General features: G+C 39.1%; 11 protein-coding genes, 4 long non-coding RNA genes, 3 other non-coding genes and 4 pseudogenes across 38 annotated transcripts; 11 read left to right on the top strand and 11 right to left on the bottom strand.

Moving 5' to 3' along the window:
- Window positions 1-76014: 76014 nt before the first annotated feature.
- LOC143657563 (large ribosomal subunit protein eL37-like) lies at window positions 76015-76758 on the top strand. The gene is given in 2 exon segments (XM_077130096.1): window positions 76015-76034; window positions 76458-76758. Coding segments are annotated over 2 exon segments (321 nt in total).
- Window positions 76759-87132: 10374 nt separating this feature from the next.
- On the bottom strand, window positions 87133-119496 carry LOC143674011 (UL16-binding protein 2-like). Of its 4 annotated transcripts, none has more exons than XM_077149237.1 (6): window positions 118877-119496; window positions 115366-115629; window positions 114809-115090; window positions 114004-114095; window positions 91558-91847; window positions 87133-89009 (listed from the first exon to the last, which is right to left on the bottom strand). In XM_077149237.1, the coding sequence occupies exons 1-6, from the start codon at window positions 119187-119189 to the stop codon at window positions 88982-88984; spliced, it is 1269 nt and encodes a 422-aa protein (XP_077005352.1). In that variant the 5' UTR covers window positions 119190-119496; the 3' UTR covers window positions 87133-88981. The 4 variants fall into 4 exon arrangements, with proteins under 4 accessions (XP_077005352.1, XP_077005351.1, XP_077005354.1 ...); XM_077149236.1 differs by having other exon boundaries at window positions 114004-114098; window positions 118877-119486; XM_077149239.1 differs by lacking the exon at window positions 91558-91847 and having other exon boundaries at window positions 114004-114098; window positions 118877-119103.
- Window positions 119497-159454: 39958 nt separating this feature from the next.
- Window positions 159455-201824, top strand: LRP11 (LDL receptor related protein 11). Of its 2 annotated transcripts, XM_077149229.1 has the most exons (6): window positions 159455-160001; window positions 165970-166127; window positions 173417-173558; window positions 184642-184854; window positions 194123-194218; window positions 200293-201824. In XM_077149229.1, exons 1-6 carry the CDS (start codon window positions 159470-159472, stop codon window positions 200445-200447), a joined length of 1296 nt encoding a protein of 431 aa, XP_077005344.1. In that variant the 5' UTR covers window positions 159455-159469; the 3' UTR covers window positions 200448-201824. The 2 variants fall into 2 exon arrangements, with proteins under 2 accessions (XP_077005344.1, XP_077005345.1); XM_077149230.1 differs by lacking the exon at window positions 184642-184854.
- On the top strand, window positions 171712-171782 carry TRNAG-CCC (transfer RNA glycine (anticodon CCC)). The gene has a single exon. It is a non-coding gene; the product is annotated as a tRNA-Gly (tRNA).
- An 8272-nt stretch (window positions 201825-210096) lies between the features above and the next one.
- PCMT1 (protein-L-isoaspartate (D-aspartate) O-methyltransferase) lies at window positions 210097-298231 on the bottom strand. 6 transcript variants are annotated; one of them, XM_077149231.1, is made up of 10 exons: window positions 298018-298231; window positions 266169-266273; window positions 265223-265254; window positions 242651-242755; window positions 223567-223687; window positions 220864-220949; window positions 215997-216166; window positions 214919-214991; window positions 211330-211411; window positions 210097-210904 (listed from the first exon to the last, which is right to left on the bottom strand). In XM_077149231.1, exons 1-9 carry the CDS (start codon window positions 298229-298231, stop codon window positions 211343-211345), a joined length of 975 nt encoding a protein of 324 aa, XP_077005346.1. In that variant the 3' UTR covers window positions 210097-210904; window positions 211330-211342. The 6 variants fall into 6 exon arrangements, 4 of the variants coding, with proteins under 4 accessions (XP_077005346.1, XP_077005348.1, XP_077005350.1 ...); XR_013170823.1 differs by lacking the exon at window positions 214919-214991; XM_077149233.1 differs by lacking the exon at window positions 211330-211411.
- Window positions 298232-300850: 2619 nt separating this feature from the next.
- On the top strand, window positions 300851-337538 carry NUP43 (nucleoporin 43). Its single transcript, XM_077149226.1, has 8 exons — window positions 300851-301020; window positions 301330-301452; window positions 302435-302512; window positions 307850-308030; window positions 309613-309748; window positions 312635-312786; window positions 314895-315017; window positions 326293-337538. Exons 1-8 carry the CDS (start codon window positions 300901-300903, stop codon window positions 326520-326522), a joined length of 1143 nt encoding a protein of 380 aa, XP_077005341.1. The 5' UTR covers window positions 300851-300900; the 3' UTR covers window positions 326523-337538.
- Window positions 329952-346401, bottom strand: LOC143674008 (uncharacterized). Its single transcript, XR_013170822.1, has 3 exons — window positions 345527-346401; window positions 336673-336804; window positions 329952-330492 (listed from the first exon to the last, which is right to left on the bottom strand). It is a non-coding gene; the product is annotated as an uncharacterized LOC143674008 (long non-coding RNA).
- On the top strand, window positions 345855-423129 carry LATS1 (large tumor suppressor kinase 1). 2 transcript variants are annotated; one of them, XM_077149222.1, is made up of 8 exons: window positions 345855-346085; window positions 362424-362918; window positions 366276-366423; window positions 372177-373690; window positions 377634-378216; window positions 380682-380864; window positions 381067-381173; window positions 422784-423129. In XM_077149222.1, the coding sequence occupies exons 2-8, from the start codon at window positions 362568-362570 to the stop codon at window positions 422790-422792; spliced, it is 2895 nt and encodes a 964-aa protein (XP_077005337.1). In that variant the 5' UTR covers window positions 345855-346085; window positions 362424-362567; the 3' UTR covers window positions 422793-423129. The 2 variants fall into 2 exon arrangements, with proteins under 2 accessions (XP_077005337.1, XP_077005336.1); XM_077149221.1 differs by lacking the exon at window positions 422784-423129 and adding an exon at window positions 413210-418754.
- On the top strand, window positions 381299-393665 carry LOC143674005 (leucine-rich repeat-containing protein 72 pseudogene; annotated as a pseudogene).
- A 12786-nt stretch (window positions 423130-435915) lies between the features above and the next one.
- Window positions 435916-441222, bottom strand: LOC143674007 (uncharacterized). The gene is made up of 3 exons (XR_013170821.1): window positions 440912-441222; window positions 436701-436802; window positions 435916-436150 (listed from the first exon to the last, which is right to left on the bottom strand). It is a non-coding gene; the product is annotated as an uncharacterized LOC143674007 (long non-coding RNA).
- On the top strand, window positions 441094-524290 carry KATNA1 (katanin catalytic subunit A1). Of its 3 annotated transcripts, none has more exons than XM_077149223.1 (11): window positions 441094-441408; window positions 475309-475483; window positions 476573-476730; window positions 502155-502335; window positions 511991-512112; window positions 515435-515540; window positions 516599-516757; window positions 521414-521540; window positions 522098-522232; window positions 522566-522692; window positions 524019-524290. In XM_077149223.1, exons 2-11 carry the CDS (start codon window positions 475322-475324, stop codon window positions 524215-524217), a joined length of 1476 nt encoding a protein of 491 aa, XP_077005338.1. In that variant the 5' UTR covers window positions 441094-441408; window positions 475309-475321; the 3' UTR covers window positions 524218-524290. The 3 variants fall into 3 exon arrangements, with proteins under 3 accessions (XP_077005338.1, XP_077005339.1, XP_077005340.1); XM_077149224.1 differs by lacking the exon at window positions 441094-441408 and adding an exon at window positions 441413-441456; XM_077149225.1 differs by lacking the exon at window positions 441094-441408 and adding an exon at window positions 441520-441544.
- LOC143675211 (U6 spliceosomal RNA) lies at window positions 442572-442678 on the bottom strand. The gene has a single exon (XR_013171454.1). It is a non-coding gene; the product is annotated as a U6 spliceosomal RNA (small nuclear RNA).
- On the bottom strand, window positions 464899-465297 carry LOC143674006 (mitochondrial import receptor subunit TOM20 homolog pseudogene; annotated as a pseudogene).
- A 1417-nt stretch (window positions 524291-525707) lies between the features above and the next one.
- On the bottom strand, window positions 525708-558964 carry GINM1 (glycosylated integral membrane protein 1). Its single transcript, XM_077149228.1, has 8 exons — window positions 558820-558964; window positions 555463-555522; window positions 555197-555293; window positions 540642-540793; window positions 539972-540128; window positions 539250-539383; window positions 535904-536067; window positions 525708-526413 (listed from the first exon to the last, which is right to left on the bottom strand). The coding sequence occupies exons 1-8, from the start codon at window positions 558940-558942 to the stop codon at window positions 526302-526304; spliced, it is 999 nt and encodes a 332-aa protein (XP_077005343.1). The 5' UTR covers window positions 558943-558964; the 3' UTR covers window positions 525708-526301.
- Window positions 558965-559827: 863 nt separating this feature from the next.
- LOC143657554 (protein BTG1 pseudogene) lies at window positions 559828-561373 on the top strand (annotated as a pseudogene).
- Window positions 561374-567821: 6448 nt separating this feature from the next.
- PPIL4 (peptidylprolyl isomerase like 4) lies at window positions 567822-636950 on the top strand. Its single transcript, XM_077149220.1, has 13 exons — window positions 567822-567945; window positions 586489-586556; window positions 586643-586707; window positions 586968-587085; window positions 587712-587854; window positions 588856-588952; window positions 589681-589797; window positions 601360-601484; window positions 602876-602942; window positions 617100-617211; window positions 620357-620453; window positions 625377-625524; window positions 634862-636950. Exons 1-13 carry the CDS (start codon window positions 567876-567878, stop codon window positions 635111-635113), a joined length of 1479 nt encoding a protein of 492 aa, XP_077005335.1. The 5' UTR covers window positions 567822-567875; the 3' UTR covers window positions 635114-636950.
- Window positions 576002-577327, bottom strand: LOC143654312 (BTB/POZ domain-containing protein 1 pseudogene; annotated as a pseudogene).
- Window positions 636951-683385: 46435 nt separating the features above from the next.
- Window positions 683386-719686, top strand: ZC3H12D (zinc finger CCCH-type containing 12D). The gene is made up of 5 exons (XM_077130080.1): window positions 683386-683706; window positions 705328-705467; window positions 714845-715079; window positions 717939-718045; window positions 719073-719686. Exons 1-5 carry the CDS (start codon window positions 683420-683422, stop codon window positions 719684-719686), a joined length of 1383 nt encoding a protein of 460 aa, XP_076986195.1. The 5' UTR covers window positions 683386-683419.
- Window positions 719687-815566: 95880 nt separating this feature from the next.
- Window positions 815567-909161, bottom strand: TAB2 (TGF-beta activated kinase 1 (MAP3K7) binding protein 2). 8 transcript variants are annotated; one of them, XM_077149212.1, is made up of 9 exons: window positions 903563-908723; window positions 892905-892984; window positions 885860-886008; window positions 857736-857926; window positions 845501-847001; window positions 822611-822771; window positions 822308-822401; window positions 821016-821096; window positions 815567-817525 (listed from the first exon to the last, which is right to left on the bottom strand). In XM_077149212.1, the coding sequence occupies exons 4-9, from the start codon at window positions 857835-857837 to the stop codon at window positions 817383-817385; spliced, it is 2082 nt and encodes a 693-aa protein (XP_077005327.1). In that variant the 5' UTR covers window positions 857838-857926; window positions 885860-886008; window positions 892905-892984; window positions 903563-908723; the 3' UTR covers window positions 815567-817382. The 8 variants fall into 8 exon arrangements, with proteins under 8 accessions (XP_077005327.1, XP_077005326.1, XP_077005328.1 ...); XM_077149211.1 differs by lacking the exon at window positions 903563-908723 and adding an exon at window positions 893674-896268; XM_077149213.1 differs by lacking the exons at window positions 892905-892984; window positions 903563-908723 and adding an exon at window positions 909081-909104.
- Window positions 909162-999033: 89872 nt separating this feature from the next.
- On the bottom strand, window positions 999034-999166 carry LOC143675381 (U11 spliceosomal RNA). Its single transcript, XR_013171606.1, has one exon. It is a non-coding gene; the product is annotated as a U11 spliceosomal RNA (small nuclear RNA).
- Window positions 999167-1015815: 16649 nt separating this feature from the next.
- LOC143673997 (uncharacterized) lies at window positions 1015816-1042894 on the bottom strand. Its single transcript, XR_013170820.1, has 3 exons — window positions 1042757-1042894; window positions 1019442-1019549; window positions 1015816-1017065 (listed from the first exon to the last, which is right to left on the bottom strand). It is a non-coding gene; the product is annotated as an uncharacterized LOC143673997 (long non-coding RNA).
- Window positions 1042895-1046681: 3787 nt separating this feature from the next.
- LOC143673996 (uncharacterized) lies at window positions 1046682-1057924 on the top strand. Of its 2 annotated transcripts, none has more exons than XR_013170819.1 (3): window positions 1046682-1046806; window positions 1054948-1055341; window positions 1057764-1057924. It is a non-coding gene; the product is annotated as an uncharacterized LOC143673996 (long non-coding RNA). The 2 variants fall into 2 exon arrangements; XR_013170818.1 differs by lacking the exon at window positions 1046682-1046806 and adding an exon at window positions 1049659-1049780.
- The last annotated feature ends 16798 nt before the right edge of the window (window positions 1057925-1074722 follow it).

The following is a 1074722-nucleotide window of genomic DNA, read 5'->3' as shown; positions in this document are numbered from 1 at the left end:
CAGACCCCCTGAGCCCATCTGTCTCTTTCTTTCTTTCTTTCTTTCTTTCTTTCTTTCTTTCTTTCTTTCTTTCTTTCTTTCTTTCTTCCTTCCTTCCTTCCTTCCTTCCTTCCTTCCTTCCCTTCTTTCTTTCTCATCATTCCTTAATATCCTTCAAGCTCCATTTCAGAGGAAGCAACATCTGGTGCCCAACATGGGGCTCGAAGAAGAAGACTCCAAGACGATATTAAGGAACCAAGGAAAAGCCTCATTAGAGGCATGTGTGTCCAGCCGATAGAACAGGACTTGAGTCATATTGGTAAGTAAGCATTTTCCTTGGAGCATTATGGTAATGGGTAATCACAATAGGTGGCTGGAAGAGTATGGAGTATGCATGTATGTATGTTTGTATGTTTGTGTGTTGAAAACATCATTAGGGTGCCATTACCAAAATAAGGTTCTAATAAAGTTTAAGAGTTATTGTATTTTGGGCAGGCCATGGTGGTTCAGCAGACAAGAATGCTTGCCTGCCATGCCAGAGCACCTGGGTTCGATTCCCAGTGTCTGCCCATGTAAAAAAAAAATAGTTATTGTATTTTAAAGAAAAAGACTTTGTGGATAAAGCAGAGAAGAGTCTAAAGCAGACTCCCCATAGTGAGATGGGAGATATTGAGGGAAAAGGAGTGAAGAAAGTTCTGAATTGAAAACATTTTTCCATAACAATACAGTGAGGCCACATGGGGCAATAACAGAAGGGAGTTTAGGAAAAATAAAGAAACTGTGTTCTTGTTGTTAGGAAGAAAATAGTAAAGGGAAATAGTTAATAGCATAAGGGTGACACAGCCAGGAAATAATACCCAGGGACAAGGTAACTCTAGTTGGGAAAAAGAGATTTAAAAACTTCTTCAAAAAAGAAGCTATTTCTAGGGTGGGCCGCGGTGGCTCAGCGGGCAAAGTGCTTGCCTGCTATGCCGGAGGACCTCGGTTCGATTCCCGGCCCCAGCCCATGTAACAAAAACGGAGAAACAGAATACAATAAAAAACAAGAAAATGTTTAAAAATGTTTCCCTTTCTTCCTTCCTTCCTTCCTTCTATCCTTCCTTCCTTCTCTCTGTCTTTCCTTTAAAAAAAAAAAAAAAAAAAAAAAAGAAGCTATTTCTAAAAAAAAAAAGATAGAAAAATTGAGAGAATATTTGGAGTAATTAAAGGAGAGAAAGGACAAACAAAATGAGGATATGGAGACTATGTTGGAAGATCCGAAGAAATCTTCAAAACAAATACAGAAGTGTGAACATGAGACAAGGGAAAAGGACAGCAAATAAATAACTTAAGATGGGATGCATAATCATAAAAATTTTGCATCAATATGAGCTACCTTTATATAAAAATTCGTATAAAATCTTGTGACAAGGAATGGGAATGGTAATCCCATCTCCTTTTGTTAACTTAGATTCTCAACAAACAGCAATTTGGAAACTGGCTGAGTTTAACTCCTATTCATATTTTAAAAAGAAATATATTTTAAAAACTTTAAAACTAAAAAATCTTGTTAAAAACTATATATTGATAGTTAATGCATATTTGAAACATTAACTAAAGTATTTTAAGTATTTAACATTATTCTAACAAATTTAATTTTGTTGGTAATTATATGTGGTAAAATATTTGCTTAAAATAATGACTTAAAAGATATATTTTTATTAATAGGAAAAACAGAATAGTTTATCTTAAGATAAAATGAATAACTGCTACAAAATGAGAAAAATATAGGACAAAGCCTAAACTAATTTAATAATTGTGAAGAGTTTGTAAAAATAGAAATTATGGTCAAAATCAAGAAAGATTTAATGAGTCTAAAATGACAACGTTTCCTTGGACTCTCAGCCTGTTCTAATGAAGATATAAAAAAATTTTTCTAGATATTTAGTATAAAAGGGTAAACAGTCTGTTTTATCAAAATAACTTATGTTAACTTTTATCATGTTGTTATCTGTATAAAAAATACTGATTTTCTCCTGGGTATCATTATACTGGCAAAAAACTCCTTTTTTTGCCCTAAACCAGGTGGCTTAATCTATTAATCTAAGTAATATTGCTATAAATGAATCTATTACTGGCTAAATAATATTAAAATCATATAAATATGCTTTGTCCAGTGTTTGTATAAACTACATATGTGTAAACTAAATTTATCCCAAAATAGCCATGGCTTATATTGGGAGCAAATCAAATTTGAAGGTTGAATGCGAGGAAAAAATATACTTGTGGAGTCTGTTTTGTTCACCTGATGTTGCCATTACATGCAACTGATGTTGCTATCACATGACCTTGGTAAGAAACAGTTAAAATGTGCACTCTAGCTGGGAGGACTGGCTATAAAGATATCTAGGTCCCAGGAAGCTCCTCTTGGTCCCTAGCCAGTTCCCAGAGGACCCAACTGGACCCAGTCATATAAGCAGATTGGAATTTGGCCAATATTGTGAGAAAATATCATAAAAACTGCATTCAATAAATTTAAAATTAGCAAAAACGCACAACCAATTATAAAGAATTCACATTCCTGCATTCCTTTTCAATCAATCCAATGAATTCATTTTACAAAATCTGGTCATTTACTATGGGTACACGTCACTATTGACACTCAGCTTTCATTTTTGCTACCTGCCACTTTAGGGATTCCTAATTATATGTTACAGAACTTGTTTGATATTTTACAAGGAGATTTTGATTTATTAAAAGCCTGTTGAGAGGAGGGACCAAGATGGCAGCTTAGCAAGGTGCACATTTTAGTTTGTCCTTCAGAACAACTACTAAATAACCAGAAACAGTACAGAACAGCTCCAGGAGCCACGGTAGTGATGGAACACACAGCATACCCCAGTCTGGACGAGATGGACTGGCTACAAGTCTCCCCAGAACCATGAGTTCCCCAAGCCACAGCGGCTGGCGATTGGCACCCGTCCCCTACAGGTGGCTTCCCAGAGGGAAAGGAAAGACACTCTAACAGTAGCAGGGACTGAGTCCAACCAAACACCAATTGTGGCATTAATTAACAAATTCTGACTACTAAAAATAGGCTCCCAATCAGGCAAACCTGGTCAAGGCGGAGGTTGCTTATTAGGCTAACTGAAAAAGAGGAAAGGGGATGAATGGAGGGTTTTGTGGTTGTCTCTATGGAGGCTTGAATGCCTCTGGATTCAGCAGTAGGACAACTCAGGCTGCAACTGCCCCAGGCATAGGCAGAAACGGACTGCTTTCAGGGCTGTCTCCTACCTATGCCTTCCCCAGACGAGGGGTGAAGCCCAACTCAGGTGGAATCCCTCTCTCAAGGAATTCAAAACCCAGGGTTCAGTAATTTTAAGCCATTAAAACCAGCCTACAAGCTCTCCTCTGTCTTCACCATGCCCCCAGCAGGGAGAGCCTTCCAAACTTAAAGGTGCCACAACATCTTTTGCTGGTGGGACCCGCAGGCAAACAAGTGCCACAAACTGGCCAGGATAAGAAAAACAGAGCCCAGAGACTTCACAGGAAAGTCTTTTAACCTGCTGGGTCTCACCCTCAGGGAAAACTGATGCAGGTGACTCCTTCCCCCTGATAGGAGCACAGTTTAGTCCGGGAAAACCTGGCTCGAGTCTATATTACCTATATAGACCCACCTGAGGGTGGGGAGGGAAAAGGCACCTTACAAGCAGGGCAAGAAACAAGAAAACAAGAACTGAAAAATTATCCTCTGTTAAACAAAACCTAAGCTAGAGGTCCAGAAAAAGCTAAACTGAAGGTCAAAGAACAGATAGACAACAAACTCATCTAGAAAGAAAACCCTAGGTGAGAGAAGTGAAAGCAATCTCCAGAATAAACTAATTAAGGTAATTAAATGTCTAGACACCAGCAAAAAATAACAAATCACACCAGGAAAATTGAAGATATGGCCCAGTCAAAGGAACAAACCAATAGTTCAAATGACATACAGGAGCTGAAACAATTAATTAAGAATATACGAACAGACATGGAAAACCTCATCAAAAACCAAATCAATGAATTGAGGTAGGATATGAAGAAGGCAAGGAACAAACAAAAAGAAGAAATCGAAAGTCTGAAAAAACAAATCACAGAACTTATGGGAATGAGAGGCACAGTAGAAGAGATGAAAAAAAATGGAAACCTACAATGGTAGATCTCAAGAGACAGAGGTTAAGATTAGTGAACTGGAGGATGGAACATCTGAAATCTGACAAGAAACAGAAACTATAGGGAAAAAAATGGAAAAATATCAGCAGGGACTCAGGGAATTGAATGATAATATGAAGCACACAAATATACATGTTGTGGGTGTCCCAGAAGGAGAAGAGAAGGGAAAAGGAGGAGAAAAACTAATGGAAGAAATTATCACTGAAAATTTCCCAACTCTTATGAAAGACCTAAAATTACAGATCCAAGAAGTGCAGCACACCCCAAAGAGAATAGATCCAAACAGACATTCTCCAAGACACTTACTAGTCAGAATGTCAGAGGTCAAACAGGAAGAGAGGATCTTGGAAGCAGCAAGAGAAAAGCAATCCATCACATACAAGGGAAACCCAATAAGACTATGTATAGATTTCTCAGCAGAAACCACGGAGGTGAGAAGACAGTGAGATGATATATTTAAATTACTGAAAGAGAAAAACTGCCAACCAAGAATTCTATAGCCAGAAAAATTGAGGGAGAAATTAAAACATTTTCAGACAAAAAAAAATCACTGATAGAATTTGTGACCAAGAGACCAGCTCTGCAAGAAATACTTAAGGGAGCACTAGAGACAGCTATGAAAAGACAGAAGAGAGAGGTGTGGATAAGAGTGTAGAAAGAAGGAAAATTAGATATGACATATAAAATACAAAAGGTAAGATGGTAGAAAAAAGTACTACCCATACAGTAATAACACTAAATGTTAATGGATTGAACTCCCCAATCAAAAGACATAGACTGGCAGAATGGATTTAAAAACAGGATCCTTCTATATGCTGTCTACAGGAAACTCATCTCAGACCCAAAGATAAACACAGGCTGAAAGGGAAAGGTTGGGAAAAGATATTCCATGCAAAAACAACCAGAAAACAGCAGGAGTAGCTATACTAATATTCAACAAATTAGACTTCAAATGTAAAACAGTTAAAAGAGACAAAGAAGGATACTATGTACTAATAAAAGGAACAATTCAACATGAAGACATAACAATCATAAATATTTATGCACCAAACCAGAATGCCCCAAAACACATGAGGCAAACACTGAAAAGGGAAATAGACACATCTCCCATAATAGTTGGAGACTTCAATTCCCCACTCTCATCAATGGACAGAACATCTAGACAGAGGATCAATAAAGAAACAGAGAAGTTGAATATTACAATAAATGAGCTAGACTTAACAGACATTTATAGAATATTACACCCCACAACAGCAGGATACACATTTTTCTCAAGTGCTCATGGATCATTCTCAAATATAGACCATATGCTGGGTCACAAAGCAAGTCTCAACAAATTTAAAAAGATTGAAATAATACACAACACTTTCTCAGATCATAAAGGAATGAAGTTGGAAATCAATAATAGGCAGAGTGCCAGAAAATTCACAAATATGTGGAGGCTCAACAACACACTCTTAAACAACCAGTGGGTCAAGGAAGAAATCACAAGAAAAATCAGTAAATATCTCAAAGCAAATGAAAATGAAAACACAATATATCAAGACTTATGGGATGCAGCAAAGGCAATGCTAAGAGGGAAATTTATTGCCCTAAAAGCCTTTATCAAAAAATAAGAAAGGGCAAAAGATTCAGGAATTGACTGTCCACTTAGAAGAACTGGAGAAAGAACAGCAAACTAACCCCAAAGCAAGCAAAAGGAAAGAAATAACAAAGATTAGAGCAGAAATAAATGAAATTGAGAACATGAAAACAATAGAGAAAATCAATAAGACCAGAAGTTGGTTCTATGAGAAAATAAACAAGATTGATGGGCCCTTAGCAAGATTGTCAAAAAGAAGAAGAAAGAGGATGCAAATAAATAAGATTAGAAATGGAAGAGGAGACATAACCACTGACCCACAGAAATAAAGGAGGTAATAACAGGATACTATGAACAACTTTATGCTAATTAATAAAACAATGTAGAGGAAATGGACAACTTCCTAGAAAGGCATGAACAACCAACTTTGACTCAAGAAGAAATAGATGACCTCAACAAATCAATCACAAGTAAAGAAATTGAATCAGTCATTCAAAAGCTTCCCAAAAAGAAAAGTCCAGGACCAGATGGCTTCATATGTGAATTCTACCAAACATTCCAGAAAGAATTAGTACCAACCCTGCTCAAACTCTTCAAAAAAATTGAAGTGGAGGGAAGGCTACCTAATTCATTCTATGAAGCCAACATCACCCTCATACCCAAACCAGGCAAAGATAATACAAAAAAAGAAAACTACAGACCAATTTCTCTAATGAATATAGATGCACAAATCCCCAATAAAATTCTAGCAAATCGAATCCAGCAACACATTAAAAGAATTATACATCATGACCAAGTAGGATTCATCCCAGGTATGCAAGGATGGTTCAACATAGGAAAATCAATTAATGTAATACACCATATCAACAAATCAAAGCAGAAAAACCACATGATCATCTCAATTGATGCAGAGAAGGCATTGAAAAAACTCAACATCCTTTCCTGTTGAAAACACTTCAAAGGATAGAAATACAAGAGAACTTCCTTAAAATGATAAAGGGAATACAGGAAAAACCCACGGCTAATATCATCCTCAATGGGGAAAAACTGAAAACTATCCCCCTAAGATCAGGAACAAGACAAGGATGTCCACTATCACCACTGTTATTCAACATCATGTTGGAAGTTCTAGGCAGAGCAATTAGACAATAAAAATAAATACAAGGCATCAAAATTGGAAAGGAAGAAGTAAAACTATCACTGTTTGCAGATGATATGATATATATGTCGAAAACCCCCAAAAATCCACAGCAAAACTACTAGAGATAATAAACGAGTACAGCAAAGTGGCAGGTTACAAGATCAACATTCAAAAATCTGTGGTGTTTCTATACACTAGTAATGAACAATCTGAAGGGGAACTCAAGAAATGAATTCCATTTACAACTGCAACTAAAAGAATAAAAAACTTAGGAATAAATTTAACTAAAGAGACAAAAGACCTATACAAAGAAAACTACAAGAAACTGTTAAAAGAAATCACAGAAAACCTAAATAGATGGAAGGGCATACCGTGTTCATGGATTGGAAGACTAAATATAGTTAAGATGTCAATTCTACCTAAATTGATTTACAGATTCAACGCAATACCAATAAAAATCCCAACAACTTACTTTTCAGAAATAGAAAAACCAATAACCAAATTTATCTGGAAGGGCAGGGTGCCCCAAATTGCTCAAAGTATCTTGAGGAAAAAAAAAATGAAGCTGGAGGTCTCACACTGCCTGACTTTAAGGCATATTATGAAGCCACAGTGGTCAAAACAGCATGGTACTGGCATAAAGATAGATATATTGACCAATGGAATCGAATAGAGTGCTCAGATATAGACCCTCTCATCTATGGACATTTGATCTTTGATAAGGCAGTCAAGCCAACTCACCTGGGACAGAATAGTCTCTTCAATAAATGGTGCCTAGAGAACTGGATATCCATATGCAAAAGAATGAAAGAGGACCCGTATCTCACACCCTATACAAAAGTTAAATCAAAATGGATCAAAGATCTAAACATTAGGTTTAAGACCACAAAACAATTATAGGAAAATGTAGGGAGATATCTTATAAATCTTATAATTGGAGGCGGTTTTATAGACCTTATACCTAAAGCAAGAGCACTGAAGAAAGAAAGAAAGAAATGGGAGCTCCTCAAAATTAAACACTTTTGTGCATCAAAGAACTTCATCAAGAAAGTAAAAAGACAGCCTACACAATGGAAGACAATATTTGGAAATGACATATCAGATAAAGGTCTAGTATCCAGAATTTATAAAGAGATTGTTCAACTCAACAACAAAAAGACAGCCAATCCAATTACAAAATGGGAAAAAGACTTGAACAGACACCTACCAGAAGAGGAAATACAAATGGCCAAAAGGCACATGAAGAGATGCTCAACGTCCCTGGCCATTAGAGAAATGCAAATCAAAACCACAATGAGATATCATCTCACACCCACCAGAATGGCCATTATCAACAAAACAGAAAATGACAAGTGCTGGAGAGGATGTGCAGAAAGAGGCACACTTATTCACTGTTGGTGGGAATGTCAAATGGTGCAACCACTGTGGAAGGCAGTTTGGTGGTTCCTCAAAAAGCTGAATATAGAATTGCCATATGATCCAGCAATACCATTGCTAGGTATCTACTCAGAGGACTTAAGGGCAAAGACACAGACACTTGCACACCAATGTTTATAGCAGCATTATTTACAATTGCAAAGAGATGGAAACAGCTAAAATGTCCATCAACAGACTAGTGGCTAAACAAACTGTGGTATATACATACGATGGAATATTATGCAGCTTTAAGACAGAATAAACTTATGAAGTATGTAACAACATGGATAGACCTCGAGAACATTATGCTGAGTGAGACTAGCCAAAAACTAAAGGACAAATACTGTATGGTCCCACTGATGTGAACCGACATTAGAGAATAAACTTGGAATATGTCATTGGTAACAGAGATCATCAGGAGATAGAAATAGGGTAAGATATTGGGTAATTGGAGCTGAAGGGATACAGACTATGCAACAGGACTGGATACAACAACTCAGAAATGGACAGCACAATACTACCTAACTGTAATATAATTATGTTAAAACACTGAATGAAGCTGCATGTGAGAATGATAGAGGGAGGAGGGCTGGGGACATAAATCAAATCAGAAAGAAAGATAGATGTTAAAGATTGAGATGGTATAATCTAAGAATGCGTAGAGTATATAACAATAGTGAAATGTACAATGTACAAATTTTAAAAAGGTTTTTGCATGAGGAAGAATAAAGAAATGTCATTATTGCAGGGTGCTGAAAATAGATGGTAATTAATATTTTAAAAGGTCACCTTATATGTGAGACTAAAGCAAAAAATGAATATTTGTTATAATATTTATATTTTGACTAGTGCATTTCCTAATATAACTTATGTAGATAGTTTGACTGAACATCCTAAGTACTTGGAATCTCAGGTAGCACGTGAGATTTTGTTGGATTGTCCAGAATGATGCCCCAATGAATCCCAGAGTGATTCGATCAGTGACTGGAAAAGTATTTGCAAGCCCCCTTCGGGGAATGGTGAGAGCAGTGAGAAATTCAACTTCCCCAAGTCGAATTCTTGATATTCTCACCAGCAGTGTGGGCAACCAAAGCTACAGACTGAGCCCCCAGTCTTGGGGTTTGTTCATTTGAAACTTAACCCCACAAAGGATAGGTCAAGTCTACTTAAAATTTAGGCCTAAGAGTCACCCCCAAGAGAGCCTCTTTTGTTGCTCAGATGTGGGCTCTCCCTCCAGCCAACATGACGAGCAGTCTCACCACCCTCCCCCGTCTACGTGGGACATGACTCCCAGGAGTGTGGACCTTCCTGGCAATGTGGGACAGAGATCCTGGAATGAGCTGAGACTCAGCATCAAGGGACTGAGAAAAACCCTAGAATGAGCTGAGAATTAATATCAAGGGATTGAGAGAACCTTCTCGACCAAAGGGGGAAGAGTGAAATGAGACTAAGTGTCAGTGGCTGAGAGATTCCAAACAGAGTCGAGAGGTTATCCTGGAGGTTATTCTTACGCATTAAGTAGATATCACCTTTTTGTTCAAGATGTAGCGGAGAGGCTGGAGGGAACTGCCTGAAAATGTAGAGCTGTGTTCCAGTAGCCACATTTCTTGATGATGATTGAACAATGATATAGCTTTCACAATGAGACTCTGTGAATGTGAAAACCTTGTGTCTGATGCTCCTTTTATCTACCATATCAACAAAAGAGTAGAACATATGGAATAAAAATAAATAATAGGGGGAACAAATGTTAAAATAAATTTAGTTTGAAATGCTAGTGGTAAATGAAAGCGAGGGGTAAGGGGTATGGTATGTATAACTTTTTTTTCTCTGTTATCATTTTATTTCTTTTGCTGTTGTCTTTTTATTTCTTTTTCTAAATCGATGCAGATGTTCTAAGAAATGATGAATATGCAACTATGTGAGGATATTAAGAATTACTGATTATATATGTAGAATGGAATGATATCTTATTGCTTTGTTTGTTTGTTAATTTTTTTATTAATAAAAAAAGCCTGTTGATTTTATTATTTTCTTTATCTTGCAATCTCCTACAGGCCTATTTTGGGAAGATGGTGTTTTAGAATGGATTTTTTTACATATCTGCAAAAATTCATTTCTTTGATAGCCAAAGGTCGCCAAAGATATTATCAATTAAGAGGTCACAATCCTAATTGCATAGTGTGTGATCTCACAAAGGAAGAGGTTCGAAGTCTACATATATTTTCAATACCTCTTGGCAAATAGCATTAAGTGATTTTAAAGGACAAATTGATAATCATTTGTCTACGTTAAAACTTTTACAATTTCTAAAAAGAACACAATGGATCTTGCCTAAAATAGTTCAGTCTACCCCGCTGGCAGGAGCCATTAACATCTTTACTGATGGTAGTAATGGGCAGGCTGCATATGTCACCCTAGCGGAAAACAAAAGTTGGAAATGCCTTATACCTCAGCCCAGTGCACTGAATTAGCAGCTGTAATTCAAGTATTGCAAAGTTTTCCACAATCTCTTAATATTGTTTCTGTTCTGAATGTGTTTGCCAAACAGTTACTCACATTGAGACAGCTTCTTTGTTTGAAAGAGATGAACTGTCCTGAATGTTTTTACATTTGCAAACATTAGTCAGAAATCGAATTAATCCTCTTTTTATCATGCATATAAGAGCTCATACTAATCTTCCTGGCCCTTTGTCATGACAAAATCAGCAAGCAGATACTCTTGTGGGGGTAATTCAAGATCCCGCAACACTTCACTAATTGACTCATATCAATAGCAAAAGACTGTGAAAGAAATTTCCATCTTTATCTAAACAGCGAGCTCAGGACATTGTTAGAACTTGTCCAACAAGTGGACCTTTAAATGCACTCCCATTTGCATCAGGGGTTAATCCTCAAGGTCAAAAAGCAAATGAATTATGGCAGATGGATGTTACTCATATTTCACATTTTGGTAAAATGCAGTATGTACATGTTATCATAGACACCTGCTCTCATTTTGTCTGGGCTACAGCACAATCTGGAGAACGTTTCTGCCATGTTCAATCACATTTACTTAATGCTTTTGCTGTTATGGGATGCCCTCAATCTATTAAAACGGTCAATGGTCCTGCTTATACACAAAAACAATTTCATAAATTTTGTACTACTTTTAATATTACTCATATCACAGGAATTCCACGTAATCCCTCTAGGCAAGGAATTATTGAACGAGCAAACTGGACGCTAAAGTCTACGCTAATAAAACAAAAAGGGGGAGATGATGACCAGGAGGATGATGGTATGAAAATAAGTACACCTAAAGATCAATTAGCAAAACTACTGTTTACTTTAAATTTTTTAAACATTTATGATAATTCATCACAGACTCCTGCAGAACAACATTTTAGTAATTTGGAAGAGAAAAATGATACAACCCAAACAGAACTGCAGCTGCAGCCAATCTATTGGAAAGATGTTAAAGATGATTTATGAAAACCAGGAATGGTGAAGGTGGAGGTAGGGGATTTGCTGTTGTCATTGCAGATGATGGAACCTCGGTTTGGATTCCCTCGAAGAGAATAAAACCAAGACATGTTGACCTGGATGAAAATAACTAAATGGGTAATGTATATTATAGGACATTAACTTTAATTGCTGAAGGACAGGGACATAATCATACTTATTGGGTTTATATTTCTAACCCACCTTTGCTGCAGGCCCTAACATGGCCAGATCCAACTTTACCAAAATATCTGATGACTAGTTTAGGAATCCCAGGTCCACTACATTCAAGACTTCCAAAACTACTTAAAGAGGAAAAATGGTATCAGATTTAACTTTTCCATTTTTAGAAAGACCCATATGCATAACTCTACTTAATCAAATGATATCTGCCTGTTAGATGGAAAAGTTGGAATAGATGGCAGTTATGTCATATGGATCGAGCCGTTATCATAATTAATGATTCCTATGGAAGTGTAAGAGATGCAGCCCCTGTGGGGTCTCCCATCTCTAACTTGAAGATAACTGAAATTATATGGACAGGCAAGCTAAATCAGAGTTTATTACATAGAGGATAATTTGTGCCAAAATTTGAGATGATAAATACATTATTCAGAGAAATTTATGGGAAATTTTCCTAGGACTGGGACCAATTTTTGTAGCAAATTCTAGTAACTATAACTTCTCTTTAAATAGCAGCCATAAACACTATATACATATAGGAAATCAAACTTTTAATTGTGAGAATTATTCTCTATTCACTTGTCTCCAAGCATTTATGTTGCAGGAAAATGAGACGATTGTAGCAGCAAGGAGAAGAAGAGGTATTTGGCTGCCGGTGCAGATGTCAAGATCCTGGTGATCCTCTCCAGAAACACAAGTCCTGATCCATTTGGCAAAAGAATATCTGAAAAGGACTAAGACTAATTGGACTCATTATTATAGCTGTCTTTGGAATCATTTGAATTATCACAGTGCTGTGGTCACTGGAACTGCATTGTTAGGTGTGGGGCTGTTTATACTTTTTCTCTTCCTCCTCAGCTGTGTTTAACAAGTATTCAGAGTCAGAAATCTTGACTGGTAACCAATGATGGGTTAAGACCCTTCCTTCAGAGCCTAAGGGCAACTTAAGTCAGGCACAGTCACTAAGCAAAGCCGCGCTAACCATGTGATTCTTGCAAAAACTCTTGGCTCCCTCCCAAATCAAAGTCAGAGAGCTTGACTGGTAGCCAATGATGGGTAAGACCCTTCCTTCAGAGCCTAAGGGCAACCTAAGACAGGCACAGTCACCTTGGCTTACAAAATAAAAAGGGGGAAATGTAGCAGACAGGATTAACATAAGACCTGCAGAACTACTTGGGAGTATATGGCATTAGGGTGGTCCTGGCAGTAAGCTGCTTTATGTTATCTGATTTATATAACACAGTCTAGGAGGAAAAGAATGTTTGTTTACCCCAAATGGTTATTTTAAGTACGAAGGAAGAACACTGAAAGATAAGAACTTTGTTCCCTCAAGATATGCATGCATGCCTATTGACATCCTATAGTATATAACCAGGATCTGGTTAAGAATAAAATTGTCTGAAGTCTGTCTGATGTAAACTCAGGCTTCAGACCCCCTGAGCCCATCTCTCTCTTTCTTTCTTTCTTTCTCTCTCTCTCTCTCTCTCTCTCTCTCTCTCTCTCTCTCTCTCTCTCTCTCTCTCTCTCTCTCTCTCTCTCTCTCTCTCTCTCTTTCTTTCTTTCTTTCTTTCTTTCCTCCTTCCTTTCTTTCTTTCTCATCATTCCTTAATATCCTTCAAGCTCCGTTTCATAGGAAGCAACACCCACCCTGAATGGGTGGGTCACTTTCCCATGGAAACAATTCAAACAAAAGGTTCCACCCTAAGCAACAGTTCTGTCCCTACAAGATTGGATTAGGAACAGAAGAACGTGGCTTTTCTGGGGTACATAACAGTTTCAAACCAGCACACAAACTTAATAGACTATAGTGTAAACATAACTTTTATATGCACTGAGAAACAAAAAAGTTCATGTGATTCACTTTATTATGGTCACTGCTTTAATGCAATAGTTTGGAACCAAACCTGCAATATCTCTGAGGTATGCCTATACTAAGAACATGTCTAAGTTGGACTACACAATTCAGTCTACCACTGAGACCACTGTGGGTTGCTCCACATACAAATAAAAATCTTAACTATCAAAAGTAGTCAGAAAGACCTTCATTTGAATCTGGCCTCTGTCACTTAGTAGCTAACTGACCTGGGCAAGATATTAAATGTTCTTAGCTTCAGTTCCCTTATATGCAAAATGGCTTTAAGAATATTACCTGTCCTTAGTACCTATTCATAATTTCTACGAGAATCAAATGGGACTTTACACACAGTCTCTATATGGTGGGGCAATTAGCACAGATCCAGGCAGAGACTAAGCCTTATATCAGGAATCAAGTTTCACTGGGACCCAAAGGGCACTAGATGTCACATTTCAAAGTAAGGGGTGAGATCACCATGAAAAGGAGGTATGGAAAGGGGTTATGGCAACTCTCAAATCCCTCTCATCCATCACAGGTATATGATGGAGAAGGTCTGTTGCTGAGGGTTGTTTCCCCCCATCCCAGCCTCCAAGGGGCAAGTTAAAGGTTTTTGGCCCTTATTTTAAAGCTATGAAGGGTTGGAGGGAGGCAGTTGCACTAAGATACGCTATGGGCTAGCCCCGCTCAAGAATGGAAACTTACAGAGCCTGGCTACTGTGCCGCAGCTGAGGACAAGTGTTGAGTGGGGATGGCCACACCGCCAGAGACTGTCCAGAAAGTAGGAGAGTTTCCATGGACCAAATGTGGAGCCCCAGGGAGAACCAGGAGTGCTTCCAGGGGCTTGATGGAGAGTCAGGACCCTCAACAGGAAGCAGCTGAAGGGGCACTTTAATGATGAGGAGCTGTGGGGTCGTAAATGACCCAGAGGGAACACAGAAGAGCTGCAAAGAGAAGGCCCAACTAGGACTGGGCTGGGGAGGGGGCACCCAACATCTCACAGAGGCATACAAGAGAAGTCAGCTTTCTACCTGCCAGGCCCAGAAAGGTGGTGCGTCTCTTTTTGGTTCATTCATTACTTCGTTCAACAAATGCTCATTTAGCACCTTTAAGGTGACAAAATTCCTGCTAGGAGCATGAGATACCTCCATGGAGGAATCCAAGACCTTGTCCCATGGGCTTCACATGCCAGTGGGAAGAAACGGACAGCAGATATCAAACATAGCAAGTGCATAAAAGACAGTGTGTGAGACAGTGGTGGGTTTAAGGAGAAAAGACAGTGGTGACCATGATGAGGGTGGGCTGCCCTCTAAATGTGAAAAGTTGACTTTCTGTTGCCCTAAACCCATCTCCCTGAATGATCTGAGGTCAGCTGATGCAGAAGGAGCCCAGAAACCCAGGGTGGAGATGGAGAGACGGAGCACCTCACTCCCACCCTCCATACCCCATGCCCACCCCACTACTCCTGTGGTCACCAGGTTCCTGCCGCTGCAGTTGAGCAGCTGGAAGGAAGAAGCGTCATAGAAGGTCCTGGAATTCAAATTGCACTGGTGTGGGCAACAGCAAGTGACTGGAATAGCTCTGGAACAGAGAGAGGACTAGGCCTTCAGAGCAATTTAAGGGACAACAGGACAATTCCAGCACTGCCCATCCCAGGACCCCTGCACATCCAGGATAATGCCTACCCACTCATTCAAAACAGCTATTTTCTAAATGCCATATTCATAGACGGCCTCAGAATCACTTCTCAGTATAAGTATACTGTACTGAGTACTAATTCCTGTGGCACACATTAAAAATACTGAACTTTACCTTAAAGCAAAAACTGTGGGAGCTTAAAATACACAGTGCCTCTTTTGTCTTTTTTCCTAGAACAGTTGTAGGTACACATAAAAATCATGAGTGCCTCTTTTTTTTTTTCATCTTAATGAATTATGAATGTAGACATCTAGAAAGAATTAGATCGACTCAGAAAGTACAAGCCATATTTGAGGAACGCCTACTAATTTGCTTTCTAATTACCATAAAGAATACATATGAACTAGAAAATTTAGCCAAAGACTCAAATAGAATACTTGTGCAGAAATATTCCATTTTTGCTTTTAAGTTCTCAAATGCATTTGCTCAAGTTAATGCTGATAGTTGTTTGCATTCATTTGAAAGGAAAGTAGCACCCTGGGACATCTCCCAAGGTGACCGAAGTATTGGCTTAGCCATGAAGGCATTGAAGAGTTGCAGTTTCAGGCCGGTATTGCGCTACACCAGGACCCAGTGGGCTCTCAAACAGTCTGCAAAAAATCCTTCTAGAAGAGAAGATTTTCACTTCATCTTTAGAGAGACAACAATACCATTCAGATCACTTAACAATACAAGTTGTTCTCAATTTCTCCTATGAGCTCTGTGGTAGCCAGGGTTGTCTAGAGAAACAGAACCAACAGGAGAGATGTGTAAATATGAGATTTATAAAGGTGTGGCATGCAACTGTGGGAATGGAAGAGTCCAAAATCCATAGGGCAGGCTGTGAAGCTGGCAGCTCCAATGAAGGATCTGGATGAACTTCACAGGTGAGGCTCGCTGGCTGAGGAAACAGTGAAAAAGTCTCTCTTCTTCCTCAAAAGCCTCCAACTAATTGGATTATCTCATTTGCAGGAGACAGCCCCTTAAGATGTAATCAGCCACGGCTGCAATCAACTGACTGATGATTTAGTACACCAACCTTTCAGTTTATCAACCAGGCAGGTAATGTCCTTGTGGCAACAGTCAGGCCAACTGGGCCTGACCGGACAACTGGGCACATCACCTGGCCAAGTTGACACCAGAATCTGACCATCACAAGCTCCATCATTCATTGGCAGGACTCTATAATTTCACTGATAAGCACAGTACTACAGTAAATTATGTACTCTTGGTTCAGAACACCGGTGCTACAGGGCATGCATCAATATTTTTTGCATGTTACCACATATACACCACCGAAAATACCATTTTAACCAGTTCTGAGTGCCCAGTGAAGTGGTATTATTACGTTCACAATGTTGTGCTACCACTACCATCATCCATTACCAAAACTTTGCCATCCCCCCAAACAGAAACTCAGCACCCATTAAGTAAAAACTTCCTATTCCCCCTTTCCCAGCCCCGGATAACCTCTAACCTATTTTCTATCTCAATGAATTTGCCTATCTAGATATTTCCTAGAAGTGGAATCACAAGATTCGTCTTTTTGTGCCTGGCTTCTTTCATTCAGCATGTTTTCAAGATTCATCCATACCATAACCACAAGCCAGCACTTCATGCCCTTTCATAGCTGAATAATATTCACCCATGATATTGCCAACATTTTAGAACATCCAATTTCAAATTTTCCCCTTGGCACAGTAGAGAGTCCTGCATTTGGTTAAGAAGTGCCAAGGTGGGCTATGGAACTTGCCAGAGAGGAGTGGGCTATATATGATGAAACTAGGGGGCTCATTGTTCAAAACTTATTAATAACTTCAAGAAGGTGACAGCAGAGCCTTAAACATAGCGGATCCTTCCTCCGTACCCCGCCTCAGCCCCAGCCTTAGGCCCTCCCAAGCACAGAGCCCATCCCGCACACCTCCTGCCTTCCAGACCTACTCTCCTCTTGACCTCTGAGAGACTTCCAGAGCCCTGCAGCCACTGAGCTGGCTCTTGGTGTTGACATGGGCTTCACTGCAAAAGAATTCAGGTGCTCGTTTGTCCCTTTCTTTTGGCTCCAGGCATGCCTTTATGAGGGCAAATCCCCATGGGACCTCCTCCCAGTGCCCAGGGGCCTGAGCTTCCTGCCCTGCCCTCCGAGTTCAGCACCCACCTGCTCCCCAGGCAGGGAGTAAATCTTACTAACCACAAGTACATTCCCTGTGACCACCCACAACAGTTCAGGCCCTGTGCTGCCAGGGCTTCAGAGAAGCCAGAAATACAGGTGCCCGTGTGAATGGTGACAAATACAAATCTTAAAAGACAAGTGGGCAAACAAACTGAGAGTTGCCCTAGGAGCCCTCTTCAGGGGCTCAACGCATCCCAGGTAGGGGTCTCTCCCGCAGCCCCCCAGTCTGTGCATCAGCGTCATCACCACTAATGGACAGCAGAGCTAACCCTCCACAGGGCTGCACCCCCCTCACCTCTCCACCCACCACTGGTCACAGCAAGGGGTATTTTCGCATGCATTCGGAGAGAGCCCCTCACAAGATGGGCGTTTGCTCCTTAACAAGTACCAACGGCCTTGGGCATGCCATGACCCCTAACTGGCCTCTTAGTGGAGAGGACCTCATTAAAGGGCAGGCCTGCAGGAGAAGGAAAGGGTGACACACTGAGCTGAGAGGAAGGAGGGCCTGGTGACCTGCAGCCACGTGACCAGTGATAAGCAGGGGTGAGAGGAACAGGGCTGGTGAGAGACTGGTGGCAGGGGAGGGGGTCTCAGAGGAGGGACCCCAAGCCCTTTCTCTACACAGCTCTGTCCATTTCTGTCCAAGTCTGGCCTTGGTATCCAGGACTCATCAGAGAATGGTCTTAATAATAGCTTCTGGGCCTGGGCAAATGATTGGCCCACCCAGAAACAGTGTTCCTTCCCCAGCACTCCCTCAGGAACTGTGTGCCAGGGACCATGGCTGGGATCCAGGGTCAGCCAGATGCTGTCCCTCCCTGTCTGTCCAAGGCTGAGAAGCCCGGAGCAGTGCCTGCCCCAGCTGCCCCACTGGCTGGTAGCCGGAGGAGCCCATGGGACTGGCCACCCACGAAGCCCTGAGAGGAGCAAACACTTGAAGAATTTGTTGACACTCCTCATTGTGGGTTTCTGTTTGATGAAGTGCACATTCCCAGTAAGTGCCTCAGCAGTTTCGGTAGCACTGTAGCTCTAGTTGGGGTGCCTGGTGAGGGGAGGGGTGGAGAACCACTTGGCAGATGCCTGTTCACTCCATGATGACAAAAAAGGCAGTAGATCAATACTCCTTCCCAGAACCTTCTTGTGTTACCTGGAGCCAGCCCCAGGACACAGGAAGAGAGGACGGGTGCTGGAGGGCCAGCAGGCCTGTGGCAGTGTGCTCTCTAACCCAGGCCTGGGGCCCAGAAGGTGAGAACAGAGAGGCCCTAGGCTGGGTCTCCCAGGATATGTCCACTCCCAGAAAGGTTTCTGTGATCCTCAGAGAAGATGAGCTTTCATAGAGGCTCAGATAAGTCACCCAGGATAGCACTGTCAACAGACACTTAGCCACATTTGATCTACTTATATGAAGTAAGTGTTTGTGGATTAAAACCCTAAGTGAAAAACCAGGCAGTGATGTGACTGTATTTATCTCTATAAATGGAATTATCAAGAACATCTTTCAAAAAAACTCTAGCTGTGCAATATGGAGCCAAGTGAACATTTGGCAACTGCAGTCCCTTGTTGATTTAATCATAGTAGGTGAAGTAGATTTTCATGCCTAAACTAACCAGTATCATTTCAAACACCAAATGCATCAACCATGCAGATTTTAACTTACATTTCTAATTTGTGACAATCCATGGCATTCTTTAAATTAGAGATGACTTGTGTTCTTAAACATTTTACAGGAAATGTGTAGACTCTTAGTATATTTGTTTTACTTTTTTTCTTAACTTTCTAAAGTAGTAAAATTAATCCTTGCAGCTTCTTACATAATGTTTCCCATCCTCTTTGCCTCCAAAGACTGCAGAATTTCCACTCATTGACTAAGGGGGCCTTAAATACACTATTTACAATAGTAAAGATTGACTTTAATAATTCCAAATAGTTGGCTGGTCAGTAAGAGCAAAGAGAAAGAGGAGGGTACAGGAAGGGCAGAGTCATAGGAGAGCCAAGTGAGGCAGTGGTTCAGACAGGTGTTAAAGATTGTCCTAGGTGACCAGAGGTCCCCTTGGAAACAGACAGGAGAGGACAAGACAGGAGAGTCTATGGCTTATCTCTAGTTGTGGCTGCCTCTAGGTGTCCTTGGTAGAGAGAAACTGCACCATGTCAGAACTTGAGGCCCTATCTTGCACAAGTTAGCATTGGTGATTTCACCTGCTTGTGCAGGTGCCAGTGTTGAGGAAGTCCCTTAGTGGGGTGCATTGTGTTTGGAGCTAGTTCATGCTGCTATAGTCCTGACTGACCCATTTCCCTGCAGGGTATTACTGCCTTCACTGTATTCAGCCCTCTCTTCCAGTTGCCTGGTTCTGGTGCTCGATGCCCTAAGGGAAGGCATGGCCTCATCATGACTTTCCACTTTCATCAGTTTCATAACAGGTTGCCTCTCCTTATAGGATTGATGGAGAAAATATTTCCCAGTTCTTCAAATCCCAGTGTCGCCACAGAGCCATCGGGCACGGGTAGTGGTGTAGAAGTATGGTGCTTTGGGTTGGCCTGCAGACCGATGGAAGCTAAACCTGATGGCAGTTGTTGTCCCCCTCTGAGGGGTGCTGGTGTCTTGGAGGGGAACCAGGGAAGGGAGCAGCAGGAGTCGTGGGGTAGGGCCAAAGAGGGAAGCTCATTTTGGGATTGTTCAAGGGGTTCAGGAACAATCAAAATAGGAAATCGAGATTTCTCTATGTTGAGCCTCTGGCTAAGTTATGATGTATTTACCTGTATTACCACTGACTTTTACTTCTACCCTATAAAGAGTCTTGCTGTATATCATGGTCAATATACAAAACTATAAAACTGAAAACACAAAACTATAGATTCACAAAACCAATAAAATCAACCTCCACATTTTATTATATATTAGTTATTTATCACTGCCCAGAAAATTATCCAAAAATTTAGTGGCTTAAAGTAGATATAAACATTTATCGTTTCATTCAGATTCTGTAGGTCAGAAATTTGGGGGCCACTTGACTGTGTCTCTCGTGGGATATAACCAAGATGTTGATTAGAGCTGTAAGTGATCTGTAGGCTCGAATGAGACTGGCAGATCTGATTTCAAGATGGCGCACTCACATAGCTAGCAAGTGAGGCCTCATTCTTCACCATGAGGAACTCGCCATATAGCTGCTTGAGTATCCTCACTGCATGGCGGCTGGCTTTCTCCAAATGCAACTGTTCCAAGAAGGCAAAGTGGAAGGTGCAATATCTTTCATGACCTAGGGAAGTCACAATCCCTCACCTCCACAATATCATGCTGGTTACACTAGACAGGACCTCCTAGTTTAGTGTGGGAGGAAGCAGTGCAACCACATGAATCCCAGAGTCAAGGACTACTGGAGGCTTTCCTGCGGAATGACTGGCACACCATGGAAATCCCACTTTTAATCAAGAATACAATGAGCACAATTACATTCTTGGGGAAAATGATCAACTGGAGTTCCCAGAAAATGCAATTTTGTTCAAGTTTCAAATTCTTCATCTTGCATTTGAATCAGAAATACTTGTAGCAGAAACAACTCCACTTTCCCTTCAGCTTTCTGGCCACCCCTGGCAGAAGAGGATTAAGGCTTCATGAAATGCTCAAGGGAAAGGCATGTAGGAAGAAGAGAGAGGCAGGGACACCATCCCTCTCCTTTCTTACAACTTGCCAGAACACATGCTTGAAAGTACCACCAGGATAAAAGGTTACCACTAATCAATAAATCAAAGCTGAGAAATAATTGAAATTCAGGGAATTTCAGTTCTGATAAAGACCAAAGGAGCAATTTACTAACATGACACAGATGAGAAGGCGTAGCATCAAACTCAGAGACATGAAAGCTGATAGAGGGATGAATAAAAAAAATTCTGATGTTAACAAAGTGACTTTCACACACTGTGACTGGAAACTCTAGGCCACAGTGGATGAAGTGAGTAGGGTAACATTATCTTCTGAGAAGTAGCAAAATATCAAAGAAACTTTTGTTTTAATTCATTGCAATCATCATTGACAGAGCAGTTTGTGTGCAAGGCTCTGTACTCACTGCTTGCAGAGGAGTTCTAAAGACAAAGAAAGCATGGTTCCAGTGCTCAGAAAGCTTATCCTTTGGAAAAAGAAAGAGACACATACACAAGAACGAAGTATAAGCAAGGGATTATAGGAGTGCTAAATGAAGAAGACTGGATAAAAGGTTTCATAGAAGAGGGGGCAATTGAGCAGGACATCCCAGGATATACAGGACATTGATACGTGGGGTCAAAAGGGAAACAGGGAACAGGAAAGAGAAAAATTCCAGTGAAAGAGCTTGAATGATGACCATTCAATGTTCAATGATGAACACTGGCTTAAACAGTGGAAATTTATCGTCTCATCATTTCGTAGGCTAGAAGCCTTGCTTCCTCCTGAGATTCCATCCTGAGATTGTGAGTGTTCTGGTGCTGCTTTACTGCAATTCTTAGGGCTCCCTGGCTTGCATGTCTCCTCATCACATGGTGATATCTTCTGCTTTCTCTTCTGGGTTCTCACTAACTTCCTGCTTCTCCTTGTGGCCTCTGACTCTGGCTTCTGCTTTTTTTTTTTTTTCTCTTTATAAAGCCACCAGTAATCTGGATTAAGATCCACCCTCATTCATTTGGGCCACACCTCAACTAAAAATAGCTTCTTGAGAGATCCTCTTTACAATGGTTCACACACACAGGAATGTGGGTTAAGATTACGAACATGGCTAAACTGTGATATGTAATTCAATCTACCACAGGTAGGCACTATTATCCGTCCCTTTTTAGATGAAGGATCAAGGTACAGCAGATTTAAGTAATGTGCGCAAGCTCACATGCCTGGTAAGTAGCAGAGTTGGGATTTGAACCTTGGCAATGTGGTTTCCGTTTCTCATGAATAAATTCATGGTTTTAACTGCGTTTCAAATTCTAGTCCCAGTGTAGTCTCAGCCTGATGTCCTTCCAAACCACACCCTCCACTCCTGACCACCTCTCACTAGTTACTAGTTTGGATTGATTCCATTCGCCAAACAAATCCTGCATCCCTGTTAGGGGTTGAATCATGTTCCTCACAAAAGGCACATTCAGGTCCCAGCCCCCATCTTGTGGGTCAAATTAGTAAACAGGACCTTTGAAGATATTATTACCCAAACTGAATGAGGGTGGGTCTTACTCCAATATGACTGAAGTCCTTATAAACACAGGAAATTGGACACAGAAAGAAGCTAGAAGTTGATGGAACACAGAGGAGAAAGAAGAGGCCACCATGTGCACTTCTATGTGACAGAAAAGCCAAAGAGCCCCAAAGATTGCCAGCCAGAAGATAGTGACCCTGAGAGGAAGGAGATCTTCTAGCCTCTAAACCATGGGCCAATAAATTCCTCTAGGTAAGCCAATTAGATATGAGGTGCTGAAGTGAGAAAAGTCCAAGTATATGGCTAAAGTTTAAATCCCTAATTAAGAGGATGGTAATTGCACTGGTCATAATAAATAAGTTAAGCTGAAGATACAAATAAAGCCCCAAATTCCAGGCTTAATACAATAATAATTTATTTTTCACAAATGGCATATAGCAAACACTGGTTGGAGAGAGGTTTTGCCCCACTCAGTCTCTCAGTGACTCAGGCTGATGAAAACTCCAGCATCTGGGAGCTACATCTCTGGAATGGTGGCCCATTCCCCAATCACAATAGGAAACGAGATCATTAGAGGGTTTCATACAAGCTCCTAAATGCCCAAAAGGATTCATATCACCTCTGCTCAGAGTCCATGGGCCAAACTGGTGCATGTTTCCACCTAATTCAGGTAGGCAAGGGGAATACATGGCTGTCCAGTGAGCAGCAAATGCCTCTACCACACAAAGAATGGGTTTGAACAGGGAAGCAATAAAGTGGTTTTGGATGTGTACAGTTTGACTTAACTGAAAGAAGCATCTAGTGTTTGCCTTAAGAATAAATTATAGAACTTAACCTACTGTATGAGACCAAAGGAAGAGAGCTTTATTTTGTCTAAAATGTAAATTCTCTGTAGCACACACTCTAACTCAACCTGTTTGGATAGTTCATTTACATAACCCAAATACATGGAGCCCAGAACAGGAATGAGGGCTTACAATTTTGTGTAGCTTAATACAATACCTAGATATAACCCAGAGTATGCTAGACAGATAATTTAAAAGTATTGGCAAAGTCCCTTGAGGGACTGGAAAAAAAATGTTACTTTTAACTTTCCCATCTAGGAAACCCCAAATACTCTTTCAAGCACTAGGCACTCCCAAGTTAATAGGCCAGGCCCTTAATCTTGAGGCTTGCTCTTATGAAACTTATTTCTGTAGCAGAGATGCTAAGCCTACCTATAATTATGTCTAAGAGTTACTTCCAGAAAATTTATATTATTGCTCAGATGTGGCCTCTCTCTCTAAGCCCAACTCTGCAAGTAAAATCATTACCCTCCCCACTACGTGGGGCATGATATCCAGGGCTGTGAGTTTCCCTGGCAACGTGGGACATGACTCCCGGGAATGAACCTGGCCCTGGCATGTGAGATCAACAATGCCTTCCGGACCAAAAGAGGGAAAAGAAATGTAACAAAGTAAGGTATAAGTGGCTAAGAGAATTCAAATAGAGTTGAGAGGCTATCATGGAGGCTGCTCTTATGCAAGCTTCAGCTAGATATTGCCAACTGCCACAGTTTGCCAAACCCTAGTCAACAGCATCCTGTTAACTCTAAAGAATTCCCAGGGATCTATCTGAGACCTACAAAGTTTCACACTCTAAGCTTGCTTTTCAGAAACCTAAAATCTTCAGATGGCTCCTAGGCCACATAGTCCTGAAACCCAGAAATGTCAGTCTCTCCAAGAACATCAACTAGTTCCAACCCCTATCCCATTTTGTTGACACCCCTCTGCAACATGAAAAAAGTTAGAATGGGTATAGCCCAAATATCCCTAAAGATTGGGAGAAGGATCAAAGGAGAAAGAGGAGTTATAACAGAAGTTAGAGAAGTAGGACTACTGAATCATTATATTGATATTTCTTTTAGACTCCAGTGTCATGGAGCAGCTAGAAGGAAAAACCTGAAATTGTGGAACTGTAACCCATACCAAACATTGAAATATTTTCTATAACTGCTTGTTAAAATGTGCTTTGAAATGTATTGCTTTTTTTTATATGTTATATTTCACAATAAAATTATTTTTTAAAAAACACATTTAATAGAGTATTATATATATAATAAGAATGAATTAGACTTCCGGTGAAGATGGCGGCTTATTAAGATGCGTGGGTCTTAGTTCCTCCTCCAGAACAGCTACTAGGGGAGTAGAAACGATACAGAACAGCTCCCGGAGCCACGACAGAGATCAAGAAGACAGCGTACCCCATTCTGGAATGGCTGACTGGCTGGGAGAACCCGCTCCGGTGAGATCGCCGAGGGACACGGGCCTCCCCGGGCCAGGGCGGCAGGCGGCCGGGGTCCCTTCCTCCCTCCTTCCCGGGCCGGCTGGGAGAATTGGGCAGGCGGTCCCCTCAAGCTGTGGCGGTTGGCGCCCCCCCCCCCCACGCGCGGCCCCCCGGACCAGCTGGGAGAATTGGATCAGAGATCCCCAGGCCGCGGAGAACGGTGACCAGGGTCCCTTCCAAACACGTGGCTTCCTGGTCCGGCTGGGAACGGTGCACTTCCCCGGGCCATGGCGGCTGGTGCCCTCCCGCCATGCTTGGCGCCCCGGGCCGGCTGGGAGATTCAGATGGGCGCTCTCCTGGGCTGCGGCGGCCGGCGACCCTCCCCACGTTCAGATCCCCGGGCCAGCTGGGAGATTTGGATTTGCACTCCTCCAAGCCGCTTCGGCTGACAAACCTCCCCCACGGCGAGAGTTTTCCAAAGTTAAAGGACCCACAGCACCTTTTACTGGTGGGACTCGCAGACAAACGAGTGCCATGAGCGCCACCTACTGGGCAGGATAAGAAAAACAGAACCCAGAGATTTCGCAGAAAAATCTTTCAACCTGTTGGGTCCAACACCCAGGGAAATCTAATTAAATGCCCAGACGCCAGCAGAAGATAATGGATCACGCTCAGAAAATCGAAGATATGGCCCAGTCAAAGGAACAAACCCATAGTTCAAATGAGATACAGGAGCTGAGACAACTAATGCCGAATATATGAACAGAAATGGAAAACCTCTTCAAAAACGAAATCGATAAATTGAGGGAGGACATGAAGAAGACATGGGCTGAACATAAAGAAGAAATAGAAAAAGAATGAATTATGTATGTTAGATGTCGCAAAATCTGACCCTAAATCAACTGAGTCCCTTTAACCTAAGGAACAGGGATAATAAATGTTATTTCTGTTCAGTTTTTGACAGAACCAACAAGTTAAATTTCCTAAGCATGAAGCAAAAATAAAAATTCCTCTTGCAGAAAGGAAAAAAAGTCTGAACTCTGGAATGTGCAAATGTTAACAAAGAATGAAACTCATTCACAGCTGTGAAATTGAGAATGGATTTACCCTGGCGACTCATTAAAGAAATTGAGGCTAGTGCTGATCCTAATGAAAACAAAATTCATCTCAGAGCCACACATTAAATACTGACAGAGGCAGCATATCCATCCTTATTTCTTTACAGATTTCATTAGCCCACGATCAGAATCTCCATCATTTTCCATGGCTCATGTTGTCAACATTTGGAATAACAGTGTAAAATGCAGTCATGCAAAGCGAGTAAAAAGCAGCCAGATGGTTGAATTTTTCTCTCTTCACCATCATGTTTGAGCATCATAGAGAAATAGCCAGTAACTGGGCTTTAAAGAAAAAGATGACTTATAAATTCTCACTGACATTCCAATCAGGGAAAATATTTTTACCCTATAATACTTTAAAAAAAAGAACAAACATATAGGATATATCATGAGCTATAGTTTAAAATTCAATACAAGGTCTTTGGTTTACCAAAGCTGCTGGAATGCAATATACCAGAAAAGAGTTGGCTTTTACAAGGGGGATTTATTAAATTACCAGCTGTAATTTTAAGGCCATGAAAATCTCCAAATTAAGGCACCAACAAGAGGATACCTTCTTGGAGGAAAGGCTGCTGGCATCCGGGGTTCCTCTGTCACAGGAGAAGACACATGGCGGACATCTATTGGTCCTCTCTAAAATGTTTCTGTGGGTAATTTCTTTCTCTCTTGCTTCTCTTGGCTCAATTTCTTTCTCCATCTTCAAATATCTCTTAGCTCTCTGTATCCTCTCATAAAGGACTCCAGTAAAAGATTAAGGCCCACCTTTATTTGGGTGGGTTACATCTCCATGGAAACAACCTAATCAAAAGTTCCTACTCAACAATAGGTCTGTGTCCACAAGAATGGATTAGGAAACTACCATATTCCACCATCTAGACCCTCAAAAGATATGTTCTTTGCATATACAAAATATATTAATTCTATCACAATAGTAAAAAGTCTTAAACCTTCTCAGTAACCATACAAATACAATACAAAGTCAAAAACAGTACAAAGTCTCATCAAAATCAGCCACAGGCATGGTTTCCTAAAGCAAAATGCTCCTCTGACTGTGAACCTGTGAAACTCAGAAGTTATCTGTTTCCACTATGCAAAGGAGGGACAATCATAGGATAAATGTTACTATTGCCATAGGGAGAAATTGGAAAGAAAATAGGGATCAAAGGCCCCACACAGTCCTGAAAATCTGCAGGGCAAACTCCACTAGATTTCAAAATCTGAGTAATTTATAGAATGATGTTTTATCCTCAGGGCTTAAGAGACTGGCAGCTCCACCCTCTCCAAGGGCTTATGCAGTGGCCCTGCTCTCTCCAAACATTGGGGTGAGGATTCAAACTTCTTCAAGCATTGGGGAGACAACCTGTTCTCAACCCCACCCTCTTCAAGCATCTGGGTGGCACCTGGACTCTCTGCCATCTCCAGGGGCACACTCTCAACCATTTCAAAAGAGTGGGGTAGTGGCTAGGCTCTACCAAATCCCCAGGGAATATGCTTCACCCTCTCTGAAGCCTGGGTCATCAAAACTCTTCCTGAATGATGGGGCAGCCAGGCTGCCCTCTGTGAACTCTAGGGCAAACTCACCATTTCTACATACATGGGTGAGTCTGCTCTGCTGGCCTGAAGTGTCTTGGCTTGGCTTCCATGGTTCTGCCTTTAAAATAATTTTTCCTTTGATCAGTCCCTTTTCTTTCCCTTTTAGTTCAGACTGTCAGTGGTTCCATTTATACAGATCCTGCAACAAATCTATCATGTTTCCATGCAGCATACAGGGACTCCAATCACCAGATAATTGGATTTTCCACAGATCCTTCCTGGATAACTCTATTTCCAATTATGTCTTATACTGAAATGGCTGGCTGTTCCCATGTTTGGCTAAATCCTCAGCATGGGCTAAAGTCTCTGGGGTCTCACTTTCTGGAAACTCAGAGTTTTCCAAACTATGTTTCTGGTTTCTTTGTACCCAAGTGTTCAGTTCTTAGCTTATCCTTTCCTCTCACATTTTACTGTTAGCTGCAAGTAGAAGCTGGGCTGCATTGTCTGTATTTAGTTTGGAGATTTCCTCAACTTTTCACTTTCAAATTCTACCTTCCATCCAACACCATGACTCAATTTTGCCAAATTCTCTGCCACTTTAAAACAAGGGCCGCCTTCCTTTCAGTTTGCAATAACACATTCATCATTTTTGTCTACGCCCTCATCAGAAGTATCTTTAGAGTTCACATTTCTACCAACAATCTCTTGAAAGCAACATAGGCCCATTTGATCAAGCTCCTCACAATTCTCCCAGACTCTTTTCTATATCCATTTATAAAGCTGTTTCAGCAATTTTTGTATTTGCAAATCACAGCACCCTACTTCTCTGGTACCAAAATCTGTTTCAGTTTGCTAAAGCTACAAGATTACAGTATACCAGAAATGGGTTGGCTTTTACAAAGGGGATTTATTAAGTTACAAGTTACAATTCTAAGACAATGAAAAGTCCAATTAAGGCACCAAAAAGAGGATACCTTCTCAAAGGAAAAGTTGATGGTATCTGGGGTTTCCTCTGTCACATGCAAAGGTGCAAGGCAATATTTGCTGGTCCTTCCCTCCAAAATGTCTCTGGGCATTTTCTTTCTCTCTTAGCTTTGTTTAGTTTGTTTTCTTTCTCCAACTCCAAATATCTCTGAACTCTAAGCTCTCTGTGTCCTCTCATAAAGGACTGCACTAAATGATTAAGATTTACCTCAAATTGGGTGGGTCACATCTCCATGGAAACAATCTAATCAAAAGGTCCCACCAAACAATAGTTCTGCTACCACAGAATCAGAAGACCATGGCTTTTCTGGGGTACATAACAGTTTCAAATCAGCACACAAGATCAGGATTCCAGCTTAAGTCTTTTACATGATGGGCTATCAAGGATGCTATAAAATCTCCTACTCTAACAGCCTCCCTGGGTCTCTAATTCATGGTCCATGTGTATAAGTTGTCTCATTTTGGAGGATACATTTTTCACATTTTATATCTCCCAATGCCTCTCACAAACTGGACTTAGCATATCCATGGTAAGTCCTTATTACTACAACATTAGTGGGTAGTTTGTGTGCTATAAAGTTAAAGAGCCACTCTAGGTCAGTAGTTTTCAAGTCCTAAACATTACTTTTCACTAATCACTCAATAAGATGTTCCTTCCCTCCCCTCAAGGAGTTTGACCAAAACCATCTTTTTAGCCTCTTTTACCAGCAAGTGAGATGGGAGATGGAGGCCAACCTGAGCTTGGAAGACCTTGAACAGCAGCTATCTCCTTGGCCTGCTCCTTCCTGTAGGGTTTGTGCATGTCATTTGTGCCCACACCTACCCCAAAGCCATTAGCAAATATGTACAAAGTCATAGCTGTGCCATGTCACAAGTACTTGCTTATGGGAGAGAGACCACAACCCTAAGTGTCTAAGAACCTACATCCTGGAAGGCTATAGGTGGACGAACCATGGTGGGGAGGAGAACAGGAATCATGTCACACTTGTAGGTGAACTTGGGGAGCAAGCAAGAGGTCATTTTGGTAATTGTTATAGAAAACTTGGGTCCCACTAAAACTATTTCTTTGTCTCATTGGCCAAGAATCATGGGAATATGAGACTTGTCATGCTGTCCCCTGGTCTTTGGGCCATCAAGGAAGTCTTTCTAGAGGATTGGGAGAGGACAAGATTGAGAGCAGAGAGACAAGTTAGGAGGCCACTGGTAGCTATAATCCAGGCAAGAGATGATGAGGGACTAAACTTAGCTACTGGAAGGGAACACAGGAAAGAAGGAATGGACTTGAAGATAATAAGGTGGTATAATTGACAGGATTTCATGATCAGTGGGATGTGGGAGGCAGTGAAGGAGAGATGAAAGGGAAAAGCCAGAAATGCTCCTTCCAAGTTCTCCAGTCATGTGCGTTTCCATTTGTAAAACTAAGGAGACAAGAGGACTTAATTTTTAGTGATGATTTCTATCCTGGACAGGTTACATAGGAAGTGCCTGTTGGAGCATTCTTCAGGATAGCTATCTTTTGAGCTATCCTAAAGGTAGTGAAGTAAGAGGATCCTCAGCTCAGGAGAGAGGGATTCCCAATTGTTCTAATTTGCTAGCTGCCAGAATGCAATATACCAGAAACAGGATGGCTTTTAAAGGGGGGAATTTAATCAGATGCTAGTTTACAGTTCCAAGGCTGAGAAAATGTCCCAATTTCTACGAAGTCTATAGAAATGTCCAATGAAAGGCATCCAGGGAAAGATACCTTGGTTCAAGAAGGCCGATGAAGTTCAGGGTTTCTCTCTCAAGTGAGAAGGCACATGGTGAACACAGTCACAGTTTTTCTCTCATCTGGAAAGGCACATGGTGAACACGGTCAGGGTTCCTCTCTCGTCTAGAAGGGCACATGGTGGGCACAGCATCGTCTGCTAGCTTCTTCCCCTGGCTTCCTGTTTCATGGAGATCCCCAGGAGACATTTCCCTTTTTCATCTCCAAAGGTCGCTGGCTGGTGTACTCTGCTTCTCATGACTATGTCATTCTCTCCTCTCTGTGAATCTCTTTCATTCTCCAAAATGTTTCCTCTTTTATAGGACTCCAGAAACTTATCAAGACCCACCCAAATGGGTGAAGACATGTTGTCACCTAATCCAGCTTAACAACCACTCTTGATTAAATCACAGTCTCCAGGGAGATGATCTGATTACAGTTTCAAACATACAGTATTGAATAGGGATGAAAACATAGCTTTTCTAGGGGACATACAACCTTTCAAACCAGCACACCAATCTATATTTGAGAATCTTGCAGATAGATGTTTAGACAGGGGATACAATCTCTCAGGGAGAATAGGTGCCTTGGGAAGCTCCATTATTGTGTGGCATTATTGCATGTCTAGTTCGTGGCATATATTTGTTCAGAGTATCCTCTTATGTTTTATTTCTTCAGGGTCCATGGCAATGACACCCTCCCCCCTCATTTCTGATTTTATTTATTTGTTTCCTCTCTATTTTTTTCTTTGTCAGCCTAGCTAAAGGTTCATCAATTTTATTGATTTTCTCAAAGAACAAGCTTTTGGTGCTATTGATTCTTTCTATAGTTTTTGTTGTTGTTCTCCAATTCATTTATTTCTGTTTTAATCTCTGTTATTTATCTTCTGTTTGCTATGGGGTTAGTTTGCTGTTTTTTCTCTAGTTCCTCCAAGAAAGCAGTTAAGTCCCTGATTTGCTATTTCTTTCTTTCTTTTTTTTTTGGCATGGGCAGGCTCTGGGAATCAAACCCGGGCCTCCAGCATGGCAGGCAAGAATTATTTCTTCTTTTTAAATATAGGAATTTAGAGCAATAAATTCCCTTCTCAGCACTGCCTTAGCTGCATCCCATAAGTTCTGATATGTTGTATTCTTATTTTCATTCACCTCCAGATATTTACTGACTTTTCTTGCTACTTTTTACCTTGACCCACTGATTGCTTAAGAGTGTGTTATTTAATTTCCATATATTTGTGAAAGTTCTTGTTCTTTGGTGGTTATTGATTCCCAGCTTCATTCCATTATGGTCCATTATTTGACTAATTTCAGTCTTTTTTAATGTATGAAGACCTGTTTTGTGCCCCAGCATATGATCTATCCTAAGAACATTCTATGAGTACTAGAGAAAAATGTATATCCTGGTGTTTTAGAATGTAATGATCTATATATCTGTTAGGTCTAATTTATTTATCAGATTGTTTAGATACTCCATTTAACCACATGTTTTAGGCACCCTGGTCAAAAGCCCACCCATCAGGCTCCAGCCCCTAGCCCTTTGGGAAAGAAGCAGGTAATGAAGTTACCCAGTGTGCTGGTTTGAAAGGATTTATGTACCTTAGAAAAGCCATGTTTTAATCCTAAGCAACCTTGTGGGAGCAACAGTTTCTTCTAACCCCTGTTCAGCACGATAGTTTGGAAACTTGATTAGGTTCTCTCCATGGAGATGTGACTCAATTGTGGGTATTAAACTTGATTAGATGGAGACATGTCTCCACCCATTCTACATGAATCTTGATTAGTTTATTGGAATCCTATAGAAGAACAAGCACTTTGGAAAAAACTGGAGAATGGTGACAGCCATGAGAAAGCTTCAGAACACTGCAGAATTACAAAGCAGAGAGTCTACCAGCCAGCAACTTTTGGAGTTGAAGAAGGAAAACTCATCCCAGGGAGCTTCATGAAACAAAAGGCCTGGAGAGAAAGCCAACAGATGCTGCCCTGTTTGCCATGTGCCCTTCCAGCTGAGAGAAATGCTGAACAACAATGGCCTTCTTGAACCAAGGTATCTTTCCCTGGATGCCTTAGATTGGACATTTCTATAGACTTATTTTAATTGGGACATTTTCTTGGCCTTAGAACTGTAAATTAGCAACTTATTAAGTTCCCCTTTTTAAAAGCCATTCAGTTCTGGTATATTGCATTCTGGCAGCTAGCAAACTAGAACAGATTTTGGTACCAGAGGAGGGGGGTGCTGTTGCAGTTTGCAAATAGCAAACATGTTAGAACAGCTTTTTAAATGGATAAGGGGAAGATTCTGGAAGAGATGTGAGGAGCTTGATAGAGAAGGCCTAGAATGCTTTGCAGAGACTGTTGGTAGAAATGCAGACTCTAAAGGTACCTCTGACCAGTCTCTATACAGAAATGAGGTGTGTGTTATCACAGACTGGAAGAAAAGTGATTCTTGTATTAAAATATCAGATAATCTGGCAAAGTTGACTACTGGCTTTGGCTGGAAGGCAGATTTTAAAAGCCATGAACTTGGATATTTAGCAGAAGAGATTTCCAAATTAAATGTGGAAACTGCAGCCTGGTTTCTCCTCACAGCTTATAGTGAAATGCAACAGGAAAGAGACAAGCTGAGATCTGAATTCTTGGATACAAAGAAACCAGAAACTGATGTTCTGGAAAATTCTGGGCTTCCAGGAGGGGAACACCCCAGAGAGGTGTCCCATGTGAGAATTTGGCCAGATGTGGAACCAGCCAGCCATTTCAGAGAAAGCCAGGATTGGACATGATGTTATCCAGGAAGGATTTGTGGAAACTCCTTATGTCTGATGGGCATGATCCAAGGCTACTGCATAGAAAACCAATGAGAATGTTTCGGGATCTGTATAAAGAGAACTAATGCCAGTCAGGACTGAGAGGGACAGGGAAGGGACACATTGGAGGAAAAAGAAAAATAACTTCAGAGGCAAAACCATGGAGGCTGGGGTCTGAAGTCAGGAAACCTTGGGCCAAGGAAGCAGACCCACCCAAGCATGTAGAGAGGGTGAGTTTGCCTCAAAGGCAGAGGATGGGCCTTCCACCTCATCACAGTGGAAGAGTCATGCCGCTCAGGCCTTGGAGAGGGTGGAGCACATTCCTTGGGGGTTGCAGAGAACGTGGCTGCCACCACATGGTGGGATTGAGTATGTACCCCGGAGATGGCAGAGAGCCCGGGTGCGGCCCCAATGCTTGGAAAGGGTGGAGCCGAGAAAAGGTGGTCTCCCCAATGTCCCCCAAGCTTGTGTTCAGAAGGAGGTGGGCTACTGCATAGGCCCCTGGAAAGTGTGGGACTGCTGCTTTCTAAAGCCCCAAAGATAAGTGACTCTCAGACTTTGAAATCTAATGGACTTTGATCTGCAGGTTTTCGAGACTCCTTGGGTCTGGTGAGCCCTGTGCTCCTTCCAATTCTTCCCTATAGAAATGGGTATATGTATCCTATGACTGTTTCTCCTTTGTATGTTGGCAGCAAATAACTTGTTCTGAGTTTTACAGGTCCAGAGCCAGCAGAAAAATTTTGCCTTAGAACAGATCTTGATGAGACTTTGTACTGATTCTAACCTTGTATTGTACTTGTATTGTTACTGAAAAGGTTTAAGGTTCTCTGATATTGTTATGGAATGAATGTATTTTATATATGGGAAAATATGTCTCTTTTAGGGTCCAGAGGGTGGAATGTGTTAGTTTGAAAGGATTTATGTACCCTAGTAAAGCCATGTTTTATTCCTAATCAGTCTTGTGGGAGCAATGGTTTCTTCTAAACCCTATTTAGCACTATAGGTTGGAAACTTGATTAGGTTATCTCCATGGAAATGTGACTCAATTGTGGGTATTAAATTTGATTAGATGGAGATGTATCTCCACCCATTCTACATGAGCCTTGATTAGTTCAGAATGCTGCAGAACCACAAAGAAGAGAGTCTACCAACCAGTGATCTTTGGAGACGAAGAAGAAAAATGCCTCCCGGGAGCTTCATGAAACAAGAGGCCTGGAGAGAAAGCCAGCAGATGCTGCCATGTTCACCATATGCCTTTCCATCTGAAGAGGAATGCTGAATACCATAGGCCTTCTTGAACCAAGGTATCTTTCCCTGGATGCCTTAGATTGGACATTTCTATTGACTTGTTCTAATTGGGACATTTTCTTGGCCTTAGAACTGCAAACTAGCAATTATATTCTCCTTTTTAATAGCCATTCCGTTTCTGGTATATTGCATTCCGGCAGCTAGCATAGTCACACCTGGGAACCAGAGAGACTGATCACCCAGGAGTCCAGGCTGCAATGTGACCTGTCTGATGAAGCACAGAAGACTCCTGGGAAGAAGGAGAACACATTCATTCAATAAGTATTTTTTGCATGTGTGCATCCACCATGCACTAGGCTCTGTGCTTGGGGATGCATTGCTAAGCAATACAGCCATCTCTCTGACTTCCTTGTATCCTGGACTTTACAGTCTAGTGAAGCCATAGGTGTAGCCCTCCATGGCCAGGAGCTCCAGGAAGACACAAACCTGGGGGTGACTATCCCAATTGCTGGTGCAGATGCTGCATTCACACCCTCTTTCTGTTGGCCAAACTTCAAGCAACCCAGCCTCCCACCCTCACCCCATGCAGAGAAGCCTCAGTCCACTAGGGACCCTGAATCCTCATCTCTGGGCACACCTGCAGCCCCAGGTGAGCCCCTCACCTGGGGTCCTCTCAGAGTACATTTTAAAGTTATCTTCATAATCATCCTGCAAAAGAAAAGGAATAGGCCTATTCAAAGATTTCTTTGTGGTAGGAATATTTGATGGAAAAAGAAGCTAGCTGCCAAGAGAAAAGAGATGTTCAGTTAAAGGTCACTTGATTCTTGACTGATGATACTCAGCTAACAGTCACCTATATGAGTAGGTGACCAGTTTCCATAAGTGAGACTTAACCCATTAAAGTTGATTAGAAAGTAGCTAAGCACTTGTCAGGAGTGCTAATTTCTTCCCAGAAATAGGTTGTGAATTCCGTCACCCCCAGGGTTCAGTCCCAGGCAAAGTTTGGGCTGATTTTCCCTTTACAGTTACAACCCAGAAAACATGTGCCAGATAACTGAAAGAGAAGTTAGTCAAATGCTTACCTATCCCTTTCCAAAGAGTTCTATATTTTCCCTTACATTCTACTTCATTTTTTTTTAATTGTCTTACTGTACCACCCACTGGTGGTTCTCGATGGACAGAATGTAAGACACTACTGCAGATGAGTCTGCATGCTGCCACAGGTGAGGGGAATGCCAGAGACTTTGCTTCCAAGGTTGTGATTTTCCTACAGAGAAATGCCATTTGAAACTCTCATTATCCTTTAAGTTTGGAGGTTTCCATTTAAATGTTTGCTGTTTCATATTCATTGTCAGGGTCAAACTGTTTCTAGAAAACACATGAAACTTTCTAATGGAAGCCAATATTGAAAAGATTAAAAAGCAGCTTTTTTATTAATAGCTGAAAACCAGAAACTGCCCAAATATCCATCCACTATTGTATGTATCTTACAACTGTGGTGTGTTCATACAAAGGAATACTCCCCACCATTTGAAAAGAGACCACACTTCTGATACACACAACTAAAATGACTCGTTACTCATTAGGAGAACAAAAGAAGCCCTACAGAAACAAGAATGTACTACAGGATTCTGTTTATGTGAAGTTAAAGAATAGGCAGAAACTACCCAGTGTGATGGAAGCCAGATGGTGGGTACCTCTGGGAAGGGGAGGGCTACTGGTTGGGAAGGGCTACGATAGTCTTGTGGATGCTGGAAACACTGATTTTTATCTGTGTGGTGGTTATATGGTTTTATATATACATAATGTAAACATTCGTACTAATATATGTTATATCTCAAAAAAAAAAAAGGAAATGGAAAGAATATGCTCCATAGGAATCCACTCCAAAGGCAACTTGATAACAATGAACTTAAAATAAATTCCTAAGTTTCTTTAGCAGCATCTCACACTATAATGCCACATACCTTTTTGATATGCCTTTGCATATGGCACCCTCACATAAATATTTCTAGACTGTAACCAGTTCTCACCTCTTTGAGTGTATAAAGAGTCAGGCATTATTATGATGATTTTTTTTTTAAATAAACAAGTTGAGGCTCAAAGAGATTAATTGACTTTTTCAAAGTTACACAACTGAGTCATGACGGAGCGAAGACTGGAACTCAGATTCCCTGAAGTCAAATCAATAATTCTTCCACAACAGCCTTCAGCTCTTCATGCAAGAGTGATTTCCAAGAATATCCTCAATGTTGCCTCCCTTTTATTTCTCCTAAACTCTTACACGTAGAGGATTTACCAGTAGAGGCAACCATCTGGTAACAAAAAGTAATGCTAATTATACACATTTCACTGGCCAGCTACACTTCCCACTCTCACACTTGCTTTACTCCTCTCAAGAAACTCGTGGTCAGTGATATGTATCCCTATTTCACACTTGAAGTACCTGAGACATACCTGTGAAACTGGCCCAAGTTCACACAGCAGAAAAGAGGGAAGATGGAATGATCCAAGCCCACGTCTGCTGTCAGCGTTTGAACAGTACCGCCTGCCCAGCTCCTCCGCCAAGTTGTAACAAAAAAAAACAACCTCCCTGCAATGCCTGCAGCCATGTCCTCACTCAAACCTGATTGTTGAGTTGTATCTTTGGTGTTTAGAGTCCAAGGAAAAATCCCTTCTGATGACCGTGAAGATACGTAGACAGGAGCAGAGAACTCAGGAGGCAAGACTGTCAGCATTTACATCAACTTACATCTCCTTACTTGTGTAAAGTCAGAGAAAAATTATCCCCTGTTCCCATAAGGCAGTAACAATTAAAGTATTAAATGTATGTCTCATTTCCGGAAAGAGTTCTATGTGTTAGGCCTTGAACCTACACTTTAGGACTGAGAGTTTCAAGATAGGCTGTCAGTTTACAGTTCAAGCCTCCTTTCCCTGCCTCCTGCAGTCCAGGCAGACCCAGGCTGAGGTCTCCTCACCTCTCTGAGATGTGGTGGTGAGAAGGAGAAAAGCCTTTGGCAGTCAGGAGCTGCCCTGGCACACGGCTGGGCCTTGATATTCTTCTGATGATCATGGAGCATTTCACAGAACATCGCCACCAGGAGAGGCCATCAGTGACCAGAGAGAGCAAGACAGAAACAGGACCACCCCATAATCATGTCTGTAATACAGTAAAAAATACATTGTTCAAGCCTCAAAAACCATTGACAGGAGTAGCTGCTGCTTCTGTACAAATCACTGCTCTAGTCTCCTCTGTTCTTTTCACTTTCTAGATAAGAATTATTAAGATAACAATCCTAGAGTTACCAGCACTTCCTGACAGCAGCCAGTCCAGAGCAGAGCTGCTGCAATTCTCCACAGGAGCTGCAAACATAAGCCCCAATCCTGTAATAATTCCCTTCTCGCCTTCTCATTGGGACACCTGACAGTTCCCCAGGGTGCATGTTCTCCCTTGCTGCAATGAGGACTAAATCCACCTTTCTCAACCATAGGTATGTTCCTCTGGTCTCTGGCTAAAGAGTATTGTCATTGCCTGCCTACCTTCTAGTTCCTGAGCTGCTGAGAAGTATAATAAATTTAGGAAACAAGATAGAACATATTCCCCTTGAGGTAGATCAGATTATGTACCCCAATAAGCACATATTCTAAACCTCCATCCACATTCCTGTGGAGGCGAATCCATTGTAAACAGACCTCCTGAAGAAGTTATTTTTAGGTCAGGTCTGCCCAACTGAATGAGGGATGGAGGCCTTATAAAGAGGACCTGGAAGTCACAGAAGCCAGAAAAGAGGGGACCCTGCCATGTGAAGGGAGGAGGATATATTGAACTGCCATTAAGGGTACACAAATATTCTATATCCAGATGACAAGATTGCTCACATTAAAAAACACACTTAGCAACCTAGATGATTTGGTTATGACTATCTGAGATTGTATTTTTCTACATATTTGCTCAAAAGTCCCCTTACTTAGTTTTCTAGAATTCTACTGAATGGAACGTCAATGTGGTTGGTTGAGGCCAAGATGCCAACCAAACCAGTGGTTACTTGTGTGTGTTTAGTGCATATGAGCTGCCAGTCAATTCCACTAAGCTTCTTGTGTAAACTCTCCTTAAAGGGGATAGTTGAGTTTTTAAAGACTAACATAATAAAGCACAAACTGGGGTTAGCAGGATGCAAAGTAAATTCCAACTGTGAAGCTCTTGATAGGGTCAGAAGAACTCACCATCCATCACCCTCCAGAGTCGCCAAACAACATTCTTGACTTTTACCTTCTTTCTCCCCTAAAGCCTCATCCATAGCCCTAGAAGCTGATTTCACTGCTAAGTACACAGATAGCCCTGCCTCACCTTCAGAAGGAGATGGGCTCCTGAAATTACCCCAGCACCAGCACTTTACCCACAGCACACTTACCACTTCTTCCAGCCATCTGCCCACAAGCCCAGGGCTCCCAATGACTCCCCATTGAATGTCCAGAAAGGAATTCAGGAACCCCCACATCTGGACTTCCTCCTATCACAATTTCCTCCTATTCCATGTCAAGCCTCCACTAGCCTGGACTTTCCTCCTTACTGAGCTCTGCACTTTCCCTCTCTGTCCTTTATCCCAAGCTGTTCTCCCCAACTAGGAAGCTTTCCCACCAAATCCCTCCTGCCATCCTTCAAGTCCTCCTTCAGGTCTTCCTTTTCCCCAATCCCTTCTTGTACTGTCTCCGCCAGAGGCTCTCACCTCCTCTCTGCCCCACAGCCCTGGCTCTGGGCCTCTACTTCTCACCTATTACTGTTCACCTGACACATTACAGAACTCAGCTTCCCCAGTAGGCCCTGGGCTCTTCTAAGGCAGCTCCATGTGTATTCACAGGCAACGCGGGGTGCCGGAGCACAGACAGGTGCTTAATAAATATTGAATGAATGAAGACTGTAAAGATGGTGCATATCACCCAACACCTGACATTGAAACCATGAATCCAAGTTCTCCCTTGTTTCCCCCTCCATAGCTCATTTTGCTTTTTTGCTGTTGTCTGCCTTCTAAATTGAAATCTCCTAAGTTTCAGAAAGTTCTGTCTTGAAGTCCAACCATTCCAAGAAATGTTTCCTCTTCTTCCCCAGTTTTTCCTTCAAATAAAATAACAGTCTGAATAGAACAGACCAAAACAAAATAAAGAATGAAAAACCCATGGCCCAGGAGGAGATAATTTTTCTAGGGGTGTATCAGATGTTGTGAACTTTAATAATAGTTTACAAATGTGTTAAAGATTCTCATCAACTCTAACAGGGTTTTTCTATTGCTCAATGTCAGGATCCTTCCTGAGACTCCAAATAAGTTCCCCAGCATTTATCTATTTCTCAGTTTTGGCCACTAGATTCAGCCCAAACCTCTTCCTGCCCCTTATGTGCTCCTTCCTTAATCTCCCTAGAGCCAGCTGCCCATCACCCCTTTTCCTCTTCAGCACCTTTTTGCTGCCCAAGTATACAGAGTCTTTTCTTCCCAAGCATTTTCCCAATAGGAAACAGAAACTAACTAACCAAACCCAGAGCAGTTGTAGAGATTCCTGACATTCAGTGGCCATGGCTCCTGATGTCTTGAACTTGGCCTTTCACTTCCACAGTCTTGGGTGTGGGGTTTACTTCTCCTTTACCCTCTCCCCTTCCATGAAAATCCACGACAGTCCTCTAAGACAGCCCCTCTTACTAAGATTTCTATCACGTAGGCAAATTTTTGTCTATGTCTACTTGAAGACAAATAATTAGAAATGAACTCAAGGGCAACAGGTGGGGCATGTGGAACCGCTCTTGGAAATAATTACTCAACAATTACATACCAGTTACAAGAACAGTAGTGACTTCTTTTCTAGAATTTCAACGGTCTGGAACAATTAGGCGTGTCTACATAAAGCCAGGAAAACCAAGGAACCTCTTCTCAAATTCCTCCCACTGTATAAGTAACCGATTTATGTGTGTGGTTCTCTTTGATTTATTTGAATATTCATTCCTTCTAACCCAAGGGAGTGTCTTCTTCAATAATAACTTGTCACAACATGCGTCAAAGCAGTTGGAACTATCCCAACAGAAACATCTTTAGGAAAGCAAGACTCACAAAGCAATCGATTCACTCCGGCAGAAGGAAGAAGTACTGGGGCTTCTAAGGAAGCCTCTTTGCCTAAAGCATCCAGCAAAATCAGGAAACCAAGCAGATTATGGTCCCTTCATCCTGAGGATGGGGGAAGAGACCTCATCACTTCAAAGTGGATTTTGCCAGATTGAAAGAAAAGAGAAACCCTCCATCAAGAAAGTCAGTCTTTTCCCTGCAAGCAAACATTTAGACTTGCTTTAAATAAATGAGCTCTTTTACTATTGAGGAACAACATTTTTTAAAAAGAGAGGTTTTTGTAGTTTTGCTGTGAGCAAACAGACTGAAATCGGACAGCCTTGGCTTGAATTCTGGCCTCAACATTTCTAAATACCTCATCCCAGTGAGGTAACCTCTGCAAATTTAATTACCCCAATTTGTACATGGGAACGAAAGAGTACCTACCTCACACATTGCAATGAGCTTAAATGAAAGGACTTTTTGGAAGGGCTCAGCACAGGGCCTGAGTAAAATTTGGCTTTCAGGGTTATTATGACTGTAATGATCATTGTGTTGTTATGCATATGGAGCTTCCAGAAGTTCCCTCCTTTGAGGGTTGGGCGAAAGACAGATTTATCCTGGGCCTAAATCGGGAAATAGCAGTGAACTAAGGAGAATCAAACTTACCTCAGATTCTCACCTGCACTCTCGCTGGAATTCCCTGAAGTAGGGCCCTCCCTTACCAGGGTAAGAAAGAAATTCAGCTTTGTCTTGCAAAAAACAAACAAACAAAAATAACTAAAAAAAGAAACTGACAGGTGGACATGAGTTGACTCCCAGGCTGCCAGACTGAGGGAGTCATGGACTCCTGAAATGCCCTTCTTTGGGGCCTTGTGAGAAATATTTCCACATTACACACCATTTTCAACAGTTTGTCTCTGAAGCCTGTGGGAAGATTGAAATGGAGAACAGAAATTGGTTGGCTTCCAAGGAAAATTACCATAAACTGGAAACCTGAATATAGTTATTCATCCTCTGGTCTCAGGATATGAATGGATCATTAATTAGAGCCAAAAAAACTAAAAATGGAAGGTGCTGTCTCAGGCCTATTGGCAAAAAGAAAGACTCTCCTAGCCAGTGGGTTCCTTGTAGGCAGAGGCCATGTCCAAGATATTACAACTGAGAAGTTAGGATTTAGGGGATTATTATGATTACTGAATCATTATATAGATAACCCTTTTCTTACTTTCTGCTATATTAGAGTAGACAGAGGGAAATACCTGAAAACTCTGAACTGTATGCCAGGTGCCTTGATCTCTGATAATGATTGTATAGCCTTTATCTTGTCCCTTGTGATTATAAAAAAATCTTGTGACTGACCCTCATTTGTACCCATTTTATCCAGCTTTTCAACTTTGGAGTCTTGTGATCACTAAAGACAGACTCTGATGTTTATTAAGGAAGGATCTTGGGTTAGCCCAGAACTAACCCATCTCAATTCCAACTATCTTGAGAAAAAAAGCTGGATCTAACCAAAATGGGCCCACCTCACATGCAGGGTAGCTTAAATTTAAATCAATAAGTGACCTGTCCCACTATACTAAAAATCACACCTAACATCATATTAAGGCCGCCATTTTCTTACATAAGTTTTGTAACTAAGCATGTAATCAACCTATGCATGCTCAATAATTAGATCACCTCTAATTACAACATCTGGAGCCATTGTACCCATTTTCCTAAAACCTGCCCTTCTTTTGATACTATAAAACTATCAGAATTACTGTGGATAGGCCATCTGATCTCCTGCTTCATGCTTAACAATAAACTCTTTCTCTCTTTGGAGCCCTGGTGTCATGGATTGGCTGTGATGCACATCAAGCAGAGAACCCACCCCTGTCACCTTTATCAACATCGATCACAGTGTCCAGTTCAGCTCCAGACATGTGCGGGTGAGCCACAGAAGGGGAACCAATGAAGGAATGAATGCAAGATTGGTGTCAAAGATTTGGGTTTCATCCCCGGCCCGACTATTTCCAAGCAATGCAGTCCTGGGAAAACCCTTCTCAAATCCCAGTTTTCTACCACTGGAAAACAGAGATTAAAAACAACCCACCCAGGGGATGGGGTGAAGGTAGAGAATGGGAAGTTAATGCTTAAAATGTACAGCGTTCCTATTTGGAATGATGGAAATGTTTTCGTAATGCATGGTTGTGATGGCAGCATAACATTGCGAACGCAATTAACAGCACTGAAATATATGTCTGAATGTGGTTAAAAAGGGGAAATGTTAGATTACATATATGGTAACAGACTAAAAATTCAAAAATCTATGAAACTACACTACACAGTGAACCCTAAGTTAAACCATGGACTTTAATTAATAATACAATTATAAAAATGTGCTGTCAACAATTGTAACAAACGTTCCAAGCCAATGCAAGGTGTTGGTGGTATGGTGGTATTTGGGAACCCTGTATTTTATGTATGATTGTTCTGTAAACCCACAATTTCTCTAATAAAGGGGGAAAAAATACATGGAACGGATGGTGTAAGGGTGGTGTAACCCTGAAAATGTGATGAATCCCACTGATTGATATCCTTGGCAGTGGTTGAGATGGGAAAGTTTATGTTGTATATATGTTTCCACAATAAAAAAGAGAAGGAAAAAAAAAAGAGCAACTAAAGAGACAAGGACAAAAAAAAAAGTATAATAAATAAGTTATCAGTGGCAGAGAGAGTTCAAATAGAGTCGAGAGGCTACTCTGGAGGCCACCATTATGCAAGCTTCATTTAGACATCGATACCTATCATAGCTTGCCAATCCCCAACCAAAACCATTCCAGTCAACCATAAAGAACACCTAGGGTAATATATAAGATTCTACAAAGGTTCTATGCACTAGAGTAACTTTCTAGAAAACTACAACATCCAGATGGGTCCCTGGACTAGATAAGTCCTGAAATCTGATGGGCCAGCCTCTCCAGAACACCAGATAGTTCCATCTCTCTACCCCATATTAGTGACAGCCCTTTCCAATGTGAAAAAGGTAGAATGGCCCAAATACCCCTAAAGAATGGGATGGAGAGATCAAAGGTAATGGTGGAGTTATACAGAGAAGGTAAGGTTTAACAAATGAATATGATTGCTGAATCACTGTATTGATATTTCTTTTAGTTTCCAGTATCTTGGAACAGCTAGGAATAAAAACCTAAAATAGTGAAATTGTAACCCATACCAAGCCCTGAAATCTGTCCTACAACTAATTGTTATGCTGTGCTTTGAAATTTGTTGCTTTTTGTATATGTTATTTTTCACAAAATAGAAAAAAAAGCCAATTGTGATGATAAAAAAATATTCCTTCTAGCCTCCAATGTTCTGGAGCAGCTAGAAGGAAAAGTCTGAGATGATGGTATCGTATGTGGCCCATGACAAACTGGAATCTGTTCTGTAACTATTTGTTGAAGAGTGCTTTTAAAACTATTGTTTTTTCTTTCTTTGCTTTGTACATATGTTATATTATACAATTAAAAAAGTTAAAAAAAAAAAAAAAAAGAGAGAGAGAGAGACAAGGACAACTAAATGCAATACATGATCCTGGATAAGAAAAGGCTCAAAAAGTCATTACTGGGACACAAGAAAAATTGAAATATAACTGTAAGCTTTCTGTCAATGTTAAATTTCTCAAACTTGTTAACTGTACTTAGGTGGTTACATAAGTGAATATCCTGCTCTTTGGAAATGTACGCGGAGGTATTATGTGTTCAAGGAGCATGATGCATACAACCTACTTTCAAATGTTCAGAAAACAGGCCAAGGATTTGCTAGGCACCTGTTTGCTCTGCCTCCAAAGAGGGTGCAGCGCTGTATGACTTCTTCAGCCACGGCCCTCCGGACCTCAGCATCCTCTTGGCCTCCAATCTGACCAGCCCCTTGCTGGCTAGTATCCCTTTTTCCCCCTCAAGGCATTGCCTCTGGCTATTCATTTCACAGGTACTAATTCAGGTTCACCAGGTGAAAATGTGTCCAGAAAGCATTTTCAAGGTTTTAGGAGGGAAGCCCGTTCACAACGAGAAACTCTCAACCATGGTCCTAAGGCAGCGACCCACGAGGACAGGCTGGCTACAGTATGGTTATCCAAACTCAGCACCCACACAAGGAACAGCATTGAGGGAGGCTGCTCTGGACCAGCGTTTGTGCTCCCTTCCCCTCCCCTCCTGCTCTCACAACCTTTGCCTATAACTGCTTCAGGCTGAAAATGGAAAACTCATTCTCTCCCTGCAGCCCTTCTGGGGCTCCAGTCCCTTCTGAATAGCTCTAGGAGCACAATCTCCTGTTTTAGGATGCAGCGCAATTAGAACTTCTCCCCACTCCACTCACTTGCAGAAAATATAATAACAGTGTTAGGTGGGATAAGAGGGGGCTAGAGCATATTTGTTAGATTTGACTGAAGTTAATATCTAATTATTTCTAAGTACAGAAACATTAACTGAGTGAACTCAATTGCCATGGACAGGAGCTATTAGAATGACCTTTCCATTGAGTTTCCCGATGTGTGTGTATGTGTGTGGCCAACTCACATTTGCAGTGTATCTCCTTCTAGTTAAACATTCAAACAACCAAGACCACATTTAAAAAGTTTAAAAAAAAAACCCACATTTCTTAAGATCATTAATTTAGATGAAATTTCTACCAAAAATTGTGTGAGAAAGAGAGAAGGAAAATCAGCAATCACTTGGGGCTTATTTGCCCAGCATGCTGACAAAGACCTTCATGTATGTTATCTTGGGTAATAGAATAGAGTAATACCCACTTAACTAATGTGAAGTACTGTCCCTTGGGGAAGCGGTGCCTCTGCCCCACACAACCTCAGGACCTGCCCTGTGGTTCCTGACCAGCAGGAAGGACCCAGCTGAGTTCAGTCTGGAAGCTGACTGGGGTACCACACTCCTGAGCATCAGGAGATCCCCCAGTAACTCAGGGAAACTATGTCACAGTTGGTCAGAGAATACCAAAGGCTCTTAGTTATAACAGCCTTGTTTTAACCTAAAATTCTTGGGTATTATGGCCGTGAGATGAACAGATATATTAACTCCTGATTCGCAGTTCCCTAATGAACCTGAAAACTGACAACATTTCAGGCTCATATAAAACCTTTATGAAGATCTGTTGGGCTTCCTCTTCATCTCACATGCTCCCTCTGCCCACCTCCAACCCAGTACCAGAAGGAGGGAAGAAGGTCTGTCAACAAGTAAATGCCCACCTCCAAGCATTCTTGTGAGAACCAAATGAGTCAATATGTTTAGACAGTAACTCCCACTTGCTCACTATATGGTAGCACCATGTAGGGGTTTTATGTATGTAAATCTGAATCCCTATGGAACAGGTGTTGTAATCCCCATTCTACAAATGACGAAATTGTCAAACATCACAAGAGTATATTAAATAGTAGATGTAGGATTGAAATCAGATCTGACTGCAAAAATCTGTGTTCTTAACCCTACATCACTTCTGTAGCCCATCCACTGCCTTTCACACTCAAAGCCATCCAACAAACACTCATTCAGTCTCCTCCTTTGGAAATGTCAACAATGTAGAGATTAACCAATTTCTTTCATGAAAACTTGTTCAGCAATTTTTGAAAATATATATACAATCAGTTGATTGCAGATCTCCGTGTAAATCTATTACCTGTTTAGGTTTAAATTGGACAGGATTTGGCAGGGACTCAGATTCTGATCACTTTTTTTGGGTGCAGAGGAATGAATAATGGGTGTACAGTAACTTTTTTTACATCATCATCTGCACATGTTTATATTATTACATTAAAACATAAAAATACAAAATTAAACTAGAAATTACTCTGGACTACCCTTAAATCCATGATAAAATATCTACAGACTTCAGACTCCTTAAGGGGGATTTAACTGAAATCTAACCAAAACAAAGTTTTAAAAAATGTACCTATAACCTCTATTATTATACTTTGTGCCCAAGCATTGAATTAGAAAGCTTATTCAATTTTCTTGGTAACTATCTGAGAGAAAATAAACTCTTCATTACTCAGCACAGGGAGATAAATAACCAGAGTAGAAAGAGCAATAAACTATGTCACAAGGACTTGGCCAGGTCCTCTGACCCAGGAGAAGATAATCCCTTCCTCTGGGTCTTGGTTTTCTCATCAGTAAGAGGAGGGATGAATCTGGTATTGGGTCTCACTTCTGACTTACAGTCCTGTGGATTGGATGCTCTGATGGGAACTCAGCACCAGGTAGGACATTCCTGATGTGGTGAGGCAGACTATGAGCCTGAGGGGCTGCAGGGGGGTGGGCTGTGTGAGGAGCTGAGTGGAGGGGAGGTGGGTGGCAGGGATGAGGGGGAGGGGGAGGGAGAGGGTTCTGGCTTTCTGTGAAGCGTGAGTGTCAATGTCACCATGTCCATCTGCAGGTCTACAGAACTCAGAGCTGAAGGGAGACTGGCTTTTGAATCCTGATTCTGCCTCTTACTGGTCGTATCAGTAGGGCTTTGGGTTGCAAACAACAGTAACCATCTTTAGTAGGAAAGGAGTTTGCTGATACAATTATTTGGCAATAAAGAGAAATGAAGATCTGATGCCCGCTACAACATGTTGAGTGAAATAAGCCAGGCTCAAAAGGACTGCTATTAAATGACTCAACTTACATAAAACATCTAAAATAAGCAAATTCATAGAGACAGAAAGTAGATAGGAGGTTTACTGGGATCTCGGGGGAGGGAGAATGGGGAGTTATCGCTCAGTGGATGCAAAGTTTCTGTTTGGGGTGATGAAAAGTCTTGGGAGTGGATGGTGGTGACAGTAATACATCACAGTGACTATAATAATGCCATGTGCACCTCAGTGTACCCCAAAACTATTCCTGCCAATCCTAAAGAACACCGAGGTCATGATATAACATTCTCCAACGGGTCCATGCTCAAGGGTAACTTTCCAGAAACCCACAACCTCCAGATGGGTTCCTGGACTAGATAAATCCTGAAACGAAGAGGGCCCAGCCTCTCCAGAACATCAGCTAGTTCAATCTCCTTTCCAACATGAAAAAGTTAGAATGGCCATAGCCCAAATACCCCTAAAGAGTGGGATAGAAAGATCAAAGGTGATGGTGGAGTTTATACAGACAAGGTAGGGTTTAACGAATGAGTATGACTGCTGAATCATTATATTGATATTTCTTTCAGTCTCCAGTATCTTAGAGCAGCTAGAAGTAAAAACCTAATATTGTGGAATTGTAAACCATATCAAACTCTGAAATATGTTCTACAACTAATTGTTCTGATGTGCTCCGAAATTTATTGCTTTTCTGTATATGTTTTCACAAAAAAAGAAAAAAGTCAACTGTGATGATAAATGAACAGCTATTTGATGACATTGTGAACCACTGATTGTACATTTTGGATGATTACATGGTATGGGAATATACAATATAGATTAATAAATAATAAAAATTAATTTTAAAAGATCATCTACACATATAAAACTTGACTAAAATGGGAAATTTTGTATTAGATATATTACCACAATTTTTTTAAAGAAAGGAAAAGTGAAAAGGCTATGGAAAGGTCCTCTGTCAGGATCCATGGCAGGTTAGAGATCCAGGTTTGCAAATGTCAGGCGCCTGGGGGGGAATGAGGCTCACCTGGGTCAGCCACAGGTCCACTGCTCAGGAATCCCTGGGTCTCACTTCCACCAGCTGCAGAGCATGGACTCTGTCTCTTCTGGCCCTTGGGCCACTCCTTCCAAGTCTGAGTCCCGGACGGAAGCATCTAGAACCTCCATGAGACTTAAGCCTCCTGCCTGGCTGCCAGGGAGCGCACCTGCCCTCATAGGCTCATCCCTTCCACTACAGAGCTTAAGGGAGTGCCAGGCTTGCCAACAAATGCCAACTCCCTTCTCACCCCCTCCCCCACTTCAGATTAAAGGAATTCCCTTAGTACCCCCAGATTCCTGCAAACCATGAAACCATTGACCAGCTCAGAGAACCACACATGGGACACTGTACCCCATTTCTGGGAGGGGTGTGTTGCCTTCCCATGGACACAGAATTTAAGATTTTCATGGAGTCTCTGGTGGTTCTAAACCTCCAGGGCACAATGTGATCCAGCTGGTTTAATCATGGGAAAGCAGTGTCTTTGAGTTTGGCAAGGCTCCCATAACAACATACCCTAGACTAGCTGGCTTAAACAACAACAATCTATTGTCTTACAGTTCAGGAGGCCAAAAGCCTGAAACCACGATGTTGCCAGAACACGGTTCCTCTTAAAGATGAGAATCTGTTCCATGCCTCTCTCCTGGCTTCTGATGGGTAGCTGGTGATCCATGGGGTGGCTTGACTTGTGATGGCATCACTCTGTCTCTGCCTCTGTCACATGGTCCAGCTCCAAAATTCTACCAATTAGAAAAATGCTTGTAGTAGTTAGGTTCAGGTGTCAACTTGGCCAGGTGATGATGCCTAGTTCTGTTGCTGTGGATTTTAATCATTAGTATGTGAAATTCACCTATGGCTGATTACCTCTGCAGTCAGCTAAGGGAAGTACCTTTCACAAGGAGTGAGGTTTAAATTAATTAGCTGGAGGATTAAAGGAGAGAGGTCAAAAGAGAGCTCAACGCAGCACAGTCCAAGCAACTCAGCATACCTCATCTCAGCACTCACAGCTCAGCCCAGACATTTGGAGACGCAGAAAGGAATTGCCCCATGGAAGGCTGTTGGAACCCAGAAGCCAGGAGAGAAGGCCAGCAGACATTGCCCTGTGCCTTCCATGTAACAGAGAACCTCAGATGAAAGCTAGCTGCTTTTCCACTGAAGAACCATAAATTTTTAACTAAATGGTAGAATTCTTGTCTGCCATGCAGGAGACGTGGGTTTGATTCCTGGTCCATGCACTTCCAAAAATAAACAGAGAATTAAATAAACTAAGAGAATTAAAACCCCTATGGGGCATGTCTCAACTGAAATAACCTAATCAACAGGTCCCACCCACAACAGGTCCTCACCCACAGGAATGGATTAGCTTTACAGTTCAGGAGGCCAGAAGCCTGAAACCAAGGTGTTGTCAGCACACGTTTCCTCTTAAAGATGAGAATCTGTTCCATGCCTCTCTCCTGGAAATAAACAAGCAAAAAAATACAAACAAACAATATTCAACAAATGGTACCGCAATAATGGATACTCACATGGAAAAATAATGAAATGTAACTCTGCCATACAGTACACACAAAAAAATTTTTTTGACAAAATAAATCTCCTTGTTAAAAGCCAATCTCTTTGGTGTATTGCATTCTGGCAGTTTTAGCATGGTAGAATAATGCTTTTCTCAGAAAGATTAACATTGAAAAATAAATTGTTTTTTTTCTAAAGTATAAACGATCCATAGTTTTAAAAGGGTAAGAGACACAAACCACCCCCTCCCCACCCCCACCTGCAAAGCCTGCGATTATAAAAGAAATGGTTATGACACAAAGTGTCATAAAAATTGAAATTTCAATAAGGTAAGACTCATTCACATATGGATAAGAATATGCAAAAATACTGATACTTTCTAGGCTCACAGGATGTTTTGTTGTTCTTGTTTTTTAACATCTTTAGGTCTTCAACTATTTGGAGTAAAATGGTAGTTCTAGGACCCTGATTCAAACCTTCACTGGAAATCTGCTCCTGTTGGCCCTGATTGACTCCTTGCTAAAGGAAGATGTCACAGCATCTAGTGGAAATATCGTTCCTGCAGGTGCAGACCCAAGCTCACCTTGAGCGCTTAGCTTCTAGTAGCCGAGGCAACACATCTAGGACAAGAAAGGCAGCCACCACCTCCCAACACAAAAATAAGATATGAAGGGGGAGTGTGATGGTTTAGAGGCTTTATGGACCCCAGAAGATCATGTTCTTAAAGCTAATCCATTCCTGTGGGTGAGGACCTGTTGTGGGTGGGACCTGTTGATTAGGTTATTTCAGTTGAGACACGCCCCACAAGGGTTTTAATTCTCTTAGTGGAGTCCTGTATGAGAGGATGAAATTCAGAGAAACAGAGAAAGACACAGACACAAGAAGCTGAAAGCAACGAAGCCAGGAAGAGAAGGCAGAGACCAGCAGATGCCACCATGTGCCTTGCCATGTGACAGAGGAGCCCAGGTACCATCTTGATGATGTCTTGATTTGGAAGTTTTCACAGCCTGAGAACAATAAGCTTGTAATCTAATAAATCTCCATTGTTAAAAGCCAGCCCACATCTGGTATATAATATTTCAGCAGCTTTAGAAAACTAAAACAATGACACTATGCTGGAAATCAAAGAATTTGTCAGTTGCATACAAGAAAGAAAATACAAGTGGTTAAAATGGGAAATTTTAGGTTGTATATATGCTACTACAATAAAAATTTAAAAAAAACAGAACTGAACAACACAAAAGGTGAACTCTAATGAGAACTATGGACTTTGGTTAATCATATAATTATGGTAATATTAGTTTTCAATTGTAGTAAATATAGCACCCTAGTGAAAAATGTAAATAGTAGAGAAAATTCTCTGTATCGGGGCAAGAGAATATATGGGTACTCTGTACTTTCTGCATAACTTTTCTATAAACCTACAACTTCTCTAAAATATCAAGTCTATCAAAAAAAAGTAAATATCAAGTCTATCAAAAAAAGAAAGAAATAAAATACAGACAGAGAAAATAAAGCAGCCACAATCGTTCCTGCATATGCATTGCCACTTGTATTAGGGTTCTCTAAAGAAACAGAACTGATAGGAGATATGTTTATATGTGTGTGTATATATTAAGAGATTTTTTTAATAGAAATTGGCTCACTCAACCATGGGAATTGGCAAGTCAAAATTCCATATGACAGGCTGCAAGCTGGAAACTCTGAAAATGAATTTGAATTCCCCTGTAAAAGCTGCAGGTTGGAAACCTCAATGAAGGTAATGCTGAATCCCCCCAGGAGAAGCAGTCTGGCTGAAGTAGACAGAAATTCTTCTTTCCAATGCCTGAAATCCTCAGTTCTGGCTTCAAGCCCTCCAACTTGCTGAGGAGACTCCCCTCATTGCTGAAGGCAATCTCATTTGTTGATTGTAGGCACAATCAGCTGTAGATGCAATCAGCTAACAAATGATATAAAATCCATCTATAAAATACCCTCAAAGCAACAATCAGGCCAGTGCTTGACCAAACAACGGGGGACACAACAGTCTAACCAAGTCAACACATGAAATTAACCATCGCACTGCTTGAGTGATTTAAAAAAAAAAATGTATGAAAGTATTACTCTTTCTAAAAAAAAACAGACTTTAAAGATAAATAATGATCTTATCTGATGATATACTATATAGCATTGAACACTAATTTTAGAAATAATCTTAGAGAAATGACACTATAAAACTTTGCTTTATTCATAGGATCATAGGCCTTGGGTGCTGGAAGAAGCTTTGCTCCACCCCTCCCCCTACTCCCCCATTTCATACCCAGATGAGTAAACTTGTCCTGGAGTGTGTGAATGATTTGTCTCAGGTCCTAAGAATGTTAGCCGAGCGAATCACAGAGCCACACACCTCTCCTGACACTGCTCCCCTTCCCCTGCTCCATCTGTGTGGCAAGAATTGACTCATTATCACTCAGCTTGCTACATGGGAGATGAAATACATAAATGGCAGCATGCTAGGACAAATGAAGCTTGCCTATTTGAAAAAAAACAAAGACAAGGAAGAAAACATTTGGCAGGAAGAATCAACTCAAGTGGTGACAGGTTTTCGTTTAATTTGTTTTGGAACAAGGAAGATGCATCAATTTTCCCTTTATCTCCCCCCAGTCAGATCAGCTGAGCATCTTGTCAGACATGCCCATTTGTTAAATGTTCTGGCCACCCCTAAGTTGTGTTTTAAACCATTTCAGGAATTAAGAGTTTCAAATTCGTTTTGAACCTGAAATCTTTATCATTATTGTAACTGCAACTTACAAACAGATTGCATGCAAAAGTTCATTTGCACATCATTTTAGAACCTGGGACTTGTTTCCTATCAGAAACAATTATACCGGTGGGAACTGGGTTCCTAGCTAGACTTTCTAGGAGTCTATTTAACCCATAATGTCCATAATGTAGCTCAACCAGGTCAGCCTGCTCACCAGCACATTGAGCACCGAGGACCCTGTAATTTAGCCCTTCTTCTTCCCTACTCTTCTACTAAACAAATAAACAAACAAAAAAGTCAGAAACCAAATCTAAAATATAACCTCTCCAAGCTAACCAAGAGACAATTCTGCAATGGTATGGGCTAGTGTTCTAATATGAAGGTGAGAAAAGTCTCCCCAATACACTTTGCCTCCTTAGACCAATTGGATATGGGTATTTTGCACATAAACTTAGGAAAAGTTTGTAGTACAGATCTGGTTGACAAAGAAGGCTCTGGAAAATTCTACTACTTTTCTCCTAATTTCAAAGTAAATGAACAATTTATATGTGCCTCAGTGAGATTAATACAGGCTCTTGACTCAGACCAAATATGAATCACACTGCGTGCTGTGTGATCTATGGAAGATATTTAATGCTTGCAAACTTTTTGGTCTGGGGTTCAAAGTTTCCCACAGTATGGCTTCCTAATCTACCTTCTCAACTTCACCTCCCATCACTTTCCTACCAACAAGTATTACCAGCTCTTTCTAAGGAGGTCCTACTTTCCAGGACCACTGCTTTATTCCTACAGAAACCGTGCCCCACACCACCCCCTGTTTCCAATCCCCATTTCAAGTCCACTTCCTCCATGCAGCATCACCTGATCCCCACATGTGGCTTCTCAAAGCATGTATGTTTTCATCACATTCTAGTTATTCATGTAATTTCTGTCATTTACTTGTTAAAAAGAAGCTCCCGGAAGACAGGGTCTATATGTCTTCAACTTCTTTCAGTGGTTCACTGCAATTCAAACAATGTTTTAATTAAAACAATTACAATCAATGTTTTTACATTTAAATGTGATCCAAAATGGGGCACAACCTCCAGTTGCACCCCTGGACCACAGGACCTAAGAGTCACCGAAAGTGGATCCATCAGGCGCAAGGCAGAGAGCTGTTTGCCTGAAAGTAACTCATCTGCTCTATGCTTAACAAGATAGTATGCCAACAATCTTCAGAATCGTGTGCACCAGCTGGGAGTTTACTTTAAGAACTAAACATCATTCCATCATTCTACCCATCACTGGGCAACTCTATCATCAACTTCTTATGAAAATCAACCAGGCTTGCTTTGAGAGCCCTTGGTAACCAAAAGAACTTTAAAAATCATGTTTACACACCTCCTTTTGTGGAGGGAGCCAATGCATTGTACAGATACTGGCTCAGTCTTTGGGATTCTCGTATATCAGAGCTGGAATGTCCACTCCCTGCTAGGATCATGTCAGCTATGGTTATAGCTATTTAGGAATTCTGGCCTTCTGGTTTTCTAACCCCACAGTGCTGAGATTAAGATGGAAGGCTCTAGTTAATGGAAACCTCTTGCTATCTGTGAGAAGGTTTTTGGGCCAGATTTTCATTATTTCTGAACTATAGGGTGGTTTTTTGTATTATAAAAGGTCATCTGCATAATGATCTTTACGTTTCCTTGAAATGAAGACAACTGCTTAACTTCAACTGACATGCAGCCAAAATCACTGGCCAGTTTCATAGCGATAGGGGAAAATACCAACAGAATATGAGCCCTTATCACGTAAACAGAGATTGGGAGATAATTGAAGAGCCGTGGGTAGAATTGACACTATATGAGGTCTTTTTCTCTATGAAGTTGCTTGTATTTCTAATTTTAAAAAAGTATGAGTTAAAAATGGTTCAATTGAATATATAATATAATTTCAACTCACTGAGACTTTATCCTGATCCAATATTTACTATAATCCAAAGGGGCATTTTCTTGAGCCCAAATTTTCCTCAGTGACTATGGTGGCTTGGAGCTGTATGTACCCCAGAAAAGCATGTTCTTAAAGCTAATCCATTCCTGTAGGTGTGAACCCATTGTAAGTAGGACCTTTTGATGAGGATCCTTCAGTTAAGGTGTGACGCACCTCATTTTAGGACAGGTCTTAATCCGATTCCTGGAGTCCTTTGTAAATGGAAGCAAGACAAAGAGAACACCACAGAAACAACTGGGTTTGCTGAAATCAACAAAACCCAGAAGAGAAAGGAGAGGATAGCAGATGCTGCCATGTGTCTTGCCATGTGCCAGAATTGTTGGCAGCCAATCTTCAGGAAGAAAACAACACCTTGATGATGCCTTGATTTGCATATTTTCCCAGACTCTGTTTAAGGCAAACCGTTTCATGGTCTGTGATTTAAGCAGCATAGGAGACTAAAACAGTGGCTAAAGTATCATAAAAGTTCAAATATCGACAGACCATAGTCGTGGAGATTTTCTGATTCTTCAAATACTAGAATCCTAGAAGCACTTCCTGCAGCAAAAGATACAGAGACCTTTTGCTTTTGTTATTTGCCAGTTTTGTATTTCTTTTATTGCTCTGACTCTTTCAGCTTCCTAATAACAATCCAGATGCAGGTAACAAAACTGCACACCATCGTCCTCCCAAGGCATGCACATCTGCACATCCAGGTGGCTGAAGTCTGAATTAAATACCATTTTCTACTCGGTTTTCAGGGAAGACCACTATCCCACTCCTTCCCACACACGGTCCTCTGATGCTTCCAATCACACTCTTCCTAGGCCTCCAATTGACACTGGCTGTGACAACCTCTCTTTGCTGGTCTGTACCCTTTAAGTGGAACTCCCTTAGTGTTAGTCACAATTTTAGCAATCAAGGTCAGTGGCCTTTGTGAGCTGTTTCAAAGAGCTTCACAGTAGCAGCGTTTTTAATTTTTGTTGTTGTTGTTGTTTTGGGTTTTTTTGTTTTAGTTTTTTGTCATGAGCAGGCTCCAGGAATCGAACCCGGGTCTCCGGCATGACAGGTGAGAATCCTGCCACTGAGCCACTGTTGTACCGCCCCACAGTAAAAGTTTTATAATCTGTTTTTCTTAAGTACAATATAGAAACAAATTAGAATTATACAACGTTGCAAAAAAAAATCATTGGTGTAGGAGACCAGATGTCTGGAAGTCAGATTTTCCCAGCTAGTGCTGTAAAATAGTGTAAAATGCCTTCCTTTCTGAGACATCAATGGACTTACAGATGTTTAGCTTGGGAACTCACCTTACAGAGCATTTAGAACCATTCTGTCACCTTAAAGAAAAATAAATCAACACCCAGAGAAATAAAGTAACTTGCTGTGGTGATTCAATGAGTTGGATTTAACACCTAGAACTTCTGCTACCTTTGAAAATTTGCTAAGCGCTTACCATGAGCCAATCAATGTGCTACATCGACTATGTGTGCTATCTTATTTGAACCTCACAATGATACTTCAAAGTAGACACTGTCATTGCATCTATTGTGCGGATGTAATTTTGCAGAGAGAGATGAGGAAATCTGTGTGCCCAAGGTCACACAAACTGCAGGCTTTGAACCAGGCAGTCTGTTTCCAGAAGCCATGCTTGAAACCACTACAGACCTCTCTGCCTTTATAGTAATTATATGCATAGATATAAAGATGTAGATACCTAGAGATGTAATTATGTATATATGATCTGTCAATAAGCATTGTTTTGCATATTTTAAAACTTTAAATAAATGGCATCATAAGGGTCTGTAACTAGTAGATAGGGGAAATGGGTACCTAGCATCCATCCATCCCATCTTCTTCCTAAAGCACCTTCCTGTACTGCATAGACTTTAAAGCAACCAGAGTTCTGGGTGCAATTTAGATTCTGTCAATCAAATGAGGCGGGATTAGAGCAGAGACCAGATTTCTGTTGCTCCTGCTGGCAAGCACAGTTGTGAAGACATTGGGCTTTTCTGCGGCAGCTTTGGCATAGGCTCCAGACACTGGTCCCTGATTTTGAGGTGTTGAGAAGCAGCTGGTACAGGTCATTACAGTAACAGTGTGATTCTGGAACCAACAGTAGCAACTCTGGCTTCTGATTGTGGTGACTTCCTGATAAGAATGTTTTCCCAACAGCTTCCTTATCTCAGTGGCTTCCTAATTGTATAAGTAGTAGAAAAGTAATGGAGTAAATGTCTTTTGTTTGTTTGTTTAATCGTAGAAGAAAGTCGCTATCTTGGTATCTTAAGCAGGCTTTAGGCAGTTTTGTAGGACCAAGCAAACAAATGATAAATTTCCTTGCATTTGGGCATGCTGAAGGATTGCACCTTAGATATAAAGGTGAACAGATGTTAAACCAGTCCTCAAAGGGACCCAGCTTCAAATCAAAGCCAAAATTATTCGAATTCTTGAAATGTGGTATGGGGGCTTGGAGCTGTATGTACCCCCATAAAACTATGTTCTTCAACTTAATCCATTCCTGTGCGTGTGAACCCATTGTAGGTAGGACATTTTGATGAGGTTACTTCGGTTAAGGTGGGGCCCACCTCACTCAGCATGGGTCTTCATCCCGTTACTGGAGTCCTTTATAAGGAGAATGATATTCATTCACAGAGAAGGAAAGCCATAAGAGGGAGCAGCCAGAAGCTGAAGATCAACAGAATCTGGAAGAGAAGAGGGAGGCCAGGAGAGGTTGCCATGTGCGCTGTCATGTGACAGAGAAGCCCAGGACCAAGGACCCCGGCCCCAGCCCCAGGATGCCATCTTCAGGAAGAAAAGATCATTGTGATGATGTCTTGATTCGGACCTTTCCTCAAAACCGTGAATCATTAAATTTCCATAAACCATCCCTTTGCAGGATATTTCCTTAAGCAGCCCAGGTAACTAAAACATGTGCTTAAAGTGATTCTGGATTTATAGCTACCAGGTAACTGTCAGAAGCAAGTGAAAGTCTTTCCGAAGGAAGGTAGCATTATCCTAGCCTTCAGATTCTATCAATAGCAATTTTTTAAATACAATGTCTAGCACACAGGAAAAGATAACCGATCACGTGAAGAGATAGGACTACCATAACAAGAATCAGGTATGTTTTTTTTTCATCTCTTCTTCCAATGTTCATTGCTTCTATTTAGAAACACGACCAAATTTTTTTTGGGGGGGGTGCATGGTCCTGGAATCAAACCTGGGTTTCCTGCATGGAAAGCAAGCATTCTACCACTGAACTATCCGTGCACCCACAACTGAATTTTGACTGTTGGTCTTGTACCCTGCTGAATTCATTTATTAGCTCTAGGAACTTTGTTGTGAATTTTCCAGAATTTTCTGTATATGGGATCATTTCATCTCCAAACAAGGAAAGGTTACTTCTTCTTTCCAATTTGGATGCCTTTTACTTCTTTTTCTTGCCTAATTGCTCTGGCAAGAACCTCTAGTACAATGCTGTATAACAGTGATGACAGTGGGCATCCTTGCCTTGTTCCTGATCTTAAATGGAAAGCTTTCAGTCTTTCACCATTAAGTTGGATGTTAGCTGTAGGTTTTCCATGTATGTCCTTTATCACACTGAGGCAGTTTTCTTCTGTTCCTAGTGTTCTAAGTGTTTTCATCAAGAAGGGGTATTGGATTTTTTTCCAACTGCCTTTTCTTGTTCAATTGAGATGATCAAGGGGTTTTTTTTTCCTTTCATTCTGTTAACATGGTATATTATGTTAGTTGATTTTCCTATGTTGAACCACCCCTGCATACAAGGATAAATCCCACTTGATCATGATATATAAAACTTTTAATGTTCCATTGGGTTCAATGTGCTAGTGTCTTGTTGAGGATTTTTGCACCAATATTCATAGGAGAAATTTGTTGGTAGATTTCTTTTCCATGGTAACTTTATCTGGCTTTGAATGAATTTTTTAGAAGAGTATGAATTGGAGCTAAATCTTCTTGGAATTTTGGTAAAATTCCCCTAAGAAACCATCTGATTCTGGACTTTTCTCTGTTGGGAGGTTTGTAATTACTGATTCAATCTCTTTACTACTGATTCCATCTCTTTACTACTGATTCCATCATCATTTCAACCCCAGGAAGTCTGCCTCTTAGCTACTACACACGCTGCCTCCTGATATTTTTTTTTAAGATTTTGTTTGTTTAGATCATCTATTTCTTCTTCTTTTTTTATTTATTCATTTATTAATTAAAAAATTAACAACAAACAAACAAAATAATTAACATATGATCTTTCCATTCTACATATATAATCAGTAATTCACAATATCATCAAATAGTTCCATATTCATCATTTCTTAGAACATTTGCATCAATTCAGAAAAAGAAATAAAAAGACAACAGAAAAAGAAATAAAACAAAAAAAATTATACATACCATACCCCTTACCCCTCCCTTTCATTGATAACTAGCATTTCAAACTAAATTTATTTTAAAATTTGTTCCCCCTATTATTTATTTTTATTCCATATGTTCTACTCGTCTGTTGACAAGGTAGATAAAAAGAGCATCAGACACAAGGTTTTCACAATCATGCAGTCACATTGTGAAAGCTATATCATTATTCAATCATCACCAAGAAACATAGCTACTGGAACACAGCTCTACATTTTCAGGCAGTCCCTCCAGCCTCTTCATTACATCTTGACTAACAAGGTGATATCTACTTAATTCGTAAGAATAACCTCCAGGATAACCTCTCAACTCTGTTTGGAATCTCTCAGCCATTGACACTTAGTCACATTTCACCTTCCGCCTTTTGGTAGAGAAGGTTTTCTCAATCCCTTGATGCTGAGTCTCAGTTCATTCTAAGGTTTTTCTTAATTCCTTGATGCTGAGTCTGAGCTCATTCTAGGATTTCTGTCCCACATTGCCAGGAAGTCCACACCCCTGGAAGTCATGTCCCATGTAGACAGGAGAGGGTGGTGAGTTTGCTTGTTGTGTTGGCTGGAGGGAGAGGCCACATCTGAGCATCAAAAGAGGCTCTCTTGGGGGTGACTCTTAGGCCTAAATTTTAAATAGGCTTGACCTATCCTTTGTGGGTTTGTTTCATATGAACAAACCCCAAGACTGGGGGCTCAGCGTATAGCTTTGGTTGTCCACACTGCTTGTGAGAATATCAAGAATTCAACTTGGGGAAGTTGAATTTCTCCCTGTTCTCACCATTCCCTGAAGAAGACTTTGCAAATACTTCTCCATTCACTGACTGAATCACTGTGGGATTCATCGGGGCATCAATCTGGACAAACCAATAAAATCTCATGTCCTACCCAAAGTTCCAAGTACTTATGGTGTTCAATCAAGCTATCTACATAAGTTATATTAGGAAATGCACTAGTCAAAATATAAATATTGTACCAAATAAGGATTTTTTGTTTTAGTCTCACACATAAGTTGAAATTTTAAAATATTAATTACCATCTATTTTCAGCACTCTGCAGTAATGACATTCCTTTGTTCTTTCTCAAGCAAAAACATTTTTAAAATTTGTACATTTAGTCACTATTATTATACATTCTAGGCATTCCTAGATTATAGCATCTCAATCTTTATCATCTATCTTTCTTTCTGATTTCATTTATGCCCCCAGCCCTCCTCCCTGTGTCATTCTCACATTCAGCTTCATTCAGTGTACTAACATAATTGTATTACAGTTCGGTAGTATTGTGTTGTCCATTTCTGACATTTTGTATCCAGTCCTGTTGCATAATCTGTATCCCTTCAGCTCCAATTACCCAATATTGTACCCTGTTTCTATCTCCTGCTGATCTCTGTTACCAACGACATATTCCAAGTTTATTCACTAATGTCAGTTCATACCAGTGAGACCATACAGTATTTGTCCTTTTGTTTCTGGCTAATCTCACTCAGCATAATGTTCTCAAGGTCCATCCATGTTGTTACATACTTCATAAGTTTATTCTGTCTTAAAGCTGCATAATATTCCATCATATGTATATACCACAGTTTGTTTAGCCACTCATCTGTTGATGGACATTTTGGCTGTTTCCATCTCCTTGCAATTGTAAATAATGCTGCTATAAACATTGGTGTGCAAATGTCCGTTTGTGTCTTTGCCCTTATGTCCTTTGAGTAGATACCTAGCAATGGTATTGCTGGGTCATATGGCAATTCTATATTCAGCTTTTTGAGGAACCATCAAACTGCCTTCCACAGCGGTTGCACCATTTGACATTCCCATCAACAGTGGATAAGTGTGCCTCTTTCTCCACATCCTCTCCAGCACTTGTCATTTTCTGTTTTTTTGATAATGGCCATTCTGGTGAGTGTGAGATGATATCTCATTGTGGTTTTGATTTGCACTACTCTAATAGCCAGGGAAGTTGAGCACCTCTTCATGTGCCTTTGGCCATTTGTATTTCCTCTTCTGAGAAGTGTCTGTTCAAGTCCTTTTCCCATTTTGTAATTGGATTGGCTGTCTTTTTGTTGTTGAGTTGAGCAATCTCTTTATAAATTCTGGATACTAGAACTTTATCTGATATATCCTTTCCAAATATTGTCTCCCATTGTGTAGGCTGTCTTTATACTTTCTTGATGAAGTTCTTTGACGTGCAAAAGTATTTAATTTTGAGGAGTTTCCATTTATTTCTTTCTTTCTTCAGTGCTCTTGCTTTTGGTGTAAGGTCTATAAAACCACCTCCAAGTATAAGACTTATAAGATATTTCCCTACATTTTCCTATAACTGTTTTATGGTCTTAGGTCTAATGTTTAGGTCTTTGATCGATTTTGAGTTAACTTTTGTATAGGGTGTGAGTTACGGGTCCTCTTTCATTCTTTTGCATATGGATATCCAGTTCTCTAGGCACCATTTATTGAAAAGAATGTTCTGCCCCAGGTGAGTTGGCTTGACTGCCCTATCAAAGATCAATTGTGCATAGATGCAAGGGTCTATATCTGAACACTCTATTCGATTCCATTGGTCAACATATCTGTCTTTATACCAGTACTATGCTATTTTGACCACTGTGGCTTCATAATACGCCTTAAAGTCAGGTAGTGTGAGACCTCCAGCTTCATTTTTTTTCCTCAGGATACTTTTAGCTATTTGGGGCACATTGCCCTTCCAGATAAATTTGGTCATTTGTTTTTCTATTTCTGAAGAGTAAGTTGTTGGGATTTTAATTGAGATTGCATTGAATCTGTAAATCAATTTAGGTTGAATTGACATCTTAACTATATTTAGTCTTCCAATCCATGAACACAATATGCCCTTCCATCTATTTAGGTCTTCTGTGATTTCTTTAAACAATTTCTTGTAGTTTTCTTTGTATAGGTCTTTTGTCTCTTTAGTTAAATTTATTCCTAAGTATTTTATTCTTTTGGTTGCAATTGTAAATGGAATTCATTTCTTGATTTCCCCCTCAGATTGTTCATTACGAGTGCATAGAAACACTACAGAATTTTGAGTGTTGATCTTGTAACCTGCCACTTTGCTGTACTCATTTATTAGCTCTAGTAGTTTTGCTGTGGATTTTTGGGAGTTTTCAACATATAATATCATATTATCTGCAAACAGTGATAGTTTTACTTCTTCCTTTCCAGTTTTGATGCCTTGTATTTCTTTTTCTTGTCTAATTGCTCTGGCTAGAACTTCCAACACAATGTTGAATAACAGTGGTGATAGTGAACATCCTTGTTTTGTTCCTGATCTTAGGGGGAAAGTTTTCAGTTTTTCCCCATTGAGGATGATATTAGTTGTGGGTTTTTCATGTATACCCTTTATCATTTTGAGGAAGTTCCCTTGTATTCCTATCCTTTGAAGTATTTTCAACAGGAAAGGATATTGAATTTTGTCAAATGCCTTTTCTGCATCAATCAAGATAATCATGTGGTTTTTCTGCTTTGATTTGTTGATACGGTGTATTACATTAATTGGTTTTCTTATGTTGAACCATCCTTGCATACCTGGGATGAATCCTACTTGGTCATGATGTATAATTCTTTTACTGTGTTGCTGGATTCGATTTGTGAGAATTTTGTTGAGGATTTTTGCATTTATATTCATTAGAGAGATTGGTCTGTAGTTTTCTTTTTTTTGTAATTTCTTTGTCTGGCTTTGGTATGAGGATGATGTTGGCTTTGTAGAATCAGTTAGGTAGCTTTCCCTCCTCTTCAATTTTTTTGAAAAGTTTGAGCAATTCCTTCTCGAATGTTTGGTAGAATTCACATGTGAAGCCATCTGATCCTGGACTTTTCTTTTGGGGGAGCTTCTTAATGACTGATTCAATTTCTTTACTTCTGATTGGTTTGTTGAGGTCGTCTATTTCTTCTCGAGTCAAAGTTGGTTGTGCATCCCTTTCTAGGAAGTTGTCCATTTCATCTACATTGTTGTATTTATTAGCATAAAGTTGTTCATAGTGTCCTGTTATTGCCTCCTTTATTTCTGTGGGGTCAGTGGTTATGTCTCCCCTTCCATTTCTGATCTTATTTATTTGCATCCTCTCTCTTCTTCTTTTTGTCAGTCTTGCTAAGGGTCCATCAATCTTATTGATTTTCTCATAGAACCAGCTTCTGGTTTTATTAATTTTCTCGATTGTTTTCATGTTCTCAATTTTATTTATTTATGCTCTAATCTTTGTTATTTCTTTCCTTTTGCTTGATTTGGGATTTGTTTGCTGTTCTTTCTCTAGTTCTTCCAAGTGAACTTAATTAATTCCTCAATTTTTGCCCTTTCTTCTTTTTTGATATAGGCATTTAGGGCAATAAATTTCCCTCTTAGCACTTCCTTTGCTGCATCCCATAAGTTTTGATATGTTGTGTTTTCATTTTCATTTGCCTCGAGATATTTACTGATTTCTCTTGTAATTTCTTCCTTGACCCACTGGTTGTTTAAGAGTGTGCTGTTGAGCCTCCACATATTTGTGAATTTTCTGGCACTCTGCCTATTATTGATTTCCAACTTCATTCCTTTATGATCTGAGAAAGTGTTTTGTATGATTTCAATCTTTTTAAATTTATTGAGACTGGCTTTGTGACCCAGCATATGGTCTAGCTTTGAGAATGATCCATGTGCACTTGAGAAAAATGTGTATCCTGCTGTTGTGGGGTGTAATGTTCTATAAATGTCTGTTAAGTCTAGCTCCTTTATTGTATTATTCAAATTCTCTGTTTCTTTATTGATCTTCTGTCTAGATGTTCTGTCCATTGATTAGAGTGGGGAATTGAAGTCTCCAACTATTATGCTAGATGTATCTATTTCTCTTTTCAGTGTTTTCGGTGTTTGCCACATGTATTTTGGAGCATTCTGCTTAGTGCATAAATATTTATGATTGCTATGTCTTCGTGCTGTATTGTTCCTTTTATTAATACATAGTATCCTTCTTTGTCTCTTTTAACTGTTTTACATTTGAAGTCTAATTTGTTGGATATTAGTATAGGTACTCCTGCTCTTTTCTGATTGTTATTTGCATGAAATACCTTTTCCCAACCTTTCCCTTTCAACCTGTGTTTATCTTTGGGTCTGAGATGAGTTTCCTGTAGACAGCATACAGATGGGTCCTGTTTTTTAATCTATTCTGTCAGTCTATGTCTTTTGATTGGGGAGTTTAATCCATTAACATTTAGTGTTATTACTGTATGGGTAGTACTTTCTTCTACCATTTTGCCTTTTGGATTTTATAAGTCATATCTACTTCTCCTTCTTTTTACCTTTACTCATAGTCTTTTCCTTTCTCTTCTCCTTCTGGGACACCCACAACACGTATATTTGTGCGCTTCATATTGTCATTCAGTTCCCTGATCCCCTGCTCAAGTTTTTCCATTCTTTTCCCTATAGTTTCTGTTTCTTTTTGGAATTCAGATGTTCCATCCTCCAGTTCACTAATTGTAGCTTCTGTCTCTTTAGATCTACCATTGTAGGTATCCATTGTTTTTTCCATTTTTTCTTCTTTGTCCTTCACTCCCATAAGTTCTGTGATTTGTTTTTTCAGATTTTCTATTTCTTCTTTTTGTTCAGCCCATGTCTTCTTCATGTCCTCCCTCAATTTATTGATTTGGTTTTTGAAGAGTTTTTCCATTTCTGTTCGTATATTCAGCATTAGTTGTCTCAGCTCCTGTATCTCATTTGAACTATTGGTTTGTTCCTTTGACTGGGCCATATCTTCAATTTTCCGAGCGTCATCCATTATTTTCTGCTGGTGTCTGGGCATTTGATCAGATTTCCCTGGGTGTGGGACCTGGCTGGTTGAAAGGTTTTTCTGTGAAATCTCTGGGCTCTGTTTTTCTTTTCCTGCCCAGTAGGTGGCGCTCGTGGCGCTCGTCTGTCTGCAGGGCCCACCAGTAAAAGATGCTGTGGCTCCTTTAACTTGCCAATCCGAATCTCGCAGTCGGCCCGGGAAACTGCGCGTGGAGGGTGTTCGCCGGCCGCCACGGCTTGGGGGAGTGCCGGTCCAAATTGCCCAGCTGGCCCGAGACGCCAAGCGTGGCGGGAGGGCCCCGCTATCCAACGTTCCCAGTCAGACCGGGAAGCCACGTGCGTGGAGGGGACCCCAGTCGCCAGCCGCCCCGGCCGGGAAAACATGCGCCCCTCGGGTATCTCACCGCAGCGGATTCTCCCTGCCCGTTCAGCCATTCCAGAATGGGTACGCTGTCTTTTTGGTCTCTGTCGTGGCTCTGGGAGCTGTTTTGTATTGTTTCTGTTTCTTTAGTTGCTTTTCTGGAGGAGGAACTAAGGCCCGCGCGTCTTACTAAGCCGCCATCTTCTCCGGAAGTCAGCATCCATTCTTGATCAAAACACTTAGAAAGATAGGAATAGAAGGATATCTGCAAAACATGATAAAGTGCATAGATGAAAAACCCATAGCTAATATCGAACTAATAGTGAAAGACTGAAAGTTTTCTCTCTAAGATATGGAAGTAGAAAAGGAAGCCCGCTGTCATCACTGGTATTCAACATTGTACTAGAAGATCTAGTAGAGCAGTTAGGCCAGAAAAAGAAATAAAATGCATGCAAATGAAAAGGAAGAAGTAACGTTTTCATTATTTGCAGTTGATCTGGTCAAACATATAGAAAGTCCCAAAAATCTATACCAAAGCTGCTAGAGCTAATAAACAAGTTCAGCAAAGTTGCAGGATAAAAGATCAATTTGCAGAAATCAATAATGTTTCTGTACACTTAATGAACAATCTGAGGAGGATACAGATAAAAATTCTAGTTACAATAGCAACTGAGAGAATGAAATATCTAGGGATAAATTTAACCTAGGTTGTAAAGGACTTGTACAAAGACAATTATTAAACACTGCTTAAATAAATCAAAGAACAGCTAAATGAATAGAAGACTATTCCATGTTCATGGATTGGAAGACTGAATTTTATGAAAATGTCAGTTCTACCCAAACTGATTTACAGATTCAACAAACTTCCAACAGCCTACTTTACAGAAATAGAATGGTCAAATACCAAATTTATTTCAAAGGGTAAGGGCCCTGGATAGTAAAAAACATCTTGAACATGAAAAGCGAAGTTGGAGAAGTTACACATCCTGATTTTAAGGCATAGTACAAAGTTACAGTGGTCAAAACATAATGGTACTGGCCTTAATAGATATGGTGACCACTGGAATCAAAATGAGAGTTCAGAAATAGACCATCACATCTAGGGACAACTGATATTTCTCAAGGCAGCTTCATCCACTCAACTGGGGCAAAATAGTCTCTTCAACAAATGGTGCTGGGAGTACTGATATCCATATCACACTTTTTACAAAAATGAACTCAAATTGGATCAAATTCCTATATATAAGGACCAGGACAATAAAACTCCTAGAAGAAAATGTGGGAAAACATCTTCAAGATCTTGTGGTAGCCATGGTTTCTTGGAAGCAGAAACAGATAATGGGACCTCCTCAAAATGGAAAAGTTTGTGCTTCAAAGGACTTTTCAAGAAAGTGAAAAGGCAGCCTACTCATGGAGAAAATATTTGGAAACCATATATCAGATATTAATTTTAATGCTAAAATATATGAAGAAGTCCAATAAAAATAAAAACAACCCCATTCAAAAATAGGCTAAAGACTTGAAAGACATTTCTTCAAAAAGGAAATACAAACGATCAAACAGCAGATGAAAAGATCCTCATCATCACTATTAGGTAAATGCAAATCAAAACCATAATGATATATCATTTCACAACTACTAGAATGGCCACTATTTAAAAAAATTAACAGAAAACTAAGAGTGCTGGAGAGTTTGTGGAGTGATAGGAACACTTGTTCACTGCTGGTGGTAAAGTCAAATGGTGCAGCCATTGTGGAAGACAGTTGAGTGGTTCCTCGGGAAGCTAAGTGTGTTAGTCAGGGTTCTCTAGAGAAAAAGAACCAAAAGGAGTAATCTGTAAATAAGAGATTTATAAAGTTGTCTCATGCAACTGCAGGAATGGAAGAGTACAAAATCCTTAGGGCAGGCTGTGAAGTTGGCGGCTCCAATGAACAGTGTAGACGAACTCCACAGGAGAGGCCCGTTGGCTGAAAAAGCAGAGAAAGAGTCCCTCTTCTTCTTTAAAAGCCTTCAACAGATTGTATTATCTTATTGTGGGAGACAAGCCTTAGTTGATTGAAGATGTAATCAGCCTCAGATGCAATTAACTGACTGATGATTTAATCAACCAGCGACAAAATATCCTTGCAGCAATGGCCAGGCCAATGCTTGCCTGACCAGACAATGGCATAATTATTTGGCCAAGTTGAAATCAGAACCTAACCATCACAGTCCACCCCTTGTCAAATTGGCAGGTATACACAACACCTTGAAACACACTTAATTTCCAAATAGAACACAATAACAGACATATGTTTTGCCTAACCATACTCAACTGCCCTGTGTACAACTGGAAGGCACTACATCTCTCCAAAATAAGGTGCAAGTCCTTAGGTAACAATCACTCTTAAACTTTGTATCCTATAACTTAATACTATAAGATGAATAGTACAACTTATGTCATATGATAAGAGGAAAACAACATATTTGCTTATGTAAAAATGCAAACATACTTAAAACAGAGAAGAAATATTCATCCACTCATAATCTTCATTTCCATAACTGTTACTTGGTCATAGTTAATATTTATCACTACCTTCTTCTACTACCCCTTCCATATTCCCTTTACCATCAGCAGGCACTTCAGTTGGTCATGGTTCTTTGCCACGTGGGGTGACCCAGACATTCATTCCTGAAGTTTCTGGGCCATTGGTAGTCCTGCCTGGATTGGGTTGTTGCAGTTTTCCATTGACTTTAATTACAGGGTGTGGTAGTACTAAGAGACACCCTAGGGGATTTCCTGTATTCCAGAAAACCTCTTCTTTACCTCCTCTTTTTAGTTGTAGTCCTGTTTCTCCTTGACAGTCAAGATCAATCAGCTCTGACAGAATAGTAATCCCCTTTCATGCCTGTTGATTCAGTGGCATGAGAAGCCCAAAGTGGTCAGGTGACGCCTTAATTTCCAGTTCAATGGAATCATTGTTGTGTCTGCTGGAAGGAGCCCTACTCCTTTTGGAACCAAGACCTATAGACCGGTAGAACTTAAGGTTTCAGGGACAGGAAGCAAAAATTTTCCTAGTGGATCACTAGGGTGATAGTGAGTGGTGCCATTCCCATTTCTATCCCTTGACTCCTGGAGCTGTGAATCCTGGTTATGGAAGAAACAGTACCATAAAGTGGACACTGATTCAGAGTATACATGGCCTCCTGGAGAACATTGCCTCAGCCCTGCAAGGTATGGCTACCTAGTTTGCACCATAACTGGGTCTTCAAAAGGTCATTCCACCATTGTATCAACCCAGCTGGTAGGGGTTAGAGAAAGGGGAGCTCATGCTTAATTTGTGTAGAATTTATATTTATGTTGATTGTAAATGCTTGGAAATGGAGAGTGATGAGGGTAGCTCATTATTGTGAGTGTAATTAACAGTACTGAATTACGTTGTTGAATGTAGTTGAAAGGGGAGGTTTTGAGTCATGAATGTTATTAGAGGGAAAGTTAAAAGATAAAACATGTGACTATGTAATATGAACCTTGCTGTGGATGGTGGACTATGGTTGACAGTACAAATACAAGACTATTCTTTCATGAATTATAACGATTACAAGGTGTTAATAATGGGTAGTATATGGGAAAAATACACCTAACGTAAGTTATAGACTATAGTTAACAGTAATATTTTAATTTTCTTTCTTCCATTTTAAAAAAGGTACCACACTCATGCAAAGTGTCGACAATAGGAATCTTGTATTTGTTACATGACTTTTCTGCATACCTACAGCCACTCAAATTTAAAAGTTACAATAATTTAAAAAATTATACTAACTGAAAGGAATCCCATGCTAAGTACTACATATTATATGATTCCATTATTTAAATGTAAATATAAATTATATAGAGAGAATTATATTAGTGATAGAATTATGTTAGTGGATACGTAGGACTAGGGAGGGATTGAAAGGTGACTGCTAAGGCATATGGGGATTTTCTTTTTGGAGTAATGAAAATGTTCCAAAATTGTGGTGATGAATGTACAACTCTGTGATTTTACTAAAAGCCACTGATTGTACACTTTGGATGGATTGCATGGTATTTGAATATACCTCAATAAAGCTGCTTAAAAAACAAAAGATTAAAAAAAACAAATTGGCCAGGTATAAAGTTTCTCTGTCAATGCTTAAAAGTTTCTAAAATGTATGCTCTCTATTTTTGCTCTTTCCTAGTGATGAAAAAGTTACACATTGAGGACCTTTGCTGTAAAGGAGCAATTTCTTTTGTTGTTGTTGTCGTAACATATAAACAGTATAAAATTTCACATTTTAACTACATTCAAGTATACAATTCAGTAATGTTGATTACATTCACAATATTGAGGTACCATCATCACCATCCATTACCAAAAATATTTCATCATCCCAAACAAATCTGTCCCCATTTCCTATTCCTCTCACTCCTGCTAGTCTCTAATCTACTTTCTATCTCTGTGAATTTGCTTATCCTACATATCACATTGGTGGAATCATGTAACATTTGTCCTTTTGTGTCTGGCTTACTTCATTCAATGTGATGTCTTTGAGTTTATCCATGTTGTAGCAGGTTTCAGAACTTCATTCCTTTCTAGAGCTGAAGAATGCTGAGGAACTTCCTCTTAAAACTCACCTGTAAAACCTCTGTGCCCCAGGAGATGCAGGGGAGGGAAATTGCATAACTGAAATGTGTCCAAATTAAGTTCCACATAGAATACAATGTTTAGTAATGGATGATTAATAAATAGGTTAATGTTAGTGTTCCATATATATTATTAAAAGTCAACCATAACCACAATAGTTGTTTAGAACTTTAACCAACTAATTATTTTTTCACTGATGTTGTTTAGAATTGTTGGTGCATGGTGATAGTTAAAAGCAAGCCAACTTTTAGTTAGGTTTACTAATTTTTTTGTGTGGTCATGTGACACAGGTGTATCCCATGAGATTTTTTTATTAATTCACATTATGTATTTCCATACCATGTAATCATCCAAAGTGTATAATCAAAGGTTCACAATATCATCATATAGCTGTACATTTATCATCACAATTGATTTTTTCTTTTTTGTGAAAAATAACATATATATGAAAATAAGCAATAAGTTTCAAAGCACATTGCAACAGTTAGTTATAGAACAGATTTCAGAATTTGGTATGGGTTACAATTCCACAATTTTAGGCTTTTACTTCTAGCTGCTCTAAGATACTGGAGACTAAAAGAAATATCAAAATAATGATTTCATCAACCATACTCATTAAATCCTGTCTTCTCTAGGTTTACTTGCAAGTGAACTACAGATAATGCACCTTGCTTGCAGCTGGAGGCATCGCTCCTTGGGGGCCCGCTGTCCCACAGATACCTGCATATTCCCCTCCCCTGAGTGGCCCAGCTATTTAAAATCGCAACCTCTACCCTCCCCTTGCCTGCATCTGCTTTTTTTTTGTTTTTTCCTGCATATGCTTTTAACTATTGCATAATATACTAGGTAATTCTATGTGATTTTATATCTATCTTCACCTACCAGAATATCACCTCCATTAGTTTTTTGTCTATTTTGTTCACCAGTGTAGTCCCAGTGCTTAGAATACCTAGTAGACATTTAATAAAAATGGTATTTGTTGAGTGCTCAAGAAAGAAGTGACTTTAGGAGTATGGAAATCTTTGTCTATTAATACTAGATGATGATAAGTCAGGACTCAGAAGGGCCAATGTTTTCTTTGCCATAGTAAAGACTATGTTGGCAAGAAATTGAATAAAACCCAAGTTAGGGAAGATTATGGATTCCAAAAACCTCTCATCAGCATAATCCTCTGTTGGCATTTCCCCCTTCCCTTTTTCACCTTCCTCACTTCATCCCTTGTATTTTTTAATACCACTTCTCAAAGTACCTGCACTCAAGACCTTGTCTCAGCATCTGCTTTTGGGGGAGCAGCCTGCCAAAGTCTTCCTCGATCTGAGTAATTTAAAATCTCTAGGTCTGGTGGTGTTGGTTATCATAGTGGAGCTGCAGAGTGGCATATAAACTCCAGTCCTGGACCAGTTCGCAGACTGAGCCCCTGGCATGCAGGGAAGCTTTCTACTTAACCAAGGACGCCAGGACACTTGCATGCAGCATAAATTTATTTAGCCTTCTCCACGGTACTTACCAGTGTGCCTGCCCTGGAGAAAGGGAACTACTCAGAATTTGAGGGCATTACTTAGATCCTGGCTATATGTGGAAGATATTCTCTGGGGACCTGTCATGGTCAGGTTCATGGGTCAACTTGGCCAAGTGGTGGTACCTGTTTGTCTGGTTGGGTAAGTGCTGGCCTGTCTGTTGCAATGAGGACATTTCATAGAATTAAATCATGATCACGTCAGCTGCATCCATTTGTAATCAGCCAAGGGGAGTGTCTTCTGCAATGAGTGATGCTTAATCTAATCACTGGAAGCCTTTGAAGGAGGATTCAGAAGAGACAGGCTCTCTTCTGCTTTGGCCAGCGAGCCTCTCCTGTGGAGTTCATCCAGACCCTCCATCAGAATTGTCGGCTTCACAGTCTGACCTGTGGATTTTGGACTTTGCGTTCCCACGGTTATATGAGACATTTTTATAAATTTTATATTTGAGAGTGTTTCCTGTTGATTTTGTTTCTCCAGAGAACCCTAACTAATGTTTCTCTAGAGAACCTTAACTAATACAGGACCCAAAACACGACTGCAGGCCAGCAGTCCACGTTGGGACTTACGGAGGGAAAAACAATGCTTTGGTCCACTTGTATCCCACCATGGGTCCAGTGAGTGCACAACAACCCTGTGGTTGTTTCTTGAGTTCCCACGTGCTCCCTGCATTCACCCCCTGGTCTGTAGAGAGCCAGCATGGGCCTTCAATGGCAAGGAACCCTATTCTGCCAACAGCCCCAGTGAAGTTGGAAGCAGATTCTTCCCAGAGCCTTCAGTAAGAGCCGGGCTTGTGAACACTTGATTTCAACCTTGAGAAACCATAGCAGAGAAATCAGTCAAGCCAGACCAGACCTCTGACCTATAGAACTGTGGGCTAACAAATATGTACTGGTTTAGGCAGCTAAGTTTGTGGTAATTTGTTCCAGCTGCAATAGAAAATTGATACAGAGACCCTCGTATTTAAGTGAGATTTTGACTGGATATAAAATCCTGGGCTCAAAGGTCTTTTCCTTTCAATACTTTAGAAATGATACTCCTTTATCCTTTGCGCTAGGGTTGCTGTCGAGAAGTCTGTGGTCAGTTTCCTTTATACTTGTATAGTTCCTTGGTGTTAATGTTGGGGAGGGAACGAGAAGGCAGTGCAGATTTGTCACCTCTGTCTGAGGATTTTGTACTATGCAAGTCTGGTAAAGGTATCTTATGATGCTGGAGCAGGAAATAAAAACCTTTGCATGCTTGTCATAGATGAACTTGTAGCTGTGACAAGCTCACTGTTTCATGTTTTGTTGTTGTTACTGTTCAGCTATTTCTATCCTTCCCTCCCCCTTTTATAAAATTCAAATTTATTGAGATAGAATATACATACAAGCCTCTCCTTTTTTAAGAATACAAATATTTTTGGTTCCTTACCTTTTGGAGTTTATTGGAAATGTGTTATTTATTTCCCAGAAATAAAGCAGATGAATGCTATTCCTTCAGCCATGAATCATTTTACCAACCTGAAAATTGTGTAAGAATCATATTTCTAAGCAGTGCCATCTTCATGTTTGCAAAGGGAAAATAATTAATTTTCCTGTGAACATGCCAATTGAAGTTTGCTATTGCTTGCCATCATGTTTATATTTCAAAACTTTCATAAAACTAGCTGTTCTAGTTTGCTAGCTGCCAGAATGCAATATACCAGAAATGGAATGGCTTTTAAAAAAGGGGAATTGAACAAGTTGCTAGTTTATAGTTCTAAGGCCGAGAAAATGTCCCAATTAAAACAAGTTTATAGAACTGTCCAATCTAAGGCATCCAGGAATAAGATACCTTGGTTCAAGAAGGCTGATGAAGTTCAGGTTTAATCTCTTCTGGAAATGCACATGGCAAACACAGTCAGGGTTTCTCTCTCATCTGAAAGACACCTGGTGAACACAGCATCATCTGCTAGCTTTCTCTCTTGGCTTCCTGTTTCATGAAACTCCCGGGGAGGCATGTTCCTTCTTCATCTCCAAAGGTCATTGGCTGGTGGACTCTCTGCTTCTCGTGGCTATGTCATTCTCTGCTCTCTCAGAAGCTCTTCTTTCTCCAAAATGTTTCCCCTTTTATAGGATTCCAGTAAACTAATCAAGACCTACTCAATCCAGTTTAACAACCACTATTGATTGAGTCACATCTCCAGTGAGATAATCTAATTAAAGTTTCAAACACACAGTACTGAATAAGGATGAGAAGAAATGGCTGCCTTTACAAAATGGGCTTAGTATTAAAACATAGATTTTCTAGGGTACATACATCCTTTCAAACCAGCACATTAACTCACATAATCCTGGACTTTATAATCATGATAGCTATTTTAATAAAATATTCAATCCCTTTTGGTCACTAGAAATACTTGTTAATTCTAGACTTTAAAAATAAATAGCCATGTTTTTAAACCACAGTACCTTTTAGAACTGAACTCAGCTAAGTTAATCAGACATTATTAGATATTTTCTTATGGCTCCAACAGAAGCTTAATGAATACTTTTAAACTTTTTCCTTTTTTTAGGATGCACCTAAACCATGTGAATTATATAGCCTTTGAGGAGAAATCACTAATTTGGAATTTAACATACAGAATGGTAACCTAGGAAAACATAAAAAATCAGGAGAATTGTACCTTTAAGACTACAAATGAACAATAAAAATACATATTACAAGAGTCACCTCGTGGGATGTCTAGACATTTACTTGCAATGTGAACATTTTTCTGCCTAGAAACTGCATAATTGACTGTTCAGCTCTAGCTGGCAGACACCGTGTGCCATAGCAACAGCAGACCGAGAAAATCAGGAAAATTTTCTGCTAGCAATAAAATGAACTTAGATCTTCTTTTGAAAAACATTTTGGTGAGGTCCCATCCTCTAACAATAAAACAAGCAAAGAAAACAATGGCAACAAATCATAGTTAAGCTTTTGATTCTTGCAACAGTGGGTGAAAATTGTAAATAGATTGAATTAATGTGTATCTAAAAAAAGGCGTATGAACATGAAATGAAAAGCTAATATGTATTTTTCATGAAAATGTTGTGCTTTATGAGTAGACATATGCTAAATATCTCATTTGACTTCTATTTAATTAATCAGATAATTTTTGTTTTCCCAATTTCGTCTGATTTTTTTTTGTATCAGAAGCCATTTTCCCTTATTTTTGTTCCCACTATACTGAACACTTAAAAATATTGCTTCTGTCAGTTGGTAGCATCCATATTAGTTACTATCAAGATATTGCTTATCTTTTTGTGGCAGTGAACCTTATCTTAAAGTAGCATGCTTGCTTGACTTCTGTTTGATTTGTGCTAGCTGAATATTCTTACCCAACATTCTTTGAATCCTCCCTTTCCTCTCTCTTTTTATATAAGGGGCCCTTCCTTGAAATTGTTCTGTCTTCATTCTGAGCCAAAAAGATCCTTCTTCCCACTGATGATATTTAGTCTCTAGCTTGTTCTCCCAGCATTCCATGGTTTAGTCAGTGTTTATCACAATGATACTCATTTCCACACCAAGACAGGCTTAGTCATTTGTTCTGGGGCCATTTCTGGGAAAGAACATGGATTGGCCCATATCATAAGCTACCAAGGGTGTGGCCTTGAAAAAAGAAGAGTAAGAAACAAGACTCTGAGACACACACACGTGTGTCTCAGCAGAGGTGCTGGGGGCACAGCGGTTACTCAGGAAACATAACTCAACTGGGTGTTCTCCTCTTGCTTACCATCATCTCCCTCTCCACTGCTGTGTGTCTGTGTGTCAAATTGTCTTTTCTTTATGTTTCCTGAAGATACTCTGTGTAGGCATTTCTCTCAGAACTTAAGATTTTTGTTTTAGTTTCCTAAAAGAATGGGTTGTATTAACAAACAGGAATTTATTGGCTCATGATTTCAGAAGCTAGAAGACTTGCTACCTCCCAGGGTGGGTATCGTCTGGCTGGCTGACAGTCTTTGGGGTTTCTTAGCTCTCCTGTCACCTGGTGATGTACATGATGGCCTTTTCTTCTTTCTCATCTGGGTTTCAATTTCCTTTGATTATAAGGACTTCAACCATATTGGATTAAGGCCCACCCTTATTCAATTTGGGCATATTTTAACTAATTACATCCTCAAATGTCTTATTTGCAAATAAGTTCACAGTCACAGGATCAGGACAAAAACCTGAATCTACCTTTATTGGGAGACAGGATTCAATTCCCAATAATTTTGGAAACAAGAAAGGAGTCTTTCTACTTTCTGTTTTGTCATGACTCTCCCCTGAGGTAAAGAACACATTTCTTGCAAAAATGTGGAGAAGGGAAGGTGGAAATATATAGAGAAAAATCTAATATCGATCTTTATGTTGCTACAAAGAGGTCCACTTAGCCGACATAGGCCAGGTTAGATTTTGTTCCCTTGAAGTTTAATATGAATAAGAACATATGAGAGTCATTCACTGCTGTAGAGACAGGATGAGTTTTCCATCTCTGAGAGATATGATATTTTAGATAGAGAGTGTTGACTCTTAGTCTCTGAAGAAGAGGGACATGTAACTCCACTTTCAAAAGCATAACTTAGTTTATATGAGAGAGAAATTTACATACATGAAAAGAGAATTGGGATGCAGAGTGGTAAACCACAACTTTCTGTGGTTTCCCAGAAGCTGATAGAAAGGTAGGGGAGGGGGTGGAGGTTCTTGGTCTCAGTAAGCAAACTGTTTAGATTTTACTCCTATTCAGAGAGAAGAAATAAGGCTATGTGAACTGTCAAAGTGAGGAATTGGGATTGAGATACTATATAAAGCTGGGCTATAGTATAAAGATGGATAAGAAAAAAATCAGGTCAGTGGCACATACAACATAGAAGCCAAAGAAGATGGCAGGCATGCTTCTCTGTCTTGGGGCTATGAAAACAAAACAGACAAAAAATTCTCCTCTAATAAAAACTGTAGGCAGTCTTCACTTGCTTTAGGTTTGAAATTTATCCTACCAGACTGGTCCAGGAATCTCCAATGCAAAAAATGAACATGGAAATGATTCTTGGCTAGTAGAGATCCCGTGAGTAGCTAGCAGCACGAAACATCGTATCATCGTACCATCCCAGACTGAACGTGTGCTGCAGAGTTATCCCACAGATAAAGCCCTGCCAAAGGTATGCTCAAGATTTAAAATTACAGAACGTATCAATAAATGAGATAAACCGATTCAGCATAGTAGTAGATTGGACTCAAGACCAATAAATACGCTGTTTGGATTTGGTGGCAGAAGCGAGGTGACGAAGGGGATGTCATTGTTTGGAAAGCATTGCTATGAGACACACACCTTGTACCGCCGCTGTGGCCCACAGGCCTACCACCTCCGGAAGTTGGTCTGCGGGAAGTACGGTTCCCCTGACAAGCGAAAGAGAAAGTACAGCTGGAGTGCCAAGGCTAAATGAAGAAATACTACCAGTACTGGCTGAATGAGGTGCCTAAAAATTGTACACTGCAGATTCAGGCATGGATTCCGTGAAGGAACAACTCCTAAACCCAAGAGGGCAGCTGTTGCAGCGTCCGGTTCATCTTAGGCATTGCACTGATTCATTGTGCAATAAATGTTCTGGTTTTTAAAAATAAAGAAAAAACAAATAAATAAAAAGAACAATATTAGAACTATCAGATAAAAGTGTAAAATGTGGATATTTAAATTATTGAAGGCATAAATGAAGAAATAAAAAATGCTATAAATAATGAGATGCTATCAAAAAGGACTAGCTAGATTTGAAACAGAAATCCATTTCAAACAGAACATCTAGAAATGAGAAATACAGTTCATGCAATATACTGGTGAACCAACAGATTAGACATAATGGGGCAGAGAATCAGCAAACCAGGTGATCAATCTGAATAAATCATTTAGAATTTGGCCCAATAGAGCTTGGAAGAGAGTGCTTCATTCTGAAACTATAAGAGAGTTTTAATTAAAAAAAAAATTGGTATTGTAAACAACAAACATACATTCTTGGCAAACAAACATCCTATACATGGTGTACAATCAATGGTACACAATATCATCACATAGTTGTGTGTTCATTACCATGATCGTTTTTTCAAACATTTGCATCACTCCAGAAAAAGAAAGAACTCATCCATGCCATACCCCTTACCACTCCTTCTCACTGACCACTAGTATTTCAATCTACTCAATTTATTTTAAGCATTGTTCCCTCTATTATTTGTTTATTTCTTATCCATATTTTTTACTCATCTGTCCATACCCTGGATAAAAGAAGCATCAGACACAAGGTTTTCACAATCACACAGTCCCATTGCAGAAGCTATATCGTTATACAATCATCTTCCAGAAACATGGCTACTGAAGTACAGCTCTACATATGAGAGAGTTTTAAAGACACTGAGTATATCATGAGAAGGTTCGACCTACATCTCATAAGACTTCCAAAAGCAGAGAAGAGTTTGAGGGAAAAGTAATTTTCAAAGAGCTAATGGCTAAGAATTTCCTGACTCGACAAAGATTAAATTCTCATTTTCAGGAAACCTAATAAATCTCAAGTAGGATAGGTTAAAACAAATCCACTCCTAGACACATAGTGGTAAAACTGCAGAAAAACTTAAAAGAAAAAAATCTTAAAAAGCAACTATTGAGGATTATGGGAAGATTATATATAGAGTGGGGATCTCCAGGAGTCAGCCTTCCATAAGAATATAAAACAGGCAGGAACTATTTGAAATAACTATCATGAAACTCTAGAGGACAGTAGAACACTGTACAGCATCCAGACAGGCGTGGGAGGGAGAGTTTGGTAAATCATAGTAAAGACCAGTGAATCGTTCTTTCAGCAAAGACCAGTAAATTGCTTTTTCTGTGTGGTCCCTCACTCTTGTGGTAGGCTACCATGGGGCCCAGGCCCTGGCAAGCTCTCTGTTGACAGAAAGAGTCATAAAAATTACAGCCGCCTACTGTTCACAGCTTTTTTTTTTCTTTTTAGGGTGCATGGACCCGGAATCAAATCGGGTCTCCCACCTGGAAGGCGAGCAGTCCACCACGGAACCACCCGTATGCCCCGTACATGGCTTTTGATTAGTGACTCCGGGTTTCTGGGGGGCCTGGCTGGGAGGGTGGCCATTGTTTAATCCTTTCCTGGACAAAAGTGACTGTGGAGGAGACTTTAAGACACTGTGTTTCTCAGGGCTGAGCTGGACAGATTCCATGGCTGCATTTGCTGGGCACGTCAAGAGACCTCAGCTTTGGGGAGCTGTGGAAAAGACTCCCAGGGTCTTTCTTGATCCTATCTCCCAGGCTGTTTGGAGCTGGTCTCTTTGAAAGGAGTGTATGACATTATAGAAGCAGACAGCCTGGGACAAAGGTGTGCCTGTTCTAAACATTGGGGATAGAGAAGTCCGTCTCCCGGGGGAACTCCAAGACCACTGATATGCACAAGCCCAGGGCAAGACACAGACCCAGCGAGACAGGGAGAGGATTGTGTATACGGCATTCACCTTGGCAGACCTTCCTGGTAGGAAGGCTGACGTTCGAGAAAATCTCTGTCTTATCACCATCTGGTTATAAAATCAAGTAACAGACATCTCAAGGAATAAACAGCAGAAGTAACGTTTTAAAATCTTAAAATGTACAGTGTGCAAAAAACAAAGAAACAGGGGGCGGTGCGACAGTGGCTCAGTGGCAGAGTTCTCACCTACCATGCCAGAGACCCGGGTTCAATTCCCGGTGCCTGCCCATGTAAAACAAAAATGAACAAACAAATATACCCCAAAGAAACAGGAAATGATGCCCCATTCAAAGGGAGAGGATAAAAATTCACAATAAACCAACAAAGAAGACCAGAATGTGACATACCAAACAAAGACTTTAAAAAAATGATCTTAAAACGTTCAAGGAGATAAGGGAAAATGCAGAGAAGGAACTAAAGGATATTAGGAAAATAATGCACGAGCAATATGAGAATCTTAGTATAGACATAGAAATTTTAAAAAGCAACCAAACAGAACTACTGGAGTTGAAGACCACAATAACTGAAATGAAAAATTTCCCAGGAGAGTTTCAAGAGAAGCTTGGAGCTAGCAGAAGAAAGAATAGAACTCGAAAACAAGACAATTGAAATGAGATAGGCTGAGGAGCAGGAAGAAAAAAGAATGACATAGAATGAAAATCATCTAAGATACCCCTGTGACATCATCAAGCATGCTAATATTCATAGTATAGGCATCCCAGAAGAGAGAAAGGTCTGCAGAATGAATATTCAAAGAAATAATGACAAAGGACACCCAAACTTAGCAAAAGACACGAACATGCACATCCAAGAAGCCCAGAGAACACCAAACAAGATAAACATGGAGAAAATACCCCTATCATACACTGATGACACCATTGAATGCAAAGGACAGAGATTTTTGAAAGCTGTGAGAGAAAAGCAACTGCTGTAGCAAGGGAGTGCCAGTTAGAGTGAGTGCCAATTTCTCATCAGAAACTATGGAGACAACAGCGTTCTTCTTCTTCTTTTTTTTTTTTTTCTATTTCTTTTTTGGAGTGATGCAAATATTCTAAAAATGATCATGATGACGAATACACAACTATATGATGATATCGTGAGCCATTGATTGTGTACTTTGGATGGACTCTTTAGGGCACATAAAGATACCACAATAAAAGTATTTTAAGAAATAAAAATTAAAATTAGGGAGCGATTAAGACACTCCCAGATAAACAAAAGCTGAGATAAGCACAAGCAATGCTTAAGGGAATTCTTCAGTCTGAAAGGAAAGGATACTGGTTGGTGGTTCCAAGCAGCGTAAAGAAATAAAGACCTGCAGTAAAGGTAACCATTAGAGTAATTATAAATGCCAGTATTACCGTATTGTATCCTATTGCAGAGCCCCAAAACATATGACGCGAATACTGATAGATTTGAAATGAGAAACTGACTTTTCTGCATTAACAGTAGGAGACTTTTGGGGGTGGAGGGCATCATGGTGGTGGCACTGGATCGGGTCCATTAAGCAGGTTCGGATTCAGTTCTGCCCCTCCGAGAAGGACACAGGGTCGATGACGACCTTTCTTCAGGAGGTGAGCAGCGAGAAGGTCGGCTCCACCAATCTCAACTGCTCGGTGATTGCTGCCTGATTATGCGGGGCGCCGAGCTCACCCCCCAGGAGATGCTCATTACCCTCATCCCAAATCCAGGTCAGGGGTGCGGCGGGGAGCAGGGACAAGCCCTGCGCTGGTCCGGGCGGGGAGATGACGCCACAGACGAGGCCAAGAGAAAGATTTTAATTTGGAACTAGGACATTTATCCAAGAAGAGTTTGACTTAATCATTCATATCACCATCTGGAGGACTACGCAGCACCGACCCAAAACGAAGTCCTACAACTGCAACCAGTGTTTCTCGGGCGAGACAAGACTGGAGAGGAGTTGGATGACCATGAATTTATTTCACTTTTTTTGCCATCCCTCACTGCTTAATCCTTCAAATTTGGCTTCTCCTACCACTCAAGGGAGGTACCTCCATTAGTCAAATTCAGTGTTGTTTTATCAGTCCACATTTTTCCATCTCAGTTGCCACTCTTACTTCACTCCCTATGGAAATTTTTTCCCTTTAGGTCCTTTTTCTTCTCCTAACATTTAAGTATACTGCCCTTATCCTTCCTTTTTTTTTTTTTGCATGGGTAGGCACTGGGAATTGAACCCGGGTCTCCAGCATAGCAGGCAAGAACTCTGCCTGCTGAGCCACCATGGCCCATCCCATCCTTCTTTTACTTTGCTCTATATTCTTCTTGGGCCCTCTCACCCTCTCTCATAATTGAGCTATCCTATCCCAGCTAACCCCACCATTTTTGTTTGGCTCTAATACCGACTTCTGTGTTATAGTTCACAGTTCAGTTTACCTGTTATCAATCTCCCCCAAATCTCATCAACACTCTGTCCAAAATAGAGCATATACACATGTATTTGTTTCTCTCCAAATTTACACTTCATCTAGGCTTGAAACCATAACATTATCTCTGCTTCCACTCTCTCCCTTTCTCTGCATATCCTAGTAAGTTCAAAATATTCTGTTTTAAATAAAGCTCCTGAAATATTTTCTCCATTCCATTCACTATCCTGTATCATTGTTGGACTCCCCCACCCAGTCTTTCCTAATAATTTTTGCTGCTGCTTAATTGTATCTTTCCAAAGTACAGCTGTTTAAGAAAACAGTGATGAAAATGATGTTTTCATACTGGGCTACCACCTATTAGTGTGGATCATGAAATCAATTTCAAGTATTAAAGCAACCTAAAAAAAATGTAAAACAGAATAAAAAGTGCATGGCATATGGTTTTGGAAGTATTCTCTTGGAATTTGGTTTTAAGCTTATAATGATGTATATGTATAAAATATACTATATATTTTATTTCTATTTATTATATAATATATATTTGTGTGTGTGTGTGTATGTATCTGCAAGTATGGGTTGCAATAATAAAATTATTTCTTACTGTGGGTTGAAGGAAAAAATGGACGAAAATCAGTGGTTTATAGAAGAAGTTCAGAAGGCTCAACTATATAATCAAGGCCTTCTGGACACTGGTGCTATGTATTGTGCCAAATACATTTCCCACTATTTTCCTACAACATTACCATATGACTTCCCTGCTTAAAAGCAGGCTATCTTCAAAGGACTCTTTGTTCCCTTCCCCCTTGAAAAAATATCAAGAGGCAATGTGTGTAGTAGCTAAGATGCAGACTCCCTGGGGCTGAAGTGCTAGCTCTATCCTTAAGGAACCACGTGACTTTGGACAAATAACTTAATCTCTCAGTGCCTGTTTCCTCATTCATAAAATGGGATTAATAGTGTCTCCCTCACAGAACTGTTGTAATGATTAAATGAGTTAATACCTGTAAAAAAAAAATTTCAGGAAACTTTAATAGAACACTTTCTATAATGGATCTAGTCAGAAGATCAGTAAGGAAGTATAAAACTTGAACAATACCCTAAACCAGCTAGACCTGACAGACATATCTAGAACCCTTCGCCCAACAACAGAATACATATTCTTCTTGAGTGTACATGGATTATTCTCCAGGATAGACCATATCTTAGGTCACAAATCAAGTCACAGAACTTATGGGAATGAAAAGCATAGTAGAAGAGATGAAAAAAACAATGGAAACCTACAATGGTAGATTTCGAGAGGCAGGACATAGGATTAGTGAACTGGAGGATGGAATATCTGAAATCTGACAAGAAACAGAAAGTATAGGGGAAAAAATGGAAAAATATGGGCAAGGACTCAGGGAATTGAATGACAATATGAAGCGCACAAATGTGGGTGTCTCAGAAGGAGAAGAGAAGAAAAAGGAGGAGGAAAACTAATGGAGGAAATTATCACTGAAAATTTCCCAACTCTTATGAAAGACCTAAAATTACAGATCCAAGAAATGCAGCGTACCCCAAAGAGAATAGATCCAAATAGACATACTCCAAGACACTTATTAATCGGAATGTCAGAGGTCAAAGAGAAAGAGAGAATCTTGAAAGCAGCAAGAGAAAAGCAATCCATCTCATACAAGGGAAGCCCAATAAGACTATGTGTAGATTTCTCAGCAGAAACCATGGAGGTGAGAAGACAGTGGGATGATATATTTAAATCACTAAAAGAGAAAAACTGCCAAACAAGAATTCTATATCCAGCAAAATTGTCCTTCAAAAATGAGGGAGAAATTAAAACATTTTCGGACAAAAATTCACTGAGAGAATTTGTGACCAAGAGACCAGCTCTGCAAGAAATACTAAAGGGAGCACTAGAGTCAGATACGAAAAGACAGAAGAGAGAGGTATGGAGTAAAGTGTAGAAAGAAGGAAAATCAGATATGATATATATAATACAAAAGCCAAAATGGTAGAGGAAAATATTATCCAAACAGTAATAACACTAAAAGTTAATGGACTGAATTTCCCAATCAAAAGACATAGAATGGCAGAATGGATTACGACCCAGCAATACCACTGCTAGGTATCTACTCAAAGGACTTAAGGGCAAAGACACAGACGGACATTTGCACACCAGTGTTTATAGCAGCATTATCTACAATTGCAAAGAGATGGAAACAGCCAAAATGTCCATCAACAGACGAGTGGCTAAACAAACTGTGGCGTATACCTATGATGGAATATTATGCAGCTTTAAGACAGACTAAACTTATGAAGCATGTAATAACATGGATGGACCTAGAGAATATTATGCTGAGTGAGTCTAGCCAAAAACTAAAGGACAAATACTGTATGGTCCCACTGATGTGAACCGACATTCGAGAATCAGCTTGGAATATATCATTGGTAACAGAGACCAGCAGGAGTTAGAAACAGGGTAAGATAATGGGCAATTGGAGCTGAAGGGATACAGACTGTGCAACAGGACTAGATACAAAAACTCAAAAATGGACAGCACAATAATACCTAAGTGTAATGTAACTAGGTTGGAACACTGAATGAAGCTGCACCTGAAATATCATTTTTTGTTTGTTTGTTTGTATCTTTTGTTTTTTTTCTTTTTCCTTTTATATATATATATATTTTTATTAGTATTATTATCTTAATTCTCTTCTCTATATTAACATTCTATATCTTTTTCTGCTGTTTTGCTAGTTCTTTTCCTAAATCGATGCAAATGTACTAAGAAATGATGATCATACATCTATGTGATGATACTAAGAATTACTGAGTGCATGTGTAGAATGGAATGATTTCTAAATGTTGTGTTAATTTCTTTTCTTTTTTTTGATTAATAAAAAAAATTAAAAAAAAAAGAATGGATGCTATAAGTTGTCAAATGCCTTCTCTGTGTCTATCGAGATAATACCAGTTTTTCTCCTTCAATTTGTTAATGTAGTGTATTACATTAATTAATTTTCTTGTGTTGCATACTTGGGATAAATACCCTCTTGATCATCGAATATAATTGTTTCAATGTGCTATTGGCTTTGATTTGCAAATATTTTGTTGAGGATGTTTGCAACTATATTCATTAGAGAAATTGATGTCATTTTCTTTTCTTGTAATATCTTTATCTGGCTTTGGAGTTAGGATGATGTGTGGCTCCATAGAATGAGTTAGGTAATGTTTCTTCCATTTCAGTTTTTGGAGGAATTTGAGCAGGATTGGTATTCTTCTTGGAATGATTGGTGGAATTTACCAGTGACTCATCTGGCCTTGGGTTTTTTTGGGTTGGGAGATTTTTGATGACTGTAACTCTCTTTACTTGTAATTGCTCTGTTGAGGTTTTCTATTTCTTCTAGAGTCAGTATAGATTGTTTCTAGAAATTTGTCCATTTCATTTAAATTTTCTAATTTGTTGACATACAGTTGCTTATTGTATCCTTTTATGAACCTTTTCATTTCTGTGGGGTATATTAGAAATGTCCTCCCTCTCATTTCTGATATTATTTATTTGCCTCTTCTCTCTTTTTTTCATTGTCAGTCTAGCTAGGTCAATTTTATTGAACCTATCAAAGAACGAACTTTCTATTTTGTTGATTCTATCGTTTTTAATTTTAATTCCATTTGTTTCTGCTCCAATCTTTGTTACATCTTTCTCCTGTTTGCTTTGGGATTAATTTGTTGTTCTTTTCTATTTCCTCCATGTCTGCAGTTAGGTCTTTGATTTTTCCCTCTTTTTTCTTCTATAATGTAGGCATTAATGGGCTATAAATTTCCCTCTCAGCAGGGCCTTTGCTGCATTCATAAGTTTTGGTATGTTGTGTTCTCATTTTCATTCATCTTGAGATATTTACCGAATTCTCTTGCAATTTCTTCTTTGACCTACTGACTGTTTAAAAGTGTATTGCTTACACATTACATATTTGTGAATTTTCCAGTTCTCTGCCTGTTATTGATTTCTAGCTCCATTTCATTATGGCCAGAAAAAGTGTTTGAATCTTTTAAAATGTGTTGAGTGCCAGTAGACAGCACACTTCAGGAACATTTTCCCACAGCCCTAAGAAGACCGTGTGTCTTTGAACTTCCACTGCCTTTGCCCCCGTTGGGGGTGGGGTTGAAACAAAAGCCAGGCAGTCCCTATCCAGTGTGGGCCAAAACCGCAGCTTGAAGCTGGAATCCAGTGATGAAAATTTGCCGACCTCATTCTTGGAGAAAATGGCCCACCTCATTCTTGGAGAAAAGGGTTTCCACATTTCTTTCCAACTGCAGCAGTCAGCCAGAAACCAAAACAAGGCAGCTAGCCTCGAGAGTGGGTGTTGAGTGCCAGCAGTCACTGCTGAGTGCTTAATTCACAGCACTTTACTGCAGCATCTCAGTCTCTTTGTCCTGTTCTTCTGGATGCTGTGCAGTGCTCCCCAGGCTTCCAGAACCCCAGATCAAACAATTTCTACCCATCCACAACTGTTTTTGGATGAGGATGGGTACTGTAGCTCCCTACTCCGCCATCTACATGAGAAGTCCTGAATTTTATTTTTGATTTGTAACTCTACTTTCCATTTCTTGGAATTTATGGAGGTCTGGGAAGCCAAAGTATCTCTGTGCTTTAAAGGCACATCAGTTTAAGCAGTTCTCAGGTACAGCACCTGGTATTTATTTCTTGCCTGGCCACTTGGATTGGGGTTGCCTGTGGGTTCTCTGTCCCATTGTTATTGATATCAATCAAAAGTGATGCGTTTTCTGTCTGATGCACTCAAGTGACCAATTCATGGGCATGGCCCAATACTCCCAGAGTCATGGGCATCTCCTCCATGGGCCCCACAGGTGCTCAATTAATTTTTTAAAATGTGCTTGTTAAAAAAATATGTTCCTTCTGGTCCATAATTGTTAGTGCTCACTTCTGGCACAGCTCTTGACTTCCATCACTGTGGTGCTACCTATTTTGCATTTAAATGGTAGGTTCAAAATAAAAATGATAGCACAGTGATTGTAATTGCTGGCACACAGAATCATCAGCATCTAAAAGGGCTGTTGCTGTAAGCCAGGGAGATAGGGAGTGGCTTGTGATGAGCAAACGACAACCTATCCAGCAAGGACAGTGGAAGGTGGAAGAATGCATGAGGAAGGGAGTGTTGTGTTTATGTGAAGGGGTAAATGAGCACACCTTAGTTGCCCAAGTGCTGTCTCTTTGCTGAGGCAAGGAGCAGGTGAGCTAAGAGAGTAGAACGGGAGAACGTCAACAGGAAGGAACAGAGGACAAGGGATCTGCTGCGAACAAAGTTGGTCTAGAGGAGACAGCCATGTCTTTGGGTAATGGAAAAGGCCAAGGTGATCATCAGAATGAAGCAGAGTAGCCCAGCAATATCAAATGATTTTTTCTCATTGTAACTGGTAAATCCCACCCAGGCCTGCTCCAGAAACCAAGGAGGAGTGGGAGAAATCAAAGAATGGTGGAAGTTTTCAGGAAGGGCTCTAGGGGAGATCCCAGGAATGAAAACAGACGAGAGAAATGCTTGGCATCTTGGAAGAAAGTGTAGGAGCTGATGGATGGGCTGACAGGTAACCAAGTCAGAGAGGGGTTTGGGAGGACTGGGAAGCCTATCTGAGATTAGATCAGCCCCCTGGCTCTGTGTGTGTATATGTGCATGTGCATTCATGTGCACATGTGTGCATGAACATGCACATGTGTGTATGCATGTCAAAGCAATGTGCACCTGCACAGCCATGAAGCAGAGAGGGTCTGGGAAGTTCCTGCCTTGGGAGTTTCTGCCTGGTGGCTCAGGAACTATCATAGGGATTTCCCACCATCCTTCTGCCCCTTCTCATGTCGCTCTCCAACATTCCATAGCCCAGACGCCCACCTGCCCTGGTCCCACCATGTGTGCCATGGCCTCTGTCCAAGCACAAGCCCCTACCCATCCTTCAAAGCTGGGCATGAGTGTCACATCCTTGGGGACTTCCTCACCCTCCCCAGGTTTAACAAATCATCCACAGAAAGAGTATCTCACTTTAATGACAGCACTTTGTTTATTGTATTAACTCCCACTCAATTCATGAAGTCTGAGAATTGTGGTATTTAGCAGCTATGTACCCACAGAAAAGCATGTTCTTAATCCTTGTGGGCATGAACCCTTGTAAACGGGACCTTTTGATGAAGTTACTTCAGATCAAGTATGGCCCAGAAGCACCTTAATCCTATTACTAAAGCCTTATAGAAAGGGTCATAGAAAGAAACAGCCACAGAGGAGCTGCCAGAAGCTGAAAGTCAAGGGAACCCAGGAGAGGAGAGGCTGCCATGTGCACTGCCATGTGGCAGAGGAGCCCAGGACCAAGGATCCATAGCTGTGAGTCCCAGAACACCATCTTCAGGAAGAAGGCATCACCTTGATGACAGCCTGATTTGAATTTCTCCTGGCCTCAAAACTGTGAGCCATTAAATTCCCAGTGTTTAAACCAACCCATTGCAGGTATTTGCTTTAGTGACAAGAAAACTAAGACAACTAAAGACTCTCTTTATCAATTTGTAAAATAAAGGATGGTGTTCTTGGTGTCTCCTCTTATTTAAGGTTCACTCTGCAGCACAGCTAATGCTGACCTAGAAGACCTGGATCTGTGGCTGCAAGTCTCTCCACTCAGGTCACAGTTGGATTGCTGTAGCCATCTACAGGGAAAACACTAAGTGCATCCTTGCCTGGTTAGTATCAGGGAAGCACCTATTGTGGGCAGACAGAGAAGGGGCTGAGGTCCCAGTGGGGAGTTCCTAATCTGGGGTGAGGACTGGAGAGAGACCCTGAGGCTGTCCCACCCACCCACTTGCTCTCTTCCATTAAATGAGAACAAAGACTCCGAAATCCATCATCTGGAGGCCCTGCTCCAAGGTAGTGACTTCCTGTGTCCTAAACCCAAGAAATGAGGGGTCTGGGCAGAATCACAGGGTCTGCCCTTTTCAGGACAAGGACAGGGGGTGGGAGCAGGTACAGAGAGGAGGTTCCTGGGCTGACCTAGCCTTGGGAAGTGTGGTAGTTAGATTCAGTTGTCAACTCGGCCAGGTGAAGGTGCCTAGTTCTGTTGCTGTGGGCATGAGCCAATGGTACGTGAACCTCATCTGTTGCTCATTACATCTGCAGTCAGCTAGGAGGTGTGCCTGCTGCAATGAATGACATTTGAGTTAATTGGCTGGTGCTTAAATGAGAGAGCTCAACGTAGCACAGCCCAAGCAGCTCAGCATGCCTCATCTCAGCACTCTCAGCTCAGCCCAAGCCTTTGGAGATGCAGAAAGAAATCACCCTGAGGAAAATTGTTGGAACGCAGAGGCCTGGAGAAAAGGCCAGCAGAGATCACCCTGAGTCTTCTCACGTAAGAAAGAACCTCAGTTAAAAGTTAGCTGCCTTTCCTCTGAAGAACTAATGAAATAAAAGCCAGTCCGTCTCTGGTGTGTTGCATTCTGGCAGCTAGCAAAGTAGAACAGGGAGCAACAGCCTGCTGGATCCAGCTGATGTGTTTGTAGGAAAGGGACGCACATGCTTAAGGCTGGGGGACATCCCCTGGGCTTTAACTGTGGAGGAGACCATCAGGAAGGGCCTGAGATCTGCAACCCAGGAGGCTGGTTAAGTTAGAAGTGATGGGCTGTGCAGTGAGGAGGCAGAGGCCTGGCTTTGGGAACTAGGGCAGCAGGCAAGGAGGAGGATGGGCATTGGAGGGAACCTGGGCCAGGCACATCCTGACTGTGTACAGGACTCTGGCGGGGAAGGACTCGGTCGCGAAGCAACGTTTCTGGTGTGGGTCCAGATCGAACTTCAGCAATAGGAGCAGATGTGCAGGAAACTCAGGGCGACCCGCTGCAAGCACATTTCTTAAGCTTTCTGAGTGTCATTTCCACATCTGAAACACAGAGGACACTGTTAAGTGGAATGAAAAGGGACAATGAGGAGAGCTTCCAAGAAGCCTGGTGCTTGCCCTGCTCACAGCTCAGCACATATCCTGAGTTAGCTATTCATTCCCATACCCATCCCACCCCAGGCCACAGAGAGTCCACTCTGCAGTCCCGGCTCTCTTCTCCTCACTTGTGTCCTGTCAGCTAGGTGAGGGGAGGGGCCTCTGCCAGGACCCACTCACCAAGGCTCAGGGATCTTCCTCAGACACAACAGATGATGGTTCACTCCTCACATGGGCCTGACCTGTGAATTTTCAGTTATTTATGTAATTTAAAAGGGGTTGGATGATGAATGAATGAAAGGAAGAGACTATTGTGAAGGTCAGTGGGCCAAAAGGGTAAAAAACAAATGTACAAGAGGGAACCTGAAGCAACAGGTGACAGCTATTGCAGGCCACTGGGTTGCAAATTACAGGTTTTTGATCCCCTCTCAAGATAAAACTTGGAATGTCTGCCTGGGCAGAGGGGGGTGGTACGCCCCGAACTCTCCTGAGAAGGTGAGAAAAGTGGTTGTGGCTCCCTGCAATCCAGGCTCCATCTGCCCAGAGTCGACCTGGCAGCTCCTTTGGATGGGAGAGGTAGCAAGAGGTGTCTTCAGGCCGTTTGATTTAACAAGGCGGAGAGGGGTGTCCCTGGGGACCCAAAGTCTTAAGGCTTTCAAGAAAAGAAGAATCAGGACTGAAAGGGGGTTTGCAGATGGGGAGAGGCGTGGAAGGTCTACCAGGCTGGGAAGAAGGTGCTGCCAGAGAGGACCAAGTATTCCAAAACCATGAACCACTTGAGGGCCTCGGGCAGGTCGGAGGGTTGCCCACAGTGAGGCTGTGGATCACCAGACAGTATCCAGGAGGGTGGCAGCACCTCCCAGAGCCCTGGCGTGCTCGGTCCCCAGCACTGTCTACAGCTCTGGCCATGGGTGGGGCGCTCTCCCGTCCCTTCCTGCTGCCCACCATAGGCCACATTATCTCCACGTGTCTGTCTCTCATCTCCTGAGCCAGAGGCAGGAAAGAGTACAGGAGACAACGGAAGGTAGGGGACTGGGGGGGCGGGGAGCGGGGTTGGGGAGGGTGGAATCTGTCCCAACAGGGGGTTGCCAATAAGAACAAGAAAAGATGCTCAACCTCATAAGCTCAAACAGAAATGCAAATCTGAACCACAGTAAGATTCAGCTAAAACGGCTATTATTTAAAGAAAAATGAACTAAGTGTCGGCAAGGATGCAGAGAAATAGGAACCCGCAGGCATTGCTGGTGAGAATATCAAATGGGTGCCAGCCACTATGGAAAACAGTTTAGAGGTTCCTGGAAAAAGTTGAAAGTCAAATTACATGTCCCAGCAATTCCCTCTAGGTGTATATACCCAAAAAGAACTCAAAGAAGGGACTAGAATGGACATTTTTCCACAAATGTTCATAGATGGATTTTTCACAATAACCACAAGGTGGAAGCAACCAAAATATGTGTGGTACAAATGTACAGTATATCCAAATTCAGAGGCCTCCAGCCAACCATGAAAATACTGTCCAAGCAGTATTATATCCAACAAGCCACTTGGTGATGATCCTTTCTGGACCATATTTTCTTGGAGCTACCTGATACAATTCTATCACTCAACCCTATAGATGTAATTCATACAGTGAGTCAAGAAGAGGAAATGATCCAGCATAGCCTTTCTTTTCCTTTTTTCTCTCCTTTGAGGTGTGAGTTCCGTTCTCATTTCAGGATTATCACATGGTGTGCTGGTTTGAAATGATGTATGGACCCTAGAAAAGCCATGTTTTAATCCTAATCCCATTTTGTAAAGGCAGCCATTTCTTCTAATCCATATTCAGTATTGTATGTTTGAAACTAATCATATCGTCTCTCTGGAGATGTGATTTAATCAAGACTGGTTGTTAAACTAGATTAGGTGATGACATGTCTCCACCCATTTGCATGGGTCTTGAGAAGTTTCTGGAGTCCTATAAAAGAAGAAACATTTTGGAGAATGAGAGATTCAGAGAGAACAGAGAATGCTGCAGCATCACGAAGCAGAGAGTCCATGAGCCAGCGACCTTTGGAGATGAAGAAGGAAAATGCCTCCCGGGGAGCTTCATGAAACCGGAAGCCAAGAGAGAAAGCTAGCAGATGATGCTGTGTTCACCATGTGCCCTTCCAGCTGAGAGAGAAGCCCTGACTGTGTTCACCATGTGCCTTCTCACTTGAGAGAGAAACCCTGAACTTCATCGGCCTTCTTGAACCAAGGTATCTTTCCCTGGATGGATGTCTTTGATTGGACATTTCTATAGACTTTCTTTAATTGGGACATTTTCTCAGCCTTAGAACTGTAAACTAGCAACTTATTAAATTCCCTTTTTAAAAGCCATTCTGTGTTCCGGAGAAGATGGCGGCTTAGTAAGACGCGCGGGTCTTAGTTCCTCCTCCAGAAAAGCAACTAAAGAAACAGAAACAATACAAAACAGCTCCCGGAGTCACGACAGAGACCAAAAAAGACAGCGTACCCCATTCTGGAACGGCTGAACGGGTAGGGAGAATCCACTGCTGTGAGATACCCGAGGGGTGCACGTTTTCCCGGCTGGGGCGGCTGGCGTCTGGGGTCCCCTCCACGCACGTGGCTCCCCGGTCTGACTGGGAACATTGGATAGCGGGGCCCTCCCGTCACGCTTGGCGTCTCGGGCCAGCTGGGCGGTTTGGACCGGCACTCCCCCAGGCCACGGCCGGCGACCCCCGCCTCCGCGCGCGGTTTCCTGGGCCGACTGCCCCGCAGACAAACGACCGCCACGAGCGCCACCTACTGGGCAGGAAAAGAAAAACAGAGCCCAGAGATTCCACAGAAAAACCTTTCAACCAGCTGGGTCCCACACCCAGGGAGATCTGATCAAATGCCCAGACACCAGCAGAAAATAATGGATGACGCTCGGAAAATTGAAGATATGGCCCAATCAAAGGAACAAACCAATAGTTCAAATGAGATACAGGAGCTGAGACAACTAATGCTGAATATACGAACAGAAATGGAAAAACTCTTCAAAAACCAAATCAATAAATTGAGGGAGGACATGAAGAAGATATGGGCTGAACAAAAAGAAGAAATAGAAAATCTGAAAAAACAAATCACAGAACTTGTGGGAGTGAAGGACAAAGAAGAAAAAATGGAAAAAACAATGGATACCTACAATGGTAGATCTAAAGAGACAGAAGCTACAATTAGTGAACTGGAGGATGGAACAACTGAATTCCAAAAAGAAACAGAAACTATAGGGAAAAGAATGGAAAAACTTGAGCAGGGAATCAGGGAACTGAATGACAATATGAAGCGCACAAATATACGTGTTGTGGGTGTCCCAGAAGGAGAAGAGAAGGGAAAAGGAGGAGAAAAACTAATGGAAGAAATTATCACTGAAAATTTCCCAACTCTTATGAAAGACCTAAATATACAGATCCAAGAAGTGCAGCGCACCCCAAAGAGAATAGACCCAAATAGGCGTTCTCCAAGACACTTACTAGTTAGAATGTCAGAGGTCAAAGAGAAAGAGAGGATCTTGAAAGCAGCAAGAGAAAAACAATCTGTCACATACAAGGGAAACCCAATAAGACTATGTGTAGATTTCTCAGCAGAAACCATGGAAGCTAGAAGACAGTGGGATGATATATTTAAATCACTAAAAGAGAAAAACTGCCAACCAAGACTCCTATATCCAGCAAAACTGTCCTTCAAAAATGAAGGAGAAATTAAAACATTTATAGACAAAAAGTCACTGAGAGAATTTGTGACCAAGAGACCAGCTCTGCAAGAAATACTAAAGGGAGCACTAGAGTCAGATACGAAAAGACAGAAGAGAGAGGTATGGAGTAAAGTGTAGAAAGAAGGAAAATCAGATATGATATATATAATACAAAAGCCAAAATGGTAGAGGAAAATATTATCCAAACAGTAATAACACTAAAAGTTAATGGACTGAATTTCCCAATCAAAAGACATAGAATGGCAGAATGGATTACGACCCAGCAATACCACTGCTAGGTATCTACTCAAAGGACTTAAGGGCAAAGACACAGACGGACATTTGCACACCAGTGTTTATAGCAGCATTATCTACAACTTCAAAGAGATGGAAACAGCCAAAATGCCCATCAACAGACGAGTGGCTAAACAAACTGTGGCGTATACCTACGATGGAATATTATGCAGCTTTAAGACAGACTAAACTTATGAAGCATGTAATAACATAGATGGACCTAGAGAACATTATGCTGAGTGAGTCTAGCCAAAAACTAAAGGACAAATACTGTATGGTCCCACTGATGTGAACCGACATTCGAGAATCAGCTTGGACTATATCATTGGTAACAGAGACCAGCAGGAGTTAGAAACAGGGTAAGATAATGGGTAATTGGAGCTGAAGGGATACAGACTGTGCAACAGGACTAGATACAAAAACTCAAAAATGGACAGCACAATAATACCTAAGTGTAATGTAACTATGTTGGAACACTGAATGAAGCTGCACCTGAAATATGGTTTTTTGTTTGTTTGTTTGTGTGTTTGTATCTTTTGTTTTTGTTTTTTTCTTTTTCCTTTTTATATATATATATTATTAGTATTATTATTTTAATTCTCTTCTCTATATTAACATTCTATATCTTTTTCTGCTGTTTTGCTAGTTCTTTTCCTAAATCGATGCAAATGTACTAAGAAATGATGATCATACATCTATGTGATGATACTAAGAATTACTGAGTGCATGTGTAGAATGGAATGATTTCTAAATGTTGTGTTAATTTCTTTTCTTTTTTTGATTAATAAAAAAATTAAAAAAAAAAAAAAAAAAGCCATTCTGTTTCTGGTATATTGCAGTCTGGCAGCTAGCAAACCATAACACATGGCTATTTCCTAAATGCAAAGTTATGCATTCATAAGTGCCACCGTTGTAAGGTGCTGTTTTCCTAGACCTTCCCTGAGCTGGTTTTACCTTTGTTGAATTTGTGTAAACAATTGTACATAAAATATATGTGTGCTTTTCAAAAATTCTTAAAAGGGACATTCTCTTAACACAACGTTTAGTCAAAAAAATGAGAACAGAAAGGGTTTGATCTCATTTTCATAAAAATGCCTGTATGCCCCCAAACACTAAAAGTAAATGCTCAATAATGGAATTACAGGTGATTTTCACTTTATTCTTTATACCACCTCTTAGTTCACAGACTCCATAATGAGCATTTTCCTTTGTCCACAGGAACAAATACTTCCTTTAATCATGGCCCATTAGTAGCCACCACCTCTTATTCTTCCCCACTGCAGCCCTGTCTCGTGTCCTGTGGATGTGACTTTCCATGGCCCAAAACAAAAATCCAAAGTGGGAGGAGGCAGAGCAGGGTAGGGACAGCTCACGTCATGATGGGAGAGTGTATTAGTTAGGGTTCTCTAGAGAAACAGAATCAACAGGGAACACGCGCAAATATAAAATTCATTGAAGTGTCTCATGTGACGGTGTGAATGCAGAGTCCAAATCTGCAGGGCAGGCTGGGAAGTCGATGAGACCGATGGAGGGTCTGGACGAACTCCACAGGAGAGGCTCGTCTGTCGAAGCAGGAAGAGACTGCCTCTTCTGAATCCTCTTTATAAGGCTTTCAGTGATCAGATTAAGCATTACTCTTTGCAGAAGACAATTCCATTTGGCTGATGACAAATGGAATCAGCTGTGGATGCGGCTGACATGCTCATGATTTAATTCTATGAAATGTCCTCATCACAACAGACAGGCCAGCACTTGCCCAACCAGACAAACAGGTATCATCACTTGGCCAAACTGACACATGAACCTGACCATGACAGAGAGCTAGATGAAATTGCCGGGCCAGTCATGCTAGGTTACTGTGGGTTGCTCAAGCAGCTAAAACTAAACAACACTCTTGTTTACTGAACCCCGAAACACAGGCTTCCTCAGGTGCTAAGTTCCTCTCCAGAGCCTCATAAATTAGTGGAAGAGGTCCTTGCCCCAAATTATTTTCACTCACTTATTCACAACAAATGCACTTTGAGCACCTACACTTGGCTGTCCTAGGGATACCGTGGTGAAAAAAACTGACAAAAATCCCTGCTCTAGAAGAGGAAAAAAGATGACAAACATAATAAATAGGAATATTACATAGAATGTCAGAAAGCGAGTCACGACTTGGGAGGTAAAACAAGGTAAAGGGACTCACGTGTGAAAGAGGAGGTACCATTTTGGGGTAAGTAAGGAAAAGGGAGGCTTCATTTGAGAAAAACTTGCTGGAGGTGATCCTTGCAGGTAGAAGCCATGACCAGTGGTGCTCAATCCAGGAGGCCAGCACGGAAGAAGCAGAAGAATGATGTGAACAGAGATCAGAGAGGAAAAGGTGCAGGACACAGCACATTATCTGTATATTAGCATTGGGTCTAGGGGGATGGATGCCAATGGAGAGTTTTGAGCAGAGACATGACATGCTCTGAATTCCAATTTTAAAGGGTCACTTTGGAAAGCAGGACTTCTGGAATGGCAGACATATATGCTGGTTTGATCTGTTGTGTACTTCAGAAAAGCTAAATTCTTTAATCCCCCTTCAATATTGCTGGGTGGGATATTTTTTATTGTTTCCATGGAGATGTCACCCACCCAAATGTGGGTGGCAACTTTTGATTCGATAGTTTCCATGGAGATGTGTCTCCACTTATTCAAGGTGGGATTGCTTACTGGACCCTTTCAAAGGGAACCATTTTGGAAAAAGTTCAGAGCCAACAGAGCTCACACCGCCAGAGACTTTTGGAGATGAAGAAGGAAATCACCCTCAGAAAGCCTTAGGAAATGAGAAAAGAAAACTAGCAAGCATCACCATGTGCTTTTCCAGGTGACAGAGATATCCCAGGCCCACTGGCCTTTCTTGAATCAAGGTATCTTTCCCTAGATGCCTTAGTTTGGACATTTTCACAGCCTTAGAACTGGAAACTTGTAATTTAATAAATTCCTCTTTTTAAAAACCATTCTGTTTCTGGTATATTGCATTCCAGCAGCTTTTACAACCTAAAACAACATAGAATCTTGAAAAATCTGCTCCTCCAGAAAAGGAATGACGATGTGGGCAAAAAACTATGATCAACTTTTTTTAGAAATCTGGAAATTAAGCAAACGTTTACAATAATTTGAAGAGCATTTATTCAGGAGAAAAGGGCGGAGCGCCAATAAGGACACTAAGCGTTGTGACATTTGAACTTGCTCCATTTCCATCCCTGACACCCAGCTCTAGGGCAACACTGAAACCAGGAGTATGGTAACTACGTAGCTGTGAAAACAATCTCTCACCTAGCCTAGATGGGACACTGTGTTTGGAGAACCTCAAATGCCCCCACTCCCATCAGAGAATTTTCATTGTTTGGTCAGTCTGGTAGCTTTCTGAGAAAGTCCCATCCATATGGTTTGTCTTTATTTGACATCACTCAGAGTTCACCCTCTGTAAGCAGCCTTGACATCCTCAGGACACTTGCTACAAAAAACTGGGGTATCTTTAACATCACAGCTACCTGCGTCAAGAATATCAGTTGGGTCAAACAAGAGGCTGACCAAGAAATCTAAAAGATTTGGGGGGAAATATGCCCATGGAAGTTGTTGAAAGCTCTGATATGTTTCTGGGAATCTATAGGATCACGAGCACGTGCGGGCCTGTGCCAGGTTCTGCGGAGGCCCTAATCCCCCACGTTGGCTGATCTTGAGGCCCTGCACAAGTGGGAAAGTGGAATGTAAGCCAGTTGTAAACTTTCTGGCAGAGCACTGAGGAAATGCCCTAACACATGCACAGAACATGGACCAAGGATGGAAGCGGGGCAGCTTATGGGTTCAAAGCACTTTAAATTACTTTCTCTATCCACTTACTAGCCAAGCAGAGGCTTCAGTGGCTGCACATGGCAGGGAATTCAGACTTAAAAGAATTGGTCAAGGAGAATCATCAAGAAGAAACAGCAACAACAACAACAAACCTAAAGTGAGGAAGATATGATTTCCAGAGTTGTCACATTACATCATATCATTTTAAATGCCCAGTTCTCAACTGAAAATATGAGATATGAAAAAAAAAGGGGGGGGGGAAAGTATGGCCCATACAAGAAAACAGGAATAGAAACTGTCCCTGGGGAAGCCTAGGTATTGAACTTACTAGACAAAGATATTGAGTCAGCTATTCTAAATATGCTTGAAAAGCTACAGGAAACCAGTATAAAAAGTTAAATGCCAGTATGAGAATGGTATTTCTTATCCAAGTGTCTCAACAGGACAGTCCTCATACCAGGCTAAGAGCTCCCCAGTAGCCACAACCATCTGCCCTGTTCCTTCTCCTCGCATCTGTCCAAAATACCTGCTGACCAATGAATGGGGTGGCATGGATGCACGTAAGGGCCCCAGACGGGGATGGCTGGAATGGAGACAGGGCAGCTGCCTCGGCCTAGGGCATGGTTTGGGCCACAGATGGTGGCATTGAAAAGGGAGCTCTCCAATATGTGATCTATCCCTCAGGTCCTGCTCACTATTTACCATATAACTGATCACCTTCTGTGAGTCAGCCACTGTGTTAGGCCCTTAATCTACATATGTATTATGGAGTCAGTCCTACAAACTTGCAGTTCTGTAGTGAGGGGAGAATGGAAAGCACACAAATGGCCCCTACAGGGAGTAGTACCCTAACTGTGAACTCAGGACTAAAGACACACAGTAAAGGATAATTTATTCTGCCTGGAGAAGGTGGGAAGGCTTGATGGGATGTGGTATAACCAGCTTTCAGAGAAGGATGGGCCCTTGGCCAGGGAGGAAAAGTGATTCCATAAAGAGGGATATGGGTGAAACAAAACGGGGCAGAGGAGTGAGCAGGTTGCAAAGGGGGTGTGCACCACAGGTGATTGGGAGAGAGTCTCCTACAGTGAGGGAGAAACGGCAGGATGTGAAAGGCGTGTGGGAAATCCACTGCAGACCCTGAGCTCCCAGAGAGAAAATCTATCTCCCTCTTACTGGGCTCTCTCAGCCTGACAGACCCTCCCCCAAGATGCCCTTTCTGAGGAAACACAAAGAAATCCCCTTCTATATACCCTCTGCCCTCTTCCCTCCCCTTCCATATACCCTCTGCCCTCTTCCCTCCCCTTCCCATGGACTGTCTCCACCCTCTGCCCTGGTCAGTGGTCCTCCAGACTGACTATAAGCCCAGAGGCTCCCAGGGTTGCCTCAGAGGGATGTAAGAGGAGAGGGGCTGGTGTGTCAGGGGGCCGGGTCTCTGCTCTTCAGCCCAGAGACATCCCACATCTCATTAAGAAGTTAGTGGAGATACTCCAATTTTACAGAAAACTGTCTAGACTCCAGGAATGGACTGACATCAAAGCTAGACCAAGCATAGAGTCAAGTGTCAGCAACACAATTCTAAAAAGAAACTATTTCAATTTCAGGATTTATAGAAGATCGGTATTTCATGAAATATATTGTTTCCTTAGTAATGTGGGATTGCCCCATATTTTTCCATGTTCAGCTCTTCCCAAGTCCTAACACGGCCATGACAGAGGTTTCCACTTCATATCTACGGGAGACTGATGACAACAACGGCTGATTTCTATGACTGTCTGGGCTCTTGCTGTCCTGGTCCCTTCTGACTCAGAGCTTCTGCAGCTCCTAATCTTCCCTGTGTTTTACCAGGCTTAGCAGTCCTCTTCTCTCAGCTCCATCCCCATCTACAAATAACTCATTAACACTTGCCTTTGAGTACCAGCCACACTGACTTCCTTAAAAAAAATTGAAAACAACCAGTACCAAATGTCTGTGTATGCAGCCTACTTTGATAAAAGTTTGGGGGTTACTTGTATGAACAATGGAAAATCAAATAGTAGCTGTACACTGAGACTTCTAGTCTACCTCTTCTTTTGAATGGAAGGAAACAGATCCATTAAAGCTTACGGCTGTAAGCTATAGCCCCTCTAGCCTGGATCCTGTAGCCTCCCATTGGTCTCCCTGGTTTATTCCCATTTCCTGAATGTCTACTGATGACACAGCAGCCAGAGAAATCCTTTAAAATTAAATTTTGAAAAATTAAAATAAACCAAACTCTTGATCTTGACGCTTGCCCCTATGAAATTATATCTGCAATAGCAAAGCTAAACCTATTTATAATCATAGCAACCCCCCAGGAACCTCTTTTGTTGCTCAGATGTGGTGAAGCTAAACCTACTTATAATTATAGCAACCCCTAAGAACCTCTTTTGTTGCTCAGATGTGGCCTCTCTCTCTCTCTAAGCCAAATCTGCAAATAAACTTACTACCCTCCTCTCTATGTGGGACATGGCTCCCAGGGATAAGCCTGGCCCTGGCATCTTGGAATTGAGAAAGCCTTCTTGACCAAAAAGGGGAAAAGAAATGAAACAAAATGAAGTTTCAATGGCTACGAGATGTTGACTAGAGTTGAGAGGTCATTCTGGAGGTTATTTTTCTGCATTATATAGATATTCCTTTTTAGTTTTTGGTGTATTAGACTAGCTAGAAGGAAATACCTGAACCTGTTGAACTATAATCAAGTAGCCTTGATTATTGATAATAATCATATAACTATATAGCGTTTATGGTATGACCATGTGATTGAGAAAACCTTCTGACTGATGCTCCCTTTATCCAGCGTGTGGGCAGATGTGTAAGAAAATAAAGACAAAATAAATATATATTTGTGGGGTATAGGATGTTTTGGGTTCTTTTTTATTTTTATTTTTTTGGAGTAATGAAAATGTTCTAAAATTGACTGTGGTGATGAATGCACAACTATATGATGATACTGTGAGCCACTGATTGTATACTCTGTATGATCATATGGTATGTAAATATATCTCAATAAATTACATTAAAAAAAATAAATTCCTCATCTCCTCCTCTGCTCAAACCCTCCAATAGCTCTCCTATGCTCTGAGAGTAAAACCCAAAGTCAGCCCCAAAGGTCTACAAAGACCTGCACTATCTGGCCAGCTGCCATCCCCTCCCCCGCCCCTACCGAATGCTCTTTCAGCTCCACCCCATTCATCTCTCCAATCCCTACCCTCACTGGTCTGCAGAGCACAACGGGGGGCTGTCCTGGCTCAGAGCCCAACACTTTTGTTTCCTAACCCTGGACTAGCATTCCCACGTGACTCTTACATTCTCCCCCTACCTTTTCTCAGTGTTACGCTACCTAATCTGTTTAAAATTATGACACCCCTGCCTATCTGGTATTCTCATACCCTGGACATGTTTTCCCATGGCACATACCACTTTTTTATTCTCTTATTTTTTTACAAACAAACATCTCCCTTTTCACAACTCTCCCAACCCCCGACCCCGAACTTTTATTGGCTTTCTATCTCTGCAAATTTGCTATTTCCAGTCATCTCTTAAAAGTGACATCATACAATTTTTGTCTTTATATGTTTTGCTGATTTCACTGAGTATGATGTTTTCCAGGTTCTTCCATGTTGCAACCTGTCTTGGAACTTCCTTCTTTCTTATGGCCAAATAATATTCCATTGTGTGTATACACATCACATTTTGCTCATCATTTTTTGATGGACCCCTGGGTTGTTTCCAACTTTCAGGTATGGAAACAATCTTGCTATAAATAATGATGTACAAGTATCTATTTGAGACCTTGTTTTCACTCTCTTTGGGTATATAACTACTCATATGCTATTTCTATATTTAACTTTTTGAGGACCTGTCATACTGTTTCCACAGTGGCTGTACCATTTAACATTTCCACCAACAAGGGCCCAGATTTCCAATTTCTCCAAGTCCTCTCCAACACCTGCTGGCCACCATATGAACCACTAGCTCCAGACACTTTACAGTCTCAACAAGAGACTGGACCACATTATTTTTGATGAGATAAGAATGTGGGAAATGTGGTTTCTCAGCAGCTGTGGAAAAAAAAGCAAATATTGCGTCAAAATGAATGTATGACAGGAAACGAGGGTGGCGGTATAGACTCTGATTCTAGATTTGAGAAGCTGTGCAGGGACCTAAGACCACACGCACCACATGAGTAAGCTCTGGTGGTTATTTAAGAACTCCATGCAAGGGAAAAATTGCAGACTTGCTGAGGGGTATAACAGAGTGAGCTGCGGGTGGGAAAGCTTGTTAGTCCTGAAAGGAGAACTGGAGCATGTCCTGAGTGCTGGGAATTCGATCACCCCTACATGTTCAATCTCACACAGCCTTAGTTTCCTTAAGGTGTGTTTGAAGCTGTATAAGGAAACTTTTCAGCCTCACAGAGCTTGAATCAGGGTTGTTCTGAGGAGCAAATTTCCGCTCTGGCAAAATGGCCCCTGAAGGTGTCAAGAGACCATGCAAAGAGAAGTTACCATAAATCATTAATATCAAAATTAAATAGAACATATCCATTATAAGCTATTAACCAATGCTAGCATATCGCTTCCATGTTTATCAGGCTCTTTCTCATCTTATCTCCCCAGGGTTTTGTGGGAGACAGAAGCCGTTCTGCCCACACCCAGGTCCCAGCGAGGGGCCTTACACCTGACCCAAGATGAGCCACCGGGCAGATCACTTCTCAGGTGTTTGGGGTCTGGTCACAGACATGGAGTCATCTGGGAGCATGGCTGGGAAACCAGGTAGACTCCAGCTGAGGTTGCCAGGTAGAGGCAGACAGGAAGGGTCACATGCATAGAGATGAAGGAGCAGAGAAGCTGATCAGTGAAGGAGGACAGGAGCTGACAGCAGAGAGTTACAGAGAAACCACCACGCAGCCTCAGAAGGAAGAGTAAAGAGAGGACTGCCCACCAGCTCTCCAGATGCACAGGATCCAGCTGGTCTTCCTCCAAAGGGCTTCCTCAAGTGTCCCCGTGGGCTTCACTATGGGGACTTCTCTTCCTTGCAACTGGATGATCCTTGCTCATCCTGGTGAAGATTCTTGCTAAAATGAAGCCCACTCTGAATGGCTTGAGTGAAAAAAGGCAACGTTATAAGAAGACAGGGATGTGTGCTGGATCCCGAGGGCAGGATGGGCAGCCCCCGGAGGCTGCACCTAAAAGTACAAGAGCCCTGCGGGGCAGTCAGGCAGCCACTGCAACCCTGCCTTTCCCTTCTTTCACCTCTTCTCCCCAGCCCTTGTGCTCCATGGTCCTCCGCAGAGACTGCCATTTTCTACCCTCCATGCATAGACCTTCCCACTGAGCCTGGGCTCACAGCATCTCAGTTCCAGCCACTCATGGTGAGATCAGCAGCTCAATTCCAATTCTGAATTTCCAGGCAAGATGCACTAACAAGGACAGTCTGGTCCTGCATCCACCCCAGTCCAAGTTTACTGAGGTCAGGGCTGCCAGGTACAAACAACAAACCAATCACAAGTAAAGAGATTCAATCAGTCATCATAAATCTTCCTACAAAAAAAAGCCCAGGGCCAGATGGTTTCACAGGGGAATTTTACCAAACATTCCAAAAAGAACTAATACCAATGCTGCTCAAACTCTTCCAAAACACTGAGGAAAAAGGAATACTACCAAACTCACTTTACGAAGCTAATGTCATTTTAATACCAAAACCGAGTAAAGATGCTATCACAAAGGAAAACCACAGGCCAATCTCCCTACTAAACATAGATGCAAAACTTCTCAACAACATACTAGCAAATCAAATCTAACAACACATTAAAAAAATTATACACCACAATCAAGTGGGGTTTATATCAGGAATGCGAGGATGGTTCAACACAAGAAAATAAATTAATGTAATACAGCACATTAACAAATCAAAACAGAAAACTCACATGATCATCTTGATTGATGCTGAAAAAGTGTTTGATAAAATTCAACATCCTTTTTGATAAAAACACTCCAAAAGATAGGAATCAAAGGTAACTTCCTCAATTATCATATCGATATGATAAAGGGCATATATGAAAAACCAATAGCCAGCATCGTACTCAATGGAGAGAGAATGAAAGGTTTCCCCCTAAGATCAGGAATGAGACCAGGATGCCTCTCTCACCACTATTATTCAACTGTGTAGTAGAAGTTCTAGCAAGAGCAATCAGGCAGGAAAAAGAAATAAAAGGCACTCAAATTGGAAAGGAAGAAGTAAAACTTTCATTATTTGCAGATGATATGATACTATACTTGGAAAATCCTGAGAAATCTACAATACCGTTACTTGACCCAATAAACACATTCAGTGAAGTGGTAGGATATAAAATTAATGTGCAAAATCAGTAACAATGACCTAACTGAGGAGTTAGTTAAAGAAAAAATTCCATTCAAAATAGCAACCAAAAGAATCAAGTACTTAGGAATGAACTTAACTAGGGACGTAAAGGACTTGGACACAGAAACTACATAACATTGCAAAAAGAAATCAAAGAAGACCTAAATAAGTGGAAAGACATTTCCTGCTTACGGATAGGAAAGTTAAACATAGTTAAGATGTCAATTCTACCCAAAGTGATCTACAGATTCAATACAGTACAAATCAAAATTCCAGCAACCTACTCTGAAACTTGGAAAAGCTAGTTATCAAACGCATCTGAAAGGGAAAGAGACTCCAAATAGCTGAAGTCATCCTAAAGAAGAACAAAGTGGGAAGATTAATAATTCCTGACTTTAAAACCTATTATAAAGCCACAGTGGTCCAAACAGCATGGTACTGGCACAAAAATAGAAGTATTGACCAATGGAATCAAATCAAGAGCACAGAAATAGACCACCAAATCTATGGTCCACTAATTTTTGACAAGGCCCCAAAATCCACTGAACTGGGACAAAACAGTCTTTTCAATAAATGGGCATGGAGAACTAGATATCAATAGCCAAAAGAATGAAAGAGGACCCTTACCTCACACCCTATACAAAAATTAACTCAAAGTGCATTAAACACCTAAATATAAGAACTAGTACCATGAAGCTTCTAGAAGAAATTGTAGGGAAAGATCTTCAAGACCTAGTAACAGGAGGTAGCTTCCTAAACTTTATACCCAAAGCACAAGCAACAAAAGAAAAAATAGATAAGTGGGAACTCCTCAAAATCAAATGTTTCTGTACCTCAAAAGACAAAGGTGAAGAGGCAGCCAACTCAATAGGAGAAAATATTTGGAAATTACACATCAGACAAAGATTTTATATTTTGTATACATAAAGAGAACATACATCTCTACAACAAAAGAACAAATGACCTAATTATGAAATGAGCTAAAGATATGAATAGGCATTTTTCTGAAAAGCAAATACAGATGGCTCAAAAGCACATGAAGAGATGTTCATTTTCATTAGTTATAAGGGAAATGCAGATCAAAACTACAATAAGATACCACCTCACACCAATAAGAATGGCTGCTATTAAACAAACTACAAACTACAAATATTGGAGAGGATGTGGAGAAATTGGAACACTTATGCACTGCTGGTGGGAATGTATAAAGGCACAGCCACTATGGAAAACAGTTTGGCAGTTCCTTAGGAAACTAAACATTGAGTTGCCCTGTGACCCAGCAACAGCACTACTTGGTTATATCCAGAAGAGCTGATAGCAGTTACACAAACAGATATGTGCACACCGATATCATAGTAGCATTATTCACAATCGCCAAAAGATGAAAACAATCCAAGTTCCCATCAACAGACATGTGGATTAAGAAAATGTGGTATATATGTATGATGGAATATTATGCAGCAGTAAGATGAAATGACATCCTGAAGCACATGACAAGATGGATGAGCCTTGAGGACATAATGCTGAGTGAAATAAGCCAGACAGAAAAGGATAGATACTGTACGACTCCATCCTTATGACCATGGTAAAGGTAAAATCAGAGGCTTAAGAATATGGAGATCTTAGAGATGCACAGAACTAGAGATGGGTGAACAATTAGCCAATGAGGTTGAACTCAAATGTAAGGGAACAGATAGAAGTGAAGACGGTTCTCTAGTGGGTCTATAAATAATATTACCATATTGAAGGTGAACATGATTGAAAAGCGTTGTATAGACCTATGTGTCCCACTGATTAACACTAGAAATATAAATAACTTCTGCAAGAACTACTTCAAAGTTACGATTCATGTACAAAGAGTGTTTAAGCCCAGGGGGGGAACTGTTACTGCATGCTATGGGCTATATTTAACAGCAAAACATCAGCACTACCACAGCAACAGCAGGTAAATAACCTCGTTATTTACCCCATTATTGACAAGAGTTAAGGGGAGGGTTAGACTTCCTATTTGATAAGTTTGTGTTTATTGGTTATCTTTCTCCTGGGAACAGTGAAATTCTCTAAAATTTAGAGTATTGATGGACTGTGGACTTTGGGCATTACACATGATACCTGATGAATGGAGGTGGCTAAAGGATGCACTGACTGAAAAGTAGATTGTGAATGATGGTGTATATATATATATATATACATATGATCAAATATTGTGCTGCTACAAAAAGGAACAAAGTTGCAAGGCATGCAATGATGTGAATGAATCTGTGGGACATTTGGAGAGGCAAAATAAGCCAGAAATGAAAGAATAATTATTGTATGGTCTCCTTTAGAAAATGCTTTTAAGAAAACAGGGGCCTAGATTGTAAGCTCTTATAGCAGACACATTTAGTCCAGAGTGGACATTATTATTTCTGGATTTTGAGAGGCTGTTTTATATATGTATAATCTGGCATAAACTGGAGATAAGAATGAAGCTGATCAGGTATGGATTAAGGTAATTTTGAACACAGAGGTAAGGAAGACATTGTCTATATTTTTGAACCACACCTACTCTTTGAGACCAAAGCAAGAAAAGTTTATTTTGTCTAGAACCTAAATTTTCTGTAGCACATAATCTAACCCCACCTGTCTGGATAGCTCATTTAAAGAACGGAAACACAGGGAGCCCAGAAATAAGAATGAGGACCTTTAATTCTGTATAGCTTAATGTAACGGCTGAATTATCCTAAAATATATTAAGCAAATAATCAAATAGTATTGGCAGGGTGGTACAATGGTGGCTCAATGGCAGAATTCTCGCCTGATATGCCAGAGACCTGAGATCAATTCCTGGAGCCTGCCCATGCCAAAAAAAAAAAAAAAAAATAGTACTGGCAAAGTCCCTTGAGGAATGGGGAAAAAAAATGGAACTATTAAACTTGACCACTGGGGAAACCCCTGATACTGTGTCAAACATTAGGGTCAGCCAAATCAATGGGCCAAGCTCTCGATCTTGAGGCTTACTCTTCTGAAGCTTATGTAGGTAATGGAGAAGCTTAGACTAACTATAGGCATGCTAAAGAGTTACTTCTGGGGGACCTCTTTTGTTGCTCAAATGTGACCTAAGTCTCTCTAAGCCCAACTCTGCAAGTGAAATCATTGCCCTCTCCCCTAAGTGGAACACAGCATCCAGGGTGAAAGTCTTGCTAGCGGCATGGGAGATGACTCCCAGAGATGAGTCCAACCCTGGCACCATGGGATCAACAATTCCATACTGACAAAAAGGGGGGAAAGAAGTGTAACTAATAGTTACTAACAGTCAGTGACTAAGAGAGCTCAAACAGAGTCAAGAGGCTACTCTGGAGGTGACTCTTATGTAAGCTTCAGTTAGACATTGCTACCTATCATAACTTGCCAAACCCCAACCAAAACCATTCCTGCCAATCCTAAAGAATACCCAAGACAAAATATAAGATTCTACAAAGGTTCCATGCACTAGGGAAACTTCCCAGAAACCTACAACCTCCAGATAAGTCCCTGGATCAGGTAAGTCCTGAAACATAGAGGGCCCAGCCTCTCCAGAACATCAGCTAGTTCCATCTCCCTACCTCATATTATTGACAGCCCCTTCCAACATGAAAAAGTTAGAATGGCCATACCCCAAATACCCCTAAAAAGTGGGATAGAAAGATCAAAGGTGATGGAGGAGTTATACAGAGAAGATCAGGCTTAATAAATGAGTATGATTGCTGAATCATTATACTGATATTTCATTTAGTCTCCAGTATCTTAAAGCAGCTAGAAGTAAAAACCTAAAATTGTGGAAATGAAACCTATACCAAACTCTGAAATCTGTTCTACAACTAATTGTGCCGTGCTTTGAAATTTATTGCTTTCTTGTATATATGCTATTTTTCACAAAATGAAAAAAAAAGTTGATTGTGATAATTAAAAAATATATATTTATTCCTTCTAGCCTCCCATATTCTGGAGGAGCTAGAAGGAAAAATTTGATAGGATCGTATGGTAGCCCATGACAAACTCTGAGATCTGTCCTACACTTACTTGTTGAAGAGTACTTTGAAAACTATTGCTTTTTTTCTTTCTTTGATTTGTATATACATTATACAAATCATATACAATAAGCAAAATTTTAAAAATGACTTCAGTAAGAGGATTAAGAGCCACCTTGAATGAGTTGGATCACATCTTAATTTAAGATCCTACTCACCAAAAGATCCCACTTAACAATGTGTCTATAAACACAAGAATGGATTAACTCTAAGAACATAATTTTACGGGTTACATACAGCTTCAAACCATCACACCAGGGTAACCACAGAGAACATATTTTAAAAATAAACAAATTCTTGCCTACTATGCCGGAGACCCAGGTTCGATTCCTGGTGCCTGTCCATGCAAAAATAAAAAAATAAACAGAAACACTGTTGGCGGGGAAGCTGAGAGGTACGGCCCCTTGGAGGGCAGTGTGGTGTTCCACAGGAGGCTAGGCGTGGGGTTGTCATATGATCCTGTAACCCTGTTTCTAGGTATATACCTCGAGGGACTGAGAGTGGGGACACGAATGGACATTTGCACACTGCTGTTTATGGTGGCAGTGTTCGAAATTTGCAATGGATGGAGGTGGCCTAAGGGTACAACAACTGAGGGGTGGAAGAGGGAACTATGGTGTATATATACAATGGACTACTGAGCCGACCACAAGAAGTAATGAAGTGGTGAGGCATGCAGCTATGTGTATGAACCTTAAGGACAGTGTTGAATGAACTGGTAGAAACAAAAAGACAAATATTATCATGCCTCACTCATATGGTCTAACTATAATATAAACACTTGGAGAACTGAAGTTGAGAGTTTGCATTATCAGGTTGGGGCTATTATAAAGGGTCCTACATTGTTAGCTTTTACAGCAGTCACATATATTTGGGAATTGTCACTTATTTTCAAATTCCAGATACTGAGCTGTATGTATATAACTGGGTCATTCCCTGAAACTTCGGGTATTTATGTGACACCTGAGACTCTGAGTTAGAGCTCTGAAGCTACAAAAGTCAGCATTACCCCATATAGCAATTGTTAAAAAGTTGAAAAAGTGATTAGACTTCGACTAGAGATAAAAATAAAGCTGATTTAGATAGTACTAACGTAAATCAGATTATAGGGTAAAGAATAATATGGTCCATATTTTAAAATTTCAACTTCTGTGTGAGACCAAAGGCAAAGATGTCAATTTGGTGCAAAATTTATATTGTGGGTAGCACATTATCTACTTTAATTGTGTAGTCACTTTATTTGAACACCATAATTACACAGAAGCTTGCATAGGGTATGAGATTTTGTTGGTTTGTGCAGGTTAGTTTGATGCCCTGATATATCCCAGAATAATTTGGGCAGAGAATAAAAATGTACTTGCAAAGTCCTCTTGGAGAACTGGGGAGAAAGGAGAAAATATTAAACTTCCCCATCTGGGGAACTCCTGAAATACTTGCAAACAGTGGCGCCAACCAATTCAATAGTCCAAGCCCTCAATCTTGGGCTTCAACCCTATGAAACTTATTCCTACAAAGGAGAAGTTAAGCCTACTTATAATTATGCCTGAGTCACCCCCAAAGAACCTCTTTTGTTACTCACATGTGACCTCTCTCATTCTTATGCATTTTATAGCTATCCTGCTTCAGTTTCTGGTGTATTGTAGTGGCTGGAGGGAAGTACCTGAAACTGTTGAAGTGTATTCCCATAGCCTTGATTCTTGAAGACAACTTTATAACTATATAGCTTTTACAATGTGACTGTATAATTATGAAAACCCTGTATCTGATGCTCCTTTTATCCAGGGTTTGGACAGATGAGTAAAACAATATGATAAAAATAAATAATAGGGGGAGATAAAGGGTAAAAAATTGGATAAATGGAAATACTACTGGTGAATGAGAGGGAGAGGTAAGTGAGGTTTTTCTTTTTTCTTTTTCTTTTTCTGGAGTGATGTAAATGTTCTAAAAATGATCATGGCGATGAATGCACAACTAAGTAATGACATTGTGAGCCACTGACTATATACTATGGATGGACTGTATGTGTGTGAAGATTTCTCAATAAAAATATTTTTTTAAAATACAGAAGCAGAAATGAGAAATGGATCAGTTAGATACAAAAGATCCACTGTATAGAAAAGGAGGGTTCAATAAAGGAAAAGGGAAACAAAAAAAAAAAAAAGAAAAAAAAACCCAAAGGGCAGGGCAGGCCACGGTGGCTCAGCAGGTAGAGTTCTCGCCTGTCATGCTGTATTCCTGGTGCCTGCCCATGTAAAAAAAATCAAAAGACAAAAATGGCTAACGTAAATATTGCCTTTACAGTAATATCACTGAATGAAAATGGATTAAACTCCCCCACCAAAAGGCACAAGTTGGCATAATAGGTTAAAAAACAAAAGCATCATTCAACTATATGTTGTTTACAAGAGACTCATCTTAGACCCAAAGACACAAATAGGGTAAAAGTAAAAGGACACAAAACAGATAGTTCATGAAAACAGTAACCAATTAAAGAATGAAAGAGGACCCCTATATCACTCCATACACAAAAATTAACTCAAAGTGGATCAAAGACTTAAGTATAAGAAGCAGGACGATAAAACTCCTAGAAGAAAATATGGGATAGTATCTTCAGGCTCTTGTGCTAGACAATGAGTTCTTAGGCCTTAACACCCAAAGCACAAGCAATGAAAGAAAAAACAGATAAATGGGACCTCCTCAAAATTAAAAACTTTTTTGCATCAAAGGACTTAGTTACAAAAGTGAAAATTACCTACTCAACTGGAAAAAATACTTGGAAACCACATATCTGATCAGGGTTTAACATCCAAAACATATAAAGAAATCCTACAGGACGGGCCACGGTGGCTCAGCAGCAAGAACGCTTGCCTGCCATGCCAGAGGACCTGGGTTTGATTCCCGGTGCCTGCCCATGTAAAAAATAAAAAAAAAGAAATCTTACAAGTCAACAACAAAAACACAAACAACCCAACTAAAATATGGGCAAAAACTTGAATAGACATTTCTCCAAAGAGGATATACAAAAGGCTAAAAAGCATATGAAAAGATGCTCAGCTTCACTAGCTATGAAGGAAATTCAAATCAAAACCACAATCAGATATTTCATACCCACTAGAATGGCTACTATTAATAAATGGAAAATTACTAGGGTTGGAGAGGAAATGGAGAAATAGGAACACTCTTTCATTGCTGGTGGCAACGTAATAGGAACACTCTTTCATTGCTCGTGAAATGAGTGAAAATGGTGTAGCAATTGTGAAAGACAGTTTGGCAGTTCTTCAGGAAGCTAAATATATAATTACTATATGACCTGGTAATCCCACTACTAGGTATATATCCAGAAGAATTGAAAGCAGGGACTTGAATAGGTATTTGTACACCAATACTCATAGTGGTATTATTCACAGTTTCCAAAAGATGGAAGCAACCCAAGTGTCCATCAACCAATGAATGGATAAGCAAACTGAGGTCTACACATTCAATGGAATACTATTCAGCCATTAAAAGGAATGAAGTCCTGACATATGCAATAACACAGATGAACCTGGAGGACGTTACCCTGAGTGAAATCAGTCAGACACAAAAGGACAAATGTATGATCTCACTGATAGGAACTAATTATAATAAGGAAACTCTTAAAGTTAGAATCTAGAATATAGGTGAGCAGGGGATAGACTGCAGGTACAGTATGGGGAACTGATGCTTAATTTGTACAAAATTTCTACTGAGGTTGATTATAAAGGTTTTGAAATCAATGGTGGTTATAGTAGCACATTATTGGGAGCGTAATTTACACACTGGATTATGTATATGAAGGTGGTTAAAGGGGGGAAGTTTTCAGTCATGTACTTTACTAGAATGAAAGTTAAAAGATAAAACATGGGACCCTATAACACAGAGAACCCTGCTGAGGACAATGGACTAGGGTTAATAGTATAATAATGTCCTTTCATGATTTATAGCATATGTATAACACTAATACAAGGTATTAATAATAGGGCGGTATATGGGGAAAAAATAAACCTAATGTAAACCATGGACTATATAGTTAATAGTACTATTTTAATCCTCTTTCATCAATTGTAACAAAGGTAGCACATTAGTGCAAATTGTCAACAATAGGGGGGTATATGGGAATGCTGTAGTTTTTACATGATTTTTCTGTAAACCTACAATTTCTTTAATGAAAAAATAATAATTTCTTAAAAAGAAGCTCAGAGACAGAGAAGGCCCAGATGGTCTGCAGTAGCGTCCAGCGTTCTCTGATAAAATGAGAATGATCCTTAGACAACTCAGTGGGTACTCTGTGTGTTACCCACAGTCTGCTGAGGTTTGGAGAGCCACTATCTGCTGAGGTTTGAAGAGCCACTATCTGAGCCATGTTGAGCTCTGATGCTTATATTTTAAATTCTGTTGGCCCCCACCTTACTTTCAGGTGTACCCTGAGCTGTCACTTGTCAGTATTCCCATCTGCAGTAGCTCCTCTTTCCCCTCCTAACTTATTGCTTTCAATCTGCAGAGAGTTTGAAAACTAGAGAATTAAGCTTGATCAATTTGTATGCAAATCAAGAATACCCAGACTCTGAGTGAGAGCCAGAGGGGGCCTCCTATTTCAAGACTGTGCCAGTGATAAATTTTTCATGTACTCTGTGACCCTGGAAACAGCATAGGTAATATATTGCCCATATACTGAATTACTGATCAAGAAGGCCTTAACTTCCCCTTAGCTTGAGTAAAACTTAGGTGGGCTTCACCCTGAGTGTAGGTCCCGACCACCCTTAAAGAATTCCTATAGAACATGCTCTACCCGGCCTCAACAATAAAATTAAGTAAACACAATTCCATGTGTGTGACCCATCCCATTGCTTGAACAAAAACTAATGTCCTTCAGTACTTTCCACTAGCTCACCCTTGTCCTTAAAAACCCTCCTGTCCTCTGCTTCAGTGGAGCTGAAGTCAGATATGGTTCTGGTCTCTCTCTCTTGACTATTGCATAAAACTTTGGATAAAATCACCCTTGCCTGTTTAAAAAAAAACCAACACTCAATGAGATACTACTTCTTATAGCCTCTAGGATGCTTATTGATAAGAAACATAAAATTACAAAGTGCGGGCAAGGATGCTGAGAAATAGGCACACCCCTCCCCCCGCCCCACATTGCTGGTGGGAATGTAAACTGGTGCAACTGCGATGGAAAACAGTTTTGCTCAAAAAATTAAACACAGCACTATGATCTGATCTGACAATCCCACTTCTAGATATATACTCAAAAGAAACAAAAGCAAGAACTTGGATATACACTTGTATACCAATGTTGATAGCACCATTAATCACAATAGTCAAAAGGTGGAAGCATCCTAAATGCTCACCACCAGATGAATGAATAAAATAATGTGGTATATCCATACAATGGAATATTATTCAGCAGTAAGGAATGAAGTACCGCCACATGCCGCCACATGGATGGACCTTGAAGACATCCAAGTGAGTGAAATATGTCAGATACAAAGGGACATATATTGTACAATTCCACTTCCATGAAAACAGCTAAAATGTACAAATGTTTAGAGGTAGAAAGTAAAGTACAGGCTGACATATAGAGGGGAACGAGGGGAATGGGGAGTTAATGCATAACAGTCTTAGGGTTTGGTCTGGGGTGATGGGAACGTCCTGGTAACGGATGGTGCTGAGGGTAGCACGGCATTGGAATGTAGTTTCGATCCCACCGAATGGTATGCTTGAGAGTGGGGGAGAGAGAAAGTTTATGTTGTTTCTATGGTTCCACAGTTTTTTTAAAAAAAGAGCAACTAAAAAGACAATGATAACTAAATACAATATACAGTCCTTGACTTGATCTAATAACAGAAAAGATCCCAAAGACATTATCATGGCATACGAAAAATTGGAATATAGACTGAAAGGTTTATATTCATGTTAAAGTTTTTGAACTTGAAAATGGTTCTTAAGATGGTTACATGATGAACATCTTTATTTTAAAAACTGTATGTGGGGCGGGCCACAGTGGCTCAGCAGGCAGAGTACTCACCTGCCATGCTGGAGACCTGGGTTCAATTTCCATGCCTGCCCATGTTTAAAAAAAAAAATATATATATATATACATATATATACACACATACACACACACACACACATATATATATAAGTATTATGTGTATGAGGAGCATGATATATATATATATATATAAAACCTACTCACAAATGTTTAGAAACCAGATGGATGGATGGATATATAGAGATAGAAACAAAGAAAGATATATACATACATAGAATGTATGTAGAAAACATGGCAAAATGTTAAAATTGGTGGCGCTGGCGATAGGGGGTATTGGCATTCTCTATATGGGTTTATATTATTTTTGCAACTGTCCTGTAAGTTTAAAATTATTTCAAAATAAAAAGTTTAAGAAGAAAAAGAGTTCATATGGGAGCAAGATAGGCCTTTAATACAATGAGTGGTGTACATATGAAAGGAAATTTGGACACAGCAGAGAGGGGGAGAATGCCATGTGACAACTAAGGCAGAAGACATGAAGGATCCCACAAGATGTTTTAGTTTGTTAATGCTGCCAGAAATGTAATATACCAGAAATGGGTTGGTTTTTATAAAGGGAATTAAGTTAATTAGGGAATTTATTAAGATCCCAAACACAGAACTTACAGAGATGATGAGAAATATGCAGACCAGTAGGGTGAGCCATGAAAGTAGCTGGACAGCTTGAGGCTGGGAGGACTTCACGTCCGGGGTTGTTGCTGCTAAAAGAGAAATAACTCTGTGAAAGCCTTACCGAGCCAGAAAATATGCCCCTTGGCACCAGCTGCCCCCCCCCACATTTCCTAAGCCCTTCTGCAATGGTGACTCCACCAGGTCCTGGGGACACAAAGATGACCAAGGGTGGAGCTCATATTTCTACTAAGGGACACACACAGATATCCAGTCACTCTCATGGTTACACATGGCTAGAACTTTTTAGAGGAAGACAGAAGTGGGGTGTTTAATTCTGCCTGGGAGGGTGTGAAGGCTTCACACGAGAAGTGACATTCCAGCTAGTAGAAGGACATCTGTACAGAGGAAAAGAGAAGGCCTGGGGACACAATGACACGTATCTATTTAGAAGCCTGTAACAGCTCAGGATGAGTGGACCAGTGGTCAGTGGGGCAGGGGACTGCCACCCTGAGGAGGTAAGTCCAAGGTTAATGAAGAAGGTAGGATGGGAAAACTCGTGTCCAGATGGGAAGTCCTCCAACAAAACCCTTCACCAGGGCGGGCCACGGTGGCTCAGCAGGCAATAATGCTTGTCTGCCATGCCAGAGGACCCGGGTTTGATTCCCGGTGCCTGCCCATGTTAAAAAAAAAACAAAAAAAAAAACCTTCACCAGCCCATACACATGCACACTCCCATCCTCACGGGCAGGTAGGAGATCTATAAAGAGAGCTTCCACATCCTCCCCGTCTGCTCAGTTACCTGTCAGCTCCAGCATTTTCTCCCAGTGCTTCAAGAATTCCTGTAGCCAGTAACTGCAATCTCCTCTGGAGAACTTCCTGAGATGGTTAGCCAGTGTCCTGTCACTCTCCCACGTCTCCTTGATGGCCCCAGCTTGAGGATGCACCACAGTCCAGTTGGTGTTGATTGAATCAAAGAGGAGGAACACCTGTCCATCGACGCTGAACTGCCAGGACGCCCCTTTGACTTGGTCTCCTTCTTGCTGACAGGACATCTGGGCCTGCAGGGTGGGAGGACTTGTCCCTGGCCACAAAGAGATCACCTTGTGCTCAGGACAACCTCTCATTCCCCAGGAGCTGCACCTTCCTGCACACTGGGAGGGTCTGAGCTGCGGTCTCCAGGACTTGCTCTCTCTTGCCCCTACGTTCCCCGTGCCTCTGAGTTAGAGCAGTGCTCAGTCCTTTTGCACTGTACCTGTAACTAAAGCCCCTTCCCACGTGTGTCCTGCTCCCTGCCCTCTCTGATCACCATCTAGAACAACCCCCCACCACCACCATATGCCTCCCTGCCACACTTACCCTTGGTCTTATTTTGCTCTAATCTGATGTCAGGAAGAGTGCTCCTGAGCTCTTGCTCCACATCCTCCAGGACTTGGGGAAATTCTGTCCAGATTTTAGTGGCATTTACCCTCTCCCCTAGGGGGCCCAAGGGTTCAGCCCTGTTGCTACCACACTTATAATAGAGGAAAGGCTTTTCATCCACCTGCCCTTGCACCTCACAGCGAGGCAGTCCAGGTCCGAACCTGGAAATCACAGTGAAGCTGCAGCTCATAGAGTGAGCACCTGTGGGAGAAAAGTGTAAGTGAGTACCTGTGATGGTCAGGTTCTGACATCAACTTGGCCAACTGGTGATGCCAAGTTGTCTGGTCAGGCGAGCACTGGCCTGACCACTGCTACAAGGATATTTCATAGCTGGTTGATAAACTGGAAGGCTGGTGTATTCAACCGTCACTCAGTTGACTGCCTCTGTGGCTGATCACAACTGCGATTAACTAAGGCACATCTCCCACAATAGGTTACCAAATGAGTTAAAGGTTTTTAAGGAAGAAGAGACTCTTTCACCATTTTTTCAGCCAGTGAGACTTTCCTGTGGAATTTGTCCAAACCCTTCATTGGAGCCACCAGCTTCACAGCCTGCCCTACGGATATTGAAGGGATCAGGTCAGAAAAGGTAGGAGTCCAGGAAGAAATGGTGAAGTCTGGGTCGGATGAAGGATTTAAGTAGTTCTGAGCAAGACCAGCAATAGCAGGTGGAAGGCCGGAGGGAGTGTGGCCCTGTGACCCCCCAGAAGGGATATTGGACTCTTTCATTTCCATGGTTGTATGAGATACCTTTTAACTCTCATATTTACAGATGTCTCCTATGGGTTCTGTTTCTCTACAGAACCCTAATACAAGACCCCCAGACACTTGTCCCCCAGTCTCTGTGACACCAAGACTCTGTGACATCAAGTCCCATGCCCTGGACTGCATCCTCAAGGGGATGAACCAAGGTAAGGCACAGGAGGACATAAAGTTGGATAATGGGGGGTTCAATGTTAAGAGAACACTCCCATGTCACAAGGTTTGACACACTGGCAAGGCCGCTGGAAAACAATGCTAATATACCCCTAGGACAGTTGAGAGAAGGTAGTGGCCCACAGTGCTTAGAATGGAAAACCAAGCGCTCCCAAGGCGAGTTGGAGAGGAGGGGATCAGAAGGCTCAGTATTGTGGGCATAGTACAAAAGTTAGACAAACATGAAGGGAACTGCATTCCATGGAAGGAGGTGGGGACTCCATTTATCAAAGTGTCAAGAATCCACAAGAAAGGATGGCCCCGGCATCTTTGAGAAGCTCAGTGGTGACATGCTCTGAAGGCCAGGGTTGAGGGCAGGAGACAGTGTTCCAGAACTGGGCCCTTTCAGGTAATCACAATGACAAAATTCTGGACTAGACTCCAGGGGCAGGTGTATGACTGTTAGAAGCAAGGAGGGTACAATGATGACAACAAGTGGAGAGGCTGGTCCCCAGTAGGGCTGACCCACAAAGAGCTATGCGAATGGTGTACAGAACTTGGTGATGTGAGAGGACGAATGGACATGCACCAGCCGTGATATCACCTGAGTCCAATGGTACAAACAGACAAGACAAAAAGCAGATTGAAAGCAGCCACCAATACCACAGCTGGGTCCTTTACCCAGTTTCCAGGACTGAGCTGCTTCTCAGACCCAGAACCCATTAGTCAAGGAGATGTCAAGCCCCATGAGGAGGAATCCACCTACACTCCAGCAAGGTACAACGATTCCCTCAGTCCTTCCTAAAGAGACATTGGCCATTTTTTCAGGTGACTATACACTGGGAAATGAGACTCCCCAGACATTCCATTGGATACAGAGTCAGTGTGCCACGGATACCATTCCTTCCAATCCTAAAGAACACCTACATCATTATATAAGATTTTATAAAGGTTCCATGCACTAGGGTAACTTAACAGAAACCTACAACCTCCAAATGGATCCCTGGACCAGATTAAGTCCTAAAATGCAGAGAGGACAGCCTCTCCAAAACATCAACCAGTTGCATCCCCCTATCCGATATTATCAACAGCCCCCTCCAACATGAAAAAGTTAGAATGGGCATAAACCAAATACCCCTAAAGAGTGGGAGAAAGATCAAAGGTGATGGTGGAGTTATACAGAGAAGGTAGGGTTTAACAAATGAGTATGACTGCTGAGTCATTATACTGATATTTCTTTTAGTCTCCAGTATCTTAAGAGCAGCTAGAAATAAAAACCTAAAATGGTGGGATTGTAACCCATCCCAAATTCTGAAAACTGTTCTACAACTAATTGTTGTGATGTGCTTAGACATTTATTGTTTATATATATATGTTATTTTTCATAAAAAAGAAAAAAATATCTTCTAACCTCCGGTGTTTTGGAGCAGCTAGAAGGCAACATCCATCTGAAATAGTGTAATCGCTAACTCATAACAAACTCTGAAATCTGTTCTGTAACTACTTGCTGAAGTGTACTTTGAAAATCATTGCTTTTTGTTTCTTTTCTTTGTATGTGTGTTTTACCTAACAATAAAAACACTTTTTTAAAAAGTTGATGATGGAGTTATACAGAGAAGGTAGGGGTTAACAAATGAGTATGACTGCTGAATCGTTATATTGACATATCTTTTAGTCTCCAGTATCTTAGAGCAGCTAGAAGTGAAAACCTAAAATTGTGGAACTGTAGCCCATACCAAATCCTGAAGTCTGTTCTACAAGTAATTGTTGCAATGTGATTTGAAATTTATCATTTTTTGGTATACATGTTATTTTCCACCAAAAAAAGGAAAAAAAATATTGTGATGATTAAAAAATGTACTTTGAAATTTATTGTATTTTAATATACGTTTTATTTTACAATAAAAAATGTTTAAAGAATTTTTTTTTAAAGTTGGGTCTGGGAGCAAAGGTTAGAGGGAGATGTGCATCCCTCCCAAGAATGGGGTGGGAGAGGCGGCGCCTTCGTTAGAGCTGGGAAAGCAAAGCCCGGAAGGCGTCCGGATTTCCTGGAGAGAGGTCAAGGCCTCGAACACTTGCAGGGAGTGCTGGTGGAGATTCTGACCTAAGTGTCCACTGCTCTATCGCTTCCTCCCGTCTCCCTCCCCAGCCCATTCTCAGATTTCACCGCCTCCGCGTCCTTTGCTCTTTTCAGTGGTTTCTCTTGACCCACATAAAAGAAGAGTACCTAAGGCCTGAAGGAAACTAGAGCAGAGAGTGGTGCGAGAAGTTTCTCCTTTCCTCCGGCCCGCCTCGCCGCCCCCACCTGGATCCCTCTCCCCGCCCTAGGTCTCCCTTACGGTAGGTCTCCCAGTTGGTCGCCTTAGGTCTCCGGCTCCTCTTTAGCTCTAGCTCCTGCAGCCTCAGCCCCTCCCCCGGCCGCAGGCCTCCGCGCCGCCTTAGGTCCACACCCACCCACCCCCACGACCCCCACTCACAGCTCTCCCTTACCCCGTTAAATCTCCCCCACCCGCCCCCAGGTCCCGGCACTCACCGCCCGATGCTTCCGGGTTCCAGCCGAGCAGAAGCATCAAGACGTAAAAGAAAAGTGCGATGCAGGCAGCCCGCGCCATGCCGCTGTTAAAAGTGCACTGGCAGCCAGCTGGGACCGGCCTGGAAAGAAAGGGCCCCTTCGTGCGGGCTCCGGTCTCCCTCTTATTGGCCTCCGTTCCCCCGCCCTGCGCCATCCCACATCCGTTTTCTTCTGTTACTCCCCAAACTACTAGGCAACTTCTTTCCTTTCTGCAAGCTTTTCTTTTCCCTTCTCTGCCCGCGTCATCCTGCCCCATAGTTTTTCCCACCTCCATACCCCTTGGACAATCAATCAGACTTTTCTAAAAGACTTGAGACTTGCGACTCCCTAGGACACCTCCATCTTAAATCAAACGGCCTGAAGTCAGCGTCTCGCTATCCTCTCCCATCCTTAGGCTTCACCACATCGACTTTCTCCGGATCAACCGTGGACGCTCAGAAAGTCAAAGTCACGCCTCATAAGAAAGTTTTGCAGCCCAGGCACACATTATTATTATTATTATTATTATTATTGTATATATAGCATATCTACAAAGCAAAGAAAGAAAAAAGCAGTAACTTTCAAAGCACTCTTCATCAAGTAGTTGTAGAACAAGGCAGACTTCTACGAGGTTTTATATTGGGAAAGGATGGAAATATACTGCCCCCAGTGGCCTCTAATAAGTGTCACCTGCTATTTAGAGTTTTCTCTTAGGCAAAAGAAACGCGGGAAGGGCCATCCAAAGAGATAGGGAACAGAGAACCAAAGAGAAGGAAATGCAAAGATTCACAGGGCCGGGGGAGGCAGCTACTCAGAGAGAGATGAGGACAGAGACCCAGAGAGATATGGAGTCAGAGACTTCAAGAAAGGGATAAACTGAAGCTCCCTGTACCCAGGGTACGGACAGATACAGGGTACGGACAGACGTTTCTTCTCTTTGATTCAATCAACACCAAGTGAACAGTGGTTCACCCTGGTGGCCTGGAGCCGGGCCACCAAGGAGACATGGGAAAGCTACAGGGGACTGGGAAACAATTGTGGGAAGGTCTCAAAAAGAGATTGCATAGCTTTCCCAATGTGACTGTGTGATTGTGAAAACCTTGTGTCTGGTGCTCCTTTTATCTACCTTGTCAACAGATGAGAGGAACACATGGAATAAAAATAAATAATAGCGGGAACAAATGTTAAAATAGATTTAGTTTGAAATGCTAGTGATCAATGAAAGGGATCCGTAAGTGGTATGGCCTGTAAAAATTTTTTTTTCTGTTTGTTATATTTTTCTGTTGTCTTTTTATTTCTTTCTCTGAATTGATGCTAATGTTCTGGGAAATGGTCATGATGATGAATATGCAACTATGTGATGATATTGTGAATTGCTGAGTGTATGTGTTGGGAGTGTTTGTTTCTTGTAATTTTTTTTAATTAATAAAAAATTGGAAAAAAAAAGAGATTGCAATCACAGCTGAGGGATTCTTGGAGCACTGGGAGAAAAAGCCGGAGCTCAGGTAACTGGGCTGGGAAGAGGGATATGTCAACGCTCTTAAAATGTGTGCATGTGTATATATATATATATATATGAGTGATAGGGTGATTCTCTGGTTTTCTTTCTCAGAGAATTTTCCTTCTTGGGAGTCAGCACCTGCCACAGAGATCATTCTCCCATCTTCCCTTTCCCATCTCACTTTCCCTGATTTCTGTTCCTTCCTGCACAGCTTCCTTCCCGGGATCACATAGGCCACACACACTTAAGTTCCTTCTGGTCTCTGGATCACTGCAGCACTGCTGCCAGATCTTTTGTTAATGCTGGAATATTCTTTCCTACCTGACCAAATACTAGACAGCCATCAAAATCTAGTTCAGCTACCACCTTCTCTGAAGCCTTCCCCACTCTTCCTGGATAGAATTAACCACCTCTTTGTGTGAGTTCTGAAATGCTGCCCACAGGCAGATATCATGTTGTTTTTATGACTGGTTGTTTCAGCTTTTAGTCTCCATCAGGACAGGTGTGAGCTCACTTCAGGATATTCCTTATTCACCTTTGTAACCTGGGACAGGCACAGTGGCTGCCATATAGCAGAAGCTCAGGGTGTGTCAGATTTGAGAGAGTGTAGAATTATCTGTAGCAACAACAGCTGAGGAAGGAGTCCCCTGCCCAGGTTTGGAGTCCATGTCAGGACCACCATCCATGGCCCAGCACATCTCCACATTCCCATGCCAGGTTCATGACATGGATGAGCTCAGCGATGGTCATGGGCTTAGTCTGAATCCGCCCCTGGGCATGGCTGAGAGGAGATCATTAACCTTGGATTGGGGAGGGCCTTGGCCTGGAGTGAGGATGGGGAGACGTGAGTCTGTGAAGTCTCCCCTGACCCTCTACCAAATCTCCTCACTGTAAAACAGATGCAGCCTTCAGGAAGGTGGGGAAATAGGATAGACTGAGTTCACCTCGACACGGTGGAAAAACTAGAGAAAGGACAAAAAAATGACCAGGACAGCGGTGCCAGGGTACGATTGACCAGAGAAGGACTTCTACATTATATACAGAGAAACTGGATGAGAGGACGGGGTGGGTTTACTCAGTCGTAACTGCATTTGAGGCAGGTCACGGGCACACAGGCCAGAGCAGCTGCTGAAGGAGCGATGAGCTCCCATACTCTTGCTTCTCTCTGCAGCTAGCTTGGGAGATATTCCCTCTCAGCTCCACAGCTGGGAGCTCCCATGGGGAATCAGAAAGACAGCAGACATGGTTTACCTATGCACAGAGTCCTTGCTGCTGGTGCTCAGTGCCTCCTACCCACCCCTGAGTCGGGCCCCTGTGGGCACCAGTTTGGGGGAAGACTGGAGGCACTCCCTTCAGGAGGAGAGGGGAATACAGTATAGAGCCAGTCTGATAATTGGCCACGAAAGAGGCGCTGTGGGTCCTGCTACTTCTATCCTTTCTCCTTGGAGGTCTGGAGCACTCATAGCATGCACAGGGACTAGGGGGTGAGCCACGCTGAACCGTGAGGCACTCCTGGGCCAGCTATGGGGCAGGAAGTTGAATCTCGGCCCCACAGCCCAAGGTCATTCTACATGGGAGCCTGGGAAAACAGATCCATCATGCGCACCAGTGGGTTCTCCACCGAGGTGCACACTGCCCTCCCCAGCCCTGGATTGGGGGCTTTCGGTGCACACGGAGACCTGTGGCCTTGACTGAATTCACACAGTCTCAATCCTGCCCAGCCAGATGATGCATTTGGGAAGAGGCATGCCTGAAGGAAATCAGCAGCCAAAGACTGCCATCTACTGAAAGGTGAGGTGCACCCTGGCAGACTGCCTTTCTCCTCAGCCTTTAATAGATCTTCAGTTAGAGTTGTACCTCCTGCATGAGGTCCTAACCTTGGTTTGGTGGGGAACTGCTGACAAATCAAATGCAAAAGGAGATCTTCAGCACCAACCTTAATAACTATAAAATCTTAGATGAATGAGGGAAATCAACTTTCCAAATAACCTTATCAAGATAATCAAATGCCACAAAATCCACAGATAATCACAAAGCCCATGAAGATGCAAGAATACATGGCCCAGCCAAATGAGCAAAATAAAATGCCAGAGGAGACACAGAATTTGGAACAACCAACCAAAGATGTTCATACAACTCTCCTAAATGACTTCTGTGGGTGGGCTAAAGACATAAAGGATATCGAAAAGACACTAGAGGGCAGGCCGTGGTGGCTCATTAGGCAGAGTTCTCGCCTATCATGCCAGAGGCCCGGGTTCATTTCCCGGTGCCTGCCCATGTAAAAAAAAAAAAAAAAAAAAAAACACTAGAGCCCAGGCTGGAAGACCCCACCCCCAGGCCAGCAACAAGGATGCTAAAGCTTTAAAGGGCATGGGCACGTCAAAACCAGAACCGTTAACTACGGTAATGAGAGGTCACCTTTAAGTGCCGACTATGTGTTCGGAACTTTATCCCTAGACTTACAACTACTTTTTACAAAAGAGCTGCTTTAAACTCTGCTTTACAGATGGGGTAAAGAGGGCCACATAGGGGTGCTAGATAGACTCAGGATTAGAATCCACAATTGTCTGGTTGCAAAACCCGTGTTTAAAGTCCAAAAGTTGTGAGAGAGAAGAAGAAGAGTCTGCAAATTAGAGAAAAATAAAATAGACTGTACTGATTCACTTGTTGGGGGGTGGGCAAGATGGCAGCTTAGTGAGGTGTGGCATTTAGTTCATCCTCCAGAGCAGCTAGTAAATAGCCTGAAACTGTACAGAGCAACTACTGGGGCTACATCAGTGACCAGACACACAGCATACACCAGTCAGGACAAGCTGGACTGGCTGAGACTCCAGAGGGAACAACGCCCAGAGCTCTCAGGAGTGTACGGACAGGAAGACTGGGAATAGAAAAGCTCTACCTCTGTGTCCCCCACACCACACCCTGCTCCTGCACTCCAAGATCTGCCTGAGCTGTACCACATACCCTCAGCCCCTGCACCACACCTCTATAACCCTCAACCTGCACCCCATGCTCAGAGGCACCAGCATAGCGCCCCAATCTGTGCCTATACCTGTGCCACGACATATCACCACACTGTTGCACCCCATCCCACACCCCACATCCTGCTCCACATCCTTCCCACAAATACAAAGCTTTAGACTACCGAAGGAAACCAACTTCCAAAGCAAACCAACCAAGATATTTACATGCTGCAAAGACAAAAGAAGATCACTACGCATATCACAATGCAGAGAGATATAGCCCAGCCTAATGACCAGATTAAAACTTTGAGGAGACACAGACTTTGGAACAACTAAAGATAGATATACTGATCAATGGAATAGAATAAAGTGTTCAGATATAGACCCTCGCATCTATGGACATTTGATCTTTGATAAGGCAGTCAAGCCAAATCACCTGGAACAGAACAGACTCTTCAACAAATGGTGCCTAGAGAACTGGATATCCACATGCAAAAGAATGAAAGAGGATCCATATCTCACATCCTATACAAAAAATTAACTCAAAATGGATCAAAGACCTAAACACTAGATCTAAGACCATAAAACTTTTACAAGAAAATGTAGGGAAATATCTTATAAACTTATAATAGGAGGCAGTTTCCTGGACCTTACACTCAAAGCATGAGCTTTGAAGAAAGAAATAGATAAATGGGAACTCCTCAAAATTAAACATTTTTGTGCATCAAAGAACTTTGTCAAGAAATTAAAAAGACAGTCTACACAATGGGAGACAATATTTGGAAACAATCTATCAGATAAAGGTCTAGTATCCAGAATACAGAAAAAGATTGTTCAACTCAACAACAAAAAGACAGACAACCCAATTACAAAATGGTAAAAAGACTTGAACAGACACTTCTCAGTAGAGGAAATACAAATGGCTAAAATGCACATGAAGAGATGCTCAACTTCCCTGGCTGTTAGGGAAATGCAGATCAAAACCACAATGAGATATCCTCTCATACCCATGAGAATGGCCATTATCAATAAAACAGACAACGACAAGTACTGGAGAGGATGTGGAGAAAGAGGTACATTTATCCATTGTTGGTGGGAATGTCAAATGATACAACCGCTATGGAAGGCAGTTTGGCGGTTCCTCAGGAAGCTAGTACAGAATTGCCATATGACCCGGCAATACCACTGCTAGGTATCTACTCAGAGGACATGAGGGCAAGGACACAAATGGATATTTGCATGCCAAAGTTTATTTACAATTGCCAAGAGATGGAAACAGCCCAAATGTCCATCACCAGAGGAGTGGCTAAACAAACTGTGGTATATACATGCAATGGAATATTATGCAGCTGTAAGACAGAATAAGGTATGAAGCACGTAACAACATGGATGGACCTTAAGGACATTATGCTGAATGAGATTAGCCAGAAACAAAAGGACAAATACTATTTGGTCTCACTGATATGAAATAACATTAGTGAATGAACTTGGAGAACTTCAGTAAAGAACAGAGACCATCAGGAGATAGAAATAGGGTAGATATTGGGTAATTAGTGCTGAAGAGATACAGACTGTATGCAGGACTGATTGTAAAAATTCAGAAATGGATAGTACAATACTACCTAACTGTAATACAATAATGTTAGTATATTGAATGAAGCTGAATGTGAGAATGATAGAGGGAGGAGGGCTGGGGGCACAAATGAAATCAGAAGGAAAGATAGATGATAAAGACTGGGATGGTATAATCTAGGAATTCCTAGAATGTATAATGATAGTGACTAAATGTACAAATTTTAAAATGTTTTTGCATGAGGAAGAACAAAGGAGTGCCAATACTGCAGGGTGTTGAAAATAGACAGCAATTCATATTTTAAAACTTTAACTTATGTGTGAGACTAAAGCAAAAAATGTTTATTTGGAACAAAATTTATATTTTGACTAGTGCATTTCCTAATATAACTTATGTGGACAGTTTACTTGAACACCATAAGTACATGGAACCTTGAGTAGGGCATGAGATTTTGTAAATTTGTCCAGAGCGATGCCCTGATAAATCCCATAGTGATTTGAACAGTGAATAAAAAAGTATTTGCAAGTACCCTTGGGGGAATGGTGAGAAAGGGGGAAAATTCAACTTTCCCATGTGGAGAATTCCTGATATTCTCATAAGCAGTGGAGACAACCAAATCAATAGGCCGAGCCCTCAATCTTGGGATTTGTTCATATAAAACTTATCCCTACAAAGGAATGGCTAGCCTACTTAAAATTGGGCCTAAGAGTCACCTTCAGAGAACTGCTTTGTTGCTCAGATGTGGCCACTCACTCTCAGCCAACACAACAAGCAAGCTCACTGCCCTTCACCTCTCTATGTGGGCCATGACTCCCAGGGGTGTAAAGCTTCCTGGCAAGGTGGGACAAAAACCCTAGAATGAGCTGGGACTCAGCATCAAGGGATTGAGAAAACCTTCTCGACCAAAAGGGGGAAGAGAGAAATGAGACAGAATAAAGTGTCAGTGGCTGAGAGATTCAAACGGAGTCGAGAGGTTATCCTGGAGGTTATTCTTATGCATTATACAGATATCACCTTTTTAGTTAAGGTACAATGGAGAGACTGGAGGGAAGTGCCTGAAAATGTAGAGCTGTGTTCCAGTAGCCATGTTTCTTGAAGATGATTGTATAATAATATAGCTTTCACAATGTGACTGTGTGATTGTGAAAACCTTGTGTCTGATGTTCCTTTTGTCTACCTTATGGACAGATAAGTAAAACATATGGATAAAAATAAATAAATAATAGGGGGAACAAATGTTAAAATAAATTTAATAGATTTAAATACTAGTGATCAATGAAAGGGAGGGGTAAGGGGTATGGTAGATATGAATTTTTTTCTTTTTTCTTTCTATTTATTTATCTGAATTGATGCAAATGTTCTAAGATAGGATCATGATGATGAATATACAACTATGTGATGATATTGTGAGTTATTGATCATATACCAAGAATGGAATGATCATATAGTAAGAATGTTCGTGTTTGTATGTTGTTATGTTTTTAAAAAATTAACAACAAAAAAAGAAGATTATTTGAGGAGATAATTGGGGAAAACTTCCCAACCCAAATAAAAGACATAAATATGCAAATCAAAGAAGCTTAATGAACTCCAAATAGAATAAATCTAAATAGACCCACTCCAAGACACAGACTGTCAAATGCTGAAGAGATGCTTCCTGAAAGCATCGATAGAAAGTGATTCACCATTTGTAAGGGAAGCCACATAAGACTAAATGCTGACTGGCACCTTGGAAGCAGGAAGACAGTGGTATGATATGCTTAAGATTCTAAAAGAGAAGAGCTGCCAGCCAAGAATTCTTTGTCCAGCAAAGTTGTCCTTCAAAAGTGAAGGGGTAGGACTGGTGGGGGAAAAAAAAAAGTGAAGGGGTGGGCCACAGTGGCTCAGCAGGCAGAGTTCTTGGCTGTCATGCCAGAGATCCGGGTTTGATTCCCAGTGCCTGCCCATGAAAAAAAGAAAAAAGAAAGAAAAGAAAAGGGAATTTTCACAGAAAAACAAATGCTGAGAGAATCTGCCAACAAGAGACCTGGCCTGCAAAAAATACTAAAGGGAGTTCTGTCAGTTGAAAAACAAAGACAGGAGAGAGAGGATGGGAGAAAGGCACAGAACTGAAGAGTATTACTAAGGGTAACTGAAATGAAAAAAAAAACAGAGAGGGGAAAAATTTATAGATCTGACAATAAATGAAGGATAAGATGGTTGAGTCAAGAATTACCTTTACCAGTAATAAGATTGAATGTTAATGGACTAAACTTCCCAATAAAAGGATATAGATTGGCAGAATGGATTAAAAATATGATCCATTTATATGCTGTTTATAAGAAAACTCATCTTAGACCCAGGGATACAAATATACTGAAAATGAAAGGATGGAAACATACATTTCATGCAAGTTGTAACCAAAAGAAAGCAGAAATAGCTATACTAATATCAGACAAAATTGACTTTAAATGCAAAAATGTCATAAGAGAAAAAGGAAGTACAATACATATTAATAAAAAGGACAGTTCACCAAGAAGAAAGAACAATTATAAATGCTTATGCACCCAGACAAGGAGTTCCAAAGTACATGAGACAAACAATGGCAAAACTGAAGGGAGCACCAGATGTTTCAATGATAATAGTGGGAGACTTCAATATACCATTCTCTTCTTTAGATAGAAAACCAGATGGATTATCAATATGGAAATAGAGAACATAAATAATGTGATAAATAAATTAGACCTAAAAGACATATATAGATGATTATGCCCTAAAACACCAGGATATACATTCTTCTCTAGTGCTCATGGAACATTCTCCAGGATAGGTCATATGCTGGGGAACAAAAAGGTCTTAATGAATTTAAAAAGATGGAAATTATTCAAAGCACCTTCTCTGACCACAACAGATTAAAGCTGAAATCAATACCCACCAAAGAACCAGAACTTTCATGAATATATGGAGATTAAATAACACACTTTTAATCAGTGGGTTAAAGAAGAAATTGCAAGAGAAATCAGTAAATATCTAGAAATGAATGAAAACGAGAATACAACATATCAAAACTTACTGGATGTGGGAAAGGCAGTGCTGAGAGGGAAATTTATTGCCCTAAATACCTATATTAAAAAAAGAAAAATGAGCAAAAATTGAGGATTTAACTGCTTACTTGGAGGAAATACAGAAAGAACAGCAAACTAACCACAAAGAAAATAGAAGAGAAATAACAAAAGTCAGAGAAGAAATAAATGAATTGTAGAACAAAGAAAAAAGAAAATCAATGAAACCAAAAGTTGGTTCTTTGAGAAAATCAATAAAATCAATTTTCTTTTGAAAAAAAGAGCGAGAGGATACAAACAAATAAAATCAGAAATTAAGGGGATCCTGAAGAAATTTTTAAAAATCATAAGCGGTTACCATGAATAACTATATATCAACAAACTAGACAACTTGGATGAAATGGACAATTTTCTAGAAACACATGAACAACCTACACTGATTCGAGAATGAACAGAAGACCTCAACAGACCAATCACAAAGAAAGATATTCAATCAGTCTTCAAAAACTTTCTTACAAAGAAAAGTCCAGAGCCAGAAGGCGTCACAGGAGAATTTTACCAAACATCCCAAAAAAGGACTAACACCATTCCTGCTCTTCAAAAAAATTGAGGAAAAGTAACACACTCATGTTATGAAGATAACATCACTCGAATATCAAAACTAGAAAAAGATGCTACAAGAAAGGAAACTAACTACATAGATGCAAAATGTCTCAACAAAATACTCACAAATAGAATCCAATAGCACGCTAAAAGAATTATACATCACGTGGGGTTTATTCCAGGCATGCAAGGGCGATTCAATACAAGGAAATCAGTCAATGTAATAAAACACATTAACAAATCAAAAGGGAAAAATCAGACGATTGTCTCAATTGATGGTGCCAACTTGGCCAAGTGATGATACTGAGGTGTCTGGTCAAGCAAGCACTGGCTTGACCGTTGCTGCAAAGATATTTTGTGGCTGGTTGAGAAGCTGGAAGGTTGGTGTGTTAAACCATAAGTCATTTGACTGCATCTGTGGCTGATTACATCTGTGATTAACTAAGACATGCCTCCTACACAAGATAATCCAATCAGTGGGAGGCTTTTAAGGGAGAAGAGAGACTCTTTCACTTTTTCTTCAGCCAGCGAGCCTCTCTTGTGGAGTTCGTCCACATCCTTCATCGAAGCCACCAGCTTCACAGCCTGCCTGTTCTAATTTGCAGAAGTGCTAGAATGCAATCCACCAGAAATGGAATGGCTTTTAAAAAGGGGAATTTATTAAGTTGCAAGTTTACAGTTCTAAGACTGTAAAAATGCCCAAATTAAGGCAAGGCTATGAAAATGTCGAATCTAAGGCAGCCAAGGAAAAATACCTTAGTTCAAGAAGGCCAATGACATTCAGGGTTTCTCTCACAGCTGGAAGGGCACATTGCAAAGTCTGCTAGCTTTCTCTTCTAGCTTCTTCTTTCATGAAGCTTCCCCATGGGCATTTTCCTTCATCTCCAAAAGTCTCTTCTGCGTGAGCTCTAAAGCTTTCTCCAAAATGGTTCCCTCTTAAAGAGCTCCAGAAACAACCCCACCTTGAATGGGTGGAGACATAACTCCATGGAAACCATCTAATCAAAGTAACCACCCACACTTCAGTGGATCACATCTCCATGGAAACAATAAAAAAGATTCCACGCAGCAATACTGAATGAGGATTAAAGGATTTGGCTCTTCTGGGGTACACAAAAGATTCAAACTGGCATGCTGCCCTACAGATTTTGGAGTCTTCCGTTCCCATGGTTGTGTGAGACACCTTTATAAATCTCATATTTCTATATCTCTCCTTTGGTTCTGTTTCCTCTGGAGAACCCTGACTAACACAGACGCTAAAAAAGCATTCAACAAATTCAGCATCCTTTCTGATAAAAAAAAAAACTTCAAAAGGTAGGAATAAAAGGAAATTTCCTCAATATGATAAAAGGCATATATGAAAAACTCAAAGCCAGCATCATACTCATACAGTGAGAGACTGAAATCACTCCCCATAAGACTGGAAATGAGACAAGGTGCCCACTGCCACAACTGTTATTCACCATTGTGCTAGATGCTCTAACTAGAGCAATCAGGCAAGAAAAAGTAATTAAAGGCATCCAAATAGGGAAGGAAGAAGTAAAACATTCACTATTTGCAGATGGCATGATCCTATACTTGGAAAATTCTGAGAAATCTACCATAAAGCTACTTGAGCCAATAAACAAATTCAGTAAAGTGGCAGGATATAAGATTAATGCACAAAATGCAGTAATGTTTCTATACACAAACAAGTAATAACTGAAGAGGCAATTAAGAAAAAAATTCATTCACAATAGCAACTAAAAGAGTCAAGTATCTAGGAATAAACTTAACTAGAAATGTAAAGGAACAGCACACAGAAAACTACAAAACATTGCTTAAAAAAATCAAAGATCTAAATAGGTGGAAAGATATTCTGTATTCATGGATTGTAAGGTTAAATGTTGTTGTCAGTTCTACTGAAATTGATCTACTGATTCAATGCAATATCAATAAAAATTCCAACAGCCTACTTTGAAGACTTGGCAAAACTAGTTATCATATTTATTTGGAAGGAAAAGAGGCCTTGAATTGCCAAAAAAAAACCTTTAAAAAAAAGAAGTAGGAAGACTTACACTTCCTCACTTTAAAGTTTATTATAAAGTCACAGTGGTCAAAACAGCATGATATTGGCACAAAGACAGACATTGGTCAGTGGAATCAAAGTAAGAGTTTAGAAATAGATCCCCAATCTATAGCCAATTGCTCTTTGATAAGCCCCCAAATCCACTGAACTGGGACAGAAAAGTCTTTTCAATAGAAGGGGCTGGGAGAATCAGACATTCATAGTCAAAGGAATGAAAGAGGACCCTACTTCACACTGTAAACAAAAATTAACTCAAAGTGGATCAAAGATCTAAATATAAGATCCAGTACTGTAAAACTCCTAGAAGGAAATATAGGGAAACATCTTCAAGACCTAGTACTATAGAAGGTAGCTTCTTAGACTTCACACACAAAGCACAAACAATGAAAGAAAAAATAGATAAGTGGGAATTCCTCAAAATCAAATGCATCTGTACCTCAAAAGACTTTGTCAAAAAGGCGAAGAGGCAGCCAACTCAGTGGAAGAAAATATTTGGAAATCACATATCGGACAAATGTTTGATATCTTATATACATAAATAAATCATACAACTGAACAGCAAAAGAACAAACAAACCAATTATGAAATGGGCTAAACATATGAATAGGCATTTTTCTGAAAAGCAAATACAGATGGCTCAAAAGCACATGAAGAGATGCTCATTTTCATTAGGTATAAGGGAAATGTAGATCAGTACTACAATGAGACACCACCTCACACCTATAAGAATGGCTACTATTAAACAAACAGGAAGCTACAAATGTTGGAGAGAATGTGGAGAAACTGAGACACTTATGCACTGCTGGTGCGAATGTATAATGTTACAGCTGCTATGGAAATCACTTTGGTTGTTCCTCAGAAAACTAAATATTGAGTTGGCTTATGACCCGGCAATAGCACTACTTGGTATATACCCAGAAGAGCTGAAAGCAGTGACACAAACAGATATCTGCTCACTGATGTTCATAGCAGCATTATTCACAACTGTCAAAAAGGTGGAAACAATCCAAACACCCATCAACAGATAAGCCCAATTCTGCAAGTGAAATCATACATACGATGGTATATTATGTAGCAGTGAGACAAAATGACGTCCTGAAGCACATGACAAGATGGATGAGCCTTGAGGACATAATGCTGAGTGAAATAAGCCAGACACAAAAGGATAGATACTGTATGATTCCACTTTTATGACCATGCTAAACATAAAATCCAAGGCTTATAATACAGACTATAGGGGACTTAGAGATACATAGAACTAGAGATGGGTGAACGGTTAGCCAGTGAGGTTGAACTCAAATGTTAAGGGAATACATAGAAGTGAAGGCCGTTCTGCAGTGTGTGTGTAATATTGCAGCCACCCACTGGTTACCAAGACAAATTGCAGGGAATAAGAGGATGAGGAAGGTTTATACCTGTAAAAGATAGGCTAAGCCTACTTAAAATTAGGCCAAAGAGTCACCCCCAAAGAACCTCTTTTGTTGCTTAGATGTGGCCTCTCTCTAAGCCCAACTCTACAGATAAACTCATTACCTTCCCCGCTACATGAGACATGACTCCCAGAGGTGTAAGTCTCCCTGGCAATGTGAGACATGATTCCCAGGAATAAGGTTGGCTGTGGCACTTTGGGATTGATAATGCCTTCTTGACAAAAGGGCGAAAAGAAATGTAACAAAATTAAGTTTCAGTGGCTAAGAGATTTCAAATAGAGTTGAGAGGCTATTCTGGAGGTTACTCTTATTAAGCTTCAGTTCGATATTGCTAATTGCCAGGGTATGCCAACCCCCAACCAACAGTATTCCTTTAAACCCTAAAGAATGACTAAGGCTCTATCTGAGACCCTATGAAAGTTTTACTCACTAAGTTTATTTTTCAGAAACCTAAAACCTCCAGATTGTTCCTATGCCAGATAAACCCTGAAACCCAGAGTTTCTAGTCTTTCCGAGCACAATAACCATTTGCATCCCCCTATCCCATAATGTCAACACCCTTTTTCAACATGAAGAAGTTAGAATGGTCATTGCCCGAATATCCTTAAAGACTGGGAGAAGGATCAAAGGAGAAGGAGGAGTTTTAACAAATAAGATGGGGGGCAGGCCACAGCGGCTCACTAGCAGAGTTCTCGCCTGCCATGCCAGAGACCTGGGTTCAATTCCTGGTGCCTGCCCATGTCAAAAAAAAAAAAAAAGAACAAATAAGATAGGATTTAACAAATGAATATGGCTACTGAATCATTATATTGATATTTCTTTTTAGTGTTCAGGGTATTAGAACAGCTAGAAGGAAATACCTAAAATTGTGGAACTCTAACACATACTTCAAAATTTGTTCTATAACTATTTGTTAAAATGTACTTTGAAATTTCCTGCCTTTTTGCATATATGTTATATTTCACAATAGGTAAATGTTTTTTAAAAAAGAAAAGAAGGAGTAGCAGAAGACAGAGCAACTACAATCCCCCACCTGGGTCACGGGAAGCTGAGAGACAGCTCCAAGTTAGACTGAGGCCCCCTGTCCCTGGCCGGTAGGAAAGGGTCACGGCCGGTCTGCTTTGGGGCTGGTCCCTGAAGGACTCCCCCAGACTCACATACCCATGGCAGCTTGTCTGACCTGGGTCACTCTCCCACAGGTACCCATATGGTGGATGGTGAGGGGCAGCAGGGAACACAGCGGGTGGGAAAGACCTGGGTCACTCTCCCACAGGTACCCATACGGTGGATGGTGAGGGGCAGCAGGGAACACAGCGGGTGGGAAACACATGGTCTTGGATGGGACGGCAGCAGCTTGGTGAGCTCATGACGGGAGAGAATATTCCATACCCAAGGCTGAGGGGCCCCGGGATTAATTCTGGGGAGAAAGTAGTTAAGAAGGCAATCTGGGCTCCTACCAAGCAGGCTGAGTCAGGGCTGAGACAGCAGGAGAGGGGACTGGTGAGCAGGAAAGGAAGGCTGAAGGCCAGATTCAGACACTGGGTTACAACGGTGAGGATGAGAAAGTGGGGATTGCATGGACACCTGGGTTTCTGGCTTACCCCTAGGGCTGAGATCCTGGCAACCAGCACCCTGCCAGGCCCCGCCAGCAAAGATCAGAGCTTGCTCAAGGGTGACCCTTGCCCAAAGCTGGAAGACACTTGCCTTCAAGTGTGGGCTTTCCCCTTGTGAGCCATTTGGCAGGTCCATCAAAGGAAAATTCAACAGGACCTCAATAAGGGAAGAGAATTGTGTTCCCACTGATAGGTTGTCTGCCTTAGCTCTGAACCCCCCAAAACTCTTTGGCAAGACCTGGGACTAACTATGCATGGAGTAGAGGAGAGTAGGAGGAGAAGGTAAGAAAGGGAACAAAAGGGGTAAATGTCTCCCTGAGGGAGGGATGGGGTGGGGTCTAAGATCTGGGGAGACTGGGGAGGGGGTAAGTCTGGAGGTGATCTGACGCAGGGTTGCGCTTGTCTTTTGTTTCCTTTCCTAAGGTGGAGGATCCTACTAGGAGATATCAGTGCAGCTTCACGTAGCTCATAGTCATTGATGACTGCCAGACTTGCCTCCAATCTTTTGTCTCCTCTGAATCAAGAGGAGTTGCAAACTCCCTTCTAGCACTGGATGGCTTCAACGGACAGGAATTACACTTTAATTTGCAAACTTGGTAAGATGCATCAGTTCTCAGCCTATTTTCCCCACCAGTGATTTAGGAAGAGAAATAGGCCCACTCTCCCTAAGTGGCTGTGAAGATGAAGTGAAATCACAGTAATAAAGTTACTAGAAGCACCTAGAAGATAATCAATAAATGCTAGTTCTCCTTATTGGCTTAAGGGAAGCGCCAGTTTATCCCTGACATTCTTCGTAAACCCCCCAGAAGATGCTCTCCTCCATTCAATCTGAGTCAGTTCTACTATAATATAGCATATGCATTCCCCAAAAATCCAAATGCTATGCAAAATGGTGCAATATAAAAACCAGAGCATTTGTGGGAAAATGTGGTTGGGGGCACAATATTCAAAAATTTTGTTAGTGACAAAGTAGCACCATTTTATAAATGTTAAATACTTAAGAAATGTATACATACTACACCTTGAAAAAAAGATCTGAAATTCCTTGTGGCAGCATGCACCTGTGATCCGCCTCCCTGCACGCCCCCCCCCACCCCCACATCTGTGGTCATTTGATTTTTCACAAAGGTGCCAGGTACATTAAATGGGGAAAGAATATCTCTTCAACAGATGGTGCTGGAAAAACTGGAAATCCACACATCTACCTCACACCATATTCAAATTAATTCATATTCAAAATTAATTAATTCTAAACATAAAAGCTAAAACCATGCAATTCCTAGAAGAGAACAGGTGGAAACGTTTCTGACTGTGACTTTGGCAATGATTTTGTAGCTATGACATCAAAACCAAGAGCAACAAGAGAAACACACAGATAAACTGGACTTCATCAGAATTAAAACCCTTTGTGGACATTATCAAGAAAGTGAAAAAAACCCTTTGCAAATAGCTGCAAATCATATATCTGATAAAGGTTTTTTTTAATGTTTTTTTTTTATCATGAAATACAACATATACACAAAAAAGCAATAAATTTCCAAGCACACTCCATCAAGCAGTCACAGAACAGATTCCAAAGCTCGGCACAGGTTACAGTTCCACGACATTTCATCCTTTCTTCTGGCTGCTCCAAGGCACTGGAGACCAACAGAAGCATCAAGATGATTCAGCCGTCACCCTCATCTGCCAAATCCTTTCGATAAAGGTTTAATATCCAGAATATATAAAGAACTCCTACAACTCAATAATAACAACAAAAACAATTTATAAATGAGCAAAGGACTTGAACAGATTTCTCCAAGGAGAATATATAATGGCCAAAAAAGCATGTGAAAAGATGCTCAACATCAGTTGTCAGGGGGCTGGGAGGGGAGGGGAGAATTAGGAGTTAATGGTTAATGGGTACAAAGTTTCTATTTGGGGCAATGAAGCAGTTTTGGTAATGGATGGTGGTGATGTACATGACATTGGAAATGTAATTAATGCAACTAAATTGCACACTTAAAAATGGCCCAGCAGCCCGTAAGGTCAGGGTGGTAGCAGTTGAGCATGGGTCATGGGTCACCACCAAGCCCAGCTGAGCACGCAGGGCCAGTGGTGCTCTCCCGGTCTGGCCCCTCTACAGCCAGCTCGTGAAGCTAGTTCCTGCTCTCCGCCCTGGCCATCGCCCTCAAGAACCCAGACATTGAGTACCTGCTGCAGCTCATGGGCGAGAAGGTCCTCAGCCATGATGCCCAGCGGGTCCACTTGCCCTGCCTTGGCCCCCGTACCTCCCGGGCCTCCCCATCGGCCAGCACGTCTACCTCTCCAGTCCATGGCCATGCGGTCATCAGGCCCTGTATGTCTGTCTTAAGCAATGATGGCAAGGCTTCCTGGACCTGGTCATCAAGGTTTACTTTGGACACTCATCCACGTTTCCTGCCAAAGGGGGATACCACAATTTTTTTCTTAACAACAACAAAAAAGAAGTCTCATGGCAGAACTGACTGCATAAATGGTCTGCATGCAATGGAAAGAGCTTCTTTTCTAACAAGCACTTTTAACACTGCATGCAATAAAAACTTTGAATGAATCCTTGTATGTTTTACTAGTTTTTTAAACTTTAAAACAGACACACTGAACACTTTTCTAAAATAAATGAGACTTGGAAATATTTTTCTTTTCATCAACCTCCACCCCATTCCCAACCAGGATTTGATTGGAAATTTTTATCATCCTAATAACTTTGTCAGATTAAAAAAAAAAAAGAGTATGGATTTCTATTTGCAGCTATGTTTACAGACTAGCCCTTCTATTGTAAGCCAAATAGCCAACTATATCTAGGTACTGGACACTAAGCTGTGTGAGAATGCTGTCCCTAAAAGAAGAAACACTCCCAAGGTGAGCCCTAAGAGTCTAGACTCTCTGCCTAGGGACAATTGCCCTTGATGCCGTAAGCTGAAGTCCAAATGGAACAGAAGATAAAAATCAGGATGTGGCAGCTAAAGAGGCTGCAATCTACACAGCAGGTCACTAGAAAGGAGCTTGCTGAGGGGTAGGGAGTGAATAGAAACCTGGAGAGCTTCCCTCTGAAAGGGAATTCTTGGCTGAATGCTACATTCACAGGGTAAGCTGTTCTGAAGCTTGCAGAGAGAGAAGTTGCTATGGGGTTGAGAATGAAACAGAAATTATAGCAGCCAAGCAGTACAGAGGGACATAGGATCCAGCCAGATTGGAGAGATACTGTTAAACCTTATTAAAACCCTGGACATGTGTTTTATTTTCCTTGTCTGCTCAAGCAAATACCATGCAATGGGTTGGTTTGACAATGGGAATTTATTAGCACATGGTTTTGAGGCTGTGCTGGTTTGAAAGCCGAAAAAAAGTCATGTTTTAATCCTCATCAGTCTTGTGAGAGCAACAGTTTCTTTTCATCTGTATTCAGTACTGTATGTTGGAAACTTGATTAGGTGATCTCTACAGAGATGTTTCTCACCCAATTGTGGGTATTGACTTTTGAATAGAGGGAGATGTGACTTCGCCCATTCTATATGGACCTTGATTCGTTTACTGGAATCCTTTAAAAGAGGAGCATTTTGGACAAAGCTTCAGAACACCGGTAGAGCAACAGAGCAGAGTCATGCGAATGAAAAGAGCAGCAGAGACACAAGAACTACAGAGTCCACCAGCCAGCGACCTTTGGAAATGAAGGAGAACTGGGGGAGCTTCATGAAGCAACAGGCCGGAAGAGGAAGCTAGAAGATGTCGCCATGTTCACCATGTGCCTTTCCAGTTGAGAGAGAAACTCTGAGCTTCATCGGCCTTTCTTGAGTGAAGATAACCTCTTATTGGTGCCTTTATTTAGACGTTTCTATAGACTTGCTTTAATTTGGACACTTCCACAGCCTTAGAACTCTAAACTTGTAACTTATTAAATTCCCCTTTTAAAAAGTCATTCTGTTATGCAACTAAGTGATGACACTGTGAATTACTGATTATGTATGTTGATGTTTTATTTTGTTTCTTTATTTTTTTAATTAATAAAATAAATTTTTTTTAAAAAAGTCATTCTGTTTCTGGTATATTGCATTCCGGCAGCTAGCAAACCAGAACAGAGGCTAAGTGGAAATCCAAGTCAAGGCACCATCACAGTGATGCTTTCTTTCTGAAGTCTGTGGCATTCTGAGCTTTCTACCAGTGATCCTTGGTCCTGGGCTTCTTTGTCACATAGCAACCCACAGGCGGCCTCTCCTAGACCCTCCCTTCTCTCCTGGGTTTCTTGCTTTCTATGGCTTTCTATCTGTCTGAATTTCATTCTACTTATAAAAGTCTTCAATCATAGGATTAAGACTGCACCTAATTGGTTGGGCCACACCTTGAGTGAAGTAACCTCATGAAAAGGTCCTACTTACAATGGGTTCATACCCACAGAAATGGACTAAGTTTAAGAGCATCTTTTCTTGGTTGTGTACAGCTCCAAACCAACAAAGCCTCCAAGATCACATCTTAGGAATATGGATCACAACCTGAAGTAATACCTACTTTAGAGTAGCCCTAACAAAACTTAAACCAGGCCCTGTCAATATCAGCAGTGGAGAGTTTGGAGGTTGAGGCTTGCCCATTTAGAAGGGCTCAGGAACCACACTGGACTCTCCACACATTCACCTAACAGCATAAAACCAAGCCCTCTAAAGTTCAAGGTGGTCAGCCAGTGATTGAACTACCAACTGAAACAAAAATCAACACAGTTCCAAGAAAGATAGCAGAATCCAGAGATTCCACAATATATCATCAAAAATATTCAGGATATCATAAAAAATTACTATACATGGAAGGTGATTTTTTTTTTAATGGCTGCAAATTCTTTGACACTCTAACCATCAAGAGGTGGGGTCTCTCCTCTCCTCTTCACTCTGGGTGGGCTACAACTGCTTCAACCAAGGGAGTATAGTGGGAGTAACCCTGTGTGACTTGTGAGATTGGGTCATAAAGGACAATGCAATTTCCACCTTGTTAGCTGGAAGATTCAGGCTTGGTCGTTTGGCCACACTGAAGTCAATGCTGGGAGGAAGCCAAACCACATAGGAAAAACACACATTGGCAGTAAAGTCAGCAGGCTTAGGCATCAGATCATCTCAAGTCAGGGACTAGACATGCTAGAAAAGGAATTTCCATGCAATTCTAGGCTCCAGCATTGAGCCAGCCTCAACCTTCAAGTCTTTGCAGCTGTGGATCACAGACCAAGAATCTCTATTTTGCCCTATCCACATTCCTGACCTACAGAATTAGCACAGTAAAATGGTTGTTTGGTTAAGCCACTACATCTTAGAGTAGTAGGAAAATATGAACCAAGGAAAAAAAAGTCAATAGAAATCAACTCTGAGATTTCAAAGGTATTGGATTTAGCAAAGCTTTTCTTTGTACACAATCATGTTATCTGCCAAGAGATAAAATTTTGCTTCTTTTCAGCCCCTCAAGGTCTAGCCTCTACCCTTTTCCTACCAGCTATTCAATCAGAAATACTTTCAGCTTCCAGTTCCAGGCAAATATGGCCAGTTGGGCACACAGCGCAACTCAGTAAAGGGTTGCTTTCGGGCAAAGGGCATGATCTTCAGAACTGACAAGAAGGGAGCAAGCCCTAGCTGAGGAGGAATGAGCATTCAAGAGTCCTAACTGTATTCAGTGAGTCTGGGTTTTCTGGTCCAAATGAGTGGAATTTCCAGTTAATCTGAAAATTAGAGGATTTGTCAACTTCTGGTGATCTTTTGAGGGATTACATTGTGATAAACAAATTAATGGCTCCTAAAGAGATCATCCACAAACCTGGGAATATGTTACCTTACAAGGCAAAGGGGACTTTGGAGATGTGATTAAGGGGACAACCTTGAAATGGAAAGATTGTCCTGGATTACCCAGGAAGGCCCAATCTAATCACCTGAGTCCTTAAAAGAGGAAAACCTTTCCCAGTCATAGTCAGAATGTGACGATGGAAGCAGGGTCAGAGAGGGCTACACTGCTGGCTTTAAGCATGGAAGAAGGAAGAGTTGAGCCAAGGTGTGCAGGCAGCCCTTAAGAGCTGGAAACGGCAAGGAAATAGGTTTTCCTTCTGAGCCTCCAGAAGAAGCACAGCCATGTGACAGCCCAGTGAATCCCATTTCTGACTTCTGACTCCAGAACTGTAAGATAATAAATCCATGCTGTTTCAAGCCACTAGATGTGTGATAATTTGTTGCCACGCAGCAACAATAGGATGCTAATTCCGACATTATCAAAGGTGTCCAGACAACAGCAATGGACAAAAATTACCCAAATTTCAAAAGGGAGAACAGGGTATATTTTGTAGTTTGTACCCATGTACGCAATACCAATTCGGGGCAAGATTCTAGAACCAGTTTTTAAGTCCTATTTGGAGAATTCTGACAGGAAAAAATAGTGTTCACCAGGACCCTTAACAGCTCACTAGATCTTCAACACAGTACTAATTATGTTTTGAAAAATCAATGTTCTAAGCTGGCAAGTATGAGAATACAATATACCACAATTTCAGCAAGACGTGCAACAATGGCTCATATGTTTGTAGAGAATATGGATGACACGGGATGAGTGATCTGACTGGATGTATCAGTAACCTAAAAGCCATTGACAAAGGGTGCAAATTAATGAGTCAAAATCAACTCTAGGGTAGGTCTTTAACAGGTGCCTCAAGACTCAAGATTCTTGGTCATCTCATAATCTATATTTTAAAACTGATGTCTTGGCTGAAAACATAGAAGGCAGGATTCTGAGTTTACGAATGATACAAAACCACGTGTGATAGAAAGCATGTTAATGACGGAATCAAGACCCAAAAGTTTCATGAAGCAATGGGTCAATTGGGTCATGAAGCAAAGGCTCTGTAAAGTTACAGAGTCTTTACCATGAGCCTGCCGTTGTGCCAAGTGCTTTAGAAACTCTATTTCCCTTAATTCCCACCACAACTGTAGGAGGTAAGGTACTGATATTATTTCCATATTACAGATGGGCCATCTGGGGGCTCTGAAGGCTCAGTGGCTTACCCACAGTCACACAGCCAATAGGTGCTAGACCCACTTGCTAGGGTCCAGGCTCCTAACACTTTGCCATATTTAGCCAGATATTGCCTGAGAGACATAATGACTGTTTAAAAATATTTAAAGGGTAGTCTCTTGGGGTAAGTTGTATATTGTACTGAGAGACTCCAGAATAATGAATGAGGACAATTACTTGGAAGTTACAGCACATTTGATAACTGAAGCCAAGGAAACTATTCTAGTAAATAGTAAGAATTAGAATCAGCTTAAATGTGTGAAGAACTGAGTTTCTTAACCAATGCAGGCTGTGTGAGTTTGTTATAAGTAAGTTCATCTTTGTGCAGAACTTAGAAGAGTTCTTAGTGGTCCTACACAGTACTTACTTATGTTGTTTTAGTTTGTTAGTGCTGCTGGAACGAATATACAAGAAATGGGATGGCTTTTATAAAGGTGATTAATTAAGTTACAATTTTACAGTGATAAGGCCTTATAAATGTCCAAACTGAGGCATCTAGGGAAAGATACTTTGACTCCTGAAAGACTGATGGTGCCTGGAACACCTCTATCAGCTGGGAAGGCATATGGCTGGCATCAGCTGGTCCTTTGGCTTCTGGTTTCAAACAGCTTTCCCAAGGATGTTTTCTTTCCACATCTCTAAATGTCTCTGTCTGTATCAACTATGAGCTTTTTCCAAAATGGTTTCCTCTTAAAGGACTCCAGTAAGCAGATTAAGCAAATTAAGACCCACCTTGAATGGGCAGAGACAACCTCATGATGGAAACCACCTCATCAAAAGGTGCCACCCACCATGGATGAGTCACATCTCCGTGGAAACAACTTAATCAAAAAGATCCACCCAAACAATAGGTCTTTCTCCATGAGATTGGATTAGGATAAAGAACATGACTTTTCTGCGGCCTCAAACCAGCACATACATGTTTATTAAATTTGAAAGAAGTTAATAGAGGTGTTAAAGCACATGCTGGACATTGCTTTAGTCAATGTAGAAGACAACCTCTCAAGATTTTCTCCAGCTCATGACCACCCCCTTTCCTGAGAACTGCCTCTCTACCATCCTCAAGGGTTATGGACAGCATGTGCCCACAGCCATATTTGTATGTCATGACTTCTGCACCCTGGCCTCAGTTAATGGGACCTGGCTGGACATAGAAGCAAGCTGAACTCATGAGACTTTCCCTCTTGAGTTGAGTTTTGCTGTTTCAGTTTCTGTGCATTGCTGGACTCAAGGTAAAATCAGGCTCTGTACAAGGATGGCAGAGAGCACTAGACTCCAAAAGAAGCACGAACCCATGTGCAATCTAAGACCCCCTGGGCCCAGAAGGGAGAAGTAGCAACTGGGAGCTCATCTGATGCCCAAATCCTTTCTGGCCCTGTCTTGGAGTCCAGCTGCCCTCTCTATCATCAACCTGGTTCCAGAACCCCCAAGGCCTGGCTCTGTCCTGCCCTGTCAGGGAGACATGTTGTACTGGTTTGAAAGGATGTATGTCCCCTAGAAAAGCCATGTTTTAATTTAAATCCCGTTTCATAAAGGCAGAATAATCCCTATTCAATACGGTATGTTTGAAACTGTAATTAGATCATCTCCCTGGAGATGTGATTTAATCAAGAGTGGTTGTTAAGCTGGATCAGGTGACAACATGACTCCACCCATTTGGGCAGATCTTGATAAGTTTCTGGAGTCCTGTAAAAGAAGAAACATTTTGGAGGATGAAAGAGATTCAGAGAGAGCAGAGCAGAATGACATAGCCATGAGAAGCACAGTTCATGAGCCAGCGACCTTTGGAGATGAAGAAGGAAAATGCCTCCCAGGGAGCTTCATGAAACAGGAAGCCAGGAGAAGAAGATAACAGATGATGCCGTGTTTGCCATGTGCCTTTCCAGATGTGGGAGGAACCCTGATTGTGTTCATGGTGTGCCTTTCCAGACAAGAGAGAAACTCTTGACTGTGTTTACCATGTGCCTGTCTCACTTGAGAAAGAAACCCTGAACTTCATCAGCCTTCTTGAACCAAGGTATCTTTCCCTGGATGCCTCTGATTGAACCTTTCTATAGACTTGTTGTAATTGGGACATTTTCTCAGCCTTAGAACTGTAAACTAGCAACTTACTAAATTTCGCTTTTTAAAACCCATTTCGTTTCTGGTATATTGCATTCTGGCAGCTAGCAAACTAGAACACATGTCATGTGCTTAAACACAGTGACCCTTTTCAACTCAAACCAATGTGATGCGCATTTCTGCCATTTGCAATTCACAGAGACTTGGCCAGGACAAGTGCACATCATTCAGCTGTGAGGATGAAAGCCCATAATGGAGGCCTACGTGGAAGGACCTGGGCACTCAAGGGAGTTGGTTGGGACTAAAGAGTTGTCAGGCAGTGCCCCACTTCACCCTCCTGCTCTCAGGGCTCATGGACACTGTGTCTAACTGTCTGTTCCTGGCAGCCCCTATGAGTGACTTCCCTACTCTACCAGCCCCCAAAGTGCAGCTTCAGACCCAGCTCTGCCTGCCTTCCTAGCCATGCTTCCACAAATGTTCCAGCTCTGTCTCCCAGACTGTGCTTTATACTCCAGGGAGAGAATAGTGTTCATCCCTGTACCCATCAATAATGGACAGGAGTTGGAGTCAGCTGGGAGCTAGGGCTGCCCCTTCCAGGGCTGTGGGCAGAGCTGACTACATGAAAGAGCTGTGGACAGGGGAAAATCTCTAGCATAATGACCACTTGGCTGGGGTATTGGGGAGTATAATCAATTTCTAACCTTGCAGACCCACGTTTTTATCCTGCAAAATTAAGAGATGCAGTTAGAAATAATAACTAGTATTTATTGCCAAATGCCCTTCTAAGCACTTAGATGCACTCATTTGACTTACTTAATGCCTGTAAAGTATTTAAAATGATCCCTAAGGTGCCATTTCTCTCCAACATTCAATGAGTTGACCTACAGCATGCAAATCTGGATTTGCGAGTTTGAAGCGAGATGGTGGTGTAGTAGGACCCAGCACCATGGGATTGAAAAAGCCATCTTGACCAAAAGGGGAAGAGAGAAAAGAGGCAAAATAAAGTGTCAGTGGCTAAGAGATTTCAAACAGAACCAAGAGGTTATCCTGGAGGTTATTCTTACACATTATACAGATATCCCCTTTTTAGTTTATGGTGTATTAGAGTGGCTAGAGGGAAGTACCTGAAACTGTAGAACTGTGTTCCAGTAGCCATGTTTCTTGAACATGACTGAATAATGATATAGCTTTTGCAATGTGACTATGTGATTGTGAAAATAAAGATAAATCTTTATCTACAGCATGGCCACATGAGTAAAAAATATGGATAAGAAATAAATAATAGGGAGAACAAAGGTTAAAATAAATTGAATAGGTTGAAATACTAGTGGTCAATGAAAGGGAGTGGTAAGGGGTATGACATGTATGAATTTTTTCTTTTTTCTTTCTTTTGCTGGAGAGATGCAAATGTCCACAAAAATGAACATGGTAATGAATACACAACTATGTGATGATGATATTGTGAGCCACTGATTGTAACAATGCCAAGAATATCTGTATGTCAAGAATGTTTGTGTGTTTGTTCATTGTTATAAAAAAAAATTAAAAAAAAAACATTATGGGATGCAGAAAAGGCAGTGCTGAGAGGGAAATTTATTCCCCTAAATGTCTATGTTAAAAAACAAGAAAGATCAAGAATCAAGGAATTCACTGTTCACTTGGAAGAACTAGAGAAAGAACAGTAAATTAATCCCAAAGTAAAGAGGAAGGAAGAAAAAAATGAAGATTAAAGCAGAAATAAATGAAATTGAGAACATGAGAACAATCGAGAAAATCAACAAAACCAGAAATTGGTTCTTTGATAAAATTGATGGGCCCTTAGCTAGGCTGACAAAAAAAAAGAGAGAAAGAGAGAAAGGATGCAAATAAATAAAACCAGAAATGGGAGAGGAGGCATAACCACTGACCCCACAGAAATAAAGGAGGCAGTGAGAGGATACCATGAGCAACTATATGCTAATAAACTAGAAAACATAGATGAAATGGACAGTTTCCTAGAAAGAAATGAACAACCAACACTGACTCGAGAAGAAACAGACGATCTCAACAAACCAATCACAAGTAAAGAGATTGAATCAGTCATCAAGAAGCTCCCAAAAAAGAAAAATTCAGGACCAGATAGGTGGCTTCACATGTGAATTTTACCAAGCATTCAAGAAAGAATTAGTACCAAACCTACTCAAATTCTTTAAAAAAACTGAAGAGGAGGAAAAGCTGCCTAACTCATTCTATGAAGCCAACATTATCCTAATACCAAAGCCAAAGATACTATAAGAAAGTAAAATTACAGACCAATCTCTTTAATGAATATGATGCAAAATTCCTCAACAAAATACTTGCAAATTGCACACTGAAAGCATTATATACCATCACCAAGTGGCATTTATTGCAGGTATGCGAGGCTGGTTCAACATAAGAAAATCAATTAATGTAATACACCATATTAATAAATCAAAATGGAAAAACTACAAGATCCTCTTGATTGATGCAGAAAAGGCATTTGACAACATTTAAAATCCTTTCTTGATGAAAACACTTCAAAGGATAGGAATGGAAGGGAACATCCTCAAAATGATGAAGGGAATACATGAAATACCCACAGCTAACATCATGTTCTATGGGGAAAGACTGAAAGCTTTCCCTCTAAGATCAGGAACAAGACAAGGGTGCCCACTGCCACCATTGTTATTCAACAGTGTGCTGAAAGTTCTAGTCAGAGCAATTAGACAAGAAAAAGAAATAAAAGGCACCCAAATTGGAAAGGAGGAAGTAAAACTCTCACTCTTTGCAGATGACATGGTATTATATGTCAAAAATCCCTAAAAGTCTACAGGAAAGCTACTAGAGCTAATAAATGAGTACAGCACTGTGGCAGGATAAAATATCAACACCCACAAATCAGTAATGTTTCTATACCCTAGTAATGAGCAATCTGAGAAGGAAATCAAGAAAAAAATTCTGTTTACAATAGTATCCAAAATAATAAAATATTTAGGAATAAATTTAACTAAGGACACAAAAGACCTATATACAGAAAACTTTGTGAGCTTTGAAAGGGTTTTGCCCAAACCTTATCCTTCATGACTTAAAATGGAAGTAGGTCTCCATCTTTCCAGACAACAGTTCTGATTCTTTCATCCTCATAGTTCTTCTGTCTATTGATAAGCATTTTTTGTTATTTTTTCTTTAAAAATTTTTTTTTTAATTATAGAAGTTGTAGGTTTGCATAAAAGTCATGTGAAAAATACAGCATTCCCTAGGGTGCATGGGTGGTTCAGTGGTAGAATGCTTGCCTTCCATGCGGGAGACCCGGGTTCAATTCCCAGACCATGACCCCTCCCCCAAAAATATGGCATTCCCATATACCTCCCATTGTTGACACTTTGCGTAGTGTAGTACCTTCGTTACAAAGAATATTAAAATTGTATATTACCTATAGTACAGAGTTTAATTTAGGTGTATTTTTCCCATGTACCACCCTTTTATTAACACCTTGCATAAGTGTACATTTGTTATAATTCATGAAAAAACATTTTTGTACTTATGCTATTAACTATAGTTCATCTTCTACAATAGGGTTCACTATGTTATAAAGGCCTATGTTTTATCTTTCTATTTTTATTCTAGTAATAAATATGACCTAAATTTTCCCTTTACCACATTCACATGTATAATTCAGTATATTCACAATATTGTGCTATAATCACCACCATCCATTTCCAAAATTTTACAGTCAACCTAAACAGAAATTCTGTATAAATTAAGCATTAACTTCTCATTCTCTATCCCAATCCAGACCCTGGTAACGTATATTCTAGATTCTAACTCTATGAGTTTGCTTATTTTAATTATTTCATATCAATTGAGGTCATAAAAATGTCAGTTATTTCACATCAAACCTCATTCTCTATCCCAATCCAGACCCTGGTAAGCTATATTCTAGATTCTAACTCTATGAGATTGCTTATTTTAATTATTTCATATCAATTGTCCTTTTGGTATGCCTTATTTCACTCAATGTGATGTTTTCAAGGTTCCACCATGCTATCACATGTACAGAACTTCATTCCTTTTTACAGCTACATAATATTTCACTGTATGTATATACCATATTTTATTTTTATTTAAGCATGCTGTTTAGTTCTATATCAATGTTTTCTGTTACCTCATTGAACTGATTTAGGAAATTTGATTGAAGGTCTTTGATTAGTTGTTCCAGTGTCTGCTTCTTCTGTTGTTTTAATTTGTTCCCTTGTATAGGCCATCTCTGCCTGTTTCTTTGTAGGACTTGTGATCTTTTGTTGATGTCCAGACAAAAATCACTAAGCTCACAAGCCAAAAGTGGGTCAAAAACAGTAACTCAAACCAAAAATTTACTCCTATCTGCTTTATTTTATTTTATTTATTTTTGCACTGGGAATCAAACTCATATCTGCCTTTATAGTTTCATTTTTTTTTTTTTAACATGGGCAGGCACCAGGAATCGAACCTGGGTCCTCTGGCATGGCAGACAAGCATTCTTGCCTGCTGAGCCACCATGGCCCACCCTATAGTTTCATTTTTTTAATTTTAAAAGTATCCTCTCTGACTTTGTAAAAGAAAGGTACAACAAGAAAAGTTGTCTAGGATTTTTGATCCTACTAGTTCCCCTTAGTTGGAACCAAACCTCGGAAAATGGGCAACCTGTCAATTTGTCTATTTTGATGTTGACTTTGTGGTTACAGATAACTTTGAGATGTTATAGAACCTGAGATCGGGGGCAACTTTTTAAGGGGTATAAGTGCTGATGTAGAAAAATACCTCTAGCATATTAGGAAGTTCTTTCCTTTTGAACTGCCTAGAGTTCTTTGAAAGAGGTGCGTGACCTCGGCAGGTGTAGTGCTGCCCTCTAGTGTATGTAAATGTGAGCGCCTTTTGGTCAGCGCCTCCTCAATGTCTGACTCAGGAAGGTTTATCAAAATCAATCATCCACCATTTTTTAGGAGTATGAGTGAGATGCTGAGGAAATGAAAGTTTCATGTGACAAAAGCCATCGTGACCGACGGTAACTCCCGTTCCCCTTTGATCTCTGAATACTAGGTTTCTAGTTGCTGTTCCAATCTCTCTCCAGTTCTACACACTTAAAACCAATGAAAAGGGTCAAGAGTCCTCCGTGGGGCTCTCTGAGGCTGATTCTTGCCCTCTCATTACACACAGACACGGAAGCAGACCCCTTGCCAGGAGACAATTTTGGAAAGTCGCCCGGTGACGAGCTGCCCCAGCAAGGAGAGCAAAGCAGCCAGAAGAAGGGTTTGCACGTGGGGTTGTTGGGGTCGCAGGGCTGTTGGCAGGCCCTTAGCCCCTGGAAGGAACCCGGGCGCATCTCCACACGCCCACTCCCTCAGTGGCCTCAGTGTCCTACCTAATTGTGACAATAGCCCCAAAGGGAGGGGCTTCCCCTGTTGCCTCTGTTGGGGGCGTTCAAACGCCTCGAGGACAGCGGCCATGCCCGTACCTGCGCGCTCGACCAGACCTCGCATCCACCTCGTGGGAATGTGAGGTCCCCGACAAGGGTGGGTGGGCCTGGAACCCCCTAGCTCCGTGGGTGTGTGCGAAGGGGCGGGTCCTGTCCCCGCATTGGCTATGAGCCGTCCTCAGGCCAGCGCTGGGCCAGAGAGCCCCTTTTTGCTGCTCCACACCCAACCAGCCACTGTTAAGGTTTTGATGCTTAGGCTTTCAAAACATGGATGTTTTATTCTTGACAAAACTGAGAGGAGAAGGAAGTAGAATTTAGAGATCAGTGATCTATCATCCGTTATCACAAATCGTGCACACTGAAATGAAACCTGGTTGGTTGGTTTGTTATTACCGCTTTGTTAAAGAATAACGGAATACAATAAATTGCACCTACTTACGTGTACAAGTTGATGAGCTCTTATGTATGTATTTCCCTGTGAAACCGTCACCACAATCGACATAATGAACCTATCTATCATCCCAAAGGTTTTTCTCCAACCCTTTGGTGATCCTTTCCTCCCTATTCAACCCAATATCCCAAAGTGTGACGTGGTTTCTCCACTCTAGCTGTTGAGAACATGAACTGTTCCCAGCCCTGTGCAAACTCAGAAATTGTCCTGCTGTCTGGTCCTTTCAGGTGGTCCTTTCCTTGGCCTTGGGTGGTTTTCTCACATGCATGCACTTGACCAGTACCGAGAGGACATCTTGAGGGGCCTCTCTGCAGCCCTCCAGAGCTCTCTCTCTCTCATTCTGGCACTCTGCCCTGTCTGATACTCCAGCTCCACTGAATTCTCAACTCTGTTTTTTTTTTTTTCAACTCAGGCAGACTGCCAGGCTCTCCTTGGGTGCTCTCTCCCACTGCAGTAAGCTGGGTAATCATAAGGTTCGTGTCTTCTGTTTCCCTTCCATCGGGTCCTGCGTTGTCTGTTGTCTGAAATCTGAAAACCATTTTTTTTTTCTGGATTTTTCTGAAAGGTAAATCCACTTGCTTTTATTCCATCGTGACTGAAGTGCAAGCCAGAGCCTATTTCTTAATTTTAAAAAATGTTTTACTATAAGGTAAAAAATGAACTTTTCCCTTCCCTATCCCCATCTCATGCCCCAGAAATAACCATCATTCAGGTAAACACAATATTTAGTCATGTCCACTTATCTCAAAAAGACCTTATTGCAAAGCTGTGGAGGAAACACAATATTTAGTCATGTCCACTTATCTCAAAAAGACCTTATTGTAAAGCTGTGGAGGGGGATCTCATTGGCCATGCAGGAAGGGTCTAGAAATGTAAGTCTGTCCCTGACAAATGCCATTGCTTGCTCCTCTTCCACAATATCTCCTCATGAAACATGAAAGCCAGCCTCCATTCCATTTTGCCTTCTCTTTCACTGTCCCAAAGTGAGGGGCTGTGTCCATCTTAAAATCATTGTGGGACTTCCAGAGAAGATGGCGGTTTAGTAAGATGTGCGGGTCTTAGTTACTCCTCCAGAACAGCTACTAGGGGAGTAGAAGTGATACAGAACAGCTCCTGGGGCCATGACAGAGATCAAGAAGACAGGATACCCCATTCTAGAACGGCTGACTGGCTGGGAGAACCCGCTCCAGTGAGATCGCCGAGGGGTGTGGGCTTACCCGGGCCGGGGCAGCAGGCGGCCAGAGTCCCTCCCTCCCTCCTTCCAGGGCCGGCTGGGAGAATTGGACAGGCGGTCCCCTCAAGCCGTGGCAGCTGGCGCCCCCCTCCACGCATGGCCCCCCAGACCAGCTGGGAGAATTGGATCAGAGATCTCCAGGCCACGGAGAACAGTGACCGGGGTCCCTTCCAAACACATGGCTTCCCGGTCCAGCTGGGAACGGTGCACTCCCCCGAGCTGCGGCGGCTGGCGCCCTCCCGCCACGCTTGGCGCCCCGGGCCAGCTAGGAGATTCGGATGGGTGCTCTCCCAGGCTGTGGCGGCCAGCGACCCTCTCCGTGTTTGGATCCCCAGGCCGGCTGGGAGATTAGGATTGGCACTCTTCCAAGCCGCTTCGGCTGGTGAACCTCCCCCACGGCGAGAGTTTTCCAAAGTTAAAGGACCCACAGCACCTTTTACTGGTGGGACTCGCAGACAAACAAGTGCCACGAGCGCCACCTACTGGGCAGGATAAGAAAAACAGAACCCAGAGATTTCATAGAAAAATCTTTCAACTTGTTGGGTCCAACACCCAGGGAAATCTGACTAAATGCCCAGACGCCAGCAGAAGATAATGGATCATGCTCAGAAAATTGAAAATATGGCCCAGTCAAAGGAACAAACCAATAGTTCAAATGAGATACAGGAGCTGAGACAACTAATGCTGAATATACGAACAGAAATGGAAAACCTCTTCAAAAATGAAATCGATAAATTGAGGGAGGACATGAAGAAGACATGGGCTGAACATAAAGAAGAAATAGAAAAACTGAAAAAACAAATCACAGAACTTATGGAAGTGAAGGACAAAGTAGAAAAGATGGAAAAAACAATGGATACCTACAATGATAGATTTAAAGAGACAGAAGATAGAAAAAGTGATTTGGAGGATGGAACATCTGAATTCCAAAAAGAAACAGAAACTATCTGGAAAAGAATGGAAAAATTTGAACAGGGTATCAGGGAACTCAAGGACAATATGAACCGCACAAATATACGTGTTGTGGGTGTCCCAGAAGGAGAAGAGAAGGGAAAAGGAGGAGAAAAGCTAATGGAAGAAATTTTCGCTGAAAATTTCCCAACTCTTATGAAAGACCTAAAATTACAGATCCAAGAAGTGCAGCGCACCCCAAAGAGATTAGACCCAAATAGGCGTTCTCCAAGACACTTACTAGTTAGAATGTCAGAGGTCAAAGAGAAAGAGAGGATCTTGAAAGCAGCAAGAGAAAAACAATCCATCACATACAAGGGAAACCCAATAAGACTATGTGTAGATTTCTCAGCAGAAACCATGGAAGCTAGAAGACAGTGGGATGATATATTTAAATTACTAAAAGAGAAAAACTGCCAACCAAGACTCCTATATCCAGCAAAATTGTCCTTCAAAAATGAGGGAGAAATTAAAACATTCTCAGACAAAAAGTCACTGAGGGAATTTGTGACCAAGAGACCAGCTCTGCAAGAAATTCTAAAGGGAGCACTAGAGTCAGATATGAAAAGACAGAAGAGAGAGGTATGGAGAAGAGTGCAGAAAGAAGGAAAATCAGATATGATGTACATAATACAAAAGGCAAAATATTAGAGGAAAATATTATCCAAACAGTAATAACACTAAATGTTAATGGACTGAATTCCCCAATCAAAAGACATAGACTGGCAGAACAGATTAAAAAACAGGATCCTTCTATATGCTGTCTACAGGAAACACATCTTAGACCCAAAGATAAACATAGGTTGAAAGTGAAAGGTTGGGAAAAGATATTTCATGCAAATAACAACCAGAAAAGAGCAGGAGAAGCTATACTAATATCCAACAAATTAGACTTCAAATGTAAAACAGTTAAAAGAGACAAAGAAAGACACTATCTACTAATAAAAGGAACAATTAAACAAGAAGACATAATAGTCATAAATATTTATGCACCGAACCGGAATGCCCCTAAATACGTGAGGAATACACTGCAAACACTGAAAAGGGAAATAGACACATATACCATAATAGTTGGAGACTTCAATTCACCACTCTCATCAACGGACAAAACATCTAGACAGAGGATCAATAAAGAAATAGAGAATCTGAATATTACTATAAATGAACTAGACTTAACAGACATTTATAGGGCATTACATCCCACAACAGCAGGATACACCTTTTTCTCAAGTGCTCATGGATCATTCTCAAAGATAGACCATATGCTGGGTCACAAAGCAAGTCTTAACAAATTCAAAAAGATTGAAATCATACACAACACTTTCTCGGATCATAAAGGAATGAAGTTGGAAATCAATAATAGGCGGTGTGCCAGAAAATTAACAAATACGTGGAGGCTCAACAACACACTCTTAAACAACGAGTGGGCCAAAGAAGAAATTGCAAGAGAAATTAGTAAATACCTCGAGGCGAATGAAAACGAAAACACAACATATCAAAACTTATGGGACGCAGCAAAGGCAGTGCTAAGAGGGAAATTTATTGCCCTAAATGCCTATATCAGAAAAGAAGAAAAGGCAAATATGCAGGAATTAACTGTTCACTTGGAAGAACTGGAGAAAGAACAGCAAACTAATCCCAAAGCAAGCAAAAGGAAAGAAATAACACAGATCAGAGCAGAAATAAATGAAATTGAAAACATGAAAACAATAGAGAAAATCAATAAGACCAGAAGTTGGTTCTATGAGAAAATCAACAAGATTGATGGGCCCTTAGCAAGATTGACAAAAAGAAGAAGAGAGAGGATGCAAATAAACAAGATCAGAAATGGAAGAGGAGACATAACTACTGACCTCACAGAAATAAAGGAGGTAATAACAGGATACTATGAACAACTTTACGCTAATAAATACAACAATTTAGATGAAATGGATGGGTTCCTGGAAAGACATGAACAACCAACTTTGACTCAAGAAGACATAGATGACCTCAACAAACCAATCACAAGTAAAGAAATTGAATTAGTCATTCAAAAGCTTCCTAAAAAGAAAAGTCCAGGACCAGACGGCTTCACATGTGAATTCTATCAAACATTCCAGAAAGAATTAGTACCAGCTCTCTTCAAACTCTTCAAAAAAATCGAAGTGGAGGGAAAACTACCTAATTCATTCTATGAAGCCAACATCACCCTCATACCAAAACCAGGCAAAGATATTACAAAAAAAGAAAACTACAGACCAATCTCTCCAATGAATATAGATGCAAAAATCCTCAATAAAATTCTAGCAAATCGTATCCAACAACACATTAAAAGAATTATACATCATGACCAAGTAGGATTCATCCCAGGTATGCAAGGATGGTTCAACATAAGAAAATCAATTAATGTAATACACCATATCAACAAATCAAAGCAGAAAAATCATATGATCATCTCAATTGATGCAGAGAAGGCATTTGACAAGATTCAACATCCTTTCCTGTTGAAAACACTTCAAAAGATAGGAATACAAGGGAACTTCCTTAAAATGATAGAGGGAATATATGAAAAACCCTCAGCTAATATCATCCTCAATGGGAAAAAATTGAAAACTTTCCCCCTAAGATCAGGAACAAGACAAGGATGTCCACTATCACCACTATTATTCAACATTGTGTTGTAGGTTCTAGTCAGAGCAATTAGACAAGAAAAAGAAATACAAGGCATCAAAATTGGAAAGGAAGAAGTAAAACTATCACTGTTTGCAGAGATATGATACTATACGTCGAAAACCCAGAAAAATCCACAACAAAACTACTAGAGCTAATAAATGAGTACAGCAAAGTAGCAGGTTACAAGATCAACATTCAAAAATCTGTAGCATTTCTATACACTAGTAATGAACAAGCTGAGGGGGAAATCAAGAAACGAATCCCATTTACAATTGCAACTAAAAGAATAAAATACCTAGGAATAAATTTAAGTAAAGAGACAAAAAACCTATATAAAGAAAACTACAAAAAACTGCTAAAAGAAATCACAGAAGACCTAAATAGATGGAAGGGCATACCGTGTTCATGGATTGGAAGACTAAATACAGTTAAGATGTCAATCCTACCTAAATTGATCTACAGATTCAATGCAATACCAATCAAAATCCCAACAACTTATTTTTCAGAAATAGAAAAAAACAATAAGCAAATTTATCTGGAAGGGCAGTGTGCCCCGAATTGCTAAAAACATCTTGAGGAAAAAAAACGAAGCTGGAGGTCTCGCGTTGCCGGACTTTAAGGCATATTATGAAGCCACAGTGGTCAAAACAGCACGGTATTGGCATAAAGATAGAAATATCGACCAATGGAATCGAATAGAGTGCTCAGATATAGACCCTCTCATCTATGGACATTTGATCTTTGATAAGGCAGTCAAACCAATTCACCTGGGACAGAACAGTCTCTTCAATAAATGGTGCCTAGAGAACTGGATATCCATATGCAAAAGAATGAAAGAAGACCCATCTCTCACACCCTATACAAAAGTTAACTCAAAATGGATCAAAGATCTAAACATTAGGTCTAAGACCATAAAACAGTTAGAGGAAAATGTAGGGAGATATCTTATGAAACTTACAACTGGAGGCGGTTTTATGGACCTTAAACCTAAAGCAAGAGCACTGAAGAAGGAAATAAATAAATGGGAGCTCCTCAAAATTAAACACTTTTGTGCATCAAAGAACTTCATCAAGAAAGTAGAAAGACAGCCTACACAATGGGAGACAACATTTGGAAATGACATATCAGATAAAGGTCTAGTATCCAGAATTTATAAAGAGATTGTCCAACTCAACAACAAAAAGACAGCCAACCCAATTACAAAATGGGAAAAAGACTTGAACAGACACCTATCAGAAGAGGAAATACAAATGGCCAAAAGGCACATGAAGAGATGCTCAATGTCCCTGGCCATTAGAGAAATGCAAATCAAAACCACAATGAGATATCATCTCACACCCACAAGAATGGCCATTATCAACAAAACAGAAAATGACAAGTGCTGGAGAGGATGCGGAGAAAGAGGCACACTTATCCACTGTTGGTGGGAATGTCAAATGGTGCAACCACTGCAGAAGGCAGTTTGGCGGTTCCTCAAAAAGCTGAATATAGAATTGCCATACGACCCAGCAATACCACTGCTGGGAATCTACTCAAAGGACTTAAGGGCAAAGACACAAACGGACATTTGCACACCAATGTTTATAGCAGCATTATTTGCAATTGCAAAGAGATGGAAACAGCCAAAATGTCCATCAACAGAAGAGTGGCTAAACAAACTGTGGTATATACATACGATGGAATATTATGCAGCTTTAAGACAGAATAAACTTATGAAGCATGTAATAACATGGATGGACCTAGAGAACATTATGCTGAGTGAGTCTAGCCAAAAACTAAAGGGCAAATACTGTATGGTCCCACTAACGTGAACCCACATTCGAGAATAAACTTGGAACATGTCATTGGTAACAGAGTCCAGCAGGAGTTAGAAACAGGGTAAAATAATGGGTATTTGGAGCTGAAGGGATACAGACTGTGCAACAGGACTAGATACAAAAACTCAAAAATGGACAGCACAATAACACCTAATTGTAAAGTAATCATGTTAAAACACTGAATGAAGCTGCATCTGAGCTACAGGTTTTTTTTTTTTGTCTGTCTGTTTGTCTTTTTTTTTCTTTTTTTTTTTACTATTATTATTATTTTTATTTTTTTCTCTATATTAACATTCTATATCTTTTTCTGTTGTTTTGCTAGTTCTTTTCCTAAATCGATGCAAATGTACTAAGAAATGATGATCATGCATCTATGTGATGATGTTAAGAATTACTGATTGCATATGTAGAATGGAATGATTTCTAAATGTTGTGTTAATTTCTTTTTTTCTTTAATTAATAAAAAAAATCACTGTGAAAACCACATGAAATCATAGATATGAAAGTGCTTGACAAACTTTGAAATAATATACTGTTGTTAGCTAATACTATATCAGATTATTCATGTTGCTTTTAAATATTAATAAATATTATAATAACTGGTCTGTAGATGTCTTATTGATACCTATAGGGACCATTTTTATCACAAGTGAAAGTTTCTCTTTGTAACAAATCCTGCTCAAGCTCTCTGAGGTTGATGGAAAACAGAATGTTCATGTCACTTCAAGCTCATTTTAAACTACAGTTGTGTGGAAAAACCTCCAGCCCAAAGTAGTTCACTCCATACATAGCCTTTAGGTTTAAGAGGTCAAATATACACCCTCAACAACTTTATAATTTCTCCCTTCCATGGAATGGCAAGAAACATGGGACTGAATTTTCTTTCTTCCTTTCTTTCTCTTATTTCTATTTTTACCTTCTAATCCCATCTCCAACTCTCTGTTCCGACCTATAAACAAATGGGTTCCTATATGTCCACTCTGGAAATAAAAAACAGCAGAACAGAAAATGCTATTTTCATAAATAATTATTTATTCTTCTCCTCCAAGGTGGTAATACAAACTCCTCTTTGTACCCAGCCTTGCAAAATAAAGACTGTGTTTTCCAGCATCTCTTGCAGCTAGGTCTACCATGTGACTAAGTTCTGGCCAAAGAGCTATAAATGAGAAGGTGATACAGTTCTTTGCTCCTTATCTACTCCTCTTTCCTGCTGGCTGGAGCCATGTGGCCACCTTGAACCACGGAGTAGAAGCCCCAAACTAGGACAAGGCAAGAGTAAAACAATGAAAGAAGCCTGAGACCCTAATGACATAAAGTGCAAAAACCAGCCCTGAGTGACCTTCTTCCAGATTTCACCTAGATGAGAAAGCAGTAATATTTTATCGAGTCTTCAAACTACTGTCATTTTTGGTTTTAAGCCCAATCGGATTCTAACTAATACAGATATTTACTTTCCTGCTGTGCATTTTGCACACTTGATTATATTCTGGTTAAGTTTTGGGGCTGTTCTTATTGTATGGTCCTTAGAAAATCAGGGAAAAACATAGTTGGATCTTCACCATGAAAAGAAGTATGGGCCACAGTTCTAAACAAATGGGGGAGGGAAGGGTTCTTCCTTTAGTCACCTGTGCCACTTTCCCGCTTGTGTTCTTTCTCTTCAGTAGATCAGGGTTCTCCTGGAATTTAACACTTGCATGGCTATACGGAAGTCTCTGATATTAACCATTTACAGCTTAGTGTGAACATGAATCAATTAGTTACCACTGCCAGGGATATTTGCATTTTAAAATTTATCCCCCCACTATAACATGACTTAGCCCCATCCATTTAATCAACATATGGAACATCTACTTCCTGCCAGGCACAGTGCTAAGAAATTGCTATTCAGGAGTGCAATAACAGAACCTATCCTTCAGGAACTTCTGAAAAGGACAAAGTTGTCTAACTCCCAGCTCTGCCTTGCCATCTTCCAAGTCTGCTGGTTATTTCATTTCTGTAAGCCACTTTCTCATCTATAGTGTGGGAATAATTATATTTTCTAGACCATGGAATTATGGAAAGCATGAAATGTTATATGTAAAGAGCTTATAAGAAGCAATCAATAAAGTTATATTAAACATAGTGTCAAATAATGTGATAAATTCTCTAAATATGTGAACGAACTATTAAGACAACACAAAAGACAGAACAACTAATTTGAAGTATGAGTCTAAGATATATTTGATTATAAAAAATGGAAAAATAATTCAAAGAACAATTCTAAATTAATTGACAGGATAATCCCCTTAAACAGTTAACGGAATTTAAAAAAATCCTTTTTTATTACATCTACTTCTGGCTATGATCTAGTAACAGGTGTTAGATTCTACACTCCTGCCTTAACCAACTAGAAAAGTAGGCAAAATTTGTGAAACCACTATTTTCAGACATTGGACTGGATTACACAGGCAGTACAGGGCTGTGATGGGAGAAGGGAAACAAGTAAGATGTGCCCTGTGATTACCTTGACTTTCTCCTGGATTATGGAGGAGGTGGGGGTCTCAAGCAGAGCACAAGGATCCTACCGAATTGAGAAGAGATTGGAACTCAGGGAACTCAAGGTGGCTGGAAGTGCTGGGTAGGGTTCTGGAGAAGAGAGAATCTACACAGAGAAAAATGCTCCAGAAATCTCTGTAGGGGTCCCTTTGAATTTTTGCTAAGTACTAAGATGCATGTAGGGACCTGTGATTGAACAGTTTTACTCTCAGAGCCTGGTAGGGCTGGAAGACATTGGAAAACCAAAGTGGAGAGCTCTTTTTGGTCACTTAGAGCATTCAGCAGAGACCAAGAAAGGCCATGTTTTAGTAGTGAGGCAAAACTAATTGTAGAGTAAGATGTACCCAAGAATCTTAAAACAAGGCATGAAAGGATCAAACCAAGTAACTTAACTGCCTACTGGCAGTTCAGTACTCTGTAAAGGAAAACCAAAAATTATAGGCACATAACAATATAAAATCCACAATTTCCACCATCCAGCCAAAAATTTCTGGACATGCTAAGAAGCAAGAAGATGTGACCCATTATCAGGAGAAAAATCAATCAGTAGAAATGGACTCGGAAATAAAAAAGATGCAGAAATACTCATAGGCAGCTAAAACCCTAAGATGTAGCCCCTACTGGGCTAGTCATTTTCCTATACCTTACCTCATTTAAAACTCACAATTCCCCTAGATCGAACATGACCTAAAAATTTGAAGTCCTGTCCTATACCCTAGAGATAACTTGGCATGTCCCCTAATTGGCCGTGTTCAGATTTCCGGTTGTTTGTGGAAATCTGAGTGGATGTGACTACCGATCGCTGTAGTTTTAAACAGACAAAACATCCTTCACTGCTGCCCTTTGGGCTGCCCATAGACAACATCTAGGAGCCTAACGTGGAAACCTTCAGGGATGTTAGAGGTGGGGAACAGTTGATGGTGTCTCAAAGTTTCCCGATTTTGCGTCTCTCCGAAGCAGTCCTCGAGGTCACAAGACTTAAGGAGAGAACCGCTTTCCCACTAGCCCATAGCAGCCGGGCCCCCTGTAATCTGGCGCCCAGAGCAGGTCTGGCTGGTTTTAAAAAGCCCAATGGACCCAAACATAAACGCTGCTCAAAGCGGAGTCATTCACCGGCCTCAAAGGCCTGCGGCCCACGGGGCCTCTCTCCCCGCCAGCGCTGGGCTTCTCTTGCCACCTGGAAGAGCCGCGGGGGCTCAGCGCGAGCAAACGGAGGGGGACAGAGGGAGGAGTCGAGGGACAAACGGAGGGCGGGCGGGCGGCGCCGCGCCGAGGGGAGGCGGGCCCTGGCAGAACTCGCTGCGCCCCCGCTCCGCCGCAGCAGCTCCACGCTCTCGGTGACGGGTCTCACCGGATCTTGTTCGCGCTGAAGCCGACTCGCAGCCGCCGCTGTCAGCGAAGAGACGCTGGGCGTTCGGGAGCGCCGGGAAGGACAGGAACTAGACCGGGCCCCGTAATGCCGCCGGGCCCCGGGGGCGCCGCGCTCTGAGCGCACGGTCGGGCACGTGCCAAAGGACCCCGCCCGCCGGCCCGCGCTCCTGCCGCTCGGCTCTCCGAGCTCCCCAGGCTTGCTCGGTGCCACCATGGCCTCCGCGGCCCGAGAGGACGCGCGCCTTGGGAGCAGGCTGCCTCCACGGCTGCGGGTGCTGCGCGGACTGCTGCTGCTGTGCCTGTGGCTACCGCGGGGCCGCGGGACCGGGCCGCCGTCGCTGCTGCGCGGAGAGCTGGGGCTGCGCGGCGCCGCGGAGGGCTGCCCGGGCGGGTCAGGCGGTGGCTACCGCGTCCTGCCCGGCGCCATCATTCGCCCCAAGGACTCCCTGGCGGCCGGGGCGCACTTCCTGCGAGCGCCGGCGGGCGTGCGGGACGGTCGCCAGTGCGCGGCGGCCTGCTGCTCCGAGCCGCGGTGCTCGGTGGCGGTGTTGGGGCTGCCCGAGTCCCCCGCCGCGGAGCTCGTCTGCTACCTCTTCGACTGCACGGCGCGCGGTCGCAGCGTCTGCACCTTCGCTCCGCACCGCAGCTACACTAGCTACAGCCTTAGCCGAACCTCGCCGGGAGCCCTGGAGCATCCCGACGCCTCCCCGGACCTCGATGCGGCCCAGGCCTCACGGCCGCCGGGTAAGCGCTCCGGGCCACCGCCCTGGACCGGCGTCCGTGCGCCGGGGGCGAGGAGGGACATCCGCGCACTCCCAGTTACCCGATCTACGGGCACCTAGAGGAGCGCTGATGTGCTCAGCCTCTGAGAATCCCCGGGAGATTGGCAGAAGCGCGCTCGCGGTACAGTTTCTGAACTGTTTGGAACTGGCTGGGGTAGGGGATGAGGGGAGAGTGACCCGAGATCATTCACGGAAATATCCTTTAAAGGAAGAGGAAAGGTAGGAGCAGATAAATAAAAGTTTATTCTAGCCTCAGGGGTGCTAAGGCACGATTCATATCAAGTGATTGCCAGAGCGAGATGCAATTGGGAACCGAACTGTGCGTGACACCCACCCGGTTCCCGGAGCATTGCCTCCTCGACTTGCAATGCCCCGTGCGGTTGCTTTCGTCAGACAAGTGGGAAGGGAGCGAGTCAGGGATTTCGGAAGCTGCGTCCACCTGTTTCCGGTGGACCAACTCCTTTCTTTATAGACTGCAAGAAAGAGACTTGAGTTGAGTTAAAAATAAAAAAAGTTTAGGGCACGTCCCTTTTAGAAAAAGAAGTGACAATGATGCTTTTAATTCGGTGGTTTTATTTTCTGCAGGTGCTCTGAGGAGAATCCAGGCACATGCACCAGGCACAAACATAGTGGCAGAGATGAAGGCCAGTGAGGGGATGAAATCTTGACTGGGTCCACTGTGGAGGGCTCCCTGCGCTGGCATCATTCTCTAGCACCCTTGGGTTTATAACATCGGGAGAGTGATAGCAGTAGCAAGATAAGAGAGCCTGGAGGTGGGGGAGGAGTGGGCTGGGCTTGGGTAACCTGTAGGTCCAGACAGAAGGGGCAGGAATTCTGTGTCCATCATACTCTCCCCCTCCCCCATCTCCATCCCAGAGGAGGTAGATGCCAGCACCCACCAGCTGATGAGTAGTCCCCAGGCTTTCTAAATGAGAGACCCCACCAGCATCCCTGAGCTCTCTCCCCTTGGCTGACATACACACCACCTCCTTCCTCTGCGCCCAGACACGGGCCAAAAACCTACAGCTGCCAAGATACAAAATCCCTTGTTCTCAGTGGCACCTCTGGGAGGAACTAACGTGGCTAAATGGACTCTCCTGTAAACCAGAGAAAGCAAAAGATAAATAAGCAAGTAAAGAGAATGCCCAGGAAGAATAAGGAAAAAAATTTAGTTTACTAGTAGAAGTTTTTTAGTTGTTTTCCTTTCTGACTTCCTTCTTTGACCTTCCATTCCCTATGGGCGGTTGTCTAGGAAATGGAGCTTTGTAGATGTTCAAGGTAAAAAGCAGGTGGTGCCCCTGTCTGGGGGCACTGCCAGTGCTCACACCTTCAGGTCTCAGACACATGGACGGATGCAGCTTGGCTCAGAGGCTCCCCTATCTGCTCTGTAGGAGAGCAGAAGTTATTCCCTGGTGACCTGTGGTTTCCTGTGCAAATGCTTGCCCTATTGAAGTTCTGTAGGCTTCTGAGTCTACTGCTTTCCGTCTTGAATTGTTTCTATTTTCTCGATCTCGCGAGCATGTGGAATTGGGGCCTAAAGGAGCATGAAGTGGTTCAGAAAAGCTCTTGCAGATAATTGGTTATGGAGTCCATCTGCAGTGAAGAAAAAGATTGTGAAGAAAGGGCGAGGGGCAGTTGAAATGGGATAGCATGATGTATGGCAGAGCCCATCGTCATGAGACCGGTTTGCTGGGACTTTTGGTGCGATCCACTCTTCTGAGGTCTTCACACGCATGAAGGCACCCTGTCCTCGCAGTAGGCCCCAGAAGTAGGTTCTTTGTATCGCATGGTGTGTTCCAAGGCCGAGCGTAAGGCAGTGGCCGCTGAGGACCGTGCAGCTGTGACTTACGGAGCTGCTCCGTTTCTCAGCTCCCCGGCCCTGTGCCTTCTCCAGTGGTGCCAGGTGATTCAGAGCCCGTGGGACCGTTGCGTTTGCCCCGGTGAGGCTGATGAGGTGTCTGAGGGGCATTGAGAGAAGGCAGCAATGAGCAGAGAATGCTGGAGAGAGGGGTATCTAGCATCTGAACAGGGCGCCAGGAGTCCTAAGCACTGGGTAGTGAGACCAGCTTCTCCTCCCAAAAGTCCCTGCTGATCCTCTCTCTGCCTTGACTTCCACCTCAGGGTGTCGTGCAGCTTAGAGGTGGACATGCGGTATGAACGATTAGGGCAGCACACATATGTACAACATCATTACAGGACCCCAGTCAAGCCCAGGTAGGGCGCTGGAGGTCACCGCATGATGAGAGATGGGGGTGGTGGTGGTGGAAGCTGGAGCAGTTAGATTAGGAGAGAGCTGCAAAATGCACTCCCCAGGGTGCACGGGTAGTTCAGTGGTAGAATGCTTGCCTTCCATGCAGGAGACCTGGGTTCGATTCCTGGACCATGCACCAAAAAAATAAAAAATGCAGTCTCTCAGCACTCGGGAACGAGCTCCTTGGTACTGTTTCTTTCTGGATAGTCAGTCTGAAAGCCAGTGTCTCTGGGAAAGCCTATGTCATTTGAGAAGTCAGAGGAGACTGAAGCATTAGGGAGAGTTCTGCAAACCCACCCATGCCCTGCTGCCCCCAACCTTTCTCTCCTCTCTTCCCGGCCAAGGGAGAAACTGACTCCCCCACGCAAGGCCAAGGTCTTCCCACCTTCCTAACCAATCTCTTTCCCCTAGGACCTTACATAATCACATTTTCGACCTCTCCCTTTTGTGTTACAGATAGATACCACAAAACAGTGCAAAGGGCAGGCGATGGTAGCACAGTGGCAGAGTTCTTGTCTGCCATGCGGGGGACAAGGGTTCATTTCCTGGTACCTACCCATGCAAAAAAAAAAAAAAAAAAAAAAAACAGTGGCAGGGCCCAAACACATTTCATTTTAAGTAATATTGAGATAACTGGTTAGCGGTGTTGGGGAACATCCACTTAGACCTGCAACTCGGATCATGCACAAATAAACTCCAGGTGGTTTAAATAATCCAAGGAAGCCATGGGTTATTCCTCAATGTAGGAAAATTTAGAGAAAATGTACTTGACTATTTAGTTTCAAAAGGGAGAATAACGTAATTATGCCTGCTTTTAAAAAGCAGTATATGACAAGAAACAAAAGGAATTACAAACAAGTCTGGGAAAATGTGAGATAAAGTACTTATATGATGTGATTATTATACTGGGAACAATTGATTTTTTTACTTAAGTTGGATTGTATGATGTGTGAATAAAGCTGTTTAAAAATGAAAAAAGTACTTATCTGAATAGAAATCTTACATGAACAGTAATGAAGACAAAAATAAATGAGCAAAGCCCATGAAAAAAATAATTCCTGGAAGAGTTGGTGAATATGAAAAAGTGTACGACCTTAGGAGGAAGCAGAGAAATGCAAAAATGCCAGCTTATGCTTATTAGAACATTGTTATTCGCCAAAAAATACATTTACTTGTATAGTGACATGTGTGGGAGATTTGGTGTACTCTTACTTGGTCATTGAGAGTGTAAATGGGTGCAGCCTTTTTGGGAATCAGTGAGGAAATATATAGCAGAGACCATTAAAATATTCATTCTCTCAGAATGTTTTTTAGGAAAATAATTCATGCTAAAGAAAAAAATGTGAGCAAGAATAGTGTATTTTATGGCAGTATTTATAATGGTGAAAACATTAGCAAAATAAATATCCAATAATAGTAGGGGTTAGTGAATTAAAATGGTAGTCGTGATAATCTGTGTAGTAACATGGGCAATGTTGCGGTGTATGAATGAATATCAAATGAATTTATTAATAAGTTAAATTCAGGATATAAAACTGTGTTTACTACAATTGAAATTCACTCATGGTGCCTCAAAGCACAGTGGGAAGAGCAGAGCCTTTAAGCTAGAAGAATCGAGGTGACCTCTGAGCTGGCATATTGGCCACTGGGTGATCTTAGCAAACTGATGGCCTCTATGAACGTCACTTTCTCAGTGTGATGCAGAGAATAATACCTACCTGGGAGACGAAAGTGAAGTCACATAATGCCTGTAAAACACTTAACATAGTACCTGGCACAAAGAAACCACTTGATAAATGGCAGCTATCATCATCATCAACATCTGGCCATAGACTAGAAGGGGTATGCCAAAAAATGATGAATATCACCTTGGAGTTTTGGATAGTTTTTTCCTAAAGTGTTGCAATTTAAGCATGCAGTGGATTTTGACCGTATATCTGAACCTCTTCCCTTGGGCGACCCCGCTCCAGTCCCTGACTTCAGGGTCCCCACGCAGCCCAGATGCAGGGCGCAGAACCTCTTCCTAGTCTTTAAGCCTTTTTCACCGGGGAGAAGCAGAAATGGAGACCTGGGTGCTGGATCTCTGATCTCTGCTCAGAGGTAGACAAAAGCATAAGTTTCTCCCTAGGCCTGGAGGGGGTTGTTTACTTGGCTTATTTTACATCAGAGTGATTAGTCCTCACTGTTTTAAATGCCTGCAAATGGGGCAAACACGTTCTCGGTAGGACACTACTACTCCTTGGCAATAGCATGTCTCCCTGTCAGGGAACTCATTCCTCGTACTGTGCTTGAAATAAAAGCTCCCTAGTCAGAAAAGTCAGAGCCGCTCATCTAAATTGCCTGTTGCTGTGGGTGGAAAGGATCACCAGGGGAAAAGATGGGGCTGGCTGGCTTGTGGAAGGGTTTATTTCAACAGGGAAATGCCCCAGTCAGGTGAGCATTATGGAAGAGGCACTCTAGATACAGTGTATCCAGTGTGACTGGTTAGTTCCCAGGTGAGCAGGTGTGTTCAAGTGCAGCTTCCTCCACAGCCTGCTGGGACTGCTTCGTTGGCCTTAGCCATTTGCTTTGGTGATAACCTGGGTGGTGGTGAAACCCTGCCGAGGACAGCACCAGGCTCACAGAGGAGAAGGAGGGGGGACGTTCAGGATGGACAAGTCTGGGTCAGCATTTGGACCAGAGCTTTGGCACCTGGAGAGGGAGAGGAAGCAGGTGCCATTGCGTAATCAGCACGTAGAATTTTCTTTCCAGTTGTATTACTGATTTAACATGTGTGCATTTGGGTATATTTAAGAAGAAGCTTAGATCAATGAAAATATTCACAACTATACTTTTAGACAGGCTTTCCGTATGCTGCTTGTTCAGCATCAGTCACCACTGAATCAGCTGTCAGTCAGCAAAGTATTAATATTTAAGGGAACATAATTAGCCTTACATTATTTAGTACCATTCTAGATCAAAGATAAAGGCTTACTTGTTTTGTTCCTATTGGTCATCTCCATAGAAACTCAATGTGCAAGCTATTATTATAAAAAGTAGTTATTAGAAGCCATGAACTGCTTGTATTTGCCTAGCTGAAAAATTGGATCCTGGAGAATTACTCTGCAGATTTTATTTTGTATGGATCTGAGAACTTGCCTTGACCTTCCAAAATCAATTTATTTCCCATTCTTTGAATATTTTATATCATGTCTATTCAAAAAATTTGAGGACAAAATAAAATCTATTTTAGAGGTGAATTTGGTATTTTTAAGGTTGATTTCAAGAATCCTTTTAAATATATATATAAATTCATTTAATAGAACTTTGAACTTAAAGTGTTTGTAAATTGAGTTCACCCTAAAGAATAAAAAACTCCAGATTTACAACATTGGAGGGCTGGTCCTCAGCTTGTACCCACAACATGGCCATAGCTGCTGCTGATGCCAGTGCTGCCCACTTCCTCTTCTCCATGTATTATAGCCAAATTCCATGTTCGTAATATATAACTATTTTATTGTTTATGACATGAAGACAGCACAGTGAAAGTCAGTAGGAAATAGCTTCCAGTTAATATGCAGTCTTTTAGCAGTTCTCTGCTAGACCTCATCCATTCTAGCAAAAGGCATATCTCTATGAAGAAATCTTCGTAAAAAATTAGGAATCACCTCTCTTAGGATTACTTTATTTTCTCTCTTAGAAAACGATGAGCCTCCACGTAGCCAGGCCGGGCAGGATGTGGCTTTGCACCTGCCCACAGATGGACTGGTCCTGGATGGCCGCACAAGCTCAGATGACCATGCCATCGTCCAGTATGAGTGGACACTGCTGCAGGGCGACCCCTCTGTGGACATGGAGGTAACATTGGGACTGCTGGGATGAAAACTTGGGCTCAGTGAGGGGCTCTCAGTGGCTGTCCTTCTACCGGGTTCCCAAAATGTCCTCTTGCTAGCAGAGGAAGTATAAGATGGAGAAATCATAAAAGCGACCATCCAAGTTAACAGTTTGTTTAAAAACAAGCTTATGGGCAGTGCAATGGTGGCTCAGTGGCAGAGTTCTTGCCTGCCATGCTGGATACCCAGGTTCGTTTCCTGGTGCCTGCCCATGTAAAAAAGAAAAAGAAAAAACTTACCCTCTGTCTTAGTTTCCTAGGGGGCTATAGCAAAGCACCACAAACCGGATGACTTAAAACAACAGAAGTTTGTTGTCTCGACAGTTCTGGAGGCTAGATGTCCGAGACCAAGGTGTCAGTAGGGCCATGCTGCCTCTGAAACCCAGAAGGAGTATGCCTCTTCTAGTTTCTGGTGTTTGCTGGCAATCCTTGGCCTTGCTTGGCTAGTAGATGCATCACTCCAATTTCTACCTCCATCTTCTCTCTGGGTCTCTGGGTCTCCTCTTCGCTTCTCATAAGGACACCAATCATAGTGGATTAAGTTGGCTGTGTGAACATAAGGAGTCTTGAGTCATGACATAAGTGGCTTTTTATTAACCCTGTTAGGGTCCTTTGCAACTAGAAGCATTTGTAGATTGTGCCTCATTTTAACTGGGGTAATTCCATCTATTTCCAAATAGTGTAACATTCTGAAGTACTGGGAGTTAGGATTTCAATATATCTTTTAGGGGGCACAGTTGAACCCAACACCCTTACTTTTTTTTTTCCATTAATTTTTTAATTATTTAAAAATATATAACAAACAAATGCAAACATTCTTAACTTATGATCGTTCCGTTCTATGTATAGAATCAGTAATTCACAGTATCATCACATTGTTGCATATTCATCATCATGATCATTTCTTAGAACATTTGCATCATTTCAGAAAAAGACAACAGAAAAAAATTCATACATACCGTACCCCTCACTTTCACTTAATTGCTAGCATTTCAGTCTAAACCAACACCCTTATTCTTGCTGCTATTTGTTGACTTCTCCAGAACACACACACACACAAAAAGAATTAAAAGCAAACAAAAACACTTAATGACTCAGATTATTCCTTCTCCCCATGCCCCACTTTTTTTTTTTTTTTTGCCCATCACCACCATGACTTTTCAGTAGCCCAAGCAGAGACCTGTACCTGTTAAGCAGTAACTCCCCATTTCCTTCTCCTGCTGACCCCTGGTCAATTCTAATCTAATTTCTGTCCCTATGAATATACCTATTCTAAATATTTCATATAACAGAAGTCATACAATATCTATCCTTTTTGTTGTCTGGCTTATTTCACTTAGTGTAATGTCTTCAGGATTCATCCACATTGTAGCATGTGTCAGAACGTCATTCCTTTTTATGGCTGGATAATATCCCACAATATGGGCATACCACATTTTGTTTATCCACTCATGCACGGATGGACACTTGGGTTTTAGCTATGTGAATAATGCTGCTATGGACGAGGGTGTACAAGTATCTGTTTGAGGACCTGTGTTCAATCCTTCTGGGTTTAGAGGCCTGGAAGAAAAACTCACATTGATATTTTAAAATTTTATTTCTTCTCTTAGTTAAAGACTTGGTAGAAAATTTGAAGTCTACAAAGCAGTATAAAGAAGAAAACAGGAGAAAGAACTCATTCTTCAGATGATCCAGAAAGCAAACATCTTACCTAGCAGTTAAGCTTGCTGGAGATAGTTGAGGCCTGGCCGGGGTTGCGACAGATGGGAACAATCCACTTCCAGTGGCTGTGTGTTCATAAGGACGCTTGACTCCTGAGACAAGCAGCTTTTCCTTGACCCTCTCAGGGCCCTTTGCAGCTGGGAGCATTTCCAGCTTGGGCAGAGAAGCTTCTTCCAAACCACCTTGTTAGAGGACATAGGTTAGAGGATGTGGTGGGGGAAGTACTGGTTTAGACGCTGTTGGAACTAAAGGAAAAAACAAACAACAATCAGCTAGTCCCACAAGACTGATTTAAGCAGGTTGATTTTACTCAACGATAATATAGAATTGGGCCAGACCTTGGTCAGCCTCTTACTTGCCCTCCCAACCACACCCAAACCTCTTCTTCCCTTCCAGGGGGTGACGCGCCTTCTGCCTGGTATTTTCTGGGACAAGAGCTGTCTATGTCACACCGTATCCTATGATGTTCATCAGCTCTAACAGGACACGCCTCCCTGTTACTTCTGAGCTTTGGTGCTGACTCTTCCCTTTGGTATAACTCAGAGCAGGTCTTTACATTCTGTATAACAGCCCCTTAGACCTGGAAGACGACAACCATTACCATTTGGTCTTCTCAGACTCCACACCCCCAATTCTTTCAGCTGTTCCTCATATGAATTGATTTTCAGACCTTCCACCATTCAGCCACTTCTGAATTTTCTCAGATAAGCTGTGCCCTTCTTAGCATCTAACACCCGTAAAATCAAACTCACAGTTAAGCTACAGTTCACACTAACACAGCCTGTTACCTCCTGTGGTCCAGCCATTCTAGGGGAAGTGTAGTTTACATGAACTATTTTAGAAGCTGCACCACACAATAGGTCTGAGTTTTTCTTACCAGAGTTACTTAAAACTGACTTTCTAAATGAACTGCTGTTGTAAGGGACCTTCCCAGTGCTGGGTTTGTGTAATTAATGTCTTGAACCAGAGTGCAGGATCCGAGATTTATCCCTCTTACCTCTCGGCTTTTTGATTTTCACCTACAACAGAAATAATTTGAAGCTTTGAGTGTCATCCACCATGTTTATTATCTTTCTATGCTTTTTATTTGAGAACTAGGGTTCTCAAATTTTTATTGGGAACTAGGGTTGGTCAGGAAAGATGTCTGGACAAACCATGTATCACACCACTAGGGACCTCCCTTGGGGTGGACATTGACTATTAATTGGCACTTATGGGTTGTATTTTTTCAAGTAGCTGCAAGTCTGCCTCTATTATCATCTAGCTTTTCATCTTTGCTACTAAAAGCTTTGTTCTGTAAACAGCAAATTGCGTATATGATTGCTGAATAAAAGTAATGCTGGTCATTCAGTATGAAATATACCGAAGAAAGAAGGGATAATAAAATCAATTTTGAATAGCCTTTTAGGACTGACTACTGTGCCCTCAAAAGCAAAATAGGGACCAGTTCCCCAGCCTCAGAAGAAGTAATACTGTGGTCCCATCTGCATACAAGCCAGGTGTATGACAGCCATGGTGGATAAACCACAAGTTATAAAGCCATCTTCTAAGTGACAAAACCTACAACAGGAGAGCCATCTGCTACCAAGTGGCAATTTACTTGTAATGGTATACATTCATGACTTCTCCCAGAAGTAAGCACTCATCCCAGTATGACTTCACTGTGATTGATGCCCACACAGTCCCAGGCAAGGTAGGCATATCTGTGATCCTCAGAACAGCCTCCCATGTAGGCTTATCCCCATATTATAGATTAAAATTGTCAAGAAAAAATGCAGAAGGCTTTGAAATTGGCAGAAGATTCCTGGGCACCAGCAATGGAAGGCTCCTGGTTGTCCTGGGATCCTTGGGAATTAGCTGATTTAGAGGGATTTGCATTTATAAATTGTAGAAAACTGATGGTCGTGCACATTATTCTTCCCCATAGAAATGCAAATATATCTTTTACTTACAGAGATGCAGTTGATTTCTGCCCATAGAAAGATTATTTCAAATGTGACATTTTTGTACCTGTAGCAATTAATCTACTAGCAAATTCATCTCAGTTTGAAGTTAGCAACATCGTTTTGGCATTCCTAATTGCTTATATTTGTCTGTTCTTCACATTCACCTTTGAACCACTTGTGACATCTTACTGTCGCCCTCTTAAATTAATGATTGAGGTAAACTCTTTGACACATGTTCATATTATATTTGTATGGGAATTGCAGTTTTACCATGTGGAAATGTTTCCTTTAACGGTAATCAACAATCTTCAAAGGTTCCCACCCTCTGATCCCTTTAATTTGGGCAGACTGATTCCTCACCCCAGTATTTCAGACAAGAAAATTGGGACTGGCAAACCAAGTCATTCATTTGTAAGGCTGGCGTCCTGCTGACACGTGTTCATGCACCCCTCCTTCGAGCTATACAATGACGCTCACTTGCATCGTTAAAACCCAGCTTTGTTTAGTTCCACCTTCCTGTAGGCCTGCACACCCCCACAACCTGCTGTTCGCCATCATCCAGGTCACCTGTTTCCTCCCTCCTCAGTGCTTTGCTACCTGAATATGTTCCAAGGGGACTCACTGCAGCCCCACACCTTTGTGTGTGTAACTCCTGGATCCTGGACCACATTCTTTCTCTCTGAAGATGTTGATCCAGATGACAGTTTACATGTAACCGTGGTCCTTGCTGATAAGGAAAAGGGGTTAGTCTCATGCTACTCACCACCACTCCAAGGGTGGCCTCCCAGTGGCCAAGTCCACAGGGGGAATTGGCCTTGTGCAGGCCAAGTTCTTTACTAGAGAACCGCTCACATTAAGAGCTGCTAAGAACCACTCAGGAAGCCAAGTAGGTGGGGAGTTATGAAGAACCTATACCGTGCCCAGCACCGGGCCAGGGACTCTGGGGAGTGGATGGATAGCCATAGTCCATTTCCACAAAGAATTTTACAGTTTATCTGGGAGGCAAAAATTACATGAACAACAGAAAGAAACATAAGCTGCCGCCCAAGTGAGTACCCAAGGTTCACTTTATATTCAATTCAAATGATTGTGACTGGTAGGTTCTGGGGTCAGTTTGGCCAAGTGATGATGCCCAGTGATCTGGTCAGGCAAATGATGTCCTGACTTGCTGCAAGGATATTTCATGACTGGTTGATAAAACAGAAGACTGGTGTATTAGAGCAAGTCAGTTGATTGCATCTGTGAATGGTAACATCTGCGTCAACTAAGGGATGTCTCCCGCATGAGGTACCCAATCAGCTGCAGGCTTTTAAGGAAGAAGAGAGGCTCTTTCACTACTTCTTCAGCCAGTTGAGCCTCTCCTGTGGAGTTGGTCCAGACCCTTCATTGGAGCCACCAGCTTCACAGCCTGCCCTGCGGATTTTGGACTCTTCCATTCCCACAATTGCATGAGACATCTTTATAAATCTCATATTTACAGATCTCTCCTGTTGATTCTGTTTCTCTAGAGAACCCTGACTAACACAGTACCCACAGGAATATTATTCAGCCATAAAAACAGAATGAAGTTCTGATACATGTGACAATATGGATCAGCCTAGAAGACCTCATGTTGAGTGAAATAACCCAGATAAAAAAGAGCATCTATGATATGAGTCCTCCTGTAGGAAATATCTAGAAGAGGCAAAATGAGAGAGATGGAAAGTAGATTAGCGGTTTCCAGGGATTGAGGGGAGGGAGAATGGAGTCATTGCTAAGTGGTGCAGAGTTTCTGTTTGGATGATAAAAGTTTTTGGTAGTGGATACCAGTAATGGTAGTACAACACTGTAAATGTACTTAATGCCACTGAATTGTACACTTAAAATAGCTAAAATCGAGGGTACAAGGGTAGTTCAGTGGTAGAATTCTCGCCTCCCATGTGGGAGACCTGGGTTCAATTCCTGGCCCCTGTACTTCCCCCCCAAAAAAATTTTTCAACAAATGGTGCTGGAATAACAGGATAGTCACATGGGAAAAGAATGAGATGTGACCCCCACCATACAGCATAAAAAAATGGTTAAAATTTTATGGTGTCTATGTATATATTTTTGTGTGTGTGTGGTAATATATATATACATACATATATATACACCACCACAAAAATAATTTTTTTAAAAAAATGTCTTTATGTAACAGACTTTATAATGGTCAGTATTCATTTGCAGAGAATACTCTCCAAACTATGCAGAGGACTTTTTAAAAACATAATTTTCTTGACAAATCTTCACACACAAACAGTCCATACATGGTGTACAATCAGTGGCTCACAATATCATCACATAGTTGTGTATTCATCGCCATGATCATTTTTAGAGCATTTGCATCCTCAGAGGGCTTTTTAAAAAACAGGATATTAATAGAATCATTGGGAGGGCTGAAGACACAGTCTTAAGCTGAGCTTCCAGGAATGTCTCCCCACATCACACCACCAAATCAGGCCTCAGAGGCTGCTGCTCTCACTGTGAGCAGGAAGCTGCCTGCAAGCCGGCTGAAGGGGACGAAGGTGAGGCTGGAACCAGGGGTCAGGGGTAGACAGTGAAGCTTTTGAGAGCAACTGGCAAAGGTGATGCAGGACTATGTACCTGCCCCCCCCAAAAAAAAATTGATGAAGGAGACTGGGAGACAGGCCAAGGAATCCGGGCATTTCAAGAAGACATGCGGGGCTGAGATTGTTAGATGCAGTAAGAGGGTTCTTTAAAAATTAAAAAGAGGAAAAAGACTAATATTTACTGAATTTGACAACCAGGTGACCTTTGCTAGATCAATGAGTGAGTTTTGCCAGTATCAGGGGGAATGGTGGGGAAAGAGGATGAAGAAATGGGATGAAGAGGAAAGAGGAAATGAGGAAATGGAAATAGCAAGTGTGGTGTAGACAAGGCTTTCAGCATGTTGAGGTGGAAAGGAAATTGAGCATGGCTAGAGAGGGCCTTGGGGTTTAGGGAGCCATTTATTTGTTGTTGTTGTGTTTATTTTTTAGGTCAGGAGTAACTTGAGCATAGCAGTAGCGAAGCCATGGGAAAGAGAAGTGAACTTAGGAGTCAGTGTTCTAGAAGGCATAGAAGCAAAGGGTTCGAGAACTAAGATGGGGTTGGCCTGGAACAGGAAGAGGGGCGGCTCACCCCCACGGCTGGAGGAAGGAGGTAGGGTGGGTACAGTTGCAGGCAAATGCCCAATGTGGGATGGCAGAGCCTTAAACATGGCCCTAAGATCCTCATTTTCTCCTTGAAATAGACAAGGTCACCTGCCAGAAGGGCGGGACCAGATGTTGGGGGTGGAGGGTGGAGAGGAAGCACAGGTTTGCAACAGCTTCTGATAAGGACAAATAAGAGGATGGCCAATCAAGGCTCTCCCGGGCCAGATGAAACTGGGCTCATGAATTTCCAGCGGGGCTAGCTGCCCAGGTGACACGAGGGCTTTAGACTTCAGCAGCCATGGACTTGGGTGCTGGCCCGTCGTGGGGCTGCCCCTGGGATAGTGCCCAGCTAGTTCAGGGTGACGTGGAACTCCACACACCTAACTAACGTGTGGCCTCCTCTTTGGGCGCCAGGTGCCTCAATCGGGAATGCTGAAGCTGTCCCACCTGCGGGAAGGCGTGTACACCTTTCAGCTGACAGTGACCGACACGGCAGGGCAAAGAAGCTCTGACAACGTCTCGGTGACCGTGCTCCCTGTGGCCGGCTCTCTGCCAGGTGAGCAAGTCCTTCCCACGCAGCCACCCTGACAGCAGAGGCCAGTGGTCTGTGGAAGGACAGTGTCTTTTTACCATTTCTTATCCCATCTGTGCCTGCCTTTTTTTTTTTTTCTTTTTAACTTTTTATTTTGAAATACTTTCAAACTTACAGGACAGTTACAAAAATAATATAACCCCCATCAAAAAAAATCCATAGAACTACACTATGCAAACACTGAAACACTGAACCCTAGGTTAAACCATAGACTTTAATTAGTAGTATAATTATTCTCATGTGCTATCATCAAATATTCCTCGCCAGTGCAAGGTATTGGTTAGGGTAGGGGGTGGGATATGGGAGTCCTGTAATTTGTGCATGATTGTTTCATAAACCCATAACTTCTCTAACACAAATTCCATAACAGAATTCCAACATACCCCTATACCCCCAGATACCCAGATCTACCAGTTTTGCAACATTTGCTGTATCATTGTACCTGTCTGTCTATTTACCAAACCGTTTTCTGCACACTTGAGTGTAGGCTGTATAATCATGCTCCTTGAGCACTTAATACTGCTATGTACCCTCCCCAAGAACAAGGGTATTCACTTACATAACTACTTTAAGTTCAGTTATGGAGTTCAAGAAATTTAACATTAATATAAAGCTTTATAGCTTGTATTCCAATTTTTTCATATGTCCCAATTATTTCCTTTTGAGCCTTTTCTCTTCATTTGCTAGATCCTGTCCAGGCTCAGGTATTACATTTAATTGTATTGTCTGTTTAATTACTTATTTACATTATAAGTAATGTGTGTGTGTGGAGGGATATATATGTGTGTGTGAAGGGATATATATATACATGTAAACTTTCCCTCTCATCCACTCCAAAACATACCATTCACTGGGATTAATTGCATTCACAATATTGCAATACCCTCACCACTTTCCATTACTACAACTCTCTCTCTTTCTGAACAGAAACCCTATATCCATTATTCAACAGAAACTCCCCATTCCTCCTCTCCCCCTTCCCCGGCAACCTGTATCCTCATTTCTGTCTCTGTAAGCCAGCATATTCTCCAGTATTTTCCTTGTAGTTATTGTGGGGCTTAAATTTAACATTCTGTAACAATCTCATTGTCTTACCGGCATTGATACCTACTTAACTTCAGTAGTATATGCAAACTATGTTCCTGTACTTCAACCTCCCACCCTTATGTGCTTCTTTTCACAAATTACATGTTTATATATTATGATTCCAAAATCACTGATTTATCATTGCATTTAATACTTTTACCCTTTAGATCCTGTAGAAAGTAAAGAGTGGAATTACAAACCAGAAATGTAGTTGTACTGCCATTTATGTTTACCCATGTCATTATCTTTATCACAGATCTTTATTTCTTCACGTGGCTTCATTCAATTATCTGTTGCCCTTTCCTTTGAACCTGCAGAACTACCTTTAGCATCTCTTGTAAGGTTGGTCTAGTGATGACACAGTTCCTCAGCTTCTGTTTATCTGGGAATGTCTTCATCTCTTCCTCCTTTTGAAAGACCGTTACTTTAAATATGTCGTATCATTGCCTTCTTGTCTCCATGGTTTCCTATGAGAAGTTGGCATTTAATCTTACTGAAGCTCCCTTGTAACATGTTGTTTTTCTCTGTGGCTTTTAGAATTCTCTCTTATCTTTGACATTCAACAGTTTCTTGATAATATGCCATGATGTGGGTCTATTTGGGTTCATCTGCTTGGATGCATATATTCATGCCTTTCATTAAATGTGGGAAGTTGTCAGCCATTGTTTCGAATTTTCTCTCGACCCCTTTTACTCTTCTTCTGAGACTCTCACACTGTGTATAGTGATACACTTGATGGTGTCCCACAGGTTCCTCGGGCTCCGATCACTTTTGTTTATTCTTTCTTCCTTCTGCTCTTCATAGTGGATGATTTCAATAGTCATATCTTCAAGTTCACTGATTCTTTCTTCTGCAATTTCCAAATCGCTGTTGAACCTCTTTAGGGAATTTTGTTTGTTTGTTTAATGCTGAAACATGTTGGCTTTATTTATCATCTTTTTCTGTATTGCAGCGAGGGGGGGAGAGGCTGCAGGCAAGCCAGGTCATTTCCGAGTGACTCCTACATTTTGCATTCTTGGTGTGATTCTAGGCTCAAGAGGAGGAGAGAAATCTGGCCTTTGGTGATTTAACCCCATAGTGGACTCCCTATTTGCATGGTTATGTGAGCAGAGAACTCATCCATTTTTAAGGGTGGTGTAGAGTAGCAGCCAATGAATTTAAACAGAGTACAATGTTTTGAGAACTCAAGTGCGCAATTAGAGACGTAGGATCCTGCTTGAACCCTGTTGCCTCTGTCCCTCTTTCTGTCTCTTCCCTCCTTTCCCTCACCCTACTCCTTCCTTCCCTGAAGGCATCTGTGCTCCCAGACTTCCAGGGCAGAGAGCAGAGGGGATTGGTGAGGAGACAAGCAGGTTGGCAGGGGCAAGGCGCCTAATTATGATGCTGGGCACTGTTCAGAATTAGGACTTTGGGCCCAACAGCTCCTGCAGCCACTGACCCAGCTCTGATGAAAATTTCATGTGGTTTTCTTTTCCCTTTAGAGCCTGTTGGGACATATTCAGCTGAGGAGAAAGGGGGTAGAGTTCACCTTAATCCTTCTCTGTCCCACATTTCTGCTTTTAAGTGGCTCCAAGCCTGAGCCTTGTAATTCTCTCAAAAATAGACATGCTGGCCCCAGTGCATTTGGTGGGTTTCCTTAGCGGTGTCCAGTGAAGCAGCACAGTGAGGAGGATTTGGCCTGTTGGCAAGGTGAATAGATGGCCCAGTGTCTGTTAATCTCACATTTCATCTTAGTTCAAGTAGCCTCTGATCTCATTAATTGTCTTTCTGAGAAGAACCAGGCATTTATCTTGGAGAGTCATCTAGATTTGCTGAGCTCATTGAGCCTAAATAGTAGGGTCTTTATGGAATTTTTAATTTCTGTTACTGTCGTTTTCAATTTTGCTTGGTTCCTTTTGATAATTTCCATCTCTCTATTGATATTCTTTGTCCATGTTTGCCTTTAGCATATCTAGGATCATTTACAAAAAGTCTTTGGTGTATTCCAGGAATTGATGGTTTCCAATGTTTTAATCTTCTCCTTTGCCTGGGCCATCACTTCCTGTTTCTTTGTGTATTTTGTAATCTTTTGTTGAAACCTAGAAATTTTGATAGTTTAGTGAGTTATTACTGGAAGTTAGACTCTGAGGCATCTGTTTCTTAAGACCGTATCCAGCTATTGTTATGACAGAGCTGAATTCCAGGAGCTACAGAAAAGAAAAGAAGGAAGAGGAGGGGTAGGAAAGGAGGAAGCCAAAAAGAAGGAGGAAGAGGAAGAAGAAGGAAAAGAAGAGCGCCTTCCTAGTCTTTGCTGATTGACCTGTGCAAATGCTCTCCCTCAGGACTTATCCATACATTGAGTTTGGAGAGTAGCCCAAACCCAAGTGTAGGAGCCTTCATGATCCTTTCTGTGCATATGTCTTTTTTTGAGCATGTGTGTTTGGCCCTGGAAATTTCCCCATTTGCATGGTTCCAGATGTCCCCTCTTCCCTAGGAAACAGTTTCCTCATGGTGCCAGGCACTGCACTGTATGTCCAACAGCCAGCAGTCCTTTGTCCCAAGCAGCATGACCTGACTGCTCTCCCACAGTGTTCCTAGGAGAGTTCTGGAAGCTGCCTTCTACATAGAAGGCAAGTTCTGGGATGGTGAGTCCCTCAGGCAACCACCAGACAGATAGGGCCAGACATATGTGCTCCCAGCATGTGTACAGGGGTTGCTCTGCTCTCTCCTGAACTGGGAACAGGGATCCGCACTGAGAGCAGACTGGCAAGAGATGAGGGAGGAACCAAAGAGGGTCTAGCCAGCGTGCCATGATATCCTGCAGATTTTAAGTAGTCTTTTACTTGATTTGGCACTCATCCTATTATTTCCATCCTGTGACTGTTTCCTGGAACTTTGAGAAAGATGTTTCTGCCAGGTCTTGGTGGTTGTTAAAGCTTCTGTGGGGTACAGAGCTCTGAAGTATCTCATTCCACCATCTTGAATAGGGCAGGACCTTCCCATTTTACTTTTGGTTGTTGTTGAATGAGAGAGCCTTTACTAAAATTATAACAACAAAACTAAGCTCTCGGAAAATACAAATATTGACGAACACTTGGAGAAGTTGGAACTCTTCTGCATTGTTAGTGGAAATGTAAAATAGTGCAGGCACCGTGGAAGACAGTTTGGCAGTGCCTCAGGAAGTCAAACATAGGGTTACCATATGACCCATCAATTCTACTTCTAGGTATATTCCCACGAGAATTGGAAACAGGGTCTCCATCCATGTTCATAGCAGCATTATTCATAATAACCAAAGGGTGGAAACAATCTAGTGTCCATCAATGGATGAATGGATCAACAGCAACAAAAAATATACACAATGAAACATTATTCAGCCCTAAAAGGAATGAAGTTGTAATACATGCTACAGCATAGATGAACCTTGAAGACATCATGTTGAGTGAAATAAGTGAGACACAAAAGGGCAACTATTGTATGTATCCACTTATATGAAATACCTAGAATAGGCAAATTCATAGAAACAGAAAGTAGATTACAGATTGGAACTGGGGGGATGCGGGTTATTGCTTAATGGGTGCAGGGTTTCTGCTTGGAATGATAGGTTTTAATAATGGAAGGTGGTGATGGTAGCACAACATTGTAGATGAATTAACTCCACTGAATTACACACTTAAAGATGGTCAAAATGGCAAATTTTATTGTTAGTACAATGAAAACACAACTAAGCTCTGTTACGTTTCTGGATGAGTGGCACTGCTAGGGCAGGACTGCTCCCAGAAGATGAGTGATAGACAGTGGGAGCTCCTTGGAATTTTAGAGGTTCCGTCTTTTCTTGATTCACTTTCATAAAAGACCATTGTTTGACTTTTCTGGGAGAGGTTTTGTTTGAAGGTGGGTGAGCTGTTTGATACAAACATTCAAACAGTCCAGGTCAGGGGCGCCTTCAAAACAAAGTAAGATAGGTGAAGTGCACATGTCAATTTAAAAGCACTATCTGAAAATTTTCATGGACACTTTACTCAGTTGCGTAGAGACATTAATAATATAGTTTTAAATCCATAGGGTGGCTCCCACACTCTGTGGTAGTATAAAATTTGTTTATTTGATTCATCTATGCTAATATGCACTTTTCTAAGATTAGCTTATCAAACAATACCCATTGTGAGGAACCTGGCAACTCTAAAGATAGCACAGTATTACAGAGGAAACTCCCCACCCCCACATACAGTTTACTCCTGGAGAATTGCTGAGACATGAGGGAGACAGCAGTGAACCTAGCAGATATGCTCTTGGTCCTCAAGTAGCTGACAGTCTGGAGAAGCTTTGTATCACCAGCCAAGGCTCTAACTTTGCAGCCAGCCTCTGGCCTTCTTGAATACTCAAATTTTAGGTGACAATTAAGCCAACCATTTGAAGAATAAGGATTAAGCAGACAGAATCTAACTGTGATAGATTTACTTGTACTATCGCTGATCACGTCTTCCACCAAAAGTGTACACCAATATGTATGTTAGAAATGAGGTTTTTCCAAGAGTTGGAGATTCGGGAATCTTTAAGACATGGAAACCTTGATAAGGGAGGATACAGCAGTCAAAACTTACTTGACTAGCCCAGGTGAAAGCTTCCAGCACGGAAGGAGGTTGCCTGTTCATGGACAGGCCACATGCCCCATCCTGCCCCCCTCTGGCCTCGTGTAGTCACCAGCAGGGAAAGGGGTGTCAATACCCAGCCCCTGGGTCCGTGCAGGGTTTGCTGATTGATGGATGCTGCAGGAGAGCCAGCCACGTGTCCCACATGCCCCCAGTGATCCAGGTGCCAGGCAGGAGGGCAAGCCTGCACCAGGAGCCTCAGAAGCTCCTGCTGGGACCACTCACCACTGCTGGCCGGAAGTAGCCATGTTCCTTCTCTGGGCACAAGGCCCACATGGGCATTGGGGGTTCAAAGGGCCTGCTCTGACTGAGCAGATGGCTCGCCAGCTGGTGTTGGCCCTGGTTTGTTCACTCAGATCCGATTTCCAGGCCCCAAAGGTAAACTACTATCATAAATTTCTGGCCCTTTTCCAAGGAGGTGATAAAATATATTTGATGGAGCAGAGAGTGAGGTGACTCACTTCGGGTTAATAAAAGGCCACTTGTGTACCTAGGTCTTCTCTCTGTTAACTCTTTACAAAAAATAAAAAGGAGTGGGCATGCCCAATTCTGTAAGGAAAAATATTACTCTCCCCCTGTGTGGAACAAGACACCCAGGGGTGAAAGTCTCCCCGAAAGCATGGGACGTGATTCCCAGGGATGAGCCTGGCCCTGACACCATGGGATCAACAATGCCTTCTGGACCAAAAAGAGGAAAAGAAGTGTAACAAAATAAGGTATCAGTGGCTAAGAGAGATGAAATAGAGTCAAGAGCTTACTTTTATGCAAGCTTCAGCTAGATATTGCTGATTGCCACGGTTTGCCAAACCCCAATCAGTATCATTCCTGTTAACTCTAAAGAACACCTAGAGCTTTAACTGAGACTCAACAAGTTTCATGTACTAAATTTACTTTCCCGAAACTTAAAACCTTCAGAGAGTCCCTAGAATAGATAAGGCCTGAAATCCAGAGAGGCCAGCCTCTGCAAGAATATCAGCTAATTCCATCCCCCATCCTATATTGTTGATACCCCTTTTCAACCTGAAAAAGTTAGAATGGGTATAGCCCAAAGACCCCTCTAGACTGGGAGTAGGATCAAAGGAGAAGGAGGAGTTATAATAGAGAAGATAGGATTTAACAGATGAGTATGACTGTTGAATCGTTTTATTGACATTTCTTTTGGCCCCTCATGTTTTGGAGCAGCTAGAAGGTAAAACCTGAAGTTGTGGAAGGGTAGCCCCCACCCAACTTTGATATTTAATATTTTAACAAGTACTTACTTGTTAAAATGCTGAAAATAATTACATTATTTTCTGAAATTTATTGCTCCTTTATTATTATTATTATTTACTTTTTGTATATAAGCTATATTTCATAATACAAAGCTTAAAATAAAAAAGGAGCAGGTGTAATATTAACCACCATCAGGAATCACTTCTGGTTGGATTAGAAGAACATGTGAAGAATGAAAGTTATTAGAACATGACATAGAGATGTCATTCTAGTTTCTAGCTGCTGGAATGCAATGTACCAGACACAGAACAGCTTTTTTTTTTTTTTTTTTTTAAAGGAAAGACAGAGAGAAGGAAGGAAGGATAGAAGGAAGGAAGGAAGGAAGAAAGGGAAACATTTTTAAACATTTTCTTGTTTTTTATTGTATTCTGTTTCTCCGTTTTTGTTACATGGGCTGGGGCCGGGAATCGAACCGAGGTCCTCCGGCATAGCAGGCAAGCACTTTGCCCGCTGAGCCACCGCGGCCCGCCCACACAGAACAGCTTTTAAAAGGGGAAATTTATTAAGTTGCAACTTAACAGTTCTCAGGCCGTGAAAATACCCAATTAAAGCAAGTCTATAAAAATGTCCAAATTAAGGTGCCAACAAGAAGTTACCTTCACTCAAGAAAGGCCGATGATGTTCAGGATTTCTCTCTCAACTGGAAAGTCACATGGCGATGACGCCTGCTAGCTTGCTCTTCAGGCTTCTTGTTTCATGAAGCTCCCCCGGGGGTACTTTCCCTCATCTCCAAAGGCCCCTGGCTGCATGGGCTCTCAAGGTTCTCATCGCTTTCTTATCATTCTAAAAAGGGACTCTCTCCAAAATATTTTCCCTTTTAAAGGATTCCAGTAAACGAATCAAAACCCACCTGGAATGGGAGGAGTCACAACTCCCTCTGTTCAAAAGTTGATACCCACAATGGGGTGTGTCACATCTCCATGGAGACAACCTAATGAAGTTTCCAACCCACAGTACTGACTAGGGCCTAAAAGAAACAGCTGCCTCCACAAGATGGATCAGGATTAAAACATGGCTTTTCTAGGGCACATAATCCTTTCAAATTGGCACAGATGTTGAAAACCATAGTTGAGGACAGACAGTTATTTTTCTCCTCTTCGATAAAAGTTGATCTCACAGTTTATGCCAAAGCTCTAATGGTAACCAGGGGGCGGACGCATTCAGGGATAAAATGACGAGCAGGAACCCATGCTGATGTGGTACTAGCTTGGTTCAATTTTGAATAGAGAGGCTGCATGTTTTTAAGGTTTGGGAAATGTAATCTATTCTGATAGCAATCCCACTCTCTACATGATCCAGGTCAGGGGGTCTCCTCATGGGAGACCCCAAGGGTGTGTAAGCATCTATTAGGGTGGGGAAGAAGACACAGAACTTATATAAATGTTCAGTCCTACCCTTTAAATTTTCAGTGTATTTTATAATGTGTACAATCTGTTAGTGCAGTAATGCACATGTACCATTTATAAATGAATATACGTATCCATATCGAGTATGCATGTTCAATGATATTTATGGGGATGCATGTCAAAATGTTTGGAAACAACTGATCCAGTAATAGATGGATCAGTTACAAATATGGATCGATCTCCAAAAACCCTAGAATATAAAGAAAACCTTGAGATACTTAGGATCTCCATGGCATGAGCTTAAGAAATGGGACCCACAATTGTTCCCACCTTTGCATTTGTGGAGTCCCATGCAGCTTCTTTCCACCATGTTCCGTGAACTAACGCCAACCTTCTTTCCTTCCATGGTTCTTAGTCATACCTTCAGGCTCTCCGCTTCCTCCTTCCCCAGCTGCTTCCACTGTCCTTTTCCTTAACCCTCTTCTCATCCAGGCTCTAGGTAGCTTCAGATTGCCTTGTACTCAGAGGCTTTCCCCACCCTCTTCTGTTAACTACTTTGCATTAGAATGTGTCCGGACATTTCATTCTCTGTGGGATATCCTATCATTTGCCACTCTACTGTGCTTCTGAGAGAAGTCCATTCTGTCCCTGGAAAATTGCAGGACTCCTTACAACCTAATTCTAGCCTGATATTTGTAGGTGCATGGTATGTTTTCCAAATACTTCTGTAGCTCAGTTTAATAAAAGTGGTCTAATCTGGGAGGAGAGAAATGCCATTCAGAAAAATTCTTGTAGCTCCTGTGAATTGCACTGCAGATTAAAAACTCCATACAGGCTCTGAAAGGGGAAAATTGCATAAGACAAGTTAATACCAGCCAGTAGCTAAAGATTGTTTTTGCTTTTCAGCACCCAGGGTAGTATAGCATTCATCACACAGGATTCATTCGGGAAGAGTGTCGTAGTTTGCCAGGGCTGCTATGACAGCACTGACTGGTTGGCATCAACAACAGGAATTTATTGTCTCACTTTTTTGAAGACTAGAAGTCCAAAATCTGATTGTTAGCAGAATCCCGGTTTCTCTGCAGCCATATCTCAATCTCTGCCTCTGTCACCATCTGCTTCCTCCTCTGTACCTGAATTTCCTCTGTATAGGGAGGTCACCAGTCATACTGGATTAAGGCCCACCCTCATCCAGCTTGGCCTCATCCTTAAAGATCCTATTCCCAAATTAGTCCAAATCTGAACTCAAAAGGTCCTTTTTACAATTGGGTTCACACCCACAGGACCGGGGGCTGGAAGCCGAGCATGTCTCTGTGGGAATGTGATTCAATCCTTAATAGAAAGTGAATCTCAGTAAAAATGATTAATTAGGAAACAAGAATGCAAGACGGAGCATATCTAAAACGGTGTCTTTATTAAAGCACACTCAGCGACGCGCCCTCCAGGATGCAGGACCGGCCTGGGTGGCTACTGAGGAGCAGTGAGGGCCAGAGAACGAGGACCCCAGTGAGGGGGCCAGTGAAGAGGGCAGAGGGAGGAACTCAGGGCCTGGATGGGGGGGGGACGTTACAGCTATTGCTTCTGGGGGCCCAGCTCTCTGGTGGTGGAGGCTTGGAGGACCACCATAAGGCGGAGTTGTGATTCCTGGAAACTAAAGCATGAGGGCCAAGGAAAGACCTCGGACCTCGCACTCTTCTGCTAGTGTACGTGTGGTCTCTGTTCCTTTTGAAACAGCATGAGTCTTGATTTGCCTGCACCCTGGGATTCAAGGCTTGTTTATAAACAGGGTGCTGGAAGGTCTGCCGGCACTGCCACCTCCTCTGTGAGGGCGCTGCTGGACTGACGTCGTGCCGGCGTGCGATGTGTTGAGTAGTGTCCTAGCGGATCTGTCAGAATCATGAGTGAGCAGCGCCGTGTTTTCAGGCAAGGGAGAGGAGCCAGGATATAGGAGGATATCTGTGTTCTTACGATGAGACAGGAACTCGATATTTTCTCTACTTTGGCTTGGTTTTAGGTATAAATTTATGTGGAAGAGCTGTACCTAAAAAAGAGAATTCTCTGTGAGTCTCTAGATCAAATCACAAATGTCAGCTTTTGGTTGTGGCTTGTGTTTTGTTTTGTCCGGTCTTCCGAAAGACTCTCCCATGTCCTAAAGATGCCAAATTGCATAGGAGTTTTTACTTTAATTGAAGTGAATTAACACTTTGTTTGGGTAATTTTTTCGAGAATGAATGACATAGTATGGGATAACATCAGCATAGTGAATTTAGTAAGCTTAAATATTAGCAGATTTTTTTTGCACGTTTTAGCTCAATAACATCTGAACCAACTGTAAAAAAAAATGTATATGTGGCTAAGTAAGATCTAAATCAGTCCTATAATGCCATATACATAAAAGTTTGTGAGAAAAAAGAAGGGTCACAAAAAGTTTAATGAAGTACTGGTTTGAAGAAGGACCTCCCCAAAAAAGCAAAACCTCAAAACCTTAGGTTTACATGTCATCTTTGTCAATTCCTTTACTTGTACCATTTGGAAAGTTAATTAGTAGAAGACAGGGCAGATTATCCTTGTGATAGCTAGAGAGAATATTTCTTTTGGGGGCTCTATCATTCCCAAATATCCTTGATTTTAAAGCAACTGCAGATTTAATGATTTTCATTTCAAGTTCAGAGAAGAAATCCAACAACTAACAATAACTCATCCACTCCTCAGTGGGCTGGGGCCGCAAGATGGAGACTTACGTACCCGCTGGTTCCACCCAGCCAGAGGGTGGAAGCCAGAGTGGAGAGACAGCGCAGGATTCCTTCTTGGAAAAAGCCCAGGAAGTCCCAGCCACAAATCAGCCATCATCACTGCCAGCGCCAGGGAAGAGGAGTCACTCCACGTCTCGGGGACCAGAGGGCCAAATCGGTCCAGTGATGCCAGGTACAAGGCGAGAGCCTCACTTTCTGTACTTAAACTTGGCTTGCCTGCCTATGCCAAAAAAAGTATTTAAACTTGGCTCAAATCAAGGTTATATTTGAAAAGTATTAAGGAAATATCTTAAGAGAATGAAGACTGTTAAAATGAATTTGTGAGGTGGGGTGGGGTGGGGGATGTGACATTTTCCCTGATTAACTTAAAGCAAGGAATGCCTGCTGAACACATTCATGCGTGTGCCATTATATACATACTCTAGGAAAACCATTACTGTTATTTGTAAATAAATTAGAGGTAGAAAGGTTTAGCACCTAGCTTAAGGAAACTAATGACCTAAGTGCTAAATTTTAGGTTATTTTGAGATGAAGCAGCATAACTCCTACATCTTATATAAATCCTTTTTACCTTGTCCATCTTGTAAGCAAGTCATTGTCAAGAAAATATTGTGTAATCATCAAATGATTACGTTAGTAATTTACTGTTATGCTTCCAATTTAACTTAATCTTTAATCTGTATTTTTGTTTTAAAATACATTCACAGTGCTCAAGGATTACAGGATTCCATCCTTTTAAATTTCTGTTTTACACATTTATATTTGCATGACTTTATGACACGTTAGTGGAAGTATAGATTATTACATTTCTGTATGCTTTTTTTATTGGAGAAGTAATGGTTTTATACAGAAAAAAAGTCATGCATAAAATACAGGATTCCTATGTAATAACCTATTATTAACACCTTGCATTGGTATGGTATATATGTTACAATTGATGAAAGCACATTTTTTATAATTGGATTAATAACTATAGTCCATGGTTTAACTTAGATTTCACTGTTCATATAGTGCAGTTTCATGGATTAAAAAAAAATGTCATGCTTTTACCATATATCCAACCTAACATTTCCTCTTTGGACCATATATATATATATATATATTCTGTGCTGTTAATTGTGTTCACAATGTTGTGCTACCATCACCACCATCCTTTACTGTGGTAGTTAGATTCAGTTGTCAACTTGGCCAGGTGAAGGCACCTAGTTCTGTGGCTGTAGGACTTGAGCCAGTGGTACATGAACCTCATCTGTTGCTGATTACATCTGCAGTCGGCTAGGAGGCATGCTGCTGCAATGAATGACATATAACTTAATTGGCTGGTGCTTAAATGAGAGAGCACAACGTAGCACAGCCTAAGCAGCTCGGCATTCCTTATCTCAGCACTCGCAGCTCAACCCAGTCCTTTGGAGATGCAGAAAGGAATCACCCTGGGGAAAGTTGTTGGAACCCAGGGGCCTGGAGAGAAGGCCAACAGAGACCATCCTGTGCCTTCCACGTTCTTTCTTAAGAACCTCAGTGGAAAGTTAGCTGCCTTTCCTCTGAAGAACTAATGAAATAAATCCCCTTTTATTAAAAGCCAATCCGTCTCTGGTGTGTGGCATTCCGGCAGCTAGCAAACCAGAACATTTACCAAAACATTTCCATCATTCCAAATAGGAGCTCTGTACATTTTACACCTCAACTCCCTATTCCCTATCCCCACCCCATCTCCTGATAACCTGTGGTCTAGATTCTAACTCTATGAGTTTGCTTATTCTAATTATTTCATATCAGTGAGTTCATGCAATGTTTTTCCTTTTGTGTCTGGCTTATTTCACTCAAAATGATGTCTTCCTTGTTCATCCATGTTGTTGCATGTATCAGACTTCATTCTTTTTAACAGCTGAATAATAATCCATGTTATGTATAGACCACCTTTTGTTTATCCACTCATCGGTTGATGAAATCTATATGCTTTTGCGAATGTCTTCTCGGTGAACTGCATACACTTTATTGAAATAATCTGATGCTATTTTAATACTTTCTTGATTATTTAAGACTTCAAAATATTTATCCATTCAACATATTAAGCATCTGCTATGTAGTTGACCCCGCCTCTAAAATATCTACAATTACTTAGAGTTAAAGGTAAATGTATCACTTGGACCCAGAGCCACAAGTACTACAAGTTTATTATTTTAATACCTTTCATTATGAAAATAGAAGATAGGGAAGACTCAAAATAATAAAAAGGTAAATGAAGATACCTTCTGTTGAAAACTACTTTTAGTGTTTTGTTTTTACTATTTTATTTATATTATATTTGATATTTCCTTGCAGTATTTTCTTTATCCTTCTAGACATGTATTTTTATTTTGTGGATTTTAAGTCCCTCTATACAGATGTGTCTGCAGAGTGTGTGAATTCTATGAAGGGCTTTTCTTTCTTCAGTACTGCTTAAGTATTCTTTATACGCCTGCTTTGGAGCCATTCCATGTTGGTACTGGGAAAATTAGCCACTACACCTGAACCTGGGGATTTACTGGAGTCCATTTTTTCCATGTAGAAGATGTGTATGGAGAAGACAGTGCCCCCCCTAAGAAACAGTCATGGGGACCGAGTGTCCTAGGCAGAACTGCTGAAGGAGTGCAGTGCTGCTGAGAGAGGCCAAGGGGGACAAAAGTGCCCACTGTACCTCTGTCGTAGAGAGGCCAACATGAGCACAAAGGAATTAGCTGTGGGGCGAATGGGCACCAGAGCCCAGGTCTCCTCCCACCCAGCCTTGATTAGGTTGGTCCTGGCTCTGCCTTTAGAACTTGAGTAAGTGACTCACTTCTTTGGATCACAACTTCCTCATCTGGATTCCAACCTGACTCGTGGCCTCTAGGTTCCATTCAGCCCTGGCAGTCCTGAAGTTTTGGGAATCCTAAATAACCTGTGCTCGTCCAGCTATTCGACACCTGACAGGAATTGCTGGTTGTCCCCTGGCCAGGGTGGACGCAGTTTCAGATGCCTTTTGCTGGCACGAAATGCAGCTGCCTGGAGTTGGCACTTAATTTGAAACATAATTACAGTCACTCTTACTGTCCTTTAGATAATAAGACTTTGGCTATGAAGATGGAGAGAATGGAGTTTCATGGAAAAAGAGAGATTAGAGGTTCAGTTAGTATTTATAATTTATAGTGTTTTTCCCTAATTATTGAAATAATACATACTTACTGCAGAAAATTTAGGAAATACAGAAAAAATATATGAAAAAAAAATTAAGATCATCTAAAAAAACTCACGCTTGACATTTTATTCTCTTTTCTCTGGTTATTTTTATTTATGCATATACCTGCATATATTCATTTTTAACAAAACCAGGATTTTTTTTTTTTTACAAAACTTTTCTTTTTCTTACCTGGGAGCATTTTCATGTGATGTTACGTATTCATCACAAATAGAATTTTTAAAAGTCCAGGGGTGAAGAAAGTTGGAAGGAGAAAAACAACTGTTCAAAAACTAGACCAGGGTCTGGTGGTGTGGCAGTTTCTGTTTAACCATCCCCTGTCTTTTCCCCCTCTGTTAGTCTCTAAAACCACCAGCCCAGAATCCCTTCTCTCCAATTCCATGTGTGTTAAAGATCCAGCATTACATATATGGATTTTTAAAATGCATCGCTGTCTGTGCCATACGTTCTGAATTTTACCAGGAGTCACAATTAATACGATAAATAAGGACACGTGAAATTTTCTGCTTCCTCCTTCCTGCAGACATGCGTGAGACTAAGATCAAGGTTAATTCTGATGATGTGGCACAGAAAGTAAGGAGATGCAATTCTTCGTCTATCATACTGGCAACGATGAAAAATTATAATTAGTATTTATTCGAGTACAGAGACACATGTCTCACTTCTGGTGGGCAGTCCTCGTGTATGTTCCTGAACCCATTGTTCCCCTGCTGGGAATCTAGTCTAAGTGTGCTGCTGAGGATCTCGTTAAGGATGTGCGCAAATGTTTGGCTACATGACTCACTGTCCACTCAGGGCACCCCAGCAAAGGGGAGCAGAATCACTGTTGAAGGTGGCTGTAGCCACAGAGCCTGCACCCTGGGGTCCGAGTCCTTCATTAACAGGCTGTCTGCTTGTATCTGACCTCACGGAGGAAAAAAATCTGGTTTCCAGCCCTGCATGATGCTAGAAAGTAGTGTAATAGCTACACTGATATTGAATCCTTTTTTTTGAAACTCAGAGATTTGTGTCCAGTCCAGCAGGTCTGCCTCTAAGGAACTGCGTTGTAGCATGGATTAAGAAGCAAGCATGGCTTTGGATGGCTTGCATTTCCATGGATCTCCCTGCTAAATGTACCAAAGCCTCGTTATTGAGTGGTTCTCTGGAGGTAACTAGAGTGAGCACTTGAGACCTCTGTGGTACAATGAGGGGAATTTCATTCAGAGAGACTGTTCTTACAAGGATTTTTTTTTCTAATGGCTTTTTTTTTTTTTTTTTACCCCATGTGCTTCATGTTTTTTATGAGTATCTAATCTTTTCATTATGTTGGACTTTCTGTTTTATCAGGAAACAGTTTTGGAAACTACAGAACATTTCTGGGAAGGCAGGTTGAAAGTGTTGAAGCCTGCTAAGTACCACAGTATATTGCTGGTTGTGCTCCAACATGTTGTCAAGAGTCAACCGAAATCTTGAATGCAAGATCCAGTTACAGAAGTTCGTTTCTCACAATGAGGATAGTCAAATATCCCACCCTCCAGGAGGAAAAAAAAAGGCATTTCCATGATATTATTTTGAGAGGAGTAGATCCTCTTTCACTGACCTAACTTTGGGAAATGTCATTTAACCAGTTATCAGCAGATTCCTTTAATACCCCATTATTCTGGAGCGTGTAAAAAAATGATCTTGGAAAAGGCACCTCCTACACTCTACAAGGGTTCAATCTGAAAGGGTTTACAATCAGCTCTGTAGATGACTTGTACAGTAAATTTGATTTTGTAACCCCTGATCCACGTGTCAGTGAGTCCCAAGGAGTCATTTGTTTTTGAACAGCTTGTGGTTGGCCAGCGGTAACTGAGAATAGGATGGTTCAGTGGGGAAGCTCTTGCCTCAGATCCATCCCATCTTCCGGGTTTAGCATCACCCATTACTGACAACACATTAACTTCGCTGAATTCTCTGAGGATAATAATATCTCCTTATAGTGCTGCTGAAAAGAATTGCATGAGTTATTATATTTAAAGTGCCTCTCAGGAAGCACTAGCACTATATGATTTTGCTAGACTATTCAAATCTCACGTTATTCACTAGGAAATTAGGATAAGAGAGCCATGTGTCATTTAAATAAAAAGTAGAAACAGTACAGTGGTCCCAGTGATGATTTCCTCTTCAGAATTAAGATGAGGCATGCGACCTTCCCACTTCCAAATTTATTATCAGAGAGAAAAGTATGAAGAGACTGCACAGAGGTTCCTTTGCAAGCTGAGCTGGCAGTCAGATGTGAGAGGGGGATGTTGTAGAACAGTGGTTTCTGGTAATTTAGTTGTTGATTTCCTTCTCGTTGAGGGGGCCACTAGCTTTGTGTGTGCAGCTGCTGGTGAACAGAGTGTTTTTCACACAAGTGATTTCTTTCTCTAAAACTCAAACCCTATGTTTGTTTGGGCTATTGATGGCACTTAGAAAAATCAGCTTTATTAACTCTAAAACTGTAATATTTTCCACATCTTTACTAAGTGAGAGCTCCAGAACACTCACAGAAGCTGAGAGTATGTGAAAAATAATCTGAACAAGGCTCACAGGGAATCTCCAAAATGTTGTTGAGGAGTCTTAGACTTTCAGAGTGGATAATGACACCATGAAATTTGTATGTTGAAAGCACTGTTTAAATATATATTCAGGACTGAATCCCTGGAAATAGGTTTAAAATACTTTCTGGTCCCCAAATTGCACTCTGGTCTTTCTAAAGCAGTAAAAGAGTAATAAAAAAGATGTGTGCTCCTCCTTATTTCTCTGTATTAAAAAGTGCTTTTCTCTGTGAATGGGTGTTCACAGTCCTTATAAAATAACTGCCTGGATTAGAAACATGCATGATAGAATCTCACAGATCTGCCTTGCTGGGATCAGGCATGAAAGGAAAAAATTGAGATGTCTGAAGAAACGCTTTGTGTCTGGGGTGCTGGCCGAGCTCTGCAGACATAAACATCTGGTAGGAGCACATGGAACATTCCCTGGGTACAGTCACCAAGCCTCCTTTGTTGGTCCCAGCAGCCTTGTGCCATGCAGGGACAATCACTTCTATGGATGAGGAGACTACAGCGTAGATAGAGAGGCCACGGAGAAGGAAGAAGCCAAAGCTCTTTGGGCCTTTTTGTAGGAGGAAGTGCTGTACAAACACTGGGATACTGAGCTTGGCTGTGTGGGGTCACTTGTGGTTTTCTGGGCCCTGTCACTTTGCCTTCATGGGCCCCCAACTCCATAAAAAAAATAGGGGGGATCTGGCTATGTTGGTATAAAGATAGATATTAACCAGGCTGGGTTCAGTATTATGGATTCATTATTCTTTTCATTGTTTTCATAAGAAGTTAAATGAAAATCTCTTTGTAGGCCCCTAAAAGTGTCATGACCCCTGGGCTCTAGGTCCACTGTGCCACAGGTCTGGGTCGGCCCTGGCAAGGTGGAAATGCAGCTGTGCTCTGAAGAATGAATAGTATGAGTTCGAATAATTGTTCAAGAAGGATTTTGGTGAACTGTATGAGCAGAGATAGGGAGTTTTGGATGGACGTGACTTGAGCAGGGCCCTCCAACTGCCCGAAGCAAATAGTGCTTGTTGGATTGGAGGGCATATGGAGAGCCTTGAAATCTTGACTGAGTCAGAAGGAGAACACCAGGAGTTAGAGACGTCACCACCCAAAGCCAGGTGAAGGATCACTACCCACGCATTGTACAGCTTTCATCCACTCATAGTAAAATGAGAAAAATAAGGACCCAGCAGTGAGTTTCTTATTAAGCTAAATTAATGCAAATTAATGACCTGTCCTATTTTATGTAACTAGTTCCTTCCTAATTTGGGAATTTAAAATGTCCGCCCTTTATAATGAAGGGCAAGTGATGGTCTTAGAAGATGATCCTTTCCCTTAATGCCTTTACTTGACAACATATAAAATCAACAACCCTACATTGGCCCCCAAAGTTAGTTCACTTTTTTTTTTTTTATTCTGCAAAATCCAAAGGTGTTGGGATCACAATTCTAGAAAATCTCTTGCTATGTGGACAAGAACCCATGTCTCAATGGCCCAGTGTACGCGAGCTCCTCATTTTGCTAAGTTTTCCCTGTTTCCATGTTTCCTCTGGGACCTAAGTCTGCCAGCTCCAGCTGACTATCATTGTCCTCCCTGGCTGAGTAGCCCCTATGCCGCCCCACCTAGCCACAGCAGGAGCTTTTCCAGTGTCTCTCTCTACTTTGGCTCCACTGTGGTTGCTCTCTTCTTGTACAATGTCCTGCTGGTTGCTCTTCCTTTCCCTCCCTTCATTGTCATGGATGGAAGTAGAGCTTCCACCCCTACAGTGAGGTGACCAACAGTGATAGCAATCAGTTTGAAAGGTAAAAATGATTCTCTAGCCTACAAGAGATTGTCTATGCCTTCCTTATCTCTCATTCTGCTTGAGCCTGGTGCTTATGAAGGAAACCCTAAGCTATTGGCTATACCTCAGTGAGTATGCATGGGTCCTTTAGAGTAACTTGATGGGGCACAGAACAGTGAGCCTGGTGGGGCCTTGGCCATGAAAAGCAACTGTGGGCTTCGTTGGATCAAACCACTGGATGAGTGTGGGCAGAAGCCTTGCACCAGGACTATCTGAGGGCTGGAAAGCATGGAGGAGGTGGGGAGGATGGAGAAGAGGGGCTGCCGCTAGGAGCTATTTCTGAGGATATGGAAGGAATTTGCATGCTATGGGACTGGCTGGTGCAGGGGTGAGTGAAAATTGCCTTAGTGAGATACAAGTATTTGTTGTCCCTCGGTTGAATGGCATCAGCACATGACTACAATGGATGGTTACCTAACTGCTGTCTGGCTCTACCAGCATGTAATACCTTAGTACTTTTCCATTATCCAGTTGACTTTATGATCCCTAGTAAATCCGCATATATTACTCAGTGAAAATTACAAAAAATTTATAAACTACCTTTAAAGAGTCTCATTTCAGTTGCAAGTGTTAGGACACTTCTGTTGATGCTATATGAGTAAAGAAGCTTGAAAATATTTTTAATTTATTACTATTAAGCATTAGATTATCCAAAACTCCCATTTTAAACCATCCCACAGCATAAGACTAACTCCACTGACTCATTAATAATTATACTGTGAATGTAATAAATGCAGTGCTATCAGTTGCTTGCTGGGAACCAACTGAATGGCACCATCGTGGCTCATCAGAACCTAAGGATACAAAGATTTGATGTTCTACATGTTACTAACCAAACACACTGGTTCAACAATGAGCAGCATATCATAATTTAAGTCAGAAGCACTGAATTCCACCAACAAGCAGCCAGACCTGCCCACTTATAAATCACCTCTGGCGTGAACCTCGGCAGGTGCTAAACTTCTCTGAGCCTAATCTAGGACAATGGAGCTAAGGGTGCTGGTCATGAAGGCCCTGGAGGGAAAGTGAAGACACAAGCATGCCTCAGTGCATCAGACATGTGTTCTCAGTTTTAATATTTTAAAGGAAAGCCTTTTGTTTTAGTTTCCTGGAATGCTGAAATAAGTAGCATAAAATGGGTCTGGGATTTGTTCAGTCTTGGTTTTGAGGCTGGGATAAATGTCCAAAGCAAGGCATCATCAAGGCGATGCTTTCTCCTTGAAGGCTTGCATTCTGGGACAGGCTGCCGGCCATCCTCCTCCTCTCCTGGGTTCCATTGAAGTATGGCTTCTGGCTGCTCCATTTGTGGCTTTCTCGATCTCATGTCTGAGTTCATCCTGTTCATAAACGACTCCAGTAGGAGGATTAAGACCCACCTTAACTGAAGGAGCCTCATGAAAAATGTCCTACTTACAACGGGTCCACATCCACAGGAATGTATTAAATTTAAGAACATGTTTTTCTGGGGTACATATAGCTCTAATCACCCACACCTTACTTGACCATTTGTGCTTCCCACGGCATGAGATCCAGAGACTGACCTTGACTGAGTTTTGCCAACCTTCTCCAGGGATGAGGGTGGCCGTCCTGGTACAGTGTGCTTGCTTGCTCTCTGCTCTATCCAGTGGTTTTGTACTAGCTGTATAATCTGCTTGATTAAATTGGTCACACTAGTTATCTAGTGTTTAGTATCAAACAGAAGACCTGTGTTTCCTAGGGAAACTCAGACTCTGAGTCCGACTTAAAAAACTAAATAAGGTTGTATTTTCATGTCTGTTTCCTGAAGTTTCTGATGTATCTTTGAGATGTATTTTATTTATTTTTGCAGATAGTCATTCCTCAGGGAAGAACAGAAAAGGGGAAAATTACATTTTTAAGTCAATGAGTGACCGAGGAGGAGTGGAGCACCCAGCCCCCGAAACAGGTAAAGGTAAACCTTGGATGTGCATCACTGAATATAGAACTCTGCAGAACTGCTTGTCCTCTGGTTGAGGCTATTGGAAGCCACAGGAGTTCATGGCGAGTGGTGATCTGTGGATCAGAAGAATTGTATGCTCGTCTCCAGTGTTGCTCTTCACTTTGCACCTCAGTTTCCTCTTTTATATGTTGGTTAGGCTAATCATTCTAGCCCCTTTCAGTGGTAATTTCTTTGGAAAGATCAATCAGTACTCAACAGTATAATGGTTAAGAACATGTGTGATAAGATCAGCTGATGTGGGCCCAGTGGTAAATGTGCTTGTCTCTTAGAGTTGTTTGGGAGAATAAATAGGACAATTGATATAAAGCATTTAGTACATTGCTTGGCTCATTGTAGGAGTTCAGTAAATAAATGGCTGTTATTACAGAATTATTAGTACCTTGTTCTCCCAGTACTCTCCTGGCAAAAACAGAAGATGATAGGAATGGGGAGAGGGTGTGAAAGTACAGGGAATATTTAATAAATGGAAGAAGAGTGCCATAATGCCATAATTTATTTTGCTTTTAGCTAGAGAGAAAACACTGTAAAGGTTTTATCCTATAGAAAGGTAGCTTTTAATCTTGAATTCCACTATCTGATTAGTAGGAGAAAATTCAGGAGAATACACGACTCTTAAGGTAAAGGTCTAACCATCAAGAAAACATTCTTTTTATTCTACAGTATTCTTTTGTAATATCTAGACAGTATTAAAATATAATTTTAAAACATAAATGACCGTATGTTTTCTAAAAACTATCCAAGTATCAAGTACCTGGGTGCCTCACAGTCCTCTGGCTTACTTTGACTAGCATACCTCCAAATATATGAATAAAAGTAGTTCTGTTCCCTCATAGACATGGAGAGGAAATCCAAAACTATCAGGAGTGGACTTGCTCGGCTTCATACCCCAAAATGTAAAGCCTTGTCTGTTTGCACTCTCCCTTTCTTCCTCTCCCCCACCCTGAAGGAAGAAGTACCCTTCTTTCTAAGTTCATTCTCTCCACCTGACCTGCCCTTGATCTAGCCTTTTATCTCCTGAGGTATGTTTCTCCATCATTTATTGACTCTCTAGTGATTTTTAAAAAAAATATTTTTATTGACAAAACAAACAACATACAAACACGAACAGTTTCTTAACATATGAACGTTCCACAGTTGGTGTATAATCAGTGGCTCACAATATGATCACATAGTTGTATATTCATCACCATGATTATTTCTTAGAACATTTGCATCACTTCAATAAAATAAAAAGAAAAAGCTCATACATACCATACCCCTTACCCTGCCCTCTCATTGACCACAAGTATTTTCCAATATATTCTAACCTTTGCTCACCCTATTGTTTTTCATAAACCCCTTATCACTCCCTTTCATTGATCACTAGTATTTCAGTTTACTCAATTTATTTTAACATTGGTTCCCCCTATTATTTGTTATCCATATCTTTTACTCATCTGTCCATACTGTAGATAAAGGGAGCATCAGATACAAGGTTTTCTTCACAATCAAACAGTCACAATGTGAAAGCTATATCATTATACAATCATCTTCAAGAAATGTGGCTACTAGAACACAGCTCTACAGTTTCAGGCACTTCCCTCTAGCCACTATAATACACCTTAAACTAAAAAGAGGGTATCTATATAATGTGTAAGAATAACCTCCAGGATAACCTCTTGACTCTGTTTGAAATCTCTCAGCCACTGACATTTTATTTTGTCTCATTTCTTTCTTCCCCTTTTCAGTCTAGAAGGTTTTCTCAATCCCTTGATGCTGAGTCCCAGCTCACTATGGATTTCTGTCCCATGTTGTCAGGGAGGTTTACACCTCTGGGAGTCATGTCCCACATAGAGGGGAAGAGCAGTGAGTTCATTTGCCATGTTGGCCTAGAGAAAGAGAGAGAGGCCACATCTGAGCCACAAAAGAAGTTCGCTGGAGTGACTGTTAGACCTAATTTTAAGAAGACAACCTATCCTTTGTAGGATTGTGCTGGTTTGAAATGATGTATGTACCCTAGAAAAGCCATGTTTTAATCTTAATCCCATTTTGTAAAGGCAGCCATTTCTTCTAATCCCTATTCAGTACTGTATGTTTGAAACTGTAATTAGATCATCTCCATGAAAATGTGATTTAATCAAGAGTGGTTGTTAAGCTGGATTAGGTGACGACATGTCTCTACCCATTTGGGTGGGTCTTGATTAGTTTCTGAAGTCCTATAAAAGAGGAAACATTTTGGAGAATGAGAGATTCAGAGAGAGCAGAGCAGAACAACATAGCCACGAGAAGCAAAATCTACCAGCCAGCAACCCTTGGAGATGAAGAGGGAAAATGCCTCCTGGGGAGCTTCATGAAACAGGAAATTAGGAGAAGAAGCTAGCAGATGACGCTGTGCTCACCATGTGCCCTTCCAGATGAGAGAAGAACCCTGACTGTGTTCACCATGTGCCTTTCCAGATGAGAGAGAAACTCTGTCTTCGCCATGTGCCTTCTCACTTGAGAGAGAAACCTGAGCTTCCTTGGCCTTCTTGAACCAAGGTATCTTTTCCTGGATGCCTTAGATTAGACATTTCTATAGACTTGTTTTAATTGGGACATTTTCTTGGCCTTGGAACCATAAACTCACAACTTATTGAATTCCCCTTTTAAAAAGTCATTCTGTTTCTGGTATATTGCATTCTGGCAGCTAGCAAACTAGAACAAGGATTAAGTTTAATATGAAGAAACCCCAAGATTGAGGGCTTGGCCTATTGATTTGGTTGTCCCCAGTGCTTGTGAGACTATCAGGAACTATCCAAATGGGGAAGTTGAATTTTCCCCCTTTTTCACCATTCCCCCAAGGGGACTTTGCAAATACTTCTTTATTCACTGTACACATCATTCTTCTCCAGTGATTTAAATCTGTTTCTCTATTGGTTCACCCCCCCAAAAGCTGCCAAGGCATTCATATCTCTATTAGTACATTAAAAAAAAAAGTTGGGGGGTGGCCGAATACACTAGCTCAAGCTTAGCCCTGCTCTGTGGGAAAGTTAGAGAAGGGACAGGAGAACGAGGTGGTGATTCGGTCACGCAGCTGACCTGGGAGACCTTCTGCACCATGTGTGGGAGCCCTGGTTGCAGAGGCCGAGGAACTGAGAGGTAGAGAGCTGGAGCCACAGAGCCCACAGGAGTGAATGGACGGGAGCCTAGGACTAGGAAGTAAGCCAGGTCGCATCCCTTGGGTGCACTACCTTCACCAGCACAGCCCCGTGCTGGAACAACTAATCAAAGATGTTCATACGGGGCGGGCCACGGTGGCTCAGCAGGTAAGAATGCTTGCCTGCCATGCCTGAGGACCCGGGTTCAATTCCCGGTGCCTGCCCATGTAAAAAAAAAACAAAAAACAAAAAGATGTTCATACAACTCTGCTTAATAAAATAAATGGATAGCAAATGACACAAGGAGATCAAGAAGACAGTAGAAGAGCACAAAGAGGAATTTGAAAGAATAAATAGAAAAATAGTGGCTATCACAGAGATTAAAGAGTCTTTAACCAAATGAAAAACATACTAGAGGCACACAACACCAGATTTGAAGAGATAGAAGAAAGAATAAGTGATATAAAGGACAGGATAATTGACTTCGAAGACTCAAAACAGCAAATAGCAAAAAAGATGGAAAAAATTGAATGGGAACTCAGGGAAATGATAGACAAAACAAAGCACACAAATATAGAAATCACTGGTGTCCTGGAAGGAGAAGAGAGGAGTAGAGGGGCTAGGAAGAGTAGTTGAGGATATAATGGGGGAAAACTTCCCAACCCTCATAAAGGACATAAATATGCAAATCAAAGAAGCCCAAAGAACTCCAAACAGAATAAATCGAAATAGACCTTCCCCAAGGCACATATTAATCAGTCTGTCAAATATTGAAGAGAAGCAGAAAATCCTAAAAGTGGCAAGGGAAAAACAATCTATGATATACAAGGGAAATCAAATAAGACTGAATTCAGACTACTCAACTAGCACCCAGAGGCAAGAAGGCAGTGGTATGATACATTCAAGATCCTGAAAAAGAAAGACTTCCAGCCAAGAATTCTGTACCCAGCCAAATTGTCCTTCAAAATTGAGGGAGAGATTAAAGTTTTCACAGACAGAGAAGTCCTGAAAGAACTTGTCAACAAGAGACCAGCCCTACAAGAAATACTAAAAGGAGTTGTACCAGCTGAAAAAAAGACAGGAGAGGGAGGTCTGGAGGAGAGCACAGAATTGAAGAGTACCACTAAAGATAATTTAAAGAATACAAAGAGAAAGAGGGAAAAGGAATATGTAGATCTGAACCAATAAAAAAATTAAAAAAAAAAAGTCGAGGGCCTCCCTATGCTTCATCTCACTTGGCTTCTCCTTGGCATCTGATACACTGATCACTTGAAATCATCTCTTCTCTTGGCTTCCAAGAATCCATTCCCTCTTCGTCCTGCTCTTTCTCTGACCTGTCATTTTGTGTTCTTTTGGATTCTCTTCGTTTGTCTGCCTGCTAAAGTTTGGTGTTTCCTGGGGCTTTGTTCCCAGCCATCTTCTCTTCTCCCTTTCTCTCTGGCAGTTGCAGCCACATTTAAGGCAGCATCTTGATGCACAAGGCTCCCACAGATTCAGACCCAGCCAATCCCAGAGCCTAATGGAAAATTCCACCACAGTCACCATAGGCACTGCTGCCTGAAAATGACCAAAAATAAACGCATCTCTCCTACCCACCCCAAACAAATTCCATCCCATGACATCTAAATCTCTCAAACAAAAATCCTATGGACCAAAAAGACGGGCCACTCCTTTTTACATTTGTACTTCACATAAAATTCTATCATGGTAACTGTAATGTTTTATGGTACGTTTTCATCTAAGTTTCTGTCTGACCAGATTTTCAGATACCTCAAAAGCTGCCTCACATTCTGAGAAGCAGTAAGCCACGGTGGTTTAGGACCATGGGCTCTGGAACGATACTGAGTTCCAGTCCAAGCTCTACTGTATACTGGGTAATCCTAGTCAAGTCACTTAATTCTTAATGCCTCAGCTCACTCATTTGTAAATGGGGATAATAGAACCAACTTTCTTTGGTGAGAGTTAAGTGAACTAATCCTTAAAACACTTAGAGCAGTGCTGGTGCTTGTTAGCATTAGCTTTTTATCTTTTATTTCCAGCACGACTCCGTCCGTGGCCCATGGAAGGCTCTAAGAGAAGAGGGAGGAAGGAAATATTGCTATGAAATCAGGTTACCCAATGGAGATTGTCACTTTTCTACTTCCACCAATTGGCAAAACTCCTGCAGCTAAAAATAGTCTACCGTATTATCTCCAAACCTGGCATGACTACAGAATAGATCTAAGAATAGCGCCTTCTGAGCCTGGTTATACTGGCTGATCTGGGCACAGCCTGTTCCTTCCTGCCCCTTGCAAGCTTCTAAAGTCTGCTCTAGTCTGGGTGTCAAGGACAGCCCCTCAGGAAAAACCCTAGGAAGAACTAAAGAGGCACTTTCCTTAACTGCCCTTGGCCAAAATTCTCTCAGCATTTTTTGGAGTTAGTTTTCAACAACAATCCTGTCGGCTGAGAGCAGGGCCATTTCCTGGATTTAGAAAATGAAATAACTGTAAACCCTCACCAGAACAAGAAATCAGGACATGGTCCATATTTATTGTAAAGAGAGAATGACTGTGTATGAATTCATAAATGTAATCTATGACTACAATGAAAAAATTGCACAGAATGGCTTTTTTCCTTACCTATTACAGTTGGGCATAAGGGTGTTCTGACTGCAGTGTTTGTACCCACTGATGGCATACACGTTTGTAAGAAAGTGATCTGGGTTTGAGACCTAGCCCTGCAACTTAGAAGCTATGTAATCTTAGGCAAATTACCTTAACCTCTGTGACTCAGTTTATCTGAAAAAATGGTGGTAATATTAGTACTACTTAATAGAATTGCTCGGATTAAAGAAAGTGATACATGCGGACTGCTTAGTGTACAGTGACTGGAAACTGTTATTACCATCCATCTCTGACGTAACAGGTGCAGTGCTTCCACTGGCTCTGGGCTTGGCTATTACTGCTTTGCTGCTTCTCATGGTCGCCTGCAGACTACGGCTGGTGAAACAGAAACTGAAGAAAGCTCGTCCCATAACGTCTGAGGAGTCGGACTACCTCATAAATGGGATGTATCTGTAATAAATGGGGACAAGCTCCAGGGGCTAGCACAAGTTTCACTTATACTTTATACATATTATCAGGTTGTAGAAATTTACCACCTCTTTTGTTTCTAATTGTGCTAGGAAAACTACTGAAGATCAAGATTTTGCAAATCTTAAACCCTTGTTTTCATTATTTATTGTAGATGGATTTTTTTGTGGGTATGTGAAATATTTTGAAATTTAGAGGAGTCCATATGGGTAAAGACATTTACAGATTTCATTCTGATTTACATAAGCTGTCCTGAAAATAGAAATTTTTAGTTAGCTGGTTGAAAATTCCCTATCTCAAGAGGTGCCCTTAAGATGGCTGTGTTAACCCTTTGTTTTTAGAAGCCAACCACTGGCCTCGGGCATCCCTGAACTCTTCCTGCTCACCTTCTCCTCAATCACTGGCCCTCCTAGTTCTCACCTGAAGCTACCAATGTTCTCCCTTCTCCCTATCAAAACCTCCTGGGAATGAATCTCAAGTGAGTTTACACCTATAATGAGATGTTCCCTGTTAACAGGAACATATGAATTACAGACTTTAGGAGCAGGTTGATGAGCCCTCAGGGAAGATAAACATAGGTTCTTCCCAGTGCTTCTGGCATCATGCCATGGTGGTGCTTTGTTAGGCTAACCTTTGGGAGAAGAAACTCAAAACTGTGGATTCCGAATGGCTCTAAGATAGTCATAAAGTGAGATAGGGAATGAAGGAGGAAGCAGAGAATCTGGCAGGCTAAAAAGTTTTGACAGAAAATTACCTGAAGTAGTGAGCAAGGAAGACGATTAGTACTTTTGTGTATTTATTCAAATTTATTCAAAACTGCTTCCTGGTTCAAATCACGGCAGCTTATATCTGTAGCCGCTGTTTTCCAAATTCAGTCGTTGTTTGATGGAAGAGAAAAATGTATTCAAATAAGAAAAGCAGAACATTGAGTGGATTTCTGGGTATAGCTTCTGTAAAAATGTCACCATGTTTAAGTATCAGCAGGTTCTCTTGTCCAGTGGAAGGATCCAGGATTTTCGATTATTTTTTTAATGCTATAAAATAAAATGTTATCATGTGGAATGAATCAGCTAATGCCAAGCTTATGTTTCTGGAGCATAAAGTGGTTTTGCACAATTCATCTTTACAGAGAACCAGTATCTAGTGTTGTATCTTTCCCTTTAATCTTTTAAGATTTTAACAACAAATTATTCCCATCATCACAATAATGCTGCGATTCTACGCAGTCTAGAAATTCTTCTGAGAGGAATGTATAGTGTGGTACTTGCCTACATTCACATAATGTTCCCACTTACATAATGGTTTGTGGTTTTGTTTGTTTGTTTTTACTGTAAGTGGCAAATTTTATTAAACACTTGAAAAACACTAGAGTCTAGAACCTTTTCTTTTCAGATTAAAAGTGTTCCTTTTAGCAGTCTGGGTGGAGATAAAACATATCACAATAGAGTAATAGTATCTGGCTATTTCCTGAGAAACCCAAGCATTTTGATAAATGTTTAATGTTAAAAATGTTTAGAATTGAGCAAAGATCTAAATTTCTCAAGGGCAGTCAGAGAAATTATGTGAATGAGCTTAAGATACGCATGTTCTCTGTCAGGCTGTACAGTTTTATTTTTTATTTTTTTAAATTTTTTTTGCTGTTTGGTAGGGGTCACATTTCACTATTTCTCCATGTGTGTACCCCATTATTGCAACACCATTTGTTGAATTTGGGGGTGGGGGTGGGGAGTGGAGTGATTCAGCCGGGTATCGAACCTGGGTCTCCCATATGGCAGGCAAGAATTCTACCACTGACCTACCCATGCATACCCAAGGCTGTACAGTTTTTGTAGAGAAGGCTGTCACCTATAGAAGAGGCACACATTTTTCAGCACATATTTTATACATGAAAAAATATTTGAGAAAAGATGTCCAGTATCTAGGTAAACAATTCCTTTAATAAATTGTATTTTATTCTTAAGCTTTTTATATAACACTTTAGTTGTAATAGTTAATAGTAGCTAATATCATCTGAGCTATTTCTATTTTACCAAGATTTAATTGTACCAACTCTATTTTACAGAGGGGGAAATTGAGGATTAGCAAAAATTCCATATAAAGCATATTGGAGGAAAGGGGAATCAAGGTCTACAAAATGTATCATCATATGGGGAAAATGGAACTTTGAAAAGTCATCTTACCTATTATCTAATTGAATAACAATTATCTAATTGAAGGCTTCTGCAGCTAAGACGATTCAAAAAGAATTTTAAAGGGAGAGGTAGGTCCACAGTTCACATTTCAAATCCACTTTTTTCTTTTATTTTTAAGCACAATTTTATTAAGATATATTCATATTGCATATAATCCATCAAAGGTAAACGTACAATCAATGGCTCACAGTATCACATAGTTGTGCATTCACCACCATGATCAAATTTAGAATATTTTTATTACTCCAGGAAAAAATAAAAAAAACAAAACTAAACTATCCCATACCCCTTATCAACTCCCCCCCTCCCCGTTAACTAACCCCAAGGATTAGTGTGGTATATTTGTTACTGTTAATGAAAGAATATTAAGATATTACTGTTAACCATAGTTCATAGTTTGCAATAGGTGCATTTTCCCATACACCACTCTATCATTAACTCCTTGTAATAGTGTCGTACATTTGTTCTAGTTCATGAAAGAACTTTTTTATATTTGTATAATCAGTCATTGTTCACCATGAGATTTACTGTTACATTCCCATGTTTTAACTCTAGCTTTCCTTCCAGTGACATACATGATTCTGAACTTCCCCTTTCCATTATATCCATGCCAACTTTGAGGTAACATGCTACCATCACCTCTATCCATTTTCAAACATTAAGTTCAACCTAGTTTAAAATTCTGCACATATTAGGCAACTGCTCCATTCTCTAGCCTCATTCTATGTCCTGATAACCTATGTGCTGTTAAGAAACTGTTACGTACCCCAGAAAAGCCATGTTCTTTAATCTTCATTCAGTTTTGCCGGGTGGGATCCTTTTTATTGTTGCCATGGAGATGTCTCCAGCCATTCAAAGTGGGGTTGCTTACTAGAGTTCTTTGAGAGGGAACCATTTTGGAAAAAGCTTCATAGCCAACACAAGATCCAGACATTTGGAGATGAAGAAAAAAAATGCACCTGGAGAAGCTGAAATGAAAGGCCAAAGACCCCAGCAGGCACCAGTCATATGCCTTCCCAGATGACAGAGGTGTTCTGGACCCATCAGCCTTTTCTTCAGCTAAAATATCTTTTCCTGGATGCCTTAGTTTGGACATTTTTATGGCCTTAGAACTGTAAACTTGCAACTTAATAAATTCTATTTTTAAAAGCCATCGCATTTCTGGCATATTGCATTCCAGCAACTTTCACAAACCCAAATACCTATATTCTGGATTTTATGTCTATGGGTTTACATATTATAACTGGTTCATAATAGTGATATCATACAGTATTTGTCCTTTTGTCTGACTTGTTTCACTTAATGTCAAAGACCATGTCGCATGCCTCAGGACCTCATGCCTTCTAACTGCTGAGTAATAGTCCATCATATGTGTATACCACAATTTGCTTATCCATTCAATTAATGGACATGGGTTGCTTCCATCTTTTGGAAACAGTAAATACTGCTGCTATGAACATCAGTGTGAAAATGACTATTCACATCCCTGCTGTCAGATCTTCTGGGTATGTCTTGAGTAGCGAGATTGCAGAGTCATAAAGCAACTCTATACTTAGCTTCCTGAGGAACCACTAAATGTCCTACACAGTGGCTGCACCATTTTATATTCTCACCAGCAGTGTTCCTATTTCTCCACATCCTAACACTTAAACAGTTTTCTGTTTTACAGCAGCCATTTTAGTAGTTGTGAGATGGTATCTCGTGGTAGTTTTGATTTGCATAGCTAGTGACACTGACCATCTTTTCATTTGCTTTTTAGCCATTTGTATTTTCTCTTTGGAAAAATATCTATTCATGTCTTTTGCCCATTTTTAAATTGGGTTGTCTTTTTATTGTTGAGTTGTAGGATTTCTTTTATATTACGGAGATCAAACCCTTATCAGATATGGTTTCCAAGTATTTTCTCACATTGCATTGGCTGCTTTATCACCTTTTGACAAAGTCCTTTGAAGCACAGAAGTTAATTCAAATTTAAGGAGGTCCCATCTATTTTTTGTTTGTGCGTTGGGTATAAAATCTAAGAAACTACCCCCTATCACTATGTCTTGAAGGTGTTTCCCTACATTTTCTTCTAGGAGTTTTATGGTACTGGCTCTTATAATTATGTCTTTGATCCATTTTGAGTTCATTTTTGTATAGGTTGTGATATAGGAGTTCTCTTTCATTTCTTTGGATTTGAATATCCAGTTCTCCCAACATCATTTATTGAAGAGACTATTCTGTCCCAGTTGAATGGATTTGGGAGCCTTGTCAAAAATCAGTTGACCATAGACCTGAGGGTCTATTTCTGAATTCTCAATTCAGTTCCATTGATTGATGTCTCTTTATGCCAGTACCATGCTGTTTTGACCACTGTGGCTTTATCATATGCTTTAAAGTCAGGAAGCATGAGACCTCCCATTTCATGATGCTTTTGGCTCTTTGAAGCCCTTTACCCTTCCAAATAAATTAGATAATTAGCTTTTCCATTTCTGCAAAATAGGCTATTGGCAGACCAATATTGGGATTTTGATTGGGACTGCACTGAATTTGTAGATCAATTTGGATAGAACTGACATCTTAACAACATTTAGCTTTCCCACCTATGAACACCAAATGTCTTTCCATTTATTTAGGTCTTCTTTGATTTCTTATAGCAATATTTTGTAGTTTGCTGTGTTTAAGTCCTTTAGATCCTTAGTTAAGTTTATTCTTAGATATGATTCTTTTAGATGCTACTGTAAATGGAATTTTTTTCTTCATTACCTGCTTGGATAGCTCATTACTAGTATATAAAAACACTTGATTTTTGCCTTTTGACCTTATATCCCACCACTCTCCTGAACTTGTTTATTAGCTGAAGTAGCTTTGTCATGTACCCCCCCCCCACTCCCAGATTTTCTAAATATAGGATCACATCATCTGCAAACCTTTAAAGTTTTACTTCTTCCTTTCCAATTTGGATGCCTTTTATTTTTTTCTTGTCAAACCCACTCTTGTGTTTTACATCCTTTCCGCTGAGAAAAGGCCCATCTTTTTAAACCATCTTCCCAAAACTGGAAGTTTTTTTCCTTTAACCCGCAGTACAGGTGGACAGCAGCTATACACCATCCTTCTAATGATAGTTTCAGACCCCCCAAGGACTATATGTGTTCTCTCTTATGGGAAAATAACATTTTATCAGCTTTTTCCCAATGACTTTTCAAACCATGATTTAGCCCCACTGTTTCCTTTGAAACTTACCAACACCCATATTTTTTGTCATTGACAGTAATTTGGGTTGCTCTTTCATGTTCCCTTGACCTGAAAAGAGATACCTTTCTGTTTGCCCCTCAGTTTTGCTGATCAAGGCAGACCTTGCTGACCTATTTAACTGGATTTCACCTAAATAAACACATTAATGTGATGTGCCACAAAACCCCTGGTACCGTCTTCACCTTCATATATCCCAGTTACCATCACACTGATGATAGTATTTAATATTTGTGTATCTCAGATTCTATAATTTGAGGTCACAAATTATATTGTCCCTAATTTCTTTCATGTTTTGGTTTGCTTTCTTTAGGGATTATCCCATTGTGTTCCTAGAGAGTTACTTCAAACATTGGGTTTTTTTAAATTTCTGGATTCCAGATTTTCTGAATTTTGGACATCAAAGCGGAATAAAAATTCCTAACAGAATTGCCCAAGCTGAATACAAAGAGAGAAGCTTGCTTTGCAGTTACAAATGTCCTCATATCCCATGATTTAAAAAAATAAATAAAACATGATGCTGACTTTCTCTTGGTTTCTGGCCCCATTTTCCCAAAGCTTTTGCCCTACTCGATTCCAGTATTCTAAAGGGAAAGTGAATATTTCAAGTTACAGCTTACCTTAATGGCTAATACAAATTCTGCTAAATATGAAACCACCAAAGGATGAAAACAAGGTTAGGCATCCCAAACCTGAATGCTTTCTGGAATGGACTGAATGGTTAGTACTGACCATTCTTCTGTATTTGTTTTAATTCAAGTCAAAGCATATTTTTATTCCTACTTTTTTTTTTTTTCACATGGACAGGCACTGGGAATTGAACCCCAGTTTCTGGCATGGCAGGCTGAGAATTCTACCTGCTGAGCCATATCGCACCGCCCTTCATTCCTACTTATTTTAATTTTCAAATTGCACACCAACTTTTCTACTCTTGTATATCCCACATTAAATTGGAAAGAGATCAGTCTGCAATATTATTTAGCTTAAAGATCTTTATATAGCTATGCCAAAATTTAAGAAAGCTTTCAAAACAAGATTTAATCCAAAAATAATTTTAACTTGTACAAAAAAGCTTATTAAAAACTATGTTGAACATATTTTTGTTCTGCTTTCATTTTCACAAATTTAGCTGAAGACCTAAAATTCCAAATAAATCAATAGGTAGTGTTCTTACATCTAAATAAATGTTTCACAGACGAAACCAGAGATTTAGATAAATCTCCACATGTATTATCTAGAGGTTTAGGTATAGTAGACTAAAGAAATCAGAACATGAACTACCCAAGTTGAGTTGGGGTTTCTTTTCCCAGTGGCAGTAAATGAGGCAACAATGGGCTGACACTCCTTAAAAATGCTACCTAAAGCTTTCTGGCCTTCTTTATCCAATCCTGTTGCCTACCTCCTAATTACTCAATGGAGCCAAAATCCTAAAAGTAAGACTTTTTCCCCAGAAAATGTCCTTTTACAATTTATTTTAAGTGGATACAATAGTATTTACATGGAAAATCTGCAATTTTTACCTGAATTTCTAGGGAAAATATAATTTACATTATATTATAATCATCCTGGGGTAGAAAACTAAATAAATAGTGGTGACACATGTACTGTGATCCTTCGTGGAGTATAGGGAAGTGTTCAGGGTGCAGCAACATGAATAGAAATGCCCTCAACTGCCCCAGGGCACTGGATTGCAGCCTTGTCATACCTAAAATGTTCTCAGTATTGCTATCACCTGCCCCTTGGATAGAGAAATTCTTTCTATGATGTCTATCCTATTGGGACACTACCTGATGAGTTGCTCTCGTGTTTTAAAAAAAAAGAAAAGAAAGAAAAAACAGGCGAGTGGCTCCAGGACCTACTGGCCCAGAAGAGTACTCTATTAAACAGACATTACTCTTATCTTCTCTCCCACCAAGCAAGGGGAGCTTCCCCAGAGTCTTAAACGAAAGAACACTAAGTTACAAAGATGGTGTCCAAAGTGGAGAACCAACTATTGTAATAACAATGTCAAAAAGATTAAGGATTAGAAAACTTTGGACTTGACTTCCTTTCTATGCTATCACAAAGTACAAGCACTAACCTTATCCGAGCACCATGAAGTACAGTGGGCCAGCCATAAGCTATCCTCTTTCTGAAAATGATAGGGAAAGTTGGCAAGGATACAAATGAAATCCAAATAGAACTCAATGGTTATCCTGAATACAGTTATTTAACAGCACATTTAGGAAATGATACTACATTTACACCTGCAAGAATTTTAGCATTTACAAGTTATTGGCCTTTTGAACCCCACTTAGAAAATTTTTAAACTACCCATGTTTACTTCATTTACATTACTAGTATTCATTTACCATAGTCAAGTAGGTTCTTCCAGTACCATCCTACAAAAATATGCTGCACCAAAGTACTGGGAAATTTTTAACATTTACCTGAAAACCAGAAACACCTACTTCTCTAATGCAACAAAATTACTAAGGAGATATTATTTCTTGGCTGACAATCACACACCAAGAAAAGCTTCAAAGAATTCATTAGCATTACATTACTAAAAAATGTTATTCTACTTTAGAATCCATTGGATTTTTAAGATGCTTTAGTAGATGTACATTATAACCAATTTAAAAAGGTTAGTCAATTTTTTTTAACAATATCCATTTTTTTTTTAATTAGGGCAATGGAAGTTTTCATATTTGCATGAACAATGTTAATGAATTATTATCCCACCAAATGTCATTTTTTTCTAGTGTTACTGCTTGGGAAAGAGTTGAAATCCTTGAGAGAAAAGAACTTTTAATTCATTTGGCCTTTAATAAAACCAAATTTGTAGAATAAATCTTGTCATAAGATCTCACTAGACTGGAGCTTTCTGAAATATTTTTATTATTCCTTCATATTATGTAAAGGAATAATTTCTATTAAGGAAAACTGAAATATAAAATATTTTTTAAATTATGCATACTAAAGATTAAAGAGGAATTTCTGACCTACAAATTTACTTAAATTCAACCCCTTTAAAAAGCTTAGACCTAGTTAAAATTTATTATTTCAATCATAATCTATTTGATGCTCCCTTAAGAGTCAGTCCTGCTTTATCAACATTAAAAATTTTTAATTCTTCAAGGCATAAAGTTCAAAAGTAATGCTTAAACAATGTTGGAGGCATTTGTCTATCCCAATCTGGTACCATTTTTTTTTATCACATTGGTAAACTGTTTCCTCAATAGATGGCAAACTCCTTGAGAATATAGGCCTTTCTCTTTCCCCCAGACCTAATATAGAGATTTGCATATGATAAAATGTTGGTAATGGCTGTGAAAAGTGTGGATTAATGGATAAATTTAAGAAATAATTTACTTCTGATTCTTATGAAATATTTGCCCTCTCCTGACCTTTGCTACTATCCTAAATGACACTGAGTCCTGGATCATGAGGGTTTGTGGCCTAGGTCCAACAAGCAATAAACAAAAACAGCATATGGAAGTCAGCAATGGACTAAAATTCACAAGTACTGGGAACCAAATAATGCTAATTTTGCACATCTAAGACCTAAGGCAAGGAAAGATACCTGTGAAAAGACCTATGTAATATCTTTGAAAGTCATTTTTAAAGAAAAAATAGATGTTTAGGAGGTGGAGGGAGGGGTGTTTCACAAACTCACAAAGGATCCACTTTGCCAGACTACACACACTTGCACATAATGGAGGGAAGGGCTTTGCTGGGAATGTTAGCTCTGCTAGTTCTAGAGCTTATATTTCCCAAGTTACAGGCCCCTCAGAAAAATAAAGATCTTCTTATAAAAGGACAACATTTAAACAAGATCCAAAATGCTACTACCTTCTTAGAATTCACTTCAAAACTGCTATATTAATAAATCTATTTAATGGAGATGGATTTTCTATGTTTGCCTCAATCTTGTTCTTTCCTGATATTAAGTCAGTTCACTCTGCCCCCCCCCCCCACCCTCAGCATTTATTGTTTATCTACTACAAGACAAGCCATGTGCAGGGCAGAGGAAAATGATAAATGAGGTACGGTCCTTGCCCTCAGGGAACGTACCCACATTCCACAAATGTACAATTGGATAAATCCTATTACCTATTTGGATTTCATAAAATGAAACATTAAACAAACAAGTTTTTTCCCCATGAACTTAGCTGACATTCTATATTTAGTGGACATGCTGTTCTTTCTTCCATATTCAAACATCACCAATGCCTCTTTTACTTTTAACTTTATTTGGCAAAGCAGCACTGCATAAACTGTTCAGTAACTAGGACACAGCTTACACAGCATGTTAAATTCATATACATTATCAGCAGCAGATTAGAAACAGAAAAAACAATACTGAACTACAAACCTTCTATAATTTTTAAAGAGAGAAAGGAAGAACTATGTTAGTTATGTCCAATCTGAACAGCTGAGTGTTTTAAGGAACATCACTTGCCATCTTCTTAAATTTTAATATTTTACAAATGCCTAGTTTTTAAGGTAACAAAGCAGCTGATTGTATCTACAACATGCTATTCTATGACACCACATCAAAAGCTTTAAAAGGAAGCTCATCTCTATTTTCTTAGTAGCATCTAACACATCCAAATACCAAGAATCTTAACTTGTGAATGATGGTGTTACCTGCTGCACAAAAGCAATCGATAAATTAATATTGGAATAGCATTAAGTGTCCAAGAAAAGAAAAACCACTCCTCAAAATCAGAATTACAAACTAAGTTTTCCATTTCGCAGAACTCTGTCTTTCAATATCTGGAAGTAAAATGTATGCAATGTTAAAGTAATAATACACAAATTTATATGTTGCATCCTCCCTCTACCAATTTGGCTCTGCCTCTTTAAAGAGATCCAAACCCTACAAACCACACATTTTCATGCTGAAATTGATAGTGTACAAAATTCAAAACAAGCTGTGATGCTGTTTATTTTCAAAAAGCTTGGAGAACTGAGATGAGCAATCCACTGTAATATGATATATACTGGTCAAGCCGATGTTGCTTTTACAGTTCATCCCTGTGGGGGGAAAAGAGAGAAAAATATAAGAGTTACATATCCCCAAATTTAACTTTCTAAAGCTTAGATACTATTAAATCAGCAAAAAATGCACTGATCCCCAAGCCTTATGCACACCCCTCCCAAAAAAAAAAAGGCAAACAATCCCAAGTCAAAGCAAAAATGGAAGCCAGCCACTTAAACAACTTTCATGCTTAACTCCAGAAGGAGGTATGAAATGGAAAGGCCCTGGGTTTTTCATTTTTCAGTCTTTCTTCCTTCAATATCATAAATTTAGGAAAAGCTTTTAGATGGAGGATCATCTTGCTAATACTATTTATTATAAAATGACGACGTGAGTATTTAAGAGTTCAAATGGTTGCTGAATGGGTCCATCTCAACCTAACTCTCTGGGAGAAAATGCATCATCTGTAGGTATAATATACCTGTCAGCTGATTTCATAAGGCAGCTTTTATCAGCATCAAAAGAAACCATCCGCTCAGCCAGGTGCAGTACTGTGCCAGCAACTGCCAGTGAGAGGAAGGAAGGAGTAAAAATGCAGTCTACAGTAAATGGTATGGTATATAAACTTTACCTCAGTAAAGCTGTTTAAGTGGAAAATAAATAAAAGTACTAGAAAACTACGTCTCAGATTTAAGAGGAATCTGAGTATCAAAAACATTGCTAAACACTCAAGTACTTTAGGGATAAAGAGGCATGATGCTTGCAACTAAATCTCAAATGATTCAGGAAAAAAGTATTACCTATACATGTATATGTGTGTGTGTATATATATATAGAGAGAGAGAGAGAGAAAGAGAGAGAGAGAGAGGAGGAGTGGCAAAGCTATATGAAAAATATTAATTGGTGGTTCTGGATAAAGGAGTTCAGGAGTTCTTTATACTACTCTAGCAACCTTTTTTAAAAAGATGTAAAAATATATTTAAAGAGGTGAAATAATTTACATTTTACAGGTAAGTAGTGAATTAAGAGCTATCAGATATTTTGGATGTTTTAAAAAATGAAGTTTATAAATTATGAAAAATATTTTAAAAATTACTTCTCCCCCTCAAAACTGCAGATGAAATGTTATAGAGATCTTAATTAATAATGCTGTTCTATTATTTTTCTGGGTTATTTGATATTTGTGGAACTTTAAAATTTTGTAACTTACTATGATTTTGCTCTCATATTAAATAAATATTTACTTTCATACCTAAAAAAAAATTACTTCTTCCATAAACTGCCTTTGTCATATTGTACTGGATCATCTGTTAATTATATCAGTTCAATTCCTTTTAATATATTCCTCTAAAGGTATACACTATCTAAATGGCAGTACCATACTCTTCATAAGTCAGCTTTTACTTAAATTCATGCAAGCAATAAAATATTTAATCTGCAGAAAGTAAAGAGTTTTGGTTATAATGCAGATGTAAAGTGTTCTACTCATAAACTAAAATAAAATCACGTGTTTTTTAAAGTATGAACTGATACTACTGGGGTTTTATTTATAGTAATTTACTCTTTATTTAGCTATTGTAACACATTAAGGGTTATGTAAATAAATCTTAATGCCCCATCAATCATGTGCTACATATGTACTAAATACATTAGGGTAATTATAGTAAGTAAGTCCATGCTACCAACATTTAGTTTATATATTCTTTACCAAGAACAAATGAAAATCTATACTACCAAGAAACTGATCAAAATCCTTGAATGTTTTCAAATAAATTAATAAAATTTATCATGGTAATAAAAACTTTGTACAATTGTTTTTGTACAAAGCATTATGAGGCAAATTCCAAAAGAAACAGAATACATCTCTCTGCCTTAAGGATGCAAAATACATACAAATGTACCTATTTAAAATAAAACATTAATTTAAAATATATTAAGAATTTCTGAAACAGCTAACAACCATTTCATAACCACAGTCATGAGCATAATCCCTTAAATTCTAGACCTATGATCTATAGATCTGGCATTCTCCCCCATTATATTAATCTATCACAAATATAGGGATATTTTCCAAGTTTAATGAGACACAAGTCAGGCTTTGGGCTTTATTTAGTGCTGTAATTCTACATGCCCACTTCAGTTCTCACTCTTTTCACTTCTAGCCCATGGTCCTATAATACCTCTTTCAGTAAAGACTGGATCTCACCTCCATCAGAGTACTGCAATTAGTTCTGGATTCCCTCATAAGAGAACGGAAAGATGGTAAGAAGTAAGAGAAAGTTCAAAGGAAAGCACTATGATGGCATGTTAAATTCAACCTGAAGAAAATTTAAAATAACAGAAATCGTCTGATATCTGGCAAGAAGATGACTAAGAAACTTTTTAGAAAATGGTAATTCCCAAATATGGGATGGGCACTTAGAAATGGCAATGAACTATTTCACAAAGAGCATGAAAATTTGTTTTTTTAACCACAGCATTAGATGCAGCTATTTCTCTACTCTCACCACCATTTCGTTAGTACACTGCTTCAGTAACCTCTTGTTTCCAACTCTAGTCTTTTCTCTGCCCAATCTACTCTCTACACCACAGCAACAGTGATTTTTCTGAGCTGTAATTCTGACCACTTCACTACCAGGCTTAAACATTTTAATCATTCCCTACTGCCATCATGACAGAGTCCAAATACAGTATATTCTGTCTGTTTCTTTATTTGTATCTTCCACATGACTGTAAGCTCCATGAGAACAGAGCCAGTTTCAGAAAGCAGAGCCAGTTTCAAATTCAGTTGTATATTCCTGACACCTCATACAGGGTCTGGCTTAGTAGGCACACACATACTTGTTAAATGAAAGAATGATAATATGAAAGGCCTCCCGCTGAAAAATATTTGACAATGCTTTTCCAAAAGCAATTTATGATAAAAACATTTTTTCTGTTAAGAACAGTGTAAACATAGATTGGCCCCAAAGGGACAGAAATAGACGACCCCCAAACTAGACGAACTATTCAGACCTAAATTTTAAAAGATGTAGGGATATCTATGCTGGGGAAGAGAAGGGTAGTGGTAGCTGATTTCAGATGCCATCTAGCTTTCAGTTGTATCTGGCCCATGGATGCCCTGGTCAGAGATAGGAAATGGAGGAGATTCAGGATCTGCTCGTAGCCCCCTACCCCTCTCACTACCACTTCTGCAGGCCACCCCTCCACAACCCAACTCTCAATGGGCACGAGTAAAACTAATTTCTCCCCTTGTCCCATGAAGCCTAGGGAATGATCATAGCTCCCCACTGTTGCTAGTTCCTTGGACACCTCAACCTTTACTGGTGCCCGAAACTGAATTCCCACATGTGTCTGAATGGTCCCTTCATTAAATCACTTCAAAACCCTGATTGAGTATGCCTTCTGTTTCCTGCCTGGACCCGGACATTTATGAACACAAACAGAAATAGCAGATTGAGGGGTTTTCATTTTAGCTTAATCACTGATATTTTTATCCTCTCAAAAAACCTATTTTTAGTAATTTTTATGCACTTTTTTAATTGTGGTAACTTTCCTCCAATTTAACCTCCAGTTTTGTTTTACCTTTAATAATACAGTTTAACTTTCAGATTTATGAGTACCTGAATACTTTGTAATTAGAACTACCATCTTTGGATGTAAGAAATGTACTTGGATGGAGTGTATACAAATACACAGAAAATCTACAACAGAAAAAAATTAGAAAGTACTAATACAACTAGAGGAAAGTTTTCCAATGGCACAAACATGAAAATTACTCAATTTTTTTAAAATTTGAAAGACAAAAAGAAAAATAGGTACACATTTAAATATTTGGCAAACAGATTATTAATTGTTTATGAATTTTAAAATTACACTAATTTTTTTTCTCTTTAAAAAGTTTGTGTGAATATCCAGTCAAAAAATTATACTAATTTAACACAAATAGTTTGGTTTCATCAGGGGATGGATTCAGGTTTTGGTAGGGGTATAAAATATCCATAATTGGGGGGAATGCTCTTTATAGGGCAAAAAAAAAAAAAAAAAAGACTATGAGATAAATGACATACAGGGCCGTGGAAGGATCCCATGCAGTGAGGAGCCTGGACCTCGAGCTTTGTTAACTTCATGGCATATCTACCTCTGGTTACAAAAACAAAACACACTTTTGTAATTCTTCCATCATGAAATTATAGGCAGAATGTTCAATACTAATATTTATTTTATATAAAAAGGAAATTTAAGAACTTACTAATGAAACTGATCTCTTAATTGGAAGAAGTGGAGAAGGAGTAGAAAAAAGGAAAAAGAGAAGTCTTGGTTTCAAAGAAAATATTCAGATTATGCTGAGACATAAAAGTGGGCATTAAACTTATAAAAAGCCATGCAGTGCTGAAGAATATGCTGCAAGCTGTTGGTCCTTTGACAGGGTTTGTGAGACCTGGGCACTCACTGGGTACCTTTCAGAACTTCCTGCCTTCCCTCAAAAACTTAGAGTAGCCTAACACTTGGCTGGCCTCTTCTCTAGAATGGGGAGCAGCTTATTCTTTACAGAGGCCATGAAACAACAGCTAGATATAAAACAGACCCAAGTGTGTCAGGCATCTATAAATCTCATTGAAAAGGAATTCAAGCTGAGAGATAGAACATTCTCTCTGGGATTCTGACACTTCAGAAAACTGGGACAACTGTAATTTTCCCATTCTTTCTTCTTATAACAATGGTACAACAGAATGAACAGGGCGGGAAATAATGACTCCTTCTCTTCCAAAAGAACACCTTTGTTTCCACAACCATACAGCCACTGGACAAATGTGTTGCAAATACAGAAAAAACAGGGTGGCTGATAAAGGCTAATATATTCTTAGGAAGTACTGAACTGTATCTAAAAGTTTCTTTAAAAAAAACACTTTTTGTGCCAACCAAGTCTCACCCCCCCCCTTTCCCAAAGATATGAGTTAAACAAAATGAAGGACAAACCATGCAAAACTGTTTCTGTATTTTTAATGTGATGAATTTCTGATGGTATAAAGGAGCATAAAGGAGACAACCAAACAAGCAGCTCTTGTAGGCTAACGTCTTAGAATCGACACCCTTTCACCTTGTGTGTGTGGAAGAAGAAAGAGCAGAAGAGAAAATCACTTCCACCTGGACCACTGCTTGTCCTTATCTGTTAAAGGCACGTAGATCACCCCCATCAAAGGTTTCATTTTGACGCTGCCATCTTGTAGCTTATCGTACTGCTCCAACATTTGGTTTCCCCCTGCAGGACCGACTGGCAATATCAATCTCCCGCCAGGCTTTAACTGGTCTATTAGCTTTTAAGAAAAAGAGAAAACAGGTATGTATACCAACTTATCAATTTTATATTGAGTAATTCTATATCAAGGTAAACAACTTTCAGTGTCCATGGGCAGAATGCAGAAATGTATTTTATTTTGTAAGCACATACTTAGATGGTTGAACTTGTTACTCAATTACTCACTCAGCAATTGGCCTCCTCTACTAAACTACAAGTTCCTTGAGAACAGGAATGTGCCTCATTCATTTTTGTACCCCTACCATCTAATATGGTACTGAGCACACCACAGTGCCCAAAATGTTTAAAATGAACCACTAATGTAGGACTCTTCTTTTGGGAAGGCCAAGGGCAAAGTGAAAATTCTAAGACCTGTGTGTCTGTTTTGAATTTCTGTGAGTTGTAGGGAGGGGGCAAAATGTAGAAAAATCCACAAAATATCCTTATCCTATTATTGCAGAACCTAGAGCATCATTAAATCAAAGATAAAGGGAAGTGTAATATTTAGAATTAATGGTATCAGCAGGAATAGGGCTGGGAATCTTTATTTGAGAGAGCACAGCACTGCTGTCAATAAACCAATAATACTCACTGAAAGACCCTCTGGTCATAAAATTTTGAGAACCTATGCCACCATTTGAATGTAGCCTTAGAGATTACTACTGATCAAAAACAATAAGGAAGAAACCTTACTTTGTGCCCTCAATTAAAATATTGTTTTTCATCACCTCTACTTTTTTCCATTTTAGTTTATACAAAAGTAATAATAAACACAAGTATTCTTTGAGTTGTTCTTCTAAATTTCAAGGCTTACAATGAAAAAACAGATTTCTTCCTCCTACCCTGATCTTGTTCCCTACATCCAGTCATTTTAAATCTTTTTGGTTGTGCCTTCCTAACTCTCAAATAATATGCTAGAGGTAAGATTGAAGACCTCTTATATACATTCCGTCCCCTTCCCCAAATCCAATGTCACAATTTTTCATTAAAACCATTTTCAGTTATGACTATGTAAATACAGTTTGCTGAGCTTAGAAGTATCCACGGTTGTTTTTTTTTTTTATAAAATGGTTTTGTTTTCCTTGCAGTTAAAAATTGAAGCCTTTTAAAACTTTTCTCATTCCCTTAATTTCCTTTCTGTTTCTAAATCTTTCCACCCTTCAACAGTTACTCAATGACATTTCCACACATCAATTCCACCTAATTAGTGTTATTTTATTTTTTCTGTAAATCCCCTTTTAATGCCTTCATCCTGCTTCTCTGAGTCTGGCCCAGATATTCTTCAGGCTTGCCAAAGAGCTTCCATTGGGGACTTACCTTCTACTCTGCATTGATCATCCAGGAACTCCCACCACCTCTCTCCTGACAAGATGCCCTACTTCCTAGATCCACTGGCTCTTGTTTTTTGCTTTTTTCTCCTCAATCCCTTTTCCCTCCCTCATGTTTTTCATGACGCTGTTGTTAAAATAATTAACTCCAGTAGCACTCTGTAAAACAGTGCATGGACTATTTTAAAAGAAAGAGAGACTGATATTGAGATTCGCAGGTCTAAAACTACCTTTATTCTACCCATACACGTAATTGCCCAGATATGTGGGTACAGAATTCTAGATTGGAAATCATTTCAGTTCAGAGTTTTCGTGGTTTGCTCCTCTAATTTTATTGTTGTTGTTTCTGTTTTAGTTCCCTAGTTTCATTTTATATACAAAGAGCTAGCATTGCTTCCTTAGTCAGGTAGATATCTTGGATGATCAAGGAAGATCACTTAGTCCAACATGAAGACTATATCCTCCGCATACTGAGGAAACATTGGCGGCATATATTGAGGCCGTATTTCTGGATCAGACCATGCCAATTTGAGCAGACGCGACAAGAACGGAAACTCTGGCAGAATTTCATGGATGGCTCCAGCAGAGCTGCTGGTGACCTATATCTTGCTTTCAGGGAGGCAACAAGGAAAAGGCTCCTCTGATTTCTTGAATCTAATGTTGCTATTTTGTAATCTGATGCCTTTCGGACTACCAATCCTTAACAGGTGGTCTGTTTTGTTTTTCAGGAAGCTTTCAGAATCTTTCTCTTTAAACCTAATATAATGAAGTTTCTTGATGTTAAGGGTCTTTTCCTTATTTTTTTAAGTTTATCGTACTGCACACTCAGTAGATCTTTTCAAAGCACAGAATCACGTCCTTCAGAGTTCTTGAAAAATGTCTTACATTCTTTAATAATTTCTTCACCAGTTTCTCTGCTATTTCTAGAATTCCTAATTAGCTGGATTGTAGACTTCCTATGTTCCTAATGTTCTCATGCCTTCTTTCCTCTGTCTACTTTCCAAGAGGTTTCTATGATTTCATCTTTTTCATTCTTTTGAAGTTTTAAAATTTCATTTCTTCTTTCATATTTTTAATTCCCAAAAGCTCTTCTTCTGATTGTTCTTTTTTAAAGCCCCCCTTCTTGCTTCTTAGATGCAATATCTTCTCTTCTCTTTAAGATTATGATTTTCCCTCAAGTTTTCATTTGCCCTTTGCTCCAAATTCATCTGCTCTTTACTCCAAATTCCTTTTTCCCTTTGTCTTGGTTATTTTGTTCTTTACCTTCCCTACTGGAGACTTTCCTCAAATATATGGTGGTCACTACACATTTAAGAATATGAGGAATTAAAAAGATGACTAGAAACTGGTGCAAAAATAAGGAGAGCAGAGATTGTTGAATGGTAAATTCTATTATAGCGTCTCTAGAGGGATCGCCAATCTCTGTTCTAGGTGTCAGGTGGGAGGCTGCAGGTCTCAATCATAAGCTGATTTTTCTTAAACTTTTCTTTGGTCTGACACCTCACATTTACCTCCTGCTATGCTGGGTACCAGAGTTCAGACCTCTCTAGTCCCATATTTTCAGGGACTGAACTTTCTGTTTCTTGTGGAGGTGGGGAAGTGTGGGTACCTGGCTGCTCTATATAGGGACAGAGATTAGGGCGAATGGTTCCTGATACAGTTTCAAGGAGCAGTTCTGCTTTTCAGATAAATGCTTCACCTCTGATTTCCAAGGTCACCTCCAATTCCTAAGCCTTTTTAGAGTTCTACACAGCAAACTGCTTCTGCATTGATATTTCCCTCTGCAATCTCTCTGTTTTCAGCTTCTTCTACAATCCTGAGTCAGTTATTATTCCACTTTACAGAGAGTTCAGTATTACAGATATAATCTTCTATTTTCACTGTGTATGGAGTTTGTGTTTCTCTTTCTTCTTTTTCTAGTTGTTTTAGAGGAATATCCAAGAACAGGAATGAATATCTTTACTCAGTTAACTTAAAACTGGAAAGCTCCTTCAGAATATCCATCTTTAAATTTACAATTCTTTTTTTTTTTTTTTTTTTTGACATGGGCAGGCACCGGGAATCAAACCTCTGGCATAGCAGGCAAGCAATCTTGCCTGCTGAGCCACCACGGCCCATCCCATCTTTAAATTTAATGAGATGTATTTAGACCTGTATGACAATTCCAAGTGCTACTCCAACATTTAAATTCATATTAAGCTGTACAAGAAATAGCCTTTGAGATCATCTCAGGGTCCTAGCAGGGAAGATGAATCCTGCACCTGACACCCTTCGTTTAAACAGAGTTCTATTTCAGATTCAAACACGGATATCAATATTAATTTTAAAAGTTAGGGCCACTGGTTGTGTGTTCATATGTGAAAATTCATTGAGCTAATAATCTACAATTTACAAGCTTTCTACATTATGTTAATATTTTAAAATATTTTTTAAATACTGGTTTACCCTAACTTGCAAAAAGGCAAGAAAGAATATGTGATTTTCCCGAGGTCATCCAACCAATCAGAAGCAAGCAAAGGACTAGAACCAATTCCCCAACTTTCTGCTTTGCATAATTGACCTAAACATGTGAAAAAAGAACCCCTTCCAGACTAGAGAGTAGCTGAAACTGGGCAGAAATGATGGTGTCCCTTTCAGCCCCCAGTCACCTAGTCAAGAGCTAAGTAAAAGTTAGCTGTAATTGACATCTAAGATTTCAGAGAATGTAACCAAGGATTAAAGGCTGACCCAAGTTTATCAGAGTCTTACTAAGAGGAAAAATAAAAACTTGAAAATTTCATTGACTGTATAGTATACAATGCTAGAATATCCACATCTCTCATTGTACACTATGAAAATCCTAGTATTCTTTTAAGATTCTATCCCTGTATGAAGTCTCTGTGTCTACTCTTTGCAAAATTCTCTCCCTCCTTGAAGTCTGTAGTGCCTATTATCTTTTCCATTCAGTATATAACATATGCTAATGACATGCTACCATATCATTAACTTCCCTTACATATACACAGCACACCTCTTTTAGAATATAAGCTTTGTGAAGATGAAATGACAACTTATTCCCGGCATCTCCTGTGCACCTAACACTCTCTGGTACTTCATAAAAAATCAAATTGATTAATTATCAGATCATGAACTCTAGAGGGATTTACCAATTCTACTGTTCTAGTTTTTAGCTGGATCAAATTAAGTTTGAAACAGGACAGGGGTTTAGGAATCTGCGTGCCATTTATGCAATTGCTGCATATGACAAAAAAAACAAGCTAACTATAACCAAAATATACCATACAAAAATTTATACATCACCTGGTAGCCATTTCTATATAAGTCTTTTAGGGTTATAGTACAATAACGTATACAAACAGAAATATAAAAGAAAAAACAAACAACTCACTGCCTGGGGCACAACTGGGGCTGCCGCTCCCACATGAATAGCGTCATAAGGAGCTTCATCAGCATAACCCATTCTTCCATCCCCCACTGAAAGAAAAAAAGTTATGATTTAAAAACCTGTTCAGACAGACTTACTTAAAGAATTAAACTATAAGAGGTTTGCAAAGGGGAAAGGGCAAATTTTCCAATAAATGATGCTGGGACAACTAGATATTCATATGGAAAAATATATAGTTGGGCTCCTGTTGCATATATATACAAAAATCAACTGCAGGAAGATCAAAGACCTCAAAGGTAAAAGCAAAACTAATCAAAGCTTCCAAAATAAACCTCATAACCTCAGGGTGGTCTTAAACAGGACACAGGAAGCATTGGAACACATTGGTAAGACTAAGAATTGTATTTATCAAAAGGAACCATTAAGAGAGTGAAAAAGAACACAATGGAGTGTGAGAGTCATAAATCATAGAAAAATGCAGACAACAGGCACTTCACAAAGAGGAAAGTCAAATGGTCAAACATATGAAAAAGTGTTCAACCTTTTGGTTAACAGGAAAATGCAAAATTAAAATCATACTTTTGCAATGCGACTGTGTGATTTTGAAAACCTTGTGTCTGATACTCCTTTTATCTACAGTATGGACAGATGAGTAAAAAATACGGATAAAAAAATAAACAAATAATAGGGGATGAAAGTAAAAATAAATTGAGTAGATTGAAGTACTAGTGATCAATGAAAGGGCGGTAAGGGGTACAGGGAAAAAAATAAGGGGAGCAAAGGTTAAAATATATTGGGTAGATGGAAACAATAGTGGTCAATGAGAGAGAGGGATAAGGGGTATGGTATGTATGAGTTTTTTCTTTTTTCTTTTTATTACTTTTTCTGGAGTGATGCAAATGCTCTACGAAATGATCATGGTGATGAAATACAACTGTGCTGATACTGTGAACCACTGATTGTACACCAAGTATGGAATGTTCATACGTTAAGAACGTTTGTGTTTGTATATTGTTTTGTCAAAAATATTTTTTAAAGAAATTAAAATCACAAAGAGATATTGCTATATCCTCACCAGATGAGTAAAAAGAAAAGTATGACACGACCAAGTGCTGGGGAGATGCGGAATCGCAGAGACACTCAATCATTACTTCTGGATAAGTAAACTAGTTCAAACTGGCAGTATCTATGGCCACCCTGACCCTCCTAACTATATACTTTACAGAAATGAGTACTTCTACAATGAGTGTATACAGGAATATGTATAAATATGTTCAAGGCAGCATTGTGAATATCCTCAAACTAGAAAGAACCTCAATATGCAACTACAGTAGACTCAAAAAACAAATTTTGGTAACGTTAATACCAATTAATACAATATTAAAACAATGGAATACTATAAGTAATGAAAATTAATGACATAGAAGAAGACGGATGAATCCTACAAACACAATAAATGAAAGAAGTCATTCACCAAAGAATATACAGTGTATGGTTTCATTTATTTAGTGTTCAAAAAATGGAAAATTAAATATCATTTATGGATTAAGCAATAAATGCATCAAAATCAGAATACTGGTTATTACTAAGGAGAAGGGAGTAAGTTATGATCAGGAAGAAACAAGCAGGGGACTACCAAAGTCCTAAGAATGTTGCATTTCTTGAACAGAATGTGACTACACACATGTTATGTTTTACAGTTTAAGATTTATATTTATGTTTTAGGCACTTTTTATGCTTGTTATATTTCCCAGTGTAAGATATATTCACAAAGAAATATATCCAGTATATATTGCCAAGGGAAAAAAAAATCTACAGAACAATAGGTTTAGTATAAATCCACTTTAAAAACCTGTGTGTAGGGGGTGTAAGGGTAGTTCAATGGTAGAAGTCTCGCCTGCCATGAGGAAAACCTGGGTTCAATTCCCGGCCCATGAACTTCCCAAACAAACAAATTTTAAAAATTTCAACAAATGGTGCTACAATAAGGGGATACTTATTGGAAAAAGAATGAAATGTGACCCCTGCACACAGCATACAAAAAAAACCTGTGTTTATATGTGTGAGTATACAACTTATTCATACACAAAATTATAGGTCTAGAATACTTGACAGGGGAATAAAGAGCTTTCATTTTTATAACTTACATATTTCTACATTGCTTAAATTTCTTGTAATGGACACTTGATACTATTATCTTTCTTTTTAAAAAGCAATGAAGAAACAGTAATGAATGTACCACACGACTGATACTACGGGTCAGTAATGGGGGGGTATATGGGAAGATTTAGGTTTTCTTTTATATTTTTACTTCTTTACTAGAGTAATGAAAATGTTCTAAAGTTTATCATGAGTATATTTGCACAACTATGCCATGTTAGGATGAACCATGATTGTATACTTCAGATGGGTTGTATAGTGAGTGAATATATCAATAAAATTGCATTAACAAAAATAAAATAATAAAATAAATTGACCACACACACACACACACACACACAGGGAATGAAGAAAGAAACACTCATGTTACTCAAGGTCAAGGAAGAATCAATATAAAATTTTAGAGTAACTGTTTTTCTTATTCTGTACTTAAAAGTGAACACAAAAGAAGTAATCATTAGAGCTCTGAGTATTATTTAGCTTGCATGAAATCTTCTGGAAATAATAATTCTCTGGAGGAAGTTCTTTAAGTTTTCTGATACTCACCAACCAGCTGCACTCTCCCTGAAGACAAGAGCATTGGATCATCCTTTCTGACATTATTTATTGAGTCATCTACTAGCTCTTTAATATGATCAATTCCTATGACTTTTCCACTAGAACCAACCTGGAAGAGAGAGGATAATTAAACAGCTTATCAGCTGAATTTGTTTGCCTTAAGTGTCATTATAATGGTTCCTTACAAAAGTTAAATTCTTCATTGATAAATCAAGTTTAAGGCTCCAAATAGATTATTACTCATTCAGTTTATTATAATTTTCTCAACTATAACCATCGCTAAATAATTTATGTATATATATTCTATTGTTGTTGTTGCTGTTAATTAGAGAATTTGTAGATTTAGAGAATAATTACAAATAAAATACAGGATTCCCATATACCACCCCACCAGCAATACCTTACTTTGGTGTGAAACATATGTTACAACTGATGATAGCACAGTTTTATAATTGTACTATTAATTAAAATCAATGTATACCAGTTTGAAGCTATTATGTATCCCAGAAATGCCATGCTTTAATCCTGATCCAATCTTTGGGGACAGCCATTTCTTTAATTCCTGATTCAAGGGCAAAATCTTTTGATTAGATTATCTCTGCAGGGGTGTCCCATGCCCAACTGTGGGTGTAACCTTTGATTTGATGGAAATGTGACTCCACCCATTCAAAGCAAGTCTTGACTGACTTACTGGGAGTTTTTTAAAATATGAAACATTTTAGGGAAAGAGCAGAACTGATGTGGATGCTTGGAGATTGAGACAGAAATAGCATAGATGCTAAGCAAGGACTCACGGAAATAGCCAAACCTGAAGAAAAGAAATTTCCAGCCCTAGCAGATGCTAAGGAAAAGATGAAACCCAGAGTTGTGTCCCAGAGCAGCTAACTGAACACCCACAGATGCTCAAAGAGCAAACCATGGGTATCAGAAGCTGGAAGCAATGAAACTGGGAATAAGAACCAGCAGACACCAGTAATGTGCCCTCCCGTATCACCCTTCGTTGAACCAAGGTATCTTTCCCTGGATACCTTAGTGTGGACACTTTCATAACCTTAGAACAGTAAACTTGTAACTTATTAAATTCCCTTAATAAAAGTGAACATTGCATTCTGGTATACTGCATTCCAGCATATTAAAAAATACGCCATGAAGTATGGCTTCATAAATGCCCGGTTTAAGCGTGTTAGACAAGACCTGAATCGATATGAAAGTTGTAGAAGGTTGTGAAAGTGAATTCTGTTTGTTGTGGTCAATGCTAACCAAAAACTTAATAGGCTTGTTTACAATATCTTGTAAGAGTTTTTTGTGGCAAACTCTGTATTCATAAAAAAATGGAGTTTAGTTTTCTCTCCATTAAAATAATACACATTATTGGCCTGATCTTAATGAAAGATCATAAAAAGCTTTTCTTAACCATCTGAGTACTCTTGACTAGAAAGGAAAGGTTCTATGCCATATCAGAATAAAACTGCTCATTGAGGTTTACGTTGACCTTATCATCAATTAATTTAGAAGACAGTTTGTTGTCACCTTGGTTAAATAAGGAACCAACTATTGTTTCACAATAACATGTTTTCCTATTAAACAGTGTTCAAACCTGACAACTTTTGACACTTTTTGCCCTCCTCAAATCAAACCCTAAAGGCTGTCTTTTATTTAAAACTGTTGCAAAGAATTTATTCCTTTTATTATTTCTTTTAACCTGAACACCAGTGTTTATGGCAGCATTATTCACAATAGCTAAAAGGTGGAAGCACAAATGTCCATCAACAAGTGAATGGATATGCACAATGAGTATATACACACAACAGAATGTTGTTGGTCATAAGAAAAGATGAAGCTGTAAGACATGCTGCAACATGGAAGAACCTTGAAATATCATGTTCAGTGAGATAAGGAAGAACACAGGGACAAAAATGAACACAGGGACAAAAATGTTATGAACGACCCAGCAATACCATTGCTAGGTATCTACTCAAAGGACTTAAGGGCAAAGACACAAACGGACATTTGCACACCAATGTTCATAGCAGCATTATTTACAATTGCAAAGAGATGGAAACAGCCAAAATCTCCATCAACAGAAGAGTGGCTAAACAAACTGTGGTATATACATACGATGGAATATTATGCAGCTTTAAGACAAGATAAACTTATGAACCATGTAATAACATGGACGGACCTAGAGAATATTATGCTGAGTGAATCCAGCCAAAAACTAAAGGACAAATACTGTATGGTCCCACTGATGTGAACGGACATTCGAGAATAAACTTGAAATATGTCATTGGTAACAGAGTTCAGCAGGAGTTAGAAACAGGGTAAGACAATGGGTAATTGAAGCTGAAGGGATACAGACTGTGCAACAAGACTAGATACAAAAACTCAAAAATGGACAGCACAATAATACCTAATTGTAAAGTAATCATGTTAAAACACTGAATGAAGCTGCATCTGAGCTATAGGTTTTTGTTTTGTTTTTGTTTTGTTTTGTTTTGATTTTACTATTATTACTTTTATTTTTTTCTCTATATTAACATTCTATATCTTTTTCGGTTATGTTGCTAGTTCTTCTAAACCAATGCAAATGTACTAAGAAATGATGATCATGCATCTATGTGATGATGTTAAGAATTAATGATTGCATGTGCAGAATGGTATGATCTCTAAATGTTGGGTTAATTTCTTTTTTTCCGTTAATTAAAAAAAAAAAAAAAGAGAAGGGATAATTGGAGATGAAGGGATACAGACTGTACAACGGGACTGGATATAAAAACTCAGAAATGGACAGCACAATACTACCCAATTGTAATGCAATTATGTTAAAACACTGAATGAAGCTGCATGTGAGGTATAGGTTTTTTGTTTTTGTTTTTTTTTTTCTATTATTGTTTTAATTCTTATTCTGTTGTCTTTTTATTTCTTTTTCTAAATTGATGCAAATGTACTAAGAAATGATGAATATGCAACTATGTGATGTTATTAAGAATTACTGATTGTACATGTAGATTGGAATGATTTCTAATTGTTTTGTTAATTCTTTTTTTAATTAATAAAAAAAAATGTTATGATACTTATAAGCATTTACTAGAAATGGTAAATGCACAGAGATTACAGATTACTGGGGAGGGTGTGATGGAGGGATGGGGAAGGGAGCATATTTGCAAAAATTTTTTAAAAATTAAAGTAATAAATCCATTACATGTTCACTTAAAAAAAAATACACCATGATTTAAACTTGGGATTCACTTTTGTGTAGTGTAGTTCCACGGATTTCTTTAAAAATTTTTCTTCTGTTACTATGTATACATTATAACATTTCCCCTTTAAATCACATTCAAACATACATACCAGCACAGTTAATTGTGTTCACAAAGTTGTGCTACCACCACCACCATTACCAAGACATTTCCATCATTCCAGTATAAATAGGAACCTTTATATTTTAAGCCTCAACTTCCCATTTCTTATCTCTACCCCATCCCCAGCTAACCTACAATCTACATTCTCACTCTGAGGTTTCTTATTCTAAGTGTTTCAAAGCAGTAAAATCATACAATATTTGTCCTTGTATGTCTGGCTTATTTCACTCAACATAACGTCCTCAAGGATCATCCATGTTGTTGCATATCAGAACTTCATTACTTAATAGTGAAAAATATTTCATTATATGTGTGTCGGTCTGAATCTGTGGTGGACCCCAGAAAAGCCATGCCCTCTGATCCTCATTCAATACTGCTGGGTGGGAGCATTTTGATTGTTTCCGTGAAGATGTGACCCACCCAAAATTTAGGTGGTAAATTTTGATTAGATGATTTCCATGGAGGTGTGTCTCCACCCACCGAAGGTGGAGTTGCTTACTGGAATCCTTTAAAAGTGGAAACATTTTGGTGAGAGTCCCTTTTGGTAGAGTCATGTGAAAGCCAGCAGACGCCGCCATGTTTGCCATGTGCCCTTCCAGCTGAGAGAGAAATGTTGAACATCGTTGGCCTTCTTGAATCAAGGTATCATTCCCCGGATGCCTTAAATTGGACATGTCTATGGACTTGTTTTAATTGGGACATTTTCTTCGCCTTAGAACTGTAAACTAGCAACTTATTAAATTCCCCCTTTTAAAAGCCATTCAGTTTCTGCTATATTGCATTCCAGCAGCTAGCAAACAAGAACAATACGTATATAACATATTTTATTTACCTATTCATCTGCTGATGGACACTTGGCTATTTCCATATTTTGGCAACTGTGAATTACGCAGCTATGAACATCAGTGTGCAAATATTTGTATGCATCTCTGCTTTCAAATCTTCTGGGTATATCCAGAGTAGTGGAATTGCTGGGTCATAGGACAATTCTATACTCAGTTTACTAAGGAACCACCAAACCATCCTCCACAGTGACCACCATTTTACACTCCCACCAGCAATGAATAAGTGTTCCTAATTCTCCACATTCACCCCAACGCTTGTAGTTAACCACTGGTTTGATAGCAGCCCTTCTAGCAGGTATGAGATGATCTCTCATTTTGGTTCTGATTTACATTTCCCTAATAGCTAGTAAAGTTGAGCATCTTTTCATGTGCTTTTCAGTCATAGGTATTTACTCTTTGTAAAAATGTCTTATTCATGTCTTTTGCTCTTTGGCCTTTGGCTTGTTTTTTTTTTTTTTTTTTTGCACGGGCAGCCACTGGGAATCAAACCCAGGTCTTTGGCATGGTGGGCGAGAACTCTGTCACTGAGCTACCATCACCAATCTTTTGCCCATGTTTTAATGCAATTTTATTAAGATATATTCACACACCATATAAAACATCCAAAGTATTCAATGGCTCACAGTATTCTGTTGCTGTGCACTCATCACCAAAATAAATTTCAGAATACTGTCACTACATCAGAAAAAAAAATTAAAAATAAAAATTAAAAACAACACCCAAAACCTCCTATACTCCTTATCCCCCATATTTTTTATCTCTACTTATTTTTGTCTTTATTTTATTATTCATCTGCCTATACACTGGATAAATGGAGTGTCAATCAAAAGGTTTTCACATTCACATGGTCACAACATAAAAGCTATATAGTTATATAATCATCATCAACAATCACGGCAACTGGATTCCAGTCAACATTTCAAGTCTTTCCTTCTAGCTATTCTAGTATATTAGAAATTAAAAAGAAATAACTGTATAACGCCTAAGAATAACCTCCAGAATAACACCTCAACTCTATTTAAGATGTCTTAGCCACTTATTGTAAACGGTCCTGGATTGTAAGCTCTTACAGCAGTCACATATTTTCATGAGGTGTAACTATTCATTCTAAATTCTGAGATACTGAGCTGTCTGTATATAACATGGTCTTTCCCAGAAACTTTGGGTATTTATGTGACACCTGAAACACAGAGCTAGAGCTCTGAATCTATGAAAGTAAGTAGTAAACCATATAGGAACTGTTTAAAAAGCTGAAAAGGGGATCAGACTTCAACTAGAAATATGAATGATACTGATGTGGATAGGACTAAGGTATACTAGAAGACTGAGTAAAGGATGGTATCTTCCATATTTTAAAACCTCAACTTTGGGGTAAGACTAAAGGGAGAGATGTTTATTTGGTGCAAAATTTATATTTTGGGTAATGCATTTCCTAATTTAACTTGTATGGTCAGTTTACTTGAACACCATAAGTACATGGAATCTAGAATAGGGAGGGAGATTCTGTTGGTTTGTCCAGGTTATTGTGATGACCTGATAAATCCCAGAGTGAGTTGGCCAGTGAATAAAGAAATATTTGCAGAGTTCCCTTGGGGGAATAGGGAGAAAGGAGGAAATATTCAACTTCCCCATTTGGAGAATTTCTAATACTTTCACAAGCAGTAGGCACAACTAAATCAACAGGCCAAGCCCTCGATCTTGGGGTTCACCTCTATGAAACTTATTCATGCAAAGGACAGGCTAAGCCTACTTAAAATCAGACCTAAGAAACCTTGAATTGGGCATGAGATTTTGTAGGTTTGTCCAGAGTGAGACCTTGATAAATTCCAGGATTTGAACAGTGAATAAAAGTATTTGCAAAGTCCCCTTGGGGGAATGGTGAGAAAGGGGGAAAATTCAACTTCCCCGAGTAGAATATTCTTGATATTCTCACAAGCAGTGGGGACAACCAAAGCAATAGGCTGAGCCCCCAATCTTGGGGTTTGGTCATATGAACTTAACCTCACAAAGGATAGGCTAAGCCTACTTAAAATTAGGCCTAAGAGTCACCCCCAAGAGAACCTCTTTTGTGGCTCAGATGTGGCCTCTCTCTCCAGTCAACACAACAAGCAAAGTCATTGCCCTCTCCCCTCTCTACATGAGACATGACTTCCAGGATGTGGCCTTCCTGGCAATACGGAACAGAAATCCTAGAATGAGCTGGGACTCAGCATCAAGGGATTGAGAAAACGTTCTCAAACAAAAGGGGGAAGAGAGAAATGGGACAAAATAAAATGTCAATGGCTGAGAGTTTCCAAACGGAGTCGAGAGATTATTCTGGAGATTATTCTTAGGCACTGAACAGACAGTACCTTTTTTAGTTAAGGCATAACAGAAAGGCTGGAGGGAACTGACTGAAAACATAGAGCTGTGTTCCAGTAGCCATGTTTCTTGAAGATGATTGCATAATGATACAGCTTTTGCAATGTGACTGTGTGATTGTGAAAACCTTGGGTCTGATGCTTCTTTTATCTGCCTTATGGACAGATGAATAAAACATATGGATTAAAAATAAATAAATAATAGGGAAACAAATGTAGTAGTATAGTAGTAAATTCACTACTATATGAATCAGGAAATGGGACAGGATCTTTACTCAACCATTCACATTTCATATACTTCATAGAATTAAATCATGATCATGTGAGCTGCATCCACAGCTGATTTCATTTGTAATCAGCCAAGGGGAATGTCTTCTTCAGTGAGTGATGCTTCATCTAATCAATGGAAGCCTTTTAAGGAGGATTTAGAAGAGACAGGCTTTCTTCCTGCTTCGGCCGGAGAGCCTCGCCTGTGGAGTTCATCCAGACTCTCTATCGGAATTGTCAGCTTCATAGCCTGCCCTACAGATTTTGGATGCTACATTCCCACAGTTACATGAGACATTTTTATAAATTTTATATTTACAATATTTCCTGTTGATTCTGTTTCTCTAGAGAACCTAACTAATACAAGGGTCTACCCGGATATGATCGACCACAATCATATTTTCCCTGAAAAGACAGGTCCAGATATTAGAAAGAGGGTATAGCAGAGAGCAGAGAATGCTGTAGCACCACAAGGCAGAGTAAACCAGCTAGCGACCTCTGGAGATGAAGAAGGAAAACGCCTCCCGGGGAGCTTCATGAAACCGGAAGCCAGGAGAGAAGAGGCTAGCAGATGACACCGTGTTTGTGGTGTGTCCTTCCAGATGAGAGAGGAACTCTGATCGTGTTCACCATGTGCATTTCCAGATGAGAGAGAAATTCTGACTGTGCTTGCCATGTGCCCTTCCACTTGAGAGAGAAACCCCGAACTTCACTGGCCTTATGGCACCAAGAAAAACTAACTGTGGTTCCAGGTCAAGATGGCAGCTTAACAATGTGCACATTTTAGTTCGGCCTCCAGAACAACTACTAAATAACCAGAAACAGTACAGAACAGCTCCCGGAGCCACGACAGTGACCGGACACACAGTATACCCCAGTCTGGACCAGCTGGATCAACTGCGAGCATCCCCCAGAACCGTGAGTTCCCAAACCTGTGGTGTGCAGTACCCCTCCCCCATAGGCCGCTTCCCAGAGGGGAAAGGAAAAGACTTTACCAGCAGCAGGGACTGGGCACAATCAAAGGCCAATTGTGTAACTAATTAACAAATTCTGACTACTAAAAACAGGCCCCCAGCTTAGGTGAACCTGATCAAAGCAGAGGTTGCTCATTTTTGCCCCGGCGCCAAGAAGGCAAGACTGACAGAAAAGGGGGGGAGAAAAGGAAGGAAACAGAGGTTTTTGTGGCTATGTATCTACAAAGGCTTGACTGCCTCTGGATACAGCACCAGGACTTTTCAGGCTGCAACTGCCCCAGGCATAGGCAGAAGTGAACTCTTTTGGGGACTTGTCTGCAGCCTATGCCTTCCCCAGGGGAGGGGTGAAGCCCAACTCAGGTGAAATTCCTCCCTCAAGGAATTCAGACACCAGGGCTTGGTAATTTGAAGCCATTAAAACCAGCCTACAACCTCTCCTTTGTCTCCACCATGCCCCCAGCAGGGAGAGTCTGTCAAAGTTAAAGGTGCCGCATCATCTTATGTTGGTGGACCTGCAGTCAGACAAGTGCCACATACTGGGCAGGATAAGAAAAACAGAGTCCAGAGACTTCACAGGAAAGTCTTTCAACCTGAGGGGTCTCACCCTCAGGGAAAACCGATGCAGGTAACTCTTTCTTCCTGATAGGAGGCCAGTTTGGTATGGGAAAATCTGGCTGGGGGTTATAATATTGAAGTAGACCCTCCTAAGTGTGTGTGTGGGAAAAGCACCACACAAGCAGGGCAAGAAACAAGAAAACAAGAACTGAAAAATTCTCCTCTGTTTAACAAAACGTAAGCTAAAGTCCAGATAAAGCTGAACGGAATGTCAAAGAACAGATAGACAACAAATTCATTCAGCAAGAAAACCCTAGATAAAAGAAATGAAAGCAATCTCCAGAATAAACTAATTAAGGAAATTAAATGCCTAGATGTCAGCAAAAAATAACAAATCACACTAGGAAAATTGAAGATATGGCCCAGTCAAAGGAACAAACCAACAATTCAAATGACAGACAGGTGCTGAAACAATTAATTCAGAATGTACGAACAGACATGGAAAACCTCATCAAAAACCAAATCAATGAATTGAGGGAGGATATAAAGAAGGCAAGGAAAGAACAAAAAGAAGAAACTGAAAGTCTGAAAAAACAAATCACAGAACTTATGGGAATGAAAGACACAGGAGAAGAGATGAAAAAAACAATGGAAACCTACAATGGTAGATGTCAAGAGACAGAACACAGGATTTCTGAACTGGAGGACGGAACATCTGAAATTCGACAAGAAACAGAAACTATAGGGAAAAAAAGGAAAAATATGAGCAGGGACTCAGGGAATTGAAAGACAATATGAAGCGCATGAATATACGTGTTGTGGGTGTCCCAGAAGGAGAAGAGAAGGGAAAAGGAGGAGAAAAACTAATGGAAGAAATTATCACTGAAAATTTCCCAACTCTTATGAAAGACTTAAAATTACAGATCCAAGAAGTGCAGCGTACCCCAAAGACAATAGATCCAAATAGACATACGCCAAGACATTTAATAACCAGAATGTCAGAGGTCAAAGAGAAAGGGAGGATCTTGAAAGCAGCAAGAGAAAAGCAATCCATCACATACAAGGGAAGCCCAATAAGACTATGTGCAGCTCTCAGCAGAAACCATGGAGGCGAGAAGACAGTGGGATGATATATTTAAATTATTAAAAGAGAAAAACTGCCCACCAAGAATTCTATAACCAGCAAAATTGTCCTTCAAAAATGAGGGAGAAATTAAAACATTTTCAGACAAAAAATCACTGAGAGAATTTGTGACCAAGAGACCAGCTCTGCAAGAAATACTAAAGGGAACACTAGAGACAGATACGAAGACAGAAGAGAGAGGTGTGGACAAGAGTGTAGAAAGGAAGACTATGAGTAAAAAGAAGGAAAATTAGATAGGACATATAAAATCCAGAAGGCAAAATAGGAGAAGAAAGTACTACCCATGCAGTAATAACACTGAATGTTAATGGATTCAACTCTCCAATCAAAAGACATAGTCTGGCAGAATGGATTAAAAAAAGGACCCATCTATATGCTGTCTCTACTCAAAGGACACAAGGCCAAGGACACAAATGGACATTTACACACCAATGTTTATAGCAGCATTATTAACAATTACCAAGAGATGGAAACAGCCAAAATGTCCATCAACAGACAGTCGGCTAAACAAACTGTGACATTTACATAAGATGGAATATTATGCAGCTGTAAGACAGAATAAAGTTATGAAGTATGTAACAACATGAATGGACCTCATGGACATTATGCTGAGTGTGATTAGCCAGAAACAAAAGGACAAATACTGTATGGTCTCACTGATATGAACTGACATTAGTGAATAAACTTGGAATATTTCCTTGGTAAGAAAGACCATCAGGAGATAGAAATAGGGTGAGATATTGGGTAATTGGAGCTGAAGGGACACAGATTGTGCAACAGGACTGAATATAAAAACTCAGAAATGGACAACACAATATTACCTAACTGTAATACAATTATATTAAAACACTGAATGAAGCTGCATATGAGAATGATAGAGGGAGGAGGTCTGGGGCATAAATGAAATCACAAAGAAAGATAGATGATAAAGATTGAGATGGTGTAATCTAGGAATGTCTAGAGTGTATAATGAAAGTGACTAAATGTACAAATTTAAAAAATGTTTTTGCATGAGGAAGAACAAAAGAATGTCATTACTGCGGTGTGCTGAAAATAGATGGTAATTAATATTTTAAAATTTCAACTAATGTGTGAGACTAAAGCAAAAAATGTTTATTTGGTATAAATCTATACTTTGACTAGTGCATCTCCTAATATAACTTATATAGATAGTTGATTGAACACCTTAAGTACATGGAACTTTGTATAGGACATGAGATTTTGTTGGTTTGTCCAGGTGATGCCCTGATGAATCCCAGAGTGATTTGATCAGTGAGTGGAAAAGTATTTGCAAAGTCCCCTTCAGGGAATGGTGAGAACGGGGGAAAACTCAACTACCCAAGTTGAATTCTTGATATTCTCACAAGCAGTGTGGACAACCAAAGCTATACGCTGAGCCCTCAGTCTTGGGGTTTGTTCATATGAAACTTAACCCCACAGGGGATAGGTCAAGCCTACTTAAAATTAAGCCTAAGAGTCACCCCCAACAGAACCTCTCTTTTTGCTCAGATGTGGCCTCTCTCTCCAGCCAATACAGCAAGCAGACTCACCACCCTCCCCCTTCTACGTGGGACATGACTACCAGGGGTGTGGATCTTCCTGGCAGCATGGGACAGAAATCCCAGAATGAGCTGAGACCCAGCATCAAGGGATTGAGAAAACCTTCTTGACCAAAAGGGGGAAGAGTGAAATGAGACATTGTCAATGGCTGAGAGATTCCAAACAGAGTCTAGAGGTTATCCTGGAGGTTATTCTTATGCATTAAGTAGATATCACCTTGTTATCCAAGATGTAATAGAGAGGCTGGAGGGAACTGCCTGAAAATGTAGAGCTGTGTTCCAGTAGCCATGTTTCATAATGATGGTTGTATAAAGATATAGCTTCCACAATGTGACTGTGTGATTGTGAAAACCTTGTGTCTGATGCTCCTTTTACTCACCTTTTCAACAGATGAGAGGAACATACAGAATAAAAATAAATAACAGGGGGAACAAATGTTAAAATAGATTTAGTTTGAAATGCTAGTGATCAATGAAAGGGATCAGTAAGGGGTATGGCCTGTAAAATTTTTTTTTCTGTTTGTTATATTTTTCTGTTGTCTTTTTATTTCTTTTTCTGAATTGATGCTAATGTTCTGGGAAATGATCATGATGATGAATACGCAACTATGTGATGATATTGTGAATTGCTGTATGTGTTGGGAATGTTTGTTTCTTGTAATTTGTTTTAATTAATAAAAAAATTAAAAATAAGGGCGGGCCACGGTGGCTCAGTAGGCAAGAATGCTTGCCTGCCATGCCAGAGGACCCGGGTTCGACTCCTGGTGCCTGCCCATGTAAAAAATTAAAAAAAAAAAAAGAAAGAAAGAGGGTATAATCAGTATCAAGATTCCCTGAAGATGGGATCCAAAAAAGGTACTAATCTTTCCTGTGAGGCCCCTTGATTCTGTGCTTTTCCTATCCTGCCCAGCAGGTGGTACATGTCAGCATATGTAAAGTGGTGCTGTGCCTTTAATTCTCAGCACACCCAGTCCCTGCCAAAGGCATGGTTGAGACCAAGGCTGAAGCTGAAGGTGGACTTAAGTTGCTCCTGTTTTACTAGCCCTGGGGTCTGAATTCTCCGAATGAGAGCTGCCATTTGTGCTAGGCCCTGACCCATCCCTTTTCTTGGGAAAATATGCCCCTTAGGGAATATTTCTTCACTTTATACTAGCTACATTGTCTATCAGACAATCCTTAACTGTGATCTTGACTGGGGCAGTGCTGACAACTGAAAATTCCTGGGGCTTTCTTTAATGGGCTGCTTAACAGTTAAAAAGCCAAAAAGAAAAGAACTTTAAAAAAAAGGGAACAATAAAAACAAAAACCCAACCCCATAGGTTCCCCAATCAAGAGCCAGAGGAGGTACCAAGCTGTTTGTGACCCTTTTCTTGGGGCCTTTTCCAGTATTCTGAGCTTGGACAACTCCAAAAGCCTCCTTTTGTTATTGCTGATGTTCATTTTTGTTTGTTTGTTTGTTTCTGTTAGCCCTACCTCCACTCTGCCAGGAGAGACCTCTAGGTTCCTTACATGCTTGCTCCAAGTTTATCTGTGCTCACAGCTTGTATTCAGCACTCCAAACTTGATAATTAAATCCACAATTGGGGTGTGGTTAAGTTCTCCTTGCCTTGCTCCTACTAGAGACTTCTTTTTTCCAAGGGAAAGTGACTCCAAAACAGCTTGTTGTGCCGGCAGGAAGAGGCGCCAGCCGCCACACTTTGAGAGACTACTTACAGTTCTCCACTATGATCATGGTCCTTCTGCCAATTATAGACTGGTGTACGTCTGTCTGTCTGGTCACAGAAGTCCTCCAAGCAGTTGTTTCAGACAGTTCATGGATATTTACTAGCTGTCCTAGAGGACGAACTAAATTCCACACTGTGGTAGTTAGATTCAGCTGTCAACTTGACCAAGTGAAGGCACCTAGTTCTGTTGCTGTGGACATGAGCCAATGGTGCATGAACCTCATCTGTTGCTGATTTACATCTGCAGTTGGCTAGGAGGTGAGCCTACTGCAATGAATGAGGTTTGAGCTAATTGGCTGGTGCTTAAATGAGAGAGCTCAATGTAGGACAGCCAAAGCAGCTCAGCATGCCTCATCTCAGCTCTCGCAGCTCAGCCCAGGCCTTTGGAGATGCAAAGAAATCACCCTGGGGAAAATTGTTGGAACAGAGGGGCCTGGAGAGAAGGCCAGCAGAGATTACCCTGAGCCTTCCCATGTAAGAAAAAACCTCAGATGAAAGTTAGCTGCCTTTCCTCTGAAGAACTAACAAAATAAATCCCCTTTTATTAAAAGCCAATCTATCTCTGGTGTGTTGCATTCCGGCAGCTAGCAAACTAGAACATACACCTTCCTATCTTGCCCCACCTCTATCTGGTTGGTAGGTTTTGATGACTGATTCACTCTCTTTACTTCTGATTCATTTAGTAAGGCCTTCTATTTCTTCTTGTCACTGTAGGTTATTCATGTTTTCTAAGAAGGTATCAATTTTACCTATGTTGTCTAGTTTGCTGGCATACAGTTGTTCATAACAACCTCTTATGGTCTTTTATATTACTCAGGGGTCCATGGTAATGCCACCCCTCTCCTTTCCAATTTCATTTGCAGCATCTCTCTTTTTGTCTTTGTCAGTCTAGCTAAAGAATTGTGAATTTTATTGATATTCTCAAAGAATCAACTTTTGGTGCTACTGATTCTGGTTTTTTCTTTCTCCACTTCATTCTGCTCTAATCTTTGTTATTTCTTTACTTCTGCTTGCTTTCTGATTAATTTGCCATTCTTTCTCCAGTTTCTCCAATTCAATTAATTCGCTTTAGCTCCTGCCTTCTTTTTAAGGTAGGTGCAATAGGGCTATAAATTTCCCTCTGAGCACTCTTTGTTGCATACTGTAAGTTTTGATACCTTTTATTTTCATTTGTCTCAAGACATTTACTGATTTCTCTTGTAATTTCTTCTTTGACTCCCTGATTGTGTAAGAGCGTGTTGTTTAACCACTCTATATTTGTGCATATTCTGCTTATCCATTTGTTACTGATTTCCAGCTTCATTCAATTGTAGTCAGAGAAAGTGCTTTGTATAATTTCAATGTTTTCAAATCTATTAAGACCTGCTTTGTGTCCCAACATACTGTCTATAGTGGAGAATGTTCCATGAGCACCTGAGAAGAATATATATCCTGCTGTTTTGGGGTGCAATGTTCTCTATATATCTGTTAGGTACACTTCATTCATCATATTATTTAGGTTTCGGTTTCTTTATTGATTCTCTGTTTAGATGTTCTATCAGAGGGTGGTATTTTTGAAAGCTCACACTATTATGGTAGAATTGTCGATTATTCTCTTCAGCTTTTTTTCTTTTTTTTTTTTTTTTTACATGGGCAGGCACCAGGAATCAAACCCGGGTCCTCCAGCATGGCAGGCAAGCATTCTTGCCTGCTGAGCCACTGTGGCCCACCCTATTCCCTTCAGTTTTGCCAGCGTTTGCCTCATGTGTACTTTGGAGCAACTTGATTAGAAGCATAAGTATTTACGATTGTTATTTCTTCTTAGTAAATTGTTCCTTTAATCAAAATATAGTGTTCATCTCATTTAAAATTTTTGCATTTAAAGTCTATTTTGTCTGATTATTAGTATACTACCCCAGCTTTTTTTTTTTTTTTTTTTATTGCTTGCATGGAATATCTTTTTCCATCTTTCACTTTCAACCTTTTTGCATCTTTGGTTCTAAAATGAGTCTGTTGTAAACAGTATATAGATGGATCATGTTTTTAAATCCATTCTGCCAATCTGTGTCTTCTGATTGAGGTGTTTAATTCATTAATAGTCAGAAAGTTACTACCATAAAGGTAGTGCTTAATTCAACCATCTTATCCTTCGATTTTTATCAAATCTATTTTTTTCTCCCTTCTTCTCCTTTTACTTACCCTTGTTAATACTCTTCAATTCTGTTCCCCCCTCCAAGTCTCTCTCTCTCTCCTGTTTTTTCAGCCAGCAAAACACCCTTTAGGAATTCTCGTAAGGTCAGTCTCTTATTAATGAATTCTCTCTGCTTCTGTTTATCTGTGAATATTTTTTAATTTCCCTTCATTTTTGCTAGATATAGAATATTTGGGAGGAAATTTTTCTCTTACATTATTCCAAGTTTATCATTCCACAGCTTTTTCACCTCCATGGGATCTGAAGGGAAATCACCACTTAAGACTTATTTGGCTTCCCTTCTATGTGCTAAATCATTTTTTCTTCCTGCTTTCACAATCTCTCCTCTTTGGCAATTAACAACCTGATTACTATATGTCTTGGGGTGGTTTTATTTGGATTTATTCTGTTTGGAGAACGATGGCCTTCTTGGATTTGCATATATAAGTTGTTTGTAAGGGTTGAAAAATTCAAAACCATTATTTCTTCAAATACCCTTCCTGGCCCTTTCCCCTTCTCTTCTCCTTCTGGGACAATCATGAAGCGTATGGTTCTGTGCTTTGTGTTGTCAATCATTTCCGAGACCCTGCTCAAATTCTTCCATTTTTTTTTCTCCATTTGTTGTTCTGCCTGTTTGAATACAGTTGCTCTGCGTATAAGCTCACTAAGCCCTTCTTCTGCTTCTTCAAATCTCCTTCTGTGTGTCTAGTATATTTTTAATTTCATCTACAGTGTCCTTTACTTCAACGATGTCTGTTATTTTTCTAGGTATTCTTTCAAATTCTTCTTTATACTCTTCTAGTGTCTTCTTCATAACATTTATCTCTTTTTTTATTTATTTTTTAACATTTATCTCTTTATACACATTTTCCTACATTTCCTTAGTTGACTCGGGATTTGTTTTAACATTTTTGAATAGTTGTACCAGATTCTGTGTGTTCTCTGACTTTTTTATTTTCTCCTTTGACTGGGCCAGTTCTTCTTGAGTTTTACAGTGCCTTGTGATTTTTTTGCTGATTTCTGGTTATCTGACTATCTTGATGGCTCTATTTTGAAGGTTGGTTTCTCTCTCTTATCAAGTATTTGGTTGTTGCTTGGGTTTGTATTAGAGCACTGCTTTGACAGTTGTGGAGCTAGTATTTCTCCAAAGACAATGTACCCTACATGGGTATAGCTGTCGGAATGTAATACACCCGAAATGGAATGGCTTTTAAAGGGGGGAATTTAATAAGCTACAAGTTTATAGTTCTAAGACTGTGAAAATCTCCAAATTAAAGCAAGCCTATAAAAATGTTGAAATAATGGCACCATCAAGAGGTTATCTTCACTCAAGAAAGTCCGATGAAGTTCAGAGTCTCTCTCAAATGGGAAGGCACATAGTGAACATCTGCTAATATTCTCTCTAGGCTTCTTGTTTCATGAAGCTCCCCCAGCGATGTTTTCCTTCTTCATCTCCAAAGGTCTCTGGCTGGGTGGGCACTCGTGGTTCTTGTGACTCTGCTCTGTTGCTCTCTCATCATTCTGAAGCTTTCTCCAAAATGCATCCTCTTTTAAAGGATTCCAGTAAACTAATCAAGACCCATCCGGAATGGGTAGAGTCACATCTCCCTCTAATGAAAGGTTAATACCCACAACTGGGTGAGTAATATCTCCATGGAGATAATCCCTAATCAAGTTTCCAACCTACATTACTGAATAGGGATTAAAAGAAATTACTCCTACAAGACTGGATCAGGATTGAAACATGGCTTTTCTAGGGTACATAAATCCTTTCAAGGCAGCACATACCCTATAAAAAAATTAATTCGAAATGGATCAAAGACCTAAATGTAAGTGCCTGTACGATAAAACTTCTAGAAAAAAATAACTACTATTAAACAAATAGGAAACTATAAATTTTGGAGAGGACGTAGAGAAACTAGAACACGTATTCATCATTAGTGGGAATGTAAAATGGTTTAGCTGCTGTGGAAATCAGTTTGGTGATTCCTCAGAAAACTAAATATTGAGTAGCCTATGACCCAGCAATACCAATACTCTGTATATACCAAGAAGAGTTGAAGGCAGTGACACAAACAGACATTTGCTCACCAACATTCATAGCAGCACTATTCACAATTGTCAAGAGATGGAAACAATCCAGGTGTCCATCAACAGACAAGTATATAAACAAAATGCTGTATATACATACAATGGAACATCATGCAGTGTTTACATGAAATGTTGTCCTGAAACATATGACAACATGGATGAATCTTGAGGACATAATGCTAAGTGAAATAAGTCAGACTCAAAAGGACAGATACTGTGATTCCATTATTATGACTAAAAAAGCTGCCAGAGTTTTGGAGCAGCAAGAAGGAAAAATCTGAGATGAAGGCACAGTAGCCCATGACAAACTCTGGGAACTGTTCTGTGGCTGCTTGTTGAAGTGTGCATTGAAAATTATTGCTTTTGTTCTTTCTTATATATACACACAAACATATATATATATATACACACACACACACACACACACACATATATACACACAGAAACACTTATATATGTTATATTTTACCACAAAAAGCTAAAAAAAAAAACTATAAGCAGTTATAGTAATACTAGATAAATTCCTGAAATCAAAAATTTGAAAATACTTAGTAACATAACTCACTACTATACCAAAGGTGATATTTGTAATAAATTTTTACTTGATATTTTTGAGAACACACACAATTCTGTTAATCAAATGGTATTTAAGATAGTGTTTAGTATTTAGAATTTAAGAAACTCTAATATCTGTATCCATAGGTTTTTTCCTTCCTTGCTTTAGTTTTAAATTGGTTTATGAAAATTAGTTTACATGCTTTATGATGATTACTTAGATTTTTTTTTAAAAATACGACTATGGATAAGCTAACTGAGATATCCATTTTAGGTGGTTAAGACTTTCATACGTTAATTGTAAAAATGTTTGTATCTTCATATTTTCCTGAAATCAGGAAAATAATTAGTAACATAAGTAAGTCATTACTACAGCAATGCAGATATTTGTAAAAACTTTCTACTCGATATCTTAAGAACATTCACAGTTTTGACAGTTGATCAAATGGTATCTAAGTTAGTGTTTAATACTTAGAATTTAAGAACTATGTTATCTGAATTTGGAGACTTTTTCCTTGCTGCCTTAATTTTAATTGGTTATGAAACATACTGCATAAACACAGGCTTTACATAACTATATGGAGGGATACTTTATTTAAATATACCTATGGTTAGGCTAAGAAATACATTTTTGGTGGTTCTAAGAGTATTGTCTGTTTTCTTAAAATAAAATAGAATAAAATAAAATAAAACAAAAGCTCTGAAGTTATACTACCTGAGTTCACATGTAAATCCCAGCACTAACTTACACCTGCACAGAACAGACTTAACAAGTTATTCCAGATCAGAATCTCCAAAACTGGTCTCCAGGGACAAGACTTCTCTTATTCAACCTGAGAAGTTACTTGAGCACAAATTAATCTTTCCTCCACAGTACCTGAATGGGCCAAAAGACTTATATTCTGGATAGTCACTAAGCACATGAGCCTCTGGTGATAAAGACTAAATTTTCTAAGAAGATTTTTCTCAATATAAGAGACACCCTATCCTCATTCCTAATAAACCTACAGGAGAGTTTGGAAACGCAGTTCACTTTATTCTTATCTTCCAGATGAGAATGAGGAAGAATGTATTTTGAGAGCTACTAGCTGCCATCTTGTGATTTGTAAAGAAAGTCAACATACTGAAGAAAGCAAAGCCAAACCAAGGACCAGAGAGAAACCCACTGTCAATGAGGTAACAGAGCTCCTAAACCCAGCCATTACAAAACCTGGATATACCCCCTAGACTTTTCCATTATATATATCAAATAAACTTCTCAGCTCTGACAGTTTGGAACAATTTTCTTTTACTTGCAACCAAAAGAAGAAAAAATTCTAAGTGATAAATAGTCCAACTGCTACTTTTAATAGAATTAGGGGGAGAAACCCTGCTAGTGAAAAACACATACAAACAAATCATATAAAAACACATATAACTAAATCCTATGTTTCTGAAGGGATTAAAATGAAAAATAAAGTTCTTACCATACGTGCAAAACATGCAGTAAGGATTCCACTTCCAGATCCTACATCTAGAGCTTTAGCTCCTTCATGCAATTGATCAAATAGAAGTTCTAGTGCATACGCATGCTGCCAAAAGAAAACAAAGCAAATATTAATTTTTTCAAGACTCTAAGGTATATATAGACTATGGCACACAGATAAAGTCGCCAACTTTCTACAATTTTTCTATTATTGTCATCTACCAAGACACTGAAAACATATTATTTATATCTATATAGGAATTACAATAAAAAATTCTCAATGTTTGATTAAAATTCTTACATTTAGATAAAGTAATTCAGTAATTTTGGATCTCTAGCATGCAAAATTTTAAAATTTATTTAATTCAAATTCACAAGCTTATAAAGGGATTACATAAAAAGTCTCCATCTCAGCCCTGTTTTCTACTATTCAGTTTTATTCTGAAGGCAATCAGTGTTAACAGTTTCTTCACATTCTTTAAAAAAAAATTCATTCTAAGGATACTGTGCTGGTTTGAAACTGTTGAGCACCCCTAGAAAACCCATGTTCTTTAATCCTCATTCAGTATTGCTGGGTGGAATCTTCTTATTGCTTCCATGGAAGATGTGACACACCCAATCGTGGATGGTACCTTTTGATTAGGTGATTTCCCTTCAAGGTGGGTTGCTTACTGGTGTCCATTAAGAAGGGAAACATTTTGGAATAAGCTTTAGTGCTGACAGAGCCCACACAGCCAGAGACCTCTGGAGATGCAGAAGGAAAACACCCCCAGGAAATCCTAATGAAATGAGAAGCCAGGAGAGAAAGCTAGCAGATGTTATCATTGTCATCCCAGCTGAGAGAGAAACCCTGAACTTCATCCACCCTGTCTTTGGAGTTAAGGTATCTTTCTCTGGATGGCTTAGTTTGAACATCTCTATGGCCTCAGTTCTGTAAACTTGCAACTTAACAAATTCCCCATCTAAAAGTTGTTCTGTTACTGGTATATTGCATTCCAGCAGCTTAACAAACTAAAACAGATAGAAAAGCAAATACATATATACTTTTTATCACATCTATCTTGAAGGCGATCAATACTTAGTTTGCTCAACCTTTCCAATGGCTAAGGAATATATTCTTATAAGCATGCATTATAATCACAAATATACCTAATGAAAGATATTTAGATTAGTTCCAAAGTTTAATAGAATTTGATCAAATAATCTTATAAAGTATCTCTACAGGATAATAATATAATTATCTTTATGAAAATCTATTCTAAAGTACATCTGTGAGATAAAATGCCTAGAAAAAAGTGGATAGGGTCAAAGGGTATATATAATTTGTATTTTTTAAGATTTTTTAAAATTATTTTTATTCTCAAACCTTAACAAACAAATATACAAAGGTTCTTGACATACAAACATCCTATACATGGTGTACAATCCACAGCTCACAATATCATCACAGAGTTGTGTATCCATCACCACGATCATATTTTTGAACATTTACATCTCTCCAGCAAAAGAATAAAAAAGAAAAAACTCATATATACCATACCCCTTACTGGCCCCTGCTTAGTGACCACTAGTTCTTGAATCTACTCAATTTATTTTAACCTTTGTTCACCCTATTATCTGTTTATTTTTTATCCATTTTTTTTACTCATGTGTCCATACCATAGATAAAAGGAACATCAGATTTGAACAGTGAATAAAGAAGTATTTGCAAAGTCCCCTTGGAGGAATGGCAAGAAAGGGTATAAATTCAACTTCCCCATTTGGAGTATTTCCAATATTCTCACAAGCAGTGTGGACAACCAAATCAATACGCCAAGTCCTCAACCTTAGGGTTCGTTCATATGAAACTTATCCCTGCAAAGGACAGGCTAAGCCTACTTAAAATTAAACCTTGTGTCTGATGCTCCTTTTATCTATGGTATGGACAGATGAGAAAACAAATGGATTAAAAATAAATAAATAATAGGGCAAACAAATGTTAAAATGAATTGAGTAGATTAAAAAAAAAGGAGCATCATACAAGGTTTTCACAATCATACAGTCACATTGTAAAATTATATACCCTTTGTATCATTATACAATCATCTTCAAGAAATATGGCTACTGGAACACAGTTCAACAAGTTTCGGGTACATCCCTCCATCCACTTCAATACACCATAAACTAAAAAGGGGAAATCTAAATAATGCATTAAGAATAACCTCCAAGATAAGCTCTCAACTCTGTTTGAAATCTCTCAGCCACTGACTTTATTTTGTCTCATTTCTCTCTTCCCCCTTTTGGTTGAGGTTTTCTGAATCCCATGATGCTGAGTCCCAGTCCATCCCAAGACTTCCATCCCACCTTGCCAGGGAGGTTTATAACCTAGGGAGTCGTGTCCCACATAGAGGGAGAGGGCGGTGAGTTCGCTTGCCATGTGGGTTTGGAGAGAGAGAGAATGATAGGCCACAGCTGAGCAACAAATGAGGTTCTCTGGGGGTGACTGTTAGGCCTAATGGTAAGGAGGCTTAGTCTATCCTTTGCAGGAATAAGTTTCACAGGAGCAAACCCAAGATTGAGGGGTAAGTCTATTGATATGGTCGTCCCCACTGCTTGCGAGAATATCAGGAATTCTCCAAATGGAGAGTTGAATATTTCCCCCTTTCTCCCCATTCCCCCAAGGGGACTTTTGCAAATACTTCTTTATTCCCTGTTCAAATCACTCTGGGATTTATCGGGGCATCACACCAACCTGGACAAACCAACAAAACCTCATGCCCTATTCAAGATTTCATGTACTTATCGTGTTCAGTTAAACCGACCACACAAGTTAAATTAGGAAATGCACTAATCAAAATATAAATTTTGCACCAGATAAATCTCTCTCTCTTTAGCCTTAAACAGAAGTTGAAGTTTTAAAATATAGATGACCATCTATTTTCAACATCCTGCAATACTGACATTCCTTTGTTCTTTCTCATGCAAAAACATTTTTTAATTTGTATATTTAATCACCATCATTGTATACTCTAGGCATTCCTAAATTATACCATATCAGTCTTTATCGTCTATTTTTCCTTTTAGTTTCATACATGCCCCTAACCCTTCTCCCTCTATCATTCTCACATTCAGCTTCATTCAGTGTGCTTACATGATTGTGCTACAATCAAGCAGTATTGTGTTATCTATTTCGGAATTTTTACAATCAGCCCTGTTGCATAATCTGTATCCTTTCTGCACCAATTACCCAATCTCTACCCTATTTCTATCTCCTGATAACAAAGGGCATATAATTTTTATTTTTGTAGTATATATAACATAAATATATATATATATAACATAAATCTTCAATAATCATATTGGTTATGCTTTAAACTAAATTAAAGAAATAAAGTCTTCCCTAAATTACCTTCTTTATAAATTTCAGTATTTTTCCAAAATACAAGGTCAGAATGAAACAATATACCTCAAAAGTTGTTCCTAAGTGTCTAGTATTTTCATTACGTAAAAACCAACAGCTCCAGTAGTGGAGAAGCTAAGCATACCTTTAATTATGTTTAAGAGTTACTTCTAGAAAACCTCTTTTGTCGATCAGATGTGGTCTCTTTCTGAGCCCAGCTCTGCAAGGAAAATCATCATCCCACTACATGGGATATTATATCCAGAGGTAAAAATCTAACTGGCAATGGTGAACATGACTCCCAGGGATCGATACAGCCTCCCTGACCAAAAGAGGGGAAAGAAATATAACAAAATAAGGTATCAGTGGCTAAGAGTGTTCAAACAGAGTCAAGAGGCTATTTTGGAGGCTATCCTTTTGCAAGCTTCAGTTAGATATCGATTATTGCCACAGCGTGACAAGCCCCTAATAAAACTACTGCTCTAAAACCCTAAAGAACACCTAGGCTCTCTGATATTCTTTAAAAGTTTCGTATACTGAGTTTACTTTTCAGAAAGCTAAAATCCCTAGATGTTTCCTAGGCCAGATAAGTCCTGAAACCCAGACAGGCCAGCCTCTCAAAGAACATCAATGAGTTCCATTCCTCTATCTTAGATTGTTGATTCCCCTTTTCAATGTGAAAAAGTTAGAATGTGCATAGCCCAAATATCCCAAAAGACTGGAAGAAGAATCAAAGGAGAAGGAGTTGTAACAGAGAAGATCAGATTTAACAAATGAGTGTGACTGTTGAATTGTTATATTAATATTCCTTTTGGTTTCCAGTGTATTGATGCAGCTGGAAGGCAAAACTTGAAATTGTGGAATTGAAACCCATATCAAACTTTGGAATCTGTTCTATAACTACTTGTTAAAATGTATGTGGGTGGCCAAGATGGCAGCTTAGCAATGTGCACATCTTAGTTCATCCTCCAGAACAACTACTCAATAACCAGAAACAGTACAGAAGAGCTCCTGGATCCACGTCAGTGACAGAACACACAGCGTACCCTAGTCTGGACCAGCTGGACCACCTGCGAGCCTCCCCAGAACCGTGAGTTCTCCAAGCCGAGGCGGCTGCCCCTCCCCCAAAGGTTGTTTCCCAGAGGGGAAAGGAAAGAGACTTTAACAGCAGCAGGGGCTGAGTCCAACCAAAAACCAATTGTGGCATTAATTAACAAATTGTGACTACTAAAAATAGGCCCCCAGCTCAGATGAACCTGGTCAAGGCAGGGGTCGCTAATCGGGCTAACCGAAAAAGAGGAAAGGGGACGAAACAGAGGTTTTTGTGGCTGTGTTTCTACGAGGCTTGGCTGCCTCTGGATTCAGCGGTGGGACTTCTCAGGCTGCAATGGCCCCAGCATAGGCAGAAACGGGCTGCTTTCAGGGCTTGACTCCTGCCTGTGCCGTCCCCAGGGGAGGGGGAAGCCCAACTCAGGTAGAATTCCCTCCCTCAAGAAATTCAGACCCAAGAGTTTGGCAATTTGAAGCCATTAAAACCAGCCTACAACCTCTCCTCTGTCTCTACCACACCCCCAGCAGGGACAGTCTTCCAAAGTTAAAAGTGCCGCATTATCTTATGCTGGTGGGACCCGCACGTAGACAAGTGCCACACACTGGGCAGGATAAGAAAAACAGAGTCCAGAGACTTCACAGGAAAGTCTTTCAACCTGCTGGGTCTCACCCACAGGGAAAACTGACGCAGGTGACTTCTTCCACCTGATAGGAGGCCAGTTTAGTCTGGTAAAACCCAGCTGGAGTCTATAATACCTACACAGACCCTCCTAAGGGTGGGGGGGAAAAGGCACCATACAAGCAGGGCAAGAAACAAGAAAACAAGAACTGAAAAATAATTATCCTCTGTTAAACAAAACCTAAGCTAGAGGTCCAGATAAAGCTGAACAGAATATCAAAGAACAGACAGACAACAAATTCACCCAGGAAGAAAACCCTAGGTAAGAGAAGTGAAAGCAATCTCCAGAATAAACTAATTAAGATAATTAAATGCCTAGATGCCAGCAAAAAATAACAAATCACACCAGGAAAATTGAAGATATGGCCCAGTCAAAGGAACAAACCAATAGTTCAAATGAGATACAAGAGCTGAAACAATTAATTCAGAATATATGAACAGACATGGAAAACCTCATCAAAAATCATATCAATGAATTGAGGGAGGATATGAAGAAGGCAAGGAATGAACAATAAGAAGAAATGGAAAGTCCAAAAAAACAAACCACAGAACCTATGGGAATGAAAGGCACAGTAGAAGAGACGAAAAAAACAATGGAAACCTACAATGGTAGATTTTGAGAGGCAGAGGATAGGATTAGTGAACTGTAGTACGGAAAATCTGAAATCTGACAAGAAACAAAAACTAGAGGGAAAAAAACGGAAAAATATGAGCAGGGACTCAGGGAACTGAATGATAATATGAAGTGCAAGAATATACGTGTTTTGGGTGTCCCAGAAGGAGAAGAGAAGGGAAAAGGAGGGGAAAAACTAATGGAAGAAATTATCACTGAAAATTTTCCAACTCTTATGAAAGACCTAAAATTACAGATCCAAGAACTGCAGCGTACCCCAAAAAGAATAGATCCAAGTAGACATTCTTCAAGACACTTACTAATCAGAATGTCAGAGGTCAAAGAGAAAGAGAGGATCTTGAAAGCAGCAAGAGAAAAGCAATCCATCACATACAAGGGAAACCCAATAAGATTATGTGTAGATTTCTCAGCAGAAACCATGGAGGCAAGAAGACAATGGGATGATATATTTAAATTACTAAAAGAGAAAAACTGCCAACCAAGAATTCTATACCCAGCAAAACTGTCCTTCAAAAATGAGGGAGAAATTAAAACATTTTCAGACAAAAAAATGTATGTGGAAATTTAATGGTTTTTTCTGGACATATTTCATAATAAAAAATATTTTAAAAAATCATCAAATCCAGTAGCACCAAGTCCAGTAGCAATAAGTACATTTATTACCAGATCATGCTTGACAAGGACATGCTACAAAGACACAGGAGTCAGCCTGAAGGGGTTCCCCTGGGCCAAACCTGGGACAATCTGAGGCTCAAAATAATAATAATAATAATAATAATAATAATAATAATAATAATGGTAACAGTTATGACTCACTGAAAAAAGTGTACTTCCATGAATCCTTACAGGTAAGAAATACATACATCTATAATACATAAATGGGAAATAAAGGGAAACTGTTCCTCACTGTAGACTTTCAACTAATAAATACAGAAGAAATATTAACTCAGAAAATTGTATTTGGCAACCATCTCAGTAATAACTGATTCAGGAAAAATCATAAATGGATACAAGAAAAACATTTCATTTATAATAGCAACCAAAAGAACCAAATATTTAGAAATAAATTTAACTAAGGATACAAAAGACCCATATACAGAAAATTACAAGAAATTGCTAAAAGAAATCATAGAATTCCTAAATAAATGGAAGGGCATACCACATTCATGGATTGGAAGACCACAAATAGTTAAAATGTCAGTTCTACCCAAATTGATTTGTAGAGTCAATGCAATAACAATAAAAATCCCCAAAACTTAATTTACAGAAATAGAAAAAGCAATAACCAAATTTATTTGGAAGGACAGGGTGCCCCAAATAGCTAAAAATAAAAAAATATATTAGCTAAAAACTATTTTAGCTAAAAAAATTTTCTTGAGAAAGAAAAATGAAGTAGGAAGTCTCACACTACCTGATTTTAAAGCATATTATGAAACCACACTGGTCAAAACAGCATGTTACTGGCATAAAGATAGACATACCAAATAACAGAATTGAATAGAGTATTCAGAAATAGATCCTCTCATCTATGGACAATTGACCTTGATAAGGCAGTCAAGCCAATCAACCTGGAACAGGGCAGCCTCTTCAATAAATGGTGTTTGGAGAACTGGATATCTATATGCAAAAGAATGAAAGTGAATCCCTATCTCACCCTCGTACAAAAATAATGGATCAAAATGGATCAAAGACAAAACATTAGAGTTAAGATCATAAAATTGTTAGAAGAAATATGTACAGAAATATCTTATAAGTCTAGTAATAGGAAGCAGTTTCCTAGACCTTATACCCAAGGCACAAACATTGAAAAAAAAAAAAAAGTAAATGGGATTTCCTAAAAACGAAACAGTTTCGGGCACCAAAAACTTTGTCAGGAAGGTAAAAATGCAGACTACACAATGGGAGACAATATTTGGAAACCAAATATCAGATAAGGGTTTAGTATCCAGGAAATATAAAGAGACTCTTCAACCCAACAGCAAAAAGACAGACAATCCAATTAAAAAATGGGCAAAAGACATGAACAGACATTTCTCAGAAGAGGAAATACAAATGGCTAAAGGGCACATGTAAAGATACTCAACTTCACTGGCTATTAGAGAAATGCAAATCAAAACCACAATGAGATATCATCTGACACCTACCAGAATGGCCATTATCAAAAAAGGAGAAAGCAAGAAGTGCTGCATATGGAGAAAGAGGCACTGTTATCCAATGGTGGTGGGAATGTAAAATGGTCCATCTACTACTCTGGAAAGCAGTTTGGCAGTTCCTCAGGAAGCTAAGTAGAAAATTGCCATATAATTCAGCAATTCCATTACTAAGTATACATTTAGAGGAATTGAAGGTAAGGACACAAACGGACGTTTACAGCAGCATTATTTACAGGTGCTGAGAGATGGAAACAGCCCAAATGTTCATCAATGGACAAGTAGCTAAAAAAGCTGTTATATACATATGATGGAATACTATGCAGCTGTAAGACAGAATAAATTCATGAAGCATGTAAAAGTTTGGATGCATCTTGAGGATACTATGTTGAGTGAACTTAGTCAGAAACAAAAGGACAAATACTGTATGGTCTCACTAATAAGAACTAATATTAATGAGTGAAACTTTGAGAGTTAAAGAACATAGGTTATCAGGGTGTAGAAAGATGGCAGAGATTGGGCATTTGGTATTGAAGGAGTAGAGAATGTGCAATAAGACTGCTAGTAAAGATTCAGAAATGGGTAGCATAATACTACCTTATGGTAACTCAAAAATATAAGTACAATGAACGAAGCTGAATGTGAGCATGGTTGAGGGAGAGGGTGGGGGAACATATGAAATCAGAAGGAAAAACAGAGGATAAAGACTGGAGACAGTATAACTTAGGAATGCCTAGAGTAGACAATGATGGTGATTAAATATACAACAATAAAAATGTTTTTGCATGAGGGAGAACAAATGAATGTCAATATTGCAAGGGGTTGAGAATGGATAGTTTAAAGGAAAAGAGACAGTCAATGCTAGTGTCTACAGTCAACAATACAACTGTAATGATTCCACCGAATATAACAAAGGCACTATGACAAAACTAAATGTCAACAAGTGGGGGGCGGGGGGTACAGATTCTATGTCGAAGAAAAAGAAATGTCTTCATACAAATTATGGTGGCAAAGGCATGTTTATTTACTAGGTTGGACTGTATGATGCACAAATGAAATTTGTTAAATATGAAGAGAGAGAAACAAGTGCTAGAAAAAGCATGAAAGAGATGTACCTATTCACTGCTGGTAAGGGAGCTGAGATGTGCAGCCCTTTCAGAGGGCAGTGTGGTGGTTCCACAGGAGACTAGGGGTGGGACTGCCATAAGATCTTATGACCCTGTAGCTAGGTATATACCTGAGTGTGGGGACCTGAGTATGGGGGTGCAAATGCACACTGGCAAATGTTTATAATGGCGGTATACATGATTTGCAATGGATGGAAGTGGCCTAAGAGTACAATGACTGAGTCATAAAAGAATGAACTGTGGTGTATACATACAACACATTACTGAATGGCTGCAAGAAGAAATGAAATTGTGAGGAATGCAATTAGGTAAATGAACCTTAAGGACAGTATGTAGAAAAAATGTCAGAAACAAAAGACAAATATTATCATGCCTCATTCATATGGATCAAATAATAGACAAACTCAGAGAACTGAAGCTGAGAAACTGGATTCTCAAGTTGGGGCCTATTGTAAAGGGTCCTAGATTGTAAGCTCTTATAGTAGTCACATATATTTAGGAGTTGTAACTGATAGTGATAAATTCTTAGATACTGAGTTAACTGTATATAATCTGGTCGTTTCCTGACACTTTAGGTTATTCATATATAATCTGGTCATTCCCTCAAATTTCACCTAAGACTCAGAGTTAGAGCACTGAAACTATAAAAGCCAGCATTACCCTATTCAACAACTGCTTTAAAAGCTGAAAAAGTGACTAGACTTCATTTATAGATATGGATGAAGCTGATCTGGATAAGACCAAGGTAAATCAGAATACTGAGTAATAGATGATTTGGCCCATATTTTCGAACTTCAACCTCTGTGTGAGAGCAAAGACAGAGATGTTTATTTGGTGCAAAATTTATATCTGGGCATATTATCCAATTTAACTTGTATGGTCAGTTTACTTGAACACTGTAAGTACATGAACTCTTGAAGAGGATGTGAGATTTTGTTGGTTTGTACAGGTTAGTGTGATGCCCCAATATATTCCAGAGTACTCTGGGCAGAGAATAAAAAAATATTTACAAAGTCCCCTTGGGGGACTGGGGAGAAAGGAGGAACTATTCAACTTCCACATCTGGGAATTCCTGACGTTCTCACAAGCAGTGGGGCCAACCAACTCAACAGGCTGAGCCCTTGATGTTGGGGCTCACCCCTATGTAGCTTATTTCTGCAAAGGAAAAGCTAAATCTACTTATAATTATGCCTAAGAGTCACACTCAGAGAACCTCTTTTGTTGCTCAAATGTGGCCTCTTTCTCTAAGTCAACTCTGCAGGTGAACTCACTGCCTCATCCCCCTCTCCCACATGTAGGACATGACTCCCAGGGGTGTAAATCTCCCTGGCAATGTGGGACAGGACTCCAGGGGATGAGCCAGGACTTGGCATCATGGGTTTGAGAAAACCTTCTTGACCAAAAGGGAGAAGAGAGAAATGAGTCAAAATAAAGCTTCAGCGGCTGAGAGATTCTAAATAGAGTCAAAAGGTTATCCTGGAGGTTATTCTTAGGCACTATACAGTTACCCTTTTTAGTTTGTAGTGCATTGGAGTGGCTAGAAGGAAGTACCTGAAACTGTTGAATTGTATTCCAGTAACCTTAATTCTTGAAGATAACAGCATTACTATGTAGCTTTTACAATGTGACTGTGTGATTGTGAAAACCTTTTGGATGATGTCCCTTTTATCCAGGGTATGGGCAGATGAGGAAAAACAATAAGGACAAAAAACCAATTAGACACTGGGGATGCAGGAGTAAAAAAATAATTGGGTAGATTGAAATACTAATGGGCAATGAGAAAAAGGGATAAGAGGTAAGGGAATTGTGAGTTTTTTCTTTTTATTTCTTTTTCTGGAGTGATACAAAATGTTTTAAAAATGATCATGCTGATGAATACACAACTATGTGACGATAAAAAAATGGAACACGGTGATGAACTATGTGATGATAATGTGAGTCATCAACTATATATTTTGGATGGACTGTATGTGTGTGACTAAATTAAATTAAAACCACATTTGAAAAACAAAAAAGAAGGGGTAAGAGGTGTTTCACCATATTTTTAATATAATTAATACTACTGAATTGTACACCTAAATGCACTTAAAATCGGAAATCTCGTGCTCTATATCAGTTATTAAAAGAAAAATTTTTGAAAAAAAACAAAAAGCATTTTCCCTTTATAAAAATTTCAAAAATAGGCAAAACAACCATTAAAGAAGTTTTAAACTTCTTGATCTTCAACAATCTGTTAATTAGGAAATGGTACTTGACTATAGTGCTAATGCAAATTACTAATCATCAGTGAAGGTAACATTTTCATTTGTTTAAATGTTAATGTAATTTGTATTTCTTTTTCTACAAACTATCACTGTTGCCTTTACCAATTTTCCTTTAGCTTACTGGTCTTTTACTTATCAAATAGCAGGATACGTTTTTCACACCACAACAGCAGACCTAAGAAGTTATGAAAGAGACGCTAAATTTATTACTAACTGGCCTTTCCTAGAAAAAGCTTTCTGATCCCTGCTTGAAGTATATGTGATTTGAGTCACCATGCCAAATCCTGATTTCAAACTTTCTCGCAGTAAAATCTAAAACTTCCCAGGGGCTTCGAGGCCAACATAGTGGCTTAGCAATGTGCAAGTTTTAGTTCGTACTCCGGAACAACTACTAAATAACCAGAAACAGTACAGAACAGCTCCTGGGGCCACATCAGTGACCAGACACACAGCATACTCCAGTCTGTACCAGCTGGACCAGCTGCCAGCCCACCCAGAACTGTGAGTCCCCCAAGCCATGGCAGCCGGCGTCCCTCCCCCACAGGTGCTTCCCAGAGGGGAAAGGAAAGAGACCTAACCAGCAACAGGGGCTGAGACAAACCAAACGCAAATCATGGAATTAATTAACAAATTCTGATTACTAAAAATAGGCCCCCAGCTCAGGTGAACCTGGTCAAGCTGGAGGTCGCTGATTTTTTGCCCTGGTGCCAAAGGGGCAGGGCTGACAGAAAAAGAAAAAAAAAAGGAAACAGAGGTTTTTGTGGCTGTGTTTCCACAAAGGCTTGACTGCCTTTGGATACAGCAGAAGGACTACTCAGGCTGCAAGTGCCACAGGCATCAGCAAACACATGCACGTTTGAGGGCTTCTCTGGAGCCTGTGCCTTCCCCAGGCACAGGGGAGAGTGAAGCCCAACTCAGGTGGAATCCATTCCTAAAGGAATTCGGACAGTAGGGATTGGTAATTTGAAGCCATTAAAACCAGTCTACAACCTCGCCTCTTTCTCCATCACACCCCCAGCAGGGAGAGTCTGCCAAAGTTAAAGGTACCACATCACCTTATGCTGGTGGGACCTGCAGGCAGACAAGCACCACATACTGGGCAGGATAAGAAAAACAGAGTCCAGAGACTTCACAGGAAAGTCTTTTAACATGCTGGGTCTGACCCTCAGGGAAAACTGACGCAGGTGACTCTTCTCTCCTGACAGGAGACCAGTTTTGTATGGGAAGACCCGGCTGGGGTCTATAATACCTAAGCAGACCCTCCTAAGGGTGGGGGGAAAAAGGCACCACACAAGCAGGGCAAGAAACAAGAAAACAAGAACTGAAAAATAATTATCCTCTGTTAAACAAAACCTAAGCTAGAGGTCCAGATAAAGCTGAACAGAATGTCAAAGAACAGATAGACAACAAATTCATCCAGCAAGAAACCCTAGGTAAAAGAAGTGAAAGCAGTCTCCAGAATAAACTAATTAAGGTAATTAAATGCCTAAATGCTAGTAAAAAATAACAAATCAGACTAGGAAAACTGAAGATATGGCCCAGTCAAAGGAACAAACCAACAATTCAAATGAGATACAGGAGCTGAAACAATTAATTCAGAATATACGAACAGACATGGAAAACCTCATCAAAAACCAAATCAGTGAATTGAGGGAGGATATAAAGAAGGCAAGAAATGAACAAAAAGAAGAAACTGAAAGTCTGAAACACAAATCATAGAACTTATGGGAATGAAAGGCACAATACAGGAGATGGAAAAAAACAATGGAAACCTACAATGGTAGATTTTGAGAGACAGAACATAGGATTAGTGAACTGGAGGACAGAACATCTAAAATCCGACAAGAAAAAGAAAATAGAGGGGAAAAAATGAAAAAATATGAGCAGAGACTTAGGGAACTGAAAGACAATATAAATGAATATACGTGTTCTGGGTGTCCCAGAAGGAGAAGAAAAGAGAAAAGGAAGGGAAAAAATTATGGAGGAAATTATCACTGAAAATTTCCCAACTCTTATGTAATACTTAAAATTCCAGATCCAAGAAGTGCAGTGTACCTCAAAGAGAACAGATCCAAATAGACGTACTCCAAGACATTTACTAATCAGAATGTCAGAGGTCAAAGAGAAATAGAGAATCTTGAAAGCAGCAAGAGAAAAGCAATCCATCACATACAAGGGAAGCCCAATAAGACTGTGTAGATTTTTCAGCAGAAACCATGGAGGCAAGAAGACAGTAGGATGATATGTTTAAATTATTAAAAGAGAAAAACTGCCAACCAAGAATTCTATATCCAGCAAAACTGGCCTTCAAAAATGAGGGAGGGCGGGCCACGGTGGCTCAGCAGGTAAGAGTGCTTGCCTGCCATGCCCGAGGACCCGGGTTCGCTTCCCGGTGCCTGCCAATGTAGGAAAAAAAAAATACATTTAAAAAATGAGGGAGAAAAAAAAACATTTTCAGACAAAAAATCACTGAGAGAATTTCTGACCAAGAGACCAGCTCTACAAGAAATACTAAAGGGAGCACTAGAGACAGATACAAAAAGACAGAAGAGAGAGGTGTGGAGATGAGTATAGAAAGGAAGACTATGAGTAAAGGTAAAAAGAAGGAAAATTAGATATGACATATAAAATCCAAAAGGCAAAATGGTAGAAGAAAGTACTACCCATGCAGTAATAACACTAAATGTTAATGGATTAAACTCCCCAATCAAAAGACATAGACTGGCAGAATGGATTAAAAAAACAGAGCCCATCTATAAGCTGTCTCTACTCAAAGGACATGAGGGCTAGGACACAAACGGACATTTGCACACCAATGTTTATACCAGCATTATTCACAACTACCAAGAGAAGGAAACAGCCAAAATGTCCATCAACAGACAGTTGACCAAAGAAACTGTGGCATATACATACGATGGAATATTATGCAGCTGTAAGACAGAATAAAGTTATGAAGTATGTAACAACATGGATGGACCTTAAGGACATTAAGCTGAGTGAGATTAGCCAAAAACAAAAGGGCAAATACTGTATGGTCTCACTGATATGAAGTGACATTAGTGAATAAACTTGGAGAAATTCATTGGTAACAGAGAACATCAGGAGATAGAAATAGGGTAAAATATTGGGTAATTGGAGCTGAAGGGATACAGATTGTGCAACAGGACTGAATATAAAAACTCAGAAATGGACAGCACAATACTACCTAACTGTAATACAATTATGTTAAAACACTGAATGAAGCTGAATGGGAAAATGATGGAGGAGGGCTGGGGCACAAATGAAATCACAAAGAAAGACGATAAAGATTGAGATGGTATAATCTAGGAATGCCTCGAGTGTATAATAATAGTGACTAGATGTACAAATTTTAAAAATGTTTTTGCATGAGGAAGAACAAAGGAATGTCATTACTGCAGGGTGCTGAAAATAGATGGCAATTAATATTTTAAAATTTCAACTTATGTGTGAGACTAAAGCAAAAAATGTTTATTTGGTACAAAATTCATATTTTGACTAGTGAATCTCCTAATATAACTCATGTAGATAGTTGGTTGAACAACATAAGTACATGGAACCTTGGGTAGGACATGAGATTTTGTTGGTTTGTCCAGAGTGATGCCCCAAGGAATTCCAGAATGATCTGATCAGTGAGTGGAAAAGTATTTGCAAAGTCCCCTTAGGGGAATGGTGAGAATGGGGGAAAACTCAACTTCCCCAAGTTGAATTCTTGATATTCTCACAAGCAGTGTGGACAACCAAAGCTATAGGCTGAGCCCCCAGTCTTGGGGTTTGTTCATATGAAACATAACCCCACAAAGGATAGGTCAAGCCTACTTAAAATTAGTCATCTCCAAGAGAACCTCTTTTCTTGCTCAGATGTGGCCTCTCTCTCTCCAGCCAACACAAGCAAACTCACCACTCTCCCCCTGTCTGTGTGGGACATGATTCCCAGGGGTGTGGACCTTTGGCAACGTGGGACAGAAATCCTAGAATGAGCTGAGACTCAGCATCAAGGGACTGAGAAAAACCCTAAAATGAGCAGAGACCCAGCATCAAGGGATTGAGAAAACCTCCTCGACCAAAAGGGGGAAGAGTAAAATGAGACAAAGTGTCAATGGCTGAGAGATTCCAAACAGAGTGCAGAGGTTATCCTGGAGGTTATTCTTTTTTTTTTTTTCCTGCTATATCTCATTTTTTTAAAAATTTTTTTTTTAACTTTTTAAATTAAAAATAATTTATTGCTAAAAAATGTTAACCGTCATCTAGGACTTCAGTGAGTCATAATCTTTTAGCTGGTGGAGGGTCCTGCTTTGATATGGATGGATGCTGACTGATCAGCATGGTGGTTGCTGATGGGGTGGCATTTCTTACAAATAGAAAATAATGTAATTTGCTGCATCAATTGACTCTTTCTTTCATGAAAGATTCCTCTGTAGCATGTGATGCTGTTTGATAGCATTTTATTCACAGCAGAACTTCTTTCAAAACTAGAGTCAATCCTCTCAAATGTTGCCGCTGCTTTATCAACTAAGTTGATGTAATATTTCAAACCTTTTGTTGTCCTTTCAGCAATGTACACAGAACCTTTGCCAGAAGCAGATTCCATATCAAGAAACCACTTTCTTTACTCATCCATAAGAAGCAACTCCTCATCCATTAAAGTTTTATTATGAGACTGCAGCAACTGAGTTACATCTTCAGGCTCCATCTAATTCTAGTTCTCTTGCTCTTTCCATCACATCCAAAGTCCCTTCCTCCACGGGAAGTCTTGAACCCCCAAAGGATCCGTGAGAGTTGGAATCCACTTCTTTCAAACTCCTATTAAGGTTGATATCTTGACCTCCTCCCATGAATTATGAATGTTCTTAATGGCATCTAGAATGGTGAATTCTTTCCAGAAGGTTTTCAACTTACTTTGCTTAGATCCATCAGAGGACTCACTATCTATGGCAGCTACAGCCTCATGAAATGTCTTTTCTTAAGTAATAAGACTTGAAAGCTTAACTTTTTTTATTAATTAAAAAAAATTAACAAAACTTTAAGATTTCATTCCATTCTACATATACAATCAGTAATTCTTAATATCACATATTGCATATTCATCATTTCTTAGAACATTTGCATCGATTTAGAAAAAGAAATAAAAAGACAACAGAAAAAGAAATAAAACGATAATAGAGAAAAAAAAGTTATGCATACCATACCCCTTATCCCTCGCTTTCATTTACCACTAGCATTTCAAACTAAATTTATTTTAACATTTGTTCCCCCTATTATTTATTTTTATTCCATATGTTCTACTCTTCTGTTGATATAGTAGCTAAAAGGAGCATCAGACACAAGGTTTTCACATTCACAGAGTCTCATTGTGAAAGCTATATCATTGTTCAATCATCATCAAGAAACATGGCTACTGGAACACAGCTCTACATTTTCAGGCAGTTCCCTCCAGCCTCTCCACTACATCTTGAACAACAAGGTGATATTTACTTAATGCATAAGAATAATCTCCAGGATAACCTCTCGACTCTGTTTGGAATCTCTCAGCCATTGACACAGTCTCATTTCACTCTTCCCCCTTTGGTCAAGAAGGTTCTCTCAATCCCTTGATGTTAATTCTCAGTTCGTTCTATGGTTTTTCTCAGTCCCTTGATGCTGAGTCTCAGCTCATTCCAGGATTTCTGTCCCATGTTGCCAGGAAGGTCCACACCCCTGGGAGTCATGTCCCACACAGACAGGGGGAGGGTGGTGAGACTGCTCATCATGTTGGCTGGAGAGAGAGGCCACATCTGAGCAACAAAAGAGGCTCTCCTGGGGGTGATTCTTAGGCCTAAATTTTAAGTAGGCTTGACCTATCCTTTGTGGGGTTACGTTTCATATGAACAAACCCCAAGACTGGGGGCTCAGCCTATAGCTTTGGTTGTCCACACTGCTTGTGAGAATTTCAAGAACTCAACTTAGGGAAGTTGAATTTCTCCCTGCTCCCACCATTCCCCGAAGGGGGCTTGCAAATACTTTTCCAGTCACTGATCAAATCATTCTGGGATTCATTGGGGCATCACTCTGGACAAACCAACAAAATCTCATGTCCTACCTGAGATTCCAAGTACTTATGACATTCAATCAAACTATCTACATGAGTTATATTAGGAAATACTCTAGTCAAAATATAAATTTTGTAACAAACATTTTTTTGCTTTACTTTCACACATAAGGTGACATTTTAAAGTATTAGTTATCATCTATTTTCAGCACCCTGCAATAATGACATTCCTTTGTTCTTCCTCATGCAAAAACCTTTTTAAAATTTGTACATTGTACATTTCACTATTATTATACACTCTAGGCATTCCTAGATTATACCATCTCGATCTTTAACATCTATATTGTGGCATAATTTTATTCTTGGCCTGGTAGCTTAGTCTTTTTCTCGCCCTCCCTCGCCATTTTGGCACGTCCGGTTTTTCTAAACCCCTGAATTACAAGCCTCACCGGCGACTAGTGATGATGCAGCCTTGTCTCTTTAACCCTATTGGTCTTCTCCTTATTCCTCCACCTGCCCAGCATTCACTGCTACAAGCACACTCAGGAACAACATCTCTATGGTGCCTGTGTGATTGGCTACCTTCCCCTGGAGGCCACGCCCTAACTCCTCCTCTCCTCAAACTGTATATAATCCAGGGCTCGCCGAGCCTCGGGGTCTTTAGCTACTGGCGGCCCTGGCATAAGCATCTATCAACAATAAAGCTACCTTGCTTCATGCCTTAATTGACTTGGCCTCCAGTCCTTTAGACCCGCAGCGAGGTCTCCTGCGCGTGCCCCTTGGACCCAGACCCCCGGCTTGAGCCCCTTTTCTGCATGCGGCAGTGTCGTCTAGCAAGCAGTGAGAAGCTGAGGAGTAGAGGGTCCCCGATAGCTTAGCGGTTGGGCCAAACCGCAAGGACCTGCCGCCGTGACCCTCACTCAAGCCTCTGTCACTGCGGAAACCCTCCTCGACGTGACCCAAATGACCTCTCAAGCTTTGGAGGCACAAAAAATGTCAACCATCTGTTGCATAGCGCTGTGTTCAATGTACAACAGCAAAGAGACTTAATTGCTCTAAATGTAAAAGCTCCTTGTAAACTTGCCTCCTCTGTTTGCAATGGACGGTACCCCTTCACTAAAATCTGTGTTACTCCTATCCCGGCTAACCATTCTATGCCCCGTCTCACCTTGCGAGACTAAATCTTCACCGCATACCTAAAAACTTCTTGCTCTAACAACTCTAAACCCTTTCTCTTATGCAGGCAACCGGCAGCAAGCGCAGGTATAGTTAGCTAGCGTTGCTCGCCCACGCAACTTATAGCACTACCTTTCCTATAAAATTCTCATTATTGCTCCTCAACATTTCTCGTTTCTAGGCTGCTCATTCTCTGTCGCCGGTCTCGAGCTGAGGCCCAGTTTTGGCTGCTGTTATGTTCAGCCTACTCGCCCGGACTGTTCTGTGGAAGAACGCAGACAAGCCCAGGTTTGACTCGCAGGCCTAGCCTCTCCTGAGGACTGATCACCCTCAGGTCGGGGACAGTGGAGGACTAGTCTCTCCTGCTTCCCCTAGGCTATAACAGTCATCGCCTGCCCACATTCCTCACACTCCCCCACGGGGGCTGCATGTTAAAAAAGAAAAAGAGAGGAATTGTGGCATAATTTTATTCTTGGCCTGGTAGCTTAGTCTTTTTCTCTCCCTCCCTCGCCATTTTGGCACGTCCGGTTTTTCTAAACCCCTGAATTACAAGCCTCACCGGCGACTAGTGATGATGCAGCCTTGTCTCTTTAACCCTATTGGTCTTCTCCTTATTCCTCCACCTGCCCAGCATTCACTGCTACAAGCACACTCAGGAACAACATCTCTATGGTGCCTGTGTGATTGGCTACCTTCCCCTGGAGGCCACACCCTAACTCCGCCTCTCCTCAAACTGTATATAATCCAGGGCTCGCGGAGCCTCGGGGTCTTTAGCTACTGGCGGCCCTGGCATAAGCGTCTACCAACAATAAAGCTACCTCGCTTCATGCCTTAATTGACTTGGCCTTCAGTCCTTTAGACCCGCAGCGAGGTCTCCTGCGCGCGCCCCTTGGACCCAGATCCCCGGCTCGAGCCCCTTTTCTGCGTGCGGCAGTGTCTAGCAAGCAGTGAGAAGCTGAGGAGTAGAGGGTCCCCGATAGTTTAGCGGTTGGGCCAAACCGCATATCTTCCTTTCTGATTTCATTTATGTCCCCAGCCCTCCTCCCTCTATCATTCTCACATGCAGCTTCATTCAGTGTTTCAACGTAATTACATTACAGTCAGGTAGTATTGTGCTGTCCATTTCTGAGTTTTTGCATCCAGTCCTGTTGCACAGTCTGTATCCTTTCAGCTCCAATTACCCAATATCTTACCCTATTTCTATCTCCTGATGGTCTCTGTTACCAACAACATATTCCAAGTTTATTCACTAATGTCAGTTCATATCAGTGAGACCATACAGTATTTGTCCTTTAGTTTTTGACTAGTCTCACTCAGCATAATGTTCTCAAGGTCCATCCATGTTGTTACATACTTCAAAAGTTTATTGTCTTAAAGCTGCATAATACTCCATTGTATGTATATACCACAGTTTTTTTAGCCACGTCTCTGTTGATGGACATTTTGGCTGTTTCCATCTCTTTGCAATTGTAAATAATGCTGCTATAAATATTGGTGTGCAAGTGTCCGTTTGTGTCTTTGCCCTTAAGTCCTCTCCTGGAGGTTATTCTTATGCATTAAGTAGATATCACCTTGTTATCCAAGATTTAATGGAGAAGCTACAGGGAACTCCCTGAAAATGTAGAGCTGTGTTCCAATAGCCATGCTTCTTTTTTTTTTTTTAATTAATTAAAAAAAACTTAACTAAGAAAACATTTAGAAATCATTCCATTCTACATATACAATCAGTAATTCTTAATATCATCACATAGTTGCATATTCATCATTTCTTAGTACATTTGCATCGATTTAGAAAAAGAAATAAAGACAACAGAAAAAGAATTAAAACGATAATAGAGAGAAAAAAAAAAACTATACGTACCATTCCCCTTACCCCTTGCCTTCACCTACCACTATTTCAAACTGAATTTATTTTAAGATCTGTTCCCCCTGTTATTTATTTTTATTCCATATGCTCTACTCTTCTGTTGATATAGTAGCTAAAAGGAGCATCAGACAAAAGGTTTTCACATTCACAGAGTCTCACTGTGAAAGCTATATCATTGTTCAATCATCATCAGGAAACATGGCTACTGGAACACAGCACTACATTTTCAGGCAATTCCCTCCAGCCTCTCCACTACATCTTGAACAACAAGGTGTTATCTACTTAATGCGTAAGAATAACCTCCAGGATAACCTCTCGACTCTTTGGAATCTCTCAGCCATTGACACTTTGCCTCATTTTACTCTTCCCCTTTTTGGTCAAGAAGGTTCTCTCAGTCTCTTGATGTTAATTCTCAGCTCATTCTAGGGTTTTTCTCATTCCTTTGATGCTGAGTCTCAGCTCATTCCAGGATCTTTGTCCCACGTTGCCAGGAAGGTCCACACCCCTGGGAGTCATGTCCCACACAGAGAGGGGGAGGGTGGTGAGACTGCTCATCATGTTGGCTGGAGAGAGAGGCCACATCTGAGCAACAAAAGAGGCTCTCTTGGGGGTGACTCTTAGGCCTAAATTTTAAGTAGACTTGACCTATCTTTTGTGGGGTTAAGTTTCATATGAACAAACCCCAAGACTGGGGGTTCTGCCTATAGCTTTGGTTGTCCACACTGCTTGTGAGAATATCAAGAATTCAACTTGGGGAGGTTAAATTTCTCCCCACTCTGACCATTCCCCGAAGGGGGCTTGCAAATACTTTTCCAGTCACTGATCAAATCATTCTGGGATTCATTGGGGGATCACTCTGGACAAACCAACAAAAACTCATGTGCAATAGCCATGTTTCTTGATGATGATTGTATAATGATACAGCTTTCACAATGTGACTGTGTGATGTGAAAACCTGTGTCTGATGCTCCTTTTATGTACTTTGTCAACAGATGAGTAGAACATATGGAATAAAAATAAATAATAGGGGGAACAAATGTTAAAATAAATTTAGTTTGAAATACTAGTGATGAATGAAAGGGAGGGTTAAGGGGTATGGTATATATAATTGTTTTTTTTCTGTTTTCGTTTTATTTTTATGTTATCTTTTTATTTCTTTTTCTGAATTGATGCAAATGTTCTAAGAAATTATCATGATGATGAATATGCAACTATGTGATGATATTGTGAATTACTGATTACACATGTAGAACGGAATGAGATATGTTAAGAATGTTTGTGTTTTCTTGTAATATCATTTTAAAAAATTAATTTAAAAAATTGCAGGATACGCATATACACACATGCACGTGTATGTAGGTATACATGTATATATATATGGATATTTGCCCTATGCTGTCATATATATTATAAATATTTCCTTCAGTTTTACTTCTAATTTTGCTTATAATGTGTTATTTTCTTTGCAAAAATTCTACATTTTTGTTTTATAAAATAAATAAGTCTTTTTTTATGGCTTCTGTGTTTTCTATCATATTTTAAAAGGCCAGTCACTATTTGAGTTTCATAAATAATTCTATTTTTTTCTTCCCATGTAATTAGTTCACTATAAATATTTCCAGAATTTATTTTACAATAAAGAAGGGTGTAAATTTAAAATAAGTACTTCTTCAATCTCAATCACTTGCAGAGAGACATAGAAACTAATGTTCTGAAACACCAAAAACCAAGAGTCCTCATTCAAATACCTAACATTTAAAACCCAAGAACACTTCCAACATATTGAAAGTGTTAGATCCCTTAAGATAGGTCTTTCTCAAGGTCATGCAGCTTCACAGCTGCAATACATGACTATTCCATAATGAATTGTCCAAATAAAATGTGAAAGAATATTCTAATTGAAATTTCTAAAACCTGTTCATTATATTTCGAAAATATTCTCTCCCTTAATTAACTGTTATCACCAGTTAACTTTTATTTCCAGTTTTTACAGGATTCAATAATAACGACAACCGGCAAAACATTAAGTATGAAAGTTTGTGCCAAGACTGGCTGCTTCTGTATGCCATCTATCAAGAATAAGATACCAGTTTGGTAATCCACAGATAATTAAACTGATACAATTAAATGTTCAAAACTTTCTTGAAGCAATTTTTACTGAAGGTGAGCCCCTTTTAAGCAAATGCACCACACTAACTTACCATGTGTGGGGCACTGATTGTTGCCTGGAAGCCTGCAAGACAAAAGAAGAACTAGTGATACATTCAGCCGCACAAGCACACTGCACATTCCACACATCTCCTTTTTAATATCCCTAAGTTATTTTTAATTATTTTAGTTTAAATGACCTCAAGAGAAAATAAAACTTCTATTTTATTTCTTAGAGTAGTACCATGCAGAAGTTAAATTTAGAAAATATAATCATGCCAAAGGCTAATGTGCTCATCTTCCAGCAACAGTCCCACACTTTCAAAACTTTCTCCTCCCTATGAAGTTAGCCAAGAAAGGAAAAAGTTCGATGAGGTTGAGTTTATAGATTTTTCGCTTGTTTCCTTCAGATTTATAAAAAGGAAATGACCTTCCATATACCAAGGGCATGTTTCAGTTCTTGCAAAATTAAATGGATTCATATTTCTAGCAATTTTAATTTTTAATTTTTAATTGGAGCAAATGGCGATCAAGCTAACTTAAGAGACTAACAAACTACAATTTTCTCTAAAAATATGAGGAAAAAAAACTGGAGTAATGAAGCAGAGAAGTCAGTATTAGCTTCATTACTCTTGTTTCCTTTAAGCAGTGATGTAAAAATGTGAAAGTCAATCTTACATCAATATCAATGTCCCTAAAGAAAACTAAGCATTCAGCTAAAACTAGAATAGGTTTTCATTAGGAATATACCTAATTTTAAGAAAACTACTCTTTGCATATATTATATATTGAGAAAACAGAAAAGATACTTTATATATAACTATTAAAAATGATAAATAAACAAAATGGATATATTGTGATTAAGAAACTTACTAAAATACAAAAACCAAATTAAGGAAGGTAATAGTAAATTAATATCTGTATCCAAACGTACCATCACCTATCAAATCATAGAGTAAATGAGAAAAAGGTGATCATTTTGAGAAATCCAGAGCTTACCTATTGATTGTGGAGAATCCATATAAGGGTTACATTTTGCATAATGTGAACGGTCTGTGGCCAGCATCACTTCAAAAACTTTATCTGTCTTGATGATTCCATTTTCTGAAATGAATGAGGCAAGTATTTTAGGCAGAGGAGTGATGTGACCAGGTATATTTTATAGTAATTATTCTGACAGCACTGTAGAGACTGGATTAGAGAAGAGCAAAATTGGAAGTTATTGCCAACGGTCCAAATAATGGTAACCCAATAATGAAGTATAGACACAGAAAACAAGAAGGATTTGAGTTATATTAAGGAGGTAAGTTACAGCTGACTGACTGGATTTGGCGTTGAGTGGGGGGGTGGTGGGGGGGCTGATAAATGGCAGGTATGTTAATGCCATCTGCTGATTTGGGAAATCTAAGAGAAGGATCAGATTTAAGGAAGAAACTGGTAAGTTACTCAGGGGCTATGGAACATATAACTGGAGATACTCAGCAGTCACTTGGACATATAGACCTGGAGCTCAGAAAAGAAATCTGGGATAGAGATACAAATTTCTATTCATATAAATAGCAAGCAAAGCAATAGAAGGAAATTAAAAGTGGCCAGGTAAAGAATACACACAGAAGACAAAGAAAAGCCAAAGTTTAAGAGTCATGCAAAGGAAGTGGAGCCCTCAAAGATGATGACAATGAGCACCCAGGGAGATAGGATGAAAACCAGGAAACAAATTTTTCAAAGAGCCCAAAAAGACATGAATTTTTCATGCCTCTATGTAAAACAGTTTGGCAGGTCTTCAAAGAGTTAAACATAGGATTACATATGACCCAGCAATTTCACTTTTAGGTATATATTTAAAAGAACTGAAAGCAGGGACTCAAACAGTATACATGTATACTGTTCACAGTGGCATTACTCATCATAGCCAAAAGGTAGAAACAGTTCAAGTATCCATTAACAAATAAATAGATAAGCAAAATGCAGTATTGTGTGAATTAAAATGGGCTTTTGCACAGGCATGATGGTTCAGCTTCTCAGACCCTGTTGTGAGTAACCTAGAAGCTTTGCACTGACACAGGGCCTCAGCTTCTTAAACCCTGTCATTAGATCCCTCGGTGACCACCCCTGAAACCTGCCTTATACAGGATAAACAGCTTCTTCTCCTCACCACATTCCATCTGGGTTTGCAACCCCTGTCAAAGTCATAAACAAACTTCCAATTCCCTTTTGTACCAACAGTTACAGCTCTACCCATGTAAGGTTATAAAAGCATAGCCCCCAGGCCCACTGCAACCTTTTGCTCCCACTTGCTTGGTTGAGCCTATGCTCCTGACATGTTTCTCCAGGTGACCCTGTGAGGTTTCTCACTCCTCTTTGTTCTAGGACCTGTGAATACTAACAAACTTTTCTTTGATACATCTCTATTGTCACTCAACCTTGCTGTACCCAACTATACATTTAAAAATCCTTAAAACTCAGACATATACCTACAAGGGAATTAATCAGCAATGAAAAGGAATGAAGTTCTGATATATGTTACAATATGGATGAACGTTATGCTAAGTGAAATAAGCCAAACACAAAGGGAAAAATAGTATGTGATTCCATTTACATGAAAAACCCAAAATAAGCAAACTCACGGGGACAAAAGTAGATTAAAAGTTACCATGAATGGAGTCGATGACATCAAAACACGGTAAAAGGAATTAGTGTCACTGAATTGTACATACTTAAAAATGGCTAAAATGGGAAATTTATGTTATATATATATATGTTACCACAATAAAAAATAAATAAATACCAAATTCCAACAAAGATTCTACTGCTCCTACTACAGCCTGTGGGTACTGAAAGCAGGATGTGCTGGTTTGAAAGGATGTATGTCCCCTAGAAAAGCCATGTTTTAATCAAAATCCCATTTCATAAAGGTAGAATTATCCTTATTCAGTCCCGTATGCTTGAAACTGTCATCAGATCATCTCCCTGGATAATGTGATTTAGTCAAGAGTGGCTGTTAAGCTGGACTAGGTGATGACATGCCTCCACCCATATGGGTGGGTCTTGATTAGTTTCTGGAGTCCTGTAAAAGAGGGAACATTTTGGAGAATGACAGAGATTCAGGGAGAGCAGAGCAGAATGACAAAGCCATGAGAAGCAGAGTCCACCAGCAACCTTTGGAGATGAAGAAAGAAAATGTCTCCTGGGGAGTTTCATGAAACAGGAAGCCAGGAGAAGAAGCTAGCAGATGACGCTGTGTTTGCCATATGCCCTTCCAGATGAGAGAGGAACCCTGACCATGTTCACTATGTGCCTTTCCAGATGAGTGAGAAACTGTGACTGTGTTCGCCATGTACCTTCTCACTTGAGAGAAACCCTGAACTTTGTCGGTCTTCTTGAACCAAGGTATCTTTCCCTGGATGCCTTAAATTGGACATTTCTATAGACTTGTTTTAACTGGGACATTTTCTCGGCCTTAGAACTGTAAACTTGCAACTTATTAAATTCCCCTTTTCAAAAGTCATTCTGTTTCTGGTATATTGCATTCTGGCAGCTAGCAAACTAGAACAGTAACTTTACCTGAATGCCTCAGATTGGACATTTCTATACCCCTGCTTTAATTTGGATATTTTGAAGACCTTAGAAGACATAAACTTGCAACTTAATAAATCCCCCTTTTTAAAAGCCATTCCATTTCTGGTATATTGCATTCCAGCAGCCTGCAAACTCGAACAGACTCCAAACAGAATAAACCCAAACAGACCACACTGTGCCATGGTATAATTAAACCACCAAATGCCAAAGATAGAGAATTCGAAAAGCCACAAGAGAGAAGAAATGTTTCATGTGTAAGAGAGCCTCAATGAGACTGAGTACTGATTTCTAATTGGAAACAACAGAGGAAAGAAAGCAACTGGAAGACATAGCAAAAGACAGCAAAAAACCGTCAACCAAGAATTCTACATCTGATACAACTGTCTTTCAAAAACTAGGGAGATAGACATAAAAAAAAAAAAATTAGGGAGATAAAGAAAAGCTGAGGATCTTTATCATCACTAGACTAGTCTTATAAGAAATGCCAAAAGCTGTTTTTCAGGTTGAAAAGAAACGACAATAGGCCACTGAATGAAGTCACATGAAGAAGTAAAATCTATGGAAAAGATAACGACATGGTTAAATACGTCAATATTTTATCTTTGATTTGTAACTCTACTTCTTACTTCCTACTGGATCTACAAGGATAATGCATAAAATGTAATGACAAATCAGTTGGTCTGGACTCTTGGTATTTAGAAAAGTGATTTGTGATAAGAGTTACCTGAAGGTGGGAGGAATAGAAAGCGTAGGACCATAAGTTATGCATGATACTGAAGTTACACTAGTACTGGGACAGGCAACATGGTTATAGATTGGGGTTCCTCTATTTGAGCCCCATGATGAACATGGGAAAGATATCAGGGAATATACAAACTCATGGAAATGGAAGTAGAGAGCAGGCTGTTGGGGTATGGAAAACGGGGAGTTAATGCAAAATGAGTGAAAAATTTCTGTTTGAGTTGAGGGAAAGTTACCATAGTAACTTTCAGTTTACTAAGGAGAGCACTGTGGATGTGACTGGTCTCAGGATGGTGTGCTTTGGACAGTATGAATGAGAAAATTTTTTGTTGTATACATGTTTCCACAACTGAAAGGAAGGAAGGAGGGGAAAAATGAAGAAATAATGACAACTGAATACAGTGCATGATACTGAATGCTATCTAGGAATGGAGGAGAGGATTCAAAGGGACACTGTTAGGAATTGGGAGGTGGTTGGAATATAGTACGTAAGATTTATATCAACACTGGATTTCTTGAGTTTGATGGCTGCAATTAGGATGACTGCATGGGTGGGTAACACTACCTGAGGAAATGTATTTGGAGGCATTATATGTTCAAGGAGTATGCTGTGTGCAGCATGTTCTCAAGTGTTCAAAAGACGGATGGAGGATGCATGGATGGAAGGAATCATATGGCAAGAGGGGCAAGGCTTTGAAGATGATGGATCTGGGTGCATGGGGGTGGAGTGGGGCTATGCTGGAGTTCTCAATATGTAATTTGCATTATTTTTGAAGTTCTTCTATAAGCTGAGATTATTTCAAAGTGAAAAGGTAAAAAAAAAAAAAAAAAAAAAAAAAAATTCAGTGGGTCCACAAGGGTGCCAGACCACTCAGTCGGGAAAGAATAAGAATTTGTCTTCAACAAATGATGCTGGGATTAGTGGACATCCACATGCTTTAAAAGAATGAACTTCAACCCTTATCTCACAAAATATACAAAAATTAACCCAAAATGGATCAACAACCTAAATTTAGGAGCTAAAATTATAAAACTCCTAGAAGAAAATATAGGAATAATCTTCACAACCTCAAATTTAGCAAAGGATTCTTCAATATCACATCGAAAGCAGAAGCAACAAAAGAAAAAGAGAAAATGAGACTCAGAGTTAGACCTCTGAAGCTATGAAAGTCAGCACGACTCCATGCAGGAACTGTTTAAAAAGTTGAAAAAGGGATTAGACTTTGAGTTGAGCTTCCTTTTATGGAAGCTCCTCTGGATAGGACTAAGGTAGAGAAGAAAGCAGGGTAAAAGATGATATCGTTCATGTTTTAAAACTTCAACTTCTGTGTGAACCCAAAGGGGGAGAGGTTAAATTGGTGTAAAATTTCTATTTTGGGCAATGCATTACCTAATTTAATTTGTATGGTCAGTTTAGTTGAACACCATAAGTTTATGGAATATCTTTTTTTACATTTTTATTGATAAAACATAAAATCTAAACACGCAAAATTCTTAACATACAATCTTTCCATAAATGGTGTACAATCAATGGCTCACAGGATCATCACACAGCTGTGTACTCATCACCATGATCATTTTTTTGAACATTTCCATCACTCTAGAAAATGAAATACAAAAGAGAAAACTCATACATATCATATCCCTTACCCCTCCCTTTCAATGACCACTAACATTTACATCTACCTAATTTAACCTCTGTTTCCCCTATTATTTATTTTTTATCTGTATTTTTTACTCATTTTTCCACACCCTAGATAGAAGGAGCATCAAGACACAAGGTTTTCACAATCACAGTCACATTGTAAAAGCTGTATCATTAATAATCTTCAAGAAACAAGACTACTGGAATTCTGGAAGACTACTGGAAGCTTTATAGTTTCAGGTACTTCCATCTAGCCACTACAACACATCATAACTTTAAAAGGGGATATCTATAAAATGCATAAGAGTAACTTCGCAGGATAACCTCTCGACTCTGTTTGAAATCTCTCAGCCACTGACACTTTATTTTTTCTCATTTTTCTCTTCCCCTTTTTGGTCTAGAAGGTTTTCTCAATCCCCTGACGCCGGGTCCCATCTCATCCTGGGATTTCTGTTCCATGTTGCCAGGGAGATTTACACCCCTAGGAGTCATCTCCCACATAGAGAGGAGGAGGGCAGTAACTTCACTTGTCATGTCAGCTTAGAGAGAGAGGCCACATATACGCAACAAATGAGGTTCTCTGGGGTGCTTCTTAGGCCTAATTTTAAGTAGGCTTAGCCCATTCTTTGCAGGAATTAAGTTTCATAGGAGCAAACCCCAAGATTGAGGGCTCAGCCTCTTGATTTGGTTGTCCCCACTGCTTGAGAGATATCAGAAATTCTCCAAATGGGGAAGGTGAATATTTCCCCCTTTCTCCCCATTCCCCCAAGGGACTTTGCAAATACTTGTTTATTCACTGTCCAAATCACTCTGGGATTTATCAGGGCATCACACTAACCTGGGTAAACCACACAATCACATGCCCTATTCAAGATTCCATGTACTTACGGTGTTCAACTAAATTGATCATACAAGTTAAATTAGGAAATGTACTACTCAAAATATAAATTTTGCACCAAATAAATATTTCTCCCTTTAGTCTCAAACAGAAATTGAAGTTTTAAAACATGGACCATATCATCCTTTTCCCAGTCTTCTGAGATACCTTAGTTCTATTCACATTAGCTTAATTTATATCTCTACTCAATGTCTGATCCCTTTTTCAACTCTGCCAACAGTTCCTGCAGTACATGTAAATACATGGACTCTTGAATAGGGCATGAGATGTGTTGGTTTGTACAGGTTAGTATGATGCCCCGATATATCCCAGAGTAACTTGGGCAGTGAATAAAGAAGTAATTGCAAAGTTCCTTTGGGAGAATGGGGAGAAAAAAGGAAATATTCAACTTTCCCATTTGGAGAAATTCTGACATTCTCACAAGCCATGGTAACAAATCAATAGGCTGAGCTCTTGATCTTTGGGTTTGCCCCCATGAAAATCATTCCTGCAAAGGATAGGCTAAACCTACTTAAAATCAGGTCTACGACAAAATAAAGTGTCAATGGCTGAGAAATTCCAAACAGAGTTGAGAGTTTATTCTGGAGGTTATTCTTACGCATTAAATAGATATTACCTTGTGTTCTACTTTGCTAGCTGCCAGAATGCAACACACCAGAGACAGATTCGCTTTTAATAAAAGGGGATTTATTTTGTTGGTTCTTCAGAGGTAAGGCAGCTAACTTTCCACTGAGGTTCTTTCTTAGAAAGAGGCACAGGATGGTCTCTGCTGGTCTTCTCTCCAGGCCCCTGGGTTCCAACAACTTTCCCTGGGGTGAGTTCTTTCTGCATCTCCAAAGGCCTGGGCTGAGCTGCGAGGGCCGAGATGAGGAATGCCAAGCTGCTAGGCTGTGCTACATTGTGTTCTCTCATTTAAGCACCAGCCAATTAAGTCAAACGTCACTCATTCCAGCAGACACGCCTCCTAGCTGACTGCAGATTAATTGGCAACAAATGAGGTTCAGATACCATTGGCTTATGTCCGCAGCAACAAGACTACTGTATGCGCACCTGGCCAAGTTGACAACTGAATCTAACTAACACACCTTGTTAGTCAAGATGTAATGGAGAGGCTGGAGGGAACTGCCTGAAAATGTGGAGCTGTGTTCCAGTAGCCATGTTTCTTGAAGATAACTGTACATTAATATAGCTTTCACAATGTGACTGTGTGATTGCGAAAACTTGTGTCTGATGCTCCTTTTATCTACCTTGTCAACAAACGAGTAAAACATATGGAATAAAAATAAATAATAGGGGGAACAAATGCTAAAATAAATTTAGTTCGAAATGCTAGTGATCAATGTAAGCAAGTGGTAAGGGGTATGGTAGGTATAATCTTTTTTCTTTTCTGTTTTTATTTCTTTTTCTACTGTTTTTCATTTCTCTTTCTGAATTAATGCAAATGTTCTAAGAAAAGATGAATATGTAACTAAGTGATGATATTGTGAATTACTGATTATATATATTAATTTTCTATTTGGTTTGTTAATTTTTTTAATTAATAAATAAATTTTAAAAAAAAGAAAGCACGCCCAGTGAGAAATAGTTAATAAACATAACTGGAACAGAGAAAGCTTTAGAGTTCTAACCATTCATTCTAAAGTCTTATACTCAGCGCAATCAAATAGCATCAAACAAGCAAAACAAATAACCAAGCAAAAGTTAAACTGGGGTTAATAAGCATATATGTGAAAATGTAGAGCTGTGTTCCAGTAGCCATGTTTCTTGATGATGATTGTATAATGACATAGCTTTCACAATGTAACTGTGTGATTGTGAAAATCTTGTGTCTGATGCTCCTTTTACCTTGTCAACAGACGAGTAGAACATACGGAATAAAAATAAATAATGGGGGAACAAACGTTAAAATAAATTTAGTTTGAAATGTTAGCGATCAGTGAAATGGAGGGGTAAGGGGTATGGTATATAAAATTTTTTCTGTTTTCATTTTATTTTTCTGTTGTCTTTTTATTTCTTTTTCTGAATTGATGCAAATGTTCTAAGAAATTATCATGATGATGAATATGCAACTATGTGATGATACTGTGAATTACTGAGTATATATGTAGACGGGATGAGCATATATTAGGAATGTTTGTGTTTCTTTCTTGTAATTTTTTTAATTAATAAAAAATTTTTTAAAATTCTGTTCAATAAAAAAAGCATACATGTAAAAAAGAAAAAAAAAAGAAAAAAGTTACAAATGTTTGCATTTGTTTGGAGTTTTTTGGTATTTAAAAAAAATTAAAAATTAATAAAAAAAATATTAGGTCTAAGAGTCACCCCCTAGAGAACCTCTTTTGTTGCTCAGATGTGGCTGCTCTTTAAGCCAACTCGGCAGGTGAACTGACTGCCCTCGCCACTATGAGGAACATGACTCCCAGGGGTGTAAATCTCCCTGGCAATGTGAGACAGAGGTCTAAGGATGAGGTAGGACCCAGTATTGAGGGACTGAGAAAGCTTTCTTGACCAAAAGGGAAAACAGAGAAATGAGACAAAATAAAGTTTCAGTGTCTAAGAGATTTCAGAGTCGAGAGGTTATCCATATGCATTATATAGATATCCCTTTTTGGTTTATGGGGTATTAGAGTGGCTGGATGGAAGTACCTGAAACTTTTGAGCTGTGTCCAGTAACCTTAATCCTTGAAGACAAATGTAGAATGATATGGCTTTTACAATGTGACTATGTGACTGTGAAACCCTTGTGTCTGATGCTCCTTTTGTCTAGGATATGGACAGATGAGTGAAAAACATGGTTTAAAAAAAAACATAATGGGGGAACAAAAGTTAAAATAAATTGGGTAGATGGAAATGCTGCTGGTTAATGAGAAGGAGGGGTAAGGGATATGGTATATATGAGTTTCTTTTTATTTCCTTTTCTGGAATGATACAAATGTTCTTAAAAAAATGATCATGGTGATGAATACACAATTATGTGACAATATGGTGAGCCACTGACTGAACACCATGTATTGACTGCACATGTGTGAAGATTTGTCAATAAAAAAATTTTTAATTGTAATTCCAATTATTATTTCTTGATTTCTAGAGGCTGTCTTATAAATATATATATATATATATATCTAAAAACCTGATATTTAGAGATAAAAACGAAACCGATCAGGTTGGGGTTAAAGTAATTCAGAATACAGGGTGAAGCAGACTTTTGGAGATGAAGAAGGAAAATGGCTCCCAGGAAGCTAGAAAGAAATCTAGCATATGATGCCGTGTTTGCCATGTGCCATTCCAGCCAAGAGAGAAACCCTGGTCATGTTCGCCATGTGCACTTTCTGCTTGAGAGAGAAACCCTGAACTTCATTGGCCTTCTTGAATCAAGGTCTTTTTCCCTGGATGCCTTAGATTGGACATTTCTATAGATTTGCTTTAACTGGGACATAATCTCAGTCTTAAAACTGTAAATTAGCAACTTTTTAAACATCCCTTTTTAAAAGCCATTCATTCCATTTCTGGTATATTGCATCTCAGCAGCTAGAAAACTAGAACACAGGGGTAAAGAAGACAATGTCTATATTTCAGAACAACATATTCTTTGAGACCAAAGGAAGAAAGGTTTATTTAGTCTAGAACTAAATTTTTCTGTATTATAAGGAAACTGACCAAAAAGTAAGAAGAAATACCAGGAACCGGGAAATTAATGACGTAACCTAATAAAACTATTAGATTGTAAAGACAAAGAAAAAAATCTTCAAAATGTCATGGCAAAACAGATCAAATTAGAGATGTATAGGTGGTTCAGTGGTAGAATGCTCACCTACCATGCAGGAGACCCGGGTCTGATTCCCAACTGTGGCAGTTAGATTCAGTTTTCAACTTGGCAAGGTGAAGGTGCCTAGATCTATTGCTGTGGACACAAGCCAATGGCGTGTGAACCTCATTTGTTGCTGATTACATCTGCAGTCGGCTAGGAGGTATGCCTGCTGCAATGAATGATGTTTGAGTTAACTGGCTGGTGCTTAAATGAGAGAGCTTAACATAGCACAGCCGAAGCAGCTCAGCATACCTCATCTCAGCACTCGCAGCTGAGCCCAGGCCTTTGGAGATGCAGAAAGGAACCCAGGGAAAGATGTTGGAACCAGAGGCCTGGAGAGAAGGACAACAGAGATTACCCTGTGCCTTCCCGTGTAAGAGAGAACCTCAGTTGAAAGTTAGCTGACTTTCCTCTGAAGAGCTAACAAAATAAATCCCCTTTTATTAAAAGCCAATCCATCTCTGGTGTGTTGCATTCTTGCAGCTAGCAAACTAGAACACCAGCCTATGTACTTTCCCCAGCCCCCCAAAAAAGACCAAATTATCAAATAAGGGTTTATTAAAAAAAAAAAAAAAAAAAAAGACCACCATCAGGCTTAAAAGCAACACGCAAAGTAAGGCAGGAGTAGATTTTCAGTTCAAAGAAAGCAAGTACATGTCACAGTAAAAAGGAATGAATTACTGTCACATCTAACAACATGGATGGATCTTAAGAACATTAATTTAGGTGAAAGAAGCAAGACAGGCTACAACCTAATTCCATCTACATGGAATTCTGAAAAAAAAAAACATACTATATTGGCAGAAAGCCAATCAACGCTTTCTAGGGGCTTAGAAGGGAAGGAAGGAATTAATAGCATGGGACATGAGGGAACTTTTTCAGTAAAAGAAATGTTCTACATCAGAGATGAGATACTTGTGTAAAGGCAAAATAATACACACCTTAGGGTTCGCAAACCTGACAGTTCTGTTGCAATTACTTTACTCTGTTGCTGTAGTGCAAAAACGGTCATAGACAGTATGTAAACCAAAGAGCATGACTGCAGTCCAACAAAACTTTATTTACATAAACAGGTAGCAGTGCAGAGCTCAGCTTGCCCATAAGTACGCCTACGAGTTACTTCTGAAGGGCCTCTTTTTGTTGCTCAGATGTGGCCTCATTCTTTCTAGGCCCAACTCTGCAAGTAAAATCACTGGCCTCCAGCATGGCAGATGAGAACTCTGCCACTGAGCCAACGCTGCCCACCCAAGAACAAGTTTTACAGTAATTACTTTGAATGTTAATGGATTAAATGCACCCATTAAAAGATAGAGACTGACAAAATGGATCAAAAAAAATAATTCATCTCTGTGCTTTTTACAAGAGATGCATCTTAGACTCAAGGACACAAACTGAAAGTGAAAGGATGGAAAAAGATCTTCTAAGCGAACTGTAACCAAAAGAAAGCAGGGGTAGCTACACTAACATCAGACAAAATAGACTTAAAATGTACAGAAGGGCCACAGTAGCTCTACAGGCAGAGTTCTTGTTTGCCATGCCAAAGACCAAAGTTCAATTTCCAGTGCCTGCCCATGCAAAAATAATTCATTAATTAATGTTAAGAACTTATAAGAGACAAAGAAGGACACCACATATGAACAAAAGAACAATAAAACTAAGAAGCAAGAAGAATCATAAATCTGTATGCTTATAATTATCATATAATTTCACAATCATATGGAGATTAAACAACACACTTAATCAACGGATCATGGAAGAAACTGGTAAAAAAAATGGTAAATATCTGGAGATAGAGGGTAGTGAGAATATAACATAATGAAAATTTATGGGATGTGGCAAAGGCAGTGCTGTGGCAGAAATTTACTGCCCTAAATTCCTATATTAAAAAACAACAACAAGCAAAACCTGAGGATTTAACTGCTCACCTGGAGAATTTACAGAAAGAGCAGCATACTAACCCCATGGCAAATAAAAGAAGAGAAATAATAAGAACTAAAGCAGAAATAAACAAACTGGAGAACAAAAAAACAATAGAAATAATCAACAAAACTAAAAGCTGGTTCTTTGAGAAAGTCAGTAAAGTGATGGACTTCCTAGCTAGACTAATGAAGAAAAGAAGGAAGAGGATACAAATAAACAAAATCAGAAACGATGGGGGGTTGTTACCACAGATCATAAGAAATTTTTAAAAATCATAAGAGAATATTATGAACAACTATGTGCCAGCAAACTAGACAACTTAGATGAAATGAGCAAATTTCTAAAAACACACAAATTACCTATACTGACTTGAGAAGGAACAGAAGATCTTAATAAACCAATTACAAGTAAAGAGATCCAATCAGTCATAAAAAATCTTTCCACGAAGGAAAGCCCAAGACCAGATGGCTTCACCAGAGAATTTTCACAATATTCCAAGAAAAAGTAATGCCAATCTGCTCAAACTCTTCCAAAAAACTGGAGAAAAAGGAACACTACTTAACTCATTTTATGAAGCTAACCACTCTAATACCAAAATCAGATAAAAACAAATCAAGAAAAGAAAACTAAAGACCAGTCTCCCTAATGAACACAAACGTGAAAATTCTTAACGAAATACTAGCAAACTGAATCCAAGGCCACATGAAAATAATTATACAGGATGGCCATGTGGGATTCATATGAGGAATGATCCTTTTATTTACCTTATCAAGACAAGTAAAACATATGGAATAAAAATAAATAATAGGGGGAAAAATGTTAAATTTAACTTGAAATGCTAGTGGATCAAGAAAGGGAAGGGTAAGAGATATGGTATGTATGAATTTTTTTCTGTGGTCTTTTTATTTCTTTTTCTGAATTGATGCAAATGTTCTAAGAATTGATCATGATGATGAATATGCAACTATGTGATGATATTGTGAATTACTGATTATATATGTAGAATGGAATGATCATGTGCTAAGAATGTTAAGAATGTTCGTTTTTCTTTGTTGTTATATTTCTTTTAGAAAATTAAAATTTTTTTTAAAAGTATGAAAAAAAGTTTGTTTCCAGTGATGAAACTTTTACTAGTGGAAGGCAGTGATGGCAGTGCAATGATGTACAAATGATTAATGCCCTGAACTATAACTTAAAAGTAGTTCAAATGCAGTGAATAAAAAAGTATTTGCAAAGTCTCCTTCAGGAAATGGTGAGAAAGGAGGAAATTCAACTTCCCCAAGTCTAATTCTTCATACTCTCACAAGCAGTGTAGACAATCAAAGCTATAGGCTGAGCTCCCAGTCTTGGGGTTTGTTCATACGAAACTTAACCCCACAAAGGACAGGTCAAGCATACTTAAAATTAGGCCTAAGAGTCACCCCCAAGAGCCTCTTTTATTGCTGAGATGTGGCCTCTCTCTCAAGCCAATACAACAAGCCAACTCACCATCCTCTTCTTGTCTACGTGGGATATGACTATCAGGGTTGTAGACCTTCCTGGCAACATGGGACAGAAATCCTAGAATGAGCCGAGACTCAGCATCAAGGGATTAAGAAAACCTTCTCGACCAAAAGGGGGAAGAGTGAAATGAGACAAAATAAAGTGTCAATGGGCTAAGAGATTCCAAACAGAGTCGAGAGGTTATCCTACAGGTTATTCTTAACGCATTAAGTAGATATCACCTTGTTAGTCAAGATGTAATGGAGAGGCTGGAGGGAACTGCCCAGAGCTGTGTTTCAGTAACCATGTTTCTTGAAGATGATTGTATAATGATACAGCTTTCACAATGTGACTTTGTGATTGTCAAAACCTTGTGTCTGATGCTCCTCTTATCTACCTTGTCAACAGCGAGTAGAACATATGGAATAAAAATAAATAATGGGGGAACAAATGTTAAAATAAATTTAGTTTGAAATGCTAGTGATCAATGAAAGGGAGGAGTAAAGGGTATGGTGTGTATGTTTTTTTTTCTGTTTTTGTTTTGTTTTTCTGTTGTCTTTTTATTTCTTTTTCTGAATTAATGCAAATGTTCTAAGAAATGATCACGATGATGAATATGCAAAAAAAATTTTTTTAATTAAAAAAAAATCTATTGCAACATCCCTTGTGTACTATATCTCTATCACTGTATAAAATTATCACAAATTTAGCAGCTTAAAATATACACTTATAATCCCACAATTTTAGTAGATAGAAATTGAAGCATGGACTACATGGGTGCTTTGTTCAAGGTATCAAAAGTCTGACATCAGTTGTTGGATGGGGCTACAGTTGCATTTGAGGCTTGAAATCATCTACCATGATCACGCAGTTATTGAAAGAAATTATGTAATTGTAACTGTCGAACTGCATTTTTTAGTCAATATGATATTCCATTTTATGTATATAATACATTTTGTTTATTCTATAGTTGGTGGACATTTGGATTGTTTCCACTTTTTGGTTACTATTAATAATGCTGTTATGAATATCCATGATCAAGTAATTGGGTGGAGTTACACCTTCAATTCATTTCAACATTAGTATAAATTAGGGACATATAGTAATTCTGTTTAACCATTGTGGAACTGCCAGATCGATTTGCAAGCATCTGTACCATTTCACATTCTAACCATCACTGTGAAAGATTTTAATTTCTTCACATCTTCATCATTACTTGTTATTATCTATATTAAAGCCATAAAACTGATATAAAGTGTTATCTGAGTTTGGTTTGATTAGCATTCCCATATGACGAATGATGTTGAGAATCTTTTCATGTGCTTAACAAGCATTTGTATATCTTCTACAGAGTAATGCCTATATGGTTTTTTGTACATTTCTAAATTGCCATTTTGTCCTTTAATTATTGAATTGCATTTTTAAAATAATTTGGATATTACTTTTATATATACAGTTTTCAAATATTTCTCTCATTAGCTGGTTTGCTTTTTGTATTACTTTATGATGTCCACTGAAGCACAAATCTTTTAATTTTATTTACATCTGTTTTTACTTTTGTTGTTTGAACTTTTACCTGTGATAGGTAAGAAATGGTTTTAAATATGAAGTGAAAATATTATGCCTATATTTCATATTTACTATATATTTCAGTTTGTAATTTCATATATATTTATTAAAGAATTTGTATGTTTACAGATCAAATATGCAAACAAAAGTAGTTGAAATGAAAAATTTTGTTATATATCTACATTTAGTTTTCAACAAAAAATAAAATTTTTTTAATTTAAAATTTATTTTAAGAAATCGTAGCATACTACATACCTTTCTAGAGTGCTGACAGTCATAATTATAAATGCTGCTTGTTTATTTTCAACTTTTAAATCCAAAAAATAAAGTGAAGAAAAACTCATTACTTTAAAACAAAACTTTGACAAAACAAAAAAACTGCTGATTAGCTGGAAAACTAAAGGAGGGCTCTTTAAACTGCTTTCATATAAAGTGGAGGTGGTAAGAGGTAATGTCAGCTGACAGATTAGGAAACAAGAGGAGAGGTTTAAAGTATGTGACTCAAAGTTACAAAGGTAACGAGGAAAGGGGAAACAGAAATTATGATCTAGTTACAATGGGGGAGGGGAGAAGATTTATAGGCATGTAAACTGTCATCGTGGCAGGTCAGCAAGTGTTCAACATGGATAAAACAACAAATCATTTAAATATGATACAGAGATGTAAAGACAATCACCAGAAGAGCCAAAAACTATGTTGTTGTTTTTTTTTACTACTAAAAAAGTAGTTTCCCGGCTCTGCAAGAAATATTAAAGGGAGCACTAGAGACAGACAACAAAAAACAGGAGAGAGAGCTGTGGAGAAGAGTGTACAAATGAAGACTATCAGTAAAGGTAGATATGGCATATAAAATCCAAGCAGCAAAATGGCAGAAGAAAGTACTGCCCTTACAGTAATAACACTAAATGTTAATGGATTAAACTCTCCAATCAAAAGACACAGACTGGCAGAATGGGTTAAAAAACAACAGGATCCATCTATATGCTGTCTACAGGAAATGCATCTTAGACACAAGGATAATATAGGTTGAAAGTGAAAGGCTAGGAAAAGATATTTCATGCAAATAACAATCAGAAAAGAGCAGGAGAGGTTATAAGAACATCCACCAAATTAGAATTCAAATGTAAAACAGTTAAAAGAGACAAAGAAGGACACTATGTACTAATAAAAGGAACAATTCAACAAAAGGCCATAACAATCATAAATATTTATGCACTGAGCCAAAGTGCTCCAAAATACATGAGGTAAACACTGAAAAGAGAAATAGACACATCTACCATAATAGTTGGAGACTTCAGTTCCCTACTCTCATCAACAGACAGAACATCTAGACAGAGGATCAATAAAGAAACAGAGAATTTGAATAATAAAATAAATGAGATAGACTTAACAGACATCATAGAACATTACACACCACAACAGCAGGAAACACCATTTTCTCAGGTGCTCATGGATCATTCTCAAGGAAGGACCATATGCTGGGTCACAAAGCAAGTCTCAATAAATTTAAAAAGATTGAAATCATACAAAACACTTCTCAGATCATAAAGGAATGAAGTCGGAAATCAATAATAGGAAGAGTGACAGAAAATTCACGGATATATGGAGGCTCAACAACACATTTTTAAACAACCAGTGGATCAAGGAAAGAATTATAAGAGAAATCAGCAAATTTACTATCTCAATGCAAATGAATGAAAACAAAACATATCAAAATTTATGGGATGTAACACAGGAAGTGCTAAGTGGGAAATTTATTGCCCTAAATGCCTATATCAAAACAGAAGCGCAAAAATTGAGGAATTAACTGTCTATGTGGAAGAACAAAAGAAAACAGCAAACTAACCCCAAAGCAAGCAAAAGGATAGAAATAATGAAGATTTGAATGGAAATAAATGAAATTCAGAACACGAAAACAATCAAGAAAATCAACAAAACCAGGAATTGATTCTTTGAGAAAATCAGTAAGATTGATGGACCCTTAGCGAGGGTGACAAAAAGAAGAGAGAAGATACAAATAAATAAAATCAAAAATGGAAGAGGAGATATAACCACTGACCCCACAGAAATAAAGGACGTAATGAGAGGATACTATGAACAACTTTAAGCTAACAAACTAGACAATGTATGTGAAATGGACAACTTCCTAGAAAGGCATCATCAACAACCAACATTGACTCGAGAAGAAATAGACGACCTCAACAAACCAATCACAAGTAAAGAAATTGAATTAATCATTAAGAAGCTCCCCCAAAAGAAAAGTCCAGGACCAGATGGCTTCACATGTAAATTCTACCAAACATTCAAGAAAGAATTAGTACCAATCCTGCCCAAACTCTTCAAAAAAAATTGAAGAGGGAAGGTTACCAAACTAATTCTATGAAGCCAACATCACCCTCATACCAAAGCCAGACAAAGACATTTCAAGAAAAGAAAACTACACGCCAATCTCTCTAATGAATATAGATGCAAAAATCCTCAACAAGCTTCTCGCAAGTCAAATTCAGCACCAGATTAAAAGAAATATACACTGGGAGGGTTACAGTGGTTCAGAAGACAAAGTTCTCGCCTGCCACTTCGGAGACCCGTGTTCAATTCCCAGTGCCTGCCCATGCAAACAAAACAAAGCAACACAATAAAAACAAAAGAATTATACACCATGACCAAGTAGGAGTCATCCCAACTATGCAAGGATGGTACAAAATAAGAAAATCAATTAATGTAATACTCCGTGTCAACAAACCAAAGCAGAAAAAATACATGATCATCTCGATGCACAAAAGGCATTTGACAAAATTCAACATCCTTTCTTGTTGAAAACACTTCAAAGGATAGGAATAGAAGGGAACTTCCTCAACACGATAAAGGGAATATATGAAAAACCCACAGCTAACATCATACTCAATGGGGAAAAATGGAAAACTTTCCACCTAGGATCAGGAAGAAACATGGATGTTCACTATCACCATTGTTATTCGACATTGCATTGGAAGTTCTAGCCAGAGCAACTAGACAAGAAAAAGAAATACAAGGTATCAAAATTGGAAAGGAAGAAGTAAAACTTTCACTGTTTCGACATAGTTTTCGACTATGTGTTGAAAATCCACAAAAATCCACAGCAAAACTACTAGAGGTAATAAATGAATAAAGCAATGTGACAGTGTTCTAGTTTGCTTGCTGTCAGAATGCAATATACGAGAAACAGAAAGGTTTTTAAGAAGAGAAATTTAATAAGTTGCTAGTTTACAGTTCTAAGGCTGAGAAAATGTCCCATTTGAAACAAGTCTGTAGAAATGCCCACTTAAAGGCATCCAGGGAAAGATACCTTGTTTCAAGAAGGCTGATGAAGTTCAGGGTTTCTCTCTCAAGTGGAAGGGCACATGTTGAACACAGAGTTCCTCTCTCATCTGGAAAGGCACATGATGAACACGGTCAGGGTTCCTCTATCATCTGGAAGGGGACATGGTGAACATGGCATCATCTGCTAGCTTCTTCTCCTGGCTCCTGTTTCATGAAGCTCCCCAAGAGGCATTTTTCTTCTTCATCTCCAAAGGTCGCTGGCTGCTGGACTCTGCTTCTCATGGCTATGTCATTCTGCTCTGCTCTCTCTGAATCTCTCATTTTCCAAAAGGTTTCCTCTTTTATAGAGATTTAGAAGCTAATCAAGATCCACACAAATGGGAGGAGACACACTTCAACCTAATTCAGTTTAACAACCACTCTTGATTAAATCAAATCTCCGGGGAGATGATCTAATTACAGTTTCAAACATGCAATACTGAATAGGGATTAGAAGAAACAGCTGCCTTTACAAAATCGGATTAGGATTAAAACATGGCTTTTCTAGGGTACATACATCATTTCAAATCAGCACAGACCTAAACATTAGATCTAAGACCATAAAACTTTCAGAAGAAAATCTAAGGAAACATCTTATAAATCTTTAAATAGGAAGTGGTTTCCTAGATCTTACACGCAAAGCACGAGCACTGAAGAAATAAATGGACAAATGGGAACTTCATAAAATTAAACACTTTTGTGCATTAAAAAATTCTGTAAAGAAAGCAAAAAGACAGACTACACAATGGGAAACAATACTTGGAAACCATATATCTGATAAAAGTCTAGTAACCAGAATATACAAAGAGATTGTTCAACACAACACAAAAAGACAAACAACCCACTTACAAAATGGGCAAAAGACATGAACAGACACTTCTCAGAAAAGGAAATACAAATGGCTAAAAGGCACATGAAAACCAAGTTGAATTCTTGATATTCTCACAAGCAGTGTGGACAATCAAAGCTATAGGTTGAACCCTAGTCTTGGGGTTTGTTCATACGAACCCCACAAAGGACAGGTCAAGTCTACTTAAAATTTAGGCCTAAGAGTAACCCCCAAGAGAGCCTCTTTTGTTGCTCAGATGTGGCCTCTCTCTCCAGCCAACCCAACAAGCAAACTCACCAACATCCCCCTGTCTGCGTGGGACATGACTCCCAGGGGTGTGGACCTTCCTGGCAAGGAGGGAGAGAAATCCTGGAATGAGCTGAGACTCAGTATTAAGGGATTGAGAAAACCTTCTCAAACAAAAGGGGGAAAAGTGAAATGAGACAAAGTGTCAATGGTTGAGAGATTCCAAACAGAGTGGAAAGGTAATCCTGGAGGTTATTCTTACGCATTAAGTAGATATCACCTTGTTAGTCAAGATGTAATGGACAGGCTGGAGGGAACTTCCTGAAAATGTAGAGCTGTGTTCCAGTAGCCATGTTTCTTGATGGTGACTGAATAATGATACAGCTTTCACAAAGTGACTGTGTAATTGTGAAAACCTGTGTCTGATGCTCCTTTAATCTACCTTGTCAACAAGTAGAACATATGCAATGAAAATAATCAGGGGAACAAATGTTAAAATAAATTTTGTTTAAAATGCTAGTGATAAATGACAGTGAGGGGTGAGGGGTATTGTATGTATAACCATTTTTTTTTCTGTTATCATTTTATTTATTTTTCTGTTCTTTTTATTTTTTGTGAATTAATGCAAATGTTCTAAGAAATGATGAATATGCAAGTATGTGATGATATTGAGAATTACTGATTATATATGTAGAACGGAATGATATCTTAAAGTTTTTGTTTGTTCTTAATTTTGCTTAATTAATAAATTAATAAATTTTTTTCAAAAGACACGTGAAAAGATGTTCTATTTCTGTACTGCTTTGAAACGATGTATACCCTCTAGAAAAGCCATGTTTTAATCTAAATCCCATTTCATAAAGATAGAATAATCCCTATTCAATACTGTGTTAGAAATTGTAATCAGATCAGCTCCCTGGAGGTGTAATTTAATCAAGAGTGGTGGTTAAGATGGGTTAGCTGATGACATGTCTCCACCCATTTGGGTGGGTCTTGATTGGTTTACTAGAGTCCTATAAAAGAAGAAACATTTTGGAGAATGGCAGATTCCGAGAGACAGAGAATGCTGCAGCACCACACAGTAGAGAGTCCATAAGCCAGCCATCTATGGAGATGAAGTAGCAAAACACCTCCCAGGGAGCTTCGTGAAACCGGAAGCCAGGAAAGAACTCAAGCATACGACGCCGTGTTCACCACGTGTCTTCTCACTTGAGATAAACCCTGAACTTCATCAGCCTTCTTGAACCAAGGTGTCTTCCCCTGGATGCCTTAGATTGAACATTTATATAGACTTATTTTAATTGGGATATTTTCGTGGACTCAGAACTGAAAACTTGGCTTCTGAGTCAAGATGGTGGCTTAACAACATGCGCATTTTAGTTTGTCCTCCAGAACAACTACTAAATAACCAGAAACAGTACAGAACAGTTCCTGGGAAGATGTCATTGAAAACACACAGTGTACCCCAGTCTAGACCAAATGGACTGGCTGCGAGCACCTCCCAGAACCGGGAGTTCCCAAAGCTGTGGCGGTCAGCACCCCTTCCCCACAGGCCACTTCCCAGAGGGGAAAGGAAAGGACTTTACCAGCAGCAGGGACTGGGCACAATCAAAGGTCAATTGTGAAACTAATTAAGAAATTCTGACTACTAAAAATAGGCCCCCAGCTTAGGTGAACCTGATTAAAGCAGAGGTTGCTCATTTTTGCCTCAGCGCCAAGGAGGCAGGACTGACAGAAAAAGGGGGGAAAAAAAAGAAGGAAACCGAGGTTTTTGTGGCTGTGTATCTACAAAGGCTTGCCTGCCTCTGGATACAGCGGCAGGACTTTTCAGGCTGCAACTGCCCCAGACATAGGCAGAAGTAAGCTCTTTTGGGGGCTTTTCTGGAGGCTGTGCCTTCCCCAGGGAAGGGGTGAAGCCCCACCCAGGTGGAATCCCTCCATCAAGGAATTCAGACACCAGGGCTTGGTAATATGAATTAAAACCAGCCTACAACCTCTCCTCTGTCTCCACCATGCCCCCAGCAGGGAGAGTCTGCCAAAGTTAAAGGTTAAACCATCATCTTATGCTGGTGGGACCTGCAGTCAGACAAGCGCCACATACTGGGCAGGATAAGAAAAACAGAGTTCAGAGACTTCACAGGAAAGTCTTTAAGCCTGCTGAGTTTCACCCTCAGGGAAAATCGACGCAGGTGACTCTTTTCTCCTCATAGTAGGCCAGTTTGTTATGGGAAAATCTGGCTGAGGTCTATAATATCTAAGTAGACCCTCCTAAGTATGTGTATGTGGGGGAAAGGCACCACACAAGCAGGGCAAGAAACAAGAAAACAAGAACTGAAAAATTCTCCTCTGTTAAACAAAATGTAAGCTAAAGGTCCAGATAAAGATGAATGGAATGTGAAAGAAAAGAAAGACAACAAATTCATCCAGCAAGAAAACCCTAGATAAAAGAAGTGAAAGCAATCTCCAGAATAAACTAATTAAGGAAATTAAATGCTTAGACGCCAGCAAAAAATAACAAATCACACTAGGAAAATTGAAGATATGGCCCAGGTAAAGGAACAAACCAACAATTCAAATGACATACAGGAGCTGAAACAATTAATTCAGAATGTACGATCAGACATGGAAAACCTCATCAAAAACCAAATCAATGAATTGAGGGAGGATATAAAGAAGGCAAGGAATGAACAAAAAGAAGAAACTGAAAGTCTGAAAAAACAAATCACAGAACTTATGGGAATGAAAGACACAGGAGAAGAGATGAAAAAAACAATGGAAACCTACAATGGTAGATGTCAAGAGACAGAACACAGGATTTCTGAACTGGAGGACGGAACATCTGAAATTCGACAAGAAACAGAAACTATAGGGAAAAAAAAGGAAAAATATGAGCAGGGACTCAGGGAATTGAAAGACAATATGAAGCGCATGAATATACGTGTTGTGGGTGTCCCAGAAGGAGAAGAGAAGGGAAAAGGAGGAGAAAAACTAATGGAAGAAATTATCACTGAAAATTTACCAATCTCTTATGAAAGACTTAAAATTACAGATCCAAGAAGTACAGCGTACCCCAAAGACAATAGATCCAAATAGACATACGCCAAGACATTTAATAACCAGAATGTCAGAGGTCAAAGAGAAAGGGAGGATCTTGAAAGCAGCAAGAGAAAAGCAATCCATCACATACAAGGGAAGCCCAATAAGACTATGCGCAGCTCTCTCAGCAGAAACCATGGAGGCGAGAAGACAGTGGGATGATATATTTAAATTATTAAAAGAGAAAAACTGCCCACCAAGAATTCTATATCCAGCAAAACTGTCCTTCAAAAATGAGGGAGAAATTAAAACCCTTTCAGACAAAAAAATCACTGAGGTCGCGGGGCAGGGCGGAGGCGGGGGAGGGAGGCCTGGAAGGAGCGCAGGGGAGGGGCCTGTGAGGGCCGGCGCCATGGGCCCACCGCAGCTGGGTAGGAGGTCGGTGCGGTGGGAAGTGCTTGGGAAAGCGGTCCGCAGAGGAATCTCGGGGACCTGGCAGAGCGGCGGGCGCCCTTCCTCAGCAGGGAGGGCCCGGAAAGTGTCGATGGGCGCGCGGTCCGGCGCCCGGTGGGCTGAAACCGGCCAATGAGGAGACTGCGGTGGGGTCCGCGCAGCCCGGGGAAGTGGGCGTGGGGCCGAGCGATGGGACTTGGACACGAAGTCAGCAGCGTCTGGGTTAGCTTGGACCTGGGGTGAGGGACGGGGCTGCCCTGAGCGGTCGCCTTAAGTATCTTCAGCTTTGCGGCCTTCGGGTCTGTCCCAGCAGACAGCAGCCACAGCCACTGGGCAAATGAGGGGTGTGGCAAGTGTTGCTGAAAACTGTGTGTGCAACAGCTGGCTTTAAAAACAGAAAGCCCAGCATGCTCAGTCTCTGCTGAAACCTTTGAGAACCCTCTCCCTGCTGCGTTTTGCATCGAGTCCAGGGTCCTCGTAGGCTCCGAAGCCCTGGCACGCTTGTGCCCCAGCTCTCTGGGACTTCTTTCCTTCCGTTCTTGGAACAAGCCTTCTCCTCAGCTCTTTGGGACCTTGGGACCTGCAGTTCTCTACTGCTCGTATACTTTTCACCCGCTTTCAACCTTTTCACCTCGCTCACATCACGTTTCAGAGACGCATCCCTCAGCTCCATTCTCATGCACGCTCCACTTCCCCTTCTATCTTCACGGCTTACCAGGATTTGTAGTTATTTGCTTGCCTACCTTTTATGTCTGTCTCCCCAACTAGAAGATGAGCCTCTGGAGAGCAATAGCGTGTGCCCAGCCCCGAACAGAGTGCCTGGGAGATTGTCAGTGTTGATTCCTGCAAATATTTATTGAGTGCCTGATAGGGGCAAGATACTCATCTGGGGCTTGGGGCATGACAATAATTATATATCTGCTAACAGAGATATATCTATATCTCTGTTATAGAGATATATATATATAATATATAAAGAACTCCTACAGCTCAGTAACGCAAGGGAAATGACTTGATTGAACTGGGCAAAACATCTGAATAGATATTTCTCCAAACAAGATATACCAATGTCCGGTTAGAATATGACAAGATGTTCAACATCTTTAAGCATCCTTAAGAAAGGCAAATCAAAACCAGAATGAGGTACTACTTCACACCCACGAGGATGGCTTTGATTTAATAGACAAATAGTAAGTATTGCCTAGGATGTGGAAAAATGGGTGCAGCCCCTTTGGAAAACAGTCTGGTAGTTCCTCAAAAAGTTAAATATCGAGTTACCATATAACCCAGCAGTTCCACTTCTAGTGTATACCCAAGAGGAATGAAAACACATGACCATGCAAAACCTTGTGCAAAAATGTTCACAGCAGGACTATTTACAGTAGCCAAGAGGTGGAAGCAACTTAAAAGTCCAAGAATTAATCAAATCAATCAACTCGATGTGGCATATCCGTACAATGGAATATTATTTGGCAATAGAAGTGAATGAAATACTAATACCATGCTGCAAAGATGAATCTTGAAACTTTTTGCTGAGTGAAAGAAGCCAGAATCAGAGGACTATATTTTTGCATGATTTCCTTTATGTGGAGTGTCCATCATAGGGAAATCTGTAGAGACAGAAAGCAGATTAGTGGTTGTTTAGCACTAGCCGTGGGGTGGGGGTACTGGGGAGTGACTGCTGTTGGGTACAGGTGTTTTTCTTTGAGGTGATGAAAATACCCTAAATTGATTATGGTGATGGTTGCAGAACTTTATGAATATACTGAAAAGACCATGGAATTGTACACTTTAAATGGGTGAATTGCATGGTAGGTAGATTATATCTCAAAGTTGTTCTTTAAAAAATTAATGCTACAAAAACTCAGAAATGAACAGCACAATACTACCTAACTGTAATGTAATTATGTTAAAACACTGAATGAAGCTGCATGTGAGAATGATAGAGGGAGAAGGGCTGGGGACATAAATGAAATCAGAAAGAAAGGTAGATGTTGAAGATTGAGATGGTATAATCTAGGAATGCCTATAGTGTATAATAATAGTGACTAAATGTACAAATTTTAAAAATGTTTCTGCATGAGGAAAAACAAAGGAATGTCATTATTGCGGGGTGCTGAAAATAGATGGTAATTAATATTTTAAAATGTCACCTTATGTGTGAGACTAAAGCAAAAAATGTTTGTTACAAAATTTATATTTTGACTAGTGCATTTGCTAATATAACTTATGTAGATAGTCTGATTGAACACCATAAGTACTTGGAATCTCAGGTAGGACATGAGATTTTGTTGGTTTGTCCAAGGAATCCCAGAGTGATTCGATCACTGAGTGGAAAAGTATTTGCAAAGCCCCCTTCGGGGAATGGTGAGAGTGGGGAGAAATTCAACTTCCCCAAGTTGAATTCCTGATATTCTCAAAAGCAGTGGGGACAACCAAAGCTATAGGCTGAGTCCCCAGTCTTGGGGTTTGTTCATATGAAACTTAACCCCACAAAAGATAGGTCAAGTCTACTTAAAATTTAGGCCTAAGAGTCACCCCCAAGAGAGCCTCTTTTGTTGCTCAGATGTGGCCTCTCCCTCTAGCCAACATGAGGAGCAGTCTCACCACCCTCCCCCTCTCTGTGTGGGACATGACTCCCAGGGGTGTGGACCTTCCTGGCAACGTGGGACAGAGATCCTAGAGTGAGGCTTGGGGTATGACAATAATTATATATCTGCATTAAGGGACTCAGCATTAATGCAGCATTAATTAATGACTCAGCATTAAGGGATTGAGAAAAACCCTAGAATGAGCTGAAACTTAGCATCTAGGGATTGAGAAAACTTTCTCGACCAAAAGGGGGAAGAGGGAAATGAGACAAAATAAAGTGTCAATGGCTGAGAGATTCCAAAAGTTATTCTTACGCTTTAAGTAGATATCACCTTGTTATTCAAGATGTAATGGAGAGGCTGGAGGTACCTGCCTGAAGATGTAGAGCTGTGTTCCAGTAGCCATGTTTCTTGAAAATGATTGTATAATGATAAAGCTTTCACAGTGTGACTGTGTGATTGTGAAAACCTTGTGCCCGATGCTCCTTTTTTCTACATTGTCAACAGAGGAGTAGAACATATGGAATAAAAATAAATAATAGGGGAAACAAATGTTAAAATAAATTTAGTTTGAAATACTAGTGATCAATGAAAGGGGTATGGTATGTATAAATTTTTTTTCTGTTTTCGTTTCATTTTTTTCTGAATAGATGCAAATGTTCCAAGAAATGATCATGATGATGAATATGCAACTATGTGATGATATTGTGAATTACTGGTTATATATGTAGAACGGAATGATCAAAACAGGAATGTTTGCGTTTGTTTGGTGTTTTTTGGTATTTCAAACAATATAATAAAAAAAAATTTTTTTAAAGATGTAATGGACAGCCTGGAGCTACCTGCCTGAAGATGTAGAGCTGTGTTCCAGTAGCCATGTTTCTTGAAGATGATTGTATAATGATAAAGCTTTCACAGTGTGACTGTGTGATTGTGAAAAAAAAAAAAATCACTGAGAGAATTTGTGACCAAGAGACCAGCTCTGCAAGAAATACTAAAGGGAACACTAGAGACAGATACGAAGACAGAAGAGAGAGGTGTGGACAAGAGTGTAGAAAGGAAGACTATGAGTAAAGGTAAAAAGAAGGAAAATTAGATAGGACATATAAAATCCAGAAGGCAAAATAGGAGAAGAAAGTACTACCCATGCAGTAATAACACTGAATGTTAATGGATTCAACTCTCCAATCAAAAGACATAGTCTGGTAGAATGGATTAAAAAACAGGACCCATCTATATGCTGTCTCTACTCAAAGGACACGAGGCCAAGGACACAAATGGACATTTGTGGGGGAACAAATGTTAAAATAAATTCAGTTTGAAATGCTAGTGACCAATGAAAGGGAGGGTATGGGGTATGGTATGTATAAATTTTTTTTCTGTGTTCGTTTTATTTCTTTTTCTGAAGAGATGCAAACGTTCCAAGAAATGATCATGATGATGATTATGCAACTATGTGATGATATGTGAATTACTGATTATATATGTAGAACGGAATGAGTATATATTAAGGATGTTTGCATTTCTTTCTTACAATTTTTTTAATTAATAAAAAATAAAATTAAATAAATAAATAAATAATCGGGGAACAAATGTTAAAATAAATTTAGTTTGAAATGCTAGTGATTAATGAACGTCAGGGGTTGGGGCATGGTATGTATAATCTTTTTTTTTCTGTTTTTGTTTTATTTCTTTTCCTGTTGTCTTTTTATTTCTTTTTCTGAATTGATGCAAACGTTCTAAGAAATGATGAATATGCAACTAAGTGATGATATTGTGAATTACTGATTATATATGTAGAATGGAATGATCACATGTCAATGTTTTAGTTCGTTTGTTAATTTTTTTTACTTAAATAAATTAATTTAAAAAAAAAGAGAAATGCATGATCTTGGAACCAAGGGTATAAAAAGATTTTTAATCTATGCTAAAGAAATGATTATAAGGCAGTGAAACTGTTGTCATTCAAAACATACATTTTCTCCTGTTTTATAATTTATTTTCATATCAATTTCTGGTACAAATTTCAAACAGAAAGACTTGGGAAAAAAACAGTTTCAACATTTTGAAATATTTATGCCATCAAATGTGAGTCTAATTGTCTGAATTTAGAACTTTATCTACTCTATGAGACTAAAGGAAGAGAAGTTTATTTTGTCCAGAATCTAAATTTTCTGTAGCGCGTAATCCTATTCAATCTACCTTTATAGATCATATAAACAACCCAAACACAGGGAGCCCAGAATGGAAATGAAGGCTTGTAAACCCATATAACTTTATGTAATGTCTGGATATATCCCAGAGTATGTTGAACAGATAGTTAAAAGGTATTGTCAAAATCCCTTGAGCAATGGGAGAAAAAATATGAAACTATTAAACTTTACTACTGGGGAAACCCCTGATAATGTCTTAAACATTAGGAACTCCCAAGTCAGTAGGCCAAAACCTTGATCTTGAGGCTTGCTCTTCTGAAGCTTATTTATGTAGTGTAGAGCTTAGCCTACCTATAGGTATGACTGAGTTACTTACAGAAGACCTCTTTTGTTGCTCAGATGTGGCCCCCCCTCTCTCTAAGTCCACCTCAGCAAGTGAAATCATTCCTGTCCCCCCTACGTAGGACATGACATCCAGGGATGAAATTCTGCTTTGTAAGGTGGGAGCTGACTCCCACGGATGAACTGGCCCTGGTACCATGGGATTGACATTGCCTTCCTGACCAAAAGGGGAAAAGAACTGTAACAAATAAGGTACCATTGGCTGAGGGAGTTCAAATAGCATTGAGAGGCTACTCTGGAGGCTACTTGTAAGCAAGCTTCAGCTAGACATTGCTATTTATCATGGTTTGGTGACCCCCAACCAAAACCATTCCTGCCAACCCTAAAGAACACCTAGGGCTTTATCTGAGACTCTACAAAGGTTCCATGCACTAAGATAACTTTCCGGAAATCTACAGCTTCCAGGTGGGTTCCCAGGCCAATTAAATCCTGAAACCCAGAGGGGCAAGCCTCTTCAGAACATCAACTAGTTCCGTCTTCCATCCCTTATTATCAACAGCTCTTTCCAACATGAAAAAGTTAGAATGGGCACAGCCCAAATACCCCTAAAAATTGGGACAAAGACCAAAGGGGAAGGTGGAGTTACAATAGAAAAGGTAGGATTTAACAAATGAGTATGTCTACTGAATCATTATATTGATACTTCTTTTAATCTCCCATGTCTTGGAGCAGGTAGAAGTAAATCTCTGAAATCTGTTCTACAACTCAGTGTTGTGGTGTGCTCTGATATTTATTGCTTTTTGGGTATATGTTAATTTTTACAATAAAAAAAATTAAAAATTACTGAATAAATGAAGGAAGAAACCAGTTTTAAAAAATGTGGGTCTATACTTTCCCACCAAACTTTAGCATTCTGATGAAAGATGTTGTTTTGAAAATCCACCCCATAAAGTAACCATTAAATTCATTCAAATTGTTTGGACAGCCTTAATACAATTTTTTTTGTATGCTTTCACTGGGGAAAAGTTCTATTATTGGATTGGTCCTGAATAAACACTGAAGTATTTTAATGATCATTTAAAAAAACAGAATATGTTTACAGCCTGGGGAACTTATGAATAAAAAGGTGAAAAATGCAGGAAAAAAAAAAGATTCCACTAAAATGGTGGCAAAGTTTAATGTCATTTTCATTTCTCAAAGACAGTGGTTCCTGGACCAGCAGAATCAGCATCACTTGGAAACTTAGTAGAAATATAAATTGTTGGGCACTAGTGATTTGCTTTTAACAAGCTCTCCAGGTGATTCTGAAAATTTTGAAGATACTCAAGTTTTAGAACCACTGTTCCAAGTTACTAAAAAGCAATTTCATTAGGCGGGCCATGGTAGCTCAGTGACAGAGTTCTCATTATAATATAAACTAAGATATTAAGATAGTAACCATTCCAGTCTAGGTCATTTAAAACTATGTTTTTACTATGATGTCTTATAATTAAAAATAACAGTAAATATTTTCAATAAATTAGTATAAAAGTATTGTGCTGCTTTGACATGATGTATGTATCCTAGAAAAGCCATGTTTTAATCCTAATCCCATTTTGTAAAGGTAATCGTTTCTTCTAATCCTTATTCAGCATTGTATGCTTGAAACTGTAATTAGATCATCTCCCTGGAGATGTGATTTAATCAACAGTGGTTGTTAAGCTGGATTAGGTGGAAGTGTCTCTGCCCATTTGGGTGGGTCTTGATTAGTTTACTGGAATCCTATAAAAGAGGAAACATTTTAGAGAATGAGAGAGATTCTAAGAGAGAGCAGAACAACATAGCCACGAGAAGCAGAGAGCCCACCAGCCAGTAACCTTGGAAATGGAGAAGGAAAATGCCTCTCAGGAAGCTTCAGGAAACAGGAAGCCAGGAGACCAAGCTAGCAGATGACTCCGTGTTCATCACATGCCTTTCCACTTCAGAAAGAAACCCTGAACTTCATCAGTCTTCTTGAAGCAAGGTATCTTTCCCTGGATTCCTTAGATTGGACATTTCTATAAACTTTTTTTAATTGGGACATTTTCTCAGCACTAGAACTGTAAACTAGCAACTTATTAAATTTCCTTTTTTAAAAGCCATTCCATTTCTGGTACATTGCATTTGGGCAGCTAGTAAACAAGAACAAGTAATAAAACAATTCATTATGAATCTCATTTCCTTTGAAAAACCATTAAAATTGTAATTTCCTTAATTCGTTCCCATTTCTAATTTGCAGATCCTTTTTCACTTCAACATCAACATAATCAAATGTTCATACCTTTCAAAGGATTTTTAGGAACAGTGAAATAACCAGGAAGGTGGAATTTTCAATTTCGCACAAACTGAAATTTTCACATGAACAAATATTACTTTTATAACAATAAAAAAGAAATCTATTAGCTAAAATTACCTCAGCAAGAAGTTGAAACTGAAGTTGCAGGAGTGTTACAAAAGAGGTTAAGCAACTTGAGTACTCTAATTCCTTTAGAAACCACAGATCTAAGTATCAAACTAAATATCTGCAATTTTAACATCCATGCATATTAAATAAATTTTTTGACAGAAAAACATCTTAGACTTTTCAGCTAAGAACAGTAATTGATACATCAAAATGATAGTAAACTCACTGGGAAAAGAGTTAGTCTTGGCTTAGCACAAATTTGACGCCCAAAAAGGAGAGATTTTAAGAGCCCAATTACAAATTTCTGCCACAGCCAACTGTCTACTGGGATAACCTACTTTGGGAAAAATACTTAATCACAATTTATATATAGAATATTTAAGGTGTGTACACTGCAATAATAAGCACCTGGAGCACATTAAGCAATTTTATAAATGTATTTACGATATATTGAACATATACGCAATCATGGGAACCTTCACCACATGACTGTCTCAGCATTTTCACTATTTCCAATTAACTATCCTTTCATAAACTGAGAATTGACAATGACAGAATTTTGAAATCTATTAATTCTTTGCTAAACACTAAGACAATTTCTACATTCTAAGTACTGCCAAACAAAGGTCAATGACTAATATTAAATACCAAGCATGTGCAGGACAGTATTAAATACTTCCCTCATTCATCTTTGTATTCCCACCATAAAACTAAGCATATAAGAGATATTTAATTGGTATTTTTAGGAAATGTTATGAGTATTAAGTTATTTGAGAGGATTAGAAATCCTCAAGAAGATTAGAGAGTTGGGAGATATGACAAACACATGAAAAGTTAAATAACATGACAATTAAAAATACCACGTGACAAAATATGATTATTTGCAAAATAAGCGGCAAAGAGAGTGCTATAAGCTCTGATTAGAATGAGATCATTATGGACAGCAGTCCTGCGGATCTTGCGAACAGACGGCGACACGATATTTCAACTTAAAAAAAGAAAGTGACACAGCATTCATCCCACCCTAAAATTATCTTCAGAAGAAAGAATAAAGAGAATGGTATAAAGAAACTTCCATACAAGGTTGTTAAAGCATATGATACTCCTGAAAAAAGTTAGAATATTCACACACACACACACACACACACACACACACACACACACACACAATCGTTTGCTGGGTCCCAGGACCCCTAAAGGGTCCTGAATACAAGTCTAGCAAAAACAGCATGCCCTCTCTCATCCTCCACCCCTCACAAAGCACTGCACTGGGCAGACGCCCGAGAAATTTCTCCCAGCCTCTTCTACGGCAATATTCTCATCTTCCTCTCCCTCCCCTCGCCTATATCAGACGGTGGCATCTTCCTCCAGGGGAAAAAGCAGAGGGCGGGGGAGGCAGAACAGGAGGGAAAGCTTGCAATGAGGTCGACTTTAGAGCAGAAGGAAAGCGAGAAAATGCGGGGGGCAAGGCTGGGGTCCCCTCAGTCCTGCCCAGCTTCCGGAAGCCTGGCAATACCATCTTACCCCAACGAACGCCCCCCGCCGCGGGACTCAAGACAGCAGGCGGCTGACTCCGCGGACAGCCTCCGCCCCACCTGGGCCACCCGGCCCTCCACGCCCCCACCTCTCCTCCACGTCGCCGTTAAGTGACAGGTCTTCGTCGGAGGAGGCGGGGGGAGGTCGCACACACTAGCAGTTAGGGAGCTGAGGCCCTCCGCAGCAGGGGGACACAACGTCGCGGCCGGACCGGGGTCAGTCCAGGCCCGGCCGCCGGTGCGGTGGAGGCGGCACTTACTGCGGAGATTGTGGATGAGCTCCGAGTGGCTGGCGCCGCCGGATTTCCAGGCCATCGCTAGGCACACCCGGAGCAGGTACAGAACCACCTTCAGCGCGGCGACGGTGCCCAGCAGCTTCCCCAGGAGTGACACCACCTCCCACACGGTCACCACCCCGCCCGCGTCTCCGCCGGAGCCGCCGCCGCTGCTGCCGCCACTGCGCGCTCCCGGCATGCCCCGGGGCACGCATGCGCCCTGTGACGCCGCGCTCTGGGCGGGGCCGGGTGGGGCCGAGGAGGCGCCTTCCCAGGACTCCCCCGAGGCTGGATGGGTGGTGCAATCTCCCGAGTCTCTCGCTGCGCATCGCCTTTCCTCGGGCTTTCCTCTGGTCGATCCTGGAGACCCTCGCTCTTGTCCCAGTGCAGAGCGATTTTGCGGCCGGTCTGCTTCACCACGGTCACTGGTAGTTCCGCAGTCGCCTCTCGGTCAGCTGTTGCGAGCCACGGGGCTGCTCCTATAACTGTCCACGTTGTTAAGCGGTGGGCTTCCCCCGCCCTGCCTCACCCAGCCCAGTAGCTAGGGTAGAACCCCAGCTCCGGATGGTGGAGTCTGTAGGATCTGACTCGGGCTTGGGACAGCGCTGGTTAGCAGAAAGCTTGCTATCCTCGTTTGTTGTCACTTCTAAAGCACAAATTCAGACAGAAAATTATATCATGATAAAGGATGTAGGGATTGGGTGTTTTGCCCCTTGAAACAACGCACATTTGAAGATCTACAATTGGTTAAAAATCCCACAGTATGCTGAAGACTCACAAATTCCACCGTTAGACTGGGCACCGACTTTGTTGCTATCAGCTCTGCAGACGATGAGCGAGAAGCTGTCAGGGAACATTGCCTGTCTCAGACAAAATGCTGACTCCTGTATCTAATCACAGTCTGATTGGAAGACAGCCCCTTGGATTCTCCTTTCTCCAAGTGATGAGCCCACAACTCCCTGTCCCAACCTGAGAACTCAAGTTGCTGCTTAGGTTTTTTCTACAAAGCTGTGTGATCTAAGTGAACCCAACCCCTGACCTCCATCTTTTCTCTCATTTCCTTTCCTTTATAATACTTGTTTACTCCAGTCCTTCTCCAAGCCCAGGCTGTGACAAAGAAGGGCCCATTCTGTTTCTCTTCATCTCATCTATTCATCACTCTCACTGGCACCCTCTCTTCCTGGGAAACACATATAATTGTATTGTCAGGTGTGGGGAATGAATGATCTTTTTCCCCCCAGATACATTCTTACTTATTTGAGACATCTGATTCCCTTAGAATCCTGACCCTTGATTCAGGGGGGTGGCTTGCAAAAGGGGAAGGAGTGCAGTCTGGTACCCTTCTCCTGCAGGCCCCATGGGGTACTATCTAATAAATATTCTGAGTATGGAAAAAAAAATGCTGACTCCTAATCAGAACCGAGGCTAGTAGAACCCAACCATCACTTGGTCCAGTACACTTTTAAGGAAGGAAGCAAAGCTATACCGAGACATCTATACTACTGTGCCAGTTTCATTGTTCAGGTTCTAATTCTTAACAGACTTTGCTAAATGTGACATGAATCTGATTTCCAACCTGAAATATACTTAGACCTTACCTTTTTTTCTGGCATCATGTGATCATAAACACTCAAAACAGTGTGCTCTACTTGAATATTAGAAATAAAATGGTCAGTTTGGAATTCTAATAGTTTGCCTTGCTCTCTGCAACTTCCTGATGGTCTTCTTGTTAGGGGAAAAAAATGTCAAGTCATTGATAGGAACCTGATAACTCTCTAAAGCTGGCCTGGGTGGATTGAATTCACATGTGGTGATTCCATAAGCTGTAGTTGTCGAATAGGACTACCAGATAAAAATAAGAGCAAGAAAGTATCATCGGCGTTCTAAAAAAACAGGAGATACAGTTATGAATACCTATAATGTAAAGGAGATAAAAAGATGAAGAATTTACACCTCTTGTATGAAATTGGATTTACGTTCTAATTGAGGAGATCTGTGCCAAAGGAAAACTAGCAATAGAAAGCAAAATATAAGTACCATCAGTGCTGTAGATAACCAGTGCTATGTTTATATAGATCATCATGGACTGTGGTAATCAGGAAAAGATAGCTGAAGGAACTAATGCTTGAAAGGTGAGCAAGATTCTGGGAAAGGAAGAAGAATGGATGTTATAGGTATAACTAAAGGCACAGGAGAAGGAACCTAGAAAACTAATTCCTAGGCTGTTGACTTTCGATATCACCATATTCATTCTTTATTAATACGTAAATGAATTGACCAGGGTTACAGCTAGGCAATGGGCTGCAAATTAGACCTAGAGTCTTAAGAATTCCAACGCCGGACTCTGACAATGTGTTATTAACAAATGTGAAACAAAAGATTTGTTTGGGGGCAAAGAGGGAGAGGTTTTGATAATAAGTTGGTGCATTAGTAGAGGTACCTCCGTGAGAACGGTAAGGATCTTGCGTATTTCTATACGCGGTGAAGTGCAACTGAATACTTAGATATCATTACAAGGTGGTTTCTCCTGCACTGATTTTGGTTTTGCCCTTAAAATTCATTTTACATTGCACACTTATTGCACAAATACACTCTCTCAGCCTTCCTGTAGTCATTTTGCCGGTTAAGAGCTGACCCTACAGCACAAAACCGTAAGGCACCCTTGTCAGAGCCGCCCCTGCTAGCTTGGGTTGATAGTTTCCTACCGGCCACCCCTGCCAGCTTGGGTGCTAGGACCAATCCGGTCTTCTTCGCCCAAGGAGGAAGATTGGCCCTCCTCAGACACCATCCCATCTATGTCCCATCCAATCAGGGTGAAGGACAGGGCTTAGAGCGCGCGCGGCAGTGCTTGCCATTTCTGCTTCTGGCATGGAGGAATTTTACGCCAAGTTTGTGTCTCAGAAAATCAGCAAAACCCGTTGGAGGCCCGTGCCCCCGGGGAGCCTACAGACCGCGGAGACCTTCGCTACAGGCTCTTGGGACAACGAGGTACCTCGACCCTAGCGACAGCCTTTCCCCACACTTGGGCCCCCTGCATCTGCGGCCCGGCCTCCCGAGCCAGTTCTCGCCCGCTAGCTGTTCCTACCTTCTCCGAGTCGGGGGACTATCTCGGGCTCTGTTGCCTGGTGCTCAGAGCCGGCAATAGAATGCCTGAATGTCGTACCTCTTAATGGTCTGAACTTAACCGTTACTGTTTATTGAGGTGATTTTGATGCAAGGTTGCCTGAGGGCGTACGAATTTTAATTTCCCAGGGTTGATGCTTCTTTTGCTTCAAGACAAAACTTTCTGCTTTACAGGAAAATTATGTTTCCCTGTGGTCTATTGGAGATTTTGGAAACTTGGACTCTGATGGAGGTTTTGGAGGAGACCATCAGTTATTGTGTGATATCAGACACCATGGTGATGTCATGGATTTGCAGGTAAGTCTGTGTAGTATCTACGAATTGTTAAAACAACTGAGAGATACACTTAAAGATAAAAAAAAAAAAAAAAGCATCATAAAAGGTACACGGGTGGTTCAGTAGTAGAATGCTCGCCTTTCATGTGCGAGACCGGGTTCGATTTGGGGACCATGCAACACCCTCACCCACCAAAAAAAAAAATACCTTAAAGTTTTTTCTAGTCTCACCTTTCGTTACAGCCTCTGTGGGCTGAATGATTTTGCTAACGTCATAAAAGTATATAGTGGCAAAATCAGAACTCAGGCGGGAAATATAGATTTAATCACAGTTTTTTATCAGTTAACCAGCTAACAAGTGCCAAACACTGTTTTGGGAGCTTACACAAACTTAACCCTCGTTTCACGTCTGTGAATCAACTTTTGTTATTTGTTTTACCAGTGTGAAAACTATATGCTCAAGAACTTCTGTTGAGCATATATGCCTTTTGACAAACACTGGGCAAGGCAATTTACAAGGTTTTGCTTTTTGAATTCTCCCCCCCCCCCCCCCCATAAAGAAATAAGCGCTCCCATTTCAAAGGTTTACAAGCCTTGGAGAGCTTAATTTATTTGTCCATTGTCTAAGAGTCAGTAGTAAGTGATAGGGCTGGAATTAAGTATAGAATTAAGTCTGTATAACTTTAACATCCCTGTATTTTATTCTATAAAAAACTGTCTATCCCTGGAAATATTTTTCTAAATCTTTATTGTAATGGCTAAAAATTAAATCAGTTGCAAGCAAAGGAGTTTAGGGAAAAAATGCTGTTATTTATTATTCATGAAAATAGTATTATTTGTCTAGAAGTTTTTGCGTCTTAAATCTATTATTGCATTTTATTTGCTTAGCATACACGAGCTCTCTTTAAATTTGTTATACAGTTTGATACTGATTGAATTGAACAAATGGGTTTCCTCCCTACTAATGTTTTTGAATCCATAATAAGCAGCATTTTTCTACTTAGTTTTTGGACCAGGAAAGAATCGTAGCAGCTTCATCAACAGGATGTGTAACTGTTTTCCTTCACCATCAGAATAACAAGGTAAAGAACCTTTTGTTTGAAAACCACATTTGTGTTTTAATTATTTGGAGGAAGGTTTGCAGAAGACTGCTTAGTAATCATTACAAATAATTAAACTTCACAATCTCAAAACATGCTGGAGGGAAATCCACTGTTACTACAAAACTTTTGGTTGTTTGATTCTGGAATTATCTTTCTATGGCCTTTTATTGAACTTGGATATCCCTTAGCTTGTTAAATAAATTCTGTTAGTAGTTTTGACCTAAAAATGTGATATTCCAGTAGGTAATTTTGCTGTAATTCTGCCTTATAAGTTCTTTTGAAGAAAAAAAGAGTATCTTTCAGCTCAGATGCCTTGAGAAAGGAAAAGGAACAGTTGCTTTGCTTAGCTTGATGGATCCCAGGTTTTAATTAGAAGAGGATACACTGTTTGAAGACTGACTTTTTCTCAATGTCTTTCTTTTTGCTAAAGCCCAAGTGTACTGACCTTCACAGTTCCATGGTGAGGGCAATTGTTAAAAATAGCTTCACTTGCAGTAACACAGTTTGAAGTTGCTTATTTAGGTTTGGAGGTTAATAGAGGTATTGTTAATGGGTATGGGTAGCACATCTGGCTAAGTATTTTCCTTAATGGAGTCATTTAGAAAGAGCTATTGAGATTTATTTCTTAGATGTAGCCTAATTCCCATTAGAATGTAGAGTTGCTTTTGAACGCACAACTACTTGATACCCAAGGACCATTTCTTTATTTGACATAAAGATTGGAAACATTTGTTTTGAATCTAATTAAACGTATGTGAAGCTTTGATGAGAGTAATTTCTAGACATTAGTACTCTGAAATACAAAGGAGAAAGGAGAGCATTATTTTTCTAGAAAGATGTGAGACAGAATTTTTTCTTTTTTTTTTTAATTGTGGAAGTATTTGTGTAACAAATCTTCACATTCAAAGCTTCCCAAACATTACCATTCAGTGGGATTAATCATATTCACAATATTGTGTACTCTCACCACCATCCATTATGATAACTTTCCGTTTCCCCCCCACAGAAAACCTGTACTCATTTTGCCTTAACTCTTCATTGCCCCTACCCTGTATCCCTGATAACCTGTACTCTACTTTCTTTCTCTGTGAGTTTACATATTCTCTGATATTTTCTTTGTGGTTACCATAGGGCTTAAATTTAACATCTTAAATCTATAATAATCTTGCTTGCCTTAATACCTACTTAACTTCATTAGCATACATAAACCGTGTTCCTGGATCCCTTACTCCTACATCTTTATATAGTTCTTGTCACAAAGAATTGTGATTCCAAAACCATTGATTTATGATTACATTTCATGCATTTGCCTTGTAGATCTGATAGGAATTTAAAAAAAAAAGTAGAGTTGGAAATAAATATAATAGTAGTGACATTTATATTTAACCATGTCATTGTCTTTGCCACAGATCTTTTTTTTTTAATAAATAATTATCTACTTTATTTACAAAAAGGTACTGTGTGGGAGATCATAATCTGCCCTACCCCACTACTAATTGTAAACTGCTTCCAGTTCCTCTATACAAAGTACTTTTCTGGTTGATATGCTTTTATCTATGCTGTTTTCTCTGCCTGGAATGCCCTTCCTCTGCTGTATATCTGGAAATCTTCCAATTCTTTTTCTTATTATTATCGCTTCTTTTTTTGTGTGCATTTATCATCACAATCAACTTTTCTTTTTTGAGAAAAATAACATATATACAAAAAAGCAATACATTTCCAAGCACATTGCAACAATTGAAGAACAAATTTCAGAGATTGGTATGGGTTACAATTCCACAACTTTAGGTTTTTACTTCTAGCTGCTCTGAGATACTGGAGACTAAAAGAAATATCGATATAATGATTCAGCAATCATTCTCATTTGTTAAATCTCATCTCTCTGTATATATTCACCATTACCTTTGATCTTTCTTCCATTCTTTAGGGTTATTTGGTTTGCATGTCTTTATTTCTTCATGTGACGTCCTTCAGTTGTCTATTTGTTCTTTCCTTTCAGCCTGCTAGATTACCTTTAGCATTTCTTGTAAGATTGGTCTAGTGATGGTGAAGTCCCTCAGGTTTTGTTTACCTTCCTTTTTTTTTGTTTGCTGTATGGTGGGCATCACATTTCATTCTTTTTCCATGTGCGTATCCTGTTATTGATATACCATTTGTTGAATTTTTTGTTTATTTCTTTTCTTTTCTTTTATTTGCTTGTTAGTTTGTTTTGGGGAAGTGCATGGGCTAGGAATCGAACCCGGGTCTCCCTCATGGCAGGCGAGAATTCTCCTACTGAACTACCCTTGTTCCTTATTTTTTGAAAGACAGTTTTGCCAGGTACAGAATTCTTGGGTGGCAGTTTTTGTTCTCAGCACTTTAAATATATTTTCCCGCTGCCTCTTGCCTCTGTGGTTTCTGATAAGAAATTGGCACTTTCTTGCCAAGGATTCCTTGTATGTGACATGTTACTTTTCTCTTGTGGCTTTCCGAATTCTCTCTTTATCTTTGGCATTCCGCAGTTTGATTGCGGCATGGTGTGACATGGGTCTATTTGAGTTTATTGTGTTTGGAGTTTTTGGAGCATCTTGTATGTGCATATTTATTTCTTTCCTTAAATATGGAAAGTTGTCAGCCATTTTTTTCCTTGAATGTTCTCTCTGCCCCTTTCTCTTTTTCTTCTTCTACGAATCCCACATGTATATATTGGTATACTTTTGGTGTCCGACAGGTTCCTCAGGCCCTGTATACTTCATTTCTTTCCTCTTTCTCCCCCTTAGACTGAGTGATTTCAATTGTCTAATCTTCAAGTTCACTGATTCTTCTGTCAGCCTCAATCTGCTGTTGAACTCCTCTAGGAGATTTTCTAATTTCTGTAACTGTAGTCTGCAACTCTGTTTCCTTTTCATAATTTCCATCTCTACTGGTTTTCTCATTGTTCATCTGTCATTTTTCTGATTTCCTTTAGTCCTTTGTCCGTGTTTTCTTTTCCTTTGTCCATGTTTTCTTTGAGTATATTTGTGTTATCACTGGAATTTAGATTCTGAGGCATCTGTTCTTAAGCTTGTATACAGCTAGTGTTATGACAGAGCTTTTGTTGAATACCAGAAACTAATTTAAAAAAAGAAAGACTTGGGACAACAAAATCGATAAGCTATGTCCTTGATCTTGGGGGTCGCCCTTATGAAACTTATTCCTGCAAAAGGTAGGCTCAGCCTTCTTAAAATTAGGCCTTAGAGTCACCCCCAGAGAACCTCATTTGTTGCACAGATATGGTTTCTTTCTCTAAACTGACATGGCAAGTGAACTCACTGCCCTACCCCTCTGCATGAAACACAGTTCCCAGGGGTGTAAACCTCCCTGGCGATATAAGACAGAAATCCCAGGATGAGACAGGACCCAGCATCAAAGGATTGAGAAAACCTTTTTGACCAAAAGGGGAAAGAGAGAAATGAGACAAAATAAAGTGACAGTGACTGCAAGGTTTCAAACAGACTCTAGAGGTTATACGGGAGGTTCTTCTTACACATAATATAGATATCCCCCTTTTAGTTTATGGTGTATTGAAGCGTCTGGAGGGAAGTACCTAAACTGTAGAGCTGTGTTCCAATAGGCTTGTTTCTTGAAGATGATTGTATAATGATATAGCTTTTACAGCATAACTGTGTAATTGTGAAAACCTTGTGTCTGATTCTCCTTTTAACTAGGTATGGACAGCTGAGTAAAAAATATGGATTAAAAAAATAAATAATAGGGAGAACAGATGTTAAATTGAGTAGATTGAAATACTAGTGGTCAATGAGAGGGAGGGGTAAGGGTAGGGTATATATGAGTTTTTTCTTTTTTTCTTTTTTCTTTTGCTGGAGTGATGCAAATCTTAAAAAAAAAAGATCATGGTGATGAATACACAACTATGTGATGATATTGTAAGCCACTGATTGTATATCATGTATGGAATGTTGGTATGTTAAGCATATTTGTATGTTTGTATGTTCTATTAATAAAAATATTTAAAAAGAAAAGAAAGGACGAAAGGGAAGAAAAGAAAATACCTTTTCCAGTTTTTGTAGATTGACCTATGGACTTATCCTTGCAATAAGTTTAGACAATAGGTTGAGTCCTTTCTGCAGAAGTGGCCCAGGGAATTCCTCCATTTTCATGGATGCAAATGTCCCCTCTTCCTAGGAAACAGATTCCTCCCAGGCGTGGGCATTGTACTATATGTACTGTAGCAAACAATCCCTTACCCCAGTCACCCATTTGATTTCTTTCCCATAGTGTGCTATAGGAGAACTCTGTAACAACAATAAGCAAGGCAGGTTCTGGAAGAGTGGGTCCCTCAAGCCACTACCAGACAGACTGGGCCAGAGATACCTGCTCTTAACATGGACACGAGCTTTACTCTGCTGCGTCTCGAATCAGAACCAGGGATCCACATTGGGAGCACAAGCTGACGGCCCCTGGCAAGGGGATGGGGTAGAGACCAGCTGGGGCTCCCTGAGATCCTACTGCTTATAAGTAAAGTAGCCTTTTTTTTTTTTTCATTCTGCACTTACCCTGTTACTACAGTCCTTTCACTATTTTCTGGAGCTTTGGGAGGGATGTGTCTGCTGCTTTGTTCTGTTTTTGTTTTTAATTTTTATTGATAAAACAACACACAAACACGCACATTCTTAACATATGAACATTCCATACTTGGTGTGCAATCAATGGCTCACAATATCATTGCATAGTTGCATTTTCATCACCATGATCAACTCTTAGAACAATTGCATCATTCCAGAAAAAGAAATAAAAAGAAAAAAGAAAAAACTCATATGTATCATACCCTTTACCCCTCTCTCTCACTGACCACTAGTATTTCCCTCTACCCAATTTATTTTAACATTTGTTTCCCTGATTATTTATTTTTAATCCATATTTTTTACTCATCAGTCCATACATAGATAAAAGGAGCATCAGAACAAGGTTTTCACAATCACACAGTCACATTGCGAAAGCAAATCATTATACAATCATCTTCAAGAAACATGGCTACTTTCAGGCACTTCCCTCTAGCCTTTCTAATATATCTTAAACTAAAAAGGGGATAACTATGTAATGCTTAAGAATAACCTCCAGGATAACCTCTCAACTCTGTTTGAAAGCTCTCGGCCACTGACACTTTATTTTGTCTCATTTCTCTCTTCCCCCTTATCTGCTACGTCTTGCTCATTGTTCAACATTTTTGTGGGGGCCAGAGCCCTAAAAGGGCCCATGAGACAAAATTATTAAATACTCTTTTGATGGAAAAAAGAGTTTGCTTTGTTTACTAGTGTTCTAATTTTTTACACATAGACACTGTCAGTCAATCAGCAGTGGACAACAGCTCACCACCACATGGGTCCAGGCAGTCCCTCCTATAGCAGTGCCCCATGCACAGGGGTTGTGTGCAACAACCCTGAGATCGTCACAGTTGGAGAAGACGGTAGAATAAATCTCTTCAGAGCTGATCACAGGGAAGCTGTGAGAACGATAGGTAAGAAAACTTAGCATTTCTTTCATCCATTAAATAATTGAGCACTTATCATGTGCCCAGTACTACTTGTTTGAGGGATATGAAATAGGTCAAGGTAAAATATTTTTCAGCAAGACAGTATGTTGATAAGGCTCATGTGATTAGTGGAATGACTTGAAAGAGAAATCTGTTTTAGGCTAGAAGGGATTATCAGATAAAGGATCAAGGTGCAGGTGGCAGTTAATCTAGGTTCTTTGCCATAGGTGATACTCAGAAGGTGGCCCACCAGTCAAAGGGAATAGATAGAGGCAGGCTAAAGCCATTCAGAGAATGACAAAAAGTGCAGTTTGGCCTGACTGCAGATGTCTCCAGGAGAGGTGAGAGGTAAAACAGGAAAGGTAAATTAGGGTCACATTGTGAATGGTCTCTAATGCAGAGCTTTAGAGTTTGAAATCCGGTATGCAACCAAGGAGCAATTGACAAGTTGTGAGCAAGGGAGTAACATACTACATCATGCTTCAGAAGGATTAGTCTAGTGTGGTAGTGCTCAACTGTGTCTCACATGAACTCACTTGAGATTTTTAAACATCCACCATCCTAGGCCTCCTGAATCAGAATCTCTAATGATTGAGCCCATACATTAGTTTTGTTGTTACAATTTTTTAACTGCACAGAGAAATCAGAGGTACACCACTTATTCATTGTTTTAAAGACCATTTCCTGGTGTCAGCATGAAAGGTAAAGGACTAAAGGAAGGGGCTGTTGTCATTTTGCTGTCTCAGTTTTAACAGTATTGTCTATATAGTGAGGTCCGCTATCCCAATTGGTTAAGATGTTCACGTGGTCAGGGTCTTAATGTCTGTATGTTCTACTGCTTGTTACAAATAGGAATGTCTGTTTTTTTCCCACAAACTGCTTTCCAAACCCTTCATTCACTAGTGTCTATCTTGTATTTAATTAGCACTGTCTCAGGAAAGAGAAGTTTAGATGTGGCCCCATTGCTATAATTGTGTTGTATGCCAAATACACATGAAATGGTGGCAAATACAAAATTCCATAATATATGTGAAATTATGTGCTAAAAGCTGAACACTATCAGAAATCAAAGAGAAGGACCATTATTAACAACTAGGAAGGACGTGCTGGAGGAGGAGGGGTGTGGTGAGGATGAGGATGAATCAATTTGGAAACAGTGAGCGAGCACTACAAGGTTAGAGCAAGCTTTCTAGGAAGTAGTAGAGTTTGGCCAACTAGAGTGGAATTTCATTCTGGCCTAAAGACTAGTGGGAAAGAAGGTCAGATACGGAAGAGCTTGAACAACTATTTCATAAATGCAGAATAACGATCTAATAGGAAATAGAGAGGAGTACATGAAAACTCAGCCCTACATGAGAAAACAGTTTAGGTGTCCTGTGAGTGATATCGGTTTTCTATCAAAGGAGAGTTCATATTAACATATATATTACTGTACCTTTTCTATAGAAATTAACTGTGACATTTAAAAATTCTTTTGTAATGTTTCAGGCATTAGAAGGAATGCAGTTTAAGATTTTCGTGGGAAAAATGGACCCATTAGCACACTCTTTTTTTTTTTAATTTGTAGACAATGCAGATAGCAGTACACTCCATGCTGTAACCTTCCTTCGAACTCCTGAGATTCTGACCGTAAATTCAATTGGACAATTAAAAATATGGGATTTCAGACAACAAGGAAATGAGCCTTCTCAGATATTATCACTGTAAGTTCTGATTTGTAACTTTACTAGTGTAATTCAAAATTATTTTGTTTATCTGTTTGTAGCAGCTGACTTTAAACCATAATACAATACAGTGAGATTATACAATATTTGTCCTTCCGTGTCTGGCTTATTTCACTCAACATAAAATCCTCAGAGTTCATCCATGTCATCTCATGCATCAGGACTTCTTTCTTCTCTATGACTGCATAATATTCCATTGTGTGTATGTACCATATTTTGTTTATCCATTCATTGGTTGATGGACACCTATGTTGCTATCTTTTGACAATTGTGAATAATGCTGCTTTGAATATCAGTGTGCAAATGTCTGTTCACATCCATGCTTTCAGTTCCTCTGAGCATATGCCTAATAGCTGGATTGTGGGAATCATTCGATAATTTATAGTAGGCTTTCTGAGGAACTGCCAAACTCTCCACTGTTTTACATTCCCACCAGAAAAGAGTGAGTGTTCCTATTTCCCCCCATGCTCTCCAACACTTGTAGGTTTCTCTTTTTTTTCAATAGTGACCATTCTAGTGGGTATGAAATGATATCACATGGGATTTTTTTTTTAAGGTGGTTTTATTCCCACACCATATGATCCATCCAACGTGAACAATCACTGACTCAGAATGATTATAGAGTTGTGTGAAATGATATCTCACTGTGGTTTTGATTTGCTTTTCTCTATTAACTAGTGATGATGAACAAATTCTGGGAGGAGGGTCACCCTGGAGAAAATTTTCCTAAGTTGGTCTTTCCCAGACAAAACAGGTCCAGCGACCCACAAAGAGGGCACAGACTGGTTCCTAAGCACCCTGGAAATGGAATCAGAAAGAATGAAAAAAGCCTCTTTAATGGCTCTCCAACACTGTGTTTTCCTGGCCTGCCCTGAAGTGTAGTGCTTCAGCTAACTGTTTCCCACAACCCTGAGGAAGCACTACATCTGTAAATATCTCCCACCTCCACCCCTGTCTGGAGTAGGGTTGAAACAATGGCTGCTGCTACCTTTGTCCAGGGCAGGTTGAAACACTTCAGAACCGGGACCCAGGGATCTGAATTTGCCAATCAAAAACTAATAATAATAATAAAAAAAGAAGATATACAAATGATTCCAGAGGCTACTCTTATGCAAGCTTCAGTTAGATGGTACTAATTGCCATGGTTTGCTAAACCCTAATCAACATCACACCTGTTGACTCTTAAGAACACTTAGGGCTTGAACTAAGACTCTATAAAGGTTTCATGCACTAGATTTGCCTTCCTAGAGTGTATAATTCTTGGACAGTTCCTGGGCCAGATAAATCCTGAAACTCAGGGACCAGCACCTCCCTGGTGATTCTCACATCCCCCTGTCCTTTAGTGTGGACACCTCTTCTCAACATGAAAAAGTCAGAATGAGCATTGCCAAAAGATCCCTGTAGATTGGGAAAAGGATTGAAGGAGAAGGAGGGGGTATAACAGAGAAAATGGATTCAACAAACAGGTATGGCTGCTAAATGACTATATTAATATTCCTTCCAACTAAAGGAGCAACTACAAGGAAGAATCTGAGATGGTGGAATGGTAGTTTATGACAAAATCTAGGATCTGTTCTATAACTACTTTTTTTTGGAGGGGTGTGTGTGTGGGGGGGTGCATGGTCTGAGAATCAAAACCAGGTCTCCAGCATGGAAGGCTAGCAAACATTCTACCACTGAACCACCTGTGCACCCTTGTAACTACTTTTTGAAGTGTGCTTTGAAAATTACTGTAATCAGGGTGCACAGGTGGTTCAGTGGTAGAGTGCTCGCCTTGCATGCGGGAGACCCAGGTTTAATTCCTGGACCATGCACCCAAAAGAATAAACTGTAATCGAGGATCATGCCCATCTCTATTCTTGGAAAAGAGGATTTTTATGTCCCTTTCTGTCACCAGCGAGTTAGCCAGGTGTTGGATCCCAAGGTGGCCTGCCACAAGTGTGGGGCATGGGCTCCAGCAGCCTCTGCACAGAGAGAACTTTTCTTTACTGTAGTTTATCAACCTCTTTCTCCCACTATTCCTTGGATGCTATATAGTATTCTTCTGGCCTTTAGAGTCTTAGAACAGTTGTTCCAGACAGTTTCTGCCTGATTAATAGCTGTTTTGGTGGCAGGACTACTTCCTGGAGCTCCTACTCTGCCATCTTCCCCAGAAGTGTCTATCTAAACATTATTACATTTTAATTGTATGTTAAGAGCATGATCCCTGATAAAATTTGATAGAGCAAATATAACTTATTGGGCCTGACACTCCTATACTACCTTTATAAATATTTTGTTATGCTGATTCAGAGCCTTTATTTCTTGAGTATTTATATTATTTAACAGAATTTATTTCTGTTCTTTAAGTGATTCTATTGACAGTGGGTCTAACACTCTAGATGTGATTGGTGGGGGGGGCAAATATAATAGGAGATATTTTTCTGCTCGGAAATCTCCCTTTCCTATGTGTGTAACCTCTTCTCTATTAGAAAGTAGAATGTGTCAAACTGAAAAATATTTATATAAACTAAGTATTAAGTACTTTAATATTAAGTAATATTAAAGAATATTCAGGAAAGTAGACCATAATATTTTAAATAAAAAAGAACCAAGAAATGAAAATATGTTTTGCATGTCTTTCTATTAGAATCTCTTGTTTGCCATTTCTCCAAATTGAAACAGAATGAATACTTTTGGTCTTTAATTTCAAAAACTTCTAGATATTTAGAAATTAATCATAAATTAAATATAAATTATAGATTCAATATAAATCTACTCAATATTTGGCATGATTAAGGTTCAGCCAGTAGTTCCACCTGTAAAGTTGTCATTTAATTTCTGGAACAAAACAAATCTGGTGTCGTTGAATCTCCCTCCCCTCAGGACTGGAGACCGAGTGCCACTCCATTGTGTTGATAGACATCCCAACCAGCAGCACATTGTAGCCACTGGTGGCCAGGATGGAATGCTGAGTATTTGGGATGTCAGACAAGGTTCCATGCCAGTGTCTCTGTTGAAGGCTCATGAAGCTGAAAGTAAGTGGGATGGAGATAGAATGTTTTTATTTGGTGACATATATTTACAAACACCTTTCCATAATGATACATAGAGATAATTTTATATCATAACTTAGAGTGTCTGAATGGTATAAATTTACAATAAATTAATCCCCTTTCATTTAACATTCACGATGTTTCTTTATTATGTCCAAAATGGTAAAGAATCTCTTTATATACTCCTCTTTATGCACTTATTTTCTTAGGATGATTTTTTAGGAATAGAATTGACCAGGCAAAAAGTTTGCATAATTTTAAAGCTTTAGTATATGTTGTCAAATTATTCTATTAAAAATAATCCCAGTCTATGTTGCCATTTTTTGAGTATAATAATTCCCTTCTCCCTCTGCAAATCCAGGTGTTATTTTTCATATTTGCTCATCAGGTTTGTTCCTCGATTTATTATTGTCTGTGCTTTTTTTTTTTTAATAGGAGCAATAGATATATAGAGTATTGTCTATTTTTTTCTATTTTTCTTTTGCCTTTTGATTTTGGGCACACAGAAGCTTTTCATTTTAACACTTCTGTTTTTAATATCATGCCAGAATGGATTATATTTTATTAAATTCTGATTTCAGGAAAGTTTATATTAAACCCCACTTGAATGAAAGTACAAAAGAGCAATATCGAGCCAACATTGACTTCTCTGTTTAAGTAAGTTTCACATTATTACCTTGGAAAGCTAAATGACATTTACATTCAAGAAATAAATAAAAAGATAGAAATTTATTTGCCTCTCCAAGGTATACCTCTTCCCAGGAAAAAGAAGAACAAAAAACAAATAAGATACCCCTTAGATTCTGATGTTGCTAACTCAGTGGTGGTAGAATGACAGACTTTGAGATCTCTTCTTATCAGCCCCCCTTTAACTCCCAGCCCATATCATTAAACAAAACCCAGAAATGCAGTGGCTTGTAATGTATTATTTTAAATTTCATCCTGATTCATGGCAAGAAATGAAATGAGGTGTTTTGTAGGGATTTATCTTTAAATTGAAAATAAATACATAAAAATTTTGGTTTGGGCAATCTCCTGGCTCTACCAGGCTGTTTTTGTTTTAATGAAACAGTAGGAATGTACTTTAAACATAGGAACTTGTAAAGGCTGCCTGAAGAAGGTAGCCTTTTGATGTCTTGTGGCATGAGATTTAATTGTGGTAACTGTCTGAAAGAAAATTGCCACTTTGCCACCCTGTGCTGTTCACTTTTATGCCCCACCTTGGGCACTTTCCATGCTGGTTCTTTAAGGTCTTTTGTCCCAGAATCACACACCCTGTACACACTGACTGTATGATCCACGAGCTGCAGGAACTTTCTGAGGAGTCCTGGTAGTCATCGGCTAATATCTACTGAATACACAAATTTCCCTAATGTTTAGAGCTTGAAGGGGGGCCCAGTTCCAATTTGGATTCTTAAAATTAGGATTCATCTGAAACTGAATCCAAATTCTTAGAGCATTTCCAGGTTTTGGTCTGTTAGGAGCTAGTTTATTTTTGTGACATAGTCCAGAAGTACCCAGACTCCTGCCATTAGCCAAAATTGCACTTTCCCTGTTAGAAATTCATTTTTATCTTCCTCTTAAGGTTCTTCCTTTCTAAGTCCATCCAATAACGTAGCCATCATATGTTAATGACACAGGAATTAAGAATAAGACAACTTACCAATTTTTAAAATAAACATAATATTTTGAAATAATATCAAACTTATAGGACAGTTGCAAAGATAATACAAAACCCATGTAGAGAATTCTACCATACCTCTAGAATTTACCAATATTTGATAAATCTTTCTCTGAATTATCTCATCCTCATGTTTTTCAATTAAAAAGGTAAAAAAAAAAATTTTTTTTGTTTTTTCACATTTTTTACACAAACATTTACTTGACTTCTTTATCCTATCTGACAGGAGATAGCCATTTAGAGAGATGTATTATGTCTTTTCTTTAATTCTGAAGACTTTTGTTTTTATCACGGATTTGGGATATGAAGGTGTGTGATGGAAGGAATGGAAGATATGCCTAGAGATGGATTTAATGTAATTTGTTCAACTAACTGCACGGGAATGAGCTGCACTGTTCTTATCTTTTAGTGTGGGAAGTTCACTTTCACCCGTCCAACCCAGATCATCTATTCACTTGTTCTGAGGATGGATCCCTCTGGCATTGGGATGCTTCCACAGACGCACCTGAGAAATCATCACTCTTTCAACAAGGTAAAGAGATTTAATCAAGATTCTTGCACAAAATTGTTATACTTATTAACCACCAGATTAGAAATTCTCAAATTTTTAGCAGTGAAGAATGGCAGAATGCTGTCATTCTCTCTACTCGTGGTAAGTTCCACTATCACAGGTCTTGAAATGTCTGACCACTAGCCACTCATTGCTATTCTGCTGGTGATTAGAAATACTGCCCCCTGGCCAGCATCAGGTAGCCCAGGCTCTTGTTGGTAAGTGTTGACCTCAGCCCTCCTGCTGGAAAATAGGCTTTGATGCTGGAAGATGAGCTTTGGCACCTCTTTCATACTGCATTGCCAAGGCAGGATGGATGGCAAGAAGAAAGTTATTCTTTCTTGTATCAGTGCTGGTTTCACCTCAGTTTAAGATGCCCTGTCTTCTAATTAAAGTCAGAGGTAAACAGAGGTCAGCCAGAAGCTATACACTTACAATAAGGGTTTGTATTTCCCAAGCTTCCTGTTTGAGGTTTTATCTGTTGTTCCAAAGGTCATTTGTTCATTCAGTCATTCATTCAGCAAATGTTTTTCAAATGCAGCATGTATGAGGCACTCACCTGTATGTTGAGACCTACAACAGTGAGTAAAATAGAATTTCCCTACACATGTAGAACAAAATTTTTAGCAGACAATAAATAAATGGACAATGTATCAGTAAGGACCCAATCAGAAAGGCAAATTACCCTAGTTTAGAGGGAATTGGTTTCACGTTTGTTAGAAGGAATAGGAGAGGTGCTAGAGGAGCAAAGAGGGAAGAAAAGCAATACCCAGAAATCAAAAATGGCTAAAACCCCTGCTACTGCAGTATTGGAAATGCTTTTAGAGTTAGTTCCAGATCAGCAGAAAAGGTGCTGCCTTGATCAGGGCTGAATTACTGCCAGTGCCAGGGTCACTCCTCCATCACCCACCACTGCTTAAGAAGTGAAGGTGTGAGTCACATGAGGGCATTCCAGGCAGGGGAGACAGGAGATTCCAAGAACCTGAGATAGACAGAAAGCAAAAGAAGCCCTGGTGTCTGCAGTTCAGTGGATACGGTGGGGAGTAGGAGGGGAAAAGAGAGGCAACTAAGGGATAGGCTCATAGGGTTTGGTAGACCACCGTAAGGATTTTAGGTTTTGGAACCATGAAAACCACTAGAGCTCACGCAGCCGGAGACCTTTGGAGGAGTTTCACGAAACAAGAAGCTTGGAGAGAAAGCACACATTGCCGTGTTCGCCATGTGCCTTTCTAGTTAAGAGAGAACCCCTGAACTTCATCGGCCTTTCTTTTTTTATTTTTTTGTTGTTATTTTCTTTTTTTTTCATCGGCCTTTCTTGAGTGAAGGATACCTCAGGCTTAGCAACAAAGCAGGAAAACTGCGTCGTGGTCTGTTGTATCCTGCAGCTGTCTCTGAGCTCGTCCATGTGCCGCAGCCACCTGGAGCAGCCCAGCTTTGGCTGCGTCTGCAGGCAGTTGTTCCACCTGTGTCATCTAAATGTGCTCTAAGCTCAGTGTCACAGCTCAGTTTACAAAGACTTGACTGCTTCACAGGAAACGCTGATTTCCCACAGCAGCAAAACATCAGGCAGAGCGGCTGGTACAGCCGGAAGCTGAGGGGAACAGAATGTTCACAAGGCGCATTATGAAGGTGCCATGAGGAAGGACAGAGTACTGAAGGGGCTAGTGGCTGGCAGATCTCAGATATTTTAGCAAACATTTTATTCCAGAAAGAGAAGGTCCCAGACTAGAAGGAAATCACTATAAACAGGACTGAGATTGAAGAGGGCAGGATTCCTGGTGTAGGTAGAAGTGAACCAGAGGCTGCACATCTAAAAAAAGTACCAGGAAAATACAAATTTTAAAAATTGGTGCATCATGTTGGAAGTCAGGACATCTGGGTGGTGAGATCTGGAAAACACAGAAGTTGATTTGTTGCTGGATTTGGTGTCCAGGTTCATGGCCATGCTGTGAGAAAGAATTCAAGGGCACAGCACAGCATAGAGTAAGAAGGTAGAAAGTTCATTGAATACACATATGAGAAGACATGCAGGCACTCTTGCAAGAAAAAAGGGTTGAGAGGCGAGAGGTCCTGGCACTGTGGGGCTGTCTGCTTTTATAGATTTGTGTTCCTTTTGTAATTTTTATTAACTATTTTACTACCCTCCCCTTTTCCCACATCTGTGGACGCTTGATGTCAGATGACTCACTCAGGTGGGGTCCTTTGGTCTCCAGGTGCTGCTTATTACTATTCTTCTCAGAAATATCTTTCTCCTTGAGGTCTGACCACTTCTGGGAATTCATCTTTTGCTTATTCAGTCACCACCCTAATTCTAATCCTACCTCAGATTCACATACCCTTCTAAACCAAATGAGACTCTGAAAGTGTAGTTGCAGTATAATGAAAAACTTGGCTGGTCTTTGTCCTCAGTTCTTGGGGAAGCAGCCTCTGAATCTTCAGAATTTCCTGTGATAGGGGTGTCTTTTGTTCTTCATGGTGGGTGCAGGATTTTAGGTTTTATTATGAGTGTAATTAGGAGCCATCAGAGAGAGCAAGGGAGTGACATGATCTGACTTACGCTTAAAAAGAATCGCTCTGGAAAATGCATAGAAAATGAACTATGTGGAAAGGGATGGGAAAAATGAAAGCAGGGAGATCGGGGGTCTTGCCACAGTGGTTCTAATATTGTGTTGTTTTGCACAGTGTTTGAGAGCGATGTAAAATACAGAAACAGGAAAAGATACACACAAAGCTAAGGAAAAATAATTCTAGAACCTCTCCAGAAAAAATGTTGAAGAAGTGTATGCACATACATACATGTATATGCTAACTTCAATTATGGAGAAACTAGTAATTTTATCTAAGCGTTAGCTTACACCTGATTTTTTTCCTTCTTACACATTTACTGTATTTTGTGTCTTCTGTGGGAAAGCACAATATAAGACCCTAATAATGTAAAACCAACATAAAATATGCAACCTAACCTTATGAAGGAGCATGGGAAGTTGAATCATTACATAAGAAATGTCACAAGGAGATTGCTGGAAGATGGCGGCTTAGTAAGACGCGCGGATCTTAGTTTCTTCTCCAGGACACCTACTAGGGGAGTAGAAACGATACAGAAAGCGCCCAAAGCCACAACAGAGATAAAAAAGACAGCGTATCCCATCCTGGAACGGCTGGCTGGCTGAGAGAAGCAGCTCGGGTGAGATCGCCGAGGCGCGCGGGCCTTACCGGGCGGGGTGGCAAGCGGCCGGAGTTACTCCCTTCCCCCTTCCCGGGCCGGCTGGGAGAATTGGAGAGGCGGTCCCCTGAAACAAAGACGGCTGGCGCCCACACCACGCGCAGCCCCCGGACCAACTGAGAGAATTGGATCGGAAACCCCCAGACCGCGGAGAACAGTGACGGGTGGGGGAGGCCCCTTCGAAACCCGTGACTCCCGGGGAACGTGCACTCTCTCGGGCGGGCCGCTGCCGCTGGCGCCCTCCCGCCACGCTTGTTGCCCAGGGCCGACTAGGAAATTCGGACGGGCTCTTTCCCTGGCTGCGGCGACCAGCAACCCTCCCTGCGTTCGGACCCCGGGCCGGCTCAAGCCGTTTCGGCTAGCGAACCCCCAGGACGGCGAGAGTTTTCCAAAGTTTAAGGTCCCACAGCACCTTTTACTGGTGGGACCGGCAGACAAACGTGTGCCACGAGCACCACCTACTGGGCAGGATAAGAAAAACAGAACCCAGAGATTTCACAGAAAAATATTACAACCTTGCTGGGTCCAACACCAAGAGAAATCTGAATAAATGCCCAGATGCCAGCAGCAGAAGATAACTGTCCACGCTCAAAAGATTGAGAATATGGCTCAGTCAAAGGAACAAACCAATAGCTCAAATGAGACACAAGAGCTGAGACAACTAATGCTGAATATACGAACAGAAATGGAAAACCTCTTCAAAAATGAAATCGATAAATTGAGGGAGGACATGAAGAGGACATGGGCTGAACATAAAGAAGAAATAGAAAAACTGAAAAAACAAATCGCAGAACTTATGGAAGTGAAGGATAAAGTAGCAAACATAGAAAAAATAATGGATAGCTACAATGATAGATTTAAAGAGACAGAAGATAGAATTAGTGATTTGGAGGATGGAACATCTGAATTCCAAAAAGAAACAGAAACTATAGGGAAAAGAATGGAAAAATTTGAACAGGGTATCAGGGAACTCAAGGACAATATGAACCGCACAAATATACGTGTTGTGGGTGTCCCAGAAGGAGAAGAGAAGGGAAAAGGAGGAGAAAAACTAATGGAAGAAATTATCACTGAAAATTTCCCAACTCTTATGAAAGACCTAAAATTACAGATCCAAGAAGTGCAGCGCACCCCAAAGAGATTAGACCCAAATAGGCGTTCTCCAAGACACTTACTAGTTAGAATGTCAGAGGTCAAAGAGAAAGAGAAGATCTTGAAAGCAGCAAGAGAAAAACAATCCATTACATACAAGGGAAACCCAATAAGATTTTGTGTAGATTTCTCAGCAGAAACCATGGAAGCTAGAAGACAGTGGGATGATATATTTAAAATACTAAAAGAGAAAAACTGCCAACCAAGACTCCTATATCCAGCAAAATTATCCTTCAAAAATGAGGGAGAAATTAAAACATTCTCAGACAAAAAGTCACTGAAAGAATTTGTGACCAAGAGACCAGCTCTGCAAGAAATACTAAAGGGAGCACTAGAGTCAGATACAAAAAGACAGAAGAGAGAGATATGGAAAAGAGTGTAGAAAGAAGGAAAATCAGATATGATATATATAATACAAAAGGCAAAATGTTAGAGGAAAATATTATCCAAACAGTAATAACACTAAATGTCAACGGACTGAATTCCCCAATCAAAAGACATAGATTGGCAGAATGGATTAAAAAACAGGATCCTTCTATATGCTGTCTACAGGAAACACATCTTAGACCCAAAGATAAACATAGGTTGAAAGTGAAAGGTTGGGAAAAGATATTTCATGCAAATAACAACCAGAAAAGAGCAGGAGTGGCTATACTAATATCCAACAAATTAGACTTCAAATGTAAAACAGTTAAAAGAGACAAAGAAGGACACTATATACTAATAAAAGGAACAATTAAACAAGAAGACATAACAATCATAAATATTTACGCACCGAATCAGAATGCCTCAAAATACGTGAGGAATATACTGCAAACATTGAAAAGGGAAATAGACTCATATACCATAATAGTTGGAGACTTCAACTCACCACTCTCATCAAGGGACAGAACATCTAGACAGAGGATCAACAAAGAAATAGAGAATCTGAATATTACTATAAATGAACTAGACTTAATAGACATTTATAGGACATTACATCCCACAACAGCAGGATACACCTTTTTCTCAAGTGCTCATGGATCATTCTCAAAGATAGACCATATGCTGGGTCACAAAGCAAGTCTTAACAAATTTAAAAAGATTGAAATCTTACACAACACTTTCTCGGACCATAAAGGAATGATGTTGGAAATCAATAATAGGCAGAGTGCCAGAAAATTCACAAATACGTGGAGGCTCAACAACACACTCCTAAACAACGACTGGGTCAAAGAAGAAATTGCTAGAGAAATTAGCAAATACCTCGAGGCGAATGAAAATGAAAACACAACATATCAAAACTTATGGGACGCAGCAAAGGCAGTGCTAAGAGGGAAATTTATTGCTCTAAATGCCTATATCAGAAAAGAAGAAAAGGCAAAAATTCAGGAATTAACTATCCATTTGGAAGAACTGGAGAAAGAACAGCAAGCTAACCCCAAAGCAAGCAAAAGGAAAGAAATAACAAAGATTAGAGCACAAATAAATGAAATTGAAAACATGAAAACAATAGAGAATATCAATAAGGCCAGAAGTTGGTTCTATGAGAAAATCAATAAGATTGATGGGCCCTTAGCAAGATTGACAAAAAGAAGAAGAGAGAGGATGCAAATAAATAAGATCAGAAATGGAAGAGGAGACATAACTACTGACCTCACAGAAATAAAGGAGGTAATAACAGGATACTATGAACAACTTTACGCTAATAAATACAACAATTTAGAGGAAATGGACGGGTTCCTGGAAAGACATGAACAACCAACTTTGACTCAAGAAGACATAGATGACCTCAACAAACCAATCACAAGTAAAGAAATTGAATTAGTCATTCAAAAGCTTCCTAAAAAGAAAAGTCCAGGACCAGATGGCTTCACATGTGAATTCTACCAAACGTTCCAGAAAGAATTAGTACCAATTCTCTTCAAACTCTTCAAAAAAATCGAAGTGGAGGGAAAACTACCTAATTCATTCTATGAAGCCAACATCACCCTCATACCAAAACCAGGCAAAGATATTACAAAAAAAGAAAACTACAGACCAATCTCTCTAATGAATACAGATGCAAAAATCCTCAATAAAATTCTAGCAAATCGTATCCAACAGCACATTAAAAGAATTATACATCATGACCAAGTAGGATTCATCCCAGGTATGCAAGGATGGTTCAACATAAGAAAATCAATTAATGTAATACACCATATCAACAAATCAAAGCAGAAAAATCACATGATCATCTCAATTGATGCAGAGAAGGCATTCGACAAGATTCAACATCCTTTCCTGTTGAAAACACTTCAAAAGATAGGAATACAAGGGAACTTCCTTAAAATGATAGAGGGAATATATGAAAAACCCACAGCTAATATCATCCTCAATGGGGAAAAATTGAAAACTTTCCCCCTAAGATCAGGAACAAGACAAGGATGTCCACTATCACCACTATTATTCAACATTGTGTTGGAGGTTCTAGCCAGAGCAATTAGACAAGAAAAAGAAATACAAGGCATCAAAATTGGAAAGGAAGAAGTAAAACTATCACTGTTTGCAGACGATATGATACTATACGTCGAAAACCCGGAAAAATCCACAACAAAACTACTAGAGCTAATAAATGAGTACAGCAAAGTAGCAGGTTACAAGATCAACATTCAAAAATCTGTAGCATTTCTATACACTAGTAATGAACAAGCTGAGGGGGAAATCAAGAAACGAATCCCATTTACAATTGCAACTAAAAGAATAAAATACCTAGGAATAAATTTAACTAAAGAGACAAAAAACCTATATAAAGAAAACTACAAAAAACTGCTAAAAGAAATCACAGAAGACCTAAATAGATGGAAGGGCATACCGTGTTCATGGATTGGAAGACTAAATATAGTTAAGATGTCAATCCTACCTAAATTGATTTACAGATTCAATGCAATGCCAATCAAAATCCCAACAACTTATTTTTCAGAAATAGAAAAACCAATAAGCAAATTTATCTGGAAGGGCAGGGTGCCCCGAATTGCTAAAAACATCTTGAGGAAAAAAAACGAAGCTGGAGGTCTCGCGCTGCCTGACTTTAAGGCATATTATGAAGCCACAGTGGTCAAAACAGCATGGTATTGGCATAAAGATAGATATATCGACCAATGGAATCGAATAGAGTGCTCAGATATAGACCCTCTCATCTATGGACATTTGATCTTTGATAAGGCAGTCAAGCCAACTCACCTGGGACAGAGCAGTCTCTTCAATAAATGGTGCCTAGAGAACTGGATATCCATATGCAAAAGAATGAAAGAAGACCCATCTCTCACACCCTATACAAAAGTTAACTCAAAATGGATCAAAGATCTAAACATTAGGTCTAAGACCATAAAACAGTTAGAGGAAAATGTTGGGAGATATCTTATGGATCTTACAACTGGAGGCGGTTTTATGGACCTTAAACCTAAAGCAAGAGCACTGAAGAAGGAAATAAATAAATGGGAACTCCTCAAAATTAAACACTTTTGTGCATCAAAGAACTTCATCAAGAAAGTAGAAAGACAGCCTTCACAATGGGAGACAATATTTGGAAATGATATATCAGATAAAGGTCTAGTATCCAGAATTTATAAAGAGATTGTTCATCTCAACAACAAAAAGACAGCCAACCCAATTACAAAATGGGAAAAAGACTTGAACAGACACCTCTCAGAAGAGGAAATACGGATGGCCAAGAGGCACATGAAGAGATGCTCAATGTCCCTGGCCATTAGAGAAATGCAAATCAAAACCACAATGAGATATCATCTCACACCCACCAGAATGGCCATTATCAACAAAACAGAAAATGACAAGTGCTGGAGAGGATGCGGAGAAAGAGGCACACTTATCCACTGTTGGTGGGAATGTCAAAGGGTGCAACCACTGTGGAAGGCAGTTTGGCGGTTCCTCAAAAAGCTGAATATAGAACTGCCATACGACCCAGCAATACCATTGCTAGGTATCTACTCAAAGGACTTAAGGGCAAAGACACAAACGGACATTTGCACACCAATGTTTATAGCAGCATTATTTACAATTGCAAAGAGATGGAAACAGCCAAAATCTCCATCAACAGAAGAGTGGCTAAACAAACTGTGGTATATACATACGATGGAATATTATGCAGCTTTAAGACAAGATAAACTTATGAAGCATGTAATAACATGGATGGACCTAGAGAACATTATGCTGAGTGAGTCTAGCCAAAAACTAAAGGACAAATACTGTATAGTCCCACTGATGTGAACGGACATTCGAGAATAAACTTGAAATATGTCATTGGTAACAGAGTTCAGCAGGAGTTAGAAACAGGGTAAGACAATGGGTAATTGAAGCTGAAGGGATACAGACTGTGCAACAGGACTAGATACAAAAACTCAAAAATGGACAGCACAATAATACCTAATTGTAAAGTAATCATGTTAAAACACTGAATGAAGCTGCATCTGAGCTATAGGTTTTTGTTTTGTTTTGTGTTGTTTTGTTTTGATTTTACTATTATTACTTTTATTTTTTTCTCTATATTAACATTCTATATCTTTTTCGGTTATGTTGCTAGTTCTTCTAAACCAATGCAAATGTACTAAGAAATGATGATCATGCATCTATGTGATGCATGTTAAGAATTAATGATTGCATGTGTAGAATGGTATGATCTCTAAATGTTGGGTTAATTTCTTTTTTTCCGTTAATTAAAAAAAAAAAAAAAAGAGAAGGGATAATTGGAGATGAAGGGATACAGACTGTACAACGGGACTGGATATAAAAACTCAGAAATGGACAGCACAATACTACCCAATTGTAATGCAATTATGTTAAAACACTGAATGAAGCTGCATGTGAGGTATAGGTTTTTTGTTTTTGTTTTTTTTGTTTTTTTTCTTTCTATTATTGTTTTAATTCTTATTCTGTTGTCTTTTTATTTCTTTTTCTAAATCGATGCAAATGTACTAAGAAATGATGAATATGCAACTATGTGATGTTATTAAGAATTACTGATTGTACATGTAGATTGGAATGATTTCTAATTGTTTTGTTAATTCTTTTTTTAATTAATAAAAAAAAATACAATGGAAAGAAAAAAAAAAAAAAAAAAGAAATGTCACAAGGTACATTATATTAATTGATGACACAAACGAGTACTGTGAATTCCAGGAAGAAAGAGATAAAGACTAGAGTTGTCTTTAAAGCCATCTTAGTGGGAATAGGAAGTTGAAATGGGCCTTCAAGGATCAGCAAGGTTTAAACCCACTAATCTTTTTCTTTAAACATTTTTTATTGCTAAATATACATTTACAAAGAAAGGAAAGAAAAAGCATGATTTTCAAACTATACTTCAACAGGTAATTACAGAACAGATTTCAGAGTTTGTTATGGGTTGCCATTCCACTACTTCAGATTTTTCCTTCTAGCTGCTCCAAAACACTGGAGGCTAGCATAAATTCTTTTCTTCCCTTTTTAGTGAAAAATGACATATATTAAAAAAAAAAAAAAAGCAATACCAGTGCCTGCCCATGTTAAAAAAAAAGCAATAAATTTCAAAGCACATCACAACAATTAGTTGTAGAACAGATTTCAGAGTTTGGTATGGACTACAATTAGACAATTTTGGGTTTTCATTTCTATCTGCTCTAAGATACTGGCAGCTAAAAAAGATATATCAGTATAAAATTTCAGCGCTTATACTCGTTTGTTAACCTTACCTTCTCTGTATAACTCTACCATCACCTTTGATCTTTCTCCCACTCTTTAGGGGTGTTTGGGCAATGCCTATTCTAACTTTTTCATGTTGGAAGGGGCTGTTGATAACATGGGATGGGGGATAGGACATGTTGATGTTCTGGAGAGGCTGGCCCCTTTGCATTTCAGGGCTTATCTAGTCCAGGGAACCATCTGGAGGTTGTAGGTTTCTGGAAAGATACCCTAGTACATGGAACCTTTGTAGAACCTTTTATAATGCCCTAGGTGTTCTTTAGGATTGGCTGGAATGGTTTTGGTTGAGGGTTGGCAAGTTATGTTAGGTAGCAATGTCTAATTGAAGTTTGCATAAAATTGACCTCCGTTGGAGCCTCTCAACCCTAATTGAACTCTCTCAGCCACTGATACCTTGTTATAACTCTTTTCCCCCTTTTGTAGACCCACTCATCTTTAAATGCCAAGGCATCAGGGACCTTGTCTTCTATTCCTCTTTCCTTGCTCAGAACATGGGAGGTACTCAGGCATATTTTGAATGAATGAAATCTGTCTTGTTTGACCTGGCAGATAATTGAGTGCAAATAATGGCTAAAATTGAAATACTCTGCTTCTTCTTCACTTAATTCTACAGACCACTGTTAGAAATAGAAATTTATAATCTGGTAATATTCTACAAATTCAACTTAAAAGGACAATTATATTAAAAGGGTAAAACTGAAAGGAGATGTAATGTAAGATGATTATGTATTTTTTTAATTATCCAGAAATATGTCCATAAATTATTTTTCATTATCACTTAATTTTTTACTATTCAAGAGCTTATGTTTCTATATGTTATCCAAACTTTTGGTTTCTTTTTTCCTTATTTCTTCTGCTTATCTTCTGGCATTTTGCTAAATATTTGAGACGTTCCACTAAAGGATGCACAGAAAGACAGGGTCTAAATTAAATATTCTGACTTGCCTAAAGACTTTAAGTGATAGTGGTATTAGACCTTAGAAATCTGAGTTTTTAATATTACTGAATAAGCCTTTGATAAAAATGGTGATATGTGACAATGGCATTATCACCCTGTTAACTCTGTGAATGAAACAAATTTAAATTATTGCCTGTAGAATTCTGGATGTTTACTAATATAAAGTTAATCTTCAAAGTTTTTTTTTCCCCCTTTTCTTTTTTTTCTCTCAGGTGGAAGAAATAGTACTTTTTTGTCTCATGGCATTAGTAATCAGACTAATGTCCACCATTCTCTTATAAGTTCCTGGCTCAGCACTGATCCTGCCAAAGACCGGATTGAAATCACAAGCTTACTCCCCAGTAGGACTCTGTCAGTAAATAGTTTGGATGTTTTAGGGCCTTGTCTTGTTTGTGGAACTGATGCAGAAGCAATTTATGTTACTAAACAACTTTTTTCATGAAAATGCCATAATTATAAGATTTCAATCACGTAAAACACACAGCCTATTGAATTTCAACTTACATGCAAAATTGTTATTATAAAACATAAGATATGCAGTAGAAGCATCAGTAAACTTGTTAATATTGATGGCCCAGTTTTGGCTTTTATTAATTGGATATTCCTATAACAGTTGCAGAATTGAATAGATGCCTAATGGCAAAGAATTTGAATATGTGGAACATAATCAGAGGAACCCTGTCCTGCCTTCACACTAACTTTTTTTTTATATTTTTATTAATAAATCTTAACGCAAGCATTCCATACATGGTATACAATCAGTGGTTCATAGTATCATTGCATAGTTGCGTATTCATCCCCATGATCAAGGAAACTAATTTTGATAGCTCATAGAACCACCCCTTCATATTTTTTTGGATTTTTTTTTTTTTTTTTTTTTTTACATGGGCAGGCACCGGGAATCAAACCTGGGTCCTCTGGCATGGCAGGCGAGCATTCTTGCCTGCTGAGCCACTGTGGCCCCACCCCTTCATTTTTTGATGTTGGAGGAAATGTAACTGTCAGACCCCACTCCACCCCCCCCCCCAACTTGTTCCTGTGATTTAAGATCAGTATATAGGTCCGCCAATCTTCCACAGTATTTTCCAGTGTTCATGTGTATTCTCTTTACTGCCAGCATTTTCTTCAATCTTTCCACATTTCATTTCCTTAATAATTTGGTAATTTTTTTCAAAAATTTACTAGAGCAAAACTGTAAAATTTATACTCACATTCAAAACTTTAAAGGTAAAATGTGTTCAGTCTCCTTTATTACAGTAGTTTCGAAAGAACTCTGTCAACTGATTTAGACCACACTTATTTTTCTTAGGAAAAGAAAAGAACAGTAAATTTTTTTCCTAAGGAATTTTGTTTTTGTTTGGTTTTGAAGCAGTTGAAAACTGCTGAACTGGACATTGTGCTGTAAAAGAGAAAAACTTAATAGTAAGTGAACTGAATTTCAGACTAAAATTTCACAAGTAACATATATGAGAATGTTATGAGGAAGTAATGAGGTTAAAAAAATTTGCATTGTTATCCTTATCAGAGACTTTAATGATGACCTCATAACATTGTCTTTCTAAAGTTTGTTAAATGCATTACTGAAATGTTTAGGCCTTTGTGACAAATCATTGCTATTATACAATTGAAGTATGCATTAATTTACTTTATAAATCCTGAATTTCATTGGCCTTTCTTGAGTGAAGGACTCCAATAGACCAATCAAGACCTACCCAAATGGGTGGAGACATGTTGTCACCTAATCCAGCTTAACAACCACTTTTGACTAAATCACATCATCTAGGGAGATGATCTGATTACAGTTTCAAACATATAGTATTGAACAGGGATTATTCTACCTTTATGAAATGGGATTTTGATTAAGACATGGCTTTTCTAGGGAGCATACATCCTTTCAAACCAGCATAGTCTTTAATTCCTTTCAGCACTGTATCGTAGTTTTCAATACAGTATGTCTCTTTTACCCCACCTTGTTTAAATCTAGGTATTTTGTTCTTTGAGATGCTAATGTAAATGGAATTGTCTTCTTAATTTCATTTTCTGATTGTTCTATCATAGTGTACAGGAACATAAAGAGTTTTTGTATGTTCACCTTGTACTCTACAACTTTGCTGAATTCCTTTATTATCTATAGTGTTTTTCTTGGGGATTCCTAAGGACATTTTTATCTTGGATTATGTCATCTGTGAATAGAAATAGTTTACTTCTTCTTTTCCTAATTGGATGTCTTTTGTTTCTCATTCCGGCCTGTTTTTTTTTTTTTTTTCTTTTTTTTTTACATGGGCAGGCACCGGGAATCAAACCCTGGCCCTCAGACATGGCAGGCAAGCACTCTTACCTGCTGAGCCACCGTGGCCCGCCCTTATTCTGGCCTGTTTTGAGTGGAACTTCAAGTACAATGTTGTATAACAGTGGTGAAAGCAAGCATTCTTATCTTGCTTCTGATATTAGGGGAAAGTATAATAGCTGTGGGTTTTTCCCTTTATTGAGGAAATGTCCATGTATTCCTAGTTTTCTTAACATGGAAGTTTGTGTACTTTGTCTAATGCCTTTTCTGAATCAGTTGAAGTAGTCATGTGTTTTTCCCCCATCATGTAGTATATAACACTGATTGATTTTCATCAGTGCTTACAATGATTGGTATACCCTTACATTTCCAAGATAAATCTCACTTGGCCATGATGTATAATCCTTTTGATGTGCTGTTGGTCTTGGTCTTCCAGTATATTATTGAGAATTTTTGCATCAATATTCATAGTGGATATTAGTCAGTAATTTTACACTTTTTATTTTATTTCTTTAGAGTTTTTATTCTTTACAATAGTAATGTTGCGACTTTCATTTCTGATTTTGTGTCCTGTCTTTTTATCTTTATTAGTCTGGCTAAAAGTTTGTCAATTTTATTGATTTTTTCAAAGAACCAACTTTCAGTTTCATTGATTATCTTGATACTCTATTCTCCATTTCATTTATCCTGCCCTAACCTTTGTTATTTCCTTCCTTCTGCTAATTTGGGTGTAGTTTGCCCCTTGTTTTTCTAGTTCCTCAAGGTATAAAGTTCAGTTGAAATGTTCTTTTATTTTTGTATGCTGCATTGTGGGGGTCACATTTAATTCTTTTTCCATATGAGTGTCCCATTATTGCATCACCATTTGTTGAATTTTGGGGGGGTTGTGGGAGGGGAAATGTACGGGCCAGGAATTGAACGCAAGTCTCCCATAGGGTGGGAGAGAATTCAACCACTGAACTACTTTTTCAATGTAGGCATTTAACAGCTATGAATTTCCCTCTGAGCACTGTCTTTCTTACCTCCCATAAATTTTGTATTGTGTTTTCATTTTCATTAATGTCTAAGTACTTTTTAAGTTCCTGTGTGATTTCTTCTTTGATTTATTCTTTAACACTATGTTAATTTCCATATATTTGTGAATTTTCCTCTTCTCCCACCATTATTGATTTCTAGTTTCATTCCATTGTGGTTGGAGAACACACTCTGTCTGATGTCATTCGTTTTCAATTTATTCAGATTTGAGTTGTAGACTATTTTAGCTTCCAGCTGGCAAAACAAATACCATACAATGGGTTGACATAAACAACAGGAATTTATTGGAGCATGGTTGTTTTTTGTTTGTTTTTTGTTTAAAAAATTTTTTTTAATATCAAAAAACACCAAACGCAAACATTCATAACTTTTGATCATTCCATTCTACATATATAATCAGTAATTCACAATATCATCACATAAGTTGCATATTCATCATCATGATCATTTCTTGGAACATTTGTATCTATTCAGAAAAAGAAATAAAAAGAAAACAGAAAAAAATTTATACATACCATACCCCTTACCCCTCCCTTTCATTCATCACTAGTATTTCAAACTAAATTTATTTTAACATTTGTTCCCCCTATTATTTATTTTTATTCCATATGTTCTACTCGTCTGTTGACAAGGTAGATAAAAAGGAGCATCAGATACAAGGTTTTCACAATCACACAGTCACATTATTACAGCTGTATCATTATTCAATCATCCTCAAGAAACATGGCTACTGGAACACAACTTACATTTTCAGGTAGGTCCCTCCAGCCTCTCCATTACATCTTGACTGATAAGGTGATATCTACTTAATGCATAAGAATAACCTCCAGGATAACCTCTCCACTCTGTTTGGAATCTCTCAGCCATTGATACTTTATTTTGTCTTATTTCACTCTTCCCCCTTTTGGTCAAGAAGGTTTTCTCAATCCCTTGATGCTGAGTCTCATCTCATTCTAGGATTTCTGTCCCATGTTGCCAGGAAGTACCCCTGGCACGTCATGACCCCGGGCACGTCATGTCCCACGTAGACGGGGAGAGGGTGGTGAGTTTGCTTGTTGTGTTGGCTGGAGAGTGGCTCATGGTTTTGAGGCTAGAAGAAATATAAAATCAAAGCATCATTAAGGCAGTGCCTTTCTGCCACAAGACTATGGGATTCTGGGGGTGGCTGCCAGTGATTCTTTAACCGTGGCTTTTCTGTCACATGGTAAGATTCATGGCAGTCTCTCTTGGCTTCTCTCTTCCATTGACATTCAGCTTCTGGCTGCTCCCTCTTTTTTTTTTTTTCTGTCTGACATTTTACTCTGTTTATAAGGGAGTCTATAATCTGGATTAAGGCCCAACCTGATTTCATTTGGGCTACATCTTAACTAAAGTAACATTTTGAGATCTCATATACAATGGGTCCACACTCACAGGAATGGATTAAGTTTAAAAACATGTTTTTCTGAGGTATGTAACTCCAAGCCACCACATAGTCTAAAATATGTTCTATCCTAGAGAACGATCCATGTGTATTTGAGAAAAATATATACTTTGTTCTTTTTCGGTGGAGAGTTGTATATGTGTCTCTTAGGTCTAATTGGTTTATAGTGTTGTTTTCAAGTCATCTATTTCCTTACTGATTTTCTCTGTAGATGTTCTGTCCATTATTGAAAGAGGTGTTTTGAAGTCTCCAGTTATTATTGTAGAATTGCATATTTCTCCCATCATTTCTCTGTGTTTGCTTCATATATTTTGGGGTCTTTTGTTAGGTATAAGCATGTTATAAGTTGTGAACATGTTTATAATTATCTTCTTACTGATTTTATTCTTTTGTCAATGTATAATGTCCTTTGACTCTTGTAAACTTTTTTTACATAAAGGCTATTTTGTTAAACAGTAATATGGCAATCCAGTTTTCTTTTGGTTACTACTCACATGGAATTTCTTTTTCCATTCTTTACTTTCAATCTCCTTGTTTTTATTTCTAAAGTAAACTTTAGTTAGCAGATAGATGGAATTTTTTATCCAATCTACTGATCTTTGCCATTTAATGGGAGAGTTTAGTACTACAATTAAGATAATTACTGGCAAAGAAAGATTTACATCTGCCATTTAGATACTTGTTTTCTGAATATGTTATATGTCTCAGTTCCTCAATTCTTCCTTTACCACCTTTTTTTTTAAGTTCATTATTTTTTTGTAGCCATTTTGATTCCCTTTTTGTTTCCTTTAACTCTAATTTTTTAGTTATTTCCTCAGTGTTTTCCTTGTGGATCATAATTAAAATCTTAAACTTACAACAACTTAGAATGAACAATACCAACATAAATTCAATGATATATACCTTGCTCCTATACATATCCCTCGCTCCCCATTATAATAGTTTCAGATTATATCTAGATAACACTGTATGCCCATTAACATAGATTTAAATATTTTATGCATTTTCCTTTTTAAACTTATAGAAACAGTTTTTAAAGAGGAGTTACAAACCAAAAATACAGTAAAACTGACTTTCATATTTATCTTGTGGTTATTTTTGCCAGTGTTCTTTTAATTCTTCTTATGGCTTTGAGTTGCTTTATAGTGTCCTTCTATTTTTGTCTGAAGGACTCCTGTTAGCATTTCTTATACAGCAGGTCTCCTGGTAATAAGCTTCATTACCTTTTATCTGTAAATGTCTTATTTTCTTCATTTTTGAATGATAACTTTATGTATATAGAATTATTATTTTCTTAAGGACTTTAAATGTCATTCTATGGCTTGCTGACTTGCATTGTTTCTGATGCAAAATCAGCTGTTGATCTTTTTTGTTTGTTTGTTTTCTACTTTTTATTTTTAATTTAATCTACTTTTATTCATGCTTCTGGCCTTGGGACAAGGAATAGATCATTCAGTAAAAAGATAATAGTAAAAACAATATATGTTATCACGTACAACTTTTTAAATTACAATAATGATGTATCTTAATTATTTCCATGCACACAAGTCTAACATTATAGTTATGGGTTTTTTTTTAAATAAATACAAGTAAGGCTTCCAGGAGCATTTTATAATGAAGTAATCCCTGATTTTTCTTTGTTTATAGATCAAGCATGTCCAAATTACAAATTCCTGTATACAGTGAGTTCTTTACTAAAATTGAACATGTAAAGTAAATTAAGTATGTGGACAGCCTTACAATAAACTGACATTATATTTTCAGCTAGGTAGGCAACAAACCATAGTGCCAAATGGAAAAAGTGTGTTTGGAAATTCATTTCAAGCCTAATTTTACTTTTCTATAATTAAATACTGAAAATATACTGATTTGTTAAAATAAATTAAGATGTGATGTATTAACACTTCACTATAAAAAATGCATACAAGAATATTATAAATAATGAATGAATATTATTAAGACAAGTTTATTATAATAAACGCTGGCAAAATAGAAGTGCATCTTGTGAGATACTATGGATGGTTTATATTTTGCCACCTGCTTTTGTTACCTTGAGGCACACCATGCATATGTACCAAATTTGTCAATTTTTTTTTTATTGTGGAAAATAACACATATGCAAAAACAGTAAATTTCAAACCATACCCACAACAATTAGTTGTAGAACAATTTCAGAGTTTCGTATGGGTTACAATTCCACAATTTAAGGTTTTTACTTCTAGCTGCTCCAAAACACTGGAAGCTAAAAGAAACATCAAATATAATGATTCAGCAGTCATTCTCATCTGTTAAATCCTACCTTCTCTGTATAACTCCGTCATCTCCTTTGATCTTTCTCCCAGTCTTTAGTGTTATTTGGACTGTGCCCATTCTAACTTTTTCATGTAGGAAGGGGCTGTCAATAATATGGGATGGGGGATGAAACTAGATGTTCTGGAGAGGCTGGCCCTTTTGGGTTTCAGGACTTACCTGGTCTAGGAAACCTCAGATAAATCCCTAGGTGTTCTTTAGGATTGTCAGGAATGGTTTTGGTTGGAGTTCAGCAAACCATGATAGGTAGCGGTGTATAGCTGAAGCTTGCATAAGAGTAACCTCCAGAATAGCCTCTCGACTCTATATGAACTCTCTCAGACACTGACACCTTATTTGTTACCCTTCTTTCCCCATTTTTGGTCAAGATGGCATTGTCGATTCCACAATGCCAGAGCCAGACTCATTCCTGGGAGTCATATCCCATTTTGCCAGGGAGACTTTCACCCCTGCATGTCATATCCCTGCATGTCATAAGGGGGAGGGTAATGATTTCACTTGCACAGTTGGGCTGAGAGAGAGAGAGAGGCCATATTTGAGCAATAAAAGAGGTCCTCTGCATAAATTATGCTCTTAGGCATAACTTAAGGTAGGCTAAGCTTCTCTGCTACATAAATAAGCTTCACAAGAACAAGCCTCAAGATCAAGGGTATGGCCTATTAACTTGGGAGTCCCTAATATTTGAGACAGTATCAGAGGTTTCCAGTGGTAAAGTTTAATAGTTCTATATTTTTTCTCTTATCCCTCAAGGGACTTTGCCAGTACTTTTTGATTATCTGCTTAACATATGCTGGGATGTATCCAGGCATTACATTAAGCTATACGAGATTACAGGCTGTCATTCCCATTCTGGGCTCTCTGTATTTGGGTTGTTTAAATGTTCTGTCCAGACTGGTTGAGTTAGATTATGTGCTACTGTAAATTTAGGTTTTAGACAAAATAAACTTTTCTTCCTTTGGTCTCATAGAGTAGGTGAAGTTCTAAAATACAGACAATGTCTTCCTTACCCCTGTGTTCTGAATTACTTTATCCCAACCTGATTGGATTCATTCTTATGTCTAATTGAAGCCTGATCTCTTTTTCAGTTTCTTTAATAATTGTTGTATGTGGCAGTGCTGAACTTTGGAACTGCAGAACTGCAGTCTAAGTCTTAGGTGTCACACAGGTACCAAAACTTTCAGGGAAATACCAAGTTATGCATAGATAGCACAGTCCCTCAAAATCTAGAAATAACAACTACCGCTCTGGACTAAATGTGACTGCTGTAAGAGCTTACAATCTAGGCCCCAATTTTCTTATAAATATTTTCTAAATGAGACCATATAATATTTGCTTTTTTGTTTCTAGTTTATTTTGCATCACAGAATGTCCCCACAGGTTCATTCACAACATTGCATGCCTCACAACTTCATTCCTTTCTGTAGCACCACAATATTGAATCATATGTATACACCATCGTTCATCATTGTACTTCCTAGTGTATCTTCAGCCACCTCCATCCATTGGGTACCATGTATAATGTCCAAAGTCAACAGTCCATCAACACTCTCAAGTTCAGACAATTTTTATTGCTGGTGGCTCTTATTCCAATTAGGATCCTTTGTACATGATGAATCTCTATTCTCTTGCTACTTTCAAAATTCTCTCTTTGTAGTTTAGTTTTGACAGTTTGACTATAATATGTCTTGGTGTCGATCTCTTTTTATTCTGCTTGGAGTTTGTTGAGCTACTTGAATTAGTACATGTATGCCTTTCATCAGATTTGGGAATTTGGGGTTATTGTTTCAAATACTTTTTCTTCCCATTTCTCTTCTCCTTCTGGGACTCTTATGATGTATGTATTGGTATGTTTGATAGTGTCCTATATGTCCCTCTGACTCTGTTCATTTTTCATTCTTTTTTTCCTACTACTCCCTGCACAGGATAATTTCAATCTTCTTATCTCTTCATGTTCACTGATCTTTGTTCTGCATGTTCACATCTGCTGTTGACCCCCCTCTGATGAGTTTGTCATTCAATTATTGTACTTCTGAGCTCCAGAATTTCTTTGATTCTTTTTTATACTTTCTTTTTATTCATATTCTCATTTTGTTGAGGTATTTTTCTACATTCCTTTAATTCCCTGTCCGTGATTTCTTTCCACTCATTGAATATATTTAAGACAATTGATTTAACATCTTTAGTAATTCCAGTGTATGCTTTGAAATTATATATATATTACTGGATGTTCTGAGTATTGTGTTGAAGTAATTCTGGAAATTTAATTCTACCGCTCTTCATTTTTTTTCTTGTCTGTTACAACTTTTCCAAACTATTTTTGCTCTCAAATAGGCAAAGCTTAAAAAGGGTACTATCTCTTTAAATCTCCTCCTACTTCTGCCTGTGGTGCTTGAAGCAATGATCATCTTCCCTACAGACTTCCCAACAATCAATATCAGTGATCAGTGGTCAGACTCCACATTCTTCAATTTTAGAGGACTAGGTTCTTACAGTCCAACTTGACACTAGTAAACAGCATCAAGAACTCAGGCTGTAGCCCCTACAGTTGCTTGCCATGTGGTTGGGGATGAGGGCAATGGTAGCTGCTACATGGAAGGTGGAATTCACTGATCTTTACCGCAGTTTATCAGCTTCTTCATCCAGCTCTTCTCTGGAAGCTGTGAGTATTCCTCTAGATGCCAGAATTCCAAAAGAGTTGATTCATTTGTTTTTCTGGAGGGGCCAATTCCTGATGCTTCCTACTCTGTTGTCTTCCTACAATCTTCTCTTTTGAGCTTCTTAAATTGAGTGATTCATTCCTTATTTTTCACACTTTCTGATTCAGTAATAAAAATGTAACTATGGATTTTACTTTGACTTCATATTTCCCTTTGTACAAATATCTATTACTGCAAGTCTAAAGGAAGCTGAGGCGGTGGCCCTCTCTTCCCCTGGGACAGGTTCCTTCTGTTCTGTTCAGTAGAGGCTGATATCCTTGATCTGAATGAGGCTGGAGTCAATGCTTCCTGGAATACATGAATTGTCAGGGGATACCTATTCCAGGTAGAGTGAAGAGCAGGCTTATTTTACTTCTGTCCTCTTCTTTCATCTCTACTATCTGCTGCTGAAAGTTCTGAATGTTTCAGAAATGTTGTCAGTACTCTTTTCAGTTTCCAACAGCAATGTAAAAAAATTTTCTTGATCATTATAGTGAATAATTGGTCAAGGGATGGAGCCAGAAAACTAGCTTGGACTAGAAGTTTAATTGCTTTAAAATTTTAAACCGTGCTTTGATTTTTATAACATGAGTAAAATAAAGAACATTTGAAGAGTGTTATATTTCATATCAATTAAGGAGTTCTGCCAATTTGAATGAGAAACACAGCTTAATGTAGTATAAATTAAACAATAATTTGTCCATTATGATTTAATGTCTTTATTCATAAAGTAGAGTTTATTTTGAGGATTGTAGGATCTCAAAGGGAATGTATCTTAGAGGACATCTCAACCTAAATTTATTCACCCCTTCCACAATAACCCCAATATATTATCACCCACCTCTGCTTGAAAACACACTATGATAAATTTCTCATTTCCTGTTTCCCAGTGGAGCTTCTCATTTGGACAACTATAATTGCCACAGCATTAAGGTAGGGTTTTAGTGTGTGGGTAAGATCCAAAATTGAAATCCTATAACGAGAGAGAATAATGTTATTTTTAGGTTAATGATTACAGAAGCCTATTCCTTGAGACAGAGCCAATCTACCCGTCATGTATTTCACTGCATTACAGCCAGGTACTGTATTATACAATTTCATTCAATGTATTTTCATATACTGAACTGAAAATTCTTTGCAATTGTCTTCTTTCCTTTGGAGCCACACACAAAAAATAATTCTTCTCATTGCATATTCAACTATTCAAAGCTAGAAATGGTAGCTACTTCAGAGTAAACATTTTTAATCCCTTCAGTGATTTCCTGTGGGTGTGGTTCCCTTCCCAGCCCTTCTTAGCTAAATCCTACTCATCCTTCAAGATACCATTTAGGTGTCATTCTCTCCAGAAAGCCTTCCCTGGTGTCCCACCATCTGAGCTAAATTGTATCCCTCTGTGCTTCAAAAGAACATTGTACAGCTTTTACAGTGTGTTGTCTACAAGCTCAAGAAGAAGGCTTGTGTCTTACTGTTGTATCAACAATGATTAACACAATATTTGATCCATAGTGGGCACTAAACTATAATGTTGATTGAATTCAACCTAATCTCACAGTCTTGTTTATCATTTTTAAAAGATTACATTTTGGCAAAGGGTGACCTGTTGTGTCCTACTTGCTCAGAATGTCACAGAACCTTCCCATCATGGTTCTGAGGTGTGGTGTATAATTTAAAAGCTTTTAAAAATAAAGTTTGCTTGCCCTCTCTGGACATCAGTTTCACCATCCATTAAAAGGAGGGCAGAGAGGAGCCTGCTGCTGGATGAGGGACAGGGACCCCATCACAGAGACTCAGGGCTGCTGTGTGTCTAGAATACTTAGGGACCTCAGAGGACATCCTCCTTTCCACCCTCTCTGGTGACCAGATGGACCAGGCCATGCTTACTGAGGGCTTAGAACACATGCCAAGACTCATCAGAGAGGGTCTACACCATGGTATCACCAAGGCTTCATCCTCAAGCACTGAGGCTCCCAGCTCTGCTAGTTGAACAATGCCCAATTCTAGAGAAAAATTCATGGCCACTGTTACTGACCTATACATGTAATTACAAAAATATATGTAACTTGCTACCTGCCATATGATAAAAAAAAAAAAAGTTCATTTTTAAGACATTTCAGCCTATTTGTTCTCATGTTTGTTGAAATAAACGTTAAGTAAGCTTCTAATTTTTTGTCTTAACAGCTAGCAATGTCCAAGTCAACTTTTTTCCTTTTTTGTCAAACAGTCTTTATTCCCATCAAGGCATTCACTGAATTTTCTATATAAAACCTGCTCACTCTTACCTGCCCTCTTCTTTCAATACCTGCCTGAAAATATACGTCCCTGGGACTTCATTATTAACTTCTTTTAGCTTTTATATCCAAAAAGTTCCTATTTAGGTATATTGTATCCATAGAGGCTGTCTTAGATCACCATGAGATAAAGTTCTGCCTTTATATGTGCTGATGCAAATATGACACAATTCTAAATAACCTGTGGTCAAAGGAGAAAATACAAAAGAAATAAAAGTTATTTCTAACTAAATGAAAATTTGAAACACAACTATCAAAATTTGGGGATTATTGCTAAAGCAGTACTTAGTAGGAAGTTTATAATTCTCAATGCCTTTATTAGAAAATCTTACTATCAATGTCTAAGTTCCCACCTTTAAGAAACTAGAAAAAGTAGAGAAATTAAACCCGAAGTTGTAGGGAATTAATAGAGAACAAATCAGAGGAATAGAAAACAAATGTAGAGGAAAAGCCAAAATACGGTTCTTTGAAAATGTTAATAAAATTGATAGCCCTCTAACAAACAAAATCCCATTTCCTCTGCTTTCATTTTATTATATCTTGATGGCTTCTAATGACTAAGCAGGTAAAGAATATCCACACTTACACTGTGTCATCACAAATATCACAAAATGCAACTTCTGAAATCAATGTATGAAGGCATTCTGTTCCCTACTGATGTTATATATTCCAAAGATAAAGATGGTACCTTCATTTTCATCTCTCCACAATGTTTATTTTGGATTTGTGTACCCAATGGGTATGGTATAACTTTATTTTTAAGAAGTGGATCTCTATTTTACTGAAGTCAGGTAATGAAATGGATCAACTGTCAAGAATGTCAACAAATTTGAAGAGCTGGTGGCTAGTTTTAAGGTTCAGACCAAATTAACAACATATGGAAACCATGATAATTCCTACCCTGAGATAGTACCATTAACATACAGATTGAAAGTTTCACACTATAACAAGAGATGAGTGTATACAGACATTTTTAAAAAAAAAGGATGAAGAACCTTAATATAATAAAATGAGAGGATTGCCATGATATATAATTAAATAAATATAAAGAAAATAAAGCACAGCAGTGAACAGTGTAGTTTTAAAAAGAGAAAAAGAAATCTATTTTCATATATGTGGAAGGATGCACAGGAACTGGTAATAACATTGCATCCAAGGATAGGAACATGCTAGGGGAATGGGGGTGGAGAGTTCAATTCTATAGTTGAATTTGTTGCATATTTTAACATAAAGGGCAATAAAGAGTAGTAAATGGAAAGGCGAAAACCTGGATGGCAAAGGGATCAGGTAGAGAGCTAGAAGACAAAAAGAAAGAGCTAGAAGACAGAAAGCTAGAAGACAAGTGGACAAGCAGGGTGTGGCAGAGGTTTTTCAGTTTGCTAGAGCTGCCGGAATGCAATATATCAGAAATGAAATGGCTTTTGAAAGGGAACTTATTAAGTTAAACGTTTACAGTTCTAAGGCCATAAAAATGTCGAAACTAAGGCATTCAGAAAAGGTAACCTTGTCTCAAGAAAGGCCAGTGGGTCTAGAACACCTCTGTCAGTTGGAAAGGCATGTGGTTGGCATCTGTTGATCCTTTGGCTTATAATTTCAAACAGCTTCCCTAGGAACACATTCTTACCGCATCTCCAAACGTCTGGGTCTCATTTTGGCTTGAAGCTTTTTCCAAAATGTTTCTCCTTTTAAAGGACTACAGGAAACTAATTAAGAACCATCTTGAATGGTTGGAGTCACATCTCCATCTAATCAAAAGGCCGCACCCACAATTGGGTGTGCCACATCTCCATGGAAGTAATCTAATCAAAAGGTCATGCCCACACATGACTCCCAGGGTGTAGACCTTCCTGGCAACGTGGGACAGAAATCCTAGAATGAGCTGAGACTCAGTATCAAGGGATTGAGAAAACCTTCTTGACCAAAAGGGGGAAGAGTGAAATGAGACAAAGTGTCAATGGCTGAGAGATTCCAAACAGAGTGGAGAGATTATCCTGGAGGTTATTCTTACGCATTAAGTAGATATCACCCTGTTATTCAAGATGTAACAGAGAGGTTGGAGGGAACTGCCTGAAAATGTAGAGTTGTATTCCAGTAGCCATGTTTCTTGATGATGATTGTTTAATGATATAGCTTTCACAATGTGACTGTGTGATTGTGAAAACATTGTGTCTGATGCTCCTTTTATCTACCTTGTAGATAGAAGTAGAACATATGGAATAAAAATAAATAATAGGGGGAACAAATGTTAAAATAAATTTAGTTTGAAATGCTAGTGTTCGGTGAAACTGAGGGGTAAGGGGTATGGTAGGTATAATCTTTTTTTTTTATTTTTATTTTTTCTGTTTTCATTTTATTTCTTTTTCTATTGTCTTTTTATTTCTTTTTCTGAATGGATGCAAATGTTCTAAGAAATGATGAATATGCAACTAAGTGATGATATTGTGAATTACTGATTATCTATGTTAATGTTTTATTTCATTTGTTAAATTTTTTTTAATAAATTAAAAAAAAAAAGGTCATACCCATAATTGAATAGGTCAGTCTCCATGACAATGATCTAATCAAAGGTTTCCATCCTAAACAATAGGTCTGGCCCCACAAGATTGGATCAGGATTAAAACATGGCTTTTCTGGGGTATATAATAGTTTCAAATGGGCACAGAAGTATATAGGTCATAGCCAATAAGGAGAAAAAAGGTTAGTGTGTACCATGCAAACAGGAAAATTGAAATTAGAAGTTGGAGGAGCAATGCAAGAAGTGATTAAGAATGTAGGCACGGGTTTCAGACAGCCTGTACTTATGTCTTGCTTTCCTCACTTGCTGTGTATAAGTGCTTAAAAACCTATTTCATGAAAGCTGGTACTTGGGCAGATATTTGCACACTGATGTTCATTGCAGCATTATTCACAATTGCCAAAAGTTGGAAACAACCCAAATGTCTATCAACAGATTAATGGATAAATAAAATGTGGTATATCCACACAGTGCAATATTATTGAGCCGTGAAAAGAAGTGAAGTGCATGGTACAATACTGATGAATTTGGAGAAATCAGGTTGAATGAAATAATCCAGGCTCAAAAGGACAAATATTGTATGATCTCGCTTATATTAAATATTTAGGATAAACTCATAGAGACAGAAGGTGGAACAGTGGTTCCAAGGCGTGGCAGGGAGGGGGATGGGGAGTTATTGCTAAATGAGTATGAGTTTTGGTTTATGATGATGATAATAGTGTGTTTGAAATAGTGGTGAAAGTTATACAGTATCATCAGTGTACTTAATGTCAAAGAATTGTCCACTTAAAATGGTTAAAATGATTGTAACATGTATTTTACCACAACCAAAAATAAATTTTAAAAACCTATTTCATATTTTAGTTAAATATATATTGCACATCTACCATATGTCAGGCAGTGCCTGGAGCTAGAATATAGCAATGTACAGTACAACTCTTTCTACCTTCAGGGAGCTTACAGTTCAGAAGAGAGATTAGCAGAAAGCTGCTATTTGGAGTATCTGTCTACCTACTGTCTTTAATCTTTGGAGGCTTTATGAGAATGATTTATGGGCATGTCCCTTATCACTTCATTTGAGAAAAGAGATTAATAAAATCCTGATGATCAATTTAGCACATTATTTCTGTTACTCAGGATTCTAGATGAGGGGTCATCCTATTTGAGACAAGTCTTGAGAAAATGAACAAGAAAAATCACAGGAATCAATTGTCTAACAAAGAACTGGAAACCTTGACTACACTTGCACAAATTAAGACATCTGATGTATAATGTGATGGGACCCTACTCTTCTGACCTTGATTTCCACAACCTGTGTGATTCCAAATCCTTCCCTTAGATCGTATGAGTTGGGGAAGGTTGATATGCTCAGGACCACATTGGTCTCCACACTTCATAGATGTGGGCTACCTCTTCCTTGGTACAAGCACCCAAGCATAAATTTGGCCCCCATTATCTATTGCTAATGACAAAATGAAACCACAACCACCCCCCATAAAACATTGAAGGGTTTTCTATAACAGCAAAAGAAAAACCTTCAAATGCAATGTCAGTCTTTGCCATTCTTACATGTCCAGCATCCCTTTCATGCTGCACAGTTACAGCCACTTTCCATCTTGTCAGTTGTACCTTCTCTCCTGATCATTCCTTGTCTCCTTTCCCTGATCTTCTCCCCTACTACTTCATAGTAGTAAATCTTCTCATAGTCCCACACAGGGCAATGCACTGCACTCCTTGAATTATCTAAAAATTTTTCTAAGGACAATGGTTTACAAATATAGGCTCCTTTAGGCTTAAAGAAAACCAAGGAGTTTAAGTGAAGAAGATTCTTAGATTGGTGACAGAGGTGACAAGACTCTGGGGGCAATAGGATCTTACAGATGTATACTGGTGATGGTACCACAATATTGTGATTGCTACTAATCTACCGAATAACACACCTGAAAGTAGTTAAAATGGGAAATTTTGAGTTATGTATGTTGCTACAATGAAAAGCTAAAAAAAAAATTAGACTTCTTTTCCTGATGTTAAAGTAACTAGTGGCGACTGTATCCAGAAATTCAAATGAAAAAATGCTTTTAAAATAAAAGATTAAGTTCCAATCTGTGAAAGTTAGGGGATATGACCGGAGGTGGGCCACTTAATAGCCCTAGGTGTTATTTTCTTCAAATGGAGGATTAAATAACATTTAGGTTCCTTTCGGCCCTAAAATTATATGAATTATATGAACTAATATATTCACATACCTGCTTGTCTTACTCAGGATTGTGTATCTGAATATTTTATTGCAGTAATATATGTACAACTCAACATTTCCCATTTTAACCACTTTCAGAGGTGCAATTCAGTAGTAACATTCACAATATTGTGTTACTATCACCAATATTCATTACCCCAACTTTTTAAACACCTCAAACAGAACCTCTGCTCTCATTAAGCAATAACTCTCTCTTCCCCTCCCTACCCCCTGGTAATCTATAATCTATTATCTGTCTCTATAAAATTTGCTTCTTTTAGGTATTGTATATAAGTAGGATCATACAATATTTGTCTTTTTGTGTCTGGCTTATTTCACTCAATGTCTTCAGGGTTCACCTGTGTTCTAGCACATATAGCACATATCAGAATTTCATTACTTTTTACAGTTGAAAAAGATCCCATTATATGTATATACATTTTGTTTATCCATTCATCTGTTGATGGACACATCCACCTTTTGGCTACCTTTGGGGATAACCCTACTATGAACTTTAGTGTACAAGTATCTGTTCAAGTCAGATACTTCCAGTTTTTGGGATTGTGCTGGTTTGAAGCTCTTACGTACCACAGAAAAGACCATGTCTTTTAATCCATTCTTGTAGGTATGGACCTATTGTGGGTGGGACCTTTTTGTTAGGTTATTTCAATTGAGATGTGACACACCCCATTCAAGGTGGGTCTTGATCCTTTTACTAGAGTTCTTTGTGACAGGATAAAAGACAGAAAAAGAAAAAGCCCAGGGATCTCATAGAGAAACACTCAGAGCTTGGAGAGAAAAACCCCCAGAGGACCTAAGAGGACCCACAGAGGAAGCCACTAGAACCAGACCTGAAGGCAACGAAACCTGGGACACTGGCCATGTGCCTTCCCATCTGACAGAGGTGTCTCAGATGCTGGCAGCACAGAGATACCTGTGCTCTGCGTTAACTGGGATGTTTTCTGCCGTAATTGGGATATTTTCATGACCTAAGAACTGTAAATTGTAAATTAATAAATCCTCATTGTAAATGTCAACCCATTTCTGGTATATATTGCAGCATAGCAAACTGACACAGGAGTATATACCAAGAAGTGGAATTGCTGGGTCATATGCTAGCTTATTTTCTTAAAACAAAAATTTTACTCTAACAGAAAAAGGAACAAAGGAGATATTTGAAAATGCTATTTGTATATATTTTCTAGGGCTGGAACTGGCAAGGCTTTGTTCACAAAGGGTGGACAGTGCCTCCAAACATCACAAACCCAGTGACTATTAAGCCTGAATTATGTACCGCAACCATATACAAGTTCTTCATCTTAGTCTACATTCCTGTAGCTGTGAACACATTGTAAACAAAACTTTAAGATGTTATTTTAATTAAGGTGTGAGGAACTGACACAGGGTGGGCCTTAATCCATATTACTAGAAGCTTTATAAAGAGAAGTTAGAGAAGCTCAGAGAAGGTCATAGAGCAGCCAGGAGCCAGAAGCTAGCAGTCAGCAGAAACCCAAGGAGCAGACACAAGGAGAGATCATCACGTGACAGGAGGCAGAGATGCAAGTCAAGGAACCCCAAGGATTGTGGCAACTACACAATTTGGGAAAAGAAAGCATGGTCTTGCTCCTGCCTTGAGTGTGGACTTCTAGCCTTACAAACTGTGAGCCAATAAATTCCTGTTGCTAAGCCAACACATTGTGTGGTATTTGTCATAGCAGCCTGGTTGTGGTTCATGTGCGGACTTGGTCAGGTGATGGTGCCCAGTTGTGTGGTCAAGCAAGTACTGGCCTAACCATTATTCAAAAACATTTCCTGGCTGGTTTATAAACCAAAAGACTGGTTTATTAAATCATCAGTCAGTTGACTGCATCTGTGGCTGATTACACCTACAATCAACTAAAGGAGTATCTTCCACAATGAGAAAATCCAATCAGTTGAAGCCTTTTAATTTAAAGCAATCAGTTGAAGATTTTTAAGGGAGAAGAGAGAACCTTCATTTCTTCAGCAAGCCTCTCCAGAGGCTTTGTCGGAGTGGCCTGTTATCAACTGGCCCTATGGAATTTGGACTCATGCATGTCTCACAGGTGCATGAAACACTTTTATAAAATTTCATATTTATAGATATTTCATTTTGGTTCTGTTTCTCTAAATAACCCAAATAGATTGGCAAACTAAGACACCCACTGATCCTATTCCAAACTTTCAATTCAACTTAACAGGAAATAAAACTCACATCCCTCACTCTTATTCTAATTATAGCAATATTACCTCTCTTTCTATCTAAATGGTGGACAAAGATCTAAAAGCTGTTCAACAATTTGCCGTGATCAAGGAAGGTATTATTTGGCTGATTTCAGAAAATACATATTCTTGAAGCTCAAAGGTGTATTAAGGGTAAAGTATGATAAACAAATCAAAGCCTCTAGAAATCCTGAATCTGATGTCCACAGCGAGGTTTCAGAATGCAACTCACTGCTGTTTCCTTCTTCAGAGAATTAAGCTCCTGAAGACCGATCCATAGAAAGAACTCTACAGATAAAAGAGAAAGATCGAAATAGAAAGGGGTAGGCATGGGCGGGGGAAGGGCCTTGTCCCACAAACGGGGCGAATCATTGGACCGAAAAAGGCAGGCGCCACATGGGCGAAGCTCACTGACTTGCAGCAGAGAGGCGCCGGCCGAAATCTGGAGTTCCGGGTCCAGGAAGACTCATCCAGGACCCGGGCTCAGGGGTAGGGCCCGGGATCGGAGGTCCATAGGGCCCGGGTGCTGGTTCCCAAGGTCAGAAGGTCTAGGGATCCGGGGTCACCGGGTCTTAAGGGTTTGGTCGGGGACCCGAGTCCTGGGAACCTGAAGACCGGACCGGGGTCCACCGGCATCGCGCTCGCTCCAGTGGAGTCTGGCTCTAGGGTGCCTGCCAGCGAGATCCCGCCAGACCTGACCGCGCAAGCGACGCCGGGAAATGCCCACATCCGGGAAACCTGCGGCGGCGGCGACGGAGTGGAAGGCAAAATGGCGACGGTGGTGGTGGCGCTAGTGGCCTGGTGCTGAGCGGAAAACCAGGTGCCCGCGACTTCGCGACGGGTGCTGCCCGCCTCTCCTTGTCTGCTCCCTCTTTTCCTCCCGGGATATTTGGGGCCCCGCAACGCGCTCCGGCAGCCTCGGTGCCCGCCACGGGCCCGTGGCCGCTGTCCAGGAGTCCCGCTCTCCCCTGCAGGTAGGTCTGGGGCGGTATAGCGGGTTCAGCTTCCTCTCCTCCCAAGCCCTAGTCTATGGGGTTGTGGCCGCCGGTCTACGCGGTCCCCGCTAGCTTGGGTCCAGGGGCTGCTGCAGGCTGGCAAACCGAAGGCCGGAGCCGGCCTGTGCGGGCCGAACCCGCCTCTGGCGATGGTCGGAACCGATCCTTGCCCCGGGAACCCGCGCCTGGCCTGCAGGGAGAGCCTCCAGGCCTTGGGCCTCCGAGGAGCCGCTCTGCCGGGCAGAGCCTGCGGTGCCGGTGGCAGCCGGCGAACTGTCAGCCTGCGCTCTCTTCCGCCCACCCCCACGCATGAGTCCCGCGTGTCTGTCTGTCGTGACCAGGGTGGAAGGTCAAGAGAAAACAGTAAAAGAGAAGAAGTTATTCTAAATCTAGTGAAAAGTAAGTATAGTCTCACTCAAAAAAAAAAAAAAAAATACTGTTGTATCACTTCAGCTTTTAAAATGGATTTGAGTGCCCGGGAACATGAAACTTGTCAGGCTTTTACAGATTGTTTATGGAAGGTTAAAAATGTTTCATTTCCTCCAGGAGAAAGAAATTATAATTGAAATGGATATTCTGTACTACGATACTAAGGTTTGTAATTGTTTTAACTCAGAATACTTCTGTCCTTTAATACATTGACAGGTAAAATGGGCTCGTTGATTTCCTAAGGCAGGGGAGGAATTTGACTGATTTAACAGTAAAAGAAGTAGCATTGTGCTCTTCTGATCGGCTGCTAAGGGAGAAACTAGATCATGGCCCATGCGGTGGAAAGAACATTCTTTTTAATCCTACCTATTGATTGAATGTGCTTTGCTATTCTCTAAAAGCAAGTAAAAAAATTCTTCTACTAACATTTTTTTTGTACGATATCGGGATTCCAACCAATATTTAATTTTTGTGTGTAATGCTAGTCCCTGTTCTAAATTATAGTGTTGGAACAGTCAGAACTCTGGCTACTTAGTTTTATCATTCTAAATGTTATATTTAGGTCAATGAGGGATTTTTGTAAATCACAAGATTTTTGTTAGGTAAGAATGGCAATCAGTTTTTCAGTATGAAGATAAATATAGTGATTATTTTCAGTTTCAATCATTAATTCTTAGAAAATGACTCAAAATGTCAGTATTGCATAAATTCAAACAACTAAGACGATGAAGACTTATGCTGCTAAGAAAGAAGCAGCACATATTACTGCTGATATTCTCATAACTGATCGATTTGAAAAATTGAGAAAGGCCATGTTTTTATAATCCTAGTGCAACCCAATGTAACTCTTGGAAATCTTATTATGTAACAGTTCCAGTTTTATTCCTTAGCATTGGCAAGATACTCAACAGTATTTGTTTGCATTTACTGATGTTTGTACTTTTGATGAAAGTCTGAACTTTCAAGGAAGTGGAGACTTTAAGACTGTTCATTCTAACCAATTTAAGTAACCCATCTGTGAATGTGCGAGTCATGACCCTACCCTCAGGAAGCTCAGGATGTATAAAATAACCTTGGGCTGGGCCAGGTTATGTGGAGTTTATATGTAGAGTCCAGCTGGCTATAAGATCTTGGGCAGGCCACTTTGCTTCTCTGGATCCCTTTCCTCATCTGAAAATGTTATTTCCAGTATACCCTATACTTTGTGAATGTGTGATCTAGTTTGAAAAATAAAACAAGAACATGAATAGAACAAAAAACATGGTCATATTTATTTAAACTCATGTAAAGTGCATTTGGAGTTCAGAGGAGAATAACAGTTGGGAGTTCAGTGAAAGCTTTAGTGAAAAAGGAAGTTTTTGGATGGGGCCTTGAGGATTGGGTATAATTTCTTTAAAAAGAAATATGGCAGGATGCTACAGTTTGGTACCATTTAGTCCCATGGGTTTGAAATCCAGAAACAAGTGTAATCTTTTGTGATTTTAAAATGACTGTTAAAGGAAAGTTTGTTTTGTTCCTTTGAATTTGGTGGGGAGGAGTCTGCTGGAGAGCTTTGCCCTGGTGTTTAATGCTTATTGTGAGAAGTGGAACCACAAAACCATAGAGCATGTAAAGTGCCCCAAAATTAAAATGGAAGATTTAATTTAGTACAATTCATTTACCATTATTTATAAATATCAGTAAGTTGCACTGCTATTAGTAATTAAAAATAAAAGCAATTGGTCATAGTTAAAAAATAAATGGTAGGGTTCATGACCAAAAGGGGGAAAAGAGTTGTAACAAAATAAGGTATCAGTGGCTGAGAGAGTTCAGATAGAGTCAAGAGGCTATTCTGGAGGTTACTCTTACACAAGCTTCACCTAGATATTGTTATTTACCATGGTTTGCCAAACCCCAACTAAAACCATTCCTACCAGCCCTAAAAATCACCCAGGGCTTTATTGGAGATTCTACAAAGATTCCATGCATTATGAATACTTTTCAGAAACCTACAACCTCCAGAGGGATTCCTAGGCCAGATAAGTTCTAAAACCCAGAGGAACTAGCCTCTCCAAGAACATCAACTAGTTCCATACCCCTATCCCATATTATCAACACCCCTTTCCAACATGAGAAACTTAGAATGGGCATAGCCCAAATACCCCTAAAGATTGGGAGAATGATCAAAGGAGAAGGTGGAATTTTAACAGAGAAGGTAGAATGAGTATGATTGCTGAATCATTACATTGATATTTCTTTTAGTCTCCCAGTGTCTTGGAGCAGCTAGAAGGAAGAACCTAAAATTGTGGAACTGTAACCCATACCAAACTCTGGAATCGGTTCTATAACTAATTGTTGTGGTATGCTTTGAAATTTATACTTTTTTGTACATATGTTCTGTATATGTATGTTATAACATAAGTTATATTAGGAAATGCACTAGTCAAAATAGAAATTTTGTAGCAAGTAAACATTTTTGTTTTAGTCTCATACATAAGCTAAAGTTTTAAAATATGAATTACCATTTATTTTTAATACCCTGCATTATTGGCATTCCTTTGTTCTTCCTCATGCAAAACATTTTTAAATTTGTACATTTAGTCACTATCATTATAGGCATTCCTGGATTATACCATTTCAGTCTTTATTGTCTGTCTTTCCTTCTGATTTCATTTGTGCCCCCAGGCCTCCTCCTATCATTCTAACATTCAGCTTCATTCAGTGTTCTAACATTATTGTATTGCAGTTAGGTAGTATTGTGCTATCCATTTCTGAATTTTTACAATCAGTCCCATTGCACAATCTGAATCCCTTCAGTTCCAATTACCCAATGTCTACCCTGTTTCTGTCTCCTGATGACCTCTGTTCTTAACTGAAATTGTCCAAGTTCATTCGTTAATGCTGATTCATATCAGTGAGACCATACAGTCTATCGTTTTGTCTCTGGCTAATCTCACTCAGCATAATGTCCTTAAGGTCCATCCATGTTGTTACATATTTCATAACTTTATTCTGTCTTACAGCTATATAATATTCCATCATGTGTGTGTGTGTGTATATATATATAAACCACAGCTTGTTTAGCCACTTGTCTATTGATGAACATTTGGGCTGTTTCCATCTCTTGGCAATTGTAAATAATGCTGCTATAAACATTGGTGTGTAAGTGTCTTTTTGTGTCTTTGCCCTCCTGTCCTCTGAGTAGATACCTAGCAATGGTATTGCCAGGTCAGATGGCAAGTCTATACGTAGCTTCCTGAAGAACCACCAAACTGCCTTCCACAGTGGTTGTACCATTTGACATTCCCACCAACAATGGATAAGTGTACCTCTTTCTCCACATCCTCTCCAGCACTTGTTGTTTCTGTTTAATTGATAATGGCCATTCTGGTGGGTGTAAGATGATATCTCATTGTGGTTTTGATTTGCATTTCCCTAATAGCCAGAGAAGTTGAGCATCTTTTCATGTGCCTTTTGGCCATTTGTATTTCCTCTTCTGAGAAGTGTCTGTTCAAGTCTTTTGACCATTTTGTAATTGGGTTGTCTGTCTTTTTGTTGTTGAGTTGAACAATCTCTTTATATATTCTGGATGCTAGACCTTTATCTGATATATCGTTTCCAAATATTGTCTCCCATTGTGTAGGCTGTCTTTATTTTCTTGACGAAGTTCTTTGAGGCTCAAAAGTGTTTAATTTTGAAGAGTTCCCATTTACTTTCTTTCTTCACTGCTTGTACTTTGAGTGTAAGGTCTAGGAAACTGCCTCCTATTATAAGATTTATAAAATATTTCCCTACATTTTCTTCTAACACTTTTATGGTCTTAGATCTAATGTTTAGGTCTTTGATCCATTTTGAGTTAATTTTTGTATAGGGTGTGAGATATGGACCCTCTTTTATTCTTTTGCATGTGGATATCCAGTTCTCTAGGCACCATTTATTGAAGAGACTGTTCTGTCCCAGGTGAGTTGGCTTGACTGCATTATCAAAGATCAATTGTCCATAGATGAGAGGGTTTATATTTGATTCCATTGGTCAGTATTTCTGTCATTATGCCAGTACCATGCTGTTTTGACCACTGTACCTTCATAATATGCCTTAATGTCAGGTAGTATGAGACTTCCGACTTCATTTTTCTTTCTCAGGATACTTATAGCTATTCGGGGCACCCTGCCCTTCCAGATAAATTTGGTTATTGGTTTTTCTATTTCTGAAAAGTAAGTTTTTGGGATTTTAATTGGTATTGCATTGAATCTGTAAATCAGTTTAGGTAGAGTTGACATCTTAACTATATTTAGTCTTCCAGTCCATGAACATGGTATGCCCTTCCATTTATTTAGGTCTTCTGTGATTTCCTTTAGCAATTTCTTATAGTTTTTTCTGTATAGGTCTTTTGTCTCTTTAGTTAAATTTATTCCTAAATATTTTATTTTTCTGGTTGCAATTGTAAATGGAATTTTTTTCTTTATTTCCCCCTCAGATTGTTCATTACTAGTGTATAAAACACCACAGATTTTTGAGTGTTGATCTTGTAACCTGCCACTTTGCTGTGCTAATATATTAGCTCTAGTACTTTTGCCATGGATTTTTCAGGATTTTCAACATATAGTATCATGTCATCTGCAAACAGTGAGAGTTTTACTTCTTCCTTTCCAATTTTGATGCCTTGTATTTCTTTTTCTTGTCTAACTGCTCTGGCTAGAGCTTCCAACACAATGTTGAATAACAGTGATGATAGTGGACATCCTTGTCTTGCTCCTGATCTTAGGGGGAAAGTTTTCAGTTTTTCCCCATTGAGGATAATGTTAACTGTGGGTTTTTCGTGTATTCCCTTTATCATTTTGAGGAAGTTCCCTTCTATTCCTATCTTTTGAAGTGTTTTCAACAGGAAAAGATGTTGAATTTTGTCAAATGCCTCTTCTGCATCAATCAAGATGATCATGTGGTTTTTCTGCTTTGATTTGTTGATATGATGTATTATATTAATTGATTTTATGTCTCCTCTCCCATTTCTGATTTTATTTCTTTGTGTCGTCTCTTCTTTTTGTCAACCTCGCTAAGTGTTCATCAATCTTACTGATTTTCTCATAGAACCAACTTCTGGTTTTGTTGATTTTCTTGATTGTTTTCATGTTCTCAATTTCATTTATTTCTGCTCTAATCTTCATTATTTCTTTCCTTTTACTTGCTTTGTGATTATTTTGCTGTTCTTTCTCTAGTTCTTCCAAGTGGACAGTTAATCCCTTGATTTTTGCTCTTTCTTCTTTTGTGATATAGGCATTTAGGGCAATATACTTCCTTCTTAGCACTTCCTTTGCTGCATCCCATAAATTTTGATATGTCATGTTTTCATTTTCATTTGTCTCAAGATATTTATCGATTTATCTTGTAAGTTCTTCCTTGACCCACTGGTTGTTTAAGAGTGCGTTATTAAGCCTCCACATATTTCTGAATTTTCTGGCACTCTGCCTATTATTAATTTCCAACATCATTCCTTTTTAATCTGAGAAAGTGTTTTGTATGATTTCAATCTTTTAAATTTATTGAGACTTGCTTTGTGACCCAGCATATGGTCTATCCTTGAGAATGAATAATCCATGAGCACTTGAGAAAAAGATATATCCTGCTGTTGTGGGGTGTAATGTTCTATAAATGTCTATTAAGTCTAGCTCATTTATTGTATTATTCAAATTCTCTGTTTCTTTATTGATCCTCTGTCTAGATGTTCTATCCATTGATGAGAGTGTGGAATTGAAGTCTCCAACTATTATGGTAGATGTGTCTATTTCTCTTTTCAGTGTTTGCCTCATGTATTTTGGAGCATTCTGGCTCAGTGCATAAATATTTATGATATGTCTTCTTGTTGAATTGTTCCTTTTATTAGTGCATAGTGTCCTTCTTTGTCTCTTTTAACTGTTTTACATTTGAATTCTGTTGTTGGATATTAGTATAGCTACTCCTGCTCTTTTCTGATTGTTATTTGCATGAAATAGCTTTTCCCAACCTTTCGTTTTCAACCTATGTGTCCTTGGGTCTAAGATGCATTTCCTGTAGACAGCATATAGATGGGTCTTGTTTTCTAATCCATTCTGCCAGTCTGTGTCTTTTGATTGGGGTGTTTAATCCATTAACATTTAGTGTTATTACTGTAAGGACAGTACTTTCTTCTGCCATTTTGCCTTTTGGGTTTTATATGTCATATCTAATTTTTCTTCTTTTTACCTTTACTGATAGTCTTTATTTATACCCTATTCTACACACCTCTCTCTCCTGTCTTTTCCTATCTGTCTCTAGTGCTCCCTTTGTTATTTCCTCCAGAGTTGGTGTCTTGGTCACAACTTCTCTCTGATTTTTTTGTCTGAAAATGTTTTAATTTCTCCCTCATTTTTGAAGGACAATTTTGCTGGATATAGAATTCCTGGTTGGCAGTTTTTCTCTTTTAATAATTTAAATATATCATCCCACTGTCTTCTCGCCTCCATGGTTTCTGCTGAGAAATCTACATATAGTCTTATTGGGCTTCCCTTGTGTGTGATGGATTGCTTTTTTTTTTTTTTTTTTTTTTAGCTGATTTCAAGATTTTGTCTTTCTCTTTGACATCTGACATTCTGGTTAGTAAATGTCTTGGAGTACGTCTATTTGGATCTGTTCTCTTTGGGGTATGCTGCACCTCTTGGATCTGTAATTTTAAGTCTTTCATAAGAGTTGGGAAATTTTCATTGATAATTTCCTACATTAGTTTTTCTCCTCCTTTTCCCTACTCCTCTCTTTTGGGACGCCCATAATACGTATATTCATGCACTTCATGTTGTCATTCAATTTGTGAGTCCTTGCTCATATTTTCCATTCTTTTCCCTATATTATCTTTTGCTTGTCAGATTTCAGATGTCCTGTCCTTCAGTTCACTAATCCTATCTTCTGCCTCTTGAAATCTAACATTGTAGGTTTCCATTGGTTTTTTTCATCTCTTCTACTGTGCCTTTCATTCTGTAAGTTCTATGATTTGTTTTTTCAGACTTTCAATTTCTTTTTGTTCATTCATTGCCTTCTTTATATCCTCCCTTAATTCACTGATTTGATTTTTGATGAGGTTTTCCATGTCTGTTGGAACATTCTGAATTAATTGTTTCAACTCCTATATCTCATTTGAATTCTTGGTTTATTCCTTTGGCTGGGCCATATCTTCAATTTTCCTAGTATGATTCATTATTTTTTGCTGGCATCTAGGCATTTAATTACCTTAATTAGTTTATTCTATAGATTATTTTCACTTTTTTTACCTAGCATTTTCTTGCTAGATGATTTTGTTTTCTATCTGTTCTTTGACATTCAGTTTAGCTTATCTTGGACCTCTAGTTTAGGTTTTGTTTAACAGAGGAGAATTTTTCAGTTCTTGTTTTCTTGTTTCTTGCCCTGCCTGTATGGTTCCTTTTTTTCCCCCATTAGAAGGGTTTATTTATGTATTATAGAACCCAGCCAGATTTTCCCAGACCAAATTGACCACCTATCAGAAGGAAACAGTCATTGTGTCAGTTTTCCCTGAGGGTGAGACCCAATAGATTGAAAGGCTAGGCTCTCCATTTTTCCTGTCCTGCCCAGTATGTGGTGCTTGTCTGCAAAAGGTGATGTGGCACCTTTAACTTCAGCAGACTCACCCTGCTGGGATGTGGTGGAGGCAGAGGAGAGGTTGTAGTCTGGTTTTAATTGCTTCACTTTTTCAGACTCTGGGGTCTGAATTCCTTGAAGGCAGGATTCTTCCTGAGCTGGGCCCCACCCCTCTCCTGGGGAAGGTGCAGGCTCCTGACAACCACTGAAACAATCTTAATTCTGCCTATACCTGGTGCTGTGGAGCCCAGGAAGCCTTGCAGCTGTATCCAAAGAGCAATCAAGCTGTAGAAACACAGCCACCATAAACGAAAGAGAAAAATCCTTTTCAGTGCAGGACCCCATTCCTGGGTTTGCCAACCAAGAGCATAAGTTGGTAAAATGCTCTGTGTATGTCCAGGTCCTATGTGCCCCCTCCTTTCCTTCAGAGCCCAGACCTTTTCAAATCCACAAAAACCTCTGTTTTGTTTTGTTTTTCCATCAGCCCTGCCCCCTCTGCACCAGGGCAAAAACCGGCAACTTCCACTTTTACTTGAGGCTCAACTGAGCTGGGGGCCTATTTTCAGTAGTCAGAATTTGTTAATTAATTCCACAAGTGGAGTTTGGTTGTGCCCAGCCCCTGCTGCTGGTTTAAATCTCTCCATTCCTCTCTGGGAAGCAGCTTGTGGGGGAGGGATGCTGGACAGTCCAGCTTGGGGAACTTGTGGTTCTGGGTGGGCTCGCAGTTGGTCCAGCTGGTCCAGACTAGTGTACACTGTGTGTCCTGTCACTGACATGGCCCCAGCAGTTGTTCTGTACTGTTCCTGTCTATTTATTAGGTGCTCTGGAGGACGAACTAAATCCCACACCTCATTATGCCACCATCTTAGCCCCCCAGTCCTCAGTCCCCAACAGTTTTAATTCTTGATTAGTCAGAGACTTTTTAGTCAGAGCTTGAGGTTAAAACAAAAATTTCCTCAAAGTTATTACACTTCTGATCCAATCTGATTGTTCCATGTATCAGTAACAACCAAGTTTATTAGTAACCTCATCCAAAGAACTGAGAGCTTCCTATCCTCTCTTTCTCAGTTGGTTATCTGAAACTATTAGGATTGAATGGGAAGACCACACACTGAATCTAATTTTTGCCATTGAGTTAGTTTAGTCCTCTAAGAGATTTTAGTGGGCATTTGTGCTCAGAGTCTTTTAATCCCATCTCTTCTGTTTGGGATCTAGAAACCATCTGCTTTTCCAAACCTGGAAGCGTTCAAATTTCTGAATTTTTTCTGTTCCCTCCAATTTTTGGTTGTAAATGAGCCACTCCTTTCCTGACATCTTCATCTACTAATACTTCACCAAGCAGCCATTAGCATACAATACAGGTAACATACATTTCTTAAATTCCCTTTTCTAAACTCTTTATGGGATTACAAGTTCAATAGACTCCTCATCACCTTGTAAATTGTAACAAGCAACCTTACCGTAGATTTTCCTACCATATGACAAGACTCCATTTCTCTCCAACCTCTAGTGTCAGTTTTCTTGCAGCTTTTTGCCTGACCACTAAGCCAATATCATATTAGATTTTTATTACAGAAGCATTTCACTTTTTGTTACACAGCAAATTACTGTGTTAGGATAAGGAGGAACTGAATATACAAACGGGCATTGGCTAGATCATATATAAGTATGGAACTCTGACCCACAATTTCTGCAGCAACCTGTCTGAGAAGCCTGAGTACAACATCTGTAGCATTGACCCAAAAGGATCAGGATTTAGTAACTACCAGCTTCCCTAATTTTTGCCCCTGTGTCCTTCTCAAGACCAACCAAAGAAAACCAAATATACTCTCCAAAATAATCACATAGGATGCCCCAGTTCTAGTGACCTTTCCTTCAGCTTCCCTATACCAACAATTACCAATAAGAACATACCGGAAGCCTTCTCTTTTTTTTTCCCTTTTTCACAATAAAGCTTTCCTAAATCTCTGCCTGCCTTTGAGTCTCAGCCAAATGCAAATGATGAAGGAACTGACTCCTTTGCTATAGCAAGCTCTGAATATTTAGCCTCTGCTTCTTCTCATTTAGATGGTCTTTATTTCCACTATAACATTAGGCTATTTTGCAGTAATAGATAAATCCCAAAGTATCAATAGCTTAAAAGAGATTTCTGTCTTGTTCACATAAAGTTCAGGGAGTAGGGGGCCTTGTCCATATAAAGTTCATTGGCTTGCTTGGGGGTATACATTCCCTCCATCTTGTAATGCAGCAACTATCTCGAAAGGTGACCAAGTTCACTGAAGCAGGGTGAGAGAAAGAGAGGTGAAGAAGCACACAAGCTTTAACTGCCTCAGCGCAGAATTGGTACATGTCACTTCTCATGCGGCTTTAACCAAAAGTAATCTGGGAAATACAGGGGGTATGTGAATATAGTCTCTGCCACAGTACATTTATTAAAAGCAATTGGATAAAGATATGTCATATTCCCTCCTTTCCAACATTCTAAAATCAGAAGATAAGATCATCTTAAAATGAATGTTGAAATGTTATCATTTTATGGAAGTAAAGATTTCTTTAAATTAATCTCTTTTTAGTATATTTTGTAATTGAGTTGGAATAATTTGTAGCAGAGCCATTCCAAGGCCGAGAGCAGTAGCCATTTCCTTTTCTTTTTTTAATCTTTTTAATTTTTAATGTTTTTTTTTAAATTAACATCCACAGAAGAGGATCATACAATGAATTCTCATGTACCCATCAACTGGTTACAGCAGTTATCAGTTTATTATACTGTCTCATCTGTATCTCCATCCATTCCACCCCCAAATAAAATGATTTTGCAATACATTCCAGACATCATATTTTATTCATAAATATTTCAACATGTTGATGTAAGACATAAGGATAGAGTAGTTTTCATTTGTATAAACCTAAAACACGTTATTACATACATTCCAGAACTCAGTCATTTCTCTGGCTATTGTGCACTCACTTAGTTATTAGTAATGTTCAGAATTACATTATCAGGATACAGAGTTACAGAATATAAGACTAGAATGAATCTCTCTGGTTCAATAATTTTAAAATATGTTATATTGAATATGAATCTCATGAAATGCTCTCTAGGAAAAATAGTTCTTTGGTCAGATAACTTTGGGCCACACTATTTCCTCTCCTTGTAAATTCCCATTATTATGTAAAATAAGGAGATATCAAATTTTGTGTATTACAGTCCCCTTTTAGTTAGCAGTAATATGTGTTGGAATGTGCAGTAAAAAAAAGTCTATCATCAAACTATTGTTGTGCCGGTTTGAAAGGATGTATGTACCCTAGAAAAGCCATGTTTTAATCCTAATCCCATGTTGTAAAGGCAGCCTTTTCTTCTAATCCCTATTCGGTACTGTATGTTTGAAACTGTAATTAGATCATCCCCTGGAGATGTGACTCAATCAAGAATGGTTCTTAAGCTAGATTAGGTGAAGACGTGTCTCCACCCATTCAGGTGAGTTTTGATTAGATTACTGGAATCCAATAACAGAGGAAGCATTTTGGAGAATTTGAGAGAACAGAGAATGCCACAGCACCACGAAGCAGAGAGTTCACCAGCCAGTGACCTTTGGAGATGAGGAAGGAAAACGCTTCCTGGGGAGCTTCATGAAACCAGAAGCCAGGAGAGAAAGATAGCAGATGATCCCGTGTTCACCACATGCCCTTCCAGCTGAGAGGGAGGAGCCCTGACTGTGTTGCCATGTGCCTTCTCACCTGAGAAAGAAACACTGATCTTTATCAGCCTTCTTGAACCAAGTATCTTTTTCTGGATGCCTTTGGTTGGACATTTCTATAGACTTACTTTAATTGGAACATTTTCTCGGCCTTAGAACTGTAAACTTACAACATATTAAATTCTCCTTTATAAAAGCCATTCCGTTTCTGTATATTGCATTCCGGTAGCTAGCAAACTAGAACAATAGTGATTGTGTTGTTTTTCTATGACTGCTGTGTGTAACAAATTATCACATACTGGGTAATTAAAACAACAGAACATTATTATTTCACCGTTCTGGAGGCCAGAAGTCCAAAACCACCATTGTCCCAGAATCAAGGTGTCAAGAGAGCTGCTGTCCTCGAGACTGTAGGGAAGAATGTGCTCCTTACCTCTTCCAGCTTTTGGTGGCTGCAGCATTCCTTGGCTTGTGGCCACTTCACTCCAGTCTCTGCTTTCCTGTTCACATCCCTTTCTCTTCTGTGTTTATCAAATCTCAAATCTCCTGTATCTTAGAAGGATACTTTTGATTGTATTTCGGGTCCACCTGGGTAATCCAGGGTCATTTCCCCATCTCAACATCTTAAATCACATCTGCAAAGACCTTTTTACCAAATAAAATAACATTTCCAGGCTCCAGGGATTAGGAGGTGAATATCTTTTGGGGGCCATTATTCAGCCTCCTATAGGGATTCTACTTCTTTTCTTTTTTTTTAACCCTGTTGAGGAGGAAAGGAGATTTTGAGGGACTTCTACTTTATACATTTATATAACTTTTGAATTTTTCAATCTGGGTGTATCTTTTCATAATTAAGAAATAAATAATGAAATTATATTTTCTAAAGAGTAAAAAGGGATAAACTGCCCGCATTTTTTAGTTCAAGTCCTTTTGGACGTCCTACTGTTGGCCAGGTGGTATATTAGGGCTATGTGGGCAAATGTTTTATCTTAACAGAGAGAAGCAAAACTGTGCTTATTTTGTTATTTTATTCTATCAGGGAGAGTGATTTAGAAACAAAAATCTTTTGTGGAGCTTTTACTTCAGTAAAGGGAGATGGACAATTAACAAGAAAACAAAGAAGGCAAGTTTAAATAGTGATAACTACTATTAAGAAAATAAAATAGGTGAAAAGGGACAGGCTCTTTGAGGAAATATGTAAGGTAGGTGTGGTAGTTAGATTCAGTTGTCACCCTGGCCAGGTGAAGGCACCTAATTCTGTTGCTGTGGACGTGGGCTAATGGTAAGTGAACCTCATCTGTTGCTGATTACATCTGCAGTTGGCTAGGAAGCATGCCTGCTGCAATGAATGATGTTTGACTTAATTGGTTAGTGCTTAAATGAGAGAGTGCAACATAGCACAGCCCAAACAGCTCAGCATACCTCATCTCAGCACTTGCAGCTCCACCCAGGCCTTTGGAGGTGCAGAAAGAAATCACCCCGGGAAAAGTTGTTGGAACCCTGAGGCCTGGAGAGAAGGCCAGCAGAGATCACCCTGTGCCTTTCCATGTAAGAAAGTACCTCAGTTGAAAGTTAGCTACCTACTTTCCTCTGAAGAACTAACGAAATAAATCTCCTTTTATTAAAAGCGAATCTGTCTCTGGTGTGTTGCATTCCAGCAGCTAGCAAACTAGAACAGATTTAGGTACTGGAAAGTGTGGTGCTGCTGCAGTTTGCAAATACCAGATATGTTGGAACAGTTCTTTTGGATGGCCAAGGGGAAGATTTTGGAGGAACTGTGAAGAGAATGATGAAGAAGTCCTGGAGTGCTTGAAGAGACTGTTGGTATAAACGGAACCACTGCCAATCTGGACAAAGGGGTACACAAAAGGGACAAATTGGAGTTTGCAGAGTGAGAACCATGGAAGCTCGGGTCTGAAGCCAAGAAACCTCAGCCAGGAAAGTTGGCCCACTCATATACATGGAGAGGGTGAGTTTGCCCCGAGGGCAGAATATGAGTCTCCCATCTCATAGTGGAAGAGTTGTGCCGCCTCAGGCCTTTGAGAAGGTACAGCACGCTCCTTGGGGACTGGGGAGAGCCTGGTTGCCACCACATGGAGGGGCTGAGCATGTGCCCCGGAAATGGCAGAGAACCTGAGTGTGGCCCCAATGTCTGGAGAGAGTGGAGCCAAGAAAAAAGGTGGTCTCCTCAGTGTCCCCCCAAGGCTGATTTGGAAAGAGGCAGGCCACTGCAGAAGCTGAAGGATAAATGACTTTCAGACTTTGAAATCCAATGATGTTTGCCTTGCACGTTTTCCTTCCAGTTTCTCCCTATCGATCCTGTAACTGTCCCTCCTTTGCATATTGGCACCAGACAACTGGTTTTGAGATTCACAAGTCCACAGCCAGAAGAGAATTTTTTTGCACCTTGATATTAAGGTGATGCGTGTAGTTGACAAGGGGTGGACATGTGGTGGTTAGATTCAGTTTTCAACTTGGCCAGGTGAAGGTGCCTAGTTTTGTTGCTGTGGACATGAGCCAATGGTACGTGACCCTCATCTGTTGCCGATTGCATCAGCAGTCGGCTAGGAGGCATGCCTGCTGAAATGAATGATATTTGATTTAATTGGCTGGTGCTTAAATGAGAGAGCTCAACATAGCACAGCCCAGGCAGCTCAGCATACCTCATCTCACACTCGCAGCTCCGCCCAGGCCTTTGGAGATGCTGAAAGAAAACACCCCTGGGAAAGTTGTTGGAACCCAGAGGCCTGGAATGAAGGCCAGCAGAGACCACTCTGTGCCTTCCCATGTAAGAAAGAACCTCGTTGAAAGTTAGCTGCCTTTTTTCTGAAGAACTAATGAAATAAATCCCCTTTTACTAAAAACCAATACATCTCTGGTGTGTTGCGTTCCGGCAGCTAGCAAACTAGAACAGTAGGACTAAAGCCTAAATGAGAAGGAGGAATCTATATCTATGGACATCTCTATACAATAGGAATGGGGATTACATTTAATGAAAATAAAATTAGGCTCCCAGTAGATGATAATTTGCAATGTTTTAAATCCCACTTTATCACTAACAAAACGTTTTATCTAAACTTCTTGAATCTCAGTTTTCTCATCTACCAAATAGATAGTAAACCTGCCTCACAGGGCAATGGGAGGGTTAGATAAGAATGTAGGCAAAATCATCTCACGCTAACTGACCCAGAGCAGACTCTTGCTGTGCACTGAGGTGCTCCACATAAGGAAAACATTTCTAACATTATTGCATATGACCACTGAAATGGCTTTCTGAAGATAGTCATTTCCCTCTCAGTGGGGTTATTTGGCTTTGAGTAACTACTCTTCCAGTGTGTTGTGTAAGAAATTAATGCATTAACTGAGGAGTAAGACAAGTTGACCTCACGGTCCCCGTGCCAGTCCACAGTTTGGGAAATAAACCCAAGCCTTCGATTTTGAAGCTTATGAGAGTCCTCTTGACTAGTGGTTTACAAATCTTTATTAAGCAACAATACCCCTTCTTCTAAAGAAATCTTATACTGGTGTCTAATTTGTAAAGTCTAAATTTGCAACTATGAGGTGAAGTTGACAATGAAAGGTTGCCTATTGTCCCAGGGCTGTGGACCTTCTTGGCAACGTGGGACAGGGATCTTGGAATGAGTGGAGACTCAGCATCAAGGGATTGAGAAGAACCCTAGAATGAGCTGAGACTTAGCATCAAGGGATTGAGAAAACCTTCTCAACCAAAAGGGGGAAGAGGGAAATGAGACAAAATAAGGTGTCAATGGCTGAGAGATTCCAGAGTTGAGAGGTTATCCTGGAGGTTATTCTTATGCATCAAGTAGATATCTTGTTATTCAAGATGTAATGGAGAGGCTGGAGGGAACTGCCTGAAAATGTAGAGCTGTGTTCCAGTAGCCATGTTTCTTGAGGATGATTGAATAATGATACAGCTGTAACAATGTGACTGTGTGATTGTGAAAACCTTGTGTCTGATGCTCCTTTTATCTACCTTGTCAACAGACGAGTAGAACATATGGAATAAAAATAAATAATAGGGGGAACAAATGTTAAAATAAATTTAGTTTGAAATGCTAGTGATCAATGAAGGCAAGGAGTAAGGGGTATGATAGGTATAATCTTTTTTTTTTTTCTTTCCTGTGTTCGTTTTATTTCTTTTCTTATTGTCTTTTTGTTTCTTTTTCTGAATTAATGCAAATGTTCTAAGAAATGATGAATATGCAACTAGGTGATGATATTGTGAATTACTGATTATGTTGTTTTATTTTGTTTCTTATTTTTTAATTAATAAATAAACTTTAAAAAAAGAAAGGTTGCCTATTGTGTTGTTCACTTAGTTCTGTGCATTTATTTGCATTTATTTTATATGCTTACTAAGTACTCTTAAAATAGTTTTTTATCATCAGAACACTACTTGAGCTAAATAAGGTAAATCCATTTTATAGATTAGGAAATAAGCATAAAGAGGTTATCTAACTTTTCCTGATCATTCAATAATCCTTAAAGGAGCTGGAACTATAACCCAGGTCTCTAATGCCCAAGTCATTGTTGGTGTTTTTTTTTCTTCTGATATATAGTACTGCTTTTATTTACTTTTCTTTTATAGGGTTCATTAAAGAGTAAAGAATTTCAGCATTCTAGAGGATTTTTGTGAAGGATCATTTTTCACTTTTGCTCAAGAGGAAGCTCTGAATCTACCAAGTAGCTCTTGAAGAAATCTTTTGTGGGGGCTATTTATATAGATGTTTTCATGAAGAGGAGTGAAAGGCCAGAAGGATATAGACAAATGAGGCCTAAGACCTTTCCTGCCAGTAACTACACTGGCAGCAGCCGGCAAATGTTGCAAGAAATTCGGGAATCCCTTAGGAATTTATCCAAACCATCTGATGCTGCTAAGGTTGAGTACAATATGAGTAAAACATCCACTGAAGATCCTCGACAAGTTAGAAATCCACCAAAATTCGTGACGTATCATAAAGCCTTGCAGGAAATTAGAAACTCTCTACTACCATTTGCAAATGAGACAAGTTCATCCTCTCGGAATGCTTCAGAAGTTAATCCACAAATGCTTCAAGATTTACAAGCTGCTGGATTTGATGAGGTAAGAACTTTTAACGACAAAAGAAGGGATTCTTCTGATATTATCTTACTCTTACCTAAGTGTTTCCTTTGAGAAATTTTAACCACTACATAGTAGAGAAGTGGCTTTAACTTTGTCAAATAGTTAATAGGTTTAGTACACTGTGTACTCCATCAGCAAAGAATACTGTGTTTATGATTCCATTAATTGTTAAAACAGAGCAGTTATTCCTTTCATGTCCTCTGTGTATTTTTGGAGTTTCTGGGATTTAAAAGGACAAGTCACAAAGTGAGAGTCCAAGTGCAGTTTAAGAAAGCCATACATGAGGGTAGGGAGACAACTCCTGTTCATGTGAAATACAAACAGTGGTGTGCTAAGTGGCTGTTGCAGAAATGATAGCTCCAAAGATAGGAAGTTTATAGTATATATAATCATGAATTTGCTGTGCATAGCAGAAAGCAGTTATGTTCACGTCACTCTCAGGCCTAAATCTTAAATTCACAAATTCACAGAAACTAAAAGATTGCATGTTAATCAGTTTCTAAAAATTTTCAGTTTTATTTTAATGAAATTTCAGTTCATGCTAATTATGCTGTCTAATATTTGCCTTCAGAACTCATTTTGTAATTTTTCCATAGCGTATATATTTAATCATATTTTTCTTAGGTTATTAAAATTTGTTTTCCATGATAACATACCTTGTGTTGAATATTTTTGGTGGCAGAAATAATTTTAGATAAAAATTGGCTGAAGTGTGGAATAATTAGGCATTAATTACGTTTTTTCAAAATTGTGTAACTTTTTTCCTGATTACAAAAAAAACACCTGAACCCAGTTAAAAATAAAAGGGATAGAGAAGAAACCGAAGAGTACCTTTAACCCCAGTATTCAAAGATAACAACTCTCAAAATCCCTTCAGTATTGTTAATATATTGATGGCTACATTTGCAAATATTGCTATACTCAGTTTGAAACTGAGGACCTAAAGGTGTGTTACAGTAAAGGATCTGAAAAGAGAGATTTAAACCAAATTAGGAAGAAAAAAATTTTTTCTGGCCTATTTTCATTTATCTATTTGATAAATGTTATTTCATATTTTTATACTAAAATATTGAGAGAAAGGAGGAAGATCGAACTTGGGATAATGTTTTTTTGGATTAGTAGTTTCTTTTCTGGGTGATGAAAATATCTTGGTATTGGATAGTGGTAATGATTGCACATGTTAGGAGTATAATTAATTTCACTGAGTTATACACTTAAAAATGGTTAAAATGGTGAGTGAGCCAGGGTCGCTCAGCAGGCAGAGTTCTTACCTGCCATGCTGGACATGCTGGTTCAATTGCCAGTGCCTGCCCATGCAAAAAATAAATAAATGAAATAAATAAATAAATACTGGGGGTGCAAGGGTAGTTAAGTGGTAGAATTCTCACCTGCCGTGTTGGAGACCTGGGTTCGATACCCAACCCACGCATGTCCCAAACAAAAATTCAACAAATAATACTGCAATAAGAGGATACTCACATGGAAAAAGAATGAAATATGATCCCTGCCATACAGCATAACAAAAAATAAACAAATGCCATGTGGTGATATTGTGAGCCATTGATTGTATACCATATATGGACTGCATGTGTGTGAAGATTTCTGAATAAAAAAATATAAAAAATAAATAAAAACCGACATAGTACTGGCTGAAATTCCAATGCATTCAGCAAGAGTTATATAGTTCTCATAATAGCGAGAAAGGATGATGGCTGCCAATTTTCTTACCAGCTGAGTTGGCACTACCATGTGGTAATAGCATAAGTAGTATAAATAGCAGAAATACACTTACAGTTTTACAATGAAACACTCCCTGATGAATTTTAATTTGGGGTGCTTTGTATTATTTAAAATTTGCACATTAAGTGAGACAATAATTTCTTTCTCTTTTGCTAATTCAAATTTGCAAAGTCTGGTTGACATAAAATGTAACCACATTGTACTTTGATATCGCCTAAGGATTGAGTTTGAATGCTTTTAACCAGAGAGCAAATATCTTGCTGTAAATAAGATAGTTGTTCAATTTTTATAGCTAGTCTCTGTTCAGCCTCTTAAAGATGTCAGAGCCTAGAATTTTTATGATTCTTTTGAATTTTCCTTCTTGATGGTAAGATGGCTGTACTTGCACAGTTATCAGATCTATTGTTTAGGACACAGGGTCGAGAGAGGAGCAGTACCTAAATTGAGGATAGCAAAATTCTTTCAGAAACCCTTAGTCAAAATTGTCGTGTGTCCACTATAACTATAAAGAAAACTGTTCCCATCAAAACCATTAACTTTTCCAAGAAAGGGAGAATGACTCTTGGGTAGGCAGCAAGTTTTTCTCACAACCTCTCTTTAGTTTGTCTCACATTCATCTCCAATCATCTCCAGTTGTTTCACATAGGAGGATCATTTTTATTTACCCGTTGGTCTTACCAAGCCATTTATCATTCTAAAATATCTTTTGACATACTAAGTCCTCTAGGTTAAGTTAGTAGCTGTGTCCCTCTTGTGAAATGCAAGTCGGCACAGTTTCCCCATGACACTTTGTGTTCCCATATGACATGAAGGACAGCCAACACTTACTGAGCTCCAGGCACTGTGCTTATCTGCTTCACCTGGTTTCTTGTTTGAGCCTCACATTAATCCCATGAGCCTATTGTCTATGAAGAAACCGAGGCTTTGTAATGTTAACTTGATAAAAGTCACACAGTTCTAAAATGGAGGAGCTAGAATTCAGTCCCAGATCTGTCTGATTCCAAATCCTCTGCTTTTCTCCATCATAACACCCAGCCTCCTAAATACTTCATTACTTAATTATATATTGTCTAAGTATTTTTCTTCCAATGTTTATCCTATATTTTGTCCTTGTAAGTATGGTTTTCTGAAAATGTAAACTCTAACTGGATAGGAACCAGAGCTATGTAATTCTTTTACTATTATACATAGTGAGAGAGGTTGAATAATATACTTTAATGATACAAAAAAATATTTTCTGGTATTTTGATTGATACCTTTAAAAATCACATAGTCCCTGGGTTTGTTTAAATAAGAATGAGAACTAATCAGAATAAAATTGCTATGATTGTACTAGGAAAAAAAATAATCCTGGAAGGAAATGGTAATAAATTGTATAAAGGTACGAATATTTTACAACATTTGAAAGATTTGAGGTTTAGTTTTGTTTTCTATAGTAATTTGAGATTAACTGGATTTTTTATGATAGTTATAAACAGGATATTAATGCTATGGTCTGAAGGCCCTATTCTTCACAATTATTAATTTCTCTAATGGAACTCATAATTATTATTTAATATGATTTCAGTTTTATTTCTTCTTTAAATCTGATATTAGGATATGGTTATACAAGCTCTTCAGAAAACTAATAACAGAAGTATAGAAGCGGCAATTGAATTCATTAGTAAAATGAGTTACCAAGATTCTCGTCGGGAGCAGATGGCTGTAGCAGCTGCCAGACCTATTAATGCTGGCATCAAACCAGGTATTAGTCAAACATTTTTTTCTGGACTTTTCTTTTATAGTATAGTTTTAAAATACTTAAGTATATCAAATTTTTATTCTTAGAAATTGTTAAAACCTTCCCAGTAAGTGAAAGCCTCCACTTAGAATATTAACGTATAGTGTTAAATCAAAATGAATTTGAGAATCAGAAGCCTTCACAGTAAAAGGTCCTATAAGTAATGCTGGTAGGCACAGTCTAAAGTAAGAACCACTTGACATTTTATTCTGTATATCTAACCATTGATCTATCAGTCCATCCATCTATCTGTCTCTTTTTCAATCTATTTATCAATCCATTTTCTGAACACCTGAGTGTAGGTGGTATACAGTATGCTCCTTGAACATTTAATACTGCTATGTATATTTCCTAAAAACGATATTCACATATATGTCCAACTTAAGTGCAGTTATGAAGTTCAAGAAATTTTTTTGCATTTTTTATTGTGGTAATGTGACATACGTCATAAACTTTCCTATTTCAACCACTCCCAAGCATACCATTCAGTGGGATTAATCACTTACATTATGTGGTAGAACCCTCTCCACCTTCCATTACAAAAACTTTCCTGTCTCCCCAAACAGAACCTCTACGCCCATTTTGCATTATCTTCCCTTTTCCCCTGTTTCTTTCCCCTGGCCACCTATACTCTAGTTTCTGTGTCTGTGAGCTTACATATTCTCTGATATTTTCTTTATAGTTACCATAAGGCTTAAATTTTACATCTTAAATCTGTAACAATCTTACTTGCTTTGATACCAAATTAATTTCAATTTTATATGCAAATGTAATGTAAATATAACACCCTGCCATCCCCCTACCTTTATGTATTTCTGGTCACATATTATATTTAGGATTATGAGTATAAAACCATTGGTTTCTCATTACTTTTTTTTTTGCATGGGCAGGCACTAGGAATCAAACCCAGGTCTCAGTCTCATTACATTTTATGCATTTGCCATATAGATCCTATTATAGGAAGTAAAAACTAAGAGTCACAAACCAAAAATACTAAAATAGTACTGGCATTTATATTTACCAGTCATTACCCTTTTCAGAGATCTTTATTTCTTCATGTGGCTTTGATCTACTGTCTTTTTTCCTTTCCTTTGAATGTGCAGAACTCTCTTTAGCATTTCTGTAGGACCAACCTAATGGTGACAAATCCTCTTAGCTTTTGTTTATCTGGCAATGTCTTCCTTTTCCTCATTTTTGAAAGACTGTTTTGTTGGATACAGATTTTTGGTTTGCAGTTTTTTGCTTTCAGCACTTTAAATATGTCATCCTACTGCCTTCTTTCTTCCATGGTTTCCAATGAGAAACGGTCATTTAAACTAATCGAGGCTCCCTTTTATGTGACACATTGCTTCTCTCTTGTTGCTTTCAGAATTATTTTGGGCTTTCAGCAGTTTGATTATAATATGCCATGGCATGGGTCTGTTTGGGTTTATCCTATTTGAAGTGTTTGTGTCTTTCATTAAATTTGGAAAGTTTTCAGCTGTTATTTCTTTGAATATTCTCTCTGCCCCTTGCTTTCTTTTCCTTCTGGAATTCCCACGATGTATGTATTGATACGCCTAGTGGTGTCACATAGGTACATCAGGCTCTTTTCATTTTTCTTTGTTCTTGCTGCTTCTCAGACTGGATGATTTCAATTGTTTTATCTTCAAATACACTGATTCTTTCAGCTCCCATCTGCTGTTGACCATCTCTAGGGGATTTTTAATTTGTTACTATAGTCTTTAACTCTATTTGGTTCCTTTTCACAATTTCCATCTCTGTACTGATAATTCTCTTTGTATTCATCTGTCATTTTCCTGATTTCCCTTAGTGCTTTGTCTATATTTTTCTTTCACTCTTTGAGTAAAATTAGGAACTTTTTTAAAGTCTTTGTCCGGTATGTCCCAGGTATGGTTACCCTCCAGCCAAAATGCAGAGATATCTACTGTTTTCTCTGAAGTGAACAGGTCATCTGCTAAGAATGGTGGGGTGAGGAACAGGGCAGGCAATTTGAGGAGACTGCAGACCTGAATTTGACATAGTGGAATCAAAGAAACAATGTGGTTTCCTGGCAGCACTGAGGCCATTTGAGAATGGTGACATGAATTTATAGGAGCATCAATCTGCCCTTCATCTCCTTTTCTATGAAAAAGTAGATAACTGGAATCATCCATTGCTGGGGTACAAAATAAGATAGATAAAGGGACTTCAGAATATTGCTGAGAGGATAATTCAAATCCTTAATCAAATTATCTTTCTTCTCTGCCTTTAGAGGCTTCTTATTCCTTCCAAATTCCTCTCCGTGACCTGGCTACTGCTCACACTTCACCTAGTGTTCTTTGAAAACACTAGGCTCCTGCCTCAGGACCTTTGCCCAATGTCAACTCTAGTGTCATCTCCTTGGAGAAGTCTTTTCTGACCACTGTATCTCATCCCTTTCTATCCTTCTATTTGTATCATTGAGGCCCTTTATGTTTCCTTTCTAGCACTTATCACTCCCTGAAATTACCTTGTTTATCTATTCACTTGTCTATTGTCTAACTCCTCCCCCCAGAATGTAGATTCCTTGAGGCTAGAGGTGTTATCTTGTTTACCAGTGTACTTGCATTGCCTAGAGTGATGCCTGGCATATAGTGGATGCTCAGTATATATCTAATGACTGAATAGAAGTGAGAGGTGAAAAGGAGCTCAGAGGGAAGAAAAAAGGAATGGACTTTGGATTCAAGTGGGATGAGTGCCATAAAGAAAGAAGAAGACTGATGCAATAGGGCATCAATCTTGGAGATATTAGTGAGGTTAAAGAACATTTGCAGTAGGGGTAGTTAAACAAAGGGGAGTTGTGGTCAGAGAGTATAATCCTTAAATTAGTGATTTTGAAAGAGGAGCAGATATGGGTGACAGCACACTTTAAAATGTAACCTTGGGAGTAATAGTTGAAGTGGAGTGGAGGAATCATAAAACTGAGCTCTGAGGGTGATCAGTGGTTTATCTGTGTGGAAGTTGAGGTTACAGGATGATGGATAGGGCTAGGGTAGACAGAACACCAAAGTCGTGAGTGAGTGAGGAAGAGAAGTGAAAGTTCATTTGTTAACAGTAGTGAGAAGAAGAAATGTGGCCTCCCAAATAGCATGAGCCTGTAAGCAGTATGAGTATGAAGGAATAATAGTGGCCTGGAGTATAAAATGAAAAGCTAAGAAAATACAGTTTCACCTCTTAGTCCAGTTTATTTTTCAAGAAAACGTTAATTTCAAAGTGCTACAAGGAAAATAATGTCAGCAGAAGTTAACCAGCTTAAGGAGGCAGCAAGAAAGCAGGGGAAAAAGGTTAGTGATACAGGGGCTTTTACTAGAGGTCTAGAAGACGCAGAGGAACGGTTCAAGAAGTGGAAGGGAGTCAGAGCATGGAGGGCTTCATGGGAGGTACAGAACATCAGGGACAGCAGTATATTCTAGGGTTGAGGAACTTAAATTAACTGATAAAAGCTGGGTAAGTGACATGGTCACTTTAGCCACAGCTGACTTGCTGAGGAAGGTGAGATCGAGCCTCGTGGCTAGGGGACTTGTCTGGCTTTCCCAGAATAATGACTTTCCTTGAAAACCGTAGGCCAAAGTGCTGTTTAGCCTAGATGAAGGTGGAATGTTAAACTGAATATTCTGTACATATACCACTTTTTTCATGGGTGCTATTAAATGTATTTTCTCCCAGTATAATCTTAACCTTTCATACTGGGCGAAAGCTGGTTGGTTTGTTTTCTTTTTAATGGTGGGAAGTGTTTTATATATGTAGATCTGTCAGTCTTGTACTTGTTCTCTACCTTTGTCATGCTTGAGAAGAGCTCCCCCACCCAAATTTTATTGAATTTTTACCTTTTTCATCTAGTACTTTTATGGCTTCATTTTTGGAATTTAAAACTTTCATCCTTCTGAAGTATATGTTTCAATGTATTGTATTTTGTACAAATATATTTCATATATTTTAAAAATATATTACATATTTTTTTCAAAACCGCTAGACTACTGTATTTTAAATACCTCATTCTCTGTTATTGTATATTTTCTTGGCTATTTCATTCATTTGGAAATTCCATTATAAGGCAGGCTCTGCAAAATCTGAACCTTATTTATTGTTCAGCTAATTATTCCTTACTGTCTTTTTTCTGTTTTAAAAGTCACATTGAAATATAGTTAAAATTATATCTTAAATATAATTATATTTAAAAAATTATATAGTTAGAAATTTTGACTCAATAATGAATGAAACAAATGTGAACTAACTAGAACATGTAAATGCAGAGTTTTAAAATATAGAATATAAGGTACCTAGAAATAATCAGAAGCTAGAGAATGGGGAGCAAATACCTAATATTTACAGAATTGTTAATAAGGTTGAACAATGTTTCAATGTTCCCAACAATGTTTGGATATGGTTAGAAGTGAGGGTAGCTCATTATTGAGATTATAAGTAATAGTGATGCATTGTTGGTGAATTTGATTGAAAAGGTTGTTAAAACTCGCATGTAAGTTTTGGCATGAACTCTACTACAAAAGTAAAAAAAATAACAAATAGAGGGGGTATATGGGAAAAAACAGCTACTTCAAACTATGGACTATAGTTAACAGTAATATTTTAATATTCTTTCATCAACAGTAACAAATTTACTACATAGTACTATACAATGGGGGACATAAAAGATATGGGAGGTTTGGGATTTTATTTTTTATTCTTATTTCTGTGTGGAGTAATGAAAAATACAAATGTTCTAAACTCGATCATAGGGATGTATGCACAACTATGTGATGATAATGTGAGCCATTGATTGTATACTTAGGATGCTACTATCTGTGGTATGTGAATATATCTCAATAAAATTGAAAAGTGTTCATATTGAAATATTTTTAAAATTAGTTGTAGCTATTAAAATCACAAATGGGCATACCCTTTGACTCAAGAATGCCTCTTCTAATAATTTATCTACATATATACATATATATGTGTAATGGTATCTGTACAAAATTTTTCAATGCTACTTTTTTTTGGTAATGCAAAAGATTAGAAATATTCACTTCCTGAACCATGCGCCTGCCCCCTCACCCCCACTACCACCCACCCCCACCCCCACCCACCCCCCAGAAAATGATTAGAAATAACCTAAATGTCCATCCATTGGAGAACTGAACAAGTAAATTCAGGTAAATCAAGATAGTTAAAAATTATAACATTTTTTTAAAAAAAGAGACATTTTATACACAAATATAGACTCTTCATGTGTTTTTTTAATGAAAAAAAGCTAGGCACAATTGTATATATAGTAGGTATACTACTTACTTGTATATCACTGAAATACCTTACTGATGACAATGGTTACTCTCAAGGAAGGAAATTGGTTGGCTGGGGAGAGAGATTGGTATCCTTTTGTACCTCTTGTATTTTTTTTTTTAACATTTTTTATTGTGAAATATAACATATATAGAAAGAAGCAATATATTTCAAAGTACATTTTAACAAGTAGTTAAAGAACAGATTTCAGAGTTTTGTACTTTTTGTATTTTGAGCCATGAGAATGTATTACATAGTCAAATAAAATTTTAAAAAGTAGAATGAAAATACTGAAATTTGATTTTTATAATTCTGAAGAAAGATTTGAATATCACTTAGTGTCAGAATTCCAAGGTAAATATTTAAAAAATGAGATACTAAAATACTGTTTTTTTTTCTTCTTTCTTTTATGATCATAGGGAGTGTACAACAATCAGTTAACCGCAAACAGAGCTGGAAAGGTTCTAAAGAATCCTTAGTTCCGCAGAGACATGGCCCACCATTAGGAGAAAATGTGGGCTATCGTTCTGAAAGTCCCAGTTCCCAAACTGATGTAGGAAGACCTTTGTCAGGGTCTGGTCTACCAACATTTACTCAAGCTCACCCTAGCAATGGACAGAGGGTGAATCCCCCACCACCACCTCAAGTAAGGAGTGTCACTCCTCCACCACCTCCAAGAGGCCAGACTCCTCCTCCAAGAGGAACAACTCCGCCTCCTCCCTCATGGGAACCAAACTCTCAAACGAAGCGCTATTCTGGGAACATGGAATATGTAATCCCTCGAAATTCACCTGTTCCACCTGGGGCATGGCAAGAGGGCTATTCCCCACAACCTCTTAACACCTCCCCAATGAATCCTCCTAATCAGGGACAGAGAGGCATGGGTTCTGTTCCTGTTGGCCGACAACCAATCATCATGCAGAGTTCTAACAAATTTAACTTTGCTCCAGGGAGACCTGGAATTCAGAATGGGAGTGGTCAGGCTGATTATATGATGCACCAAAGTGTTGGCCCTGCGGGCCCTGTGAATCGGCAGCCACCCCCTCCTTATCCACTAGCTCCAAATAATGGACAGAGCCCTTCTACTTTACAAACAGGTGCATCTGCTACTCCTTCATCATACACAAATGGAAATGGCCCACAGTCTGTGATGGTGCCAAACAGAAATAGTCACAACATGGAACTTTATAACATCAATGTACCTGGACTGCAAACGCCTTGGCCTCAGTCATCCTCTGCTCCAGCCCAGTCGTCCCCAAGTGGTGGGCATGAAATCCCTACATGGCAGCCTAACATACCAATGAGGTCAAATTCTTTTAATAACCCACTAGGAAATAGAACAAGTCACTCTGCTAATTCTCAGCCTTCAGCTACAACAGTAACTGCTATCACACCAGCTCCTATTCAACAGCCTGTGAAAAGCATGCGTGTATTAAAACCAGAACTACAGACTGCCTTAGCACCTACGCACCCTTCTTGGATACCACAACCAATTCAAACTGCTCAGCCCAGTCCTTTTTCTGAGGGGACCACTTCAAATATGACTGTTATGCCACCTGTTGCTGAAGTTCCAAACTATCAAGGTCCGCCCCCACCTTATCCAAAACATCTGCTGCACCAAAACCCATCTATTCCTCCATATGACTCCATCAATAAATTGAGCAAAGAGGATCAGCCCAGCATGCCCAAGGAGGATGAGAATGATAAAAGTTATGAAAATATTGACAGTGGAGATAAAGAAAAGAAACAGATTACAACTTCACCTATCACTGTTAGAAAAAACAAAAAAGATGAAGAGCGAAGGGAATCTCGTATTCAAAGTTATTCTCCTCAGGCATTTAAGTTCTTTATGGAGCAACATGTGGAAAATGTACTCAAATCTCACCAACAACGTCTGCATCGTAAAAAACAATTAGAGAATGAAATGATGCGGGTAAAACCTTTTACAATGTCCATTTTTATATTTGATCATCTATTTGCTTGGTGTTTATTTTAAAATACTGTGGTCCTATATTTTCTCTCTTGTATAGCTAAATACAGTATCAATTTTTTAAGTGAGTAAACATTAAATTACTTTTGATTATAGTATCTTATTTTAGTATGTCAGGATTTACTCAGAATTTTCTTTAATGTAACTGCGGTAAACTTAACTTATAAGAGTAAAATATTACTTATAGCAGTTAATAAAACTCTAGTGTAAAATATAACTTACAGTATATAGTTTAGGTGTAAGTAATCCCTTTATGTGAAAATTGGAGCACGGGTTACATTCTAGATTTTGTACATTATCTTATAACACTTAAAAATAAGCTAGGAATACCTAGGTTCCCATCTCTCGATGTACTTAGGAAAGGTTAATTTTTACTTGAAATAAGTTTTTGGGCTTATTGGTTTATTCATCATGTAGATCTTATTTGAGAGTCTGTCACAGATGTCTCCTCCCTTCAGTTATTTCCTCTTGTACTTAGAGAAAAATATTCTGAAATTATTAAATCAAACTATATTAAAAAGGAGATCAGGAGAAGTAAACTCTCATTTTAGATTAATCTGTAGCACACTTCACTAGTTGTTATGCACTTAACTAGCTGTTGTAAGATATTTTGGCAGTAATATCATTATTATTGTTTTTATCAGATGCTTAGATTTCCATGATTTGACTTCTAATCATATCTCTATCATTAAGAACCCAAGAGACAAATTTGTGATTGAACATCCTCATATAATTTAGAGAGCCATTCTTTTAAAATGATATTTCTAAATCTGCTTTTTCAGAATTTATTCCTGCTATAAATTGAATTTTGTTAGATGAAAAATATATGACTAGCATATTTTAGCTCTTAGGATTTCTTACTAAAGTCTGTCTGTATGTATTTTCTTAGTTTATTTTTCCTTTTTCCTCTTCACTTTCACTAATAGCTGATTTAAACTTTTATGGTGTTGGAAGCTTTGCTGACTTCTGTAGCCTCCATTACTGTGTAGGCAAGTAAGACTTTAAGAGAAACAGTTCTATACTAAGACTGGCATGCCACCCTTAAAAGATTTTGCATGCAAATGTGCATCCTAACACAAGCATGAGGTTGCAGTATTTCAGTTAGTGTTCATTACTAGATTTAAACCCTACTTTTCCAATGAATTTCTTTTCTGATTAAAGCCTTTAATTATTCCTTGATTAGTTAGCCAAAAATTGTTATTATTTTTTAGGACCAGATATTCCATATCAATTCAGAAGTGTTTTTTTTCCCCCAGTTCAGTTTTTATTTAGCAGGAGTACTTCAGAGAATTTTAAACCTAGCCAACAGTTTAATCTTTCTTTCATACACCCAGACATGCATAAATGTAGTATCTAAAACATTACCTGAGCCATTGAGTGTTATGGGTATAACAGTATCAATAACTTGTTGTACTTAATGCCTAAAATTTAGGTATAAACAACTTTGAGATTTCCTATTGAAGATCTGGTAAATGAATGAAAATACCAACTTAATATACACCATAAGAAAACCGAAAAGATACAGGAAATGCCATCTGCTATGTAATTCACATTTTCCGAAGGGAAAATACTTTGAGCAAGTGAGGAAGTCAGGGTAAATGCTAAAGCACTTAGCATGGGGCCACCATAACCATTTCTGTTTTGTATTTAAGCAAACAGTCCAGCTACCCAAAGCCATACTTAACCACAGTAAGAGGTAAATCAGGACTAAATGCAGTCCTGCTTAGCATTATATACAATAAATTTATTAGGCACTTTATAAATGTACTTGTGGTGGGAGATTTAAACTTTTAAAAGAAAAACTCCATGTTAGAACCAAGCAAAGGATGGAATTCAGTAAATCAGCCAAACCACTTTATTTTAAACTGGTAGGAGGATAATATCAAATTACAGTGCCCTTGTAAAGAGTTTGCAATATATGAAGAATTGGCTGAGAGGTCTTTTATTTAGTTCTACCTTCTTGTATTGATCTGTACAGTACATCCCAGTTTTTTCTACAAATGTGAAGGTAATTATGGCTTCTCTTCAAAAAATTAGGTTCAAATTAATTTTGTGGCATACAACTCAAGTCTACCTTACATGAAGGAATAAATAACTAAGGGCTTGGGGTAAACTAGAGGGTAGAAAAGTCCATGCTTGTCCCTGCCACTTGTTAACTTCCTTTGCAACAGATACAAATTCCACAAAATCATCCGATATTAAGTGGCTTCTTTTCTATGTACAAGATAAAACTAATAAAATTTTACTTGGAATATCACTGCTAGTATATACTTTTTTCATTTTGTAACATGTTTCGATTTTGTTAGACTAAAGTGCTATTTAATTAGGCTATCCTGAGGAATTACTATTAGATTCCACCTATTACATACTGCCATACTCTTTATAAACTTTAAAACAAGATGTAATAGTCCTAAGGATAGTTCCAGTTTTAACTAAATTGCAACTTACAGCTAATAGCTAATATTGTTTCTTGCATGTTAAGCACTATCCTAAGCCCTTTACAGTTATTTAATCTTCATAACCCTGTGGGCTATTATTTCTATTTTACAAATCAAAAAAAAATTTTTTTAAACAATTGATTTAAGGAACTTGTTCAGCTCTGCAGAGCAAACGGTACAGTATCTAAGGATTTAAATTTTTAGCCCCAATCAGTGGTCTTAACCACTAAACTATACTCCCTCTCAAATCAGGTGGTTTATGCACTCTCAAGATTTAAATGTATCCTAGGCCCCAGCACATAGCAGGATGTGTGAATATCCTCTCCTTATTCAACCTAGCTTCATCCCTGGTTCTTCTCACTTGGTCTTAATTAAAATTACCCTTTCATCCCTGCCTCCATTTTTCAGATCTTTCGATCTTACTGTAAATTCTTACCTTTATTTCCTCTATGCTGATTCCTGCCTTCAAAATACCTTATTTTCCCCCTTTAAAATGTATAAAGCCCTCGAGCAGTCCACAGTGGCTCAGCAGGCAGAGTTCTTGCTTGCCGTGCCAGAGACCCAGGTTCAATTCCCGGCGCCTGCCCATACAAAAAAAAAAAAAAAATTGTATAAAGCCCTCATGAAACCTATTCTCCTCTAACCTTTTTATGTTACTGTATGCTGAGATCCAAGGCAGGCCAATCTCCTCACACAGTTTTTTCAACTTTTTGTTATCTGCTTTTTAAAATATCTTCATAAGGCACATTGACTACTCTTAAAAATGTTCCAAAATGACTAAAAGATCCTTTGTAACCCAACAGGTCCTTTTTAAATAAGGTAGGAGAAACCTTTTGCATTTTGCTTTGATGTGGGCTGAGTCCCACCCTTACTCAAGTGCCCTGGAAAGATTTACTATTGACTATTGTCTGCTTGCTGAGAATGGGAAAAGAGGAGCTAAGATTAGAGATGATATTCTTCTGTTTATATATCCATTTTTTAAGAATAAATGAACTTAAAGTGGAAGAATTTCTTTTCATGGAGAATAAAATGGGAGGAAGACTAGGCATTCCACAAAGAGAGGCATAACATGAGAGCAGTTTAATCATATATTTGGAATTAATATGCATGGAAAGATGAGAATGCATGTTAACAGATGTTTGTTTTTTGCACAGTGAGAACATTTTTTGAGTGCACTAGAGAGGATTGAAAGCTCAATTTTGACATCCTCTTTTCCTTGTTCCAAACAACAGAATCTGTCTGTATACTCATATGAATATCTTATTAACTGTCCCTTAGGCTACACTTTTGATAATTTTCTCTGAAATATATTCTAGATTTCTAACATGCTTTATTAAGAATTATTGCACATTTAACCTTTAATTATATTCCTGAATTTTCCAAGTTATTTCTTATTACTCAGAATAGAAGAATATATTCCTCATTTAATATTTAGTTTATTTGCCTAGGTTGGATTATCTCAAGATGCCCAGGATCAAATGAGAAAGATGCTTTGCCAAAAAGAGTCTAATTACATCCGTCTGAAAAGGGCTAAAATGGACAAGTCTATGTTTGTGAAGATAAAGACACTAGGAATAGGAGCATTTGGTGAAGTCTGTCTAGCAAGAAAAGTTGATACCAAGGCTTTATATGCAACAAAAACTCTTCGAAAGAAAGATGTTCTGCTTCGAAATCAAGTTGCTCATGTTAAAGCAGAGAGAGATATCCTGGCTGAAGCAGACAATGAATGGGTGGTTCGTCTATATTATTCATTCCAAGATAAGGACAATTTATACTTTGTAATGGACTACATTCCTGGGGGTGATATGATGAGCCTGTTGATTAGAATGGGCATCTTTCCAGAAAATCTGGCACGATTCTATATAGCAGAACTTACCTGTGCAGTCGAAAGTGTTCATAAGATGGGCTTTATTCATAGAGATATTAAACCTGATAACATTTTGATTGACCGTGATGGTCATATTAAATTGACTGACTTTGGCCTCTGCACTGGCTTCAGGTGGACACATGATTCTAAATACTATCAGAGTGGTAAGTAAAATTATAAAATTTATTTTAGTTCATGTTATATGCGATTTATTAATGTAGTTAAAGTTAAGATGTGTCAGTGCTGGCTGGGAAGCCAGGAAGCTGGGTCAGGTCTTGACTGTTGAATGAGTTTATGTGGATCCTTTAAACACATAGACCTATAAAATGAAAGTGAATGTTAGATTTGATTATTTCTAAATATTAACACTTTTGAGTTAACCTCTTTACATTTTGTTATTTTGAAATTTGTCACAGAAATAAAAACATTTTAAAAATAATTATAAAATGAAGGCCCACACTCTCCGTTTGGTTTAAGAACTAGATTATTAGTGCCTTAGAAGCCCCTAAGCAATAATTTCCCATTCCGTCTTCTGTAGAGATAACAATTATTTCAGAATTTGGTAATCAGTTTCTCACTTTTCTCTATGCTTTTACTACATATGTTTATTTCCCTAAACAATGTTAATTCATTTTGCTTACTTCTGAACTTCTATTTAAATGTAATCATTCTATATGCTTTGTTCTATATTGACTTCTTTTATGTGTTTGCGTTTCATCCATGTTGTATATGACATTCATTATTCCTGCTATTTTGTCTTCCATGGTATGACCATGACACAACTTTTTTAGCCCTAAACACTTTATGTACACGATTCTGTTTAATCCTTACAATATCATTGTGAGGCAGGATCAAGAAACAGGCTTAGTTAGATTAAGTAAATTGCCCAAGGTCAGGCAGAAAGTAAGTGTAAGGGCTAGGGTTTGAATCCAGGTTTGTCTGATTACAGGGCCCATGTTATTTCTACCACACCACAATGCTTCAACAAGATCCCTCCAAGCGCTAATGGAAGTGTAAGTGGATCTAACATTTGCTGACTGCTTTCTATGTAGTAGGTGCTCCACATACATTCTAATTTAGTACTTATAACAGTCTTCTGAGGTAAGTATTAATAGCCTCCTGTGCTTCTGTGAACACAGAAGATTAAATAGATTAAGTAGATTAAATCTTTAAATGGATCAAACTGAGATAATCTGAATTTAAATGTTCAGCATAATGTAATTCATTATTTCCCACATCAACTGAATTAATTAGGGCTCTTCTTAAAAGGCTTATTCCCAGGCCCCATTCTGATTCTTCCAATTGAAAATCTTTCCTGGAGGGTAGAAATCTGTATTTTAATCAAGCAGACTAGGTGATTATTAAGTTAGGTTAATTTGAGATGCATTTCCTCAGGTGACTTCATCTACTCTTGTCTGTGGCTTTAAATACCATCTAGTTTCAGTGACTCCATATCTCTCTCTTAGGTGTGGCCACTCCCTGAAAGTCCTGATTTCTTTATCCACTTGCTTCCTAGCTGTCTTCACATAGATTTTTAATAGGTCTTTCAAACTTAACACTGCAAAACAAAAACACTCCATACCCACCATATCTGCCTCCACCCCAGTTTTCCCCATTAGTAAATTTTACCACCACCACCTGTCCTAGTTATCCTTGATTCTTTTTTTCCCCATGCTTTCATATCTAATCTGTCAGTATGGTCCATTCACTCCAATTCTTGAAATATGTCCTGAATCTGTCCACTTCTCTTCATCTCCACTTTTATCATAGTCCAAGCTCACTGTAATAACCTCCTAACTGGTCTTGTTTTATTTCTTGTCTCCCCTATAATGAGTTCTCTACACAGCACCTGGAGTATCCCCCCCCCTTTTTTTAATTTGTCATTCTCTTGCTTCAGATTCTCCAAAAGCTGCTACTGTACTTGGAGTAAAAGGCATGCTATTTCATCTTATAAAACCCTCATGAGCTGGTTCCTGCTACAATCCTTCCTTCACCTAGTAAACAACCACATTGGTCTTTCTGCTCCTGTTGTTTTGTTTGGAATAGCTTGTCCACATTTTCAGTGGTTAAGTCCCTCTTGTTTTTTACATTTTAGCTTAAATGTCACCCTCTTAATAGGTGTTCCTCAGTTACCATATATATATATATGGTATATATTCTAATCCCTATGTTTCTTATGTGTGTATTTCTTGTGTTTCTCTCCCTATTAGAATGTAAGCTGCCTGAGAGAAGAACCTTGTAGTTCTTATTCACCATTATCTTTACTATTCAAACACAAATCTAATTTGTTTGAAAGTTTATCCAGAGTTGTAACAGGAAGCAGCCATAATAACAAATTCTTAATCCTGTCTATTCATGATTTATACCATCATCATTTAACAATGAGTACATTACTGAATCTTAGGCTAATTTTTCTTAATGTAAGCCTTGTCCTAGTGATATCTCAGAAAGCAAGCTCCGGTTGATGATAAATACCATAAGTGATTTGACATCACATCTTATTTTAGAGAAAATGTTACAAACCCCGAACCATGATGTCAAAATATTAAACAGACATTAGGTGTCCTTGTAGCTTGTATTTTATTTCTTTTTCCTTATCTTTTCTTTTCTTTTTTTTTTAACTGTACAGGTGACCATCCAAGGCAAGATAGCATGGATTTTAGTAATGAATGGAGTGACCCCTCTAACTGTCGATGTGGAGATAGACTGAAGCCCCTAGAGCGGAGAGCTGCACGTCAACACCAGAGATGTCTAGCACATTCTTTGGTTGGGACTCCCAATTACATTGCACCTGAAGTATTACTACGAACAGGTAAAGTGTTTATTTGTTTCATAAATAATCTTGATGTGCCTTTAGATCTGCTGAAACTTATACTAGGTTTTCAGGTTTATATAAAACTATTAATTTTACATATATATTGGTGATGTAATGTTAAGTTGGATATTCTTAATCCTGTATGGTTTTTCTAAAAAATATGCTTATGAATAACTATACTTTTGGAATCTTATTTTAGGATATACACAATTATGTGACTGGTGGAGTGTTGGTGTAATTCTTTTTGAAATGTTGGTTGGACAACCTCCTTTCTTGGCACAAACACCATTAGAGACACAAATGAAGGTAATGTATAGTTATCTATTTAATAGTAACCCACTCATAAGTTGTTTGATCATCTCAGTCTTCAAGAATCCAACTGTAATTATAACAAGAGCCATGAAAATGTTCATAATTTTTGACCCCAGTTAGTAATATGGCCTCTTGGAACTTATTTCAAGGAATATTATCAAAAGAAGAAAAATATCTACATTGTATCGTGGATATTTTTATTAGTAGTGAAAGCTGGTAACTGAAATAGCTATATAATGGTGAAAATTAGGATGCCTAGAAAGACAAAGGAATATGCAGTCGTTAAAATTTTACCTATGTGGAAGAAACAGGCATACATATAAAATCAAAATCAAATCACCAGATTTTAATATGTGTTTTATATTCCACTACATTCAGCTACATTGAAAGTAATTGTAGGGCAGGCCATGGTGGCTCAACAGGCAGAATTCTTGCCTGCCATGCTGGAGACCCGGATTTGATTCCTGGTGCTTGCCCGTGTGCAAAAAAAAAATAATAATAATTGTCTTATGAAAGACTAGACGTGAATATACAAAAATTAGCAACTACATTAAGGTGAGAATTTAGGGCACATTTACATTTTTTCTTAAATTTTCTATTATGTTCCAAAATTGATTCAGTAACAGAAGTGATTAATGATACAATTTTAGTCAAGTTATGACTGAGTGTGGCAAAAATGTCTCTGCTGCCAGAAGAATTGTCACAGAGTCCCCACACTATAGTCCGTTATTTATTAGGGTTTCACTTAGCACCAGTAAATGATCAGTTAATCTGGGGTCAAAGAATGAATTTCTAAATGTCTATGAACCCACTAAAATTCCATGCATGAATTCTAATCTCCATTATGACCATAATTTTATATCCTCCCTCACACACAATACTCATTCATCATTCTTATGAAATCTTGTGTCCATTTTGAAAATGTATTCCAATTTATTCCTTTTTGTCAGCTGCTGCCTCCTGGCTTGCTTTCTTTCCTTATACATTCTGATCCCAGACTCTAACAAATACCTGTATTTACACTTGAAAATACTCCTGGCACTTAAATGAGAAGCTGCTCACAATTTCGACTATACATTGTCTTATTTAAAACCCTTATCGTTGGATTAGTGTCCAGATTTGTTCTCTGTTCCTTTGTTCCTGCCATTCCTTTCATCTGGAATATCTTTCATTTTTCTTTCCCTTCTACAGTCCTCATTTCTAATGCATGGATAGCTCCTGATCATTCTGAATCATTCTCTGAATGTTTCCTGAGATATCTTCTTTTCTGTAATATTGTCCCCAAAGCTGTGACTACCTCTATCAATGCATTTAAAATATTATAGTGGAAAACTGCCTTTAGTATTTCTTGTAGTGAGATCTGCTGATAATACATTCTCTCAGATTTGTTTAAGACTTGTTTGTTGAAAAATGTGTTAATTTCACCTTCATTTAAAAATATATACTTATGTTTGGAGGTTATTCTTGTTTGCTAGCTGCCAGAATGTGATATACCAGAAACAACAACTTTTAAAAGGTGGAATTTATTAAGTTGCAAGTCCACAATTCTAAGGCCCTGAAAATGTCCCAACTAAAGCAAGGGTATAGAAATGTCCTATCTAAGGCATCCAGGGAAAGATACCTTGGTTCCAGAAGGCCAGTGACATTCAGGATTTCTCTCTTTTGACTGTAAAGGCACATGGTGAACATGGCTTCGTCTAGGTTTCTCTTTAGACTTCTTGTTTCATGAAACTCCCCCAGAGGTGTTTTCCTTCTGCATCTCCAAAGGTCTCTGGCTGCGCAGGCTCTGTATCTCTTTCCAAAATGGTTCCCTCTTAAAGGGCTCCAGTAAGCAACTCCACCTTGAATGGGTGGAGACACACCCACAATTGGGTGGATCACATCTCCATGGATAATTAAGACTCCCATCCAGCATTACTGAATGAAGATTAAAGAACATGGCTTTTCTGGGATCCACAAGTTCAAACCAGTACAGGGGTGCACAGGGAGTTCAGTGACAGTATTCTCACCTGCCATGTGGGAGACTTGGGTTTGATTCCCAAGTCTATTCACCACCACCACCACCACCACCGCCGCCGCCGCCACTACCACCCCCATCCCACCCCCAAAATAGTATATTGTATATGCATGTATACATATATATGTATATATACATATATGTATATGTGTAAGTATATGTGTGAATGTGAAAGAGAATATATGTGTGTGTCCATATGTATAGAGAGAGAGAGAAGGAGAGAGGTTGTATGTGTGCATTCAACATTGGATACTGATTTTCCATAAAATAGGGATGTCCATTCTCACCACTCATGTTCTGTAAGTCTTAGCCAGTGCAGACAGCAAAAAAAATTATTAAGAGTTATACAAATCAGAAAGGAAGAAATAAAAACTGCCCCTATTCACAGATGACTTGATTTCCTCTGTAAAAGAATCCCAGAGAATCTATTTAAAAACTTATAGAGCTAATAAATCAATCAGCAAGGTTGCAGGATACAAGGGCATCACTCAAAAATCAATCTTTTCTATGCTAAAGCAGTGAACAACTAGAAATTGAAATTTTAAAACAGTACCATTTAAAATGCCCCCCCACCCCCGCCAATGAAATACTTAGCTATAACTCTAACAGAGCAAGAGTTAGATCTTTATGTTGAAAGCTTCAAAATACTGATGAAAGAAATCAAAGAACATCTAATAAGTTGAGAGATATATATACTATGTTCATGGATTTGAATACTTAAAACTTATCAGCTCTCTCCAGATTAATCTATAGACTTAACTTATCTTTAATAAAAATCCCAGCAGGTTTTTTTGTAGGTGTAGATGAGCCAATTCTAAAATTTATATGCATAGGAAAAGGGACTAAAATAGTGAAAACAGTTAAAAAGAAGAACAGAATTGGAGGACTCACACACACTACATGATTTTAAGACTTACTTTGAATCTGCAATAATCTAAATTGTGGTATTGGCAAAAAGATAAACACATAGATCAATGAAACAGAATAGAGTTCAGAAATAGATCCACACAAATATGGCCTTTTGATCTTTACCAAAGGTGCAAATTCAGAAAGGATAGTTTTTTCAACAAAGCCATGGGAAAATATAGTTAACTGTATCAAAAAAAAACGGAGCCTGGACCTAAACCTCACACCTTACACAAAGATTAACTCAAAATTATCATAGATATAAATGTAAAATATAAAGCTATAATACCATTAGTAGAAGATCTTTGTGACCTGTAAAGAGCTCTTAAAAATGACACAGAAGCAAGGTCCATGAAGCAATAATTGATAAAATGGGCTTTACCAAAATTAAAAACTTTCAAGACACAGTCAAGAGAATGAAAAGCATGTTACAGACTGGGAGAAGATATTTGCTAATCACATATCCAACAAGGGGCTTGTATCCAGAACATATAAAGAACTTTCAAAAGTTAACAGTATAAAAACAAACAACCCATTTAAAAAATAAGCAGAAAACTTGAACAGATTCTTCACCAAAGTGTATGCAAGCACATGAAAGCTAATTGTTAACTACTAGGCAAAACCAAAATAAACCCACGATGAAGTGCCACAACATACCCATTAGAATGACTAAAAGGAAAAATAATGACAAATCAAATGCTGGCAAAGATGGAGCCACAGGTACTCTTATACATTGTTGATAGAAAGGCAAAATTATATAGCCACTTTGGAAAATAGTTTGGCAATGTCTTATAAAGTTAAACATATACTTCCCATGTGACCTCATAATTCTACTCCTAGGTACTTATCGTAGAGAAATTAAAACTTATGTTTTCACACGCAAAAAAAAATTTGTGCTAGAATATTCAAGGCAGCTTTGTTTGCAAGAGCTAAAAACTGAAAATAACCCAGTTATTCTTCAATGAGTAAATGGATACAAACATATCCCTACAATGGAATACTGCTCAGAAATGAAAAGTAACAAGCTATTGAGATATACAACAACTCAGAGACTTTATGCTGAGTGAAAGAAGTCAGTCACAAAAAGTTATATGTTATATAAATCCATTTATATGTCATTCTTAAATAGGCAAAACTAGTAATAGAGGGCGGGCCACGGTGGCTCAGCAGGCAAGAATGCTTGCCTGCCATGCCAGAGGACCCGGGTTCGATCCCCGGTGCCTGCCCATGTTAAAAAAAAAAGAAACTAGTAATAGAGAATAGGTCAGTGGTTGCCAGGGATTATAAATTGGGGCAGGAAGTGGCTATAAAAGGAGTTTTTTTGATTGATGGAGCTATTCCATGTCCTATTTATGGTATATATTTATTATACATATGTTAATAATCATAAAAGTATACAGGTAAACCGAAAGAGTCAATTTTAGTATATGTTAAATTAAAAAATAAAAATTTTCTAAAAGTTAAAAATAAAAGCACAAACTAGGATGAAAGGAGGAGAGCTCAGCACAAGAAGTGAAGTGGAATGGAGGCGGAGGGACAGGATTGACAACTGGATTGTCCAACTCTCAAAAATCATTCCAGATTGTAACATAGACAGTAGCAAGGCAGGAGTAAATAAAGACAGGATCCTGTTGAAGGCCTGCCCTGGAGCTATGCCAGACTGACCAGCACATGCAGGAGATTTTCAAGAAGGTTAAATGGCTACATGTGGACAATTTGAGCACCTGAGGTAACAAATCAAGTTGCTAAAGAATGAGAACACCCGGCTTCAAGCTCAGATATGTCAGCACAACCTGGACATGGTAGGCAAGAGCACCCTGCAGTGAGGCCCACCCCACTATGCTCAAGAACCTCCTCCAGGACCCGCTGCTGTTCCCCATCCCTTAGCTCAGAGAGGGATGTGCATTTTATAGAAAAAACAGGGAGAAATAAATTTCTGTGGATACTGGACCTACCATCAGTCTTAATGTGGAAACAACATCTTCCCCATCTGTCTTTCTCCCCTACTGACCTCCACAAAGCTAAGGCACTCTCCTGATCTTAGCTGGAGGCAAGAGGGAAGAGGACAGAGTCTCTGCCATATCCACCTTCCTCTTGGGTCTCCAGAGATGCTGAGTCAGGGTGCTTATGCGAAGAAGGGGAATCTTCTAAGCAGGGAGGCCGTATCTCACCTCCGCCTCTTGTTTTAGATCTCTTCTCCCCTTTAGGTATGTGTTTTAATTTTCTTTGTGGAAAAAATGGGCCAAAAAATGAATAGAGATGTATTTAACTGTAATAAACTGAACCCATCTGGCCCCTGGGGGAGGGGGAGAAGCATAAGAGAAAAAGGGATACACATCATTCAAGAATGATGCTGACTTTTCATTATAATGAACGGAAGCAAGAAATGATAATGTATGTGTTGTTGTGTTTGGATTACATCTACCACTTTTTTAGTTGTCTGTTTGCTCCCTCTATATTAAGCTCCTTGTTTCCTCCATTCTGCTTTCCTTTGGGTTATTTAAACAGTTTTTAGTATTCCATTTTAATTTATCTACTGTGTTTTTTACTATTCCTTTTTAGGTTTGTTAGTGGTTGTCCTAGGGATTATAAAATAAGTTTTCACTGTCTACTTAGAATAGACCTTTTACCATTTCAAATTCAATGCAGAACTTATTACCACATTAGTCCCTTGAACCTCTCCTCATTATGTTCTGGTTAGCTTATGTAATACATCTACATTTATTTAAAACCTCATCAAACAATGTTTTATAATTCTTGCTTTCAACCATCTAATTACATTTTTTAAAAACTGGAACAGTTAGAGGTTTACATGAAAAATCATGCAGGAAGTACAGAGTTCCCATACATCCTCCTCACTCATGCAGTTTTCACTTTTATTAACATTTTGCATTAGTGTGGTAACTTTGTTACAATTGATAAAACATCATCACCATCATCATTATTAACTATATCCCATAGTTTACAATGGATTCACTCTGTGTGTTGTACTGTTTTAGTCGGGTAACATATACAATCTAAAATTAATCATTTTAGCCCCTTTCAAATGCATAATTCAGCAGTGTTCAATACATTCACAATGTTTTGCTGCTAACCATAAACTTATTTTAAAGAACTCCAGAGGAGACTAGAGTGCCAGTTCACCAAGCTGCTATAACAAATACCACACAACGTGTTGACTTGAACAACAAACATTTATAAATTTATGGTTTCAGAGGATAGAAATCCAACATCAAAGTATTGGCTGGGCTTAGTTTTGTCCCTAAAGTTGGTAGCATTTTTGTGCTAGTTTGTCACAGTCCTTGGGATTCCTTGGTTTTCATCTCTCCCTCCTTTCACATGATGATCTCTCTTCCTATGTTTGCTCTCCGGGTTTCTACTGACTTTTTGCTTCTTACTCTTCACACTCCTTCCTATTGCATTTTCTTTGTAATGCTTATAATACGGATTAAGACCCATCTGGATTCAGTTGGTGGCACCTTATCTAATATTAATATCTTCAAAAGGTCCTCTAGGAATGCCTGGATACATCCTAGAGTATATTAACCAGATAATCAGGCAGAGTCCCCTGAGGGAGGGGAGAAAGACTATGGAACTATTAAACCTTACCATCAGGGAATCTCCTGATACTGTGTCAAACTTTAGGGACACCCAAATCAATAGACCCTGCCTTCGATCATGAGGCTTACTCTTGTGAAGCTTATGTAGGTAGCATAGAAGCTCAGACTACCTATAGGCATGCCTAGGAGTTACCTCTGGAGGACCTCTGTTGTTGCTCAGACGTGGTCTCAGGTCTCTAAGCCCAGCTCAGCAAGTGAAATCATTGCCCTCCCCCACTACGTTTGAAATGATGTCTCCCTTTCACCCCTGAGATGACTCCCAGGATGAATCCAGACCTACCACCATGGGATCAACAATTCCATCCTGACCAAATGGGGGGAAAGAAGTGTAATTAATAAAGTATCAGTGGCAGAAAGAGTTCAGATAGAGTTGAGAAGCTACCCTGGAGGTTGCTCTTTTGCACGCTTCAGGTAGACTTTGCTATCTATCATAACATGCCAACCCCCAACCAGGACCATTCCAGCCAATACTAAAGAACACCTAGGGCAATTTATAAGATTCCACAAGGGTTCCAGGCACTAGAGTAACTTGCCAGAAACTTACAACCTTTAGATGGGTCCCTGGTCCAGATAAGTCCTGAAACCTAGCCCAGCCTCTCCAGAACATCAGATAGTTCCATCTCCTTACCCCACATTAGTGACAAACCCTTCCAATATCAAAAATTTAGAATTGCCATAGCCCAAACAACCCCAGTGAGAGGTATGGAAAGATCAAAGTTGATGGTGGAATTATACATAGAAGATAAGACTTAATAGATGAATATGAATGCTGAATCATTAAATTGGATATCTCTTTTAATCTCCAGTATTTTAGAGCAGCTAGAGTGTAAAAACCTAAAATTGTGAAATTGTAACCCATGTCAAAGTCTGAAATATTGTGGTGCCGTGCTTGGAAATTTATAGATTTTATGTATATATATGTTATTATTCACAAAAAAAAAAAAAGGAAAAAAGTCTATTGTGATGATAAAAAAGTATTTAAGCCCTCTAGCCTCCTATATTCTGGAGCAGCTAGAAGGAAAAATATGAGAGAATCATATAGTAGCCCATGACAAACTCTGGGATCTATCCTGTAACCACTTTTTGAAGAGTGCTTTGAAAACCATTGCTTTTTTATTTCTTTGCTTTGTATATATGTTATACTATACAACAAAAAAAGTTTTAAAAAAATGCCTTTCAGTGGAGCACATACTTCGACCTACCAGAAATAATTTATATTTACTAAGATATTTAGCATTTTAGGCCCAGCCCCATGCCTCCCAGAGGCCCAGTGGCTTCAGGCCCTCCCTGGCCAGGGCTTTTCGTCAGCCAGAAACGACAACTGCTGGTCACAGTCAGAAAAGATGCCATCCAGGATATGGTGCTGCTCCACCCCCAGGTGTCCCCATGATCCAGCACCCGAAGGGCCGCAGCCCTCACCATGCCAACCCAACAAGCATGCCGAACGTGGCTTGGGACAGAAGGCGCGGAATGAGGCAGTTGAACATCAGCTGAAAATAGGTGGCCATAAGAGGGACACTGATGTATCAGAGCTGTTCCTTTCTCAGAAGGAACTGACAGAGGTCATTGATCTCTCTAGATTTAAAAAATTAAAATACTTATGGCTTCATCATAAAAAGCTCCATGGAATAAAATTTCTAATTAGAAACTACTGTCTGACAGAACTATATCTAAACAACAGTGGAATATTTGATAAGAAGGTCTTCATTGTTTGCCTTCATTGCATATCCTAATGCTACACCACAATGAGTGACAAACTTTGATGCAACAATGAAGGAATTAAAGTGAATGCTAAATCTGAAGAAGCTTAGAGTGGAGGTTCTTGGTTGAAATCGGGTTATAGAAAAAGAAAGATCAATGATTATCATTTTTAACCAGGAAAAGTCTCACCTTCTCCAATCAGTAGCATTCAGAGGAAAAGTAGATGCCTCTTGGGATCCTAGATCACCATTTAAGCAAAAACCAGCCCAGAGAGTACCTTCAGATTTTGCATTTGGAAATAATGTAGACAAAACTGTTTCTTGATCCAGAAGATGCTGTTTTTGTAAGGTCCATGAAAAGATCAGTGATGGCAATCACTTCTCTGAATTGGGACATAGATCCAACACAAGAGGAAAAATACCTGGAAGAAAAAGGCATAGGACCTGCTCAAATGCTCATGGTTACACTGAGATAAACCCTGGTTCTAGGAATTGGTGTTTTTCAACTGTATATTAAACTTTCCTGTGATTTAGCATATTTTATACCTGTGATATTATTTGAAATATTTATATAACAGAAACACTAATAAAATAATTAATATATTTTATGATTTTCTATATAAATTTTTGTTGAAGTAAAACATGTATACCGAAATGTACAGATATCATAACTATACAGATCATAAGTAATCATTCTGTAATGGGAACAAACTCACATAACCAAAATCCTAGATCCTGAAATAGAACATTACCAGTACTCTAGATGCCCTTTCATTTCTTTTCCAGTCACTAACCACTTCAAAAGTAATCCCTGTCCTGATTTCCAGACCATAAATGATCTGGTTTTGAAAGACATGGTAATGGAATCACCGAAGATGAATTCTTGTGTGCCCAGTTTCTTTCACTCAACATTGATTGTTGTTAGTAGCAATAATTCAGTCATTCTCAGAGCTATATAGTATTCTGTTGTATAAATATATCACAATTAAAAAAAAAGAAATATAGGATTTTCATTTCTCTTCCTTCATTCCTGATGTTTCAGGATTCCTTCTATAGCATTTCCCTTCTGTCTGAAGAACTTCCTTTTGCAAATATTTTAGTGCAGGTATGCTGGCAATAAATTCCCTTAATTTTTCTTTGTCTGAGAATGTCTGTTTTACTTTCCTTCCTATGGAGTATTTTTGCTTGCTATAGAATTTTGGATCATAGAATGTTAACCGCTTCCTTCCATTTTCTATATACAGTTTCTGATGCAAAATCTGCAGTCGTTGAAATCATTTTCATAAATAATGCATCCTTTTTTCTCTGATTGCTTTCAATAATTTTTGTCATTATCATTTGGTATTGTAATTACAGTGTGCTGGGCATGCTTAAGGTTTTCTGAGCATCTTGAATTTATAGGTTTATGGATTTTGTCAGATCTGGGAAGATTTTAGCCATTATTTTTAAAAATATTTTTTCTGCATCACATACTTGCTTTTCTTGGGATGCCAATGACATGAATCTTAGACCTTTTAATATTGTCCCACAAGTCCCTGAGGTTCTGTTCATTTTTATTTTATTAAATGTATTATTTTGAAATAATTTCAAACTTGCAAAACAGTTACAAAAATAATAATAGAAAAGCTATGCAGAAAACTCCAACATACCTCTGTTCCAGATACTATTCACACGTTATGCATAAATTTCCTATTCTCCTTTCCCCTGGAGAAATGCTTATTAAAGTTCTTTGCCAGTTTCTAAATCAGGTTATCTTTTTGTTTTTGAGGTGTAGAATGTCTTTACATGTTCCTGATACTTCTTCTATAGTGGCTTATGCTTTCAGTGTAAAGTCTAAGAATCCATTACCTAATACACAGTCCTGAAGATATACCCTTCTGTTTTCTTCCAAGACTTTTATCACTTCAATATTTATATTTAGGTTTTTGGTCTATTTTGAGTTGATTTTTCTGAGAAAGGGGTTCAATTTCATTCTTTTGCATGTGGATATACAGTTCCATTCCTCATTGAATGGATTTGGCTCCTTTCTCAACAGTCGGTTGGGCATAGACGTATGGATTTACTTCTGGACTTGGCAGTTCTATTACATTTACTTTCAGTTCTGGTTCATGTCTGTCTGTATCCCACTGTTTTTATTACTGTGATTTTATAGTAAGTTTTAGATAGGAAAGTATGAGTCCTCCAACTTTGTTCTTCTTTCTCAAGATAGTTTTGGCTGTTTGGAGTCCCTTACCCTTCCAAATTAATTAGATGATGAGTTTTTCCATTTCTATGAAGAAGGCTGTTAGAATTTTGGTTAGGATTTTCTTAAATCTTTAAATTTCTTTGAGTAGTATTGAGATCTTAAAAGATATTGCCTTCCAATCCATGAGCATGGAATGTCTTCCCATTTATTTAGGTTTTCTTTAATCTCTAAAGTTGTGGAAAAGTAATATACCAAAAATGGGTTGGCTTTTTTCAGTAGGGGCTCATTACGTTACAAATTTACTTTCTAAGGCCATGAAAATGTCCAAATTAAGGCTCCAAGAGGAAGATACCTTCTCTCATAAAAGGCTGCTGGCATCCAGTGTACCTCTCTTGCATGGAAAGGTACATGGTAATGCCAGCTGGTCCTTCTCTCCAAAATGTCTCTGAGCTTCTGTGGGCTTTTTTCTCCTATGTTCTGGTTTCAGTTCTCTCTGCTCTCTGTATCTGTCTCTTTGTGTTTTCTGTCTTTGGTCTTCTTTAATCTCTTTCAGTAATGATTTGTAGTTTTCCATGTATATACCTTCTTGGTTAAATTTATTCCTAGATATGTGATTCTTTTAGTTACAATTTTAAGTGGAATTTTGCTTTCTAGATTTCATTTTCAGATTACTCATTGCTGGTATATAGAAACACCACTGTTTGTGTATTGATCTTGTACTCTTTCACTTTGTGAAATTTGTGTTTTGCTTTTTTTTTCCCTTGCTTATATTCATTTTAATGAAGAATTGAAGGCTACAATGTGTTAAAGACACAGATTTAAAAGACTAGCAGTAGGGTAAGACAGATGAATTAAATTGTGTTTGTACCCTAAAAAATTACAAGAGATGTTTAAAGGTAGTGTAATTTATGCTCTTTCCAGTTTAAACATTTCTATCCATTGCCTCTATTTTTGATATCACTGTTGCTGATAAACACAGTTTATAGCTTAGAAATCTAATTACTATCTTCCACTCTGAGAAAGGAAATCAATATTATTTCTTTAAAAAACAAAACAAAGAATGTGATTCTATTTAATTTGTCTCAGAGTCACTCAGTATTCTGAAATATCATCCCAAAATGTGAACATTTAAAAGGAAAAGTATCGGGCAGACCAAGGTGGCTCAGCAGGCAGAGTTTTTGCCTGCCATAACGGAGACCTGGAATCGTTTCCTGGTACCTGCCCATGTGAAAAAAAAGGGAAAGTATCATTTGCTATAACCGTACTAAAAATTTACTGCTGTACACTGGTGTAATGACAGCTAGTATATATAGAAGCTACCGAAAACTACAACGACAAACGTTCCACTCACAGTTGGTGAAAGGTTCAATTAATGTGAAGCCGAAACAAGGACAACATAATGCCTTCATGTCAATATGCTATCACTTAGTTCTGTTGCAGTCTAGAAGGATAGCATAATTGTCTTAAATCTACACAAAATGTTATGGAACATGGTAGTTGTTCATCATTAAAATAAAATAATAATGTAAGTTAATTTAAATATTAAATACATTCGTATGATCACCATCATGATACAGAGTGGCCTAGGAAGTTACACATCAATATGTACATAATATCTGCCACAATAGTGTTTCTGACTTTTTAGAGACCAGGTGCTTTTTTCAGTTTTTTCATATTATGAAAGGAAGCAATTAAATGTAAGGAGTTTCATTCTTTGGGGGTAGGGATACTTCTAAAATGTCAGTGCAGATTGAAGAGTTTTGCCTTCCTGAACATTTGTGCTTGTTGACCAGGACAAATCTTATAAGTGGGCATAATCTACTCTCAAGACAGGGCAGCCTTCAGCACTCCTACCCCAGGGCCTTCTGAGCCCTACCGGAGTGCCTTCAAGGGGTACAGCTGCTGCTGCGGTGGTAGCTGCTGGCTGCCCCAGGGGCTGAGGCAGTGTGGAGGGTGGTAGGATATACTCCAGCATCTAGAACACAAGGGTCCCTGCATTCTGGTACACGGTGAGGTCAGAGGCAGCAGTGGGAGAGCTGAACACAGCCGCCTGGCTGGGATACGCATGTCCTTATACAGAACTGGCCATGGCGTTGAGGTAAGAAACCTGGGCCTACTGACTGGGAAGGGCTGGGTTTGCTGATGGAGGCATCTGCTGAACGAGAAGACTACAGTGCTGGAGATGGTTCATCTGGCTGCCAGACTGCCACCAGGTTAGCCCCGCTAGGATATAAACTGGAAAGTGGGGTTGGCTGTTGCCTCTGTTCCTTCAGTAATAACTCAGTGGCTTTTGCTAGACCTTTTTCTTCCTTGTTGTTAGCCATCATGCCTTTGGCCACCAGAGCTGGGCTTGGTTTGACTTGTTTTGTAGCCTGAGAGTCAAAAGCTGGAAAGGAGATTCCTTGCTCCTTCAGATTCTTTTTCTTTTTTAATTTTTTTTTTTTATTTTTTTATCCCTTCAGATTCTTGATCATTGCTGCTATCAGACTTAACTGTGGGTCATTCTTAAATTCATCTGTCCATTACACCATAAGAGCTTTCAATTTTTCACAGGCTTTAGGATGACCCTTATTTAAAATTTACTGGTTTACCTCAGTAGCAAAATCTCTTGAACATAGTTCTAAATGAAAAATGTTGCCATAGTTTGATACACAGACTCCTAGAAGCCAGCGTGAGAGACCAGCTTTATCACAAATATCGAAAATGAGGCCCCAGTCCTCTGTTGTATTCATCTCACTGGTTGCTTCTTCCACAATCCTTATCAAAGGGGTTGGAGGCAAGGAGCTGTATCTCTGCCAGCAGTGGGGGGCTGCACTATAAGCCCAAGTGAGCATGTGGCACAGGAGGGCAAGCTACTCAGCACAGCCAGCTCTGCAGACCAGACGGCTCCTCTCTGGCCTCCCAGCCCCTCAGGCTCCCCAGATTTGTTTTTTGTTTTGTTTTGTTTTAGCTCTAGTAGGTTTCTTGTTTCTTCTGGATTTTCTAAATACAGAATCATATCATCCATGAATAGAGATAACTCTATTTCTTCTTTATTTCTTTTTCTTGCCAGGTTGCTTTCACTACCACATCCAATACAATGTTGAATAGAAATGATGATGGGCATCCTTGTCTTGTTCCTCACCTTCTGGAAAAGGTTTTAGTCTTTTACCATTGAGTATGATGGAGCTGTGGGTTTTTCCTATAAGGCTTTTGTCATGTTGAGTAAGTTTTCTTGTATTCCTATTTTTCTGAGTGTTTTGGAATCCTCGGTTTTGTCAGAAGCCTTTTCTGCAACTGAGGTAATCATGTGTTTGTTTTCATTCATTCTGTTGATGTAGTATATTCCATTGATTGATTTTCTTACATTAAATTACTCTTGTACTCCTGGGATATCCCACGTGATTCTGTTATGTAATCTTTTTGAGGTGCTTCTGGATTTGGTCAGTGTCTTTTGTTGAGGAATTTTGCATCTATGTTCATAACACCTGGTGGTCTGTAATTCTTTTCTTTTTGGTATCTCTAACTTACTTTGATATTAGAGTGATGCTGTCCTCATACAATGAACTAGGAAATCATCCTTCTGCTTTAATTTTTTTTGCAAGAGTTTGAGAAGGATTGGTACTGATTCTTCTCTAATTGTTTGGTAAAATTCACCAGTGAAGCTATGTCATCCTGGGCGTTTTTTTGTTGTTGTTGTTAGGAGATTTTTTTTATTACTAATTCAGTCTTTTTCCTTGTTATTGGTCTGTCGGTATCTTTTCTGCTTGAGTCAATGTACATAGTTTGAACGTCTCTAGGAATTTTTCCATTTCATCTAGGATGTCTATTTTGTTGGCAAACATTTCTTAATCCTCTTACAATCCTTTTGTTTTTGTATGATCAGTAGTAATATACCCACTTTATTTCTGATTTTAGTTTACACCATCTATTTTCTTTACCTACTCTAAAGTTTCTAAATTTTTTTGAAAAAGATATTTTCAAAGAACCAATTTTTAGTTTTATTGATGCTCTGTTATTTTTCTCTTCTGTATTTCATTGATCTCTCTTCTACTCTTTATTATTTCCTTCCTTCTACTCTTCCCTGGGTTTGGTTTGCTTTTCTTTTTCTGGTTCCTCCAGCTGTTAGGATATGTTACTGATTAGAGATCTTCTTTTCAATATATGCATTTAGAGCTGTAAATTTCCATCTGAGCATCTTCTTTGCTTCATCACCTAAGTTTTTTTTTAAAGTTAATTTTGACTTATTATTAATCTCTAGGAGCTAGAACATCCCTTCATTTTATAATACATGCTCAATAAATATTTGATAAATGAAATCATAAATGACTGAATAAATGAAAAGGCCACATTTGTCCAGTAAAACCGGTATTATGACACTGAAAGGCATTCCCCGCCCCCCACCCCACACTATTCTGTTTTGTACATAGAATAGTCTATAAATTGAGCATCCCTTTGGGAGAGCACTATACCAGGGACACTACATGGGAGAGTTTGGGCAGTTCATTATAAGCAAACTGTGTAACTTCAGCGTCTCTAAGAAATTAGTTCTTATATGTATAGTCTTCATTATCATCAAAAATCAGTATATCTGTTAATACTAAGTACAGTGAAAAAGGATTTGTGTACAGTATGGTTTTTATATTGTCAAAGAAGCCTGCAAATCAATCTCTTTACAGACAATTATTATTTTTTTATTTTTAAATATTTTATTTAAAAACTATTATAATATATATATATATATTCTATAACCATAACTATATAACGAAGTTGACTATAAAATTTGCATGAAACTACTGAATTGATAAACTTTGAAAAATTCCTTCGACCATATATAAATATATTTTTTAACAAATATATAAATGGGATGATATGTATGATCTTTGGTCTAGGGGAGGCCTTTTTTATTTTTGGCTCACTTCTGCCCATGTAACACCACACACGTAGTAATCCACCAATCCAGAGCTCTCCTTCTAAACTGTTTCTTCACATTTACAGTACTCTTCACAGTCACAGAAAAGTGGTGAAAACTAAACAAAGTCCCTGGACTATTTGAATTTACCTTCCAGTGCTACACATATATACATATAATATATAGAAAGAGATCTATTCAGCTGTGACCATATTAGATAGTTGTTTTGGTTTGCTAGCTGCCAGAATGCAATCTACCAGAAGTGGAATGGCTTTTAAAAAGGGGAATTTAATAAGTTGCAATTTAACAGTTTTTAAACTGTAGAAATGTACCAATTAAAGCAAGTCTGTAGAAATGTCCAATCTAAGGCATCCAGGGAACGACACCTTGATTCAAGAAGACCAGTGAAGTTCAGGATTTCTCTCTCAAGTGGAAAGGTGAACATAGCCAAGGTTTCTTTCTTGGCTGGAAGGGCACATGGTGAACACAGTGTCATTTGCTAGCTTCCTCTCCAGCTCCCAGGGAGGCGTTTTCCTTCTTCATCTCCAGAAGTCTCTGGCTGGTGGACTCTGCTTTGTGGTTCAGCGGCATTCGCTTCTGTGGCTTTCTCATGGCTCTGTCCTTCTCTGCTCTCTAAATCTCCCGCTTTCTACAAAATGTTTCCTCTTTTATAGGATTCCAGTAAACTAATCAAGACCCACCCAATCCAGATTAACAACCACTCTTGATTGGGTCACATCTCCAGGAGATAATCTGATTAAAGTTTCAAACATAACAGAACTGAATATGATCAGAAGCAACGGCTGCCTTTACAAAATGGGATTAGGATTAAAATACGACTTTTCTAGAGGATATAAGCACATTGAAACCAACACATTCCACCCTCTGGACCCTAAAAAAGATGTTTTTCCCATATACAAAATACTTTCATTCCATAACAACATCAGAACCTTAAAGCATTTCAGTAACAATCAAATGCAGTACAAGGTTTAAACCAGTACAAAGTCTCATAGTCAACTACAGGTATGTATAGTCCTAAGGCAAAACTTTCCTCTGACTCTGGTCCTGTGAGACTCAAATAAGTTATTTGCTGCAAACATACAAATGAGGAACAGTCATAGGATACATGTACCCATTTCCATAGGGAGGAAGGAACACAGGGGTCCCTGGACCCAAGCAGTTTCAGAAACCTGAAGGGCAAAGACCATTAGATTTCAAAGTCTGAGAGTCATTTATCTTCGGGGCTTTAGAAAGCTACAGTCCCACCCTTTCCAAGGGCCTACGCAGAGGCCTGCCTCTCTCCAAACACACCTTGGAGGACTTTGGAGAGACCATCTTTTTCTTGGCTCCACCCTCTCCAAGGATCAGGGCTGCACCCTGGTTCTCTGCCATCTCCAGGATACACACTCGGCACCTCCATGTGGTGGCAGCCAGACTCTCCCCAAACCCCAAGGACTGTGCTGCACCCTCTTCAAGGCCTGAGGCAGGCCGACTCTTCCACTGCAATAAAGTGGAAGGCCCACTCTCTGCCTTCGGGGCAAACTCACCCTCTTCAAGTACTTGGGTGTGTCCACTCTCCTGGTCCAAGGCTTCTTGACTTCAGACCCCAGCTTCCTTGGTGTTGCCTCTGAAGTTATTTTTCCTTCAATGTGTCCCTTCTCTGTCCCTCTCTGTCCTAACTGGCAGTGGTTTGCTTTATACAGATGCTGCAACACTCTCATTGGCTTTCTGTGCAGTAGCCTTGGATCATGTCCATTAGACATAAGGAGTTTTCACAAATCTTTCCTGGATAAATCCACGTCCAATCTTGGTTTTCTCTGAAGTGTATGATTGGTTCCACATTTGGCCAGATCCTCATGTGGGGCACTATTCTCTGAGGTCTCCCTACCAGGAAGCCCAGAATTTTTCAGAACTTCAGTTTGTGGTTTCTTTGTACCCAAGAGTTCAGTTCTCAGTCACATTTCAGTATAAGCTGGGAGAGAAACCAGGCTGTGCTTTCCACATTTAATTTGGAAATCTCTTCTGCTAAATAGCCAGATTCATGGCTTTTAAAATCTGCCTTCCAACCAATGCCACTAGTCAACTTTGCCAGATTATCTGCTATTTTAAAACAAGGATCGCCTTCCTTCCAGACTGCAATAACACACGCTTCATTTCTGTCTAGAGGCTGGTCAGGGTTATCTTTAGAGTCCACATTTCTACCAACAATCTCTTCAAAGCATTCTAGGCCTTCTCTATCAAGCTTCTAACGGCTCCTCCAAAATCTTCCCCTTATCCATTTAAAAAAATGTTTCAATTTGTTTGGCATTTGCAAACCACAGCAGCACCCCACTCCTCTGGTACCAGAATCTGTTTTAGTTTGTTAGCTGCCAGAATGCAATCTACCAGAAATGGAACCACTTTTAAAAAGGGGATATTGTCCAATATCTTCTCCCATTGAGTTGGCTGCCTCTTCATCTTTTGATGAGCCTTTTGAGGTACAGAAGCATTTGATTTTTTATTTTATTTGCAATCTGAGATCTCACAGCTTTGTTGATTGATTTTTTTTATTGATAAGCAACATACAGCACATTCTTAACATACAAACATTCCATACATGGTGTACAATCAGTGGCTCACAATATCATCACATAGTTGTATATTCATCACCATGATGATTTTTTAGAACATTTGCATCATTCCAGAAAAAGAAATAAAAAGAAAAAACTCATACATACCATACCCCTTACCCCCTCTCTCTCATTGACCACCAATAGTTCCATCTATACAGCTTTACAGTGTCAGGCATTTCCCTCTAGCCTCTCTAATATACCTTAAACTCAAAAGGGGTTTCTAATGAAAGGGAGGGGTAAGGGGTATGGTATGTATGAATTTTTTTCCGTTTTCTTTTTATTTCTTTTTCTGAATTGATGCAAATGTTCTAAGAAGTGATCAGGATGATGACTATACAACTATGTGATAAAAGAAAATGTTCATATTGTATGTTGATTTGTTTATTAATAAAATTTTTTTTTAAAAAAGAATAACCTCCAGGATAACCTCTTGACTCTGTTTTGTCTCATTTCTCTCTTCCCTCTTTTTTTTTTTAAATTTTTTTATTAATTAAAGAAAATTAACAAACAAAACATTAAGATATCATTCCATTCTACATATAAATCAGTAATTCTTAATATCATCACATAGTTGCATATTCATCATTTCTTAGAACATTTGCATCGATTTAGAAATAGAAATAAAAAGACAACAGAAGGGTGGGCCACGGTGGCTCAGTGGGTAAGAGTGCTTGCCTGCCATGCCCAAGGACCCGGGTTCGATTCCCGGTGCCTGCCCATGTAGAAAAAAAAAAAGAAATAAAACGATAATAGAGAAAAAAAAGATTATACATACCATACTCCTTACCCCTCGCGTTCATTTACCACTAGCATTTCAAACTAAATTTATTTTAACATTTGTTCCCCCTATTATTTATTTTTATTCCATATGTTCTACTCTTCTGTTGATATAGTAGCTATCCAGTCCTATTGCACAGTCTGTATCCCTTCAGCTCCAATTACCCAATATCTTACCCTATTTCTACCTCCTTGATGGTCTCTGTTACCAACAACATATTCCAAGTTTATTCACTAATGTCAGCTCATATCAGTGAGACCATACAGTATTTGTCCTTTAGTTTTTGGCTACTCTCACTCAGCATAATGTTCTCAAGGTCCATCCATGTTGTTACATACTTCATAAGTTTATTCTGTCTTAAAGCTGCATAATATTCCATCATATGTATATACCACAGTTTGTTTAGCCACTCTTCTGTTGATGGACATTTTGGCTGTTTCCATGTCCTTGCAATTGTAAATAATGCTGCTATAAACATTGGTGTGCAAATGTCCGTTTGTGTCTTTGCCCTTAAGTCCTCTGAGTAGATACCTAGCAATGGTATTGCTGGGTCATATGGCAATTCTATATTCATCTTTTTGAGGAACCGCCAAACTGCCTTCCACAGTGGTTGCACCATTTGACATTCCCACCAACAGTGAATAAGTGTGCCTCTTTCTCCACATCCTCTCCAGCACTTGTCATTTTCTGTTTTGTTGACAATGGCCATTCTGGTGGGTGTGAGATGATATCTCATTGTGCTTTTGATTTGCATTTCTCTAATGGCCAGGGACATTGAGCATCTCTTCATGTGCCTTTTGGCCATTTGTATTTCCTCTTCTGAGAAGTGTCTGTTCTAGTCTTTTTCCCATTTTGTAATTGGATTGGCTGTCTTTTTGTTGTTGAGTTGAACAATCTTTACAAATTCTGTATACTAGACCTTTATCTGATATGTCGTTTCCAAATATTGTCTCCCATTGTGTAGGCTTTCTTTTTACTTTCTTGATGAACTTCTTTGATGCACAAAAGTGTTTAATTTTGAGGAGTTCCCATTTATTTATTTATTACTTCAGTGCTCTTGCTTTAGGTATAAGGTCTATAAAACCGCCTCCAATTATAAGATTTATAAAATATCTCCCTACATTTTCCTTTGTTTTATGGTCTTAGACCTAATGTTTAGATCTTTGATCCATTTTGAGTTAACTTTTGTATAGGGTGTGAGATACGGGTCCTCTTTCATTCTTTTGCATATGGATATCCAGTTCTCTAGGCACCATTTATTGAAGAGACTGTTCTGTCCCAAATGAGTTGGCTTGACTGCCTTATCAAAGATCAAATGTCCATAGATGAGAGGGTCTATATCTGAGCACTCTATTCGATTCCGTTGGTCAATATATCTATCTTTATGCCAGTACCATGCTGTTTTGGCCACTGTGGCTTCATAATATGCCTTAAAGTCAGGCAGCGTGAGACCTCCAGCTTCGTTTTTTATCCTCAAGATACTTTTAGCAATTTGGGGCACCCTGCCCTTCCAGATAAATTTGCTTATTGGTTTTTCTATTTCTGAAAAGTAAGTTGTTGGGATTTTGATTGGTATTGCATTGAATCTGTAAATCAATTTAGGTAGAATTGACATCTTAACTATATTTAGTCTTCCAGTCCATGAACACGGTATGCCCTTCCATCTATTTAGGTCTTCTGTGATATTTTTAACAGTTTTTTGTAGTTTTCTTTGTATAGGTCTTTTGTCTCTTTAGTTAAATTTATTCCTAAGTATTTTATTCTTTTAGTTGCAATTGTAAATGGGATTCGTTTCTTGATTCCCCCTCAGATTGTTCATTACTAGTGTATAGATACACTACAGATTTTTTAATGTTGATCTTGTAACCTGCAACTTTGCTGTACTCGTTTATTAGCTCTAGTAGTTTTGCTGTGGATTTTTCAGGGGTTTCGACATATAGTATCATATCATCTGCAAACAGTGATAGTTTTACTTCTTCCTTTCCAATTTTGATGCCATGTATTTCTTTTTCTTGTCTAATTGCTCTGGCTAGAACTTCCAACACAATGTTGAATAACAGTGGTGATAATGGACATCCTTGTCTTGTTCCTGATCTTAGGGGGAAAGTTTTCAATTTTTCCCCATTGAGGATGATATTAGCTGTGGGTTTTTCACATATTCCCTTTATCATTTTAAGGAAGTTCCCTTGTATTCCTATCCTTTGAAGTGTTTTCAACAGGAAAGGATGTTGAATCTTGTCAAATGCCTTCTCTGCATCAATTGAGATGATCATGTGATTTTTCTGCTTTGATTTGTTGATATGGTGTATTACATTAATTGATTTTCTTATGTTGAACCATCCTTGCATACCTGGGATGAATCCTACTTGGTCATGATGTATAATTCTTTTAATTTGTTGCTGGATTCGATTTGCTAGAATTTTGTTGAGGATTTTTGCATCTATATTCATTAGAGAGATTGGTTTGTACTTTTCTTTGTTTTGTAAGATCTTTGCCTGGTTTTGGTATGAGGGTGATGTTGGCTTCATAGAATGAATTAGGTAGCTTTCCCTCCACTTCAATTTTTTTGAAGAGTTTGAGCAGAGTTGGTACTAATTATTTCCGGAATGTTTGGGAGAATTCACATGTGAAGCCGTTTGGTCCTGAACTTTTCTTTTTGGGAAGCTTTTGAATGACTGATTCAATTTCTTTACTTGTGATTGGTTTGTTGAGGTCATCTATTTCTTCTTGAGTCAAAGTTGGTTGTTCATGCCTTTCTAGGAAGTTGTCCATTTCCTCTACATTGTTGAATTTATTAGCATAAAGTTGTTCATAGTATCCTGTTATTACCTCCTGTATTTCTGTGAGGTCAGTGGTTATGTCTCCTCTTCCATTTCTGATGTTATTTATTTGCGTACTCTCTCTTCCTTTTGTCAATCTTGCTAAGGGTCCATCAATCTTACTGATTTTCTAATAGAACCAACTTCTGGTCTTATTGATTTTCTCAATTGTTTTCATGTTCTCAATTTCATTTATTTCTGCTCTAATCTTTGTTATTTCTTTCCTTTTGCTACTTTGGGGTTAGTTTGCTGTTCTTTCTCCAGTTCTTCCAAGTGGACAGTTAATTCCCGAGTTTTTGCCCTTTATTCTTTTTTGATATAGGCATTTAGGGCAATAAATTTCCCTCTTAGCACTGCCTTTGCTGCATCCCATAAGTTTTGATATATTGTGTTTTCCTTTTCATTCGCCTCAAGATATTTACTGATTTCTCTTTTAATTTCTTCCTTGACCCACTGGTTGTTTAAGACTGTGTTGTTGAGCCTCCACGTATTTATGAATTTTCAGGCATTCTGCCTATTATTGATTTCCAACTTCATTCCTGTTTCTTTATTGATCCTCTGTTTAGATGTTCTGTCCATTGATGAGAGTGGGGAATTGAAGTCTCCAACTATTATGGTAGATGTGTCTATTTCCCTTTTCAGTGTTTGCAGTGTTTGCCTCATGTGTTTTTGGTGCATTCTGGTTCGGTGCATAAATATTTATGATTGTGATGTCTTCTTGTTGAATTGTTCCTTTTATTAGTACATAGTATCCTTCTTTGTCTCTTTTAACTGTTTTACATTTCAAATCTAATTTGTTTTATATTAGTATAGCTACTCCTGCTCTTTTCTGGTTGTTATTTGCATGGAATATCTTTTCCCAAGCTTTCACTTTCAAGCTATGTTTATCTTTGGGTCTAAGATGTGTTTCCTGTAGACAGCATATAAAAGGATCCTGTTTTTTAATCCATTCTGCCAGTCTTTGTCTTTTGATTGGGGAGTTCAATCCATTAACATTTAGTGTTATTACTGTTTGGGTAGTATTTTCCTCTACCATTTTGCCTTTTGTATTTTATATGTCATATCTAATTTTCCTTCTTTCTACACTCTTCTCCACACTCCTCTTTTCTGTCTTTTCATATCTGTCTCTAGTGCTCCCTTCAGTATTTCTTGCAGAGCTGGTCTCTTGGTCACAAATTCTCTCAGTGACTTTTTGTCTGAAAATGTTTTAATTTCTCCGTCATTTTTGAAGGACAGTTTGGCTGGGTATAGAATTCTTGGTTGGCAGTTTTTCTCTTTTAGTAATTTAAATATATCATCCCACTGTCTTCTCGCCTCCATGGTTTCTGCTGAGAAATCTACACATAGTCTTATTGGGTTTCCCTTGTATGTGATGGATTGCTTTTCTCTTGCTGCTTTCAAGATCCTCTCTTTCTCCCTGACCTCTGACATTCTGATTATTAAATGTCTTGGAGTATGTCTATTTGGATCTATTCTCTTTGGGGTGCGCTGCACTTCTTGGATCTGTAATTTTAGGTCTTTCATAAGAGTTGGGAAATTTTCAGTGATAATTTCTTCCATTAGTTTTTCTCCTCCTTTTCCCTTCTGTTCTCCTTCTGGGACACCCACAACATGTATATTTGTGCACTTCATATTATCATTCAGTTCCCTGAGCCCCTGCTCATATTTTTCCATTCTTTTCCCTATAGTTTCTGTGTCTTTTTGGATTTCAGATGTTCCATCCTCCAGTTCACTAATGCTAACCTCTGTCTCTTGAAATCTACCATTGTAGGTTTCCATTGTTTTTTTCATCTCTTCTACTGTATCTTTCATTCCCATAAGTTCTGTGATTTGTTTTTTCAGACTTTCCATTTCTTCTTTTTGTTCATTCCTTGCCTTCTTCATGTCCTCCCTCAGTTCATTGATTTGGTTTTTGATGAGGTTTTCCATGTCTGTTCGTATATTCTGAATTAATTGTTTCACTTCCTGTATCTCATTTGAACTATTGGTTTGTTCCTTTGACTGGGCCATATCTTCAATTTTCCTGGTGTGATTTGTTATTTTTGCTGGCATCTGGGCATTTAATCAGATTTCCCTGAGTGTGGGACCCAGCAGGTTGAAAGACTTTCCTGTGAAGTCTCTGGGCTCTGTTTTTCTTAACCTGGCCAGTATGTGGTGCTTGTCTGTCTGCGGGTCCCACCAGCAAAAGATGTTGTGGCTCCTTTAACTTGGCTCCTTTAACTTTGGAAGACTCTCGCTGCTGGGTGTGTGGTGGAGACAGAGGAAAGGTTGTAGGTTGGCTTTAATGGCTTCAAATTGTGAAGTCCTGGGATCTGAATTCCTTGAGAGAGGGATTCCACCTGAGTTGCGTTTCACCCCTCCCGCGGGGAAGGTTCAGGTGGTAGAGAGCCCTGAAAGCAGCCTGTTTCTGCGTTCAGGGAAGTTGCAACCTGTGTAATCCCAACGCTGAGCTCAGAGGCAACGAAGCCTTCGTAGAAACAGCCGCAGAAGGCTCTGTTTCGCCCCCTTTCCTCTTTTTCAGTTAGCCCAATCGGCGACTTCTGCCTTGATCAGTTTCACCTGAGCTGAGGGCCTATTTTTAGTAGTCAGAAGTTGTTCATTAATGCCACTATTGGTGTTAGGTTGGGCTCAGTCTCTACTACTGTTGGAGACTCTTTCCTTTCCCTCTGGGAAGTCGCCTGTGGGGGAGGGTCGCCAGCCGCCGCGGCTTGGGGAACCGCTGTCCCGCGGCTCCCAGCAGGCCCGGGAAGCTGCGCGTGGGGGAGGGGCGCCGGGCACCGCGGCCTGGGGAACCACCGATCCCAAGCTCCCAGCCGGCCTGGGAAGCCGCGTGTGGGAGGGCCGCCGCGGCTTGGGGAACCGCCGCTCCGAGGCTCCCAGCTGGCCCGGGAAGCCACGCGTGGGGGAGGGGCGCTGGCTGCCGCGTCTTGGGGAACCGCCGATCCGAAGCTCCCAGCCGGCCCAGGAAGGAGGGTGGGGGCTCCAGCCGCCAGCCGCTGTGGCCCAGGGAAGCGTGCGCCTCTCGGGGACCTCACCGCAGCAGAGTCTCTTAGCTGGTCCCCCCGTTCCAGAATGGGGTACGCTGTGTGTCTGGTCTCTGTCGTGGCTCCGGGAGCTGTGCTGTACTGTTTCTAGTTCTTTAGTAGTTGTTCTGGAGGAGGAACTAAGACCCGCACGCGTTACTAAGCTGCCATCTTCTCCGGAAGTCACGTTTGAGCTTTTAACATGGGGTTATTAATTACAAACCGTAGTAGAAGTTTTATTTTACCTTTACATGCTTATTAGGGTTAGGTTAATTAGTAGGTAGAACATATTTTTTATACTTGCTTTGTTTCTCTTTTAAAGTTTTTTTTTTGTCAAAGATGAAGTTTTGACATATAGCTGAGCACTTGTACATTTAGCAAAGCCTTAGGTATTGTAACTGACATGTAAATTTGATTGTTCTATGCATATGTTTTAGGATATAACATGAATAGTAACAACATTGTTAAATCTCTAGGAATTTTTTACAATTTTTAAATATATGAATAACATTTTATCCATGCAAATTAAGCTAATAGAATAATAAAAATTTTCTTTTAGTTATTATAATACTTGTTAAACACTTCTTTGTGTAGTGTGTTAAACTGTTTTAGCATCTTACTTTTACAAGGTGAGAGAACAAATCCTTTGTGAAGAAAAAAAAACTCTGTCAAGAAAGACCAGGTGGAAAATGAGTTCCTAATAAAATGTTAAGGTAACAAAAGTCTAAAAGGCCACAAAACAGTAAAAGCACCACTGTCATTTGAACAGTGGCTAGTTACTTGCATTGTCTTGGCATCTTTAATCCCTGAATCTGGGTTTTCCTCTGAATTCCACACAGATCATGCACTGCACAATAATTTTATCATAAAATACCTGTTTTCTACATATTTTAGGATAAGCTACTACAAGAAATAAGTTGGTACAAATACATGAGGTAGTGAACAATCTCAGTAGTGGGGGCAAACATTTTCCCGAATTTTGTCAAAGGGTTTGAAGAGGCTGTGGGCAAAAGCAAACATCTAAGGAATTCTTAATTTCACAGATTGTGTATTTTGTTCTCGGAATTTTTGGTTTTCTGTTGTAAAACACTGGGTCTCTGTTCAGTTAGGAAGAACTCAACTCTCTTTGAACATAATCTGTTTATGCAATCTTCATTGCTTTTACAACTCTCTAATTTTGAAATACATGATTTTATCATTTATCCAGTTTTAATATTTCTTACAGTGGAACCAATGGACTGTTATGACTTTCTGCTTCCTAACTGGAAGCCGAATTATGTTGAAAATGTCTCTTTAACATCTCCCATCCCTCCACTAAACTATAAGATTCTTTTACAGTTACTAAATGTTAAGCTGAGTATGGAAAAATGAACTTGAAAAAGCCTCCTTTATAGCAACTTTTTATACACTTTGCTTCATAAAGCAGAGGCCCATGGAAGTACAGCACTTGCTCACCCTCCTGGAATTTAAGCTTCAGGTCTTCCTTCAGCACCATTTATAAGTGATTCACAGCCACCTCCTTCTCCCACCACCCGCAACTATTGCCCCAACTCTTTATCCCATTCAACTCCTTAAAGTTATTTTTTGCACATCTAATTCTTAAATATTATATGGTTCAAATGTGACTCTATCATTTTTTTGTTTTTATATTCTTATATATGTATTTTTATTATTATTTTTATTGGAGTAAGAGAAAGGGGGTGGAGTGGGCAGGAGGGAAGTGAAAATTTAGGGCTATTAAACTGAGAATCCTTGGGATACTCAGACCAAGAAGAAGGAGAAATAAAACCAGTTTTATTTATTTTCTTTTTCTCACTGGAATGAATATCTTTTATTCAGCATAATTTGTTGTAGGCATCACAGAATATTAAATTCATGCTACCAGGATAAAAGCATACACCGCCAACAAGGCTTCCAGGATCTATGGAGTATATCACTGTATTAAAGTGGAGAAGCTATTACTGGATATATTTTTGAAACTGAAGTACTTCCAAGTTTGTTAGTTCCAATTCCATTATTTCTGGGGAGTTTTTAATAACAAGAATATGAAGAAATAAACAGTGCTGGTTCTGTAACATTAAAGTTTTAGGAATGGACTGTTGTTTTCCAGTAGAGACCATGAGAATGACCTCGTTTCTGAGAAAGGACAAGTGGCAGTCTTTCTTTAGTGTGCCTTACGAGCCCAACAGAAAGAGCAATAGGGAATATGATCAGCCAGTTTATTTTAATTGAAGACGGTAGCTGTCTTTTCACAATGGAAGTACTCGGTGACTTTTTCAGAGAAAGTAGTAGCTCAAACAGGAATTTTTAAAAGTATATTGAGACCTTACTCCGGTCTAAATCTGTTCCACGTATTTTTACAATAATTTTTTTTTAATGATCATTCCATTCTACATATATAACCAGTAATTCATAATATCATGACATAGTTCCATATTCATCATCATGATCATTTCTTAAAACATTTGCATCAATTCAGAAAAAGAAATAAAGACAACAGAAAAAAATTCATACATACCATACCCCTTACCACTCCCTTTCAATGACCACTAGCATTTCAATCTAAATTTATTTTAACATTTGTTCCCCCTATTATTTATTTTTATTCCATTTGTTTTACTCATCTATTGATAAGGTAGATAAAAGGAGCATCAGACACAAGGTTTTCACAGTCAAACAGTCACATTGTAAAAGCTATATCATTATACAGTCATCTTCAAGAAACATGGTTACTGGAACACAACTCTACATTTTCAGGCAGTTCCCTCCAGCCTCTCCATTACATCTTGACTAACAAGGTGATATATGTTTAATGCGTAAAAAAAACCACCAGGACAACCTCTCGACTCTGTTTGGAATCTCTCAGCCATTGACGCTTTATTTTGTCTCATTTCACTCTTCCCTGTTTTGGTCGAGAAGTTTTTCTCAATCCCTTGTTGCTGAGTCTCAGCTCATTCTAGGATTTCTATCCCATGTTGCCAGGAAGGTCCACAGCCCTGGGAGTCATGTCCCACATAGACTGGGGGAGGGCAGTGAGTTTGCTTGTTGTGTTGACTGGAGAGAGAGGCCACATCTGAGCAACAAAAGAATTTCTCTTAGGGGTGACTTGTAGGCCTAATTTTAAGTAGGCTTGACCTATGCTTTGTGGGGTTAAGTTTCATATGAACAAACCCCAAGATTGGGGGCTCAGCGTATGCTTTGGTTGTCCCCACTGCTTGTGAGAATATCAAGAATTCAACTTCAGAAAGTTGAATCTTCCCCCTTTCTCACCATTCCCTGAAGGGGACTTTGCAAATGTTTTTTTATTCAGTATTCAAATCACTCTGGGATTTATCGGGGCATCACTCTGGACAAACCAACAAAATCTCATGCCTACTCAAGATTCCATGTACTTGTGGTGTTCAATTAAGCTCTCTACATAAATTATATTAGGAAAGCACTAGTCAAAATATAAATCTTGTACCAAATAAACATTTTTTGGTTTAGTCTCACACATAAGTCAAAATTTTAAAATATTAATTACTATCTGTTCTAGTTTGCTAGCTGCTGGAATGCAATATACCAGAAACGGAATGGGTTATAAAAAGGAGAATTTAATAAGTTGCTAGTTTACAGTTCTAAGGCCGAGAAAATGTCCCAATTAAAACAAGTCTATAGAAATGTCCAATCAAAGGCATTCAGGGAAAGATACCTTGGTTCATGAAGGCCAATGAAGTTCATGATTTCTCTCTCAAGTGGCAGGGCACATGGCAAACACAGAGTTTCTCTCTCATCTGAAAAGGCATATGGCGAACACGGCATTATCTGCTAGCTTCTTCTCCTGGCTTCCTGTTTCATGAAGCTCCCCAGGAGGCATTTTCCTTCTTCTTCTCCAAATGTCACTGGCCGGTGGACCCTGCTTCTGGCTGGGTCATTCTCTGCTCTCTCAGAAATCTCTCTCTGAATCTCCCAGAATGTTTCCTCTTTTATAGGACTTCAGAAACTAATCAAGATCCACCCAAATGGGTGGAGTCATGTCGTTACCTAACCCAGAACAACCACTCTTGATTAAATCACACCTCCAGGGAGAGGATCTAATTTCAGATTCAAACATAGAGTATTGAATAGGGATTATTCTGCCTTTACAAAGTGGGGTTTTGATTAAAACATGGCTTTTCTAGGGGACATACATCCTTTCAAACCAGCACACTGTTCAAATCACTCTGGGATTTATCAGGGCATCTCTCTGAACAAACTTGCAAAATCTCATGCGCTACTCAAAGTTCCATGTTCTTATGGTGTTCAATTCAACTGTCCATATAAGATATATTAGGAGAAGCATTAGTCAAAATATATATTTTGTACCAAATGAACATTTTTTTACTTTAGCCTCACACATAAGTTAAAGTTTTAAAATACGAATTACTATCTATTTTCAACACCCTGCAAATTGACCTTCCTTTGTTCTTCCTCATGCAGAAATATTTTTAAATTTTTACATTTAGTCACTATCATTGTACACTCTAGACATTCCTGGATTGTACCATCTCAGTCTTTATTGTCTATCTTTCTTTCTGATTTCATTTGTGTCCCCAGGCCTCCTCCCTCTATCATTCTCACATCCAGCTTCATTCAGTGTACGAATATCATTGTATTACAGTTAGGTACTATTGTGGTATCCATTTCTGAATTTTTATAATCAGTCCTGTTTCACAATCTGTATCCCTTCAACTCCAATTACCCAATATCTACCATGTTTCTATCTCCTGATGGTCTCTGTTCTTAACTGAAATTCTCTGAGTTCATTCATTAATGTTAGTTCATATCAGTGAGACCATACAGTATTTGTCGTTTTGTTTCTGGCTAATCTCACTCAGCATAATGTTCTCAAGGTCCATCCATGTTGTTACCTACTTTGTTTTTTCTGTCTTACAGAAAAATGTCCAAAAAAAAAGTCTTACTTTATTACAGTTGCATAATATTCCATCGTATGTATATTACACAGCTTATCTAGCCACTTGTCTGTTGATGTCCATTTTGGCTGTTTCCATCTCTTGACAATGATAAATAATGCACTATAAACAGTGGTGTGCAAATATCCGTTTGTGTCCTTGCCCTCATGTCCTCTGAGTAGAGACCTAGCAATGGTATTGCCAGATCATATGGCAATTCTATACTTAATTCCTGAGGAACCGCCAAACTGCCTTCCACAGCGATTGTACCATTTGACATTCCCACCAGCAGTTGATAAGTGTGCCTCTTTTCCCACATCCTCTCTAGCGCTTGTCATTTTCTATTTTATTAATAATGGTCATTCTGGTGGATGTGAGATGATATCTCATTATGGTTTTGATTTGCATTTCCCTAATAGCCAGGGAAGTTGAGCATCTCTTCATGTGCCTTTTGGCCATTTGTATTTCCTCTTCTGAGAAGTGTCTGTTCAAGTCTTGTGCCCATTTTGTAATTGGGTTGTCTGTCTTCCTGTTGAGTTGAACAATCTCTTTATGTATTCTGGATACTAGACCTTTATCTGATATATCGTTTCCAAATATTGTGTCCCATTGTGTAGGCTGTCTTTTTGCTTTCTTGACGAAGTTCTTTGATGCACAAAAGTGTTTCATTTTGAGGAGTTCCCATTTCTTTCTTTCTTTCTTCAGTGCTTGTGCTTTGGGTGTAAGGTCTAGGAAACTGCCTCCTATTATAAGATTTATAAGATATTTCCTTACATTTTCTTCTAACACTTTAATGGTCTTAGATCTAATGTTTAGGTCTTTGTTCCATTTTGAGTTAATTTTTGTATAGGGTGTGAGATATGGATCCTCTTTCATTCTTTTCCGTGTGGATATCCAGTTCTCCAAGCACCATTTATTGAAGAGACTGTTCTCTCCCAGGTGAGTTGGCTTGACTTCCTTATCAAAGATCAATTGTTCATAGATGAGAGGGTCTATATCTGAACACTGTATTCAATTCCATTGGTCAGTTTATCTATCTATATGCTGTTTTGACCACTGTAGTTTTGTAATATGCCTTAAAGTCAGGTAGCATGAGACCTCCGACTTCATTTTTCTTTCTCAGGATATTTTTAGCTATTTGGAGCACCCTGCCCTTCCAGATAAATTTGGTTATGGTTTTTCTATTTCTGAAAAGTAAGTTGTTGGGATTTTAATTGGTATTGCATTGAATCTGTAAATCAGTTTAGGTAGAATTGACATCTTAACTATATTTAGTCTTCTAGTCCATGAACATGGTATAGCATAAGATTTTAAGATAAATACTATAAATAAAACTATATTTTTCTTGCCTCTGCAGCAGGTGATAAGCTTCTGTGATAGTTAGGTTCAGGTGTCAGTTTGGCCAGGTGATGGTGCCTAGTTCTGTTGCTGTGGACTTGAGTCATTAGCATGTAAAACTCAACTATGGTTGATTACATCTGCAGTTGTCTAAGGGGAGTGCCTTCAGCAATGAATGATGTTTAATTTAATTAGCTGGAGGCTTAAACAGAGAAAGGTCAGAAGAGAGCTCGATGTAGCACGGCCCAACTGGCTCAGCCTACTTCATCTCAGCACTTGTCCAGACATTTGAAGATGCAGAAAGGAATTGCCTGGGAGAAGACTGTTGGAATCCAGAACCAGGAGAAAAGACCTGCAAATATCACCATGTGCCTTCCCATGTAACTGAGAACCTCAGATGAAAGCTGCCTTTCCTCTAAAGAATTATAAATTTTTAACTAAATGAATCCCCTTTTATTAAAAGCAAATCCATCTCTGGTGTGTTGATGGCAGGCTAAAACAGCTTCTATGAATAAGGACGAGTGGGGTTCATTTATTCATTAACAAATACTAATTCTTGTGAGAGGTTTAAGATGTTTTATCTAGGTTAAACAACAATACATTCTATCATTTAATAGAGTTTACTTGTACCCAAAAACTTGTCACATTTTAGTCAGATTAAGCCACCCCTTCCCGCTTCCCCATCTCCAAGAGTTCATGCAGAAGAAGAAACTGCAGAGTCTGGTTTCACTTGGTCTTCCTTTTTCCTTTACTCATTCCAGTTTATTCAAAACTTAAACAAAACTAATTAAGCATCTAATATGTGCCAAGCAATTTGTCAAATCTGGGAAATAGAAAACAAAACATGGTCCCTAGCCTCATGGAACTTCATTCTTATAAGAAGAATATATATATAAATTGGAGGTAATATAACGGAAACAGATAAACTGTACAGAGGAGGCCCAGTGTAAGTAGTCAGTTCTACCAGAGGTATAAGGGGTGAATGGGGGAGATCAAACTTACAGTGAGTCTTGAAATAGAAGGTATAGAAGAAAAATTATTCTCCAAGTATGATGTACTGAATAAAGATGTGGAAGGTTAAATACTATGGCACTTCATTTAAAAAAAAAAAAAAGTCTAGTAAGATTTTTTTTCTTTTCTATAAAATTTGAACAAAATTTCTTTTGATACTCATGTCTTCCCTACTAATTTTTTAAAATCTTCTTTAAAGGTTATCAACTGGCAAACATCTCTTCACATTCCACCACAAGCCAAACTTACCCCTGAAGCCTCTGATCTTATTATTAAACTTTGCCGTGGACCAGAAGATCGCTTAGGCAAGAATGGTGCTGATGAAATAAAAGCTCACCCATTTTTTAAAACAATTGATTTCTCCAGTGACTTGAGACAGCAATCTGCTTCATACATTCCTAAAATTACACACCCAACAGATACATCAAATTTTGATCCGGTTGACCCTGATAAGTTGTGGAGTGATGATAATGAGGAAGAAAATGTAAATGACACTCTCAATGGATGGTATAAAAATGGAAAGCACCCTGAACATGCTTTCTATGAATTTACCTTTCGGAGGTTTTTTGATGACAATGGCTACCCATACAATTATCCCAAGCCCATTGAATATGAGTACATTAATTCGCAAGGCTCAGAGCAGCAGTCAGATGAAGATGACCAACACATAGGCTTGGAGATAAAAAATCGGGATCTCGTGTATGTTTGATTGAACCACATTTCGGTAATGAAAATTTGCAAATAGGCCTCAAATGCATGGTGTTTGGAGGTTCTGAGTAAGATTATGCACATGTAACAGAGATACATATGTGCTCTGGGTATGCTATTTTATTTTCCTAAATTATGGGAAATTCTTTTTAAATATTAATTTATTCCAGCCTTTCTAATCAGCAATTTAGAAAAAATTGTTTTAAGTAAATTATGATCTGAATATTATAGTCAGTTCTCAGTACTTAAAGTACTTTTAAAAATAGTGTTTTGTTTAAAAGGAGAAATCTGGTATGTATTTGTATATATGCTAAATAATTTTAAAGTTTTTGAAATTTTTTTGAAAGACAGTTTTAGTTTTACCTTGCTTTAACCAAATATGAAAGACACCCCTTATTTACAGAGGTTTTTTTTTTTTTTTGTCTTTAACCTTGTTTTGTGTACAAAATAAGGTAGAGAAATTAAGCCATCATGTTGGTGAGTGTTCCTGGGCTAATGATAATCTGTATAATTCAAATCCTGAAACTGGGAGATACAGGGTTGAAACAATATGTTTATCAGGAGGAAAAATAGTGCAGTTTATATTTTCTCCCTCTGTGTAATATTTCTAGCATTTAATTCTTAAGAATTACTGGCTTTCAAAGAAGCCAAAGCACTACCAGTATTCTTTCTATATTGGCTCTTTTTATAATTTGCTGCTTACAGTTTTAAAAGGGAACAAAGTTGCCATATGACAAAATTTTAGACTGCTTAAAGCTAAGACCGTTTATGTTTTTATTTTGAAATTCAAGAAAAGTTTTCCCTGCCCTAAGCAGAGAGATTATTTTCAGTTTCATATGAATGTTTGATTAGAAATTATTTGTGGGCACTCTCTAGGAAAGTACTTTTTCTACAGTGACTAGTTTTGATTATGTCATCACTAATGTTATAGTTTTCCTCTTTTGGAACAGTGCTATATATGCAGATTGTGAATGGCAAAGGAAAATCTGGTGATTTGGTAATATTTTAGCCAGTGGCAGGATAACTGGTAACAAACATTGATCATTAATTAATTCTTAGTTGAGATAGCCATTAGTAATTAAGAAACATTACATAGTGGTCTTAGAAAATTCAAATCCTCCTAAATTTATTTAAGGTTAAATAATACGATTTTCTACATGCTTATTATATATAATGCTTAAGTTCTAAGGAGGACTTGTAGTTTTATGCCAGAATACATTTAGCTTGTCTTTTAGGAACAGGAAAGGGCTCTATTCTGACTTCAGTAAAATTTGTACTGTATTTCCTTTTCTTGAGCTCCACTGATATAGAAGTATTTTATCAAAATGTCATATTTGTGGAGAAGACACATACTTCTCGTGCATCTCAAAGTCTTAGCTTTCTTCATATTAAAGCTAATGGAAACTATATATGTAAGTAGATTAATGCAGTGCTGTTGCAGTCAAATTGGAGGGTACAGTTATTTAGCTTACCTTTCCCACCTTTCTCAATGTGTTCTCAAGAGTCCAGCCTCACAATCACTGCTGTGTAGTGGTGAGTTTTCTGGGGTCACCAGAATTTTGAGAATTTGGTGAAAGATGTGGACTCTCTTCCAGAAAAATGTACATCCATACATATACATAAAATGTTGCATGCAGTTTCAAGGGATTCTGAACATGTTGAAACCTGTCACAGACTCTAGGTTAAGGAAGCCTGTCTGATAAAATTGAGTAAGAACTTTGATATTAATTTGTTGATTAGTCCCCAGAATAGCACATTTTTATATAAATATTGACAATTTGTGATAAGATGTCCCTATGAATGCCTCTCTCACTGGTTCCACACTGAGATGTTTTAAACACCATTTTAGGCCACTGAAATAGTGTATTTGGCTTTTTATAGAAGTTTTATTTCTGAAGGACTTTTAATGAGAATTGTAAGAAAATGCACTAAAATGAGATGACAGTCTTCACTTCATGGAACATTTATATAGTCCTATGAAATGCTATGCAAAACAAACTAGTTCAAGAATTTTCAGGGTTTTGTCCTCACAGTTTTAAGATATCTCTCTTAATCTTGGAGCTTTTTCAATCTGACTTATTTAAATTTCCATTTAGTTATTTTAATTCTGGACTCTGGTGCAATACAGTACAAAATCAACTTTGTTACATTTGCATTGTAGGAAAACTAAGGTGCTGTTACTCCTCACTACCCCCCGCCCCCTGCCACACACACACAGAATCTGTATTGTTCCACTCCTCAAATGTTAAGGACATTAGAAATTTCGTATTTTTCTCAAAATCCTTCTGACAGTATAAGCTTTATGTGTTTATCTGAAACACTGTACAAGCCTTTTTGTATCTGTAGTTTTTGTAATTTCAATATAAGGTATCTTATTCCCAAACCATATCCAGCTCTTTCAGTATAAAATCTGGTGCTTCCTTATCAAACAGATCAGAGCAACAACATAAAAAAGTCTAGATACTCTGAATATAATAGGGTGAAAACATTGGTTATACATGTTTTCTTTTCAAAATAATTTCCCCACTCATTAAAAAGTGAAGTCTTTCTTATACTTAACCCTTTTTATGCATATCTATAGTATTTATAAAATGTATTCTGTAATTATGTAATTGTAGATACTGTTGTGTATTGTCCAATGACATCCTAAGGCAGGACCTATTGCTGTTTGTTTCCTACCTTCTTACTTGTCATAGAAACATAGAATGTATGACTAAGAAGTCACTTGAGATTGACTTTTTAAAAAAGTTATTACCTTCTGCTGTTGTAAAGTGCAAAACTGTGAGTGGAAATGTTTTATTCTGACTTAATATGTTAGAAATTAGAGAATTCAGTGGGAGGATTTTTAGACATTGCTGCTACTGTTACCCAAGGTACTTTAGAAAGTTTCCTTTAATAAACAAATACAAACAACCCTTTGTTATTTAAAGTGAAACATTTAGCCTATTTGCTTTAATTTGAAGCAGAATGTAATTTGAGTCAACATATTGGTATATTTGTAAAGCGCCTTAATATATCCCCTTGTGGAAGGCACTATACCAGTTTATTTTATATTGTATTATGTATATAAATATTTTGTATTAAAATTGAATCAATGACAACACTACATTTTTATAAAATAATGCTTTGTTAGGAAAGAGAATTACATCTTTGCAATATAATTAAGTTGTTTTACATACTTTTGAATGGAATAGATATCAATAATCACCTGTGTTTTTAATGAATCTCTTTGTATTTTCCCAGTCATTTTCTCTAGTGTAACATTTGCTGGGATAATAAAAAGGCAAAATTCCTATCTCTTAATTTTGTGGAAGGCTGACTTCTTTTTTCTTAGCCTTTTTTACTTTGAGATAATTTCCAAACTTACAGGACAGTTGCAAAAAAGAAAAAAATGCAGAACCCCTTACAGAGAACTCCAACATACACCCCCAAACCCAAATCCATCAATTTTAACCTATTGCCACATTTGGCATATTCTGTTATGCATCTATCCATCCATTAAATAATCCACTATCAATGGATTAATTGGTCGATCTGTTTTCTAAAAATTTCAGAGTAGTTTGTTGTAGTAGTTAGGTTCAGGTGTCAGTTTGTCCAGATGATGGTGCTCAGTTCTGTTGCTGTGGACTTAAATCATTGGTATGTAAATGTCATCTACTGTCAGCTCAGGGGAATGCCTTGCACATTGAGTGATGTTTAATTTAATTGGCTGGAGACTTAAAACAGGAAGTCAGAAGAGAACCCAGCCCTGCTCAGAGCCTGACATTTGGAGATACTGAAAGGAAGCACCCCAGAGGAAAGTCGTTTAAACCCAGAAACTGGGAGGTAAGGCCAGCAGATGTGGCTGTGTGCTTTCCCATGCAACAGGAAGCCAGTGGAAAGCCAGCTGCCTTCCTTCCAGAGAACTGTAAGGTGTAACTAAATAAATCCCTTTTATAAAAGCCAGTCCATCTGTTCTAGTTTGCCAGCTGCCAGAATGTAATATACCAGAAATGGAATGGCTTTTAACAAGGGGAATTTAATAAGTTGCTTGTTTACAGTTCTAAGGCTGAGAAAATGTCCCAATTAAAACAAGTCTATAGAAATGTCCAATCAAAGGCATCCAGGGAAAGATACCTTGGTTCAAGAAGGCCGATGAAGTTCAGGCTCTCTCTCTCAAGTGAGATGGCACATGGCGAACACAGTCAGGGCTTCTCTCTGGGCTGGAAGGGCACATGGCGAATACGGTGTCATCTGCTAGCTTTGTCTCCTGGCTTCCTGTTTCATGAAGCTCCCCGGGAGGCGTTTTCCTTCTTCATCTCCAAAGGTCGCTGGCTGGTGGACTCTCTGCTTCGTGGTGCTGCAGCATTCTCTGCTCTCTCTGAATCTCTCATTCTCCAAAATGTTTCCTCTTTTATAGGACTTCAGAAACTAATCAAGACCCACTCAAATGGGTGAAGACATGTCGTCCCCTAATCCAGTTTAACAACCGTTCTTAACTAAATCTCATCAACCAGGGAGATGATCCCATCACAGTCCCAAATACACAGCATTGAATAGAGACTATTCTACCTTTAAGAAATGGGATCCATATTAAAGCATGGCTTTTCTTAGGGGGCATACTTCCTTTCAAACCAGCACATTCCACCCTCTGACCCCTAAAAAAGACATGTTTTTCCCATATACAAAATACATTAATTTCATAACAATATCAGATATCCTTAAACCTTTCAGTAGCAATACATACAAAGTATCAAATTAGAGACAGTATAAAATCTCATCAAATCAGTTACAGGCATGGTCTGTCCTAAGGCAAAATTTTCTCCATTTGCTCTGGACCTTTGAAAACTCATAACAAGTTATTTGCTGCCAACATACAAAGAAGGAACATTCACAGGATACATAGACACATTTCCATAGGGAGGAAGGAACACAGGGGTCACTGGACCCATACAGTTTCGAAAACCCGCAGGGCAAAGTCCATTAGATTTCAAAGTCTGAAAGTCATTTATCCTCAGGGCTTTAGAAAGTGGCAGTCCCACCCTTTCCAAATGCCTATGCCTGCCTCTCTCTGAATGCAACCTTGGGGGATATTGGGGAGACCATCTTTCTCTCGGCTCCACCCTCTCCAAGCATTGGGGCCGCACCCGGGCTCTCTGCCATCTACGGGGCACACGCTCAACCCCTCCATGTGGTGGCAGCCAGGCTCTCCCCAAACCCCAAGGAACGTGCTTCACTCTCTCCAAGACCTGAGGCAGCATGACTCTCCCACTGCAACGAGGTGGAAGGCCCATTCTCTGCCTTTGGGGCAAACTCACCCTCTCCACGGGCTTGGGTGGGTCCACTCTCCTGGCCCGAGGCTTCTTGACTTCAGACCTCAGCCTCCACGGTTTTGCCTCTGAAGTTATTTTTCCTCCAATGTGTCCCTTCTCTGAACCCCTCAGTCCAGACTGGCAGCAGCTCTGTTTATACAGGTCCCACAGCACTCTCGTTGGCTTTCTATGCAGTAGCCTTGGATCATGCCCATCAGACATAAGGAGTTTCCACAAATCTTTCCTGGATAATTTCATATCCGATCCTGACTTTCTCTGAAATGGCTGGCTGGTTCCACATTTGGTTAAATTCACACTATACTCTGTAGTCTCCCTTTCTGTAGGCCCAGAATTTTCCGGGACCTCAATTTCTGGTTTCTTTTTACTCAAGAGGTCAGTTTTCAGCTTATCTCTTTCCTGTCGCATTTCACTATAAGCTGCAAGGAGAAACCAGACTGCACTTTCGACATTTAATTTGGAGATCTCTTCTGCTAAATATCCAAGTTCATGGCTTTTACAATATGCCTTCCAGCCAAAGCCACTAGTCAATTTTGCCAGATTATCTGCCATTTTAAAACAAGGCTCACTTTCCTTCCAGTCTACAATAACATGGACCTCATTTCTTTCTAAGGCCTCATCAGAGGTATCTTTAGAGTCCACATTTCTACCAACAGTCTCTTCAAAGCATTCTAGGCCTTCTCTATCAAGCTTTTCACAACTCTTCCAGAATCTTCCCCATATCCATTTAAAAAGCCGTTCCAACATGTTTGGTATTTGCAAACTACAGCAGCAGCACCCCACTCCTGGTACCAAAATCTGTTCTAGTTTGCCAGCTGCCAGAATGTAATATACCAGAAACAGAATGGCTTTTAACAAGGGGAATTTAGCTTGTTTACAGTTCTAAGGCTGAGAAAATGTCCCAATTAAAACAAGTCTATAGAAATGTCCAATCAAAGGCATCCAGGGAAAGATACCTTGGTTCAAGAAGGCCGATGAAGTTCAGGCTCTCTCTCTCAAGTGAGATGGCACATGGCGAACACAGTCAGGGCTTTTCTCTGGGCTGGAAGGGCACATGGCGAATACGGTGTCATCTGCTAGCTTTGTCTCCTGGCTTCCTGTTTCATGAAGCTCCCCGGGAGGCATTTTCCTTCTTCATCTCCAAAGGTCGCTGGCTGGTGGACTCTCTGCTTCGTGGTGCTGCAGCATTCTCTGCTCTCTCTGAATCTCTCATTCTCCAAAATGTTTCCTCTTTTATAGGACTTCAGAAACTAATCAAGACCCACTCAAATGGGTGAAGACATGTCGTCCCCTAATCCAGTTTAACAACCGTTCTTAACTAAATCTCATCAACCAGGGAGATGATCCCATCACAGTCCCAAATACACAGCATTGAATAGAGACTATTCTACCTTTAAGAAATGGGATCCATATTAAAGCATGGCTTTTCTTAGGGGGCATATTTCCTTTCAAACCAGTACACCATCTCTGGTGTGTTGCATTCGGCAGCTGTAGCAAACTAAAATAGCTGGATACATCATGCTCCTTGAACACATAATGCTTTGATGTACTTTACCAAGGACAAGGATGCTCACTTATATAACCACCTTAAATACAGTTATTAAATTAACAAAATTTAACATCCATAAAAAACAATTCTTAAGCCCCAATTATGTCCTTTTGAGCATTTTCTCCTCCATTATTAGATCCTGTTAAGGATCATGTATTGCATTTGTCATTGTTTTAGTTGCTTTTTTCAAATTTGGATTGTAGAAACATATACAACATAAATTCTCCCATCTCAGCCAGTCCAAACTTACCATTCAGCAGGATCGATCACATTAAAATGTTACACTACCCCCACCACCATCAATTAGCAGAAAATTTCCAACATCCCAAACAGCCATACAACCATTGTGGATTAACTCCCCATTCTTCTTTCCCTTCTGCTTCTGGTACTCTGCACTCTAGTTTCCGTTCACATATTCAAACCATTTCACTTAAGTAGAATCGTACAATATCTGCCTCTTTGTGTCTGATTATTGCACTCAACATGATGTAATCAAGGTTCATCCATGTAGTAGCATGTATCAGAACTGCATTCCCTTTTAATGTTGAGTAATATTCCATTATGTGTACATACCACATTTTGTTTATCCATTTCATCTACTGATGGACATTTGGGTTGCTTCCACCTTTTGGAGACTGAATAATGCGACTATAGACATCAATTTTTTTTATGCAATTTTATTGATATATCTGTTTGTTAGTTTGGGAGCTGCGAGAATGTGGTATACCAGAACTAGAATGGCTTTTAAAAGGGGAATTTACTAAGTTACAAGTTTGCAGTTCTAAGGAAGTGAAGGTGTCCAAATTAAGGCACCAACAAGAGGTTACCTTCACTCAAGAAAGGCCAGTGGGTCAGGAACACCTCTGTCAGCTGGGTAGTCAACATGGCTGGCATCTGCTGTTTCCTTACTCCTGGGCTCTGTTGCTTTCAGCCTCTATTCCTGTGGTGGTTTGTAACTTTGCTTATCCGGAACTGATTTTCATCTCTTGGCTTCCCTTGGCTCTCTCCAGGTACTTACTTGCTTAACATCTCATGGCAACATCTGCTGGGCTGCATGCATCTCCAAACATCTGTGTCTCTGTTCTCTGACAGTCACCTCTGCTCTGAAGTTTCTGTCTGCTCTATCATTTCTGGCTCTCTCCAAAATGCTTCCTCTTTTTTTTTTTTTTTTTTAAAGGAAAGACAGAGAGAAGGAAGGAAGGATAGAAGGAAGGAAGGAAGGAAGAAAGGGAAACATTTTTAAACATTTTCTTGTTTTTATTGTATTCTGTTTCTCCGTTTTTGTTACATGGGCTGGGGCCGGGAATCGAACCGAGGTCCTCCGGCATAGCAGGCAAGCACTTTGCCCGCTGAGCCACCGCGGCCCACCCTGCTTCCTCTTTTAAAGGATTCCAGTAAAGGAATCAAGAGCCACCTGGAATGGATAAAGTTAAATCACCATCTAATCAAAAGTTTCCAACATTCAGCATTAAATCAGGATTAAAATAAACAGCTGCTCCCACGAGATTCTATCAGGATTAAAACATGGCTTTTCTCAGATCGATAAATACTTTCAAACCTGCCCAAAACGATATATTCACATACCATAGAATCATCCAAAGTGTACAATCAGTGTTCACAGCATCATCATATAGCTGTGCACTCATCACAATCAATTTTTGAAAATTTTCATTACTCCAGAAAATAGAAAGAACACCCAAAACATCCCATTATTTATTTATTTATTGTCCTTATTTTCTTACTCATTTGTCCATACAGTGGATAAAGGCATTGTCAGTCACAAAGCTTTCATAATCACATGCTCACACTTTTAAACTATGTATTACCCCATCATCTTCAAGAATCAAGGCTATAGGATTACAGTTCATCAGTATCAGGTATTTCCCTCTAGATACTCCAGTAAGCATCCCACCTTTTTTGGCTTGGGCAGGCACTGGGAATCGAACCCAGGTCTCCAATATGGCAGGTGAGAACTCTGCCTGCTGAACCACCATGGGCCGCCCAGCATTCCAAATTTTAATTCTTTTCAGTATATATCTTAAGGTGGGATTGTTGGGTCATATGCATAAATTTTTGATGAACTGTCAAACTTACATACTGTGGTTGCATCACTTTACATTCCCAGCAACAATATATGAAGTTTTCTATTTCTCCATTTCCTTGCTAGCACTTAATATTTTCATTTATTTATTTATTTATTTTAATAGCCACTGTAGGTAGTGCACTGGTAGAATTCTTGCCTGCCGCACAGGAGACCCAGGTTCAATTTCCAGCCGATGCACTTCCCAAACAAAGAAACCAACCAAAACCTACCAACCAATAAACAAAATTCAACAAATGATGCTGCAATAATGGGATACTCACATGGAAAAAGAAGGAAATGTGACCCTGACATCAGCATACAAAAACAGAAAATAGCCACTGTAGTGGTGTGAGATAGTATCTCATAGCTTTAATTTGCATGTCCTTAATAGTTAATGGTATTGATTATTGGTCATTTGTATCCTTTCTTTGGAGAAATGTTTAATTAAATTCTTTGCCATTTTTTAGTTTGTTCGTTTTGTTTGTTGCTAAGTTGTAGGAGTTCTTTATATATTATGGATATTAAACTCAGTTATATGGTTGCCAAATATTTTCTCTGAATCTTTTGGTTGCCTTTTCACTTTCTTGATAATCTCATGCATAAAAGTTTTAAATTTTTTCATTTTTTAATTTATTGAACATAACAACAGACAAACACAACCATTCTTACCATATGATCATTCCATTCTTTTTTCCTTTTTTCAATTTATTTTATTTACTCAACATACCAACATACAAACACATTCTTACCATATGATCATTCCATTCTACATATATAATCAGTAATTCACAATATCATCACATACTTGTATATTCATCATCACGATCATGTCTTAGAACATTTGCATCAATTCAGAAAAAGAAATAAAGAAAACAGAAAAAAATTTGTACATACCATACCCCTTACCCCTCCCTTTCATTGATCACTAGCATTTCAATTTACTAAATTTCTTTAACATTTGTTCCCCCTATTATTTATTTTTATTCTGTATGTTTTACTTGTCTATTGATAAGGTAGATAAAAGGAGTATCAGACACAAGGTTTTCACACACACAGTCACACTGCGAAAGCTATATCATTATACAATCATCTTCAAGAAATATGGCTACTGGAACACAGCTCCACATTTTCAGGCAGTTCCCTCCAGCCTCTCATTACACCTTAACTAAAAAGGTGATATCTATTTAATGCGTAAGAATAACCTCCAGGATAACCTCTCACTCTTTTTGGAATCTCTCAGCCATTGACACTTTATTTTGCCTCATTTCACTCTTCCCCCTTTGGTCAAGAAGGTTTTCTCAATCCCTTGCTGCTGAGTGTCAGCTCATTCTAGGATTTCTGTCCCACGTTGCCAGGAAGGTCCACACCACTTGGAGTCATGTCTCACGTACAGGTGGGGAGGGCAGTGAGTTTGCTTGTCGTATTGGCTAAGAGAGAAAGGCCATGTCTGAGCAACAAAAGAGTTTCTCTTGGGGGTGACTCTTAGGCCTAATTTTAAGTAGGCTTAGCCTATCCTCTGCAGGGTTGTGTTTCATATGAACAAACACCAAGATTGAGGGCTCAGCCTATTGCTTTGGTTGTCCCCACTGCTTGTGAGAATATCAAGAATTCTCCACTTAGGGAAATTGAATTTTTCCCTTTCTCACCATACCCCCAAGGGGATTTTGCAAATACTTTTTTATTTATTGTTCAAATCACTCTGGGATTTATCGGGGCATCGCTCTGGACAAACCAACAAAATCTCATGCCCTACTCCACGTTCCATGAATTTATGGTGCTCAATTAAGCTGTCTACGTAAGCTATATTAGGAAATGCACTAGTCAAAAAATATATATAAAATCTTGTACCAAATAAACATTTTTGCTTTAGTCTCATGCATAAGTTAAAATTTTAAAAAATGAATTAACATCCATTAGAGTTAATTTTGTATAGGGTGTGCAATATAGATCCTCTTTCATTCTTTTGCATGTGGATATCCAGTTCTCTAGGCACTATTTATTGAAAAGAATGTTCTGTCCCAGGTGAGGTGGCTTGACTGCCTTATCAAAGATCAATTGTCCATAGATGAAAGGGTCTATATCTGAACATTCTATTCGATTCCATTGGTCATTATATCTATCTTTATGCCAGTACCATGCTGTTTTGACCACTGTAGCTTCGTAATATGCCTTAAATTCAGGTAGCATGAGACCTCCAACTTCATTTTTCTTTCTCAGGATACTTTTAGCTATTTGGGGTACCCTGCCCTTCCAGATAAATTTGGTTATTGGGTTTTCTATTTCTGAAAAGTAAGTTTTGGGGATTTTAATTGGTGTTCTAGTTTGCTAGCTGCCAGAATGCAATATACTAGAAACAATGGCTTTTGAAAGGAGAAATTTAGTAAGTTGCTAGTTTACAATTCTAAGGCCAAGAAAATGTCCCAATTAAAATAAGTCTATAGAAATGTCCAATCAAAGGCATCCATCCAGGGAAGGATACCTTGGTTCAAGAAGGCTGGTGAAGTTCAGGGTTTCTTTCTGAAGTGAGAAGGTACACGGCGAACACAGTCAGGGTTTCTCCCTCAGCTGGAAGGGCACATGGCAAGCACGGGGTCATCTGCTAGCTTTCTCTCCTGGTTTTCTGTTTCATGAAGCTCCCTGGGAGGCATTTTCCTTCTTCATCTCCAAAGCACTGGCTACTGGACTCTGCTTCATGGTGCTGCAGCATTCCCTGCTCTCTCTAAGTCTCTTTCATTCTCCAGAATGTTTCCTCTTTTATAGGACTTCAGAAACTAATCAAGACGACCCAAATGGGTGGAGACATGCCTCTACCTAATTCAGTTTAAAAACCACTCCTGATTAAATCTTGTCTCCAAGGAGATGATCTAATTACAGATTCAAACATACAATACTAAATAGGGATTAGAAGAAACGGCTGCCTTTAAAAAAATGGGATTATGAGTAAAACATAGTTTTTCCAGGGTCCATACATCATTTCAAATGAGCACAATTGGTATTGCATTGAATCTGTAAATTAATTTAGGTAGAATTAACATCTAAACTATAGTCTTCCAATCCATGAACACGGTATGCCCTTCATTTATTTAGGTCTTCTGTGATTTCTTTAAACAATTTCTTGTAGTTTTCTTTGTATAGTTCTTTTCTCTCTTTAGTTGAATTTAAATTTATTCCTATATTTAAATTCCTAAATTTAAATTTATTCCTAAATATTTTATTCTTTTGGTTGCAATTGTAAATGGAATTTTTTTCTTTTCCCCCTCAGATTGTTCATTACTGGTGTATAGAAACACTACAGATTTTTGAGTGTTGATCTTGTAACCCGCTACTTGGCTGTACGCATTTATTAGCTCTAGTAGTTTTTCCGTGGATTTTTTGCAGTTTTCAACATATAGTATCATGTTATCTGCAAACAGTGAGAGTTTTACTTATTCCTTTCCAATTGTGATGGAAATTACTTTTTCTTGTCTAATTGCTCTGGCTAGAACTTCCAGCACAATGTTGAATAACAAGATGAGAGTGGATATCCTTGTCTTGTTCCTGAACTTAGGGGGAAGTCTACAGTTTTTCCCCAATGAGGATGATGTTAGCTGTGGGTTTTTCATATATTCCCTTTATCATTTTGAGGAAGTTCCCTTCTATTCTTATCTTTGAAGTGTTTTCAACAGGAAAGAATGTTGAATTTTGTCAAATGCCTTTTCTGCATCAATCGAAATGATCATATGCTTTCTCTGCTTTGATTTGTTGATATGGTGTATTGCATTAATTGATTATCTTATGTTGAACCATCCTAGCATACCTGGGATGAATCCTACTTGGTCATGGTGTATAAGTTTTTTAATGTGCTGCTGTATTCGATTTGCAAGAATTTTGTTGAGGATTTTTACATCTACATTCATTAGAGAAATTGGTCGGTAGTTTTCTTTTATTGTAATATCTTTCTCTGGCTCTGGTATGAGGGTGATGTTCGCTTCATAGGATGAGTTGTGTAGCTTTCCCTCTTCTTCAATTTTTTTGAATAGTTTGAGCAGTATTGGTACTACTTTCTTTTTTTAATTAGTTTTTAAATTTTTCTAAAAAATATAACAACAAACACTAACATTCTTTTTTTAATGAAATTAAATATATATATATATATAAAACAACAAACAAATGCAAACATTCTTAACTGTTGATCATTCCGTTCTACATATATAATCAGTAATTCACAATATCATAACATAGTTGCATATTCATCATGATCATTTCTTAAAATATTTCCATCAATTCAGAAAAAGAAATAAAAAGACAACAGAAAAAAATTCATACATACCATACCCCTTACCCCTCACTCTCATTGATCACTAGCATTTCAGTCTAAATTTATTTTAACAATTTGTTCCCCCTATTATTTATTTTTATTCCATATGTTTTACTCGTCTGTTGTTAAGGTAGGTGAAAGGAGCGACAGTCACAAGGATTCCACAATCACTCTGGGATTTATCTGGGCATCACCCTGGACAAACCAACAAAATCTCATGCCCTACTCAAGGTTCCATGTACTTATGGTGTTCAATAAAGCTGTCTACATAAGTTATATTAGGAAATGCACTAGTCAAAATATAAATCTTGTACCAAATAAACATTTTTTGCTGTAGTCTCACACATAATTTAAAATTTTTAAATATTAATTACTATCTATTTTCACCACCCTGAAGTAATAACATTCCTTTGTTCTTCCTCATGCAAAAAAGTTTTTTAAATTTGTGCATTTAGTCACGATCATTATACACTCTAGGCATTCCTGGATTATACCAACTCACCTTTATCATCTATCTTTCTTTCTGATTTCATTTGTGCCCCCAGCCCTTCTCTGTTTCACGTTCTCACATACAGCTTCATTCAGTGTTTTAACATAATTGTGTTACAGTTAGGTAGTATTGGCTATCCATTTCTGAGTTTTTACAACCTGTCCTGTTCCACAATCTGTATCCCTTCAGTTCCAATTACCCAATATCTTATCCTATTTCTATCTCCAGAAGGTCTCTTGTTCTAGTTTGCTAGCTGCTGAGATGCAATATACCAGAAACGGAATGGCTTTTAAAAAGGGGGATTTAATGAGTTGCTAGTTTACAGTTCTAAGGCCGAGAAAATGTCCCAATTACAACAAGTCTACAGATATGTCCAATCAAAAGCATCCAGGGAAAGATACCTTGGTTCAAGAAGGCCGATGAAGTTCAGGGTTTCTCTCTCAAATGAGAAGGCACATGGCAAACACGACTAGAAAACTAGTTTTCTCCTGGCTTCTGGTTTCATGAAGCTTCCCGGGAGGCGTTTTCCTTCTTCATCTCTAAAGGGTGCTGGCTCATGGACTCTCTGCTTCGTGGTGCTGCAGCATCCTCAGCTCTCGCTGAATCTCCCATTCTCCAAAACGTTTCCTCTTTTATAGGACTCCAGTAAACCAATCAAGACCACCCAAATGGGTGGAGACATGTCATCACCTAATCTACCTTAACAACCACTCTTGACTAAATCACATCATCCAGGGAGATGATCTGATTACAGTTTCAAACATACAATATTGAGTAGGGATTATTCTATCTGTATGAAAAGGGATTTTGATTAGAACATGGATTTTCTAGGGGGCATACTTCCTTTTAAACCAGCACATCTCTGTTACCAATGAAATTCTCCAAGTTTATTCACTAATGTCAGCTCATATCAGTGAAACCATACAGTATTTGTCCTTTTGTTTCTGGCTAATCTCACTCAGCATAATGTCTTTAAGGTCCATACATGTTGTTACATACTTCATAACTTTATTTTGTCTTACAGCTGCATAATATTCATCGTATGTATATACCACTCTTTGTTTAGCCATTCATCTGTTGATGGACATTTTGGCTGTTTCCATCTCTTCGCAATTGTAAATAATGCTGCTATAAATATTAGTGTGAAAATGTCCATTTGTGTCCTTGCCCTCATGTCCTCTGAGTAGATACCTAACAATGGTATTGCCGGGTCATGTGGCAATTATATATTTAGCTTCCAGAGGAACCACCAAACTGCCTTCCACAGTGATTGTACTATTTGACATTCCCACCAACAGTAGATAAGTGTGTCTCTTTCTCCACATCCTCTCCAGCGCTTGTCGTTTTCTGTTTTCTTGATAATGACCATTCTGGTGGGTGTGAGATGATATCTCATTGTGGTTTTGATTTATATTTCCCTAATAGCCAGGGAAGTTGAGCATCTCGTCATGTGTGTTTTGGCCATTTGTATTTCTGCTTCTGAGAAGTGTCTGTTCAAGCCTTTTGCCCATTTTGTAATTGGGTTGTTGGTCTTCTTGTTGTTGAGTTGAACAATCTCTTTATATATTCTGGATACTAGACCTTTATCTGATATGTCATTTCCAAATCTCCCATTGTGTAGGCTGTCTTTTTACTTTCTTGATGAAGTTCTTTGATGCACAGAAGTGTATAATTTTGAGGCGTTCCCATTTCTTTCTTTCTTCAGTGCTCGTGCTCTGGGTGTAAGGTCTACGAAGCTGCCTCCTATTATAAGATTTATAAGATATTTCCCTACATTTTCTTCAAACACTTTTACGGTCTTAGATCTAATGTTTAGGTCTTTGATCCATTTTGAGTTAATTTTTGTATAGGGTGTGAGACATGGATCCTCTTTCATTCTTCTGCATATGGATATCCAGTTCTCTAGGCACCATTTATTGAAAAGACTGTTCTGTCCCAGGTGAGCTGGTTTGACTTCCTCATCAAAGATAAATTGTCCATAGATGAGAGGGTGTATATCTGAACACTCTATTCAATTCCATTGGCCATTATATCTATCTTTATGCCAGTACCATGCTGTTTTGACCACCGTAGCTTCATAATACACGTTAAAGTCAGGTACTGTGAGACCTCCAACTTCATTTTTTTTACCTCAGGATACTTTTAGCTATTCGGGACACCCTCCCCATCCAGATAAATTTGGTTATTGGTTTTTCTATTTCTGAAAAGTAAATTTTGGAGATTTTAATTGGTATTGCATTGAATCTGTAAATCAGTTTAGGTAGAATTGACATCTTACTTATATTTAGTCTTCCAGTCCATGAACATGGTATGCCCTTCCTATTTAGGTCTCCTGCGATTTCTTTTAACAATTTCTTGTAGTATTCTTTGTACAGCCCTTTTGTCTCTTTAGTTAAATTTATTGCTATATATTTTATTCTTTTAAAAGTTGCAATTGTAAATGGAATTTTTTTCTTGATTTCCCACTCAGATTGTTCATTACTAATGTATAGAAACATTACAGATTTTTGAGTGGTGATCTTGTAACCTGCCACTTTGTTCTACTCGTTTATTAGCTCTGGTAGTTTTCTGTGGATTTTTCGGGGTATTTGACATGTAGTATCATATCATCTGCGCACAGTGAGAGTTTTACTTCTTCCTTTCCAATTTTGATGCCTTGTATTTCTTTTTCATGTCTAATTGCTCTGCCTAGAACTTCCAACACAATGTTGAATATCATTGGTGATAGTGGACATCCTTGTCTTGTTCCTGAACTTAGGGGGAAGTTTTTAAGTTTTTCCCCATTGAGGATGATGTTAGCTGTGGGTTTTTCATATATTTCCTTTATCATTTTGAGGAAGTTCCCTTCTATCTGTATCCTCTGAAGTGTTTTCAACAGGAAAGGATGTTGAATTTTGTCAAATGCCTTTTCTGCATCAATCGAGATGATAATGTGTTTTTTTCTGCTTTGATTTGTTGATATGGAGTATTACATTAATTGATTTTCTTATGTTGAACCATCCTTGCATACATGGGATGAATCCTACTTGGTCATGGTGTATAAGTTCTTTAATGTGCTGCTGTATTCAATTTGCAAGAATTTTGTTGAGGATTTTTACATCTACATTCATTAGAGAGATTGCTCTGTAGTTTTCTGAAGGATAGTTTTGCTGGATATAGAATTCTTGGTTGGCAGCTTTTCTCTTTAGTAGTTTTAGTATATCATCCCATTGTCTTCTCGCCTCCATGGTTTCTGCTGAGAAATCTATACATAGTCTTATTGGGCTTCCCTCGGATGTGATGGATTGCTTTTTTCTTGCTGCTTTCAAGATTCTCTCTCTCTCTTTCACATATGTCATTCTGATTAGTAAGTGTCTTGGAGTACGTCTATTTGGATCAATTCTGTTTGGGGTATGCTGCACCTCTTGGATCTGTAAATTTAAGTCTTTCATAAGAGTTGGGAAATTTTCATTGATAATTTCCTCCATTTGTTTTTCTCCTTCTTTTCTCTTCTCTTCTCCTTCTGGGACACCCACAACACATATAATCATATACTTCATGTTGTCATTCAATTTCCTGAGTCCCTGCTTATATTTTTCCATTCTTTTCCCTATGTTTTCTTTTGCTCATTGGATTTCAGAGGTCCTGTCCTCCAGTTCACTAATCCTGGCTTCTGCCTCTTGAAATATGACATTGTAGGTTTCCATTGTTTTTTCATCTCTTCTACTGTGCCCTTCATTCCCAAAGGTTCTGGGATTTGTTTTTTAGACTTTTGAATTCTTCTTTTTGTTCATTCCTTGTCTTCTTTATATCTTCCCTAAATTCACTGATTTTGACTTTTGATGAGGTTTTCCATGTCTGTTCGAACATTCTGAATTAATTGTTTCAATTCCTGTATCTCATTTGTTCCATTGACTGGGCCATATCTTCAGTTTTCCTAGCATGATTCATTATTTTTTGCTGGTGTCTAGGCACTTAATTACCTTAATTAGTTTATTCTAGAGATTGCTTTCACTTTTTTTACCTAAGATTTTCTTGCTGGATGACTTTGTTGTCTATCTGTTCTTTGACATTCAGTTCAGCTTATTTTGGACCTCTAGCTTAGGTTTTGTTTAACAGATCAGAATTTTTCCGTTCTTGTTTTCTTGTTTCTTGCCCTGTTTTGTACAGTACCTTTTTCCCCCCTTAGGAGGGTCTACTTAGGTATTATAGACCCCAGCGAGATTCTCTCAGACCAAACTCGTGTCCTTTAGGAGGAAAGAGTCATCTACATCAGTATTCCCTGAGGGTGAGACCAAGCAGATTGAAAGGCTTTCCTATAAAGCCTCTGGGCTCTCTGTTTTTCCTATCCTGCCCAGTATGGGGCACTTGTCTGCCTGTAGGTCCCACCAGTATAAAGTAATGCTGTACCTTTATCTTCAGCAAACTCTCCCTGCTGGGGGCTTGGTTGAGATAGAGGAGAGGTTGCAGGCCAGCTCTAATTGCTTCACTTTTCCAGACCCTGGGTTCTGAAGTTTTGAGGGGGGGGGGGGGTGATTCCAAATGAGCTGGGCCCCATCCCTCTCCCATGGAAAGCACAGGCTCCAGACAAACACTCAAACAAGCTTAATTCTGCCTATGCCTGGGGCAATTGGAGCCTGAAGCCTTGCAGCTGTATCCAAAGGGTACTCAAGCCGTAGAAACACAGCCACAAAAAATAAAGAGAAAGATCCTTTTCAGAGCAGGACCTCATTCCTCATGTTTGCCAATCAAGAGATCATAATCTCTTGCCAAATCAAGAGATTATGTTGTTTTGTGTACCTTCAGGGCATATGTGCCCCCTCCTTTCCTTCAGGGCCAGACCCTTTCAAGTATTATGTGCTATCTGATCTCAAAAACCTCTGTTTCTTTTTTTCTTCTTTCTTTTTCCATCAGCCCTGCCCTCTCTGTGCCAGGGCAAAAACTGGCACCCTCTGCTTTGACTGGAGGTTCAGCTGAGCTGGGGGTCTATTTTTAGTAGTTAAAATTTTAAAATTAATCCCACAATTGGAGCTTGGTTGTGCTCAGCACCTGCTGCAGGTAAAGTCTCTTTCCTTTCCCCTCTGGGAAGCAGCCTGTAGGGGAAAGGCCCCAGCCTCCATGGCTTGGGGTCTCATGGTTCTGAGTGGGCTTGCAGCCAGCCCAGATGGTCCAGACTGGGGTACACTGTGTGTCTGGTCACTGTCATAGCCACAGCTGTTGTTCTGTACTGTTCCTGGCTTTTTCTATCTGCTCTGGAGGATGAACTAAATCCCACACCTCGCTAAGCCACCATCTTGGCCCTCTCTCCCCTTGTTTGTTGATCATTCCATTCTTGATATATAATCAATAACTCACAGTATCATCACATACTTGTATATTCATTATCATGATCATTTCTGAGGACATTTGCATCAATTCAGAAAAAGAAATAAAAAGAAAACACAAAAAATTTCATACATACCATACCCCTTACCCTTCCTTTTCATTGATCACTAGCATTTCAATCTACTAAATTTATTTCAATATTTGTTTCCTGTTCTAGTTTGCTAGCTGCCAGAATGCAATATACCACAAACAGAACAGCTTTTAAAAGGGGGATTTAATAAAGTTGCTAGTTTACAGTTCTAAAACTGAGAAAATGTCCCAATTAAAGCAAATCTATAGAAATGTCCAATGAAAGGCATCCAGGGAAAGATACCTTGGTTCAAGAAGGCCGATGAAGTTCAGGGTTTCTCTCTCAAGTGAGACGACAGATGGCAAACACGGTCAGGGTTTCTCTCTCAGCTAGAAGGACACATGGTGAACAGGCATCATCTGCTAGCTTCCTCTCCTGGCTTCCTGTTCATGAAGCTCCTTGAGAGGCATTTTCCTTCTGCATCTCCAAAGCACTGGCTGGTGGACTCTGCACTTCGTGGTGCTGCAGCATTCTCTGCTCTCTCTGAATGTCCTTGCTTTCTCTCTTGCCATTCTCTTTTACAGGATTACAGTAAAATAATCAAGACCCACCCAAATGGGTGGAGACATGTTTCCACCTAATCCAGTTTAAGAACCACTCTTGATTGAGTCACATCTCCAGGGAGATGACCTAATTACAGTTTCAAACATACAGACATACAGTACTGAATAGGGATTAGAAGAAATGGCTGCCTTTACAAAATGGGATTAGCTTTAAAACATGGGTTTCTAGGGTACATACATCCTTTCAAACCAGCACATTCCACTTATTATTTATTTTTAATCAATGTGTTTTATTAAGCTGTTGATAAGGTAGATAAAAGGAGTATCAGACACAAGGTGTTCACAATCACACTGTCTCTTTGTGAAAGCTTTATCATTATACAATCTTCTTCAAGAAACATGGCTACTAAACACAGGTCTACATTTTCAGGAAGTTCCTTATAGCCTCTTCATTACGCCTTAACTGAAAAGGTGATATCTATTTAATGCATAAGAATAACCTCCAGGATAACCTCTCAACTCTGTTTGGAATCTCTTAGCCATTGACACTTTATTTAGTCTCATTTCACTCTTCCCCCTTTTAGTTGAGAAGGTTTTCTTAATCCCTTGATATTGAGTCCCAGCTCATTCTAGGATTTCTGTTCCACGTTTCCAGGAAGGTCGACACCCCAGGAGTCAAGTCTCACATAGAGAGGGGGAGGGCAGTAAGCTTGCTTGTCATGTTGGCTGAGAGAGAGAGAGGCCATATCTGTGCAACAAAAGAGGTTCTATGGGGATGACTCTTAGGCCTGATTTTAAGTAGGCTTAGCCTATCCTTTGCAGGGTTAAGTTTTATATGAACAAACCCCAAGAGTGAGGGCTCAGCCTATTGCTTTGGTTGTCCCCACTGCTTGTGAGAATATCAAGAATTCTCCACTTGGGAGACTTGCGGGTCAAGATGGCGGCTTAACAACGTGCGCATTTTAGCTCGTCCTCCAGAACAACTACTAAATAACCAGAAACAGTACAGAACAACTCCTGGAGCCACGATAGTGACCGGACACACAGTGTACCCCAGTCTGGACCAGTTGGACTGGCTGCGAGCACCCCCCAGAACCGTGAGTTCCCAAAGCTGCGGCGGCCAGCACCCCTCCCCCACAGGCCACTTCCCAGAGGGGAAAGTAAAGGACTTTACCAGCAGCAGGGACTGGGCACAATCAAATGCCAATTGTGGAACTAATTAACAAATTCTGAATATTAAAGTTTAAAAATCCCTTACCTATTACAAGCTCCTGACATTATTAACATTTATGTTTTCTTCTAAAAGTTTTATAGTTTAGTCCATACGTTTAGGTCATTGATCAGTTTTTGCTGTTGTTTAAGTGAATCCACTGAAACTTTATATATAATTTCCAGTTTATTAGAAATATAGGAGATAAATAAGCATGATAAATGATAGAGCAGGGAAACAAATCCAGAAAATAGGATATTGAGGACAACAACATGGTCTCTTTAACAAGTCAGTGTTATGAAAACAAACACTAACAGCAAATAAACAACCACCACCAACAATAACAAAAGAGACTCAACAGCCAGAACTATGTTGAATCCTGGAATAGATATTGGTTTTGGCAAACCAGCTGTGAAGGACATTGATGAGTCTATTAGATAAATTTGTGATTATTAAATCAGAGGAAATGCAACTTGACTGAAAAAACAGATTGTAGAATAGTATGTACAGTAATGGCCTCATTTTTACAAAATATAAAAGTATACATGCGGTGGAGACATAGGGCCCAGGCTCCCTCCACCCCCAATCCCCTATCCAGACTGATAAGTTACTACACATTACCTACAATGACCAGAACAGAATATGTACATTTGTAAACTAATAACTGCCCATTGTAAAAGCCAACCCATTTCTAGTATACTACATTCAGGCAGCTTGAGCAAACAAATAGCATATCTTTTTCAAGTGCAATAAAAGTTACCCCAAATACAAATTTTCATGCTTTAGTTGATAGGTAAACTAATCAATGGCCTTGACATAACTTAAGTAATCTCAGCAGTGCTAAGACCTTCAGGCTAAAAATGGCTAAAACCCTTAAAAATTCCGTCTGTAATAGCAAAAAATCTTCCAACTATTCCCTTTCGCCAAACTGTATCAATTTTTGGAGGGGTGGGGGGACTTACAAGGTATTTTCATGTAACTCCCTTATAACCTAGGCAGGAAAACAAATACTTCAAAGTAATTGGAAGTCAAACTGCTCTCAGTTATCAAAACAATGAAATGACAAAACAAAACAGAAGCTCTAGGGTAATCCTTTGTTCATCCTAAGAGTGGGCCTGTATATTTAGGGCAGGTATGTATGAATATCACTGATTAAAAAATTTTAACTCATATTTGGCTTGTTCATATTTGTTCACTTGAATACTATATTTTATTTATTTATTTTTTGAATAATTTATTTTAAATTATAATCCAAGGTTCTTTTTTAACTTTTTCTTATTGTGGGATTTAACATATATACAAAAAAGCAATGAATTTCCAAATACATTTTTTTCTTTTTATTTTATTTTTTTAAATACCAAAAAAACATCAAACATTCCTTTTTTGATCATTCTGTTCTACATATATAATCAGTAATTCACAGTATCATCACATAGTTGCATATTCATCATCATGATCCAAATATATTTTAACAAGTAGTTATAGAACAGAGTTTAAAGTTTAGCATGGGTTACAGTTCCACAATTCTTTGTTTTTTCTTCTAGTTGCTCCAAGTCACTGAAAACCAAAATAAATATCAATGTAATGATTCAGTAGTCATACTCATTTGTTAAATCCTATTTGTGTTATACTCCTCCTAGTCTTTTTGTGAAAAATTACACATGCAAAAATGCAATTAGTTGTAGAACAGATTTCAGAGTTTTGTATGGACTACAACTCCACAATTTTAGGTTTTGACTTCTAGCTGCTCTAAGGTACTAGAGAATAAAAGAATTATCAGCAGTCCTATTCATTTGTTAAGCCCTAACTTCTCTGTATAACTCTACCACCACCTTTGATCTTTCTTTCACTCTTTAGGGACATTTGGCCTATGTCCATTCTAACTTTTTCATGTTGGAAGGGGCTATCATGATATGGAATAGGGGGATGGAACTAGTTGATGTTCTGGAGAGGCTGGTCCCTGCATTTTGGGACTTACTTGGTCCAGAGACCATCTGGATACTTCCCTTTTTTTTTTTTTTTCTAGGCTTTTGTTTTAATTTCCTAGGCTGCTCAAGAAAATACCATGAAATGGCTGGGTTTAAACAATAGGAAATTATTCACTCACAGTTTGAGGCTGGGAAAAAGTCCAAATCAAGGCATCATTGAGATGATGTTTTCTTTCTGAAGACTGTGGCATTCTAGGGCTGGCTGCTGGTGATCTTTGATCCTGTGTCACATGACAAGGGGCATGTTGGCCTCTCCTGGACTCTTTGTTCTTTTGGGGGTTCTGTTTAATTTTAACTTCTTGCTTATATAGATTTCTCTCAGACTGAATTTCACTCCACTTATAAAGGACTCTAGTAATAAGACTATTATTTAAGACCCATCCTATTGGGTTAGGACACACTCTGAAGTAATGTCATCATTAATCCACAGGAATGAATTAAATTTTAAGAACGTGCTTTCTTGGGCACCTGCAATTTCAAACACCATAGCTTTTTATATGGAGTTGTGCTGGTTTGAAAATGCACCCCCAAAAGGCCATGTCCTTTAATCCTGATTCAATATTATAGGGTGGAAATCTTTGATTAGATTGTTTCCATGGAAATTGACCCACTCATTTGTGGTATGACCTTTTGATTAGATTACTCCCTGGAGATATGACATGCCCAATTGTAAGTGTGGTCTTTTGATTCAAGGTGAGGTCTTGATTAGTTTACTGGAGTCCTTTAAAAGGGAAGACATTTTGGAGAAAACACCATTGTTTCAGAGCTGACAGAGATGCAGACATTTGGAAGATGTTGACAGAGAGAGGTGCCTAGACATAGATGTCTGGAGATGCAGAGCTCAGCAGACATTGCTATGAACCCAGAGTTGTGACCTGGAGGAACTAAATAAAGGCCCATAGACACTTAGAGAAGAAAGCACTGGAATCAGAATCTGGAAGCAAAGGAACTGGGAACAAGGACCACAGTCACCAGCCACATGCCTTTCCACATGGCAGACATCATCTTTCCTTGAGTCAAGGTATCTTTTTCTGGACACCTTAGTTTGGACATTTAATGCCCTTAAAACTGCAAATTTGTAACCTAATAAATGCCATTTTTAAAAGCCATTCCATTTCTGGTATATTGCATTCTGGCAACATTAACAAACTAAAAACGGGTACATGCAATTTCAACTACCACAGCTTTTTATAGTTTTGATTGTTACATTTAGGTCTTTGATCCAGTTTTAGTTGATTTTTGTATATAGGGTAAGGTTAGGGGTCCAGCTTCATTCTTTTGAATACGGATTTCCAGGTTTCCCAGTACCATCAGATGAAGAGACTATTCTTTCCCAGTTAAGCAGGCTTAGCACCCTTGTTAAAAATCAGTTGGCCATAGATGTGAATGTTTATTTCTGAACTCTCAATTTGATTCCATTGGTCTATTTGTACCATGCTCTTGTGATTACTGTTAACTGTGTAATAAGTTTTAAAACTAGGAAGTGTGAATCTTCCAACCAATAAGGGTGGTACACAAATATTGTTTTCCCTTCACAACACACTGTAGAGTTGAACATCCCTATCCCTCTGAATTTAAGCTTGGCCACATGACTTTCTCTGGTCAATGAAATGTGAGCAGAGTGGCTTGTGTCACATCCAAGCAGAAGCTCTACAATTATCTAATTCTCTGTTTTCCACTACCACAGGTCCCAATGCCTACATCCCATCTTTTGTTGACATTTAGAATGAATGAGAAAAAAAAAATCCTGTTTTTTGAAATCTTCAATTTAGGGGTTGCTACAGCAGAGCCTTGCCTTCCCTGAGCAGTACAACTAATGAAGAAAAGGAAGTACTGAATGTAAGGCACTCTGTGGAGAAGGTTTTTTTTTTAACCTCAAAAACCAATAATGAGGTATAATTTACATAAAATAGTTTATATGTACTGTGTAGATGAGGTTTTTTAAACTTTTTTATTGTATAATATATATACAAAACAAAGAAAGAAAAAAGCAATAGTTTTCAAAGCACTCTTTAATAAATAGTTACAGGACAGATCCCAGAGTTTGTCATGAGCTACCATACCATCATCTCAGATTTTTCCTTCTAGCTATTCCAGAACATTGGCTAGAAGAAATATATATTTTTTTATTATCACTTTTTTCTTTCTCTTTTGTAAAAATAACATACATACAAAAAAGCAATAAATGTCAAAGCACAGCACAAGAATTAATTATAGAACAGATTTCAGAGTCTGGTATGGGTTACAATTCCACAATTTTAGGTTTTTACTTCTAGCTGCTCTAAGATAATGGAGACTAAAAGAAATATAATGATTCAGCAATCATACTCCTTTATTAAACCCTACCTTCTCTGTGTAACTCCCCCATCACCTTTGATCTTTCTCCCACTTTTTAAGGATATTTGGCCTATGCTCATTCTAATTTTTTCACATTGGAAGGCTTGTCAATAATAAGGGGTAGGGAGATAGAATTAGCTGATGTTCTGGAAAGGCTGGCCTCTGTAGGTTTCAGGACTTATCTGCTCCAGGGACCCATTTGGACGTTGTAGGTTTTCAGAAAGTTATCCTAGGGCATGGAATTTTTGTAGAATCTTATATATTACCCTAGGTGTTCTTTAGGATTGGCTGGAATGGTTTTGGTTGGGGGTTGGCAAGTCATGATAGGTAGCAATGTCTAACTGAAATTTGCATAAGAGCAGCCTCTTGACAATTTTAACACTCTCAGCCATTGATACTTTGTTACACTTCTTTTCCCCCTTTTGGTCAGGATGGCATTGTTGATCCCATGGTGCCAGGGCAAGGCTCATCCCTGTGGGTCATCTCCCATGCTGCCAGGAAGATTTTCACCCATGAATGTCATGTCCCACATAGGGAGGAGGGCAATGATTTCACTTGCAGAGTTGGGCTTAGAAAGACTGAGGCCACATCTGAGCAACAAAAGAGGTCCTCCAGAAGTAACTCTTGGGCATGCCTATACATAGTCAAAGCTTCTTCACTACCTACATAAGCTTCAGAAGAGTAAGCCTGAAGATCAAGAGCTTGGCCTATTGATTTTAGTATCCCTAATCTTTGACACAGTATCAGGGATTTCCTCAGTAGTAAAGTTTAATAGTTTCATATTTTTTCCCATCCCTCAAGGGACTTCACCAATACTTTCTGATTATCTGCTTAATATATTCTGGGACATATCCAGGTATCACATTAAGCTATACCGGATTAAAGGACCTCATTTTATTCTGGGCTCCCTGTGTTTTGATTATTTAAATGAACTATCTAGACTGGGTTGAGTTAGATTATGTGCTACATAAAATTTAGGTTCTGGACAAAAACTTCTCTCCCTTTGGTCTCAAAGAGTAGGTGAAGTTCTAAAATATAGACAATAAATTTTAATAAATACTAATGGTTGTGTAGCCACTACCTTAATCAAGGCATCTCAGAGGCTTCCTCATGCCTCTTTTCAGTCAATCTTTACCGCCCACTCCAACTTCTCAATTCAACCCCAGGCACAACTACTCATTTACTTTCCGTTAGTACAGTGTTGGTTGTTCTATCATTTTATATAAATGGAATCATACTATATGTATCCATTCTTTACCGTTAGAGAAATTTTGAGATTATAAATTGGCATTATAAATTAGCCTACCTCTGCATTCATATAAAAAGTGAAGGTTGAATCCAGCCTAATTAGGGTAATTAATCTATACCTCCCTGAATTTTTTTTATTATAAAGACATACTAGATATAGTTTCCTGTGCTTTAGTATAATAGCCTTCATACCCAGCATAACAAAACTATTATTTTCTACTTATCTGAGAATTTTTCAAGACTTTAGCCCCCAGGAATTTTTCCTTTTTTTTTTTTTTTTTTTTTAACAGCGTAACCAGTGCCTAATATGTCTGGCATAGTATTGGTTCAGTAAATATTTGCGGAATAAATGGATGCATTTCCTGTGAATTGCTTCTATACAAATCTATATTAAATTACTGCAATCCTTTAATAGAAACTTAAGCACCATGTACTCCTAAAGGGTAAGTGCCCTATTCGTTTAAGATAGGGATGGTGTGTGGAATTTGAAGCTGAAGGAAGGCAGCAGCATTGCCGAGTACACGGTGTCTCTAAATCCTATTGTGTTGTTGTAAAACCATTACATAAGGACAAGCAAGGAAGAAAATTAAAATTCTGAAACAGGCTGTGCGAAGGTCTATGTTGGCACCCCTGTAGCCCCTGCAACAAGGGCCCTAGCCCGGGAATCCTGAGAACTGGCTCTAAAGCATGACTTCTCATAAACCCTCGTTCGCTCAGGACAGGCTTCTATCCCTAAAGCACTTACCCTTTAGGACTACTGCCCAGCGCTCCGCCTCCGAGCCGGGTCTCGGGCTTCCAGCTTCAGCCTGGAGGAAGAGGTACGAGATTGCGCAGACGCACCTCACCATCTCGCCCCTGCCGGTCCCGCCCAACCGCCGGCCGTCTAGTCCCGCGCAGTCTGCGTCCTACGCAAGCGCGCGTACGTCTACTGGCCCATCCCTCTCTTCACGGTTCTCGCGCTTCACCGGCGCGCACACGTCTCCAGGTGCCTCTGTTCCCAAGGCGTTGCTTCGCGTGCGTTGGAGTCGTCACCGCTGCCATCGGGGCCGGAAGTGACCGTGGCGTGTTCGCCGTCAATTTCTCGGCGTGCTCCAGTAGCGGTTGGGGGTGGCGGCAGTTGGAGTGGGCAGTGCGGGTTCCAGCGCGGGCGGTGGGGCCGGGTGCCTCCTTCGTCGACGGGAGCCCGGTTGGACCTGCCCCGACGGTTGGCGGTGGGCGGTGTAGTTCGGAGCCGCCTTACAGGTGAGTGCCGGGTCTCCGGACAGTCCTGAGGGCAGGCCGGGAGCGGAGGTGGGTACCGCCGCGCACTCTGTCGTCAACTGCGGCGCCCGCGCAGGGGCGCGGGTACTCGCTTTTGTTGCCGACACCTGTAGCTCAGGTGAGGCTCCTGTCTAAGGAATCTCGTCCATCCAGGACGAGATCCAGGGCGCTTTCGGGAATTCCTGCGGCTCCCACCTGTGGACCTGTGTCTGTAGAGGCGTCCCTGGCCGAGAGAACCTGTCATTATTCCCTCATTGTTTTGATTGGTCCTCGCTCGTATCCGTTCCCTTGAAAGTCTTGACACTGGAATTCAGCGTCCGTTCTTACATTTTGTGATATCTGTGCAATATTGTTGAGGGTGTTATTTAGTTCGTTCTAGAGCCGGTCTTCCTCAGGGAGGCTAATGACTTTTTGTTTAGAGTTGGGTACCTTTTACAAAACTTACACATCAAAATACTGTTTCATTCAGCATATTATATGGTGACGAAGTTAGGGATAAACATGGATCTTTATGTGCGTTCTAATGGATAATCTTAAACTCTATTTAATAAAAAAAATAGCTCCCTTATTTAACTGCGAAGTGCCACTTTTATAAATTACTAATTTCTTACAGCACCGTGATACACCCTTCTTATTGAAGAACTGTTTTATGTTTTCCTCTTTGAAATCAGTCTCTTAGTTACTCTTGAAACATTCTTGAAGAATGTGGGCCATGGACCTTTTCCACGCAGTCACGATGATAGAACGCTATGGAGTCAAGAAAGTTTCTCGTAGTGTTCATACTGCCCTAAATGTGTCAGAACGCAGTTCTGTTTCATTTTCCAGTGGATGTGGTTTTTGTAATCAGTGAGTCCGTACACAAAGAAATAGCGACAGAACTCTTTGTCTTGTATTAACAGTGCTATTTTGTGACACATACCGTGCCTTTAAAAAAAAAGACAGTGCCTATCTACTTTTCAGTATTCCTAGATTATGAAAAGCTATGTTAAACTTCTTTGTGGGGTTGGTTATTCAAGAAGCTTTTACAATTACAGAGTCAATACTAAGGCATTCTATGTAAGATAACGTCAAAGTCTGCATCTTTCTTTGAAAATTTTTTTCTATTCTGACATACTGAGGATTAGAGAATTTTTTTTCTTTATTTCAAAAATATGGAATGCTTCAGGAATTTGCGTGTCATCCTTGCTCAGGGGCCATGCTAATCTTCTCTGAATGGTTCCAATTTTAGTATATGTGCTGCCGAATCGAGGATTAGAGAATGTTGACTTGCTTTTTACAACAGTGTGTGCATTTATTGTTTTGTTTTGTTTTGTTTTAGCTTCTCAGCTGTTTAAAAAAAATAGCCTGTGAAACCAAAATGATCAGAGTTGATAAGGTGTTAAATAGATTTTGCTTGTGGCACTTATTGTTGTGACTTTTTTTTTTTTTTTTTTTTTTTTTTTTTTTTTAAAGGAAAGACAGAGAGAAGGAAGGAAGGATAGAAGGAAGGAAGGAAGGAAGAAAGGGAAACATTTTTAAACATTTTCTTGTTTTATTGTATTCTGTTTCTCCGTTTTTTGTTACATGGGCTGGGGCCGGGAATCGAACCGAGGTCCTCCGGCATAGCAGGCAAGCACTTTGCCCGCTGAGCCACCGCGGCCCGCCCTGTTGTGACTTTTAAATTACATTTTAAATTCTCCACTCATTGATTTATTTTTATTTTGTTCAAGGTAAACTGGAAATTATCAGTTGTCCTTCTTTTGCAGGAAAATTTATCAAATACATACATAGTAGACTTAATATGTAATTTTGTTTTCTGACCAGGTTTCCTTTTGATGCTTTTTTAGTAGTAATAATTTGCTCATGCTTGAGTAATTTATCATTTGATATAAAGGTAAGAAAAATGTGTGACGTTACAATGGGTCATGAGCCATTCATTTATTGTGCTTATTTAGTCATTAGATTGAATTTACATTACCTTATGGTTGCTTTCATATCCCAGAGATGAACATTCTGAAAATTTCTCACCAGCGAATTGCCTCTTTTAAAATTACACACTTGGTTTACTGAACCAAGTGCCTTCCCGAAGTGCCTTCGGGAAGATGCAAGATTGAGTTTAATGATATGTTTTTGTTTCAGGAAAACAGGTTTAAATATTTTAAAAACATTTCAAGCTTCCAACATTGATGTTATCTCTTCAGCCTGTGTTTAGTAATGTTCTCCTTTTTACTAAGCAAAAAAAAAGAACACCTAGAGTAAATAATCTCCCTTCCACTAACCTTCAAGATTTCAAGGTTTAATTCTTTCTTATTTATTTTTGTCTTAAGTGCAATTTCTTGCAACTCAGTTGGTGCTCCTTAAATATTTCTTGAATGAATGACGTATACACATTATGATAAAAACTGGTGGATAAGTGGAACTTGGCCTAAGATTCCATAGAAAATTAAGTGGGTATATTATCCTTTTTGGATATGAAATAGGGGAGGGCCTTACATTTGTTGTTTTAAGAGAGAATGTGAATCTTAGAACTTGAGTAGTTTGATCTGTTCTGTGTTCTTTTTCAGTCTCTTTAATCACTTATTCCCAGTCCTAGAGGAGAAAAAAGCATTTTAAGTCTCATTTTGGAGACCCACATGACATCACATATCACATTTGTTAGAAATTTTGCTGTAAAATTGAGTCCTTAGTACTTAATTATAGAAATTTGACTGCTACCTTAATTAAAATTGTTTTGCATCTTGTTTAGTTTAAATGAAAGTAGTAATTAGCTAAATCATAAATCCTCAAGGTATATAAGCAAAAAGGGTGGTTCTTATTGAATATGGTAAAGAACAGCTTGCTGTATGATAAAGTGGGCATAGTGTGTGGGTTTTTTCTCCCTAATTTTTGTAATCACTAATCTAAATTTTTGGAAATACAATTTTTTATGTGTACTATTAATGTTGAACCAATAGCTAATGTTTACAGTTCATGGTGGTTAAAATTTGGTTTATCAACTTTTCTTTAAACATGTTCATTTCTTCATATATTGGGAGGTATTGTGCTCGTTAGGCCCATTTTTGTCCTGTGGTGTAATTTTATGGATGTAAGGACATATTCTTATTCATAGGAGAATTGCATAAATTTACAGTGTTGATATTCATTTGAGAAGGATGTCTTGGGGTAGAGGCTACTAAAGGAATACGGAAAATTATTTTTGGCTAACATTTGGGAACTAAGGGTGCTTTGTGATTATTTTCAGGAGACACATTGTTACTTTTACAACCAGTAATTTTTCAGGTCAGTTGATTATATGGCCTTGGATTGACTTTACATTTTCATTTGTTAGAAAATGTCAATTGTCTAAGGATTTATCCAGCAAGAAAGAGAAATTCATAACATAGAACCTTTGAAGAAAACTTGAAGTGCCTTTGGGGCCATTGATCTGTGGCTTTCAAACAAAAAACCTGAGAACCATCTGTTTATCACAATTTAATTAAGTGGATTTTTTGTTTTTAAACGTGGGGAAAGGAGAGAAGTATATGGAGAGAGTCTCTTAAGCAAAGAGGAAGAGGGAGAAAAGACTTGAGAGGCCTAATATCCAAGCCCATCCAGATCAGCATCTGGCCCCATTTATATGCTTCGAATACTGTTTCTGAAACTAGGTGTCACTGTAGGGCATGATGACTTCAGGGCAGAACTAATTATGCAGGAGTGAAGCCATAATCCAGCTTTTTGGGAGATGAGTTGAGGATCAAGGAATGTGAGAATGCTGAGAGGAAATGGAGAAAGGTAAGAAGTCTTAGTTTAAGACAAAAACTTAAAAAGTATTTATTCACTCACAAATTTATTGAGTATCTGCTGTATGCGCAGCATGATTCTATGCCAAGCTGGGCTAGAACAGTGAATAATAGAAAGACATGGTCCCTGACCATGAAGTTTTTATTCTAATGGAGTATTTGTCATTGTCCAGGACTCCAGGGAGGCACTATGTAGCCTATGGGAATTTTTTCTTTTTGTTTTGGACCTCAGATGCCAGACTTGAGTTATTATGGAACTCAGTTAATATTATTGCTACTTACCAATTAGACCCAAATTTCATGGCTTAAACAACAAATATTTATTATCTCATAGTTTGTTGGGTCAGGAATCTGGGCAAGACTTGCTGGGTGTCTCTGACTCAGGGTCTCCCACAAGGCTGTAAGCAAGTGCTGTAGTTGTCTCAAGGCTCAACTGGGGAGGATCTGCTTCCAAGCTCACTCACATGGTTGTTGATAGGATTCAGTTCCTCATGGGCTTTTGGAGTGAATACCTCAGTTTCTCACTGGTTATTGGCCTGAGGCCTCCCTCAGTTCTGTGCCATGTGAGTCTTTGTGCAGAACAGCTCGCAACATGTTAGTTGGTCTTAGAGCATGCCAGCCAGAGAGGGTGAGCACAAATTAATCTTAGAAATGACAATTCATTATTTTTCATGTTTCAAATGTTAGATGCCCACATTCAAGATAAAAACCAGAAGTCGAGGCTCATTGAAAGACATCCTAGAAGCTCCTTGTCATTATCTATGGATATAAGGCCCTTCTCCTGTATTTTTTTTTTGTCACCATCCCTCCCAGTTTGCTTTCTTCACTCACTTTCCCCCATAGACACTCATATATTTAATATATGTTGTTGGGTACATAGCATCCTTAAAAAAGGAGTGTTTTATATAGCATATTCATTTTTAATTTATAAAATGATACTGAGATTTAGATCTTGTTCTAATATTTTTTACATCCAATCCTTTATTTTGATAATCTCTCCATGTTGCTATTTGTAAATTGTTCATTCCTTCCGTCCGCTACGTTGTATTCAATAGTATGCATCTACCATATTTTCTTGTCTATTCCCCTAGCAGGGAATATAGTTAAATTGCCTCCAACTCCTTGATTTTTCTAATAGTTTTGTCATTAGCATCCAAATATAAATTCCTTTATTAATCTGTGTGAGACTTTAGAATATTGACAGAAGAGTAGGATTGCTGAGTCATAGAGTATATGCATAATTTCCCTAAATACTGACAAATTGCACTCTTAACATGACTCTAACAGTTTGTACTCACAGATTCTATGTGAGGGTTTCCTTTTCTGCTCAGAACTTGACAATACTTATCATTAGACTTTTTTTTTTTAACCTGGTAAATGTAAAAAAGGGATCTCACTGCTTTGATTTAGATTAATAAATTCCCAGTGTCTATACTTGTTAGCTATTTGGGTTTTCCTTTCTTTGTGAATTGCACTTTATGCTTTACCTTTTTTTGTGTAAAAGTCCTGTTGTCCATTAGTGTGAGGAGTTACAAGGATGGGTTTTCTTATATTAATTCACCCTTGCATTCCTGAGATAAACTTGTCTTGATTTCGGTGTGTGTATATGTTTTTTCTCTTTGTCTGTGTTTGCATGTGGTTTTTCTTTTGATCCAGAAATTGAACCTGGGTCTCCGGCATGGCAGGTGAAAATTCTGCCACAGAGCCACTGTTGCACGGCCCATTTCCATATGTTTTTTTTTTTTTTATTAATTAACGGAAAAAAAGAAATTAACCCAACATTTAGAAATCATACCATTCTACATATGCAATCAGTAATTCTTAACATCATCACATAGCTGTATGATCATCGTTTCTTAGTACATTTGCATCGGTTTAGAAGAATTAGCAACACAACAGAAAAAGATATAGAATGTTAATATAGAGAAAAAAATAAAAGTAATAATAATAGTAAAAAAAAAAAACCTATAGCTCAGATGCAGCTTCATTCAGTGTTTTAACATGATTACTTTACAATTAGGTATTATTGTGCTGTCCATTTTTGAGTTTTTGTATCTAGTCCTGTTGCACAGTCTGTATCCCTTCAGCTCCAATTACCCATTATCTTACCCTGTTTCTAACTCCTGCTGGACTCTGTTACCAATGACATATTCCAAGTTTATTCTCGAATGTCGGTTCAGATCAGTGGCACCATACAGTATTTGTCCTTTAGTTTTTGGCTAGACTCACTCAGCATAATGTTCTCTAGGTCCATCCATGTTATTACATGCTTCATAAGTTTATCCTGTCTTAAAGCTGCATAATATTCCATCGTATGTATATACCACAGTTTGTTTAGCCACTCTTCTGTTGATGGACATTTTGGCTGTTTCCATCTCTTTGCAATTGTAAATAATGCTGCTATAAACATTGGTGTGCAAATGTCCGTTTGTGTCTTTGCCCTTAAGTCCTTTGAGTAGATACCGAGCAACGGTATTGCTGGGTCATATGGCAATTCTGTATTCAGCTTTTTGAGGAACCGCCACACTGCCTTCCACAGTGGCTGCACCATTTGACATTCCCACCAACAGTGGATAAGTGTGCCTCTTTCTCCGCATCCTCTCCAGCACTTGTCATTTTCTGTTTTGTTGATAATGGCCATTCTGGTGGGTGTGAGATGATATCTCATTGTGGTTTTGATTTGCATTGCTCTAATGGCCAGGGACATTGAGCATCTCTTCATGTGCCTTTTGGCCATCCGTATTTCCTCTTCTGGTAGGTGTCTGTTCAAGTCTATTTCCCATTTTGTAATTGGGTTGGCTGTCTTTTTGTTGTTGAGTTGAACAATCTCTTTATAAATTCTAGATACTAGACCTTTATCTGATATGCCATTTCCAAATATTGTCTCCCATTGTGTAGGTTGTCTTTCTACTTTCTTGATGAAGTTCTTTGATGCACAAAAGTGTTTAATTTTGAGGAGCTCCCATTTATTTATTTCCTTCTTCAGTGCTCTTGCTTTAGGATTAAGGTCCATAAAACCGCCTGCAATTGTAAGTTTCATAAGCTATCTCCCAACATTTTCCTCTAACTGTTTTATGGTCTTAGACCTAATGTTTAGATCTTTGATCCATTTTGAGTTAACTTTTGTATAGGGTGTGAGATATGGGTCTTCTTTCATTCTTTTGCATATGGATATCCAGTTCTCTAGGCGCCATTTAGAAGAGACTGTTCTGTTCCAGGTGAGTTGGCTTGACTGCCTTATCAAAGATCAAATGTCCATAGATGAGAGGGTCTATATCTGAGCACTCTATTCGATTCCATTGGTCGATATATCTATCTTTATGCCAATACCATGCTGTTTTGACCACTGTGGCTTCATAATATGCCTTAAAGTCCGGCAGCGCGAGACCTCCAGCTTCGTTTTTTTTCCTCAAGATGTTTTTAGCAATTCGGGGCACCCTGCCCTTCCAGATAAATTTGCTTATTGGTTTTTCTATTTCTGAAAAATAAGTTTGATTGGTATTGCATTGAATCTGTAAATCAATTTAGGTAGGATTGACATCTTAACTATATTTAGTCTTCCAATCCATGAACACAGTATGCCCTTCCATCTGTTTAGGTCTTCTGTGATTTCTTTTAACAGTTTCTTGTAGTTTTCTTTATATAGGTTTTTTGTCTCTTTAGTTAAATTTATTCCTAGGTATTTTATTCTTTTAGTTGCAATTGTAAATGGGATTCGTTTCTTGATTTCCCCCTCAGCTTGTTCATTACTAGTGTATAGAAATGCTACAGATTTTTGAATGTTGATCTTGTAACCTGCCACTTTGCTGTACTCATTTATTAGCTCTAGTAGTTTTGTTGTGGATTTTTCCGGGTTTTCGACGTATAGTATCATATCGTCTGCAAACAGTGATAGTTTTACTTCTTCCTTTCCAATTTTGATGCCTTGTATTTCTTTTTCTTGTCTAATTGCTCTGGCTTGAACCTCCAACACAGTGTTGAATAATAGTGGTGATAGTGGGCATCCGTGTCTTGTTCCTGATCTTAGGGGGAAAGTTTTCAATTTTTCCCCATTGAGGGTGATATTAGCTGTGGGTTTTTCATATATTCCCTCTATCATTTTAAGGAAGTTCCCTTGTAGTCCTATCTTTTGAAGTGTTTTCAACAGGAAAGGATGTTGAATCTTGTCAAATGCCTTCTCTGCATCAATTGAGATGATCATGTGATTTTTCTGCTTTGATTTGTTGATATGGTGTATTACATTAAATGATTTTCTTATGTTGAACCATCCTTGCATACCTGGGATGAATCCTACTTGGTCATGATGTATAATTCTTTTAATGTGTTGTTGGATACGATTTGCTAGAATTTTATTGAGGATTTTTGCATCTATATTCATTAGAGAGATTGGTCTGTAGTTTTCTTTTTTTGTAATGTCTTTGCCTGGTTTTGGTATGAGGGTGATGTTGGCTTCATAGAATGAATTAGGTAGTTTTCCCTCCACTTCGATTTTTTTGAAGAGTTTGAGGAGAGTTGGTACTAATTCTTTCTGGAATGTTTGATAGAATTCACATGTAAAGCCGTCTGGTCCTGGACTTTTCTTTTTAGGAAGCTTTTGAATGACTAATTCAGTCTCTTTACTTGTGATTGGTTTGTTGAGGTTATCTATTTCTTCTTGAGTCAAAGTTGGTTGTTTATGTCTTTCCAGGAACCCGTCCATTTCCTCTAAATTGTTGTATTTATTAGCGTAAAGTTGCTCATAGTATCCTGTTATTACCTCCTTTATTTCTGTGAGGTCAGTAGTTATGTCTCCTCTTCCATTTCTGATCTTATTTATTTGCATCCTCTCTCTTCTTCTTTTTGTCAGTCTTGCTAAGGGCCCATCAATCTTATTGATTTTCTCATAGAACCAACTTCTGGTCTTATTGATTTTCTCTATTGTTTTCATGTTTTCAATTTCATTTATTTCTGCTCTAATCTTTGTTATTTCTTTCCTTTTGCTTGCTTTGGGATTAGTTTGCTGTTTTTTCTCCAGTTCTGCCATGTGGACAGTTAATTCCTGCATTTTTGCCTTTTCTTCTTTTCTGATATAGGCATTTAGGGCAATAAATTTCCCTCTTAGCACTGCTTTTGCTGCGTCCCATAAGTTTTGATATGTTGTGTTTTCGTTTTCATTCACCTCGAGGTATTTACTAATTTCTCTTGCAATTTCTTCTTTGACCCACTCGTTGTTTAAGAGTGTGTTGTTGAGCCTCCACGTATTTGTGAATTTTCTGGCACTCCACCTATCATTGATTTCCAACTTCACTCCTTTATGATCCGAGAAAGTGTTGTGTATGATCTCAATCCCTTTATATTTGTTAAGACTTGCTTTGTGACCCAGCATATGGTCCATCTTTGAGAATGATCCATGAGCACCTGAGAAAAAGGCGTATCCTGCTGTTGTGGGATGTAATGTCCTATAAATGTCTGTTAAGTCTAGCTCATTTATAGTAATATTCAGATTCTCTATTTCTTTATTGATCCTCTGTCTAGATGTTCTGTCCATTGATGAGAGTGGTGAATTGAAGTCTCCAGCTATTCTGGTATATGTGTCTATTTCCCTTTTCAGTGTTTGCAGTGTATTCCTCACGTATTTTGGGGCATTCTGGTTCGGTGCGTAAATATTTATGATTGCTATGTCTTCTTGTTTAATTGTTCCTTTTATTAGTATATAGTGTCCTTCTTTGTCTCTTTTAACTGTTTTACATTTGAAGTCTAATTTGTTGGATATTAGTGTAGCCACTCCTGCTCTTTTCTGGTTGTTATTTGCATGAAATATCTTTTCCCAACCTTTCACTTTCAACCTATGTTTATCTTTGGGTCTAAGATGTGTTTCCTGTAGACAGCATATAGAAGGATCCTGTTTTTTAATCTATTCTGCCAGTCTATGTCTTTTGATTGGGGAATTCAGTCCATTAACATTTAGTGTTATTACTGTTTGGATAATATTTTCCTCTACCATTTTGCCTTTTGAATTATATATATCATATCTGACTTTCCTTCTTTCTACACTCTTCTCCATATCTCTCTCTTCTGTCTTTTCGTATCTGACTCTAGTGCTCCCTTTAGTATTTCTTGCAGAGCTGGTCTCCTGGTCACAAATTCTCTCAGTGACTTTTTGTCTGAGAATGTTTTAATTTCTCCCTCATTTTTGAAGGACAATTTTGCTGGATATAGGAGTCTTGGTTGGCAGTTTTTCTCTTTTAGTAACTTAAATATATCATCCCACTGTCTTCTAGCTTCCATGGTTTCTGCTGAGAAATCTACACATAGTCTTATTGGGTTTCCCTTGTATGTGATGGATTGCTTCTCTCTCGCTGCTTTCAAGATCCTCTCTTTCTCTTTGACCTCTGACATTCTAACTAGTAAGTGTCTTGGAGAACGCCTATTTGAGTCTAATCTCTTTGGGGTGCGCTGCACTTCTTGGATCTGTAATTTAAGTCTTTCATAAGAGTTGGGAAATTTTCAGTGATAATTTCTTCCATTAGTTTTTCTCCTCCTTTTCCCTTCTCTTCTCCTTCTGAGACACCCACAACACATATATTTGTGCGGTTCATATTGTCCTTGAGTTCCCTGATACCCTGTTCAAATTTTTCCATTCTTTTCCCTATAGTTTCTGTCTCTTTTTGGAATTCAGATGTTCCATCCTCCAAATCACTAATTCTATCTTCTGTCTCTTTAAATCTATCATTGTAGGTATCCATTGTTTTTTCCATCTTTTCTACTTTATCCTTCACTTCCATAAGCTCTGTGATTTGTTTTTTCAGTTTTTCTATTTCTTCTTTTTATTCAGCCCATGTCTTCTTCATGTCTTCCCTCAATTTATCGATTTCGTTTTTGAAGAGGTTTTCCATTTCTGTTCGTATATTCAGCATTAGTTGTCTCAGCTCCTGTATCTCATTTGAACTATTGGTTTGTTCCTTTGACTGGGCCATATTTTCAATTTTCTGAGCGTGAAACGTTATCTTCTGCTGGCGTCTGGGCATTTAGTCAGATTTCCCTGGGTGTTGGACCCAACAGGTTGAAAGATTTTTCTGGGAAATCTCTGGTTCTGTTTTTCTTATCCTGCCCAGTAGGTGACGCTCGTGGCACACGTTTGTCTGCGGGTCCCACCAGTAAAAGGTGCTGTGGGTCCTTTAACTTTGGAAAACTCTCGCCGTGGGGGAGGTTCGCCAGCCGAAGCGGCTTGGAAGAGTGCCAGCTGGCCCGGGGGTCCGAACGTGGGGAGGGTTGCCGGCCGCCACAGCCCGGGAGAGCGCCCGTCCGAATTTCCTAGTCGGCCCGGGACGCCAAGCGTGGCGGGAGGTCGCCAGCTGCCACAGCCCGGGAGAGTGCACCGTTCCCGGCCGAACCGGGGAGTCACGTGTTTGGAAGGGACCCCCCCGGTCACCGTTCTCCGCGGCCTGGGGATTTCCGATCCAATTCTCTCAGTTGGACCGGGGGGCCGCGCGTGGTGGGTTTGCCAGCCGCCACGGCTTGAGGGGACCGCCTGCCCAATTCTGCCAACTGGCCCAGGAAGGAGGAGGGAAGGGACTCCAGCCGCTTGCCGCCCCGCCCGGGGAAGCCTGCGCCCTTCGGCGATCTCACCGAAGTGGGTTCTCCCAGCCAGTCAGCTGTTCCAGGATGGGGTACACTGTCTTTTTTTTTTATTTATTTTTTTATTTTTTTATTTTTTTATTAACGGAGAGAAAAAAAAAAGAAATTAACACAACATTTAGAAATCATACCATTCTACATATGCACTCAGTAATTCTTAACATCATCACATAGATGCATGATCATTGTTTCTTAGTACATTTGCATCGGTTTAGAGGAAATAGCAACACAACAGAAAAAGATATAAAATGTTAATATAAAGAAAAGAAATAAAAGTAGTAGTAATAGTAAACAACAACAACAACAAACAAACCAACAAGCAAACAAAAACAAAAAAAAACCCTATAGCTCGGATGCAGCTTCATTCAGTATTTTAACATGATTACTTTACAATTAGGTATTATTGTGCTGTCCATTTTTGAGTTTTTGTATCTAGTCCTGTTGCACAGTCTGTATCCCTTCAGCTTCAATTACCCATTGTCTTACCCTGTTTCTAACTCCTGCTGAACTCTGTTACCAATGACATATTTCAAGTTTATACTCGAATGTCCGTTCACATCAGTGGGACCATACAGTATTTGTCCTTTAGTTTTTGGCTGGATTCACTCAGCATAATGTTCTCTAGGTCCATCCATGTTATTACATGGTTCATAAGTTTATCTTGTCTTAAAGCTGCATAATATTCCATCGTATGTATATACCACAGTTTGTTTAGCCACTCTTCTGTTGATGGAGATTTTGGCTGTTTCCATCTCTTTGCAATTGTAAATAACGCTGCTATAAACATTGGTGTGCAAATGTCCGTCTGTGTCTTTGCCCTTAAGTCCTTTGAGTAGATACCTAGCAATGGTATTGCTGGGTCGTATGGCAATTCTATATTCAGCTTTTTGAGGAACCGCCAAACTGCCTTCCACAGTGGTTGCACCCTTTGACATTCCCACCAACAGTGGATAAGTGTGCCTCTTTCTCCGCATCCTCTCCAGCACTTGTCATTTTCTGTTTTGTTGATAATGGCCATTCTGGTGGGTGTGAGATGATATCTCATTGTGGTTTTGATTTGCATTGCTCTAATAGCCAGGGACATTGAGCATCTCTTCATGTGCCTCTTGGCCATCCGTATTTCTTCTTCTGGTAGATGTCTGTTTAAGTCTTTTTCCCATTTTGTAATTGGGTTGGCTGTCTTTTTGTTGTTGAGTTGAATAATCTCTTTATAAATTCTGGATACTAGACCTTTATCTGATATGTCGATTCCAAATATTGTCTCCCATTGTGTAGGCTGTCTTTCTACTTTCTTGATGAAGTTCTCTGATGCAGAAAAGTGTTTAATTTTGAGGAGCTCCCATTTATTTATTTCCTTATTCAGTGTTCTTGCTTTAGGTTTAAGGTCCATAAAACCACCTCCAGTTGTAAGATCCATAAGATATCTCCCAACATTTTCCTCTAACTGTTTTATGGTCTTAGACCTAATGTTTAGATCTTTGATCCATTTTGAGTTAACTTTTGTATAGGGTGTGAGATATGGGTCTTCTTTCATTCTTTTGCATATGGATATCCAGTTCTCTAGGCACCATTTATTGAAGAGACTGTTCTGTCCCAGGTGAGTTGGCTTGACTGCCTTCTCAAAGATCAAATGTCCATAGATGAGAGGGTCTATATCTGAGCACTCTATTCGATTCCATTGGTCGATATATCTATCTTTATGCCAATACCATGCTGTTTTGACCACTGTGGCTTCATAATATGCCTTAAAGTCCGGCAGCGCGAGACCTCCAGCTTCGTTTTTTTTCCTCAAGATGTTTTTAGCAATTCAGGGTACCCTGCCCTTCCAGATAAATTTGCTTATTGGTTTTTCTATTTCTTAAAAATAAGTTGTTGGGATTTTGATTGGTATTGCATTGAATCTGTAAATCAATTTAGGTAGGATTGACATCTTAACTATATTTAGTCTTCCAATCCGTGAACACGGTATGCCCTTCCATCTATTTAGGTCTTCTGTGATTTCTTTAACAGTTTTTTGTAGTTTTCTTTATATAGGTTTTTTGTCTCTTTGGTTAAATTTATTCCTAGGTATTTTATTCTTTTAGTTGCGATTGTAAATGGGATTCGTTTCTTGATTTCCGCCTCAGCTTGTTCATTACTAGTGTATAGAAAAGCTACAGATTTTTGAATGTTGATCTTGTAGCCTGCTACTTTGCTGTACTCATTTATTAGCTCTAGTAATTTTGTTGTGGATTTTTCTGGGTTTTCTACATATAGTATCATATCGTCTGCAAACAGTGATAGTTTTACTTCTTCCTTTCCAATTTTGATCCCTTGTATTTCTTTTTCTTGCCTAATTGCTCTGGCTAGAACTTCCAACACAATGTTGAATAATAGTGGTGATAGTGGACATCCTTGTCTTGTTCCTGATCTTAGGGGGAAAGTTTTCAATTTTTCCCCATTGAGGGTGATGTTAGCTGTGGGTTTTTCATATATTCCCTCTATCATTTTAAGGAAGTTCCCTTGTATTCCTATCTTTTGAAGTGTTTTCAGCAGGAAAGGATGTTGAATCTTGTCAGATACCTTCTCTGCATCAATTGAGATGATCATGTGATTTTTCTGCTTTGATTTGTTGATATGGTGTATTACATTAATTGATTTTCTTACGTTGAACCATCCTTGCATACCTGGGATGAATCCTACTTGGTCATGATGTATAATTCTTTTAATGTGTTGTTGGATACGATTTGCTAGAATTTTATTGAGGATTTTTGCATCTGTATTCATTAGAGAGATTGGTCTGTAGTTTTCTTTTTTTGTAATATCTTTGCCTGGTTTTGGTATGAGGGTGATGTTGGCTTCATAGAATGAATTAGGTAGTTTTCCCTCCACTTTGATTATGTTGAAGAGTTTGAGGAGAGTAGGTACTAATTCTTTCTGAAATGTTTGATAGAATTCGCATGTGAAGCCGTCTGGTCCTGGACTTTTCTTTTTAGGGAGCTTTTGAATAACTAATTCAATCTCTTTACTTGTGATTGGTTTGTTGAGGTCGTCTATTTCTTCTTGAGTCAAAGTTGGTTGTTCATGTCTTTCCAGGAACCTGTCCATTTCTTCTAAATTGTTGTATTTATTAGCGTAAAGTTGTTCATAGTATCCTGTTATTACCTCCTTTATTTCTGTGAGGTCAGTAGTTATGTCTTCTCTTTGATTTCTAATCTTATTTATTTGCATCCTCTCTCTTCTTCTTTTTGTCAATCTTGCTAAGGGCCCATCAATCTTGTTGATTTTCTCATAGAACCAACTTCTGGTCTTATTGATTTTCTCTATTGTTTTCATGTTTTCAATTTCATTTATTTCTGCTCTAATCTTTGTTATTTCTTTCCTTTTGCTTGCTTTGGGATTAGTTTGCTGTTCTTTCTCCAGTTCTTCCAAGTGGACAGTTAATTCCTGCATTTTTGCCTTTTCTTCTTTTCTGATAAAGGCATTTAGGGCAATAAATTTCCCTCTTAGCACTGCCTTTGCTGCGTCCCATAAGTTTTGATATGTTGTGTCTTCATTTTCATTTGCCTCGAGGTATTTACTAATTTCTCTTGCAATTTCTTCTTTGACCCACTCGTTGTTTAAGAGTGTGTTGTTGAGCCTCCATGTATTTATGAATTTTCTGGCACTCCGCCTATTATTGATTTCCAACTTCATTCCTTTATGATCCGAGAAAGTGTTGTGTATGATTTCAATATTTTTAAATTTGTTAAGACTTGCTTTGTGACCCAGCATATGGTCTATCTTTGAGAATGATCCATGAGCACTTGAGAAAAAGGTGTATCCTGCTGTTGTGGGATGTAATGTCCTATAAATGTCTGTTAAGTCAAGTTCATTTATAGTAATATTCAGGTTCTCTATTTCTTTATTGATCCTCTGTGTAGATGTTCTGTCCATTGATGAGAGTGGTGAATTGAAGTCTCCAACTATTATGGTATATGTGTCTATTTCCCTCTTCAGTGTTTGCAGTGTATTCCTCACGTATTTTGGGGCATTCTGGTTCGGTGCGTAAATATTTATGATTGTTATGTCTTCTTGCTTAATTGTTCCTTTTAATAGTATATAGTGTCCTTCTTTGTCTCTTTTAACTGTTTTACATTTGAAGTCTAATTTGTTGGATATTAGTATAGCCACTCCTGCTCTTTTCTGGTTGTTGTTTGCATGAAATATCTTTTCCCAACCTTTCACTTTCAACCTATATTTATCTTTGGGTCTAAGATGTGTTTCCTGTAGACAGCATATAGAAGGATCCTGTTTTTTAATCCATTCTGCCAGTCTATGTCTTTTAATTGGGGAATTCAGTCCACTGACATTTAGAGTTATTACTGTTTGGATAATATTTCCCTCTACCATTTTGCCTTTTGTATTATATATATCATATCTGACTTTCCTTCTTTCTACACTTTTCTCCATGTCTCTCTCTTCTGTCTTTTTGTATCTGACTCTAGTGCTTCCTTTAGTATTTCTTGCAGAGCTGGTCTCTTGGTCACAAATTCTCTTAGTGACTTTTTGTCTGAGAATGTTTTAATTTCTCCCTCATTTTTGAAGGACAATTTTGCTGGATATAGGAGTCTTGGCTGGCAGTTTTTCTCTTTTAGTAACTTAAATATATCATCCCACTGTCTTCTAGCTTCCATGGTTTCTGCTGAGAAATCTACACATAGTCTTATTGGGTTTCCCTTGTATGTGACGGATTGTTTTTCTCTCGCTGCCTTCAAGATCCTCTCTTTCTCTTTGACCTCTGACATTCTAACTAGTAAGTGTCTTGGGGAACGCCTATTTGTGTCTAATCTCTTTGGGGTGCGCTGCACTTCTTGGATCTGTAATTTTAGGTCTTTCATAAGAGTTGGGAAATTTTCAGTGATAATTTCTTCCATTAATTTTTCTCCTCCTTTTCCCTTCTCTTCTCCTTCTGGGATACCCACTACACTTATATTTGTACGGTTCACATTGTCCTTGAGTTCCCTGATACCTTGTTCAAATTTTTCCATTCTTTTCCGGATAGTTTCTGTTTCTTTTTGGAATTCAGATGTTTCATCCTCCAAATCACTAATTCTATGTTCTGTTTCTTTAAATCTGTCATTGTAGGTATCCATTGTTTTTTCCATCTTTTCTACTTTATCTTTCATTTCCATAAGTTCTGTGATTTGTTTTTTCAGTTTTTCTATTTCTTCTTTATGTTCAGCCCATGTCTTCTTCATGTCCTCCCTCAATTTATCGATTTCGTTTTTGAAGAGGTTTTCCATTTCTGTTCGTATATTCAGCATTAGTTTTTTCAGCTCCTGTATCTCATTTGAACTATTGGTTTCTTCGTTTGACTGGGCCATATGATCAATTTTCTGAGCGTGATCCGTTATCTTCTGCTGGCGTCTGGGCATTTAGTCAGATTTCCCCGGGTGTTCCATCCCACAGGTTGAAAGATTTTTCTGTGCAATCTCTGGGTTCTGTTCTTCCTATCCTGCCCAGTAGTTGGCACTCGTGGCACACGCCTTTCTGTGGGTTCCACCAGCGAAAGTTGCTGTGTGTCCCTCAACTCTGGAAAACTCTCGCCGTAGGGGAGGTTCGGCAGCTGAATCGTCTTGGAAGAATGCCAGCCGGCCCGGGGTTCCAAACGCGGGGAGGGTCGCCGGCCGTTGCAGCACAGGAGAGCGTCCGGCCAAATTAGCCAGTCGGCCCGGGGCACCAAGCGTGGCGGGAGGGCGCCAGCTGTCGCAGCCCGGGAGAGTGCACTGTTCCCAGCCGACGGGGGAGTCACGTGTTTGGAAGGGATCCCCCGGTCACTGTTCTCCGCAGTCTGGGGATTTCCGACCCAACTATCTCAGTTGTTCCGGGGGGCCTCGTGTGGTGGGGGCACCAGCTGCCGCGGCCTAAGGGGACCACCTGTCCAATTCTACCAGCTGGCCCGGGAAGGTGGAAGGGAGGGACTCCGGTCGTTTGCCGTCCCACCCAGGAAAGCCCGTACCCCTTGGTGATCTCACCGGAGCTGGTTCTCCCAGATAGTCAGCCGTTCCAGGATGGGGTACGCTGTCCCTTTGAAATCCCTCGTGGCTCCGGGAGCTGCTCTGTATTATCTCCACTCCCCCAGTAGCTGTTCTGGAGGAGGAAAGGTGAAGGCGGGGGAAGAGGGCACCGTGGTGGTTGGAGAGCAGCTGGAGCAGGAGGGGGAGGAGTGGGGAGAAGGAGGGCGGGCGGCTCGGCTGCTGCGGGGCGTGGGTGTCGCGCGGCGGGCCGGCGGAGAAAGAGAGGGGAGAAGGAGGGCGGGCGGCTCGGCTGCTGCGGGGCGTGGGCGCCGCGCCACACTGTCTTTTTGATCTCTGTCGTGGCTCCAGGAGCTGTTCTGTATCGTTTCTACTCCCCTAGTAGCTGTTCTGGAGGAGGAAAGGTGAGGATGGCAAGGCTGTCGAGGACGGTGGCGGAGGAGCCGGTGAAGGTGGAAGAGGGCACGGTGGTGGTTGTAGAGCCACTGGAGTAGGAGGAGAAAGGGAAGGATAAGATGGCGGATGGAGATCCGCCAGACCAGAAGGGGAAAGACCCATTTCCATATGTTTTGATGCATCATTCAATTTGATTAGCTCATATTTTATTTAGGATTTCCACATCCATGTTCATAAGTGAATTGGGTGTATAGATTTGGGCCTATGGGTGAATGAACCTGTCAGCCTTAATAGAGATCCTTTTTCTTTCTTTTTTTTTTGTAAGAGCCAGATTTTGATTTTGTAAATCTTTTTGTTTGTTGTTTAAATTTCTGCTCTTTTTTTCCCCTTTAGTATTTTTTGGTTTATTTTGTGTCTCTGTCTTGAGTTGGTGGTTTTGTTCATTATGGGGTAAGGTGGTAAGTAATGGTGGATCTGGTATATGCTACCACTCCCTGTTATTTTGATAATGTCTCCTGTCCCAATCCTGCTGTTCTGGGATCCTTAGCCTGGGTACTGCTGTTTTCTAAGAACTGTCTTTCTCAGTTATAATCATGTAACCTAAGGTGAGCAGAAGCATAGGAAAAGAGACCGTGTGGTATTGACATATGGTGTAACCTTTGTTTTGTGGTATTGACCTCTGTTTTGTTTGTTTACTTTTAAAATTTTTTACTATAGTAACATATGTAGAACAAAATTTCTCATTTTAGGGGCGGGCCGCGGTGGCTCAGCGGGCAAAGTGCTTGCCTGCTATGCCGGAGGACCTCGGTTCGATTCCCGGCCCCAGCCCATGTAACAAAAACGGAGAAACAGAATACAATAAAACAAGAAAATGTTTAAAAAATGTTTCCCTTTCTTCCTTCCTTCCTTCCTTCTATCCTTCCTTCCTTCTCTCTGTCTTTCCTTAAAAAAAAAAAAATTTCTCATTTTAACCATTAACTGTGGGAGTCAGTCGTATTGAACATATTCACAGTACTGTGCTACTATGACCACCATCCATTAATAAAACTTTTTTATCACCCCCAAAATAAACTCTACCTGATAACCAATAAATCCCTTCCCCTGATAACCTCAAATCTACTTTCTGTCTCTATGACTTTGCTTACTCTAGGTGTCTCATATAAGTGAAATCATATGGTATTTATTTGTCCTTTTCTGTTTGGCTTATTTCACTCAATTTAGTGAGTTAGATTTATTGAATTAGTTTTCAGGTTTCATCCATGCATGTTGTATCCTGCTGAACCAGCAGTAGGGTTCACCCAAAAAGAAGAAATAGGGGAAGACCCACCTGTGACTGCCTCAAACTGTTTGCAATTCTAAAGAAAGGGGCACTGTGCTGACTTGAAAGGATGTATGTCCCCTAGAAAAGCCATGCTTTAATCCTAATCCCGTTTTGTAAAGGTAGTCGTTTCTTCTAATCCCTATTCAATGCTGTATGTTTGAAACTGTAATTAGATCACCTCCCTGGAGATGTGATTTAATCAAGAGTAGTTGTTAAACTGTATTAGGTGATGACATATCTCCCCCCATTTGGGTGGGTCTTGATAAATTTCTGGAGTCCTATAAAGGAGGAAACATTTTGGAGAATGAAAGATTCGAAGAGAACAGAGCAGAACAACATAGCCATGAGAAGCAGAGGCTGCCAGCCAGCGACCTTTGGAGATGAAGAAGGAAAAGCCCTCCCAGGGAGCTTCAGGAAACAGGAAGCCAGGAGAAGCTAGCAGATGACCCTGTGTTCACCATGTGCCCTTCTAGATGAGAGATGAACCCTGACCGTGTTCACATGTGCCTTTCCAGATGAGAGAGAAACTCTGACTCTGTTTGCCATGTACCCTTCCACTTGAGAGAGAAACCGTGACCTTCTTGAACCAAGGTATCTTTCCCTGGATGGATACCTTTGATTGGACATTTCTGTAGACTTGCTTGAATTGGGACATTTTCTCAGCCTTAGAACTGTAAACTACAACTTACCAAATTCCCCTTTTTAAAAGCCATTCTGTTCTGGTATACTGCATTCCAGCAGCTAGAAAACTAGAACAGGCACTTAATACCAGGATGATCAGTCCAAAAGCATTTATTAAGGGAAATTACAAAGAACTGCAGATACCGTGTGATGGACGGTGAGGTGTCAAGAACGTCATTTAAATATGACTGCACCAATGGCAACTGCTCCACAGATTATCCACGGTTGAGGAACAAAAGTATCTAAAGGATTTGTGTGCAAGTATGGGGAAAGCAACTAAGTGTTCTTTTTCTCAAACAGGTTGTGCTTGGGGTAGGTTTCACCCAAGGTTATGGCAGCCAAAGCTCAGCATGCTTACAGGGTGTTATGGGAAAAGATGTCTGAGGAGGAGGGCAGAGGTGATACCAGTTCTTGGTCAAATAGGAAATGCTGTGTGTATCACACCATACATGCCTCTGATCAGCCCTTATAGTCTCTCATGCAGAGTCACTGGGCCATGGGCAGGGTGGGGGATATAACTTGTAAAACTTTTTCTCTTTTTTTAAGGAACATTGGGGCAGAGCCTACACCAACAGTATATACAAGTGAATAGAGTAAGTCCAATTACCACAACACCTGGAAGATTCATCAGTAGTGCTTTCCAGCACCTACCCCACCCTGCAAACCAAACCTTCACTTGGGACTACCATGAGTCATCACTCATTTAATCTATGTGTTGTAGTTGTTTATGCAGGTGACCTAAGGATTCGCTTACTTCAATTTCTTTATCTAGGATATAGATGCTGTACCCAGTTGTTTTTTTGTTTGTTTTTTTCTCCAAGCCGTTTAATATTCACTTGAACAACTGAGGCACAAGCAGTAACAAAAACTGCATTTTTTACTTTACAAGAAAAATCAATTTGTGTGATAGCTACACGATATGCTAATTTTCTCAAAATCTCTTCTGCAATAACATTTCATCAATACTCTGGTCCATAGGTTGAATCAATGAGGTCACAAAGATAGACAGGAAGGGGTTAGAAGAATGAAATACTGACTGACTGTACACTAGGCACACTATACTAGGTTTTACATGCTTAAATGTGAACATAAATTCTAGTTATCAATTAACAGAAAAACAATGCTGTAAGGTAAACTTGTTTTAAATGCTTTTACTTTAAGTATAAATTATGAACCTTTGTATTTAACCAAGATTTTTGACCAAAGAAGCATGTCAACATACACCAGTATGTTTTGCATTTCCAGAGATTTTACAAAAGGGTATAACATTAGCAAATGGGAACACTCAATCTGTTTCACTCAAGTTAAATCTTGAGTTGTTTTATTCCCACCTACTGGGTACCATTTGGTCAGCACCATGATTCCCTGCACCACTACTAAAACTTTAGTTAGGAAACTCTTCAATGGGGGTAAAATAGCAGGTGTTTTTTTTTTTTTTTTTTTTTTTTAATGTAACACACCTAAAGCTTTCTAAAGAAGGGCCTAATTTTAAAGTACCAAAGCTGTCATTTAAATAAGAAAATGTACTTGGCTTAATCAGCTCTAAAGTGAAGCTATCATTGCCTTTTCAACAAGGCTTAAATCAAAGAGGATTATTTTCCAGAAAGCTGATTCCCAGCTTGTAGTGCACAATTTTCAAAGGCATATATAGTTAGCTTTCTACCTTCCCAAAATCTAGATGACCGCTCACTCCTCCAACCAATCCTTAGTTTTTCCAGGCCCATTATTTTCTTGCTAAGCTCTCTGCTCCCTGCTCTTTTTCCCACCTATATTCTCCCTCTACTTCCCTCAATCTATACCTAGAGAAAAGACTGTTTCTTTGCTGTATGATCAATTATTGACCAATCACCACTACTGTGCTTTGAATTTCAGATCCTGTTAGGTTTCTACTGTTCATTCCCCGCACACTAAGTGTCATGATGATAATAAAAGTACACCAAGAGTTCTCACAAACCTAGAAGTTATCTGGAGGAAGAGCCTTTACATGTTTGCCCCATCTATCCCGATGTTCTAATTCATAGGTGAGATAATAGAGGTGATACATGACATTCCCAAGGCTATATAGATAGCTAATTAGAGGTAGAAACTAGCCTTGTATTTCAAACTCTTTCCACTGTACTACAACTACCACACACACACACAACTGCCTAGGTTAAGGTAAGAAAAATTAATAAGTAAATCAAGATAAAAAGCCCAGTACAAAGGAAAAATCTCTGGAATCTCTCCTCAGACTTTTATATGGCACAAAGCCAATCTGAACGAGAAATACTGCTCAGTTCATTACATGCAGCACAATACCAAAGATCCTGATTCTCAGTTCTGAAATTGGATCTGACTGCTTGTCAATATTTGAGAAAAGTTCCCACTCCATTTTCTTCAATCTTCAGCCACAAGCTTATGGCTTACTCTTAGTGTTCAACAAGATACTCTCAGTGTTCAACAAGATGAATGAATCAAATTGAATTAGGATTAAAGAAATACACCGAAGTTAAGTGCAAAGGGAAACATTTTTTTTACAAGCAGGTCATCCCAGTTACCTTAAAGCATACACTTCAGATTAATTTACAGTGTTGTGACATAACCATATGATTTCAGTGAAAATCAATACAATAATCAGACATTAACAGAAGATCAATTTGGAAATACTAAGTTAGGCAAGCATGCAAAATTCAGAGTATAAAACAATACAAGGCCTGGTGGCCAAAGAAAGACACTCCTCAGGAGATGGTGGATTTGAAGATGCTGAACACAGCTATATAAAGTAGGAGCAGAAAGGGATGCCTCAGAGATCAGTGAATCAGTTCCCTTATTTTATAAATGAGGAAAGTAAGCAGACATGATTTGGTGAGGCTCACACGCAGCTAGTGCTATTTGCAACTGCTACACATATCTAAAGTACAGGGTCATAAATACCTAGAACATATTAAGCCCACCATTTAAGTAAAACATTTCACTAAGCCTACTGATTTAAACAGAGTATTATCAAGATTGACGTAAGGGGTAGGGATAAAGTTAATATAGCACAGCAGCATGTTTCACATATATATTTATGTTTGAAAGATTAAATGGGAAAAATCATTTCAAAGATTAATGCTCAGTTTTGATAAACAATCAAGTTTTCATACAATTTTCTGATATACAGCAAAATGTATTAGCTTTTAAAAAATGCGCATTCTTTGGCTTTAGCCTATACTTTTTTAAGCCTTATCTTTAAAAACTGAGCACTGGGGCAGGCCATGGTGGCTCAGCAGGTAGAGTTCTCGCCTGCCATGCCAAAAACCTGGGTTCGATTCCTTGTGCCTGCGCATGCAAAAAAATAAAACAAAAGAAAAAAAACAACTGAGTACTGGGTACTTTCAACCTAGGTATTGTTACATGTATGTACATTTTAGGAAGAAACAAAATCCATGATATTTTAGTTAACTCATAGTATATTTATAAAATGAAAAATACTTATCAAAATACACTTTTCACTGGGAAAAATAAATAAAACAGACAAATGGAGCTACAAAATTTTTACGAAGTAAAAATTAACTTTGGCAGAATTCTGTATGGTACAGTCCATCTGAAAGCATATTTGCCCCTATAACTCTAGAGCTGTTCATCTTCCAAGTTAAGAATATTTTAAATATTTTAAATTGAGATTTTATTATGCTGATATTTGTTTTTCATTCCACATCATGTTCAGCCAAGCTCTGAGCACTTACAATTCTCTGATTGTTGGGAGCTTATTCAAAAGCATCTGGAACACTGGTGGTGAAAGAGTTTGCTGTGATACTTGCAGTAACTGCTGTGGCTGTCCACACACAGCAATTGCATTTGTCAAATGGTCCACACCCTTCTCATATTCACCTTGGGCTAGTAACTCTTCACCACGCTGTATTTCTTCAAGGAAAAATTTCTGAACAGCTTCAGCATCTTTAAGGTCAGGCAACTTGGAAAGCCCAGCTCTCTCCTTGGCAAGTTTCTGTTTCTTTCTTTGCTCTTGCAGCCTGTTCTTGAAATTGGGGTCACTCCCTCTCTTGCAGTCGAAGGAAATGCAATACCAGATGAAAAGGGCCCTGCATACACCCGCAGCGATGGCACTGTTCTGACCCCCCATTTTCTCTCGACAGTGAGGGGGGCGGCGGCGGTGGCAGCCCACCAAGTAACCTTTGGCCGCCAAACCTCGAGCGGGATGGCGCCGCTGAAATCTTGCACCCAGTTTTTGATAAGGTACATGTTCCCCCTTGGGTTGCAGTGGGGTTCATGTGGTGTTATAGCACCTCCTTACCCACATGGCTACAATTTCTTGATTTAGCGCAAAGAGCTGTGTTTAGTTTCACTGAGGGCTGTGGTTACCTACATTTGGAAGGTTTCTATTTTGAGCATGATGTTAGTATCACTTCTTGGGAAATAAAATCAGAGACCAGATAATCACACCAAGAGAATGTAGACTTGCTCTACCTCCTTCTCTAAATAGTCTCATTTAAGGGCACTGGGATGGTGTTTTATATCTTAGAGTGCATCCAGGGAAACCAAGAGTACATCTCCCTGTCTATTCAGGGGATAGCCACAGCCACATTTGTTGGCATAACCACTGTGTACCATTAGGGAAATCCAGTAGGTACTGGGGGGTTGGCCCCAGTTAGTAGTAAACCATTCACTACTGATGAGAACAGTGGTATGGGAGTATTTCTCAAGAGACATATAGCCTAGTTATCTAGTATTAATTCATGGTCTGTTGTGTGGTTTCTTTGTTCCTAACAGTGGTAGGTAATTTATGATAGTATGCTAATGGTAGGAGTTGGCCAAATAAATTAATCCTGTAATTACACATAGGACCCCACTGGGTGGAGGTGGTATCCTTTGGGTTATTATGTACCTTCCCATGGCTTCTCTTTCTGAGGCTTTGCTAGAAAAGGTAAGGTTGTGCCCTGGGGTTTTAGCTCCATCCCCCAGGAATTGATGGTGTCCCCTGTGACATTGGTGGTGTTCAGTCAAGGTCAACACTTCCTTCGACTGTTTGATTACGACATGGCATGGTGTGGGTCTCTTTGGGTCTGTCACATTTGGAGTTCATTGCACATCTTGGATGGGTATAGTCATATACTTTAAATTGATAGTTTTCTTTCACTATTTCTTGGAATATTTTCTCTGTGTCCTTCTCTTTCTTTGTCTTCTAGGATTCCCACAATACCTATATTGGTACACTTGATGGTGTTCTGAGGTTCTGTTCAATTTTCTTCATTCATTCTTCTTTCTACTCCGTAGACTGTATGGTTTTAATTGGCAGAATTTGCTGCCAGCTTCAATCTGCTGGCCTAGGCAAAGAAGTTTAAAGCATTAGAAACCATCAGTGAGGAGGATCAGACCTGGGACATTCCAAACAAAGACTTAAAAAATAGTCCTAAATATGCTCAAAGACCTGAAAGAAAATATGCAAACATGATACAAAACATGCTTTGTATCAGTTCTCTGCTTCAGTGAGTTCTGGATTAGGCATAACACAGAAGCACCTTGAGTTTGTTTTCTGGTAGCTACTAGATTGATTGGAATAGGCATAAAAACACTAAATTTGCATATTAGAAGCTCTGCTCTCTCCATAACTATATACCAGATCTGCACTAGGAATATGGACCACTGTCAGTCCTACAACTGGCAGCCTAGCCAGGAGGGGGTTGAGGACAATTTTGGTAAAAAGCGGCACGCAGCTTTTCTATTATGTTTTTGGGTTGTCTTTTCCTTGATTCAGCATTTACTTGAGTGCTGTATATACGGGGCTGTATTTCAGATTCTGGGAAAGTTGATTTTGACAATTTGATGTTTCTGTGGTGTGAAATGGGCATGTGTTTGAAACTTTTTGCTCTGCCATCTTGCAGACATCACTCTTACCTCTTCTGTTTTTATCACCTCTCCACTCTTTCCAGGCGAAGGATTGCCATATTGTTTCCATACAGTACTGGGCTAGCATTGCTAGGTTTTATCCTGTGTTGGCATGAGGTAGGGTGTGCAGTGATCTGCCATGATAATGGAAGTCAGCAAGGCTCTTATCTGGTCTTGTTACCCTTACCTCAGTCACACACACTGGAATCCAGTGTCCATCTGTCATGTCATTGGTTTTTCAGAATTTGTATGTTAGAGTTGGGAGTCCATCAGCTTTCTTCAACTGTCCATGGTTCCTCTAAGATGAGTTTCGGAAGGAGAGCTGGCAGCTATCTTGGGCTTCGGGTTTTGCTTTGTGCTTGGGAATACTGAGGTGAAAGATGTTTGGGCTGGAAGATCCTAATACATATCCTAATATATAATGTAAACACACTAATGAAGCCTAATTGGGTAAAAGATCAATGGTTGTACCTGTAGCTAGCTAATTAGAGAATGCGAGATATCAAACACTGGGAGAGGAGAGAAGCCTGAGATTTTTGGTAGGACTTTTTTTCTTTTTTTCAGAAGGAAATGCATTTACTAACATAAAAAAAGAAGTTGCAAGAACTAAATTCAGATAACCTGAATATGCTCAATGAATAATGAATCTTCACTACCCCTAGAATAGGGGGAAAAATATCTGTTTTAGATTACTTGGTCACAGTTCAATAATGGTTAAGAACAATTGTGTAAATACAACATACAGTTAGAAATATTTGTGTATATTTCATATTTTGAAAATATTTTTGCATAGTTTACATGTTTTATACATATTTTCCTTGTATGTCAAAGGGAACATTTCTAATGATTACCTCACATCTTTTATTAAGAAATTTAACAAATTTAAGCAGCATTGGTTCAATTTAAACCCCATTTGCTGGTCCCAGTATAGTTGATTTTTTTAGCTTTTTTATTGTGAAATATAACATATATACAGAAAAAATATAAATTTCCAAGTACATTTTAACAAATACTTATAGGACAAATTTTAAAATTTGGTATGGGGCCACGGTGGTTCAGCAGACCGAGTTCTCACCTGCCATGCCGGAGACCTGGGTTCGTTTCCTGGTGCCTGCCCATGCAAAAACAAACAAACAAACAAACAAACAATTTGGTACGGGTTACAGTTCCAAGATTTTTCGTTTTTTCTTCTAGCTGCTTCAAGACACTGGAGACCAAAAGAAATATCAGTATAGTGATTCAGCAGTCATACTCATTTGTTAAATCCTGTCTTCTCTGTTATACTCCTTCTCTTTTTTTTTTCTTTTTTGCTGTAAATAGCATATACAAAAAAGTAATAAATTTCAAAGTACATCGCATCAATTAGTTGTAGAATAGATTTCAGAGTTTGGTATGGGTTACAATTCCACAATTTTAGGTTTTGACTTCTAGCTGCTCTAGGGTACTGAAGACTAAAAGAAGTATCAGTATAATGATTCAGCACTCATACTCATTTGTTAAGCCCTACCTTCTCTATATAACTCTACCATCACCTTTGACCTTTTTCCCATTCTTTAGGGGTATTTAGGCTATGCCCATTGGAAGGAGCCTTTGATAATATGGGATGGGGGATGAAACTAACTGTGTTCTGGAGAGGCCTGCCCCTCCATTTCAGGACTTACCTGGTCCAGAGACTCATCTGGAGGCTGTAGGTTTCTGGAAAGTTACCCTAGTGCATGGAACCTTTGTAGAATCTTATATAATGCCCTAGGTATTCTTTAGGGCTGATAAGAATGGGGTTTGGCAAGTTATAATAGGTAACAGTGTCTAACTGACACTCGTGTGAGAGTGACCTCCAGAGTAGCCTTGAGGGTTTAAAGAAAAAAGAATCTTCAATGTCCCTGCAGTGATCTTTGTAACTATGTGATTAGAGGTTATTTATGCACATTCCTTCTTGGAGAATTGGCTCTTCTCCCAGAAAAGCACTTGATAAAGATGTTTAGATTCCAGAAAATATCCTTAGGAGCCTAACCACCTCCCTGGGATTTAGCAGTGGAAGATAGCAACATAGGACATTGGCATTCAGCCACTTTTGTTCCAAAATGATGTTTCTTGAACGTGAAATAGAAATTGGAATCTCACCCAAGAGAAGGATGCTTCACTCAGGACTTTCCCAGTCGGACCCTGAAAGCTGTCTCTGGGATTCCTAGTGCTTCTCTTTGGGTGTTGGTGTTGTCCTGCCTGGTGATGTAAATATGTCTCATTTCTAACAATCTTTTGATAACTTTCCTAATAAATCTGTTTTTATGTCACTGAAGTCTGTGTTGTCTGTGAATCTGAGCCTCTAAATTAAGTGGCCACAAATATCACGTTGCCTTTTGTGCAACAAGCCTCTCAACTCTATTTGAATTCTCTCAGCCACTGTACCTTATTTGTTACACTTTTTCCCCCTTTTGGTCAGGATGATATTGTTGATCCCAAGGTGCCAGGGTCAGGCTCATCCTTGAAAATCATCTCCCATGCCGCCAGAGAGACTTTCACCCCTGGATGTCATGTCCCATGTATGGGAGAGGGCATTGGTTTCACTTGCAGAATTGGGCTTAGAGATAGGCCGCATTTGAGCAACAAAAGAGGTCCTCCTGACATGACTCTTAGCATACTTATAGTAGGTTAAGTTTTTCTGCTGTATACATAAGCTTCACAAGAGCAAGCCTCAAGTTCAAGGGCTTGACCTGTTAATTTGGGTGTCCATAATGTTTGTCACAGTTTCACAGGTTTCCCCAGTGTAAAGTTTAATAGTTCCATATTTTTTCTCCCATCCCTCGAGGGACTTTGCCAATACTTTTTCCTTATCTACTTAATATACTCTGGAATGTATCCAGGCATTACATTAAGCTGTATAGAATTAAAGGCCCTTATTTTTATGCTGGGCTCCCTGTGTTTGGATTGTTTAAATGATCTATCCAGACAGGTTGAGTTAGATTATGTGCTACAGAAAATTTAGGTTCTGGACAAAATAAACTTTTCTTCCTTTGTTTTCAAAGAGTAGGTGAAGTTCTAAAATATAGATAATTTCTTCCTTACCCCTGTATTCTAAGTAACCTTAATCCCTATCTGATTGGTTTTGTTCTTATCTCTGAATACCAGGTTATACATATATAAAACAGCCTCTTCAAATTCAGAAATAACAGTTATCACTCCGGACTAAATGTGACTGGTATAAGAGCTTACAGTCAGGGCCCCAGTTTTCTTATAAGTATTTTCTAAATTAAATCATACAATATTTCTCTTTTGTTTCTAGCCTTTGTTTCTGGCCTGTTTTGCTTCACCAAATATCCCACAGGTTCATTCACATTATTTCATGCCTCAGACTTCATTTCCTTTTGTAGCAGCAGGGTATTCGATCATATTATGCACCATTGTTCGCCAGTCTACTTCTCAGTCAGTGCATTTTAAAGCCACCTCCACCTACTGGGCCTCATATATAATGTCCAAGGTCAACAGTCCATTGACACTCAATTTTGGATAATTTCATTGTTCCCAAGAGAAAAATAATCAATAAACACACCATCACCACATAGAAAATCCAAGCCTTCTCTTAACTCTTGTCCCTCCCCCCATATGTACCCCTGGTATTATTGCAGTTCTGTTGATGTTTTCCTGTTAAACATAGCCCATAGCTTGCAGTAGCAGTTTTCCCCCTATAGGCCATGTATACATTCTTTGTACAAGATTCATAACTTTGCAGTAGTTCATGTAAGAACTTATTTGCATTTTTAGTGTTACTTGGTGGGACACATGGGTCTATACAACCCCTTTCAATCATGTTCACCTTGATATGGTAATATTGCTTATAGACCCAACAGTGAACCACCTTCACTTCTCTCTATTCCCTTTCAATTCAGTTCATCCCCATCAGCTAACTATTCACCTATCTCAACCTCTGTGTATCTCTTGGTCCCCTTTTGCTAGGGTTTAGACGCGTTGCTTCTCCACTGGGTGTATGATTCTCTCACTTACCTTTCTTGCCCAGCATAGTACCTGGCCTCTTTTGCGCTAATAGAGCAATCCTGATATTTAGCTCTTCTACCAGCCAGTATTTCCTGACTGTTAATCCTCTTCCTTTTAACTCCCTGATTTTTTTTTTTAACCAGGGGCTCATTTTATTTTTCTTAAAAAATGAAATAAAGATTAAAAAAAACTTATTCAAAACCCTAAACAGGGTCGTACAATGAGCTAGAACAAATTTTTCCTAATCAAGAGAGACTTTTCCAAAATAAAAATCAGTGTAGATCATATTTATAACGTTACTTCCTGCGGATTAGGTGTTAAGGTCACAGGATTATTGCTGTTGGCTTTTAAACAGCAATCCTTTCTCAAATTAACTGCAGGAAACCTAGAAGATAGTCAAGTGGCACATGCATTGGCTACTGTCCTGATAATGTACCCATTTCCATCCTCATTCCAATGGATTTCTTTTGTACCTTTTATGAAATCATTTATTTAGAATTTTAACTCCTTGATTTTGAGCTGTGTGGATATGATTACCTTCTCTTGTCTATTTTGCAGAAAATCTTTTTGATCCTTTGTCTAACAGAAGGAGTCTGATTGATTGGTTTCCCATCATCCTCCTTACTTGCCCACCAGCTTAACCCACTACATTAAATTAAACTCGGGAAATTTGCTTTGCATATATTTTTGTCAGAAAGCCTCATCCCAGGGTAAAAAATGTGAACTTGCAGAGTGTAAGAACCATTGTCTTCTCTAACAGATCTAAGCTCTGTTGCATCACTTGACAGTCATAGGTGAGAAGGGTGGTCAAGAAGCACAATTTTAGAAAACATCTCTCTGGTCATAATGAATTACACTGGATGTAGGGAATCTGCATAGAGCTTATCTCTGTTTTTGTATGAAACACATCTATGTATATATCCTACCGACATCCAAAAGGAGTAAAAAAATAACAATCTTATAGCCTTTATACAGCTTTCTCAGCTTTCCTGTGATCTTTCATGATTCCTTTATCTTTTCAAGCTTGAAACGTCATTTTCAGTGTCTTCTCCACATGAGTTCATTAGTAATCTCAACATTTCTTTCACCATGGTATTTCAGAATTACTTCTTTTTATTTTATGCTATAACCATAATCCAAATCATTGCCCTCCCACAAGCACACAGATCTTGCCAATTGTGGACTTTGTTTAATTAATAATAATCACTGCCAGTATCAACAAAGCTGACCTTGATCAAGTGTCTTCTTGTAAGTGTGTTGTGTCCCTTATTTCATATAATACAAATTTTAGAAACTTGACCTTAATTTTATTCAATAGGTAGATGGTGTTCTAGTTTGCTAGCTGCTGGAATGCAATATACCAGAAATGGAATGGCTTTTAAAAAGGGGAATTTAGTAAGTTGCTTGTTTGCAGTTCTAAGGCCAGAATAATGTCCCAATTAAAGCAAGTCTATAAAAATGTCCAATCAAAGGCATCCATGGAAAAATACCTTGGTTCAAGAAGGCTGCTGAAGTTCAGGGTCTTTCTCTCAAATGAGAAGGCACAAGGCGAACAGGGTCATGGTTTCTCTTTCATCTGGAAATGCATGTGGCAAACATGGCGTCATCTGCCAGCTTTCTCTCCTGGCTTCCTTTCATGAAGCTCCCCGGGAGGCATTTTTCTTCTCCAAAGGTTGCTAGCTGGTGGGCTCTCTGCTTCTTGTGGCTGTGGTGTTCTACTCTCTCAGAATCTCTCGGCTTTCTCTAAAATGTTTCCTCTTTTATAGGATCCAGTAAACTAATCAAGACATGCCCGAATGGGTGGAGAATGTCTCTACATAATCCAGCTTAACAACCACTCTTGATTGAATCACATCTCCAGGGGGGATGATCTAATTACAGTTTCAAACACTATACTGAATAGGGATTAGAAGAAACGACTGCCTTTTCAAAATGGGATTAGGATTAAAATGTGGCTTTTCTAGGGTACATGCATCTTTTCAACCAGCACAGATGGGTACTGTTCTAGTTTGCTAGCTGCCGGAATGCAACACACCAGAGACAGATTGGCTTTTAATAAAAGGGGATTTATTTTGTTAGTTCTTCAGAGGAAAGGCAGCTAACTTTCCACTGAGGTTCTTTCTTACGTGGAAGGCACAGGATGGTCTCTGCTGGTCTTCTCTCCAGGCCCCTGGGTTCCAACAGCTTTCCCCAGGGTGACTTCTTTCTACATCTCCAAAGGCCTAGGCTGAGCTGCAAGTGCTGAGTTGAGGAATGCCGAGCCGCTAGGCTGTGCTGTGTTTCGCTCTCTCATTTAAGCACCAGCCAATTAAGTCAAACCAGTCACTCATTGCAGCAGACACGCCTCCTAGCTGACTGCAGATGTAATTAGCAACAGATGAGGTTCAAGTATTGGCTTATGTCCGCAGCAACAAAACTAGGAATGCTCACCTGGCCAAGTTGACAACTGAATCTAACTAACACAGGTACGTAAAAGCTGCCATAACAAATCAGATCTGTAGACCAGAAAGTTCAGTTTTCTGTCGCAATAATGAAACAAATTCTAAGTCATGTTTCAGATAATTTTTTTCTCTAGTTCTCACCAGGACTGGTTTATATATATATATATATACATTTTTTTTTTTTTTCAAAAAATCAGGGCAATTAGTGCCTGCACTTGTGAAGAACTCATATTAGCTATTATTACTGTATTCGTAGCAGGATCATGATACACATGTCTACCAGTAGTACATTAGAATGCCAGTTTTCCCTTAACCCTGCCAAAACTGAGTGTCATTATAATCAAATTTTAATTTCTGTTGTGGTAAATGTTGGGAAAGCAGGTTTGGGAGGGAGAAGAGGAGAATGATGTAATTTTGGAATCCAAGCCTCTTTGGTAGAGGGTAGATTTTAATTTGAAACATTACAATGACAGATATTAGGCAGCTGAGGACAGCACGAGACCACTGATTTCTTGGCTACATGAGTAGGGTAGAGAAGCCATCAAGAGGTCTGGGGCATAAAATAGGAGGTGTGAAGGTAGTGTAAGGACTAACCTACTTCTAAATAATCCATGAGACCACTGTTTATTTCCACAAGATATATCAACATCATCCCATTTGAATTCTTCTCTGTAAATTGACAATATTAACACATTATCAGTGTCTGTGAATATTCTCTGCCAATCTTAGATTTAAATTTACAACACACATGTTGCTTCATGTGCAATAGAAAGTAACTCAGTGCCATTTTATATTGAGTACCTACTAAATGCAGATCATTGTGTTAAATTCTGTTGTAAATAGAAACTTTCAGGGAAGATGCATTTAACATTTATTGAAGACCTACTGTTTGTTGTGTAGTATGCTAAATACTTTAGATAAATATTCATTTGTTCTTCACAGTGTAACTCTTAAAAGTATTTACTATTCCAGTATTACAGTTTTTAAACTTTTGCTTAGAAAAGTGAAGGAACTTGCTCAAGGTGACAGAATTACAGTTCTAACCAAGATTTTTCTGATTTCAAAACATGTACTTTCTGCTGTTCCACACTGCCTTCAAACATTATATAACACTGAGCATTCATTCTGCAGATGTTTAGTAAGCCCATATGACATGTACTGAGGATACAGTCTCACACCATCAGGTGCAGATCCTGCTCTCAGAATATAGATTGGAGGATATGTGTAAGCAACTTTAATTCAAAGTAGATAGTGCCTTGAAATGAAAGGTCACGGTGAAGTGCGAAGGGATTTTTGAAGAGAAAGGGTTTACTTTGAACTGAGGAGTTCATGGGTTGACATGAGGGAGAACTGCCAATCAAGCTGGTGAGCCAGCCCTTCAAATGTGGCATCTGAGGAGACACTTCTTTGAAGGAGTTTAAGTGGCATGAGCAAATGTAGAGACACTGGAAAGCACAATTTGTTTGATTGTGAGCTTGTGGGAACCCTGGAAAGAACACTTTCTAAAAACTCTTTTTTTTTTTTTTTTTTTTTTTAAAGGAAGGAAAGACAGAGAAGGAAGGAAGGATGGAAGGAAGGAAGGGAGGAAGAAAGGGAAACATTTTTAAACATTTTCTTGTTTTATTATATTTTGTTTGTTTGTTTGTTTTTTACATGGGCTGGGGCCGGGAATCGAACCGGGGTCCTCCGGCACGGCAGGCAAGCACTCTTGCCCGCTGAGCCACCGCGGCCCGCCTCTAAAAACTCTTTTTAAAATACTTTTTAAAAACTTATTTTTAAGAGATATGTAATATGAAAACATTTTTCTTTCTTTTTAGCTTCTAATTGAGTATGAGTCTTCATATGATAAGTGAGAATGTCAAATTGGCTCGTGAATATGCTTTGCTGGGGAACTATGACTCTGCAATGGTCTATTATCAGGGAGTCCTTGACCAGATGAATAAGTATCTATACTCTGTCAAAGATACATACCTCCAGCAGAAATGGCAACAGGTAAGAGACATGTTGTGATAGGTTATATAATCAAAAGAGAAGGTTTAAGTAGTTGAAATGATATGTGCAGCTACACATTAAGGATATGATTTAGTACATGGATTTGTATATAATGTTACTTGAAAACATATTACTAGTAGTCCACTTTCACTGTCTTCAGTATTATAAGGTGTACTTAATTATTCTTTACTGGAATGTAATAGATTAAAAAAGTAATGGTTTTGAGGATTTTTTCTAGTTCAGATTTTTAGCTGTTAAATTAGAGTTGATTTCATTAAGCCCTTATTGAGACTGTGGACTACGGATGACACTTGAACCTCACTGGGACCCTATTCCCTATATAACATTATAAAGCATGCCCTATTTTAACCCAGTTTGAGCAGCTTTAAGTTACTGAGGAACAGTGGAAATTGTGAACTTATAGGTGTAGTTCAGGGTAGCATCTAAAACAAAGTTCAGCTATGTCATCAAAGAAAATAAATGGTACAGATATTATAAGTAGTATTTTTCAGTTGGTCATCTCGGTTATTATCTCAGCTTCTGCACTGCAATTTTTATATTGTTCCACATTTGCCCTTAATTTCTTTAAAAGAAAGACTAGCCTATCTCTTTGAACTTGAACTCAGGTAAGTCTGCCCCTTCGTATCTCTTACATTAGCAGAAGAGGAAAATATTTTATTTCACTAGAGTCTCAAGTTTGTCACTGAAGAATGTTTAAGACCTTTTACTTTTAAGCCAGAGAACTTATATTTTTTGAAGTAAATTAAATGACATAGAAACCATCAAAGTGCAACTTGCAAAAGTATCTTTTTCCCAGCTTTAATGATATACTAACTTTTCAGTTTGTTACTCAATTGTATTAAGAATCACAATTAGCAGCATGGTTTAATTAGCCATGGTAGTAATTTTTCAGTAAATTTTGCATTTAAACATTTTTTAATATCTTAGTATAATTTACTGGATGTCTGATGTCAAAAGAGAGGGGATTCTAACATCTCTAAGAAATGGCCGTGGTTTAATTTAATTAAATCATGGCAGAGATTGATTAGTTCTAGAAATTTAAAGGTCCATATTCTCTTTTGAAACCAGGTCTGGCAGGAAATAAATGTGGAAGCTAAACATGTTAAGGATATCATGAAAACGTTAGAGAGTTTTAAACTGGAGAGCACTCCCTTGAAAGCTGCGCAACACGAGCCTCCAGCTTCTGAGGGAGAAGTCTGGTCTTTGCCTGTACCTGTTGAACGAAGGTAAGTGGGGAACTTTTAAGAAACAAATTAGCACAAGAAACTGATGGCATTAATTATATATCTAGGAGAAGAACTGGATTGAGAGACAGGAACAGGAGGGAGGTTTTTACTGAAGGCCCTTCTATAGCTCTTGAATTATGTATCATATTACTCAATGAACTATTTCAAAACATGAAATGTAAGTGGAAATAAGCCCAAAATTTGCATTGGTGAATGAGCTTCAGGTATTGGAGATATTATCTATGGAAGAAGCATGAGACTGAGAATTGAAGTATCTGAGGTATAGCTCTGTCTATGCTCCTGACTTTGGGAAAATCCTCTAACCTTTCTAGGCTTCAGGTTTTTACTTTGTAAGGTGAAAGAGTTAAATTAGAACAGTGTTTCTTAAAACTTTCACAGAATACTGCTGTTCATCAAGTTATATTACTGCTAAGATTGAAAAATGGTCTCTTTAGTTATTTAAAAATATATATACAAAGCAAGGAGAGGAAAAAAGCAATAATTTTCAAAGCACACTTCAACAGATAGTTACAGAACAGATCCCAGAGTTTGTCATGGGCTACCATTCCACCATCTTAGACTTTTTCTTCTAGATGCTCCAAAACACTGGAGGCTAAAAGAAATATCATTATAGTGATGCAGTAGCCACATTCTGTTTGTTAAATCCCATCTTCTCTACTATATCTTCTCCTCCTCCTTTAATCTTTCTCCCAATCTATAGGGATCTTTGGGCAATCCCATTCTGGCTTTTTCATGTTGAGAAGAGGTATCCATACTAAAGAATAGGGGGATGAAATTAAGTGATAATCTTGGAAAGACTGGTCCCTCTGAGTTTCAGTCTTTATCTGACCTAGGAACCCTCTAGAAATTATATGTTCCAGGAAGGCAGACCTAGTGCATGCAACTTTTTTTTTTTTTTGCATGGGCAGGCACCAGGAATCGAACCCAGGTCTGTGGACATAGCAGGCGATAACTCTGCCACTGAGCCACCATGGCCCACCCGCATGAAACTTTTATAGAGTCTCAGTTCGAGCCCTAGATGTTCTTAAGTGTCAACAGGAGTGATGTTGCTTAGGGTTTAGCAAACCCTAATTAGCACTGTCTGATTGAAGCTTGCATAAGAGTAGTTTTGAGAATAGCCTCTTGACTCTGTTTGATCTTTCTTAGTCACTGATGCCTTATTTTATTACACATTTTTTCCCCTTTCTGGTCCAGAAAGCATTGTCTATCCTATGGCACCAGGATCAGACTCATCATGGGGAGTCATGCCCCACATTGTCAGGGAGACTTTCACTCCTGGATGTCATATGCCATGTAGTGGGGAGGGTAGTGATTTTCGTTGCAGAGAGTTGGGTTTAGAGAGAGAGAGGCCCCATCTGAGCAACAGTAGAGGTTTCTTGGAAGCAACTTTTAGGCCTTGTGCCAATTTGAAAAGGTTTATGTACCCTAGAAAAAACCACGTTTTAATCCTAATCAGTCTTGTGGGAGCAACGGTTTCTTCTAATCCCTATTCAGTGCTATAGGTTGGAAACTTTATTAAGTTATCTCCAAGGAGATGTGACTCAATGAATTGTGGGTATTAAACTTGATTAGGTGGGGGCATGTTCAACCCATTCCAGGTGGGTCTTGATTGGTTTTACTGTAATCCTTTAGAAGAAGTGCTATGGAAAAAACTAGAGAACAAGAGAGAAAGCCATGATATTCTGAGAGAGCAGAGAATGTCACAGAACCATGAAGCAGGGAGTCCACCAGCCAGCGACTTTTGGGAATTAAGAAGGAAAACACCTTCTGGGGAGCTGGAGAGGAAGCTAGCAGAAGACACCATTTTCGCCATATGCCTTTCCACTTGAGAGAGAAACCCTGAACTTCATAGCCCTTCTAGAATCAAAGTATCTTTACCTGGATGCCTTAGATTGGACACTTCTATAGACTTGTTTTGATTTGGACAATTTCATGGCCTTAGAACTGTAAACTTGTAATTTATTAAATTCCCCCTTTAAAAAAAGCCATTCCATTTCTGGTATATTGCTTTCCGGCAGCTAGCAAATTAGAACAGGCCTTGTTATAAGGAGCCTTAGCTTCTCTACTACAAAAATAATTTTCATAAGGGAAAGCTTCAAAATCAAGAGTTTGGCCTATTTTCTAGAGAGTCCCCAATGGTTGAGAGGATACCCAGGGTTTCCCAGGTGGGAAAGTTTACTAGTTCCATCCCCACCCCCCACACATCTTTTGGCCCTCAAGGGACTCTACCAATACTTTTTAATCATCAGCCCACCATAGTCTGGGATGTATCGTGCTATTACATTAAGCTATATAGAATTATAATACCTCATTCTGTTCTGGACTCCAGGAGTTCAGGTTGTTTAAATGAGCTATCTAGAGAGGTTAATTTAGATTATATGTTACAGAAAATTTATATACTAGGCAGAAAAAAACCGCTCTACCTTTGGTCTCATACCACTTAGACTAAATGTGGCAACTATAAGGGCTTATAATCTAGGCTTCTATTTTCTGAGTATTTTCTGAGAGAGAACTTAGTATATTTGCTCTTTTGTTACTGGCTTATTTTGCACAACGCATTATCTTCAGGGTTTATTCAGTTCATGTGTGCCTCTCAATGACCTTTGTTTTCGTAGCTGCACTATATTCCATCATATAAATATATCACTATTTACTATTGTGCTTCTCAGTCATTGTATCCTTCGGCTCCCTCTGTCTATTGGGCATCATCAATAGTGTCCAAAAAACAAACTGTGTCTTATAATATCCTCACTTGGTTGTACAATCAGCAGCACTCTAATTTTAGACAATTTTCGACAATTTTCAGTGGTCCATAAAGAATGGTTGCTTTTTTTAAATTCACAAAGAAAAATAAAGAATAAAATGTCTCATTTTTAGTTTTTTCTCTGGCTTTTTTTTCTTTTTGCAGCTTCCTCTTAGCAACTGCCAGCAAATGAACAGTGAGTGAAAATTGGTGTTTACTGAAATGGTCTAACAGTTAATCATATTTAGTTTCATTGCATATTTTTAACTGAAAAGTGGACAGGTAGATGTTAGTGTGTGTTTCATGCACATAATTATGGTTTTAAATATATGAACCTATCAGGGCATGATATAAAGAACTCTATGACTTCCACTGTGACCTCTTTGGCCACACCATGATGCAACACACCAGAGATGGATTGGCTTTTAATAAAATGGGATTTATTTAGTTAAAAACATTTCCTCTTCAGAGGAAAGGCAGCTAACTTTCATCTGAGGTTGTCTCTTACATGGCAAGGCACAGGACAGTCTCTTCTAGCCTTCTCTCCAGGCTTCTGGGTTCATAACAGCTTTCCCCAGGGTGATTCCTTTCTGTATCTCCAAAGGCCTGGGCTGAGCTGCAAGTACTGAAATGAGGTATGCTGAGCTGCTTGGACTGTGCTTTGAACTGTCTCATTTAAGCATCCAGCCAGTTAAATCAAACATCATTCATTGCAGCAGGCACTCCCCATAGCCAACTGCAGATGTGATCAGTGACAGATGAGCTGCACATGCCATTGGCTCATGTCTGCAGCAACAGAACAAGACACCTTCACCTGGCCAAATTGACACCTGAACCTAACTACCGCAGCCCCTAACTAGTTTGAGAGATTTGGGAATAGGACATTGTTCAAAGTTCATCCAGGTTTTTTTTTAAACAATTTATCGACATGTATTGTATTCGTGTAGCATACAATACATCCGAAGTATACAATCAGTGATTTTCAATATATTCACAGAGTTTGCATTCATCACCGCAACCAACTTTAGCACATTTTTATTACTCCAAAAAGAAAAAACCCATACCTGTTAGTAGTCACCTCTCAATCCTTGTCCTTCTCTGTGTCTAGGGACATAACCCTTAGCCTATTTTTACATCTAAAGATTTATTTATATTTACATCTTATGTAAGTGGAATCCTGCAATATGTAGTACTTTGTGTCTGGTTTATTTTGCTTAGCATAATGTTTTTTGTTTTGTTTTTTTAATTATTACTTTTAATTGGAGAAGTGCTGGTTTTGATTTGTATTTCCCTAATAGCAAGTGATGTTGAGCATCTTATGTACTTTTTTCTAACAGTTTTATTCACATACCATATAATCCATCCATAGTGTACAATCAATGGTCTGTCTTTTTAATGTAAGTTTTTAGGGCTATAAATTTCCCTCTCAGCACTGCCTTTGCTGCATCCCATAAGTTTTGATAATGTTGTATTCTCATTTTCATTAGTCTTAAGATAGTGACTAATTTGCCTTAAAATTTCTTTGACCCACTGATTGTTGAAGAGTGTGCTGTTTAGTTTCCAAATATTTGTGAATTTTCCCATTTTCCAGCTGTTATTGATTTCCAGCTTGTTTTGTGACCCAGTATGTGGTCTGTTATGGGGAATGACCAATATGCACTTGTATATCCTGTTGTCTTGGGATGCAGTGTTCTGTGTATGTCTGTTAGGTCTAGTTCAGTTATCATATTATTCATATTCTTTATTTCCTTAAGGATCTTCCATTTGGATGTTGTATCTATTGATGAGTGTGGTGTATCAAAGTCTGCAACTGTCATTATAAGGACATCTGTTTCTCCCTTCAGTTTTGTCAGTGTTGCCTCATGTATTTTGGGGGCACCATGGTTAGGTGTATAAAAGTTTATGATTGTTCTTTCTTCTTGTTGACCTGCCCCTTATATTAATATATAGTGTCCTTCTTTAACTCTTGTAAGAGTTTTGCATTTAAAGTCTGTTTTGTCCTATATTAGCATAGCTATCTTAGCCTTTTTTTATTTTTTAATGGGCAGGCACTGGGAAACGAACTTGGGTCTCCAGCATGGCAGGCAAGGACTCTGCCACTGAGTCACCATTGCCCACCTGATCCTACTTTTTTTTTTTGGTGACTATTTGCATGGAATACTTTTTTCTAGCCTTTCACTGTCAACCTATTTGTGTCTTTGGGTTTAAGGTGAGTCTCTTGTAAACAGCATATATTTGGAACATGTTTTTTTAAATTCATTCTGCCAATCAGTGTCTTTTGTTGGGGGAATTTAATCCACTAACATTCAGTATTATTACTGTAAAGACAGTACTTATTTCAGCCATTTTAGCCTTTGGTTTTCATATCTTTTTTTTAAATCTTTTTACCCCTGTAGTTACTTTTACTTTTTAGTCATTGATAATCTTTATTTCTTCACACTGGACCTGGCCATTCCCTCCTGTCTTTCCTTTCAGCCTGCAGTACTCTCTTGTAGGGCAGGCCTGTTGTTGATGAGCTCTCTGTTTATCTGAATATTTTAAACTCTCCCTCAATTTTTTTTTTTTTAACATAGGCAGGCACCAGGAACCAAATTTCTCTCCAGTTTGAAGGACAGTTTTGCTGGATAAAGAAATTTTGGCTGGCAGGTTTTCTCTTTCAGTACCTTAAATATATCATACCACTACCTTCTCTCCTCAATGCTTTCTGATGAGAAATCGGCACTTAGGCTTATTGAGGATCCCTTGTATGTGACAAACTGATTTGTATTGCTGCTTTCACAATTCACTCTTTATCTTTGGCGTTTGATATTCTCTGAGTTGGTTTATTAGAGTTTATTTTGTTTGGAGTAGGTTTTGCTTATATATATATATATATGTTTTTATTTATTTTTTTAATTTTAGTTTTTTTGAGGAACCATATATATTTATGTCTTTCATAAGAGTTTAGAATTTTTTGGCCGTTATTTCATCAAGTAGGCTTTTGGCCCCCTTTCCTTTCTCTTCTCCTTCTGGGTCACCTAGGACCTGTATGTTTGTACACTTCATGCTTTCACACAAATCCCTGAGATGCTGCTCAATTTTTTTAATTCTTTTTTGTATTTGTTCTTCTAACTGTATGATTTTGATTATCCTGTCTTCTAGTTCACTGATTCTTTCTTTTTCCTGTTCAAATCTGCTGTTTTATGTCTCATATATTTTTAATCTCTTCTGTTGTGCCTTTCATCCCCATAATTTCTGTTATGTTCGTTTTATACTTTCAAATCTTCATTATGCTTACACAATGTCTTGATTAATATCCTTTATCTCTTTAACTGTATTTTCCTTCATCTCCTTGAATTGATTTCGGAGATTTGTTTAAACATTTTTGATTAGTTGTTTTAAATTATGTGTTCTTCTCTGAAGTTTTAAATTGTTCCCTTGACGAGGCCGTATCTTCTTAATATGACTTGTAGTTTTTTGCTGATGTCTAGGTATCTGTTTACCTTAATATTTTTAGTTGGAAGGTCAGTTTCTCTCTTTTACCTGGAATTTTATTGTTAATTGGCTTTGATTTAAGGCTCTTTGATACTTGGTTAAACTTATTCTTTAGAATAGCCCTTGTTTTATTATAGAAACAGGCTTTATGATGATTATTTAGTTTTTTTTTTTTTTAAATATGCTTATGCATAAGCTAAGATATCCTTTTCAGGTGATTATGATTTTCATATGTTTGTATCTTCATAATTTCCTGAAATAAGGAAAGTATTTATTAACGTAGGTCATTATTATAGCAATTTAGATATTTGTAAGAACTTTCTACTTGATATTGTGAGAACATTCAATTTTGACAGCTGATCAAATGGTATCTAAGTTAGTGTTTAATACTTAGAATTTAAGAACTTTGCTATCTGAATTGGTAGATTTTTTTCCCTGTTGCCTTAATTTTAAATTGGTTTGTGAAACTTACTGTGCAAAAACAGGCTTTACAATGATTATATGGATGCTTTATTTAAATATGCCTGAGGTTAAGTAAGATATCCATTTTTGGTGGTTCAAAGTGTGTTGTTTATTTTGTTAAGTAAAGAATTTTTAAAGAAAACATTTTTCTGTTCTTCTGATATCAAAGAGAAAGTTTCAGTTTGGTATTACATGTTTTTGCATTTTTTTAAACCTATGATTTTTACCCATTTTAACAAATTAGAGGAAGACTTCAGACTCAGAGCACTGAGCAAGCAATGGTATCTAGCTGAAATCTAATTTTTTGTTTTTATTTTATATATTTAATTTACCTCCTTTATTTGTAGCAAATGATATTGCTTTTCCATTAATGGTAGTAATATAAAGCTTCTGTTTTCAGATACATATTTTAATTCCTTAAGTAAACTTAAAAAGAATAGCCCATGTTTAACTGAACATATTTTTTTCATCTTTTCTTCATCTGAGTCTTTGCCTGTATATGTAATACAGTTTTAAAAATTGCAGTGTTTTGCAGTTGTTTCAGCTCCAGGAGAAATCTGCTTTCACTGTGTTCCTTCTCTGGGAATCTGATACTGTTGGATTTCTTTTTGTTTAACCTCTGTGGTCTTTATTTCATTGTCTCTAGCTCCTTTTGCCTGGTGGGCAGATTCTGGCATGAGGGTAACTCTCGAAAGGACTTTCCAGATTTGGTATTCCCAGTCAGAACAGACTCAGAGACCCACAAAGAGGGCACAGACTGACTCCAAAATGCCCTACGTAGGGGATCAGAAAAGATAGCAAAAGCCTCTTTGATGGCTCCAAAGGCTGTGCTTTCCTGGCCTGCCCAGCAAATTCAGTCCTTCAGCTAACTTTTCCCTGCAGCCCTATGGAAGCACTGTGTCTTCAAATCTCTGTTGCCTTCCCCCTCTGCCCTGAGCACTGTTAAAACAGTGGCTGCTGTCTTTGTCAGGGGCAGATTCAAACAGCCAGGATCTGAATTCGCTATTCAAAAACCATGATCAGTGGTGATAAACCTTGCTGTTTCCGTTTGCTAATGCTGCTGGAATGCAATATGCCAGAAATGGATTGGCTTTTATAAAGGGAATTAAGTTACAAATTACAATTATAAGGCTGTTAAAATGTCCAAATTAAGATATCAACAAGAGGATGCCCTCACTCAAGAAAGACCGATTGCACCCAGGGTTTCTCTGTCAACTGGGAAAGCATATGGCGACGTCTTTTGTCCTCTCCCAGCTTCTGTTTCAAATGGCTCTCTCAACTTCTGGTGTCTCCTGGGGCATTCCTGCATCCCCAAATGTCTGTCTCTGTCTCCTCTGAGCTCTCTCTCATAAAGGGTTTCAGTAAGTGGATTAAGACCCACCTTGAATGGGGCAGGGTCATATCTCCATGGAAACGACCTAATCAAAAGATTCCACCCAACTATAGGTCTGCTCCACAAGAGTGGATTAAAAGAATATGGCTTTTCTGACGTACCTAACAGCTTCAAACTAGCACATTTGCCTACCCCTTGTTCTTGGGGAAGAGGATTTTATGTCTCTTTCTGCCAGCAGTGAGCTAATGAGGACTGGACTGCAACGTGGCCCGCCATGAAAGTGGGGGATGGCACTGGCAGCTACCTCACAGAGAGAGCAACTCACTGTTCTTTATTGTAGTTACCAGCCTCTTTCTTCCTCTCATCACTGTGCTGTATTGTATTCTTTTGGCCTTTGTAACCCCAGAACAGTTGTTTCACATAGTTCCTACTAGTTGTTTTGGTGGAACGACTGAGTCCTGAAGCTCCCTAGTCCCCCATCTGCCCCGGAAGTCCTCTTCATCCATTTCTAACCTTCTAGCATTGTAACTCTTAATTCTTCATCTAAAGGAAATTAGGAAACAGTATCTGAACAAAATAGAGCACATTGTAAGAGCCCCAGACAAGAGAGAAGGAAAGGAGCAAAAAAAAAAAGGGATTTGAAGAAATACTGGCTGAAAATCTCCCAGATATAGCTGAAGATATAAATATGCCCAGCTGAGAAGCTCAACAAACTCCAAGCAGGATAAAGTCAAAGATATCCATGCCAAGATGTATTATAATGAAATTATCAAAATCCAAAGACAAAGAGAATTTTGAAAGCAGCAAGAGAGTAGCCACTTGTCACATACAAGGGATTCACAATCAGATGAACAGTGATTTTCTCATCGGAAAACATGCAGGCAAAAAGACAGGAATATTTAAAATTCTTAAGGAAAAAACTGTTAGCCAAGATTTCTGTATCTGGAAAATTATAGCAGTATTATTCACAGTCTCCCAAATGTGGAAACAACACAAATGTCTGTCAGCAGATGAATGGATAAACAAAATGTGATATATCCATTCATTGGACTATTACTCATCAGTAAAAGGAAATGAAGTGCTGATATATGCTGCAACATGGACTCATTGTAAGAGCGAAAAAGTGAGACCCAAAAGGATTTCTCTTATATGAAACACTATATAAGCAGATTCCTAGAGATAACAGAGTAGTGGTTACCAGAACTTGTGGGGAGGGGAAAATGTGCTTAAGAACTATGAGTTTCTGTTTGGGATGATGAAATTGTTCTAGAAATAGTTAGTGTTAAAGGTTGCACAACACTAGCAATATACTTAATGTCACAGAATTGTACACTTAAGATTAAAATGGGTTTTGAGTTATGTATATTTTACCACAATAAAAAAACTTGTACACATGTAAAAGGTCATTAATGAAAGCTATTGAATGATACACTGAATGCCTCAGAGTATAATAAGTAGAGAAAATGTGTGTGTGTATGTGTGTGTGTGTGTATAGTAGTTCCAATTTTGTTTAAAAGAAAGAAAGCTTGATAATTAAAAAATTACTCTAGATCGTGGAGTTGTAGGATACAAGTGACTTTTTTATTCTCTGTAATTTTTTAAAATTTATTTATTTATTAAAAATAATTAACAACAAATGAACTAAAACATTAACATGTGATCATTCCGTTCTACATATATAATCAGTAATTCACAATATCACTTCATTGCATATACATCATTTCTTAGCACATTTCCATCAATTCAGAAAGAGAAATAAAGACAACAGAAAAAGAAATAAAATGAAAACAGAAAAAAAAAAATTATACACACCATACCCCTTGCCCCTTGCTTTCATTGATCAGTAGTATTTCAGACTAAATTTATTTTAACATTTGTTCCCCCTATTTATTTTTTTTTATTTATTTATTTTTAAATTGTACTCCAATTTTATTTTGCATAAAAAGAAGAAACAGTATCAAACCTGTGAAATGAAATTTCAAATTTTTAGAAAGATCATGATTCACTATCCATGACACTCATAGACCTTCAGTGAAGGTTTATTTCTCATTTCTCACAGCTAGGATGGTCTTCTTTATAGACAGCCAGACTCTTTCATCCTGCATTTTTTATCCATTTTCTAGTGTTCTCTCCTGTTTAATGTTGCAAAGTAAATGGTCATCTTTTATATAATTAGCTTTTACATTCTGAAATAATTTTATTAATAACCTTGTGCTTTGTAGTCTAAATTATTCTAGTTTCTTTAGTCTTTAGCCTCCTCCTTTGAGATTAAAGCAATATTCCACTTCCTCTAAAATTTGCTTAATCCAAAATTAGGAGGAAAAACAATCCTTTCTAGTCTCTGACCAATATTAAAAAGTAAATGGAAAATTAGGTGATCTCTAAAGCATGTACATTTTGAATAAACAAAAATGAAAGATCCATTGTTAGCTCTGATTAATAATAGTGAATAGCATAGCGATTTTATGTTAATGCCAACCATTTCAATATTCTGCTTGAGCCTAAAGGATTTCAGGAATATTTGAAGGATGGGCACTCACAGGATACAGTGCTGGGTTGAAGCGCATATCCCCGCTGTGGCTGCGTGCTCTGTCAGGGCCACCTCCTCAGCCACGGGAGGCAGCAAGTACCCTGTCACAAGCTCCGTCTATTTTTTACCCAATTTTTATATTTGTTCATGTCTAAGGGATAGCTTGCCTGATTTCTTTCTTTTAGTTTTTGCTCTCTGTTTTGCTATCCTTCTGCCCCTGAATTCTGCCTCCAGCATTAAAATTTATTTTCCTACCATATGTGCCTGTGATTTTGTCCTAAATTTCTGTATTCCATGTCACTCTTCATGGCACTTCATTTCACTCTTCACGTTTAGCATCAGTGACCGATTTTGATTTTAAAATAGCAGTGTAGTATCTTTTATTGCTGTCCAGAGTCAGAGACTCTGAGCTCAATCAAACCCATGGAAATTATATCATGGAAAGATGCCCCATGGACTCCATCTAGGATTCCAGGTCTCCACTCCCTTTTTCTTGGATTTACTGGTACCCTCTCACCTCTTAAGGGTAACCTGAGAGGGGCAGGGCCTAGTCTTATGGCATGCACGGTGGAATGTTGGTGAAAATGGCCCCAATCATTCCCCTGCTTTAAGACAGCCTTTTGTGATGTGACTTCATGGCACTTCCCAACAGGTAGCCTCTGTTTCCCATCACTTGATTCTGGGCTGGGATTCTGACCTGCTTTGGCCAATGAGTGTGGCTGAACTTATAGTATGCCAAATTGGAATTACCTTGGTGGACTGGTGCACTCCCATCTCCTCCTTCTGAGTCCTGGAACCACCATAAGGAGTGGCATGGCCACTGGCAGGTGACAGACCATGTGCAGGAGAGCTGACCCATCTCACTGGCCTACCAACTGAGCACAAATGCAAGAGGGAGTCTGACTGAACAGCCACACCAACCCATAGATGCAGAAATGAATGGTTGTTGTTTAAACTACTAAATGTAGGGGAAGGGTGGTTTGTTATGCAGCATTATTGCAGCAATAGCTAACTGATACAACCTGGATGGGCATTGTGGTAGGCTGAATTATGCATCCCAGAAAAACATGTACTCAATCTGGATCCACTCCTGTGGGTGTGAACCCATTGTAAATAGGACTTTTGGGAGATGTCATTTTTAGTTAAAGTGTGGCCAACTGATCAGAATAGCATTTAATTCTATCACTGGAGGCCTTGTAGAGAAGGCCACAAGGAGAAGGTGACCAGGAGGAGAAGCTGGAAGTTGATGGAACCTTCTCAGGTTGATTCTCCCCCAGGTTTAGTTCTTTCTTAGTAGAGTCAATGTCGCAGCAATCTCAGAAAGGGCAGGGAGGCTTGACCTTCAAATATGGGGATTCCATCTCTCTTCAGCAAGGAACTCCTCGGACTCGTCATCTTCCTCCAGGAGACCCAAGTCTACTGGCTGTTTTTTCTCTGACATCACGACTCTCCGCACCCAAAGCAAGGACAGAAAGGAGAAAGGAAGCCTCGCACTTCCTCACAGCAACCCTCGCACGGTGGCCGTCTCCGAGGCCGGCACTACCATACCCCCCTATTTATTTTTATTCCATATGTTTTACTCGTCTGTTGATAAGGTAGATAAAAGAAGCCTGGACACAAGGTTTTCACAATCACACATTCACATTGTGAAAGCTATATCATTATTCAGTCATCATCAAGAAACATGGCTACTGGAACACAGCTCTACATTTTCAGGCAGTTCCCTCCAGCCTCTCCATTACATCTTGACTAACAAGGTGATATCTACTTAATGCATACGAATAACCTCCAGGATAACCTCTCGACTCTGTTTGGAATCTCTCAGCCATTGATACTTTGTCTCATTTCACTCTTCCCCCTTTTGGTTGAGAAGGTTTTCTCAATCCCTTGATTCTGGGTCTCAGCTCATTCTAGGATTTTTCTCAATCCCTAGATGCTGAGTCTCAGCTCATTCTAGGATTTCTGTCCCACATTGCCAGGAAGGTCCACACCCGTGGGAGTCATGTCCCATGTAGACAAGAGAGGGTGGTGAGTTTGCTTTTTGTCTTGGCTGGAGAGAGAGGCCACATCTGAGGAACAAAAGAGGCTCTCTTGGGGGTGACTCTTAGGCCTAAATTTTAAGCAGGCTTGACCTATCTTTGTGGGGTTAAGTTTCATATGAACAAACCCCAAGACTGGGGGCTCAGCCTATAGCTTTGGTTGTCCACACTGCTTGTGAGAATATCAAGAATCCAACTTGGGGAAGTTGAATTTCTCCCCACTCTCACCATTCCCCGAAGGGGGCTTGCAAACACCCTTCCAGTCACTGATCAAATCAGTCTGGGATTCATCGGGGCATCACTCTGGACAAACCAACAGAATCTCATGTCCTACCCAAGATTCCAAGTACTTATGGTGTTCAGTCAAGCTATCTACATAAGTTATGTTAGGAAATGCACTAGTCAAAATATAAATTTTGTCCCAAATAAGCATTTTTTGTTTTAGTGTCAAACGTAAGGTGAAATTTAAAAATACTAATTACCATCTATTTTCGGCACCCTGCACTAATGGCATTCCTTTGTTCTTCCTCATGCACAAAGTTTTTTAAATTTGTACATTTAGTCACTATTATTATACACTCTAGGCATTCCTAGATTATACCAACTCATTCTTAAACATCTCTCTCTTTCTGATTTCACTTGTGCCCCAGCCCTCCTCCCTCTATCATTCTCACATGCAGTTTCATTCAGTGTTTTAACATAATTGTATTGCAGTTAAGTAGTATTGTGCTGTTCATTTCTGAGTTTTTATATTTAGTACTGTTGCACAATCTGTATCCCTTCATCTCCAATTACCCAATATCTTACCCTATTTCTATCTCCTGATGGTCTCTGTTACCAATGAAATATTCCAAGTTTATTCACTAATGTCAGTTCATATCAGTGAAACCATACAGTATTTGTCCTTTTGTTTTGGGCTAATCTCACTCAGCATAATGTCCTCATGGTCCATCCATGTTGTTACATATTTCGTAACTTTATTCTGTCTTACAGCTTCATGATATTCCATCGTATGTATATACCACAGTTTGTGTAGCCATTCATCTGTTGATGGACATTCTGGCTGTTTCCATCTCTTTGCAATTGTAAATAATGCTGCTATAAACATTGGTGGGCAGATGTCCGTTTGTGTCTTTGCCCTTATGTCCTTTGAGTAGATACCTAGCAATGATATTACCAGGCCATATGGCAAGTCTATATTCAGCTTTTTGAGGAACCGCCAAACTGCCTTCCACAGCAGTTGCACCATTTGACATTGCCACCAACAGTGGATAAGTGTGCCTCTTGCTCCATATCCTCTCCAGCACTTGTCATTTTCTGTTTTCTTGATAATGGTCATTCTGGTGGGCGTGAGATGATATCTCATTGTGGTTTTGATTTGTATTTCTCTAATGGCCAGGGAAGTTGAGCATCTCTTCATGTGCCTTTTGGCCGTTTGTATTTCCTCTTCTGAGAAGTGTTCGTTCAAGTCTTTTGCCCATTTGCATTTGGATTGGCTGTCTTTTTGTTGTTGAGTTGAACAATCTCTTTATAAATTCTGGATACTAGACCTTTATCTGATATGTCCTTTCCAAATATTGTCTCCCATTGTGTAGGCTATCTTTTTACTTTCTTGATGAAGTTCTTTGATGCACAAAAATGTTTAATTATGAGGCTTTCCCGTTTCTTTCTTTCTTCAGTGCTTTTGCTTTGGGTGTAAGGTCTATAAAACTGCCTCCAATTATAAGATTTACAAGATATTTCCCTACATTTTCTTCTAACTGTTTTATGGTCTTAGACCTAATGTTTAGATCTTTGATCCATTTTGAGTTAACTTTTGTATAGGGTGTGAGATACGGGTCCTCTTTCATTCTTTTATGTATGGATATCCAGTTCTCTAGGCACCATTTATTGAAGAGACTGTTCTGTGCCAGGTGAGCTGGCTTGACTGCCTTATCAAAGATCAGTTGTCCGTAGATGAGATGGTCTATATCTGAACACTTTATTCAATTCCATTGGTCTACATATCTATCTTTATGCCAGTACCATGCTGTTTTGACCACTGTAGCTTCATAATGTGCCTTAAAGTCAGGCAGCATGAGACCTCCAGCTTCATTTTTTTTCCTCAGGATGCTTTTAGCAATTCGGGGCACCCTGCCCTTCCAGATAAATTTGGTTATTGGTTTTTCTATTTCTGAAAAGTAAGTTGTTGGGATTTTGATTGGTATTGCACTGAATCTGTAAATCAATTTGGGTAGAATTGACATCTTAACTATATTTAGTCTTCCAATCCATGAATATGGTATGCCCTTCTGTCTATTTAGGTCTTCTGTGATTTCTTTTAACAATTTCTTGTAGGTTTCTTTGTATAGGTCTTTTGTCTCTTCAGGTAAATTTATTCCTATATATTTTATTCTTTTGGTTGCAATTGTAAATGGAATTCGTTTCTTGATTTCCCCCTTAGATTGTTCATTACTAGTGTATAGAAACACTACAGATTTTTGAGCGTTGATCTTGTAACCTGCCACTTTGCTGTACTCATTTATTAGCTCTAGAAGTTTTGCTGTGGATTTGGGGGGAGGGGGTTTCAACATATAGTATCATATCATCTGCAAACAGTGATAGTTTTACTTCTTCCTTTCCAGTTTTGATGCCTTGTATTTCTTTTTCTTGTCTAATTGCTCTAGCAAGAACTTCCAACCCAATGTTGAATAACAGTGGTGATAGTGGACATCCTTGTATTGTTCCTGATCTTAGGGGGAAAGTTTTCAGTTTTTCCCCATGGAGGATGATATTAGCTGTGGATTTTTCATACATTCTCTTTATCATTTTAAGGAAATTCCCTTCTATTCATGTCCTTTGAAGTATTTTCAACAGGAAAGGATGCTGAATTTTGTGAAATGCCTTTTCTGCATCAATCGAGATGATCATGTGGTTTTTCTACTTTTTTTTTTTTTTTTTTTTTTTTTTTAGAGAGAGAGGGAGGAAAGGAAGGAAAGACAGAGAAGGAAGGAAGGATGGAAGGAAGGAAGGGAGGAAGAAAGGGAAACATTTTTAAACATTTTCTTGTTTTATTATATTTTGTTTGTTTGTTTGTTTTTTACATGGGCTGGGGCCGGGAATCGAACCGGGGTCCTCCGGCACGGCAGGCAAGCACTCTTGCCCGCTGAGCCACCGCGGCCCGCCCCTCTACTTTGATTTGTTGACATAGTGTGTTATATTAATTGATTTTCTTATGTTGAACCATCCTTGCATCCCTGGGATGAATCCCACTTGGTCATAATGTATAGTTCTTTTAATCTGTACCTGGATTCAATTTGCTAGAATTTTGTTGAGGATTTTTGCACCTATATTCATTAGAGAGATTGGTCTGTAGTTTTCTCTTTTTGTAATTTCTTTGTCTGGCTTTGGTATGATGGTGATGTTGACTTTGTAGAATGAATTAGGTAGCTTTCCCTACTCTTCAATATTTTGAAAGAGTTTGAGCAGGATTGTTAGTAATTTTTCCTAGAATGTTTGGTAGAATTCGCATGTGAAGCCATCTGGTCCTGGACTTTTTTTGGGGGGGGGGGGCTTTTTAATGACTGATTCAATTTCTTTACTTTTGATGGGTTTGTTGAGGTCATCTATTTTTTCTTGAGTCAAAGTTGGTTGTTCGTGCCTTTCTAAGAAGTTGTCCATTTCATCTACATTGTATTTAGTAACGTAAAGTTTTTCATAGTATCCTGTTATTACTTCCTTTATTTCTGTGGGGTCAGTGGTTATGTCTCCTCTTCCATTTCTGATTCATTTATTTGCATCCTCTCTCTTCTTCTTTTTGTCAGTCTTGCTAAGGGTCCATCAATCTTATTGATTTTCTCATAGAATCAGCTTCTGGTTTTATTGATTTTCTCTATTGTTTTCATGGTCTCAATTTCATTTATTTCTGCTCTAATCTTTGTTATTTCTTTCCTTTTGCTTGCTTTGGGGTTAGTTTACTGTTCTTTCTCTAGTTCTTCCAAGTGGACAGTTAATTCCTTGATTTTTGCCCTTTCTTTTTTTTGATATAAGCATTTAGGGCAATAAATTTCCCTCTTAGCACTGCCTTTGCTGCATCCCATAAGTTTTGATATGTTGTGTTTTCATTTTCATTCGCCTCGAGATATTTACTGATTTCTCTTGTAATTTCTTCCTTGACCCACTGGTTGTTTGAGTGTATTGTTGAGCCTCCTCATAGTTGTTAATTTTCCAGCACTCTGCCTATTGTTGATTTCCAACTTCATTCCTTTATGATTTGAGAAAGTGTTTTGTATGATTTCAATCTTTTGAAATTTATTGAGACTTGCTTTGTGACCCAGCATATGTTCTATCTTTGAGAATGATCCACGAGCACTTGAGAAAAAGGTGTATCCTGCTGTTGTGGAGTGTAATGTTCTATAAGTGTCTGTTAAGTCTAGCTCATTTATTGTATTATTCAGATTCTCTGTTTCTTTATTGATCCTCTGTCTAGATGTTCTGTCCATTGATGAGAGTTTGGAATTGAAGTCTCCAACTATTATGGTACATGTGTCTATTTCTCTTTTCAGTGTTTTCATAGTTTGTCACATGTATTTTGGAGCATTGTGGTTCGGTGCATAAATATTTATGTTTGTTATATGTTCATGCAGATTTGTTCCTTTTATTAGTACATAGTATCCTTCTTTGTCTCTTTTAACTGTTTTACATTTGAAGTCTAATGTATTGCATATTAGTATAGCTACTCCTGCTCTTTTCTGATTGTTATTTGCATGAAATATATTTTCCCAACCTTTCACTTTCAACCTATGTTTATCTTTGGGTATAAGATTTGTTTCCTATAACCCATTCTGCCAGTCTATGTCTTTTGATTGGGGAGTTCAGTCCATTAACGTTTAGTGATATTACTGTATGGGTAGTAATTTCTTCTGCCATTTTGCCTTTTGGATTTTATATGTCATATCCAATTTTCCTTCTTTTTACCTTTACTCATAGTCTTCATTTCTACACTCTTCTCCACACCTCTCTTTTGTCTTTTCATATCTGTCTCTAGTGCTCCCCTTAGCATTTCCTGCAGAGCTGGTCTCTTGGTCACAAATTCTCTCAGTGATTTTTTGTCTGAAAATATTTTAATTTCTCCCTCATTTTTGAAGGAGAATTTGCTGGATATAGAATTCTTGGTTGGCAGTTTTTCTCTTTTAGTAATTTAAATATATCATCCCACTGTCTTTCACCTCCATGGTTTCTCCTGAGAAATCTACACGTAGTCTTACTGGGTTTCCCTTGTATGTGATGGATTGCTTTTCTCTTGCTGTTTTCATGATCCTTTCTTTCTCTTTGACCTCTGACATTCTGATTAATAAGTGTCTTGGAGTATGTCTCTTTGGATCTATTCTCTTTGGGGAACGCTGCACTTCTTGGATCGGTAATTTTAAGTCTTTTATATTAGTTGGGAAATTTTCAGTGATAATTACCTCCATTAGTTTTTCTCCTCCTTTTCCCTTCTCTTTTCCTTCTGGGACACCCACAACACGTATATTCGTGCGCTTCATATTGTCATTCAATTCCCTAACTCCCTGCTCATATTTTTCCATTTTTTTCCCTATAGTTTCTCTTTCATGTTTGATTTCAGATGTTCTGTCCTCCAGTTCACTAATCCTATCCTCTGCCTCTCGAAATGTACCATTGTAGGTTTTCATTGTTTTTTTTTTCATCTCTCCTACTGTGCCTTTCATTCCCGTAAGTTCTGTGATTTATTTTTCCAGACTTTCAGTTTCTTCTTTTTGTTCGTTCCTTGCCTTCTTTATTTCTTCCCTCAAGTCATTGATTTGGTTTTTGATGAGGTTTTTCATGTCTGTTCGTATATTCTGAATTAATTGTTTCAGCTCCTGTATCTCATTTGAATTGTTGGTTTGTTCCTTTAACTGGGCCATATCTTCAATTTTCCTAGTGTGATTCGTTATTTTTTGCTGGTATTTAGCCATTTAATTACATTAACAAGTTTATTCTAGTGATTGCTTTCACTTCCTTTTACCTAGGGTTTCCTTACTGGATGAATTTGTTGTCTGTCTGTTCTTTGACATTCCGTTCAGCTTCATCTGGACCTCTCAGCTTAGGTTTTGTTTAATAGAGTATAATTTTTCAGTTCTTGTTTTCTTGTTTCTTGCCCTGCTTGTATGGTGCCTTTTTTTACCCCCACCCTTAGGAGGGTCTGCTTAGGTATTATAGACCCCAGCCGGATTTTCCCAGAGCAAACTGGCCTCCTATCTAGGGGAAGGAGTCTCCTGCATCGGTTTTCCCTGAGGATGAGACCCAGCAGGTTGAAAGACTTTCCTGTGAAGTCTTGCACTCTGTTTTTCTTATCCTGCCCAGTATGTGGCACTTGTCTGCCTGTGGGTCCCACCAACATAAGATGATGTGGTACCTTTAACTTTGGCAGACTCTCCCTGCTGGGGGCGTTGTGGAGACAGAGGAGAGGTTGTAGGCTGGTTTTAATGGCTTCAAATTACTAAGCTGTGGTGTCTGAATTCCTTGAGGGAGGGATTCACCTGAGTTGGGCTTCACCCCTCCCCTGGGGAAGGCACAGGCTCCAGACAAGCCCTCAAACAAGCTTATTTCTGCCTATGCCTGGGGCAGTTGCAACCTGAGAAGCCCTGCCACTGAATCCAGAGGCAGTGAAGCCTTTGTAGAAACACAGCCACAAAAACCTCTGTTTCTTTTTTCTTTTGCCATTAGCTTGATGAGCGACCTCTGCTTTGACTAGGTTCACCTGAGCTGAGGGCCTATTTTTAGTAGTAAGAATTTGTTAATTAATGCCACAGTTGGTGTTTGGTTGGGTTCAGCCCCTGGTGCTGTAAAGTCTCTTTCCTTTCCCCTCTGGGAATCAGCCTGTTGGGGAGGGGCCCTGGCTGCCGTGGCTTGGGGACCTCACAGTTCTCGGGAGGCTCGCAGCCGGTCCAGCTCGTCCAGACTGGGGTATGCTGTGTGATCAGTCACTGATGTGGCCGCAGGAGCTGTTCTGTACTGTTTCTGGTTATTTAGTAGTTGTTCTGGAGGATGAACTAAAACACACACATTGCTAGTCCGCCGTCTTGGCCTTTCCTCTCAGCATCCTTTTCTCTCTAATTTTTGTGTTTCAGTGTCTTTTTATTTTTAGTGGGAGGATAAATAGATATTTTAATGGAATATTTACACTTGCTGTGTTTTCTATACAAAAGTGAATCCCTGTTTTCACTCCCACTTATACGTTGGTTTTGTTTCTATCATCCTCCCAATTTCCTCAGCTTCCCATATCTATGAGTGTCTTTTTTTTTAATGTTGTTCTAGGCATATGTTTATTTTAATAGATTCTTCTGCAAGATAATTGTTCACTTGCAATACTGCCACCCACTCCTGCCCTTACAACATACACTCTTTCAGTGACAAAGGCAGAGAAAAGGGTGATGCATGCCATTAATAATTAAAATCTCTTAACTTCCATTCCAATGTGCTTAAGATCTTTCTGAAGAATGTAACTGCTCACCATTTCACTAACCTGGCACTGGAAATATGCATAATCATAGCTCACTACACAGTACTTCTAATCTAATAAATTCATCCCTCAAGTTTCCATGTTTAAAAGGAAAAAAGTAGGGCAGGCCATGGTGGCTCAACAGGCAGTGTTCTCACCTGCCATACTGGAGACCCAGGATCGATTTCCAATGCCTACCCATGCAAAAAAGGAAAAAGAAGTGTGAAGCAGAGAATAGTAAATGGACGACTAGGTATCCCTGAATCAGTCCAACCAGAGCCACCAATAAGAAAATAGAGTCTACTAGAATTCTTTGTGCCTCACCTCCTCAGCTAAATTTCTTTGAAAATCACATTTCAAATGTCACATGATCTCCTTCAAATTTGTCTTTTTTTCACAAATTAGAGTCAACGTTGCCTTAGAAGAGTACATAGACAGCTTGTGTCTCTAAATGAGGACTTTTTAAAACTTTGGAATTAGCGAAAGTAAGAACATCTTTAGAATTTTTAAGCTCAGTGATGCACAGTTGTAATGTCTTCTCTTAGTTCACAGGTGTTTATGTTGCTATTTTTTTAATAATAAACTTTTTTTGTTGAGTTTTAGGTTTGTAGAAAAATTGCTCAGAAACTACAACATTCTGATATCCCCTTTTCCCCAGTTTTTGCTGTTATTTACCATCTTGAATTAGTGCGGTATATTTGTTACAATTGAACAGATATTGATAAATGATTGTTGACTAAAGCCCACAGTTTGTGTTTGGGTTCATTCTTGTGATATTCATTCAGTCCTGTGGGTACTGACAAATATGCCCTGTCATTTCTCCACCTTTACATTATTTTCCAGAGCAGTCCCACTTCCTTGAAATGCCCCTGTGCGCCACATGTTCATTCTCCCCTCCCCCTGAACTCCTGGCAACCACTGATCTCTCTGTTGTCTCTATAAATTTGCCTTTTCCAGAATGTCATATTGTTGAAATCATACAGTATGTAGGCTTTTTTCTGGTGTTTTTTAGTCAAAGAGAGGGTGCATCTTTTATGGATCCTACCATTTATTTCAGATAGAACCATTATTAGATGTCTTTGAACGATGATTTCTGGGCCTTTCTTAATTTCTTTCAAAAAGAAATTACACTGAAAGCATACAGTAATTGCTTATTCAATTAGATACGAAGAAATGCAAGAAGATATTTAAAGGCCTCTAGGAATGCCTAGAGTGTGCAATGATAGGGACTAATTGTAAAAATTAAAAAATGTTTTTGCATGAGGAAGAACAAGGGAATGTCAATATTGCAGGGTGTTGAAAATAGATGGTCATTCATATTTTAAAATTTCAACTTCTGTTTGAGACTAAAGCAAAAAATGTTTATTTGGTAAAAAAATTGTATCTTGACTAGTGAATTTCCTAATTTAACTTATATTGATAGTTTAATTGAACACCATAAGTACGTGGTGAATAGGGCATGAGATTTTGTAGGTTTGTCCAGTGTGATACCCCGATAAATCCCAGAGTGATTTGAACAGCGATAAAAGTATTTGCAAATTCCTCTTGGGTGAATGGTGAGAAAGGGAGAAAATTGAACTTCCGTAATTTGGAGAATTCCTGATATTCTCACAAACACTGGGGACAACCATATCAATAGGCCAAGCCCTCAATCTTGGGATTTGTTCATATGAAACTTATCCCTGTAAAGGATAGGCTAAGCCTACTAAAAATTAGCCCTAAGAATCACCCCAGAGCACCTCTGTTGTTGCTCAGATGTGGACTCTCTTTCTATCAGCCAACATGGCAAGCAAACTCACCGCCCTCCCCCTCTCTTCATGGGTCATGACTCCCTGCAGTGTAAACCTCCCTGGCAACTTGGGATAGAAATCCTAGAATGAGTTGGGACTCAGCATCAAGGGATTGAGAAAACCTTCTTGACCAAAAAGGGAAAGAGAGAAATGAGACAAAATAAAGTGTCAGTGGCTGAGAGATTTCAGAGTCGAGGGGTTATCCTGGGGCTTATTCTTATGTATTATATAGATATCCCCTTTTTAGTTTAAGGTGTATTAGAGAGGCTAGAGGGAAGTACTTGAAACTGTAGAGCTGTGTTCCAGTAACCATGTTTCTTGAAGATGAATGTATAATGATATAGCTTTCGCAGTGTGACCATGTGATTGTGAAAACCTTGTGTCTCATGTTCCCTTTACCTACAGTATGGGCAGATGGTTAAAAAAATATGGATAAAAATAAATAAATAATAGAGGAAACAAGTGTTAAAATAAATTGAGTGGTTTGAAGTACTAGTGATCAATGAAAGGGAGTGGTAAGTGGTATAGGAAAAAAATAAGGGGAACAAAGGTTAAAATATATTGGGTAGATGGAAATCTAGTGGTCAGTGAGAGGGAGAGGTAAGGGATATGGTATGCATGAGTTTTTCCTCTTTTCTTTTTTTTCTTTTTCTGGAGTGATGCAAATGTTCTAAGAAATGATCATGGTAATAAATATACAGCTATATGATGATATTGTGAACCATTGATGGTATATCAAATATGGAATGTTTATATGTTAACAATGTTCATGTTTGTTGTTTTATTTTGTCAATAAAAATATTACAAAAAAAGATCCAAAGGCCGTTATCTCAAATCATATATACTGCTTGAGTCTGAATGATCACATTAAATGATTCTGCTTAATAATCTGCGATTCTTGAAATCAAAGGCAACTATATACCATGTTGATAGGCAAATGGTATAATTTTAAAGCCAGTTTTATTTATTTATTTTTTTTTTTAATTTTTTTTCTTTTTTTGAAGGAAGGAAGGATGGAAGGAAGGAAGGGAGGAAGAAAGGGAAACATTTTTAAACATTTTCTTGTTTTATTATATTTTGTTTGTTTGTTTGTTTTTTACATGGGCTGGGGCCGGGAATCGAACCGGGGTCCTCCGGCACGGCAGGCAAGCACTCTTGCCCGCTGAGCCACCGCGGCCCGCCCTAAAGCCAGTTTTATTTTTTAAAGATCATATCCAGTTCAATAAGTAAATTATGTATTGATGAAACATCAAAATATGGATGATGAATAAAAAGGCACACTCTAAAAGAAAAGTCCAAGAGTTAAAAGAGTAGAACAATTTGTTTTGTTTTGTTTCTAAGCAGGCATATTAAGATGATCTTTTCAGGTAAAAGTTTCTTTCCACCAACTGAAGGAGACAGTTAACACTGGCTTCTTTCCACCTTCATTTAAAGCCCTCTCTTCTGTGGTTGGTGTCTGAGAAAGTGCTTAGTTTTCTGTGTAGAGGTGATACATCAGGGCTACAACCAGTGCTGATATGGCTGGGATCACTCAGTTGGTCTGCCAGCTGGAATGAGAATTAACAGTTGTAATAAGAGTGTCTGAAGGTTTGATTATCTTTGATCAGTCATCTGGATGAAGCTCCCCAATGATAAATATTTTGGAAAGTTCTTAAAGGTGTAGAGTGCCCAGTATCCTCAAAGTTTTCTGTAGCATCACCTCCAGCTTGTTCTTTTAAGACTTCCTCCCCACCGAAATGCTCCTCCAGAAACTTGGTACCCTTGTGGTGCAAGATGACCCAGGTGCTCTTGCTGTGTTGTGTTTCTGGATCTCCTGTAGTGTGTCGTGCAGTACTTAACAATCCCATCCAACAGTTCCACCATCTCTGCACGCTGTGAGCCTCAGGAGCCGAGCACACATACCTAGGCAGCCGATTGCCCACAGCATGTCTTGCAGGCCTAGGAATGTCTTTTTAATATGTCTCTTGGACTCCAATCTTATGCCTTGATATCATTTGTGACCTACAAGCTGATATGCCTGCTTTCTTTGTTTCCTTAACAGTATATCTTTTGTAACAGTCTCATCTTTCTAAAATCTGTTCAGTGGTTCCTTGTCGTCAGTTAGATAAAAGGCAAACACTATGAACTGGCATTACAGTCTACTTACCAAACCACAATGTCAGTTCAGTATCATCTGCTTATGCTCACCATTATCCATAGTCTAGTTTCTTTTTAGTCCTCTACACATTAGGTCTGCAGTTGCACCCTCTTGTCCAGTTCAGATTCTGTATTTGCCGGCCCAATTAATTTTTTGTCTGCATGAGATCATTCCCATTGCTTTAGCACTAGGTCCCTTTCTGCATCTTCTAGTATACTTGCCTGGTTTTATGTATTTTCTTCTTGCTTAACTCGACTCAGTGGTGTTTGAGATTAGGACTCCCTTCCCATTTTAGTACTCTTTTTTTTTTTTTTTTAACTTTTATTATTAATTAAAAAAAATTAACAAATAAAACATTAAGATATCATTCCATTCTACATATACAATCAGTAATTCTTAATATCATCACATAGTTGCATATTCATCATTTCTTAGAACATTTGCATCAATTTAGAAAAAGAAATAAAAAGACAACAGAAAAAGAAATAAAGCGATAACAGAGAAAAAAAAAGATTATACATACCATACCCCTTACCCCTTGCTTTCATTTACCACTAGCATTTCAAACTAAATTTATTTTAACATTTGTTCCCCCTATTATTTATTTTTATTCCATATGTTCTACTCTTCTGTTGCTATAGTAGCTAAAAGGAGCATCAGACACAAGGTTTTCACATTCACAGAGTCTCATTGTGAAAGCTCTATCATTGTTCAATCATCATCAAGAAACATGGCTGCTGGAACACAGCTCCACATTTTCAGGTAGTTCCCTCCAGCCTCTCCACTACATCTTGAACAACAAGGTGATATCTACTTAATGCATAAGAATAACCTCCAGGATAACCTCTTGACTCTTTGGAATCTCTCAGCCATTGACACTTAGTCTCATTTCACTCTTCCCCCTTTGGTCGAGAAGATTCTCTCAATCCCTTGATGTTAATTCTCAGCTCATTCTAGGGTTTTTCTCAGTCCCTTGATGCTGAGTCTCAGCTCATTCCAGGATCTCTGTCCCACGTTGCCACAGTACTCTTTTTTAAAGGCCCTAAACAAGTCTTAGAGTGCAATAGGAGCTTAATATTTGAGAGGTCTGAGTTCTACCACTGAAATAAAGATGAAATGAGATGATGTATATATAAATATAAAGCACCACACATCAGTTGATGTAACGTGTATTGCTTATTGCATGCTACTTTTCCTCTCCAAAACCACCACAGACAGCTCTGTCTGATTTAAACATTAGGTCTTAGGCTCAGCGTCCTTTACTTTATTCAGTCCTGTCCTGTGTTTCATCATTGCCTTGGATTCTTTACTTCATAGTTGCGCTGACTTGCTCCCTGGTGTGTGTGTGTGCCCCTATATTTGGACCAACATCAGGAGTTGATTATGATTCTATTGACCTTTTGTTTGATTAGACCCTCACCAGGACCTAGAAAACGCCAGTCTTTTCAGTGCAGTGATCCTAAGCCACATGGTAACCGTCCAAGTACAGCTGTCAGAGTTCATCGACCATCTACACAGAGTCTTCACGGTGACAGAGGGAAAGCAGTGCGTTATCGAGAAAAGAGAGAACAGAATAAAGGAAGAGAGGAAAAGGTAAATGTTACTGTTTTTCATAAAAGAAATATTCATCAACCTTAACATTGAATGCCGTACAAATTTCAGTAAGTTGTAGTCATTAACCATTTGCCAGAGCAATAGTAAAAGTATAGTAGTGCTCCGTCTCGGCTGGATGTTTTCCCATTCTCCATTCAACAAATATTTTGGGTTGTTTTTTCTAACTTTATTTTGACATAATTTCAAACTCACAGCAATGTTGCAAGAGTAGTAAAGAATAGTATAAGGGCAGTTTTACAATATTTTATATTTTGTCCCTTTGGCTACCTCATTTGCCCTCTCTGAATACTTTTTTTGCTCTGAGCCATTGAGAGTTAGTTGTAGATATCAGGGTCCTTTACCTTCAGATTCTTAAGAGGATATTTCCCAAATTGTAGGACTTCATTTAATATAAACACAGTAATCTAAAGAAGTGAATTTTATGTTAGTAGAGTACTATTATGTAATCCAAAGACCTTAATCAAATTTCACTAATTGCCCCAATCATGTCACTTACAACTATTATTTTTTTTCCCAGGCCAGGATCACACATGGCATTTACTTGCCATGTTTCTTTTTCTTCCTTTTAATCTGAACATTTCCTCACCCTTTCTTTTGTCTTTCTTGACCTAACATTTTGAAGTGTACAGGCCAGTCATTTTACAGACTGTTCCTCAGTTTTAGTTAGTGTGATATTTCCTCATGGTTAGATTAAGGTTATGCATTCTTGGCAGGAATACCGCTGAAATGATGTTTTGTTCTATAATGCCCGTGTATCATATGAGGAGGAATTGATGCCTGTTTGTTCCTTGTCTGATGATAAATTGGATCACTTGGTTCAATGTCTGTCCACAGGGTTTCTCCACTATAGAGTTACTATTTTTCCCTTTATAATAATTTGAAGGGAGGTACTTTTTTTTTTTAGTATTTTATAGAGATATCTTCACACATACTGTCTATTCAGTGTACAATCAGTAGCTAACAGTATAATTACAGTTGTGTATTCATCACCATGATCATTTTTAGAACATTTGCGTTACTCCAGAAAAAGAAATAAAGAGAAAAAAGGAAAACTCCATACATCCTGTGCACCTTACCTTTCCCTCTCATTGACTGCTAGTATTGCAGTCTTCCTAATTTTTTTACTCCTCATCTTCCCCTATTATTTATTTTTTTGTCCTTATTTTTAATTCATCTGTCCATATCCTAGAAAAAGGGAGCAGGAGACGTAAGGTTTACACAATCATACGATCACACTATAAAAGCTGTGTAGTTATATGGTTGGATTCAAGAATCAGGACTACAAGAATACAGTTCACCAGTTTCATGTATTTCCCTCTAGCCACCCCAATATACCATAAACTAAAAAGGGATATCTATATAAATGTATTAGTCAGGGTTCTCTGAAGAAACAGAACCAACAGGAAAGATCTCTAAATATGAAATTTATAAAGGTGTCTCACACAACCATGGGAATGGGAGAGACCAAAATCCATAGGGCAGGCTGTGAAGTTGGCAGCTCCAATGAAGGGCCTGGATGAACTCTACGGGAGAGGCTCTCTGACTGAAGAAGCTGTGAAAATGTATGCCTTCTAAAAGCCTTGAACTGATTGGATTATCTTGTTCTGGGAGAAATGCCTTAGTTGATTACAGTTATAATCAGCTACACATGTAATCACCTGACTGATGATTTAATACATCAGGCTTATCAGCTTGTCAACCAGCCACATAAAAACCTTGCAGCATCAGTCAGGCCAGTGCTTGCCTGACCAGACAGTTGGGCATAATCACTTGGCCACTTTGACACCAGAACCTAACCATCACAGTCCACTCCTTCTCAGCTTGACAGTTGTACACATCAACTTGAAACGTACTGAATTTCCAAATAGAATATAATAACAGACATATGTTTTGCCTCACAATACTCAACTGTCCTGCGTACAACCAGAAACACACTACACTCTCCAGAATCGTATGCAAGTTCTTAGGTAACATTCACTCTTAAACTTCATATCCTATGAACAATATAATCTCCGTCGTATGATAAGAGGAAAGCAAGGTATTTGGTTATGTACAAGTGCAAACATACTCATAATAAAACAGGGAGACAGTATTCATACACTCACAGTCCTTGTTTCTGTAACTGACCACATGGTCATGGTTCATATTTATCACTACCTTCTTCTGCTACTCATTCCATGTTCCCTTTACCCTCAGCAAGCACCTCAGCTGGCCGTGGTTCTTTGCCAGGTGGGGTGGCCCAAACCTTCCTTCCTGAAGTTTCTGAACCACTGGTAGTCCTGCCTGGATTGGGTGTTGCAGTTGTTCATTGACTTTAATCACAGGGCATGGTAGTACTAAGAGACACCTACGGGATCTCCTATATTCCTGGAAAACTCTTTTACTTTCATTGTGTAGTTGCAGTCCTTTTTCCCCTTGATAGTCCAGATCAGTTACCCAGACAGAACAGTGGTCCCCTTTTGTGCCTCTTGATACAGTGGCATGAGAAGCCTAAAGTGGCCAGGTGGCAGTCTTAACTTCTAGTTCAGTGGAATCATTGTTGTGCCTCCTGGTAGGAGTCCTCGTTTTGGAACTAAAACCTATAGACCAGCAGAGGTTAAAGTTTCAGGGAAGGAAGCAAAAATTTTCCTAGTGGATCACTGGGGTGGTTTTGAGTGGTGCCACTCCCATTACCACCCTTTGATTCCTGGATTCATGAATCCTGGCTACAGGAGAAAAAGCACCATACAGTGGATGCTGATTCAGAGCATACAATGCCTTCTGGAGAACATTGCTGTAGGGAGATACTTTGATACTGGGTATATATCCTGTTTCTTACCAAACTTGTACATACTCATTTTAGCATCCAGTGATGATTTTGGCCCAAACCTAGTATTACTACAGTGATGCCAAACTCATGATTTTCTAATGCCATTATTTCTTTGACATTAATTAATTGGCATTGTCTTTTAAGGAAAAGACTTGCCTTTTTTCTATTTATTTTTATCAGTATGGACTTATTTATCTTATTTTAGTCATTGAGTTATAATCTGTTATTACTATCATTATTTTGATGCTTACATTGTCCCAGGTTTGAGGAGTGAGTATCCCTTGAAGCTACAGGTTATTACTTTTTTACATTTCCCCATCATTTTCTGTATGCACTTCCTTTTCTGGCACAGTAGGATGTCTCAGGCTTATCGTGTATTTCCCCTATTCTGTTCCTGGAATTTCCCAGGCTTCCAGGGAGCCCTGATTCCTTTAGTTGGAGAACAGTATTTAAAACCAAGATTTTGGTGCTAATGGATATTTTTTGAAAGCTTACACTGCCTTACTAGTAAGAAGCCTATAGGAATCTAAGAACTCAGTATTATTTCCTATTTCCACCTATTCTCCTCCTGCTCTCCCCAAGCTTCTTCCCTCCCCCTCCCAGTCCAAGGCACATGTCCACTGCCTGAGATATAGCAAAATACAGGGTAATTTGTCTGGCTTGTGCCAAAAGAGCATCCTCCACACTACCTGGGCAAAATAGGCATTGACGATAGCAAAATAGAAAGCTCCCATGCTGTTTCTATCCTCTCTTTCTAAAACTTTACATCAGCCCTGCCTTCAAGCTCTTTCTTGTACATACAACCTAGTTTGAAAATTCTGGGTGAAACCTCATGCAGTTACAAGCAAAGTCAAATCTTTAACCAACCACCTTCCTTGTTAGCTCCTGCTTTTGTACCAAGAGCCCTACTCCCCCTGCCCCCAGGTTCACTTCCTCCTATAAATCTAGTCAGTTGACTCTGAGTCCCTCTTACCAGATAGTCCTGTAGTTGTACATCACCACACTTTCCTAAGGGTTCTGTCTTACCTGAAAGGAAGTAAGTGAGTCTAGTCTGGTGGAGTCTGTCAATACCAAGGATGCCCTGGCCCATCATCATCTCTATGCATGATTTCTTTTTCTTACCATAAGTGGGATTATAAAGTAGCCTGTTCTTTTTAATTATCAATACATTCTGACAGTATTTCTTTGTTAAATTGGTCCATTCTGTTTAAATGGCATAGAGAAAAGGAAATATGAGCACAGAGACAAGTGAGAAGGATGAAGATTGTGTTCTGATTAGGGTGATAATGAGTGTGTTTTGGGGTACTAGATGTGGTCAGGAAGAAGAGAGACGTGTGGAATTGTAGGGCTGGGCTAGATCTTCAAAGAAAGCCAAATGTTACTCTGGATTGTAGGCAGTAGATAGAAAATTGCAACCTGATTGAGACATAATAGAATCCCTGTGAGGATAGGGGTCATATTGTTTCGCTTACTATTGTGCACGGCTGGCAGGAATATAAGATAGTGCAGCTGCTGTGTAAAAGTTTGGCATTTCCTCAAAGAGTTAAGCAGAATTACCATATGACCTGTCAGTTCTAGATATATACCCAAAATAGTTGAATTCTGAAGACAAAAAAGTCTGCTAATAAATGTATGGTAGGGCTGGGAACAAAATCTTATTTTCACTTTCTTTAGTTACTCTTCTAGAAATTAAATGTTATCGAATACATTTGGTTGTGCACATGATGTGCATTTGGGTGTGTGCATTTATTTTGGAGTGTACAGCACTTTTTTATCATTCCACAGTATTTTCTCAGCCATTTCTACAAATAAAGCTTTTTAGTGATCAAGAGATTGATAATGCTTAGTAATCAAGATCTATGTTTTCCCCCTTCCCTCAGTTGAAGTAAGGCAGGACGATTGTTGTCATGAGAGCTAGTAAATGATGAAGTAATTCCTGGCCAGGGTGTGCCCAGGACCATGGGGTGTTGGTGACATGGAGTCAGAAAGGAAGGAGTCTGACCCTCGGGGGAAGTGACCTTGCCAACAGAGTGGGCAGAATGGGTTTTATTCCAGAGATGCAAGGTTGGTTTCATATTTGAAAATTGATCATTGCAGTTGATTATATTAATAGGCTAAAGAGGAAAAAAAAAATCACATGAGCATGTCAGTTGTTGGAGGAAAAACATTTGACAAAATTTAACACCTATAAAAACTCTCAGAAAAGTAGGAATAGAGAGGAAATTGCTTAACTTGATAAAGAACATTTACAAAAAACTTACAACTAACATTCTTAGTGATGAAATACAATATACTTTCCCCCAGATAATGGGAACAAAGCAAGGATGTCTGTTTTCACCATTCTTTCACTATAGTGCTGAAAGTTCCACCTAACACAAAAAGGCAAGAAAAGTAAATAAAAGGCATACAGATATGAAAGGAAGAAATAAATTTGTCCCTTTTTGCAGGTAGCATGATTTGTCTACATAGAAAATCCCAAGGAATCTACAACCAAGCTCATAGAAATAATAAGTGAATTCAGCAAGGTGGAAGGATACATTCACAGTCATCAAGCTTAAAAACACAATACCATTTATGATTGCTCAAAAAAATGAATACTTAGGTATAAATCTAACAAAACATGTATAGGACATATGCTGAAATCTACATAATTTAAACAAACTGTGATAGATCCTTGACATGGGATAATACTCAACAATAAAAAGGAACAGACTACTGGTATGTGCAACAACCTGGAACCCAGTGAATCATGCTGAATGAAAAAGACAGTCTGAAAGGTTACATATGGTATGATTCCATTTATATAACATTCTTCATAGTGACAAAATTATAGGCTGGAAAGCAGGCTAGTGTTCTCCAGTGGTTAAGGAGGATGTCAGATGGATGGGAAGTTGCTATATCTATAAAATGACAACTTTGGGGATTCTTGTTATGATGGGACTGTTCTATATTAATGTCAGTATTCTGGGTGTGATACTGCGGTACATCCTGCAAGATGTAACCTTTATGAGAAACTGGATAAATGATACTCAGGATCTCTGTATTTTTATAACTGCATGTGAATATGCATTTATCACAAAATTAAAAGTTCAACTTTAAAAAAAGTCACCTATAAAGTATTATGTATTGAGATTTCAAATATTCAATATTATATAATTTATTAGTACACATTTACAAAATTTTATATGGTAAAATAAAATGTAAAATCTGCCATTTTAACCATTTTAGAGTGTACAATTGCATTAGTTACACTCACAATATTGTGCAACCATCACAACCATCCATTTCTAAAACTTTTCATTGCCCAAAACAGAAACTCTGTACCCATTAAATAATAACTCTCATTTGTTCCTCCAGAGATTTAGAACCTTTAATCTGTTGTCAGGTTCTGTGCATTTGCTTATTCTAGGTATTTCGTAACAGTGGGGTCATACAATTATTTATCCTCTTGTGACTAGCTTACTTCATTCTTAGCATTATATTTTCAGGTTTCATCCATGTGGTATTATGTACCAGAACTTCATTCCTTTTTATGGTTAAGTAATATTCCAACCTATATTTTTAGTTCATTTAGCTTAACGATTCTTCTGTGGATGGACACCTTTTGGCAATTGTGAATAATGCTGATATGAACATTGATAAACAAGTATCTATTTGAGTCCTTGTATTCAGTTATTTGGGGCATATACCTAAGAAGTAGAATTGCTAGGTGTTCTAGTTTGCTAGCTGCTGGAATGCAATACACCAGAAATGGAATGGCTTTTAAAAGGGAGAATTTAATGAGTTGTAAGTTTACAGATCTAAGGCCGAGAAAATGTCCCAATTAAAACAAGTCTATAGAAATGTCCAATCAAAGGCATCCAGGGAAAGATACCTTGGTTCAAGAAGGGCGATGAAGTTCAGGGTCGGTCTCTCAAGTGAGACGGCACATGGCGAACACAGTCAGGGCTTCTCTCTTGGCTGGAAGGGCACATGGCAAATACGGTGTCATCTGCTAGCTTTGTCTCCTGGCTTCCTGTTTCATGAAGCTCCCTGGGAGGCGTTTTCCTTCTTCATCTCCAAAGGTCACTGGCTGGTGGACTCTCTGCTTCGTGGTGCTGCAGCATTCTCTGCTCTCTCTGAATCTCTCATTCTCCAAAATATTTCCTCTTTTATAGGACTTCAGAAACTAATCAAGACCCACTCAAATGGGTGGAGACAGGTCATTCCCTAATCCAGTTTAACAACCATTCTTGACTAAATCACATCATCCAGGGAGATGATCTCATTACAGTTTCAAACATACAGTATTGAATAGAGATTATTCTACCTTTATGAAATGGGATTTATATTAAAACATGGCTTTTCTTAGGGGGCACACTTCCTTTCAAAGCAGCACACTAGGTTTTATGGTAATTCTGTGTAGCTTTGTGAGGAACACCAAACTGTTTGCCACAACAGCTTTACCATTTTACATTCCCACCAGCCATGCACAAGTGTTATAATTTCTCCACATCCTTTCCAACACTTATTTTCCATTTTCTTTTCTTTTTTTTTTTTAATAATAGCCGTCCTAGTGAGTGTGTGAAGTGCTGTCTCAGTATAGTTTACATTTGCATTTCCCTAGTGATTAATGATATTAAACATTTATCTTCTCTGGAGAAATATGTATTCAAGTCCCATGCCTATTTTTTAATTGGATTGCTGTTTTTTTGTTGTCATGTTGTAGGAATTCTTTACATGTTCTTAATATTAAACCCTTATCAGATATATGCTTTGCAACTGTTTTCTTCTATTCTGAAAGTCATCTTTTCACTTTCTTGGTAATGTCTTTTAATGCCCAAAGTTTTTTATTTTGATGTCCATTTCATCTACCTTTTTTTGTTGTTGTTTGTGATTTTTGTGTCATATCATGATCCAAGGTCTTAATGATTTACCCTGTGTTTTCTTCTAAGAGTTTTTTGGTTTTAACTCTCTTACTTAGGTTTTGATCCATTTTAAATTAATTTTGAATTAATTTTTATATCCAGACTGAAGAAGGGGTTCAGCTTCATTCTTTTATATGTGAAAATTCAATTTTCCCAGCACCATTTGTTGAAGAGACTATTCTTTCTTCATTTAACGTACTTGGCATCCTTGTTGAAAATCAATTGGCCATAGATCTATGGGCCTTTAGAGAGTATGAAAATTACAGGTTCATTTTCTTTAATATTTACAGAGCTATTCAGATGATTTCATATTGGGTTGAGCTTTTGTCGTTTTTGTTTTTCAAGGAAGTGATCAGTATTGTCTAAGTTGTCAGATTTATTTGTGTATAATTTTTGTAGTATTCCCTTACTATCCTTTAATGTGTGTAAGGTCTGAAGTGACATCCCTATATCGTTATTGGTGTTGGTATGTGTCTTTCCTCATTTTTTCCTTTTCAGTCAATGCTAGAAGTTTCTCAAGTTTTTTGAATTTTTTGAAGAGCAGACTCTTTATTTCATTGGTTTTCCCTATTGTCTGACACCATCCACTGGGGAGAGAAAGTGTGCCTCATTACTGGTGGGCGGGTGGGGGGCGGAATTACAGGCTCTCCTGTGGTCTTCGGTGATTGGGCGTGCTTTGTTACCTATCAGGAAGGATAAGAGTTGCATCTCTGTTAACACCGTGGAGGAGGTTTAGGCTCTCGATTATAGCCTTGCAAGAGTGGCATTTGCTGGCATGGATGGGAGTGGGGCCACGGTTTTTTTCTGTGTGGTTGGCTACAGCAGAGCAATTATTGTGTCAGAATTTTCTGTCTTGCTAGGCTGCCCCTTTTTTCCTCCTTCGGGTAGAGAGCCAACTTTCATTAGGCTTTGTTCCTAATAGTTTTTGGGAGTTGCTGGTTTCTTCAGATCCCAGTCTAGGATATGAGGGAAAAAAAACTCAGGAACTCACCACTTTGTCCTTGTTTAGATTCCTAATTCTCTAGCTGATCTGTCTACTTCTGTGTATATTCATCGCCGTGATCTTTTTTAGGACATTTGAATTACTCCAGAAAAAGAAATAAAAAGAAAAAACTCATACATACCATACCCCTTACTCCTCCCTCTCATTAACCACTAATATTTCCTTCTACCCAATGTATTTTAACTTTTGTTCCCCTTATTTTTTTCTATACCCTTTTCATTGACCACTAGTATTTCAATCTATTCAGTTTATTTTAACATTTCTTCCCCATATTATTTATTTATTTATTTTTAATTTATTTTATTTATTAAATATACAAACATAGAAACACAAACATTCTTACCATATGAGCATTCCATTCTAAATATATAATCAGTAATTCACAATATCATCACATAGTTATATATTTATCATCATGATCATTTCTTAGAACATCTGCATCAATTCAGAAAAAGAAAGAAAAAGACAACAGAAAAAAATTCATACATACCATACCCCTTACCCCTCCCTTTCATTGATCACTAGCATTTCAACCTACTAAATTTATTTTAACATTTGTTCCTCCTATTATTTATTTATTTTTAATCCATATGTTTTACTCATCTGTTGATAAGGTAGATAAAAGAAGTATCAGACACAAGGTTTTCACAATCACACAGTCACATTGCGAAAGCTATATCATTATACAATCATCTTCAAGAAACATGGCTACTGGAGCTCTACATTTTCAGGCAGTTTCCTCTGGCCTCTCCATTACACTTTAACTAATAAAGTGATATCTATTAACTATAACTTTGGGTTATTATTTTAGCTTTTTAAAAAATAATATGATTTTAGTCTTTGTTTCTGACTCACAGAAACAAAATATACTTTTTTAATCAATCAGAAACTTTTAATTTTTTTCTCCTGATGTAGAACAAATCACCTGCTGCAGTTACAGAACCAGAAACAAACAAATTTGACTCTACTGGATATGATAAGGATTTAGTTGAAGCTTTGGAAAGAGATATCATTTCTCAGAATCCCAATATTCGATGGTAAGTTATATCACATCAGAATAATTGGGTGCTGATGATGCTTTTTGAACTGGAAATGGGGCACCCACCAAAGATCAGAGTTGGGGACAGAACTAGTTGCCTCCAGCATGGGCATAACCCACGGTAGAAGACTGTACTCTGTGCCAGGCTTACCCAGGCATGTCTGAGACCTTACTTTTTAGGTACAAAGATGGTAAGAAAAATGTCTTCCTCTGTTTACAGTATCTTCTCAGGATGAAGAACCAATGATTTTTATGCCCGTTTATTGCTTTTTATCTAAAGAGTTAACAGATGTCGCTTTTTGCCCCCTTTAGAGCACTGGTTCTTAAATGTATTTAATGTTAAATCTACTTACAGAATTATAACCTATCACAACAAATTATAAAAGCTTTCTCACAAATTTGGATATATCTTAATACATCTTTTTAAAATTTTTTTATATATTTTTATGAGATATCTTAACATACTGTATAGTCTATCCAAAGTATATAATCATTGATTCATAATAAGAGATACATGAATATCATCACATGGTTGTTGAATATTCATCACCATTATCATTTTTAACACATTTGTAATGCTCCAGAAAACAAAATTAAAAGAAGGAAGAAAACTCCAAATGTCCCATACCCCTTACCCCTCCCTCTTTTTCACCATTAGTATTGCAATCTACCCAACTTTAAGACTTACAATAGAAGTAGGTTAACTAAGACCATGTGGTATTTCATGCATATATATATATATATCAGTCGAACAGCACAAAACATCCAGAAGTAGAGCCATACAAACACGGGCAACTTTTTTTTTTGGCAATATAATTATACAATCATTATCAAAGATCGGATTTGCTGGATTACAGTTCAACAATTTCAGGTATTTCCTTTTGGTTATTCTAAACACTGGATTCTAAAAAGAAATATCTATATAATGACCAGTAGTTGAAGTCATTTGTTAAATGCTAATTTCCTTACACGTGCTTCCTCTCATTTGATCTTTCTGTAAGTCTTCAGGGATATCTGGGTATTGATCATTTTAACTTCTTCATGTTGGCAGGGGGTATTGATCTTCTCGGATAAAGGAATGAACGTGGTTATTGTTCTTGGTGAGACTGGTACTTCTGGGTTTCGGGATTTATCTGGCATAGGCCCAATCTGGAAGCCCTAAGTTTCTGAGGAAATACACTTACTAAGAAAAGCTTTTATAGGGATGTAGGTAGAGCCCAGGATACTCCTTAGGGTTTTCAGAAATACTGTTGGTTGGGGCATGGCATACTGTGCTAGTTTGAAATATTGGCTAAAGTTTGCATAAGAGACTTGCGGAATGACCTCTCAATTCCATTTGAAATCTCTTAGCTACTGAAACTTTATTTTTTCTGTTTCTTCCCCCTCTTTTGGTCAAGAAGGCTTTCTCAGTCCCACAATGCCAGGATCAGGCTTATCCCTGGGAGTAATGTCCCAAATTGCCAGGGAGACTTACACTCCTGGGAGTCATGGCCCACTTAGTGGGGAATGTAGTATGTTTACTTACAGAGTTGGCTTAAAGAGAGAGGCCACATATGAGCAACAGAAGAAGCTCTTTGGGGGTGACTGTTAGGAATAATTGCACGCAAGCCTAGTTTCACCATTGTAAAAATAAGTTTCATAAGGGCAAACCTCAAGATCGAGGGCTTGGCTTTTTAAATTGGGAGTCCTGAGACAGTAGCGGGGTTTCCCCAGGTGGGGAAGTACAATAGATCCACATTTTTTCCTAGTCCCTCAAGGGGACTTTGCAAATACTTTTTGTTTTCTGCCCCAAATACTCTGGAATATATCCTGGAATTACATTAAGCTGTACAGAATAAGATCTCATTCCCTATTCTAGGTTCCAGGTAGTTAGGGTGTTTAAATAAACTGACCAGACACATTATACTAGATATTGTGCTATTGAAAATTTAAATTTGGACCAAATAAACCTCTCTTCTTTTGGTCTCCCTCAGAGGTTGAAATTTTAAAATACAGACAGTGTCATCCTTCACTCTGGGTTCTGATTTATCATAGTCCTAATCAGGTCTATTACATACATATTCTTAATTGTAGTCTGATATCTTTTTCAGCTTCTTTAACAGTTGCTGTATGGAGTAATGCTGACTTTCAGAGCTGCTGAACTCTAATTCTGAGTCTCAGGTGTCCCACAGATACCTGATGTTCCAAGGAACTACCAGGTTATACACAAAAAGGACGGCATCTCAGAATTTAGAAATAACAGTTAAAATTCAGGAATAGATAGGGGTACTGTAAGAGCTTACAGTCTAGGAACCTTTACAGTGAGCCTTATTTAAATGTTTTTGTACTTCTTAATCATTGATTGCCCAATTCTGCCCACTTTTTATCCCCTGATAACCTTTGCCCTCGAATTCAATTCTCAGAGTTTGCTCATTACAGTTAGTTTATATTAGTGAGATCATACATTATTTGTCCATTTTTTTTCTGGCTTTATTCTGTCTTACTGCTGGGTCCTATTCCATTGTATGTATATACCACAGTTTGTTTATCCACTCATCCATTGATGAGCATTTGGGCTTTTTCTACCTCTTGGCAGTAATGACTATTTCTGCTATAAACATCAGTGTGCAAATGTCTGTTACTGTCCTTGCCTTCAGTTCCTCCAATTATTTAACTAGTAATGGGATTGTTGCATCATATGGCAATTCTATATTTAGCTTCCCAAGGAACTGCTAAACTGCATTATTTTCTTTTAAAACCGTAAGGATTATTAAGTGTGGTTGTAGATGAACTTTTGAAAATAATTTTTGTTATTCGATATTTATCCAATGAATATGTATTTGTACAATAAAAGATGTTCTTTTCATAATAAAGCATGCCATGTATACCAGTAGTAGTGGTAGCAGTACTGGTAATTAGGATGACTTCAGTGTAATATCTATGATAACCTTTTGCCTTGGTGTCTTCTCTTAATAGAATTAGGACAAAGCAACAATGTTAGAACTTTGCTCTATACACTTTTTTCCTATATCCTTTTCTAATGGACTCCCTGTTTCTAAATCGTGGAGTTGATTGAAGGAGCATCAGAACAGGAACTTAGGAGATGGCAGTGATCATCCTTACAAGGGGGCTTATAGGCCTGTGTTCTCCTGAGCCAATCCTCCCTCCCAAGATTTGTGACTCAGATGGTATTCTTTGTGTCCTCAGCCTTGTGTGTTCAGTCACCGGTACCTGTTCGTAGCTTGGTGTTGTCAGCAGTATTAAATCCTGTGCTTCTACAGCATCTCAGGAAGTTAAACATATAATCTGAGGGATTGTTGATAAAATATCTTCTCTTTCAGGGATGATATTGCTGATTTAGTGGAAGCTAAAAAGTTGCTTAAGGAAGCCGTGGTGTTACCTATGTGGATGCCAGAATTCTTTAAGGGCATTAGAAGACCATGGAAAGTAAGTTTATTAGTATTACGGTATTATCAAGTGAATGGCAAGTGTATTGCTATACAGAGTCACTGTTGATCTGTATTGGGGGAGGTATGGAGAGAGGGTAGTGCAGGTAAAGAACATTTTAAATTTAAAAAGTATGTGTTAAGTTATTCATACTTTTGCTTTAGGCCACAAGCTATTACAAGATCTGTGGAATAAGAAATGGGTGCAGTGTGTCCTTTGAAAGTTGGATACACAGCAAATTTAGAATGGGAATGTATTTGCAACTATGAACTAGATAACCTGTCCAAAAACGCCATTTTGTGTATCTGCATTTGTATCCTGTGTTTTTTGGAATTGTTCTTAAGAATTTAATGAAGCATATGTGCCATGTTTTCAGTTTAAAAAAAAAAGAAAAAATATGGCAGGTTCTTTACCTTAAAGTTACAAAATACATGTACTAAACAGGACTCTGAGAAGTACATTTTTCTATTTAAATCTTGGAAATGCTGTACTGTTTACCTTCATATATTTGTAGTATAGGGTTAGGGTTCAGGTTAGGAATAGGAATACTGTTAATGTTTTCATTTCAAGACATTTTCCCTATATTCTAGGTACAAGTGTTCACTGAGTACCAGAGTTAAAACAAAGATGAGTACTTTTAAAAGTTATACATTGATCTGAAAAGAAAACCTTTCTTGAATTTAGGAAATGTATGTTAATGGCTTACTTTGCACTTACTAATATTTATAAAATCCTTTCAGTGTTAATGACAGATGTGGTACAGAATTGTAGATACTGTTTGCGTACAACTATATATTTTTAAAAATCCTGATTCAGAGAAAGAGACTAGCAGGGAATACTAGTGGTGCCTAGATTAGGATATTGATCTTATAAACTACTTTTTTTTTCATCTCTGTGTTCCAGAATTTTAATATTGGTAAAAGTAAATCATCTCCTGTTTACTTTCAGTGGTATTTAAGTTGGTTGAAATTTGATATTTGGTAATGACATTCTTGTGAATTAGAAAAATAATCCCAGCTTGTGATAAATCTTTTCTTTGCTTACTCTGTTCCCAATAGGGAGTGTTGATGGTTGGCCCACCTGGCACAGGAAAGACCCTCCTTGCTAAAGCTGTAGCTACAGAATGCAAGACAACATTCTTCAATGTCTCTTCATCAACCCTTACTTCCAAATACAGAGGAGAGTCTGAGAAGCTTGTTCGTCTTCTGTTTGAAATGGTGAATGTTTGAGACAACTCTTAATGATTCTTTCCTCTGAAAGGGAAGATAGTGAATTGTACCTATCTCCAGTGTGTAGAATAGCTAAGCAAGATGATATTTGTCCAGAGTATATGATTTCACTTGAAAGCTGACACCCTTTACTAGCATGAATAACTTGTTTTTCTTTGTCTCATTCCCTCATCTCTGCTAGTTTGTGAACATGCTAACATTTTAATGGGGTTAGCATTACTCATTAGCTATAGGATTTTGAAATTATACTTTTTAAATAAATAGATTTAGTTATAATATGGTAAATGTAGTATGTAGTGGGTCAAATTGTGTCCCTCCAAAATTCATGACCACTCATAACTTCAGAATGTGTCCTTATTTGGAAATAATCTTGGCTGATGTTATTAGTTAAGAATAGGTCAAACTGGAGTATGATGGGCCCTAAATCCAATGACAGGACAAAGACAGACACACGCACACACACACACACGGCAAAGAAGGCAACACACACACACACACGGCAAAGAAGGCGACACACACACACACACACACACACACACACACACGGCAAAGAAGGCAACACACACACACACACGGCAAAGAAGGCGACACACACACACACACACACACACACACACACACGGCAAAGAAGGCGACCAGAGCTTGGAGTGATGTATGTACCTACAAGCTAGGTACACCAGGGATTGGTTGGGCACCAGATTAATCTAAGACAGGCCAGGAAAGATCCTTTTCCCAGAGCCTTCAGAGAGAATGTGGCTCTGCTCACACCTTGATTTCAGGCATATAACCTCCAGAACTATGAGATAATAGATTTCTTGTTGTTTCAAGCCACCACATTTGTGGTACTTTGTTAACTGCAGCCCTAGGAAATTAAACCATGGTATCATAACATTAAGGCTGAAAAAGGAAATCATAAACAGTTTTAAAACTTAGCTCACCTTCAGTCTGTTAACCACACCAAATACCTTGAGTTTAATGACTTGATCTTTGGATTAAGTTCTTCTGACTTTGAGTCTCTTTTTCCTTTCACGTCCACACATCTAAGTACTAGAAAGAAAAAAGTTCCAGTAGAGTGTTTGGATTGAATTCAACAGCTTTTAGACTTCAGGCTTTAAGCTTCACTGATTAGGTCACTTGCCTCAATGAAGAAATAACACAGGCAGAAGTATTAGAACAAGAAGCTTCTCAGGAGATAGTGATAAAGCCTTGAATTTTTTAATCATACTGGATGAAGCCTTAGGTGATCATGCTAATAGCTTCCTTTCTAGGCCCATAATATAAAAACAAAAAACAGCAAACAACAACAAAAACTATTTGAGGTTTTCCATTTTCTGGAAAGACTTCTGTTTCAGTTCATTTTTTCTTTCTCCTTCTATTTTGATGACTCATAGACCAGGATGCAAATTTTAACATGTACCTCATAGCTTATTATTATTCCTTAGCACAGTTGCAATCTAATGGAGAACTTCTTAGATCATTTTGAAAAATTAGTATGCCCATTGTTTGAAGAAAAAAATGTATTGCCAATATTCTAGAATAACTAAGCCTTTAAAGAATTAAGCTAAATATAGCATGTGTTCAGTGCAGTCACGTGGCCTGGGTTCAAAGCCCACTTACCACTTTCCTAATTGGGTAACTGTGGGTAAATTAGTCTCCTTTTCTGACCCTCTTATCTCTAAGAAGAGGATAAATCATAAAGGATCTATTTTTGTAATGTTATGAAGGCAAAATGAACATATAAATTGCTTAATGAGACTGACTCATAAGGGCTCAACTAGCTATTACTTTTTAAGAATTTTTTGTTCTATTTTTTAACACTTTTATATTTAAGAAAAATGATCATTTCTTCCATGGAGGAAGCCTCTTACTAAATGCTAATTTACATTGTTTATTTTTTATAGAGGGACTTATGAAGGTATATCATCCCTGGTGTTGCTTGGGAAAATCATAAACAATCGTAAGAGAATTCCCTCCTCATCCTGTAGTGTCCTTGCTCTGCTGCCCACTTGTGACTGACTGATGGTTCTGATGATTAGGGCTCATATTTGAAAACAGCTTGCTTTTTTTGGTTTGTCACATGGATTCTCTCACAGAGTAATTGTGCTACCTTTCCATACCTTGGTTTTGACACAACTGTAGAGGATGGTTTCTCTCTTGAGAGACTCACTCCCTTCCTCCTAGGATCCCTCAGAAGGGATTTTGAGCATGCTTCATGGCCTGTAGTTTAAACAAGACCACTTGAATTTGTGAAAATCTGTCCAGGGTTTTTCCGTATGGTCAAGTAAAAAACATATACAAATAATTACTTAATTACATAGTTTTTGTTGTAGTATTGAGAAATCTCATTTTGAAGTGTTGGAAATCCAGCAAAATGAGCTTAAACAAAAGAAGTTACTTTTTAGATTTATAGGTCTAGTTGGGTCCAGCAGTGCAGATGTCCTCAGGAGGCTTTTTTGCTGACCTTTACTTGTGTACTTCTGGGCTGGCTTTGCTTTAGGCAGGCCTTAGTGTTGACTGAGATGGCCATCAGAAGCTGAAGTCTTACTCTAACTTGCAGTAATCCCAGGGAGAATCACCACTTCTTAGTTGCTTATCTTTGGTCACATGCCCCTGTCTGAACCTTCTTTATGATTTAGTATTAGAGTGACCTGGTAGGCAGGCCACAGTCACACGCTGGAGCTCTTTGGCCTCTTTTTGAAATAGTGGAATAAGAATGGGAGCGGGATAATTTATGAATATAAAAGAGGGCTTCTCTTAACAGAAGAAAGGATGCTGTGCAGGCAGAAACACATGGTGTCCACTACAAATATCTCCACCTGACTCTCTCAGTTCACCCAAAGCCAATTCTGCATGTGCCATATACCAGTCTAACACACCTTGAGTGTTTGGCAAAACTCAGCTTAGAAGGGTTTCTTGGAGTAGCAACAAACAAATTGAAACTTAATTTTGTCCATGTAGATTCTGTTGGTAGATGGTTCCTAGCTAGAATTTCAATTGAGAATTTTCTTGGATGCTTTAAGGATAAGTTCATTATTACGCTCTACAGTTCTTGAAAACAAAGTATAATTTTTTAATATACATAAAACCTAAAACCCAATTAACCTTATTAAAAATGAAATTTGGAGGGAAGAGATGACTTAGAATTCAACTTTTTTAACTAGGAGAGAAAAGTGAGATTTAAATATTAGTATTTTGTAAGTTAACAGACTAAAACTAAGTCTATACTGTACTAGGTTATACCCTCTTGGTCTGAAAGAATTGATAGACTTGGTACAATTTATGTTCAAGTCTCTAACATCCACCTGCCTAAACTAGACTAAATTTTTAGTTTACTTTTATTTTGAGAATAAACTTTAAAATGATGTTTGTTCAAATTCTGTTTTGAGGAATCTTTGTCATCATTTAGGTTCAAACTTTCCATGCAGTGATTCTGTAAATTTGGGATTTCTTTGAACATTGTAAAAGTGATTCACAACAGGGTGGTGTGACAGTGGCTCAGCAGGCAGAATCGTCGCCTGTCATGTCAAAAACCTGGGTTCGATTTCCTGGTGCCTGCCCGTGGGAAAAAAAAAAAAAAAGATTCACAACAAACTTTTTTTAAGATACTCTAAGAAGTTACTTCCTTAATATTCTAAAAGAAGAATGATACTTAAGAATGAGTCTTAACTCATTTGGTATTTAGTAGATAATACTTGTCTGAGGCCTAGCTTCAGATTATTCTTCCCTGTTCCTGGATTTGAGGAAGAAATGCATTTAAGGTACAAAAATTAACATATTTTTACAAATTTATTTTTGTGGCTGCTAATTTTCAGCCTTGAAAAGGAATGAAGTTCTGATACATGCTACAGCATGGATGAACCTTGAAATCATTAAGACTAAGTGAAACAAGATAGACATAGAGGCCATGTATGATTTGATTCTATTTATATTAAGTTTCCAGAGTAGGCAAATCCATAGAGGCAGAGTGTAGATTATTGATTACCCAGGGCTGATGGGGGAGGGAAGAATGAGGAGTGACTGCTACTGGGTACAAGGTTTCCTTTTAGGATGATGAAAATGTTCTGGAATTGAAGTGATGATGATTGCACAACATCATAAAGTTACTGAAAACCAATGAATTGTACACAGTGGTGTGTTTCATCTCAATGACATAAAAATATGGGCCATATAAATGTATTCTTCTAAGTGACCACTTAAGAGGATAAAAATATAATTGTATTAGTCATAGGGAGAGAATGACAATTTAATTAGAATTTCTTAGAGGGCCTGTATATGATCTTATTTAAGGTAATGGTTTTTCCCAACAAAATTGTTCTAGACATAACTACTTGTATTTGTTAATGTTTTCCCATGGTGGTTATCCATCATTGTAGTATATTGCATAACCCTATATTTATCAATCATTAATAAATAGCCAGTTACATTATTGAGTGGAACAAAAAAAACTGTCATAATATTTAATTGTATTTTAATCTGCGTAAGAGGCTGTATTCCAGCTGTTTTAGTTCTATCCTCCATCCCCAACATTGGAGTCAGAAGGAGAGGTATCCAGTATGCCAAGTTTCTCAGCTTTTTTTTAATTGCTAACTTGTAGATTATTTTAAAATAAAATAAAAACCTTGTGTTGCTTGTTTTCTTCTTTAGGCTCGATTTTATTCTCCAGCCACCATATTTATTGATGAAATAGATTCCATTTGCAGTCGCAGAGGGACATCTGAAGAGCACGAAGCCAGCAGGAGGGTGAAGGCTGAGTTGCTCGTTCAGATGGATGGTATGTGGACATGACCAGACTCAGGGTGGGCGGCTGGGAGTGGTAGGTGAATTGTCACCACAGGACTAGCCCCAGTCCTGCGGGGGCTCCTGACTCCTTCCAGACCACCCTTCTACTAGAGGGGCAGCAAGTAGTGAAGTCCTGGCTAGTTCCTGAAGATTGGTAAATGATAAATTTGATACACTGACAGTGATGACACCCAAAATGATGGCTATTCACAGACCCCTTTGCTGTATAAAGGGATCTCCTATTTTTCAGTTGTGAAATAGAAATAAATGTACATTGACTTTAGAGAAGGACATACATAGTTTAGAAAAAATTTTTTAACTGATAGGTAGCTGAACTGAGCTGATCTTTTAATTAGATCTCAAGTCATTTTTGCTTATGATAAAAACTTTTTTCATGGTCTACTTCATATATGTACCAGTTAGCTTTAAAAGTCTTTAAGAGACTTCAAAGACTATACAACTTTGTATTGTTGTGCCAAATATTTGGTTCTGAAATATCTGAGCTTTATTTTGTATAATTGTTTTTTCCCCTCCGTACTCTTCTTTTAGGCGTTGGAGGTGCTTCTGAAAATGATGACCCTTCCAAGATGGTTATGGTTCTGGCAGCTACTAATTTCCCCTGGGATATTGATGAAGCTTTAAGACGACGGCTTGAGAAAAGAATCTATATTCCACTACCATCAGGTATCTTCATTTAAATCCTTTCTGAAAGTTCTTGTTAACTCTCAGGTGTTGTGTGTAGAAATTTCAAATTTTGTTACCAGTGAACCTTAAGAAACAGATGTTGGGTATCTTTTCCTACATTAACCAGTTTCTGGCCATTTGAGTTTGTCTAGATCTAGAGCCTAAAGCATGAGGTTCTAGAAGATAAAAACAGCAGTAAGGAATGCCCCTTGAATCTTTAAGCACATGGGCTCTGAGAATCAGAAAACAATACACAAAGTAGACTTGAGAAATAATGATAAACTATGTTTAAGTTGAAGGCTTATATTTCAAAATTTCTGTTTTGACCATTAGCAAAAGGCAGAGAGGAACTATTACGAATAAGCCTACGTGAGCTGGAATTGGCTGATGACGTCGACCTTGCAAATATAGCAGAAAACATGGAAGGTTATTCAGGTGCAGACATTACCAACGTGTGCAGGTATGAGTTATTTTTTTTTTTTTTTTTTTTTAAAGGAAAGACAGAGAGAAGGAAGGAAGGATGGAAGGAAGGAAGGAAGAAAGGGAAACATTTTTAAACATTTTCTTGTTTTATTGTATTCTGTTTCTCCGTTTTTGTTACATGGGCTGGGGCCGGGAATCGAACCGAGGTCCTCCGGCATAGCAGGCAAGCACTTTGCCCGCTGAGCCACCGCGGCCCGCCAGGTATGAGTTATTTTGGAAGCATAGGTTTGTATGGGTATAAACTTCTATTACAAAGTTTTTAATGCTGAGAACAGAAGAAAAATAAAGACCCCATCCCCACCCCATTGCACTCTGTGATCAGAGACTTTAGTTTTAAGTTAGTGTTAACAGGTGCTGGTAAGATATCTGGATATCTTTTATGTCCATCAAAAGCTGGCAGTTCGGGGCGGGCCGCGGTGGCTCAGCGGGCAAGAGTGCTTGCCTGCCGTGCCGGAGGACCCCGGTTCGATTCCCGGCCCCAGCCCATGTAAAAAACAAACAAACAAACAAAATATAATAAAACAAGAAAATGTTTAAAAATGTTTCCCTTTCTTCCTCCCTTCCTTCCTTCTCTGTCTTTCCTTCCTTTCCTCCCTCTCTCTTTAAAAAAAAAAAAAAGCTGGCAGTTCATTTGAAAACTCCATGTTTAAGAAGCTAAGGTTAGAACAGTTTGTATAAAATAGAAAATAATTATCTTGAATAAAAAAATTAATGTTGGTGCATTTGTTTTCTGTATTGTTATGTAGACAATAGGATTGTAAAACATTATGTGGCATATCCAAGGATAATACAGTCTCATTTTCAGCAAACATAAGGTGATAGGAATAGCAATATAATGGGGGGGTGGGGGCAGAGAGACTGTCTCTGCTCTTGCCACTTCAAGTATGTTTTCCTGATCTAAGTATTAGCTTAGATGCTTATTAGCAAGAGTTCTTGAAATTCACTTCCTAGCTTCCCTATTGTATACCCTTCTACTTTTTCTTAGGCTTCATTCTCAGTATTGGTTATTTAAATTTAATGTCCGCATTTCACTATGAAAGATATGACTGCTAAAAAACAGTCCAGAACAGGCTTTGTATTCTGATACAAGATTTTATGTAATACCACATATATGTCTGTACTAAAAATCATAGAGAATTTTACAACACACGCATTGAAAAATTTCCTATTCACAGGTTTTCTTTCATTTAAACAAAATATCAGTGTAGGCAATTTTTATTTAAAAAAAATTAATATCTAGGGATGCATCATTGATGACAATGAAAAGGTATACTTTAGGTGTTGTTTTTAATTTAATACCTAGGGATGCATCCTTGATGGCAATGAGAAGGCGTATTGAAGGTCTGACCCCAGAAGAAATCCGAAATCTTTCGAGAGAAGAAATGCATATGCCTACAACTATGGAGGATTTTGAAATGGCTTTAAAAAAGGTTTCCAAGTCAGTATCTGCTGCAGATATTGAAAGATATGAGAAATGGATATTTGAGTTTGGATCATGCTAAATTCTCACATGTAACCTGTGAGAAACCTGCCTTAAGTGTTTGAATAATAATTAAATGTGGTATTTTCATTGCACTGAGTGCTATATTTTTTTAAACTTTCACAATAAATAAAGGTACTTTTTTAAAGATGCAAATCTGTTACTTTGGCATTACCTGATTTTTATTTCAGACCACAAATGTTGCAACAAAAATGCTATTACTTAGATTCAAATACTGTCTTTATACGTACTTCTAAGTATAACATCTTGGCTCTAGCTCTGTAGGTGCCAGTGGATAGAATTAAAATTCCTGGACATTTATACACACATAGCCAATGGAAGCATGAATCAGGTCCGAGATGCCCTCCTGCCCGCCTGGTCATGGTAGCTTCCCCTTCTTCCCAGGAGAGCTTTAAAGACCCTTCATTTTACTTGGCATTTAAAAGGAGTTAAAAAAAAAATACAACCCGCACAACTCCTGTGCCTGTGTGAGAGGCTCTGTTAAAGGCAGGGAGGTTATTTCTAAGTTTGTGCTGCTCACTGTACTCTAATTTGACTCATTTCCCTGGCTGAGTGCCTAGCCTCAGCCATTAAAACAAAATACAGTAATAGTTAATGGTATAAAATTTTAAGTAGACTATCCATTTATGATTACTTGAACAAAACAAAATAGGAATCATTCTTTCCTACAGAAGAGAAAACAACAAGACTGCAAAGCCTATACTCTCTAACTGGCCAGAGAGCTGCCTAAGTTTTTTCTTTCTCTACAATCTACCACCCTACTGTTTAATGGATGTCATTAATTGCATTTAGAACTGATGTATTTTTTAGCAATTTAGGCAATGAGGAAGAACATAAAGAAAATTATACTAGCTGGGTGACGTTAGGATCAAATTGTATGCTGCATGCTATTATTTATTCTGTTTCATAGAGACACAGATAGAGATACAGATTCCATTTCACTGAGATATAGACAGGACCCATATTTGCCAGAGCCTTTATTATTACTAAATAAAAACAGCTAGGCAAAATGGAACATTACTCCCTGTTACCCTTCCCCCATCCCTACATGTTTATTTAGTCTAAATCTAACTTTTTGTTTGTTTTTTAAAGCCACTACTTTCTTGGGCATTGCTTTTAGAATGGTGACTGGCAGTCAACATTTTTAAAAACTGCAGAACAGAATAGGTTTGTATGGGTATAAACTTCTATTACAAAGTTTTTAATGCTGAGAACAGAAGAAAAATAGAAAGTATCCATCACTTGGGAGTCTGTACTAGATCATACTGTAAAATATATGTCAGCATGGATGATGTTTAACAGTGAGACAAACACTGCTGATGGGCAAAGAGCACTGTACTTGGAACCACACAACCAAGGGCCCATTCTGGTACTGGAATGCTGATGGGCTCCTTAATGGGTCTGAACCTTGGTTTTAGGCAGTGTAAGTGAAAGTAGCTATTGTCGCAGATTTTCACATGGGCAAGAGTTTTACATAATTTTAGCCAAAACTGTAGTTTTTACCTCCCAAAAGTTTATTTTTCGAATGGGAATATGTCATTATTTCTTGTAGTCTTGGAACAGAATACAATCAAATGATGATACACTTTGGTGATTTTATACTGAGTCACATAATTGATATAAAGGCACATTGTACTGAATAAAAAAATAAGTGTTAAATTCTTGAGCTTTTAACACTTCTAATTATAAATTAGAATTTCATAAAGTGCTTTTCATAAAGTCTTAGATACGATAGTGATTAAGTGGCTATAATTTCCTTAACAAAGGCACCTTGAAAAGTTATTGGCTTATTGGTACATGGCATTTTGTCTCACCTTTTTTTTTTGTAATTTCAAAGTCTCTTCACGTCTTCTCTTCCACTTTGTTTAAATTTTCCTTAACAATTCATCATCTGAGCATCTAGCTCTGCTATAGAATGGGGTGATCTATAACATGTCTCTTTAAAGGTCAAGTTTTAGTCAGTCTTAGGAATTAAGTACTTTCTGTAGTTTATAAACTGGTTCTTAATATTTAAAGAAAATTATACTCAAGTGGCAAATTTAGAGCCAACAGACTAGTTCAGAATTCATGATCTGAGATACTGTCTTAAGTACATGTTTTATCTTCAAGGTTTTCTGCTGTTTTCTCAGGACCATCTGCACATGAGTTGATGGCTGTCACAGGAACAATATTCATTCTGTCCAACTGCAGGATCCCTCTGAAATATAAGAGAATTAATTACTACTCAAACATTTTCTCTGGTTGACAGTAAGACAGGACTACTTATAATTAAATAGATACCTAGAGTCACATGCTTTTGCTTCATTTTATTTAATACTTGTTAATGTTCATATAAAATCTGAGTCCAAAGTTCACCTGAACAAAGTTGACTGTGAGGGAATAAAAGGTTCATTCTTGGTAGTGTGGGAAAGATAAGCATTGGTTCCCAGGCAAAGTTAGATCCTTAGATTTGCATGGGGTGAGCAAACTGTTTGGCATACTCACCACTGGACTGCAACCTGAGATCTTAGACAGCAATTCTCTGTTACTAAAGTACCTGACCAGAGAGTAGTTCTTTTGATTAGACTGAAGTTGTCCCAATCAAAATATCAGTAGAGGTTAGTTGGTTGTAGAACTAAACAAGCTGACTGTAAAGTTCACAGGCAAAAAAACTCCAAAAATAGCCGTAATATTTTTAAAAAAGAACAATGGAGGGAAGGGACATTTGTCCTGATCAGCTGTCTTAATTAACAATGCCGCTGTCACAAGGAGCTACAGACGGACCAGTGGGCCAGAAGAAACCCAATGGCAGACTAATGTGCACAGGAGTTTAGTTTACGATAGAGACATGGTCCGCGTCAACAGGCCAGTTACTGATGGGACAATGGCCTCTCGATTTGCATAACAAAAGCAGATTTCTAGCTTAAACCACAGCAAAAGTGACAGTAAGGGAAGTTTTAAAATAACACATGTAAGGGCGGGCCATGGTGGCTCAACAGGCAGAGTTCTCACCTGCCATGCCAGAGACCCGGGTTCGATTCCCGGTGCCTGCCCATGCAAAAAATAATAATAATAATAATAACAACAATAACATGTAATTTTATGATGGAAAAGGCCTGCTTGAACAAAATAACTCTGGAAGCCATAAAGGAAAGCGTGACTTGCTTTGCCCTCAAATTTAAAACTTGTATATGACATGAGAATACTATAAACAAGGGCAAAAGACAAATGGTAATCAGGGATAAAAAGAAACATCTGGAGTATATTATATATCTGTAACAAAGGATCTAAATAGGCAAGTCAGAAGAAATACACAAGCCAAAGATCACAAAGGCGCTGGACCTCATTAGTAACGGTGGCAAAAACAAAAAAGATAAACACCAGGTGTTCAAAAGAATATTAAATTCACATACCCTTTGACCCAATAACTTCAATGTCTAATAGTTATATTATGGTGTATCCATTTGTGGAAAACTGCAGCCACAAAAAGCACAAGTAAGGCTCTGTACTGACAGGAGAAACTCTCGTTATGGTTCCCAAAATGCCCTGAGGCCTCTGGGTAGCACAGCAAATCACAGAGGCAACAAAGACTATATCAAGTTTTCAATAGACTTCTATATTCACACTTTCAATATCACTCACACATTCCTTTCACTGAAGTCATTGTATCTTTTACAAAGCTGGGTTTTTCGTATTATGTGATAAAAGCATATATAGTGCACAGAAACTAATGTTAAACAGGAAATCAGGGTGGCAGTGTCCAATTGGATTCCAGAATGTGAAGTCACCAACATACATATCCCATTAATTTAAGAATGAAATAAAAATAGTTTTCCTTTTAGTGTAAGGGCACCAGGAAAAAATTATTGGCACACTAAGGTCACACCATGACCCAAGAAAGTCTGGGAACCTCTGTCTTAAGTGAAACATGAACTTTGTAGAACAGTAAGAGTCTCGGTTGAAAGCAATGATAAATTATCTAGTATACATTTACATCAATACATAGAATGCATACTCAGCAGCTGACAATGATTACTTCTTGGTACAAGAGTAAGAGCTGAAAACAAGGAAGTGAAGGGGAACTTTCAATTAATTACTCCGCATTTGTGTTGATTAAATCTTCCACTGCCAGAAAGTATCCTCAGTACTTTTGCCATTTAAGAAGTACCCTGCACAGCTGGTTTTTAATTTTACATTGCATTTTCTCCCACAGGAGTCCACAACAAACAAAATATTGGTAAAAGAACAATGAAACAAAGTTTACAACACTGTTTTCTATGTAGGCTTATACAATAAAGTTTAAAACTAGTTCTGCTCTTCTGGCAAAGGTAAAAGGAACGACACTAAGTTATAGAATTGTCATCCGAAAGGAATGGGAATACTAGTTCTTTGGGGGAAATCCAAATGATGGAAGGGTACTAACTACTCCACAGGTGTTCTGCTTGTATTATGTCTTTTACCTTTGACCCTTCGCTGGAGGCATTACACAAGAAGAAATGGAGGCTCCAGTATTTTAGAGCACCTAGAAGTAAAAACCTAAAATTGTGAAATTGCAACCCATGTCAAAGTCTCAAATATGTTCTATAACTAATTGTGGTGCTGTGCTTGGAAATTTATGGCTTCTTTGTATATGTTATTGTTCACAAAAAAAAAAGGAAAAAAATTGATTGTGATGATTAAAAAGTACTTAAGCCCTCTAGCCTCCTATATTTTGGAGCACCAAGAAGGAAAAATCTGAGAGGATCTGTGGTAGCCCATGACAAACTCTGGGATCTAGCCTATAACCATTTTTTGAAGAGTGCTTTAAAAACTATTGCTTTTCTATTTCTTTGTTTTGTACATATATTATACTATACAATAAAAAAAGTTAAAACAGAAGAAATGGAGGTGTCAAGGACCTCATAAAATAAATAGAAAAACTAATGTTCAAATTAGGTCTGTTCTCTGGAAATCTGATGATGGTCTTTCCAACATAGGAAATGGTAATTTAGCTAACTCCCAAATTATGTTCAACTCCACTGAGATTTGCTTCTACTAAGAATAACTAAAATGACAATCATTTAAAATGTGAAAATGCTAAAAACAAATTAATTTTAAAATGTATTATACAAGTAATTTTTTCTTATGCTTAAAAACAAAAAACACACCCTAACAGTAATACAATTATGCTAAAACACTGAATGAAGCTGCATGTGAGAATGATAGAGGGAGGAGGGCTGGGGGCATAAATGAAATCACAAAGAAAGATAGACAATAAAGACTGAGATGGTATAATCTAGGAATGCCTAGAGTATATAATGATAGTGACTAAATGTACAAATTTTAAAAATGTTTTTGCATGATGAAGAACAAAAGAATGTTTTGTACTGCAGTGTGCTGAAAATAGATGGTACTTAATATTTTAAAATTTCAACTTATGTGTGAGACTAAAGCAAAAAATGTTTATTTGGGGGACTTCCGGGTCAAGATGGCAGTTTAACAACGTGCGCGTTTCAGTTTGTCCTCCAGAACAACTACTAAATAACTAGAAACAGTACAGAACAGCTCCTGGGGCCACTTTAGTGACCAGACACACAGCGTACCCCAGTCTGGACCAGCTGGACCGGCTGCGAGCACCCCCCAAACCGTGAGTTCCCAAAGCTGCAGCGGCCAGCGCCCCTCCCCTACAGGCCGCTTCCCAGAGGGGAAAGGAAAGGACTTTACCAGCAGCAGAGACTGGGCACAATCAAAGGCCAATTGTGGAATTAATTAACAAATTCTGACTACTAAAAATAGGCCCCCAGCTTAGGTGAACCTGATCAAAGCGGAGGTTGCTCATTTTTGCCCCGGCGCCAAGGGGGCAGGACTGACAGAAAAAGGGGGAAAAAAAAGAAGGAAACAGAGGTTTTTGTGGCTGTGTATCTACAAAGGCTTGCCTGCCTCTGGATACAGCAGCAGGACTTTTCAGGCTGCAACTGCCCCAGGCATGGGCAGAAGTGAGCTCTTTTGGGGGCTTGTCTGGAGCCTGTGCCTTCCCCAGGGGAGGGGTGAAGCCCAACTCAGGTGAATCCCTCCCTCAAGGAATTCAGACACCACAGCTTAGTAATTTGAAGCCATTAAAACCAGCCTACAACCTCTCCTCTGTCTCCACCACGCCCCCAGCAGGGAGAGTCTGCCAAAGTTAAAGGTACCACATCATCTTATGCTGGTGGAACCTGCAGTCAGACAAGCGCCACATACTGGGCAGGATAAGAAAAACAGTGCAGAGACTTCACAGGAAAGTCTTTCAACCTGCTGGGTCTAACCCTCAGGGAAAACCGACACAGGTGACTCTTTCCTCCTGATAGGAGGCCAGTTTGGTCTGGGAAAATCTGGCTGGGGTATATAATATCTAAGTAGACCCTCCTAAGTGTGTGCGGGGCGGGGGTGGGGGGGAGGCATCACACAAGCAGGGCAAGAAACAAGTAAACAAGAACTGAAAAATTCTCCTCTGTTAAACAAAACTTAAGCTAAAGGTCCAGATAAAGCTGAACAGAATGTCAAAGAACAGATAGGCAACAAATTCATCCAGCAAGAAAACCCTAGATAAAAGAAGTGAAAGCAATCTCCAGAATAAACTAATTGAGGTAATTAAATGCCTAGACACCAGCAAAAAATAACATCACACTAGGAAAATTGAAGATATGGCCCAGTCAAAGAAACAAACCAACAATTCAAATGACATACAGGAGCTGAAACAGTTAATTCAGAATGTACGATCAGACATGGAAAACCTTATCAAAAACCAAATCAATGAATTGAGGGAGGATATAAATAAGGCAAGGAAAGAACAAAAAGAAGAAACTGAAAGTCTGAAAAAACAAATCACAGAACTTATGGGAATGACAGACACAGTAGAAGAGATGAAAAAAACAATGGAAGCCTACAATTGTAGATTTCGAGAGACAGAACATAGGATTTCAAAACTGGAGGATGGAACATCTGAAATCCAACAAGAAACAAAAACTATAGGGAAAAAATGGAAAAATATGAGCAGGGACTCAGGGAATTGAAAGACAATATGAAACGCCCGAATATACATGTTGTGGGTGTCCCAGAAGGAGAAGAGAAGGGAAAAGGAGGAGAAAAACTAATGGAGGAAATTATCACTGAAAATTTCCCAACTCTTATGAAAGACTTAAAATTACAGATCCAAGAAGTGCAGCGTACCCCAAAGAGAACAGATCCAAATAGACGTACTCCAAGACATTTAATAATCAGAATGTCAGAGGTCAAAGAGAAAGAGAGGATCTTGAAAGCAGCAAGAGAAAAGCAATCCATCACATACAAGGGAAGCCCAATAAGACTATGCACAGCTCTCTCAGCAGAAACCATGGAGGCAAGAAGACAGTGGGATAATATATTTAAATTATTAAAAGAGAAGAACTGCCCACCAAGAATTCTATATCCAGCAAAATTTTCCTTCAAAAATGAGGGAGAAATTAAAACATTTTCAGACAAAAAATCACAGAGAATTTGTGACCAAGAGACCAGCTCTGCAAGAAATACTAAAGGGAACCCTAGAGACAGATACGAAGACAGAAGACAGAGGTGTGGAGAAGAGTGTAGAAAGGAAGACTATGAGTAAAGGTAAAAAGAAGGAAAATTAGATAGGACATATAAAATCCAGAAGGCAAAATAGAAGAAAGTACTACCCATACAGTTATAACACTGAATGTTAATGGATTCAACTCTCCAATCAAAAGACATAGTCTGGCAGAATGGATTAAAAAACCGGACCCATCTATATGCTGTCTCTACTCAAAGGACACGAGGCCAAGGACACAAATGGACATTTACACACCAATGTTTATAGCAGCATTATTAACAATTACCAAGAGATGGAAACAGCCAAAATGTCCATCAACAGAGAGTGGCTAAACAAACTGTGACATTTACATAAGATGGAATACTATGCAGCTGTAAGACAGAATAAAGTTATGAAGTACGTAACAATATGAATGGACCTTAAGGACATTATGCGTAGTGTGATTAGCCAGAAACAAAAGGACAAATACTGTATGGTCTCACTGATATGAGCTGACATTCATGAATAAACTTGGAATATTTCCTTGGTAAGAAAGACCATCAGGAGATAGAAATAGGGTGAGATATTGGGTAATTGGAGGTGAAGGGATACAGATTGTACAATAGGACTGAATAGAAAAACTCAGAAATGGACAGCACAATACTACCTAACTGTAATGTAATTATGTTAAAACACTGAATGAAGCTGCATGTGACAGTGATAGAGGGAGGAGGGCTGGGGACATAGGTGGGATCAGGAGGAAAGATGGATGGTAAGGATCGAGATGGTATAATCTAGGAATGCCTAGAGTGTATAATAATAGTGAATTTTAAATTCACTATTTAAAATTCAATGTACAAATTTTAAAAATGTTTTTGCATGAGGAAGAACAAAGGAATGTCATTATTGCAGGGTGCTGAAAATAGATGATAATTAATATTTTAAAATATCACCTTATGTGTGAGACTAAAGCAAAAAATGTTTGTTACAAAATTTATATTTTGACTAGAGCATTTCCTAATATAACTCATGTAGATAGTTTGATTGAATGTCATAAGTACTTGGAATCTCAGGTAGGACGTGAGATTTTGTTGGTTTGTCCAGAGTGATGCCCCGATGAATCCCAGACTGATTTGATCAGTGACTGGAAGGGTGTTTGCAAGCCCCCTTCGGGGAATGGTGAGAGTGGGGAGAAATTCAACTTCCCCAAGTTGGATTCTTGATATTCTCACAAGCAGTGTGCACAACCAAAGCTATAGGCTGAGCCCTCAGTCTTGGGGTTTATTCATATGAAACTTAACCCCACAAAGGATAGGTCAATCTACTTAAAATTTAGGCCTAAGAGTCACGCCCAAGAGAGCCTCTTTTCTTGCTCAGATGTGGCCTCTCTCTCCAGCCAACATGACGAACAGTCTCACCACCCTCCCTCTCTCTGCGTGGGACATGACTCCCAGGGGTGTGGATCTTCCTGGCAACGTGGGACAGAGATCCTGGAATGAGCTGAGACTCAACATCAAGGGACTGAGAAAAACCCTAGAATGATTTGAGAATTAACATCAAGGGATTGAGAGAACCTTCTCGACCAAAGAGGGAAGAGTGAAATCAGACTAAGTGTCAATGGCTGAGAGATTCCAAACAGAGTCGAGAGGTTATCCTGGAGGTTATTCTTATGCATTAAGTAGATATCACCTTGTTGTTCAAGATGTAGCGGAGAGGCTGGAGGGAACTGCCTGAAAATGTAGAACTGTGTTCCAGTAGCCATGTTTCTTGATGATGACTGAACAATGATAGAGCTTTCACAATGAGACTCTGTGAATGTGAAAACCTTATGTCTGATGCTCCTTTTAGCTACTATATCAACAGAAGAGTAGAACATATGGAATAAAAATAAATAATAGGGGGAACAAATGTTAAAATAAATTTAGTTTGAAATGTTAGTGGTAAAAAGCAAGGGGTAAGCGGAATGGTATGTATAATCTTTTTTTTTCCTCTGTTATTGTTTTCTTTCTTTTTCTGTTGTCTTTTTATTTCTTTTTCTAAATCGATGCAAATGTTCTAAGAAATGATGAATATGCAACTATGTGATGATATTATGAATTACTGATTATATATGTAGAATGGAATGATACCTTAACGTTTTGTTAATTTTTTTTAATTAATAAAAAAAGTTTAAAAAATGTTTATTTGGTACAAATTTATACTTTGACTAGTGCGTCTCCTAATATAACTTATGTAGATAGTTGATTGAACACCTTAAGAACATGGAACTTTGTATAGGACATGAGATTTTGTTGGTTTGTCCAGGTGTTGCCCTGATGAATCCCAGAGTGATTTGATCAGTGAGTGAGTGGAAAATTATTTGCAAAGTCCCCTTTGGGGAATGCTGAGAATGGGGAAAACTCAACTTCCCCAAGTTGAATTCTTGATATTCTCACAAGCAGTGTGGACAACCAAAGCTATAGGCTGAGCCCCCAGTCTTGGGGTTTGTTCATATGAAACTTAACCCCACAAAGGATAGGTCAAGTCTACTTAAAATTTAGGCCTAAGAGTCACCCCCAAGAGAACCTCTTTTGTTGCTCAGATGTGGCCTCTCTCTCCAGCCAATACAGCAAGCAAACTCACCACCCTCCCCCTGTCTATGTGGGGCATGACTCCCAGGGGTGTAGATCTTCCTGGCAACGTGGGACAGAAATCCCAGAATGAGCTGAGATTCAGCATCAAGGGATGGAGAAAAACTCTAGAATGAGCTGAGACCCAGCATCAAGGGATTGAGAAAATCCTCTCAACCAAAAGGGGGAAGAGTGAAATGAGACAAAATGTCAATGGCTGAGAGATTCCAGAGTCTAGAGGTTATCCTGGAGGTTATTCTTACACATTAAGTAGATATCCCCTTGTTATCCAAGATATAATGGAGAGGCTGGAGGGAACTGCCTGAAAATGCGGAGCTGTGTTCCAATAGCCATGTTTCATGATGATGATTGTATAATGATGTAGCTTTCACAATGTGACTGTGTGATTGTGAAAACCTTGTGTCTGATGCTCCATTTTATCTACCTTGTCAACAGATGAGTAGAACATATAGAATAAAAATAAATAATAGGGGGAACAAATGTTAAAATAGATTTAGTTTGAAATGCTAGTGATCAATGAAAGGGATCAGTAAGGGGTATGGCCTGTAAAATTTGTTTTTTTCTGTTTGTTATATTTTTCTGTTGTCTTTTTATTTCTTTTTCTGAATTGATGCTAATGCTCTGGGAAATGATCATGATGATGAATATGCAACTATGTGATGATATTGTGAATTTCTGAGTGTATGTGCTGGGAATGTTTGTGTTTGTTTCTTGTAATTTTTTTTTAATTAAAAAAATGCAAAAAAAAAAGAAATATTTACCTTTCCAAAGGTCACAAAGAAAAAAAAAAAACACCAAAGTATATAGAGGGGGGTATGAAAAAGCAATTCTCCCACCCCTGTGCTCATTCCCACTCAAAAGAGATAACTGTATCTCTTTTGTTTCTTTGTCATTATCTCTCTTTCTTTATGTCATTCCCGAAATGACATGCATTTATATGCACATACACATAATACTTATGTTTTTGCCCAGAAATGGAATCATACTGCTCTGCAACTTCTTTTCTCACATCTCAGAGCTCAGACTTTTTTTCCCTATCGGCATCTATAGTTGCACAACATTTCATAACAGCCCACTCTACTTGTGGGCCATTACTTAGGCCCCTACTGATCAACATTTAGGCTGTGCCCTGTTACAAATAATGCTGCAATGAATATCCTGGTAATTAACTTCATTTTAAATTGATACTTTGGGGTGAAATCCTCATGTTTTGTTTATATCTCTTATCTTACTCATTGAACTTTTCATTTGTACACTTAAGTCCCCTTACTAGATTTTAAGCTTCTAAAGAGCAGAGTGTAGGGTCTTACATCTGAATCCCTAAAAGCATCTTGATCAAAAACAGGTATTCAATAAATGTCTCTTTAATTTTGCTGAAGTTGTTATGGACTAGAAAAAATGGCAGGTGTTATTTTTCCTACCACTTGTCTTACCCTTAATTTTTATATTTTCTACTCTAATTTATAGTAAATATAAGCTACTCTTTAATCATTAAAAACACTAATGTTGTCTCTAAGTGAAGAAGTACTTACTTGTATTCACAAACTGGGAAAAGCACCTTTAAGATGGTTATTACCATAGCTGCTCCTATAATTCCAATCACCATGACATTCAAAAACATAAAGAATACTGGGAAAACGCTGCTCCAGAACATGCACAGGTGTTTTCTGAACTTTTCCATCCACTGACACATGACCTAAAAGAGAAGTTTTGATGAGAAATCTGAGTTGCACTCAAACCCTAAAGAATCACCATCACAGATTATGTCCTAGTTGGGGCCATGGAAATGTCCTCATTTCTTAATCATGGTGGTGGTTGTTACATAGGGTCTACATTTGTCAAAACTCATAGTCAAATGAGGATGAGGTCACGCAGGAGAAGGGCAGGCTCCTGACCCAGAGTGACCAGTGTCCTTCTAAGAAGAGAAGAGGCAGATGAGAAAGGAGAGTGCCATGTGACAACAGAGGCAGAAATTAAAGTGCTGAAGCTGCAAACCAAGGAATGCCAAGAATTGCTGGTAAACCACCAGAAGCTAGAGGAGGCAAGGAAAGAGTCTTTTCTACAGGTGTCAGAGGGGGCAAATGGCCCTAATGACACCTTGATTTCAGTCTACTAGCCTCCAGAACAGTAAAACAGTTTATTTCTCTTGTTTTATTTCACAAGGCTTATACTACTTTCTTAATGGTAGCCCCGGGAATCTAAGATTTCCCTCCTTCCTATTCTCTAAGACAGTTTGTACAACATAGAACTTTTTTCTTAACGGATTGTTAAAACTCGGGAGGACCCTTGCCTTTTGGGGGAGTGAGACCTTCTTTATGCCAATATAATTTTCTTAATAATTATTGTTCTATGCAGGTTTTCTGTTTCTTCTTGAATGGGTGTTGGTGATTTTTATTTCTCTAGAAAATTGACTGTTATATCTGTTTTCACATGTATTTATTTGCAAAATTAATAAAGTTCCTAAATTAAAAAAAAAGAAATTCATCCAACTGCACAGTTAAAATGGGTGTGTTTTACTATTGTCCATGAGCCAATGAATGAATATAGAAAATGTGATATACCCACACAATGAAATGCTACTCATCAATTTAAAAACTGAACTATTTAAACCAACAACAATGTGGATGAATCTCAGACTAATCATGCTGAGTGATAGAAACCAGACAAAAAAAGAGTTAATGCTATATGATTCCATTCATATAAAATAGAAAATGCAAACCAATCTAAAGTGACAGAAATCAAGTAAGTGGTTGTCAAAGGGAAAAAAAACAGTGGCATATATGTGCAGAAGAGAAGGATTACAAAAAACCACAAGAAAACTTTGGAGAGTGATGAATAAAACTGTCAAGATACTTCACTGGAAAAAATGGGTGTGTTTTATTTTACATGTACCTCAAAAATTATAATTTTCAGAATTATGTGCTTACAACACAGACATAGAAATATTCTTTAAAATTAATTGTATTCCTGTCTAAATTATATGAAAAATAACTGCTACCTGACAAAAAAGTTACTTAAGCTAGACTACTTTAAACAAAATGAACTAGAATCAACTCTCTCGGTTTCCAATTGTGGGTGGAGAAGAGAAGGAAAAGAAAGACGAATGTGTCAGTAGGTCTTAGAAAAGACGGGGATCCCATACATAGTGCACAAAACGGGTTTCTATCCTTAATGAGAGAGCAGACTCAGAGCCACTGACAGCCTGGATTATGAAGACTATGCGGTGGGTGAGATGGGGCCAGGCAGCAGAACATAAAAGCAATCCTAATCTTCAGTGAGAACTTAAAGGTATAACCTCTGGAGTCCTTAAGACTCCTTTCAGATCCTGCTCATTTAAATGGAAAGGATTTGGAGCAAGAGGTCTAGCTAGTCTATTAGGATATTCTCTGAGCACTATCTGCCCAGACAGCAGTATCAATGTAACTGGTGATACCTGGATGCTTGTTTGGGGCCAGTGCATATCTTTGTGTAGTACGCATCTTACTTAATGCTTTCAGCAAACATATGATAGGCACCACTTTACAGATTAAGTGGGTGTCCCAATATTCAACTGAAGAAACAGGCTATTGAGACTTAAGAAGCTGCTTATGACCACACAACTAATAACTGGCAGAACTAAGACATAAACCCAGGCAGTCTGACTTCAGAAAGGAAATTTGCAGCCAACTGTGCTGCCTCATGGTATGAGATCCAAAGGGTACCTTGGACCCTTCAGAGCATGTAATGCAGGAGCTGCACAGTGACAGGAACGGGAGCATGAGAAAGCTTTCGGAACTGGAAACTCCCAAACAAAATGAAATCTGGTGTCTGGATAATCATGATCTGGCTATGTTATCCTTAAATGACACTATAAGAGGAAAATTCAGGATACCTAAAAAATACCACATTAAAGCAGCAATGAGCCCATTATTAAAAATGCTTCCCACTATTGCCTGAAAATGTAGTGCTGTGTTCCAGTAGCCATGTTTCTTGATGATGACTGAACAATGATATAGCTTTCACACTGAGACTCTGTGAATGTGAAAACCTTGTGTCTGATGCTCCTTTTAGCTACTATATCAACAGAAGAGTAGAACATATGGAATAAAAATAAATAATAGGGGGAACAAATGTTAAAATAAATTTAGTTTGAAATAGTGGTAAATGAAAGCGAGGGGTAAGGGGTATGGTACGTATAGTTGTTTTTTTTTTTCTCTATTATCATTTTATTTCTTTTTCTGTTGCCTTTTTATTTCTTTTTCTAAATCGATGCAAATGTACTAAGAAATGATGAATATGCAACTATGTGATGATATTAAGAATTACTGATTATATATGTAGAATGGAATGATTTCTAAATGTTTTGTTAATTTTTTTAATTAATAAAAAAAGTTAAAAAAAAAGCTTCCCACTGTCACAATGTTACTGTGTGATTGTGAAAACCTTGTGTCTGATGCTCCTTTTATCTACCTTGTCAACAAAGGAGTAGAACATATGGAATAGAAATAAATAATAGGGGGAACAAATGCTAAAATAAATTTAGTTTGAAATGCTACTGATCAATGAAAGCGAGGGGTAAGGGGTATGGTAGGTATAATCTTTTTTTTTTTTCCTTTCCTGTGTTCGTTTTATTTTTTTCTACTGTCTTTTTATTTCTTTTTCTGAATTAATGCAAATGTTCTAAGAAATGATAAATATGCAACTAAGTGATGATATTGTGAATTACTGATTATATATGTTGATGTTTTTGGTTTCTTAATTTTTTTAATTAATAAATAAATTTAAAAAAAAATGCTTCCCAGTTGTAGTCCTCATAGTCTCCACCCCATTTTAAATATTAGCATCTGTTTTCTTGACTGTGCCTGTTTGTGTAGAGAGACACCACCAAATGCAGTGTACCTTATATGAGGATGGAGGCTCTGCTCGGAGAGGCGTTTCAGGTAACTTGCCAGGTAGCGCATCTTCCTCAATGGTGGTCTGCACGTTCCTGACAAGATCTTGGCTGGTGGTCTGCGGTGAGGTGACGCTTCCCACTGTGGAGGAAAGGCCAAGAAACCAACGTGCAGGGCGGGCTGATGTCTCCTACTAGTCCTCAGATTAGGGCAGAAACCACATTTACAAGAGGAAATGGGGGTGTGTGTGCCTATTTTATTGCTCACTGATATGAATGCCAGAAGAGACATATATAAACTTAGACAGTTACAGGGACCTACAGCAGCTATGATTTTGTTATGCAGGCAGTCAAAATTTAAAGTTCTGTGTTTTAGTAGAAAACTGGATATTTCCTCCTCTAAATGAACCTTTCTGATACTCATATATTCTGGGCTGACTGTCCAGGGTAAGAGTGGATAATTACAGCAAGATGGTGCTACATGACCAGCACTGATCAGGTTCTATGAAAACTCAAAATAGATCTTAAAAGCCCTTAAAAGGATATACAAAGTAATGCCTGTTAAAAAGCATTTCTGAAAGCAACAAACATTCTCTATTAACTAGGATTAAATATATATAGCAACTGCTATAAATCCTGTAACAAATCACAAAGTTCAAAAGTATATTATAAAGCTACCAACCAAGAAATTAATTTCCTTAACACTTTAAATGATGGTCTTTTAAATTACCTTTTTTGGAGAGGTTGGGAAGGGTAAATAAAATGTCACTGTCTCGGGAAATAGAGTACAGCATGCTTTCTTTCAAAGGAAGGGTGTAGTTTGAATGTCTGAGTAACTTCTGGTTCTTAACTAAAATATCAATCTCAGTCACATCCTTTTGTTGAGCCTATGAAAGAAAATATAAGCAATTATTCTTTAAATAATGCCACAACCCCACAGAATTTAAAGCTGAATTTTCCAGCCTGATCTCTGCAACTAAAAAACTTTTCCTATTTAAACTCATTACTTTTCCCTACTTTGGGGCATTTAATTTGCAACCTTAATCATATTTAGTCTGTTTTAGCACTCACTATTATAAACTTATTCTAGTTCCATCTCACTTAGTTATAGAGACAGCCAGAGGAAAGGGTGGCAGAGCTATGAACAAAATTCAGTCTCTTCATTTTCTTTAATGATGCACACATTTTTAAGTGATATATAAGTATGTACGAATATGATCAATATCTAAAAATTAAGATCCAAAAAAAATCTAAAACAATATAAATCATTTGGTACAGACATTAGGGTACCTTCTTTATGAAATTAGAAACAAATAATAAGATAATTTAACATGCATAATACCTAGCGCAAACTTAAATATTTGGAATTTAATTTCTAATTAAAAAGCATATTATCTTACTTGTTGTCCATCAATCTCTACTACCTCTTCTTGAATGACAATTAACTGCAAACTGGAACCAGGTGTCATAGGCCACTCGTGAACTAAAATCCTTATACTGACAGTTCCCAAATATCCTTTTTCCTCCAGATTTTCCAGATTTTCATTCTTCACTATAAAAAATGTAGTGACAGCTTTAAACAAAACTTGAGACCATGTCTGTTTCTGAATTTGACTATTTTGATAATATTTACATGGAACTAGATAATTTTATCCCAACTACTTTGTGTCCTTTATCCCTGGATTTTTCAGATTCATAAAAACAAAAGCAACTTAAATCCTTGCAATGGCTCATACTCACTTAAAAGGGGAAAAATGCTTGATGCTCTTTAGGTTTTGTATATCACACTGGCAACATCTTTTGTATTAATATAAGCTGGGAGGTCACTTCAAAGCAACTCAGAAGACAGTGAAGCCCATGTTTTAGCAAAGGAACCCATTCACTCGTTCATTCTCCAAATCCAGTGACAGAAGGACCCCAAACAGTAAGGACACTGAGTTTTATTCGTTCCTTCCCCCAATCACTAATTTGTAACTGTTAAAAATGGCAGGAGTAGGAAAGCAGGTGGGAAAGCTCTGCTATTACTCCCTGCTAATGGACAATCACACCGGGTCAGCAACAGGCCATGATCCTCTCTAGCTCAGAGTTCCCCACTCAGTGGAAGAGGGGGGTGGCAGGTACAACTGGTTTACAGAGCCAAGGCTACTCTATCATGGTAGAAAGTGTTTTTATAAAGAATGATAAAGCAATACATACCAAGGAAACTGCCACAAAAGGAGAGTGTTGTTTTTGATCCTCACATGCTGACAATGTCGGGATTATTTGCCAAGCAGGCACAGATATGTACATCCTGAATGTACAGCAGCTGGAACTGTCCCTGAACCTTTATAGGGCTATTCCCTTTGTATGGAATGCTCTTCTGGGCATTCTATCTACCATATCCCTGCAAGGCTGAGTTCATGGCTTTTTGTTTTTAAAGCAGTGACATGACTGTAGTCTAACTTTGTGTATAAGATAGCTCCCCAACTATACTAGGTTCCTGGGACTGCGCATCAGGTTTGTTGTACCACAGCTTTTGTTAAACAATCTTCCATCTGGAATTGTAAGTATACAACTATAAACCCTCACTGCATAAGAATAAATGGGTGGAGGACTTCAAGGGAAGATGGCAGAGTAGGGAGCTGCAGGACATATTCAGCCTCCAAAGCAGCTAGTGGAAAGGCAGGCAGAAACTATCTGAAACAGTGATTCTGAGGCTCTAGAGGTCAGGAGAACATCTAAGAAAGAGCATCAAGGGGAGACAAAAAAGTGGAATGAATTGTGCTGACACAGTGGCTGATGCCCATAATCCAGAATTATTATTTACATTAACAATAATGCGCTACCATCACTGCCAACCATTTCCACATTATACAATCAACCTAAAATAGAAATTCTATGCAACTTAAGCATCAGTTCCCCATTTTCTACCCCAATCTATCCCCTGGCCAAATGTTCTAGATTCTAATTATGAATTTGCTTATTATAAATAGTTCATATATGTGAGATTATACAATATTTGTCCTTCTGTGCCTGGCTTATTTCACTCAGCATAACGTCCTCAAATTTCATCCATGTTGTCAGACGTATCAGGACTTCATTTTTACAGCTGGATAATACTCCAGCATATGTGTATACCACATTTTGTTTATTCATTCATTGACTGATTGACACTGTAGTTGCTTCCATCTTTTGGAAATTGTGAACAATGCTGTTATGATCATCAATGTGAAAATATCTGCTCAAGTCCCTGCTTTCAATTCTATTTATCTCATAACGGATTGCTGGGTCATATGGTAATTCTATACTTAGCTTCCTTTAGGAACGATCAAACTGTCTTCCACAGCAGCTACACCATTTTACACGTCCACCAGCAATGAATGAGTGTTCTTATTTCTCCACGTCCTCTCCAACAGCTCTAATTTTCTGATTTTTGAAAAATATTAGCCAACAGACGGCCAAGATGGCGGCTTAGCAAGGTGTGGGATTTAGTTCGTCCCCCAGAACAGCTACTAAATAACCAGAACCAGCAGAGAAGAACTCCTGGGGCCACATCAGTGACTGGACACAGAGCATACTGCAATCAGGACCAGCTGGAATGGCTGCGAGCACCCCCCAGAACCGTGAATTCCCCAAGCCACGGCGGCCAGTGTCGCTCCCCCACAGGCTGCTTCCCAGAGGGGAAAGGAAAGGAACTTTACTAGCAGTAGGAGCTGAGCACAACTAAGCTTCAAGTGTGGAATTAATTCACAAATTATGACTACTAAATATAGGCCTCCAGCTCAGGTGAACCTGATCAAAGCGGAGGTTGCTCATTTTTCCCCAGTGCCAAGGGGACAGGGCTGACAGAAAAAGAAAAAAAAAAAGAAACAGAGGTTTTTGTGGCTGTGTTTCTAGTAAGGCTTGACTGCCTTTGGATACAGCGGCAGGGCTTCTCACTCTGCAACTGCCCCAGGCATAGGCTATAACAAGCTCGTCTGAGACCTTGTCTGGAGCTTGTGCCTTCCCCAGGGGAGGGGTGAGGCCAAAATTAGGTGGAATCCCTCCCTCAAGGAATTCGGACCACAGGGCTTAGTAATTTGAAGCCATGAAAACCAGCCTACAACCTCTCCTCTATTACACCTCCAACAGAGAAGAGTCTGCCAAAGTTAACAGTACCACATCACCTTATGCTGGTGGGACCTGCAGGCAGACAAGCACCACATACTAGGCAGGATAAGAAAAAAAGAGTCCAGAGATTTCACAGGAAAGTCTTTCAATCTGCAGGGTCTCACCCTCAGGGAAAACCATCGCAGGTGACTCTTTCCTCTTGACAGGAGGCCAATTTGGTCTGGGAAAATCCAGCTGGGATCTATAATACCTAAGTACACCCTCCCAAGGTGGGGGGGAAAAGGTACCATACAGGAGGGCAAGAAACAAGAACTGAAAAATTCTCGTCTGTTAAACAAAACCTAAGCTAGTGGTCCAGAAAAAGCTGAACTGAATGTCAAAGAAGAGATAGACAACAAATTCATCCAGCAAGAAAACCCTAGGTAAAAGAAGTGAAAGTAATCTCCAGAATAAAAAAAAATAAGATAATTAAATGCCTACACGCCAGCAAAAAATAAGAAATCACACTAGGAAAACTGAAGATATGGCCCAGTCAAAGGAACAAACCAACAATTCAAATGAGACACAGGACTTGAAGCAATTAATTCAGAATGTACGAACAGACATGGAAAACCTCATCAAAAACCAAATCAATGAATTGAGGGAGGATATAATGAAGGCAAGAAATGAACAAAAAGAAGAAATTGAAAGTCTGAGAAAACAAATCACAGAACTTATGAGAATGAAAGGCACAGTAGAAGAGATGAAAAAAAACAATAGAAACCTACAATGTTAGATTTCGAGAAGCAGAAGACAGGATTAGTGAACTGGAGGATGGAACTTCGGAAATCTGACAAGCAAAAGAAAATATAAGGGAAAAAAAAGGAAAAATATAAGTAGCGATGTAGGGAATTGAATAACAATATGAAGCGCATGAATATACGTGTAGGGGGTGTCCCAGAAGGAGAAGAGAAGGGAAAAGGAGGAGAAAAACTAATGGAGGAAATTGTCAATGAAAATTTCCCAACTCTTATGAAAGACTTAAAATTACAGCTCCAAGAAGTGCAGAGAATAGATCCAAATGGACGTACTCCAAGACACTTACTAATCAGAATGTCAGAGGTCAAAAAAAAAGAGAGAATCTTAGAAAAAGCAAGAGAAAAGAATCCATCACATACAAGGGAAGCCCAATAAGACTATATGTAGATTTCTCAGCAGAAACCATGGAGGCGAGAAGACAGTGGGATGATATATTTAAATTACTAAAAGAGAAAAACTGCCAACCAAGAATTCTATATCCAGCAAAACTGTCCTTCAAAAAATGAGGGGGAAATTAAAACATTTTCAGACAAAAAAAATCACTGAAAGAATTTGTGACCAAGAGACCGGCTCAACAAGAAATACTAAAGGGAGCACTACAGGCAGATATGAAAAGACAGGAGAGAGAGGTGTGGAGACAAATGAAAACTATCAGTAAAGGGAAAAAGACGAAAAATTAGATATGACATATAAAATCCAAAAGGCAAAATGGTAGGAGAAAGTACTACCTGTACAGTAATAACACTAAATGTTAATGGGTTAAACTCCCCAATCAAAAGACACAGACTGGCAGAATGGATTAAAAAATAGACCCATCTATATGCTGTCTACAGGAAACACATCTAAGATCCAAGGATAAACATAGGTTGAAAGTAAAAGATTGGAAAAAGATATTTCATGCAAATAATCAAAAAACAGCAGGAGTAGCTATATACTAATATTTAACAAATTAGACTTCAAATGTAAAACAATTAAAACAAAGAAGGACATTATATATAAATAAAAGGAACAATTCAGCACGAAGATATAACAATCATAAATATTTATGCACCGAACCAGAATGCTCCAAAATACATGAGGCAAACACTGGAAACACTGAAAAGAGAAACAGACAGATCTACCATAATAGTTGGAGACTTCAATTCCACATTCTCATCAATGCACAGAACATCTAGACAGAGGATCAATAAAGATACAGAGAATCTGAATAATACAATAAATGAGCTAGACTTAACAGACATTTATAGACATTACACCCCACAACAGCATGATACACCTTTTTCTCAAGTGCTCACAGATCATTCTCAAGGACAGACCATATGCTGGGTCACAAAGCAAGTCTCAACAGATTTAAAAAGATTGAAATGATAACAAAACACTTTCTCAGATCATAAAGGAATGAAGTTGGAAATCAATAATAGGCAGAGTGCCAGAAAATTCACAAATATGTGGAGGCTCAACAACACACTGGTAAACAACCAGTGGGTCAAGGAAGAAATTACAAGAGAAATCAGTAAATATCTTGAGGCAAATGAAAATGAAAACACAACATATCAAAACTTAAGGGATGGAGCAAAAGCAAGCAAAAGGAAAGAAATAACGAAGATTAGAGCAGAAATAAATGAAATTGAGAACTTGAAAACAACTGAGAAAAATCAATAAAACCAGAAGTTGGTTCTACAAGAAAATCAATAAGATTGATGGACCCTTAGCGAGACTGACAAAAAAGAAGAAGAGAGAGGATGCAAATAAATAAAATCAGAAATGGAAGAGGAGACAGAACCACTGACCCCACAGATATTAAGGAAATAATGACAGGATACTATGAACAAACTTTATGCTAATAAATAAGACAATGAAGATAAAATGGACAACTTTCTAGAAAGACATGAACAACCAACTTTAATGAAAGAAGAAATAGATGACCTCAACAAATCAATCACAAGTAAAGAAACTGAATCAGTCATTAAGAAGCTCCCCAAAAAGAAAAGTCCAGGACCAGATGGCTTCACATGTGAATTCTATCAAACATTCCGGAAAGAATTAGTACCAATCCTGCTCAAATTCTTCAAAAAAACTGAAGAGGAGGGAAAGCTACCTAAATCATTCTACAAAGCCAACATCACCCTCATACCAAAGCCAGACAAAGAAATTACAAAAAAAGAAAACTACAGACCAATCTCTCTAATACAGATCAATCTCCCTAAAGAATATACATGCAAAAATCCTCAACAAAATTCTAGCAAATCAAATCCAGCAACACATTAAAAGAATTATACATCATGACCAAGTAGGATTTATCCCAGGTATGCAAGGATGGTTCAACATAAGAAAATCAATTAATGTAATACACCATATCAACAAATCAAAGCAGAAAAACCACATGATCATCTCGACTGATGCAGAAAAGGCATTTGACAAAATTCAGCATCCTTTCCTGTTGAAAATACTTCAAAGGACATGAATAGAAGGGAACTCCCTTAAAATGATAAAGGGAATATATGAAAAACCCACAGCATATCATCCTCAATGGAAAAAATTGAAAACTTTCCCCCTAAGATCAGGAACAAGACCAGGATGTCCACTATCACCACTGTTATTCAACATTGTGTTGGAAGTTCTAGCCAGAGCAATTAGACAAGAAAAAGAAATACAAGGCATCAAAATTGGAAAGGAAGAAGTAAAACTCTCAGTGTTTGCAGATGAAATGATACTACATGTCAAATACCCCCAAAAATCCACAGCAAAACTACTAGAACTAATACATGAGTACAGCAAAGTGGCAGGTTACAAGATCAACACTCAAAAATCTGTAGTGTTTCTACACACTAGTAATGAACAATCTAAGGGGGAAATCAAGAAACGAATTCCATTTACAATTGCAACCAAAAGAATAAAATATTTAAGAGTAAATTTGACTAAAGAGACAAAAGACCTATACAAAGAAAACTACAAGAAATTGTTAAAAACAATCACAGAAGACCTAAACACATGGAAGGGCATACCTTGCTCATGGATTGGAAGACTAAATATAATTAAGATGTCAATTCTACCTAAATTGATTTACAGATTCAATGCAATACCAATCAAGATTCCAACAACCTACTTTTCAGAAATAGAAAAAACAATAACCAAATTTATCTGGAAGGGCAGGGTGCTCCAAATAGCTAAAAGTATCCTGAGAAAAAAAAGTGAAGTTGGAGGTCTCACGCTACCTGACTTTAAGGCGCATTATGAAGCTACAGTGGTCAAAACAGCATGGTACTGGCATAAGGATAGATATACTGACCAATGGAATAGAATACAGTGTTCAGATATAGACCCTCTCATCTATGGACAGTTTATCTTTGTTAAGGCAGTCAAGCCAACTCACCTAGGACAGAACATTCTCTTCAATAAATGGTGCCTGGAGAACTGGATATCCATACGCAAAAGAATGAAAGAGGACCCATATCTCACACCCTATACAAAAGTTAACTCAAAATGGATCAAAAACCTAACCATTAGATCTAAGACCATAAAACTGTTAGAAGAAACGGTAGGGAAATATCTTATAAATCTTATACTAGGAGATGGTTTCCTAGACCTTACACCCAAAGCAAGAGCATTGAAGAAAGAAAGAAAGAAACGGAATTCTTCAAAATTAAACACTTTTGTGCATCAAAGAACTTCATCAAGAAAGTAAAAAGACAGCCTACACAATGGAAGACAGTATTTGCAAACGACATATCAGATAAAGGTCTACTATCCAGAATATATAAAGAGATTGTTCAACTCAACAACAAAAAGACAGCCAATCCAATTACAAAATGGGCAAAAGACTTGAACAGACACTTCTCAGAAGAAGAAATACAAATGGCAAAAAGACACATGAAAAGATGCTCAACTTCCCTGGCTATTAGGGAAATGCATATCAAAACCACAATGAGATATCATCTCACATGCACCAGAATGGCCATTATCCATAAAACAGAAAATGACAAGTGCTAGAGAGGATGTGGAGAAAGAGGCACACTTATCCACTGTTGGTGGGAATGTCAAATGGTACAAGAACTGTGGAAGGCAGTTTGGCAGTTTCTCAAAACGCTAAAATAGAATTGTCATATGACCTGGCAATACCAATGCTAGGCATCTACGGAGAGGACATAAGGGCAAGGACACAAACGGACATTTGCACACCAATGTTCATAGCAGCATTATTTACAATTACCAAGAGATGGAAACAGCCAAAATGTTCATCAACAAAGGAGTGGCTAAACCAACTGTGGTATATACATACAATGGAATATTATGCAGCTCTAAGACAGAATAAAGTTATGAAGTATGTAACAACATGGATGGACCTTGAGGACATCATGCTGAGTGAGATTAGACAAAAACAAAAGGACAAATACTGTATGGTCTCACTGATATGAACTGACATTAGTGAATAAACTTGGAGAAATTAATTGGTAACAGACCATCAGGAGATAGAAATAGGGTAAGATATTGGGTAATTGGAGCTGAAGGGATATAGATTGTGCAACAGGACAGAATGTAAAAACTCAGAAATGGACAGCACAATACTACCTAACTGTAATACAATAATGTTAGAACACTGAATGAAACTGAATGTGAGAATGACAGAGGGAGGAGGGCTGGGGGCATAAATGAAACCAGAAAGAAAGATAGATGATAAAGACTGAGATGGTATAATCTAGGAATGCCTAGAGTGAATAATGATAGTGACCAGATGTACAAATTTAAAAAATGTTTTGCATGAAGAAGAACAAAGGAATGTCATTACTGCAGGGTGCTGAAAATAGACAGTAATTAATATTTTAAAACGTCACCTTATGTGTGAGACTAAAGCAAAAAATGTTTTTGGTACAAAATTTATATTTTGACTAATGCATTTCCTAATATAACTTATGTAGACAGCTTAATTGAACACCATAAGTACGTGGAACCTTAAGTAGGACATGAGATTTTGTTGGTTTGTCCAGAGTGATGCCCTGACAAATCCCAGAGTCTTTGAACAGCCAATAAAAAGTGTTTGCAAAGTCCCCTTCAGGGAATGGTGAGAAAGGGGGAAAATTCAACTTCCCCAAGTTGAATCCTTGATATTCTCACAAGCAGCATGGACAATCAAAGCTGTAGGCTGAGCCCCACGTCTTGGGGTTTGTTCATATGAAACCCCACAGAGGATAGGTCAAGCGTATTTAAAATTTGGCCAAGAGTCTCCCCAAGAGAACTTTTTTTGCTGCTCAGATGGGGTTCCTCTCTCCAGCCAACACAACAAGCAAATTCACCACCCTCCCCTGTCTACATGGGGCATGACTCCCAGGGGTGTGGACCTTCCTGGGAACGTGGGACAGAAATCCTGGAATGAGCTGAGACTCAGCATCCTTCTTGACCAAAAGGGGAAAGAGTGAAATGAGACAAAATAAAGTGTCAATGGCTGAGAGATTCCAAACAGAATGGAGAGGTTATCCTGGAGGTTATTCTTATGCATTAAATAGATATTATTCTGTTAGTCAAGATGTAATGGAGAGGCTGGAGGGAACTGCCTGAAAATGTAGAGCTGTGTTCCAGTAGCCATGTTTCTTGATGATGATTGTATAATGATATAGCTTTCACAATGTGACTGTGTGATTGTGAAAACCTTGTGTCTGATGCTCCTTTTATCTACTATCAACAGACGAGTAAAACATATGAAATAAAGACGAATAATGGGGGAACAAATGTTAAAATAGATTTAGAGTGAAATGCTGGTGATCAGTGATGGGGAGGGGTGGGGGATATGGTATGTACGAATTTTTTCCGTTTTCTTTTTCTTTCTTTTTCTGAATAGATGCAAATGTTCCAAGAAATGATCATGATGATGAATATGCAACTATGTGATGATATTGTGAATTACTGCTTATATATGTAGAACGGAATGATCAAAAATTTTAAAAAAAAATCAGCCATTCATTGGGTGTGAAGTGATACCTCTTCGTTGTTTTGATATGCATTTCTCTGATGGCTAACAACTAGTGGTGTTGAGGATCTTTTCATGTGCTTTTTGGTCATTTATCTTCTTTGGAGAGATGTCTACTCAAGTCCTTTGCTTATTTTTTAATTGGGTTGTTTGCCCTTTTACTGTTAAGCTGAAGGATTTCCTTTTATATTATGGATGCTATACCTTCATTGGATAGTTTCCAAATATTTTCTCCCTTTGTATAGGTTATCATTTTGTTTCATGAGAAAGTCTTTTTCTTTTTTAATTGAGAAAACTTCACACACATACAGTCCATACAAGGTGTAAAATTAGTGGCTCACATTATCATCATATAGTTGTGCATTCAGCACCATGATCATTTTTAGAACATCTGCATCACTTCAGAAAAAGAAATAAAAAGAAAAAACCCATACATCCCATACTTCTTATGCCTCCCTCTCATGTACTTGAAACTGCTGAGCTGTGCTGCCGTAGCCTTGATTCTTGAAGGTGATTGTCTAACTATATAACTTTTAGTGTGACTGTGAAAAGCTTGTGTCTGATGCTCTTTTTATCCAGGGTATGGACAGATGTTTAAAATTTTAAAAATAAAAAATAAAAATAAAAAACATGACAAAGTCTTTTGAAGCACACATTTTCTCATTTTGAGGAGATCCTATCTATCTATTTTTGTTGTTGCTTGTACTTTAGGTTTAAGTCTAAGATCCCACTGCCTAACACAAGCTCCTGAAGATGCCTCCCTATGTATTCTTCTAGGAATCGGATAGTTCTGGTTCTTTTTTTTAGTTCTTTGATCCACTTTGAGTTAAATTTTGTACATGGTGTGAGGTAGGGGTCCTCCTTTGTTTTTCTTTTCTTTGCAAATGGAGATCCAGTTTTCCCAGCACCATTTGTTGAAGAGACTATTCTTTTCTAATTGAGTGGTCTTTGCCTCCTTGTCAAAAATCAATTGGCTATAAATGTGAAGGTTGATGTCTGAGTTCTCAATTCTATTCCATTGGTCTATCCTTGTGCCAGTACTGTGCTTTTTTGATTACTAGGGCTTTGCAATAAGGTTTTTTTTTTTCCACTTTTTAAATTATTTTTCTTTGTTTTTTTCTTTTGCAATAAGTTTTAAGATTGGAAAGTGTAAATTCTTCAACTTCGTTCTTCTTTTTCGAGATGGCGCTAGCTATTCAGGGTCCTTACCCTTCCATATATATTTGCTGTTTGGCTTTTCCAGTTCTGCAAAGAAGGTTGCAAAAATCTGACTGGGACTGCCTTGCATTTATAAATTGCTTTTGATAGTAGTGACACTTTAATATTTATTCTTCCAAACCATGAACACAGGATATCCTTACATTTTTAGTTCTTCTTTAATTTCTTTCAGCAATGTTTTGTAGTTTTCTGTATGCAAGACCTTTACATTCTTGGTTAGATTTATTCCTAGACATTTTATTATTTTAGTTGCTATTGTAAATGGAATTTTTTACTTGATTTCATCTCCCAATTGCTCATTGCTTGTATACAGAAACACTACTCATTGGGGGAGTTAATCTTGTACCCCACCACTTTGCCTAATTCATTTATTAGCTCTAGGAGCTTTGTTGTGGATTTTTTCAGAATTTTCTATATATAGGATTATATTGTCTGCAAATAGGGAAAGTTTTACTTCTTCCTTTCCAATATGGATGCCTTTTATTTCTTTTTCTAGCCTAACTGCTCTAGCAAGAACTTCCAGTAAAGTCTTGAATAACAGTGGTGACATTGGGCATCATTTTCTTTCTTCCTGATCTTAGAGGTACACTAACGATTTTTGAAAAGGGTGCCAAGTCCACACTCAATGGGGAAAGAACAGTCTCCTCTAGAACTGGTGCTGGGAAAACTAGATAGATATCCATAAGCAAAAGAATGAAGACGGCCCCTACATCATACCACATACAAAAATTAACACCAACAATACAAAGAGCTAAATATAGGAACTAAAACCATAAAACTCTTAGAGGAAAACATAAGGAAGCATCTTCAGGACCTCATGTTAGGCAATGGTTTCTTAGACTTTACACCAAAAGCACAAGCAATGAAAGAAAAAATAGATAAATGGATCTGCACCAATATTAAAAGTGTTGTGCATCAAAGGATTTTATCATGACAGTAAAAGACAACCCACAGAATATGAAAAAATATTTGGAAACCTTATTCAATATGGGTTTAATATCCAAAATATGTAAAGAAATCCTATAAGTCAGCAGCAAAAAGACAAACAACCCAGTTTAAAAACTTGAATAGACACCTCACCAAAGAAGATATAGAAATAGTCAAAAAGCACATGAAAAGATGTTCAGCATCATTTGCTATTAGAGAAATGCAAATCAAAACCATAGTAAGATGTCATTTCATACCCACCAGAATGGTTATTAAAGAAACAGAAATTGGCAAGTGTTGGCGAGGATGTGGAGAAATAGGAACTTCGTACATTTTTTCATGGAAAAGTAAAATGGCGTAGCTGCTGTGGAAGACAGTTTGGTGGTTCCTCAGATAGTTAAATATAGAATTAGCATATGACCTGGCATCCCACTTTCAGATATACACCCAAAAGAATTGAAAGTAGGGACTTCAATGGATATTTACACACTAATGTTCATATTGGCATTATTCACAATTGCCAAAAGACAGGATCCACTCAAGTGTCCACCAACTGATGAATGGTTAAACAAAATATGGTATATACCTTCAACAGAATACTGTTCAACCATAAAATGGAATGACGTTATGATACATGTGACAACATGGATGAACTCTGAAAACATCATGTTGAGTGCAATAAGCCATACTCAAAAGGACAAATATTGCATGATCTCCCTTACATGAAATAACTAGAATATGCAAACTCACAGAGCCAGAAACTAGAATACAGGTTACCAGGGGCCAAGGTGGGTATAGCTGATAGGGAGTTAGTGCTTAATTGGTACAGAACTTTTGTTTGGGATAATCAAAAAGTTTTATTACTGGATGGTGGTAATGGTAGCACAACACTGTGAATGTAATTAACACCAATAAATTGCTTTTTTTTAAAAGTGGTTGAAAGGGAAAAGTTTAGGTTGTATAAGTGCTACTAGAATATGTATTTTTAAAACTATAGAACTGTACAACAGTGAACCCTAATGTAAAACTATGGACTATAGTTAATTGTATAATTATAATATTGTTTTATCAAACTGTGACTAAAGTATCACATTAATGCAAAGTGTTAGTAGGGAAAAGTGGGGGTGAGGGGCAGGGGCGGTATAAGGGGATTCTACTTTCTGCATGTTTTTTCTGTAAACTTGCAGCTTCTCTAATAAAAAGTATTAAATTCATTAAAAAAAAGATACTTTCACTCTTTTGATAAAATTGCTAAGGTCATTATCTTTTTTACCTTGAAGATTTCTTATAATATTTCACACCAAGAAAAGGCACATGGCTCAAAAAAACTAATAACTTTCTTTTGTTAGATGTGAAAGCCATTATGTTTCTCATTTAGTCTTGATTACCACAAAGTCCTCAGTTCAATTTAGACCTCAATTACAGAAGAAATCTTACTCAAGTGCCCCACAAAAGTATCTTGGATAAAGTTCTTGCTCATCTTTAACTACTTTGAGTATTTCTTTTCATTGTAAATGCCATCCAATAAAATTTTTGTTTTTAAAAAAACAAGGCAAAAATGGGAAGTAAAAGGAACACAAAACAGGTAGAAGATAGAAAACAATAATTAGGATGTAAAATTTAAATCCAAATTTATCAGTAAGTACTTTAATGTAAATAAATTACAATCATGTAAAAGACTGATTGACAGACTAAATTTAAAAAAAAAAGAAATACCTGCTGCTTATAAGACATGCCTTATATGTGAGGACACAAAAGGTAAATGGAAAGTCAATATAAAAGGAAGTATATGTAAAGATAAATTAATAAATAAATTGAAAGATATAATACATAATACCTCCCCCCACCCAAAAAGCAAGCTAAACTGATATCAGATACAAGAACATTACAAGAGATAAAGAGGCATGTATTATAATAATAAAAGAATCAATCCACCAGGAAGCCACAATAGTTCTAAATATGCATGGGACTGAAAGGAGAATGAACACATCAACAGGTTGATTTTAACATATGCTTCTCAGTAAATGATAGGTTATACCATACAAAACAAAATCTGTAATTACATAAAACAGTTGAACAGTATGATTAATAGTCTTAACTTAATTGACATATATAGATCATATTTAATTAAAGAATTTACTTCCTTTAATATGCACATGGAAAGGAACAGTTATTAAAACTGACCATTTGGGTGGGCCATGGTGGCTCAGCAGGCAAGAATGCTTGCCTGCCATGCCCAAGGACCCGGGTTCGATTCCCGGTGCCTGCCCATGTAAAAAAAAAAAAACAAAACTGACCATTTGATGAGGTAAAAAGAAACCTTGAATGTCAAAGGATTGAAATGATACAGAGTATGTCTCTGACAATGATGGTAGAATCAGTAAAAAAAAAAAAAAAAAAGCTCCAAATGTTTGGATATTAAGGTACACTTCTAAATAACCCATAGGACAAGGAAATATCACAACAAATAATTAGAAAACATTTTGAATTGAATGACAATGAAAATACGTAACAAATCAAAATGTACAGGATATAAGTGTTTAGAAGAAATTTAAATCCTTAAATGCATAAATTAGAACAGGTAGTAGGAGCATTATATATTCTTTTCATTGCGTTGAAATAAAACAGTATCTTCTAATACATCTGCATTTCTATAGTTTAAACAACTCAAGATGGAAAAAAAAGGTTGAAAGAAAAATGTTAAACTGACCTAAGAGTAGAAGAATCTGCAAACTACAGAATCAGACAGACAACTAATTTTTCTTAATTTTTACAAATGTAACAAGCACCCCTCCAGGATTTTGGCTTTTGCTATTCAAATTAGTATCTTTATGTACATTTTTATATTGCTATCTACCTACCGGAAATGCAATTCCATCAATTCCAATATTGTGAAAGAGGTTTTACTAGTTTAGTATTACTTAAAACAGAACAATTATAGAAGTAAGTAGCAGTACTCACCTATCCAAGTCTGACAGCTTATTCGGGTTGCACCACTATTTACAGGGAAGTCATTTACATAGACCTGTCCATTCTCATAGGTGATGTTAAGAACAACCTTAAAATAAAGCAGCATATACATTAATTCCAATGATTTATAAATGATACAAACTCTTTATGCCAAAAATACATTATCTAATTAAATTAGATATGGTTAAAAATAAAATAGGTTGCATAATACTTAGCTTAATGAATGATACATTAAACTTAATCAAAAGGAGACACACCTGCTTTTTAGATACCTCCCCATCATCTTTCAGGGTAGTAACATTAATTCTGAAGCTGTCCTGCAAAACAAGCATTATATAAATTGGATAGGTATGCATTTCAGTTCTTTTTCACTCAGTATATCTATTGTACATCACTATAACACCATTAAATGAGTACTGTAGAAAACCATTTTTGGTTTTAATCCTTTTCATGCCATTATTCACAATTCCAATTTTTTATGATCTATATACTTTTTTCCATTTAATTGTGAAATATATCACATATAATATGCAAATGTAGAATTTAAATAGCTGACACTCATGTGCCCACTACCTAGGTTAAAAACTAGAACATTATCCATACTTTAGAAGATCCTTTCACAACCCAGTCGATCATATTTTCCACTCTCCCTCAATAGAATCCCTATACTGGCTTCCATATTAATCACCTCTTGCTTTTCTTTAGTTTTGTTAACTATGCATATCTCTGTAAACAATATACTGTTTAGAATCTAATCATATTGTTATGTATGCATCTGGAACTTGTTTCCTTTATGAAAACAGTTGAGGCATGCAGCTATACCCATTCATTTACATTGTTGTATAATATCTCGTTTAATGACTATCAGTGTCTGCAGTGCATAAGCAGCATCAGTGCCTCTCAAGGTTATAGTCAAAAGCAGTCTATCTAAATATTTAAGTTATTAATGACATGTCTTCTATAGAGAAGAAAGCATCAATTGAAGAAGTTTTAACCACTGACTATAATGGACTACAATCTGTCATTTATAAATCAAATTATTTTCTAAGTTAATCCACAGATAAACACTGTTATTACAGCATTAAATAATGTTCATATACTTTCTCCTTGTGGTTGTATATTTACCTTTGAAAATAGGAAAATTATTCATAAACATCAAAAATAATATGCAGGTTATGTTATATGTAGGTTACCACAATAAAAATTTACAAAATACTAATAAACAAGTGTACTTCTTGGTACTGTGACTATTATCAATGCTTTATATAGATCTATCAGAAGAGAGAATGAGACTAAAGTGACTTTAGGAGGTTGAGTTGATTCAAGGGACAACACAACTTTACGACCTCCTTAGGGGCCTTTCAAACTAGTGATTCCTCAGAACGAGCCTGAGTTTTTCCTGGCTCTCACTGCTTCAGAATTAAGCTTGGTTAGAACCATGTAGCCTTACCTCTAGAATGAACCCACATTCACTAAGCCACGATCAGGGGTGACTATATAATAGTTTTGTGTTCAAATTCCAGTAAAAAATTCCTGTTTTCAAACCAGAGGCTCTACTAACTCTAGGCTACTGTTTTTCTAACAGCCCAGAGATAATCTTTGAATGAGGCTCTATGGAGAAACCTTTTCATAGCTTGTCATTCATCAATGAAAGTACACTATATTGCACTTACATATATCAGGGTTTGTGAAAGACAACAGACATCAACAAATTCAATTAACTTCTTTTTGGTCCTTCTGAATGGTTTCCTGAAACTGAAAAAGCTTCTCCCAATTCATTTTCATTTCTTCCCTCTAATTCCTTCACTCATATTATACCTATCTGGGTACAAGTGGCTTCCAAAGAACAAAGGTAACAGATAACTGGTTTAAAATAAGTGAGAAAAATAAATGAAATACATATTACACAAAAAAGAAAATGTGTCCTCACTGTATGCTACTCTTTGGTGACTATGTTAGTATTTTAACTTTCATTATTTGCAATCTTGTGTAATCACTGTTTCTGACAACAGCACAGATAAAACAGAAAAAAGCTTATAAACTAATATTATCAGAGTCACTGGGGGGAGATATGGAACAATTTCCTAACTTCAGCCAGTTTTCTTGAATTTAGATCAGGCTGGAAAGAAGGAAAGACAGATGGACAGATGTGATAAAGCAAGTATAGTAAAATGTTAATGGTAGTCTAGGTCTGCACCATTCTATACCCACTAACCACAAGTGGCTATTTAAATTTAAATTAAATAAAATTAAAAACTCAGTTTCTCAGTCACCGTGACCATTTTTCAGGTATTAATGAGCCACTGTAATCTAGTGACAGACGGAAATGGCAGAGCAGATAACAGACCCATCACTACAGGAAGTTTCGTTAGACAGCATTTACTAATATGGGTACCACTGTAAAATCCTTTCAAAGCTTCTGTATGTTTGAAAATTTTCAAAATAAGGTATTTTTCAAATTTAGAGCAAGTGGCTTGGGCTGCCCCTGTACACATTTCCAAATAATTATGTGGTTCCTCTTCTATGCTCAGCCTTCACTTCATCTACGAAATCTATTAAATCTATTAAATTCAGATTTAACCTTTTCAAAAGCAAAACAGAAGAATAAGAAGGAAGAACTGAAATTATGAAATCACCAAGAGCTCACAGTGCAGCGTATATTTTACACTTGCAGTCAAAATGCAATTTTCTCAGATTATGTGGGCAGACACAAATGCCTCTGGGTTCATAAGTGACTATGATGAATCTTTCAAATTTAGAAAAAGGATAGCAATGCCCATATTTCCAACACTTCAGCAGTTATTTTTGGTTTTATTTGATTTCTTGGTGTTCGCCCATCGCAATTACATTATTCTAACTGGGGTCCCCACAAAATTTCAGATACCAGTGGTTCTTAGAGCCAGCAATGGTGTGGCTTCTTAATGTGGCAACCGGCGGAACTGAAATTGAGTCGTGATCATTATTTTTGTACACAGGGAAGGTAATGTCATAACTCTAAAGCACCAAAAGTTAAAAAACGACGTTTATAGTGTCAGTTTTCCGGGGCCCTGCGCCCCAAGGGGAAGACCAACGTCTGGTCCGCGCCCCGCCTCCTCCCCGGCCCTGCGGAAAGGGTGAGTCCGGTGGGGAGTCTCGGCGGTCGGGTTACGGTTCGGTCCGCACCCCTCCTCCTCGGCCCTGCGACCCCGTCAGCCCGGCGGGGAGGCTGTAGTCATCACATTTCAGTCTGGTCCGCGCTCCTCGTCCTCCCAGACACTGCGGTCCCGAGGAGTCCCGCGAGGAGTCCCAGCTCCACAGGTTCCGGTTCTTTCTCACTCCATCTCCCGCGCCCTCCGGACCCCCGTCAGCCTCGCGCCCAGAGCAGCCCCCGCGCTGTCCACCACCCCGGACGCTCCCCCTACCCGCTCAAAATGCGACCTCGCCCAGAGGCACCTGGAAGGTGCGGAGTCGCCCCAGGGCTCGGACCGCTCTCTCCCGTCTCCCTCTGTCCCCTCCCCCGGTGGTGCGCCCCCTGTGGGCCCGGACCCAGGCTACTCGCCGGGCGGCCGCCGGGCCGGTATCGTCGCGGGCGCCGCAGTCCCGCGGTACGCACCCCCGCCCCCCCCTTCCCCTACCTGTGGGGCTCGGGGTGATGTTTCCGGAGTGCCCGTCGTCAGCCCGCCGGCTGCCGGCAACGCCACGAACACCAGCAGCCGCAGGGCAAGCCGCAGCGGCGAGGCCCGTGGGGCGCCCTCCATCTTGGACAGGCAGGCCTCGGCGGCCGGGGGCGGGGCCTGGAGCAAAGAGGACGGGTTGGTTCCGGCCAAGGGTGGGACCGGGTCGAGCTAAGGTAGAGGCGGGGCCGACTGTAAGGACCGGAGTGGGGCGAGCGGGGCCCGGGCGGATCAAATCAGGGAAGATCCATCCAACTTCGGCGCTCGGGATTGTCGGATCTTCCCCACCAAAACGTTTGTACATATTTTCTTTGTCGTTATTTTTTTTTTGCCAAAATATCAATAATTTCATTTAACATAAATCATCGAAATATACAAGCTGAAGGTTAGAAACTTATATTGGAAAAAAGTAAAATTCAACTATGTATGTTGTCACAAGAAATCTACTTTAACACTGAATGGAGCTGAATATGAGCATAATTGTGGAAGAAGGGCTGGTGGGCATGCATGAAACCAGAAAGTCCACTGAATATAACAAAGGCATTATGCTAAAACTAAATGTTTGACTTTATTTTAAATCAGTACATACTGAGCATACACAAATCTATGTCGCTCTATGTACATATATGTACATATATCCATAAAATGAAAATATTGATGATTCAGAACACTATTATATATTAAAAATAAAACATCACATTTGGAGAGGAATTTTTTGTTAAATTGGTTGTTCCCAACTGGCTACCCATGCGAATCACCTGGGCAGCTTTAAAATGGGCTGATGTAAAAATATTCTCACCTATGTACATTTGCAGCAACACTACTTTTTCCTCACCCTCTAGACATCAATTTAGAATGTCAAGAAATCTGAAGTTTCCAAAAGAACTGTTGTTACTGGTATTCTGGTTGACTGTTTTAGAAATCAACTACTGGTCACATTAATTAAGAGTCACTTCCAAGATCTCAAGAATGATGGTGATGTTGAAGATGTGATATGTAGGACAAAACCAAGAGAGCTGCCTATGTAACATTCAAGGGGAAAAAAAGTTGCAGAAAATATCACCAGAAAAAAAGAAAACACTGTCTAGAAAAGCAGATCCTCTTCGCTCAACTCACGGTCTCGCACTTTCGTGAAAAGGTGTTAGCTCTGTAAATGCCACTATTGATCTTTCTGTGTTTCCAAGTCAAGATATTCTAGAAAATCTGAAAATGGACCTGAAAAAGAAGACTCTGTTCAAGGATCATTTCTAGCTATCAAGAGGCTCAAACGAGGTTCGTTATTAAAAATGAGCTGTCTTTTAGAAAAAAAAAGAGGAATTTTATCAGGGAGGGAAAAATGTGGAATAGTCCAAGTCCCAAAAGGAGTCCTGGGGCTTGTTAGAAGTAACAACTCTCTGGAGTTACTGAGGACATTAGTACATTAGTACCTGAGACAGTTGGAAGCATAGAAACACTTGTTCTCTACACAGATGTATTTCTTTACCTGAAACCAAAGTGCAGATTTCATGAAAGCACATTGAAAAAATTTAATGTTCTAAGTCAGGAGAAAGTGGATGGTAAAATCACCACAATTTGTCTAAAATAAAAAATGCTTACGGTACTTCTCGGCCAAACTATGTAAAACAGCTGAAACAGGTCATTGAGGAATGTTCACATTCTCTTCACTATGAGCTTAGAAAAGAAACTTTTATTTTGGCAGGAAAGAGAAACAGAAAAGAAATATTAAGTTGGCATGTGAGGAACTAAGTTCGAGATACCTTAAGGTTTTGATTAATTTTTATAGGGCACACATTAACATTGTAAGATCTTCTGACACTTACCTATTTAAAAAAGAGGTCATTGTGAGGGAGCCCAGGGTAGCCCAGCTGCCGCCTCCAGGCATCCCTTCTACAATCAGCTGCCACCAAGACAGAGGAGATCGCCACTGCCGTGTCCTTCATCTCCAAGTTCCTCCACACCCAGGGGCTCATGAGGGAGCAACAGCTGCAGACATTCAGCCAGAGCCTGAAGGAACTCAGAGCAGAACATTATTAATATCACTGGTTTCAAGAAAAGCCGTGCAAAGGATGAGGTTACCGTCGTACTCATATCAACCATAAAATGGATCCTCTGATGGACAGGCAGCACAGCAGATAGGACTAAGCAGTCAGGAACTGCTCAGGTTTCTCCCAAGTGAGCTCACACTTTGGGTTGACCCCAAAGAAGAGTCCTACAGATTTGGAGAGGATGGTTCCATCTGTGTGCTTATGAAGCTTCACCAGGAGGAGGTAGCAGTCAAAACAGCACCAACATTCAAATGGTAGATAGCAGAATCAGCTGTAAGGAGGAACTTCTCTTGGGCAGAACAAGCCCTTCTAAATACTACAGTATAATGACTATCAGGTTAAGATATAGTCTGTAGATGGATCATCTTATAATGAATGGATAAATATGACTTTTGCTTTGGGTAGGCTTCTCTTGAGGATAGATTATAGAATTTAAACCATGTCACAGCTATGAAGATCTGGCACAAGAATGGTAAAAAAAAAAAAAAAAAAAAATTTGTGACAGTACCGTAGTTTGGACAGTACCTTACAGTGAGTTAGTAACCTGTGAGTCCAAGTAAATGATCACTTTATTCACTAGAGAGTGAAGTCCTACAGTGGTTCCAGTTTTTCTCCCAGACATTAAATCTGATTTTTATATCTGTTCCTTTCATGCAAATCTGTATTTCAGAGAATCTTTATCTGCTGTAGATCTTGCAGAGAAAATTTGCATTATTACACTTGAAAATTGTTACTGTTAGCCTTTTTGGCAACTCAGTAGGAAAACTCAATGTTTTAAACATGGTAGTACTGGAAATTTTATGACAAGACTTTTTTTTTTAACTTTTTTTTATTGTATAGTATAACATACATATATATATATATATATACACAAAGCAAAGAAATAAAAAAGGAATAGTTTTCAAAGCACTCTTCAACATGTAGTTACAGGACAGATCCCAGAGTTTGTATAAGACTTTTACCTAGCACTTGAATGTGTATAAACGTACATAACAAACTAGTAAACATGACCTGAGGGAATACAGACCTTGTATTGTTTTTGGCTTCGAAAGAATCAAGTGACCAGAATCTGCCATGGCAACAGGCTTTAAAAAAGACCCTTAAAAAGACACTGTCTCAACTGTGGTGTTAGCACCAGACAGCTGTATATCTGTTAGCTTGTAGTTTTCTAAGACTGAGTAAACTTTTTATTTTTAGAAAGTAAAGGTCTGGTTTGTAACTTTCCTTGTACTTAATTGGGTAAATGTCTTTCCCACAAACCACCATCTTTTTTGTGAACTTTTATTAGTCATCTTTTCTTGGTAAATTATGAACTGGTATAAATTTGTACAGTATTGATTGTGGCGATGTTGAACAGATTTCTGTATTTTGGATGAGAAAATTTTCTTATCTGTATAATAAATTGTTTCTTATCTCGGCAATAAATAAATAAAAAGAGGTCATGAAATTCATAGTGTAAAAGGTTAGTTAATAAAATCTCAGCAGGTATAATGATGATGGCTGCCTCCCTCTACTGAACAGTGACTGTGCCATACATGATGCTCATGTTATACAGCTTTATACAGTCTTTACAGCCAGCCAGGCATTATTATCCTTGGGTTATGGAGAAGACACTAGGATTTAGAAGTTGAAACACTTGTCCAAAGTTCTATAGCTGACGGGGGGTGGGACTGGAGTTTTAACCCAGTATATCGTACTACAAAGATAATATCTGAGGGGTAGAACTTTGAAAAAACCCATTAAACTTTGAAGAAATCTCTTTCTATACAACTCCAAATTACTAGGAAAAGTAGCCTTAATTCTAACATATGAATGAGAAATTTGGATGATTATGATTATGCCACTGGCAATTTCTTAACATTAACTAAGTGGATTTACTTCAAAAAGAACTAGAATGCTGGCAAAAAAATCAGCCGTGAAGCTACTTAGGATGGAAAGTATTTCTGACACAGGTAATCATTACTTGACTAAATACCATTGTTGCAAGACTGCTGGACATATAGATTATTTTTACTGTTGCTGATTTAGCCTAACTTAGTGTTTACATAAAATACCGATTCTCCTGTTATGATTATGAAGATGTCTGGAAAGAAACTGTAGTGCTTTTTTGCTTTTTTTAAGCCTTTATTTAATAATTATATCCTTTTTGTTTGTATAACCAATTTGTATTCCTAATACAGACTGACAATTTTTTCAAAAATAAATAAAAAGAACTGATGCTGGGTCTCCCAGGCACCCAAGTTTCTGATTTTGAACCTGTATTGAGGTGCTGGCACCCCAGGCGACTGTCAGACAAGGATGAGGCTCAAGCCCTGCAGACAGTGGGGGAACAACACTCCGCCTGGGCTGGTGGGCCTTTCTAGTCAGTCTCCAAGGAGGGAGACGTTTCTTCCCGTTTTTAGACTTTTTTGTTTTTGTTTTTAAAAGCCCTCTAAATCAGGATGTGCCAAGAAATTCAGGCATTTCAGATTAAGAAATTGCATCTAGATTGAAAAGAACTTAAAGACATGGCCTATTAGGCAGAATAAGAAGCATACTTAGTCCTTTGAAATAAACTTTTTTTTGTATGCTGTATGGCAGGGATCACACTTCATTCTTTTTCCATATGAGTATCCCTACTCACATGTGAGTCAGCACCATTTGCTTAATTTTTGTTTGGTTGGTTTTATGGTTTGTTTGGACGGTACATGGGCCGGGAATCAAATTTGGGTTTTCCACATGGCAGGCAAGAATTCTATTGCTGAACTACAATTGCACCCCCTGAAATAAACTTTTGACATGAAAAAGCAACAAATTACTATTTCTTAGAATGTCTCTTCAGCTTTTACTGCCATTCCCCTCCCTACCCATGCCTGTTTTTTCCCTCTGAGTTAACTACAAAAGGCTTGGCCATGTACTTGCCAGCTGCCTGCACTGAGATATCCCGGCATCATCATGAACTTGCAGGGTTTTCGACAGTGAAGCCCCACCTGCTCTTGAGCTCCATCTGCAACCACTGGCTTTTTACTAATTCAGACTGCATGAGTACGTAGTGACAGGGGTTAACTGGACAAATAATTACTAAATAGTATGGCCTTGATAGTATTATTTCATTATAAGCAGTGTTGCTATTTTGTACGAGGTAGTTCTCTTTAGGCAGCTGTTTGTCATATGCAAGCATAAGCACTAGAGAATTTCCCTGTAAAATGTCCCTCTAACTGAGAAAGCCCTACATCTACCACTACTTCAGTGAGTTATAACAAAACTTTAAACAAACAGTGGTGTGGGGTTTCACTCACTTGCCTTCATTGAAGATTAAGCTTATCATACTCAGTCTTCAAATTCATCTGTGAAACATAAAACAAAATTAACAGCGGTTGTTTACATGACAAATAAATTAATCAATGTTAATATGATGTGTACTTTGATGTTCTGTTGAGTCAGCTCATGTCAACTTCATTTCTTTGATCATCAAACTCATATATCCAAAAGAATTCACTTTGCCTAGCATGACAACCTTGAGTAGTTCTGGGCACATTAGATATTTTATGCTCTTTGAAAATATTCTTTCATATAGCAAAAGGCATTCTAAATATTCCTAATACCATAGAAAACAAGATGTATAAATATGCATCTGTACTCTCTCATCAGATAACTCCCTCTGACCCTAAACCTTGATATACTTCCTTTGCTAGCAACAGATTTCATTGTTATTTTCATGATTCCTACAATCAAAACTTTAATTCATCTTTTCTACAATTCAAAAGCAGGTTTGACCACCCGATGGTGTTTTAGTTTGCTAGCTGCCAGAATGCAATATACCAGAAATGGAATGGCTTTTAAAAAGGGGGACTTAATAAGTTGCTAGTTAACGGTCTAAGGCCGAGAAAATGTCCCAATTAAAACAAATCTATAGAAATGTTCAATATAAAGGCATCCAGGGAAAGATACCTTGATTCAAGGCCACTGAAGTTCAGGGTTTCTCTCTCAAGTGGAAAGGCACGTCGCAAATATGGTCAGGGTTTCTCTCTTGGCTGGAAGGGCACGTGGTGAACATAGTATCATCTGCTAGCTTCCTCGGAGGCATTTTCCTTCTTCATCTCCAAAAGTCACTGGCCAGTGGACTCTCTGCTTCTCGTGGCTATGTCGTTTTGCTCTCTCAGAATCTCCCTCATTCTCCAAAATGTTTCCTCTTTTATAGGATTCCAGCCCCACCCAAATGGGTGGAGACACATCTCCACCTAATCAGGTTTAATACCCACACTGATTGAGTCACATTTCCATGGAGATAAACTAATTAAAGTTTCCAACATACAGTACTGAAGAGGGATTAGAAGAAACAGCTGCCTTTATAAAATGGGATTAGGATTAAAACACGACTTTTCTAGGGTACATAAATCTTTTCAAACCAGTACAGATGGTTCCTAGGCCTGATAATTCTTGAAACCCAGGGATTTCCAGTCTCTCCAAGAACATTAATCAGTTCCATCCCCTATCTCACGTTGTCGACAACACTTTTCAACATGAAAAAAGTTAAAATTGGCACAGCCCAAATAGTTTTAAAGATTGGGAGAAGGATCAAAGGGGGAGGAGGAGTTATGAGATGAGATAGGATTTAACAAATGAGTTTGATTACTGAATCATTATATTAATATTTCTTTTGTCTCCAGTGTCTTTGAGCAGCTAGAAGGAAAAACTTAAAACTGTAGAACTGTAATCTATACTAAACATTGAAATCTGTTCTATAAGCTACTTGTTAAAATGTATTTTGAACTGTATTGCTTTTTTTATATATATTTCACAATAAAAATGTTAAAACAAAAAGCAGGTTTGAGAGAGAACTGTGGGACAATAAAAGAATAGGAAACTAAAGGAATCAGTCCTTCCACCAAAACAACTATAGAACTGTCTGAATGAACAATTTCAGGGCTGTGGTGTCTAGTGGAACACTGTGCAACATCCAGGGAAGAGCTGGAAGGAGAGTCCATAAATTATCAGAAATCAGTGAATTTCACCCTCTATGCAGTGAGTCATCCCCTACACCTCAACTACATGGCAGGCGGCAGTGGGAAATGCAGCCTGGGCCCTGGTGCAGCTTGCCTGTGCCAGGATGGGTTAAGAGGACCAAGTCCTCCAGTATCCAGGGCTGGGGTCTGCTTTTGATCAGCTACTTTAGATGGCTGGGACACTGGCTCTTAGGTGGTCATTATTCCACACCCCTTTAGGCAAAGTCAAAAGAGTCTGAAAAAGGCAGTACCTCTTTCTTTTTGTTCCTCTTCTCTTTCTATGCCCATTTGAGAGTAAAAATACTTTGGAAAAGTCACAACTTGTTGACTCCAACCCTCAACAACAACAACAAAACCTAGAATACCCAGAGGAGTAGAAGAACGAGATTTCCAGAGTTATAAGACAATACTCAGAATGTTCAGTTCTCAACAAAAAAGTAAGAAACACTCAAAAACAGCAGGGAAGTATGGACCATTCCCAGGAAAAAAAGAATTTGCAAGAAAGCATCTGTGAGGGAGTTCATGTATGGGAACTATTAGCTAAATACATTAAATCAAACTGCCTTAAAATATGTTCAATGAGGTTAAGGAATTCATATTAGAAGAATTAAAGGACATTAGGAAAAATATTGTATGAACAAACCAGAGACAGAAATTATAAAGAGGAACCCAACAGAAATTTTGGAGCAGGAAAGCACACACTAATTCAAATGAAAAACTCAGTAGATGGATAGGTGACATCACCAAAGTAGGCAACATAAGACATTCCCTGGAAAAGTCTTCCCTCAGAATCAACTAACAAAAGGACACATTCCACTTACTGAGAACTCTGGAGTGCAGCAGAGACTGGAGAAATGCTGAATTGAAGTACAGGTAAGAGCTTTTCTTACTGGAATGGCCAATCCGGACCCCTCTCCCTCGTTGGTCCTGTCCAGCTTGGGAGATGCTTGACATTACACCATTATATTTATAGGCACTCCTTTCCTAAAATGCACATGTCATTCAGAGGAACGAATAAAATCACTAATAAGTTAGTGTACCTTAGTTTTTCAGGTGATTTTCCTCACTGACATCACACTTCATCCATACTAAGCAACAGACTTTTATTAATGGCCCACTCTCGTCAAACAGTGGGGACACAATGAGCTAGAAGGCAGAGCTGATTTATTATTTAAGCCACTGGTATTTCGATCACGCATTACTGTCAGCAAAAAAAGCTTTTGAGTTCACCTGATAATAAGTATGCTATATAAATTCATTCATGAAATATAACCATTAGTTACTATACATTTTATACATTATGAAATACAAAAAGCTGCACAAAAATGAAATGTAAAAAGGGTAAGATAAAATACATTATTCCCTGGACACTAGTGGATCATGTCGTGCATCCCATTTTGGAGAACAACACTTATTAAATTAACCATATATGCTAGTAACTGTGTTAACCAATAACATAAAAACAAAGAGTATTGATAAAAGCAGTAGAAGTGTGGGCTGAAACTTGTTTCTGAGTCTGTCTCGCTGAGGGCGCACCGTCTGTTGCTGTAAGGAGCATAGCACCTGTCCCGACGGGTTTAGCTCGGAAAGGACTTCTGTCAACCACCTTTCTGGATAGCTAATTGCATGCGTCGGGCATGAAGTCCTTCACTCAGGACCCCGAGGAAAATCCCAGGAAAGAAGGGGGTAGAGGGCGCGCCGCGCTTGGCCTCCCGCTACAACAGAGGCAGTCCAAGGAAGATAAAGAGAAATGCCGCTCCAAGCCCACTCCGTTATATATTTTTTTCCTCCGCCCTGTTTCGACGTGCACGGGAACCCAGACTCCTCACAGACACGCTTCCCAGCGCCACGATTCCGCACAAGCCGTCGACCGCCGCCGGGAGGACCGGAAGGGGCGGTGTCGCCGACGGATGACGCAACCAGGCGCCGCAGTACGCCGCGGGGCTGCGCCGTCCCGCTGAGTGGTTGAGGAGTAGCAGCCGGCGCCATGGCGGTTCTGCTGGAGACCACCTTAGGCGACGTCGTCATCGACTTGTACACTGAGGAGCGGCCACGCGGTGAGCCCGGGCCCATCCGCTTCTGCCAGCCCCATCCCGCTTCTCCGCGCCCCTATTTCTCCTCAGGCCCGGGGCTGATTGGGTCGGGCTGCTCGTAGCCTGGTGCCCGCGGCCGAGCTGTTCAATGAACGGGCCTGGATTAGAAAGTTTTTGTGAGAAGTGACTTGGACCTTAGCAGCAGCCGTTCGCCTGCATCTTGTTTGGCCAAGAGGGTGGCGGGTGCGTGTGGTCATTCCCTGCCTTTGGGGGCTTGTGCGTATGTGAGTATACACCAAATGCGGGCTGTATGTACAGTGTCTATAGCTTTTGTGGCTTCACTCTGTTCCTGCTCGTGATAGGAACAAAACAGATACTACCTAGTGTGTAATCAGGAAAAGAGGTGGGTTGTATGTGTTGGTACCGCCTGCATGAGAAAAGCGTGTACAGAGCCTTAGCAAACTTTCATTGATCACCTACTCTTCGAGACACTACTAAGTTCTGGGAACGGCGTCATACCCTTGAGGGTCCTAATTTTCCACTGGGGAAAAGAGACTCAAGAACCCATTTTAACTTTGTACTATAATAGAAGAACGTGTATCTTGCCTTGGAAATCCGAGGCGGGAGTAATAATTCTTGGTTGGGGGTGGGGAGATGTAAAGTAAGAAAATAATGTAGAATATTGAACTAGCTCTTTCAGAAATGAGTGAAAATGCGGATTTTCTAAATGGTTTGCTTGGAAATTTCTTAAGATAGTCAGGAATTTGGCACGGCTAGAGGAAATAGTAGGTGAAGTGCACTGACAGACTGCAAACCCAGTCAAATGGGTTAGGCCACATCATGAATAAGCTCATGTGTCATAATAATGACCAGAGTCTTTGAAGGTTGGTTTTGTTTTTCTTTGTTTTTAAGTGGTAGATTTTATACTTTAGAGTAATTTTAGGTTCAGAGAAAAATGGAAGAGATAAATACAAAGCTCTATACACCATCCCTCCTCCATACACAATTTCAGCATGAATTAGCGTGTGTTCTGGTTTGCTAGCTGCCAGAATGCAACACACCAAGACGGATTGGTTTTTAATAAAAGGGGATTTATTTTGTTAGTTCTTCAGAGGAAAGGCACCTAACTTTCAGCTGAGGTTCTTTCTTAGGTGGGAAGGCACAGGGTGGTCTCTGCTGGCCTTCTCTCCAGGCCTCTGGGTTCCAACAACTTTCCCCTGGGGTGATTTCTTTCTGCATCTCCAAAGGCCTTGGCAAAGCTGTGTGTGAGTGCTGAGATGAGGTGTGCTGAGCTGCTTGGACTGTGCTATGTTGCCCTCTCTCATTTAAGCACCAGCCAGTTAAGTCAAACATCATTCATTGCAGCAGACACACTTCCTAGTCCACTACAAATGTAATCAGCAGCAGATGAGGTTCACGTACCATTGGCTCATGTCCACAGCAGCAGAACTAGGTGCCTTCACCTGGCCAAGCTGACAACTGAATCTAAGTACCACAGTGTGCTACATTTATTTTGATCCATGACCCAATATTGTTATATTTTTATTAACTGGAGCCCATAGTTCACATGAGGGTTCCCTCTTTTGTTGTATAGTTCTATGGGTTTTAATAAATGCCTAATGTCAAGAATCCACCATTACAGTATCCTGTAGAATACGATCACATGCCCTAAAAATGTCCTATGCTCCACCTACTCAACCGTACCCTCCTCTGTCTAAACCTATGGCAACTACTGACCTTTTGACTGTCTCTATAATTTTGCCTTTTCTAGATTGTCGTATGTTGCAATCATACAATATATATTCTTTTCAGGGTGACTGCATTCACTTAGTAATGTGCATTAAGCTTCATATCTTTTAGTGGCTTGATAGCAAGTTTTAAAAAATTATTTATTGAATAATTTATTATTTCTTTTTAGTTGTAATAAAATGTACATAATGGGCGGGCCGCGGTGGCTCAGCGGGCAAAGTGCTTGCCTGCTATGCCGGAGGACCTCGGTTCGATTCCCGGCCCCAGCCCATGTAACAAAAACGGAGAAACAGAATACAATAAAACAAGAAAATGTTTAAAGATGTTTCCCTTTCTTCCTTCCTTCCTTCCTTCTATCCTTCCTTCCTTCTCTCTGTCTTTCCTTAAAAAAAAAAATAAAAAAATAAAAAAAAAATAAAAAAAAAATGTACATAATGGAAAAATAATTTTAACCGTTTTAAGTGGACAGGTCTTTAACATTAAGAACAATGACAGTACTGGGTAACCTTCACCACTATCTGTTTTCGTCATCCCATACCAAAACTCACTCACTTTTTTAAATTAACTTCTTAATTTTTTAAAAAAAATAACAAACACAAACATTCTTAACATATAATCATTCCGTTCTACATATATAAGCAGTAATTCACAATATCATCACATAGTTGCATATTCATCATCATCATCATTTCTCAGAACATTTGCATCAATTCAGAACAAGAAATAAAAAGACAACAGAAAAAAATTCCTACATACCGTACCCCTTACCCTTCCCTTTCATGGATCACTAGCATTTCAATCTACTAAATTTATTTTAACATTTGTTCCCCATTATTTATTTTTATTCCATATGTTTTACTCATCTGTTGATAAAGTAGATAAAAGCATCAGACACAAGGTTTTCACGATCACACAGTCACATTGTGAAAGCTATATCATTATACAATCATCTTCAAGAAACATGGCTACTGAAACACAGCTCTGCATATTCCCTCCAGCCTCTCCGTTACCTCTTGACTAACAAGGTGATATGTAATTAATGCGTAAGAATAACCTCCGGGATAACCTCTCGACTCTTTTGGAATCTTTTCAGCCATTGACACTTTATTTCATCTCATTTCACTCTTTCCCCCTTTTGGTCGAGAAGGTTTTCTCAATCCCTTTGTGCTGAGTCCCAGCTCTTTCTAGGATTTCTGTCCCACTTTGCCAGGAAGGTCCACACTCTTGGGAGTCATGTCCCATGTAGACAGGGGGAGGGTAGTGAGTTTGCTTGTTGTGTCGGCTGGAGAGAGAGGCCACATCTGAGCAACAAAAGAGGTTCTCTTGGGGTGACTCTTAGGCCTAATTTTAAGTAGGCTTGACCTATCCTTTGTGGGGTTAACTTTCGTATGAACAAACCCCAAGATTGGGGGCTCAGCCTATTGCTTTGGGTATCCCCACTGCTTGTGAGAATATCAAGAATTCTCCACTTGGGGAAGTTAAATTTTCCATCTTTCTCACCATTCTCCCAAGGGGACTTTGCAAATACTTTTTTACTCACTGTTCAGATCACTCTGGGATTTATTGGGGCATCACTCTGGACAAACATCTTATGCCCTACTTAAGGTTCCATGTACTTATGGTACATTAACCTGTCCACGTGAGTTATAGTAGGAACTGCACTAAAAACTCACTCATTTAATACTGCCTAGCTTCCCCTCTCCAACCTCTAGTAACCTCTATTATGCTTTCTGTTTCTGAATTTGATTATTCTGGTACTTCATATGAGAAAATTCAAACACTATTTGTCCTTTTGTGTCTGGCTTATTTCACTCAACATGTCTTCAAAGTTTTTCTGTATTGTGGCAGGTACTGGCATTTCTTTTTATGGTTGAATAATATTCGATTGTATGGCTATAGCACATTTTATTTAGCTGTTCATTTGTTGGTGGACATTTGGTTGCTCCAACCTTTTGTCCTTTGTGAATAATGCTGCGATGAACATTGGTGTACAAATATCTGAGTCCTTGCTTTCTCAGTTCTGGGTATATTCCTAGGAATGGAATTGCTGGGTCCTATGGCAATTCTGTGCTTAAAAATCTGAGAAACCTGTATAGCTTAATGTTATGCCCAGATGCATCCTGGAATATATTAAGCAGATAATCAAAAAGTATTGGGAAAGTCCCTTGAGGAATGAAAGAAAATATATAGAACTTTTAGACTTTACCACCGGCAAACTCCTGATATTGTGTCCAACATTAGGGACACTGAAATCAATAGGCCCAGCAAGCCCTTGGTCTTGTGAAGCTTATGTATATGGCAGAGAAACTTAGCTTATCTGTACTTATGCCTAAGAATTACTCTTTTGTTATTCAGATATGGCCTCTCTCTCTGTAAGCCCAATGAGCAAGTGAAATCATTGCCCTCCCCCATATGGAGGACATGACATCCCGGGGTGAAAGTCTCCCTGGTGGTGTAGGAGATGACTCCCAAAGGATGAGCTGGCCCTGGAACCATGAGATCAACAATGCCATCCTGACCAAAAGGGGGAAAAGAAGTGTAACAAGGCATCAGTGGCTGAGAGAGTTCATATAGAGTTGAGAGGCTGCTGGGAGGCCACTCTTATGCAGGCTTCAGTTAGACATTGCTACCTATTATAACTTGCCAAACCCTAACCAGAACCATTCCTGCCAATCCCAAACAACTCCTAAGGCATTATATAAGATTCTACAAAAGTTCACTCGGGTAGCTTTCCAGAAACCTACAACCTCCAGTTGGGTCCGTGGACCAGATAAGTCCTGAAACCTAGAGGGGCCAGCCTCTCCTGAACATCAACTAGTTCCATCCCCCGTCCCATATTATTGACAGCCCCTTCCAACATGAGGAAGTTAAAATGGGCATAGCCCATTTAACTCCCAAAGAGTGGGAGAAAGATCAAGAAAGATGGTAGAGTTATACAGAGAAGGTAGGGTTTAACAAATGAGTATGATTGCTGAATTATTACATTGATACTTCTTTTAGTCTCCAGTACCTTAGAGTTTATAGAAGTAAAAATCTAAAATGGAGGAATTGTAGTCCATACAAAACTCTGTAATCTGTCCTGCAACTAATTGTTGTGATGTGTTTTGACATTTATTGCTTTTTTGTATATATGTTATTTTTCACAAAAAAGGAAAAATATTTCTTCTAACCTCCAGTGTTTTGGAGCAGCTAGAAGGAAAAATCTGAAATAATAGAGTGGTAACCCATAACAAACTGTGAAATCTGTTCTGTAACTACTTGTTGAAGTGTACTTTGAAAATTATTGCTTTTTCTTTCTTTTCTTTGTATCTGTTATATTTAACAGTAAAAAACATTTTTAAAAGGGTTTTTTTTAAAAAAAAGTGAGGAACCACCAAATCGTTTTCCACAGCAACTTCACCATTTTGTGTTCTCATTAACAACATATGAGGGTTCATATTTCTTGGCATCCTTGCCAATACTTTGTTTTCAAATTTTTAGTAATAGCTATCCTACTGGGTGTGAAGTGGTATCTCACTACAGTTTTTTTGTTTTTATTTTAACATGGGCAGGCATCAGGAATCAAACCCCGGTCTGCCACTGAACCACTGTTGCCCGCCCTTATTGTAGTTTTAATTTTCATTTCTCTAATGATTAATGATGTTGAGCATCTTTCATATACTTATTAGCCATTTGAATATTATCTTTGAAGAAATATCTGTTCAAGTCTTTTCCCCATTTTTCAAAACATTTTTATTATGAAATATAGCATATATACAGAAAAGTAATAAATTTCAAAGTTCAGTTTAACAAGTAGTTATAGAGCAAATTTCAAAGTATAGTATGGGTTGCAGTTTTTCCCTCTGGACATTAATATGCTAGAAACCAAAAAAAAAAAAAAACACGATTCAGCTGTGACAGGCGTTTGCTAAATCTTAACTTCTCTGCCATAGCTCCTCCTCATTTGATCATTCTCTCCATCTTTAAGGAAATTTGGGCAATGACCATTTTAACTTCATGTTGAAAAAGGATGTTGACATAGTTTCCCCTCTTTTTTTAATTGAATTTATCATTTTGTTGTTGAATTGTAGTAGTTCTTTATGTATTCTGAATGTTAAATGCTTTTCAGATATATGGTTTCCAAATACATTCTCCCATTTTGTAGGTTGTCTTTTCACTCTCTTGATAATATCCTTAAAGTACAAACGTTTTTAATTTTGATGATGTCCATTTTCTCTATTTTTTTCTTTGGTTGCTTGTGCTTTTGGTGTAAAATCTACTTTGCCTACTACAAAGTCATGAAAATATTTCCCTATGTTTTCTTGTAAGAGTTTTTTTATTATTAATTCTTATTTTTAAATTGTTGATCCATTTTGAATTTCTTTTTGTGTGTGGTAAGAGGAGGGGACCACATTCATTTTTTCTATGTGAATTTTCACTTGTTCTGGCACTTTTTTTAATTTTTTAAAATGTTTTTATTGACAAATCTTCATACACATACAGTCCATGAATGGTGTACAATCAGTGGCTCACAATATCATTCTGTATTTGTGTATTCATCACCATGATAATTTTTTGAATATTTGCATTACTCCAGAAAAAGAAATAAAAAGAAAAAGCTCATGCATCCCATATCTCTCACCCCTCCCTCTCATTGACCAGTAGTATTTCCATCTACCCAATTTATTTTACCCATTATCCCCTCTATTATTTATTTTTTATCCATATTTTTTTACTCATCTGTCCATACCCTGGATAAAAGGAGCATCAGACACAAAGTTTTCACAATCACACAGTCACACTGTAAAAGTTATTTCTTTATACAATTTTTTTCAAGAATCAAGGCTACTGGAACACAGCTCAACAGTTTCAGGTACTTCCCTCCAGCCACTTTAATACACCACAGACTAAAAAGAGATATCTATATAATACATAAGAATAACCTCCAGGATAACCTCTCGACTCTGTTTGAAATCTCTCAGACACTGAAAATTTATTTTGTCACATTTCTCTCTTCCCCCTTTTGGTCAGGAAGGCTTTCTCAATCCCATGATGCCAGATCCTGGTGAATCCCAGGAGTTCTGTCCCATGTCCTGGCACCATTTATTGAAGAAACTGTTTCCCCCATTCAGTGGGCATAGAACTCTTGTCAAAAATCCACTGGTTGTAGATGTATGAATTTATCTCTCCACTATCAAGTATATTCCATTGGTCTGTATGTCTATCCTTATTCCATACCATGCTGAAATTACTGTAGTTCTAGTAGGTTTTGAAGTTAGAAAGTGTAAGTCCTTTAACACTGTTCTTAATTTTGGCTATTTGGGGCCCATTGCAATTCCTTATGAATTTGAGGATCAGCTTTTCCATATCTGCAAAACAAAGCTGGAATTTTGCTAGGGATTACATTGAATTTGTAGATTGCTTTAGACAGTAATGACATCTTTTTTTTTTTGAAGGTTATACATTTTTAAATTTAAGTATCTTATGATATATAAAACAAGAACAAGGAAAGATAAGATTTACTTTTTTTGTTAACAGTATTACTTGGTTACATATTAAATAGTTATTAATATATATTAAATCTATAATGTAGACATTGTCTTCCAATCCATGTAGGAATATGTTTCCATTTATTTAAGTCTTCAATTTTTTTTTTTACCTCGAGATCCTTTGTTTTTATCACATTATTGTAAATTTATACAAACTCCATCTGTAATTTAAAACTTTGCTGTGTAACACATTACTATGCTATTACAAATATCCTTTTCTGTAAATACATTGAAAATTTTTTTGGGTATTTATTGGACCATTTTTTAGCACTATTTCAAATGTTAACAGCCAGTTTATTTCTTCACAGTTCAGTTTTTCCAAATTCAAATATGAAGTCAGTTTTCTTAATTCTCTGACTTTTTAAATTTGAGTTTGAACTATCTTTCCTCATCTATCCTTCAAAATAGTTCAAACAAAACCAAAACAAACCAGCTATATATAATGAGAATCTTTCAATTATGAAACTATCAAAAGATCATGAGGCAGCTGATTTATGAAATTATACAAGAACAAGTTGAAATAACTGCTTTTTGTTTTTAAAAAGTAAGCTCCATTCTCATTTCACCTCAGATTATAAGAAAATGGAAAATCTGTCTTTAAGTCATGCAGAGTATGCCAATGTTTTTTACTAAGTGTTTCTTAAAATGGTAAATATTCATAACACTCAAACCATTTTTTTGTGACCAGTTATTTAGTTGCAGGGGAAATAAAAAGCAAAAAAAAAAAAAAAGGCCTTTCTAACAATAGGTATTTGATGCAGTACTTTATTCAGTCCTTTGTGTCATAGTGAGAGTCTGGACCTTTAAGTGTTGGGCAGGATTTCTATCGGTTCTTTTAACACAACTCTGTATGTGTTAGAGGTTCTGTCACAGCTAAATCTGATATCATTTTGTCCCAAAGTTGGGGATTTGTTTTTTTTTTTTTTCATATTCAGTGATCTTTATATTCAATTGATATTCCATGGGACCATGAATAGATCCATATAAGCCAAATCTTGCAATAGAAATTCTTCTGTTAACAATGAACCTGATTCAATCACTTGTTCCACTGTAAGCCCAACAGCTATTTGCTGGCATCTATTGATGCTACATTCCTCTGAGGCAGAATCTTGATTGATCAGTGTAATCATTGGGGTTTAGGATTGACAGTAAAATGAAGAAAGGAAGTTACCATTTCATGATCTGACAAAATTCCAGATTTAGCAAGACCTGCAGCAAACTCCTCGATTGTCATCATTGGGAATCCAGTTAGAGAAAGTGCTTTTCCTAGAACTTTGTTTAGAAAAGTCACAGGCAATTGTTGTCTCTGACATTCTGCCTCTGCCTAGAGTACAGCAGCTCAAAAAACTCAGCTGTGTCTCCCTCTAGAGCTGTACAGAACATGTCTCTATCACTATCAGTAAGCCCTTCTGCACTTATTGCACCCATTATGCTTTTCTCTATCATGTCTAGACAGAGACTAGCAAGCTGAGGTTCATCAAATAATTGAGTCTGAGTGAGAAGCATAAAGACATTATTTGCCCTAAGATGTTTGGAAAGAAATTCCACACATTGGGCTTCCAAGGCTGAGACTGCGTAGTTCTTAGCAATATAAAGCGGCCATAACTGTTTCTGGACCAATTTGAACTTCATCTAAATATAGAAATCTCAGCGGTGCCAGGAAAGTGGCAGGCTATAAGTCCGGCAGCTTGGTCTTGGCAGACGTGGTTGCCATGCCACCGTTGAACATGGTGTGGATGAAGCATGAAGCAGTGGGTAGAGATGCACTGGGGACCCCCAGGCAGCAGCTGTGGTGCCATGGCCCTTGCCCAGCATGAATCGTACATCACTCAGCAGTTCTAAGATGAAGAGGAAGACAAAGCACTTCTGCAACGCTTTGGTCACCTATCAGTTGTAGAACAGCTCCCTCTGCAGGGGGAGCAGGGGCCCTAGAGGGGACATGAAGGCAGTGACCTCTTGGGGCACAGCTCTGTCTCAGACCCTGGTCCTGCTACCCCACTGGCCAGACCAAGGCCATTCTCTAGCTGTGAGTCTCCCCAGGCTAAGAAGAGTGCTACTGTGGCACACTGGCCATCGGCCAGGCTGCCCTCACAGGCCAGCACCATCTCCCAGCCTTCCAGGAAAGGCATTTCCCCTTCTTAAATTTCTTTCAGCAGTGTGTGTACAAGTCCTTCACACTCCTTGGTTAAACTTATTCCTGGGTATTTTACTCTTTTAGTTACTGTTATAAATGAAATGGTTTTCTCAAATTCCTTTTCTTATTGTTCATTACTGGTGTTTAGACACTCAGGTGATTTCTGGGTGTTTATCTTGTATCCTACAATAGTGCTGAATTTGTTTATTCTAGTAACTTTCTCATGGATTCTTGGGGATATTCACTATATAAGATCATGTTATCTATGAATAGAGATCCTTGGACTTCTTGCTTTCTAACGTGTATGAGTTTTATTTCTTTTGCCTGATTTCCCTGGGTAGAACTTCCACTACAATGTTGAATAACAGTGGTTACAACAGGCTCCGTGCCTTGTTTCTGATCTTAGGGGGAAAGTTTTCAGTCTTTCACCATGGAGTATGATATTGGCTGTGGGTTTTTCATAAATGCCCTTTATCATGTTGAGAAAATTCCTTCTATTCGCAGTTTTCTGACTGTTTTTTTTAATCTAAATTTATTTTTTTAATTTATTTATTAATTAAAAAAAATTTAACAACAAACGAACAAAAACATTAACATATGATCATTCCGTTCTACATATATAATCAGTAATTCACAATATCATCACATAGTTGCATATTCATCATTTCTTAGAACATTTGCATCAATTCAGAAAAAGAAAAAGACAACAGAAAAAGAAATAAAACGAAAACAGAAAAAAAAAAAGATTATACATACCATACCCCTTACCCCTCGCTTTCATTGATCACTAGCATTTCAAACTAAATTTATTTTAACATTTGTTCCCCTATTATTTATTTTTATTCCATATGTTCTACTCGTCTGTTGACAAAGTAGATAGGAGCCTCAGACAAAAGGTTTTCACAATCACTAAGTCACTTTGTGTAAGCTATTCAATCATCATCAAGAAACATGGCTACTGGAACACAGCTCTACATTTTCAGGCATTTCCATTACATCTTGAATGACAAGGTGATGTCTACTTAATGTGTACGAATAACCTCCAGGATAACCTCTCGACTCTGTTTGGAATCTCTCAGCCATTGACACTTTGTCTCGTTTCACTCTTCCCCATTTTGATCGAGAAGGTTTTCTCAATCCCTTGATGCTGGGTCACAGTTCACTCTAGGGTTTTTCTCAGTCCCTTCATGCTGAGTCTCAGCTCATTCTAGAATTTCTGTCCCATGTTGCCAGGAAGGTCCACACCCCTGGGAGTCATGTCCCACCTAGACGGGGAGGGTGGTGAGTTTGCTTATTGTGTTGGCTGGAGAGAGAGGCCACATCTGAGCAACAAAAAGGCTCTCTTGGGGGTGAGAGATTTAAATTTAGGCCTAAATTTTAAGTAGTCTTGACCTATCCTTTGTGGGGTTAAGTTTCATATGAGCAAACCCCAAGACTAGGGGCTTAGCCTATAGCTTTGGTTGTCCACGCTGCTTGTGAGAATATCAAGAATTCAACTTGGGGAGGTTGAATTTCTCCCCGTTCTCACCATTCCCTGAAGGGGACTTTGCAAATACTTTTCCACTCACTGATTGAATCACTCTGGGATTCACTGAGTCATCAGTCTGGACAAACCAGCAAAATCTCATGTCCTACCCAAGATTCCAGGTACTTATGGTTTTCAGTCAAGCTATTTACAAAAGTTGTATTAGGAAATGCACTAGTCAAAATATAAATTTTGTACCAAATAAACATTTTTGCTTTAGTCTCACACATAAGTTGAAATTTTAAAATATTAATTATTATCTGTTTTCAGCACCCTGCAGTAATAACATTCCTTTGTTCTTCCTCATGCAACAACATTTTAAAAATTTGTACCTTTAGTCACTATTATTATACACTCTAGGCATTCCTAGATTACACCATCTCAATCTTTATCGTCTATCTTTCTTTGTGATTTCATTTATGCCCCCAGCCCTCCTCCCTCTATCATTCTCACATGCAGCTTCATTCAGTGTTTTAACATAATTGTATTACAGTTAGGTAGTATTGTGCTGTCCATTTCTGAGTTTTTATATTCAGTCCTGTTGCACAATCTGTATCCCTTCAGCTCCAATTACCCAATATCTTACCCTATTTCTATCTCCTGATGGTTTCTGTTACCAATGAAATATTCCAAGTTTATTCACTGATGTCAGTTCATATCAGTGAGACCATACAGTATTTGTCCTTTTGTTTTTTGCTTATCTTACTCAGTATAATGTCCTTAAGGTCCATCCATGTTGTTACATACTTCAGAACTTTATTCTGTCTTACAGCTGTATGATATTCCATCATATGTATGTACTATAGTTTGTTTAGCCACCCGTCTGTTGATGGACATTTTGGCTGTTTCCATCTCTTGGTAATTGTAAATAATGCTGCTGTAAACATTGGTGTGCAAATGTCCGTTTGTATCTTTGCCCTCATGTCCTCTCAGTAGATACCTAGCAATGGTATTGCCAGATCATATGGCAAGTCTATATTCAGCTTTTTGAGGAACGGCCAAACTGCCTTCTACAGCTTTGCACCATTTGACTTTCCCACCAACAGTGGATAAGTGTGCCTCTTTCTCCACATCCTCTCCAGCACTTCTCATTTTCCGTTTTGTTGATAATGGCCATTCTGGTGGGTGTGAGATGATATCTCATTGTGGATTTGATATGCATTTCCCAAATAGCCAGGGAAATTGAGCATCTCTTCATGTGCCTTTTGGCCATTTGTATTTCCTCTTCTGAGAGGTGTCTGTTCAAGTCTTTTTCCCATTTTGTAGTTGGACTGGCTGTCTTTTTGTTATTGAGTTGAACAATCTCTTTATAAATTCTGAATACTAGACCTTTATCTGATATGTCATTTCCAAATATTGTCTCCCATTGTGTGGGCTGTCTTTTTACTTTCTTGATAAAGTTCTTTGAAGCGCAAAAGTGTTTAATTTTGAGGAGTTCCCATTTATTTATTTCTTTCTTCAATGCTCTTGCTTTGGGTGTAAGGTATATAAAACCGCCTCCAAGTATAAGATTTATAAGATATTTCCCTACATTTTCTTCTAACTGTTTTATGGTCTTAGATCTAATGGTTAGGTCTTTGATCCATTTTGAGTTAACTTTTGTATAGGGTGTGAGATATGGGTCCTCTTTCATTCTTTTGCATATGGATATCCAGTTCTCCAGGCACCATTTATTGAAGAGAATGTTCTGTCCTAGGTGAGTTGGCTTGACTGCCTTAACAAAGATAAACTGTCCATAGATGAGAGGGTCTATATCTGAACACTATATTCTATTCCATTGATCAGTATATCTATGCTTATGCCAGTACCATGCTGTTTTGACCACTGTAGCTTCTTAATACGCCTTAAAGTCAGGTAGCGTGAGACCTCCAACTTCACTTTTTTTTCTCAGGATACTTTCAGCTATTTGAGGCTCCCTGCCCTTTCAGATAAATTTGCTTATTGTTTTTTCTATTTCTGAAAAGTAGGTTGTTGGGATTTTTATTGGTATTGCATTGAATCTGTAAATCAATTTAGGTAGAATTGACATCTTAACTATATTTAGTCTTCCAATCCATGAACATGGTATGCCCTTCCATGTGTTTAGATCTTCTGTGATTGCTTTTAACAATTTCTTGCAGTTTTCTTTGTATAGGTCTTTTGTCTTTTTAGTCAAATTTATTCTTAAATATTTTATTCTTTTGGTTGCAATTGTAAATAAAATTCGTTTCTTAATTTCCCCCTCGGATTGTTCATTACTAGTGTATAGAAACACTACAGATTTTTGAGTGTTGATCTTGTAACCTGCCACTTTGCTGTACTCATGTATTAGTTCTAGTAGTTTTGCTGTGGATTATTGGGGGTATTTGACATATAGTATCATATCATCTGCAAACAGTGAGAGTTTTACTTCTTCCTTTCAGTTTTGATTCCTTGTATTTCTTTTTCTTGTCTAACTGCTCTGGCTAGAACTTCCGACACAGTGTTGAATAACAGTGGTGGTAGTGAACGTCCTTGTCTTGCTCCTGGTCTTAGGGGGAAAGTTTTCAGTTTTTCCCCATTGAGGATGATATTAACTGTGGGTTTTTTGTATAGTCCCTTTATCATTTTAAGGAAGTTCCCTTCTATTCGTGTCCTTTGAAGTGTTTTCAACAGGAAAGGATGTTGAATTTTGTCATATGCCTTCTCTGCATCAATTGAGATGATCATGTGGTTTTTCTGCTTTGATTTGTTGATATGGTGTATTACATTAATTGATTTTCTTATATTGAACCATCTTTGCATACCTGGGATGAATCCCACTTGGTCATAATGTATAGTTCTTTTAATCTGTACCTGGATTTGATTTGCTAGAATTTTGTTGAGGATTTTTGCATCTATATTCATTAGAGAGATTGGTCTGTAGTTTTCTTTTTTTGTAATTTCTTTGTCTGGCTTTGGTATGAGGGTGATGTTGGCTTTGTAGAATGGTTTAGGTAGCTTTCCCTCCTCTTCAGTTTTTTTGAAGAATTTGAACAGGATTGGTACTAATTCTTTCTGGAATGTTTGGTAGAATTCACATATGAAGTCATCTGGTCCTGAACTTTTCTTTGGGGGAGCTTCTTAATGACTGATTCAATTTCTTTACTTGTGATTGGTTTGTTGAGGTTGTCTATTTCTTCTCGAATCAAAATAGGTTGTTCATGCCTTTCTAGAAAGTTGTCCATTTCATCTGCATTGTTGTATTTAGTAGCATAAAGTTGTTCATAGTATCCTGTCATTACTTCCTTTATTTCTGTGGGGTCAGTGGTTATGTCTCCTCTTCCATTTCTGATCTTATTTGCATCCTCTCTCTTCTTCTTTTTGTCACTCTTGCTAAGGACCAATCTTTTTGATTTTCTCATAGAACCAGCTTCTAGTTTTATTGTTTTTCTCAGTAGTTTTCATGTTCTCAATTTCATTTAGTTCTGCTCTTATCTTTGTTATTTCTTTCCTTTTGCTTGCTTTGGGGTTAGTTTGCTGTTCTTTCTCTAGTTCTTCCAAGTGGACAGTTAATTCCTCGATTTTTGCCCTTTCCTTTTTTTTGATGTTGGCATTTAGGGCTATATATTTCCCTCTTAGCATTGCCTTTGCTGCATCCCATAAGTTTTGATATGTTGTGTTTTCATTTTCATTTGCCTCCAGATATTTACTGATTTCTCTTATAATTTCTTCCTTGACCCACTGGTTGTTTAAGAGTGTTTTGTTGAGCCTCCACATATTTGAATTTTCTGGCACTCTGCCTATTATTGATTTCCAACTTCATTCCTTTATGATCTGAGAAAGTGTTTTGTATGATTTCAATCCTTTAAAATCTGTCAAGACTTGCTTTGTAACCCAACATATGGTCTATCTTTGAGAATGATCTGTGAGCACTTGAAAAAAAGGTGTATCCTGCTATTGTGGGGTATAATGTTCTATGAATGTCTGTTAAATTTAGCTCATTTATTGTATTATTCAAATTCTCTGTTTCTTTATTGATCCTCTGTCTAGATGTTGTGACCATTGATGAGAGTTTGGAATTGAAGTCTCCAACTGTTATGGTAGATATGTCTGTTTCTCTTTTCAGTGTTTCCCTCATGTATTTTGGAGCATTCTGGTTCAGTGCATAAATATTTATGATTCAAATCTCAGATCAAGCATGACCTCTTCTGTGAATCTTTCCCTGGTCCTTAAGCAGAGTTAAATCTTGTTTCTTCTCCTTTTATCTCAAGTCTTTTTATATCACCTGCTGCATATTTAATTGTGACATTAACTTCTTGTCCTGGAACTATACTCAAATCTTTTCTCCTCTCAAGAATGTAAACAACAAAAGAGCAAGGACTATACCTTAATCATCTCTCTAGCCTGATCACCTAGTACGTTGCCTGCCATTCTGAGCACGCACACTGAACATTCATTATATTGACTTATGTATATAAATTTGTTGTATTAAAGTAAGTACTTCTTCTGCAAACGATAGAAACCCAACTCAGACTGGCTTAAAGAAAATTGCCTCACATTATTGGAAAGTTCCAGGGTAAACTTGGCTTTAAGGATGACTGGATCCAGGGTTTTAAAGGATTTTCCAGTAATTACAATTTTTTTTCCACTTCTTTGCTTCTTTTTTTTTTTTTTTTTTTTTTTTTAGGTTTTTCACCAGGTAAGCATTTCTCCCTTTGGTTCATTTGACACCCTCTTCATGTAGGCCAGGCCCTGGCTATATGAGGAGGCTTCTTTCTTTAGAGTTATGGGGAGCTTAAGGGGAAGTGGGGTTATCCCATCTACTTAACACAGACTAAGAACTGGCAATCAGTCATTGTGCATAGAGAGCCTGGAACACAAAAACATGTGTCCACCCCATGTGTGTGTATTTGTGAGCATATGACTGGGTATTTTACCTGTATGTGTACTACTTATCAGTCTACAATGGACATAGCCAGACTGAACTTTCTTCTTTTGCTTTCTCTTCCTTTTTCCTTTTTTAATGGAAAATTCCCAAATATATACAGAAATATAAAGAATCATGTAAATGAACCCTCATGCACCCATGACCACTTCATTTGACAGTTATCAACCATACAACCAATCTTGTTTCATCTCTCCTAGATTTTTTTGTAATAAATCCCATATATCACATCATTTAATCTGTAGTTACTTCGGTATGTACCTCTAAAAGGTAAGGACTTTTTTCCCTAATTATTATACCTAAAAACAGCATTAATTCCTTAATATAATTTATGTTTTCTTATTGTCTCGTAATTTTTGGCAAGGATATTTCATATTAAGTGGTGTTTACCTCCCCCTGCATCACGTTTAGGAGCTATATGATGTCTGGCTATCTCTTTTTATGATGTTAAAATTGGTCGATGTGTTCAGGTGCTGTCCATTTGATATATCCCTTATAAAGTATGTCCATCAGCTTTTTCATGTAAAGGTTTTTGCCACCATTGGTGATCATTGCCTGGATTTGTTAATTTTATTTCCTATAAAAGTGTTTAATGCTTCAATTTCTGTGTGAGACTAAAAGGAAAGATGTTTATTTGGAGCAAAATTTATATTTTTGCTAGTGAATTTCCTAATTTAACTTGTATGGTCAGTTTAATTGAATACCTTAAGTACATGGAATCTTGAATTCCATGAGATTAAGTACATGGAATCTTGAAATACATGAGATTGTTGGTTTGTCCAGGTTTTTGTGATGCCCCTGATAAATCCCAGAGTGATTTGAACAGTGAATAAAGAAGTATCTGCAAAGCCTCCTTGGGGGAATGGGGAGAAAGGGGTAAATATTCAACTTCCCCATTTGGAGAATTTCTGATATTCTCACAAGCAGTGGGGACAACCAAATCAATAGTCTGAGCCCCTGATCTTGGGGTTCACCCCTGTGAAACTTATCCCAAGGAATAGGATAAGCCTACTTAAAATTAAACCTAAGAGCCATCCCCAGAGAACCTCTTCTGTTGCTCAGATGTGGTCTTCTCTCTCTCTCTCTCTCTCTCTCTCTAAGCCCACACAAGTGAACTCACTGCTCTCCCCCGCTATGTAGGACATAACTCCTAGGGGTGTAAATTACCCTGACAATGTGGGACAGAAATCTTGGGATGAGCCAGGACCTGGCATCAAGGGATTGAGAAAACCTCAACAAAAAGAAGGGAAGAGAGAAATGAGACAAACTAAAGTGTCAGTGATTGAGATTTCAAGCAGAATCGAAAGGTTATCCTAGAGGTTCTTCTTATGCATTATATAGATATCCTCTTTTTAGTTTATGGTGTATTGGAGTGGTTAAAGAAAAGTGCCAGAATCTATTGAACTGTGTTCCAGTAGCCATGTTTCTTGAAGATGATTGTGTAATGACATGGCTTTTACTATGTAACTTTGTGGTTGTGAAAACCTTGTGTCTGATGCTCCTTTTATCTAGGGTACGGCCAGATGAGTGAAAAATATGGGTAAACAGTAAATAATAGAGGAAACAAAGGTTAAAATAAACTGAGTAGATTGAAATACTAAGGGTCAATGAGAGGCAGGAGTAAGGGGTATGGTATGTATGAGTTTTTTCTTTTTCTTTTGCTGAAGAAGTGCAAATGTTAAAAAAAAAATGATCATGGTGATGAATATACAACTGTGTGATGATATTGTGAGCCACTGATTGTACACTATATATGAAATGTTCTCATGTCAAGAATGTTTATATTTAAGTTTTTGCAATTAAAAAAAAATTTTTTTTTAAAAAGCCATTCCTGATAATGCAGTAGGAAAAATATCTTTTTAATGGCAAACTCCGAATTGTACTATTCAAGAAATTAACCGTGAGCTAGATGTTCAAGGCCCTCCAGCAGCTTGACCCCATGTAACCTCACAATTCTTTTCAGCACCACCCAAAAGTATGCACTCATACAGTAAAAACAGCCATATTCCCACCTCCAGATTTTTTTTGGACTTCTTCCCAGCTTGCAATCCTGATTCTTCATTCTCTGACAGTGTAATTTCTTTAATGCTCAACCTACATTTCCATAAAGTTTCCTTATTGTTCTTGCTAAAAACTATCTCTTTTGAACTCTTGGGGCCTTTTTTTAAATGACGTTTTTCTGTTTAAATGGTACAAGTACATTATCAGAGATTGCCCAGTGTTGTAACTATTTGTAATTGCATGCCAGTACTCTAGTTTGGTGTATGTTCCTTAAGATCAGAAACTGCCCCAAATTCTTACCGTCTAGTTTCCAGTGTAGTACCTTGAGAACTAGTAAGCATGTCTCTCCACATCTAGACTATGAGCTTGTTTAGGGGTAGAAATTATGGTTTAGTGATAATTTTGCAGCAGTACCAAGCACCTAGTAGATACTTACTAATTTTCATTGTGTAAGTAAATGAATTTATAAGAAAAAGCTGGTACATGATATGTGTATGGATTTTAGCGTCAATTTCTTACATTTGTTGGATGCCCAAGAAATCCTAAGAAAAAGAATGAAAAAATAATATGAAATATGTTGCCTTTCTCTGTGCTTACTGCTTTTTTCTTAGTGGCTTTGGCTATTTGAACATCTTTTTCTTTTTTTTAAATGGTATTTAGGAACTTAAGTTAGTCTAACTGTGCTTTTACTTGCTTCAAATGTTCTGTGGACTAATGTGGTAAATTTAGTATGTATTTCTTTCAGCCTGCTTGAATTTCCTGAAGTTGTGCAAAATAAAGTATTACAATTATTGCCTTATTCACAATGTGCAGGTGAGTTTGTTGGATGTTAGGCATGTCCTTTGTCTTTGAAACCATGTAGTATATTCTGACTTAACAAGGTATCCTGTGTATTATAGAGGGATTTTATCATACAGACTGGTGATCCTACAGGGACTGGTCGTGGAGGAGAGTCTGTTTTTAGGTGAGTTTTTTCTTTATAAATAAGTAAATGAATAAAAATAAAATTGCTCTTACAGTGTTAACTGGCATGTTTCGATCTGAAATTTAAAAGATGTTCAAATATAGGTTCTTTTTCTGAGCTCTCTAATGTCTGTGGCAAAAAGAGAAGTATTTTGAACCACAGTTGTATTTCTATAAAGAGATATTTACTGAGCGTATAATTTAGTACTTCTGAATTTCATTATGAGAGTACTTATACTTTATATTTGTGTGTATTTTCAGCCAATTGTATGGTGATCAAGCAAGCTTTTTTGAGGCAGAAAAAGTGCCAAGAATTAAGCACAAGAAGAAAGGTACTGTGTCCATGGTGAACAATGGCAGTGATCAGCACGGATCTCAGGTGAAAAAATGGTTAAGATGAATTATGCTTTAAAATAAAAAACCGGAAAGGGCCCACAAAATTATCTTTACAGAATTCATTAAAGAGATTATCTGAATCAAAAATATTTATTAGAAGAAAGAATTGTTCTATCTTATTTTATCAAAACTTTCTTTGTTCTTTAAAATATTATGTATATCCATTGTGAAGAATTTAGAAGATACAAAGTTTAAAGAAGAAGATAACATTACTTACCCACCATTGCACCACCCAGAGATTGTCAGCGGCTCACTCTGTGGTCTGTTCCTTTCGATATTTATTGCGTATTTTAAAACAGGCCATGTTAAATACCTTTTATTCATTGTCTTGTTTAATCTTGACAATTCCATTAGTGTGGGCTTTTCTTTTTGGCAGTATGCGAATGAAGAAATGGAGCCTTGGTTTGTGCAAGTATTTTGAGCAGTCAGTGGAATCTATGTATATTGATATTTTATATAGAACTTTATACTTTTAACTTGGTACTAATAACAGATTAGTAAGATTCAGAGCAGTTAGTGTTATCTTTCATGTATTTCTCATCAGTCTGTAACTGGTTCTAATTTGAATCATGGTGTTTTAAAATATTTATTGTGTGTCTTTCTGTATAGTTTCTTATTACTACAGGAGAAAATCTGGATTACCTTGATGGTGTTCATACAGTGTTTGGGGAGGTGACAGAAGGCATGGACATAATAAAGAAAATTAACGAGACCTTTGTTGACAAAGACTTTGTACCTTATCAAGATATCAGGTGTGATTACAATTTATTATGTGAATGTACTAGACAGTTTAATACTGTGATGCTTGACATGTAGTGGTGATGGCATGCGTAAGACTGGTTTCTAGGTAATTCCAAAATGTGAATTAATAGGAACTGTAAGATTCCTTCTATTAAGAAAAGAACCCTTTGAATTTTTAAAAAATTAAATTTTAAAAAATTAAAATTAAAATTCTGGGAATCGAACCTGGGTCTCCTGCATGGAACATTCTACCACTGAACCACCCATGCACCCTGTAGTTTTTATGTTACTATTTATAGTTGCTTATGGTTGGAGAAATTATTAATGCTTCAATTACTTTTTTAAAAATATTTTTATTGATAAAACAACATACAAACACAAACATTCTTAACATACAAACATTCCATACATGGTGTACAATTAGTGGCTCACAGTATCATCACATATTTGTATATTCATCACTGTGATCATTTTTTAGAACATTTGCATCATGCCAGAAAAAGAAATGAAAAGACAAAAGAAAAAACTCATGCATACCATATCCCTTACCCTCCCTCTCATTGGCCACTAGTATTTCCATTTACCCAGTATATTTTAACATTTGTTCTTCCTATTATTTGTTTATTTTTATCCATATTTTTTACTCATCTATCCATATCCTATATAAAGAGAGCATCAGACACAAGGTTTTCACAGTCATAGAGTCACATTCAATTGGTTTTTTAAAATATATGTATTATTGAAAAATGGAGTAAAAGTATTAAGATTTAGGTGTTCATTATTTACCTCTTAGAGTAATGCAGAGTAATAAATATATGAAGCAATGAACAATTGTAGCACTAATTGTGAAATTATACTTTAGATTGTTAATATCTTTGTGCAGTAAAATTTAAGAGCTCATGGGCTTTTTGGCATTGGAATGCTTAAGGCATTTGTTAAAATCTTTCTAAAAATATAGTACAGATTCAGAAATAACTTAAATGTAACATTTGACTTGGGTTTATTTTGTAAGGATAAATCATACAGTCATTTTAGACGATCCATTTGATGACCCTCCTGATTTATTAATTCCTGATGGATCACCAGAACCTACAAGAGAACAATTGGATGTAAGTATAGCCCATTTGTAATTGAAGTATATGTGTATTAATGCTATGCATGGGCTTAGCTCTTTAGCCTGTTAAAACTTAGTTCTTTGGAAGTGATTATCCTGCTTTCAAATTCTTTTGTCTCTTCTACAGAGATAATAGGCTTTTTAAAGCTTTTTTTTTTTTTCACTTCCCTAAATTCCTTTCTTCGATTTCCATTCCACCAGAACAGCTTTAGCTCTGTAAGTACATATAAATACCTGGGAAAATATTTTCTTATCTCCTAATATAGTTAGGAGTGTAGCTTCAAGATTGAATTATACTGTCCTTTTATGAGGGACATAATTGGGAGCCAAGGCTAGAACTTAGAAATTCCGGTAGACCAAAATAGAGTTTTTCCTCAGGTATTTTAAGGTATAAATTGCTGCTTATGAGACTGCCTCAAAGCCAGATAAACCTTTATGATTTGGGAATTGGTGCTTAATTTCTAAGATCATATATCTTCTGGCATTCAGCACTTAGTTGGACACCAGATGATTTCTACATACATTTTATTTTGATTTCACAGTCATTCAGAATCTCAGTGTGGCTGATATTATAGAATTAATTTAAATCAGTTTTCATAGGTTTGTAAGTTTTGTTTCTGATGCTATTCTAATACTTTTGATGGAATTAAGAATAAAGCATGATGTCTTTTGTAGATTTTTTTTATTAATTAAATATATAGATGAGTTATTTCTGCTTTGTAGAGTGGTCGAATAGGAGCAGATGAAGAAATTGATGATTTCAAAGGAAGATCAGCTGAAGAAGTAGAAGAAATAAAGGCAGAGAAAGAGGCCAAAACTCAAGCTATTCTGTTAGAAATGGTAAGATTATTTTATCTTTGCTCAAATAGTTGTTTTGCAGTATATAAGATACATATTCATTGTTGGTGTGCTAGTTTGCTAGCTGCTGGAATGCAATATACCAGAAACGGAATGGCTTTTAAGAAGGAGAAATTGATAAGTTGTTAGTTTACAGTTCTAAGGCCGAGAAAATGTCCCAATTAAAACAAGTCTATAGAAATGTCCAATCAAAGGCATCCAGGGAAAGATACCTTGGTTCAAGAAGGCCAATGAAGTTCAGAGTTTCTCTCTCAAGTGAGAAGGCACATGGTGAACACAGTCATGGTTTTTCTCTCAGCTGGAAGGGCACATGGTGAACACAGCATCATCTGCTAGCTTTCTCTCTTGGCTTCCTGTTTCATGAAGCTCCCCAGGAGGCGTTTTCCTTCTTCATCTCCAAAGGTCACTGGCTGGTGGACTCTGCTTCTCATGGCTGTGTCATTCTGCTCTGCTCTCTTTGAATCACTTTCAGTCTTCAAAATGTTTACTCTTTTATAGGACTCCAGAAACTTCTCAAGACCCACCCAAATCGGTGGAGACATGTCATCACCTAATCCAGTTTAACAACCACTCTTGATTAAATCACATCTACAGGGAGATGATCTGATTATAGTTTCAAACCTACAGTAGTGAATAGGGATTATTCTGCCTTTATGAAATGGGATTTAAATTAAAACATGGCTTTTCTAGGGGACATACATCCTTCCAAACCAGCACAGTTGGTTTGTCTAATTTCTGGCTAAATTTTTCTTTAATAGATTAAAAATTATTAAAGCTTAGCTAACAGTTTTTTTCTGGATTAAATTTTATATGCTGTAATAATACATATGAAAATAAATTTGTTTCTACTGTCAGTACAGTGTCAAGAGCCTTTTTCAGAAATGGAAAGTGGATATCCAACTTGCAAATATTAATTGAATTTCAGTTGTTCAAAGTTATCTCTTTTTTTATCGCATGGGCAAGCACCGGGAATTGAAACCCGGGTCTCTGGCATGGCAGGCAAGAATTCTGCCACTGAGTCACTGTCATACTGCCCTCATCTCATTTTTTTAAAAGTGCTTATTGAAGTATACTGTGTGTTTATTACAGAATGGTTCTTCATTGTACCACTTAGGTATTGAATTTAGATAATAGAATATAGTAATCACAGGATAAAGTAAACATGGATGGAAATTGAACATTCTAAAATATACTTTTTTCTGTTATTAACAGCAAGAAGTTATTTGGAGAACAAGTATTCAGTAGATGATTGGTTGACTTAGGCATTTTTCCGTTTCTTATTTTTGTGGAATAGGTATACCTTTCACATAGTAGATGTGATAAATGTTTGAATAAATGGACAATTAAGCTTTTTTTTTAATTTTGGTAACAAATACATATATTTGAACATACACCTGTCATAAAATTTGCTGTTTTAACAATTTTTAAGTGTTATAATTCAGTGACTTTAAATACTTTTACAATTTTGTGCTCCCATCACCACCTTCCATTACTAAAACTTTTTCATTACCCAAAACAAAAACTCTTTACCCTTTAAGCAATAATTCCCCATTCCCCATCACCCCAGCCCGTAATAAACTCTAATCTACTTTCTATCTCAATGAATTTGCTTATTCTAGATACTTCATTTAAGTGGAATTATACATTATTTGTCCATTTGTGTCTTATTTCACTCAACATGATATGTCTTCAGAGTTCATTGTGTTGTGGCATATGTCAGAACTTCATTCCTTTTGTTTTTGGCATGGGCAGGCACCGGGAATTGAACCCAGATCTCTGGCATGGCAGACGAGAATTCTGCCACTGAGCCATTGTCGCACTGCCCAGAACTTCATTCCTTTTTATGGCTGAATAATATTCCATTGTATAGATATACTACATTTTGTTTACCCATTCGTCTATTGGTGGACATTTGGTTCTTTTCCCCCTTGACTATTGTTAATAATGCTGCTGTGAACATTTGGGTACATATATTTGTTTTTGAATCCCTTTGAGGTATATACTAAAGAATGGCGTTGCTGGTTCACCTAGTAATTGTGTTTAATGTTTTGAGGAACTGCCAAAATGTTTTCCACAGTTGCTGCACCATTTTACATTCCTACAAGCAATGCACAAGAGTTCAAATTTCTCCACATCCTTGCTATCCCTTCTTTTCCGTTTTTAAATAATTAAATTATTATTATTTTATGTGGCAGAATATTCAGATCTATATTATATTTTAAAATTCATGTTAGCATCACCAGTCTGAATAAACAAATACTAAAATTCTAATTCAAGAAAATTTTCTTGAAGTAAAAAAAGTTTTGAAACTACCCAAACTGAAAACACCCAAGCAATGTCAAGAGAAATTATAGTAAAATTACTGGACTTAAAAGAAAACTTCTTTGAATATCTAAGCAAAAAGAGTAAGTGACTTATTAGGATAAAAACATTAAATTTATCAGCAGACTTTGCAACAGCCACACTTTATGCCAGAAGAAAATGGATTAACATGTTTTTTAAGCTTTTCTAACAATATCAAACTTGTAAAACAAAATTGTAAAAGCAATACAGAGGGGCAGTGCGATGGTGGTTCAGTGGCAGAATTCTCACCTGCCATGCTGGAAACCTGGGTTTGATTCCTAGAGCCCTGCCCATGCCATTAAAAAAAAAAAAGCAGTACAGAGAACTTTTATTTACCCTTTACTCACATGCACAAATTTTTAACATTTTCTAATGTCTCCTTTATCATTTTTCTCTCTCTGACTATAAATGTAAGCATATGCATTATTTTTTCTGGACTGTTTTTGAAAGTAAGTTACATATATCGTTCCTCTCTACCTCTTATGTCAGTGTGTATTTCCTAAGAGCAGCAATATTACCTGATACATTCATAGTTCATTTCTAAAAATCAGGAAATTAAAAATTGAAAATAACTGCAGTACATATTCCAATTCTAACAGTTATTTCAGTAGTATCCTTTATAGATGTGTCTCCTTCTATGTAGATTCAAGTCCATGATCAATCATAGAGTGCATTTACTTGTCTTGTCTCTTTAGAGTCCTTTAATCTGAGAGAGTTTCTTATCCTGCATTTATCTTTCTTGACACTGACATTTTTAAACAGTACAGGTCAGTTATTGTATAGATTATTTCTCAATTTCGATTTATCCTTCTGAAGCCTAGTGATTAGATTTCAGATTAAGTACCCCTAGCCAGAACACTACAAGAAGTGACATTGTGTCCTTCTCAGGTGTCCCATCTAGAAGAGTACAGTGTCCATCTGTCCCTCATCACAAGATGTTAATTTCGGTCACTTGGTCAAAGTCATCAGTGCTTGCTATCTCCAGTGCATAGCTTCTCTTTTCCTACTAATAACTAATAAGAAATCCATGGCAAGACACTTTGATACCTTCCAAATATCTTGTTCATTGTCATACTTTCCACCTGTATTTCTCATCCATTCATGATTCTTTGCCTGATGTTTGCGAAGTGGTGATTTTTCCAACGCCTCTGTTCCATCACTTTTATCAGGTGGCATTTTACTATAAGTAATAGTGTTCCTTTCTTACCTGTTTATCTGTCCATTATCAGTATGGACTGTTGGATTCCTATTTTATTCAGTGAGTTATAATGTATTAGTACCCTTGTTTTGATGCTTAAATGATCCCAGATTTAGCCAATAGGCGCTCCTTCAAGCTGGATCCTGTCCTTTTGTCTTTTTTTTTTCTTATTATTAATTAACGGAAAAAAAAGAAATTAACACAACATTTAGAAATCATACCATTCTACATATGCAATCAGTAATTCTTAACATCATCACATAGATGCATGATCATCGTTTCTTAGTACATTTGCATTGGTTTAGAGGAACTAGCAACACAACAGAAAAAGATATAGAATGTTAATATAGAGAAAAGAAATAAAAGTAATAATAATAGTAAAAAAAAAAAAAAAAAAAAACCCTGTAGCACAGATGCAGCTTCATTCAGTGTTTTAACATGATTACTTTACACTTAGGTATTATTGTGCTGTCCATTTTTGAGTTTTTGTATCTAATCCTGTTGCACAGTCTGTATCCCTTCAGCTCCACTTACCCATTATCTTACCCTGATTCTAACTCCTGCTGGACTCTGTTACCAGTGACATATTCCAAGTTTATTCTCGAATGTCCATTCACATCAGTGGGACCATACAGTATTTGTCCTTTAGTTTTTGGCTGGACTCACTCAGCATAATGTTCCTTAGGTACATCCATGTTATTACATGCTTCATAAGTTTATCTTGTCTTAAAGCTGCATAATATTCCATCATATGTATATACCACAGTTTCTTTAGCCATTCTTTGTTGATGGACATTTTGGCTGTTTCCATCTCTTTGCAATTGTAAATAACGCTGCTATAAACATTGGTGTGCAAATGTCCGTTTGTGTCTTTGCCCTTACGTCCTTTGAGTAGATACCTAGCAATGGTATTGCTGGGTCATATGGCAATTCTATATTCAGCTTTTTGAGGAACTGCCAAACTGCCTTCCACAGTGGTTGCACCATTTGACATTCTCACCAACAGTGGATAAGTGTGCCTCTTTCTCCACATCCTCTCCAGCACTTGTCATTTTCTGTTTTGTTGATAATGGCCATTCTGGTGGGTGTGAGGTGATATCTCATTGTGGTTTTGATTTGCATTTCTCTAGTGGCCAGGGACATTGAGCATCTCTTCATGTGCCTCTTGGCCATCCGTATTTCCTCTTCTGGTAGGTGTCTGTTCAAGTCTTTTTCCCATTTTGTAATTGGGTTGGCTGTCTTTTTGTTGTTGAGTTGAACAATCTCTTTATAAATTCTGGATACTAGACCTTTATCTGATATGTCATTTCCAAATATTATCTCCCATTGTGTAGGCTGTCTTTCTGCTTTCTTGATGAAGTTCTTTGATGCACAGAAGTGTTTAATTTTGAGGAGTTCCCATTTATTTATTTCCTTCTTCAGTGCTCTTGCTTTAGGTTTAAGGTCCATAAAACCGCCTCAAGTTGTAAGATTCATAAGATATCTCCCTACAATTTCCTCTAACTGTTTTATGGTCTTAGACCTAATGTTTAGATCTTTGATCCATTTTGAGTTAACTTTTGTATAAGGTGTGAGATATGGGTCTTCTTTCATTCTTTTGCATATGGATATCCAGTTCTCTAGGCACCATTTATTGAAGAGACTGTTCTGTCCCAGGTGAGTGGGCTTGACTGCCTTATCAAAGATCAAATGTCCATAGATGAGAGGGTCTATTTCTGAGCACTCTATTCGATTCCATTGGTCGATATATCTATCTTTATGCCAATACCATGCTGTTTTGACCACTGTGGCTTCATAATATGCCTTAAAGTCGGGCAGCGCGAGACCTCCAGCTTCGTTTTTTTTTCCTCAAGATGTTCTTAGCAATTCAGGGCAACCTGTCCTTCCAGTTAAATTTGCTTATTGGTTTTTCTAATTCTGAAAAATAAGTTGTTGGGATTTTGATTGGTGTTGCATTGAATCGGTAGATCAGTTTAGGTAGGATTGACATCTTAATTATATTTAGTCTTCCAATCCATGAACGCGGTATGCCCTTCCATCTATTTAGGTCTTCTGTGATTTCTTTTAGCAGTTTTTTGTAGTTTTCTTTATATAGGATTTTTGTCTCTTTAGTTAAATTTATTCCTAGGTATTTTATTCTTTTAGTTGCGATTGTAAGTGGGATTCATTTCTTGATTTCCCCCTCAGCTTGTTCATTACTAGTGTATAGAAATGCTACAGATTTTTGAATGTTGACCTTGTAACCCGCTACTTTGCTGTACTCATTTATTGGCTCTAGTAGTTTTGTTGCGGATTTTTCCGGGTTTTCGACGTATAGTATCATATCGTCTGCAAACAGTGATAGTTTTACTTCTTCCTTTCCAATTTTGATGCCTTCTATTTCTTTTTCTTGTCTAATTGCTTTGGCTAGAACCTCCAACACAATGTTGAATAATAGTGGTGATAGTGGGCATCCTTGTCTTGTTCCTGATCTTAGAGGGAAGGTTTTCAATTTTTCCCCATTGAAGATGATATTAGCTATGGGTTTTACATATATTCCCTCTATCATTTTAAGGAAGTTCCCTTGTATTCCTATCTTTTGAAGTGTTTTCAACAGGAAAGGATGTTGAATCTTGTCAAATGCCTTCTCTGCATCAATTGAGATGATCATGTGATTTTTCTGCTTTGATTTGTTGATGTGGTGTATTACATTAATTGATTTTCTTATGTTGAACCATCCTTGCATACCTGGGATGAATCCTACTTGGTCATGATGTATAATTCTTTTAATGTGTTGTTGGATACGATTTGCTAGAATTTTATTGAGGATTTTTGCATCTGTATTCATTAGAGAGATTGGTCTGTAGTTTTCTTTTTTTGTAATATCTTTGCCTGGTTTTGGTATGAGGGTGATGTTTGCTTCATAGAATGAATTAGGTAGTTTTCCCTCCACTTCGGTTATTTTGAAGAGTTTGAGGAGAGTTGGTACTAATTCTTTCTGGAATGTTTGATAGAATTCACATGTAAAGCCGTCTGGTCCTGGACTTTTCTTTTTAGAGAGCTTTTTAATGACTAATTCAATCTCTTTACTTGTGATTGGTTTGTTGAGGTCATCTATTTCTTCTTGAGTCAGAGTTGGTTGTTCATGTCTTTCCAGGAACCCGTCCATTTCATCTAAGTTGTTGTATTTATTAGCGTAAAGTTGTTCATAGTATCCTGTTATCACCTCCTTTATTTCTGTGAGGTCAGTAATTATGTCTCCTCTTCCATTTCTGATGTTATTTATTTGCATCCTCTCTCTTCTTCTTTTTGTCAATCTTGCTAAGGGCCCATCAATCTTGTTGATTTTCTCATAGAACCAACTTCTGGTCTTATTGATTTTCTCTATTGTTTTCATGTTTTCAATTTCATTTATATCTGCTCTAATCTTTGTTATTTCTTTCCTTTTGCTTGCTTTGGGATTAGTTTGCTGTTCTTTCTCCAGTTCTTCCAAGTGGACAGTTAATTCCTGCATTTTTGCCTTTTCTTCTTTTCTGATATAGGCATTTAGGGCAATAAATTTCCCTCTTAGCACTTCCTTTGCTGTGTCCCATAGGTTTTGATATGTTGTGTTTTCATTTTCATTCGCCTCGAGGTATTTACTAATTTCTCTTGCAATTTCTTCTTTGACCCACTCGTTTAAGAGTGTGTTGTTGAGCCTCCACGTATTTGTGAATTTTCTGGCCCTCCGCCTATTATTGATTTCCAACTTCATTCCTTCATGATCCGAGAAAGTGTTGTGTATGATTTCAATCTTTTTAAATTTGTTAAGACTTGCTTTGTGACCCAGCATTTGGTCTATCTTTGAGAATGATCCATGAGCACTTGAGGAAAAGGTGTATCCTGCTGTTGTGGGATGTAATGTCCTATAAATGTCTGTTAAGTCTAGCTCATTTATAGTAATATTCAGATTCTCTATTTCTTTATTGATCCTCTGTCTAGATGTTCTGTCCATTGATGAGAGTGGCGAATTGAAGTCTCCAACTATTATGGTATATGTGTCTATTTCCCTTTTCAGTGTTTGCAGTGTATTCCTCACGTATTTTGGGGCATTCTGGTTCGGTGCATAAATATTTATGATTGTTATGTCTTCTTGTTTAGTTGTTCCTTTTATTAGTATGCAGTGTCCTTCTTTGCCTCTTTTAACTGTTTTACATTTGAAGTCTAATTTCTTGGATATTAGTATAGCCACTCCTGCTCTTTTCTGGTTGTTATTTGCATGAAATATATTTTCCCAACCTTTCACTTTCAACCTATGTTTATCTTTGGGCTAAGATGTGTTTCCTGTAGACAGCATATAGAAGGATCCTGTTTTTTAATCCATTCTGCCAGTCTATGTCTTTTGATTGGGGAATTCAGTCCATTAACATTTAGAGTTATTACTGTTTGGATAATATTTTCCTCTACCATTTTGCCTTTTGTATTATATATATCATATCTGACTTTCCTTCTTTCTACACTCTTCTCCATACCTCTCTCTTCTGTCTTTTCATATCTGACTCTAGTGCTCCCTTTAGTATTTCTTGCAGAGCTGGTCTCCTGGTCACAAATTCTCTCAGTGACTTTTTGTCTGAGAATGTTTTAATTTCTCCCTCATTTTTGAAGGACAACTTTGCTGGGTATAGGAGTCTTGGTTGGCAGTTTTTCTCTTTTAGTGATTTAAACATATCATCCCACTGTCTTCTAGCTTCCATGGTTTCTGCTGAGAAATCTACACATAGTCTTATTGGGTTTCCCTTGTATGTGATGGATTGTTTTTCTCTTGCTGCTTTCAAGATCCTCTCTTTCTCTTTGACCTCTGACATTCTAACTAGTAAGTGTCTTGGAGAATGCCTATTTGGGTCTAATCTCTTTGGGGTGCGCTGCACTTCTTGGATCTGTAATTTTAGGTCTTTCATAAGAGTTGGGAAATTTTCAGTGATAATTTCTTCCATTAGTTTTTCTCCTCCTTTTCCCTTCTCTTCTCCTTCTGGGACACCCACAACACGTATATTTGTGCGGTTCATATTGTCCTTGAGTTCCCTGATACCCTGTTCAAATTTTTCCATTCTTTTCCCGATAGTTTCTGTTTCTTTTTGAAATTCAGATGTTCCATCCTCCAAATCATTGATTCTGTCTTCTGTCTCTTTAAATCTATCATTGTAGGTATCCATTGTTTCTTCCATCTTTTGTACTTTATCCTTCACTTCCATAAGCTCTGTGATTTGTTTTTTCAGTTTTTCTATTTCTTCTTTTTGTTCAGCCCATGTCTTCTTCATGTCCTCCCTCAATTTATCGATTTCGTTTTTGAAGAGATTTTCCATTTCAGTTCATATATTCAGCATTAGTTGTTTCAGCTCCTGTATCTCATTTGAACTATTGGTCTGTTCCTTTGACTGGGCCGTATTTTCAATTTTGTGAGTGTGATCCGCTATCCTCTGCTGGCATCTGGGCATTTAGTCAGATTTCCCTGAGTGTTGGACCCAACAGGCTGAAAGATCCTTCTGTGAAATCTCTGGGTTCTGTCTTTCCTATCCTGCCCAGTCGGTAGCGCTCGTGGCACACGTTTGTCTGAGGGTTCCACCAGCAAAAGGTGCTGTGGGTCCTTTAACCTTGGAAAACTCTCACTGTGTGGAAGGTTCGCCAGCCGAAGCGGCTTGGAAAAGTGCCAGCTGGCCCGGGGTTCCGAACGCTGGGAGGGTCGCTGGCCGCCGCAGCCCGGGAGAGCGCCCGACCGAATTTCCTATTCGGCCCGGGGCGCCAAGCGTGGAGGGAGGGCACCAGCCACCACGGCCCGGGAGAGTGCACCATTCCCAGCCGGACCAGGGAGTCACGTGTTTGGAAGGGACCCCCCCGGTCACTGTTCTCCGCGGTCTGGGGATTTCCGAGCCAACTCTCTCAGTTGGTCCGGGAGGCCTCACGTGGTGGGGGCGCCAGCCACCGCGGCCCGAGGGGACCGCCTGCCCAATTCTGCCAGCTGGCCTAGGAAGGAGAAAGGAAGGGACTCCGGCCGGGAAACCCCGCGCCCCTGGGCGATCTCACCACAGCTGGTTCTCCCAGACAGTAAGCCGTTCCAGGATGGGGTACGCCGTCCCTTTGATCTCCGTTGTGGCTCCTGGAGCTGCTCTGTATCGTCTCCACTCCCCCAGTAACTGTTCTGGAGGAGGAAAGGTGAGGGTGGCAAGGCTGTCGAGGACGGTGGCGGAGGAGCTGGTGAAGGCGGCAGAGGGCACGGTGGTGGTTGGAGAGCCGCCGGAGCAGGAGGAGAAAGGGAAGGATAAGGTGGCGGATGGAGCCCTGGAGCAGGAGGGGAAAGAGAAGGGCAAGATCGCGTCGAGAGCGCCGCCGGCGGAGATGGGGGAAGAGGAGGGCTGGCTGGCTGACGGCGGGAGCGCCGCCCGCGGAGAAAGAGGGAGCGGAGGGCTGGCTGGCGGCGGGAGCGCCGCCCGCGGAGAAAGAGCGATCCTGTCCTTTTGATTCTCACTATTAACAGCTTTCATCTTTTGCTTTCTTTTCTAATAAGATCAGTTTCTCTTATTAATTTACATGTATTATAATAATAATTCAACTAGTGTTTTATAGTATTAATTTTGAACTTCATAGCTATTAGGAATGTTTAAAATTTCTTTATAATTTTTTAAAGTTAGCTTTGACTAAAGGGCATTTCAAATTATTTTAATTTATTAATTTTTTTTTTCATTTATACTTCCTTTCTTTAGATGTGGTATTTCTACCATTCATTATGAGTGTCTTTTGGGGATTTTTACTGATTTGCTCTTCCCTTTATGTGTTGTGATACTTTGTATTGGACATAGGTTATTATTATCTTTTAATAGACTGTAGAAACATTGGACAGATCTTGCTGGCTCTATTATTGTTGCTTATATTTTCTGATTTTCAGGGGTTTTTTTTTACATGTTTATTCAAGAGGAAACACTTTACATAGTAGTAATCTTAGCAGAAATCTTCTGTGGAGTTTTTGAATATATGTATAAAGTAGCGTCTGTGTAAAGGAATATTGGTAAGAGCCCATGAGAAATACAGTTTTCCCATAGTGAGACCAGTACCATCAGCATTGTTCTCTTTCATTGTCCTCTCACTGACTCTGCAGCATCTAGGTGAGCTCTTTTTAGTGCTATAGTTCGGGGTGAAATTAGCTTCAGTTTGGCTGAAGTGGAAGATGATACTGACCGAGAGAGAACAGTATTCTGCAATAGTTGCAATTCCATCTTGAACAACAATGTGGAAAGTGTTGGGTTTTGCAGGCTGCAGAAAACTACATTCAGTATGATATTTTTTTCAAAAGTTCAGGAATAAGTAAAACTAAACAATGTATTGCTTATATATGTACCTATGTGTTAAAACTAAAGAGGTGCAAGGGGATGCTGGAAAGGAAAATTAAAAACCTGGATATTATCTCTGGTGAGAGAAGCAGAAGAATAATTGAATCAGGAAATATTTTGGTTCTAAAGCTAGGTGGTTGAACTCTTAGGTGGTTTTCTTTTTATGCTTCATAACTTAGATGTGCTTTACTCAAATTCTTTCCTTTTTTTTAAAATCAGTCAAATACTTAAAAGGAAAAAAAAGAAAGGAAAAAAGTAACACGGGATAAAATTGGGGCTTTGAAGCCAGATAGACCTTTGTTCAAATCCCAGTGTTGCAGCTTATTACTGTGTGGCCTGGGGCAAGTTATTTATTTAACCTTTTTGAATTTCACTTTAGTCATCTTTAAAATGGAATTGCAGGATTGTTTAAGAATTAACAGTAATTTATATAAAATGGTAAGCGTGGTGTTCACAAAGTAGGTGTCAAGTAGCTGTGATTATTGTTACTATCAGGAGTAAGTTTGCTTTGAATTTTGAAATCTTACTCATATTTCTCTTTCTTATCTTTCAGCTTATAGTGTAAATTTAGATGTTTTAGGGAGATTAGCATTATGGGATTAGAGTGTCTAGAATGGAAACTAACGAAAGGAATTGGTTTGTTATTCTTTATTTGTAATTTAGGTGGGAGATCTACCTGATGCAGATATTAAGCCTCCAGAAAATGTTCTATTTGTGTGTAAGTTGAATCCAGTGACCACAGATGAGGATCTGGAGATAATATTTTCAAGATTTGGGCCAATAAGAAGGTAAGTTCTAGAATTACAGACAGGTTTAGAAAAGCTAGATATTAATTATTGCTTTTCTAACAACGTAATTTGAAATAGCCTTTGAACTCTAGGAGAATTTTTACAGGTGAGTCTTTGGATAGGGAAAAAAAATTTGTTTATACACACATATATATACCACATACACACACATAATTGAATGATTCTTTTCCAACACAGAGATTATCACTCTAAAACAGGAAATGAATGGGAAGTTTAAGTCTAGTTCTGTAATATTCACTGCAATCTTCTTTAATAATTAAAATTTTTATCTCACTTGACTTCTCCCTAGAATAATCAGTACTCAGTGTTAAAATTATTTTGACTAGAAATTTTCCAAAATTTTACTTTTGGCTAATTTTCCCTGTTTTATTCATGTAAAGTCTATGAAGCTGAGATAAGGGAAATGAAGAATTATTGGTTGATGGGTAAGAATTTCTATTTGAGGTAATGAAAATGTTTGGGTAATGGATATTGGTAATGATAGCATAATATTGCAAATATGGTTAAAATGGGAAATTCAGAGTAGTATGTGTCACTACAGTAAGAATTTATTTTAAAAATTTTTATAAATAATGAGATGGGGCAACAAAGAAATGGTTTATACCTTGGCAGGGCGAGCGGTAGTAGGAGGTAGGGTACAAAATCATACAAATGTAGAAAGGTTTTGCTTTCCAAAAAACAAAAAAAAGGCTTTGAACCTAGTATGTATATATATATGAGAAAGGAGACTATTTTGTAATGGGTTAAAAAGTATGATTTTGTGTTTAGAATTTCATTTCCTGTTTTTAAAATGGGACTTTTGATACATGGGGAAGAGGATAGGTCGAGTGCTTTGATTTGCAGCTGCCAGCGGTCTCACTTGGTCGTTAAGGGATATGCATTCTGCATAATAGGTATACTGTAGGGTTAAATTTGAGCTTGGTTTATATTAAAATCAAAAATTCCCAAAGCATAAACTTACTAAATAACTAAATAATGTATGGCTGTGCATATGTTAATCTACAGTTATATCAGATATTCCATAATTTGTCTATATTTGGACTAAAAATGCATTATGATTTAAAAAAATTTTTAGCACTAATTTACTTTTGCAAAAGAAAAATAAAATATTTTAATTTTATTCTTCCTATTAATGTTCATGAAATTTAGAACTGCATACCTAATTAGGACATTTAGACCAGAATCCTGGAATTTTAATCGCTGGAGTGGTGAAATATTTTTTAAAAAATAATTGTTATTGAAAAAATTTAGGGGAATATAGTTCCATAAGTTAACTTTGCCTTTTAGAAACTGGCTGATTTTGTTCTTTGCTTTTGGAGAGAGTGAGTGCTTTCTTTTTTTTTAAGTCACTTTTTTAAACTTCCTTTCAGTTGTGAAGTTATCCGGGACTGGAAGACAGGAGAATCTCTCTGTTATGCTTTTATTGAATTCGAAAAGGTATGTCATAACATAGATGTATTGTTTGATATTTATTTTATTGTTATATAGTATTAAAATGTGAAAAAAGTATAGAATTTCTTCCAGTTGTAAATGTCAGAAAGTAATTTGTCATTCTTTAGGGACCCAAGAAAAATAACTTTATTTTTATTAAAAGGGGGATAAATTCATCAACTGTTGATGTTAATTAAATGCGCTTTTATTTTAGGTTCAGACAGTTTGCAGGAATGTGTCTTTAGAACTTTTCAAGTATTAGGAAAAGTCCTTCACATTCCATTAATGATTTTCTGTGTCATCTTGGCAGAGATAGATTGGAGTAAAAAACTTGTGTTAAGATCAAGATATTAGTTCAAGCTCCAACATTGAAAAGGTAGTAAATGATATTTGGCAGTTTATTTAACCCTTTTTTCTAAGCCTTTCCTTCCTAGTAAATAAAACTCGACTCTTGGATTAGATGGTCACTTCTTGAAATGTAATAATTATTATGTTGCTCAAATACTTACTCTAAACCAGGCATATGCATTCTTTACCTGCGTTTAATTTGAATTCCACTTTAGTCTTCTTTAAAATGGAATTGCATGCTTGCTGTAAGAATCAGTAGTAATGTATACAAAGTGCCTAGCACAGTTTTCATACAAAGTAAGTGTAACAGATGGATACTGTCCTCCTTTTCCAAATAAGTAGACTGAGACACATGGTGGGAATGTAACTTGTTCCAAATCATGCAGCAAGTGAATGTCACAGCTGGGATTTGTACGTAGCTGTGTCTAACTTTGTTGCCATTCTTTTAGCCATTATGCTATTTCTATGTGCAGATTTGGACTGATGGGTGTTCACTAGTAGTAGCTTATTCTGAATTATAGTTTATTCCGAATCGTTTATTGAACATCTACTATATTTTAGGCATTACAGTAAGTCCTAAGGACACAAGACTAATAATGCAAGGTTGAGAAAGACAACAGACAGTAAGAGAGTATACTTTGATGCTGTCAGACATACCAGAAATTATATATTCAGGATAAATTGGTGCCAGCAGAAAGGAGATCTCTTCCTTTGGTTTGCTATGAAAACTTTTTATAGATTTGACAATGTCATTCCATCTTTGACACTATAGGATATATTATTTATTTGCTCACATATATAATTTCATTTCATTTATATCAGATAGGCTAATGACTGCCTGTGTTTCTCAGTCTTTTGCAGCCATACTGTTTTTTGGGAATTTATAGTTCAGTTCATCTTTAAAGCACAGGACAATGAGGATAACTGAATTCTTTTTGTCATGTTTGAACATTTCAGATGTTGAGGTGGATCTTTTGCAGCTTTTTTTCTCTTCTCTTGAAAATCTGATTAAAGTATTCTGCTTCGTAATTCTGTGCATCTTCATCACCAAGTATATGTTTTGCATAAGGCAAGTTCTCTGTGCATTGGCTAATCTGATCCCAAAATGTCTTCATACTAAATACTGAAAGGCACACAGAAAATGTACAAATTATAACTAAATAGCTTGGTGAGTTATCACAAGAAATAAAACATTAGCAAAAAAATTACTAACATCCCAGAGACTCTCCTAATGCCCCCTTCCCATCATTTCTCCTGTTACTTCTTTTTTTTGGGGGGGGGGTAATTAATTTTTAAATTTAAAATATATATATAACAAACAAGCACAAACATTCTTAACTTATCATTCTATTCTACATATATAAGCAGTAATTCACAATATCATTACATGGTTGCATATTCATCTTCATGATCATTTCTTACAACATTTGCATCAATTCAGAAAAAGAAATAAAAAGATAACAGAAAAAAATTATACATACCATACCCCCTACCCCTCCCATTCATTGATCACTAGCATTTCAGACTAAATTTATTTTAACATTTGTTCCCTCTATTATTTATTTTTATTCCATTTGTTTTACTCATCTGTTGATAAGGTAGAGAAAACGAGCGTCAGACACAAGGTTTTCACAATCACACAGTCACAGTGTGAAAGTTGTATCATTATACAATCATCATCAAGAAACATGGCTACTGGAACACAGCTCTGCATTTTCAGGTAGTTCCCTCCAGCCTCTCCATTACATCTTGGATAACAAAGTGATATCTACTTGATGCATATGAATAACCTCCAAGATAACCTCTCGACTCTGGAATCGCTCAGCCATTGACACTTTGTCTCGTTTCACTCTTCCCCATTTTGGTCGAGAAGGTTTTCTCAATCCCTTGATGCTGGGTCTCAGCTCACTCTAGGGTTTTACGCAATCCCTTGATGCTGAGTCTCAGCTCATTCTAGGATCTCTGTCCCACGTTGCCAGGAAGGTCCACACCCTTGGGAGTCACGTCCCACGTAGACATGGGGAGGGTGGTGAGTTTGCTTGTTTTGTTGGCTGGAGAGAGAGGCCACATCTGAGCAACAAAAGACGTTCTCTTGGGGGTGACTCTTAGGCCTAATTTTAAATAGGCTTGACCTTTCCTTTGTGGGTTAAGTTTCATATGAACAAACCCCAAGACTGGGGCTCAGCCTATAGCTTTGGTTGTCCATACTGCTTGTGAGAATATCAAGAATTCAACTTAGGAAGGTTGAATTTTTCCCCGTTCTCACCATTCTTTGCAAATACTTTTCCACTCACTGATCAAATCACTCTGGGATTCATTGGGGCATCACTGTGGACAAACCAACAAAATCTCATGTCCTACCCAAGGTTCCATGTACTTATGTTGTTCAACCAAGCTATCTACCTAAGTTATATTAGGAAATACACTAGTCAAAATATAAACTTTGTACCAAATACACATTTTTTGCTTTAGTCTCACATAAGTTGAAATTTTAAAATATTAATTACCATCTGTTTTCAGCACCACAGTAATGACATTCCTTTGTTCTTCCTCATGCAAAAACATTTTTAAAATTTGTACTTTTAGTCGCTATCATTATATACTCTAGGCATTCCTGTATTATACCATCTCAGTCTTTATCGTCTATCTTTCTTTCTGATTTCATTTATGCTCCCAGCCCTCCTCCCTCTGTCATTCTCACATGCAGCTTCATTCAGTGTTTTAACATAATTATATTACAGTTAGGTAGTATTGTGGTGCCCATTTCTGAGTTTTTATATTCAGTCCTGTTGCACAATCTATATCCCTTCAGCTGCAGTTACCCAATATCTTACCCTATTTCTGTCTCCTGATGGTCTCTGTTACCAACAAAATATTCCAAGTTTTATTCACTAATGTCAGTTCATATCAGTGAGACCATACAGTATTTGTCCTTTTGTTTTTGGCTAATCTTACTCAGCATAATGTCCTTAAGGTCCGTCCATGTTGTTACATACTTCATAACTTTATTCTGTCTTACAGCTGCATAGTATTCCGTCGTATGTATATGCCACAGTTTGTTTAGCCACCCGTCTGTTGATGGACATTTTGGCTGTTTCCATCTCTTGGTAATTGTAAATAATGCTGCTATAAACATTGGTGTGCAAATGTCCGTTTGTGTCCTTGTCCTCATGTTCCTTGAGTAGAGACAGCGTATAGATGGGTCCTGTTTTTTAATCCATTCTGCCAGTCTATGTCTTTTGACTGGGAAGTTTAATCCATTAACATTTAGTGTTATTACTGCAAGGGTAGTACTTTCTTCTACCATTTTGCCTTTTGGATTTTGTATGTCATATCTAACTTTCCTTCTTTTTTACCTTTACTCATGGTCTTCCTTTCTACACTGTTATCCACACCTCTCTCTTCTGTCTTTTCATATCTGTCTCTAGTGCTCCCTTTAGTATTTCTTGCAGAACTGGTCTCTTGGTCACAAATTCTCTCAATCCCTTGATGCTGAGTCTCAGCTCATTCTAGGATCTCTGACTCATGTTGCCAGGAACGTCCACACCCTTGGGAGTCATGTCCCATGTAGGTAGACATGGGGAGGGTGGTGAGTTTGCTTGTTTTGTTGGCTGGAGAGAGAGGCCACATCTGAGCAACAAAAGAGGTTCTCTTGGGGGTGACTCTTAGGCCTAGTTTTAAGTAGGCTTGACCTATCCTTTGTGGGTTTAGGTTTCATGTGAACAAACCCCGAGAGTGGGGGCTCAGCCTTGATATTTTTGTCTGAAAATGTTTTAATTACTCCCTCGTTTTTTTTTTAATTTATTTATTAATTAAAAAAAATTTAGCAGACCAAATAAAACACCAACATACATAATCAGTAATTCACAATATCATCACTTAGTTGCATATTCATCATTTCTTAGAACGTTTGCATCAAGTCAGAAAAAGAAATAAAAAGACAATAGAAATAAAACGGAAATAGAAAAGAAAAAAAAAGATTATACCTACCATACCCCTTCCCCCTCACTTTCATTGATCACTAGCATTTCAAACTAAATTCATTTTAGCGTTTTTTCCCCCTATTATTTATTTTTATTCCATATGTTCTACTCATTTGTTGACAAGGTAGATAAAAGGAGCATCAGACACAAGGTTTTCACAATCACACAGTCACACTGCGAAAGCTATATCATACAATCATCCTCAAGAAACATGACTACTGGAACAAGGCTCTACATTTTCAGGCAGTTCCCTCCAGCCTCTCCATTACATCTGAATAACAAGGTGATATCCACTTAATGTGTAAGAATAACCTCCAGGATAACCTCTCGACTCTGTTTGGAATCGCTCAGCCATTGACACTGTCTCATTTACTCTTCTCCCTTCTGTTCGAGAAGGTTTTCTCAATCCCTTGCTGCTAAGTCTCAGCTCATTCTAGGGTGGTGAGTTTGCTTGTTTTGTTGGCTGGAGAGAGAGGCCACATCTGAGCAACAAGAGAGGTTCTCTTGGGGGTGACTCTTAGGCCTAATTTTAAGTAGGCTTGACCTATCCTTTGTGGGGTTAGGGTTCATGTGAACAAACCCCAAGACTGGGCGCTCAGCCTATAGCTTTGGTGGTCCACACTGCTTGTGAGAATATCAACAATTCAACTTGGGGAAGCTGAATTTCTCTCTGTTCTCACCATTCCCCGAAGGGGACTTTGTAAATACTTTTCTACTCATTGATCGAATCACTCTGGGATTCATCAGGGCATCACTGTGGACAAACCAACAAAATCTCATGTCCTACCTGAGATTCCAAGTACTTATGGTGTTCAGTCAAACTGTCTACGTAAGTTATATTAGGAAATGCACTAGTCAAAATATAAATTTTGTACCAAATAAACATTTTTTGCTTTAGTCTCACACATAAGGTGACATTTTAAGATATTAATTACCATCTGTTTTCAGCACCCTGCAATAATGACATTCCTTTGTTCTTCCTCATGCGAAAGCATTTTTAAAATTTGTACTTTTAGTCACTATTATTATACACTCTAGGCATTCCTAGATTATACCATCTCAATCTTTAACATCTATCTTTCTTTCTGATTTCATTTATGCCCCCAGCCCTCCCTCTATCATTCTTACATGCAGCTTCATTCAGTGTTTTAGCATAATTGTATTACAGTTAGGTAGTGTGATTTAGGTTTTGATGAAGTTTTCCATGTCTGTTCGTATATTCTGAATTAATTGTTTCAGCTCCTGTATCTCATTTGAATTGTTGGTTTGTTCCTTTGACTGGGCCATATCTTCAGTTTTCCTAGTGTGATTTGTTATTTTTTGCTGGCGTCTAGGCATTTAATTACCTTAATTAGTTTATTTTGGAGATTTCTTTCACTTCTTTTACCTAGGGTTTTCTTGCGGAATGAATTTGTTGTCTATCTGTTTGACATTCACTTCAGCTTTTTCTGGACTTCTAGCTTAGGTTTATTTAACGAAGGAGAATTTTTCATTTCTTGTTTCTTGCCCTGTTTGTATGGTGCCTTTTCCCCCCACCCTTAGGAGGGTCTACTTAGGTATTATAGACCCCAGCCGGATTTTCCCAGAGCAAACTGGCCTCTTCTCAGGAGGAAAGAGTCACCTGCGTCAATTTTCCCTGAGGGTGAGTCCCAGAACGTTGAAAGACTTCCCTGTGAAGTCTCTGGGCTCTGTTTTTCTTATCCTGCCCGGTATGTGGCGCTTGTGTGCCTGCAGGTCCCACCAGCTAAGATGATGCAGTACCTTCAACTTTGGCTGACTCTTCCTCCTCGGGATGTGGTGGAGACAGAAGAGAGGTTGTAGGCTGGTTTTAACTGCTTTGAATTAACAAGCCAATTCCTTGAGGGAGGGATTCCACCCGAGTTGGGCTTCACCTCTCGCCTGGGGAAGGCACAGGCTCCAGACAAGCCCTCAAACGAGCTTGTTTGTGCCATGCCTGGGGCAGTTGCAGCCTGAGAAGCCCTGCTGCTGAATCCAAAGGCAGTGAAGCCTTTGTAGAAACAGAGCCACAAAAACCTCTGTTTCCTTTTTTTTTTTTCCTTTTTTCTTTTTCCGTCAACCCTGCCCCCTTGGCACCAGGGCAAAAATGAGCAACCTCTGCTTTGACCAGGTTCACCAGAGCTGGGGGCCTACTTTTAGTAGTCAGAATTTGTTAATTAATTCCAATGTTGGCATTTGGTTGGGCTCAGCCCCTGCTGCTGGTAACGTCTCTTTCCTTTCCCCTCTGGGAAGCAGCCTGTGGGGGAGGGGCACCGGCCGCCACGGCTTCTGGAATTCATGGTTCTGGATGGGTTCGCAGCTGGTCCAGACTGGGGTATGCTGTGTGTCCAGTCACTGACGTGACCCCAGGAGTTGTTCTCTACTGTTTCTGGTTATTTAGTAGTTGTTCTGGAGGACGAACTAAGATGTGCACATTGCTAAGCCGCCATCTTGATTTTCTCCCTAGGTATTCTTTAGGATTGACTGGAATGGTTTTGGTTGGAGTTTGACAAGTTATGATAGGTAGCAGTGTCTAACTGAAGCATTCAAAACAGTGACCTCCAGTGTAGCCTCTCAACTCTATTTGAACTCTCTCAGTCACTAATACCTTATCTGTTACATGCTTTCCCCCTTTTGGTCAGGAAGGCATTGTTAATTCCACATTGCCAGGGCCAGGCTCATCCCTGTGGGTCATCTACCATGCCACCAGGGAGACATTCATCCCTGGATGTCATGTCTTATGTAGTAGAGAAGGGCAATGGTTTCACTTACAGAGTTGGACTTAGAGAGAGAAAGGCCACATCTGAGCAACAATAGAGATCCTCTGGAGGTGACTCTTCAGCCTACCTATAGGTAAGCTAAGCTTGTCCATTGCATACATAAGCTTCAGAGAACAAGCCTCAAGGGTGGGCCATGGTGGCTCAGTGACAGAGTTCTCACCTGCCATGCTGGAGACCTGGGTTCGATTCCCAGTGCCTACCCATGCAAAAAAAGAAAAGAACAATCCTCAAGAAAAAGGGCTTAGCCTATTAATTTGAGTATCTCTTATGTTTGGCACAATATCTGGGGTTTCCCTCGTGGTAAAGTTTATAATTATAGTTCTATAATTTTTCTCCCATCCCTCAAATGACTTTGCTAATACTTTTTTTTTTAATTGTGTAATATATATACAAAGCAAAGAAAAAAAAATAAATTTCGAAGCACTCTTCAACAAGTAGTTACAGGACAGATTCCAGAGTTTATCGTGGGCTACCTTACAGTCCTGTCAGATTTTTCCTTCTAGGTGCTCCAGAATATAGAATGCTAGAAGGAATAAATATTTTTTCATCATCACAATTGACGTTTTCTTCTTTTTTGTGAAAACTAACATATATACAAAAGCAATGAATTTCAAAGCACAGCACAACATTTAGTGGTATGACAGATTTCAGAGTTTGGTATGGGTTACAATTCTACAATTTTAGGTTTTTACTTCTAGCTGCTCTAAGATACTGGAAACTAAAAGAAATATCATTTTAATGATTTGATGGTGATATTCGTTTGTTAAACCCTACATTTTCTGTATATCTCCACCATCACCTTTGATCTTTCTGTCCCATTCTTGAGGGGTATTTGATCTGTTGTCATTCTAACTTTTTCATTTTGGATGGGGTTGTCCATAATAAAGGGAAGAAAGATGGAACTGTCTTATCTCTTGGAGAGGCTTGGCCCTCTCGGTTTCAGGATTTATCTAGTCCAGGGACCCTTCTGGAGGTTGTAGGTTTCTGGAAAGTTACCCTAGTGTGTGGAGCCTTTGTAGAGTCCTCTCTATTGCCCTAGGTGTTCTTTAGGATAGGCTGGAATGTTTCAGTTGGGATTTGGCAAGTTATGATGGGTAGCAATGTCTCACAGAAGCTTGAATAACTGTGACTTCCAGAGAGCAGCCTCTCAACTTTATTTGAACTGTCCCAGCCACTGATTATTTATTGGTTACACTTCTTTTCCTCCTTTTAGTCAGGATGGAATTGTTGATCCCATGGTTCCAAGGCTGGACTCATCCCTGGGAGTCATCTCCCATGCTGCCAGGGAGACTTTCACCCCTGGATGTCATGCCCCATGTAGAGCAGAGGGCAGTGATTTCACTTGCAGAGTGGGCTTAGAGAGAGTGAGGCCACGTCTGAGCAACCAAAGAGGTCCTCCAGAAGTAATTCCTGCAGGATTGAAAGCTCTCATTTTTAATTCTGGCCTCCCTGTGTTTGGATTGTTTATATGTAATCTATCCAGACAAGTTGAGTTAAATTATATGCTATGAAAACCTAGGTTCTGGACGTAAATGAAACTTCTTTTGGTCTCAAAGAGAAGGTGAAGTTCTTTAATACAGGCAATGTCTTCCTTACCCCTGTATTCTGAATTACCTTAATCCAACCCAATTGGCTTCAGTCTTATCTCTGAATACCAGGTTATACATATATAAAACAACCCCTCAAAATTCAGAAATAACTATTAGAACTCTAGATTAAATGTGACTGCCATAGGAGCTTACAAGCTTAATGTAATGCTTGGATACGTTAAGCAGATAATCAAAATGTATTGGCAAAGTCTTAATAGGCTAAGCCCTTGATCTTGAGACTTACTCTTGTGAAGCTTACATATGTAGGTAGAGAAGCTTAACCTGCTTATAGGTTTGTCGAAGAGTTACTTCTGGAGGACCTCTTTTGTTTCTCAGATGTGGTGTTGCTGTGGTACTGTTCATGTTTTCCTGGTAAACATAGCCCATAGCATGCAATAGTAGTTTTCCCTGTATACCCTGAACTTACACACTCTTTGTTCAAGAGTCTTACCTTTGCAATAGTTCATGCAAGAATTTATTTATATTTGTAGTGTTAATCAGTAGGACATATGGGTCTATATAACCCCTTTTAATCATGTTCACCTTCAATATGGTAATATTACTTATAGATCCACTACTGAACTGCCTTCACTTCTGTCTATTCCCTTACATTTAAGTTCAACCTCATTAGTTCACTCATCTTTAGCTTCTGTGTATCTCTAGTTCCTCTATATTCTGTATTATAAGCATCTGATTTTACCTTTACCGTAGTCATAAAAGTGTAATCATACAGTATCTATCCTTTTTTGTCTGACATATTTCACTCAGAATTGTGTCCTCAAGGCTCATCCATTTTGTCATGTGCTTCAGAACATCATTTCATCTTACTGCTGCATAATATTCCATTGTATGTGTGTACCGCATTTTGTTAATGCACTTGTCTGTTGATGAGTGTCTAGGTTGTTTCATCTTTTGGCAATTGTGAATAATGCTGCTATGAACATTGGTATGCAGATGTCTGTTTGTGTCACTGCTTTCAGTGCTTCTGGGTATATACTGAGTAGTGGTATTGCCAGGTCAAAGGCCAACTTGATATTTAGTTTCCTAAGGAGCTACCAAAGTGTCTTCCATAGCAGCTGTACCATTATACATTCCCACCAACACTGTATAAGTGTCCCAATTTCTCCACATCTTTTCCAACATTTGTAGTTTCCTGTTTACTTAATAGTAGCCATTCTTATAGGTGTGAGGTGGTATCTTATTGTAATCTTGACCTGCATTTCCTGTATAGGTAATGAAAATGAACATCTCTTTATGTGCTTTTGAGCAATCTATATTTGCTCTTCAGAAAAATTCTATTCATATCTTTAGCCCATTTTATAATTGGGTTGTTTGTTGTTTTGCTGTTGAGTTGTATTATTGCTTTATGTATACAGGATATCAAACTTTTATCTGATGTAAGATTTCCAATTATTTTCTTCCATTGAGTTGGCTGTTCCTTCACCTTTTTGACAAAGTCTTTTGAGGCACAAAAGCATTTGATTTTGAGTTCCCATTTATCTGTGTTTTCTTTTGTTACTTGTGGCTTGAGTATAAAGCTTAGGAAGCTATTCCTAGGTCTTGGAGATGTTTCCCTTACATTTTCATCCAGGAGCTTTATGGTTCTTTTTTTTTTTTTTTTGGTCTTTATTTGTTTATTTTTATTTAAGAAAGCAAACAATACACTTAGAACCACCAAAACTGGATATTTTAGTTAGTTTAATCTTAGGCATATTTAAATAAAGTGTCCATATAATAATTGCAAAGCCTGTGTTTGTACAGTTACCTTCATAAACCAATTTAAAATTAAGGCAACAGGGAAAAAAACCTAAAATTCAAATGGTAAAGTTCTTAAATTCTAAGTATTTAACACTAACTTAGATACTGTTTGATCAGCTTTCAAAACTGTGAATGTTCTCAAAATACCAAGTAGAAAGTTCTTAAAAAAATTGGTATAGTAATGACCTGTGTTTCTAAATATTTTCCTGATTTCATTCTTTTGACTATTGATATCCAGTTCTCCCATGCCCATTTATTGAAAAGACTAGTTTGTCCTACTATAATGGATTTAGGGGCCTTTCAAAATCAGTTGACCAACGATTTGGTGGTCTCTTTCTGCACTCTTGATTCAATTCCGTTGATCAATATTTCTATCTTTGTGCCAGTACCATGATCTTATATTTTTTTAGTTTTTTTTTAGTTGTGAAAAATAACATATATACCAAAAAGCAACAAATTAAGACAATGCTGTTTTGGTCACTGTGACTTTATAATAAATTTTAAAATCAGTAATTGTTGGTCCTCCCACTTCATTCTTCTTTGTTAGGGTGCTTTTAGCTATTTGGGGTCTCTTTCCCTTCCAGATAAGTTTGTTAACTAGTTTTTGCAAGTCTTCAAAGTAGGTTGTTGGAATTTTAATGGGTACTGCGGTGAATTTGTAGATCAGTTTGGGTAGAATAGGCATCTTAATTACATTTAACCTTCCTATCCATGAGCAGGGAACGTCTTTCTATCTATTTAGATCTTCTTTAATTTCCTTTAGCAACATTATGTAGTTTTGTGTGTACAAGTCCTTTACGTCCCTAGTTAAGTTCATTACTAGATACTTGAATCTTTTAGTTGATATTTTAATGGAATTTTGTCCTTGATTGACTCCTCAGTTTAGGTCATTGCTTGTGTATAGAAACATTATTGATTTTTTGCACATTAATTTTATATCCTGCCACCTTGCTGAATTTATTAGCTCCAGTAACTTTGTTGTAGATTTCTCAGGATTTTCCAAGTATAATATCATGTCATCTGCAAACAGTGAATGTTTTACTTCTTCCTTTCTGATTTGGATGCCTTTTATTTCTTTTTCTTGCCTGATTGCTCTAGCTAGAACTTCTGGTACAATGTTGAATAATGGTGGTGACAGTGGGCATCCTTGTCTCATTCCCAGTCTTAGGGAGATTGCTTTCATTCTCTCTCCATTGAGTACAATGCTGGCTATGGGTTTGTCATATATGCCCTTTATCATATTGAGGCGGTTACCTTTGATTCCTGCCTTTTGTAGTGTTTTTATCAGAAAAGGATGTTGGATTTTGTCAAATGCTTTTTCAGCAAAAATCGAAATGATCATGTGATTTTTTCCCCCTTTTGTTATGTTAATGTACTATGTTACGTTAATTGATTTTCTTGTGTTGAACCATCTTTGCATTCCTGGTATAAACCTCACTTTGTTGTGGTGTGTAATTCTTTTAACCTGTTGTTGGATTTGATTTGCTAGTATTTTGTTGAGAATTTTTGCATCTATATTCATTAAGGAGATTGGCCTGTAGTTTTCCTTTCTTATAGAATCTTTACCCGGTTTTGGTTTTAAAGTGATGTTAGCTGCATTATTGCTTTTGTTAATTTTCGTTGACATATAGTATTTCATTGTGTGTATGTAAACCTTTTTTTATATTTCCATTCTACTGTTTATGTATCCTTTCCTTTTTGACTGTTATGACTGGTACTCCTATAAAGCATTTTTGTACATGTCTTTTCCTGTACATGTGTGCACAGTTCTAGCAGTGCATTGCTGGGTCAGAGGATAGGCATAGCATTATAGATAATCTGAATCCCCTTTCCAAAGTGCTTATACTAATTTCCCTTCTACTAGCATATGTTGGAGAGAGGCCCTGCTGTTCTACCTCCTTACTGACTCTTGGTCTGGTCAGTGGTTTTAATTTTATCCATCCAGGTGGATGTATAAAATGGTATTTATAAAATGGTGTAATGGTATTTATTGTGATTTTATTTTGCATTTCCTTGATTGAGCTCCCTTTCTATGCTTATTGCCACTTGGATGTCTTTTTTTAATGAAGTCCTTATTTGACACTTACCTGTTTTATTTAAATTGGGTTTTCTGTTGCTTTTTAATTTATAGGAATTTTTATTTTCTGGATGGAAGCTCTTTTTTTGGTGATACGTATTGTGCATACCGTCTGCTCTGTGGTTTGCCTTTTTACTCTCTTCGTGGCACCTTTTGATAAATAGAAATTTCTAATTTTAATTTAATTTATTTCATCAATATCTTCCATTTTGTGGCCTGTTAAAAAAGTCTTTCTTCTAAGGTCAAGAAGATTTTCTCTTGAGTTGTTTTTAAGAGCTTTATTGTTTTTTACCTTTCACGTTTAGATTCACAGATTCATAATATAATATGCATGTATTATGCATATTATATTAAGTTTCTCCTTGTATTGGGCAGCCATATGACCCAGCATCATTTATTATAAGGGTTGTCCTATTCTTACTGCTCTGTAGTGCCAACTCTGTCAGAAAAAAAAGTGTTCATACACGCATGAAGTCTATTTCTGGATGCCTGTCCATTCTAGCGTCTGTCTGTGCTTGTACCCCTGTCGCATTATGTTAATTACTATAGCTTTATCATGTCCTGTTATATGGTAGAGAGCCTCTAACTTTGTTGTTCTTGAAGATTGTTTTGACTTTTCTTGTCATCTCCATCTCCATGTAAGTTTTTTAATCCGCTTGTCAGTTTTGAAGAGTTTTCTTAACTATTTTCAGGTATTAGTAAATCGAGTGTTTGCAGATATTATCCTCTTGAAAAAAATTATCTGAGAACTTTCTTTTTGGGTGAAATTATTTTCTCTGCCTCTCTTTGAATTGGCTGTACTGAGTAGTAAGCAGAATAGAATACTAAGTTTCTAGGAATATAGAAGGAAATTGATAAGTGCCAGGTTGAAATGTATCATTAATGGTCTTTAGAGGTCAGAAATAGAGATAGAGGCTTTGTGAAAAGTTCCTGGCAGGAGAGGTACTCACATAGCGCATATCTTGGTATTACAGGTCTACAATCTGTTATCCAAAACCCTCAGGAATAGCTCTTTCAGAATTTAGAGTTTTTATGTGTATGCATGTATGTACACATGAAAGACTCACTGTGGGGCTTGGGTCAGTATTCCATAATCACAAAAATATTTCTATAGTGAAATGAATGAATATTCATACTAAGTGGAATAAATCCAGACCGTAACTTCCCATTAGGTCAGATTTTGCTGCTGAATGAATTTGAACAGACACCAAACTTGTAGCAACAGCTATGTTTTCAGGATCGTTCTGGATTTTAGAATTCTTTAAAAAGGATCATTGATTGGTATAAATCAATTGGTAGGTTAGTGTGTGTACATTCACTACAATTGCAGTGCCTCAGTTCAGATGCTGCCTGTGACCTTTGCTGTGTGTGAGGTTTATCAGCTTTTATACCTATCTAAACCTCTTTTTTACTCATCAGGAAGATGGAGATAATATTTAGTAGCTCATAGGGTTTTTTCAGAGGTAATTGAGTTAATAGATGCAAAGCATTTAACAGCATGTGACAGGCACATAATAAGCATCCAAATAATTAGTTTTAGTAGCAACAGATTTTTTGTATTTTTGGTAGTTTCTAGCTACAGAAATCTTTTCCATAAATATTTATGCTTGAGTTTTTATAATTATCATCAGGAAGAAGATTGTGAGAAAGCCTTCTTTAAAATGGACAATGTACTTATAGATGACAGAAGAATACATGTGGATTTTAGCCAATCTGTTGCAAAGGTTAAATGGAAAGGAAAAGGTATGTTGGCTTATTTTCCGTGTTTCTGTGCTGCTTTGCATGCTTGCATGCATATGTTTGGGTATGTGTGTGTGTGTTTCATATATATCTTTTACTTAGTGCTATTTAGGAGAAATATTTGTATATCTCCTGCCATTTATGATTTTACAAAACTGCTATCTAGAATATTAGGGGGGTTAGGTGTGTGTTTGGGTGTGTATGTGTGTGTGTTTTAAATTTATCTGTGTTTGTATTATAAATCACTTACAATTATCCGTTGCAGGCATGACATAATTTATGACTTTGTGTGGTTTAGTAATTTTAAGTGCAATTTATGGTTTTGTGTGGTTTAGTTATTTTAGGTGCAAAACTTAAAAAAAATCTTTTTCAAGTTTGATTTGTCATATGGTACAAAAAGATTTGAAAGGTACATGAAAAGGTAGTGAGGAGACAGATTTTGCGCTGATAGTTCATCTGCTGTCCCTACTATGCACCTAGTAGTAATAAACTCTTTGAAACCGGCATGTGTCAGGAATTAAATTGAGCTCATCAGGCTAAAGAACCCATGGCCTTTGTCTGGAAACAGTTTGGTGACCAATGGGACGAATGCCTAAGGCTTTGGAGCCCTGGCAGAGCAACACTCCAAAGGCTTTTGGCACCTTAAAAAGCTTCAAAGAAAGAAACTGTTTCCAGTTCTAGGTCTGAACATATGACTGACTGGCTGTATTAATGGCCGTGATTAAACAAATGTCTGGGTAGCACTTTGAAGCTTACATAATGAAATGAAACTATTCTTTAAATTACTCTTTGATTTATCCCATTCTTAAACATAGAATTCTCTGCCTATGACATCACACTGCTATTCAATTTTCAATATTCCTATAATTTAAGTTGTGTTGCATTCATACACATCCCTCTTTACTCTAATTCCCCAAGATATTCCTTCTTAAACATTGTTTGAAAAAAATCCCATAAATGGAACATATAGTTTTATGATTTTCTATTTCAAATCTTTGTTCATGTATATTTCTGTTCATATATAGTTTACATAATGGAAATTATCATAAAATACCATTTAACATTGTTTTACAGTAAGCACTCTCCCCATGTTTTTGTAACTTCCGTTTTTTGTTATCAATTTTATGATGTGACAATGCATATATTTTGATAAAAGCTTTTATTTGATCATTTGTTCGTTGATACATTTATGTTGTCTCCAATTCTTGTAAATAACAGTTCTACAAACAACTTTACAATATATTCAAAGTGCAATATTGCTTCCCTAAGTGTTAGAATTTTCATTTTTATAGATATGAAGCAAAATCATTTCAACAATGTTGTACCCTTGATTAACTCTATTTTATTATAGAATAATATAATATGAAGAAATATTCAAGATAAGCAGAAGAATGTAAGAAAAATAAGAATCTTTCTCTTTATTCTTTAAATTAAGAATCCTTCTTTCCAAGACAAAACTTCTTTCTTTCTTGGATATCCTTCCAGAAATTTTCACTAGGTATAATTGCATATGTGTATACAATATCATTATATCTTCTTTTATGTACAAGCATGGCCAATGTTTCAGTGTTGACAATTTTGTGTAAAAAGTGTTATGCATGTAAATAATAGGCCTTCTTGTGACATTATCTGATTATCTTAGTAGGTTAATTGTAATAAAATTACATTTTTGTTATTTTCATTAAGAAATTTATTACCAACAAAAACAATTTTTCTACATATGTTTTCTAAAAATGTGTCCCTCTCAGAATGATTTATCTTTTGCCCATCATCGTTTTGAATCTGGCTATTTATCCAGCATAGTAAGCATTACATATCTTAGTTAAGAGTTTAGCAGCTGAAGCCAGATGGGCTGAGTCAAATCTAACCTCAGTTATTTACTAACTGTGATCCTGGAGAGACCAATTTATACCTCTTAGGGATAATAAGCAAATTAAATGAAAAAAAAGTTCTATTTTAAAATAAACACTTGATAAGCCTGAAGCTCTGCTTTTACCACTATGATGATTTTGCTTTTTCTCCATGTATATTGATTTCTCTTCTTCTGTAAATATTTTTCTTTTTTACACAGTTGAATTTTTCAATTTTCTATTGTAATTTAGTCCATTTTTTCCCAGAATAAATAAATCAGCATATTTATTCTGTTCTAAAAAAAAAAGTAGTGAAAAAAGGTCTCTCTTCCACTCCTATCCTTCATCTACCCAGTATCCTTTTAGAGAGGTAACCAATGTTAGCTGTTTCTTATATAACCTTGCACATACGTTCTTTTAATATTCATGCTTATTGATAGATATATACTAGTTTCTCCTTTAAAAGAGAAAACACATATAATTCTTTTCAGTGGCTGCTCTGTGTTCCGTTAAAAATATATATCATAATTTATCGAACTAGTTCTCCTCTATTAATGGATTCAGGCAGTTTGTAGTATTTTACTTTCTGTACTATGCAGTATTTCTGTACATACGGCATTTCCTATCAATGCATACATATATATCATCTAATTCCTGGTAGTGTCATGCCAAGTTTAAGATTGAGTCTATGGTTATAGGGAGAGAATATAACTTTTGTTTTTTGATGCACTATTTTTAAAAGGTTCCACTTTGGCAATTATTCAGAATGTAATATTAAATTTTACCTGGAATTTTCAAATTACATTTTCCCTGTGACGCTTATCTTTATTTCCCATGATTTTTGTGAACTCTTCTTTTTTTTCTTTTAATAGGTAAGAATTGTTAGGCACTACTAGGCAGTGAAGTGTTGCATTGCTTGGTAGATTGTATTAAGTTATGGGAGCAGTCGCAGATCTCAAACTCTGGTCACCATCCCACAGTTTTCCATTGAACTTGATGTTTCATTAACTGTTCTACATCAGCTGTATTATTTTCCAGTGCATATGTTCACGTGGTGTAAGGTAGAATTTGGTGTTGTAATATTCTTGTATGTCATTAGATGGCAGCATATGGCTATCTAACAAAATATCTGACCAGTTAAATTAACAATGGAGAAGAAATTACTATGATTCTTTTATTCTTGTCTCAGCCTTTGTCATGTATAGTATCGCTCTTATACCACATATAAAATAATAATTGTTCTCGCTTAGTTAGGTGATTTTTCTTACCAAGTTCTTTTTTCTTTTTTTAATAAATAGGTGGGAAATATACCAAGAGTGATTTCAAGGAGTATGAAAAGGAGCAGGATAAACCATCTAATTTGGTTCTGAAAGATAAAGCAAAGCCCAAACAGGAGTATCCTTAACAAGAACTGGTTAGTCAGCATGTATTGACCATCCTTTCTGTTTAGAATACAGTGTGACACATCGTAAATGTCACAGCGGCATGAAGACAAGGCTCCTGTTCCAAATTGTTTGGGAAGAACTAATTTATTTTTCATGTTTTACGTATACACTGGTTTTATAGTATATCCCTATTGTATGGAGAAAGTTATGGTTGAAAGAAATTTTTAGCCTAATTCTTTTAACTTCCTATACATAGGTTAAAATAGATGAACACTTAATCTTGAAAGATTTAGAGGTAAGATTTATATTTTCTATATATAATTATGATGCTTTAAATTCCTCATAGTCAGAATTTTATAGCTAAGGTAAATCCCTGGGCTAACCCTCCTTCCTTGGAGATGTTGAGTATCTAGATCACAAAATCATGTGGTTTTCATACAATACTAAGTTGCTTCTTTATTCATAGTATTTTGTGTCTGGCAACATATTTATTGGGCTCTTATTGTGTGCAGTGTTGACTGCACATTAAGATTAAAAAGAAATCTACTGACTTTACCATTAATTCAGATTCTTCCAAGTTTTATGTTGAAACAAGAAAGAAGCAATGCTGCCTATATTATGTCATTTTAAATTAATATTCTCATCTATCACTCCACACCTTGCAAAGGTTATTTCTTTTGTGATTCTTTCTTGTAAGTTGTTTCTTTGTTTCCTAGTTTCTGTTGGTATTTCAGGGATTCTCTTTTCCCATACTATGTAGACACTCTTTTACCAAACATTCATCAAGAGAGAAGATGAACATCAGGTTGACCTATTATATATTCATTTTTAAAATGTGTTGACTGTCTACAGTACATAAGCATAGTGAGGTTTTAGAGCCGAATAAAGTCTGGAACATATAGACATAATCAGTGTGAGGGAGGGCCTTTCATGTTATACAGACCAAAATATAAGCTAAGATTTGGCGAACATTAGAGGGGACACAATAGAAATCTCAAGATCATAAGGATGTAAATGGAATATAGTTGAGATGTGTTTACCAAATATTTGAATTAAATTTAGTCTTTGCTTATAGAAGCTACACTGGAAGCAGGGAAATGTGGAAGACAAATGAAAGGAAGTACGATTGTACAGGAGAAGAGCTGGTATGTTCTTTTCCCTCTCAGAGGTACATCAGGCTTAAAAGGAAGAATAGTGTTAAAATACTTTAAATTCACAATTGCTAAGAGTTAAGAAAAGAAACTAGGCATATTTGAAAATAAATCTCTAACACAGTTCTTAGAACTTTTCTGCAGTGAAGGAAATGTTCTATATCTCTACTGTCTGGTATGGCTGCTGATCACGTGTGACTATTGAATATGTAAAAATGGACTAAGGGGCTGAATTTTACATTTCATTTAAGTTAGGTTTCAATTTAAGCAGCCACATGTAACTAGTGGCCCTGTATTGAACAACACAGCTAATTTAGCCTTTTGTCGTTGATGGAGAAGACAAACATGATCTGGTGTAAACCACTGTTAATCACTCTCAGATGGAGTATTGAACAAGAGAAAACTCATGAGTTTGACACACTGTAATAGTCTTTATGTTCTTGGTAATTAAATTGATAGGTTTCTTTTTAGTGAAGAATTTATAATTTCAGGTAGAATAAGCAAGAACAAAGCAAGTGTTCATAACATATAAAATCTATTTATATTCACACATTTTTATATTACTTATGACAAGGAAAAGGGATTCAGAAGGTAAGGTGCAGATAAGTTGTCTTTAGTCAATTAACAAAGGCTTGGGTGGGTATACTTAGTGGGGTGAGAGAAAGAGAAATTGGTATAGGTATAGATTATCAAAGAATGTTAAAAAATATATAAATGGAAGAGAGGAAAGTGTAATATGGCTAGACTAGACCTTGGAGAAGAAATTGGAGTAAAGAAGACGTCAGTAGGATCACAGATTTGTGTTTTATTCAAAGAATTTTGTAGGGATTTGACATCTTTCTTGTAAAAGTGTTGATTGTAGGAGTGAGTGGAAAATAATAGATTTGTGAGCAAGGAAGAGATGTAGTTCTTGATGATAGAACAAGTAATCAACAAATACTTATTTAGTGTCTGTACAAACCAAATTTAGCAGTGGGAGATACTCAGCCCCTGCCTTCATGGATCCTATATTATATTCTTGGAGTGGAGAGGAAGTTAGGAAGAACAGACATTAAATAATTGCCACTAATTAAATATATCTAGGGTGTTACAGAGAAGTACATGGTGACCTGTGAGCTTATTATAGGAGTGAGGGGTCAGGGAAGACCCTTAAACAGCACTAAAAGAATTGATGCAGAAGCTGCAGCCTTTTATGGGCAATGGAGTGGTGGTGCTATAAATGTGATCCCATCACTTAAGAAATACAATTCATGTCTTGACTCAGTAACTGTCATAACGCAGTCATTCTCTCTCACACATAACTGAAACAGAAATGTCATATTATTAAATAATATTTAAAAATTTTTTTTAAACACCAAAAAAAACCCACCAAACGCAAGCATTCATAACTTTTGATCATTCTGTTTTACATATATAATCAGTAATTCACAATATCATCACATAAGTTGCATATTCATCATCATGATTATTTCTTGGAACATTTGCATCTATTCAGAAAAAGAAATGAAAGCAGAAAAAAAATTCATATATACCATACCCCTAACCCTCCCCCTCACCGATCACCAGTATTTCACTCTGAATTTATTTAGCATTTGTTCCCCCTATTATTCATCTTTATTCCATATGTTTTACTCATCTGTTGATAAGGTAGTTAAGAGGAGCATCAGACACAAGATTTTCACAATCACACAGTCACATTGTGAAAGCTATATCATTATACAGTCATCTTCAAGAAACATGGCGACTGGAACACAGCTCCACATTTTCAGGCTGTTCCCTCCAGCCTCTCCACTACATCCTTCCCCCTCCCCCCACATGGGCAGGCACTGGGAATCAACCCCAGGTCTCTGGCATGGTAGGCAAGAGCTCTGCTTGCTGAGCCACCATGACCCACCCTCTCCACTACATCTTTGTTTTTGTTTTTTGTTTGTTTGTTTGTTTGTTTTTTCATGGGCAGGCACCGGGGATCGAACCCGGGTCCTCTGGCATGGCAGGAAGCATTCTTGCCTGCTGAGCCACCGTGGCCCACCCTCTCCACTACATCTTGACTAACGAGGTGATATCTATTTAATGCTTAAGAATAACCTCCAGGATAACCTCTCGACTCTGTTTGGAATCTCTCAGCCATTGACACTTTATTTTATCTCATTTCACTCTTCCCTCTTTTGGTCGAGAAGGTATTCTCAATCCCCTGATGCTGAGTCTCAGCTCATTCTGAGGGTTTTCTCAATCCCTTGATGCTAAGTCTCAGTTCATTCCAGGATTAAATAATATTTAAAAAACCCCATTGTCTGTTATATTTTTAAATGCTGGTTGCGACCCACAAAGTGGATTTTCCCCCCATTGATGGATTATGATCATCAGTTTGAACAATAGTGTTCTAAAGCATTTTGGGTAAAGGGAGAACAGCACACGCGGAAACACAGGAAGATGATATCATAGGGCAAGTGCTATTGAATTAGTATCTGAAAGAGGGGAAAGAGCCAGAAGATACTATTGAAATGTATGACATAGAAGAAAGAAAAATAGAAGTTGGAGGTAATGATGGAATAATAGGATAGTGCAGCTGATTAGCCATCTTTAGCCATCTTGTAAAGAGCTTGATTTTCCTATTTGATTTTAGGTAGACGTGAGACATCCCCAAGACAAGCCTAGAGCCCAAGCATTGTGAAAGCAGACTGGAACCTCTAGTCCTGAGGGAGTGGTGGTCTTTTGCTCCAGTTCCACATACAGCTAGGAGAGCCCTGCTTAGGGAATTCCTCATGTGCCTTCTGAAAACCACTGTTCTGGCCCCTGTGAGCCTCCCTCAAAATCCATTCAGTTGAGATTATTTTCATTAGAGGTTTATCACATTTTCTCTTATTCTGAAGCATTATAATATATTAGAGAAAATGCTTAGCTCTAAATTAAAGCATTATTAAAATATTATAATGTATTTACATGAAATTAAAAGAAATTCACTCATAGTTCTACCACCTAAACAAATGATACTTTTTATTTCTCTTTATTCCTTTTTCAGTCCTTTATAAAATTTTGTAATGTTGCATGGCATATGCAGTTTTTGCTTCAAGGTTTTTTCACTTAAACTTTTTCATAAATATTTTTCCAAGTATGTATCATATGATATCATGTTGAAGTACTGTGATGTGTTTAAGTAGATGTTTATCACTAGGGATTTTGTTGTTCCCACTTTCTGTTACTATAAACAATCCTTTGTGTGTCTTTGTTCATTAAACTCGTATTATAATTTTATTTTTATAAATTCCCTTATTAGAGTTTAAGCATATCAATAACTGGTGATATATGTTGCAAAGTTTCCTCTTATGGGATTGAATTAATTTGTACATCCTAAATGAAAAGTCATGTGATTGTACTTGTTTTCTTATATAGCTTCTCTCTTTGGCGTTGGGATTTATATGTTCTTGTCTAATGAAGATGTCTCTCATTTTTTGTTTACAGTTTTTTCATTACTGTAAAATAAATGCCCTTATTTTTTATGCTACTTTTATTTTCATTTGTGGATATAAAGTTTTTTCTCCCATGTTTTTGTCTCACTTAACAATTGTTGATTCTTTAAAGTTAAGATTCTTTCCATTTCTCCTTACTATGTAATGAAAAAATATATCTAATTTTTGTTTTAGAAGTAAACTCTATTCTTGTGAAACAACCTTTTTGTTTAAAAAGTTACCTTTAGCCTAATGCCACTGCTGCTTACCAGATTCTTATGTTTTGTTGTATTACCAGTGTCACTTCTTACATTTGTCCTTAACTAACTACTACAGTGCAAAATATGATCTTATACTAGATGAGCAGGCAGAAGACTCAAAATCAAGTCACTCACACACAAGTAAGAAACACAAGAAGAAGACGCGCCACTGCTCTGAAGAAAAGGAAGAAGATGACTACATGCCCATTAGAAATACTAACCAGGTGCTTATAATCTCCACGCTTCACTGGGGAAAAATAAATATTTTATCCCTTTGTAAATTATGTCTTAGCAAAATAGTTTAGAAGGTAAGGCCATAGTTCTGAACAAAAATGAGGATATTCCTAATTCTAAAATGTAGAATGGTTTTACTGGGATAATGACCTTTAATCTTCAAGAATATGTATCAGAAGTTGTTAAAGATATTTTTTAAATACAATTTTATTGAGATATATTCACATACCATTTAATTATCTAAAGCATACAATCATTGGTATCATCATATAGTCTTACATTTACCATCACCATCAGTTTTTGAACATGTTCATTACTCCAAAAACATTAAAAATTAGAATAAAAATAAAAGTAAAAAAGAACACCCCAAACATCCCATACCTCCTATCCCCCCACTATTTATTTATTTTTTGTTAAAGATTGGTTCTGAAGTAACTTGATGTATCATACACTGCAACTTTATGATACAAGTGTAACTTCCTAGCTGTGGATACTTCTTTATTCCCATCAAAAACAAGTAGAGTTATGCTGGGAAAGTACTACTCATTTTAATTTCTCATGAGTATTCTGTACAGCTCTTAAGATTTTAGAGCCTCTAAGACATTTGTGCTCTTCTGTATTGTAAATATAAAATGAAAACAATACTAATAATTAACTTTTCATCCCCAAAGCTTTAACTTGTAACAAATAAACAAATGATTATAAAAATCCCCAAAGAAATCAGTTCCCACCTGCATTTGCCTCTGTTAAATGAAAAGCAAATTACATTGCAGCCTCCTGTGTTCGTTTTACCACATAGAAAACATTTGAGCTGGGCCATAGAGAATGAGGAGGATTTCAGCTGGCAGAGGTGAGAGTGAAGGGAACTCAAGATCTGAGAATGTCAAGCAAACACACAGAGATGGAGAAATGCAGTATGGGGCAAAGGAAAGGATTAGTTGTCAGAAGAGCCAGGTTTAATTCCACATAGCCCTTCATTGCTAACTTAGAAGTTATTAACTTTCTAAGCCGAAGCTTCTTCCTCCGTAAAACTGAGATAATACTTATCTCACAGCCATGTTAAGATTAAGTGAAAAAATGTGTGTGCAAGCATTTTATACACTGGCTTTTATTGTTGTTATTACTTGTATGGCCCCTAGAACCAAAGTATCAGCTTATTATAAATGAAAAATATCCCTTTTAAAAAAATTACTATTTGTACAAAGCAGCATATATACATTATAGAATAGAAAATAAAGTTTAGTAAAAATGAAAAAAATAAAACACCCTGAGATTATTGCATAGCCTTTCAGATCTTTATATCTATCTATATTTATCTATCTAGCTTTCTATCCATCTATCCACACATGCATAAACACATATTTTTTCTTTTTTAATCAAAATAAGAACATAGGGTATGTACCATTTTATAACCTGCTTTTTTCAGTTACTGGTGCCCACCTTTCCATGCCAGTAAATTGTCACTTTATTTAATATGGTACTTGTTTTGAATGGAGGTTAGAAAAGCTTGGGCTTTGTTATCAAACCCACCACAGTCTGAATTCTGATACTTTCTAAACTAAGTGACCTTGGATGGCTTTTCAGGGTCTCGGTTACTTAATTTATAAAATGAGGCTAAAATATCTGTTTTGTAGAATTGTGATAAGTGTATATAAATGCCTAGTGCAGAGCCCGGCCTAGAGTTAGATTTCAGTGTAACTACTGTTAAATTTTTTTTAACTAACCTAAGCATTCTAAAGCAGTTGCCTTCGAAATGTTTTGCTTATATGCTGCCTAAGAGAATTTTGAAAAACAATCCCTACACATCTTGAAGTGTATGGCTAAAGTTTATTTTAAAAATCATATTCAAATAGTGGCAAAGAATGTAATTTCTGTCAATTGTAAATATGGTAATTTGATACAATATCAATATTTAAAAATACCTAAATAAACTCTAACAACCAGAAAATTTCTTACTATGTTTCTTTCTTTCCTTTTTCCATTTTTCTTTACCTATAGAATTTTATCATAATGTAACATACTTAAAAAGAAAACCTTTTTATTGTAGAAAATTTCAAACATCTGTAAAAACAGAATGGTGTTACAAAACCACAACTGGTCATCTTCAACCATTATCTACTTATGGACAATTCACTATCTCTTTCTCTGGGTTGCTTTGAGGCTGATCCCAGACATATGTTTCATATATATATATAAAAATTTCAATATGTGACTTAAAAGAAAAAACCCAATACTATTTTCACATCTTTTTATTGGCATGGGTAGGTTCCGGGAATCGAACCCAGGTCTGTGGCATGGCAGGCTAGAATTCTGCCACAGAGCCACTGTTGTACCGCCCTTCACATCTTTTTAAAAGGTCATTATAATTCCTTTAGTAGCATCAAATATTCACATACAAAAATGTTCACGTTTTCCTGATTCTTATGATTTTTTAAACTGAATTATTTTCCAAGAAAGGCTCATAAAATGCAGTTAGCTCTTTTTATGTCTAGGTTTCTCTCTCCCTTTGCCCCTGCCCCATTTGCACTTTATTTGTTGGCAAAAACTAGATACTTGCTTTGAAAAGTTTCTACATTCTGCATTTTACTGACTACATCCCAGTGTTGTCATTTAACATATTTCTCTGTCCCCTGTATTTCCTGCAAATCAGTAGTTAGATCTAGAGGGCTCAGTCAGATTCAGGTTCAATTTTTATTTTATTGGCAAGACTACTTCATAGATAGTGTTGTGTTGTCTACTTCCAGCAGGGTGGTGCATCATGTTTGTGTGCATGTGTGTGTGTGTATGAGAGGGAGAAATTTTGGTGGATCATTGCCTAGATACATTAATTCATTTAAGGGTTGAAAAATGGCAATACTATCATCCCTTCTTAACTTATTAACTGAAACATTTCTATGATGAGAAATGTTCCCATATCAACTGTATGATTACCCTGAGGTACAAGTTCATGTAGAAAAGGTAGGATAAGTGCTTGATTATTTCCTTTTATCAACTTTCAAAATAATGAGTTGGTTCCTAAGTATAATTCAGTGGTCATTGTGACAATCAGGTTATTATTTTTAATAGTATCATGAATGATATAACTGTAAACACATCTGAGGTGTTGGTACCCCTTGCAGCCATGCTCCTTAGTGATGATCACATTGCCCCATCTGTGGCAATGGGAGCCCGTTCACACTGGACCCTTGTGTCATTGTTCTGACAGGACCTTAGTCTTGGATAGCCTTGCTTTCTGCCATCATAAGATATTCAGGGCTCACCTTTTTATATTTCCTACTGTAGACTTGGTTATTTCATCAGTTCACCATGGTTCCTTTTAGGATAGTATTCAAAGAACATAGTCTTTTCATTGCTCCTGAGTTGGACATTGTTTATAGGCTTTTTCTGTGGTCAGTTAGAAAACATGATTTTATTTGCTTGCTTCTTTATATAAGATAAAATATTTCATGAGTACATACTAATGTGTCCAATTTAGATTGAAAACTACAAGGTTTTCATTTAACTTCATTGATCCTTAAATTTGTAGTTAATTCCTTTCTCCCATCTCCCAAATCCTAGTTCTCAAAAACACAAACTAATTATTCATTTGCTTCATTTCACACTATATACACAACGGTCTTAGAATAATGGTATCGATACTATCACCAAAAATATGATTATTGGGAACAGTTGATGATTTTTTATTAAAAGCTTTGTGGTCATTATGGTGTATCCCTCCAGGATTTACAGTCAGATTTACTGTTTCTAAGTCACATGGAATAGTTTCTCTCTATGTGATTATGCCATCAATTGGATTCATATTTTAGTTAATTTGTTCCGCTATCTTTTCAATGTTTAGGGATAGCCTGAAATTTTTTTTGTAGTGCTGTAAATTTTTTTTATGGTTCCAAAGTAAAATCTGCAAAATGATACATACAAAGAACTTAGCTTCAGTCTCTCCCACGCCTCGTGCATATAAATACCCATTTTATGTGTTTCATGGTTTATTTAGTTTTTTAAAACTTAAGCAAGTATATATTTTTTGTATATTTTTGTGCCCTGTATTGTAGATGACATACATTCCTACCAGTTGTTGCCCAGTGTAGGGGTCGTTGCTTCCATCCACAGCGCTTAGCTATTGAAAGAACACGGCCATTCCTGTCCTACTCCCAGTTTTTAAGCCGCACGTGGTCAGTTTCTTCAAGTGTTCCTCATATGAATCAGTGGCAATAACAATAGTAATAGTTAGCATCTTTTGTGAGGTGGGTACTACTACTCCCATTTCACAGACGAAGGGATGGAGCCACAATTTAAACTTGTACTCCTCTCTTCAAATACACTCTTGGCAGTTTTCTTTTCTAACTCTTACTGTTATTCTAATTTAATATTTCCCATAGTGTGGTATTCTAGTGTTATCTAACAGGAAAATCTCTTCCTTCTTAGTTTCCATATTTCTAATATTTTAGTGAAAGTCACCTCAGACTTTTTTTTTTTTAACGGTGACTGTATATCACATTTCCATGAATAGAAATGTGTTTTCCACCAAAAACTCTCAATCCATGTGTCTGCCACCCCACCCCATGCTACTTTTATGTACAGCTCCTCACTTGAACTTGTACAGGGAATCTTGGCTGAATTTCGGCCTGAGATAAACATTGGTGTGTTTGAGATAATAAGAAGTCTAAAGAAATCAAACGGGCTGTATTTTAAGTCTGTGATTTTTTTTTCCTCTTCCTTTTGTTAATTTTTTTGATCCTACTGTTTGAGCACCTAAAACCTGAGAATAGCTAATATCTTCTGGGCATAAAGAGCATCAACTAATTTGGGGGTTGGGGGGGTGGTATTAGTATTTTAAAAAGAATTTTAAGGCAATTGGCAACTATAAAATTGTTAAATTGTGCATAATAATTATCTGCTAGCTTTATTTTCTCCCCTCAAAGTGTATTAAAGTAAAATTTTTATTTATACTTTGATTTAATATATAGTTATGCTAAGTATCTCTTCGTTTATTTTCCTTCTAATAAAACTCAGCGTCAGGATTTAAGATTTCAGTGGGGGCCCCAGTTGTTTGAATTATTTTGATTATTTTCCTTTTGATTTCAGTCTCAAAAATATAATTAAAGGAATTTTCAGTATTATGTAGTTTCCAGGTATAGCTCAGATGTCTCTATTGGCATTTTGCTTGGTGAGTCTGATTTCCAAAGAATGTTTTAACCCATTTTTTCCAGGCTTTTTGGTTTTTATGAACACCAACCCTACTGTTCAATTCGAAAATTTACCTGTTTAATTTTTCAACCTCATGTTTTAATTCTAAGATGGTTACTGTGTTGTTGAGGTTTGCGTTTTACTGGGGTTGCAGGAAATGAATATTTAGCTGCGGTTGCCTGCTGAGAAAGATGATAAAGGGCATTCACACTGATTGTAATTCCTCCACTGTGGTTTTCATAGGTGTTTAGTATTCTGGCAATTTGGAGCTCGGTTTTTGCTGTTGTCTTAATGATTTAATGTTATTTTATTGGTTTAGATTTAACTAGATCTTTTATTTTGTCCCCAACGACCTAAGAAAGGATAGTTTTAGAGTAGACTTTTTTGTCTGCTTTACATCAAATCATTTGCTATGTTTAAATTGATTGCCTTAAATTGGCCATTTTGTGTGAGTTGTTTTTTGTTTTGTTTTATTTTGTTTCTGTCTTTGGCTGTATAATAGTTTGAATGTCTTATGACTTAATTGTGTAAAATCATATGATTTTTGGAAGTCCATACTAATTCATTTCCCTCCCTTTTGGTAATGAAGATACTGACCCCAGAGCCCTTAGGCTGTAATAGTGTAGTGAGAATGCTAGAACTTTAGCCTATTTATTTAATACTTTTTACTGTGAAATATAACATATATACAAAAAAAACAACAAATTTCAAAGTACATTTTAATAAGTAGTTAAAGAACAGATTTCAAAGTGTGGTATGAGTTACCGTTCCACAATTTCAGGTTTTTCCTTCTAGCTGCTCTGAGACATTGGAGACTTAAAACAAATATCAATATAATGATTCAGTAGTCATACTCATTTGCTATATCTTAATTTCTCTGTTATAACTCCACCTCTTTCGATCCTTTTTCCAGTCTTTAGGGGATATTTGGGCTTTGCCCAGTCTAGCTTTTTTCACGTTGATAAAGGATGTTGACAATATGGGATGGGGGATGGAACTAGTTGATGTTCTTGGAGAGACTGGTACCTCTGGATTTCAGGACTTATCTGGCTTAGGAACTATCTGCAGGTTTTAGATTTCTGAAAAGTAAACTTAGTGTGTGCAACTTTTGTAAGAGCTCAGGTAGTGCCCTCAGGTATTCTTTAAGGTTAACAGGAATGTTGTTGGTTGGTGTTTGTCACACTGTGGCAGTGAGCAATATCTCATTGAAGCTTGAATAAGAATAGTAGCCTCCAGAATAGCCTCTCAACTTTATTTGAACTCTCTTAGCCACTGATACCTTATTTTGTTACATTTCTATCTCCCTTTTGGTCAGGTAGGCATTAACAGTCTCACAATAACAGGACCAAGCTCATCCCAGGAAGTAGTGTCCCACATTGCCAGGGGGGGACTCATACCCCTGTATGTTATGCCTATGTAGGGGGGAGGGTAATGACTTGCAGAGCTGGGCTTAGAGGGGGGGGCCACATCCAAGCAACAAAAGAAGTTCTCTGTAAGTATCTCTTATGCATAATTATAGGTAGGCCTACCTTCTCTTCTCTTAGAAACAAGTTTCGTAAGAGCGAGCCTCAAGATCAAGGGCTTGGCCTATTAGATTGGGAATCTCTAGTGTTTGAGAGAGCATCTGGGGTTTCCCAGGTAGGAAAGTTTAATAGTTTCATATATTTTCTCTCATCTTTCAGGGGACTTATTTAAGATTTTTTATTGTGAAATATATGCAAAAAAGTGATAAATTTCAAAGTTTATTTTAACAGGCAGTTATAGAACAGAGTTTACTGTTCGCCAGTACTTTTTAAATATCTTCCCAATATATTCTGGGATGTATCTGGGTATTGCATTAAGATATACAGAATTACAAGCCCTCATTCCCATTCTGGGCTCAATGTATTTGTTTATTTTTCATCAGTCAGGTGTTTTAATTTTTATTATTCTATATCACCAATACCCCCATCCTTTTCTTCAATTTTATTGGTCAAGTTTCTAATAAATTAAACAATTACCTCCAACCTATATAAATCTCTTGAGACTCAGTTTTTTCTATTTCTGGAATGAGAATAATAAGGTACTCCAAAAGCACTTCACACCGTTCTAGCACATACTTCAAGGATCTATTCTAATATGCTTTTATCCAGCCACTGAAACTTTTCTCCTACATACCTAGAGTACTAATTCTTCCTTGCCTTTCAAGTTCCACTTACATTAGCTTTTTCATAGCCAGTCCAAACCCAAACCCACTCATCCTTTGGGACTTATCTTGCATCCTAACGTCTCTGTGAAACCTTCCCTGGTAAATCTGACTTCCAGAGGATTTCTTTCAAATCACATCTCCTACATGGCAAAGATTATTTGAACCCATATCTGCTTGACAACAAAACTTGTGCAACTTTTGAAAATCACTCCAAGAAACAATGGTTACTAAAGTTTTGAGCCATTCCACATTTTCAGCTTCCTTAAATTTAAAAAAAAATTAAGTATTGTATACCTTTTATCTTTCTATTTTTTGTGTGTTTTTTTTTCGTAAGGGCAGGCACTAGGAATCAAATCTGGTTCTCCGGCATGGCAGGCAAGAACTCTACCTGCTGAGCCACTGTGGCCTGCCTTCTATTTTGTTTTAAATACTCAAATCTTTTAAGTGTCTGTTTGAATAAAATTGTGCTAAGGATTTTGTGGTGTTCTGTATCACCTGACACAGTCCATGCATTTTAAAGTTTATAAGTTCAACTAATAGAGAAATAAGTAGTAGGTGTATGTACAGAAAAGCACACATTTTGTGTATGTTACAGGAAGCACCAAAAGTTCTTTTTACTAGTAATGTCATATTTTGTTAGAGAATAGTTGGTAAAGGGCCAAACCAAAATATCTACTTATTTTCTACTTCTAGGACTTTTATAGAATGCCAAGAAATATTGAGATTGTGTAGGAAATCATGAATCAGTTTATAATGTATTCCACAAATACTGATATTATGTGGTTATCTTTGTAGTAATTATTTTTTACATACTGCAAATCTTATGCCAGATGTAACATAAAAGTAAGTAGACCATATGTGAAATAATTAATAATTTGCTTAATAACTAGTTCTTAGCCATGGACATACATCACTTTGGATTTTGAACCTCCATAATGTCTGTGGAGGTTGAGTTGGTACCCTTGGAAGTTAATCCTTAGATTTTGCCTTTTCTCTGCGTAGTTTTTCAAGAAAATTGAATTTATCTCATGAAAGAACATTGGCTCTGATCCCTTTAGATTTTAACCAGTTGCTGAGATAATGATTTTAATTAAGGATAGGAAACAAGCAAAAATAGCTTTCTTTTATATGGAAGAATTACTTATAATTACATATAATTATTAAGAATAGAATTAAATATATACACTTTTTGTTTGGGGGCAATGAATTAATGAATTAACTGATTTTTTTTTTTTTTTTTTGGGTGCATGGTCTGGGAACGAACCCGGGTCTCTCACATGAAAGACGAGCATTCTACCACTGAACCATCCCTTAACTAATTTTTAAGAAGTGTTTAAATAATGATTTTTTAAAAGCATAGCTTAGTCTAAACATAGAAAGTTTCTTCAAAGATTTGGAGAGGAGCTCTTATGAAATAAGAAAACTATAAAAATCAATCACTCTGAGACCAAAATATGAAGTATCTATTTTTTCTTTTCTTTTTAGACTGCTTGACTTGTGTAAGACACTTTCCTACTATTCTCTTTAAGTGATGTCTTCATTATAGGACTTGTATGGGGACTTCAGTAGTTTCATTGCAGAGTGATTGGACCACCTTTTTGGGAAGTGAGGGAAAACGGAGGCAGAAAGGTGACCACGTATTACCAGAAGTCTTGGTACCAATTTTGCTCTAAAAACTCTCTAATTCCTGTTTCTTGTTTTTGGATCTGATCCTTCATTTCAACTAAGATACTAGATACAGAGCATTGAGATTGGCAAGAAAAAGGGTTAAAGCGGTTTCTGAGTTATTTTCCCCTTTTTAATTTACAAGATTCTTGGCATTAGTGGTAGTGTTCAAATTTGAGCTGTTCTCTATGCTTGTTAATGAACTTGTCTGCACTCTGAAGTAGATTGATAGTATACACAAAGTTATTATTTTACTGGTTCACTTGGAAATCTCTCTGTTCCTTTGACAGGATATCTACAGGGAAATGGGGTTCGGTCACTATGAAGAAGAAGAAGGCTGCTGGGAGAAACAGAAGAGTGAAAAGAGAGACCGAACTCAAAACCGAAGTCGCAGTCGATCTCAGGAAAGGGATGCCCACTACAGTAATAGTCACAAATCCAAATACCAGACAGATCCCTATGAAAGAGAACGGAATAAAAAAAGAGACCGAAGCAGGAGTCCCAAGAAATCCAAAGATAAAGAAAAGTCTAAGTATAGATGAAAATAGAAGAATCAGAAATAAGTGGCTAATATAGTTATTGTTGTCTAACCTAGAGTACCAGGAAAGCAGATGTTTGGATTTTGTGATAAAGCAGTTAAAGACACTGCTGATTATTTTTTTTCACACTAGGATTATGGCCCTTTTAGATTAATAACTGATTGTATAGGGTACTGAAAAACAATAAAGAATTTAGCATTTGCTTTGTATACTTTTTTACACTAATTTTATTGTTAAGCAGATAGTATTCATTTTTAAAAAGTCTTTCCTATTTTCTGGCTATTCTTTTTTTATGAGAATTTCACACCTACAAAAATACATAAACATGTATATATTCATGTTTAAGATACAGAGGATAATAAATACTTGTTTACCTATCAGCCAGACTGCATAAGAAATAGAATATTACCTACATTTTTGAAGTCCCCATGTACCTTTTTCCTTTAATTATTGTTCTGAATTTTGTTTGTCATTCTTTTGCTTGTTGTTATAATTTTACAACATATGTCTGTGTCTCTAAAGGAAATATTAAGTTCTGTATGTTTTTGAATTTTATATAAATGATATTGTAATGTATGTTTACTTCCATGACTTGCTTTTTTCAACTTAGTATTTTTTTGGGGGGGTGTCATTCATTTTTATTGCTATATAACATTCCATTATCTGAACATACCACAGTTTATCTATTCTAATATTGTTGGACATTTGACTTTTTGTTTGTCTCTTTATTTTTGCTATTGCAAACAATGCTGCTGTTAATATTCTATATCTAGGAGTAAAATTACTTGGTCATGTAGTATGAATATCCTTATCTTTACAAAGTAATGTCAAGTTATATTCTAAAGTGGCTGTACAATTTTTGCTGCTGTCAGCACTACATGAGTTTCATTTGTTCAACATAATTTCTGATACTTGCTAATTTCAGACCTTTTAATTTTGCTAGTCTAGTGGATTTTAAATGACATCTTTCTGTGGTTTCCATTAACACTACTGTTATTTTTATCTTTGTTCTTCTGTATGTAATGTTGTTTTCTCTGGCTGTTTTTAAAGTTTTCATCACTAATTTTAAGTAATTTATGATGTGTGTAGTACTTTTTTTTATGTTTCTTCTGCTTGGGGTTACTGCATCTGTTAGTTTATGGTTTTCATCAAATTTGGAAAATTTTTGCTATTCTTCAAATATTTTTTCTGTCCCTCCCCTCTGTTCTCTCCTGTCCTTCTGGAATTCCAACAGTATGTGTGTTAGACTAACTTGAGTTGTGCCACAGCTCTGTCCATTTTTGTTGTTAGTCTTTTCTCTCTCTCTGTGTTTCATGTTAAATAGTTTCAATTGCTGTGTCCTCAAGTTCATTATTCTTTTCTTGTACAGTATATAATTTCCTATTAATCCCATCTAGTGTATTTTTCACACACACCTTGTGTTTTTTTTGTTTGTTTGTTTGTTTTTCATGGACAGACTCCAGAACTCGAACTCGGGTCTTCGGCATAGCAGGTGAGCACACATTGTATTTTTAATCTTTAGAAGTTTCATTTGTTTGTATTTAACATGCTTACGCTTTCCACTACTATTTTGAACATATGGAATATATTTGTAATAGCTATTTTTATGTCCTTGTCCATTAATTCTATCTGTATCATTTCTGCCTATATCTGTTATTTGATTTTTCTCATTATTGGTTCGTATTTTCCCTCTTTGTATGCCTGGTAAATTTTTATTGGATGCCAGTCATGTGTATTTTACATTGTTGGATGCTGTGTATATTTGTTTGTTGGTTTGTTTTGTATTCCTTTAAGCATATTTGAGCTGTGTTCTGTAACATAATTAAATGACTTGGAAACAGTTTCCAGGCTCTTAAACTTTGTTAGTTAGATCCAGAACAGCCTTTTATCTAGAGCTAATACCCTTCTGAGTACTCTCCTCTATGACTAGTCTATTGTGAAATTTCTCCACTGTTACTGTTGGAAAGGTAAGCTGTTGTGAGCCCTGTGAACCGTGTTTGAGCTCTTAAATGTTACTGCCTGCTCCTTTCTGGTGGTTCTTTCCCCAGCCTTGATAAATTCCCCACATGCATGTAATGATTAGTTTTCAACTGAAGACTCAAAGGGGAACCTTCTGTACATCTGTGGAATTTTCTTCTCCCCTGTAGCTCCTTCCTCTCCAGTACAGTGCCCTGTGAATTTTATCTTAGCTTTCCTAAATTACCAACCCAGAGAGACTTGCAGGCTCTTTCTGGGTTCTTCCTTGTGTTACAGCCTGGAAACTCCATGTAGTAAGCTGGGAAAATTGTAGGGCTTTTTTTTCCCCCTTCTGTCAAGAATCATTGTCTCACATGGGCTCTTGTCAAATGTCTGAAAAAAACACTGTTTGTCTAGCGTTTTAGTTAGTTAAGAGGGGAAGATGAATTCTGTCCCTGTTACACCATTTTGGCCAATGTGGAAATCTAGTCATGTTTGAATTTACATTTCTTAAATACTAAAAAAAGGTTATGTATGTTGGGCTCATCCCTAATTGCTCTTTATGAAAACCTTGTTTCATGCTGTTTGTCTATTTCATATTAGGTTGTTGTCACTTTCTTACTGATTTCTTCAAGGAATTTTTTGTAGATTGTGGATACTAATCAATTTTTGGGGGGAGGTGGGGGCCGGGAATCGAACCCAGGTCTCCTGCATGGCAGGTGAGAATTCTACCACTGAACTACCCTTGCACCCTCTCCAATCTATTTTTAATGCAATTTGATTGAGATATATTCACACACCATATAAGCCATCCAAAGTATACAATAAATGGCTCATAGTATCATCACTTATTTGAGCATGCATCACCATAATCAATTTTACAACTTTTTCATTACTCAAAAAAAAAGAGAAGAAAACTCAAAGCATCCTATACCCCTTATTCCTCCCCATTGTTGACCCCTACTATTGGGGTGATAAAAGAATATTAAGATATTACTGTTAATTATAGTCCATAGTTTACAATAGGTGCTTTTCACCCATATACCACTCTATTAGCCAACTAGTCTATTTTTTACTGTTAGAGTCAGCACTTCTCAGTTTATGGCTTATTCTTTCTACTCCTTGGTGAAGCACAAATTTTTAATTCCCCTCCAACTTTTATATATATATATATATATATATATATATATATATATATATATATATATAGTGTAAATTGTATATATATGTAAGTTGTCATTTTAACAGTTTTTAAGTGTACAATTCAGTGGCATTAATTACGTTCACAATTTTGTGCAGCTGTCACTACTGTATTTTTATCATCCCAAACAGAAACTGCCCATTAAGTAATAGCTCCCCATCCCCCTCTCTTCAGCCCCTGCTAACCTTTAATCTACTTTCTGTTTCTCTGAGTTGCCTATTCTAAATATTTTCTGTAAGTCGAATCATACGTTATTTGTCCTTTTGTGTCTGGCTTTCTTTCTTTCACTGTTTTCAAAATTCATCCATGTTGCAGCATGTATCAGAACTTCATTCCTTTTTCTGGCTGAATGATATTCCATTACATACATATACACACACACACTGTTTATCCATTCATCTGTTGAAGGACACTGGGTTGTTTCCACCTTTCGGTTATGTGAATAATGCTATCAACATTGATGTACAAAGATCTGAGTCCTTGTGTTGTATTTTGGGCTATATGCCTAGGAATAGGATTGCTGGGTCATTTGTTAGTTGTGTGTTTTACTCTATGAGAAATTACATAGCTGTTTTCCGTGGTGGCTGCAGCATTTTATGTTCCCAACAGCACAAGAATTCCACTTTTTTTTTATTAACGGAAAGAAAAAAAAAATTAACACAACATTTAGAAATCATACCATTCTACATATGCACTCAGTAATTCTTAACATAATCACATAGATGCATGATCATCGTTTCTTAGTACATTTGCATCGGTTTAGAGGAACTAGCAACACAACAGAAAAAGATATAAATGTTAATATAGAGAAAAGAAATAAAAGTAGTAATAATAGTAAAAAAAAACAAAAAACAAAAAAAACCCTATAGCTCAGATGCAGCTTCATTCAGTGTTTTAACATGATTAATTTACAATTAGATATTATTGTGCTGTCCATTTTTGAGTTTTTATATCTAGTCCTGTTGCACAGTCTGTATTCCTTCCGCTTCAATTACCCATTGTCTTACCCTGTTTCTAACTCCTGCTGGACTCTGTTACCAATGACATATTTCAAGTTTATTCTCGAATGTCCGTTCACATCAGTGGGACCATACAGTATTTGTCCTTTAGTTTTTGGCTGGACTCACTCAGCATAATGTTCTCTAGGTCCATCCATGTTATTACATGTTTCATAAGTTTATCTTGTCTTAAAGCTGCATAATATTCCATCGTACGTATATACCACAGTTTGTTTAGCCATTCTTCTGTTGATGGACATTTTGGCTGTTTCCATCTCTTTGCAATTGTAAATAACGCTTCTATAAGCATTGGTGGGCAAATGTCCGTTTGTGTCTTTGCCCTTAAGTCCTTTGAGTAGATACCTAGCAATGGTATTGCTGGGTCGTATGGCAATTCTATATTTAGCTTTTTGAGGAACCGCCAAACTGCCTTCCACAGTGGTTGCACCATTTGACATTCCCACCAACAGTGGATAAGTGTGCCTCTTTCTCTGCATCCTCTCCAGCACTTGTCATTTTCTGTTTTGTTGATAATGGCCATTCTGGTGGGTGTGAGATGATATCTCAGTGTGGTTTTGATTTGCATTTCTCTAATGGCCAGGGACATTGAGCGTCTCTTCATGTGCCTCTTGGCCATCCGTATTTCCTCTTCTGGTAGGTGTCTGTTCAAGTCTTTTTCCCATTTTGTAATTGGGTTGGCTGTCTTTTTGTTGTTGAGTTGAACAATCTCTTTATAAATTCTGGATACTAGACCTTTATCTGATATGTCATTTCCAAATATTATCTCCCATTCTGTAGGCTGGCTGTCTTTCTACTTTCTTGATGAAGTTCTTTGATGCACAAAAGTGTTTAATTTTGAGGCGCTCCCATTTATTTATTTCTTTCTTCAGTGCTCTTGCTTTAGGTTTAAGGTTCATAAAACCGCCTCCAGTTGTAAGATTCATAAGATATCTCCCTACATTTTCCTCTAACTGTTTTATGGTCTTAGACCTAATGTTTAGATCTTTGATCCATTTTGAGTTAACTTTTGTATAAGGTGTGAGATACAGGTCTTCTTTCATTCTTTTGCATATGGATATCCAGTTCTCTAGGCACCATTTATTGAAGAGACTGTTCTGTCCCAGGTGAGTTGGCTTGACTGCCTTCTCAAAGATCAAATGTCCATAGATGAGAGGGTCTATATCTGAGCACTCTATTCGATTCCATTGGTCGATATATCTATCTTTATGCCAATACCATGCTGTTTTGACCACTGTGGCTTCATAATATGCCTTAAAGTCCAGCATCGCTAGACCTCCAGCTTCGTTTTTTTTCCTCAAGATGTTTTTAGCAATTCGGGGCACCCTGCCCTTCCAGATAAATTTGCTTATTGGTTTTTCTAATTCTGAAAAATAAGTTGTTGGGATTTTGATTGGTATTGCATTGAATCTGTAGATCAGTTTACATAGGATTGACATCTTAATTATATTCAGTCTTCCAATCCATGAACACGGTATGCTCTTCCATCTATTTAGGTCTTCTGTGCTTTCTTTTAGCAGTTTTTTGTAGTTTTCTTTATATAGGTTTTTTGTCTCTTTAGTTAAATTTATTCCTAGGTATTTTATTCTTTTAGTTGCAATTGTAAGTGGGATTCATTTCTTGATATCCCCCTCAGCTTGTTCATTACTAGTGTATAGAAATGCTACAGATTTTTGAATGTTGATCTTGTAGCCTGCTACTTTGCTGTACTCATTTATTAGCTCTAGTAATTTTGTTGTGGATTTTTCTGGGTTTTCTACGTATAGTATCATATCGTCTGCAAACAGTGATAGTTTTACTTCTTCCTTTCCAATTTTGATGCCTTGTATTTCTTTTTCTTGTCTAATTGCTCTGGCTAGAACTTCCAACACAATGTTGAATAATAGTGGTGATAATGGACATCCTTGTCTTGTTCCTGATCTTAGGGGGAAAGTTTTCAATTTTTCCCCATTGAGGATGATATTAGCTGTGGGTTTTTCATATATTCCCTCTATCATTTTAAGGAAGTTCCCTTGTATTCCTATCTTTTGAAGTGTTTTCAACAGGAAAGGATGTTGAATCTTGTCAAATGCCTTCTCTGCATCAATTGAGATGATCATGTGATTTTTCTGCTTTGATTTGTTGATGTGGTGTATTACATTAATTGATTTTCTTATGTTGAACCATCCTTGCATACCTGGGATGAATCCTACTTGGTCATGATGTATAATTCTTTTAATGTGTTGTTGGATACGATTTGCTAGAATTTTATTGAGGATTTTTGCATCTGTATTCATTAGAGAGATTGGTCTGTAGTTTTCTTTTTTTGTAATATCTTTGCCTGGTTTTGGTATGAGGGTGATGTTGGCTTCATAGAATGAATTAGGTAGTTTTCCCTCCACTTCGACTTTTTTGAAGAGTTTGCGGAGAGTTGGTACTAATTCTTTCTGCAATGTTTGGTAGAATTCACATGTGAAGCCGTCTGGTCTTGGACTTTTCTTTTTAGGGAGCTTCTGAATGACTAATTCAATCTCTTTACTTGTGATTGGTTTGTTGAGGTCATCTATTTCTTCTTGAGTCAAAGTTGGTTGTTCATGTCTTTCCAGGAACCCGTCCATTTCATCTAAATTGTTGTATTTATTAGCGTAAAGTTGTTCATAATATCCTGTTATTACCTCCTTTATTTCTGTGAGGTCAGTAGTTATGTCTCCTCTTCCATTTCTGATCTTATTTATTTGCATCCTCTCTCTTCTTCTTTTTGTCAATCTTGCTAAGGGCCCATCAATCTTATTGATTTTCTCATAGAACCAACTTCTGGTCTTATTGATTTTCTCTATTGTTTTCATGTTTTCAATTTCATTTATTTCTGCTCTAATCTTTGTTATTTCTTTCCTTTTGCTTGCTTTGGGATTAGTTTGCTGTTCTTTCTCCAGTTCTTCCAAGTGGACAGTTAATTCCTGAATTTTTGCCTTTTCTTCTTTTCTGATAAAGGCATTTAGGGCAATAAATTTCCCTCTTAGCACTGCCTTTGCTGCGTCCCATAAGTTTTGATATGTTGTGTCTTCATTTTCATTCGCCTCTAGGTATTTACTAATTTCTCTTGCAATTTCTTCTTTGACCCAGTTGTTGTTTAAGAGTGTGTTGTTGAGCCTCCACGTATTTATGAATTTTCTGGCCCTCCGCCTATTATTGATTTCCAACTTCATTCCTTTATGATCCGAGAAAGTGTTGTGTATGATTTCAATCTTTTTAAATTTGTTAAGACTTGCTTTGTGACCCAGCATATGGTCTATCTTTGAGAATGATCCATGAGCACTTGAAAAAAAGGTGTATCCTGCTGTTGTGGGATGTAATGTCCTATAAATGTCTGTTAAGTCAAGCTCATTTATAGTAATATTCAGATTCTCTATTTCTTTATTGATCCTCTGTCTAGATGTTCTGTCCATTGATGAGAGTGGTGAATTGAAGTCTCCAACTATTATGGTGTATGTGTCTATTTCCCTTTTCAGTGTTTGCAGTGTATTCCTCACGTATTTTGGGGCATTCTGGTTCGGTGCGTAAATGTTTATGATTGTTATGTCTTCTTGTTTTAATTGTTCCTTTTATTAGTATATAGTGTCCTTCTTTGTCTCTTTTAACTGTTTTACATTTGAAGTCTAATTTGTTGGATATTAGTATAGCCACTCCTGCTCTTTTCTGGTTGTTATTTGCATGAAATATCTTTTCCCAACCTTTCGCTTTCAACCTATGTTTATCTTTGGGTCTAAGATGTGTTTCCTGTAGACAGCATATAGAAGGATCCTGTTTTTTAATCCATTCTGCCAGTCTATGTCTTTTGATTGGGGAATTCAGTCCATTAACATTTAGAGTTATTACTGTTTGGATAATATTTTCCTCTACCATTTTGCCTTTTGTATTATATATATCATATCTGACTTTCCTTCTTTCTACACTCTTCTCCATGCCTCTCTCTTCTGTCTTTTTGTATCTGACTCTAGTGCTCCCTTTAGTATTTCTTGCAGAGCTGGTCTCTTGGTCACAAATTCTCTCAGTAACTTTTTGTCTGAAAATGTTTTAATTTCTCCCTCATTTTTGAAGGACAATTTTGCTGGATATAGGAGTCTTGGTTAGCAGTTTTTCTCTTTTAGTAATTTAAATATATCATCCCACTGTCTTCTAGCTTCCAAGGTTTCTGCTGAGAAATCTACACATAGTCTTATTGGGTTTCCCTTGTATGTGATGGATTGCTTCTCTCTCGCTGCTTTCAAGATCCTCTCTTTCTCTTTGACCTCTGACATTCTAACTAGTAAGTGTCTTGGGGAACGCCTATTTGGGTCTAATCTCTTTGGGGTGCGCTGCACTTCTTGGATCTGTAATTTTAGGTCTTTCATAAGAGTTGAGAAATTTTCAGTGATAATTTCTTCCATTAGTTTTTCTCCTCCTTTTCCCTTCTCTTCTCCTTCTGGGACACCCACAACACGTATATTTGTGCGGTTCATATTGTCCTTGAGTTCCCTGATACCCTGTTCAAATTTTTCCATTCTTTTCTGGATAGTTTCTGTTTCTTTTTGGAATTCAGATGTTCCATCCTCCAAATCACTAATTCTATCTTCTGTCTCTTTAAATCTGTCATTGTAGGTATCCATTGTTTTTTCCATCTTTTCTACTTTATCCTTCACTTCCATAAGCTCTGTTATTTGTTTTTTCAGTTTTTCTATTTCTTCTTTTTGATCAGCCCATGTCTTCTTCATGTCCTCCCTCAATTTATCGATTTCGTTTTTGAAGAGGTCTTCCATTTCTGTTCGTATATTCAGCATTAGTTGTTTCAGCTCCTGTATCTCATTTGAACTATTGGTTTGTTCCTTTGACTGGGCCATATTTTCAATTTTCTGAGCGTGATCCATTATCTTCTGCTGGCGTCTGGGCATTTAGTCAGATTTCCCTGGGTGTTGGACCCCACAGGTTGAAAAATTTTTCTGTGAAATCTCTGTGTTCTGTTTTTCTTATCCTGCCCAGTAGGTGGCGCTCGTGGCACACGTTTGTCTACGGGTTCCACCAGTGAAAGTTGCTGTGGGTCCTTTAACTCTGGAAAATTCTCGCCGTAGGGGAGGTTTGGCAGCCGAAGCGTCTTGGAAGAGTGCCAGCTGGCCCAGGGTTCCGAGCGCGGGGAGGGTCGCCGGCCGCCGCAGCACAGGAGAGCGTCTGGCCGAATTACCTAGTCGGCCCGGGGCGCCAAGCGTGGCGGGAGGGCACCAGCTGTCGCAGCCCAGGAGAGTGCACTGTTCCCAGCCGGACTGGGGAGTCACGTGTTTGGAAGGGACCCCCTGGTCACTGTTCTCCGCAGTCTGGGGATTTCCGACTGAACTCTCTCAGTTGGTCCGGGGGCCTCGCGTGGTGGGGGCGCCAGCCGCCGCGGCCCAAGGGGACCGCCTGTCCAATTCTGCCAGCAGGCCTGGGAAGGAGGAAGGGAGGGACTCCGGCCGCTTGCCGTCCTACCCAGGAAAGCCCACACCCCTCGGTGATCTCACCGGAGCTGGTTCTCCCAGACAGTCAGCTGTTCCAGGATGGGGTACGCCGTCCCTTTGATCTCCATCGTGGTTCCAGGAGCTGCTCTGTATTGTCTCCACTCCCCCGGTAGCTGTTCTGGAGGAGGAAAGGTGAGGGTGGCAAGGCTGTGGAGGCCGGTGGCGGAGGAGCCGGTGAAGGCAGAAGAGGAGGAGGGGAGAGGAGGGTGGGCGGGTCGGCTGCTGCGGGGTGTGGGCGCCGCGCGGCGGGCTGGTGGACAAAGAGAGAGGGGAGAGGAGGGCGGGCGGGTCGGCTGCTGCGGGGCGTGGGCGCCGCGCGGCGGGCCGGTGGACAAAGAGAGAGGGGAGAGGAGGGCGGGCGGGTCGGCTGCTGCGGGGCGTGGGCGCCGTGCGGCGGGCCGGCGAACAAAGAGAGGGGACAGGAGGGCGGGCGGGTCGGCTGCTGCGGGGCGTGGGCGCCGCGCGGCGGGCCAGCGGATAAAGAGAGAGGGGAGAGGAGGGCGGGCGGGTCGGCTGCTGCGGGGCGTGGGCGCCGCACCAAGAATTCTACTTTTGCCACCTCCTCACCAATGCCTATTTGCGTATTTTTAAATATCAGTCATCCTAATGATATCTCACTGTGGTTTGATTTGCCTTTCTCTAAAGGCTAATGTTCACGTGCTTATTATACATTTCATTTTTTTTTCCTTTGGGGATATGTCTGTTTAAGACCTTGCCCATTTTAAAATTTATTGTTGACTTGTAAGAGTTCTTGATATATCCTCTATTAAATTCTTATCAGTATAGTATTTCCAGATGTTTTCTCACATTCTGTAAGTTGTCTTTTCACTTTCTTGACAATGCCCTTTGGTGCACAAAAGTTTTTTATTTTGAGGAAGTCCAATTTATTTTTTCTTTTGTTGCTTGTGCTTTTGGTATCAAGTCTAGGAATCCATTTTGAAATACAAGTTCCTGAGTTTTACTCTGTTTTCTTCTAAGAGTTTTTTGGGCTTAGCTATTATATTGTTCATCCATTTTGAGTTAATCTTTGTATATGGTGTGGCATTGGGGTCTGTTTTAGTGAGGGTTCTCTAGAGAAACAAAATCAGCAGGAGATATCTGTAAATATAAAATTTATAAGTGTCTCACTTAATCGTGGGGATGTAGAGTCCAATGTCTATAGGTCAGGCCACAAGCTGGCAGCTCCAATGAACTCTTGAACTCAATGAACTCTTAGAAGAGGCTGGTTGGCTGAAACGGAAAGAATGATTGTCTCTTCTGAATCCTCCTTAAAAGCCTTTCAGTGATTAGATTGTCACTAATTGCAGAAAACACTCCCCTTGGTAGCAGCCAACGTGATCATGATTTATGTCTATGAAATGTCCTCATAGCAGCCAACAGGCCAGTGCTTGCCCAACCAGACAGCCGGGCACCACCACCTAGCCAAGTTGCCACATGAACCTGACCATGATAGGGTACAATTTCATTCTTTAGCCCATGGGCATACAGTTTCCCTGGCACCATTTGCTGAAGAGACTATTCTTTCCCCATTGGGTAGACCTGACACCCTTGTCCAAAATCAGTTGACCTTAGATGTGTATTTAATTTTTTTTTCTAATTCACTTTCTCCCATCTTTCTTGCTTTAAGGAATTGCCTTGGAATTTTACCATCTGTATTTAAAATATAATGTTAGTATCTTCACCTCAAGTTGATAATACTGGAAATCTTTAAGCTACCCGCTTTGTACCTTTGTGCTGTAATCATCTAGTATTCTAGTTTTAGCTTGAAATAGTTAACCTTACAAAGTAGACTTTGTTATAATTATTTTTACAGATAATTATTTATTTAGATTTACCCACATGTTAACCAGTTTTTTTAAATATTAGTGACAGTTGCAGGTTTATAGAAAAGTCATGCCGTAAATACAGAGTTCCCATATACCACCTTATTATTAACACCCTGAATTAGTGTTAACCAGTTTCTTTATTCACCATTTTCTTGCTTTGCAGACCTTCCATCTGGAATAATTTTCCTTTCTGAAGTACGTCCTTTGAATGCTCCTTAAGTGACAGTCTGCTGATAGTGAAACCTTCGTTTTTGCATATCAAAGATTTTTTAATCCACCTTCTTTGAAGTTAATTTTCTGTATATACAATTCTAAACTGATATTTACTTTTTCTCAGCACTTTGAAGATAATATTCTCCTGTCTTTTGACTTCTGTTATTGCTGTGGAGAAGTCTGTTGTCATTCCAAACCTTATTCCTTTGTATGTAATGTGTGTTTCTGGCTGCTTTTGCTGGTGATGATAGTGTTAATTAAATTTTTTAACTTTGAAGATAATTGTTGATTTTTTACTGCAACCTGTAGATTCACATGGAGTATTAAAATATAATAGAAATCCCATATGTCCTTTATCCAGTTTCCCCCAATGATAAAGTCTTGCAAAATCATAGTATAATATCACAGCCTGGATATTGACATTAACACAATGAAGACAGAACATTTCCATCACTCCAAAGATCCCTTATGTTGCCCTTTTATAGCCACACCCACTTCCCTCTTATTCCACTGCCCCCTTAACCCCTGGCAACCACTAACCTCTGTTTCTATAATTTTTTCTTTTAAGAATGTTATACAAATGGAATCATTCAGTGTCTAACCTTTTGGAATTGGCTTTTTTCACTGTCCATAATTCTTGTGATTTATCCAGGTTGTTGTGTATATCAATAATTCATTCCTTTTTATGGCTAAGAATTATTCTATGGTATAGATAACCACAGTTGGTTTAACTGTCTATTGAAGGACATATGGGTGGTTTCCATTTTGGGGCTATAATGAATAAAGCTTCTATGGGTTTGTGTGTGAATTTAAGTCTATTTCTCAGGGTAAATGCCAGGAGTGCAGTTGCTGGAATGTATGATAATTACATGTTTAGATTTTTATGAAACTGCCAAACATCCAGAGTAGCTTTTTTGTTTCCTAGGCTTCTTAAAGCAAATACCATGAAATGGGTCAGGTTAGACACTGGGAATTTATAAGCTTATAATTTTTAAAAATTTTTTATTAATTAAAAGAAATTGCAAGAAACAAACATTCCCAACACATACACTCAGCAATTCACAATATCATCACATAGTTGCATATTCATCATCATGATCATTTCCCAACACATTAGCATCAATTCACAAATAGAAATAAAAAGACAACAGAAAATATAACTAACAGAAAAAAAAATTTTACAGGCCATACCCCTTACTGATCCCTTTCATTGATCACTAGCATTTCAAACTAAATCTATTTTAACATTTGTGCCCCCTATTATTTATTTTTATTCCATGTGTTCCTCTCATCTGTTGACAAGGTAGATAAAAGGAGCATCAGACACAAGGTTTTCACAATCACACAGTCACATTGGGAAAGCTATATCATTATACAATCATCATCAAGAAACATTGCTACTGGAACTCAGCTCTACATTTTCAGGCAGTTCTCTCCAGCCTCTCTATTACATCTTGGATAACAAGGTAATATCTACTTAATACGTAAGAATAACCTCCAGGATAACCTCTCGACTCTGTAATCTCTCAGCCATTGCCACTTTGTCTCATTTCCCTCTTCCCCCTTTTGGTCAAGAAGGTTTTCTCAACCCCTTGATGCTGGGTCTCAGCTCATTCTAGAGTTTTTCTCATTTCTCAGTGAATCTCAGCTCATTCTGGGATTTCTGTCCCACACTGCCAGGAAGATCCACACCCCTGGTAGTCGTGTCCCACATAGACGGGGGTGGGGAGGGTGAGTTTGCTTGCTGTGTTGCCTGGAGAGAGAGGCCACATCTGAGCAACAAAAGAGGTTCTCTTGGGGGTGACTCTTAGGCTTAATTTTAAGTAGGCTTGACCTATCCCCTGTGGGGTTAAGTTTCATCTGAACAAACCCCAAGATTGGTTGGTTGTCCACACTGCTTGTGAGAATATCAAGAATTCAACTTGGGGAAGTTGAGTTTTCCCCCATTCTCACCATTCCCCGAAGGGGACTTTGCAAATACTTTTCCACTCACTGATCAAATCACTCTGGGATTCCTCAGGGCATCACCTGGACAAACCAACAAAATCTCATGTCCTATACAAAGTTCCATGTACTTAAGGTGTTCAATCAACTATCTACATAATTGTATTACAGTTAGGTAATATCGTGCTGTCCATTTCTGAGTTTTTATATTTAGTCCTGTTGCACAATCTGTATCCCTTCAGCTCCAGTTACCCAATATATTACCCTTTTTCTATCTCCTGATGGTCTCAGTTACCAAGGAAATATTCCAAGTTTATTCACTAATGTCGGTTCATATCAGTGAGACCATTGTTTCTGGCTAATCACACTCAGCATAATGTCCATGAGGTCCATTCATGTTGTTACATACTTCGTAACTTTATTCTGTCTTACAGCTGCATAATATTCCATCTTATGTAAATGTCACAGTTTGTTTAGCCAACTCTCTGTTGATGGACATTTTCGCTGTTTCTGTCTCTTGGTAATTGTTAATAATGCTGCTATAAACATTGCTGTGTAAATGTCCATTTGTGTCCTTGGCCTTGTGTCCTTTGAGTGTATAGATGGGTCCTGTTTTTTAATCCATTCTGCCAGACTATGTCTTTTGATTGGAGAGTTTTTAATCCATTAACATTCAGTGTTATTACTGCATGGATAGTACTTTCTTCTACTATTTTGCCTTCTGGATTTTATATGTCCTATCTAATTTTCCTTCTTTTTACCTTTACTCATAGTCTTCCTTGCTACACTCTTCTCCGCACCTCTCTCTTCTGTCTTCGTATCTGTCTCTAGTGTTCCCTTTAGTATTTCTTGCAGAGCTGGTCTCTTGGTCACAAATTCTCTCAGTGATTTTTTGTCTGAAAATGTTTTAATTTCTTCCTCATTTTTTTTTATTAATTAAAGAAAAAAGAAATTAACACAACATTTAGAAATCATTCCATTCTACATATGCAATCAGTAATTCTTAACATCATCACATAGATGCATGATCATCATTTCTTAGTACATTTGCATCGATTTAGGAAAAGAACTAGCAAAACAACAGAAAAAGATATAGAATGTTAATATAGAGAAAAAAATAAAAATAATAATAATAGTAAAAAAAAAAAAAGACACAAACATACAAACAAAAAAAACCCTAAAGCTCAGATGCAGCTTCATTCAGTGTTTTAACATGATTACTTTACAATTAGGTATTATTGTGTTGTGCATTTTTGAGTTTTTGTATCTAGTCCTGTTGCACAGTCTGTATTCCTTCAGCTTCAATTACCCATTATCTTACCCTGTTTCTAACTCCTGTTGGTCTCTGTTACCAATGACAAATTCCAAGTTTATTCTCGAATGTCGGTTCACATCAGTGGGGCCATACGGTATTTGTCCTTTAGTTTTTGGCTAGACTCACTCAGCATAATGTTCTCTAGGTCCATCCATGTTATTATATGCTTCATAAGTTTATTCTGTCTTAAAGCTGCATAATATTCCATTGTATGTATATACCACAGTTTGTTTAGCCACTCATCTGTTGATGGACATTTTGACTGTTTCCATCTCTTTGCAATTGTAAATAACGCTGCTATAAACATTGGTGTGCAAATGTCCGTTTGTGTCTTTGCCCTTAAGTCCTTTGAGTAGATACCCAGCAATGGTATTGCTGGGTCGTATGGCAATTCTATATTCAGTTTTTTGAGGAACCGCCAAACTGCCTTCCACAGTGGTTGCACCATTTGACATTCCCACCAACAGTGGATAAGTATGCCTCTTTCTCCGCGTCCTCTCCAGCACTTGTCATTTTCTGTTTTGTTGATAATGGCCATTCTGGTGGGTGTGAGATGATATCTCATTGTGGTTTTGATTTGCATTTCTCTAATGGCCAGGGACATTGAGCATCTCTTCATGTGCCTTTTGGCCATTTGTATTTCCTCTTCTGAGAGGTGTCTGTTCAAGTCTTTTTCCCATTTTGTAATTGGGTTGGCTGACTTTTTCTTGTTGAGTTGGACAATCTCTTTATAAATTCTGGATACTAGACCTTTATCTGATATGTCGTTTCCAAATATTGTCTCCCATTGTGTAGGCTGTCTTTCTACTTTCTTGATGAAGTTCTTTGATGCACAAAAGTGTTTAATTTTGAGGAGCTCCCATTTATTTATTTCCTTCTTCAGTGCTCTTGCTTTAGGTTTAAGGTTCATAAAACCGCCTCCAATTGTAAGTTTCATAAGATATCTCCCTACATTTTCCTCTAACTGTTTTATGGTCTTAGACCTAATGTTTAGATCTTTGATCCATTTTGAGTTAACTTTTGTATAGGGTGTGAGATACGGGTCTTCTTTCATTCTTTTGCATATGGATAGCCAGTTCTCTAGGCACCATTTATTGAAGAGACTGTTCTGTCCCAGGTGAGTTGGCTTGACTGCCTTCTCAAAGATCAAATGTCCATAGATGAGAGGGTCTATATCTGAGCACTCTATTCGATTCCATTGGTCGATATATCTATCTTTATGCCAATACCATGCTGTTTTGACCACTGTGGCTTCATAATATGCCTTAAAGTCCAGCATCGCTAGACCTCCAGCTTCGTTTTTTTTCCTCAAGATGTTTTTAGCAATTCGGGGCACCCTGCCCTTCCAGATAAATTTGCTTATTGGTTTTTCTAATTCTGAAAAATAAGTTGTTGGGATTTTGATTGGTATTGCATTGAATCTGTAAATCAATTTAGGTAGGATTGACATCTTAACTATATTTAGTCTTCCAATCCATGAACACGGTATGCCCTTCCATCTATTTAGGTCTTCTGTGATTTCTTTTAACAGTTTTTGTAGTTTTCTTTGTATAGGTTTTTTGTCTCTTTAGTTAAATTTATTCCTAGGTATTTTATTCTTTTAGTTGCAATTGTAAATGGGATTCGTTTCTTGATTTCCCCCTCAGCTTGTTCATTACTAGTGTATAGAAAAGCTACAGATTTTTGAATGTTGATCTTGTAACCTCATTTTTGAAGGACAGTTTTGCTGGATATAGAATTCTTGGTTGGCAGTTTTTCTCTTTTAATAATTTAAATATATTATCCCACTGTCTTCTCGCCTCCATGGTTTCTGCTGAGAGATCTGTGCATAGTCTTATTGGGCTTCCCTTGTATGTGATGGATTGCTTTTCTCTTGCTGGTTTCAAGATCCTCTCTTTCTCTTTGACCTCTGACATTCTGATTATTAAATGTCTTGGAGTATGTCTATGTGGATCTATTCTCTTTGGGGTATGCTGCACTTCTTAATTCTGTAATTTTAATTCTTTCATAAGATTTGGGAAATTTTCAGTGATAATTTCCTCCATTAGTTTTTCTCCTCCTTTTCCCTTCTCTTCTCCTTCTGGGACACCCACAACAAGTATATTCACGTGCTTCATATTGTCTTTCAATTTCCTGAGTCCCTGCTCATATTTTTCCATTTTTTTCCTGTAGTTTCTGTTTCTTGTTGGATTTCAGATGTTCCATCCTCCAGTTCAGAAATCCTGTGTTCTGTCTCTCGAAATCTACCATTGTAGGTTTCCATTGTTTTTTTTTTCATCTCTTCTGCTGTCTTTCATTCCCATTAGTTCTGTGATTTGTTTTTTCAGACTTTCAGTTTCTTCTTTCTGTTCTTTCCTTGCCTTCTTTATATCCTCCCTCAATCATTGATTTGGTTTTTGATGAGGTTTTCCATGTCTGTTCGTACATTCTGAATTAATTGTTTCAGCTCCTCTATGTCATTTGAATTGTTGGTTTGTTCCTTTGACTGGGCCATATCTTCAATTTTCCTAGTGTGATTTGTTATTTTTTTGCTGGCATCTAGGCATTTAATTACCTTAATTAGTTTATTCTGGAGATTGCTTTCACTTCTTTTATCTAGGGTTTTCTTGCTGGATGAATTTGTTGTCTATCTGTTCTTTGACATTCCGTTCAGCTTTATCTGGACCTTTAGCTTAAGTTTTGTTTAACAGAGGAGAATTTTTCAGTTCTTGTTTTCTTGTTTTCTTGTTTCTTGTCTTGCTTGTGTGGTGACTTCCACACACACACACTTAGGAGGGTCTACTTAGATATTATAGAACCCAGCCAGATTTTCCCAGACCAAACTGGCCTCCTATCAGTAGGAAAGAGTCACCTGCGTCGGTTTTCCCTGAGAGTGAGACCCAGCAGGTTGAAAGACTTTCCTGTGAAGTCTCTGGACTCTGTTTTTTTTATCCTGCCCTGTGTGTGGCACTTGTCTGACTGCAGGTCCCACCAGCATAAGATGATGTGGCTCCTTTAACTTTGGCAGACTCTCCCTGCTGGGGGCGTGGTGGAGACAGAGGAGAGGTTGTAGGCTGGTTTTAATGGCTTCAAATTACCAAACCCTGGTATCTGAATTCCTTGATGGAGTGCTTTCACCTGGTGGGGCTTCACCCCTCCCCTGGGGAAGGCTTAGGCTCCAGACAAGCCCCCAAAGGAGCTCACTTCTGCCTATGCCTGGGGAAGTTACAGCCTGAAAAGTCCTGCCGCTGTATCCAGAGGCATTCAAGCCTTTGTAGATACACAGCCGCAAAAACGTCTGTTTCCTTCTCTTTTTCCCCCCCTTTTCTGTCAGTCCTGCCCCCTTGGTGCCAGGGCAAAAATGAGCAGCCTCTACTTTGATCAGGTTCACCTAAGCTGGGGGCCTATTTTCAGTAGTCAGAATTTGTTAATTAGTTCCACAATTGGCGTTTGATTGTGCCCAGTCCCTGCTGCTGGTAAAATCCTTTCCTTTCCCCTCTGGGAAGCGGCCTGTGGGGGAGGGGTACTGGCCGCCGCAGCTTTGGGAACTCACGGTTCTGGGGGATGCTTGCTGCCGGTCCAGCTGGTCCAGACTGGGGTACGCTGTGTGTCCGGTCACTACCGTGGTAGTTCTGGAGGACAAACTAAAATGCGCACATTGTTAAGCCGCCATCTTGACCCGGAAGTCCTATAAGCTTATAATTTTGAGGCTAAGAAAATGTCCAAGTCAAAGCATCACCAAGCAATGCTTTCTTCCTGAAGACCTGCTGCCAGCAATCCTTGTCTCCTCTGCCAGCAGATGTGGTGGCATCTGCTGGTCTCTCCCTTCTCTTTCAGGTTTCATTGCCTTCAGGAAATGCTTCCATGGCTTTCTCTTTCTATCTATCTATTCATTCCATTTACAAAGTACTCCTGTAAGAGGATTAAGACCATCTTGAGTGAGGTGGGTCACAACTGAAGTAGCCTTGTCAAAAGGTCCTACCTACATATTAAAAAAAAAAAAAAGTCCTACTTACAGTGAGTCTACACCCACAGAAATGATTAAATTTAAGAATATGCTTTTCTGGGGGTACATACAGCTTCAAACTACCACAGTGGCTATAATAGTTTACATTCCCACCAGCAATTCATGAGTGATCTAGTTTCTCCACATCCTTGCCAGTGTTTTGTGTTGCTACTATTTTTTTCCCTTGAGTTTACTCTTTGTGTTGGACAGTTCTGTAGTTTTGGTTTTGGTTTTCTTCTGGTAACCTATATACAACCTAAAATCCATCTTATCCACTTCCAAATTTACAATTCAGCGATGTTAACTGCATTCATAAAGTTGTGTTCAGCCCATTGCCAACACTTCCATCATCCCAAACTGAAACTCTGCATCAATTAAATATTAGGTCCCCATTCCCCATCCCCACATTATTATTTTTTGATATTCACCTATTCGGATAGGTGTATAGAGATATCTCCTGGTTTCAATTCGCATTTTCCTAATTGTAATGACGTTAAACATCTCACGTCATCTGCATATCCTATACAGTGAAATATCTCTTCATGTCTTTGGCTACTTTCTAAATATATTGCTTAGTTGTTTTTACTGTTTAGTTTGAGAATTCAATATCTAGGTTCAGCTAGTATTCTAGAGACTAGTTCTTTGTTCGATACGTTGTTTGCAAATATTTTCTCTCATAGTATAACTTAATCTTTTCATCATCTGAACAGGTTCTTTCATAGAGCAAAAATTTTTTTTGCTTTTCTTTTTTTAAAGTAGTTTTATTCACACACCATACAGTTCATCCTGAGTGTACAATCAGTGACTCTCAGTGTAATTGTAGAGTTGTGCATTCATCAGCACAATCAATTTTAGGACATTTTGTTACTTAAAAAAAATAATAGTAATTCCATACGTCTCTCCCCCCTCCACCCCACCATTATTGATCTTTAACATTGGTGTGGTACCTTTGTTACAATTGAAGAAAGAATGTTAAAATATTATTGTTAACTATATTCCATCGTTTGCCTTAGGTGCATTTTCCCCCATAATCCATCCTATATCCTTGTAATAATGAAGTACATTTGTTCTAGTTCATAGAAGAACATTCTTACATTTGTACCATTAACCACATTCACCATCCACCACAGAATTTACTGTTAAGTAGTCACGTGTTTTATCCTCTGGTTTTCCTTCTAAGTGGCATACAAAATCCTAAATGTCCCTTTTCAAACCAATCGCACACCTTTGAGCACTGTTAATTGTACTCACAGTAATATGCTACCATCACCCCTATCTATCACCAAACATTTACAACCCACCTTATTAAAAATTCTGCACAAAATAAGCATCAACTCCCTATTCTCTACTCTTATTCTATCTCTTAGTAACCTATATTCTAGATATTAACTCCATGAGTTAGAGCAGAAGTTTTTAGTTTTGTTGAAATCAAATTTTTCACTTTTTTCTTTTTATGTACCATGCTTTTGGTGTCAAGAGTAAAAGAACTCTGCCTAGCCTTAGATCCTGAAGTTTTTCTCTTTTTTTCTAAAAGTTTTATGGTTTCACATTTAAGTCTGTGATTCATTTGTGTGTGTGTGATTCATTTTGAGTTGTTTTGAGTAAGGTGTGATACTTAAGTTTTTTTTTTTTTCTTTCCCTCTGTGGACGTCCACTTGCTCTAGCACAGTTTGTTGAAAAGCCTTGGCTCCTTTTAAAGTTTTTCTTTATCTTTGGTGTTCTAGAGTTTCATTATGATTTGTCTAAATTCGAATTCCCTTTATTATACTTGGTTTGTAATTTCCTATATTTGATGGCTTCATGTTTTCTATTATTCTGGAAGCCTCTCCCCTATTTTTTCTCTTCTTTCCTTTTACAACCCCAATCAGTTTTGTTAAGCCTTCTTCTTCTGTTCCTTGTATCTTAACTTTCATATCTTTGAGCTGTTGCATTTTGAGTAATTTCTTCAAGTCCATATCCCAGGCCACCCATTTTTTCTTTTTTCATCTGCCCCTAATCTGCTATTTAACCTACCCACTGAACTTTTTTTTCAAATTTGCCTTGTTATTTTTGGTTTTCTTTTGTTCCTTGCTCTTTTACTTCTATTCTATCCTATTTGATAGTTATTTTATATTACTTTTTATAATTCCAACATCTTAATTTCTTGAGAACTTAAACCTTTACTTTTGTTTTATTTTCTGGTGACTTTTGCACATGGTGACTTCTTTCCTTGTGCATTTATGATTACCTTCATTTCTTTTTAAAATTTGTTTATTTATTTATTTTTACATGGGCAGGCACCGGGAACCGAACCCGAGTCTCCAGCACAGCAGGCGAGAGCTCTGCCTGCTGAGCCACCATGGCCCGCCCTACCTTCATTTCTTGACTTGGGCTTTCCATTTGTCCATGCACACTGTGCTTCTGAACCCTAGGCCTTTGTGAGAGTTGACAAAAGATCAGGGTAGACATACATTATTAAGGTTTGCCATCCCAACTATTGCAGATCTGGTAAAAATGCCTACAGATGGTTTTTCTGGACTAGTCTTTCTCAAGGGTGAGCACTTCCATCATCTAGTCTTATGTGGAGATCTTAGATTCTGCTCCCCAACCCTTTCAGACCCAAACTCTAGTCTCCGTCAACACTGTGGTTTGAGGCCCTCAGGCCATTCAGGGCCATTCTGGCTGGTATTCTGCTTATAATTCTGTTAGTATATTTTTGATCTTGAGGAATTTCCTTGTCTTACAATCTCAGTAATGCATTTAAAATTATGTATGATTGCTGTAATTTATCTGGCATGTCTGCAATTCAGACAGCCAGTCCACCATATGACTAAAAGCAGAGATCGCTCCATTATTGTACATAATTCTTGGCCATCAATAGAAAAAAATTTTAATGACATTACATAAGAAACTATCCCCCTGAACATAGAAAATAAATATTGTCCACACAGAAGGTTCTAAAATTGGTCTGAAAGACTGAATGAACAAGAGAGAAATGATGGTTGTGTGTGATAGGAGCAGTGAGAAGAAATAACCCACTGACAAATGAAACTTGAATTTAATAGGTTCCGTGGGAAAAATAAAAGTAGTAAAAATTTCTGAACATAGCATTTCAAGGAAAAGCTATCCTTATTGCAAATGCAGATATTTTAATATGAGAAGCTAGTTTTAACAACAATGTGTGTATAGAGAAACAATGAATTATATTAATGAGGAAGTGATTTTAATGGTGACGACATTTCTTTAAGTGTTCATCAAGTGTCCTTGATTGGATACAGGTCAGTAGGTCAGTCTTGGCCCTTGGTTACTCTGTTTCTTCTGTTTTGACTCTGTAGTCTTTAGGTGAATTCTTCAAATCAGGCTCCAGTGGTACATACCTCTGATTTTTTCTGAAACTGAGAAAAATTGAGTAGTCATGTTTTGTTGTCACTGTTAAATTGTTGTTTTCAGACTAACACTGTTCATTATAACTTTGCTGTCAAGTTTCAGATTGATCTCTCTTACCAGTTGAATTTTCAAAGATCTTGATCAGAACTCTTGTTAAAGGCTAAAAGTGGAGAAACTTTAAATAAGCTCAGCAATTATGCTCACATTAACATCTTTTAATAAATGGGTTGTTTTTTAATTACTGAAAGGCATATTTCATATCTGTGTTTTCCACTAAAAAATTTTTACTCTCAAGTTTGACATTTCTTGCTCATTTAGATTGAGTTGCAAAGAATGCATTATAGATAGTAAAGTTCAAATTGCAGAAACCTTCCTTCTGGTTGCTGTTGCTATGAAACCATGTTTCAATGGAAAATTTTAGAGACACTTATTCTTCCTGTTGTTGAGTGATAGACTATGGAGATCCCCTTACTTTAAAAAGAAAGAAATTTTTTTAAAGCAAGTGATCTTGTTACTTCTCTTACTAATGGGCCAATCTTTATTCCTACCCTATCTACCTACACAGGACTAATTAAGCTTAATTAATTTTGCTAGGGGCTATGCCAAGAATTAACAAGTTTATGTTTTATCTCTTTTCCTATTCCTTGTTTATTGAATGGGTAGATGAACAGAGTTTTTATATGAGAGATGCTTTATGTGCCTTTAAATTTTATGTTGCTGTTATTTATTTTGCCTAGGACATTAGGAAGCTTGACACACAAAGGATTACAAACATGTTAAAATGCTAGCAAGAAAGCTTGTATAAAATAAGAAGTTAGAAGGTTGCCATGAATCTAGAAGAAGATCTCAATAACCTCTGAATCCTGGAAAAGTTTTGTTTCCTTGAAAGACATCTTAGTCTGGTGGAAAGAGAGCTTGGGATTCTTTTTTTTTTTTTTTTTGATGGACAAATCTTCACACACATACATTCCATAAATGGTGTACAATAATGGCCCACAATATCATCACATAGTTGTGTATTCATCACATGTAGTCTAAAAGTAATTCACCATGATTGCTTTTACATTTGTAGCACTCCAGAAAAAGAAAAAGAAAAAACCCAAATGGGTGGAGACACACCTCCACCTAACCCAATTTAACAACCAGGCTTGATTAAATCACATCTCCAGGGATATGATCAAATTACAGTTTCAAGCATACACTACCGAATAGGGATTAGAAGAAATGGCTGCCTTTACAAAATGGGATTAGGATTAAAACATGGCTTTTCTAGGGTACATACATCATTTCAAACCAGCACAGTCTCCCAGGTATGTCACAGGGATTCAGACTATTAGACAAGAGGATTGTTTTAGTTTCCTGGCTGCTAAAATAAATACCATGCAATGGGTTGGCTTAAACTATGGTAATTTATTGACTCACGGTTTTGAAGCTAGGAGAAGTCCAACATCAAGGTGTCATAGAGGCAGTGCTTTCTCCCAGAAGACAGGCATTCTGGAAATGACTGCTGGCTACCTTTAGTTCTTGGATTTTCTGTCACATGGCAATACACATGGTGCCCCCTCCTGACTTCTCTAGGTTCTGTTGACTTCCGGCTCCTCATGGCTTTCTCTCTGTGTGTTTGCATTTCATTCTGCTTATAAAGGACTCTAATAATAGGATTAAGACCCATTCTGATTCTGTTAGGCCACATCTTAACTGAGGAACCTCATCAAAAAAGTCCTATTTATGTTGGGTTCTTACCCACAGGCATGGAGTAAGCTTAAGAACATGTTTTTCTGGGGTACGATAGCTCCAAGACCACCACCACAGATCTTTTCTGGATGATCCCAGCTCTCTTCCTGACTTCTCTGAGACAGTTAAGGCGATCCATGAGTCGTATACTTAATCTCATTGACATTAACAAAAGTTATCCAGCCACATCCTTGACATTTTTTCCAGAGCACATTTTCCTAAAGGTGAATCTCCAGATTTTAGCATCTTTGCAATCTGAATAGGCTGAAAATTAGCAAATCTTCAAATCCTGGCTCCTTTTGTGCCTAAACACTCTTTTCCTTGATTGCTCTCTTTTCTCTGGCACTTTACTACAGGCAGCAAGAAGAAATCAGACCACACTTTCAGCACTTTGCTTGGGAATCTCAACTAAATAAGCAGGTTCATTGCTTACCAGTTCTGCTTTCCACACAGCTATAGGACATAATTCAGCTAATTTTTCTACCACCATACAACAAGGATCCCCTTTCTTCCAGTTTCCAGTAAGATGTTCATCATTTCTTCTGAGCCCATACCAGCAACACCTTTATTATCAATATTTCTGCAGTCTATTTAAGGCAATTTAAGTTTTTCCTATCCTATGTCTCAAAATTCTCTCAGTCTCTTCTCAGTATCTAATTCCAAGGTCACCTCCACAATTTGAAGGTGTTTTTTTACAAAAGCACCTCACTTACTGGTACCAAAATTTGTATCAGTGTTACCACTGGAGAAACAGATCTGGTAAGCTATATATTAAGAGATTTATTGGAAGAAATTGGCTTGTGCAATTGTGGAGACTGGCGAAGCAAGTCTCAAATCCTTAGACAAGGCCATTGAGAAGGGCAGGCTGGAACTCTGCAGTATAAGCTAAAAGTGCTGTTCATAGGCAGAATTTCTTCTTCGGTTCTACTCTTAAGGCTTTTCAATGTACTGAATCAAATTACCTAGAGTTTCTAGGATAATCTCCTTTTAAATCAATTGACTATAGCAATCAATCAAATCTACAAAAATACCTTCCCAGCAACACTTAGTTTTTTTTTTTCCTTTGTATGCTGTATGGCAGGAGTCACATTTCATTCTTCTTCCATGTGAGTATCCCCTTATTGCAGCACCATTTGTTGAAATTTTGTTTGTTTTTTCGTATGCTTGTTTGCTTGTTTGTTTGGGAAGTGCATGGGCCAGAAATTGAACCCGGGTCTCCGGCATGGCAGGCGAGAATTCTACCACTGAACTACCATCGCACCCCCTTAGATTAGTTTTTGATTGAATGGCTGGGGTCGATAGCCTAGGTAAATTGATGCATAAAACTGACCATTTCACTCATAGCTGAGAGACTATGGAATAATAAGATTAGGAAATATATTTTTAAGAGCTGATTCTTAATTTGTGCCCTAAAAGGAACAATGGGCAAAGGGATTGGTAGAAGTGTCAACAGTAAAGGCATTGTACTCTTGAAGTTGACCACATGCAAGAGGTAGAGGGAAGAGCAACATGATGTTCTGACTAAAGCAGAGGGCTGTGAAGAGTAATGACAGTGGAAAAGGAGGAAGAAATTAAGGACAGGGAGCATGGGGAAGTGAAACTGAGAAGGTTGGGTTTGGTTTGCTGGGTAGTAGAAAATGAGAACATATTCCAAAGGAAGTAAATAACACTGAGATAGTTGAGAAAAGTTTCTCTGGGAGTTTATGTAGGATCATCACAAAGGGTTGACACCAAATTCCTCAGGTGGCACTGCATGCAATTCATCCAACATCCATTCCACATGTAATCCCCAACTAGAGTTCCCTCAGAGCAGCAGGCTTTACAGAGGAGATGCTGTAAAAGCTGCATTTTCTACCCACCTGGGTGCAGTGCTAAAACAGAGATGGCTATCAACAGCAATATAAGATTTTAAAGCCATATAGTCTTTGCTCCATAACCATTCATTGGACATGATAGAAAATAATTCAGATATATTCGGAATGATCATGGATGTACCTACTTTAGTAAAACTTCTTTGAGATAGTGATATGGTAGGTGGGCTCACCTTGGCCACGTGAGTGGTGAGCAACAGAGGGTGAGCCTGGAAGCACCATGAGGACAGGCCCCAGTCTTTTCTGATGTGCAGGAGATGCTTCACACAGGGCATTAAACTGACCTCGTAGATTCTGCCAGCTCAGTAGAGGTCAGTAATGTATGTATTTTTAGCTTCATCTTATATGATGAAGCTTTCATTATTATATAGATAATGCTTTTATAGACTACTCATTCCCTGAAAATAAGCCCAAAGCACACAATCATGATCTTTCCCCCTAGCAATGCTTATGAGAACTTTTGAAGGACTTGACCATAAAACTTGCTTAATTTTCAAGTCCATCCCAAATGTCCTTCTCACTGCACAACCCCAGTGTGTGCCAGCATAGTCAACACTGTGTCACATGCAGATGCCAGGCACTGCATCTACCCCAAAGCTCCTTGGCCTCTCTGCCTATCTCTCCACTAGGTAGTAAGAGTGTGTTTATTGGAGGGTAAAGGGTTACCAGAACCAGAGGTTGTTCTAAGAGCTCTGCGGGAATGTGTTTGGGGATTCTGGAATGAGCTATTTGCAGAGCTGAGAGAAGCCTGAGGCCAGCCAGGCTGGTGGGCAGATTGCTGAGCTGAGTTTAGAGCCACGTTTCTAAACCTAGAAAGCTGCAAAGGTTCAAGTGTGACCCCTTAGAATTTGACCCAGGAGTAGGTGCTGGATCTTAACACATGTATTAGCACTCATCCTTATTCTTTATCCTCAACCTAGATTCCTCTCCCTGTTTCCCATAACCCTCATGTCTTTTGATTCATAGTCTCTTTTCCTTTCAATGCACACAGACCATCTCATCTCCCACTTGGAGGTTTGATGAGAGAACTTGAGAAAAGGTGGGTTCCCTAGAGTCCATTTTCCACAGAAGCTGTACATGGGAGCAGCTTTGGGGTGATAATCCCAAGTGCTGACTTACTTAGTTCTGCAGACACAAACTCACTGACCTGAGAGGTCTGCCCTGCCAAACACAAGGCTGGCATTTGAGCCCTGGTCTCCAAATCAGATACTGGGTAATAGGTAGTGGATTCAATAGCCAAGGCAGGAGAAAGAGCATTCTGAAGAGGGATCCTTTTCTGACAATTGGCTGAGTAGATGGTCAGATCCTCCAAAGGTGAGACAATCTTTATAAGCCCAGCCCTTAGCTTAATAAGCGCTGGCTACCAACTCTGAGCTTTTATAAGAGTAAGTTGGTTTTCCCAATCTGGTAGTTTCATGATGGCCCAAAATGGAAGTCATTTTTGTTTCAAAAACCTTAACAAAACAGCCTGTTCATGAAAGAACATATTAATTAACAGTTCAATTAATTTTCTTTTTAAAATGGAAATGCTTTAAAATTAAAAGCCCTTTAAGTTTCTCTGGAGCTGAGTTGTTACACCACAGAAGCGTGGTGCCTCTGAGGCCATGCCTAGATTCCCCCTTTGCCTGGAATGCCCCAGAGCCCCAAACCTCTTTACCTGGGCACTGTGACATCCTTCAGAGTTCGTCGAGACAGTGTTTCCTCCCAGGGCGTTCTCTACCTCTTGTCACTGCATCATAGTCTTCCTCTTTGGTGAACTCTCCCTCTAGGCCAGGATTCTCAACCAGGAGTAATGATGAACCACCACCCCCCGCCAGGACATGGGACAATATCTGGAGAGATATTTTTAATCATCACCAGGTGTGTGTGGTGCTACTGGCATCTAGTGGGCAGATGCTAGGTTTGCTGCTGAACATCCCACAATCCACAAACCAAAACCCCCGTGAAGAATTATCTAGCCTCTAATGTCAGTAATGCCAAGGCTGAGAAACTCTGCTTGATTCTAACATTATTTCATGGCTGTAATTATTTGTTCACAATATGTCTCTGCCAACTCAGGGGTAGAAATTGCATTCAGTTGGTGTTTATATTCTCAGCATTTCCATGGTGTGAAATAAAACTTTTGAGACATGAAATGTCCTGAGCTGAGGTTTTGTTGCCTTGGTCCCTGCAGTTGTTTAAAAGTTCTGGGATTTTAACCAGGTCTCAGTAATCTGTTTCAGGTACACTTTATTTTAGGTAATACATATTTTCCTTAAATTGTATATGTAAATCAGAGAATTTTAAGTAAAATCGCAAGCCCAGAAGCCCTAGTCTTTTCTCAATGATTCAACCACCACTTTCCTTAGGCGCCCCCTGGGTTTCCCACATGACTCTGCCTTCTCTTTTCTCACACCGTAGTCTTCCTCATTTGGCCTGCTCAGCCAGCAGTGATGATTCATCCACATGTCCTATCTATCTCTCTGTTTTATTAGCTCCTTCTGGGTTGAACCCATCTTGGGTCTCTGAGTTCCCACAACTAGGCACTCATTGTTTGCCCACTGTTCGCCACTGTTTTGCTCAGTGGGTGCTTGACATATGAGTTAGGGTGCTTTCAAACTCAAGAAACAGAAATATCCAACTCTATTGGCTTAAACAGGAAAAATATGTCCTCACATAATAGGTACGGTATCCCTAATGACGGGAGCTCCAGGGATGGTTAATACTGTGGCCCAGTGATGTCATCAAGGGCCCAGTGATGTCATCAAGGGCCCAGCTTGTTTCCTTCGCTCACTGGCCAGTCTCAGCTCACTGGGTTTCCCCTTGCTTGCCCCTCTCACTGTGCAAAGTGGCTGCTACAGCTCTAGGTTTCACAAGCAGGAGGAAGTGGAAGAAGCACTGGTCCTCCCTGGGTGTTCTTATTGTCAGTGAGGAAGCTTTCTCAGAACTCTCTGGCAGATGCCACTTACATTTCATGGGTTAAGACCAGGTCACATGCCCCTTCCAAGCTCAGCCACTTACTAGGGGAATAGGATCACCATGACTAGCTTGGACGACCCAGGGTTAGCCTCTGTGTAGCACACAGAGAAAGGGCAGAGACAGTAGGAACCAAGGCTCGGCAAGCAGGAGGACATGACCATTAACAGGCAACAAATAGCTCTACCAAGTGGCTTCTTTTCTAACTGAGCTCCTGTTGATAGCAGATGTAGAAATGTTTCTAAGTCTTAACAGACTCTCTTTCTAATAAGAAATTAACCTTAATTTGTCTTTCATAACATTCATGGATTATTACACAAAGGTAACACTTCTCTGTCAATTATCCTCAAGAATTTTTTGTTTCCTGAGGTCAAGAACCAGGTCTTACCCTTTTCTGTAGCCCCACCCTCACTGAACTCTATAATTCAAACAGACAGGTTTACTGCGTGTCATGGTCAGCTTCATGTGTCAACTTGGCCAAGTGGTGGTACCTGATTGTCTTGTTGGGCAAGTGCTGGCCTGTCTGTTGCATTGAGGACATTTCGTAGAATTAGATCATGATCACGTCAGCTGCATCCACAGCTGATTCCATTTGTAATCAGCCAAGGGGAGTGTCTTCTGCAATGAGTGATGCTCAGTCTAATCACTGGAAGCCTTTTAAGTAGGATTCAGAAGAGACAGGTTCTATTCCTGCTTCAGCCGGCAAGCTTCTCCTGTGGAGTTCATCCAGACCCTCCATCGGAATCGTCGGCTTCACAGCCTGCCCTGCAGATTTTGGATTCTGCGTTTCCACGGTCACATAAGACACTTTTATAAATTTTATATTTGCGAGTGTTCCCTGTTGATTCTGTTTCTCTAGAGAACCCTAACTAATACATCTTGGTACCAGGAGTGGTTCTTAAGAAACAGAATCGTAAAAATGCTTTTTATGAATGATTTTCTACTCTGATGGACTCAAAGGCACTAAGGGCTCTGATTCCCATAATCAGAATGACACTCCCAATCCATAGAGTGAGTTGGCAAAAGTGATAGTCAAAATATCACCATTTGATTCTCCTAATGCTTTGCTTGTATGAAGCCAGGCTCTGGGGGATAATGTTTTTGACACCTTTACAGAGTTTTGTGGAAATAAGGAGTATAGAGATGTTGGCTGGTTGTTGTTAGATACACCAGCTACATTAAGGAGTGAAAGAGATGGGCTTAAGCTTCAAACGAGAAGCTTAAGCGCCGTCTGACAGATGTAGACATTTCTATAAGCATCCTGAAGGAAAATCTTATTTCCTGTAGCTGTAGACTTGAGATCTCTGAAAATCAGACTCAGAATCTTATTGTTAGAGTAGCAACTTTACAACGTAAACTGAAATCTCAATGTTGCATGGTGTCTGCCGTTAAAGTGAGGGCATTGATTTTAAAGGAGTGGAACCCTGAAAAATGGGATGGTGACATATGGATTGATAATGATGTCAGGGGTGAGGTTGAAACCCTAGGTCATGCTGAGTCTACTCTAGATAACCTTGTAATAGTCTGCCCTGAGGACATAGCGGCCCCACCTCCAGCCTGCCTTGAGGAGTTGGCCACCCAACCTCCACCTGAAGGGATTAGTCCTAGAGTGATTAATCCTATTTCACCAGGTGAAACTGCAAATGAATGCCCTGAAGCAAATGGCTTGAAAGATATTTCTAATTCTTTTCATGACCCACCCTCACCACCCCTCATTTCTTCCAGACCTATAACTGGACTAAAGTCCCAACAGGCCCCTAAAGGTGAGGTACAAAGTATCACAAATGAGGAGGTATGTTATACTCCAAAAGAACTGTGTGAGTTTTCCAATTTATGTAGACAGAAATCAGGGGAATATGTGTGGCAATGGATTTTAAGGGTGTGGGATAATGGTGGGATCAGGTGTGATAAGGGTGTGGGATAAGGCTGGATCAGGCTGAATTTATTGATACAGGCCCACTAAGCAGAGATTCTGCATTCAATGTTATAGCTCAAGGGGTTAGAAAAGGTATTAACAGTTTGTTTGGATGGTTGGTTGAAACATGGATCAAAAGGTGGCCGACATTAACTGAGGTTGAACTGCCCTGGTATAATGTAGATGAGGGGATCCAGAGACTTAGAGAGATTAGAATGTTAGAGTGGATTTATCATGCAAAGCCTGCTCTTACACCCCAGGAATGTCTGGAGGATGCACCTTTTACCAGAACAGTGAGAATTAAATTTGAGACTAGCACCATCATCCCTGAAGAGCTCTGTGGTTGCACTTCTCTGTAGATAGATATTACTGTAGGAACTGCTGTCACCGAGCTGGAATCCTTAAACACAGTGGGGATAACAGGATTCCGAGTTGGCAGAAGCCAGGTGGCAGCACTTAATCACCAAAGACAGGGTAGACATGGCTATTATAATAGACAGCAAACTCAAAGAAGGCGTCAAAATTATATGACTCGCAGAGATTTGTGGCATTGGCTAGTAAATCATGGGGTACCTAGAAATACAATAGAAGGGCAGTCTACTAAATTTTGTCCAAGCTGTATAAACAAAAGAGTTCTAGGTCAAGTGAACAGAAGTCTAACCTGAATTACAAAAACACAGAGTCACAGCTTCTTAATCAATTTCCAAACTTGAGACAGTTTACAGACCCAGAGCCCCTTGAATGAAGGGGAGGCCAGGTCCCTTTCAGGGAGAACCCTATTACATTGCCACAAATTTATACTGTTAATCTTCCTCCAAGCCTTCCCCAAGGAGACCGGCGGCCTTTTATCAGGGTAGCTGTGCATTGGGGAAAAGGAAATGATCAGATATTTCAGGGATTATTAGGCCCTGGTTTGGAAGTGACATTAATTCCAGGGGACCCAAAATGTCACTCTGGTCCACCTGTCAGAGTGGGGGCTTATGGAGGCCAAGTGATCAATGGAGTTTTAGCTCAGGTCCATCTCACAGTGGGTCCAGTGGGTCCCCATTCTGTAGTTATTTCCCCAGTTCCAGAATGTATAATTGGAATAGACATACTGAGCAACAGGCAGAATCCCCACATTGGCTCTCTAACTCGTGCAGTGAGGGCTATTGTGGTGGGAAGCCAAGTGGAAGGCACTAGAACTGCCCCTACCAAGCAAATTAGTAAATCAGAAGCAATACTGGATTCCTGGAGGGATTGCAGAGATTACTGCCACTCTTAAGGACTTGAAGGACGCAGGGGTGGTGATTCCCACCACATCCCCATTCAACTCTCCTATTTGGCCTGTGCAGGAAACAGATGGGTCTTGGAGGATGACAGTGGATTATCGTAAGCTCAACCAGGTGGTAACTCCAATTGCAGCTGCTGTTCCAGATGTGGTATCATTGCTTGAGCAAATCAATACATCCCCTGGTACCTGGTATGCAGCTATTGATCTGGCAAATGCTTTTTTCTCAATAGCTACTAGTAAGGACCACCCGAAACAGTATTCTTTCAGCTGGCAAGGTCAGCAATATATTTTCACTGTCCTACCTCAGAAGTATATCAACTCTCCAGCCCTATGTCATAATCTTGTCTTCAGAGATCTTGAACGTTTCTCCCTCCTGCAAAATATCACACTGGTCCATTATATTGATGATATCATGTTGACTGGACCTAGTAAGCAAGAAGTATCAACTACTCTAGATTTACTGGTAAGGCATTTGCGTGTCAGAGGATGGGAGATAAATCCAACAAAAATACAGGGGCCTTCCACCTCAGTGAAATTTCTAGGTGTCCAGTGGTGTGGGGCATGTCAAGATATCCCTTGTAAGGTGAAAGATAAGTTGCTGCATCTGGCCCCTCCTACAACCAAAAAAGAGGCACAACGCCTAGTTGGTCTCTTTGGATTTTGACAACAACATATTCCTCATTTGGGTGTGCTATTCCAGCCCATTTCTCGAGTGACCAGAAAAGCTGCTTATTTTGAGTGGGGACCTGAACAAGAGGAAGCTCTGTGACAGGTCCAGGCTGCTGTGCAAGCTGCTCTGCCACTTGGAGCATATGATCCAGCGGATCCAATGGTGCTGGAAGTGTCAGTGGCAAATAGAGATGCTGTCTGGAGCCTTTGGCAGGCCCCTATAGGAGAATCACAACACAGACCCTTAGAATTTTGGAGCAAAGCCTTACCATCTGCTGCAGATAACTACTCTCCTTTTGAGAAACAGCTTTTGGCCTTAGTAGAGACTGAACACTTAACCATAGGCCACCAAGTTGTCATGAGACCTGAGTTGCCTATCATGAGTTGGGTGCTGTCTGACCTACCAAGCCATAAAGTTGGGTGTGTGCAGCAGCACTCTATTGTAAAATGGAAATGGTATATACAAGATAGGGCCAGAACAGGTCCTGAAGGCACAAGTAAATTACATAAGGAAGTGGCCCAAGTGCTCACAGTCTCCACTCCTGCCACATTGCCTTCTCTTTCCCAGACCAGAGCTATGGCCTCTTGGGGAGTTCCTTACAGTGAATTGACTGAGGAAGAGAAAATTCGGGCCTGGTTTACAGATGGTTCAGCACGATATGCAGGTACCACCCGAAAGTGGACAGCTGCACACTACAACCCCTTTCTGGGGTGTCCTTGAAGAACAGTGGAGAGGGGAAATCCTCCCAGTGGGCAGAACTTCACGCAGTTCACCTGGTTGTTCATTTTGTTTGGAAGGAAAACTGGCCAGAGGTGTGTTTGTATACAAACTCATGGGCTGTTGCTAATGGTTTGGCTGGATGGTCAGGGACTTGGAAAGACCATAATTGGAAAATTGGTGACAAAGAGGTCTGGGGAAGAAGTATGTGGATAAACCTTTTTGAGTGGGCTAAAAACATGAACATATTTGTGTCCCATGTGAATGTGCACCAGAGGGTGACTTCAGCAGAGGAACGTTTTAATAATCAAGTGGACAAGATGACCCATTCTGTGGATAACAGTCAGCCCCTTTCCCCAGCAACTCCTGTCATTGCCCAATGGGCTCATGAACAAAGTGGTCATGGTGGTAGGGAAGGAGGTTATGCATGGGCTCACCAACATGGACTTCCACTCACCAAGGCTGACTTGGCTACAGCCACTGCTGAGTGCCCAATCTGCAAGCAGCAGACACCTACACTCAACCTCCAGTATGGCACCATTTCCCAAGGTGACCAGCCAGCTACATGGTGGCAGGTTGATTACATTGGACCACTCCCTTCTTGGAAGGGGCAGCGATTTGTTCTAACTGGAATAGATACATACTCTGGATATGGGTTTGCTTTCCCTGCATGCAATGCTTCTGCCAAAACTACCATCCATGGGCTTATAGAATGCCTTATCCATCGTAATGGTATTCCACAAAGCATTGCCTCTGATCAAGGAACACACTTTGCAGCAAATGCAGTGCAGGAATGGACACATGCTCATGGAATTCTCTGGTCTTACCATGTTCCCCATCATCCAGAAGCAGCTGGATTGATAGAATGGTGGAATGGCCTTTTGAAAACTCAATTACCATGTCAACTAGGTGACAATACCTTGAATGACTGGGGTAATGGTCTCCAGGAAGCTGTATATGCTCTGAATAAGCGCCCGCTGTATGGTGCTGTTTCTCCCATAGCCAGAATCCATGGGTCCAGGAATCAAGGGGTGGAAATGGGAGGGGCACCACTCACTATTATCCCTAGTGATCCACTAGGAAAATTTTTGCTTCCTGTCCCTGAGACCCTGAGCTCTGCTGGTCTACAGGTTTAGTTCCAAATTGGGGAGTGCTTCCACCAGGAGAAACAACAATGATTCCATTGAACTGGAATCTAAAAACTGCCACCTGGTTACTTTGGGCTACTCATGCCCCTGGATCAATAAGCCAAGAAGGGGATTACATTATTGGCTGGGGTGATTGACCCTAACTATCAGGGGGAAATAGGACTGCAACTACATAATGGAGGTAAAGAAGAGTTTTCTTGGAATATAAGAGATCCCCTAGGGCATCTTTTAGTACTACCGTGCCCTGTGATTAAAATCAGTGGAAAACTGCAACAACCCAATGCAGGCAGGACTACCAATGGGTCTGAAACTTCAGGAATGATGGTTTGGGTCACCCCACCAGGCAAAGAACCACAGCCAGCTGAAGTGCTTGCTAAGGGTAAAGGGAACAAGGAATGGGTAGTGGAAGAAGGTCGTGATAAATATGAACTGCGAACATGTGATCAGTTACAGAAATGAGGACTGTGATGCTGTTTTGTTCCTGTTATACTGTTTAAATTGTAAGAGATCAAGTTTAAGAATGAATATTACCCAAGGACTTACACCCTATTCCGGAGAAAGTTAGATATAACTGTTTCCAGTTATATGCAGGATGGTTGAGTATTGTTAGGTGAAAGAAAAAAAATGTGTTTTTTATTTAAAAATTAGGTATGGTTTAAGGTAATATATATAGCTCCCAAGTTGACAAGGGGTGGACTGTCATGGTCAGCTTCATGCGTCAACTTGGTCAAGTGGTGGTACCTGTTTGTCTTGTTGGGCAAATGCTGGCCTGTCTGTTGCATTGAGGACATTTCATAGAATTAGATCATGATCATGTCAGCTGCATCCACAGCTGATTCCATTTGTCATCAGCCAAAGGGGAGTGTCTTCTGCAATGAATGATGCTTAATCTAATCACTGGAAGCCTTTTAAGGAGGATTCAGAAGAGACAGGCTTCCTGTTTCAGCTGGTGAGCCTCTCCTGTGGAGTTCATCCAGACCCTCCATCGTAATCGTCAGCTTCACAGCCTGCCCTGCGGATTTTGGACTCTGTGTTCCTGTGGTCACGTGAGATACTTTTATAAATTTTATATTTGTGAGTGTTCCCTGTTGATTCTGTTTCTCTAGAGAACCCTAACTAATACACTGCGTGAAATGATAAGAGCAAAGCCCTGCTTGAGGGCATGGCTCTGGGACCTCCATGCCCAGACTGCCTAGCCTCACATCCAGTCCACAGTGGACAGGGGCAGCACCAACTCCACCTCTGAGGGTACTGAGAAAACAGAAGTCATCAAGTCTACGAGATGTTTTAAAATTGCAAAACACAGCACATGTAAAATATCCCATTTTAAATGTGTTACCCTGGGCATGGAGAGCATGCATCGATGCAGTTGTTGACTTCACATATAAGCTAAAAGAAGCCAATAAAGAATCACCCTCCCTCTCTCTCTAAGCCCAACTTTGCAAGAAACATCATTGCCCTCTCCCTTACATGGGACATGACATCCAGGGTGTGAATCTCCCTGGCAATGTGGAAGATGACTCCCAGGGATGAGCCTGGCCCTGGCACCGTGGGATCAACAATGCCATCCTGACCCAAAGAGGGAAAAGACATGTAACAAAATATGTTTCAGTGGCTAAGAGGGTTTAAATAGAGTCGAAAGGCTATTCTGGAGGCTATGACTCTTACTCCACCTTGAGCTAAATATTGCTAATTGCCATGGCTTGCCAAACCCAACCGACATCATTCCTGTTAATCTTAAAGAATACCTAGGGCACTATCTGAGATCCTACAAAAGTTTCACATACTAAATTTACTTTTCAGAAACCTAAAACCTGCAGATGGTTCCTAGGTTAGATAAGTCCTGAAACCCAGAGGTGCCAGTCTCTCCAAAAGTATCAACCAGTCCCCTTATCCCATATTGTCAACACCCTTTTTCAACATAAAAAAGAAGTTAGAATGGGCATAGCCCAAATATCTCTAAAGATTTTGGAGAAGGCTCAAAGGAGAAGGAGTTATAACAGAGAAGTTAGGATTTACCAAATGAATATGACTACTGCATCATTATATTGATATTTTTTAGTCTCCAGTGTCTTGAAGCAGCTAGAAGGAAAAACCTGAAATTGTGGAACTGCATCCTATCCACACTTTGAAACCTGTTCTATAACTACTTGTTTAAGCGTACATTGAAATTAATTGCTTTTTTGTATCTATGTTGTATTTCACCATAAAAAATGTTTAAAAAAAATCAATCAAAAAAAAAAAAGAATCACTCTTACCAAGCTCTTAACTGGACCCTCCAATCAGTGCTGAAGGACCTGTTTTGAGTTTGGGGGACATATCCTGATCACTCTGACCTCTATCCTACCACTTTCAGGCTCTTCCTGATGCCAAGTATGGTGAAAGTGTCCCAATGCCTGGCCCTCTGAAGGGAGCAGGGAGTGGGTAAAATCCGTTCTAGTGTCATGAGACCTCAGGTAAACCAGGAGTTATGGATTAAATCACACCCCCCACAAAGATGTGTTCAAGTCTCAACTCTCAATCCTGTGGATATGAACCCATTTGTAAATAGGATTTTCAAAGATCCTATTAAGAGGAAACCAAACTGAAGCACAGTGGGCCTTAGTCTAGCATGACTGGAGTTCTCATAAGCAGAGGAAATTTGGACACAGGAGGAGACAAATGGAGAGAGAGACGGCCATGTGATAGAGGCAGAGACTGAGCTGTGGTTTGCTAGCAGGCTCCCACCAGAACACCATGATGTCAGAGAAAGCACGATCCTGCCAACACCTTGGTTTTGGACATCTAACCTCCAAGACCATGAGACCAAACATTCCTGTTTTTAAGACAATAGGTTGGTAGCAGTCCCCACAGCCAGACACCACATTTTCTTCTCGTCAAGGGGCATTCCGAGCAGCTCTCAGCATCCCTTTGATCTTGACCTTGACTTCCTTCATCCCCACAGAAACCCTATTCCTCCTTCAGAAGTGCCTGTGCCTGTGAGAGGGGAGCTGGTGGAGGGGCTGTCTCCCCGTTGGCAGCGGACTCCCCTCTCCTCCCTATAGGCTGGCCACCCCTTCTTCACATGGAAGACGTGACACTTTTTCAAAGCAAGGAGATGATTGTGGTCTCAGCAAATTCTTCAGTGTCACAACATTGCAACAGACTCACCACTCTCCCTGTTCCTGCAAAATAAAAAACAAAATATGCTTGCTACCTTAATCTTCACACTTGCCAGTTGTTCACAAGAGAGCAGGCTTTCTTGGTTCTCAACAGGTTTCTTTAAATTATGAACTTCTGAACAGGCTTCGATAAGTGGGTGTGTTAACTTAGATTCTTATACCACTTCCCATGAGTATACCTCCCACCTGTGTGCTCACTTTGTGTTATTCTGTTTTTGACAACCAGTCAGCCTTTGCTTCTCTGTGCTTAAATAGTGGGAGCTGGCAACCTCATTGCTTAGAGATGGTCAGGAAATGGAAGAGACTCAACCAATGAGAAAGACGGCATTTCAGGTGGAACTCAGAGGAAGTGACACATAGATTTTATTGAATAAATAAAATTGTTTTAAGTTAGATTTGGCTAAGCAACCCCGGGCAGTGGCACCCAGCTCCCCACCGGCTTCCCTGTGTAACTCATGGATGCACATGTTTCTCTTCAGCAGTGAGAGGGCAGTTCTACTTATCTCTGCAGCCCTATGGCAGATTTTCAGTGTTTCCTGGAATCTGGACTTTGTCGTGATAAATTCTAGTAATCCTATCTTTGCTAGAGCCAGTTTCAAAATAATAACAATGATCTATTATAAAATGGGAAAAGGACTTGAAGAGATATTTCTCCAAAGAAAATATACAAATAGCCGATAAGCCCATGAAAAGATGCTCAACATGATTGGCCATTAGAAAATACAAACCAAAACCACAGTGAGATACCACTTCACATCCACTAGGATGGCTATTTTTTTTTTTAAAGGAAAATAATGAGTGTTGGCAAAGATGCAGAGAAATTGGAACCTGGCACATTGTTGGTGGAAATGTACAATGGTGCAGCCGCTGTGGAAATAGAATTACCATATGACCCAGCAGTTCTACTCTCCAGTGTATACCCAAAAGACTGAAAGCAGGTAATCAAATAGATCCTCATGTACCAATGTTCATAGCAGCATCATTTACAACAGATAAAAGATGGAAGCAACCCAAATCAGCAGATGAACGGATAAACAAAATGTGGTATATCCATAGGACAGAAAACCGTTCAGCTGTAAAAAGGAATGAATGCTGCAATAGGGATGAAACTTGAAGATTATACTGAGTGAAATAAGTCAGGCACAAAGAGACAAATATTGTATGAATTCAATTATACGAAATATCTAGAATAGACAAATTCTTACAGGCAGAAAGTAGATTAAATGCTATCAAGGGCCGAGGGGAGAGGAAATGGGGAGTTATTGCTAAATGAGTGCAGAGTTTCTGTTCGGGGTGATGAAAAAGTTTTGGAAATTGATGGTGGTGATGGTAGCACAACATTGAAATGTACAATGAATTGTGCACTTAAAATGGGTAAAATGAAAAAAAGCAAAAAAAAATGGGTAAAATGGGTTGTTTTATGTGATATATATATGATTTTATGTAACATGTATATTATGTTACCACAACAAAATTTTAAAATAAATTAAAAGCTTTACAACTTTAGAGAAAATATAGGGAGATATCTTTACAAGCTTAGGATAAGTAAGGATTTCTTAGGACATAAAAAAGTGGAAAATGTGAAGGAAAAGATTTTGAGTTTTGACATACAAAAGTCAAAACATCTATCGGGCTGAAGACCTCATAAAGATAAAAGGCAAATGTTAGACTCAGAGAAGATATGTGCCTCAAAGACAAAAGGAAAAGGATTAGTAAGTATTGTTATAAAGTTTCTGCAACTCAATAAGAAAAAGGCTACAGAGGAAAATGGGCAGGGGATTTGAAGAGGAAAATTGCACAGCCAGTAATGAAGATCCTCAAGATGCAGGGAATGGTATAACATACCATATCTCACGCAGCATGTTGGAGAAAAGCAAAATGTCTCACCATCCCAAATGTCAGTGAGGATGTAGAGAGATGGGAACTCTCACGCCCGCTGGTGGGAGAGTGAACTGCACAGCAGTTCGGCAGGAGCTGGTCAGGCTGAGCACGTGTGTGTCCATACACGACCACAAACAACAGGCGTCTTAGTGCGCCAGGGCTGCTGTGACAAACACCACACACTGGTTTCACTCAGACAACAGGAATTTATTGTCTCACTGTTTGGGAGGCTAGAAATCCAACATCAAGGTATCGGCAGGATCTTGGTTTCTCTAAAGTCTGCAGCGTCCTGGTGGAGCTTGCAGGCAACCCATAATAACCTCTACCTCCAACCTGTCTGGCCCCTTCTGGCTCCTAATAGCATGTCCGAATTTCCTCTGTTTACCAGGAGTCCAGTCATACTGGGTTAAGGCCCCAATTCAGTTTGGCCCCATCGTAACCAACAATATCTCCGAAGAGCCTGTTTGCTAGTGGATTCATGCCCTCTGGACCAGAGGTTAGGACTTGAACATGTCTTTGTGTGGAACATGATACAATACTATTGTATCATAACATATGCTATTGTTTTATTTTATTTATCAAGAACCCAGACAAACGAAGACTGAACGTGACGCTCCCTATTGCTGCAGAAGGAGGGGAGGCTGCAGGCCCAGGGCTTCCCAACCTGGGCCCACAGGCAGGTTCCCAGGCCCCCAGGGGCCCCTGAAACAGGCTACGTGTCTATGCATTTCTCCATGGTGAGACGTTTAGGGTCCCCTGTCCTGGCAGCGCCCGCACTGCTTCCTCAAAGTACAGACCTCAGTACTCTGTCTCGATGGGGCAGAGGAAGAAGGCTGGCAGGCTGCCATCCCACCCTCCCTTTTTAAAATTTTCAATACTAAAAAAAAGACTTTTATTAGGACCATCACTGAAAAGCAAAAGTGTCATAGCATAGTTTCCTGGTCTGTAAATGACCTGTGGTTTTGGATTGCAGTATGCATTATGATGACAACAGAAGGGCTCAGTACAGCGCTGCAGACATGCAGATATTGGTAGCTGCTTCTATGCAATTGATATTCTATTGGAATGTGTTTTGTAATTCAGAACCTCATGATAATTCAAGAGGACGGCCAGAGTTTAAATCATTGCTTTACTGTCACAGAAAGCACATTAAATAGACAGAAAGTACTAGATGATACTAAGCTTTCTTTGATGCCAACCATCACCCTCAACAACAATTTGTATAAGTTGTTCAGGTTGAAAAAACATAGATGCCTATGCTTTGCCACTACAGGTAGGCACTCATATGGAAAAGCAATAACTTGGAGTAGCATTTTAAGGATAAGAGTTTTATTCTTCCAACATTTCTTTTTTTTACTCTTTTAAAACTTTTTTTAAAATTGTGAAATATGATATATATATACAAAAAGCAATAAACTTCCAAGTACATTTTAACAAGTAGTTATAGGGCAAATTTTAAAGTTTGGTATGGGTTACAATTCTGTGACTTTTTGTTTTTCCTTCTAGCTGCTCCAAGACACTGGAGACCAAAACAAAAATCAATATAATGCTTCAGCAGTCATACTCATTGTTAAATCCTACCTTCTCTGCTATACTACTCCTTCTCTCTTTTCTTTTTTTTTTTTTTTTGTGAAAAATAACATATAAACAAAAAAGCAATAAATTTCAAAGTACATCGCATCAATCAGTTGTAGAACAGATTTCCGAATTTGGTATGGACTACAATTCCACAACTTTAGGTTTTTACTTCTAGCTGCTGTAAGGTACTGGAGACTAAAAGAAATATCAGCATAATGATTCAGCAATCATACTCATTTGGTAAGCCCTATCTTCTCTGTATAACTCCACCATGACTTTTGATCTTTCTCCCACTCTTTAGGGATATTTGGGCTAGGCCTATTCTAACTTTTTTATCTTGGAAAGGACTATCGATATCATGGGATAGGCGGATGGAAATAGTTGATGTTCTGGAGAGGCTGGCCTCTCTGCATTTCAGGACTTATCTGGTCTGGAGACCCATCTGGGGGTTGTGGTTTTGGAGAGTTACCTTAATGCATGAAATCTTTGTAGAATCTTATATAATGCCATAGGAATTCTTAAGAACTGGCAGGTATAGGTTTGGTTGGGATTTGGCCAGTTTTGATAGGTAGCAATGTCTAACTGAAGCTTGAATAAGAGTGACCTCCAGAGTAGCCTCTTGACTCTATGGTGATTGGGCTCATGTCTACATATACTTAAAAGCTATAGGAACATTTAAAAGGAGTTGGATGCAACTCTGCAAGTGAAACCATTGCCCCCTCCGCCCCCCGCCCCCACCACGTACATGACTTCCAGGAGTAAAGTCTCCCTGGCAGCATGGGAAATGACTACCCTGATACCTTATTTTTCACACTTCTTTCCCCCCTTTTGGTCAGGATACTATTGTTGATCCCACAGTGACAGGCCCAGACTGATCCCTGGTAGTCATTTCCCATGCTGCCAGGAAGACTTTCACTCCTGGAAGTCACGTCCCACATGGTGGGGGGGTGGGGCAATGGTTTCACTTGCAGAGTTGCATCCAACTCCTTTTAAATGTTCCTATAGCTTTTTTTTTTTAACTTTTTTTATTAATTAAAAAAATTAACAAAACATTCAGATATCATTCCATTCTACATATACAATCAGTAATTCTTAATATCATCACATAGTTGCATATTCATCATTTCTTACTACATTTGCATCGATTTAGAAAAAGAAATAAAAGGACAACAGAAAAAGAAATAAAATGATAATAGAGAAAAAAAAACTATACGTACCATACCCCTTACCCCTCGCTTTCATTTACCACTATTTCAAACTGAATTTATTTTAACATTTGTTCCCCCTATTATTTATTTTTATTCCATATGTTCTACTCTTCTGTTGATATAGTAGCTAAAAGGAACATCAGACATAAGGTTTTCACATTCACAGAGTCTCATTGTGAAAGCTATATCATTGTTCAATCATCATCAAGAAACATGGCTACTGGAACACAGCACTACATTTTCAGGCAATTCCCTCCAGCCTCTCCACCACATCTTGAACAACAAGGTGATATCTACTTAATGCGTGAGAATAACCTCCAGGATAACCTCTCGACTCTGTTTGGAATCTCTCAGCCATTGACACTTTGTCTTATTTTACTCTTCCCCCTTTGGTCGAGAAGTTTCTCTCAATCCCTTGATGTTAATTCTCAGCTCATTCTAGGGCCTATAGCTTTTAAGTATATGTAGACGTGAGCCCAGTCACCATGCAAGTAGGAAGCTGCTGCCTTCTCCCAAATCTCATAGACAGTAACTAGTTTTGGGTCAGTGCGGTTGTAACTGAATTTGTTGCCTTTGGCAGACCTCATTTCTTGTTTGAGTGGGCAATAAGTAGCCCAAAGAGCAGTTCAAATCTTTTGGCTTCTGAGTTATGGCAGCACATCAAGATGAGCTTACTCTACAGATACTTGTGCACCAATCTGCATAGCAGCATTATTCAAAGGTTGAAGCAACCCAAGTGTCTATGGACAGATGAACGGGTAACAAAATGTGGTACATACAAACAATGGAACATTATTCAGCTGTAAAAAAAAGAATGAAGTTCTATGCATGCTACATCATAGGTGAACCTTGGAAACATCATGCTAACTGAAATGTCAGACACAGAGGGACAGATTTTGTGTGATTACACTTACATGAAATAGCCAGGATAAACAAATTCACAAAGATAGATAATAGATTACCAGTTGCCAAGGGATGGTGGCTGGGGTGTGGGGAAAGGGGCAGTTTTTGCTTAATGGGTGCAGATTTTCTGTTTAAGGGGATGAAAATGTTTGGGTAATGGATGTTGATGATAGTAGCACAATACTGCAAATAAAATTAAAACCACAGAATTGTACACTTGAAAGTGGTTAAAACGGGAAATTGGGAAATTTGGAGTCATAGTTTTTACTACAGTAAAAAGTTCCACAAACAATAACAAAAAGATAAGGTGACTTTAAATCAGATGTTGATAAGGGACCTTACATGATTTTTCCTTTTGGAGATAACCAGGTAATGATTTTTCTGGTCTAAATAATGCCTCCAAGGTTTAAGACATCCCAGAATTGGGAAGTTCCTCCTCTCTCTCTTCCCTCCTCCTCTCTCTGCCTCCCACCCTTTCTATCTAATTCTGGGCCCTTAACCACAGTAAAGTGTTTGTGGTCAGTGCTGACCAGTTCTGCTGAAATTGTAAGACCTCAGGAGGAGGCTTTGAAGATTTTCGAATCACTAGTCATCTGTGCTATTTGTGACTTCCAGTCAAGACTGAGGAAGAAAACAGAAATGAAATTATTCACACTTTCAGGTCTTAAAAATAGAAAGAGAAAAAGAAGCTGCCAGCAGCCCAAAGACCTTCACAGCCCAAGAGGAGGCTGTGGCCTGGGGCAGGGAGGTTCCTGAGCACAGCCCTGTTTCTCCCTTATTTGAAAGTCAGAAAAGAAATAAAATTGATTTTAAAGTCTCAAGGGAAAAAGTCTCTGAAGTTGGGCCTACTTCAGTCAATTTTTTTGTAAAAACAGTCCTTCTGTCCCACATACAACCTTTCAAAAGTCCCAGTAAAGGAACTCTGAGCTGTAACTTGAGGGTTTCTGTAGAATGCTGACGAGACAAGGCACCGAAAACCACTCTCCTTCCCAACACCAGGTATTTTCATTTTGAAAATGTTCATGTGTATACCCTGCCAGAATGCAAAGCTGCAAAATAAGCTCAGACTCTTTTGTGATCAAAGAGACGTCAGCTAACCCATTTGCACATTGGTTTTTCCATTTCTGCAATTTATAAGACACAACCTCCCTCCTCAGTTCATAAAGAACTCAAGTCACATTATCATAACCCCCCACTATGGGCCAGCCTCCACTGCTTACAAGCCACGTAACCTGTTCAAGCTGTTGGGACTCTCTGAACTTGGATACCTTACCTGTGAAAAGGGAATAATTCTATCCCCTCACCAGGGCTAAAGGGAAGTCACAACAAGAGTCTCTACATGAAAGCAAAGGATTCCATGAACACGAGCTTTTATTTTCATGTTGTTGGTTACTGTGGTTCTTCTCTTCCTGCCTTAGGAGGTGTTCTACTTTGCTAGCTGCTGGAATGCAACACACCAGAGATGGATTGGCTTTCAATAAAAGAGGATTTATTTTGTTAGTTCTTCAGAGGAAAGGCAGCTAACTTTCAACTGAGGTTCTTTCTTACGTGGGAATCTCTGCTGGCCTTCTCTTCAGGCCTCTGGGTTCCAACAACTTTCCCGGGGTGATTCCTTTCTGCATTTCCAAAATGCTGGGCTGAGCTACAAGTGTGAGATGAGGTATGCTGAGCTGCTTGGGCTGTGCTGCATTGAGCTCTCTCATTTAAGCAAAAGTCAATTAAATCAAACATCATTCATTACAGTAGGCACTCCTCTTAGCCAACTGCAGATGTAATCAGCAACAGATGAGGGTCACATACCATTGGCTCATGGCCACAGCAACAGAACTAGGTACACTCGCCTGGCCAAGTTGACACCTGAACCTAACTCTCACAGGAGATGTGGGGTCTTTGGAGACACCTGGGACTCACGAGGATTCATCGGATTCTTAGGGAGAGGCGTCTTTGGAGAGACATGTAGTCCTTGGGGAGTCATGGAGTTTTTGAGGGATGTGGCATCTTTGGTCAATGCAGTACCATGACTGCAGTTGTTGGCTTGAAATTCCTTGCTGGGCCTGGGGTGGAAGGACTGCAATAGAGGGTCCGAGGGCTGCCGGAGGCCAACATCGAATCTGTGCATGAAGTGTGGGGAGGGGCGGGGGGGGAGGGTAGCCTTCTCCATCTGGCAAAAGCCAGCTCTGTGAGGTCTTTTCTGGCCTTTCTTGTTCCCTCAAAGGAAGATAAGTCATTCCTTCTCCTGTATTTTGAGAGCATATTTTGCAAATCAGAAGTATTATACTTTTCAGGGTGCAGGTGTAGTTCAGTAGTAGAATTCTCTCCTGCCATGTGGGTGACCTGGGTTCAGTTCCCACCTGTTCACACAACCCCTCTGTATCCCCCCAAAAAGAAAAAACAAAAACAAAAAACGCTGTGAACAAAATTCCCTATGATGTACATATCACATATCTGCCTCTGTGTGTATGTATTGATGTAGAAATACATATATGTAAACTATGTGATGATATTGTGAGGCATTGATTGTACACCGTGCATGGAATGTTTGTATGTCAAGAATGTTTGTATGTTAAGTTTTTATTTATTTATTTTTATTTTTTGCTTATTTTTTGTATGTTAAGTTTTTACAATAAAAATTTTTAAATAAAACAAAGAAATGCATGTATGTAGGGAGATACACAAAAAAGTATTAGACTTATCAGAATGATTTATTATTTGTTGCTGTGAACAAATGGAAACTGGATTGTGTATCATTGAGTTTTTATAGAACTATGCCCAGCACAGTACCTCGTGCAGTTGATATTTGTTGAATGACTGAATGAATGAATGAACTAGGAAGTGGTGGTGTGAATGTACAGGAGAGACAGATTATGAAAAATACCCAAGAAATAGAATTAATCATGTACCGGATATTGAAGTGAGGGAAGGAACGGAGTCGAGGGTGAGACTCCTATTTGGGCCCCCAGGTAGTATCATTCAAGGAGATCGGGAACCCAAGAAAAAATATTTGAAGAGAGAGATCACTTCATATTTGGATATTTATTTTAAAAAAACATATTAACCTCTTCTATTATAGTAGGCACCATGCCAGGTGCTGGAGAGTAGGAGGCAAAGAGGTCAGAATACCAGAATAGTTCAGTGTCTCATGAGAACAGATAACGGACAATTCATGTCACACCAGAACTGTGAGCAGAGAGTTGTGGTAGCTGAGAGGATAAAACCACTCTTACTGGGGACAGGGATGGCCATTTCGAGCGGCCTTTGAGCTGAATCTTGAAGTTTGCCAAGCCAAAATCGCATTCCAGGTAGAGAAGAAGTTTTTACCTTGCTGACCCTCTGAAAGCGTCTAGGGGTCCCCAGAGGGTCCCTGGATCAACTTTGAGAGTTACCAAGGTGGACACTAAGGGAATGTCTGCTGAATGGCAGTGCTCTGAGCTCCCAGAGAGTTTTATCCAGCTGGCACCACCTTCCCTGCACAGATGGGACTCAGAACCAGTTCTGAACCAGATGCAGTTGTAGGATTGTGGAGGGCTTGAGGGTGGGGAGAAGAGGTGAGAACCCAACACTGAGGAGGGAGCAGAGGCCAAGGAAAGAGATGGAAAGACATCGGAGGAGAATCCGGCCATGCTGTATAACCTATGAAGCAGAGAGTTCCAAGAAGGAGGCTGTCCCAAATATTTGAATTTAAAATAACGAATAAGAGAGTGGTCCAGGACTGTTGGGTTTGGCAGCTCCAAGCTGCTGGCATCCTTTGAGGGAAGTTTCCCTGGTGCCCATGGATGTCCGTGCGCCGGCCACCTGGGGGAGGAGGGTGGTGTGTCTGTGCAGAGGTGGCTGCCAAAGGGCCCTCCCCAGCTGGACTTCCTGTGATAACTCTGCTCTGGCCCCGGTACCACAGGGAAAGGCTCCGTAAGAGAGGGGAAGCCAAACTGGGAGCATGGAAGTGAGACGTGAATGTTGTAGAGGACCCAAAGAGGAGAATAAACAACTTGAAGTACTGAGGAGACCACGGAGTAAAATGCAGGTGGGCAAGAGTGTTGGTTGAGTATTATTGGTAATAGTGAAAAATGGGAAACAACCTGAATTCTCTTTGTTTGGTGTATGGCTAACCAATGGAGAACACCGCTGTCCGTCCATCCAGACATCCACCCATCCGTCTATCCATCCATCCTTCCATTCATCAATATGCGCCATGTTCCAGCTGTGTCAGGCACTGTTCTCAGTGCTGATGACAGAGTGGGCAGCCAGACAAACGGACATTTTTAAAAAATGAAAAGCAAGTTGCTGAAAAATACAATTTGACACCATTTATATAAAAACCAAACCCAAAAACCCAAACCCTGAAATCATCTGCATGGGAATCTATTGGACACAACAGTAAAAACGCACAGAGAAAACACTCGCAGCTGGGAACAAGGAGCAGGGAGGCAGGTGGGATTTGAGGTGTGGAAGAGGAGTACGTCTTCACGATTCTTTCTGTGTTTTTAAATGTTTAACGAAAAGATGAAAGTCTTCGAGTGCAGAGAGGAAAGAGGGTTCCAATTGCCCCTGCTGGGTTCGTCGCCCTCTTTCTTTTGGAAGCCAGCGCCGCTGTTTCGCACACCCCCACCAGGCCCGCTGGAAAGGACCAGACCTGGCGAGGTCCTGGGGTGTAGAAGTTAGGTGCCGCCTAAGCTACCTGGAGAAGAGGGTGCTAGAGAGCCCAGGCGCATTTGGGGTGTGGGGGTGGGTGGGAGGGAAGCTGTGTCTCCGGCAGTCCTGCCCGGTGCAGGGCACGCCCCCCAGATGCTCCAGGGACCGCCGCGCTCTCGCCGCTGCAGCGCTGAGCCCCGAAAGTCCCCGGGCGCGGCCGCGACGTGATTTCCTGCCAGCTGGTGGGGCGGGCGGGAGCGGGCGGCTCCGGGCCCTGCGGGGGCCCCTTCCTCTTTAGCGCGGCCGGCTGCTCGGAGTAGGAAGCCGGGCCGGCCGGCGCGCCATGGAGCGCCCGGGCGGCAGGGCGGAACTCTTCCAGAAGCTGGGCTATGGCCCCGAGGACGTGGCCAGGGCGCTGGGCAAGCTGGGTGAGGGCGCCCTGGTCAACGACGTGCTGCAGGAGCTGCTACTGACGGGCCGTCCCCGCGCCCAGGGGAACCCCGCGCCCCAGCTCATTTCCCGGGGCTCCTGCGGCCGCCCGGGTGCTGCCCCAGACCCTCAAGAGGAGGACGCGGGTCCGGCCGGCTCCCTGAGACCCATAGTTATCGACGGCAGCAACGTGGCCATGAGGTAGCGTCTTTCACCCTGGGGCCCAGTGTGGTGCATCAAGACCCTGGGGTCTGTCCCTCTGTGGATGTCCAAGAAGCTCTGGAGCCCACGGGTCTGGTTGGAATTCCTCTTGGTAGTTAGCTGTGTGGCCTTAAGTGAGTCCCTTAACCTCTCTGAGCCTCACTTTCTTCTGTGAAGTGGACATGAAACCTCCCCAGCAGACAGCAGGGCTCAGGGCAGTCTGACAGCCTGGGGCTTGGACAAATGGCAGTTGTGTTATTACTATGTTAAGCCCAGAGAAAGGACCCTATGGGGGAAGTCCAGGGTAACTGGGAAGAGGCCTGGGGAGGCTTTTTTGCAGAAGGCCCCATGTCTGCAGTATGTCCCTAGCCTGTGGCATGACCCTGGAAAGCCACAGCATCTCAGCTTCCTCACCTGTGAGGCTCTATTCTCCCTCCCTCCTGATTCTGAGGACGGGAAGGGACATGAACTTGAATTTCGCTGGGGATTGTGGGGGGTGGGCCGCAGTTCTGTAGTTAGGTGTGCCATGGCTGTTAATATTTATCTGGCATTTTGGCACATTTTGGTGATGGGAGCTCCCAGCACTGTTGCCCTCTCCTGACCTGGCCACACCCTGCTGGGTCAAAGGGCAAAGCCAGAGGGAATTGTTCCCTCACCGCTGTAAATATGTGTGCTTCCCGAACAACAAATGGGAAAGCAGGAAGTGCCTGCAGAACATCTGGGAATCCTGGCTGTCCCGGGTCTGGTGAGGCTGGACAGGGTTTGGAATGGCTCAACCAGGATCAGCCAGCCTGGGGGTACTGCATGGGTTACACCAGGACTGATCACCCCGGCTTTGGCCAGTGACCTCCCTGGGCTGGTCGTACAAACAGTTGCTGGTGCTATTTTCTCAAGGTAGGAGGCAGCTGCTCCCAGTGGACCTGGAGAGTAAGCCTCTGAAAGCCGAACTGAGTGAAGATCACTGTGGAGTTAAAGGGATTTTAAGAATACAGGAAGTTCTGACTCATTCATTGTTGGTGGGAATGTAAAATGGTGCAGTCGCTGTGCAAGACGGTTTGGTGGTTCCTCAGAAAGTTAAGTACAGAACTACCATAGGACCCGGTAGTCACACTCCCAGGTATATACCTAGGAGAGAACTGAAGGCAGGGACTTGAGAAGTTATCTGCACGACAATGTTCATAGCAGCCTTATTCACAATTGACAAAAGGTGGAAGCTATCAAAGTCTCCGTTAATAAATGAATGTATTAACAAAACGTGGTAGATACATGCAATGGGATATTCAGACATGAAAAGGAATGTGGTTCTGATATGTGTGACAACATCAGTGAACCTTGAAGACATAATGTTAAGTGAAATAAACCAGGCACAAAAGGACATGTGTTTTCTCATCTCACTGATGTGAAATATTTAGAATAAACAAATTCATAAAGTCAGAAATCAGAATGCAGGTTACCAGGGGCTGGAGTCGGGGGAGGGAACAGTAAGTTAATGCTTAATTGGTACAGAATTTCTGTTTGGGGTGATGGAAAAGTTTTCGTAATGGATGGTGGTGACAGTAGCATAACATTGCAAATGTACTCAACACCACTGAATTATACATTTGAATGTGGTTAAAAGGGGAAATTTTTGGTTGTACATATATATGTATATATTGCTAGAGTAAAAGTCAAAGAAAAAAAAAACACCTGTAGGGCTGTATAACACATACAGTGAACTCTAATGTAAACCATGGATTATGGTTAAGGGTACAATTAAAATAGTCTTTTGTTAATTGTAGCAAAAAACACCCATGCAAGGTGTTAATAATGGGGGGGACGGGAGGACCTACTATGGGAACTGTGTTTTCTGCATGATTTTTTTTTAATGTTTTCTTATTGTGAAATATATATACAAATAGAAAAAAAAAAACAGTTTTCAGAGCACATTTAAACAAGTAATTACAGAACAGATTTCAAAGTTTGGTGTGGGTTACCATTCTATAACATCAGGTTTTATCTTCTAGCTGCTCCAAAACACCAGAGGCCAAACATCAATGTAGGATTCAGCAGACAAACTCTGTGAAATCCTATCTTCTTTGTTAAATCTCCTCCTTCTGAAGGAATGCATTCTGTAAAATGTTAAAATGAGGCTCACAACTGACCTTTAACTAGTAGGACTATTACTTAATAGTTGTTAAGAATTTGAATTGGACAGTTAAGGGAATTAACAGACAGGGAGAGAAACTAAGCTTGCCAAGCATGGATTACAAAGTAGATTTGTCTTTATCAAATGAACCTAAAGGAACAAGTTACAGTTAAAGTTTGAAGGCCTTTTTCCACATCTGGTTGTTGCTGTTTACATTCCTTTGTTGAGCCTACACCTTCATAAGCTTTTTAGCAGGTCTGTGCTGAACACTTCTGTTTCATGGTCACGACAGAATCAGAAGCTATGAATACTAATAGCTGATTTGTCTGTTTTCTTCTATTTCCATGACTATATCTCCTGCCGCACCTGGATTTATAAGCAAAACCTGGGAAGCCTACAAAAATAAGTGTTTTGTAGTTTATCTAGGAATAATACTAGAACATAATAACAGAAAATATTGCTGTTATTTTTGGTGAAGAAAATCAATTTTGTACAGTTTATTTCAATCTAAATAAAATGTGAATTTTGTTTAAAAAAAACAACTCCTTCTCCTTTGATCCTACACTCAATCCATAGGAGTCTTTGGGCTATGCCCATTCTAATTTTTTCATGTTGAAAAGGGGTATTGACAATACAGGATAGGGGGATGGAATTAGTTGTTATTCTTGGAGAGGCTGGCCTCTCTGGGTTTCAGGACTAGTCTGGCCTATGAACCCACTACAGGTTATAGGTTTCAGGAAAGCAAACGGTACAAGAAACTTTTGTAGAGTTTCAGTTGGAGCCCTAGGTGTTCTTTAGGGTTAACAGGAATGATATTGGTTGGGTTTGGTAAATCACGGCAACTAGTAATACATAGCTGAAGCTTGCATACGAGTAGCCTCCAGAATAGTCTCAATTCTTTTTGAACTCTCTTAGTTACTGATACCTTATTTTGTTACAACTTTTTTTCCTGTTTTGGTCAGGAAGGCATTGTTGATTCCATGGTGCCAGGGCCAAGCTCATGCCTGGGATTCATGTCCCACATTGTCAGGGAGACCTTCACCCCTGGATGTCATGTCCCACACAGGGGAGGGAGGCTAGTAAAATTTTCCTTGCAAAGTTGGGCTTAGAGAGAGGCCACATCTGAGCAACAAAAGAGGTTTCCTCCTAGGAAACTCTTAGGCCTCATTATAAGTAGTCTTAGCTTCTCTGTTATAGAAACAAGCTTTGCAAGGGCAAGCCTGAAGATCAAGGGCTCGGACTATTTTGGGGGTGGTCCCTAATGCTGAGACCAGGTGTTTCCAAGATGGAAAGTGTTAATAGTTCCCTAGTTTTTCTCTAGTTCCCACAAGGGAGGCTACCAACACTTTTGAATTATCAGCCCCATAGTCTGGGATGTATCTGGGAATTATATTAGGCCATACAGAGTTACTAGGTTTTGTGTCTGCTTTGGGCTCTGTGTGTTTAGGTTGTGTAAATGAGTTATCCAGTCTGCATGATTTTTCTATAAACCTACAACTTCTCTAATACGAAAAAAAAAAAAAAAAAAAGTGAAAACATCTAGTAGTTTTTGAGGGTCCTGGAGAGAAGGTCTGAGAGGAATTGTGACAGGTTGGTGAGGCACTTCTCTCTGGGCATCTGTAAAGAAAGAACTTTGAATTTAAGATGACATCTCTTATAAGGAAGACCAGTCCAGCTCTAAGATTATAGGAGCGTTATGATTCCAAATCAAACAGCAGAATGGCTGTAGGGTTAAAAGGCTACCTCAGGGGAGAGTGCAAGGGTGGTTCAGTGGTAGAATTCTTGCCTGCCATGCAGGAGACCCGGGTTCGATTCCTGGTCTATGCACTTCCTCCCCAACCCCCGCCCCCAAAATTCAACAAATGGTGCCACAATAATGGGATAGTAACATGGAGAAAGAATGAAATGTGACCCTTACAACACAGCATACAAAAAACAAAAGGGGGCTACCTCAGGGGCACCGGGAAAGTGCCTTGGAGATCAGACTTACTGGCCGGACCTGGAGCCCCCAGGCTGCCTGAGAGCAGCCCCAGGCTCTGAGTCCTCAGTGTAAGGAGGATGCTGAGAGCCTAAAGGATGGAACAGGAGGGCCAAAATGCGCCTCAGGGAAGACAAAATCCCATTATGGGGTGTGTGCGTGTGTGTGCGGAGGGGTGGGGTGCGGGGGGTACTTCCCGGCAGACATCTGCTCACTCAGAGGCAGTAGCGGGCACACCATTTCCTCTGAACGTTTTTGGGGTCACAGCTCCCTTTGAGAATCTGAGGAACACCCCGTGTAGTGAACTAATCCCTGGGACCTGTGAGTGGGACCGTACTTGGGAAGATCTCTACTGAGGCGATAAAATGCTACGATTAAATCTTGAGAGGAGGAGATTCCTCTGGGTTGTCTGGGTGGGCCCCAAGTGCCGTCACAAGTGTCCTCACAGGAGAGAGACGGAAGGACATTTCACAGGCATGCAGAGGGAAGGCGCCAGGAGGACGCGGCAGAGACAGCAGTGCTGCGGCCGGGAACCAAGGTGGAAGAGGCAGGAAAGGGTGCCTCTGAGGGAGCAGGGCCCTGCGGATGCTTCTGATATCAGAGTTCTTGACTCCAGAAGAGAGAGACCATAAGTTCCCGCTGTTTGAAGGCACCGGGCGCACGGTAGTTTGTTAGAGCAGCTCCTGGAAGCTAAGTTAACCATGATCTTCTCCCCAGAGAAACCCAGTGTTGCATGCACCTTCACAGTTCCCCGGGGTTATCGCATGGACCCCTGATCTGTGATAACACTTGTAGAGGTTTATCACCTTGGGATTTTATAAAGAACAGGAATTAAAATGTTTTGTCGAAAATGTCAGTGCCTTCACGCTATAGCAAGAACCACGTGCTCTGCTCTAGACTCTTAAGAGAGGATGTGTTTTCCAGAACTTGCTGCAGACCTGGATCCCACCTCCGAAGGATCCTAACCAGCAGTGGGCTCCGCCCACCGGGATGGCTGAGGGCTCTCACTCCTTGGGTGAATAACTTTTCCTTCTGGAGCCTTCTTATCTGGTTTTGGTGTTTTCTCGAAGCCCAGTGTGGGAGCTTTGCTTGCCTCTAAGATGCTCTGCGGATTCTAACGGTAGCTTTCCTTTCCTCAGCACTAGGGCTGCTCGGGGTTGCTATGATAGGACAGTAGTGGACAGCTCCCTTTGGATGGAAGTCCCTGTCCCTGCTTGGAATCCAGCTGCAACCACCTCTCCTGTTTGTCCACGACTCGGGTATGTCCTGGGTAAATCCATTACGTCCCCCCGCCCCCACCTTCTGTCATCAGTTAATCCCTTCATGCTCAATCTGCCTGGGTCACAGACGGAAACTCACTCAGATTAAGGACTGTGTCAGGACGTAAATGCTTTAACTCGCTGCCTACACAGCACCTTGATTACCAGAAAGCACGTGTCTGCACGTGTACGTACGGTAACACACCCACGTATGTCTAAACACACCCTAACATCCTCTTCCTGTCCCCTGGGTTGCAGTAGTCAAGAAGGAGAGACAGTGCACAAAGAAAAGCTGGTAGTGGGACCTATTTGTTCCTTTTAAAGCCAAGTTTGAGGTATCGTTGGGGTCTGAGGCTCAGCTCCATCCCTGCCCCCATCTTCTTCAGTAAAGGTCTGCTGTGTCCTCCAGCAAGAGTCTCAGTGGGATCTGAGGCCTCAGCCCTGCCAGACCTTCAGCTGTGACAGGTGGACCCAAATACGGGGCTCCTCAGATGGAAAGGGCCTTTGGGTGAAACCCAAAGCAGCGCCTGGCTAACCTGGAAATTTGCTTAACCTCAGAAACACTGTTTCTGAAAATTCCCCGAGTATTCTAGTTCACTGGCTGCCAGAATGCAACATACCACAAACAGAATGGCTTTTTTTTTTCCCAAAGAGAGAAAGAGTTTATTACTACATGTATAGCAGGACAGCAGACAGCCTAATGGCCCCAAATCTGTCTCCTAAACAGAGTGGCTTTTAAAAGAGGGAATTTATTAAGTTTCAACTTTCCGTGTTCTAAGGCCATGAAAATGTCCAAATTAAAGCAAGGCTATAGGAACGTCTAATCCAAGGCATCCAGGGGAAGCTCCCTTGGTTCCAGAAGGCTGATGGCACTCAAGGTTTCTCACTCAACTGGAAAGGCACATGGCAAACATTGAAAAAATCTGCTAGCTTTCTCTCCAGACTTCTTGTTTCATGAAGCTCCCCCAGGGATGTTTCTCTTCTGCATCTCCAAAGGTCTCTGGCTGCACAGGCTGTGTCGTGGCTCTAAAAAAGGGCCTCTCTCCAAAATGTTGTCTCTTTTAAAGAATTCCAGTTAAGGCCCACCTGGAATTAACAAAAGTTAATATCCTCAATCAGGTGAGTTACATCTCCATGGAACAATTTAAAAACTCCCATCCAGAAATACTGAATGAGGATTAAAGGACATGGCTTTTTTGGGGGTCCACAAATTCAAACCAGCACATTCCACCCTTTGGACCCCAAACAGACATGTTCTTTCCAAATACAAAATACGTTCATTCCATCATGATATCAGAAAGCCTTAAACCATTTCAGTAACAATACAAATACAATACAAAGTCAGAAACAGTACAAATCTCATCAAAATCTATTACAGGCATGGTCTGTCCTAAGGCAAAATTCTCCTGTGGCTCTGGACCTGTAAAACCCAGAACAAATTATTTGCTGCCAACATACAAAGGAGGAACAGTCATAGGATACATATTCCCATTTCCACAGGGAGAAATTGGAAGGTAAACAAGGGTCACCTGACCTAAGCAGTCGTGAAAACCTGCAGGGCAAACTCCATTAGATTTCAAAGCCTGAGAGTCATTTATCTCCTGGCCTTTAGAAAGTGACAGTCCACCCTTTCTAAGAGCCTGTGCAGTGGCCCTCCCCTCTCTGAATGCAACTTTGGGGGACAATGGGGAGACCCATTTTTTTTTCTGCAAATTATTTTTTTTATTAATTAAGTTAACTAACACAACATTTAGGAATCATTCCGCTCTACATATACAATCAGTAATTCTTAATATCATCACATAGATGCATATTCATCATTTCTTAGTACATTTGCATTGATTTAGAAAAAGAAATAGAAAGACAACAGGAAAAGAAATAAAACGATAATATGGAGAAAAAAAAACTATACCTCAGATGCAGCTTCATTCAGTGCTTTAACATAATTACATTACAATTAGGTAGTATTGTGCTGTCCATTTCTGAGTTTTTGTATCCAGTCTTGTTGCACAGTCTGTATCCCTTCAGCTCCAATTACCCATTATCTTACCCTGTTTCTAACTCCTGCTGGACTCTGTTACCAATGACATATTCCAAGTTTATTCTCTAATGTCGGTTCACATCAGTGGGACCATACAGTATTTGTCCTTTAGTTTTTGGCTAGTCTCACTCAGCATAATGTTCTCTAGGTCCATCCATGTTATTACATGCTTCATAAGTTTATTCTGTCTTAAAGCTGCGTAATATTCCATCGTATGTATATACCACAGTTTGTTTAGCCATTCGTCTGTTGATGGACATTTTGGCTGTTTCCATCTCTTTGCAATTGTAAATAACGCTGCTATAAACATTGGTGTGCAAATGTCCGTTTGTGTCTTTGCCCTTAAGTCCTCTGAGTAGATACCTAGCAATGGTATTGCTGGGTCATATGGCAATTCTATATTCAGTTTTTTGAGGAACCGCCAAACTGCCTTCCACAGTGGTTGCACCATTTGACATTCCCACCAACAGTGGATAAGTGTGCCTCTTTCTCCACATCCTCTCCAGCACTTGTCATTTTCTGTTTTGTTGATAATGGCCATTCTGGTGGGTGTGAGATGATATCTCATTGTGGTTTTGATTTGCATTTCTCTAATGGCCAGGGACATTGAGCATCTCTTCATGTGCCTTTTGGCCATTTGTATTTCCTCTTCTGAGAGGTGTCTGTTCAAGTCTTTTTCCCATTTTGTAATTGGATTGGCTGTCTTTTTGTTGTTGAGTTGAACAATCTCTTTATAAATTCTGGATACTAGACCTTTATCTGATATGTCGTTTCCAAATATTGGGGAGACCCATTTTTTTGGCTCCACCCTTTCCAAGAATTGGGGCCATACCTGGGCTCTCTGACATCTCTGGGGCACTCACTCATCCCCTCCATGTGGTGGCAGCCAGGTTCTTCCTAATCCCCAAGAAATACGCTGCACTCTCTCCAGGGCCTGAGGCGGCAGGACTCTTCCACTGCAATGAGGTAGAAGGCCCATCCTCTGCCTTTTGGGCAAACTCACCCTCTCCTGGCCTGAGGTTTCTTGACTTTAGACTTTAGCTTCCATTCTGACTCTGAAATTATTTTAGCTTCCCATTTTCCCTTTTCTGAGGCCCCCAGTCCAGACGGGCAGCTGCTCCATTTATACAGGTCCCAGAGCACTCTCGTTGGCTTTCTCTGTAGTAAGCGAGGATCATGCCCATCAGACAGCAGGAGTTTCCAGAAATCCTTCCTGAAATCTCCATTTCCAATGCTGGCTTTTTCTGAAATGGCTGTTTCCACATTTGGTTAAATCCTTATGCGGGACACTATTCTCTGGGGTCTCCCTTCAGGAAGGCCCAGAATTTTCCAAAACATCAATTTCTGGTTTCTTTGTATCCAAGAGTTCAGTTCTCAACCTATCTCTTTCCTGTTGCATTTCACTATAACCTGAAAGGAGAAACCAGGTTGCAGTTTCCACATTTAATTTGGAAATCTCTTCTGCTAAATAGCCAAGTTCATGGCTTCTAAAATCTGCCTTCCAGTCAAAGCCACTAGTCAATTTTGCCAGATTACCTGCCATTTTAAAAGAAGGATCATCTTCCTTCCAGTTTGCAATAACTCATGCCTCATTTCTGTCTAGAGCCTCATCAGCGGTATCTTTAGAGTCCACATTTCTACCAACAGTCTCTTCAAAGCATTCTAGGCCTTCTCTATCAAGCTCCTCACAACTTCTCCAAAATTTCCCCTTATCCATTTAAAAAGCTGTTCCAACATGTTTGGTATTTGCAAACCACAACAGCACCCCACATCTCCTGTACCAAAATCTGTTCTAAATTGCTAGCTGCCAAAATGCCATATGCCAGAAATGGAATAGCTTTTAAAAAGGGGGAATTTAATAAGTTGCTAGTTAACAGTTCTAAGGCCGAGAAAATGTCCCAATTAAAGCAAGTCTATAAAAATGTTCAAATTAAGGCACCAAGAAGAGGCTACCTTCACTGAAGGAAGGCCAAGGAAGTTCAGGGTTTCTCTCTCAACTGGAAAGGCACGAGGTGTGTGCTAGCTTTCTCTCTAGGCTTCTTGTTTCATGACGCTCCCCCAGGGACGTATTCCTTCTTCATTTCCAAAGGTCTCTGGCAGCGTGGGCTCTCTGCTTTATGGCTCTTATAATTCTGTCGTCATTCTCTCCTCTCTCTGAATCTCAAGCCTTTTCCAAAATGCTTCCTCTTTTAACGGATTCCAGTAAAGTAATCAAGACCCACCTGGAATGGGTGGAGTCACATCTCCCTCTATTCAAAAGTTCATACCCACTGTCGGGTGAGTCACAGCTCTGTAGAGATAACCTAATCAAGTTTCCAACCTACATTAGTGAATAAGGATTAAGAGAAACAGTTGCCTCCACATGATGGGATCAGGATTAAGACGTGGCTTTTCTAGGGTGTGTAATCCTTTCAAACTGGCACACCAAGGCTTTCTAATTCCATCCGCACTGCTGCTGTGCGATTGATACCACTTTACAAGCTGGTATGTGCTGGAGCTGCCGACACCCATCAGACCCTGTGTCTTTTCCACCCTTAACAGAGAGGAAGTGCATCTTTTGTGGGCAGCTGCAGCATCTGGAGTGCCCGCTGTCCCCCCCGCCCTCCTTGTGGCCCTGTCCCCTGTAGCTGGGGGCAGCCTGAGGCTTTGCTCATTGAGAACAATGGGCTGGATTCGCAGCTGCAGTTTTTTGTTGTTGTTGTTGTTGTTGTTGTTGTTTTGTCTCATCCGTGGGAGTTGTGTTTCAGTAGCTCTTTACAGACAAAATCTGTATCAGTATCCTGTGGCTGCTGTAACAAATTGCCACAAACTTGGTGGCTTAAAACAACACTTTAAGATTTATCTTACAGTTCTGGAAGTTAAAAGTTGGACAGAGATCTCCTTGGGCTAAAATTAAGGGTGTCAGGCCTCGTTCCTTCTGGGGGCACCACGGGAGTACCCCTTCCTTGCCTTTTCCAGCTTCCAGAGGTTGCCAGTATTCCTTGGCTGGTGGTCCCTTTCTCCACCTTCAAAGCCAACACTGGCCTGAAATGATATGCAAAAGATAGGCTGGGTTTGCAAATATGTATTTCACTGGGTAGAAGACCCATAGCTTTCGTTAGATGCTTAAAGCGTCAGTGATCTCCAAAGTGTTAACCGCTGATGTGGACAGAGAAGTTACAGGCAATATAATACTTTAGGGCCAGAGTTTCTTTTCCCCTTGCACAGAGAATGTTGCAGCCACCATCAGCACTTTGCATCTGGCCTTTTCATTGGGGAAGGCACAGAAAGGAGGAAGCACAGAAAGGTTTGGCCAAGGTCGGCAGCTGGCTTGAGCAGACCTCCAGCTGCCATTCTCCTGCTGCAACCACAGGCAGAAGTTCCAGGGGCTTCTGGGCCAGAGCTTCAGGACTGTTTGTAGTAGCTCAGCTCAGGACTGCTCTCTGGGGGATAACAGTGGGGGTCACTGGTCAAGTGCTTTTTAAAGGAAATGGGGCTATGTTTGCTCAGAGCACACAGAAGTTGGCCTGTTTTATTAAACAATTCTGTCCACAAGCCATGTATACAGAGAGAACTAAGTTTGTAGAGCTGCCTCCCAGTGCAACACTGTGGCAACACAAGAAGTACATTTAGATGGTATAAGTAGAACAACCGGCTTCTGGGGTGCTTTGAAACCATATACACCCCAGAAAAGCATGTTCCTGAAGTGAATCCATTCCTGTGGGCATGAACCCCTTGTAAATAGAATCTTTTGATGAAGTTACTTCAGTTAAGGTGCGACCCAACACATTCAGGTTGGGTCTTAATCGTTTTACTGGAGTCCTTTGTAAATGAAGTAAATACGGAGAAGAAACCACAGAAGCAAGAAGCTGAAATCAACAAAACGTGGAAGAGAAGGAAGAGACCAGCAGACACCGCCATGTGCCTTGCCACGTGGCAGAGGAGCCAAGGATCACTGGCAGCTGGTCTTGGGGAAGAAAGCATTGCCTTGATGATGCTTTGCTTTGGACGTTCTCTGGGCCTCAAACCATCAGCTCATAAATTCCCATTGTTAGAAGCCAACCCATTTTATGGTATCTTCTTTCAGCAGCCTAGGAAACAAAAACAGCTTCCTTTGTCATTTCATAAGTGCTGGGTCAACTTGAGTAAGATTATTAGATGAATGTGGGAGTGCATGCAAAAGGGACCTGGAGAACCCCTGCAGTATTGCTGAATCTTTTTTTGTACCCCACGTGGAAAACCAGGGATGTAAAAGTGGATTCCAATCCCTAGCTCAGGGCTGCCCAACAGAACTCTCTGTGCTGACAAGAATGTTCTAAGTGGTCCACATGGCAGCCACGCACCACATGAGCCTGCCAAGCACTTGAAATGGTGGAGGAACTGAATAGTTAATTGTACTTAATTTAAGTACTCTGTTCACATTTAAATGTCAGTGGGCACATGTGGCAAATAGACCACAATGAGCTTTAACTTCTCAGCCCATCAGCCCTGTGAACCTGGGCCAGTCACCAGACTCTTCTGAGTCCTGTTTATACATGAAGGGGTTGGAGTAAAAATCTGAAGTGGATTTTCCATCTCTAACATTCTAGAAGTTGCAGTGATTATTTTATGCATGTCTGAAAGAAATAGATGTATTTTTTTCTTGTAAAGATCCTCTCTTCTTGCCCAGAGGTTTAGGGAGAGAATGCAACTTGCCTAGTGTCCCCCACAGTGAGGGACATGCTCCAGACTCAGTGCCCTTGCCCATGCCCGCATCATCTCCGGCTGTACCCAAAGCTTGTACCTGACCCTCACTCACCCTGGAAAGGGTGGCAGGTTGGGAGGCCTTGACCCCAAAGCCCTCCGTCTTGTGGCCAGCACTGCAGGTGCTGAGCTTAGCCTTCTCCAAGCAGGATGAGCCCTGGGCTTGCCCGCTCCCTCCCCTGGGTTCAGATGCTCTCTGCCACAAAGGTGCCCAGGACCCACCTGTGGGAGCCCCTTGGGTGGCTCTGATTTTTAAGCCGCACAGACACTGATTTCTAAGCCCAATCCCCAAACCTCCCAGATGCGTGTGTATATCTGCAAGACAGAGAGATGGGCACGTGGGTTACCCCACATGCCCACATGCAGAAAAAGGTCCAGCAGGTTTTCAAAAGACCAAGGCTTTCACTCAAAGAATGTGAGGCTTCCATTGCCAGCTGCTGTCGGCATTTCCTTGCCTGGAGGCAGGCAAATGCAGAAGTAAATTTAGAAAAGGTGTGATTTGAAGTGCTTAAGTTTGGGGGAAAAACATTTTACATCATTTTACACCCCAGACAAGAGTTTCATTTGATTGTGCCTTCATTTTGGGGGTTCACTTAGAGTTTTTTGTTTGTGTCGATTGCTTGCTGTTTATGTTTTTAAACTCAGAAAACTCAGCAGAATCTGGTTTATTCTGGAGTAACGGATTTGCAGTGAAGAGAGAGCTCAGGATTGAAATGGAGTGCTACTTTCTGTCTCTGAGTTTGCATGTTCATTATATTTTGCATAAATGGAACTATATAATAGTTGTCCTTTGGTGTCTGGCTCATTTCACTCAACATGGTGTCTTCAGGGTTCATCCACGTTGTAGCACGTGTCAGAGCATCATTCTTCTCTAAAGCCGACTAGTCTTCCGTCGTATGTAGAGACCACTTTTTCTTTATCCATCCTCCGCTGACGGACACTGGGCTGCTTCTGTGTCTTGGCTGTTGTGACTAATGCAGCTGTATGCGTGGGTGTGCACGCGGGAGGTATTTATCACAGCCCTCCCGGTTGGTACCCCGCAGGCCATAAAGAGGAGGGTTTCCAGCTGGGTGGGGGTCCGCCCTGCTTCAGAGCCCCGGAGTCTGCTCTTGGGCCTGAGCACAACCTCAGTCTGCACCAGAGTGCCCCGAGCAGCCGCTCACCCTCCCTCTTCCCCTGACTTGAGCTGAGGAGGGCTCTTCTGGTGAGCAGGGCTATAAACTCCAAGTTCCGAATGCTCGCACTTGAACCCCAACAAGAGTCAGTCCAAACTGTGGTGTCCTTCTCCTAGCCCTGAGGGGTCACTGCTCATGGCCCCCTTCCCCCCCACCCCCAACCCGACTGGCTGCGCTGTGAGCCCCTAATTACTGCAGGGGCCTCCGGGAACCTGTTGGGTGTGCAGCGGCCGTCCCAAGAGCAGGCTGACCTCTTGCTGTGCCTGCACAGGCATGACTGTCACCAAGGCAAAATCAGCCTCAGGCATGACCCACTTCCTCTCCACCGTCCTAAGTCCTTCCCCCATGAAGCCACTCAGAGCTGTTCACAGCACTGGGAGCCCTCCTTCAGGGTGGTGGAGAATTTACAGTCAGGAAATACAAGGAGCAGGGGTTGGGGGGTGTGGGGGCTGGGACTGTGTGTGTGCCCACGTGCACACACGTGTGAAAGATCAAAGATTCTGGAGGTGGGAAGGGAGGGAGATTTTGCAGCCCAATGGTTGAGCTTTGGGATTTGCATCTAAGGCCTGCACTGAACATTTTTCCTCTGCTTCAGTTCCCTTGAGGGTAAAAAGGAGCAGAAGTTACTTCTTCGAGGGAGCCTGTGGTGATGAAATGAGCTCTGGCCTGCCTGATAGATAGCAGCAAGGAACTCCAAGGAGCTCACTCATGGCCCGCCTTCCCAGTACCCAGCTTTTCTAGTAGCTGCTTGTAAATCGATGTTGAGTTGTTGAAGGAATGCACGAATGAATGAATGAATGCTTTGGCTTATGTAGTTTCCTACTGCAGGCCTGGGAGGAGCTCCCAGGGGGACTCTGAGCCTTTCTTTCTTTCTTTTTATATTAGAGAAGTTGTAGATTTACAGAAAATCAGGCAGACTTCCCGCATGCCTCCCTTTTATTAACATCTTGCGTTCATGTGGTACATTTGTTGCAATTCAGGAAAGAACATTTTTGTAATTGTATTAGTAACTATAATTCGTGTGCAGTAGAGTTCACTGTCGCGCAGTCTTATGTTTTTTTAATTTTATTCTAGTAACATATGTACCCTATACATAACCTAACATTTCCCCTTTAACCACATTCACACATATAATTCAGTGCTGTTAATTATGTTTAAAATGCTAGCTACCATCACTACCATCCATTCCCAAACTTTACAATCAACCCCATTAGGAACTTTGTACAATTAAAGCAGTTGGCTCCCCATTCCCTACCCGTCCCCACTCCCTTCCTTGGAAACTTTTATTCTAAATTCTGACTGTGAGTTTGCTTAGTCTAATGATTTCATCTCAGTGGGGTCATACAGCATTTGTCCTTTTGTGTCTGGCTTGCCTCACTCCACATGATGTCTTCGAGATTCACTGGCCTGGCTCTTTCTTGCCTGGTGGGTTTTTTCGGGTCCTACAGAGAGTACTGCAGATGCCCGGGGCTTTCTTTGGCCAGAAACAGAGCAGTCAGAAGGAGGCTTTGAGGTTGGTGAGAAAAGTGGAAGGGGGTTGAAAAGTAGATAATCTTCACATCTCAAGAGACCTGAGGAGGGGTTGGGGCTGGTGGGATGTGTAGGAAGCTAGTCCTGCAAAACAGACTTGACTGTAAATCCTCTGCTCCAGAGACTCTGGCTTAGAATTCCTGGGGTCCAGCCCCCAGCCCCCCTCTGCCTGGAATTGAAGCTGGAAGGAAGGGGACTTCTTAGGGAGAAAGGGGGAGGTATTGGCTGCCCTGATGTGCTATGAGGAGGGCGGGTGGACTCTTACTCTGTCTTCCCCAGCCTCAGTGTGTCCATGGCTGCCCTTGCTGGCTATTGGCTGAGATCCTGACATTTTGCAATCTGTTGTCAGGAGCTGGATTTTGTTGCATGAGGCTGATGCTCGTATCCTGCTCCCTTCCGCATGGCCAGGCCAGCATCACTGCAGGTCGTTGGAGTCACCACCTGACCAGCTCACCTCTTGAGTTAATTTACTAGTTGCTTGAATGCAGTATATCAGAAAGGGAACAACTTTTAAAAAGGAGAATTTAGTAAGTTACAGGTTTACTGTCCTAAGCCTGTAAAATGGTCCAAACTAAGGCATCCAGGGAAAGATACCTTAATTCAAGGAAGGTCGATGGGTCAGGAGCACATCTGTCAGCTGGATAGTCACCTGGCTGGCATCTGCTGGTCCCTTGCTCCTGGGCTCCATAGCTTTTAGCCTCTGTCCTGTAGGGGTTCCTCACTTTGCTTCTCCAGGGCTGGGTTTCATCTCTTGGCTCTCTCCAGGTTCTGACTTACTTAACGTCTCATGGCAATGTCTGCTGGGCTCCAAGCATCCCCGAACATCCATGTCTCTGCTCTCCAAGTGTTGGCATCTGTGTCAGCGATGCTCTGAAGTCTTTGTCGGCTCTGAGGTTTCTGTCATTTCTGGCTCTCTCCAAAACGTTTCCTCTTTTAAAGGATTCCAGTAAGCTAATCAAGCCCCAACTGGAATGGGTGGAGTCACATCTCCAGCTAATCAAAGTTCACACCCACAATCAGGCGTGTCACATCTCCATGGATATAATCTAATCAAAAGATTCCAACCTCCAATATTGAATTAGGATGAAAAATAACCTGTCTCCACACAGTTGATTCAGGATTAAAACGTGGCTTTTCTGGGGTACATACTACTTTCAAACTGGCTCACCCCTGTTTACCCCTGCCCCTCACAGGGACTGCATTTAGTTTCACTCTCTCTCTCCCTCACCACTGAATGCTCCCTCACAAGCTGAGGTCTGAGGGAAGAGGAGGACTCAGTGGGGCCCAGTGGGGAGAGGACAGCTGGAACAAAGGCCCTGGGGTGGGAGTGGAGGCAGGTACATGACTAGGATGTCAGCTGCAGGAAGTGAAGGGGCTAGAAGGGAGCAACGAGGGAGGGTCCTCTAGTCTTATGGCCAGGTCACATCCAGTCCATGGCTAAATATCTCAAGGCTGTCCACTTGGCTCTCTCTAGCAAAATAACATTGACTAATGCAAACAAGCTGACACACAAACAACCACCGTGAACCCCAATGGCTAAGTCTGAAGGATGTTTCCAGGCTCTATCAGTTACTATGGGAGATATCTGGCTGCCCCCTTCACTTGGCTTCCCTGATGCTTGCTGGCCTTTTCTACTCTGGTAGGCCCTTTTCTATCTCTTTTGTAAGATTTTCTTTCTCTCCTTGTAAACTGCTACTAAACTGGTCCAGCCCAAGCCCCTTCCCCTCCTTCATGCACTCAGGCAATTCTGTCCACACTGTGGCTTCATGGATGACTCACACATTTTATCCCTCTCCTCTGTACACCAGCTGTTTACTTAGCATTTCCAATGGGGGAGGGGTCACAAAGGCTCCTCCAAGTCAGTATGTGTCCAGAGCCAACCTTGTGTCCCTCCCTCTCCAGGATTCCCTGACTAAGTGAATGGCTCTGTTATCCAGTTACGTAAGCCAGAGATCTCAAAGTACCCCCATGCCTCTTCTCCGTCACCCCCATATCCAATCAACCACCAAGTTCTGGAGACTTTACCCTTGGAAATTCACCCACTCTTCTCCATCATTCCCCCATCAGTTTGGTCCAAGTTACCATTAGTTTTTGCTTTACGACAATGCTAGCTTTTTTCCCCTTTAAACTTCTTATTTGAAAATAGTTTCAAATTTACAGGACAGTTGCAAAATATTACAAACCCCGTACTGCAACATCTCTCATCCCCTCAGATTTGCTTCGATTGCTGTATCATTCAATCTAACCATCTATTTATCAACCTATCAATCTATGTATTCATCTGTTTATCTATGTCTACTTAATACATTTTCTGAGCACTTGCGTGTGAATTGTATACATCACACTCCTAGAACACTTAATACTGCCATGTGATTTAAGAACAAGGATATTCACTTATGCAACCACCCTTAAGTGCAGTTATTAAGTCTGTGACGGCTTCTTCACAGTTATCCTACACTCGCTCTCAATTTCTTCCAATTTATTCTAGTCTGTTCTCAGATTGAGACTTTTAAAACAAAAACCTGATGATATCACACATGCCTCCAATCTTAAAATCCTTCCCTGTCTTCTCATTCTTCTTCGGAGAACGAAAAATTCCTCAAGAAGGCTGGCAAGACCCTTCCTGGACTTTAGCCTTGTTTCACCCCTTTCTGCCCTGACTGCCTCCATTCATGCCTTTGTTGGACTCTGTGAAGAGACACACTGGCCTCCTTGCTTGGACTTGGGAAACCCTACAACATGCTTACACCATCTCTTAGGTTGTGTGCAGATGGCTGCTCTCCTCCTTCGCAGGTTGATCCTTACAAGCTTCAGTTAATGAGCGGAACTTGTTAACTGTTAGAATACACTCCACTTGGAGCCTGAGACCCTCTCCACACTATCACAAGCTACATGGTTCTAGTTAAAGGATATATATATATATATTTTTAGTTTTTTATTAATTAAAAAAAATTACAAGAAACACAAACATTCCCAACACATACACTCAGCAATTCACAATATCATCATATACTTGCCTATTCATCATCATGATCATTTCCCAGAACATTAGCATCAATTCAGAAAAAGAAATAAAAAGACAACAGAAAAATATAACAAACAGAAAAAAACAAATTTTACATGCAATACCCCTTACTGATCCCTTTCATTGATCACTAGCATTTCAAACTAAATTCATTTTAACATTTGTTCCCCCTATTATTTATTTTTATTCCATATGTTCCTCTCATCTGTTGACAAGGTAGATAAAAGGAGCATCAGACACAAGGTTTTCACAATCACACAGTCACATTGTGAAAGCTGTATCATTATACAATCATCATCAAGAAACATGGCTGCTGGAACACAGCTCTACATTTTCAGGCAGTTCCCTCCAGCCTCTCCATTACATCTTGGATAACAAGGTGATATCTACTTAATGCATAAGAATAACCTCCAGGATAACCTCTCTACTCTTTGGAATCTCTCAGCCATTGACACTTTGTCTCATTTCACTCTTCCCCCTTTGGTCGAGAAGATTCTCTCAATCCCTTGATGTTAATTCTCAGCTCATTCTAGAGTTTTTCTCATTTTTCAGTGAATCTCAGTTCATTCTGGGATTTCTGTCCCACGCTGCCAGGAAGATCCACACCCCTGGTAGTCATGTCCCACATAGATAGGGGGAGGGTGTTGAGTCTGCTTGCTGTGTTGGCTGGAGAGAGAGGCCACATCTGAGCAACAAAAGAGGTTCTCTTGGGGGTGACTGAGGCTTAATTTTAAGTAGGCTTGACCTAACCCCTGTGGGGTTAAGTTTCATATGAACAAACCCCAAGACTGAGGGCTCAGCCTATAGCTTTGGTTGTCCACACTGCTTGTGAGAATATCAAGAATTCAACTTGGGAAAGTTGAGTTTTCCCCCATTCTTACCATTCCCCAAAGGGGACTTTGCAAATACTTTTCCACTCACTGATAAAATCACTCTGGGATTCCTCAGGGCATCACCTGGACAAACCAACAAAATCTCATGTCCTATACAAAGTTCCATGTACTTAAGGTGTTCAATCAACTATCTACATAAGTTATATTAGGAGATGCACTAGTCAAGTGTAGATTTGTACAAAATAAACATTTTTTGCTTTAGTCTCACACATTAGTTGAAATTTTAAAATTTTAAGTACCATCTATTTTCAGCACACTGCAGTAATGACATTCTTTTGTTCTTCCTCATGCAAAAACATTTTTTAAATTTGTACATTTAGTCACTATCATTATACACTCTAGGCATTCCTAGATTACACCATCTCAATCTTTATCATCTATCTTTCTTTGTGATTTCATTTATGCCCCAGACCTCCTCCCTCTATCATTCTCATATGCAGCTTCATTCAGTGTTTTAACATAATTGCATTACAGTTAGGTAATATCGTGCTGTCCATTTCTGAGTTTTTATATTCAGTCCTGTTGCACAATCTGTATCCCTTCAGCTCCAGTTACCCAATATTTTACCCTATTTCTATCTCCTGATGGTCTCTGTTACCAAGGAAATATTCCAAGTTTATTCACTAATGTCAGTTCATATCAGTGAGACCATACAGCATTTGTCCTTTTGTTTCTGGCTAATCACACTCAGCATAATGTCCTTAAGGTCCATTCATGTTGTTACATACTTCATAACTTTATTCTATCTTACAGCTGCATAATATTCCATCTTATGTAAATGTCACAGTTTGTTTAGCCAACTCTCTGTTGATGGACATTTTGGCTGTTTCCATCTCTTGGTAATTGTTAATAATGCTGCTATAAACATTGGTGTGTAAATGTCCATTTGTGTCCTTGGCCTCGTGTCCTTTGAGTAGAGACAGCATATAGATGGGTCCTGTTTTTAAATCCATTCTGCCAGACTATGTCTTTTGATTGGAGAGTTTAATCCATTAACATTCAGTGTTATTACTGTATGGGTAGTACTTTCTTCTACTATTTTGCCTTCTGAATTTTATATGTCCTATCTAATTTTCCTTCTTTTTACCTTTACTCATAGTCTTCCTTTCTACACTCTTCTCCACACCTCTCTCATCTGTCTTCGTATCTGTCTCCAGTGTTCCCTTTAGTATTTCTTGCAGAGCTGGTCTCTTGGTCACAAATTCTCTCAGTGATTTTTTGTCTGAAAATGTTTTAATTTCTTCCTCATTTTTGAAGGACAATTTTGCTGGATATAGAATTCTTGGTTGGCAGTTTTTCTCTTTTAATAATTTAAATATATTTTCCCACTGTCTTCTCGCCTCCATGGTTTCTGTTGAGAGATCTGTGCATAGTCTTATTGGGCTTCCCTTGTATGTGATGGATTGCTTTTCTCTTCCTGCTTTCAAGACCCTCTCTTTCTCTTTGACTTCTGACATTCTGATTATTAAATGTCTTGGAGTATGTCTGTTTGGATCTGTTCTCTTTGGGGTACGCTGCACTTCTTGATTCTGTAATTTTAAGTCTTTCATAAGAGTTGGGAAATTTTCAGTGATAATTTCCTCCATTAGTTTTTCTCCTCCTTTTTCCTTCTCTTCTCCTTCTGGGACACCCACAACACGTATATTCATGCGCTTCATATTGTCTTTCAGTTCCCTGAGTCCCTGCTCATATTTTTCCATTTCTTCCCCTATATTTTCTGTTTCTTGCTGCATTTCAGATGTTCAGTACTCCAGTTCAGAAATCTTATGTTCTGCCTCTCGAAATCTACCATTGTAGGTTTCCATTGTTTTTTTCATCTCTTCTACTATGTCTTTCATTCCCATAAGTTCTGTGATTTTTTTTTCAGACTTTCAGTTTCTTCTTTTTGTTCTTTCCTTGCCTTCTATCCTCCCTCAATTCAATGATTTTGTTTTTGATGAGGTTTTCTATGTCTGTTCGTACATTCTAAATTAATTGTTTCAGCTCCTGTATGTCATTTGAATTGTTGGTTTGTTCCTTTGACTGGGCCATATCTTCAATTTTCCTAGTGTGATTTGTTATTTTTTGCTGGCATCTAGGCATTTAATTACCTTAATTAGTTTATTCTGGAGATTGCTTTCACTTCTTTTATCTAGGGTTTTCTTGCTTGGATGAATTTGTCTATCTGTTTTTTGACATTACATTCAGCTTTATCTGGACCTTTAGCTTTAAGTTTTGTTTAACAGAGGAGAATTTTTCAGTTCTTGTTTTCTTGTTTCTTGCCCTGCTTGTGTAGTGCCTTTCCCCTACACACTTAGGAGGGTTTACTTAGATATTATAGACCCCAGCCGGATTTCCCAGACCAAACTGGCCTCCTATCAGTAGGAAAGAGTCACCTGCATCGGTTTTCCCTGAGGGTGAGACCCAGCAAGTTGAAAGACTTTCCTGTGAAGTCTCTGGACTCTGTTTTTCTTATCCTGCCCGGTATGTGGTGCTTGTCTGACTGCAGGTCCCACCAGCATAAGATGATGCGGTACCTTTAACTTTGGCAGACTCTCCCTGGGTTCTGGGAGGTGCTCGCAGCGGGTCCAGTTGGTCCAAACTGGGATATGCTGTGTGTCTGGTCACTGACGTGGCCCCAGGAGCTGTCCTGTACTGTTTCTGGTTATTTAGTAGTTGTTCTGGAGGACGAACTAAAATGCGCACATTGTTGAGCCGCCATCTTGACCCAGAAGTCCAAGAAGGGATATATTTTGTACAAAGAACTATTTTCAAAATGCAGACTTACCGCTTCCCTCTTGATTATATGACTGTGGTCCAGGATATTACTATGGGAAATCACTTCGAGGAATCTCTTCCGTGTCTCTTCAGATTTCTTTGTTTTCCCATTACAGCCATGGAAATAAAGAAGTCTTCTCTTGCCGGGGAATCCAGCTGGCCGTGGACTGGTTCAGGGACAGAGGACACACCTACATCAAAGTTTTTGTCCCATCCTGGAGGAAAGACCCACCAAGAGCTGATACCCCCATTCGAGGTATGCTGGAGCAGATACATGTTTAAGTAATCCTGGCACTTTTCCTTATGTGTTTGCCAGGGTTCCCCAGAAAACCAGATTTATTATGAGGAATTGGCTCATGAGAACATGGGGGCTGGCAAATCTGAACTTTGGAAGGCAGGCTGCAAGCTGGAAACGCTGATAAAAGTGCTGCTGAAGTTCACAGTCCACCTTCCCCAGGGGAAGCTGGCTGCCTGGTTCTCATCCTAGTGAGAACCAATGTTGGTGGGGTGTAAAGGAAGTTCTGTGGTAGAATACTCGCCTGTCATGTGGGAGAACTGGGTTCGATTTCCAGCCTGTGTCCTTCTCTCACCCCAACCCCCCCAAAATTCAACAAATGGTGCTGTGATAACGGGACAGTCACATGGAAAAATAATGAAATGTGAGTCCCACCTTACAGCATACAAAAAAAAAAAAAGAAGAAGAACCAATGTTGAAGTTGAGTCCAAATTCTTCTTCTGACTTATGAAATCCTTAGTTCTGGCCTACACCTGACTGGGTAAGGAGACACCCCCCATTGCTGAGGACAGTCTCCTTTGTCCATCTTAGATGTGATCATCTGATTACAGATGCAGATCCATCTCGAGATAGCTTGCATTAACAAGCAGGCCAGTGCTTGACCCAACAATGGAAATACACCATAGCCTAAGTGAACTTGACCCATGAAATAAACCATTGTACCTTGGTAGGACTCCTCACAATTGTAGGCAATTATCTATAATTGTTTGTTTGTTTAATAGTGTCTGTCTTCCTGACTGGACTATAAACTCAATGAAGACACTGACTCTGAACGTTCACTGCTATGGCCCTAGCCCTAGTATAACACTTGGCATATGGTAGCTGCTTAATACATAGTTGTTGAATAGATGAATGAGCAAATGACTCCATCTTCTAGCGTTAATGATGAAGTTCCAAAAGTGAATTGTGTCTTGCAACTTTTAATATTCTGCAGAAAGATTGGTTCTCACCCCTTGTAGAAAATAGTATCTGAAAGAGACATTTCTTCAGTTGGGTAATATTTATTTACTGGATATCTAGTCTAATCTCCTCATTCAAAAAAAAAACCAAGACCTTTTTTTTTTGGTACAGTTAGGAATATTTTAAGTTACAAATAATAGAGAACAGAGGTTTAAACAAATAGGGTTTTATTTTTGTTTGGCATTTGCAAATCAAGAAATCCATGCTCTCCTAATTCATATTGTTTTGGCAAAGCAAAGATGGTTAGAACTGGTCCCTTGGTGATTCTGGGAGATTTCCTTACTTTTTTCTTCCTTGCTTTTTTTTTTGCCTTATTATTTTTACTGTGGTAACATATACGTTACACAAAAATTCCCATGTTAACTAGTTTCATGTGTACAATTCAGTGATACTAATTATATTCACCATAGTGTGCTTCCATCCTCTACAATCCATTCCCAAAACTTTTTCATCACCCCAAACAGAAACTCTGTACCTTTTAGCAATAACTTCAAACTATCCCTTCTCTCAGTCCCTGATACCCTCTAAACTACTTTCAGTCTCTATGAATTTATATAGACATTTTATATAAGTATAATCATACATTATTTGTCTTTTTGTATCTGGCTTATTTCACTTGACATATCTTCAACAGTCATCCCTGTTGTTGTATGTATCAGAGCTTCATTCTTTTTAATGGCTAAGTAATATTCCATTGTGTGTATATACCAGGTTTTGTTTATTCATTCATCTATTGATAGAATACTTCAGTTGCTTCCATCTTTTGGCTTTTGAGAATAATGCTGAATCTTCCAGTCTTTTAACCAAAGGTTTTTTCTGTTGCTGCTGTTATTGTTTTATTACTTTAACAATGGTTAACTATGCCTTCTTTTCTGTTTCTCTTTCTTTCCTATATAAAATGCTATCCTTGTTTTATGGATGTAGCATCTTCCTGAATATTTCTATTATACAGACTTTTTTGGGGGACGGGGGGTGGTGCATGGTCCTGGAATTGAACTTGGGTCTCCTGCATGGAAAGCAAGCATTCTACCACTGAACCACTTGTGCACCCCCTATATAGACTTTTAAAAAGTTCATTTAGGCTCCATGAGGCACATCTACCTTTCCTGTGGTTTTCCTTGTTTATCTAAGGTCCTTCTTTCTGTGTGTGTGTGCTGTTAAGTCTTCCTTTCAAAAGTCTGGTGATTCTGAGATGTCAGTTTTGTGTGTGTGTGAATGAAGAACCACTGTTTTCTCTGCTAGCATGCAGACTTCTCCCTGGAGGTAGGGTTGGCGCTCCATGTCCACTGGCATATCTCCCTTCAGCATAACCCGTACGAACCAGGCAGGAGCTGGGCACCTCTGCCTGCCACTTCCTCCAACACCAAAATCATAGTATTCTTACTTTTGCAGGTGAGCAGCCCCATTAATCTGCCTTCTTTCTAGTGAGAGCTTCACTTTCTTTACAGTGGATGGGGAAACTTGGTGGCCCAGATCCTTGGACGCAACTGCCAATGGAACCCCATCAGCTCGGGTCCTCATACTGCCCACGCCTGGCTCCCTCCCTTAGTGCTCACAGGGCCTCTGAGACTTTTCAGGAACAGGGCTCCCACCTCCATCCACTTCAGCCTTCTGTGCATGTTCTAGGGCAGCAGCTCCGTCCACGAGGACATATCTATCAAAATGATTCTACCTACTCTCCGTCCCCTTAAATTTTGCCAAAATCCTGGGGTTGCCACTGATCCAAGCCCAGTTTTTAAAAAATATTTTTATTGAGAAATCTTCACACACACAACATTCCATACGCAGTGGAATACTCACAATATCACATAGTTATGTATTCATCACCATGATCATTTTTTAAAACATTTGCATCACTCCAGAAAAAAATAAAAACAGAGAAGAAAAAAATCATACATCCCATGCCCCTTACCCCCCCTCTCATTGACCACTAGTATTTCCATCTACCCAACTTACTTTACCCTTTGTTCCCCCATTATTTGTATATTTATCCATATTTTTTACTCATCTGTCCATACCCTAGATAAAAGGAGCATCAGACACGAGGTTTTCACATTCACACAGTCACATTGTGAACAATATATCTTTATATAATCGTCTTCAAGAATCAAGGCTGCTGGAACATAGCTCAACAGTTTCAGATACTTCCCTCCAGCCACTCCAATACACCATAAACTAAAAAGGTATATCTATATAATGCATAAAAATAACCTCCGGGATAACCTCTCAACTCTGTTTGAGATCTCTCAGCCACTGAAAATATTTTGTCTCATTACTCTCTTCCCCCTTTTGGCCAAGAAGTCTTTCTTAATCTCTTGATGCTGGTCCTGGCTTATCCCACGATTTCTGCCCCATGTTGCCAGGGAGGTTTACACCCCTGGGAGTCATGTCCCACATAGGAGGGAGGGCAGTGAGTTCACCTGCCAAGTTGGCTTACAGAGAGAGGCACATTTGAGCAACAAAAGGGGTTCTCTGGGAGATGACTCTTAGGCCTAATTTTAAATATGTTTAGCCTATCCTTTGCAGCAATAAGTTTCATAGGGGCAAACCCCAAGAGTCAGAGCTTGGCCTATCGATTTGGTTGTCCCCACTGCTTGTGTGAATATCAGAAATTCTCCAAATGGGCAAATTGAATATTTCTTCCTTTCTCCACAATTCCCCCAAGAGAACTTTGCAAAAACTTCTTTATTCACTGCCCAAACCACTCTGGGATTTAACAGGGCATCACACTAACCTGGACAAACCAACAAAATCTCATGCCCTAGTCAAGATTCCACGTACTCACGGTATTCAATTAAACAGGCCACACACATTAAATTAGGAAATGTACTACCCAAAATATAAATTTTGCACCAATTAACATCTCTTCCTTTAGTCTCACACAGAAGTTGAATTTTAAAATGTGAAACGATATTATCCTTTATCCAGTCTTCTTATACGCCTTAGTCCTATCCAGATCAGCTTCATTCATATCTCTACTCAAAGTCTGATCACTTTTTCAAGTTTTTAAACTGCTCCTGTATGGGATACTGCTGACTTTCATGGCTTCAGAGCTCTAACTCTGAATCTCAGATGTCACATAAATACCTGAAGTTTCCGGGAATGACCAGGTTTTATACAAACAGCTCAGTATCTCAGAATTTAGATATAACAGTTACAACTCCTGAACATATGTGACTGCTGTAAGAGCTTACAGTCTAGGACCCTTTACAATAGGCCCCAACCTGATAACCCATGCTCTTGACTTCAGTTCACTGAGTTTTTATATTATAGTTAGTCCATATGATGGAGGCATGATAATATTTGTCTTTTTGTTCCTGATATTTCATTCAACATATGGTCCTTAACATTCATTCACCTAATTGCATGCCTCACAACTTCATTCCTTCTTCTGCCCTCAGTAGCCTATTGTCTGTATATACCATAGTTCCCCCTTCCATTCCTCAGTGGTTGTACCCTTAGGCCACCTCCATTCTTTGTGGATTCCTAATACTGTCGCCAGAAACACCAGTGTGCAAATGTCCATTCGTGTCCCCATACTCAGCTCCTCCAGGTACATACTGAGCAACGGGGTTTCAAGATCATATGGCAATGCTCCCCCTAGCTTCCTGTGGGACCACCACACTGCCCTCCAAGGGGCTGCACCTTTCAGCTTCCCTACCAACAGTGAATAGGAACATCTCATTCTCCACCTTTTTTTAGCACATACTTCTCTCTGTTCATTTTTAAACAGTTTTATTCACACATCATACAATCCAATCTAAGTATACAGACATGTCTTCACCACCATAATCTAGCTGAAAACATTTCCTTTTCTTCCACAAAGAATCCATATCCCTCCCTCATGCCCCCTACCTTTTAACATTTAGTTTTGGCTTAACGCCTCTGTTACATTCAGTGGAAGCATATTACAATGTTACTGTTGACTATACATCCTAGCTTGCATTGATTGTACTTTTTCCCACAAACCTTTTCTCAACTCCCTGCAATCGTGACATTAATTTGTTCTCCCTCATGCAAAAACATTTTTTTTTATTTGTACATTTAATCACCATCATCATCCACTCTAGGCATTCCTAAATTATATCATCTCAGTCTTTACCCTCTATCTTTCCTTCTGGTTTCATACGTGACCCCAGCCCTTCTCCCTCTATCACACTCACATTCTGTTTCATTCTGTGTACTTATATTATTCCAAGCCCATTTTAAATGTGATTGTGGATTTCCTCCTGTTTATATTTCTTTACTGTCATTTCAATGGGAGTTGGAGAGGGAGGCAAGATGAATACTTGTATTCAATTTTCCTTAGTAACTGACTGCTCCCCCAAATTCTTTATGGCCTTAACATGGAGAAGGGTGACTTTCAACATTTGTGCAATATTTAAATACAATCAGAGTAAAGAGTAGAGAATTCATTTGGGAAGTGGGAAGGGATTTTTAAAGAAGCTACAAACTTATGGGGAATAGATTAATACATTTGACTACATTAAAACAAAAGCTTGGGCAGGCCATGGTGCCTCAGCAGGCAGAATTCTTGTCTGCCATCCTGGAGACCTGGGTTCGATTCCCTATGCCTGCCCATGCAAAATAAATAAATAAAAATAAAATAAAAGCTTCTATTCATTAGTGAATGCTATAAAAACCTGCACCCCAGAAGGAAGGAAGGAAGGGAAAAAAAAGAAGGAAGGAAGGAAGGAGAAAGAGAGGAATCTCAAATTTGGAGCGGCTATAGGGGACTTAAACATCATATATTACTGACAAAGGATTCTTGCCCCCAGTCTGTAGAGAACTCCTCCAAATTAATGAGACAAAGACAAAAACCAATGGAAAAATATGTCAAAGCATGAATAGGCCTTTCATAGAAAAGAAAACATAAATGGTCAACAAACATAAGAAAAAAGGGCCAAGCTTGCTGTTTTGTTTTGCTAAGCCTGCCAGAATGCAATACACTAGAGATGGCCTGGCTTTTATAAAGGGGATTTATTTAGTTACAAATTTACTAATTTGAGAAGGCACATGACAATGTCTGCTGGCCCTCTTTCCCAGCTTCTGTGTTCAAACCTCTTTCCTGGGAGTGTTTTCTTTTTGCATCTCCAAACGTCTGGGTCTGAGCCACTTCTGAGCGCCGAGTCAAAGTGTGCCAGGCTGCTGAGCTGTACTGAGCTGTTTCTCTTCTGACTTCTCTGTTTTAGTCTCACTTACTGCGGAAGGCATTCCCATTAGCCAACCACAGATGTAATCAGCCATAAATGAAATTGACATGCTGATGATTTAAGTCACAGCAACAGACCTGGGCACCATCACCTGGCCCAGTTGGCACCTGAGCCTAACTACTACACGTGTTAATAATCAGACATGGGCAAAATAAAACTGCAGTAAGAGGCCATTTTACACCTACCAGATGGGCATCAATTAAAAGATCTGAAAATGCCAACTGTTGGCAACGTTGTCTTATATGTAAACTGGAATAAACACATTGGAAGACAATTTGTCATTGTCTTGTAAAGTGCCCTTTCCTGCAACTCAGCAAGATTCACTCTTAGAGAAACACTTGCACCTCCATACCAGGAGATTAACATGCAAAAGTCTACAGCATTGAACATTATTGATGCATTGCTGAGGCCAAATTTTATTAACACAATTGTAAATGAAAAAAGCAAGCTGAGTAAGAATACAATAAGATTCCATTTGTGTAACGCCATGTTAAAATGATCCTTTCTGAGGATGCATACATATATATTTTAAAATAAAAGCAAGGAATCATAAACACAAAGTTTAAAAAAATCAGTTATCTTTAGGGCAACACTCAAACTGGGTGGGGTGACCGACTTCAAAAGCAGAGCTTTTTTTTTTTTTTTTTGGTACCAAAAGCCAGAAGCAGGCTGTGTTGTTTTCAAGTAGGGCAGTGCATTTGCAGCTTTTTAAATTATTCTTTGAACTATATACACTTACACACTTTTGAAAACCATGTTATATAGGAAAGGGCCTAGACTTAAGGGATGAAATGATTTATGATGAATATGCTAATACACTTCCAAGTTATAAAAAACTTTTCAATATAGAAGGGGTTTTCTTTTGCATGTTTCCAAGGGCAAAACTAAGATCAAAGAGTAGACCCTGCAAAAATGAGGATTTCAGCTTCTGACAAGAAAGGTCCTGCCACCTGCTATGTACCCACATCCTTACAGTTTTCATGATTATCTTCCACACCCACTGTAAGGTGGGCACAGGAGGTTTGTAATGGAAAACCTGAGATTAGACTAGTTCTTAGGTTAAGAGTACCAGAGTTGGGGTAAGACCAAAGTCCAGATTGGCCTTTCTTCCAGACTTCTCCTGTGCCTGTTTCTGTCCCTCAGAGCTGTCGGTAATGGGATGCCCCACCTCCGAAGGCATCCCAGGCAGGTTCCAATGGCTCTAAGGACCCCATCAGGAGCCTGCAGGCAGATATAAGTTTCTAATAATTTCTGGGGCCACGCCACAAGCCCAGTGACAATATGAATGTCTTTCTTGTGACAGAAGAATGTGATAGAAGAAGTCCTCTTGTGTCTACTGGGGGTGGGTGGGTGCTGGTTCTTTGGTAACGGGAGGTGGCCATCAAAGTACAAGGGCCGTGGCTTTCATCTCCCTTCAGAGTTAACTCTAGTTTCCTGGGCTGCTGTAATGAAGCACCATAAGCTGGGTGGCTTAAAACAACAGAATTCTATTGTCTCAGTTCTGAAGACTAGAAGTCAGAAATCTGTAGGGGACAATCCTTCCTTGCTTCTCTCCTAGCTGGCGGTGGTGGCTGGCAATCCTCGGGCTTCAGTCTCTGCCTCAGTTGTCAGCTGGCCTCTCCCTCATTTCTGTCTGTCGGTGTCCAATTCTCCCCTTCTAATCATACAAGTCAAAATGGACTACAGCCTCGTTTAAAAAAAATTGTGTGTAGACAACCTTTTTTTTATTGTGAAATATGACATATATACAAAAAAAGCAATACATTTCAAAGTACATTGTAACAAGTAGTTATAGAACATATTTCAGAGTTTTTGTATATGTTACAGTTCTATAAGTTTAGGTTTTTCCTTTTAGCTGCTCCAAGACACTGGAGACTAAAAAAAATAGAGATATGATTCAGGAGTCATACTCATTTGTTAAATCCTACCTTCTCTATTATAACTCCTCCTTCTCCTTTGATCTTTCACCCACTCTTTAGGGGTATTTGGGCTATGCCTATTCTAACTTTTTCATGTTGGAAGGGGGCTGCTGATAATATGGGATAGGGGGATATAGTTGATGTTCTGGAGAGGCTGGGCCCTCTGGGTTTCAGGACTTAGCTGGCCTAGGAACCCATCTGGAGGTTGTAGGTTTCTGGAAAGTAATCACAGTGCATGGAACTTTGGTAGGCTCTCAGATAAAGCCCTAGGTGATCTTTATGGTTGGCAGGAATGGTTTTGATTGGGGTTAATAAAGCCCCATTTTAATTTTATTATTTTTATTTTGGGGGGTGCTCCAGAACTTATTAATCTTTTAAAAAAAAACTTTTATTGCAGTGATGTGTATATGTATATACATGTCTCAAAATCTCCCATTTTAACTACTTTCAGGTCTACACTTTAGTCATATTAATTTCATTCACAATATCCTGCTACATCACCCACACCCATTACACAGACATTTTCATCTCTTCAAACAAAAACTCGACACCTAATTCCCCCTTCTCCTCACCCCATCCCTTGGTAACATGCAAGCTACTTTCTGTCTCTGTGACTTTGCCTATTATGATAGTTCATATAAGTGAGTTCATACAATATTTGTCCTTTCATGTCTGGTTTCTTTCACTTGGCCTAATGCTGTCAGGGTTCATCCATGTTGTAGCATGTATCAGAACTTCTTACCTTTATAAGGCTGAGTAATATGCCATTGTGTGTATCTATCACATTTTGTCCTATTTGGCTTTATCTTAACTAATCACATCCTCAAAGAGGACCCTTAAGTTCACACTCAGGGGTCAAGAGAGGGGTAAGGACTTGAACATGCCTTTTTGGGGGGCACAATTCAACCCCAACACCCTCCCTTGTTGGGCACCATACTGGACCCTGTCATGACAGGCAGGTCAGAAGCTAGCAGTCCTTTCAGCTCAGCCTGCTGGTAAATTCAATGAAATCCAGTGAAAAGACATGAGCATAATATGGTGGAGGAAGCTGGGGTTCCCTCCCTCCTCTCAAAACCTCCCTGTCCTGCTCCGACGGCGGGGGTGGGGGGAGGGGGGAGGGGTAGTGGCTGGGGGCTTGGCTCAGAGGACCCCTGGGCGGCTGCCCTCGGTGATGGGGGAAGCCCAAGGGGCTGGGGTCCACTGAGAAGGCCGGTCCCCTAGTGCCCCGTCAACCCTGTGGCCCCAGAACAGTGCGTGCTGGAGGCGCTGGAGAGGCAGGGCGTGCTGGTGTACACGCCTTCCCGGCTGGTGAGCGGCCGACGCGTGGTCTGCTACGACGACCGCTACATCGTGAAGGTGGCCTACGAGCAGGACGGCGTCATTGTCTCCAACGACAACTACCGCGACCTGCAGAACGAGAGCCCCGCGTGGAAGTGGTTCATCGAGCAGAGGCTGCTCATGTTCTCCTTCGTGAACGACAGGTGCGGGCGCCGCGGGGAAGCTGCGGGTTTGCTGATGCGCCGGGGCGGGTCCAAGCCGGCAGGAGCCCCTGGGAGCAGCCTCAGCGAGGCGGCTGCGGTCCCGGGCACAGGCCAGGAAAGCTCAGCTGTCCCAGTCCCACCTTCCTCCATCCTCTCCCCCCACCTCCCCTTGCTCTCTGGGCACTTTCACCCCCCGGGCTGTCTGTCCCAATTGTCCCCATGTCCACCATTACCTCACAGAGTCTGCACCAAGATGCCCACCAGCTTAGGGCACTGTGAGTTTGGAAAGAATGTCCTACTTCAAATAAGAGCATTGAAATTGCCATCATGGGAAAATCTCAATTTTGTCGCATTTTCTTTCACTTAATTTGTCTAGGTGCTTTTTTTTTTTTTTTAAGGTTTTGAATTATACATGGAAACGGTCAATATAATCTTTCTTGTGCTTTGGACTGTGGAGATCCCCACCGCCACCCTTTTTCTTTTTATTGAGAAATTTTCACACACATACACTCTGTATGGTGCACAATCAGTGGCTTACAATATCATCACATAGTTGTGTATTCATCACCATGATCATTATTTAGAACATTTGCATCACTCCAGAAAAAGAAATAAAAAGAAAAAAGAAAAAACTTACACATACCATACTCCTTACCCACCCTTCCCTCTCACTGATTGACTAGTGTTTCCTTCTACACAATTTATTTTACCCTATTGTCCTCCCTATTATTTATTTTTTTATCCATATTTTTTACTCATTGTCCATACCCTGGATATAAGGAACATCAGACACAAGTTTTCACAGTCATATAGTCATAGTGTAAACATTTTATCTTTATACAATCATCTTCAAGAATAAAGGGTCCTGGAACACAACTCAACAGTTTCAAATACTTCCCTCCAGCCACTCCAATACACCATGAACTAAAAAGGGATACCTATGTCATGCATAAGAATAATCTCCAGGATAACCTCTCGACTCTGTTTGAAATCTCTCAACCACTAAAACTTTATTTTGTCTCATTACTCTCTTCCCCTTTTTGGTCAGGGAAGCTTTCCCAATCCCTTGATACTGGGTCCCAGCTTATCCGGGGATTTCTGTCCCACATTGCCAGGGAGATTTACACCCCTGAGAAACATGTTCTATGTAGGAGGGACGGCAGTGAGTTCACCTGCTGAGTTGGCTTAAAGAGAAAGGCCACATCTGAGCAACTAAAGAGGTTCTCTGGGGGTGACTCAGGTCTAATTTTAAGTAGGCTTAGCCTATCCTTTGCAGGAATAAGTTTCCTAGGGGCAACCCCCAAGATTGAGAGCTCAGCCTATTGATTTGATTGTCCCCACTGCTTGCAAAATATCAGAAATTCTCCAAATGGGGAAGTTGAATATTTCCCGCTCTCTCCCCATTCCCCCAAGGGTACCTGGCAAAAACTTCTTCAAGTCACTGCCCAAATCACTCTGGGATTTATCAGGGCATCACAGTAACCTGGACAAACCAACAAAATCTCATGCCCTATTCAAGATTCCATGTACTAATGGTGTTCAACTAAACTGACCATATAAGTCAAATTAGGAAATGCGCTACCCAGAATATAAATTTTGCACCAATCAAACATCTCTCCCTTTTGGACTGTGGACATCTTAATCTGCCTGGAACTGGCTCTATCTCCACACCTTTTAGTTCCTATTTTCAGGAGAATCAGATTGGTTCATTCATGCTCTAGATAGGATCCCGGGTTAGGTGTCCACCCTGAGACAACAGCTACTGTGGGGTAGAGAAAGTTGGTAGGATTGCAAGATGCAAACAGGTTAGCTGAGGCAGTGCGGGGTGCCTAGAGGGAGCTGGGGTGAGGAAGACACTAAAAGCCTGCCTGAGGTGTTGTCACTACAAGCATGTCTAGTATAAGCTTGAGCTTGTAGCACTAGGCAAGCCCTAGGAACCTGGCAAGGCAAACGTGGATCTCAAGATGAGAATAAGGGAGAACATAGAGATTCTTGCTCAAAACATCAGTCCATTCCAATTTCTGTATTAAGCAATGGTGACTCAACCCCCATTCTGGGCTCTTTTACTAGGCTTTAGGTGTGTGGTCTGAGCCATGCTTCTCAGGTCTGTCTCATTTGCCATGTCCACAGCATGCTGGGTACAAATGGATACTGGATAACCATCTGTAGATGAATGAATGATTCTGAGTGAATGACTGTGGGGGTGAGTGAATAAGAAAGTGAGTGAATGAATGTATGAATAATTGAGTGAATGGGTGATTGAGTGTATGAGAGTGAGTAAATGAAAGAGTGAGTAAATGAGTGAGCATATGCATGAGAGAGTGAATGAATGATGATGAGTGATAGGGTGAGGGGAGGGGCACCCGGATCAGGGCTCCCTGTCACTGATTCCCTTCCTGGAACTTCGTGCGGGCTGGTAACTTTCACCTATGTGCCCAGAGACAGTGGAGCAATGGGATCTGAGCCTCAAGGAGCTCCGGGCTCCGGAGACGTCCAGGAGCCTTGTAGGAGCTGCCTGTGAGCTCTTCAGAGCTTTCCACCCTTTCGCTGCTGCCACTGGAAAGGAGCCTAGGGTGGCCACAGGGCAACTCCTTTTTAGCGACAGTCACCCGGGGAAGTGTCAGAGGCAGGCTTGCTGCTGGGATTGCCCGAGTACCCTCGGGCAGTGTGTGGGTGTGTGGGTGTGTCGGGGGGGAGCCCTGGACGGAGATACCCCAGCAGAGGGAGCACCCCTGGACGGCGGGCCCGGCTTGACCTAGGCTGCCCCTAGCACAGGGTGGCTCGGGCCCGCTTGCCCTGTTCGGGGTCCATGGCTTGCCCCCAGAGTCTCCCAGTGGCCTCCCTGTGCTTGTTTTCCAGGTTCATGCCTCCTGACGACCCTTTGGGCCGCCGCGGGCCCACCCTGAGCACCTTCCTGAGTAGGCGGCTGGAGCCCCCGGAGCAGTCCTGGCAGCGCTGCCCCTACGGTGGGTGGGAAGCTGCCGGGCAGCGGGGGCCCACCCTGGATTCTGCCCTTGTCCAGCTGGGGGGCCCTGACGGGTAACCTAGCCTCTCAGACCACAGTTGCCTGATGGGGTTGTTGGGACAATAAACAGGGATTGTGGTGTCTGCTGAAAGAGGGCACGGGCGGGGGCCAAACACAGGACAGGACAGCGTGCGGCCAGCTGGGCGCGTCCAGCTTCCCCTCCTCGGGTCCTTCACCTGGCACCTGACACCCACATCCTGAGCCCTCTCCTTCCTTAGGACTGTGGTCAGTGATGTCTGTGGAGGGAAGGACTTTCTCCCACGGCCCTCTGGGGACCCCGCCTTCTAGGCAGCTCTCTCACTCCCTTGCTCTCTCACTAATTTTGGCCAGTTATTTAAAAGCCACACGGCATGTGGCTTTTGTGGATGTATGTAAAGTCCTTTGGCCGGAAGCCTTAGGGTGACCGCCCATACAGACTTCCTTGTCGCCCTGACTTGGACGGTAAATTATGGGTCATCTATTAGAAAGGTCTGTAGAGAGAAGGCAGTGGTTACAAGGGGTGTGGACAATGGTGGAAATTGAGGCAGCACTGCGGGCGGAATCCTACCAAAGCAACCACCCCTAATCCACATCCTGTATCCCCAACCCCGAAGGTTAGTCCTGCCCACAGGGCCCTGGACAGGGGAAGAGGAAGGTCATTGGATCCAGAAATTTTGGTCTCACTCCCCGGTCGAAGGGAGTCCCCACCCCCTGTGCCAGGGACTGCGGTTGTGTGCTGAGCCCGCCACTCGGCACCCACTCGGACCGCAGGCCACTCCCCTTACCTCGGCCTCCGCCCCAACTCTGAGGCCTTTCCTGAGTGAAAAGGCCGGGGAGAGAACCCCAAGTAGGGAGGGAGCTCCGCGGGGGAAAGAAGGACGCTCAGAGGGTGGAAAGAGGGGACTCCAGGGAGGGAGAGGGGGGAGCCCCGGGTAGCCGGCAGGGAGCCCCGCGGCCTCACCCGGAATCTCTTGCCCCGCTCCTTCCAGGCAAGAAGTGCACCTACGGCGCCAAGTGCAAGTTCCAGCACCCGGAACGGCCGCGGCGCCCACCGCCCGCAGTAGCCGACGAGCTGCGCGCGCACGCCGCGGGCCTGGAGGGCAGCTTCTCGCGGCTCGCCTGCAGCCACGGCCCCGGGCCCCTCGCCGGGCGCCCCCCGGCCCAGCGCGGCCTCGCCAGCCCCCCGAACCCGCGAGCCCGCGGCGCGCAGGTCGAGGCGCGGGCTGGAGGCCCCGGGAGCCTGCCTAGCGACCCGCTGGTACCCCGCCAGCAGCCGGGAGTCCCGCGGGCACTCGCACAAGGGCCCGGCGGGTCTCGGGTTCGCCCCGTGTATTCCGAGCTGGGCCGGGCTGCACCGGGAGCTCACGGCCCGGGGCACCAGGCCGAGCCCCGCACGCTGCCGGGTTCTCCCGCTGGCTCGGGGGCGCCCCGCGAGGGCCTCGCTCCCCGCGACGGTCCACCTCGCCCGGCCTCCTCTCTTCTTCCCAGGATCCGCACGCTCGGGGCGACGCGGAGGACCCCTAAGGAGCCGGCCCCGAAGGCCGCTGAGTCAGCTCGCGATCTCGCGGACGGTCCTGCGCCTGGGGAGCCCATTTCTGAATGAGGCTGGTCGGGAGCTTTTCATATTAATCTTTTTCTAACCCGGGTGGGGAGCTAGTGCTCCAACCTTCGTGTGCGCTCTGCGGGCACAGACCGGGGGTGGGGGGGTGGGGGGGCTGGGTAGCCCAGGTCTTACAGGACACTGTGTCCTGAGGGCTGGCAGACACACACACACACACACACACGCAACCACACACACCAATAAACACATACCACATACAGACCACCCGCCTTACCCCACCACCACACACCACTCATAACACATACAACCAGTCACATAGCATACTCCACCACACACACTGCACACATGTACACACACATGCCTCACTACCTGACCACTCATGTCATACCCAGACACCCCAACTCTACCCCTCCATTTTGGGGGGGCCACCCATTGTGGTAGGTTCTGGCCCAGGCCTTCTGCCGTCTGAGCCTTCTAAGCTGCCCTTCACAGCTGAGCCACGGCCAGTGAGCCCAGCAGCCTTCAGCTGGGGCCTGCGAGAGCAGGGATGAGCCTGGGTCAGGTTTATTGCCCCTTGCCACCAGCTCCTACGTTGAGTTTTGGAATGCATGGACAAGGGCCCTACCCATTCCCAATGGATAGGAAATGGGGACCTTGCAACCAGATCGTCCTCAGGACCCTCACTCCTCTGGTGGCCCCCACCCATTCCTACTTAGATCTCAGCTCTCCAGATCTTCTCAGCTTTTGGCCATTCACGGGGAGTGGGAGGTGTCGACCAGTGGAAAACCCACTTCAAACCGCGGAGCTCCCTAGGCTTATTTATTTTATTCCTAGGCTGTGTATGTTGCTGACACAGCCCAGGGTGCAGCTCAAAGCGAGTTCATTCACACGAATGAGCAGCACAGCCTTCTACATACAGTGACCGTGTGTCTCCCTGGGATTCCTTTTGCTTTTTTAAACCATATTTTTAGTGCAGGTTGGGCCAGATGTCCCCTCGCCCTTTTTTTCCAAAGAGGACATGGTACCCACATTTAACTTATTTGGGGATGTTGGCCCTGAGGAAGGCTCACTCTTTCTAGACAATTGGATTTTCCTCATGATGCTTTTTTTTTCTCCTTTTGACAAGACATGGCTTATGTTAGGGCTGCTTTTTGTTGCTCTTGTTTGGCTCCTGCTATGAAACTGTTGCATTGCTGATTTGTAGTTGGAAATGTTTAAACTGCTTCCTTGGAGGACAAGTTTGAGTTTTTGTAAGCTGTAAAGCTGTTTTATTTAGTTCACTGTGATTAAGGCAAGCACAAAAACAAGTGAAGAAACAACACACATCGAGTGTAATCCCCTTTGGAATCTTTTCCAAAGCCTTTGTATGTCTTTGAGACACAAAACGTAGAAGGAACTGGGGAATGATCTTTTCCTAGTTGCCAGCTGTTACCATGCTCAGAAATAAATCAATTTTGCCCACACCTGGACCCTTTGTTGCCAAACTATGTTTGTAGTTTCTCCTACCTCCACTTTCCCCCACGTTGGTTTTCACGGTCTTGATTGTGGGTGCAAAGACTGAGACTGTGGCCAGTTTCAGCAACTGCTGCTCCTGTGCCATCACCCCTTCTTGGAAGAAGCTGCAAGTCCAAAGCAAGGACGTCCCTTTGCTGGATGTCCAGCAGCTTGTTCCCAAGGACCCAGTGACCTGCCTGCTTCCTAGACATTCAAATGCTCACCACAGAACTTTGAAGTGGTCCCATCAACACTGCCCTTTGGTTGAAACCCACTGCCTTGATTGACTCCTCCATTGTTCAAAGCAGAGGAGTCTTGAGCTGTGTCTGGTGTTTGCCTCCCAGGGGGCTTTCCAGAGGCTTCTCCTGGAAGGTGGTTTAAGGCAGAATTGCAGAACCTCATGGGGAGGAGGGTGGTTGCCAGGGGATCCCAGCTCTTGATGTTAGGTAGAACCCCAATGGGGAACAATGAGCCAGCTGCTGCACAGATCCTGCCCATGCCGTGGAGAAAAGCCCACTTATGGGGTGGGGGAAAGTACAAGAGTGGGGAGAACAACGGAGGAAAGCACCATGGTGGGAGAGTGGCTTTAAAGGACGGGGAAGATACAAGATAGAGGCAATGAGGAGTAGGGCATTTTAGCTTAATCCATTGGAACCATAGGGGAGAATGCATGAAGCCAGCTACATAGTTGGAGGGGGCTGGGGAGTGGAGGGGCAGTGCAACATGAAACTGTGAGGTCCTTAGTTAAAAAATGATTTGAATTTCAAGATGGTGACAGTAGAACATTAAATCATGTGTGGGGCCTTTCTGAGCATGGGACCCCCCCCAACACACACACACTCCCATCTCCCATGCCCATGCCCATAAAGCTGGCACTGCCTGAAGTTGTGGGGAAGACAAGCAAGAACACCTAACATGTGTTTGTTATCAAACGTTGAGTGAAAGAAATCAGAGCCCAAGAGAAGATGCCCTCACTTTACAGATAGAGAAGGCTGTGAGCATCCAAGGTGCTTTGGATTGAATCGTGTCACCTCAAAATATGTGCCCAAGTCCAACCCTTTGGTTTCATGAAGTTGACCCCATTTGCAAATAAGGTCATTGAAAAGATGATTAGTTAAGATTAGTTAAGATTAGTTAAGATACCAAACTGGATTAGGGTGGGCCCTAATCCAATATGACTGGCGTCCTTACCAGAAGAGGGAAATTTGCACACAGACAGATGGACAGACAGAGGGGAAAACACAATGTGATTGAGGCAGAGATTGGAGTGATGCTGCCACAAGCCAAGGAACATTGGCAAACAGCAAAAGCTAGGAGAGGTAATGAAGGATCCCCCCCTAAAGCCTTTCAAGGGAGCCTTCCCTGCTGACCCCATGATTCCAGAACTGGGGGATGATAAGTATCTATTATTTATGCCACACAGATTGTGGTACTTTTTTATGGCAGCCCTAAGAAACTGGGGCATAGGATAGGTGCTACTCCCACCTCCCCCACTTCTCCAGGCCCACACCCTGCCTTCTACCTGGGGAAGAGCCAGCTGCATTCACCCAGGACAGAGCTGGATGCCTCTCAGTTTTCTCCATCTGCCCTGTGATCAAGGGGTCTGGAAATCCCCCACCTCCATTAGGTCCTGACCACTCTAAGATGGGCAGCACTGGACTTCTCTGTATTGGACCAGCCACTTAGCTGCACAGACCAGATGGTCGGAGGCTGAGAAGGCAGCTGTGGTGTGCCCAGAGCTGCAGGTCTCTCATTTCTGGTTCCTCCTTAGCTCTTCCCTACACAGTGGGAGCTGGTCTGCTGGACTGCCCAGACCCGTATCTTCCCTGAGAGAGGACTTGAGAGGCAGCCTCCAAGATGTCCTGGGGAGAATTCTGACTGGCCAGGCTTGGTATCTGGGCCCCTCCCCAATCACCCCGATGGAAGTACCCCAGTGGGTCCAGCCTGGGTCTCACACCTCACTCTGGTCAGGGCTGGGGCTGACCCAGGGATGGTCAGCCATCACCAAACCCACATGGTAGGGGGTAGTGGTGAGCAGTTCCGTCAAGAAGGGGACAGGGCTCGGGCAGACAGTGCACCTGCCTCCATGAGGGTCCCACGTGGAGGACAGCTCCAGCTCAGAACAGCCAACCATGCCCACGCCCACCTCCTCCTCCTCCACTCCTCATCCACCTCCACCTCCTCCATCTACACCTCCATCTCCACCTCCACCTCCATCTCTAGTCCTGCTTGTGAAAAGGGCACCAGGTTCATCCTCCTTTTCCCTAGTCAGGAAGAACCTTGCATCTGCTCATCTGCAGACCCCCAGCCTTTCATCAGGCAAGCAGGGAGTCTTGTCCGATGAGCCGGCAGGCGGAACACCTGGGAGTGCAGGTGTGGTGTGATCGGACAAAAGCCGTGAATTCTTTCGCCCGATATGACCAATTCCTGAAACACTGGGGTTTCAAAGGGAGAAAAGATTTATTGCTAGGTGTGAAGCAGATCAGATGGTCTATCAGCCCCCAAAATCTGTCTCCCCAAACTGGTAATTCTGATAGTTTTATAGCATTAACCCATGGGCAGGTTTTAGGATAATGAGCACAATGACACCAGATGATGTGATTAGAAGTGATTTAATTATTGATTACATGCTTAGTGACAGGATGTATGTAAGATAATGGTTAGCTTAATATGATGATGGACATGATTTTTAGTATTATAATGAGGTATAGGTGACATGTAGGTTAGAGTTCAAGCTACTGCACATGTCAGGTGGGCCCATTTTGGTTAGATTCAGTCTTGGTTATCAAGATGACTTTGGACTTGGGGTGGGTTAGTTCTGGGTTGACTCAAGACCCTTTAATAATAAACATTTAGACTCTAAAGTTGAAAAACTGGTAACTGGGTACAAGTGAAGGTTAGTTACAAGGTTTTTACAATCACAAGATACAGGTTATACGATCATTATGAGAGATCATGGCAGCTGGATTACAGTTCAAAGATTTCAGGTATTTCCTTCTGTCTCTTCTAATATACCAGAAGGCAAAAAGAAACATCTACACAATAATCCAGTAATCAAAATCATCCTTTCAGTCCTAACTTCTCAGTTACAGTGGAAGTGGTGCTCCCAAGACTAAGGTATTCGGTTCCCTTTGCCCCACTTGAGATGCCTCCAGATTGGCTAAGTCACTGCAACTGAGTGGAAAATACAAGGATGGCTGCACTCAGGGCCGTTTACTTCTGGGTATTCACCTGTTCTAGTTTGCTAGCTGCCGGAATGCAACACACCAGAGACGGATTGGCTGTTAATAAAAGGGGATTTATATCGTTAGTTCTTCAGAGGAAAGGCAGCTAACTTTCAACCGAGGTTCTTTCTTATGTGGGAAGGCACAGGATGATCTCTGCTGGTCTTCTCTCCACGCCTCTGGGTTCCAACAACTTTCCCCAGGGTGATTCCTTTCTGCGTCTCCAAAGGCCTGGGCTGAGCTGCGAATGCTGAGATGAGGTATGCTGAGCTGCTTGGGCTGTGCTACGTTGAGCTCTCTCATTAAAGCACCAGCCAATTAAATCAAACATCATTCATTGCAGCAGGCACGCCTCCTAGCCGACTGCAGATATAATCATCAACAGATGAGGTTCATGTACCATTGGCTCATGTCCACAGCAACAGAACTAGGTGCCTTCACCTGGCCAAGTTGACAGCTGAATCTAACTATCACATCATTCAAGAGAAATGAAGGCACGTGCCCATACAAAGGCTTTTCTATAAATGTTCACAGAAGCTTTATTTGTATCAGTCCAAGGTCCATCAACAGGTGACTGGATAAACAAATCGTCATGTCCCCATACAGGGGAATGCTGCTGAGCAGTACGGAGGGATAAATTACTGGTTCATGTGCCAACACGAGTGAATCTCAAAATAATTATGCTGAATGAAAGGAACTGGTCAAAATGTAGGATTCCACTTATATAACACTCTAGGAAATACAATCTAATGTCTAGTGACAGAAAGCAGATCAATGGTAACCAGAGATGAGAGAGCCGAGGCGTGTAGGGCTACTCAGGGGCAGGAGGATGCGTTTGGGGGTGATGGGCATATGATTATCGTGATTGTGGTGCTGGTTTCATGGCTGTACACATATGTCAAACTTAGGACTTGTATACTTCAGATATGAGCAGTTTTGTTGCCAACCAATGCTCCAGGGTTTACTGAGAGTTGGGTTTCCAGCCTCTCTCCATCATCTCTGCACCTGAACTGAACCGAGCCGATTAGGACGTACCTCCACCCTGTGGGTCTCGGCTGCCTGGGGCCTCCTGTGGTGTGGCCCCTTTGGGCAGGTGGGTGGTGGGGGTCTGGGGGAGACTGCAGTGTCCTCGCCATCTCCAGGGGGAGAGGGGTCCTCTCATGGCCAGCATCCAGGCCTCCGCACTGACCTCTACCAGGGCCTTATTCCCTGGGGGGCGGGGGTTGTGGGGAGCAGGGAGGCAGCTCCTCCCATTTCGGGCCAGATTCCCATGAAAATCAGCCCCAACACGCCCGTAGCCTTTTGGAGAGACAAGGAGGGGAACACAGGTAGCTTTCTACCTAAGTGCACCAGGACAAATGGAAAAATAGGAGGTGGAGGAAAGGGAGAAAGTGCCAGCAGAGAACGTACAAGAAACACCAGTTTACCGTCCATCATCCCATACCTTATACTAGTGTATACTTGGCATTTTTCCTTAATTGCTTTCCCTCCACTCACTTTTTTATCAAACAATTTTATTCACACACCATATGACCCATCCAAAGTGTACAATCAATGGCTCTTGGTATAATCACAGAGTTGTGCATTTATCACCATAATCAAATTGAGAACAACCTCATTGCTCAAAAAAAAGAAGAAGAAATTGCAAACTCCTTATTTTCAGTTTACTAAACCTGCCGGAATGCAATATACCAGGAAAGGATTGGCTTTTACAAAAGGGATTTATTAAGTTACAAGTCACAACTCTAAGGCCATGGAAATGTCCAGATTAAGTCATCAAAGAGAGGATACCTTCACTCAAGAAAGGCCAATGGCGTCCAGGTTTCCTCTGTCACGTGGGAAGGCACATGGCGATGTCTGCAGGCTCTTCTCTCCTGGGTTGGTTTCAGAATGGCTCTCTCAGCTCCTGTGGGTCCTTCTGGATTCTGCCAGGTGTTTTCTCTCTTAGATTCTCTAAACTCTCTGGGCTCTCTTAAAGGACACCTGCAAGTGGATTAAGACCCACCTTGAGTGGGCGGGGTCACAGCTCCTTAGAAACAACCTAATTAAAAGACCCACCCAACAATAGGTCTGCCCCCACAAGACAGGATTAAAAGAGCATGGCTTTTCTAGGGTACATGACAGTTTCAAACCAGCACACACCCCTATTATTGAGACTTAGCATTAGTATAGTAACTTTGTTGCAATTGATGCAAGAATATTACAACGTTACTGTTAACTACAGTCCATAAGTGTATTTTTTCCCATATCCACCCTATTAGTAATACTGTGTAACAGGTGAAGTACATTTGTTCTAATTCATGGAAGAAAATTCTTATATTTGTACGATTAACCACATTCATTGTCTACAACAGGATTCACTGTGTTCTACAGTAACATGCTTTATCCTTTAGTTTTCCTTGTAGGGACATAAACAACCTTAAACTTCCCCCATTCAACCCTAAATTTCACACCCATAATGCAGCACAGTCATAGCCTACCATTCTACCTGAAATGCTAGAAGAGTGGGCTTCACCCTCTATCCATGCCAACTTATGTAGTGACTGGCACATCTCCTGGGAAGGGGTCTTTGCCAGAAAGAGAAAGCAACAAGGATGGGGCCTCAGCTGGACAGCTCGGCCACAACCAGGTCTGGGGAGGGATCCCCAGCCAGGACCCGTGACTCTGACCCTCATCCTCCAGGTATGAGTTTACGTTCTAGAATAAATTTCATTCTCTCACTGCTTGGCTCACTTCAGGATGAACTATATGGGTAAACTGTTGAGGGCTGGGTCACCCGCTGTGCTGGGGGAAAGAATGACACTGAAGCACTTTGGACCCTTTAGCTGACCATAGCCTCTCTGTCCTTGTTTGTGCCTTGTCAAAACCCGCCCTCCAGGAAGATGCTGACACTCTCTCCCCTGAGGGGCGGTGGGAGGGAGGCAGTTTCATTCCAGAACCCAAATCTTAAAATGAAAGAATGGGGTTTTCGGCAGGGTCAGGTATTGACAGGTATTGGGGATGGATACGGGGCTGATTCTGGACAGGGAGACGCCTCCGAGCCTGGCACCGCCCCCCTCAAGTGAGCAGCCGTCCTCTCCCCCTGTAAGTTTTCGGAGGGGCTCAGGTCTGAGTGACTTGTGGCCTTCCTGCCCTGTGAGATGTAGGAAGTTTTCTTTTTTGTTGGGAAAATGCACCAGCGGCAAGAAAAGAGATAACATCGCAAATCGATTGAACACTGTATTGATTTCTAAAATGACGGACATGATTTCATCTGCTGTGAGAAATGCCGTCCGTACCCAAGCCCACCTTTTGGGACCAACGGCATCGACTTGTTCAGTAATGGATCTAGTTAATTAAGTTTTTTTTTGGGGGGGGGTTACCAAAAGACTCTAAACATTAATGGGAAAAAGATGAAATAAAGTTCCCAAAGCTCCCCTGAATTTCCCTCACCTTAGCCTGGCTCTGTGACATACAGCACCCATCTGAAGATGGCTTATAAAACTAAGAGCCAAAGCAGAACTTTCTATTATATTTGATTAAAACGAGTCCAGCATGACAGCTGTTTTAGATGATTGCATAGCTGATACTGAAAATAAGCTAAATTTCACAAGAGTTTTCCTGAGTGAAGAGAGCCATGGCTAATTTGGAGAAGCTTTCCAAAATGGTTCACCAACTGCAGGGGTGGGGGCCAGGTACACTGTGACACAGGCACCTTGCAATCAGGAGGCACATTGGCATTCACCATGTGCATTCCCAGGTGCAGTGCTGTGTGGTTTCCGTATGAGTTCACAGCCTTCCATGTAGGTTTTATCAGCCCCATTTTTCAGATGAAATAAGTTGGAGCTCACAGACGTGACTTGTCTAAGACCACCCAGCGGGTAAGTGCTGGGTTCTGGATGCGGAGCTGAGGGACCAATCCAGGGCTCTCTCCATTGTACCCACAAGCAGGAAATGGGGAGGGGTCCTTTGCCACTCATGGTGGGGACTTGGAGCTTAGTAGCTAAAGAGCTGGCTGTGGTCTCTGGCTGCCCAAGGACAAATCCCAGCTCTCCTACCTACCATCTTCTCTGTGCCCTTAGGAAAGATTGTATGCACTCTGAACCTCAAGTTTCTCATCAGAAGAATGGGCACAGGACGTCTGATATATTGGATGGCACAAGGATTAAATGAGGTGTTGTGTGGAGAGTCCTATATGTAATGCTCAAGCCAGAAATTGCACAACCTATTGGCATCTGTCATTATATTGTTGCCCATGTAGACAAAAGCTTGCTGGAGGCAGCAGCCAGTGGACATTTTGCTTGAGGCCTTTCACCTACCCAGAATTGGTTTCTGTGTGTGGCGAGGAAGTTTTTTCCCTATATGGACATTTTTTCCCACTATCAAGTCCCACTGTACTTCAAGTTTCTGCTTCTGGGCCCCGGGCCTGTGCCAACACCACAGCATCTCAATTAAAATAGCTTTGGAGTGAATCTTGGGGTTTGCACTGTTATTGAGTTCTGCAAGGGCTGGGGTTTCTGGCTGCTTTGTTAACCACTGGATTCCCAGCACTGGAAACCAGAGCACACAGTAGGGGCTCAGCAAGTATTTGCAGACGGAGTGAATGGTCAAGCGTTTGTTTTCAGGGGTGTCTTAGCTGATCATGGCCCTTTCTTGTTCAGGGGTCCCTGTGACCAGGCTTTACAAAGATGCCGAATTCCAATAATTGTGAGGGACCAAGGGCTCAGGCTGTTGATGGCACCATTGCCAAAGCAGATAAGTGGTCATTATAGGAGGTGGCTTGTTATGGCGAAGATTTGGATTCTTTATAAATGGCCGTGGAAGAAGGAAAGCCCTCTCTCCCTGCCATGTGCCGCTTGCCTAGCGGAGCATTTCCTGTGCTGTGCTAACACTAGGGTTGTGGCATCTGTGTGTTCTCAGTCTTCCATTTATTCTTAGACATCTTGACAGCCAAATGCCTCGTGGGGAGTTGGTAGGTGGCCTCTGTCCAGTCCTAACATGCTGTGCTTTTAAAAACCACCCCAATATGTTCTACACAGCATCCCTCCTTGATGCCTTGTGGTCGTTCCCTAGTCACCTCAGAAATAGTTCTGCCCCCTCGAATTTCACTCCACGTCCATATTTGAGACGATATTTTCGAAGGGCTTCATATGCTGCCTGAGGGCTGGCAGGAGGCTGCGCCTGGCCGCTGGGCTCGGCTACCTCAACTTAAGGGAGGGGACAGAAAAAGCAGTTTACATTCAATAAAGGATTCAGGCCTTCTGCAAACGGAGGAGGGCGCTGTCAGCCGTCAGCCGGTCTCGTCCCGATCTTGATGATCTCAGCTGGAAAAAGCCGGAAGAGGATTGGGCTGGGGCGCAGTGAGCTCTCAGCCTACCCCGAGCGCGCCGGCAGGAGCCGCGCTGACCACCAGGGGTCACTGTCGGAGCACGGTCCGTGCCCACGATAATGACCGCGTGTCCTCATCGCGGGGTTCCTGCCGACAGCCTGGCAGTGCGGCGCGGGGAGCAGTAACCTGTAAACCACGGTTGACGGTTGCAAAATACGCGGTGAAACTTCCCGACTCCCGCACGCGGGCAGTTACCGCCTTTTGTGAGGGAAGAGCTAAGAGCTGGGTTCACGTGCGACTGGAAGGGCAAACGAAAGATGTTTTTAGGTTGTATGTTTAAATTCGTAATAAACTCTTTCAAACATACAGAAGATCAGAGTATCATAGCAAACCCGTAAATTGCAGTATTGAATTTTAACAGTCGTCATGATTGCTTCAGTATTTTTGTTTGTTGGTTTTTTTTTTTTTTTAGGAAGTAAATGCTTTATTCTTCCAACTAAATTCCAGTACAACAAGGGCAGTAAAACAAATACACTGAAAAAATGCAGCAATAAACATCTGTTAAAAAGACTGATCGGATAAATAAAAACTATCAACAAAGAATCATAAAAACCATTTTGAAACCCCAACAAGTCTTGGAATACAGAAATGCCTTCCTCTTACTTCAGAGGAAGGAAGCACTGTGGGCTATTTGCTTAATATTGTCCTGGGGTTACATTCTAAATAATTCACAAATGGTTACAGCTTGGTTGTAGAGTACAATTAGAATCACATCAACTTCAGCCTGAAATTCATGCTACAGATTTATTTTCACAACCAGGGAAGGGCATGTTCTAGAATACCAGCTTTAATCCTTTTCAAACATATCATTAATGAAAGAAGCCAAATTGTAATGCTAGAGCACACGAGGCCACTGATATCAGTGCAAGTAGCAAAGCTCCACATCTGGGTGGTACTAACATCAGGGAAATTTCTGACACCAGATGCTGCCTAAGAGCAATTGCCATTGATGAAAGCTTGATATAACCTGTATTCACAGTGGGTATTGGCATTGCTGCCTGTCATAACTGGGACCTCTTGCAACAACTCAACAAGGAATAAGTTAGGCAGCTCACAAATGCAGAAAGCGTTATTCATGACATTAGCAGGCTCTTGTTCATATTGTCATGTTATTTGAAGATGCATAAACTTCACGAATGCATTATATTGTTCTGCAAGTTGTGTTCACTATCTCTTTATACTCTTCTCAAACTTCACACAAACATTCACAGATCATCCCAACTTGCCATGGAGTGAATAAGGGCTGCTCTTTTTTTAATGGGAAGGATGTTGCAGATGAAGTTCCCGGAGAAGCTGGTCCGCTGCGGAGAAATGCATGTGGCTGTGCATCAGAGGCACAGCATGGATCTGTCTGTTGGAAACTAGTTGTTAAATGTCTTCTCTTCCACATGTTTACACTCTTGTGTCATGTTGTACAGAATTTGTACTTCAACTGCAGGTGTCGGTTCTCTTGTCCTGCTCGAGTCCAAGCCTGACTCAGAGTTGGTGTCACTGTCAGCACAGGGTTCCCTTTTCCTCTTATGTCTGTTGTGCTGTGCTTCCACGAGGCCACCCTGACCCTACCCTGTGGAAGTTTTTCTAGAGAATGTGGTAATAACCACACTTCCCCAAGTGTTTGACTTCCTTCTGCCAGGCCACTGTTGTCAGGCTCCGTCAGGTGGGTGATGTGAAGGAAATGAAGCAAAAGGGCTCATAGATGGGTTCCTTATGAGTTGTGTGACTCTGGGCATGATGCTGTGAACATGGCCTGAGTTGTCCCAGAGCCCCGGGCACCTCCTCATAGAACCGCCACAGCCTGCAGGGCCCAACGTGGAGGTCTTTGCAACACAGTTGGAGGCGCCTGCGCAGAAAGGCCAGCAGCGGGCGAGCCTCGACGTTGTGGCCGTGCAGGTGGCCCCGCTGCGGCAGGAGGCCTCCCTGGAACCGTGATCAGCCCAGTGCCTCTCGGCCCCGAGCGCCCGCGGCTCCTCCCCTCCCCTTCCCACGCATGAACACGGCACTGGCGGCCTCTCCCTGGGCCCGGCACGGATCCTTCACGCTGGGAAGCACCGGGTGAGCCCTAGAGAAGGCGGGAAGCGCGGGAGAGACACGGTGAGGCTGGCCAAGTATCTGTGGGTTTGCTTTTTAGGAAATAAAACATGACAGATAGAGCTGCTGCCCCTCCAGGCACCCCCGATCCTGGCTCCATTCCCCGTTCTCTCCCCAGAGAATGTTCATACCTTTATGTCATTTATACTCATAAACATTCTGTAGCAAGTTTTCCAATTGCATGTAAATGTTACAATTTACATTACATGTTATTATTTTGCAAGTTGCTTTTTCTTCCTTAGCCACTCTCCTTTTGTTTTGGGGGTCCATTCGTGTTGATGTAGTTAGCTCTGGCTTATTTACTTGAACCACTGTAGTATATTCGATTGCTCTATAATAAACAATTTTTTAAAAATATGAGCTGCTTCTCTTTTTGTTATTATGAATAAGAGAGCAATGACAATTTTTTTTTGGAGGGGGTACATGGTCCCGGGAATCGAACCCAGGTCTCCTGCATGGAAGGCGGGCATTCTAACCTCTGAACTGCCCATGCACCCACTCAGTGACAATTTTTAAACATTATTTAGGTATACCATAGCATTTACCCATTTTAAGGATATGATTAAATGATTTTTAGTAAATTTACTGATTAGTGCAACCATTGCCACAACCTGGTTTTAGAACGTTTCCATCACCCCAATGAAATCCTATGTAACCACTATTCCCAGCCATGCCTGGGCCACTCCTGGGCGCATTCTGTGTGACGACTGTTCTTTCCCCTGCCTGTTTGCACTCATGCGCAAGCATTTCTCTCCCCTTCTAACAGTGGAACTGCTAAGGCCGCAGACGCGTACATTTTCATTCTTGCCTTTTGCCTCCTTGGGCGTCCACGTGGCTGGTGTCTACACTCGCACTGGTGCTGAGCAGACCCCTCTTTGCCCACGTCACTGAAAGAATCGAGTCCTGTCAAGCTTTATTTTTTTGGAATCAAAGATTTTTGTTAATTCTTCTGCCAAACCCAACATTGATTTCCATCTACAATTTTTTTTTTTAATATAAGAAACAAGTCAATTGAAAAAACAAGTTGTGACCTTGTGCTATGAAACATTACACTTTTAACACACTGGCTGACTGTAAAACCTAGAATATCACTGTAATAATGTTAATCCTTTTTGGCCTTCAGCAATGAATGGATATAGCTTCACTGAGACTTTTCCAAAAATATTTGCAGCCCTAACAAACTGCTGGTACACAGTCTCAAAGTCTGTGTGATTCTTATAATAGGGATCTTCAATAATAAATTGTTTTTGTGAATCGCAGCTCCCAAGGAGTACAATTTTTGCTTTGCAGTTTTTAATTTCACTCCCTTTTCTGTTCATAGCTCTCAGATTGCTTCCATCCATCCACAGTATGGATGTCAAGCTCTTTATCTCCTTTGTTCTTTTCTTCTTTTCCCTGCCAGTCTGAGTGTGGAATTATGCTGTTGTTTTCATGTGCGTTTTACTAATCCCCATCTTTCGGTGGTTATCAGCTTTCTGAGTTTCTTTGTTTGTGAATCGCCTACTCAGAACTTTTGCCTATTTTCCACCATGTCATTTTTTTTTCTTATTGTAGTAGTTCTTTGTTTATTCTGGATAATAATCCTTTTTCAGTTACATGCTTTTGACAGACCTTCTCCCAGTCTGTGGTTTATCTCAACTCTATTATGGACTTTTGTTGAACAGAAGTAACAATTAAAAAAATAACAAACTTTATCTTTAGAGCCGGCTTAGGTTTACAGAAAATTATACAGAAAGTACAGAGTTCCCATAAACTCCTTCCCATCCCCCACCAAACACAGTTTCCTCTATTATTAACATCTTGTATGAGTGTGCTACATTTATTACAATTGATGAACCAGTATTGACACATTCTTAGTAACTAAAGTCTATAGTTTAAGCTCACTTTTCGTGTTGTGAATTTCTGTGGGTTTTGAGAAATGCCTGATGTCACGTATCCACCACTATAGCATCAGATCAGATGGTTTCACTGCCAGAAAAATCCCCTCTGCTCCACCTATTTATCTCTCTCTCCCTTTCCCCTAGGACCCCTGTCAACCATTGATCTTTCTATGGTCTCTATAGTTTAGCCTTTTCCAGACTTCATATAGTTGGGTTCATACAATATATATAGACTTTTCAGGCTGGCTTTCACTTAGCAATAAGCATTTAAGGTTTCTTGAGAGCTCATTGCTTTTTATCACTGAATAATATCCCATCAAATGGATGTCCATGCAAAAACCTGCTCATATAGCTTTATTCATAACTGCCAAAAATTGTAAGAAACCACTATTCTATCCTAGTGCATATCTTCCCATCTATTTTTATGTTTTTGCTACATATACATAAGCCTGAAAATACATAGCATTTCATGTTTAAAATTTTATCTAAGTTGTACCAAATGCCACATATCCTTGGGCCCGCAACTTGCTTTTTTCACTTAACGTTGTATGCTGAGATTTGGATTTGTTAATATATTGGGCTCAGCCTAGTTAAATTGCAGTATAGATTCCATGGAATGAACTTGCCACAATTCTCTCATCTGTTCTCCTCTTCATGGACATTTAGATGATTTCCTTTTCTCCCTTTCTTCTCCCCATCTTCAGTCTCTCTCTCCATTACAAACCAAGCTTTAATTCACTTCCTCAATCTCTTCTCCTTGGAGGTTTGTGTGGGTTTTCATGAGGTGCCTCCCTAGAAGTAGAATTGCTGAGTAGACCCCATTCTCGACCCCATCAGCTTCTACTAATTGACCTTCTGCGGGACCCACCGGGTTTAAATGACTTGCTCAAAACCCTCTCTTTTCAGACACGGCAGTCATGTCCACCCCCTTCTCTGGATCCAGAACTTCCCCCCCGATGCTCACCCAGCAGGTGCTCTACTGTGTCTCCTAGGAAGCCCGCCCCCCTTTCCTTCCTGCCTACTGTCCAGGTAGAATATAACTTGGGTAATAGTCTTGCTGGAGTCACATGATTCGGTTAAAACCATGACAGACCAACCAGACTCCCACCCCAGGCTGCTCCCTCTCATAAGGGACTTGTCTTTGAAGCTTTCTCAACCGTTGTCTGCTTTCCATGCCCCAGCGTCTGAAAGCACCCAGTGCCTCCCTTGCTGATCCCCAACTCTGGGACCCCCACCTTCCTTGGAGAGGCACAATCTCCCCACCCCCATGCTCCTCACCCAACTCCAGCCACCCTCAGGCCCTTGTTGCATAAAAATGACTAAGAGTTGGGAGGAAATGACATGCATATTTCTAAATATATCAAGGTATTAGACTAGCATGGGATTTAACGATGAGCACTTACAAAAAAATGTCTGGCATGCCACACTACTCATATTGTCAAATATTTCCCTGTTCTTTCATGGCTAAAAAAAAGCCCTTTCTCAGAATGTAATTAAGTCTCATGTATATTTTCAGGCTTCACAACAGCAAAAACCAAATCATAGCACCACATTATCTATACTGTACTAAGAGAGCCTGAAATGGGGCTTTTTAAAAAGAATATTTTTATTGCAATATCTTCATGCGCCATAACAGTCCATCCAAAGTATATAATCAATGGCTCACAAGATCATCACATTGTTGTATACGCCTCACCAAGATCATTTGTTGAACATTTGTACCATTTCAGAAAAAGAAATAGAAAGAAAAAAGAAAAAAAACATACATCCCATACTCCTTACCCCTCCCTCTCATTGACTGCTAGTATTGCAATCTACCCAATATTTTTTACCCTTTATACCCCCTATTATTTACATATGTTTTTTGACTTTTTTTATTCATCTGCTCATACTCTGGATAAAGAGCGTGTCAGTCGCAAGGTTTTCGCAATCATACAGTCACATTGTAAATGATATATAGTTACATGATCGTCTTCAAGAATCAAGGCTACTGGAACACAGTTCAACAGTTTCAGATACTCCCCTCCAGTCACTCCAATACACCAAAAACAAAAAAGGAGTAGATATATAATGCATAGGAATAACTTCCAGGATAACCTCTCTACTCTGAAACCTCTCAACCATTGAAACTTTGTCTCATTTCTTTCTTTCCCCTTTTGGTCAAGAGCTTTCTCAAACCCATGATGCTGGGTTCTGGCTCATCCCTGGGAGTCATGTCTCATATGGAGGGGGGAGGACAGTGAGTTCACCTACTGAGTTGGCTTAGAGAGAGAGGCCACATCTGAGCAACAAAAGAGACTCTCTGGGGATGACTCTTAGGCACAATTATAGGTAGGCTCAGCTTCTCCTTTGCAGGAATAAGTTTTATAGGGGTAAGCCCCAAAATTGAGGGCTCAGCCTATTGAATTGGTTGTCCCTACTGACTGTGAGAATATCAGAAATTCCCCAATTGGGGGAGTTTAATATTTCCTCTTTTCTCCCCAGTCTACCCAGGGACTTTACAAATACCTTTTTTATTCTCTGCCCAAATTACTGTGGGATGTATCAGGGCATCACACCAACTTGTACAAACCAATAGGCACTCTAATCATGATTCCGTGTAATTATGGTGTTCAAATAAACTGACTATACAAGTTAAATTAGATAATGCTACCAAAAATATAAATTTTGCACCAAATAAACTTCTCTTCCTTTGGTTTCACATAGAAGTTGAAGTTCTGAAATGGAGCTTTGTCTCCTTGCTCAGCATTGGAAGTACCGTTCTCCCCATTAGCCATGCTGGCCATGACAGTGCCATCTCTCCCATGGCTGTGATGCCCTGTCCTGTGCGAGCAGCTCAAATCTGCTGTCTTGTGAAATTAAACCCACCTTGGAGCTTTGGCAGGGGAATTTGCTGTGACAACCAGAAAAATGCACTGCTCTGACTTCCTGCAGCTGGGCTGCTGGCTTCTGGCGTACTGGTTCCCTCATCCCACCTGTGCCAGTTCGAAATGATGTATGTACCCTAGAAAAGCCATGTTTTAATTCTAATTCCATTTTGTAAAGGCAGCCATTTCTTCTAATCCCTATTCAGTTCTGTAGTTTGAAACTTTAATTAGATCATCTCCCTGGAGACGTGATTCAATCAAGACTGGGTGTTAAAATGAATTAGGTAGAGACGTGTCTCCACCCATTCCAGGTGGGTCTTAATTAGTTTACTGGAATCCTATGAAAGAGGAAACATTTTGGGGAAAGTGGGAGATTCAGAGAGAGCAGAGAAGAATGACATAGCCACAAGAAGCAGAGAGTCCATGAGCCAGCAACCTTTGGAGATAAAAAAGGAAAATGTCTCCCAGGGAGCTTCATGAAACAGGAAGCCAGGAAAGAAAACTAGCAGATGATGCCATGTTTGTCATGTACCTTTCCAGATGAAAGAGAAACCCTGACTGTGTTCACCATCTCACTTGAGAGAGAAACCCTGAACTTCATTGGCTTTCTTGAACCGAGGTATCTTTCCCTGGATGCCTTAGATTGAACATTTCTATAGACTTGTTTTAATTGGGACATTTTCTCCACTTAAGAACTGTAAACTAGCAACTTACTAAATTCCCCGTTTTAAAAGTCATTCTGTTTCTGGTATACTGCATTCTGGCAGCTAGCAAACTAGAACAGATTTTGGTACCAGAAGTGGGGTGCTTCTGCAGTTTGTAAATACCAAACATGTTGGAATGGGTTTTTAAATGGATAAGGGGAAGATTCTGGTGGAGTTGTGAGGAGCCTGACAGAGAAGGCCTAGAATGCTTTGAAGAGACTCTTGGTAGAAATGTGGACTCTAATGATACCACTGGTCAAGCTCTAGACAGAAATGAGGCAAGTCTCATTATAGATTGGAAGGAAGATGATCCATGTTTTAAAATGGCAGATAATCTGGCAAAGTTGACTAGTAGCTTTGGCTGGAAGGCAGATTGTAAAAGCCATGAACTTGGCTATTTAGCAGAAGAGATTTCCAAATTAAATGTGGAAAGTGCAGCCTGGTTTCTTCTTGCAGCTTATAGTGAAATGCGACAGGATAGAGATAAGCTGAGAACTGAACTCTTGGATGCAAAGAAACCAGAAATTGGTGTTCTGGAAAGTTCTGGGTTTCCAGGAAGAGAGACCCCAGAGAATAGTGCCCCACATGAGGCTTTGGCCAGATGTGGAACCAATCAGTTATTTTACAGAAAGCCAGGATTGGGCCTGAAGTTATAAAGGAAGGATTTGTGGAAACTCCTTATGTCTGATGGGCACAATACAAGGTTGCTGCATAGAAAGCCAATGAGAGTGGTATGGGATCCATATAAAGAGAACCACTGCCAGACAGGACTAAGAGGGACAGAGAAGAAAGAAAAATAACTTCAGGGGCAAAACCATGGAGGCTGGGGTCTGAAGTCAAGAAGCCTCAGGCCAGGAGAGTGGGCCCACCCAAGCCCATGGACAGGGTAAGTTTACCCCAAAGGCAGAGGATGGACCTTCTGACTCACTGCAGTGGAAGAGTCATGCCACCTCAGACCTTGGAGAGGGTGAAGCACAAACCTTGGGGAGAGCCTGGCTGCCATCACATGGAGGGGGTGAGCATGTGCCCCGAAGATGGCAGAGAGCCTGGGTGCAGCCCCAATCCTTGGAGAGGGTGGAGCTGAGAAAATGGGGGTCTCCCCAATGTCCCCCAAGGTTGCAGTCAGAGAGAGGCAGGCCTCTGCATAGGCCCTTGGAAAGGGTGGGACTGCCGCTTTCTAAAGCCTCGAAGATAAATGACTCTCAGACTTTGAAATCTAATGGAGTTTACCCTGCAGGTTTTTGAAACTGTATGGGTCCAGTGACCCCTGTGTTCCTTCCTCCCCATGGAAATGGGTATATGTATTCTATGACTGTTCCTCCTTTGTATGTGGGCAGTAAATAACTTGTTTGAGTTTTACAGGTCCACAGCCTCAGGAGAATTTTGCCTTAGGACAGACCATGCATGTAACTAACTTTGTACTGGTTTTAACCTTGTATTGTATTTGTATTGCTATTGAAGTGGTTTAAGGTTCTCTGATATTGTTATGGAATGAATGTATTTTGTATATGGGAAAACAAGTCTTTTTTTGGGTCCAGAGGGTGGAATGTGCCGGTTTGAAAAGATATTGCATTCTGGGAGCTTGCAAACTAGAACACCACCCCATGCTTGTGCTGGGGCCACTTTTCCTATGAGATGCTCCCAGCCAGTGACTGAGCAAGATGGGGGCACGAAGTCAAGTCCATCCTGATGAGATGATGTTAACTTTCCTCTCTGATAGACAACTTTCACTCAAGAGCTCCCCATCAGCCTGGCTGAAATGTTCTTAGAAGTGATCTGCGGTCTGAGCTGTCTTACTCAGGCCTCTTTACTCCTCTCTGTCTTTTGCAGGCATCAGGTCTGCACTACAGCCTCAAGCTCTCCCCACCTCCTGTTTCTTTCTTCTTTATCCTTCACAGCATTGCCCCAGAATATCTCTTGTGTACCTCACCCATCTTAGTGTCTACTTCTTGGAGGACCTGAGCCTAAACAAGTAGTGTCAAGGATGGTCAAGAAGTGGGATGGGGCAGAGGGATGTATTACTCTGATCAGGGGCAGAGGGGCACCATCCTACGTGGCATGGGAGATACATAGCATCTGGTGGTGGCTCATCTGCTGAAGATTTTAGCAGTGATGATCTGAGCAGAAAGCCCTGTGGTGGCCCCTGTAAAAACTAGACGGATCCTAGAGAATGGCTGTAGACTTCTGTGGGCTCAACTGAATAACAGCCCTGATTTCAGCTGCTGGGTCAAATGTGTGTTATAGCAATTCATAAGGTTTCAAGTACATGCTCTGTGACCACTGTGTTGGAAAATGCATTCTTTCCTATTATTAGAAAAGAAGATCAGAGACAGTTCGAATTCATGTTGGATGGATGACAATGTTCACTGACAATTTTGCCTCAAGATTATATCAACTCTTTTGCTTTCTGCCATGACTGAGCCCAAAGAGATCTGAACTGCTTTGGACACCCCAGAGTGTATCCCACCAATCCATTACATTGGTGACATCATTCTGATCAGACAGGCAGAGCAAGAAGAGACTAGCAAGGGAAGGCTTTGGTAAGCATATGCTTACCTGAAAGTGAGAGAAAAACCCTATGAAGATTTGAGATCCAGTGACTTGGGTGAAGTTTTTAGAGATCCAGTGGTCAGAGGCATGCCAACAATCTCCTACAAGATAAGGGATAAAGTGTCATATCTTGCGTCATCTACCACAAAGAAGAAAACATAGTGCCTAATGGCCTTCTTTGGGAATTGAAGACATACATTCTGTACCTGAGATTTCTCCTCAGCTCATATGCCACGTGACATGAAAAGCTATCAGCTTGAGGTGGTATTAGAAGCAGGTAAAAGCTCTGTGGCATGCCCAGGCTATAGTGCAAGCAATCCTCCATCAGACACCAGTGCATTGAAGGTGTCAATGTTGGGAAAAGGTGCAGGATAGCGTTTGTGGCAAGTCCCAAAGAATCCAACACAGGCTCCTGTGCTTTGCAGCAATGCTATGCTATCCACAGCTGATAATAACACTTTTTTGGAGAACTAGCTCCTGACGTGTTACTAGACCTTGATTACAGGGCACCCAGTGACCGTGGATCCAGAACTTCCCATAATAAGCTTGTTCCTTTAAAAACATCCAGCAATAAAGTTGAATGGCCTAGCATGATCCATTATAAGATGAAAATGGTGCATCCAGGATCATGCCCAAGTAGGATCACAGGGCTTGAGTAGGCTGCATGAGCAGGTGGTCTAGATCCCATGTCACCACCAGAGCCCCTTCACTAGCTCACTCCTCTGGCCTTAAGTGGAGGGTTCTATATGGTCAGCAAAAAGGGGGAGAAAAGCCCTCCTTTATGGGTGGGTCAGCTTAGTATGTTAGTAAAGGCTGAAAACGGATGGTGGTTATATTACAGCTACGCTTAGAAGTGACCTTGAAAGACAATGAAGCGAAAACTTCTTATAGGCAGAACTCTGAGCAGTGAGTGCCCTTTGCTATCCACTTCTTGTGGAAGGACAAGTGGCTCCAGGTAGGAATTTATACAGATTTCTGGGCCGTGGCCAGTAGCCTGGTTCCCTGGTCAAGGGCCTGGAGGAAAAGGACTAGAAGTTGGGAACAAAGGGGTCTGCAATAGAGACACATGGTGAACAAATGGGCATGAACATGAAGGGTGGAGCTTTTTGTATCACACATTATGTCTACAAGACAGTATCTGCCACAGAAAAGGCAACAGACAGTCAAGCAGACAAAATGGCTTGACCAGCAGGCATTAGCCAGACTTTGTGATCAGCCTCTGGGACTGGCACAATGGCGTGTGCAAACAGTGGATTGTGCTCAGCAGGGACTCTCATCTACCAAAGCCAATCTGGCCACTGTCATCTCTGAGCTTTCAACCTGTCAACAACTGAGATCAATGCCAGGTCTCCAACATGGTGTGTTCCTCAGGGACAGACAACAGTTGATCCCTTGGTAGCAAGTCAATTGCATCTGACCCCTTCTGTTGTGGAAGGGCCAGACATTCTTCCTCCCAAGGAATCGTTCTTGGTGTGGGGTAGTTTCTGCTGTGCATACAGCCTTAGCCAGCAGTATTTTGGGGGGGCTCCCTGGATGCTGTATCACCAGACATGGGATCCCACATGGCATAGCCTGCAACTAGGGGATCCACTTCAGAGCAAAACAGCTGCAGTATTGGGTTCTTGATCTCAAGACCCAGTGGTCTTGTTACATACCATACCAACTGATCAATGAGAAGCAGTGGGCATCACAGAGCCCTGGAACAGCCTTCCAAGGCACAGCTGAAAGTCCATTTAGAGGTGACAGATTGTTAAGATGAGGTGACATCCTTTAGGAAGCAATTTAGACATTACATAAAAAAAAATCTCTATATAGTACCATATCCCTAGGAAGATTTCACAAGGGGAAGAAATTGGAGGGGTCTAGGTGCCATGACTTACAATGACCTGGAAGCAGGGGGATTGTGCCTCTCAGCTGTGACTTTGGGCTCTGCAGGACTGCAGGTCATGGCCCTGAAGGGAGCACACTCCTGCCAGGGGATACAGCCTGGCCACACTGGACCACAGCTACAGGAGCTGCTGGGCCTTTCCACTCTACATCCAAGAGTGGAGTCTGCATCACAGCAGGGCCCTTTGTCTTGGTCAGCAAGAGAAGGTAAGGACTGCTTTTAAAAATGGGTAAAGGGGGCAATGTGCTAGGGCCAGGTGGCCACCCCCTGGTACCTTTGCCTCTGTGACTGCAGGGCATGGATGGTACTCCTGGACTGGGAGAGCTACAGGTGCTGAGGACTCAGTAGCCTCAGGAAAGAAGGTCACACCACCAGGCAAGTCATCAAGGCCACCAGATGATGGCTGGGAGTGAGAGGTGCAGAATGGATGATGGAGGAAGGACTGGGTGAGTGCCAGTTATGGCTGCGACTAGTTGCAGTGACAGGGGCTGGGGTCTGTGCTACCAGCACCCACCTCCAGGAATAGATATGTGGGACCCAGGAAGGAGCTGCTCCCAGAGCTACATGGAGAAGCCATGTAGACCTATGATGCACAGGGTTGGATGAAGACACATTGCCAAAATTTGCTCTCTGGGGCCTCTGACCTCTCCCAGGCCCAGCTGCTGGCCCTCTGGATATGTTCACATTTGTGCTGAGGCTCCCTCAGGCTGTTTCCAGCCATGAGATGTGGGACTGCTCTATGGACAACTTTTGGCTGGCGGCGTCCCATCAGCCTCGTTGAAACACTTTTAGTTTGCTCTGTAGGGGGAACCGTTGCCTGCCTGGGCTCCATCTCTTCCCTCTCTCCTTCCCAGACCTGCCCTGTGTACTGAAGGCTCCTTACCTTCTCACACCCTCCCTCCCTTTACTCTTCACAGGCATGATCCCCCCTCATACATCTTTTGCACCCCTAATCCCATCTTGGTGTCTGGTTGTCAGAGGATGCAGACAAACACAGTTGCTCTATGGAGCTAAAAGCTCTACAGAGACTTTGGGAAAATGACCAAATAGAGTAGCTCAACTTAGACCTGCTCCATGGAAAAGTTAGAGAAGGGACAGGAGGGCGATTGAGGTGGTGATTCGGGAGTGTGACTGACCTGGGAGAGCTTCTGCACCACATGCAGCAGCCCTGGTGGCAGAGGCTGAGGAACTGAGAGGCAGAAAGCTGGAGCCTGGCGTGGAGGTGCAGAGCCATGGATCCCATCAGAGTGGGATGGGAGCCCGGGACTAGGAAGTAAGCCAGACCATGTTCCTTGGGTGTGCTACCTTCACCAGCACAACCCCATGACCAGCGACTTGCCCACACCCCATGTACCCGAACCCCATCATCTGTTCCCTCTCCCCATGCTCCCAGGCACCCCCACACCACAGTCTCCAGTGCACGTACCTGCCCCACACCCTCACCCCAAGTGCAGCCCAACCCACCTCTCCTGCACCCCTCCTAAGCACTACCTCTTCCTCCCTGTTCCTGCAGGCTGTTGCCATCACACAAAGGCTGCAGGCACTAACCTCCATACCCAGCTACCCCTTCCACCCAGTCCATAGTGTAGTACAGCCTCATTCCACCCTCCCCGAGCTCTGTGCATTCATTTATGGCACTCCCAAGCCTGTGCTCCCAGGCCGATGCATGTGCATGGACTCCCCAATTACATCATTCAGCTCTGGGAACCGCACTTTACAGTAATCCTAGAATGGCACATCCACACCGTCCTTAGCCATGCTTCCCAGCTCTGAGAAAGTGCTGACCTGCACAGCCGGGTCACGTCTGCCCTCAATCCATGAAGGCATAATGTCAACCTGCTGCCACATCTCTATGCATGTGCACAAAGGGCCCTGTGCCTTAGACCAGTGCGCACCATGGTTACACCTCCCCAGACTGGTGCACCCATACAGCTACATCCTCCCTGGCCACTGGGCACCCATGTTCACAAGCATCAGGGTAACATTCCCAACCTGCATTCATAACTGCCCTGAAACAAATCACCACACTGAATGCCCACCCTGTGCCCTGCTCCTAATGCTGTACAACCATCCTGCAAACACAAGGCCTTAGAATACTGAAAGAAATCACTCCCAAAGTAAATCAGTCAAGATATTTACATGTCATGAAGACAGGAGAAGATCACTGATCATATAACAATGCAGACAGATATAGCCTTACCTAATGACCAAATTAAAACACCAGAGGAGACACAGACGTTGGAACAACTAATCAAAGATGTTCATACAACTCTCCTCAATAAAATAAGTGGGATAGCAAATGACATAAGGGAGATCAAGTAGACAGTAGAAGACCATAGAGAGGAATTTGAAAGAATAAATAGAAAATAGCAGATGTCACAGAGATTAAAGACTCTGTTGACCAAATAAAAAACATACTAGATTCACACAATACCAGATTTGAAGAGACAGAAGAAAGAATAAGTGATATGGAGGACAGGATAATTGACTTCAAAGACTTAAAACAGCAAATGGCAAAAAAGATGGAAAAAATTAATGGGAACTCAGGAAAATGATAGACAAAATAAAGCACACAAATATAAGAATCACCGGTGTCCTAGAAGGAGAAGAAAGGAGTAAAGGACTAGGAAGAATAGTTGAGGATAAATAGGGGAAAACTTCCAAATCCTCATAAAGGATATGAATATATGTCAAAGAAGCCCAAAGAACTCCAAAGAGAATAAATCCAAATAGGCTTTCCCCAAGACACATACTAATCAGTCTTTCAATTGCTGAAGAGAAGCAGAAAATTCTGAAAGCAGCAAGAGAAAAACTACTACATACAAGGGAAATCACATAAGACTGAGTTCAGACTACTCAACTAGCACCCTGGAGGCAAGAAGACAGTGGTATGATATATTCAAGATCCTGAAAGAGAAAGACTTCCAGCCAAGAATTCTGTACCCAGACAAATTATCCTTCAAAACTGAGGGAGAGATTAAAGTTTTCACAGATAAAGAAGTCCTGAAAGAATTTGTCAACAAGAGACTGGCCCTACAAGAAATACGAAAAGGAGTTCTACCTGCTGAAAAAAAAGATAGGAGAGGGAGGTCTGGAGGAGGGCACAGAATTGAAGAGTACACTAAGGGTAATTTTAAAAATACAAAGAGAAAGAGGGGAAAATATATATGGATCTGACAAATAAAATAAAAAAGATAAGATGGCGGAATCAAGAAATGCATTTTCAGTAATAACTTTAAATGTTACTGGGCTAAACTTACCAATTAAAAGATACAGATTGGCAGAATGGATTAAGAAACACAATCCAGCTGTGTGCTGCTTACAAGAGACTCATTTAGACACAAGGATACAAATAGATTGAAAGTGAAAGGATGGAAAAAGATTTTCCATGCAAGTCATAACCAAAAGAAAGCAGGAGTAGCTATGCTAATGTTGGACAAAATAGACTTTAAATGTAAAGACATCATAAGAGACGAAAAAGGACACTATATAGTAATTAAAGGGTCAATTCACCAAGAAGATATAATAATCATATATGTTTATGCTCAAAATCAAGGAGCTCCAAAGTATATGAAACATATTGGCAAAACTGAAGGAAGTGATAGATGTTTCAACAAAGACAGAAGACTCCAATAAACCACTCTCCTCTATAGATAGAAAAATCAGAGAGAAGATCAACAATGAAATAGAGAAGTTAAATAACTTGATAAATGAATTAGAGCTAACAGACATATATAGGCCATTGCACCCCAAAGCACAAGGTTATACATTCTTCTCCAGTGCTCATGGAACATTCTCCAGGATAGATCATATGCTGGGGCACAAAACAGGTCTTTATGGTATTTTTCACAAAAAAAAAGAAGGAAAAAAAGTCAATTGTGATGATAAAAAAATATTTAAGCCCTCTAGCCTCCTACATTTTGGAGCAGCTAGAAGGAAAAATATGAGAGGATCATGTGGTAGCCCATGACAAACTCTGAGATCTGTCCTGTAACCACTTGTTGAAGAGTGTTTTGAAAACTATTGCTTTTTTATTTCTGTTTTGTGTATATGTTATACTGTACAATTTAAAAAGTTAAAAAAACAACTTAGTGTGAAAGTGTAAACATTTAAATTAATAATGAAATGCATTTGTCAAAAATAAAAAATAATAAAGCATCTCTACAGTTGGATCATTTCTCAAATTAAAAAATGTTGGAATAAAAGGCACCCTGCCTTTAAAATGAGACCAGTGTAGCTTTATGGCAGATCCATACATTGTCCTCATTTTTCTAATTTTACTGAAGATCCCTGTATTAGTTAGGGTTCTCTAGAGAAACAGAATCAACAGGGAACAGTCACAAATATAAATTTATAAAAGTGTCTCGTGTAACCGTAGGAATGCAGAGTCCAAAATCTGCAGGGCAGACTGTGAAGCTGATGATTCCGATGGAGGGTCTGGATGAATTCCACATGAGAGGCTCGCCAGCCAAAGCAGAAAGAGGACTTGTCTCTTCTGAATCCTCCTTAAAAGGCTTACAGTGATTAGATTAAGCATCACTTATTGCAGAAGACACTCCCCTTTGGCTGATTACAAATGGAATTAGCTGTGGATGCAGCTGACATGATCATGATTTAATTTTATGAAATGTCCTCATTGCAACAAACAGGCCAGCGCTTGCCCAATCAGATAAACAGGTACCACCACTTGGTCAAATTGACACATGAACCTGACCATGACAATCCCTGAAGAAAACAATTTTGGGCCAGGGTCAGTCAGAGCATGGCATGTGGGAGCCTGTCTTAGTCCGGGTTCTCTAGAGAAACAGAACCAACAGGAGAGATCTGTAATTATGAGATTAATAAAGGTGTCTAATGCAACCATGGAATGAAAGAGTCCAAAATCTGTAGGGCAGGCTCTGAAGCTGGCAGCTCCAATGAAATGTCTGGACAAATGCCATAGGAGAGGCTCATTGGCTGAAGAAGCAGTGAAAGAGTCTCTCTTCCCCCTTAAAAGCCTTCAACTGATTGAATCATCTCATTGGTGGGAGACACACCTTAATGGATTGCAGATGTAATCAGCCACAGATGCAATCAACTGGCTGATGGTTTAATCCACCAGCCATGAAATATCCTTGCAGCATTGGTCAGGCCAGGGTTTGCCTGACCAAACACCTGGGAATAATTTTTTGGTCAAGTTGACACCAGAACCTACCCTTCACAGAGCCTCAGGTGTGAAGCTCATCCAGTCCCCAACTCCCCTGGTTTCCAGCCCATCTGCTGCTTCTCCCTCCTTGAGCTGAGTTTGTCCTTCTGTGGTGGTGGACAAAAATCAATAATTTTTTCCATTACAGCTCCATGAAGATAGGCAGGACTGGGTCTCCCTCAGGTTTAACTGCTCTAATGTGGAAGATGTAGGTGGGCAGTAAATGCTCACTGCAGAAAATACCTCATTCTCATGCAGTTTAGGTTATGGCTTCTCTTTGATGTTTCTTAATAGACTTTACTTTCTAAAGTATTTTTAGGTTCACAGACAAATTGTGCACAAAGTGCAGAGTTCCCATATATCCTCTCTCTCCCCCCAACCTACCAGTTTCTCTGATTATTATTATTTTTTAGCTTTTATTCTTTTTTTATAGTTTTTTTATTAATTAAAAAAAGAATTAACAAAACAGTTAGAAATCATTCCATTCTGCATGTACAGTCAGTAATTCTTAATAACATCACATACTTGCATATTCATCATTTCTTAGTACATTTGCATCGATTTAGAAAAAGAAATAAAAAGACAACAGAATAAGAATTAAAACATTAATAGAAAGAAAAAAAAAACCCTATACCTCACATGCAGCTTCATTCAGTGTTTTAACATAATTGCATTACAATTGGGTAGTATTGTGCTGTTCATTTCTGAGTTTTTATATCCAGTCCCGTTGTACAGTCTGTATCCCTTCAGCTCCAATTACCCCTTCTCTCTCTCTTTTTTTTTTTAATTAACGGAAAAAAAGCAATTAACCCAACATTTAGAAATCATACCATTCTACATATGCAATCAGTAATTCTTTTTTTTTTTTTTTTTTTTTTTTAAGAGAGAGGGAGGAAGGGAAGGAAAGACAGAGAGAAGGAAGGAAGGAAGGGAGGAAGAAAGGGAAACATCTTTAAACATTTTCTTGTTTTATTATATTTTGTTTGTTTGTTTGTTTTTTACATGGGCTGGGGCCGGGAATCGAACCGAGGTCCTCCGGCATGGCAGGCAAGCACTCTTGCCCGCTGAGCCACCGCGGCCCGCCCGCAATCAGTAATTCTTAACATCATCACATAGATGCATGATCATCAATTCTTAGTACATTTGCATCGGTTTAGAAGAACTAGCAACATAACCGAAAAAGATATAGAATGTTAATATAGCGACAAAAATAAAAGTAATAATAGTAAAGTCAAAACAAAACAAAACAAAACAAAACAAAAACCAATATCTCAGATGCAGCTTCATTCAGTGTTTTAACAAGATTACTTTACAATTAGGTATTATTGTGCTGTCCATTTTTGAGTTTCTGTATCTAGTCCTGTTGCACAGTCTGTATCCCTTCAACTCCAATTGCCCATTATCTTACCCTGTTTCTACCTCCTGCTGGACTCTGTTACCAAGGACATATTCCAAATTTATTCTCGAATGTCTGTTCACATCAGTGGGACCATACAGTATTTGTCCTTTAGTTTTTGGCAAGACTCACTCAGCATAATGTTCTCTAGGTCCATCCATGTTATTACATGCTTCATAAGTTTATCCTGTCTTAAAGCTGCATAGTATTCCATCGTATGTATATACCACAGTTTGTTTAGCCACTCTTCTGTTGATGGAGATTTCGGCTGTTTCCATCTCTTTGCAATTGTAAATAACGCTGCTATAAACATTGGTGTGCAAATGTCCGTTTGTGTCTTTGCCCTTAAGTCCTTTGAGTATATTCCCAGCAATGGTATTGCTGGGTCATATGTCAATTCTATATTCAGCTTTTTGAGGAACCGCCAAACTGCCTTCCACAGTGGTTGCACCATTTGACATTCCCACCAACAGTGGATAAGTGTGCCTCTTTCTCCGCATCCTCTCCAGCACTTGTCATTTTCTGTTTTGTTGATAATGGCCATTCTGGTGGGTGTGAGATGATATCTCATTTTGGTTTTGATTTGCATTTCTCTAATGGCCAGGGACATTGAGCGTCTCTTCATGTGCCTCTTGGCCATCTGTATTTCCTCTTCTGGTAGGTGTCTGTTCAAGTCTTTTTCCCATTTTGTAATTGGGTTGGCTGTCTTTTTGTTGTTGAGATGAACAATCTCTATAAATTCTGGATACTAGACCTTTATCTGATATATCATTTCCAAATATTGTCTCCCATTGTGTAGGCTGTCTTTCTACTTTCTTGATGAAGTTCTTTGATGCACAAAAGTGTTTAATTTTGAGGAGCTCCCATTTATTTATTTCCTTCTTCAGTGTTCTTGCTTTAGGTTTAAGGTCCATAAAACCGCCTCCAGTTGTAAGATCCATAAGATATCTCCCAACATTTTCCTCTAACTGTTTTATGGTCTTAGACCTAATGTTTAGATCTTTGATCCATTTTGAGTTAACTTTTGTATAGGGTGTGAGAGATGGGTCTTCTTTCATTCTTTTGCATATGGATATCCAGTTCTCTAGGCACCATTTATTGAAGAGACAGTTCTGTCCCAGGTGAGTTGGCTTGACTGCCTTCTCAAAGATCAAATGTCCATAGATGAGAGGGTCTATATCTGAGCACTCTATTCTATTCCATTGGTCGATATATCTATCTTTATGCCAATACCATGCTGTTTTGACCACTGTGGCTTCATAATATGCCTTAAAGTCCGGCATCGCTAGACCTCCAGCTTCGTTTTTTTTCCTCAAGATGTTTTTAGCAATTCGGGGCACGCTGCCCTTCCAGATGAATTTGCTTATTGGTTTTTCTATCTCTGAAAAGTAAGTTGTTGGGATTTTGATTGGTATTGCATTGAATCTGTAAATCAATTTAGGTAGGATTGACATCTTAATTATATTTAGTCTTCCAATCCATGAACACGGTATGCCCTTCCATCTATTTAGGTCTTCTGTGATTTCTTTTAACAGTTTTTTGTAGTTTTCTTTATATAGGTTTTTTGTCTCTTTAGTTAAATTTATTCCTAGGTATTTTATTCTTTTAGTTGCAATTGTAAATGGGATTCGTTTCTTGATTTCCCCCTCAGATTGTTCATTACTAGTGTATAGACACACTACAGATTTTTGAATGTTGATCTTGTAACCTGCCACTTTGCTGTACTCGTTTATTAGCTCTAGTAGTTTTGTTGTGGATTTTTCCGGGTTTTTGACGTATAGTATCATATCGTCTGCAAACAGTGATAGTTTTACTTCTTCCTTTCCAATTTTGATGCCTTGTATTTCTTTTTCTTGTCTAATTGCTCTGGCTAGAACCTCCAACACAATGTTGAATAATAGTGGTGATAGTGGACATCCTTGTCTTGTTCCTGATCTTAGGGGGAAAGTTTTCAATTTTTCCCCATTGAGGATGATATTAGCTGTAGGTTTTTCATATATTCCCTCTATCATTTTAAGGAAGTTCCCTTGTATTCCTATCTTTTGAAGTGTTTCAACAGGAAAGGATGTTGAATCTTGTCAATGTCTTCTCTGCATCAATTGAGATGATCATGTGATTTTTCTGCTTTGATTTGTTGATATGGTGTATTACATGAATTGATTTTCTTATGTTGAACCATCCTTGCATACCTGGGATGAATCCTACTTGGTCATGATGTATAATTCTTTTACTGTGTTGTTGGATACGATTTGCTAGAATTTTATTGAGGATTTTTGCATCTATATTCATTAGAGAGATTGGTCTGTAGTTTTCTTTTTTTGTAATATCTTTGCCTGGTTTTGGTATGAGGGTGATGTTGGCTTCATAGAATGAATTAGGTAGTTTTCCCTCCACTTTGATTTTTTTGAAGAGTTTGAGGAGAGTTGGTACTAATTCTTTCTGGAATGTTTGATAGAATTCACATGTGAAGCTGTCTGGTCCTGGACTTTTCTTTTTAGGAAGCTTTTGAATGACTAATTCAATCTCTTTACTTGTGATTGGTTTGTTGAGGTCATCTATTTCTTCTTGAGTCAAAGTTGGTTGTTCATGTCTTTCCAGGAACCCGTCCATTTCATCTAAATTGTTGTATTTATTAGCGTAAAGTTGTTCATAGTATCCTGTTATTACCTCCTTTATTTCTGTGAGGTCAGTAGTTATGTCTCCTCTTCCATTTCTGATCTTATTTATTTGCATCCTCTCTCTTCTTCTTTTTGTCAATCTTGCTAAGGGCCCATCAATCTTATTGATTTTCTCATAGAACCAACTTCTGGTCTTATTGATTTTCTCTATTGTTTTCATGTTTTCAATTTCATTTATTTCTGCTCTAATCTTTGTTATTTCTTTCCTTTTGCTTGCTTTGGGATTAGTTTGCTGTTCTTTCTCCAGTTCTTCCAAGTGGACAGTTAATTCCTGCATTTTTGCCTTTTCTTCTTTTCTGATATAGGCATTTAGGGCAATAAATTTCCCTCTTAGCACTGCCTTTGCTGCGTCCCATAGGTTTTGATATGTTGTGTTTTCGTTTTCATTCGCCTCGAGGTATTTACTAATTTCTCTTGCAATTTTTTCTTTGACCCACTCGTTGTTTAAGGGTGTGTTGTTGAGCCTCCACGTATTTGTGAATTTTCTGGCACTCCACCTATTATTGATTTCCAACTTCATTCTTTTATGATCCGAGAAAGTGTTGTGTATGATTTCAATCTTTTTAAATTTGCTAAGACTTGCTTTGTGACCCACCATATGGTCTATCTTTGAGAATGATCCATGAGCACTTGAGAAAAAGGTGTATCCTGCTGTTGTGGAATGTAATGTCCTATAAATGTCTGTTAAGTCTAGCTCATTTATAGTAATATTCAGATTCTCTATTTCTTTACTGATCCTCTGTCTAGATGTTCTGTCCATTGATGAGAGTGGTGAATTGAAGTGTCCAACTATTATGGTACATGTGTCTATTTCCCTTTTCAGTGTTTGCAGTGTATTCCTCACGTATTTTGGGGCATTCTCGTTCGGTACATAAATATTTATCATTGTTATGTCTTCTTGTTTAATTGTTCCTTTTATTAGTATGTAGTGTCCTTCTTTGTCTCTTTTAACTGTTTTACATTTGAAGTCTAATTTGTTGGATATTAGTATAGCCACTCCTGCTCTTTTCTGGTTGTTATATGCATGAAATATCTTTTCCCAACCTTTCACTTTCAACCTATGTTTATCTTTGGGTCTAAGATGTGTTTCCTGTATACAGCATATGGAAGGATCCTTTTTTTAAATCCATTCTGCCAATCTATGTCTTTTGATTGGGGAATTCAGTCCATTAACATTTAGTGTTATTACTGTTTGGATAATATTTTCCTCTACCATTTTGCCTTTTGTATTATATATATCATATCTGATTTTCCTTCTTTCTACACTCTTCTCCATACCTCTGTCTTCTGTCTTTTCATATCTGACTCTAGTGCTCCCTTTAGTATTTCTTGCAGAGCTGGTCTCTTGGTCACAAATTCTCTCAGTGATTTTTTGTCTGAGAATGTTTTAATTTCTCCCTCATTTTTGAAGGACAATTTTGCTGGATATAGGAGTCTTGGTTGGCAGTTTTTCTCTTTTAGTGATTTAAATATATCATCCCACTGTCTTCTAACTTCCATGGTTTCTGCTGAGAAATCTACACATAGTCTTATTGGGTTTCCCTTGTATGTGATGGATTGTTTTTCTCTTGCTGCTTTCAAGATCCTCTCTTTCTCTTTGACCTCTGGCATTCTAACTAGTAAGTGTCTCGGAGAACACCTATTTGGGTCTAATCTCTTGGGGTGCGCTGCACTTCTTGGATCTGTAATTTTAGGTCTTTCATAAGAGTTGGGAAATTTTCAGTGATAATTTCTTCCATTAGTTTTTCTCCTCCTTTTCCCTTCTCTTCTCCTTCTGGGACACCCACAACATGTATATTTGTGCGGTTCATATTGTCCTTGAGTTCCCTGATCCTGTTCAAGTTTTTCCATTCTTTTCCCTATAGTTTCTGTTTCTTTTTGGAATTCAGATGTGCCATCCTCCAAATCACTAATTGTATCTTCTGTCTCTTTAAATCTATCATTGTATGTATCCATTGTTTTTTTCCATCTTTTCTACTTTATCCTTCACTTCCATATGTTCTGTGATTTGTTTTTTCAGTTTTTCTATTTCTTCTTTTTGTTCAGCCCATGTCTTCTTCATGTCCTCCCTCAATTTATCGATTTTGTTTTTGAAGAGGTTTTCCATTTCTGTTCATATATTCAGCATTAGTTGTTTCAGCTCCTGTATCTCATTTGAACTATTGGTTTGTTCCTTTGACTGGGCCATACTTTCGATTTTCTGAGCATAATCCGTTATCTTCTGCTGGTGTCTGGGCATTTAGTCAGATTTCCCTGGGTGTTGGACCCCACAGGTTGATAGATTTTTCTGTGAAATCTCTGGGTTCTGTTTTTCTTATCCTGCCCAGTAGGTGGTGCTCGTGGCACACGTTTGTCTGCGGGTCCCACCAGTAATAAGTGCTGTGGGTCCTTTAACTTTGGAAAACTCTCGACATGATGGAGGTTTGCCAGCCGAAGCAGCTTGGAAGAGCGCCAGCCGGCCTGGGGATCTGAACGTGGGGAGAGTTGCCGGCCGCCGCAGCCTGGGAGAGCGCCTGTCCGAATTTCCTAGTCAGCCCAGGGTGCCAAGTGTGGCGGGGGGGTGCCAGCTGCCATGGCCCGGGTGAGTGCACCGTTACCAGCCGGACCGGGGAGTCACGTGTTTGGAAGGGACCCCCCCGGTCACTGTTCTCCGTGGCCTGGGGATATCCAATACAATTCTCTCAGTTGGTCCGGTGGGCTGCGCGTGGTGGGGGCGCCAGCCGCCGTGGCTTGAGGGGACCGCCTGCCCAATTCTGCCAGCTGGCCTGGGAAGGAGGATGGGAGGGACTCCGGCCACTTGCTGCCCCGCCCAGGGAAGCCCGCGCCCCTCGGCGATCTCATCGGAGCGGGTTCTCCCAGCCAGTCAGCTGTTCCAGGATGGGGTACGCTGTCTTTTTTATCTCTGTCGTGGCTCCGGGAGCTGTTCTGTATTGTTTCTACTCCTCTAGTAGCTATTCTGGAGGAGGAAAGGTGATGATGGCAAGGCTGTCGAGGATGGTGGCGGAGGAGCTGGTGAAGGCGGAAGAGGGCACGGTGGTGGTTGGAGAGCCACTGGAGTAGGAGGAGAAAGGGAAGGATAAGATGGTGGATGGAAAGCCGCCAGAGCAGAAGGGGAAAGAGAAGGGCAAGATGGCAGCGGGAGCGCTGGCAGAGAAGGGGGAAGAGGAGGGCTAGATGGCAGCGGGAGTACCTCCGACGGAGAAAGAGGAAGAGGAGGGCTAGATGGCGGCGGGAGCACCTCCGGCGGAGAAAGAGAAAGAGGAGGGCTAGATGGCAACGGGATCACTGGTGGAGAAGGGGGAAGAGGAGGGCTAGATGGCGGCGGGAGTGCCTCTGGCCCAATGTATCTTTTTTGCAGCAGCTTTTTGTTGGGAATAGGAGCCACGATGGTGACTTACTGAGGTGTGGGATTTAGTTCATCCTCCAGAGCAGCTAGTAAATAGTGAGGAACAGTATGAAACAACTGCTGGGGCCACATCAGTGACCAGACACACAACATACCTCAGTCTGGAGAAGTTGGACGGCTGCAATCCCACCCAGAACCGTGAGTTCCCCAAGCCATGGCAGCTGGCACCCCTCCCCCACAGGCTGCTTCCCAGAGGGAAAGGAAAGAGACTTTACCAGCAGCAGGGGCTGAGCACAACCAGGCTCCACTCGTGGAATTAATTAACAAATTCTGACTACAAAAAATAGGCCCCCAGCTCAGCTGAACCTCGAGTAATAAGTGAGGTTGCTGGATTTTACCCCAGCACAGAGGGGGCAAGGCTGACAGAAAAAGAAAAACAAAACAGAGGTTTTTTGGATTGGATGGAAGAAAATACTTTGAAGGGTCTGGGCCCTGAAAGAAAAGAGGGGGCACATAGGACCTGGAGATACACAATGCAGCGTACCAACTTAAGCTTTTGATTGACAAACCCGAGGAATGGGGGTCCTGCTCTGAAAAGGATTTTTCTTTTCTTTTATTTTTTGTGGCCTTGTTTCATGGCTTGACTGCTCTTTGGACACAGCTGTAGGGCTTCTTAAGCTCCAACTCTCCCAGGCATGAGCAGAATTAAGCTTGTTTGAGAGTTGGTCTGGAGCCTGTGCCTTCCCCAGGAGAGGGGTGGGGCCCAGCTCAGGTGGAATCCCTCCCTCAAGGAATTCAGACCCTAGCTTCTGGAAAACTGAAGTGATTAAAGCCAGCTTACAACCTCTCCTCTCTCTCAATTGCGCCCCCAGCAGGAAGTTAAAGGTATCACATAACCTTATGCTGGTGGGATCTGCAGGCAGACTAGTACCACATACTGGGTGGAATAGGAAAAACACAGAGTCCAGAGACTTCACAGGAAAGTCTTTCAATCTGCTGGGTCTCACACTCAGGGAAAACTGATGCAGGTGACTCTTTCCTCTTGAGAGGAGGCCAGTTTGGTCTGGGAAAATCTGACTAGGGTCTATAATACCTAAGTGGACCCTCCTAAGGGAAAAAAAAAGGCATCAGGCAGGGCAAGAAACAAGAAAACAAGAACTGGAAAATTCTAATCTGTTAGAGAAAACCTAAGCTAGAGGCCTAGAATAAGCTGAACTGAATGTTAAAGAACAGATAGACAACAAAGTCATCCAGCAAGAAAATCTTAGGTAAAAAAAAGTGAAAACAACCTCCAGAGTAAACTAATTAAGGAAATTAAATGCCCAGCAAAAAATAATGAATCATACTAGGAAAATTGAAGATATGGACCAGTCAAAGGAACAAACCAACAATTCAAATGAAATACAGGAGTTGAAACAATTAATTCAGAATATTCAAACAAACATATAAAACCTCATCAAAAATCAAATCAATGAATTGAGGGAGGATATAAAGAAGTCAAGGAATGAACAAAAAAGAAATCAAAAGTCTGAAAAAACAAATCACAGAACTTATGGGAATGAAAGCATGTAGAAGACATAAACAAACAAACAATGGAAACCTACAATGTCTGATTTCAAGAGGCAGTAGATAGGATTAGTGAACTGGAGGATGGGACATCTAAAATCCAACAAGCAAAAGAAAATAGAGGGAAAAGAATGGAAAAATAGGAGCCAGGACTCAGGGAATTGAATGAAAACATGAAGTGCATGAATATACATGTTGTGGGTGCCCCAGAAGGAGAAGAGAAGGGAAAAATTAATGGAGGAAATTATCACTGAAAATTTCCCAACTGTTAGGAAAGACTTAAAATTACAGATCCAAGAAGTGCAGCGTACCCCAAACAGAATAGATCCAAATAGATGTACTCCAAGACACTTACTAATCAGAGTGTCAGATGTCAAAGAGAAAAAGAGAATCTTGAAAGCAGCAAGAGAAAAGCAATCCATCACATACAAGGGAAGCCCAGTAATACTATGCATAGATTTCTCAGCAGAAAACGTGGAGATGAGAAGACAGTGGGATGATATATGTAAGATACTAAAAGAGAAAAACTGCCACCAAGAATTCTATATCCAGCAAAATTGTCCTTCAAAAATGAGGGGGATTACATGCTGACAAAAGGGGTAGAAGAAGAAGTGTAATGAGTAAAGTATCAGTTGCAGAGAGAGCTGAAGTAGAGCAAAGAAGCTACTCTGGAAGCTGCTCTTATGCAAGCTTCAGGTAGACTTTGCCACCTATCATAACCTGCCAACCACCAACCAGGACCATTCCAGCCAATCCTAAAGAACATCTAGGACGATATATAAGATTCCACAAGGGTTCCATGCACTGGAGTAACTTTCCAGAAATCTACAACCTCCAGATGTGTCCCTGGTCGAGATAAGTCCTGAAACCTAGCCCAGCCTCTCCAGAGCACCAGATAGTTCCATCTCCCTACCCTATATTAGTGACAGACCCTTCCAATATCGAAATTTGGAATTGCCATAGCCCAAACAACCCCAAAGATCAAAAGTCATGGTGGAATTATACATAGATGATAGGACTTAACAAATGAATATGAATGCTGAATCATTAAATTGATATCTTTTTTAGTCTCCAGTATTTTAGAGCAGCTAGAAGTAAGACCTGAAATTGTGAAATAGTAACCCATATCAAAGTCTTAAATGTGTTCTACAACTAATTATGGTGCTGTGCTTTGAAATTTATAGCTTTTTTGTATATATGTTATTGTTCACAAAAAAAAGAAGAAGAAAAAAGTCGATTGTGATGATAAAGTATTTAAGCCCTCTAGCCTCCTATATTCTGGAGCAGCTAGAAGGGAAAATATTAGAGGATCATATGGAATCTATGACAAACTCTGGGATCTGTCCCGTAACCACTTTTTGAAGAGTGTTTTGAAAACTATTGCTTTTTCATTTCTTTGCTTTGTATATATGTTATACTATAGAATAAAAAAAGTTTTTAAAAATGAGGGGTAAATTAAAACATCTTCAGACAAAAAATCACTGAGAGAATTTGTGACCAAGAGACTGGCTCTGCAAGAAATACTAAATGGAGCACTATGGACAGATAGAAAAAGACAGGAGAGAGAGAGGTGTGGAAAAGAGTGTAGAAATGAAGACTATCAGTAAAGGCAAAAAGAAGAAAAATTAGATATGACATAAAATCCAAAAGGCAAAATGGTAGAGTAGAAGAAAGTACTGCCCTTACAGTAATAACACTAAATGTTAATGGATTAAACTCCCCAATCAAAAGACATAGACAGGCAAAATGGATTACAAAACAGGACCCATTTATATGCTGTCTACAGGAGACACATCTTAGACCCAAGGATAAATATAGGTTGAAAGTGAAAGTTTGGGAAAAGGTATCTCATAAAAACAATAATCAGAAAAGAGCAGGAGCACCTATATTAATACCCAACAAATTAGACTTCAAATGTAAAATAATTAAAATAGAGAAAGAAGGACACTATGTATTAATAAAAGGAACAATTCAACAAGAATACATAATAATCATAAATAATTTGAGGCCAGAGTACTCTGAAATACATGAGGCAAACACTGAAAACAATGAAAAGAGAAATAGACACATCTACCATAATACTTGGAGACTTCAATTCCCTGCTCTCATCAATGGACAGAACATCTAGACAGAGGATCAACAAAGAAACAGATAATTTGAATAATACAATAAATGAGCTAGACTTAACAGACATTTATAGAACATTACACCCCACAACAGCAGGATATACCTTTTTCTCATGTGCTCATGGATCATTCTCAAGGATAGATCACATGCTGGGTCACAAAGCAAGTCTCAATAAATTTCAAAAGATTGAAATCACAAAGAACACTTTCCCAGATCATAAAGAAATGATGTTGGAAATCAATAATAGACAGAGGGCCTGAAAATTCACAAATATATGGTGGCTCAATAACATGCTCTTGAAAAAAAGGGCATTTGAGGAGGGGCCAATATGGCAGCTTAGCAATGTGCGCATTTTATTTCATCCTCCAGAACAACTACTAAATAAACAGAAACAGTACAGAACAATTCCTGGAGCCACAATAGTGACAGGACACACAGCGTACCCCAGTCTGGACCAGCTGGACCAGCTGCGAGTCTCCAGAACCATGAGTTTCCAAAGCCACAGCGGCCGGCGGCAGGTGCCTGGTGCCCCTCCCCCACAAGCGGCTTCCCAGAGGAAAACGAAAGACACTCTAACAGTAGCAGGGACTGAGTCCAACCAAACACCAATTGTGGCATTAATAAACAAATTCTGACTACTAAAAATAGGCCCCCAGCTCAGGTGAAACTGGTCAAGGCGGAGGTCACTTATTGGGGTAACCAAAAAAGAGGAAAGGGGACGAAACGGAAGTTGTTGTGGCTGTTTCTATGGAGGCTTGGCTGCCTCTGGATTCAGCTGTGGGACTACTCAGGCTGCAACTGTCCCAGACATAGGCAGAAACAGACTGCTTTCAGGGCTGTCTCCTGCCTGTTCCCCAGGGGAGGGGTGAAGCCCAACTTAGGTGGAATCCCTCTCTCAAGGAATTCAGATCACAGGGCTTGGCAATTTGAAGCCATTAAAACCAGCCTACAACCTCTCTTCTGTCTTCACCACGCCCCCAGCAGGGAGAGCCTTCCAAAGTTAAAGGAGCCAAAACATCTTTGGCTGGTGGGACCCGCAGGCAGACAAATGCCACATACTGGGCAGGATAAGAAAAACAGAGCCTGGAGACTTCACAGGAAAGTCTTTCAACCTGCTGGGTCTCACCCTCAGGGAAAACTGACGCAGGTGACTCCTTCCCCCTGATAGGAGGCCAGTTTAGTCCGAGAAAATGCGGCTGGAGTCTGTAAAACCTATGTAGACCCTCCTAAGGGTGGGGAGGGAAAAGGCACCTTACAAGCAGGACAAGAAACAAGAAAACAAGAACTGAAAAATTACCTTCTGTTAAACAAAACTTAAGCTAGAGGCCCAGAAAAAGCTGAACTGAAGGTTAAAGAACAGATAGACAACACACTCATCTAGCAAGAAAACCCTAGGTAAGATAAGTGAAAGCAATCTCCAGAATAAACTAATTAAGGTAATTAAATGTCTAGACACCAGCAAAAAATAACAAATCACACCAGGAAAATTGGAGATATGGCCCAGTCAAAGGAACAAACCAATAGTTCAAATGAGATACAGGAGCTGAAACAATTAATTCAGAATATATGAACAGAAATGGAAAACCTCATCAAAAACCAAATCAATGAATTGAGGGAGGACATGAAGAAGGCAAGGAATGAACAAAAAGAAGAAATGGAAAGTCTGAAAAAACAAATCACAGAACTTATGGGAATGAAAGATACAGTAGAAGAGATGAAAAAAACAATGGAAACCTACAGTGGTAGATTTTGAGAGACAGAGGTTAGGATTAGTGAACTGGAGGATGGAACATCTGAAATCCAAAAAGAAAGAGAAACTATAGGGAAAAGAATGGAAAAATATGAGCAAGGACTCAGGGAATTGAATGATAATATGAAGCGCACAAATATGCATGTTGTGGGTGTCCCGGAAGGAGAAGAGAAGGGAAAAGGAGAAGAAAAACTAATGGAAGAAATTATCACTGAAAATTTCCCAACTCTTATGAAAGACCTAAAATTACAGATCCAAGAATTGCAGCGCACCCCAAAGAGAATAGATCCAAATAGACATACTCCAAGACATTTAATAATCAGAATGTCAGAGGTCAAAGAGAAAGAGAAGATCTTGAAAGCAGCAAGAGAAAAGCAATCCATCACATACAAGGGAAACCTAATAAGACTATGTGTAGATTTCCCAGCAGAAACCATGGAGGCGAGAAGACAGTGGGATGATATATTTAAATTACTAAAAGAGAAAAACTGCCAACCAAGAATTCTATACCCAGCAAAATTGTTCTTCAAAAATGAGGGACAAATTAAAACATTCTCAGACAAAAAGTCACTGAGAGAATTTGTGACCAAGAGACCAGCTCTGCAAGAAATACTAAAGGGAGCACTAGAGACAGATATGAAAAGACAGAAAAGAGAGGTGTGGAGAAGAGTGTAGAAAGAAGGAAAATTAGATATGACATATAAAATACAAAAGGCAAAATGGTAGAGGAAAGTACTACCCAAACAGTAATAACACTAAATGTTAATGGATTGAACTCCTCAATCAAAAAACATAGACTGCAGAATGGATTAAAAAACAGGATCCTTCTATATGCGGTCTACAGGAAACACATCTTAGACCCAAAGATAAACATAGGTTGAAAGTGAAAGGTTGGGAAAAGATATTTCATGCAAATAACAACCAGAAAAGAGCAGGAGTAGCTATACTAATATCCAAGAAATTAGACTTCAAATGTAAAACAGTTAAAAGAGGCAAAGAAGGACACTATGTACTAATAAAAGGAACAATTCAACATGAAGACATCACAATCATTAATATTTATGCACCGAACCAGAATGCTCCAAAATACGTGAGGCAAACACTGCAAACACTGAAAAGGGAAATAGACACATGTACCATAATAGTTGGAGACTTCAATTCCCCACTCTCATCAATGGACAGAGCATCTAGACAGAGGATCAGTAAAGAAATAGAGAATCTGAATATTACTATAAATGAGCTAGACTTAACAGACATTTATAGGACATTACACCCCACAACAGCAGGATACACCTTTTTCTCAAGTGCTCATGGATCATTCTCAAAGATAGACTATATGACTCTCCCTCTTTCTCCGCCGGCGGTGCTCCCACCACCAGCAATCCCTCCTCTCCCTCTTTCTCCGCCGGTGGCGCTCCCGCCTCCAGCCAGCCCTCCTATCCCTCTTTCTCCGCTGGCAGCGCTCCCGCCGCCAGCCAGCCCTCCTCTTCCCCCTTCTCTGCCAGCGGCGCTCCCACTGCCATCTTGCCCTTCCCTTTCCCCTTCTGCTCCGGCAGCGCTTCATCCGCCATCTTATTCTTCCCATCCTCCTCCTGCTCCAGGGCTCTCCAACCACCACTGTGACCTCTTCCGCCTTCACAGGCTCCTCTGCTACCGGCCTTGACAGCCTTGCCACCCTCACCTTTCCTTCTAAAGAACAACTACTGGGGGAGTGGAGACGATACAGAGCAGCTCCCAGAGCCACGACGGAGATCAAAGGGACGGCGTACCCCATCCTGGAACGGTTGAATGGCTGGGAGAACCAGCTCCGGTGAGATCGCCGAGGGGCGCGGGCTTTCCCGGGCGGGACGGCAAGCGGCCGGAGTCCCTTCCTTCCTCCTTCCCAGGCCAGCTGGCAGAATTGGGCAGGTGGTCCCCTTGGGCCGCAGCGGCTGGTGCCCCCACCACACGAGGCCCCCCGGACCAACTGAGAGAGTTGGGTTGGAAATCCCCAGACCACGGAGAATGGTGACTGGGGGGGTCCCTTCCAAACACGTGACTCCCCGGTCCGGCTGGGAACAGTGCACTCTCCCGGGCTGCTGCGGCTGGCGCCCTCCCACCACGCTTGGCGCCCCGGGCCGACTAGAAAGTTCGGTCAGGCGCTCTCCTGGGCTGCGGCGGCCGGCAACCCTCCCCGCGTTCGGACCCCCGGGCCGGCTGGCACTCTTCCAAGCCACTTCGGCTGGCGAACCTCCCCCACGGCAAGAGATTTCCAAAGTTAAAGGACCCACAGCACCTTTTACTGTTGGGACCCGCAGACAAACGTGTTCCACGAGCGCCACCTATTGGGCAGGATAAGAAAAACAGAACCCAGAGATTTCACAGAAAAATCTTTCAACCTGTTGGGTCCAACACCCAGGGAAATCTGACTAAATGCCCAGAGGCCAGCAGAAGATAACGGATCATGCTCAGAAAATCGAAAATATGGCCCAGTCAAAGGAACAAACCAATAGTTCAAATGAGATACAGGAGCTGAAACAACTAATGCTGAATATACGAACAGAAATGGAAAACCTCTTCAAAAACGAAATCGATAAATTGAGAAGAAGACATGGGCTGAACAAAAAGAAGAAATAGAAAAACTGAAAAACCAAATCACAGAGCTTATATAAGTGAAGGATAAAGTAGAAAAGATGGAAAAAACAATGGATACATACAATGATAGATTTAAAGAGACAGAGGATAGAATTAGTGATTTGGAGGATGGCACATCTGAATTCCAAAAAGAAACAGAAACTATCGGGAAAAGAATGGAAAAACTTGAACAGGGTATCAGGGAACTCAAGGACAATATGAACTGCACAAATATACGTGTTGTGGGTGTCCCAGAAGGAGAAGAGAAGGGAAAAGGAGGAGAAAAACTAATGGAAGAAATTATCACTGAAAATTTCCCAACTCTTATGAAAGACCTAAAATTACAGATCCAAGAAGTGCAGCGCACCCCAAAGAGATTAGACCCAAATAGGCATTCTCCAAGACAGTTACTAGGTAGAATGCCAGAGTTCAAAGAGAAAGAGAGGATCTTGAAAGCAGCAAGAGAAAAACAATCCATCACATACAAGGGAAACCCAATAAGACTATGTGTAGATTTCTCAGCAGAAACCATGAAAGCTAGAAGACAGTGGGATGATATATTTAAATCACTAAAAGAGAAAAACTGCCCACCAAGACTCCTATATCCAGCAAAATTGTCCTTCAAAAATGAGGGAGAAATTAAAACATACTCAGACAAAAAGTCACTGAAAGAATTTGTGACCAAGAGACCAGCTCTGCAAGAAATACTAAAGGGAGCACTAGAGTCAGATATGAAAAGACAGAAGACAGAGGTATGGAGAAGAGTGTAGAAAGAAGGAAAATCAGATATGATATATATAATACAAAAGGCAAACTGGTAGAGGAAAATATTATCCAAACAGTAATAACACTAAATGCTAATGGACTGAATTTCCCAATCAAAAGACATAGATTGGCAGAATGGATTAAAAAACAGGATCCTTCTATATGCTTTCTAAAGGAAACACATCTTAGACCCAAAGATAAACATAGGTTGGAAGTGAAAGGTTGGGAAAAGATATTTCATGCAAATAACAACCAGAAAAGAGTAGGAGTAGCTATATTAATATCCAACACATTAGACTTCAAATGTAAAACAGTTAAAAGAGACAAAGAAGGACACTATCTACTAATAAAAGGAACAATTAAACAAGAAGACATAACAATCATAAATATTTATGCACCGAACCAGAATTCCCCAAAATACGTGAGGAATACACTGCAAACACTGAAAAGGGAAATAGACACATATACCATAATAGTTGGAGACTTCAATTCACCACTCTCATCAATGGACAGAACATCTAGACAGAGGATCAGTAAAGAAATAGAGAATCTGAATATTACTATAAATGAGCTAGACATAACAGACATTTATAGGACATTACATCCCACAACAGCAGGATACACCTTTTTCTCAAGTGCTCATGGATCATTCTCAAAGATAGACCATATGGTGGGTCACAAAGCAAGTCTTAGCAAATTTAAAAAGATTGAAATCATACACAACACTTTCTCGGATCATAAAAGAATGAAGTTGGAAATCAATAATAGGTGGAGTGCCAGAAAATTCACAAATACGTGGAGGCTCAACAACACACCCTTAAACAACGAGTGGGTCAAAGAAAAAATTGCAAGAGAAATTAGTAAATACCTCGAGGCGAATGAAAACGAAAACACAACATATCAAAACCTATGGGATGCAGCAAAGGCAGTGCTAAGAGGGAAATTTATTGCCCAAAATGCCTATATCAGAAAAGAAAAAAAGGCAAAAATGCAGGAATTAACTGTCCACTTGGAAGAACTGGAGAAAGAACAGCAAACTAATCCCAAAGCAAGCAAAAGGAAAGAAATAACAAAGATTAGAGCAGAAATAAATGAAATTGAAAACATGAAAACAATAGAGAAAATCAATAAGACCAGAAGTTGGTTCTATGAGAAAATCAATAAGATTGATGGGCCCTTAGCAAGACTGACAAAAAGAAGAAGAGAGAGGATGCAAATAAATAAGATCAGAAATGGAAGAGGAGACATAACCACTGACCTCACAGAAATAAAGGAGGTAATAACAGGATACTATGAACAACTTTACGCTAATAAATACAACAATTTAGATGAAATGGACGGGTTCCTGGAAAGACATGAACAACCAACTTTGACTCAAGAAGAAATAGATGACCTCAACAAACCAATCACAAGTGAAGAAATTGAATCAGTCATTCAAAAGCTTCCTATAAAGAAAAGTCCAGGACCAGATGGCTTCACATGTGAATTCTACCAAACATTCCAGAAAGAATTAGTACCAACCCTGCTCAAACTCTTCAAAAAAATTGAAGTGGAGGGAAAGCTACCTAATTCACCAAAGCCAGGCAAAGATATTACAAAAAAAAAAGAAAACTACAGACCAATCTCTCTAATGAATATAGATGCAAAAATCCTCAATAAAATTCTAGCAAATCGAATCCAACAACACATTAAAAGAATTATACATCATGACCAAGTAGGATTCATCCCAGGTATGCAAGGATGGTTCAACATAAGAAAATCAATTAATGTAATACACCATATCAACAAATCAAAGCAGAAAAATCACATGATCATCTCAATTGATGCAGAGAATTCATTTGACAAGACTCAACATCCTTTCCTGTTGAAAACACTTCAAAAGATAGGAATACAAGGAAACTTCCTTAAAATGATAGAGGGAATATATGAAAAACCCACAGCTAATATCATCCTCAATGGGGAAAAATTGAAAACTTTCCCCCTAAGATCAGGAACAAGACAAGGATGTCCATTATCACCACTACTATTCAACATCGTGTTGGAAGTTCTAGCCAGAGCAATTAGACAAGAAAAAGAAATACAAGGCATCAAAATTGGAAATGAAGAAGTAAAACTATCACTGTTTGCAGACGATATGATACCATACGTCGAAAACTCGGAAAAATCCACAACAAAACTACTAGAGCTAATAAACGAGTACAGCAAAGTAGCAGGTTACAAGATCAACATTCAAAAATCTATAGTGTGTCTATACACTAGTAATGAACAATCTGAGGGGGAAATCAAGAAACGAATCCCATTTACAATTGCAACTAAAAGAATAAAATACCTAGGAATAAATTTAACTAAAGAGACAAAAAACCTATATAAAGAAAACTACAAAAAACTGTTAAAAGAAATCACAGAAGACCTAAATAGATCGAAGGGCATACCGTGTTCATGGATTGGAAGACTAAATATAATTAAGATGTCAATCCTACCTAAATTGATTTACAGATTCAATGCAATACCAATCAAAATCCCAACAACTTATTTTTCAGAAATAGAAAAACCAATAAGCAAATTTATCTGGAAGGGCAAGATGTCCCGAATTGCTAAAAGTATCTTGAGGAAAAAAAACGAAGCTGGAGGTTTTGCGCTGCTGGACTTTAAGGCATATTATGAAGCCACAGTGGTCAAAACAGCATGGTATTGGCATAAAGATAGATATATCGACCAATGGAATCGAATAGAGTGCTCAGATATAGACCCTCTCATCTATGGACATTTGATCTTTGAGAAGGCAGTCAAGCCAATTCATTTGGGACAGAACAGTCTCTTCAATAAATGGCACCTAGAGAACTGGATATCCATATGCAAAAGAATGAAAGAAGACCCGTATCCTACACCCTATTAAAGTTAACTCAAAATTGATCAAAGATCTAAACATTAGGTCTAAGACCATAAAACAGTTAGAGGAAAGTGTAGGGAGATATCCTATGAAACTTACAATTGGAGGTGGTTTTATGGACCTTAAACCTAAAGTAAGAGCACTGAAGAAAGAAAGAAAGAAATGGGAGCTCCTCAAAATTAAACACTTCTGTGCATCAAAGAACTTCATCAAGAAAGTAGAAAGAAAGCCTACACAATGGGAGACAATATTTGGAAACGACATATCAGATAAAGGTCTAGTATCCAGAATTTATGAACAGATTGTTCAACTCAACAACAAAAAGACTGCCAACCCAATTACAAAATGGGAAAAAGACTTGAACAGACACATCTCAGAAGAGGAAATACAAATGGCCAAAAGGCACATGAAGAGATGCTCAATGTCCCTGGCCATTAGAGAAATGCAAATCAAAACCACAATGAGATATCATCTCACACCCACCAGAATGGCCATTATCAACCAAACAGAAAATGACAAGTGCTGGAGAGGATGTGGAGAAAGAGGCACACTCATCCACTGTCGGTGGGAATGTCAAATGGTGTAACCACTGTGGAAGGCAGTTTGGCGGTTCCTCAAAAAACTGCATATAGAATTGCCATACGACCCAGCAATACCATTGCTAGGTATCTACTCAAAGGACTTAAGGGCAAAGACACAAACGGACATTTGCACACCAATGTTTATAGCAGTGTTATTTACAATGCAAAAGAGATGGAAACAGCCAAAATGTCCATCAACAGAAGAGAGGCTAAACAAACTGTGGTATATGCATACAATGGAATATTATGCAGCTTTAAGACAGAAGAAACTTATGAAGCATGTAATAACATGGATGGACCTAGAGAACATTATGCTGAGTGAGTCTAGCCAAAAACTAAAGGACAAATACTGTATGGTCCCACTGATGTGAACCAACATTTGAGAATAAACTTGGAATATGTCATTGGTAACAGAGACCAGCAGGAGTTAGAAACAGGGTAAGATAATGGGTAATTGGAGCTGAAGGGATACAGACTGTGCAACAGGACTAGATACAAAAACTCAAAAATGGACAACACAATAATACCTAATTGTAAAGTAATCATGTTAAAACACTGAATGAAGCTGCATCTGAGCTATAGGGTTTTTTTTGTTTGTCTGTTTGTTTGTGTCTTTTTTTTTTACTATTATTATTATCTTTATTTTTTTCTCTATATTATCATTTATATCATTTTCTGTTGTTATGCTAGTTCTTTTCCTAAATCAATGCAAATGTACTAAGAAATGATGATCATGCATCTATGTGATGATGTTAAGAATTACTGATTGCATATGTAGAATGGAATGATTTCTAAATGTTGTGTTAATTTCTTTTTTTTCTTTAATTAAGAAAAAAAGAATTACTGATTGCATATGTAGAATGGAATGATATCTAAATGTTGTGTTAATTTCTTTTTTTTCTTTAATTAATGAAAAAAAGAAGAAGAAAGGGAAAAAATTCGGGAATTAACTGTCCACTTGAAAGAACTGGAGAAAGAACAGCAAACTAACCCCAAAGCAAGCAAAAGGAAAGAAATAACAAAGATTAGAGCAGAAATAACTGAAATTGAGAACATGAAAACAATTGAGAAAATCAATAAAACCAGAAGTTGGTTCTATGAGAAAATCAATAAGATTGATGGGCCCTTAGCAAGATTGACAAAAAGAAGAATAAAGAGGACGCAAATAAATAAGATCAGAAATGGAAGAGGAGACATAACCACTGATTGCACAGAAAGAATGAAGGTAATAAAAGGATACTATGAACAACTTTATGCTAATAAATACAACAATGTAGATGAAATGGACAACTTCCTAGAAAGGCATGAACAACCAATTTTGACTCAAGAAGAAATAGATGACCTCAACAAACAAATCACAAGCAAAGAAATTGAATCAGTCATTAAAAAGCTTCCCAAAAAGAAAAGTCCAGGACCAGATGGCTCCATATGTGAATTCTACCAAACATTCCAGAAAGAATTAGTACCAACTCTGCTCAAACTCTTCAAAAAAATTGAAGTGGAGGGAAAGATACCTAATTCATTCTATGAAGCCAAAATCACCCTCATACCAAAACCAGGCAAAGATATTACAAAAAAGGAAAACTACAGACCAATCTCTCTAATGAGTTTAGATGCCAAAATCCTCAACAAAATTCTAGCAAATCGAATCCAGCAACACATTAAAAGAATTATACATCATGACCAAGTAGGATTCATCCCAGGTATGCAAGGATGGTTCAACATAAGAAAAATCAATTAATTTAATATACACCATATCAACAAATCAAAGCAGAATAATCACATGATCATCTCAATTGATGCAGAGAAGGCATTTGACAAGATTCAACATCCTTTCCTGTTGAAAACACTTCAAAGGATAGGAATACAGGGGAACTTCCTTAAAATGATAAAGTGAATATATGAAAAACCCACAGCTAATATCATCCTCAATGGGGAAAAACTGAAAGCGTTCCCCCTAAGATCAGGAACAAGACAAGGATGTCTATTCTCACTACTGTTATTCAACATTCTGTTGGAAGTTCTAGCCAGAGCAATTAAACAAGAAAAAGAAATACAAGGCATCAAAATTGGAAAGGAAGAAGTAAAACTATCACTGTTTGCAGATGATATGATACTATACATTGAAAACCCTGAAAAATCCACAGCAAAGTTACTAGAGTTAATAAACGAGTACGGCAAAGTGGCAGGTTACAAGATCAACATTCAAAAATCTGTAGTGTGTCTATACACTAGTAATGAACAATCTGAGGGGGAAATCAAGAAACATAATCCATTTAGAATTGCAACTAAAAGAATAAAATACTTAGGAATAAATTTAACTAAAGAGTCAAAAGACCTATACAAATAAAACTACAAGAAACTGTTAAAAGAAATCACAGAAGAGTTAAATAGATGGAAGGGCATACCGTGTTCATGGATTGGAAGACTAAATACAGTTAAGATGTCAATTCTACCTAAATTGATTTACAGATTCAATGCAATACCAATCAAAATCCCAACAACTTACTTTTCAGAAATAGAAAAACCAATAAGCAAATTTATCTGGAAGGGCAAGGGCCATGAATTCTAAAAGTATCTTGAGGAAAAAAAACGAAGGTGGAGGTATCACGCTGCCTGACTTTAAGGCATATTATGAAGCCACAGTGGTCAAAACAGCATGGTACTGGCATAAAGATAGATATATTGACCAATGGAATTGAATAGAGTGCTCAGATATAGACCCTCTTATCTACAGACATTTGATCTTTGATAAGGCAGTCAAGCCAACTCATTTGGGACAGAACAGTCTCTTCAATAAATGGTGCCTAGTGAACTGGATATCTATATGCAAAAGAATGAAAGAGGACCCGTATCTCACACCCTATACAAAAGTCAACTCAAAATGGATCAAAGATCTAAACATTAGGTCTAAGACCATAAAACAGTTAGAGGAAAATGCAGGGAGATATCTTATGAATCTTATAATTGGAGGCGGTTTTATGGACCTTACACCTAAAGCAAGAGCATTGAAGAAAGAAAGAAAGAAATGGGAGCTCCTCAAAATTAAACAAACTTTTGTGCATCAAAAAACTTCATCATAAAGTAAAAAGAAAGCCTACACAATGGGAGACAATATTTGGAAACGACATATCAGATAAAGGTCTAGTATCCAGAATTTATAAAGAGATCGTTCAACTCAACAACAAAAAGACAGCCAATCCAATTACAAAATGGGAAAAAGACTTGAACAGACACCTCTCAGAAGAGGAAATACAAATGGCCAAAAGGCACATGAAGAGATGCTCAACGTCCCTGGCCATTAAAAGATTGCAAATCAAAACCACAATGAGATATCATCTCACACCCACCAGAATGACCATTATCAACAAAACAGAAAATGACAAGTGCTGGAGAGGATGTGGAGAAAGAGGCACACTTATTCACTGTTGGTAGAAATGTCAAATGGTGCAACCACTATGGAAGGCAGTTTGGCGGTTCCTCAAAAAGCTGAATAAAGAATTGCCATATGACCCAGCAATACCATCACTAGGTATCTACTCAGAGGACTTAAGGGCAATGACACAAGCGGACACTTGCATACCAATATTTATAGCATTATTTACAATTGCAAAGAGATGGAAACAGCCAAAATGTCCATCAACAGACGAATGACTAAACAAACTGTGGTATATACATACGATGGAATGTTATACAGCTTTAAGACAGAATAAACTTTTGAAGTATGTAACAACATGGATGGACCCTGAGAACATTATGCTGAGTGAGACTAGCCAAAAACTAAAGGACAAATACTGTATGGTCTCACTAATATGAACTGACATTAGTGAATAAACTTGGAATATGTTGTTGGTAAGAGAGACCATCAGGAGATAGATTTAGGGTAAGATATTGGGTAATTGGAGCTGAAGGGATACAGACTGTGCAACAGGACTGGATACAAAAACTCAGAAATGGACAGCACAATACTACCTAACTGTAATATAATTATGTTAAAACACTGAATGAAGCTGGATGTGAGAATGACAGAGGGAGGAGGGCTGGAGGCATAAATGAAGATAGATGTTAAAGATTAGATGGTATAATCTAGGAATGCCTAGAGTGTATAATAATAGTGAAATGTAAAAGGTACAATTAAAAAATTTTTTTGCATGAGGAAGAACAAAAGAATGTCATTATTGCAGGGTACTGAAAATAGATGGTAATTAACATTTTAAAATGTCACCCTCTGTGTGAGACTAAAGCAAAAAATGTTTATTTGGTACAAAATTTATATTTTGACTAGTGCATTTCCTAATATAACTTATGTAGATAGTTTGATTGAACGCCATAAGTACTTGGAATCTCAGGTAGGACATGAGATTTTGCTGGTTTGTCCAGAATAATGCCCTGATGAATCTCAGAGCGATTCGATCAGTGAGTGGAAAAGTATCTGCAAAGTCCCCTTCGGGAGTGATGAGAATGGGGAGAAATTCAACTTCCCCAAGTTGAATTCTTGATATTCTCACAAGCAGTGTGGACAACAAAAGCTATAGGCTGAGCCCCCAGTCTTGGGGTTTGTTCATTTGAAACTTAACCCCACAGAGGATAGGTCAAGTCTCCTTAAAATTTAAGCCTAAGAGTCACCCCCAAGAGTGCCTCTTCTGTTGCTCAGATGTGGCCTCTCTCTCCAGACAACATGACGAGCAGTCTCACCACCCTCCCTCTCTCTGTGTGGGACATGACTCCCAGGGGTGTGGACCTTCCTGGAAATGCGGGACAGAAATCCTTGAATGAGCTGAGATTCAGCATCAAGGGACCGAGAAAAACCCTAGAATGAGCTGAGAATTAACATCAAGGGATTGAGAGAACCTTCTCGACCAAAGGCGGAAGAGTGAAATGAGACTAAGTGTCAACAGCTGAGAGATTCCAAACAGAGTCGAGAGGTTATTTATCCTGGAGGTTATTCTTACGCATTAAGCAGATATCACCTTGTTGTTCAAGATGTAACAGAGAGGCTGGAGGGAATTGACTGAAAATGTAGAACTGTGTTCCAGTAGCCATGTTTCTTGATGATGATTGAACAATGATATAGCTTTCACAATGAGACTCTGTGAATGTGAAAACCTTGTGTCTGATGCTCCTCTTAGCTACTATATCAACAGAAGAGTAGAACATATGTAATAAAAATAAATAATAGGGGGGAACAAATGTTAAAATAAATTTAGTTTGAAATGCTAGTGGTAAATGAAAGTGAGAGGTAAGTGGTATGGTATGTATAATCTTTTTTTTTTCTCTATTATCGTTTTATTTCTTTTTCTGTTGTCTTTTTATTTCTTTTTCTAAATCAATGCAAATGTTCTAAGAAATGATGAATATGCAACTATGTGATTATATTAAGAATTACTGATTGTGTATGTAGATTGGAATGATATCTTAATGTTTTGTTTGTTAATTTTTTTAATTAATAATAAAAGTTAAAAAAAAATAATGTGGACTTCCTGGAAGATGGCGGCTTAGTAAGACGCGCGGATGTTAGTTTCTTCTCCAGGACACCTACTAGGGGAGTAGAAACGATACAGAAAGCGCCCAAAGCCAAAACAGAGATAAAAAAGACAGCGTACCCCATCCTGGAACGGCTGGCTGGCTGAGAGAAGCAGCTTGGGTGAGATCGCCGAGGCGCGCGGGCCTTACCGGGCAGGGTGGCAAGCGGCCGGAGTTACTCCCTTCCCCCTTCCCGGGCCGGCTGGGAGAATTGGAGAGGCGGTCCCCTGAAACAAAGACGGCTGGCGCCCACACCACGCGCAGCCCCCGGACCAACTGAGAGAATTGGATCGGAAACCCCCAGGCCGCGGAGAACGGTGACGGGTGGGGGAGGCCCCTTCCAAACCCGTGACTCCCGGGGAACGTGCACTCTCTCGGGCGGGCCGCTGCCGCTGGCGCCCCCCCGCCACGCTTGTTGCCCAGGGCCGACTAGGAAATTCGGACGGGCTCTTTCCCTGGCTGCGGCGACCAGCAACCCTCCCTGCGTTCGGACCCCGGGCCGGCTCAAGCCGCTTCGGCTAGCGAACCCCCAGGACGGCGAGAGTTTTCCAAAGTTTAAGGTCCCACAGCACCTTTTACTGGTGGGACCCGCAGACAAACGGGTGCCACGAGCGCCACCTACTGGGCAGGATAAGAAAAACAGAACCCAGAGATTTCACAGAAAAATATTACAACCTTGCTGGGTCCAACACCAACAGAAATCTGAATAAATGCCCAGACGCCAGCAGCAGAAGATAACTGTCCACGCTCAAAAGATTGAGAATATGGCTCAGTCAAAGGAACAAACCAATAGCTCAAATGAGACACAAGAGCTGAGACAACTAATGCTGAATATACGAACAGAAATGGAAAACCTCTTCAAAAATGAAATCGATAAATTGAGGGAGGACATGAAGAGGACATGGGCTGAACATAAAGAAGAAATAGAAAAACTGAAAAAACAAATCGCAGAACTTATGGAAGTGAAGGATAAAGTAGCAAACATAGAAAAAATAATGGATAGCTACAATGATAGATTTAAAGAGACAGAAGATAGAATTAGTGATTTGGAGGATGGAACATCTGAATCCCAAAAAGAAACAGAAACTATCGGGAAAAGAATGGAAAAATTTGAACAGGGTATCAGGGAACTCAAGGACAATATGAACCGCACAAATATACGTGTTGTGGGTGTCCCAGAAGGAGAAGAGAAGGGAAAAGGAGGAGAAAAACTAATGGAAGAAATTTTCACTGAAAATTTCCCAACTCTTATGAAAGACCTAAAATTACAGATCCAAGAAGTGCAGCGCACCCCAAAGAGATTAGACCCAAATAGGCGTTCTCCAAGACACTTACTAGTTAGAATGTCAGAGGTCAAAGAGAAAGAGAAGATCTTGAAAGCAGCAAGAGAAAAACAATCCATTACATACAAGGGAAACCCAATAAGACTTTGTGTAGATTTCTCAGCAGAAACCATGGAAGCTAGAAGACAGTGGGATGATATATTTAAAATACTAAAAAGAAAAACTGCCAACCAAGACTCCTATATCCAGCAAAATTATCCTTCAAAAATGAGGGAGAAATTAAAACATTCTCAGACAAAAAGTCACTGAAAGAATTTGTGACCAAGAGACCAGCTCTGCAAGAAATACTAAAGGGAGCACTAGAGTCAGATACAAAAAGACAGAAGAGAGAGATATGGAAAAGAGTGTAGAAAGAAGGAAAATCAGATATGATATATATAATACAAAAGGCAAAATGGTAGAGGAAAATATTATCCAAACAGTAATAACACTAAATGTCAATGGACTGAATTCCCCAATCAAAAGACATAGATTGGCAGAATGGATTAAAAAACAGGATCCTTCTATATGCTGTCTTCAGGAAACACATCTTAGACCCAAAGATAAACATAGGTTGAAAGTGAAAGGTTGGGAAAAGATATTTCATGCAAATAACAACCAGAAAAGAGCAGGAGTGGCTATACTAATATCCAACAAATTAGACTTCAAATGTAAAACAGTTAAAAGAGACAAAGAAGGACACTATATACTAATAAAAGGAACAATTAAACAAGAAGACATAACAATCATAAATATTTACGCACCGAATCAGAATGCCCCAAAATACGTGAGGAATATACTGCAAACACTGAAAAGGGAAATAGACTAATATACCATAATAGTTGGAGACTTCAACTCACCACTCTCATCAAGGGACAGAACATCTAGACAGAGGATCAACAAAGAAATAGAGAATCTGAATATTACTATAAATGAACTAGACTTAATAGACATTTATAGGACATTACATCCCACAACAGCAGGATACACCTTTTTCTCAAGTGCTCATGGATCATTCTCAAAGATAGACCATATGCTGGGTCACAAAGCAAATCTTAACAAATTTAAAAAGATTGAAATCTTACACAACACTTTCTCGGACCATAAAGGAATGATATTGGAAATCAATAATAGGCAGAGTGCCAGAAAATTCACAAATACGTGGAGGCTCAACAACACACTCCTAAACAACGACTGGGTCAAAGAAGAAATTGCTAGAGAAATTAGCAAATACCTCGAGGCGAATGAAAATGAAAACACAACATATCAAAACTTATGGGATGCAGCAAAGGCAGTGCTAAGAGGGAAATTTATTGCTCTAAATGCCTATATCAGAAAAGAAGAAAAGGCAAAAATTCAGGAATTAACTATCCATTTGGAAGAACTGGAGAAAGAACAGCAAGCTAACCCCAAAGCAAGCAAAAGGAAAGAAATAACAAAGATTAGAGCACAAATAAATGAAATTGAAAACATGAAAACAATAGAGAAAATCAATAAGGCCAGAAGTTGGTTCTATGAGAAAATCAATAAGATTGATGGGCCCTTAGCAAGATTGACAAAAAGAAGAAGAGAGAGGATGCAAATAAATAAGATCAGAAATGGAAGAGGAGACATAACTACTGACCTCACAGAAATAAAGGAGGTAATAACAGGATACTATGAACAACTTTACGCTAATAAATACAACAATTTAGAGGAAATGGACGGGTTCCTGGAAAGACATGAACAACCAACTTTGACTCAAGAAGACATAGATGATCTCAACAAACCAATCACAAGTAAAGAAATTGAATTAGTCATTCAAAAGCTTCCTAAAAAGAAAAGTCCAGGACCAGATGGCTTCACATGTGAATTCTACCAAACGTTCCAGAAAGAATTAGTACCAATTCTCTTCAAACTCTTCAAAAAAATCGAAGTGGAGGGAAAACTACCTAATTCATTCTATGAAGCCAACATCACCCTCATACCAAAACCAGGCAAAGATATTACAAAAAAAGAAAACTACAGACCAATCTCTCTAATGAATACAGATGCAAAAATCCTCAATAAAATTCTAGCAAATCGTATCCAACAGCACATTAAAAGAATTATACATCATGACCAAGTAGGATTCATCCCAGGTATGCAAGGATGGTTCAACATAAGAAAATCAATTAATGTAATACACCATATCAACAAATCAAAGCAGAAAAATCACATGATCATCTCAATTGATGCAGAGAAGGCATTCGACAAGATTCAACATCCTTTCCTGTTGAAAACACTTCAAAAGATAGGAATACAAGGGAACTTCCTTAAAATGATAGAGGGAATATATGAAAAACCCACAGCTAATATCATCCTCAATGGGGAAAAATTGAAAACTTTCCCCCTAAGATCAGGAACAAGACAAGGATGTCCACTATCACCACTATTATTCAACATTGTGTTGGAGGTTCTAGCCAGAGCAATTAGACAAGAAAAAGAAATACAAGGCATCAAAATTGGAAAGGAAGAAGTAAAACTATCACTGTTTGCAGACGATATGATACTATACGTCGAAAACCCGGAAAAATCCACAACAAAACTACTAGAGCTAATAAATGAGTACAGCAAAGTAGCAGGTTACAAGATCAACATTCAAAAATCTGTAGCATTTCTATACACTAGTAATGAACAAGCTGAGGGGGAAATCAAGAAACGAATCCCATTTACAATTGCAACTAAAAGAATAAAATACCTAGGAATAAATTTAACTAAAGAGACAAAAAACGTATATAAAGAAAACTACAAAAAACTGCTAAAAGAAATCACAGAAGACCTAAATAGATGGAAGGGCATACCGTGTTCATGGATTGGAAGACTAAATATAGTTAAGATGTCAATCCTACCTAAATTGATTTACAGATTCAATGCAATACCAATCAAAATCCCAACAACTTATTTTTCAGAAATAGAAAAACCAATAAGCAAATTTATCTGGAAGGGCAGGGTGCCCCGAATTGCTAAAAACATCTTGAGGAAAAAAAACGAAGCTGGAGGTCTCGCGCTGCCTGACTTTAAGGCATATTATGAAGCCACAGTGGTCAAAACAGCATGGTATTGGCATAAAGATAGATATATCGACCAATGGAATCAAATAGAGTGCTCAGATATAGACCCTCTCATCTATGGACATTTGATCTTTGATAAGGCAGTCAAGCCAACTCACCTGGGACAGAGCAGTCTCTTCAATAAATGGTGCCTAGAGAACTGGATATCCATATGCAAAAGAATGAAAGAAGACCCATCTCTCACACCCTATACAAAAGTTAACTCAAAATGGATCAAAGATCTAAACATTAGGTCTAAGACCATAAAACAGTTAGAGGAAAATGTTGGGAGATATCTTATGGATCTTACAACTGGAGGCGGTTTTATGGACCTTAAACCTAAAGCAAGAGCACTGAAGAAGGAAATAAATAAATGGGAACTCCTCAAAATTAAACACTTTTGTGCATCAAAGAACTTCATCAAGAAAGTAGAAAGACAGCCTTCACAATGGGAGACAATATTTGGAAATGATATATCAGATAAAGGTCTAGTATCCAGAATTTATAAAGAGATTGTTCATCTCAACAACAAAAAGACAGCCAACCCAATTACAAAATGGTAAAAAGACTTGAACAGACACCTCTCAGAAGAGGAAATACGGATGGCCAAGAGGCACATGAAGAGATGCTCAATGTCCCTGGCCATTAGAGAAATGCAAATCAAAACCACAATGAGATATCATCTCACACCCACCAGAATGGCCATTATCAACAAAACAGAAAATGACAAGTGCTGGAGAGGATGCGGAGAAAGAGGCACACTTATCCACTGTTGGTGGGAATGTCAAAGGTTGCAACCACTGTGGAAGGCAGTTTGGCGGTTCCTCAAAAAGCTGAATATAGAATTGCCATACGACCCAGCAATACCATTGCTAGGTATCTACTCAAAGGACTTAAGGGCAAAGACACAAACGGACATTTGCACACCAATGTTTATAGCAGCATTATTTACAATTGCAAAGAGATGGAAACAGCCAAAATCTCCATCAACAGAAGAGTGGCTAAACAAACTGTGGTATATACATACGATGGAATATTATGCAGCTTTAAGACAAGATAAACTTATGAACCATGTAATAACATGGATGGACCTAGAGAATATTATGCTGAGTGAATCCAGCCAAAAACTAAAAGACAAATACTGTATGGTCCCACTGATGTGAACGGACATTCGAGAATAAACTTGAAATATGTCATTGGTAACAGAGTTCAGCAGGAGTTAGAAACAGGGTAAGACAATGGGTAATTGAAGCTGAAGGGATACAGACTGTGCAACAGGACTAGATACAAAAACTCAAAAATGGACAGCACAATAATACCTAATTGTAAAGTAATCATGTTCAAACACTGAATGAAGCTGCATCTGAGCTATAGGTTTTTGTTTTGTTTTGTGTTGTTTTGTTTTGATTTTACTATTATTACTTTTATTTTTTTCTCTATATTAACATTCTATATCTTTTTCGGTTATGTTGCTAGTTCTTCTAAACCAATGCAAATGTACTAAGAAATGATGATCATGCATCTATGTGATGATGTTAAGAATTAATGATTGCATGTGTAGAATGGTATGATCTCTAAATGTTGGGTTAATTTCTTTTTTTCCGTTAATTAAAAAAAAAAAAAAAGAGAAGGGATAATTGGAGATGAAGGGATACAGACTGTACAACGGGACTGGATATAAAAACTCAGAAATGGACAGCACAATACTACCCAATTGTAATGCAATTATGTTAAAACACTGAATGAAGCTGCATGTGAGGTATAGGTTTTTTGTTTTTGTTTTTTTTGTTTTTTTTCTTTCTATTATTGTTTTAATTCTTATTCTGTTGTCTTTTTATTTCTTTTTCTAAATCGATGCAAATGTACTAAGAAATGATGAATATGCAACTATGTGATGTTATTAAGAATTACTGATTGTACATGTAGATTGGAATGATTTCTAATTGTTTTGTTAATTCTTTTTTTAATTAATAAAAAAATAAAAAAAATAAAAAAAATAATGTGCTCTTAACAACCAGTGGGTAAAGGAAGAAATTACAAGAGAAATCAGGAAATATCTTAAGGCAAATAAAAATGAAAACACAACATATCAAAATTTATAAGATGCAGCAAAGACAATGCTAAGAGGGAAATGTATTGCCCTAAATATCTATATCAAATAAGAAGAAAGAGCAAAAATCAAGGAATTAACTGTCCACTTGGAAGAACTAGAGAAAGAACAGCAAACTAATCCCAAAGTAAGCAAAAGGAAAGATATAAAGAAGATTAGAGCAGATAAATGAAATTGAGAATATTACAACAATCGAGAAAATCAACAAAACCAGAAGTTGGTTCTGTGAGAAAATCTATAAGATTGATGGACCCTTAGCAAGGTTGACAAAAAGAAGAAGAGAGAAGATGCAAATGAATAAAATCAGAAATGGAAGAGGAGACATAACCACTGACCCTGCAGAAATAAAGGAGGTAATGAGATGATACTATAAATAACTTTATGCTAATAAACTAGACAATGTAGATGAGATGGACAACTTCCTTAAAGGTGAGAACAACCAACATTGACTCAAGAAGAAATAGACGACCTCAACAAACCAATCACAAGTAAATAAATTGGCTAATTAGTCATTAAGAAGCCATCACCAGATGGGTTCACATGTGAATTCTACCAAATATTCAAAAAAGAATTAGTACCAATACTGCTCAAACTCTTCAAAAAAATTGAAGAGGAGGGAAGGCTACCTAACTCATTCTATGAAGCCAACATCACCCTCATATCAAAGCCAGACAAAGATATTACAAGAAAAGAAAATTACAGACCAACTTCTTTAATGAATAAATGCAAAAATCCTCAACAAAATTCTAGCAAATCGAATCCAGCAGCACATTAAAAGAATTATACACCATGACCAAGTAGGATTCATTCCAGATAAGCAAGGATGGTTCAACATAAGAAAATCAGTTATTGTAATACCCATGTCAACAAATCAAAGCAGAAAAACCACATGATCATCTTGACTGATGCAGAAAAGGCATTTGACAAAATTCAACATCCTTTCTTATTGAAAACACATCATAGGATAGCAATAGAAGGGAACATCCTCAACATGATAAAGGGAGCATATGGAAAACCACAGCTAACATCATCCTCAATGGGGAAAAACTGGAAACTTTCCCCCTAAGATCATGAACAAGTCACGGATGTCCCCTATTACTGTTGTTATTCAACACTGTGTTGGAAGTTCCAACCAGAGCAATTAGACAAGAAAAAGAAATACAAGGCATCAAATTTGGAAAGAAAGAAGTAAAACTCTCACTGTTTCAGATGATATGATACTATATGCTGAAAACCCTGAAAAACACACAGAAAAACTACTAGAGCTAATAAATGAGTACAGCAAATTGGCAGGTTACAAGATCAACACTCAGAAATCTGTAGTGTTTCTATACACGTGGAATGAACAATCTGAGGGGGAAATCAAGAAAAAAATTCCATTTACAATTGCAACCAAAAGAATAAAATATTTAGGGATAAATTTAACTAAGGATACAAAAGACCTATACAAAGAAAACTACAAGAAATTGTTTTAAAAAATCATAGAAGACCTAAATAAGTTGAAGTTCATACTGTGTTCATGAATTGGAAGACTAAATATAGTTAAGATGTCATTTCTACCTAAATTGATTTATAGATTGAATACAATACCAATCAAAATAAAATCCCCAAAACTTACTTTTCAGGAATAGAAAATCCAATAACCAAATTTATCTGGAAGGGCAGTGTGCCCTGGATAGCTAAAAATATCCTGAGAGAGAAAAATGAAGTCGGAGGTCTCATACTACCTGACTTTAAGGCGTATTACAAAGGTACAGTGGTCAAAACAGCATGGTACTGGCATAAAGATAGTATACTGACAAATGGAATCAAATAGAGCATTCAGATATAGGCACTGTCATCTATGGACAATTGATCTTTGATAAGGCAGTCAAGCCAACTCACATGGGACAAAACGGTCTTTTCAATAAACAGTGCCTAGAGAACTGGATATCCACATGCCAAAGAATGAAAGAGGATCCATATCTCACACCCTGTACAAAAATAAACTCAAAATCGATCAAAGGCCTAAACATTACATCTAAGACCATAAAACTCTTAGAAGAAAATGTAAGGAAATATCTTATAAATTTTGTAATAAGAAGCGGTTTCCTAGATCTTACACCCAAAGCATCAGCATTGAGGAAAGAAATAGATAAATGGGAACTCCTCAAAATTAAAAACTATTGTGCGTCAAAGAACTTTGTCAAGAAAGTAAGACAGCCTACACAATGGGAAACTATATTTGGAAATGATCTATCAGATAAAGTTCTAGTATCCAGAATATATAAGGAGACCGCTCAGCTCAACAACAAAAAGACAGACAACCCAATTAGAAAATGGGCAAAAGACATGAACAGATACTTCTCAGAAGAGGAAATACAAATGGCCAAAAGGCACATGAAAAGTGCTCAACTTCCCTGGCTATTAGAGAAATGCAAATCAAAACCCCAATGAGATATCATCTCATACCCACCAGAATGGCCATTATCAACAAAACAGAAAACGACAAATGCTGGAAAGGATGTGGAGAAAGAAGCACATTTATCCACTGTTGGTGGAAATGTAAAATGGTACAACTGCTATGGAAGGCAGTATGGCAGTTCCTCAGGAAGCTAAGTATAGAATTGCCATATGATCTGGCAATACCATTGCTAGGTATCTACTCAGAGGACATGAAAGTAAGGACACAAACAGACATTTGCACACCAATGTTTATAGCAGCATTATTTACAATTGCCAAGTGATGGAAACCCAGCCCAAATGCCCATCAACACACAAGTGGCTAAACAAGTTGTGGTATATACATATGATGGAATATTATACAGTTGTAAAACAGAATAAATTTATGAAGTATGTAACAATATGGATGGCTCTTGAGGACATTATGCTGAGTAAGATTAGCCAGAAACGAAAGGACAAATACTGTATGGTCTCACTGATATGAACTAACAGTGAATGAACTTGGAGAATTTCAGTTAAGAAGAGAGGTCATCAGGAGATACAAATAGGGTAATTGGAGTAATTGGAGCTGAAGGGATACAGATTGTGCAACAAAACTGATCATAAGAATGCAGAAACGGATAGCACAATACTACCTAACTGTAAAACAATAATGTTAGTACACTGAATGGAGGTGAATGTGAGAATGATAGAGGGAGGAGGGCTGGGGGCACAAATGAAAGCAAGAGGAAAGATAGATGATAAATACTGAGATGGTATAATCTAGGAATGCCGAGAGTGTACAATGATAGTGACTAAATGTACAAATTAAAAAATGTTTTTGCATGAACTACAACAAAAGAATGTCAATATTGCAGGGTATTGAAAATAGACAATAATTCATATTTAAAAATTTTAACTTATATGTGAGACTAAAGCAAAAAAATGTTTATTTGGTACAAAATTTTTATTTTGACTAGTGCAGTTCCTAATATAATTTATGTGAACAGTTTAATTTGGCACATAAGTACATGGAACCTTGAGTAGGGCCATGAGATTTTGTAGGTTTGTCCAGTGTGATGTTCCAATAAATCCCAGTGTGATTTGAACAGTGAATAAAAAAGTTTTTGCAAAGTCCCATTGGGGGAATGGCAAGAAAGGGGAAAATTTCAAATTTCAACTTCTCCATGTGGAAAATTCCTGATATTCTCACAAGCAATGAGACAACCAAAGCAATAGGCTGAGCCCTCAAACGTGGGGTTAGTTCATATGAAACTTATCCCCACAAAGGATAGGCTAAGCCTACTCAAAATTGGGCCTGAGTCACCCCCAGAGAACCTCTTTTGTTGCTCAGATGTGGCCTCTCTCTCAACCAACATGACAAGCAAACTCACTCCCCTCCCCCTCTCTACGTGAGACATGACTCCCAGGGGTATAAGCCTTCCTGGCAATGTGGGACAGAAATCCTAGAATGAGCTGGGACTTAGCATCAAGGGACTGAGAAAACCTTCTCAACCAAAAGAGGGAAGAGAGAAATGAGACAAAATAAAGTGTTAATGGCTGAGAGATTTCAAACAGTGTCTAGAGGTTATCCTGGAGATTAGTCTTATGCATTATATAGATATCACCTTTTTAGTTAAGATATATTGGAGAGGGTGGAGGGAACTGCCTGAAAATGTACAGCTGTGTTCCAGTAGCCATGTTCCTTGAAGATGATTATGTAATGATATAACTTTCGCAATGTGACTGTGTGACTGTAAAAACCTTGTGTCTGAGTCCCTTTTATCTATGGTATGGACAGATGAGTAAAACATGTGGATTATAAATAAATAAATAAATAAATAAATAAATAAGGGGAACAAATGTTAAAATAAATTTAGTAGATTGAAATGCTAATGATCAATGAAAGGGAGTGGTAAGGGGTATAGAAAAACTAGGGGGAATAAAAGCTAAAATACATTGGGTAGATAGAAATGCTAGCAGTCAATGAGAGGGAGCGGTAAGGGGTATGGTATGTATGAATTTTTTTCTTTTTCCTTTTTATTTCTTTTTCTGAACTGATGCAAATGTTCTAAGAAATGATCATGGTGAGTTATTGATTATATACCCAGAATGGAATGATCATATGGTAAGAGCATTCGTGTTTGTATGCTGTGTTTTTTTTTTTTTTTAAAAAGCTATTTGTTAGTAGTTCCTCTAAACAAATACTCAATTGGGAAGTATGTAAATAAATTATTAGCATTTCCAAGATTGCTCTAGGTTTATACATTTTCACACAAATAAATGCTCAATAACCAATATTTCCAAAGGACATCCTGCAGCTGGAGACCTGGTTGCACAGCATGGACTGGAGAGCTGAGTGTAGCTAGTCTCTGCAAATGCTGGAGTGAAAGAAATGTCAGATCAGATAAAGGGAAAGCACTGTTCATGGAGATTGACTTGAGAAGAGGATGGAAGTAAGGTCAGGTTGGTGATTGTAAGGATTAGAGGCAAGGGTAAGAAGAAAAGAGATTTGAAACCTGAAACAAAATTGGGGTTTATCATTTCTTGAGCTTCAGAATTCAACGTCCTATGCATGACATTGAGGCTTTATAATACGTCTCTGACCTCCAAGCTGAACTGGTCACTATCTTCTAAACATATTTGTGAAATTTTCTCCTCATATGTATGTTTTGAAAACATTTTCCACTTATTCTTCAAGGCACAGCTTAAAATTCCTTGAGGTCTTTTCTAATAAACACTCTCTAATCAGAATTAAGCTCACTTTTGTGTGGCTGGTCTTCCATTGAGTTTGGTGTATAAAAATATCACAGGACTTTATCATACCAAGAATATAATAGGCACTCAATAAATGTTCATATGTCATCAGAAATATCTCATCAACCTTAACTGAATTTAATGATTCTGTTCCGTTCATGGAGCCATGTCACTTCTGGCTGATAGAAATGCTCAGGGTGAAGATGTAACTATTTACTCATTAGATGCCAGCTTCAGAAATGACTTTCCCAGCATATAGTCCTTTGTTGTGCTTTAATGACAAAGTTAAAGTCCAGAAAAATCTTTCTTATTATCCAAGATCACAGAGCCTAAATAATAATGCAGATTTCTAATACCCAGTCCATTGACCTTGTGGCTTGAGCACAAAATCTGGAATATTGAACTAAGGACATTTCCAGAAAGGTTAGAAGCCACTATCTGGAACTCAGAAGTCAGCCTTCTTAGTCTTTAGAACTCTGGTATGATTATTAATATAAAATCAATTTTATAATGTTTCATAATATTGATTTCAAAAATTCTCCAAAAATCTCTGGTAACTTTGTAATCCAAACTTAGTGAGAATGTGCTAACCATAGATGGCACTTGGCTGCCACAACTGGCCATTTGCAAGTTGCTTCTCCTTGCATTGCCTCTGTTCAAATCATCCCATAACTACTCTGGTACTGTAAGCTGTGAACCTGACCAGCTCTAAGAGATATCAGATTTTTTCTCATGTTTGTGGAACCTCTTTTAGACAAATTTTGCATTGTTTTTTTGCTTGTGTGTGTCAGTTTTTTCATGGAACGTCATGTTCCATCTTTACTCAAGACAGTGTGATGCCGTCAGGAACACCTCTGTCAGCTGGGTAGTCACGTAGTTGGCATCTGTTGGTCCCTTGCTCCTGGGCTCTGTTGCTTTACATCTCGGGTTCCTGTGGGGGTTCCTCACTTGGCTTCTCCAGGGCTGAATTTCATCTCCTGGTTTCCTTGACTCTCTCCAGGTTCTGGCTTGCTTAGCATTTCATGAGAAGGTACACGGTCACGTCTGCTGGGCTCTGCATCTCCAAAATCTGGGCCTCCTGTTGGCTCTGTTGGTGCTTCCTCTGTGTCTTTTTAAACCTTGATGACTCATTGCTTTCACTTGTGGAGTAACCACCCTCCTCTCCCATTATTTGGGTGCACCACAGTTCATTCAATCATTCACCTGTGGGAGAGCATTTTGGCTGCTTCCAGTTTTTGGCAATTATGAATCAGGCTGCTATGAACATTCATGTGCAGGTTTGCTGTCAGCTCCTCTGCCCTGCAGCCTGGTGCTAATTTCCAATGATCCATAGTTAGCAGGACCAGGTTTGTGCTGTCCTTTGGAATTAATCAGGACGTTAGTCCCTGCTTTAAAAGCTACTTTCTAACTGTGGAAATAAGAACACTATAAGAAAAAATGTCCCAAGGGAAAACTGCAGACAGCTTAAAATTTTCTCTATAAAGTTTTTTTCCGAGTGAGTGATGGTTTCAACTTGAAAATGTTCCTTGTAATTATGCCTCTGTATTTGGGCTTTCCTTTTGCTTGACTTCTGTTTACTCAGCAGCTAAGAGCTATACCACATAGAGATCAGCTGACAGAACGACAGCCTCACCATGCACTTAAAAAGGCAAGAAAGTAAAGCCCAATAAAGAAACTTCACGTGTGTTAACCCCTCCCCCACCAGCACAACACATAAGGAGGAAAGGAAGACTCTTTCCAAGATACTTCTTACTCTCCCTTCCCTATTAAAAAAGGGCATTGAGAGAGAGAGAGAGAGAGAAACCAAAAGTGATGTCAGATTTAGGAATCCATCCAGCTTAAAAAAAGAAAATCAGATAGTACTAAGCAAACTGAAATTGTTAAAATGAAACTTGTACTGTACCTAGAGCAAAAGTGAACAGACTTTCAGGAGTTGTGACACTATTTTCATTCCATCCCTGTTTCAACAACAGCAACACCAATCATAACTAAAACCAGCACTGAAGAGATTAAAACTAAGCTTTTGAATATTTAGTGACAACCCTTGACTAATGAGCTTCTCTAGCATATCAGGAAAGCAGAAGGCAGAAAAGCACTTATGTTTTAAGTTTATAATTTTAAGTAAAGGTAATGTTCACCCACATTTAGAATGTTATTTATGCTTTTGTATTTGAGCATATGCTCCTAAAGAGAGTGTCTGAAATGAAAATATATCAAGATCACTCTCAAAGCAACTGGGTGACATGCCATGGGAAGATACAAGGCTGAAGGCATGGGGCAGCCTGGGCTTGTGAGAAAATGAGACAGAGCGGGAAACACTCTGTCTTGTTCACTGCTGCATCCCCAGGCCTTGGGGGTACCGGGTACAGAGGAATGCACTCCTTGAGTAATAAATAAGACATGAAATGTCTAAATCAAAGCTTAATTCTAGAAAGCAGGGACATTGGATAATCATTTGGGATTTGTAGACAGCAGGACATGCTACATGGTGAGTGCAACCAGAGAAGTTAATTTTCTATGCAAGCGAATTGCTAGAATTAAACTTACATTTGAAAAAAAATTTTTTTTTTTTTGCATGGACAGGCACCGGGAACTGAACCCTAAAATTTTTTTTGATTATTTCTTTAGTAGTTTAGAATTAAACACACATTTTAATGCAAAGCACTTGACAATGGAAGCCCCCATCTCCCTGGAGGACATACATGTGTCATGAGAAGTCGAGCTCTGAGAAGGTGGAGTTCTGTGCTCACAGAATGTCCCTCCTGGACCCTGGGGTCCTTGATGGAACATCAGAGGGTGGCCACTGTAGGAGCAAGGGTTAAAACAAGACCTGCGGAATTTGTTGGGAGCAGCTGGTGGTCGTGGCAGTAATCTGTGGAGATTGTTGTCTGCTTTATGGAGAACATTCTGGGAGGAAGAGAATGTTTGTTAACCCCAAATGGTATAAAGGAAGAGAGCACTGAAAGGTAAACACTCTGTTCCCTCACGAAATGCATGCATGCCTTTTGTCACCCTGCAGTGTATAAGCAGGATCTGGTTAAGAATAAAGTTGTCTGTTGTCACTAATCTTCAGACCCCCTGATCCCGTCTCTCTCTCGTCATTCCTTCATATCCTTTGAGCTCTGGTCCGTTGGAAGCAACATCTGGTGCCCAATGTGGGGCTCGAAGAAGAAGACTCTGAAATAATATTGAGGAACCAAGGAAAAGTCTCTGTTAGAGGGACATTAGTCCAGCTGATAGAAGAGGACTCAAGTCATATTGGTAAGTAAGCATTTTCCTTGTAGCATCAGGGTAATGGATAATCACAACGGGTGGCTGGAGGAGTATGTTTGTGTGTTGAAACCATTGTTAAAAACTACTGGGGGTGGTAATTAATATTTTAAAATTTCAACTTATGTGTGAGACTAAAGTAAAAAATGTTTATTTGGTACAAAATTTATATTTTGACTACTGCGTTTCCTAATATAACTTATATAGATAGCTTGGTTGAACAACATAAGTACATGGAACCTTGGGTAGGACGTGAGATTTTGTTTGTTTGTCCAGAGTGATGCCCCAATGAATCCCAGAGTGATTTGATCAGTGAGTGGAAAAGTATTTGCAAAGTCCCCTACGGGGAATGGTGAGAACGGGGGAAAATTCAACATCCCCAAGTTGAATTCTTGATATTCCCACAAGCAGTGTGGACAACCAAAGCTGTAGGCTGAGCCCCCAGTCTTGGGGTTTGTTCATATGAGACAACCCCACAAAGGATAGGTCAAGCCTACTTAAAATTAGGCCTAAGAGTCACCCCCAAGAGAACCTCTTTTGTTGCTCAGATGTGGCCTCTCTCTCCAGCCAACACAACAAGCAAACTCACCACCCTCCCCCCTGTCTAAATGGGACATGACTCCCAGGGGTGTGGACCTTCCTGGCAACATGGGACAGAAATCCAAGAATGAGCTGAGACTCAGCATCAAGGGATTGAGAAAAACCCTAGAATGAGCTGAGACCCAGCATCAAGGGATTGAGAAAATCCTCTCGACCAAAAGGGGGAAGAGTGAAATGAGATAAAGTGTCAATGGCTGTGAGATTCCAAACAGAGTCGAGAGGTTATCCTGGAGGTTATTCTTACGCATTAAGTAGATATCACCTTGTTGTTCAAGATGTAGTGGAGAGGCTGGAGGGAATTGCCTGAAAATGTAGAGCTGTGTTCCAGCAGCCATGTTTCTTGATGATGATTGTATAATGGTGTAGCTTTTGCAGTGTGACTGTGTGATTGTGAAAACCTTGTGTCTGATGCTCCTTTTATCTACCTTGTCAACAGACGAGTAGAACATATGGAATAAAGATAAATAATAGGGGGAACAAATGCTAAAATGAATTCAGTTTGAAATGCTAGTGATCAATGAAAGGGAGGGGTAAGGGATATGGTATGTACAATTTTTTTTTCTGTTTTTGCTTTATTTTTCTGTTGTCTTTTTACTTCTTTTTTCTGAATTGATGCAAATGTTCTAAGAAATGATCATGATGATGAATATGCAACTATGTGATGATATTGTGAATTACTGATTATATACATAGAATGGAATGATCACATATTAAGAATGTTTGCATTTCTTTCCTGTAATTTTTTTTGAATTAATAAAAAAATTAAAAAACAAACAAACAAACAAATGACCTACTGGGGTCTCTGTTAAAACATCTGAATTATTAAGCTTATTTAATCCCATTCAAAAACATTGTTATTGGTTTCGCCCTGAGGGTCGTAATGTTTTAAATGTAAAACAATGGCATTTGGTTATAAAGGCTCTTCGGAGGGCTTATCAAAAAGGAGAGACTGTCCCATTATTAGTGCGGGTATTGTATCATCAAATAGCTGCAGCATTAGATCCCTTACAGTCAGAAAGCAAAGATGGGGAAACTGTGATTTTTTCCCAAGAACACATGACTTTGACTGCAGATATAAATGAAAAGGAAGTGAAACTCAGTGAGGAGGAGGGTGTAAGGACAGATGAGGAAGATGTTAAATCTGTGCACACTCAGTGTTCTTATACCGCAGTCCAGACCAACCCTTTTTAAAATAAGGCTAGTTTCACTTGCCCTCAAGACTTCCCAAATTTTTATCAAATAAAGGCTATTAGTGTGTCTACTTTACATCGACAAGATTCCGTATTCCCTGCACAAATTTGAAATCTACCTTCTGCCCCTATGCCCAGTCCCTTAATTTCACAGCCTCCGCAGAATCCATTTTTTTACAGATACTGGTGATTTAGCGATATATATGAATCGTGTAAATAGTACCAAAGCCTATACCTAAAACACCTATAATGAAATGTCTACTACAGGGATCTCAGCAAGGGGACTTGGAGGCGGTACAACTTTTATCGGCTTTGCCTGTGACAATTAATCACTTGCCTCCTGATCAAAATAATCCTCAGGGCACTTTAGAATTTCATCATGAGCCCATTCCTTTTAAATTGTTAAAAGACTTGAAACAAGCTTGTGCCCAGTATGGAGTGAATTCTCCATATTCTTTAGGTTTAGTCCAGGGTATGGCTCATGTAGATAGATTAATCCCTTGGGACTGGGAGATGCTAGCCAGAACTGTTTTAAACTTGGCTGAATTTCTACAATTTAAAACATGGTGGCCTGATGAAGCTAATCAATTGGCCAGGAGGAATGCTAATGAGCAACCTCCAGTGTTAATGATGGCAGAACAAATCGTGGGCACTGGCCAATGGGCAGGCAGGTATTGAAAGACAGTTACAATACGATGATAGTGCTATCATCCAGGTCAGAATGGCCTGCTTTACAGCTTGGTGAAGAATTTCTGCACCTGGGCAGCCAGCTTTAACTTTTGCTAAAATAATTCAAGGAAATAATGAGCCATGTGTCGAATTTGTGGCACGTCTAACAGATATGATTCAAAAAACTGTGCAGATACCTGAAGCCCGTGATTTAATAACATTAGCTTTTGATAATGCTAACAATGAGTGAAAAAGGCTATTCAACCCATTAAAACTGCTGGTGGTTCCATACGGGACTATATAAAAGCCTGTCAGGACACTGGATCTACTTCTCATCAAATGGTGGTATTGGCAGCTGCCATGAAGTCGATTTGAATCAAAAGAAAGGAAACTGTTTTAAATGGGGAAAATTTGGGCACTTTCAGAAAAAACTGTAAAGCTTTTCATGTTATTACTTCCATCCCAACTAAAAAACTGCCATCCAAATTGTGTCCTATCTGTCAGTAGGGCTTTCATTGGGCTAATGAATGTCATTCTAAAATACATAAAAATGGTGCTCCATTGAAGGGGTTGGGAAACCGTTTTGTGGGCTTAGCTCAGGGCCCCAGGACAAATGACATGAGCCAAGAACCACAGACACAGTATCTTGTCAGCAATGGCAAAAATCATGCGTCCCGATCTCAGAACTAAAAGCTACAACTCGGGGTAGTGCCGCAATAGATCTACCAGCAGCTGAGGACATTTTACTTCAACCTAAAATGGGTATTCAATTAATTAGCACTGGAGTTTCTGGCCCTCTGCCCAACCATACTGTTGGCTTAATAATTGGAAGAAGTAGTTTAAGCAGGGTTTATTAATACAAATTGGTGTAATCGACAGTGACTATAAAGAGGAATCTTCATGGCCTTTTCAAATTAAAAACGGGCAACACATTGCTCAATTACTACTTCTACCTTATCATGTTCCTCCTTCTCTGCCTTTTAATCGTCAAGGAGGATTTGGGTCAATTGGAAATGAAATTTATTGGCAAACATTTATTGGGGACGACTGCCCAGAAGTTACCATTACTATTAAGGATAAAATTTTTCTGGGATTGATTGATACTGGAGCTAATGTAACTATCATAGCTAAAAGATATTGGCCCCAGAATTGGACATTAAAAAAGGGACTTACTGTTTTTACCGGCATAGGTATCACGACCAATATTTATCAAAGGACTGAAACATTTGAGGTTATCGGCCCAGGACAAAGATCAACATTACAGCCTTTCACGGCAGATGTTGGTTTGAATCTTTGGGGCATGGACTTGCTTTCGCAGTGGGGAGCATATTTACATATTCCCCACTTATCAGAAAAGGCAGAACAACTATATTTGAAGATGCAGTTTCAAAACACTAGGCAACCAAGTCATTATCGAGGGCTAGGATATTCTAAGGTGCAGATTAATTTATAATGGGGGCCACTGAAACAAAGGGCATAATTACCCCAATAACATGGCTTATTACAATGCCAATATGGATAGATCAATGGCCCCTTCCTCCAGAAAAATCGAATATCCTTCATAATCTTGTTCAAGAACAATTACAATTACAACATATTGAACCTTCCCAAAGTCCATGGACTTCTCCAGTTTTTGTAATTAAAAAGAAATCTGGGAAATGGAGAATGCTGACTGATGTAAGAGCAGTAAATAAAGCTATGAGCCCTAGGGGTGCACTTTAACCAGGGGTTCCTCAACCCTCTATGATTCCTCAGTCTTGGAAATTGAGTATTGATTTAAAAGATTGCTTTTTTACTATTCCTTTGCATCCAGCGGATAAAGAAAAGTTTGCATTTTCTGTTCTGGCATTGAATAATCAGGCTCTGATGCAAAGATATCAATGCTGTGTCTTACCCCAAGGAATGATGAATGGTCCCACCATGTGTCAACTATTTGTGCATCAACCTTTACAAGAAATACAAAATAAATTTCCAGAGGCCCTTGTCATTCATTATATGGGTGCTATTTTAATTGCATGTAACAATGATGACTCTTTAGAAAAGGTTTTCGGTGACATTACAAAAATTTTACCTCAATGTGGGCTGCAAATAGCTCCAGAAAAGACTAAAAAAAAACCTGAGCCTTACCTATACTTAGGAATGCAAATAGCTGCTAATAAAATAATTCCTCAAAAAATACACATAAGATGAGATAATTTACAAACTTTAAATGATTTTCAAAAACTGTTAGGAGATATTAACTGGACTAGACCCACTTTAGGGATTTCTAATTATATGTTACAGAACCTGTTTGATAGGAGATTCTGATTTATTAAGCAAAAGGCAGTTAACAGCCATGGCTGAACAAGAATTACAGTTAATTGAACAATGCATTCAAGAAGGACAGCTTGTTCAAATAGATTTAGAAAAACCTGTTGATTTTATTATTTTCTTTACCTTGCAATCTCCCACAGGCCTATTTTGGGGAGATGGTGTTTTAAAACGGATTTTTTTTGCCAAATAATCAACAAAAACGTTTGAATATATATCTGCAAAAAATCATTTTTTTAATAGTCAAAGGTCCCCAAAGGTATTATCATTTAAGAGGTCACGATCCTAATCGCATAGTGTGTGATCTCACAAAGGAAGAGGTTCAAAGTCTATTTATCTTCAATACCTCTTGGCAAATGGCATTAAGTGACTTTAAAGGACAAATTGATAATCATTTACCTATGTCAAAACTTTTACAATTTCTAAAAAGAACTCAATGGATTTTGCCTAAAATAGTTCGGGCTTCCCCGCTAGAGGGAGCCATTACCGTCTTTACTGATGGTGGTAGCAATGGGCAGGTGCATATGTCACCCCAGGGGAAAACAAAAGTCAGAAAAATACCTTATACCTCAGCCCAGCGCACTGAATTAGCAGCTGGAATTCAAGTATTGCAAAAAATTTCCACAATCTCTTAATATTGTTTCTAATTCTGAATATGTCTGCCAAACAGTAACTCACACTGAGACAGCTTCTTTATTTGAAGGAGATGAATTATCCTGAGTGTTTTTATATTTACAAACATTAGTCAGAAGTTGAATTAATCCCCTTTTTATCATGCATATAAGAACTCATGCTAATCTTCCAGGTCCTTTGTCATTACAAAATCAGCAAGCAGATACTCTTGTGGGGTAATTCAAGATCCCACGCTATTTCACAAATTGACTCATATTAATAGCAAAGGGCTGCGAAAGAAATTTCAGTCTTGATCTAAACAGCAAGCTCAAGACATTGTTCTGACTTGTCCAACGTGTGGACCTTTAAATGCACTCTCATTTGCATCAGGGGTTAATCCTTGAGGTCAAAAAGCAAATGAATTATGGCAAATGGATGTTACTCATATTTCACATTTTGGTAAAATGCAATATGTGCATGTTATTGTAGACACCTGTTCTCATTTCGTCTGGGCTACCGCACGACCTAGAGAACGATTCTGCCATGTTCAACCAAATTTATTTAATGCCTTTGCTGTTATGGGAGGCCCTCAGTCTATTAAAATGGACAATGGTCCCGCTTATACAGGGAAGCAATTTAGTAAATTTTGTACTACTTTTCATAGTACTCATATCACAGGAATTCCACATAATCCCTCTGGGCAAGGAATTATTGAACAGCAAGCCGGACACTGAAGTCTATGCTCATGAAACAAAAAAGGGGGAGATGATGATCAGGAGGATGATGTTGTGAAAATAAGTACACAAAAGACCAATTAGCAAGAGCACTGTTTACTTTAAATTTTTTAAACATTTATGATAATTCATCACAGACTCCTGCAGAACAACATTTTAGTAATTTGGAAAAGAAAAATGATACAACCCAAAGAGAACTGCAGCTGCAACCAATCTATTGGAAAGATGTTAAGGATGATTTATGGAAACCAGGCATGATAAAGGCGTGGGGTAGGGAATTTGCTCTTGTCATTGCAGATGATGGAACCTCGGTTTGGATTCCCTCGAAAAGAATAAAACCCAGACATGTCGACCCGGATGAAAATAATTAAATGGGTACATTATAGGACATGTAACTTTAATTGCTGAAGGACAGGGACAGAATCATATTTACTGGGTTTATATTCCTAACCCACCTCTGCTGCGGGCCCTTACATGGGCAGATCCAACTTTACCAATATATCTGAATACTAGTTTAGGATTCTCAGGTCCAGTAGATTCAAAGCTTCCAAAACTACTTAAGGAAGAAGGAAAAATGGTATCAAATTTAACTCTTCCAGTTTTAGAAAGACCCATATGCATAGGTAATGAATTACCGTGTATGACAATAAGTAATCGAACTACATGGTTTAAGATTAAGAACGATTCTCGTAATTACTTATAAGTATATCCCTCTTTTAACTCTATGGAATCAAATGATACTTGCCTATTAGATGGGAGAGAAGGTTGGAATGGATGGCAGTTGTGTCATATGGATCGAGCAGTTATCATAATTCATGATTTCTATGGCATTGTAAGACATTGGAGCCTCCCATCTCTAACTCGGAGATAACTGAGACTATATGGACAGGCAAGCTAAATCAGAGTTTAATACATAGAGGATGATTTCTGCCAAATCCATGGGATGATAAGTACAACATTAGTCAGAGAAATTTACGGAAAATTTTTGTAGAACTGGGACCAATTTTTATAGCGAATTCTTTTAACTATAACTTCTCTTTAAATAGCAGCCATGAACACTATTTGCAATATATACTAGAGATCCATATGTATTTGTTAAAGGTCATATGCAAATAAGAAATCAAACTTTTAATTGTGAAAATTCTTCTCTATTCACTTGTCTCCAAGCATTTATATTGCAGGGAAGTGAGACGATTATAGCAGCAAGGAGAAGAAGAGGTATTTGGCTGCTGATGCAGATGTCAAGATCTTGGCAGTCCTCTCCAGAAACACAAATCCTGATCCATTTGGCAAAAGAATATCTGAAAAGGACTAAGAGACTAATTGGACTCATTATTGCAGCTGTCATTGAAATCATTGGAATTATCACAGTGGCTGCAGTCACTGGAACTGCATTGCATCAAACTATACAGATGCCGCATTATGTTAGAGGATGGCATAAAAATGCCAGTGAGCTGTGGCATAGCCAATCTCATATTTATGAGCAAATTAATAACAGACTAAATGATATAGAGACAGCATTGGTTCATACTGGAGATCAAATGTATAATTTAAACTTTTTATGAAGTTTAAAATGTGGCTGGAATGAGAGCAATTTTTGTATTACCCCTTTAAGATAAAATCAATCTGAAATAGAATGGGAAATGGCAAAGAGGCATCTTTTGGGGCATTCAGATAATTTAAGTCTCAATATTTTAGAATTACAAAAAAGGGTATTAGAAATATCTCAGAATAATTTACATACAGCCGATGGAGATGATGTTATACAATCACTTACCCAAGAGCTAATCCTATTTACTGGTGGAAATCACATCATTTTTTGACTACTATAGGCTTAGGTTTGGGGCTCTTTTTACTCTTTCTCTTCCTCCTCAGCTGTGTTAAACAACAAATTTCAAAGTAGCACGCTGTGCCACAAAGCAAAACTGTGCTAACAGTACGATTCTGGTAAAAGCCCTTAGCTCCCTCCCAAATCAAAGTCAGAGAGCTTGACTGGCAGCCAATGATGGGTAAGACCCTTCCTTTCTAGCTTATGGGCAACCTAAGACAGGCACAGCCACCTCGGCTAATAAAATAAAAAGGGGGAAATGTAGGAGAAAGGGTTAAAACAAGACCTGCGGAATTTGCTGGGGGCAGCTGGTGTCAGGGTGGTGGTGGCAGTAAACTGTGGAGATTGTTGTCTGCTTTATAGAGAACAGTCTGGGAGGAAGAGAATGTTTGTTAACCCCGAATGATTGTCTTAAGTATAAAGGAAGAGAGCACTGCAAGGTAAACACTCTGTTCCCTCACGAAATGCATGCATGCCTTTTGTCACCCTGCAGTGTATAAGCAGGATCTGGTTAAGAATAAAGTTGTCTGTTGTCACTAATCTTCAGACCCCCTAATCCTGTCTCTCTCTCTCTCTTGTCATTCCTTAATATACCTCGAGCTCCGGTCTGTGGAAAGCAACCGGCCATGGTGCAGTAAACATGCCAGGGCAGGACGGTCCCTTCCTCCCCAAGAATGAAAGGGCCTTTGGAAGGTGAATGCATGGCAGCAGGTTCTCCCTCTCAGCCACTCTGACGTGCCCTCATGTACACTGATTTCATAGGGCGTCCCCAGAAAAGAAGGACAACACACTGCTCCCAACACAGTGGTCTCAAGCAGTTCTCTTTCTTCAGCGTTAATTCAACAGCGTAATGGTTTGACAAGAAAACCATCCAGCATGTGGCAATATATGAGAGAGGAACTGGTAAGGACACTACAAGCATGAAGCAGGTTTTAAATAAGATACATGTCAGCTGCAGTATAGTTCATGGAAATCCTCAAAGAGGTGATGCCTGTGGGCCTTTAGCTTTACACATGACAAAGTTTCTGATAATTACACATAATTATTATGTTTTGTGTTTCTGCTTTTCCTCTTATTTGAGTCCTTCTCATGGGTGTTTGTTCATCAGAGTGAAGGGTAAAGAGGTGGGGGGAGTATTAAAACACCTTAAAGATTCTTGTAGAAAACTTTAGTTTTAATTTATATAAAATAAGACACACCCACATAAGTTGTATAATTTATATGCAGTGAAATGCACCCATTTTAAAGCGATTTTATTTAGATATTGTCACACACCATACTATCCATCCATCCAAAGTATATAATTAATGCTCACTGTATCATCACATAGTTGTGCTTCATCACCACAATCAATTTTAGAATGTTTTCCTTACTCCACAAATAGAAAATAATAAAAAAGAAAACTCCAACCATTTATGCCCCATACCTCTGTCACCTATCAATCGTCCCTAGTATACTACAAATGTACATTTGTTACTGTTGATGAAAGAGTATTAAAATATTACTGTTAACCATAGTCCATAGTTTTCAATAGGTACATTTCCCCCTATATTCCACTCCATTATTAACTCCTGGTAATAGTGTCATATGTTTGTTCTAGATTATGAAAGAACTTATTTTATATTTGTACTATTAATCACAGTCATTGTCCACAAGATTCACTGTGTTATACAGTCTGATGTTTTGACCTTTAGCCCCTGTATTAGTCAGGGTTCTCTAGAGAAGCAGAATCAGCAGGAAATATCTGTTAATATATAACTTATAAAAGTGTCTCATGTAACCACTGGAACATAGAGTCCAAAATCTGTAGGGCAAGCTGTGAAGCTGATGACTCCGATGGAGGGTCTGGACGAACTCCACAGGAGAGGCTCAGTGGCCGAAATAGGAAGAGAACCTGTCTCTTCTGAATCCTCCTTAAAAGACTTCCAGTGATTACATTAAGCATCACTCATTGCTAAAGACACTCCCCTTGGCTGATTACAAAATGGAATTAGCTGTGGATGCAGCTGACATGATCATGATTTAATTCTATGAAATGTCCTCATCGCAACAGACAGGCCAGCACTTGCCCAACCAGGCAAACAGGTATCACCACCTGGCCAAGCCAACGCATGAACCCAACCATGACAGTCCACCCCTTGTCAACTTGGCACCTATACACATCACCTTAAACCATACCTAGTTTCTAAAAACAAAACACATTTTCTCACATAACAATACTCAACTGTCCTGCATACAACTGGAAACACATTAAATCTTCCCAGAATAGGGTGCAAGTCCTTGGGTAATATTCATTTTTAAACTTGATATCTTACAACTTAAATACTATAATACAAACAAAACAGCATTACAGTCCTCATTCAAACTGATCACATGGTCGTAGTTCATATTTATTACTACCTTCTTTCACTACCCATTCCATGTTCTCTTTACCCTCAGCAAGCACTTCAGCTGGTCATGGTTCTTTGCCTGATGGGGTGACCCAAGCCTTCATTCCTGAAGTTTCAGAGCCATTGGTAGTCCTGCCTGGATTGGGTTGTTGTAGTTTTCCATTGGTTTTAATCACAGGGCATGGTAGTACTAAAAGATACACTAGGGAGTGCCTATATTCCAGGAAAACTCTTCTTTACCTCCATTGTGTAATTGCAGTCCTGTTTCCCCCTGATAATCAGGGTCAATCACCCCAGCCAGTAACGCAATCCCCTTCTTGGCTTGTTGATCCAGGGGCATGAGTAGCCCAAAGTGACCAGGTGGCAGTCTTAGATTCCAGTTCAATGGAATCATTGTTGTTTCTCCTGGTGGAAGAACTCCCCCTTTTGGAACTAAACCTGTAGACCAGAAGAGCTCAAGGTCACAGGGACAGGAAGCAAAAATTTTCCTAGTGAATCACTAGGTGTAATAGTGAGTGGTGCCACTCCCATTTCCACCCCTTGGTTCCTGGACCTATGGATCTTGGCTATGGGAGAAATAGCACCATACAGTGGACGCTGATTCAGAGCATATACAACTTCCTAGACATTACGCCAGCCCTTCAAGGTATTGCCAACTAGTTGGCACTGTAATTGAGATTTCAAAAGGCCATTCCACCATTCTATCTAGCCAGCTGCCTCTGAATGATGGGGAACATGGAGAGACCAGAGAATTCCATGAGCATATGCCCATTCCCACACTTCATTTGCTGTGAAGTGTGTTCCTTAATCAGAAGCAATGCTAGGTGGAATACCATGATGATAGATTAGGCATTCTCTAAGTCCATGGATGATAGTTTTGGCAGAAGCATTGCATACAGGGAAAGCAAACCCATATCCAGAGTATGTGTCTATTCCAGTTAGAACAAATTGCTGCCCTTTCCACGAAGGCAGTGGTCCAATGTAATCAACCTGCCACCATGTAGCTGGCTGGTCACCTCGGGGAGTGGTGCCATATTGGGGGCTCAGAGTGGGTCTCTGCTGCTGGCAGATTGAGCACTCAGCAGTGGCTGTAGCTAGGTCAGCCTTGGTGAGTGGAAGTTCATGTTGCTGAGCCCATGCATAACCTCCATTCCTACCAGCATGACCACTTTGTTCATGAGCCCATTGGGCAATGACAGGAGTTGCTGGGAAAGGAGGCTGACTGGTATCCACAGAATGGGTCATCTTTTCCACTTGATTATTAAAATATTCCTCTGCTGAAGTCACCCTCTGGCACACGTTCATTTGGAACACAAATATCTTAATGCTTTTAGCCCACTCAGAAAAGTCTATCCACATACCTCTACCCCAGGCCTCTTTGCCACCAACTTTCCAATTATGGTCTTTCCAAGTCCCTGACCATCCAGCCAAACCATTAGCAACAGCCCATGAGTTAGTATACAAACACACCTCTGGCCAGTTTTCCTTCCAAGCAAAATGAACCACCAGGTGCACTGCTCAAAGTTCTGCCCACAGGGAGGATTTCCCCTCACCACTGTCCTTCAAGGACATCCCAGAAAGGGTTGTAGTGCTGCAGCTGTCCACTTTTGGTGACACCTGCATATCATGCCAAACCATCTGTAAACCAAGCCCGAGTTTTCTCTTCCTCAGTCAATTCACTGTAAGGAACTCCCCAAGAGGCCACAGCTCTGGTCTGGGAAAGAGAAGGTAATGTGGCAGGAGTGGAGACAATGGGCACTTGGGCCACTTTCTCATGTAACTTACTTGTGCCTTCAGGACCTGCTCTGGCCTTATCTCATATATACCATTTCCATTTTATGAGGGAGTGCTGCTGTGCACACCCAGCTTTACGACTTGGTGGGTCAGACAACACCCAGCTCATGATAGGCAAGTCAGGTCTCATGATAACTTGGTGTCTCATGGTTAAGCGTTCAGTCTCTACTAAGGCCCAGTAGCAGGCCAAAAGCTGTTTCTCAAAAGGAGAGTAGTTATCTGCAGCAGATGGTAAAGTTTTGCTCCAAAATCCTAAGGGTCTGAGTTGTGATTCTGCTATAGCGGCCTGCCAAAGGCTACAGACAGCATCTCTGTTTGCCACGGACACTTCTGGCACCATTGGATCTGCTGGATCATATGGCCCAAGTGGCAGACCAGCTTGTACAGCAGCCCGGACCTGTCGCAGAGCCTCCTCTTGTTCAGGTCCCCACTCAAAATTAGCAGCTTTTCTAGTGACTTGATAAATGGGCCGGAGTAGCACACCCAAATGAGGAATATGTTGTCACCAAAATCCAAAGAGACCAACTAGGCGTTGTGCCTCTTTTTTGGTTGTACGACAGGCCAGATGCAGCAGCTTATCCTTCACCTTAGAAGGGATATCTTGATATGCTCCACACCACTGGACACCTAGAAATTTCACTGAGGTGGAAGGCCCCTGTATTTTTGTTGGATTTATCTCCCATCCTCTGATATGCAGATGTCTTACCAACAAGTCTAGAGTAGTTGCTACTTCTTGTTTACTAGGTCCAATCAACATGATATCATCAATATAATGAACCAGTGTGTTGTCTTGTGGAAAGGAGAAATGATCAAGGTTCCTGTGGACAAATTATGGCTGGAGAGTTGATATACCCCTGAGGTAGGACAGTGAAAGTATATCGCTGACCTTGCCAGCTGAAAGCAAATTGTTTCTTTCTTTCTTTTTTTAAATTTATTTATTAAACTTAGCCACATACTAAACACAACATTCTTACCATGTGATTATTCCATTCTTGATATATAATCAATAACTCACAATATCATCACATAGTTGTATATTCATCATGATCATTTCTTAGGACATTTACATCAATCCAGAAAAAGAAATAAAAAGAAAACAAGAAAAAATTCATACATACCATACCTCTTCCTCCTTCCTTTCATTGATCACTAGCATTTCAATCTACTAAATTTATTTTAACAATTGTTCCCTCAATTATTTATTTATTTTTAATCCATATGTTTTACTCAAGTGTTGATGAGGTAGATAAAGGAGCAACAGACACAAAGTTTTCACAATCACACAGTCACATTGTGAAAGTTATATCATTATACAATCATCTTCAAGAAACATGGCTACAGGAGCACAGCTCTACATTTTCAGGCAGTTCCCTCCAGCCTCTCCATTACACCTTAACTAAACAGGTGATATCTATTTAATGCATAAGACTAACTTCCAGGATAACCTCTCAACTCTGTGTGGATTTTCTCAGCCGTTGACACTTCATTTTGTCTTATTTCACTCTTCCCCCTTTTGGTTGACAAGGTTTTCTCAATCCCTTGAAGCTGAGTCTCAGCTCATTCCAGGATTTCCGTCCCACATTGCCAGGAAGGTCCACACCCCTGGGAGTCATGTCCCACGCAGAGAAGGGGAGGGCAATGAGTTTTCTTGTCATGTTGGCTGAGAGAGAGAGGGTCAGCCAGCTTTTGATCTATGTTTCAGCCAACCATCCAAACAAACTGTTAATAACTTTTCTAACCCCTCGAGCTATAACATTGAATGCAGAATCTCTGTAGTGGGCCCATATCAATAAAGCCTGATCCAGCCTTATATTCCTCCCACCATTATCCCACACCCTTAAAACCCATTGCCACACATATTCCCCTGATTTCTGTCTATAAAAATTAGAAAACTCACACAGTTCTTTTGGAGTATAATGTACCTCCTCATGTGTGATACTTTGTACCTCACCTTTAGGGGCCTGTTGGGACTTTAGTTATAGGTCTGGAAGAAATGAGGGGTGGTGGGGGTGGGTAATGAAAATAATTAGAAATATCTTCCAAGCCATTTTGCTTCAGGGCATTAATTTACAGTTTCATCTGGTGAAACAAGATTAATTACTCAGAGCTAATCCCTTCAGGTGGAGGTTGGGTGGCCAACTCCTCAGGGCAGGCTAGAGGTTTTGTGGTTATGTCCTCAGGGCAGACTATTGCAGGGTTATCTAGAGAAGACTCAGTATGACCTAGGGTTTTTAACCTCTCCACCAACATCATTATCAATCCATATGTCACAATCCCATTTTTCATGGTCTCACTCCTTTCCAACCAATGCCCTCACTTTAACAGAAGACACCATGCAACTCTGAGATTTCAGTTTACATTGTAAAGTTGCTACTCTAACAATAAGATTCTGAGTCTGATTTTCAGAAATCTCAAGTCTACGGCTACAGAAAATGAGATTTTCCCTCAGGACACTCATAGAAACATTTACCTCTGTCAGACAGCACATATGCTTCTCATTTGAAGCCTTAAGCCCACCCCTTTCACTCATTAATGTATACACTCTATCTAACAACAACCAGCCAACATCTCTGTACCTCCTATTTCCACAAAACTCTGTAAAGGTGTCAAAAACATTATCCCCCAGGGCCTGGCTTTGTATAAGTGAAGCATTAGAAGAATTTGAATGGTGATATTTTAAATATCTCTTTTGCAGCTCACCCCGTGGATTGGCAGTATCATTCTGATTATGGAAATCAGAGTCCTTAGTGACTTTGAGTCCAGTCAGAGTAGAAAACTAATCGTAAAAGCCCATTTTTAAGATTCTGTTTCTTAAGAACCACTCCTGGTACCAAGCTGTATTAGTCAGGGTTCTCTAGGAAACAGATTCAGCAGGAAACATCTGTAAATATAAAATGTATAAAAGTGTCTCATGTAACTGTGGGAATGCAGAGTGACGACTCCGTTGGAGGGTCTGGACAAACTCCACAAGGGAGAGGCTTGCTGGCCAAAACAAGGAAAGAGCCTGTTTCTTCTGAATCTTCCTTAAAAGGTTCCCAGTGATTAGATTAAGCATCACTCATTGCAGAAGACACTTCCCTTGGCTGATTACAAATACAATCACCTGTGGATGCAGCCAACATGATCATGATTTAATTCTATGAAATGTCCTTATTGCAACAGACAGGCCAGCACCTGGCCAACCAGACAAATGGGCAACACCACCTGGCCAAGTTGACACATGAACCCAACCATGACAGCTCCTTCTCATGACATACATGACTCTAAACTTCCTCTTTCCATCACACTCACTGTTCTAGTGTGCTAGCTGCCAGAATGCAATATACCAGAAAAGAATGGCTTTTAAAAAGGGGGATTTAATAAGTTGCTACTTAACAGTTCTAAGGCTGAGAAAATGTCCCAATTAAGACAATTCTATAAAAATGTCCAATCTAAGGCATCCAGGGAAAGATATCTTGGTTCACGAAGGTTGATGAAGTTCAGTGTCTCTTTCTTATCTGAGAAGGCACATGGTGAACATAGCACGGTTTCTCCCTCAGTTGGAAGGGCACATGGTGAGCATGACATCATCTGCTAGCTTTCTCTTCTGGCTTCCTGTTTCATGAAGCTCCCCGGGAGGCATCTTCCATCTTCATCTCCAAAGCACTGGCTGATGGACTCTCTGTTTCATGGTGCTGCAGCATTCTCTACTCTCTCTGAATCTCTTACATTCTCCAAAATGTTTCCTCTTTTATAGGACTCCATTAAACCAATCAAGACCCACCCAAATGGGTGGAGAAACTTCTCCCTTAATCCAGTTTAACAACCACTCTTGATTGGGACACATCTTCAGGGAGATGATCAAATTACAGATTCAAACATACAATATTGAAAAGGGATTATTCTGCCTTTACGAAATGGGGCTTAGATTAAAACATGGCTTTTCTATGGGACATACATCCTTTCAAACCAGCACACTCACATATAATTCAGCACTGGTAATTATACTCACAATAATGCACTACCATCACTTCTCTCCAATTCCAAACATTTAAATTCAACCTAGTTAAAAATTTTGCACACATCAAGTAACTGCTCCCCATTCTCTAGCTTCATTCTATCTCCTGGTAACCTGTGTTCTAGATTTTATGTCTATGAGTTTATGTAATATAACTAGTTCATATTAGTGAGATTGTACGCTATCTGTCCTTTGTGTCTGACTTACTTCACTTAACATAAGGTAATCAAAGTTCCTTATCCATGTGGTCATGTGCTTGAGGACTTCATTCCTTCTTACTGCTGAATAATGTTCCATTGTATATATATCCCGCATTTTGTTTATCCACTCATTCATCAGTTGATGGGCACTTGGATTGTTTCCACCATTTAACAATTGTGAATAATGCTGCTATGAACACTGGTCTGCAAGTGTCTGTTTGCATTCCTGCTTTCAGATCCCACTACTCAGGATATAGTGGGATTTCCTGGTCCTAGGGCAGCTCTATAGTTTGCTTCCTGAGGAATCGCCAAACTGTCCTCCACAGCAGCTGTACCATTTTACATTACTAATCAGTAGTGAATAAGTGTATTTCTCACATCCTCTTCAGTACTTGTAGTTGCTTTTTTGTTTAACAGTGGCCATTCTGCTAGGTGTGAGATGATATCTCATTGTGGTGTTGATTAGTGCACCCTTTTAAATGAGTTTAGCAAATGGATATGTCTGTGTAAACTCTACCACAATTAAGACATTGAATATTTCCATCACCGCTGAAGTTCCTTTGTGCCCCCATTCAGTGACTCCTATCTCACCACTCTGCTTGCTGTCACTATAGACTTGCTTTGCCCTTTCTATAATTTCATTTAAATGGAATTATACAGGATGTACTTTTCTGTCTGGCTCCTTTCACTAAGAGAGAATGAAGCAATCACAAGTCAGGTATATTGTTGTACAGTATTTGCTCATTTTAAATTTAATGCTGACTAGTCCTCCGACACCTGGATGTACCACAATGTATTCATTCACCTGTGGATGGACATTTGGGTTGCCTCCAGTTTATGGCTATTATGAATAAAGCCACTATCAACTTGAGTTTCATTTCTCTTAAGCAAGTTACCCCCAAACTTTTTAAGGTTCATTTTTGTCTATCAAATGAAGTGCATTCTTATTGTCCTCTCTAGAATGGCTTACATGACCTTTCTTATCTTGCCTTCCCAGCCTTTCACCAAAGTGTGGTTTTCTGCAGATCTCTGCGTGTCATCCCCTGGTGTTTCCAGACTCTACCATAGCTCATGCTGTTTCTGGACCTGGAACGGTCAAACTCTCATCTACCTTTTGAGTTCCATCTCAAATGCCTCTTCTTCCGTAAACTGTTCCTGATTCAACCCTTGGAATACATCCGTCCCTCTGCTGAACGTGGTATCTCATAAAACACTGGTTGTGTGCTAGAACTACCCGCACACCTATTTCCCTTTTTTAAGCTCCAGGGTGGGGACTTTATCTCCCACACTCCCGTACTATTTGGCCTATAGGAGTAATGTGTTTTGAGAAGCACGGAGAAAATCACAGAAAACTAAGTTAGATCTGGTCACCAAATTTATAACTTAAATTTTGTTATGCACCTCCTAGTGCCAGCTACATGCTGGGAGGAAGGTCTACAACAGTGATTAAAATAAGAGACCAGGCCCCCACACAGAAGGATGTGGTTAAGAAGACTAGCCAAAGGAGGACGTAGCAAAAGTTGAAGTGTAAAATTCCTCCTCAAATGTAAAGATGATTCTGGAAATCGAAAGTACTATAGGTACCTTGGAATAAATAGAAAGAAAAATCTATCTGCAATCACCTAGGAGAGCATGAAGGCAGCCCAGTGTATCAGTTGAAAGCATGGTCTCTGGAGACAGACTGCTTATTTGAATTCAGGCTCTGACTGAATTAGCTGTGTGACTTTGGGCAACTTATTCAACTTCTCTCTGTCTCAACTTCTCCTCTGTAAAATAAGGTTGTTGAGAGGATTCCATGAATCAGTATTTGTAAGGCATTTAGAACAGCGCCTAACATGTAATGAGCAGGTAGATGTTAGATAAATCATATTTAAAAAGCAACATGGTATCCACTTTATCTGTGGAAAAAGCTCATCTTGCTAAACCAATTTGATTATCGTAGTGAGAGAAATGGGTAATTGGAAAGCGAGCCAGTTACTTCCAATAGGCATTCTTGCTATCAAACTAGGAAAACGTGATCTTGCCCACGTGGGTGTGAATGATCTATGTGCTATGGCACTTACCGTAGGACTGAACCTGGGGGTGTCATGAGGCTGAGGATCCTCCCACCACTCAGTCTCCTGGGAAGTGGCATAGAAACCTGCTGGAAAAATGCTCAGGTATGTAAAAAGGATTGCTAACACTGAAAGAGAAGTTAAATTGCAAGTAATCTAAAACATTAGAAAAAAGGATTCTATAAAAATAGCAAAGTCAATAGCCATGAAGTAAAAGCACTGATGAATTAAAAAAACAAGATATAAAACCCCAAACCAGAGGGAATGAGTAGATGGTCCAACTCTGGCAGTAAGCTGGGATCTATGGAATCACCATGAAAATGCGGGTATGTACAATGGCACAGCCACTGTGGAAGACAATTTGGTGGTTCCTCAGGAAGTTAAGTACAGAACTATCACATGATCTGGCAATCCATTACTACGCATATACCCCAAAGAATTGCAAGCAGGGGCTTGGACAGATTATTTGTACATTGATGTGGCATTATTCACAATTGTGAAAAGAAGGTATCAACCCAAGGATCCATCAACTGATGGATAATTAAAATGTGGTCTCTACACTTGTCAGAATATGATTCCACCATAAAAAGGAATGAAATCCTTATACATGTGACAACATGGATGAATCCTAAAGACCTCACATTGAGTGAAATAAGCCAGACACAAAAGAACAAATATTGTGTGATCTCACTGATTTGAAACAATTAGAATAAGCAAACTTACAGAGTGAGAATCTAGAATATAGGTTACTGGGAGATAGGGGCTGGAGGTGAGGGAATGGGAAGTTAAGGCTTAAAATGTACAGGGTTCCTGTTTGGAATGATGGAAGCATTTTGGTACTGGATGGTGGTGATGGTAGCACCACATTGTGAATGTAACTAATAGCCCTGAAATATATATCTGAATATGACTGGGGGGGGGGGGAGTATTAGATTGTTTATATATGGCAACAGAATAAAAATAAAAATCTATGGAATTACACTATACAATGAACCCTATAAAAATTGTGCTATCATCAATTATAACAAATGTTCCACATTGATGGTGGTGGGGTAGTACATAGGAATTCTGTATTTGATACATGATTGTTCTGTAAACCCACTTCTCCTCCACTAAAGGAAAAAAAAATTGTGCACAAAATGTGCAAGTGCCAGAAAATGAGCATCAACCTGTTTTCTGAATGGCACAGGATGCCAAAGGTACTAAGTCCCAACCATAATTTATAAAGCGTGGTTGTTCTAGTTTGCCAGTTGCCAGAATGCAATATACCAGAAACAGAATGGCTTTTAAAAAGGGGAATTTAATAAATTGCTAGCTTACAGTTTTAAGGCTGAGAAAATGTCCCAATAGAAATATCCAATCTAAGGCATCCAGGGAAAGATACCTTGGTTCAAGAAGGCCGATGATGTTCAACATTTTTCTCTCAGTTGGAAGGATACATGGCAAACATGAAGGCGTCTGCTGGCTTTCTCGTGGCTTTACAAAAGGAGTCTCTCCAAAATGCTTCCTCTTTTAAAGGATTAACTCTATGGAAGCTATTTGATCAAAACTTACCACCCACAGTTGGGTGGGTCACATTTCCATGGGAACAATCAAAATGCTCCCAGCCAGCAATACTGAATGAGGATTAAAGGACATGCCTTTTCTGGGGTCCACCATAGATTCAAACCAGCACAGTGGACAAGGAAGCCAGGCTCTCGGAAAAGGAATAGGAGTTGATTATATGAAGGAAGACGCATACATTTAGTTATAGAGAAGAGACCTATTGAGAATGAAGAGGAATGTTTCGAGTCTCAGTATCAAGCCTCTAGAAAACTGAGATAATAGACACCATGAGACTCACTACAGTCACAAGGTCCTTTATGAGTGGAAGCATCATTATTTAACAATGCTCTGAAAATGAAAGCCATATCCCACCTCACACATTTGCATCGTAGAAAATGTTGTTTCGATGCGAGAGTACAGATGCTCAAAAGAAAATGGCAGCTGGCCTAGGTCTTCAGTGGAGCCTAGCCAGTCCTCCACTTGTAGAACGTGTTCTGTCACATGAAGCAGAACATTTGCTCTTAGCACATTCACGGTAGGAAACAGGAGAAAACAAAGAGTGCGGCTAACGGACAGGAATATAGGCAGCAAATTTTCAAATCTTTGTTGTATGCTTTTGCATTTGACACTAATTATACTTTGGTGATACATCTCGATCTGAATGAAAATGTACGTGGTGCTTCTCATTCATAAGCTCTGCAGAGCATGGCTGCCTGTGCAAGCTGTTCTATTATGGAAAGAATCTGGCACTTCACAAAGGGGATGTGAAGGAATTCCATTTAGAGCCAAAAAGGTGGAAATCAAGACTTCTAGTCAATTCATGGAACAAAATTTAGGCTTACTTAAGTCCTGCATTAGGTGATCAGGGTCTTGGTTAGACATATGGACAACTAGCTCCTACTCGTAGCTCTTATTCTGTCAGTTAAAAGCCTCTCTTCCCACCAATTCAGGTCAGGGGAGGAGAAGGATTAGTACACACTTTGCATTCAGATTTCTTCTTTTTTTTTATTCCTTTCTTGGCCAGTTTTTCTCAGGAAAAACATTTTCCCAAACTTTTCTTGCTTCAATGACCCTCATCATGTCTAAGAATGAGAAGTCACCTGTATTCAAGAAAAGGCAAAATTTAAGCTTTGAAGTGAACTCTGATGCAATAGAATCAGGGGCATCAGTTTCAAAACCCAATTTCCAGAATATAAAGAATTATCCAGAAAATCAACAAAAGTCTCTATTTTGTGTGGTCCTCCTTCAGCACTACACAGAAGACAATGGAACCATTCCTTAACTTCTTTTTGTTATTTTCACCAGTGTAAAATAGTATTGTGCCTTATTTCAGTATTTCAAATGCATAGCATTGTAGCTAAATGGTTGGCTGGCCTGGGACCTATCACTTGTAATATTGGACCTATGGGAAAATAGTAATTCAAAGTGACAATATCCACTGTTCATTCTTGAATAAACATTAGAAATGAACCTTCAAATTAAGAATCACCATCACTATCAGTAATTACTGACTTCTTAAAATATATATATTTTTCATTTATTGACATCAATAAATACAACTCATCAAACACTTTGAGAGTTAGAAAAGAGATGCCCTCGCCTCTTCCCTACCATACATAATCCTGCTTCACCTTCTGGTTTAGGTGACCTCTACTTATAAAGACTGACATCACTGATCAACCAAATCATTCTCTCAGAAGCCCACAGAAAATTCTGCTAGGAGGATGGGAGAACAAGATTATCTGAAATAAAATAATTATTGTAGACTAAAAATAGCAATTAGTATATGCTGCTCTCCTTCAGATCACATTTGATTGATCTTAACTAAGAGAACAGAATCTAATGGTCTTCACAAATAAGAGAACCTCTCCTTTGCGGGGGTGGGGGTGGGGGAGGCGGAGTGTTGGTTCTTATAGAGTTGCTCTATATTCTATAGTGTTGACCAATAGAATTTTTGGTAATAAAGGAAATAATTCTTTATCTTCACTGTCTAATTTGGAAGCCACCAAACACTTGTGCCTCCCTTGAAATGGAGCTAATGCAACTGAGGAACTGAATTGTAAATCTTATTTAATTTTAAATAGTCACATGGTTAGTGGCTACTGTGTTGGACAGTGCAGATCTAGAATCAAGTTTCCCAATCCTTACCACACAGTGGAATCACTAGGAGAGCCTAAAAGTACCTATGCCTGGACCTTATCTCCTATAGATTCTGATTAAAATGATACGAAACACGGTGTTTTTTAAAAAGTTCACCAGGTGATATATATTTTTATTGTGCAGCCAGAGTTTGAGAACCATTATTCTAGAACTCTGCTACTTAAAGTGTTCCACATCACCTGGGAACTTGTTAAAAATGCAGAATCTCAGATTCTACTCTGCACCTACTGAAATCAAAATGTACATTTTAACAAGATCCCCAGATGATTCATTTGCACATTGAAGTTTGAGAAGTGCTGCTCTTGACCAATATTATCAACCTTGGCTACACATTAGAATCATATGAGATGCTTTAAAAAAATGATACATGCATCAGAATTTCTTTAAAGCTTCCCAGTGATTCCAATGTGGAGCCATGGTTGAGAACCACTAAACTAGAAAGGAATAAATACCAATAATAACTACTCAGGTATATTCTGTCCTGGTGGCCAGAAACAGAAGAGTGGAGTCCTGGGTGAGCCCCTCAAGGGGAGAGACACAGGGGACCAACCTTGCCAGAAGAGTGCTGCTGGCAATCAGAAGGAAAATGACTGCATGATGAAGGCGTGGAGGACAAACCTTAAGTTTTTAATCTCTTTTTTAACTAAAGTGGGATATTCTAATAGCTTACACCCTTCAGCATCTTTGCTCTAAGTTTTAAAACAACCTTCATTGTGGTCCTGATTTCTGTCCACTCCTCTCCCTAACCCAAACCCAAAGATTCCTCTCTTGATCTCCTCAAGAAAACCTATCTTTTGTTCCAGGGGAGTAGAAGGGATCAAGCTCAAAAGAAATTCTGCATTCTGCAGTAAGATTGTATTTATTCTTCCCAACACATCCTCTGGGGGTTAATTCATCATATACCCTCCAGGCTGCCTATTGGCAATAACCTAGGGTGCCAGAATTGCTGATAGAACCTAGTCTTTCACCATATGAGAAACTGTCCTCTTCACTATTGTCTTCCTTGCCCTGAGTTTTCCTGATGTAGCCCAAGTGGGTAACTTATTTCTCCCTTGGTTGCTTTCTAGTGTTAAGTATTTATATTGCTGGAGTTTAACAGAGAGTTTGCTCACCATAATCTAGAAGATGCTTGCTAATGATTACAAGAAAACATATTCCCTTACCTCCACTCTTTACAGAAAACTCAAAATGATCACACACAGCACAAAAAACGTGTAAGAAATTAATAGTTTGTCCGTATAATTTGTTGTTTCTAAATAACAATAAAACATAAGTTCTTTAGGCTCATGCGACTGAGACTTCTTGTCTACCTCCAGTAGGTCTTATTGATCTATTTCTGTTTTTTTTTAATGTGAGGTATTTTCTAGACCACAGAGAGAGACTTCGTTGGATGCTGTGATTAAGAAAACTACATTTCTTCAACTGATTCAATGGGGGAAACTCAGGTACTGTCCACACCAATTCATCACAGAAAACGGAGGTTTTAAAGAGGATTCCAATCCCACCACACTTGCTTACTGGTAGTATATGATCTTGAGCGAGCTGCTTTAACCTGAGTTTATTTCCTTATCCACAAACTGGTATTAAGACTATCTAATGTACTAAGAAATGATGATCATACATCTATGTGATGATATTAAGAATTACTGATTGCATATGTAAAATGGAATGATTTCTAAATGTTGTGTCAATTTTTTTAATTAATTAAAAAAAAAAGACTATCTCCTTTTAAATTCTGTTGTGAAGATTAAATGAGACAATGGATATACAAGTGCTTGTAAATTGCAAAATGCTCTACGTGATTTGGACATGTTTATTATTAATTGGTAGGAGAGAGTGATGCTTCCAGGAGGATGAGGAGAGAAATCATTACCAGAGCAGCAGTAAAGGGATCAAAAGGCAGATGGAGTTCTCCAAAGGCAAAACTCTGTACTTTGAAAAAGAGTTTCTAGTTTCTTTTTCTCATTTTTAAAAAATTTTTGACGAAACAAAACAACATACAAACATGAACATTCTTAACATATGAACATTCCATACTTGGTGTATAATCAATGGCTCACAGTATCATCACAGAGTAGTATATTCATCACCATGATTATTTCTTAGAACAGTGCATCACTCCAGAAAAAGAAATAAAAAGAAAAAAGAAAAAACTCATACATATCATACCCCTTACCCCTCCCTCTCATTGACCACTAGTATTTCCATCTACCCAATATATTTTAACCTTTGTTCTATTTTTTTCTATACCCCTTACCACTCCCTTTCATTGATTACTAGTATTTCAATCTACTCAATTTATTGTTCCCCTTATTATTTTTAATCCATATTTTTTACTCATCTGTCCATACCATGGATAAAAGGAGCATCAGACACAAGGTTTTCACAGTCACACACATTGCAAAAGCTCTGTCATTATACATTCATCTTCAAGAAATATGGTTACTTGGAACACAGCTCTACAGTTTCAGGCACTTCCCTCTAGCCTCTAATACATCTTAAACTAAAAAGGGGATAGCTATACAATGTGTAAGAATAACCTCCAGAATAACCTCTTGACTCTGTTTGAAATCTCTCAGCCACTGATGCTTTGTCTAATTTCTCTCTTCCTCCTTTGGGTCGAGAAGGTTTTCTCGATCCCTTGATACAGAGTTCCAGCTCATTCTAAGAAGTCTACTGACTTCTTAACTATGCATGAGGGCATTTACTATGGGGACACAATATGTTGTAATACTTCCCCACTCAGGATGTTGTACAAGCAGGTGGTCACAGTAGCAATAAATGTCAATCAGGCAGAAAGATGGCCAGTGCGGCCAGAGAGTGCAGTTTAAAAAGAACTTACCTCATAACCCTTGACCCTATCTTTGAAAGTCTAAGCCCAAGAGGAGAAACAGGAGAACCCGAGATGGACAACTGTGGTGGGCTGTGCAAGGCCCGTGAGGGAAGTGACTAGGCCAACTGGGTTGTAAGAAGGTTCTGCTGCAAGGCCCAGGGGTCTTGGTTTTATGCTGGGAAGGAAAAGGAAACAGCAAAGATTAGTGAGTATGAGCGAGGCGGACGTGGTAGTGAACCTTGAATCTCACCGCAGTATGCAAGGCACCCAGCCTACTAAGAACTGATGGGTGGGTTCAAAGGTGGTAATGAAGCTCTTTTCATAACCTCTGGAAAGTTTTTCCATGATGAAAATACAATTTGCTCACTGTGCTATATAAGGATCAATCAAGATTTGTGGAAGAAAGGTCAATAAACTGAACTGATTCTATTATATAATTAGGACCAGAGGAAGGATGTATTCCTGCTCTTGGTAAAGAAAAGGAATAAAAAAGAGGCAATTAAGGGGATCTGTGAAGAGAATAAAGTGTATCTTGGGTGAGTTTTACACATGAAGCAAAAATATGTGGGTGTGTAAACAATGGGGAAGTCCTTTGATCAATGTATTCATTTTCCTGGAGAAATAATTATACTCCATCATAAAAAGTTCATTCTTTAGAAGCTGGACATATAACAGAAAAATATACACATGTGATCTGCATGCCAGCCTTCAACAATTCCATAATCTTTGCAAAGCAACCAAACTTTTGACATTAAAAGGGGCAAAGAACATCTAGGAATGTCAAGTTTTTGACATTCCTAGAGATCACTTGTAATGATCCTGTTTATTTTAGAACTATCTACTTGTAAACATTTATAGTGGGTGACAGTCGACATTACCTCCTAAGCTTTGCTACAATTCAGCACTTTCCTTAGCCCCATTCTAACCATCAATAATTTCATAATTCTTTTTAAATGCAGTTATTTCTTTTTCTTGATTTCTTTTAGTTACATACATTCCTGATTATCTAGTGAATATTTTCCTTATAAAAATACATCATCAAAATAGAGATGCATGAGGTTGCTTCAGTGTTCAAGCTTGCTTGGTTTTTTTTTTTTCCAGCTTTTCTTCAATTTGATGAAATACCAAATTCAGATCCACTGATACAGCCCTAGACCAACAGGGAAATAGCAACTTACCTTTTTCCATTAATTAATATTGTTAAAAAAAAAAAAAAGCCACAGAACCTATACATGCAAAAACATGGCCCATTGTTTTAAGATAGTACAATTCTTGGTGAGGTTGGTTCAGACATTTTCACATTAATTAATACTCACGCCTGTGGGGTTGGTTAAATATTAATATAATCAGTACTATTCATTTAACAAGGAAAGGAAATAAACTAAAAGACAAGGGACTACTATCCCAGGATACAATGTAAATCTGCAGAGGTTCCTCAACTTTCCTGTTTCTTAATTAAGAGTTGACGTGGCCTATCTGGGGAACAAAGTACGCATGGTGTTAAAAATCCAACTTTCACCCTTTTCTTATTAAGCCAATCAATTATTACAATGCAACTTGGCAATACATTTTTAAAACCGTGGCGGCATGAATCACATGTGGGGCATCACCACTATTTCCAAAACCCTTTCCTCGCCCCAAACCGAAACTCTAACCATTAAGCAGTAACTCCCCACTCTCCTTCTCCTCAGCCTCTGGTAACCTCTAATCTATTTTGTCTATCTATTTGACTATCGTAGGTATTTCCTAAACTTTTGTCCTTTTGTGTAACATTCCGTCCAACATGTCTTCTATGTTGTAGCATGTATCAGAACTTCACTCCCTTTGACAACTGAATAATATGGTATGGATGTACATTTTATTTTGATCTGATGATGAAAATGTGGGCTGTTTCCACCTTTGGCCCAGTGTGAATAGTCCATCAACAGTGGTCTACAAAATGAGTTCCTGCTTTCAGTTCTCTGGGGTAAATATCTAGGAATGGAATTGTTAGGTCATGTGGTAATTCACTTTTTGAGGAACCTGGCAACTCTATTTTTGAACACACACCTGTAAAAAATTTTTAGTTGCTAGCTAATGCCTTACCAAGCATTTTTATATGATTAACTATACTTCTCTGCCCCTAAAACCAGACTACCATGTACCAAATGCAAGAAATCCAATTTGGCAAAGTGACAAAACTGTGTTTAGAAGAGCTTTTTCTTTTTGACTCAGTTGCCTAATTATACTTTCAGATGGAAGCAGCAACATATATTAAAACGCACACCTGAGCCACTTCAGCTTCAAGTAAAATGGATATAACTTCTAAAAACTGGACCCCGAAAGATGTTCAGCTGTCATGGAGAAATAGAATTATGAGATAAGCTATGCTAACACCCAGGGCGCAGAAATTAGATGTGGAGTGGGCTCGGATTCCACTACAGATATAATACTTGAAGACAATACAACCGATTTCAATTATTCATGGTCTGAATATTCTTTCTTTACTGTTCACCTTTTAAATCTCTCATTGCTCACTATAGTTTCTCATCAATATTTAACTGGGATACAAGAAATTGATAAAATTATTAAAATATATATAAGTTGAAAGCTTTGCCTTCCATGTGGGAGACCCAGGTTCAATTCCTGGACCATGCACTCCCCCACCACAAAACGGGAAAAATTAAAAGAAAAAGATTTCATGTTTTTTCACAAAAATTTGCAATATATCTTTGTCTAATTAGTTACAATATTTAGACACTACCTTACAGTTTGCTAATATAAAGTTTTCCTGAAGTCCAGTTGTGGGAACTGTCAAATAATATCCACCCCCCACCGCTTTAAAATATACAGAATGTTAACTACCCAAGGATAATTAGTGACAAGAAACAGAAGTCTGTCCCACCATCTGAGCTTCTGAGAATTTCTACTGCATTCAAGTGTAATTATTCCTGAAGATGATCTCCAGACTACTAAGGACAGGCATTCTTTTCCTAGCAAGGAAAATCTCCTTCCCACTAGGTTTAACACGACAATTAAGGCAGGGCTTTCTACAGCTGTCATAAAGGGATGAGCAAATATTATTTTGCTTTTTTTCAAGCTTAGAAAAACTATTCATATATTTTTTGAAACGTCTGAATATAAAACTTCCCCTCAAAATTTCATTACCTTCACATTACAGGACAGAAAATAACTGAGGCCAAATGGTGCAAGAAATCATTTTTCTCTTCAACAATGAGGTAAACTTTTAAAAAATCCAAAGAAATGAAAGAAAAAGCTTTAACAAACAAAAAAAGGAAGAATATTCACTTTTCTGGCCCAGCTGAAATGTTCAGTCAGTTAAAAAGAAGTTTGGAGAAATTGATAAAAAACAAACCAAGAAATGCAGCTGAATGCCATGTCTTGAGGGAAATCCTAGAGAATGAGTTTTCTCTCTGTCAATTATCATGTGTTCTGCTGGAGTACAAATTATCTCTTGCTCCACACACTTTAAAAACAAGTCACAAAATCCAAATTAGAATATAAGTTTTTTAATTTTTATAAATAACTTATCTGTTACAAAGTTTACCCAGCTAAATCACAAAACCATCAACTCAAGATATCCAAATTACATTTTATTAATAAAACAAGTAAAAACTGATTTATCAATCTTCACATAGAACTGCAGATGAAGCTGAAAAACAAGGCCTTGTTTTTAAAACAAAATGCATGAAATGCAAGGGCTTTGGGGCTGTTGTCTAATTAACTTGGATTGTCATACTTCTTCCCCATATACAAAATGCAAAGCCTATAAGTCAAGGTTTTGACATTCCTAGAGATCACTTGTAATGATCTGTTTGTTTTAGAGCTATCCACTTGCAAACATTCACAATGGGTGACAGCTGACATTATCTCCAAAGCTTTGCTAAAATTCAGCACTTCCCTTAGCCCCATTCTAAGCATTGATAATTTCATAATTCTGTCTTTTTAAATGCATACTGTTATTTCTTTTTCTTGATTTTCTTTAGTTATATACATTCCTGATCATTTATTGAATATTTTCCTTATAAAAATATATCATCAAAATAGAGATGCTTGAGGTTGCTTCAGTGTTCAAGTTTGTTTATCTTTTTTTCCAGCTTTTCTTCAGTTGTCCTAAATATGACTAACCTTGTTTTATAAATACATTTGACACTGCCACCAAGTCAGGTTTAGAAACTGATTTCCCGAACAGTAAAGCATTTATAAACTTCTCTCCAAAAAAAGGGGTGGGGCGGGGAGGGGGCTGTAGGTACTGATGCTGCTGGTTTTAAATGGCACCTCCCCGATAATAATCTTTTGTGAAAGTTCTGCAGGACACCAGGCAGATGAAGCAATCTTAACCTTGTTGCTCCATCGATGGGTTAAAATTTTCTTTTGTTTTATGCTTCCTTGTGGAAGACAAAACACTGTGTTGTCACCCACTGCTAAAGTCAATATACAGTGTGACCTACAGACATAATTCCTGTCACCTTTCCTGCAATTCGTTGTGCAGCATCTGCATGTCTTCACAGAAACATTGGCACTGAGGAGGGCCAAGTACAGAATAAGTAGTAGAGGAAAGTTATTCTGTGCATAGTTTCATTTCATTAATGCTTTTTATTTTAAGGCACTGCTTCTCTCAGGTAAGGCTTTTTAAAAAGGGTCATGATCGTGCTTAATCACTAAAGGGAAAAAGAAATCAGTTAACAAAAGACTATTACACTATACATATAGAAATATAAGAAAATAATAAAGAGAAGAAATCATTTAAAGCGGACTCGAGAGATCTGTACAGTAAGAGCTTTGGGGTATTTCACTGCCTGTTTGTACAGACAATGCATGCTGCGCTCTTTTTCATCTTGAGACTCTACGGGCTTCACAGAGTGGAGACGTCTTCAGGGGAGACAAAGACAAGGCCAAGGGTACCACAGATCTGTGAAGTGCTTCCCCTACTCATGAGTACCATGCGGCAGCAAATTACACCTTGTTCTTTTTCTTTGTGTACGTAGTGTTTCACTGAAAGCTTTAAAAATAATAAAAAAGCTATCACTCTATTTCTTCCTCCTGTCAAAATCCAGTAGTGACATGAGGGGTGAAAGGTACTGGGAGCCCCCAAGCATTAGGCTGTTGAGAATGATCCAAGATGGGACACTGGTAACACTGTACATGGCCAGGTGGGAGGTGCTGAATCCTTCAGCCGATGGCCTTTCACGGGATGGATTTCAATGCCTATGACCGGATCCTGAGGTATTCTGAATTCTGGGGGCTGGCACTTAGCATTAGCACACCACCATCTCGTCACACCTTCAATTTGACAAAATCCTATGGAGCAGTGAAACTTTTCCCCTGATGACAGACTAGTTTCTTGAACTTTAGATGCAGTTTTAGAGAAGATACAGGGCCACTGGCTCAGAAATGCCTTGGCATCTCACACTGTTCACATCGGATTAAGGCTGGATGGTTCAAAAAAGTACAATAAGTACAATGCCACTGAGCTCCCTCATCATCATCTGTGTCTTGATTCTTTGGTGTTTTGATGGTGGACCTCTGATCTATAAATAAACAAAAAAAATATTTTAGAAGCAAAAATCACACATCTGATAAATTACTGGCATCTTTTAAGTACTATTTGTGTCTGGTGACCAAATATAGCAAATGGAGACATACATGCTTGATTGTCACCAGCTCTACTGAGCTGTTCCTTTTCCTCTGGGGTAGAGCAACATGCACATGACATATAGTCACGCCAAAATTTCCTTACAGGGGAAATCAATATCATTTTCTTGTAGGAGGAGAAAAAGGAAATCAATTTCATATGGTAATGACTGCAAAGATTACCATGTCATTTAAGATTGTGAAAAGGTGTCCTAATGCAGTGTAATACTGACAGTGCACTTAAGTCGCATTAAAGTGACTTTCATTTCCCACTGAAGTAGTATTTCTATTTCTATTAAGAAAAGAAGTTTCTGTTAAATGCTTCCTATCTGCTGAAAATGTAAGCTTTGAACAACAGAAACAAAATATAAATTATAAAATATAAATATGTACTTATAAAATTTAAAAAAACTTTCAAAGGTTCATCTAACTATATACCAACTGTAAGCCCTGGAGAAGTAATATGTATGAAAAATTTTTTTCATACTTTCCTTGTTGTTTTATTTTTTATCATACTTAGTATGGTATAGTGCAAAGAACACTCGCTTGAGAGCTATGAGAACTGTACTCTATATTCCTGGCTCCAATTTCTCTGCTCCATGATCTTAAATAAATCACATACCCTCTTGGTCTAAATTTTTTTTTTTTATTCCCTCAGCTCCTTTCCTTTTCTTCTCCAAAGATTAGATGTTTAGAGCCCAGGCCCACTCAGGCCAAAAGGACAGAGGCAGCATTTAGGGAGAGTAGCACTGAAGAACAAAGTATAGAAGACAATGTTAGTCTAATCTTTTTACTTATAAAATAAAGAGTAGACTAAATCTGTAGGTCTATGCAGGTCTAGCAGACTAATGTTCTAGAGTGGTTGAATGGAGGGAGGTGTCTTAAACATATGGAATAATTACATTTTTCAAAGGTTTTCTCTAAGATGAAATTACATTTACGAAACCACTTCCTTATCTGGGTCCCACTATAAATTTAGAACAGTATTTCTATAAATTATTTTTGAGAGGTTTAAGGAGAAAGAAGCATCATTGTTGGACTTCTCCCGTCAAAGTTTATAATTTGAAGATTCAAAACTATGTTAAAGCAATGTTATTAATTTGCAAATTCCACATATTCTACTGAGTTGCTAAAAGTGATACTATTTCTATTTTAAAAGAGAAACTATTTTGCCTAGTAGAGGAAAATATAGGAAGTCAATTTTAATAGATGGAGTTTGGTACTCTGTACCCCATTAACTTTAACAGCACTGTAGTTACTGATCAGTCTTACAGAGCATTTTATTGCAAAGTTCTCAAACTTTAGGCATTGCTTTTCCATATTCCCCATTTTTGTCATATGCATGAAAACAGCTTGGATTATTTTTCTTTGACCTGAATAACTTTAAAACAAATGTACCATTCACCCTTAGGCTAAGAAAAAATACTTGTAAAATCAACAACAACAACAAAAGCAAGGATCTAACAATACCAGTTATATCCCTTAATGCACATTAAAATAAATACAATTAAAAAAAAGTTTGACTCTTTACTACATAAAATCATTTCACACTCCAAACTTGTGTAATATGAGTTTACAGATGATTTTTAAACATAGGGGTCCATACCCTCACTAGAATTTTGGTCTCACTTAAGTATTAAAAAATAAAAACACTGCCACCTGACACATTAATAGAACTATGCCTATTAACCTTTTTGCTTAACTACAAAGGTATTTTAAGAAGGGGGACCATAAGCCAATATCTTTTAACACTTCAGTCTATTATTAAATGCCAGCATTTCTTCTTTTTCATTGTTTACCTAATATCTATGGCAAGCAACAGGTGGCCTGACAATTTTCTTCAATGAGCAATTTCCAGTAATTTTCTTACATCTGTAGTCTCATTTGGTACACAGAATTGTGGAACAGAGGGAATTATATCCTGTGTAAGGATCACATGATTTCTATATGTAATTTTAGATGTTGAAAAAAAAGTCTCTGCATTGTGAAACACAACTGACTTTAAGATCTAACTAACCAAATCTTTATGAGACTAATGGCTCCTTATCCCAGATGTAAGGCAAAAGATGACTGATTACTTTCCCAAAGCCAGCCAGTACATAAACTTTAATCTTTTGTGAAAAAGTTTTAAAGTAGATTTTTCTTTTTCCTTCTTTTTGAAAAATTTCAAACATATGCAAAAGTAAAGAGAATAGTAAAACGAATCCTCATGTACTCATCCTGCTCCAATAACGATTAAGTCCAATTTCGTTTTACTATATTCAACTTCCTTCCCATACCCCCAACACACAAGTATAGTTGAAGTGAAACCAGAATTTTAAAGAGAAATTTCAGTTTTTGAAAGAAAGTAGAAAAGATTACATTACGGCAACTCACTCAGAGTCTGGAATACCTACCTTGCTTATTTTAAGGAGCAGGTGCTGCTTTCCCTATTCCTCTATTTAATCAACACCAACACATCATCCAGTGACTGAGCAGGCCCTATTCTACCAAAGGCCCTCATGTCAATCTTAACCCTTTGCAGTAACTGCTTAATAAACTCCAACTAACCGGGTTTAAAAACATGGAAGTAAAAAAAAAAAAAAAAAGCCACAGCTAGGTCTAATCATATTATGCTATGCTTAAAAATGGAGTGGAGAGAGCAGGATACTGTCTGAGAATGTGAAAATTCTTCCAACATGTATTTTGACATGTCTTAGTTTGGTGTGCGTATGTATATTCTGTGATTATCAATAATGTGTAATAATAGACAAGAATTTTCAAAAATCATTCATCTGGAATTCAGGGTGTTAGGATTTACTTAGAATTATGTATACACTAAATAACTGGATATTCATGAAAAATAACCCCCTAAGGTGTCTTCCTTATCATTTCTCAACTATTTTAAAGATCACAAATTTTTGTGATAGAGAAAAATTTTTGATAGAGATTATATAATGAATTTTAAGTGTATGCCTATTACTTTTTTTTTTTTTTTGGTATGCTATATGGCTGGGGACACATTTCATTCTTCTTCCATGTGAGTATCTGTTATTGCAGCATTATTCGTTGAAATTTTTGCTTGTTTTTTACTTGTTTGTTTTGTTTTGTGGGAAGTGCACAGGTCGGAAATTGAACATGGGTCTCCCACATGGCAGGGGAGAATTCAACCACTGACCTACCCTTGCATCCCCTGTCTATTATTTTTAAAGCGCTAGGTAAATTACACGTTCATATCCTCCTCAATCCCCACCATGTAAGTAAAAGTAAACAAACATCCTCCTAATTAATCCATTCAAGAATGCCAAAGTTTGAAGCACTTCTAGAGTGGAAAGTTGCTAAAAATAAAAATTTTCTAAAATTTTGTTTTCCAAAATGTAACATTTTCACACTTAACGGATACACTACCTTTGGGTTTTGGTGGCACAGGACCTACAAATCCAATATTGTCATAAAAGTTATGAATAGCGCTGGGATTAAAATGTGGTCCTGAAATATATAAAAAATAAATGTATCAATGTTCATAGCTCAAAAATATTAATTTTATTTTTTAAAAGCAAGTATTTTCTATCTAAAAAAATCACAGTATAAAAGAAATGCTTTTCATTTATTTATAACCTCTAATTTCAAATTATATGTAAGGTTTTCAAAACAGGTTAGGTAGAAATAATATAGTACTCATAAACAGAGGTAAGTGGTAAATTGGGAAAGAAGTCAAATGAATGCTGGTAAGATATTTAACAGAATTACAATTAAATCCCTATACTGTGTGCCAAACTAAATAATTTAACAATTTAAAATACAACTTTAATTGTCAAACATGGTATTTAAGTCACAAGTAAGTAGAAAAAACCTTGCACTAATGTAGTTTAATGGTTCATACTTTAAACAAAAGGAACAAGTTCAAGGATTATAGATTCTAGACCAGCACCAACTTTCTTTTTCTCTCCAAAGTTAAATTATGGCATTTTTCCATGAATGTTTCAAGATAAAAAGCTTACCAATGTTTCAAGATAAAAAGCTTTAAAAGAAATAGAACTGTTCAATCTTTCAATTTACTGGATTCTGTGATTAAAGACTCCTTTTTTTTGTTGACTTCCTTATCTCTATTGTCTTTTCCATTTTATATATTTCTATCCATTTCCCAACTTCAGAATTGGGTTTAAGTTATACTATTTTCCTTTTAATTGTCTAAACTTAATCAAACTGAAAACATTTTTAGTTATAATATTTATTTTCTTCTCTATTCTGTCAAGATAGTGCCATGGAGAGGTGGAGGGGGTGCCTTTTAAATTGTTTTTAAAAGCATGATTCTTGAAAAGTAAAAGAAAAAAGTGGGAACAGGAAAAAGGTACATGAATATGTGTATTTTAATCTTAATAAATACCTTATCAGAGTCTGCTAATACATGAAAGTAATAATTTTGACAATACAGCCAAGTATACTAACCATTGTCTTCCCTTAACACATGACTGAAGCAGGTTTGAAGGATATAAATTTTTCAAGTTACTCTTCAACCAAATACATATTTTTTGGGAAAAAGAAAATGAAAACCTAGTAGTTGTTTAGCACTATCTGGATCCAATGCCCTGTGTTCTGAGAAAATAAGATTATGACTTTTGAGTCCATTTTTAGTGGCAGGAAAAAGTTGGAAAATCAATACAATAAATTTCAGCTGAGTATGCACTGAACTACTTTACCTCGGGCTTGAAAAAGATCAATTTCTTTGGTTAAGCAGTCAATGTCAATCTGGAGTTGTCTATTACAACTTCTCAACTGCTGCATTTCTTCGAGCTGAAAAATAATTCCATGTAAGAAAGATCTGTATTTAATTCTTATGTCATTAGTTAAGAAAGAGTGGAGTTTGGCAGGGGAAGGTAAGGACAGAAAAACAAGGACGAATTAGGAGTATTTCTAAAAAATGAGATGAAGCCTTTGCACTTATGACAGACTGCCCCCTCTCAGGTTCAAGCACATGGGTCACAACAGTTAGAGAGACTTACGGAAGGTATCTGGGATATGGAATTTGATCTTTTCAGGCGCCTTCGAGTTAGATTGTTTTCCATTTCATTGACCTCAGATTTTAGTTTATCCAACTTTTTCTTCTGAATCTCAAGTTCTCTTTGAAGTCGTTCCATTCTGGCCTTCTGGTGTACCAACAAAGCTGCAATACAAAATCAGTTATTATGAAGACCTACCCACTTTAATTAGCTAACAGTTAAAAGCAGGCTTGGGAAAATGAAATAAATTATTATTTCTGTGACAAACAAGAAATTTCCAGGAGCTCCAAAGTCACATTAAAATAGTATACTGTGAGTTTAAACACTCAAAATTAAAAAAATTTAACTTGAAAATTGTTTAGACAGACAAACATCATTACTTTATGACTGAAGACACAGCATTTTGGGCCTATTATTTCTCTAGAGGCTCTAGTCTGTTGATTTTCTCATTGGTACCTAATTCATATCTGAACCTTTGAAAGGACAAGTCTTTCTACACCAAAACATCTGAAATGTTTGCTCTATGCATAAAGTATTCTAATATGAACATGTTAGATAGTTTGGAAATGAACCTAAGAGTAAATTGAATTCATTTTGATGTATGCAACAAATAAAACAGGTAGATAGATTTCAATCTATCTGAATATTAATGTTAAATTGTTCAAATTGCTAAGTAAAAATAAGATGATAACCCTTTAGGTAAGTCAAACACATTTTCTTAAAGTCAGATTACATTTTATAAAAATATTTTCTCAAGTTGTTAAAGGAAAAAAAAAAGCAATCAACTTTGTAGAATGAATGATGAATTGCTTAGGAAATCTAACTAAACTGTAAAAATTGGCATTATGTTCTTGTGATCTATCCCTGGACAACCTTAGCCTTATCTTTTAGGATACTGGATTTAAGGTGAAGAGACCTGAGTCTACTTTTATAAAAAGACAGCTTGGGATAATCTACCATGAGAAAACAGGCAGATTTGGAAAAATACCATAAACAACCATGGAAAATAGTCATTAAAATGAAAATGTTAAGTAGATTAGACAAAATAGACTAATGCTGTATGATCACATTCAGTTATACTCGAATGTCTTTAAACCTAGTGGAGACATGCCTAAATAAAGAATGCATGCACTTCCTAAGAGCAATCACATCAGAAAGAAGAATTTAAACACATAGAAACTGTCTGTAGGCTGAATTTGCCAAAGTGCTGTCAATTTTGACCACTGCAACACACTTTCAATGCGGAACCATTGAAAGATTTTACACAGTAGAATGATGAAGTCCAAACACAGAAAATTTCCTTTTAATAGACACAGATTAGAGGAAGGGATACAAGCAGAAGGCTATTGCAGATGACAATTCAAGAATCACTGTGTGAGCAGGATAAACAGGGCTGTGAGTAGGAGGTTTAGGTGGGGGAAATGGAGTCAAGTGGCATTCAGCAGACAAAATCAAGAGGGCCTGGATATTGATCAAATACAATCACTACACACTTACTGAGCCAGAGACTATATGTCAGCTACCATGGGAGTGTTACCAACTCCCTGATCCTGTCTCAGCACAGTGGGCATTCAAGGAAACACAGTAAAGCAAAACAAACGTGTTAAAATAATTTAAATCTTTCCTAGGTTCTTAAGGAGGTATTCTTTTTTTTCTTTAAATTTATTTATTTATTAATTCAAAAAATTAAGAACAAAAACATTAACATATCATTCTGTTCTACATATATAATCAGTAATTCTCAATATCATCACAGTCACATATTCATCATTTCTTAGAACATTTGCGTCAATTCAGAAAAAGAAATAGACAACTGAAAAAGAAATAAAACGATAACAGAAAAAAAAGATTATACATACCATACCCCTCACCCCTCACTTTCATTTCAAACTAAATTTATTTTAACATTTGTTCCCCCTATTATTTATTTTTATTCCGTATGTTCTACTTGTCTGTTGACATGGTAGATAAAAGGAGCATCAGATACAAGGTTTTCACAATCACACAGTCACAGTGTGAAAGCTATATCATTATTCAATCGTCATCAAGAAACATGGCTACTGGAACATAGCTCCACATTTTCAGGCAGTTCCCTCCAGCCTCTCCGCTACATCTTGGATAACAAGGTGATATCTGCTTAATGCATAAGAATAACCTCCAGGATAACCTCTCGACTCGGTAGGGAATCTCTCAGCCATTGACACTTTGTCTCATTTCACTCTTTCCCCTTTTGGTCAAGGTTTTCTCAATCCCTTGATGCTGAGTCTCAGCTCATTAGGAGGTATTCTTAATATACAGCAACCATGTTCAAAATCTTATGACTAACCTTCTCATTATCTTTTACATAGTTGGCTACTACTTCCTGAAAATTCCAATGTACTCCTCTCCTACTTTGCATGTTCTACTTCTGAATGACAACAAAGACCAAATAAAGTAAAATAAATCATTTCAAAAAAAGTCTATACATTTAAAAAATAAGGAAAGAGCTATAGAATGAATATTAAAGTATACTCAAGTCATTCAATACAATAGTGTATTCTAGAACCTGAGAGTCTGGGGTAGGAGAGGCTTTTAGGCTCAGTTATGAATTTTAAAAAGCAGCTAATCTTTCTTAACAAATACCCGATATTAATATAATTCAAAAAATGTTTCCTTCTGTAATTTTCCATTTACAGGAAGAAATGAATACTAGGGCATTATTTCTCAAATTTACAGACCATGGCCCTTTCTAAGCATTTCAATCCTGTTAACTTCTCATTTAAGTCTATACATTCTGTGAACAAAGGAAGTATTTTATGGATGCATAAGTGTTTCTGGTTGAACTTTCAACGTCATTGTGTATTTCTACCTGTCAAAATTGTCAGCTATCATTAATTTGTTTTATTTTATTTGAACTGCAGAGTTTTATCCCTCTATTTCCAAAACTTGAAAACTTTGCCTTAAGATTTATTTAGTCTGATGAAAGAAATATGAGGACATGAGGTCTTATTTTTTTGACTGGGACAATAAGAGAAGAAAAGATGGAAGCAGAAAGAGGAAATGAAATGCCAGGCACATGAAAACAGGGAGGAGGAAACCATATACTTTTCTTCCTTTCTAACCTCCAGCCATGTACCAACATGTTTCAAACAGTGTTAATTTGAAATCTGTTCAAATGATGATTATTTTATTTTAAGGCAGCATTTCTTAAAATTAATGCTGGAGAGCTTCCCCACCCCAAGTTATTTTTTTCAATTATGTAAGAAAATATTAACACACTTGCTTAGTTTTCTAATGACTAAATGAGGGTTTATGTTGAAATTAGAAAAAAGACATATGCTTGCGGTATTCCTCAATATTATACATGGAAGAGCAAGAGAACAGATTTCATGAGAAATTGAAACCTAATCTATATCAAATTCCAGTGATCAAAATTAACAACATAAGGGGCAAGAGAGAACCTCAGAGTAAGAAATTATAACAATTCGTCCCAGGCTGGTGAGTTCCTAGCAGAAGCAAATGCTAAGTGCATTTGCTAACACTACTTCCACTACCGGGGGGGGGGGGGGGGGGGGGGGGGGGGGGGGATGGGATCCATAAAGGAAATATTCCCAACAAAAAGAAGCTCACCATAGGAAAGTATGAATAAACGAGGAAATGACCTACCATGAGAACCCACACCCAAAGAGACGCTGCCCCAAACTGAAAGACTACATAAGAGTCTGAAGGAATCTATGAAAAGTCAGGTCAAAATGATTACAATGATAATGGAAGGGACACAGGCCATAACAAAAGAATAATGCATTATGAATAAAAGAATGGGCAGATTTGGAAATGTACCATAAACAACCTCTAGAAATGAAAAAACAAACAAACAAACAAACAAACAAAAACAGTTACTGAAATGAAAAAGACTAGCAGATGAAACAGGAAGATTAGACACGAAGACAGGGCTGATGACCAAGAAGATAGATTTACAAATATTAACCAGAAAGCAGAGATAAAGTGATAGAAAACAGGAAAGAGGAATTGAAAGGTCTTGTAGATATTTTAAAATGAGTTCCAGAAAGAAACAACAAAGAGAACAGAGGAGAGGTAAAATTCAAAGAGATACTGGCTGAAATTTTTCCAAAACTGAAGAAACAATTGATACTAGAAGACAATGGAATAATTTGTTCAAAGTGTTAAGTGAAAATAATTTAACCTCACTAAATTATTAGAGCATGGATGAATAAAGACACTTCCAGACAAAGTTGGGAGTGTTGAACAATCACATACCGTTGAAAGAACTTACTAAAGGTGTTTTTTGATGAGAAGGAAATCAAATACAAAGGACATGAGTAAAGGTGACTAAAGTTCTGATTATAAAACAAAAAAAGACCATGCTAGTGGTGGGGTAGAGTGGGGCATAAATTCTTTAAAACAAAGGAAAACAAAAATATTAAAAAAGAATAACAAGAAATTGGAAGTGCAAAGATTAGAGGTGAAGCACTCTAAGGTCTTGAAAATGTTTAAGAAGATTAGCCTCAAACACTGCTAAGTCAAATGTGCATGTTAAATATTTAGGGATCATTACTAAAAGAAGTTAAACAGAATGTTCAACTTCTAAATTAAAACAGGAGACAAAAGGAAAAATAAGAAAATTTATTAAACCCAGAAAGCTGGAAAAGAGGTAAAAAGGATGAGAATAAAAAAACAAAGAGGGACAGAAATAATTCTAAATTTATCAGTAAACATAATAAATGCGATCTAACTAAACTTACCCTTGAGATACAAGAGACCAGCAGACTGGATTTTAAAAAGCCTAGTTATATGCTATTTATTAGAAACACACTTAAACATAATTTACTCATCTGTTCAGTTTAGTAAATTGAGAGTTGACTATGTGCCAACATTATTTTAAGCTCTAGGGAAAAATAAAGAAAAAGGCAAAAATCTTGACCCTTGTAAAGCTTACGTTCTTTTGGTAAAGGGTGTGTGCTGTGTGCGCAGAGAACAAGACTTTAAACAAAGGGGTGCAAAGGCTGGCCCATGGGCTAAATCTGGCCTGCTGCCTGCTTTGTTGATAAAGTTTTACTGCAATACTCATGCTTGTGGCTATTTTGGTCCTACATCAGCAGAGTTGAACGGTTGTAACAGAGACCACGTGGTCTGCAAAACCCTAAAATATTCACTATCTGGCCTTTTTGCCAAATTTTGTAGAACCCTGCTAATATATCAAGGGCTCTGACTAAAATGGGGACCCATCACAACACAGAAAGGATTCAAGTAAAATAGATTTACTGTACTTCAGGAAGCTTTCTGGGGCACAAAGTAGTATTTTTGCTCTAAGTATTTGAGAAGGTGATGTACTGAAGGCTAAAACAAAATCCAAACCCAGTTCTATTCAACCCTCCATGCTAATGGACTGACAGAATAAGAGGCCTGCCCAATGTTTCTGGGCGTAAATACTTGTCTCAGTCTCTTCTGCTCTATACACAATGTTTGGATTTGATAAAAAAATTATAAGACACATAGAAAAGCACAAGAAAAACCCAACTCATCATTAAGAAATAAAGTAATCAACAGAACCACACTTAAAAAGATGACCCAGATGCTGGAACTACCAGACAGAGAACTTGAAATAACTTGATGGACCATGGTGGCTCAGCAGGCGGAGTGCTAGCCTGTCACGCCCAAGAGCCAGGTTTGATTCCCGGTGCCTGCTCATGCAATAAAAACAAACAAACAAACAAACAAAAATATGATTACTATGTTTAGGGACCTAGTTTAAAAGGTGGACAACATGCAGGAACAGATGGAGAGTTTGAGAAGAGGTGGAAATTATAAAAAAGAATCAATTGCTAAAAAGGAAAAAACAGTGTATCAGAGATAATACTTTCAAGGAGCTTATTAGCACACGGGACACAAAAGAATCAGAGTCCTTGAAGACAGAAATGACTAATACTGAAAAAACAAAAAAAGGTAGAAAAAGAACAGAGTACCTAAGGATTTATGACAATATCAACCAGTCAGATGTATGTTTAATTGGTGAAGTAGGAGAAGAAAAAAACAGAGCAGGAGAAAAAATATTTGAAGAGATAACAGCCAAACGTTTTCTAAAATTAATGAAAGATAAAAAACCAGAGACCTGTAAGTCAATATCAAAAATAAAAATAAAACATCTAGACATATTATAGTCAAACAATGGAAAACCAAAGATAAAGAAGAGATCTTGAAGGAAGCTAGAGAAATGAAACTGATATACACCAGGCAAATACAAAAATAAATAAAGCCAATATAGCAAAATTCATTTCAGAAAATTTTGACTTTAAAGCAAAACACTGAGGTTATGAGATAAGAAATTCTTAATGAAAAAAAATGCTAGTATACAACTCTCATGCCATATGAACAGACATAGAAGAATATTTTAATTTATTTCCAACTAATGCACCTCAGTATACATTTCAGGATAAGGGTTGAACATTCTCCCAGTCACATACAGTTTCACTAATAACCCCAGTCGGATACTTCTTTTTTTTTTTTTTTTTTTTTTTTAAAGGAAAGACAGAGAGAAGGAAGGAAGGATAGAAGGAAGGAAGGAAGAAAGGGAAACATCTTTAAACATTTTCTTGTTTTATTGTATTTTGTTTTTCCGTTTTTTGTTACATGGGCTGGGGCCGGGAATCGAACCGAGGTCCTCCGGCATAGCAGGCAAGCACTTTGCCCGCTGAGCCACCGCGGCCCGCCCAGTCGGATACTTCTTAATGTATATTTCAAAGTAGGGAAGTAAACCAGAGTTGTGAGCTACAAAGAAGGCCTATGTTCGTGGGAGACAGCTTTTAACATTAGGCAGAAATCAGATTCAAAGAAGATTCAGAATAATTGAAGGAACTACAGTTGCTGACGGTATTATTGTGAGAATTTTTGAAGTAAAAAATTTAAAGAGCAAATTTTTCAGACTATTCCTGAAATAAATAAAATATTACATACTTGGGAAGTCACAAAGAAAGGAAATATTACAATGGCTAAAGACGTGGCTTGCCTTTGGGAGTAATGACTGAAGCTCTAAGTAAAATATTCTGAATTCTTGGCCTGACAATTTAATTATGAGATACTTCTTTCCAGTGAAAACAAAATTTTAGCACAGTGTCTTAATTGACTGTATTACTAGAAATGACATACTAACTTTATAGACTACTTACTATCTCTTAAGTATGCCTGACTAAATTATAAACCAGTCAAAAAAATGTTCCGAATACAGCAGGAAAGGGTTAATATCTCCAAACAATTCTTTCTTCTAAAGCCTTGGATTTTTATTTATCTCATTCAGTTTTCATTTGTGGTTGATTATTTTTTTTTAAATAGGAATCTGAGAAAGATCAATTACAGAGAAAAAAAAGGGGGGGAATCAAGAGGAATTTCTAAGAACACCATGAAAATTCAGCTAAAGCTAAAATCTTCTCTGTGGTTTTGTCTGCAATGTTAACCTTCCCTGGGCAAAATATTAATTAAGAAATGGCATTACTAGACTCATACTTGAAGAAGGATAATTACCTATCATTATAAAGACAATTTTGCTCTGACTAGCTTCCAAAAGGAAGGTGCTGACTGGGGTGAAAGAGTCATGACAATAATATTTCCAGGGTCCAAAAGAACAGAGAGCTTGGAAAAGGAGTAAGGAAGATTTACAAAATGAGGGCTGTAGTTGTTGGGAGTGAGGCTGGTTATTAATTTTCACCTCTGTTACAGCAAATGACAATGAACAGATATTTGAAAGAATCACTTATACTGGCTTTTTTTTTTTTTTGGTCTTTGGGCACTTGAAGAAACTTATCAACAAAATCAGTGAGGCACACACATTATGAGTTACTATTTTGACAAAAGAAATACAGTACCAACTGCACAGCCAGATAACTAGGCTCATTTATACAGGTGGAGGGGTGATTTTTCAAATACTTCAGTGGGTAAACCAAAGGAAAACATCTCTCCATCCCTACCACTAGCTTACAAACATACTAATACTGACTTAATGTGAAGCTATAAAAATTCAATTATACTAGCCAGGACTTTTGTTTAAAGATGATTAACTGAGCACTGTATTTACATAATCATCTTCCTCCTGAAACCCCATAATGGATAAAACTGATACAATCCAATAACCATAAAAAACAGGCAGAAGACAATTAATGGACAAGAGATTTCAACAAGTTTTCTAAAAGACTGAAAGCAGATGAAATGGCATACATAGATTAATAAGACAGTAAAGAAAGTTGCAGTGTTGAAAAGCTAACCATCAAATTCATGGAAGGACAAGGGACTTCAAATAGTTAAAACATCTTGAAAAAAGAATAATGAAGCTAGAGGAGTCACACTTCCTGATGTCAAAACTTTTACAACTAATTTACATGTTAAGGATTCATTGCACTTCTGTGGCAGCAAAAACTGACCTTATTAACACAATATATACAAGTGTAATTAACAAAGCTGAGTATGACTATGGCTGAAAGAGGAGGATTAGGGTCATGTATGTTACTAGAAAGAAAGCTAGAGGATGAAACTGGGACTGCAAAACTTAGTGAAACCTAGAACAGATGATGATGGTGGTTAACTGCACAAATATAAGAAAGTTTTTACATGAACTAGAAAAAAATGTATGTCACTATTATAAGGTATTAATAATAGGGTGGTATATGGGAAAAATACAGTTAATGCAAACTAAGATCTACAGTTAACAATAACATTGTAATATACTTTCATTAACTGTAACAAAGGCACTATTCTAAAGGTACATGTCAACAATAGGAGGAAATAAAGAAAGGGTATGAGGTTTTTTTTTTTTTCTGGAAGAAATGGGAATATTCTCATACAGATTGCATAATAAGAAAGAAAGAAAAAAAAACTTAAGTCAAAACAGTATGGTACAGGTCTAAGGATGAGCATACAGACCAATAGTATAGAATTGAGGGTTCAGAAATAAACCCACACAGCTGTGGCTAATTGGTTTCTAAACTTCAGCCAAAATATTATTCAAATATGAGGATATTTTCAGATATTTAAAGATTGAGGAAAGTTATCACTTAAACCCTTTATTAGGAAGATATATGAGAAGACATTCTAGCAACACGAAGGCACACACCAAGAACAGAAGTGGTGGCGCCAATCTGTAAAAGCAATGAAAAGAAATTCTTGAATGATAACTATGCAGGAAGCCCAGTGAACAACCAGTCGATAACTGTATCAGAGAAGAGATGTCTCCTGGAAAAAGGAACAGACAGGATCTTGGAGATGTTTAAGAGTATAATAAAGGCAGAGAATGAAAAAAAAAAAGAAAAGAAAAACTCCAAGGAAAACAAAAAGCTATATAAAGAAAGCACTATAATATGGATAAACTACTTGGCTCTACAGTGAACATTTACAAGTCTTACTACTACTACTATTATATATGTGTGTATATATATATATATATATATATATATATATATATATATATATACATATACACATATATGCCATTTATTACCTTTCAGCTTTGTAATCAACCTATAGAACAAGAGCAAAAACAGGTAATTATGGTTGTGGACAAAATGCAAAAGTTACCTATTATGAAAATGTAAGTTTTGTAAGTAAAAATACTGGTCATATGAGTTGGGAAGAAGTGAGGTAATGAGAGAAGGGGTGCTTATGGTCTATGTGTTATCTATGAGCTAAAGCCTTATCTATGATAGCAAGAAGTTAGCAGAAAAAAGCTTAAAGCTGATAAATGAAAAACAGTATAAAAAGCCATACTGAAGTAACAATAAGGACTAGGAAAAAAATGGAAATGGTGAAAAGTGGGTACCTGGGAGAGTGGGCCTGGCAGTAGCAAATGATGAAGGAACAGCTCACTCATGACTTTTTATTATAAACTGTCTGTACCAATGGATTTGTATAACTGGGTAAAAATTAAAGTAATATCTAATCAAATACAAGTAATTAAATCTTAATAAGCCATGGTTAATGACTGTGCCACACTTTCATTTGTGATATTTACACTGTTATGATGTTTTAGTTTCTCAGCCAAAAATATATTAGATTTTCACTAAACTGGAATTCAAGGTAATCTGAATAGTAATAGCAGATTTAAGTTAATTTTTATACTGCTTGTTCAAAGGGTGTTAAATAAATTAAGACCATGAATAAAATGTGAAAGGAAAAAAATTAAGGAAGAAATTTTTAAAGAGCTTACAAATAATTACTCTGCATTTATAAATCAGTATCACAATAAAGAAGAACGTTTGTTACTGTTAGGCTAGTTTATCTTACACTTTAATACATTACAAAATATGGCAAGATTTCTAGGTTGCTGACACTGTTATTTATGACATGATGATAAAATAAATAAATGTAGGACAGGCAATGGTGACTCAGTGGCAGCGTTCTTGCCAGCCATGCCAAAAAAAAGAAAGAAAAATAAACGTATATTTAACATCTCAATCATACATTGACTTCTTTAAGTTTTCTAGACCTAAGCCCAGCTAGCTTTCCTAAACAGATGAAAAGAGGAGGAGGAATTAGAGGTACAGAAGATAAACTTATTTGTCCAACCTGTCCTCCTAAATAGATGGGAAGAAGGAGGATGAATTAGAGATACAGAAAAATACTCAGCACCTTTTAAATCCTTTTTTTTGGATACATGGTCCAGGAATCAAACCCAGGTCTCCTGCATGGAAGGCACTCATTCTACCACTGAATCACCTGTATGCCCCTTTTAAATCCTTTTGCAGTCAAAATTAAATTTTAATGGCATACAAGAAATTTAAGCATAAGACTCCCTCTTGTGGTTGTTAAAATAACTATTAGTGAATTTAAATACTAAGGCTCTTAAAGCACTCTTACAGGCATTCTAGGTGTTTATACAGCAATTTCAGAAAGCTTATTCTTTACCTAGCTTTTGCCAACTTCCAATAAGCAATGAAGACAGTTTTAGTTCCTCAATTGTGTTTGCAATTAGAAAAACACACTTCAGGTTCCAGACAGTGTTAGCTTTGCTAATAATTATAGGCATTCTAGAGTGTAAATAATGCCTAGTTTCTCTATAACGTTTTTCTGTTTTTTTTTTTTAAGGACTGTAATGTATATATTAAGAAAATACTTACGCTCCTGGAAAATATACCAGGTACTTATAAATACAAATATCTTAGAACTATTTAAAAAAGAGAGGAATTTTACTTCTGGAAAACCTTTTCTATGTGATTGAGTCACAGGAGATTCAAAGATAGCAATTATACATTATCATTAAAAAGCATCCTGATATTTTCATTAATTTTGCTATTTATAAGTATATGAAACTGTGCCTGTCATCATTATTGCAACTGGTCCTGTATTTGGGAAACAGATATGACAAAATTACGAGGAATAATGCTTAACCCCTGCAATTAATTTTAAGAAATTTAAATTATTCAAATATTAATATTAATAATAGATGAGTGTTATTCTATTTTAATAGAACTGTGTGGCCTTTGTCAGGTAATAATTTGTTCACACTTATTTGTACATAATTAAGATTCTGAATACAAATTTATAGCATTAAGGGTAGGTGATACCCTTATAATGTACATTTTAGATATAAAGAAAACTGAGGCCTAGAGACACCAAAAGGTCTGAAAGAAATACAACTGACTGAAATATGACTGGAACTGGGATAGTTGTAAGTTTAGAAAGGTTTAGATTTCATGAGACACAGTAGCTGTTTTTAAGATTTTTAAGTCCTGCCATATGGAAAAGAAATGAAGTCAGTTCAATATGGTTTCAAAGAGTATCACCGAAACAAAGAGAACACAGATACAGCACAAGATTTCTATTGTTTTTGCAAATTTTTGGAATGGAAAGGGCTTTCTAAACAAGATACAAAGAAAGCCCAGAAGCCACAGGAAAAGAAAGAGCGATAATCTGAATATACGAAAGTAAAAAAAAATTGTAGAACAAAAAAATTTTATTGTCCAAGTTAAAGCAATGACAAAAAAAGAAAAGAAAAAAAAAAGACTAAGCATCCTACAAAAACAAAGTTTTTGTTCACACAAATGGACCAAAAAAAAAAAAAAGAAACACAAAGGTTTTAAAAAAATACATGGAGGATCCATATCTCACACCCTATACAAAAATTAACTCAAAATGGAGCAAAGACCTAAACATTAGATCTAAGACCATAAAACTTTTAGAAGAAAATGTAAAGAAATATCTTATAAAACTTGTAATAGGAGGCAGTTTCCTAGATCTTACACCCTAAGCACAGGCACTGAAGAGAGAAAAAAATAAATGGGAACTCCTCAAAATTAAACATTTGTGCATCAAAGAACTTTGTCAAGAAAGCAAAAGGACAGCCCTCACAATGGGAGACAGTATCTAGAAATGACATATTAGATAAGGGTCTAGTATCCAGGATAGATAAAGGATCGTTCAACTCAACAACAAAAAGACAAACAACCCAATAACAAAATGGACAAAAGACTTGAACAGACACTTCTCAGAAGAGGAAATACAAATGGCTAAAAGGCATATGAAAAGACGTTCAACTTCCCTGGCTATTAGGGAAATGCAAATCAAAACCACAATGAGATGTCATCTCACACCCACCAGAAGGGCCAATATCAATAAAACAGAAAATGACAAATGCTGGAGAGGATGTGGAGAAAGAGGCACACTTATCTACTGTTGGTGGGAATGTAAAATGGCACAACTACTGTGGAAGGCAGTTTGGTGGTTCCTCAGGAAGCTAAGTATAGAACTGCCATATGATAGGCAATACCTTGCTAGGTATCTATTCAAAGGACATGAGGGCAAGGACACAAATGGACATTTGCACACCAATGTTGATAGCAGCATTATTTACAATTGCCAAGAGATGGAAACAGCCCAAATGTCCATCAACACACAAGTGTTTAAATAAGCTGTGGTACATACATACGATAGAATATTATGCAGCTAAAAGACAGAATAAAGCCACGAAGCAAGTAACAATGTGGATGGACCTTGACGACATTATGCTGAGTGAGATTAGCCAGAAACAAAAGGACAAATACTGTATGGCCTCACTGACATGAATTAACATTAACAAATGAACTTGGAGAATTTCAGTTAAGAACAGAGGTCATCAGGAGACAGAAATAGGGTAGATATTGGCTAATTGGAGCTGAAGGGATACACCTTGTGCAACAGAACTGATAGTAAAAATTCAGAAATGGATGACACAATACTACCTAACTGTAATACAATGTTAGTACACTGAATGAAGCTGAATGTGAGAATGATAGAGGGAGGAGGGCTGGGAGCACATATAAAACCAAAAGGAAGGATAGATGATAAAGACTGAGACGGTATAATTTAGGAATGCCTAGAGTGTACAATGATAGTGACTAAATGCACAAATTAAAAAATGTTTTTGCATGAGGAAGAACAAAGGAATGTCATTACTTATTAGGGTGTTGAAAATAGATGGTCATTCATATTTTAAAACTTCAACTTCTGTGTGAGACTAAAGCAAAAAATGTTTATTTGGTACAAAATTTATACTTTGACTAGTGCATTTCCTGATATAACTGATAAGATTAATTGAACACTGTAAGTACATGGAACCTTGAACAAGGCATGAGATTTTGTAGGTTTGTCCAGTGTGATACACTGATAAATCCCAGAGTGATTTGAACAGCGAATAACAAGTTTTCACAAAGTCCTCTTGGGGGAATGGTGAGAAGGGGAAAATTCAACTTTCCCATTTGGAGAACTCCTGACATTCTCGCAAGCAGTGGGGACAACCAAATCAATAGGCTGAGACCTCAATCTTGGGGTCTGTTCATATGGAACTTATTCTCACAGAAGACAGGTTAACCTACTTAAAATTAGGCTTAAGAATCACCCCAAGAGAACCTTTTTGTTGCTCAGATGTGGCCTATCTCTCTCACAACCAACGCGGCAAGCAAACTCACTGCTCCCCCCACCACCACGTGGAACATGACTCCAAGGGGTGTAAACCTTCCTGGCAACGTGGGACAGAAATCCCAGAATAAGCTGGTGCTCAGCATCAAGGGACTGAGAAAACCTTCTCGACTGAAAGGGGGAAAAGAGAAATGAGACAAAATACAGTGTCAGTGACTGAGAGATCTCAGACTCAAGAGGTTATCCTGGAGGTTATTCTAATGCATTATATAGCTATCCCCTTTTTAGTTTAAGGTGTATTAGAGAGGCTAGAGGGAGGTGCCTGAAACTGTAGGGCTGTGTTTCAGTAGCCATATTTCTTGAAGATGATTTTATAATGATATAGTTTTTGCAATGTGACTGTGTGATTGTGAAAACCTTGTGTCTGATGCTCCTTTTATCTACCTTATCAACAGATGAGTAAAACATATGGAATAAAAATAATAATAGGAGGAACAAATGTTAAAATAAATTTACATTGAAATGCTAGTGATCAATGAAAGGGAGGGGTAAAGGGTATGGTAGGTAAGAATTTTTTTCTGTTTTCTCTTTATTTCTTTTTCTGAATTGATGCAAATGTTCTAAGAAATTTCATGATGATGAATATGCAACTATGTGATGATACTGTGAACTACTGATTATATATGTACAACGGAATGATCAAAAGTTAAGAGAGCGTTTGGTATTTTAAAAAAATTAAAAAATTAATTAAAAAAAAGAAAGGACTGGCTAAGGTATTATATGTAAAATACTATGGATGCAGCCTTTTTTTTTTTTTAAGGCTATAGAGATCAGTATTTGTGGGTATGGGATACTCTTATGCATGGGACACTCTCAAAGATGTACGATAAAGAAAAAAAGCAAGAGTATGTTTCATTTGTATCAAAAGAGGTTAAGAATATAGACTGAATATACAATTTCCATTTCTAGAAACATACACAATCAACTCTTTGTGAACAGCTTTTGATCAGCCTTTTATATCCCTTTTGTTCTGATTGTATTTTTAAACAATTAAGTATGCTTAGAAATCCCTGTAAGAATTTCACTGATAAGTCAATTCTAAAATTCATTTAGAATTGCAAGAGGACCCTGAATTGCCACAACATATCTTAAAAAAAGAACAAAGTAGGAGATTCTCATTTCCTGATTTCAAAATTTACTACAAAGCAACAGTAATCGAGATACAGTGTGGTATTGACATATAGACTGATGGAAAAGAATTGAGTGTTTAGAAATAAACCCATGTATCTAGGAGGCAACTGTTCTTCTATAAGGATGCTCAGACCCCTCAATAGGGAAAGAGAAGTCAAAGACCAAAAACCTAAATATAAGAGCTAAAACTATAAAACTCTTAGAAGAAAACCAAGGTAAATCTTCAAAACCTCAGATTTGACAATGGTTTCTTGGTTAAGATATCAAACAGGTGCACAGGCGGTTCAGTGGTAGAATGCTCACCTTCCATGCGGGAGATGGGGATTCAATTCCTGGACCAAGCACCCCCACACTGCTCCCCCCGCCCCCAAAATGAGTAACAAACGACAAAAATAAACTGGACTTTTTCAAAATTAAAAAAATTGTGCATCAAAGGACATTATCAAGAAAGTGATAACATTCACCTACAGAATGAGAAAATGATTGCAAGTCATATACCTGATAAGGTTATTCAAACTATATAAAGTACTCCTACAACTCAACAACAGAAAGAACAAGCAACCCAATAAAAAATGGGCAAAGCACTTAAATAGACATTTCTTTAAAAAAGACATAAAAACAGTCAACAAGCACATGGTAAGATGCTCAATGTCAGTAATTATTAGAAAAATGCACATCAAAATCATGATAGCACTTCACACCTACTAGGATGGCTAGAATCAATCAAAGAATCAGATAAAACCAAGTGTTTCTAAGGATGTGAAGAAATCAGAATCCTCATGCATTGCTATGGGGATGTAAAATGGGGCATCTGTCCTGGAAAAACAGCCTGATTAACACAGAGTTACCACATGACCCAGCAATTCTACTCCTAGCTATACTCTCAAGAGAAATAAAAAAATATTTCCACATAAAAACTTGTATATGATATTAACATGAACAATATTACTAATAACCTAACAATATTATTAATAGCCAAAAGGTGGAAATAATTTTAATGTCCAGTGAGTGATGAATGGAGAAACAAAATGTGATCTATCCATACAATGGAATACTATTCAGCTATAAAAAGGAACGAAGTTCTGATACATGCTTTAGCATGGGTGAACCTTAAAATCATATCATGCTAAGTGAAAGAAGCTAGTCACAAAAAGATCACATACTATATGATTCCATTTATATGTTATGCCCAGAACAGGCAATCTACACAGACAGAAAATAGATGAGTGGTTGCTTAGCGCTGGGGGTGGTGGTTAGGGGAGTGAGAACTAAAGGGCGAAGTAATGAAAATGCTCTAAAATTGACATTGATTATGGATACATATATCTTATACACTAAACACCACTGTATCATACGCTTAAAATGAGTGAAACGTACGGTATGCCAACTACATCTCAATAAAGTTGTTAAAAAGAATGAATGGAAAATTAAAAAATAAAAGAATGAAATCCGAACTTGCTGAAATACAAATATCAATATATATTAAATAAAAATATGTAGATTCCTGTATTTAGAGCATGTTTGTTATATATATTATAGTGTGTATATATTATATATTCCCACATGTTTATGTATATCCATGTGTGTAGTGTGTTCCCACTGAAAAAAAGATGTATATGCGTATATGTATGAGTGAATATGAAAGGAAGCTGGACAAAAAACTGCTAATGGAGATAACCTCTGACAGTGGAATAGGGGGACAGGTGATGGGGAGGATGTGTCAGGGGTTGGCAGGAGACATATTATTGTACCTTCTGTTTGTAGTTAGACTCTTATACCATTTATTTGTATGTTAGTTTCACAATTAAATTTTAAGGTATCATCTTAATATAAAAAATAACTTGCTAGTAGGCAGAGCTCTCTAAGAACAGCTACCTTAAGATGCTGCTTATTTATAAGGAATTCAAGTGTAAAATGGATTTACATTTGATAGGTTCTGTAGGATGGAGGGGTGGATGAGAAAGTGGACTGGAGAACTTTTGGCCTAGAATTCCAAATGACCTTTAATGTCTCTTAAAATCCTGACATTTACGCCAAATTTAAAAGGTAGTTAGTCTAAAAACTGGGAAGACCTAAGAGTAGAAGAAATGATTCGGAAAATTTTTTTTTTATTGCTTTGATGTCAATTAATATTAATTAGTAAGTTAATTATTTTAAAATGTGGCTTTACTGTTAACATAGTAAGTCAACTTCTTAAAAAGGCATTTCTAATTAGCAGATGAGAGGTCTAAGAAGCTAACTTTCAACTCATAATTTTTCTCATTTGCATTCCTATTTTAGGTTCAAAATCAAGGTTACTTACTGCTTGGCAGCATGAAAGGACCAAAAACATAGCGGAAGAAGATTCCAAATAGAGTCGAGACATTATCCTGGAGGTTATTCTTACACATTAAATAGATATCATCTTGTTAGTCAAGATGTAATGGAGAGGCTGGAGGGAACTGCCTGAAAATGTAGAGCTGTGTTCCAGCAGCCATGTTTCTTGAAGATGACTGTATAATGATATAGCTTTCACAATGTGACTGTGTGATTGTGAAAACCTTGTGTCTGATGCTCCTTTTATCTACCTTATCAACAGACAAGTAAAACATATGGAATAAAAATAAATAATAGGGGGAACAAATGTTAAAATAAACTTAGATTGAAATGCTAGTGATCAATGAAAGGGAGAGGTAAGGGGTATGGTATGTATGAATTTTTTTCTGTTGTCTTTTTATTTCTTTTTCTGAATAGACGCAAATGTTCTAAGAAATGATCATGATGATGAATATGCAACTATGTGATGATATTGTGAATTACTGATTATATATGTAAAACAGAATGAGCATATGTTAAGAATATGTTTCTTTCTTGTCACATTTTTTTAATTTAAAAATTAATAAAAGAAAATTTAAAAAATTGAAAATATTTATAATTTTTATATATGTAATTTTTTCCCCCCCAAAAAACTATAATGGTTTACTAGCCAAGTCGATACCACAGATAGATTTCTGGAGAGGTAACTGAAAATGAGAAATGATTTTTGGTAGCCCTGTTAGCCTAGTAAGAGTCCTGGCTATTTTAACAAAATAAGGAAAGCAGGCTCCTCCTCCCTACCCCATGAAAATAGGTTAAAATGAGTGAAGCATTTTGTTCTCAACACTTCTTTGAAAGGGAGAGGGATGCCAGAAAGTCTCAGAGTGCAGTGAATGATCAAGTATTTTTGGATACTTTTTGGAAGTTCTATAGTCAGGTGATAGGACTCAAGGGGTGGGGGGACTTCACTCAATACTGATAAGCCATTGTGACTTCTCTTCATTTTTCTTAGAAGGTAAAATAAGAGCCTAGTCCAACTCTAAAGACCTTACACTGAAACTTCTTTCTAACCCTAACTTGTTTCTTCTATTCAGCACTCATTTTGGTCTAATTCTTGTTGTATTTTAAGGAATAGGATTTATTCCCCCTTTATGGGGTGGTGGGGTGTCTGACTTAATGCTGACACGAGCAGGGTCCTGGGAGAGGTTTTATTACTTGGTTTTTCTTCTGCTAGCTCTATAGCACAGGGCAAATCAAACAACGTATCTTTTATAAACACAAATTTTTGCTTTTGAAAATATTTATTGTAGCATTTTAGATTTCAAATGTTAGACTAAAAGAAAAATAACACATTTTGGTTACTTTATTTATTCAGGTATGTTCCTTCCTCAATTTGGGAAAAACATTTCCCTATTATTCCAGCAGCTGGCTCAATTTATTTTTCTTCCCTGGCACAGCAAGTTCTAGGAGCTTTAGGGAGACCAGTTTCACTGCAGAAAGCAGAGATGTTTCTTTTCTCTTAATTATGTACACCACACCAATTAGAGTCCAGAAGAGATCCTTGCTTAAAGAGCAATATTGCTTGGGTCTCCCCATTTAATACTGTGAGTGCTGTGTATACAGTAAAGGCTCAAACAAGTATAAATTAAAAGCAAAAAAGATGCATTATTTTCAGAAAAGAACAATCTTTTAATTTGACTTAAACTAAGTCAAAGAAAACATAGATCAGTGTTATGGTCAGGGACATGTGTCAACTTGGCCAAGTTGTGGTACCTGTTTATCTGGTTGGGCAAGTGCTGGCCTGTCTGTTGCAATGAGGACATTTCATAGAATTAGACCATGATCACGTCAGCTGCATTCACAGCTGATTCCATTTGTAATCAGCCAAAGGGGAGTGTCCTCTACAATGAGTGATGCTTAATCTAATCAAGGGAAGCCTTTTAAGGAGGATTCAGAGGAGACAGGTTCCATTCCTGCTTCCGCTGGTGATCCTCTCCTGTGGAGTTCATCCAGACCCTCCATCAGAGTCGTCGGCTTCACAGCCTGCCCTGTGGATTTTGGACTCTGCATTCCCGCGGTCACATGAGACACTTGTATAAATTTTATATCTGCAAGTGGTCCCTGTTGATTCTGTTTCTCTAGAGAATCCTAACTAATACAATCAGTATCTCAGTTAGTCACTAATGCTATGTAAGTTTGGGTCGATACCAGCCCTACAGTAGACAGAGGAAACTATAAGATGAAAACTTGTAGCCCAGGCAGTGGGTGCACACACAGACATGAGGGCCCACTGTCAGAGGAGGGTTAGAAAATTTCATGTGTATGTAGCTGGAGGAAGTGATTAAGGTTTCACAGCTGTCTGAAGGCTGTTAGTGAAGATAAGCAATCAGAGTAGTAGATTCTGGGAATCACTTGCTGGCTCTCTGGTAGGCTTGGAAGTTCTCAAACAGATGCTTCACTCATCAGAATTTTTTTTTTTACCTTTAGGTGCCTTGATAAGATGTTCCCTACACCTATCTACTCAGGGTATTACTTTATTGTTTCAAGTTATTTCTAATTTCATCTATTTATTGTGCTGTTTCTACCCCTCCTCCCCCAACAGCTGCCTGTTCAAGCTCTATTTCTGTTTTTAACTGAGGGATCTTTTAGCTCTAAGTTTCTCAAACTGAGGCACACATGGTCCCCACAGTGGCATACAGGGATTATGTGAAGCAAAAGATAAATTTGAATCATCCTTCCAGAGGGTTTCTTTTGAAAATCTGGAAAGAAAAACATTACAGTGTAGTGGTAAAAGAGTGTGAGCTGTTGTCAACTAAAGCTGAGAATCTTGCCTCTAATCATCTGATCCTAAGTGGTTCATTTCAAAAAGAGGAGTAATACTAGTGCCTACTTGATAGTCGGTTCTAAGAAATAAGCATTCAGAATAGTGCCTAAAATATGGTAAGCTTCCAGTAAGTATTAGTTCTTATATATTTTAATATTAGATTATCCAATTTCTTTCCTTGAACAAATATAATCAGAGATGCTGGGACAGGAATGCTGGGGAAGGCGGAAGGGATTTAGATAGGGAAACCAGGTAAGGTCTTGCTGAAAAGGTGGGGTTGAGTAAAGACCCGAAGGAATGGAAGCCGCTAAAATAAAAGTGGATTTCAGACTGAGTGGAATAGCAAGTATGAAGACCCTATGGTTTCCTTTGTTCAAGGAAACCAAGGAGGTCAGTGGGGCTGGAACAGAGAGAGCAAGGTGGTGAGTAATAGGAAAAGAGACTGGGGAGTGGGCAGAAGACCAAATAAGCCCTTGTAGCTTTTACTCTGAATGAAACAGGGAGTCATCATGTGCAGAGGAGTGATATGACCTGACTTACATTTTTTACAGTAACATGAGAACACTGGCTGCTGAGCTGAAAAATGACAAGGAGGCAAACAGATAATGCCAGAAGCTGTTTTAGACATGGTAAGTTTGCGATAACTATTAAACATTTATATGGAGATGTTCAATTGGTAGTTAAATAAACTACTTGGAATTCAGGGACGAGGTCCAGGGAGAGCTACAATTTGGAAGTCAGTAGTACATAATGATATTTAAAGTGATCAGCTAAGGAACATGGGAAGAAAGAGAAGAGAGATCCAAGCATTGAGCTTTGAAGCTTTGATTTCACCAGGGAACAAAGAGGTGGAAAGTCATAGAGATAAGGGTAAACCAGCAAAGAACAGGAGAGGTGGAAATCCTAGAAGACAAATGAACAGACTGAGTGCAGAGGAGAGGGTGATGACTGTGTTCAATGCTGCTGATACAGGTAAAGGAAGATGAGGGTGAAAAGATGCCCACTGGATTAGGAAACAAGGTTGTCACTGAGGACCTTGATAAAAATAGTTCTGGTTGACTGGAGCAGGAAAAATCCAGACTGAGAGGGTAGACCGATCTCAGAGAGCAATGGAGACAGCAAGTTTAGGCAATACTTTAATCTCACATTCCAGTTAAATATAAATATTTTATGCCCACTTCACTTGAAAATTTCCCTTATCAAATATCTGCATTAAAAAATGTACCCTCTATTTAAGATTCAGCAATATCCAAATATAGGCAATCTACTTCTTGGAGGGAAGGAGGATAGGAGAAGAAAGGAATTGGGGGCAAAGAACGGAAACTGAAAAAAAACAATGTAACAAATAATGCTAAAACTCATACACTATTGAAAACTAAACAAAAAGTTTTTAGTCACAGATACATGGAAAGCAAAATTAAGTTTTAACACAATTTCTAGTACAATCAGAATCACCCATGGACCTTCAAAACACTCATACACATACATACGGTCATAAATAAACCACCACTTGCCAAAGCCTCACTTTCATAGATTCTTATTTTGCAGGTCTGAGCTGGGGCTGAGCATATTTATTTGTTGAAAACTTCATAGGGGGTTTGATTGTGTGAAACTACCACAGCCCAGCTTGGGGTGAGAATCACTACTATATATATAGCTGTTTAAAACACAGGGTTAAGTTAAAACAATCAGGTCCCTCCAGCAAACTCAGCAGTAAAGTTATTGAGTTAGAAATTTTAAAAAGGCCAAGTGGCACCAGAGGCAGTGGAGGGTTAAATGCTGAATGAGGGTAAAGTTATTGTACACGAAACAATTTATTGGGGAAGCAAAGATGACTAATTATGTCCTTGCTCTAAAGGACTCACAGTTACTCTACAAACTTCATCATTATGCAAAAAAGCCAATATCCTTTACTTTCTTAATCTGAATGTGATCATTCCTGCTGAGGATTATTAAGGGGTCAGAGAAAATGACATGAAAGAGATTGTCTCTATTTGAATTAACAGACACAATTCTGAGTTAAAACAATTACCACTACTCTATTTTGGGAAACGATAATCAACTCAGATAGATTTAAAACCAATTTTCTTACTCACAATTTCAATTAAAAAGAAACTTAGCAAAAAAAATAGAAAGAAACTGCAGTGACTGACATTTAAGGAAGACAGAGAGACAAGGATCAGCAACAAGACACATTTCCCTGAGTTATGTAGCAATTTAGATTTTGATATAAAATAAAACTATGGTATCAGAAAAATGAATTCCTTATTTTTCAACTATCTGGTCAAAGAAAATAGATTTACCATATCAGCCAACAGTCAATTAATTTCTTATTAAAATTTGTGTTTTCATGGATTTTTTAAATGGATTTTTATTTGCAGAAATTTTAAAAAGAAAACCAGCATTATCACAGGTTAAAAAAAGATTAATTGAAAAGAAAGTGTCACAAACACCAAAAAACCCCAACAGGGCTGATTATTGTAAAAATTTAATTACTTTATCACTCAAACTTCAAGTTAAATAATAAAATTCAAGTAAAAGAAGTGTCTATGAAGTCTCTCAAATGTTTTTAAAACAACATTATTTGGTGCAACATTTAAAAACTATTATCATTTAAAGATGAAATAACATTGATTCCGTTTCTGCTGTGAACTCAAATGCACATCCTAAATCCTGCCTGGCAAATAACCCATTTATGGCGCTAATATTACCTTGCGTATAGGCAGCATCATCAGATCCCATGCTCAGTTTCCGCGCGTCACTTATTCTATCCACATGTGCTAAAGCAGCGTCCGTGAGGTGCTGAACGCTCTCTGTTTCTACATAATGATCAGGATGGTTTAGAAGATTTGTAAGTTCAAAGGTAGGGGACACCACCCCTGGAGAAACTGCTGGGGGTTTGTTGGGAGAAACTGTGATCTTGAAAGTGTACTTTGTATTGGGCTGCGTAACAACCACACGAGGGGACGTTGCAGAGTTGGCACCTACTGCCCGACTTTTGGGGGGGTGGTGGTGAATAAAGGCAGGGCCCATGCTCACTTGCCCAGACATGTTCCTGGAGGTGGCAGACGCACCAGTGTTAGTGGATATGAAGAGTGTGGGCTGATTCCGCACCCCCTGGTCATCTCCTGTGGTGGTATTAGCTGAAATATAGACCTTAGGTTGACTACGGGACATCACCTCATCGGTACTTGGAGGGCTGGCAGCTATGTAAACAGTGGGCTGATTTCTATTTAAGGTCTGGCTGTTGACTGAAGAAGAACTACTGGAGGTTCGAGGTCCAGAGGAACGCAATTTTGAAGAACTGTTTCTTTGTGGGGGTTCAAGTTTAATTTCAATCTGGTTTTTTCGAGGTCCTGTTGAAATATTTTGAATGTTATATTGGCCATGGACAGAAGACTGTGAACTACTAGGTGGATGGACTGTTGGTGGCTGTGGAGTAGTAGGTGAACTGATGGGCATGTAGACATGGGAGGTCTGGTGGCCTTGCTGACTGGGCTGCTGGGCTGAGGTATGTGGCAGAGGGTTAGATGTAGGATAGGCAGTCCAGGGACCAGGTTGTGAAGGTTGATAGACTTGTTGAGGGTTCATGGGATTGAACTGAGATACCCAGCCAGAATGCTGTTGTGTCTGTCGAGCTGTACCACTAGGAGTCGTAATGTAAGGCCTAATATAGATAGAATTTCCCTGTGGACTGTTCAGTACAGGTGGAGGTACACCATGGATGTGCAAAGATGTAGGAGTATTACGACCGGTCTGTATATTTGGGGCTAAAGTTACCATAATGGGATTAAATCTGGGAGTTTGTTGAGAAAGGTTAGACGTTCCTTTGCTACCTAAGTGAAATCCAAGATGTGGTGCTGAATTTGAAGCACCAGATGGACTGGACATTCCAAAAACATTAAAGCCTTGAGGAACTTGAGCTGGTGCTGTCTGTGGCTCCTGCTGAAATAGTTCATTATTGGACTGGCCACCTTGAAGTTGTCCATCACTGATGCTGTGCATTAGAGTCCGACTTCCATTCATTCTATTCCCTTCTCTTCCATGGTGGTAAACATTCTGTGATTGCAAGTCCAAGTTGAGAGAAGTCATGTGATTGCGTAGTCCAGAAATTCCAGAATCATCCGAAAAATTCAAGTCTCCTTCACCATAAAGATACCGTGTACTCTCCTGAGAGAGAACTGCACAGCAGGCATCCAGGTTATTGTTATTCTATAAAACAAAATAAAAACAGCATGAAGTTAAGAAGCAGATGCTAATGCTTATACTGATATCTGTGCTAAAATATTATATGATTATCAAGTATTTCTTTAATACAATTAAAAAAGAGGCATCTGAACTTTTTTTATTAGAAAACTGTTTTTTTATGCATAAGGTTGAATTAAAAATCCTAACTACTAATGTAATGGAAAAGTTCTCTATCAACAGCTAAAACTGAACTAAGTCTGGCAGATCTAAGATGGTGGCTTAGTGAAGTGTGGAATTTAAATTTAGTTCACTCTTCAGACCAGCTAGTAAATAGCCAGGAACAATACAGGACAACTGCTGGGGCCACATCAGTGACTGGACACGCAGCGAACCCCAATCTGCACAAGCTGGACCGGCTGAGATCCCACCCAGAACTGTGAGGGGCCCAAGCCATGGAAGCCAGCGCCCCTCTCCGACAGGCGGGTTCCCAGAGGCGAAAGGAAAGAGACTTTACTAACAGCAAGAGGATGAGCACTACACCAAGCTCCAATTGTGGAATTAATTAACAAATTCTGACTGCTAAAAATAGGTCTCCAGCTCAGCTAAACTGCAAGTAAAAGCTGAGGTTGCTGGCTTTTGCCCCAGCACAGAGGGGGCAGGGCTGACTGGAAAAGAAAAAAAAAAAAAAACAGGTTTTTTTGGATCAGACAGCACAAAATACTTGAAAGGGTCTGGGCCCTGAAGGAAAGGAGGGGGCACATAGGACCTGGAGATACACAGAGCAACATAACAACTTAAGCTCTTGCTTGGCAAACCTGAGGAACGGGAGATCCTGCTCTGAAAAGGATTTTTTTTTTCTCCTTCTTTTTTACAACTGTAAGGCTTCTCAAGCTCCTGAGGCTCCAACTGCCCCAGGCAAGCTTGTCTCTCAGAGAAGCTTAATTCCATTAAGCTTCTCTGAGAGACAAAGAGGATGGTCAGGTGAAAGGAAGTAACTCCCTGGGGAATGAGCCTTCCCTAGGAGAGGGGTGGGGTCCAGCTCAGGTGGAATTCCTCTCTCAAGGAATTCAGACTCGAGAGTCTGGAAAACTGAAGTGATTAAAGCCAGACTACATCCTCTCCTTTGTTTCAACCATGCTTCCAGCAGGGAGAATCTGCTTAAGTTAAAGGTACCCCATTACTTTATGCTGGTGGGACCTGCAGGCAGACAAGCGCCACACACTGGGTAGGATAGAAAAATACAGAGCCTAGAGGCTTCATAGGAAAGTCTTTCAACCTGCTGGGGCTCACCTTCCCTTAGGGAGAACTGATGCAGGTGACTCCCCCTAAGAGGAAGCCAGTCTCTGGGAAAATCTGACTGGAGTCTATAATACCTAAGGAGACCTTCCTAAGGGACAGGAAAAAAAAGGCACCATACTTAAAGGGCAAGAAACAAGAAAACAAGAAGTGAAAAACTGATTTGTTAAGCAAAACCTATGCTAGAGGTCTAGAATAAGCTGAACTGAACATCAAAGAATAGACAGACAACAAAGTTACATAGCAAGAAAATCCTAGGTAAAAAAGTGAAAATAATCTCCAGAATAAACTAATTAAGGAAATTAAATGCCTAGATGCCAGCAAAAAAATAGGAAAATTGAAGATATGGCCCAGTCAAAGATATAAACCAACAATTCAAATGAGATAGAGGAGCTGAAACAATTCATTCAAGACGTCTGAACAGACATGGAAAATCTGATCAAAAATCAAATCAGTGAGTTGAGGGAGGACATAAAGAAGGCAAGGGTTGAAGAAAAAGAAGAACATGAAAATCTGAAAAAACAAAACAATGGAAACCTATGATGTTAGATTTCAAAAGGCAGAAGATAGGACTAGTGAACTGGAAGATGGGACATCTGAAATTCAACAAGCGAAAGAAAATATAGGGAAAAGAATGGGAAAATATGAGCACAGACTCAGGAATTGAATGACAACATGAAGTGCATGAATATACATGTTGTGGGCATCCCAGAAGGAGAAGAAAAGGGAAAAGGAGGAGAAAAACTAATGGAGGAAATTATCACTGAAAATTTCCCAACTCTTATAAAAGACTTAAAATTACAGATCCAAGAAGTGCAGCGTACCCCAAACAGGATAGATCCAAACAGACGTACTCCAAAACACTTACTAATCAAAATGTCAGATGTCAAAGAGAAAGGGAAAACTTTTGAAAGCAGCAAGAGAAGAGCAACCCATCACATACAAGGGAAGCCTAATAAGACTATGCCTAGATTTCTCAGCAGAAACCATGGAGGTGAAAAGACAGTGGTATGATATATTTAAGATACTAAAAGAGAAAAACTGTCAACTAAGAATTCTATATCCAGCAAAACTGTCCATCAAAAATGAGGAGGAAATTAAAACATTTTCAGATAAAAAATCACTGAGAGAGTTTGTGACCAAGAGACTGGCTCTGCAAGAAATACTAAAGGGAGCACTAGAGGCAGATACAAAAAGACAGGAGAGAGAGGTGTGGAGAAGAGTGTTGAAATGAAGATTACCAGTAAAGGTAAAAAGAAGAAAAATTAGGTATGACATAAAATCCAAAAGGTAAAATGGTAGAAGAAAGTACTGCCCTTACAGGAATAACACTAAATATTACTGAATTAAACTCCCCAATCAAAAGACACAGACTGGCAGAATGGATTAAAATGCAGGACCCATCTATATGCTGTCTACAGGAGATGCATTTTAGGCCCAAGGATAAACATAAGTTGAAAGTGAAAGGTTGGGAAAAGATATTTCATGCAAAACACAACCAGAAAAGAGCAGGAGTAGCTATACTAATATCCAACAAATTAGACTTCAAATGTAAAACAATTAGACAAAGAAGGACACTATGTATTAATAAAAGGTACAATTCAACAAGAAGACATAACAATCACAAATATTTATACACCGAGCCAGAATGCTCCAAAATACATGAGGCAAACAATGAAAAGAGAAACAGACACATCTACCATAACAGTTGGAGACTTCAATTCCCTACTGTCATCAATGGACAGAACATCTAGACAAGAGGATCAATAAAGAAACAGAGAATTTGAATAATGCAACAAATGAACTAGACAAGATATTTATAAAGCATTATACCCCATAACAGTAGGATATACTTTTTCTCAAGTGCTCATGGATCATTCTCAAGGATAGACCATATGCTGGGTCACAAAGCAAGTCTCAATAAATTTTAAAAAAGATTGAAATCATACAAAACACTTTCTCAGATCATAAAGGAATGAAGTTGGAAATCAGTAATAGGCAGAGGGCCAGAAAATTCACAAACATATGAAGGCTCAACAACATACTCTTAAACAGAGGTCCAAGGAAAAAAGTTACAAAAGAAATCAGTAAACATCTTGAGGAAAATTAAAATGAAAACACAACACATCAAAATTCATAGGATGCAGCAAAGGCAGTACTAAAGAGGGAAATTTATTGCCCTAAATGCCTATATCAAAAAAGAAGAGCAAAAATCTAGGAATTAGCTCTTCACTTGGAAGAACTAGAGAAAGAACAACAAGCTAACCCCCAAAGCAAGCAAACGGAAAGAAATAAAACTGAACTAAATCATTGTTCAGGTTTAGGACCTATTTTAGAGTAAAATGGATTCATGCAAAACAAAGTTATAGCCTTAATTTTAAAATGCACCTTAAACATCACACAGTCATTAAACTTAAGTATATAATACTGTAAAATTAAGCATTTTTAAACACATTTTTAAAAAGTTAAAGATTTAATTTAAAATTTCTAAAACTATATGCAAGAAAATATTCTGTCAACGCTTACACCTTCAAGAAATATAAAGATTCTTTCAAACTAATTACCTTTTACCTTTTAAAAACTACATTTGTAGTACTTAAGAGGCTCTAGAATTCATACCAAAGTTATCTGAATTCCTCACATAACTTCTTTGCTGTTTTTTTTTTTGGATGTGCATGGGCCGGGAATCAAACCCGTCTCCTGTATGGCAGGCAAGATTTCTACCACCGAACTACCTCTGTATCCCTTCACATAACCTCCTTTTAACTTGTGTAAAACAGATTCTATGTAGGAAAATATAGGCTCAAAGTAGCCTCTATGAGTAATTTAGTTGTATCTATGTTTAGATAGTGCCATACAAATCTTCTCCAGAGAAGTGAAAAACTAGACTGTTTTGAAAGAATCCTGAAAAGAGATGGACTAACTACTAGTTATTAAGTCATGTATAAAACATTTCCTGAGTACCCACAAAGTGTACAGCACCGTGTTTGAGGCTGTGGAAGACTAAATGAACTTTTTCCCTAGAAGACCTTGCAATTCAATTAGGCAGACAATCCATGCAATTTTTTTAAACATTTTTTTATTGTAAAATATATATACAAAAAAGTGATAAGTTTCAAAGTACTTTTTTTTTTTTTTTTTTTTCAAATGCATGGGTAGGCATCTGGAATTGAACCCAGGTCTCCAGCACGGCAGGCGAGAACAATGCCTGCTGAATCACCGTGGCCTTCCATCAAACTACATTTTAATAAGTAGTTTTAGAATAAACTTCAAATCATGGTATGGGTTACAGTTCTACAATTTCAGGTATTTCCTTCTAGCTGCTCCAAGACACAAGACTAAAAAGAAGTATCAATATAATGATTCAGTAGTCATACTCATTTGTTAAATACTATATTCTGTTACAACTCCTCCTTCTCCTTTGATCCTTTTCCCAATCTTTAGGGATATCCACACATTTCTGAGTATGTGCCAAATAAGAAGTAGTGAAGTTCAACAGAGACAGTTAATCTTATAGACTGTTGTAGAAAGAACTGGAAGATATGGCATATGGGTTTCACAGGATATGCAGGATTTAGGTAGGAGAAAAAAAAATTATCAGTGAAGGGAATGGCACAAGTAAAGACATAAATGTGACAGTAAGCAAACCATATTCCAAAAAGGTGACTGGAACAGATTTGGCTGGAGTTAAATGTTCACACTAAAAATGTGTGGAACTGCTGGAAGGAGAGGCTGGGATTAAATAATGGAGAATTTTGAAAAATGAGTCGCTGCAGAGTTTGGACTTTATTATAGGCAATGGAGAGTGCCAATGAAAGTAAGTGAGGATGCAAAGAGTATTCTGGGAATACAAATCTATTGATAATTTGGATGAGTAGTAAAAGGAAATCCTTTTGACAAGAAGACAAGTTAGAAGACATGAAATAATGGATGTGTGGCAGCAGAAATGAACTACAGAAGACAACAGACAAATAGCACAATTTGGCCACTAGCCTAAAGGAGAATTTGAGGAGGACTGGAAGATGAGGAGCCTGACAGAATTCAGACATTTAAAAAGAGAGAGAGAATAAATCAAGTTAAAATGTCTATAAGTAGTTTGATATTAGATACTGAACTAAAAAAGGTATCTTAAAGTCTTGTTAAGAAATGATAGCCAATACTGAATGGGTAATGTAAAAGAACAGTAAGGCTCGACTTTTTTTTTTTTAACCAACAATTTAAATCTCTCAAGCTATAAAAATCCTTCCATCCTACTCTAACTCTGAATTGATACATACTAGCTGTCCAGATAAAACATAAAAATTGCTCACAATCTTTATCAATGGATTACTCCTTATTGTAGTCAGACTTTATTTTTGGCCAAATCTAATTGGTGCTTTTTGCTTCAGGCAAATTTTACTGCCATTCCTAGTAAATTATTTTCTCTTCTAAACCACAGCTCTCACAGACCCTTATCTTCTTTTTACCATCTTTCTGTCAACATTTCCAAATTAAAATGTATATTCTCTACTAAATCAAACCTCATAGTCTTTAAAACCTTGATACTCATGTTTGCAAAGTCCTTTCCTCTTTAATCCTTTCAGGCTCTCAAAATCTCTAATTCTTTATAATCTTTATTACTTTATATATGTTCATTAAACAGCAATGTTCGAGTCCCAGCTATGCCATTAACTTGTGTGCCTTCAGATTATTTATCCTTTACAGACAACATGTTCTTATCAGCAATATATAAGAACTTCCAGGAATTTTATAAGGCAACAATAGAGTAAAAGGATATATGATTTTCATTAAACTTTTTATTATTTTAAAATTTTAAAAAATTAAAAAATTTTAAACACATACAAAGTAAAGAGTAAACATAATAAGCTCTCATACACTCATCACCTGTATTCAACAGTATCAATATGAGGCTACTTGCTTTTTTGTCCAATGTGTATGCCCTAGCTACTCCCTATTCCACAACATTACTATAATACCATTATCATACCTTAAAAAAATCAGTAATACTTAATGTCATCTAAAGAAATTTCCCTGATTGTCTCATAAATGTCTTTTTACAATTAGTTTAAATCAGGATGTAAACAAAGTCCACACATTTCATTTCGTTGATATGATTCTTAGGTTTCTAAAGACCCTTCCCATCTTAAATTTTTCTAAACATTTGTTTGTTGAAGAAATTGGATCAGTTATCCTTAGAAATGGCTGTCTCTATCTGTGGTGTCATGTGTTTATCTGTATTCCACTGTGAATGGGTAGTTATATTTAAAGGTCTGATCAGGTTCATGTTAGAATTTTTGGCAATAACCTTTCATTGGGTCTATTTCTTATTGCATCACAGAAGGCACATAATATCTCACCTGCCTTTTATAATTTTAAAGCTGATTGTGGATTTAGATGTTATTGGTGTGATCTCTCTAATGATTATTAGTCACTGGTGATCACTGTTTAGAAACACGATTTCATTACGAGTTGTAAAATGGTGATATCTTAATCCTAAGATTTCTTTTTCATTTATCAGCTGTAATTCTTCCTTGAATAACTTGCTCTCTTCAACTATTTGGTTACTCTGCACAGAAGAGGCAGGATAAATACATTCTTTCTCTTTGGCAATTTTTAGATAACAAATTGGTGCTCTAGTAACTCCAAAGGTAACTAAGTTTTTTTGGTATCATCATAAACTCATGTATCTTCAATGTATTTGACATATTCAACATGGAAGACCAGTGGAATTTCTTCAGGTTAGCTCCTGTGTCCACAAGATGTGAATCCAGTTGTCTTTCATAGCTTCTTTGCTCTCTGATATGACAAGACGTCCAAGCTCATCTGGCATATTTCCTATTCCAGACTTGGAATCAACTATTTCTCAAAGAAGCACTGGCTATTTTTAGAGGACCCTCTTTAAATAAATAAAAAGGGTGGGACACACATTTTAAAAAGGTTTATCACAGCCTTTTTTTGGTATATAGCCATAAATTTTTATTCTCTTCATGCTTACAAAAAAAGTCTGAATCATTATTTCCAGCCAGCTCCTCTTTCATTCTTCCCCAAGCTCTCTGCACAGAGACAAGTATCACATAGTATCAAAAACAGCCTATCCTTCTCAAACTCTGATCCATTCTCTCTCCTTCAACCAACATTTATTGAGTATCCATTAGTCAAGGAGAAAAGAATATAATCTCTGCTTTTAAGAATCACACAGTCTAGTGAAGATTAATGTGCATACAAATAAATATAATACAGAATGGTAAGTGTTATAACAAAATTATATTGGAAGACCATGGGTTGACGTCATCTTAAAAGGCTTCAATGAAGGATACAGTATTCAAATACCAAGTCTTACAAATATTCAATGAACAATATTTAATGCATTATTTTGAAAAGAAATATAAAGTAGCAAATTTCTAACCTACAGATTCAACCACATTAAGATAATTAAACAATACTGAAAAATTCAATAAGCAAGAAAATATTCCAAGTGATAACTAAGCAGTATTTTCACACTAATCTAAGGTTTAATTACAAACGTAAAAATAAAATTTAAAGCTACAAATCACACTTGCGAATAACACAGCTATCTTAGAGACTTCACTGCACAAGGAAATGATGCAGGTAGTTCCAGAAGAGGCATCTGAACCATAAATATCTGAACCATAAATAAAGTCAAAAGGAGAACAACAGTGGAGATGCTCCTGAGCAGCAAGCTGTTCAATAAGGTAATATATACAAAGTAGAATGGCAGTGTTTGTGGTAACTTAACTCTAATTTCTTATATTTTGCAGGTTTTTAAAAAAATCTGGAAAAAGTTCAGAGCTAGGGAGAATCTCAACAAAAAAGACAAGCCTACCCAACTGAGAAAGACAAAGCAGCACCCAAAAGAAAGGCTGTCACCAAATTAGATGTTCATATTACATTTGGAGGTAGCTTAATTTACCTTTATAGTTTAAAACTTTTCCTCCAAATTTGGGAAGACTCACTCCCTACTTAATAGTCCCACAGAAACCCTCCCCATTCTTTTCTGGTCACAAATTTCTTGTTAAACAGCTAAAACGCACATTATCTGGATGCCCAGAATGATTATCAACTCAATTTAAATGAAAGCATTTCATTTTAGTCATCACTAGATGTTAGAATGAACACTGTAGGGGGGTTGTTTTTGTAAAACCCTATTAACATAGTGAAGGTGAACACATAATGTGCCCAAAGGAAATTCAAAACCTTTTATTTTCTATTTTTTGATAAAGTTAAAAAACATGCTTAATTATTTCATTTGTTTTGAATAGGCAATTATTTATATGGATTCAGAACAACAGGACCCTGTCCCCATCTGGCCTGTTCCCTTTTGCCTACTACGGGGTAACCATCTTTATTAATTTTGCTTTTAATCCTCTCAGTATTTCTTTATGCGAACAGGGGACAACTATACATTGTCCTGCAACTTTTTTTACTTTAAGTTAATACATCCTGAAGAGTATACTGTAAGAGCCCGTACAGATCACCTTTACCTTTCTGAAAATATTTTAAATAATTCTACAAAAGGCTTTATGTTTTACTCCCAGTTAAGACACTTCAAAATCCCAAAGCTATGCTGTAGGAGAAGTGTTGTGAACAGTTTTTTCAATATCATGTCTTTAAAAATTTAATTGAAAAGCTAATTTTTCTTAAACTCTAAAGATAGTTTTATTTTACCACAAAATTCTATTTTATTTGAAAAGTTAGAGAGAGGTATCTGAGTTTTAGGTATCTTTTCCAGACTATCTCTGCTCTCCTATACTTTCTTTAACTTTTTACCCCATCCTTATTATCTTTTTCCCCCATCTCGCTTTCTTCTCTTTCACCCTATTTTGTCAAATGTGAACTACTAATTCATTAACCAAGTACTTACTATGGGCCTTCTACTACTACTGCTGTGATTAGTATTGGCAGTTAAATTTACTGAGCACTCATTATGAGTAGGTACCCTACTAGTTGCTTAATATGCATTATCAAATTTAATTCTCTGTGAAGTTTTCTTTTACTCCCATTGTATAGTTGAAGAAAATGAGAGTCAGGAGAAGTTAATTAAATTGTGCTCATAAATAAAAATTGGAACTCAAATCTGTTTATCACCAAAACATATGCTTTTTACCACCAGGTAAACAACCAGGCATGTCTAAAGACTTTCAAGCAGCTCAAGATGGCTCCAGCGCCAGCTGTGAAGAGGAGGGACTGGGAGAGCGCCCTGGCTATACACGAAGGTAGGCTTCCAGATCACCCCAGACCAAGCATATTCTTTACTCTGAAGGGTCCGGGAACAATCATGATGTTTTAAGCAGGTATGTATATTTGCCTTTGGAAAGACGCTTTGGCAGTAGTGAGGATGGATTAGAAAGACCAAAACTGGGTTCGACTGAAGGCAAGACTAATTAAAATGTAGTCATTTGATATCAAGTATAGATATTTAACCTTCTGGAAATTTCACAGAATTGTAAACTTCAAAAATGATTTGTCTGAGCCTTAATTACGTTTTTTTTTTTTTTTTTTGCATGGGCAGGCACTGGGAATTTAACTGAGAATTCTGACACCGAGCACCATTGCACTGCCCTCAATTACTTTTTTTTTTTTTTTTTTTTTTTTTTTTTTTAAAGAGAGAGGGAGGAAGGGAAGGAAAGACAGAGAGAAGGAAGGAAGGATGGAAGGAAGGAAGGGAGGAAGAAAGGGAAACATCTTTAAACATTTTCTTGTTTTATTGTATTTTGTTTGCCTGTTTGTTTTTTTTTTTTACATGGGCTGGGGCCGGGAATCGAACCGAGGTCCTCCGGCATGGCAGGCAAGCACTTTGCCCGCTGAGCCACCGCGGCCCGCCCCATGCCCTCAATTACTTTTATATCACTATTTCAACAAGCTGAAAAATTTGTGACAGAAAGATTTCCAGTTTAATCAAATGGGGGGAAACAATGATCGCTAAGTATTTAGAAGAACCATGAAAGAAATTATTAGAGGCTTAATGTTATTAATTGGAAAACTTACAAAAATAACAATTATAAAAGCAGACCTTTTTCTAAAGAACTGATACCTTAAACACTGTCTACTCACATGATTTCATTTAACAGATAAGGAACCCAGTTTCCTGTTTCCTTATTCAATGCTTTTCTCAATTTCATATGAAGATCCAGAAATTTTAAACATTCTCCCAGCAAAACAGGTGAAGGAGTAGAGAAGTGAGTGTATATAGCTAGGTAAGCTGGGATTTCTATCTCAATGATTTATATTCAGAGTCTATCTAATCCTCACACCTACTCTACCAAGGTAGATCTTAGCCACATTTCAGGGGTACAGAGATCCTGACAACTAACTAAACAACACATTACTAATGGGACAACATTACAGCACACTAACACCAAGAAGAAGATAAAAGTCTTCTTTTAGTTTTAAAGACAAATACTAGGCTTGTATTAATAAATCCAGAAATCACTGAACACTGACCTGTAACATGCACCTGGATACAACAACTTCGGGTACTTCAGGGAATTTTTGTCGCAGGTCATGTAAAACCTGAAAATCAATTTGGTGGCTTCCTTGGGCCATTCGTATGTTGCCTGATCAGGACTATCTGTGCGGTAGGCAAGTTTAGGCCTTAGTGAAAATAGTACTCATCTCTTCTGTCCAAGCATTTTCTGTGAAAGAAAAGAAAATTTAATGAGAAATGATTATAGAATAAATAGCTGTGGATGAAAAAATTCAATACAAAAGGGTATGTAATTTAGCATCTAACATTTAATATATACTATAAAACTATTAATATTTAGGCCTATAATACTTTCCATATATTTATAGTGTTTTTTCAGTTTATAATTCCTGATGAAAAACTTTTATACTAATTCCTAGATATTTGCATACTTTATCATGGCTCTACCAAAAGGCATTCAAGTGAGGAATTACTGGCAAGGTTGAGTTCCCTCATTTTTTAAAAAAGGGAGTATGAATTACCTTACTGATTTTTTCTTAATGATTAGAGCACAGTCTGAGGTGAGCAATCTTAATTTTCTGGATCTTGAGAAAGTTTGGTTCTACAAATGACTGTGCATACTTTGTTTAAAACTTAATGATCTATATAGCTTAATACACTTGATATTCTGTCTTAACTTTCAGATATCTTAATCTTTAAATACGTAGTCAATTCATTCTCAGGGGCTCTCTGCTTCTATTAAAATCAGTATTTAAAAAAAACTAATATTTGGACCTCAACCTCAGAGATACTGGTCTGAGGAGGGGCATGGACATATGGCGGCTCAGAAGTTCCCCAGGTGATTCTAATATGTGATCAAAGTCAAGAACTATGACTTTATTTTATTGCTAATGGCCCTAAAGTAAACTATATTTAATCTGAAAGCCCTTTTGGGATATAAATACACTAAACCTAAATAATATAGTGACAATATTTAAAATTCATGCCATTTTGATGAATAATTAAAATACACCATTTTATGAAAACTTTAATACAATCTCTTTAAATGAATTTCTTATCTATAGATTTCTTTAAGACCTCTATATTATAAGCTTAAAAAACAAACAAGTCTGTAAATTGCATGAATGTAGGGATTTAGGTTTGTTTTTTCATTCATTACTGTGTACCTAGCGCTCTGTACAGTTTTTAGCATAACAGGAGACATCCAAGTATACCGAGTAGACTTAGCTATGAGAGAACTCCTGAGTCTTCAATAGAATAAAAATTTATTTTGGTTATCAAGTAAACCTTTCAGTTTTTTTCTTTAATCGATTAAATTCTGCTTAATTCTTTTGTCTATGTGACTTCAGTTTAGTCGTATCTGCAGGGTTATTTACATTGTCAAAGAAAGTTATTGGCATTATACATTTCCTCAAACTCTCTATTTCTAGCAAAAAAAAAAAAAAAAGACATACTTTTAGCTTCTGAATTAGAATTTCTAGAAATGGGTTACACTGGGAAAAGAGAAACACTGGAAATAAGCAAATGATACTAAAAAACAACTTAAGGGGTGATAAGTACAAAACAGCCAATCATGCCCTCATTCCTTTTTTTTTTTTAATTCTAAAATGTAACATGTATACAAAGCCAGGAAAAAAAAAAAAGCAATAATTTTCAAAGCACACTTCAACAAGTAGTTACAGAATAAACTCCAGAGTTTGTCATGGGCTACTTATTCCACCACCTCAGATTTTTCCTTCCAGCTGCTCCCAAACACTGGAAGCTAAACAGAATATAAATATGGTGATTCAGCAGTCATACTTGCCTGCCAAATCCCCTTCTCTTTGTTATACCTCTTCCTTCTCCTTTGATCCTTCTCCCAATTTATAGGGATCTTTCGGCAATGCCCATTCTGGCGTTTTCATGTTGAGAGGGGGGTGTCGCCACTGAAGGACAGGGGGATATAACTGATAAACTTGGAGAGACTGGTCCCTCTGGGTCGCAGGACCCACCTGACTCAAGGACCCTCCGGGAATTATAGGTTCTAGGAAAGCAAACTTAATGCATGAAACCCCCTAGAGTCTCAGCTTGAGTCCTAGGTATTCTCAATAGTCAACAGGGGTGAGATGTTATTTGGGGTTTAGCAAACAAAGGCAATCAGCATTATCTAACTGAAGCCTGTTTAAAAGAGCACACTCCAGAAGGCCACATGCATGCATTCTTTCACCAATTTCTATACTGGGCTTCTGAAAGCTATACTCCTCTAGTGTTCCTTCTATCCACTAGATACTCCCTCTCAGTTTTCTTTGCTGGATCCTCCTCCTTTTCTGGAAATTTACATATTGGAGGGCTATGGAGTTCTGAAGAGCTAGGGTTTTTCCCTAACTACATCTACATTCCTCTTCAAGGTGCTCTCCTTCAAACATACTGCTTTCAATCACATCTATATACTGAGGTTTGGCAAATTTGTATCTCCAAACTCAAACTCTCTGTTAAGCTGCAGAATGATATATCTAATGGCCTATTTAGAGATCTTCTCTTGGATATCTAAAACTTAGTTCAAATTTAATATGTCCAAAATGGAACTCTTAGTTTTCCCTCCCCATCCACAGCCTGTCTTTTCCAGCTCAGTAAATGGTAACTACCAGCGATCCAGATGGCTGTTCTCTCATGTCCCACTTCTAATCCATCATCAAAATCTTGTTGCTAAATCTGCAGAAAATATTCTGAACATGAATTTTCCCCACCTCTGTTACTATTCTTGTCCAAGCCACCATCATAATTTACCTAGACTAAGAAAGGTCTCTAACTAGTCTCCTCCCTTCCTTCATCCTTTACCCCTATCTTACTCTACTTCTTTCTCTACCTGGTAGAGTGATCTCTGTAAAAAAGTAAACCAGAGCAATCATATCCGCTTCTCAAAATCCTCTATCATACTACCACTCTCCTCCTTGTACCTTCAGTTCCAACAGGCCTTCTGGCTATTTCTCAAAGAAGCCAATCTCATTCCTCTCTCAGAGCTTTTCTCCCTCAAATCCTTGCCTGGTTCCCTTCTCTGATCGAATCTCATTCGCTTGGAGACAGCCTCCCTTACCAATCTCTCACTCTCTAAAATCATGCCATAGTTTTGCCTCTACCACCACCACATCCTCATTCTTCGCTTTCTATTCATAAAAGCATTAACCAATACCTGATATATATTCATTTATTACCTATCTATCCCAAAAATGTTATCGTCACAGTATCGGACACACAGTAGGTACAACATATGTTGAATGAAACGAAGTATTTTACTATAAGGTTTTGTATTATTGTTTCCAAAATACATGTCAAATGATCTACATTTGGAAAAAAATAATTGATACATCATTTGGGGAGAGGCATAAAAACGAATTCTCAGTCTAACTGGGGAACATCTTTATTTAGAAGAGGCTCAATTGTGAAAATAAATTTCTAACTTGTCCATTATCACTACTCATATAGAAATTGCTACAACCCTTTGAAAAACACCTGCCTTCTTTTCTAACAAAGACTTTGGAATACAAAAAGAAGGAAACTTCTCAAATGTACAACAGCATTTTAGGGGTTCTGCTTCCAGAAATGGCTGAGTATCTTCTATTAGACCAACTCTCACAAGTAATGACTATAAACTCGAGACAAAATATTTAAAGAATGGGGTGTGGTGTGGTCAGTACTTGGAAGCAGGGAACAGCACTGGGAGAGTTTCCATTTTTTTGGTGGCTTTTAGACAGATAGCAGGCCCCAATCGGTTTGGGTGGCTAACACACAGAAGAAAACTTACAGTCTTACTGACCTGATGAGCCAAATGTCAGTTTGGCACGACTGCAACAGCTGAACACAGAGTGAGCAAATCACAGAACAGAGAGAACTACAGAAAGGGAGCCCCAAATTCTGTTTCTAAATGCTGCATAAATTTGACTGCCAAACTATGCATATGTAAGTCAGATTCTGGGTAGCCTGGCTAAAAGGCTGAAATTAACTGAGATCTCAGAGGCTGGAGTTTGAATTCAGCTAAGTTAACTGCCTACTAAAACAAATGAACAAAACAAACATCAATCAATGGAGGAACACATCATTCATAATGTGTCAAAATTATTACACATAAGAAACAGTACTGTCTACTCAAGAAAAAAGGCAATCAATGGAGAAGAACCCCAAGATGACCCAGATGTGACAATTAGCACAGGAGGACTTTAAAGCAGCTATTATAACAATACTCAAGGATGTAAGGGCACATATTCTTGGATCTTTCAACAAAGAAATAGAAACTGTATATATAAAAAAGAACTACCTGGAAGTTTAAGAACTGAAAAACACAATATTGGAAAATAACAATCACTTAACAGCAAGTAGACTGAAAATGAGAGAAGAAAGAGTCAGTGAATTTGAAGACAGAGCAAAAGAAATGAACTAACCTGAAGGATGGAAAGAAAAATGACAAAAAGTAACACTAAAACAAAAACCAAAACAATCTCAGAGATCATGGGATAGTATAAAAAGTGCTAATATATATGTCATTGGAGAACGAAAAGGAAAGGGGTGTGAGTATGGAGTTGAAAAAATATTTCAGTAAACAGTTCCCCAATGTGGTTAAAAGACATGAATTTATTAATACAAGAAGTTTGGTAAACTCTTAAAAGGAAAACCACACAAAGGCACAACATAGTGAAACTGCTGATAACCAAAGAAAAAAAGAATATCTTTAAAGTAACTAGAAAAATGAAACATCACATATAGAGGAACAGTTCGAATAACTGCTGAGTTCTCATCAGAAATCATGGAGGCCAGAAGACAGTGAAATGACATAATTTAAGTGCTGAATCCTTAAAAGAAAAAATGAAGAAAAAAAAAAAAGCCCACCTGTCAACCCACGTTCTGTATCCAGCAAAAAATATCCTTTAAAGATGATGGCAAGACAACTGTATTTTAAAATGTAAACTTTGTTGATGAATATTTTGTAATTACACCCTAAACTCATTACTAAACAAATGTCTACTTAATTTCGAAAGGAAAACCAAGAAATATTTTATAACTTTTAATTTGGAAAATTATTTTTAACATCAAATAGAGATATATTTTCTGTAAGATGCAAAATGAATGAGCTGCGAAAAGAAGGAAGAAATCATACTTTATAGAAATGTTTCTATTAGTTAAATTTTGGCATCTAAACTTCAGCCAGTTTAAATGCTCTGGGGGGGGCAAGGATTCTATATAATAGCAGAGTATATACAGAACTACTGATGGAACGGTGACTATATTGGGGAGGATTAGAAAATATGCTATAATCTTTCCTTTCTTAAGTATGGCAGCAAGTTATTTCTGACCTCTGAGTAATTATCATGAAAGTGCAGAGAGTACTAAGTATCACCAATAGCCCATTCAGCATGTTTTATCATGAAGTCTGTTTCAATGACTATATTTGTATCCACAGGAAGGGACCATAAAATCTCCAGATTAAAAATCAAAAACAAAGAAAAGCAACTAGAATTACAGGTCTGATAAAAATATGGGCATATATGAGGCAAAAATTGGGACCAACATTTAACTGCCAGGCACTTATGGTGTGTTTAGCATGCAGCAGACACCATGCTGAAGATGCAAGGACTAGAGCCAACATCCATGCCCTGTAGACAATAGAAACCTCTGGACCAAAAGTACATCAACACAGGTTTATAGTTTAGGTAACTATTATTTTACCTTCCGTCCTGGCTGCTTCTGCCACTAGATCTGCTGCCTGCCATTTCTTATTGCTATCATAAGCATTGTTTTCATCTCTTTTGTGTTGTCTGAAGGGAGAGCTAGGAAATGAACATGGGACAATAGGAAAATTATCGAAAATAGAAAGCAAAAGAGCCCAAATCATGAAGTGCCTTGTAGGGCATTAAAAATTTGGGGTTTTATCTTATGAATAACAGGAAGGTCGTTGAAGGATGTTAGGCTCAGAAGCAGGGATGGTGACATGATAAAAAAAAATCACGTATTTATGAAGAATGGCTCCAGAATGGTTCTTTCCCATATCAGCATTTTTGGCAAAAAAAGTATGTTTTTAATGGGAAGAAAGGGGCAAAAGAAAATACGAGAATACCAGTCAGAAAACTACTGCTGTAGTCCTGCTAGGGAATGGCTATAGCTTGTACTGCAGAGACCCAACAATGGAGACTGAGTCAAGAGAAGTAGGAAAAATTTAAGGGATATTTATGAAGTAAAAAGAAACAGAACTTGGTGATGGATTAGATATTGGGATGAAGGAAAAGCAAGTTTTAAGGTTCCTTTCGGATTTGCTCAACTAGCTGGTGGCCCTATTCATGAAATAGGGAACAGTGGAAAAAGTCCAAAAGTACAAGGGGGAGGATTATAGGTTTGTTTTGAACATGCTGAGTCTAGGGTACCTTTGATACATCCAAGTAGAGATGTCAAGCCAGAAGTTGGGATATGTGGGTCTGGACTCAAAGGAGAGGTCTAAGCTGCAGATGAAACTTTTAAGAGTCATCTTTAGTGCTGATACAAATAAAACCTGTGTAGATTAAATAACCTTATCATATAAGTCAAGAACTTTTAAAGAGATATATTCTTGGTAATGTTATGGATAAAATACTAGACAGGGTCAAATTTAAAGAAGAAAACATGCACATAGTTTAAAAAGCCAAACAGTATTAAAATGTTTATCTGGGAAACCAGCTGTTTCCCTGTCTAATCCCTCTCCACTCTTGATTCCAAACCTGTAGAGGTAATCAATATTAATATTAAGCTGTTTCTCCTGTGTTTCTGTACCAGATTATTATAGGGTTATTTCATGATTTTAGAAATTATCTACAGATTTTCTAGTGTGGAAAATGATAATTTAGCTTTATAACTCTTTCCTTATTTCATATATACCATACTTCTCCACTGTCATGCCCACCCATCCAATTACCTATTTCACAATTTTTGCTTAAACCGATATACAGTATTATAAATATATTATTGTATCTTATTTTTTACAGTAATATACAATATTACCTTTTCTATAAATACTGTTAGAAGCTTGGCCAATTAGTCTATTATGAGGGACGACTGTATCTCCAAGGTTCTTTCCATATCAGCGTTTTGGGAAAAAAATCATTTGTTTTTAATGAGAAGAACCCTGTAGAATATTAATCAAATGTGACAGAAAGCCAGTTTTTCTCTAAGTCCAATAAAATAGCTCTGCTCTGGCAATCCTAGCACCAGGGGAAAAGGGATGATGACAGGCAGGGAAGGAGAGACACTACTATTATACTACAAAGTTATAGATCTAGATGAAATTCTTTCTAGCAAATAGACTGCCTTGATAAGATATTAGAAAAGCAAGAATATAAAAACAAAACAGACAATGATTACAGCTATATGGAAAAGTTTGCCAAATACTGAGGTTGACTGCTCCTAACCATCCTCCCCTGCCCCGGTACACCAAGCCAGATGGGGCACATTTTATCAAACTTTCAGAAAAAGATAATCATTTGTTAAACTGTTCCAAAGCCCAGACAAATTTCAGCTTTCCAATCACTTTAAAAGGCTACTATCCGGGCCGGCCATGGTGATGCAGCGGCAGAGTTCTTGCCTGCCATGCCGGAGACCCAGGTTCAATTCTTGGGGCCTACCCATGTGAAAAAAAAAAAAAAAGGCTACTATCCTTTGATGCAAAATCTGACATATACAAAACTGTAAACAAAACACATATGTACCAGTAATATTTATTAGGAAGACTGGTGCAAAGCATTTAAATAAAAGATGAGGGGATTAAATACATCAGTTACATATAGTTGATTTATTTTGGGTATCAAAGAGGATTCAACATAAATTTATCAATGTTCTTCGTTATATTAGTATTTAAAGAAGAATACTTATACATTATTTCAAAGGATATTTAGGACAATTTATTATCACTTTGGGAAGAAAAAATCTCAGCATAAGTTCTGGCATAATGGTTTGAACAGCTAATTCTGAACTTTCGGTTATGAACAAACAGAACCACTGAAAAAATTATTAAAATTGTTTCAGTACATAAACAGAGCTTGCAAGGAAGAAAATCCCCTGATGCCAAAAACAAAGAACTTAAAGTCAAAATGATAAGAGCCCAAGTTGAAATACTGTGGTGATATGGGGGAGTGGAGGGGAGGTGGGGATGGAGGAGAGGGTGGTAACAATAGTTAGTGGAACTGGATATACTCTAGGGGATTTTTAATGCTATGTGGAAAAAAGACAGGTTGTAGTTCTCTATGAGGAAGACATCATTAAATGAAGTAGTTGTATAAACCCCAGATTCTGGAAGGGCCTTCCTATCTGTGAAAAGGCAACTAAACCTCTACCAATTGCCACCTACATATAAGTTAACAAGGGTACCTGATATTCACAAGAGCTGTGGGTAGGAGAGAAAAGTCTCCCTTAAAAAATTAAAACCACAAGCCATTACCATGCACAGGTATAGGATCCAAATTTATGCTACAGGTGTAGAGGAAACTCCAAAAACAAATTAGCACTAAAAATTGGTCTTAGGGGCAGGAAATAGGGGTGCAGTGGCAGAGTTCTTGCCTGCCATGCTGGAGACCCAGGTTCATCTCCTGCTGCCTGCCCATGCAGGGAAAAAAAAAAAAAGTGGTCTGAGGCTAGTGCTCCACGTGGTGCCTGGAAGAAACAAATGCAAAATCACTCTGGAAGAATACTTCCTTAACCCAGGCAGTGTAGGATTCCTAGAAGAAAAACATTTCTACTGGAGATAAGCTCACAATAAGTAAATCACAAAAACATAAATGGCCCACTATGAGTAAAAATCAGAAGTATCAACAAGATGATTAGAATCCAAGAATGGCAGATACCAGAATAACTTGAAGAAGGTATAAAATAAATATATTAAAAATGATCATAGATATTGTGAATTACTGATTATATATGTAGAATGGAATGATCAAAAGTTATGAATATTTGCGTTTGGTGTTTTTTTGTATTTAAAAAAATAAAAAAAATGATCATAGATATAAAAGGAAAAGAAACCATAAGAATAAGAAAGAGGCAGATTTGAACACAGAATCAAGCAGAACTTCTGGAGAGTTAGCACCATCACTGAAATGAGTAACTCCAGCAATAGGTTAAAATAGCAGAAGATAACTGAGAAAAGAGAGAAAAAGTGAATTGGAAGATAGATATCAGAATAATAATCAGAAAGCAGCAGAGATAAAGCCAATGGGAAATAGAGAAGAGAAATTAAGAAATACAGAAGACAATAAAAAACAAACATCTAGAGTATTTCCAGAAGGAAGGAGTCAAGAAAACGGGGGGAAAAGCAAAATTCAAAGAAATAATGGCCAAGAACTGAAGACAAGTGTCCTCATATTGAAAAAATACACGAAGTTCTGAAGAAGATAAATAAAAACAAATCTATGCCACAATACATTATAATGCAAGTGCAGAATACCAAACACAAAGATTCTAACTCAAAAATAACCACGAGAAAAGAGCCATAAACTACAAAGGAATAACTTCTAATCAGTAACTATAGCTGCCAGAAGATAATGGAATAACATATACACATTTCTGAGGAAATATAACTGCCGATCTAATTTTAATGTACAGACCCTCTGACCCAGCAATTCCACTTCTAGAAATATACTGAAGGAAAGAGTCAATCATGAAAGATGTACATATAAGAATGTCTATTAGAGAAACATTTATAATATGGAAAGCATAGAAACAATGTAAATAGAAGATTGATTTTAAAAAGTTATGGCTTATCCACACAATGGATTAAATAGAAATGTTGCACAGTATGAGGAGTCACTAAATATATGGACACGGACAGATGCCCATTAATACTGTTCAGGGGTATACAAGCAGATCACTAAACAACATATAATATAATCCCACTTTACACTGATAGAGGCTTGACTTGACTTTTACTTTATATATTTCAGGACTGTTTTAGGTTTTTAACACTAGAAACATTCGTACTTTAATAATAAGGACACTGTCATTTTAGGATTAAAATAAGAGCATAATCCCAACTATCCCATGGTTTTCAGCTACTAGATTGCTACAAATGTCATAAATACTGGTGAATGAAATAATCTCTGAATAGTCAAGTTATCTATGACACATGCAAAATGGTCTTTCTGAAATGACAAGTGTATTTTGATAATTAATGGACAAAAGTTCTATAGGAAAATAAAAACCTATTTTTAATATTGAATTCATTTCAGAATCAAACAAAACAGAAAGAAGCTCACTACAATAGTGAACATTCCAACTTAACATCTGATTATCAAGATTTTCTTTTTCAGGTCTAAAGATAGAAGTCTGGAAAGGCTTTCTGCTTTAGATCCATTCTCATCTTATTTCTGTAGTCTGGTTTAACCATTAGCCATTTTGATAATCCATGGCTATATATATATTAAGAAACTGAGTCTTAATTTTGGTCAACCAAAATTAGCTACCATGATCTTCTGATGCCCTGCTTTTAATAAGGCCATACCAAGTTTTCTATAAACACCAGTTTTATGGCAGTCTCCTACGTTTCTATGTGGTTGGGTGGAAATACACAACCTCTAGTGAGTAGAAGATAAACATTTGTTATTCTCTAATATACTAGGAATACTTTGATTCAATTAAGAAGTACCAGAACCTATTCAAGAATTCCAATTTCAGAGTGATTATACGGTATGTCAATATATAATACATATAATACATATTAATAAAAAAATGAAAAAAAAAGATTGAAAGTGAAGTAGGAATTATAAAAGAAAAGACAGGATTTAACAAATGAGTATGAGCCCTGAATCATTATATTGATATTTCTTTTAGTCTGCAGTATCTTGGAGCAGCCAGAAAGAAAAACCTAAAATTGTGGAACTGTAACCTATATCGAACTCTAAAATCTGATCTATAACTAAATGTTGTGGCATGCTCTGAACTTTATTGCTTTTTGTAGATATGTTATTATTCACAATAAAAAATAACAAAAAGATACAAATAATTCAAAATAAGAGCTGATTAAATTTATGATAAGCATATATTGGTTGTGCCAGTTTGAAGCTGTTATGCACTCCAGAAAATCCATGTCCTTTTTCCTGATCCAATCTTGTGGGCAGCCATGTTTCTTTTAATCCTGATTTAATATTGTGGGGTGGAAACTTTGATTAGATTGTTTCCATGGAGATGTGACACACTCAATTCAAGGTGGGTCTTGATTAGTTTACTGGAGTCCTTTAAAAGAGGAAACATTTTGGAGAAAGCTCAGATCCTACAGAGACACAGACAACTGGAGATGCTTGGAGTGCCAATAGAGTGAGCAAATGCCTAAACAGGGACATCTGGAGATACAGACCACAGCAGATATCACCACTATCTTCCCATGAGACTTGGCTAGGCAAGCCAAGACCAAGAGTTGTGTCCCAGAGAAGCTAAGTGAAGGCCTACAGATGTTTACAGAGGAAACAACTAGAATCAAAAGCTGGAAGCACTGGAACTGGGAACAAGAATCGGCACACACCAGCCATTCGCCCTCCCATGTAACAGACATCAGCCTTTCCTGAGTCAAAGTATCTTTCTCTGGATGAAAGCCTTCCTTGGACATTTTTGCTGGCCTTACAACTGTAAACTTGGAACTTAGTAAATTCCCTTTATAAAAGCCAAAAAAAAAAAAAAAAAAAAAATCAAATTTGTAGGAAATCTATTTGAAAACGCAACATATTACCACACATCATCTCTCAGAGTGCATTTCAAAGGCTGCTATTTAAGAGTAACAAGTAAAAACAAGTTTTGGTGGCAATACATTTGAGAAGTGTGGTTACTTAAAGTTAAGGAGATTTCTTTACTGCTGGACTTCACTATGCACGGTGAGTCCAGAATAGTAGTGCAGATGCAATATATCCCAAGCTTATTTGGTCCTATTCCGTTTTATACTTAAGCACCGTGAAGTAGAGAATACATGGGGAAATGCTGTCATATAAATAATGTAATCAAAAGATAGTACTATGTTTTTCTTTTGGAGTTTATCCTAAGAAAATTATTCAATAAGTTTTATATATAAACATAAGAAAATTTAACGTATAGCTTTCTAATAGGAAAAACCTAGAAACAAAATCCAAATTGTGGTGAGCTGCTTTGCAAACTGAAATCTAGCAATACTAGATTACTAGCAGATAAACAATTTTAGACTAAAACTAGCGGAGAATATTACCACAGAAATTATTATTTTTATTGGGGAAAAAATTAAAATTGGTGGCAATACAAACCAAAAGAAAACATATAGGTATAAAAATGAAGAAGTGATAAGATCACAGCAGCTTCTGTCTTATTAAAAAATGATCCTTAGGGCCGACCACTGTGATTCATCAGGCAAAGTTCTCGCATGCCATGCCGGAGACCAGGATTCAATTCCTGGTGCCTGCCCATGCCAGAAAAAAACAAGATCCTTAACTAATATTAAAAAAATTTTGTTGGAGTTCTGGGAAGATGGCCGAATAGGGTAGATTGAGTTCAGCCCTGCTTCAAGGAAAAGGGACAGGAGGGCGACAGAGATGGCGATTCAAGAGTGCAACTGACTTGGGAAGTCTTCTAAACCACACAGGGTGGCCCTGGTGGCAAAAGCTGAGGAACTGAGAAGTAGAAAACTGGAGCTTAATGCGGAAGTGCAGAGTCCACAGGAGTGCAGAGAGGGGGACTATGAAATAAGCTAAGCTGTGTTCCTTGAACGCGCTACCCTCATCAGCACAGCCCCACGACCCGCGACTCATCCCACACCCCACACACCTGAACCCTGTCACTCGCCCCCACTCCACGTGCTCCAAGTAGCCCCACCCCACCAATTCCCAGCGCACGTACCTGCCCCACACCTCCACCCCAAGTGCAGTACAACCCACATTTCCTGCACCACTCCCGAGCACTACCTCCTCCTCCGTGCTCCCTGCAAGCTGTTGCCAGCGCATAAAGGCTGCAAGTGCATATCTCTATACCCAGGCTACAACTGCACCCTGGCCCACAGTGCCACACAACTTCACCCCATGCCCCCTGAGCTCTGCACATCAGTTTATGGCACTCCTAGACCCGTGCACATGCTCAGCCCCCAGTAACATCCCTCAGCTCTGGGAACCTCAGTTTACAGTACTCCTAGACCTGTGCATGCTTATGACCCTCAGTCACGCTTCCCAGCTCTGAGACAGCACTGACCTGTGCAGCTGGGTCAGATCTGCCCCAAGACCATGAAGGCATAACACCAACCTGCTGCCATAGCTCTCACATGAACACAAAGGGCCCCGCGCCCTAGACCAGTGTAGAATCCCCAACCTGAGCCTATACCTGCGCAGGAGTGCATCACCGCACTGTTGTGACCCACCCCGTAACCTGCATCCTGTTACACATTCACACCACAAATAAAAGACTTTAGATTACTGAGGAAATCAACTCCCAAAGTAAATCAATCAAGATACTTACATGCGACAAAAACAACAGATGACTAAGCAAATCACAATGCCCAGCCTAATGACCAAATTGAAACACCACAAGAGACACAGATGTTGGAACAACTAATCAAAGATGTTCATATAACTCTACTTAACAAAATAAGTTGGATGCTTAATGACATCAAGGAGATTAAGAGGAAAGTAGAAGAGCATAAAGAGAATTTAAAAGAATAAATAGAAAAATAACAGGTATCAGAGGTTAAAGACCCTGATGACCAAAGAACAAACATACTAGAGGCACACAACAGCAGATTTGAAGAGAGAAGAATAAGCAATACAGAGGACAGGAAAACAGCAAACGGTAAAAAAGATGGAAAAATTTGAATCGGATCTCAGGGAAATGACAGGCAAAACAAAGCACACAAATATAAGAATCACTGGCGTCCCAGAAGGAGAAGAGAGGAATAAAGGGCTAGGAAGAGTAGTTGAGGATGTAATGGGGGAAAACTTCCCAACCCTTACAAAGGATATATCCTTTATACATAAGTCAATTTCTAAGTCAAAGAAGCCCAACGAATTTCAAACAGAATAAATCCAAATAGGTATTCCCCAAGACATATACTAATCAGTCTGTCAAATGTTGGAGAGAAGCAGAAAATTCTGAAAGTGGCAAGAGAAAAACAACATAGTACATACAAGGGAAACCACATAAGACTGAGTCCAAACTACTCAACTGGCACCATGGAGAAGAGAAGGCAGTGGTATGATATATTTAAGATCCTGAAAGAAAGACTTCCAGCCACGAATTCTGAACTCAGTTAAACTGTCCTTCAAAACTGAGGGAGAGATTAAAATTTTCACAGACAAACAAATTCTGAATCTGTCAACAAGAGACTGGCCCTATAAGAAATACTAATGGGAGTTCTGCCAGTTGAAAAAAGAATAAAAAGATAGGAGAGAGAGGTCTGGAGGAGAGCACAGAACTGAAAAGTACCAGTAAGGGTAACTTAAAGGATAAAAAGAGAAAGAGGGAAAACAATATATAGATCTGACAAATAAAAAAAGATGAGATGGATTCAAGAAACACCTTTTCAGTAATAACTTTGAATGTTAACAGACTAAACCTACCAATTATAAGATACAGATTGGCAGAATGGATTAAGAAACATAATCCAGCTATATGTTGCTTACAAGAGACTCATCTTAGACACAAGAATACAAATAGACTGAAAGTGAAAGGATGGAAAAAGATTTTTCATGCAAGACATAACCAAAAGAAAGCAAGAGCAGCCATACTAATATTGGACAAAATAGATTTTAAATGTAAAAACATCATAAGAGAAAAAGAAAAGCACTATAAATTAATAAAACGGACAACTCACTAAGATGAAATAACAATCATAAATCTATATTCTCCCAATCAAGGAGATCCAAAGTACATGAGACAGACATTGGCAAAACTGAAGGGAGTGATAGATGTTACAACAATAACAGAAGACTCCAATAAACTACTCTCCTCTATAGATAGAACAATCAGACAGAAGATCAACAAGGAAACAGAGAAGTTAAACAACTTGATAAATGAATTAGACCTAATAGCCATATATAGGCCACTGAACCCCCAAAACACAAGGATATATGTTCTTCTCTAGTGCTCATGGAACATTCTCCAGGATAGATTATATGCTGGGGCACAAAACCAAGGCTCTATAAATTTAAAAACACTGAAATTATCCAGAGCACTTTCTCTGATCACAATGGTATAAAGCTGGATCTCAATGACCACCAAAGAATGCGAACATTCACAAATAGATGGAGATTAAATAACACAATCTTAAACAAGCACTGGTTCAAAGAAGAAATTGCTAGAGAAATCAGTAGCTATCTGGAGATGAATGAAAATGAGAATACAACTTATCAGAATTTATGGGATGTGGTAAAGGCTGTGCTGAGAGGGAAATTTATTGCCCTAAATGCCTAGCTTAAGAAACAAAAAAGAGCAAAAATCAAGGGCTTAACTGCTCACCTGGAGGAACTTGAGAAAGAACAGCAAATTAACTCCAAAGTAAATAGAAGAAACAAATAACAAAGATTAAAGCAGAGTTAAATGAATGGGAGAACAACAGAAAAAAATCAATAAAACCAAAAGGTTAGTTGTTTGAGAAAACCAATAAAATGGATGGGCCATTAGCAAGACTGACAAAGAAAAGAAGAGGGAGGATGCAAATATACAAAATCAGAAATGAGAAGGGGTGCCTTACCAGAGGCCCTGAACAAATAAAAGAAATCCTAAGAGGATACTATGAAAAACTATATGCCAACAAACTAGACAACTCAGATGAAATGGACAAATTCCTGAAAACACACAAACAAGCTCACTGACTCACGAAGAAATAGAAACGCTCAACAAACCAATCACAAGTAAAAAGATTCAGTCAGTTATCAAAAACCTTCCTCCAAAGAAAAGCCCAGGGTCAGATGGCTTCATAGGGGAGTTTTATCAAACATTCCAAAAAGAACTAAAACTAACTTATCAAAACTTATCCAAAAAATTGAGGGAGAAGAAATTCTACCTAACTCATTTTATGAAGCTAATATAATTTTAATACCAAAACCAGGTCAAGTTGCTATAAGAAAGGAAAAACTACAGGTCAATCTCCCTAATGAACATAGATGCAAAAATTCACAACAAAATACTAGCAAATTGAATCCAACAACACATTAAAAGAATTATACACCATGACCACGTGGAGTTTATACCAGGAATGCAAGGATGGTTCAACACAACAAAATCAATTAAGGTAATACAGCACATTAATAAATTGAAAGGGAAAAATCACATGATCATCTCAATTGATGTTGAAAAGCATCTGACAAAATTCAACATCATTTTCTGATAAAAACACTCCAAAAGATAGGAATCAAAGGTAACTACCTCAATATGATAAAGGGAATATATGAAAAAACAATAGCCAGCATCATAGTCAATGGAGAGAGAATGAGCTTTCCCCCTAAGATCAGGACAAGACAAGGATGCCCAGTGACACCACTATTATTCAACACTGTGCTAGAAGTTCTAACTAGAGCAATCAGGCGGGACAAAGAAATAAAAGGCATACAAATTGGAAAGGAAGAAGTAAAACTTTCATTATTTACTGATGACATGATACCATACTTGAAAGATGCTGAGAAATCTACAGTAAAGTTACGTGAGTTAACAAATTCAGCAAGGTGGCGGGATATAAAATTAATGTGCAAAAACCAGCAACGTTTCTATACACAAGCAATTACCTAACTGAGGAGTCAGTTGAGGAAAAGATTCCATTCAAAACAGCAACTAAAAGAATCAAATACTTAGGAATGAACTTAAAGGATCTGTACAAAGAAAACTATGTAACAGTGCTAAAAGAAATCAAAGAAGATCTAAATAGGTGGAAAGACATTCCCTGCTCATGGATAGGAAGGCGAAATATACTTCAGATGTCAATTCTACCCAAATTGATCTACAGATTCAACATAGTACCAATTAAAATTTCAACAACTTACTTTGAACTTTGAAGACTTGGAAAAGCTAGTTACCAAATTCATCTGGAAGGGAAAGAGACCCTGAATAGCGAAAAGCATCCTAAAAACACCTGGAGCAAGATATAAGATTCCACAAGGGTTCCATGCACTACAGTAACTTTCCAGAAACCTACAACCTCCAGATAGGTCCCTGGACCAGGTAAGTCCTGAAACCTAGAGGCCCAGTCTCTCCAGAACATCAGATAGTTTCATCTCTCTACCCCATATTATTGAAAGACCCTTCCAACATGAAAATGTTAGAATGACCATAGCCCAAAAACCTCTAAAGAGAGGGACAGAAGGATCAACGGTGATGATGGAGTCATACAGTGAAGATAGGATTTAACAAATGAATGTGATTGCTGAATCATTAAAATATCTCTTTTAGTCTTCAGTATCTTAGAGCAGTTAGAAGTAAAAACCTAAAATTGTAGAATTGTAACCCATGTGAAACTCTGAAATATGTTCTACAACTAACTGTGGTACTGTGCTTTGAAATCTGTGGCTTTTCTGTATATAATTTTTCACAAAAAAGAAAAAAATTCAACTGTGGTGATAAAAAAATATTCAAGCCTTTTAGCCTCCTATATTCTGGAGCAGCTAGAAGGAAAAATCTGAGAGGACTGTATGGGAGTCCATGACAAACTCTGGGATCTGTTCTTGTAACTACTTGTTGAAGAGTGTTTTGAAAACTATCGCTTTTAAATTTCTTTGCTTTGCATATATGTTATAGTATACAATAAAAAAGTTGAAAAAAAAGTTTTTGTTAACACATCAAAAACGGAACAGGCATTTACATGTATAATACTGCAATCTCTACAGGGGGTCAATTTGGCAAAATATATCAAAATTAAAACTGACCATATGCTTTGACGTCATGATTCCACTTTTATGAGTCTCTTCTTTAGGTAGTCATTTGCATACTGAAAAGTATGTATATTTACTATAGCACCCTATAAAAAAGATGTATTTCCTAGGCCAGCACTTTTCAAAGTTTGATCTGTGGACCATGTGTATTGGAATCACTACTGGACTTCATACTAGATCTACTGGATCAGAATACCTGAGGTTAGGGCTCACGTGTACTGATTCTTCTCTGAACCCTCTGAGATGGGACCCATGATGATGATTACTTATCTGACTACTTCCTCAAGTAAAGTTTATTACAATTCCTTTAAGACTTCTGGTTGATAATTTAGTAAATGAAAGGTAGAGAAGGGAATAATCAGAAATCATGACCACAGGATCATGTATAAGAGGAGCTCACAGTATTTATAATAAGGAGGAAAAAAAAGAGACGGGAAGGGTTGTGGAATTGGGATAACAGTAATAAAAAAAGTTTATTAAAATTAGTCAATTATCAAAAGGCTTCTACCAGGAATGGTTAGGAATTTTTACGTAATTCGATATAATAGGAAAGAAACAGTTGGTAGAAGGGAAAATAACCTTTGTAAATTTACACAAAGGGGTTTCTGTAACTATGTATTTAGGAACTGAGGACAATGTATTTGTGTAATAAACATGTGGATCACCTTAGGTCAACTAAGGATGGAGATATACTGTAAAATGCAAACTGCTTTTGGTCAGGTGAATTTCTGAAAAAAAACTGTTTACCATCGAGTAGGTACCACACAAATTAAACGGAGGAGGTGAACTAAATTCCCAGAGAATCAGCTTTTAAAATACAAAGAACAATTGGTGATGTGCCTTACATAAATTATTTAGATTTATGGAACTTAACATTGACAAAGTATTACTTTTCCTATTCAAGCCTTTTCTTTGGGGAAAAAAAAAGTCAGGGCGGGCTATAGTAGCTCAGCAGGCAGAGTTCTCTCACCTGCCATGCCGGAGACCCGGGTTTGACTCCTGCCCATGTGAATAAAAAAGTCAATGAATAAATTTAATTCCGAGACAGGTTAAACTTTAGCCACTTGTGTTTCTAAAGTTTTCTGGGGAAGGAACACATTAACACCTAAAAAGAAAGAGAATCTAACAATGCTAAATACTTCAACTTTGATTCCACAGAAGTGGACATTATCTCATTTAATGAGATGAGACAATTAAATGAGATAATACATATAAAGCACATTACACTTGACACACAGGATAGCTGGTTAAATATGAATTCTAGAATCTGTCTTATCTATGAAATTAAAACTGTCACTTACTTGCAGTGTGACCTTGGACAAATAATTTAATTTCTGTGTTTTCCTCACCTATAAAACAGTAACGATAGAGTGGCTATCTGATAGGATTATTTCAAGGGCTAAATGAATTAATCCACATAAAGTAATAAAAAAGCACATAGTAAGCACATAGGTAAACAAGATAGTTCATGTAAATGTTAGCAATTAACACTATCATTTCATTCTTTGTAAAATGGGTTCCAGGAGTTACAAGGACTAGAGATAAAACAGGGAAAATTAGTTGTATTATACCTGCCTGACCTATAGCAAAAGATGCAAACAGGGGTACTAATTTTTATTCTAAATATTCTGAATTTTCACTAAGTACAAAAGAACACAACCTTCCCAAAGGTCTTGCTACCCTGCCAGCAGAATACTGAAGGAGCTGACTGCATCTCTGAGGCTTTCTTTTCAATGAAAAAGAAATTTAACTTGTGTGAATGGGGAACTCTGACAAAGCTACATGAAAAACTGAACAACACTAGATTGTACATTTTGCCATATTAGTAGTATAATTGTGTTGTAGGTATTTAAACAGATCACCCTGGGTTGAAGGTGGGAGTGTCTTTAAGCAAAGGTGCTTTTCTTACTTACATAAGAAGGTTAAGGTATGAAGCAAGGCAGTTGAATAACAGGCAGATTCTGGAGAAAAGTAATTCACTTGTCTAGCTAGAGTAAGAGAGGAGGGACAGGAGGAAAGCAGGGGATTATGAAAGATTACAGGCTGGGAAGCAGTCACAGGAGAACAGGAGAAAAGGCAATGAAGGCTAGGCTGCAAGTGCACAATGGTCTTTATTATAGGAGGTCTTATATACCAACACTAAAGTTTTGACATCGTTATGTAAATTTTATTACAAAGATTATGTAAACTATACATATTTTATCGTTGTCCCATCCTTACATGGTTTTGAGTTTTAATGGAACAAATTTAATTGTTATTTCAACAAAGATAAATATCTTTCATGTTGAGATTCAAAGAGAAATACAATGAAATACATAAAACTAAAATTTATTTTTCAACATTAAGATTCTTCCTCAGTTTGTGGAAAAGAAGGTAAAGAGACGACCTTTCTATTTTAACATGTATAACAGCCTAGAATTCAATTCTGGTTTCTATAGGTGTAACTAGTGATATATTTTTTTCCTGTAAACCATGGACTCTTAAGAATTGGATAGGATCCTAGGAAATTATCTTAAAGATATTTTTGCCCAATAGACTTCTTCTCCCACCCAAACTATTCAACCTCTTAAAACCAACTCCTGATCAGAAACAAAATTCTTCACATAAGTAATGTTAGCTCCAAAGAGGACAGAGACTCTTGCTCATCACTGGTGTATATTAAGTACTTAGAAGGTATATGGCAAATAGTAGGTGCTCACTCAATATGTGTTGGAATAAATCTCTGAATAAACAGACTGCATCTAGTTTTTAAAGACTATAATGTATATAGTTAGTAGTCTTTAGAACTATATAACGTGGTTTCTATCCCCCCATACTAAAGTGTTTCCCTTAACTTCAGCTATAGTCAGTTCTGCTGCAGCACTTGTTTTGAAAATACAAACTTGTTCCCATACAACTGAATTACTGGGAAACAAACTGAGTATTAAACAGAATTTTGTTGCATTCATCTGTGAGAAACACTAGGTGAACGCAGAAAACCACAACCAGCTGAAACAAGCTAGTCATGAATCAAAAAATGTGCCCATGAACACCCCTCAAACATATACCAGCTTCAGCAGGCACTGTCAACCCCACCCTTCTATACTTCGTGTTACAGCTTCCTCTCCAATTTCAAATACCCACCCCTCTACCACTTCACAAGAACTCACAAGCCACAACCCCTCCTATGTTCACTACCACAAGCATACTTCAGGTCTTATTCAAGACAAAGTACAATAATGATTGCTGTCTTTACATATTTCTTAACCTTTAACATATATAATATTGGGTTAACTACTTTTTTTAAAGGCTCCTATCTTGTTTTAATGTTCACTGATGGAGTTTATGAATGCTGTACCCCTAACCCCATTTTCTCTATAAGCCCTGTGGTTTCCAGTATACTGTTTTATGCAGAATATTTCAACTTGTCTATTTGGTTGTCAATATAATGTTGATAGTTTTTCTTTTTTAATTGTGTGTGTGTGTTCTACAAACATCACCCCTTTCCCCAAGTTTCTTAATATTAATTGTAATTTGTGTCTCTTCTGCGGATTGGCTCACAATATCAAACTACAATGAGTATTCTTAAATAATATCTTCACCAAAGAAAGAAGCACTAACATGCAGTAAGAGAGCTAAATGAAGCTATAATCTTCCAATGTTAAAGTTAAAGCCAACTGTGAAACATTTTGGCCTCAACAAACATTTTAAAGTTAAACTTGAAAAAAATAAGAATCTATTACATGCTTAAGTCCATACACTATTTTAAAGACCTTTTATAGCCTTGATTAGTATGCATCGTATGTCAGTTAGGTAATACTTGATGCATTTCACATTTGATAAATTTATAAATGTCAGTAATTTAAGATAAAAAATTTCAAATTTTTAAAGCAAATCATTGGAATTACATTTCTTAGAGCATGATGTTAGGCAAAGCAAACTTTCTATCCACTCTATCTCCCCCCAAAATCTGTATTATCAAGGTCTTTTTCTAAGAATTAAAATGTACGAATTACAGCTCTGCAATTAAAAATCTGAAATTCAATTGCTACTAACCATGTAAGATAAAACAAGATGAATATAGTGCATCTTTAGCATAAACTTTAGTGCACACAGTTATAATACTAAATCATTTTACAGGATAATTGATTATTCGCAAAAATAAAATAGGAGAAACATACCAAATCAGTCATCCAAATGCTATTACTCTGAGTTAGTTGTTGTATTCAGTCAGTGTTATTTAAAAGCTTGAAGGGAGCAAAGGATTATGTACCAAAAAACTGACATCTCAATTTCACACCCTATAATAATTTACCTTCTACAGAAAAACAATATACAGTAGTAGTCAAAGTAACATAATGATCCATGCTACCTAACCTTAAAAACAATTTCCCAATTTTCTCACTTAATGCCTTACCTCAAGTCCATGGATATTGACCATTTCTTATGGTACAGGCTTACTAGTTAAAAGTTCTTCTAAAAGGAATGTGCAAGTCAGCCACACTTGACAATTTATGTATTGCGGTTTTGTGGTAAGTGCTACCATTTTCAAAGGATCAAGAAAAGTGCTATAAATCTGAGAATGGTCACACTTCATCAAAACATATTACATAACTGACTACCTTATGTGTATTTTCCAATTCATATCTTATTATTATTTTCCAACACATTAGGGCTCTAAGATAGAAAAGTAAGTTATCTTTCAATGCTTTTTTTCTATGTAATTTTTGGATAACCTGTCCTATGCATAAGTATCATCTTTAAAAGAAACCAGGAGGCAAGTGGGATAAGTTCTTATATACAAGTAAAAGGAAGAGGAAGAAAGAAATGGAAGAATTTGAAAGAACCAGTTCCCATTTTATGCCAAGAATAAATATTGATAATGAACTAATTAACTCAATGAAGTGTGGAAGTTCTAATAATCTGGCCAAATATTTTAAAGGCATTTTAATATAAGGATTCAGAAAAAGTTACAACTTCATCAACTGATCCTCATGCAGGTTCATCCTCTTAATTGGCCCCATGTTTTTCCTATTTCATAGGATTCTGTTCTTTCTAATGTCATGGACCTCACCTGAGGTCCTCATAATGGACTCCTGGCCAGCTGCTGGTGTGTATGTGTACATGCGTGTTTTATATATGAAATCTTCAGTTAGAAAGAGTATAAATGGATATTATTTGTTTCGTAAAACCTTAAATAAGCGCTAACAGTCCAATTAGTGGCTTTAAAATTATACACAACATGACTGGCAATTTGACTATGTCGTCTAATGAAACTTCTAAGCCTGATGAAGATGAAAATATGTAAAGTATGGTGCCAAAAGAAAGCATTTAGGCAAAAATTTCATTTCTACAACACTATTCAGAATTTTTTTTTAAATTGTGGCGAATTCAAAATAAGCAAAGTTGAAAAAACTCAATAAAACATTTAATTTAATCAAATCTCAGTTCAATACAATTATCTTAAGTGTGTGCCAGTCTTTCAGCTCTAACAATGTGAAACTGTTGTATAGTTGGTGATTAATCTTGTCATAATTAGGGCAATGAATTTTATAGTAGATGTTTAACAATAATCTTAGGAATCTCAACAGATTTATTATATATAAATCTATCCAACAATTCTCCAAATAATTATTGATATCTCTATAGAATACTCAATTAATGCAATTTTAAGAAAATCATCCAGGAATTATATAATTGAAAAAAGAATCAGAAATCTTATCCTATAACCATTATCCATAAGTCTCAAAATACTTTCCTAATGAAACATGAAATTTGGAACTGTAAAAATATATGAAAGCAAGGTACATGGGTTGTTGTTCAGTGGTAGAATGCACACCTTCCATGCAGGAGGCCGCGGTTTGATTCCTGGACCATGCACCACCATCCACCCTCCCCAAAAAAGAAAAAAATATATATATGAAAGCAATCAACTAAACATTTTGATTTATGAAATTTATATTTACACTTTCTAATGCATAATTTTAAATAAATTTTCAATGGTACCATGTTTTTGGTTTACTTTCTTTTTTTTTTTTTTTTTTTTTTTTTTTTAAAGGAAAGACAGAGAGAAGGAAGGAAGGAAGGAAGAAAGGGAAACATTTTTAAACATTTTCTTGTTTTATTGTATTCTGTTTCTCCGTTTTTGTTACATGGGCTGGGGCCGGGAATCGAACCGAGGTCCTCCGGCATAGCAGGCAAGCACTTTGCCCGCTGAGCCACCGCGGCCCGCCCTGGTTTACTTTCTTGTACTCGAGAAACATTTCTTTAGTGCCTACCATTTATTTACCCTATAAGAGATGGTGGAAATATTAAAATTAATAAAAGCACACTTGCCTATGTTTAAGCCTTATTGACAAACAAAAGTTTTTTATTTGTAATCTCTCAGTAGTAAAAAACTACAATTACATTTTTAAAAAGGGGAGAATGAAAATACTGGCTAAGCTTAGCTATCAGCTGAGTTCTCATAGGTACTCAGCGGTTGAATTTTTTCAAATCCTTTTATATATGGTCACATCCAGGATGTTTTGAAGAAAATCAGGGTGAAATGCAAGTTTGGAAACTCTTCCATCTTCTTTGAATGCTTTTGAATTAAAAAAAAAAAACTTTACATAAGGCTCTATGACTTAAATTCTTACTATGTAAATGAGATAGAACTGCAGTAAATGGTTGTGTAGTATCCCCCAAGTCCCAGAGGAGAGTATGTGTCTATTCCACAGTGAAGGTGGATGAGCTACTATAGAGGACAAAAGGAAGAAGCACCTCAAACTCAGGAAGTTAGGAAAGACAACAGAAACTTCACAAAGGAGGCAATGCTTGACCTCAGCCACTGGAGGTGCATAAAAGTCCTGCAGGTTATCAATGACAAGTGTTTGTGATGGGGGGACAGGCCAGAAAAGAACATGAAAAATGTGCAGAAGTATGGTTATAGTGCAACAAGGAAGTGACAGAAGATAACTCTGAAAAGGTATACAATTTTTAGTGAGGTTACATGTGCAGATCAAAGAGAATATAAAAGATACATCTAAGCATATTCTATTGGTTAGAACTTTCTCACAGATGTGATTCACTTTTTGTTACACCTTGCTTCTGGAATCCCTTCCATGAACACTGACTGTCCGCTATGGGCCAAACATTGTGTTCTAAATACACAAAAATGGAGGAAATATAGTCCTTGCTTTCATTTCAAGAAAATGATAATCTAATATAGTTCTAGAATTAACTATATTGAACTTCTTATAGCTCACATCTATTATCTCACTCTATCCTCCTCATATGGGAACAGGTAGGGTAACTGTTACACAATTTTTTAACTGAAGAGAATTACAGAGAGAAATACTAAGAGATATATATACCCAAAGTTACAACTAAGCCAGATGTAGATCAGTGTTCTTAGCCAGTAGTTCTCAACTGTAGGGTTACCATACACTGCTATTACAATCAGCTTTGAGGTAGATTGAACAGAGTCTGTTACTACTAATAAAGAGTGTCTATCTATCCATATTAATTTTAATTAACTAAGGCATTTAATCTAGAGGAAAATACATTGTTTAAGGAGGAGCATTAAGGATGTTTCAACTCAGGATGCACTACTAACAACTTCAATGTTCACCAAAACAGGAATAGGTAAATTGTTGTACAGTCATCCTAGGGAATACCATGAAGCTTTTTTTAAAGTGAAGTAATATATCCAAAGAATTACACTGAAAGACCTTTAAGATGATACTGATTAAAAATGAAATACAAATTTCAGTACAATATATGTTTTCTAAAAAAAAAAGACAAAAAAGAAACAATTTTAAACAGATACACAGATACATTCATGTGACTGCCTAGGAAAAGGTCTGAAAGGATCGACACTAATGATTATTGGGGGAAAGGATACACTGGGTAGAAGGACACGTGGATGGAGGGTGGTTAAGGAGATTTAGGCATCTCATTATGTTTTCATTATTTTGTAAGAGGAATATTTTGTGTATTACTTGTATAATTAAGCATAAATACAAGTAAGATATAATTGGAGCAGAACAGACGCTTTCCCCTTTACAATTATTCCCTACATATTTCCCTGTAACACTGCTCCTATTCTGCTGGGGTGGGGAGGGTAAGAGCAGAATTACACTCAGTCAACCTCAGGCACTTTCCATTCCTCAAAAGCTGTATTATCTATGCTAAAACTGTTAAGCTGTTAGTGCTGTACAGTTAACAGCTGCAGCAATAAACAATTATCAAGATGCTTAAAAGAAGAGAATTACAGTATGCTTTCATTTAAAGTGTACCTATGGGTTTATATGTTAAGACACATCTCTTAGTTTAGTCTCCTGACTGATGACCCACTTTTTTCACCCAAAGGCTAACTCAAGGTGAACTAATACATAGCCCTCAAACTGAGTAAATAGTACTCACTCACCCATGAGATGGTTTGATTGTTTAAAAGAAAGAGGTAGGAGGTGATCAGAAAAAGGCTTATTATTACTGTTACTATCTTAAGCATAAGAAAGTAACACTATCCTTTAAAGCAAGCCCAAATCCTTTAAAGCAAGCCCCAAAATACAACGCACTTTAAAGAACGTTATCATACACAAAGTTGTACAAGACACACTGCTTTTTTCTGAGCTTATAGTATTAGCATCACTCTGGTTCGGCTTTTATTATGAGCCAGGTCCCATGCTAAAAGTATAACATGCAATTTCAGTTACTTCTCACAATATTCCTGTAGGAAGGATTAAAGGAGAAACTACACATAAAACAGTGCCTGGCACCTTTAACAATAAATGTTGCCTCTAATAGGTATTACTATGGCCTTATCTCTAACTTCATTAAGTCAACTTTCCCTTTGCCAGTTACCTTTTTAAAAGGCTCACTGACACTGCTAATGCTAAGAAATCTTCAATGGATTCTCACTACCTACTGAATTAAGTTCAAAATCACCCACTTGACATTCAAAAGCACATATATGATAAAGCTCCATCTCCCAACACGTCCCTCTGTATCCCACCATTCTCTAGGCATGCTGGACTGCTCACATTTTTTAGGACATATTATATATTTTCATTTCCATAACCTTGAAATAGTCTTGCCATTTCCTTTAATATATAAAGAGCTCACCATTACTAATAGCACCACTGATAAGAACTGATAAAACTTGAAATCCATATACAATTACCTATTGATTTCCCCTTCAATTTACCTAACAGTGGTAATGATTCTATAGTAATTCTGCTAGTTGCTCTCTTTTCAGTCCTAATTCAGCACTCAGTGGAGACACAATTCTTTCCATACCAAGCAAACAGTGTGGCAAATAATCAGTGACCTAAAGCTGACTACATTGGTTGACATTAAATTCATTCTGCATTAAACCTAGAAGGAATATCAGGAAGAGGTGAGGTCCACACTAGAATATTAGAGTCATGTTTTAAATTTGTATTCGGGAAACATAATTCCTTGATTTAATTTTGGGTGATCTTTAAATTTCCCAAATGAATGTTAAAATTAAAAGGTAGGTACAATTATATGTCCACTTAGTAAACACAGTCACCCTTTATGGCTTGTTCCTAAAACAACACAAATTCATAAAAGCAGTAAGTGTCCTTAGAAACTTAACAGATCAACTCTCTAACTGTTCATGAGTAGCTTTCTCTGGGTTTAAATCTAAGGCATTAGGAAATCTTTGTTTTCAGTTTTGTTGTTAAATTTCAGGGTAACTCCAACTACTTACGGCTTCTTTGGGCAATCAAGTAATAAATTATCAAACATTAGTTATATAATTACAGTTATATATATAATTAAATTTTCAGGAGTAAAAACTATAATACATTATTTGGTTGTATCCAGAAATTTTACTTCAGATTTCCAATTAGTGAAGAACACATTAACTCTCCGCATGAAGGCATTCATAGTGCAGAATTGAGGACATCAGGAAGAACTACTTTCATTCATCTTACTCCCTACACTACTTGTACTATATGTGAACCTCTTGGAGGAAGACAGTTTTGTTCTTGTTCATGCTTACTTTTGAATAAAGACCAGAGTATTTTTTGTTATCACTTACAAGGCTTAACTCAGGAACATTTAAAATGTATTTTTCTTAAACTGTTTTTGCATTAGTTTGCTACTACTAGCAAACAAGTTAAATGAAAAAGTTAGGCAAAAGGTATGTTAAAGTCAATATTAGCTACATATTACCTAGATGTTAGGGCTGTTACTTCACTTTAAAGCACGATGACCACAAGTTTTGAAAGTAAAGGTTTGGTTATTATAGATTTCATAGTAAGGCAGTTATAGGCTAGATTTGACTGGTGCCATGGACTTTAGCATACCTGGAAATAGAAAAATTCAAATTGTAGCTGTTCTTGGTTGGCCCATTGCCATTTTTGCAGCTTACAAATTTTTAATTAAGTAACTGCAGTGAGCTCATCTCTACTGGATACTTCTTTTCCAGGGCGGGTCCAGGAACTGGGTCTGGAGCCTTGAAAGCAGAAGAGAAACTAGAGTAAACTGGAGGTAGGCAGAACAAGAAACGTGACCAGACAACACTAGGAGATCTAAAAGTAGTGAGGCAGTCCCCAAAGTCTTTCACAAAAAATATTCTGAAGTGGAGAAAGGGTATCTTAAAAGTTACCAGAAGATGCTATACATTAGGTAAGCCATTCTTATAATCTACCCAACTCTTTTTGGACTCCCAATTCTAAAAGTTGAAACAGTAGCTTTTATTTTAGCAATAAACTATCCAATATGGAACCACAGAGCAACAATAACAGAAAGAAAAAAAAAATCCATTTTCACAGGTAAAATTGGAATTATAAACTCATTTTCAGGTCATTGTGCTCTTGCCTCTTAGTCTTATTTTTCACCCTCTTCTCTCTGCTTCCATAATTTCCTATGATAAATTCTCAAGAATTTCTGAAGAAATGCTTTAAATACATTCAGGCAATGAAGTGAATTTGAAGTTCCAATTTTAAAAAATACTTGGTAATTCTTACAGAGGGAGGCAAGAACAGCTCATAAGATGTGGTTCTTAACCACACTGGAAATTCTTTTTTTCCATTACCAAAATAGAGTCAATGACTTCTTAAAAAATTAGGTACATGTTAAAAAAAAACCCTGTAACTACAAAGGTTAGAGAAATGGTAGGAACTTAAAAACTGATTGACCACTGTACTAATTAAATTACTGGGCCTGGAAATGATGTTCTTATGCTTGGTAAACTGGTACTTTATAGGAGTTTTTCTAAGAAACTAATCCACAGTAGTCAAAATAAATAGAAAACTCTGCTGCTTCAAATGATAGCAGACATTGTGAAAATTATAACTGGACAAACAAGAACTGATGCCAAGGATTCAAAAAACTTAAATCCCTGCATTTCTATTAACTAGCAGCTCAACAAAGTTAAATGGTGAAAAAGTAGCTTTGGGGAAAAATGTTTATTTTCCACCGTTTGTGATGGCATGCAGTATGGAAAAAGAGTTCTTGGAGAGGCAGATCTGGCTGCATTATGGCCTTGGATTAAAACTCAGCAATGGAATTAGATTACTCTGGCTATTGAAAGAGGGATTTAGAGGTGACTGCTAAGGGGTATGGGGTTTTTCAGTAGTGATGAAATGTTCTAAAGTTGACTGTGGTGATGAATGCACAACTCTGTGATTATACTAAAAGCCACAGATTATACACTTTGGATGGACTGTAGGGTATGTGAGTATCTCAATAAAACTGCTTTAAAAAAAAACCACAACTCTGTAGAAGTTTCCCATCTATACAACAAGATACCACTATCCAACCATCATTTTCCATATTACCAAAAAATGAAACATATTGCTGTTCTGAACAGGCATGTATACTTAAGCTGATACTCATTTTCTTAAATGCTAAAGCTGCTGCTTGCACAGCCTGAGGTTTAAATAACTGCATCACATCTTAAGAGATATTAACTGATTTTACCAACACTGATTTCAGAGAAACTACAAAGCAAATACATAAGAAAAGATGAATTAGAGGGCTAATGATGAATTAAAATAGAATCGATTTACATTTAGGATATAAAGAGAGTTAATGTAAAGACGAAAACATGTAATTATTCTTCCCCCAAGTAAAAAATGCCCCTGTCAACACACCTACTGTTTAAAGATTAATTTGGAATACAATACTTTATAACTAGATCTTAAAGTCAGAAAATGCTTTAAAGACAAAGGAAAGTCTTACACTTAGGCAATAATTTTCCTTTTACTGATAGAACAGTGGGTTCCACATAAAATTAATATTTACCAAATAAGTCTCAAAGATCAGATTACACCTTCCCTGGCATTACCAAATAATAGTGTATGTATCATAAGCCACAAAGAATTTTTAAAAATTATTTCCTTATAGTCACTCCAAACACATCAAGTGCCACAACTTTATTTCAAAACAGTTTAAGAAGTTAACATGGAAAGTGCCATATGCAAAACAGACTGTAATTTATTTACAGATAATAAGATTAGATTAAATCAGTATATGCTTCAGAAAGCTGAAAAGAAAAGTATCCTAATCTATATGGATAAACTGTCAGTTTAAAGACCATAAGGAAAAACACTTTACAGAGGTCATTATTTTTTTTGTATTTGTATTTTCTAACCAACCATCACATTGAACTCTCATTCCTCACAGTAATTTTTCAGTTGATTCTCTTGGCTTTTCCAGGTATATGCTATGACCTATAAATAATAATGAATTTGCCTCCTCCCTTTCAATTATTACACCTCTTATTTTGCTTCTTGGTCTAATTACGCGGGCCAGTATTATGCAACAGCAATTCTGGCCAGACACTGTTTGATTCATGACATTTCAATAGGAATTTAGAATTTTACTAATATGAAAATAGGAATTCTAGTATTTTACCATTTCTTCTGGTCTGATACACATAAAATCATAGGTTTACCTATCTATTCTTGTTTGACTAAGGATTCTTATTAGAAATAAATGAACTTTTTTTCCCTTTATTAGTATCTCTCAAGATATTATTCCCCTACACACACACATAGTAATATGGATTAATCTGACCTGTCATTACATTTCCAAAATGAATTCTACCTGGTCACCATATTATTCTGTAATGTAATGTTGTATTCCATTTGTTAATTTTATTAAGTGTTTTTGTACCAATTTTTATGAGATTCGTCTATAGTCTTTTATTACATATTTTACTATCATGTTATTGCTGCCTTTATAAAAAGAACTGAGACGCTTACCTCTTTTTCTCTACACTCTGAAATCAGAGTATAGAGAAGTTTTAAAGAAGTCAATGGTAAAACCTTCTGGGTCTGGTACTTTTGGGGGGGGGGAATTTCTCTTACTAGTAAGCCTAGTGGTCCCAGAGCCTATCCACTTCTCTTCTTTCACATAGTTTTGCAGAAATCAGCTCCATTTCTTTCCTGTCTCTACCTTCAATCTATGAATATGTTTAAGTCTTACTCATATTAAACACACATCTATGTACACACTCATACCAATAATTTCTTACCAGTTAAGACTTCTAAGCATTCAACCAATATTACTTGACAAAGCTACCTATCAAACAGTACTACTTCATTCAAGGCACTGCAGTTCCTGCCCTCTACCTTACTCCCAGTCTAATAGTAAACACAAACGAATATGAAAAATAGCAATAACAATGTAAACAATATGACAGGCCAGGCCATCTCTCCCTGACCACTTGTGCCTTCCAAACTTCTCTACTGAGTATTTATATTATGGTCTTTAATCTGTAGTAATCTGCCTTCAAATACCCTCACTTAATTTACTGATAAAATCAAATACCTTCCCTTAATCATTTCATTCAAATCACCGCATCCAATAGCCTATCTGGAGTTCTTATCCATTTTTTTTTGCAATAACTGAAGTCCAAAGAATATTTTAAAAGGTTTACTTGGCACTTTAAATTCATTATCCATTGGAGGTTAGTATTCTCATTTCACATGGCTCAGATCATTAAGTACTTTACTGATGATCAAACTCCGATTAGTAGCAGGGTTATGTCCAGAGATGGGCCCCTGGCTTCCTACCCCCAGGTTTAAGGTTTCTTTTTCTGAACCGTACACTGACATTCCTGATTATCTTCTAGAAAACTCTGTTTCTGGTCAACACAGGACATTCTTTTAGTCTCCCAGGACCCTGATTTCTATGTGTCTTCTGAACAATGTTTCTCAAAAAGATGCAGGTATGAAGTCATGACATTCTCTCAACTGTTTCTCTGGCATTTCATCTACACTAAAAGCAGAGTCTAAGGAGAACTTTTAAGTTTTAGTTTAAGCATTCTGTGGTAGTTAGATTCAGTTGTTAACTTGGCCAGGTGAATGTACCTAGTTTTGTTGCTGCGGACATGAACCAATGAATGGTACATGAACCTCATCTTTTGCTAACTACATCTGCAGTCAGCTAGAAGGCGTGCCTGCTGCGAAGAATGACATTTGATTTAATTGGCTGGTGCCTAAATGAGAGAACACAACATAGCACAGCCTAAGCAGCTCAGCATACCTCATCTCAACTCTTGCAGCTCAACCCAGGCCTTTGGAGATGTAGAAAGAAGTCACCCCGGGGGAAAGTTGTTGGAACCCAGAGGCCTGGAGAGAAGGCCAGCAGAGACCATCCTGTGCCTTCCCATGTAAGAAAGAACCTCAGTGGAAAGTTAGCTGCCTTTCGTCTAAAGAACTAACAAAATAAATCCCCTTTTATTAAAAGCCAATCCGTTTCTGGTGTGTTGCATTCCGGCAGCTAGCAAACTAGAACACATTCCATTCTATTTCATGAAACATCGACATTCAGAATCAAGGAATTTAATGTTGAAGGGAGCCTTACGTAACTATCTAATCTGGCACTCTTATTTCACCAAAGAAATCAGTGTCAGAATATGAATAAATTTGTAATAAATATGGACAAAATGTATCTCTATACTAGTTAAGAGTCATAAAACTAATAAATGCATATGCTAATATATAGTAAATAAAAACTAAACCTATTTTAGTTTCATTAATAGGCTTTGCTTTATTTTTGTTCAAGACCTGTCCTTATTTCAAAGAGATTTTACTTATATGCTATCAATGCTTGAATCCACTTAACAGTGGATTAAAAAAAAAATCAAAATGGCAATAAAGGTAAAAACTTATTCAATTCTATATATTCATGCTTTAATAATCTATATTGCAGATTATCGAAGTGGATTGGGAATCAAAATCACATCATTCCCTATGTTAATGATCTCCACATGGAGGAGGTGATGGCCCAGACCACAGGTACAGCAGCCCCACCAGATACTTGCTGTGAAGCACTTAGAACAGTGGCTGGCACATCATCAGCACTCAAAATATGCTAGTTACCACTGCCGATCCAATAACTGCTCCTTCTAAACATATGTGTATTGTTACAATTACTGTTTTGTACTGTATTGTACTATTGAAGGCATATGAATCATTAATAATTCACCTACAGAGAAAAGAATCCTTTAGAGGACAGGTACCTCAAGCCATTCCTTTTAGTTGGTTTTTCAAGTTTTGTTCCAGGCATTAGGCCATTTATCTACAAACACCTTCCATCTGATCCCAACCTAGATGTACTTTAAGATGGCAATATCAGTCTGTAGCCTCCTCATTAATTGCTGAAAATTAAGAGCTCATTATAAAATGAAATTTTATACTCAAATACTTCCAAGATTTTCCAAGTACTAAGCTATTTTAACTATGACAAGAAGTATGTGAAAAACAAGATATTTCATGTAAAGAAGGATGTTTTTCCTCTTAATTGTGCTCATGTTTAAAATTAAACTCTTCCCCAAACTAATCTCCCTCCTCTACTTCCCCATTTTCGTCAGAAGTAGAAATACCCTTTTCAGCCTGAAAAGTGAAGTTACATTAACTCTTCCCTTGGCTTTACCTTTCCTGACTCCTTTAAATCTTACCCATTTCATAATTAACAATACTCAAAAACATAACTCCCTAAAACTCTCTTTGTTGGCTGCTACAGCCAATACAGTCCACAATCACTCCACAGTTCTGAAGTCTGAAAAGATTATTCCATGACGTTTCATGTCAAAACTCATCTAGCGGCAAAAATCTGACTTGAACTGATGTGAGGTTATCTATCGGCTTTATCAGCCCACTTACTGTGGATATTTACATCTTTCACTATAGAAATATTCGTGTTTAATTACAGGCTGGTATCTTGGACCTTGCTGGGGGTGTCATGTAACAAATGTATTACATAATATATAATATATACACTATATCTTTCTAAAATCTGAAAAATTGTGAATTCCAAAACACACATGGCCCCAGGGCTTCAGATAAGGTACTATGGACTGTACAATATTATTCCAAGAATTCTATTTTAAGGCACCCTATTTTTACCTTAACTTTCTTCCTGATACTCTTCCCTACACCAGTCTGTGCACTTCAGCCCCCATATTTATCAGAGTCCTGCAATTTCTCCTTTCCAAATATCTCTTGGAATTGCCGATTCAAATCCATCCCTACCGCTACCAGGCCATCCCTGATCATCTGACCTTACCAGAAGCTTAACTTTCTTTCACCAAAATCCTCCCACTCCAAGCTATCAAGTATACTATAAGAAGTTAAGAAATGTTCCTAATACATTAACTTTAAGTATTTCACTCCTTTGTGTAAAAACTTAAAGATTGGGATAGGTGCACATTAAGAGGTTAAATGTAGTGGTTGTAGGATTAAAGATGAGTTTTCTTAGCCATTTACAACCTTAGATTTATCAGTGGTTGTAAGCTAAGATCACCCCACTCATTTTTTCTTAATGTATAGAAATTTTAAAATCTTCTAAATTAACGTGCTTATTATTCTATAACCAAAACAAGGACCTAGATATGTGCACAGCAATGTTTATAGGAACATTACTCACAAAAGCTAAAAGGTGCAAACAACTCAAGTAACTACCAACAGATAAATGGATAAACAAAATGTGGATCATGCATTCAAAGAAAAATTATTCAGTCATGCCAATAAATGCTTAAACATGGGTAAGCCATGAAAACATCATATTGTGTGAAATAAGCCACTCACAAAAGAACAAAGATTGCACAATTCCGCTTACAGAAAATATCTAGAATAAGAAAGTAGACTAGAGGTCACCAGGGGGTGAGAGCAGAGAGGAAGGAGGAATTACTGCTGAAAGGGATAGAGCTTCTGTTTGGGGTGATAAAACATTTAGAAGGTGGCAATGGGAGTACAACACTGAGAATGAAATTAATGCCACTGCAGTGTACATGTAATCTACTAAGATCCTCTCTTATCACGTCAACTAAAACGCCTCAGCATGGTTTTCAAGGCCTTCTCTGATTGGATACCAATAGGATAAAGGTTCTTAGCTCACCATCATTTTTTTTTTTTTTTTTTTGGTGTCATGGAGCTCGTAGCAGTTGGAAAAACTACAGATTTCCTCTCAGGATGGTTCTAAAAGAATAAAATACAATTGGTTACAAAGAAAGCCAATTATAATGAAATAAAGTTACCAAATGTTTTTTAAAATTCTTATTTGTGATGAATTAAGGTATATGTTTATTAATATCTAACACAATAAAATCTAGTGGGGGGTTTTATAATTTTAAAGTCGTAATAATGCATAAATTATATTTAGACATATTTACCATCGTTATGTAATATGAAAATATCTGTGCTTTATCTATTAGTAATAAGCTAGAGGTACTGCTAATACTACTGTGGTTTATTGCCTAAAGTCATAATAATTAGAAGGAAATGCTAAATTTCTGTGAGAATTTAGTGAAATAAAGATGTAATGTTTTCCTCATACAAATGCAAGGATCCCTCTGAATTCTATTCTCACACTCTTTCAGGGTTATTAACTATAGGTTAAAACCGCTCTGCTAAATAGCTATTTTTACTTTCCACTATTTTCTTACACCCATAGAAATCTAGTCAGGCGTGTCCGAACATGTTTAACCCTACGTTTTTTTTTTCCTTTCTAAGCTACTTATCTTTGCTCAGAATGTCATTTCTTCAACTTGATTTTATCAAAATTAATTACCTCTTCAAAATTAACTCAAGTTTCACCTCTTTCCTGATGCCTTTTTCTACTGCTTCAGCCCACAATGATCTGTCTATTCTTAGAATTCCTAATGTACCTGGGAGTCAACATTTTATGATTCAACTTCTGTTTACTTTTAGTTCCACTGTATAACTCTTCATCTAAGAGATAAGATCCCAGGGGACAGAGGTTATGTGCTTGCATATATAACATTGCCTATATATAATAGGCAGCTCAATAAATAAATTGTTATCAATAAATCAGTAAGTCATGTCTTGGAAGATCATCTGGCAACAATGATCTACAAAAAGTAGCAGCTAAGGGACATTAATTAAGCTTATAGTTACCTCAGTCAGAACCCAGATACTCCCATTATATTCAAAACTCAGAAGCACATGTAATAAACCAGAAAAGAAATGCTTAAGTAGGCATAAAACCAATGATTCCTTGCAAAAATATTTGCTTACACCTACTATTTGCCACACTGTTCTAGGTTTCTGAGATTCAGTGGTAAAAACAACAAAAATTTCTCACACAGCAACAAGTGCCAGACCTGGGACTAGAACCTGGGGCTTCTAACTCCCATTCTGAAGCACTGAAGCAAAAACTGTTTCTATCTTCCAGAAAAGGATAAGTTTGCATGGGTTTCTTATTTCAGAAGACAGCATATTATATAAAACATTATATAGAAATAGACTTTGAGCTTTATTAAAAAGGCAAGCTTTTAATTACTTAGGAAATTACTTTATGTAGAATATTTACATTGATACTAGATGAATATGGTCTTTACTCATTGATAGATAAATATTTTAATCACAAATTCTTAATAAAGTTTTGTTTTTCTTCAAAGAGCTCTGCCAAGGTGCCTCATTTACTTGATATAAAAATAAAAAAAAACTTCTCTACCAATAATCCAGAGGTGGGGTGAGGTGGAAGTGATGATGACGGTAAATATTATTCAAAGTAACCAGGAGAGAAAGGACCAAAAGAGGAGGATAATGGCAGTATGGGAAGGAATAAGGACTTGCTCTCCATAGTTCAACTTCTACTAGAGATTATGATGAAAAAGAAATTACTTTTCCTAAAGGGAACTTCTTTAACATCAACTAGAACTGAGAGTGAGTATGGAGAGAGAAAAGAAAAAAGGCAGAGAGAAGAGAAACCCCAACTCAATAAACTAACTGCCATTACCACACTAACAACCTAAGGTCAGTGCGTCCAAAACTCAATTCACTTCTTCCCACCCAATATGATTCTGAAGGTAGAAACCTCAGGGTCTTAAATTCTCCCCCACTTGCAATAAATCGCAAAGTTCCACTGATCACTTCCATAAAAATCTTTTGCATTTATCCCTCTTCTATTCCTCCCTACAAGGTCCTTCCTTGTTCAGGCATCTGTTACCTGAATAGTCATAGTAACAGTAACACAGGAACTTCTGACATGATGGCTTATTCCACCTTCAGCCTTTCTTAGCTATATTTCACAGTGGTAACAAACTCACTAGCTTCCTAAAACATGAGCTGGCTCAGGTCACTTTTCTCCCCATAGGATTTAACAGATTTTTTAGTGACACTGTACTAAGTTTCAGCACAAGGTGGTGACAGTCACTGACCTAGGGACTAATGCAAGGCAGGAAGAGAGGAGATATAAGAACCATAAACTCACAACAGAAAAGTCAAAAAAGCTAGACAAAATGCAGAAAAGAATGGTCTCAAGAAATAAATGAAAAGAAGTTATAAGGATAATTATGGTACAGTTTAAAGGTTATTTTAATAATAGTGTAATCATAATAAATTTTCTACTAATAGTTGTTTTAGTTTTTCAGCTGCTAAAACAAATACCATACAACGGAATGGCTTAAACAGTGGGGATTTATTGGTTCACAGTTTTGAGTTTACAAATTCAAAATCAAGGCATCAGCAAGGTGATGTTTTCTCCCGGAAGACCGGGGCACTCCAGGTGGCAGCCAGTGATCCGTGGCCCTTGGGTTTTCCATCACATGGCAATGTATATGGTGGAATCTTTTCCTTTTTCTTCTAGGTTCCACTGACTTCCAGTTTCTGGCTGCTCCCTGTGGCTTTTTTCCCCCACTTTCACTCTGTTTATAAAGGCGTCCAGTAATCCTGAATAAAACCCAGCCCGATTCAGTTGGGCCACACCCTAACTAAAGTAATTTTATCCAAAAGGTCCTATTTATAATGGATTCATGTCCACAGGATTAGATTCAGATTAAGAACATGTTTTCCTCAGGGACATAACTCCAAGTCACCACAATAGCTAACATTTATTTGGCATTTTTTTATGGGCTAGTCCCTAGGCCAAGTGATTTACAATAGATCCACTCATTTAATGCTCCCAATAACCATGTGAGGTAGGGATCACTGTATCAGACTGCTGATGACATACTGTTCTCTCTCCCACCAGAATAAGAATTCTCTTATATAGCACTCCTTCCTTATTCCCCACGATACCTAAAACACAGCACTAAAGCAATTTATACTTTTATTATGTTGATTTCAACAATACTAAAGAAAATTGTTTTTCCTATAAGCTTTATTAATTTGTCACGAACTAAAATGAACAAATGAAGATATATATATTTATCTGTATAAACATGTGTACATACACACACACGCACAATGGATCTGGAAATAAGTTAATACTATAGCTTTAAAAAAATATTCTCCTGGTGTTTAAATTTGTACTAGAATGGTAAAGGGTGAGGGTAGTTTATCTTACAAAGCTCAAAAAAGAAAAGGTAGGGCGGGCCGCGGTGGCTCAGCGGGCAAAGTGCTTGCCTGCCATGCCGGAGGACCTCGGTTCGATTCCCGGCCCCAGCCCATGTAAAAAACAAACAAACAAACAAAATACAATAAAACAAGAAAATGTTTAAAAAGATGTTTCCCTTTCTTCCTTCCTTCCTTCCTTCTCTCTGTCTTTCCTTCCCTTCCTCCCTTTAAAAAAAAAAAAAAAAAAAAGAAAAGAAAAGGTATATGAAAATGCTTTTTTAAGTTTAATTACTACTGAAGAAAAACTTGGCCTATATCTCCTCCACCATGTTCCTGGAAATGTGAAGAAAGACTAGGCAGAAGGTAGATGAACATTACTTTCTTTTAAATTGTGGACAGGAAATTTCCACGAGACATGCTCCTATGGACTAAACTTTAAGCCTAGCCTAGCATTTGCAATGTGCCTGTCATTGAGTAAATACTAAAAGCCTGGGCCAAAGTTTAGATGAACTGAGTATATCCATTACCATTAGGAGAATAATAATAACAAAAAACACAATGTGTGTGACACTGACCTTGGGTTAGTAATGGTGCTTTTATGGGTACATTCTCTAGGAGTAGAATGCTTGTTTGAAAGCATCACTGCACAACTTAGAAAAGACATTTAACCATAACTGTTTTTGTAAAATCTCAAAAAGTCATTTAGTTCCAAAAGCAAGGAAGTCTACTAGCATTGTTAATCTTAAGTAAAGTAGGTATTCGTTTATTTATTCATTCATTCACAAATATTTACTGAGAACTCAAGAGTCAAGGCATTGTACTAATGCAGGAAAAAACATATTTAGTGGGAGAAACTAAAAGTAAATGGATAATTTTTGTGACAAATCCTGCAATAGGGTTATATATAATATAGCGCTACAAATACATGATTTATGACTAAGGAGACATATTAGAGCTAATTAGTTTCAATGAAAAAGAGTGGTGCTTTAAAAATATTTTGCAGAAGATCTTAACATGAAGTATACATATCTGAACTTGGAAGATCTCTATTTTATAAAATATTTTTATTGAGATATCTTCACACACATACAGTCCATCCAAAGTATACAATCACCAGCTCACAATATCATCGCATAGTTGTGTATTCATCACCATAATTTTTAGAACATCTGCATCACTCTAGAAAAGGAAATAAAAAGAAAAAAGAAAAGACTCATACATCCCATATCCCTCACTCTTCCCTCTCATTGACCACTAGGTATTTCAAACTACCCAATTTTTTTTTATCTCTTATCTGCCTCCGTATTGTTTATTTATTTTTAAAGAGATCTCTTTTTAACAATTCTCTGTAACTGAGGCTCCCCTTCTCCTTTCATCAATTTATTTCTGCTTCTAAATCAGAAATCTCAATCTCTACTTGTTAGGTATTTTGCATTCCTGTTTTTAATTTTTCTTTTTGATATGTGTCTCTGGCTGGCTATTTTACCTATAAGAGAAATTTTGCACAGGAAGCCATTTAAGAACTTATTTAATAACAGTAACAATCCCTTTCACAATACTTGCAAAGTATTACATTTTATAAAGATTTAGGACAAAGCTCTGAGAATCAGTAAGACACGTCTATAACACTATTATAGTCATCTCTCTATTAAGTAAGCATAATTAAATATCTCCTATAGTAAAAATATATCTCCTAAAACGACTCCTAATCATATAATTTCTGGTACACTTAATGGTCAGACACACAATAATCTGTTAATACTATACCAAGAAAAATTTTCATAAAGCTCGTCATATGCTAGAAGAATCTGGCTTTTTGCTAATAAGCCTATATTAAGTTCAGTAAATAGAAAGAGGTTAGAGTTATAGTTTTAACAAATTCTTCTATAACTGCTTATATATTGACTCAACCAATGACCCCCAAATTTATATTTCCAGCCTGAATAGTATTTTGCATATTTGATAACTCCAGTTTTATATCTTATTAGGCATTTCAAAGTTAAGACACCCAGAAACAAGTTCTTTATTACCCAGTCCAGTCCTAACTTGCCACTTAACTAGTATTCCCCAACTCACTCAACAGCAACTCCATACTTCTAATTGCTTGGGCCAAAAATCTTGGCATCCTCCTTCACGTCTCTTTCATGCCTCAGATTCAATTCATCAGCAATTTCTGCCCACACAAAACCTGACCTCTTCTCACCCTTCTCTGTTACCACCCTGGCCCAAGTCACCATCATCTCTCCTCTGGATTACTGCAACAACTTTTGGTATGGTCTCTGTTTCTACCTCTGCCTCACTGCCATAGTCTATTCCACACAGAGGAGTCGGAATTAATCTTTAAAAGGAATGTTACCAGCAGTTACCAGTAGTTTACAGTCTAAAGAAGAGCCACATGTTCATATCAATTGATATAGGAAAAAGTCTTTGACACTATTCAATACTGATTAATGATTGAAAACAAAAAACTGCTAGCAAACCAGGAATAAAAAGGAAACTTACCAACTCGTAAAACTTGCAGATAACGTCATACCTGATGGTAAAGGGCTGCTTTCCCTCTAGGATTGGGAACAAAGCCAGCTTGTCTACTATCACCACTCCTATTCAACACAGTACTAGAACTACTAGACAGAGCAGTAAGACAAGAAATGGAAATAAAAGATCTACAGATTAGAAAGGAAGATGTTAAGTTTCTCTATTTCTAGACACGTTAGAAAACCAGAGGAATTTACAAAAAAAACTCTCAAAATGATAAGCGAATTTAGCAAGGTCACAGATATAAAGTCAATCCACCATATTACTATATATGAGCAACAAACTGGAAACTGAAATTTAAAACACACCACCACTACCAAAACAACCTTGAAAAGCAGAACAAAGTTGGAGGATTCATACCTCCTGATTTCAAAACTTACTACAAAGATACAGTAATCAAAACAGTGTGTTACTGACATAAAGACAGACACACAGACCAATGGAATAGAGAGTCCAGAAATAAAGCTACAGATCAATGGACAACTGATTTTGACAAACATGTCAAAACCATTCCACGGGGGTAAAGAAGTATCTTTAATAAATAGTACTGGGAGGACTGGACTTCTACAGGAAAAAGAACGAAGCCTACCTCACCCCATGTGTAAAAAATAACTCAAAATGGATCAACAACCTAAATATAAGAGATAAAATTATAAAACTCTTAAAAGAACACACAGGGAAAAATCTTCAAGACTTTGGATTTCACAAGAGATACTTAGATGTGAACACCAAAAGCACAAGCAAAGATAAACTGGCCTTCATCAAAATTAAAAACTTTTGTACAGTGAAGGACTTCATCGAGAGTGAAAAGACAACCTACAGAATGGGAGAAAACATTTGAAAATCATCTTTCAACAAGGGATTAGTATACAGCATATATAAAGAGCTCCCACAGTTCGACAACAAAAAGACAACCCAATTAACAAATGGGCAAAGGACTTAAATAGACATTTCTCCAAAGAAGATAAACAAATGGTCAAATAGCCCACGAAAAGAGACTCAACACATCATTAGTCATCAGGGAAATGCAAATCAAAACCACAGTGAGATACCGTTTCACATCCACTAGAATAGCTACTATTAAAAAAAAAAAAAAGGAAAATAAATGTTGTAGAGGCTGTGGAGAAACAGAAACCCTTGTATATTATTTGCGGGAATGTAAAACATTACCCCCAAGGAAGACAGTTTGGTGGTTTCTCAAAAAGTTAAGCATAGAATTACCATATGGCCTGGCAATCCCGCTTCTAGGTATACAGCCCAAAGATACGAAAGCAGGGACTCAAACACATATTTGCACACCAATATTCACAGCTGCATTATTCGAAATTGCCAAAAGATGGAAGCAATCCAAGTGTCCATCAGCAGATAAATGGATAAATGTGGTCTATACATAGAATGGAATATTATTCAGCCACAGAAGAGGTATGAAGTTCTGCTACATGCAACAACATGGATGAGCCCTGAAGACATCATACTGAGTGAAATAAGCCAGATACCAGACAAATACTGTATAACGTCACTGATATGAAATAATTAGAATAAGCAAACATAAAATCAGAATCTAGATTACAGGTTACCAGGGGACAGCGTAGGGGCAGGGGTAGGGAGGGAATAGGGAGTTAATACTTTAATTGTACAGAGTTACTATTTGGGCTGATTGTAAAGTTTTAGTAACTGATGATGGTAATGATAGCACAACATCATGAATGTAATTAGCAGCGGAGATTTATAAATATTTGAATGTGGTTAAAAGGGGAAAGTTTAGGTTGTATATATGTTACTGAAATAAAAACTAAACTAAAAAACATAAACATAGTGAACCCTATTGTAAATGACAATATAGTTCAAGATACAATTATAAACATGTTTTCATGAATTGTAACAAATGTACCACACTATTGTAAGGTGTTAATAGGGTAGTATACAGTCATTCTCTATGCTTTTTCTGTAAACCTACAATTTCTCTAATAAAAGAATTCCAATAAAAAGAAAAAACAAAAAACAAACATGAGATAGCACTTTACACCCACCAGAACAGCTATTAAAACAGAAAATAACAACTGTTGATGAGGAAGTAGAGAAGTTGAAAACTGCATGCATTGCTGGTGGGGATGTAAAACAGTGCAGCTACGATTGAAAACAGGTGGGCAGTTCCTCAAAGAGTTAAACATAGAATTACCATATTACCCAGCAATTTCACTCCCAGATGTAAACCCTAAATAACTAAAAACAGGAACTCAGAGTTCACAGCAGCATTATTCACAACAGCCAAAAGGTGCAACCTATGTGTCTATCAATAGATAAACAGAAATATAAAATGTGGTGTATACATATAAAATGGAATATTACTGAGCCATAAAAAGAAATGAAGCCCAGTCCATGCACTTCCCCAAAACAAACAAAACAAAAAAATCCAGCAAATGGTGCTTCAATAATGGGATACTCACACGGAAAAATAATGAAATGTGACCCTGCCATACACCATGCAAGAGAAAAAAAAGAAATGAAATTCTGATACATGCTACAAGACAGATAAAACTTGAAAAGTTCATGTTAAATGAAAGAAGTCAAACACACAAGAACAAATGTAATATGCTTCTACTTACAAGAAATATCTGTAATAGGCAAATTCTTAAAGATAGAAAGTAGATTAGAAATCATCACAGGTGGGGAGAAGGGGTGAATGGGGAGTTACTGCTTAATGGGTACAGAGTTTCTGTTTTGGGTGATAAAGTTTTGTAATGAATGGTGGTGGTTGCACAACATTGTAAATACAATTAATGCCACTGAACTGTACACTTAAATTAGGCAAGCAACTATATCACAATTTGTGTTCAATGGATTAAAATGGAACACAAAATAAATTCTGATTTTTAAAAAGCAACACTTTGCTTGTCTGTATTGCTATTTTTTCCATAATTATCTTCTAATGATGACCTAGCACCAATAAAACCTATGATCAGGAAATGCTAGCACAAACTAAAAGAACAGTAAAGACAGAATAGGTCATAGAATGTTAAGAATATGCAATAAATAATTATATAATAGGCTTTATACCACAGATATTTATTATAATTTTTAAAGGGAAGTTTATTCAGTTAAAATTTTTATGTAATCTATTTGGTTTTGCTGCATGTAGGACAAACTCTGTTGCAAACTGCAAAAAAGCAAAATTAACTTACTGACATAATTATTGCTGGCATTAAGTGACCCACCTGAAAGGATTTCAAAATCTGTTAATTAGGTTTACAGAATAATGGTAATTGATCAAAACAAAAATTAAATTTTTGTGTTTATATTTAGAAATAATCCTATATACTACATGTTGACTTTGTCAACAACAAAACTAACCAGCTATAAAAAGAAGACTGAAGAGACCAATATGTACTTCATAATTCTTTAAGCAATAACATGTCATTGGGCTAGAACCCTATTTGTGCCTCTAGATTTATTTTACAGACTCCACGTGTGTAACACTAAAGAGCAATTACTACCTCTAGGATTAGAGATATATAGGTACTACAAAATATTCTAAAACATACTTAATAAAAGACTGGCAGTTTTTATCCTTTACTATTTCAACAGTAATTGAAGCAACTAGATTTGCTTCATGTAATTACTAAACAGTAATTACAGCAACTAGGTTTACATTTCAGTGGTAAGTTATATGTGTTACTACAGTACCAGGAAGAACTCTAAAGTTTACTTAGCGAACAATTAAAAACTGGCAGTATTATTGTGTTACACTTACCCAGCAAAACATTCTACAATGACCCCCGTAGTTCGCAATGAATTAAGACAAAATCTTTAGGAAGATGTAAAAGCAACAGATAATCACAGTTAATCAAGTAATAAGCACAGGGAAAGATATCACTATTTCCCCCTTGAATGTGAAATATGACATAGAAAATAATATTATTAAAATAAATGAGAAATATTAGCTAGCAATTTGAAACAGAAAAGGTGTAAGGGCCATTTTATACAGATAATTTTTGGTACAAGTTTTATAGTAGAATATTTAATTTCATACTTGAGGTGAAATTAAAAATTTGATATGCTCTAATTTTCTAACACTTCTCCTACAAAATAACTAAATTAGGGATTAGTCTTAATTTCAAATTGAAAATCCAGGGTTTTTTTTTTTATAGGAAAAGCTGTCTTAAAAAAGCACAGGACAGGTGGTTCGGTGGTAGCTGCCTTCCATGCAGGACACCTGGGTTCAATTCCAGGACCCTGCACCCCCCCCCCCCCCCCAGAAAAAGCAACAGATATCATAGGATATATTTTGCATTTGACTACTATTTATCGACACCCACTAGGTTCGAGCAGTTACTGTGCTAGTTAACACTACAGATACAGATAATGTAGTTAAAACTACCATGAGGGTAGGTATTATTGCATAGCATTCTTCTGAAGAAAAGCTGAGACTCAGAAATTGAGGGATCAGCTACAAAGCTATTATCAGCAAGAGTCCAACTTTGGACCCGGACTCATCTTACTTTAGAGCCCAGGCCTTCCAAGGGGGGTAAAACTAAGATATTTAATTAAAGATGTGAGGGAAGGTGAGAAGAACTAAAAGTCAATAAGTTAACAAAAAGACCAACTCAAAAATTTCTCAGTTCCTGAGAAGTAAAACTAGGTAAACTCCCATCTACCTCTACTGTCCCAGTTCATATCAGAATTATTGCTTGTGTTGATTTCTCTGACACAAACAAAACTTGCCTGGTATGAGAACCATGTTCTCCAAGGTCAAGGTGCTGATGTCAAGTTTTCAAATGCATTGGCAAGTATTTTTCTCTCAGTGATGGGGAATGGAAAATCATTCCACCGAGTGCCCACTGGCACCATACTGATGAAACAAGCAGTATCTTTGGCCTGACTGGCTGGCTGGCTGGCTGGCACACTGACAGGAAGAAAATTTGCATTGTGATCAGTTTTGTTAACACTACAAAGGTTACGATTAAGAATCGAAAGCTCAAAAGAAAGTTTCATGGATGTAAATGTCAGATTAAAACTTAAAGCTATATCTCAAAATAGCAGTAATTATTTACTAGTTCAGATGAAAGCATTGTTAAATACACCAAGGAATAAAGAGGCGTTACTTACCAGTAATTACCCTTGAACAACACTTCCTTTAATGGATTAATTCTATTCCCAACAATCAGCATTCACTTATTTCCACCAAAATCTCCAAGGCTGACATTTCTTTATTCTTGCCTCTCTATACCTACACACACACAAACACACACACACATTCTCTCTCCTCTGTCTCTTTCTTTCTACAGAACCTTTCCAAACTCCGCTTTATTGTTTGTCTTCTGTAACCTGTCATCTGGAACACTGTATTAGGTCTGTTTTTGTTTTTCTTATTAAATGAAAACAAGAATGCTATTTTCTTTAACAAGGCAATTAAAATACTACACATTCTTACACTGCCCTTTTGTATGCTATACCTGTTTGTAGATAAATCAGATTTCTTAAGTCACTCAAGCTGACACTGCTGTACTAGTCCTTTACAATGTAAGTTTTCGTTATTGTTCAAAACAAGCAAATAAAAACCACAAGAGTATAAAAAATTCCACTGAACACATCCCTATCTCATTTCCAAGATAGTAATGTGTTATAGCAAATTTGAATAAAGCAAAGAAATTTGTTCCTATATAACTTTGTGAGAATTTTTTTTAATCCAAGGAATATTCTGTGTAAATGAATAACAGAACTTGACAGAAGTTTTACAACTTTAGGAAAGCTAGAACTGTCATTTGCTAGGCAGAAGATAACTTTCCAACAAATAAGAAAAAGCTGGTATGTGCTAAGATTTAAACATCTGAAAAAAAATTACCGTCAAGGTGGGTGGAGGTGGGGTATATTTTCCCTTTTCTATGAAAATACAAGCATTTCCCATATCATAGGAATGTAAGTAAATGATTGGGACATTTAATTTAAGGCACTATAAACCTACATACAGCTTCACTGAAATTGCCTTTAAGAAATAAGATAAGCTTATCCTTTAAGTTACTTAACAGCATATAATAATGCACTGAATTATTTTTTCACTTCTTTTAATAATTGTTTTATCATGTTTTCATTTTGATGTTGAGAGCGTAATAGTGTCCATAGGTTAATGATCACTAATATGGTGGCAAATGATTTATTTCATTTCTTTCGATTTATAGAATTTGGGGGGGATATTTTTTAAAAAATAGCATCTCAGAAAACTTTGCATGACATCCTGGTCTGTGCTTAAAACTAGACCTTCAAAGACTGAGGTCTAGAAGCCACCTTTCAGGCTCAGGAAAAGGGTGCTTACTATCACAAATAGTGAGAGGCCAAAAAGCTATCACTAAGAACCATTCTATATTTAACATGTAGTATTTCTTAATACTGTGAAGATATAGTGAAGAAGTAGACATATTCTGTCCTTGAAATGCTCCTAGTTGAGCTGATCTCCTAGTCTGTAAACAGTTATTCTACTCCTCCCTCAAACCCATCTATGGTTTGCATTTTCTTTTCTTTTTATAATAGTTTTCATTCATCCTTTGCAAATTCTTTGAACTAACCTGATCACAACAATAAAGTAATGAATAATGACAAAAGTGAACATTTATCAAATACTTACTACCTGCCAGCCCTGTTCTGTTTTACATGTATTCATGTGAACTGGAAACTTACACAGTATTTGTGGAGTGCTTGTCAAAAAGTTAAGATCCAGCTCATCAACCTATCTGATGAGATAGGCCTGGCACATAAAGCATACTTAAGTGCTCAATAAATATCTGTGAAATGAATGAAAGCCTGGCACATAGTCGGCATTCAACATTAGTTTTTTTGTTTTTCCTTAACTGTTCAGGATAGCACTCTACTGATACCAAATTCTAAACTGAAATCGATTATTAGAATTTCTTAAAGTTTCAGATTAAAAACATAAAAAGTAAATAAAAAATAGCCACATTTTGCAAAGCCTATTTATCTAGCATCATAAGGAGATAAGGGGGTCCACATAAACTAAGTTCCAAATGAATGTACTTTTAGGGGACAGAACATTAACCAATTTTCACAGGGAACATTTATTAATATCAATGTCCATAATTTTAGTTTGTGATTGTTATTCTGGCATTTCTTTGCTAGAATGCTGAAGGTAAGTAAAACACCACCTTCCAACACAGTTTGAGGGATGGGATGTATGAAGAAAAAGACAGCCATTCTTAATCTCTGACTTTCAGTTATCAAGCTCACAGTCAAAGTTAGCTAAAAAGAATGTAAAAAGCATAGTATCTAGAAATTCCTAAAAATACTTACTCAGGTTTTTCTTAGCTTCCAATACTGAATAAGCAAATGTCCTTGATTTTTCTTAGGATCAGAATCATAAAAAAAAGTCAAAGTTCTGTATTTTTAAGTATGAACCAGAGGCAAATAAACCTAAACATACAAAATTTAAATGCTATACATTGTCAATGTCTCCAAATCCTTACCATCTTAAGGTTTTAAACAAGATGACATATATAGGTTGTTAGAGCCTATCAAAAGATTCAGAGTAAATCTCAGTGCAGTTTAGCACGATTATTTTCCTGTGCTTGGCAGTCCCAACTACCCACATCTCCATATTCTGAGCTACCTAAATCTGCTTATCTAATCCTCTACCAGCATTTTATTCCCTATCCTCTCCATTTTATTAGTGTTTTGTGCTGATCTTCATACACTTATTTGCCTGTTATTACCTCGTAATCCTTCCATTTTAGAAAGTCAAAATCTTAGATGGATCAAATAGGCATGGCATGAGTGAAACGAAGGAAAAGTGCTACCACTGTTCTCTTCTGGGTCATGGGAACCTGATCAGTAGAGATACAATCCCAATAAAATCTTTTTGAATTACAGTTTAATTCAAGAATGATATCTATATATTTTAAAGATAACCAAAAGGGTTTTTTCCAAAACACCTGTGATGAGGCAAAAATTTCATTCAAAGTATTCTGATAATCATAAAAAATAAACATTTAGTCTCCATCTGTTTATAAAACTTAAAAAAAAAATGTTATTTTAGAAAATTCAGACATTCCTCCACAACTTTTTAGGCATGGAACTGATACAGTAAAATATCTACATTACTACATTATGTTCATAGCTACATATGCATATTTCTAAACAATACTTTGAGTAAAAAATTTCCTTACAGGGTTGCAACTCTTCAGAAGAATAAACTTTTACTTCTGTCAAGACATAAAACTGATTATCTAAAGACATTTACTGAAGTGTAATGTCTTAATAATACCAAAGAAGCAATACTCATATCTGTCATGACTGGGGACTTGGTAGTTTCTCCTTAACTATGCTGTTTTAAAATCTCATTTCATTAGATAAAATCATTGTATAAACATCTTTTAAAATCCTTAGCTAAAGGCAATCCTTTCCACTTGAGAGAGGACTGAATATATTTCAATCAAATGGGACTGATTTAAGTTAGAATTTAATTTTCAGGACACCTGTATCAGATGAGACTCTGATCATTTACTTACCACTTAATAAGTTTCAAAAACACAGGTTCTACTATGAAATTGTTCACTCTTTAGTTCAAAAAATACTCTCCATGGCTGCATTTCATCCATGTCCTTTGAGGAATACTTTTAAACTCAGGAAAAGTTATTCCATGCATCCAATAGAAAAATGAAAGGGGCATACTCAGTGGAGGATTTAGTAAACTAATCAACACATTCAACTTTCGGTTTGATTCTTGAAAAATTTAAAAAGCATCCTCTATTAGAAACTGATTAGATTTAAGGGGGGGAAAACCCAAACAGAAGTTCTGAATCACTGGAATTTTTGTTCTATTTCCTGTTAACACACCAAAGGACCATCATTCAACATATTCGCTCTACACAAGTTTTTAAAAAGCTACAGGATCTTTTTTATTAACAAGTCAGTCCTAATTTAGTCTGTAGCTCCTTTACCTGACAGGCCTTTTCATTGTTTCTAATTAAACTGTTCAGTCAAAAGCATACAATAAAATGAAAAGCAAGTCATGCTTTATTAGAAAATGCAATGGTTTCAAATGGTCGAGGTTTAAAATCAATCACAATTTCACTGATAGGAAGAATTTAAGTACTTTTTAAAGAGGTGTGCATACTACGAAGAGTGAGGTAAGCAACAGTAGATTGTAAAAACTGAAAGCAAAAAATTCTATTCCATGCCTACCAAATCTCTGGCCAAATCTGACATTGCATAATAAGCAACATATTCTTTTGACTGAGCTAAAGCAGAAACTAATTATTTTTTTTTAATGTGAATCAATGTCAATCAACTTGACACTAAAACTTGACACTTTACTAATATAAGTAAACAGACAAAATGGATGCAAAACTATACTGCCTTACTGTTGTCTCGAATATGGCCTGAGCGTTCAAGAACTTTCCAATGAATAAAGACACTGAACACAGGCTTCATATTTAGAATCTGAATTTCGGTGAACCCCGGGTGAGGCTGCAAATCCCTTCCACTCTCCTAGAAACCCCTCTTATCAGAAACATTTGAAGAATTTCTCCACAACAATTAGGCTGATTTGAAGAACGGAAACCTAACAGCTCAAATATACTATATATGGAATGAAAGATGGACAAACACATAAATACAAACTCAAACATACGGTCTCTGACACTTGGGTATACAATGCCGCCTGAACAATCCCATATCAGCAACAGAAAGGTACGCCTGTCACCTGTTCAGCACCACGAAGAGACCTTTCAGTTTCCCTGCCTTAACCACAATCTTAGGATTTGAGATCGATCACACAGAAGACTAGAATAGTTCTGCGAAATCTAAGGGGCTTGCTCCCCACTTCAGAGAAAGCTACAGAAAATCGAGACTTGAAAGGGAACATTTTCCCCCAGACTCACGAAACCCTCTCGGTCTCCACCAGCACCCCGCCCCAAAGTCATCTTCATGCAGACCAAAGCTCCCCAAACAGAGTGCACCCCCCACCCTCATCTCGCACACGCCTTAGGGGCGGGCGAGGGCCTCGGTGCGGAACCCTCCCCTCCCTGGCTCCCGCCCCGCGGGCCCCCCACCGGGTCTTCCCCTCCCCCTCCACTCACTCCCCCGGGCCCAGGCCGGGCCAGTGCTCCCCGCCCCCACCCGGTCTGAGGACTCCGGGGACCCATCCGCCTTCAGGGCGAAGGAGGCGCGGACACCCGCCGGGGCCTCGCGCGTCCGCGGAGCCCCTTCCCCACAGGGGCCCAGACATGCTTACCCTCGGCCGCCGCCGCCCCCTCCTCGGCCGCCGCTCCCACCAGGGCCGCCGTCTCCGCCTCCACCGCAGCCGCCAGCTCCGCCGCCCCCGGCCGGGGGGTCCCCGCCGCCCGCCCGCGCTGCCCGCTCAGCCCAAGCCGCCGCCGCCCGAGGTTGAGGGATCGGCCGGGCCGCCGCGCCGCGATGCCGCAGCTCCAAGTGGACGGCTGGACCGCGCCGCCGCGCCCCGACCCTCGGCTCCCACCCCCCGGTGTTCGCCTGCCCTCCCCCCACCCCCCGGCGCTCGCTCGCACTCGCCGCCGCGCCGCCAGCCCAGTCCCGACCAAAATACGGCCGCAATATGGCGGCGCCGCAGCAAACACCGCGAGACCGCGCGGAGCCGAGACTGCGCGGGGCGGGGCTGAGACTGCGTGAGGCGGGCCGGGGCCGGAAGGGACAGGGGGATGGGTGGTGGCGCAGACCGTCGGAGAAGCGTTGGGGTCCTACGAGTTTGTCCGGTCCGCATATATTGTAGGGGGGCCAGGCGTCTCCCCTCGGTGCCCGGTAGGGGCTTGGGCTGAAAGGAGAGACCTGAAAGTTCTGGCCTCAGGCGCGCGTGGCGAGGACTCGCGCCAGCCAGAAGCGGGCGGGGGGCTCCGGCCAAGGAGCGGGGTTCCGGGACGCGCAGGCTTGGAGGATCAGGGTCGGGGCCTGGGACCGGAGAGGCGGGGGGTCCAGAAGGAGGACTCGGGGATGGACTTGAGGATGGAGGCGAGAGGCTCGCGGTGGGGGGAGAGGTTGCGAATAGAGGTGGGGTCGCGAACCGGAGGAATTGGGGTGAGGAACGCGCCCGGGGTCTTAGGATTCGGGGGCGTGGGCTGAGGATGTCCAAGCTGTGGGGAGCGGGCATGGACCAATTAGGGTCCTCAGGCCAGGGACATCAGGGAAAGGGGGTTCGGGACGGGGATTCGGAGTGGCGGGCTGCGGAGTTCAGGGAAAGGGCTTGGCCCGAGCCAGCGGGGTGCGGGTGTAGGCGGGGGACCTCTGGGAGCCACCGATGTGGGGAGCCGGAGCTCTCCGGAGGCCTTAGCGTTCGCTGCGTCCACCCGGAAGTGTCGGGACTCTTAGTTTTTATCTTGACTTTTTGGGAAAAAAAAAAAAGATATAAATCCTGCAAGAGTTTTGTTTCGATTTCATTTTAATTGCATGTTCCTAGAAGTTTTACAAGTAGAGCCAAAGATACTTTAACTTTAGGGGAAAAGGGGAGACTTAAAGTTTTCTATCTCCTTAAAATTCCCGTCTCCACGGCCCTAGCCCCATCGAAAACACAAGTTTAGCAGACATTTCTCACAATGTAAAATATTTATTTAAGAAATCTGGCGCTTTCATGGTGTTCAAAACACTACGGCATTCTTCGGTCCCAGTCCCAAATGTCTAGATCCTTGCCAGTTTCTTCTTTGAAAAATTCTTTACACCCCAGGAAAATCCTTAGGGACCATCTTTATTCTTCCATTTCTAGTCTAAGTGCTATAGCTACAGGGAGACCTTTTATTTATGTATTCATTCATTCATTCATTCATTCATTCATTTTTAAGCATCTTTAAGAAGTGCTGGCTTTTCTTCTCCAGCTTTTCCCACTTTCTTTACCCTGACTCATTTTTTAAAAAATACCTGACATTTTAAAAAAAATACCTGATACTACTTGGGAAGTAGCATCAGTTCAAACCCTCTACAACTTCAAAAGCCAAAAGTACTTATAATTTACAATATCAGGATTTTATGTATTTTCTGTCCACTGTCCATATTAAATAGAAGTGAATTAGGATTTAAAAAGCAGAAAGGCTTTATACCTTAATTTATTCACTGATGATAAGAGATCACTGAATTTTAACACCTTACAGTGGTAGTCATCTCTGAGGAATTATTTCTATAGTCAAAGAATTGATGAAATGATTTTTGGAAACAAGTCATTATTAAGTAAATTTCACTTGTCTTTGAAACCATCATAAGGCACAGAGCCAATAACTACTTTTGAAAAGTAAACATACTTTCTTTTAGAAATTTATTTTATGAAATATAGATCTACCTATTTTAATGGAAATGTAAGGCTTTTTAAACTTGTCAATATGATAGGTATAAACAGGACCTATAGGTGTTAATAGATCAAGTCTAAGAGCCTGTCAGTGGCAGGAAAGGTATGTTTATCAATATATCCATGCACCAACATTGAGGAGCTTTATCCTGGATCTAATCATCTTAAAGCATCAGACAAACCCAAATATTGAGAAATTCTATAAAATAACTGGCCCATATACTTAAAAAACAAAGCAAAACAAGTCAATATCATAAAAGAAAGACTTGTAGATTAAAGACAACTGAAGAGACCTATCAATTAAGGGCAATGTGTGGCCCTCAACTGAATCTTTTCCTAGAGGAAGGAAAGTAATGCTATAAAGGAGCATTATTGGGATAATGGATGAAATTGATATATGGACAGCAGATTAGATAAAAGCATTGTGTTAATGTTAAATTTACTGAATAAGTTTATGTATGGGAATATTTTTATTTAGGAGAAAACACTGATAGTAAGAATTTTTAATTTTTTTAAAAAAGGTGAATCTGGGGAGTTTCATACTGTTCCTGCAATTTTTCAGTAAGTTTGAAATTATTGCAAAATAAAAAGTGTAAAAAAGCTGAAAAGCATTAAACCGCAGAGTTCCCCTACCTGCCTAAAAGGAATGTTGTGCAATATGGATAGATGGTAGATAGATCGTATTACAATGGAACTAGCCATCTGTTCCTCAGTAACAAATTAGAGCTTTCGGTCATTTAACTTTTCCATCTCCCATGTTTACTCTATTTGAATTTGGAACAAAAATATTAGGAACTCTCATTCAATATTTGGTATTATGATTTCCATATTGTTCCAATAAATATTCAGGGCCTATTATCTGCAAGACTCTGGAGAAAATAAGAAAAAAAAAACAGACTGCCTTTCAGATACTCATTGTAGTGTTTACAGAGAGAAAACATGGTATAATGGCTCTACTACATTTGAGAGTTTTTAGCCTAGTAATGTGTCATCTGATACAAGAGCCTGTGGCTATTTAAAGTAATTAAACAAAATTACAAATTCAGGTCCTCATCACACAGGCCACATCTTGAACATTCAAGAACCACATGTGGCTATTAAAGGACAGCAGATACAGAACTTTTCTATTATCACAGAAAGTTCTATTAGATGGCGCTGGTAGTAGAAGAGATTGCACTATATAATCAATAGAAGGAAAACAGTCTGGAACACGATTGAAAATTGGGGGAAAGAGAGTACTTTGCAGGGGATGGAGCTGGGGAAAATAGGAAAAGTTGCAAGAAGATTGCACATAGACCGGTGGAGGTGGAGCGTGAGTATTCTAGACAGAAAATGTGAACAAAGCAGGAAAGGGAGAGGGACATCAGTGAGGGTAGCACTTAATTCTATTTATCTGTAATATGGGGCATACAAAGGAAGGGTAGGACTGTAAAACCCAGATGTTAAGCTGCTGAACCTGGACTATTTTCTAGGCAATAGAAAATTAGTACTAAAGATCTTAGGAGAAGAAGACATGATCAAATCGTTCTTCAGGAAGAATATAGAAGTGGGTGTATGAAATGTACTGGGGTGGATGAATTTGAAGGTAGAGAAAACAACACTGCAATAGCCCAAGTGAGGTAATGAAAGGTTGAGGTATAGGGACACCTGTCACTAAGGATACTTTCAACAGCATGCAACAAATCCCATTTTTAAATGGCATAAGCAATAAAGAAAACATCTCACAGAACTGAATATTTTAAAGTAGAAGTGACTTCATTTAAGGATTTGGAAGCTCGATGTCATCAAGGACTAAGTTCTTTCCATTTCTTCCCTGCTATCTTCAGTGTCAGTGACATTCTCTGGCTAACAGGAAGATGGTAGCAGTAGTTGCAAGTATCATAAGCTTTAGAGGAAACCATAACCTTTAGAGGAAGAAGAGCTCTTCTTAAGACAGGGAAAATCTTCCTCAGACTTCTCCTCACAGGTCCCAGACCATAGTTATATCACATACACATTCCTGAATCATTCTTTGTCTTGCTGATGTGATAGAAAAGAATTGAGTTAAAAGACAAAGAGGTAAGACACAGACATGATTCTGAGGGTTTGAGCCTGAGTACGTGGGAAGAGGAAAAGTTACACAAGACAGATGATGGTTTTAAATTTGTCTTTCTGAGTATGAGATGTCAAAGTGATGACCTGCTGGTGAAAGCAGGACTGGAGCTCAGAATAAAGATCAAAGTTGAAGAAATAAGTTGGAAGATATCCACAGAGAGGTAATAAACCATGAGATTGCCAAAAGAGAAGAGGGGTGGGGGGTGGGGAAGGTCTACAACACTACACTGAAGGAAGAAGTGGGAACAGGGAAGGCATGGTCAGAGAGATAAGCAAACTTAGAATGCGTACTGCACAGAAATCAAGGGGGAACAGATGGAGTTCCAAGAAGGCCTGTGGGGTTTAAGGGCTATAGACAGATTAATACTGACGTGAACTTAGGAACATTGGGTTGGCAACTAGTCATTGTGACATTTAAGACAGTTGTTTTATTAGCAAAGTAGGAGCAGGTAGATTTCAAGAGGTAAGAGATGAACAGATAGGTAGGTAAAAGACAACCCTTTTAAAAAAAGGTTGATAGTTATGAAAGGGAGAGCTATATAAATGAAGATGTTTAGATGTTTAGATATATATATTATTTATTTAAAAGACAAAAAAATGGAAGTAACTAAAATCCCTGAATCTATTATTGTTTGAAAAATTAGAGTTTGTTTAGTCAATTGCATGTGGTGCAGTCATTAAAGAAAGACAGTGGAGCAATATGGGAAAATCTTACTCTATAATGTTCAGTGAAAGAAGAAGATAGAAAATTTGCATGGATTGCAACTCCAAAAAGTATATTGTATGCATGTAAATATAAAAAACTGTAAGGAAACAGATAAAATAATTTCTTGGAGTGCTAGAACAATGGACTATTTCCCCTCTATTTTCTATATTCTACATTCTTGTAGAATGTTATAAAACATTTGTAATTAAAGTGTATGTCTATACATTTTAAGATACTAAGTGGCAAAGACAGAGGATAGTAATCTAAGGGAACTAAGATTGAAAAACATTTGGTTTTTGTTTATTTGTGCACTTTAGTAGGAGATAAGGCACACTTGGCCATGTTATTAAGCTAAGGAGAATATTGCAAAGTAAAATGAAAGATTGAAGGTGGCAGAACAAGGGATCAACTAGTTTATTGAATAAAGATCCAAGAGAAGTATAAGGAGATAACATTGAAGGCGTGAAAGGAGAGTTTAACTTTTAGGAGAAGGGATATTTATTTTCTGAGACAAAAATAAGAAAGGAAGAAAATTCCAAAAGATTTATGAGTGTATATGTGTGCAATGGAAAGTTGATTTTAAAATTTATATGGAAAGATAAGGACCTATAATAGTCAAGACAATTTTGAAGAAGTTGGAAGATTTACAACTACCAAATTTGAAGACTTAGTATAAAGTTCAGTACAAGTCAGTGTGGTATTGGCACAAAGATAGATGAATATACCAATGGAACATAATAGAGAATCTAAAAATAGAATTTGATTTGCAACAAAGGCACTACTGCATTTCAGTAAGGAAATGATAATGTTTTAAAAAGTATCTAATGAGCAATTAGATACTTTTGTGAGGACAAAAAGAAGGTGCTTGACCCTTATCACACAGCGTGGCAACTCAAGGTTCAGGACCCTCTCCCTTAGGGACAGAGAATGGATGAAGCCTTAAGCACATAGCAGCCTGCATGACCAGACCACAGACATTAAAGGTCTCCTCCCGAATCATGTTGGTAACCAACTCTAGTGAGACTCTGCTGAACCAAATTTCATGAGAGTCCACTGAAACCCTGTCGTAACCAAATCTCACAGTACTCTGTTAAACTTTATCAGCCACCCCCTTGGCACACCTCCTTCCTTTTGTTTTTTCATGGAGTGCTGACTTCCATTTCCCAACAGGCCACCAATGGAAAGAATTTTCTCCTGTTTGTAAGTCCCTAAATAAAAACTCGTGGGTAGTCTTCTGCCTGGCATATTCTTTGGTCTTGGTGTTAAGTTGGGTTGGAACATCTGGTGAGCCAGCCAGGAGATCAAAGAGCCACTGGATGTAAAAGGCATGAGTATTGGGAAGGGAGACTCTGGAGGGGTAATCCTGAGTGGCCTACTTCTTTGATGTGGGGAGGGGTCCCTCACTTGCTGGACTGTGCTGCAGTTGCTTGACTGCTGTGTTCAGTATGGCTAACTATAGCCATACTTTCTGCCTCAGAAAGACAGAGGAATCAGTAGATATGAAGGATGCATTGAATGAGTGGTTATGCCATGTAGATAAGAGTTTAGTATTCCAGTATGCTAGTAGGAAGATGTAGACTGACCAAGGAGCAAGTGAGATGTGTCCTGACTTTTCCTGACTGGGACCAAAGGCTTGGGATCCCATAGATTCTGAAAAGGAGAAAAAAAGAAGAGGTTTGGTAAGCAGAAAATAAAGTGATGCCACCTTTTTATGCAGCAGTTCAGAAGGTTGCCTCTTTACTACAAGTAATTAGCATTCAATTATGTTGTTATCAGGTTGTTTCCTATAGTATTCTCTTAAATAGGGCCAATCAATTTGTTTTCACCTTCATCTGGGAAGGAGAACAAAGAATTTTCATCATGCTCCCATGAGGCTATTTACATCTCTGGACCATATGTAACAAGCGGGCCATATGTAACAGGCTTGTAACAAATAATTTGGCTAAGTGGAAAAGGATAACTATTTCATTATATTCATGCTGTCATGTTAACCAGTAATTCGTTTCCAGAGCTAAAAGAAACCTCAGGTTCATTGCTATTTAATTTTAACAGTCAGGGATGAGCAATTAATTGTGATAAACTGCAGTGCCTTGGCTGCCCTGTCATATTCTTGGGTATTGTATGTATGGTTGGGAAAGACAAAATTTATTCCTTTTGTAGTAATTAATAAGGTGCAATGTTTTCCTATGCTGCATATGCTGTGGTTTACAAATACCAAACATGTTGGAATGGCTTTTTAAATGGATGAGGGGAAGATTTTGAAGGAATTGTCAGGAGCTTGCCAGAGAAAGCCTAGAACACTTTGAAGAGACTCTTGGTAGAAACGTGGTCTCTGAGATACCTCTGATGAGGCTCCAGACAGAAATAAGGTGTATTGCAAACTGGAAGGAAGGTAGTTCTTGTTTTAAAATGGCAGATAACTTGGCAAAATTCACTAGTGGCTTTGGCTGGAAGGCAGATTTTGTTTTTTGGTATGCTGTCTGGTGGTGTCACATTTCATTCTTTTCCATGTGAGTATCCCGTTATTGCAGCACCATTTGTTGAATTTTTGCTTGTTTGCTTATTTTGTTTGTCCTGAGAAGTGCATGGGCTGGGACTTGAACCCAGGTCCCCTGCATGACAGATGGCAGACTTGCATCCCTGGAAGGCAGATTCTAAAAGCCGTAAACAGAGGAGATTTCCAAATTAAATGTGGAAAGTGGAGCCTGGTTTCTCCTTGCAGCTTATAGTGAAATGCAACAGGAATGAGATAAACTGAGAACTGAACTCTTAGGTACAAAGAAACCAGAAATTGATGTTCTGGAAAATTCTGGGTTTCTAGGAAGGGTGACCCCAGAGAATAGTGCCCCACATGAGGATTTAACCAAATGGGGAGACAGTCAGCCATTCCAGAAAAGCCAGGATTGGAGATGGAGTTATCCAGGTAGGATTTATGGTAACTCCTTTGGTCTGATGGTCATGATCTGAGCCTAATGCATAGAAAGTCAACAAGAGTGCTGTGTGGGATCTGTATAAATGCAACCACTGCCAGTCTGGACCAAAAGTCTCAGAAAAGGAACAAAGTGAAAGTAAATAACGTCAGAGGCTGAACTACGGAATCTAAGGTCTGAAGCAAAAAACCACAGGCCAGGAGAGCAGACCCACACAAGCACTTGGAGAGGGTGAGTATTCCCTGAAGGCAGAGGGTAGGCCTTGCACCTCATTGCAGTGGAAGAGTTGTGTTGCCTCAGCACATTCCTTAGGGATTGGGAAGAGCCTGGCTGCCACCACGATGTCATGGAGGGGTTAGAGATGGTAGAGAGCCCATGTGCAGCCCCCATGCTTGGAGAGGGTGGAGCTGAGAAAAAGGTGGTTTCCCCAGTGTCCCCCAAGTTTGTATTCGGTGAGAGGCAGGCCACTGCATAAGCCCTTGAAAGAGTGGGACTGCTGCTTTCTGAAGCCCTGAAGATAAATGACTCTCAGATTTTAAAATCTAATGGAGTTTGCCGTGCAGGTTTTTGAAACTGTTTGGGTTCGGTGACCCCTGTGTTCCTTCCAATTTCTCCCTATGAAAATGGGAATATGTATCCTATGACTGTCCCTCCTTTTTTATGTTGGCAGCAAATAACATGTTCTGAGTTTTACAGGTCAAGAGCCAGAGGATAATTGTGCCTTAGGACAGACCATTTCTGTAGCTAACTTTGATGAGATTTTGTACAGTTTCTGATTTTGTATTGCATTTGTATTGTTCCTGAGATGGTTTAAGGCTTTCTGATATTGTGATGGAATGAATCCGTTTTGCATTTTGGAAAGAACATGTCTTTTGGGAGTCCAAAGGGTAGAATGTGCCAGTTTGAATCTGTTGTGGAACCCAGAAAGTCCATGTCCTTTAATCCTCATTCAATATTGCTGGGTAGGAGCTTTTTGATTATTTCCATGGAGATGTGACCAGTTGTGAGTGGTAATTTTTTATTAGATGGTTTCCATAGAGATGCGTCTCTACCTATTCAAGGTGGTGTTGCTTACTGGAGCCCTTTAAAAGGGAACTATTTTGCAAAAAGCTACAGAGCCCATGCAGCCAGAGACCTCTGGAGATGAAGAAAAATGCCCTCAGGGGAGCTTCATGAAACAAGAAGCCTGGAGAGAAAGCTAGCAGATGTTGCCATGTTCACCATGTACCTTTCCAGTTGAGAAACCCTGAATGTCATCAGCCTTCTTGAACCAAGGTATTTCTCCCTAGATGCCTTAGATTGGACATTTCTATAGCTTTGCTTTGCTTTAATTTGGGCATTTTCACAGCCTTAGAATATGTGAACTTGCAACTTAATAAATTCCCCCTTTGAAAGCTCTTCCATTTCTGGTATGTCGCATTCCAGTAGCTTGCAAACTAGAATACCATGTTTCATATTTCCTGGTGTCATGGTTAGGGACAAGTGTCAACTTGGCCAAGTTGTGGTACCTGTTCATCTGATTGGGCAAGCACTGGCCTGTCTGTTGCAATGAGGACATTTCATAGGACTAGGTCATGATCACATCAGCTATATCCACAGCTGATTCCATTTGTAATCAGCCAAGGGGGAGTGTCTTCTGCAATTAGTGATGCTAAATGCAATCATGGGAAGCCTTTTAAGGAGGACTCAGAGGAGACAGGTTCCATTCCTGCTTTGGCTGGTGAGCCTCTCCTGTGGAGTTCATCCAGGCCATCCATCGGAGTCATCGGCTTCGCAGCCTGCCCTGTGGATTTTGGACTCTGCGTTCCTACGGTCACGTGAGACACTTTCATAAATTTTATATTTGCAAGTGTTCCCTGTTGATTCTGTTTCTCTAGAGAACCCTAACTAATACATCTGGTAATATTGAAGCAGATGCTTTGGCAAAAATGCATAGCTTACAGCCCACATCACATGAGGCTGCTCACTGGTTGCACAGAAAGACAGGACACCAGGGGTATCAGACTCTGTGGAGACTGGCACAGCAATTCTAGCTGCCCATAACCAGACAACTGAAAGGAGTCGTGGATGCCTGCCCCTCCTGTTCGCTGGGATGCCCTAGGGTGCTTCCTCATCAATTCAATCACATAGGCTGCAAGCAGATTCTGGTCACAGGTGGCAGATAGATTATATTAGGCCACTTCCCTTATCCAGAGGTGTAAACATGCTTTTACAGCTGTAGATAGAGCCACTGGACTGTTGCTGGTCTTCCTAGTAGGAAAAGCTAACCAAAGAGTCTACAATATGTAGCTTAGAAAAACATTTTCTGTTGTCCTCCCACATGTGGACAATACCTTTATTGGACAACTAACCCAAGTCTGAGCTACTGAACATGATGTCTTATGGACATTTTATTTGCCTTGCAACCCCACAGCAATGGGGTTAATTAAAAGAATGACCGGGCTTTTAAAGGAGCAGTTAAAAGATAACAAGCAATCTCTGCAGCAGTGGACATGTTGGTTGTATCCAGCCCTCACCAGCCTTGATTCACAGCCCCCAGCAGCTGCTCCCACCCCCACTGAACTGGTAGCAGCGGGGTCCATGAAGGTACTGTGAATTCAGGTAAAAGGACCAGCAATGCTACAGCCACAATGAGATAATGAAAACAACTCACTCTTTCCTGTGCTACACATTAGAAATTGGGGAAAATATGGTCAGTTGGCCATGATCCTGATCAATGCTGCTGTACTGGTTGGGAATCCTAAGCCCATGGGGTTTATGGGCAGAAGGGGTGTCACCCAAAATTTAAGTATTAGACTATAGTTTATACACAAATTCCAAAAATTATATGTGTAACCAACCCAGGACCCGCCATACCTCAAGAGTATGTATGACTCTGTGGACATTTATTATGCCCAGGCTAACTGTGGATTTGACACCAGAAATCCCTGCAACTGCAAGGCGGAAAAGGTGGGGTATCTAAACCCCCTGATAGCACCCTTTCTCCAGGAGCACTTCTGTCTACTAATGGAAATTTAGCTTGTATTCTATTAGATCAACAAGATTTGCTTTCTTTTTGTCCTTAAAATCATAGAAATACCTTTCTGCAATAGGCTTCTGCAGTAATCTACATGCACAATAAATCTCAGTGCTGACTGTACACTGAACTGCCACTGTCAGGTGCCACTGACCTGCCTTGGACTGTGACCCTTGCAAATTGGACTGTGTGGAATGCCCTTCTGGCCTGGCAGAAATCAGCACATAAAAAAAAAAAAGGAGAAGAATCTTCTCATTTCAGACTGAAGTCACAAGTTTTGTCAATTATTAGTTGACTGGTTTAATCCCCTTTCATGGCAATGACACATCACTTTGTGAGGTTGTTATCTCTGTGTGAGGAACTCCTAATGTTCTGTTGTCTCTTGTACTGTTGTTGTGGAATACGGATGCAGTATCTGTCCTATGGTCAATGCAAACTGCTGCGTGGGGGTGGATTGTGGCAACCAAGGGGTTGGAACTTGTTCCTTAAGGGAAAAAGAATGAATGAAGCCTTAAGCATGTAACAGCCTGCATGACCAGAGCACAGACATTAAAAATCCCTTCCCCTAATCACCTTTGGTGACCAACTCTAGCAAAATTCTGTTGAACCAAATCTCACGAGAGTCTGCTGAAACCCCATTGTAACCGAATCTCATGGAACTTGGTTAAACTTTATAAGTCACCCCCTTGGCACCCCTCGTTCCTTTTGGTTTGGCGTGGAGTGCTGACTTCTGTTTCCCAACTTGTCACCATTAGGAAGAATTGTTTCCTGTTTGTAAGTCCCTAATTAAAACTCATGGGGAATATTCTGCCAGGCATGTTCCTTGGTCTTGGGATTAAGTTGGATTGGAACACACTGCACACAAAAATTAATTGAAGATATATCATAGACCTAAATGAGAATTAAAAAAAAAAAGCTTCTAGAAAACAGCATAAGAGAGTATCTTCATGATCTTGGTGTAGGCAAAGATTTCTTAAAAAGAAAGAAGGACCAATAGATTTTGTTCAAGAGTGCCAAGACATTTCAAGAGGGAAAGAACTTTTTTCAACAAGAGGTCCTGGGACAACTGGATTATTTGCATGCAAAAGATTGAAGTTAGACTCCTGTCTCACATCATATGCAAAAAGTAACTCAAAATAGATCATAGACCTAAACAAACTTATAAAACTCTTGGAAGAAAACATAAGAATAAGTTTATATACCTTTTGGTTTCTTAGATATGACAACAAAAGCACAAGCAACAAAAGAAAAAAATTGACAAACTGGACGTCACCAAAATTAAAAACTTTTGTGCATCAAAGGACACTATCAAATCATCAAAGGACACATCCTACAGGATGGGTGAAAATATTTGGAGACCATATATCTAATAAATTTCACCTATCCACAATATATGAAGAACTCATAGCTCAATTTAAAAAAAAGACAACCTTATTTTTAAAAATGGGCAAAAGATGTGAATAGACATTTCTCCAAAAAAGATACAAATGTCAGTAAACACATGAAAAAATGCTGAACATTAGGAAAATGCAAATGATATTCACAATGAGATACCATTTCACTCAACAGGATGTCTAAAATAAAAACAAAACAAAACTGGAAAGTGTTACACATTTGATAGGATGTGAAGAAATTGGAACCCTCATACATTGCTGGTGGCATTCTAAAATGTTAGTCACTTTAGAAAACAGTCTGACAGTTTTTCAAATAGTTAAAATTAGATTTATCATATGACCCAGCAATTCCACTCCTGAGTATGTACCCAAGAAAACTGAAAACATATGTTTACACAAAAATTTGTTCACAGATGTTTTAAATAGCATTATTCATGATAGCCAACAAGTAGAAATAACTCAAATTTGCTTTAACTGAATAAACAAATGTGGTATAATCCATAAAATGGAATATTTTGCAGCAATAAAAAAAAGTATTGATACATGCTACAATATGGATGAACCCTTGAAAACATTATGCTAACTGAAAGAAGCCAATTGCAAGAGGTCACATATTGTATTCCACTTATATGAAATTGTCAGCAAATCCCTAAAGATGGAAAGCAGATTAGTGGTTGCCAGAGGTTGGGGTGAGGGGGGAATATGAAGCAACTGCTAATTGGTTTCAGGTTTCATTTTTGGGGTGATGAAACTGTTCTAAAATCAGGTAGTGGTGATGGTTGCACAACTCTCTAAACATACTAATGACCACTGAATTATACACTTTAAGAGGATAAATGTTATGGTATATGTATATCTAAATAAAGCCATTATATGTGCAAAAAAGAATGAATTACTGATTGTTGTGTAATAAGGAACTTGGCTGGTCTTTGTCCCCAGTTCCTGGGAGACAGCCTCTAAATCTTTGGAATTTCTTGTGGTAGACATGTTCTTTTGTTATTGATAATGGACCCCAGGCCACACCTGATAGTTTATGCAAGTGAAATGGCAGGGTGGATCCTGCCACACCTGTAAATTTGAGGAAGGAAGGTCCAGCCACATCAGAGAGAACAACCATGTGATTAGAATAATTGGCACTTTGACTCTCATCAAATTAGCCAAACTCTGGGGAGGGAAGGGGGCCACAGACTGAGCTCAATCAGGTAGGCGCTGATTCAATCAATCATGCCTACACAATGAAAGCCTAATAAGAACTCTGGACACTGAAGTTCAGGTGAGTTTTCCTGTTTGTTAATGAACATAGATGTAGCTGCACTGGGAGAGCAAGGAGTACTGACTTGGCAGGGAGAGGATACAGAAGCTTCCCTCAGACTTTGCCGTATGTATTTCTTCTTTTGCCTGGTCCTGATCTGTATTTTTTTTTTTTTTCGCTATACTAAAACTGGAATCATAAATACAGTACTTTCAATTAGTTCTGTGAGTCATTCTAGTAAATTATTGAACCTGAAGGGGTGGTGAAAACCCTGATGTGTAGCCGGTTGTTAAAAATGTGGGTGGACTGAGAACCCCTGAACTTGTGGTTAGTGTCAGAAGTGAGGACAAATTTGTGCAGAATGTGTGGTATTTGTCCTAACTTAGTGTAGTTAGGTCAAGATGGCCTAACTTCAGAATTGTATTGTAGTTGGCAGAAGCTAGTATACTGATACACTAAAAAAAAAAAAAGAAAAAAAAAAAGAATCTCATAAACATTATGACAGGGAATGAAAAGCCAGACACAAAAGAGTATATATTGTATGATTCTATTTTTATGAAGTTCAAGAATAGACAAAACTCATTGAAGGTAATGTAAGTCACAATAGTGGATTCCTCTGCCGGTGTAGAGGTGGGGACTGTTGATTGGAAGGGGCAGTTAGGGAGCCTGCTGGACAACTAGAAATGTCCTACATCTTGATCTGGGTATTGGTTATGTGAATGCACACATATGTAAAAAAATATTGAGCTGTATTCTTCATATAAGTGCAATTTCATCACTTTATTGAACAAACATTGTAATTCTATTAGGAAAAAGGATGAATTACAATGCAGGAAAATTTGAGGGTAAATAGAGACAGCTCAGAGGTTCAGAGGCCTCTGTCCTTTCAGATGCATGGAAAGCACAGCCTTTTGCCCAGAGTTAAGACTATTGAGAGAGGGGTTCAAGACTCATGGAAAGGAGAGAGTGATATGAAAGAACAGAGTCATTCATTTCTGTCTTTCTGCCAAGGGGAGATAAAGTAATTTATGTGGATGGGATCATATGTGTTCGCAATATGTGTGTGTTGTGAGGTGCCATTGCGGGGAGAAGCACCAGAAGTTGTTATGAATGATTGAAAAGGAGAATAATAACTAGTGAGGTCCATGAGAAGTCAACAGTCCTCTGCATCTACCCAACTAACCTTTGTCTCAAGACTAGACTTGAAAACAAAAGGAATTAGGGATGGTCAATCTTCTCATCTTTGTCTCTCCCTTTTGCCATAAATCTGTCTCTTTAATGAAAGTTAAGTTTCGCTTCGACTGGTTTCTGTCAGCATATTTAGGAACTGCAAACAATGTCACTTGACTTTAAGCTGGATTTGGGTGCTCAAAGGTTCTTCACCTTTAGGAAACCATGAAAAGGCCATTCAGAAGTCCAGTTGTTTCCCCAACTGACCAACAATAAAGGTTTCCATTTTTTGAGAGCAGATCATAATACAAGAACTTATCAGAAAATAGTGCTGCCCTGTTATGTAGAATATGGCACATAGATACATTGGGGTGATATACAAATATGATAGGAAGTCAGGGTAGAAAAATTGACCATTATTAGCCAATATTTATTATGCCTTGCTGCTTCACAACCAAAAAAAGCTTTTTCAAATACATCATCTCCTTTCTTCACAGGTTCTTTTGTTGTATACATTACTATTAGCATCACTACTATTTACTAAAGATCTTGAGGTTCAAGAGGTCAAGTGACTCTCCCAATCTAAAATAACTAGTAAATGAGTGGTAGAGCTTCAAACAGATCTTCTGGCCCCATATCTCAGGTCCTTTTCATTATATCCTGATGCAATAGCTAGTCTGTGTTCTTAAGCAATTTACAACTAAAATTAATTACTATAATAATAGGGTGGGCAGTTTAAGAGAAGCAAAGTTAGTCTGGGAGTTCAGAAGAGGAGAAAGTTACAGGAAAGGTTTCTTGGAAATGGTATCCCAGATGGGCCTTGAGAATAGGATGGGATTGCAAAAGACAGAAAAAAATGGGAGGGCATTCCAGGTAGACATTATAGGAGGAGCAAAGGTATAGAGTCCAAAAATCATAGAGGATACTTTGGGAACAGTTAGCAATTTGATTTTGCTCAACTGTAGGAAAATGTACAATAGTGGTGGGAGGCAAGATAGCAAAAGGTAGTAACTGGAACTAAACTTGGCAGGCAGCAATGTTCTCTTGCTCAAATTTCATGAGCCAGAGAACATAATTGGATCCAGTAGAGGAGGGAGAGGGAGAAGGGAGAAGCTGACAAAGATTGAGGCAATAAAAAGGAAGAGTCAGAGCAAGAGATATTTTGATGGTAGATTCTTTATCACTTTAGGAAAGTGATTGAAAGTAGGGATGAGGGAGAAAAAGTATTAAAGAAGACAATAGCTTTGAGCTTAATAAGGAAGAGTTGCTATCCTCTTAACAGAGGAAATAAGGTGGAGAAATTGCTTTTGGTGGAAGTGATGAATTCGATTTTTAATGTATTGAATGGAAGTATTCCTAATGATTTTTCAAGTTTCCTGGGAACTTCTCCAGCTTTCTCTGTCATACAGATATATATGGCCAACAAATATATGAAGAGACTTCAACCTCGTTGATAATAATGTAAATGCAAGTTAAAACGTCAAAGGAGATATGATTTTCCAGCCTATTCAATAGAGAAACTTGAAAATGACAAAGTACTCGGAGATAAACTTACTAAGAATTACACAGGATTTAGAAGAAGAAAACTAAAAACTACTGAAAGACACAAAAGAAAGTCAGAAATATAGAGAGGAATAATATATTGAGTAGGAAGGTTTAAGACTTTAAAGAAGAAAGCTTGTAAGGTTAACTTAATCACAAATAAAATTAAAGAAAATTCATTTAAATGAGTATCTGGATATTTTAGAAAGTGAAATAAAATAAGCAGGTGGCAGAACTATGTGTAGTATGCTACTATTTGTGTAAAGAAAAGGGGAAATTATATATATATACACATATACACATATATTAAATGTACACATATGAAACTGGTACTAATATTTGTTCTGGGGAGGAATGTGGGGTGGTTCTGATATAGGAGTGAGAGAAAGACATCTGTTTCTATCACCTTTCCTCCTTCTGATTTCAAAAATATAAAAGCATTACCTATTAAAATTAATAGAATCAATGGAGAGGAATACCCAGGATAGTTTTTTGAAAGAATAGTGGGGTGTGCTCGTTTGAAACTGTTATGTACCCCTGAAAAGCCATATTATCTTAATCTTAATCCAATCTTGTGGGAGGAAGATTGTTGTTTGGATGGGACTTTTTGAGTAAGTTGTTTCCATGGAGATATGACCCACCTAATTGTAGGTGGGAACTTTTAATTAGATGGAGATGTGACTCTGTCCATTCAAGATGGCTCTTAATCTTTTTATTGGAACTCTGTATGAAGAGAATAAAAGGCAGAAAACATAGATACTCAAAGCCAATACAGAGAGCAGAGAGATGAAACTAGACACAAAAGTTTGGAAATACTAAGCTAAGAGATGAAGAAACCCAGAGTTGGCCCTGAAGAAGCTAAGTGAGGACCCACAGAAGCTTCAGAGAGAAAACCACTGGAAATAGGAGCTGAGAGAGCCATTGGAAAGAAGCTGGGAGAGAGGACTAGCAGACGTCACCATGTGACTTCCCCTGTGACAGAGGAACCCAGACACAATTAGCCTTTCTTGAGTAAAGCATCCTTTTGTTGATGCTTTAATTTAGACATTTTTGTGGCCTTAGAACTATAAATTTGTAACCTAATAAATCCCCTTTGTAAAAGCCAATCCATTTCTGACATATTGCATTTCAGCCCCTTTAACAAACTGAAATATTGGAATGGAGTGGGTGTGGGTGAATGGGATGGCATTCTCTTCTGACAAAAGGCTGCTGCAAAGATTCTGTGAATGGATGCATGTAAAGTGTTGGCAGCAGCACCTAGCACATTGACTGTTATATAGATATTTGCTGTTCTTTTTACATTTGTGGTAGATTGAATCATGTATGCCAGTAAAAAGCATATTCATAATCTCAATCTATCAGAAACTGAGTGTTAATATTCCTGATATACAAAAGACTATATAAAAATCAGAAGGGGAAAAAAATCCAACAGGCCAACAGGACATGGGCAAAGAATATAAAAATTTTGTTTTTCAAAGTATTGCTATGGCTGATACATGTAGGAAAACAAGTTCAATTTCAGTAGTCAACTTCACTCAAATGAAAATAATGAGATTTAATTTTTTTTCACTAATGGTAAAGATTTGAAAAAAATGGTAAGTCTCAATGTTGCCATGGTGTAGACAGAGGCATTCCTATATGCTGGGAATGGGAGTATAATTGGCATAAGCTTCCTGCAGGACTGGTTAACAAACATGTATTTGGACTTTTAAATATGCAAATTGTTTGACCTAGCAATCCCACTCCAGGAATTTATCCTGAAAAAATAATTGGGCATTTATATTTAAAGATGCATATTCAAGGATGTTGACCTCATCAATCTTTACAATGGTAAAAAAAGTAGAAAACAATCTTAATATCTCTTAATAGGTGATAAGCTAAATGTTGGTACAAAAGAATATGATTATAAAGGATAATTATAAAGGATGATGTGGAGCTAATATACATAGACATGAAAAGGTGGTGCAATATTATATTAAATGAAAAAGGTAGATTGTGTGACAAATTGAAAAAAAAGTTACTCTACTCCCATTAAAAAATGTAGATGTATGTGTGGAAAAAAAGCCTAGAAGATAAGTTTCCAAAGCATAACAGAGACTTGTTCTTGGGTGGTGATCTTAGGGGATGATCTTAATTTATTCTTTATTTGGGGGATGGTATTTTTCTGGATTTTTAGGAATGAATGCATCTTATACATCAACGGACAAAATAAAACTATTCATTAGAAAATTTCTTTCAAAAGTCCTTTAGGAATTACCTTGGTTTAACTGAAGCCACGATCATCAAAATTTTTGTTATTTGGACTCTCAGGTTTTGCACATCCATATTTTTTCCTGCTCTAAGTCAGTAGGGAAAGCTTTTGTAAAAAAAAATGAAATATTTCAGGAATTTGGAACAAAATGACAATCACAGAGTACTGACCTCATTTCTATGAAGAGGAATGGAAAAGAATGGAAGAAAAAGGAGCGTTGTCAGGGTGGCAAAGAGGAAATCCGAGCTGCGTATTGGTGTAGGCTCTTAGGCAGGGGCGCGCGGGAGGAAGAGGAACGCGGCGTTGGCGGGATCTGTGGTTTGCCATCCTGCCTCCCTCATCCCCAAAGTCGGTACATTCCACGCGCGCTGCGGAACCGAGCTCCTCCGGCCTCCATCACTTGTCTTCGCCCTGGGGAGCCCGGGTCTTCTTTGTGCTGTTGCCCTTGGCTCTGCGGCTACATTGCAGTAAGGTCGGCTGAAAATCTCCCCCAATTTGGACCAGTCTTTGGTGGGACGCAGGGGCCTAAGGTTGATATTTGCAACGGGATCGCTCTGTGACTCACAACGCTGGTTCCAGAAGGTGCCGGTCTCAGCCGCAGGCCTAGGGACGCGAGGAAGGCTCAGGCATGGTCTGAAGTCTAAGCGAACCAATGTACCGTTACTGCAGCGTAGGGAGCCGCGTGTTAAAACACCAAGATGGAAAGGGGTTCTCATTCTCAAAAGGAGTCCAGATTGCGAAAGTAAGGCTATAAGCCTCGCCCCGGCCTTCGGAGCTCCTCGCCTGTTTACTTCATCTGTCACCTCGGGACACGGGAAACTTTCCATACTTATGGTCCACATTTAAGACGCATAGAAGAATCCCCCACGTTCTCCACTTCTTTCCCTTCCTCTCCTCTTAGAACAAAATCCCCATGCAAATTAAAAAAAAAAAAGAAACATACTTTGTTGTGGTGCTGGGAGGCAGGGGTAAGGAGAAGCATTTGTCTTGGACCTAATTATTGATTTACTTACTAGAAAATTTCATTTCTGATATTTTTTTCTAAAATGAGTGTTGAGACGTTTACTCTCATAATGGAAAACCCATGAATTCGGAAGAACTTTATAATAAGTCTATGGATCTGAACTGGAGGAAAAAATGGCATGTTAAGGAAACACTTGGAGACTCCAGTTTCAGCTACTATACCATTTCTTTAGATGGGATTGAAAGGAATGTTACCTCAGATTTATGAATAATTGCTTTGTCTGTGTTGCACTCAAAGTCAACATTTCACTGCGGAACTTGATGTTCTATTGTTTTTTTTTTTTTTGAACTACTTTCCTTTTCACGTGATAACAGCAGGCTTTTTACAGTCTAACAGCTCGTCTATTAACAGAAAAGAACAGGCAGGACATCTGAGATAAGGAAATGATTAGTGGTGATTCCTGAGTCTGAATAGTCTTGTGAAATTTGAATAAGACTCTTGGAAAAAGAAAATGTATTCAAAGTGACCAGAGACTGCAGTATTTGAATTTTGACTTGTGGTGAGCCGAAATTATGGCCTCATGTAGCAGAATTTGACAGTACATTATGTTAATAATGCACACTCCTGTCCCAACTCTACCTCACTTATGCTAATAATCACCATTTCAGAAAGAGATTTGAAGGAGAAAAATATTCTGTTTATGACTAAATAATTTGCAACATTTTTCAAGTGATGTTTCCAAACTTTGAAAGAGTGTGGCACTAAGTCACTTTTAGACAAAGTGTGTTTAGTCCTTTTGGCAAAATGGTGGGAGCTCCTGCATGATCTTGATTATAGTAGCCCTGTACTTTTATTCATAGCTTTATCAGATGAGGTTTATATATTCTTAAAACCAACTGCTTTGAACCAAGGGCCAAGGCACTGAGGCGTTACTTGTACATTTCTTCTATCTTCATCTATCAAAATGCCACCTATTCCTGCAAGGTCTGGTTGAGATGCCACCTTTGCACCCTTTTGCCCTGACCCTCAATTGGATGCTCTCTCCTCCTTTTGGAGACCATAGCATCTGCTTTGTGCTCACCTCCACTTAAGTCCTATTTCCTCTATGCCACTGTTTCATCTTCACCTCTGCTAGGCATCTGCCACGGCCCTACCACATGCTCTTGTGCATAATAAGCGCAGCAGATATCTCAGGTAAGAAATGAATGAATGAACGAATACATTCTTTAGTCAATCCTGTGAAACTCAAAACTTGGTACCTCAAAAATCTGTCACAGAAGGAACTAAATTGGCAGTTATGTAGAATTTGCTTTTTTCCTTATTACACAACAATACATATATATATATATATGCACATATTTTTTATGCTATATAGTGGAGGTCACATTTCATTCTTTTTCCATGTGAGTACCTCCTTATTGTAGCACCATTTGTTGAATTTTTGTTTGTTTGGTTTTTCATTTGTTTGTTTGCTTGTTTGTAAGGGAAGTGCATGGGCTGGGAATTGAACCTGGGTCTCCTGCATGGCAGGTGAGAATTCTACCACTGAACTTTACTTGCACCCCCAACAATGCATATTTATTGTAGAAATTAAAGAAATACAGATGAGGCAGAATTTACTTAAAAGCACTCTATCCAGGCTGTATATATGTGTGTGTGTATACATATAAATAACAAAGCCGATCAGGTTGGGATTAAGTCAATTCAAAATACAGGGGTAAGGAAGACAATGAGTGTATTTTAGAACCTCATCTACTCTTTGAGACCAAAGAAAGACAGGTTTATTTTTCCTAGAATCTACATTTTCTGTAGCACGTACTCTCACTCAACCTGTCTGGATAGATCATTTAAACATTCCAAACACAGGGAGCCCAGAATAAGAATGAGAGCCTTTAATCCTGTGTAGCTTAGTGTAATGTCTGGATACGTCCCAGAGTATATTAAGTATATATTGAAAAAGTATTAGCAAAGTCCTTTGAGGGATGGGAGAAAAAATATGCAACTATTAAACTTTACTACTGGGGAAACCCCGGATTTGATGCCAAACATTACGCACACCCAAGTCAATAGGCCAAGACCTTGATCTTGAGGCTTGCTTTTGTGAAGCTCATGTAAGTAGTACAGAAGCTAAGAGTTACTTCTGGAGGACCTCTTTTGTTGTTCAGATGTGGCCTTTCTCTCTCTAAGCCTAACTCTGCAAGTGAAACCATTACCCTCCCCGCTATGTGGGACATGACATCAAGGGGTGAAAGTCTCCCTGTCGATGTGGGAGATGCCTCCAAGGGATGAGCCTGGTCCTGGCACTGTGGGATCAACAATGCCATTCTGACCAAAAGGGGGAAAAGAGATATAACAAATGAGGTATCAGTGGCTAAGAGAGTTTAAATGGAGTTGAGAGACTACACTGGAGGCCCCTCTTATGCAAGCTTCAGTTAGACATTGCTACCTATTATAACTTGCCAAACCCCAACCAAAACCATTCTGGTCAATCCTAAAGAATACCTAAGGGCATTATATAAGATTCTACAAAGGTTCCATGCACTAGGGTAACTTTCCAGACACCTACAACCTCCAGATGGGTCCCTGGACCAGATAAGTCCTGAAACCTAGAGGGGCCAACCTCTTCAGAACATCAACTAGTTCCTTCTCCCTATCCCATATTATCAACAGCCCCTTCCAACATGAAAAAGTAGAATGGCCATAGCCCAAATACCCATAAAGAGTGGGATAGAAAGATCAAAGGTGATGGGGGAGTTATACAGAGAAGATCGGGTTTAACAATTGAGTATGATTGCTGAATATTGCTATTTCTTTTTAGTCTCCAGTGTCTTAGAGCAACTAGAAATAAAAACCTAAAATTGTGGAATTGTAACCAATACCAAGCTCTGAAATCTGTTCTACAACTAATTGTTGCAATGTACTTTGAAATGTATTGCTTTTTTGGCACATATATTTCTTTTTTTTCTTCACAAAAAAGAAAAAAAGTCAATTGTGACAATAAATGCACAGCCATATGATGATATTGTGAACCATTGATCATAAGCTTCAGATGATTACATTGTATGTGAATACATAATATATATTAATAAAAAATTAAAAAATCACTCTATCCAAAGTAGCTGTTCTTCCATTCTTTTTTCTACTTGTAAACATTTATAGATAACTATATGTATCTATAGCTATACACTTTTTTTAAACCAAAACATAATCAGGTGCTCTACTGCTTTGTAGGCCATGTTAGTTTGGATTTTCTGAGAAGCAGACACCAGGACAGGATTAAACATGAAAATATTTTATTAGGGAACAGGCTGTGAGAGAAAATAGGGAGGAAGGAGGAAGAGGCTGGCAGAAGCATCAGACTGTCTGTCATGTAAGCCTCACCCCGGAGGTGAAGGAAGGTCGATAGAATCATCCAGAACCATGTGCAGTCTAGGGGAAGCTCTGTAGGCCCTGGGGCAGTCGTGGTATAGGAGTGGCTGTCAGAGGAGTCCCTGTGTCCCAGGAGCGTCCCTGGCAGTCCCAGACCTGGGAAGAGAAGCACAGCTGTGGTGCAAATGCCCCATGGGGCTGGCAGCTGCAGGGGGCGTTGGTCAGTGAAGCTCCCTGTAGCTGGAAGTCTGCTGCCAACCAGCTACCCCTTTAAATTTACTGTTATATTACAGACATCTTTCCAAGTCATAGCTTATTCATCTGTAGCATCTTAGTATTTCTATTTCACTAGGAAAATATAATCATTTTAGAAAAACTGGAGCATAAACTGAAAGAAGAGAAAAAGTAACTTCTAATTCTAAGCCTAGAGTTACCCACTGTTAACATTTTGATAGAAGCCTTTTCAGATTAAAAAAATACACATATATTGTATATGTGTATATATATATGTATATGTATGTATATATATGTATATATATACACACACATACCACATTTGCTTATATATTTACTTATATATACATACACACAAAATATACACACATACATATATGATGATAATTTTCTAGCATTTGTGAAAGTGATGGTACTTGCCCCTCAACATATTATGGATATATTCTCAAATGACTATATGAGACAGAACAGACTCTAAGTTCATAGAAGCTGTTTGAGGTTTTCAACACACACAACTTTGAGACTTTATATACGCTGAAAGGATTGATATTTGCCAAATTATTCTTGGATTTGAAAACAGGTTTGATTTCATACATCTTAGTTCAAATTGTTTTTACAAGTGGTATATGTGGTTTTGTATTCAATAGAGTAAGAATGCAATGGCCAAGTATGCCTTTAATCCTTCATCATTTCCTTCTAGTCTCCAAGATGATGGACCAGGGACTGCTGAGTCAATAACTTTTTCTAAGTGATTTATTTTGAAATCATAAATATAAGATTTTAAAGAATGTTATGTTCAGTGAGTACTGTTTGTTGACAAGCACACCTTAAACACATAGCACTCCCCTTAGACACAACGTGAGTGACTCAAGATGGAATGTTATATGGAAATTTTCAAGCGAAGATGCCGTTTACTTTTTTTGATGCAAAACAGTTTTCATAGGGATGAAACAAACCAGCAAGCCAAGGAGCACAAATGTGGGTTGGCACTCCTTGAGTTAGGGTTTGTAAACACAGGCTCTCAACTCTCTTTGCCAGGCTTCCCTGGGGAATGTTTAAATGCAATGTGCAGACGTGACCATTTCGTCATCTTATTTGCTCCTTGCTAGCCTTCGCTCTTAGAAACCGTAATAGTAGACGATGTCATCTATATGGTGCAGTCTTCAACAACTTTGAAGTATAAATGGGATCGTAATGACCTCAATACTGAAAACTGGCGCGGCCCTGTCACTTGACCAGCTTGCTCTGCAGGCTTTCCCAGCATTGGCCCAGTTCCCTAGTGTCGCTAGAGGAGAAAGAACTCACATGTCCCTTGAGGCTGGACTCAGTAACTGCTGGCCGCTTCCTCGCCTTCTGGGTTTGGTTGCCTCCAGGGTCAGGGCTTTTCTGTTGGCCCAACTAGTGAAGTTCCAGGACTGCCCATGACTGTGCCAAGAGCCCCCTCACTCCCACAGATGCGGCTCTGGCCAACACAGCATGGACCTCTGTCAGTTAGTCCAGCTCGTGATGATTCTGAGAGAGAGGGGAGATGGCCTCTCTTCTCCACCCAGGCTCTTCTCCCACAAAAAATCCCATCCCCACCCCACCCCCGTAATGGTAGAACAGCTATTTCTGTATGAATTCATTCTTACTATAATAAAGTAAAGTCTTAATATACTTTTTTCTTCCACTGTAATATTTTCATTTTCTATTATATATGCAGTACATAAAAATATTTGCTGTCTAGCCAAGGAAAAAATGACCATATTTCAATCAGCATGAGAAAGATTTTTAAGGAGACCCTTCAATGAAAAGTTATGCTGAATAGTAATAATAGAGATAAGAGTATTTTTATTTTATTCAAAATTAGCACAAGCAGAAGAAAGGTACTCAGTCCTGTTTCCTGAGATTATCTTCAAAATTCTCAAACAGTTTCTTTCAAGTGGGAGAATATAATATTTTATGGAATTTGCATCTGGTATAAGAAAAACTAATGTTTCTCCCGTGTGTTTGTGTGTGTCCTAGATTTTGTAAACTGCCTTTCATCTTTTAATTCCTCCTTGAAGAGTAAGTAATAATGTTTTCCAATTTATAAGTGAGAAAACTGAAGTTCAAAGAGTTTAAATAACGACTTGAGATTACCCATGTAATAAGTAGCAGAGCCTTGATTTGAAATGTTGTCTTTGATTTCTGTCTTTCCCCAAAGAAAATGTGTATCCAAGGCATGGCATTTATATTTTCAGAGAACTCTAGAACAGTAGATCACAGTCCCCTAAAATTGCTTAATTTTGTCTGTCAATTAAATTGTGATTAGTACCAATGACTTCCCTGGGTGTTTTAAGTTGGTGGTTTACTTTGTAGGCAAAACAGAGTAAGTTGATAATCATGTTGCAAAAAAATAAAGTAATTGCTTCTAGAATTTCCAGAATTTTCATAATCCCATATATTGTCACATAAAACCACATTTTCTTTTTTTTAATAAACAGGGAATCTGCTGTAAGTAAGAAAAAAAAGTACCAGGCAGAAGTAGATGGTTCCTGACCATCATAAATTATTTTAAAGTCCAGTCCTTCATTAAAAACAATGTGTTTAGTAAATACTCATAGAAAAAAAAAGAATACAATGCAGCAAAATATAAACTAAAATGTTGAGATATTTCTACCTCAAATCATTAATTATGTGTTTGAATCTTATCAAATTTCTTCTTAGTCATTGTTTTTTAAATAAAAAGGTATAGACAATACAACTAAATGAAATGCATGATCTTGGATTGAATCCTGGATAAAAAAAAACAAAACAAAACAGCTCAAAGGATATTATTGGGACGATTAGGAATTTAAAACAGATTCTACATTCGATAACGGTATTCTATCTATATTAAACTTCTTCAAAGTGATAATTGTGTTGTGGATATGTAGAAGAAGTCCTTTGTGTTTAGGAGATTTGTGATGAAATGTTGGGAGTGAATTGTTAAGATGTCTGCAACTAACCATCAAATGGTAGGGGGAGGAGAGGGAAGGAGAAGGAAGGGAAGAGAGGAAAAGGAGGAAGGAGTAGGGAAGGAGGGAGGGAGATGAAATGGGAAGGTAGGAGGAGAGAGGGAGGGAGGGATGGGGCAAGGAGGGAGAAAGAAAGTAACTGTGTTGAAATTTTACCACCTGGTGAAACTAAGTGAAGGATATCTAGATGTTTATTGTATTTTTCATGGGACTTCTGATACTCTGAAAAATTTTCAAAGTAAAACGTTCAGGGAAAAATAGAAGCCATTATAACTACATGCTATAATGAAAATAATTGGGTATTTGGTAGCAGAAATATCTGTGTTCAATTCCTGACTGTATTTGTTATGTAATACTTAGATGTCTTCAATTTTACCTCTTTAAAATAAAGATATCATCTACTTTGAAGCATTCTTGCAAGAATTATATAAAAACATATATACGAAGTCCTGACATACAAAATTCTCAATAAATATCGGTCCTCCTTCCCTCGTAATTAACATCCATTTTCTTTAATAATAAACTATGTGAGAACTTCCTGTTTATAATAATGGTGACCTAAATCATTCAGATGAACCCCCACTGAAAACTAGTAAAAAAGCTGGAATTTAAAATTTAAAAATCTATTTAGAACATTGAAGAGATGTCAAGACGGTTAGAAATTTTCAGGCTAAATGTGGAAGAAAAATGAAAACCCAAGATGAAAGCAAGAAAGGAAGCTACCTTTGCATTGAGGTCACTTTATGATCCTGGGAAATCAGAACCTTCATTTTGACAGGCTTGAGAACATAGAGAACAAAATTGGAGTTCAGAGCTTGCTTAAGCTGGAAATTGATCCGTTGATGGTCTGCAGGCATGTAAACTGAGATCTCAAAGAGTTACAATCCCAGAGAAAACTATGAGTGGGCAACCAACTCTTTTCAGATTCTCTAGTCGGTTTGAATTCCCTGGTAGAATTGAATTTGGTATAAGGTGATCTTGAGCTGGTGGCATCCCCACACTCGGCAGAAGCAAGCATGGGCCCTCTATGGAGGAAAATGTCTTTAAGCCTCAAAGTACTCCTATAAATGTTTTTGCAAATGCAAGGTGCAGTGCATGGTCAAAGATAATCAGGCACTAAGATAAATGAGAAGTGCCAAAAATTCCAATTCTGTAAACAATCAAATGTAGCTACTAGAAGTAAATAAATATATAGCTGAAAATTTTAAACCTAGAATGGTTTTAACACTAGATTAGAAGCATATGAAGGAAGACTTGGTTAACTTTAAAATAGGTCAGAAGAAATTATCCTGTGAATGATGTAGTGAAACAAGATGAAAGATGATTAGAAATCTAGAGGGCACTGTGAGAAGATCTAACATATTTTAATTGGAGTTCCAGGAGAAGAGGGAGAGAAGAGAAAAGGAAATATTTGAAGAGATACTGGCTGAGAATTTTCTAGGACTGATGAAAGATACCAAATCCACACATTCTAGATCCCCAACAAATTTCAAGTCAGTTAAAAAGAAATTCTTCACTTACACTCATTATAGTGAAACGGTGGAAAACCAGTGACAAAAGAAAGCTTTAAAAGCTGATGGAGAGAAAAGAATAACAACGACAACAACAAATTATCTTCCAAGAAAAGACAGTGGACTAATTCAAGGCTTAGATGGCTTCACTGGCATCTCTGCCAGATATTTCAGAAATAAATCAGATCAGTCACTTGTTCTCATAGAGAGTTTCAAGTCCATTATTAAGAGCCCACCATGACATCTACTCATGATAAAAAGTCTATTGAACATTGTACTAGAGGTTTTGGTAGCACAGTGAAATAAAACTATAATGATTGGGAAAAAAGAAATAAAACTGCATTTGTAGAAGATGTGATTATGTACTTTTTTGCATGCACGTTACATTTCACCTTAAAAGGATTTTAACATGCCTTATATTTGTGTAGCACTTCATGGTGTTCACCACACTCCTGAATTAATGTTTTATCTGATGCTTACAATTCTGTTAGGGAGCAAAGTTTCAGAAAGCTGGAGTCACAAAGCTGGTCGGTGGTAGAACCTGTACCAGGACCCAACTCTAATGACTCTTCAAGAGTCTTTCCAATTCATTGATATTCCTGCTATCCCATGAATTTTAATGACAAGTGTCCATAAGGCAATCTGTTTATTTGGGAACATATCTGTAGTGTGCTATTGGTTTATAAAATGATATCAAGCCACATATGAACTAAGAATTAGATAGGAAGAAAAAGCTATAAGTTAACCAATGCAGCTGCTTTACTTGAGTGGCTTTGCTTATCAGAATAACACGTGCTAAAAGTATGTTAGAAGCCATTGGCAGTGCTAGTGACTGAAAGAAAACAAAGACCATTACTCTTTTTTTTTATTCTATAATTTATACAAAGCAAAGAAAGAAAAAAGCAATAATTTTTGGAGCACTCCTCAAAATGTAGTTGAAGGACAGATCCCAGAGTCATGGGCTACCATACGATCCTCTCAGATTTTTCCTTCTAGCTGCTCCAGAATATAGAAGGCTAGAAGGAATACATATTTTCTTTTATCATCACAATTGACTTTTTTTTTCTTTTTTGTGAAAAATAACATATACAAAAAAGCAATAAATTTCAAAGCACAGCACAGCAATTAGTTGTAGAACAGATCTCAGAGTTTGGCGTGGGCCACAATTCCACAATTTTAGGTTTTTACTTCTAGCTGCTCCAAGATACTGGAGACCAAAAGAAACATCAATTTAATGATTCAGCAATCACATTCGTTTGCTAAACCCTACCTTCTCTGTATAACTCCACCTTCACCTTTGATCTTTCTATCCCACTCTTTAGGGATATTTGGGCTATGGCCATTCTAACTCTTTCATGTTGGAAAGGGCTGTCAATAAAACAAAGACGATTACTCTTGGACAAAAGCCGGATGTGTTGAGATGCTGAATTTGTAGAGAGATGCTTAGATTTGATAGCAGTTCGGTTATAGCTTTAAAAAAAAATCTATTAATTAAGTTCTTTCAAGAAAAATAACTTTGCCATTTAACATTGACACTCTTTAGTCCCTATTTGCCTTTTAACCACTGAAAGAATAGTCTTTATGGCACTGTATTGGATTAGTTGAGTTTTCACAGCAATTACATTATCACATTATAGCAGAATAAATAGGTTTTTAAATATTATCAAATGCCATAAATGAGGTTGTATAGTCTGTAAAGTGATCTAATAGCATTTGGAAGATGTAAATTTTTCTTTAAATGGAATCTTGTTAAGCTCATATTTAAGGGGTGATAATTTTGAAGAGTTGACATGAGTACTAATTTATTAACTATTTGAAAGGGGGGCCTGTAATATATGCCCTTTTCTACTCAGTCTGAATGTACCTGAAACACCCTATATTTCTATTCATTGGATACAACATTCCAGTGGAAAATGCAATTGGAATGTACAAAGATTCAAACAACAAGCCAGGACAGCTGCATCTGAGACTAGTTTTATTTTGAAACCAGAAAACCCATGCAAATAAACAACGGCAGCACACATATGAAGCTAATTAATGACAGCTTACTGGAGATGAGTCAAAAAGAAAAAAAAGTTAACTGTAATTTCCAGCCTTCTCTCTAAGATTGAAAGCATTGGGTTACAAATCAGCCTGAGTGAGATGGTAGATTTACATGAAACAAATTAATGTTATTTCAGGACATTTTACACTAAATGATTTTTTTCTAAATAAAACAGTCCATTTGCTCTTTATTCCAAACACTTCCTCTCCTCCTTCCTTTTTCCAATTCTAAACCAAAGGGAAGAAAGACAAGTTTAAAGTTTTCTAATGTTCCATTGTCATTCTTGAGCTCCCTAACTGGAGGCCTGCAGTCAGAAATCCTGGCCTGGGAAGGACATTCCTGGTTGTTTTCACTGGGGGCACAGTTCAATTGGAAATTGCCAAATTGCCAGCATTTCAACCAGGGAAACTAGTGAGGATATGTACCTGGAAAAATTGATTTACTTACCTGGTCAAAAAATTTTAGTACAATCCTCATATGTTGAATGAATGATGAAAATTTTTGTCCTGCTTGGATTCTATGATATTTTCGTTAAAGAAAAAAAAGGAACTTAAGATGAAGGAAATAGGATATATGATCAGCTATGAAATAACTCTGACTTTTGAATAAGCTCACTGTTGCTGAATTAAGGTATATTAATTTGTGGAAATTTCAGGGGTACCTTTGTTTCAAATAAAAAACAGGCCATATTGGAACACCATCAATAACATAGCTTGGTGTTGTTTTGAAAATAAAGTTAAGACTGATAATTCCTCTGCTTTAAAAAAATTGTATCTATTTTGTTCTATGCTCTTTTGCAAAGTAAGCAAAAACTCTAGAAATGCTCCTTGGCACAGTCTCATTGTTTAAACTTGCTACTTTATAGACAAGCCTTTCTTTACTCATAACTTTAATTGCCTAAACCACTTGTTCTAAAACTATGCTTATTATCCTGACTTGTTCTGTTCTCATGGACTCCTGATTATGGCACTGTTTTCCGATGCCCAGGCTGACAGAGTTCAACTATGGCATCCATAGTTGATCCATATGGGAAAGGAGGGTAATCCATCTTTGTAGTCAAGAAATGTGCTAAAACACCCATTCTTTCCAGAGCATTGTATTAATCAGAAGCCCCACACTTCTGTCTAGTGAATCAATCTGCTTGCCATTCCCATATATGTATGATATAGCATATATACAAAGCAAAGAAAGAAAAAAGCAATAGTTTTCAAAGCACTCTTCAACACGTAGTTACAAGATAGATCCCAGAGTTCGTCATGGGCTACCATACCATCCTCTCAGATTTTTCCTTCTAGTTGCTCCAGACTATAGAAGACTAGAAGGAATATATGTTTTTTTATCATCACAATCAACTCCCCCCCCTTTTTGTGAAAAATAACATATATACAAAAAAAGACAATAAACTTTAAAGCACAGCACAACAGTTAGAATAGATTTCAGAGTTTGGTATGGGTTACAATTCCACAATTTTTTTTCTTCTAGCTTCTCTAAGATACTAGAGACTAAATGAAATATCAATTTAATGATTCAGCAATCATATACATTTGTTAAGCCCTACCTTCTCTGTATAACTCCACCTTCACCTTTGATCTTTCTATCCCACTCTTTAGGGATATTTGGGCTATGACCATTCTAACTCTTTCATGTTGGAAGGAGGTGTTAATAATATGGGTTAGGGAGATGGAACTAGCTGATGTTCTGGAGATGCTGGGCCCTTTAGGTTTCAGGACTTATCTGGTCAAGGGACCCATCTGGAGGTTGTAAATTTCTGAAAAGTTACCCTAATGCGTGGAACCTTTGCAGAATCTTATATAATGCCCTAGGCATTCTTTAAGATTGGCAGTTATGGTTTTGGTTGGCGTTTGGCAAGTTATGACAGGTAGTAAAGTCTAACTGACCTTCAGAGTAACCTCTCGATTCTGTTTGAACTCTCTCAACCCTGATACTTTACTAGTTACACTTTCCCCTGTTTTTGTCAGGAGAACTTGTTGAACCCACGGTGCCAGAGCTGGATGCATTCCTTTGGGTCATCTCCCATGCTGCCAGGGAGACTTTCACCCCTGGATATCATGTCCCATACAGTGGGGAGGGCAATGATTTCACTTTCAGAGTTGGGCTTAGAAAGACTGAGGTCACATCTGAGCAACAAAAGAGGTCCTCCAGAAGTAACTCTTAGACATACTTATAGGTAGGCTAAGCTTCTCATTTGCATAGTTTTAATGAGGATTTATTGGTAGGTTGCTTCTTAGCTTGTTTTCTAATTATTTAGTCCTTGTGATCTGTTCTTCCTGGTTAGACTGTAAACCCTCAATGATAAGCACCATCCCCTATTGCTTTTATGCTGGCAATATTGCCAAAATTAGTAATCATTTACCCAGAAAGCGAAAATAAAAGTAGTGGTGACATCCAGCCACAGTAAAAATGCCAAAATAACCTTTGAATAATCAAAGAAAGTTTACAACAGTTTCATGCTGCACTGTAGGTTTTTTTGAAATTTGCCAACCCCTGAATGTTAAATGAACACAGCCATGGTGGAAGGCAGAGTTGTTATTGCCAATCGTTCATTTTTATGAGAGAATCAAAGTTCCAAACACGACACAGGAGGAAACTAGTTAGTGGACATCTGGTATATTGAGATGAATGCTTAAGATCTCCTTTTAAATAATATCCCAATGTATAAATTCTCAGGTCTTTTATTTACTCATCCCCTTTAGAAAGCACACAGTAAAAATCTGCCTTTTCCTGAATTTTACTTGACCAGAAATACTGTTCCATGGAAGTTTAAGTGTACACAGTCTCTTTATTTTAATACATATGTGAAATAAAGCTAGGCATAATATCCTACTGAAAACAAATTTGGTAGCAGCCTGGCTGAGAGTGGCCCCCTGCTTAGTTGGCTGGCTGTGACGTTACTTTATATACCAGCAGCTTGCATCAAAAGAAATGCCGTTACCACCTTAAAAAAAGAATGAAGTTCTGATACCTGCTGCAATATGGATGAAGGAAGCATGCTGATGAAATAAGCCAGACACAAAAAGATAAATATTGTATGATCTCGCTTATATGAAATCACTCCAACAAGCAAATTCATAGAGATGGAAAGTAAATTACAGGCTACCAAGATCCAGAGGATGAGGGCAAGAGGGAGTTATTGCTTTATGGGTGCAATGAAAAAGTTTGAGTAATGGATACTGGTGATGGTAGCACAATATTGCATCCACACCACTGATGTATACACTTGAATGTGGTTAAAATTAAAGAAATTTTGAATTTTTTATAAGTTATGACAATTAAAAAGTTTTAAACAAAGAAATGCTTCATGACAACTTTTTAAAAGTAGAATTCATTTTCTAGTTGAAAAGGTCACAATTTTCTACTATTCTCTTAAAAAAAAAAGAAAAGAAAAGAAAGATTGCTTTTTATTTCCCTCTTAACCTAATATGTAGATGACACATTATTTCTACCCACTTAATACTTCTAGGACCATTTACAACTTGGGCACAGATTTACACATTTCAGGGGCATCTCCTGTTTTATTTGTTTTTAAAACAATGTTTATTATCTTTCTGTTTACAAAAACAATACATGATCAATGTAGAAAAATATAAAGAAGAAAATAAAAATGACCTATAATTCTTCCATCCAGAGATAATGTATGCCCACATTTTGCTTTAATTTTTTTTCAGTACATACTTTTCATGTTTACATAGTTGAAGTTACACTTATCCAATATTTTAATGTGCATCGTTCCCTTAACATTGTATCATAAATAATTTCTTATGCTTAACACTTCATTTTTTTTTTTTGTAACATGGGCAGGCATCAGGAATCGAACCCGGGTCCTCTGGCATGGCAGGCAAGCATTCTTGCCTGTTGAGTCACCGTGGCCCACCCTAAAACTTTATTTTTGAGGGCTGCAAAATATGCCAATGTATGGATGTATCATAATTGATAACTGATTAGTCCCCCTATTGCTGATAGCTGAGTTTCTAATTTTTATTATAAATAATACAGTGATGAACATTTTTGTGCATACAACTTTTGTCAGACTATTTCCTTGGGACTGGTTTCTGAAAGAGGAATTAATGAGACAAGGGATGTGAAAACATCTAGGAATTGTGATGTATATTGACAAAGTTCTTTCAAGAAAGTTTGAACCAGTTTGCCTTTGGGAAAACTAACAAGCATGATGAGTTCTCTGGATTTATTTTCTGGAGGAATTTTTAAAAATGCTAGTTTCATCCTGTTTTGAAGAAACAAAGTTGAGTAATATAAAGTATTAACAATAACCCAGCAAAACTAAAACTGGCCACAGAAAGCAAATTGTTGTCTTGGGTTCACAGAAATAGTTCCTATAGAGATGTGCAACATAGATAAATATTTGAAGGGATTTTTCATGTTTTGTGTGTGCACAACATGCAAGTCCATTGGCAGCAACGGGAAGTTTTCCAAAATTGATCTTAAGGCATGGCGAAAAATTAAATAGTAATGTGTAATTAAGTTGGAGAAACTTGGTTGTAACTAGTTAACATTAAAAGGAAATTTTTTTTTGTACTGTATGCTTCATTTTCGAAAAAATAAAACATTATTTTAAAGGATTATTAATAGAGTTTATAAAGTGTGTAAAACAAAACTAAGACTTAATTGTTTTACTTGTACACTGTATTATTTAGAGCAGTGGTTTCTCCAAGCGGAGTCCCCACATCAGCAGCAGGCACTTCATCTGGGTACTTGCTAGAAATACAAATTCTTAGGCCTTAATGAATCAGAAACTCTTTGGGAGTGGGGCCCAGTAATCTGTTTTAACATAACCTGTGGGTGAATCTGATGCAGGCTAAAGTTTGAGAACCACTGATTTAGAGTTTCAAAATAAGCCAGTTTGCCCTCCTCCCTCATTGAGCAACACATGAGGTTACAGAACAGCCAGGCAGAAATATGTAACAACGTTTCTGACTTACAACTTTTACTTATCCACAAGGGTTTGGAGATTTCACTCAAATAACTTAGTACATGCCTGTTTGTGATGAACAGAGTGTAAAAGTATATTAAGACCCACATTTTTAGAACCTTATCCTTCTTCCTCACATTTAAAAAAAAATTAATTTGTTTTAAAATATAACAACAGATACAAATATTCTTAATTTATGATCATTCCGTTCTACATATATTATCAGTAATTCACAATATCATCACATAGTTGCATCATCATCATGATGATCATGTCTGAGAATATTTGCATCAATTCAGAAAAAGAAATAAAAAGAAAACAGAAAAAAATTCATACATACCATACTCCTTACCGCACCCTTTCATTGATCCCTAGCATTTCAATCTACTAAATTTATTTTAACATTTGTTCTCCCTATCATTTATTTTTATGCTGTTATGTTTTACTCATCTGTTGATAAAGTAAATAAAAGGAGCATCAGACACAAGGTTTTCACAATCACACAGTTACATTGTGAAAGCTATATCATTATACAATCATCTTCAAGAAACATGGCTACTGGAACACAGCTCGATATTTTCAGGCAGTAACCTCCAGCCTCACCATTACATCTTTTTTTTTATTATTATTAATTAATGGAAAAAAAAGAAATTAACCCAACATTTAGAAATCATACCATTCTACATATGCAATCAGTAATTCTTAAATCATCATATAGCTGCATGATCATCGTTTCTTAGTACATTTGCATCGGTTTAGAGGAACTAGCAACACAACAGAAAAAGATATAGAATGCTAATATAGAGAAAAGAAATAAAAGTAATAATAATTGTAAAAACAAACAAACAAAAAAAAACAACAAAGAAAACCTATAGCTCAGATGCAGCTTCATTCAGTGTTTTAACATGATTACTTTACACTTAGGTATTATTGTGCTGTCCATTTTTGTTTGTTTGTTTTGTTTTTTTTATTTATTAACGGAAAAAAGAAATTAACCCAACATTTAGAAATCATACCATTCTACATATGCAATCAGTAATTCTTAACATCATCACATAGATGCATGATCATCGTTTCTTAGTACATTTGCATCGGTTTAGAAGAACTAGCAACACAACAGAAAAAGATATAGAATGTTAATATAGAAAAAAAATAAAAGTAATAATAATAGTAAAAAAAAAAAGAAAAACTATAGCTCAGATGCAGCTTCATTCAGTGTTTTAACATGATTACTTTACAATTAGGTATTATTGTGCTGTCCATTTTTGAGTTTTTGTATCTAGTCCTGTTGCACAGTCTGTATCCCTTCAGCTCCAATTACCCATTATCTTACCCTGTTTCTAACTCCTGCTGGACTCTGTTACCAATGACATATTCCAAGTTTATTATCTAATGTCGGTTCACATCAGTGGGACCATACAGTATTTGTCCTTTAGTTTTTGGCTGGACTCACTCAGCATAATGTTCTCTAGGTCCATCCATGTTATTACATGCTTCATAAGTTTATCTTGTCTTAAAGCTGCATAATATTCCATCGTACGTATATACCACAGTTTGTTTAGCCATTCTTCTGTTGATGGACATTTTGGCTGTTTCCATCTCTTTGCAATTGTAAATAACGCTGCTATAAACATTGGTGTGCAAATGTCCGTTTGTGTCTTTGCCCTTAAGTCCTTTGAGTAGATACCTAACAATGGTATTGCTGGGTCGTATGGCAATTCTATATTCAGCTTTTTGAGGAACCACCAAACTGCCTTCCACAGTGGTTGCACCATTTGACATTCCCACCAACAGTGGATAAGTGTGCCTCTTTCTCCGCATCCTCTCCAGCACTTGTCATTTTCTGTTTTGTTGATAATGGCCATTCTGGTGGGTGTGAAATGATATCTCATTGTGGTTTTGATTTGCATTTCTCTAATGGCCAGGGACATTGAGCATCTCTTCATGTGCCTCTTGGCCATCCGTATTTCCTCTTCTGGTAGGTGTCTGTTCAAGTCTTTTTCCCATTTTGTAATTGGGTTGGCTGTCTTTTTGTTGTTGAGATGAACAATCTCTTTATAAATTCTGGATACTAGACCTTTATCTGATATGTCATTTCCAAATATTGTCTCCCATTGTGTAGGCTGTCTTTCTACTTTCTTGATGAAGTTCTTTGATGCACAGAAGTGTTTAATTTTGAGGAGCTCCCATTTTTTTATTTCCTTCTTCAGTGCTCTTGCTTTAGGTTTAAGGTCCATAAAACCACCTCCAATTGTAAGTTTCATAAGATATCTCCCTACATTTTCCTCTAACTGTTTTATGGTCTTAGACCTAATGTTTAGATCTTTGATCCATTTTGAGTTAACTTTTGTATAGGGTGTGAGATATGGGTCTTCTTTCATTCTTTTGCATATGGATATCCAGTTCTCTAGGCACCATTTATTGAAGAGACTGTTATGTCCCAGGTGAGTTGGCTTGACTGCCTTATCAAAGATCAAATGTCCATAGATGAGAGGGTCTATATCTGAGCACTCTATTCGATTCCATTGGTCGATATATCTATCTTTATGCCAATACCATGCTGTTTTGACCACTGTGGCTTCATAATATGCCTTAAAGTCCGGCAGCGTGAGACCTCCAGCTTCGTTTTTTTTCCTCAAGATGTTTTTAGCAATTCAGGGCACCCTGCCCTTCCAGATAAATTTGTTTATTGGTTTTTCTATTTCTGAAAAATAAGTTGTTGGGATTTTGATTGGTATTGCATTGAATCTGTAGATCAATTTAGGTAGGATTGACATCTTAATTATATTTAGTCTTCCAATCCATGAACACAGTATGCCCTTCCATCTATTTAGGTCTTCTGTGATTTCTTTTAACAGTTTTTTGTAGTTTTCTTTATATAGGGTTTTTGTCTCTTTAGTTAAATTTATTCCTAGGTATTTTATTCTTTTAGTTGTGATTGTAAATGGGATTCGTTTCTTGATTTCCCCCTCAGCTTGTTCATTACTAGTGTATAGAAATGCTACAGATTTTTGAATGTTGATCTTGTAACCTGCTACTTTGCTGTACTCATTTATTAGCTCTAGTAGTTTTGTTGTGGATTTTTCTGGGTTTTCAATGTATAGTATCATATCGTCTGCAAACAGTGATAGTTTTACTTCTTCCTTTCCAACTTTGATGCCTTGTATTTCTTTTTCTTGTCTAATTGCTCTGGCTAGAACCTCCAACACAATGTTGAATAATAGTGGTGATAGTGGACATCCTTGTCTTGTTCCTGATCTTAGGGGAAAAGTTTTCAATTTTTCCCCATTGAGGATGATATTAGCTGTGGGTTTTTCATATATTCCCTCTATCATTTTAAGGAAGTTCCCTTGTATTCCTATCCTTTGAAGTGTTTTCAACAGGAAAGGATGTTGAATCTTGTCAAATGCCTTCTCTGCATCAATTGAGATGATCATGTGATTTTTCTGCTTTGATTTGTTGATATGGTGTATTACATTAATTGATTTTCTTATGTTGAACCATCCTTGCATACCTGGGATGAATCCTACTTGGTCATGATGTATAATTCTTTTAATGTGTTGTTGGATATGATTTGCTAGAATTTTATTGAGGATTTTTGCATCTATATTCATTAGAGAGATTGGCCTGTAGTTTTCTTTTTTTGTAATATCTTTGCCTGGTTTTGGTATGAGGGTGATGTTGGCTTCATAGAATGAATTAGGTAGTTTTCCCTCCACTTCGATTTTTTTGAAGAGTTTGAGGAGAATTGGTACTAATTCTTTCTGGAATGTTTGATAGAATTCACATGTGAAGCCGTCTGGTCCTGGACTTTTCTTTTTAGGGAGGTTTTGAATGACTAATTCAATTTCTTTACTTGTGATTGGTTTGTTGAGGTCATCTATTTCTTCTTGAGTCAAAAGTTGGTTGTTCATGTCTTTCCAGGAACCCGTCCATTTCATCTAACTTGTTGTATTTATTAGCATAAAGTTGTTCATAGTATCCTGTTATTACCTCCTTTATTTCTGTGAGGTCAGTAGTTATGTCTCCTCTTCCATTTCTGATCTTATTTATTTGCATCCTCTCTCTTCTTCTTTTTGTCAATCTTGCTAAGGGCCCATCAATCTTATTGATTTTCTTATAGAACCAACTTCTGGTCTTATTGATTTTCTCTGTTGTTTTCATGTTTTCAAGTTCATTTATTTCTGCTCTAATCTTTGTTATTTCTTTCCTTTTGCTTGCTTTGGGATTAGTTTGCTGTTCTTTCTCCAGTTCTTCCAAGTGGACAGTTAATTCCTGCATTTTTGCCTTTTCTTCTTTTCTGATATAGGCATTTAGGGCAATAAATTTCCCTCTGAGCACTGCCTTTGCTGCGTCCCATAGGTTTTGATATGTTGTGTTTTCATTTTCATTCGCATCGAGGTATTTACTAATTTCTCTTGCAATTTACTTGTTGTTTAAGAGTGTGTTGTTGAGCCTCCCACGTATTTGTGAATTTTCTGGCACTCCGCCTATTATTGATTTCCAACTTCATTCCTTTATGATCCGAGAAAGTGTTGCGTATGATTTCAATCCTTTTAAATTTGTTAAGACTTGCTTTGTGACCCAGCATATGGTCTATCTTTGAGAATGATCCATGAGCACTTGAGAAAAAGGTGTATCCTGCTGTTGTGGGATGTAATGTCCTATAAATGTCTGTTAAGTCTAGCTCATTTATAGTAATATTCAGATTCTCTATTTCTTTATTGATCTTCTGTCTAGATGTTCTGTCCATTGATGAGAGTGGTGAATTGAAGTCTCCAACTATTATGGTATATGTGTCTATTTCCCTTTTCAGTGTTTGCAGTGTATTCCTCACATATTTTGGGGCATTCTGGTTCGGTGCGTAAATATTTATGATTGTTATGTCTTCTTGTTTAATTGTTCCTTTTATTAGTATATAGTGTCCTTCTTTGTCTCTTTTAACTGTTTTACATTTGAAGTCTAATTTGTTGGATATTAGTATAGCCACTCCTGCTCTTTTCTGGTTGTTATTTGCATGAAATATCTTTTCCCAACCTTCACTTTCAACCTATGTTTATCTTTGGGTCTAAGATGTGTTTCCTGTAGACAGCATATAGAAGGATCCTGTTATTTAATCCATTCTGCCAGTCTATGTCTTTTGATTGGGGAATTCAGTCCATTAACATTTAGTGTTATTACTGTTTGGATAATATTTTCCTCTACCATTTTGTCTTTTGTATTATGTATATTATATCTGACTTTCCTTCTTTCTACACTCTTCTCCATACCTCTCTCTTCTGTCTTTTCGTATCTGACTCTAGTGCTCCCTTTAGTATTTCTTGCAGAGCTGGTCTCTTGGTCACAAATTCTCTCAGTGACTTTTTGTCTGAGAATGTTTTAATTTCTCCCTCATTTTTGAAGGATAATTTTGCTGGATATAGGAGTCTTGGTTGGCAGTTTTTCTCTTTTAGTAATTTAAATATATCATCCCACTGTCTTCTAGCTTCCGTGGTTTCTGCTGAGAAATCTACACATAGTCTTATTGGGTTTCCCTTGTATGTGATGGATTGTTTTTCTCTTGCTGCTTTCAAGATCCTCTCTTTCTCTCTGACCTCTGACATTCTAACTAGTAAGTGTCTTGGAGAACGCCTATTTGGGTCTAATCTCTTTGGGGTGCACTGCACTTCTTGGATCTGTAATTTTAGGCCTTTCATAAGAGTTGGGAAATTTTCAGTGATAATTTCTTCCATTAGTTTTTCTCCTCCTTTTCCCTTCTCTTCTCCTTCTGGGACACCCACAACACGTATATTTGTGCGGTTCATATTGTCCTTGAGTTCCCTGATCCCCTGTTCAAATTTTTCCATTCTTTTCCCGATAGTTTCTGTTTGTTTTTGGAATTCAGATGTGCCATCCTCCAAATCACTAATTCTATCTTCTGTCTCTTTAAATCTACCATTGTAGGTATCCATTGTTTTTTCCATCTTTTCTACTTTATCCTTCACTTCCATAAGCTCTGTGATTTGTTTTTTCAGTTTTTCTATTTCTTCTTTTTGTTCAGCCCATGTCTTCTTCATGTCCTCCCTCAATTTATTGATTTCGTTTTTGAAGAGGTTTTCCATTTCTGTTCGTATATTCAGCATTAGTTGTTTCAGCTCCTGTATCTCATTTGAACTATTGGTTTGTTCCTTTGATTGGGCCATATTTTCAATTTTCTGAGCATGATCCATTATCTTCTGCTGGCATCTGGGCATTTAGTCAGATTTCCCTGGGTGTTGGACCCAACAGGTTGAAAGATTTTTCTGTGAAATCTCTGGGTTCTATTTTTCTTATCCTGCCCAGTAGGTGGCGCTCGTGGCACACGTTTGTCTGCGGGTTCCACCAGTAAAAGGTGCTGTTGGTCCTTTAACTTTTGAAAACTCTCGCTGTGGGAGAGGTTCGCCAGCCGAAGCGGCTTGGAAGAGTGCCAGCTGGCCCGGGGGTCCGAACGCGGGGAGGGTCGCTGGCCGCCGCAGCCCAGGAGAGCGCCCGACCGAATTTCCTAGTCAGCCCGGGGCGCCAAGCGTGGTGGGAGGGCACCAGCTGCCGCAGCCCGGGAGAGTGCACCGTTCCCAGCCAGACCGGGGAGTCACATGTTTGGAAGGGACCCCCCCGGTCACCGTTCTCCATGGTCTGGGAATTTCCGACCCAACTCTCTCAGTTGGTCCGGGGGGCCTCGCGTGGTGGGGGCACCAGCCGCCGCGGCCCAAGGGGACTGCCTACCCAATTCTGCCAGCTTGCCTGGGAAGGAGGAAGGGAGGGACTCCGGACGCTTGCCGTCCTGCCCGGGAGAGCCCGCGCCCCTCGGCTATCTCACTGAAGCGGGTTCTCCCAGATAGTCAGCCGTTCCAGGATGGGGTACGCCGTCCCTTTGATCTCCGTCGTGGCTCCGGGACCTGCTCTGTATCGTCTCCATTCCCCCAGTAGCTATTCTGGAGGAGGAAAGGTGAGGGTGGCAAGGCTGTCGAGGACGGTGGCGGAGGAGCTGGTGAAGGTGGAAGAGGGCACGGTGGTGGTTGGAGAGCTGCTGGAGCAGGAGGAGAAAGGGAAGGATAAGATGGTGGATGGAGCGCCGCCAGAGTAGAAGGGGAAAGAGAATGGCAAGATGGCAGCGGGAGCGCCGCCGGAGCAGAAGGGGGAAGAGGAGGGCTGGCTGGCTGGCGGTGGGAGTGCCGCCGGAGCAGAAGGGGGAAGAGGAGGGCTGGCTGGCTGGCGGTGGGAGCACCGCCGGCGGAGAAGGGGGAAGAGGCGGGCTGGCTGGCTGGCGGCGGGAGCACCCTCACCATTACATCTTGACTAACAAGGTGATATCTATTTAATGCGTAAGAATAACCTCCAGGATAACCTCTCGACGCTGTTTGGAATCTCTCAGCATTTGACACTTTATTTTATCTCGTTTTGCTCTTCCCCCTTTTGGTCAAGAAGGTTTTCTCAATCCCTTGATGCTGACTTCCCAGTTAATTCCAGGATTTCTGTCCCACGTTGCCAGGAAGGGCGGTGAGTTTGCTTGCTGTGTTGGCTAGAGAGAGAGGCCACATCTGAGCAACAAAAGAGGTTCTCTGGGGGTGAATCTTATGTTAAGTAGGCTTGACCTATCCTTTGTGGGGTTAAGTTTCATATGAACAAACCCCAAGATCAGGGACTCAGCCTATTGCTTTGGTTGTTCCCACAGCTTGTGAGAATATCAAGAATTCTCCACTTGGGGAAGTTGTTTTCACCATTCACCCAAGGGGACTTTGTGAATACTTTTTTACTCACTGCTCAAATCACTCTGGGATTTATTGGGGCATCACTATGCACAAACCTACAAAATCTTATGCCCTACTCAAGGTTCCATGTATTTATAGTGTTCAATTAAGCTTTCCACACAAATTATATTAGAAACTGTACTAGTCAAAATATAAATTTTGTACCAAATAAATAATTTTTGCTTTAGTCTTACACATAAGTTAAAAGTTTAAAATATTAATTACCATCTATTTTCAACACGATGCAGTAATGACATTACTTTGTTCTCCCTCATACAAAAACATTTTTAAATTTGTGCATTTAGTCACTATCATTATATACTCTATGCATTCCTAGATTATACCATTTCAGTCTTTATCATCTATCTTTCTTTCTGATTTCATGTATGTCCCCAGCCCTCCTCCCTCTATCATTCTCACATTCAGCTTCATTCACATAATTGTATGACAGTTAGGTAGTATTGTGTTATCCATTCCTGAGTTTTTACAATCAGTCATGTTGCACAGTCTGTATCCCTTCAGCTCCAATTACCCAATATCTTACCCAATTTCTATCTCCCGATGATCTCTGTTACCAATGAAATTCTCCAAGTTTATTCACTAATGTCAGTTCATATCAGTGAGACCATACAGTATTTGTCCTTTTGTTTCTGGGTAATCTCACTTAGCTTAATGTCCTTAAGGTCCATCCATGTTGTTACATGCTTCATAACTTTATTCTGTCTTAAGCTGCATAATATTCTATGGTATGTTTATACCACAGTTTGTTTAGCCACCCGTCTGTTGATGGACATTTTGGCTGTTTCCATCTCTTGGTAATTGTAAATGATGCTGCTATAAACATTGGTGTGCAAATGTCCATTTGTGTCCTTGCCCTCATGTCCTCTGAGTAGATACCTAGCAATGGTTTTGCTGGATCATATGGCAATTCTATTCTTAGCTTCCTGAGGACCAACCAAACTGCCTACCACAGTGGTTGCACCATTTGACATTCCCACCAACAGTGGGAAAATGACACTTGTCATTTTCTGTTTTATTGATAATGGCGAATCTGGTGGGTGTGAGATGACATCTCATTGTGGTTTTGATTTGCATTTCCCTAATGGCCAGGGAAGTTGAGCACCTTTTCATGTGCCTTTTGGCCATTTGTATTTCTTCTTCTGAGAAGTATCTGTTCAAGTCTTTTGCCCATTTTGTAATTGGGTTATCTGTCCTTTTGTTGTTGAGTTGAACAATCTCTTTATATATTCTGGATACTAGACCTTTATCTGATAGATCATTTCCAAATATTGTCTCCCACTGTGTAGGCTGTCTTTTTACTTTCTTGACAAAGTTCTTTGATGCACAGAAGTGTTCAATTTTGAGGAGTTCCCATTTCTTTCTTTCTTTCTTCAATGCTGATGCTTTGTGTGTAAGGTCTAGGAAACTGTCTCTTATTATAAGATTTATAAGATATTTCCCTACATTTTATTCTAAAAGTTTTATGGTCTTAGATCTAATGTTTAGGTCTTTGATCTATTTTTAGTTAATTTTGTATAGGGTGTGAGGTATGGATCCTCTTTCATTCTTTTGCATGTGGATATCCAGTTCTCTAGGTACCATTTATTGAAAAGACTGTTTTGTCCTGGTGAGTTGGCTTGACTGCCTTATCAAAGATCAATTGTCCATAGATGGGAGGGTCTATATCTGAACACTCTATTTGATTCTATTAGTCAGTGTACTAGTTAGGGTTCTCTAGAGAAACAGAATCAATAGGGACAAAATACATTCATTCCATAACAATATCAGAAAACCTTAAACCTTTCAGCAGCAACACAAATGAAGTACCAAATTATAGAGAGTATAAAATCTCATCAAGTCAATTATAGGCATGGTCTGTCCTAAGGCAAAATTCTCTCCATTTGCTCTGGACCTTTGAAAACTCATAACAAGTTATTTGCTGCCAACATGCAAAGGAGGAACATTCATAGGATGCACATACACATTTCCATAGGAAGGAAGGAACACAGGGGTCACTGGACCAATACAGTTTCGAAAACCTGCAGGGCAAAGTCCATTAGATTTCAAAGTCTGAGAGTCATTTATCCTCAGGGCTTTAGAAAGGGGCAGTCCCACCCTTTCCAAGGGCCTACACAGAAGCTTGCCTCTCTCTGAATACAACCTGGGGAGACCACCTTTTTCTTGGCTCCACCCTCTCCAAGCATTGGGGCTACACCCGGGCTCTCTGCCATCTTTGGGGCACACATTCAACCCCTACATGTGGTGGCAGCCAGGCTCTCCCCAAACCCCAAGGAATGTGCTTCACCCTCTCCAAGGCCTGAGGCGACATGATTCTTCCACTGTAATGAGGTGGAAGGCCCATCCTCTGCCTTCCGGGCAAAGTCACCCTCTCCACGGTCTTGGGTGGGTCCACTCTCCTGGCCTGAGGCTTCTTGATCAGACTTCAGCCTCCGTGGTTTTGCCTCTGAAGTTGTTTTTCCTCCAATGTGTTCCTTCTTTGAACCCCCCAGTCCAGACTGGCAGCAGCTCTGTTTATACAGGTCCCATACAGGTCCCACAGCACTCTTGTTGGCTTTCTATGCAGTAGCCTTGGATCATGCCCATCAGACATAAGGAGTTTCCACAAATCCTTCCTGACTTTCTCTGAAATGGCTGACTGGTTTCACATTTGGTTAAATCCTCACACAGCACACTATTGTCGGGGGGTCTCCCTTCCTGGAAGCCCAGAATTTTCCAGGACATCAATTTCTGGTTTCTTTGTACCCAAGAGTTCAGCTTTCAACTTATCTCTTTCCTGTCGCATTTCACTATAAGCTGCAAGGAGAAACCAGGCTGCATTTTCGACATTTAATTTGGAGATCTCTTCTGCTAAATATCCAAGTTCATGGCTTTTAAAATCTGCCTTCCAGCCAAAGCCACTAGTCAACTTTGCCAGATTATCTGCCATTTTAAAACAAGGATCGCCTTCCTTCAAGTTTGCAAAAACAAGTGCCTCATTTCTGTCTAAGGCCTCATCAGAGGTATCTTCAGAGTCTACATTTCTACCAACAGTCTCTCCAAAACATTCTAGGCCTTCTCTATCAAGCTTCTCACAACTCTTCCAGAATCCTCCCCTTATCCACTTAAAAAGCCATTCCAACATGTTTGGTATTTGCAAAGTGTAGCAGCAGCACCCCACGCTCTGGTACCAAGATCTGTTCTAGTTTGCTAGCTGCTGGAATGCAATATACCAGAAACTGAATCTCTTTTAAAAAGGGGAATTTAATAAGTTGTTAGTTTACAGTTCTAAGCCTGAGAAAATGTCCCAATTAAAACAAATCTATAGAAATGTCCAATCTAAGGCATCCGTTCAGGGAGAGAAACCTTGGTTCAGGAAGGCCAATGAAGTTCAGGGTTTCTCTCTCAAGTGAGAAGGCACATGGTGAACACAGTCAGGGTTTCTCTCTTAGCTGGAAGTGCACATGGCAAACACAGCGTCATCTGCTAGCTTTCTCTCCTGGCTTCCAGTTTCATGAAGCTCCCCGGGAGGCGTTTTCCTTCTTCATCTCCAAAGGTCGCTGGCTGGTGGACTCTCTGCTTCATGGTGCTGCAGCATTCTCTGCTCTCTCTGACTCTCCTTCATTCTCCAAAATGCTTCCTCTTTTATAGGACTCCAGTAAACCAATCAATCTCCGCATGGGTGGAGACATGTCATCACCTAATCCAGTTTAACAACCACTCTTGACTAAATCACATCATCCTGGGAGACGATCCAATCACAGTTTCAAACATACATTATCAAACAGGGATTATTCTACCTTTATGAAATGGGATTTTGGTTAAAACATGGATTTTCTAGGGGGCATACTTCCTTTCAAACTAGCACAGTCAGTATACTATCTTTATGTCAGGACCATGCTGTTTTGACCACTGTACCTTCGTAATACGCCTTAAAGTAAGGAAGTATGAGACCTCCGACTTCATTTTTCTTTCTCAGGATATTTTTCGCTAACTGGGCACACTGCCCTTCCAGATACATTTGGTTATTGGATTTTTCTATTCCTGAAAAGTAAGTTTTTGGTATTTTAATTGGTATTGCATTGAACCTATAAATCAATTTAGGTAGAATTGACATCTTAACTATATTTAGTCTTCCAATCCATGAACATGGCATGCCCTTCCATTTATTTAGGTATTCTGTGATCTCTTTTAACAATTTCTTGTAGTTTTCTTTGTATAGGTCTTTTATCTCTTTAGTTAAATTTATTCCTAAATATTTTATTCTTTTGGTTGCAATTGTAAATGGATTTTTTTTCTTGATTCCCTCCTCAGATTATTCATTGCTAATGTATAGAAACACTACCGATTTTTGAGTGTTGATCTTGTAACCTGCCACTTTGCTGAACTCATTTATTAGCTCTAGTAGTTTTGCTGTGGAATTTTCAGGGTTTTTGACATATAGTATCATATCATCTGCAAACAGTGAGAGTTTTACTTCTTTCTTTCCAATTTTGATGCCTTGTATTTCTTTTTCTTGTCTAATTGCTCTGGCTAGAACTCCCAACACAATGTTGAATAACAGTGGTGATAGTGGACATCCTTGTCTTGTTCCTGATCTTAAGGGGAAAGTTTTCATTGTTTTTCCCATTGAGGATGATGTCAGCTGTGGGTTTTTCATATATTCCCTTTATCATGTTGAGGAAGTTCCCTTCTATTCCTATCCTTTGATGTGTTTTCAACAGGAGAGGATGTCGAATTTTGTCAAATGCCTTTTCTGTATCAATTGAGATGATCATGTAGTTTTCTGCTTTGGTTTGTTGATATGATGTATTACATTAATTGATTTTCTTATGTTGAACCATCCTTGCATACCTGGGATGAATCCTACTTGGTCATGGTGTATAATTCTTTTAATGTGCTGCTGGATTCGATTTGCTAGAATTTTTTTGAAGATTTTTGCATCTATATTCATTAGAGAGATTAGCCTGTAGCTTTCTTTTCTTGTAGTATCTTTGTCTGGCTTAGGTATGAGGATGAGGTTGGCTTCATAGAATGAGTTAGGTAGCTTTCCCTCATCTTCAATTTTTTTGAAGAGTTTGAGCAGGATTGGTACTAATTTTTTCTGGAATGTTTGGTAGAATTCACACGTGAAGCCATCTGGTCCTGGACTTTTCTTTTGGGGGAGCTTCTTAATGACTGATTTGATTTCTTTACTTGTGATTGGTTTGTTGAGTTTGTCTATTTCTTCTCAAGTCAGTGTTGATTGTTCACACCTTTCTAGAAAGTGGTCCATTTCATCTACATTGTCGATTTTATTAGCATAAAGTTGTTCATAGTATCCTCTCAAACTTCCTTTATTTCTGTGGAGTCAGTGGTTATGTCTCCTCTTCAATTTCTGATGTTATCTATTTGCATCCTTTCTCTTCTTCTTTTTGTCAACCTTGCTAAGGGTCCATCAATCTTATTGATTTTCTCATAGAACCAACTTCTGTTTTTGTTGATTTTCTCAATTGTTTTCATATTCTCAATTCCATTTATTTCTGTGCTAATCTTCATTATTTATTTCTTTTTGCTTGCTTTGGGGTTAGTTTACTGTTCTTTCTCTAGTTCTTCCAAGTGGACAGTTAATTCCTCAATTTTTGCCCTTTCTTCTTTTTTGATATAGGCATTTAGGGCAATAAATTTCCCTCTTAGCCTTTGCAGCATCCCATAAATTTTGATATGTTGTGTTTTCATTTCCATTTGCCTTGAGATATTTACTGATTTCTCATGTAATTTCTTCCTTGACCCACTGGTTGTTTAAGACTGTTTTGTTGAACCTCTATATATTTATGAATTTTCTGGCATTCTGCCTATTTTTGATTTCCAACTTCATTCCTTCATGATCAAGAAAGTGTTTTGTATGATTTCAGTCTTTTTAAATTTATTGAGACTTGCTTTGTGACCCAGCATATGGTCTATCCTTGAGAATGATCCATGAGCACCTGAGAAAAAGTGTATCCTGCTGTTGTGAGGTGTAATGTTCTATACATGTCTGTTAATTATAGCTCATTTATTGTATTATTCAAATTCTGTTTTTTTTTTTTAGTGCCTTAAAATGGCAAGCATTTTATTATATCTCATGATTTTGTGGGTCAGGAATTTGGGCAGGGTTCAGCAGGTTGATTCTCCCTCTCTACATGGTTACTTAATGATATTCAGCTGGCAGCTGGGCAGGTTCCAAGGGTCCAAAATGGTTTCACTCACAAGCTTAGCACCTGCTGGGGATGGCTGAAAGGCTGGGCTCAGCTTGACCCTGTTTTTCTCCATGTTGTCACAAGGGTTCTCTACATGGTCTTTTTTTTTAAAAAAAAGGGGAATTTAATCAGTTGCTAGTTTACAGTTCCAAGGCTGAGAAAATGTCCCAATTAAAACAAGTCTACAGAAATGTCCAATCTAAGGCATCCAGGGAAAGATACCTTGGTTCAAGAAGGCCGATGAAGTTCAGGGTTTCTCTTTCAAGTGAGAAGGCACATGGTAAACACAGTCAGAGTTCCTCTGTCATCTGGAAAGGCACATGGTGAACACAGTCAGGGTTCCTCTGTCATCTGGAAGGACACATGGCAGACAAGGCATCATTTGCTAGCTTCTTCTCCTGGCTTCCTGTTTCATGAAGCTCCCAGGAAGGCGTTTTCCTTCTTCATCTCCAAAGGCTGCTGGCTGGTGGACTCTCTGCTTCCTGGTGCTGCAGCATTCTCTGCTTTCTTGAATCTCTTTCATTCTCCAAAATGGTTCCTCTTTTATAGGACTCCAGAAACTTATCAAGACCCACCCAAATGGGTGACATGTTGTCACCTAATCCAGCTTAAGAACCACTCTTTTTTTATTAATTAATGAAAAAAAAGAAAAAAAAGAAATTAACCCAACATTTAGAAATCATACCATTCTACATATGCAATCAGTAATTCTTAACATCATCACATAGATGCATGATCATCATTTCTTAGTACATTTGCACTGGTTTAGAAGAACTAGCAACACAACAGAAAAAGATATAGAATGTTAATATAGTGAAAAAAAATAAAAGTAATAACAATAGTAAAAAAAAAAGACAAACAAATAACCAGACAGACAAAAACAAAAAAAACAAAAAAACAAAAACAAACAAACAAAAAAACCCAAAAACCTATAGCTCAGATGCAGCTTCATTCAGTGTTTTAACATGATTACTTTACAATTAGGTATTATTGTGCTGTCCATTTTTGAGTTTCAAATTCTCTGTTTCTTTATTGATCTCTGTCTAGATGTTCTGTTCATTGATGAGATTGGGGAATTGAAGTCTCCAACTTTTATGGTAGATGTGTCTGTTTCTCTTTTCAGTGTTTGCCTCATGTATTTTGGAGCACTCTGGCTCGGTGTAAAAATATTTATGATTGTTATGTCTTCTTGTTGAATTGTTCCTTTTATTAATACAGTGTCCTCTTTGTCTCTTTTAATTGTTTTACATTTGAAGTCTAATTTATTGGATATTAGTATAGCTACTCCTAATCTTTTCTGATTGTGATTTTCATGAAATATCTTTTCCCAACATTTCACTTTCAACTAATGTTTATCCTTGGGTCTAAAATGCATCTCCTGTAGACAGCATATAGATGGGTCCTGGATTTTTATCCATTCTGCCTGTCTATGTCTTTTGATTGGGGAGTTTAATCCATTAATATTTAGTGTTATTACTGTAAGGGCAGTACTTTCTTCTACCATTTTGCCCTTTGGGTTTTATGTCATATTTGATTTTTCTTCTTTTTACCTTTACTGATAATCTTCATTTCTACACTCTTCTCCACACCTCTCTCTGCTGTCTTTTAATATCTGTCTCTAGTGCTCCCTTTAGTATTTCTTGCAGAGCCAGTCTCTTGGTCACAAACTCTCTCAGTGATTTTTTATCTGAAAATGTTTTAATTTCCTCCTCATTTTTGATGGGCAATTTTGCTGGATGTGTAATTCTTGATTGGCAGTTTTTCTCTTTTAGTAATTTAAATATATCATCCCACTATCTTCTTGCCTCCATGGTTTCTGCTGAGAAATCTAGGCATTGGGCTTTCCTTGTATGTGATGGGTTGCTTTATTCTTGCTGCTTTCAAAAGTTCTCCCTTTCTCTTTGACATTTGGCATTTTGATTAGTAAGTGTCTTGGAGTACATCTATTTGGATCTATTCTCTTTGGGGTATGCTGCACTTCTTGGATCTGTAATTTTAAGTCTTTCATAAGAGTTGGAAATTTTTCAGTGATAATTTCCCCCATTAGTTTTCCTCCTCCTTTTCCCTTCTCTTCTCCTTCTGGGACACCGACAACATGTATACTCATGCACTTCATGTTGTCATTCAATTCCCTGAGTACCTGCTCATATTTTCCCAATATTTTCTTTTGCTTGTCAGATTTCAGATGTTCCTTCCCCCAGTTCACTAACCCTATCTTCTGCCTCTTGAAATCTGACATTGTAAGTTTCCATTGTTTCTTTTCATCTCTTCTACTGTGCCTTTCATTCCCATAAATTCTGTTTATTTGTTTTTTCAGACTTTCGACTTCTTCTTTTTGCTCATTCCTTGCCTTCTTTATATCCTCCCTCAATTCATTGATTTGATTTCTGGTGAGGTTTTCCATGTCTGTTTGAACATTCTGAATTAATTGTTTCAACTCCTGTATCTCATTTGAATTGTTGATTTGTTTTTTCGACTGGGCCGTATCTTCAATTTTCCTAGTGTGATTCGTTATTTTTTGCTGGCAGCTAGGCATTTAATTACCTTAATGAATTTATTCTGGAGATTGTTTTCACTTCTTTTACCTAGGATTTTCTTGCTGGATGACTTTGTTCTTTGACATTCAGTTCAGCCGATTCTGGACCAGTAGTTTAGGTTTTGTTTAACAGAGCAGAATTTTTTAGTTCTTGTTTTCTTGTTTCTTGCTCTGCCTGTATGGTGACTTTCCCCCACCCCCCCACACCCTTAGGAGGATTTTCTTAGGTATTATAGACCCCAGCCAGATTTTCCCAGACCAAAATGGCCACCTGTCAGGAGGAAAGAGTCACTTGCATCAGTTTTCCCTGAGGGTGAGACCGAGCAAGTTGAAGGACATTCCTGTGAAGTCTCTGGACTCTGTTTTTTTCCTGTCCTGCCCAGTATGTGATGCTTTTTTTCCTGTGGGTCTCACCAGCATGAGATGATGCCATACCTTTACTTCAGCAGACTCTCCCTGGGTTCTGGGTGGACTCGCAGCTGGTCCAGCTGATCCAGACTGGGATACGCTGTGTGTCTGGTCACTGCCGTGGCCCTAGCAGTTGTTCTGTACTGTTCCTGGCTATTTAGTAGCTGGTCTGGAGAATGGACTGAATCCCACACCTCACTAAGCTGCCATCTTGGCACTCTCCTCCTTCTTTCTCACTTTTAAGGAGGAATAAGTCTTGGATGCTTCCAGACTTTGTAGTATTGAGAGTAGTAACAGGTAGAGAGGCAGAAAATCTTCAGAGAAGGCAGTGGATCACTTTGGTGTTGGCTAGTGTGCTATAGGTAAAAAGAAAGGTGTTTATGAGGAACAATAAGGGAATTCCTGCTGATCTAACAACATACATGCTAGAGTTCCATTGGTCAATAATTAGGTGCTAGGCAGAGGAACATTATGGGAAGGTTTTAAACATCAGATACTTTCCCTTTGCAAATTTTGAAAGTCCTCTATGGTGACATCAATCAATAGTTTAGGCATAAGAAGGATCCATATAATTACGCACAAGTTTACTATGGGGATAAGAAGTCCAGGGTTGGTGATAAAAATTTTAACAGGCATTTTTTTGTGCTGGAGTACAATATTTTGATTGACTCCTATTCCACATGGGCTTAAGATTCCCAACCAGTGTGGCTGCACAGACCAGCATGAAGGTCAATGGAACTCATTTTCTCTCATTCATGTGGTCTGAGGCATAGGCAACAACAAATTATTATCATTCCCCCTTTAGGGCTGTAAAGCAGCTGGCCCTTGAATTTGTCTTCTCCGAGCCTGAATGGGTCCTGCCGTTAGCAGGTCAACAGGAGCTGGGGCTGCAGCCTATGGCATTGCATTCAAGTGAACTAAAGCTTGAAAGAGTTTTTTAAGTCCACTGCTGTAAAGACCTCTTTTCATCTTTTAGCTGTTCTTTAACAAGACATTCTTTCTTTCAATAAACCTGCACCTGTGGGACTGTAGGGTAGATAGATTGTCCACATGATGTCCTGATGCATGGCTCAGTACTGGGCTATCTGCCCAGTGCAATGTGTCCCCAGATCACTGTCTACCTGTGTAGGTATTCCATACAGAACACTGACTTTTTCTAAACATCTGATAGTGGTCCTCTGGTTAGCCTTCCCCATGAGGAAAGCTAACAACAGTCTTGTAGCCATATGGCAGTAAAAGCATATGTTGCCCCCTCTGAGAGCAGAAGGGGACAGATGTAGTCCACTTGCCTCTGGGTCATCAGGATTTGTGACTACCTAACGTGCCCCATCTGGTGTGGAAGCCTATGTGGTTGATGTAGGGGGCATGAAGGGTACTCTATAGGATGTCCTTTGGCTGTTGATGAATGATTGGCAGCTGGAACTTCCATCATTGGCATGTGTCCCAGATGTCTTTCCACAATTCTTGTCCTCAGAGGTGGTGACCTATGACTGCCCATTGTTCCTGCTTCCAGGTTGCTATCCAGGTCATAAGGCCCTTTGTAAACAGCCAGCTGTCAGTACAGATGGAGCATTTCCTGATTCATGTACTAGTACTATTCATATTCCTCTTAACTTAGTCTATTAACTGTTTTGCATAGCTCCAGTCTCCCACCATATAGTGTCAGTACCGGGTTGTGGGAGGCTGTCCGCTAGCAGATCCATCAGTGTACTAAGCAGATTTGGGGACTGTTCCTGTGCCTTCTATAGTGGGAAGTTCAATAGCTGTTTCAGATGCAGTGAATTTAGTTGTTGATTCTTTTATATAGGACCCTGGTCTGAGAATCTCATGCATTCCTGCACTCAGAGGGCTGGTATTGAAGACGCTGTGCTGTAACAGGTAGGCTTTTCATTTAGTCAGTGTGCTCAACTGGGCACTGCCAGAACATGGTTTAGAAGCCATGTCAGTTAAGCACCCGGAATAGGGATGTCCGTTTTCAAGGTGACTGGGCAACTTTGCCTCATTCCTTCTCCTTGCAATAAGGCATTATATGCAGTACAAAAACAGTTGCTTTTCCACAGAGCTGTTTCTTAGTTCTGTCCCTTTCCATAACTGTGACCAAAACCCAAGAGGCATTCCTTTAGAATGTTGCCTCTGCCACAGACCCCACTCAAAGCCAGTATCAGTGCTGGTTACATCCAATTCACAGGGCAAGTCTGGATCTACGCCTCCACCTCCACCCCTGTGCTCATGCTTGTGCTATCACTTTTTGCTTTTTCAAAAGCAACCTGCTGGAGGTCCTCCTATTTCCAAGCATGACATTTTCTAATTAGCATATATAAAGGTTTTAACATTTGAGCTAAGTGAGGAACAAAATAGCCCAGTAATCTCAAGAAAACCTTCAGTTGTTTTAGCATGTGCAGCATAGGAAAACATTTTACCTCATCAATTACTGAAGAAGGAATAATTTTTGTCTTACCTAACCAGACTTCACTTAAAAATTTGACAGGGCAGCCAAGGCATTGCAGTTTGTCACAATTAATTGCCCGTTCCTGACTCTCAAGGTGAGAAAACAATAAGCCTGAGGCTTCTTTTAGTTCTGAACGAGAGTTACTAGTTAACATGACATCATCAACATAGAGGAATAGACTTTTCCACTCAACCAAATTCTTCGCCAAGAGACTGTGGCAGATGTCAGACTATGTAAACAGCCTTGTGGGAACACAGTGAAAATCCTTTGTTCTTCTTCCTAAGTGAAGGCAAAAGCAGGTGGTTTTGGCCTTATTTAAGGGGATACTAAAGAAATCTTTAGTTACATCTAAGAAAAAATAATATAATTTCATGCCAATTCCTTGTAGTAAAAAGGCAACCTCTGGAACCATTGCATATAAAGGTGGTGTTACTTTATTCTTTGCTTCCCAAACCTCTTCCAAATTGTATGCTGTGGCTTTTGCCATTTGTTCTACTGTGGTAGCCATTTGCAGGGCTCCTAATAGGGGATAACTATTAGGCCAGGTATTTGTTGCAAAACAGTCAGCAGCCTTGCTGGAGTTTTCAGGGCACCTCCATACTTTCGTGGCAATCCCCATTCGTCTGGGAGGGCAGCCACCCCTCCCCACATGGATGATAGAAGCCAATTTGAGATTTCCCCCATGGATATTTGTCCTGTCATTTGTTGCAAAACAGCAGCCCTGCCAAGTTTGTTTGTTTGTTTGTTTGTTTTTCATGGGCAGACTCTGGAAACAAACAGAAACAAACCCCACCAGAGTTTTTAGGGTGTTTCCATACTGTTGTGGTGTTCCCCACTCATCTGGGAGGGCAATCACTCCTCCCCATATGGACAGTAGAGGCAAATTTGGGATTCCCCCCTGTGCTGGTCTGCATCTGTGGTGGACCCCAGAAAAGCCATGCCCTTTGATCCTCATTCAGTATTGCTGGGTGGGATCATTTTGATTGTATCTATGAAGATGTGACCCACCCAATTGTGGGTGGTAACTTTTGATTAGATGATTTCCATGGAGGTGTGTCTCCACCCACTGAAGGTGGACTTGCTTGTTGGAATCCTTTAAAAGAGGAAACATTTTGGAGAGGGTCCCTTTTTTGGTAGAGCCACGTGAAAGCCAGCAGACACCGCCATGTTTGCCATGAGAGAGAAACGTTGAACATCTTTGGCCTTCTTGAACCAAGGTATCATTCCCCGGATGCCATAAATTGGAAATGTCTATGGACTTGTTTTAATTGGGACATTTTCTCGGCCTTGGAACTGTAAACTAGCAACTTATTAAATTCCTGCTTTTAAAAGCCATTCCGTTTCTGTTATATTGCATTCCAGCAGCTAGCAAACTAGAACACCCCCACAAATTCTCCCTTCCCAAGACTCATGCCTGCTATGACTGATGGTTCCTTGATTTCTTGGCTGGCTCATCAATTCTTCCAACCCGGTACTTCAAGAGTTTGGGTCCAGGCAGCCCAAAGACAAAAGGACACATCAGGCATGGAGTTAGACCTAAACTTTTTGTTTAGGAAGTGCATGGTCTGGGAATCTAACTTGGGTCTTTCACATAGAAGGCAAGCATTCTACCACAGAAACACCTGGCACCTTAGACAAGAATTTTAATTAGGGCTTCTGAACAGGTGAAGATTCTTTCCAGTGGCAGATGATTGGGAAATGGAAGTTAGAGGTCTGCAAAAAGGGCAAGGGGGAGCAAGGGCTTATAAGGGTTTAGGACAAGGGTTTGAGACCACAGTTTCAGCACGATATAGGGGTTTGTTATCAACAGTGATCAAAGAAGTGGAATTTTGATGCTTTGTTTACAATACCATTTGTACATTCTTTACCCCCCTGATGAGATTTGATGGCCTTTGGTGTCTGTCCTGGTCATGTAGATACTATATGCAATGACTGCTTTTAATATGGAGCAGAATTCCAGGCCCTGGGTCTCTGCATTCAGTTTAACCTCTCTCAGGGTTATTTGCATTTAGACCTTAACAAATAAGGGTAATCTTTCCAGCAATATTACAGCTAGATGGATGAGGGGGCTATGGGGGTCTTTTAAGCAACTCCTCAAATCATGCCCTTCAAACAGCTGCATACCCTACACATGAATAAAGACAGAATGTGTATATGCGTTGATGCGTATGTGTATGTGTGCACAAAAGGGTCATTCTGTAACAGATTTGGATAACCCAAAATGGAAATTAGATCACATTTTTGTTAGATGCTATTTTCTTTTAGTCCTAGTGTGTGGGCCTAATTAGCGCTCTTGGAACTAATTAAAAAGGTACTTATTGGGCACTGACTATGTGCTTGCTGATAGGTATTGGAGATACAAAGACTTTGACTTCAAGAAACTCAGACTTTTGGTGACCTAGATACAGAACATTATACAGCGTTATTGTTGGAAAAGTGATGGAAATATTCACAGGAATTTAGGGGAACTAGAGCAGAGGTCCTCAACCCAGCTGGGAGAGTCAGAGAAGGGTTCCTGGTGGTAGAAGTGAGCCATTGGCATAGGCTTAAAGAATGGGAGGAAATCAGGGCATAAGGCTGGGTGTGTGGGGAGATCAAGCCTTTGGGTATTGCTATTCCTGAAGCAAGTGCTGATGCAGTGAGGGGCAAGAAACTTTACAGGAGAGATAGGAAGTTCTTAAACACTGTATTTGGGAGTGTTGATTTTCTGCTGTGGGCCATGGAAGGCCGCTAAAAGCTCCGAGAAGAGTAGCAGTGTAAGTCAATTTGCATTTCAGGTGGATGATCTGGCAGATGAAGAAGCAGATGGGAGGGAGGCATGTTGTAATTAATCATTGGTGATTATATCCTAGTGATAATGGAGTTACAAGGTCAGCATTATTTGTATACTGAAGACTTGAACTTCGCCTGATTTTAATTATTTTATTATACTTCAAAAATAGTTTTAAAATCAAAATAATACACACACACACTCACACACATAGTTATAAGCCACAATCCCTTCCCCACCTCTTTTCAATTCTAGTTCTGTTCTCCAAAAGCCACCACTTCTCTTTGTTGTTTCTTCTTTTAGTTATTTTTGCCACTCTGTCTGTCTTAGTTTGCCAGTGCTGCTGTAACAAACATCACAGACTGGTTGGCTTAAATAACAGGAACTTATTGTCCCACAGTTTGGGAAGCTAGAAAGCTAAAACCAAAGTGTCAGCAGGATCATGCTTTCTCTGATGTCTCTAACCTGCTGGTGATGGCTTGCTAGCAACCCATTACTCAATCTCTGCCTCTGTCACATGGCCATCTGTCTCCTATTGACTGTACAAATTTCCTCTGTTTATAAGGCCTCTAGTCATATTGGTTAAGGCCCATCCTGATTCATTTGGCTTAATCTTAACTAATAACATCTACAGACTCCCTATTCAAAAATGGATTCATATCCACAGGACTGGGAGTTAGGACTTGAACATTCCTTTATGGGAGGCATTAGTCAATCCCTAACAGCCTACAAATAATATTCACCGTGACTTTGTGATTTGTCAAGTTCATATATTGTTAATTGATTTCCTGTCATGACATGAAGATATAACTTACCTTGTACTCTGCTTCTATAGCCCTAATCTACTTATATTCATAACATTTTTTTTAGTTCCTCTGTTAGTCACCAACCTGTTAACATAGGTCATGACCTGAAATCCATGGCTTCCACTCCTGTTTTCACTCAGCATCAACCGAGAAGTATAAATAGATCATAATGAGAGAGGAGAGGGGAGTAGCTTAATGATCGACTCAGGGAACCTCCAATAAAATAAATAATCAAGCTTATTAATCACAGCCTTTCTAGGTAGCCACGTGTCAATATTTTGTTTATTAATGTAGGGAATAAAATTTCCATGAAAGGTTTCTTTTCTTTTCTTTTTACCCCCTGGACATATCCCCTAAGCTGTCCAAGGCAGTTGAAACTTATTATGAACTAGTAGTCAAGAATGCTTTTCCACCCAAATTCTTCTGTGATGTATTATGGCCTTAGGTGGGTTGGAAGAGTTCTTTTTTTAATGAAAGCAATAATATTTTTGTCTATACTTGGCAAAAGTGGTGGCATCCAAACCTCCTTCAGAGTATGACAAATTCACATGACTCAAACATAGTCTTATTCTTTGCTGTGGAAAAGAGTAAATTCCTGCTGAGTTCATAGTTGAGTCTGAATGCTGCCCTAAAATATGATCTGAAAATGCAATGAATCGCATTTTTAATCATCTATAAATTTTTTTTCAATTATTTCTCACCGCATTCCTTAATTTCCAATTTAATTCTATTATGGTCAAAGAGCATGTTTTATTTTACTTAAATTCTTTAAAATGTATTGCTATTTGTTTTGGCAAACAATCTAATTTGGCAAACATTCCAATACACACCTTGAAAAAGTGTCTTTTCTGCTGTTCTTGGGTGGAATGTTTTAAAAATATTGATTAAATCAAGTCGATGGATAATTTTGTTTGAATCTTTATCTATCTACTGATTTTCTGTCTACTTGTTCTATCCATTATTGAAAGGGGTTACTGAAACATGTAATCTATAATTGTGGATTTGTCTAATTCTTCCTAACAGTTCTATTAGGTCTGTTTCATGTAGTTTGAAGCTGTGGTATCAGTTACCTAAATATATGTGTTCTGATGAACTGACATTATGAAATGACTTTCTATATCTCTGGTAAAATTCTTTGCTCTGAAATCTACTTTGTCAGTTTTCATTTGATTAGTGTTAGCATGGCATATTTTTTCTAGCCTTTTACTTTTAACCTATTTGTGTGTTTATATATAAAGTATGTTTTTTATAGGAAACGTATAGTTGGGTTTTACCTTTTTATCCAATCTAACAATCCCTGCCTTTCAATTAGGGTACTTAGAACATTTCTATTCACTGTGATTATCAATAAGTTTATGCTTTAATTTATCATTTTGCTATTTGTTCTCTATTTGTCTCCGCTGTTTTTTGTTCTCCTTTTTTCTGTCTTTTTTAATTAATCAAGGAATTTTATGATTCCATTTTATCTTCTTTGGTGGCTTATTAGTTATAACCTTTTGTATTGTGACTTTATTTGCTGTCTTATGGTTTATAGTATACATCTTCATCTTATCACAGTCTACCTTCTAGTACTATCTTTCCATGACACATACGTATGAGACCTTACATTAGTCAATTTCGTTTCTCCCCTTCCCTGTTTTATTTTCCGTTCTTGTTGTTACTTAGTTCTATTTGACTGTTATATAATTTTACACTGCATCAATATAATTTTTGTGTAAACACTTTTCTTTTAAAGTGATTTAAATAATAAGAAAAAATCTTGTATATTTACCCATACAATTTCCATTTCCAAGATCTTCCACCTTCTGTGTAGATCAATATTTCCATTTGATATCACTTTCTTTCTGTCTGAAGGATTTACTTTAACATTTCTTGTAATGTGGATCTTTTGGTGATAAATTATCAGCTTTTTATGTCTGAATAAGTCTTTATTTTACCTTCATGTTTTTATTAGAGAAATTGTATGTTTACAGAAAAATCACGCAGAAAGAACAGAGCCCACATGTACCTCCACTCACAGAAGGAGTATTTGCTCTTAATAACATCTTGCATTAGTGTGGTACTTTTGTTAAAATTGATAAAACAATATTATTATGATTATACTATTAACTGTAGTCCATAATTTCTACTAGGGTTCACTATTTGTGTTGTATAGTCCTATGGCTTTGTATAGATTTTTACTCTTTTAATAGATCTACTACCTAATATTACCCTCTTTAACTACATTCAAATATACAATTCAGTGGTGTTAATTACATTCACAATGTGGTGCCTCCTTCACTACCATCCATTACCAGAACTTTTCCATCACCCCAGACAGAAACTCTGCATTTCCGACCCCCACCCCATTCCTTGATAATCTGTATTCTAGCTACTGACTCCATGAATATACACCTTCTAACTATTTCATATCAGTGAGATCATACAATATTGTCCTTTTGTGTCTGGCTTATTTCACTCAACACAACGTCTTCAAGGTTTACCCTTGTTGTGGCGTGTATCAGAACTTCATTCCTTTCTCAGCTGAAGAATATTCCAGTGTATGTACACCACAATTTTGTTCATCTATTCATTGCTGCTGGACACCTGGGTTGTTTCTACTTTTTGGCAATTGTGAATAAGCCTGCTGTGAAAATTGGTGTGCATGCATCTGTTCAAGTCCCTGCTTTCAATTCTTTTGGGTCTATAGGTAGAAGTGGGATGGCTGAGTCATATTTACATGGTAATTCTATACTTAACTTTCTGAGTAACTGCCAAATTCTCTTCTACAGCAGCTGCACAATTTTGTGTTCTAACCACAAGGTATAAATATTCCTATTTCTTCCACATTCTCCCCAACACTTCTTATTTTCCTCTTTTTTAAAATAGAAGCCATTCTATTCACTGTTTGACTGCTCTAGTTTGTAAGCTGCCAGAATGTGATATACCAGAAATGGAATGGCTTTTTAAAAAGGAGAATTTATTAAATTGCAAGTTTATAGTTCTAAGGTGGTGAAAATGTTCAAATTAAGGGCAGGCTATGGAAATATCCAAATTAAGGCATCCAGGGAAAGGTATCTTGGTTCCAGAAAGCTGATTATGTTCAGGATTCTCTCTCAGCTGGAAAGGCACTTGGTGACATCTGCTAGATTTCTCTCCAAGAATCTTAAATGGCTTCCCCGGGACTCTGTCCATTTTGGTTGGCTCTGTGGGTTCTGGTGGCTTTTGTGGCTCTAAAACTTTTTCTAAAATGGTTCCCTCCTAAAGGGCTCCAATAAGCAACTCCACCTTGAGTGGGTGGAGACACATCTCCATGGAAACTATCTAATCAAAACTTACCACCCACAATTGGTGAGTCACATCTCCAAGGAAACAATCAAAAAAGCTCCCACCCAGCAATATTGAATGAGGACTAAAGAACGTGGCTTTTCTGGGGTCCACAACAGATTCAAACTGGCACAACTACTATGTGTCTGGGCATGGTTCTCTTTCAATTTATCCTGTTTGGGGTGATTAGGCTTCTTGAATGTGTATATTCATGCCTTTTGTTAAATGGGGGAAGATTCCTGCCAACTTGAATGCTACTATAAACCGACTAGACTTAAAAGGCATATTCAGAACCTTCACCCAACGATAAAGAATTCAAATTCTTCTTCTTCATAAATAGGTAAGCAAAATGTGTTATATACATGCAATAGAATATTTATCAACTGTGAAAAGGGAGGAAGTACTGATACACATGACAACATGGATGAAATTCGAAGATGCCATTTTGAGTGAAATAAGCCAGACAGAAAAGGACAAGTATTCTATGATCTCACTGATATGAAATAATTAAAGTAGGCATATTCATAGCCAGAAACTAGAATGCAGGTTACCGGGAGCAGATGTGGGGGTAAGGAATGCAGAATTACTATTTGGGATGATGGAAAAATTTTGGTAATGGATGCTGGTGACGGTAGCCTAACATTGTGAATGTAATGAATACCATTCAATTATATATTTGAATGCAGTTAAAAGGGGGAAATTATAGGTTGTATATACATTACATATATATATATATATATATGATATATATGAGATATATATATATATATATATATATATATTAGAATAGAAATTTAAAAAAACCCAAAAGACTGTACAATACAAACAATTGGCCCTAATGTAAATTACGCACTATAGTTAATAGGTTAATTATGGTAACATTGTTTCACAATTGTGAGAAAGTTACCACACAAGTGCACAGTGTTCATAATTGGGAAAGTGTGGGTATGTGGTGGGAGTGTATATGTGAACTGTGTATTTTCTGCATGATATCTTTTCTATCATTTCTAATAGAAAATTAAATTAATATTAAAAATATCAATTTCATGGGTGTTAGTATATCAGTAGGCTAAATTCCTAGGAATGGAATTGTTGGATCAGAGGTATTATTATTTATAATTTTGATGTTGTCAGATTGTCCTCCATTGGGGATTTGCCAAAGTGTGTTCTCACAAGTAATGTATGGAAGTACCAATATGATGTACTTTTGGATTTTATAAATACAATTAAAAAAATTTATACTAAATATTGATGAGATTGGACATCTTTTCAAATACTTAACACCTAAGGGTAGGATTTCAAAATTATATCTTACTGGTTTATTGAACACCAAGAAAATACTTTGGAGAATAGGGGAAACATAGGAAGAAACTTTCAAGTCATTTTAACATTTTTATTCATGAAATTCTTATTCAAGTCAATGGATGTTTATCAGAATCACTGAGTATCATCTCAAACATCTATCACTGTAGCAGTTCATGTTAGCATAATATTTTCTCTAGTCCCAGCTGAATACAAACCAACTTACCAATGTATAAACCCATTATATTTCTAATTCTGTTTTCAGGTTATCACCCCTGATCTATGATAAAACATCCAAGTTTCAATCCATTATATCCATTTCTTTGAGGCTTAAAATATACCTGACAGCTTCTATGTATTATTATTTTTAAATGAACTTTCATTTTAAATTTGGAGAAAAAATTTGAAGATAGCGCAGAGAGTTCCCACGCACCCCTTGCCCAGTTTTCCCTATTATTAACATCTTATGATAGGGTCTATTTGTTATAATTAACAAAATATATTAATACAATTATTATTAACTAAAGTCCATATTTTACTCAGCGTTTTTCCTTTTTACCTAAAGTCCTTCTTCTGTCCCTGGATCCCATCCAGGATTCCACGCTACAGTTACTTGTCAAGCCTCCTTGGACTCCTCTTGACTGTGACATTTTCTCAGACTTTCCTGGCTTTTTGATGGCCTTGACAGTTTTTTTTTTTTTTTAATTTTTTTATTTGTTTTTTTTTATTAACGGAAAGAAAGAAAAAAAGGAAAAAAAAGAAATTAACACAACATTTAGAAATCATACCATTCTACATATGCACTCAGTAATTCTTAACATCATCACATAGATGCATGATCATCGTTTCTTAGTACATTTGCATCGGTTTAGAGGAACTGGCAACACAACAGAAAAAGATATAAAATGTAAATATAGAGAAAAGAAATAAAAGTAGTAATAATAGTAAAAAACAACAACAAAAAACCCTATAGCTCAGATGCAGCTTCATTCAGTGTTTTAACATGATTACTTTACAATTAGGTATTATTGTGCTGTCCATTTTTGAGTTTTTGTATCTAGTCCTGTTGCACAGTCTGTATCCCATCAGCTCCAATTACCCATTATCTTACCCTGTTTCTAACTCCTGCTGGACTCTGTTACCAATGACATATTTCAAGTTTATTCTCGAATGTCAGTTCACATCAGTGGGACCATACAGTATTTGTCCTTTAGTTTTTGGCTGGACTCACTCAGCATAATATTCTCTAGGTCCATCCATGTTATTACATGCTTCATAAGTTTATCTTGTCTTAAAGCTGCATAATATTCCATCGTATGTATATACCACAGTTTATTTAGCCATTCTTCTGTTGATGGACATTTTGGCTGTTTCCATCTCTTTGCAATTGTAAATAACGCTGCTATAAACATTGGTGTGCAAATGTCCGTTTGTGTCTTTGCCCTTAAGTCCTTTGAGTAGATACCTAGCAATGGTATTGCTGGGTCGTATGGCAATTCTATATTCAGCTTTTTGAGGAACCGCCAAACTGCCTTCCACAGTGGTTGCACCATTTGACATTCCCACCAACAGTGGATAAGTGTGCCTCTTTCTCCGCATCCTCTCCAGCACTTGTCATTTTCTGTTTTGTTGATAATGGCCATTCTGGTGGGTGTGAGATGATATCTCATTGTGGTTTTGATTTGCATTTCTCTAATGGCCAGGGACATTGAGCATTTCTTCATGTGCCTCTTGGCCATCCGTATTTCCTCTTCTGGTAGGTGTCTGTTCAAGTCTTTTTCCCATTTTGTAATTGGGTTGGCTGTCTTTTTGTTGTTGAGTTGAACAATCTCTTCATATATTCTGGATACTAGACCTTTATCTGATATGTCATTTCCAAATATTATCTCCCATTGTGTAGGCTGTCTTTTTACTTTCTTGATGAAGTTCTTTGATGCACAAAAGTGTTTAATTTTGAGGAGCTCCCATTTATTTATTTCTTTCTTCAGTGCTCTTGCTTTAAGTTTAAGGCCCATAAAACCACCTCCAGTTGTAAGACTCATAAGATATCTCCCTACATTTTCCTCAGCCTTGACAGTTTTGAGGAGTACTGATAAAGTATTTTGCAGACTGTTTTTCTATTGGGAATTTTCGGCTGTTTTTCTCATGATAGACTGGATTGGAGGTTTTTGGGGGAAAGACCACAGAAGTTAATTACCATCATAGTAAGGGTACATAGTATCACCATATCTTATCTCGATGTTGATATTGATTGCCTGAGATAGTATTTGTCTTGTTTTTCTACTGTGAAGTTACTCTTTTTCCTCTTTTCCATACTGTACTCTCTGGAAGGATATTGGAAAATGCAGCCCACACTTAAGGGTTGGGGAATTATTTCATCTCCCTGAGAATAGAGAATCTATATGAATTATGTGGGCTGTTTCTGCAGGAGATTTGTCTCTTCTCCCCCATTTCTTTATTTATTCAATAATTTATTTATATATGTTTGGACTAATATATATTCAGTTTATACTTTGGGTTATAATCCAATACTATTTATTTGTTTTGTTGCTCAAATTGTTCCAGCTTTGGCCATTGGGAACTCTTTCAGTTGGATCCTATGTCCCTCTGACAACCGCTCCTCCTCCATTATGTGTTTGTATGTGATTAACACCTTCTTACTTTCTGGCACTATAAGATGCTTCAGGGTCATTTTGTATATTTCTTGCTTTAGTTCTAGAATCAGCTATTTCTCCAAAGATCTCTGGCTCTCTAAGATCTGGGTCCAATGAGATAATCCAATCAGCTAACCACTTTTAAGGAGGAAGACACACTCTTCCACTGCTTCTTCAGCCAGTAAGCTTCTCTTGTGGAATCCATCCAGACCCTTCATCAGAGCTGCCAGCTTCACAGCCTGCCCTACAGATTTTGGATTCTTCCATTCCCACAGTTGCGTGAAACACCTTTATAAATCTCCTATTTACACATCTCTCCTCTTGGTTCTGTTTCTCTAGACAATTCTGATTAACACAGATGGTGTATGAAGATCAGTCCACAACTCAGATATTTTGTTTTCCTTTAAGTCAACTTGTATCCAACCCTGTGCCCTCATCCTGCTGGGGTGGTAGAGGTTCATTTTCAGACATGCGTGGGGCTCCATGCCTCAGGGTTGTGTGAATGTCCAGGGATCTTATGGAGCTCTAGACCTGGGACAGGCCATCTTTCTATCCTGGTTGCTGCTGAGATGCTGTGGTCCCAGCCAACCTGGTCCCCTGGCCACATCTGGCCCTAAGGCCTCTTGCTTCAATTGAGGTGGGTGCCCATAACAAGGCAGAGGGTCCAGCTTCTCTGGGTCCATGTGTGGCCCCTCCTCTGGGTTAGGCACCTCCTGGGGTGTCCCATGAGTATTGTCTTGGTCCTCACTTTCTCTGGACTCTAACCTCTTCCCTTTTCCAGTGAAGGCCTGATCCTCCTTCTCCTATGGCTCAAAGGCCCTTTCCTTATTGAAATGACTTTTTTTTTTTCCAAAGAAAGAAAGGAAACTTCTGATTTGGGCCCTGTAACTTCTTACACCTCCCATCATCATGAGGCACAACAGGTCTGTTTGAAATGGGGAAGGGGGTGGGGGGAGGAGAACAAAGCCAAGCTAATATTTCAATAAACTCCCTGACTTAAATTGATCACTGTGGGCGTAGAAAGACAAGGTGACAAACTGCTCTCAATGAGAATTATTGGGGCAAAAGAAGCATTTTCTACTTGCAGGTTGTAGAGTCTGTGAATCCACTACAGAAAGCAAAGTGTATCCTTTCACACATATTAGCAGTGGGACTCCTTAATTGAGTCACTTGCCTGGAGACTTTTGGATGACTGGAAGGCTAGAGTGCCAGGCCACAGCGATTCCAACACTCTGCTGTTTCTGTCACAAGGACAATTGTTGGTTCTGGCCCTGGCTGCAAGATTCCACCTCAGATTTGAGTTTTGGACTGAGGTGCTTTTATGCTTCCAGCAATGAGACTAGTCAATGGAAATATTGCCCCTTTAATGCATAAAAATGGAGACTTAACTTGGTAGGTTGTAAGCATGAAGTGATATTCTTTTCTATGACCACTGCTTTCAATTGACCTCTGCCCACTCTCCTTGATCTATTAGAAAGCAGATTTTTATTACATCTTAGGCTGATCCTCTTACTTTCTAGTCACTTTCAATTTATGGAAATTAGTCCAGTTTAATGTCTAATCTTTCATCTCATTCAAAACTTTCCTTTTTCTCCCATTACAGGCCAGAGACTTCTAGCTTAAAAACACTGGGCAAGCATGATGTGTGGTCAGCACTTATGTCCCTTTCCTCCTCTCTCTTGGGATTAGGTGCAAAGACAATTACAGTTAACAATCTTCTCATGCTGCTAAACTTTTGCTAAAACTGATGGATTGTGGATGGTCTCTTTGTGGTAGACATCCAAAGTTTGAGTCTCTCATGGAATATATAAGTTAGTTCTTAGGTGGCCATGTGAGGCTTCCTCACTGCACACTTCCCTTTTTGGAAGCTCAATGCACACTTCCTTTTTTGGAAGAAGTCCTCCAGACTTCTTTAGCCCCGACTACTGGCAGGCTGCCCTTACCTGAGGCTGCTCACCTGGGAGGCAGATTCCTCCCAGCACCTTCCCCAAGAACCACTCAACCCACAGGAAGCCCAAGTGTCCACTCCAGGCAAAAGGAAGGAACTCATGCTTCTCACTGTCAGCTCTTCTCTGAGACCTATAGTTCCCCTCCATTCTGCTTTCTCCGGCTTAGGTAGGCACAGAAAATAAATATCATCAATTCTACCACATGAGGATCCCATTCTCCTCTTTTGCAGGTACCTCTAACCCTGCAAAAAGGGCTGGATATTTATCTGTTGTGGGGGATGTCCCTTGCATTGGGGGATATTTACCACAACTAGATCACAGTTGTGGCAATCATAAATGTCTCCAGAAATTGCTAAATGTTTCCTGGGAATAAGGTGGCCAAGTTTTCTAGGGTTAGGGCTGGTTTGGTTTGCAGAATATTCCACCCTCCCCACTCTCCCAAGCTGTCCATGTCTGAATACCCCAAAAGCTACCTTACGACGTCAAAAGGGGCTTTGCAGATGTGACTAAGTTAAGGATCTCAAGAAGGGGAATTTATCCTGGATTGTTTGACTGGGCCCAGTACAATCATAAGAGCTCTTAGAGGAGGGAGGCAGGAGGGTCAGAGGGGACCTGATGCTGGAAGCAGGAGTCAGCAATGGGGTTGCTGGCTTTGAAGATGGAAGAAGACCACGAAGAAAAGAATGCGGGTGGCCTCTGGGAGCTGGAAAAGGCAAGGAATGGATTATTTCTTAAGAGTCTCTTCCTTCCCGAATGAATACTGTTCTGTCAATACTTTGCTTTTAGTTTCATGAGATTGCTTACCTTAGAACTGTAAGATAACACATCTGTATTCGTTAAGCCAATAAGTTTGTGGCAATTTGTTATAGAAGCAACAGGAAACAAATCCTTAGTTCCAAACAAACCAGGACTATTGGTCACCCTACCTGGGGGGCAAAATTGCCCCTGGATGAGAAACGCTTCTCTAATATTTCGGAGTCATTTCTTGAGCCTTGCTTTGAGAAGGAACATATCCTTTTCCCATCTCGGAGGATAGAGAAGGCATTACTTCTTAACACAGAAAATTACATTCCTCACAAGGGCAACTATGCAATAATTTCTTCTTTCCTCTCCCCTAACTCAGGCCTTTTCTTCTGAGCGTCAGGAGCGGGCAGGGGTTGTGCCGTGTAGGGTTTGTGGAGGTGTCTGTCCCATAGTTGCTCGGATCCCTTCAGAATGTAGGGGCACAACATTCCTTTTTGTCCTCAGGTTTTGCCGATTGCTTTTGTTGATTCCAAGGCAAAAGAAAATCTCCTATTCAATTTTCTGCTAACCTCAGAACTGACATTGGGGAGAGGCTTTTATAGCTTGCAAAAAGCAGCATCTGCTTTCTGATTATCTATGTGTAAGAAGCTCGGATTTTAGTTACAGCATCCATGGTGGACTCCTGCTTATCCCACAGTATGCACTCTGCCAAAGCAATAGAATTTTAAGCAGAGAGCATGACTTCCCAGTCAAAGAGTACATTTTCAAGCCTTCCTAGCAGCTAGCTGTGCACAAATGCCTAAGATCTGGCCAATAGGATGCTTGTGAGTGCTGGGTTCTGTCCTAAAAAGGAAGTAGCTTGCCCTCTACTTCCTCTTTTCCCTCAGGCAGTAAAGTAGATAAAACAGTGTTGAATCAGCTACAACTAAGCAGACAAGGACACCACCCCAGGGGATGTAGAGCCACTAGGTAGAAAGATCCTGGATCCCTGCATGGCCTCTTGGAGTAGAGCTACCTACCCACCTGGTCTGCCTGCCTGAATCTGGATAGTTAAGTGAGAGGAAATAAAGACCTGTCTTGTCTGAGTCCTTGAGTTTTGGGGTCTTTTGATAGCACACCTTATCCTGTCCCTTAACTAGTGCGCAGATGGTGCTGACAGATAACAGGAGAATTAGGGTCTCCCCTCCCCTCTCCTGACCACCCTTAGTCAACCACTGATGTTATCCCATTAAGTACTGACAATCCCACTGTGCTGAACCTCTGGGTTCCTTCCAGTTATATAAATAACACTGCAAATTGCACGAAAGGGGTCACAGATGTCATGACTAAGTGTGGGTGCTGAAACAACCCTGCCTGGCCTCAGAGCCTGGCTCAGATACTTAGTAGCTATGAGACTCCTTATATGTTTCTTACTGGCTCACTGAGTCATTTCCTCATCTGTAAAATAGGGCTACTAATAAGAATTATTTATCTCACAGGGTTTGGGAATTGAATGACTAAATATATGCAAAGCACTTAAATAGGCAGCTGTTGTGGATAATAACAATAAGTGTTACCCATCTTTGTTATTAATCTTTGCTTGCATGTCTGGTTATTTAGGAATCAATTCCTCAAACAGGAATTATTGGATCAGTGAGTATAAACGTATTTAAGTTTCTTGATGAGTATTTCCAAGTTGCTTTCTCAAAGTTTGTACCAGCTTGCTCTTCTTCAGGTGGTGTGTGAGCATGCCCATTTCACTGCATTCTTACAGATCACAGTGGACTTTATAAATGAAAAAACATAAATCACATAAATATCTGTGATCTTAAGAACACATCTTCAGTTAAGTATAGAACAAACATTGCAACAATTGCAAGAAATAAATGGGCTCATCTTCTTGAGAGAGTCTCCATTCTGGACAGAGCTTGGCGCTGAGTAGACACTCACATGTTTGTTGAAGGAATGTGTTCAATGCTTTCACAGGGTGACTGAGTTTTAGAGTTTGAGAGACTCTTGAGTTCCTTTAGCCCAACCAGTCAGTCAGTTAGGAAACTCTTCTAGGGCCTCTGACAATAGACTCATCTCATCAACACTTTCAGAGATAAGGTCTCAATGAAACAGTCTAAACTTTCCAGGTATTACAAATTACTATCTTTGCTCACTTATATTGAGTCTAAATGAAACTCCTGGGAAACAAATCAAGAGCCTTAATACACAGTAGTGCCAAATTTTTACCCAGAAATTTCACTTCTAGGAATCTATCCTAAGAAAATAATTCCGAATGTGGAAAAAAAGAGTGTTATGTGTGAGTAGCATTATTCATACTAGTAAAAAATGGAAATAATTGAAATGAACAATTGGGTAATGATTAAGCAATAAGTAAATTAGGGTTAACAATAGTGACAGCTAATAATTATTGAGTGCTTTCAAGTGCCAAGAATCATGGAAAGAATGTAATGTATTTTATTTAGTACTCACAGAACCTAGCGAGGAACTTTTATTATTTTCTCCCTATCTTGCAAATGAAGAAACAGAGGCACAGGAAGATTAAGTGCCTTGCCCGAGGTCACACAGCCTGTAATAGCAAGGATGGGATCCCAGATCTTTGTGACTTCAAAGCTTCTCCTTTTATGCCTCTGGGATTGATACAGGGAGAGGACACTCAGAAACACTCAGAAACATCGTTTGTGCAACTGGAGAAATGATTTCATCCCAGGTATTGCTATCCTCAAGCAACCCATCACATTGTCTGAGGACCCATGAAAAGAAGGTTTCCCAAGAGAGTGGCTGGGCATACTTCTGGAAGCATCCTTTTAGAGGTTCTTTAGCTTCAGAAAGGTAAAAGGTAAATTCATTCCACTGTTTAGCACTGTTGTTGATTGGAAAAAAATCATTCACTGGTTGTTCTGGAGTTCCTGAGTATTCCTTTGCATATATATATATGTGTGTGTGTTTTAAATATCTACTCCTTGGCCATCAGGGTTCCATTATAAAAATGACACATGCATTAGTGAACATCCATGTGTTTCTGTGTTTACCATGAAGCTTTCTGAGGCTAATTCCAGCTGTTGTTGACTGTCTTCTTATATTTTCACTATTTTAGAACACATAAACACAAACTTTTCATCATGTACTTGCCTTGGACTTGCTGATTAGATGTTTGAGCTGTATATGCTGTTATATATATATCTAGATACATATACTGGCATACCAACAAAATTAACCACATCCCTAGAGCAGAGGCTCTTGTCCATTGTTTTCTTTGTGGTCCTCAGAGTAGGGGTTCCCAAACGCTGTCATGCCAGTGATGTCCATGACAATATTTTTAACTGTCCAAGTTTAAATGAAAAAAAAAAAGAATAGATAGTTAAGAGAATAAAAAGACAAGCCACAGACCGGGAGGTAATATTTGCAAAGCATGTATCTGAGAAAGGACTTGTATCCAGAATATTTAAAGAACTTTCAAACTCAGTAATAGGGAATCTAAACAACCTGATTAAAAAATGGGCAAAAGAACAATACATTTCACCAAAGAAGATATGTGCCTGGTAAATAAACACATGAAAATATGCTTAACATCATTAATCAATATGGAAATGAAAATCAAAACCACAAATACCACTTAAAAAACCATTAGACTATCTAAAATAAACAAAACTGACAATATCAAATGCTGGTAAGGATATGGGACAATTGGACCTCTCCAATATTGCTGATGGAATTGTAAAATGGCACAGCCGTTTTTGGCAGTTCCTTTGTAAAGTTAATATATACTTATCATATGAACCAGAAATCCCTCAACTAGGTCTTTACCCAAGTGAAATGAAAACCTTTGTTCACACAAAAATCTATGTGTGCATGTTTCTTGTGGTTTTATTCATAATCACTAAAAACTTGAAAGAACCCAAGTATCTTTCAACTAGAGAAAGGATAAACAAATTGTGGCACATTCACGTAGTAGAACAGCGCCCAAAAATACAAGGACTGAATTACTGATATGTGCAATAGCATGGATGAATCGCAAATGCATTATACTAAGTGAAAGAAGTTAGACTCAAAAGGCTATACACTGCATGATTCCATTTATGTGATGACCTTGCAGGGAAAACTATAGGAATAGAAAACACATCAATGGTTGCGGGGGTTTAGGAGTTAGGGGAGGAGTAAATTGCAAAAAGGTACAGAGGAATTTCTAGGGAGACAAAATTGTTTTATTTAGTTGTTGGGTTGTGATGGTATTACACAACTACAGATGTTTGTTAAAACTCAAGAACTGTACACTAAAAGGGGTGAAATTTACTGTAAACTGTATTTCAAAAAATTGGAAGAAAAGAGTAACAGTGAGTTTTAATATAACTACTCAATTAGCAAGTGTTATACATTACACATGCATTATAATTTGTAGCACTATGCCAATGGTAGTACGGTATATTATTTTTTATTTGACAGAAAGAGATGCTGGCAACTATATCTGAACCCCAGATTTTTGATGTGAACCTTCCTAGTTTATGTCATTTCAACCCAGGAGTCATTGCCTTAGAAGGTCAGGCTCCAGGTTAAGTCAGGGTTGTTGGTGCTGGAAAACGAAACCCACACAAATCACATTGAGAAAGTGTTCTGGAGAAATAGAAATGATTCTCATGGAAACCAATTGTAAAAATTGCCCTAGTCTTTGGAAACCAGCAAGGCTTCAGGCAGCTTTTCTCTCCACCCTTCTCCCTGGTGTCCCTCTCCTGATTTCTTATTCTCTCTCCAAACGTATTTCTCTGCCTCCTCCTCCCTCCCTCCCTCCCTCCCTCCTTCCTTCCATTGCTCTGCTTGCACATGATCCTACTCCACGTCAGTTCCCAGGACACAGAATTCATTGCCTCAGCTGGGCTCTGGTGCTCTCCCCTCAGTACAGTCAGCCACTGTGGCCCAAGCTCAGGCTAGAAAGAGCTATGAGTATACCCAAGATTAAGAAGTGGGGAAGGCAATGACTGGTGCTTTTAGTACAAATGAGTTGTGTTCATAGTCTGCTCTTTTTAATGTTTGCAAATGAGCAAAAATTAACCGAGGCGGGATTCCAAGCTTCTTTCTTCTGTCAACCAAAGCAGGTCCTGAGGTGTGGGAGTTTGTCCTTCTGAAGTACTGTTGTTCACAACACACCTATAGGATACAACACTTTTTTACAGCACAGAGATTAATGAAAGCAGTTTTTATTTAATTTGTCATGCCTGTGATTAAATCCTTGCCCTAATTTGTTGGTGTTCATCTTTACAGACCTGATGAGCACCCATCAATTAAACTTTCCAATGTCCTTGTGTACCCTTACTTATTGGACAAAAAATCTAAGACTCAGAGAGGTCAAAGGGATTGCAAAGGTTACACATCAGGTACTTTCATCATCTTAGGACATTAAATTGACTGCCTAATTTCTGTAACCATGAGTTGGAAACAACTACTATACTATGTCTTTTTAAAGATTTTTTAAACGAGATTTCAAACATTTTACTAATTTCATTGAAAAATACCCATGAAGTGAGGACTCCCTTCACCCACTGGTAATCTCTAATCTACTTTGTTTCTGTGAATTTGGTAATTCTAGCTATCTCATATAAGTGACGTCACAGTATTTTCCCTGGTGTGCCTTACTTATTTCACTCACCATAATGTTTTCAAGTTTCACTCATGTTATAGCTGGTCTCAGAGGCTCATTCCTTCTTATGGCTGAATGACATTGCACTGTATGTATGTACCACATTCTATTTACCCATTCATCTGTTGACGGACACTTGGATGATGTGCCCATACTATCTTTTGGCTAGTATGAATAATACTGCTGTGAATACTGGTGTACAGGTGTCTGTTAAAGACCTGGTTTCACGATCTTTGCGTATGTACTATGGGTGGAATTGCTGGTAACTCCATATTTAACTTTTTCAGGAACCATTATAATGCTGTCCACTGAGGCTGCACCATTTTACATTTCCATCAACAATGCTCTAGAGTTCTAATACTTTAACATCCTCTCCAACACTTATTTTCCATTACTAAAATAGTAGCTATCTTTGGGTGGTACAATGGTGGCTCAGTGGCAGGAATTCTCACCTGCCAAGCTTGAGACATGGGTTCGATTCCTGGAGCCTGCCCATGCCAAAAAAAAAAAAAAAAGCTATCTTTGTGGGTGTAAATTCTCTGCTTTTGAGTTGCATTTCCCTAATGGCTAATGGTGTTAATCATCTTTTCAAATGCTTAGTGGCAATTTGTGTACCTTCTTAGGAAATCTGGGCTGTTCGAGTCCTTTGCCCATTTTTCAATTGGGTTGTTTGCCTTTTTGTTGTGTTGTAAAAGTTCTTTATGTACTCTGAGTATTAGACCCTTATCAGATAATATGGTTTGAAACCATTTGCTCCCAAACTGTGGGTTGTCATTTAACTTTTTAAAAAATATCCTTTGATGTACAAACATTTTTAGTTTTGCTGAAATTGAATTTAGTTGTTTCTTTTGTTGCTCTTGCTTTTGGTGTCATACCTAATAAATGGTTGTTGAATCCCAGGTACTGAAGATTTGTCCCTAGTTATTGTCTAAGAGTTTTATGATTTCAGCTCTTATATTTAGGACTTTGATCCATTTTGAATTTTTTGAGCCAGGGGCCAAACTTCATTCTTATGCAAGTGAATATCTAGTTTTCTCTTACCATTTGTTGAAGATATTTCTTTCTCCATTGTATGTATTTGGCAACCTTGCAAAAACCAATAGGCCATTGATGTGTGGGTTTATTTCTGTACTCTCCATTCTATTCCACTGGTCTACTTGTCTATCCTTATGCCAGTACCACACTGATTTCTCTACTATAGCTTTGTAGTAAGATTTGAGATTGGGAAGTCTAAGTCCTCCAACTTTGTTCTTTTTCAAAATTGTTTTTGCTATTTGTGGCTCCTGGCAGTTTCATATGAATTTGAGGAGGGCTTTTCCATTTCTGAAAAAAGACTGCTGTAATTTTGACCGGGATTTCATTGAATCTATACATCACTTTGGGTAGAATTGACATCTTAACAGATTTCATTGAAATGTAGATCACTTTGGGTAGAATTGATCTAACTATATTAAGCCTTCCATTCCATGAACATGGGATGTTTTTCCATTTATTCAGATCTTCTATAATTTCTTTCAGCAGTGTCTCATAGTTTTCTGCATATGTCTTTCACATTATTGGTTAATTTATTTTTAGATATTTTATTCTTCTAAAGGCTATTATAAATGGAATTGCTTTTTAAATTGCTTCTTCAGATTGTTCATTGCTAGTGTATAGAAACACAATTTTTGCATGTGTGTTGATCTTAAACCCTGACACTTGGCTGAATTTATTTATTAACTCAAGTAATTTTCTTGTGGATTCTTTTGGATTTTCTATATATAAGAACATGTATCTGCAAATAGATAAAGTTTTGCTTCTTTCTTTCCAATTTGGATACCTTTAATTACTTTTTCTTGCTTAATTTCTCTGTTCCCCCCCATTTTTTGTACTTGTTACCACTTATATCTTTGTACATATATGTCTGAATATCTAGATTTATCATTACTTTCTATGCATTTGTATTTTATCACCTGTAGGAAGTAATAAGTGGAGTTTATGTGTCAAAAATACAACTGGCATTTATACTTACCCAAATGGTTACTGTTTTAGTCTGCCAAAGCTGCCATAATGCCACACACCAAAGATGGATCAGCTTTTAATAAAAGGGAATTTATTTAGTTAAAAAATGGGCAGTAATGGTGGCTCAGTGGCAGAGTTCTTGCCTGCCATGCCGGAGATCCAGCATGTCAAAAAAAAAAAAAAAAAAAAAAACCAAACCAAAAACCAAAAACAACAACAAAAGAACTTATAGTTTTTCAGAGGAAAGGCAGCTAGCTTTTGTCTGAGTTTCTCTGTCACATGGGAAGGCACACGGTGATGTTTGTTGGCGTCTTCTAGCTTCTGGGTCGAAAGGCTTTCCCTGGGGCAATTCCTTTCTGCATCTCCATATGTCTAGGCTGAACCACTTGCTGAGATGAGGTATGCTGAGCTGCTTGGGCTGAGCTGTGTTGAGCTCTTCTCTGACCTCTCTCTTTTAAGCCTCTAGCTAATTAAATTAAACATTACTTATTGCAGAAGGCATTCCCCTTAACTGACTGCGGATGTAATTAGCCATAGATGAGCTTCACATGCTAATAACTCAAGTCCACAGTAACAGAACTAGGCACCATCACCTGGCTAAGTTGACACTAGAACCTAACTACCACTGTTATTTTACCATATGTCTTTATTTCTTCATGTGGCTTTAATCCCCTGTCTAGTGTCCTTTCCTTTCAGTCTGAAGAACTTTTAGCATTGCTTGTAGAGCTGGACTAGCAGTGATGAGTTCTCTCAGTTTTTGTTTATCTGAGAATGTCTTAATCTCTCCCTCATTTATATCTGGTGAAAGAGTCTCACCAGATATAAAATTCTTGACTGTTACGAGTGGCTAAACAAACTGTGGTATATACATACGATGGAATATTATGCAGCTTTAAGGCAGGATAAACTTATGAAGCATGTAATAACATGGATGGACCTAGAGAACATTATGCTGAGTGAGTCTAGCCAAAAACTAAAGGACAAATACTGTATGGTCCCAATGATGTGAATCGACACTCGAGAATAAACTTGGAATATGTCATTGGTAACAGAGTTCAGCAGGAGTTAGAAACAGGGTAAGATAATGGGTAATTGGAGCTGATGGAATACAGACTGTGCAATAGGACTAGATACAAAAACTCAAAAATGGACAGCACAATAATACCTAATTGTAAAGTAATCATGTTAAAACACTGAATGAAGCTGCATCCGAGCTATAGGTTTTTGTTTTGTTTTGTTTTGTTTTGTTTTGTTCTTATTATTATTACTTTTATTTTTTTTCTCTATATTAACATTCTATATCTTTTTTGGTTATATTGCTAGTTCTTCTAAACCGATGCAAATGTACTAAGAAACGATGATCATGCATCTATGTGATGATGTTAAGAATTACTGATTGCATATGTAGAATGGTATGATTTCTAAAAAAAAAAAAAAGGACAGCACAATACTACCTAATTGTAATGTAATTATGTTAAAACACTGAATGAAGCTGCATCTGAGCTATAGTTTTTTTTTCTTTTCTTATATATTTTTGTATTTTTTATTTTTATTTTTATTTTTTCTCTATATTATCATTTTATTTCTTTTTCTGTTGTCTTGCTATTTCTTTTTCTAAATCGATGCATATGTACTAAGAAATGATGATCATACATCTATGTGATGATATTAAGAATTACTGATTGCATATGTAGAATGGAATGATTTCTAAATGTTGTGTTAGTTTATTTTTTTTAATTAATAAAAAAAAAATTCTTGACTGTTAGTTGTTTTTCTTCAGCACTTTAAGTGTTTAAACCCACTGCCTTCTTGCCTCCATAGTTTCTGATGGGAAATCAGCACCCAATCTAACCGAGACTCCCTTGTTGCTTTTCTCTTGAAACTTTCAGAAACCTCACCTTGTCCTTTGCATTCGATAGTGTCATCAGTATATGACAAGGTATATTTTTCTCCATGTTTATCCTGTTTGGTGTTCCCTGAGCTTCTTGAACCTGCATATTCATGTATTTTGCTAAGTTTGGGAAGTTCTCTGTCATCTTTCTGCCCTTTTCTCTCTTCTCCTTTTGGAACTCGCATAATGTATAGATTGGTGTGCTTGATGTCTGCTTGATACCCTTAGCCATCTTAGGATATTTTTGCTTTTAATATTTCTTTTTTCTTTCTGTTCCTCAGCCTCACTCATTTCAAGTGACTTATCTTCAAGTTCACTGGTTCTTACTTCTGCCAGCTCCAGTCTGCTCTTAAACCCCACTGGGCATTTTTCACTTCAGTTATTGTGGTGTTTGACTCTAGTATTTCTGCTTGGTTCCTTTAAAAAAATTCTCTCTCTTTACCTAGACTCTTATATTCTTCATGCATTGTTTTCTTGTTATCCTTTAGTTCTTTCTTTGTACTTTCCTTCATCTCCTTGAGCATTTTACAGATTTTTTTTTAAAGGCTTTGTTTGTTATGTGTACATTCTAGTCTTCTTCATTGGTGTTTTTTGGATTTTTACCCCTTTCTTTTGGATGGGCCATCATTTCCTGTTTCTTTGTCTTGTACTCTTTTGTTGTACACTGTATATTTCAATATTTTAAAATATTAATTCTGGGATTTACTTCATGGGATGTCTGTTTCTTTGTTTTGTAACCAGCAGGTGATATGTAGCCAGAATCTGGCCACATTTCCCAGCAGCCACCATATCCACTGCTGCTACCATGGGCTCGTTCCTGGTTTGTGCACATCCTCACTTACAAAAGCTGAACTCTGCAGCCTCTCCCTTCATCTGGCACTTCTGTGGTTGTTCTAAATGTCTGGTCTGATTTCAGGGCTACAATCTAGTTAATTCCAATCTCTTTTTCCAGCTTATTCTTTTTTTTTTTTGTATGCTCTATGGCGGGGTCACATTTCATTATTTTTCCATGTGAATATCCCATTTGTTTCAGCACCAATTGTTGAGTTTTTGCTTGTTTGGTCTTTTTTTTTTTTTTTTTTGCATTGCTTGTTTGTTTTTTGGGAAGTGCATGGATCGAGAATTGAACCCAGGTCTCCTGCATGGCAGGTGAGAATTCTACCACTGAATTACCCTTGCACCCCCAGCTCATTCATTTTTATAGTGGCAGTAGTGATTTGTGAAACCTCCTCCAATCTTTGTCTCTGTGCTCTCCTTTTTAAAAGTTTTTCTTGCACAAGGAATACATGCTCATTATAGAAAAGACTACAAAATATAGATAACAAACTAGAAGAAATAGTAGACGCAAAATATTCCATTTAAAATGCAACAAAGGAAGAATTTTGTTTATAATCATTGAGGCAGATTATCCTCTCTACATTCAGAACACCAGCAAATTCTTTTTTCAGAAATGGAGAAGTGAATATTTTCCTCCTCTTCCCACACTCTACCCACCCCTTCAGTCTCTCAGAGAGGGAGAGTCACTCCTCGGCTCATGGCAGTCATGTGGCTTACAGCCTGGAGTTTCCCAGTGTCTTCATGGAGCAAAAGCAAGTACATGGCTGAAGATGAGATGAGGCCTGGAGTAAGGACCATGAAAATGTGCCCTGTCTTGGAGAAAAACAGCTCAGTTCAACACAAGTACTGAAGACAAAATGTGCCCTGTGCCGGAGAATGACAGTAACACCCTCAGCTTGAGCCAGAAACGTACTATGACAGAGCTATATAGAAGGTAAGATTATTTGTCCTGTTTATAGCTGAGGACGCTGAGGGTTTCTGAGGTTAAGTAACTTCCTAAGGAACTACAGCTAGTGATCTTTAGAGACAGAATTTGACCTGAGACAGCCAAACTCCAGAGCTTGCTACCTTACCCAGAACCTTCTGAAGAAGACCCAATTCCACAATTCTTGGTTTCTTTTCAAAAAATTGGGGAACCAAGGGCAGGACTTTAAACACCACCAAAAAGTAAAAAGAGAGATTAGCAATCATTTATATTTCTACCACCCAGAAATTAACCAAGTATCGCTATTTGTTTTCAGGATTTTTTTCTTTAAAAAAAAATCACGTGCTTACTATAAAGAGCTCAAACAGTACAGATAGCTACAAAGACAAAAGGAAAACATTACCACTTCAAATTCCCACCATACATTCACCACATTAGACCAACATCACTGCAGACATCGTTCTATATATCAGTTCTATATATCAATGGCAGGGACATTACTCAGTGTTGCTAAACTCCTTCTGATCCCCTGTCTTGCAAGAGAGCATCAGTATATCACAGGGGAGTGATGGTTCATCTCTTTTTCCATTCCTCTCCTTAAATCCATGTTGGCCCTGTTTAGAGCCATTCTCTACCTCCCATCCATCCATCCGTCCATCCATCCATCCATCCATTCATCTGTCCATCCATCCATCCATCCATCCATCCACTATCCTTCTGTTGGTCCTTCCACCCACCCATCTTTCTATCCATCATCCATGCATCCATTTAGTCCTCTTTTGAACTAGGCATTGTACTCTGCAATTGGGATAAAAGTTTCTTGGTACATAGTAGCAGAAAGCCTGGTAGGTAAAACAGACACTGGAGAAGAGTTACAACCATCTAAATAATATTCTGATAAAATACAAGACATTCTGCAAATACACAGGTATAATAACAATAATAAACACACATCTGTTGGACAGTTACTATATGCCAGGCACTTTTCTAAGCACATTATATATATTAACTCATTTGTTCTTGAGGAAGTTAAGAAAGTCTTCTTGATCTGGAGGAAGTGACATTTGAGTTGAATCATGAAAGGTGAGAAGTCACTTAGCAGAGAGTCAGGTGAGAAAAATGTACCCCAGGCCAAGGGAACAACTTGTCCCAAACCAGAAAGAGTGTGGTTACTGGAACTGTAAGTGCTTTGGTGGGATGCTAGCCAGCTTTGTCAGGGGGGAAGTGGCAACCGTTGAGGCTAAAAAAGGTCAGGTCATGAAGGGGCATGGTGAAGAATTTTAAGGAAGTACATGGCATAGTCAGAGAGGATATTAATGGACCTCTCTGGCTGTAAGTGGAGAATAGATTGTAGGGGAGTAGGATGAGCCAGGAAAACCAGTGAGAATGGCTAGCCTGAGTGGAAGGTGGGCCAAAGGAAATGGAGAGGGGGGAGGAGAGATGAGAGAGACCCCAGGGCTAGAACTGTCAGAGAGTAATTATAATAAACAGAGGAAACTGGGCACTTAGCAAGTTCTCAACCAGCTCCAGCTGGAATTTGAAGTGGTAATGTTTTGTCTTTGTAGCTATCTGTACTGTTTGAGCTCTTTATAGTAAGCATGTGATTTTTCTTTAAAGAAAAAAATCCTGAAAACAAATAAGGATACATGGTGGGGCAGGTGGTCCTTAGCCCCAAAGCTAAGGTGCAGCTAAGGGTCTTTGACTTAGGAGCCCACACAATTGCCCCTGTGTTTACTAGCTCCTACCATTTTCATCAACCACATTTATAGAGGGTGATTGAGACAGAAACTTAAAGGACAACTGGATGTGGAAGGAAGAAGATGGCATCTACGATGACTACCAGAATCCTGCCTTGGACAAATCTTGGGAGCAATTGAATTTAGTCTTGAAACTCACTAGCCTCAAATAATAAAAGGAGGGCATCTTAGCATACATGGAGAGCCACTGCTTAGGAAATCATACTTTCTTCCCTTTATGGATGTGACGGAGAAAAAGAATTTCTCAAAGCTGAGGAGGCAGAGAAAGCCAATTGTCTCCAATAGCCATTCTCTCCTTCTTCTGTAGTAAATAGAAGCTATGGTATTTAGTTAAGCACATTTTCACTCCAAGAAAAAAATGTCTTCTCCAGCCATTTTGTAAAAGGAGGCAGAGTGAGTAACTTCTGGAAACACCCTTAAAGGAGAAAGGCTGACACTTCTTGCCTTTTTTCTTTTTCTGGCTAGAATGCTGACATGATGGCAGGAGCTGAAGCAGCCACCTTGTGCCATGACATGGAGCCGAGGATGATAGAACAAAAACAGAAAAGGAGTTTGGGTCCTTAACACCATGGAGGGGCACATCAGCTCTAACACATCAGACACAGAGCTCTGACGACCTCCGGCTTTTTCTTTAGTTAGACTTCATTCTTACCCTTGAAAGAAAGTAAGCTTGTGATATAGCAAGCAAAACAAACAAACAAACAAAAAGCAGGTATTTTTAAATTTTAAGAAAAATATAACTTGTAAGTGGTGGGTTACATTGTTACAGAACTTACCACATACTTGAAAAGCACACCCAGTTAGAAAATTATAACAAGATGTTTTTCATCATTTCTAAATATTATTATAGAAAGATGTCTTTATTTATGGGAATATTTTATTCCTCAGGCTGGGAGAGAGCAACGTTTTCATCCCCACTTGCTGACAGTGGAAATGTCAAAACAGATTCTAGAGGAAGGAAGTGAACAAAAACTGTGTCTCTTACTGCACAGATATTGCCTATCAGTCTTTCTGCATTTGCTGATATGTTAGGATATGTGTTACTTGGATATTACCGTATTAGGAGATTGACCAGTGCATAATTAAAATCTAATTTCAAAAAGACAAGTCAAGGATTGAGTTTTTGTTCTATACTTTAGATTCATCATCACCTGACAAAAATGAAGGTGTTTTTTCAGTGCTTTGGATCAGTTGTTGTGCATGTTTTGGAATTTCTTGAGTGGGTGTTGTCTTGTCTTTGGTGTGTTATTAGGGCTACATCATTGACATCTGCCACTTAGGAAAACTTCATCTGCTTAAAAACAAAAGTTTGCATGGAGATATTTTAAATAGTATAAACCCTTCACATCAAGGTTTTCACAGCCATCTCAGAGACTTGTGAATATGGAAAAATGTGCTTTTTAGAGGAAAAATAATTGCCATATGTCAGCATCAAAACCTCATTGCATATAACCGATCCTATTCAAGGACAGCTATGTGGTATCTTTTTACTACCTCTCCCCCTCCCAAATTTATCTCAATATTTTATTTTTGGTTGGCATTTTTGACAGGAATGTACTGATGTACGGAGAATAAATATAAATTGAAATGATGAATTCTATTTTGATCCTTATTAAAGATTCATATTTTTGTTGTTTCCCTGGAAGCTGAGTTCTTCATAAGCCCAATTATTAAGAAGCACAATTCTGAGGTCTAGGTAAAATGAATGGGCCATTTCTATACGCTCCAGAATTGTAACATATGAATTTATGGCATTATTAATTTAAAAGAGTCATCTCCATTCCTTCTTACTAAGACAGTTTCATTAGCACTTACCTCTAAAAATAGCAAAATTTTGGGGGAAGTAATTGTGGAAGTTATTTTACATACTTGTCTCCTTTTTGTTTTATTTTTTATTAAAGAAGTTATAGGTTTACAGAAAAATCATGCAGTAAATAGAGAGTTCCCAAGTATCCCCTCCTCCATTATTAACAACTAGCATTAAGGTGGTAACTTTGTTACAAATGATAAAAGAATATTACTGTACTGTACTATTAATTATGCTCCATGATTTACTTTAGGGCTCACTCTTTGTGCTGTATGGTACTATGTTTTAAAAAAAGTTTTTATTCTGGTAACATATGATTGATGGTGTCGCACAGGTTCTTCAGGCTTTGTTCAGTTTCCTTCACTCTCTCTTCCTTCTCCTCAGATGGAATGATTTCAGTTTTCTTATCCTCAAGTTCACTGATTCTTCTGCCAGCTCTAATCTGGCAGGATGTTGAAATCCTGTAAGGCATTTCTAATTTCTATTATTGTGATCTTTAGCTATGGTTCTTTTTCATAATTTCCATCTCTTTATTGATATTCTTTTTTTGCATTCATCCATCATTTTCCTGATTTCCTCTACTTTTTTGTACATGTTTTCCTTTAGCTCTTTGAGCATAATTATAGCTATTTTAAACTCTTTAGTATGTCCCAGGTCTGAGCCTCCTCATTGGTGGTTTCCAATGTTTTAATCTTCTCCTTTGCCTGGACCATAAATTTCTGTCTTTATATGTTTTGCAACTTTTTGTTGAAACCTGGACATTTTGATATTTTGAAGTGTTATTGCTGGACTTTAGGCTCTGAGGTGTCTGCTCCTTAAGCTTGTATCCAGCTAGTGTTATAATAGAACGAGGTAACAAAAAAGAAAAAGAAGGAAGAGGAGGACAAAAAGAAAATATCTTTTTCAGTGTTTGTAGATTGCCATGTAAGAATGTTCTCTTTCAGGGCTTAGCCACACAATGAATTTCTAGAATAGCTAAAGGCCAAAGCGTAGGGGCCTCCCTGATCATTTCTGTGTATATGTTTTTTCTTGGGCTTGGGCCTGGGCCTGGGCATGGGCATATGGCCCTGGGAATTTTCCTATTCACAGATAAAAAGGTCCTTTTTTCCCTAAGAAACAGTTTCTTCATAGTACTGGGAGCTATAACCAGTAATCTCTTGCTCCAGGCGCTCTCTCACAGCAGTCTGTAGAAGAGCTCAGTGAGCCTCCTTCAACATGCAAGGCAAGTTCTGGTGTGTCCCTTAGACAGATTGGGCCAGACACACATGCTCACAGTATGTGCACAAGCATTACACTGTTCCCTCTGGAACTGGAACCAGGGATCCACATTGGGAGTGTGGACTGGCTCTATGCAAAACCAGTGGGGGATGGTGCCATCCAGGTGCCAGCAAAGGTGCCATGAGATCCTACTATGTTGAAGTATCCTTTTCTTGATTTGGCTCTTGCTCTGTTACTGCAGTCCTTTAACTGTTTTCTGGAGCTTTGAGAAAGGTGCTTCTGCCAATTTTTAATAGTTGTTCAAAGCTTTGGTGTGAGGACAGAGCCCTGAAGCTGTCTTGATCAGCTGGCATAACATCATTTCTTACTGAATACTGTTTTCAGCTCTGAGCATAATCTTATTTCCAGTGTAATGCATGGAACATACCTGGGGTCCTAGGATGTGTGAGAGACAAGGTGGCAGCCTATGGCCAAGGCGTCATTGAGCACAACATGGAGAGAGGACCAAGAGCCACCTAGAGCGGGGAGAAGAGCACCATGAAGTCCTGTGGTAGGAGATAAGAGGATTGAAGTTAGAATGTGGGAAACTTTGAATCCAGGCTGTAGTTTGGACCCTGTACGGGCATTAGGGAACCACGGGGGATTTTCGTGGGGGCTTGGGAATCAGCCCTGACCTTGACCTCACAACTCCAAGTTCTTGCTCTGGGCACCACCAGATTCTATGCAGAAGCCCTTCTCATGTTCTCTTCATCTTACTCTTCTTAAAACTTTCCTTTCCTTAGAGATGCTGGGTGGAGCAGTGCTTGGCAGAAAACACAGCTGGGGAGGAGGTTGGGTTGAGGAAGCTTAAGAGGACAGGAGAAAAAACACAAACACAAACCACAGAAGAGGAAAGCGAGCCATTGGTTATTATTTCCATTCCTGTGGATATGAAATATTATCCCGATTGTGGGAAGCTGAGAAAGGCTGCAACGAAATAAAAAGGAAACAGTCACATTAACACTGATATTCGGATGTTGGAAAACACCTAAGGTGTAGACTTACGTTACGGAAATATTCTTAACCTCAATCAAATTCCAAGAACATTCTAAAAGAGAATACTGGAAAAGCTGGGTTTGCTTTATAGGGTCTTCGCCATCAGAGACCCACAAAATTGTAAACCTTGGAAATTGCTGTGCTTTAAGAAAAGGATCCTGAACCTGTGTCATTTAAAATGCATTTTTTCTGACACCATTGCAAATGAGTCAAAACCTTCCCATTTTCTTTGTATTTTCTTAGTCTCTAACTCACTGAATTTGTCTCCATCATATTTAGAGATGAGACGATTCTAACAATGAGCATATCCTTGTTTCCCTGCCATTCCGGCTTGCAGGGGTTCAAACCACAAAATAGAATGAGACAGGCTTTCTCAGAAAGCAGGGCCATACCACACCTCTCCAGTTTTGTGGCACTTCCTTCTTGGCATTCAGAGATCTTCTCTGAGGCTGATGATGGTTGCACCCTATCCCATCTGCTTGTCCTTCCCCTTTATGCCATGACTGACATTGTTGGACCAAGGAGGATGTGGTTGCCATGCTAACACCACTTCCATCCCCACAGGGTCCCTGATGCTGTGTCCATCCATCCTCCCCTTCTCAGCTTTCTGGTCTCCTTTAGCTGCAGCAGTCATTGCACTGGGATGGGATGAGACCTCCACCCCTGCGTTACAGCTCTTTTGTTGGGTTCTGATGAAGGTGGCCTTGCTCTGCAGTCGTGAATCACAAGCCACGAATGTCAGACGTCTCCTTGGACTCAGTCCCTCTGTGGGGGGGATCTGACTGGCATTTCCTCAGAGAATGGGGAGTGTAGCCCCTTGTGTTTGTTTCCCAGGACTGCTTTAACAAGGTACCACAAACTGGGTGGCTTGAAACAACAGCAATCTATTGTCTTACAGTTCTGAAGGCCAGAAATCCAAAATCGACTGTCAGCAGGGCCATGTTTCCTTTGAAGTCTACAGGGGACAATCTGTTTCATGGTTCTCTCCTGGCTTCAGGTGGTGGTTTGCCAGCAATTCATGCTGTCCTCTGCCTCAGTTGTAACATGGCATTCTCCCTTCCTTTACCCCTGTCCAAATGTCCTCTTCTCATATGGACACCAGTTATATTGGATTGAGGGACCAGCCTGTTCTAGAATGACCTCATCTTAACTTGCCTAATTCCGTCTGTCATGACCTTCTTTCCCAATAAGATCACCTTCTGAGGTGCTAGGATTAGGACTTCAACATATCTTTTTAGGTGACAGGGTTCAATTCCCAATATCTCTTTCCAGTAGAGATGGTGCTTCCTTGCTGGCAAACACCAAGAGTTGCTGCCTGCCAAGTAGGCTAAGGTGAAGCCTTTGTCCCTCCAGTATGTTCCTGAGTCTCAGCCCAGGCCTACCTGGCCACTTGCTGACCTACCACAGCCGCCTTCACACTTTCAGCTACCCCGTGCATAGCCGTCACCTTCAGCACAAACTGAAACACACTTACTTGGTCTTCCCTGAAAGCTGGCAGGAGGCGGGCTGGGAATTTGCCATGGAAAGAAGGAGATGACCTTGCCAGATTCTCCAGTTACCAAACTGAAAAAGAGATCTGGTGCCCAGAAGTGACTGCCCACCGACTGCCCACGGAGATGGCTCCTTATAGGGGTGGGTCGACTGTGGAAACTTCTGGAATGCCACTGACCAGTCCCATAACAATTAGCAATTCCTTTTAGGGAAATTGTATGCCTGGATTGTAGAAGGAGGAAGTTACTCCACATTTTCAGGTCAGGGAAAGAAGGATTTTTTTCCATTTGGGGGAAACTTTGTTCTTACGGCTCCCTCGGAACAGTCTGCTGATCTCCACCTGTTGTCATCCAGCCAATCAATCCTCTCCCTGAAGCTCTCACCCAGCCTCTGGTTCCTGCTCAATACGTCCATGTTTTTCACATCCTAAGTCCCTGGGGGCTGGTAACTGGTAGATCTTGGCTTCCACACAGTACCATTATAATGTTTTGTGCATGTTAGGTGGCCAAATTAAATTGAGGTTTCTGTGTCTGCATGCAAATAGGAATTTTTGTAATAGTAGATAAAGTAAATTCCTGAAATTAAAAAAATAGGAATTTGTGAAATTCAGATAAAAACATTGTTTTGATATAGATACCTACTAACTTATTCCTAATTTAAAACATCTGTTTTACTATAACAACTACAAAATGACTCCTTTTTCCTAATAAGTTACAATATTTTACTAACCCTGAAAATTAGACATTAAGTCTTCTCAGCAGTTGAACTTTGTTTAAATTATGAGAGAAAAGCATTGTTTTTATGAAAACCTTGTGTCTGATGCTCCTTTATCTAGGGCATGGACCGAAGAGTTAAAAATGGATTTAAAATAAGCAAATAATAGGAGGGACAAGGGTTAAAATAAACTGGGTAGATGGAAATAATAGTGGTCAATGAGAGGGAGGGGCAAGGGGTATGGTATGTATGAGTTTTTCCTTTTTTCTTTTTAATTTCTTTTTCTGGAGTGATGCAAATGTTCAAAAAAAATGATCATAGTGATGAATGCACAACTGTGTGATGATATCGTGAGTCGCTGATTGTATACCATGTATGGAATGTTTGAAATGTTTATATGTTTGTATGTTAAGTTTTATCAATAAAAATACTTAAAAAAAAAAGATTGATCAGTTTTGTGTTCCTTCATAAAAGGGTATTGAACTCTTCAAAAGAGTTAAGAGAATATTAACTTTTAAATATTAAATTCAGTATTTTGGCTTGGACTTATCTTTATAAGTGGGACAAAATCACGGTGGGAGCTGCTGGTTGATGTTGAAGATGACAGACTTGTGGTGTGGATTGGCTTCTTCTTGATGTCCTGTCGCTTTCCCTCAGTGGAAGGGATTTTTACAGCCAAGGAACACAGTCCCCTCGAGGTCCTTCCATTAATTCCAGAATTTATTTTTTCTGGGTGATAACTCTAGCATTTGGAATGTTTACTAAAAAAGCAGATTCTGGCTATTGCTGACTTTGATGCTTGCATTACTTAGAACCAAATACTCTTCTTTGTTTATGCATTTATTAAACTCTGTTAAAAGTCCAGACACCCTCCACACCCTTCTGCCAGATTTGGTTCCCTTAGTTTACAATTTCCTGGCAAATATCTAGTCTCTTCAAGGAGAAGGGATTTTGCTAGATTTCAACTGATACTCAATCTGTATGTAAATTGGCACTGACCAGCAGAGCTCTACCTGCTAGTGTCTTTGGAGTTGGCATCCAGAGCGTTCAGAGCTACTGTACTGGCATACAGGGATGCTAAATTTATTCCCCCTGGACCGATAAAGCAGCCTGGATTATTCATGCAAGGGAGGACCTGGCTCAATCCTCTCATTGATTATAGAAGTCTGCCCTGGAAGCTACTGTGTCACAGCCAGCTCCGTTAGACTTAGCGGTTCTCTGGAGGAGACATGAGACCTCATTTCTCTTTTTCCCTTTTTTGACAACAGTCAGAAATCCATGGGCTTCAGTCCCCCAGACATTAGTCAGCTATCATTAAATGTAATTTGGAGCTTTAACAATGTTGTCGATACGCCGTGGTATTTTGTCATCACTTTACTATTGGTTAAAATCCCTTTCACTTTAGGGAGGTTTCTCCCCCTTTCATCCTTGTGGTTGCCAAACTTGTAATTTGTTTTTCTGTTTAATAGAAACCTTAGAATCATTGGTATAAAGTATGCTATGAAAAACACATGCTTTTTAAAATAGCTCTTTTCATCTCTAAAAATTAAATACTGTTGTTTCCATCTGTTTTAATACCAACAACTGCATATTTTATAGTATCTATTCTAAACTCTTCGACTAGATAATTCAAAATTTTCATATAGCTCAGGCACCTCTCTGAGAAGCTTTTTCGCGTCCCTTCATTTTTCTGTCATGGAAGCGATATAGGACATAAGATTTATGCCACAAGGAAGCCACTGTAGAAAATCTGAAATGATGGCAAAGATTTCGGATTTCTACCGATAAAAAATATGGAAGAAATAAAATGTGGTAACTATTTTAAAATGTCTAATTCTTGCCTTGTCTTTCTCCGAACAAAAGAAAGTTCCCTTTGGAAAAAGTGAATGATGTAGGGTCTCTCCAACAATCTTTCTAAATAGAAAGAAAATTTAAGGTCAGAATTGTATTTAACTCCTAATTTTAAGGATTGTAGAGCCTAAAATCAGAAATATAACTTCATTTACTTAACTGTTAGGAAAGGATTATTTCATGTGGGAAACAAAGTTTGTTTTTTGTTTTTTTTTTTTTAAATGAAGAGTAACAGACTTATAGTCGAGTCCGCAAGTCTCAACCACAGGTCAATAAATGTCCAAAATGGGAAATTTTATGTTGCACATATGTTACTACAATAACATGAAAACAAATACCATGCTCTAAAGCATTAACGTAACTACTGAAATGCAAACAAAATAAAATAAAAGATAAAGGACATCCAATACAGGTTTCCCCAGGATAGAATCAAAATTATGGCAAGAGCTTTGTCCCTTTCTGGCATTTCTAGAGGAGAAAGTTTTCTTGCCTTTTCCAGCTTCTAGAGGCCAAACTTTTTCCTTGACTTGTAGTCCCTTTCATCTTCAGCACCAGCAGCAGCCAGTCAAGTTTTTTTTTTCTTTAATGATTTTTAAAATTGAGATATAATCATCTAAAGTGTACAATCAGTAGTTCACAGTATCATCAGAAAGCTGTGCTTTCATTATTACAATCGATTTTTGAATATTTTTGTTACTCTAAAAACAATAAAAATACGAGTGAAAAAGAACACCCCAGACATCCTATACTTCCCATACCCTCCTATTATTTATTTATTTTTTGTCTGTTTTTTTCTTACTCATCTGTCTGTACACTGGATAAAGGGAGTGTCAGTCACAAGAGTTCCACACTTGCACATTCATACCTTAAAAGCTCTATAGTTATTCTATCATCTTCAAGAATCAAGGCTATGGGATTATAGTTCAACAGCTTCAGGTATTTCCCTCTAGCTACTCTGATACACCAGAACTGAAAAGGGATATCCATATTCTGTATAAGAATGACCTCCAAAAAGAAATCTCTTTGAAATCTCTCAGCCACTGAGACTATTTTGTTTCATTTATCTTCCCTCTTTTGTCACCCCTTGATGCCAGGTCCTGGCTCAGCCCTGGAGTCCTGTCCCATGTAGGGGGAGGGCAGTGAGTTCACCTGCGGAACTGGCTTAAAGCGTCCACATTAGAGCAACAAAAGAGGCTCTCTGCTGTGACTCTGAGGTGTAATCATAAGAAGGCTTATTTTTGCCTTTGCAGGAATAAATTTCATAAGGGCAAGCCCCAAGATCGAGGGCCTGTCTCATCAAATAAGCAGTCCCCAATGCTTGTGAGAATATCAGGTCTTCCCCAGGTGGAGAGGTTTAAAATTTCTACCTTTTTCCCAGTTCCTCAAGGGGACTTTGGAAATAGTATTTCTTTCTTTTTTTTTTTTTACAAGGACACTGGGACCAATGATCACCAGCTGGCAACAAAATTTATGCTTCTAAAATCTCTTGATGTTGATTCCAATTCCACATAAAGAGCAGCCGAGGGGCCTACATGTGCCACTCATGACAGAAGCTCCTCTTTTGAAAATAATTTTTTGTCTTCTACCCAGCTTACTCTGGTGTGTATTGGGACATCACACCAACCTGTACAAACCAACAAGACCTCACTCCCTATTCATGGTTCTATGTAGTTATGATGTTCAAATAAGCTGTTCAGACAAGTTTAATTAGATAGTGGACTACCAAAAATATAAATTTTGCACCAAATAGACATCCCTTCCTTTGGTCTCACAACGGAAGTTTAAGCTTTAAAATACAGTCAGTATTACCCTTTACCCTTTAGTCTTATTTATCTTAGTTCTACCCAGATCAGCTTTATTCATATCTCTAATTGAAGTCTGATCACTTCTTTGGTGTTTTTAACATTTGTTGTGTAGGATAATGCTGACTTACACAGCCACAGAACTCTAGCTCTGTGTCTCAGGTGTCACACAAATACTTAAAGTTTGATGGAATGACCAGGTTATACGCAAAAAGCTCAGCATCTCAGAATTTAGAAGTAACAGTTGCAACTGCTATAAGAGCTTACACTTTAGGAACCTTTACAATAGGCTCCAACCTGATAGCCTATGCTCTCAAATTCAATTCTCAGAGTTTGCCCATTATATAGCCCGTGTTAGTGAGGTGTTGTGCTATTTACCTTTTCATTTCTGGTTTATTTCCCTCAATTTGAAGTTGAAGTGAAACTCAAGGTTCATTCACCTAGTTGCACACCTCATGACTTCATTTCTTCCTTAGTCAAGTTTTATACACAATGCATCACTCTGACACTAATCCTTCTGCCTCTCACTTCTGCATTTAAGGACACTGATGATAATCTTCGGCCTACCTGGGTAATCCAGGATAATCTACCTATTTTAAAGTCAGATGATTAGCAAGGTTAACAGTAATTTACATTTTCTGGATGCAAACTTTTTTAATTAGGGGAAAATTCACCTTTTGCATAAAAATATACACCTCCTGAATAAATGCCTTAGTAGTAAAGAAAAATCATACATTCAAATTATTGGCTGGAAGGGATACTCTTCTTCCTTAGGTGTAGAAGTGTAGGAAAGACAAAATGACACAAAGGTGACAGGTGCATTTTTGTGAGAAATATGTGTATGTGTATTTATTTGGGAGACACAGCTGTCCTAGCAAGCTGGCTCACACTGGCTTCTAAGAGCTTACTGTGTGCCTATCTGCCTCTGGTGATGTTATATTAGTAGCTTGAAACCAGCCGAGGCAGGAGTATTTACACCAGGGAAATAGGCAAATGCTCCAAGTCAGGGTTTTATTTTTTTCTTGAGTCAGTTGTTAAACATGTACCAGCATGCCACTGGGGAAGACTCACAGTCTGCAATTTATGCTCATAAGCAATGCTGTAGGGTAAATACCACACCTGAGAGTCCCCATGCCCTGCACTGAAGGAGGGGCAAATCCCAGAAGCTCTGCCACCGTACTTCTCCCAATAATATTTAGACTGCCCTAGTTGCCATCATAGGTGTGGATGGGATGGGGAGCTAAGCTTTCTAATGCGGGCTTCTTTGTTACTCACTACTGTTTGAATTCCTCTGACTACCATTTGTTTAGGTGTTTTCCATGACCAATCCACTTATCTGTCACCATTCTGTCCATTTGCACCCAACCTTAGCAGCACCTGAGCTCCACTCCCAGAGCCCGCCCTTGCTTGTCTCCAATAGCTAAGAAGAAATCAGCGATACTCAAATGTTAGAGGAATCACCTGTTAAAATGCAGGTTCCAAGATCCCAACCCAGTGTTTTAGTTTGCTAAAGCTGCCAGAATGCAACATCCCAGGTTGGCATTTAACGGTGGGGATTTATTAGCTTACAAACTTATAGCTCTGAGGCCACAAAAATGTCCAAATCAAGACATCATTAAGATGATACCTGGACTCCTCCGTCAGCTTGCAAGGCACATGGCAGTGTCTGCTGGTCTCTCCTCTCTTCTTAGTTTTGTTGCTTCCAGCTTTGGACTTCACTGACTTCACAGAAACTTCTTCTGTTTCTGACTCTGCTTTTCTCTGAGTTTCATCCTCTTATAAAGGATTCCAGTAAGAGGATTAAGACCCATCCTGAGTGAGGTGGGTCATATCTTAACTTAAGATCCTACTCACCAAAAGAGCCTACTTACAATGGGTTCAGGCACACAGGAATGGATTAGCCTTAAGAACATGATTTTCTATGGTCCATCAAACCTTCAAACCATCACACCCAGAGATTCTGATTCAGAATGTTGGGGGTGAGACCCAAAGCTCTGCATTTATTGGCAGCGACCAGGAGATGCTGAGGCAGTGGGTCCAGGGATCCACCCAGCCTGTGAGCATCTTGATGCCTGGCTGGCTGACCTCCTGACAGTGTTTGGTTCCAATCCTGGGAGCTCCTGATGGGGAATGAGTAGTCCTGGTCTCTAGGATGTGTCTTTCCTATATGACACACAAAGTTTGATTATTCTGCATGCAGGTAGATACAGAATGCCACATTCCCTGGTTCCCAGAGAGGAGGAAAATGTTTTTTTTTCTGAAAATTTTATCAGGTGGAAAAGTGGAAAATTCACACAATTGTCTCCATGAGTCCCAATATTCTGAGTATTTGAAACCATCAGAATGGTTTATTGAACTTTTCACTTTCTGTGGACATGTTTACTATTTGTTGTGCAGATATAAAATCTCATGGCTACGGACAATGACTCTGGAGAGGGGGGATTCAGTCTTCACCAAACTCAACCAAATTCTGTGTTGCAACAAACTGCTCTGTGAACATTTTCTTAGCAGGAAAAATGTTGGCTGGTTCTTTGGTTTCTAGTTCTATTTGTTCTTATTTTACATGTGAAATGTTTGGCATTGGATAGTTTTTCTTTAAAAATATGGTCCAAGTTAATTTATACTAAGTTGAATTTTTAAAAAAAAGAGAGAAATTACTACCTTAAGAGACTTTGACCTCAAGTCCTTTTGATATTTGAGACAAATTTTTTATCCCCTGGGGTGCAAGCTTTCAGTAGCATGTAGGCGGGTTTCAAGTAAAGGAAAGAGTAATGAAATATTTAATATAAAGGCTATAATTTTCTAAAGAAGTCTGTTCCTTATTAAGATGAACTGCATGTCAATCAACTTATATTTGGAATTATTTGAAACACCCACTGAAGCAGGGACTGTCCTGGGTACTTCTATGTGTAGAAAATTTTATTCGGGGTCATCAATTTTTTCTAGTTAAACAAAAAAATTAAAAAGGAGGCAAATGAGATATTTTCTATATCTCATCAGCATTATAAATCAATCCAAATAATTTAGCAAGAAAGCCCTGAATGTATTAAGATTTGGGCTTGGATCCTAGTCCTATCTCTCTGGGTTTTCTTTTCCTCATATAAAAACGGGGAGAAGAATATCACACGTAGTAATGTTGTGAGATTCAAACGCAAAGATTCATGTGCATTTTATAAAACATTAAGGACAAAATTAACATAGTTTGTGAATGTAATTTATGAACATTAAATTAAGTCCTGAATGTGGGTAGAGTATCCCAGCCTTATAACTACAATTTCTTTCCCTTTATTCCAGTTCCCTCTAGTAATTGTATGTGTGTGTGTGTGTGTGTGTGTGTGTGTGTGTGTATGTGTAGGGAATTACTGTATCATGATTTTAAGATGAAATCATAAAAATGTTTTATCTTCCTTTCTGCTTCTTTTTGGGGGTGGGGGGGTGGGGCAGTGCGTGGGCTGGGAATCAAACCCGGGTCTCCCACATGGAGACCCCCCCATGTTTGTTTGTTTGTTTTGTTTTAAGTATCTTTCTTTCAAACCGTAGCCAGTCTGCCACAGGAAATGTCTTTTAGCATGGTACAGGCTTTCCCTGTACTAGTCAGCCAGTAAGCTAAAGGTACAGCCAGCTGCGTCCTGCTGGGCTGGAGTGGAAGGAGTTAGTTGGCGCCCACTTCTGGGCCCCCAGATAGCTGGGTCCCATGACTCTTTGTATTTCCCCTTTTCCCTGCCCTCCTTGGACGCCCTTCTCCGCAGGCTGGGGAGGAGACCTGCAGCGATAACCGCGGTCTGCCGTGTCTGCCCGCCTTCCTCTCCTTACCAAGTTTCTAATCTGAAAATGGAAAAGAGAAGCAATGCCAAATATAAATGACTTTTCGATTACTTAGAAGTGTCCATTTCCTTTGTTCTCTTTGTTCTGGGTCATACACAAAGAAATCATTTGTAAATATACATTAAACATCAAAGCCCGTTGAGTGAAGGGAGAAATGTTAACTAATCTAGCTGGTGAACACTTCAAGATTTATTAAATTTATCAAAGGCACTATTGCAACTACCTGCCTGGGGCAGGTTTTCCCGTTTATAAAAGTGCTACAATTTAACCATAGAAAATGTGATAAATATGGAAAAAACACAAGCAAGAAATAAATTGCCCATTACTACACCATTCAGAGATAACTCTTATTAATATTTCCAGAATATCTATTCAGTCTTATTTTTCTTATAGGTGTATATATGTATACACATTCCTGTTTTGCACATTTAAGATCATACTGTAATTTTCTCTTATAGCATGACTCTTTTATAATTTATATTTAACACTTTTCCATTGTGTTCTTCCGCAGCACAGTCCCTAGATCAGAGTAAGTGTCGAATTAATAAATGAGCTTTTTTTAAAGGAGGGGATCCTAATTGTTTTAAAAACTTTATTGTGGTGACATATATATATAAACAACAAAAAATTTCCCATTTAGCCATTGTGTTGGTTTGAAACTATCAGATACCCCTAGAAAAGCCATATCTTTAATCTTAATTCAATATCGCTGGGAGCTTTTTGATTGTGTCCATGGAAATGTGACACACCCAATTGTGGGTGGTACCTTTTAATTAGATGATTTCTATTAATTGGTATATTTAATTAATTAAATTTCTAATCAAATTAAATTAAATTATTTAATTTAATTAAGTCATCTAATTTTTTAATGATTAAAAATCATTTTTAATAATTAAAGTTATATCTCCACCCTTTCAAGGTGAGGTTGCTTACTGGAGCCCTTTAAGAGGAAACCATTTGAGAAAAAACTTTAAAGCAACCAGAACCAAGAGTCCACACAGCCAGAGACTTTTAGAGATGAAGAAGGAAAATGCCCCTGGGCGAGCTTCATGAAACAAGGAGCCAGGAGAGAAAAGCTAGCAGACATCTCCATATGCTCTTCCAGTTGAGAGAGAAACTACGAAATTCATGGTTTCTGGATTTTTAGCCTTTTCTTTTGGATGGGCCATCGTTTCCTATTTCTGTCTTGTAATCTTTTGTTGTACTCTGTACATTTTGATATTTTAAAATGTAAATTCTGGGATTTAGTCCCTGAGATATCTGTTTCTTGAGATTGTATCCAGCTAATTATATGACAGAGATTTTCCTTGAGTATTTGGACCTAACAAAACCAAGCAAACCTAAGCAAAAACACCTTTCACAAAATGGATGATTTGTGTTGGTGGTGCTCATTCAGAGTTCAGCCCTTCTTTCAGAAAGGTCAGCCCAAGGTGAATGCAAAGTGCAGGGTTCTCCCTGTTTTTTCTGGGTCTATGTTTGTCGCAGGCTTCTGCTTTCTAGTGGCTATAAGTGATCTCCTGTTTACAGGAGTTTGAATGTCCCATAATTCCCCCAGAAACAGAACTTATCCCTCTTCCAGGTGTTCCTCTGCAGGACTTAAAACAGGTAAACCATTTCCCCAGATAGAATTTTCAATTGCTTCTTACTTTGCTTTTGTTGTCTTAAGTTGCTTTTGCCTGGAAGGCAACTTCTGTGGTGGAGTTGGGGACATGACAGAGAGGTTTTCCCCAAGTCAGTCTTTCCCAGCTGAAATGAGTCCCACAAAGGGAGTGGTGACTGGCTCCAAATTGCCTTGAAGAGGGATTGAGGAGGGGCTATGATGGTCAGCAGGAGTTTCTCCCATGGCTCCCCAAAGCTGAACATTTTTGTCTTAGCACCTTCCCAGCAAACGCAACCCTTCACTTATCCTCTGCAGCTCTGAGGAAGCTACTCATCCTATGTCTCCTCCTCTGCCTTTGCTTGGGTGGGTTGGAACAATAACTGTCCTCAGAGCTGGGCCTCCAGTGACCTGCAGTAGCTAGTCAAAAACCAGTGACCAGTGCTCAGAGTGCATTGTACTGGATCACGGGAAATTGGATTTTAGGTCCCGCTCTGGCACAAGCAAGCTGTGCTAGTACCTTCCCGCTGTCTGCTGTGGGGCTGGGAATTGGGCGGCAGTTGCTGCTGTGTGGAGAGAGCAATTCAAAGGAATTTATTGCAATTTATCAGCCTCTTTCTTCAGTTCTTCCCTGGATGCTGCCCAGCGTTCTGTGGGTCTCCAGAGTTTTGAAATAGTGGATTCAGATAGTTCCTGCCTGTATAATAACAGTTGTTCTGGTGGAGGGACTGATTCCTGGAACTTCCTATTCTACCATCTTTCAACAGTCCTCTGTTTTGTTCTTTTTAAGGTGGAAATATTGTGGGGAAATTGTGGAGTTATTTGCATAGTTATGGTCACATTGAGACATCATTTGCAGTGAAGGCAGGAAACCACTTGAGGGTCTTTTAGGGGGTGAGATGCTCAAGGAAAGGTGTGTGGATCTTTGTATAATGACTGTGCATTTCATCTCTGGACTTTATTTCAGTGTATTCATGGGCTTCACCTATTAAACCTGGAAGACAGCACCCTAAATTGAGTTCAGAAACCACATTGTCTGAATCAGTAAGTAAGAATTCTTTCAGGCTAGGGGAAAAGCCCAACTCAAATTGGCTTAAACAATAAGGAAGTGTCCTGAATCACATGCATGATATACAGAGGTTGGTCTGACTGTAGACATGATTTGATTAGATATTATGCTTCATTTTTCTGTGATTTTCACAGTTCTGCACTACTGTATGGACTGGTATGCTCTCAGGCTAGTTTCCCTAGCCTTAGGATGACTGCTTTTTGTCATTGGAGCTACATGCTTTCTTGCTCACAAAGAAGTAAGAAAGATGGAGAGAAAGGCAAAAGACCTACACACCTGTTTCATAAAAGTAAGGGACAATTTTTCTGAAAACTCCAACAAATCTCTTCTGTGTTTCGTTGGCCCTGAGCAAGCTTAGGTGTCTTCCTTCCTAAGCTAAATACTGACAAGGGGGACAAGAATGGAATTACCATGATTAGATCACACCGACCAGTTTGGGCGAATCAATCATTGTTCGTATTCATAACACATTTCTGTGTCATGAACAAACACAAGTTCTCCATGGCACACAACAGCAAGCATTTATTCAGCTCATATGTCTGTGTGTCAGCTGGAGATCAGCTGGTCTGGGCTGGGCCCAGCTGATGTGGTTTGGCTCATGTGGCTCTGCTCCACGCACCTCTCCTCTTCCTCTGAGGACTGAGGAACAGCTCTTCTCATGGTGACAGCAGGCATGAGAGAGGGCGAGTGGGAGCAGGCCGGGCCTCTTAAGGCTCAAAAGTGGCACACAAACCACTTCTCTCTCATTCTATTGGCCCAAGCAAGTCACAGGGTTGAACAGAAAGTAAGAGGAGGAGAAATATACTCTGGTTACTGAAAAGAATTGCAAAGGGTTGGGCATTACAGGTTTACGGTCAGGTAGGTACTTGTTTTGGTAAAAAGTTTAAGGTGGTGCAAAAATAGTCAATCAAGATAATATTTTATTGCAATATTTAAATTAATGAAAAAAATCCACGATGAACAGAATATCAAACTTTTTAAAAGACAGAATGGAGAGGGTGAGGCGTAAAGCCTTAGAGCCAAGAACTCCATCTATCAATGGCCGCCAAGTTTGGTGTCTCCTTTATTAAATTCCCGGGCCTCTGCCACAGAAAACATACAAAGAAATCACAAGGTTTTCTGCTTGTTTCCTTCTTGGTCTGTAGCTCAAATAGCTGACTACCCTAGAAGTCTTTAAGAAATTTAATAGGAATAATCTCCAGGAAATATCCTTATGAATAAAATGTTTCTTGATACTTCTTTGGCAAACAAGAAAAGAAGACTGAACAGGAAACTTAAGCTCCATTCCATAGTTCTCATACATTAATTAATTTTTTTTGTTTGCTAGTTTAAGAATTGGTACAATTTCCTTAATAATTGAAATTGATAGGGTAGAATGATGATTCTCTAGAGACTTAATTTCAAATGTTTAGATTTTAAAACATACAGTTTAAGTCTTTTTTTTTGCTCAATCACAAATTATGCCACTAGTGCTTAACTTTTTATAAATAAGACTGGCTTAGAAATTCAGATAGGCTGGTGTGGAAAGTCCTTTCTCCTGTCTTGTCTGGTGAGTCACAGCACCGGGGATGCTGGTGGGATGGAAGGATTTCCAGAACTGATGGACTGTGATCTGTGGAATGGCTTTGGCTCCACAGATAGCCACAGAATTATTCAAAGAAACCAGAAACATTGCATCTAAAATTTTATCATTTAACAAGCACATCTCTTCTCTAGCTTGAAATGCTGTAGCTGCAACTTATTTCTTCTTAAATTTGTCCCATTCCCAGTGCTTTCTACCCCATCTGACCCCTGGATCCAGATTGGGCAGTGACCCATTCTGGATAGTAGGGAATGGTCGGGGAGGGACTCGAATGGAACAAAGGAAAGCCAGGGATTTCCTCTCTGGGCAGGGCTGAGCAATGCTAACTGGACTGGTGGCCTCAAGAAGCTTCCCGTGATGGCCTGATACAGGCTGAAATGTCTGCTCTGGACGTTTATGTAATTAATGAAGGCTCTGTGTCTCTGGGAGGCACCGTCAGAAGGTACACAGAAAGTGTCGACTCAGGCATTGACTAACTTGTGGCTGTGCATCCAGTAGGATTTAAAATGAAAGCAGAGGAAGAGGGAGTCCAAATCCCTGACAAGCTGGTGAAAGCTGGCTAGGACAGAGGACACGAGTATCAGCTGGAAAGAAGTGCCAGGGCGGGTGAGGCTTTTGGAGAAAACTATTTGGAGCGGTGGAAACAAAGTTGATGGTTTCAGAGGCCTCTGGGGCAACATACTAGCATTGGTATTAAGTGAATTTCATAGCTTGGGTCAGGGTGTAAACATGATTTCACAAAAAGAATCAAGATTTAGAGCAAATATGGTAAAGACAGGCTTAATCAAAATCAGCATAGCCCATAAAAAATGTTTTGCTGGTGCTATGGTACTTTTCCCTTTTGAAATCTATTTTTTATACAGTCTTAAGAGCTATTCTTTTTTCCAAAACCCAGATATAATTATCCCATTTTCTTGCTTTTAAAACGTTTGGTGAATTCTCACTGTCTGCAAGCTAAAGTTAGGATATCTCTGCATGGCATAAAATACTCTTTAAATTCTGGCTTTATCCTTCTTTAGCATTCAAAACGAATATCTTTTGAGCAACTCCCATGTGCTGTTTTAGGCTCTAAACATCACGTCCTGGTGAGCCACCCTCATTTATGCCCCTCACAGAGTAGCCCCACAAGTTCTGGTTCCTTCCCTGTCTGCCCTTTCGAGCTGTGTTTTCCTTCTGTCGTCTTCTCTTTTGTTTAGAACACCCTCCCCAGCCCTTCTTGTCAGGGAACTCCTACGTATTCTTCAAAACCCAACTCACATGTTAAATCTGTCCATAGCCTTCCCTTACAGGCCCAGCAGAAATAACTGCTCCCTGCTGTGTTTTCAAATAGCTGATGGTTTGTATTTCAAGTGTAAGACTTAGAATTATGTTGCTATTATTAGTTGTTTATCCATCTCAGATTGTGATTGTAAGGCCAGTGACCAGCAAGGGTCTGAAACAGAGCAGGCAGTACTGAATGTGGAGTAAATGAGGGGAGACCTGAAGCCAGGAGACACACATCTGCACAGGAAAGTCAAGTGAGGACACTGGGGGAGCATGGGGGCCAGAAGGAAAGGGGAGAGGGAGCTAGAGACACCCACAAAGACAGAGAAGCTTTTGGTGAAAGTTGACTACAATGGCAGACTCCAGATTTGAAGGTCCTGGGGATGTTTGGAGGGCCCATACTAAAACGTGGAAGATGGGGAATAAACTAGGAAGTGAAACTGAACTTTCAGTGGTTAGCACAGTACCTATGCCTGAGGTACTGTGCTAGACACTGGGGAGGTGTAACCTAGTGTTGCTTCTAGTGAGTGTGTGTGTGTGTGTGTGGGGGGGTGTATGCATATATGTATGGGGGATGGGGTCTGATGTGCCACACCTCACCTGGACACCGCATTCGTCCACAGCAGGCCATCGGAAATATCACTGACTTTGCTTGCTGACAATTTCATTTCTCAGAGGGCACAGAAGGAAAAAAGGGAACTTTTGTTACATTATAGTGAATGAGGTGGATGAGAGTTCCCACAGACTACTGATGTGCATCTTGGGGGAAGGTGTTTAACGGGTGACAGCCAGCAGAGGAAATCGGGCATGTATAATTTTGTGACATGCTGATTTCTTAAAATCAGCATGGGGGGAGATGGACAGGTTTCCATGGCCCAGGATTTTGTAGGAATCGAGAGAGCTTGATGAGCTCAGAACTGGGACTTGATGCTGTCATTACAAATGACTATGGAAAATAAAATGGGAGACTCCTGTGGGACAGAGCTACCCTAGCAGCTCACTAATGACCTGTAAATCTATAGGGAAGTGACAAAAACTGGTGAGAGACACCAACTGGCATGGTCAAGATATAAACTGTATAATCAAGAGAAAAACAAAAGGGAGGGATCATGGCAAGCATAAGTTCAACAGTGGAAATATACATCAATGCATATAATGTATAATATATAATACAATGATATTATAATATATAATGTTATTTATATAGGTATTATATTATAATATAAATATATGTATATGTTTCTCAATATATATACATATTGTCTGTTGGTTCTGTTTCTCTGAAGAGCCCTGTTAACTGTGGTTTTTTTATTTAGCTAAACGAGTACAGATTATTTCAGTAACTTGAAATTTGCTTTTTTAAATATATTAAAAGAACAGTTAAAATCAGAAGTCAAAAGAAAGAAGGAACAAGGACAGGCATCATGGTAACTTCCCATCCTATTCTGTCACATAAAACTATATTAGGAAGTTATCTGTTATGAGGAAAACATCAATGTTCATACGTTTGTGAGTAGAATTAAACACAGAATTTTCCCTGGGGCTGTGAGTCCTCTGAGCAGCCCTGCAAGTGCCCAGCGGGACTCTTAGCCTCATTTGAGAAGCCAAGGACCATTTCCACCTGGATCACCCTCTACTTCTAAGCATTAGTTCTTCAAGCATAAAGTGTGGCCTCCTCGTCATTTTTCATGTAAAATATAAACTAGACCAATGCTCAGCATTTGCCCCTGCTTAGCTTGCTGCATCTTGGAGTCCCTTCACCGCTCCCTGCCTGGCTTGCCCCTCCACGAACATCTCCCTTAGGTCACACGCTGCCACATGCTGACTGCTTGACCTTGGACATGCCACTCAATCTTTTTGGTCTTGGCAAAATGGGGAAAACACCAGACTCTACACACAGTTTAATAAGAATTAAACCAGTCGGTGCATGTAAACATGCTTAGGGCAGCATCTGTCATATGTTATTAGACTGTTTGTCATCCTGATGACTCACCTTTCCACATTACTTGTGGTAGACCCTCTCTATTGATCACTCCTTCCCTCCTTCAGGGCCACTCAGCAGCCTGCAAGATCTTCTGTGTACTTTTCCTTGCATGATTCCTTTTATGTAACTGTGCCCTTCCCTGCCCTTCCTGCTGTCCTTGGACTAAGAGTAACTTGAGGGCAGGAACCAGGTCTCCTTCATCGTTGATTTTCAGCATTTGGCTCAGTGCCCAGCTCATAACGGAAGTTAAACTGATGTTTGGGGGTGGAAGGATGGATAGATGGAAAAGTCCATCCTGAGACTCCTCCTTATTTAGACTGCTTCCAAATAGGCAAAGAAACCTTGCCATTTGTGTTTGTACTCTGGCACACTTATTACTACTTGCATCTTCTTGGTGTGTGATGTTTATTTTTCTTTAAGGTGGTTGTGCTCTAAACTTTTAAGTCCTGGACTTCCTTGGGTCATGGGTATTAATGTCCTTTGGCATCCTTTTGAGTGGATAAAAAGGAGTCAGAGCCTGGCTTAGGGAAATGGCTTTCTCCATTTACCAGATGGGGATGGGAGAACCCAGGAGGAAAGAAGGAGGGGGCTCCTCCATCTAAAGATGACAACCAGAATTTCAAAAGGTACTATCAGACTTTACAATGAAACAAGAGGAAAGGAACCAACCCCTGTAAATGAAGAATTTTCAGTCACCTCTTACCAAGGTCCATGCCTCAATTTCATTTCTGAAAGTGAGAACTATTAAGAAAGGTAAGGTAAGTGGTAGAATGCTCCCTGCCATGTAGGAGACCCAGGTTCGATCCCTGGCTCATGCACCCTGCCCCCCCCCCCCCCAAAAGGAGCGTAAGATACCTAAAAGTGACCCACGTAAGGGTCCACACTTAGGAGCCCATTTCTATTCCAAATGGACAGGACTCTGCTCTTGCCCAGCAATCCTTCTGGTGAAGAAAGGGTAAGTCAATGAGGCAAAGAGGAAGACCATACCTCTTCTGTTGAAAGTTTAAGCAAGACCTAGAAAAGTTTCCAGAGGAGGTATCTTCTGTTTAACAGGCTGTGGGGAAACGGTTCGCATAGGCACATTGCCCTTTCCTAGTACACAGCAACTAGATACAATACCAATCTGTTAGAGAGGAACATGACATCTCTGACATTAGTCATTCCTTCTGCATTGTTCTACTCTATCTGTGAAAAAGAGGCTATGGGGAAATCTGTCCTAGATTTTAAAGCTGAGCAAGATATATTGATTATACAAATATTTTTATGTAGATATATATCTTAACAAAATAACACTCATGTCTGGCATGTGTGTCAGTCTGACATACCTGCCCATAGCCTGATCTATTTATTTAAATCAGGGAAGGCCAGGGGCCATCCTGGCAATCATTCATCTTGCCATTCTCTCATGTTTGAGCACAGATAATAATACTTTGGGGCGCCCATAAGCAGATTTCTGAGAGGAGGGAATTAACTCCTGTGTTTACAGTATGAACCAGCAGGGACCTACTTAAGAAGCTGAGACCTGCAGCAGGCATAGTTGATTTCTTCTCTCTTTTTAGATTTTTAAACAGGCATGGAGATCCTAATGGAATTTCAGATTCAGATTCTAATTCCAGTTTCTAAGGATGTGATGAAAGGGGCCGTCTTTTCAGGGTCAGCATTGATTAGGGAACTTCAGGCATGATATTAATGTAGCTGTCGGCTGAGGAAGAGACTTGCACAGCCTGCTGACCTTGGATGGTTTGCTCAGGGGCTGGGCATCATGGGGAATTGACTGGCCTCCTTTGGGTTCAAGTCCAACAGCCCTGGAAGAGACAGGGCTGTCCCTAGGTCACATCTTTTGCTCCACAGGAAACAGTCTGGAACAAGAAGCTGTTTCCGTCTTATAGGCTTTGGGCTGCCAAGCGGGAAGGGTTACATGCTTCTCCATGGGAAATTCTCTTAAACCATAACATCTGGGACACTCCACTCTTTCTGGGAGCTCAACCCCAAGGGAAATGCCTCTTTTTTGAGTATTGTGGGCCAGTTATTAAATCTTCAATTCCCTTTTGTTTGGGAGAAACTCATTCCTTGTTCTATTCAAGGACAACTTTATGTACCTTGTAATCATTCACACTAACATACATAAAAAGAGAATTGGCTCATTTAGATTCCAAAGTACTGATAGGTTTTAATTCATATGTACATATATTTAAAAACGACTTTCTTTTGATTTTAGTGTTCGTGTGACAAAGGTTGATTGTTGTAAGTTCCTTGTTGCTCAAGAAAATGTCATCTGGTGGGTTGGCTTAAACAATGGACATGTATTGGCTCATGGATTTGAGGTAGGAGAAGTCCAAATTAAGCCCTCATCAAGGTGATACTTTCTTTCCCAAAACTGGCATTCTGGGGCTGACTGCTGGCTATCTTTTGCCTTGGACTTCTCTCTCCCATGGCAATGCACATGGTGGCCTCCCCAGGCTCCTCCCTTTTTGCCCAGGTTACACTGACTTTTACCTTGTTGCTTCCTGTGGCTTTCTCTCTGTCTGAATTTCATTCCTTTTATAAAGGACTCCAGTAATAAGATTAGGACCCATCCTGATTGAGGTGGGCCGCACCTTAACTGAAGTGACCTCACTGAAAGGCCCTAGTTATAGTGGGTTCACACCCACAGGAATGGTTCAAGTTTAAGAAAACATCTTTCTGGAGTACATAGCTCTGAACCATCACAGTTGCCTCAACCTTAAATAACTATTGTGAGAAAAGTCAATTAATCGAATTTGATGAAGATGAATGGTGGAGCCATAAAATCTACACAAGCAGGGACCAAAAACTAGAATTGGATCGTCGTAATGATTGCTGTAGCTTAAGCACGACCCCTGCAGCAGTGCTGGGTATGTTATGGATATGGATATGGTGTGTTTACTTGGCAGGAGGAGGGACATTGAGTGATGACTTCCCCATTATAGAGAGATCTGTTTATTGGTTTCCCAACAGAAAGCTGGGACCTGGCAGCTCGAGGTAGATGAGGTGTGATGGGGACAGTGAGCCAGGGAAGGCCAGGAGCCAGGGGACACACGGGGCATGAGGTGCCCTGGAGCCCTCTCAGCTACCCCAAGCCATCCTGGCTGGGCTGAAGGTCAGCCTTAGGTGAAGTGGCATCCTCCCAGGTCCTCCTGCTTCTCATTCATACACATGTGCTCAGGATGGCAGCCCGTGGCTAGGTGTCGATGCAATCAAAGTCTAATTCTTTGTCTTGTGAAATAATAGAAATCACAAGTAGGTCTGTCAGTCACTCTAGCAGAATGGTGTGGGATTCATTTCTGGTTTTATTTGTCTGGAAGTTTTATAAACTTTTTTTTTTTTATGTTGTACATCACATTTCAATGTTTTTCCATGTGATTATCCCGTTATTGCAGCACCGTTTGTTGAATTTTTTGTTTGTCTGTTTTTGTTAGTTTCTTTGTTTGTTTTTTGGGAAGTGCATGGGCTTATATGCACTTTTAAAGAACACAGACAATGCAGCCTTCCTTTCTGACTTAATCTCATTGTGTCCTTGTTTCTTTCCCCACACTGAAACAACGGCTTGCAGATTTTAAAGGAATCCATATTTAAATTAAAATACTTTGGCAGATATTGAGCCCCTATTATAACATTTTTTTTTTTTTTTGGATTGGTGTCTGGCAGAAAGAAACATGTTACTATTGTAATGGCGTTTTAAAATCATTTACGACTCACAAGTCCAACATCCTATTTATTAAAAGAGGCAAAAAAGCCCACCACTTGAAAACAAAAAACAGAAAAGTGCTTTGCCTACACAGATGAGATCTAGGACAAGTTTTAAATATAACCAACAATGTATTACAATTTGATTTGTAGCTCTAAATATTTATGTTAGTGTATGTCAAGAAGTAACGGACAAAACAAAATGTCACACTTAAAATCTGTTTATTTCATTGAATGTAAATGATATCATGGGGAAAAAATTTAAAGATAGTGGAAAGAATAGAGAAAATAAAGGGACTCGTTCTTGATGTGCATTTCTCTAATCAGCAAGCCAGAGAGTGATGTGATAGCTATCCTTTTATAATTATAATGATGGTAATAATAATATCCTACACTTTTATAGCACTTCACAGTTTACCAACATTTTGACCAGCCTGACTGAATTGACACTGGAATTCATGTGTCCTTGAGCACATATGGTCTATGGCAGAAGAGTTCCAGCAGAGGGGGGCTAACAGCTGGTTTCCCTGTGGGTGCAGGAAGAGTCCCCAGTGTCTGGCCACATGTAGGAATCTGGGGAGGGGGGACCCTACTTGGCTTCTGTAAGACCCAACTCTCGGACTTCTCCTCTTTCCCCCCTGGCCATGCAGGAAGACACGCCCACTCCTACTCAAGATTCATCAGGAAGGCCCCTGCCACAACCAGGCTGTGTGGGTAAGGTCTTGGTTGAGTCTCTAGAGAACCTGCAGTCAAAAGTAGCTATTAGGATTACAAAGAATCAAAGCAGCCTCCCAGACACCTCCGCCAGACTGCGAGCAGAGACTGCTTTGTCCACGGTGGATGTGAAACTTCTGCTACTCGTTCCTCACTCCCGCAACATTTTGGCTATTTTTTTCTCCTCCCTGAATATTTCAGCTAGGTATTAACCTCCTTTCTGGGCATTAGCAGGGAAATATGGTCTTGCTTTATAAATCTGAACTTCCAGACTAAGAAGAAGAGATGTGAAATCTTGAATCATATGCACTTCAGCTTAGCTTTGATCAAACCCAATATAAGAAAATCCAAATTTATATAAGCTGATCAAGTGGCCCCAACTGTGCTAATTATTTGTTTGTTTTTTAAAAGTATTCTTCCTTTTTCAAAATTGTTTAGTATAGGATTCCTTCTGTTGTTTTAAAATACTTTATAACTTTCTTAGACCTCAAATTTGTGTATAGAAAAATCTTTTTAATGGGTTACAGAGTTTAAGAAAATTAGAAAATTTGATCTCTTCAAAACATTGCTTTTATCTTTAGTCATTCATTCATTCGATTACATCCATTCAGTCAACGTGATTAAACATCTGCTATATAGGAGGCTTAGAGTCAGCCAGGTATGGGAGCTGGTTCTGCATGGGACAGGATCCCCTGCCCAGTGGTCGCGGGCTGGAAGGAAAGGCTTTCTGAAAAACAGTATTGGCTGTGGTGGGTTTTCATACTGTTTACTGAAGGCTGTGTGATGTAAACCACTTCTCCACTTTCCCTGTGAAGTCCCTAATAAAGTCAACATTCCTTACAAATTTTTTTTTTTCCCCTTGTGACTCTTTAATGGAAAGTCTAGAAGTGTGGCAAGGCCTCAGCCTCCCCGGAGCACCTTTGATCACCATGGATTCCTGGGGCATCCCTGACACCGCACAGCTAGCTCAGGCGACCTCCCACACCATCCTGGAGAGCTGCAGCGGTCGTCCAGCCTGGCGCTGGCCCCGCTGGTTCACCCAGCCATCACCGGACCCCTGTATTGGTAGCTGACCCCGCGGGCAGCTCACCTCTTGCCCCGTATCTGCACCACCCCTTCCCTAAGAGCCCCTTGAGTGTCAGACAGAGACACTCATCTGTGGCTGAACGCTGGTCAGCCAGGCTCCGCATTCCAAAGCAGGTCGCACTAATCCCTCGTGGGGCCCCCAGGGCAGCTGTTCCCACTGCTGCAGCCTTCTCCTCTAAACTGGTCACTGGAAAGTAGGGAACGTGGGCTCTGCTGCCGAGGTCAAGACACCCGGCCTGGGCTCTGTGATGTGGGGCCGATTCCAGCACGAGGGTTAGACGAGTGAAAGGCAGGCAGCCGCTGGCTGTGTCGTCCATGAGGGGCGGGTCCCAGCAGGCGGGGGAGGAAGCTGCCTCTGCACCGGGCCCTGGCTGCGCTGGCAGAGCTGACCTCAGGCGGCAGAAGCAGCCTGCTTTCTAGAGGAAACGGTCCTGGGCCGGTGGGGGCTCAGGCAGCTGGTAGGGTGTTTGAGGGTTTGTCTTTTAAGTCCTTTTCTAGCGGTGGGAATCACTCAGGTCTCACAGGGCAGGTGGGCACTGTGGCGGACAAGCCCCGCCCCGTGGGCAAGAGGTGCTGATGTCCCCTCCCGGGAGGGGAGTCTGGAAAGGGGGTGTGGGAAGGCACAGAGGGCAGGGCCACGTCCCGCGAGGGTCACAGAAAAGAAACAGGCGTCTAGGGTCGTGAGGGTGTCTTGGAAGTTCAGAAAGTTCCAATGTGAGTGTCTTTGCGGTTCGGCGACCATTTTTGTTTCATCACTGGAGACCTAGTCCTGGTCAGGCTGGGCTGGACCCGGAGTTATGAGGTAAGGAACGCTCCTGCCGGGAGGGAGCTCCCTGGTGTCAAAGAAAAAAGATGGATTTGACATCTTTTAAGTGGTGAGGATGACTTTATTCAAAGCTGTATGCAGTAGGGAAGAGAGAAAAACCAAGAGGCTATTGTGGGAGAGATTAAGAGGCTATTGTGTAGGAGGCTATTATGATATATGCAGAGAGACTAGACGGCTGAGGGACAGAGAGAGGGAGAGAGAGCAGGGGCTGAGGGATATTGTGCAAGATACACACACACACACACACACACACATCACATACACACAGACTAGAAGGCTATCATAATAAGGCAGAGGTTCAGGAGGGTTTCTGTGGCCTGGGGTGAGCTAGAGGGGAAGCCTTGGAGGAAGGTCAAGCAGTGAGGTGTGTCCATGAAGTGATGTCATCTCCTGAGTTCACCTACAAGGTCAGGTAGAACATGTTCTGTCTTGATTCTGTAAAGATGAAGGTGAGGGAGCCTAGTGTCCAGAAGAAGCCTGTCCAGAGTTTGGGCAAGCTGAGGAGAGTAAAGGCCATCTTGGTCAGTAACCTAAAGGGTGGGGGGAGTTCTTGACCCTCCCTATCATTATCACTAGTGAATGACAATGACTAGTAAATGTAAAATTCAGTGTTGTCTATAGCCAGGGAAGGAGGCAGATATGCTAATATCAGATGCAGACGCTAATGGAAGTCTGGGCCCAGGGCTGTAGAAATAAAGAGCACCTATGCACTCCCCAACAAACAGACAAACCAACAAAAACAAACAAACAAAAATTCAGCAAATGGTGCTCCAATGATAGGATACTCACATGGAAGAAGAATGAAAATGTGACCCCCGTCATACAGCGTACAAAAAAAAAGAAAAGAGAAATAAAGGACAAACAGCAGGGTGCCATGGAATTGCTGAGTGTGAAGTGTATGCACTGCGGGGTAGAGAGGAGCCCATTACAGAGAAAACATGTGTGAGCCAAGGTTTGGAGAAAAAGTGGACGTCTGTCAGCACACCGATTGCTGGGTGTGGAGGGGGTGATCTCAGAGGCAGAAGGACTAATATGAGCCCCTGGCTATGGGAACAGTTAGTCATCATTGAAGCCACCAGAGTCTTGGGCAGGGCTGGATCACCGCCATGCTGGAGACTTACTATCTCGTGCAAGGGCCCTGTGGTATGAAATGGGGAGAAGTGAGTTCTGGAAACTGAGGATCTGACAGAGCTGGGGTGGTCCTTGAGTCCCTGGCTGAGGGGTTTTGACTCTACACTATAGGTCTTAGGAAGCCCTTGAAAGATTTGTAAGCAGGACAGGTCTGGATTCGAACTGGAATTCTAGAAAGATCAGCTTGTGGGCAGTGTAGAAAATGTGTGGGAGGGGCTTCTTCTCCAAAGAGAAGCAGGTCAGATGGCTTCCCCACGGCAGCACAGAGTTTGGCCCAGAATTGTCTCCTTGCTGGCTCCATTACATTCAGGTCTGTGGGGGTCCTGGAATGCACTGCCCAGGATGCTGGGTGCCTGGGGAAGCAGCAGGAGTGCGAGCAGATACAGGGCCTCTTGGTGGGAAGGAGCCTGAGTAGGGGAAGAGGAAAACAGCTACGGGGACTGTGCGAGTACATGTGAGAGGTCCCCTGAGGACTCCAGAAATGCATGACAAGAAGACTTTGTAAAGAGCAGGGTTGAACAATGGTGGGTGAGGATCAGAGGAAAAACAAGTTTTACATAAATTCACCTTAAAAGAAGCAAAATGAAGATCATGCTTTCTATATGGTTCTGAAACGTGTTTTGTTCACTTAGCATTATTTCAACAGCGTCTTCTTACACCCTTAAATAGACTGCTATTTTTTGCTAAATCTCTCAGTAATCTTTATGCTCAGAAATAAGGCTTCTTTCCACCTAACAACATCCACAGAAAGCATCTCCATGAAAATTAATAAAAAAGTTTTACTTAGGTCAATTTAAAAACTAAAGAGAGTTAGAAAGATAAGTTACTTGGCTCTGCAGTGGCTTTTGGACCAAGTATAATAAAGCAAAATATCAGTCTTATAAAAGAAACTCAAGGAAAAGATTATGCTCAAAATTGCTCCTGGCTGACTAGACTCCTGGTTATTAACTCAAATGTCCCTCCTATTGACACCGTTAATGGCGTCAAACAGCTCCAGTGTCCTTTTCTGTGAGGGAGAACCTGGACTTATTCCAAACAAAATAGTGGTAGCAGAAAGAAACTAACATTTACAACATTGTTAGATAACTCCAACTATTAATTTTCTCTAACCACCTCCCTTTTCATTCTTCACAAATATTTCTTACATTCCTAACTCTACAAGTTTTAGACATTCATAATAAAAGACTTTAAAACAAAAGAAGAATTTCCCCCATCTGATCAGCACCATGTCTCTTTTCCGGGTCTATTTTACCAGCATAAGGTGTTGGCCGGACAGCAGAAGTCTCAGATGTGCTATGATTGTTGGTTCTCAGCTGGAGATGGGATGAGGGATGAGAAGGAGCAGTAGAACCTTTGGGAGCTAGGCAGAAACAGTTTGAAAAGTCTCCTTGCATGATTCTGTTATGTCCCCAAATTGAAAACCATTTATTTCGATTACAGAATCTTAGAAAGTGAGGGATCTCAGAGTCTGGCCTCCTCTACTCGATCCCTTGACCTCTGCTTGAAAACCTCCAATCTTGATATTCTGTTCTCTGACTTAAGACAAAGTACATTGGATTCTCCTTCAATATGGCATGTTGTTTTTGTTGGTGGTGGTAAGTGACTGAAAAAAACATTTTATTTTGAAATACATTCACACTTACAGGACAGTTACAAAAATACAAACCTCATACAGATAACTCCAACATACCCTTACTCCTCCATATACCCGGATCCATCAATTTAACAGTTTGCCACATTTGCCGTATCATTCTATCCATCCATCCATCCATCTATCCACCCACCCATCATTCATCCATCTGTCCATCCTTCTGTCCATCCATCCAGCCCTCCCTCTGTCTGTCTGTTTATCTATCTAGCAATCCATTTTCTGAACACTTGAGTGTAGGTTCAATACATCGTGTAGGTTCAATACATCATACTCCTTGTACACTTAATACTTCCAGGTACATTGCCTAAGAACAAGGATGGCCACTTATATACCTACCTTAAGTACCATTATCAAATTCAAGAAATTTATCATTGATATAAAGCTTACAGTCTATATTCTATTTTCCCCCATACATTCCAGTAATGTCCTTTTCAACCTTCTTTTCACCCATGTTGGATCCTGTCCAGGACCATATATGCTTTCAATTCACTGTCTTTTTAGTTGCTCATTCTTTTTTTGTTTTAAATTGTGGGAGCATAGATACAACATAAACTTTCCCATCTCTACCACTCCCAAGCATACAGTTCAGTGGAATTAATCACATTTGCTATGCTGCGGTACCCTCACCACCCTCTTCCTTTACCCAAACTTTCCCATCTCCCCAAACAAACTCTATACCCTCTATGCATTAACTCCACCTTCCCCTTGCCCCCTACCCCTGTCCTCTAATTTCTGTCTCTATGAGCTTACATATTCTCTGATATTTTCATTGTAGTCATCATGAGGCTTAAATTTAACATCCTACGTTTGTAACAATCTTGTTTACTTTGATAGTGACTTAACTTCAATAGTATACAAAAACTGTGTTCCTAAGGCCCTCCATTCCCCCACCTTTATGTAATTCTTATCACAGATTATGGGTTTATACATTAAGAACCCCAAACCACTGATTTATTATTGCATTTTGTGCATTTGCCTTTTAAGTTCCTATAGGAAATAAAAAGTGGAGTTACAAACCCAAAACACAATAGTACTGGCATTTATATTTACCTATGTCATTATCCTCACCAGTGGTCTTTATTTCTTCATGTGACTTTAATATATTGTCTTTTCTTTCTCCTTAGCCTCTCTTGTAGGGCCAGTCTAGTGGTGTTGAACTCCTTTAGCTATTGTTTATCTGGGGATATCTTAATCTCTTCCTTATATTTGAAAGACAGTTTTGCTGGATATAGAATTCTTGGGTGGCAAATTTTGCTTTCAATACTTCATATATGTCATCCCATTGCCTTCTTGTCTCCATGGTTTCCAATGATAAATTGGCTCTTAATCTTGTTGAGGCTCCTTTGAACAAGACACATCGCTTTTCTTTTGCAGCTTTCAAAATTCTCTCTCTATCATTGGCATTTGATGGTCTGGTTATAATACACCATAGGGTAGGTTTATTGGGGTTTATCTTGTTTGTGTTCTTTGAGTGCCTTGGAAGTGTATATTCACAGCTTTCATAAAATTTGGGAAGTGTTCAACCATTATTATTTTTTTTTTATTAATTAAAAAAAATTAACTAACACAACATTAGAAATCAATCCATTCTACATATGCAATCAGTAATTCTTAATATCATCACATAGGTGTATGGTCATCATTTCTCAGTACATATGCATCGATTTAGAGAAAGAAATAGCACGACAACAGAAAAAGAAATAAAGTGATAACACAGAGAAAACACAAATAAAAATAAAAAGTACAAAAATATATAAGAGAAAGAAAAAAAAAAACAAAAAAAAAACTATAGATCAGATGCAGTTTCATTCAGCGTTCCAACATAATTACATTACAGTTAGGCAGTATTGTGCTGACCTTTTATTTATTTTTTTTTTTTTTAGACATCATACCATTCTACATATGCAATCAGTAATTCTTAACATCATCACATAGATGCATGATCATCATTTCTTAGTACATTTGCATCGGTTTAGAAGAACTAGCAGTATAACAGAAAAAAATATAGAATGTTAATATAGAGAAAAAAATAAAAGTAATAATAATAAGAACAAAACAAACAAAACAAAACAAAACAAGAACCTATCGCTCGGATGCAGCTTCGTTCAGTATTTTAACATGATTACTTTACAATTAGGTATTATTGTGCTGTCCATTTTTGAGTTTTTGTATCTAGTCCTATTGCACAGTCTGTATTCCATCAGCTCCAATTACCCATTATCTTACCCTGTTTCTAACTCCTGCTGAACTCTGTTACCAATGACATATTCCAAGTTTATTCTCGAGTGTCGATTCACATCATTGGGACCATACAGTATTTGTCTTTTAGTTTTTGGCTAGACTCACTCAGCATAATGTTCTCTAGGTCCATCCATGTTATTACATGCTTCATAAGTTTATCCTGCCTTAAAGCTGCATAATATTCCATCGTATGTATATACCACAGTTTGTTTAGCCACTCGTCTGTTGATGGACATTTTGGCTGTTTCCATCTCTTTGCAATTGTAAATAATGCTGCTATAAACATTGGTGTGCAAATGTCTGTTTGAGTTTTTGCCCTTAATTCCTTTGAGTAGATTCCCAGCAATGGTATTGCTGGGTCGTATGGCAATTCTATATTCAGCTTTTTGAGGAACCGCCAAACTGCCTTCCACAGTGGTTGCACCATTTGACATTCCCACCAACAGTGGATAAGTGTGCCTCTTTCACCGCATCCTCTCCAGCACTTGTCATTTTCTGTTTTGTTGATAATGGCCATTCTGGTGGGTGTGAGATGATATCTCATTGTGGTTTTGATTTGCATTTCTCTAATGGCCAGGGACATTGAGCATCTCTTCATGTGTCTTTTGGCCATTTGTATTTCCTCCTCTGAGAGGTGTCTATTCAAGTCTTTTTCCCATTTTGTAATTGGGTTGGCTGTCTTTTTGTTGTTGAGTTGAACAATCTCATTATAAATTCTGGATACTAGACCTTTATCTGATATGTCGTTTCCAAATATTGATTCCCATTGTGTAGGCTGTCTTTCTACTTTCTTGATGAAGTTCTTTGATGCACAAAAGTGTTTAATTTTGAGGAGTTCCCATTTATTTATTTCCTTCTTCAGTGCTCTTGCTTTAGGTGTAAGGTCCATAAAACCGCCTCCAATTGTAAGATTCATAAGATATCTCCCGACATTTTCCTCTAACTGTTCTATGGTCTTAGACCTAATGTTTAGATCTTTGATCCATTTTGAGTTAACTTTTGTGTAGGGTGTGAGATATGGGTCTTCTTTCATTCTTTTGCATATGGATATCCAGTTCTCTAGGCACCATTTATTGAAGAGACTGTTCTGTCCCAGGTGAGTTGGCTTGACTGCCTTATCAAAGATCAAATGTCCATAGATGAGAGGGTCTATATCTGAGCACTCTATTCGATTCCATTGGTCGATATATCTATCTTTATGCCAATACCATGCTGTTTTGACCACTGTGGCTTCATAATATGCCTTAAAGTCAGGCAGTGCAAGTCCTCCAGCTTCGTTTTTTTTCCTCAAGATGTTTTTAGCAATTCGGGGCACCCTGCCCTTCCAGTTAAATTTGCTTATTGGTTTTTCTATTTCTGAAAAATAAGTTGTTGGGATTTTGATTGGTATTGCATTGAATCTGTAAATCAATTTAGGTAGGATTGACATCTTAACTATATTTAGTCTTCCAATCCATGAACACGGTATGCCCTTCCATCTGTTTAGGTCTTCTGTGATTTCTTTTAGCAGTTTTTTGTAGTTTTCTTTATATAGGTTTTTTGTCTCTTTAGTTAAATTTATTCCTAGGTATTTTATTCTTTTAGTTGCAATTGTAAATGGGATTCGTTTCTTGATTTCCCCCTCCGCTTGTTCATTGCTAGTGTATAGAAATGCTACAGATTTTTGAATGTTGATCTTGTAACCTGCTACTTTGCTGTACTCATTTATTAGCTCTAGTAGTTTTGTTGTGGATTTTTCCGGGTTTTCGACGTATAGTATCATATCATCTGCAAACAGTGATAGTTTTACTTCTTCCTTTCCAATTTTGATGCCTTGTATTTCTTTTTCTTGTCTAATTGCTCTGGCTAGAACCTCCAACACAATGTTGAATAATAGTGGTGATAGTGGACATCCTTGTCTTGTTCCTGATCTTAGGGGGAACGTTTTCAATTTTTCCCCATTAAGGATGATATTAGCTGTGGGTTTTTCATATATTCCCTCTATCATTTTAAGGAAGTTCCCTTGTATTCCTATCCTTTGAAGTGTTTTCAACAGGAAAGGATGTTGAATCTTGTCAAATGCCTTCTCTGCATCAATTGAGATGACCATGTGATTTTTCTGCTTTGATTTGTTGATATGGTGTATTACATTAATTGATTTTCTTATGTTGAACCATCCTTGCATACCTGGGATGAATCCTACTTGGTCATGATGAATAATTCTTTTAATGTGTTGTTGGATACGATTTGCTAGAATTTTATTGAGGATTTTTGCATCTATATTCATTAGAGAGATCGGCCTGTAGTTTTCTTTTCTTGTAATATCTTTGCCTGGTTTTGGTATGAGGGTAATGTTGGCGTCATAGAATGAATTAGGTAGTTTTCCCTCCACTTCGATTTTTTTGAAGAGTTTGAGGAGAGTTGGTACTAATTCTTTCTGGAATGTTTGATAGAATTCACATGTGAAGCCGTCTGGTCCTGGACTTTTCTTTTTGGGAAGCTTTTGAATGACTGCTTCAATTTCTTTACTTGTGATTGGTTTGTTGAGGTCATGTATGTCTTCTTGAGTCAAAGTTGGTTGTTCATGTCTTTCCAGGAACCCGTCCATTTCCTCTAAATTGTTGTATTTATTAGCGTAAAGTTGTTCATAGTATCCTGTTATTACCTCCTTTATTTCTGTGAGGTCGGTAGTTATGTCTCCTCTTCCATTTCTGATCTTATTTATTTGCATCCTCTCTCTTCTTCTTTTTGTCAATCTTGCTAAGGGCCCATCAATCTTATTGATTTTCTCATAGAACCAACTTCTGGCCTTATTGATTTTCTCTATTGTTTTCATGTTTTCAATTTCATTTATTTGTGCTCTAATCTTTGTTATTTCTTTCCTTTTGCTTGCTTTGGGGTTAGCTTGCTGTTCTTTCTCCAGTTCTTCCAAATGGATAGTTAATTCCTGAATTTTTGCCTTTTCTTCTTTTCTGATATAGGCATTTAGGGCAATAAATTTCCCTCTTAGCACTGCCTTTGCTGCGTCCCATAAGTTTTGATATGTTGTGTTTTCATTTTCATTCGCCTCGAGGTATTTGCTAATTTCTCTAGCAATTTCTTCTTTGACCCAGTCGTTGTTTAGGAGTGTGTTGTTGAGCCTCCATGTATTTGTGAATTTTCTGGCACTCTGCCTATTATTGATTTCCAACATCATTCCTTTATGATCCGAGAAAGTGTTGTGTAAGATTTCAATCTTTTTAAATTTGTTAAGACTTGCTTTGTGACCCAGCATATGGTCTATCTTTGAGAATGATCCATGAGCACTTGAGAAAAAGGTGTATCCTGCTGTTGTGGGATGTAATGTCCTATAAATGTCTATTAAGTCTAGTTCATTTATAGTAATATTCAGATTCTCTATTTCTTTATTGATCCTCTGTCTAGATGTTCTGTCCATTGATGAGAGTGGTGAGTTGAAGTCTCCAACTATTATGGTATATGAGTCTATTTCCCTTTTCAGTGTTTGCAGTATATTCCTCACGTATTTTGGGGCATTCTGATTCGGTGCATAAATATTTATGATTGTTATGTCTTCTTGTTTAATTGTTCCTTTTATTAATATATAGTGTCCTTCTTTGTCTCTTTTAACTGTTTTACATTTGAAGTCTAATTTGTTGGATATTAGTATAGCCACTCCTGCTCTTTTCTGGTTGTTATTTGCATGAAATATCTTTTCCCAACCTTTCACTTTCAACCTATGTTTATCTTTGGGTCTAAGATGTGTTTCCTGTAGACAGCATATAGAAGGATCCTGTTTTTTAATCCATTCTGCCAATCTATGTCTTTTGATTGGGGAATTCAGTCCATTGACATTTAGTGTTATTACTGTTTGGATAATATTTTCCTCTAACATTTTGCCTTTTGTATTATATATATCATATCTGATTTTCCTTCTTTCTACACTCTTTTCCATATCTCTCTCTTCTGTCTTTTTGTATCTGACTCTAGTGCTCCCTTTAGTATTTCTTGCAGAGCTGGTCTCTTGGTCACAAATTCTTTCAGTGACTTTTTGTCTGAGAATGTTTTAATTTCTCCCTCATTTTTGAAGGATAATTTTGCTGGATATAGGAATCTTGGTTGGCAGTTTTTCTCTTTTAGTATTTTAAATATATCATCCCACTGTCTTCTAGCTTCCATGGTTTCTGCTGAGAAATCTACATAAAGTCTTATTGGGTTTCCCTTGTATGTAATGGATTGTTTTTCTCTTGCTGCTTTCAAGATCTTCTCTTTCTCTTTGACCTCTGACATTCTAACTAGTAAGTGTCTTGGAGAACGCCTATTTGGGTCTAATCTCTTTGGGGTGCGCTGCACTTCTTGGATCTGTAATTTTAGGTCTTTCATAAGAGTTGGGAAATTTTCAGTGATAATTTCTTCCATTAGTTTTTCTCCTCCTTTTCCCTTCTCTTCTCCTTCTGGGACACACACAACACGTATATTTGTGCGGTTCATATTGTCCTTGAGTTCCCTGATACCCTGTTCAAATTTTTCCATTCTTTTCCCTATAGTTTCTGTTTCTTTTTGGAATTCAGATGTTCCATCCTCCAATTCACTAATTCTATCTTCTGTCTCTTTAAATCTATCATTGTAGCTATCCATTATTTTTTCTATGTTTGCTACTTTATCCTTCACTTCCATAAGTTCTGCGATTTGTTTTTTCAGTTTTTCTATTTCTTCTTTATGTTCAGCCCATGTCCTCTTCATGTCCTCCCTCAATTTATCGATTTCATTTTTGAAGAGGTTTTCCATTTCTGTTCGTATATTCAGCATTAGTTGTCTCAGCTCTTGTGTCTCATTTGAGCTATTCGTTTGTTCCTTTGACTGAGCCATATTCTCAATCTTTTGAGCGTGGACAGTTATCTTCTGCTGCTGGCGTCTGGGCATTTATTCAGATTTCTCTTGGTGTTGGACCCAGCAAGGTTGTAATATTTTTCTGTGAAATCTCTGGGATCTGTTTTTCTTATCTTGCCCAGTACGTGGCGCACGTGGCACACGTTTGTCTCAAGTATTTGGAATGGGTCTCCCCCAGTCACCGATCTCCGTGGCCTGGGGATTTTGGATCCAATTCTCTCCGTTGGTTCAGGGGCCGCGCGTGGTGGGGGCGTCAGCTGCCGCGACTTGAGGGGACCCTGTGGCTGGTTGCGGGCTGCAGCGGGCCTGGGGGATTCCCCACCGGACCAGGAAGCCTCCCGTGGGGGGGGGGCTACCGCTGCTTGGATAGCCCTCCTATCCGAGACTCGTATCCGCGGACTCGAAGCAGAGACTCGAAGCCGCCCGCAAAAGAGGGGTGCCGCCTGCCTCGGCTTGGGAAACTTGCTTCTCCAATACTCTCAGCCGGCCCGGAAAGGAGGGAGGGAGTAGCTCGGACCACCGCAGCTGCCGCTGATCGGGAAATCACGCGCCGCTCGGGGGTCTCACCGCAGCCGAGTCTCGCAGTCAGTCTAGCCAGCCCAGACTTTGGATAGCCTTCTGATCTGAGATTCGTAGCCGCGGACTCAAAGCCGAGACTCGAAGCCGCCCGCAGAAGAAGGGCACCGCCTGCCTCGGCTTGGGAAACTTGCTTCTCCGATACTCTCAGCCGGCCCGGGAAGGAGGGAGGGATTAGCTCGGACCGCCGCAGCTGCGGCTGCTCGGCAAATCACGCGCTGCTCGGGGGTCTCGCCGCAGCCAAGAGTCACAGTCAGACTTGCCAGCCCAGACTTTGTATAGCCCTCTGATCCGAGACTCGTAGCTGCGGACTTGAAGCCGAGACTCGAAGCCGCCCGCAAAAGTGTGGCGCCGGCTGCCTTGGCTGGGAAGCTTGTCTCTCCGAGTCTCTCAGCCAGCCCGGGAAGGAGGGAGGGATTAGCTCGGACCGCCGCAGCTGCGGCTGCTCGGGGGTCTCGCCGCAGCCAAGTCTCGCAATCAGACTTGCCAGCCCAGACTTTGGATAGCCCTCTGATGCGAGACTCGTAGTCGCGGACTCGAAGCCGAGACTTGAAGCCGCCCGCAAAAGTGTGGCGCCGGCCGCCTTGGCTGGGAAGCTTGTCTCTCCGCGTCCCTCAGCCAGCCCGGGAAGGAGGGAGGGATTAGCTCGGACCGCCACAGCTGCGGCTGCTCGGGAAATCGCCCGCCGCTCGGGGATCTCACTCACCGCAGCCGAGTTTCGCAGTCAGACTAACCAGCCCAGACTGGGTTACGCTGTGTGTCCATTCCCTGCTGTAGCCCCGGGAGCTGTTCTGTACTGTTTCTGTTCACCTATTAGTTGATTTGGAGTCGGAGGAACTAAGACGCATGTACCTTACTAAGACGCCATCTTGGATCCCCCCAACCATTATATTTTTGAAGTGTCTCTGTCCCTTTCTTTCTTCTCCTGTTGTGTCTCTGCAGTGTATATTAGTATGCTTGATGGTGCCCCACAGGTTCTTTGGGCTCTGTTAATTAGTCTTCATTCTTTCCTCTGTGTTCTCCTCAGTCTGGTTGGTTTCAATCATGTTATCTTCAACTCACCGATTCTGTCTCCTGTCAGATCCAATCTACTGTTGAACCCCTCCAGGGAATTTGTAACTTCTATTACCATAGACTTCAGCTCTGCTAGGTTTCTTTTCACAATTTTCATCTCTCTGTTGATATTCCCTTTGTGTTCATCTATCATTTTTCTGATTTCCTTTACTTCTTTGTCCGTGTTTTCCTTTAACTTTTTCAGCATATTTAGGACCATTTAAAAAAAGGCATTGTATGGTATGTCTAGAGTCTTCACCTCCTCATTGATTGTTGCTAATGCTTTAATGGTGTCCTTTGCTGGGCTATCACTTCCTGCTTCTTTGTTTTGTTTTTTTTTTTTGGCATAGGCAGGCTGTGGGAATTGAACCTTGGTCTCTGGCATGGCAGATGAGAATTCTGCCACTGAGCCACCATTGCACCACCCACTTCCTGTTTCTTTTTATGTTTTGTAACTTTTTGTTGAAACATGGAAATTTTGGTATGTTAAAGTGTTATCACTTAAATTTAAGATCTTAGTTTCTGTTCCTTAAGGTTGCATCCAGCTGGTGTTATGACTTAATTTTCCTTTAAATGTCAGGAGCTCATAATGAAAAAAAGAAGATAGAAAGAAAGAAAATACATTTCTGGTCTTCGCAGATTGCCTGTGCAAATGCTGTCCTTCAGGGCTTACTCATATAATGAGTTGCATGAGAATAGCTGCAGGCCAAAGCGTAGGGGCTTTCTTGAAACTTTCTGCAAATGTCTGGGACAAGTGTGTGGCCCTAGAAAATCCCATTTATACAGTTACAAATGTCTCTCCTTCTGTAGGAAACGAGTTCTCTACTGTATACTACTTGACTGCTCTCCCATAGCATTTTGTAGGAGATCTCTCCTAGCTACTTTCTACATGCAGGGCAAGTTCCGGGATGATGAGTCCCTTAGACAAATGGTGCCAGACGGATTACTCTACTCTTTCTGGAACAGGGACCAGGGATTGCATTGGGAGTGTAGACCAGTCAGAACTGAGCCAGTGTGGGGATGGAGAAGGGGCCAGCCGGGGTGCCGTGAGATCCCACCACTTTTAAGAATCATTTGTTACTGTGGTCCTTAACTGGTTTCTGGGGGCTTTGAGAAAGCTGTTTCTACCTATTCTTCCTGGTTTTTCAAAGCTCCTATGGGGGGATGGGACATTGAAGCTTCTCACTCCACTATTTTGATCAGCATGGGGCCCTGACAACATGATTTTTAAAGACAACATCATGTCTTGCTTCAGATTTCTTTTCCTCAAGTCAACATCCCCATTTCTTTGAACATTTTCTCATCTATTGTGACTTACGAAGTTTTCACCATTCTGTTTTCCTTGGTATATAGCCCCGTATATTAAGGTCTCTCTTACATGTGTCATCCATGATTGACACTATAATCTCCACTAGGTGCTTTGACCAGTTCAGATTATGGTCAAAATTTTCCTTTCCTTAATTTGGATACTATGTTTACATGACTTCAACAGAACTTGCATCAGCTTGTTGCACCCTTGACTCAGATTGAGTCACAGAAGGTAGGCATTTAAAAAGTTTTTATAACTAATACATTTTCTGGCCACTTTTTTTGTTTGTTTTGCAATTTTGAAATTTAAAAGTGGGCCTTTGCATTTATTCCTCTTAACATTTATGCCTTTTGTTTTGATTTAGTCTTAGGGCAATGCTATTTACATTTTTTTTCTTTTGACACATTCTAATCTTGGTAGTTGCTGACACATTTTAACTTTCTACTCATTTGATAAACTTGTCACATTTGTCATAGTCTATCTATCTATATATCTATCTATTTATCATCTAGCTATATCTGTCTCTATTTAAAAATCCATTTTCTAAACACTTCAATGTAGGTTGTAAACATCATGCTCCTTGAACACTTAATACTTCCATGTGTATTTTCTAAAAACAAGAATATCCACTTATGTATCCAACGTAAGTGCCTTTTATGCTTCCTTCTAGCCATTTGGCAAAGGGCTGAGTGGCTGAAACTGTGTCCTTACTCCACGTGGCCCCGTTTTAATGTGGGCACAAAAGTCCTGCTAAGTGCCTGGCCAGGGGACCCCTACACTATGGCTTTATTGATTGTTTTCTCTCATCAGTAATCCTCTCCCAAGAGCTGCCCTGTTGCCCCACTTCTGGGTCACTGGCTCTCTGTACAGGACAATCTTGATTGTAAAGCACACCTTGTAGATTAGCATGGGAGTGGGTCCTCTGAGCTGGAACAATGGGGCCTCATGGAGGGAGCAAAGTCAAACCCCTCCCAGGGAGTTGGCACGTGAGACGTGCCTTCCAATGCCTGTCTCGTCCTAGGCAGTTGTCTTAGAAGGCAGTTCAGCATGGTAGCTTAAAGCAAGGTCCTGATTCTGGGGCTTATCAATCAACTGGAGCATCCTGAGCAAATCTGCTTCCCTGACCCTCAGTTTTCCAATCTGTAAAATAGAGGTCATTGCAGTACCTACTTCATTGGATTAAAGGAAATAATCCATGGAGGATCAATGCATAGTGAGTACTAAAGACAGTTCATTCTTGCTATTATTCCATACAGTAGTATCCTTGTGTGATAGTATCAACTTGGCCAAGCGATGATGCCAAGTTGTCTGGTCAGGTAAACACTAGTCTGGCCATTGCTGCAAGGATATTTTGTGGCTGGTTATTAAGGTTGGTGTATTAAATCATCAGTAGGTTGATTGCATTTGTGGCTGATCACATCTGTGATCAACTAAGGCATGTCTCCCACAACAGTATAATCCAATCAATTGAAGACTTTTAAGGGAGAAAAGAGACTCACTGCTTCTTCAGCCAACAGGCCTCTCCTGTGGGGTTTGTCCAGACCCTCCAACCAAGCTGCAAGTTTCACAGCCTGCCCTGTGCTTTTTGTTGGACTCTCCCATTCCCACGTTTGTGTGAGACACCTTTATAAATCTCATATTTAAAGATCTCTCCTGTTGGTTCTGTTTCTCCAGAGAACCCTGACTAATGCACCTTACCTGTGTTCTTATCAGAGACTGTTCCTTCTCTCACTGGCCCTCTGAGCTCCCTTTGCTTCTGAGTCCATGCTTGTTCACAGCCGTCTGAGGTCCCGGTCCCGGACTCTGCCCTCCTTCCTGAGGCTTTCTGCAGAGCCTTTGTGGCACCTCCTCAGCCATTCATTCCTCCTCTTTCTCCAGCACACTCCTTGTTCCCTATCCAGCAAAGCTCATAGTTAGATGTGGATCGTTTTCTCCCTCCCTGTCTGAATTTCAAAATTTCCATCCTGAGTCCTCTTGATCAGCGAGCAGTTTCCTGCCAGTCATGTTCTTCCAGAGTTTGCGGATTCTCCCTCTGCCCTTTGTCGGAGACCTGATGTTCTGGGTGCTGAGTCACGGTCAAGAAAACCAAACCCTGCTCCTTGACACCACATAAAAGCCAGCTGCTCACTCCCCATTTCTTGTTTCTTTTTCCAAAGTTATGAAATTTCAACTTGAAGAAGAGATGTAAATGCCTCCTGTGCCCACTATGTTTCAGTTTTCTACCAAGCATTTCAAGATCATTAGAGATCCATTGGGGATTTTTTCCCAAATGTCAATCTTCCAAAACAGAAGGTCACACTTTTTTTTTTGGCAGTGCATTCCTCACATTTATATAGCACTTTACTGTTTACAAAGCACTGTCATGCATAGGATTTCATTTTAGCTTCATAATTTCCTTACAGAGTAGGCAGTGTAGAAAGAGCTCTCCCATTTTACAGATCAGGAATCAGTAATCAAGTGGCCTGCCTGAGAGCTCCCAGATTAGCAACAAAGCCAGGACGAAGATGGAAGCCTTCTGCCTCTCTGCCCCTAGCTCCTCCTGCTTAACGCTCTAGACTGAGCATCTTGAGGTCAAGAATTGTGCCTTATTCGTCACTTGTGCCACAGTACCCTGTTCCATGCCTGGCACCTAACACACATTCAATAAATGAATGGAAGAATCAACTAAACAATCAATAGGGGTCTCATCCCCCACCCTCCCCTAAAATTCAGTAATAACTAATCAGACAGGGACACAGCTGTGGTGAGTCCAGTGATAAGATGTGTGGCCCTTGCATCCTGGTAAGACTCATCTCATTCACTGGAGCAAGGTCCTGGCAAAAAGAGAAAGTTTGTTAATGGACACTCATGTCCATATATTCAAAGCTGGGCACTGGGTGGGCAATACAGCAAGCTGGATGCAAGTTTTTAGAGGGTAAGGCCAGCTTCCTTCCATGATGCTGTTCATTGTATAGCAGTCAGGGCCCTGAAGGTACTTAAGAAATATGTATATATATTTATACAAACATTCCATGCATGGTTTACAAACAGTGGCTCACAATATCATCACATAGTTGTCACACTCGTTTTTAAAGCACTTTAATTTTCATTGTTATAATATAGGAGCTCTAACTTAGCTTGTTTACAATTTTTCTTTCAAATCAAATTGGATTCTTAGGTATTATGATATTTAGTGACTGTTTTTGTGCTTGTTTTTTGCAGTATTACTATTAGTATTATACAGAAAAGGTTTAAATCATCTTAATCTTATTTTGAGCATAACCGCTAAGTCAAGTTTGAAATATAATTTGTAGGAAAATTAGAGGAAAGCACCACAGAACGTTGTTAAGCAAACTCTTAACCATCTACACATACAATTTAAAGAATGTAATTAAACATCCCATTGCATTAGCACATAACCACAGATGCATGCCTGCTTCCTTACTGCTTTTTGTCAGTATTTTCTGTGGAATGAAAAATAAGGTCTTTGGTATTAAAGTGATGACTGTTCCAGTTCACACAGCATGTGGTTAATCATCACTCAATTGCCCTTTTCCCATTTGGATAAAGGGGATCATTGTCTGCAATTCTTCTCCCCTTTCCTAGTGTTCCCCAAATGCTGGTGGAAAAGTTCAAAAGTCCGAGAACTGGATTCAAGCCTCCAAATTTAGCATGGACACCTGGATTAGAATATAAGTATACTGAAGGTATTAGAACATAAGTGCACTGTCTTCTATTTCTTGTGGACAGTCCTCCTTCTGTGAGTGCCGAGTTTGAAGTGGGTTGACATGCTCAGTCCCTGAGCTTGCCTGACTTATACTGCATAGCATTTCTCTTTCTTGCATCACAACCAAGGTCTGTGAATGCACAAAAAGCTCAGCGAGCTATGGAGTCTGTTTTCAGGTTCAGCAAGAGGTCAGAATATCAAGCTGACCGTAGGAAAACACTTCATTTAATTTCCTCACCTTGATTGTGAATGCCAGTGTGTCAAAAGTGGGTTCGAATTGCTAGGACCAAAATAGACCTTCCAGCTTACCAAAGCTCTAGGCCTTGTTGGCTCCAGAAGCTGCCATAAAGCTCAGCTCTCTCTGTGCTAGTGAGAAACTCAGCCAACTCAATGGGCAAACCCTTGGGGTCTCTGGGTTGCACAGTCTCAGTTTATCATCAAGGAAATGGCAAAGTCAACCATTCTGTGGGCCCACGAGCTTTGTTTGGATCCCTGGCTAGAGAACTTAATAAATTTATCTTTAAACTCTATCTCTCACCCTGTGCATTTGACCTAGGAAATATCAGTTGTTGCTGCAGTTTGGGGCAGAGACCAAGGTATCAATCCCTTTGTTAGAACAACTGAAGCCTCCATGGCTACTGGGGAGCAGGAAACTGAGAAGTGAAGTTATATTGTCTGGGCAGAGTCAGGCAATATCTTAGACTTGCAGAGTTTGAAGCCCACCATAGACCAGACTCCTGAGATGAAGGCAGAGAAGGGCTTTCCTCTGGTGAAGAGGCTCATTGCAGTCTAGACCATGACTAGCATATGGTAGGAGCGCCACGTCAAAGAAAGGAAAGAGGGCGGGCCACGGTGGCTCAGCAGACAGAGTTCTCGCCTGCCATGCTGGATACTGGGGTTCATTTCCCAGTTCCTGCCCATGCAAAAAAAAAAAAAAAAGAATGAGTGAACGGTGAGAATATTTACTCAGAATGAAACCGAACAGATATCCCCTGTTGCTTATCAATGGAACATTGCAATAAATACTCCAGACCTCTCGTTTGTCTAATTTCATCACTTTCATCCTGTCAGGAGAGCAGAGAGGGAAACTAGGATTTCATTATACAAAGTCCATTCAGCCAAACTTGGGTTTTTTGACATTCTGCTAAGCTAGGAGCCAAGCCTTACCTTTATTCTAACTCTGGGAAAAGGGGTTCAAATATATTTCCAGAACTTGAAACTAAGCGCCCCAAGTCACTGCAATTAGAGTTGGGAAAATTTAAAATTTTGGATCCAAATAATAACATAATCCCTAAAATAACAAATAAAGCAACCTGGCAGCATTCTGCTCCATGATTTGAAAACTAAACTTCCAAGGGCACCATTGGGGTCAAGGATGACATTTTGGGCTCTCGGGTGGTTCAAATAAGAAACATTTCCACTGTTAGCAAAAACACTGCCAGGCCAGGGTTTACTGTGTGCCACTGACATTTTCATCCTCGTTCTTGGTTTTGGTTCCTGACTGCGTATTTTTTCTTCACTTTTGCTTTTGGCGTCTCTCGTGTTTTCCTCTTTGTGTATCTGTCTTTCTTGCTCCAGTCTTGTCCCTCTCAGCACACACACTCAGGCTTTGAGGCGCCCAGCCTTCTTCCTTTCTTTGTGAATCATGTTCAGTTTAGGTTCATTCTTTTAAAAGTCTCCGATGAACAAATCTTTCCTTTCTAGTTTATGGCCATCTTTCTAATTGTTCCTTTTCCCAGTTTCAATCTCCCAGACAACAACAGAGCAGTTGTTTGGGGGTCCCTGTGCTCCCTCCAGGGGGGTCTTTCGGTATCTGTGCTGATTATTTGAATCTGTATTCGCACACACACTCGTTCACACCCATTGACACACACCACTCTTGCCTGGGTATTTGTGGTTCTTAAGAGGCCAGTATGATTGAACTGGCCCTTGGAGACTCTGAAACAGAATATGTTAAAGGCTGATTTAGAGGGAGCTTTGACAAAGGCCCTTTTAATTATTTTTTTCTAGACATGGCCAGTGTACACGGCTGCTATGGGGCCAGAAGCAGCCCTGAATCTTTAGGGGCTGAACCACTAGGGGTTCCTGCTCTCTTGGCAAATGTACTGGCTTATCATAGAAACTGTCTCCAGCTGGTTTAAAGTGTAGCTGGTGCCAGAGGGCAACAGCTGTTCCAGGCTGGGGAGCCAGGAGCCAGTGGGGACATTTTCTGGGGAGAGGGAATCAGAGCTAACACCCCTATACAAAATATGGCTTCTGTCCTTACATTTGGGGGGGCTGTAGTATCCCGCAGCGTCCTCAGACACCCCCTTATCCTTGCCAGCTGGTCCCGGGCAATCTAGCACTGGCTTTCAGCTCATGGGGCCAAAACACTTAGTCACATTGCAGATAATGAATAATTCATACATTTGTAATTCAAATAGTCACCGTGATGCCTAATTCAATTGAAAAGTTGTTATTGTAAATGAGGGGAAAAGGATTCATTTCAGAGGGTTTTTTTTTGTTTTTTTTTTACTTTCAATTTTTATTTTCTTCAGGTTTCAAAGTTTGAGCAGCTTCTATTTTTGCAGCTGTTTGATCAGAATTGGTGCTGGATGTAATGATTTTGCCCCAGTGTTGATCAGATAGGACCATGCTCAGGGTTGAGGGGTTTTGTTCAATAACAGAGTTGATGTTTTTTTTTTTTCTTCCTGCGAAATGAGGTTAGAGTTGACTTTCTATTTGTTCTGTCTTCATGGGTATGCTTGCTTCCTGCCCCAACTACATCAGTAGATTTTCATTTTATTTTCTTTTTAAGATTTTTTTAGGAAGCATTCCAAATGGATGCAAAAAGTAAAGAGAATAGTATAAGGAGCCCCCGTGTACCCTTCAGCTAGCATCTACAATTATCAAGATGTCCCTTCCCATCTCCAATGGGTTCCTTTAAGCCAAACTCCACATTTAAAAAATCATTTCACATTTAGCGACTTGAACATGTTAGCAACTCAAGAATTCTAGACTTTCAGGAAGCGTGGTTCGTATCTTACCCAGCATCCTGAAAAGACTCCTCCTGGGTGATGAGCTCTGGGGACAGTTGTGCTTTCGTGGAGAGGGTGCAGGAGCGAGCAATAGCCTGACTTCGCCCTGGTGATGTCACTTAGGAAACCACTCCTGGGAGAGAAGGTGCCTCTTCTCTCTACCCCCACCCAGTGGCCCGGCATCCTGGGAATTTGCCTGGTCTGCTTGTGGGTGGTAAGAGGACGCTTCTTTCTCTTTAAAACCAGATCAGGTTCGCTTAATCCCTCACACCAATCTGAGACTGGGACGTCTAGAAGCCAGATTTTTAACAAGCGCATGTCAACAATTTTTCATATTTTCGATATTGATGTTGATTATAAAGGCTGCTGTAAGGCAAAGTTTACTGCAGCAAGGAATGAGTGTCATTTAAAAACAGCGACCTTGAACATAATACTTAGTTATGTATAGGACCAATTTGAACCATTTGCTTGCCATTTCACATAATATAGTAGGGAAAAAAAAACCCTCTTCAATTTCAATATTAAATACGTTGTGTTTCTGAAAAAAAATACTTATATACTGTTTTTTTGGGGGGTAGGGTGTGGAGTGGGGGGTAAGGCTGAATAAATTCCATTGAAACTGGCATTCTCCCAGGAGCTTTTAATTAAGTCTTTAGAAGGAAAGAACTTAAAAAATAAACACACATCTTCCTTCCCTCCTCCATTCATTCCTCACAAGTTTTGAGCTCTAAAACTTTTGTTAATTTGTATATTTTATAAATTTGGGTTTGGGTGTACCCTGTATTATCTAGTTGGTGTTTCTTTCTTCTGAACACAATTACTGAAGCTGGGCGAAAGGCACATAGATATTAGAAGAAAAAAAGGTTTTTTTTTTTGTTGTTGTTGTTATGCTGGGGTCACATTTCATTCCTTTTCCATGTGAGTTATTGCAGCACCATTTTGATGGATTTTTGCTTGATTGGTTTTTTGTTTGTTTGTTTGGGAAGTGCATGGGCTGGGAATCGAAGCTGGGTCTCTTGCATGGCAGGCAAGAATTCTGCCACTGAGCTAAACCTTGCACCCCTTGAAAAGAGTTCATTTTTACACTTAGGGTCTTACAAAGACTGGCTTTAGGGGGCTTTGGAGGGTCCAAAGAGCCATCGGTCTCAAGATCTCTTTGCTGCCTAACTTGTTCCAGAAAAGGCTCAGTAAAGAAAACATTAAGATAAATAGTTATTAGCTGGGAAAGCAGCAAATATTATCATTGGTTTCCATTATTATCAAAGTCAATGTATCAGATTGTATGAACATCATAGGGCAGGGATCTGAGGCCGTGGAGACTGGGTGCAGGCATTGGGATGGGAAAGGATTCGTGTGCCACATGGACACATGCACTTACACACATGTGTATACTCACACACTCTCATACTCACTCATTCACATACACTCACATACATACACATTCACATGCTCATGTACTTTTCTTTTTCTTTTTTTGTTTATTTTCATTTTTTGAGCTCATGCACTTTTGCACATATTCACTCTCACACACTCTTACACACTCTGGTACCCGGACACACACCCTCACCCACTCGTGCACTCACACATTAAGACACATGCACACTACACTCACACAGTCAAGCAACAGATCCATGTACTCAAACACACTCACAAACACCCCAGGACTCACAGGACCACATTCTCAGAGCTTTTGATGATAGAAGTACGTGTGCTTTCCTTCACATCCACTTTTTTATTTGCCCTCAGCTCACAGCCCAGCCACAGCAGGAGGTATTTTCCATGCCCCTGGGGAAGGGCAGGCATGTATCTGGTTCCTAAGCTCGGTCCCTAAGCTGTCCAAGGCTGGATGGCTAGTGCCAGGGATCCTGGTGTCCCTCTGGATGATTTTGGCCTGATTTAATTAGAATCCCTGTGTGTCCCTGGGGGTGGCTCTCTTTGAGAGAGAGCTCTGACTGTGTGACCGTCAGTCCTGGCTGTGGCATCGGCGAGGAGTGGCCTCCATGGGACTCAGTTCTGCTTCGCTGCTGACCTGGGGCCAGCTAACTTTCTCTGCTTAGCTTCCTCCAACTCTTGGTGCTTTGGTCTTGGCCTCTTAGCTGTTAATATTCAGCTTCTCAAATTCTGCTTGCCTTTGGAATACTAGAAATGCTCTGCTCTATTTTCTCCCAATTTGTACGCAGTGGGGCTGCCTAACATGGGAAATAATCATTTTCATTCACAACATCCAGTAAAGAGAATGCCCTGCCTTTTGCTGACTGCCTGGCAACTTCAATAGTAGATGGAGTTTGTTTGGGGGAATTGGTAAGACCCATCCGGTTTAAAAATTGTTTTGACCAGATGCACTGGGCCAAATGCAATTCCCATGACCATTATAACCGGGTGGTAGATCTTCAAGATGGGAGAAAGCCTAAAGGGGAGCCAGGGCCTCACATGGGGATCTGAGAGAGCCTGTGGCTGCCAGCACCAAGAAAATGCCCTCCTGGTTTCTGGTCTGCCTGTTTCCCAGGGTCAGGCCAGGAAACTGGCACATAGCTGGAACCTGTCAAATTCTGAAAAGTTTCACTTGGATGTTGAGTTCCATTTTTCTCTTGTCATGAATAGATCTATATCCTTTTCCCTTTCATATTTTGGATGTACAAATTAGATTCAGCTTTGGTAGAACTTGAAAACATGAATGGATTTTGATGGCCTAGAAGCAGCTTCTCGAGTTGCTTGTTTCTGAGTCTTCAAAAAGACTTGTGTCTCTATTCTGGACATTTGGGATCATTACAAATTCCCCATTTCCACTGATTGGCACGTGATCCTGAAAGCAGCGTCAGGGTCTGTCTTGGTGGTGGTGGCTGTTCCATTGGACCTAGTGTGATGAGCTCCTAAATAGATTTTAGCAGAAGATGCCAGCATTTAAAAAAAGCATTAACAGAAATTATAAGCACTTGATCAAAACACAAATTCCAGAAAGAGACCAATTAACCCCTATAGCATCCTTTATGTACTTAGAACTGAAACATGGCCAAAGAGAAATGTATGGTATCAATTACATTCTGACACCTTCTTAAAAAAATGTGTCCATAGGAGAAAATACCTGAATTCCTTTGCCAGCTCCCTTTTATTTTTCAAGAGTCTGTTTAGCTTCCAAGTGGAGATGAATAGGGTAGTGTTAATCTTTGTATTAACCTGTCTGTGATTTACAAAGGCAAGGCAAAGAATATTCTTATCCCACCATTTTAGGACCAATTTCTTTATGCGGCTGCTTTGTTCATTGAGACATTTCTGGTCTCCTTCACCCCGGACGTACCTCCTCGGTCGGGCCCCAACTCTTGCAAGACGATTATTTCCTTCACATAACCTGGGTGAGAACCAAGTAAGTGGGACTGTAAATTACACTCAACAGAGATTACCAGGAATAAAAGGAAAATCGGATCCATCATTTCAGAGCTCATCTGGGGGACCACTGATATGCACGTCAGCATTTGACAGTAGAGATAGGAAGATTTACAGGGAAAATCCATGCGGTTCAACCAGATGCAGGAAAGATTTTTTGGAGTTTCAGAGGACAAAAATATATTAATTTTTGCTAAAAATACAGAGTCTCTTCTAAAAGGGGAGACTTTGGTTTGCTTCCAAAATGATTGGGTCACCATATTGTTAGATAATACTTAAATGCAATTAGCCCCTTGTACCATCCAATGTGTGTGCCAGAAACACATGCTTACATCGCGTTCATTATCACCTTCCCCAGTCCACGGGCTGCTATTAACATCGCTTTCCTCCAAGGTCAGCTGTGGCTGCCACATGGAGGACTGTTTAGGTATATTTAACTTTGGGGATGAATCCAATATGCCACTTTAAAAGATGATCGTATTGTTTTTCCTGCTTTCCATTTCTGAAAAGACGAAGCTTTGGCCAGAGGTTCTTTACATATCTGGCTGCAAATACGTTGCTTGGAGCCAAGCAATGCGGTGCCTAATTTCAGCATTCACTTAAGTAAAATTATTTATGACAGGCTCTACAGGCTTTTTTACTTCCCTGAAGAGGAGATGTGTATTTTCAGCCAGATTGAAGGAATATTTGCATTCTGTCTCAGCTACTAGTGTATTTAAAGAAAAGCTCTGAAGTCCCAAACAGGTATGGTATATAAAAATTGAGACTTTGAAAATGGAAAACAGGTATTTAAAACATCGCTAAATCTAGTTGAAGCATTGTTTTTACATGAGCTGCTGAAACAGCTGAGAAGCTCTCTGAAGTGACAGAGCTATTTGCTTTATCAGGTACCTAAACACTTAAGTCACGGGAAACCTGGGTTATGAAGATCTGAGTTGAGGGAATTGTCATTTATAAGCATTCAAGTCTGGAATACAAATTGATAGTATTTTCCAGTGGATTAGAATGGTGTAGGAAAACTGAACCGTACTTTATAAAATGGCAAAACAACGAACAGCGAGGAACATAAGTTCCAATTTGGAAACTGATGGAGCTTCTAGAATCATTAAGTTTTGGAGCTGGATAAGTTTCAGAGATCAGTTGTTTAAATTTCTCTTTAGTTGCACAGATTCTGCAAGACTAAAACAAATGAAAGGAGATAATAACAGAGTAACAGAAAATGATAATTTGAGAAGGGCTCCTCCCAGAGAGACCAGAAAGCTTTGACTAAAAAATTCAAGTAGAGACATAAAGCAGGCTCTTTAAACAGAGCCTCTTTAGTAAACAGACTCTTTAAACAGCCTCTATAGTAAAACAGAGTGGCTGACTGCCCATTTTCTTCACCCAAAACTTATGGTAGGGAAATAGCCCTTCGATAGTAATAGGACAGTTTATTTGAGTTCACCTTTTGTGTGGATTTATATTTTATGTTGCATACTTTTTGCTACTCAGCAAAGAATTTGTTTAGAATTAGATTTGGTATTGGTTCAGAAACTGACTTTGATGCAGAAGATAATAAACAGGGGGGAAGCACTTGCGACCTGACAGAAAGGTGGATTTGGTGTGCTTGCCATCTTCTTGTTCACTTTGCTAATTAATTGGTAAATCTTAACAGCTGTGATATGAATTACTTAGGAAAAATGATTTCAGCAAGTAGCTTTTCTGATTTCACACACCTGAGACCTTGGGGCAAGGGAAGGGAGAGAGGGAGCCAGAAAGAGATGGAGAAGAACAGCAGAAGAGAGAGATTGAAAGAAAGAGAGGGAGAAGGAGAAATAGTGAGAGGAAGAGAAAGAGATGATAGCTAGCTAGATAAACAGAGAGATAGAGAAAGTAGGACAGAGAGGGAGAGAGGGTGAGAAAGAGAGAGACTGAAAGAGAGAGAGAGAAAGGGAGGGGAGCGAGAAAGAGGGAGGGAGAAGAAGGAAGGGAGGAAGGAGGAGGAGGAGGAGAGAGAGAGAAAGAGAGAGAGGGAGAGAGAGTCAGGAGCAGAGAGGAGAGGAAAGGAGAGAGAAAGGAGGGCTCACTGCATTGCTGCCTGTGTTTGGCCTTCCACAGGAAAAGCTGAGTTCCCTCTTCTCAAAAGGAGTCACTAGCACGTACATTCATGTGGTCAAGGGAGCTGAGTAACTTCCCCAAGTCTGGGAGCTGGAATGGAAATCTGGGCTTGGAATATGTGTATTTCCCAAGCTCAGGCGTTGGCTCTGAAAAATTAGGGAATCACTTCTTCCTTGCCTTCCTTCCTGGATTACTTACCCAGCTGAGCCTATTCCACTCAGAACTTGTAAGGACCTTGCTTTTTTCTCCTCCCTAGAATAAATGGAAAGACTCTACCTGGTAAGGAAATGCTGTCATTAGCCAGTGTGATGGTTGTTTCACTGTGGGAGGGACAGACAGATGGACAGCCTTGTGCCCTGGGGGATATCTCTGGATCAGCCAGGCAGTGGTTCTCCAAGGGTGGTCTGTGGCCACCTGGGGATCCCCAAGACCCCCTAAGAGGGTCCATGAGGTCAAACCAATTTTCACTGTAGCACGGAGAGGTACCTGCCTCTTCTGCTGTGTGGTACTTCTGCACTGGGGACACGTAGCAGGGGGTGCTGGGCTGTTGATGTCTGAATTCAAGTCAGGCCAGGCCATGGGGTCTCCATGCCATGCACCTCCTTTTGAAATTTGCCCTTTTCGCTAAGACCACCCTTGTGAAGCAATAAGCATTACAAGTTGTGCTGACCTTGACCCTCTGTTGCTGGTCTTTGTAATATCCTGATAGTACCAGAAGCATCCGGAATAGGTGGGCTGCAAACAGGAGAACCCGAGGAAAAGCACGGCCCTGTTGTGGAGCTATACCGTGGTGTCTTCATGGCCGCCAGGTCCTTGAAAGAATGATTGAGAGATAAACTGGGTTATTCAGGCTTGGACATATAGCAGGTTTTCTCCTGAAAGGGAATATTTCAAGGAAAATGACTCTACTTGTTGTTAATGACAAAATTCAAGCTTCCAAGGATGGCTTTAGTGTCACAGAACTTCACGACATTTCTGATGAGATCTGTAGTGGGGTTAACAAAAGCGTATAGTGATATGCATCACCATTTGGAAAAGCTAAATAACTTGGTGGATTTTCCAGATGACCAGTCCGTGATGTTACAAAGTCATGCTTAGACTCACGTGGAATGTAGTTTGGTGGAGTTTAAAGGAAGAGAGTATGCAAAGTTCACTGAAAAAGCGTTCATTTCCACCTTGCAGCTAATCTTTTTAAAGGAAATGATCACTTGTTGAGTTTTGTTATAGTATCAAAGAAAAATACCCACAGCTATATGACAAAGTTTCACAAATATTCCTCCCTTTCCCAACTACCTATGTGAATGGAGCTGGATTTTCTTAACATATTTCAGCAAAAACAACATATCACAACAGAGTGAATAGAGAAGATCTGAAAATCCAGCTGGGTTCTATTGAGCCAGCCACTAAGGAGTTCTGCAAAAAATGTGAATTTCTCATTAATTTTTTGAAACATGGTCACTCTTTCCCCCTAAATGTTATTTCTGTAAATATGCAATGGGTTTACAATTATTTTTTAATGAATGAATAAATATATTCAAAACATTTCCTAGTTTCAAAATCTAAAATAGCAAATGTCAATATAGACATAACTGACATAAATAGTTAGGGTCTCCAATATAGGGTATAAAGTGATCCTGAAACCAAAAGTCTTAGAATTGCTAGTCTATAATAAACGTCTCTTGGGACTCTCAGATCTTTTAGAAACATCGGTTAGGAAACCATCGAAAGTCATGGAAGAATTTCCAAACTGGGGAGATGGGCAGTTTTTCTGTGAAACAAGGGTGTTTTTAGGATATCATACCAGGGTGTGCACTGTAAGGACTGCAAATAAAAATGACATCAAGTAGCAGGCAACTTTAAAAATAATACTTTGCAAAGGCTTCTCTTTTCATCACTGGTCCTAAAAACCTTTTCTTGCTCTCCACTTCTAAAAAAAAAAAAAAATTGTAGTTGAAAGAACACATTCTAGGGGGTGCAAGGGTGGTTCAGTGATAGAATTCTCGCCTGCCATGCAGGAGACCCAGGTTCGATTCTTGGTCCACGCATTTCCCAAACAAACAAACAAACAAAGAATCAAAAATATTCAACAAATGGTGCTGCAATAAAGGGGTACTCACATGGAAAAAGAATGAAATGTGATGCTGCCACACAGCACACAAAAAAGAGAACACATTCTAAATGAACAAAAACTGGTTTGGAATCTCATTAAAGCCATCTCACTTGCTCTGTAGGTTGGGAAAAATTAATCATTTACCGGTGGTCGTAGTTTTCTTATCTGTAAAATGAAATAATGACGCTTAGAGTTGTCAAGTATGAAGCGTGGCATTGCATACTGATGACCAGTTTACACGTGGTATGTATTCAGATGTTAGTGCATTAAACACATACACACACAAAAAATAACAGACTCTGAGACATGTAGGAAAACAAATGTTAATTTGGGGAACAGATTTGACAGAACTATGACAAATTTAGAGAGGAGATGTTCTAATTGTGAAGTTCTAGGCTCTAGCACTTTAAATGTCAGGAGAGGGTTTTGTGTGTCCTCTTTAACCCTTTTGGCTGGCACTGATCCATTCTTGGTCTCTGACTGTAACTAGTTAACTGAGCAAGTGACAAAGAAATTGGGTTTATAAGGAAAAGATGGGCGTCTCAAAAAAGAAAGTTCACAAGTTTCCTGGACATAGCTCTTTCTTTTCAAAATCAGTTTTTTGCTGGCAAGGTACTAATGGCCTCTCTCCTCTGCAGTCAGGGATTTTCATGGCATTTAAATGTGTCCTGGGTTAGTGTACATTCCCCAGGCCTCTCTCCTCAAGTTCATCAAACACTCAGAAGTCGAGATCATAAAAGGTCCTTTTTCCAGAAACATCGACAGTACCAGGCCTTCTGTGCATATTCAGTGGTGCACTCCGGGAAGCCAACACTCTCTCCTTCTTCGTCATTGGGAGTGCAGAGGCTAGGGGCCCTGGGAATCTGGGACACACAGACAGGGTTCACATCTTTATCCATGGTGGGACCCTGAGACTTATGGTCTCTGAGTCTCTGCTCCTCATCTGTGAAAAGAGAAAACCGTGTTCTTTCATCCCTTTTCCCTGATGCTGCCAGTTCTGGCTGCTCTTTGGTTGTAAGTAGCAGGAACCCAGCTAAACCTGTACCAGCACAGGTACATGATTTAGACACTCTCTTCAGCTTTAATATCACTTTTATTTTGCTTTTTCTTTTATCCTTTCTTTCTGTTTTTTTTGGCATGGGCAGGGTCCAGGAATTGAACCTGGGTCTCTGGCATGGCAGGCGACAATTCTGCCACTGAGCCACCGCCCCTTTTATCCTTTCTTAAACCTCAGCTTCAAATTAATCTTGTTCTTCCTGAATAAGAATATCAATTACTCTTTTTTTTTCCCTGAGTGTGAAAAGAATCATGTACAGAGTTCATTCTGTGTTCTGTAAGGATCAGTGTTTCATTCAAGCGCCGACCTTCTGCAGCATTTCTAGGTAGCATGTCAGGAGCCAATGAGGGCTCACAATAAGCACAATAAGCTGTTCCTCTATATAGGTTTGGTAGGCCTATTTGCTAGCATGAGGTTCAACCCTGAGTGCAGAAAATGCTAAATAAGTACCTAAAACAGGGTACATGCCAGGCTGGCACATGGCCCCACAGAGATGGACCCAGGCTTCTCGGCCCTGATGCTCTGCCATGTGTGGCCTTCATTCTCGAGGTCACATCATGGCCTAAGAGGGTTGTTCCAGCTCCCTCTTCATCCACCACATTTGCATTCTGGGCTTCAGGAAGGAAAGAAGGGGAGTCTTATGGGGATTTCTCCCAGGAGTTGCATAAAACACCTACATCTGATGGTAAGGGAGCCTGGGAAATGCAACCTTTATTCTGGGCAGTTGTGTGCCAGCTGAAGACAGAAGGGGTTTTACTACTGCAGAAGAAGGTATTGGGAGGTAGAGAGCCAGCCTATATGCTGGTCTCACCATCTGGAGGGGCACTGAGGGCTAAATCCAGGACTGGCAAACATTCTGTATCAAGAGCTGGAAAGTAAATGTCTTAGTTTTTGTGTCCATGCTCTCCTTTGCTGTGGCTCAACTCTGTTATTGAAGTGGAAGCAGCAACAAACAATACACCAGTGAATTCCGGGGCTGGGTATAATACTCGGGCCTTAGTTTGCTGGGCTCTGGAATACAAAAGCTGACAACTACCATTTACTCTTCACGAAGGATACCTCATGAAGTGCACCTCACTAGCACTTTCCCAACTAGTCTCCATGAAAACTCCATGCAGCAAGCATCCTCACAAGCGCAGATTTTGTCCAGGAGGAAATGGAGCATGCAGAAGTTCAGAAACTTGCTCTGGCTGGTAATGTGGCTAATTCATTTGAATGATGTACTGGTTTGAAACTGTTGTGTACCCCAGAAAAGTCATGTTCTTTAATCCTCATTTAATATCGTTGGGTGGGATCTTAATAAAAAAGATTAAGATCCCACCCAACAATATTGACCCATCCAATTGTGACCCCCAGTTGTGGGTGGGACCTTCTGATTATGTGGTTTCCATAGAGATGTGTCTCCACCCACTCAAGGTGGGGCTGCTTACTGGAGTCCTTTAAGAGGGACCATTTTAGAAAAACTTTGGAGCTGACACAGACATACACATTTGGAGATGCAGAAGGAAAATGCCCCTAGGAAGCTGCTTGAAACCAGAAGCCATGAGAGAAAGGTAGCAGCTGTTGCTATGTGCTTTCCTAGCTGACAGAGAAAGCTGAAATGTCATCAGCCCTCTCTTGAGTCAAGGTATCTTTCCCTGGATGCCTTAGTTTGGACATTTTGTGGTCTTAGAACTGTAAGCTTGTAACTTAATAAATTCCCTTTTAAAAGCCAACCCATTGCTGGTATATTGCATTGCCATCAGCATTAAAAACAAATGGGGACACTGATTCCTTGGCCCACACTTACTCTTCTCCCAAAGAAAGGGTGGCCAATGATTCACTCTGAGGCACTGAATTTAGAAAACATAAATAATGAACTATGCTTAAAAGTAAACTACCTATAACATCATTAATCATGAGGGAAATGCAAACCCAAGCCACTATGAGATACCATTTCACACCCACTAAAGTGACTATTACTAAAAAAACAGAAGATGTGATGGGGAAGATGTGGAGAAATAGGAACCTCATATATTGTGGTGGGAATGTAAAGTGGTGCAGCCACTGTGGAAGAGAATTTGGCAGTTCCTCAGAAAGTTAAACCTAGAACTACCATATGACCTGGCAATCTCATGCTAGTCATATGCTGAAAAAATTGAAAGCAGGGACTCAAACAGATATTTTACACCAATGTTCCTAGCAGCATTATTCACAATTGCTGAAAGATAGAAACAACCCAAGTGTCCATCAACAGATGAATAGAGAAATAAAATATGGTAGATATGTACAATGGAATATTCTTTAGCTACAAAAAGAATGAAGTTCTGATACATATGACAATGCAGGACCTGCTGACAACATGTTGAATGAAATAAACTAGACACAAAAGGACAAATATTGTGTGATTCTATTTATATGAAATATTTAGAATAAACAAATTCACAGAGATAGAAAGTAGATTAGAGGTTACCAGGGACAGGAGAGGATGGAAGAAATAAAAAGTTATTGTTTAATGAGCACAGAGTTTCTGTCTGAGGTGATGAAAGCATTTTGGAAATGGAGGTGGTGATGGTAGCAGAATACTGTGACTGTAATTAACACCACCGAATTTCATACGTAAAGTTGGGAAATTATGTTACCACAACAAAATTTAAAAAATTAAAAAACAAAAACAAAAATGCCAAATGTTGATGCCTTGCTAGGAAGAATAGTTCATTACTCAGGAAGAAGCTGCTAGATGGAAAGTGCTGGCAAGAACAACCATCATGAGCCCCATAGTGAATCCCATTGTTGATTTAAGGCTTCCTGGTGCTCCTCCCCTGGGTACCCCATTTCTCAGGGTTCAAAGAGCTGGCTGGAAGTGGATATTGGAGGGGTCTTGGAAGGAATGGTTATGGGAGGTGTTGGTCGGGGCTGCTGTGCTCGAAGACATGACCAGGGCATGTGTGTGGTCCTTGGGGCTGAGCTGTGCCTTGTTTGCCCCACTGTGTGAACCATTCTTCCTGCTGGAGGAAGGCAGAAAGACATGGCATTCTAGGAGCTGAGGGACTCCTGGCCCAAGTCAGAGGGGCAAGAAAGAAGACTAAGTTTTAGGTCGCTGGAGACCTATTTATGTTTTCAGATAAAAAGAAAATATTTGGGTCAGAGGAGAGACATTTCTCGCTTCAGTTGGAGAAATGCCTGATCTCGTGACTGATATCTGGTAGACCAGCAGAAAACTTCCTTCTCTGCAAGTGTCCTTTTAGTGCCTTAGGACATATAAACAGAGATTCCCTGGCAGGATGCTGACTCAAGCAAGAGCCTTTATATAAACCTAACACTGGCCTACTTTGCCACCACAGGTCTTTTACGACTCCTAGAAAGTCATCTGATTCCTCAAATCAAGAAAAGTTTATTAGCGATGCAATATCAATAATCTGAGTAATATGCATGGTTCATTGAGCTATTTTATAGGTATTATCTTAAATAATCTTCATTGAAATTGTAGTAGGGTTTTCCAAAACACAGAACTGATAGGAGATGGGTAAGGTGCTAGTTTGAAAATGTTATGTGCCCCAGAAAAGCCATGTTCTCTTAATCATCATTCAGTATCATTTAGGGTGAAATCCTTTGATTAGATTGTTTCCACAGAGATAAAATCCACTTAATTGTAGGTATGATCTTTTGATTAGATGGAGCTGTGATTCCACTCATTTAGAGTGGGTCTTGATTAGTTTGCTGGAGTTCTTTAAAAGGGGAAACATTTTGAAGAGAGTTCAATGCTGAAAGTGCCAATAAGAAACCCAGATATTTAGAGATGCAGAAAGTAAGCTCCCCCAGGAAGCTGTTTGAAACCAGAAGCCAAAAGTCCCAGCAGATGCCAGCAATGTGCCTTCCCAACTGACAGGGGTGTTTTGGACCCATCAGCCTGCCTTAGTTTGCACATTATATAGTTTTAGAACTGTAAACTTGTAACTTAATAAATTCCCTTTATAAAAGTTATTTCATTTCTAGTATTTTGCATTCCAACAGCTTTAACAAGCCCAAACAGGTAGGTAGATAATAGATAAATAGATCGATATTAAGAAACTTGTTGTAGTAGTTGGCTCACATGCCCTGGGAACTGGCAAGTCTGAATTCTGTAGGGCAGGCTGCTAGCTGGAAACTCCAGTGAAGGTGAAGTTGTATTCCTCAGGAAAAGCTGGCTGTCTGAAGAAGAAGAGGCCAAGATTCTTCTTTTTGACTTGAAATCCTTAATTCTGCTTTAAGACAGCTAAGTGATTGGATAAGGAGACTTCTTATTGCTGAGGGCAATCTCCTTTGTTGAGGGTAGGTGTAATCAACTGTAGATGCAATTAACTAACTGTAGATGCTAATCCACCTATGAAATACCCCCAGAGTAACAATCAGGCCAGTGCTTGCTTGACCAAACAATTGGACACTATAAGCTGGCCAAGTTGACACATGAGGTTAACCAATGCAGAAACTCTGGAGGGAAGGGGTGAGCAAGAGGAAACCAGAAATATTGACCTTAGATGCTGTGTGTCACTGGCCGGGGACTTTGAGGTATGCTGCCTCATTCCATCCTTCAGCTATCCTGGGAGGCAGGTCATTAGAGCATGCCCATTTTACAGAGGGAAAGCAGATTCAGAGAAGTGATGTAATTTATCCCGGGCCTCACAACTGGCACGTGATATTGTCTGAACTTGAACTCAGCCTTCTGAAATCCCTTCCTGTGCTGCTCCTTCTATTGGTCAGCTGCATGCACAAATGGCGCACAAGGGAATGAACCTGTCATGTCAGGGACTTTGTTGGGAAATAGTCTTTATCCAAATACCAGAGCTACTGATCCAAACAAAATGGAAATGTGGCAGGGGTCCTTGAAGACAGCTGGCCTGCGGGAGGAAACCGCTGACCCTCACATGGGTAGATAGCAGGCCTGGATATTTTGTGGGTGCCTAGGGACCCTTCTTTATTCATGCAGACCTGTGTTCATGGGAGAACAATGAAGTTAATCAGGAGACATTTGCTGATTTATCCATTTGCACATTTGAGCAACACTTATATAATATTAGCGATGCAGTCAGGTTCTGCTGAGATGATGGAATAACAGGGCTGGCCCCAGTCACTGCTCACCAGGAGGCCAAGAGGGTGGTCAGAGGAGGGCGTCCACCTGGGTGGGCTCCTGTCCCTGTCCTGCCCGTGGTTAAGTGTTTCCAATGCCACCAGCGGGGAGCACAACAGAAGTACAAGGTGGACCCTTGTGGACCTTATATTTTCAGGAGGCGAGAGGGTCGGTTAAAATAAAAATTAACAAATAAGTAAGGCAGGCAGTGTAATGGCCCCCATAGGGCTGGGGGATGTGATGCAGTCTCCTTCAGGCATGTTGGTCAGAGGAAAGCTTTCGGAAAAGGTGCCCTTTAAGCTGTGACGGAGTCAGGAAGGACCCAGCTACAGAAAGACCCAAGAGAGGTGGGAGCCACTGTCAAAGCCCTGGGAGGGAGTGCGCTCGGTGTGTCTGGAGGGACAGACAGGTGGGCCCAGAGGCTGGAGGGAAGAACCCGGCTATTTCTTGAAGGGTTCTGAAGGTGTTTGGATTTCATTGTAAGTTTCCAGGAAGCCATGGGAAGGTTTTAATCAGGGAAGCGACCTGCTCTGACCTACATTCTCAGCATGTTGCTCTGACTGCAGTGCTGAGAGTGGTTCCAAAGGGCAGATTGTGTGAGGAGACCTGTTGGGAGGTTTTCTTGGTGGGGCAAAGAGGCTGACAGCTGTGGCCATAGAGGGAAGCAGGTTGTTTTGGGACCTATTTTGGGCATGGAGTTGACAGATAATTTTGACATGTTGGAAAGGGAGCAGAATCATGTTTGTCTCCTAGGATTTTGGCCCTGAGGAACTAAACTGGGGAAGCCTGAGAAAAGCAGGTAACACGAAATTCCAAATTTTGGGTATCTTAAATTTGAGATGGCTTCTGGACACTGAGGTCCATTTGCTTTTGTATGCAAGGCCCGGGAAATTCAGGGTGAGCTACACAGCATCCATAGCACCACATAGTTTGGAAAGGATTTCTGAGGGCTACTGATCTGGAAGTGTGATCAGGCGTGAGCCTCCAAGAAAACTCTAAGGTGATTGTGAACTTTGGAATGTAAGATTTATGTGGGGAACACTAGAGGATGTAGAGAAGGAGCAGATGGGCCAGCTGATGAAAGGACTTGGAAGGGGATGATGGTGAGCCACTGAAAGGGTGTGAAAGGAGAATGATGTAATCAAATTGAGCTTTTCAAAGATAATTCTGGAAGCAGCATGCAGGAGAGATTGGAGGGGAGTGAGGCTTGGAATCAGGGAGAACGATGATTTATTGCATCTGTCCAGGTGCGTGATGATGAAAGTTGAAACTGAGCTGGCAACCATGTGGAGGAGGGAATGGATTCAAGAGGTTTTCAAAAGCAAGGTTTTTGATCTTTGGCTGTGAGAGTGTCAAGGAGTCTCCCCAGCGAGCTTTTTTGCTTGGGTGGCTTGTGTAAATATTGGGGTCACGATGTGAGATCCAGAGAATCTAGATCCTTGAGGGTAGGGGAGATGTGCTTCCATCCTGTTTGCCTTGTGCCAACCTCATTTGAGTGTTCATCTGAGGAGCAGATGTGCTTTAGTATTTCCACTAAGTACTTACTGCATCAAGACATGCCTGTCAAATTAGAAGAGAGCCTAGCCTGTCACTTGGGGGAACACCAACATTTAAGAGGTACTATTACAGATCAAGCCATGTGTCCCCCAAAGACATGTTCCTGACCCAACTCCCACTTGGTGGGTGGGAACTCATTTGCAAATAAGATCTCTGAAGATTCTGTTAGTTAAGATGGAGCCAGACTGGATTGGGGTGGATCTTGATATGGGGTGGATCAAGATGACCAGGATCCTTATAAGCAGAGGAAATTTGGACACAGTCAGGTGTAGAAGACGGGAGGAGACAGACGGCCATGTAACAGAGGCAGAAACTGAGTTCTGAATATCAGCAAGCCACCACCAGGATGTCACGGATTTCAGTGGAAGCAGGATCCTGCTGACACCCTGATTTTGGGCTTCCAACCTCCAAAACGATGAGATAAGAAATTTGATTTGTTTAAGCCCGGCAGTCTGTGGTATTTTGTTACAGCAGCCCTGGCAGACTATGACAGGTAAACACTGAGGGAACTGGGGAAGTGGTAGGAGAACCAGAAATCAGAGGTACTGGGACCAGCAGAGCAGAAAGGATTGAGGTGGAGGAAAGGTCAGTGGCAGTATTACCTGCCAAGTGACGGTCAAGTGGATAAGGACTTAAAAGTGTTCTTCGGGTTAGTAGCACTAGCCAGTGCAGGTTCAGAATGTGGCGGATGTGGAAGCCCTGTGGTGGTGGGTGGAGGGACACAGTCAGGACAGGAAGTGGAAAATTCTCAGTGAAAATATGTGGGGCAGCTCAGTGGGGGAGGGCTGCAGAGGTTGAGTGACTTCTCCAATAGCCTCGCTTTTCTCTGTGAATTAGGAGGAGGCAAATAATGTAGTGCACACAGAATAGAGAAGAAGAAAGAAGGGGTTGTAGAAATTCACTTTGGAGAAACAGAAGACATTGATATTCATTTCTAGCTCATCCTGATCTTCGTAATCGTCCTTTAAGAAAACCCCTCTCTGTCCAAGAGACAGTCTGACCCCAAGTTAACTGAAGTGTGGAGATGTGAGCTTTTGTGCCCACGGCCTCACCACAGCTCTCTGCCAGCCTGGAGCCTAGGCTGCCTCTGCTCTTGCTATTTAGCTCCATCAGACTTCAGATTCATTTAGTGGCTCTGATGCAGCCAGTTGGTTCTTTTCGATTTGTAGAATTGACTTGTTGAGCACTTATTTGGACCTGTAGCCATGGCCCAAACTCAAGTTGAGACTAGGGAGGGCTGCCAGGCATACTAGGTGCTGCCCTTCAGAAAGAGACGTTAAATTAGTGTCTGCTCTGATAGATGCTGGCAGCCGGCCAGAGAAAAGTTAAAGTTCCCATTGCTTTTTCCAGAAAGAGTGATGGGGAGTCCTTACGTTCCAGCCAACAATCCCTCTTCTCAATAAAACAAATAGGATCCAATGTTGGCAGCTTTCTGAGCTGTTGCTGAGGACATAAAGACTGCTCTGTCTTTCTCCCTGGTAAATATGCAGCAAGCCTTTAACTCATTGCTAGATACATCACACCGAGATGGCTTAGAAGAGATGGATTTTTAAATATATTTTAAACCTCAGTTAATGCATTTCTCCTTCCTTAACTAATTCAATCCTTGGAAGGAGCACAAATAAACCTATTTAATAAGAACAATTTAAGATAACTAATTAAATGGATTGTTTAAGGAAAAGATATGGCAGAGATTCTGAGTGTTCACCAAATGGCTGGGTGACATTTCCCAGACAATAGGAATGAACAGATGTGATATAAGCCATTTCCAGGCCTGGTGCTTAAAATGCTCCCACAGGAATCTCTAGATTTTTGGGGTTTTTTTTCCCTCCTAAGACAGGTAGGGAGGTTGAATATTCGAAGTAGTGTACATTTAAGATAGAAGAGGACCACCCAATCGATATCAGGCACTACATGATCAAGAAATATAAACCTTTATTGTGTTAAGAAATTGTGAGATTTCTGGGTTTAATTGTTTCTCTCACAAATTCTGTCCTAACCTGACTAACACCCGAATCAAATGGTATCACTCCATCGGGGAAGACAACGTCCCTTATAAGTCCCTAAGATAGCAAACATTGAAATGAGGCAGGAGAATGTTCCCTCTCAAAACTGTCTAGATTGGGCGATGCAGCGGTGGCTCAGTGACAGAATTCTGGCTTGCCATAAATTCTCACCTGCCACACCAGCGACCGGGGCTCGATTCCTGGAGCCTGCCCATGTAAAAACAAAACAAAACAAAACAAAACTATCTAGATCTACGTTGGCCTTGAAGATCATATAGTCTGTTCCCTCTGTAGAAGTCTCCAGTTATTGTTGTGGGACATCGGGTTACCTTAAAGTTATCTCCTGGTGGTATCAGGAGAATGACTATTTGTGTGTAATTCACGATAGGTGGGAGTTTCCCTTAGCCACACTAATTCAGGAGTAAATCATAACCGTGATCACAGTGACCTTCCTATGTCTCACCATCTCTCAGGGGAAAGGAGGCTGCGAATGCAGACACTGCTAAAATCTTTCCAAGTGTTATTGGGCTCTCCCTAGATGTTGTTTCCCACGAACAGATCTGATAAGCAATGGCTCCCTAGCGGCACCTCATTTTTTCTCTTCTTTTGCCCCAGCCTCCTCAGTTATGCCATTTTTGCTGGACCCTTCCTGCTTACCCTGGACAGGGCTGAGGCCATCAGGGACCACATTGGAGCTGGGCATTACTTATGGTTTCAGTGGGCACAGCCAATAGACAATTGTGGTGAGAGGACCACGCTGTACTCAAAGTCACCTCCTCCTTCAGTGCCCACGTCAAGCTTGTCTGTCTCACTCTGTCTACCCTTAAAATAAATTTTACTCAGGAGATTTCACCAGTTTTCCCAATATATACCCAGACATGTAAAATTTGGCAGTATTTACAGTGCACATGGTGAGCTCCCTGCTGTATCTATAATTATCACTCACTTAAAGACTTTATTGGTACTGATGTTGGAAGTTTACTAAGCTGCCTAAGAGACTCTTACCTAGTTTTCTTCACTTACTCATTTCCTCTCTTGGTCCTAGGCCCCTCCTATTTTGTCCTAATGGCTCAGGAGTGATGGCATAATGTGGAGATTATGAGACTGATGTTGGCAGTGTTGGGTCCCTTCACTGGATCACAGTTTGAATGATATCTTCTTCCTATCTACAAGCACAGTCCCAAACCCAGTGGCATGCTTTGAACTTGGGGTTATGTCTTCAGGACTCCAGTCTTACCCAGTTCATCCTAAGAAGGTCTAGCTTATCTAAATCTGCTTCCTGGAACCACAGCTGACAATGAACTGGTCTGAGCCTCGCCCTGCCTAGGACCTTCTCCCTTCTCTGCTGTTGTCAGCCTATTTAAAATAGGAAACAGTCAGTAAATACATTTTGAATAAATAAATTAATGCATGGAAGAGAAGAAGGAATTAATAAGCAAGTAAGTGCTTTGAAGAATCTACTAATATCTAAGAAAACCCTCCAATGACATTTTTTGCTCATGCCCCAGTAGATTTATTTGGCCTATTACCTCATCAGTGATGGATGCATTTCATTGAGATCCCCTTATGCCTGAGGCACTCTATAAGGTTCCTTGTGTACATTATCTCATTATTTTCTTATGACAACCCTGTGAATGAAATGTTCTTATCCCCATTTGGCAGAAGAAGAGCTTGAAGTTCAGAGAAGCTAAGTAAATTGCCCAAGGTCATAAAGGTGGTGGACAGAAGTCCTGAGCTCGCAACCTGGGCGTACCTTTGTCCAAATCCTATGCACTTCTTTAAAAACCACACTGAAGGGTTTCTAATCACTCCAGTACTACTTATATAGCCTATACAACCACCCCTGGGCTTGCTAGAATGGTCTGGAGCAGACTTGAGCCCACTCAGCTCTGGTCCCCTCCACAGTCTCTGCCAACATTGAAGGGAAATCAGACTCTTTATTCCTCCTGACCTTGGGCATTCAGATTAGAGGTGGAGTTGCTTTTTAAACTAGATTAAATATACTCACATGTCTCTCAAGAACAAGCAATAATTCTTGTAAACATCCACATTGAGAAATGGAGGCATTTTTCCTAACTTATAACACACGGATTTCCCCCAGTTACAGTGTAATGTAGAGCAATTATTTAATGAATAAGTACAGTAGCTTCCTCTTTATGAGCCTGCTTTCAAACTCTACTACCTTTTCACTCTCTGCTTTCTCCCTGACCTGCCCAACCAGAGGCTAGGAAACAGGATTGATAAGAGAAATTTCACTTTTTCCTTACCTATGCAAAAACCTAGTCAAATATGTGAAATTATTGCTTAAAAGAGTAAAGAAGGAATAGAGGCATAAGTTTATAAAATTCAAAGAGTACAGAGGGAAATAAAATAAAAAACAAAATGAATACACCAATGTTCATAGCATTATTCACAATAGCCAACAGGTGGAAACAACCCAAGTTCCCACTAACAAAAGAATGGGTAAACAAAATGTGGTATATCCATACAATGGAATATTATACAACTAAAGAAGGAATGAAGTTTCAATACATACAACAACAGGGATGAACCTTAAAGACACCATGTTTCGTCAAATAAGCCAGGCATAAAAGGACAAATATTGTATGCTTCCGCTGATATGAAAAAATTAGAATGTACAGATTCACAGAGTCAGAAACTAGGATACAGGTTAGCAGGGGCTGGGGGTGGGGATAGGAACTAGAGAGTAAATGCTTAACGTATGCAGAGTTTCTGTTTGGGGTGATGGATAAGTTTTGATAACAGAAGGTGGTGATGGGTAGCATAATATTGAGAATGTAATTAATACCACTGAACTGTGTACTCGAAAGTGGTTAAAATGGGAAAATTTATGTTGCATGTGTATTGCCACAAGAAAAGATAAAAGAATAACAATGGAAAAGAACAAACAGCCTATTCTTAATTGCCCCTCACCCCCACCCACCATGTCTAAAGCCCTGAGAGATTGACCCTTTATTGATTGGCATTTTAAATTTCTTTTGATGGCTACTACCATCATCACACTAGAAATATACCTACGGCTCCTTTTCTGACTTTGTCTGCTTTGGAGTGTATTTATTTGCACGCTTACAGTACAAATCTCCAGCTGCCACCCTCCAGGCAGGTGCACTGCATTTGTTGGGGAGAGGAAAGGGAGAGAGCACTGTTGGCTGAACTCCCCTCCCACTTGCAGTCCTTGAGAGAATTATCATGGTTTCTAACCCATGGCCCATTCCTGTTCTCTGTTGGTGGACTCTGAGCTTGGCAATCCCTTGAGGCTTGCATCAGTCAAAATGTCCAGTTAGGAAAACAGAGCCCATACCTGGTAGTTCAATTTAATTAGGGAAGTTAGTTACAGAGGCCTTGAAAGAGCTGAAAGAGTAAATTTGGTGATGAAACAACTCAGATTTCAGAAGCAGCAGGGTCAAAGGAAGAGGATTTTCAGCAGCTCAGGTCCTTCAAGGACTGAGCCACCCAACTGGAGGCAGGTTTGGGGCAGAGGGAGCCACTTCCAGAAACACTGTCCAAAACATCTGCCAGTCTCCTGCCTGTGCCTCCCCATTGGTTGAATCTAGAAGCGAACTGGCAAGGAATATTGGAAACATAGTTTGTAAGGGTCAGTAGCCTGCGAGGCAGGAAGAGCAGGGAGAGGGGAGGACATGGACCTGAGAGCTCAGAAGTGACTGATGGGCACAAGGTGTGGGAAAAGCACTTCTACCTTTTTTAAATATATATTTTTATTGATAAATCTTCACACACGTACATTCCATACATGGTGTCCAAACAATGGCTCACAATGTCATCACAGAGTTGTGTATTCATCACCATGATCAGCTTTTTTTTTTTTTTTTTTCCGCACAGGCAGGCACTGGGAATTGAACCCAAGTCTCCGGAATGGCAGGTGAGAACTCTGCCCACTGAGTCACTGTGGCCCACCCACCATGATCATTTTTTAGACATTTACATCATTGCAGAAAAATATATATATATAAGAAATAAAAAGAAAAAAGAAATGGAAAAAGCTCATACATACCATACCCCTTACCCTTCCTTCTCATTGACTACTAGTATTTCCATCTACTCAATTTATTTTACCCTTTGTCCTCCCAATTATTTATTTATTTTTTATTCTTTTTTTTTTTTTAACTCACTTATCCGTTCCCTGGATAAAAGGAGCATCAGACACAAAGTTTTCACAATCCCATGGTCATATTGTGAAAGCTAGATCTTCGTATAATCATCTTCAAGAATCAAGGCTACTGGAACACGACTCAAGAGTTTCAAGTAGTATCCTCCGGTTACTCCAATACACCATAAACTAAAAAGGGATATCTATATAATGCATAAGAATAACCTCCAGGATAACCTCTCGACTCTGTTTGAAGTCTCTCAGTCACTGAAACTTTATTTTGTTTCATTTCTCTCTTCCTCTTTGGTCAAGAAGGCTTTCTCAATCCTATGATGCTGGGTGCCGGCTCTTCCTGGGATTTCAGTCCCGCATTGCCAGGGAGATTTACACCCCTGGACGCTTCCACCTTTTATGTCCATCCTGGGATGCATATTCCTCAGCTCTGATTTACATATCAATAGGATTCCATGTACGTCTTGGTTTTCAGAAAGTTGTCAAAACCTCTGGTTCACTGCACTGGGGGCCGCTGTGGGTTTATTCACTTTGTTTTTCTAATGTGTCCTTGAATGGAATTCCAAGAAAGAGAATAAGTGAACAAGTGGCATCTTAAAGCAGAGCTCTGCAGCTCAGCATGGGGCAGACTAAATATTCAGGGTGTCTCCGCCCCCAACCCACCCACCACCATGCTGTCCTGGATGGGACCTTCCAATCGCACACACAGGGAGCACCCGAGAGATCATCTATAAAACCGGGTTTTGCATAAAAGAAATCATTACATTCCTTTTACTGGAGATGGAGCACTTGAATATTTAGGTATTGATTGAAATAACTTGCCAAAAAAAAAAGCTGGGGCTTAGCTTGAAAAGACCTGATATGATTTTTTAAAAATTTCTATTATTAATTTATCATATTTCATTGTCAATGTTTGACTGACATTATTTAAGTTCATTATAAATAACTGGTCTTGGATAACATCTTCCACTCCTCCTAATAGGTATCAAATTCTCACGTGTTCATTGTTCTTAAAACAAACTAACAACTACAACATGTGGTGCAAACAGCCTGAGCTACAACCACTGAGAAAAATTACTGTTTCTACACCAGTTTAAAAGGTCCTACAGAACCTCAGAGCTCCCAAACTCCTATATTTTGTTATCACAGAGACTGATTCAATCATTTAATAATTGTTTAGGACAGATATTTTTGTCTGATGGGGAAAAAAAGTGAAAGCAACATTCTGATACATGCCGTTTCCTCAAAAAATGACTCAATCCCAGCACACTGGGAATATAAAATCATTATTTCAAGTGGCATTCTTGCTTGGGTGTCTGGCATTAAAGTGCATGGCTTTTAGATCTAAAATAAAAGAAAAAAGACTTACCTAGATCCACTCTTGCTTTTGTTTTAAATAATTTTTCGCTGCCTAATTGATAGTAAAGAGTTGAAAGATAATCCAGTTGATAGATAATGAATTCCAGTGGAAATACTCCTGTGTCGCTGTATTTTGTCTTTCTGGTGGAAGTGGGTGAGGTGGGAGAACAAAGCAGGGACCTATTTTAAGGGCTCACACAACAGCTCTGTACACATTTGCTCATTTTCCTGGCCCCACGTAGAATGGATCTGGTTTGGTGAGACAGTCCTACTTGTTTCTGAGGTTTAAGCTGGCTAAATTTGCTTGATTTTCTTTGGAAGTTGTGACCTTTTTAATACCTGGGTGTTCTGGATGACTGGGAATGGCTAGTTCCCACAGTGCCCTGTACCTCACCAAGTGAGGGCTCTGAGATAACTCAGGAAGCCCCCAGACTGAAGACAGGCTCCCCACCGCTGATACTGCAGCTTCCGGGAGAGCCCACAGCCTGGTGTCCCTGCTGATGATGTCCACCTGGGCTCTCATTCATGAAGAACTGGGACTATTAACTTCAGTTAACAGCCTCCGGGTCATAACACCCAGACTCAGTTTCCATGAGATACGTCTCCATAGCCTTTCATGACAAGAAGCTCAAGATGTCTTACTTTTTACTCTAAAGCTTCCTTAATTGTTCACTCCATCAAAATTCACACAGTGCTTATCTAGCCTCATGCCCAGCACTAAGGCGTAGGGAATGTTACCAAGAAATACATAATGTGGTCCCTGCGTAGACACTTGATTGGCTAGTCTACCTGTTCCCGAGGCCCTTGGAAGAGTCAAATATTTGTTTTCCTAGCCTCTTTTGTGCCTAACTGTGACCATGAGACACAGTGTTGCTTTTTTTGGGTATGGTGTATGGCGGGGGACACATTTCATTCTTTTTCCATGTGAGTATCCCGTTATTGCAGCACCATGTGTTGAATTTTTGTTTGGTTGGGTTTTTTTGCTTGCTTGGTGGGTTTTTGGGAAGTGCATGGGCCAGGAATCGAACCCGGGTCTTCCACAAGGCGGTCAAGAAACTACCACTGAACTACGCTTGCACCCTGCTCACATGACACAGTTTTAACTGAAACAGAATTATAGCTATTCCTCCCAAGTAAGAGCTATAGCTAACTCCTTGTTTTAAATACTTACATGATAATCCATGGTGCGTCTGCTCTACATTTATGCAGTCATTCCCTAACTGATAGATTGCCAAGTGATTTCCAAATATTCACAACTCGGCAGTTAACATCCTTTTTCATATATTCATATGAGCTGGTGTTTTTATTTCTTTAGGATAGAGTCCCAAATGTTATATTATTTAGCCAAAATGCATATGTATTTTAAATTTCAAAAGAGAATGACAATTTTTCAAAAACATAGCTATTCTCATTCTCAGTAACTGTGTTTACATTCACTCGTTTCCCGATATCAGTAACTGTTTATAAGTTGACTCGTTTCCCTATATCCTTGCCAACACTGGAAGTTACTTTCTTTTTCAGTGTTTGCCAATCTAATGAGTGAAAACAGATCATTAACATTGTAATTTTCATTTCCCTGAATCCTAGTGAAATGGTTCATCTTTTTATAGATGTACTGACCATATTGATATCCTCTTCTATGAATTGCCTGTTTATCTCCTTTGTTCTTTTCTAATGGTTTGTGTATATTTTTCTTACTGATTCATAGAAACTTATTGCATGTTAGAGACATTAATGCTTTGCTGTCATATAAGTGAGAACTGTTTCCAGTCTACTGTTGGTCTTTTGAGTGATTTGTATGACAAAAGAAACCCATAAATAATTTATAACAATTTATAAAACCAGGTATGTCTTTGTTTTCCCTTCTGGCTTCCGAGTTTACTGTCTTGCTTAGGAACGTCTCCCCCACTTCAAAGAATATATTTTCTGAACTTACTTCAACAATTTAGGGGCATACGATTCTTTGGGGGACCTACAGGTCTAGATATACCAACCTTAAAGAAAGTAATTGAAGCAAAAGGATATTTGAGAAAAGCATTCCTGAGGTGGGAATGATAGTGTGTAGGGGCGCTGGGGTCAGATCATCTTGTGTGTGAGTCCTGGCTGAACAGCTGCAAGGCTTCCTGCAGGTGAGTTACTTCACTTCTTCCTCTGTAGCTACTTCCTCACCTTATTATGAGGACTGGTCTAGTTTTCTAGTTGCTAGAATGCAATATACCAGAAACAGAACGGCTTTTAAAAAAGGGGAATTTAAGTTGCAAGTTTACAGCTCTAAAACCATGAAAATGTCCCAATTAGAGGAAGGTTATAAAAATGTCCAAATTAAGACACCAACAAGGGATTACTCAAGAAGGCTGATGACTTCCAGGCTTTCTCTCTCAACTGGAAACGCACGTGACAAACAAGGCGACATCTGCTAAGTTTCTCTCTAGGCTTCTTATTTCATGAAGCCCTCCTGGAAGCGTTTTCCTTCTTCATCTCCGAAGGTCTCTGGCTGCATGGGCTCTGTGGTTCTCTTAGCTCTCTCGCCGTTCTGAAGCTTTCTCCAAATGCTTCCTCTTTCAAAGGATTCCAGTAAACTATTCAAGACCCACCTGGAATGGTGGAGTCAAATCTCCCTTTAATCAAAGGTTAATACCCACAATTGGGCAAGTCACATTTCCGTGGAGATAATCTAATCAACTTTCCAACCTACAGTACTGAGTAGGGATTGGAAGAAATGGCTGCCTCCATAAGGTGGGTCAGGATTAAAACGTGGCTTTTCTAGGGTGCATAATCCTTTCAAACTGGCAAAAGGACTAAAAGCAAACAACAAACAACAATGCATGTACAACATTTAAAGGAGAATTCAGAACCCCAACAAGGACTCAGTGATAACCATTGTTATTACTGTTACCTGTGTTGAAAAAGTAGGAGAGATTTTAGAAAGATAGGCTCAGGACAGATGGCAGAAGACTTTCAGTCTGGGATTAGGGAGTTTGGACTTTATTCTGACCTCTGTAGAGAAAGGTGATGTCTAGCAAAAATTTCTCTGTCTCTAAGGATCTGTGGTTGCTTAAAAGCTATGTTTAAGTATATTTACGCATTTTTATATCAACATTTTAGTTCAGAGAGAAGATAGCACATCTTAAACCCAATCACATTTTAAACCTTATTTTGCTTTGGTCAGATCATGATTGTACCATCAATCCACATCTGATTTTAAGCAAAGATTTTTGTTTCAGAATCAAAAAAGTGTTTACTCTTAAAACAAATCGAAACTCTACAACTTGAATTTTCTGTATCCTTATGCATAGTGAGGTAGGTACTGGCAATTCACCGAAGAACAGTTGGAGGGCATCTCCTTGGCTTCCACCGCCAACCTTCCACAGGCAGGTAGGATGTTTCACTGCAGTGAGGTGTGTCTACCACCCACACCTCATCAAGCCTGGCATCCAGAGTCAAACCCTCTTTCCACATAGGGGTGACAGGATCTATTTAGACCCAAGACAAAGTTATATTCAAGGTTGACACTTCTGTTCCTCCATTCCTCTACCTGAAGTTAACTTTGTCTTTGAGTACATGTTCTCTGGAGACTAAGGGCTGCGTAAGGATAAGGGAACATCCTGTCTTCCCTTTGAGTATGTTCTCGATGTTCCCACTGGAAACATTGGAGAACATGAGCCAAGAAGACCCTGTCAAGTCAAGTACACACACACACACACACACACACACACACACACACCTACCTCACACCAGCCCCTCTTTGTGAAATCACAGAGAGATAACACTGTTTTCTCATCAGTGGCTTTTCCTGCCCGCTGACTCCTCATGTCAGGACACTATCTTTTCATCCATTCCCAAGAAAATGGGAGAGCTTCTTTTCCACCCTGATTGTGCACTGATATGTTTTCTCTCATGTTTATCATGAACATAGAGCTTTCTCCTGTGATTAAAAATTAAGTCTACCTCATGCAGTGTAAAACATATCATGCTAGATTTTTGTAAAGATACCCCTTAGCATGAGGAAGAGGGGCACCAAACCACAGAAAGAAAAAATTACCCACCTCCATTTGGCAAATGTGGACTTGGAATATAGCACATGAGGGTCCAGGCCACCAGAGCGTGGTCTTAGGATCTCCATCCAGGATCTGGCAACCTGTACCTATACTCCCCAACCCTGTCACTCTTTCAAAGACATTTATAGTGGCTTGAGCCCTGCTTCTGAGCTCCCAGCTTGGACCTCCCTCCTCACTGCCCTTAGTTTGTCACGCTGCATGGTTTGCATACGCCCCCGCTCCCTGCTCCCATACCCCTTGGGAGCTGGCTTGCAGCCTAGCTGCTTATTTTTTTTCCATCCAGTAAAAGAGGCACAGGGAACACTTCAAAGAAAGCTTTCAAAACTGCAGATCTTGGCAGTTCTGCTGTTTTGAAAGATAACAGAACAGTGGGAAGGAGGAAGAAGAGTTCATTCCCCTGGAGCTTCTCTGGAAGCTTCCCTGGAAAAAAGAGTCATGAAGTACATTGTGGCTGTGTGTGTGTTTGAACCAGGTCAGAGATGGCATCACTTAGAATAAGGTTTAATAAAAGACAAAATGTTAACCAAAAATTCTCCACTAAATTCAGACTAACGCAACACTCATTTTAGGTCTGTATCTCATGAATAAGAATGAATAATTAACTCCTTAATGGTAGGCATTGCCAATAAATCGAAATCCACTTACATGAATTCGGAACCATGTGGGGTTTCTGATTTAACCCTGTAATTTACCTTATTGACAAGCTCTATGTGGCTTGATGGAATGCAAAGGTTCCAAGCTGCCATTTGGTGTTTGACAGCTTGTCTCTTGTTGCTGGGTGGAGTGGTGACATGTCAGGGTTAAGCACAGTTTCACCTATGCACACATTGGCACTCAGCCAGCTATTGGATTTTGATCCATCCACAGCCTTCCAGGAAGTTGTTGTCTATAGTTGAACAACGGATAGCAATACAGAGTTTGGAGCTGAAGCATGGGCACAAGCCAAGCCCACCAGCACGTCTCTGTTGTCTTTGAATGCTGGCTGGACAGGACAGCACTGTGTGCTGAGTTCTAGTGGCCAGTGATGATGCAGATTGGAAACTGCAGCTCTCCTCAGACTCAGGAATGCAGCTATCTCCTCTGACCCAGGAACGCTGTTTAAAATGGTCCAGAGATGAACTACAAAGAACTGACAGACCCTAAAGTTGAAGGGTCTGGAAAAAGATCAGTAAGTGCAAGTAATGAGTTAAAGAAGATAAGTAACTTTTCAGAGCATTCCCCCATGACCCCAGTCCTGGGCCCTGGTGGGGAAGAAAGGGGGTGGCCATGCTGTCTAAGCACATGCGGAACACAGGGGGAGTGCATAAAATGGGCCTTTCTGGTGACTTTGAGTCATGTATTTTCTTCCTTTTCTTGCCCTAGGTCCTTCCCCCAGCTCTCCATCCTCCCCCAGGCCTCACGGGGCAGGCCCCCTGCCATACATATGACCACCCTTGTAGCCAGTGGCCCTCTCGGCCTTTTGCCTTCCCTTCTTCCTTTCTCTGTGTCACAGACCTGGGAATCTCTTGGAGTCCTACTCTTCTCAACACAGAGTTCTTTACCCTTCTCTGTCTCTATCCTCTCTTTCAGCTCCATCCCACTGGTGTTTCTCTGTTGGGTGCTGGGGTTTGAATCCTGAGGTGGGGAAAAGAGGAGAGGAGTTGAGACTCTTGCAGAGGTCTGCTCTTGGGGTCTGAGCTGGGTGATCAGAGCTGTCCCTTGCTCAGGAATAGCTCTTTGGCACCTTGTCTTGCGGTACTAAAAGAACTCATCCCATTATACTGAACATCCCATTCGGCACCAAGAATGACTACGTAGGATGAGGAATACAGGCTATTTGAAATGGGTACAAAGCAAACAATCATAAGTTCCTGTGGAATTATTATTGATGCAATGGAAAAAAACATGGTTTTGGGGTAAGTTGGACCTGGATTTACCAACTAGCTCTCCTATTTACCTTGCTGGCACCTTAGGGAAGCAGGTTAACTTCTGGAGCTCCAGTTGCCTTAGCTGCAAGCATCTCTGTCTCACAATGTGAGAGGGATGAGTGAGGTGAGGCTGCATAGCACTGGGTACACATCTGTTAATTTTTTAAGGTTCTTTCCCACTTCCTAATCCTCATTTGTTTGAGTGACTATCATCTCTATGGGGTCCACTTTGGAGATTAGGAAGTATGCAGTCCAAAATGTGCTTGATCATTACTGTCAGTACTATTATTTTGTGATTTATTTGACCATAACACTATATTTTGAGAATTCATGATCTTTTAATCTGTTTCTTAATACTTTATGAGGTCATTATATTCCTTTCAGTGTGAAACATAAGGGCATTTTAAATACGATTTTATTATTTATTTACTTATTTTTGCATGGGCAGGCCCCGGGAATCAAGCCCAGGTCTCACCTGGCATGGCAGGTGAGAACTCTGCTTGCTGAGCCACTGGGGCCTGCCCATAAAATATGATTTTATATTATATATTTTATATTATATTTTTAGGCAGAATGAAGTTATGGTTTCATAATGAGTCAGAAAAATAAGACAAATAAAAATTTAGTAAAATGTAAAATGGTGCAACAATAAAGGACATGTTTACAAAATTTCAAGCCCTATAATTTTTTATAAATAATGTAAACATATGCAAAACTAGAGAGGAAAGTATAACGAACCCCCTTGTATCTATCACCACTTTGAACAGGTACCAACTTTCTGCCAATCTTGTTTCCTCTTCACATACCCCCACAACCCCAATTCTCTCCACCATCTTCTCTGAAATAGTTTCAAATAAATTCCACACACCAAATTTTAGCATGTATCTCTAACAGATAAGGAGTCTTCATTTTACATTATTACACTACTGTCATCACATTTAATAAAATTTAATTCTTTATTCCCCATATAGTTCTTATATATTCCCCATAACGACTCTGTGTTCAAATAACTGATTATCTTGAAAAACATCCTTTCAGAGTAGATTTATCAGGATCCACAAAAATCCACACATTGTATTTGGTTGACATGTTTCTTGTGTCTCTTTTAACTTATGTCATTCCTTTCTACCCTTCAAACTTTCCTCAATCATGCCATTTACCAATCCATGAACATGGTATATCTCTTGCTTAAATTTTCTTGGAAAATGATTTTTTGTTTTTTAGTTAGAGAACATCCATCTAGTCTTTTAGATTTATTTGTAAGTATTTTTGGAAAATTCCTTTCTGATGTCCTTTATTCTTTCTTGAAGCTATATACTGCTATCTGATATCTACTCCTTTCAACCTGAAAAAACTTATTTTAGCATATCTTGTGCTCGTGTGCTGGCCAGGAATTCTCTCAACATTTATTTACCTGAAAATGTCTTTATTTTGATTTAAAAATCAATACATTTGCAGAATGAAGAATTCTAGGTTGATAACTTATTTTTTTTTCTTTCAGCATTTTAAAGATGTTGTTCCACTGTCTCTAGTCTCTATGGTTTCTGACGAGAAGTAAGTTGTAATTCAGATCATCGTTCTTTTGAGTAATGTATCATTTTTACTTTGGCTGCTTTGGTAGTTTGGAGATGTTATATGCCCCAGAAAAGGCCATGTTCTTTTCTTTTCTTTTTTTTTTTTTGTATGCTGTATGGTGGGGGTCATATTTCGTTCTTTTTCCATGTGACTGTCCCATTATTGCAGCACCATTTGTTGAATTTTTTTGGTGGGGGGGAGTGCATGAGCTGGGAATCAAACCCAGGTCTCCCACAGAGCAGGTGAGAATTGTACCACTGAACAACCCTTGTAACCCCCACCCCCGTGTTCTTTTAATCCATTCTTGTGGGTACAGACTTACTGTGGGTGGGATGTTTTGATTAGGTTGTTTCAATTGGGATGTGACCCACCCAAGTCAAGGTGGGTCTGAATCCTTTACTGGAGTCCTTCATGAGAGGCTAAAAGGCAGAGAAAGTTTGGAGAGAGAGATACTCAGAGAGAGCTAGAAAAGAAAAGCCCGGTGAAGCAAGCAAGGGCACATGGAAGCTAAAAGCAATGAAATCCAGAGAGAAGGACCGTGTGCTGGCCAGGTGCCTTCCCGGGTGATGGAGGATCACCAGGCACCTGTCTTCAGAGAAGGTATCATTCTGTTGATGTCATAATTAGGACATTTATAGAGCCTTAGAACTGTCCATTTGCAAACTAATAGATCTCCATTGTAAAAGCCAACCTATTTCTGATATATTGTATTCTGGCAGCTGTAGCAAACTGAAACAATTGTTTTAAGCATTTTCTTTTTATCTTTGGTTTTCAGCAGTCTGATTATGATATGATAGATGTGATTCTCCTGAATTTAAACTTTGGGGGTGGCTTCTGAAATACTTTAATGGACTGATGTATTTAATTAATTTTGGAAAATTTTAAATCTACTTTTCAAATATGTGTTCTGTTTCATTCTATGTCTTTTATTCCTTCTGGCACTCCAACAACATTTATGCTATTATTGTTTCATATTATAGCACAGATATTGGATACTTTGTCCATTTTTCCTATCTTTTCTTTTTGTATTTCAGCTTAGAAAATGTATATTGACTTGTCCCAAAGTTCACTAATTCTTTCCTATCTGTGTCCATGAAGCTATTCAATCTTTTGAATAATTCATTTATGATATTTTAGTTTTCATTTTAGCACCTCCATTTGATTCTTTTTTAGTTTCCAATTCTGATGAAATTCTTCATCTGTTCACACTGAAGCTTATTTCAGTTGTTTAATTTTCTCACTAGATCCTTCAATATATTTCTCATAGTTATTTTAAAGTCACTGCCTGATAATCCCAACATCTGGACTGATTTGGGTCTTCTCTACTGATTATTTCTTGTCTTGATTATGAGCCATCTTTTTCTTCTTTCTTCACAGTTCTTGGACACTGTGATTTGATATCAAACATTACGTGTGAGAAAAAATAGAGAATGAACAAAATAGTATTTACTCTTATGAAAGAACTTTCTCTTCCGTAAGGCTGCTAGTGTGAAGGGCCAAATCAATCTAATTTGTAGTTAGGCTGGTTTGGGTTTTGTTGCAGCTTTCATTGGATACATTTAATCTCTATCTTTAAATGTTTTGAAGGAAGAATCAGAATTTTCCCTTCAACAGGGCTTGGGATTGAAGCACTGATAAGAGTCCAGAGATGCCTGTGTTTTAGAGTCTACCACCAACGAAATGCATTTTGACTTTACAAGTTAGCGGTCAATTGTTGGAATCTCTGCAGAGTTCTCTTTGCTGCCAGTCTCACTCCCAGACTCATCCTCCTTAGGAGATCCCTCTTTGCCTTTCTTTCCTGCACCTGGGTTGTGGAAGTTCTCTAGAATGCACCCAGTGAAGGCCTGGAGCACTGCCTAGGATTTCTCTCACCTTCTAGTTCCCTTGCAGAGCTGTTTGCGGTGCTCTCAGGGAAGGCCTAGTGTGCTTCCTAGGGATTTACCTCTGATTCTTGCCCTTATTTGAGGCTTGAGCATAGCCACTGCCTTGAATATGGAGAAGGCCCATGTCCTCACAGGAGATCTCTTTGAGCTCCTTCCCTGCCTCCAGTCTTTGGTGGGCATCTACCATGCACTCCATGAAGGTCCATGAAAAAGAGTTGCCTCTTTGGCTGCTGCACCTCAGGATCTAATCCATCATGCTAGCCTTTATGACCGTCAAAAGTTGGTTAAAAGTTCAACTGGTTTTTCTTTACCCCTATCTGTAAAAGAGTTCTCCCCCTTCTGCCACCTATAAAATCAGCAATAGACCTCTTACATCCCAGAAAACATTTGTCATTTTCTGATATCTCAAGTACATTTAGGTTTGGCTTTTTGAAAACTCTGATTTTGTAGCTTATCCTGCTTGTAATCATTGTTATGTTCTGTTCTAGTTTGCAAGCTGGCAGAATGCAACAGAACAGCTTTTAAAAGGGGGGAGTTTTTAAGTTGCATGTTTACAGTTCTAAGGTCATGAAAATGTTTAAATTAAGGCACCAACAAGAGGTTACCTTCACTCAAGAAAGAGCAGTGATGTTCAGGGTTTCTCTCTCAGCTGGAAAGATACATAGCGATATCTGCTAGCTTTCTCTCTAGGAATCTTCAACAGCTTTGCCTGGCCTCTGTCCATTCTGGTGGCTCTGTTGGTTCTGGAGGCTCTAAAGCTTTTTCCAAAATGGTTCTCTCTTAAAGGGCTCCAGGAAGCAACCCCAACTTGAGTGGGTGGAGACATATTTCCATGGAAACCATCTAATCAAAAGTTACCACCCGCAATTGGGTGGTTCACATCTCCATGGAAACAATAAAAAAAGCTCCCACTCAGCAATATTGAAAAGGGATTAAAGAATTTGGCTTTTTTGGGGTATACAACAGATTCAAACCAGCACAGGTCCCTATAAAATTTTTCAACATTTTAAAGCAACTTACTCTGAAACAAGATCTTACAAGGAAACTCAATATAGTGAACAGATCAAAGTTGAATCTTCAAGTTAAAATATAGTTGGGTGGGAGGGCATGGATTAGTGTCAAGAGGTCTCATGACTCTTTGAAATGTTTACTGGAAGACTTGATGGGCCTGGTCATCAAGTGTGAACTCTTGTGTGGGAGCTCCTGTCTTTACAGTGGTCTGGTTTCCTCAATCATTCCGGTGCCCATTTCTTCATTTTCTTTTCACATTACTTTGCTTCCAGGGGGGCTTGCCTCTCTCCCAATTTAGATCACTTTCCTTTGGATTTCTGCATCCTCAGAATTTATCACTAGGACCATACAATTTAGCCATAACTGCTGTGGTTTGTCTTCCGACTTGGGGAGTGTTACTCTTGCATCCTCAGCTGGATGTCCTTCTTTCTGAAAGGGACTGCACTGAACTTTCCTTATGTCTTTCTTGGAGCTGGGAAGTGGAAGCAGGCAGTGAGTATTTACTTCTGTGGCCTCTGTGGAAAGCTGAAACTGTCTTGGTTGATGGCTGTATGTCAGCTGTGGTGTCCTGTGTTTGTGGCTTATCAGTTTTGCTTGAAACTTACAAGGCTTCTGCTTAAAATGAGCTTCATTTACGATCATGGTCTGCCTTCTAGAGCCAGGCGGCTGCTTTTGTCTCTACAGCTCTGCCACTTGATTAGTGATGCCTGAAAACTCACCATGTAGATATGTTAACTACTTCCTCTGTCCTTCATCCTCTGAGCTGCTCAGACCCAGCCAAGCTTGTTCATAACCTCAGCGGGATAGACTGGCTGTGCCCCTCAGGCCTTCCCTCAGTGGGACAGACTGGTACCCATTGGGTCTTCCCTTGGTGAGGCAGATTGGCTGAATTCCAGAACCACACTTCAGTAGGATTAATGTGACTATGAGAGGCGCCAACTGAGAATGTGTCTTTTTCCTGATATGCACTAAGCTGTCAGCAACACAAGGCCTATTGCAGGGTGGCACCAGTCTATCTTGGCAGGCTCTCAGCATGTAATTGCGCGGATTTAGCTCAGTATGTTACTCTTGGTTAAGCCTGATTGTGCTTCCCAGAAATGTCTAGTTCCAGGCATCTCAGACTTAGAGGGTTCAGGGACATGTATGGTATCTGCTTTCCCCACAGAAATTGGAGAAACGTTACCTTTTCTTCCCCAGCTATCCCGTTTCCTTGAGTTCTTCCTTTTGGAATCTTGGGGCTTGGTATGGTCACAATAACACCTACTGTACTGAGTTGTGAAGTTTAAAAACGCTCCAGCACTGTTTAAATTTTATGCATGATCCTTAATATTTTGGGTCTTTTATGTGTACCTGGGACCAAAACCAACAAAAGGAACACATACACAAACACCAACAAGGCTGTTTTCATTAGAAGTTACAGACTTGGGGAATCCAGCTCCAACTTTCAGGACCATAGACTGAATCCTTATTACAGCATCACATTCCCTCTTAGAGGAGGGGTACAGGGCCCCAGATTGCAAGGATGTGCTGGCTAGATAGCAAAAGGCCCAGATGTTTACTCCTCTGATATGGGAAGGGTTTTCATTATCTTTTTTAGGGCCTTTACACTACAGTTTTCTTAAACTAAATTTTCTTTCCTCAACAGCATCTTTTAGCAGGTTACAGACCTTTGCATCCATTCTGCCTTCTGTAGATCATTTGCCTTGATGGCACACTGCAACTCTCACCCCTACGCCCCATGCTGATAAAAGCTGACATTTATAGCCTACCCAGCGATCAGTATGAAACCACTCAAAAGGCAATGAGTCTTCGTGTGAAGCTTATGTAGGTAGCAGAGAAGCTTAGCCTACCTATAGATATGCCTAAGAGTTACTTTTGCAGGACCTCTGTTACTGCTCAGATGTGGCCTCACTCTCTCTAAGCCCAACTCTGCAAGTGACATCATTGCTCTCCCCCCTACGTGGGACATGACATCCAGAGGTGAAAATTTTCTTGGCCATGTGGGAGATGATTCTCAGGAATGAGTCCGGCCCTGGCACTGTAGGAGTAATAATTCAATCCTGACCAAAAGGAGGAAAAGAAGTGTAATTAATAATGCACCAGTGGCACAGAGAGTTCAAATAGAGTGGAGGGGCTACTCTGGAGGTTGCCCTTACACAAGCTTCAGTTAGACCTTGCTACCTATCATAACCTGCCAAACCCCAACCAGGACCATTCCAGCTAATCCTAAAGAACACCTAGGGCAATATATAGGATTCCACAAGGGTTCTATGTACTAGTGTAACTTTCCAGAAACCTACAACCTCCAGATGGGTCCCTGGACCAGATAAGTCCTGAAATCTAGAAGGCCCAGCATCTCCAAAACATCAGTTAGTTCCATCTCCCTACCCCATATTAGTGACAGATCCTTTCAATATGAAAAAGTTAGAATGGCCATAACCCAAACACCTCTAAAGAGAGGGATAGAAAGATCAAAGGTGATGGTAGAGTTATACAGAGAAGATAGAATTTAACAGATAAATATGATTGCTGAATCATTAAATTGATATCTCTTTTAGTCTCCAGTATCTTAGAGCAGCTAGAAGTAAAAACCTAAAATTGTGGACTTTAACCCATGCCAAACTTTGAAATTGTTCTACAACTAATTGTGGTGCTGTGCTTTGAAATTTATTGCTTTTTTGTATATATGTTATTTTTCACAAAAAAGAAAAAAAGTCAATTGTGATGATAAAAAAAAATACTTATTCCTTCTAGCCTCCTATATTCTGGGGCAGCTGGAAGGAAAAATCTGAGAAAATCATATGGTAGCCCATGACAAATTCTGGGATCTGTCCTGTAACTACTTGTTGAAGAGTGATTTGAAAACTATCGCTTTTGTCTTTCTTTGCTTTATATATGTGTTATATTATACAATAAAAAAGTTTAAAGAAACATATGGCAGGGAGAAAGATCAAAGGTGATGATAGAGTTATACAGAGAAGGTCAGGTTTAACAAATGAGTATGACTGTTGAATCATTATACTGATATTTCTTTTAGTCTCCAGTACCTTAGAGCAGCTAGAAATAAAAATCTAAAATTGTGGAATTATAACCCATACCAAACTCTGAAATCTGTTCTCCAACTAATTGTTGTGATGTACTTTGAAATTTATTGCTTTTATAGATATATGTTATTTAAAGAGAAAGAGTATTACAGAAAAGATATGATTTAACAGCTGAATGAATCATTATATTGGTATTTCTGTTGGTCTCTAGTGTCTTGGAGCATCTAGAAGAAAAAACGAAAAATCATAGAACTGTAACCACATTAAACTTTAAAATCTGCTCTATAATTGCTTGTTAAATGCACTTGGAAATTTATTGCTTTTTTGCATATATGTTATATTTCAAAATAAAAAAAAAAGTACGTCTTGAAGTTAGGCAGACTTGAATTTAGCACTACCTGGTAAGTTTGTTATGAGAATTAAGTGGCTTTATATAAAGATTCTAGCACAATAGAATGTGCTCAAAGAAAGATTTGGCTCCTTTCTTCTCTGAAAAATAAAAATAAATAGAAAAAAAAAGGCAATGAGTCTTTGGGTGTGTATACCTTTAAGTCCAGCTCTCACCTTTCATTACCTGCCTGAGCCCTTTATGGAATGGGCACAGATAATCACAATAACATGTGAGATGCCAGGAAGTTTGCAGGAGGGCAGGGCTCAGGAGGGCAGGGAATGTCCTCCTTTGTTCTGCAAAGGGGGTATTGCTGTTAAAATTCCTGGGACTTGAATGGTCCCATTTGGGTACTGTACGGTCTCAGTTCTGAAATGAAACCTCTCGGGCAGCGGCAGGTGGTGGTGCTGGATTAACTGGCCCTGTGACCAGCTCCATGGGTGAGGGGATTGCTGCTTTTGCAGATAAGAGCCGGCACAGTTAGACATTGTCAACACATCCTGGTGCAAACTCAGTGCCCTTCCTTGACTTTTACCAAGGGAAAAATAGATCCCATGACACTGACCTTCATTTCCCAACTACAGCTTCTAAAGCACTTTTCTCATAAAGGTGGATAAGACATGGACCTCATTACTACTTGATAGCACTAATACAAAGTACAGTATAATGATAGTGAGTCCAGGACATTTTGGGGAAAAGAATAGACTCAACTCCTCTGAGGCTATTTTTATACTTGCCTTTGTTTCCCCCCTTTTTAATTTTGTGGATATCAGAGCAGTTTCGGTTTACAGAAAAATCATGCAGAAAGTACAGAGTTCCCATATACCCCACTCTCAGGCAAAATGTTAATTCCCTATTATTAACATTTTGCATTAATGTGGTAATTTGGTTACAATTGGTGAAGCAATATTATAACGATGCTATTAACTTTAGTCCACTGTTTGCATTAGAGTTTACTCTTTGTGTTGTTCAGTTCTGTTTTTTCTTGTGTGTGTGTGGTAACTTATAATACAACCAAAACATTCCCTTTTTATCCCCTTTCAAATATACAATTCAGTGGTTGTTCTAGTTTGCCAGCTGCCAGAATGTGATATACCAAAAGTAGAATGGCTTTTAAAAAAGGGAATTTAATAAATTGCTAGTTTACAGTTCTAAGGCCAAGAAAATGTCCCAATTAAAGCAAGTCTATCAAAAATGTCCAAATTAAGGCATCAGTAAGAGATTACCTTCACCCAAGAAAGGCCAATGAAGTTCAGAGTTTCTCTCTCCACTGGAAAGGCACACGGTGAACATGGCGACATCTGCTAGCTTCCTCTCTAGGCTTCTTGCCTCATGAAGCTCCTGCAGCCTTCTCCTTCTTCGTCTCCACAGGTCACTGGCTGGTGGACTCTGTGCTTCTCTTGTCCTTCCTTTGTGGTTTTGTGGCTTTGTCCTTGTTCTCAAAAGAAGGCCCT

The sequence above is a fragment of the Tamandua tetradactyla genome, chromosome 2, assembly GCF_023851605.1.
Source record: "Tamandua tetradactyla isolate mTamTet1 chromosome 2, mTamTet1.pri, whole genome shotgun sequence".
In the NCBI taxonomy this organism is placed as follows: Eukaryota; Metazoa; Chordata; class Mammalia; order Pilosa; family Myrmecophagidae; genus Tamandua; species Tamandua tetradactyla.
The sequence above is the reverse complement of the archived record's forward strand: the minus strand, read 5'-3'. Positions and strand labels throughout refer to the sequence as shown.

Coding starts and splice junctions, on each gene's coding strand:
- GINM1 (XM_077149228.1), bottom strand. CDS start 558,942: ATGGAGGGCGCCCCACGGGCCTCGCCGCTGCGGCTTGCCCTGCGGCTG. Junction 555,523..558,819: donor CATCACCCCGAGCCCCACAG/GTAGGGGAAGGG, acceptor CTTGTTTTGCAG/GACAGCTTCAGAATTAATGT. Junction 555,294..555,462: donor GGGAGGTATCTAAAAAGCAG/GTGTGTCTCCTT, acceptor CTTTATTTTAAG/GTTGTTCTTAACATCACCTA.
- PCMT1 (XM_077149231.1), bottom strand. CDS start 298,231: ATGCCGGGAGCGCGCAGTGGCGGCAGCAGCGGCGGCGGCTCCGGCGGA. Junction 266,274..298,017: donor GCTCATCCACAATCTCCGCA/GTAAGTGCCGCC, acceptor CATTCATTTCAG/AAAATGGAATCATCAAGACA. Junction 242,756..265,222: donor CAATCAGTGCCCCACACATG/GTAAGTTAGTGT, acceptor TTCTTTTGGCAG/CATGCGTATGCACTAGAACT.
- LRP11 (XM_077149229.1), top strand. CDS start 159,470: ATGGCCTCCGCGGCCCGAGAGGACGCGCGCCTTGGGAGCAGGCTGCCT. Junction 184,855..194,122: donor AATCGGTCCAGTGATGCCAG/GTACAAGGCGAG, acceptor TTATTTTTGCAG/ATAGTCATTCCTCAGGGAAG. Junction 194,219..200,292: donor GCACCCAGCCCCCGAAACAG/GTAAAGGTAAAC, acceptor CTGACGTAACAG/GTGCAGTGCTTCCACTGGCT.
- LOC143674011 (XM_077149236.1), bottom strand. CDS start 119,189: ATGGAGGTGGGAAAAACTATGGGGCAGGATGACGCGGGCAGAGAAGGG. Junction 115,630..118,876: donor GAACCCGGAAGCATCGGGCG/GTGAGTGCCGGG, acceptor TTTCTCCCACAG/GTGCTCACTCTATGAGCTGC. Junction 114,099..114,808: donor GAAAATGCTGGAGCTGACAG/GTAACTGAGCAG, acceptor TTTCTCTTTTAG/CAGCAACAACCCCGGACGTG.
- LATS1 (XM_077149221.1), top strand. CDS start 362,568: ATGAAGAGGAGTGAAAGGCCAGAAGGATATAGACAAATGAGGCCTAAG. Junction 373,691..377,633: donor TAGAGAATGAAATGATGCGG/GTAAAACCTTTT, acceptor TTATTTGCCTAG/GTTGGATTATCTCAAGATGC. Junction 378,217..380,681: donor TTCTAAATACTATCAGAGTG/GTAAGTAAAATT, acceptor TTAACTGTACAG/GTGACCATCCAAGGCAAGAT.
- NUP43 (XM_077149226.1), top strand. CDS start 300,901: ATGGAGGAATTTTACGCCAAGTTTGTGTCTCAGAAAATCAGCAAAACC. Junction 302,513..307,849: donor TTCACCATCAGAATAACAAG/GTAAAGAACCTT, acceptor TTTTACACATAG/ACACTGTCAGTCAATCAGCA. Junction 315,018..326,292: donor ATCATCACTCTTTCAACAAG/GTAAAGAGATTT, acceptor TTTTTCTCTCAG/GTGGAAGAAATAGTACTTTT.
- TAB2 (XM_077149216.1), bottom strand. CDS start 857,837: ATGGCCCAAGGAAGCCACCAAATTGATTTTCAGGTTTTACATGACCTG. Junction 847,002..857,735: donor TATCCAGGTGCATGTTACAG/GTCAGTGTTCAG, acceptor TTTGTTTTATAG/AATAACAATAACCTGGATGC. Junction 817,526..821,015: donor TGTGCCACCAAAACCCAAAG/GTAGTGTATCCG, acceptor GTTTATTTATAG/ATCAGAGGTCCACCATCAAA.
- KATNA1 (XM_077149223.1), top strand. CDS start 475,322: ATGAGTCTTCATATGATAAGTGAGAATGTCAAATTGGCTCGTGAATAT. Junction 516,758..521,413: donor TTCGTCTTCTGTTTGAAATG/GTGAATGTTTGA, acceptor TTTCTTCTTTAG/GCTCGATTTTATTCTCCAGC. Junction 522,693..524,018: donor GACATTACCAACGTGTGCAG/GTATGAGTTATT, acceptor TTTAATACCTAG/GGATGCATCCTTGATGGCAA.
- PPIL4 (XM_077149220.1), top strand. CDS start 567,876: ATGGCGGTTCTGCTGGAGACCACCTTAGGCGACGTCGTCATCGACTTG. Junction 586,557..586,642: donor GCCTTATTCACAATGTGCAG/GTGAGTTTGTTG, acceptor TGTGTATTATAG/AGGGATTTTATCATACAGAC. Junction 587,086..587,711: donor GTGATCAGCACGGATCTCAG/GTGAAAAAATGG, acceptor CTTTCTGTATAG/TTTCTTATTACTACAGGAGA.
- ZC3H12D (XM_077130080.1), top strand. CDS start 683,420: ATGGAGCGCCCGGGCGGCAGGGCGGAACTCTTCCAGAAGCTGGGCTAT. Junction 683,707..705,327: donor GGCAGCAACGTGGCCATGAG/GTAGCGTCTTTC, acceptor TTCCCATTACAG/CCATGGAAATAAAGAAGTCT. Junction 715,080..717,938: donor TTCTCCTTCGTGAACGACAG/GTGCGGGCGCCG, acceptor CTTGTTTTCCAG/GTTCATGCCTCCTGACGACC.